The sequence below is a fragment of the Aotus nancymaae genome, unplaced genomic scaffold (assembly GCF_030222135.1).
Source record: "Aotus nancymaae isolate 86718 unplaced genomic scaffold, 86718_ANA_hifiasm-v0.15.2.pri h1tg000020l, whole genome shotgun sequence".
Classification (NCBI taxonomy): Eukaryota; Metazoa; Chordata; class Mammalia; order Primates; family Aotidae; genus Aotus; species Aotus nancymaae.
The window spans coordinates 63,878,036-65,031,468 of record NW_026988432.1 but is presented as its reverse complement, the minus strand read 5'-3'; the positions used below and the strand labels follow the sequence as shown (position 1 = coordinate 65,031,468).

Genomic DNA, 1,153,433 nt, shown 5'->3' with positions numbered 1-1,153,433 from the left:
GCCTGGGCAACAAAGAGTGAAATTCTGTCTCAAAAAAAAAGGTTTGTCTTTCTTCACCTCCCTGAATCCACACATAGTTTACCCAAGGCATGCATATTCCTATTGCAATGCCTGTTCCCAAATAAATACCATTTTCTTTTAGACAGCCTCCCTTTCTGTTATTTATGTTGACATAATGGTGTCAGAAGTGGGACAGAAGTGAGCTCACCTGGGGTGAGTCAGCAGCCCCTGGGACTGAATGTAGCACCAGCTGAGCCCTTTGTGCTCTCCACTCTCATGAGTTGCTCTTTCTGTCCTCGTGAATCTCCTCTTGGATTCTTGGACTACTTCTGTTTGATGCTTTTTTTTTTTTAACCTTATTCAAGATCTGATTTTATTAGAAGGCCTCCTTTCATAAAAAACCTTGGGTCCCTCTTGGGACTATAAAAGGTTATTTTTGTTTTTGTTTGTTGGTGAGCCCTTTCTGGTATAAGGAAAATGTCCTTTTGGTTTAAGTACTCTGCTTTCTACAGAATTTATATTCTGTCTACGAGGCATGTCTTCTGGGGTGACTTCCACTTCTGATTCTGTGCACCTAGTTTAATGCTTTGTTTCATCTGCACACCTGGGCTAAAATTTCTGTGAGCACTCTGATTTTTGGTTTCATTTTGGTTTGGTTCGTTTGGGTTACACGTGTCAGGAAATTAGTTGACTCTTTTTTTTCCTTGCTTGTTTCTGAACATCTTCTGAGAATAAAAATAAACCTTCTTTCTTATGTATGTATGTATTTATTTATTTATTTTGAGACATGGTCTTACTATGTCACCCAGGCTGGACTTAAACTCCTTCCTGTGCTCAAGTGATCTTCCTGCCTCAGCCTTTCCAATTGCTGGGGCTATAGGTGTGGCCTACCATGCTTGGCTCAAAAATAAACATTTTAAATGGTGGGCATGAGATAGCTAATTAAAAGCCACAAGAGTGGTTGCTGCTGTCTAAGATACTGATCCAAACTCCCTGATAGGATTTTCTTTCCTCTCAAGAGACTAATAATAAACGAAATGGGTTTCTCAAGCAGTAAGAAATGCCAACTTTCTAGGACTCCAGCTGGCTACAGGGCTTTTCTTGCGCATGTTTTTAAGTCAGTGGCCATGGAGATCATTCAGGTTCCTCAAGCTTGTTTTTTCCTTAGAACTGAATTTAAAAACTGCAACAAACTATAGAGTCAACATGTAGAGCCTCCTGAGTTCTCTGTCTCTCTCTATTTTTTTCTGCCTACTTTGAATCTGCTGACTTTTTTGCTGGTGTTGGGATAAATTCACTGCTTATAGCATTTCAGCCAAATTTCTTTTTTAATGTCTTAAAGGGCTTTCAAATTAATGGCTTTACAAATTACAACTGCTTTATGGTAACCAACCAACTAGATACCTTTTGGAAATGTTAATTTAGGTTTGCCTGACTCACAGCTGTAGAGTGATAGAACAGTTAATTGAAGGATTGATACTCTAAAAGAAAAGAACTAGGTAAATGTTTATAAAACTTAGGCTCTCTTAGATCAAACAGGTCAAATCTTGTGTTCAGAGCAATAATATAAGCTATCTTTTTCTGGCATAAAAATCGCTTTGTCTGGCATGCAGGGGCTACATGGCAAAGGTTTCTCCCACATTGACTAGTCAAGCAAACCGGACTAGAAACAAAAGATAGACTAACTCAAGTCTACTTGGAGATTTTGTTTTTTGTATATAGTTCAGCTAGCTGTAGCTGAAATGTAAACATTTAAATATTTAACCCTAAACTCATTTGGAACTAGAAAAAAAAGGATAAAAGAGGTATTTTTAATAAAAAATCAAACTGTTATATCCAAAATTTTGGTCTACAAAGTTAGGCTGCTTATCAGGAAAATAAAATTTAGCTATGTGGACAGGTCCTATTTTGTCAGAAATATAATTTAGATCTGACTGTCTTTTATGACCTGATGTATTTGTATTATTGTTACTGTCTCGACTAAAATTCTAAAATTAAAGCTATAAGATATTTATTTATGTGTGGTGTGTGAGTGTGTTTACACATGTGTTTACTTGCCAAAATCTGGCATAGTCAGCCAGAAATCCCTTAAGGAATTCTGCTTAGATTAGCTTAGATAAATGATCACTCCTATAAAACATATAGTAATTAACTCAAATGCCTTTTAGTTCCAGTGACTTAGTTAAATCTTTGAACTAGTTATAAATTTGTTGATAAGATGAAAATAGAATATTTTCAGAATTGTCAGCATAGATTTTTGCCTGATTTTACTGGTCAGCCAAGACTATATTTGTCTCTGCTACATGTTTAAAGCTCACAAAACTACAAATCCAGCCTAAAAAGAGGATGATTTTTGTTTGTGTAACTCTTTGATAAATAAGATCAATTAAATATTACTTATTTCATAAAAACAGCTGTATTGAAGCAAGAAAGTCGAGACACAAACCTCTCGAACACTGAACTGAGGAAGGAAGTGGCTTATTATTTGGCCTGGAGCTGCAGGAGGCTACAGCCTCATTTACCGAGCTCCCCAAGAAGCAGCTTTTCTCCCCTTTTATAGGCTTACAATGCTAAAGGGGAAACTGAGGTGAAACTATGTCATTGTCCATTTGCTGGATGTTCAACCTTACAATCTTTTGGCTTTGTTGATTTGCTAATTCATATGCAGCGTGAGAGGGACCAGGCAGGGGAGGGGGCTTACAGAGACAACACAAAGGCAGTAAACTATTAGTTGGCAGAGGTGTTTCCAGGAGGGAGCCTGGGCTGTGCAGATGTCAGGGCGTGATCCAGTGCTGGGCTCCAGCCAGTAGGGATAACATTCATTTGCAACTCTTTCAAGGCTTACAGATAGCAGAGATGCTGGGAGCCGAAAAGGGAGTCCTTTTCCCAGCTTTTTGGTATTTTATTTTTTTTCTCTTTTTCACCCTCCTTCCTATCTGAAGGGGAAGGGAGGTGGAGGCTGGCAAGCTGGAAGGTGGGGAGGGGGGGTCTCCCCTCTCAGCATTTCCTGAGTTTTTGGCAAAATATCCATGTATTTCACTTTCAGGTACTCTCTTAGGTGAACACCTGGTATTCACAGGCTATAAAAATGGTTAGTAGGGAAATAACTTGAAATGATAATTAGCTTTGTCTAATATCTCAGTTTTTCTAAGTAATCTAGGTAGAATTGTTAAAAATAAATAACTTAGGTAAATGTAAATGGGATAAACATTTATAAATGAGCTTTTCATGTTATTTAAAACCCTAAAAGTTATGTTATATTGAATTAAATGATACTCATTAAATGTCTGAGTCATTTCCAAGCAAGATAAAACACTGAAGCATAAGTTGCTTCCCATAAAAGCCTTCTTCTCGGCTTTTAGAATTTCATTAAAAAGATTAAATATATTTTGTTATATTAATATACATAACAACTATATTTTGGGGAAACATGTTTCTAAAATTACGAAATGGTTCATATCTACAAAATATGTGACAGTCTAACATTCTTGCTTCCTTGGTTTTCACTAGAAATTAGCGTTACTTCCAGTCAAAAATTCTAATTAATATATATGATTCTACATACACAGTGTACAAAAATGTTTTTGATGATTAAAACAAGAAAAGCATAGCATGTGTTCTTTATTGAGAAAAAGGAATCATTTTGTTTAAATTCAGAAGTTACTAAAGGTTGTTTCCAAATATGCACTGAGGAAGAAAATACAATAGAAACAAGACAGAAAGTAGGAAAGAGATGTGAAGAAAGTTACAGGTATAAAGACATATTATTGATCCAGAATATTAGAAACAAAGAGAATAATTGTGTATGATAAAGAATATTACATGGTAAATTTTTGTCCTAAAGTAAAATGGTTAGTTATTTAAGAAAGAGAAAGTATAGGACAGCCAGCCGTGGTGGCTCACGCCTGTAATTCCAGCACTTTGGGAGGCCGAGGCGGGTGGATCACGAGGTCAAGAGATCGAGACCATCCTGGTCAACATGGTGAAACCCCGTCTCTACTAAAAATACAAAAAATTAGTTGGGCGTGGTGGCATGTGCCTGTAATCCCAGCTACTCAGGAGGCTGAGGCAGGAGAATTGCCTGAACCCGGGAGGCGGAGGTTGCGGTGAGCCAAGATCGCGCCATTGCACTCCAGCCTGGGTAACAAGAGCGAAACTCCGTCTCCAAAAAAAAAGAAAGTATAGGACAAAACTAAAATTCTAAGCATGTTGTAGAAGGTCTGTTAAATAAAAGAAAAAGACTTGTTCATAAAAGGTCTGTATAGAATGAATTTATAAGAGAAATTTTTGCATGTAGCCAAGTTGGCCACAATTAGAAGGAAATGGTTTATAAGCCTTTCTTTCTTTTTCTTCTTTCTTTCTCTTTCTTTTCTTTCTTTCTCCTTCCTTCCTTTTCTTTCTTTCTTTCTTTCTTCTCCTGCTTGTTTTTTCCTACTCCCTTTTCTTTGTTTATTTGAACTATTACGCTAGAGTCTTCAAATTTCTGGTGACCGTTGATTGTCTGTTTATATTTAAAAGAATCACCAAATGACTGATTGAAAATTCTGATGAATAAGCAAGAGTAGTAAATTATAAGCTTCAATATAGGGTGATTAGGCAGGGGCCTGGCTGGCTGTTGCATGACTCCCAGCTGTCTGTATCCGTGGGTCTTTTTTCTTGCACTGGTCAGCTTCTCTAAAGTGGGATCCTATGGCCTCCTGTCTGCCATTTGATTACTGACTGCCAGAGTGTTTGGAGACCAGAAAGGGAAAGATTTTTTGGTGTTCCCAAGATATTGGTGTCTTCAAGAGCTGAGTTTCTCTTCCTTAACCTCTTCAAATGTTAAAACATTATTTTCATTTGCTTTAATGAATAATTTTTACCACTCATTTTGTATGTGTCTCTGTGTGTGTGTCTGTGTGTGTGTGTCTGTATGAGTAATACCGTAATATCAGCTTTCTCCCTAGCAGGTTCCATCATTTACCCCTTATCAATCCGCTTTTAGGAGAGAGTAGTTGCAAGTAGTTGTGTGCCAGACATTGGGCTCAGTGCTGAGAATCCTCCCACAAGTAATACAGCCGTTGTTCCTGCCTTTAGAGAGACTTGAGTGTACTGGAAAAAACAGATGAACTAAGTTAACATACAAATAAATAAAATAACCGATTGTGATTAGTGCTATGAAAAATAAAGACTGCTGAGATAATCAACGAAAGGGGATACTTTAGATAAACTTTCTTTCTTTCTTTCTTCTTTCTTTCTTTTTTTCTTTCTTTCTTCTTTCTTTTGACAGGCTCTCATTGTGTCACTGCTGAGATAATCAATGAAAGGGGATACTTTAGATAAACCTTCTTTCTTTTTTCTTTCTTCTTTCTTTCTTTCTTTCTTTCTTTCTTTCTTTCAACAGGCTCTCATTCTGTCACCCAGGCTGGAGTGCAGTGGCACAATCTCGGCTCACTGCAACCCCTGCCTCCCAGGTTTAAGTGATTCTTCCACCTCAGCCCCCCAAATAGCTGTGTCAATAGGCATGTGCCACCATGCCTGGCTAATTGTTGTATTTTTAGTAGAGATGGGGCTTAGGCACGTTGGCCAGGCTGGTCTTGAACTCCTGACCTCAAGTGATCTGCCTGCCTCGGCCTCCCAAAGTGCAGGGATTACAGACATAAGCCACCGCACCCAGCCATTTATAAGCCTTTCTAAATATTGAGCTTTGATACTAAGAATACACTAATACAGGCAGACACAGTCATGCCTGTAATCCCAGGACTTTGGGAGGCCAAGGCGGGTGGATGACCTGAGGTCAGAAGTTTGAGACCAATGTGACCAACATGGTAAAACCCCATCTCTACTAAAAATACAAAAAATTAGCTGGGCGTGGTGGCACATGTCTGTAGTCCCAGCTACTTGGGAGGCTGAGGCAGGAGAATTGCTTGAATCAGGGAAGCAGAGGTTACAGTGAGCTGAGATTGAGGCATTGCACTTCAGCCTGGGCCACAAGAGTGAAACTTCATCTCAAAAAAATAAAAAATTTTAAAAAAATACAGAATACACTAATATAAACATAAAAATTTGGCTCCACATGCTAAAACGATAAGGCTTTCTTGAAATATTGAACTGCTCTTAGTAAAATTTACAAAAGGTTTTGATCAATGCTGAAACTTTTTTCAAAATAAATTTTCAACCATCTTCCAAATTGTAGCTTTACAGGTTGGAGCAGCGTCTTCCTCTAGTTTAACTTGAGTCTTACTCTTGGCTTTTTTTGTGTGTTTGTTTGTTTGTTTTTGAGACGGAGTCTCACTCTGTCGCCCAAGCTGAAGTACAGTGGCATGATCTCGGCTCACTGCAACCTCCACCTCCCGGGTTCAAGCAATTCTCCTGCCTCAGCCTCCTGAGTAGCTGGGACTACAGGTGCCTGCCACAACCCCCCGCTAATTTTTGTATTTTTAGTAGAGTGAGGGTTTCACCATGTTGGCCAGGCTGGTCTTGAACTCCTGACCTCTAATGATCCACCCACCTCAGCCTCCCAAAGTGCTGGGATTACAGGTGTGAGCCACAATGTCCAGCAGAGTCTTACTCTTGGCTTTTCTTGATGTATCAGAATTATTCCATATAACCAGAAAATTTCCCATGCTTTTTATTCCCCTGCTCAAGGTGCTAGCCTTCTTGTTTACATTTGTGTATAATATGGCATATACTCATAACCTTTGGACATACATTCTTCCTGTGTCTGACTGAATTCATATAACTTTGTAATCAGGTTTGACCTCGACTTCTAGGTTATCCAAACAAGCTCCCCACAAGAAGAAGCAGTCACACAGCAGGAGGTTTTTCTTTACCTGTTTGGTAACTTTCCTGAGAAATAAAAGATTTTCTGATTTATTAAGATGATTTCCTGTGTTGCCTTTATTAAATTTTTTGATCATTCAGGAAATAAAGCAGAACAAAAATAATTACATAAGAGTAAACAACTGATGAAGAGAATGTTTTTACGACCGTTTAAGACATTGTCGGTTTGTCACTTAAACGTTTTGTTTTCCAGATTTAGTAATTTTTTTCTCTTAAGCTGTCTATAGTTTATAGTAATTGGTAAAATATACTTCCGTAAACACAGACAAAAGCATTTACTTTTTTTTCCTACTTGATCTCACCAGAATTTGGAAACTATTCATGAGTATTCTTACGGCAATATGATTATTTGCATATATTCAGTAAGAATTTTCTCTCTTTTTATAATAGGATACAATTAGAAACACTGGTTGTATTACCAAGGCTTTGACTGGAATATTATATTCGAGAATGTAAATAACATATATACCTGGCTTCAAGGGTTCTCAGCATTGCAGCAAGTGAGTAAAAATTGTTACTTCCTGGCAGGCCCCGGAGTCTTAAGACAGTACGTAGAATGTGAAATGTCCTTGGTTCAGCTTTCAGCCTCAAGAGCCTTTGAAATCTGAGATTCTTGTGTGATCAATGTAGACAGAAAAAATTACATTTCTAAATAAAAACTATAGTACACCTGTAATTAGGCTGTAGCCCTGAACACTGCGTTTGAGTTCTCATTATCTACCTATAGACTAAACTAGATCCTGAATTCTTCTAGATTCCTCCAAGCCAGCTTTCTTCCATGGAATTACAAAAAACAGGAAATGTTCTGTTCCTGGAGCATTATAAACTGAAATTAAATGAATTTTAATGAATAGTTCTAGCACCTGATGTATGGCGCACACAGAAAGCTCACCAAACTGCCTGATGCCACAACCAGAGACATTCAAACTGCAAGCCAGAGCAAGATGCTGATGGCTTCACACTGCAAACAGCTTTTCTCAAGATGTCAGAACTTACTGACTGCATATTATAGTGAGACTCTTACCACTTTTAATGCCTACCTTCTTCACTTGACAGAATAATGATATAATTGAAATTTTACAACCAGTGTCTTCTCCTGGTAACTTGATGGAATCTGATCTAAGAGATCCTTTAGTCAATCTAGTGGGTGACCTTGGCAGCATTCCTAATGCAACTGTTGCTTACCCTGCTTTAATTCAATCCAGCTACAGGATACTAGGTGCTAAAATTGCTCTATAGGCCGAGTGCGGTGGCTCATATCCGTAATCCCAGGACTTTGGGAGGCCAAAGCCGGTGGATCACCTGAGGTCAGGAGTTTGAGACCAGCCTAGCCAACATGGTGAAACTCTGTCTCTACTAAAAATACAAAAATTAGCTGGGCGTGGGGGCACATGCCTGTAATCCTAGTTACTCAGGAGGCTGAGGCAGAAGAAACTTGAACCTGCGGAGGTTGCAGTGAGCCAAAATCATGCCACTGCACTCAAGGTTGGGAGACAAGAGTGAAACTCTGTCTAAAAAAATTAATAAATAGGGCCAGGTGCAGTGACTCATGCCTGTAATCTCAGCACTTTGGGAGGCCAAAGCAGGCAAATCATGAGGTCAAGAGTTCAAGACCAGCCTGGCCAACATTCTGAAACCTCGTCTCTAATGAAAATACAAAAATTAGCTGGGCATGGTGGCTCATGCCTGTAATCCCAGCTATTCAGGAGGTTGAGGCAGGAGAATTGCTTGACCCTGGGAGGCGGAGGTTTCAGTGAGCAGAGATCGTGCCACTGCACTCCAGCCTGGGCAACAAAGCGAGATTCCATCTCAAAAAATAAAATATAATAAAATAAAATTGCTCTATAGTATCTGTTGGTTAAATAAGAAAATGCCTGCACTATTGCTAATGCTACATGCTGTACTAAGATAAATGCTACATGCAGTACCACTATTGCTAATGATACATGCTGTACCAAGATAAAGTACGAAGGAGAGTTGTGATTCATACACACAAAATAAAAAAACAGGCTACGTGTTTACAACAAATCTCACCTAATTCCCTGTGGTCATTTGACTTATTCAATTTGGTTGTCTTTAAGCCTAGGTTTATGGCTCAAAACTATTATACAAATTGAGATTATCATTTTATTTCATGTTTTCCTTTTAAAACTTTGTACCTGTTACTTGTTAAATTTCCATCAACAGGTGAACGGAGAACCAAAATGTTGAATTCCTGCATAAGTACCACTGAGTAATGCTGACCCAGCACTTTGAGATGAAGCAAACACCTACAGAACAGACGAAATTGAGATCCGCTCCCTCCAACCTCTTTTGTTGCTCAAATGTGGCTAGAAGGGTTGTGACACTGACTCCTGGTTACTAGTCACTTCCTTCCAACAGGGACCAGCCCAGCCCAAACTGATCCGTCCCAGCACCAAAGGACAATCAAAATGTAACCACAATCCAGGACCAGTGGCACGTGCCTGTAGTCCCAGCTCCTCAGGAGGCTGAGACAGGAGAATCACTTGAGCCCAGGAGTTTAAGGCCAGCCTTAGTGACATAGTGAGACCCTCATCTCCAAACAACAACTTTCCATGCGTAAGTAATGAAAGGACCAGAGGCTATCTTTGCAAACCCCCATCTTTGCTGCAAGGCAGATGGAAAATTGAAAGTACCTCTGATTGGTTGTTTTCTGCAACCAGACGTTTGCATAAGAGGGTAACTTTGTAACTTCACTTCAGCCTCTGATTGTGGGCCAAGTCTTCCTTTGCACAGGAGTGCAACTTTGCACTTTAGCCTCTGATTTGTTGCTTCCTGCAACTAATCAGACTGATTGCAGGCCACCACTTCATTTCAATGGGGTGAACACCAAGTGGCCAATGGGAAACCTCTAGTGGGTATTTGGACCCAAGAAAATTCTGTATCCAGGACCTAGAGCTGCTGCTCAGGCTGCTCCCACACTAGGGAGTATACTTTGATTTTCAATAAATCTCTGCTTTCCGTGCTCCGTTCTTTCCCTGCTTTGCTGTGCGTTTTGTCCAGTTATTTGTTTGAAACACCTAGAAACTAGACAACTTGTAGTCAAGACGCTCCACTGGTCACAGAAGAACTACCAAGTTTTTCCCAAAGTGGCTGCACATTTCAATATTCCCACTGTCAATGTAAGAGAGTTCCAATTTCACCACATCCTCACTAACACTCGATATTGCGTGTGTTTCTGATAATAGCCATCGTCGTGGGTGTAAAGAAGGCTTTAGTTCTGGCTTTGGTTTGCATTGCCCTAATGACTAGTGATGTTTACCATCTTTCCATGTGCTTTGGCCATTGGTATATCTGCTTCTACTAAATGCCTATTCAAATCATTTACCCATTTTAAAAATTAGGTTGTGTTGCTGTCTATCACCAGGTTGACTGAGGTTTCCAGTTGGATAGAAGGATCATAGGAGTCAGGCTGGCTCTCCCATTCGAGAAAGGCGGGAAGTTTTTGACTCAGCAGATGGGAAGACTGGGAGGAAACCAGATGGATCATTGTTAATGACACAATTAGAGCCAATGCTGTTGGTGTGGACAGTTGCAAAGAGACTTATGAAAATTACACTGCTAAAAATCCTCAAGGCCTTTTGGGCAGCACAAGAAAGCTTTGCCCAAGTGGTGGCACCAGCTTTTCCCAGGGAAATGATTTTGGAGAGTCTCGGGACAGGGTATGAAGTAGCATCTAAGCACGTGACAAAGAAGTGATTTCATTTTCAACATCTGTTAATCCTTCCACTTCACTCAGGAGACTGCCTTAGTACAACTTTAACAGCATGATAATAATTGCCAGTGTCCCTGGGGACAAAGCATCAGGTTTCAACCTTCAGGAGACCACAGCATCAAGCCAGAAAACAACCACACAGAGTCGCTTTCACTTTACTCGTTTTCAGAGTTAACCCAGCTAAGGTTGTTAAGTAATACCGTGGCAAATTTCACTTTACAAATTATTGAGTGTTAAAATGAGAATTTATTTTAAGTTAAACATTAATTAAATAATAGCACTGTTGGTCCTGGGATAAAGCCAACAATCAGAATGATTGTTCTTAAGAACAACTGCAGAGGTGGATGCCTGAAATTGGGGTTAACACTGATTTACAGTAGCGAACTCTGCATTGCCAACAGCACAGAATCTCGGTGGAATCCTGCCCCACCTCCTTCCTGATGAGTGGCCTTGGGCAAGTTACTTCCCCTTTCTGAACCTTGGATCCCTTATCTGTAAAACTATGAGGGTTGTGACTATTCTGACCTCCAAGGTTTGAAGGAAGAATTTACTGTGGAGATAATAAAGGACCACATTATGATGATGATGATGGAGATAATAGAAGGCTCCACGTTTTCCTGGATGTTTGGAGTTGTTAGTATCATTAGTAAACAGTGAATAGGTGAATTTGGTCAAAATACAAACTTATTTACGCTGAACCTGGTTATCTACTAGCTGAGTAGTCATTGCAAAAGAGGGGAAGAAAACATCACTATATCCTTTGTTTCACTGGTTCATCTTTAGGGCCTGGATATGGAGACTGCCATTCCCCCAGCAGGCATTTTTACATTATCCACAGAACATCTATACTGTGTGGTCAAATTAAGATGCACCTGAGCTGCAGGCCGGGCATGGTGGCTCACGCATGTAATCTCAGCACTTTGGGAGGCCGAGGCGGCAGTACCACTTGAGGCCAGGATTTCATTGAGACCAGCCTGATCAATGCAACGAGACCTCCTCTTTACAATAAATAAAACAATTAGCCAGGTGTGGTGGCAAGTGTCTGTGATCCCAGGACTTTGGAGGCTGAGTGAAAGGACTGCTTGAGCCCAAGAGTTTGAGGCTATAGTGAGCTATGATTGCACCACTCCCCTCCAGCCTGGGCAGCAAAGAACTTGTCTCAACAAAAACCCCAATGAACAAAAGGCCAGTTGCAGTGGCTCATGCCTGTAATCCCAACACTTCGGGAAGCCGATGTGGGTGGATCACTTGAGGCCGAGAGTTCAAGACCAGCCTGGATAACATGGCAAAACCCCATCTATACAAAGGGTACAGAAACTCGCCAGGTGTGGTGACACATGCCTGTAGTCCAGCAACTTGGGAGGCTGAGGCATGAGGATCGCTTGAACCCGGGAGGTGAAGGCTGCAATGGGCCTAGATAGTGCCACTGCACTCCAGCCTGGGTGACAGAGTGACACTCTTGCTAAAACAAACAAAAACACAAAAAGCAATACATGTAAGTTGCAAACAAGATGGAAAACTGTTTTCAGTTTTTCTTTTCATAAATGATTAAACGCATTGCCTGGTGTGCCTTTTTTCCCCTTTCTTTCATCCTCCCTGCTGTTTCCCACGTTTCTTCCCTCCTTCCTTCAGTATCTGTGTGCTGGGTTGGCGCTAAAGCTAGAATGCAAAGACTACCCAGATAGGTTCTTGCCCTCAACAGTCTCCCACTCCGGTGGGAAGACAGATCTATCAAGTACTCAGTTACCCAATACCGATGTTAAAGGACTGCTCCAGGCTGGGCGCAGTGGCTCACACCTGTGATCCCAGCGCTTTGGGAGGCCGAGGCAGGTGGATCACGAGGTCAAAAGATTGAGACCATCCTGGCCAACATGGTGAAACCCCGTCTCTACTAAAAAATACAAAAATTAGCTGGGTGTGGTGGCTCATGCCTGTAGTCCCAGCTACTCGGGAGGCTGAGACAGGAGAATTGCTTGAACCCAGGAGGCGGAGGTTGCAGTGAGCCGAGATCACGCCACTGCACTCCAGCCTGGCAACAGAGCGAGACATCGTCAAAAAAAAAAAAAAAAAAGGACTCTTCCAAAGCCAGACTTATCTCACAGAATTCATTTCTTTCTCGCTCACCTGAAGAGAGTTTATTGAACATTTCAATAAGTTGCCAACAGTTAAAAATCGAGGGGCTTCCCACAGAAATCTGGAATCCTGGCTTCTCTGCATCAATCCAAAGGAGAGTGGCCTGGGCTCTCCAGGGCAGGTTCTCTAGGTGGAACCTGCAGACTCTAGTCACCACCAGCCAGGCATTTGAAAGTGCAGCCCCTGCAGCAGGGTACAGTGGAATGTGGCACCAGAGGGTGAAGGATATGTGGGAGCCTGGAGTGGGACTGATGGCCCCTGGGAGGCGGGGGAATGCTGTTTGGAGGAGGTGGCATTTGGGCCAAACTTTGAAGGAATTTGGCAGGTTGAGAAGGAGGAGGTGGTTTCTGGCAGAGGGATCAGGAGATAAGAAAGCATGAGAATTGAAATGACCTAGTCTGTGTATTTGGGTGCTAGGCAGATGTGGGGAGTTGGGGCACATGCAGGCTGGGAGAAGGACAGGTGGAGCGGGGAGCCAGGCCTTGGAAAGCTCTGGTGAGACAGTGAAGGGTTTTTTCTTTCTTCTTTCCCTCCACCTCCCTTCCCTTCTCTGCTGTTTACTTTTCTTCTTTCTTTTCTTTTTTCTGTCATCTTATCTTAAATGTCTCTTAAAAAAAAATTAGGTTGTGTTTTCATTATTGAATTGTAAGAATTCTTTACATATTCTAGATATAAGTCGTTTGTCAGAGACATGATTTGCAAAGATTTTGATACAGACATTTTTTGTGCATTGTTTTTCCACTTTCTTAATAATATTTTGTAGCACAAATGTTTTTAATTTTTAATTCTTTATAGAGACAGAGTCTTGCTATGTTTCCCAGGCTGGTTTTAAACTCCTAACAAAAGTTTATCATTTTGATGAAGTCTAATATATCTGTTTTTTTCTTTTGTTGTTTTGTGCAATTGGTGCCATTTTTAAAAAGACATTACCCAAAGTCATGAAGATTTATTCCAAGAGGTTTAGTTTGACCTATTTTGACCTAATTCTTATTTTAAGAGTTTTAGTTTGACCTAACTTGTGTGTATCATGTGGGGTTGGGGACTGACTTTATTCCAGATATCCTATGTTTATCAAAGCTTGAGTATCTATTACTAAATAAAAAGTGTTTTAGATTTTTGTCAACTGTGCTTGAATTGCAGAGCATGGACTTGGGCTCATTATCTTTGAGACAGGTAACACCTGATTACTTTTCACAATAAAAACAAATAAAACCCTGATCTTTTCATTTGTTGAACATTTTCTTCTTTTCTGTCTTTAGTTCTCTCTGTCAAAATACTGAACTTTCAAAATCCTTATCTTTTCTTTATTCTCCTTTCTTTTCCACTTGTCATTATACTGTAATATTGCAAGCACATTCCAATATTAGCATGTGTGTGTGTGCGTGCGCGCGCACACACACATACACAAACACACACACACACTTCTCCCACTTCGTCTATCCTGTGCTTTCGTTACCATTCTCTAGGTCAGCCCAGGGTTCTGGTCAGCAAATGAGACTGACGCCATCGCTCTCTCATTCACCCCACATTGCTTTGGGGCAAACCAGAACCCCCAACAGAATGACCTCAAGTTTAGGCTCTGCCATGTACTAAGCATGTAGATCTGGGGAAGTAACATCCACATCAGGCCTCATGCATAAAAGGTAGGGCTGGATGAGATTGATCAATTGATCACAGATATCAGGAGGATTTGATCGTTCTTCTGATCACTCACAGTGGGTATTTGCTCACCTCAGGTGTGTGTGGTGATTGATCCTACAACAAACTGCACAATGGGTCCCTCCGAACCGAGGGCTGACTTCCTTTCTCTTTGGTGAAAAATTGCAGTTAGAATGCAGCGCAGAACTCTCTCCAAAGCCTGCAGGCCATGTGAGCCAATCCCTTGGCCACTGTCCTCTGCTTGACAGGCACATCTGGCTGGTTTCTGCTCCCGAGCCCTGCTGGGGGCCTCTCCCCAGGTCTCCTTGAGGCTGCCCTTCCCCTACTGTCTCAGCGGGCAGGCCCCAGCCTCATGGGCATTCTCTGAGCACCTAGGGAAATCACAGCCCTCACCTCGGCTTCTTCACTCTCGATCTTGTGATCCTGTGGCCACATGTGCTGCTCCCTTGCGCCTCCTGTGTGTGTCCCCCGCAGGTCAGCAGGTCAGCCTGGAGGGCCACGACCCTGCCTGCCTACCTGGCAGCGCATCTCTCGATTCCAAGCTGGGATTGGCACTTGGAAGGAGCTCAGATAATGCCTCGTAACAATCATTAACTAGGAGTTTTCTTAGGTGCCCATGCAGCCCCTCTTTTCCTTTCCTTTGGCTTCTGCCTGTCCTTCAGGGACCACTAAGGGAGCAGTCAAGGCCAGGGGGCATGGGTGGAGGGGGAGGAGAACGACCCTTCAAATCAGTTCCACATCAAACAGGCCAGAGGCCTGAGCGCAGCTTGCAGATGACAGAGGACAGATGGGAGCTCACCCTGGGCTTGCCAGGCCAGATAGCAAGTGAGGACGCCGGGGACAAGTTATCATGGCCAATTGCAGCCTGGGTTCCGCACCTGCTCTCAAGGGTGTTGAGTGTCCTCTCCTGCTGGGCTGCACCCATCTGCATGTAGGGGTGAGTTGGGGGACAGCCGGTGCCGAGGGTGTCAGGAGTCAGTTACTGACCATGAGGCCTGCACAAATCACTTCCCCTCTCTGCATCTGGGATTGCCCATTTCTCAAATCAGCATAAACAGTGCCCATCTTCTAGGTTACGGTCAGGGTGAAGTCATTTTAGGCATGGGAAGTCCTGAGAATAACATCTAACAACTAAAGGTGTGAGTTAGCTGTTATTATCTCATGAAGGTGTGAGTTAGCTGTTATATGAAGGTGTCAGTCCGTTGTTATTACATGAAGGTGCAAATTCACTGTATTTCCATGAAGAAAAGGAGAAAACGAGTGATAAAGAAATGATGCAGGCAGCCCTTCTCCCCAGGCGCCCACCCCAGGGCCTCTGCACTTTGCATACAGCTGGCGCCCAGCCCCTCTCAGAAGTCAACCAAGCTGACAACACAATGGGGCAAAGAAAGGAGCGGCTGTGAATAAAGACTGAGCCTGCCGACCACGGCCTGGGGTCCCTATTGTCCAGGCACATTCTCCTCACACCTCCCCTTCAATTTTTTATATTAATTAACATAACTAAACTGGACGCCTAAGGTCTTTGTCCTCATCTCAGCCAGCCTAACCTGCAGGCTCTTTGGGAAGATGGTTGGGAGAAGCGAAGGTCCAAATTAGAAACACAGCATTTCGCACAAAGTGACAATCCAGGGAACATTTAAAAAAAAATCATTTTCAAATCAAAAGCACTTTTCAGTTTCCTTCTGAAGGGAAGCAATGGGCATATGTGACCCTTAAACAACCTCCTCACAGACGCAGATGCGTATCAGGTGGACCTGGAGGGACCGGGCACCCTTATTCAGCAGCGGGATCGGATTAGCTTTCTGTCTTCCTGTGAGGTCACCCGAAGCCCAGCTGCGAATGCAAATTTGCAATGAGAAAGGGTGGGGTTTCCAATCTCCTAGGTGACAGGCTGTGCTGTTTTCCTGGTTAAATTCACAGGACGGAGAAGGGGGAAATATTTAAATGAGCCTGAGCTATGAGCTAACCCTCCTCCCTGGTGAAGGCTGACCTCCAGCCCTCACTGAGAATTGTGGACCACATTTTAACCTGTTCTTTCACTTCCTAATCCTTCTTCCAGTCAATGCCATCGAATGCAAGTTTGATTGTTCCTGGTGTATTTTTCAATTTGTATCAATAAGCAAAAGAAAAAAAAAAACAAAAGGCAACAGGGCAATTTGTGTTTTCACAAGTGAGTTATATTTGCTTCCTATGTAGCAATTAATGTTAATTTCTCAGGTTACAATATGAAAAATGAAGTTTGTATGAGAGAGTAAAGACTGCTCTTTCTCTGTCTCAGATTTATAAAGTAGCAATTCTTGAATAACTATAAGGCTGTGGTTTAAATGTATCTATGTATCCATCCATGTACCTACACAGACACATCATGGTTATATACAATTTTCTTCCTTCCTTCCTTCCTGCCTGCCTGCCTGCCTGCCTGCCTGCCTGCCTTCCTTCCTCCCTTCCTTCCTTCCTTCTCTCCCTCCCTCCCTCCCTCCCTCCCTTTCTCTCTTACTGTCTTCCTTCCTCTCTCCCTTTCTTTTTCTTGGCAGATACATTTATTGTCAATATTCATTCACTCGTTTACAAAGACTGAGACATCCCCTGTCCTCAAGCACTTCACAATCTAGCTGGGAAGACAGATGAAGTAGTTACATCTCAAATTCGAAGGAGCCTTCGCCAGCCCACTGAGTCAGGAAAATCACATTAACATTGACAACCCACAGTCTCCATTCTCATCCCCTCCTCCACCCACAGGGTCTCACTCCCAAGTCTCCTCCCCTCCAGTGTGGCTGATCAATAAGGCAGGCTGGACAAATCAAGGGACAAATAAATAAATGAACAAAAATTATATAGGGTCCAATCAGGTATGCTTTGATAGAGGTATAAATATATTCCTGAAAATTGGTTCAATTCATTTAGATAATCTATTTTAAAACACAGGAAGAAAGCTTACTATTTAAAGTAACTTAATAGTGAATCATTTTGTAAAGCACAGAAATTACCCTCATTTTGTAATGATCATGATTAACTAACTTTATTTGGCATGGATTTTCACATACGGATTTTTCTTTTCCTTTTTATTAGAGACAGGGTCTTACTGTATCACCAAGACTGAGTGCAATGGTGTGATCACAGCTCACTGCAGCCTTGAACTCCTGGGCTCAAGCGATCCTCCTGCCTCAGCCTTCTGAGTAGCCCGGACTATAGGCCTGTGTCACCAAGCTTTTTTAAAAAATTTATTTTTTAATTTTTAAATTAAGTCCCTCTTTCCAGAAGACAGTCCTGACTGGTACCTGCAGGAAGGTTAAGCCCTGTCAGTGAGTAGCTCACAGGCCGCCTATGCCAGAGCTGATAGGAGCGTAGCCAGTGAGTGTTTTGTAAAAGCCCAGCGATGGGATACCTTGTGAGTCCCCTGGTCTAACATCCAACAACTGCAAAACTGGCGTGTGGTGGTAGGAGTCAAGAGGTATCGCTGGAAGAGAAGGAAGAGCTAGTCAAAATAGAACACGATTGACTGCTGCGTGCAGAAAGCAAACCTCGGGCTGGGAAATACCAGGTGGGATGACAGCGCCCAGCAGGGCGTGCAGAGGTGCGCATCTGAGCTGGGCGGACGCGCCTGCAGGCATCGGCGGCTGAGGAGTCTGCGCTGTCTGTCACCGGGTGACCCCAGGCAAGTCCACGCCAGTTCGGAGTTCCCTTCTCTGTGGAGTGTGGCTGGTGCGCTCTACCCATGGGCTCTCCAGGGCTTGGTCTCCCGGCGATCTCTAGAGAAGTTCGGGCGAGGGTCTCCCAGGAGCACCCACAGCCGGGCACGGGCTCCAGCCCCCATCCAACAGACACTTCAGTGAAGGACTGACGCATGCTAATAGCAAAGCCTTGAAAGCCAAGGGCCCGCTTGGATTTCTCTGGTCCTCTGAGGAGGGTGGGATGCGGACATGAGGGTGGGCTGTGCAGGCCGAGGACATGCGGGCTCCTCACAGCCACAGTGGAACTGGCCCCTCTGCGGACTTGGCCTGGAGCGCACCTGGCCTGGAGGAACAAGCCCTTCTTCGCGGCTGCAAAAGAGGGAGCTGGAACCTCTCAACCCGCGTGGCTGGGGCACTTACAGGCCCCTCTCCTCATTCCCACGATCTCTTCTTACAGACCGAGGAACTGAGGCTTCAGAAAACCCAGTGCATTTTCCCAATTCACAGTCAGGAAGGGCAGGAGCCCAGCGAACATGGACGTCTGCTGGAGTCCAGGCCTCTTCCCCGGCACGGGCGTTCCAGGCGGAGGCTGCCTCTCAGGCCAGCCGGTCTCCAGCTGCCACTTCTGTCGTGGATGGCCTGGGAGGAAACCAGGTTTCCATCTGAGCATGTTATTGACATCAGCAGCATCACGGGTCTCGAAGTTACATGAGGCAAAGAATAAGTCCTTTTAACTCCGTCATCTGCAGGTCCCCAGACGACTCTGTCATCTGTGGGGTTTTCTGGGGAGGTCACGCTGGCGGCCGCCCCTGGCTGAGTCATCCAGGACCCACGTGCTGCTGTGACGGCGCCTCCCTTCCTCCCTCTCCCTCTGCTCCCTCTCTGTGGAGCTTCTCTCCTGGCCACTCTGCCCGAGAGCCTTTGTTACAAAGTGGTTTACATGTGATTGAGCCTGAGCACGATGTGTTCTTTACCAAGAAGCTTTTGAGACAGAAATTCCACAGTGGCGCCATAGAAACCCTTCCCTAGGACAACGAGTTACTCCTACAGTTTAAGAACAGCAAGATGTTGAAAACATAATAAAAACTACCTTTGCAAATGTAATCCAATCTGTGTGGTTCCTCCTGGCCCCAAATTTCTCAGAGTCCTTTTCTCTACCCTGTCCCCAGTATACCTTAGGAAGACATGAAGACCCAGTGGGGACCATCATTTCAGCTTAAAAGACATTCATTTTTTTTTTTCTTTTTTTAAAACAGAGTCTCACTCTGTCACCCAAGCCAGAGAGCAATGGCACAATCATGGCTCACTGCAGCCTCAACCTTTTGGGTTCAAATGATCCTCCTGCCTTAGCCTCCCAAGTAGCTGGGATGACAGGTGTATATCTCCATGCCTGGCTAATTAAAAAAATTTTTTTGTAGCGACGGGGTCTCACTATGTTGCCCAGGCTTGTTTCAAATTCCTGGGTTCAAGAAATCCTCCTGCCTCAGCCTCTCAAAGTGCTGGGATGATAGGCATGAGCCACCACACCCAGTCTCATTCTTGACTATCCAGTAAGCCTACTCTGAGGACAGAGTGATGACAGATTTCTCTGTGGAGAAAATGCAGAAAACTTTCTGCTACCTTTCACCCGGGGTGAGCTTCACCCCCACATGTAACTGAGTCAGGATGAGTGAGAACTGAGAGCTGGCAGGATCCTTCCAGAACAAGAAGGTGCTACTGAAGGGGTCATTTCATGCAGTGCTAAGAGAGATCGGCTGCTGGACCAAGGCCCAAGGCCGAGAGAGCACGCCCTGAGCTCGCTGACTCAGCAGGTTGTTAGTTGCCATGGCAACACAGCAACCTCCAGAGATGGACAGGATGGGGCCAGAGAGGAGGAAGTCCCAGCAGGTAGCTAAGCTCATGCATGGTGGGCTCAGGGGTTCCAGAAGGAGCTTCAAGTATATGTAGGACCTTACAGCATTTTTTTTTTCTAGTGAAAGAAAAAAATCATAAATGGTGATGATGAAGAAAGTTGCATAATAATGGAGAAAGGAAAAGGTCACCATAAACACTAGAAAAGAACCAAATGAAGGCAAGAGACAGTGAGAAAACAACCTGGTGGAATTTAAAATCCTGCCAAGAAAGAAAGGTAAAGCAAGCAAGCAAACAACAACCTGGATCTTTGGAGCCGAGAGAGAAAAGAAATGAAATTATCTACAAAAGCTCCCTGTGCCTGCAGCCTGGGGCAGTGCATGACCAGGGAGGGGCAGGGAGTGATCTTGTCAATGACAAAGCCAGACTTGTGTCGGAAATGGAATAGCGGCAGTGGCCCTGCGCAGCCAGGAGCACACCAACAGTTTTATTTTCAGTGCTGACAGTGGCTAGAGATTTTGCTCTGCCTTGAATTTAAAGCATTTCTTCCTATGAAATCAGACCTTTCCTGTAATGGGAAAATGGATTTAAGTGGCAGTTTCAAGTAGTAGTCACAAGTGATGCCGGGCACAAAATGCAAAAAAGCGTCAGGCTGGTTCTGAGCAGGCAGACTTTACTGCTGGGTTAGGCAGGTCGGCAGGTGCTCCTGGCTCTCAGGAAATCTACTCCTAAGTGCCTGCTGTCGCCCACCTCGTCATAGATGAGACCTTCCGAGGGCCAGTGGGGGTGAGTCATCACCTTGTTCTAGGCTCTCACTCCGAAGTGATTAAGAGGATGTGTGGACAGGTTGTCAGGAGTGCGAACACTCATTATGACTTGAGTCAGAGGGGCCGCCACTAACAGTCTCGAGCCTTCCTGGCGATATCACAGGAGCTAACTGAAAAGCCCTAACTTCTGAGCGACCACCGCCAGTGTTAACTTTCTCCGTAAATTCATCTGCACAGAGTGAGCAGACCTAATGTTATTATTTCCAAAACAGTGAAAACAAGGCCAAGGTTCTGTGTAATGCCTGGTTGGGCTCATTTCAAATCATTAAACATATATGAATAGTTCTTTTTTGTTGTTGTTTTTGAGATGGACTCTCTGTCACCCAGGCTGGAGTGCAGCGGCACAATCTCAGCTCACTGCAACCTCCGCCACCCGGGTTCAAGTAATCCTCCTGCGTCAGCCTCTGGAGTAGCTGGGATTACAGGCACACACCACCATGTGGCTAATTTTTTTTTTTTTTTTTTTTGTATTTTTAGTAGACAGAGGGTTTCACCATGTTGGCCAGGCTAGTTTTGAACTACTGACCCCAAGTGATCTGCCCACATTGGCTTCCCAAAGGAATCATTCTTATTATGCCAATCAGTCATTTAGACCACAGTTTGAAGGAACGCTCTATTAAAAGATGCTGCAAATAGTTGTCTAGTAAAACACAAAGTCACATATTCGTTGGATTGAGTTTAACTTGAGCCTTTAATTCCTGGAATTGATCCTAGCAATGGTGTTGGCATCTGCTACTCTCTTTCAGTGACCGTCCAGGGAAGCCCAGATGCCAGGGAAGGAGGCTGAGCGTGCTACAGCTTCCTGCAGCAACACGGGTGACTCCCACAAACATCCTACTGGGTGAAAGAAGCCAGCACGGAAGAGCGCTCCATGTATGGTTCATTTCTGTCAAGTTTGTAATCCAGCAACCTAATCCGGGGGTTAGGAGGGCTGCAAGGGCCCTGCTGAGGTTCTGATCCTCTTCTTGTCCCAGGCATGAGTACAGTCACCGTGAGGAAAATCTGGCAGTTGAAGAATTCATGATTTGCATTTTTTCTTTATATATATGATACTGCAACAAAAGCTACCAACACAAAACAGAAGCAAACCAAGACCCTCCAGGGGAAGTTGACCCTCAGAAGCCCTGGTTCCCCACAGCCCAGAGGACTCGGCCCCTGGGAGCCACAGCTGGCCTCCCTGAGGGTTTCCCACTAAGAGGCCAGGAGAGAACTCTCTTTTTACCAACTGCCCCTGCTCACCCCACAAAGGCCTCTCCAAGCACACCCTCTCCTAACCGCCATTGCCCAATAGAGAAACCGAAGCAAAGTCAGTATCCTTTCCTTACTTCCTAAACCTAATCATTACTTACCTATCATCAGATAGCAAGAGAAATCATGCTCTCTTCTAGCTGGTGTTAGTTAGACCCAGACTCCGTGGTATCCTTGCCCAGATTATCTACGTACAGAATTCATTAGACCATCTACTCCATCATCCCTTTGTTTTTCCTTCACAGAGATGTTTTGATACTCCCAGCCTCTTCACTGCTGACACTGCCCTGGAGGGTGCTGAGTCTTTTTATTTTTCTGTGATGAAGTCTCGCTCTGTCACCCAGGCTGGAGTGCAGTGGTGCAATTGCGGCTCACTGCAACTCCGCCTCCTGGGTTCAAGTGATTCTCCTGCTTCAGCCTCCCAAGTAGCAGGGCCTACAGGTGTCCACCACCATGCCTGGCTATTTTTGTATTTTTTCACGATTTCACTGCGTTGGCCAGGCTGGTCTCAAACTCCTGACCTCAGGTGATCCGCCTACCTTGTCCTCCCAAAGAGTTGGGGTACAGGCATGAGCCACCATGCCCGGCTGAGTCTTCTTTAAACACTTTCCTAGTCTTTCAAGGACAGTGCCACTTTGTGGAAACTGGCCGTTGGCTACTCCTGTCTTTTATGGATTCCTTATCTACGACCCTCCCCACTGTGTCACTGAGAGACCCCCATTCCTGTCCTCAGCAGGTCCTGTGATATATGCCAAGGTCATGAGTCACGATCTTTGAGTGTGATTCATGACTAAAGTTTAAAAAGCAAATGCCAAGTAGATTTAATGAATAAAATACAGTTTTGTCTTCCTTAAATGGCACCTAGAAAAAAAGCAAACAATAAATGTTACCAAAAGAGTTACCTTTAAAAATTAATGTACACTGTCTACATTTAACATTTCTTTGTGCTTAAAAGTCTTCAGCCTTCTATTTAGGAAAATTCCCCTGAGTTCCAACTGAATTCATTAAATCTGTTCAAATTGTAGCTAAAATGTAGGTCATAATTTTTAAAATACACATTTCTCTTCTAAATTGCAACACATCCACATATTCAATGATCTATTTTAATTATGTATGCCTTTTACATATAGTGGAAACATTAAAATAATAAAAATTCTAATTTAGAAGTAACTGTTAATGTATATAAATGATAGTTCAACCTGCCGCATTTTTATCATTGGTGTTCTGGCTCCTCCTGGTGGAAGGTTTGTATAATTGCACCAACTCTTCAGAGATACAGCACCAGGAATATTTAGAGACCATCTAGTTTCCCAAGAGATTTGGGGTGCTTTAATGAACATACACACTGTAACAAAGTAAAATAAATAAGCTGAAATTCAGGTTTACAGTGTATTCACTAAAGGTAATAATGGATTACATAAGAGGTTTCCTAAAGTTGTTTTATTTTAGATGAAGGCATGACACCAAATCAGAAAACAATTCCTGGAGTCAGACCATAGGTTTCCTCATCCAGCTCCCATCTGAGCTGTCTTGATCTGGGAAATAATGCTAAAAGAAAATAATAGAGAGTGTGACTTTCAAACTATGCTCCACAGGGTTTTTGATAAAATTGAGCAGCAGATATTGAAGCTGGTATTCAATTTCAACAGCTTGGAGTGTGGGCAATTTGTGTAGCTGATTAAGAGCAATCCGTATGTTTTAAAAGCACCAAACAGATGGTAGGACTGCCATCATTTCTGGTGGAAAATCAAAAATTTAATAAGAATGCTAGACTCACGAGATGACCAGCGGGTCTTAGTATTCAATTTATTAGACTCACGAGATGACGAGCCGGGTCTTAGTATTCAATTTATTCACAATCACTTGACACTTCCATTGCCTTTTGTCAAATAGGCTGTGGTAAGTTATTTTTACCAAAAATAACTTACCACAGCCTATTTGACAAAAGGCAATGGAAGTGTCAAGTGATCGTGGGGGGCGTGATTTTTAGCTTTAGGTGTCATGCTTAGGTTCATGAACTTTTTTGTATGGATTGCAAGGTATAGACTGAGGTACATGTTTTTGCATATGAACATCTAATTGCTCCAGCACTATTCATTGAAAAAAACTATCCTTTCTCCATTGAATTGCCTCTTTCCAGACTTGTTGAAAGTCAATTCATCACACCTGTATAAGTCTACTTCTTGACTCTATTCTGTTCCAGTCATCTGTATGTCTATCCTTTCTTCTCCACTATTTTTTTTTTTTCTTTTTCTTTTTGAGACAGGGTTTCACTATGTTGCCCAGACTGGTCTTGAACTCCAGGCCATCCTCCTGCCTCAACCTCCTGAGTAGCTGGGACTACATGCATGCACCGGCATTCCTGGCTTATCCACTATGTCTTGATTACTGTTGATTTATAGTTAAGTCTTGAAATTAGATAGTGTGGATCTTTCAGTTTTGTTATTCTTCAAATTGCTTTAGCCTTTCTAGTTCATTTTCTTTTACATATAAAGTTTAGAATTAGCTTGATGATTTCTACAAAAACTCCTATAGGATTTTTGGTTGGATTGGTGTATATCTCTCCACTTATTTAGGTCCTTGATTTCTTTAATCAGAATTTTGTAGTTTTCGGCATATAGATGTTGCATATATAATTTATTGTGTGTGTGAGTGTGTGCATGCTATTTAAATAGTACCTTGAAAAAATCCAATCTTCAAGTGTTGATAGTAAATAAAAATACAATTAATTTTTGTATATTGACTTTGTATACTATGACCTAGCTAAATGCACTTATTAGTTCTAACAGCTTTGTTGTAAATTCTTTGTGAATTTTTTCTTTTTTTTTTTTTTGCTTATTTTCTTTGTGAATTTCTATGCAGACAACCATGCAAATAGTTTTATTTATTTTTTCCCTTTATTTCTTTGTCTTGCCTTATCGCAGGCTATAACCTTTAGTATGATATTTAATTTAAAAAAATCCCATCCATGTATTGTTCCTATTCTTAGAGTTAAGGCAACAAGTCTTACACCATCGAGGATGAGTCTAGCTGATGTTTTGTAAGTAACATTTACCAGGTTGAGAAAATTCCCTATCTTTTTCTTTTCCAAATAGCCTTGGCAGTTTGTAATCTTTATGGAATTTGTCCATTTAATATAAGTTGTTAAATTTGTAGGCTTAGAATAATTTGTGCTGTTTCCTTATTATTATTATTTTGAGACAGAGTCTCGTTCTGTCGCCAGGCTGGAGTGCAGTGGCGTGATCTTGGCTCACTGCGACCTCTGATTCCTTGGCTCAAGCAATTCTCCTGCCTCAGCCTCCCGAGTAGCTGGAATTACAGGCATGCACCACCACGCCCAGCTAGTTTTTGTATTTTAAGTAGAGACGGGGTTTCACCATGTTGGCCAAGATGGTCTTGATCTCCTGACCTGGTGATCTGCCTGTTTAGGCCCCTCAAAGTGCTGGAATTACAGGCATGAGCCACTGCCACTTTATTGTTCTTTAGTGTCTGTAATGATTTCCCTTCTTCCTTCCAGTTATGGATAATGGTCTTCTCTATATATTTCTTGGTGAATGTGGTTAAAGGCTTATCTGTTGTGTTAATTTGACTGGGCGTGGTGGCTCTCAAAGCATTTTGGGAGGCTGAGGTGGGAGGATCACTTGAGGCCAGGAGTTTGAGACCAGCCTGGGCAACCCACTGAGACTCCTTCTCAATAAATAAATAAATAAAAATAATTTTTTTGAAGTTGAAATTTTATTTAATTTTAATTAATTTAAATTTTTAAAATTATACTTTAAGTTCTGGAATACATGTGCAGAACATGCAGGTTTGTTACATAGGTGTACATGTGCCATGGTGGTTTGCTGCACCCATCAACCCGTCATCCATGTTAGGTATTTCTCCTAATGCTATCCCTCCCCTAACCTCTCACCCCCCGACAGGCCCTGGTGTGTGCTCTTCCCCTCCCTGTGTCCATGTGTTCTGATTGTTCAACTCCCACTTATGAGTGAGAACATGCAGTGTTTGGTTTCCTGTTCCTCCTTGCTGAGAATGATGGTTTCCAGCTTCATCCATGTCCCTGAAAAGGACATGAACTCATACTTTTTTTATGGCTGCATAGTATTCTATGATGTATATGTGCCACATTTTCTTTATCCAGTCTATCATTGTTGGGCATTTGGGTTGGTTCCAAGCCTTTGCTATTGTGAACAGTGATGCAATAAACATATGTGTGCATGTGTCTTTATAGTAGAATGATTTATAATCCTTCAGGTATATACTCAGTTTTGGAATTGCTGAGTGAAATGGCATTTCTGATTCTAGATCCTTGAGGAATTGCCACACTGTCTTTCACAATGGTTGAACTAATTTACACTCCCACCAACAGTGTAAAACTGTTCCTATTTCTCCATGTCCTCTCCAGCATCTGTTGTTTCCTGACTTTTTAATAATCATCATTCTAACTGGCATGAGATGGTATCTCATTGTGGTTTTGATTTGTATTTCTCTAATGACCAGTAAGATGACCTTTTTTTCATGTTTGTTGGCCACATGAATGTCTTCTTTTGAGGAGTGTCTGTTCATATCCTTACCCCACTTTTTGGTAGGGTTGTTTTCTTTTTCTTGTAAATTTGTTTAAGTTTCTTGTAGATTCTGGATATTAGCCCTTTGCCACATGGATAGATTGCAAAAATTTTCTCCCTCTCTGTAGGTTGCCTTTTCACTCTGATGATAGTTTCTTTTCCTGTGCAGAAGCTCTTTAGTTTAATTAGATCCCATTTGTCAATCTTGGCTTTTGTAGTCGATGTTTTTGGTGTTTTAGTCATGAAGTCTTTGCCCGTGCCTATTTCCTGAATGGTATTGCCTAGGTTTTCTTCTAGGGTTTTTATGGTTTTAGGTCTTACATTTAAGTCTTTAATCCATCTTGAGTTAATTTTTGTGTAAGGTGTAAGGAAGGGATCCAGTTTCAGTTTTCTGCATATGGCTAGTCTGTTTTCCCAACAGAATTTATTAAATAGGAAATCCTTTCCCCATTGCTTGCTTTTGTCAGGTTTGTCAAAGACCAGATGGTTGTAGATGTGTGGCATTATATCTGAGGCCTCTGTTCTGTTCCATTGGTCTATATATCTGTTTTGGTACCAGTACCATGCTGTTTTGGTTACTGTAGCCTTGTCATATAGTTTGAAGTCAGGTAGTGTGATGCCTCCGGCTTTGTTCTTTTTGCTTAGGATTGTCTTGGCTATGCGGGCTCTTTTTTGGTTCCAATGAAATTTAAAGTAGTTTTTTTCTAATTCTGTGAAGAAAGCCAGTGGTAGCTTGATGGGGATAGCATTGAATCTATAAATTACTTTGGGCAGTATGGCCATTTTCACAATATTGATTCTTCTTATCCATGAGCATGGAGTGTTTTACCATTTGTATATCCTCTCTTATTTCCTTGAGCAGTGGTTTGTAGTTCCCCTTGAAGAGGTCCTTCACATCCCTTGTAAGTTGTATTCCTAGATATTTTATTCTCTTTGTGGCAATTGTGAATGGAAGTTCACTCATTATTTGGCTCTCTGTTTGTCTGTTATTGGTGTATAGGAATGTGTGTGATTTTTGCACATTGTTTTTTTATCCTCAGACTTTGCTGAAGTTGCTTATCAGCTTAAGGGGATTTTGGGCTGAGATGATGGGGTTTTCTAAATATACAATCATGTCATCTGCAAACAGAGACAATTTGACATCCTCTCTTTCTAACTGAATTACTCTTTATTTCTTTCTCTTGCTTCATTTCCCTAGCTAGAACTTCCAATACTATGTTGAATAGGAGTAGTGAGAGAGGGCATCCTTGTCTTGTGCCTGTTTTCAAAGGGAATGATTCTAGTTTTTGCCCATTCAGTATGATATTTGCTGTTGGTTTATCATAAATAGCTTTTATTATTTTGAGATATGCTCCATCAATACCTAGTTTATTGAGGGTTTTTAGCATGAAAGGGTATTGAATTTTATTGGATGCATTTTCTGCACCTATTGAGATAATCATGTGGTTTTTGTCATTGGTTCTGTTTATGTGATGGATTACATTTATTGATTTGTGTATGTTGAACCAGCCTTGCATCCTGGGGATGATGCCAACTTGATTGTGGTGGATAAGTTTTTAATGTACTGCTGGATTTGGTTTGTCAGTATTTTATTGAGGATTTTTGCATTGATGTTCATCAGGGATATTGGCCTGAAATTTTCTTTTTTTGTTGTGTCTCTGCCAGGTTTTGGTATCAGGATGATGCTTGCCTCATAAAATGAGTTAGAGAGGAGCCCCTCTTTTTCTGTTGTTTGGAATAGTTTCAGAAGGAATGGTAATAGCTCCTCTTTGTACCTCTGGTGGAATTCGGCTGTGAATCCATCTGGTCCTGGGCTTTTTTTGGTTGGTAGGCTATTAATTACTGCCTTAACTTCAGACCTTGTTATTGGTCTATTCAGGGATTTGACTTCTTCCTGGTTTAATCTTGGGAGGGTGTATGTGTCCAGGAACATATCAATTTCTTCTAGATTTTCCAGTTTATTTGCATAGAGGTGTTGATAGTATTCTCTGATGGTAGTTTGTATTTCTGTGGGATCAGTGGTGATGTCGCCTTTATCAATTTTTATTGTGTCTATGTGATTCTTATCTCTTTTCTTTATTAGTCTGGCTAATGAGCTATCTATTTTGTTAATCTTTTAAAAAAACCAGCTCCTGGACTCATTGATTTTTTTGAAAGGTTTTTCGTGTCTCTATCTCTTTCAGTTTTGCTCTGATCTTAGTTACTTCTTGTCTTCTGCTAGCTTTTGAATTTGTTTGCTCTTACTTGTCTAGTTCTTTTAATTGTGATGTTAAGGTGTTGATTTTAGATTTTTCCTGCTTTCTTCTGTGAGCACTTAATGCTATAAATTTCTCTCTAAACACTGTTTTAGCTGTGTCTCAGAGATTCTGGTACATTGTGTCTTTGTTCTCATTGGTTTCAAAGAACTTAGTTATTTCTACCTAATTCGTTAATTACCCAGTAGTCATTCAGGAGCAGGTTGTTTAGTTTCCATATAGTTGTGCAGTTTTGAATGAGTTTCTCAATCCTGAATTCTAATTTGATTGTACTATGGTCTAAGAGACTGTTATGATTTCCTTTCTTTTGTATTTGCTGAGGAGTGTTTTACTTCCAATTATGTGGTCAATTTTAGAATAAGTGTGATGTGGTGCTGAGAAGAATGTATATTCTGTTGATTTGGGGTGGGGAGTTCTGTAGATGTCTATTAAATCTACTTCATCCAGAGCTGAGTTCAAGTTCTGAATATCCTTGTTAATTTTCTGTCTAATATTAACAGTGGGATGTTAAAGTCTCCCAGTATTATTGTGTGGGAGTTTAAGTCTCTTTGTAGGTCCCTAAGAACTTGCTTTATGAATCTGGGTGCTCCTGTATTGGGTGCTTATATATTTAGGATAGTTAACTCTTCTTGTTGCATTGATCCCTTTACCATTATGTAATGCCCTTCTTTGTCTTTTTTTATTTTTGTTCATTTAAAGTCTGTTTTATCAGTGAGTATGATTGCAATCCCTGCTTTTTTTTTTTTTTTTTTTGCTTTCCATTTGCTTGGTAAATATTTTTTCTTCCCTTTATTTTAAGCCTATGCGTGTCTTTGCACATGAGATGGGTCTCCTGACTACAGCACACTCATGGGTCTTGATTCTTCATCCAATTTGCCAGTCTGCATCTTCTAATTGGGGCATTTAGCCCGCTTATATATATTTTTTATTGTGTTTTAGGTTTTGGAGTACATGTGAAGAACATGCAAGATTGTTGCATAGGTACACATGTGGCAGTGTGATTTGCTGCCTTCCTCCCCTTCACCTATATCTGGCATTTCCCCCCATGCTATCTCTCCCCAACTCCTCACCCCCCACTGTCCCTTCCCTATTTCCCCCCAATAGACCCCAGTGTATAGTGCTCCCCTCTCTGTGTCCATGTGTTCCCATTGTTCAACACGCGTCTATGAGTGAGAACATGTGACGTTTGATTTTCTGTTCTTGTGTCAGTTTGCTGAGAATGACGGTTTCCAGGTTTATCCATGTCCTTACAAAGGACGCGAACTCATCGTTTTTGATGGCTGCATAATATTCCGTGGTGTATATGTGCCACATTTTCCCTGTCCAGTCTATCATTGATGGGCACTTGGGTTGGTTCCAGGTCTTTGCTATTGTAAACTGTGCTGCTATGAACATTCGTGTGCATGTGTCCTTATGGTAGCACAATTTATAATCCTTTGGATATATACCCAGTAATGGGATTGCTGGGTCAAATGGAATTTCTATTTCTAGGTCCCTGAGGAATCACCACACTGTCTTCCACAATGGTTGAACTGATTTACACTCCCACCAACAGTGTAGAAGTGTTCCTATTTCTCCACATCCTCTCCAGCATCTGTTGTCTCCAGGTTTTTTAATGATTGCCGTTTTAACTGGCGTGAGATGGTATCTCAATGCAGTTTTGATTTGCATTTCTCTAATGACCAGTGATGATGAGCATTTTTTCATATGTTTGTTGGCCTCATGTATTTCTTCTTTTGTAAAGTATCTGTTCATATCCCTCGCCCACTTTTGAATGGGCTTGTTTGTTTTTTTCTTGTAAATCTGTTTTAATTCTTTGTAGATTCTGGATATCAGCCCTTTGTCAGATAAGTAGACTGCAAAAATTTTTTCCCATTCTGTTGGTTGCCAATTAACTCTAATGACTGTTTCTTTTGCTGTGCAGAAGCTGTGGAGTTTGATCAGGTCCCATTTGTCTATTTTGGCTTTTGTTGCCAATGCTTTTGGTGTTTTGGTCATGAAGTCCTTGCCTATGCCTATGTCCTGAATGGTTTTGCCTAGGTTTTCTTCTAGGGTTTTTATGGTTTTAGGTCTTATGTTTAAGTCTTTAATCCATCTGGAGTTAATTTTAGTGTAAGGTGTCAGGAAGGGGTCCAGTTTCTGCTTTCTGCACATGGCTAGCCAGTTTTCCCAACACCACTTATTAAACAGGGAATCCTTTCCCCATTGCTTGTTTTTGTCAGCTTTGTCAAAGATTGGATGGTTGTAGATATGTTGTGTTGCCTCCAAGGCCTCTGTTCTGTTTTATTGGTCTATATCTCTGTTTTGGTACCAGTACCATGCTGTTTTGATTACTGTAGCCTTGGAGTATAGTTTGAAATCAGGTAGTGTGATGCCTCCAGCTTTGTTCTTTTTGCTTAGGATTGTCTTGGCTATGTGGGCTCTATTTTGGTTCCATATGAAATTTAAGGTGGTTTTTTCCAGTTCTGTGAAGAAGGTCATTGGTAGCTTGATGGGGATAGCATTGAATCTGTAAATTACTTTGGGCAGTATGGCCATTTTCACGATATTGATTCTTCCTAACCATGAACATGGAATGTTTCTCCATCTGTTAGTGTCCTCTCTTAGTTCATTGAGCAGTGGTTTGTAGTTCTCCTTGAAGAGGTCCTTTACATTCCGTTAGTTGTATTCCTAGGTATTTTATTCACTTTGTAGCAATTGTAAATGGCAGTTCATTCTTGATGTGGCTCTTTAAGTCTGCTATTGGTGTATAGGAATGCTTGTGATTTCTGCATATTGATTTTGTATCCTGAGACTTTGCTGAAGTTGCTTATCAGTTTCAGGAGATTTTGGGCTGAGACGATGGGGTCTTCTAAATATACAATCATGTCATCTGCAAATAGAGACAATTTGACTTCCTCCTTTCCTATTTGAATACCCTTTATTTCTTTTTCTTGCCTGATTGCTCTGGCTAGAACTTCCAGTACTATATTGAATAGGAGTGGTGAGAGAGGGCATCCTTGTCTAGTGCCAGATTTCAAAGGGAATGCTTCCAGTTTTTGCCCATTCAGTATGATATTGGTTGTTGGTTTGTCATAAATAGCTTTTATTATTTTCAGATACATTCCATCTATATCTAGTTTATTGAGAGTTTTTAGCATAAAGGGCTGTTGAATTTTGTTTAAGGCCTTCTCTGCATCAATTGAGATAATCATGTGGTTTTTGTCTTTGGTTCTGTTTATGTGGTGAATTACGTTTATAGACTTGCATATGTTGAACCAGCCTTTCATCCCCGGGATGAATCCTACTTGATCATGGTGGATAAGCTTTTGGATGTGCTGTTGCAATCGGTTTGCCAGTATTTTACTGAAGATTTTTGCATCTATGTTCATCATGGATATTGGCCTGTAGTTTTCTTTTCTTGTTGAGTCTCTGCCTGGTTTTGGTATCAGGATGTTGGTCTCATAAAATGATTTGGGAAGGATTCCCTCTTTTTGGATTATTTGGAATAGTTTCAGAAGGAATGGTACCAGTTCCTCTTTGTATGTCTGGTAGAATTCGGCTGTGAACCCATCTGGACCTGGGCTCTTTTTGGGTAGTAGGCTCTTAATTGCTGCCTCCTCTTCAGACCGTGTTATTGGTCTATTCAGGGTTTCGACTTCTTCCTGGTTTAGGCTTGGGAGGAGGCAACTGTCCAGGAATTTATCCATTTCTTCCAGGTTTTCTAGTTTATTTGCATAGAGTTGTTTGTAATAATCTCTGATGATGGTTTGAATTTCTGTGGCATCTGTGGTGATATCCCCTTTATAATTTTTTATTGCATCTATTTGGTTATTCTCTCTTTTCTTTTTTATTAATCTGGCTAGTGGTCTGTCTATTTTGTTGATCTTTTCAAAAAACCAGCTCCTGGATTTATTGATTTTTTGAAGGGTTTTTCGTGTCTCTATCTCCTTCAGTTCTTCTCTGATCTTAGTTATTTCTTGTCTTCTGCTAGGTTTTGAGTTTTTTTGATCTTGCTCCTCTAGTGCTTTCAACTTTGACGATAGGGTGTCAATTTTAGATCTCTCCTTGCTTCTCATCTGGGCACTTATTGCTATATATTTTCCTCTAGAGACTGCTTTAAATCTGTCCCAGAGATTCTAGTATGTGGTGTCTTCGTTCTCGTTGGTTTCGAAGAACATCTTTATTTCTGCCTTCATTTCATTGTTTATCCAGTCAACATTCAAGAAAAAGTTGTTCAATTTCCATGAAGCTGTGCGGTTCTGGGTTGGTTTCTGAATTCTGAGCTCTAACTTGATTGCACTGTGGTCTGAGAGACTGTTATGGTTTCCATTCTTTTGCATTTGCTGAGTAGTGATTTACTTCCAATTATGTGGTCAATTTTAGAGTAGGTGTGATGTGGTGCTGAGAAGAATGTATATTCTGTGGATTTGGGGTGGAGAGTTCTGTATATGTCTATTAGGTTTGTTTGGTCCATGTCTGAGTTCAAGTCCTGGATATCCTTGTTAATTTTCTGTCTCGTTGATCTGTCTAATATTGAAAATGGGGTGTTAAAGTCTCCCACTATTATTGTGTGGGAGTCTAAGTCTCTTTGTAAGTCATTAAGAACTTGCGTTATGTATCTGGGTGCTCCTGTATTAGGTGCGTATATATTTAGGATCGTTAGCTCTTCTTGTTGCATTGATCCTTTTACCATTATGTAATGTCCTTCTTTGTCTCTTTTGATCTTTGTTGCTTTAAAGTCTATTTTATCAGAGATGAGAATTGCAACTCCTGCTTTTTTTTTGGTCTCCATTTGCTTGGTAAATCTTCCTCCATCCCTTTATTTTGAGCCATTGTGTATCCTTGCATGTGAGATGAGTTTCCTGGATACAGAACACTGATGGGTATTGGCTTTTTATCCAGTTTGCCAGTCTGTGTCTTTTGATTGGGGCATTTAGTCCATTTACGTTTAGGGTTAATATTGTTATGTGTGAATTTGATTCTGCCATTTTGATGCTAGCTGGCTGTTTGGCCCATTAGTTGATGCAGATTCTTCACACTGTTGATGCTCTTTACCATTTGGTATGTTTTTGGAGTGGCTGGTACTGGTTATTCTTTTCTATGTGTAGTGCCTCTTTCCGGAGCTCTTGTAAAGCAGGTCTGGTGGTGATGAAATCTCTGAGTACTTGCTTTTTGACGAAGGATTTTATTTTTCTTTCACTTATGAAGCTTAGTTTGACTGGATATGAAATTCTGGGTTGAAAGTTCTTTTCTTTAAGGATGTTGAATATTGGCCCCCACTCTCTTCTGGCTTGTAGGGCTTCTGCTGAGAGGTCTGCTGTGAGTCTGATGGGCTTCCCTTTGTGGGTAACCCAACCTTTCTCTCTGGCTGCCCTTAGCATTTTCTCCTTCATTTCAACCCTGGTGAATCTGACGATTATGTGTCTTGGGGTTGCTCTTCTTGAGGAATATCTTTGTGGTGTTCTCTGTATTTCCTGGACTTGAATATTGGCCTGCCTTGATAGGTTGGGGAAGTTTTCCTGGATAATATCCTGAAGAGTATTTTCCAGCTTGGATTCATTCTCTTCGTCACATTCAGGTACACCTATCAAACGTAGATTAGGTCTTTTCACATAGTCCCATATTTCTTGTTGACTTTGTTCATTCCTTTTTACCCTGTTTTCTCTAATCTTGCCTTCTCGTTTTGTATCATTGAGTTGATCTTCGACCTCTGATATCCTTTCTTCTGCTTGGTCAATTCAGCTATTGAAACTTGTGCATGCTTCACGAAGTTCTCGTGTTTTGTTTTTCAGCTCCATCAATTCACTTATATTCCTCTCTAAGTTATCCATTCTCATTAGCATTTCGTCAAATCTTCTTTCAACGTTCTTAGTTTCTTTGCATTGGGTTAGAACATATTCTTTTAGCTCATGGAAGTTTCTTATTACCCACCTTCTGAAGCCTGATTCTGTCATTTCATCACACTCATTCTCCATCCAGTCTTGTTCCCTTGCTGGTGAGGAGTTGTGATCCCTTGTAGGAGGAGAGGTGTTCTGGTTTCTGGTGTTTTCATCCTTTTTGCACTGGTTTGTTCCCATCTTTGTGGATTTATCCACCTGTCGACTTTGTAGTTGCTGACTTTCTGATTGGGTCTCTGAGTGGACGTCCTGTTTGTTGATGATGAAATTATTTCTGGTTCTTAGTTTTCCTTTTAACTGTCTGGCCTCTCTGCTGTAGGACTGCTGAGGTCCACTCCAGGCCCTGCTTGCCTGGGGATCACTTGCAGCAGCTGCTGAACAGTGAAGGTTGCTACCAGTTTCTTCTTCTGCTTTGTCCCAGAAGGATATCTGCCAAATGTCAGTCTGAGCTCTCCTTTATGAGGTGACTCTTTGGATATACGGGGTTCAGGGATCTGCTTGAGGAAACAGTCTGTCCTTTATAGTAGCTCAAGTGCTGAGCTGTGAGCTCCATTGTTCATTCAGAGCTGCTGGGCAGGTAAGTTTAAGTCTGCAGCAGCAGAACTCATAAACCCCTTTTTTTCCCCAGGTGTTCTGTCCCAGGGAGTTAGGGCTTTATGAGTTTCTGCTGTGCTGCTGCCTTTTTTTTTTTCCTCAGGACTTCTCTGCCAACAAGGAGGCAGCCTAGTCAGTCTCTGCCTGCAGAGCCTTCACTGAGCTGCTGTGGGCTCCGCCCAGCTGCCGTGTGAACTTCCCTGCAGTCCTGTTTATATGAGTATAGTTAGAACTGCCTTGGCACTAGTGGCCCACCTCTGTAATGACGGACTCTCTCTGTAATGTCGGGTTGCCTCGGCAACAGCAGGCTGCCTCGGCAATGGCGGACTGCCTCCATAGTGGTGGAGTGCCTCGGTAATGGCGGACACCCCTCCCCCACAGAGCTGTACTGTCCCAGGTTCAGCTGTGCTTGCTGTGAAACTCTCAACCCAGAGTGTTTCCAATTGCTGTTTTTTTGTTTTTGTTTTTGTTTGTGCTTTTGTGGGGGTGCAACCAGCTGGCCCTGATCACCTGCCTCCCTGCCTCAGAGCCTTTTGTTTTTTAGTTGAATGGTCGGCTCTCTCCCAGTGGTCCTGGTCGCCTGTTGACATGGCGCTGGGATCTGTGTGATTTCCCGTGCAGCGACCCACTGTGCCAGCTGAAACCGTGGCTCTGAAATTCGTGGTGCTTTTTTGCCCAGGAATCTCCTGGCCTGGCTCCCTGTTTCAGCTCCCCTTGCTGGCTAAGTGGGGACACAGTCCCGTTTACTTTGCACTGGGAACCGCTGCATTGGGGCACCAGCAAAACAGCTGCACTGGCTAAAACAGCCACGCTGGCAACCCGTGGGGCTCCTCCACCTGGGAATCTCCTGGTCTGTGGGCAATAAAAATCCATCTGGAAATGCGGCATCCACTCACCCTCTGCGCATTCACTGGGAGCTGCAATCCTGAGCTGCTCCTAACCAGCCATCTTAGCCTGCTTACATTTAAGGTTAATATTGTTATGTGTGAATTTGATGCTGCCATTATTATGATGCTAGCTGGTTACTTTGCCTGTTAGTTGATGCAGTTTCTTCATAGTGTCGATGGTCTTTACAATTTGGTAAGTTTTTGCAGTGACTGGTACTGGCTTTTCCTTTCCGTATTTAGTGCTTCCTTCAGGAGCTCTTGTAAGGAAAGCCTGGTGGTGATGAAATCTCTCAGCATTTGTTTGTCTGCAAAAACTTTTATCTCTCCTTCACTTATGAAGTTTAGTTTGACTTGATACGAAATTTTGGGTTGAAAATTCTTTTCTTTAAGAATGTTGATGGCGTCGTGGCTCATGCCTGTAATCCAAGCACTTTGGAGGCCAAGGTGGGCGGATCACCTGAGGTCGGGAGTTCATGACAAGAATGTTGAATATTGGCCTCCATTCTCTTTTGGCTTGTAGGGTTTCTGCAGAGAGATCTGCTGTTAGTCTGATGAGCTTCCCTTTGTGGGTAACCTGACCGTTCTCTGTGGCTGCCCTTAGCATTTTTTTCTTTGTTTCAACCCTGGTGAATCTGACGATTATGTGCTTTGGGGTTGCTCTTCTAAAGGAGTATCATTGTGGTGTTCTCTGTATTTCCTGTATTTGAATGTTGGCCTGCCTTGCTAGGTTGAAGAAGTTCTCCTGAATAATATCCTGAAGAGTGTTTTCCTGCTTGGATTCATTCTCCCTGTCATCTTCAGGTACACCAATTAAGCATAGATTAGGTCTTTTCACATAATCCCATATTTCTTGGAGGCTCTGTTCATTTCTTTTCACTCTTTTTTCTCTTTTCTTGCCTTCTCGTTTTATTTCATTGAGTTGATCTTCAATCTCTGATATCCTTTCTTCTGCTTGATCTATTTGGCTATTGAAACTTGTGTATGCTTCATGAAGTTCTTATGCTGTGTTTTTCAGCTCCATCAGGTCATTTATGTTTTTCTCTAAGCTGGTTATTCTAGTTAGGAATTCCTCTAACCTTTTGTCAAGGTTCTTAGCTTCCTTTCATTGGCTTAGAACATGCCCCTTAACTCAGAGGAGTTTGTTATTACCCCCCTCCTGAAGTCTACTTTTGTAAATTTGTCAAATTCATTATCTGTCCAGTTTTGTTCCCTTGTTGATGAGGAGTTGTGATCCTTTGGAGGGTAAGAGGCATCCTGGTTTCTGGAATTTTCAGCCTTTTTGCACTGGTTTTTCCTCATCTTTGTGGATTTATCTACCTTTGCGCATGCTTCATGAAGTTCTTATGCTGTATTTTTCAGCTCCATCAAGTCATTTATCTTCTTCTCTAAACTGGTTACTCTAGTTAGCAATTCCCCTAACTGTTTTTCAAGGTTCTTAGCTTCCTTGCATTGGATTAGAACATGCTCCTTTAGTTTGGAGGAGTTTGTTATTACTCACCTTCTCAAGCCTACTTCTGTCAATTCATCAAACTGATTCTCCGTGCAGTTTGTTCCCTTACTGGTGAGGAGTTGTGATCCTTTGGAGGAGAAAAGCCATTCTGGTTTTTGGAATTTTCAGACTTTTGCGCTTGTTTCTTCTCATCTTTGAGGATTTATCTACCTTTTGTCTTTTATTCTGGTGACCTTTGGATGGGCCTTTTTGTTGATGTTGATGCTATTCCTTTCTGTTTGCTCATTTTTCTTCTAACAGGCAGGCCCTTCTGCTGCAGGTCTATTGGAGTTTGGTGGAGGTCCACTCCAGACCCTGTTTGCCTGGGTATCACCAGCAGAGACTGCAGACAGAGGGACACCTGCCAGATGCCAGCCAGAGCTCTCCTGTATGAGGTGTCTGTTGACCCCTCCTGGGAGGTGTCTCCCAGTCAGGAGAAATGGGGGTCAGGGACCCACTTGAGGAGGCAGTCTGTCCCTTAGCAGAGCTCAAGCTCAAGTGTGGTGCTGGGAGATCTGCTGCTCTCTTCAGAGCCAGCAAGCAGAAAGGTTTAGGTCTGTTGAAGCTGTGCCCACAGCCACCCTTTCCCCCAGGTGCTCTGTCCTAGGGAGATGGGAGTTTTATCTATAAGCTCCTGACTGGGGCTGCCTTTCTTTCAGAGATGTCCTGCCCAAGAGGAGGAATCTAGAGAGGCAGTTGGGCTACAATGACTTTGCCGCATGGTGGTGAGCTCTGCCCAGTTCAAACCTCCTAGCGGCTTTGTTTACACTGTGAAGGGAAAACCACCTACTCAAGCCTCAATAATGGTGACTGCCCCTCCCGCCACCAATCTTAAGCATCCCAGGTCAACTTCAGACTGCTGTGCTGGCAGCAAGAATTTCAAGCCAGTGGATCTTAGTTTGCTGGGCTCTGTGGGGGTGAGATCCACTGAGCTAGACCATTTGGCTCACTGGCTTCAGACCCCTTTCCAGGGGAGTGAACAGTTCTCACTGGCATTCCAGGCGCCACTGGGATATGAAAAAAAAAAAAACCTCCTGCAGCTAGCTCAGTGTCTGTCCAAATGGCTGCACAATTTTGTGCTTGAAACCCAGGGCCCTGGTGGTGTAGGCACCTGAGGGAATCTCCTGGTCTGTAGGTTGCAAAGATGGTGGGAAGAGTGTAGTGTCTGGACTGGATAGCACCACCCCTCATGGAACAGTCCTTCAGTGCTTCCTTTGGCCAGGGAAGGGAGTTCCCTGATCCCTTGCACTTCCTGGGGGAGGCAACGCCCCACCCTGCTTTGGCTTGCCCTCTGTGGGCTGCACCCACTGTCTAACCAGTCCCAATGAGATTAGCCAGGTACCTCCGTTGGAAATGCAGAAATTACCCATCTTCTGCGTTGATCTCACTGGGAACTGCAGATCAGAGCTGTTCCTATTCAGCCATGTTGCCAGCCACCCAATAGGTGAAATTTTTAAAGGAAAAAAAAAAAAAAGAAAATTTCCTTCTTTTTCAGGCTGAATAATTAATATTCCTTTGTATGTACACACCACATTTTGTTTACCCATTCATCCCCCAATCCACACTTTGGTTGTTTCCACCTTTTGGCTATTTTGAATAATGCTGCTATAAACATAAATGTACAAGTATCTGTTTGAGTACCTGTTTTCAGTTCGTTTGGGTATATACCCAGAAGTGGCATTGCTGGGTCATATGAGAATTATTATACAATTTTCCACAGTGACTACACTATTTTACATCCCACTTAGCAGTGTATAAGAGTCCCAAATTCTTCACATCCTCACCAACACTTGTTCAATTAGGTTGAGTTATTTAGATCACATAGGTCAAATAGGTCTTCTACAGCCTCACTGATTTTCTAGTGACTTGTTCTTTGAGAAAGGAGCATAGAAATCTCCAACTGTAATTCTGAATCTGTCTAGTACTTGTCAATCTGTCTAGTACTTTTCTAGTACTTTGTCAATGTTCGCTTCGTGTGTTTCGAAGCTCTGTTGTTAGGTGCATGCACATTTAAGATTACTGTTGTGTTAGTGAATTGACTCCTTTATTATTATATAATGCTCCTTTTTTTTCCTGGAAATATTTCTTGTTCTGAAGTCTGCGTTGATAGCAGCAGAACCTCTTTAGCTTTCTTTTGATTAGTGTTTTCATGATACTTCTTTTTCCATCCTTTTAACTTATCCTTAAGGTGGGTTTGTTGTAGATAGCATATTTAGGACTTTAAAAAAAATACAATATCACAAACTTCTTCTTTCAATTTGTAAGTTTAAACTCTACAGTTAATGTAATTGTTAATATAATTAGATTAAATTAAACATCTTGACCAAGTGTGGTGGCTCATGCCTATAATCCCAGCACTTGGGAGGCCAAGGTGGGCAGATTACTTGAGCCCAGTAGTTCAAGATCAGCCTAGGCAACATGGTGAAACCCCCATTTCTACAAAAGATACACACACACACACACACACACACACACACACACACACAAAAAAAAGCTGGGCATGGTGGCACATGCTTGTAGCCCTAGCTACTCGGGAGGCTGAGGTGGGAGAATCACCAGAGGCTGGTCATCATACAAATTTTTATATGGCCAGGGAGGTTGAGGCTGCAGTGAGCTGTGATCATGTCACTGCACTCCAGCCTGAGGGACAGAGTGAGATCCTGTCTTAAAAAAATAAAAATAAATAAATAAATCACCATCTTGCTAGTTGTTTTCTATAGACATTTAAAGTCAATGTTCATCTTATAATGATTTAGTGATTTCTAGCAAATTAAAATGACACTATGAACATAAGCCATTTGGATCATCCTCTAGTTGGTGGGAAGTCAATAGCCTGCATGAATTGTTATTACAAATAAATAAGAAACATGCTATTATATACTTAAGCCAAAACATTAGCAAATCTTTTCAGACTGTGAGAAGACAGCAAGGAGTCTGAAGACCTGGGGCTCTGACCCAGCTTTACCCTTTGCTAGCTACAAGTTGCCTAATATTCCTGAGACTCAGTTAAATAGGCAAAATAATACCATCTACAAGCAATTAGAGGAACTCTCTCTAAATTTTGGGTACAATTAGGGGGAAAAAACTCTCCATTTGGGGAAAGTCCAGAGAAAATGGATTTTCTGAATCTGTTTGGATGACAAATGGGGATCTAATTGCCACAGTAGGCTTAGGAGTATTTTTGTAGACAGGGATAATAATTAGAACTGTGACTGCTGCAAGGAAGCAAATAAGAAACTGGGGACTTCAACTAATGCAGAAGGCTGGAGAAGAGGACTTAATTCATTGGAGCTTGAAGACCAATGGGATGTAGAGAAAAGATGACGTCTAGGACCTCCAAGTTTCAGATTTGGGAAGCTAGGTAAATAGTGGTGACTTTCACTGAGGTATGAAATATAAGAGGACAAGTTGGAGGGAGCTGGTTTATAAATAGAAGGTAGTATCAGTTTTAATGTCAGTTGATTTAGAGATATCTATAAAACCAAGGTGGAGATGCCTGTAGTAGTCTGATGGGTGTATTTGGAGCTCAGGAGAGTCTGCACTAGGAAGTCATTGGCGTACAGGTGGAGGCTGGGCCGCTGTACGCTGACAGTTGAGCCTCAACCTCTTCTCTGAGCTTCCCCAGTACTTGGTGTCTCTTCCATGGATTAACAGAGGCTCTGCTGCGTGTTCCAGTTATGGATCTGCCATCTCTTGCGCTTGAAACTCAAGGGTCGTTGTATTGATCTAGGTCTGCGCCCTGCTCAGTGCCTTGCACAAAGCAACCACACGGCATACAGTGTCACAACAGAAATAATGGGTTCCTTCTATCATGTCTTGACCCACTCTTATCACTCTTATGCAGCTAGTAAACAGCTACAAATTCCGGGCAACATGTAATCTACAGACAAGGACTCTTCCTCTCCCCCTGGTGATGTAAGTCATTCACGGAAAAAGCCCTAATTTGATGTAGGTTGTTTGAGAGCTGGAGACAGTCGAGGCAAATCTCCTGTTCTGTTGTTATCAACTAATATTCACCCCTCACATTTCACTTCAATAACGTTAAGCAATTAAACTAAACCAGCTGCCCACTAGTGACTGCATTTCGAAGCCCCAGGAGGTAGAAAGAGAAGCAGCTGGAGACGAGTGCACAGAGAATGAACCTGTTGTTTCCCCGCTGCTTTATAAGAAACCCACTGTAATTTTCCACAAGCTGCTCAACTCCAGGATGTTTAGCATCCAGTTCAGACTAGAAATACAACTTTGTGGCCACAGCAAAATGTGCAGATTTTGTGGTCTTGGTGGTTTTTATTTGTAATTTCTTGGGTTAGGCTCCTCTCCATCTACATGGATGACCAAAAATTCATTTTATATCTAGCTCTCCTTACTTCAGAGTCTCTATGAGAAGTAAATATGACACTAACCTAGGACAATGAGCTATAAATGCATAAAATATTACTTGCAACTGTTTTCCAAAGACAGTTCCCAGCTGGGCATGGTAGCTTACACCTGCAATCCCAGCACCCTGGGAGGCAGAGGCAGGCAGATCAGTTGAGCCCAAGAGTTTGAGACCAGCCTGGGCAACATAGAGACCCCCATCTCTACAAAAAATAGAAAAGTTAGCTGGGCATGGTGCCATGCGTGCAACTGTAGTCTCAGCTACTAGGGAGGCTGAGGTGGGAGGATCACCTGAGCCTGGGAAGGTCAAGGCTACAATGAGCCATGATCGCACCAGTGCACTCCAGCCTGGGTGACAGATTGAGACCCTCTATTTTTTTTTTTTTAAAGGACAGTTCCCTTAAAATATTTAGAGGGATGGCTAGGCACAGTGACTCACATCTGTGATCCCAGTACTTTGGGAGGCCAAGGCAGGCGGATCACTTGAGGTCGGGAGTTCAAGACCAGCCTGGCCAATATGGCAAAACCCCGCCCCCATTAAAAAAAACAAAAATTAGCCCGGCGTGGTGGCAGGCACCTGTAATCCCAGCTATTCAAGTGGCTGAGGCTGCAGAATCACTTGAACCCAGGAGGCAGAGGTTGCAGTGACCTACAATCACGTCATTGCACCAGCCTGGGTGAGAGACTCTGTCTAAAAAAACCCAAAAATCTAGAGGGACTAAACTGTGTTTCAGCTGATTACACACGATGGACTGCTAGGCTGTCCAAAGGTGAGAAAGGCCACTGACAGCATGAGAACCACTGGCAAAATGGATACTGAATAACCAGCCCCTAAGACAACTTGAGGATTAACAGTCTAGAAAACTTAGCCCTAGTCCCCCTCTCACAAATCGTACTCATTGGAGGAAAAACCAAAAAGTATACTTACTGGAAAACCTAAGAATAAAAATTTAATCAGTCCAGGCGTGGAGGCTCACGCCTGTAATCCCCGCACTTTGGGAGGCCAAGACAGGTGGATCACCTGAGGTCAGGAGTTCGAGATCAGCCTGGTCAACAAGGTGAAACCCCGTCTCTACTAAAAATACAAAATTAGCTGGGTGCGGTGGTATGTGCCTGTAATCCCATTATTTGGGAAAATGAGGCAGGAGAATTGCTTGAACCTGGGAGGTGGCAGTTGCAGTGAGCCAAGATTGCGCCATTGCACTCCAGCCTGGGCAACAAGAGTGAAACTCCATCTCAAAAAAAAAAATAAAATAAAATAAATTTGAGCTATCAACCACACTGCCTTCTTGTAAAGTCCAACTTTAACCCTCAAACCATCCTACTAAACAAGAATGGCGTTTTTGTTAATACTACAGTTGACAGACACAAATGCAGAAACTAAGTGAGCTGTAAACATAAAATAGACCACAGATCGCTGAATGAGATACAAATGCCCATGCCAAACAATACCTTTTTGTTGAACTTGTCTTTGAGGATCTGTTTCCTGAGACCACTCCTGGTTCCAGGTCCTCTATCTAATGTGGGATATCTAAACAGAAGGACTTAATACAGGGGACTACACGGCTGTTCAAATGCTAAACCACCAGTGAAGTGAAGGAAGAGCTACCATCCCCTAGAGCCCTGGGGGCAAAAAAAGGGGGGTGCTGCCACAATTCACGAGCTCAGAGGAAGGACCCCTGCAAGACTAGGTCCAAGCTTCTGAGGAGGGGAGCGCAGACTTGGAGGGGCAGGACCCCAGGGGCAGAGGGACTGCTGAGGATACAATCCAACAGGGGCTGGGATGACCCGGCTGGCAGGACACTGACAAGCCCAGATGCCATTGGTATCTCTAACAGGGTGCAGTGAGGTTGGAGCCGGGAGTCCCGCAGGAAGCTGTAGGCTAGAACCGGTGGTCTGTTGTTACTCCAGGGAGGCTGATGGGAAAGGAAAAACAGCAAGCAAGCCCCTTCTTCCCTCCTGCCAACTTCTAGCTCCTCCACCAAATTTTAAAAGGAAGAGCAAGAGGGTTTAGCAAATATGGTTGAGCGTCCTAGCCCCAGCATGACAGAACAGAACACAAAAAGGACAGGCTGGGAGGTGAGAGCAGGTAAATCACTGGTAGTCGTGATCAACTGTGGCTGATAAAGGCAAACACACGAACTAAAATAAAAATCTTTTCTGGAGGACACGACAATGTATACACTGTTTCAAAGTCTACAGTTCAGTGGCATTAAAGTCCCTGTGCACTGCTGTGCTGCCATCGCCACCGTCCATCTTCCCCAGCTGAAACTCTGCACCCAGAACCAACAACGCCTCATCCCCTCTCCTGTCAGCCCGGAAACCACTGTTCTATGTTGCCTCTATGAATCTGGGTGCTACATACATCTCACGTAAGTGCTTTCAGGCAGTACCAGTCCTTCTGTGACTACTTATTTCAGTCAGCGTAATGTCTTCAAGGTTCATCCACACTGCACGTGTGACAGGATTTCCTTCCTTTTTAAGGATGAATACCCCATTGTTTGTAAAACACACATTTTGTTTATCCATTATTTTGCTGATGAACACTTGGGCTGTTTCAACCGTCTGGCTCTTGTGAACAATGCTGCCGTGGGCACTGGTGTACAAGCACCTGTTTGAGTCTCTGCTTTTGATCTTTTGGGTAAACCTAGAAGTCAAACTGCTGGATCATATGGTAGCTCTATGTTCAGCCCTTTGAGAAACCACCAAACTCTTTTCCACAGTGGAGGACTATACTTTTCCTGTCTAAACACTCAAGAAGGATTAAGCTCTGGAGCTCATGGAGAATACTGTCATATATACAATGTATAATTCCATAAATAAATATGGCCACTCAACTGTCATTCATAAATACAAAATTTTATTTGCACTTCATTAGTGTAGAAAGACCACAATGCTTTTCATACCACAACACTCAAGACACACCAAGTTATTCAAATACATAATTACTTATTTACCTTGACTAAACAAAACAGTGCAGTTTAATAAAAGATATACCAAAGATAGAGTTCACAAATTCATTATCAGATCAAAAAAAAACAAAAATGAAAAAAAACACAAAAAACAAAACAAAAAAAAAAACAACAGTCTAGGCTTAATTGGAATAAGCTTCACCGTAAAGGGGGAAGTTTTATCATTACAAAGGTACAGAGTGTTTAGGCAAATACACATATGTTCTTTGATATAGTAAAATGCATCTCTTTAAAATTCCTTTAAATAGGATTTGTTTAGGACAGCAGCGTGTTTTAAAATCTTTTTCTATAGTTTCAAAAACATTTCTTTCTTTATTGAATCTTTGTAGTTCTTAAAAGCATAAGGGTACATCCCTTAGGAAGCCATGAAGAGAGATTCTGCGGCCTTAGACCAAGTCAAATCCAACCCTCTAACTAGTAATATTCTACTGTTATGTAACATTAATAAATAACCTTCAATGACGGCCATGAATGGAGCTTTGCTTCGTGGCAGAAACACTCCAGTACTTCAGATGCGACCACTGGGGGAAATGTCTTGTAAATAAAGAAAAGCACTTAAGATAGCTGTTTTTCAAAAAGTCTTTAGTTTTACAAATTTTCTTTAAAACAGTGAGCAAAGCACCATGTTCTCTCTTCTTCACACAGTATCTTCTGTCCTCATAATATAATTAACAAGGACAATTATATTATTTATTTCAAGAAACATTATACCTTTCATTTCTCCCATTCTTCATATTAGAAGTACTAGGTTTCCCAGTGTATGCACACTAGACACTGGGATAATGAGTGAAATATAATAATTTGGAGGGAAATAGGTAATTTATAACCAAAACTTACCCAGGATTGCATATTTGCATATTTACAAGTTAGTGTATAGCTCTGACTTGGATTACAAAGTGCGAAAGGAAATTGTCAAAATGATTGTAGTGCAGAATAGAACATTTTTTCCCCTTTCCAGGAATCGTTTCCACTTTGTCTCCAAAGTAACAAATCAACAGCATCGGACATGGGGTCTTGGTGGAGGCAGTTCTGGCGGTATCTCGGGCTCTGGTTGTAACGAGAGGATACTATTGGACAACTCATTCCTTAAAATATCCAGAGGCATCTAAAGGATAAACAAAAAAGACAAATACATTTTAACCTTACAAGGTACACATACAGCTGACCCTTGAACATGGGTTTGAACTGCACAGACCCACTTATACATGGCTGTTTTTCACTAAAGTTACACTGAGTGTGCCTGCCTCTCCTGCCTCCAAATCCACCTTCTCCTCCTCTGCCTCTGCCGCATAGAGGAGACAGCAAGACCAACCCCTCCTCCTCCTCCGCCTACTCAATGTGAAGACGATGAGAATGAAGACCTTTATGATGGCCCATTTCCACTTAATGAATAGTAAATATATTTTCTCTTCCTTATTATTTTCCTTTTTTTTTTTTTTTTGAGACTGAGTTTCACTCTTGTTGCCCAGGCTGGAGTGCAATGGTGCTATCTCGGGTAGCACCCAGTTATCTGCTGTGCAAACTGAGAAGAAACACACCTGGGTTCAAGCAATTGCCTCATGGGTTCAAGCAATTCTACTGCCTCAGCCTCCCGAGTAACTGGGATTACAGGTGCACACCACCAAGTCTGGCTAATTTTTTTGTATTTTTAGTAGAGACGGGGTTTCACCATGTTGGCCAGACTGGTCTCAAACTTTTGACCTCAGGTGATCTGCCAGCTTCAGCCTCCCAAAGTGCTGGGATTACAGGCATTAGCCACCATGTCCAGCCTATTTTTTTATTAACATTTTCTTTTTTCTAGCTTACTTTAAGAATACGGTATAAAATACATATAACATACAAACTATGTGTTAAGTGACTGTTTATGTTATCAGTGAGGCTTCCAGTCATTGACAAGTTTTTAGTAGTTAAATTTGTAGGGAGTCAAGTTATACTTAGGTTTCTGACTGTTTAGGGGGTCAGCACCTCTAACCCCCTTGTTGTTCAAGAATCAACTGTAAATGTTTTGCAAATTATACAAGTATATAAAAAACAAAGTATTGTTATTGAAAGGCCTCTGATCATTGAAGATCAATTAGACATTAAAATACTAAGCCAAAAAAAAACCATGTTCAAGACACTTCATATCACATGAACAATGTCCAGCCTATTTAATACCCTATGGTAGAAGAGACCAAATCAACCTCATAAACATTTATTTTCACAGAACCAGCTATAATGAAAATACACTAATAATTTAAAAAATGGTCTGCATTCTCAGGAGTTGTAAGCTTGCTAAAGAAAGAAATAACCTACCTTGGCAATTATATAAACTTTTTTTTTTTTAAATAGAGACAGGGTCTCACTCTGTCACCCAGGCTATAGTGCAGATACGATCATAGCTCACTGCAGCCTCAAAATCCTGGGCTTAAGCAATCCTCCTGCATCTGCCTGAGTAGCTGGGACTACTACAACTACGTATGCGCCACCACACCTGGCTAATTTTTAAATTTTTTTTGTAGAGACGGGGGTCTCACTATGTTGCCCAGTATGGTCTTGAACTCTGGGCCTCAAGGGATCCTCCCACCTTGACCTTCCAAAGTGCTGGGATTACAGGTGTGAGACACCACACCCAGCCTAAACAATTACTTTATTAGAAGCTTCTGAATTATGTTTGAACTGAGCAAATTTCACTTGATATTATAACTTCAGTTCTTATTAAAAATTTTTGAATGTAAGCCTAAAGATGCCTGAAGAAACTGCTGCTGCTCAATGAAGCTGTCTAGCAATTTTCTTGCAACTCAGCATCATGGAAAGGTCTTTGTAAGGAAGTGGCTCCCATCAGGGAGCAGAGCAGGAAGGGATGCAAGTATAGAACCATGGGCTCTCTTCTCCACTAAGACCACCTGCAGACTTGGCTAGGTCTCCAACTGAATTTTCAGGAGAAAATGGGGGTGGGAAGAAAAAGCAAATGTCAAATAAACACAGCACATCGCCATACCCTGTTAAGTCACTCCACTCTGCTGTATCTTACGGCAAAGTGAGTATGTCATACACCAACCCCAAGGACACCAGAAGCCCCCGGAGTGGGAAACGGCTGTCAGTACAGCAGGCTGGGTACCTCTGGCCGAGTTAACAACCATACCTGGTTCTTGAGTCTGAGCATAACCACTGTACTTGGTTTCTAAATACAAAATTCTCAATAAAAAAGTAATATAGGAAACAACAGATTTCAGATGAAATACTTTCATAATGTAGATTCTTTTTTTTACCTTTTTCAGAATGTCATCGACAAGTTTCAGAAATATCTCATCCACATTGAAGTTATCCTTGGCACTTGCTTCACAGAACCGCATCCCAGTTATCTGCTGTGCAAACTGAGAAGAAACACACACCTATTTCCTCTGTGTGGGTACCACACAGACCAGCGTGTGAGCATGAGGCCTCTGGGCTCAGCTTCAAGGGAAGGGCTGGGATTAAGGGGTAGAAAGTCCCACTGATGCTCAAATATAAAGTTCACAAGTATAGCAAATTCTTACATTACAAACAACTAGCAAAACAAAAGACAATAAAAATCCTTAACGTGATGCTAGGACCTTCCAGTTAAATGACTTGCCTAAGTTTCTAAAAGTATAACATATCTGACATTTAAAACGTGAACAGCATCATTCCTCCACGATTCAACCCTTAGCAAAAACTAAAGAGGTTTAAAGTGCATTAAAGTAAATCAGAAAAACAACTTTTGGCTTAAAATGTTTCTCTGTATAAAATGTCAGGTTAGATAATAATGCTGCATACACTAATGTGTTTTTTCTTCCTCCATTTCAGAATAAATTTAAAGGAGCAGGAAGTCAAAAAAGTGCAAACAAATGAGGAGGATGTGATTGAGTTATCACTTTATTAATAATTTCTTCGCAATTTTTAAAGTAATTTATTAAAAGAAACAGTACCTCAAGCGCTAAGCACAGTGTGTGGCAACCTTTGTGCCCCTGGAGCCCTCTCACCTTTTCCCCCTGCTGCCTGGTGATTTCTCTGTCCGTTTCACAGTCCAACTTATTTCCAACTAAGAGAAGCTCTGCATCTTCTGAGGCATACTGTGGAATGTTAAAAGAAGCTACATTTCAAAGATGGGCATCACCATATACTAACAGCAGAAATGTAAACCAATACAGTATTTTTCGCTCATTTCTATTTGTCCATTCACTTCCATTGTCTTTGAGGGTCTACCAGGTCCCAGGCAGGACCGGGCAGGGGCGCGGCAGGGCTTACTGCATCTTAGAAAGCAACTGGGGCACAGGCATTAAGAACCATAATGCTCTTGGTCGTTGACCCAACAATTCCCAAGACCCCATCCTAAAGAAATGATTCAAATACAGGCAAAGCTCTATACTTGAAATGGTTATCAACTGAATAAAACCTAAAAGTCAAACAAAATGGATGAAAAATCAGGTAAGTTATTTTAAAAACACAGGCATTAAAAAAACACATGCTTCAGAAGAACACTGAATGACACAGAAGGACCCCGTGACAGAATAGTCACAAAATGAGCAAGATGTAAAGCTAAATAGAGTGAAGCCAATTTGGTTTTTCAGGATGACAGAACTACAGATTTTTTATTTACTTTTGTGCTTTTCTTGATTTTCCAAATTTCTATAATGAAGGTATCATTAATTTTATAACCAGGAAAAAAAGTTAAGCTACACTTCTAAGTTTAAAAATACATATAGGCATAGTAAGATTTCTCTCTTTAAAAATGAGGTTAAAATATCTTGAGCAACTAATTTAATTTGTGTATTTCTAAAAAGTTATTTGAAACAGATTGCAACAAAAGGCACCTGAATGGTGTGGCCGTGGCCCAGTCACGCAGCCAAGTCGGGAGTGCTGGCCCCTTATCAGGGAGGTGTGGGCAACAGTGACAGCACCTGCCGCAGGGCTGGGGCAATGAGCCCCGCAGCCAGGAAGCACTCAGGAAATGACACTCAAATAAGATGAAAAGCAGCAGTTGATGAAAAAAGGAAGACAGCGTCAGACCTCAAGACCTTGGTACAGACTCACAAACTCAAGTACCGAATGGGGTAGGATTTAGGCCAATTCTTTTGGTTTTGTATTCATCCTATTAGTTCTAAAAGTTTTAGACTATGAGGATTGTTCTTTTCTAATTTCCATAGGACTGCACTCTGTGACTTCCATATGAGGGGACATCAGCATCCGCTGACGTGCCAACGGAGGGCCCGGTGTGACTGACGCCCAGTTCAGAGCAGACTGGGGCAGGGGCCCCTCAGGTCTGATCCATCCTTGCAACCCTATGTTGCCCAGGCTGATCTCGACCTCCTGGGTTCAAGTGATCCTCTTGCCTTGGCCTCCGAAAGTGCTAGTATTACAGGTGTGAGTCACCACACCCAGCCATCAATCTTAACACATTTTAAAGAGGCATACATCATCAATGATATGTCTGGTAAAGCTGGCAACATTTTCCAACGTTATCTAGCAGACAGGTTTAAATGCAATGTATAGACAAAATCCAATTTATATTGGGTATGCTTGTTAAGCAAAAGAACTAAACAACAAATTACTGCATAAGGGAAGAAAACTCAAAATGTGGTCAACGGTATATCATCACATCCCACTCCCAACTGCTGTGCCTTCTAAATGTGTGTTTAGGAACACATTTCTTAGGGGAGAACCCATGGTTTACATTAATTACAGAGACACAGGCTATCTGTATGATTCAATCACGAGCCAAAGGAGAACTCACGCTCCTCTTGTTCAAAACGAGGAGTTAAAGGGCACCTATAATTGTGAGGACAGATGTCTAGTGGGTGACGGAGGCTCATGGGACATCTGCAGGCCCCGTGGAGAAGGCCATCATCTCAAGGTTGTCACTCAGTGGATGTTCATGAGATGAGTTTCCAAGTGACCTTTCTGCAGAAACAAAATGTCCTATATCTAATTCCACGAAAGCAGCTGGATATAGAGGAATGAACATGTTTGGCCTCTGTAGTCAGATAGCCCATGCTACCAGAATATATATCCTGATTCTGCATAAATTTAATTCTTCTTTGCCTCATCCACAACACAGGACTACATCCCTATCCTGAAGGCTATAATATGGGTTAAATGATGTTTAGTCTGTATAAAAACCTGCTCAATTAATGTGTTTCTCCTCCTTCTTTTAATAATGATTAAGACTCCAAAGCAGAGAGTTCACATTGGACAGAAAAATGCCAACACTTACCTTATCAATCATCTTCATCCATTTTGGCAAATCATCAAACGTCTCCTTCTTAGTGATATCATATACTAATATGATCCCCTTGGCACTTCTGTAATAAGCTGAGGTAATGCTGTTGAATCTCTCCTGACCTGCTGTGTCCCTAAGAAAGAGCAGCAAAAATCAGTTCCCAAACAATGCCCAAAGTGAGCAACACCACATTCCAATGCAAACATATATAATGCTTCAGTATTTCTGCGACACAAGAACAAGAGTAACACATATTTCTCTTTTTCTTCCTGGTGACTACAGTTAAACAAAGTAGGAAAAATTCAGGTTGACTAAAACTATGACATACAAGATACTTTTGTATTTGAGTTAACAACTAAATTAGATGAATGGAGATGGATTATGAACCAAGATCAACACACTCTCCAGAACAACTTTTTCCCTTACGACAGAAAATCAGCAATAGGAATGCTAATATAACATCAAAATATGATGTTTTTCTAAAATAAAATGGGGAAAAAGTTTTTAAATATAAAATTTCCAAAGCAAACCCTAAGAATTCACACTGTAGGTGATTTACAAAACCATTTGTCATACCCAGGAGCAATAACGCCGCACAAGGAACACACACTTTATATACATGCATGACCCACTCCATGCTCACACACACAGTAAATGGTGGGGATCCTAGGACTGTGAAAATGAATGCCAAGTCACAAATAATTCATTTCTCGCTCACTAACTACCACCTAGTGCTGGGGACAGGGGTGGGGCACCTGTGGCAGCTTATGATAACCACTTCAGATGAGAAAAGAAGATCCACAGTTATAACCCTAGCAGATGCAGTCAGACCAGCAGCACTGAGTCTGTGAAGACAAGCAGGGCCTGCTCTTGAGAACACCTCCATGTGGGTCCAGCGACTGGAGCCCTGCTGGCCGCTGGGAGCTCCTCACATCTGCACTGACACCTGTGGATGTGCACAGTAGGTTTTCTGAACTAGTTACATTCCAACAAAAACATCAAGAAGTCCCAATTACTTTATTCTTTTTTTTTTTTTTGAGACGGAATCTTGTTCTGCCGCCCAGACTAGAGTGCAATGATGCAATCTCGACTCACCGCAACCTCCACCTGGAGTTCAAGTGATTCTCCTGCCTCAGCCTCCTGAGTAGCTGGGGTTACAGGTGTGCACCACCATGCCTGGCTAATTTTCGTAGTTTTAGTAGAAATGGGATTTCACCACGTTGGCCAGGCTGGTCTCGAACTCCTGGCCTCAGATGATCCACCCACCTTGGCCTCCCAAAGTGATGGAATTACAGGTGTAAGCCACTGGCCCAGCCTCCAATTACTTTCAAACCAAGATTTTGAAAAGAAAACAAGAATTTTCATGGCAAAAAAGTTTGAGAATCCTGTACAGAGTAAAACTTTTATTTTTTTTTCAAATGAAATATCTTCCCAGTGTGAAAATTTGTGCAGAAACAAAGCATAAAAGTAATTTTTTATTTCTTACCTCATACCTGAAAGACTAATGTAAGTTAATGTTAGCTTTGTAATCAATGTGCTGACCTTCTAGAATAAATCATAAGGGTACAAGGAAATTTAATACTCTACAGATGTGCACTTGACCATATTTCTTCCCCTTACAAAACCATAACTTCTGTTCTAGAAGGTTCTGAGTCCCCAATCTACTACATTCGGAGGGAAATGGATATGGAAGGAGTCTGCGGAACAGGGAAGATGTGCCAGGAACTGGGCAGTGTACTGCTGTTCCTGAATTTTCTCAGCAGCACTGGCTCAAACATTCCCTGGCATGGACAACAGCTGTGTCTGAGTCCCTCTGCTGCCAGCGGGGTGGGAGTGGGCGGAGTCCTAGGGCACCTGGGCACTATTCTTGGCCCCATGACTTGGCTTCTTGGAGAACTCAACCTCTCTGAGCTGAACTGTTTCCTCCTGTGTCAAATGGTGGAAGCTATAACAGCTCTATGGCAGGCAGTTATCAACAATATGAAAATGCAGAGACAAGTGGCACTATTAAGGTGTACAATTCTCCTTTAAGTGATATGGATGGTTAATATCTGGTTTTGTTGAAAAGATGACCAAGAGTCCCCCACTGATGAAAAATGCTATAGAATTAGCCTTCTTAGGCCGGGCACAGTGGCTCACGCCTATATAATCCCAGCACTTTGGGAGGCCGAGGCGGGTGGATCACCTGAGATCAGGTGTTCAAGACGAGCTTGGCCAACATGGTGAAACCCCAGTTCTACTAAAAATACAAAACTTAGCCAGGCGTAATGGCAGGTGCCTGTAATCCCAGCTACTAGGGAAGCTGAGGTGGGAGAATCGCTTGAACCCAGGAGGCAGAGGTTGCAGTAAGCTGAGATCACACCACTGCACTTTAGCCTAGGGGACAGAGCAAGGCTCCATCCCCCAGCCAAAAAAAAAGAATTAGCCTTGTTATTTTCTTAACCCTAGACGGAATAGGTGGTCAAAGAAAAAGGGAGGAAAGATACCAGATAGGTTTGCAAATACAGTGAAGTCCACGATTCCACAACTGCTTGTTTGAAATCTAAAAGCATTCTTTTTTCTCCAGGCTGACACTGGCCTCAACCACATGAAGAACAATGTAAGCACATCAATCAGTACAGATGTCGGCTGAGAACTGTTTCTCCTTTTTAAACCAAATATAAAATTCAAAGGCCCCCCGCAACCATCTGAATGGACGCCCTCCTCGGCCAGGGCACTCTAAAATTTACCCTGAAAGGCTGGTGCTGGCCATGATGGGCAGTGGGGCTCAGACATGCCTCACTATACCCTCCAGCATGAACATCAACACAGATCTTAAATCTGGTAAGAAACATTTAGTCTCTTCTCTCTGAAGCCTGTTACTTGGAGGCTTCACCTGTTACTTGGAGGTTACATGAGAATACCTAGGTCTCCACAACCCCTTACAGTAACCCAGATATTCCTTTCTATAGATAATAACTCTTTCAACCAACTGTCAATCAGAGTGTTTAAATATACCTTTGACCTGGAAGTCCCTGCCCCTTTGAGCTGTCTCACTTGTCCAGATTGAACCAATGTAAATCTTACATGTATTGATTGATGTATTATGCCTCCCTAAAACGTATAAAAGAGAGCTGTACTCTGACCACTTTGGGCACAGGTTGTCAGGACCACCTGATGCTGTATCATGGGTATGTCCTTAGCCCTGGCAAAATATATTCTCTAAACTGATTGAGACCTATCTCAGATACTTTTTGGTTTATATCTTGTATTATAATAAGCCTAGAAACTGTTTGAGAACCACCACAAATTTCTAATTCCAATAAAGCTCAATAGAGAAGGCTTCAGATCAAGAAGGACTAACACTTGCAAAGCGATATCTTTAAAGACCGTCTATGATTTACCTTTCTCCAAAGAACCCCAAGTGCACCACAGTAGAGTAAGCTAGGGGACAACAGCTTACTGGGTCCCTAAAAATGCCCCTTGCCATGTTGCTATAATTTATGTCTTCCTTCAGAGGAGACCTGCCACCAAGTCAGTTCACATAGTGATGCCTTATTGTCAAACGAGTAGAAAAGCTCACTGGGAAATTCATTTCCACATAATGCGAAGCCATTTGCTTTGTCTTAGAGGATATGAGGATCCCCTGCTGCCCTGACTGGAGGATGAGGAGGGCAGAGGCAGGTATGTTGCTGTCTACCAGGGTCCTGCAGTACATCATCAGTAGACATGCGCTGGTCACATGCTTAAAAACAGAAAGTTGATGCCACATCAGGCAAGGCAAAAGAAACTTCATTTTTTGGCCTCAGAACTGCAAAAACAAAAACAAAAACAAAAACCCCACAAAACAACAACAACAAAAAGACACCCTGGAAATCTGAAGAATATGATAGAGACTAAATTCTTTAGGATTTCTAAAAGCAACTTAAAAGACCACACTAATAGTCACCTTCAAGATGGCTGAGAAGGAAGAGATTTAGATACCATTTGGTTTCCATAAAGAGTCAATGAATAAAATTATTTCTTAAATCCTAGGCATTTAGGAGTACACTTTACTACTTTCAAACCAATGAAGAGTTATCTTTCAGAGAATGGTTTACCATTCTCACAAGTTATGACTTGTCTAAATTAGGATTTGATTGAAAGCTTTTAATGTTGAAAAATATTCTGTGCTATCTGAGGATTGTTAAGAAATATTCTCCATTTCTTTAAAAAGTTAAAAATCATAAGTATTTTTCTACTCTGAAATCTGTGGTTAACACAATATAGCTGAACCACAAATATAACAATCAGACTAAATCTCAATAAGCATTTTTGAAATTACATACTTTAATAAACTTTTTATTCTAGGCAATTTTCATCTGGTTTTCAGTACAAGTCAACTCACATGCACTTCTATACACATTCAATGACTTTAGAATCCAGAAATTAGGGATGCAAAACCAGAGAAATCACAGATAATAGGAGTTTTAATAAAAACAATCAAAGAACAAGGATAGTAAAAGACAATTTTGACGTAGCTTAAAATGTTTTTGCATGAATAGCATACTTAGGAATCTCAGAAACATTAAGAAGCTCACCATTAAGAAGTTAGCTGCCTCTGCTGACTTTAAGTCCAATGTAAAGAAAGAGGATAGAAGCCTCAAAATGCAAAACCTAAGGCAATCATTCTAAACAAAAGAGCAAATCGGTTGTTTACAAAAATCCCAATGAGAAAACATGAATTAGTTCAGCACTTCCCATTTAAGCCCATTCCTTAAATGCCACTGTTTGGGCTTGGCTCTGAAGGCTGGGGGCAGAAAAGCATGTTCCTTCGAGAGATGATTCCATATTCCCAAAATATTTGGGCTGAGAAAGCTTTTATTTTCTATTCCTCTCAAATGTGCCTTTGCTTGATTTATTTCCCTTACATTATTTGTATTTCCCTTAAATTATTTGCTATCATGTACAGCCAAAGAATAAATGAAATGTTGATTCCATTCGACAAGTATCTCTTAAATACCTACCGTGTGCCAGCCCCGCACATTATCTCTACTTATCAAAAAATTAGATGGTATCAATGCACTGATCATACTTTCACCTTTCTATGAAAAAGTAGAATCCTAATATTTCCCTCTTTTTCTCAATAAACTTGGGTTTTTACTGTAATGATAAGGTGCTGATTTCTAGAGGTTTGCAACTTATTAACATCAGCTCAATCATCGTTTACTACAGTTAGCATGCCATCTTATTCTATTTCTCTCTCTGCTTTTCATGCAAATTGAAAAATTCCTGCAATTCTGTTTTCTCAGTTTGGTATACAACAATGCTTGGAGAATTCAAAACCTCTTATTTGTGGTATTTAATATGTCCACTTAAATTATTTAATTACTAACTTTCAGGGCATATACCAATTTAGACTATGAAATATTACCTCTTCCAAGCAGAGAACTAATGGAATGATGCCAACCTAAGAACACTGGTTAAAACAATGTTCCCCAACAGTGGACTGGTTCAGCAGGCAGAACAAAGGGTTCGTATATAAAGCATTTTGATTCTGTGTTTGCCTAAAGGTAAGCGACAAATTTCATGGCTTCAAGTCCATTTCAACACAACTCCAAGTTCACTGTAAATAATTTCCAGGACACCATTTGGATATAAATTCATTGAGTTACATCCTAGTCAGCATATTTTATTTTAGCTACACTTACATAAAGTTCTAACATTTATGTAGAAATACTTTAAAGCATAGAGAAGAGAAAAATGGTCCTTTTTCTGACCACAGATAATCAACAAACTGAAATATGTGGCAATGACATAAAACATTACAAAAATGTAACAGACACCTGCAGCTTTTGCTACTTTTAGCTTTTAGGAATCTATAGTAAATAATGCACTTCTTCCAACAAGATCCTCCTATAAAAAACCGACTGGCAATGCTTTCATGCCAGTCTAGAAAACTGGAGCAGAGCCTTCTATTATTAGCACAGTCCACTGCGCCTCCTTGAGGGACTGTTTCCAGCTACACAAACTCCTCCTATGCTCTCAATGGATGACAGCGAAATGACGACAATACGCCCACAACAAAGCAGATGACACCAGCGCAGCACAAGGGCTGCACCTCACTCCAAAAGAAGCCAGTCACTACTTTCAAATAGTAATACAAATTAGAACCATGATTCCAACACTTCCTTTTTAACTACTGGATATCAATAATGAAGAAAAAGGTTTTCATCTTTTAAATAAAATATTTCAGAAGGTAAAAATCTTATTTTGAGTTATTATATGATCAATGAAGTGGCTGGCCTGCAATGGATATGTGAGTCACTGTTCAAAACCCCCTTGCAGGAAAGGACAAATCTTACTTCCTGAGTCACTGGAACATTCCATGTAGAAAGCTTGCAATCAACCATTCCATAAATCCAACGCATTTTATTCTTCCTCCCTTAGTTACACTCTTTGCCAGTGCTGTACAGGTGTACAGATTTAGAGAATGAAGGCAAAGGAGTCAAGAGTCAAGGGAGAATCAGGCGAGGGAGAGGGGTCATTTTTGGAGAATGCTTTTATATCCAAGAGAGAAATGGTTTCTGAGTGCCCACTGCTCTTCGCAGAACCACAGTATCTCACTTTCTCCCCAGGGGAATTCCATCAGAATTCTTAGCTCTAAGTCAAGGGAATTGTACTCACATTCCAGGAGTGTCCAATGTCACCAGCGCAGACTTAGTGAGCAAAGTTTTAGGGAGGCACCAGGACATACTTTATAAACCAGAATATTGCCATCAGAGGTGAAGATGGAAGTATTAATGCATTAAGACATGTGCCACAGTCATCAGGCATGGCTGTCACCCACTAAGGCAGTCATCACACATTCTAATATTGGTTACATCACTTTTGTGGGGCAGTATCCTCATCAAAAAGTACCTCACTGACAGGTAATAGGTACAGAGAGAGGCATATCCCAAATCCTTTAAAAGATGGTCTTTACCTTACAGAACTTATAATTAGACACAGCAGTTTGTGTGCAAAACACTTTGCTGCCACTTCCAGTGTTTAAAAGCTGGGTAGCAATGTACAAAAAGTCTGCGGGACTAGCACAGGAAGAAATGATCTATTTGCTGTTTATTCAAGTATTTAGACAAGGCTTAATGTTTCATAATCAAGCCAAAAACTAAAATATGCAGACCAAACGGACAACACAAAAAACCCCAAACCAAAAAATCTTTGAAGTGCGTTATACAGTAAAGGGTGACCAAATGAAGATATTACCTCAGACACCTCCAGGAGGCAGTACTGCGGCCCGGCTGCAGCTGTGGCCCAGACAGGGACACGGATGAAGAATGAAGACATGGCACTAACATTCAAGCATTAGGTGACCGATGATGCCACAGATGAAGCAGCAATTAACGCAGATGAAAGCAAACACACACATGGTGGACAAACAATCAGAGCTGAGGGTGACCTGCCAAGAGGAGTTAGTAAGCTGAGTGCACCGCAGCTGTGGCATTCAAAACAAAACGGCATTCTCAGAGGACCTCAATGGGGCTACTTTTAAGCCACCACCAGACCAGATCTTATCCTTTTTTCCACAGATAGGTCGTTAGCACCTGAGGGCTGTTAACAGGTTAATGGCTAACAGAAAGCTCTTAGTGCTGGGCGCAGTTATAACACAGCTGGTTGAGTCTCTCATTTCAATTGTGATTTGAGAAAGGGGCCTGGATTCATTTCTAGCAGGCATTAGTGGGGGCTCACATCCCATGGAATCAGCAGTACAGCCGGAAGCGGAAGGAATATGCCCACCCACAGTCATAGTCACACTGTGCCACCAAGAAGCTCTGGAACTGTCTGCTGGGGACCTGCTTTCAGATTGCGCAAATCTGGTTATGAACATATTCGGCTTTCTTTGAATACTATCATACAAAATAAAGACATGAAGACAAGCATCTGAGCAAACATTTTAGTGGTGACAGTGTTGATATCACATAAATTATTTGAAAATAGAGGCAAAAAGGTTCCAAACTAGCTACCATTAAAGTAACGTTCTTCTGTATACAATTATTCCCATGTGCAAGTGGCATATAGCATAACAGCCTCATCTAAAGAAACACTGTTCATTTAATTTTAAAATGAGCAAAAGAGGAGAAAAGTAGGAGAGGCAAATCAGCTCAAACAGTTCATTTTATTAGACAAGTGCATGGACTGTTAAACACATACAGCACATTACTGGGTGCAGACTCTCCCACTTACCAGATCTGTAATCTAATTTTCTTTCCTCTTAGCTCTACAGTTTTGATTTTAAAGTCAACACCTGTAAATAAAACAAATAAATGTGAAGCAAAAACAACAAAGATGCAATCTGTCATACAAAATAATCCTATTTGTGTATTTTGTTATCCTTATCAGAAAAAAAAAAAAAAACCCACAAAATCTGACATAATTTAATTCCAAGTAAAAGGAGTAACTGAAACCTTGCATCTCTCATCCTTCAGTCCACATGGGAAAGTGGACTTTTCCCATAACATGGGAAAGTCGGCCCATGTTATGTCTTATCCTGAATGATCGGTCTAGCATTTGCTGTTCATAACACAAGTTATTACTACCACAGTTCAGCACAGAAACCAGTTCAAAATTACATTTAATAACTACATCAACAAATGAGTGGCTTTAAAAGGATGTTATCTCAGGGAAAATTCTTATACAGAACACTGGAAACTTAATCAAACTTAACCTTAGTCAAACAGCCTTAGTCTGAACTTAGAAATTACTGTACTAAAAATTTCAGTACTCATGAAAATTTTAGGTAAATATAAACATAACATTCTATTATCAACAGTGAGAAGGAAGATTTTAAAATTAACTCTTATACAAATTAACATACCCAACATTTTAATTCATTTTAATATTACTAAGCAAACCATTGTGTATCTTTTCTTTTCAATTTAGCCTGTAAATCTTCAGATATATTTTTAAAACCAAGTTTTCATTTGTGTATGCTATCTTATATGCCTTCCAGTTATGCAAAATGTAAATAATTCACAACAATATTTTATTACACAGTTTTCACAACTTAGGGAAACAAAAGGGATGCTGGCTGAATTTAGAACTAGGGACACCTTCCCTACAGGAACGACTTCCTGATAGCTTCCTTGGGACCCAGGGTGTAGGTGATTCCAGCTCCCCTGGCCAGCAGGCACCCACGTTTGTGAGTGGCATGGTGGCCACAAAGGACAAGGCCCTGACTGCCCATCTCTGGGAACTGATGAGGTGCTGCAGTCAGATGAGGCTCTTGAGGGGAAGTGGAAAACATGTGACCCATTTTTATAATTAGTAACACACTGTGGACACCAATGCCACACAAAAGGCATGTTTACAGCCCTGGGGCAGGGTGTGGCCAGGGAAGCAGCCCTCCTGCCCTAGGAGAGAAGTTGCATGAATATAAAATGTCACAAGAAAACAAAGCTAAAGAGCATTACTCCATGTCAACTATTAATCTCTTCACACAACACATAATTTCAGATGTCCCTGAAGGAAAGCTGGTTAACTCAATTTCACTTTCAGTTCTGGAAATGATTTGCTTTCCAAAGTCAAAGGAAGCTCAGACACTGCCTTGACCCAGGAAGCAGGTTTCGCATGATGGAGAATCTTCAAAGAGTGGCTTAACACTCAGCTGCAAGGAGACTGCAATTTCAAGTGATACTCTACAAGACACACAAACAGTGCGGAGATAATTGCTACATTCTGGTGTAAAGCAGCACAGTTTAGTGACAAAACACTGTCTTCATATTAACATAGAGTTAGGATTTCACTGCTCCCATGCTACTCTGTTGGAATTTACTAATCAAATACATAATCTGTGATCACTACTATTCTATTTTACTTTTGTTTCCAATTACTTCAAGTAAGTTTGTTTTTAAAATGTAATTAAAGGAGCTGTAACTTTGTAAACCTTATAGCAGTGGCTGCTATTTCGTTGGAAAGAACTGGCAGATGATACTTCTTTTGAGCTCTGCTTTAAACTGACTAAGAGTCCCTGAAACAGCTAGAGCAGATAGATACTCTTTGTTTTGATTACACTGTTTTCTCTGCTAACAGTGGAGTCTGAATATGTCAGACAACCCTTTCCAACCAACGTTAGCAACTTATCCAATTTCAGCAGTCCTACAGTAGGACTACTTTGTAATCACATTTAATGAGTAAAAATAAAAGGGTAGGACATTAATATTGGTTCTAATAGTAAAACAAAGCAAAGAACACCTGACAGTAAATAGGGCTAAGAACCTGCTTTAGCATTGAGCACTCACGGATGAAAAGAAAGGAAAAGACACCGGTGCCTACTTGAGGGTGAAGGCAGAGGACTGAAAAACTACCCATCAGGTCCTATGTTCACTGTCTGGGTGACAAAATAATCTGTACACAAAACCCCCATGACACGCAATTTATCCATGTAACAAACCTGTACAGGTAACCCCTCCTGAACCTAAAATAAAAGTTGGAAAGGAAAAAAACCAAAGAAAAAAAGAATCTGTTCAGCCAAAATGAAGACTATCTCATAGTGAGTAGATGAATGACAATAACACAACAGAGAAATATCCAGTGGCCAGATCTATGGTTCCATGAGTAAAACCAGTTCCTTAAAACAGTCTTCACTCTTAAATGAAATAGCCTATACCTATACCATCTCTAACAGCCATTAAAAAGCCTGCATGACTGGAAACTTAATCCAATTTTTGGCTTAGAAACATATACCTGTATCGAAGTACACAACTAAACATTTCTAAAAACTTTCTTACATTAAAAGTAAAAAATATCCCTTAACATTGTCTATTTCTAATATTGGCATGTCATAGAAGCAATAATGATCCTTAATACAAGGAAAAAAGTCATCAAGAACCTAAAATATCTGGCAGATTATTTAGGAAGAGTCAACAGAGTTCCTGTCACAGAAGAGGAAATGTTTACTAACAATCAAGGGATAAAGAAGGTGTTCACTACTATCTACAACCCTGGTGAAAACTGGTTTCCTACAGGTATCTTGACTAAGGGAGGAAGCAAGGAGCCCTCACCACTTAGTTGATGGGGACAGTCCCTGCCTTTGAAAAGCTTAGTCATACTGACCCAAATTAACACACCAGGCACTTGGCAAAGCGCCTTTCTTTGCCGTTCTCTCTTCTTAGAGAACCTCCTTGCCTGCCCAGAATGCTTTGAAGCCCTAGATTTCCCATCTGAACTCTTCTGACTGCACCCACCCTTACCCTTGTTCTTCATCTATGTTCCAGTTCTTGGTCCTGAACTCTCTTCTAGCCCGTATCACATCGTTCCTTCTTTGCTGGCCTCTCCCACAGACTATGTGCCTACCCTCTGAGGATGCAGTCATCTTCAGCCCCCTAAAATCTAGGACACTGCCAGGCATACAACAGCAGCTCAATAAATCTGATGGCAGGAAATTGCCCCTCTTCTCCATCAAATGCTGCACATGTAAGGTGAAATGTGAATTATTTTTGGAAAAAATAAGGAAATTCAGGACTGATTAGTAATAAATAAATAAATAAAAGATACCTGAGTAGCAGGTGTGGAATGGAAGCAGTGAATGCAGAGATGCCCAGCACACAGGAGAAATATGAGTGTGTGCAGCAACACAGCCTCTCATTTCTCCTCCAGTTCCTCACAGGACCAGGCAGCTGTCCTTGCTGATAGCCTCTCCGGAGCTACACACACTGATCCCAGAGGATTATGGTAACAGTTTCTCTATCTAGTCCCATAGACAGAGAACTAGTCTACTAGGTGAATTCTAAAAGCATTTTAATAATGCTTTCTAAAAGCATTCGGGCTACACAGATACAGTATCATCAATGGTCTTAGACTGCTCTATTTAAGTCAGTTTTTTTTTTTTTTTGGAGGGAAAAAAAGAAAAGGCTCTGTCATCCAGGCTGGAGTGCAGTGCTCATTGCATCTTCCAACTCCTGGGCTCAAGTGATCCTCCCACCTCAGCTTCCCAAAGTGCTGGGTTTACAGGCATGAGCAACTGTGCCTGTGTCTTATTCTTGACTTTAATTTCCTTTAGTACTAATGACAGTGGACATCAGTGTTAACACCCAACATCCAAGCCTCAGAGCAGCCCAATGACAGGGGAACTATAACCCCCATTTTATAAAGGAAGACATGATGAGCAGAGAGAGGACAGAGTAATTTACCTGTAATCATACCACAGGCTAGTTAAGCAGCAGAACCAAGACTCAAATTTACACCACTGCCCACAATGAAAGGTTTTTAAAATAAAAGTCAGATGGGTGAAAAAGAGAAAAGCGCGAGATGTTCTGAAGTGGCTCATAGTTCCCACAGCCAAGCTGTTAAGACAATGCCTGACTGCTCTGCCTTCTTCCTGGCTGCCTATTACATGTCTTAGAAGGAGCAGGAGGAATCCCTGTACTTAGTGCTTGTAAGATTTCTATGTTCCCCTTAAAGCAAAACATTTGCACACTACTGTTTCTTTTTGCTAGGCCATAAGAAGCTACAAAAGTGAAAGTAGCAAAAACACACAGAAACTTCTTTCTTTACGCTCCTTTCTAGTAAAAAGCTGAAGCACCACTGTGGTCCAAATCTAGAACTACAGTTGAGTGGACTGTGTCTTCTTCTTCCACGTCCAGGTCACTTCTCTCTCCACCAAAGATCTGGAGCTTGGACCAGACCACAGATTTTACTTACTACTTTCAAGAAGATGAAGGATTTTCACAGACTTGGAAATAAGTCTCAATACAAACAGTGGTTGTGATGTCACTGCCAATTTATAATAATGACCTTAAGTTTTGTACGGTGGCTTTTCTTCCAAGGACATATCTTGTACAATGTTATCTAAAATTGGATATAATATTCCTATAAAGGGAGAGGACTGCAAGCATCTTCAGTTGTGAGAAAATAAATTAAGGAACACGTTAAAGTCACAGAGACACAGGCAAATCTAGCATTAAAAACAAGTCATGTAGACATAAGGCCAGTCTTCTGCCCAAACTCCATCACCTACATATACCTGTATCAAAGTATACAACTAAACATTTACCTGTATGTTTAGGGAAGAGCTCAAAATGAATTCCCATCCCATATAAGGAAAAGAGAATGCAAACTCACTGCTAGTAGACCTGTCTTGTGACATCCTACTATTTAATACTATCTGGCTTTTCCTACCTAAGCTGTGTTATAAGGATTTAAATAGAAACTAAGTACTATAACTGTAAAATATTTTTATCACCTCGGAAGCAGGACTATTAAAATCCTAATGTTACCATGTGTCATTAAAAAAATGCTTATCCAGGCCTGAGGATGACAAATGTGCATCCAGGTATAAGAAGATCTGTTCTTGCTTGCATACAGGCTTGGCATGCTCCCACCAAGCAAATAAAGCCCACCCTGTGTCTCTCTGTATGCAGAAGCACAAGGAGACAGCCTTGCACTTGATTGGAACAAACAATGACATGAGGGACTGCATCACGGACGGGAGGGACAGTTGGAGGTTCTGGGCCTCCAAGGAGAGGTGTGGCTGGAGCTGGGAGTGCCTGTACTGTCAGAGCCCAGCAGAGTGAGTGGACAGTTCCACTCATGGAAGTATACATGTATGAGAATTCCACAGAAAGCTGTATGTCCTCTTTGCAAATCAAAAGATTAAGAACTTTTGTGGTGTTTGCTATATTTCAGATAATATTCTAAGGGCCTTACCTACATTAACTCATTGCAATGTATATTCATTAACAATTTTATGAGATAGATATTACTGTCCTCATTTTATAGATGAAAACACGGAAGTCAGAAAAGCCAGGAGACTGCCCAAGGTCACCAAGCTGGTGCGTATGAGAGCACAGATTTGAACCTGGGCTGCCTGGCTCCAGGCTGTGTTCTTTCCCATGCACTGTGTAGCCCCACCTATGAACAAGAGGCAGAGGCTGGAAGGGGGCTAAGAATATATTTAAGGCTGAAAAAGAACTTTGCATTGCTAGGCAAGTATATAAAATTAACAGTAAGACAGGGCAGCTGGCTGGCTGGGACAAATTCCACCCCTGTACCAGGAGGCCTTCTCTACTCCTTGGCTTCAGACAAACCCCTATCTGAAATGCCACCACATTACTTTGAGTTCCTGGTCAAAAGAGGAGAATATTTAAAGGGAGGAGGAAAAAAACCCATGATCAAACGGTGGATTAATAACATGTTCTTCATATGCAAAAAAAAAAAAAAAAAAAAAAGAATTTCACTACTACTCAGAATGGATCCATGAAAACACAGGGACTGTCAAACAGATGTCTTACCCAGGACATGTGATTACACTTTGATATTTATATCACATGTATATATCAGTGTGTATCATTAAAGGGTAAGGATTTTTTTGGGGAGTGTTTCAGAGTTTTTGGATCTACAGGATAAATTAGAAGAGAATTATAAACAGCCTTTTCTAAGCCAGACATGTAAGATATTTTCTTTTTATGTGAGCCTATACTGTGAGATGGGAACAAAGTGTAAACCCTGCTTTGCTTTTCTTCTTATGAGTGAAGACACTGAGGTAAGTTGCTTATCTAAGGACAGCTGGCAGCCTGTAGTGGAGCTGGAACTTACATGCAGGACTGTCTACCTGCCTCCAAAAATCTCCTTTCCACAAACACCACCACTTGGGAAGACAGTGGTGGCCAAAGAGAAGGTGAAGTGTTTTTTCTTTTTTGAGGCAAGCTCTTGCTCTGTCACCCAGGCTGGAGTGCAGTGGTGCCATCACCGTTCACTGAAGCCTAGATCTCCCTGTCTCAAGTGATCCTCTCGCCTCAGCCTCCCAAGAAGATGGGACTATAGGCATGCACCACTACACCAGGCTAATTTTTGTATTTTTTTGTGGAGATGGAGTTTCTCGCCATGTAGCCCAGGCTTGTGTTTTTTAAGCAAAAAATTAAAAGTAAAAATTTGACTGCAGGTGTGTGATTCTTTAGCCAATTGACAGAGTGTTGAGGTCCTATCACACATGGCTTAAAGAGGGGAGAGGAGGCACGTGAAAAACACAAAGCTCAGCCAGGCGCAGTGGCTTACCTGAGGTCAGGAGTTCGAGACCAGCCTGGCCAACCTGGTGAAACCCTGTGTATACTAAAAATATAAAAATTAGCCAGGCGTGGTGGTGGGCACCTGTAATCCCAGCTACTCAGGAGGCTGAGGCAAGAGAATCACTTGAACCCGGGAGGTAGGGGTCGCAGTGAGCTGAGATTGCGCCATTGCACTCCAGTCTGGGCAACAGAGCAAGATTCTGTCTCAAAAACAAAAACAAGAACACAAAGATTCTCATTTACAGGGGCCCATTCCTTTGCCCAAGTGCTGACGTGGAGTTGGAATTGCAGGTTGTTTTATTAACTAAGCACCAGAAACCAAAGAGTGGAGTTTGTCAGAGTTGGAGGAAAAACATTTTCTATGGAATCCACAGTGTTCTGTTTAGCCTGTGTTGTGCTTCCTGGTTTTAAAAGATAAGATTCTTTTTTTTTTTTTTTTTTAAACAATCACACTCAATTAAGGGCACAATTTTGGTCTGTAGTTTTGGCTTTCCAGATACTTTCCAAATGTCAAAGGTGTGAATTAAAGGACAAAAAGAGGAGAGCTAAAGCCTAAAGTGGGAGACACTCAACCTCTTTCCTAACACGTATGGCTACCTCCATGACTCAGCTCCCCTCTGAAAAGGGTAAACAAGGTGTGCACGTGTGAGCTTTGTGCCCAGGGAAAGGAAGAGCAAGATGGTGTCTTACATAAATGGAAAAGGTCTGTTAAAACTATTTGTAGAATGACTACTGTACAAAGTTGTTTTCTTTACAAATTCAAACTAATGTTTTTTGGAACAATGTATCTGGCACCCAAGGATAGAGAATAATTTGGACCTATCAGTTCTCAAAGGAGCCTACTCTGCCTTCTACAGCCAGTTCTAAGATCCATTAACAGATGGCTTCTGGCACATTCCACAGACCGGAGGGAAAGAGGCAATCTCTAAGAATCTGGATCTCTGTCATGCATAATGAAAGCTTTCTTCTTCAGTATAAGTGCAGACAGCGAGAGAAAGGCTGAATGCACTTCAGCCAGGTCTTTAAATAGATTTTTATTCAACACAAACAACCTAACACCAACTGAATCTGCATGCTTTCTCTGAAAGATAGCTACTTTAGTCCACAAAAGGGGACGCTTTGTCAAGCCTCTCAGCTTGCTTTTTAAGTTCATTAAATAAACCTAATCACATAGCACACAGCATATGTGGGAATAAGAACTAAATGTTGGTTCCTCTCATGCTCACATCCCTGAGTCATCATGTTACATCATTTTGGCAGGGGAGTCTATGTGAGGTTCTCTCCAGATGGAGCGAAACCACACTGCATGGCTGCAGAGCTTGGGCTTTTGGAGTGGAAATTCTGGACAGTTTTCCTTAATTCTCTCTTAAGTGAAACATGGGCAGATTGGTCAGGCTTGGAAGACTGTGTACAAATACAGAAGAGCAAAACAAAATACACAGTTAAGCATTTAAATCCAGTATGAGATGCTCATTCTGGGTTTTCTAACAAAAATCTCTGCTCCCAGTTTCCAGAATAAAGTACAAGTAGTCAATTTCCAGGTAAAGACTCTGGCGGACTGCATTTGACCTGTCATCCAGGCTAACATTCAAGAGCAGACCACCATAGAGCACTTCTGCAGGAGTTTCAAGTCATTCGCACTACCCTGCTTTCCAGCGCATGCCGTCTCCTGCTGACGCCCCACCAGTGGGCAACCTGAGTGCACCCCTCATGTCAACAGGGGCTAGAGGAGTCAGGAAGGACTGCAGCCCGCAGCCAAGTTAAAGGGCTCTGGGGAAAGGCTGCGATCCTCTAAGGAGGCCAGGCTGTGAAGTTTAGAGCACTGCTACACAATGAGAAAAATGAAGATAAATTTAAAGAACTTTTGGCCAGGCACAGTGGCTCATAACCTGTAATCCCAGCTCTTTGGGAGGCCAAAGAGAGTGGATCACGAGGTCAGGAGTTCCAGACCAGCCTGACCAACATGGTGAAACCCTGTCTCTACTAAAAATACAAAAATTAACTGGGTGTGGTGGTGCGTGCCTGTAAACCCAGTTACTTGGGAGGCTGAGGCAGGAGAATTGCTTAAACCTGGGAGGCGGAGGTTGCAGTGAGCAGAGATTGCACCACTGAACTCCAGTCTGAACGACAGAGTGAGACTCCACCTCAAAAAAAAATGGTAATAAAAAAAGTAAAATAAAAAAACTTTTAAACTGTGGTATCTTATCTTCCCTAATTGTTTAAAGTCATTTTAAATCTTTTTTTTTAAGGTTCTTACTTGGCAAAATAAAGAATTATGCTGGCCTCCAGCATTTTGAGGGAAATCTTACTGCCCAGAAAAATCAGAATTCTGGTCCAGATTGCCTTACTTTGACTTCTCCTGTATTCGAATATATTTATTTTGCTAAAATTTTGTATGTAAAAGGCTTAAAATATTTGAATATGAATTATGGAATATATAGATTAAAAAGCAGTTCTTGGAGCATTATTTTAATATCCAAAAGGAAAGTGACAGGTGATGACAGGGCCACACTTAAAGAAAATCAGTTTCACTAATGCCATAGGATAATTGTGTCACTATCTTCATGGGGCTGTAACAAGGACCAAATTCTAAAACAAGGAAAGGGCTCCATCACGTCTGACCTTTACGTGTGTGAGCTATCAGTATTTTCAACAAAGCAAAGTCAATTTAAATCTCAAAGTAAGCTAAGGAACAGAAAGAAAGATAGTTAAAAAGAATTCACTTGCAGCCCTGGCCCTGACCACTTGCTGACCAGTTGTGTCACAGGGGGTAAGTTTCTACCTCTCTTGAGACTTTGCGTCCTCATCTATAAAACAGGGGTAACTTTCAGGGCTGTGATAAGGCCTTCTGCTGGAGTAGTAAGTGCTCACTAAGTAGCAGTGACTACTAACACAATATTCTACTTATATGCACAGACAACTAAATTATTTATCCAAAGTCACAAACTAGTTAGTGGCAGAGCCTTGAGCATGAGCACACATTTCTTTTTTTTTTTTTTTTTGAGACAGAGTTTCACTCTGTCACCAGGCGCCAGGCTGGAGTGCAGTGGTGTGACCTCAGCTCACTGCAACCTCCGCCTCCTGGGTTCAAGCAATTCTCCTGCCCCAGCCTCCCAAGTAGCTGGGACTACAGGCGTGCACCACACCCAGCTAATTTTTTTGTATTTTTAGTAGAAACGGGGTTTCACCATGTTGACCTCAATCTCTTGACCTCATGATCAGCCCGCCTAAGAACACACATTTCTTATTCATTTTTCCTAGCATGCAATGCTGTTGGAGCAAGGGCAGGGGTAGGTTTTTATCAGGTAAAACTATTTCAACAGAAACAAAATTAACAGCTAGCTTCCAACAGTAACATAGAAATAAAACAAAAGTTGACATATGTAATTTTATGGAGTTGTTTTTTGAAATATAGTTTCAGAAAAAGCACATTTACCTGTTTAGGCTGAAACTAGTGGGAGTCAAACAGAAGGAACCAAGATCAAGAATTTGGCATTGCTAGATAGAAATGGATTCTACAGCTTCACTCAGGAGGTAATGACATCAACTTGTAAAAGCACACACAGATTCATGGTAGATAAGTATGCTTATGATACAGGCATCGCTATGAGAAAAATAGTGGACCAGTCAGTCATGTTAGTTGTAAATTTGTTTAGTCAACTACTTTTTTCCGTCTCTGAAACTCTGAAAAGCTGCTCCTGTCTGTACTTTTTAAAATAACTTGTCAAATTATATCAGACTAAATAATTCCATGAAAACAAAATGCCATTTGAAAACAAGACAATTCCGTTAGATAATTTTCATTAAATAGGCCAAGTAGTAAACACAATCTCTCAGCTTTTCATACCCTTGTGAATTTTGTGTATCTTTTAGACCAGTTTCTGATGTGATTAACAATACAAAAAAATTAACATTTTGCTCATTTATAATTTTACCTAATAGTTCATCATCTCAAATCCTTAGGGACTTCACTACCAATCTTTTACAGAAAGTTCAAATGAATCCCATTCACTTTAAAAGGGCACTTACTGGTCAGGTGTAGTAGCTCACTCCTGTAATCTGAGCACTTTGGGAAGCCAAGGTGGGAGGACTGCTTGAGACTAGAAGTTTGAGACCATCCTGGACAACATAGTAGGACTTCATCTCTACCAAAAATCAAAAAACGGCTTGGTGGTGTGCACCTGTAGTCCTAGCTGCTCAGGAGGCTGAGGCGGGAGGATTGTGTGAGCCTGGCAGGTCAAGGCTGCAGTGAGCAAAGATCGCACCACTGCACTGAAGCCTGGGTGACGTAGCAAGACCCTGATTCTTTCCTGGGCCATGCTCTGAAGCTCACCATCTTTCCCAGATGGCTGCTGTGAGCAGCACATATCCATAAGCCTTGACAGGATAGGGAAAAAGTCCCACTGTGGAAGAGACTCTTGCTCTATATGGAATTCACTGTAATACATGGAGATGAAACCAGAAAAACCAGCCTTGGAAGGACCCTGTGAGCTAACTGATCTAATGGTAACCATTCAGGTGGGGCAACCACAGTTCTACACCACACCCAGTACCATATTTAATTAGCATTTTTCTAAAGGAACTAGAGGAACGAACTTATCTTCAAACATTCCAATGACGAGGAAGCCTTCTCCAACCAGGCCTCATCCCTAGTGCTGACTGGAGGCGCTTTCACTATGCTCTCAAATACCCATACACATCTGTCACTGCCTTAACAAGCAGTCGTGTAGCTCCCAGGAGCTCCGATCCACTTCTGGACAGCATAATATCCAACACACAGTAGGTCCTCGACGAACAATCTGATGAGTGGAAGATTTTGAAAAGTAACTCTGAAGCAGAAACTGAAGCAGGGCTGGTTAGCTTTCTGTGTCTTCATGTTTTTAGCAAGCCAGAGGCCATCGTCATTCTCTGAACATCCCACAGTTAGAAGCACACACGGAGTACTGGAGTACTAGTACTTCAGTACTGTTAAGTATTACAGGCTACATGTGAAGCAAACAAAAATGAGGAGGAGAGAAATTCATCCACACTCAGAGTAGAACGTGTGTACTAAGGGACACAGAAACAACTGCCTGGTGTCCTAGCCTCCTGGTTTCGTCCTTATTCCCATACATCCTATGCAACTCTGCCAAATGAGTTCCATTGTCTTCATGCCAATGTCTTATTAAGATACCTTCTGGTTCCAGGTGCCCATAGGATAGGGTCCACCCTCCTTAGCAGAGCAGTCAAGGTCTCGCAGTATTCATTCCCAAGTCCCCTTAAGGAACCTTCCCCAGAGGTGGGGGTGAGGGGCTGCTCCACTGCTGCCTGGCTTTGAAAACCCTTCTTCCCCTCTCTTCTGCATTCTAAAGCACACCTTTGCTCATCTATCTCACCATCCATCCACCCAAGCCTTCAGTTACCCACCTATGGGTACCTGATTTCTCTTCATCACACAGTGCAACTCTACTATCCCTTATTTTCTTACACTGAAGTGCAGAGGCATAAACGATTGACAATTCTGAACTGAATTTAACCCTACTTTATTTGTATCAGGTACTAAAATAACAGCATAACCCTCATTTGATGGTTTAACAACTCCCTGTACTCCATATAATCCAAGATTGGATTTTGAAACAGGTAAAGTTACGCTACTAATTTTAATATCATGTCCCCAACGCCAACATTTTAAAAACAAATGGTACAGACAGCACAAACAGTTCCAAAATGATCTATTCCAAAAAAGAAGTAAGGGAAGTAAGTTCTGAAAAAACAAAAAGACAATACAAAAATTGGTGGTTTAATTTTCCAGTAAGACACTTTAAATGTAGTGCTGTTTGGTTACATGACAATTTCAAACCAATTCATCTCAAAATCGTACCGACAGCCTTGGAACTACCACTGGTTATAACACTATTAATAAACAGAATTACATAAAATGATACTTTTAATTCTGTCTATCAATTATCTTGACGACTCAGTTTTTTGGAGCGCCCAATCTCTCACTTCCTATCACGGAAGGTAACTGCCTTATTTTAAAGAATGGGTTTCTCCTAGTTTGGACATCTTTTAAGGGGTTTTCCATGGAAGCAACTGCTACCCACACCCACTTGACAAATCTCAAAGTCAAATCCTTTAAACGTGACTTCATTAAAAAAAATTTCCCCTGCAGTTTTTATTTCAGATCCGCGGCTATTCCCCTTGACCGTGGAGCGTTCCTGTAGTTACTTCACTCCTGTCCTTCACCGAAAAGGATGGTACTGGAGGAATCAGCCCCACGCCCGCCAGTCACCGGGTTGTTTGAGGTCACAGATAAAAACAGCTGAAGTTCCTCTGCCCAGTACTTACGGTTAACTTAGAGAAACTTAGTGTAGTTTTAGTCTTAACATTGTCCGTAAGTGCCTTTAAACTCCATCATTTCGTGAAAATGAGTTCAACATAAGAAAACTGCCCTGGTTGCGAAGGGATCACATCCTCGGCAGACAGCGCGCGCCAGCCTTGGCCTGCAGGGGCGGCTCGGGCGACAGCGGCCTTCGGCTTTCACTCCCCTGCCTGCCTGAGCCCCCCTTGCACCCAGCTTTTTCTTGGGCGAGCATGCTAAGAGCCGAAGTTTCCGTGGAGAGCCGCTCCCCCAGCCCCCCGGGGTCGCCAGGACCTCAGAGGCAGCGCAGGGGGCCAAGGGCAGGTCTGCGCAGAGGCGGCCCGAAAACATCCGCCAGGCTTTGGGCTTGGGATGGAAGGCGCTCCACGAAAACCCCTGCCCCTAGTTTCACGGAGAGCCCTATCCTCGAAAGGCTCCCAGGCTCGATGAGACTCGAGGCCCACGGGGAAGGGCACCGGCCCGGGGGCCAGGAGGCCCAGCCCGGCCCGGCCCGGCCCGAGGTCGCCGCGGCGCCCTTACCCACGGTGGACTTGCAGGCCTCGCAGAAGGTGTCGTCGGTGAAGCGCTCCATCAGGCTGGTCTTGCCCACGCCGCGGGAGCCGATGATGATGACCTGCAGCTTGAAGTCGGCCGGCCTGGGGGGCTGCTTTCTCCGGCGGCCCTGGCCGCCCGACAGCGCCGGAGAGCCCGCGCCCAGGCCGCCTCCGCCGCCCCCGGCCCGCCTCTGCAGCGCGGAGCCCGGATCCATACACGCATGCGGCTCCCGCTCGGCCCGCCGCCCGCCGCCGCCGCCCGCCCCCCGGCCGCGCGCCCCGGGCCCTGGCGCCCCCTCAGCCTCCGCCACGCGTGGGGGGTCGGCCCCGGGCTCGGCGTCCGCCCGCTCTTGCGGCTCCACCAGCCCGTGGGCTCCGCGCTGCAACTGCGCTGCCGGTAGGTTCTCGGAGCCTGGGTCCCCTCCTCCTCCGCCGCCGCCGCCGCCGCCACCGCCGGGAGAGGAGGAAGGGAAGCAGCTACTCCGCAGTAGCGGCAGCAGCATCCCGGACGAGGAGGGGCAGGAAGCGCAGGCGCGGGCGGGGCGGCGGGTCGTGCGGGGCAGGAGGCGGGCGGACGGGCGGGAGCCCCCTGTCGGCGGGAGGACTGCGCACAGGGGCCTCGCGGGGGCTGCAGCCTGCGAGGCTTTCCCGCACCCCGCCCGGCTCTTTTCCTACCGCCGTCCCCCACCCCAGCTTTCCTCCCTCTTCCGCCGGCTCTTTTATCTTTTCTTCCTCTTACCACTTCCCTTTTCCCCCTTTTCACTCTTCCCTACTCTGCTTTCACTCTGCCCTGCATTTATAGTTAACACGAGAAACTTAGTGTCGTTTTAGTCTTAACATTCTCCGTAGGCAGTTTTAAACTTCAACATTTCAGTGCATCATGAAAATGGATTCAAAATAAGAAAAAGAGCCCTAGTTGACAGTGAAAACACTGCGCACGGTCCCCAAACACCATGCACCGGTATTCGCCACCGCGCATGCGCGGTGTGGCTGGAACGCTGGAAAGGCCCCCACCCCAGGCCTGCGCCGCGTTCGCGTCTACACCGGCGCTCTCCCACAAACACCAGCAGGTGCAAGTCCCTGTACCGCCAACCGGCCCGTGGCACTTCTTGGTCTCTCCCCATCACTCTGTCTCCCCTTTTCCATGGAAACGCACGAAATCAGTTTTTAACCCTGATTGCTGTCTCACTCAGAGTTCAGAAGTTTGTATGCTGTTTAATTTTTAACATAAGTAAATGACATACTCCTTTGGGGGAATAAGCGAGTTAAAACTCAAACAGTGCGAGGAGATTGAAACTTTAGGAATTGTGGACTCGGATCGCATGTTTTGCCATTTCTATGTGGAAGGATATAGAAAATCACTGCTGGTTCCTTGCCAGAGATTTGTTTAGCAAATTCCTCAGCTTGAACTTGAGCACCTCAGAACACAGGGTTCTGAATATGATAGGGGCTGGCGACATTTGCCGAATGATGACGTTACCCACCAAATTTCAGCTGTACTGTACTTAGAACTAGGTTTAGTAATGCACAGTACATGCGTATGTTACACAGCAAACCTGATTTGTAAAAACCTAGCGTTGCCCACAGAGTAGATTGGAAGTTTACATCTTTGAGAGCATTCTTAACTGTGCAATCACTGTAGGGATCTTTTTAATATGAATTCTGAGAATATGTAAAATATGATCCATCTGTATTATTTGGAGCACAGATCTATCACTCACCATCACGGAATTTACCTTCTTTCTTTCTTTTCTTTCATTTTGTTTTGTTTTGCTTTTGAGACAGTCTTGCTCTGTTACCCAGACTGGAGTGTAGTGGTGTGATCAGGAGTTGCAGGCTGGAACTCCTGGGCCCAAGTGATTCTCCCTCCTCAGCCTCCTGTGCAGCTGAGACCACAGGCATGTGCCACCATGCCTAGTTAGTTTTTTAATTTTTTGTAGAGATGGGATCTCACTTTGCTGACCAGGCAAGTCAACAGAGTGAGACCCTGAACTGGCCTCAAGTGATCCTCCCACCTTAGCCTCCCAAAGTGCTGTGATTACAGGCATGAGCCACTGTGCCCAGCCATGGAACATTTCTTAGCTGTGAGTTTCTCTTCTGTTCTATGGGAATGAGAGTAGTGACCCCTCCTTTTATCTAGCATTGTTAGGAAAAAAACAACTAACAATCTCTGCATTCTGTGGCAACCATAAGACACTATGTAAGTGTAAGGAATTGAAACTGATTTATGCATGGCTTTTCAGGAATACTGTGATTTTACAAAGCAAGATGCATCTGCAAAGGTTGAAACTGATTTATGCATGGCTTTTCAGAAATACTGTGATTTTACAAAGCAAGATGCATCTGCAAAGGTAATTTCAAGATTTTTAATTTGGTCCATTCTTATTAATAGCCCTGCCTGTCCTAATAGGCAGATGCATGTGACATGGCTTGTGGGGCTGAAGACCTTCTTGCCCAAAATAAAATATCTTCCCCAGAAGGTAGATCTGTAGTTTCTGCCACTGGAATAACTAATGAACTAAATGACAGAGGTTGGGTAGTATTTCTGGAGGGCAGGTAAGTGCATATTCACTATTTTGAACCAATTACAATAGTGCCTCTAATTCCTGGGGATATGTCCCAAGACTCACAGTGGATGCCTGAAACCTCAGAGAGTATAGAGCCCTCTATATACCATGTTTTCTTCTATATATACATACCTATGATCAAGTTTAATTTACACACTAGGCATAGTAAGAGATTAACAATAACTAATAATAAAAATCATTTGACCCTTGAATAACACGGGTTTGAACTGTATGGGTTCACTTATATGCAGATTTTCATCTGCCTCTACCACCCCTGAGACAGTAAGACCAACCCCTCCTCTTCCTCCTCCTCCTCCTCAGCTACTCAATGTGAAGATGACAAGGATGAAGAGCTTTATGATGACCCACTTCCACTTAGTGAATAGTAAATGTATTTTCTCTTCCTTATGACTTTCTTAATAATATGTTCTTTTCTCTAACTTATGTGTTTTGTAACTTACATTACAATATTTTATTAGAATACAGTATATAATGTGTATAGCATACAAAATATGTCTTAATCATGTTTATGTTATTAGTAAGGCTTCTGGTCAATAGTAGGCTATTAGTAGTTAAGGTTTGGGGGAGTCAAAATTATACACAAATTTTTGACTGCATGGGGTCAGCATTCCTATCCCTCACATTGTTCAAGAATCAACTGTAGAACTACTATGATAATATATACTGTAGTAACAGTTATGTGAAAGTGGTCTCTTTCTCTCACAAAGTATCAAATTGTACTGCACGATGCAGTCCACAGTGCTCCAGCACCTGGAACTGTGCCTGATACATGGTACAAGTTAGTAAATATTGGTGAAATGAATGAATTAATGAAATTTTTATAGCTATCTATATCCATACATATCCATTTCATAGATATCCATATAGAACATTTCATAGTTTATCCAAATAACTTCATTGGCTCCTTGGGCTCTTAAACCTAGACATCCCATATCCTGCTTTTTCCCCCCCCAAAAAACCTCTCTCCTACCATTTGGTAAAGTCGCCTTTTATCACTGTCTTCACTTTAACATCATCATCGCCACCTAAGGTGGATGCTATGGTTTGGCTGTATCCCCACCCAATTCTCATCTTGAGTTGTAACTCCCATAATTCCCACACGTTGTAGGAGGGACCAGGTAGGAGATAATTGAATCATGTGGGTGGTTTCCCCCGTACCGTTGTCATGGTAGTGCATAAGTCTTACAAGATCTGATGGTTTGATAAGGGGTTTCCTCTTTCTCTTGGCTCTCATTTTTCCCTTTTGCCTGGTGCCATGTAAGATGTGCCTTTTGCTTTCTGCCATGATTGTGAGGCCTCTCCAGCCATGTGGAACTGTGAGTCCATTGAACCTCTTTTTCTTTATAAATTACCCAGTCTCAGTTATGTCTTTAACAGCAGCATGAAAACAGGCTAATACAGGGGAGAAGTTTCAGGTATGACAAAGGCCAGAACCAGAAGATTATGTAGAGTAAGAAACAAAAGGTGAAGAACAGAGCTCCAGGATCACCAACATCCAAAGGGTAGGTAAGAGAAGCAAAGCTGGAAAGAAAACTGAGACAGGAGGGAGAGGATACTGGAGATAGTGGGGCCATTGAAAAACAGGGCACAATTGTGTTTCTCAAAGCTGGGAATGATCAAAAAAGCCCCATGTCACAGAATGGTCACATAAAATAAGTACAGGCAGGCAGAGATTTGCCAGGTAGTCAGACACCATAAAAATCATTGTTTAAGTCAAATAGTACAAAGTGATCTTAATAACCAATGGGAAAATTATTATTATTATTTTGTGGTCTTTAAAATTTTTGTCAAAACATTGAGAACACTCCAAATGTTGCTATAAGTGTACATGAAGAAAAAATTCTAAAGTTAGTGTTTATTTAGGATACTAATTTAAAATGCCAGAAACATTGAGAATTAAGTGTTTTTTGTTTTGATTTGTTTTGTTTTTTCCTGTAAAAATACTTATCAAGAATAGTTTGGGTCATGTATGGTGGCTCATACCTGTAATCATAGCACTTTGGGAGGTTAAGGTAGGAGGAGCACTTGAGCTCAGGAGTTCAAGACCAGCCTGGGCAAAAGAGTGAGACTTTGTCTCTATAATAACAACAACAACAACAGCAAAACTATAAAGAATAGTTTGAACCAGTGCTTGTCTTCTTCTTGCCATATAACTTAATTCTTTCTTTCTTTATTTTGAGACAGGGTCACTCTGTTTCCCAGGCTGGAGTACAGTGGTGTGATCTCAGCTTACTGCACACTCAACCTCCCAGGCTTAAGCAATCCTTCCACTTCAGTCCCCAAGTAGCTGGGATTACAGGCATGCACCAGTGCACCTGGATAATTTTTGTGTTTTTAGTAAAGACAGGGTTTCACCATGTTGCCCAGGCTGGTCTCGGACTCCTGAGCTCAAGCAATCCACCTGACTCAGCCTCTCAAAGTGTTAGGATTACAGGCATGAGCCATTGTGCCCAGCCCATCTAACTTACTATAAGAAGTTAACATCTTTTTTTTTTTCTTTTTTGAGGCAGAGTTTTGCTCTGTTGCCCAGGCTGGAATGCAGTGGCATGATATCGGCTCACTGCAACCTCTGCCTCCTGGGTTCAAGCGATTCTACCTGAGACCTCCTCAGCCTCCCTAGTAGCTGGGATTACAGTTGCGTACCACCACGTCCAGCTAATTTTTGTATTTTTAGTGGAGACAGGGTTTCACCATGTTGGCCAGGCTGGTCTCAAACTCCTGACCTCAAGTGATCTGTCCACCTCGGCCTCCCAAAGTGCTGAGATTACAGGCATGAGCCACCGCACCTGGACTCTTTTCATCCTTTGAGCTTTCAATGTCATGAAATAGCTCTGAGAATTTCTTTAATGTTAGGTTTTTTGCCCTTGTCACTTCCTCAGGGCCACCTTTGTCCTTTTCATCACAACCACTTTCCTCCTTATGATGGCGACAAGCTCGCTGTTACAGAATTCTTGATTGCACATCCAAAGCCTCCCAAGTGGCAGCAAAATCACCTTTCCCACAGTCAACTATTTCCTTTACTATTCCACTTATAGTAGATTCAGATTTCACTTCCAGCGTTATTACTTTTTGTTTCTTTTTTATTGTTATGAAAATTATTTTGAACTCACAGACCCCTGAAAGGATCTTAGGGACTCTGGGTCATTCTAGACCACACATGGAGACCTGCTGCTCTAGGGATTACGGTCTGCATCCTGAACTCTTCAGTATTCTCCAAGTTCACATTGCAGCACTGCTCGTAGCATGCAGGACACTTGGAGCTGTATGAGTCCACCCCCTCATCCTTTATGCTGACGTTTTCGTGTATGTTACATCTACATATGTTATAAACCCCACAATACAACTGTATAGTTTTTTACCTTAAACAGTGTAATGTGTTTTAAAGACATTAAAAAGAAAAATGTATTTTGTATTAACCTACAAATTTACCATTCTCCTTATTCCAGCCGGTAGCACTGTTCTTTCATCTGGTTTCCTTTCCCTTTTCTCTGAATAACTTTTTTTTTTGTTGGCACTTCTTATAGTGTAGGTCTGCTGATAACAAAATCTGTTTTCTTTTATCTGAAAATAGCTTTATTTCATCTTCATTCTGGAAGAATGCTTTCACTGGAAAAGCATTTCTATTCGTTTATTTATTTATTTATCTTCAAGACACAGTCTTGTGCTGTCACCAAGCTGGAGCACAGTGCATGATCTTGGGTCACTGCAATCTCCGCCTCCCAGGCTCCAGTGATCTTCCCACCTCAGTCTCCCAAGTAGCTGGAATAACAGGCACACACCACCACACCCAGCTAATTTTTGTTATTTTTTGTAAAGATGGGGTCTCGCTATGTTGCCCAGGGTGGACTCAAACTCCTGAGCTCAAGCAATCCTCCCATCTTGGCCTTCCAAAGTGCTGGGATTACAGGTGTGAGCCACCGTGCCCAGCCAGGAAAAGCATTTCTGAGTTGACTTTTTCTTTCAGCATTTTAAAGATGTTCCACCATCTTCTGGCCTACATTGCTTTTCATAAGAAAACAGTGACATTGAAAATGTCGTTCTGTGTATGCAGTGTGTTCTTTTTCTCCGGCTGCTTTTAAAATTTTCTCTTTTTCTTTGTTTTTTAGCAGTTTGTCTATGATGTGCCAAGGTATACCTTTTTTGCTTTTTTATTTCTAATTTTGCTTTGAGTTTTACTCTGCTTCTTGAATCTGAAAATATGTCTTTCACCAAAGTTGGGAAATGTTCAGCCATTATTTCTTCAAATATTTTTTTCTCCCTCATTCTCTCTCTACTCTCTTTCTGCCCCAGAGCTTCTTTTAAAGAACTTTATCCTCCTTTCAGTATAACTCCAAAAATGTCTTCTAGGATGGGCTAGCCTGGGTTCTCCAGTTCCTGTCCTTCTTAGGAACAGAGTACAATCCTGTCCACCATGGGCTGGTACACAGACCCCAGGGCACAGCCCCCCACCAGCATCTCCATCCATGGCTGCCATGTGGCAGATTTTGTTTCTTTGCTGCGCTTTGATCTTTGCTGGCCAGTTTTTTCTTTTGATTGTCCATTTTTGTGAAATGTCACATGAGATTAGCACTGAAAGACAATGAGGCAATACTGCTACATGCTTTGCTGTCTGTGCATGAACTGAATGATTTACACAGAAATCAGTCACCAAGAGACTTTGGAACAAGTGGTGGTGTTGTAATAAAGAATCTAATTCTTTTTTTTTTTTTTTTAGATGGAGTCTCACACTGTCACTCAGGCTGGACTGCAGTGGCATGATCTCCACTCACTGTAACCTCTGCGTCCCGGGTTCAAGCAATTCTGCCTCAGCCTCCTGAGTAGCTGGGATTATAGGCGCCCCCCACCACGCACAGCTAATTTTTTTGTACTTTTAGTAGAGATGGGATTTCACTATATTGGCCAAGCTGGTCTTGAACTCCTGACCTTCTGATCCATGCCTTCCAAAGTGCTGGGATTACAGGTGTGAGCCACCGCGCCCAGCCTAAGTCAATTTTTTGATGTCTGACTGCTGAAGTCTCACCTCGCCCTCTTCACCTTCTGCCCTACATTTGGGCAAGCTGATAAGAAAGGCTGTGTGCTCCCTCCTTTGGTGCTAGTGAGAGATTCAAACCATGGAATTCCCTGCTCATGTGTAGAATCCTCCCCAGAGCACAATAAATACACCCAGCCAGTCTCCCTTCCTCTGTTCAAGCTATTTTCAAACCAGGTTGGGAGGGCCGCCCTATTCTCCCCAGAAATAACAAACCAATGTAAAGAACAAAGACACCTCTAGATATGTGTGCGTGGCATCATCAGTCTTGACATCCAAACCAAAAATTTTGGTGGGAGTCCATCCTGTTCTTCAAAGTGTTCACAACAGACATCATTGATCATTGATTATGATGCACATGTTGTTTATTTATGTAGTGATCTGTGAACTAAAGAGCTAGCTGGGAAGTTTGTACTTCCTGCAATTACTCATGGTTTATATACCATAGTAACTGGAATCTGAAATGCTGGGGAACTGGTGTTATTTAACTAAGCTGTGGTAACTGAAATTTCTACCTTGCAAAGATGACTGTCCATATTTAAAACATTTATTGCAATGAGGGTTGGGAGTGAGATTGCACAAACTGAGAAACACATGCAAAGTGAAGACCAGAGACACAGAGAAGCAAGCAGGTCTTAATCTGGTTCCAGCCAAGATGCATTTTAGCCATTTTCATCCCACATTTCCATAGAGACGTACTGCATTGCGTGCGGTTCCTGTTGCTCTAATTATACCTTAATCCCTTTGTTCTTTCTCAAGAAAGCACATCAGAATGCCAGTGAGCAACTGCAGCAATCACTGTTGGTTATCCATGAAACAACCACTTCCTTGTTCTCTCCGTGCTAACAGAACCATGACTTTTGTTCAGATACCCACACTTCTCTGTGAAATCAAGTGTTTCAGGCAGAGCTTGCTCAAGCATCAGGACTGGAAGCTGAATGTTGACTTTCTAAGTCAATTATTCTGATTCTATTCTCCCTATCAGTCAGTGGCTTAGGAAATGGTATATGGCCACACTCTGGTCAGTGAGACATGAAGGGAATTTTTAGGAGACTAGAGGCTTCTGATAAAATGGCCAAGCTCTTTAAAAATGGCCATTTTGTAAGGCTAAGGCAGGAGGATCACTTGAGAACAGGAGCTCGAGACCAACCTGGGCAGCATAGTAAGATTCTCTCTACAAAAAATAAAAAAAAAAATGGCTGAGTGTGATCATACACCTGTACTCCCAGCTACATACACCTGTACTCCCAGCTCTGGAGACTGAACAGAAGAATCACCTGAGCCTAGGAAGCTGAGGCTGCAGTGAGCCATGTTCACACTACTGCAGTACAGCCTGGATGACATGTGAGACCCCATCCCAAAATAGTAATCATAATAATTTTAAAACTACCAGGCTGGGCACAGGGGCTCATGTCTGTAATCTCAGCACTTTGGGAAGCTAATGCAGGAGAATTGCTTGAGCCCAAGAGTTCGAGACCAGGCTGGGCAACATAGTGAGACCTTGTCTCTACAAATAATTAAAAACAGGCATGGTGGCATGCATCTGTGGTCCCAGCTACTGGAGAGGCTGAGGTGGGAGGATCACTTGAGCCCAGGTGGATGAGGCTACAGTGAGCCATGCTTGTGCCACGGCACTCCAGCCTGGGCAATAGAGCCAGACCCTTTCTCAAAAAAAAAAAAAAGAAAAGAAAAGAAAAGAAAAGTGACCGAAGGGAGAGATACTCACCCCCAACCACCCCTTTTTTTTTTTGCCTCAGAACCTTTGTGTGGGAGGGTGTAACTGTTATAGTTGCTGTTGCCATTTGCAGTCTTGAGGAAAGCTAGTTGATAGGTTGTAGACAGTAGAGTAAAAAGATAAAAACCCCTCAAATTTTGATGTAGTTGTGAAGTCACTGAATTAACCAGCCATGGAGACTCCCATCTAGGGACATTCTTACCATGCAAGGTAACAAATTCTCTTCTTGGATAAGCATTTGAGTTAGGTTTTTTTCATTATTTGGAGCTAAAAGTGTTCTAACAGATATACAAATGCATCCTTACAAATATAATGACATCATAGAGGTAAGCTTCAATCACCACTAATCTTTTAGAAAGATTGTAATTGGCTGGGCTTAGTGGCTCACGCCTGTAATCCCATCACTTTGGGAGGCCAAGGCGGGTAGATCACTAGATCGGGATTTCAAGATGAGCCTGGCCAAGATGGTGAAACCCTGTCTCTACTAAAAATACAAAAAAAAATTAGCTGGGCACGGTGGCGGGCATCTGTAGTCCCAGCTACTTGGCAGGCTGAGGCAGAGAATTGCTTGAACTTGGGAGGCAGAAGTTGCAGTGAGCTGAGATCACACCACTGCACTCCAGCCTGGGTGACAGAGTGAGATTCTGTCTCAAAAAAAAAAAAAAAAAGAAGATATTGACAAATGTTGTTAGTTTAGTGATCAGTAACAAATTACTTGTGCCGTGCCTTACGTCTGATCAAGTGTTTGATAGTACTGTAGTTGAGAACTGTACTACATACTAGTTATGAGGGAAGACAACAGATAGGAGCAACTGGAAAATGCTGAGTTCAATGTATCTCCCAATATTGGAAGTCAAAGTAAAATCTAGTGACTATGGCAACTGATATGAAAAAGCATCATCTATAAACTTGGAGTGGATCCAGATTTGTGGGGGTTGATCCCCAAACACCTGTGAGGATGGCCTTCATGAGAGCAGGAGTGCTAATGATAGCATTTTGGATTTGGCATATGACATGGGAGCCTGAATATGGATTTCAATTGGAAGAAGAGGAAGCTTTGAGAAATTTGAGGTCAATTCAAAGTGAAAATTTAGAGAGAGAATTGGAAATTGTTTCTCTTTAACGTTCATATGTATAAAGACAGTATTAACATTTTTGAACCTCACATTCTGGAAAAATCACAGAGCCACTTTTGCTAGAAGGGTAATTATCTTTGTGAGGAATTGTTTCACTGACTGGAGCTGAAATCTACTTAGGTTATCATGAGTCAAAAGATAGAGCTGATCCTATATCCCAAGGATACGAGGTGTAACCAGGTATATAATCAGGACCTGGAGAGTCAGAAGAGGAGTGTTATGGCTGAGCTGTGCCCCCTTAAATCCAAAATGTGACTGTATTTGGAGGCTGGGCCTTCAAACAGCTGATTAAGGTAGAATGAGGTCATATGGGTGGGCCCTAATCCAGTGTGACCAGCAGGTTAGGAGAGAGACAGGGACAGAGGGAGGACCATGTCAGCACAAAGGGAGAGGCAGTCACCTGCAAGCCAAGGAGACAGGCTTCAGTAGAAAGCAACCCTGTTGACACCTTCATCTCAGACTTCCAGCTTTCAGCACCATAAGAAAATAAATGTCTGTTGCTTAAGCCACCTTGTCAGTGGTACTTTGTTATGGTGGTTATAGCAAACTAGTACACGGAGGTCACAAAGTGACAAGTCCACCTCTGTGGAGCCAGGACCCTTATTTTCTGCCCTTCTTGGCTCATTTGTCTATCTCTCTACAAACTAGCTTTCTTTGACATGGAACACATAGGACAAAAATGGTCTCTCTAGCCTTGAGTCTAGGTGACCTCTCTGAGCTCCAGTGCCTCAAACCTACCATAGGAATTTCCCAGAAGAGAGAATCAGACCAACTCAGTTGGGTCAAATGTCGATCCTGATATAACAAGAACTGTGGCAGTTGGGAGAGGAGCATCCTATGGTAGAAATATGGAGACCCAGCCTCCGGATCTGCAGGAAATGCTGGTAGTGAGTGACTCACATCTGGAGGTTAGGACTAGGCAGGCATCTCGAAGGGTGATATACTACAGTTATTTTCAGCAAAACCTTAAAAAAGAAATTATATCTCAGACAAAGCTAACACAGTATGGCCTGTTTGGGCAGGACCAAACTTCTTCTATCTTCTTCCTTTTCGCTGGTTAATGGATAGCAGAATGTAACAGAGGGTGGAAATGGCTCCAGCAGCTTATTCTAAAAGGCTTGGAGACCATTAGATAGCTAAGAAGTTGGTGATGACTTTAACCACAGAGGGAAAGAGGAGGAATGAGTGGCTCACACACTATCCTCAGCTGTTGTTTTGTGATTTTTCTTCCCTCTTTAGTACTGTTATTTTATTTTAAATCCATAAAAAATGCACACACATGGAATAGACTGAAAAGAAAATATCCACTGTGTTTTTTCTGCCTTTGTCCCCTAAGAGTGGACACAGAGCCCACATAGAAATAACATTAGTCTGACGTCTTTGGAAAAATTTAGGCTGGACATAGTGGCTCACGCCTGTAATGCCAGCACTTTGGAAGGCCGAGGCGGGCGTATCACTTGAGGTCAGGAAGTAGAGACCAGTTTCACTGTGGCCAACATGGTCTACTAAAAATACAAAAAGTAGCTGATGTGGTGGTAGGCTCCTGTAACCCAAGCTACCTGGGAGGCTGAGGCAGGGAAATCGCTTGAACCTGGGAGGTGGAGGTTGCAGTGAGCCGAGATTGTACTACTGCATTCCAGCCTGGGTGACAGAGTGAGACTGTCTCAAGAAGAAAAAAGTTGGTCAAGCAAGGAAATATACTTTTTTATAAAAGGAAAATTAGACTGGGCGCGGTGTCTCGCCCCTGTAATCTCAGCACTTTGGGAGGCTGAGGCAGGTGGATCACCTGAGGTCAGGAGTTCAAGAGCAGCCCAGCCAACATGGTGAAACCCTGCCTCTAGTAAAAATAAAAAATTAGCCAGATGTGGGGGTGGGCACCTGTAGTCCCAGCTCTTCGGGAGGCTGAGGCAGGAGAATAGCTTGAACCCAGGAGCCGGAGGTTGCAGTGAGCCAAGATCACTCCATTGCTCTCCAACATGGGCGATACAGCTAGACTCTGTCTCAAAAAAAAAAAAAAAAAAAAAAAAAATGCAGCTCTGACATAACCGCTTTAATGGATAAGGTGGAGTAGATGTGGGGAATGAATCCAGAAAAGTGGAGAGGGGTGGTCAAGAGGGTGTGTATGTGACCCAGAGAGACAAAATTAGAACTGTCTGCTTCCACCTATAGGCAGAAAAGAGGGTGTAACCCATAATCGTACCATTAAAGAGAACGCTTGGAATATCTGAATATCTTTTTTAGCCCAGGGAGGAAGGACATTGTTTATACTTTAAGAAAGAAATAGTGGTAGGATTGTGTGAGCTTCTAAATTGTCTACCATGAATCTGCTTTTACCATTTGAAAACAATGCATATTTAAAAACAAATAGAGGTAATTTTGGAAGACATCAGGTTTTCAAAGTTTTAGTTCTGTTTTCTGAACACTCATAACGTGTGCATTGAGCAGACATGATTCATGAGCTGCCATCCTGAAATCATTTTATTTTATCTATCACTATTCTTTTAAATGGATTCAGCAGGGCCAGTTTTTCCCTGTCCCTGGATAAGGACTCAGGCAGTCCTTTAATATTTTGGATCACTGATGTGTGATACACAGTGTTTCCACACAGAAACAGGCATTTCCAGTCCCCTGCAATATTCTAAACTCAAGACTAGGGTTAAGAGGAGGTGTCTCTTCCATCAAGGGCAGCTGCAGGTGGGGAGCCTGCTGTGAGCCAGCGGGCCAGGCAATGGGTCCTTCTCTCTCTCCCGGTCCAATGTTCTCCACCTCCCCCAAACCCTCCAGTTTGCTCGCCATAGTTTGCAATGCCTGCAGGGTTGCTGGTTTCTTAAGGAGTAACTGGGAGACAAGAGAGGGCCAACAGGATTGAACTGTCTCTGCCACGAGTTTCCTTCTTGCTCTCTGGTCCTGGCAGATGTTCAGGGCTGATGCCTTCTCTGGTGGAGGTTTGTGTGGGTTCCTCAGAGCCCTTCCTCCAGCCACCCACGCAGGTGGGCACTTCCTGTTGGAAGTTCCCTAACGGGGAGAGGTGCTTCTCCTGTGGCTCACTGTGGTTTGCCCATGGCCTTGGGAATCCAGCAACACCTGCAGCTCTGTGCCCTGCCAGCTGGCTCTCTTGGACAAGACCTAAAGTAACCCACAATGGCTTTCTCACAGGCGCGGCCCCATTGCCTCTGCCCCAGCTCCTGGGGGAGAGCCTCCTCCCCTCAACCATCAGCAGAGCTGCTACATGGCTCACCCTTTCGATTTCTCAAATGGGAGTCACACACCAGCCTCCTGGGCCCCCTACCACATGGGACACACAGCTGCTGCTGTCAGTGCCCCTCTTAGCAGCTTGAGGACAAGCGTCTCTGCTTTTCCTCCTCAGGAACTGGGACTTAGAATGGATCAACAGCTTTCCCTAAAAAGTCCCTGCACAAATTCCTCCCATCCCCACATGTTCTGGCCTGTGATGTAGGTAAGGGTTAAAGCTTCTCACCAAAGACTATAAAAGCTAGCCTCCTTACTTGGAACCTCGGGTTAGCACGTGATCTTTCTCATCTGAGGGTCTCACCAAAACTTCCATTTTAAAAAATGTTATTTTTATTTTTTTGTAGAGGCAAGGTCTCACTCTGTTGCTCAGGCTGGAGCACATTGGCACAATTATGACTGCAGCCTCAAACTCCCGGACTCCAGCGATCTCCCTGCTTCAGCCTCCCAAGTAGCTGGGACCACAGACATGTATGACCATACCCAGCTAGGTGTTAAATTTTTTGAAGAGATGATATCTCACTATGTTGCCCAGGCTCATCTCAAGCTCCTAGGCTCAAATGATCCTCCAGCCTTGGGCTCCCAAAGTGCTGAGGTTATAGGCATGAACTACTGTACATGGCTCGAAACTTCCATTTTTATATCCTATTATGTACTATATAATGCCTCCCAGAAAGCCAACTGCAGCCCCACCCAACCATAATTACTACATAATACATATTTTTATATTTATTACTAAATTTAATTTTAAAGAAAATAATATTACTTCACCCTTGAGAACTGTTTTTTGATTGGAAAATTAAACAATGCAACTGTACTTTGTTTTTAGTCCATCCACTTAAAGAAATTAGGTGGCCAGGTCCGGTGGCTCATTCATGCCTGTAATCCTAGCACTTTGGAAGGCTGAGGCTGGCGGATCACCTGAGGTCAGGAGTTCAAGAACAGCCTGACCAATACAGAGAAACCCTGTCTCTACTAAAAATACAAAAATGAGCAGGGCGTGGGGCATGCTCCTGTAGTCCCAGCTACTCAGGAGGCTGAGGCAGGAGAATCGCTTGAACCCAGGAGACGGATGTTGTAGTGAGCTGAGATCATGCCATTGCATGGCAGCCTGGGCAATAAGAGCAAAACTCTGTGGAAAGAATGAACGAAAGAATGAAAGAAAGGAAGGAAGGAAGGAAAGAAAGAGAGAGAGAAAAAGGGAGAAAGAGAAAGAAAGAAGAAAGAAAGAAAGGAAAGAAAGAAAGAAAAGAAAAAGAAAAATTAGGGATTGGAGGGGTTACATCACTCTGCTTTAGAGTTAAAACTGGAAATGATAATACTTTTCATTTATATAGCACTTTAGAGTTTAAATAGGAGTGCGTGCAAATTGCTTATTTCACCACTTGATTGTTCAAAATGAGGAGACATGAAAGAACTGTTAAGAAAAGATGCAGCCACAAATGAGACAAATAAGGCATCCCTTTGTGTCTGCTTCAAATCCATAAGCAAGTGAGGAAGCACACAAAGGATTTTAAAACTTTGGAAGAACATTTGTACCTCGATCAAGATGACAGTTTTATTATTTATCTCAAATATTCTTCCTCATTGATGATCATGCTATTTAAAACATTTTGGATTTTTCTTGTTCTTCCCTGGAAGGAGGCTTTCAAACTTTGGAAGAGTTAACCCATGCTTGCTTATGTGAGTGGTGTGAAATGACTGCTCTCCAGTGCTTCCCACAGGCAGCCCCGAGACGAGACGAGGTGGGGCTCCCCAGGTGGGAGTTTGCAGAGACTGTCAGTGCCTAAGCCACTCCATTACCTGGACAATGCACGCTTTTTGACTTGCTGCCTTAATTTCATCTGCAGAGTGGAAAGGGACTGTTCCCTACGGGGATTAGTTCTTTTATTCGGAATAAAGGCTTGTTAATGATGCTTTCCGTCACAAAAATAAAAGGCAACTTTAAAATTTCTTTCCACTTCCTGCTCCTCTTGCTGGTGCTGCTCCTCCTGTCCTCCCCATCCCCCTCTTCCCCTCTCTCCTCCTCTCCCTCCCTCCCTGTCTCCTAAACCTTACTCTCCAATTTTACTAGCGCAGCAGACATCTTAGCACTTGCCTGGCAACTGAATTATGTTTTCCCCCTTGGGGAGAAAGAATTGGCAGTCAGAAACCAAAGTCTCTACCACCCATACCAAGTTCCTCCTTGTACCTGGGCATGAGGCCCAGAGAGCCTCAGGGAGTCACCCAGCCTCTATGAGGAAGTGGGCTAACCTTAGACCCTGTCTCCCAATGACTTCATCTCTTAGCTCTGTCTACCTATGTAAGAAATTTGATGATAGCAAATGGGTTTCCCTCTGAGTAATGTGGGGACTGTCGAACCCTCTTAGGCCTAGAGCCCCTCAGCCACAGTGCTGTGCTGCTTCCTGGTCTGTGTTGGGGGACATTCCCACTATCCATCACAGCCCCCTCAACCAACGTCTGCACCCAGGCATACTCAGGCTTACCTGGTTTCCCAGGGACACTTTTCACTTCAGGCTTGGTAGGTGTGGTGAAATCCATCTTTGCCACATCTTTTAATGTGACCTAGATTTTTCAGACAAGATTGGGGGTGTTCAGGATGGTATGTCCATAGACACTGTGACCTGGATCTTTCAATACAATATTGACTTATTGTTTAATTAATTTCTTAGTTTTTGCATCCAAAAAATGTTTGTTAAGTGCTTCTACCCCTTTGAGTCCTGTGCCAGCTGCTAGCAGGGGCCCAGGAAAGGGTTCCAGCCTATAGAGACTGTCAATCCTGCAGAAAATCCCATCTGTCTCCTTCTGTCTCTGCCTACCAGCCTGCTAAGGATTCAGTGTACAAGATGCCTCTGGGGCTTATTCAGATCCTCTCAGTCTCACTCACAGATTGTCCAACTACATTTGCAGCCGCCGGATAGTGCAGGCTCTGATGGCTTTGTGAAGGTGCAGCCTGGTGGTGCCTTGCATCCCAACAGGCCCATGTCAAGCACCTCTCACATCTCTCCCCAGGGCTTCCTGGATGCTATCCATGGTACCTGCTTAGCACCTGTGCATTTGTAACACGAAGGAGTTAACTCCTGTGGGGCACCCTTGGCCAGTGGGTGACAAGAGCTTCCTTTTTTCATTGCTTTGTCAGGACAGTAAATCAGAAGCAATACCACATCCTGGGAGATACTGCAGTGATCAGCACCACCATCAAAGATGAAGGATGTAGGGGATGTGAGCCCCATCATATCCTGCTAAATTCTCTGGGTGGTCCCTGCACACCCCGGATGGATATGGCAGATGCCAGTGAATTATACAAACATAAACAATTGGTAGCCTATGGCACCAGCTGTGCTGGATGTGATGTCTTTATGGGAGCCCTAGGTCTCCTGTTTTGGCATGTGGCATGCAGCTATTGACCTGGCAAATGCATTTTTTTCAATTGTCATCAATAAAAAGTATCAAAAGCAGAGGAGAGAGATCCAAGATGGTTGATCACTAGCAGCTCGGGATTGTAGCTCCCAGTGAAAGCGCAGAGAATGAGAGGATGCCAAAGTTTCAGATGAATTTTTGTTGCTCACGGACCAGGAGATTCCCAGCAGAGGAGCCCCATGGGTCACCAGAGCAACCTTTGTGGCCAGTGCAGTGGTTTTACCGGTGCCTCAGCGCGGTGGTTCTTGGTGCAGAGTAAGTGGGACTGGGTCCCCTTTTGGCTGACATTTGGAGCTCCGGGAAGACAGAGTCACCCATTCAGCTGATTGAAGGATGGACTCAAGAAGGGAGCCAGACCAGAGATCCCCAGGCAGAAAAGCACCATCAATCTTAACACTACTGTTTTGGCCGGTGCAGTGGATTGCTCAGATTTCGGTGCTGGGAATCAACAAGTTGGACGCCCACTCAGAGACCTAATTAGAAAGTCTGTAATTACAAAGATGACAGATGGATAAATCTATAATGAAGGGAAGAAACCAGCCTAAAAAGGCAGAGAATACCCAAAATCAGAATGCCTCTCCCTCTACAGGGGATCACAGTTCCTCATTAGCAATGGAACAAGGCCTGATGGAGAATGAGTGTGTTCCATTAACAGTAGTAGGCTTCAAAAGGTGGATGATAAGAAACTTCTGTGAATTAAAAGAACTTATTCTAACCCAATGCAAAGAAACTAAGAACTTTGAAAAAAGGTTTGACGAAATGCTAACAAGAATAGACAATTTAGAGAGGAATATAAGTGAATTAATGGAGCTGAAAAACACAATACGAGAACTCCGTGAAGTATGCACAAGTTTTAACAGTCGAATAGATCAAGCAGAAGAAAGGATATCAGAAGTTGAAGACCAACTTAATGAAATAAAATGAGAAGACAAGATTAGAGAAAAAAGGATAAAAAGGAATGAGCAAAGTGTCCAAGAAATATGCAACTATGTGAAAAGACCTAATCTACGTTTGATAGTTGTACCTGAATGTGACGAAGAGAATGAATCCAAGTTGGAAAATACTCTTCAGGATATTATTCAGGAAAACTTTCCCAACCTAGTAAGGCAGGACAATATTCAACTCCAGGTAATACAGAGAACACCACAAAGATATTCCTCAAGAAGACCAACCCCAAGGCACATAATCATCAGATTCATTAGGGTTGAAATGAAGGAGAAAATACTAAGGGCAGCCAGAGAGAAAGGTCAGGTTACCCACAAAGGGAAGCCTATCAGACTTACAGCAGATCTCTCAGCAGAAACCCTACAAGCCAGAAAAGAGTGGGGGCCAGTATTCAACATCCTTAAAGAAAAGAGCTTTCAATCCAGAATTTCATATCCAGCCAAACTAAGCTTCACAAGTGAAGGAAAAGTAAAATTTTTTGTGAACAAGCAAGTACTTAGACATTTCACCACCACCAGGCCTGCTTTACAAGAGCTTCTGAAAGAAGCACTACACATATAAAGGAACAACCAGTATCAGCCTTTCCAAAAATATATCAAAAAGTAAAGAGCATTAATATAATGAAGAATTTACATCAATTAATGGGCAAAACAGCCAGCTAGCATCAAATGGCAATATTAAACTCACATATAATATTATTAATCAAACTGGAGAAAAAGCCAAAACCCATCAGTATGCTGCATCCAGACCCATCTGACATGTAACGATACACAAAGACTCAAAACAAAGGGACAGAGGAAGATTTACCAACTAAACGGAGAGCAAAAATAAATAAATAAATAAAAAGCAGGAGTTGCAATTCTCACCTCTGATAAAACAGACTTTAAAGCAACAAAGATCAAAAGAGGCAAAGAAGGACATTACATAATGGTAAAAGGATCAATGCAACAAGAAGAGCTAACAATCCTAAATATATACGCACCCAATACAGGAGCACCCAGCTACATAAGACAAGTTCTTAATGACTTATAAAGAGACTTAGACTCCCACACAATAATAGTGGGAGACTGTAACATCACATTGTCAATATTAGACAGATCATCGAGACAGAAAATTAACAAGGATATCCAGGACTTGAACTCAGACCCGGAACAAGCAAACTTAATAAACATTTATAGAACTCTCCAATTCAAATACACAAAGCATACATTCTTATCAGTACCATATCACACCTATTCCAAAAGTGACTACATAATTGGAAGTAAATCACTCCTCAGTAATTGCATGGCATTTCATAGGTTTAAATGAAATATTGGTTGGCTGCTTGTTTGTTATTTTCTTCCCTTATTCCTTTCTGTCTCCATTGTTAAGCACAATTATTGGCATAAAAGAGGTTTTCAATTCCCATTTTTAGACTGCATTCTAGCCTGGGCAATAAAGCAATACTCCCATTCTCTCTCTTTCTTTCTCGTCCTTTTTCTTCCTCTCCTTCATTCTTTTCTTTCTATCTTTTCTCTTAAAAAAAAAAAAAAGGAGAAGTGAGGTTGTCCTATCAAAGCTAAGAAAATACTCCAGTACTGTAAAAAAAAATAAAAAAGTATCGAAAGCAGCTTGCTTTTACAGGGAAGTACTCCAGGACTTTGTCAACTCTCCTATTCTTTGTCATAATAAAATCTATAGGAATATTGATGATCTAGACATTCCTCAAGCCACCATGCCAGTTTACTTTATTGATAGCATGCTTAGTGGACTTGGTCAGTACAAACTGGCAAGAACTCTAGATGACCTAGTAAAATACGAGTGGCTGAGAGTGAGAGATAAACACCATGAAGATATAAGAATCCATTACTTTGGTAAAGATTTTAGGGATCATGTGGTCTACACAAAGAAGGGAAAGCTGCCTCGTGAAAAGGAGAAGTGGTTGCACCTCACCTCCTCTACCAGTTAAAAAAAGACTAGGCACTTCATGAGGCTCTTTGGGTTGCAGAGAGACTTGAAAATGCCACTCTCATCCATTTGTATGGTGGCTTGGAAAGTCACCAGCTGTTCCTGTTTTTGTTTTTGTTTTGAGACAGGCTCTGGCTCTGTCACCCAGGCTTGAGTACAGTGGCTTGATCGTGGCTTACTGCAGCCTGGAACTCCCAGGCTCAAACAATCCTCTCACCTTAGCCACCCAAGTAGTTGGGACCACAGGCACCTGCTTGCATACATGGTTAATTTTTAAAACTTTTTGAATAAATGGTGTTGGGGGGACAGATCCAAGATGGCCGATTAAGAGCAGCTCAGGATTGCAGCTCCCAGTGAAAGTGCAGAGGGTGAGTGGACATCACACTTCCAGATGGGTCCTTATTGCCCACAGACCAGAAGATTCCTAGGTGGAGGAGCTCCACGGGTCACCAGCATGGTTGTTTTGGCCGGTGTGGCTGTTTGGGCTGGCACCCCAGAGCAGCAGTTTTCTGTACAAAATACAAGGGTCCAGGTGCCATTTTAGCTGGTGATTGGAGCTCCTGGGAAACAGAGTCACCCATTCAACTGATATAAAAAGGGGACTGAAACAGGGAGCCAGACCAGGAGACTCCCGGGCAAAAAAGCACCACGAATCTCAGCACAGCTGTTTCAGCTGGTGCAGTGGGTCACCACATGGGAAATCACACAGATCCCGGCACCTTTTCAACAGGTGACTGGAACACCTGGGAGACAGAGTTGACTGTGCAACTAAAAAAAAAAAAGAGGGGGCTCTGAGGCAGGGAGCCAGGTGATCAGGCTTGGCTGGTCCCACCCCCACAAAAAAACAGCAATCGGAAATGCTCTGGATTGAAAGTTTAACAGCAAGCACAGCTGAACCTGGGATGGTCCAGTTCTGTGGGGGAGGGGCGTCCGCCATTACCGAGGCAGTCCACCACTATGGAGGTAGTCCGCTATTGCTGAGGCAGCCTGCCATTGCCAAAGCAGCCCACCATTACAGAGAGAGTCCACCATTACAGAGGTGGGCTGCCATTGCCGAGACAGTTCTAACTATACCCGTATAAGCAGGACTGCAGGGAAATTCACACAGCAGCTGGGCAGAGCCCACAGCAGCTCAGCAAAGCATCTGCAGGCAAACAGTGACTAGGCTGTCTCCTTGCTGGGCAGGGCAGCCCTGAAAAAAGGCAGCGGCACAACAGAAACTCATAATTAAAGCCCTAACTCCCTGGGACAGAGCACCTGGGGAAAAAAAGAGGGGGTTTATGAGTTCTGCCGCAGCAGACTTAAACGTACCTGCCCAGCAGCTCTGAATGAACAATGGAGATCACAGCTCAGCACTTGAGCTCCTATAAAGGACATACTGTCTCCTCAAGCAGCTCCATGACTCCTGTATATGCAAAGAGTCACCTCATAAAGGAGAACTCAGACTGACATCTGGCGGGTATCCTTCTGGGATAAAGATAGCAGAAGAAGAAACTGGCAGCAACCCTTACTGTTTTGCAGCTGCTGCAAGTGATCCCCAGGCAAGCAGGGCCTGGAGTGGACCTCAGCAGTCCTACAGCAGAGGGGCCTGACTGGTAGAAGGAAAACTAAGAAACAAAGAAATAACTTAATCATCAACAAACTGGATGCCACTCAGAGACCCAATCTGAAAGTCAACAACTACAAATATGACAGGTGGATAAATCCACAAAGATGGGAAGAAATGAAATATGGGTTGGCTGTTTGTTTGTTATTTTCTTCCCTTATTCCTTCCTGTCTCCATTGTTAAGCACAATTATAGGCATAAAAGAGGTTTTTAATACCTATTTTTAGATTGCATTCCAGCCCGGGCAATAGAGCAAGAATCCTGTTCTCTCTTCCCCTTTTTCTTTCTCTTTCTTTCTTTCTAAAAAAAAAAAAAAAGAGAGAGAGTCCTGGGCCCCACTTGACACTTACTCAATTGGACCCTTAGGCTGGAGTTGAAGGCCTAGGAATGTAAACCACTTCAGGTAAGTCTGATAGCTAAGTTGGAAAACCCTTGCTGTAGGCAGTACAAGCAGAAGTAAGACACAGGCCTATATTTAAGGCATTTACTAAGTGAAATAGCATAAGAGAGTAATGTCAGTGCTTTCATGAGGCACTATGGGATTAGTCACCAAATAGATGGTAGAGATAGATAAGCACTGAAAGAAAGAACACTGGACCAGGAAAAAAAACAATAAAGATGAGAAGAAACCAGTGCAAAAAGGATGAAAACACCCGAAACCAGAATGCCTCTCCTCCTACAAGGGATCACAACTCCTCACCAGCAAGGGAACGAGGCTGGATGGAGAATGAGTGTGATGAATTGACAGAATCAGGCTTCAGAATGTGGGTAATAAGAAACTTCTGTGAGCTAAAAGAACATGTTCTAACCCAATGCAAAGAAACTAAGAACCTTGAAAAAAGATTTGACGAAATGCTAATGAGAATAAACAACTTAGAGAGGAATATAAGTGAACTGATGGAGCTGAAAAACACAACACGAAAACTTCGTGAAGCATACACAAGTTTCAATAGCCAAATTGACCAAGCAGAAGAAAGGATATCAGAGGTCAAAGATCAACTCAATGAAATAAAACGAGAAGGCAAGATGAGAGAAAAAAGGGTAAAAAGGAATGAACAAAGTCTCTAAGAAATATGGGACTATGTGAAAAGACCTAATCTATGTTTGATAGGTGTACCTGAATCTGACGGAGAGAATGAATTCAAGCTGGAAAATACTCTTCAGGATATTATCCAGGAAAACTTCCCCAATCTAGCAAGGCAGGCCAATATTCAAGTCCAAGAAATACAGAGAATATAACAAAGATATTCCTCAAGAAGAGCAACCCCAAGGCACATAATCGTCAGATTCACCAGGGTTGAAATGAAGGAGAAAATGCTAAGGGCAGCCAGAGAGAAAGGTCAGGTTACCCACAAAGGGAAACCTATTAGACTCACAGCAGATCTCTCAGCAGAAATCCTACAGGCCAGAAGAGAGTGGGGGCCAATATTCAACATCCTCAAATAAAAGAACTTTCAACCAAGAATTTCATATCCAGCCAAACTAAGCTTCATAAGTGAAGGAAAAATAAAATCCTTTGCAAACAAGCAAGTACTCAGAGATTTCATCACCACCATGCCTGCTTTACAAGAGCTCCTGAAAGAGGCACTAAACATAGAAAGGAACAACCAGTACCAGCCACTCCAAAAGCATACCAAATGGTAAAGAGCAGCAACACAATGAAGAAACTGCATCAACTAATGGGCAAAACAGTCAGCTAGCATCAAAATGGCAGGATCAAATTGACACATAACAATATTAACCCTAAATGTAAATGGGCTAAATGCCCCAATCAAAAGACACAGACTGGCAAATTGGATAAAAAGCCAAAACCCATCAGTGTGCTGTATCCAGGAAACCCATCTCACATGCAAGGATACACAATGGCTCAAAATAAAGGGATGGAGGAAGATTTACCAAGCAATGGAGAGCAATAAAAAGCAGGAGTTGCAATTCTCATCTCAGATAAAATAGACTTTAAACCAACAAAGATGAAAAGAGACAAAGAAGGACATTACATAATGGTAAGAGGATCAATGCAACAAGAAGAGCTAACGATATACACAACCAATACAGGAGCACCCAGATACATAAAGCAAGTTCTTAATGACTTACAAAGAGACTTAGACTCCCACTCAATAATAATGGGAGATTTTAACACCCCATTGTCAATATTAGACAGATCAATGAGACAGAAAATTAACAAGGATGTCCAGGATTTGAACTCAGACCTGGACCAAGCAAACCTAATAGACATTTACAGAACTCTCCACCCTAAATCCACAGAATATACATTCTTCTCAGCACCACATCATACCTACTCTAAAACTGACCACATAATTGGAAGTAAATCACTCCTCTGCAAATGCAAAAGAACAGAAATCATAACAAACAGTCTCTCAGACCACAGTGCAATCAAGTTAGAACTCAGAATTGAGAAAGTAACTCAGAACCACAAAGCTTCATGGAAACTGAACAACTGGCTCTTGAATGTTGACTGGATAAACAATGAAATGAAGACAGAAATAAAGATGTTTTTCAAAACCAACAAGAACGAAGACACAGCATACCAGAATCTCTGGGACACATTTAAAGCAATGTCTAGAGGAAAATATATAGCAATAAATGCCCACATGAGAAGAAAGAAAAGATCTAAAATTAACACCCTATCATCAAAATTGAAAGCTAGAGGAGCAAGACCAAAAAAACTCAAAAGCTAGCAGAGGACAAGAAATAATTAAGATGAGAGCAGAACTGAAGGAGAAAGAGACACAAAAAGCCCTTAAAAAAATCAATAAATCCAGGAGCTGGTTTTTCGAAAAGATCAACAAAATAAACAGACCACTAGCCAGATTAATAAAAAAGAAAAGAGATAATAATCAAATAGATGCAATAAAAAATGATAAAGGGGATATAACCACAGATTCCACAGAAATACAAACCATCATCAGGGATTATTACAAACAACTCTATGCACATAAACTAATAAACCTGGAAGAAATGGATAAATTCCTGGACACTTTCATCCTCTCAAGCCTAAACCAGAAAGAAGCCGAAACCCTGAATAGACCAATAACAAGGTCTGAAGTGGAGGCAGCAATGAAGAGACTACCACCCAAAAAAAGCCCAGGTCCAGACAGGGTCACAGCGGAATTCTACCAGATATACAAAGAGGATCTGGTACCATTCCTTCTGAAACTATTCCAAACAATCCAAAAAGAGGGAATTCTTTCCAAATTATTTTATGAGACCAACATCATCCTAATACCAAAACCCGGCAGAGACTTAGCAAGAAAAGAAAACTTCAGGCCATATCCATGATGAACATAGATGCAAAAATCTTCAATAAAATACTGGCAAACCGATTGCAACAGCACATCAAAAAGCTTATCCACCATGATCAAGTAGGATTCATCCTGGGGATGCAAGGCTGGTTCAACATACGCAAGTCTATAAATGTAATTCACCACATAAACAAAATCAAAGACAAAAACCACCTGATTATCTCAATTGATGCAGAGAAGGCCTTCAACAAAATTCAACAGCCCTTTATGCTAAAAACCCTCAATAAACTAAGTATTGATGGAATGTATCTCGAAATAATAAAAGCTATTTACGACAAACCAACAGCCAATATCATACTGAATGGGCAAAAACTGGAAGCAATCCCTTTGAAATTTGGCGCTAGACAAGGATGCCCTCTCTCACCACTCCTATTCAATATAGTATTGGAAGTTCTAGCCAGAGCAATCAGGTGAGAAAAAGAAATAAAGGGTATTCAAATAGGAAAGGAGAAAGTCAACTTGTCTCTATTTGCAGGCGACATGATTGTATATCTAGAAGACCCCATCGTCTCAGCCTAAAACTTCCTGAAACTGATAAGCAACTTCAGCAAAGTCTCAGGCTATAAAATCAAGGTACAAAAATCACAAGCATTCCTATACACCAATAACAGACTTAAAGAGAGCCACATCAAGAACAAACTGCCATTTACAATTTCTACAAAGAGAATAAAATACCTAGGAATACAACTAACAAGGAACGTAAAGGACTTCTTCAAGGAGAACTACAAACCACTGCTCAATGAAATAAGAGAGGACACAAACAGATGGAGAAACATTCCATGTTCATGGTTAGGAAGAATCAATGTCGTGAAAATGACCATACTGCCCAAAGTAATTTACAGATTTAATGCTATCCCCATCAAGCTACCAATGACCTTCTTCACAGAACTGGAAAAAACTACCTTAAACTTCATATGAAACCAAAAGAGAGCCCACATAGCCAAGTCAATTCTAAGCAAAAAAACAAAGCAGGAGGTATAACACTACCAGACTTCAAACTATACTACAAGCCTACAGTAATCAAAACAGCATGATACTGGTACCAAAACAGAAATATAGACCAATGGAACAGAACAGAGGCCTTGGAGGCAACACCACACATCTACAACTATCTGATCTTTGACAAACCTGACAAAAACAAGCAATGGGGAAATGGAGTCCCTGTTTAATAAATGGTGTTGGGAAAACTGGCTAGCCATGTGCAGAAAGCAGAAACTGGACCCCTTCCTGACACCTTATGCTAAAATTAACTCCAGATGGATTAAAGACTTAAACATAAGACCTAACACCATAAAAACCCTAGAAGAAAACCTAGGCAAAAGCATTCAGGACATAGGCATAGGCAAGGACTTCATGACCAAAACACCAAAAGCATTGGCAACAAAAGCCAAAATAGACAAATGGGACCTAATCAAATTCCACAGCTTCTGCACAGCAAAAGAAACAGTCATTAGAGTGAATTGGCAACCAACAGAATGGGAAAAAATTTTTGCAATCTACCCATCTGACAAAGGGCTGATATCCAGAATCTACAAAGAATTAAAACAGATTTACAAGAAAAAACAAACAAGCCCATTCAAAAGTGGGTGAAGGATGTGAACAGACACTTTACAAAAGAAGACATACCTGAGGCCAACAAACATATGAAAAAATGCTCATCATCACTGGTCATTAGAGAAATGCAAATCAAAACTACATTGAGATACCATCTCACACCAGTTAGAATGGCGATCATTAAAAAATCTGGAGACAACAGATGCTGGAGAGGATGTGGAGAAATAGGAACACTTTTACACTGTTGGTGAGAATGTAAATTGGTTCAACCATTGTGGAAGACAGTGTGGTGATTCCTCAAGGAACTAGAAATAGAAATTTCATTTGACCTAGTGATCTCATTACTGGATATATATCCAAAGGATTATAAATTGTTCTAATATAAGGACACATGCCCACCAATGTTCATTGTAGCACTGTTTACAATAGCAAAGACCTGGAACCAACCCAAATGCCCATCGATGATAGAGTGGACAGGGAAAATGTGGCACATATACACCATGGAATATTATGCAGCCATCAAAAATGATGAGTTCGTGTCCTTTGTAGGGACATGGATGAACCTGGAAACCATCATTCTCAGCAAACTGACACAAGAACACAAAATCAAACACTGCATGTTCTCACTCATAGGTGGGTGTTGAACAATGAGAACACATGGACACAGGGAGGGAGCATCACACACTGGGGTCTGTTGGGGGGAATAGGAGAGGGACAGCGTGGGGTGGGGAGTTGGGGAGAGATTGCATGGGGAGAAATGCCAGATATAGGTGATGGGGAGGAAATCAGCAAATCACACTGCCATGTGTGTACCTATGCAACAATCTTGCATGTTCTTCACATGTACCCCAAAACCTAAAATGCAATAAAAAATAAAAAAAATTTTTAAAGCTTTTTGTAGAGATGGGACCCCACTATGTTGTCCAGGCTGATCTTGAACTGCTGCGTTCAAGCGATCCTCCCACCTTGGCCTCCCAAAGTGTTGGGATTACAGGCATGAGCCACTGTGCCCAGCCTAGGCCCACCAGTTTTATGTGGGGTTCAGATCAAGAGAGGGCTCTGCAGTGGGTCCAAGCTACCCTTGCATTCAGGTGATATAAGCCAGCAGAAGTGATGTTGGACGTAATCCGTGGTGATGAGGAAGCTGTATGCCAAGTCCTTAGCGTTCTGAAGTCATGACGTCCTGCAGCAGAGACTACTTGCCCTTTGAAAAACAACTCCTGGTATGTTCCTGGTCCTAGCGGGGACTGACTTCTCCTCCAGAGCACCAAGTACTTCTGTGATGGAGCTGACCATTGTGAGCTGGGGATACTCAGCCATGCCATGTCAGAAGCTCTGAAGGTAATGCTGCATTCGAGGTTAGTCCTGAGCAGGCCCAGAGGAGCTGAGTATTAATTACATAGACAGGTGGCCTGGAATCCCAAGGAAACAATCTGTATGGCAATAATGCCTCTGCCTCAACTCAACCCTGGGGCTTTGTTGGGGATTGGGGTTGGTGGAGGCAGGAGAGTTTCCTCATGAGCTGGGAGAGGTAGACAAAATTCCAAGCTGGTTCACAGATGGTTTATCATGATATTTTGGTGCTAGCCATAAATGGATTGCTGCCACTGTTGGAAGTGGCCTTAAAAACAATGCTGAAAGAAATTCTTCCAGTGGTGCAACTGGTATTCTCAATTGTACCCCTATGTGGAAAGTGGTCAGAGGTACAAGTGTCCATAGATTACTGGGCAGTGGCAAATGGCTTGGCTGGTCAGGGGCCAGATGGGGATATGACTGGTAGACTTGAACTCCATGTAATTAATGAAATTAAATGCAAGAAACATAGATGGGCTATTTTAGATATACCTTAACCTCGCACAAAGAGGTAAGAGCTGGTGAGGTCTATGACCTGTATACTTAGAGACGAGATCCAGGGTTTGATCCATAAGCAGTCCTGTGTCATAACTGCCCATGTATTAGTAGAAAATTCAGCTGCCTAATATCTACTGTCAGGAAAACAGATTCCTGCTTCTGAAAAATTGTTGCATCTGCCTCAAGTGAACACTTTCCTGTAGGGTGGTAGGCAACTTGGGATTTCATAGAACTTACAAAAGAGATTTTACTTTCTGCTTTGTGCCTGCCTATTAATAAATATTTATTTATTCAACATTTATGCATGTGTAAGAATCCTGTTTGAGACATGTTTTCTTCTTCTTTCCTTTTTTTTTCCTTTTTTTTTTTTTTTTTTTTGAGACAGAGTTTGCCCAAGCTGGAGAGCAATGGTGCAATCTTGGCTTACGGCAACCTTTGCCTCCTGGGTTCAAGTGATTCTCCTGCCTCAGCCTCCCAGTAGCTGAGATTACAAGGCATGTGCCACCACGTCCAGCTAGTTTTTATATTTTTAATAGAGATGGGGTTTCACCATATTGGCCAGACTGGTCTCAAACTCCTGACCCTTCACAATCCACCTGCCTCAGCCTCCCAAAGTGCTGGGATTATAGGTATGAGTCAACAGGCCTGGAGGGACATGTTTTCATGATAGTTTAGCACTAACTGTAGGCAATCTTGACTCACTTCAAATATTTTGGTGGCTACCATTATTTGCCTAAGAGTCCTGCATGCCCACATTAGCTTAGGAAGCTTGCAACACAAACAACTAGGCATGGGTTAGAGTCCTGGTCCTGATCCAAACAAATGTCAAATTTATTGTTATAGCAGAAAAGTAATTACAACAGTGCAGTACTCTTACAGGGATAGATTAACAAACAGGTCAGGAAAAATTTCCCAGGAACATAGATATGGATGTTTGGTTTGTGGCAGAGGTGTACCATAGAACAGTGAGGGAAAGGCTATATTTTTAAAGAACAGCTCCAGGAGAATTGGGCATCCAAATGGCCGCAAAATGAAATTTGGTTCCCATCTCACACCATCCATCAGAATAAATTCCAGATGGATTAAGGCTTATATATAAAGGCAAAACTATAAAAGATTTACAAGCCTCTGTCATAAATTCAAACACACACACATCTCTATTTCTGGACACTCAATTCTGTTTTAGAGACCCTCCATTTTATCAGCTTAGAGAATAAACTCTGTCTTATGTTGAGATAGAAGAGGGGGAGTTTCTACTGCATAGAATCAAAAGGAGGGTTGGGAATTTTTTTGTATTTTTGAAACGTACAACCAATTTTCCTATTTATCTCTCACTTCTAGCAGTATCTGGGCTGCAATTCCTGAGTCCTTTGGCGGCTTTTGTGCTGCCTATCATGTTGCTTCTCAGCTTTCTCTACTGCTGGCTTGGGTAAATTTCCTTGGGTTGCTGGGTCATGTATAACTCTTCCATCTGCTTCTAGTATCTAAAGGTTGTTGTCTCCTTTCCATCCTTATGGGATTATTTTCTTTAAAAACCAAACCCAAGCCCATTATTATCCTCTTAGTGGGATTTCAGGAGGAAGAGTATGTCTACAAATGTGCACAGATTAATTTCCTGTCTCTGAATTAATGTTATTTAGATAAATGTTTCTGAAATAAGTTTAACAAGAATCATAATATGGAGCTGCTGATGCAGTTTGTCATGGTCAACAGAATGCAAAGGGTCAGACTAGAATAAACTTTTTTATTGATTGGTGAAAAAAGTCATCGACATCAAATAAATGAAAGTAAAATAACATAAAATGTAAATGGTCAGTAACAATAATTAGGTTCTTCAAGTCAGAGTTGGTTGAAAAATCTCTGCATTGAAAATCTGTATAGCATTTCCAGTGCATAATTGCTCCAAGATAACAATTTCTAGAAATGCTCACTAGATTTTGCAATGACGTTGTAGACTTTGAGTAATTTTTTTTAAATTTTAATTTTGAGAAACTGTGTTCTCCACAGGTGACTGAAAATGGCAGGGTTAAATATATTTTGTGAGTTGCAAAAAATATATTTTGTTAATTGCAAAAAAAAAAAAAGAGCAGGAAGGGCAAAAGAAAAAGAGATTGAAATCAGAGCTTGGGGAGATGCGGCCACTGCATGGGTCCCACCTGAGGCAGGGAGGACAGGGGAGCTGAATTCTGATTTCTTTCTTCTTCCCGTGCTCCAGTCTTCTGTCATTGTTTCCCATTGATTTATTCTGTCCAGATTCCTGGAGTCAGGGAGCCTGGGAAATGAAGTAGCCAAAGTCATTCCTCTGAGCTGGCAGATCAGGGGAAAGGCAATGTCACAGGTTGAGTTTCTTAGGAAACTGACTTGGAGATGGAGACAAGCATGCCTGGGGTTTTATCAGAGTATGCTCTTGAGATCAGCACCTGTGGCAGGAAGGCAAGGCCATAGGACTGTGCAGGGGGTGAATGTAAACTGCTATGCTTACTGGATGCGACACTTATTGGAGGCCACACCAGCGCTATGGAGCTCCTTAAACTAGTGTGGGGACTTCTAGAGTGGTCCAAGTGGGAACAGGCTGTCCCAGGAAGCAATTGAGACTTTGGGCAAGGTGGCTGTCTTCAGCTGGAGCAATCCCTGTGGGGGACCATGGCCAGCAGTGGAGGGAGAAATGCCTTCATTCTTGAAGGGGAGTCCAGACAGCTGGCCACAGTGGCCATGATGGGCAGGGAATGGGTGTGAAAGCAATGCCTGCACATTGTTGAGTTTCAAAAAACATACATTGCTGGCTAGGTGTGGTGGCTCAAGCCCATAATTCCAGCACTTTGGGGGGCTGAGGTGGGCAAATCACTTGAGGTCAGGAGTTTGAGAGCAGTCTGACTAACATGGTGAAACCCTGTCTCTATTAAAAATATAAAAAAATTAGCTGGGCATGGTGGCACGTGCCTGTAGTCCCCTGTAGTCCCTGCTACTCGGGAGGCTGAGGCAGGAAAATCACTTGAACCCAGGAGTCAGAGGTTGCAGTGAGCAGTGATCACGCCACTGCATTCCAGCCTGAGCAACAGGAGTCTCTGTCTCAAAAAAAAAAAAAAAAAAAAAAGCTGCTGAAATGTATGATGTGAAAGTTCAATTTGCTTTTTTCACTTAATACTATATATTATTTACATATTTCCACATCCCAGTCTGTAGATCTACCTAAATTAAAATAAAATGTTCATATTCAAATAAATTTATTGATAAAATAAGAAAATCTTTACAAAATAGTATCACATGCAAAATGATGAAGCAAAATTGTATGTAGAATCATTTCCCAATTATGCAAATATATGGGTTGAGTGCATAGAGGCATTTAAAGCAATGAAAAGAAAAGAAGATAGACCAAAAAGTTTAAACAGTGGAAATTTTGTGCTAGAATGATACGGATTCATGCCTAGTGCTTTATTTTTTTCTTTCCAATAAATGTTCTATGCAAGAATAGTTTTAAATTTACAGAAAAGTCATGAAGCTGGTACAGCTTCGAGGATCCTTCATATCCAACTTTTCTGCCATTTACGTCTTACAGTAGCATGGCACATTTGTTACAACGAATGAATCAATAATGATACATTATTATTAAGTAAAGTCCAATTTTATTCAAAATTTAAAAACAAAGCAAAACAAAAATGCTGAGAAATGTGCCTGGTAAGTTATCGCTGCAAATGCATTGCAATTCTTCAACAGGGTTCATAGGCATTGGAAAATCATGGCTGGGCACAGTGGCTCATGCCTGTAATCCCAGCACTTTTGGAGGCTGAGGTGGGTGGATCACCTGAGGTCCCGAGTTTGAGGACAGTCTGGCCAAAATGGTGAAACCCCACCTCTGCTAAAAATTCAAAAAATTAGCCAGGTGTGGTGGCACATGCCTGTAATCCCAGCTACTCGGGAGACTGAGGCAGGAGAATTGCTTGGACCCAGGAGGCAGAGAGCCAAGATGGTGCCACTGCCCTTTAGCCTGGGCAACAGAGTGAGACTCAGTCTCAAAAAAAAGAAAAAGAAAAAAATCACCCACATTAATTAGTTCTTCATGTCAATATTCTATTACTTTAATATTCCTTGCCATGTTTATCCACAAATTTCAACTGTAAATTTAACTTAGTTGCAGAAATTAATGCTTACTATAATCTTCAAATTATGTGTGACTTAAAATTATAAGAACTATTACTTAGCTTTATAATATTATAAAATTTCCTTTTAAGGATATTATTGTGTTTAATATGAGAAAAATAATTAATTTTGGAATTTAAAGTTGGGTCATAAATTGTGCAACCTGTAATCAAAATGAGTGTTCTTCCTCCTTTTTCTAGTATTCTCTACATTTGAAAAGTTGGTTTCAGTGTCAGAAAACTCTGCAATTTGTTTCACCTAAATAACATATTTTTCAAAATAAATATTACTGCATTTTTTCTTCAAAGAACTTCTCAATTCCTTTGATGCTTTCATGGTCATTAGTACATTAAATTTTTGTTACTGCATCACTTTGCTTATAACATTCATTTTACTTAAAACATGATCCCAAATAAGTACTGAGCAAATACAACTTAAAGTAGGTATTTTTTAACAGCATAACTTTGGCTTGCATTCTAGAATGTGCATCTTTATTTAAATTTTCAAAAACTTGTATGTGGGTTAATCTGAGGCCTGATGTCATCAACCTTGCATTCCCATTGAGATTTAACAACATTATCAAATTTATGCTTGGCAAATGTCTTCTCTCTTTTTTTTTCTTTTTGAGACAGGATCTTGTTCTGTTACCCAGGCTAGAGTGCAGTGGCATGATCACAGCTCACTGCAGCCTCAACCTCCCAGGCTCAAGTGATCCTCCTGCCTCAGCCTCCTAAGTACCTGGGACTACAAGTGCCACCACGATGCCTGGGTAATTTTTAATTTTTCTGTAGAGATAAAGTCTTCCTATTTTGCCCAGGCTGGGCTTGAACTCCTGGGGTCAGGTGATCCACCTATGTCAGCCTCTCAAAGTGCTTACAGGTGTGAGCCACCTTGTACCATCACGTGTTCTTTTTTTAATTCTTTTTTTTTTTTTTTCTTTTATAGATAGAATCTCTCTCTGTCACCTAGGCTGGAGTGCAGTGGTGCAATCAGAGCTCACTGCAGCCTTGAACTCCTGGCCTCAAACGATCCTCCTGCTTCAGCCTTCCAAGTAGCTGACACTACAGACACGCACACCACACTTGGCTAATTTTTATTTTTAATTTTTAAAGTTTTTTTCTAGAGGCCAGGTGTGGTGGCTCACACCTGGAGTCCCAGCAATTTGGGAGGCTGAAGTGGGTGGATCATCTGAGATCAGGTGTTCAAGACTAGCTTGGCCAACGTGGTGAAACCCCGTCTCTACTAAAAATATAAAAATTAGCTGGGCGCGGTAGCACATGCCTGTAATCTCAGCTACTCGGGAGGCTAAGGCAGGAGAATCACGTGAACCCAGGATGCCAAAGTTGCAGTGAGCTGAAATCACCCCACTACACTCCAGCCTGGGTGACAGCGATTCTGTCAAAAAAAAAAAAAGTTTATTTGAAGAGATGAGGCCATGCTAGGTCACCTAGGCTGGTCTTCACTGTCTGAGGGAGAAGGATCCCTTGAGCCAAGGGGATAAGTCTTGAGTCTTTGAGATAGAATAAAATAACATTTACAGATGTGAACCACCACATGGCCCAAGAGTGTTCTTACTACACCCCAATATTCACAGCAAAGTAGTTGTGTAGTTCTCAAATATTAACAAAAATTTCAGTGTCATAAAAAAAGTTTTTGCTGCAATGTTCACCGACATGTTTAAAAATGTGCAAATCAAGAAATATAGGATGCCCTAGATTTTTTTGTGTGGTTCTGCTCTTGCAGTCTATTTTATTTTCTAGGCATATTTATGGCCTATCAAGTATATGCTAATCCAGTTTTGGTATTAGCCTTTGAAAAATGACATAAATTCTCATTAGCCATGTCATCTCCCGGGCAAAATCCTACAGTGTGCTCACATACAGAATATTTGCATCTTGGAAATCCAGAAGTAAAGCAATAATTATCTGCTCTGTGTGGCTACATATGGGATTTTATCTAAAACAAATATGTAGCATTTTACATTTCTTAACTTACCAAACTTAGTTCATTCACCACTTCTACTGCACTTTTATGTGGTTTTGTGTTTTAGTCCCTAAAGTGTAATTTTCACGTGATCCTTATATTCTGTGTAAATGTTCAGTTATAATATTAGTAAATTTTGCTATTGTTGCTACCAAATGGAGAAAATTACCAGTATCATATTCATAAAAGCTCATAATCCTCTGAGCACTAGACATCGTCTGTAGAAAAAAGCTGTATTGTGTATATTGTGCATTCAATGTGCCAATATATTTTTCATTTTCTGCCCTAAAGCTTAGACTATTGCTTTTTTCCCTAAATTCTTACTTTTATTATTATTATTATCATTGAGATGGAGTTTTGCTCTTGTCACCCAGGCTGGAGTGCAGTGGTGTGATCTCAGCTCATTGCAACCTCTGCCTCCCAGGTGCAAGTGATTCTACTGCCTTGGTCTCCCAAGTAGCTGGGATTACAGGTGCCCACCACTGCACCTGGCTAATTTTTGTATTTTTAGTAAAGACAAGGTTTCACCATGTTGGCCAGGCTGGTCTCAAACTACTGACCTCACGTGGTCCACTGCCTTGGCCTTCCAAAGTGCTGGGATTACAGGCATGAGACACTGTGCCTGGCCTACTTTTAAATACTTAATATTATTGAAGATGTACACTTCACTTGTTTCGTGTTTACCATGCACATGTGACAATTGCTGATAATCTTTACATCCATTCTCATACTTCAGTGAACTAATTTTTTTTTTTTCCTAGAGAGTTTGCAACACAGACAATACAGAGTCTATGGGATAGAATAAAATAAGGAATACCTATTGATATCTTTTCTCCACTTGGGAAGAACTTGTGTATAGGAAGTTTCTAAATATTTCTACCCGTACTACTTTTAGAATGTTTCTAGTAAAGGTTTTCAAAAGGGTCTGGCTTTTAATGTTCAGTCACATGTCCGTGTACTTGGTTGGGCAGAAAACACATTTGGTTTTTGCACATTGATTTTGTATCCTGAGACTTTGCTGAAGTTGCTTATCAGTTTCAGGAGATTTTGGGCTGAGATGATGGGGTCTTCTAGATATACAATCATGTCGTCTGCAAATAGAGACAATTTGACTTCCTCCTTTCCTAATTGAATACCCTTTATTTCTTTTTCTTGCCTGATTGCTCTGGCTAGAACTTCCAGTACTATATTGAATAGGAGTGGTGAGAGAGGGCATCCTTGTCTAGTGCCAGATTTCAAAGGGAATGCTTCCAGTTTTTGCCCATTCAGTATGATATTGGCTGTTGGTTTGTCATAAATAGCTTTTATTATTTTCAGATACATTCCGTCAATACCTAGTTTATTGAGAGTTTTTAGCATAAAGGGCTGTTGAATTTTGTTGAAGGCCTTCTCTGCATCAATTGAGATAATCATGTGGTTTTTGTCTTTGGTTCTGTTTATGTGGTGAATTACATTTATAGACTTGCGTATATTGAACCAGCCTTGCATCCCCGGGATGAATCCTACTTGATCATGGTGGATAAGCTTTTTGATGTGCTGTTGCAATCGGCTTGCCAGTATTTTATTGAAGATTTTTGCATCTATGTTCATCATGGATATTGGCCTGTAGTTTTCTTTTCTTGTTGAGTCTCTGCCAGGTTTTGGTATTAGGATGATGTTGGTCTCATAAAATGATTTGGGAAGGTTTCCCTCTTTTTGGATTGTTTGGAATAGTTTCAGAAGGAATGGTACCAGTTCCTCTTTGTATGTCTGGTAGAATTAGGCTGTGAACCCATCTGGACCTGGGCTTTTTTTGGGTGGTAGGCTCTTAATTGCTGCCTCGACTTCAGACCTTGTTATTGGTCTATTCAGGGTTTCGACTTCTTCCTGGTTTAGGCTTGGGAGGAGGCAACTGTCCAGGAATTTATCCATTTCTTCCCAGTTTTCTAGTTTATGTGCATGGAGTTGCTTGTAATAATCTCTGATGATGGTTTGAATTTCTGTGGAATCTGTGGTGATATCCCCTTTATCCTATACACCAATAACAGACTTAAAGAGAGCCAAATCAAGAACGAACTGCCATTCACAATTGCTACAAAGAGAATAAAATACCTAGGAATACAACTAACAAGGAACGTAAAGGACGTCTTCAAGGAGAACTACAAACCACTGCTCAACAAAATAAGAGAGGACACAAACAGATGGGGAAACATTCCATGTTCATGGTTAGGAAGAATCAATATCATGAAAATGGCCATACTGCCCAAAGTAATTTACAGATTCAACACTATCCCCATCAAGCTACCAATGACCTTCCTCACAGAACTGGAAAAAATCACCTTAAACTTCATATGGAACCAAAAGAGAGCCCGCATAGCCAAGTCAATTCTAAGCAAAAAGAACAAAGCGGGAGGCATCACACTACCGGACATCAAACTATACTACAAGGCTACAGTAATCAAAACAGCATGGTACTGGTACCAAAACAGATATAGACCAATGGAACAGAACAGAGGCGTCGGAGGTGACACAACGTATCTACAACCACCTGATCTTTGACAAACCTGACAAAAACAAGCAATGGGGAAAGGATTCCCTGTTCAATAAGTGGTGTTGGGAAAACTGGCTAGCCATATGCAGAAAGCAGAAACTCAAGCCCTTCCTGACACCTTACACTAAAATTGACTCCAGATGGATTAAAGACTTAAACATAAGACCTAACACCATAAAAACCCTAGAAGAAAACCTAAGCAAAACCATTCAGGACATAGGTGTAGGCAAGGACTTTATGACCAAAACACCAAAAGCATTGGCAACAAAAGCAAAAGTAGACAAATGGGACCTAATCAAACTCCACAGCTTCTGCACGGTGAAAGAAACAGTCAATAGAGTGAATCGGCAACCAACAGAATGGGAAAAAATTTTTGCAGGCTACCCATCTGACAAAGGGCTGATATCCAGAATTTACAATGAGCTAAAACAGATTTACAAGAAAAAAACAAACAAGCCCATTCAAAAATGGGCGAAGGATATGAACAGATACTTTACAAAAGAAGACATACATGAGGCCAACAAACATATGAAAAAATGCTCATCATCACTGGTCATTAGAGAAATGCAAATCAAAACTACATTGAGATACCATCTCACACCAGTTAGAATGGCAATCATTAAAAAATCTGGAGACAACAGATGCTGGAGAGGATGTGGAGAAATAGGAACACTTTTACACTGTTGGTGGGAGTGTAAATTAGTTCAACCACTGTGGAAAACAGTGTGGCGATTCCTCAAGGACCTAGAAATAGAAATTCCATTTGACCCAGCAATCCCATTACTGGGTATATATCCAAAGGATTATAAATCATTCTACTATAAGGACATATGCACACGAATGTTCATTGCAGCACAGTTTACAATAGCAAAGACCTGGAACCAACCCAAATGCCCATCGATGATAGACTGGACAGGAAAAATGTGGCACATATACACCATGGAATATTATGCAGCCATCAAAAACGATGAGTTCACGTCCTTTGTAGGGACATGGATGACCCTGGAAACCATCATTCTCAGCAAACTGACACAAGAACACAAAATCAAACACCACATGTTCTCACTCATAGGCAGGTGTTGAACAATGAGAACACATGGACACAGGGAGGGGAGCACTATACCCTGGGGTCTGTTGGGGGGGGAGTGGGGGGGACAGCAGGGGGGTGGGGAGTTGGGGAGGGATAGCATGGGGAGAAATGCCAGATATAGGTGAAGGGGAGGAAGGCAGCAAATCACACTGCCACGTATGCACCTATGCAACAACCTTGCATGTTTTTCACATGTACCCCAAAACCTAAAATGCAATAAAAAAAAAAAAAAAAAAAAAAAAAAAGAAAGAAAACACATTTGGTTTAATGCATTCTCTTAAAAAAAATCTTCCTCTAGTTTTTCTGGATATTAATCAGTTATGATTGACATGGAATCAGAGCGTTTTATCACATGCTTCTCATCGGTGATACAGCCCTATTATAGCCTTCTCTGGAGTTGCTTCACTTTCTTATATTTTACTTGCTTTCTTCAAAGATTTACTTAATGATCAAAGTACTTGTAATCGTTTGTGGTTTTGTTTTCTGTTTTCTGACCCTGATGATTAAATTTTTGTTCTTGCCATCTTGGGGGAAATGATAAAATAGTTTAGTTTTTCATATTAGGGTTTTTTTTCCTTGAGTTTTTTTTTTTTTTTTTTTTAATAATTTAAGTTCTGGGATACATGAGCAGAACACGCAGGTTTGTTACTTAGGTATACACGTGCCATGCTGGTTTGCTGCACCCATCAACCCGTCATCTACATTAGGTATTTCTCCGAATGCTATCTCTCCCCTAGCTCACCACCCCCAACAGGCCCTGGTGTATGATGTTCCCCTCCTTGTGTCCATGTGTTCTCATTGTTCAATTGCCACTTATGAGTGAGAACATGTGGTGTTTGGTTTTCTCTTCCTGTGTTAGTTTGCTGAGAATGATGGTTTCCAGCTTTATCCATGTCCCTGCAAAGGACATGAACTCATCCTTTTTTATGGCTGCATAGTATTATATGGTATATATATGCCACATTTTCTTTATCCAGTCTATCATTGATGGGCATTTAGGTTGGTTCCAAGTCTTTGCTATTGTGAAGAGTGCTTCAATAAATGTTAAGTGTGCCTTTATAGTAGAATGATTTTATAATCCTTTGGGTATACACTCAGTCATAGGATTGCTGGGTCAAATGATATTTCTAGTTCTAGATCCTTGAGAAATTGCTGCACTGTCTTCCATGATGGTTGAACTAATTTAAACTCCAACCAACAGTGTAAAAGCATTCCTATTTCTCCACCTCCTCTCCAGCATATGTTGTTTCCTTTTTAATGATAGTCATTTTAACTGGCATAATATTGTCTCTCATTGTGGTTTTAATTTGCATTTCTCTAATGACCAGTGATGATGAGCTTTTTTTCAGTTGTTTATTGACTGCATAAATGTCTTCTTTTGAGAAGTGTCTGTTCATATCTTTCACCCATTTTTTGATGGGGTTGTTTTTTTCTTGTAAATTTGTTTAGGTTCTTTGTAGATTCTGGATGTTAGCCCTTTGTCACATGGATAGATTGCAAAAATTTTCTCCCTCTCTGTAGGTTGACTGTTCACTCTGATGATAGTTTCTTTTGCTGTGCAGAAGCTCTTTATTTAGTTAGATTCCATTTGTGAATTTTGGTTTTTGTTGCCATTGCTTTTGATGTTTTAGTCATGAAGTCTTTCCCCATGCCTATGTCCTGAATGGTATTGCCTAAGTTTTCTTCTAGGGTTTTTAAGGTTTTGGTTTTTAAGTCTTTAATCCATCTTGAGTTAATTTTTGTGTAAGGTCTAAGGAAGGAGTCCATTTTCAGTTTTCTGCATATGGCTAGCCAATTTTCCCAACATTTATTAAATATGGAATCCTTTCCCCATTGCTTGTTTTTGTCAGTTTTGTCAAAGATCAGATGGTTGTATATGTGTGGCATTATATCTGAGGCCTCTGTTCTGTTCCATTGGTCTAGATATCTGTTTTGGTACCAGTCCAATGCTGTTTTGGTTATTGTAGCCTTGTAGTATAGTTTGAAGTCAGGTAGCATGATGCCTCCAGCTTTGTTCTTTTTGCTTAGGATTGTCTTGGCTGCATGGACTCTTTTTTGGTTCCGTATAAAATTTAAAGTAGTTTTTTTCTGATTCTGTGGAGAAAGTCAATGGTAGCCTGATGGGGATAGCATTGAATCTATAAATTACTTTGGGCAGTATGGCCATTTTTACGATATTGATTCTTCCTAACCGTGAGCATGGAATGTTTCTCCATCTGTTTGTGTCCTCTCTTATTTCCTTGAGCAGTGGTTTGTAGTTCCCCTTGAAGAGGTCCTTCACATCCCTTGTTAGTTGTATTCCTAAGTGTTTTGTTCTCTTTGTAGTAATTGTAAATGTGAGTTCACTCATGATTTGGCTCTCTATTATTGGTGTATAGGAATGTGTGTGATTTCTGCTCATTGATTTTATATCCTGAGACTTTGCTGAAGTTGCTTATCAGCTTAAGGAGATTTTGGGCTGAGCTGAATGGGTTTTCTAAATATACAATCATGTCATCTGCAAACAGAGACAATTTGACATCCTCTCTTCCTAATTGAATACGCTTTATTTCTTTCTCTTGCTTCATTTCCCTAGCCAGAACTTCCAATACTATGTTGAATCAGAGTAGTGAGAGAGGGCATCCTTGTCTTGTGCCAGTTTTCAAACGGAATGCTTCAGTTTTTGCCTATTCAGTATGAAATTGGCTGTGGGTTTATCATAAATAGCTCTTATTATTTTTAGATATGTTCCATCAGTACCTAGTTTATTGAGAGTTTTTGGCATGAAGGAGTGTTGAATTTTGTTAAAGGCATTTTCTGCAACTATTGAGATAATCATGTAGTTTTTGTCATTGGTTCTGTTATGTGATGGATTACGTTTATTGATTTACATATGTTGAACCAGCCTTGCATCCCAGGAATGAAGCCAACTTGATTGTGGTGAATAAGCTTTTTGATGTGCTGCTGGATTCAGTTTGCCAGTATTTTGTTAAGGATTTTCACATCGATGTTTTTCAGGGATATTGGCTTGAATTTTTTGTTGTGGTTGTGTTTCTGCCAAGTTTTGGTATCAGGATGATACTGGTCTCATAAAATGAGTTAAGGAGGAGTCCCTCTTTTTCTATTGTTTGCAATGGTTTCAGAAGGAATGGTACCAGCTCCTCTTTGTATCTCTGGTAGAATTCAGCTGTGAATGTGTCTGGTCCTGGGCTCTGTTTTGGTTGGTAGGCTATTAGGTACTGCCTCAATTTCAGAACTTCTTATTGTTCTATTCAGGGATTCTACTTATTCCTGGTTTAGTCTTGGGAGAGTGTATGTATTCATGAATTTATTCCTGTCTTCTAGATTTTCTAGTTTATTTGCATAGAGGTGTTGATAGTATTCTCTGAGTATTCTCTGATGGTAGTTTGTATTTCTGTTGGATCAGTGTTGATGTCCCCTTTATCATTTTTTATTGTGTTTCTTTGAATCTTCTCTCTTTTCTTCTCTATTAGTCTGGCTAGTGGTCTATTTTGTTAATTTTTTCAAAAAACCAGCTCCTGGAGTCATTGATCTTTTTGAAGGGTTTTTTGTGTCTCTATCTCCTTCAGTTCTACTCTGATCTTAGTTATATCTTGTCTTCTGCTAGCTCTTGAATCTGTTTGCTCTTGCTTCTCTAGTTCTTTTTATTGTGATGTTAGGGTGTCAATTTTAGATCTTTCCCACTTTCTCCTGTGGGCATTTAGTGCTACAAATTCTCCTCTAAACACTGTTTTAGCTGTGTCCCAGAGATTCTGGTACATTGTGTCTTTATTCTCATTGATTTCAAAGAACATCTTTATTTCTGCCTTAATTTCATTATTTACCCAGTAGTCACTCAGGAGCAGCTTGTTCAGTTTCCATGTAGTTGTGTAGTTTTGAGTGAGTTTCTAAATCCTGATTTCTAATGTAATTGCACTGTGGTCTGAGAGACTTTGTTATGATTTTTGTTTTCTTGCATTAACTGAGGAGAGTTTTACTTCCAATTATGTGGTCAATTTTAGAATTAGTGTGATGTGGTGCTGAGAAGAATGAACATTCTGCTGATTTGGGGTGGAGAGTTCTGTAGATGTCTATTATGTCTGTTTGGTCCAGAGCTGAGTTCAAGTCCTGAATATCCTTATTAATTTTCTGTCTTGTTCATCTGTCTAATATTGACAGTGGGGTGTTAAAGTCTCCCAGTATTATTGTGTGGGAGTCTAAGTCTCTTTGTAGGTCTCTAAGAAATTGCTTTATGAATCTGGGTGCTACTGTATTGGGTGTATATATATTTAGCTCTTCTTGTTGCATTGATCCCTTTACCATTACTTAATGCCCTTCTTTGTCTTTTTAAAATTTTTGTTGGTTTAAGGTCTGTTTTATCAGAGACTGGGATTACCACCCCTGCTTTTTTTTTGCTTTGGAAAATCTCCCTCCATCCGTTTATTTTGAGCCTATGTATGTCTTTGTATGTGAGATGGGTCTCCTGAATACAGCATACCAATGGGTCTTGGCTCTTTATCCAATTTGCCAGTCTGTGTCTTTTAATTGGGGCATCTAGCCTGTTTACATTTAAGGTTAATATTTTTATATGTGAATTTGATCCTGTCATTATGATGCTAGCTGGTTATTTTGCCCATTAGTTGATGCAGTTTCTTCATAGTGTCGATAGTCTTTACAATTTAGTGTTTTTGCAACGGCTGGTACTGGTTGCTCCTTTCCATATTTAGTGCTTCCTTCAGGAGCTCTTATAAGGCAGGGCTGGTGGTGACAAAAATCTCTCAGCATTTGCTTGTCCATAAAGGATTTTATTTCTCCTTCACTTATGAAGCTTAGTTTGGCTAGATATGAAATTCAGGGTTGAAAATTCTTTTCTTTAATAATGTTGAATATCGGCCCCCACTCTCTTCTGGCTTGCAGCGTTTCTGCAGAGAGATCCAGTTATACTTATGGACTTCTCTTTGTGGGTAACCAGACCTTTCTCTCTGGCTATGCTTAACATTTTTTCCCTTCATTTCAACCTTGGTGTTGACACATAATGTGTCTTGGGGTTGTTCTTCTCAAGGATTATTTTTGTGGTGTTCTCTGTATTTCCTGAATTTGAATGTTGGCCTGTCTTACTAGATTGGGGAAGTTCTCCTGGATAATATCCTGAAGAGTGTTTTCTAACTTGGTTCCATTCTCTCTGTCACTTTCAGGTACACCAATCAAACATAGGTTTGGTCTTTTCACATAGTCCCATATTTCTTGGAGGTTTTGTTCATTTCTTTTCATTCTTTTTCCTTTAATCTTGTCTTCACACTTTGTTTCATTAAGTTGATCTTCAATCTCTGATATCCTTTCTTCCACTTGATTGATTCAGCTATTGATACTTGTGTATGCTTCATGAAGTTCTCATGCTGTGTCTTTTAGGCCCATCAGGTCATTTATGTTTTTCTCTAAGCTGGTTATTCTAGTTGGCAATTCTTCTAACCTTTTTTCAAGGTTCTTAGCTTCCGTGCATTCTGTTGGAACATGCTCCATTAGTTCAGAGGAGTTTGTTATTATCCACCTTCTGAAGTCTACTTCTGTCAATTCGTCAAACTCATTTTTCATCAGTTTTGTTCCCTTACTGGCAAGGAGTTGTGATTCTTTGGAGGAGAAGAGGCATTCTGGTTGTTGGAATTTTCAGCCTTTTCACGCTAGTTTTCCTCATCTTTATGGGTTTATCTACCTTTGGTCTTTGATGTTGGTAACCTTTGGATGGGGTTTCTGTCTGGACAGCTTTTTGTTGATGTTGATGCTATTTCTTTCTGTTTTTTAGTTTTCCTTCAACAGTCATATCTCTCTGCTGCAGGTCTGCTGGAGTTTTCTGGATTCCACTCCAGACCCTGTTTGCCTGAGTATCATTAGCAGAGGCTGCAGAACAGCAAAGATTGCTGCCGGTTTCTTCCTTTGGAAGCTTTGTCCCAAAGGAGCCCCTGCCAGATGCCAGCCAGAGATCTCCTGTATGAGGTGTATGTTGACCCCTGCTGGGAGATGTCCCCCAGTCAGGAGGAATCAGGGTCAGGGACCCACTTTATGAGGCAGACTGTCACTTAGCAGAGTTTCAGCACTGTGCTGTGAGATCTGCTGCTCTCTTCAGAGCTGGCAGGCAGGAACGTTTAAGTCTGCTGAAACTGCACCCACAGCTGCCCCTTCCCCCAGATGTTTTGTCCCAGGGAGATGGGAGTTTGATCTATAAGCCCTTGACTGGGGCAGCTGCCTTTCTTTCAGAGATGTCCTGCCCAGAGAAGAGGAATCTAGAGAGGCATTCTGGCTACAGCAGCTTTGTCATGCTGTGGTGGGCTCTGTCCAGTCTGAACTTCCCAGTGACTTTGTTTACACTGTGAGGAGAAAACTGCCTACTCAAGCCTCAGTAATGGTGGATGCCCCTCCCCCCACCAAGCTCAAGGGTACCAGGTCGACTTCAGACTGCTGTCCTGGCAGCGAGACTTTCAAGCCAGTGGATCTTAGCTTGCTGAGCTCCATGGGGGTGGGATCTGCTGAGCTAGACCATTTGGCTCCCTGGCTTTAGTCCCCTTTCCAGGGGAGTGAAGGCTTCTGTCTCACTGGCATTCCAAGTGCCACTGGGGTATTAAGAAAACTTCTACAGCTAGTTCAGTGTCTGCCCAAACAGCCACCCAGTTTTGTGCTTGGAACCCAGGGTCCTGGTGGCATTGGAACTGGAGAGAATCTCCTGGTCTGTGGGTTGCCAAGATTGTGGGAAAAGCATAGTGTCTGGGCTGGAGTGCATCATTCTTCACGGCACAGTCCCTCACAGCTTCTCTTGGCTAGAGAAGGGAGTTCTCCAGCCCCTTGCACTTCCTGGGTGAGGCGATGCCCCACCCTGCCTTGGCTTACCCTCCATGGGCTGCACCCACTGTCTAACAAGTCCCAATAAGATGAGCCACGTACTTCAGTTGGACATGCAGAAATCACTCACCTGTGTTGATCTCACTGGGAGCTCCAGACTGGAGCTGTTCCTATTTGGCCATCTTTGTTAAACTGATAATCCTAGGTTTTTAACTTTAAGAAATAACACGTACTTAACAAACCTCTCAATTTTAACAGCACTTCGTTTTTTACTAACAAGATTTTTATAACAGCAAATTAGACAATTGAAATATGAAGTATAAAATTTAGTCAGTGTACTGATAGCAGTAAGGGGTTTAAAAAATGTTTAAGATGCTCACTGATCAGTATATCAGACCAAAAACAGCTCCTTGTTTAAAAATACATATTTATTTTAATGCATTTGATTAACAGGCTTTGATTATTGACTGATTCCCTCTTCATAAGTCAATGAAGAATCATTATATTCTACACTATTGGAGGAAGCCATTTTTTCCTCTATCCATCAAAAATGATCAAAGTATACTTATTTTGTTAAAACAAGATATGTTACTGGCATCCCCTAGAAAATTGCCATCATAATTATACAAACTCCCCCCCACCCGCCACACACACACACTTTTTTTTTTCTAGACAGAGTCTTGCTCTGTCACCCAGGCTGGAGTGCAGTGGCGTGATATCGGCTCACTGCAACCTCAGCCTCCCGGGTTCCAGTGATTCTCGTGCCTCAGTCTCCCAAGTGGCTAGGATCACACACATGTGCCACCATGCCCAGCTAATTTTGTATTTTTATTAGAGATATGTTTCGCCATGTTGGCCAGACTGGTCTTAAACTCCTGGCCTCAAGTGATCCACCCGCCTTTGCCTCCCAAACAGCTAGGATTACAGACGTGAGACACTGTGCCCAGCCTAAATTGCCCATTTTTAAGTGGATAAAGATATAATATTCAAAATCCACAATGATAAAGACTATCTCATGTGAATGACTCTCTCCTTATATGTGGTGTTCTTGTGCAGTGCATAGCCTGAACAACTGTACATTCTGCTCTTACCTTCTAGGTCCAGTCATAGGGATTTTTAGATACCTTCCTTTTCACAAGGGAGAGTCTAAGGAGAACTTGGGTTTCCCTCTGCCTAATAACAGTCATTTCCTCCAGATTTGAAATTAAGAAGTGAGCAGTTTATAGATAGAAAGTAGGCAGATACCCTCTGACCTTGAGTTATAATATGTACCATCTGCATGTTCTAAACTATCCCCTGGCAAGGGTTGGTCACAAAGAGGAGATGGTGAGGAGGATCAAACAGGGAGCCCAAATGCTTGCCTTTCTCCTCTTTCCTCTCCCTTTCTCTCTCTTTTCTGTGGTTCTATGAGTCCAGTAGAGGCAGGGTGCTCTCTTATTCCCCACACCATATCCTGCCTCTTCTAACCACCAAGGCTTTGAGGTTGCCAGCTTCCCAGTCATGAGAGAAGGTCTAGATCTTGTCACTGTGGCCTTGATGTGGGAGCTAAAGGAATATCGTCAGCCTTCTCCAGCATCTGGCTAGCAAGGCCCACAGCTGGCCCTCCCATGCAGAGGAGGCCTCAGGGGCTGCAGTGGGGCATGACTTAGAAACAAGTCTCAGGGCGTCAGTGTAGTGTCCCTGCTGTTCAGTATCTTCAGAGGATGAATTACGCTCTGTAATTTGGAAAGGTAAGAGCAGACCAACTTCAGTTCTGTTCTGGATAAAGACCACCTAGACTTTACACTTAAGTCATCATAAGCTTTAACATAATTTACATGTCTGGCCACTCTAATTTTTGCACCAGAAAGCTGCAGGAGCTTTTAAAATGCAGAGTGGTCATCAAGTCTGGACACATCGATACTGTTATTTATCATGTGGAATATGGCAACAATAAGCTATTGTTATGTATTTGACCATTGCGTGTATTCCTACTGCTGCTGTAACAAGCTACCATGAACTTAGTGGCTTAAAACAACACAGATTTATTATCTTACAGCTCTGGTGATCACAAGTCCAAAATGGGTCTCACAAGGATAAAATCAAGCTGGCAGCAGGACTGTGTTCCTTCTGGAGGCTCTGGGGGATAATTTGTTCCTTGCATTTTCTCAGCTTCTAGGGGCCACCTGGATTTCTTGGCTTGTGGCTCCTTCCTTCATCTTCAAATTGCATCACTCTAACCTCTGTTTCTGCATCACATCTCCTCTTTCTAACTTTGACCATCTTGCCTCCCTGTGAGGTCCCTGCGATGACATTGGGCCCACTCAGGTTATCCAGGAAAATCTCCCCATCTCAAGATCTTGCAAATGTGCACATATCCTTGTATGACACTCGACCCCTGATCACCAGATGGGACTGCATGTGAAACTCCAGCTTGCCTGGCTCAGATGAGGAGGCTGCCCCTCTGTAACTGGGCCTGAGCTCCCCTTGGCTGGCCTTCCTCCCCCTGTCCCTGTCCTGCTTTCCTACTCTCTGACATATCTCCCTGCAAACCTGTCCCTGGTACATCACTTGCACATGAAGCTTCCTTGGAATCTACTTCTGGGGAACCTGACTTGGACACTCTGACTATTTCCTATGAAAACAACACATCAATGGTCAGGACAGATTCATGCGTCAGAGAGGCAGAAGGATGCTCAGGCCAGTGACGCCTGACTGTCATGCTACGTACTTAATCATGTGTCCACAGCAGTGCTGTCCAGAAAACCCAAAGGTAAGATAGAGGTGTGATTTCCAATTCTCTGAGAGCCACTTAGAAAAGTGAAAAGTAATAGGTGAAATTTATTTTAATGTTATTTTCCTTAACCCAATATGTTCATAATAGCTTTGTTTCCATGTCCTTACAAATATCAAAACTTAAGGACTATTTCACATTTGATTTTTCTTATGAAGTCTTTGAAATCAGTGTGTATTTCACACTCACACACACTTCATTGCAAACTAACCACACATCAGGTGCTTGGTGGCTGGCTGCAGGTGGCATGGGCCACTCTATTGGACAGGGAGGCGCTAGAGCATGAGCATGAGAATCAGAAAGAAATTCAGAAAATTAGCGAGGAGAGAAGGGTTTGGAGGTGAAGACTGCCTGTGCCGCCCTAAGTGACTGGCAGGGAGGGCATCTCAGCCACAGGATGCCTGCATTCTTCATCTTCTGCTGATCACTGGACTTCCCTTGCCTTGCCAGTGTGCCCACAGGGAGAGGCTGGCCTGCTCATAACAGCTCCATGTATTAGGTCCCTGCGACTATTCCCACGCTTGTGAATAAGTAGCATAGTTAACTGAGCCTGTCCTTGAGAGGGCACCTACGCTTGGCATTCAGATCGTCAGGCTTCTGATCCTGCAAGGAAGAGTGCCAGCGCCTCACGGAGGAGGGCGGGTGAGCATGCAGGGCTGCCAGTGCTTCCCCTGGTTACTGCATCTGCTTATCAGTCCTGCGCCCAGCCTTGCCCAGAGCTTGAAACGTGGCCTGCTCCGCTTGTGCACTGACTTATCTAATTTCTACTGTGGCTTCACAGGCGAATGTCCTCGGTTTACAGGCCCTTCGGGGTCCGGGCTTGTCTTTCTTCCTCCCACTCTTGCCTCTGAGCCTTTGCACATGTTAATCCCTTTACTTGGAAAACTGGGTTTTCTTTACCTTGCCTTAAAACTCCAAGCCATAGCAGATCTAAATTTTTTTCCTTTTAAAAATTTGATTTAATTTTTATTTTGTATAAAAGAGATGGGGTCTTGCTATGTTGCCCAAGCTGGTCTTGAATTCCTGCCCTCAAGTGATCCTCCTGCCTCAGCCTCCCAAAGTGCTGGAATTACAGGCCTGAGCCACTGCCTCCAGCCTCAGATCTAAATTTTTAAGTGTTTTTTTTCTTTTTTCTGTATTAGAAATAAAACATCTTACAAATTGTGAACAAAAGCCTCTAGCTTCCAACAATTTCGGTAGTGAAGGTGCTTTTGGCAATCCAAAACAGTTTTGGAAATACAATGAAAAAAAAAAACTTTTGGCAACATGTATGTTAATTCCGAAATAAAGAAAAATCAATTGTTATCTGTATTGAGTATATAGTTTGAAGATCAAAACATGAAGCAGCCTACTGGAGCACACACTGGCACAGTGACGCCCAAAGACCCATATACGGCCAACTTAATTAGCAGAGGGCACTGGGCTCCGAGCCCAGGAGAAATTAGGCCAAAGGAAGCCACACTATGGGAAAGTACAATTGCTGCAAACCAATTATGACCTCCTGCCCGAGCCATGATTAAGGCATTAACTGCACTCCTCCACCCTCGGCTGCAGCCTTCCTGTCCCCGGCCCTTTCCTGGCATCTCTGTGGCACCGATCTGCACAGTGCCAGTGACAATTTTGCAACTTACTGACAATGTGACCTGAAGGGTTTAGTTTGTTTTTTAAAACTTATTTTTAGGTCACAATACATGAACGAGGTCTCTTATATTTTCAGAACTGGTGTCAAACTAAAAAGGTGACTGACTCCAGTGCAAAATATTAGGTGGTTTGTATCGGTTGATTGAGATCAATTGCCGTCTCACTCTTTGTGCAAGGGTTTCGAGGCAGTCTAACGCTTTCTATGAGGAAGACTCACAGGATTTTTGAATGTCAACTCACGGTCCTTGTAGAATGGTACTTGGAAGACAGCAGGAGCCTCATCAGTACATGGGTGGCTGGGTGCAAGGACAACTGTGCTCCTGAAATTCACACATTTAAGGACACGTGGTTGACACAGGCCACTTGCTAGTGAAGTGCCACAGACTAAGGAGGAATGGCATCTAATGAAGGCAGAGATCCTGCAAATCCCATGGCAGCCCAGGCATTCTCCAGCCCTGGGCACGGTGCCTGAATGTCACGGGGCTGCCATGCCAGTGTGCTAACAGATTAGAAGTAAAGAGATGAGAGTGGACAGGAACTCTGTCTCTAGGCAGCACATTTTCAGGCCATATCAAGTAGCAAACAAGTAGAAAAATGAACCAGTAGAACCACTGGAAAAGGGACAGAGATTTGCACTCAGAGGACCTCAAGATCTCCCTCTTCTCCCAAGGTCTCTGGCAGCTCGGTTGGTCCCTCCCGCTCTGCACTTGGGTGGCTTCAGTTCTCCTCCCCATACCCCTTTGCTTCCTTTCTGCTTTAAGTTACATTATTTCATTGCTTTAAATCAATGTAACACATTTTTTGGTAACAATATTATAAACACTCAAAAATATTTTTATATTCTCAATTAATGTAACAAATATTAGCTGGGTGCAGTGGCTCCCACCTGTAATCCCAGCACTTTGGGAAGCTGAGGCTGGGGGATCACTTGAGGTCAGGAGTTTGAGACCAGCCTGGCCAACATGGTGAAACCCCATCTCTACTAAAAATACAAAAATTAGCTGGGTGTGGTGGTGAGCGACTGTAATCCCAGCTACTAGGGAGGCTGAGGCAGGAGAATCGCTTGAACCTGGGAGGTGAGGTTGCAGTGAGCTGAGATTGCTCCGCTGTACTCCGGCCTGGGTGACAGAGGGAGACTTTGTCTCTCTCTCTCTTCATACATACATACATACATACATATGTAATTTTTTGTATTTTTTTGTATTTTTTATAGAGATGGGATTTATGTTATATACATACATACATATGTGTGTATATATATGTACATATACATATATATGTATATATATTATGTATATAACAAAGAGATGGGATTTATGTTATATACATAAATACATATATATGTTATATACATACATATATACATATATAAATACAAATATATGCATTTATGTATATAACATAAATATATATGTGTATGTATGCATGTATATAAGAAATACCTCCATATATATGTGTATGTATATAACAAATACCTGATGACGAATGCTCAAAGAGAAGGAGAATTGGAGGAAGGGATGGAAAAGAGAAAGAGAGTGGGACAGATGCAGAGGAAGGGAGAGAGAGAGAGAGAGACTTTCTTATTTAGAATTTCTTATTGGAATAAGAAATAAGCGTGTTTATTTAGAATAAGCTTTCTTATTTAGAATTTCTGGGTGTATGGGCTGTGACCATATCTATTTACCCTCTTCAGTCAGGCTTTAGTGTTCGAATAGCATCTCTGCTTCACTTCCCCTCTCTTCATCTTCTCATTCTACATTTTTTTTGTTAAAAATTATACGAAATGAGTTTGGTTAACTTATACTTTAATTTTTGATAACCTGCCTCTCCTGGTCTTTCTGCAATCAGCCCCAAAATCCTTAGATTCTGCACACTTGGTGTGACACTTTCGCCATTCATTCACTCGTATTCAGTAGGCTTTCCAGGAAATATTTCTTCACGTCCTGTATCTGGATGAGTTTTAAAAATCCACTCAAGTCATAAACCTGTAGTTTTTTAATCTTACAGTTGAAGAAGAACATTAAATATCAGCATATCAAAACTCTTGGCCGGCACGGTGGCTCATGCCTGTAATCCCAGCACTTTGAAAGGCTGAGGTGGAAGATCACGAGGTCAAGAGATCGAGACCATCCTGGCCAATATGGTGAAACCCCATCTCTACTAAAAGTACAAAAAAAGAATTAGCTGGGAATGGTGGTACATGCCTGTAGTCTCAGCTACTCGGGAGGCTGAGGCAGGAGAATCGCTTTAACCCAGGAGGCAGAGGCTGCAGTGAGCTGAGAGCACACCACTGCACCCCAGCCTGATGACAGAGTGAGACTCCATCTCAAAAAAACAAAAACAAAAACAAAAAACTCTTTGCCTAAGTCATTTATACTAAATTTGCCCTCTATATTAGAAATCATGCTATCCAGCCCTAGAGTGGTTCAGAATATTTGAGATCCTGTCTGCATTGCTGAACTATATTATCAAATTGAACGGGTAAAATCATGGAACTGGCCTGTACTTGCATTAGCAGTTTGTGAAGAAACTTTTGGAAAATCACATTCCTTTTTTCAACAGCCGGACAGACAAGGAAGAGCAGACAGTGTTGGTTTTGGTGCCTGAGATCTGAGTGCTTTCCCTGAGGAATGGGTGTCCCTAAGGAGTTGTGATGGGCCAGAATGTTGACTCCAGACACTCCCAGCACCCAGACTCATTTGCACAGGAGGACCCTGAGTGACAATATCCCATCAGCTGAGACTTTGATGCACATTTTCCAGCCTGTATTATGACTCACATTGCAACAGTTACCTAAACAAAGATCTCGGCTCTTTCTGGATGAGTTTTCAGTGATAAACAGAATAAAATGGCATCAAACAACTCCCCTTCCTAGAGGTGTCATATCTGTATACACAAGCTCTGATTCACCCTCTGCTCATGAGTGGTTTTGTCCAATTGTCAAGCACAGTGTCTTCTAACAGGGACATGTGATAGTAATTGCTTTTCCACATTATCTGCCATTGACACCATGTCACCCTCTACTGCATCCTTTGATAAAGGGATTCTTCAATTAGTTTTTCTTTCTCCTTCTGAACATAACATTTTTCATTAACTTTAACACTAGTTTTCCCAAGCTTTGAAGAATCCTGTGACTTGCACCTACTTTTGCTATGGGGAATGTGACTTTGAATGCAGTTTCAAAATGTTGTTTACCAAAACAATTGATTTTTTTTTCCTAGAAATCATAATTGGCCAGGCACGGTGGTTTATGTCTGTAATCCCAGCACTTTGGGAGTCCAAGGGGGGTAGATCATGAAGTCAAGAGTTTGAGACCAGGTTGGCCAACATGGTGAAACCCTGTCTCTACTAAAAATACAAAAATTAGCTAAGCGTGGTGGTACATGCCTGTAATCCCAGCTACTCTGGAGGCTGAGGCAAAATAATCGCTTGAACCCAGGGGGCGGAGGTTGTAGTGAGCCAAAATCGCTCCACTGCACTCCAGCCTGGATGGCAGAGTGAGACTCCATCTCAGGAAAAAAAAAAGAAATCATTATTTTGAGATTTTCCTATGGCAAATTCATGGAATTCACCAAAGGGATTTGACAGGGCCTTAAAAATGATATGACAGCTTCAGTGGTTTTGGACTTTCCTTTGGCAAAGTTTATGACAGTGACAGACTCCCAGCCATTTGCATTTTTCAGTGTTGGCCTTTTAAGCAAGACAACCCAGTTGGAGATTCATTTGTTCTAACGCATACAAATTTACTGAAGTTGTGCTCAACTTTGTTTTCACATTATTTTGAGATGTATTAGCATTATTTCCAATGCTAGTTTTTTTCTTTTTTTTAACTTTAGGTGCATACTATATCTGGCATTTCTCCCCATATTATCCCTCCCCACTCTCCCCTCCCTCCCCAGCCCCCACTGTCTCTCCCCTACCCCCCACAACTGCCAATACTAGTTTTACACCTGATGAACCACTTGCAAATCACTGCTCTACATTTGTGAATTTTAAGTATGAGATGCACTATGGAAAGAAATGAAAACTCCAATTTAACGAACAGAAACAACCCAAATAGTATGAAACTTTGTTAGCAAGGACAAGCTATAGACTGATAGCTGAGATACCCTGACCAACAATTCTCGTAGCCAAGTGATTTTTAGACTACATGGGATTTCTTTGAAAAGTCTAATTTTACATTGAAAATTTGAATGTATATTAACAACTTCTTTCCTCAATGTTGTTCTTTGAAATTGCTTAGCAGCCTGTGGAGTCACTGGTAGACTACCAGGGATGTCAGCAACCAGTGCTGAGGAACACAGCTCTGGGCCAAAGTAAGCAGCTGCCTGGCACCAGAACTCTCTAACTCCTGCTCTGCTGTGAAGCCTGGAGGCCCCATGACAACACCAGCCCACTTTTTCAGCAGGTACTAAAGGCTCTATGCAAGTCCTCTCAAGCATCAGTCAATCAGCAAGAACATATTCTCTCAAAAGAAGCCAGACCTCAGCCAGATCCAGGAGAATGGACTATGAGCCAGGAGGACCCCATTCTCTGAGAGACTTCAATCTCTCTGAACATCAGTTCCCTCCTCTAGAAAATGCAGATCATAATGTCTCCCTAATAGGACTGTTGGGAGGAACAGACTAATTGAGATGTCAACCATCATACACCAAATACAGAGACTGGCACATACCATGGACTTCATAATTAGTAGTTGTAACTATCTTCTATCTTTTTATTTCTCCATAGTATTTAGGAATATGGGATATCAAAAGCTGGGACACTTAACTCCACAGTAATGAATTTATACTTGGCAATTCCAACCCACAGGGGCAGAGGAAATATTTAAATAGCCTGCAGAGGCTGGGCGCTATGGCTCATGCCCATAATCCTAGAACTTTGGGAGGCCAAGGCTGGTGGGTTGCTTGAGTCCAGGAGTTTGAGACAAGCCTGGGCAACATGGTGAAATCTCATCCCTATAAAAAATACACACACAAAAAAAATCGCCAGGTGTGGCGGTTTGTGACTGTAGTCCCCAGCTACTTGTGGGCCTGAGGTGGGCCCTTGAACCCAGGAGACAGAGGTTGCAGTGAGCCAAGATTGTGCTACTGCACTCCAGCCTGGGCAACAAAGTAAGATGCTGTCTCAAATAAGTAGTTTCCAGAAACAATATATAGAAGCCTGAGAAACAGCAGAGGCTCATAGGCCATGCAACACAGAGCTCAAAGCAGTGCTTTCATTCTCCTTCAGCCTCAGAGTGAAGTTTCACCATCACAAAAAAGGTTGACCACACTAGGTCTCATTTGTATGTAATAAGCCCATACAGACAATCAATCCTTCTTTTTTCTTTCTTAGAGATGAAGTCTTGCTCTGTTGCCCAGGCTGGAGTACAATGGCATGGTCATAGCTCACTGCAGCCTCCAACTCCTGGGCTCTAGCAATCCTCCTACCTCAGCCTCCCAAGTGGCTGGTACTACAAAGCCTGATCCTGCTTAAGGATTCTGTGTTTGCATTTCTCTGTTGCTGGTCATTTATGGTGCCGATCAGGTTCATGAGTGAAGGGGAGTATCAACATGGAAGAAGGGAAAAGGTAGAAAAAGCATTGGGAAGGCAGGAGGAAGGTTGGAGGTGGTAGGAGATATGGGGAATTGAAGAGCGTCATTGTGAACTGGGAATTTCGTGGGTAAGATAGAAACAAGGCTGTGATGGTTGCCTTGAAATTGGGGACTTCAGGGATTTGGATGGATAAACCAGATTTTTAGGAAATGTTGCCGCTCTGTGTTATGCAATTTAATGTATCTTTTTTGGGGTTTGGACTTATGCTTCTTTTCGATGTGGCATTGTGCTAAAACAGGCAGTATGGTGGATTGTAAACATTGCCACAAATTCTTCCCATTTATGTTGGAACACTCCACCACAGAATTTTGCAGCTCCCCAGTCAAGAAAGGATGTCTGTGTTTTCACCTCTTGAACCTGGGCTTGGCCATGTGACTTAGTTTGGCCAATGGGACACTAGCAAATGTGCAGCACATAGAGGCTTGCAGAGTGCATGCATATCGGAACTTGCTGCTCTTGGAGACGCTTGAACCATCATCACCCTTTGAAGGAGCCTGCCTAGGCTGCTAGTTCAGAGGGACATAACCTGGTTTTCTCCATGGGCCCTGCTGATAGTCAGCCACTGCTGAACACATGAGTAAGGTCACTGACTGGCAGCTGATGGCACGCTTGTGTGAGTGCCGCTGCAATCCCACAGAGCAGAGACCAGCTGTCCCAGCAAGCTTAGCTCAAAGTGCAAACAAATTAATAGTTGTTTTAAGCTACTGTTTTGAGAGTGTTTGTTATGTAGCAAAAGCTAACAGATACAGGCAGGAACAAGAATGCCAGTATTTCATAGGTTTGTTATGTGGTGGTGCTGTGTGCCTGGGGCTGAGTTAGTGCTCAACGATTAGTAGCTTACAAAATAGCAGCTGCTGTCAACCAAACAGTGGGCCATCACTGGAGCACTGAGGCAATCCGAGTGTCCCTGGAGCACATCGACTGCAACCTGCCTCTGATGCAGGGATCCCCGACACCATCCCCAGATGGTCCTGCTGTGCCTGGTGGCTTCTTGTGGCAGAGACTCCCCTGGCTGGCCATCCCGCATAAAGAGTTGGGATTAGTGATGTTCTGTCTGCTGTATTTAGCCAAAAGTAGCAGCATTGCGAGTGAGGAATGAATTTTCTTTTCAGAGTAATCCTGAGTCAAGAGACGTGAGGTGAAGGAGAAAGACCAATATTTCTTTGAGTTCCCCTTTGCCTATCCCCCATCCTATATCCTGAAGACATCTGCTGGAGTTCTGAACTGTGAGAGCCTCTTCCCTTGAAATGACCCCATTAGTTAGCTGGTCTGGGATGATTTAGGTAACACCTATCCAAGGGTGTGAAGCCTCAGAATCTGGGTTGAAGGGGGCTAAGAAAGGAAGGCCAAAGACGTGGGCATAGGAGAAGTCAAGGAAGAGGCACTGTACCGTGTGTGCAAGGTGAGAGGCCTATGGAACCAGACAAGGTGTGCTGTGAGGTATGGCAGATGTGCATGCAGAGGAGATGCCACACTCAGTAAGTATGCTACAGCATGATTTTCTGTGCTCAACGGATAATTTGCCACAAGCTTTGTAGCAAAAGGAAGTTGACTTGGAGTAAGGTCAACTAGTGTCCTCAAGATTAAATAGCTTATCAGTCACTCCTTCATTATTCATCAAACACTAACTGAACACTAGGTTCTGGGGATGCAGTGACCAAAATGTGAACTCATGGAGCTTCTATTCTAAAGGGGGAAGTCCACAATTAACATCTTATTACACAACATAGTTTTGGGCGCATAAAGCAGGGTGAGGGGTTGCAGAATGTTTGATGCCTCTAGATGATGTGGTCAGGAAAGATCTTTCTGAGGCGATGCTGTTTGAACAGAATCCGGAATTGGTGACAGCACCTCAGGTAGAGAGCACAGTGCATGCAAAGGCCCTCAGAGGCGATGGTGCTGTCGGAGGGTAGAGTCAGCCCCTGATGGGACAGTGGTTGGTGGGAGATGCCTGCCCATCATATGCAGGTATCCCTAGGCCACGGACAGCACCTTTACTTGGTTTACAGTAAGTGGGCTGGAAGCCTTTGACAATAGGGAGCAGGGGAGTGACTTGATCTGAATTTCATCCCTAAAGGATTCTCTGACTGTTGCATCAAAGCAGAAGACTTCAGGCGCACCTTGGAAAGACAGAGCTGGGTGTGGAAGCTAGAGCAGTGGCTCCACTGCTGGGTGATCTTGACATGTAGGTCAACCTCTCTGAGTTGCAGAGTTCTTGTCCACACACTGGTGACCACTATTATACCATTTCCCTTCCAGCATTGTTAAACAATTTAGCAGACATTGTTTTGAGGCCTGGCTCTGTGCCAGGCATGTGGTGAGGCCCTGAGCTGTGTGGAGGACTGGGTAAGTTACATACATGGGCCTAGTATGCTTCTAACACGCAGCAAAGTTCAAGAATGGTGACCATGCCAGTGCCTTAATTGTCAGTCAGTGGGTGTTCTAGCCTGATGGAGGAAGTAGCTCTTTATGTCAGATCAAGGGCTACAATGAAGGGTCCATGTGGGTGGTCTCTGTCACTCTGGAGACCCAGGCCAAGTGCCACAGAGACCTCACAGCACTCCCACATAGTTTATTGCTGGCTCCTACCTGCCTGCCATTTTACTTCTTAAATTCTATGATTTCTTAAGTGACTTGCATTCATTTGCCTTGTTTTGGTATATCTTATCCTTTTTTAGACTTTATTTTTTGTATATTAATGATTCCATTGAGTCAAAATCAACTTCCCTGTAGTTTCAAATATAAGTCTGTCTTGGTTTCCTCAACCTAAGGGCTGCAACAGGAGCATTTTGTGTCTCATTATTATTATTATTATTATTTTGAGATGAAGTTTCACTCTTGTTGCCTGGACTGGAGTGCAATGGTACAATCTCAGCTCATTGCAACCTCATTGCCTCCTGGGTTCCAAGCAATTCTCCTACCTCAGCCTCCTGAGTAACTGAAACTACAGTCATGTGCCACCACGCCTGGCCAAGTTTTTTGTATTTTTAGTAGAGAGGTGTTCACTATGTTGGCCAGGCTGGTCTCAAACTCCTGACCTCAGGTGATCCACTTGCCTCAGCCTCCCAAAGTGCTGGGATTATAGGCATGAGCCATCATGCCTGGCCACATCACTGCTTATTAGTTTCATTATTAACACAACCACAAACAAAGTTATATTAAGAAACCGTGGCTTAGAAAGTATACATTTTGGCCAGGCACCATGGCTCATGCCTGTAATCCTAGCACTTTGGGAGGCCGAGGCGGGTGGATCACGAGGTCAGGAGTTCAAGAGAAGCCTGGCCAACATGGTGAAGCCCCATCTCTACTAAAAATTCCAAAAGTTAGCTGGGCATGGTGGCATGTGCCTGTAATCCCAGGTACTCAGGAGGCTGAGGCAGGAGAATTGCTTGAACCGGGACTGGGAGGCAGAGGTTGCAGTGAGCTGAGATCATGCCTCTGCACTCCAGACTGGGCTACAGAGAGACTCTTTCTCAAAAAAAATAAAAAGCATACAGTTGATTTTATTTTTATTTTTAATGTGGTAAAACACACACAACATAAAATTTGCCATTTTCACGATTTTTAAGGGTAAAGGCTAGTGGCATTAAGTACATTCACATTGTTGTGTAACTATCACCACTATTCACCTCTGGAACTTTTTCTTCATCCCAAACTCAAACTCTGACTTGTTAAACAGTAGCTCCCCATTTCTCCCTCCACCAGCCCCAACCACCACTCTACTTTTGTCTCTATGGATGTGGCTATTCCAGTTCCCACACAGAAATGTCATCATTCAGTATTTGTCTTTTTGTATCTGGCTTCTTTCACTTGGTATTATGTCCTCAAGATTCATCATTGTTGTAGCATGTGTCAGAATTTTCCTCTGTTATTGGAAAACACAAACTCTGTAAAACATTTTAAAGAGGTTTGTTTCTGAGCCTCTATTGCCAGAGTAGGTAGCTAAGCAGACATGAGCAGGGCGGGAAAGGCCCCCACACCCCTGCCTAGGAATGTCAGGCGACCATCAGGTGATGGTCAGGCAGTTGTTAAACTGTCTCTCTAAAATAATAATTGGTTGCAGCTGGTGCCAGGGAAAGGCAGTCTCCAAATAGATAAAAATACCTGAAGATGGTAATCAGCACCTTCCCCATAAGATCTTGGGAATTGGGCGAGTGGGCTCATAAATGTGCACTCGGAGGCAAAATGGCAGAGTTTAACTGGTATACGCCCTTCCTCTAGGGACACTTGACTGGTAAGGGAAAATCGCCTCAAATGAGCATGTGCACAACTTCAGTAAACACATGGCACATGCAGCCCCTCCCAAGTGCTATCAGGCCACTGTGCATGTGAGTGGCCTGCCCCAAGGAAAAATCAAGGGAGGAGAGACCTAAACCATGGAACCATGCCAATATATGAAACCCCAAGTCAAAGGCCAAACTGTATGTGGATCTCTCAAGCTGCCCTCTTGGCCCTCTTCCAAGTGTAGTTTACTTCCTTTTGTTCCTGCTCTAAAACTTTGTAATAAACCTTCACTCCTGCTCTAAAACTTGCCTCAGTCTTTCACTCTGCTTTATGCCCCTTGGCTAATTTTTTTCCACCAAGGGAAGAATGGAGTTTGTTGCACACCTGTTGGATTTGCTGCTGCTAACAATATGAGTGACTGTGGCCAGGAGAAAACACAAACCCAAGAAGCCTTGAGTAAGTGATCTCAAAGTGGTTGGATTACAATTTGGTTTTATACATTTCAGGGAGACAAGAATTGTAGGTAAAATTATAAATCAATAAATGAAAGGCGTCTAGTGGTTTGGCTAGAAAAGGTAGGGTATCTCAATGCAGGGGGTTACAAGTCATAGGTGGGTTTTCAGGATTCTTTAGTTGGCAATTGATTGCAAGAGTTAAGCTTTGTCTAAGGACATGAAGTCAGTAAAAAGAAATGCTTAAGATAAGGGGGTCTGCTATCTGTCACGTGATGCTATACCAGAGTCAGATTGGAAAATAAGACACATTATACTGGGTTAATTTAAGAAAACAATTTAAGGAAATTTTATGGTTTGTAGGGTGTGATTTAACCTTATCTTTGCATAGCCTTGGGTCTTATCTATTTATTTATTTGAGACTGAGTTTTGTTCTGTCTTATTTATAATTCGGAATCTTATTGCCACAAAGAGTCTGTTCTGTCAGTCTTATGATCTCTATTTTAATGTAAGTGCTGGTCAGTTGTGTCTAAACTCTGAAAGAAAGGGGGAATTATGAGGCATGTCTGACCTCTCTTCCTGTCACGGCTGGAAATTCAGTTTTTAAGGATTTTCTGGGGTCCCCTTGTCCAAGAGGTGGTCCTTTCAGTCTGTTGTGGGGACTTAGGATTTTGTTTTTTTGAGACAGTCCCAATCTATTACCCAGGCTGGAATGTAGTGACACAATCTTGGCTCACTGCAACCTCTGCCTCCTAGGCTCAGCCTTCTGTATCAGCCTCGAAGTAGCTGGGACCACAGGCATGCACTACCGTGGCCAGCTAATTTTTTGCATTGTTTGTAGAGATGGGGTTTTACCATGTTGCCCAGACTGGTCTCAAACTCCTGAGTTCAAGCAATCAACCCATCTTGGCCTCCCAATGTGCTGGAATTACAGGATGAGGCACCATGCCCAGCCAGGATTTTTTTTTAGTTTACCCTTCCTTTTTTATGCTGAAGAATATTCAATTGTATGTATATGCCACATTTTGCTTATCCATTTATCCACTGATGAACACTTGGGGCTTCTATGTTTTTTTTCCTACTGTGAATAATGCTGCTATAAACATGGGGTTGAAATATCTCTTTGAGACCCTGCTTTGACTTCTGAAATCCCAGAAGTGAAATTGGTGAATCATATGATAATTTTGCTTTTACAAAATTATAACAGGGAAATCTGACATAGTTGACTCCATCTTGCTTCTAACCTCTAAGCTGTCCTTAGTCATTCTTGGATATAGGCCAAGATAACTTTGGGAGGAATTTATTTTTATATTATTCTTATTTTTTTGAGATGGAGTCTCTATCACCCAGGCTGGAGCGCAGTGGCACAATCTTGGCTCACTACAACCTTCGCCTCCTGGATTCAAGTGATTCTATTGCCTCCGCTTCCCAAGTAGCTGAGATTACAGGTGCCCACCACCATGGCTGGCTAATTTTCAGATTTTTAGTAGAGGTGGTATTTCACCATGTCGACCAAGCTGGTCTCCAACTCCTCGGCCTCAAGAGATCCGCCCACCTTGGCCTCCCAAAGTGCTGGGATTACAGATATGAGCCACCCTTACTTGAAAGCAAGGATGACAATAGTCCCTCACTAAAACTAACCCCCTTCTTGCTCAGGGACTGCAAACCGCTTTTGTAAGATTAATGAAAGGCCACAAGAATATGGGAGGGGTCTGAACTCTGCTGAGATATAGGCATAATGGCTATAATCCCTTCCTGCTCAGGAGTCATGGGACCAGAGGTCACAAGATTTGTGACTTCCAGTCGGGCATGGTGGCTCACACCTATAATCCCAGCACTTTGGGAGGCTGAGACAGGTGAATCACCTAAGGTCAGGAATTCGAGACTAGCCTGGTCAACATGGTGAAACTCTGTCTCCACTAAACATACAAAAAAAAAAAAAGAATTAGCCAGGCATGGTGGCAGGTGCCTGTAATCCCAGCTACTCAGGAGGTTAAGGCAGGAGAATTGCTTGAACCTGGGAGGTGGAGGTTGCAGTGAGCCAAGATTGTGCCACTGTACTGCAGTCTGGGTGACAGAATGAGACTCTGTCTCAAAAGAAAAAAAAAAATTGTGACTTCCCCATTTGTTCCTATGAGATAACATCACTATTGTAGAACCTAAGATTTGTCTTTTGAGATGTCTTTCAGCCTTTCTGGGAACTGAGTGACCCTGCCTAACTGACCCTGCCTGGACCCATGATTCATGACCCAGCCAGTCCTGTGGCCCAACCCAGAGGCAGACTCAGTGCACAAGAACATTTTCTACACCCTTATGATTTCATCCTTGACCAATCAGTAGCACCCATTCCCTAGCTCCCTGCCCATCCACCAAATTGTCCATAAAAACCCTAATCTCCAAGCCCTCAGGGAGATGGATTTGAGTGATAACTCTGGTTCTCCCATGTGGGCTGGCCTGGTGACAGTTAAACTTTCTCTACTGCAATGCCACAGTCTCAGTGAATTGATTTTATCTGTGTATCAGGCAGGAAGAACTCACTGGGTGTTTACAATAATTGTAATTTTAATTTTTTAAGAAACCACCACACTGTTTTCCATAGTGGCTGGACCATTTTATATTCCTACCAACAGGGTACAAGTGTCCCAATTTCCCCACATGTTCACCAACACTTGTTATTTTCTGTTTTGTTTTATTGATAGTAGCCACACCTAATAGGCAGGTACAAAGAGGTATCTCATTGTGGTTTCGATTTGTATTTTCTTAATGACTAGTGATGTTGAACATTTCTTCATGTGCTCATTGGCCATTTTACATCTTCTTTAGAGAAATGTCTATTCAGATCCTTTGTCTATTTTCTGATTGGATGGTTTTATTGTTGTTGTTGAGTTGTAGAAGTTCTTTATATATTCTGGAAGTTCTTTATATATTCCTTATCAGATATATAATTTGCAAATATTTTATCTCATCCTGTGGGCTATCTTTTCACTCTGTTGATTGTGTCCTTTGATGCACAGAAGTGTTAAATTTTCATATAATCCAATTTATCAATTTTTTCTTTCGTTGCCTATATTTTTGGTGTTGTGTCCCCAAAATAATTTTAAAATTGTTCAACAATGCTATGATGGAAATGGTAAAATTCAATGTCAGGAAGCTTTTCTCAAATGTTTTCTTCTAAAAACTTTATAATTTTAGATTTTACATTTAGATATTTTATCAATTTTGAGTTAATTTTTGTATATGGTATAAGATAAGGGTCCAACTTCATTCTTTTGTATGTGGATATGCAGTTTTTCCAGCACTATTTGTTGAAAAGAGACTATCCTTTTCCTATTGAAAAGGGGAAACAAGTCTTGGCACCCTTGGGAAAATCATTTCACTGTATAATGTGTGGATTTACTTCTGGGCTTTTTTTTTATTTGAACAGGTCTTGTTCTGTCACTCAGACTGGAGTGCAGTGGCATAATGATGGCTCACTACAGCCTGGACTTTCTGGGCTCAAGTAATCCTCCTACCTCAGTCTCCCAAGTAGCTGGGACCACAGGCATGCACCACAACACCCAGTTAGTTTTTTTTATTTTTATTTTTGTAGAAACAAGGTCTTGCTAGGTTGTCCAGGCGGGTCTTGTATTCCTGAGCTCAAATAATCCTCCTGCCTTGGCCTCTCAAAGCATTGGGCTTACAGGTGTGAGCCACTGCGCCTGGCCTATATATGTCTAGTTTTATGTCAGTAGCAGGTTGTTTTGATTACTGTAAATTTGTAGTAAGTTTTGAAATCAAGAAATGTGAGACCTGCAATTTTGTACTTCTTTTTCAAGATTGTTTTGGCTCTTTAGGGTCCCTCAAGATTCTATCTGAAATTTAGGATGGATTTTTCTTTTTCTGCAAAAATGTCACTGGGATTTTGGTAGAGATTACATTGAATCTATAGACCATTTGGATTATATTGGCATCTGAAGAATATTGTCTTCTAGGCCATGAACACAAGATGTCTTTCCATTTATTACTGTCTTCTTTAATTTTTTTCAGCAACATTTTGTAGTTTTCAGTGTACAAGACTTTTGTTTGCTTGGCTAAGTTTATTGCTATGTATTTTACTCTTCTTAATGCTTTTGTAAACAGAATTGTTTCCTTAATTTTCTTTTTGGTTGTTAATTGCTAAAGTATACAGACAAAACTGATTTTGCATGTTGATTTTATGTGCTACGATTTGGCTAAATTTGTCTATCAGTTCTAACAAGTGTGTATATGTATAATAAAATTTTTTTTGTAATAAAGGAATTTTATTCTATTCTTATTTTTTCAGATTTTGGGGCACATGTGCAGGTTTGTTACTTGGGTATACTTCATTCTGCTGAGGTTTGGACTTCTAATGATCCTGTCACCCAAGCAGTGAACATAGCACTTGATAGATAATTTTTCAACTCTTTCACCCCTCTCTCCCTCCCCCTGGAATATTTTTAAAGCACTTTCAAAACCATCCTCTCCCTAGCTATTAGGAGGTTATACATGAATGCTCTTTGCATATAATGAATACCGAATGCAGATGTGTAGAGAATCCTGACCATGCCCCACTGGTGCCAGTGAAGATAGAAAAGTAGATGATGATTGCTAAGGTGCTTTGAATCCCCAGTTACACAAAATCAAGCGTAAATGGTTGATATTCCAGGTTGAAAGTGTTGACAGAAGAGAGGTGCATTTAAGGGATCTTTTCAGAGGTTTTCAATTTGCTTAGTGTTAAAATCTGACCCCTGAATAAATTTAAATTGTGCTTATCCTGGCATGTTAGAACTTCACAGAAAATGGTTAATAATGTTGAGTAAAAAATTGCTTTGATTTGCAGGATCTCCTGCCACACCATAAATGAGGTATAAATAGTTTTCTAATTTAGGAAAAACAGTGAAAAGATTTTCCTGCTTGAGAAAGGCAGTTGTACCTACTGTCAAAGTAATTGAAAGGACTTACTGAAAACATTGGAACAGGAGAAGGCAGAGGTCAGAGAATTTCTTGAGTGTCCAATTAGAGCTACAAATACAGGATGTGTGTATTGCGGCTATACATATAACTGCAAGGAAAAAGATGTGACTCAAAAAGAGAGATAACTTGCAGCTGCTTCCACTGTTTAGGGGCTTGTCCTGGGGTCAGCTCTCCCTTCTGCTGGGCCCTGTCCTCTAGGTGATAAAAGGGAAGGGAACCACATATGCAGTTGCTGCCTATGGGGTGCAGAACCAAGACACCTTCACCTTGCCGCCAGGAACCCAGGACACCTACACCTGGGCTCCAGGAACCCAGGACACCTACACCTGGGCTCCAGGAAACCAGGACACCTTCACCTTGCCTCCAGGAACTCAGGACACCTACACCACACCTGGGCTCCAGGAAACCAGGACACCTTCACCTGGACTCCAGGAACCCAGGACACCTACGCCTGAGCTCCAGGAACCCAGGACACCTACGCCTGGGCTCCAGGAACCCAGGACACCTTCACCTTGCCTCCAGGAACTCAGGACACCTACACCTGGGCTCCAGGAACCCAGGACACCTACACCTGGGCTCCAGGAAACCAGGACACCTTCACCTTGCCTCCAGGAACTCAGGACACCTACACCACACCTGGGCTCCAGGAACCCAGGACACCTACATCTGGGCTCCAGGAAACCAGGACACCTTCACCTTGCCTCCAGGAACTCAGGACACCTACACCTGGGCTCCAGGAACCCAGGACACCTACACCTGGGCTCCAGGAACCCAGGACACCTACACCTGGGCTCCAGGAACCCAGGACACCTACACCTGGACTCCAGGAATGTGCTCTTCAGCCTTGTCACAGATTTATCTTCCCTCCAGATGGGGAGGCTGGGATTACAACAGGTGGGACCATAGGCATTTGCAACCCTGAACCTCATCAGGGTCTGTGAGGAGCAGACAGCAGAACGTAGCAGCTCTCTTGAGTACACAGGTTCAGTAAGTCGAAGCCTTCCCCCTTCCTCCTTCACCTGAGGGACAGATTACTACCTAAATCCCCCCAGACCTTGCATGGCCCTGTCTGTAATTACTGTTTCCTTTAATTGCTGGTGGTTCACCTCATTATAGTCCATGAACATAATGAGAGGGTCCCATTGCCTGGCAACCAGGGATGAACAGGTTTGGGTTAGACTCTGACTCATTGTGTTCTGTTGATCAGCCTCCAGTTGTGTCTGCTCCTGGCTTACCTCACTTCTGTGTCCCAAGAATGCAAACTGCCGCCCGGTTCTGCTGAGCTCCGCTCCCCACCTCCACTCCCCACCTCTCCTAACTCTGGCTGACCTACATAGTCTTTCCTGAGTGCACTGAAATAGCTGTTTTCATTCCTGCTCATCCATCCTGATGGCTTTCCCTTTCTCGATGCAGCAGATTCTCTCTCCCATCAATGTTGCGCATTTGGCGTCAATTCCACTTACCTCACATGACTTTCTAGATGGTTTTATTCCTACAAAAAGCAACTGATTATTATTGTTCCTGTATGTTCATGTTGTTTTACTTATATTATTATTTTACTTCTTCCTTGTGTGATTACAAATCATAAGAAAAATAACACCTATCACCCCAGCACTTTGGGAGGCCAAGGTAGGAGGATCGCTTGAGTCCAGGAGTTTGAGACCAGCCTTGACAACATAGTGAGACCCCTAGCTCCACAAAAAATTGAAAAATTAGCCAGGTATCATGGTGCACACCTGTAATCCCAGCTACTAGGGGGGTTGAGGCAGGAGGATTCCTTGAGCCCAGGAGTTTGAAGTTGCAGTGAACTCTGTTCACACTACTGCACTCCAGCCTGGCCCACAGAGTGAGACTCTGTCTACATATTTTTAAAAAGAGGGGGCACCAAGATGGCCATGAGAAGGCAACACCAGAATGCAGCTCCCAGTGAATGAGCTGCAGAGGGCTAGAGGCCTTCACGATTCCAAACGAGATGCTGAGTTCATTTAGCTGGGACTGATAGGGTACTGAAAATAGCCCAGGGAAGAAGTCACAGGGCGAGAGCTGCCCAGGGGGGCAAATCAATACGGGAGGTGGGTCATGTCCCTACCTGAAATGTGCAGCCAGCTTGGAGCATCGGGGGACTTCACCTCCTCGGTGCTCCAATTCGGATCCCATGCTTACCCCATCCCTCCTACAAGCCACATCCACAAGAGCCCTGCCAGACTGTAGGGCGCCATGGGTAGTCGATGCAAATCTGAGCAGCGGCTCCCACCCAGTGCAGCAAGTTGTCACACAGACCTGGGCGAATGTTTGGGACTAGCCAACAGAACGGACCATCCCACAGAGGGAGGCAGAGTTGAAAGCAGGGAAACAGACTATAAGGCCTGGCAGGCCTCACCTCCACAGAACTCAAACTGAAGCTCTCGCTAGAGAGCTTGGCAGCAAATACACCAGTTTGACCCTAATCAGGAAGACTGAGCTCTGGGAGAGACGCTGTTGGGAAGGTGGGGCCAATCTCACCTGCAAACAAACCCCAGGGAAGGACCACCCACCCAACAACCTGACTGAACCTGAGAGAGCCCAGCAACGCCCTCTACAGGCCAAAAAAGATACAGCTCCAACCTCAATAGAGAAAAAGTCCACTCGGACTGCTCCTGAAATCACCAACTTCAAAGATTAAAGGGAGATAAATCCACAAAGATGGGAAAAAAACAGTGCAAAAAGGATGAAACCACCAAAGAACAGAACACCTCTTCTTCTCCAGGGATCACAACTCCTCACCATCAAGGGAACAAAAAAAGACAGAGAATGAATTTGATGAATTGACAGAAGTAGACGTCAGAGGTGGGTAATAACAAACTTCTCTGAGTTAAAAGACCATGTTCTAACCCAATGCAAAGAAACTAAGAACCTTGAAAAAAGGTTAGACAAAATGCTAACTAGAATAACCAGCTTAGAGAAGAACATAAACGACTTGATGGAGGAGAAAAACACAGCATGAGAACTTCACGAAGCATCACAAGTTTTAACAACTGAATTGATCAAGCAGAAAAAAGGATATCAGAGATAGAAGATGAAATCAATGAAATAAAATGAGAAGGCAAGATTAGATAAAGAAGAGTGAAAAAACATGAACAAAGCCTCCAAGAACTATGGGATTATGTGAAAAGACCTAATCTACGCTTGATCGGCGTACCTGAATGTGACAGGGAGAATGAGTCCAAGCTGGAAAACACTCTTCAAGGTATTATCCAAGAGAACTTTCCCAACCTAACAAGGCAGGCCAATGTTCAAATCCAGGAAGTACAGAGAACACCACAAAGCTATTCCTCAAGAAGAGCAACCCCAGGGCACATAATTATCAGTTTCACCAGGGTTGAAATGAAGGAAAAAATCCTAAGGGCAGCCAGAGAGAAAGGTCGAGTCACCCACAAAGGAAAGACCATCAGACTCACAGAGGATCTCTCAGCAGAAACCATACAAGCTAGAAGGGAGTGGGGGCCAATATTCAACATCCTTAAAGAAAAGAACTTTCAACCCAGAATTTCATATCCAGCCAAACTAAGCTTCATAAGTGAAGGAGAAATAAAATCCTTTACAGACAAGCAATTGCTGAGAGATTTCATCACTACAAGACCTGCCTTACAAGAGCTACTAAAGGAAGTACTAAACAGGGAACGGAACAACCAGTACCAGCCACTGCAATAACGTACCAAATGGTAAAGAACAATGATGCAATTAAGAAGCCACTTCAACTAACGGTTAAAACGACCAGCCAGTAACAAAATAGCAGGATCAAATTCAAACATAACAATATTAGCGTTGAATGTAAATGGCCTAAACGTCCCCAATCAAAAGACACAGACTGGTAAACTGGATAAAAAGTTAAGACCCATTGGTGTGCTGTATTCAGGAGACCCACCTCACATGCAAAGACTCACATAGACTCAAAATAAAGGGATGGAAGAAGATTTACCAAGCAAATGGAGAGCAAAAAAAAGCAGGGGCAGCAATCCTAGTCTCTGATAAAATAGACTTTAAACCAACAAAGATCAAAAGAGACAAAGAAGGGCATTACATAATAGTAAAAGGATCAATGCAACAAGAAGAGCTCACTATCCTAAATATTTATGCACCCAATGCAGGAGCACCCAGGCACATATAGCAAGTTCTTAATGACCTACAAAGAGACTTAGACTCCTGCACAATAATAGTGGGAGACTTTAACACTCCACTGACAATATTGGACAGATCAGTGAGACAGAAAGTCAACAAGGATATCCAGGACTTGAAAGCAGATTTAGACCAAGTGGACCTAATAGACATTTACAGGACACTCCACCCCAAATCCACAGAATACACATTCTTCTCAGCACACATTGCACTTACTCCAAAATTGACCACATAATTGGAAGTAAATCACTCCTCAGCAAATGCAAAAGAACAGAAATCATAACAAACAATCTCTCAGACCACAGCACAATCAAATTAGAACTCAAGATTAAGAAAAGCACTCAAAACTGCACGATCACATGGAAACTGAACAACTTGCTCCTGAATGATGAATGGATAAACAATGAAATGAAGGCAGAAATAAAACTGTTCTTCGAAACCAATGAGAATGAAGACACAACATACCAGATCCTATGGGACACATTTAAAGCAGTGTCTAGAGGGAAATTTATAACAATAAATGCCCACCCATGAGAAACAAGGAAAGATCTAAAATCAACACCCTATCGTCAAAATTGAAAGAGCTAGAGGAGCAAGATAAAAAAACTCAAAAGCTAGCAGAAGACAAGAAATAACTAAGATCAGAGCAGAACTGAAGGAGATAGAGATGCAAAAAACCCTTCAAAAAATCAATAAATCCAGGAGCTGTTTCTTTGAAAAGATCAACAAAATGGACAGACAGCTATCTAGACTAATAAAAAAGAAAAGAGAGAAGCATCGAATAGATGCAATAAAAAACAATAAAGGGAAGATCACCACTGATTCCTTGGGAATACAAACCACCATCAGAGATTACTACAAACAACTCTATGCACATAAACCAGTAAATCTGGAAGAAATGGATAAATTCCTGGACACTTGCACACTCCCAAGACTAAGCCAAGAAGAAGTTGAAACCCTAAGTAGACCAATAACAAGGTCTGAAGTTTAGGCAGTAATTAATAGCCTACCAACCAAAAAAAGTCCAGGTCCAGACAGGTTCACAGCTGAATTCTACCAGACATACAAAGAGGAGCTGGTACCATTCCTACTGAAACTATTCCAAACAATACAAAAAGAGGGATCCTCCTTAACTCTTTCTATGAGACCAACATCATCCTGATACCAAAATCTGGCAGAGATACAACTAAAAAAGAAAACTACAGGCCAATGTCTATGATGAACATAGATGCAAAAATCTTCAAGAAAATACTTGCAAACCAAATCCAACAGCACATCAAAATGCTTATCCACCATGATCAAGTAGACTTCATCCCGGGGATGCAAGGCTGGTTCAACATACGCAAGTCTATAAACGTAATTCACCACATAAACAGAACCAAAAACAAAAACCACATGATTATCTCAATAGATGCAGAGAAGGCCTTCAACAAAATTCAACAGCCCTTTATGCTAAAAACTCTCAATAAACTAGATATTGATGGTACATATCTCAAAACAATAAAAGCTATTTATGAGAAACCCACAGCCAATATCATACTGAATGGGCAAAAACTAAAAGCATTCCCTTTAAAAACTGGCACTAGACAAGGATGCCCTCTCTCACCACTCCTATTCAATATAGTATTGGAAGTTCTAGCCAGAGCAATTATGCAAGAAAAAGAAATAAAGGGCATTCAATTAGGAAAAGAAGAAGTCAAATTGTCCCTATTTGCAGATGACATGATCGTATAGTTAGAAAACTTCATCGTCAGGCCGGGCGTGGTGGATCACGCCTGTAATCCAAGCACTTTGGAGGCCAAGGTGGGTGGATCACCTGAGGTCAGGAGTTCAGGAAGGCCCCATCGTCTCAACCCCAAACCTCCTTAAGCTGATAAGCAACTTCAGCAAAGTCTCAGGATACAAAATCAATGTGCAGAAATCACAAGCATTCCTATAGACTAGTAACAGACAGAGAGCTAAATCATGAGTGAACTCCCATTTACAATTGCTACAAAGAGAATAAAATACCTAGGAATACAACTAACAAAGGATGTAAAAGATCTCTTCAAAGATAACTACAAACCACTGCTCAAGGAAATAAGAGAGGACACAAACAGATGGAAAAACATTCCATGCTCATGGTAAGGAAGAAACAATATTGTGAAAATGGCCATACTGCCCAAAGTAATTTATAGATTCAATGCTATCCTCATTAAGCTTCACCATTGACCTTCTTCACAGAACTGGAAAAAACCACTTTAAACTTAATATGGAAAAGCCCACATAGCCAAGACAATCCTAAGCAAAAAGAACAAAGCTGGAGGCATTACACTACCTGACTTCAAACTATACTTCAAGGCTACAGTAATCAAAACAGCATGGTACTGGTACCAAAACAGAGATATAGACCAATGGAACAGAACAGAGGTCTTGGAAGCAATGCCACACATCTACAACCATCTGATCCTTGCCAAACCTGACAAAAACAAGCAATGGTGAAAAGATTCTCTGTTTAATAAATGGTGTTGGGAAAACTGGCTAGCCATATGCAAGAAGCTGAAACTGGACCCCTTCCTTACACCTCATACAAAAATTAACTCCAGATGGATTAAAGATTTAAACATAAGAATGAACACCATAAAAACCCTAGAAGAAAACCTAGGCAAAACCATTCAGGACATAGGCACAGGCAAGGACCTCATGATTAAAACACCAAAAACAATGGCAACAGAAGCCAAAATAGACAAATGGGATCTAATTAAACTTAAGAGTTTCTGCATAGCAAAAGAAACAATCATTAGAGTAAACCAGCAACCAACAGAATGGGAAAAAAATTTTGCAATCTACCCATCAGACAAAGGGCTAATATCCAGAATCTACAAAGAACTAGGGCAGATTTACAAGAAAAAAAACAAACAAACCCATTCAAAAGTGGACGAAGGATATGAACAGACACTTTTCAAAAGAAGACAAATATGCAGCCAGCAAACATATGAAAAAATGCTTATCATCATTGGTCATTAGAGTAATGCAAATTAAAAGTACATTGAGATACCACATCTCATGCCAGTTAGAATGGCTATCATTAAAAAATTTGGAGACAACAGATGCTGGAGAGGATGTGGAGAAATAGCAACACTTTTACACTGTGGATGGGAGTGTAAATTAGTTCAACCATTGTGGAAGACAGTGTGGTGATTCCTCAAGGATCTAGAAATAGAAATTCCATTTGACCTAGCAATCCCATTACTGGGTATATACCCAAAGGATTATAAATTGCTCTATTATAAAGACACTTGCACACATATGTTCATTGTGGCACTGTTTACAATAGCAAAGACCTGGAACCAACCCAAATGCCCATCGATGATAGACTGGACAAAAAAAAATGTGGCACATATACACCATGGAATATGCAGCCATAAAAAAACGACGAGTTCATGTCCTTTGTAGAGACGTGGATGAATCTAGAAACCATCATTCTCAGCAAACTGACACAAGAACAGAAAACCAAATACTGCATGTTTTCACTCATAGGTGGGTGATGAACAATGAGAACACTTGGGCACAGGTAAGGGAACAACACTCACAGGGCTAGATGGGGGAGTGGAGGGGAAGGGAGCAGAGGGACAGTGATGGGTGGCAGGGAGGATGGGGAGGGATAACACCAGGAGAAATGCCTGATGTAGGCAATGGGGGTGGGGGGTGGGGATGGAGACAGCAAACCTCCATGGCATGTATGTACCTGTGCAACAATCCTGTAGGATGCAGGATGTGCACATGTACCCCAGAGCCCAAATACAATAAAAAAAAGAGAGAGAGAGAGAAATAAACTATGTAAAATATTAGCTGTCTTAGTACCATTTGCCACATGGAAACATCCTCTTAATTACGCCAGCCAGTGCATTGGGAAAGATTATCTTTTGACTGTCATAGAGACCTATGACCTGCTTATTTAACCCATTATGCTAACCATGCCACGTTTCTGTTGCTAATGAATTTCTTTTGTCTTGTTAAATATGTGGAATTTTCAAACTTAAAGGAATATTTTAACTTGGAGTTGTGAGTACACTACACAATGATTTTTTCCTAAGCCATTTGAAAGTGATTGCCCACGTCATATCCCAACTCCCCCCCAATTTTTAGGATGTATGTGCTACAAGGCTATCTCCTACATAACCACACTACACCGTTCCAATCAGGAAATAAAAAGACACACAACCACTATCTCATCCTCAAACCCCCTTTACATTTTGCCAATTATCCTGAGTGTTCTACGCGCAAAACGATTCAATCCAGTCTTGTATTGCCTTTTGTTCTCTCTCTTGCTCTCTCTTTTCACAAAAGCACTTTTTATTTGAGGTAAAAAGGCCTTGCTGTAAGGATTATGGTTCCAAGCAGTTGAAACTCAACTGTTAGTGGCACTATTTTGACTTTGTAGATTTTGCTTCTCCTTGGTCAGAAAAGGGTGATCAGGTTGTACTTTCATCAGATGAGCAAAAAGGGCAAAGAAAGTGGGAAAAGAATGCCACTCTATGGATACTGCTCTTCAGGCCTGACATCAAGCTCAACAAGCCCTTGCTGGTCGCTCTGCGGATTGCTGCCCCTCTGCCGAGGGATACAGGCCATACTACATTTGTGAGAAAACAATGAAGCGGGAAAACCAGGTGTAGGTCACTTAAGGAAGAGCAGATATCCACAGCTTCGAACCTCTTCGTGGAATGGGTGATCCTTGGGAGAGGCTCAGCTCACCAAGGCACAGACCCTTCAGTTCCTGTTGCAGCTGAGTAAGGAGGTCATATCCTGGCTGCTCAGTTCAGTCAAAGACCTTGAAGTTCTCAGCAATGCATTCCAGTGTCACAGATGTGGGAATCACCACCAAAGTTCCTCTGCGTGAGGAACCAGATCAGAACCTGGCTATAGTTTCATTGTTCTTGGCTGCAATCACTTTGATCCTGGGGTCCTCCAGGAGGGAAGGGCCCTTTGGCCCTGGGCCTGTCGGGAGAGTCAAGGAGTCTGTAGATGGTCACCATGCTGCCTCTGGACTGATGGTACTGGATTAACTTCTCCTGGGTTAGGGACCTCCTGGTGGCGCTCAATCTGATTAACATCACTGGCTTACATTTTAAGCCAGATTTGTTTAAGGTCCTCTCAGCCTGGAGATGGTGAAGTTGGAGATGCCAGTAGCTTTCACCAGTCCCTGGATGAGTTGCCTGATTCATCTCACAAGGAAAATTCCTTCCCAGGCTGACAGCCTGTTGGCCAGTGAATAAGGTGGAGGTCCAGGGATTCAGCTCCAGGCCCCTGAGCCTGAGCGACTTCTGGTAGGATCCTCTCACCAGGGACTTCTCGTGGCACATGCCCCATGGCTTGCTGATGAAGAGCCACTCATCACCACCTGCTCCTTGAGCTGCTCCTAGTTCTCGTTCCAGTGCACATGGGTACAGTCGACGTGGCAGTACCCAGTGTTGATCGCTACTTTCACAGCCTCAGCCACCTGGGCCGCAGGGGACTTCCAGGTGCTCAGCCCCAGGATGGCCATCTTGGCGCCACTGTTGAGACTGATGTGGCTGTCATGGCTGCATTGCTTTACAGACCCCTGCCTGGAATTTGCCTCAGTTGTTCATCTCTTTGGTCTTCTTCAGTCCTGAATAATTTTAGTGTTTCCTTGACTTTCATTACCATGACTTTTCTTTTTCTTTTTTTGAGACAGAGTCTTGCTCTGTTGCCCAGGCTGCAGTGCAGTGGCACAATCTCGGCTCACTGCAATGTCCACTTCCTAGGTTCAAGCGATTCTCCTGCCTCAGCCTCCTGACTAGCTGAGATTACAGGCATATAATTTTTGTATTTTTAGTAGAGACAGGGTTTCACCATGTTGGCCAGGCTGGTCTCAAACTCCTGACCTCAGGTGATACACCCGCCTCGGCCTCCCAAAGTGCTGGGATTACAGTGACCTTGACTTTTGTAGATAACAGGCTCGTTATTTGGTAGAAAGTCCCTAGATTTGTGTCGGTCTGATGTTTCCTCATGGCAAAATTCAGATGATGCCCCTTTGCAGGAGTATCATGAGTGTTGTGTTCTCACTGAGTCCTTGCATGTGGCACATTTCCATTTGCCTGATCTGTGGTAACATTCACTTCCATCCCCTGATTAAGGTGGTGTCTGCCAGTTTCCCTCCTTAAAGCTACCTTTTCTTTCCCTTAGTAAATGACAAATATTTTGGGGAGAGATTCTCTGATCCTTTGTAAATATCCTGTTCCTCATGAAACTTTCAAGTTACTCATTTATTTTCTTATTCATATCAACATGGTCCTGTGGATTGTAATGTCACTCAATGGGTTTTATCTATTGCTATCATTATCTATCTGTGAGCTCAAAAATGTCCCAGGTCTGGTGGCAGGGGACCCTTCAAGCCAGTTCTGTGTCCCTTTGCGAGGTCCTCTTGTTCCTGGAGCACTGCCTCACTTACTGGCACCAGGAGAGACTCCAGGCTCATTTTGTGCATTCCCTGCCCTTGCCCCAGAATCAGCTACTTCTCAATGTGCCCTGGTTCATCTTAATGGAATGTGCTGTTTAGAAACTAAGCTGTTGGCACCACATGTGCTCATTGCTATTGCATGCTTGACGTTCCCAGGCCTGCCAGTGCACAGAAACACACACACACACACACACACACACACACACACACACACATATGCCCCTGTATCTATTTCTATGTCTATCCCTCTGTGCTGAAAACCTTGCTATCTCCAGTTCCAATCAAACAACAGTGTTCATGCTGGTTTTCTCCATTCCCACTTGTACCACAGTGAGAAATCTGCCTCCCATTATCCTCAGCATCCTGGCTTATTTGGTCAGTCTCCAGGCTATACCCAATCTTCCAGCACTGCCATTCCCCAGCCTGCTTCCCTCTGCAGACACCCTCCTTACCCCACCAGGGAAGGCCTGCTCACCCCACATGGGTCGGTCTGATCCCTGTGCCAGGCCACCCCCCTTGAGAACCTCCTCACCCTCTGCAGGGCTCCTTTCCACCCCTCACCATCCAGGCAGACACCTAATTTTCTTGGCTCTACCTGATGCTCTTTGAAATTTATTGCTTAGAAAGGGAAGGAAGACAAGAGGATGAGCCCAGGGCATATTAAATGTAGTGCCCACCTTCATCAAATGTAAGCCTTTTTGCCATTTGGCTACCCATAGTCTAGAAGACAACTTCCATTGCTTACTGTTGTATTGTGGATCACTCTGGAATATTAAGGATACAATTCTGACCAGACAATTAAACTGTCTTGTACTACCTGGAAGAAACAGAAACCACCTGTGAGTCAAAAATACTGTGATGAACTGGCTCACCTTATTACAACTTTATCCTTGCGGTCCCTGCCAGCATCACCCTTCGACCCAGGCAATAGGACTCCCTTTCCACCTGGTGCTTCAGAGTCACCCACTTCACCCCTCCTCCAACCATGACCCCCACAGGGAGTGGAGTTATGGGGTCAAGGGGATGTGCCCACTGGGGCCCATGTGTCCCTCTCCCAAGCCATGCTCTGAACACTGGGGTCCCTGGATCTCTCCACTCAAACATTCCTCGAGCCCACATCTAGGGCCTGCACCAGCCTCTCCCCAGATCAGGGTGAATGGCATCCCCGGTTCATGCACACTTTAGCTGGGGGGCAGCCAAGCAACAGCTATTGGAGACAGTGGGGAGAGGCTGGATGTGCAGGTTGGAGCATCGAAACCAGGCATCCACTGGGGCCTTTTTGGTGCAGAGCGAAGCTGAGGGTGGAAAGAGAAAGTGGGTGGCCGGTTGCCATGTTCTGGTGCAGAATTCCAAGGAAGCTGAACATTCTACATGTGAAACTGGCCTTCCAGATTGTTAGGAAGAGAGATTGATTGTGTCTATTTTCCAGCCATTAGCTTGATGTATAACTTTCCTTTCTTCTTTCTTTCTTTCTCTCTTTCTTTTTCTTTCTTCCTTCCTTCTCTCTCTTTTTCTTTATTTTCTTCTATTCTTTCTTTTTCTTTCTCTTTCTTTCACTCTTTCTCTTTCTTTCCATCTCCCCTCCCTCCCTCCCTGTCTCCCTTCCTTCCTTCTTCCTGTTTTTTAGAGACAGGATCTCACTCTGCAGCCCAGCCTGGAGTATAGTGGTATGATCTTGCCTCACTGCAGTCCTGACTTTCTAGGCTCAATCAATCCTCCCACCTCAGCTTCCGGAGTAGCTGGGACTACAGGCATGTACCGCCACACTGGATTAATTTTTGTATTTTTGTAGAGACAAAGTTTCACCATGTTGACCAAGCTGGTCTTGAACTCCTGGGCTTGAGCAATCCACCTGCCTTAGCCTCTCAAAGTGTTGAGATTACAGGCATGAGCCACTGTGCCTGGCCATAACTTTCAAATGTCTAGATATATAGTATATGGATCTACATTTGTATTCTTGCTTCAGGTCCATCAAATATTATAGACAGGCCTGGCCCTTGCATGCAGTAGGTTCGCACATTAGTGAGTTTTCTTTACGTGCCGCACTTACAGAATGTCTCTGACATTTCCTCTAACAGGGCCTATTCTAACTTGCTCTCAGGTTTGTGCTATGGTTTGTGACCTGTGCACTCACGAAGCTTGTTCTGGACGTCCTTAGACAAATTGCACTTGCACTCATGTCCATCCTGCCCACCCGGGAGAGGGCTGTGTTGGAGACCTGCTGTTCGCCTGTTGTGAGGGGCTTGGAGAGTAATGATGCTCCTCAAACAGCAGTGGATTTATCGATATCTATATGCTTTACCTCACAAGTAGATCATCAAGATCATCTGAAAAATAGCTGCCTTTCCGCATTAACATATGTCACTGTCATTTGACAATTCTTATTTTCTAGCTTTTAAAAAATGTGATAACAGCTTGTACTTATGTATTATCTCACACTTTCTAAAACACTTCACATTTAGTATGTCATGGAAAATTGAATTTTTACATTAGTAACTTACTTGTACCACTTGAAAAATACCTTTTTTGTGTGTGTGGTAAGGCATCTGATATGTTCCTAAGTTTAAGGCAATCTGCATAATCCTTTATTCTCTCTCTCTCTCTTTTTGAGACAGGGTCTTACTCTGTGCCCCAGGTTGGAGTGCAGTAGTGCATTCATGGGTCATTTTGATAATATGAGCATAAATCAGTTATAATCCCAAAGGGCTGTTACATTATTTTAATGATATTTCTACATTTTTTTCTGTTTACCTTTATATGAAACTCAATGTCTCTAGAACTTTGTAATCCTAAATTTATCTTGGAAAGAAATCAATACATAGCAAAAATTTAGTTGACATTCATAATTCATAATTTTATTTGTAACAATGTAATTTAAGATATTAATTGCTTAAAAAATCCAACAGGGCCCAAATAATGATTACAAGTAGATGTGGTTATTTCTAGAAATAAATTAAAAAACAAAATTATTTATATGCAAAATTCTGCTAAAAGTGGTAAAAATAAGAACAGAAAAAGGATATTCATTCTAAATACATATTTGTTTTCTTCTATTTAAAAAGACATCTCAATTTTGGGCAGACGATTGTATTATAACTTTGAAAAGTGTCAGGGAGTGGTGATTTGTATGAGTTCACACTACCTTTGACCATTGCAATTTCTTGGAGATAGATTTACCTGCCCTGAGCAAAGTAAGAGAATTGACCTCAATTAAGAAACCAGAAGTTAGACAGCTGGGTGTTCCCACAGCAAGACATGCATGGCGGTGGATACCATTTAGGAATGAATGTAAATAGTCAGTACCCAAAAGACATTTCAGTTACCTGCAAAAGCCACCAAAGCATACTTAATTATCTTTGTAATAATAAGCCTTCAGTCTGGTTTCAAATGCATAATTTTTTGATACACTACATTTGAAGCACAATATTGCAATTCTGCCTGGACTTAAACAGACAGGTCATCTTCATTTTCATTTTAGTAAAATAGCTCCCCCCAGATTTATAATAGATCAGATTAAATTAGTCTAATCAACAAGAACAAAGGAGGCATGAACTTCTTTTATTTCTATCTCTAGTAGAGTTATAATTAATAAAAGGCATTAAATACAGATTTTCAAAACCCACTTTCCTTGAATGACACATTGTCATGCTTCATAAGTACACATGCCTGTCTTTCAGGGTGATTTCAGTGATTATTCAATAGTAAAACTGGCTAATTTTGTTTCATGAGGCTTATTTTGTAAATTTAGAGATTACATATATAATGCCTAACAACTGGTTAATTAACTTAATTCAGGAAAAATCAATCGATGACTCAATCATCTTATAAACAGATTAATTTTTTTCCACATTAACCCATTGATTAAAAATCAGAAGGCACAATCTGGTCCTAAAATTGTACATCCTATTAAATTATGCAGAAAAAGGGCGTCACTTTCATCACCATTTTCACCCACTTAATAGTTTATCCATCCATGGTGTTTTTCTTTTCTTTTTTTTTGAGACAGAGTCTTACTCTGTCACCCAGGCTGGAGTGAGGTGACGTAATCTTGGCTCACTGCAACCTCCGCCTCCTGGGTTCAAGAGATTCTCTTGCTTCAGCCGCCTGAGTAGCTGGGACTACAGATGCCCACCACCTTGCCCAGCTAATTTTTTGTATTTTTAATAGAGATGGGTTACACCATGTTGATCAGGCTGGTCTCAAACACCTGACCTCAGGTGATCCACCTGCCTCAGCCTCCCAAAGTGCTGGGATTACAGGTGCAAGCCACCAAGCCCAGCGCATCCATAGTATTTTTTAACTGGAGCTGGACTCTGTGTGCCTGAGCTAATCCCCCTGAAATACCCTCCTCCTCTTGCAGACTCATGGTCTGAGCTTAGCTTCTGCCATGAGAACACTATCCAGTGGCAGAAGGCACTAGCCAGTTGCTGTGGTATGTGAAAGTAACTGAACTCCAAGGTAGAATATCATAAAGCAATTTCTAGAAGGATTCAGGGCTTGTGATGGACTTCGGTCACTTGTTATATGTCAAAATGTACCTATGCAACAATTTTGCATATTCTTCACATGTACCCCAAAACCTAAAATACAATTAAAAAAAAAAAAGAAGAAAACATCAGTGGCCACTTCATGGGAGGGTAAGTCTGAAGGTAAGATAAGTGGCAACTGTAGCCTGCCTGATGAAGGGTCAATGTAATTAAGCAGTGATGTCTGCGAGCCACTGTGGCCTGGGACATTAATGGTATTGCATAGGAAACATGTATCTGCTTGAAATTCACTTTCAGTTCAGCCCTGTATCAGTTAGGATCAGGCATCACTGCAGATAATAGAAAACTCTCAACTAAAAAATAGCTTTTAAAACAGCAAAAGTTGATTTTTTGCCCTGGAATTAGGTAACGAGGGCCTTTAAGTCATTAGGGACAAGCTTCATCCAGTTCACCATATCTTACTGTAAGAGGGGCTGGGAAATGTAGTCTTTTAGCTGGGTGCGTATTCACTCCCAGTGGTATACTGGTAAGCCAGCTTTATCCTCCCCCAACCCCAAAGTGGGAGAGGGGGATGGAGAGAGAAAGAAACTCATAATTGTAGCATTTGCTAACTTCTGGTGTATAAATACTACCACCGTGGTTAATTTCAAGCTACCAACTGCTTAATAATTACTTTACACAATTCCTGCAAATCTAATAATTGGCCCTTGGCAGCTGGTACAAGCTTGCTCTAGTAGACCACTGGGCTGCAATGCAAATAATATCAGAGTTTGGTTACTAAGGAGAAAGGGTGGGACAGCTGATGGGTAGACATCTGGCAGTCTCAGCCACAGATCCCAAATGGAACACAACTATGTATTCTGACCAGAAGTAGGGTTAGAAACATGTGCTCCATGATTCTTGCAGAAAAAGAACACTGATTTCTGATGAAACAACATAAAAGGCAGAAGAAAACACAGGCTGGAGAGGCTGCTGATGTTTAAAGAGCTCAGGGCCAGGAAAACCCACCCTTAGTGCAAACAGGTGCCACAGGCAGAACATATTGGAATTAATCCCTTGAGAATGCAAAGATCCCAAATTAGAGGATGAAATGGAACTCCAAGGTAGAATACCATGAAGCAAGGCAACTGGGATCATCTGAAGAGTAGGAGAAATGGGATAACGTTTAATGATGCATCTTCCCTTTAGACGAAGCTTTCTGGGGCTTAGGGCCATGTTTTTCCTGTTCATTGTATTATTTTGGGGGTATAGCCCAATCTTTGACACCTTCATATATTCAGCAAACACTTAGGGTGCTTACCTGTGGCATGCACTGTTCTCTGTGATGAGGGAACAGCAGTGAACAAAACTGGAAGAAGTCCTGGCCCTCGTGGAGCTCACACTCTATTCGGAAGGCAAGGGGGAGAAAATTAAATAATTTATACAGTGCTAAATGCTATGGGGATAATCAGTCAGGAAAGGAGGATTGGGAGGGTTATAAGTGCTCAGTAGTTTAAGAAAAAACATTATTTTTTAAATTATTGAGATGGGGTCTTGCTATCTTGCCCAGGCTGGTCTTAAATTCCTTTGCTCAAATGATCCTCCTGCCTTGGCCTCACAAAGTGCTGGAATTACAGGCATGAGTCACCATGCTACCCATGAAAAGTGTTTTTAAACTAAATGGTGTTTTAGGTTGGGTTTCCTAAAAGCAGTCCCTGAGATTAGAACTCGTGTGCCAGTGATGTGCTAAGGATGTACTGGAGACACCAGCAGCCTCAGCATTGAGATTGGCTATCAGCAATGTTTGGGCCAGGGTCCTCTGAAAAGCAGAGCCCAAGCAAGAATTTGATTGCCAATGTTTTATTTGGGAGGTTCGAGCTCTGAGCAGTGAGAATGAGGAGAAAGAGGGAGCGAGGCAGGGGAAAATGCAAAGTAATGCGATGTCTTGCCACATTGGTCAATGCACCCTGTGAGCTTGCAGGCAGGCCTGGGCGTGTGCCCGGCATGCTGGACCTGTCTGGAGGTTTGCAAGGAGAGGCTGCATGTGGAGAAGGCAGAGGGAGAGAGGGTGGGTGGGCTCCATCTGCTTACTTCTCTCCCAGATCCTCTTTCCAACTGGTCAAGACACTCCGTGGGGGCCACTGCCCCGCCTTCTGGGGCAGCACTTGGCTCCTTGAGCCTTCTCCGCCTGGTGCTGTGACATTGTGTGAAAATCTGGAAGGGGGAAGGCAGCCCAGCTAGCGGGGTGGAGGTGTGGGGACTGCAGAGGTGTTGCTGGACCAAGAAGAGAAAGAAGAAGGCAGCAGAAGGGAGTGAGGGGATGCCCAATGTCCCTGTCTGACATGGTGGGCAGGCAGTCCCTGCTTGGCTGTTAACCAGCCTCAAAACCTTAGGCACGTCAACCAGCCTCTCTGAATCTAGTCTTAGTGAGAGGGTTGGGGTGGGGTGGGACGGTCTTTTGACTTCCTTCGGCTGAAACTGCCTGCCTCTGAGGCAGTCAGCACCCTGCCAGCTCCTGGCAGCCCCTGGCGAGCTCGGAAATGATAGTGAACGCCAGGCTTTCAGCAGTCACAGCTGCTGGCAGGGAAGGGAGTCCACTGGATTTGAGCAGAGCTTTTGAGAAAGGGTAGGAGGAAGCTTTCACCCTCTTATTACTACAGGGGAAGTATTTCTTTCACCCTGTAGAGGGAGAAGGAGAATTGGCTTCAATGATTTATTTGTCCTTGGACAAATTTGCTACTAACAGCCCTTCAGTAGTCAGCGGGGGCCCACTCAAGTGAGTTTAAACAGAATTTACAGCATAAATAACTACAGCTAGCTGCAAAGGGAATATAATAATAAGTTTTAAATCCCTCAAGTCAAAATACTGTAATGTGTTTGAATCCAATTGCCAACAAAATATAAGCATGAACTCCACATGGCCATAACATAAGAGCAGCAGGGACTTGGGGTCGGGGTGGGAAGAATGTGGTCCCAGAGTAAACTGAGTGATTGCAGCTACATTGTGTGGCTGTTCTTGAAGTTAGACCAGAGGAAAATTATTGAAGCATCTCAACCACACATACGGCCTGGAATCACCCTCATCTCCACTGGTGCCTGAAGGACAGATACAGGATGCTCTGTAACAAGTGCCAGCAACTTCCTTGGGCGGTGCCTTTACCAGCAGGACCGCCTCCCGGCAATTCAGCTGTTCTAAGTCCAGAGCACTGCATCCCACACCTCCAGGGGCACTGTGCAAATGGTATCCAATGTGCGAATGTGTGCTTGGCAGGGGAGAGGGGGTTATTGGTTTCCTTTTCTGTGTGTGCGTGCATGCCATCATGTTAAATTTTTGAGAATAGAATACTAAACTGCATATCTGATTACATATGTTAATACTAAACTTCATCATCTCAAAGTAGGATTGCCAAATTTAGCAAATATCAACACAGGTTTCCCAGTTAAGTTTAAATTTCAGATAAAAATGAATAATTGTTCATCCCAAATACTACATGGAATATAATAAAAATTATGCATTGTTAATTTAAAATTAAAATTTAACTGGGCATCCTAAATTTTATCTGACAGCCAAACCTCAAATATCACATTTTCTGCATATACAAATATTTGTGTGTGTCTATAAATACAAATATATTTTATTTTTCACACAAATGATAGCATATTGCACACACTATTCTGTGTCTTGATTGTCTTATTTAATAATACATTATACATGGCTGGGCATGGTGGCTTACACCTATAATCACAACACTTTGGGAAGCTGAGGCAGGAGAACTGCTTGAGCCCAGTGGTTTGAGACCAGCCTGGGCAACATAGTGGGATCCCATCTCTACAAAATATAAAAAGTTAGCCTGGTGTGGAGACACACACCTGTGATTCAGGCTCCTTGAGAGACTGAAGGGGAGGATTGCTTCATCGCAGTGCTGCACTCCAGCCTGGGCTACAGAGTGAGACCCAGTCTCAAAAAAAAAAAAAAGATACATTATATAGATTATTCTTTATCAGTGCATGCATATCTGCCTCATTAAAAAAATTGTTTTAGGTTTGGGGGTACATGTGAAGGTTTGTTACATAGGTAAATGTGTCACAAGGGTTTCTTATACATTTTATTACATCACCCAGGTATTAAGCTCAGTACCCAATACTTATCTTCAGCTCTTCTCCTTTCTCCTACCCTCCCCCGCCCAGTAGACCCAGTGTCTATTGTTTCTTTCTTTGTGTTCATAGGTTCTTATCATTTAGCTCCCACTTACAAGTGAGAACATGCAGTCTTTCATTTTCTGTTCCTGTGTTAGTTTGCTAAGGATGACAGCCTCCAGCTCCATCTGTGTTCCTGCAAAAGACGATCTCATTCTTTTTTATGGCTGCACAATATTCCATGGTGCTCATGTACCACATTTTCTTTATTCAGTCTCTCATTGACAGGCATTTAGGTTGCTTCCATGTCTTTGCTATTGTGAATAGTGCTGCAATGAACATTCACATGCCTGTGTCTTTATGGCAGAAGGCTTTATATTACTCTGGGTATATACCCAGTAATGGGACTGCTGGGTTGAATGACAGTTCTGCTTTTAGCTCTTTGGGGAATTGCTATACTGCTTTCCACAATGGATGAACTAATTTACACTTCCACCAATTGTGTATAAGCATTCGCTTTTCTCCGCAACCTTTCCAGCGTGTTATTTTTTGACTTTTAATAATAGGCATTCTGACTGGTGTGAGATAATATCTCATGGTGGTTTTCGTTGGCATTTCTTTGATAACCAGTTATATTGAGCTTTTTTCGTATGCTTGTTGGCTGCACGCACGTCTTCTTTCGAGAAGTGTCTTTTCATGTCCTTTGTCCACTTTTTAATGGAGTCGTTTGCTTTTCTCTTGTAAATTTGTTCAAGTTCCTTCTATATGGTGGATAATAGACCTTTGTCAAATACATAGTTTGCAAATATTCTCTCCCATTCTGTTGGTTGTCTTTTTACTCTGTTGATAGTTTCCTTTGCTGTGCAGAAGCTCTTAAATTTAATTAGATCCCATTTGTCAAGTTTTGCTTTTTGTTGCAATTTCTTTTGGCGTCTTTGTCGTGAAATCTTTGCCTGTTCCTATGTCCAAGATGGTACTGCCTAGGTTGTCTTCCAGGGTGTTTATAGTTTTGGGTTTTACATTTATGTCTTTAACATTTATGTCTTTAACCCATCTTGAGTTGATTTTCGTTTATGGTATAAGGAAGGAAAGGGTCCAGTTTCAATCTTCTGCATATGGCTAGCCAGTTATCCCAGCACCATTTACTGAATAGGGAGTCTTTTCTACATTGCTGGTTTTTGTCAGCTTTGTCAAAGATCACATGGTCATAGATGTGTGGCCTTATATCTGGGCTCTCTGTTCTCTTCCATTGATTTATGTGCCTGTTTTTATACCAGTACCATGCTGTTTTGGTTATTGTAGCTTTGTATAATAGTGTAATGTGACTTCCTCTAGCTTTGTTCTTTTTGCTTAGGATTGCCTTGGCTATTGGGGCTCTTTTTGGTTCCATATAAATTTTAAAATAATTTTTTCTAGTTCTGTGAAGAATGTCATTGGTAGTTTGATAGGAATAGCATTGAATCTGTAAATTGCTTTGAGAAGTATAGCCATTTTAATGATATTGATTCTTCCTATCCATAAGAAGGGGATGTTTTTCCATTTGTTTGTGTCTTCTCTGGTTCTTTGAGCAGTGTTTTATAATTCTCATGGTAGAGATCTTTCACCTCCCGGGTTAGCTGTATTCCTAGGTATTTTATTTTTTTGTGGTAGTTGTGAATGGGATTGCCTTTCTGATTTGGCTCTCAGTTTGGTTGTTGTTGGTGTATAGGAACGCTAGTGATTTTTGTCCACTGATTTTGTATACTGCAACTTTGCTAAAGCTGTTTATCAGCTGAAGGAGCTTTTGGGTTTTCTAGGTACAGGATCACGTCATCTGCAAACAGAGATAGTTTGATTTCCTATCTTCTGGTTTAGATGCCCTTTATTTGTTTCTCTTACCTGATTGCTCTGGCTAAAACTTCCAATACTATGTTGAATAGAAGTGGTGAGAAAGGGTATCCTTGTCTTGTGCTGGTTCAAGGGGAATGCTTCCAGCTTTTGCCTGTTCAGTATAATGTTGGCTGTGGGTTTGTTACATGTGACTCTTATTATTTTAAGGTATATTCCTTCCATACCTAGTTCATTGAGAGTTTTCAACATGAAGCAATGCTGAATTTTATCAAAAGCTTTTTCTGCATCTATTAAGATAATCATGTGGTTTTTGTCTTTAGTTCTGTTTATGTGATGAATCACATTTATTGATTTTTAGTATGTTGAACCAACCTTGCATCCCAGGGATGAAGCCCACTTGATTATGGTGGATTAGCATTTTCATGTGCTGCTGTATTTGGTTTCCAAGTATTTTGTTGAGGATTTTTGCATTGATATTCATCAAAACTATTGACCTGAAGTTTTCTTTTTTAATTGTGTCTCTGCTAGGTTTTGGTATCAAGATGATGCTGGCCTCATAGAATGAGATGGGAAGATGTCCCTCCTTCTCAGTTTTTTGGAATAGTCTATGTAGGAATGGTACCAGCTTTTCTTTGCACATCTGGTAGAATTCAGTTGTAAATTCATCATGGTTGGTAGGCTATTACTGATTCAACTTTCGAGCTCCTTATTGGTCTGTTCAGGGAATCAGTTTCTTCCTGGCTCAGTCTTGAGAGGGTGTACGTGTCCAGAAATTTATCCATCTGTTCTAGGTTTTCTAGTTTCGTATGTAGAGGTGTGCATAGTAGTTTCTGATAGTTGATTTTATTTCTATGGGGTCAGTAGTAACATTTCCTTTGTCATTTCTAATTGTGTTTATTTGGATCTTCTCTCTTTTCTTCTTAATTAGTCTAGCTAGTGGCTTATCTATTTCATTAATTTTTTCAAAAAAGCAACTCCTGGATTCATTGATCTTTTGCATGGTTTTTCATGTCTCAGTTTCCTTCAGTTCAGCTCTGATTTTTGTTTCTCGTCTTCTGCTAGTTTTGTGGTTGATATGTTCTTGCTTTTCTAATTCTTTCAGTTGTTAAGTCAGATTGTTAATTTGAGATCTTTTAAACTTTTTGATGAGCATTTAGTGCTATGAATTTCCCTCTTAATACTGCCTTAGCTGTCCTAGAGATTCTGGTATATTGTATCTTTGTTCTAATTATTTTCAAATAACTTCTTGTTTTCTGACTTAACTTCATTATTTACCCAAAAGTCATTCAGGAGCATGTTGTTTAATTTCCATGTAATTGTATGGTTTTATTTTCATTGTGTTGACTTCTATTTTTATTTTGATGTGGTCTGAGAGTCTGTTTGGTACAATTTTGATTATTTTACATTTGTTGAAAGTTGTTTTATGTCCAATTATGTGGTTAATTTTCTGCTTCCAGGATCTGTCTAATACTGTCAGTGGAGTGTTGAAGTCTCCCACTTTTATTGTGTGGGAGTCTATGTCTCTTTGTAGGTCTCTAAGAACTTGCTTTATGAATCTGGGTGCTCCTGTGTTGGGTTCATATATATTTAGGAGAGTTAGGTTTTCTTGTTGAATTGAACCCTTAACCATTATGTAATGCTCTTCCTTGTCTTTTTTTATCTCTGTTGATTTGAAATCTGTTTTGTCTGAAATTAAGATTGCAATCCCTGCCTTTCTCCTGTTTTCTATTTGCTTGGTAGATTTTTCTCCATTTCTTTATTTTGACTCTATGAGTTACATTACATGTAAGATGGGCCTCTTAAAGGCAGAATACCATTGGGTCTTTCTTTAATTCAATTTGCCATTCTGTACCTTTTGAGTGGGGCATTTAGCCCACTGACATTCAAACTTAGTATTGATATATGTGGATTTTATCCTATCATTGTGCTGTTAGCTGGTTATTATGTTGACTGATTATTATGTTTGTGTGATTGCTTTACACTGCTTTACAGTGACACTACTTTACAGTATGTGTTTAAGTGTGTTTTGGGATTAGCTTATAGTGGTCTTTCCTTTATATATTTAATACTCTTTTCAAGATTATTGTAAGGTAGGTCTGGTGGTAATGAAGTCCCTCAACATTTGCTTATCTGAAAATGATTTTATTTCTCCTTCACTTAGGAAGGTTGAAATTTTTTTTCTTTAAGAATGTTGAATATAGGTTCCCAACCTCTTCTATTAATAGCTTGTAGGGTTTTAGCTAAGAAGTCTGCCGATAGCCTGAGGAGGATCCCTTCATAGTTGACTTGCCCTTTTTCTCTAGCTGCCTTTAACATTCTTTCATTTTGACCTTGGAAAATCTGACAATTATGTGTCTTGGGGGTGATCTTCTTGTGTAGAATCTTGTAGGAGTTCTCTGTATTTCTTAAATTTGACTGTTGGCCTCTCTAGCAAAGTTAAGAAAATTTTCATGAATGATATCCTGAAATATATTTTCTAAGTTGTTTGCTTTCTCCCTCTCCCTTTCAGGGGTGCCAGTGATTGGTAGATTTGGTCTCTTTACATAATCCCATACTTCTTGTAGGTTTTGTTCCTTTCTTTTTATTCTTTTAAAATTTTTTTTGTATAACTGTCTTATTTCAGATAATCAGTCTTCAAGTTCTGAGACTCTTCCCTCAGCTTGGTTTATTCTGCTGTTACTACTAGTGATTGCATTGTGAAATTCTTGTATTGTGTCATTCAGCTCTGTCCTCTGTCAGATCCATTAGGTTCTTTTTTATGCCAGCTACTTCTTCCTTCAGCTCTTGTATCACTTTATTGTGATTCTTATTTTCCTTGGATTGGGTTTTGTTATCCTCTTGAATCTCAATGACCTTTGTTCATATCCATTCTATTTCTTTCATTCCTGCCAGTTTGACCTGGTTGAGGACTCTTGGAGAATTGGTTCAGTTGTTTGGAGAATATATAACACTCTGGCCATGTGAGCTACCAGAGTTCTTGTGTTGGTTCTTTCTTTTCCTCGCATGCAGGTGTTCCTTTAACTGCAGTGTAGGTTGAGTCCAGTCAGTAGACATTTTTTCTGGATGCTTTCACCAGGCCAAAGCTTTGCATAGGGCTTTTATTTGTTTCTTATCACTGGTTTCAGAGGGTGGTATGTTGATGAGGTATTTTTTGTGTTGAGGCTTTGGAGTGTGATCCAGCAGGTGGCACTTAGGTTTATTGGTCATTTGGATGACTCTTGCTCAGTTGTGTGGCTACCCTATGTTTTCTCAACTTTGCAGTTGTGTTCCCTCTCAGTGCTCTGAAAGTGTGGGTTTCTCCCTCCCTTGATTGCTCACTGTAGATCACAACTTGGCACTCCTGGGCTTCCCACTGGAGCTCTGGGGCAATCTCAGTGTTTATGTTCCTTCCCCAGCTTAGAGGCAGGAGAAGAAGAGATCTTAGTAGTGATTATGGCCAAGGATCTTTTGCTTGACTCCTGGGGGTCCCACCGCAGAGAGATGAAGGTCAGCAATTGCTTAGGGCAATCAGTCCCAGATGGAGGATCTGTGCCGTGGGCCCAAGCCAGGGGTTCCCTGTCTGGTGGTGACTCATGGGGTGTGTGTGGGACCTATGGGAGACAGATTGGACCCCCCTCCTTGGGTCAGCTGCAGCTTATTGGAGGTATAGATAAGGCACTTAGGCTCTTTGCTCATTCATTAGTCTGAGGGTGACATGGGCAGTTCCACAGCAGAGTCAGAGGCCAAGAGGCTTTCAGTTACTCCTGGAGGGTCATTCCAGGGGGTTGCTGAGTTGGTGCTGGCTCAATAGCTCTGGTGGGGGGTGGCTGGAGGTCCAGGCCTGGAGGACTTGCCTTGTGAGAACAGGCACATTCTATGTGGATATGGGAACAGGCACCCACAGCCTGGCCACTTTTCCATAGGGCTGCTGTGGTATGCTTGGGACCTGCTCTAGTTCCTAGTCACCTTGGGTTTTCTAGAGCCTGGAGGTGTCACCAGTGAAGGCTGTGAAATAGCAAAGATGACAGCCTATCCCTTCCTCTGGGAGCATTGTCCCAGAGGTATGAACCTGTTGCCAGCCCAAAGGCATTGTAGGAAGTGGCTGGAGACCCTGGTTGGGAGGTCCCACCCAATGAGGAGGAATAGGATCAGGCACCTGCTTACAGCAGCAGTCTGGCCAGGTTTTGGTAGAGCAGCTGTGCTGTGCTGGGGGATCCCTCCTGTCCTGGGTTGGCTTAGACTCTCCAAAACCTGAAGGCTAGAACAGCTAAGTCACCCAAACAGCAAATATGGTGGCCCACCCCTTCCTCTGGAAACACCATCCGAGGGGGAATTCAGATCTCTGCCAGCTGGAGAGCTGCGTTGGGGCTGCCTGGAGGCCCTGCTTGAGAGGTCCTGCCAGTAAGGAAGAATGGGATCAAGTACCTGCTTAAAGCAGCAGTCTGGCCACATTGTGGTAGAGCAGCTGTGCCATGGTGGGGCATCCTTTCTGCCCCAGGTCAGCTCAAACTCTCCAAAGCCTGAAGGCTGGAATGGTTAAGATACCTAAATAGCAAAGATGATGGCCTGCACCCCCCCCCCACCCCCTTGGGAGTTCCTTCTTAGGAGGTACAATGATGCTACCAGTAGCTGGGTGGAATTCTAAACCAGTGTGTTTTACTTTGTGAGGTGCTGTGGAAGTGGAATGTGCAGGCTACTGCTTTTCAGCCCCCTGGAGTCTAACTTCCCGCTTTCCCAGAACTGCAGCTACTTTTGCCAGAAAGCCCAAGTATGTAAGGCTCCAGGGTATCTGTGCATGCCTAAGTGGCTGCTCTGCTGAGTCTTCACGTAGCTGTGTCTGTCGGACTTAAGACATAAGGCCTGGTGGAGTGGGTTCACAGGGTGATCTCCTGACCCAAGGGTTGCAAAGATTTGTGGGAGAAGCGTGGTTTTCCAGGGTGGCTCATTCACTCACTGCGTCCCTGGGCTGGAGAGGATCTTCTGGCTCTGTGTTGCTTACAGGTGGGCCATTGTCCTGTCTTGCTTTTCCTCGTTATCTGTGGGTCAGGTTGTTTCCTCAATTAATCCCAGTGCAAGGACCTGGATGTTTCAGTTGAAGGTGTTGTCATTGCTTGCCCCTTCTGTTCCTGTCTGTGAGAGCCACGCACACTAACTGCTTCCAGTCAGCTGCTGAACGGATGGACTATAGACATTCAACCATCTATATAGGTACTTGCCCCCAACTTAGCATTTTCATGGTTGCCAAATAATGCAAATTTTAAAATTTCTGCTCCCTTCTCTGGGGCTGATCTAGGTCTCTCTTATGCTGTCCTCTTCCTGATGGAAATGCCTTGTGGGGCTTCTCTACTGTATCATTCAGCACACAGTCAGCAACAATCATAATTGCACCCTGGAGGCCCTTCACATTCTGAGTTCATTGTGGCCTGGTTGCTCGTCAGGCATACACAGATAATATTCTAGGTCTTGTCTTCACTGCTATTTTGGGTTGAATCTACTGTCTCCTGGATTCCATGTTTTCATCTTTCTTGGTTTATATTCTCATACTGTAGGAGAACATTCTCTAAGAGTTTTCTTAGAAAGACAGTTTAAGAAGTAATAAGTCTTTGCATGTTTGAAGATATCTATTCTACTCATAGGTTATTGCTAGTTTGGCTGGTTATAGAATTCTTAGCTACAAATACTTTTCTCTTAGAATTTTGAAGACCTTATTCCATTATCTTCTAAATTCTAGTGTTACTATTAAGAATCCTGAGGCCATTCTCATTTGTGTTCCTTTTTCAGGTAACCTATGTTTTGTGTTTGTTTTTTCCTCTTTGGAAGCTGATAGAATTATTTCTTTCTGGTGATGAGAATTTTTTTTTAAATTGCCTTTTTTTTTTCTTGATGGTACTGGGTTGATAATGGATACAACAATTCTAGAGATACATGTTTTAGTTAAAGCTCATATTTTTGTATTTCTTGGATAGTTTCTTCCCGGTAATTTCTATATTCTCTCATTTAGAACACTTACGCTGGCTTTTTCGTGTGTGTATTGAATCTCTATTTTTAAAAATCTTGTCTATTCTACTTTCCAGGAATTTTTTTAACATTTTTATCTCTCAAACCTTTTAATGAATTTTTTTAATGTTGCATGTTTAAACATTGACTATTGTATCAATCAGCATAGGCGAGGCTATCCTGGGGCAATGACACGACAGCACAGATAAAGGGGGATGACCATAGTACATTCGACCACATGTTATATTTTTAAATAGCAAGATTGTGTTGTTTTTAATGCATCCATTTATTGATTTAGGGGTTCAATATCATCTTGAACCTCTCTGAGAGTATTATTTACATTTTATTTACATTTTAAAGTTTTTGCCTGCATGACTTTTGTTTCCTCTAGTTCCTTTTTTCTGTGTTTTTTTGCCTGCATGTGGCAAACTTTCCCTGTCCTTACTGTACCCTGGTTACCCATTCAGAAATAAGAGTGAGTCACTTAGAAGCAGACGGGAAGTTGCCCAGCAGGCCTCTCTGTTGAGTGGGTGGTAGACAGCTTGTCAGGGGACTAGCAGTTATTGGTGTGTGGAGGTTGTATCAGCTCCCGTCCAGTCGGGAAATATGTGGATGCTCCAGACAGGGCCAGGGAGAGAACTGAACAACGGAACTGTAAGGGGCCAAGGGGACCAGTGAGGGACATGAAGGTGTTTGGTGGTAAATGCCACAGCCAGGAGCCATGGCCACCTGAGATCTGGAGAGACAGAAGTTTCCGGGCTCCAGTAAATGCTCCTAGCTGTACGAGAGGGGCTTCTCAATAGGAACCATTGTCATAGGTCAGGGAATGCAGCCCTGGCTGAACTATAGCCTGGCATGAAAAAAAGGAGAATAAATACGCCAACCCTCTGTGGACCCCCAGCCCAGCAGAACCCACCCTAAAGCACAGGGAGAGAACCCAAGGGACACAGTGTATGGAGTCACCTCCTGGAACATGGGCACATGGGTAGAGAAGGGTGGACAGCAGATCTGAGGGGCTATGGGAGAATGTCCCGTACAGAGAGCTTTCCCTAGAGGACAGTGCAGGTCTCCAGGGAAGGTCCTCTGAGAGCCTTCCGGGGCATTCTGCACACAGGGAGAGAAGGGGCTGTGAGGCCATCTGCTCCATGTGAAGCCTTTCATCTGAGCCCTGCTTTCTTCTCCAGCCTCAGCCCAGTCTCCGTGGCCTCTGCTGCCCCAGCCTTTGGCTGTTCTGCTGCCCCAGCCTCTGGCTGTAGGATGGGTCGCTTCCTCTTCTATGTGTGATTCTGAGCACATACTTTAGGCTGTAGCTTCTTCTTCTCTGCTAAACCAGTTACCACTTCTCTTCCTAGAATCTGTTAAAAATCCCTTGATTCTGTTTGCATTTCCTTTTTTCTTATTCCTCTAATTTATTTTATTAGAACATGAAATTGCTTTACATTTTTATATTTATTTTCACAGAAGGACATGTGTGAATTATTTACAGTTCTTTCACATTATCCATAATGTCCTGTACAAATATAACATAATTGATTAAAGCAACTTGAAAACAGCACTCTGGTAGTGTACCCTCAGGGGAATATATTCTAAGGACAAAAAAAAATTAAGAGGCAAAGACAGTATAACCTTAGCATTGGATGCTTTTTTTAAAAATGGTGTTGGCACTTTAAAACTAAAACTCTTGGGCGTGAACTATAGATTAGCACAATGAATCAATATATCCCTGTTTCGGGAAGGAGGGTTTTCACTGAGGAAGAAGTGGAGAGACACTGTGGAAGAACCCCGTGTAACTGGATTTGTTGCCGTAGCTTCAAACACCAACAATACTATGTGTTCCTGCTGTGAAGTAGTGAGAAGTTCAGAAATTCACCAAATAGTGTTCTCGCCAGAAATGTTTCACCTAAATATAGTCACAAGGAAAGGGAGGAATATGGAATGTGGGATGTTTTGCAGGGACTCTTCAAAAGACTCATTGTCAGGAAGAACAGAGTGAGGTGATGGGATTGTTCTATATTAGGGAAGCGTAACAAGGCACAGCACCCAAATGCTAAAGTGTGAGCCTTGATTTCATTCTGAATTGAAAGGAAAATGAACTATAAAAAACACCAGTGGGACAATTGGGGAAACTGTGTTAGATTCTTTTATTGAATTCTTGTTAGTTTCCTTAGTGGTGGCAGGATTGTAGTTGAAGGGTCTAGGGAGCCTGTCAGGCACCTGAGTCCTCCTTTCCAATGGTTCAGCAAGAGGAAGATGTGTACAGAGAGCGACAGCACGGGCAGGGTATGGTGTTAGCAGTTGGTGGACTTGAGGCAGGCTTGTTGTATTGCTATTTTGAAAAATCAAAATTAGGCCAAGTGAGGTGGCTCATGCCTGTAATCCCAGCACTTTGGGAGGCCGAGGCAGATGGATCATTAAGGTCAGGAGTTCAAGACCAGCCTGGCTAAGATGGTGAAACCCTGTCTCTACTAAAAATACAAAAATTAGCCAGGTGGAAGTGGCACACGCCTGTAATCCCAGCCACTCTGGAGGCTGAGGGAGGAGAATCACTTGAGCCTGGGAGGCAGTGGTTGCAGTAAGCCAAGATTGTGCCACTCCAGCCTGGGTGACAGAGCGAGATCCTATCTCAGTAAGAAAGAAAGAAAGAGAGAAAGAGAGAGAGAGGAAGGAAGGAAGGAAGGGAGGAAGGAACGAACGAACGAACAGAGGGAGGGAAAAATCAAAATTAAAAAAGGAATAAATTGAGACTGGGTGCGGTGGCTTACGCCTGTAATCCCAGCACTTTGGGAGGCCAAGGCAGGCAGATCATGAGGTCAAGAGATCGAGACCATCCTGCCCAACATGGTGAAACTTCGTCTCTACTAAAAAAATACAAAAATCAACTGGGCGTGGTGGTGCATGCCTGTAGTCCCAGCTACTCTGTAGGCTGAGGCAGGAGAATTGCTTGAACCCAGGAGGCAGAGGTTGCAGTGAGCCAAGATGGAGCTACTGCACTCCAGCCTGGCACCTGGCGACAGAGCAAGACTCTGTCTCAAAAAAAAAAGGAATAAATTATCAAAGTGTGTCGCAAAACTTCAGCCTTTAACATTTAAAAAATTCTTTTTATTTATTTATTTTTTTAAATTGCATTTTAGGTTTTGGGGTACATGTGAAGAACATGCAAGATTGTTGCATAGGTGCATATGTGACAGTGTGATTTGCTGCCTTCCTCCCCTTCACCTATATGTGGCATTTCTCCCCATGCTATCTCTCCCCAACTCCCCACCCCACACTGTCCCTCCCCTATTTCCCCCCACAGACCCCAGTGTGTAGTGCTCCCCTCCCTGTGTCCATGTGTTCTCATTGTTCAACACCCACCTATGAGTGAGAACATGCGGTGTTTGATTTTGTGTTCTTGTGTCAGTTTGCTGAGAATGATGGTTTCCAGGTTCATCCATGTCCCTACAAAGGACACGAACTCATCGTTTTTGATGGCTGCATAATATTCCATGGTGTATATGTACCACATTTTCCCTGTCCAGTCTATCATCGATGGGCATTTGGGTTGGTTCCAGGTCTTTGCTATTGTAAACTGTGCTGCAATGAACATTCGTGTGCATGTGTCCTTATAGTAGAATGATTTATAATCCTTGAATGTTTCGGAGAGTTTGGGAAGATGGCTGCTTAGGAGCAGCCCAGGATTGCAGCTCCCAGTGAAAGCACAGAGGGTGAGTGGACGCCGCATTTCCAGATGGATTTTTATTGCCCACAGACCAGGAGAATCCCAGGCAGAGGAGCCCCATGGGTCACCAGCACAGCTGTTTTGGCTGGTGCGGCTGTTTTGCTGGCGCCCAGCACAGTGGTTCTCTGTAAAAAACACACTGGTCTGGGTCTGGCGAGTGGAGGTCCGGGAAGCCACAGTCGCCCATTCGTCTGATTAAGAAAGAGGACTGAAACAGAGAGCCAGGCCAGGAAATTCCCGGGAAAAAAAAAAAACATTTAAAAAATTCTTGTGGGAACATAGCAGTCCTTTTTTAGTTTCTGTAGAAGTGCAACTGAGCTTTGCTTTGTGACATAAACGACTGAGGCACACTGAAAGAAAGAAGATGAGGACATCCTAGAGAAATCTCTCCCGGTGAGGAATGCAATGCGCTCTCCTCTAGGAGAATGTTTGCTCAAAAAATGGCTGCTTTTCCTTGAATCTTTATCCTGCCACTTCCAATGGCCAAGTACCCAAACCCAGCCACCCCAGGTCCTCTAAAGGAGGGGGTGATCAGATACTCTGTGAGAACCAGGAACCCTAAGGATGTGACTCCTCTCCTCAGTGGCACAGCTCCAATAGAGGTCCCATCTGAAGAAAACGCTGACTTAAGATTTAAAAACAAAACTCTTCCCAGGTTCCTGGGGAAAGTGGGGAGCTGAAAACCTGACATGGCTTTACTTCTGCTGGGCACAGCAAGGGATGAGATCTCTCTCTCAGATACATTTTGGCAGCATCCCAGAGGGGTGAGGAAAAATAAAAGAAAGAGAAACAAGGAGACCTCCTGATGCTTGGGCTATCCAGCTGCTGGAGTAGCAGTGAAATCTGCTCTTCTAAACTTATTTCAGTCATAGGTATTTCTTCTACTTACCTCTGAGCCTCTCCCTTAAGAGGACACGCAGACAGCATGGGGTGAAGCTAGTGGCTTTACACAGGGATCTAGAACACCTGGTGGCAGCTGACCTAGATTGCTTTCACGTCTGGATAGGTCATACATACTACACATGTGCCACAGATAGGATGGCAGTGCACACACACGCAGTAAACGTGTTAAAAGCATGTACGCAAATGCCTTGGTTTGTTACAGCAGAGAGACAGTTTGGGAAAGTTGACGCTCCCTCCCATCTCTGATCCTCCTGAAGGTATGCTTGTATGCCTGCTCCCTTGTTTTTCAGAAGTGGCTGTGATGGAGCTGGTGCAGACATGAATGCCAATTTGCAGGAATAGATATGATTAAAATGTGCATGGTCGTGTATGCACACCAGCTGCATGCTGACATACACACACATGTGTGCATCATTTGGGACAGTACAGAAAGGTAAAAGTTTGTAGCTCTTGGATATTTGTCTCTTTTTGGGGTAATCTGACTCAGTGCTTCCTCTTTTGATGGCAACAGTCTAGAAATGCTGTTCTTCCCGCCCAGAGATTAGAGGGAACAGGAAGGAAAATGTGGGGAGGGGAACCGGAGAAATGAGTAGGGGCCTGGAACTGAAGGCACTTTCACCTGTGATGGGCTGTAATGCTGTAGGAAAGAGCAAGGGACTTGGTCAAGGCTGGGTGACAAGAGGAGCCAGTCCCAGAGGGACAATTTGTTCTCCTCGTCAGTTTTTCTTCCAGGAGTAGACAACCTAGGACCCTCTCTTCTGTCATCTCCAAGTTGAGTCTATGCCTCAAGGATTGCTGTAGGCTTTCCCAGGTGGGTCTGTGCCCTAGTGAGTGGGTAGGTCCCATGAATGATGGAAAGGTCTTGGTCTTCACATGGAAGCAGCACCTAATGGTGGGGGCTGAGGGTCATCAGCAAACAGGTGTTCGGTCTGCCTCCAGTGATGCCTCCTCATGGCTTCCACATGGTGAGGTTGGGCTCAGAGTAGCAGGAGGCAACCCAGAACACTCTCCACATTCAAGACAACCTTCTATCCAGCCAACAAGGCTACATCCAGGAATAGATGGATGTGAGAGAGTCCTCATTTGGAATGTGCAATGTCTCACAGAGAGATGGGGGTCAAGGAAGGGACTCTCTGGTAGTAAGTTGTTTCTCTGGAAGCGCTGACTTTCTTCAGGATTCCTGTGTGGTGCAGGCATGCAATTATGCTGTGTTTTGTCTTTAAAATTGTCTGTTTCAATGCTTCAGAGCATATTCTGGAAACGACTCATCACATCCAAGTTCTCTACATCTTCTTCTCATAAAGTCTAAGAAAAAAAAAGATGGAGTGGTTAGGTCACTATGTCTCTGTAGCTACTGGCAGAGCATTGGATGAAGCAATCCACAGAACTCTTGCACAAAAAGTTACTAGAACAAAAGATGAGAAGATTTGTTCTGGATTGTTATCCTGTGTCTTCTGTGGAAAACTTTGTTTTTAGGGTCAACATACTGCTTTGTAAAGACAGAATATTCCTCCCACTTCTGCAGGAGGCATCTTCTCTCCTATTTTCTTGGAGTGTGTGGACAGGCGTCTTCGTGTCATGTGTGGATGGCCCTGGCCAGCGACGGCTGCTGTTGGCACCGCACATTGGTGTTGGACAGGGAGGAGATGCCTGCATTTCCCCAAGTGAGGTTTCTCTCCCAGTGTGATTTCCCAATGATAAGGGTGGTAATGGGAATAGTGGGAGTTCCTGCCATTTGGGAAAAGAGTTTCTCAGGCATTTATGTCTAAGTTTTAAGACAGCCAGTCATCGTGTCTGGGCTTTATCATTTTCTTGGCTGGCCTTACAACGTGCTAAAATTGGACGATTTTGGTTTCACCTTCAGCTCGCTGTGGTTTCCGGAGCTGAGCTGAAATGGCTGAACACACTTAGAATTCAAATTTGGAGAGAGAGTAAAGGTCTTCATTTTCATCATAGCCAATATCTCAAAATTCATCAGGGAAAATCTTGAAATTTAGAGATTTTCTTTTTTTCAGAAAGAGAGTGCCTCGACTTCTAAGAATTTTTTAATGAAGTTTTTAGTAGCTCACCCAAGGCAGAGTCCTATTTTCTGTATACAAGCTAGGTGAGTAATGATGAAGCCTGGCTGTTTAGGTCAACACATCTCTAATAAGGCAAGCACTAGAAACAAACATTCCACAACTCAGAAATGCAGATGTATATTGCTATGGTTTGAATTTGTGTGTCCCTCCCCAAATCCTATGTTGGAACTGACACCAATGTGACGGTATGAAGAGGTGAGGCCATTAGGAGGTGATTAAGTCATGAGGGCAGCACCCTCATGAATGGGATTAGTGACCTTATAAAAGGACTTCAGGGAACTAGCTAGGCCCTTTTTGCCTTACCATCCTCTGCCACGTGAGGACACGGTGCTCATCTCCTCTGGAGGACACAGCAACAAGGCATCATCTTGGAAGCAGAAACCAGGCTCTCAGCAGACATCAAACCCGCTGGTGCCTTGATCTTGGACTCGCAGCCAGCAGAACTCTGAGAAATAAATTTTTATCATTTATAAATTATCCAGTCTGTGCTTTTTTTATTTTTTTACAGCAACATGAATAGACTAAGACAAAAATATATGCCCCTGAAGTTTGAATACTTCCTCCAAAAAAGGCTTGCTGCTTTCTGCAGGCATCAGTAGGAAGTAGGACAGGAAGGGCATTCATTTCCTAATTGCTGCTGTAACAAATCACAACAAATGAAGTGGCTGAAAGCAACACCGGTTTACTCTCTAACAGTTTTGAGGTCAGAAGTTTGAATCCAAGATGTTGGCAAGGCTGGTTTCTCCTGGAGGCTCCAGGGGAGAATCTGTTTTCATGACTTTGCCAGCTGCTAGTGGCCACCTGTATTCTTTACCTGGTCCTTTTCTTCCATCTTCAAAGTGCACTCCAATCTCTGCTTTGATAGTCACATCTTCTCCTCTGACCCTGCTTCCTCTTATAAAGAGCCTGTAATTACATCAGGCACACCCAGCTACTCCAGGATAATCCCCAAATCTCAAGAATCTTAACTTAACCACATCTGTAAAGCCCCTTTTGCCATATAACACTCATAGTTTCCAGAGATTAGGAAATGGACATATTTAGAGGAGGAACTATTACTCAGCCCTCCACAGGAGGTAAATGGGGCAGATTAATGGGTGACTCTGAAAGATGATACGCCCAAGACCTTGTGCCCAGCAGTCCAATCAGTGTCCTTCCCTACTGCTGGTCTTACCACTCCCATCTTAGATTGCAATTACTTTATCGCACAGTTCATACGTAAATACTTATCTTTTTAAAAATGGAAACATTATCAATAGAACTAAGTCCTCTGACCATCTTCCACAATCCTGATCTTCTCTTCATTTCCTTCTTCCACCTCAGCAATGTTCTTTGCTTGATACACATCAGATGTGTCTCTGCATGTACATACATTTATTTCTTCCCATAGAAAGTATAATCTTGTTTACGGTTTCCCTCAGTGTAAGTGATATTGTAATGGACATATAATTCAGCCACATGCTTTTTTCATGCACCAGTGTCTTCAAGATCTTTTTATGACAGCACATATAGGTAGACCTCATTCTTTTCAACTACGGCACAGTATTTTGTGAAATGAGTATACCATGGTGTGTTAGTCTTCTTGGGCTGCTGTAATAAAGTACCAGAAACTTGGTGGTTTAAAACAACCAAAATTTATTCTCATGCAACTCTAGAGGCTAGAAGTCCAAAATCAAGGTGTTGGCAGGGCTATGTTCTCCCTGACAGTTCCAGGGGACAGCCTTGCTTATTCCAGCTTCTGGTAGCTGTTGACATTTCTTGGCTTGTGGACACATCTCTCCAATCTCTGCCTCCGTCTTCACATGGCTGTCACCTCATGTGTGTCTCTGTCTTCTTCTCTTCTAAGGGCATTGCCATTGGACAACGACAAAAGGAGAATGGGAGGACATGCTCCTTCCCTTTAAGGGAACATCCTAAAAGTTGCATAGTCTCTTCTCACATCTCATTGGCTGAAACTTGGTCACAGGGTCACCCTTAGCTTCAGAGGAGGCTGGGAAGTATAGCCTTTAGCTGGGTAGTGAGATTGTTATGACAAAGGCAATGGGGAATGGATGTGGGGATAACTGGTAGCCTCTGCCACCCTAAGTGTTTCTCTAGTGTGAAGACGCAGAAAAGGATGACTGGCCGTGAGGGCTCCCTTTAACTGTGGTATTGCCAAACTGTCCTCCAATGCTGTCAGGTAGATTTATGCTCCCACCATCAATATCGAGACTATCCTTTCCCATTTACTCGCCAACCATTAATATAAACACATTTTCATTTTCTTGTCATTTCAATTAGCAAAATGGCGTCTCGTTTTTTAATGTTTTCATTTTCATGATCCCTAGTGAGGGTGAGCATTATTTAATATGTTTATTGGCTATTTTTCTTTTTTTTTAGGGGAGGATGGAGTTTTGCTCTTGTTGCTCAAGCTGAAGTGCAATGACATGATCTCGGCTCACTGCAACCTCCGCCTCCCAGATTCAGGGGATTCTCCTGCCTCAGCCTACTGAGTAGCTGGGATTACAGGCACGTGCCACCATCCCTGGCTAATTTTGAATTTTTAGTACAGACAGGGTTTCACCATGTTGGTCATGTTGGTCCTGACCTCAAGTGATCCACCCACCTCTGCCTCCCAAAGTGCTGGGATTACAGGCATGAGCCACTGTGCCCAGCCTTATTGGCCATTTCTATTTCATCTTCTCTGATTTTGCTTTTTCTTGTTCATTTTTCCTAGTAAATTATTTGTCTTTTTCCAGTTGATGAGTTCTTTATAATATTCTCAGCATGAATATTTGCCTGTCATAACTATCACAAATATTTCTCCCGATTTGTCATTTATCTTTCAATTTTGTTTAAGAATATATTTTGTCATAATAAAAATTTTAGATATGTTTTATTTTTATCATCTAAAAGCATTGATTTTAAAAAAGAAAATGTTGGTTCTAAGCTTTTTGATCTAGGAAACTAAAAAATTCAAATATGATTGACTGAAAAGCATTATATGCCCTAGTCTAAGTAATAAGGGTGTGGAAAGCCAGCTGGTAACTTGTGGCACCATCTTACAAATCTCAAAGGCATCTGCTTCTTCCAGGTTGTCTACACAAGGCCCTTGCCATCAGTCAAATGAGTGACAGCTTTCTGGCAACTGTGTGCACACTCTGGCTCCTTGGAAAGCTGAGGCATGTGGCTGAGAGCAGAAGGCCTTCCCTATTACCTATTAGAGTCTATTTGGGGTGCAAGGCACTCACAAACACAGAGCCATCCAGGTGGCCAAAATTTGCTGTACCCATTGGTTACTGAGGCATAATAAAAAAGTGTCAGTGTCGGAGCCTATTTGGGATAAAATTAGATAGTAGAGAGTGGATCTAAGTGAGCTCCCTGAAGACCCATAATCACTATCCCTAGATTGGAGGGGAAGGGGAGATTTTGGAGAGATTAGATATTTTACACCACTTCCAGAGTGGCCATGAGTACTCAGAGCCTGCCTGGGATCTGCTTCAGAGAAAAGTTGCTCCATCTACTTTGCCCCCAGGGAGTTTGCCCTTGCTCAAGAAACTGTCTTTAAAGCTGCAAGAGGCCAGCCTGTGCCTACACAGAAAAGGGAATGGGTTCTCCCCTTTCTCCATGTAAAAAAGTAATTCAGAAAACCCCTTAAAAGAAAAAAAAAACTATTTTAAGAAAGAGCAATTCACGCTAGCGTGGTGGCTCATGCCTGTAATCCTGGCACTTTGGGAGGCCAAAATAGAAGGATCACTTGAGGCTAGGAGTTTTTGACCAGCCTTGGCAACATAGAGAGAGACCCCATCTCTACTAGGAAAAAAAAGAAAATTAGCCAGTTGTGGTGGTATACACATGTAGTTCCATTTACTCAGGAGGCTGAGGTGGGAGGATCACTTGAGCCCAGGAGTTTGAATTTATACTGAGCTGATTGAACCACTGCACTCCTGCCTGGGCAAGATCCTATCTTTTTTTTAAAAAATGGCAATTCATAGCCTCTCTCAAACAGCCTCCTCCCCATCTTTACCCACATCCAGAAAAAGAGGAGTAGCTATTTTTTCCTCTCTTTAGAATGTCAGAAAATTTCTTGCTGGAAACAGTGAACCAGGCTATGCTCTCGGGCCTCCCTAATTACTAGCAATCTAGGGACAAAGCGATTCCTAATCAAGGTGAGCATTATTTAAAACATTTATTGGCCATTTCTATTTTATCTTCTTTGCTTTTCCATTTTCTCTCCTTTGTTCATTTTTTTTTTTTTGTTCTATTAGATTGTCTTTTGCTTGTAAACTGAAGCAAAAGAATTCTATCCAATTCTCCAACCCCTAAAATAACACCCCTGTCACCTAAAGCATGTAGTGGAAATCAAGATGACATAGAAGAGATGCATATATGGTGACTTGCAAGGGACAAGAAATAGGAGATCCAGGTTTGGGTCCAGTTTAGTTGCTTACCAACCAATCAGCTTAGCCCCCTTCCAGTTCCCTTCTATGAATGAAGAGGTTTCCATTTACATTTAAGGACCAACAACACCTGCTAACACTAACTGCTCTTCATATCTGTGGGCATAAATTTGGGTACCTAGTTACTAGACCTCTTCCAAGACTGGTAAACTGCATTTTCTCCTGTTGCCCTTTCCTCTATAAAGTTTCAGACCACAGAAGTTTAAAGTAGGACACCCTCCCTGCACTGGCTCCGGGGTCCTGGTCCACCCAAGACCGAGCCCAAGCCCACCTCCCTTACACTCTCACTTATACTGAGCTTGCTTCTTGGGGTTTGCTCCCTCCTCAGATCTGCAATCTTTCCTTGCTTTTGTTGTTGCTGTTTGTTTGAGAAAGGGTCTTGCTCTGTTGTCCAGGCTGGAGTTCAGTGGCGCCATCGCTGCTCATCACTGCCTTGAACTCCTGGACTCCAGCAATCCTCCTACCTCAGCCTTCTGAGTAGCTGGGACTATAGACATGCAGCACTATTCCAGGCTAATTTTTTAAGTCTTCTATTTTTTTGTAGTGACGAGGTCTCACTAGGTTGCCCAGGCTGGTCTTCAACTCCTGGGCTCAAGTGATCAGCCTACCTCAGCCTCCCAAAGTGTGGGGTCACAGGTGTGAGCCCTTGTGGCCGGACTTCACCTTGTTTATTGGAAAATGGTGATACAAGCACACACTCATGTTAGCAAGGGACTGGTTCTCCTCTTTCCTTTTTAGAGAAATTACACATTTGGTAACATGACGACTTCTTTACAGATTAGGTCGTCTTCAGATGTTCTCTGCTTCCTGTTTCTTGACAGGAGGTAGAGCTCTCCCAGGCACCAGGGCTGATGCCCAATAAAAGTGGACTTTGAGGATTCTAGCCCCATTTGGAGAAGGTTCCCATGTCAGTGCTTTGCCTGGATTACCTTGATTCTCACTATTTGTCAAATATGCAAACAGCCTCTTACTCTGAGCATGGTGATTGATTACCAGACAGCTTCCTGCAGCACAGGAGCTTGCTCGGCCAAGGGACAGGCTAGAACCTCTGGGAGGTCAGAGCCCTCGGGAACAGCCCTCAAGCAGTCACAGAGACGTGCTCATCTAACTGCAGCACTTCTATTCCTACCCACTGTGCCATGATGATTCTGTAGCGTGTAGAATAGAGACTGAGCTAGACTTGGGGTTCAGAGAAGCCATTCTGAAGGAAGTGGCATCTATGATGAGATCTGAAGAATGAGCAGAAATCAGTCCTGGGAAGGCAGACAGAACACATTCCAGGCACTAGCATGTCCTGGGGTTCAAGGACAGGCTGTGAGGCTCTGGGAGTAGCGTGGTTTGGCTGCAGCATATAGAGTGTTAGAGAAGCATGCTGGGGGATGAGAGATGAATTCACAGGCAGGAGACCAACCCATGAAGAGCACTAGAAAGAACATTAAGGCATTTGGTGTTTATCCCAAGGCAATAGGGAAGAGTTTTGAAGAATAAAGAAATAAAGATTTCTTTCAGTTTAGATTTCTCTTTTTTTTGAGATGGAGTTTTGGTCTTGTCGCCCAGGCTGGAGTATAGTGGCAAGACCTTGGCTCACTGCAACCTCTGCCTCCCGAGTTCAAGTGATTCTCCTGCCTCAGCCTCCAGAGTAGCTAAGATTACAGGCACCCACCACCATGCCTGGCTAATGTTATATTTTTAGTAGAGACAGGGTTTCACAATGTTGGGCAGGCTGGTCTCGAACTCCTGACCTCAGGTGATCCACCTGCCTCAGCCTCCCAAAGTGCTGGGATTACAGGCATGAGCCACCGCGCCCAACCCAGTTTAGATTTCAAGACGGCTCTCTGGTTAGTGTGCAGGATGAATTGGAAAGGGGCAGCGCTGGAGACAGGAATACCAATTAGAAGGCTGCTTCAGTTCTCCAGTAACTCAAAACGCACAGGTCCTAGGTGTGCAGGTGCTATTCCTTTGAGAGAAGACATGGCCAATGATCATATTTTTTGTTACAAGACACACTTCTGGGCTTTGGAAGGCATGGTGGTGGTCGGGGAACAATCATGTAATTACTGAAGGTCAGGGACTCCACCTCAGTTATCTCTTCCATCATGGAGAACCAAGCTGGGCTCCTTCCTGGCATCTCTCATCCATGAGTGCTTTTCAGCTCCCAACCCCTCTGAGCTCATCTTCTCAACTAGGATTTCCAATGTTATCTTCTGACAAGCTCAAGTATATGTCTTCTGAGAAATCTGTGTATATGTCTTCTGGCAAAGTCTCATCTGTGGCTACGAGGCATTATTCAATGATGACATTTTCAACCCACAGATACTCAGTCCCATACAGGGGGGTCTCTGGCCATGGAGGGATCTGGACTGGTCACTCTGATGTGGCACAGGAGTCTTCTGACTTCACACAGCTCCTGCAGGGGCTTTGTCAACCATTTCCAGGAAGTCTCCCTCTGCAAACAAGGGAAGCTGGACTATGGCTTTGGTTCTGGCGTCACGTTAGGACTTCAACTCTGCATAGCTTACCTTGAATTTTGGCAGAAACCACACCCTTCTTCAGAGCAAGGAAACACTCATTGGCTGTGAATGATGAAATGGCTTCGTGTGGGAAGTATAGTCTCTGGAGGACTGGAAGTAGAGCTGTACACCTGGCATAGCCCCAGAGATGTCAGAAACCGAGTTAAAATACAGACCTCTCCTAAGGACCCTGCCCAGATAGGCATATGGAATGAGGAAATGCCGTCTCTTCTTTCCTTGGGAAATCTCCACGGCAAGAAACTTTTTCACTTTGTTGGTCTAGAAGATGGTTAAGAGCTGCCTGGACTTGAACGGAAAGGGCTTGTTTGTGCCTGTTTTAGTCACTGCAAGGACCACATTCACTATTTTGATTCTCAGCGGAATTTGCTTTTTTCCATGCTGTATATTTGTCTCATTGTCAGTTTTAAAGGGCAGACTTCCTAAGCCTGTGATATCAGTGACATGTATGTCCAGGTCAGAGGGGCTGGCAATCTGGATTGTACCTGTGGAAGTGAGGAGGGGACAATTAGTAGGTCTGAAGGTGCAAAGGAAGATAGCAGAACCCAGGTGATATGGTTTGGCTGTGTCCCCCCACCAAATCTCATCTTGAATTGTAGCTCCAAAAATTCCCACGTGTCCTGGGAGGGACCCCATAGGAGGTAATTGAATCACAGGGGCAGCTTTTACCATGCTGTTCTCATGATAGTGGATAAGTTTCATGAGATCTGATAGTTTAAAAGGGGCTGTTCCCCTGCACATGATCTCTCTTGCCTGCCACCATGCAAGACATGACTATACTCCTCCTTTGTCTTCCGCCATGATTGTGAGGCCTCCCCAGCCATGTGGAACTGTGAGTCCATTAAACCTCTTTCCTTTATAAATTACCCTGTCTCAGGTATATCTTTATTAGTAGCATGAGAACTCACTAATACACCAGGTGATGGATGGGAGCTTTTCACAGAGGGACAGAGCTAACTGCAGCAATTTGGTCAGGAATATCTACTCCGTCCTCACTGTTCTCTGACCTCTGACCTGTGGGAAGCCCCCTTTCTTGGCTGAACTGGATCTGTAGCCAGACAGCAAGGGAGGGGGGTTGATGCCAGCCTCACAGGTCAGCTTCAGCCTCTAGGGCAGGGCACAGGGCAGAATAGAGAAGGGGTAAATGAGGGCTAGGACAAATGGAGGATCCTGTAGAGAGGGGTGAAGTGATTTGCTTGAGGCTGAGATAGGAAGGAACAGATGTAGGAAAACAACTCAGGTCTTTCGACTTGTTTAAGTGCTCTCCCTACACCACCGTATGGGGGCGTGAGTAAGAGCTCATCAGAGTGCAAGTGTGGCAGCAGAGACCTCTCTTGCTTAAATTCACTTTGAAGATGAAAATTATAACACATTGCTATCCTGGCAGTGATTTTAAGAATATCTCAACATGGTCATTTAAGCCTCAACATTCTAAAATGGAAAATAGTCCTAAGCAAGTGATGAGAGAGCCAATATTTATACAGGATGATGAGCTGGCAGCTGGTCCGCCACACCATCCATCTCTTCATCTTTCCTTTCAAGATTTCCAATCAAAAATTAAAAATTTAAAATGATTATAAGGAAGCTTAAATGTATGTGTCATTTTTATGGCCAATGGAAGCAATAATTCTCTCTGAGCTGGGCTATGTCTGAAGGCTACAAAGTGACATGGACCCCTAAGTCTTCCTGTGCATATAAAGATATAATAGGATCAAAGTCAGCTGCTGCAATTGAGACCTCACTTTAACTGGGGAGAAGGACTTACCCTAAAGTAAAGTATTGGGAGTCTGACTATGTTTGACTGATTCCTGAAAACTGAAAGTGAGGCCCCATTCCTTTCAAGGGATACCTATATATAAATGTGCACTAGAAATAACCTGTGGAATTATTGCACCCAGATCAAGAATGCTCATTGCCAACGGTTTTAGGAGTAGCTGGACATGGTCATTGCAACTCCTGGAGAAGGAAAGAAGTTGAGAAGGGAGAATTTCCTTAATAAAATGCAGAGTATCGACTTACACATAAATTTCATTTAAGCAAAATATGGGGCCAGGCATGGTGGCTCACACCTGCAATCCCAGCACTTTGGGAGGCAGGGGCTAGAGGGTAACTTGAGCCCAGGAGTTGGAGACCAGCCTGGGCAACACAGCAAGACCCTGTCACTACCACACTACAAAAAATTAAAATAAAATAAAATTAGCCGGATGTGGTGCTGCATTCTTGTAGTCCCAGCTATTCGAGAGGCTGAGGTGGGAGGATCACTTTAGGCCAGGACTTAGAGGCTGCTGTGAACTGTGATCACGCCACTGTGCTCCAGCCTGGGTGACAGACAGAGTGAGACCCTGTCTCAAAACAAAACAAAACTACAAGAAAAAAGGAAAATATGGGAAGCCATGAAACAGATATGGGCTGTTGCGGACTGGATCCAGGATTCCCAGGAGGTGACTGAGCTACTGAAACAAAAACATGCCACATCAGGTTGAAGGGGTAAACTGAGGAATGAAGACCAGTCTGGGGAGACCAAAGTCTCCAGGTAGGAAGTGTGACCCGTGACATCTGGTGATTAGACCTGCCACTTCCTAGCCGTGACACTTCATGCGTGTTATCTAACTAATCTAGGCTTTATTCTTGTCTATAAAATGATAATAAAAATCATTTTTTCTTTTTTCTCTTATCTTACTAATAGTTGTAAAGATCCAATGAGATCATGGATGTCAGAGTGCTGTGCAAATTGTTTTGGGCTCACAAAACTGTGGTGTTTTTTTTTTTTTTTTTAATTCAACTGAAAATATCTTCCTCAGAAAGTGTAGAAACGTGCACTACAAATCCGAAATCCCTTAGTGACCATGTGTTTACCATGAGTGCAATTCCTGGGGAGCCCTCAAATTCAAGGTTTCTTGTTATCATATGTGGTTTAGGAACATTTTCAGTGGCTAATGCACAATGCTTCTGAAATCTAAAGTAAGCAGAGACTTATTGCCTATTAGTGAGTCTTTAGGGGCTAGGGAGATAGGACAGATGCCCCAACTCCAGTTCCAGATGATGAAGGACTCCAGAGCTGGAATACCCTAGTGAGGCTGTTTGCATTCAAAAGAGGTAAGGCCAAGACACCTGGACAGAAATCTAGACCCATTAGTTGGTGCAGAGTGAGGACTCTGGATGGAGGAGACAGCAGTCTCCACAGTGGATGTGGCTAAGCGGAGCAAGCCCCTGGTGTGGCTCCAGTATGGTGGACCTTGGGTACCCAGCCTTCTGCCACCTTTCCGGCTACAGCCTGCCCTGTTTCCTCAACCAATGTCCCAGCCAGTCAGTTGGTCCAATAACTGTATCCCTGATCCAGACTTGACTGGGGACTGAGAGCCACATAGATCCCTCCCTCACCAGATGGACCCTGCCTGACGTCTACATCTGCATAGCCTGCCTAGAGCTTCCCCACCCACAGGGGACCTTGCTCTTTTTGCTCTTTTAGCCTCATCTTTAATGTGAGGAATAGCAGCTCACTCACACAGAAGCTGTCCCAGAGATCAGCCTACGAAAAGGCTCGGGTTACTCTTCCCATCCCTTCCTCTAGCCTTTCCTTCCCATTTTCCTTCCAGACACTGACTGGTCCACCTTGTTCATCCACATGTGTGTTTTGCCCTCCCACGCAGGAAACTCAGCATGAATTGGAGGCATGCGTGTTTGGAGGGAGTGCGCCGGGGTGGGCTGGGGCACAGCTTTGCACCTGCCACCTCCCGCCAGGAATTGGACAACAGCCACAGCCCCAAGAGTGCTAGCAGAGGCAGGAGGCTGCCTTTGGCCAGAGGAAGCTCAGCTGACATCCCGGGAGAACAGCGTCTCTCCTCTAAGTGAGTTTTGTGGCTTTTAAGGTTTTAGGTGGCACTCTTATCATGCCCTTAATTTAATAGGAGATTTAAAAGGCTGGTTCAATGCAAGTGCATGCTTTGCCTATAAATGTCATTAATCCAGTGTCATATTTTCAACAATGAATATTATTCATTCTTCTTAGTACCAGCCCATATGGCATAAGTGTCTGAAGCAGGAGCACAAACAAAAAGAGAAATTGTTCACTGAGATTCAATTAGGAGAAAGAAATAAAACCCATTTTTTTTCTTTTTTTTTTTTGAGATGGAGTCTTGCTGGAGTGTGATGGCGCGATCTCGGCTCACTGAAGCCTCCAGAGTAGCTGGGATTATAGGTACCCGCCACCATGCCCAGATAAGTTTTTGTATTTTTAGCAGAGACAGGGTTTCACCATGTTGCCCAGGCTAGTTTTGAACTCCTGACCTCAAGTGATCCATCTGCCTCAGCCTCCCAAAGTGCTGGGATTACAGGCATGAGCCACGACACCTGGCCTGAAACCCAATTTTGGATTCACATGTCCCTGTTCACAGAGATGTTTCTGCAGTCAACAATGCGTGCAAAGCACCTGGACACAGGTGGCTGATCCACTCCTCACCCTGCAGCCTGCTGGGAATGATGGTGCCATTGACTACTGCTCTCATCACTGTTGTCATCATTATTCAGAAGATGGAGCAGCATGAGAAGGACAAATGGACATGAGCTATTGAGATGTGATGGAGTGAGGATTAGGGGATGATCAGTATTGTCTGAATACAGTCAATTAGCAAAGACATAACAGGCTAAATCAAAGCAAGGCTTCTACTGGAAGCTCTGCTAATGAAAATACGAATACTCTTGCCCTGCCGTGAAACTGAATTCGATTTTTTTTTTAAATAAACATTGCCTCCTCAATGAGATCTTCTGGCAAGCTAATTACTAAGCCTGCTATAAATTTACACCTCATATAATATAACATTTCTTTTCTGCAAAGGAAAATAAAATGATTCAGTCCATGAGTAGATAGAAAAGTGAATTGGAGTTTGGCATTCACATGAACTACAGTCATAAAATTAATGTGTAGTAAGAGACTGGCCTTTATGACAGCATATAAGAAAATGCATCAATAATAAATTTGCTAGAAGGATAAGCTTTTTTTTCTGCCTGCAGCCCTTCTGGCTGTCACCTTGAAATGAATATTTATTAAGGGAATAAAATTAAAGCATTTTAAGTCTACTAAAGGAATGTGTTTAAGTATATATAATGACAAAAATATAATAATAGATGACGAGATGGACTGAATTTTTAAAATAATAGAATAAATCATATTCTTCAGGAAGAATGTGTTAGGAATATGTTTTTTGGCATCTAATCGTTCTTCATAAATCAAGATGTGAAATCAGTGAAGTAAGAGATGAACAATTTCTGGAAATGGAATCTCCACAGCTACTTCTGGACAACTTAGCCATCAATCTACAAACCTCTGCTCCCGGCACGCTGTTCAGGCTGGCCCCCCAGCCGATGGTGTACTAGGAGTTCCCTTACATGCCTGCTGGGGGCGACACCCTTTCGCACACTCGTAACAGTGAAACAGCAAAAGAAGGAACATCACTAACTCCATTTTTGTTTGAGTGGCCTTTATCTGTGTTTAGATATCCATTCCTGCATGTGCGCTAGAATAATTTTAGAGCACTGGGATGAAACACTACAACAGCAATCATACAGTTTTTGAAACGAACTCTGGGATTAAAGGGGAGTATGTGAGCAACCAACTATATTTTGTTAAAGATTTATAGGAGGAAGATGCATGGTGACCTGACCAGGGACAAAGGAATTCTCAACTTCCTTGGACCCTTGCTGGCATCCAATTGTCTGTGGTCATAGGTCATGTGTTGATCCCAACACCCTCCTCTTCCCCCGTCCTGAACATAAAAGTAGACTGAAATTTGTGCCGACTTGAGGTGGTCTTTGTGACACTAGTCCACCATCTCCCTAGGTGGCTGGCTCTTGAATACACCTGGTTTTCCCTCCACTAAGTCTTGTCTCTCCAGTTTGGCTTTCGAGTGGCAAGCAGTTGAACCTTTCGAGTGGCAAGCAGGTTACACATTGATGGTGAAACAGCTCTAAACCACTTCCCCATACTCACCTGGCCAAAATGCCATCACCAAGAAATAGGAATGCAAAACCAAATGACCACCAAAGTTCTCTGGAATCAGGGCAGCAAGACTCCTCAGGCAATTCCCACCGCCACCCTGACATGCATTTCCTCCCTGTGAGCAGGTTTCACCCGACGATGCTGCGGATGGACTAGGGCAGGCTGTCCTGGTGCTTCTGGATCCCATCCCAGCAGGCCATGGGGAGGAGCAAGTTTAGGGGGTCTTCTCCCCTGGGACCTCACATCTTAGGAGCCTATTCCCTCGACTCTCTTTAATACCAATTGAGGACAATTTTTTTTCCCCTTTCTTGAGCACTGTGGGTAACTCTGCTGTGAAGATGGGGACCAAGTTCTGGAAGCAGTAAGGGCTTCTGCGGGTCCTGGAAGGCTGGGCAACTTGGACCAAGTAGACCAAATCGGCCACAGTTTCAAACAGAACTGGAGCTGCAATCAGCTGGAACTTTCCAGTGGAGAAAACAACAGGAACAAAATGTCCAAGTCCATCAGTAGAAATACAACTGTCCATCAGTAGGAACACAACTGTCCATCAGTAGAAACACAACTGTCCATCCGTAGGAACACAACTGTCCATCCGTAGAAACACAAATGTCCATCAGTAGAAACACAAATGTCCATCAGTAGAAACACAACTGTCCATCCGTAGAAACACAACTGTCCATCAGTAGAAACACAAATGTCCATCCATAGAAACACAAATGTCCATCCGTAGAAACACAACTGTCCATCCGTAGAAACACAACTGTCCATCCGTAGGAACACAAATGTCCATCCGTAGAAACACAAATGTCCATCCGTAGAAACACAACTGTCCATCCGTAGAAACACAACTGTCCATCCGTAGAAACACAAATGTCCATCCGTAGAAACACAAATGTCCATCCATAGAAACACAACTGTCCATCCGTAGGAACACAAATGTCCATCCGTAGAAACACAAATGTCCATCCGTAGAAACACAACTGTCCATCCGTAGAAACACAAATGTCCATCTGTAGAAACATAACTGTCCATCAGTAGAAACACAAATGTCCATCAGTAGAAACACTACTGTCCATCAGTAGGAACACAACTGTCCATCCGTAGAAACGCGAATGTCTATCAGTAGAAACACAAATGTCCATCAGTAGAAACACAAATGTCCATCAGTAGAAACACAAATGTCCATCCATAGGAACATAACTGTCCATCAGTAGGAACACAAATGTCCATCCGTAGAAACACAAATGTCCATCTGTAGAAACACAACTGTCCATCAGTAGAAATACAACTGTCCATCAGTAGAAACACAAATGTCCATCCATAGAAACACAACTGTCCATCAGTAGAAACACAAATGTCCATCCGTAGAAACACAAATGTCCATCCGTAGAAACACAACTGTCCATCCGTAGAAACACAACTGTCCATCCGTAGGAACACAAATGTCCATCCGTAGAAACACAAATGTCCATCCGTAGAAACACAACTGTCCATCCGTAGAAACACAACTGTCCATCCGTAGGAACACAAATGTCCATCAGTAGAAACACAAATGTCCATCTGTAGAAACACAACTGTCCATCAGTAGAAACACAAATGTCCATCAGTAGAAACACAAATGTCCATCAGTAGGAACACAAATGTCCATCAGTAGAAACACAAATGTCCATCAGTAGAAACACAAATGTCCATCAGTAGGAACACAAATGTCCATCAGTAGAAACACAAATGTCCATCCATAGGAACATAACTGTCCATCAGTAGGAACACAAATGTCCATCCGTAGAAACACAAATGTCCATCTGTAGAAACACAACTGTCCATCAGTAGAAATACAACTGTCCATCAGTAGAAACACAAATGTCCATCCATAGAAACACAACTGTCCATCAGTAGAAACACAAATGTCCATCCATAGAAACACAAATGTCCATCCGTAGAAACACAACTGTCCATCCGTAGAAACACAACTGTCCATCCGTAGGAACACAAATGTCCATCCGTAGAAACACAAATGTCCATCCGTAGAAACACAACTGTCCATCCGTAGAAACACAACTGTCCATCCGTAGGAACACAAATGTCCATCCGTAGAAACACAAATGTCCATCTGTAGAAACACAACTGTCCATCAGTAGAAACACAAATGTCCATCAGTAGAAACACAAATGTCCATCAGTAGGAACACAAATGTCCATCAGTAGAAACACAAATGTCCATCAGTAGAAACACAAATGTACATCTGTAGGAACATAACTGTCCATCAGTAGGAACACAAATGTCCATCAGTAGAAACACAAATGTCCATCAGTAGGAACACAACTGTCCATCAGTAGAAACACAGGAAGAATTGTGACTCCAGGCCAAATTCCATGCCCTTTACCAGAACAGTCCTTCTTCCATAATGACATTTCTATCTAGACAGACCCTGTGATGATGGGCCTGTAAGATTCTAATTTTCACTGTACCTTTTCTATGTTTAGATACATGCATACTTAGCACTGTGTTACAGTCACCTGCAGTGTTCAGTCTGGTCACATGCTGTGCAGGTGTGCAGTACGAGCAAAGGGCCACACCACACAGTCTGGGTGTGCAGTAGGCTCTACCAGCTCAGTTTATACAAATCACTCTGTGAGTTAGCACAGTGCTGGAATCACCTCACAATGCATTTCCCAGTCATTAAGTGATGCATGACTATACATGTTTGTTATTTTGTAGATACAACTCTTCCCTCATCTGCTGAATTCCAAACAGCCACTGGGACCCACTGAGTCTCCCTCAGAATTATCCCTTCACCTTCCAACCCATGCCCTAAGTCAGGCCTCAGCATTTCTCCCCTTTGCAGAAAATGACCTCTGTGTCTTTAGTCTCTTCCCCTTCCCGGAGACTTCCCTGAATCACACACCATTCCTGTGTTCAGCGCCGCAGTGTTCTCCATCACCCACCAGCCTCTTGTCCCTCAGCCCATGCCCTGCAGGCCTCTCTCCCACCTCCTACCAGCACCTGGCCCGGTGCAGGCCACACCTCAGTGCACCCCCTGAGCAGGTCTCAGTCCCCTCCCCTCCCTGGCTAAGCATGCTCTGCCCTGTCCTCTGACTGTCAGAAATCTCTGGCCTCACAGGCGCTGTCCTTCCAGGAGGACTTCTCTGGGCTTGTCCATCATTCTCTCAACCTCCATCTAGCTCACATCAATGAGGCCTTTATTATCTCTAGGATCACAGTTTCCTAACTCAAACCTGTGGTCCAAAGTGTTCCGTGTGCTGTCCTGGAGGGCCTGAGGGACACCAGTGCCTGTGACTGCAGCACTTATGAGTTTATCTGCCAACTGTGCTGGGTACTCCAGAGGGCAGGGTGACAGCACCCTGTAAGACCAGGGCACAGTAGCTGCTCATGAAAAGTCTGCCATCCTTGAGGAGAACAAACCAGCTTGCAGTCACAAGGGAGTACAAAGTGACATCTCTAAGGCCTGGAAACTAGCTGCCCTCTTCGTAATTGTCCCCGGGCAGCACTTTTTGTCACCCAGCATGAACCCGATCATTCATTTTAATCTTGTACTGCTGCCTGTCATCCTTGATAATCAAATTAAATACCTGTGTGTTTAACTCTGCGCTGGTATTTTAAGCCACCCCCTCTCCTTTCTCAGTTGGGGTTTGGGTGGGACTGACCCCATCTTCAGGTCCAGGGGCTAGTTAGCATATCCTCTCCCTTTCTACAGGGAGGGGCCCTGAGTCACGGTGACTCCCAAAGGGGTGGGCCCACATCTCAGCTTGTCTATTCATAGCCTCAGGCCTGCTCTGGGAATCCTGGCACCTACATGCTCCCATTCCTGGGCTTGGTGGTGTGAGGACAGGAGGCACAGAACCACTGTTGCCACAGGGAGCACTGAGAACTGCACTGGAAGTTCCCTGGAAAGCCTGAGAAGGAGGATGTGGAGCTCAGACATGGATCCTGAAGGAACTGAGTCCTAGATCAAGCTATGCCTGAAACCAGAATTTATCCCTGGACTTCTTCAGTTATGTAAATCAAAACCTGCCATTGTAGGCCAAAGCCAGTTACAGCAGGCTGGCCAATCAGGGTGGTCCATCCCTATGGCCCTTTCAGTGAGTTCGCTGAGATTTAGGATTTCAATTATTGGGATTGTCCACTAACTCCACATATGCTACCGCTGCTTATGACGTCCTCTAGATGCATACAGGAAGTTATACACAGTAGCAGGGAAAGAGGCCAGGGGGTAAGAGGAGATCTAAAAGCACAGCCAAGAAATTGAGAGAGAATAAAAGACACAGACAAGGAGGGCATTAGTCTGTTAAGGCTGCTATAACAAAAATAACATATAAACAGCAGAAATTTATTTCTCACAGCTCTGGAGGCTGGGGAGTCCAAGATCCAGGTGCCAATGGATACGGTGTCTGGTGAGGGTTCATGTCCTGGTTTGTAGTTGGCTGTCCTTTCTCTATAGCTTCACCTGGCAAAAGGAACAAGGAACCGCTCTGGGGCCTCTTTTCTTAGGGCACTGATCACATTCCTGAGGACTCTGCCCTCATGACCTCATCACCTCCCAAAAGCCCTGCTTCCTGACACTATCAACCTGGGGAGTAGGCAACATGTGAGTTTTGGGAGGACACAGACATTTAAACACAGCAGGAGAGGAGGAAAAAAGAGGGAGAGAGGACAAGAGAAGTAATTGATATATAGCCTCTGGATCTAGTAAAAACCTCTACCTTCCTCCTCAACATTTTGGTAACAAAAGTAAGTGAATTCCCCTTTTGATCTGTTATTTTAAACTGGTTTTCTGTCACCTGCAACTGAGTTTTTACTAATAAATATGCCTCTCTTCTCACTTAGGACAGACAACTCCAGAACTGACAACTACTTGTATTTCAGACTCTGGCTGTGTCTGACACATTGTCAGTGAACAATAAATATTCAGTAATAGCAGCAACTGTTGTTTAACTATAAGCCAAGTCACATGACTGGAACAATTGACTATCTGGGAGTTTTCGTTTTAAAAAAACTATTTCTAGGGGTATAATAAGAATATCTGGCAACTTTATTTTTCTGTTTGATTTTCACAGGTAGGCGCTTTTTTTGTTTAATCCTTAAAAAGCAATAAGCAGTGTTTCTCCCACCAAAAGCACAGGCAACAAAAGAAAAAAGAGATAAATTGGGCTTCACCAAAATTAAAAACTTTTGTGCCTCAAAGGACACTATTGAGAAAGTGAAATGACAGCCCACAGAAAGAAAGAAAATATCTGCAAATCATGTATCTGTTAGGGAATTAAGATCTAGATTATATAAAGAACTGCTACAACTTAACAAGTTAAGATCTAGAATATATAAAGAACTCCTACCACTCAACAACAACAAAACAATCTTACTAGAAAGTGAGCAAAATATTTGATGTTCGACTGGTAAGCGTAATGCAAATATTACAAAATCTGAAACAAATTCAAAATCCAAAACACTTTTTTCCCCAAGCATTTCAGATAAGGGATACTTAACCTGTATATACACACCATGGAATATTATCTGTCCTTAAAAAGGATTAAAATTCTTTTTTTTTTGAGACTCACTCTGTTTCCCAGGCTGGAGTGCAGTGGTGTGATCATGGCTCATTGCAGCCTCAGCCTCCCCTGGCTCAGGTGATCCTCCCACCTCAGCCTTCTGAGTAGCTGGGACTACAGGTTCATGCCATCACGTCCAGCTAATTTTATTTTTTGTAGAGATGGGGGTCTTACCATGTTGCCCAGCCTGGTCTTGAACTCCTGGGCTTAAGCAATCCACCCACCTCGGCCTCCCCAAAGTACTGGGATTATAGGGGAGAGCCACTGCACCTGGCCTAGCTCTGATGCATGCTACAGTAAAGATGGAGCTTGAGGACATTATGCTAAATGAAATAAGCCAGTCACAGAAGGACAAACTGTATGATTGCACTTGTATTCCTAGAATAGTCAAATTCAAAGAGACAGAAAATGGCCAAGTGGCTACCAGGAGCACAGGGGAGGGGAATTATTATTTAATGGATACGGAGTTTCTGTTTGGGGTGATGAAAAAGTTATGGAGATAAGCAATGGTGATGATTGCACAACAATGTGAATGTATTTCAGGGCGCTGAATTACACACTTAAAAATGGCTAAAATGGCAATTTTTATGTTATGTATATCTTACCATCCCCTCAAAAATAAGCAATTTTTCTCAAGGCATATCTATAGAGAAGGATAAGATGAGTGGCTGCCCAGGGTAGGGAGTGGGGGCAGGAGTTCACAGTTGATGGGCACAGGAATTTCAGGGGTGCAATGAAAATGTCCTAAAACTGATTTAGAACAGTGATTGCACAACTCAGTAAATTTTCTAAAAATCATTGAATTCTACACTTGAAATGAATGAATTACATGATATGCAAAATATCTTTCAATAAAGTTATTTTGAAAAACCGGCAATATTTCTAGAAACGTTTCTCAGAGGAATCCTAGTTCTGCAGTGTGTTAATAGGAGTTCCTGAAGAAAGGAGCTGTACAGGCAGGCGTGTTTGGGAAACGCTGTAGGTATAGCCTGAGGAGAGATTGACAAGGCATTGAACGCCAAGGCCTGAGAAGGCCTGCAGGAAAGAAACCTGCTCAGCCTAACCTGGCCTCGAAGCCCCTGAGTGCCCTTAAGATGCATCCTTTCCTCCCCACGGCTCTTATTTACCTCCTTCCCATCCCATGTTCGACGGAACACACTTTAGTGAATGCTAATCCAGAGTTTAGCAGGAATCACTTCACTTGGCAGGCAGCTGCCTAGGATCATTTTAATTGCTCTGTCTGGGTCCCTGAAGTTGTTTACTTGGCATTGCCTGGGGTGTAACCAAAGGGAATGATTCTGCTCAGCAAGTGGGAAGCTTGCCTGAGTGCTCTGCCAGATCCTGTCTGTCTGCACCACCAAAGCCAGCAGTTTGGATATTGGTGAGGCACCAAATCCCCTCCACAGGGAGGAGAGAGGAAGGGGCATGGACTCGGGCAGACTTAGCCTCGGGCTTCCCTGGGGAACTGCCCAGCTCTGCCACTCATTTCTGCTTCAGTAATATAGCTCTTATTAGGAAAAGACAAACTTTTCTTAGTTTTCTTGATAGAAGGTTTGATCCAAGGTGAAATCTTAAATAACAACTTCTAAAGGGTCTTGTGAAACTCACTAGGTAGTGAAGAGCATTTCTTAAGCACCCACCATATGCCAGGCACCACCCTAGGTGTGTCCTATGTGTGTCCCTATCAACTCATGTAATCCTCTCTGCCAGCCTCTGTGGCAGGTACTGTGCCACTGTTTTGCAGGTGGGGAACATGAGGTGCAGAAGTTAAGTCACATGCTTGGGTCACACAGCAAAGCCTGGGTTCAAGTCCAAGTTTGGCCTTTTCATGGCTCATGTTCTTCCCATATACACCACACGTTGAAAACTTGGTCAAATACAACTCAAGAAAATCACAGACAGTGGGAGGGAAACAAGGTGCCAAAGGTTGTATCGACAGGGCATCATTTGGCAGAAAATCCCAGCTAACGATGTGAGAATAACACTCACACTCACTCACCCCATTAGGCACTTAGGGCTGTGAGCAGGGTGACGGTAGCCTGGGACACAAAAAGACAGAAGGGCCGGAGAGTACAAGCCTTCAGCTGGTAGTCTGGGAGTCCGGCCGCATCTGAGCCAGGGCATGTCCCCTGGTGAGTCTGGAAGAGGCTGGGAGGCAACCACAGGCCCTTATCTCTCAGGCTCAGCAACTCAGAAGGCTGTAATTCACAGAAGAGCCGAGAACGCCCAGAGCGGAAAGCGGCACACACTGACGTCAGCCTGTAAACAGGCCATCAGGGCTCGCCAAGCCAGGGAGAGGGTGGTGTTTCCTGCTTTGTTTCCCTGGCCAGTTCAGTGGTCCTGCTGCCCTGCAGGAGGTCATTAGTTATCTGCCCTCCCTCCAGGAGGCCAAGTTCAAAGTGATCTCAGAGACCTGAAGTCAAATGCACCTTCCTGTCTCCCAGCAGACTAAGGTGGCTAGGCTGAGAATCACAGCTGTGGTGGGCCAGCCCCTGCACCTGCACGGTCACCACCTGTGCTCAGAGTGGGTCCCTGGGGACACCCCTAGATGGTCATGCCACTGTCATCATCTTGTGACTCTCTGTAAATAATAAAGCTGACAGCGCTTCACACAATCCACCTCATTCAATGTACACGTCGAAACAGCTCTGATGTAGGTAGCATTGATCCCTTTTATGGAAGCAGAAACAGAACATACAGAAGTCAAGCAATGTGTCTGAGTCTCAGAGCAAACAGGTGCGCAAACAAACCCAGGCCTCTGCGTGGAAAACCAGTGCTCTGAGCAATTTACAGACAGGGCCAAACAAGACCATGCATTTCACTTTGTCAAGATGTTCACGTAAGATCGAACTCCAGAGCACCTGTTGCAAACGGGTTCTCAGGGTTCTCAGTGTTGCAAAGAAATCAATACAGACTATGGATCGTTCAGCAAGGTCAGTTTTACTTTCTGCAGAAAAGGAGCCGTCGCCAGCAATCTTGCCATGAGAGCACACCAGACCAAGGGGACAGGAACATTTATAATCTGACACAGTCACCCTACTGCTGTGTCCAGTTCCCATTGGCTGAAACGGGACCTCACATTCTATGCATGACCCAATTGACTAGTAACTTAAAACTTTTCTAAACGGGCAAGTGGGGAGAGAACAAAGAAAAAGAGGAAACTAGTCACGAGATGATCAGGAGGGGTTTCCAAATAAGGAATGGCGTAGACTATGACCTGGCCTTGCCCTGGCTTGTCCAGACATGCCTGGATAAACTACAGCAGCTAGCAAGGTTAGAGTATGGAACTAACAGCGAGCAAGGGGTTTTAGTATCTGGAATGGCTATTCTTCAGTGTTTAAAATGAAAACTTTGAAGAACTTCTCTATCTTTTACAGCACCTAAGTCAGTTCTTACCCGTTTTGAGAACCGCCCATCCAGCTTCCTGCTTCTGCACTAGCTCTTATGCCTACCACGGGCTACTCGCCCTGCATGAGGGTCAGCCAATCCCAGTGGGCTGGCTTGTCATGCTCTTTGGGTGGGGCCACTTCTTCAGCCCCTCATCTGTCCAAAGCTCAGATGCAGTGCTTGGCACATAGTAACTGCCTAACAAATACTTGTTAAACATCATGTGCTCTCATAAAGTAGAGGAACCAGAAGAGAAAGGTAACTGTCACCAACTGTCACAACTTCCAGTCACTAGGTACCAGGAAGCCAAGTGGGCCACTGAGTCCTGGGCTTGTCCAGGCTATGAACCTTCCTCCCTCCCCTGCCTTCTTGCCTTCCACAGGGGCTCCTGGGTGCTTCTGCCCAGAGACCTGGCTTTCCTACACAGCAACAGGCTATTGTGAAGGTCTTTAAAAAATGTATATACATGTGCTGACCCTTGAACAACGTGGGTTGGAACTGTGCAGGTCCACTTATACATGGCTTTTTCCAGTGAAAGTTACACCGAGTGTGCCTGCCTCTCCTGGCTCTCCTTCCTCCCCATCCACCTCCTCCACCTTTCCCATCCCTGCCACTCCTGAGACAGCAGGACCAACCCCTCCTCTTCCTCCTCCTCCTCAGTCCAACCAATGTGAAGAACAGGATGAGGATGAAACCTTTATGATGATCCACTTCCATGTAATGAATAAGAAATATATTTTTCTCTTCCATATGATTTTCTTAATAGTATATCCAGCTTATTTTACTATAAGAATATAGTATATGGTATATACAACATACAAAATGTGTATGGATCGACTATTTATGTTATCAACAAGTCTTCTGGTCAACACAGGCTCTTAGGAGCCAAGTTTTTGGGAAGTGAAGTTGTTATACTCAGATTGTTGAGTAGATTGTGGGGGGTAGGGTTGGCACCCCTAACTCCCGTGTTGTTCAAGGGCCAACTGCCTAAATACTCTGTATATGCAAAACCTCTATCGCTGTCTTTTCCATATTGGAAGAGTAATACCTAACGTTCATTGTTTGAAAAAAGTGGGGAAGGGTCAGGCATGGTGGCTCATACCTGTAATCCCAGCACTTTGGGAAGCTGAGATGGGCAGATCATCTGAGGTCAGTAATTCAGGACCAGCCTGGCTAACAGGATGATACTCCATCTCTACTAAATACACAAAAATTAGCCAGATGCGGTGGCAGGCGCCTGTAATCCCAGCTACTGGGGAGGCTGAGACAGGAGAATTGCTTGAACCCAGGAGGTGGAGGTTGCCATGAGCCGAGATCATGTCGGTGCACTCTAGCCTGGGCGACAAGAGTGAAACTCCGTCTCGGAAAAAAAAAGTGGGGGAAAAAATGGAGATAAGTATGAAGAATAAAATTAATATCACCTGCAGTGCCTCCTTCGAGCAATAATGAAGGCTAACTTTGGCTTTACACTCTGAAGAAGTTTTTCTCTAAGTATTTACATATAGTTACAAAAATGAGCTCATGTTCTGTTTTATAATCCTTTTTGAACCTATCTGTATAGCGAACGTTTTTCCATAACGTGGCACATTCTTCTACAACCAGACTGTTTAATGCCTGCCTATATTTCACCATGGTGGAGATCTCCTTGATGTTTAGTTTGCTTTTACCTTTTTCACTATCACGGAAAATTATTTAATTATCATTCTTGTAACAAAATCTACATGCATATATGAATATTTTCAAATAATAAATTATCAGATGAGAAATTCTTGGTTAGAAAAATTTTAAGTACAATTTTAAAACTTTCAAAGATTTACAAAAGCAACATACTCTCATTACATGAAATACAAGTGAAAGTTGAAGGGTCACTACTGCCCATAGTGACAGCTCTTTCAAAACAACCATGGATAATACTTTCTTCTACTTTCTCTGAGTGTTTTGTGTATGCATTCAAAAAAAGCATTATAACCAATCACTTCCTACAATTTTGCATTTGGTGGCTTTCACCCTACACTGTATGGCAGGATAATTTGCATTTCCCCTATTCGTTTTGTATTCCAACTCTCAACTTCAAAGATTTTCCCAGAGGAAAACTGAGAGTTGCTTAAACACTACGGATATTTATATAAGTGAACAATTCCTGGCCTCAGACGCTTTTGCGTAGCTTCTGCTGAATGCTTCGAATGCCAAGGAAGAGCCCAGGCCTTGGGCCTTGGCAGGAGAGCTGTAGCCCTACCCAGCCTGAAGGGTGCAGGGAGTACGGGGTGAGGGTGAGGGTCAGGAGGGCTCCCCATCCTGCTCAGGGGAAGCTCCTGGGGAGAGGATGTCACCTCGGGGAATGAGTTGGCTTACCCACAGCACACAGGGAGGCTGGACACCAGCCAGTGGCCTTCCTGCCTCCTCAAGGCTCCCTCGGCCTCTGGCATCACAGAGAGGTTGTAAAGCACTTGGGCCAGAAGGGACAGACAGAGCTGGCTGGCACCCTGAGCATATTGCAGGGAAATATTTGTCCAAGAGTCATTTCCTGTTGATGTGTGTCAGGACCGCTGTAGGTACCAGGAACTCACTGGTCACAAGGTGCACAAGGGCCCCCTTTCTCCTTGAGCTTATAATCTAGTGGGGGAGATGAGGAATGAGTGCATGAAAAAGAAACCTAGCATGTTCTGAGTGCCCTGCCAAGAATCAAGATCAGGTGAAGTGACAGGTGTGACCTTGGCAGAAATGACTCAGGCTGAAGAGCTGGCCATGAAATGATCCCCAGGGAGGCCATCCCAGGCAGGGGGCAGCCGGTACAGGGCTCAGGCATGGCCAAGTTCAGAATGCTTGCAGAACAAAAGTGCTCCTGCAGAGAGGGCAGGGAGAGGGGAGAGTGAGGGTCACAGCACCAGAGCCAGGAGGGCTTTGCCCGCTGGGATGGGAGGTGGAACATGCCTCAGGTAACAGGCAACTGGAGGGAGATGTGGGCAGGAATACAGCGTGCCCTGCTGGAGTCTTCTAACAGATTATTCTGGATGCTCTTCAAAGGCTTCAGAGGAGTGGATGGAGCAAGAGGGGCTTCGGGAAGGCCAGTTAGGGATCAGTCCAGGGTGGTAAAGGGGATGGGTAGGTTGGGACTTGGAGGACAAACAGACTGCCAGTACGCTTAGGGGGTGTGCACCTGCTGATCCTGGGTGTGAGATGGGAGGCAGAGGAAGAGATGGCAATCTAGGAATGTGACTTGAGTTTAGATTTAAGCAGCTATGTGGTGGGGACGTAATTTACTGAACTGGAAAAAGGCGAGGGAGGAATAGATTATGCCTGGGATGAAATTTCCTGCTAGTCCAGGGAGATGAAGGCTGCATTTGGATTTAATTTCATTTAAGAACATAGGAAATGAATATTTCTGTCTCCCCCCAAGTCTGTGGATTGGTTCACTCCCCTGCAATTACAACACGAGCATGTTTATTACTGCCATTATCACTTAATATACTAGTAAGTGACTAGAATCTATTGAAGCACTCTTTGGAATGAAACAAGGTGTAAATAATTCAATATTTTATCACTGAACATTCAATTACTGAACAGTTTGGTTGTCTTCCATTTTTCACAATAAATAAGTACTAAATTAACATTTTTGTGTTAATTTCCTGATTACCATAAGATACAGTTCCAGAAATGGAATTATTCAATTAAATTTAAGAGTACAAACTCATATACATTGCAAAGTTGTTCCCAAAGCAATCTAAACCATTAACAGAGAATAGGGTGCAAGTTTCATTTTTGCCAGTAATGGATATTCTTGTTTTTAAAAATCCCTATCCTGGGCTCTGCCTCTAAGGAACCAGACTTAAAGTGTTTGATATCAGGAGTAGTTCTAGAAGTAGACTCTAGACATAGGACTCTTGCATTGGGTCACACACTAGCTCACCAACAGTGAGGACCCAGCACTGGTGGCAGGTGGAGCAGTCTGGGGTGCTATGGCCCCTGGTATGCCAGGGCCACTGGGGTGCCACAGTCCAACTTTCTCTTCAACTGCATAACTAAGATCACCCTTCCTCCAGCGTGCAATAATGAATTCCTTATTTCTACCTAAGTCCTCACCAGAAGCACCTGTAACAGCCATCTTTCTACCAACAGCCTTTTCAAGACAATCTAGGAATGTGCTTCTGCAGGCACTTCAAAGCTCTTCCAGCCTCTACCTATGACCCAGTTCCAAAGCCACATCACATCCACATTTTTAGGTATTTGTTACAGTAGCAACCCACTTCCTAGTACCAAACTTCCAACCGCAGCTGACAGATAGCAAGAGACTGGGATCTCAGTCCTACAACCATAAGGACCCAAATTCTGTCAACCCTCAGGGAGCTTGGAAGAGGATCCCCTGGTCGAAGGACCCCCAGGGCTTTGGCAGAGAAAGAGGCTTGGAAGATGACCCCCTTGGAAGAGAACTCATCCTGCTGACACCTTGATTGTATCCTGGTGAGACCCTGAACAGAGAACTTAGCCACACTGTGTTCAGACTTCTGACCAGAAACTGTTAGAAACTGTGAGATAAAAAATGTACATTGTTTCAAGTGCTAGTGTGTGCTCATTTCTTATGCAGCAATAGAAAGAAAACTCAGACAGGCCAAGTGTGGTGGCTAATGCCTGTAATCGCAGCCCTTTAGGAGGCTGAGGCAGGAGGATTACTTGAGCTCAGGAGTTTGAGACCAGCCTGATCAACATAGGCAGAACCTGTCTCTACAAAAACATTTTAAAAAATCAACCAGGTGTGGTGGTGCACATCTGTAGTCCTAACTACTTGGGAGGATTGCTTGAGCCCAGGAATTTGAGGCTGCAGTGAGCTGTGATGGCACCACTGCACTCTAGCCTCGGTGACAGAGCAAGACTCTGTTCAAAAAAAAAAAAACAAGAAAACTGAGACAGTGCTGATGAGAAGGAAGTGAGCACTGTTGCAAGGCTCAATACAGTTGTTTTCCTGCAGACTAGGGCTGATGGAGGAAAAGCTGTTAGAGATCTGGCTCCCTGACAGCAGTGAGAGCGACAGGCAAGTGGCATCTAGAATGGATGGTGGAACCAGGGAATGACAAGCATCAGTAGCAACCTTGGGACCAACTGCTCCAGTGGGGCTGTAGCTTACCCCTTAACTCACAGAGTTTTTCCAGAGTCTGGGAGCAGACAGCACATTAGTGCTGTGGTAGGATGGGGGCTCCACAGCTGAGAAGCAGGAGGATCTACGTGGGGTAAGGGGTGGCTTATAGCAGGTGCTATCATGTTCTGCCAGTGCCCTGGGGGCCCTTTAACCAGCTTGCTTGGTGTGCCCATCTCCCAGCTGCTTTGGTTGCTGTGGCTAATGGTTTGCACTTGTGACCTTCTCCAGAGGCTTGCCCCCAAGCCATCAAAACTACCTCTCCTGTTGCCCAGGCTGGAGTGCAGTGGCACCATCATGGCTCACTGTAGTCTCAAACTCCTGAGCTCAACTAGTCCTCCTGCCTCAGCCTCTTTAGTAGCTGGGACTACAGGTGTGCGCTGCCACGCTCAGCTAATTTTTAAAATGTTTTTTGTAGAGACAGGGTCTCACTATGTTGCCCAGATTGGTCTTGAATTTCTGAGCTCAAGCAATTCTTCCACCTCTACCTCCCAAAGTGCTGGGATTATAGGCATGAGCCACTGCACCCAGCCTCAAAGACACCTCTCTTCTACTGCCCTGACTTCTGCCCCTAGCAGCCCATGACTCAGGACCAAAAGGTGTAGGGATACAGATATCTCATTCACCTGCCTCAAGACTCTGTGCTAGAATTCATACTCCAGAGCAGGGTAAAGCTGAAGCTAGACTTTATCTGACACCATGTTCTCATGTGGCTTCTTTACCTCCCCTGCCTGAACTCCCTTACCATTTTCTCCTAAGAATACACTCTCAATATATCATAGGCTCTGTGCTAGAGAATCCAGGTTACAACAATGCCTCTTCCTCCTTTTCCTTTCCAAGTGTGAATGTTCTTAGGTGACAGATTGCTCTCCAGCCTGGACTCTCTCCTGAGTTCATGACTTAACCAGGCACTTCCCTCCGGTGACCCTGCATGGGTGTGGCTCTTCCTCTTGGGAACTGTGAGTAATAAACTCTCTTTTCAATGACAGTTGTCTTCTGATTTGTTGGTCTCATATACTTGAATAAAACCCAAATCCCAGGTACATTTTAAAACAATACGTTAATTCATTGAGTTCTCACAAGTAACCAACCCAAGGTCACAAAGATAGTAAATGCAAAGGCAGAAGGAGAAGCCAAGTATGTCTAAGTCCAGCTCTCATAATTCCCAACAACCATTATTGCGCATGTATGATACAAGGCTGCACTTAGCTAATTTGCTCTATGCAACTTTTAAAAATGTTTTATGTATATTTGATAGCAGGACTTCAGAGGCAAGTAATATACTTTCTCCAGCCCTAAATTTTCAACTTAAAATTAATTCACCAGAGCAAAAATGAAAATGTCTTTTCTGCATTCATGGCCTGTTACTGCTGTAACAAATTATTACAAATCTAGTGACTTAGAACAACACAAATTTATTAACTTACAGCTTTGAGGTCAGAAGCCAAAAATGGGTCTTACTGGGCTAAACTCAAGATCTTTTCAGGTGTGTGTTCTTTCTGGAGGCTCCAGGGAAGAATCCATTTCCTTGCCTTTTCCAGCCTCCAGCATCTTTTCATTTGTGGCCCCATCCTCCTCTTCAAAGCCAGCAATATATCCTCATCATCCCATCTCCCTCTGACTCTGACCACTGCTTCTCTCATCACATCTTCTTGCTCTCTAATCCTCCTGCCTTCCTCTCATAAGGACCCCTATGATTACATAACTCCCCATCTCAAGATCCTTACTTTAATCACGTTTCTTTTGCCACATAAAGTAACATATTCACAGGTTCTGGGGATTAGGACATGGATATTGTAGGAGATCATTATTCTGCCTACTACACATTCCAAGAAAACTTTTTTTGAAATCCAAAATGCTTTCTTAACCCAAAATTTGCTCATCATAATTTCCCTACTTCTTTTCCATTTTAATTTCACTCCTTAGAAGTATTCTTTCAGTAATTTCCTATATGTATCCAAACATAATTGATCTATTTCTCTATTTCTACCAAATGACAGCATATGATACCCAATATTTTTTTTTTTACTTAAAAAAGAATTGGCTGAGCATGGTGGCTCACCCTGTAATCTCAATATTTTGAGAGGCTGAGGCAAGCGGATAACTTGAGATCAAGAGTTTGAGACCAGCCTGGGCAACATGGTGAGATCCCCATCTTTTCTAAAAATACAAAAAGTAGCCAGGGATGGTGTCACATGCCTGTGGTCACAGCTACTCAGGAGGTTGAGGCAGGAGAATCTCTTGAACTCAGGAAGTGGAGGTTGCAGTGAGCTGAGATCGTGCCACTGCACTCTAGCCTGGGTGACAGAGTGAATCTCTGTCTCAAAAAAAGTTAATATATGATACAGTTTGGATATTTGTCCCCTGTAAATCTCTTATTGAAATCTGATCTCCAATGTTGGAGGTGGGGCCTAGTGGGAGGTGTCTGAGTCATATAGGTGGCTCTCTCAAGAATAGCTTGGTGCCATCTCCATGGTAATGAGTTAGTTCTCACCCTATTAGTTTTTGCAGGAGCTGGGTGTTTAAAAGAATGTGGGGCCCCTTCCCTGTCTTTCTTCCTCCCTCTCTTACCTTGTGATGCCTGTTCTCCTCCCCCTCACCATGACTGGAAGCTTCCTGAGGTCCTCACCAGAAGCAGATACTGCTGCCATGCTTCCTGTACAGCCTGCAGAATTGTGAGCCAAATGAACCTCTTTTCTTTATAAATTACCTAGCCCCAGGTATTTCTTTATAGTAGCACACATGGACTAAGACAATACAGCTGAGATTTTTCCATGTTACCATATATAGATAACCTTGTTCTTTTCAATGGTATACAAATTTCCATTTAATGGATGCACCATGAATATATTTAATCAATGCCTTATGGACACTGAGGTTGTGAGATGGGCACCACTGGTTGCCTTCCTAACGTCATCTCTTCCCTCTTTCCATTCAAACTTCCATTCTAAGTGTGTTAAATTATTTATCTCTTTCCCCAGCTCCAGAAGAGAAGACTGACTAACTTAAGCCCTGCAGAACCTGCTTTACCCAGGTGATAGTTGTTGTCTGGAAATATATACCTAACCTAAGCTGATCAATTAGACTGAAGATTAGGGCTTAGAGTGCATACATAGATAGGGGAGAGGAGTTATGCTCTGCCTTCTGTCTTCTTCATCTCCCCTCTAGAGAGATACCAGGAAATGTTCAGCCACCTTGCAACTGTGAGAAGAGGTGCTGATCCCAGAAATGACAGAGCTGAGTGAGGAAAGACCTAGCTCCTTGAGGGCAGCTTTGAGTTGTTTCCCACACCACTTCTGGGCTTCTAACCTCTGGACTTAGAGTTATATGAGAGACTGACTTTACTATTTTCTTAAGCTAGTTGAAATCACAGTTTCTGAAACTTGTGTAGCCAACTGGTATAGGATTTCTAGGAAGACTTAATCAGTTTATATTTGCAAAATGCCTAGAATGATGCTTAGTACATAGTAAGCACTACATCAATGTCTGTTGGATAAATAAATAATACAGGTTGGTTTTTTACCTTTCTTCTATTACAAGTAATTCTATCATAAACCTCCTGTACATATATCTTTGCATATTTCTACCAGAATAAATATAGGCTAAATGACCAGAAGAGAAATTGCTGGATCAAAGGGTCTCTGAATTCTAAATAGGAATGGATATTGACAAATGGTCCTCCAAAGAAGTTGCTGAATTTACACATCCACCAGCAGAGTATAAAAGTGTTTATTTTCATATGCTTTCGTCAACAAGTCAGATTATCAAGGCTTTTAATCTTTGCTAATACAATAGGTTAAAAATGGTATATTATTGTTTTATGTTGGATTTCTGAAGTTGTGATGGCATACCCTTTTTATTTGTATTGGTGATCTGTATTTCCTTTTTAAAATCACCATTTATAAATTATGGTTTCAAATAATCAAGACCAACTAATTTTCAATAGATTTAATTATGTAAGAAATAAAACATCTATATGTTAAAAAGCCAACAAAATACAACCATTAAATATAGAATATAAAAGACAGTCTCTGAACAGGAAAAAATCATTGTAATATACATGAAAATGGACAATATAAATATCTTGTATAAATCAATAAGAAAAAATAAACACTCAACTTTAAAACAGGCAGAGGGTATGAACATTTTGTAGAATTCAAATAACCAATAACTACATGACTCACTAAAACTCATTAAAAGATCAAAATGAAATATCATCATTCAGCTATCAAATTTTTTTCTTATAATTCTGTATTAGTCTGTCCTTGTACTGCTATAAAGAAATACCCGAGACAGGTTAATTTACAAAGAAAAGAGGTTTAATTGGCTCATGGTTCTGCAGGCTGCAAAGAAAACAGTGGCTTCTTCTTCTTGGGAGGCCTCAGGAAACTTACAATCATGACAGATGGCAAAGGGGAAGCAGGCATATCTTACTTGGCCAGAGCAGGAGGAAGAGAGAGGTCAGGGAGGTGTCACACACCTTTAAACAACCAGATCTCAAGAGAACTCACTACCATGATGACAACACCAAGGAGGGTGGTGCCAAACCCTTCACAAGAAACTGCCCTGATGATCCAATTACCTCCCACCAGGCCCCATCTCCAGCATTGGGGATTACATTTCAACATAAGATTTGGGTGGGGACACAGCTCCAAATCATATCAAATTCTTAGTGTTACAAGAATTCCGGGGTACAGAAACTTTCATACACACTGGTAGAGTATGAATTGGACCACTCAGGTAATATTTAACTTACCTTTAAAATGTGGGCAACCAAGTATTTTGGGGACAGTGAAACTACTCTGTGTAATTCTATACTGGAAAACACATGTCATTATACATTTGTCCAAATCCATAGAAAGTACAATACCAAGAGTGAACCCTAATGTAAAGTATGAACTTGGGGTGATGATGATGTGTCCATATAGGTAATCAATTGTAACAAATGCAGCACACTGTGGGTGAACCTAAAACTGTTCTAGAAAATAGTCTATTAATTAAAAAGAACTTTAATGTGTGAAACATACTCAGATGTACCCATTCTACTTACAGAAATTTACCTTAAGGAAGTTATCAGAGATGTAAACAAAGCTTCCTATGTACAGATTATTCACTGCACCATTATTGTAACTGGAAAAAATACACACTCAGTGTTCAGTAATCTGGGAATGTTAAGTAAATGCTGGTGTGGCTATACAATGGAATACTATGTAGATGTTAATACTCATAAGCAGACCATGAAATTACAAAAGAGCTTGTTCATGATCTATTAAGGGGAAAAGGTCACCAGGCAGTACTAACAATGGGATCTCAATGTTGTGTGTATGGGGTGGACTATGCATGTGCTGTGGAGGGCAGAGGCAGCCACAGAGAAAAAGACTGTGAGTGTGCACATGAAATGTTTACCGTGGCCATCTCTAGGTGATCTGATTGCAGATGATCTTCGTTTCCTTTTGTACTTTTCTGTATCGTTTCCATTTTATTTTATAAAGATCAGGAAATATATCCTTTCCCCTAATCAATAAAGCTATTCAAAGTATTTTCTATTGTATTAGTAATTCTTGTATAACTTGTAGTGTTCTAGTTTACAAGAAACTAAAATAATGGTGAACAATTTTATGCAACAGAAGTTGGATATTAATTCTTTAAAAAGAATATCTCAGTTATTTGCATGAAAATACACTCGTTTATACCAGCTTCTGATAGATTGTTGGAAGACCCAATAATCCTCATTTTGGAGTGGGAAACTATATATTATTCTGCTGGACATAATACAGCTGAGGTTGTTTTTGAATAAATAATTACAACTACACTTAGTAGTGTCTGAAAAAAACCTCAATTAAAGCTTCTTTTTTCACAGTCACAAATGATTAGTTGAGACTCACAGTAAGAGGACTTTCCTGAAGCTACCGGGTCATGTTTTTAGAAACATGTAATTTGGAAATTAAAATGATCTTGTTCATTTTCGTTTAGGTAGCAGTTTTAAAAATTAAATTGTTGAAGATGAAAGTGCATGAGTAAGCACCATGTCTTCTTTTTAATCCTATTGTCGTTTCTAAATTTACTTCTAATATACAAAGAAGCTCAAAATTAGCCTGATACCCAATGGGGCAGAAAACGTACTTATCTTGATGAGAAAAAGAAAGAGGCAGGGGAAGCTGCCCAATTTTACATTTAAAAAATGACAGCAACTTGCTTACTGTATGAATGACTCCATTTGGGCCTGGACTCACCCTTTGAGTTTCATGCTTTTATGTTCACTGCCCACTTTTCTCTGAACATGGGCAAACTTTGTCCTGAGCTTATGTTTGGTACTGAAGAATTATTAGTATTTTTATTATTATTACTATTTATTTATTTAGAGACAGGGTCTTGCTCTGTTGCCCAGGCTGGAGTGCCGCAGTGTGATCATGGCTTATGGCAGCCTCCAGCTCCTGGGCTCCAGTGATCCTCCTGCCTCAGCCTCCTGAGCAACTGGGACTACAGGTGCATGCCACCATTCCATGCTAATTTTTTTTTTAATTTTTTTTATAGAGACAGGGATCTCACTATGTTGCCCAGGTTTGTCTCAAACTTCTGGCCTCAAGTGATCCTTGCATCTCAGGCTCCCAAAGCGCTGGAATTACAGGCGTGAGTCCCCGCATCTGGCCCCCTGAAGAATTACTGAGGCTCAGGTAAGCTTCTCTAATGGCCTCCTTCAGAAGTGATGATGTTTTCTATCATTAACCTTTTCTCTATGTGCCACAAACACATTCCACCACAGAGTTAACTACCAAACTGTGAAATCAAATCTTCAGTTTCCAGTGGTTTTGATGGACAGGGTCTTTCTTTAGAAAACCTTTCCTTGGAGTTTGGAGTAGCTGATGATTTCACTGGGTCACTGTCCTTACAGAGGGAGTCATTTCCTGGTTGCCGAGGGCTGGGTTTTAGGTAATAGTTGTAGTCTTCGTCCCTACCAGACACGCTCCACAAGTCGAGGGAAAACTTGAGTCATTTAAGTTTGAACAGGTATTCTACTGCTTTGCCCACCTTCCTCCAGAGTTCTAAAAGAACAGGAATGATTAGGGTCTTTCTTGTCCACCTGACCTCTGAAAGCTGGGGCTCCTCAAGGCTCAGGTGGTCCAGAGCCATCTTCTCTTTTCTTCCCATTTGATTGCTTAAGTTCCCCTGAATTTAAGTATCAACTTCATGCTGTTGTCTCAAGTCCATGCATTTTAGCCTAGATCTCTCCTCTGAGATGTGAGTCGACAGGTCCAACTTCTGGAAAGAGACCTGCCTAGACCAAGTGTTGGAATGAAGGCTGGTGGGGTGTGGGAGGGGTAGATTGAGATGATTTTATTCAGCCTTTTGATTTCCCAGAGGAGTATCCTGAAACCCCCAGGGTTCAGGGTTATGTCCATTGGTGTTCTCAGACAACTTCCTGTCGTATCTATCTGAAACACTGCAATTAATCTTGCATGTCTTAAAAATGTCTTTATTTCCCCCCAAATCACCCCTCCATGGCCCAGCTCTGACAGTAACTGGCACCATGAGTTTCCACTTTTTTAAGCTGGAATTGAGGAGTCACACCCGATTCCCCACTCTCATAACTAGTCCATCAGCAAGTCCTATCAGTTCTCCTTCTAAAATAAGGCTTGAATTTTCCCACTTCTTGCTATGGCCACCATCTCTATCTGGTCCACGCCACTAGGATGGAGGCTTGGACAACTGCAGTGGCCTCCTTTCACCCTTGCCTTGTTCTAGTGCATCTCCCAAAAAGCAAAAACTGACCATCCTAAAATTAATTCAAAACCCAAGAGGACCTAAGGAAACACCACATCAGAAGCTCAAAGCCGCAGAGCTGATGGTGAATTTGCAGAGCCCAGGGGCCCCGGGGTGGTTGGAAGGCAGACTGTGAAGAGCTGATGGGGCACAGAGTTACTGCCGAGGGAGTCAGCCAGTGCCCTGTGCATAAAGCTGTGCATCAAGTTCTGGGAGCCAGAGAGCGAAGCACATGGGCAGTGGGTGCGGTCCCTCTATGGTGCACCAGTTGCAGCCAGCACCGTGCTCTGTGAACCGAGATGTAGCCCTGAAGCCCTGAGCCTGGAATGAAAGAGTTGGATGGATGATCACTGCAGTCCCTTCTAGCTCTGTCATTCTGTCATCCTGTGACTTTAGACAAGACTTGGACTCTGTCTTGCTGCACTTCATACGGGGGCCTGTCCTGGTGGCTGGACCATCTGTGATTCAGTACGTTAGTTTTACGGAGGTCCTGGCTCACCTAATGCCCATACTGAAGTAACCGTTTTTCTCTGACAATCTCTCACCTTCCTTCTCACCTTTTCTCTTCCTTCCTGGCAGCCTTTATCCTCCATGAGGTTGAGTGTTCAGGCTGCTGCTTGGCTGTCAAGGGCCTTCCTGATTTCGAACATGGCTCCCCATACTCTAGGTGGACGAGAACTAATGTTGTAAATTTCTATTGTTTATAAGGCACCCAGTCTAGGTATTTTGTTATAACAGTATGACTAAACTAAGATAGCTAGCCAAGTTTCCAAATCACAAATAAGAGTAGTGTAAAAAGATCTCAAATTTCATTCTTCATGTACTCTTCTAAGGAAGCTACTGGAAGACATCCTCCTCCAAAATAAGTGAGTGAGTCAAGAAAAGGAAGATGTGGGATTTATCCAGGAAGAGAGGTATAGGGATGTCAGGGTGCCAGGAAAGCAGCCAATGTTAGAATGGGCTGGACACCAAGAGGGAAGTCTTAAGAAAGAAATGAAAGCGATCATGCATTTGAACAGATTACAAGGAGATACTATAAGTGGTAGAGAATTGAGGATAAATTAACAATACATACAAAGAAAACAAAAATGAAAATTTATAGAAGGGACATTTAATTACTGTACCATATATGACTCAGCTGTGAATAGTATTTAATTATAATAAAGTAAACATTGATGTTGGTGTGTGTTTATGTGGGTTGGGATAAAAAAATAAAAGAGCTATATATTTATCTTCTATAACAGAAACCAACAAGCACTATCTAAAAGTTTTTCTAAAAAGTCAAAAAATAGCAGTATTCCCATTTATTTAGAAATATGGAGGCAAAAACCAGAAAGAAAAGTTAAAAGAGTGATTGCTTTCTAAGAAGTCAGAACTGGGAGTGAGGAAGGGTGGAGAGAGAGAGATGCCTCTTTTTTTTGTTATAAGCCTTATAAAACTATTTGACTTTTTAAAGCACTTATATACATAAAACTGCATGAAAGGGAGGAAAGGAAAAAAGAAAAAGGAGGAGGAGGGAGAGGAAAAAGAGAGAGGGAGAAGGGAAGGGCCTGATAGAGGAGCTCATATTAAGATAATTATGATCTGAAGCAGTTTAATGAATTTCCTTTCCCAAGAGCACTCACATTTTAAAAGCTGACAAGAAACACCATTTATACTTTAACTCAAAGAAATGAATCAGGGCTGGGCACAGTGGCTCATGCCTGTAATCCCAGTACTTTAGGAGGCCAAGACGGGTGGATCGCTTGAGGCTAGGAGTTTGAGACCAGCCTGGCCAACATGGTGAAACCCTGCCTCTACAAAAATACAAAAATTACTAATAGCTGGGTGTAGCAGTACATACCTGCAGTCCTAGCAACTCAGGAGGCTGAGGCGGGAGGATCACCTGAGCCTGTGAGTCGAGGCTACGGTAAGCCATGATTGTGCCACTGTGCTTCAGCCTGGGTGAGAATAATACCCTGTCTCAAAAAAATAAAAAAATAAAGAGAGAAAATAAAAGAAAGGAAAAATATCAGGCCCTGGAGTGGGTGAAAGGGGGTTATGTGTGGGAACGTCATAATCTGAGATTACACAGTGCCTTGCAAACCACAAGCAGAATAGGAAGACGCTAGACTGCTGGAGGAAAGAAGAAAGTCATTCCGGCAGGTATGAGAACAGCACAGCAAGGACTGCTGTGTTAACCCCCAGATCTCTGGAGGATCCAGCAGGGCCTGAATGTCAGAAAAGGGGAGCTGAGCACAGGCTTGGGAAGCTTCAGGCGCTGCCTTGTTGACCCAAGAACAGGAATGGAGTACAAACAGAAGCAAAGCCAGAAACGACGCCCACGTGCTTATTTGTTTTGGGTGCAGTAAGTACCTACCATGAAAGGTGTGGTGTTCAAGCTCAGGACACCTGCACTACCACCAAACCCTGGCAGAGGGTTCATTCACTGAAGACAGGGTGATGATGATCTGGTCTGTGGCGGGCGGGGTTAATTCTGAATCCTTTCTTAACATCATGCATTTTATGCAACAGACATGGGTAAGGTAAATATTCTCAGATATTTTTTGCGGAAGTGCTAGTGGGTACCTGCTGTGAAAAACAAGATGGTGATTGAGGCCTCTGAACATGTGGGTGCTCTTCAATGCAATCATTTTACTTCTGAGATTATTACCTAAAGTAATAATTCTAAATCTAGGCCAGGTGCAGTGGTTCACACCTGTAAATCCAGCACTTTGGGAGGCCGAGGTTGGTGGATCACCTGGGGTCAGGAGTTCAAGACCAGCCTGGCCAACATGGTAAAACCCCATCTCTACTAAAAATACAAAAATTAGCCAGGTGTGGTGGCATGTGCCTGTAATTCCAGCTACTTGGGAGGCTGAGGCAGGAGAATTACTTGAACCCAGGAGGTGGAGGTTGCAGTGAGCCAAGATCATGCCATTGCACTCCAGCCTGGGTGACAGAGTAAGACTCTGTCTCTCAAAAAAAAAAAAAAAAAAAAAAAAAAAAATCTAGACAAATGTTTGCACAAAGACTTGCCCTGCAGCATTATGTATAATAGCAAGGAATAAGAAACAATCCCAGTTTACATATTTGCTTCTCTTTCGGAAGGTTTTTTGTTGTTAGGAGATAAAATCTTGCTCTGTTGCCCAGGCTGGAGTGCCGTGGTGCAATCATAGCTCACTGCAGCCTCAGACTCCTATGCTCAAGGGATCAGCCTGTCTCAGCCTCCTGAGTAGATAGGATTACAGGTGCACACCACCGTGCCTGACCAATTAAAAAAATTTTTTTGGTAGAGATAAGGTCTTACTATGTTGCCCAGGCTTTAGGGATTATTTTTAATAATAAGTAAATATATGTCTGTGCATAACTTTTTGTCTATATTAGAACTGTTATGCTGTTATTAAAATGATGTTTGTAAAAAGTTTGCTAACAGAGACATAATGTTAGAGGAAAAATGAAATAATGTGTCTATTATCACAAGCTATACTTTAAACACTACTTAACGCAGTGTATGAAATATTAACAGTAATAAAAATGAGTCACTTATCTTCTTTTGAAATGTATATGTTTTGAAATTTATATAATTTACATGTATTGTTTTTTAATGGAAAGTATAATTAATACTTGTAAGAAAATTTCCTATAGTATCAATAGATTTATGTCACTGAAATCTGGTTGCTAATATACAACCTCATGAAATATATCCCAGGGTTCCAGTACCTTCTAACATATTTAGCTACTTTTGCTTCCAAGCACCTATATCAATATTGAATTCTGAAAAATTCATCAAAAAATCCAATCTTCATAATATCTATCTGTGGATAGCTGTAGAGTTATTGTGGATCTCGTTATTCTTCAGCTTCTCTGCTAGCAGTCTCAAGCTTATCCCAAGTGTTTCAAGACGTTACTATACTATTCATCTTAAATTATTTGATAAAGATTACTAGATTTTCTCCAGGGTACATAGCAGTCATAATTAACAAACCCAGCTGTCATTCAAACTGGAACACATCAAATCAAAAGACCACAGAGCGTGTTTGCAGACAGGGCTGTGCACATCTCCCTGAAAGCAAGATAAGGCCACGCAAAAGGGAGCCCTATAAATATTGCATCCTGGAACACTGACATTGACCTACACTGTTTGACAGAAACATTAAAACACGGAGAGATCTGACACATCCTACGGAAATGTCTTTTCCCAGAGGTAGCTGGGCTTCAGGCCTTGAGAACTGTTGAAAATTCTGAAAGGTCTCATATCTATTGTTACCGTTTCCTTGTCACATGGAAAAGGCTAGACAGCTTTTTCTCCTGACCTAGCCAGTAAATTGGTTGTGTAGGACCACGGATAGATGAACATGTTATTCCTTAAGCTACAGAGATTTCCCAGAGCTCAAGTTCTTGTCAGTTCTCAAGCCTGCCCTCCTCTTTTCCTGTTCTTTTTGTATTACTCACCTCCCCCGACGCAGGAGGGCAGCGCAAACACTGACAGGGTGTGGCGGGAGGGAATGGATTTTATTGATTACAAACAAGAACTTGTACCAAGCCGCGTTTTAGGTGCTGTTAGACTGAGAAAAGCGTCGTGCGGACCTATTCCTTGTAGCTGATGCTCTGCAGAACCACAAGATGGCTCTGTAGCCACAGCAAAGCTTGTTTTCTATCAGGGTATCTGCAGATGACGGCCAAGATTCACCAGGCCTCCTGGTTATGGTCTGAGGCAGGAGTGCTGTTTCTCTGCTTCTTTGATGGTTCCTTAATTTGTAACTAGGTGACTTCAGTGTGTTAAACAGGATACTAACACGGTAGAAAGGCACATCTGTAAACATACTTTTTTACACGGTTGTTCCAAACATCACCATTTTTTTTCTTGCGAACTTTGTGTAAATGGGGGGAAAATAAGCTGCCTTAAAATCGTGGAACAATTTTTGTCCTATAAATCCCCAAGAAGACATTTCTCAATGTAATTTTCAAAATGGGTTGGTTTCTGCTATTAACAGGCAAGAAGCACACTGTTCCCTATGCCTGATTCAATTGAAAAGCACTTAATTCAAGGCCTCCAGGGCGAAGGTAATTGATGGGGGCTCAGGTAGCTCTCCATTTTCACTGGCAGAAAACAGTGCTTTCCGGAACAAGCTTTGTGCAGTGCTTCGGTAATATAAGCAGTCCTGCTTGTGTGCACATTTGCTGGGTTGTTCTTGGCAAAGACACCTTCCTCCCACATCACAGCAGTGAGGTCTCACACATGTGCACTTGTTCCTGGGGAGGGGGCGGCGCCAGAGTCAGCAGAGCATGAAGCATGCCCCGAGGGAGCCACGGGACTGGGGTGGGAGTCGGGGGTCACCTCTCCAAAGCAAGACATGAGAAGTTCTGCAAGGCCCCAACCTACCTTCCCCGCCACCCTGCCCGGGCACCAAGTTCCTCTGCAGGAAGCTGGCAGCACATCAGACTTACAAATAGCAATAATAAAAAAGCAAGATTAGGGTGGGCATAGTGGCTCACGCCTGTAATTCCAGCACTTTGGGAGGCCGAGGCAGGCAGATCACGAGGTCAGGAGTTCGAGACCAGCCTGGGCAACATAGTGAAACTCTGTCTCTAGTAAAAATATGAAAAAAAAAAAAAGTAGTCTCAGCTACTTGGGAGGCTGAGGCAGGAGAATCTCTTGAACCTAGGAGGCAGAGTTTGTGGTGAACCGAGATCACACCACTGCACTCCAGCCTGGGCAACAGAGTGAGACTCTGTCTCAAAAAAAAAAAAAAAGCAAGATTAGTAATCTGATGAATAGGTTTACAGCCTGGGCTGGAGATGGACGGTGACACGCTGAAAACTCTCCCAGTTGATGATAGTGTGCAGGCAGGGTGGAGGACCGTTGGGTTAGTGAGCTCACATGAGAGAAAGCACTGGAGTAAGAGACACACCTGTCACCCTGCCCTCCACACACACACACACTTAGCACCTGAAGGAATTATTTCAAAAACTGTCCTATAGCACCTCAGAACCTCCGAAAGATACAGAGGATGAGGATTTGTCATAGCGGCTGGGGTCATTAGAGACAGGGCAAGGTCATTTCTAAATGAAGCATTGGACCCCAGCCAGCCCTGCATGTGGTGCAAAGGAGAGAGAAACGAAGCCAGGAGTCGGGCTCTCTGATGTGCCGGGTGTCTGCATTTATGCCACTTCATTTAATCTCGCCACTGTCCTGCAAGGTGAGTATTACCTTGTTCATTGCAGACGAAAATATTGAGTGTCACAGTGATTGTCTGCTTTGCCCGGTGTCACACAGAAAAGAAGGAAAACGATGAGGATTCTGCACCATAGACAGCAAGCCAGGATGAAGGGAGAAGGAAAACAGGAAGGGAGACCTGGAAAACAGACGAGGAGCAACTGAGATTGGCATTGGCTGAGATTGGCATTGGCAAGGGCTCCAGAGTCCAGCAGCAGCCAGACCCAGGCTGCACCACCACAGACGCGTCTTGACCTGGGAGTCCAGCGAGCCCTACCATGCCTCACACCCACGGCTGAGGTCCCATTATCCTCACCCACCATGCCTCACACCCACGGCCGAGGTCCCATTATCCTCACCTGCCATGCCTCACACCCACAGCTGATTATCATTGCTCCCACTTGCGGATGAAGAAACTGGGGCTCAGAGAGGCTAAGTAACTCTCCCAAGGCCTCACAGCAAAAGTGCTGCAGGCGTATGGCCCTAGCACCTGATCATGCTCCCTCCAACCCTTCCCCGTTGCTCTGTGCTCTCCTCATTGAAGACTTTCCACCTGCCCATGGAAGTTTTGCTTTGCTGCACTATTTCTGCATTCTCTGCCTCTCTACTTGCTGGCTATGCCTGGAACTGGACTCTTCAAGGACCTCCTTTACCCTGTAATCCCTGGACAGCAGGGTCAACATTCTCCTGCTCCCCAGACCTGTACCTGAGTAGTTATCTTGACCCTATTCAAAAACCTCTGTGCACAGCATTTGCCTTTGATGCTCACTGTCTCTTGCCAACTGTCCCTCCCAAATGTCTATGGAAGACTGAGTCCCTGGGTTCCTTGCCACACACTCTGTCTATCACAAGTCCCACACCACCTGAGACAATGACAATCCAGCTCTCCAGCTCCCCAACTCCCCAATCCCTGGTCTCCATTGGCCTTGCTCTGCGCTTCACGTCAGTCACTTGCCCCATCCTGGTCCTTCCTCACACCCATGCGACTCCAGCTCTGAGCATCCCAAATGCCACTGCTCCCTCTCAGATCTGGTCAGCTGGTGGTTCCCCAACTCTAGGGTATATCAGCAACTCCCAGGAGCCCCACCCCCGAAAGTTCTGGGTCAGCAGGTCTGGGGTGGGGCTCATTTGCATCTCCAAGAAATATGCAGTGCTGCTGCTGCTGCTGCAGAACCACCCTTAAGAAGTGCTGCTTTGAGCTGAGGCTCAGCCCGGACTGCTTATTCCAATCACCTGGAGGGCTTTAGAAGCCAGCAAGGTCCCAGCTCCACCCTAGTCTAATTAAATCAGAGTCGCTGGATTTGGGCACCCCTGGAGTTTTTCAGAGCTCCTAGGAGCTCTGATTCGCAGCCAGGATGGAGACCTGCTCTAAGGATCTGACCCCCCCCCCACCCCCGCCATTTCTTCCTTCTATATCTGATTCTTCAGTCTCTCTCTAATCAATACCCTCAATGTCCCTGCCTTGCTTAGCAAAATCGCAATCCTAGGTCAATCCAACTTCCTGCTGCTTTCACTGCTGAACCCGGGCTGCTGAACACACATAGCACATAGATTGGGACTGTTATAAGCACAGAGTTTCCAGCCTCTGCTGAGCACTCAACGCTGCTCAACCATCCTGTGATGGGTCCCTCGCCACCTCCCTACAGGCTCCTCAGCCATGGGCCTGGCACCAGACATGCCTCAACCAGGTCACAGAACCTCTGAGGCTTAGTTATCCTACCTATCAAAAGGCAAGGGCAACCACCAGGCAGAGGATGTTGCAAAGGTGAGAGAGAGTCCTATGTGAGAGGAGCTCATCGACGGTCTTGTTACCATTTTGTTGTTATCGTTTTTTTAAATTGACAATAAATTGCACATATGTATGGTGTATGACATGTCATTTTGAAATATGCATACATGTGGAAGGGCTAAAGCAAGCTAATTAACATCAGCATCATCTCACATACATCGTTTTTTGTGTGTGTGGTGAGAACATTTAACAAGTTATTTGGTGATTTTCAAATTTACAATACATGTTGTTAACTGTGGTCATTATGTTGTACACTAGACCTGGAACTTCCTCCTCCTGTCTCACTGAAAGGTGCATCCTTGAGCAGTCTTGTTATTATTGTTTTGGTGCTTGACACTTACTCCCAGTGGATGTTCCCACTACCAACTGCACAAATAGCCAGGAACCCCTCAATTTCCAGTTTGTCTACCTCCCATGTTTGTGAAAGTGTCAGGGGAAATATTCTCTTTATTCTTCATTCCTGCCTAGGTCTATTAAATAAATAAATACTTTACCCTTCTGGAAAAGTCCAGAACCTGGGAAGAACCTCTCTGTCCCTCTCTTCACCGCCTCCCTCACTTCCACCAGCAGGTAAGTATGGGAGGAAGAAGACGACAGGGGCCCAGCACTCTTCTCGCTTTCTCTTTGGCATCTCCAGAAAGCTGAACAGCCCTCCTTGGCCACACATAGAAAGTGGTTTCCTCTAGCACAGGATGCTGTGATCTGTGGCGTGTCCTGTGTCCTGTGCCCTGGCCAGCAATTGAGTGCTGGAGTCAGGAGGGTATGTGGGCTGGGGTGGAGAGAAGAGTGAGAGGAAAGGCCCTGGATACAGAGGTGAAGCCAGCTCTTTCAGCAGCTTCTAATCAGAAATCAGACTGCTAGATCTCTGGCTCCTTCTTTCTTAGGTTCCAAAGGAGGGGGAAGAAATGCAGGGGTGTGATTAGTTATCTTCTCCAGACACTGGAGAAGTTGCATTTACTGGTACCTTCTCTAAGCCTAAGTTTTCCACCTGCGCCTGGGATCCCAACCCCCCTCAGTACCGCAGGAACAAATCACACCCTCCCCCAAATGCATCTTCTCCTCTCTCTTTCCCTAGGCTCTTTCTGTACACACACGCGCGCACACACACACACACACACACACACACACAAACACACGTCTTTTCCTTCTTAGGAAAAAAAAAAACCCAAAGACAACTTCTGTAGTTGGCTGTCCCTCTCCTGCCCTTGTGACCCGGTGCCCTGCTGTCTACACTCACCCTCTCGCCTCCTCCCTCTTTTCCCTCTTTCCCTCACTCCTGCCTGCAGCTGACCGCGTACTCCCCGAGGCCAGTGCTCCATGTAGCTACTACATTTTGTCCTCCTCCATCTACAGTACTCAACACTGTTTATCAAATCCATTTTCTTGAATTTATTTTCTTTTGAAAACTGCTTGACCACTCCCTCTCAAACCCTCTAGAAGCCTGTTCTGCCCCTTAAGCCCAGGTGTTCCCCAGCAAGTGCAGGTCCTTTCAGTGGCATCTGTCCTCTCCTCCTCCCACTGTTTATCCTTTCCTTACACGAGTTTAGCCTCTCCATGGCCAGACACCATGATGAGGATGCCCTCCTCCCAGAAAACATGCTCCAGCCCCAGGATCACAAATCTGGTTACTCTGGACAATTCTCCCTGGAGTCCCAGAGCCTCTTCAACCAGACTCCATAATTGGCCTTGCCAGCTCCCACCTGCTCCCCAACCCACAGACCCCAGCAAGAAACAGAAAGCTTCAGGGGTGACCATCACTCACATCAGCATAAGATGGGATTTGAGGCTCTTCATAACTTGCTGTCCGACTAGCTATTGGCCTCATCTCCAGCCACCCCCATTTGCACCTTCACGCCCTGGAAAGAGTATCACCTGTGGTTCAGCTACAGGCCAAGCTCTTCTAGCCTGCTGTGCTCCTGCAGTTCACCCTGCTAGCCTGGGCTTCCCTCTGCAGCCTGAAGACTTGGTGCGCCATCCATCACTTCCTCTATGAAGCTTCCCTGCACCCCATCCTGCCTGGGCTAGGTGCTCCTCATGTATTCCAATAACACCGAGATGCATGGATCTAGCACATCACTTAAAGCATTGTATAGGAGACTGCTGACATTGCATGTAGACTAAACTTCCCTCCCCACATACAGGGCTGTGGCTCCTTGAGATCTCTCAACTTGGGGATTCAGAGTCCCCAGTGCCCAACACGGAGCGTCATATCAGGCAGGTGCTCAACATGTTTGGTCTCACAAATGTTTGGGTTCCACTCAAGGGTTTTGGGGGTCAGGTGGGAGTAGCACATAACCCTGGCTCAAGACCTTGGTCTTCATTTCTGTACCCATGGGTTGGTGATCTTAAATGCGTTAGTTCCTGTCAAGTGATTAAGCAGTGGCTGGCACTCTGTATATTTTATTGTTGACAGTGTATAATCTAGAGTCCAGGGGTAAGATCTGTTTATGAAGCTGTGGAGGGGAAGTGGGGAATGGCTTTGCTCTACAGGTGGAGGGAATGGGGGAAGAGGAGGGAGGGGAAGGGGCAAGGGAGAGAGGAAGATAAGGTGAACTTTGGGAACGTGAGTGAATAACATACCTTTGTTTAATCAAGAAAAGTAAAAACTTCCATTTCTTCTTCCCAATGCTGTAATGTGTGGGTAAAATTGCGTGTGTGTGTGTGTGTGTGTGTGTGTGAGAGAGAGTGTGTGTGTGTGTTTGTGAGTGTGTGTGTGTCTCAATGGCTCAGTTTGTACTCTGAGCTTTTCGGTATCAGAAAGTTGACCATGAGTCTATAATAGGATATGGTTTGTTCTTTAACTACTTAATTCTAGATTCCTCATTTATAAATCAGGGATTATAATACCTCTTTTATAGAGATACCACAAGAATTAAATTATGGTTTTAAAGGTTTTCTCAATCTCTTTTTGAAAGGTGTTATATAAGGATAAAGCATCGTAGTGATATTATCATGAGTCAGCCCTATAAACCTCAAACCATGCATCTTTAAAATACCTTTTTAATCCTTTTTCCTACTGGCTATCATAGATGCCAGGAGAGCGCCAAAATATAATGAACAATGATGAAAATAAATGAAAACTGAGTCAAATATTGAAGCAAATTGTAAGAAGTCATTACATAGGCTCTGCTATAAAATAGGTCAAAAGTACACAGAAGTTATTTTATTTTATATAATGATCACTTAGCGAATTATTTTTCAGACTAAAAACATCCCAGTACAACAACAACAAAAAGTAAAAGCAAATGTAATAGACTCACTTCCCTTGGTTTAATAGGATAATTCTGAATTCTGTCAAAACACCTCAAGTTCTGTTAGCGTCTCCATGAGGCTGGACCACAGATTAGGCCATTCCCAGCTTTCCACAAGAATGGCTCATCTTATCTCACCTAGAGAGGTGGGATCTAGGAAGCCACTTGGCTCATCACTGCCAGTGACCACCCCTGAAACTTCCTTAAATGTGACAAAGTCTGTGGACTCATCTTTTCAATCACAGTACAAAATAAGAGTAACAGGCTGTTTCTAACTCCTCAGCCTTTATAGGTTTGTCAGGGGAACACTGATGACGACTTTGGCTTTCTTCTCAGGTCATCGGGGCCATGCTCATCAATAAGGACAAAAGGAACTGGGAGTATTTGGAGCAGAGTGACTCAAGAAAATGGCACAAAGATGCAAAGAAATGAAAGGGAAAGGGGAGTTTAGGAGAAGCTCTGCTTTGGCACGGAGGCTGGATCTGCATCACAGACCAGCTGGGATGGTTGACTAGAGGCAGCCGCCCTGACTTGGGATTTGGCCTATTAGGTGGGTCACATGAGGGAAGACTGGAGCATCACAGGGCTGTGCTGTCACTAGCAATATTTGCCTATGAACTTGCTGTCTAGGTCTGAGGTTCAATGCAGGGAGGCATTGACGTGGTTGGATCTGTGTCTGCACCCATGTCTCCCGTTCAGTTGTAATCCCTAGTGTTGGAGATGGGGCCTGGTGGGAAGTGGTTGGATCTTGTGGGCGAGTTTCTCATGAATGGTTGAGTGTCATCCTCTTGGTACTGTGCTCGTGACAGTGAGTGAGTTCTCACAAGATCTGGTCATTTGAACGTGTGTGGCACCTCCCCGCCTCAGTCCTGCTCCTGCCATGTAAGACACTTGCTCCCACCTTGCCTCCCACCATGAGTCAAAGCTCCCTGAGGCCTCCCCAGAAGCAGATGCGTCCATGCTTCCTGTCCAGCCTGCAGAATCTGAGCCAATTCAACCTCTTTTCTTATAAATTACCCGAACTTTGGTATTTCTTTATAGCAATGTGAGTATGAACTAACACAGTCATTTCACTATTCGTCTGTTTACTCCTTCATTCCCTCAACATTCTTCAGTTCCGCCCCACAAGGATTAGCTAGGAAAAAATAAAATAAAATTCAAACTCATAGGCTGTTCTGGATAAACCCAGTAGGCGGTGTTTTGTCCTGGGATCTTTGCTTTTTCCCTGCTGCTACAGCTCTTGCCCTCCAAAGACTCAACCTCGTTTTCCAAGATGATGATCCTGGCATTGAGGATGCCAATATTCGCACCCCCCCGCCCCCAGCGCCCTTAGCAGATCAACCTGCACATTTGAAGGTATAATATCACAGCCTCCAGCCTCTGATTAGCTTAATGAATCTAGGCTTCTGATGACTGTGAAGGAAAATGTGTTCCTGAGTACGCAGGATTATCAGGTTTTCATTACCTCCTGGAGGCTGGGCGCCCATTTGAGGAAGGCTGAGCCCAGCTGAAGAATTCCCTCTTGAAGAAAGGAGGTTTAAATGGCCTGACACGATTTTTGTCAGCAAAGGCTCTAGAAAAAAATCAATACATAGCCCCGTCTTCAAAATAAGTACCCCTAAATTTACCAGCTCATTCCTGCCCGCCGGATAGTGGTAGCTAACTGGCACCAGCCTCTTATCTTTCCTACTTATTCCACCACTGAAATAGCTCCATTTGAGCAAACTCCAAGTACAAATATCATCTATTCTAAAATGAAGGCCAATTTCTCAATTTTCTTTTTTTTTCTTTTTTCTTTCTTTTTTTGTGATACAGAGTTTCACTCTTTTTGCCCAAGTTAGAGTGCAATGGCACAATCTTGGCTCACTGCTACATCTGCCTCCTGGGTTCAAGTGATTCTCCTGTCTCGGTCTCCTAAGTAGCTGGAATTACAGGCACGTGCCACCACACTCAGCTAATTTTCTATTTTTAGCATAGATGGGGTTTCACTATGTTGGCAAGGCTCGTCTCGAACTAATGACCTCAAGTGATCTGTCTGTCTAAGGCCTCCTAAAGTGCTGGGATTACAGGCGTGAGCCACCATACCTGGCCCAATTTCCCAATTTTCTATAGAGAACAATGTGGCTTTTGTAATTAGAAAAAAATACATGAAATTTTAATGTGAAAAACGGGATAGAAAATTTCCTGATAGAACAGACCAGGACATACTACTTCAATAAGAAACATGAATGTCCCTTCTAAGAATCTTGCTTTTTTTAGTGATGGGGTCTTGCTATGTTGCCCAGGTTGGAGTGCGGTGGCTATTCACAGGCACAATCCCACTACTGATCAGCACAAGACTTTTGACATACTCCACATCTGACCTGGGCTGGTTCATTCCTCCTTAGGTGACCCGGTGGTCCTCACTCTTAGGAGGTCACCATATTGATGCCAAATTTAGTGTGGACATTCAGTCAGCACAGTGCATTACAGCACAGGGCTCCCAGGCTCCAGCGGTCCTCCCACCTCAGCATCCCAAGTAGCTGGGACTACAGGCAGGTGCCACTGCACCTGGCCCTCTCTAAGAATCTTAAAATTGCTCACTTTCTTGTCAATAGCAGCACCAGAAAGAACTGTGGTGGTTCACGCGCCAGGGACAGCTGTATTGATGCCAATGGGAGGGAGCGGCACACATGCATGGCATCTGAGGAGGACGTCAGCTGAGCAGAGACCAGCCTACGTTTTTATCAAAGGACATATTATAGGTTTTCCCTGTAGCTGGGTCAGGCTATCGGCAGTGACTGAGCTTCCCTAGCCTTCAAAGCAGCAGTGACTCATTGGACCATTCGGTTCTGCTGGTGGGAATGGGCAGGCCACCAGCACAGGTCACAGGAACTATCCATGTGGTTTCTTTGGACAGGCAAGACTTCTCAAGCTTGGCAAGTCTTACAAGATGGCACAGGTCCACCAGGATAGCAATATTTTTCCTTCAGGGGAGAATGGAGTTTTTGAAAATCCTCGTGGTCTGAATCAGCCTCTTTAGACTGTGGGAAAGGATGGTTCCCTCTATACACACAGACTAACAGTCTTGCCATTTAGTGAAACCTTCCCATGCATCTATGGCTGTATATCCAAGGGACCCTCCCCTGCAAGCTGTGAAACTGGTGTCCTTATCTATATTAACAGGTGGAAACAGACTTTTCAGAACGTAAGTGGCTAAACCAGTGATGTGCTGGTAAACCACTCCACAAATATAAAATAAAATAAGGTGACCCTGAAATAAAGTAAGGTGACCCCGATGGGCAGTGTTTGTGAATTTCCATGGTGTGATACTCCCTTCCTGGCCAACATCAAGATATGAAATACTTAACACTGGCTCACAAAAATCATGCCCTCCCTTCTTTTTTTTTTTTTTTGACAAAGCCTTACTCTGTTGCTTAGGCTGGAGTGCAGTGGTGTGATCTTGGCTCGGCAAACTCTGCCTCCTGGGTTCCAGTGAATCTCCTGCCTCAGCCTCCCAAGTAGCTGGGATTATAGGTGTGAACTACCACACTGGCTAATTTTTGTGTTTTTTAGTAGAGACAGGATTTTACCATGTTGGTCAGGTTGGTCTTAAACTCCTGAACTCATGTGATCTGCCTCCCTCTGCCTAAAAGTCATGCATATTTAACCATCAGCTCTCCCTAGCTGATGGAGCCAGCTCCAGGATGGCATGGGCTGAGGCATGAAGGCATTTTAAATAATCCCTGGACCATACTGCTGTCCTTTAGGTAAGTATATGTGAGTTCAGAGAGGGAAACCAGTATTTGGAGGAGCTCTCAGCTGGATGTATGAATGAAGGCCTAGAGAATCACTAATTCATAAGGCAAATATTTATTCTGTTTCTGCAAGTTCATCTGGTAAATGAGGCTAACAGGATTTTGTCTCCTGTGAAAGGAATCTGCTTCATGGACAGCACCCCACAGCCAGGAACAGGGCGCAGGTGGCTGCCGGGCAGAGGAACAGAGGAGGAGCACGAAGAGGCCTTCACTCCTCACTCAGCACCTTTCCCACTTCCATCCTGCAACCGTGTGTTCTCTTCTGCAGAGTCAGTGTCATCTCTCAGTGTCTGAGGGTCATCCCTCTGGCTGGACACACATTCTTTGACAGGACTCAGAGAATCAACCCTCTGAGCACCCAGCTCAGCACCTTGCACAAAAAAGTACAGGCCCAAAAAGTATCTATGGACCAGTCGAAGTACAGGTACTCATTTCAACATGCATACTTCCAGTGCTGACAGTGGCCCAGACTGTTTTGTGATGGAATTAATTTTCCAGCTAAGAAGCATCGTGCTCAAAAAAACTCTTCGCTTTAATTCGTGGTGAATCACAGAATTCAGAGACAATCCTGGCCATGAGAGAGCTTGGGTAGAAGTGACTTTACCAAGGATTTGCAAGTCCCCTGCCCAGGCTGACCCAGGAGCTCAGATGCTCTTCCTGGGAACTACCCAGCATAACCATAGGCAGTCCCCAGATCAGAGCCAAAGTATTCCTCATCACAAAAGCAGGAAGTCATATTCTGCAACTTGAAAGAAAGCTGATACAATGAGGACTGAAAAATTAGGGGACAGCAGAACTCTCTAGATCCTCTGCCGACTGCTGGATCGATTGAGCTTGGTGTCGAGGTGGGAGAATGCTAAAAACACAAGTGGCTGCAGCTGGTCTCCATAGAGATCATGGAGGAGCTTTGCTGCTGGTTCAAAAGAGAGCCCGGGAAAGGGATGGGCTGATGGAATCGCAAACCCTCAAGCCCCAATGTGCCTCTGTTTCTGTGGCAGAGCCCAGGTGGCTGCATCTTGCGGGATTGGTCTGTTTCATGTCTTTTCTTACATAGCTCGCATTCTTCCTCCTGCTCAAATGACAAAGCCAAGCCCCCTTTGTTCTGGTGATAGCATCTCGAGCGGTGACCAAAGATGCAGAGCTGAAAGAGGGGACAAAGGCTTGTCTCTCCAGGAGACACTGTGATTTGGGGAAAGTCAATTAAGCCCACATACCAAGTGGACTCTATTGCCAGGTCAAAGTGACAATTCTTACAGATAGAACCTGGCCACAGATTCTGAAACGCTTCCTCTCTCCAGCATTTCATTTGCCTCATAACCCAGTAGACAGAAATATGGGAAAGACAGGTGTTAGGCTTGCCATTCACATGAGTCTCCTGGGACATTAGCAAGCAGAATGCAGAAAGTGGTGTTGGTGGCTCTTCCTGAGGAAAGTTAGTGATTCAGGGCAAAGCCGAGCATTTCTTTTTTCCTGTTTGTTCTATTTAATGCTGCCAGCCCATCGTGACCCCACCGAGCGCTAGACCGCGTGAGAAAGCATGCTGAATCTGGTGGGGAGGAAAGCGGCTGTGATTGAGTCATTTATCATGGGGATGACCCTCTGTCAAGGCTGGCATCCTGCCTGCCTCTGTCAGGGAAGCCGACAGGGTGCATAGAAGGGCCAGATGGGTGTTGGCTTCTGAAAGCCTCAAGTCCTTTCTGGAGACCCCGTGGTGTTCTGTCTAAGCTCTTGTTCCTCTACATTTCCTTCGGTCAGCATTTGGATCTCACAGAGAGACAAATCATCAGTGTCTTATTTCCAGTCTATTTTATCCTCTCCCCTTTCAACTTAAATGAACAAGTTCAGTGACAATCCTGTCCCCAGCACTCCCCACCAACCTGCACTCACCTTAGAACACTAGCAGCAATGCTGACCAGCTGCTCCTGGACTCACCATTATGAAGAATAAAATATAAGGTTCTGCTCCCTGACACAGATTTCCAGGCCTGAAACTTTGTGAACAGAAAGCTGCTGCATCCCAGACCCATGACTGTGGTTTTCCCCTCCCCGTTCCATAGCTATGTGTTCCTAATGGGCGCTCTGGGTAGATAAATGCTCTGTGATCCAGAAGAGGCCAGTCCAGTGATAAGGCTAATATTTTAGTGTGCTGGAAGGAACGTTTAGTCACTTCGTGATAGGCTCTCCTTTCACCTGCTGTTCTATTTTACAGTCCACTTACATCCTATTGCAATCAATAGACGCATCAGCACGTTCCGCTGCAACCAGGCACATCAGCAATCCGGGAGGTGGGATCCCAGAGGTCCCTGGCATGGTGCATTAGGCAGTGGGCCAGCAGGTTCCCTTCCGAGGAAGCTCTCCATCTCATTAGTTTCTCCCCGTACAGCAAAACGCATGGTCATCTAGGTTACAGCAATCAGGGCAGAATTGCTTGCAATTGTGATGGGAGATGCACTACATTTCAGACTTGAGACAATGCTGTTCTGTGAACTGTGGCATTTGAAAGCAGGGCTAATGCAGAGATGGGAAGTGGGTTTACCCAGCTCAGAGGTTTTGGTTCCCACTCCTTTGTTCTGAAGGGGAAGCTGAGAAATGCTTCCAGGTGTCAGCCTTAGATCATCAACAATCCCAAGGAAGCTCTTCTCTTGGCTGAACAGCAAAACAACACGCTCCAGGAATAAGCAGAAAATGTATTTTGCTCTGCTTCAAATCCTAGTAGGGGCTTTAAAAGTTAAATAGGATTTGAGAGCTGAGAAATCTTTTTATCTGTAAAGTTAACAAACTGGGCCTGAGACTGAAACGTTGCAATGCCCCTGGTGTCTGGGAGTATGTGGACGGATAAGGGATAAATTGCTTCACAAGGCTATTATTGATCTTACCATTCATTCAATTTTCAGTGGATCATTCGTTTTCTTAATTGGAAGAAAGCTGGGGAACCAATCGGGTAGATGACAGTCAGGCTTAACGTTCATGAACACAGTAATTGATTTCTACGAATTCCTCGGTTCAACTCAACACATCGAGAACGTACTAAATTGCAGCCACTGTGCTAGGTCTGAGATTGGTCCTTGAGACCTCCTGGATTATGACTTGGCAGGCGGTGGGGCAGACAGGCACTTAAACACATGATTTAAACATATGGAGAAATATGACCATGGTGTGAACAGCTTAATCAGTCTCTGGTCTGGGGCTGAGGGAGAGGCTCCTAGGTGAAGGGAGCCTTAACCTGAGTCTTGGTCTTTATCCGCAAAGGTTTCTGGTCGTGAGATGGTGGCTTTCTGGAGTGGTCTAGTCACCTCTCCTATTGGAGGCAGAGCAAGTGAGCATCCCACACACTTAACCCAGCTGCATGGAGCTAGGCACAACGGCCTCTGGAACTAGACTTTAATCAGCTGCAAGGTCTGGGGCCTGGGGCTGGTGAGAGAGTTCTCAAGAAAACTACAGGGAGTGTGAGGAACTATTATGAGCTATGGGAAAAGTCAGTACCTCAAGATGAGACACCCACTTTGCTCCAGTGAGCCTGCCTTCTTTCCAGTTACAGCTTCCAACCTTGGGGATATGAGTGAACGCTTCGAAATCTTGACGAGCCTCATGCAACACTTGAGAAAGAGTTTGCCTTTGAGCTTTTATAAAACATGCCTGGATGACACCTGACCTGCATGGGAGGTGGAGGTAGTTGGAAGTGGGGATCACTTCTTCACCTGTCCCAATCCAGACTCTGCTTCTTTCTATCGTCCCTCCGTCTGGGTTTCCTGCAGAGACAGCTCCTGGGATGGAAACCTTAACCCCAGGAGGCCCGAGGGAAGGGACCCAAGGTCCAGAGCTGCCTCGCTGCAGGAGGCTGCAAAGCACATCTCAGTGATCAGGGAGGAGCTGGAAACCATGGAGGCCTGTGGGCTGCTTATCATTCTCCCTCAGTCTCCAAAGCCAGGGAACTGCTGAGTGTCCCCCATTCTTCCTTTGCACTATTTCTTTCAAAGGGCCAGGCCTGCACTTTCACAGAAGGTGGGAGATGGCATCAGGAAGGGGAGCAGCAGCCAGTGTGGCTGTGGCACGTGTGGAGGATGCACAGGGAGCCCAGGCTGGGGCCGTGGTTCAGGTGGGTGGAGGGCAGCACCTTAAATGAAGCTCCTGCACATTCAGTGGGAAAAAGATTATTTCTTTCTGTTAGGATACTTTGGAGGCAACAAACAAAAGGCCCATCAAGTCGGTTTAAACAGCAACTGGGCTCTACTGGCCCACACCAAGGGAGTGTGGGGCTGGTCTGGCCACGCTAAGGCTTTGCTCCGCCCTCTGTGGGGCCTCACTTGTGAGCAGGGTGCCCCCAGGGAGAGAGAACATCTATCTTTCTTTCCTTTCTCGCTCCTTCCTTCCTTCTTCCCTCCCTCCCTCCCTCCCTTCTTTCCTTCCTTCCTTCCTTGCTTACTTCCTTCCTCTCTTTCTTTCCCTTCCATCTTTCCTTCCTTCCTCCCTTTCTTTTATATATATGAAAATACCCCTGCACATATTTAATTACACAATTTGATGAATTTGGACCCATGAAACCATCACCATAATCAAGGTAATAAACAGATATGTTAGGCTGATCTTGCGTTGTTATAAAGAAATACCCAAGACTGGGTAATGTATAAAGAAAAGAGGTTTAATTGGCTCATGGTTCTGCAGTCTGTAGAGGAGGCATAGTACCAGCGTCTGCTTCTGGTGAGGCCTCAGAAAGCCTCCAATCATGACAGAAGCCAAAGGGGGAGCAGGTGTGTCACATGGCGAGTGCTTGGGCGAGAGACAGTGACCGGGGAGGTGCCACACTCTTTTAAACAAGCAGACTGCATGTGAACTCTTGAGTAAGAACTCACTCACTATCACAAGGACTGCACCAAGCCATTCACAAGAGCTTCATGCCCATGACCCAAACACTCCTCACCAGGCCCACCTGCAACATTTCGGGTCGCATTTCTTTTTTTTTTTTTTAGACGGAGTCTCAATCTGTCACCAGGCTGGAGTGTAGTGGTGCAGCCTTAGCTCACTACAATCTCTGCCTCCTGGGTTCAAGCAATTCTCTTGCCTCAGCCTCCCGAGTAGCTGGGATTACAGGCACGAGCCATCACATCTGGTTGATTTTTGTATTTTTAGTAAAGACCGAGTTTCACCATGTTGGCCAAGCTGGTCTTGAACCCCTGACCTCAGGTGATCTGCCTGCCTTGGCCTCCCAAAGTGCTAGGATTACAGGCGTGAGCCACTGCACCAGGCTCAGGTCGCATTTCAGCATGAGATTTGGAGGGGCAAACACCTAAACCATATCCACAGAGCCGTCACCTCTAAAAGCTGCCTCGTGCCCCTTGGGTTTTGTGGTTGTTCTGTTTTGTTTTTTGGTGTGTGTGGTAAAAACACAATATGAGATCTACCCACTCGACAGATGTTTAAGTGCAGGCTTGGCCTTCCTTTCAGAGCCCTTCACGATTGTCCCCCACCTCTCTAGCACCTCCTGTCACCTGGTGGCTTCCGCTCAAGCGCTCTCCTCCCTGATAAGGCTGGGGATGATCATGGCCTGCACATTCATTCAGTGCCTTTCCTGGAATCCAGTCCCTACCACCCACTGCCCCTTATAGGGTAACCAACAACCCTGGCTTCCCTTGGCCCGAGGGTATTGCCTGGATGGGGAAATTCCAGTGCTAAAACCAGGAAGGTCCCCAGGCATTGGGACGAGTGGGTCACCCTACTTCTCTATCTCCCTAACTCCAATTACAAAGTAGACTCGAATGCCTCTCTTCCCTGTAGCCTGGACAATGGCGGACTTAACCTTCAAAGGCAGATCTTTCTGATGCTAACCCCTGCTCTTTTTACTATGTCATGCGGCTTCCTAATAACTGCCTGGCTCAGCTCTCAGAGCACTGAGGATGAAAGGAGATGCTAGAAGTAGATCCACATTTAGAAAGTCTCACATGTTGGAAGATATTCAGAACTCCCTATCATAGACTTAATCGCTGTTTTACTCAAAATGTGGGTATGATTTTAACCATATTGTTAAACTCATCCATTTTCTGTTGTGCTGAGGGAAAATGCTATATGTTAAAACTAGCAAGAGAGCAGCATGAATGCTTTTGTCAGTTTATGTACAGACAACCATGTGGTCGGATTGAAAACAGGGCCTAGCCCCCAGTTCTAACACCCGCTGATAAGCAGAATGGTTATGCCATAATAAAAAGTGTCCTTTAAGACACCCCAAAATGTGGCACTGATGTGGGTGACTTGCGTATGAGACACAGGTCTATTAAGGAGTGCCAGCTTTTTGCCAAGAAATCCTAGGAATGCAAACAGCATGTTGCTTTACATAGAAATTGCGTGTTGAAAATTTAATATCGTCACACAACCCTCCTTACTTTTTCTGCTCGATGGTGAGGAGAATTTTTGTGCCTCCCAGTATGGGGCTGCCTACCATGGAAGGGGTTGGACATTTGTTTGTCCCATTCCTCAAAGTGATATAAAAATAGTAAAGGCAGTCAATAGTGATTGGTTAATTTCAATAACATAAATAATGGTTGTAATTGCAATTGAAAGAGAAATACTTCCCACGTTGATTAGTCTGACCCTCTGGGCTACCATTAGAATGCTAATCAGAAAATAAATCCAGAGAGACAGACTCAGCCCGGCAGGTGTCCAGCTCCGCCTGGTCTTCCCCAGCCAAGCCTCTGCTCTCCCTGCCAACCCTTCTGTCTTTTGCGCCGTCACCTAAAACATCCCTCTGTCAAATAGGAAACATCACATTTCATTCCCAAAACCTGCTTGCTCTTTCGAAGCTCTCACCACTGGAGAAACATCCTGGCTGGTACTGTGAACGTTGCCCACGGTGATTTTAAGCACTGTATGACCCTTGGTGGCTTGGTGAGTTGGCTACATGGCTGGATTATTATCCCCATTTTACAGATTACTGGGTAGAGACGCTGAGAGGGGAGCGGCATCCCCAGCCAGCTGTCGGGAGGCAATCATAGAAGCAAATGTGCTCCTCGAAATCCAATCTCACAGCTGTGTCTCTGGCAGGAACTGTAAAAGCGCTCTAGGGCCACCTCCCCTGCTCTTCCTTCTTCTTGGGTTACCCTCAGGGCTCCTGGGCTGCTCACTGCCTCCCCTCACCCACTGCCTGTTCCACCTGTCTCACCCAAGCCTATAGAACCACTGCTTCTGATCAGCCATTTCAATTTATTTATTTAGTTATTTATTTTTGAGCCAGTCTTCCTCTGTCATCCCGGCTGGAGTCAGTGGTGCAATCATGGCTCACTACAGCCCAGACTTCCTGGGCTCCAGTGATCCTCCCACCTGAAGCTCCTGAGTAGCTGGGAGTACAGATGTGAGCCATCATGCCCAGCTAATTTTCAATTTTTTTTTGTAGAGATAGGGTCTCACTATGTTGCCCAGGCTGGTCTCGAACTCCTGGGCTCAAGCTGTCCTCCCATCTCAGCCTCTCAAGGTGCTGGGATTACAGGCACGAGCCATTGCATCCTGTTGATTAGCCATTTCCAACTCTACAGCTCCGTGTCCTTTTGATACTACAGTGGGCAGGTCTTGGAGTCTCAGTGGCAGGGACAGAGACCAGGGGACTGACCCAGGAGGCAAAGCCTGGTGGAAACACAGTCCTATTTCCCTGCTGTGGTGAGGGCAGTGCCAAAGTGCAAAGTTGCCCAAGAGAGGGGAAGCAGGTGAACTGGGAAGAGCAGACTTGCCACGTGGGGGCCTCCCGCGTGCCCTCCGGCTCCCTCACAAAACCTGTCCTCAGAACTTCTAGTCATCAGGCACTGACAGCTCAAGTCCTATGGTAAAGGAACATATTACTCAACGAGAATATTCTGGACCTCAGTAGAGGAGGGGCGCTGTGAAAAGAGAAAGGCAGGTTCCATGTTAAACGTGGGAGAGTGAGCTGACCATGTGACAGGCAGGACTAGAGGGATGTCACCCCGGGGGAACATGGGGGCCTCCTGCCTTCCAGGTGCCCCTCAGATCTCATCCCCAAACGAACCCTGATGCTGGAAATGCTTTTCCAGGAAGCAGAAATACTGTGTGCAGAGATGAACTACCAAGACAAGGTGTGTAGTCCTTTTCAGGGACTCCATGCTGAAATGTCTTCATCTGAGTTCTAGGAGAGGTGGGAAACGTGTGGCTTCTTAATCTGTGGACAAAGCCTGGGGCCTCCGGATCCATTCTTAAAGGAATGCAAAGGCCACGTGAAAGAAGAAAAGATCTTTGTCTACCTAATCAATTTTCCTTACATCTACTTAGCAGTCATAGTTAGTTGTGTTAAATACAATTTATGGGAGGTCATTGGTTTGGGCTAAGCTCCTGCACCAGGCCCAGCAGACCAGACCAAATGGGGTCACTCCTGCGAATTCCACACTACCAAATGGAAACTAAGATTTTTAGCCTGCTGAGAAATTAGGGAGAGAGATGATGGTCAAATCCCCAAACAGGCCAGTTTTAGCGGCATAAGGAAATTCCTTCTGCTTGAACCTCCACAAGAAAAGTAACTTTGAAACTTCCAGTCTGCTATCTGTTCCCCGTTTCTGCTTTCCTCAGCCCGTTTCTGTCTGGAAAACCAAGCTCCTCTGCCGTGCTCTTTGGAACACTTTCTATCTCATAGAACAAGGTGTTTCCCAACTCTAGAATCACACAGAAAAGCCAGTTAAGCTATTCCAATTCATTGTAATGTTGTCTTTTGACGGTAGTCCTGTGTTAACATCTAAGCATTCTAACTTTTTATTAACAGCCTTTTGATCATTTGTTCAAAATTTAGTGCCTTACACATTCTGGCACCAACCACCCAGCAGCTGACACAGACCCTCACTTGATTCCAGAGGGGCAGAGGGATTCTAGAGCGGGCAGCCACTTACAAGTGTTGCAACAAGATAGGACGTTGGGAAGGACTTTACCAAGGGTGCTGCAGCTCCCCACACGCCCAGTTCGAATCACTGTTCCCTTCCAAAGATGAAGAGAGAAGACTCCCACACTGCTGTGCTTTTGAGCATTAGGCTTAAATTGAATCGGTTTTCGTTTGCTTTTCTAAACAACAAATTCTGACAGTCCCACCTATGTATGTGTCTGTCTCCATCTTTCTCAGTCTGTGTCTGAGGCCCCCGTGCCTGAGCTCACGCTTCCTCCGCGTCCTTCTCTCTTTATTTCTACCTCCCATGGCCTCAACACTCTTCTCTGTCACTCTTAACTGATCATCACATAAATATGAAATTCATTTAATCTTTTTATTTTATTTTATATACACTTCCTAAGTTACAAAAGACTAATGGAATATTTTTATTCCCTTCTATCTCAAAAAAACAAACTAAGCAAAACCCCACCAACAACCCTCCCCCTGAGCTCCAGGGTCAATGTGGCCCCAGATCAGTCTTTACCACAGTGAGCCAGTAGCTTTCTAAAGTCTGCTTCTCCGCATAGGAACATCGGCTGATTACATCGATCATGCAATCGAAAAGATTTCAGGTGTTCACAGATATGGTCATCTCCAGGAGGAACACTGCTGGTGATGTAATCAAGGAAAGACAAGCATGTGTGAGATGTCCTCGTTCTGATGCCTCAGTGCCAAGAGGCGTTTAGAGCACCATTCGCGGAGCCCACCTAGGACTGAGCAGTCAGCCTTCTGGGCCTGTGTCCCTCCCTGGAAAATGCCCATTTGTGACTCACTTTCCGATTAAGCCAAGTTCCAAATGGTGCTGTGGGTAACTTATTTTCATGAGCCTGACAAAACTAGCAAAGTTTACCTCCTCTTCTCTTCCTACACACACATATTTATACTCCACAAAAGTTCTCAAAAGCTAAAATGGAATATTGTATACTTCACCTTCATATCCAAGAGGTCTATTGACCAAGCCCAGAGAATCCTCTCCATCATTCACTTCTGCTCTGAGAGTGGAGGGTAATTAGGTCAACTACTATGATTGATGGTGTCCCCTTTGGAGAATAACAGATTACCATAGTGACCGTGAAAGAGTTAATTTGCATGGAAACGTTTTCAAAGGCTCAAGTTATATTCCAACATTTGCATCTAGTATTTCTACTGGTAAATGGCAATTTTAAGAAAAAATACGGCTATTCAAACTTGTTAAATATGACTTAAAGACAAATGGATTCTTCTCAAGAATGAAAACAGAAAAAGACCACTTTTTGTTGGTAATTGGGTAAATCTAAACCTTTTATAAAGAGGCAGAATTTTAAGTATATTGGAATGTGTAATACATCTTACATTTGAAATGGTTTAAAATGATTTTCTTGCAATAAGTGACAATCATGATTTGTCTTGCCCAATGGGCAGAGTGGTCACCCCCATCATTTTCAGCAGTCCTCCCCATTTTTTCTGTTATAACATTGTAGAGAGAGTGTTGGATGGTTTTCTGTTGCACAGGCAGATTCTCATGAAGCATGGGAAAATGCCTATAGCAGTAACATGATTCTTTTTGTTACTATCAAGCCAACAAAAGATAATTTTTCAGGATCATGCTTACCTATGTGTTAGATTTTGTGTGTCAAATTGCAGTAATTTCTTTCTTTCTTTTTTTTTTTTTTTTTTTTTTGAGACGGAGTCTTGCAATGTCGCCCGGGCTGGAGTGCAATGCTGCAATCTTGGCTCACTGCAACCTTCGCCTCCGGGGTTCAAGTGATTCTCCTGCCTCAGCCTTCCAAGTAGCTAGGATTACAGGCACCCTCCACCATGCCCAGCTAATTTTTTGGAATTTTAGTAGAGACGGAGTTTCATCATGTTGGCCAGGCTGGTCTCAAACCTCTGACCTCGTGATTTGCCCGCTTTGGACTCCCAAAGTGCTGGATTACAGGAATGAGCCACCACGCCTGGCCCTTGCAGTAATTTCTTAGTAAAGTAAAAAATATTTGCTGCTCAAAAGTAACATTGGGGTGGGTTTATTTTCTTCCCTTCTAGGCAATCACTATACTTCAAATAGCCACTAGTGAATAGCGTCCCTCCCCATCCTCCTGTCAGATTTTAAAAAAACTCAACATCTTCAACTAGCAGGAAATATGACAACACACCCTGCATTTAAATTAAAGCAAAGAGAAAATCTAGAATGTACATTTCATTCTGCCCAGGGCTAAGGAAAGTACCATAGCAAATAAATACATCTTCCATAAACAGAGCACTTTTTGTTTCTTTTCTAATACTCTACCATCTTGGGAAAAGGAAAACGTTCTCCTAAAGTTGTGGTGTATTAAAAATAAATAAGGACAGGGTATTTTTAAGTGAATTAATTCCAGTGAAAGGACAGTCAACTTTTCACAGCACGGCATAGTTTTGAGGTGATCTAGAACACAGACCTCCTTTCCCTGCTCCTGTTCCTGAAGTCCTACAACAAGGAACCTTAAGCAAGCTCACATTTTTTACCTGAAAAACAGATTCCCCTGGCCACCTCCACTTGTCTAGGCAAGGAGTTCTGGTTTAAGGAACTGATGTAAGAATTCCAAGTTTGCTCCGTGGCCACTGAGATGTTTTTCTCTTGAACGACATAGTCAGCACCACTTAAGGATATACACTGAGAGCAGAAGCCACCCCTTGTCAGCAGGTAGTCAGCTGCATGACCGTGATGGTGACCACGATAGGGAGAATGAGGAAGCGGCCAGGCTGGCTGAGGAGGAGTGCTCCTTCACCCAGTGATCCAGGGTTGGGAGGGGCAAGACACCCACTGAACATCCGGAAAATGCTCTCATTCAGCTCTTGGGAAGTCTGTTCTAGACCAGAGTGTCCCAAACTCTAATGTGCCTGAAATCACCCAGGGATCTTATTAACCTGCAGACTCTGATTCCATAGGTCTGAGTGGAGTCTGAGCATTTGAGGCTGCCAGGTGATGCTGATACTGCTGGATTTGGGACCACTCTGAGGAACAAGGTGCTAGAGACGTGAGTGCAACGGGGCACTACCCAAAGTGTGGTCCACAGACAGGCAGCATCAGCATCACTGGGGAGCTGGTCAGGATGCAGGCAGTCAAACCCTGCCAGACCTGTGGGGTCAGGATCTCTGCATGCAGGGTCCAGAAAGCTGTGTCTAACAAATGATCTGGGGGATCCTTGTGTGTGATTAAAGTTTGAGAAACTGCTCTAGAGCTGGGTTGCTCATGAGCATTCAGAGTGTGGTCCTCAAATGAGTCATGTCTGTCCCCTAGAAGGTGATAGGGAAGCGGAACCTCAGGCTCTACCCAAGACCTTCTGAATCAGAGTCTGCATTTTAACAAGACCCCTGGTGATAGGTTTGCACATTAAAGTCTGATAAGCATTTCCCTACAGAACTGTTCCAAAGAGTGACAACAGCCCTGAGCATTTAGCTCACACTTGAAACCTGGGGGAGGCTGCCTGCAGCGTAGACCCCTGTGTCTGCTGAGAAGGTGTTCTGCCAGCACCCACACCGCTCAGAGCTGAGTATTCCCACCAGGCAAGACCAGGCCCAAGATGGCCACCTGCATGCTGGGCCACAGCCCCCACTAGCACCAGCATTCAGCTACCAGTCACCGGGCCTTTCATTCAGCTACCAGTTACCAGGCCTTTAGGACTGATATTTTTTCTCCTTGATTTATTGAAGAGCAATATATGTCTATTGTGGGAAATTAAAGAGTAAAGAAGAACAGTTCCCCATAATCTTGTGATCCAGAAAGATCCATCATTGACACTTTACTATCTTTTCTTCCAGTCTTTTTTCTACATGCTCTTAGAATTCTACTTTTTGTTCACTTGATATTTTTTAGGCTTTAAAAGAGCTTCATAAACATAATTTTAATTCCTGTACATGCTCAACAGAAATAGCATAAATTAATAAACTTTCTCATACTAATGTTAGACATTTGGGATGTTAAAATGTTCTTTCTGTACATGCAAGGAAGATCTTTATATTCATTTCTTATTTCCTTTGGATAGAGTCCTATAACTGTAATTACAGTAATTACTGTGCAAAATGGTTTTATTATTTGCAAGACTTATGTTATCTATTGCCAACTTGCTTTTGAGAAACTTTTAAGTAACTGAAATGCTCACTTGTACGCCGAGGCGCCCATCTCTCCTGCCCCCACCAGCTTTGAATACTACTGTTTTTGGAATATTTGCTAATGTGATGAAAAATAATATGTTGTTGTTGCTTTCATGTTTCTTCATGTGGTGATGGGCATTTGTTCATGTCTGTAGCCAATTATGGTAGGAACAGAACTTGTAAGAGCCGTATATCCTGAGGAACTTGACTGTTTTCCATGTCCCCCCTTGAAAAACTCCCTCCACCTCTGGGCATCCAGTGGCCATGTCCAGTCTTTTTCTGTGGGGTCCCTGAACCCTCCAGAGCATGCCCTTGGGCAGTCCTGTCTCCACCTGGCTCTGGTCACAGGCAACTCCTTCCCAGCGTACCCAGCTGCTTACTGGCCCAGCCCCTGCAGCCCGCCTCTTCCCTCAGGACTCTGCAGTCTCAGGTGAATGTCAGCAGGACCCTTGATAATCCCATCAATTGCATGTGTGTGCACTCCAGTGCGTGCTCAGATTAGAAAAAGATGTGTGGGGTGTGCAAGGCTTGGTGAGGGGAACTGGCTGGATTTCAGCCCCCACCTACCTGTTGGCCAGGTGGCTTCACGCAGTGTCTACCAGCCCAACGCTACAGGCATCCCCAAGGAGAAGCTCTCTCTGTGGGTTCTTTGTGAAACCTCTCATCAGGTCTGAGTGAGAAAGGCACCTCCCCTCTCCCCTAGTGCCAGCAATGCTGCCCTACAGGAATCCTTTTCTCCAACTTTTGCATTTCAACAACTTTTACCTTGAAGTGGGCACTGAGCTAAGCACCTTCTTTTGGAATGAGGAAGTTCCTGAGCCAGACACTCATCAAAACCTCCTGCTGCACATGTTTGCTCTCTGGTCACTTGCTCCATTCTAAAGCCAGGTTTTCTGTCATTGTCTCTGGATGTCCCATCCCCTCCCTCCTCAGCTGTTGCTTGTGGCCTCAGCTAGCCATGTCTTGCTCAGGGAAGAAGCTGCTGTCGGATTGTGACTATGCAGGTGTCCGCTTTGAGCCTGAGAAGAAGGACAAAGAGAAGAGGGCAGGAGTGCTGGCTTAGGGAGAAGAACAACCAGTGAAGACAATCTAATTGTCTTGGAGTAACACCCGGAAAAATGGAGATGTCAAGGGCCGTCAGGTCTAAATGACAGTCTCCTAAGAGAGGAGCTCAATAGCAGAGCTTCTTGCTGGTGTTAAACATCATTAACAATGACCAGAAATGACAGCCAATGTTCCCAACTCTGCCACCAAGCCACCTCCATCTGAGAGGCATGCATCTGAGACCACAGGATCTAATAGTGGTGAAGTCTATTCTACTGCCTCTGGTAGGTAAAAAATATATGTAGACAATAGTTAGGATGATGCTTTGTTCTATACATGTAGCTTCTAAATGAATTGCCATGCTGTTTACAATCATCACCAAAAGTAACATCCTCTAAATAGCAACCTCATCAGTCTTTTGTACACATGTCCCCAGGTAGGAGGTGGTTCTGCTAGACTCTGGTGTGAGAGAAGTGGGAGAAGCTTCCTGGGGGAAACAGAGCACTCACCTTCCCAAAACCACTTTGAATGTTTACTTTATTCCAACTTTCTCCTAAAGGTGGCATCGGGTTTCTGTGTTGATGATTATATCAGAAGGCTGTGGGGGAAAAACATCTCTTCACAAACTTCCTTAACACTGAACATAAACGGCTCACTCAAGCAGCCATGAGCCTGAAATATAAGCCCAAGTCCAGAGAGAATGCCCAGAACCACTCCCACTAATGGGCAGAGTCTAACAGCCCAATACAAAACAAGGAATCTCTTAATGGGAAGGATGAGGTAACTGAGTTGATCCTTTTGGTCACTGCATGCCAATTTCTTTATGGGAAGCAAACTTCAATCAAACAAAAGATATAAACTAAGTAATAAAAGTGAACTTCGAGCCCTGTTTTTGGCTGAATTATACCTGGAATTGAGTTCTGTAAGTGTTGATTTCCTGCATAAACCAGAATTCCATGCAAATAAAACAATATTGTAAGTGATAACTATTTTTATCAAAAAGAGTTCCTTGTAGCAAAGTTGTTGTTGGTTTTCAAAATTTTCAACATAGTCCAGAGATGGGTGTCTTATTTGTGTTTCATATATTGTCAGTTTTATGCTTGACAATTATAATGATTTCAATTCATTGTATGATTCTCCCTCACCAAACATAGGCATTAAGTATAACAGAGAATTATAGGAGAGCATAGTAACACAAGCAAAGTGAAAGATTCGTCAATCACAGAGTCATTGAAACCACCATCTTTGAAGAGTGTTTAAGTTCTGTGTGGAGGTGTTGGGGTCTTTTATGAAAAGCAGAGGCCTGGCCAGAAAGTCAGGATGACTACTACCCATGTCCTGAGAAAGTTACCCAAATTCACTCACATCAGGGTATGTCCAGAAAGATGTGATCTGCAGAAACTCATGGTGTATGAGCGTGGCAAGTGTGGCCAAGCACTGAGTGCAGGTCTGTGGCGGCAATTGCACGTCCGCCTATAACAAGTGGTGGGAGGGATTGTGTAAGGTGCTCCCATGAGTGAAAAGTCCAACCTTTCCATCTGACACTTGGTCAAATTTCACCTGTGCGATATAGAAGTCTCAATTGCAGAAAGACCAAAGGAATTAGGTGATAAGACATCCCAGAAGCAAATGACCACATCAGAGGTAAGATATGTTTCCACCTTGGCCAAATTTAATTCCAAGTCCTGGAGGCCTAGTGTAAAATGACTTTGGACTGTTCCGAGACCTGAAGAGGGTCTGAGGAAGCCAGTCAGTCCCACAGTCTCTCTGGACCCTGGAGCAGGGAAGGGAACCTTTTTGGTCCCTAGGCCAACATCATCCCCACAGAAGGAATCACTCCTCTTTTATGCTGGACACTGGTGTATTATTCTTACAGAAACTGTGGTTACCAAACACTGCAGCTGTTTTCTGCTCCTTTTCCCTGTGGGAAGCCACTTTGCTCACGGAAGGCAGCCAATAGGAATTCTTGCCTTTTCAAGTACTTTCGCAGCGAGGAAGGGCCATGTGACCCAGCTCTGGCCAATGGGATGAAAGGAAAGTCTGTGGTGGGGATGCTTGGTTTCCTCCTGAGAGACAGCTTCTTCCTCTCATGCTCCCACCTCGCATGTGTCTGGGACAGCCACCTTGTGAATACGAAGGAACAAACACGAAAATGAAAAGAACCGAAGGCTAGCAGAGCCCAGAGATGGAGCCAGCTGAAGGCCTCTGTGACACCACTGAGCAGTTGAACCCACACCCGAGCTTCCTGTTTCCAATCTTCTTATTAAAGATAAAAATAAATTCCTCTTTAGCCAGCAGTTCATCAGGCCTTCTGTTGTTTTTGGCTAAACACACCTGTCTAATTCAATTACTAACTCTTGAAATGCGGACTTCACTTCATACATGTAAATATGTTTCTCTACACAGAGAGAATTATGTGGAAAGATAGAAATCAAGCCAATAACTTTGGTTGCATTGGAAGTATAGGGGAGATCAAATGTGGAGGGAGAAGATAAACCAGAAAAAGAAAAAAGTGTTAAAGAATTTTTTTTTAAATTTAAAAATTTTTGAAAGAAAATTCTTTTTAATTAAAAAAATTTTAGTTGTTTTTAATTTAAAAAAATTGAGAAAAAGTTCCAATTAAAAGTAAACTTAATTAAAATTTTTAAAAGAAAATAAAAGATCATAAATTACATATGTATTTCATTGGTAACACTGTTGATAATGATAAAAAGTTGGAAATAATTGTTTGGCTAAAGAAGTTTGATATTTGCAAAAAATGAAAATCTCTGAAGCCATTAACAAATGTTGATGTATATATGTTGTTAAAGGTGTGTGTGTCTGTGTGTGTGTGTGTGATATGTATGTATATACATATATTTTACTTTTTTTTTTTTTTTTTTTGAGACAGAGTTTCACTCTTGTTACCCAGGCTGGAGTGCAATGGTGCGATCTCGGCTCACCGCAACCTCCGCCTCCTGGGTTCAGGCAATTCTCCTGCCTCAGCCTCCTGAGTAGCTGGGATTACAGGCACACGCCACCGTGCCCAGCTAATTTTTTGTATTTTTAGTAGAGACGGGGTTTCACCATGTTGACCAGGATGGTCTCGATCTGTTGACCTCGTGTGATCCACCTGCCTCGGCCTCCCAAAGTGCTGAGATTACAGGCGTAAGCCACCACGCCCGGCCTGAATATACATATATTTTATATTTATGTTTTATATCAACAAATATAGTAGGATCCTATGTTTATATCTGAGTGCAGGGAAGCAGCTTGGTTGGATGGATGTGTGCCAAAATGATAATAGTGCTATCTTGGTTGTGGCGTTTTGGGTCATTTCCCCCAATAGCTTGTTTGCTCAAATAGTCTTGTTTTTCTGCATTAGCTTGTATTACTTCTATACTATGGGAAAATTAGAAAAAAGTAAAACATGACCTCTAGACCTCTAGAAGGGAGCTTGTTCCTCCAGCGGAGACCAAGCAGCTCAGTAGGGGCGGGGAAGGAACCTGAGGGGAAGCTGTGGGTACTGGAGATGTGGTCTCTAGAACTCAACCTCACACTGCTGAGCAGAGAAGGCCCATACAGAGACCCCATCTAGGTACCGACCTGTCAGGGATGATGACGGGATTAATCAGATTTTAAAACTGCCTGGTAAAACTCTATTAGCTCCTTAGAGATATTCAGGATGTAAATTTAAGGTGTTATTACATTATTATGGCTTTCCCATCCTGGCTGGGGCTGCAAAATCAAGACTATTAAATATTATAGGCCTTACGTTCTATTTTTACTATCGAAGTACCAGGTAATAAATTTAAATAGGAGAGACTGAAAAGTAAGATGACCTCTTTCTTACCAATTGTAACAGTTGAGAATTCAGCTCTAAACTTTGAGAACTGTGTATCTTTTTTCCAAGGGAGAAAAAGGACTTAGAAATTGAGATTCATGTAGAAAGCTTTCTGCAAAAGTGGTAAAAATAGCCTGTTTTGGAAATTTCATTCGGTGAAATTTGATGGTGGCTAGTCTTAGCTGAACTTGAATTTTTTTTCCTGTCTCTTTCCATCAAGTCTAAGTACATATCTGTCTTTTTCTTATCTATTTCAAAACATGACTTTTAAATATTGGAGAAATATTTCTTTCCCTTTAAAGCTGCTTGTTTCAAGTGAAAGCTGAAGTTTTTCCCCCAGCATTTAATCCGTAATTTTGTAGGTTAGTCTCATTTGCAGATTTTAGAAAGTGCCTTTTATTCTTCTCTAAGTGTTAAAGCAATTTAGATTAATGGGCCTCGGACTCTTTGATACTCATTTTTAAGGCATTTTAAAACCCGTAGAAGATGCTACCCTTTCATATGTGGTAAGTGAAAATCTTGGCAGATGAAAGACTTTTTTTTTCTGTTTTTGCACAAAAGAAATCCTTGAAGCCACAGAAAAACTGCAGAGGTGAGAGGGAAAATCTTCATATTGCAGTTTTATTTTTCCTCCACTTAGGCTGCTTGAAGGAAGTAGGGAAGGACGCAGGATAAGTCCAGCTCTGCAGGCAGGGGTCAAAGGAAGACAGGCTGGCCTGATGACCCACAGCCAACCTTTGTGCCTCACAATCACCACTGTTGCTCCCAAAACCAAACATTTACTGAGCATAATATTCCATGTGATAGTTCATCCATCAGCTCATGGGGACTCTATGAGCACGAACATTAGGGATGGTTCCTAAAGGGTGATGCAGGCCCCTCGAGGGTAAGCTGATTCTGAGAACCCTGAGTGATGCTGATTGTACATGGGGCAGGTCCTCTGTGGCCCCGACTCCTGGGTAGGAGCCCCGAGCTGGGAGCACAGCGTGCGGGGTAGGTGTGAGACCATCTGTTCTTATCACTTTTTTTTTTTTTTTAATCAAGGCCTCTCAGATCCCCCTGACAGCCTGTGTGCTTGGAGGAAAGGAAAGGGAGGCCTTGCTAGGCTGTGCACATGGGTCCAGCTCAGTGTGCATGTGTGTGTGAGTGTGTCTCTGTGTATGTACTTGGGTTCATTGGTCTGATTTAGCAGTTGTTGAAGATGGTTATTGAGGGCAAGGCAGAAAAGACTCAAAGAAGTCATATAGTGTTTTCCTGCACTTGACCACAGACTCAATCCTTTTCTTTTCTTTGATTGAGACAAATGCCAGGATATGGGTAAATTTTGTGCCTGTATGGGGGGAACATCCATCAGCCAACACCCAAGGGGGGCTATAATGAGCCGTGAGTCGGGGGCTGCTTGCTGGAGAGGGAGAGCTTCTGAAGGGGCCATGCTTAATCCTCCTGGCTGAGGGCCTAGGGTGTCCCCCATTAGTATCACTGTGGCTGTGACCACAGTGATGAGATTTCAGAATCAGAAAAGTTCACTCTAGAAGTTCCTGATATTAACACCATCAGGGACACATTTTAATGTTTTTCCCTCCAAGGACATCACATTTTGAAAGATTTGGTTTGTCCAATTGTGCATCAGAAGTAAAGTCACCTTCCAGGACCACCAAAAAGTGGAAATTAATTATAATGCATTTAATTTTGCTGGTAGGTTTTTGAATTTTAAAACGCCACGTAAAATTTTTCTTTTTATGTTAATAAAAAACATATAAAGAATTCTAGGGAGTTGAAGTCATAGCATCTGCATAAATCTGAATCTCCTAACATATCCTCCAAAAATCAATAGACAAGAACAGGAAGGGCAGACGAGGTGATGTGAAGCCCAACTCTCAGCACAAGTGGGAGATGGAGAATTCACAAACTTTCAGCTGCTGGTGAGTGGAGCAATGAACACCAAATCTCAGCAAGCCATTTCCCATGTCCTGGTCTCCAGACAGTGGAATGCAAGGGCGGTATGGGAAAAAGAGAATGGAGGAGAGGAGAGGCCGCCTGGCCGTGGGTCTGAGATTGACCGAAGATAGGCTCCTACTGCAAAAATACTGAGTAAGTAAACAGTCTCCAAATGGTATCACTTCTAGGGGAGAAGCCAAAATGAAGGAAGATTCTTTGGAGGATAGGTCATAAGTGGGAAGTTTTAGGGATCTAAGGCAAGAGAGAAGCAAAAAAGGTCACATAACCCCTTGCCCATGCCCTCCAAAACAAGCCACCCATTAAAGAAACCACACTTTCCTATGCTGACAGAGAGGTGCCCTTAACTAATAGTCTCATAAGCTGGCCCATAAAATGAATAGGCAGAGCAAATTAAAAATATATAAACCTAATTTAACAACGAGAACCCCTCAGCACATCAGACTCTTCCTCCTCCAAATGATCACAAAGCAGAAGACAACTGCCGTATTACACTCAAAATTCAGTGAGATCTCATCAAACAAACACTTCAGGATAGAAAACATCATCTTCAATCAGAAATTAAAGAGCTTAAATTAGAAAGACAAAAATAGAAAGAAATGAAAAGAGAGTTGATTGATCTCAGGAAAGAAAATGAAAAAGGCAAAATGATCTCAGGAATAAAAAATACATTCCTAGGTGCAAAAGGGATAATAGACACAATGAAAATTTAAGAAGCATTGAAGAAAGGTAGGAAAGTAGCTAAAAATTAAAAATAAACTAAAGAAAGAAGAAAAAAGTTCAGAGAGAAAGCAATTGAAATGGAAGAAGCAGACAACGTACGTAATTGAGGACCACGCAGAAGAAAAACAAAACTCTGAAACAAAGCTAATACATGAACTACTATATTGCAAGAAAACCATCTGGAAATTCGAGAAAACTGAAATCTTCTCAGAGGGCCACTGAATACCTGGAAAAAACAAAAATCATCAACTCTGAGAAATATCCCAGTGAAACTATTAGAATTTAAAGATAAAGAAAAAATCCTGGCCGGGCTCGGTGGCTCACGTCTGTAATTCCAGCACTTTGGGAGGCTGAGGCAGGTGGATCACCTGAGGTAAGGAGTTTGAGATCAGCCTGGCCAACATGATGAAACCCTGTCTCTACTAAAAATTCAAAAAATAAGCTGGGCATGGTGGCGGGTGCTGTAATTCCAGCTACTCAGGAGGCTGAGGCTGGAAAATCACTTGAACCTGGGAGGCGGAGCTTGCAGTGAGCTGAGATCATGCCACTGCACTCCAGACTGGGTAACAAGAGCAAAACTCTGTCTCAAAAAAGAACAGAAAAGAAAAAATATATTAATTCAAGCAAAAGGAATTAAATCACTTTCAAGGATAAGAGAATAAGACTGTCATCAGAGTTCCCAAAAACGACATGCACATATACCAACAACTGAGCAGTATTTTCAAACATGGAAAATATGAACAGAAGATTTTAAATCAAGCCAAGCTATGCTTAAAGTATGAAGGTTATAGAAAAAGTTTTAAACAAACAAAAATGTAGAGAATTTTCTGTGAGCCTCCCTTGAGGAATCAACTACAGGATGCACTTCATTCAACCAACAGCTTCCATGATCAAAGCATCTCCCATCAACCTCCAACACTGAGGGTTACATTTCAACATGAAATTTGAAGGGGACAAACATCTAAAACATACCATATAAGAACTATGAATTAAAAATGGGTGTTGATCTAAGCCATTAAGTATGTGATAATTTACTACAGCAGCAATAGGAAAAAAAATGCATATGCCAGGTAATTGGGAGAGTGTGAGCTAGGGGTGGGAAGATTCAGTAAGCAACCCTGGTGTTCTCTGCTCCTCTCTACAGAGTAGTTAGAACAGCGCTACGTCAGCCCGAGTGCTCCTCAAATAGTCACCATGATGACGATGGCCACCACAATGACACAGGAACCTCCAGCCTGGTGTGAGATCCCCAACCTGCAGCTCTTCAGTCTGCAAAATCACTCCAAATTCACCTTATCAGCCCTTCTTCCCATGTCAGTAATTTCAGTAACACTCCACTAGTCAGTCAGGAAAATTCCGGAGTGTCCCTGGGTGCAGGGCCTTGATGGAAAACGTTCAGGGAGAGCCTGGGGAGGCTCAGAGAAATGGAGCACCAAGGCCTCCCTGTATCTGGGGCTCTGTGTCTGTTGAGGTGGCTGCTGAAGTGTGATTTTTAGTTTTAAAAAAATTATATTGATTTTTATTTATTTTAAAGTTGGATCAAAGGGAATATGTCATCAAAGATATGAGGGAGTAGTGTGCATGTTTAATGACTGCCAAAGGTCATAGGCCAACAAGTGTCAAGGATGTTGCATAAGGTCTCTTCAGCTGGTCTGAGCAATGTCTTGGCTCCCACTTTGTGAGAGCTCTGCAAGACCAGGGTGGAGTTCACTCAAGTGACTTTAGAGTCCTAGGCCTCAGTTTCCTCATCTGCTGCTATGGTTTGGCTGTGTCCCCACCCAAATCTCATCTTGAATTGTAGCTCCCATAATTCTTGTGTGTTGTGGGAGGGTCCTGGTGGGAGATAATTGAATCATGGGGGTGGGCCTTCCCCATGCTATTCTTCTGATAGTGAATAAGTCTCATGAGAGCTGACGGTTTTATAAAGAGGAGTTTCCCTGCACAAGTTCTCTGGTCTGCTGCCATATGAGACATGCCTTTCACCTTCTGCCATGATTGTGAGCCCCTCCCCAGCTACATGGAACTGTGAGCCCCTTTGAATCTCTTCCTTTTGTAAATTGCCCAGTCTCAGGTATATCTGTATCAGCAGCATGAAAATGGACTAACATCTGCAAAATGGGGAGGGGGTAAAATAAAAAATTTAAGATTTTTTTGATATTTAACCTCTGTGGTTTCTGTTTTTGGCCAAAATGTCACCCTCTACATCCTCATAGGTCACCAGGTTTGTTTCTAGTGTGAGCAGAGGGTAGGTCCTGTATTACAGCCCCATCCTCCACTCTTTGCCATCTCACCTATTTATAAGATCTTTCTTTGTTCCTTCTTTGTGAGCAAATAGGTAAATATCTTCGTGGCCTGGAGCAGAATCCTGACCACAGACTTGGTGGAATTGATTGTGGATTGATCTCTGGATCTCTGAGGTCTGTTCCAGCTTTCAGATTTATGACTCATTCTTTCTGGCTGTGAATGGCCAACTGTTGGTGTCAAAAATATGTTTCAGAAAGAACAAGTACTCTTGACAGTTTTAATGCTGCATTTAATCCTTGATTCTAGCTGTATAGAGCCCATTTGTAAATGTGTTTTCAATGTATCCATTTTTTTAATTGAATCATATAAACACACATCACATATGTGATGCTTGTTGAGTGGCTGGTATGCAGGCTTTCATCCCTGATTGTTTCCAAAGAGTCACTGCCACGCCATTCTGGGGAAGAACTGCACCCAGGTAGGGTTTCTTCAGAGCAATTCATTTGGGTCTGGAGATCTCCGGAGCTGAAAAGCTAAGTTGGGAAGGTCAGGCACAAAGGGCCCATGACTTCAGAAGTGACTGGTTATCAGTTAGGGTCCAACTAGGAGACAGAAACCATACAGTAATTTGAAAGTTTAATATAAAAGGTATTAACTACCTCAGATGATTGCATGATGGGAGACTGCCTAGTAAAAAGTCAGGAGAACTCTAAAGACTGCAGGAATCACAGGCATAAGAAGTAGCTAGCACTCTGGGAGCTGAGATAAGAGGTTCTCTGCCCCTCAGGGCTGAGGTCCAGCCCTGTTGAGAGGGTGTGATAGTGACTCACTGCTAGGCAAAGAAGTGACTGTGGTGCTGCTGCCCTCGAATCTGATGGAAATCTGCCCTCTGAGAAATGGGGGAAGCTGTCCATAGGGTGGAGCTGCATTTTTTGCTGCAAAGCTGCCCTTAGGCATGCCGGGGAGAGCAGCTGCTCCTGCTGGCCCCTGGACATGGCAGCCACCAGTGCTGGAGAAGCTCCCTGCTGTGGGCGCCTGGTGAGATGCACACCAGGGCCAGAGAGAGAAAAAGACTTTCTTATTCAGCACCCCCTCCAGCGCCCTCTACTGAGAAGGAGTAACACTGCTAGCTGCAATGGACAAATTTACAGGGCCCCACTCCATTTTGCAGAGCAGGCAATGAAATTTCAGTTTGGAACTGAGAGGCAATAAATTGATAACTGGCATAACTGAGTTAATTGAATTCCCATTAGTCAAGAAATTTAAGGTTCTGAAATAATGTCTTTTGCAACAACTATATAGAGCTGGAGACCATTATTCTCCACTCAGTAGTGAAGTAACACAAGAACGAAAAACCAAAAACCACAGGTTCTCACTTGCAAGTGCAAGCTAAACTATGAACATGCAAAGGCATACAGAGTGATATAATGGACTGCAGAGACTTGGAAGGGGGAGGCTGAGAGGAGGCTAGGGGTAAAAAAAGAAAACTATACATTAGGCACAACATGCGCTACTCAGGTAACAGGTGCACTGCAATCTTAGAATTCACCGCTATCTAACTCATCCATGTAACAAAATCCACTTGTACTCCAAAAGCTATTGAAACAGAAATTAATTTTTAAAAATCATGATAAACTTTAAAAAAAAGAAGAAGAAAGAAAGAAATGTAAGGTTCTGGGAAAGGAAGAAGCACTTTTCCTTTCTCTTCCCTCCAGAAACCAGCACCAAAAGAGGAGGTCAAGATCATTAACAGGATCATGGCTGCTGTGTATGGTTACCCAGTGTAAGTGCCCCATAATTCTGGGGAGTCCTTTGACAAAGACCTCGTTGTGCCTGGCCCTTGATGTTGTACGGTTGTTGGCAGCCCTGAGGTGGAGAGGTAAGTTATATATGGCAGATGAGCACCAACTGTTCCTAAGGTAGGGATGGAGTTAGTGGCAGAGTAAAGACATGGCCATGGGTTCAGCACCATGAGGCTGCAGTCATGACATCCTAGGACAGCCACTCAACCTTGGTAAGACTTTTAGCTGTGTGTTCACAGACAGGCTACTTTCTCCAGTTATACTTTCTACAACTATAAAAAAGAACATAGGATTTGATCATTTTTTTAGGCACTATAAGCTCTAAAATGATACACCTTTGTACTTTGACTATTTATTCGTCTACTCGTTTATTTATTGACTCAGAGGCAGATTTACTGTGAAGCTAATGGAAGTTGAAGCCTCAGGGTCCCCCACTTGCACAGGCCCCTTGGCTGCACCACCTTGAGCAGCTCACTCCCTGCTCTGAGCCTTACCTTTTTCATCTGCCAAACCCAGGCTGTTGTGAGGATTCCATGAGGAAGCACATGCAAAGGCTCTGGTCCTCAGCAGGCCCTCCAGCACCGCTAGCCTGTCCCCATCTATCAGCAGAAGGGAAAGCTCTTGGAGAAGCTGGTTCAGGAGCTGCAGCATTTCTATGTGCAATATATGCAGGGCTGCAGGAAGCAAGATGCAGAGCCAGCACCTGGCTATTATGTCAAAGTGTCCTGGAATTAGCAGAGGGCAAAGGTGGGTGGATTTGGGGGTCTGAGCACCCTAAGTTGAGGGCAACAGAAAATTCCTCAGAGGCTAAGATTCCCTGTTGAGACAGGAATCCTGGAAGGAGCAATAGAAAGTGGGAGGTCAGGATACCCTGCTAAGGTGGACAGTAACCCCCTGTCGCCATCTCACTGATGATGCATGAGAGCCACACCCTCATCAAGAGAGAAGACACGGGGAGGTGGCAGCCAGAATGAAGAGGGTGCTCGGGCCAGCAGCAGTGCTTCCCAGGCACAGAGTGGGTCCCTGGGTCACCTTTTAGGTGTGAGGGGCCCTTAGAAAAGATTTTCTAAGGAGTCACTGTCTGTATGAATAGTATGATTAAAATGTATTTAGAAATTCATGGGTCCACGTAAGGTTTAGTGGTTGGCTAATGAAGATCTGGGATGATGGGGGGAGAAGGCCTACTTACCTAGGTATTTATTGTCATCAGTGCACAAGAAAGTTCTCAAGGTGTCCAGGCACCATCTCTCCATGTTCTTTATTGTCATGCATGTCATTCCTGGCTAAGGTCACATCTCCATGAGACAAATGCAGTAACGCTGTCATCACTCACCACACGGTGATCTTGGGAACCTGTTTGCACTGAAATGATGCAGACCTGGACTGTTAATGGGAGGCTGGTGCATCATCGCTCCTGAGGCTGCAGCATCCAGGCACTGCCCCCGTGGTAAGGGTTGAATTGTGTCCCTCAAATAAAATGTCACTTTATTTGAAGGTAGGGTCTCTACTAAGCTAAAATGAAGCCACTGGGGTGGGCCCTAATCCAGTATGACTAGTGTTCATATAAAAGGGGAGATTTGGACACAGGCTCCATGTAAGGAGAACATTAGGTGAATGTGAAGATGTTCTACTTAGCTCTGAGGCCTTGGGTAAGTTAAGCTCTGTGATCTCAGGTAAGTTACTCATTCCCTCTGAACTCTAGTTCCTAATCAAGGAAAAATAAAGAGGAATAATCTTACCGTTTAGTGCAGGGGCTGAGACTGCACTGCTTGAGTCTGAATTCTGCTGTCACCTGCTGTGGATGACACACTGGCATGCTACCTAGCCTTTGTGTGTCTCGGTTTCCTCATCTATAAGGATTGAATAACAATAGTATCTATGTATATGGTTTCTGAGGACTCAATAGTTAGAGCAAGTAAGAACCAGACACGTAGCACACAGCAAGTGTGCACTTAAAAGGTGTCAGTGACTTTTATTGTTACGTAGGGTGGTGTGCAGGATTCCAGGCACTCTGCAGGCGAGCACTCGACACAGTGCCTGGCACGTGGCAGGCAGGCAAAGGTGAGCCTGGAAGGGCCTCTCACCCACCCCTCTTGTCTAACATGGTGTCCCTCCATGGGGGGTCAGAAGGGAAGACCAGGCTCTTGAAGTGAGCTTCCCAGGGAAGGTCATCAGAAGTCAAAAAGACAAATCTAGTGAGATGAAAGTAAGCAAAGAACAGAAATCGACGTCAGAAATGGCAACAAGGAGAGAAAAGCATCTACAATGTGTCAGATGAGTGGATGGAATGCGAGAAAACAGAAGATGAGAAGAGGAAAAATAGAGATGGGAAACCCAGATAGCTGCCAGCAAGGGGCCTGAAAGAGAGAGGACAGGCAAGCCGAGCAGTTTGCTGCCTGCTGATTGAAGGCTGCATGCTGGGTTTGCATCTTCTCTTCTGCCTGGTGAAATGGGAGGAGTTTCTTTATCCCCCTGGCAGAGCTTGCGATGAGGGTGTGGCTCAGCTCAAACCCCTAGAGGGAGCATACAGATGAACAGGTCGTGGGGAGCGTGGGAGCGTGGGCTCTGACCACAGCAGCATCTAAGGGTGAGTGTTCGCAGCTCCCAAAGCCCCAGTAGGCATGTGTTACAGGGCGCTCTTTCAGCTTAGCCATCCTCAGGCTTGTGTTAATCAGCTCAATTAGATCCTCTGCCTTATTGAAATGACAGAGAGCTTTCTATATCCCGGGGTTCTTGCCCTAGTGTACTGGAAAAATTGGATCACACATGGGCTAGGAGAATGAGTGCAAGGTTTTGCCGAGTGGTGGAAGTAGCTCCAGCAGATGGATGGGGAGCCAGAAGGGGGATGGAGTGGGAAGGTGATTTTCCCCTGGTGCTGGGCCATTCAGCAGCCGGACTCTGCTCGGACATTTCCCAGCTGAATTCCACGCCATCCACATGGTTCTGCTGTCAATGGCTTGCCAGGGTCTGCCAGTGTGTTCTTCTGTCCGTGTGTTCTTCTCAACGTCCAGCTGAGGGTCTCGGGGGTTTTATAGGCACAGGATGGCAGTGTGGTGGGCCAGGGTTATCTTGGAAAATGCAACATTTGGGCATGAAAACAGGAGTGCCTGTCCACACCTAGGTCCATGGGCACAGGCAGGAGGGTGGAGCCCTCATCAGGGAGCCTGCTTTTCTCTACCTAGCACTTCCCTGCCCCCTTCCCATATCACTGGGAGCTTGCATCAATTCCCTTGCCCTGGCGACCTCCCTAGGCAGGGGACAGGTGAGCCAGAAATTGGCACTTCAGAGAGAACCTGTAAGGTGGGTCTGGGGTTGGCTGCACCAGGAGGAGATGAGGATGCTTACCTGCACCTGCACCTGGAGAAACTGAGTCTCTCTTTTCCCAGGAGTCACATTAGGGAGGAGCCAGCTGGATGCAGGGGTTGGCATTGCTCAGGACGCCCAGGGCCTCCCTGAAGTAGAAGCATATTCCTGCTCCCGCCTTTCTCTTGTGTCATTTAGGATATAATATGAGCAGGTATATCATGCCTAGTAGCATTCTAAATGATTCACACAAATGAAGCCATTTCAGTTCCTCCACAACCCTATGAAGTAGATGATGCTCATCCCCATTGCCAGAGGGGAAACAGAGGCCCAGAGAGGGAAGTACCTGGCTGAGGTCGCTCAGTCAGTGGCAGAGCTAGAATTCAAAGCTGGTCACTGGCTCTGCGCCCCTGCCTACCACGGCAATCCTTCCTCAGGGGCATGGCCCTTTAGCTTTGTTATCGCTGTTTTTTAAAAACTGTATTAGCAGTTCATTTATTTTACACCACAATAAATTGCTTCTATTTGATGGGCAGGGAAAAGGGATTTCTGTGCCTCTGCAGTTTAGGACGATTACTTGTTTGATTGAGATTTAATGAGTGGAAATAAAAAATGCTTTGTGTATATACATTATCAGGTAATATATATTCAAAACAGGATATTCAAAGTTAAACATCTGCTAAGATATATTAATTTGTGTGGGAGCGTTATTGCCTCATTCTGATATGAATTTACTGACAATCCATCACTCTATATTTACAAATTGGCTTTGATGTTCTGAGCAGGAGCCTCCCCCGAGAATTGATGAAATGTATTATGTGGCATCAGTGGGCTAAAACACCATTAACCATGAGGAAGATATGAATTGTAGCAGAGCCCTGGGTACAGTGATAAAGTCATGAGCACGTTTTCTGCTTGTTGATGGAAGAATTTATACTGGCAACCCGTCCTTCACAGTCAGCTCGGCTCGGCTCTGCCAGCTGAAGCGCCTTCCCCACTTGGAGCCCCCCAATCCCAGCTTGCTCCCCCTACTCTGAGGAATTGGATTTCAAGTCACAACACCTATGTTGTGACAAATGGGTGCACACAGAGCGTGCTGCTGTGATGTCTATCACAGCAGGCAAGCTCACGATGGAGCTGGGGGTCACCTTCTATTACCTCCAAGGTGGCAGGGCTGGGACAGGAAGAGACCTTTCTACCACTGCAAAAGTTGCAGGAACGTCACCTTGTGCTCCGAAGGGACAGTCACGCACCTGGTGACCTAGTGGAGGCACAGGAGCTCTGTGGTCTGGAGTGTGCCTCAGCCTCTTTGCAGGAGGCACTTGGCCACCCACGGAGGGCCAAGAAGGAAGCTTGGGGCTGATCTCACCTTCCTTCCATGAGCACAGCCAAGGCCAGACAAGGAAGGCTCAGAAGGTACGTCCTGAGCCTCTGCTTCCTGGAGACCGCACTTCCCTGGGAGCATTGACTTGGCTCCACACCTTCCTGCTCTTGAGCCAGAATAGGAATCCCCTTTTAGGGGCTTGTGGCCCCCCGACCAAGCATGGAAATAAAAGGATGTCCAAAGTTCCTTCAAGAGAAATTCCAGGTGCCTAGCTAGCCCTGAGAAGGAAACGAGCAACTTGAAACCAAAAAGATCATAGTAGCCTAAAACAGTAGCCAAGGAAGTTCAAGTCCAGGAACACGGACCCCCCACCCCTGCCGCGGAGGACTCTCACCAAATGGATCCACCGGCAGGCAGACCTCAGATGACAGGGAGCTGAGGACTGAACTCTGACAGCCGTTCTTTCTTCTAAGTTTCTTCCTGGGGGGTCGGGAAGGAGTCACTGCCTCCCTCCTCAGTCAGTTAACATTTTTTCTGCTGACCCTAAAATTTAAGACAAACTTCACCCCCTGAACCAATAGCTAAGACCAGTGTGTACCCTCCACTTGTTGATTCACGACTGTGCCCACAGCATCCGTTTTCCTGCAATGCACCCCTACCTGGGAGAGCCCTTGCCTGCAAGCCATTAACCTGCCTGTTGCACAGGCCATCTGAGCTCCCATACTGTGGCTCTCTTCTCTTCTGAGAAGGCCAATAGGCACTCCATTCCCAGGCCTTTCCATTCCATGGAGAGACCCTCTGGCACTGGCCTGCAAATAAATGACTTCCTTTCCACCGCTGCAAAAGCTCATGTGGCTATCTGGTTCTACTGTGGCAGGCTCATGGACCCCAGCTCAGTTTGGTAACACTCGGGAGCAACAGGCCCAGGCTTCTGCACACACAGCAAGAGTGTGTGGGGCCGGCATGGCTTCTGTGAGGCTCCCTGGTGCCATAGGGCAATGTGGAGGAGCAGCAGGTTTCCTATTCTTTCCACTTAATTACTAGGGGAGTGTGGCGAGATGGGATTCGGAGTCCATCTTTCTATCACTAAAAGGGTTTGCCCTGAGTTACTTACTTGAATGTGGAAGTGGGACATGTTCTGGTTGGTGGAGTGGAGGCTATGAGTTCTGGGGTGATCATTTACTGGCAAAATTCTAGAACAGGGCACAGGGTTTACCTGCTGCTACAGAACAGGTTCACTTGGAATGACAGATATGTCACTCATTTCCCTCATTTCCATTATAAATTTTAAACACTTGAGTTGATAGCATAACTACTATCTAATAAGTTCTTATTAAATGCTTTTCATATTGGATCCTTTAAAATGTTTTTGGCTGCAAATGATAGAAAAGACACTTGAAATGTGGTTAAATAAAGTAATTGGCTCACATACCTGAGTCACTGTAGGGATCGGATGTGGTTTGACAGGCGCCCTGGCTTAGTTTTCCTCTTCTGTCCCCCGATCCTCCTCCAAGGTCAGCCTTTTTTCTGGGGTGGCTTCTTGGTAGCCAAGAGTTCCTGGGGTTACAGCCTTCGTAGATACAGTCGGCCCTCTGTATCCACAGGTTCTGCATCCTTGAATTCAACCACCTGAGGATCAGGAAAAAAAATCAACAATAGAAAATAACAATCTAACAATGAAAAATAATACAAATGAAAACCCAATACAGTATAGCAACTACTTACATGTCATTTACATTGTATTAGGTATTATATTACAAGTCATCTAGAGATGATTTTAAAAATACAAGAGGATTGTTATTGTCTCAAATTATTTGCAAATACTACCTCATTTTATATCAGGAACTTGAGCATCTTTGATTTTGTTATCTTCAGGGGTCCTAGAACCAACCACCAGCAGATACCAAGGGATGGCTATAAGATACCATTGGAGCAAAAAGGAATTTCTCTTCCCAAATCATCTGAATAAGAACTGAGCTTTACTCTGACTAGACCAACCTAGGTCACATGGTTGGGATTAAGACAATCAAGCCCTGACCTGGTCAATCCCACCCAAACTCCATAGTAGCTGCACTTGGGAAGGATGCCACAGAGGCAGCTATAATTAAGAGGGTCTGCAATGCACACACTCTCTCATTTAATCCTGCAACAACCCTGTGATATAGTGATTCTATTCTTCCCTTCTCAGGTGAAGCAAAGTTGACATGTCCAAGGTTACCCAGCTTATGAGTGAGAAAGCTTGGAGGGAATCCATGTCAGTGACTCCCCATCACATGGCATGCCTTGAGTTGCTGAGACCAGCTAAGTGATGGAGACTCCAACCCAGCGGCACTGAAGGAATGAAGAAGCAAACAAAAAGATAGAGTGCAGAGTGGGATAGGTGGCTAACAGCCTTCAGAGCTGAGAGCCTTGAGCAGACTCTGACCCACGTATTTATTCTCTGTGAACAGGTGATTATCTGTAATAAGCAAGTGTTTTGTGTTTTTTCATAGAATAAAGATAAACTAGGCAGTCACCTGGTGCCTGTTCACTACTGATTAAAGAAACATTCTTTACGAGGGAGCAATGGGGGCAGGGTCATGTATCCTTTGTTTAAAAAACTGTTTTAACTAGCATACGATAGGCATACATTGTTTACTATTTTAGAATGCCCTGAGCAGTTTTCCTCTTGGGACTGGCTCGGTTTTCCTTGCTTTCATTCTCAGTAAACAATGTAAGCCATCACACACGTTACGACTTGTCCCCAGCATTGAGTCTCTGTCTTATTGCCTCCCATTTTAGAGATGAGTAAGCATGTGACAGATTGAAATTAGGGCACCTGTTTGGCAGTGTGTGGTGGAAATAGGCTGGAATTACATGGAAAGAGGCGCCAGATATAGGTGATGGGGATGGAGGCAGCAAACCACATTGCCAAGTATGTACCTATGCAACAATCTTGCATGTTCTTTACATGTACCCTAAAACCTAAAACACAATAAAAGATATATATATATATATAATAAATAAATAAATAAAATAAAAAGAGGCACTGTGAAAATAAGAAATGGCAGAAGAAAGACTGAGGGTTGACCCAGGGGAGAAGAGCAGCAAGACCTATCAGGATGGGGCTAGGTGAGAAGGTCTGAGAGCAGAGGCCAGTGCCAGAGGGTCTCTCCGTGGAATGGAAAGGCCTGGGAATGGAGCGCCTATTGGCCTTCTCAGAAGAGAAGAGAGCCACAGTATGGGAGCTCACATGGCCTGTGCAACAGGCAGGTTAAGCTTGAGTGCTTGAAATTAGACCCAGGAGCAAATGACCATATTTCACAAAAACTAACAAACCATCAATTCTAAGATGCCCCCATTTTGTGGATCACTACAAAAAGCATTTCCAATAAAGCTGAAACAATGCCTTATATCACCTCAAACTTTTCTTTGTATTTATTGAAATATCCCTTTTTGAAATTCATAGACATGGATTTTATCATATCACTCTTGAACTTATATAAAATTGAATAAGTGAGTGAAATACATTGGTGAGGATATGTCTAAGATGTTTTCTCTATTCTGCATCTTTATGCAACTGTATGGCTCCTGTTTTGGGCTCAGAGCATGGCCCTGTGTTTCCCATGGCCATGGAGTGTGGTAGAGCTGTATGTCTCTTAGAAAGATGTTTTCGGGATTTGGGGATCTCTTAGCCTTTGGGTTGCGTTTTTAGGTGTGTGATGGACAGTTCCTTCTCATGGATCACTCTTTATGGTTTCTTTCTGTGTTAGGTTCTATAAAGCCCTTGGCTATGACTTTGCAAAAACCCCATGAAATGGCAATGAGAAGTATTTGCTTCAGTGACATCAAAGGTATGCCCTGATGCTCTGTGCCCATGCTCATCACACAGACAATATTTTTTCATTTCAAGGCCAAATCATAGTGTAACATTTTTGAGGATATTTTAAAATAGCAATTAAACTCTCCATGTGTTGTCCAATAATGCCCATTAAAGTGACAACCATATGAAATACTTTGATGGGGTAAGTACATGCTTCCTTAATGATGATGGCAGCTTTTTATACCTGTCACCTGCCTGACAGTGACTGTAAGGAATACCCCTATCAGAATCCTAAAATATGCATCTTTCAGTGGACTCAATATTGGCAGTTATCTGCCTTAGCATAATCAATCATGTATTTACCAAAGATGGGTGAGAGCTTCCCAAGGGGAAAGAAGCAGAGACCATCAATGGGTCTAGCCTGCACATTAGAATCACCTAGGGACTTTAAAAATGCCCAAGGCTCAGGCCACATTTCCAGAGAGTCTTAAAATGATAGGTTTGGAATGAGGTTTCCCACATCAGAATGTTTTCAAAGCTCCCTGGGTGATTTTAAAGTGCCACAAAGGTTAGATGTCAGTTGGCTATGAGGTTCCAGGGTTCCTGGGAAAGGGAAGAGTCCCCATCAGGACTGCCCTGAGCAATGGCTGCGTCTCTGACCAAGTGCTGTGGCAAAACCTCAGAAGGATCAATGTGGCTGAAGCCCCTTGAGAGTCCCTGACTAAGGGAGAAGGGAGATTGTCCTTGTCTCTCACTCTGTGGGACACCTGGGAGGAATGGCTGCCCTAGGCATTCCGTGCTGCACAGGCCCCGGGACAGGAGGCTTTAGGTTTTGCTCTGGAGCTCTGCCCTCTGCCAGGGACCAGGCCCCAGACACTGTGCAGTCCTGGTCTATTCCACTCTCACCACTTCACCCTTCCACACACACAGAGACCTGTGTTCACCCCCAGCTGCACACACCCGAGGACCCATGTCTCCCAAACACATCACCTTCTGTAAAGATGCCTGGATATCAGGTCACCTGTCCCCCAGCACACCGCTGTACATGGCATCTCAGTTGAGACTCAGCCTTCCGCTCTGTGTTAAATCCAGGCTGACTTATATTTCCTGCTCAGATATGGCAAATTTATCCAGACACTCCCCATCTTCAGTAGACAAGTCTGGCCGATCTGGAGCTCTTGCAGACGAAGCTGGATGGCAGCAGTCTCCACGGCCCGTGCAACTGGAGCTGCCAGGGGGTGGAGGTCAGCTGCCACCCGCTGAAGCCACTCCCTGGGCAGTGACACACATTCATGTGCAGTCAAATTGGAAACTAGGGGCTCCTGGCACCCTGAATGATTCCCCATGCTGGGACAGTGGGAGAGTGTGTGTGCTGAGGCCACGTTAGGGTGGCCTGGGGCTAGAGCTGCCAGCAATCAGAATAGTCAGTATGCGGGAGGCAGGTACAGGGAAGGATTCTCATTTGGAAGGAGGCATGCTTTCCCCAGCATGCTCTCCCCTGCGTGTCTAGAGTCACTAATTCCCTCTGCAGCCAGAAAGAGAGTCCCACACTCAGTTTCTGGCCTCCCATGCTTTTTGGAGACACTGCGTGAATGCACTTTTTTTTTGTACTGTCATGCTCTACACTGGGAAAGTTCCAAACACAGACATTCCACTTTATATCATTGCCAAACTGGAAGTGATTCTGTGTTTTATTCAAGCATTTCAAGCACGGTCTGATTAGAAAACTTTTGGCTTACCATTTTCTGGGAAGAAATGAATTATCTAGAGCAAAGATAAACCTGTGGTCTAAAAATGGGTCTCGGGGTGTCCACGGAGACTGAAAAGGTCATGTTTATGTGAGTGCCTGTATAGTTTTCAAATGGGAGCTGATTCAACACTTTCTCAGATTCTCAGATGGATAGGTGACCCTGCAGTGGTTAAGAACTCTTTCCAGTGTAGGAAAAGAGTTCATTCATTGGCTCTTGGAATTTCATCTCCCTCACTGCTCAGGTGGTTTAATAGAATTTACGAAGGGGCCACAATGAAGTCTAATGTCAGTCACTGAGGAGTAAAAATTAGAAGTAGATGAGAAAAGGCCAGGTGCAGTAGCTCACACCTGTAATCCCACCACTTTGAGAGGTCCAGGTGGGCAGATCACCTAAGGTAAGGAGTTCAAGACCAGCCTGGCCAACATGGTGAAACCCTGTCTCTACTAAAATACAAAAATTACCTGGGCGTGGTGGTACGCATTTGTAATCCCAGCTACTTGGGAGGCTGAGGCAAGAGAATCACTTGAGCCTGGGAGGCGGAGTTTGCAGTGAGCAGAGATCACACCACTGCATTCCAGCCAGCCTGGGCAACAGAGCAAGACTCCACCTCAAAAAAAAAAAAAGGAGGCCAGTAATTCAAGTCACAATTGCCAAAAGATGGAAACAACCCAAGTGTCTACAAATGGATGAATGAATACACAAAATGTAGTATATTCATACAAGGAAATATTGTGTAGCCTTAAAAAGGAAGGGAATTGTGACACATGCTACAACATAGAGGAACCTTGAGGGTAACATGCTGAGTGAAATACACCAGAAACGAAAGGACAAAGTTTACGATGGTACTTATAAGAGGTATTTAGAGTAGTCACAGTCACAGAGAAAGAAAGTAGAGTGGTGGTTGCCAGGGCCTGGGGGAGGGGAGTTGTTCTTTACTGGGTACAGGGTTTCAACCTGGGAGGGTGCAAATGTTCTGGAGATGGATGGTGGTGATGGTTACACAATAATGCAAATGTAGTTAATGCCCCTGAACTGTGCATTTAAACTGGTAAATTTTATGTCCAGTAAAGACAAAAAGGAAAAAGAAAAGAAGAAAACAGACTCTGGAGGCCAATGTTAAAATACTGGAGTCCTACGCACGGGTTGCCAGTGGATTGCAGATCTGGCTCTGAGCAGCCAAGTCTCCAGCATTCCTCCTTGGAGAGCAAGGGGCTTACCTGGCTTATGAAGCAAAACACTCTGTTATAACGGCCACTTAAGTACCAACAATTAAAACCAATACCTATTACACGGTCATTTAGATGTGACAATTTGCTAATGCTTTTATCAGCTAATGAGATCGGAGAGAGAAGGAGGATTATGCTCTAACTAATATATATAATTTTAAATAAGGGTAATAACCAAAACATTGGTGCTTTATGAAATAGAAATGTTAGGTGTTCCTAGCCAGAGAAACCTCGTCTTCGCCCTTAGCCCCTCCACCCTCCTCCTCTTCCTTTTCCGACCCCGACGTGCCCGAGGAACTCTCCTTTCCACCTGCCCAACCCAATAATCCTCTGCCTTATGACAGACCTCAACCCTCCTCAGCTCCTCCACCTCCTAATCCCAACCTGGCCTCTCCTGTTAGTGCTCACACCCACTCGTGCTGTGCTCCCAACGATGAAGCCTCCCTCCTTTGCCCCCTCCATGAGGTGGCCAGAGCAGAGGGAATTGTCTGAGTGCACGTTCCTTTCTCCCTCTCCAATGTATCAGCCATTGAAAAATGCCTGGGGTCTTTCTCCACCAATCCTACTGCTTACACCAAAGAGTTCCACTATCTTACCCAGGTATATGACCTAACTTGGCATGACACATATGTAATCTTATCCTCCACCCTCACCCCAGACGAGTGGGACCGGATCTTTACAGCAGCCCGGGCACATGCTGATCAGGTACACCTGACTAACAACCAGATGTCGGTAGGTGCGGCAGCGGTCCCTGAGGCCAACCCTAATTGGGACTATCAGGTCGGTCAAGATGGCCGCCGCCACTGAGACCAAATGCTACAGAGCCTCCTAGCGGGCATTCAAAGCGCAGCCTAGAAGGTAGTTAATTACGACAGGTTGAGGGAAATAACTCAGGGACCTGATGAAAACCCAGCCGCCTTCCTTGACCTATTGACTAATGCTATGATCCTCCATACCTGGCTGGATCCAGCCTCCTTAGCGGGGCCTACAGTCCTAGCCACCCACTTCATTTCCCAGTCGGCGGCTGATATAAGGAGGAAACTTAAAAAAGCTGAGGAGGGCCCCCAAACTCCCATATGGGACCTGGTAAACATGGCATTTAAAGTTTTTAACGGCCAAGAGGACAAGGCTGAGGCCACCCAACAGGCCCACCTACGGCAGAAGGTAGGCCTCCAAACCGGAGCTCTTGTAGCAGCCCTGAGGCCGGCAGCCTCCCAAACATCCAGTGGGGAAGGTCCATCGAAACCCTTCTGAAACGCTTCAAGGGCCCCGCCTGGGCCCTGTTTCAGATGTGGTCAAAAGGGACATTGGGCCCAGCAGTGCCCCATCCTCGTCCACCTCCCGGACCCTGCCCAAGCTGCAAACAGGCTGACACTGGAAGGTTGACTGTCCGTCCTGGACTATGGGCTCACCCCCTACACCTCTATGTGAGGAGCAGGCCGGTCCGCAGGAAGCAATCCCTTCGCCTGAACTTCTCAGCCTTCTGGACGACTGACGCAGCCCAGACTCGAGGACCCCCATCACCCTTGCTGAGCCCAAGGTAACGCTGCAGGTAGCGGGCTACCTATTCTGTATTGCCTTCCTACTCGGGGCCTAGCATACCTTCCCAGGTCTCAGTCATGGGAACTGATGGAAGGCCTTCCTGTCCTAATCAAACCCATCCTTTAACCTGTGTCCTCAAGGGACACCCCTTTTCTCACTCTTTTCTAATTATACCCTCATGCCCAGTTCCCCTGTTAGAACGAGATATTCTCCAGACTGTGGGGCCACTCTCCAACTCACTAGCCTCCCATACTCAAACCCATCACCTGCTCACCTCCTACTGCCTCTCCTAACCGATACTATGCCCTGTCTTAACCCTTCGCCTCAACCCCCATCCCTCCTGATGTAGTTAATCCCTTGGTATGGGATACCTCTAAGCCTGTAGTGGCTAGACATCACACGCCAGTTAAAATACTTCTCAAAAATCCTACTCACTTTCCCTCACATCCTCAGTTTCCTATTTCAAAAGCCCACCATCAGGGCCTGAAGCCTATCATCATCTGACTCCTAGCCCAGAGACTCCTTATTCCCACCAGTTCCCCTTGTAACACTCCTATTTTGCCAGTCCAAAAGCCATCCAGCAACTACCACTTAGTTCAGGACCTACGCCTTATCAATGAAGCGGTAGTACCCCTCCACCCTGTAGTCCCCAACCCATACACCCTGCTAGCCAACATTCCCTCCAATACCTCCCATTTTACAGTTCTTGACCTCAAGGATGCCTTCTTTACCATTCCTCTACACCCTGAGTCTTACTTTCTCTTCGTCTTCAACTGGACTGATCCAGACACCAATCTGTCACAACAGCTCACCTGGATGGTCCTGCCCCAAGGATGCAGAGACAGCCCTCATATTTTCGGACAAGCCTTAGCAGCTGACCTTAGCTCCTGCCCCCTCCAACCCAGTCTCCTCCTTCAGTATGTGGACGACCTCTTACTTTGTAGCCCCTCCCTCTTCCTGTCTCAACAGCATACTGCCACTCTCCTTAACTTTCTGGAATCTAAAGGATACCGGGTATCTCCTTCCAAGGTGCAGTTGTCAGTCATCTCAATAGTTTACTTGGGCATTCGCTTCACCCCTACAACTAAAAGCCTGACGACAGATCACAAAAAGGCACTCCTTTCGTTACAGCCTCCAGAGACGGCAGACCAAATTCTCTCCTTTTTAGGGTTTGTAGAATTCTTCCATCATTGGATATCTAATTGTGCCTCTCTAGCTAAACCTCTGTATGTAGCTGCTAAAGACACACCCACGGGACCCCTCTCCCAACCTAGGGTAGTAAAACAGGCTTTTAAAACCCTACAAACTGCCTTGTCCACGGCACCCCCACTCCAACTACCAGATCTCAATCACCCCTTCCACTTGTTCACTGACGAAAAACAGGGAATTGCAGTTGGGGTCTTAACCCAGCCCTTAGGCCCTGTGTACCATCCAGTAGCCTACTTATCAAAGCAACTTGACCCCACGGTCAGGGGATGGCAGCCTTGCCTGCGGGCCTTGGGAGCGGCAACAGAACTCACCAAGGAATCCCTAAAGCTTACCTTGGGCCAGGCCATCTCGGTGTTTTCTCCCCATTGGCTCACCGACCTTCTCTCTCACAAATCTCTCGCACACCTAGGACCTTCTCAGTTACAGGAGTTTCATCTACTCTTTATTGGAAATCCTTCAGTCAGCCTTCATCCCACTTCTCCACTCAACCCAGCTCCTTTACTTCCCCTTCCATCCCATTCCCCCTCCCCAACTCATTCCTGTCCTGAACTAATAGATGCATTTGCTAAACCTCAAGAGGGCCTGTCTAGCCTTCCTCTCTCTAGCCCAGACCTTACATTTTATGTAGATGGGAGTTCAGTAGTGATGGCCGAGGGGCTATGAAAAGCGGCCTATGCAGTGGTCACAGATTCAGCCACCCTCAAGGCATGCCAACTCCCCGATGGGACCACATCACAAATAGCAGAGTTCATTGCCTTAACCTGAGCTCTCATACTAGCAAAGGCGAAGTGAGCAAATATCTATACTGACTCAAAGTATGCTTTTCTTATTACCCACTGTCACTCTGCCCTTTGGAAAGAGTGAGGATTCCTTACCATAAAGGGGTCCCCCATAGTCAATGCTACCCAAATTTCAAACCTCCTATGGGCCCTGTTACTGCCCAAAGAAGTTGCTGTCATCCACTGCTGGGGGCACCGGGCCCAGCAGGATGCCATTTCTCAGGGCAATGCAAGGGCAGATGCACAGCAAAATCCTTAACCAGTACCAGGCTAGCTCCCACTCTGGTCCTGTTCCTTACCACGGCCATGCCACCAGTTTGCTAGCCGTCGAAAAAAACAGGACCTCATATTAAGAGGTGGAACCGAGTCTGATCAGGGCTGGATCTTCCTAAACAACAGGATTGCCCTTCCACGGGAACAGGCTCCTAAAATTATTGCCGAAATCCACCAATCCTTACACATAGGGCCCAAGGCGTTGCACCGCTTTGTGCAACCCCTCTTTTATTCACCAGGTCTACAACAGACAATTGAGCAGGTACACAAAACATGCGTTACTTGCTATAAGGTCTCGTCTCAGGGAAGTTTAAGGCCACAGTTTCCCACCCATCAAATGCATGGCAACTTGCCGGCCCAGGATTGGCAAATTGATTTTACTGACATGCCCACTCACAAAAAGCTTCGCTATCTCCTAACTTTTGTAAATACCTTTTCAGGTTGGATTGAAGCGTTCCTCACTTCCAGGGAAATAGCAGACACGGTGGCCTCCCTTCTTACTCAAGAAATCATCCCTCACTTCGGCCTACCTGCCACCATCCAGTCAGACAACGGTCCAGCATTCACAGCTCAGGTGGTCCGGCTGGTCACCAAGTCTCTCAACATCTCCTGGAAATTACACATCCCCTACCACCCTCAGTCATCGGGTAAAGTCAAATGGGCCCACGGCATCCTCAAAAACCATTTGGCCAAACTCACCATCGAGGTAAAACTCTCTTGGCCCACACTCCTGCCTCTTGCTCTAGCCTGGGTCCAAGCCACCCCATGGGGGCCAACAGGCCTCAGCCCCTTTGAATTGCTGTACAGCCGGCCCTTCCTGGTCTCCCATAATTTCCCGGTGCAACCACCTCCCCTAGCCTCCTACCTCCCCTATCTCTCTCTTCTCCACCATTTACTCAGGGAGCATGCGGATCACACTCTCCCCATTGTTCCAGGACTTGGAGACTCGCACCCGGCAGCACCTCTTCAGCCACATGACAGTGTTCTCCTCCAGGAGCTCCAACCAGGATCTCTGCAGCCCAGGTGGTCGGTACCCCACGTCGTTATCCTACCCACCCCCATGGCTGCCAAGCTCCTGGGTCACACTCTGTGGTATCATGTGTCCCGCCTTAAGGTGGCACCTCAAAATGATCAGTGGAAATCCGAATCCCTGAGCCCCACTTGCCTCCACCTCACCCACGGCCCCTGCCCATCAACTCCTAACCCTTCAAATTCTCCTCCTAACAACCTTCTAGTGTTCCCCCTTAAGGCCAACCCCTACTATGTCTGGCAGTTCTACCTGCAGGAATCCTGGGAAGAAGGCCCCACCACTAAAACCCAATATGTTGCTCAAGCAGATTGCCAGCCCACAGGCTGGCAATCTGCCATGAAATTTAAATTCCCCAAATCCAAGGCCAATACTATTAAGAACTCCTTGAATAACTTTGGCCTCTGCTTTCTATATGACCAAACTAAGGATGTTTGTCGCTTGTGGAACACTACCTTTGGTGGATGCCTGTACGCATCTTGTGTCATGCACAAGACCTTCAGAACAGACAGTACTCTGAAAAGTGAAATGCTCTCCATTGACAATCGAGGTAAGGTGTCCCTTATTATCCGTGACCCCTGGGACACTCGATGGGAAAAGGGAACTGCATATACACCAGGTTTATGGATAGCTGCCCCAGTGGTACATGGCTAATATTTCGGTCCTATACCCGCATTGTGCCAGTGGAAATAGACCAACTCAACTCGTTAGGCAACACCATCCTACAGAATGAGGCCACTTTAACTAACCAACTCGGGCCCTCAAGCAACAACCCCCAACCTTTCTCTTGGTTAACGCTAGTACAGCAAGGTGTTAACATGTTAAGCTTAACCGAAGCCATAAACTTCACTAGTTGCTTTTTATGTGCCTCCCTTAATGAACCCCCCTTAGCCGCAGTTCCCCTCCAGACAGGGTTCAACCTGTCATGATCATCTACCTGGCCTGACACCACCCTAACGGGTATCCCGCTGTTCAAGGTACACTCCCAAGATCTCTTTCTCTGCTATGGAACGGCCAACAGCTCCAGCTGCAACACGACTCTAAAAGTAAAATCTACCTGCTATGCACCTCTGGGAGGATACTTTTGGTGTAATGGGACCCTAACCAAGGTTATAAATGCCTCCCTTCCCTCCCCCTGTGTGCCTGTTACTCTAGTCCCACAGTTGAAGGTATATGGGCAAGCTGAGCTCCTATCCCTCCTTACGCCTCCCCCATTAGCCGAAACAAATGAGCAGTCTTCCTCCCAATAGTTGTTGGTCTCTCTTTAGCATCCTCTTTAGCAGCTACTGGAATAGGAAGCGGATCAATGGGCTACAGTGTCACTTCAGCCGCTCAACTGGAAGATAAGCTCCATGTGGCCCTTGAAGCATCAGCCGCCTCCCTGGCCTCCCTCCAGTGACAAATCACGTCACTGGCCCAGGTAACTCTCCAAAACTGATGGGCCCTTGACCTACTAACAGCAGAAAAAAGGGGTACCTGTCTATTTCTCCAGGAACAGTGCTGCTATTACATCAATGAATCAGGCCTAGTAGAGGAAAATATCAGCACTCTCCACCGCCTCCAGGAAGACCTCCGTAAAAAGCGAAATACAGCAGTCTCGCCTTTAAGCTGGTGGCATTCACCCATGCTTACCTGGCTAACCCCTATCATCATTCCTATCATCATAATCTGTTTACTATTATTAATGACCCCTTTCCTTCTCAGGTTCCTACAAGCTTGCATGAGAGAAATTGGACAAGTGGCTGTAACCAAATGCTGCTTCATCCCTACGTCTGATTCTCAGTCGAGGCACCAGCCAACTGACCTGTCCCCCTCACTCTGCCCCTATTCAGCAGGAAGTAGCCAGAAAGAGCGGCATCCTATATCATCAAGAGGTCGGAATGTAAGGCCGGTCGCCCCGCTGGGAGCTCGGACACACCCCCCTCCCTCTCCGGGAGCTCGGACATGCCCACACCCCTCACACAGCCTAGCCCTCCCTTAAAGAACCCCACCAAAATGCAAAAGATGTCTTCAGCCCAATAGCATTCGAGTCTTAGCTACCCAATAGCAGTCGAGTCTTGTAAATCTACCCCATAACAGTCGAGTCTTGTAAATCTACCCCATAACAGTCAAGTCTTGTAAATCTACCCAATAGCATTCAAACCCTGCCTACCTGCCAATAGTAAGCTTGCCTGCTCCCTATAAAACCCCACATCTGAGAGGAGTCCATGCGACTTCTCCAGCCCCTCCTGTCGGACTGCAGAACCTCCCCCGGGAGGTGAAGAAATTCGCATTGGATCTTCTTGTGCTGGCCTCAGTTTCTTCATTTTAAACTCAGCAAGAACCCAAGGACCCTTACAATAATCATATACCAATTTGGATAAGTTAAAGTGAAGATATGACGTTAGAAAAAATGTTCCAATCACAACATCAGAAACAGCATTTTTCCAACATCACAGTTCACACACGTGCCTGGGACCCAGAGTTTGGTCTCTAGCATCATTCTCCAACTAAAGAAAATAAACTGTTGAGGGTTGATATGATTTGGTTCTCGGTCCCCACCAAATCTCATGTGGAATTGTAATCCCCAGTGTTGGAGGGGTCCTGGTGGGAGGGGACTGGATCACGGGGGTGGTTCCTTGGTGAATGGTTTAGCACCCTGCGGTTGGTTGGTGTTGTCTCATGATATGTGTGAGTTCTCACGGGACTTGGTTGTTTAACTGAGTGTAGCACCTCCCCCAACTGCTCTTCCTCATGCTCCAGCCATGTGAGATGCCTCGTTACCCCTTTGCCTTCCACCATGATTGGAAGCTTCCTGAGGCCTCCCCAGAGGCAGAAGCCGCTATTTGCTGTACAGCCTGCAGGTATATTTGGGGGCAAGAAAAGAATGTCAGGACAGATAATATTAAGTATTAAAAATGGAGTGTTTTAAAGAAAGAGTGAATTTACTAGAATATGCCTCATCCTTATTATCTCAGTAGTGGGAAAGTGCTGCTGTGTATGGGTGTCTTGTTTCTTTGGTAAACACGTCTATTTAACAGATACTGTTATGGACCAGCATGAGCAGGAAAGAGTGATCTGAAACTGGTGAATCAGCTAAAATAATCTCAGCATAAAAAGGAACAGTGTCATGAACAGGAACGTGTGGATGGCAGATGGAAAGCACCCCAGCTGCTGGTCAGCCTCACTGCTCTCACACAGTAACCAATTAAAGACTAGTCGAATATGCGTTGCTGGATAACAAACTGGTCAAATGTCCTTAAAAGAAGAACAAGCCAATTCCAGACTCACTCCATCTTTTCTCAAAGGATGAAACTTCCAGATAACTCTACTAATTATAAGAGATACTAATAAGACATATGCCCATAAGCTTCCAATTATGCTAGTAGACCAGAATAGTAAACCATAATTATTGGAAAATAAGGAGAGGTCATGTACAAAACTTAAAGACCATTTCATTCCTGGGAAAGACACCAAGTCTCCAAAGTTACCATCATTAAGGACAACAGGAACACAGAAGACCTGAGGCATAATCAGTGCAGCTTCTTTGTAACAAAAGGAAGCTCATCCTGATGACCAAGCTCAGGTTTGAATCAGTTTGGTCTGTATAACCATGTCCTGATTAAAAATTAACCATTCACCCATATGAGATCTGCTAAGTCCCAGTGGGATCAAGAAAATATTCTCTTACTTTGGAGTCTGGTAAAATTTGTGAGATTCCAGAAAGGTGAAAAATATGAATTACTGAACTTATAGTTACTGAAATCTTAGGACAATGTAAAGAACGTAACAGTTGGAATATACAAAGAGAAGAGGATCAAAAAGGGACACTGATTAAAGTCTTGGTATCCACATTGTTGTAACTGCTTTGGGAGTAAGGGTATTAATCAATTTTGTAATCTATTTTTTGTGTGTGTATGGGACCAGTTTGCATTTGAAGAGTCTTAGAACATTGAAGGCAATTAATATGTTAGAATTGAGATTTTAATTAAATGCCTACAAGTGGTGGGTTAAGTTTGCAATCTAGGTTTTTATTGATTGGGAAAATTTGTTTTGTTAAATCCATAATTTTTTATTTATTAATTGTAAGTAAGTATAAATATTTAGGGCAATGTTGATTATTTAATATCTCAAAGAAGCTTAATTATCTAATAAATTCTGAAGATTAATAATTGGTACATTGCCTAAATTACAGTTACCAGTGAGCATTCCTTTCCCTGCACAAATTCCCCTTAGACACTAAGAAATCCATCACTCCTCCAAAGTGGAAAACCAGCACTTTTCCAATACAGAGTAAACTAAATTCAGAAGTGTTATGAAAATAAACACTCATCTTTGCACCATCTACAATCATCTTGTGTACCACACTTGGGGAAATACCCCATGGGTAGAAGGTTACAGAACCTGGACTATAAGGAACTTTGACCTACACCTTTAAGTTTCTAGGCTGGAAGTACCTCTCTCTGGACCCTCCTAATGGCTGCCAGAACTAGAGCCTAAAGTCAGAGGTACAGAATTACCCCCAAAATTTCACAGCTTAAAATAACAGATACTAGTGATCTTGCACAGTTCCGAGAGCTGGGAGTCAGTGTGGTTTGGGTGGTGGCTCTGGTGCAGCATTTCTCATGGGGTTGCAGTCAAGGTATAGGCTGGGGCTCAGGTCATTGGATTGCCTGCGGCTGGAGGATCCACTTCCTACTCAGTCTGTGACTGTTGAGTCCTTGCTAGCTGTGGTTGGAGCCCTCAGTTCCTCATCTGTAGGGCTTCTCCAAAGAGGCGTTCACCTCTGTGCCTTCTCATGACGTCATCATGGTATTGTACACCTTCATTCCACTTTGTCCTCCTTGTTACGATTGAGTCAATCAGTCCAGCCCATATTCAAGAAGATGGAAATTAGTTTCCATCTCTTGCAGGGAGGTTCAGCAAAGAATGTGTGGACCTGTTTTAAAGCACCACCGCTCCCCTAAACATGAGTGCTGGACAGGAGGTAAGAGTTGGTTTTCTGATGTGGGATACTATAGACCATGCAGTGGTTGCTCCCACGCTTCAGACTTCCCTTTACAAAGTGTGTGTCATCTGGGCCGAGACACTGTATCACCGCAGCCATTTAAATGCCATTAGCTGGAGTAAAAACAAGTGGCAAAGACATGCTGTCTGCTGTTTGCCTGCATTTTAAACTCCCTTCCTTTAAAACAGGTACATTTCCTTTGGCTTTCCACAATTTTTTATATCAGAACCAAGACCAATATCTGACTCTTTTTTCCTTTCTAGCCTGGGCTTTACAGCAGTTTCTCAAGAAAGAGCAAGCATTTTTTTTTTTTTCCGGGTGTTTCAGAGTTTGTCAAAACCCAGAACAGATTCTCCAAGTATATAGGTTTTGCCCACGCCTACAAAAGGGCCAGCAAGTCTACTGTTTGTTGATTCCTGCCTTCGTCCACTTATTCTCCCAGTACTAATTAACACAAAGTGGCAGGCGCTGTGTGAGGCTCTGGGCCCTACAGGGCTTCAGTGTGGTGGGTGACTCAGACATTGGATGTGTGGATACGGGGACACTGAGCGTTAGAAAGGGGGAAAAGAGTCCTAACAGACAGATCAGCATAGGCTGCGGGGCCAGGAAAGGCTCTCTGCAATGAGGCAGGATACCATTTTGAGCTGCGGTTTCCTTTCTGTTATCACTTCCCTTTCCCCCTGGAAGCAGGAAGTGAGGCTTTCTGCGTCTGAGCTTCCAGCACCTTTGCCAGTGGGAGGAGAACACAGGGAAGTGGTTGTTAGAGGTGTCCCCAAGGGGAGGGGAAGAAACAGGGAGAAGCTACATGAGAGAAACAATGTCTCAGGACTGTGGAGAGAGAATGAATGAACGATGCAGCCATCTGTCTGTGTAACACCATATGGTGGCAGGACCCCAGAGGGGCTGGCTGGGTGGTGCACACAGAGGACAGGGCTCTGGCCACCCGGCTGCTCCACCTTCCCAAGTGTCCTGTTTTCAGGCAGCTCCACGAAGCAACGGAGCCTGCAGTTCCCATGACCACACAGACGGGACAGGGGTCTCCAGGCAATCACAGACAGAGGCAGACTGAGGAACGCTGACTGGACACTGGGGGCTCCCTGGCATAAGACCCTGGGATTCTGTAAAATTTGGAGGGTCGGGTAGAGTAAAAGCCTCAGGAAAGATGGAAATCTAATTTTCCTCCAGCCTGGCATGATAGGGCTGGAGTCAGATATAAGATGACTGGAAGAGAATTTTGAAAAAACTTATATCCCCTGTGTTTGCCAGATACGTCATGCTACTAAAGCCAGAGGATGGGCACGGGGAGGAGGAGAGAGGGTGAAGTTGCTTTCAAGGCTGAGGGCAGAGCATATGCCAGTGTTTTGAGATGAGAAAGAGCTGAGATGTGGAGGACCTGAAGGAGGACTGTGGCCCCTGGGGCAGGGAGGCTGGAGTGGGATGAGGTGACTGGCCATATGAGGCTGGCTGAAGAGCCAGAGCTTTATCTCAAAGGCGATGGGAAGGCAGGAGTGGGAAGCAGGGATGAGTGACAGGCTCACATTTGGCTTTCCAAAGGATCAGTCTGGGTGCAGACTGGCGGGTGGATTGGAGGAACAGGATCAAATACTAGGAGAAGAGTTTGCCAGTCAGGTAGAGACCAGATAAGTGAGGCTTGGAAGCACCCTGCCAGTGGGATTAGAGAGATCAGAGTGGATCTATGAGATATTAGGAGGTTGTCTGAAAATGCTCGGGTTCCCTGATCAAGCTCCTGGGTAAATGGGGTGTGAAATACAGAGGCAGTGAGACAGATCCCACAGGGGAGAGGAAACACCCTGCACCTCCTGTCCCTGTGGGGGCTCAGAGACAATTCTTGCTCTTCAGACTGTCTTTTGAAGGAGGGAAATGATTACTGTTTCTCTGAATTTGGCAAAAATGGGGTGAGGATGGATGTGGAAATATAACGGGTATGAGGGTGAACAGCTTATTTTTCCTGTGGAGTAGAGAATAATGCCATTGCTATAGCATAGGTAGCTTGAGTGTGGAGAAGCCTTAGATTGTTTGCCATGAGGAATGCAAAGGGAAAGATGAATTTATAGCAGCAATAATATGCTCATTTGTGTTATTTTTTCCTAGCTGCTCTCAGCAGCTTGGTGTATTGAAGAAAGCAGTTGGATGGGTTTCTTTATTTGCTATTTGTTTTTTTTTAATGTTTAAAGTAGGTTTCTGGTAGGTAGCATATAGTTGGATCTTTCTTTTTATTCAATCTGACAGTCTCTGACTTTTAATTGGGGTGTTTAGCCCATTTACATTTTAATGTGATTATTGATATAGTTGAGTTTAAATCTACCATATTGCTGTTTGTTTTCTGTTTGTCCCATCTGTTCTTTATTCCCTTTTCCCTCTTCTTCTGCCTTCTCTTGGATTAATTGAGGCTCTTAGATTCCATTTTATCTTTTTTGTTGGCTTAGTAACCATAACTCTTTGCTGTGTTATTACAGTGGTTGCTCTAGGGTATGTGTATACATCTTAAACTTATCACTGCTTACCTTCTAGTGATATTATACTTCATGTATAGTAGAAGAATCTTAGAGCAGAATACTTCAATTTTTCCCTGCCCAGCTATCATTATTATATCTTTTACTTCTGCATTATGTTATAACCTGCACACTATATTATTTTTATGTAAAAATTATCTTTTAAAAATAAATAAAAAAGTATTATATATATTTTTTCGTGGCTCGATAACTTTTTTGTTATTTATTTTTATTTGAAAGAATGTGTTTCCCTGTCACAAAAATTAGATAACACACTAGGTAGCAATGTCTGTGGAGAGTACACTGATGCTGGAGCGTTCACTAGGCATTCCCAGTGTCCCAAAGGTCATAAAGGAGGAAAAAGAGAAAAAGAAAACATACTCAAAACAAATCCAAAACCTATGATGACTTTGGGGAGAGACATCACATGATATTTTCTGTTTCTTCTCTCATTGTCAGCTGCAGATGTATTTCAGTAGGATCAAGTACAATTCTACTTGAGTAAACCCTTCATACCAATTCTAGCACCATAATTGTACCCTCACTGTTAGCAGCAGTCAGCACATGGAAATCTCCATCTAGTCGTGCCCTCCAGCACACGGAACTAACACATTCATCTGTATCGTCTTTTCCGTCTTTGTCCGGAACACTTTTGACTGTATCAAAGTTAAAAGTTAGCAAAGTCTTAGAAAGTCCTTTATAGTACAGGTTGAGAGAGTTGTTCTCACTTCTGCAAGCTATATAATCTCCATGGGAAGCAAGGCCTACAAAGTTTTTTTCATTGCTGTGACCCTTGAGGGAATGTAGGCAGTAGAGTTTCCTGCATTCCACAGTGTTAGCTGGGTGTGTGTTGAGGCAGAGACAATTTCCTCACCACTCACAAACTTTGCATAAGAGACTGCTTTTCTGTGCCCTTTGAAGGCCACAATTGGCTGCTTAGTGTCGTGATGATCACAGTAGTGGACACAGTGATCTGAACAGGCAAAAGCCAAATGGCGTCTGGAAGAGGGGCTGAATTTAACACAGCACACATCAGCCTTTGCCTCAGTGCTTGCCACTGAGTTGTCTACCGTGGTAGATCATAGCTTCACTTCTACATCATCAGAACCCAAAGCCAGGAGTTTAGGATCCATCAAATGAAACACTCCACCTCTTTTCATGCTCCTGTTACAGACCTTTGACCTCTGTCTCGTGAATCCATCCCATAGGATAACAATGCCTTCATAATCACTGATAGCTAACAGGTTCTTATGGTAACTACTCTGACTGATACAGCTGATTTTGGAACTGAGGTCATTTCATTCACAGGGTAATGAATATCCACTGTATCCTGGATGACTGTGCCATATTCATAGACTTTAATCTTCATTGTAACCTCAGCAATTGCAAAATAGTCAGAATCTTGGTCAAATTCAATACCAGAGACTATGCTGGAATTATTATGGAGATCACTACGGTATGACAATGTAGCTAAAGTTTGTACTAAATTATATTGAATAATCTTGGACAAGCATTTCTGAAGTTCATCCAATTGGCTTGCAGTTCAACTGTCATCAGAAATATGAGACATCCTGGTACAAAAGTAATACTACTACAGGTCTTCAAAATGAGCAGTGGGCCATTTTCATTTTGATGCTAATGTGCTGTTATATCAAGGCTGTTTCTTGTCTAAGAACTGCCACTGAAACCTGGATGCTGGCTATGTTCTGTGGAATCCATAATGCTACTGTGTGATGCAGAAGGAGCTTCAAGTTGAGGCACTGTGCTATCCTCACTGACAGGAGAATATAAGTCACTCATTTTTTCCACTCTTTTAATATCCTCTTCCAAAACTCTTAGCTCCTGAAACTGTCCCAGTTGCTCTTACTTCTTCTTGCAATCTTGAGGAATTCCATAAGACTCTAGTTGGGCTCTGTGTGATTCTGCTTCCAGTTGTTTCATCTTCTGCACTAGTAACTCCAATGTGAGGTTGACATTGGCCAAATCAAGGTTACCTTGGTCAGTTCCCCACAAATATTGAAATATTCGCCACTTATGGCCACTGGTACTACTCACTGAGCGGTCCAATTTGAACCTTTTTTCTTCAGATCTTTGTTTCTGTTTGAGAATGAGTTCATTGACCAATAAATTAGGATACAGATGATTAGTATTGTCCACAATATAGTTACACTTGGTACATCTATTATTGTCATCCAAACTATGATGAATATACTTGTAGCAAAAGCTGTGGCCACATTTTGTCATGGATGCCTCTTCAATCATATCAAAGCAGATGGGGCATAGGAAGTCATTGCTGTTGCCCTTATACGAGTTGATGAGCCTGTTGCAGAGGGAAGGGGCAGGGAGAGGTTGCTTCCTACTGCTGCCTAGGCTAAATCTGCTGCCTCCTATACCAGCACTGGGCCTGGACACACAGTTGAGCCGGGACAGGCCCATGGACACCCTACCCCACCACTGCCTGACATAGTTGGCACCACCAACACAGGCCACACTGGGCCCCAAGGCTGTCCAAGCTGGTGGCCTGGGCCACCCTGCCAGACAGCAGCACCACTGCTGAAGCTGCCACAGTGGTGGCCATAGGGAAGAGGATAAGGACAAGGAGGCAAAAGTCACCAAAGAGGGTGAGGAGCAGGGACTTGTCTCAGTGGAGTCTGACCCAGCATGGTAGCTACCAGACATTATGACTCCCTCCCATCTGGCCAGGCACTTGGAGGAGAGGGAGCATGACCTTTGCCACCTCCCTTTTCCTCAGCCTTAGTGTATCCTGAAGATGCCTGCTGGGCCAGGAGGTGGAGAGAAAAAAGTATTTTATATTTATCCATTTAATTACTCTTTCCAGTGCTCTTCATTCCTTTGCATAAATGCAGATTTCTATTTGAGATAATTCCCTTTATTTCTTGTATCTTGGGCCTTTTGGGGATGAATTCTTTCAACTTTTTTATGCTGGAGATTTTCCTTATTTTACTTTTACTGTGGAAAATATTGTTTCTGGGTATAGAATTGTTGGTTGACATTTAAAAAATTCATTCAGAACTTTAAATTGTTGTTCTACTATCTTACTTTCAATGTGTTTGAAAAGAAGTCTGCTGTCATTCTTATCTTTCTCTGCACACAGTGAGTCCTCTCTGGCTCCTTATAAGATTTTCTCCTTGTCATTGGTTATAAGCAATTTGATTATGATGTACCTTAGTAGTTTTCTTCATGTTTCTTTTTCTTGAGGGTTTTTTTTTTTTTTAAGCTTATTGGACATGTGGATTTATAAATTCCACTCAGTTTTGAAAATTTGGGACATTATTTCATCAATTATTTTTTCTGCCCCTTCTCCCCAACTTTAGTGATACTCCAATGGTTCATTCATGCTGTTTTCATTTTTTTTTTTTTTTTTTGCCAATATTGTCTTTCTGTGTTTTATTTTAGATTGTTTTATCAATGTCTTCAAGTTTGCTAATTTTTCTTTCTTTGGCACCTAATCTGCTGTTTATTCCATTTAGTATATTTTTCTGTCTCAGGCTTTGTAGCCTTCATCTCTTAAAGTTCAATTTGGGTCTTTAAAAAAATTTTCCATGTCTTTGCCATACATGCTAAATCTTTCCTCTTTTTGATAATCTGGATGGAGTATAGCTAAAATAACTGTTTTAATGTGCTTGTCTATTAATTCATTTGTATTATTTCTGAGTCAGTTTCATGTATTGATTTTCTCCTCATCATATGTCATGTTTTCCTGATTCTTTGTGTGCCTAGTCAGTTTGGATTGGATGCCAGACGTTGTGAATTTTACTTTCTTGGGTGCTGGATATTTTTGTATTCTTATAAATGTTCTTGAACTCTGTTCTGAGGTGCAGTTAAGTTACTTGGAAACAGTTTGATCCCTCAGTTATTGCTGTTAGACAGGCTCACAATTGTGCTTAGCCTAGAGATAATTTTGCCCCACTATGGAGTTAAAAACATGGTTGCCCTATCCAATGGAAACAGGAACTATTCTGCCCTGTGTGAACTCTGAGTATTGTTCCTTCTAATCTTTTTGGGTATTTTTTTTCTTTGTAATTTCCTCACAAGCTTGTCGTAATCAGTATGTAGCTAAAGATTTGAGGGGGACACAGAGATCTTTAGAACTCTTTCTCTACATAGCTCTTTGTCTCATACTCTGTGCTGCAGACCTTCGCCACTTTGGCCTTTCTGACTTTCAGCCTTATTTCCTCAAATAAGAGAAACCACATGGCTCTGCCTAGATCCCCCCTCTCTGTACCCATGTTCTAGCAGTTCTCTCAGGCCATAAGCTGGGGCAATTCTAGGGTTATCTAATTTGTTTCCTGTTTCTTGGAGATTGTTATCCTCCATTGCCTGATGTCCAGTATCTTGCACACCATTTTAAAAAATAGATTTTTCCCAGTTATTTGTTAGACCTAGGAGGGTAAATTGGTTTTTGTTACCCTAGCTTGTCTATGATTAAAAGTCCTGTAAGAGTTTCTCTGAAATTAACCATTTGTAGAGTGGATATGATAGAAGTATGAAGTGTTAAGCGCATTGAGAGGGTGTTAGCGAAACTGGTTAAAGTGATACATCATGGGGCTTGGGCTGTTCTGTGGGAAAGATAAGAAAGGGTGCAGCACTCAGGATTGGACTGGAGGTTTTCATAAGTACAAGGAACAAGAATAAGGGAATAAGGCAAAGACAAAGCTAGCAGTTGAAGAGGTTGGAGTCAGAATTTGGCATGTTTAAGAGTTCAGAGGTCAGGATTTGCAAGATGACAGACTTCAGGGTGTGGCCATCAGCTCAAGTGGAGTATAAGGATGGTTGTTGAAATTGATTAAATGTTTGAGATATGAAAGAATGACTTGCCTCTGAGGAAGTTTCAGAGGGGGCATTTTTCATGGAGTTTAGGGAAAGAGAGGCTCATGAATCAAGCCTGTGTTAATCAAGTTTGTTTAAAATGGAATAAAGTTTCCTTAGGGCATACTACAAATGACTTGGAGCAGTGTCAGCAGCAGAAGGTGGTAGGATGGAAATGTATAGCAGGACAGATGGGATGGTGTATGGGAGGAGCCTTGACTGGTGGGCCAGATGTTCCAGGGATGAGACTTCCTATGCTCTGGCCAACCAGCCTGCAGATGCTGAGGTGCTGGCTGATGTGGGAGGTCTGAAGCTGGCCAGTAGGTGGTGGCCAACCTCCCAGATAGCTCTAATGATCCCCATGCCCTGGTATTTGTGCCCCTGTTCAGTCCCCTCCCATAATGAATAGGACTGACTTTTGAAACTATAGGATATTGTGGCAATGACAGTATATGATTCCCAAGGCTAGATCATAAAAGAATTGTGGCTTCTGTCTTGTTCCTTTCTGAATCCCTGGGAGAAGCCAGTATCATGCTGTGGGGACAGTTAAGCAGCTGTGGAAGCAGCCCACATGGGGGGAAACTGAGGCCTCCCATCAACAGCCAGTTGCACTTTGTCAGACCCATGAGTGATCTGTCTTATAAGTTTATTTCCAGCTCCAGTCAAGTTCTCAGATGACCCAACATTTTGATGGCCACCTCATGAGTGATCTTTGAGCCAGAATCATCCAACTAAATCAGTTCTGAACTTCTGACCCACAGAAATGGTGTGAGACAATAAGTATTCATTATTAAGTTTACAAATTTTGGGGCAATTTGTTATTCAGCATGAGATAACTAATGCACATTTCAGTCCTGGCACTAGGATACCTTAACAAAGCATAAAAATGCAGGCATGAGTTTTAACCCAGTGAGCAGGGGCTGGGAGGGCCCTTTGGAGCGAGTTGGAGGTTCTCACACCATGGTCACTCACCTACTGGGCCCACAGCTGCTCCACCTTCTGAGCATAAAAACAACAGGGTTGCTGCTTCCCTTCTGCCTCTACGTCTTGCACCAAATGACCCCTGTGGCGCACCCCATCTGAAAACATACAGAGAATGGAATTCTGGAAACGCTGCTCAGTCTTGCTGTGCTGACATGTTACAAAAGCATCATGAGGTGCTGCTGTGAAGCTGACTTCAGTCACAGGCATTGAAGTGTCTGTGGGGTCGGTTCCGGATGCCACAACAGAGGGCAACCCAGAGCACTGCAAGAAGACAGAGAAGGACTCTTAGCCAAGAGGGTGGCTTCTCTTGCTTGTGAGGGGCAGAGGCTTTCTCTGTGTATTGGAAATAACAGGTCTCAACCATGCTGCGAGGCCTCGTGGGAAATCAGAAAAAGGCACAAAATGCCTGTCCCTTTCCTTCTATTACCGTTTCTGCTAAGAGGCAAAATAAGTGAAAGAAAGATAAAAATCCAAGAGACTGAAAAGTCTAGAAGCAACAACTGGCTCCTGTGTGAGGCCGGGGTATTACGACGCAGGGAATGACGGGGAAGTGGGCTGTGTCATTAGACTCATGCATCTCAGGTCACTTCCTCGCCATGCTCACATGAGCTCTTTTCACTCAGGCAGAGGGACTGGAGCCCAGAGCCATGCTGCCACCACAGAGGGCCAAGGGCTTCACCACACTCCCCTGGTCAGGGCCCAACTTACTCACAAAGGGTGCAGTGGTCCATGTCTTCATCTCTATTCCTATATCCTGGAGAAATCATTTTGAAGAGGGACAGACAAAAATAGCAGCCTTCTAATCTTTTAGGAGCTTAGCAAAGAGAACTGGGTGGGAGGGTGAGGGGCCATTCTCCTGAGGAGTCTGAATGTGAGGCACTGAGTGCAGACTTGAAGCTCTGCTGTAGCCAGCACTTCCTGGGGGAGGACAGGGTCCCACCCACCCAATTTAAGGAGGGTTCTAGAGAAACTGACACCAATCGGGGTGTATGGGTTGCTCAGGGTACAGTGAAGTAGTAAAGGTCTAACATGCATATGTCCAGGTCAGTCCTCTGGGAGGGCAATGTCTGCCCTTTAAGTAAGTCTTTGGCCACCAAGATCCCCAGAGCAGGCAGGAACAGTGCCCTCAAGCCTCTCCACTTCCACGGAGTGTGGCAGGCCAGTATCTGTCTCGGCACTAGTGGACTCTGCTCCTCTGCCGCAGTGAGGGTGCTGCCCCTCCAACTCCCATGGGCTCTGGAGGCTTCCGGCACTTGCTGGCCGGTGTGACTTTGGACAGTTTATTCAGTCTTTGCTAACTGGAGTTTCTTCAGCTGTCAGGTGGGTTTCCTATCGTACCTGGATTGTGTTTTGGGAACACGTGCTACCACATGGGAAGGTGCTCTGCACGGTGTCTGGCTCCCAAGTGGTGTTTGACAGAGCTCTTGGTAATCATTAACACAGCCTACAACCCAAGCTAAATGCAAGCTGCGAGGCTGCAGTGCACCTGCCTCCTGGGTTAGCGGCCAGAGCTCGGGTGGCGTGGCGCAGGCGCCCTGCGTGATCTCTCCACGTTCAGCCATCTTTCCCTTCTAGCGGGAACTTGTTCAGTTCCATGTCCTTAAATGCACTCTGATTCTCTAACCCTTTAAAAACTGTTTTCTCGGCCGGGCGCGGTGGCTCAAGCCTGTAATCCCAGCACTTTGGGAGGCCGAGGCGGGTGGATCACGAGGTCAAGAGATCGAGACCATCCTGGTCAACATGGTGAAACCCCGTCTCTACTAATACAAAAAATTAGCTGGGCACGGTGGCGTGTGCCTGTAATCCCAGCTACTCAGGAGGCTGAGGCAGGAGAATTGCCTGAACCCAGGAGGCGGAGGTTGCGGTGAGCCGAGATCGCGCCATTGCACTCCAGCCTGGGTATCAAGAGCGAAACTCCGTCTCAAAAAAAAAATTACTTAAAAAAAAAAAAAAAAAAAAAAAAAACACAAAACAAAACAAAAAAAAAACTGTTTTCTCAGCCAGTCTTAGGTTGGCCTGAGACACGGAGAAGACAGATAACTATCCCCCACAGACTGAGCGGAAACAGGAAGAAGTTGCCTCAGTCAGCAAGTCCCCGCCATGGCCCCTGGCCCAGCTGCCCCGCCAGGTCAGGATTCTTGCTCGGGCAGGCTCATGGCTGCGCCTCCTCGGCACCTCCGCGGACCCGGTGCTCTCACTGTTGAACGCGCTCTTAAAGAGCTCTCCTCTACCTGCTCCCGCAAACAGGTCCCAGCGCACGCTCTCCCTCGGTGCACTGGTGTGACGGGTGCGGCCTCCACCGCCCATGCGCTGGGACACCAGGAACACGCCACGACTGCTTACGGGTCATCATTTATTGAGAATTCACAGAAAGTAACATCATACAGAAAATAGTTTCCAGGCCTTAAGAAAAATGATTGTCACTCACTGTGCTTCACAAAAATTTCTTTTAATGAATAAATAATTTGATGAAATCAAAAATATATACAATATAAACAAATGGAAAAGCTCTGGGTCCATGAATCTGATCGTAGCGTTTTGCATTTTGTGAACCGAGTCCTCCCCCAAGCTTTTCCCTTGGAAACAATACAAATCTGATAGAAACGATGACTCATACAACATCTCTTTGTTCATTACACATTTATCGGTTAGTCCTGGAAAGCTACATAAGCATATATTATGCAACATGTTAAAGTACAAATATTACCTAAAATAATATATTATCATAATGCCAGGTAGCATTCTCCACAGAACAAAAACATACACTCAGCTGGAACAATCACGAAGGATCACGGGCCACAAAATAATACTCCAAAGGTACAAATTCCTTCATAAGAATAAAGTTGTGCTCTTCAGTTTACCAGATGTCTACGCTGCTCTAGGAAGCCGGTGGCGAGGAGTACGGGCTTTGGTGACTGTGGCTGTGTGTGTGTTTCTGTCAGGCAGCAGCATTACTGGGATCAGGCAGTGCAAGCAGTTTTAGAAACACTTTCTTGGGCTCTTAAAAAGAGCCAATTATGCAAAGCAAAATAAGCATATTGAGAAGTCTTCATCTCTTCTGCACAAATACCACGGAACGTCTTGGCTTTGTGGTACGAAAGGGATTGTTTGCAGAGCTGTTTACGCCATCAGCCAGAATTCAAGTATTCCAGGGCCACCTCGTAGCAGAACTTGTACTGATCCTGGAAAACAGAAGGGGAAAATGTCAGCTCAAGAATATTTCAAAGTGCCCTAGTTTGGATAAAGTATGTGGCCATCCTCACTGGGACTATCATAGTGAAGGGTCTTAATGGGAAGATATCAATCTGGGAAGGATTTGAATTAGAAATGAATCAGAAAGTCAAGTTTCTGAACTCCAAATAAATTCACTGTTTGGAGATGCTCCCCACAAAGCTGGATGAAAGGTATTTTGCTACCTGTACTGGCAAGAATTCCTGGAAGGTTCTGGACACCTGGAACTCTAAATATGTTTGTCTATACATGTTTTCCGGGATATCAACATGCTGAGCTTTGTGCAGGAGGGTCAGGGGTAGAAGAAAAGGTAAGCAGTGCTGGAGGAAATGCCTTCGTGACATCTTTCCCAAGGCCCTTGGTACCTAGATGAGGCCTCACACATGACCCAGCTTTACCTTTGACTTTCAGTCTGTAGGAATTCCTCAATCTCATGAGAATTTCATAAGCACCTCCCGAATACCAAGCCCCTTGAATTGGTCCCTGATTTTGAGAAGTCCATGATACAGTGAGGAGGATGAGACAGGTAACCCAACGACAAAACAGGAGGTGGAATGGTCCCTAACGTGTGGCGGGCTCGGCGGAGGGCAGGTCTGCTTAGGGAGGATGGCAGTGGGAAGTAGGGGAACAGCGCCTTCCCCAGAGGAGAGAACTGAAGCATGGAGTGGAAGCAGCCTTGGTTTGCCCTGGACGGTCCTGGCATGATCCTCTTTCACTTTCAAAGTGCCCTAGTTTGGATGAAGTATATGGCCATCCTGACTGGGACGGGAGTTAATTAAAACAGACATTCCAGGCAGTGGCAACAGGACGAGGAAAGGCACAGAAGGGGAAATGTTCGAGATCCTCTGTGAACCACAGACCAGTTCTTCATCAGGCAGGGAATTAATTTCTCCCTCCTTTCTTTTTTTTTTTCTTTTTAAGAGACAGGGCCCTTTGTCACCCAGGCTGGAGTGTGGTGGCACAATCTTAGCTCACTGCAGCCTTGAACTCCAGGGCTCAGGTGATCCTCCCACCTCAGCCTCCTGATTAGCTGGGACTGTAGGCACAAGCCACCGTGCCCAGCATGGAATTCATTTTTCTTGATCTCAGCTTTCCTGGATCATGTATCTCGGCCTGAGAAAGCCCTGAACAAGGTCCTGGCTGAGGTGTACTCTCGGGTGGCAGGGGAAAGCATTCTGCACCTGTGTACATGGAGTATGCTGATAGAACCAGGCCTAGGAGTATTCTCTGAACCCAGCAGAGGGACACAGGGCTTGAGGAAGCCTCTGCCTACCACCTGGCAGGAGCTGAGCCCTGGACAGGGCCTCAGGAACTGGAAGGCTCTCTTCTACTTCTGGAGGAGACAAGCTTTCACACGTGTGAGTGAGGCTCAGCTCCACTGTCTCTACCCATCACAGCCACAACCAAGGAAACATATCTATTATTTTTCATTTTGCCAAATTAATTGAAAATGTCCAGTATTTCTTAAATGCCTCCTACTATGTCACTGAAATTTCCTTTTCTTCACCTACACTCGGTCCCGTAAATACCCTAGTAGTCGAACCTATTTATTTGAAGACGGGCCACGGTTTATCCCTCTTTGTATAATGTAACAGTCTCTAGCACAGAACTGACACAGTTGAGAGTCAAAGTTGGCCGCATGTATAAATGATGACAAGCCATGGATTTAGCAGCATTTGATCGAACTCAATACACATGTACTGCTAGAGACAGGGGATTTTATGACACACTCAGTCCTCTGGGAGGTCATGATCCAGAGGCGAAGACAGAGAACAAGGAGATCATTTCAATCTACTGAAGGTGCCACAAGATTAACACTCAGTACGAATAACACTCATGAGGAAGGCTTACATAAAAAGAAAATAACAGGTGTTAGGGTGTGGAGAAAGTGAACCCTCATACATGGCTGGTGGGAATATCAAATGGTGCAGCCACTTTGGAAAATGGCCTGGCAGCTCCTCAAAAGGTTAAACATAGAATTCCCATATGACCTAGCAATTCTACTAGGTATATATCTAAGGAAACTGAAAACGTGTATCTACACAATAACTTTGTAAACAAGTGCTCATGGCGCATTATTCGTAACAGCCAAAAAGGGCAAACAACTCAAATGTACATCAATAAAATGTAGCATAGCCATAAAGTGGAATATTACTTGGCTATGAAAAGGAATGAAGTACTAATACGTTCTACAACATGAATGAATTGAAGCATGGATGAATCTGGTGAGTGAAAGAAGTCAGATTCAAAAGGGCACATATTCCTTTTCTATGAAACATCCAACATATGCAAATCTATAAAGACTGAAAGCCGATGAATGGTTGTCAGAGCCTGGAAGTGGGTAATGGGAGTGACTGCTAGTAGGTCTGTGATTTCTTTGAGTGGGGTTAAGGGGGTGATGGAAATGTTACACATTTGGATTGTGGTGATGGTTGTATACTCTGTGAATATACTGAAAACCCGTGAATGATATACTTTAAAAGTGGATTTTTTTTTTTAATTTGGGGTACATGTGCTTGTTAATTACATGGGTATTACACATGTAATGGTGGGGATTAGGCTTCTAGGGTATTCATTTCCCAAATGAATGTCCATCGTGCATTACAGGGCTGGTAGGAATGTAAAACACTGAAAACTGATTACAACTGAACAATAGACCCAGTAGGTAATTTTTCAACCCACGCCCCCTGCTTTTGGAGTTCCCAGTATCTATTATTTCCATCTAAAAGGGGAAATGTTATGGTATGTAAATTACATCCCAATAAAGTTTTATTTTAAAAAAATCACTAGTAGAAAAATGTTTATTCCATGATGTGAATCCTACCTTTAATATCTATCAAGGGCTCAGGTGGGGCTGGAACTGGGCAGACTGACATGAGAGACATGAATCCAATTGTTCTTTGCTTTCTAGGGAGTCATGGGTCTGAGTGCTCCATGCTGACCAGGAGCCTCCTGGCCAATCCATTCCCCTCTGGTCACAAAACAGGGGGTTGGATCATCTTTAAGGTTCCCTTCCAGCTTTCTCGAATTAGAACTTTAGGACTTGGTTTGCCTTTAAAGTAAGTCTGATGACCTATGAGAAGGTGTTCTTTAAATTATCTCCTAGTGCAAATAACAAACATTTTACAGCCTGTAATTTCCCTTAACCAGACCACTTTTTCCATATACAATGCCAATAAAAGTAAAGTATTGCTTTTTAACTGGAAAAAATTATTACTTGCCCTAGGCAAAATTATATTTCTGATTATTTCTGATTCATATTCTAGTATTTATTATTTCAGGGTTTGATACTTTTATTTTTAGAATATTTAAAAGAGATAATTTGAATTTCAAAATTCCAAAAGGCCACCTTGTCAGATCACCAGGCAGACATATTGGCTATGAAGTGCTCCCATCATTTCTGTGCTTTTGTGAATCACAGGAGCAATTTTTTTTTATAATGGAAATCTACATGATCCAATCCCTTACTGCATAAAAATGATTTTATATGAGCCTAAATGTGCAATTAATTTCAGTGACTACTTGGAGCCATCCTTTTAACATATTAAAATGCACCTAGTGGGGAGATGTGGCTGCTGCCCTCAGGCCACAACACAGGCTGGAAACTCAGGAGGGATTTTGAGCTTCGCTGCTAAGGAGCAGCTGCTTGGAAGTCACCAAAGCTGCCCTGTCTCAGGCATGACTATAATTTTCAAAACCAGTTCTCCCTCTCCTGCCTTATCCTTCCTGAGCAAGTGGCCAGTCCCCATAGATTCCGTGATGACTGGTTTCTGAATCAGAAAAATAAGGGGAAGGAGAAGGAAGTCCATAGATTGCTGTGTCCCCTCCCCCAAGCACCTGGGTAAATGCCTGAAATCTTTCTACATTGGAAACTGATTACACTTGATCACCAGGTACAGGCCTATCTTCTGCAGTTTCCTCTCTTAGCTCACTCGCTTTTGAACAGTATAATTAAGCCACATGAGCCATCCCTGTACTTCAGGGCAAAAAGGAACATTTATGCCTTGGTCCTGAGTGCTTCAATTTGGGAGACATTAGCTGGCTTCAGGCATGAAGAGGTTTCCTGAGTAGGGGCTCAGATGGGAGCCTGGCTGGGTCCTCCTCACATCCTCAGGTCAGACTGTAACCAGGGCGACCTGCTGCTATTCCTCGCCAAGGCCCCTGACAATGGCTCCGCTCCTGATCAGACTTCCTATCCCTGTGAAGGGGAGAAAGCAAAATCTGCAAGGGAGCTTGAAACTGAGGTTGGCTGTTAAAAGCCACTGGCTCACTTGGTGAGGGCATCACAAGGCCTGCACGCCACCCGGCGGTGCTGGGGGCCTCCTTCAGGGGCCCGAGCCCTGTCTTTGTCTGCGCAGGCTGTGTCTAAGGAACTCAGGCCAGTGGCCAGCGTGGGCGCTCCAAACACCACATCAATGGCCTCTGAAGATTCAAAGAGAACAGCCTCCACCACCGACCTGGGGCAAGCCCCTTCTCCCCACTGCACCTGCTTCTGAAACTAAGGCAGGCTCCCCGATTTTGGCTGGACCCTGTACTGACAGATCCTTCAGGCTGGAAAAATCCTTCTGCCAGGAAGGCGGGGTGGGCTCCATGAGTGTGGTGGGATCCCTCAGTTCAGTGTTACCAGCCAGGTCGTGGCCAACCAGTCTGTGCCAAGGAGACCAGTAAATTCACATCCCTGCTCAACAAGACGGCAGCATATCTCTGGAATGATGAATGGGTCTTTCCTTTCATCTCTATCTTTAAAATATCTAGGTAGAACTTTCTTCACCAAAGCCCCCTGCAAAATCCATGCCCAATTCCTTATTGAGGCCCTGCCAAGCACAGCCACAACCTCCCCTAGAATGGAGAGAGCAGCCAGGGGTGACTCAGGTTGGACTCAGGTCTAGCTGCAGAGAAGAATGGTTCAATCACTCAGCAACTGTTTACTGGGCAACTCCTGGGGGCCAGGCGCTCGGCTGGTGCTGAGTGTGGGAGGCAGGCTGGGAAAATGGAATCTGGGGTGGGGGAGAAGGGATAGGGTATTAGCAAAAAGTATTACAAATCTTCCTCAAGAGTGCAGGAAGACTTACCATGGGAGGATTCAAGGTTCCTGGAGTGTGGATCAGGGACCTGAGCTCACCCCTGATTCCCACTCAGCTCCTGCACTCACCACCCCAACACATGCACACATACGTGCATAGCCTGTCAGCCTGCAAATTTCACAGCGAGAGCTACTGAGGGACAGCCTATACACACCAGTTGGTGGCATAACGGGGAGAGCTGTGGGCCCCACATCACATTACATTTTGCAAGTGAGTCAGTTGCTGGCTTATTAAAGGGGAAGTAAGGCTGAGTCTGGAGGGTCAGCTCTAAGTTACAGAGGGGGCAACTTGAAACTGTATAGCAGGCAAGCAGATCGGGACAGGGCCTGGCTCTTGAGTAAGTGGGACGGAGCAGGAGGGGGCGGACGGGCTGTGAACACAGCCGCAGTGGCACTGCAGGGAAGGGAAAGGCCTGCTGACCCCCTCACACCAACTTTCTCAGCCCTGTGGCACGTCCATTCCGCCTGGCGGGGGCTCCATCCCAGAGCCTCTGGCTGAAGTGGGCTGGAGCAGGCCTATGCACGGGTATTTCTGAAAGCTCCCCCGGGGACGGGGGGATTCTCATATGCAGTCTGGGCTGAGTGACAGTTCTTAAGCTGGGCTGCACATGAGAATCACTGGGGGCTTTTAACACTCAGCTGCTGCAGCCAGGCCCCTGACTAATTCAATCAGTCTCCGAGTGGGTCCAGGGATCAGAAATTTTCTAAAGCTCCCAGGTGACTTCGATGTGCAGCCAGGCTTGAGAACCACTGAGGACACGTTCTTTCTTTAATCCTTTTTTTTTTTTTTTGAGACGGAGTCTCACTGTCACCCATGCTGGAGTGCAGTGGCACAATCCCAGCTCACTCCAACTGCTGCCTCCCGGGTCCAAGTGATTCTCCTCCTCAGTCTCCCCAGTAGCTGGGACCACAGGCACGCGCCACCACACCTGGCTAAATTTTTTTTGTATTTTTAGTAGAGATGGGGTTTCACAATGTTGCCCAGGCTGGTCTCGAACTCCTGACCTCGTGATCCACCTGCCTCAGCCTCCCAAAGTGCTGGGATTACAAGCGTGAGCCACCACGCCCAGCCACTTTTCTGAATCTTACAAAGCAATTGGTGGTGGGCGGGGCTGTTCCTGTTATACCTGGTTTGAGATGAAGCTTGCACACACACTGATAGGGCTCTGTCCTGTTCCCAGGTCCCCTACACTAACCTGTGCCTTCTTTCTCCCAGCACAAGAGCACACACTGCTTTACAACCCTTTACCCTGGATTTCTCCTGGCAACTCAGTAACAAATCAACCCAGTGAGGGGTTACGACCATAATCTTCCTACTGGTCCCCACCCTTTCAGACTCCCAGGCAGGTTGGGACTGCCTGACCAGCTACATTCTATTTGGAATTTTCGTCTAATGCCTTTAGTTGTCGATTTTTTTCCCTTGCCTTTTCCATCCGTCATGAACCCTGAGAGCCCCGTTGGTGTCTAGCCTCTAGGCTAGGAGGCAGCTTGGGGGGCTCCTTGTGGGGTGGTTGAACATCAGTAGGCTTGGAGCTGGGAGTGGGGATTTGGATATCTGGATTTGGCTTGCACGAATAATGAAACTCTAGACTTATCTTTAAAGGAGTGCAGTGGCAGCACCTCCCCCAGCTTTGTGAAGGTGACCGAGTATAACAAGATCACTCATGGGACGTGTTCTGTAAACAGCAAAGTCCTGTAGGCTTCTATGGACAGTATTCTTCTTTGTTGTTTTTAATGTGGCTTTTTAAAAAATGGCAGCTTTATTGAGATATAATTAATACACCATAAAATTGGCCCCTTTAAAGGATACAGTTGTTAAATAAAATTCACGAGAGGGCACTGTTTGGATGAGGCCCTGACAGACTAGACCAAACCAGCATGGCGTCCCCCGTGCTAGGTGCTACGTCGCCATCCGGCTGAACTTTGAAATAGGGCAGCTTTCCAAACATCAAGAGACGTGCGGCAACCAGTCAGAAGTGGCCTGTTTGTCCTCAGCTGCCGTAATAAAGAAGTCCCTGGCTGGATGTGGTGGCTCATGCCTGTAATCCTAGCACTTTGGGAGGTCAAGGCAGGTGGGTCACAAGGTCAGGAGATCGAGACCATCCTGGCCAACATGGTGAAACCCCATCTCTACTAAAATACAAAATATCAGCCGGGTGTGGTGGCATGCACCTGTAGTTCCAGCTACTCAGGAGGCTGAGGCAGGGGAATTGCTTGAACCTGGTAGGCAGAGGTTGCAGTGAGCGGAGATCACGTCACTGCACTCCAGTCTGGCATCAGAGCAAGACTCAAAAAAAAAGGTCTCCTTTGTTTTACCTCTATGATGGAAGGAAGTTTGAAACAACCAATTTGCTTATTGTTCCCTGTTTCTGCCTTCTCCAGCTCTTTTCTGCCTATAAAGCAGCCTCCTCTGCTCAGCTCATCGGAGCACCCGTTCTAGTTTACAGAATGACATGTTGCCGGAGTCTAGGATCACTAACACAAGCCAATTAGATCTGTAAATTAAAGTTGCTGTAATTTTGTCTTTTAACACAGTTCAGTGGTTTTCAGTATATTTACAGAGTTGTCCACAATCAAAGTTTAAAACATTTTCATCACCTCAGAAAGAAACCCTGTGCCTATCAGCAGTTACCCCTATCTCCCTCTCCCCCAGCCCTCGGCAACCACTACTCCGCTTTCTGTCTCATGAATTTGTCTATTCTGAACATTTCAGACAAGGAATCTTAAAATATGTGGTCTTTTCTGATTGGCTTAGTATTCTTTTTTTTTTTTTTTTTTTTTTGAGAAGCAGTCTTACTCTGTCACCCAGGCTGGAGTGCAGTGGCATAATCTCGCCTCATTGCAACCCCTGTCTCCTGAGTTCGAGTGATTCTCCTGTCTCAGCCTCCCAAGTAGCTGGGATTATGGGCATGCACCACCACGTCTGGCTAATTTTTGTATTTTTAGTAGAGACGGGGTTTCACCATGTTGGTTGGCCAGGCTGGTCATGAACTCCTTACCTCAGGTCATCTGCCCACCTTGGCTGCCCAAAGTGCTGGGATTACAGGCATGTGCCACCACACCTGGCCAGGCTTAATATTCTTATTCCCACTTTACAGATGAGAAAACTGAGGTTTGGGGAGGACTTTTGCATCTCCAGTGAGTTCTAAGCTCCATGAGAGAGACCGTACCTTCTATTGCTCTTGCATCATGCCCAGTGATGCTGCATGCACATAGAACAGAGGCTGAGAAATACCTGCAGATGGCATGGAACTAAGATAAGACACAGGCCAGGCACCGTGGCTCAGGCCTGTAATCCCAGCATTTTGAGAGGCTGAGGCAGGAGGATTGCTTGAGGCCAGGAGCTTGAGACCAGCCTGAGCAACACAGCAAGACCCCATCTCTAAAAAAATAAAAATAAAAAAACAGCCAGGCATGGTGGGGCATACCCCTGTAGTCCCAGCTACTTGGGAGGCTGAGATGGGAGGATGGCTTGAGCCCAGGGGGGTTTGAGGCTGCAGTGAGCTATGATTATCCCACCACACTCCACATTAAAGTGTGTAATTACCTGCAGAGGCAGCTTTGCCAGCCCTGCCCAAGGCATTTGGGTAAATGATGGGGCCAGTTGCTCACTTCCTGGGCAGTGCACTAGGCTGTGGAGGGAGTCTTCCAAAGTTCCAACCACCTCACAGGGGACGCTATGTTTCTTTAGGCAGATCTGCCCCTAAAGGCCATTTCTATGTTAAAACAGAGGCCTGGGAACTTCAAAACCATTAAGGAAGGCAAAGGTGAGAGGGGTGCTGCCAGCATGAAGAGAGGAGCTGCCGGCATGAGGCAGCCGCTTTCCTGCAGCCGGAGTTGCTTCAAAGGAGCTCAGGTGCCAGGACCCCTTATGAATCTAACTAGGTGAGTCGTAGGGAATCTCAGGCTGTGTTGTCCCTGTTCTCCCTCTGGGGACCCAGTTCTTTGATGGGGACTTGAAGCTGGCTGAAGAGATGGATAACTTAGAAGCAGGGCTGAAAAAGGGGTCAGGAAAAATGCAGCTGCCCCTGCTGGATACAAAAAAATCTAGTCTTGTATTAGAAACTATTTTGCCTCCCGGCAATCCACTGGCTTTTCTCCAGGGCCCCCAAAGCTAAACATTTGCAGAAAGACATCTTCAGGGCTTTCTGGATCTCCCTGGAGAGTACCATGCTTCAGCATGAACTGATGAATCTTCCCACTCAGAAGAAATTTAGAAAAATCAGAGCTGCAAAGGGAGATGGAGAGAGACACAGCACCCTTCTCTGTGCATTCACCTACCCTGGCAGGGAGGGTAGAGCTGTAGCATTTGCCTGTTCTAAACAGGAGGGACCATGCGGGATGCAGCTGTGCATGTGATGCATGAGACCTGGCGGGGTGGGTGAGGGCCCCTCTGCTGCACCCCAGCCTGCTCCCCACATGCTGGGAAGCACCCCCAGGGCTGTCTCACACATGCTTATCATCCTCTGAAAACACACCTAAGAAGACTCAGTACACTGCCCTTTTCAGCTGCTGGCACAACATTTTGTGCTGAGGACACACTCTGGCCTCAGGTGGCCTGTGATGCCCAATAAAACCATACCAGACTTTATCACCCTGACCTAAGTTAATTAACTCTCTCAGCCAACATACACAGCTATCAACACCAAACTAAACAGAAGTCGTATTTACAGGAAAAACCAAGTGACAACAGGTCCTATTCAGTTCTGGAAGCTTCAAATCCACCGAAAAGAGCATGGTGACTTTTTTCTCTGTCACCAGATATTATCTAATCCCTGCCAACAGTCACTGTGACAGATATGTCACACAGTTTTCTCAAGAAATCGCAAAACTTTCCTACATTTCTCAGACCCTGACCTTATCCTCCAACTGTGGCTGACCTTTGGAGGGCTGGACACTCAGGAATCCCATCTTCTCCATTAGAATGACACATAACTACACAAAGTCCTAAATTATTATAGGATCGTGGGCTGGGACCACAAGCTCCCTTCTGGTTCAGCCACCTAAGCCTCCATTTATTTCATGAAAAATCACCCCTGTCCTGTAGCGTGCACCACTGATTTGGAAAAAGCCCCATCACTCCTGCCTGTAAAACCTGGTGAGTGATGAAAGCCGCAGCCGGAGCCATTAGAGCAAAGGCCTGGAAGGGTCTGTTTCTAATGATCTGCTTAATTCAGGCCGCCGTGAGAGGGAAGTGACATTTTTTTTTGATCAAGGTCAGCTGTGCCCAAGTACCAACCAGAGTCTCCAGGCTGCACACCTGTCCCTGAATTAGCGAGGTTAAATACCGCATGCAGCCACAGTCACAGTATTTCATTTGTACATTTGTTTCTATCCTTTGCCAGCCCAAACTCAGGCCTCTGTCGACAGCATGGATACTCTTAGCTCAACTGCCTCCATCCTGGAAGATTGGGAATTCCATGGCGGTAGAACTCATTACCATTCAGGCGGTGTTGCAGGGAGGGAGATGGTCCTAGTGAAGCCCCACACCGGCCTTTCAGCCCACGCACAGGAACTCCGTTTCTATGTCCAGGGCACTTAGAGCCCTTCTGCCGGGCCACTGATGGCATTGTGTCCAGCAGACTCCTACACTCTACAACTACCTCTCCCCTTTGCAATTTCCAAAACACTTTCACATCTCTCTGCACACTGGGCACCTCAGTGAGCTCATGGTATCCCTTGTTTACAAAACTAAAACCTAAGGGAGTTAAGTGACCTGCTCAAGGACACTTAAATGACAAAGCTAATGTCTTTGAGGTCACCTAAGTAGAATTAGTAGCAGAGTTGAGACTAGGATTTGAATTAGGGGGAGCACGGTCCTTTCTGCCCCTTCTAGAAGCCAACATGCTAACAGTTGATGGGTGAGAGTGTGTGCCTAGCCAAGTGTGTGTGTGCCGAATTCCCTGACCAGCAGCCATGTTTCTTGGAAATGGAGCAGCTCATCAGGCATGAGACATGTATGTGGGGAAAGTGGATGCCCTGGAGAGTGGTTCGTGCTGAGTGGGACACGTTTGAGAGCTGGCTGTCATTGGTCACTATTGTTAGCCAGCGCTGAGCACTGCTATTACGACTTCTTAAACTGCACGGGGACCACAGCTCCTTCCTCAGCTTTAGCTTGACTCTCGACTCCGTCTTTAGTCACTTTAATTTTTCACATTAACCCTGGCTGTGATGCTGCAGACCTGGAAACACTGGCTTTGGAGCTTGTCGCATTGACCACCTCTTCCTCCCTCTCCTGCCCCCAAGCCATTTTCCAACCTTGGATTAGTCCCGCTGTCTCCTTCAGATCCTTCCTCCACTCACAGAGAAGTGCAGAACCCTAATCTAAAAGCTTCCTCCTTTAAGCTGTTCTACTATTCTTGAGTCACGGTGGCTGGCATTTCAACAGCTCACATAAAAAGAGATCTCATAAAATACTCTAAGAAAATAATTGCACATAGTCCTTTGTTTCTCATCTCCTTTAATCCTTTTCTCAGATATGGCCACTATAATTAAATGCAATATTCTGGATGTCAAACTGAAATTCACAGCTTTGATAAATATTAGGTGATTAAGCTATTTATAAAATATATAATTTGAAAATCTGGCATTTCACATACTATGATTATTCCTTCTCCACGAAGACTAAGTGCTTAGCCACGTGGAAGGCGCTGCCAGGGAGGGAAGTTAATAAGGATGCTCACTTGTGAGTTTCAACTATTTCCACATTTCAAATGAGATGGAGACAAAGTCTCCTCGTGAGGAACAAAGAGAGGAAGAGGGAGAAAAAGAAAGAAGGAAAAAAGCCCTACAAGCAAAGTGATTACATTGTGCTTCTGAAAATGAGTCTCTTCCTCTATGCATCAGTTTCTCTGCAAAGTTGGGAGCTGGCGTGGATTCTAATGCTAACGGGGTGTCTCAGGGAACAGCTCAGAGGGGGTGTACTACCAGGAGGTCGACCATGTTGGGCTTGTTGTTCCTCAGCGTCTTCACAGCGTGGAAGACGTCCACGGTTCTCTGGTGCCGGAGCATCTCGCAGACGATGCTGATGGCGCAGAACGTCCCACTGCGGCCTCCCCCGTTCCTGTCATGAAAGAGATCAGATGGTTGCACTCGGTTTGTCTTTACACTGCATCGTGCAAATACTTGAGGAAACGAGCTGTGGAAACCCTGGTGAACCAGTAACAACAAAGGCCTCTGAGGCTGAGGGACCTCTTACCTGGGCAGATTCTTTTAATTAAAGCAAATAGAGCAAGTCATCCGCAATGTTTGGCCACAGGTCACCTGACTGGAGAGCCTTCCCCAGCTCACCTCAGCCCAGATCATTCTCTGATACAGCACTTACTTCATCGTTATGGGCTCATGGTAGAAAATTTTCAGTGAACTTCATTTAGGGTCTGCCAGGAAACTTGGTGTGACAAGTATGGGTTATGTTCAAAGATGTATCTGGCCTTTAAAAACACCCATTTGCATTTCATTATTTATCCATAAAACACAGAGGCTCTTTATAAAGAAAATTTTTTACTTTGAGCCCATTTTAGATGTGCAGAAATGTTGTAAAAATATCATAGAGAATTTCCTTGCATATATAACTTCCCTGATGTGAACACCTTACATGAAAACAGCACATTGCGCAAACCAAGAACGTGGTGCTGGCACAATACTATTAACTAAACCACAGACTGCAGTCACATCTCACTAGTTCCTCCACGGATGTCCTTTTTCTGGTCCAGGATCCAATCCAATCTTGCATGCAGTTGTCCTGTCTCCTTAGTTTCCTTCTGTCAGTGACACTTCCTCAGTCTTTCCTTGTGTTCCTTGACCTTGACACTTTTGAAGAGCATGGATCAGTGATTTTGTAGAATATAAAGAAGGTAGAATGCAGAAGTAGAAAGTGGCTGTTGTCCCCAGCTGCAGTCTGAGAAGTGATTACAAACTACAGCATGTAGGCCATCCCTTCGTTTGGGTTTGTCTGATGTCTTCTCACGACTGGAAACAAGGCCATGCATTTCGGTAAGAAGAGATGAGAGGGGATGTTTCCTCCTCCCAGGGGTTCAGGATGTCCATCTGTCTTACTACTGATGTTAACTTGCTCACTTGTTAAGACTGTCTTTCTCTTTGCAGTCAATCAATATCTGGATGGAAGATATTTTGGGACTATGCAAATATCTTGTTTCTCCTCAAAGTTTTGCCCACTGATTTGAGCATCTGTTGGTCGATCTTGTCTGCAACAATTATCACTGTGGTGTTTGCCTAATGGTGATTTCCTGTTTCCCTCTCTTTCAACATTCTAACCTAAGAAAGAGCTATCTCTTCTTCCCCATTAAATTATGTATTTGCTTATTTATTTTATGATTTATTTCAGTGTGAACTTATACATATTAATTTTATACTATGAGCTAAAATCCAGTGGTACTAATACTGATTTTGTTCATGTTGTTCCAGCTTTGGCCAGTGGGAGCTCCATCAGGTTGGCTCTTGTGTTCCTTTCTGACAAGCCCCCAACCTTTTTTGAGTATTTCTTTACTTTCTGCAACCACATGATGTTTCAGGCTCATCCTGCACTGTCCCTGCATCAACTCTGCAGTCACTCTCTCCTCAAGGAGATAAGGGAACTTTTTTGTTTTCAAACACAGTATAACTATCATACCTAAAATAGTAAACATTACTGTTTTAAAATAATCAAATTTCTGGTCAGTGTTCCAATTTCCCAGATTGTTTATTATAGCTGTTTTTAAAAAAATCCACATCTAGGCAAAGTCCACATTGGATGTGGTTGGTATGTCTTGCAAACTTGTTTTAATCTGTGAGTTCATCTTTGCTCTTTTTTCTTGGGAATTGATTTGTTGAGGAAACAAGGTCATCTGTCCTGCAGTGCCACATTCTAGAGTTTTCTCATTCATCAGATCTCTGTGATATGATTTAACATGCTGCTTTCTAACCCTGTATTTCCTGTAAATTGGTAGGTCGTTCCAGGGCTTGATAAGAATTCAAGATTTATTTATTTATACAAGGATGCTTAAAGTATACTTTTATTAGGAAGCAAGCCAAAAATATCTGGTTATCCCTTGTTTTGTGGTTTTAAGTGTGATCATTGTGTTTGGATATCAGCTTGATCAGCCCACTGGGAAATTCCAAATCAGCTTTTTAACTAAAGTATAATATATCTACAATAAAGACCATGAATGGTAAGCAGGTATCTCTGTCAATTTTTACCAATGCATACACCATGTAACCACCATTCAGAACAAGATAAAAATCACGGTCAGTCCCCAAGAAGTTCCCTCACCAATACCATCAGTATCACCAAAGTTAATCCTGTTTTTTTTTTTGGTTTTTTTTTTGAGATGGAGTCTTGCTCTGTCACCCAGGCTGGAGTGCAGTGTCGCAATCATGGCTCACTGCAACCTCTGCCTCCCGGGTTCAAGTGATTCTTCTGCTTCAGCCTCCTGAGTAGCTAGGACTACAGGCACGCAGTAGCACGCCTGGCTAATTTTTGTATTTTTAGTAGAGATGGGGGTTTCACCATATTGGCCAGGCTGGTCTAGAACTCCTGACCTCATGATATGCCTGCCTCGGCCTCCCAAAATACTAGGATTACAGGCGTGAGCCACTGCTCCTGGCCAAGATAATCCATTCTTAAGTCTAGCATCATCAATTGCTTTTGCCTGTTTTTCAACTTTGTGTAAATGGAACCATATAATATGTCTTCTTCTGAGACTGGCTTATTTCATTCTGTGTTGTCTATGTGAGAATCACCCATAGTGTTGTATCGGTAGTTTATTCTTTTATATTGCTAAGAAGAATTCTGCTGAATGAATATACTACTGTACAATTTATCCAACAGCTGATGAATGTTTGGGCTGTTTACAGTTTTTAAATATTACTAGTAAACCTTCGATAAGCTTATCTTTTGGTAGATGATATATTTCTGCAGTCATTTCTCTAAGAACAGAAGAGCTCAGCCTCAGTGTGTGTATGTTTAGCTTTAGTAAATGCTGTCAGTTCCCAAATGGTTGTACAGTATTTGCTTCCTTCTTACTGTGTATAAGAGTTCCAGTTACTCCACAGCTTCACTAACACTTGGGATTATCATTTATTTGTCTGTCTTTAAAATTTCAGCCATTCTGGTGAGTACACAGTGGCATCTGATCCTGATTTGAATATGGATTTCCCTAAAAACTAATAATGTTGAGTAACTTTGCTATGTTCATTGGCTATTTGGGACATCTTTTTTTACTTCAGTGAAGTACCTGTCAAGTTTTTTGCCCATTTCATAAGCTGAGTTGTCTATCATTTTCCTTTTGGCTTGCAGTACAGCAGTTCTTAGACATTGTGGCCCAGTCCTTTGTCAGACAGATGTATTATGAAACTCTCCTCCCACTGTCTTGCTTTTTCACCCTCTTATTGACATGTTTTGATGAAGAGAACAGCTTAATTTTAATGAAGGTTCAATTTGTCAGTATTTCTTTCAAGGCTAGTGTTCTGTTGAACAAATCTACCTGTGGTCATGAAGATTTTCTCCTATGGTTTCTTCTAGAAGCTTTGTTATTTCACTTTCCCCTTTTGGTCTACCATCTATCTGGAAGGGGTTTCTGTACACAGAGGGAGGGAGACCACTGTGTCCAGACAGTCTTCCCCACCCGCCGCAGTGCTGTGTCGCGATCTTTGTTGTAAGTCAGGTGACGCTGAGGTGTGGATCTGTTCCTGGACTGTCTCTTCTCCTAATCAGAAGATCAGCTGTTTTCTATCCTTGCACTAACATGACACTGCTTTTCCCATCAGCTTTGCACCTAATGCTTTTAGCAGCTGTTGAAGACCATTATCTAATGCATTATTTTCATCAAGTTGTAAAGTGTGAAATCTTATGTCTATCCATTTAATCTAGTTTTATTAGCTGGGAGACATATATAAAGAAAAACACTCCCTATTTGCATACCTTGAGTATCTGTGGCTCAAGGAACCATTCACTTAAGCACCTCCAAGTCTTGTCTCGGGCGGGAACTCTCCACCCACAGCCATTAGGTGGCGCTACACTATGCTGAATGCCATGCTCTTGCCTCTGAGAGGAACACTGGAGTGGTTTCAAAGCATTCTTTCCTGGCCAATACTGGGGGATGCCAATGTAAACTAACTTTGTTCCTTATAGCTAAAAAAAAAAAACCCTTAGATTTAGACATATAAATGTAAACAAAAATAAACATTCCCACCAGGCCTGGGTCTCATGCCCACCTTGATGCTAAGAGAGCAAGAGGCAGCTCCACAAGAACCAAGGCAGGGCTTTAGAGAGGGGAGAATGTTCCAAAGAATAACCAAAGTTCTCTCAGCGGAAAATGTAAGCGATGCTGCACAGGCAGGAGAGAAGAAACAACGGATGCCTCCCTCCCACCATCCACTGCGAAGAACAGCCGATGGTTTTAGGTTTTACATGAATAGCAATGTCACTGTTTAGTTCTGTGGTCACAGCTGTCTCTGGGAAGAGTGTTGCTGACAAGGTGCAGTGATTTAAGGAGTCTTTATGTCTTCCTCTTAGGCCTGTCCTGGTGCCTCAACTTCTTCTAGCCACTAGTAACTTAGTGCTGTGGGTTAAAGCACTGGCCCTTTTAGAAAGCTACTAACCCCAAAGGGGAAGATGCATTACACATCTAGCTCCAGATGCTGGGGCTCTCCAGATGCAGGCATGGGTATCTGCAAACTATTTTTAGTATTTTAGAAAAACCTGACATATCTGATACAAACAAACTACAATGTCAATATTCTTTGCTGGGATTGTATCATCTCAGTGTGAGCCTTTTATTCTCGTCAGAGGTTGGATCTGGATTGAAGAGAAATAAAAATAGGGATGTGGACTGCTAATGAATTCTTTTTGTGATTTTCTTGATAGTGATTTTCTAATGCACTGGGTTCCTGAGAATAAAGGGTGATGACAGCAACTAGAGAAAGGTGAGGTTAATAAACTCCTTTTTAGAGGACAAAAGATTGGCCAAGACCATCCTAGCCATGGTGAAATCCCGTCTCTACTGAAATACAAAAAATTAGCTGGTCATGGTGGTGCGCGTCTCTAGCCCTAGCTACTCAGGAGGCTGAGGCAGGGGAATTGCTTGAACCCGGGAGATGGAGGTTGCAGTGAGCTGAGATCCTGCCACTGCACTCCAACCTGGCAATAGAGCAAGACTCAGTTTCAAAAAAGAAAAATAAAGATTGGAACTTCTGGTTGAGGACAAGTGTGGGCGGGTAGGTTCCTAAGGCTCTTTCCAAGGGAATATCAGTTTCCTGCAGGATGAGACACTACCGCGTTTTCATTGTTGAGAGGCAGGCAGACTCCTGTGCTTCCAGGGAGACCTCCAGGAAGACCTTGCAGGCCCAGGGTAGGAAGCGGCATTGCATCAGAGAAGGGTACTGACTGGAGAGTAACCCACGCCCTGAGCCAGGTCTGCAATTTTAACTAGGCTTGATCTACCCAGAGTAAAACTTTGTTTTGCCTTCAATTTAAGAGAGATCTCATTGTGTACTTCTAATGTACTTCACTGAAAAGCGACATATGCTTATACTTTAAATTTCCACAAATCCTCTAAATGTCTTCCTTAACTGCCATGACTTTTAAATTGCCTGTTCCATTAAGCCGATTCCAGCTGGTTGATTAGCTACATATCATAGCCAATGAGAAAATACAGGTGAAAGTGCTTTGAGAAGCATGGCATTCTCTATTCAGTGGCTCTCAACCTTATTATCTCAACACATTGAAATCACCTAGGCATTTCAAAAACACCCACGTCTGGGCCCCACTCCCAGAGATTTTGATTTAATTGGTTTGGGTGTGGCCTGGGTGTGGGATTTTTTTTTCATTTAAAGCTCCCCAACATCTCAATGTGCAGGTAAGGCTGGGAGCCATGTGTAGCAGGGTGCCCACATTTAGCACCTGCAAAACCTGCTGGCCTGGAAGCCCCATTTTGGGGACACTGGCTGTAACCAAATTCTCCCAATATACACATTCTCCTAAAAAGAATGTGCATGCGCGCACACACACACCAGTTCCTTTAAGACCTCTCATATGATTTCCAATACAATAATCAAGTAATGTGATGGTAAACTGGCTTTGGCTGGTGAGAAGGAGTCCTGAGTTGTAGCATTTGTTGATTTCCATGATGTAAATCCTTCTACCATGGATGAATTCAAGTTACCAACAGTTGAAGACCCAGCTCAGAAAATTCCTGAAAACATCACAATTGGCTCTCAAGAACCAGTGATTTTTCTTTTTTGTAGAAGGGGGTCCTAATCAAAAAGGTCAGTGCTTGCATATACAGCAGTGGCACACTATCCAAATGCAAAACGTACATATCCTGCTTCCTGAAAAGCCAACTAATCCTCCACTGAGTGTCACGATCACCCCTTCACCAAGACCTACTTATTTCTTCTCCATTTCTAGTGAAGCAAAAGACAGAAATAGGAGGCGAGAGTGAGTGCGGGGTCTGGCCGTTCTGAAACCGAGAGCTCTGCCGAGTACTTACAAGCAGTGCACAACGGTGCGGCCTTCACCGCCGTTGTACTCCTCCTGCCACTTGTCCACCTGGCGAATGAGCTTCAAGAAGGACCGCTTGGACACCGGTGTGTCCCTGTACATCGGCCAGCCCAGGAATTGGAATTGCTGCACCATCCGATATCCATCTTGGGGCTACAAAGAATCAGGCAACAATCGGGGAGTGGAAAGAAAACAGGCATTACTGACTTTACTGAATTCCGGTGGGCTGATTCCACCTACTTGATCTTCCCATTATTAAAGGCGAGTCCTGCCTACAAATTACCCAGGTGGCTTCTGCTGGCCTGAAGAGTTATGGTTTTTAATCTCGAGCAGTTGAAAACAACCAGGTGTTTTAAATGACAGGCCAGACAAATACGAGTGAGGCAGAATGCTTCCCATTCTGCAAAAGCCAAGAGAAAAATAACACAGCATAAGAACTGACCACACTGTAATGTTAAGTGGTAAATAACTTCAATTACAGGTAACAATTTATAACCTGGAGATGTCTGTGAGCTCAGTGTGAAGACAGAGAACACTGCTTCCTGTGAGCATAATACGGGTTTGCTTATTGATGTTGAATCTTGCTAAGATAGCAACAGTTAATTAATCCTTAGTCATAATGAAATGGAATTGCAGAGTTCAAAAAAGTGTTACTTAGCTTATGGTAGAAACATAAAAACAGCTATACTCTGGCCATGGCTAAATCACTTGGACCGAATCTTCTGTGGCCTTCAGTGGCATCTGACATGGGTGACACTCTCTTCTTGTCAACACGCTTTCCTCACTGGCTGGTCCTTCTCCCGCAGCAGTCCCTCCCTCTCTCTCTGCCTCAGTCTCCCCTTCTCCCAGACCTCTTGCTGACTGGCCTCCTCCCTAGGGTGCTTCCACTTCCTCTCATTTGATTTCATTCAGGCTCATGGCTTTAGATATCACCAATGTCCCAATAAGTCATAAATTCATATCTCTGGTTCAGCCCTCTCTTGAATTTCACCTTTATATTTTCAAAGACCCACCTAATATTCCCACTTAAGGACCTAACAATCACCCCAAACCTACTGTGTTTACAATTGAGCTCCCGATCCTCTTTCTGTGATGCCCCCACCCCCAAACAATCCTGTTACACCGGCAGCCTGGACAACAGCTCAGTCAGTGTCCACTCCATCATCCTAGCTCTCAGGACAGGAACCCTGAGACTCCCCTCCATTCCCTGGGATCGTGCTGGCTCTACCTGCAAAAAAGATCAGAACCTCCCCCTTCTCATGACCTCCACCCCTGCTCTCTCCCATCTCACCCATGATGTCTTCTCCCATCACTGTCATTTCTCACAGGGATTATCCCAGCAGCCTCCTGATGCCTCTCTCCTCCAGTCTATTCTCAATGCAGGTGCCAGAGTGCTCCTTTTAAAATGTAAATTACACCATAGGATTCTGGCACTCAAAACCCTGTAATGGCTCCTTATTTCCTTCAAAGCAAAAATCCAAATGCTAACAGTGACTGCCAGGCCCTTCCACCCGGGGCCCCCAAGCCACTGTTCTTCCAGGTGAACTGCTCACTCCATCAGTTACTCTTGCCTCTGCTCACTGAGCCTGGGCCATGCCACCTCCTTGCCATCCTAGCACTTACATGCAAGCCCTACCCTGGGGCCTCTGTGCTGACCCTTCCTTCTGCCTGGAAAGCTGCCTCTCCAGAGAGCTGCGGTGCTCCCTGGCCTCCTCTGTCTTGGTTCACAGGGCGCACATGCTTACAACAGAGCTTGCTCCCGCTGAGAAAGGCCCTGGCACTTTCTAACTCCCTGATTTTTTTTCCTGCAGCATTTGTCACTTCCTAACTTAGTGCATCTATTATGCTATCTGTTATTTATTGTCTGTTTTCTGATACCAATTCTTTGCTTGACCAAATTTTCCCCAGGTTCCTGAACCTTCTCCTAGGCCCATCCATGAACTTCCTTGTAAAATCCAGTTTTGGCAATTTTTGCTAAGTCACTGTGGCAAGAACCCCCTACCTTCAATATCTGATCACATTTGATATCTGATCAGGTTCCTCATCCTCCACCATCACCCAGGTATGTCTGGTCACCTTGCCTGCTTTCATCAGGAATCCCGTTACGTTCATTTAGCCAGAAACCATTTTACTCTTGATGCCTCCCCTTGGTAATTTTCCATCCACGTACCCACCCTGCCTGTTGGCTATAAACTCGGAGTTGAGCCCACTCTCCCTCGCCCACTGCAAGGTCCTGTGACAGAGGTCCCAGCACCTGTTGTGATGGTCCTGAATAATGTCTGCCTTACTGTGCTTTAATAAGTATCATTACTTTCTAAATACTGCTCCCATTAGAATGCAAACTCCGTAAGGTCAGTAATCTGTTTTTTTTGGTTCGCTGACATATTCCAGACTCCTAGAACAGTAACTGACATGGAGTGAGTACTCTAAACATTAAGGGACTGAGAAAATAAATGAAACCATAATTATAAGCATGATAGGCTCGTTTCTTCTTACTCTGGCTGCATTGTAAATACGGAATATCCTGCTGATGATGTCCTCTTCTAGGTCAGCAGAGACAAATTCCACCTGGATGGGGCCGTGTCTGTGTACTCCATTTTCTGGCCAATACTGTGGACACAACTGAATTCGAAACAAAGAAACACAGGGTTAATTATAAGAGGAAATTTGTTCCTAACAGTTTGGATAAGGGTTAGTATTGACATTCAGTAATCTTTTTTTTTTTTTAAGAGATAGGGTCGCACTCTGTCTTCCCAGGTGGAGGGCAGTGGTGTGATCATGCCTCACTGCAGCCTTGAACTCCTGGGCTCAAGCGATCCTTGAACCTAAACCTCTCAAGTAGCTGGGACCACAGGTGTGCATTACCATCCTTGGCTAATTTTTGTATTTAGGGGGAGACAGGGATCTCGCTACATTGCCCAGGCTGGTCTTGAACCCCTCTTCTCCAGTGATTCTTCTGCCTCAGCCTCCCCGCCGAGTGCTGGAATTACAGGTGTGAGATGCTGTTTGGAGAAATCATTCAGGAATTCTGAGGACTTCACTGACTCCCTTTTTCTTTTCTTTCTCTCTTTTCCTCTCAGCAATGTAGGCTTTTAGACTGCCTTGCTGGCTGATTCCTCAGCTCCACTTGTCCTTTTCCTAGGACTTTTTCTTTCGTTTTCTCAGAAAGTACCTTTAGCCATGAGTAATTCTGCTTTCCAAAGAGGTCACGTGGATGGCAGTCGCCATGTGCCCTTTTGCATATTGAAAGGAACTCTCATCAGGCCCCAGGGAGAGGTGCCACCCCAGGATGTAAGGTACTCAAGATGGCTACACACCTCTTGATGCCCAAATTTCCATGCTCTGCTAGCTGGGCTTGTGTGGGGATTTAGAATCACCATCGGGAATAAGGGTATTTTGTGACAAGGTTTGGAACTGATAACATTGTTGGGTTGCATTTTCACGTTCCAGTCCAAACCCTCACAACTCAGATCTAGCAAACCTGTTGTAATAAGAATAAATGCTTTGCTGTTTTACCTGCAAGGGGCCTAACTAAAAACACAATTTCCTAGAGCCTCAAACTCTAGGTATTGGTGATACTGAGTAACTAGAACTTTTGCATGAATATAAATGCACAACTCAGTGCGGTAGGAGTGGTGCTGGGCACGGTGGCTTATTAGCCAGCACCCCACAAAATTCCTACCCTTGAAAACAGGAAGGAAGAACTGCTAAGATCTTTTCTCTTCAAAAACCCTTCTTAAAGCCCCGAAACTTTAGTAGGCATTTAAAGTTTGAAATTACACTTCCTTTGGGACTTACCCCAATGACTTTTTTTGAGTAGCATCTAACTTTTATCTTTCTCGTTTAGCTGAGGGACATTTGGCCTATGGAGAGGCAATGGGAGAACTACTTTATTACACAATCTGTTTCTATACTGGGCCAAGAGCAGAGGAGAAGCACCACCTAGTTTTATGCAGAATGATGTGCCAGAAAGGGAGAATCCACTGGTTAAATTTCTTTTTCTAAATGATTTCTATTTTCCAAAGGATCTAAAATCTCATTGTCAAAGGTTTCAAAGGTTGATTTATACCTAAGATTGTAGGATAGTTTTCAGTTAGCAGTGCGTCAACCGAAACAGCAGTCTCTCTCTCTCTCTATCACAGAACAGTTAAGGTTGGGATTTTATAAGCAAGAATGAAAGTAGAGTAACTAAGGGTATTTTTTAATGTTAGCTAAGCTGATAGTATTTTTAAAATTACATTTATTTATTTTTAAATAATGCTTCCATGAAATTTTTCCTTCCTCACCAGCACTTCCTGGCGACAGGTTATAAAACTGCCTTGTCAAATAATAGCATGCTGCTGTTTATTTTCTGTTTGATGCCCCAGGGTACCGACTGTTAAAATTAATAGGCATATGATGGGAAGCCGAGATGTTAATAAAAGCTATAACACGTACATTTGAACCGTTCTGCCCATTTTTCTACTGCCTGAGCTTACTCTGCTTTCTGCTTTCTTTTTCCATTCAAGCTCCTGACCAAAAGCTCGCCACTTACACCAAAGAAATATGAATGATGTGGGTTGTGCTTGCCTCTTAGCATGTTGCATTCTATGCTTTGCCCAAGTAAACCATGTAGAAAATGGCTTAAATGGTGCATAACACGTCCATGAACCAGACTTATAAATACTTAAAATAGTTGAGTGCTATTCTTGTGCAATTGCAAAGACTTTACGTTCAAATGCTCAGTTTAGTGTTCGCTAAAAGACTGAATCCCAGGAGCCTCTTTTCTCTCACTCTGAAAATCAGCTCTGTCTGCTGAATAGAACTGGAGTCTTTTTGTCTTTCCTACCCACAAGCCAGGCAAGGCTTGGTTTGAATCCAGATAGTTCGGGTTGAGAATGCAGCTTTAGAATTCCAATGCAGTTGTTCAAAAAGAACACACTAGAATCACTGATGTCTTGTTCACTAATATGAACAAAAATATCACTGCATTTCAGGATTTACATTAGGAAAAAAAACCACAATGATTCTAAATAAGGAAGAAGCCCTTATTCTATAAGTGTCTGTGACTTAAGATTCTAGAATTCGTGAAATTTCAGTCATGCCACCGTAAGTTAGAAAATCGGGATCCTTGGTTCTATTTTGAGTTAGGTCTTTGAAGCTTCTCAAGTCACGGTGTCTGCTTGTCTTTATAAATGACTGTAATCTAACCTTCTCAGAGCATCAGTGGGGAAGAGTTCTAAAATATTTAAGCTTCTTAAGCCAAAAGGACTGGATAGGAACAAAGATTATCATTATTATTTCATTAACCAGCTTTCAGGCGAGAGCTTCGACACTATAATGCAGTGAGTACCTCAGACATAATTAAAAACCTTATAGAATTGAATGTCCATGCCATTTATGGATGGATGATGGCAAGAAAACAGACTATAGCAAGGAAAAATCCTGCCATCATGTCCAGTTGGGATGCTGAAATGCTTCAGACTTCAGACCTTTTTTTTTTTTTAAAGAAAAAGAAAGAATTTGTTGTGTCTACTGGATAGGAAATTAATTCAGTTCCAGAACAAGGTTTTTCTTAAAACATGCTAAGGTCAAATTTCCCATAATGCCTACTATCATGGTGGTTGTCTATGATTGGTATAGGCATATCCCAAAGCAATAAATTCATCTCCTAAAGGGCCACTGTGCTAATGCTCGCATCTAACCCCATTACTAATATTGAGTCATCACTGTCCAATTCTTTCTCTTTTATGTTTAAGAGGAACTATGCAAAAGCCCCATTTATCATTTCAAACTTCTCTTATCTCCAAGTTCCAGTTTTATTTCACTTTAATATCTTTATCAAAGCATTGAGGAAACTAATTTGTGTGTCTTAAAATTGCTTGCCTGTCTCTGCTGTCACCCTGACACTGTCACCCTACATGACGATCTCTAGCTGTAGGCTCCCGGTGAGCTGTGCCAGGAAGCACACAGTAACTCCAGGAATGTGATCAGCGGCTGTGTCAAATGCTATCTTCCCTTCTGCACTGTCCTCTGGTTTGCCTGCTTTGCTTCTGGCTCTGCAATGTTCAGGTTCCTGCTGAGCTTTGACTCGGTCTATGACCTTGTAAACCTCCAGTGAGTATTTCCATCTTTTAGGAATGGCCCAACTTCTGGCCCTCTTTTGCCTTGTCACCTCAACCATCTATGGTTTCAACCTGTATTTCTGGTTTCGACTGACTTTCTAACCCCTAATTCCACCTGATTTTTAACCTTTGTGTTTAGCATCCCCAGTTCTCAACTTCAACTAGCACCAGGGCCTGCATTTCTCAGGTGCAAACAAACTCAGTGTGCAGACAAATTTGATCATCTGGAACTAGCTCTGACTGTAAGAAATCCGGGTCTCACCTGGGCAGGATCCACATCATTTAGCATAACTACGGATGTGCAGTGATAATCCAGGACCAGTCTCCAAAAGTCTTTCACTGTGTTTGGCAAAGGATGCTGGGTGACTATAAAAGCTGAAGGCTGTTTATAGCTCTGCAAACACAAACAAGAATGCTCCAGATATACTCAGGAAACTGGGAAGGGAAGAAGCTAAGTTATTTCATGCAGAAGGAAACTTGTGGCACAAAACACTGAACATGTTTAACAGTTGTTGAATTCTGTCACCACTGTCAACACCAACACAGACTAAATATAAACTTCTCTGCAGAATAATAGCGATAAAAGTCTTGTTTTGATACCAAGGAAACTTAATGAGTATCTCTTATCAACTTTTAAAATATTTCTGGTAGAAAGGCAATATCTAATCTATACATAATTCTCTTGATGGAGAAAATTTAACTTTACTTTTAAAATTAAACATAATTAAAAGTTCTGCTTTTTCTAAAACTTGTTTGCTAGAGATTTGTACGTGTGACGGTGTTCTTATTTCTGGCATAAAGAATACATGCACTTTTTACAGCTCTAAAGAGCTTCAGACAAGTTTAGGTACCTTTTATGATATGACACCAATAGAATTAGCATTTTCCGTTTTTTTTTTTTTTTTTTTTTTTTTTTTTTAGTACAGAACACACTCATTCACTCTTTCCATCAACTGAGCAGCAATAAGTAAACAGACTGACAGGAAGTAATGAGCTGTGCTTTCCCCCATGTTAATTACAGGTTAAAAAAATGCTGCAAACCTATTAACCCATTTTCCTGCCATGGTGACTTCACAGCTGTCCCCTGCTCCCTGGCCAGCAGGTTAAAAGTCTCAGCACTCAGAGGGCAACTGTGCCATGTTGCATTTACTGATACTTCCGGCCTGGTGGTCTCTGAGAAACCAAGGATATCAGCCCTGACACAAAAACATATGTGGAATCTGAAATCTATTTTTTTGTTGGAAAAAAAGTTTGTGTCTTAAAAAACAGAAGAGTGAGAGAGCAGAAGGGGAAGACCCACGCCTGTTCTGCAGTCCCCCAGCTGCCCCAGCCACGGACCCGCCCGGGAAGCGGGGCACTCACGTCCATGAGGGCGGCGTTGATGTAGTTGCTGCTCTCCCCATCAATGGTGATGAGGAAGGGTAGGCAGCGGTCTGGGGGCAGGATGTCCATGCACCGGTTTTTCTCATGGTTCCGGGGCAACAGAGCGATGCTGCAGTCCTCCACTCGCAGTGTCGGCGTCACCATGTTTAGGGTCTACATGAGAAAAGAAAGGCACAGGAGGGCAAGAAGGCTTGGCGGCGGACTCCTCTCATGTGCAGCGCTGGGAAGATGCAAGCTTCCTGTGGCTGACTGCAAGACTGTCCCTTCCCCTCCCCTCCCCAACCCTCCACTGTTTGAGTTTTATTTTTTTCGTTTCTTGGATTTTGTCCACAGACAGTGCCCATCACACACAGGGGCGAGAGGCAGAGGCCTAAGGGCCACTGTAGGTCCGTAGGATTAAGAGTCCTCAAGTCCCACTGGAGTGGGACACCTGGGGATTTGGGAGGTCAGAGGTGGGGGAAGAGTCTGGCCTTGAGTCAGGTACATTTGGACAAAATGCAAACGTGAGGAATACAATGGAGAGCTCTTGGTTGGAAAGTCTTCTTAACACACACTTCCACGGTATGACTGAGCCATGGTTATGCTGTGGACAAGGAGTAGTGTTGGGGACTACTCAGTGTCTGCTTTCAGAGGGGAGGGGTGGAAATGGTTGTTAAACTAGTGGCTCTCACACATGTTTTTGTGTGGTGGTGATGTTGTAGACGTCTCCTGGGTAGCGCTCTGGGTTGCTGCTAAACATCCTACAGGACAGCACATGCCAACAAGAGTTACCCAGCCCTGAATGCCAACAGTGCTGTGGAGGCTGAGGAACCTTGTGGTTCCAGGGCTCACTCAGGTGCTGACCTTGAAATCCTTCTTGAGGAGCAAGTCACTGTGCAGCGCCCCTCCCTCAGGCATTACTTACCCGGAATTCCTCTTTAATCTGGCTTGAGTTTGTCTGTGGATCCAGTTTGTTCATGTCATAATACAGAGACCTAACTTGGGAAGCAGGCACAGAGGTGTCTCCACAAAGACAGGCTTCCAGGATCGCATCGTGGATAAACACATATTGCTCCTGGAGGAGGAGACGGAACGAGTTACTAACTTTAGAAAACCAGAGAAGGAGAAAGATGGCATCAATTTCAGCCTCACATCATCAAGAAAGTGGAGACAACTCCTCCAGAGAGAAACACGGTCCGAGGGCTCGAGTGCTGGAAGACTAGGGCGCAATGCAAAATATTACACAGATTGATGAAAACCAATCAGACCCAATACAAACCACCACACATACTGCGGCATCATGAAAACAGTGCCGAAAGACTGCTGTCATTCTGATCCTACTCACTTGGAAATCAAAATTCCTCAGATGAGGAATGAGCAGAATTTTACCTATTTATGATGAATAGAGGATTTGCTGATCAAAATAACAGTAGAAAGAAGGTCCAGAAAAACTTGGCATTAGTATGAAGACAAGAAGTTCTGAAGCTCTTATTTCAGAACATAAAACCTAATATGATGATTATGAAAGCTCTTAGAAGTGCAGAGAGGTGTTGTCATATATACGTTCAATGAGTTCACAGTGTAAACATGGGGTGTCTAATTCTGATTTGGCACTGACTTCTCTTAAAATTCATTAATAGAGTCTTACCATATTTATTATTAATCTTTAGTTATATGAAAAGTCTAAAAAGTCTCTTATTACAGTTAATTTGGTTGATTTCTATATACAAAAAGGACTTTTAATTCATTTTTTTCAACAACCTCTTGTCCAACAGATCGATTCCCAAAAACAGCATACAACCACTAAACTCCTGGAAAAAGATCAAAGTTAGAAAATGGGAGTGGTAACATTTGATTGACTATAAAGTACATTAAAAGATAAATTATTATGATTATTATCTTTAAAACACAGTATCCCCTTTTTAAGGAGAAGAGCCCATGAAAGCAGCATTTACAGTTTCTGTTATTTTTATGTTAGCTAAAAAAAAATGGGATTAGGTTTCCCAGAGGCTTTCATAAACTTAAATGCACAATCTAAATGTAAGGACTTCTTACATCTTCTTCACCTCACTTCATGAATCATCTTCCAGGTGGTGGGTGTGACGCCTACTCAAAACCATCAACTATGAGTAAACTATGAATGTCCTAAGAGCAGGATGTAATACTGCTTCTGAAAAATGGAAATTCCTGACATACCCTGAATTTCCACTTAGAGAATTATTAGTTAGTATAGAGCACTTCTACAAAATGGGCAAATCCCCAGTATGCCAGACACTGGGCAGAACTTTTAGGGTCAGGAGCCTTCTGTTCTTTTCAGGACCCCATGAGAAGAACGAAGTGCACAGAAATAACCCTTTAGCCACTATTCTCAGGAGTGGTCTTGCTCTAGTTTCCAGCTCTGAGCATTTAACAGAGACTTTTTTGGGTCCCTTAACATAGAAAAATGTGCAAATTTAGGTTCTTGATTCTGTTACCTGGAAAACTCCTGGCTTTCTTTGGTTTATGAAAGGAAAAACAAAAAGGAGGAAGAGAGGGAGGGAGGGAGGGAAGGAACAGGAATGCCATGTAGATCACTTGAACAGATAATTGCTTGGATTCCTTGTGCCCTTGGCCCTGAAAGGGGGAGATGCAGGAGAGACGCCGGGGACCAAGGCCCCAGGCCAAGTGGCGAGCGGGAGTACCTCTGTTTGCACCATGTTCACCCTCCGTGACCGCAGCTCCCTGACGCAGTTGTAGATGTCTACGACCCCTTCCCTTTCAGCCATGTCCAACATGATATCAATGACGATGAAACAGCCAGTCCTCCCTGCACCAGCACTGAATGAAAAGAGGGGTCTGTCAGTGGAGGAAGAAGGACCACACTGCCACTGCTGCTTTTTAAATTTTTTATTAAGGAGAAATTTACATAATATAAAATTAAACCTCTTAAAAGGTACACTCCAGTGGCAGTTACATAATATAAATTTAAACCTCTTAAAAGGTACACTCCAAAATGTTGTGCAACCATCACCACTCTGAAGTTCTAAAACATACTCATCATCCCCAAAGGTGACCCTGCACCCATCACCCACTGTGCTTCCTTCAAGAGGCTCTGGAGCTCTGCTTACCTGCAGTGCACCACCAGTGGGCCTGCATTGGGTGGGCTCTTGGACTTGACCTGCCGCACAAATCCCAGCAGGCCAGTGGCATGGTAGGGGACCCCATGATCCGGCCAGCCAGTGAAGTGAAACTGTCTGATCTCTCGGATTTCATGCACACCTCTCTGCAGTTGGTCAGCCACAACAGGGAAGAGAACAAGGGAAAACAAACCAGAAATAAGCCAGGGTAGCTGGGGGAGTGGAAAGAGTCCCCAAGTAGTAAGGCTAGGGCCAGGAAACAGTGGACTGCAGGGGAAGGAGGCCATCCTTAGATCTTACACACAATGTGGAAGGCACTGCCCCCTTAGGAAGATGTCTGGGCATGAAAGGGAGATGGTGTTTGGGGAAAATGCTGATTTTCAGGTACAATTCCAACAAATGGATGGATTGGTTGGGTTCTTTGAAATTCCTGTCTAAAAAGTAGACCTAGGTTAAAGGTTTGTCTCACTTAGAATCACAAGGTGTTTGGTGAGGTTAGAGTCTGTAGAAAAAGAGGCACAGAAGATGGGCCTGAAGGAATTAAAGGATGTCTGTGTGCTCAATACTAATTCCGTGTTGGGGCTCTCCGGCATCCTGGTACCTCTCAGAGCAGGGAATGGAGTGGTGCACACTCACTAAGCATGCTCAGATGATGCTTGCAGTAGGAATAAATGAGGACTCCTTTCCAAGGAGACAGGTCAGAGAACTCATTTGCATTCACAGCTCTGTTTGTTAGGTTTCTCTTTTTAATGTGGGTAAATATTTAACCCATTCATCCAATTGCTAGCAATCTGAATGAGTACACTGCCCCAGGCATTATGCGAGGTGCTAGGGCTACAGAGATATGTTTTCCAGTGGCCATCACAGTCCACTTGTGGGAAACAAGAATGTAAGCCAATATATACCATGGGAATCAAAAGATATTTTTGCTGGAATTCTATGCTGGGTCAGTAAATTGAGGGAGAGCTGTCTGCTGCTCAACTGGAGTGAAGGCAGAAGGAAAGAGACTTTATGGTTTGCTTTGTTTTTAATTTACTTTTGTTTTGAGAATAATTAAGGTAATTTATACCTATCAATTTTGTTTTCTAAGTATGAACCTATGTATGAAGACTGTGTTTTAAAGCAAAAGACTGTTTTGAAAACAAAACCAGAATCAATTCTGCATGTACATCTAGGATCAAATTAGACTTTCTTCCTTCTCTCATTCCATGATCATTTTCTGAACCATTTCTGCATTTGGTTTTATTGTATCTTAAAAGTAAATACTCATTAACCTTATCACTTTCACTATCAATCATTGTTCACACACACTTAATGAGTAAAGAAGAAATTCAGAACTTTTTTATGCTTTGAAAGACCAGAAGAGGCAAACAACTGCAGATTTTGAGATAAGACTTGTCTAGCAACCATGTATTAATATTTCTTCATTTAATAACCCACAAATGCTGAAGCTTTATTTCTCTGTGAAAATGCCATTCTTTACCAGAGTTCAAGTATTAAGGAATTAAGCAGTCAGGGATTCACAAATCCAAGTCAATACTGTCATCTGCTAAACAGGCTCTGTGGATCTCAGAGTAGTATGGTTAGATGGTTAAGAGCCCAAATTCCTTATCACTAAAACCAAGGTAACGTTTGCCAGTCCTAAGGTCTCCATTAGAAAACATACAGCTGGGCCTGTGTCACCCTCCAAACCCCGAGAGAGCTCCCCCAACTTTCTACGTGATGAGCTGCACAGGGTTGATTCGATTTTGGTGGTATGCGTTCTCATATATGAACTGGGAAAGCTTACTGACAATAAATGTTTTATTCCAAAGGGGAAAAAGGGCATATCTTTCTCCATATCCTGGTGGGTTTTTTGTCGGGTGGGAGCAGGGGGGTGCTTCTCTCTCTAACTTTGTTAGATTTCAGTTCCAGCATCCACAAGTCCCAAACTACGGCTCTTAACTGATCTAAGACTCTTTTTCTGAGCAAGGTAAGTATCAGTTTCTGGAATGTAGAAAACATTTCCCAAAATTAAACCTCCACCCTTGAACATGTTTGCTATTGACAAGAGTAGCAAAGGAAATTGCTTCTGATCCAGCTTTCATTCTTGTTCACTGACATAGCAGTGTCTCCTTTTCTCTGTTTTGCAATGTAACACATTTGGGGAAGAACATCATAGATGTCATCAGTGATTACAGCCCAAATACCTCCCAATTTGATACTATTAGCTTTTTTCCCTTATTTTTCATGATAAAAAGCATGAATGTTATATACAAAAAAGTGACAGTCACTTAAGCTTTTTTTGACACAGGGTCTCATTCTGTTGCCCAGGCTGCAGTGCAAATCACAATCATGGTTCACTGCAAGCGATCCTCTAGCCTCAGCCTCCCAAAGTGCTGAGATTAACAGGCATGAGCCACAGTACCCAACTAGTCACTTAACTTTGAACCAAGTCATACAATAGTGCCTGGCCCAAAGTGGGTGCTTAAGAAATATTTGTGAAATGAATAGTCACGAAGTACATGTTCTGTCTTAGAGACAAGAGGATCATCTTCTCATGCCCTCTCTGAATCCTAGGCAGCTCCTGGGTAGCGAGAATTCAGTGGCCATTGTCAACCTTGTTTCTCCCAGGATAGGCAGGGATAGATTCACCAGACAGCCTAAATCCATGGAGACTTCTGGGGTGTTTTCCTTCTGACACTCTGAGTACTGCATATTATTTAAAATCTGTTTAGCTTGGAATCATCAGCTATGTGGGAAACAAAAGACAGCAATCAGATGCAAAGCAGGAATTCATGGGTTCCAAACTGCACTGAGTCTGCTTGTTTTGCAGAGCAGAGCCCAAATCCATTTTCACCTTTAGGTCCCTTGATGCAACAGGCTCTCAAAATAGAATCAGAATTGCAGGCATCTCAAAGTACATGCTTACCCATTTTCTTCTTTACATTCGAATGAGAAAGCTTAAAACCTACAAGACATGTTCTACAAAAGTACTAATGATTTGTTTTCCTTAAAGATTCCAATTGCCCAGTTATAATCGCTAATATGTCATTTTGATTTCCCCAAAGGCATTAACAAGCTCCTTCTTCCTTCTATTCCCTCCACAACCTCTTCACTGGTTTTCAAATGACTAAAATAACTGGGTATTTCAGACACATTTCTGTGCAGCTGGGAATTCAGGGGAGTACAATAAGAGGTTAAAAAAAAGAGCAAAGAAACAAACAACCCTTCCTTTAGCTACAGAGATGCACTTTCAGCTTCTTAGAGAGCTGACTATTGTTCAAAGAACTCCATGTTTAAGTGACGGCTTTGGATGATTTTTTTAAAGAAAAAAATATTGAGGGTGTTTTTATCACCGTTTTAATGCAGTTATTCATGAATGCTCTTGCCAACAGCCATACAAAAATCCTCCATGTGTTTTTTTTTTTTTCCAATACTGCCTAAGAAGGAAAAAATTGACATCAAAGTGTGAGGTTCAGAACTTGAAGAATTGAGTCAACCAGAACTCCTCATTCTTTGAAGTCTCCAGGCTTTCTGCCTGCTTATTAAAAAAGATAGGCTACGAAAAAAATGCTAAATAGTATGGGAAACAGATTAAAATAGTCTTTCCAGCTTTGTGATTCTGTGACAAATTTGGATCTGCAAACCAGGAAAGGTACTTCAAAACATTAGAGTAGATTAGCCAATAAGCAGATGTTGCAATTTCCTTGATTTCCTAAAACTAGTCTTGTTAATCTAAAAAGCGCATTTAGATGCAATGAGAATATAGAGTGGAGAGAAGGCCAAAATCCAACTCCCTAGCAATATGCCTATAACCCAGGTCTTCCAAAAATACCTGCTACTATTACATGAGTATAAGCTGAACAAATTCACACAAGGATCCCTAAGTCTAGTGCAGCTGTGCAGTGCTCAGTTATGAAGAATCAACTCTGGATAGAAAAGTCTGTGGATCTTTGGAAGGCAGAATGTTTCTCAGCCACATCACCTCCACTTTCCCCAGAGCCTACCTGTGACACTTCTCTGGATGGACTGCAGTTTGCTTCACCTCCGGCCCCTCCCTATGTCAGCAGAAAGAGGGGGAATAAGGAAATTCCCTGTTATGCCCTACAGTGCTTCCCAGAGAAGAAGCCCCATCCATGCACATGGGATGAGGCAGGGCAGAACCAAAGCACAGCATTCACCGACCCAACACCAGAGACTACAAAAGGGGAAAACCAGTATGGCAGTGAGCATGAATGAATGCGCTGGTTCATGCAAGAGTGTCCCGTGTCTAATGGAGATCACTTAGGTTTCCAGGTAGGTCACTTCCACCTGGAAAATCAATCAGTCCACATTAAACCAGAGGTTTGGAAAGCCACAAGGAAGTGAGGGATTCCAGGAGGAGTTAGGACCTGTGTCTCAACACTGATACTAACTCCCTACTGAGAAATGCATACGGACATACACCGTGAAGGAAATTTACCCAACTGGAAGGACACTTATTAAAATTTAAAAAACTTTGTTCTGTGAACAAAGAAAGAGATGGGCAGAACAATATTAACCAGAGAAAGAAAATAAACAAATAGACATTAACTTTTGGTTTACTTGCAAAATACAGATTCTTATGAAATGGGAATGATTTGTTTTAAAGATGGAACTGAGCTATTATAGAATCAGAGGGCAAGATGCAATCTTGAGAAACCATCCGATAGAGCCTACCTGCATTCAGGTATGAGCATGTGTAAAGTATCCTAGATAACTTAATGAGGCTATTATGGTACCACTAGTGTCTGACCATAGCTTTTAAAAGCAGTATGAAAACTTACCTTTTCAACAGCAAATGTTCTTATCACATATTCTGCCAGTAGTTCTGTTTCTATTAGGGTAACTTTAATGTCTTTATATATCTCTGTGTCATCTGGCCAGTATTTGCAGCATTTGACCTTTAGAAAACACAAAAGAAATTATGGGTTTAGATCTTCTTTTTGGAGTTCCCTCAATGATGAATCACACTCTGATTTATAGGGTAAAATCTGCACACAAAAACAAACACAAGTTAACTGTATACTCAAGAGCAAGGTCTATTTTTTTTTTTTTTAATGAATGAGAGGTTCTTATGTTGCCCAGGTTGGCCTTGAACGCATAGCCTCGCCTCCTCAAGCACCAGGACAACTGGCCCGAGCCACCGCGGCTCCTGCGAGGTCTAGTTTTTATAGATCACCTGTGTTTTTATTTTTTCCTCAGAAGCAAACAATATTTGAGTTATGGGAGAAGTAAAGCCTAGAAAAATGGTCTAAGTTTTAAAAATTGTATTTTTACCACAAACATCCCAGTTACAGTAACCATTCATTTCCTGTGCTTCTCTACTCAGAGAACAGCCTACAAAAATAAACTGTGAAGGAAGTCTACAATATTTTAGCTCTTCTTTTGAATTCTTTCTAGTTTCAGACTTTTTAGGAGGAGTGGGCAGAAAATCAGAATGAATACTAAAGATTAGAATTATTTTTTTCTGAAGAAGGAAGTAGCTACGTCATTTTCCCAAATTAGAACTACAGATTCATTTCAATATACGCAAATTCAATAAACAAAACTTCACAAAATACGAAATTGTCTTTCTATATTGTCTGAAGCCTCTAACTTCATCTCAGGTAGAATAAATTTGCTGGACTTGGCTTCTCCTAGCAAACCATATTTTTTTTGGTGTGGGGATCAGAATGTTCTTCTAGACATCAGGATGAGAGGAGAGCAGGATCAGAGGCTGGGCAGGAACACCAGGCCATGCGAAGGCTTTGTCCTTGGCCTCTTCTGCCTCCCTAGGAGTCCTGGCAGTTTCATCTACTCCTGTCCCTGCCCTTCCATGGATGAATTTCTACTCTGTAACTCTAGCCCTGTTTCTCCATTTGGTGAATTTAATGTTTTTTGTATGTTTTTGTTTTGTTTTCTGTTTTAGAGACAGGGTCTTGCTCTGCCATCTAGGCTGGAGTGCAGTGGTGTGATCACAGCTCACTGTAATCTTGAATCCTTGGGCTCAAGCGATCTTCCCTCCTTAGCCTGCCAAGTAACTAGGACTACAAGCACATGTCACCATGCCCTTCTAATTCTTTTATTTTTTTGAATAGAAATGGGGTCTTGCTATGCTGCCCAGGTCTTGGAACTCCTGGCCTCAAGCAATCCTCCTGCCTTGGCCTCAAAAAGTGTTTGGATTACAGGCATGGGCCACTGTGCCCAGCCTTCTAAATTTGATTTCTAACTTCTTTTGTGAGCATCTTCCCTTGGAGGTCCTGCCAACATCTCAAAGACCAAAAGAGACTTCTTTGCCCCATAGCCATTGCTCTCTTCGTGACTTCCTATGTGACTGCTATGATTCCCTTAATCAACCATTCCTTCTCCAAAACCCAACCATTTGCCAAGGCTAGGAGTGTCTCTGAAGTAGCTCTCAAAGCGTGTTTTCCAACTTCTTAATCCCTCTGCCACAATCCTAAACTCAGGATCTAGTGTCTTCCTGCATGGGCATTCTATGTATCCCAATACTAGAAAAAACTCTCTCAATATATAAACCCAATGCCATTTACTTGTTCTGCTCAAGAATCTCCTATTTTTAACTACTTTCTGAAACAAAATAAAAATTATTTGGCCAGGCATGTAAGAACCATTTTTTAAATATGGCCCCAACCAGCATTTCCAGCCTTATCTTTTACAGCTCTCTTTTCTATGCACATGTATTTTATGTTCAAGGACGTGTTTGTCCTGATTCCCAAACATACCCCATGATCCCAGCTCCTACTTGCACCATTCCTTCTGTTTAGAATGTTCTCCTCCCATCCATTTCTTCCCAGATGAATATTTTTTTGCATTCTTCAAAGTACATCTCACATGTTGCTCCCCTTCAAAGCCTCCTCCTTAGATGTGAGCTTTTTTTGCTGCCCTGATGAAACATGCTTGTTCTGAGCCTGGTATGATGCCTTCTTGCACTGTTTGACTGTAAGCTTATTCCTGGCCAGCACATAAAAGGTGCTGTTTTGCTTATTTCTGCAAACCCTGCCACATCTGATCATTGTGCCCTGTGCACACTAAATATGCAATGTATATATATATAGCTGAATTTCATGCTGAAAGTCATAGGCTCAGTGTAGGAAAAAAAGTCCAAGACTGAGTAAGTTTATAAAAATAAATCTGAACTGAGAGGACCTCTCCCAGAATGCCAACCCCCTAAGGTGCATGGATGTTCCCCATGAACTATGTGGCTGGTTGTTATTTTAGCTGCTTCCTTGTGAAACTTTCTGGCCCTGGATTCAGTGCCCTTCCAGGGAAGCTTCATAACTTTAAGTTGGCAAGATGTAAACCAGACACGCTAGGAGTTGCAAATACTGTGGAGCAGAAGATAAAAACAGTCCCTGCCCTCAGTAAGTGTCAGTCTTCTTTGGAATCTCCCCACACCCCATTATGGGAATATTATCTGTCACTTTATAAAGCGCTTATCTATAATATCTCAGAAATTTACATCATGGATACCTTTGCTCTATCTAAAATATCCCAGAGTAAGAGAGAGAGAGACCTACAATTTCTCCTTTCCCAGATATAAAGTCAGTTGGAGCAGATCAAGTATATTTGTGGAGATGTGTAATTTGACAGTAACAATAATTTCATTTCAAGAGTGTCTAGCACCATACTTTCAAAATGCCAATTAGCAAAGATGCTTATATGGGACATACTAGATTCTCCTCTATACTGGGGGACTTGCGTTTACCTTTTTGTGACTTCAGTTATGCAAGCATTAAGTGGTGGGATAGATATAAAACTACATATATGGTATATAGGTGCACTTTAAAAATAATTATTGATGGAATAAATATACACTTTAAAAATTCATATATTTCTCTGAAAATGACAACTGAACAAAAAACACACACCCGCAACGTATTTTATGCCAGGTTTATCTTACCTAATAAAAACACCGGATCAAGATTTATCTTAAGTAATAAAAATGATTTTACTAATTATAAGATGCAATTGATGTATGTTATTTTGGATGGTCACCTAGAATTCCACGTAGACTCCTTAACCTCCCTGTTCTCGAATTTTCAAAAACAGGAGAGTAGGGTGCTTCAGTGCCAGAAATCGGGGAAATCAAAGGCCCCTTGCATGCACTGAAAGCTCAGTTTCTTTGGGGCTATTGAGAAATGCGCTCCCAACGCCTTCAACTCCCTCGATTGAGCTCTATTTACATCGGAAATCTGACCCTGGGCCCTCCCGCGCCAGCTCTGTCCCCCGCACTCAGCTCCAGGCTCTCAGGCTCCTGGCCACCCGCGGGCCGGATGCGGTCGGGCGCCCCCGCGCGTCGGCGGCTAGCAACTTTAGCAGCGCTACCGCAGAACAGGTGCCGTGGCTCTCCCAGTGAAGCCAGGGAACAATGAAAAGAAAACGCGCTCTGCTCTCAACTGCTCTGCACGGTGCTCACTCCGCGCCACCCAGATGCCTCCGACCGGGCGGTAATTGCGAGGGAGGAGGTGCGGGGCCGCTTCCTTCCAGATCGCGTGCTGGGCAGGGCCCCTCCCGAGCACAGGCACCTGGAGGGGCGGGCCCAGAACAGGCGGCCCAGCCATTCCGGTCCTCCCCATCTCATCTCCCAGAATATCCCGAAATGGTTTGCCACATCTGTTTTCAGCCTACTAAAAGCCCTTCTAAATTGGGTTTCTTTTAGTATCTTTTTAACTGCTTGGACTTGTGTCAAGTTATTATTTTGCTTAAAAAAAAAAAAGGAAAAAGAAGAGAAAATATGCTTCGTTCTCACTGCATTTAGACTTTTCATGTCTTTAGAGTGTGGGGCTTGCAGTCGACCCCTGTTCTCTAAGGTCTGCATACAAAGATGCTGGAACTACTGGTTTGGAGGCGTCCGTTGGAGCCCAGGAAGCAAGGAACTGGAGGCTCCTCTGCTCTGATCCTGCGCTTGGCTTGACTGCCTCCTGCAGCTCAGCGCTACCTGCACAGCTTCTAGGAGAAGCTGTGCCTCCCAGACATCCTAATCACGTAAGGCAGTACCTCCAGCCAGAAAGCAAGATCCGGAACCTGATCGTCTAATTACCTCAGTGCCCTGGCGCTGGTTCCATCAGGCCATCAATCAGGCAAACAGTCCTGAGCCCTGCCACCTGCTCATTACTGCTGGAGGGCGGCAGGAATAAATGTGTGTGTGGTCCCTGCTCCAAAGGGGTAATGATCGTTGTTGGCTTTAAAACTCACAAACATGAAACAGCATAGAAAGTGCTATAACTCCTTTGTAACTTCCTGAAAAAAGATCTTTGAGATGGGTCATTTTTAACCAGCAGCCCAGATAATTCCCAGGTGAATTAAAGTCAGAGGATGGCTAGGGGCCAGGCTGTGGCTCCCTATGCTGGCAGCACTGACTGTGACCTTCAGGGCATCTGACATGACTACAGCAGCCGTTATCAAACTGAAGTAGGTATGAGACTCCCTTGGAGGGATTCTGAACAAAGTCAGTAGGTCTGACTTTGTGGGGCCTGAAAATGTGCACTGTGGACAAGCTCTCAGGTGATGCTGTGGTCTCTGGACCACACTTTGAGCAGCAAGGATTGAGACAGCACAGCTGTGGAGTCTGGCCAGGCTGGAGTGCCAGCTCTTACACAGTACTGACGTGAGCTTGAGGAGGTCACTGGAGTTTGCTCAACTACATCTGTAAAGAGGGCATGGTTATAGGTCCTATGGCAGACAGTTCTAAGATAAAGTCAGTGGTTCCCAAATTTGCCTGCACATGAAAATCACTTAGTTGAGGGGGAAGGCAGTCTTAACAAATTCTACAGCCCAGGCCGTACTCTAATTAAAGCATAATCTCTGGGGTGGGACAGAGGTGTCAGTAGTTTATTGAAGCTCCCCAGGCCATTCTGAGGTGCAGATATATTTGGGAACCACTGGATTAAGTAATATAATGTGATGAAAACATTTAGCCATGTGCCCAGTTCATCCAAAAATGGAAATTGAAGAAATGAAAATTCAAACTATTAAGTGACAGTTTCGTGATCTGGACCATAGGTGTCTACAGGAATTCAGAGGTCAAGGAGTCCACGGAGACCTGGAGAGAGGAGCAGGGTGTCCCGGAGAAGAGAAGGGCAGAGGTGAGTACTGACAACTGTGCATGGCTTCTGATGGTGGAAGAACTGCAAGGGGAACCCCACATGCTGATTCCTTTCTTCCTCAAACCTTATTCCATAGACTGAGAAGATTTGAGAGAGAGAGAAAGAGAAAAGAGAGAGAGAGAGAGACAGGTTACGTCCATTTGTCTATAAGTATGGTTTGATTAACTCCTAACACAAATTAGGAGGTAGTGTCTTGGTTTTGGGGAAGGAGATTCAAATCAAATACAGTTGTGAGGAATCCCAGAGACGGTCAATTTCTAAACGCTCATTTTCAAGATCATCACAACTCTCATCCACTGAGCAGTTCCTACTTTGAACTGGACACACTGGACAGCTGCATTCTGACATCTGTGGCCTCAGTTAGTGTCTGGAAGAGCATGTGATTTGCCCAGAAGAGAGCTAGCAAGGGCCAGGCTGGTCTTGATCCTTTTCATTCCTTGTATTTCCTCTTGCTTTAGAAGCAAGAAGCAACAGGCAGGGCTAGGGACGGCAAGTGGCTTGCTCAAGGCAATAAATTAGATGGTGGTGAAGGAGAGGCTGAAACGCAGGCTGACTCCAGCTGCAAGGCCCTTTGGGAGGATGGAACTCAAGGTGCTTTATGCTTTCCTCAGTCTTATCAGGAGGCTTGGCTTCTGGAACAGAAACCAAGTAGGAAGCCTTGAAATGACTTCAGCTGCCTTTTTGGGGGCAGAAGAGGAGATGGGTGGAGGGGTGGGGCAGGAGAGCAGAATGCATGCTCTGAAACCATCATTCTCCTTTGTCCTTTAGCACAAGCTGCTGCGTTTCTGCTCTGCCTACTGTGTCAGCAACTTTCCCTATCCGCAGGAAGCAGGCTGGGCAGAACTGAAGGTGTGTTTACGGGCATGTGCATGAGTACTCATTTCACTAAGGAACCCATGATGAAGAAGGACTAAGACATTTAATCGTTAGCTCTTAAGTTGGGGGCACCGTAATGTGATCCAATTAACACAACTTTAAAGGGGAAGAAGGGAGGAAAAAGAAAAAGGCAGTTACAGATTTTGATTTGTCAAGAGTTTTTAAGAGACTCTTCTTTGTTTTGAATGAGATATCCAAACAGAGTATCCATACTTCTATTACTAGTTGTGTTTGGACCGCTGAGAACAGGTTTGATGGATGTTGAATAGTGAGAGCAAAAAGACTGTCATGAAGCACAGTTACCACACAGAGCCCCGCCAAGAGCGGCGGCCAGCTTCGTTTCCAAGATAACAGACTTACTGTCTCTCCAAACCTTCTGGTTTAGAGGTCTCACAGGAATAAAACATTACTCATTTAAATACACTGAGAACACAGACTGCTCTGGTCTCAGTGTGATGGAGTAAGATGGACGTGAATTTTTTTTCCACCTGCCTTGTGATACTGCAGCAAGTGACTTACTCCCCGAGCCAGTTTTCTCATGCATGATATGAGACAATATTATTAACTTCTTAGGGAGGGTGTGAAGATTAGACGAGATTTTTATAAGTGTATATAAAGTTGCTGATTAAGTACCTGGCTTATTAGCTTTCCTAGATTCTTCCTTCCAGACTGGCTTTATTTGGCAGGGTGACCTTCCTTGGGAAACATCCTTGAAGATTATATCAAAACTGACCCTAAATCAACAGCTTCTGGAAGTCTGGATAGTTTGAGTTTGGGAAAAGAACTTCATATCATAAGTAAATCCCTCTTTAATGCCTTTACACTCCTGCCTAAAGTACCCCCTACAATGCTTCTGTTTTCCAGTTGCATCTATTAATTAATGTTAGCATTTAATGGGCATACAATACGTATAGGCACAAGGTCACATCTGTATCCATAATACTGGTTTTCATCAGCTGTGAAGAAACATGCAGCCTGGTCCCCTTGTGGAATTCTAAGTGTTAGCCTACAAACCACATGAGAAATCTGTCTTGTTACTTTCCTCTCTTACCTCATCTGGATAAAAACTTAATCAGAAAGCAGTATCACTGAAACTGCAGCCAGACTTTCAAGAGACACAGTTATTTCAACTGCTTGTTCTCCATCTTATTCAAGAGATTCAACTTGACTTTTAGCTACTCCCCAAATCTAAGTCCTCCTGCCAGGGGAGGGAGATTTGCCACCAGCAAGGGCAATAAACAGAGAGTATCACTTAACTACTCTACAGATTATTCTGAAATAAGAACTTCAGAAATCTTTCAAGCAATGACAACATTATTAGAATACATATATATGCCTCAAGGTACATCAGAGAGGACGTTTATCAGAGTGGTACAGGATATATCTGTTGAGAAAAGAAATCCATATTTTCTTTCGTTGTCAGTCTTCACATGTGTCAGGGTCACAGTATGGATCTACGACCTTGTGCACGTCACAGTACTGTCCTGGCCCTCAGTTTCCTTATGTGCCAAAGACTGGATCACACATTGGTGAAAATGACTCCAACTCCTAACACTATCTGATTTATGCCGGCTCACGTTAACTTTGTGGGGTATGTACTGTTATCCCTATTTTACAAACACATAGTGTAAAGCTGGGAGAGATTAAGAGACAGGAGACCTAAGGGACCAACACTGTGGCTGCAGTGAGGCAAATCCTGTGCTTAGCTCAGGGCTGTGGTGTTCAGGCTGTCCTGCCAGTCATTCAGGCGGCCCTGATAGTCCATGAGAAGCAGAACCCGGACTAGGCATTGCTGGGGATGCAGAGAGGAAGGAGACATAGTTCTAATAGTCATGAAGAGACAGATGTGTAAACAACAAACTCAACTCGAGGCAGAATGAGGGGCAAGTTTACTGGTCAAGAGCACATTCCCTAAAGCCACACTGTCTGGCTTCAAAGCCAGGTCCCATTTACTAGCTGTGTGACCTTGGGCAAGTTACCTAACCTCTCTGTGGCTCCATTTTCCCATCTGTAAAATGGGATAAGAGAATTGTTATGAATATTAACTCAATTATTTTTCTTGTAAAGCACCTAGAACATGCTAGGCACAAGTTAATGTTCATTAAAATTTTTAAAATGAAAAGCAATTGGCAGTCAGAAGCATACTAATTCCAAAGGAAGGTACACAAAGCTTCATGAGGGAAACTACCTTACAAATGAGACAGAAATACAGAGTGCTGTTTCTATGGGTGGATACGGAGGAGGCAGACATTCTAGACTCGGGGAGTTGGCAGAGGGCAGCTGGAGTGGTCCTGAGGCCCTGGTGGGTGGGGGCTGGGAGGGTGCGATCCTCTAACAGCAGCAGGAAGCAGTCTCTCTTTTGTGACCGTCAGCTGCTTCTGAGGCCCTTCTCACTGCACTTTGATGCTACACTTTGAAATAAAGGGAATCGTGTTGGGAAGGAAAGTTTGTATTCAACAGGAGGGGAGGACACAGGAATGAATTTTCTGCAGGAGCAGCATTTTTAAAGGGTACCTAATCCCTTTGTGTAGTAGGTACATGTAATCACTGCCACCACCATGGGGCTCTCTGCAGCTGAGCCAGCTGCCCTGCCGGGATGGAACTCTAAGTGCAAGGTGAGAACTAACTGCTACAAGGGGTCTGTGAGTAGGTCAGGTAGGCAGAGCTGGGAGCAGTTGATGGGGCCGGGGATCTCCCAGGACGATGTGTCGGGCAACCCCATCACCAGCTGCTTGCTTGGATCCTTCACACTGCCTGAGAAGAGGGTAGCAGCTTCAGGCCTGGGGTGATCAGTAGAACAGGCACACTTCAGGGTTCCTAGAGCTGGTGAGCTCAGGGACTGGGTCTCCTGGGTCTCCCAAGTTGCCAGGATGTGACCTCTCTGACTTAGTCAAGACCTGAGAAAATTCTTGAAATACATACATGATATTTTTTTCTTCTAGGTAGAAGGATAACATTTTATTTTGAAGAACCTCTGATAGTTTTTATAGCCTCTTTTAAAAATGAACATTTAATGCTGACATAGTGTGCTGTAACAGAAAGAAGACTGGCAGACAGGCAGGAGGTCTTGGGGCTAATCCTAGCTGTGTTCCAATCTAGCCCTGTGATCTTGTACAAGTCACTGAACCATTCTGGTACTCAGTTTTCTTACTGGCAAAAGAGGATACAAGACCATATGATTATTAAAGGTATTCTGAGTCCTACAATTATCTGATTATGTGATTCTAGAATGTGGTTCTTCGGAAGCCTTAGAAGTCAGGAGCGTGGGTTCCAGAGTTCAAATCCTGGGTCCTACATTAACTAGCTGTATAAACTTGGACTAGTTTCTTAATGTCTTTAAGTTTGTTTATTATCTGGAGAACAGGATAACAATCATGTCTATTTCATAATCACTCTGATGAGCTAAAGACTCACCACACTGACTTAACCATAAGAAATGTCTAGTAACTGTTAGTGGAGGTCACCATTACGCCAGTGCTTCTGCTCTCAAGAAGGGAACAGCTCTCAGTATAGAGCTCCAGGTGCTCCATTTATTGTGACACCCAATGCTTTATGGTCTGTATCAGTATTAGGAAGACAACGAACTTTAATTTCAGAGACATTAATCAGGGCTAAATGCCTCTGAGACAGTCTGAGGTGCAGACTTGTCCCAGTTCATCTCTTTGAGGAAATAAATGGCTCTAGGGGTGAAGGAAGGGAGAAAGGAAAAGGAATTTACAAAAGACATGGGTCAATCTGAGTCTCACCACCCTCACCCTCTTCTTTAAGTTATCACAAGGAGATACTAAACCGATCAAATGGCAGTGAAGGATGGAGCGACATGATATATGACCTGCCCAATCCTCGACTGCACATCATAAGCAGTCCTAAGGGTGGGAAGTATAGATGCGACAATTGAATGGACTGAAGTCCTACACATACACTGTTGGTTTCAGATTCTCTACCCCATAACATCAGAAAAGCATCTATTTTTGGTAGATAACAAATGTGCTATGTTACTCTAGAATAAAGACATCTGCTCACCTACAATTTTAAATGAAAAGGTTTCTGCTTCTATTTTATAGTAGATAATCTGAAGCTAAATGATGTAAATCCAAACAGTGTCAGGTGCGGAAACATCTACTCCCCGCTTCCTTTCACATCTCCTTCTGCAGCCGGTGTTACCCACTGTTCATCTCTGGTCTCCTGCAGTGCGTCTGTTACAGACTGTGCTTCTTTATACAAACTCCTAGCAAGTAACCCAGTGCCACACCTGGGGGCTAATTCACCTCTGCTTCCTCAGCTAGTATTGGCCAAGGTGACCAGTCCACTTCTGGAATTCAGCAGCGGTCCCACAATTTTCAAATAATGTTACCCAAATGTTCCTTGTCCTGAGCCCTACAAACCTATAATTCAGGCGTAGGGAAGCAGCTGACACACTATCTTCCTGTCGGGTATGAACGGGGTTCTTTGCATAGATTTCACAGCAGAGGCATGTCCAGACCTGTTCCACCTTCTCACTGCTAGAACCCTGGTCCCAGAGACGGGGAGTGGGGCTTATGCATAAGTTGCTGTCTTTCTCTGGTCTCAGACATATGGCAGGCACTTTCAGTGAAAAAGTTCTGAGGCAGTGAATTCTGGTTGTCTGTAGCCTACTGATTTGAAGTTCTCCTTACTTATTTCCTTAAGTTCTGAAACTAAAGTAGAGATACTGATGTCTTGCCACTTTGTTAATCTGAATGCAGTTGTATAAAGGCTCCATCTAAAACCGGTTACTGGATTATTCTGTTTGTCTGGTCCTGTCCTCCTGGGAGAGGCCCCGGTGGTTACTCATGTATTTAGGTGGCCGGACAACCCTAAGCCTTCAGGGAAAGGTAGAGCAAGGGCTCAGGTTAAAGAAAAAGATTTGGAAAGTAGAGAAAGGAAAAAATCATTCTGCCTTCAAGAAAGGACTTCATTTACTGCTTTTCAGCAAACTGTTCAAGAATAGGATATACCTGCTGTGCACAAGGCAGGAGAAAAACTGACTTTCAAGGGCTCATGTGAGCAACAAGGAAGGAGGGCTATTGCAGCTCTGAGACCATCCCATATTGCATCCAATGATAATGCCAGGAAACTCCAGCTGTGCACGCCCGAGCAGGCAGGAGTGTGCTGAAGCCACGGTGTAAAAGCGCTCAGGCTGTGATGCATTTGTCCATCTGCTACACATGCAGGCTCCCTGCCCTCTGAAGCACTTTCTGGACACAAAGGCAAGTGACCACCGGTATGTACTCCAAAGACTGTGGCAGACAAAGTTAGAGGTGACAAAGTGACACAACAGAGGCTCCAAGCCCAGGGCAGTAAAATGGCAAAGAGACAAGAAGTCTAGGCACAGATGCAAGTGGGAATTTTCCAGGGTCAGCCAATTATGGCAAAGCAGCAACAGTGTCCACTGAAGGCAAGTGACGGGGCTCCACAGGGGTGACTACAGAGGCAGACGCCCCAGCACAGGCGTCTCCATGGGCTCAGCTAGAGAATGTTAAAGAGCTGATCTGCACGCAGCTCTGTTACCTGGGGAGTCGGGAGAACGTGCTCAGAGCAGCACTTGTTATTCAGACCTGCAAATTTGCTTTGATCCTGTAATATCCTGCCACTGTGGCAGTATGAGAGATGGCTGACACAAAAGTGTCAGATGACTTATAGCACATAAAGAATTGTCTCTGAAGCCTAATTTGTAATTCATTGATATTTGAGTAAAAATGACTTTAGCTTTTTTTTTTTTAAAGGGACATAATGGATTAGGCTGAATTACCAAGAATTTAATGCAAAAGGGTTAACTGGGTAGGCTAAATGTAGATACATTTCTGTCATTTCAAACAGGTGTGGTGACCTTCAATCACATCCTCAGTGAATATATTATACATGCTTGTATGACTTTAGATTCAAGTCTCTTCTTCCGATGTAGAAGAAATCAAGGAAAGGAGGGTAGTACACAGAAATTTCCCTTGTATGAACTCAGTTATTTTGCACCAGCTTACATGTTCCTCTGTAATTATTCCCACCTCTCCCAAAACACTCACCAACACTTCTCTGTGTCCAGACTTTCAGGGTTGTGCTCACAGAAGCCTATGGTCTATCAGGGAGGGCAACGTGGCAGCTGAAGGCGTGTTGTTCCTTCCTGTGTACAATCTTATGTAATACCTCAATAATTGGATTGTAACTGTCTTGAAGAATCCTCTTTTATTCTCTGGCTTTTGCCTAAAGCAGGCTGAGAGGTCACCTGACACCTGCACAGACACTAGCTGCACACATACCAGGGAGCAGATCCAGCAAGAGGGATGAACAAAGACTCCAAGGGGTTAAGGTTTCTAACACAGGCAACAGCAGAGACATAGGAGGTGTGAGAAACAGACAGGAGGATGATCCTGTCTTCCCCACAGGAAATTCATTCATTCATGGTGACAACTCACCCAGAATTCAGAACAAGAGAGACCACGGTCTGCACTCAGAACAAACAGCAGCTTGCTGCTTCCAACAAAGCAACGAACATTTCCAAAAGGGAGACAGGGATGTGGGTGTGTGCACGTCCATGTGTATGCATATGCACCTGTGTGTGTATGTGTGTGTGCGTGTGTCATGTGCATACATTCGGGAAGAACCTTTGATCAGATATGGGGAATGTGAAAGATGTAAAGTAGACCTAGTCTGGTTATTCATGCAGGCAAATGTATGTGTGTGGCGGGGAACAGCTAGCCTTAAACAAAAATGTGTGTGTGTGCAAATATGTTTGTGTATGTATTTATTTGCATGAATACTATCAGAATAAAGAGGTTGGGGAGAGCATATGATATGAAGTTTTATATAAGAAACCTCATTACTCTGTTACAAAATGCAGAACTTAGTATTTAATTTAAAATATTTAATAAGCCTTCAATAAGATTGGAGAAAAAAGTTACATGGTTTTCTCCTTGCTTTAGTCTGAGTGTATGTGTTTTCTTTCAGTCTCATATTTTTCAAAATTTACCCAACTTGTAGTCAAATAAGTGCTTCCTGGTTAAATGAAGCTGTTTTATAATTGTATATGTTTTTGCATCTCCTTTTTATATCACGGTTTATCTTTAATTAAATGGATTTACTGTCCAAATTGAATTGATGGACATGAAATGATGATTCTCTATTGATTAAACACTTTGAGTCAAATAGCCATTTCTGTACATAAGGAGACCTTCCAGAGGTAACAGTCACACTTGCAATTATGCAGAACACAATGGGGCATGCGTCGATATCTTCATTAAATGATCATGAGAGTCCTCCAAAGAAGCCACATTCCCTCCAAGGGCTCCCTCCTTACTGCAAGCAAGAACCAGCTGCAGCTCTGCTGATCACTGGGTAAAAACCCAGAAATGTGCTTACTGGGTAGTTGATAAATTGGGGGATTGCTATAAGCAATTTTGAGAACTTCTGAAAAGAATATATTTCTTCAAAAATCTTAGTTTACTGTAGTTAGATTAGATTATTTTCAAAAGAAGGTCTATAAATTAGAGAAGAGACTGAATATCTTTTATGGTCTACATAAATTAAAATACAGATCGATCACTGACGGAATTTGTCTCACTGGTGCCTAATCACACCGCGACATTCCGTTCCAGATCCTCTACACAATTCACGTGAAACAGTGCAGAGGACACGGGAGTGGAGGGCTCTCTCCTAAGGAAGTGACAGTCCTCATGTCTTTGTCCTGAATCATTACCCTTCAACAATCCACACTCATCGTTTTATGCTGTTGCTGGTATTCAGAGAGGACAGGAAGCATCAAGGGCTCTGGGAGCATGTGGATTAACCAGATCTGGACAGCAGATGCTTTTGTTATTCAAATGGATCCCTTCACCAAAATGTAAGTAGCAAACAGGAAAATATCCTTCATATACACATGGAATTTTAGAGTTCATTTGGATAATTCCCTTCATTTCAAGTTTGCAAAAAGTAAGGTGTGGGGTAAGAATGGGTTGGTTTTCAGTTCACCTAGAAATGCTCACAACACCCTGTTCTCCTTGGAGTCACATTCCCCTGCCGCTAGTAGCACCTGGAAGACTCTGGCTATTGGCTGTCCTGGGATTCCACCTACTTGTGTCCTATGGCCACCAACTGGAGTCTTGCTTATATTTGCCCCATCCTTGCCTTCTCCCAGAGAAGAGGCCTCTCCTGCTCCAGGTGAACCCCTTCACCCATGTCCTTGATGCATCCCTAAAACAGCTACTTCCCTTTTCCTCCAGCTTCTCAGCCCATGGCCTTGCTCCTTACCACACTGGGAAAACTAGTGTTACCAGGAGAGGGTGCCTTCCCAGTGTGTTTCTGTTTGGTTCAATTTCTTTAAGTGCATCCACGCCTGTCTCTGCTCTGCAGGCTCAGAGGAAAAGATGTCATCCCTTGTAAGGCTGAATGGAAGACCTGTGCTCAGGGTCGATTCCCTCCTGGCTCCCTGGCAAACACTGTCAGCCGTCTGCTTCCCAAGATCAGTCTCTTCCTCTCTCCTGATTCCTTTCCTTAACACATAAATTATTGTCAAAGGTCTTTTGCCTTATAAATATCCTTTGATAGGAAATGCTCCTCTGTTTACAGCTGCACTCCTCGCTTTTCCCTGCACAGCTAAGCTTCTGACAAGTCTACACTCAGTCTGTGCGTCCTCATTTCCTACTCTTGCCTCAATGCCGCAGGCTGGCTTCAGTGCTTGCCATTTGTACTGAAAGCATCATTTGGTCTGTCAACATCCATTTCATCCATTCATCCTTCCTAATGGATCCTTGACTTCCTTTTGGGGAATTACTTCTTCCTTACGGGGTGGCTTGTCAATTAGAGGACCTGGACAGTGAGGGATGAGCACATGAACCAACCTTTGGGAGTCAGAGGTTCTATCCTTGTTAGGATATGGACAGATGGACAAAGAGACCAGAGGGCTCATCGTCTTAGCCTCAGTGCCTTGATCAGACTCTCTGGCTGTGAGACCCAACTGGCTCACTGGCCCTCTGGAGCTGTTGCCTTCTTTCCTGCTTTTTGCAAGCCTTACTGTTCACATCAACATTTTGAGCTTCTAATATTCTTATCCCTTTTGCTGAAATCAGCCAGAATTGATTTCTGTTGCATGCAATCAAAGAACTCTGATAGGCCATTGCTCTGAAACCACTGAGGCAAAAGGTTGCCAGTAACCTTTTCCTTGTTTAGTATGATGGTGATTGTTCTGCCTTTGGATGACCCACTCTGTCTCTGCAGCATCTCCAGTGTGGCCCTTTCCCCTTGTCACTTCTGCATCCAAATCCTCTGGGACTTTCTGTTGTTCATGAGCTGAAGCCCAGTTCCTGATACGGTATGTCCATGACAAGGCCTCAGTTCTCCCCATAACACCCACCCCCATCTCCCCTGGTTCATACTGAATCGTTGCAGCTTCCCTCCAGGATCCTGTGGTTGCCTCTGCCTGGAACACCTTCCCTCCCTCCCTCATTTGCCAATTTCCGTTTGCTCTCCAACCTCCTGTACTCAGCACCAGGCACCACTTGCTCTGAGAAGCATTTATTGACAAACCCCTCCAACCTCAACTCCACAGCTGGATAAGATGCCTTTTTCATGAACTTCCACAGCATGCTGTGAAACCTTGATCACAGAATTTCATCCCTTTGCTTGACACCCCCTCCCTGTGTACAGGGACATGCTTAATTTGTCTTAGCAGCCCCAGCTTTCTGTGACTCCACATTGAGTGGTATGAATGCAGCATATGCTTGTGAACTGAAGTCATCGCCTTCTATCTTGTCTGTAATTTTCCTCTGCCACTTTTCCCCTTTCTTCACTTGTACATTTAGTGTGAGATTGCAATGACATCTTTTCAGATGCCCAGTGACTCTTCAGTCTACTCTACCACTAAACACACACACACTTCCAATCATTATAATCACTGTCTAGACCCTGTTCTCTTCTAGGCGCTGCTCCATCTCTCCTGTGACTTGCTGCTCCAAGAACAAGCTACAGTTGGTTTTTGCTGCACACTTAGCTGCTGTTCCACTGCTGCTGGTTTCCTGGTTCTATCACCCCATGGGAACTTGGTACATACCAAAGACCTCTCCAGTGCTGATGGGGGACACTGTGAAATGGGGACGAGAGCATGGGCTTTGGAACTGGACAGACAGAAGTTTCCATTCTAGCTCTATGCCCTTGGCCAAATTATTTAACCACACTTAGCCTTAGTTACTTAATTTGAAAATAGGAACCTTTAAATGTACTCAGAGGATAGCTGTGATAAGAGCAATAGGGCTTGTGAAACATTCAGCTGGATGTCTGGCTCCATATACATTCTTTCTCTCTACCTTTCTCTCGGATTCCTGTTTACCTGGCCTTTCTGTAGCTTGTGACCTGGTCGCTGTCCCCTTCCTGTTGAAATGCCGTCTTCTCTTCCTTCTCATGACCCTGGTCTCTTTGTTCTCACCCTATTTCTTCTGCAGACTCCATCCAGCTGTTCTTCCCGACTGCCCTCTAGATACAGATATTCTCCATTGTTCTGTTGTGAGTCCTCTTTTCTCTCTCCACTTTCTCCCAAGAATGCTGTTCTGTTACAGTGGTTATCACTTTGCATTATACTTTTTTTTCCTGGCGACAGTTTCACTTTTGTTGCCCAGGCTGGAGTGCAATGGGTGAGATCTTGGCTCACTGCAACCTCCGCCTCCCAGGTTCAAGTGATTCTCCTGCCTCAGCCTCTCGAGTAGCTAGGATTATAGCTCCCTGCCACCATGCCCAGCTACTTTTTTGTATTTTTAGTAGAGATGGGATTTCACCATGTTGGCCAGGCTGGCCTTGAACTTCTGACCTCAGGCGATCCACCCACCTTGGCCTCCCAAAGTGCTAGGATTACAGGTGTGAGCCACCGTGCCGGGCCGCATTATACTTTTTTTTTTGTTTGCTTTTTTGTTGAGTAGTTTTTGCCATGCCTTTTCATCTTGATATCCCCAGTGCAGCCCAAAGCCTAACACACAGTAGATGCTTGTGAATAAAGGGAGACTCTAACATTTCATAGTTTATTTCTGTGTCTTCAGCTCTCATCTCTCTTGAGCTTTCTGGAAAGCACGACATTATTGCTCATTCAGCTTCTTAAACTCAGCATGTCCAAGATTAATCACATTGCTTCTCCTTACACCTGCTTTTATTTGGGGGTGTGTAGGGGTAGGCTGGAAAGAGATATCCATTCTTGGTTAAGTTTGGGCAGAGGTGTTGGGAATTTATGGGAAGTATACAGTTTGGGTGTTCTGTGCAGCCTCTATGAGCTGCTGAAACGGGCTTGAGGTCTGCAGCTGCTCACCAGGTAATAGTGCTTGCAAGGCTGGTCCTCTGTCCAATCAGAGTTGCAGTGGTCTGGGTTGTGACTCAGAGCTATAGCTCCTACTGGTAGGGAGTTTGGCCATAGGAATTTAGAGGATTTGCCATGTCAGGCCCTGAACCTTCGACCTGTAGGTAACTCTGTTTCCTTAACCTTTCTGTCTTAGTTAATGATGGACATCCATTTTGGTCTCTGAGACCACAACAGCACAAGGTGACCAGCGTGGATGCTGGGGTGACCAGTGTGGACGCTGCTGCTGGGGCTGATATGAAAGACTGTGAATTCCCAAGCTGCAGTGCAGGCACCATGGAAACAGGAGGCAGGTGTGCTGTTCACATGGTGTTTTTATGGCTTGGCACTGGATTGGGCTGAGTACAAAATGAAGTTTGTTTTCAAGCCTGCATGATAAGAAGAGGTAGTGGGGACCAGGAGTCTGAAGATGAATGGACAAGCTGAGTTTCTGAGGTGCTTGGTTTGTGCCAGTTGTGGGACACAGAGGTAGAGATGGCCAATGAGCAGTCAAATGCCCAGGTGCAACACGCAGGAGGGAGGTAAGGCTTATGTCAGCTTCATCCCAACGACAGGTGAAAGGATGACAGAAGATCAAGATGAGGAGTGTTTGTTGAATGAGCATCAATTATTCAAAGGCTAAGACTGTAATTACACAGGTCACAAAATATCAATCTTAAATACCAGTTTATGAAAAAGGATCTATGAAAGTAACAGTGAGCACTCAAGACGGAAAACTGTCAGCTATGTCTATAAAAACAATTTCCCTCTTCCCTTTCTTATGAGTTTGATGTCTGGGAATAACTCAAGAGATTTTGTAGTAAAAATGATTACTAATATTTTTATTCTTGTAATTAACCAGTATTTTCACGCTTTTTATAAAAGGGCAACCTTGACTCTTTCTTGCTTCCTCATTGATCCTGGGTCTGGTTGCTGTTGCAGAAAAGATGTTTTTTCCTGGATGTGAGAGGGGCACTTGGAATCTTAATATACCTTCCTTGTATGTGAATTAGAAAGTTGTTAGTTCTGAAGTCTAATGTTCATCGTAAACTTTTCCTTTCATGACTCTTTCGGTGAGAAGTATTGTGAAAGGAATTTTAGGGCAGGCTCCTTGGGTAGATAATATGCAAGAATCCATGTAGGTGGTTTCTTCCCATCCCCTACTGTGATAGAGGTCCACAGCTCCGGTCCCCACTTCTCTCAGTCCCAAAACATTTTATCATCTGTTATCAGAACTATTTACAGTGACTCAACAATAATTTTCCTAAATGACTGTGAGACTTCATTTGGATTTTTAATAAACAATCACATTCTAATGAGGTCTTCATAAAACTGACTAAATATGTTTAGAAATCATTAGCTTAAATTACCAGTGCAAAAGTCTCCTTTGGGAGTCCTGCAGGTTTGTTTATAAGACTTCTGGCAGATGGAGTAGCTCAACACCACAACAGAGTTTTTGAATCTCCACACAAACGGTATAAATGGGAATGCCTGGGAAACAGGCGACTGGATTAGAAAAACTAAATATCCCTCAGGTGGGTTCATTAAAGAGGAAAATAATCACAACACGTTCCAGCACCATTTCAATGCCAGGTGTGCAGCTAGCGTCAGGTGCCAGGAAAAATGACAAGGGTCCCTTCCCAGAACACACGGGCTAAAAGGGGAAGCACGGTGGTGACAAGGAAGTCGTAGATAATGACAGGTCCTGGCAGATGTACTGGGGACCCCGCTGGAGGGAAGTGCAGCATCTGTGTCTTTTGCACCAGGTGCTGCGACAGGGAAGGTCTCCCTGCGGCTCAAGCACCAGCAATTAGGGCCGCCTAATGCAGAGCGCTTCAGGGCAAAATGGGGGGGAAGCAGGTCCCCAGCTCTGCCTTAATGAATCAGCAGCAAGTCTGTGTAAACAAACACACATCCGCCTAACTCATGCTTAATTCATGAAGGACGCACTATGTGCAGTACACGTTAAGTAGGTAGCTATTGCCCTTAAAAACCATGTCATTTTGATTTCTTGGGTGGTTTGTTGTTGTTTTTAAGCAAGGAAAATGGAGGAGCTATCTGTAAACAAATGTGCAGGATTAACAATGGGAAACAGCCTGGAACAAGGAGAGTGCTTTTCCCATGAGGGAATATGACCTCTTGTCGAAACCCCAAAATCATGCCAGACATTTCAAGGACAGGCCATAATTTCATTACTAACTGAAGTCAGGCTCATCCAAGGGGCTGATGGCAACGTGGTGAGGCCTCTTCAGAGCCTACCCATGTCCCCACAAACCTGTTAAGGATTTGAAAGGATTTCCTTTTTTAATAAGCTTACCAGACCTTAAATGGTTGAGTTACTTTAAATCTACAGACAGATTTATGGGTAAACCAGAAACCTAGTTACCACCACCCACTCTGGCCACACCTTGTTGGAAACATAATTTCCACGGTTATTTGTCAGAAGGAATAGTTGCAGTCATAAAAATCAACAGTGACTACCCTCAACGTGAGGGGTCCAAGTGCCTGATGGAAGGAACAGCAACCACCACTGCATGGCATTTTTATTCCTTTTCTAAACGCAGGTTGCTCTGAATGAAACCTGGCTCTGAATGAAACCTGCAAAATGTGCCATGTCACAGACACAGTGGGCTTTGGTGCGTTATTATTACTTTTTGCTGTAGTAATTTTACAGCACAATCTTCTTTTGACTTTTCAACCAAAGATTATGCTGTCCTCATCTTTCTTTAAAGTAAAAGGGTATATGTATCATACGAAATCAGCTTAACCTCTTAAGCCACTAAGTCCAGACACAGTGACGTGCTTTGGAATTTCAATTAAGCAAAAAATACATGTGACTTTATTTTTAAAAATCCAGTAACAGTTATTTAACAATTATCTACTTTTCAAAATAATTTACTTAGGACTGTCTTGTAAGCGAGCTCCAGCGCAAATATTTAATGTGTGTGTCGGTGCACAGCTTTCTGGGAGTGCAGGGATTGTGAAGTGAAGGCACCCAAGAGTGGGCTCTAGGCACCTCTTTCTCCCCATCACATGTGGGTGGTCAGCAAGGATGTGTGAAGTGAATGAAGGAGTGAGATTGGAGCATACCTTTCAGGGAAGAAACACAAGCACATGAAAGCGAATGCGTGAGGTGGCTCTGGTGTGCTCCTTGACACTATGGCGAGGTATTCTCTTTATTCACTTTGCTGGGCATTTGCTCAGGGCCCTGTGCCTGGAGGGAGAGGCCACTGAGCAAGGCCGTCTCTTCCCTTCAAGCAGCTTGCTTTCTGGTGGAGTTGGCTTTTTTTTTTTCAATAGTCATTCATGTTTTCATAGTAAAAGTAGGTAGATTTGGTGTGCGGAAAAAAAGTGTCTTTTTCTTTGGCCTTAGGTTTTTTGGTGGCTGTATTATTGAGTCCTCGGAATGGGCAAGAACTTCTCTAAGCTCCGGACATGTGGAAACTCATCAGATCTTTACGCATTAAGCAGGCTGTTATGGACTGAATATTTGTGTACCCCCAAAACTCATATGGTGAAGCCCTAACCCCCAAGTGTGACTGTTTTTGGAGATGGGCCTCCAAGGAAATCATGATGATTAAATGAGGTCGTTAAGGTGGGGCCCTCACCCAATAGGATTCGTGTCCTTGTAAGAGACACCACGGAGCTTGCACTCTTTCTGACATGTGAGGTCGCAGGGAGAAGGTGGCCACATGAAAGCCAGGAAGAGGGCCCACACCAGATACAGAATCCTGCCAGACTCGGATTGAGACTTTGCAGCCTCCAGAACAGGAAGAGAGTAAATGTCTGTTGTGTAAGCTTCCTGGCTTGTGGTATTTGGTTATGGCAGCCCAAGCCGGTGAACACACAGTACTGCTAGTTCCCTCTTTCCAGATAGAGGTCCATGGGAAGAGAGGCCCAGCATCCTGTACTAGTTCGGGAAGGTGGCCCTCCCTGCCACAGCAGGCTCCATGCCAGCTCACCTGTGCTCCCATGCTGGCTCCCAGCAGAGACATCATTGAAAGAAAGAAATGGGTTTTATACTTTTAGTATATAAAATATTGCTCTGAAAGTTTTTAAATTTTACATAGTAGCCCCATAGTACCTCCCCACTTATCTGGTCACTTATTATATCTTTTGTCTTACAATTCTACATAAATCCTACTATCATACATTTTCCTATCCTATTCCTTAATATATTGTGCTTTTGATGTCTTACATCTGGCCTTTTTGACCTATTAGTCTATGCATCTCTTCCTATCTATGTGTGGCCCCTATAATTTTACCTTTTCCTATAGTCTTGTCTGGTTTTGATATTGAGATTATACTAGTCTCTTAGGATGAAATGGGGAAGCAAGCTCTCTTTTCTCTTCTCTTGGTTTTTACAAGATTTATATAATTTATATATTTGTATGTATTTATACAATTTACAACATTTGAATCATCTGTTGCTTGAATATTTAGTACCTGTAAATACATTTGGGTCTGGTACATTTTCATGGGTCAATTTTTAACCAGAATTCAATTTTAAAATAATTATTATCTAGTCAGAATTTGTTTCTTTTTGAGCCAGTTTTGGACAGTCATATTTTTCTAGAAAATTACCTAACTCATAAAATATATTGTTATTCATATTATTGTATTGCAGTAAAAAATCTCTATCCTATTCCTGCTATTGGCTATATGTGGTTTTTGTCCTTTGAGTTCTGATCTCTTGCCAAGGGTCTATTTTATTAACCTTTTCACAAAACCAGCTTTTTATTTTGTTGACCTTTATTATTGCTTCTATGGGTTTTAGTTAATAAATTTCTATTCATGTTTATTATTTCCTGTTTTCTTTCTCTGGTTTTGTTCTGCTCATCTGTCTTCTTGAATTAGATGCTTAGTTGGCCGTTCTTCTTTTCTAATAACAACATTTAAAAACTTGTATTTCCTTTTCTAAGGTACCATTTTATTTGCATCTGACAACTTTAATACTATAATGATACTTTCTGATTCACAGTTCTAAGTATTTTCTAATTTTATTAAGTGTTTACTCTGACCCTGGAGTTGCTGGAAGTGCTTACCCCCACAGATCCTACCTAAGTGAAGATGGAGTAACTTCCTTGTCAATTCCCTGGGCTGGTGGGTGCTCCTCTCTCTTCTCCCTCATCCCTCCCTCTACCCTCACTTCCCCAGTTTGCCCTTTCTCTGAGGGTCTACTCTTTGTGGGTTTTGGTTTTGTGTGGCAGTCGACATCCAAATCCATAGCACTGTACATGTTCACATTATTTCCTGCCCTCAGTGGGCTTTCAAACCCAAGATCCAAGATCACAAAGACTGTTGCTACCCACCCTCCCCCAAGACTCACATAGATCCTCCCGCCCAGCTGCCTACGGGTGCATGCAAGCGCTATGATCTCTAGGATCTTTAGTCCTCACTTTATTTCTGGACTATAGTGCTGCTGTCTTTATTAAAGGCTAATCTAAACATTTAAAAAATTTTATTTACATACTCATGTGATATACATATAAACAAATTAAAACACTCATTTATATTTTTATCTAGAATTTCTAGATGTTTGTAGGAAGAATTTCAGGTTAATGTGCCATTTTTGTTAGAATTGTATGTATTTCCTACTTACTGACTATTCTCATTATGAGAGAATTGTAATGTGTTTCTTCTTCCTGGTTTGTGCCTCCTGAAACCTGAGAATTTTCTTTTATCATACTTTAAGTTCTGGGGTACATGTGCAGATTGTGCAGGATTTTTACATATGTATATACATGCTATGTTAGTTTGCTGCATCCATCCCCATCATCTATGTTAGGTATTTCTCCTAATGTTATCCCTCCCCAGTCCTCCCACTCCCTGCTATCCCTCCCCTAGCCCCACCACACCGCAACAGGCCCCGGTGTGTGATGTTCCCTTCCTGTGTCCATGCGTTCTCATTGTTCAACACCCACTCACGAGTGAGAACATGTGGTGTTTGATTTTCTGTTCTTGTGTCAGTTTGCTGAGAATCTTAAGAGATAACCCTTTTATGGCTCCTGTCCCATTATTTCAATTCTAGGATAACCTCTAGGCTGCTTTTACTGAGGGCAAATCTCATGATGCCAATTTCTCTCCAGTTAGCACAACCATGGAATTCAACCTACTGTAAATAAGGCAATTGTACTCTGTGTGTTTGCTCATTTTAAAATTTCACTTTGGAAATGATCCTATAGCATACCACTACTGAGATTACAACTATGTAACAGTTTCCTGGTTAAATAAAAGTAGTGCTCATAAACAGTTACTACTGAGAAGGTAGCACAAGACCTTCGGAAAGATTATGCTTTCTATTCTACGGGTTTGGAAACTGAGACCCAGGAAAGGCCAATTAAGAGAAGATGCTGGAATTCTAATCTAAGGATTGAATCCGGAGCTGCACACACTGTTTTCAGAGCCAATTTTCTTGAGTTTTGGAATATAGTTGTATCTAATGCAGCACCCATTGAGTTCTGACACTCAACAAACAGCATTCATGCTTAGAGGTATTTTTGTGCACTCAATATAGCCTGATAACAACTGCTTTTAAATCTTGAGTGCCTTCCCTGTCTGTTGCTATCGCAACAAATGAAAGCAATTCAGGCTATGTTTACTGATAATTTTTAAGCAAGTGCAGCAAGCAATAGGAGGAGCTGCAGTAGTTAATGTTTTTGGGAGTACACATAATACTTCAAAAGCCTGCCTCATGCCTTACTTTCTGTTACCAACTATGCGAGGAACAAAATGGCCATTTGCAGCAGATGGTCCACTCACCCTTCCCACTTCCACAAGATTGGTCACCATGATGATGCTTGCAGTGTTTTCGTGCCACACCATCCTCCAGAAGTCATAGATGGTCTCCTGCATTGGCCCTGCAGCAAAACACAACAGGGACTTTTTGTTGTTGTTTTAAGTTTCAACTGGAAAATTTCCGGGGTTTGCAAATAAATCTATTAATACCCACATGCAGTTCCCTCACTTTTTAGTTGGACACAGGCCTCTAGTGTCAATGCAAAAAGAAACTCTTTCTAAAACTGCACCTATAGAAATATCAAACTTTTCATTCGTGGCTGAATTTTCTCATGTCATCAAATACCTGCATTTGAGCGCTTTTTACCCCTCTTAAACTACTACTGTAAAAGAAGGTTATTTCTCCATCATTTAGCTATTTATCTCCATAGTTCTCAAGAGTGAAATTTTAAAAAGTAGGTAACATTACTCTTTCTGCTAACAATTGGCAAATATCCCAGGGAAGTGGTATATAGAATGAAATGAGCCTCTATAGGAAAAACGGCCTCTTCTTGTTTCTAATATTTTTCTTATTCTGTGCTATCTGTCAAATTAATTCATTTTTTTCCACCTGACTTTCTATAGTAAGGGAGAGAAGTTAAGAGTTTTAAGCAGTGGCACTTTCTCTCACTGAACATAAAGATTCCTGGCAGAACGCGAACAGCCATCTACCTCCTTAGCTCTTGGGATCTGAGCATTAAAAAGCTCTTTCTTATGGTGTGGAAAAAAAGAGGGAAAATATATATTGCAAAAGGCCAGTGCTACAGATAGAATCAGGTACAGTAAGCTGGAATTTAAAATTTCTTTTAATCCAGATTTTAAAAAACCCCAAACTTGACTTTATGCCCATGCATACTTGAGGATATAAATGTAACAGCAGAAATCTTTATAAGAAATGTAGAGAGGCAAGGAAATGAGAGAAATGCAACTTCAAAGGCCTGGAGAGTCACACGCTATATGTGAAATCACACAAATGTTCAGGCACATCCAGGACCAGAAACCAATTGTACTACAGTATCTTGACATTTCAGATTGTCAGAGCTGGAGCTCAAATATTTGAATTTGAGATTTGCTTCTACTTTTTAACTGACTGTGTGATTTGGGGCAAGTTACTTAGCCTCTATGAGTTTCAGTGTCTTTTTTCTTTATATACTGATCACAGTAACACCTCTCAAGGTTATTTTGAGGATTCTTGGAATTAACGTACACCCAGGCATTTTATAAACAGCAAAACCACAGAAGGAAAACAACGTGCATTTAAAGATGTTTATTAATGGCTGTCCTTTTGCTGTGGCCTGGACACTGAACAACAGTGACACACCCAAGGGGCTCTTCCGTCACTCCCCATCCCTCTTGACCAATAAGCAATCTGTTCTTGTGTAATTTTTCTTTTCCTTCCTCCCTGTCCAGGTCTCCTTCCCTTCCCTCCACAACACAAATTCCTATCATTTCTCCCTTGCTGCTTCTGACTACACTGTTACCCTCCCCATAAAAGTTGACTTGGTTTCCTGATGTCTCTGCATCTAATCCCTTTGGGGAACGGACCATGCACGCCACCTCCCACAAAGCTCCTCCAGCCATTTTGGCCACGTCCCTTGGCATGTGCGTGCCATTCTCCTGATGTAGAGGCTGAATATTTCAGTGACTTTAATCTAAGGTTACAGAGGGGACAAGTAAACATCGGATTCCATCAATCACTACAGTTCTGGCTTGCAGAGAGGTACGTTCATTGTGTACTTAACGGCTTGTTACTTATTCACGAGGGAAAGAAAGCATTGAGTCCATCTTTGCGCAAACAGCCCAATGTGACCCCTGACTCAAAGGGGGGCCTTCACTAGGTACACAGGCCTGTGCCACCTACTCAGAAACTTCCAGAAATAGTTCTAATGATAGTGGCTCTAATGGATAAATCAGAGGTCCCAGCATCATGGTAGCTTGTGCCTGCAGGAAGAGAAAAGCCACCTCCCTTCTCAGGGTGCAACAGGGGTTTCTCACAGACACTCTAGGTTAGAGTGTCTGCCTCCAACATATTCCTCACTCCCCCTTCCCGCTAGCCGACATCCTGGGATTGCTCAGTGTAAGACCCCCTTGGAGGGGAACTCAGCCTTCTTCGTTTGCTGCTATTTTCTTAGTGCCCTAGGAAATGCTGCCTGGCATGCAGCAGGAGCCCAGCGAATCAATGAATGGATGGTAAGTCTGTATGCATGTGTGTAAACCATATTATTATGACAGTGTTATATTAAACACATACTAGGTACTAATTAATATTAAGACGTAATGTTTGTATGATTCCCTTTCTCAACTTATATTTCTAAGATTATCTGGAGAAACTTGAAAACAGTTTTTCCTCCACTTCTATTCATGGAAAGGTGACACATTCTGCAAGGATTTCTTCAGAAGGAGCATGATTATCACTCTCTCCTCAATGCATGGCTTTGGAGTGATCTGTATAGTGCTGTTCCCAAGCACTATACAGATAACTCCTCTCAGTTTCCCTGTCCAAGGCTCTGCTTCCAGCTTAGCTCAATCCATCACCCTAGGTAACCACAGTGCAATCCTAGCTTCCCAATGACTGTTCTCTATGGGAGGGACTGGTTCTCAACTCTAGCTGTTTATTAACATTACTGTGGAGATTTAAAAAACTCTCATGTCCTAACACAAGAGACTCTGACTGAACTGGGTTGGGGTGGAGGTTGGTCTGGGTGTGTTTTCAGATCTCTCCTATCTATAGCCTCAAGGACATCAGCTCCACCTTCCAATCTAACCATCAGGTGCTCTCCTATGGAGTTATAATTGTGAAATGCCAAAGATTTGTTTGTTTTGAATCTCCTGACTAGTCTAACCTTGCCTACTAACTCTGTGAACCATGGAATCCTGTTTGCTCTGATTTAGAAGGAACTCCATTCATAATATGTCATCTGCGAACATGAACATGTCACCTCACCTCTGGGGCTGGGCATCAGTTAAGATGGCCTGGGTTTTTAAATGTTTGCATAACTAAATTCACATTGTCTTTAAAATAAAGGGTGTTTATAAGCACTAGTAGCTCATGTGGCTGATAATATACACTTACTTTTTGTGATTTTCTTATCCATTGACCTACACTAAAAAAGATTAGGATACAAAAATAAACTAGGTGAAGTTCTTTTCAATGCTACAATTAGACACATGGATCCAGAAGAACAAAAAGAATTTGGTATTAAAATCTAAAAAGGAAACTGAATAGAAAGATTATTCTAAAGAGATCCCAGAAAGAAAAAAAAAGTGCAGACAGAGACATCTCCCTGTAGTGCAGCTGGCCTTGCTCTCCCCTGTCTCTGCTCTCCTGCAGGTGCCGGGCGCTGTGCGGACAACACTTGGTGGCCATTCCTTCTGCCACACATGTGGCTCCCTCCCTGACCTGGCCACTGTGGTGGCTCAACAGTAAAATTGCTCAGGTGTGGGCACTGGTGATTCAGGACTGATGATTCAAGATATTCTTCCAAATGTTCATTCAAATCCTGTGTGTGTGTGTGTGTGTGTGTGTGTGTGTAGAAAATGGAAGAAGGAAGGCATCCAAATAAGGTTTTTAATGAAGAATGTATCAATCCTGTTTTTCTTTTCCACATATTTCAAATTATTTCCTGAGATTTCAATAAAATATTACTCAGCTAGCTGTCTCCTGGCAAAATCAAAAAGTGCCCTCCAGGCCAGGGGAAGGGTAGACCTTTCTGTCACCAACAGCTACTCCATTTAGATTTGGCAGCTCCTGGCGGGGTCTGAGTGACCACGACCATCATGAGCTGACATCACAAATCCAAGGATGTGATCCTGGTACACAAGGAGGCTCCTCTTAGCGCCCATGCTCTTGAAGGACTGAAAGACAGGGGAACAGCATGGGAGGTCAGTATCCCTTTGCCTTTGACCTCTGACTCCCAAGATCACTGTGGATTGCTCACAGAGTGGACAAAAAAATATATTCCCAAGATAAGGAAGCCCAAACAGCAGGCAAGGAGCTCTGAAAAGCCTCCCTCTCTCAAGGTGTGAACAGGTGCGACTACAAGATCGGGCATTTGATTTCCGCAGTTTCTGGCTGGGTGGGAGCCACTGTGACTGCTGTGGCCGTGCATTGACAGATGTTTGCACAATAGGCAAGACAGTTATTCCCAGCAGTTGTTCCCCCATGGGACTACAGCACTCGAGAGGTAACATCTAGAAATCTCAATAATATCCGGCCAGTAATCCATTCCATCTCCTCCAGCTGGCAGGCACACAGAGACCTCTGCTGAGAAGGAAAGGTGCAGGGGGCCATTCTTGTCTCCACTAAGCCCCGAAGGAACAAAAATAAAGGCAGAAATGTTTTTTCCAATAAAAAACGTTAACCATTAGCAAGTGATGAAAAGCATAAATAAAAGACATTCAAAGATGGGCTTTATTGCATAAGATGAGTTCTCTAGTTCATGGAAAGTGAGAGATATTAAAAATTATTGTTTCAACAATGTATAATATTCAAGTGATGGGTGCCCTTCAAGTAAGAGCCCACACTTCACCACTAAGCAATATATCCATGTAACACAACTGCATTTGTACCCCTAAACCTATAAAAATGATTTCAAACATTGATGACTTGTACCCCTTCTTTTCACATTTAAATTTCCATAAACTATATTTTCCATGTTAACTAGAGCTGCTGAGGAGTCAAGGTCTCTTAAGCTTACAGTGGCATTTTTGAGTTTTTTGAAGTAAAGAAAGATAATATAAATACAAATTGGCATTCCATCATAAATAGAATAATACCTAATGTCCCTTAAACACTTACTATTTCCCAGGTCCTGCCTGAAGTAGTTTACATGTACTATTGCATTAAATTTAGAAAACACCATCCTACGAAATAGGTTCTATTGCTCACCCCTATTTTACTGACAGAGACTGAGGCACAGGGAAGTCAAGCAAGCTGCCCAAGGTCACACAGCTAGTCAGCTATGGAGCCGAGTTTTGAACCAGGAGTCTGACTCCATTACATCATGCTGCCTCATTTGAATGTCAAAAGCAACTCAGAAGGGTTCTAACAGGCAGGTGTGTACCACACAGTCCTCACAATCCCAGCAAGAAGAAAACAGGAGAGAATCCATGTTAACCATGTTAACCACACTGAAACCACCTCTTTAAAGCTGTTTTGATCTCAGGTCTCTTCCCTCCTTTAACACCTCCAAAGGCCTCCCACTGATACAGAATCAAATTCAACTTATGAGCACAGCCAGCCCCCAAGCATCTCCGCTCACCCCACAGGATTACTTCAAGAGCACAGCACAACCTGTTTTTCTCCCCTCCATTTCTGTCCCCTCTCCAAGCCCCAGCCACCATGACAACTCACCTATTTACCAAGTGGGTGGATACAACTCCCCAAACCCACATGGGGCCTCCCCCAAGTCCATTCCTTACCCCTCCTCCAGGGCTCATCTGTGAAGGCTGTAAACCCAGTCTGTGCCTGAACTGTGTCAGGACGCCTACCCCTCCCTGACCACCTATCTCCCTCATACTCCTCCCCAGCATCCTCCCACAAGAACTCCCTCTGCTGATGTGTCAGTTAAAGCCTGCTTATCTCCTTGCTGGTTTCAGCTTAGCAGTCCGAAAGTCACTTCCTCTGGCCACTTTTCCAAGACCCAAGTCGAGGCTCCCTGTTTCTTCATGATGTTTAAAGTTAGTTGTTGTTCATGGAAAACACACTGGCACCACAACTAACTCTAAACATCATGGTGAAGTGTGGGCTTTTAGGGCACCCATCACTTGAATATCACACATTGTTGAAATAATAATTTTTAATATCTCTCACTTTCCATGAACTATAGAACTCATCTTATGCAATAAAGGCCATCTTTGAATGTCTTTCATTTATGCTTTTCATCGCTTGTTAATGGGTAATGTTTTTTACTGAAATGTGGCCTCATGCCTAGCTAGCTTTGCTCACTGATACCACTGTCCTGGCCCCAGTGGGTGTGAGTGGCCACCCCTGCATGCAGCAGTTAAGCATGCAGCCTAGTGTTAAATGCCAGGCATTCTGTGAGGAATGGTAGGGGTGGAACGGTGAGTAATATACGCATGGTCTCTACCACCCAGAAGCTTGAAATTTTCTAAGGCAGAGATAAGGCAAGAACAGCCTACACTCACATGTAAAGTGCAGTAAGGCAATCATCCTAAGACATTTAAACCTCAAAGTGATGTAATCCCAGCTACTCAGAGGCTGAGATGGGAGGATTGCTTGAGCCCAGGAGTTTGAGACCAGCCTGTGCAACACAGTGGGAACCTGTCTCAAAAAAATTTAAAAAACTCTTCAAACTGAGCTATGCATACCCTTGGAGATACAAAGATGATCCAAGGCGTACATGAGTAGTTCTTAAAGTATTAATTTCCAGATACTTAGTATCTATAAGGACTCTGCCAAAACTTATTCCCTAGGCAGGAGCCTCCAGCTTCCATATGCAAAAGTTTTTCTTTTGTTGGTTCTTTATTTTATTTTATTTATTTTATTTTTTGAGACAGAGTCTAGCTCTGTTGTCCAGGCTGGAGTGCAAGGTGTGATCACGGCTCACTGTAGCCCTGACCTCCTAGGTTGAAGCGATCCTCCCATCTCAGCCTCCTGAGTAGCTTGGACCACAGGCATACGCCCAGCTAATTTTTGTATTTTTGGTAGAGATGGGGGTCTCACTATGTTGCCCAGGCTGGTTTTGAACTCCTAGATTCAAGCAATCTGCCTTTCTTGTCTTCTCAAAGTGCTGCGATTACAGGCATGAGCCACAGTACCCAGCCTCACAACAGTCTTTCATATACTTGAAAAAAACCACCTATGTCAAATATGACCATGGGGCACTGCCCAGGTGTAAAAACAGGTTTGGGCTGGAACACTGGCTCCAGAAACTCACTTCCCTGTCTGAAACAATTCTGTTAGGAGGAAAACTTAGTATTTTGGCTAATGTTAAGATGTTCTGAACTTAGAACCACTGAAGCAGTTGAGGTTGGTAATATTTATTACTTTTTAAAATTTCTTTTTATGAGACAGAGTCTCTCTCTGTCACCCAGGCTGGAGTGCAGTGGCACAATCATGGGTCATTGCAACCTCTGGCTTCCAGGTTCAAGTGATTCTCCTGCCTCAGCCTCATGAGTAGCTGGGACTACAGGCATGCACCACCATGCCCGGCTAACTTTTGTATTTTTAGTAGAGACAAGGTTTCACCATGTTGGCCAGGCTGATCTCCAACTCCTAACCTCAAATGACTCACCCGTCTCAGCCTCCCAAAGTGCTGGGATTACAGGCATCAGCTGCCACGTCTGGCCATATTTATTCTTTTAAATAGAATCAGAATGCTTTTGAGGAGAGCCAAATTTTCTTGAATGAAACCCGTAAGTGAAAGTTTCATGAGTTTTCTTTCATGTTTGATATGCTTGAATCTGTAAGGCAGTTTAAAAATGTCACATATCATAAAATACTTATTCAAATTACATCATATTGTCTCTTACTAATAAATACAGTTACATAAACATGATTAAAATTTTAGGTATCAAGCTAAAATGTTTAGAGCGGGTGCATAATTTCTTCAAACTTCTTTTGGGAATACACAAGAAGAAGTCTGAAGGCCAGGGTCAGTAAGTGATGGATGAGGATGCCTGTGCAGTCAAAGTCAGGAAGAGCTTAGGTCTGATTGGCGAGGCAGCAGCAGGACTAGCGCTGTTGAAGTCAGGCACCTGCCATGGGTCTCAAAGGATGGGGTGTGACTCTGAAGCGGGGAGAGGGGAGGGAGAGTGGGGATGGCAGGAGCCACTTGTTGCCACCTGGGAGGGGAAGGGGACTCCCACGAAGCCATCTTGTAGGAAATGTAAAATTTTGATAAGATTTGCAAGTTCAGATTTTAGGAACGGAAGACAATGATGACAGATACTAAAAAACACAACTAGGGAAATTTCCAGTTTTAGAATCAAAGCTTGAGCGAGTCAGAGGAAGGAAGCAGAGGAAGAAGTGTCTGGTTGTCTTAACAGACTCTGGGGAGTAGGGGGCACCTGTACTGCAAGGAGGTTTCATCAGGTGTGGGCTCAGCCTTAGGTGTGACCAGGTGTCAACAGGCAAGGATGAAGGAAGTGGGACTAGGAGAGCTGGGAGCAGTGGGCTGAGAGAAATGGTAAACTGAGCCCAGCTATCCATAGCCAAGTCCAAAGGCTCCCACTGAGCTCTCTTGCATATTCCGGACAGATGCCAGTGTCCAGAGCAGAAGGGTCTACTCTTTCCATTGAACAAAACAACTCCTAAGAAACAGAATATGTTGAATGTGAACAGTAAAGAAAAGTGAACAAAAAGATCATGGCCTGTATTATTAAGGAGAGGGAAAATTTAAACATTTTATAATTTTACAATTATCGTGGCAAGAACAGATCCCTGGGCATGCAAATGGCTGGTAGAGATCTGCAGCAGAAATGTCCAAGTGGTGATGGGTCAGGAATCCAAAGGACAGCAGCAATGTGGCTGCAGGTGACGACTCAGCACAGCGAGAGCCTGGGACAGGAAGGTCAGAGCTCTCGCAGGGCAGGGGGCAGGCACAAAGCTGGCCTTCTGTGACTGGCATGACCAGCGTGGGCTCCAAGGCTCCCCAGTGTGGCATGAGGCTCCTGGTTCCTCAGGAACCAGGGGACCAGTGGATAGGCTGACCTCTTGATTCCGACCAGGGAAGACTTGACTGTACTAGGAAGACAGTGTTAAAATCATGGGGGACTCTTGCCATCCCTAAGGTTCTGTCAGCAATAAAAGAAGCCAAAGCTTCTCGGCTGGAATGAAGGGAACCCAGGACAAGGGTGTTGTGGACAAATAAATAGGTACAACTAGACAGCCCCTGCAGGCAGGTGCTGGATGCTGCTCTTTATATGCAGGCTCTCATTATTCCCCACCACAGTGGTGTGAGGCAGGAGCCCTACTCCAGCACAAGAAACAGGCTTAGCAGACGAAGTGCCTTTGTTAGAGCTTGTGGGAAGTAGAAAAGTTCCTCTTCAAAGTTTCCTTTCCTGTTTAAGAAAAATCGTTAAGTGTTAGAAATAATAGTTTCGTTTTTTTTTTTTTTGAGACAGAATCTTGCTCTGTCGCCAAGCTGGAGTGCAGTGGCGCAATCTCGGCTCACTGCAACTTCCGCTCCCGGGTTCAAGTATTTCTCCTGCCTCAGCCTCCCAGGTAGCTGGGACTATAGGCATGCACCATGCCCAGCTAATTTTTGTATTTTAGTAGAGATGGGGTTTCACCATGTTGGCCAGGATGGTCTCAATCTCTTGACCTCATGATCCCCCTGCCTTTTTTCCAAAGCCTTCTTGCTTTTTGCTAGTAGCTCTTTGTTAAGCCCTATCCTATGTAGCTGTTAGACATGCTTACAGGCACGCAGTACATTCTATGTCCTTGTACTTAAGATTATCTGTGCTGGACGTACTCACAGGCATATCCCAGCTCGCAGCCTATGCCCCTTCCTTATTTGGACTCCCTTTTTGTTCTTCATTGCTTTTACCTGTTTAGAAAGTTTTAAGTTGTTAGTCAATCAGGTTTTAGTTTAGATTGTGAGGTCAAGCTCCAGCCAATCGAGATCAGACACAGTAGTAAGAACAACCCCAAATGCATAAGAGAGAAATATGTCAGCTTTCCACTTTCCTTTGTTTGTTGTACTCTCACGGCAAGATTGCTAACGAGGGTACCCCTTCTGCAGGAAGTAAAAAAGAATTGCTTTGCTGAGAGATCCTTTGTCCCAGTACTGATTTTTTCTTTGCAGCATCAAAAATTTACATATAACAGAGCTTCACAGTCAGTATGTGGCAAAGCCGGGATTCCAATCCAGGTCAGCTGAGCAACACTTTTCTGACTGCAGAATGAACTGAACTGCCCGACACCGGGCCCCTGTTCGAGCACGTCACTGGAATGTTTGTCTCTAGTGTGGTCCTGGGACCTGAAGGAGGGAGTGTGTGGTAGGGGTACACACCAAATGGCAGATGTGCAAAGGGAAGGGGAGGGACCTTAAGGCAAAGCAGCTGTAGGAAACCTGGGCTGCCCCGCCAGGCACTGGCAGCCAGTTCCCTCCATCAGCAATGAAGATGGCTGAAGGTAGGACTTGAAGGTGGAAGACGATGAGCCTGAGAGTCAGGCATTTATTTTAAAGATCCTGCTACATGAATAAAAGTGGTCCTAAATTTTTGATCCATGATTGCTCCTGTTGTCGTTGGCAATAATCTATAATAGGGGTTATGAAGTCAGTTACTCAACGTTTACAGAACTAGGTGTCCCTTCAGTGGTTTTCTAAGTTTTTATTATAAAGCTTTATGTGATTTTTCAATACGATGTTTCCATAACACTTAAGACTATAATTTTACATTGAGTAGCTTTTCATTTTTACAGTAGTGAGATGTAAATGGTAAAATATGCCACCATGCTTTACAGACTGAATCCGCCTCATGTGTCACAGAAGTGGTAACAGTGACACAGAAAATACTTGGCTTCAGCATTAATAATCCTTAATATCACTTATTTGATAGCTGCATTTGTTCTCCCCTGAGGCTACTTATGTTAAAATCATGGAATTTTTATCAATAATTTTTTGTTTCAGCTACAGAAAAGGAAAAGCAAAGCTGAGATGGGTGGGGGCAAGGGATGTGATTTGCTCATTTTCCTGAACTGCTAAGAGTATCCCAAGAAATTACCATTTAAAAGAAACAATAGAAATCAGCTAATGAATTACAAGGAAACACACTAAGAATTGTTCTATGATGGGGAAAACTGGGGAATACTTTAGTTAACCTAAAATCAAAAATATAACTGGCCTGTTGAAACAGCATTTTCTAAGGGTAACTCTCACATGAAACATTCTTTATGTCTAGAATTACAGGGTTAGAAATGTTCACTGGTCCACTGGAATTTTAATTTGGTGACAGTAAAAGAAGAGAAAAGCTATAGTAAAATATACCTTTGTATAAGTAGTGTTGAAAGTGATGACTTAAATAATAAATGTTAAATAGTGTTTTCAGTTAATAAATTCCAGTGGTGCCACACAATGACACATCTCTTCTTCTCAAGTGGAGTAGGTTTTCCTGTGACAAGTCATTTCCCTTTACCTGGCCCTCTCTGGTTGGCAGGTACTTGCCATTTGCCCAATTTCTTCTACATTGACTTGCAGGTGTGTGCTCTTCTTATACGTAAAATCAGGCATACACTTTCTTCTGTATCCATGGTTAGCCTATTCCTCAACACATAACCCACATATTGATACTTACATTTCACTCATCCCATTCCCCAAAATTCTCCCTTCAGATTGAAATAAGAAAATATAAACTGTGACAATATAAACTGTGTGACAATTTGTGGCTTTCTCTACATAATTAGTTTCATGGAATGTTTGCTTCTGGGTGTATTTCTAGAACATATGAAATCCTGATTGGACACCAAAAGGTTATGTCCAATTTAATTAAGAGAAAATAGGCATAAACCAAACATTAATAGACAGGTTGTAAATAAACACTAAAACAGTCTAGGAAACCTCTGTCTATAATATGCTATAACCCTTCAACCATCTTCTCTTTTCTGGTTAATAATCTTTTCTTTTAATCATTTATTTGATTAAAATGATTACAAAATGTTTAAAAACACAAAAAGGATAATTACATATTAGATATTTAATATGTCTTAATAAAGATAAATTCAATCAATAATTATTTTCTTCCTAAGAAACACAAGGAACTTACTATGTTTTAATATCACCGTTACCTTCCCATTTTCCAAATTATTGTTGTCTAGAACTTAGTTCTAACATGAGTTTATCACACCTTGATTTGTTATTATTATAATTCCTTTCTTCTAAGTTTTTGCACACCTTCATGGTTTTTATTTTGGTTTTCCTGAATTTATTTTTACTAGGATAAAGTTCATGCATTTCCACACTACTGTTGTCTCCAGTTATAGCAAAAATAGATAAAGAAGTATTTTTTTGAGAAAAGTAAGTTGAAAACAAAATGACTCAAGTGTTCTGAGCATTTTCTTCCTTTACTCTATCCAGAATTCCAAGATCTTTAAGTAAGAAAATGAATGAAATCACTGGCTTTGAGACCTCATTTTGTCATATTTTAAAGAGGTTTTCTTTTTTCTTAAAAACATTTTAAAGTTAACTTGAATGAAGCATTTTAAAATAAAAATCCACAAGATCATCCTTAAAACCTTAAAAGAGATAATTTCTGATGTACATACATACATGAGATGGGTAGGTGCAAAGGACATGATTTGCTCATTTTCCTGAGCTGCTAAGAGTATCCCAAGAAAATCACCGTTTAAAAGAAACAACAGAAATCATTAAATAGAAAATAAATATTTCTAACCATTTGGATATATGTGCTAGCATAATTTTAAATTAAAATTTAAAAATCAGTCATTTAAAAAACACCCATGGTTGCTTTCATACCACATATACCATATGATGATTTAAATCACAATCATGGTTTTGTAAAACAACAACAACAAACTCTTATCTATAAAAACACTGGCACACAAACTTCAAAGTGACACGGATTATCCTAAAAATTAAGAAAACTTAAAGAATACACCCTATTTGTAAAATAGAAGCAGAATGAGACTGGACTGATCATGCTGCTAGAAAATTTGTTTTGGAAACTCGTTAATAAATTATTGGTGAAAATTCTTAATGTCCATTTTGCTTTCCCCGTGTGAGCAGTGAGTGAGATTTTGGGTATGGGTCAGGGTGGGGAGCCACCTGCAAGTACCTGAAGCCAAGAGCGTGACTGCTCCCTAGTCATGACCGCTCACTAGTGTAATGTTTGTGCTTTATTGCCGGCATGTAAATATTTCACTGGGTTAATCCTTTTTTTTAAAGCATATAACTACCATATGGTAGTATTATCCTAAAAAGAACAATAATTCCCACAGAACTCTGTGGTCTTTTTCCTAAACTGACATTAGTACTCAGCTGCACATGCATTTCTCTATATGAAGTTGCTTTCACAAGTGGTCTGGAGAAATTCCCTTCAGTTCAGCCCACTCTGTCTGCCACCTCCTTGATATAAAGCATGACTGGCATTTTTAGGCAGCTGGTCAACCTCTAGCCAAACAGAAGATGGAAGCTGCATAGCCAGCCCCACCCAACACACACAGGCTGCAGGAGCAGGCCAAGAGCGCACACCTCTCCCTTGGTCTCCCTCTTATTCCCCGCTGCCTTCTGTTTCTCTGAAGTTCATGTCTCAATCCTATTTTGATCTCCAGAGGCTTCTGAGTCTTCCAAAGCTCTTTGCTAAAACATTCCTGTATAATTCTTATCTCGGGAACTGCTTTCAATGAAGCCTGCTACGAAGAAACTTGTCTGAGTTTTGGAATTAAGCTGTTTCACTCACATGTCATCTGACTTTAAGTGTGCACCAGAGAAGCCTTCAGAACACCAAGATGAGGAGCTGACACTGCTATCAGAGCTGCTTCTGCTCAATTTCTGCAAGACTTCAAAAACAGAAGGGAAATACACTTTTCCAGCTTATGATACAGCTGTTGTCTTTCCAACCTTTGTTTGACTTCAGTTTAACAGTGAACCATGATGGCACACTTTGTACTCTGGAGGGAGTACAGGATGTTGGTGCACACTTGAGTAGCTCCATTTGATACATCCTTCTGGAAGGAAGCATTAACAGGTGTAGGATGTATCAGCTTTTATGAAAACTATAGAAGTATACACTATATGACGGTTAAAACCTGAACTGCCTCTCTGCTACTGAGAGATGTGTCTTTTGGAACATACAGAATGATAATGATAATAACTGTAGCTAATATTTATTGAGAGGCTGCTTGGAGAGCTAGTATCTGATCCTAGGCTGTGCAACTCTAGAGTCTGTGCTTTCATTAACCATTTGGCCTATTGTCCTTTAGTGGGGAGTGGAGAGTCCTGGCCTAATTACTGACATAAAACATGGTTGTATATGGAAGAAATTTTCGGGCCAAGTTGAAGAGATCTGATTGTGACTACGTTGCATAAAGCAAAGAAATATCTATGGGTAAAACCAATAATGGGGTGGTTTGTAGCCTAGCATGACATGCTTTTGGAATTGAAATGTTCCAAAGCATTTCTGGAAACTCCATCTACCTAAAGAAACCATTATTTGAATTTTGCTCTTTTTGACTATATTCAGTCCTCTTCCAGAATGGGACCTCTCTAGCAGTTATGTAAACTTTTTCAGGTTGCAGTGGTACCACTGTGAAAGGGAATGCAAAGGTTTCTGTTATTCTTAATATGGAAAACAGGTTGAGAAAGGCAGACACATCAGATTTGAGTGACAGGATACAGTTTAGGAACCCAAAGAGGATCTCTAATGTAGAAAATAAAATGAGAGTAGGTGGTGTGTGGCAACGATATGCTCTACAATGCAGAGATAGAGACACTGCTTCCAGAGGGACCTTCAGTCCCTGATCCCTGAGACAGACTAAATGGCAGTGTGCATGGGGAGATGAAAAGAGGCGCAGGAGAAGGTGCTGTGGCCTCGGAAGGAAGGAACATGACAGGTGTCCACAGCACAGGGGCATCCTACTGGCGGAGGTACAGAGCATTCATCAGTGTTGGTCTCCAAAGAGAACGCTCAGAAACTGAGCTTGGGTACTTGTGTGTGCTGTAAAGTGGGGAAAAAAGAGAAGGCAATCAAGGAGAGAAAAAAGCGAATGGCAGCCTTCAGAACGGAGGGGTTTGGTGACCCAGAGGATATGGCTGCCTTCTGTCAGGGAGAAGTAAAGTGAAGGGAAAAGCCTGTATTCATTTGCTTTAGGGGCTACTGCCAGAGAAATAAAAGCTTTCATTAGACTCTATCTTCCTTAATTAAACTCTTCTCAGTACACAAGTGGAATCCTCTTTTATTTAAGAAAAAAGAGAATAAATCTAATAAATGAATGAAATAGAGATAAATTGGCTCCCTAGACATAGCTCAGTGCAGGCAGTCTCAAATTTTCCATGGCAGTGAAGGGTGTTGCATCTGGAAGTTTCCCGCAGCTTCCTTTTGAGTGAGAAGGCAAGAAACAAAAGTTACTGGTTATAGTCAGAAACTTTCTAAACTGTTTGCTGCCTTGAAAAACTTGTCCTAAACTATGCCCATGAGTGAAAAAGAAACCTGGTGCCCAGATTCTGGAAAAGTGGTTTTAGGTCTGCACTGGGTCTTATTTTTTCATCTACAAAATGGGGTAGGAGTGGAGGAGAGAAACAGCTTAAAGAAGTTCCCAGGCCAGGCAGAATGCCTCATGCCCATAATCCTAGCAATCTGGGAGACCGAGGTGACTGCTTGAGGCCAAGAGTTTGAAACCAGCCTGAGCAACATAGCAAGACCCTGTCTCTACAAACAATGAAATAAAAATTAGCCAGGCATGTTTGCTTATGCCTGTAGTACTAGCTACTCAGGAGGCTGAGGCAGGAGGATCCCATGAGCCCAGGAGTTGGAGGCTGCAGTGAGCTATGATCATGACACTATATTCCTGCCTAGGTGACAAAGTGAGACCACGTCTCTTGAAAAAAATCTAAAAAATTAAAAATTAAAAAGGAGTCCCCAAATCTGTAGGTGCATTAAAATCACAAATCAGTAAGAGTTGAGTATCATTTATTCATACCTCCACATTGTGTAATTCTGAGGTCACTGCTATATTCCTGATCCTATGCTGATCCTGGCAAGTGGCAGGTACACAGAAACCTTTGTTCAATTTTGAATGAACCAGGCTATAAAGGAGTAGCTTTGCTTTGCAGGGGCTCGTGGTGCTGGAGGCCCGGAGAAGCCAGTACTTTGGAAAGTACATGGGTATTAGTTTCAGCTCTTTTCTTTTAAAGGGCTGAACCTGGTAGAAAGATGTAACCTCACATTTTTTCCTCCTGCTGAATAAAAGACCCATAGGGGAACAGGTCTGTCTGAACATATAAGGCTCTCCTAGGTTGAACTTTGAACACTCTCTATTAAAATATGAACGTTAGCAGTCCATGCAGTTTGCAAATACTTTTGCATATATGACTCACTCGAACTTATGTGGATGAACATCTCTTAAATACAGTTCTGCTTTAAGTGTCAACTGTTTCAATTACAAAACAAGGAAACTGGACTGTGAGCTTCTTAAAGTTTCTAACAGCTCTAAAAGATTCTATAAATTTTCTACTTCAAATGAGGATCACCTCTAAATTCCTCTTGAAGGTTTAAAAAGCATTTGTTTTAAGACACCCTATATCTGGGTGCCTGCTTAAGGACATTATTTATTTTCAAATTATTCTGTATTAACTTAGGTTCTATTATTAGAGGGCCACATTTTCCTTACAGCATCTATAACAACATAGGTGGATGTTACCTAACATGCTCTATTTTTGACTCCATCTTTTAATTTTAACTCTTTCTTTAAATGTTTCCATTGCTAATGAGCAAGTTTACTTATAGCACAGGTATGAGAAATGTCTATGAAAGTGATCTTTTGGCTAATTGGCCACTATCTTTTGAAATTAATCTAGTGAAGAGAAACTATTGTTTAAAAGGAAGTTTCTGGATAAGCTGTTAATTACAGTTGTCATTCTCTCTTGGAAAACCACAGATGGTTGGTAAAATGCAGGCAGGTTCTTGGTGAGCTGGAATACTTATGACAGTGACTTTCATGAGGGGGTCACTGTTTGCTTTATATAAATCACATTTTCTCAAAGCTTCCCTATTTAAATTTGGAAACCAGAGAATACTCCACTTCACTAGGTAATACTTTAAAATTAGTCTCAAATAGGACGTAACAAGTGAATCCAAAACATAACCTACAACCCGCTGACAATGCAGGAACAACTTTGCCAGGAAGCACAGTGTTAGCTCACACAGAATTTGCACTTGAAGTGCAAGCCTCACTGGTGCTTGGAGGAATAAAAACAAAAGTTGTTTACTGAAGGCTGAGCTTTTGATTAAAAAAAAAGTTCTTTCAATTCTACTGAGAAATAATTTCAAGTGCTCATCTCCATCTGGAGGACAGAATGCAAGAGACAAAAGCTTCTTTACAGAGCGTGCAGAAGTTACACTGACGCTCTGTGAACCCTCCACCACAAGAATGGCTTGCCCAGGAAAAGTAAGTGCAGCATTCAAAGCACTATTATTTATTGCTTCAGAGGCCTGAAGGGAATTTTGAGCTGGGAAAATATAAACCATATTTGTCTTTTTGAAAAATATTTATTAAAAATATACCAGAAGTATGTGGAAGAAATGTAGATGAAAAGCAGATTGACAGCAAACAGAATGAAGTCACTACAGCAAAGTTTTAACTGTTGTGCAGTGTTTGAGGCTCTGTAAATATTTCCACATAAACCTTCACTTCCACGTTTTTATTATTTTCACATAAAAGTTTGTTCCCAGCTGAAAGCATCTGGAGAGAACCTTTTTGGCTTCTCTTTTTCAAATTATGCACAAATTATAACTACAGACAAAACTGATTATATGTATGGGTCGGGGGTTGCACAAACAGGGTCAGGGTAGACCCAAATGAATTTAGTTTCACAAGATAGACTGTCTCTAAAGATAAGATTTGATTTACTGACATATGAAAAGAATTCCAAAGAATAGAAACTGACCAGCCCTTAACATGAAACGGAAATAGAGATGTTGGAGATAATGATGCCAAAATCTGCCCCAGGAAGTAGATGATTTGCCAGGTCAACATGAGCCATCCTTTCTACCTGGCTGAAATATTCTACTGTCTAAGTGGTGTGTGGCACACAGTAATCTCCAATCCATTCATTTATTCATTCACTCACTCATTCTTATATTCTTACTGAGCTTATGCTTTATGCCAACTCACTACCAGACAGGTGGTGCATACTTATTGAATAATGAATAAACTCGGCGACCCCTTCTTCTGATGTCCTGGTCATGATGAAGTGATCTTCTGCCTACGCATCTTCCTCTTCACACAGAATGTCCCTGCCTGACCCTGGGCAGTTCTGTCTGATGGACGGTTACAGTTTTCATTGTAAAAGATGATCTGGTATCTGGTTTTCTTTCTTTCTTTTCTTTTTTTTTTTTTTTTTTGCTTGAAAACTTCATTAAAATAAGGATTAAACGTGAAAAAAGAGTGATAGGAATGCTAGCCTTTTGCGTAAAATCAGCAAGAAAAAGGAAACAGGGAGAGAAAGAGAGGAAAGGAAGGAAGGGAGGAAGGGAGGGAGGGAGGAACGGAGAGAGGGAGGGAGGGAGGGAGGGGAGTGGAGGGGAGGGTAGTATCTGGTTTTCTGTATCAGTTCCTGTGGTCTTTGCCAATGTGACCTGGCATCCTCAAAGATGACACTGAGCATCCGGATCCTCAGCATAAAAGGAAAACAGTGGTGGTGGTGATAAGGTCAGTGGCATGTGATAGAGGCCTATCTGGATGGCCAATTCTCCACAGGTCACAATCTCTATGAATTGCTCCAAGACTTCTTAACTATGTACAGTTTAAGTTCATTCACATGGGAGAAATGAAAAGTTCATGTCACTAGCTTTTTTGGGGTTTATATAAGACTATTTAATTTTTGAAATTTGAACATATGCAGTTAGTAAGACCTACGCTGTTTTGTCTGAGTAGATTCTCAAGGTGAGCAAAGAAGGACATTATTTTATAAATAGGCACTTACTAGGTATTAAAAAGAAAATGCCTTTGCTGGAGCCTACCAAAATGCTATTTCCTAGGTTATATTCCAGGATTTTTATAGTTTGAGGTTTCACATTTAATTCTTTAATTCATCTTGAGTTGATTTTTGTATATCATATAAGGAAGGGGTCCAGTTTCACTCTTCTGAGTATGGCTAACCAGTTATCCCAGCACCATTTATTGAATAGGGAGTCCTTTCCCCATTGCTTGTTTTTGTCAACTTTGTCAAAGATCAGATGGTTATAGGTGTGTGGCCTTATTTCTGGGCTCTCTGTTCTGTTCCATTGGTTTATGTGTTTGCTTCTGTACCAGCTCCATGCTGTTTTGGTTACTGCAGCCCTGTAAGTATGGTTTCAAGTCACATAAAGTGATGCCTCCAGCTTTGTTCATTTTGCTTAGGATTGCCTTGGCTATTTGGGCTCTTTTATGGTTCCATACGAATTTTAAAACAGGTTTTTCTAATTCTGTGAAGAATGTCATCGGTAGTTTGATAGGAATAGCATTAAATCTGTAAACTTCTTTGAGCAGTATGGCCATTTAAACAATGCTGCTTCTTCCTCTCCATGAGCCTGAACTATTTTTTCACTGTTTGTATCATCTCTGATTTCTTGAGCAGTGTTTAAAGTTCTCATTGTAGAGATCTTTCACCTCCTCAGATGCCAAAAGCAATTGCAACAAATACAAAAATTGACAAATAAGACCTAATTAAAGAGCTTCTGCATGACAAGAAAAACTATCGAGAGAGTAAACAGACAAACCTACAGAATGGGAGAAAATATTTTCAAGCTATGCATTCAACCAAGGTCTAATATCCAGAGTCTATAAGAAAGTTAAACAAATTAACAAGCAATAACCAAATAACCCCATTAAAAAGTGGGCAAAGGACAGAAGCAGACATACTTGAAAAGAAGGCACCATGTGGCCAGCAAGTATATGGAAAATGCCCAACATCATTAATTGTTAGAGAAATGCATATTAAAACCGCAATGAGATACCATCTCACATCAAGCAGAATGGCTATTATTAAAAAGAAAAAATAAGAGATGCTGGAGAGGTCATGGAGAAGATTGGCTGCTTATGGAGTGCTGGTGGGAATGTAAATTAGTTCAGCCATTGCGGAAAGCAGTGTGGGAATTTCCCAAAGAACTTACAACAGAAGTACCATTTGACCCAGCAATCCTATTATTGGCTGTATACTCAAAGGACAATAAATCATTCTACATGATTCATGCATGATTCAGATACATACATATGTGTGTTCATCACAGCATTATTCATATTGGCAAACACCTGTAATCAACCAAAATGCCCATCAGCAGTAGACTGGATAAAGAAAATGTAGTACACATATATCATGGAGTACTACGCAGCCATAAAAAAGAATGAGATCATGTCCTTTGCAGCAATATGGTAAAGCTGAAGGCCATTATCCTAAGCAAAAAATCACAGGAACAGAAAATAAAATACTGTATGCTCTCACGTATTAGAGAGAGTTAAACATTGAGAACACATGGGCACAAAGAAGGCAGCAACAGACACTGGGGCCTACTTGAGGGTGGAGGGAGGGAGGAAGGAGAGGATTAAAAAAGTACCTATCAGGTAGTATGTTTATTATGTGGGTGACAAAATAATCTGTACACCAAACCCTCATGACATGCAACTTTCCTCGATAACAAAGGTACACATGTACCCCTGAACCTAAAAGTTAAAAAATAAAAAGTAGCTCCCTCCAAAAAAGAAAGTGCCTTAAGTGATTTAGAAATATTATCTTATTTAAACCATATAATAACCCTACAAGGTAGACTATTTTCATCTTCATTTATGATGAGCGCAGAGAAGTAAAGTAACTTGTCCAAGGTCACACAAGTTACCAATGGAGGAAACAGGGTTGGGGGTTGAGTTCAGACAGTGTAGTTCCAGAGTCCGTGTTCCTAATCATTAAGCTATGATGTGCTGTTTCTCACAAACAGTAACAGGTCACACATACATGGCATTCGCTCCATGCCAGGAATTGCTCTAAGCATTGATACATACTCACCCATGGAGGCAGTATAGTAAGGTAGGGAGGAACTTTGATGCTGGAGTTCAACGGCTGCACTTGAATCTGGCATTTGCACTTTTAGATGTGTGACTTGGAGCATGTTATTTCAAGTCTCTTTGTCTCCCTTCCTCTCATTTATAAATTGGGGACAATCACATATATCCCCCATATTTGTGGTAAACATGAAATGAGCTCTGTATGTGTGAGTGCTGAGAACGCTGTCTGGCCCATGATAAGGTCCTGACTATTATTACTATTTACCAAACACCAGGACTCTATCTTACATAAACAAAGGAGGTTCAAATACCTTTTCTGTGACAGCACAAGAATCTGGACCCCAGCCTTCTGGCTGTGGTATATGTGTTATTTCTACTACATCCTGCTTTTACAAAATAGACATCAGCTGTGGGACCTGCTACTCTAGTCTCTGGTCATTGAGATAATTTTCTAATATAATTGCTAAAATTGTTGAAAAGTGAGCAAAGGCAAAAACTTTTCAGGCACAAATGCAAAATAACATATAGGCAGAAAACCCAGCCTGAGATGAACAGTAAAACCCAAACTGACCATGGTTCAAAATACTGACGAATGTAACAATACTCTAGGGTCTTTTAGTATAAGGTTAGGCTAGTACAGATTTTAGTAATAGTTTGTTGAAGTTAGTAAAAATTTTGATGCTTTCAGGAGTGTACTTCACATAGTTATAAATGATCTATGACATTTTGTTAACCCTAAGAAGTAAGGTTCTTAAAAAAGTAGATTAATTAAGTCTATGGTTTCTGTCTTATCCCAAAATAGCTTTTAATGTTTCCGATCAAAGTGAAGTTCGTATCCTGAGGTCCACAGAATTACTATAATTCATGAATAAAATTGGGGGGCGGGGATAGTCCATGAACAACCTTAAATGAAATTTTCTTTCTGGGGAAAGGATCTCAATATTTCATTAGTTTCGAAAGAAGTTTTGTGTCTTCCAAAGGTGAGGAACATTTGGCCCTGAGTGTACAAGGCTGGGAAATCCTCTGGAAAACACGGTTGGGGGCACAAGGGTCTCCTTGTTCTCACGTGGCATGGGGTGTCTGTTTGGAGGTCCTCTCTCTAGTCCTGGACTCCACAAGGTTGCTGTACGGAGCTAATGCTGACGGAGACAAAAAGAAACTGTATATGGCAAGATGAAGGCTATGGTCAGAACCCCAATCAGGTAGCCAACCCTGTCAAATTAGCAGTTTGGAAAGAAAGAAATGATGAAGTGGGCATCAAGGCACCTAAACTTAAAAGAGTAATGTGTGCATCTCAACAATCTATGCTCAGGTTACAACATCGAAAACAATAATAATTAACATGTGTTTTCAGACATGACTGTATCATGGAAAATTTATTTTTTTATTGTGTTGTCATGAGAAACATCATAACTTAGAAAGCAGGCGTTGGATCTGGATTAACCATATGGTTGTGGAAGGTGAGCATGCAGTACACAGGGAAGAGCACGTCAGGCCTGAGCCTCTTTTTTGGGGGATCCCATGCACAGATGACTCCATAAAATGCTCACTTACAAGTGAGGAGGGATGCTCAGGGCTGGGCAAGCCATGTCTAGAACAGACTCACAGCACTTTATTCAGTACCAGCCCTGCATAGTCTTTCCATGAGTTATCTGAATCTTGAAGTCAGTTTTAAAATTAAAACTAAACAGGAGCTGAGAGCAGTGGCTCATGCCTGTAATTCCAGTGCTTTGGGAGGCCAAGGTGGGAGAATCCCATGATTCCAAGAGTTTGAGACCAGCCTGGGCAACATGGGGAGACCCCAACTCTACAAAAAATAAAATAGAATAAAATAAAATAAATTAGCCAGGCGTGGTGGTATGTAACTGTGTTCTTAGCTGCTTTGGAGGCTGAGTTGGGAGAATTACGTGAGCCCAGGAGTTTGATGCTTCAGTGAGCTATGATCCCACTACTGCACTCCAGTCTGAGTCAAAGAGTGAGATCATATCTCTAAACAAAACCAAAACCAAAATCAAAAGAACACTTATTCAGGGCCCCCATGGCTGGCACCATGAGGCCAGCAGGTGTTCTCTCCAGTCGGTTCTTGTATGTGTGGCTTTATCCAGCTTGCAGGTCGCATAGTCTCCAAGGTTGTATTTTGATTGTGAAATATGATCACTTCTGGGCAATGCTACCCACCTGCATGCTATTCTGCCCTTCACTTGAGCCTGCTTTTGAAATCTCCACTCTGCCCTGCCTGACATGCAGTAGCAGACATGACTTCCTCTCCTTTGAGCCCCTGGTTTTCTAAATCATAAATCTTGAATGTTACTGTTGTACTAATGTCTGGTCAGTCAGACACGATGAAGTCAATATTGGGTCATCATATATTAGTGGCTAGACAGAAAACAATTAAACCAAGGGGAGATAGGAAGAACATATTAATACTAAAAAAGCAACAGGTCTGGCTTGAATGGGATGCCTTCAATTTGCAGAAACATCACCTGTTATTATCAAAGGTCAAAGTCAGTTACTGCTAGAAAAATCAATAAAATTGAGGGTAGGTGGGAGGAAAGGCACCCAATAGGTAAATTTATAATCTGTCCTTTGTATTGAAGGAACTTGGTGAACATGTGTGCATTATTAACTCTTGGAAATAAAATTGGTGGTCAGCAAATTGGACCATTTGTACAGTTTCATAGGTTCCTGCTGTGAATATATTTTAAAGAATTATGTTAGTGCAAAACAGGAAAAACAGAGCAAGAAGACATATAAAGATTGCATCTGCCTGTTGGTCTTCATCACCCATTTTGTTGGCCTCTTGGAGGTATCAATGTTTTTTGTTTTTCAGCAAAGGTGATCCATGAACATATTCTACCTGTCCAAGCCAATTAGTGCAGATTATCAGTGATCTTGATTACTGGCTATCTAAGGCTATCAGTCCATTATGCTTGTGGTATATAATAGAAAGAAGATTCTAGCTTTCTCATCTGAACATCATGGTCTGAACGTATTATTATTAATATGATATGTATAGTCTTGACTGCACATTAGATTGAAAATATTCATTCATTTTCCCTCCTCTCCCTGCACCGCCACCAGCAGTGATGTTAGTACTGCCAGTTTGAGAAGTCCAATCTGCAGCCCACCTTGTCCAGGGAAAGGCTGCCATGACCTGGTAAACAGGGCATTAGTCAATGCCCTTCTCCATTAAGGGCAGACTGGTTGTCTACTGCAAACTGATTACATTCGCTATTTCTTATCTGCTTACAAATACATTTGCTCATTAACAGTTGAATGCTGCCAGAGAAGGTTACTGAGCTATTAAATACCATTCACACTAATTCTGCAGAAAGTGACTTCTCTAATGGCATTCCTCTTTAAAGAATAATCTCCTGCAGGGGGAGAGGGGCAGAGAGAATGGGCAAAGGGAAGGAAGCCTGGTGAGGGGCCATGTATAGACTTGGGCGGTTTCAGTCTCTATTTTAGCTGTCTGTTTAGTCACATTAATCTAGAGGTCCTCAATATTGAAAATACGAATAAGAACAACTTAATGTTCTTCCTGTCTATTAAAACATAGGTTGCTAATCAAGTTATTGGAGAGATAAGAAGCTCAGGAGTATTCTGAGATTTTTACAATCAAATGTTCACACGAATTTACAAAAACTGTTCATTTCAAATTATCATAAAACATATTAAATCTGATGTTATGATGCTTACTTTAGAACATTCTGAAAACCATTAGAATGAATTTTAAACCCTTAACAACAGGTTTCTCTAAAGGCACTGATGAATTCCGTTTGGAAGCAGCAGGGTTAGGAGGTGTCTAGGACCAGACTCTGACATGTGTCCCATATGTAAAAGCTCAAGTTGAGCATACCTTCCTGAAGACCTCAGCAATCCCTATGTAGTGGGGCCTGCTTTGTGCCAGATTCACACTGGAAACTCTACAGATGACTTTGCATCTAGCTAGCAAAGTGACCTTGGAAGGAGCCATTACCAACTTCATGTCATAGATGAGGAAAGACAATGGGAGCTCCAGCAGGTCACCTAGACCTGGGTGCAGAGTACCCCAGTGGTAATGTGAGACTGTGGACTCTGTGTGGTGTCACCCAGGTTCTTGGGGCAGCTGTGGGCTTGGGGCAGGATCAGCTTCCACAGTGGCTCCATTTCAGCCATAGCTGGAGCTTTTCCACCCAAAGCTTTGCTGTCCAGTGCTACCACAGAGAATAACCAAATGTAGCTATTTCTATCAATATGACAATTTAAAATTCAGTTCCTCATTTGTAGTAGCTGTATTTCCAGTATGCAAGAGCCACATGTGACTTGTCACTACGATATTGGACAGCACAGAGAGAGAACATTCCCACTACTGCAGAAAGTTCTATTGCACTGTGCAGATCTAAGTGTTGGAATTCTGCTCTCTGGCTACAACTGCCTCTTCTCCTAACCTATGACTCATCAATGGGACCCAGCCTCACTCCGCTAGCTCCTTCCCTCTCCTCATGGTTCAGTGGACACCTGACTGCTCTTCTTCCAGGCCTGGACTTTCCAACCCCAGTTATCTTGGCATCCTTGATTCCCTTGGTCATTGACTTTCTATGTACAGCGAGCCACCCACGTCATCCCATGCCTAACCTTTGGCAGGTCACATCCTTTTGACTTCCCTGCTACTGTTCCTGGGATGTAGCCTATTGCTGCAAACAATGATCAAATAATAAAATGGGGAGAACATGTGCTGTTCAGGCTTAACTAGGTCTTCTCTGCTTCTTACTCCTTTAGTTCATCCCATATTGACTCACTGACTCATCCCTTAGGATGCCTCATTCTTTAAAACCTCAGCTCCCTCATGACCCCCACCCTCTGCTGATGACCCATTTCATAGGTTGGGAAAATCACCCAAAGACCATTGCCATGAGCGTCCTCAACATGTCCTCTAGCTTTCTTCTGTTTCCTTTAGCCAAGGCGACCCACCAACTGCTGTCCATCTGAAAGTACTAATTTCTGGTTTCCAGATCTTTGCTCATGATGTTTCCACATTTAGAAGGCCTTTTACCAATCTTACCTCTGCCACAAAACTGTTTTTGGGTCATCCCACCTGAAAGCAACCCCTTCCTGCTCCGAATTTCCCTAACATTTTATCCGTTTCTGTACCTCTCACAGCTGTCACCTGGTACTGTACCTACTAAAGTACATACAAGTGTACGTGTGTACACTTGTATATACATACGTACTAAACACACTAAACACAACCACTGTGAGAAAGGGGTGCTTGCTGGATTCAGCCTGGCTCCCCAGCAGCAACCAGCACAGTTCCCTGTATAGACAGTACCTGCTGCATATTGATTGAATGGCTATCTATATATCTACTTTTGCAAATGTCAGACTTACTCCTAACGTAGACGGATTGAATTCAATAAAGAATTGATAGACACATTTCTCCTAATGATCTCAACATGAAGTTCTAACTAAATGATTATATGACCAGATCATCTGATGGGAAGACAAAAGTGTACCTGCTGATGGCTAGACCCATAATAAATGTGCAGTATCTTCCTGAGAGAGGGTGAAGTGGGTATAAAACGATAGGAAGTGGGCAAAAGAAACAAAGAAAGACATCAAAGTAGACAGAAACTTACCTTGGGTAGCAATGTAATGATTGGGTCGATGATAACCCTAAAAATAAATAAAAGAGAATATTTATGTATGATATACATAAAATCAATCAACAGCAGAGAAGTCACATGCTAACTTTGCCGAAACGAATGTGCACACAAACGCCAACAGTTGCATCACCTGAAAGTTAAATTGGCAGATGCAGCACCATTGACTTTCTCTTAATAAGTGAAAGTACATCAAATACAACAGTTCTGATGCTTGCACCAAAGGTGTGGGTAACTTAATCATAACTGGTTATGAGATGATGGATGAACAAGAAATACTAACAACTTATGGATCCTCTGAAATAACATGAGCATTACTCTTATGAAGTGCAAACAGGCTAAGAATCTGCAACAGAATTTCATTTGTGTTTGGGATGTTATTGGCAATGTGCCAAGGGTTTAACACATATTCTGTCATATTAGTATAGACAGTTATATCAATAGTGATCCTCAAAACCATACTTAAACACTGCTAATGCCATGATATGCTACTGTAGCAGGAATTTAACGAGGCAGACATTCTGAAATGTATTTCATCCTCATTTCCTCTCTAAGCCCTACCCGAATCTGTTCCACCCATTGTCTTCTCCTCAGCATCCTTGACCCCTCTCTCCCTCCTGCACCCTGTAGCCAATCTGCCAGCAAATCCTACTGGCTCTACCTTCAACGTAGCTCAATGGTCTTGCCATTTCTTACCTCCACTGCCACCTCTGACTCCCACAGCCACACAGCAGGCTTCTCTGCTTCCTCTCCTGCCCACCTGCAGTTCATTTCCCTCCTAGCAGCCAGATCATGTCATGCCTTTGCTCAGATCCCTCTAATGACTGCCATTCTCACTCACAGAAAAAGCCAAAGTCTTTACAACTGTGTACCTGACCTGGTCCAGGACCTCTCCCCCATATCACTGGCAACTCCCCAGGCCCCTTTATGCCATGCCAATGCTCGCCTGCTTCCTTTTCTTCAAATTCACCAGGCAAGTTCCACAAGGCCTTTGCTTGGGCCATTTCTCAGCCCAGATGCCCTTCTTCCAGGTATCTATGTAGCTCAACCTCTCGTCTTCCTTACTCACTTGCTACCTTCTCAGTGGCGGTGACTACAGCCACTCGATTCAAAATTGCTATCAGTGCCTCCAGGTCTGGCGCTCTGAGTCCCCCTTTACAGCTTTAGTTTTCTCTGCAGTACATAAGACTCTCTAATTGACCATACAGAATTAACTGTTTTATTTATTGCCCATTTCTCCTAGTTAAAACAGCAGCTCCACTGGGTCAGAGGTTTTTTTGGTTTTGGTTTGAACTGTTCACGGTTTTCCTGCTAGCACCTAGAAAGGTAACTAATGCATGATAAGCACTCAATAAGATCTATTGACTAAGAGAATAAAGTGGCCCTCAGTATTGACTCTTCTCTCTTAAAATAAAATTCAAACTCATTAATCCAGCTTTTTCATTATTTTATAGCCTTGTTCATGTATGTGACTTCCTTGAGCGAAATGTCTTCTCTCCTGCATTTCCACTTACTCACTGGTTAAGTCTTACTGAAATTACATCTGCTATGACGCCTAATCTGATCACAGTGACTCCTTCAGTCAGTGGTTCATGAAACACTAAGAGCTCTCTATATTCAGGCATGTGCCAGGTGCAGGGGATATAAGATGCATAGGACACTGTCCCTGTACTCAAGGACCCGGTAGGGACTGCAGGAGCTGGGACTGCAAGGGCTGGGACTGGAGTGTGAGCGGTATCCCCTGGAGCCGCTCAAGGGAAGGTGTGCTGCAGTTGACCTAGAGGTAAGTGGATTGGAGACTTGTATTTCAGCTTCTCAGCTTCTGAGTTGGGAGACTGTCAAGAGGAGATAACTTGTCTGGAACACCTGAGTACTCCCAGGAGATACTCACTAAACATCTGCTGATTAAAGGAGTAAGCGCGATGCGCCTTATGAAGAAATCTTGCTTTAATAAAAAATAAATGAAACCTGGAACAGGTATGGTTTTGGTTGTTATCAAAATAGACAGGGGTCTTCATTTGATGAATGAGATGTAAACTATTCTTTAAATAATCATACCCCAGTCCCCACCCACAAATCTATAACTGAAAATGTCAAATCTGTCCAATTAGCACTAAGCACAACATTCTCATAGTTATTTTTAGGTAACTTTCTTAGAGATTGTGATGCTATTTACTTTTAGTAGCATCTGAGTAATATTCAAGCAAGAAAGCAGAACAATCCATATATATGCATCAATCCTGTCTATGGAAGTATTGATAGACTAAGAAATAACGGGACAGCCAAGCACAGAGTATGCCTTTGGAACCGCATGGGAGCAGAAATCTGTTTAATGTAAACTTGGGCCTTGGAGGTAACAGCAACTCTCCCTTGATTTTTCAGTCTACTTTTGATTTCATTCATTCTTTCAACTGAAAACATGCTGTCTCCTAAAGAATTTATTCTAATGTAAAACATTAAGTTAACATGATGCAGAATGAACAAAGAGGCAGTCTTCAATAATTAAACAGCCTACATATTTAATGACATGTCTTGCTTGCATTAGAAGTCCTGGTGAACAGCTGCAGACTACTTTGAAGACAACTTAAAAGTGCAGTGATGACAAGGGATTGCAAATCACCGTATTAGGAATTAGAGAGTTTTGTCCCATTAATATGCAAACAGATTTTTTAAGTGTCGAATAATCCAAGTTGTTGACAAAAAAAAGGAAATAACATTTTCTTAGTCCACATAAGCATGGGATGGCAAAGAAAGCACAGAATGTTACAGAGAAAGTCACCAACAAATGGGCTGCCTTGAGAAAAGGAGTGACCGTATCTTCACAGTTAAGTTCTGCGGTGTGTGGGACAATATTCATGTGTTTGCTTTTAGATTCAGCCCAATGTATGTCCAACAATCGTACAGCAGACACAAGATCTGGTACAAGCCAGAATGGTTGAGTTTACTGAGTTTTATACTCTGATTTAATCATTATGCATTGTATATATGTATCACATGTAGCTCCAAAATATGTACAACTATTACGTATCAATTAAAAAATGATAAAATACATACATCAATATAATTGCCATTGATATAGTCTGAGTTTGTGTCTCCTTCTATTGTCTGCAGCCTCACCCGGGAATGATCATCTGCAAAGGGAAAGAAAATAACAATTTATAAAAGCTATCTGGTAGGTGGCTCTGAGCCCCAGAATGTAAGCATATTACCTAGAGATCACCCACATACACTCTGCTTTAAAGATAAAGAATACTTCATACCTTCTACTTCCTATTTTGCTATTAAGACTGAAAAGGATTTATAATTTTTTACATATTACAGTAAATCTCATTAACTTATTCTTTGATCATTGATGGGTCTAAACCACTGGCAAAGGTTTGAGACTTTTACATACAATCCTGTGAACCACAAACAGAATTAGTTATTGGATTGGAAGTTTGAGCAACTTCACTAAATCACATACAAACCCTGAGATGTCGAAGATTTCCTGTGACACCCAGCTTGACAAATGATGGTTATAAACTCATAGCACAGGCTTCTGGGATGTGCAGATATGATCCTAGCCTCAGTCACTGGTGAGTTCCTTAAGTCCTATCTCTGTATCTGCGGGTATCAGCCAGCAAGAGCAAAGCTGTCGCCATCTACCATGTGACCATAGGCCAGGTAATAAGGCCACCAAGCCTCAGCCTTCTCATCTGGAGAAGGGGATGACACTATCTGCCTCAAAGTGGGCTGTGTCCAGGATTCAATGAAAACACAAATTGTCACAGAAGTACTGTAGAGGATTCAGATTTATGGTATTAATTAACTATATTTAAATATTTCTTGAGTAAAATATTTATCTGCAAATACTGATGATATATCTCAATTATTTCCTTGAAAACGTATACTGTATTTTATTTATTTGTTACTTTAAATTTTTTGCAAAAATGGAGTCTAGCTATGTTGCCCAGGCTGGTTTCAAACTCCTGGCTTCAAGCAGTTTTCCTGCCTCAACCTCCCAAATGCTAGGATTATAGGTGTCACAGCACCTGGCCCCAAATCCACATTTTCAAAAGGCATGTGCTTCGTATGTTGTCACTCATAAATGGAAGCTAAGCTAAGAGGACACAAAGGCATAAGAATGATAACAATGAACTTTGGGGACTCGGGAAAAGGCGGGAATGGTGGAGAGGGATAAAAGACTACATGTTGAAAAAAAAAAAAGACTACACATTGGGTACAGCGTACACTGCTCAGGTGATGGATGCCCTAACATCTCAGAAATCACCACCAAAGACCTCATTTCAGTAAGTTTTGAGGGAACAGGTGGTGTTGTAACCAAACAAAAGCACCTGTTCCCCCTAAACCTACTGAAATTAAAAATGAAAAATTAAACAAAAAAGAAAGGGATGTACTAAAGACCCCCTAAGGGCAGAATTTTCCAGCACTGATCATTGCTCTATCTCTGGCCCTTAGATTAGAGCCTGGAACATAGCAGGTTTACCCCCAAAATATTTTTTGAAGAAATGAAAAATGCATTTTTTTTTTTAAAAATATGTCCTTTAAAAAGTATTTACCTAAGTTACTGTTCCTTTTAGCCAGAGGGACCCTTCTTTCCAATTAAAATGTATGCTAAAACTCAGTATTCAGAATAGATTAAAGCCAGCTGCTCTGAAAGGAAAGCACACGGGGCCTGATAAGAATATTTTGCAAAACTTCACTTCCAACGTTGCTGGGGCAGTGGGAGACCCTGCTTCTAAACTGCTACAGTTTTTTTCTGATGCTAACTTTACTCTACATTTCATTTGGGTTGGTGGGTGAGAAATGAAGTCCACAGCTTGAGACACGAGTCAGGAGAGCTGCAGACAACAGACCATTTTATCCCTCCCCGGTCACTGGAGCAAGTATTGGCCTGGACCCATTCCTTGAAATGCTAATGGATGAAAGTCAAAATTTCACATTGGTTTCTGAAGTTTAACAACCTGTTGAGTAAATGTTTTGTCTGTTGTCAATAGTAAGGGCAGAAGGAAATTGGTGTCAATTTTCTAACGTTCCTTCCTGGACGGGGCTTTCCACTTCATGACAGGTAGTCACATTATTTTGTGTCAGTGCCTCACCATTAGTCAGGGTGCAGTAAGTTTATCTGGAATGTGGTGACGAGCTGGGCCAGAGAAGAAGAAAAGCTGAGAGGAGGTCGTGTCTTCCTGCTCTGCTCAAAGGAGACTATGGGATGCTCAAAAGAGATTACGATGAGCAAGTTCCAGGGTTGACTGTGTGGGTGAGAATTGCTGCTGGTAAGTTAGAATCCTCCACATGTGGTTTGGGCCAGTTACTTAATCTTTCTGTGCTTCAGTTTCCTTAGCTGTAAAATGGAGAGGAAGAGTGCCTACCTTGTGGGATTACGATGAGCATTAAAATAATACACATAAAGAGATCAGAACAAAGCCTGGTATATAGGAAGCGATGGATAGATGTCAGTTATTATTATCATGTGCTATGTAGTTGACATCCACATTTTCCTTCTTGCTGCTTTTATAGATGATGTCCAAGCAGGTAACAGCAACCCAGGAACAGACTCACTTGAAGTCAGAACGTTTCCTCATGGTAACCTGCTTTAAGAACCAATTTACTAGGACACATTTTGCTGCTTAAAGCCAGTGGTTCCCTCTATATGTTTTGCCCCTGTTGGGGACTGGGGGAGGTCAGCTGGTACGCTGGACATGTGTAGATTGTTATGGCTTTTGTGTTTCTTAGGAGAGCCAGTGCCTACATGCAACTACCGCACAGAGGGGTGCCACAAGCACTGACAATGCCATTTGAGCTTCAAGATGAAAGATGCACCCTAGAACTGAATCACGGCTACTCCACAAGGTTCACCTTCCTGGATACTCGGGCTTTCCCTGGGCAGGTTTTCAAAAGGTGGTTTACGGACTGCATTAGAACCGTGCGATCTCTAGAAGCAGGCCTGTCTTGAAGATCTGTTGTACTCCCTCGTCAGAATCCCCTCTCTTTCGCGTTTTATTTCTCTAAGTGCCTCAGGATGAGTGTTTCTCATTCCCTGTGATTCACCACCCACGGGCTGCTCAGGCTATCCTGGAAGGTTCTCTTTAGGGATGTCGATTTCTACCAAGACTGAATTCCTATCTCCTAACAACAGAGCCTTTGAAGTAGGCTTTTACCATCATTTCCTACAGTTCAGTCAGTTTACCCCCACCCCAAAATTCACCCTGGTTGTTACTTCTCCAGATTCAATTGCCCTTACTCCCCTCAGGATGGAGAAATCTATAAGACACATATACAGCTGACTTCCTAACAGAATGAGATGGTTTTCGCCTTTATATGCATGGTAGTATCTTTTTTCTTTAAAATATTGATTTTTTTAGATTATAATGTCTTGTGGTCAAAGATGGTGTCACATACATTCTGAACATTCCTAAGAGTACCTTTCCCCAGAGCCACATTCCCAACTCCAAGAGACTCCATTCACAGCCCAGAGGCACAGGCTGCAGTCCCATGTGCAGGAACCCTGCCTAACCTTGAGCAACAAGGATTGAACTCTTCCCCATGCTAATGAATGGATGGTGGGCCAAAATCACCCAAGATACCTTGAATGGGTCCATAGTTTTAAATTTTTAAGTTTAAATTTCAGTTTTTTTTTTTTTTTTTTTGAGACAGAGTTTTGTTCTTTTTGCCCAGGCTAAAGTGCAATGGCACAATCTCAGCTCATTGCAACCTCCGCCTCCTGGGTTCAAGTGATTCTCTTGCCTCAGCCTCCTGAGTAGCTGGGATTACAGGCACACACCACCACACTGCTAATTTTTATATTTTTAGTAGAGATGGGGTTTCACCATGTTGGCCAGGCTGGTCTCAAACCACTAACCTCAGGTGATCTGCCTACCTTGGCCTCCCAAAGTGCTGGGATTACAGGTGTGAGCCACCATGCCCAGCCTAAATTTTAGTTTTAATACAGGCTTGTCTAATATTGTCAGAATACTGAGCTATTTCATCTTCTGGAAATCTCTTATCTACTCATTCCTGCCCATCTCTAACTGTCCAAATTTTGCCCATTTTTCAATGTTCAACTCACATGGCCCCCCCTCAGTAAGGCCTTGTCATTTATTCAGTGTTTTTTTTGAGTATCTGCTATATGACAAACACCATGCTAAGTACTGAGGATATGTAGTGGTAAGCAAGTTTTATCCATGGTCCTTGAGTTCATGGGACTTAAGGCAATGGAAAAGACATTAAACAGTCATTGCATAAATAATGATTTAAATGTGATTTTGACAAACACAAAGTTGGAAAGGACAGAGAACTGTGAGAGTGAATGGCATGGGTCCTAACCTACTCTGAAGAGCTGGCAAACAATTCTCTAAGAAAGGGATGCTGAAGCTGAAACCATGAAGATAGAAAGAGGAGAGGGCAGAGTTCCTAAAGTTCAAGTCCAGGAGATAGTGTGTGTACAGACCAGGAGGTAGGAAGGCTCTAGCATGTTCAGGAAACCAGAGAAGGCTGGTGTAATCAGAAGCCGGGGAGAAGAGTGGTGGGAAATGAGAACAGAGAGGAGGGAAGGCCAGGTTATGATCTTCCTCCTGAGCACCGTGGGAAGCCACAGGGAGGGGCATGCTTCATTTCATCAGATGCCTGCTGTTGTTAAGGGTGAACTGGAAGGGCTCCAGTTGGGTCAGTGGGTGTGGGGAGACAATGGGGAGGCTACTGCAACAGTCCTGGGGAATCAATGGTAGCTTAGCATAGAGAAGGCTAGTAGACAGGGCCGAATTTGAGGGGTATTTAGGTGGTAGGACTGACCACAATGATCAGTTCACTTATTGTGGATAAGAAGAGGTATCATGATGACTTCTAGGATTCTGACCTGAGAAACAGGAGAGGACGGTGCCTTTGACTAAGATGTGAACCATGGAGAAAAGCCAGCTTGGGGCTGTTGTTGGAAATTAGGAGCACAGTGTTGGATATATTTAATTTGAAGTCTTTACCATCTGAATAGAGATACAGAGCAGGTGGTTGGGCATAAGTTCTCCTTCCTTAAATGTCAATAATCCTTTGATTTTACTTATTGCTGCTCTTATACATGGTTATCTATAGATATGTCTTATTTCTCCCACATATCAAAAATACTTTAGCTGGGTGTGATGGCATATGTCTGCAGACCAAGCTACTTGGGAGGCCAGGGCAGGAGGATAGCTTGAGCTCAAGAGTTCAAGACCAGCCTGGGAAACATGGCATTATTATTATTATTTTAGAGACCTTATCTCTATGAAAAATAAAAATTGAAAAAAGAATTAGCCTAGCATGGTCATGCACACCTGTAGTCCTAGGGAGGCTGAGGCAGGAGGATCGCCTAAGCATAGTGGTTTGAGGCTGCAGTGAACTATGATTGCACCACTGCACTCACCTGGGCAACAGAGCAAGACCCTGCCTCTATAAAAACAAAACTATTTAAGAGCAGCTGTGTCTTATATTCATCTTTACCTCCTGTGCGCATACTTCTATGAAAATAATAATATAAATATATATTGGTAAATATATAATCAATATACATTTATTTTTATGAGTAAGTAAAAAAAACGCCCAGCTTACAATGAGATACCATCACATACTCACTAGAAAGGCAAAACATTTAAGTCTGAACACCAAGTTCAGGTGAGAATGTGGAGTAATATGAACTCACATATGCTGCTGGTGGAAATCAAAATTAGTACCATCACTTTGGGAAACAATTTACTATTTAGTAAAGATGAAGACATCTACACCCTACAACCCAGCCATGAGGAAATGGATGCGTGTGCATCTTGAAACATACTGAAGCAATATTGTTTATAGTAGACAAAGTATAAACAATCCAAATATCTATCAACAGAAGGGAGATATAAATTATATTAATAAAGTGGAATGCTACTTAGTAATGAAAATGAACAAGCTGCAGTTACATACAACTTAAACAAATCATACAAACATAGTTGAACAAAAACAAAGCAATACACAGAAGAGTATATGCCAATGCTGTCCAGTAGAACTTTCTGTGCTTATGAAAACATTCTGTACCTGTGCTCACCAGTACAAGGGCCACACTAGTTATTGAGCATGTAAAATGTGGCTGGAGTAACAAAGGAACTGAAATTTTAATTCAATTTTAATGAATTTAGATTTAAACAGTTACATGTAGCTAGTAGCTACAATAGTGGATAACACAGATATATGTTACATTTATATAAAGTTAAAAACCAGGCAAAATATAACTATATCCTCTAGATCTGTAATGTCTAATAGGGTATCTGCTAGCCACATCGGCTAATCCTAATTGTGCTGTAAGTGTAAAATACACATCAAACTTGGAAGACTTAGTATGATAAAAAGAATGTAAGATATCTCATTCATGTTTTTTAAACTGACTACAGTGTTGAAAAGTTGACATTTAGGACTTATTAGATTTAATAAAATATATTACTAAACAAGTAATTTCTTTCTTTTTCTGTTTCTTAGTGTGGCTATAAGATTTAAGGATAATTTAATATTATACATGTGGCTTGTACTTATAGTTCATAGTTTATTTCTATTGGACCATGTGCTAGGGGATACATAAAACAGGAAGGGTTTCAGCCAATGAGGCAGCCAACTCATTGCACCATGCTCAAATAAGGCAGATGCCTAGTGGTAGCCAATTGGGTGATTTGTCTACTTTGCTTCTCTGTCTGGCCTACAAAAGTCTGCCACTCACACTTCTAGATGTAGCTCTCTGAACCTCTTCTATTTCTGAGGGCTGCCTGATTCATGAATTGGTCTTTGCTCAAATAAACTTGGCTAAATTTAATTTGCCTAAAGTTTTTCTTTTAACTTAATGGCACTGAACTTAAAATGGTTCAGATGGTAAATTTTCTGCTATGTATATTTTTCCAAAAATAAAAAAGTCCAGTTTTTCCATCTGTCCCTTGTATAACATCTCCTCATTTTCCACTCTCGTCCCTGATATCCTAGGAAAGGACATTCATGTACTTGCAGCCTAGAGCCCTGTGGGTTTCTTTGGCAGATTTTCCTGACATAGGTGAATTCCCTTCCCCTGATGAAATCAAGGCAGGGTTGATGGGGAACTCGCCTCCAGGGTTCAAGCAATTCTCCTGTCTCAGCCTCTTGAGTAGCTGGGATTACAGGTGCCTGCCACCATGCCTGGCTAATTTTTATATTTTTAGTTGAGACACGGTTTTACCATGTTGGCCAGGCTGGTCTCGAACTCCTTACCTAGGTGATCTGCCTGCCTTGGTCTCCCAAAGTGCTGGCATTACAGGCGTGAGCCACTGTGCCCAGCCTTTATAGCTTTCTAATAGAGGATAACAGTCATACATTATGTAGTTTATGAAGTATTTTTGTTTCAGTGATAAAATAGGTGAACACTGATTAGTGAATCCACCTCAAGCCCAGGAGATATCTATGTTAGTAGTGAGAATGGGGTTAGTCTCTAGAAGGTATCCAGTTGGGGTAGAGAATGCAGGACATGTGTTCTGCCCATGGAAAGCGGGCTGGTCATCACATGACTGCACTTCCTGGCTGAAACAGGTCAGCACTTCTCAAACTAATCCCTCTGCCTTCCAGAATACAAGATATGGGAAAGTATCACCATCACCCACATTAAATCAGTGAATGTAAATGCTATAGAAGTGAAATGACTGGCTCTTCCAGCCACAGAGTCCACCCTATACTCAGCTGCTTGTACATTTAAGAATGACTCGGCACAAAAACTGCAGATTCTTATGTGTCTTCTTTTAAACAAACCTCTCAGATCACTATGGAAACAACAGATATAGACTGTTGGGGCAAATGAATCAGTATATGGATGCCCCTCACCATATGTTCTTTCATTTACCTTGAATCAGATGCCAATTACAAAGACAAATATGTATCAACCATTCTTTTAGGAAAACTCAGTTATCCTCTTGGGGTACTCTTGAGGCTTAACCATATCAAATTTTTATGAAGAAATTCCTCATGGACATTTCTGGCATCTGGCAAATGTGGGAGTCACTCAGACAAAGAATCCAAAGAGATACCAATTGTCCACTGACAAGCCCTGTTCTGTAGGTTTGCTTTGAAGGCTTATCAGCGGGGAGGAGCCCCTTCTCAGGGCCAGGGTCTAGCCATTGGGGCTGAAAGGAGGAAAAAGTTTGGAAAACTCAACTGCCTAGGCCTAAGATTTGTAAAATCCAATCAGCTTTGTGGTTAACGACAGGTCAATTACCGACCATGAAAGCCATGGGGTCAAGACTCTGAGGACCTGGTATTTCTGGGGGACACAGTCTGTTAAGTTTGAGAAGACCTGAGCTGTAGTTACTAATTACCATCTGTATTTCTCTGCCAGCATGGGTTTTTTCCCTGGATTATTCCAAAGCCATTTCACATTCACATTTTGCAGGAAATGAAACTAACAGGGGCTTTGGTGTCTTGGAGACCATGATTTGATGCTGACTCTACAACTCACATGCATTCTACACAAATCTGGAGTCCTGCTGAGCTTCATCTGTACAAAGGGGTAACAAAGGGCTACTTTCCTAGGAGGGTTGGGAAGACCAAGTATGGTAATGCATAATGTTATCAGGTACCTGGAACATAGTACAGTTCGTCCCCTTAAAAAAAATTTCCCCCTTTTCTGTGAATTAAAGCAACATCCTTGTTGAAGTTTACCAACAAAATCTTCAAAGCACAAAGAGCCAGTATGCTTGCTAGGGAGCAGCAGAGCAGGCAGAACTGAAAACTTGAAGCAGCCAATTCAGGGAAGAGGAACTGGAGGTACTTTAAAAAGGAAACAGGAGAAAGGTTTGAAGACATGCTGAATGCTCTTCAATAACTCCTACATTTTAATCTCCTGGCATCTGCTCAACAACCTATCCCTATTTCTGCATAGTGAAGCACAGAGGTTAGGATCCCGGGCTCTGGAGCCAGAATCCCTGTTTGAATCCCAGTTCTGCTGCTCTGTAGTTGTGTGGCCTTAGACAAGTTACCTGACCTCTCTGTGTCTCAGTTTCCCAAACTGTATAATTGGAATAACAATACTACCTGTATCAGAGAGTTTTGTAAGGATTGAGTTAATAGTAGTAGTAATCATTAGTAAGTAGCTAATACATAATAAGAAGTAAGTGAAAGTTAGCTATCAGTTGTCTTATTACTGCCAATGACTTAATTCAAGACCTGATCATTTTCATCTGTGCTATTTCACTTTTGCCCCTAGATGCTTCCGTCACTAGTGAATCCATGCCGAGGGCTGCATTTCTAAAACAGATTTTTTTCCCCTAACACCACCTTGGTAACCATTCAATGATATAAACAGGAAACTGATCAATGGTGAGCAAACAAGCAAAGAAATCTGATACAATCATTCAAAAGAATTACCACGTCGTTAATTTATTTACTTGGAAAGATCTCTGAGACGTATTACAGAGTGAAGAGGAGCAGGCTGCAAGACAGCGTGTCTACTAAGAGTCTATTTACATGAAATAATCAAATGCATTGGCGTACGTGTAAGTATGCACTGTGGGATAACTGGAAGAATGAGGTTTCTGCTGGGGATAAAATCTGGAGTGATTTTTATTATCATTTTTATGATTTTATGTACTACTTTAATGGTCTAAAAGGTTTCTATTATCTTTGTAATCAGAAAGAGAATAACACATGTATTCTAACTGAAGAACAAAGACAGCAAAAATAAATAAATAAAGTCAATAGCTATAAGAGATAGAAAAACAAGAAGACTGGAATGAAACAGAAAAAAAACGTTAGCAGGGTTTGAATCTGGATAGTGAGATTCTAGGCTATGTTCCCCGTTTTCCACAGTGTACAAAGTTTCTTTAATGTGTACGAATTGGAGAAAAAGAAACCTATTTTCCAAGCATGACTGGAATATGATCAAAATTAAACTTATGTTTATATCATAATCACAACTCAATGTTACCCCATCAAGAAATGTAACAAACTGCCAGTTTGAGAAACTTCATCTGCATAAAAACTACTTGCTATTCCTCTCATATCTCTCAAAAAAAGCCTTTACTAGATGAAACAGAGAAAAGCTGATATTTTGGGGTAAGAAACAGGCACATAAAGACCTTGTCACAACAAACTACTGCTTAGTGTTGAAGAACTGTAATTCGCTGAGGTCCCCCCCGGCCCCACCCCACCCCACCCCCCACCCCGCGTACACAGGCATGCACTGGACTGGGGTGATGTGAGATTGAGGGCAGGTCTATGCTCCACCCTCAGTCTCTAAAACATGGTACTTATACCCTTTCCATCAGGGAACACTACGTTTAAAAATATCTCCAAGTAGCGTCAAGTATTTGAACACTTTCATATTAAACATGACAGATATTGGCAATAGCCATGCAATTTTAACTTGCGTGTGATTAGATATTCTCACAGCAGCAGAAATGGACTATGTCACTGATAATCTTTCACCTCTAACCAATTCTTTCTCTCTGCCACATACTGATGACATATAAGGTAAATTGGAATCACAATGATCTAAGTAACATTTGGCCTCTGAGAGAAGGCTGGACGTTAATTTTAATTACAATTGATTTTTGCAAATAGTGGCTTTGCTCCTCCCGTGGCTGCATTTAGGCCAAGGATTGAAGCTGTGCTTGTTTCAAGGTAGGGTCTGCAGGAGACCCAGTGTGCCTGCAACTCAGGAAGTGCTTGGCGCCTTAACCAGTGGAGATGCCACCTCCAGTGCAGTCTCCCTGCTTGTTTCCACCTGGGTTCCCAGCCCTGCCATGCAGGTTCTGAGCAGGAAGTTTGAGTTTGATGCCGGTGGCTCCGAATGAACTCTTCTCTTCTGTTGGCTTCACCTGGGCCTTGCCTTGTTTTCTGACTCTTTGTTTAACCTAATCCCTGTATCAGAGCTCTCTCTTTATTCTTCAGAATCCTGGCAGGAATTTGGTATTTTTTACCCTATGCTTTCCTAAACGTATTGTGTCCATCTGCTTCGCTCTTACTCATGCCCACCTGAATTTAATGACAAAAGCTCGCCCTGCCAGTCCACTCTTACCTCACTAAACTCTAGTTCCCTCGCTTCAAAGACACTGTTGAAATCATTCAACTAGCAGAGGGAAGCAAACTGCTACCAAAAAAAAATGTTAGAAAAGTGAAGCCTTCAACCTGAGCAACCAAGATTGGCTCACTGGTTAGAAGAATCTGGCAGGCTGGGGTAGGTCCAAAGTTCCAGTCACTGATTAGTCACACCTCGCTGTAAGGAAATGGAGTAGGAGGGCATGGTAACCCACCTCAGAAGGGACCCTGTGTCCTCAGCACTACATCAGAGACTCTGCTGTACTATTTACCAGCAGGACACTAGCAGCATCCCTTCTCTCCATGAGACTGCTCCCTGCACCAGTTGAGCAGTTCTGTCTCAGGAAGGCCTGTTATTAAAGTCCCTTTAGCTGGGTCCTGGGCTCTCTACACCCTCCTCGCTCCCTCCACAGATCACCTCCTCCTGCCAATGGCTTCTACCACCACCCATATGACTCATGAAATGGGTCACTGGTTTATATTCAAGCTCAGACCCCTCTCTTTAGGGTTCCACAGCAGTCTATAAAACTGTCTGCTTGGCATCTCATTTGCATGTTTCAAAAGCATCTCAGTATGTACCGAAATCAAACTCATAAGCTGCTGCTGACCTCATACCCACCTGAGCTCCCTTCCACATCTGGTTCCCTTCCACTATTGTCCATCTGACTAAATGGCCCATCCTTCCATCTGTTTATCTGTCCAACTGTCCATCATCCATCTATCCATTCATCCTTCAGCCAGTTAGACGTGCAGGCATCATCTCTGGCTCTTCTGTCTTCCTCACCTTGTGTCCTATCCATCTTTCGGTTGGGTCCGTTACTTCTTTTGAATTCATCAACTTATTTTCTTTCTAGCCAACATCATCATACTGGAAATTCCTCAACAACTGTCCCCTTAGAACCTATTTTTCTCTGCAGTCAGATCTAAATTTTCCAATGAAATTTGATTAACACCCCCTCCCAACCCCTTTAATGAAGTTTCCCTTGTTCTTACAATAAAGATGAAAGTCCTCAACCTGCCCCAGAAGGCTCTGTACGTCTGGCTTCCACCTCCCTCCTTCCCTCCCTCCAACTCCCACCCCCATCCCTTCAGCTCTAGCTACGCAGCCTTCCTTCAGTTCTTCAGACCCAAGGGGCTCCCCGACATTACAGTGTCTGTTCACATGACCCCTACCTCCCAATTCTGTAGCATCCTCCCTGCTCCGCCCCTCTGTTTGGTTGTTTTCCATGTCCCGTCCTCAGGGAGGTGTTCCCACACCTCTTCCACTCAGTCCCCATGTTGTGAGTTCTCATGGTACCATGCTAACTCCTTCTGTGACCTTAAATTGAATTTTATTTTGTAATCCCTTATATCACCCCCTCCTCCCCCACAAAATCTCCCAGGACCATGAGAGGGCAGGGGCTCTGTCAGCTCTTGCTCCTGCGGTCACCCCAGAGTCCCTGCATCTCCCACCTCTGCCCCTACTCCACCCCCACTGCTCCAGCAGCACAGGCTTTCCTGCTGTCTGGGCCACGTGGGTGGCCACACTACTCCACTTTCTCACCTGCTCAAGTCCTGGTTGGCATCTCCGCCCCTCAGGGAGGCTTTTCATTGACCACAATCTAAAAACATCGCCCACTCTGACCCATCTCCCCTCCCTGCGTCATTTTCCCTGCTGTGCTCACCTCCTAACACAGGTGTCACACCCTGCACTCAGCGATTGTTCCTGTCCCCCCCAAGAAGGTGTAGCACGACACCAGCACAGCATCCTGTCTGCTTTACTCCCTGCTCTGTCACTGACACCTAGGATAGTGCCTGGTGTATAACAGGCACTCAGTAAATATCTGTTGAAAGAATGACTGTGGTTTGGCACAGTGCCTGGCACATGGCAGATCAATACATACTTATTGAATAAAGAACAGAAGACAGGAGGAAGAGAGCCTGGGAAGCTTCTGCAGATTCTGGCTCATTATTTCCAATTGCCAGTCCCTAGAAAGAGGAGCCGGCTGCAAGGGAGCTGCCGCTGCCTCGTTAGCAGGGAGATTTGGTGTGTGCCTTAAGCTTAGAGTTAATTATAATTAGCAACTGTTGAGAGTATTAGGAGGACTACGCTTTTGTGTGGAGGAGCGGTAATGGTGGATAGGGTGTTGGTTTATATTTGGAAGGGACTAGCTCAGCAAATTTATAGTGTAAATAAGGGAAAAGTTAACTTACTTAAGAGCAAAAGCCAATAAACAGTTTTAAGGACCATTACAACTATTTTATATGCAAACACTGCTGCAAAACAATGAATGTGATCATTACACCACTTCCGTGTTCTTTGAAAAGCACTAACAATCTTTCTAAGATATGCTGCCTGAATCCCCAATTCCTCATCCTAGTTAGTGGTGTTATCCCAAGTCTGAGGCTCTAGGAAGCAGACTTCCCGGGAAGTGGAACTGACTTTTCTACAATTACATAATTTTTAGGCGGGGGATGGTAATACTATTCACTATGCCCATAAAGAAACAGCCATTATGTACATGTGAGTCATTATGTTTGTGTGGGTCATTATGTGTGTGAGGGTATAGGAAGCAACAGCAAACTAGAGGAAGGGCTATCTATGCCCAGGAAAGGGCTTCAGGACACCACTAAAGGTGAGAGGAAGATTAGAAGGCTGGACAGAGAAGTCTCTATTTGACACTGTCCCAAGAAAGATATAAAAATAACACAACCCAGTAAAGAAATCCTAAAAGAGCACCAGGAAGGGATGGGATGGAGGGCGGTGAGGGCTGGAAAATGTAGCCTCGGAGATCATGGCTAAATGACAGCCGAGCACAATGCCTGGAAACAGAAGCAGAGTTCCGCCTGGGCGGAACCATGCCACTCACAAAGAAATGCTCACCAGTAAGGAGCAGGACGGTCCCTGAATTACCAACCGGCTCACTGCTTGGAATCTGAGACTTCAACATGCTGATTTTTTTTTCATTTTAAATGAAGTAATGAATCTGCTAAACTCAAGAATAACACGGAAGTAATGAAGACGTGGAATTTTTTTTTCAGGTAACAACGATCAGTGTTGTTTTAATGTGGCATTTCTGTTCATTTCCACAACACGTGATCTTGTCAGGAAATTCTGACATGGAGAAGGCTCACGATTCACCCAAGGTCACTGAGCCAGTATGCGGTAGGACAAGGACTCCAAACTGTTCCTCCTATCTCCAAACCCTATATCCTTCTCTTTTGTCCGAAAGGTCTTTCTTGATCAGTCTGCCCCTCATCCACTCACCCTTCTCCTGGATGTCCCCCGTGGTGTCCCCACAATACATTTTCCATTTATTTATGGACCTGAGATCTATTACTTCATGCATGTCTTAGCCGGATCTGGCAACAGACTGTAAATTCATGGTGGTAGGAAGTAGATTTAAACCCATCCCACCTCTGACAACATTGTGCCAGACACACAAATCACATTTGATACCTATATTTGGGGTGCTGAAAAAATTGATCCAAAGTTCAGGGTCCTAAGAGTTGAACACGATCTTGGAGGTAGAAATGTACCCTAGTGGGTAGGGATAAGCTGCCCTCATGGAATCTGTTCTCCACTAAACCAGGAGTCAGGAAACTACTGTTTGTGAGCCAAATCTAGCCCACTGCCTGCTTTTGAAAAAAAATTTTCCTGGAACATAGTCAGACCCATCCATTTCTGTATTGTCTGTGACTGCTTTTGCATGAAAACAGCAGAGTCAAGAAGCTGAGCTGAGACTGAGATTGGCCTGTAAAGGTTAACACATTTACTACTGGACCCTTTACAGAAAAAGGTTTGCCAACCCCCTGCACTAGACTGTAATTGCTAGGAGGGCAGTATACATTTGTGTTTTATTATCTTTTTTTTTTTTTGAAACCTTTGGAGTCTCGCTCTGTCATCCAGGCTGGAGCGCAGTGGTGTGCTCTCAGCTCACTGCAACCTCCACCTCCCAGGTTCAAGGGATTCTTTTGCCTCAGCCTCCTGAGTAGCTGGGATTACAGGCATGCACCACCACGCCCAGCTAATTTTTGCCTTTTTAGTAAACACAGGGTTTCGGCTGGTCTCAAACTCCTGACCTCAGGTAATCCACCCGCCTCGGCCTTCACTATCTTCTTATAGCACTGCCTCCCACAGAGTCTGGCAAAAGAAAGGGATTAATAAATATTTATTGAATTAAGAGATGGATTACTGGACCCTTTTAAGCACATACTCTCTGTCCAGCTGTGACGAGGAATGGATAGAGGAATAGAATTCAGTGTTCTTGTGACAAACAGCTGTACATCAAATACCCACAAGGATCAAGTGGAGACAAAGTGGCCAGAATCTCTGGAGGTTTAAAGGAGAAAATCTGCTTGGAACATGGTGGGGGGCCTGCAGACATTTTCTAGAAAGGAAACAATCAATACAGGGCCATCCCCATATTTGCCTGCCTCGGCCTCCTGAGCTGGGACTGCAAGCATGTGCCATCATGCCCAGCAATTTTTTTTTTTTTTTTTGGTAGAGACAGAGTCTTGCTTTGTTGCCCAGGCTGTCTCCAACTCCTGGCCTCAAGCAATCCTCCCACCTCAGCCTCCCAAAGTGCTAGAATTATAGGTATAAGCCACCACACCTGGTGAAAACCAAGTCAGTGGGACCAATCATCCCAGCACCCACTAGGCAGTGGTTATGACAGCTGCTCCTGAGTTGGAATCCTGCCTCCATACCTTATTAACTGTGAAACCCTTTAACTCTCTTTATCCCTCAATTTCCTCAGCTATAAAATAGATACAAAAATATTATCTATTTCGTGGTGTTACAGGAAATGAGCAAGTTCATATGTGCAAAGTACTTAGTGTGGTGTCTGGCGTATGTAAGTGCCCAGTAAATGCTAGCTTTTTTACTCATGATTCAAAAATATATCTCAAGTGTCTCCAAGAGGAGGTATTAAACTATATACTGGGAAGAAGCGGACTCAGTGTTACATTGGGCAAAGGCCAGTAGGATCTCTCAGCATACGCAAGGCTACATCCTTTGACACTGCATTCTGTATGCTCAGCACGAGGCCACATCAGTGATGCTACAGCAATGAAGTTTAGGCTCAGCAATGTCCTTTCCTTCCACTTGGTTTGGCAAGGGGATTCCCTGTTTCACTTCCAAGAATCTCTGTGAGTTTGTTGCAGAGCTGAAGGGACTCCTGAAAAGGATCCTGTAAGCCATCAGGAGAAATATGGATTCTTCTAACAGTGCAAAGCTTCAGTGGGCTCCCAGAGAAAATGAAGGAACTTGGAAGGGTCTAGATAGACCAAGAAACCATGTTTTCCTTCTCCAAGCCTCTGGAGCACTGTGTACCAGGCACTGGACTACTGCACAGCGATGACTCTGCCCCGTTGGGTCTGTCCTGGGGGAAGGAGCAGCAACCATCTCATCTCCATGACCTTTGTGTCCTCAGTGTCCGTATCAAGAAAGCATCCCACAAGTGTTGATGGAATCCACTGAGGAGTAATCAATCCTAGACCTCAGGACAGCATCTCCTACCTACAAAGGACTGTGACATGACCACTCCAGTGCTAGTAAATACAGCATGCTCTAAAACCAACCTACAAAACACACGAAGCTAGCATTTGTACTTGGCAACGCTGGCGATCTGGCTTTCTTCATGGCCAGAGGGAAAGCAGCACGTGCTCAATTGGGACGTTTTGTGTCATTTGTAAGCTCCACTCTACCACCACCGCCCCCCCCACCCCGTTTCTTTTTCTAAAACACATTGAAATCTGTGCTAACTAGATTAGTAGCCACTAGCCTCATGGACTATGTAAATTCAAAATAGTTAAAATTAAATAAAATTTTAAATTCATGTTGTCAAACTATTGAACAGCAAAAACAAGATTCAGTTTCTCAGTTGTACAGCCACATTCCAAGTACGCAGTGCAGCTACTCCTGTGTAGCTCATGGCTACAGTCTGGGACAGCACAGACACGAAACACTTCTGAGGTCACAGGAAATTCTGTGGGCAGCACTGCTAGAGAATCTGTACTGTCACACTAAGCAATGTGAACTCAGGCAAAGACAGTTTAACAGCACTTTCACAATCAATAAAGCTAATAGATCACTTCCCTGGAATAATCAAACCGTCCAAGTCTGTTCTCTCATAAGAAATGAGACACGATGAGCAAAATGTTCTCTTGGCCTAATCTGCATTGTTGTGTTGTTTTTTAAAAATGTATGCATCTTTATAAATAGTATTAATTCTGCTAGGCGACTACAGTGGGCCCAGTCAGTGCCTTGATGCAGTCATGGATGACGGATAGCAGTTTAACACGGGGGATGGATAGTGCGAGCCCTGGGAGAAGGGGTTTCATCAATCCAGCATGCATCTCAGCATTGTTTACGGAATGTTAATGAGGCTGGGCTCGACTTAAAAACCATCCAAGGCATTATGGATTGGTAACATTTGGTTTCACAGGCACTGGGAACTTCTAAGCTATAATCCTAGCTCTTTTGCTAATGAGTGCTGTCATATGGGCAGTATCATTTAACTTCTGAGATTCAGTTTCCTGTCCTTAAAATGGGGCTATTACTGACCTACCTAACCCAGTGTCCAGAGGATTAATGAGTTAATGTTTGCAGAGAACTCCAAGCTCCTTGCATTAAGGCATGTGGTGCATCATTATTTCCACTCATTCTCACATAGCAGCTGGGAAACATTAGGACTTTTATGTTTACTCCATCCAAAATGCATTTTCCTTCTCGGTATTTTAACGTTACCTATGTTACCCAAACCTAAATCTAAAAGTAGAACAGGGCCCACAGCAAGAGTACTATGATGAAGTGGGGGTATTCAGATAGTTATTCCTTTCTTTAGTATGAGTGTAACACCAGGTCTTCTAGAAGGATGAAGGCGGTAATTGCACTGTAAATTTCCTCTGTATGAGACTGGTGGTTAATCTTACCAGATGCGAAAAGGAAGTTCTACAACAGCACAATGACACTGTCGACACTTACATGCAATAATATTGCCATATCTGTTCTTCATTCTGTTCTCATCTTTCTTAGCCGAGTCCCATGGTGCAGACTGCCCTTCAAAGAAGCTCTAGAAGGAAGGCAAAGTGACATTAAGAATTACAATTTGGCGCAGTAAACAGAGGGATCTTAATAACGGAGGATGGTCTTAAAAATATAGAACAAGGGTCAAGAAGGAAAGAATTTCTACGAGAACAAGATAAAGGATTATTACACTATATTATATTCTAAATATTTCAGTTAGCTTTTCCTTTACTTACTCTCTTACAAACGCAGAGATGGAGGCTAAAGACTGAACCCACAACTTCTCTGTACAACCCAGTAAAAATGGTCACATGTTCATCCCCATCCCACCTGAATATTTACTACAGAAAAATGAACATTTCTTTCAATTTCTTAATGACATTATAATTTTTCAATATTCTTGTAAGAGATATAATGATGTCTTCTTCTATTTGCTAATTGATGAAAGATTATTTTTGGTTAAAACATGAGAGTAGGGAAGCTGAGATGACTTCATAACTTCCAGGCTAAAATCCTGTAATAATCTCTGCCTGAGTTTTCGTTTTTAATGGAGTTTAGATGTCCACTTATTTAGGGATTTGGCATTTTGATGCCTGGGGTCTTTAATCTTTAGGTTATTCATTTTTCTTATTCAAGTTGTAATGTAAATGTCCTCTACTCTCAGTGGACAAATAAAAAAATATGTGGGACTTTTATTTCCACTTTAGTTCACATTACATTTTACCTTTATGTGGTCAACTATGTGAGGAGGTTATGGGAAAAGGATGGAAGTGAAGAGGATTCAGTAAAACTATTTCTTGTTTTGGTCACAGTACTCATGTACTTCCTGGCACCCACTGGGAAGGAAGAGGGAGGGAAAGAAGAAGAGATGAAGGGAGACCAGATGAATGAGAGCACCATTCGGGAATGCTCTGGGGCCAGAGAACATGGTGTTAGGGGCTCGTGTCCTCAGATGTGCCCCAGGGTGGCTTTCAAGTTCTCCCACAAAGAGAAGGTCTTCCTTCCTCCCCAGTTTCCACCTCACCTGTGGACTTCAGCCATCTTGGCCATTTCTACCGCTTACAATATTTTGAGATTAGTCTGTTGCTAGGCAGAATGTATTTATTCCTTTTTATGAGTCTGACTCTCTCTCATGAGGTAAATTGTCGCTTAGCATGCTGCAGTAGGACACACTGCTCACAGACATCATGGGGTATCTGTGCCCCCTATGCCCACCTGTGTGCTGCACAGAATTCTGACCACTAAGTGGGCAGTGCTTGGCATCCTCTGTTGTTTCTATGTCTGTCTCTGCCACCAGGCTGTCTCTGCCACCAGGCTGTGGACTGTGTGGAATCCAATAATTAGTTACTGAACGAATGAATAACTGTGGTGTCTGGTTATAGTATGTTTTGGCTTTGGTCTCAAAATGAAGCTTTATTTCTGCAGCTTAAGTGTGCCAGAGGCTCTAAGGCTTGGAAAGCCTTCCTATCCACAGCCTGCAGATTTCATTCTACCATAGTTTGTTAAGTCCACACCTTTTCTGTGGCCTGCAGGGTAAGGATATTGCTGTTACCATACTATTGAGCTCGCATCAGAGACTGGCTGGAGAAGAGCCCAGCCCCAGGTCTGTCCTGCCCTCAGGCTTCAGATCTTGTCCTCCATACATCCACCCAACACAACAGCTGATCAACACCGTTTTATAACACAACACAGAAGAGTGAAAAAATAACATTACAAACATAAGAGTTAAGAGGTTTAATCTGCTCGTCTTAATTTAAGGTCCCTTAGTTTTGATCATAGGTGACACCTTATTATATTTAATAGTTTTTACCTTATATTTTATCATTTCAAAAACACGGCAGGATCAGATGTGCTATATGTGAATGGCTGCATTAATAGACTCACACTATGCATCACTTGCTGAAGAGTGATATGGTTTGGTTGTGTCCTCACCTAAATCTCATCTTGAATTGTAGTTCCCATAATCGCCATGGGCTGTGGGAGGGACCCAGTGAGAGGTAATTAAATCACAGGGGTGGTTACCTCCATGCTGTTTTCCTGATAGAGAGTGAGTTCTCATGAGATTTGATGGTTTTATAAGGGGCTTTTTCTACCCTTCACTCAGCACTCTTCCTGCTGCCACCACATGAAGAAGGACATGTTTCCTTGCCCTTCCACCACAATTGTAAGTTTCCTGAGGCCTCCTCAGCCAGCAGAACCATGTGTTAATTAACCTCTTTCCTTTATAAATTACCTGGTCTTGGTTCGTTCTCTTTCCTTCCTTCCTTCCTTCCTTCCTTCCTTCCTTCCTTCCTTCCTTCCTTCCTTCCTTCTTTCTTTCTTTTTCTATTTGAGAGAGTCTTACTCTGTTACCCAGGCTAGAGTGCAATGGCACAATCTCAGCTCACTGCAATCTCTACCTCCCAGATTCAAATGATTCTTGTGCCTCAGCCTCCCAAGTAGCTGGAATTACAGGCATGTGCCACCATGCCCAGCTAGTTTTCATATTTTTAGTAGAGATGGGATTTCATCATGTTGGCCAGGCTGGTCTCAAACTTCTGACCTCAAGTGATTCACCTGCCTCAGCCTCCCAAAATGCTGAGATTACAGGAGTGAGCTACCGTGCCTAGCCTCGGGTATTTCTTCATAGTAGTATGAGAACGGACTAATACCAAAGGTAAAACATTGTATGATACAGGGCAGATACAAATAAAACACTTTCAGGTTATTAATAAATTAATACAAATACTATCATTAAAAATTGCTAGTTAATTCCATCTAGAACAAGACCTTTATATATTCAGGGGATTTATTCAAACATGTAACTTCTATTCTGCTATATAACATGCATTTAAAAAGAGCTTCAGGGATTTTTAAGTCAGATAATCTTTTTTTAATAGTGTCTTTGTTACTCTATGAATGACATTAATTTTATAGTTGAGTAATAACTATGATTTGACTTCCAATAATTTAATTCTACTTTGAGTTTGTCATGATTAATTACCAATTTCACTTCCCTCTGCCTTTTCCACCCACCTAAAAAGTTCTCAGATTTTTTTTTTTTTTTTTTATAGGAAGATAGAAGAAAATTGAGAGAGACCTTGAAGTCTTCCGGTAAATCCACAGCCTCAACTCATACAGAAAATGCCCCTAGGTGCCCTGAGCCTTCACATGGGGACCCGAGCCACATGACAGTCCCTGCCTTCTCTGGACACACAGAGGATCCCTTGTGGGAACAGAGCTCACATCACAGCTGTGTTTCTTTAGCATTTGTGTGGTTATCACAGGACTGCCAATAGCCCGTGTATTTAAAAACAGTTATTTTAGTTGTATTATTTTCATGTAATTGGTGACCAAGAAACAGACACAATCCACAAATGAAATAATAACCAATCGTACTGCATTTGAGCACTACAGTTCCCAGAATGTTTTCCTATGGATGGGGCCCAAGTGTTATCCATCTCTGACTACTTATTACGGGAGCATCAACAAATATGTGCAGATGAATGAGTCCATCGTCCCTCCTGGTCTTCACTAGAGAAGAGTACGTGAGCTATCCCTTACAGCTGAGGGACATGAGATGAAGACAGGCACCTCAACAGCTCCTAACACAACCTGTATCAGAACTCAGTGTTTTTTGACTCTTTATCCACTGCTTTTTCTCTACCACCCTCACCCTCAATGACCTTGAGAAGAAAACAGTAGTAGTAAGTCAACTTAAATACATATGGCCAACAACTGTTTTCCATACCAAGATTATCTCTGCTTGTCTCTGAAAGAATGTCTACAACAAGAGAATATAAAAAAGGTCAACTAAACTTTATTGATTACTTTTACAAAACAAGAATTTTTCTTCTCATACATGACATGTGGTCATTCCATGGAAGCTATTGCAGGAAAAGTTCAACTTCTTGCAATGAGACTCCCACCTTCTTATCCAGGCATTATATGAATCACTATAAATGTCCAAATGTATTTTTTAAAAAACAGAACAAAACACAACAACAAAATTAGAGGTGGTCTGAGGAAAAGATCAGGTAACTAGTGCCTCCACAGATAAATGGCACAGTCTCCTGACTCCATACAGATATGGTGACTGTGTCTTGCATTTTCTGTAAGTGTTGCTTCCAATTATACAGCCGATTTCCCCATGGATACATTTGTATTATTAAGACCACGTGTCCTCATGCCTGGCTTGGAAAATACGTAATATACCCATGGGAGCCCAGAGAGAAAAGGGGAGGGCTTTCTAGATTGGTTGCCTTGCATTTTATTTCCTTTTGTTACGGAGATTAAAAATGTGTTTTCCTAAGATGAATCCAGTTTTGAATGTTACGGCTTTTTTTCTAGCATACACCTTCAAAATATCTACCTTACACTTTAGACTCCCTCTTATGCCTAAAGTGAGATAAAGGTCAATTGTTTAAATTTTTAGTTAGAAAATAAAACTTTACGCTGGGCGCGGTGGCTCACGCCTGTAATTCCAGCACTTTGGGAGGCCGAGGCGGGTGGATCACAAGGTCAAGAGGTCAAGACCATCCTGGCCAACATGGTGAAACCCTGTCTCTACTAAAAAATACAAAAATTAGCTGGGTGTAGTGGTGCGTGCCTGTAGTCCCAGCTACTCAGGAGGCTGAGGCAGGAGAATTGCTTGAACCCAGGAGGCGGAGAGTGCAGTGAGCCGAGATTGTGCCACTGCACTCCAGCCTGGCGCCTGGAGACAAAACAAAACTCTGTCTTAAAAAAAAAAAAAAAGACAATAAAACTTTATCTGTAGCTCTGGAGCCACTGAGTATTCAGAGAAGCCATGATATGCTACATGGATCTCTCAGACTGTGTGCCTCTGGTTGCTTTCCTGGCTAGCAATTCTCAGAGCAACTATAGTAACTGGGATAGAAAGACTGCCATTAGTGCCTCAGATACTGCTTCATGTCTAGTTTGCAGCCAGGACTGCCACAGATGTGCAGCTGCAGAGGTGGCAGACATACTTCCTTTATTCTTCCTTCCCTAGAAAGACTGAGGATTCTCTAATGACTCTGTGAGTTCACCCTACTTCCTTTTGTTTCTTTTTTTTTTTTTTTTGTAGACCAAGATGGGCATAATCGCTAATAAACGCAACAGTAAATTGTGCCTGAGGAAAATCAAGTAACATTGGGTTATGTGTAACTTTGCTATGCAATTATTCTATTATGTCCCTTTTTATATACTTTTTCCGCTTTTAAATATGGTTTTTTTTTTTGTTTGTTTTTTGTTTTTTTTTTTTGAGACGGAGTTTCGCTCTTGATACCCAGGCTGGAGGGCAATGGTGCGATCTCGGCTCACTGCAACCTCCGCCTCCTGGGTTCAGGCAATTCTCCTGCCTCAGCCTCCTGAGCAGCTGGGATTACAGGCACGCGCCACCATACCCAGCTAATTTTTTGTATTAGTAGAGACGGGGTTTCACCATGTTGACCAGGATGGTCTCGATCTCTTGACCTCGTGATCCACCCGCCTCAGCCTCCCAAAGTGCTGGGATTACAGGCGTGAGCCACCGCGCCTGGCCTTTAAATATCTTTTAATAAATTAAGCAAAGTCAATGCATATTTTATAAGATGTTCTCCTGTGCATTTTCTTTGGACAAGAATAAAAGGTTCTTTACCTAACTTTTACGAGGTCAAAAGTTATATGTGTTCTTTTAAAATTACATAAATTGAATTACTGAATGCTTTAAGAAGAATTCTACTCTAAACCAATATTCTCGGGAAATAATCACCACATTATTTATATTGTAGAAAAGAAAGGTTCCTCTCAAACTTGTTTAAAAAAAAAGACAGGTTTTGAATCCTCCCAGTGCTGACAGAAAGAAAAGAACTTTGTTCTTTGGAGTATGGATTTTCGAAGCATATGCCAACGAGTGCTTCTGGTGTCTTGGGGGGAGGTTTTGCTTATCTTCTCCTTGCATCTCTCTCTGCCTGAGACAAATCCTTACGTTTAAGTTTAAGCACAACCTCAACTCCTCCTCTATCTCTCACCTCAGAGTCTTTCCTTGACAGAATTATGGGCAGGCTTGCTAAAATCAAATTCAACCAAAGCTCAGGCATAATTTTGAACAAGTGGCTCAATGAGAGAGAGCAGAAGGGATGGCTGAGGGAACCAAGGCTAAGAGCATCATTCAGCCCCTGAGGACGTCCCATCTGCAGAGCAGCAACTTAAGGACAAGTGTGGGAGGCAGGCAATGATGGCCCCTGCTCCCAGCACAAGTTTTATAGCTGGGATTTTGAATATAATATGCACATTTAGGTAATATTTAGTGTTTAGGGCAGATTTTAAACATGCAGGTATAATTTAACACACCAACTATGAACTTTCTATTATGAAAAAAACACTATATGTATTTTTGGGATTTAAGTTAATGGTCTCACTGCACCTTCTGTTAGAATTTTTGTAAATATACTTATGCTTTTATTCTACTTAAAATGTAATTAAAGTGTTTCCTCTGACTACCTTAGCTCATGTATACTGCAAAGAGGCAGCCGACCTGGGAACCACTCTGAAAGAGTAATAAGTCTCTGAAACAATAAAAATGAAACCAGGCAAGCTCCAGTGAATACCAATGACTTTCCTGCTTTAAGATGCTGCACTCTCCATGGGCACAGAGCAGAAGGAAATTGAACATCCTGCATACTATCATTTTTTTCTGAATAGAAAACATGTTTTTGTGATTCAATAACCTCCTTCCCCACCCCTCATACCACCATCATTTTCCACAGGATATAATTATACATCTCAGTTGCCCACCTCAAGAGAACATTACTCCAAAATGATGCAGTCTGTTAAAAATGCCACAGCTCCTAGATATTAAAAAAGGAGAAAAAAAATCCTATTCAACAGAAAAGCTGCCAGAAAGAAAGGGATGCAGGTCAAGGCTGTACATGATGTACAGTACGTTTTCAGGCAGTGCAGGGTCAAGTTTTTTAGATGCTTCTGAAATAGAATTTTTCCTCCCTTTCTCATATGAATAAAATTGTGCACGTAAAATGACTAAAATTGTCACCCTGAAAGAAGGAAGATGAACTCACTGGGGCATGCAAAGTCTGTGAACTTCCTTTGTTTTCTGCTCAGACTTCTCTTCTGGTGCTTTGAAGCGTCACATTTTATTAGATCCATATAAACTATTTATTGCTATAGCACTAAAGCAACTGAAGACACCTAACTTTGCCTGATGGGCCCCAAAGCAGACTGCTTCAGAAGTTCAGGCACAGTGGTGGCAGTGGTTGCTGGTCACTGTCATTCTCCAGTGTCCTGAACAAAGGCAGTCAAAAGGAACATGCGATGCCTCAAAAGTAAGAGAGGTGAGGATTGGGTGAAAACAAGAATCTAGACACATGAACTAGGTTTTTAAACAAACTGGAATCTATATATGAACATTCCTTGATCTTTTAAAGAAGTTGCTAATCTCTGGCCACTTTTCACTGCAACTTAACACAATTTGAAATTGTGCAGAATTTTTCTATTTTGCAGAATTAAGAACACCCATCCATGATCTTGGCAATATTTATTGTATAATTACCTTCTTTTACCTATTATCTCTTTCTCTTTTGATAATGGGATTGAGGTTTGCAGCCTAAAAATACATATATACAATGTTTTCATACCCGTAAACAGTCCCCATGACGTCTGACTGAGTTTTAGAATATGTTTCCTATTCTACTGAATATTACTCTGAATGAGGGATTTTACGTGTGACTGTTGGGAGCAATGCCATATATTTCCTGTTGATCAATACATTGCTTATGAGGTCTGTGAAGCTCTATCATGGGTGAGCATTTTAATCCTGTTCCATAGATAAGAAAATTTAGTATCAAAGACATTGAGTGGCTCCTCTGAAATCACACAGCTGGTAAGCAGAAGAGCTGGGACCCGAGCCAAGGCCATTCCACTCCGAACTCGGTGCGCCTCCATTTGGCCACAAAGCTGGCTCAGAATCTGTGGCTTTGTGCCCACTGCACTGCACAGTGAATGTGGCATTTTGAAGTCAACCGAGCCATGGGTCTTAAGCCCCCAAGTATTTCTGGTTACCATGTTTTATGGAATGAGCCAGTTTGGTGACACAGTCCTATCACCATTTGCATAGTGATGCTTCCTGGTGATGTGAGTGTGCACAGCCTGGAAGGACCCTCAATTAACTTGCCTTTCTCTTCAAATTTGCCCAATTTCCAAAGTCCCCTTTCTTCCCACCTTCAGAATCACTGCGGTAGTCAGCTCCTGCTAATGAAGTGACACAACCCTCAAGGGCACTGGAGCAGAAATAAGTTGAGAACCACTGATCAAGTGGTAAGAGTGAAAAAACATATCCTTTAAGTAAGTGACAAAGGGAAACAGTCATGAAAACAGTAACTGCAGTGTGTTCATGGCTGCTGAACACTCCATGGACAAGGCCAGTGTTTCGTGGGATCTTAGAGACTGACGCGGAGAGGAGTGAGTGTCGATGGGGCATTAATTGTAAGAAGCAGAGAGTGGGTGTTAGGGGATATTCAATCCTTTCTTGGCCTGCACTCGTCTTTTCTTTTGTTCCCTAGAAAACAGTTTAATAACAGAGACCTACATCCTAAGCCATGCCTGGGGCTCCTCCTTATCTGGAATGTCTTCTTGGGGCTGGGTGCCTCTGTCATCTTGCCAATGATGAAGCACTCAGTTGCATTTCAGGGAGTCCTTGTTTCCTTGGCACCCCACTTCAGGGGCTCTCGAGGGCTCATCACAAGAATATTTCAGCAGTTTGGAAGTCAAAGGCTGCATTTCCAGATTCCTTCTTCCTGTGAGAGTCTCTGCTGCTTCTTACGGAATAAGGATGGTGTCCTGGAGAAGCTGGACCGAAGGGTTTCTACGTGTTTAGATTTATTAGATAAAACTTGTTCAAAGCTAACTTTTTTTTTTTGGAGATGGAGGCTGGAGTGCAGTGGCACAATTTCGGCTCACAGTAACCTCTACCTCCAGGGTTCGAGCAATTCTCCTGCCTCAGCCGCCAGAGTAGCTGGGACTACAGGCACATACCACCACACCCGGCTAATTTTTCTATTTTTAGTAGAGATAGGGTTTCACCATGTTGGCCAGGATGGTCTCAATCTCTTGACCTCGTGATCTACCACCCTAAGTGTCTAGGCCTCACAAAGTGCTGGGATTACAGGCATGAGTCACCACACCCAGCCAAAGCTGACTTTTTCGAGTTGCCTATCTCTTGATACCCATGTATATCAATGAAATCAATCTTTGAAGATTCTGGAACTTGGATCTGTCCCTGTCCTCACTGCAGTGCCCTTGCAAACCCAAAGAGGCCATGGCAATTTAATAAGGTGTCAAAATAGTGGTATCAATGAGCAATCTGTCACAGGTCCCCCAAAGAGGATGGCTCTGTTTTAGAGGCAGCTGAAAGTACCTGTGTTTCCATAAGTCATGGTAGGCTTAGGTCCTGTCTCCAGGATTGCCACCCCACATTTCAGAGAGATAGCAATTTTCATTTTGCCTCTGACACAGATATTGCCAGAGTTTGGGATGCTCACACTACTCAAGAGCTGTAATTTCCTCCATCTCTGCATCTGACTTTGACAGTGAGCCTGTGAAAATGCACCCAGATCCTCAGAGAGCAGTAAGAATACCTCCTTGGAAAAGGCATCGTCCATCTAGAGAACAGATGGATGTTTTTGTGGAAATTCAGCTGCTCCTTCCTTTGGAGAGCAGCCTCCGACCCATGTCTTGCCTGCATTATTGCAGTAGCTTCCTGACTGGTCTCTTTGGCACTCTACAATTTATACACTTGATCCAGAGTGAGCTGTTGAAAACGCACCAGGGCACCTGTCACTTTTCCATTTGAAAACTGAGCAAGTCTCCTCCTGACACCATGGCCAAGTGAAGGGCGGTGAGACTCAACACGTGTGAAGCCCAGCATGCAGCCAGTGCTCCGTCAAGGCCACCTGTTACTTTCTCATTCTAATATGAAAACCTGAGACCTTGATGACACTACATCCTTATTGACTTGACTACAAGTTTTTGTTGTTGTCTCCATGATAATTTTTTCCAATTCCGCCCCCCCGCCCCATGGCTCTGTATTTTTCCTTCACTGACTCAATACAGTATTTGGAAGTTGGGTGGGGGTTTTATTACTGTCCCTCTTTTTTCTTTTTTTAAGCAAACATCCTCTTCCTGGTATTTCTTGGAGAGCTGTGCAGTTTCAAAATGTCCTCACCTGAGAAATCAGAGCACATAAACTCCATCAAATGTGACTGAAAATCTAAGGATACTTTTTTTTGTTTTGTTTTAGAGATGACAGGCTTGGAAATGAATAAGTATAGCAGAAAAAGGAATTTTAATGTGAGAGTTGTGACTCTTATTTTTGACATGTATTAATTTATAAAACCTATCAGCACAATTCCCAGGCTCTTCCTGCAATACCTAAGTCATGGTGACTGAAGATCAAATTTAGAATAGATAATTCTTTTAGAAATTTAGAAAATAAGCTTAGAAACATTTTTTCAAACAGTTTAGTAAAAAATTATTACATCTCAATTTACTCTGCCAGAAAGTTCAATGCTTTTCTTAAAAGCAGACGCTTCTATGGAACATTGTAACCCAAAGTTATCTGTAGAGTCATAGAGGCTCTCCTTTTATTTAAAGACTGATTTTGTTAGTCAAATGTCATATCTTATTGAAGAATGTAAACACTCTCACTTTAGATCACATGGACTCCTTGTGAGGGAAGTCTTGGCAGTCAGCCTTAGTCTACAAGAGTAAAGATGAGATTCTAAATAAGTAAAACAATGAGCCTGCACCAGTATGGAGCAGAAATCCTGGCATGGTGGAAGCTTCCACGTGGTGCTGATCACTCATCTGTAGTCAGAAATGGGTACAGTCACCCTTGGAAATCCTGGAAGAACCAATTCACTTCTCAACATGGAGAGCTCATCATCTCACAGTAGATCTTAGGTGAATGCCATAGTCATCTGAATCTACTCCCCTGAAACATTACTCATCTCATTAACACCCTTTGGGATTGGGAAGTTGCAATTAGCAGGTGGGAAGGAGAAAATGAGAATCCCTGGCAGCAAGTGACAAAGGCAGTCACAGGAGGACTCAGCAGCAACTCATGAGGTCTTTCCAAATTTTAGTCACTCATGTACACCTTCACCACTTCCCTCTGTTACTGAATGATATAAATTCAACTCTTGTATATGTAAATACATTTACAGTACTTGCAAACGAAATTTTACATCATTTTTGAGGCAAAGTCTCACTCTGTTGCCCAGGCTAGAGTGCAGTGGTGTGATCTCTGCTCACTGCAGCCCTTGACCTCCTGAGCTCAAGTAATCCTCCTGCCTCGGCCTTCCAAAGTGCTGGGATTACAAGTGTGAGCCACCGCGACTGGCCTAGCCAATAACTCTTACCTCAGGTAAAGATCATAGAAAAAGCTGAGACAACAAAAATGAAGCAACAGTATTCAATCTAGCCAGGCAGTGCTGTTTGACTATCTCGGAGCCTGAGGCCTCTTCTACTTTGGCTGAGAGAGGTGCAAAGAATGCTTACCTCAAACCAAGGTTCTCTGATGAATCAAAAGCTCTGAAAGACACCTAACAGGAAAGCCAATCACTCTCTCACCTGTGATTCAGCTCAGGTTATTCCCTATGAGTGGGCCTCCTAAAAGTCACCTTGTACATCATCAGTTGTTTGCATCTCACACTTGGGGAAAACTGGATTCACCATCTATCCTGGCTTAAGTGCTGCTGAGGTAAAAGAATGAGACATAGGACCAGAAGATTCAGGCTTAAATCCCAGCTCTGACTGATTCCTAACTGTGTGACCACAGGTAAGTTACTACATTTGCTTTTTAATGTTTAATTATTATTTAACAGGGTTGCTCTCTGTATTAAAACCAATGAATGTCAGTGGAAAAACCCATGTTGGCTTGCACATACAAAGTGCCATTGAATTGGTATGTTATTAGTATAAGGTGTATAACTTGTAGAATGTCTATGGAATGCACAGGTCATTAGAGTCACAAACATTTATGTCCTCCCCAAACTACAAACTCCACAAGGGAAAGGGCTGAGTCTCTCACATCCTCAGTAGCTGGCATCTACCTGGAACATATGAGGAGCTCTGTATTAGGAAAAATACATGCTAATTATATATCAGAAGATTCATGCATCCTGAATGTATTCAAATTTAATATTTTTGAGGGTTGGTTCTTTAAATTTTTTTTTTAATTATATACCCTAGTCGAGTTTTAAATAAATTACCATCATGTTTCAGAGAGTAATACCGAAAAGAGACATCTTACATGGAGGGCATTACACTCAAAATTTTAAAAACTCCTCTAACGTTCTATAGTTAGTGTTTCTTCCCCCTTCAGAATCACAGTCCGCTAAAAGGATAACAATTAGTTTAAGTGAACCAAGGTCAGATACTAAAAGGAAGTGGCCCAAAATTGTATTTAGAATCTGCTGATGCTTTAAAAAATGAAGAGCTGGCCCCAGTTCAAAAAAACCAGATATTGGATTAAAACCTTAGGGTCACATGGTTCAATTTTTTTTATTTAGAACTACAAGGTTTGGGATTAAGCTAAAAGTAAGATGCTTCACGCTTATTAGATGTACTGCCTTAAAACATTTTCAAGAAGGCAACAGAGTTGAAAATAGATGAAAGTAAACTCGGGGGTCAATTTTGAAATGCAAACAGCCAAGATCTAATGCCCTTGGAGGACCCACATTAGCAGAATGGACTTTCACACAATAGCTAGATATTGTTGCTTCAGCAAAGAAAATTTCTGAAAGGGACTCTGAATTTTTTCTAAGACATGTATAAGAAAAAGATGCAGGCTCAAATGATTTTGATTACGTAAGAATTCTTTTAGTGAAATCACAATAAGTGATCAATTCAGTAGTATTAATAAGAACAATGGTGGCCAGGTGTAGTGGCTTATACCTGTAATCCCAGCACTTAGGAAAGCCAAGGCAGAAGGCTTGCTTGAAGCCAGGAGAAATAACAGCCTAGGCAATACAGTGAGACCCCGCCTCTACTAAAAATAAAAGAATATTTAGCTGGGTATAGTGGTGCATGCCCATAGTTCCAGCTATTCAGGCTCAGGAGGCTGAAGCAAGAGGATCTCTTCAGGTTGAGGCCAGGGTGAGATACGATTGCACCACTGTCCTTCAGCCTGGGCAACAGAGTGAGACCCTGTCTCAAAAAATAATAATAATACTAATAATAACACAAGATAACAAATGCAGTTCTCTGTGTTCCAAATACTATGCTAAAATTTTTACCCAAAATATCTCATAGAGGTAAGCCTATTAATTGACACAAATTCTTGCCTCATGTTGTCATTACAGCTGTAACTTACGCTCATGAAAAGAGACCCCAGCATCTTTCAAACTTAAGGTTAACTTTTTATTAGGATCATCAGCAGTGAGTTAAAGAATCATTATGTTGGTAACCAATAACTTTGACATAAATTTTAAATTATATTAATGAATAGTTTTTAAAAAGCTTTTTATTTTGAAATAATTCTAGATTCACAGGAAGTTACAAGGATGGTATGGAGAGCTTTATGTATTCCTCAGTTTTCCCCAACGATTACACCTCATATAACTGTACCCCAGGAAACTGAAGCTGGTACAGTGTGTGTGTGTATTGTTCCATGTCATTTCATCTCAGGTGTAGATCTCCAATCAAATACAGAACTATCCCATCACCACAAAAAGCTTCCTTGTGGAACCTCTGAACAAGCACCATATATTCCCTAATTCCTGGAATCCACTAGTCTTACTGTTCATCTTTATAATTTCTGTAAAATTTAAGAAGGCCCTACAAGTGGAATCATGAAGTACTGGCTTTTTTTTCTCCTGAGCACAATGTTCTTGAGATCCATCCAAGTTGTTGTCTATATCATTAGTTCATTCCTTTTGACAGCTCAGTAATATTCCAGGGTATGGATGTACCAGAATTTGTCTAGTCGGGAAGAACAATTTGATTCCAGTTTTTGGTGATTACAAATAAAGCTGTATGGATATTTATTTACAGGGTTTCGTGGGGATAAAAATTTTCACATCTGTATGATAAAGGCACAGCAGTGCTACTGCTGGGTCAGGTGGTAAATCTCTTTCAGGTTTTTTTTTTTTTTTTTTCGAGATGGAGTTTGGCTTTTGTTGCCCAGTCTGAAGTGCAGCAGCATGATCTGGGCTCACTGCAACCTCCACCTCCCAGGTTCAAGCATTTCTCCAGCCTCAGCCTCCCTAGTAGCTAAGATTACAGGTGCGTGCCACCACACCCACCTAATTTTTGTAGTTTTAGTAGAGATGGGGTTTCACCATGTTGGCCAGGCTGGTCTTGTACTTCTGACCTCAGGTGATCTGTTCACCTCAGTCTCCCAAAGTTCTGGGATCACAGGTGTGAGCCACCATGCCCGGCCTCTGTTTTAGTTTTTCAAGAACTGCTTAATGATTTCCCAAAGTGGCTGTACCCGTTCACACTCCCAGCAACAGTTTAGGAGAGATACAGTTTCTCTCCATTCTCACCAGCATTTGCTATCGTCTCTGCTTTTTATTTTGGCTGCTCTAATATGTGCATGATGACACCTCATCATGGTCGTAATTTTCATGTTCCTATCACCTGATCGTGTTGACTTGTTGACTTCTTTTCATGTGTTTATTTGTCATCTGTACATCCTCTTTGGTGAAGTGTCTTTCATGTCTTTTTACCCTTTTCTAATTGCATTTTTTAAAACTAAATTTTTAGAGTTCTTAATATTTTTTAGATATGAATCCTTTGTCTGATATGTAGTTTGTAAATATTTTCCTCCAGTCTTCAGCTTGTATTTTCATCCTCTTACACAGCAAGAGTTTTAAATTTCAATGAAGTTTAATTTCTTGATTTTCTTCTTTAATGGAGAGTGCTTTTGGTTTAATGGCTAAAAATTCTCCACCAAGCCTTGAGTTCTGAAAAAATAACGTATACTTGATATGAAACACTGCAAGTATCTGTAATGTCTGATAATTAAATGGCTAAATTAGATAATATCTAATATTGAATAATCAACATTGAGTCAGTGATCTCAGAGTTGGTATCAATACTGGCTATGTTAGGAGGTGCCTTCCTCAAGGGGTCTGTGGATGTCAATCCACTTCTACCTCTAACTGGAACGAAGAGGGAGATGGCACTCATTTCTTAGGGTTATTGAAAGTTTTCTCTATCACTAGAGAAAGGTCAGGGTTGCTGAAAGAGGTGAAGCAAGGAAGCTGTGAGTTCTTAGTTTATGGTACAGTCAAGTTCCCCAACCAAAGGTTCTTTGTTTATGGTGCAGTCAAGCACCCCTGCTCTATTCCTCCGTCATCACAGCCACTTACTTAGCTTAGAACCACAAGTAGCAGTGGCCATCCTACTGCATGGCACAGATTTTTGTCACTGTAGAAGGGCCATGCTCAAGTGATTTTGGAGTCCCTAAGGTAATCCCTACAACAAGAATCCTGCTGTAGGTAGAGGAGGAGAGACCAGGAACAAAACGCTTCTAGAGGAAGAGAGCACAGTGGAGGAGATCCCGGTGGATCTGCCAGGATGTCCAAGAGCCCAAGGCGGCGCCAATAAACACACAGGAAAGGCTGAGAAGGAGCAAGAGACACTAAAAAGTGAAAAGGAGAGATGAAGCACGACGTCACTGTGTGTTTCAGATAAAGAGCATGACAACACCTGGCTTCTGTACCTGCTGTGTTCCAGCTCCTGTGGGATATGATTTCCTCAAGCAGGGGACCCTTCCTTCACTTCCTTTGCAAAACTGGTGTAACCATCACAACTCAGCTCAAATCTACCTTTTCCACGTATTTTCTACTTTCGTTTTGGTTGGTCCTTTTTCCTTCAAAACTCTATCATGGGCATTAATATGTGCTACTTAAGTTTTCTTCACATATCTAATATGTGAGATTTAATGTCATTTTTACTGGCACAATTAGACTGTGTTGCCTTAACAGGGGGCCCACGTCCCCATTTGTAACTTCCACAGCACAGAGCTAGGCATGCTTTGTGCTTTAGGCAGCTGCAGGGTGCCTGCTGTGGAATTCCTTTAATCACTGCACAGCCATCGTGCGTGGCCCCCTCCAGAACAAGAATGTAAGGGCAGTTGTACGTTGACAGAAATGTTCTAGTCTGCACTGTCTAATATGATGGCTGCTAGGGCTACCTGTGGCTATTGAGCACTTGCAATGAGGCTGGGATGACCAAGGAACTGAATTTTTACATTTAACGTAAATTAATTATATTTAAATAGCCACAGGAGGCTTGGAGCTACCACTTGGACAGCTCAGGTGGTGATTCACAGGGGACCCACCAATGGGGCTGATGCCTTGCCTGGCCTAACCTTGGTTGGGTCTCAAATTGCAAGATCTCTCAGCATTCCTGAACAAAGAATATGATTTCTTAGTGTTACGGGCTGAACTGTGAACCCCCCACAACAAATTCATATCAATATGTTGAAGTCCTAACCCCCTGTACCTCAGAATGTGACTGTATTTGGAGACAGGGCCTTTAAAGAAGTAATTAAGTTAAACTAAGGCCATATGGGTGGATCATAATCCAATATGACTGGTGTCCTTTTAATAAAAGGTGAGTAGGGCACACAGAGATCCCAGGGCATGCACGCAGAGCTGACCACCTGCAAGCCAAGGTATGAGAGGACACCAACCCTGCCTGCACCTTGATCTTGAACTTCCAGCCTCTGGACTGTGAGAAAGTAACTTCCTGTTGTGTGAGCTAACCAGTCTCGCAGCCCTAGCAAATGCATACACTTCCCACTCTTAGAGACGCATCATTTCCAGTTATGGCTGCACACACATTAAATGGAAGCGACTCTGATGTGTAACCCTGAATACCAACATACAAATTTAAAATGGGGAGATTTTCTTTCCAAGTGTCTGTTGTGCCTGCTGTGCCCTAGCCAGTAGCACTATCTAGAAAGCCAGATGCCTGAGCTGAGACTGTGTGGTGAGCACTGGGTTGGAGTAAACGAAGCAGGAAGCTTTCCCGGGATGTCATCTCAAGGCCAGGAGACTGTAAACTCTGCAGGCACAGCTCTCCCTCTGCAGGCTGAGTCAGTGCTGGATACACACAATCTCTGCTTCTCTGAATGTCTTCTACTATGGACCTGTGATATGCTAATTAAAACAGGCCTGCTTCTAGAAGCAGCTCCACCCCACTGCCAGATCCTTCAAGACACAGCATCAAGTGAAAGAAAATGCAGTCCAGGGAGCTTACCACGGCTGTTAACCCACTCTTCAGGTAGGGCTTACTTTGTAATGACACAGGTAGAATTAATTAAGAACTATATGGGGAGGCTAAACAATCTGCAAAGTCCCAGCATTTAATTAAGGGTCAGAAAAGGTCTCTCCTTATTTCTCCAGCCCTGCCTGCTACATCAGGCCTGAGAGCTATGAAGTCTTGCATGGATGCCAACTTCATGCCTTTTCCATTTCACGTTCCTCATGGGGGGGATGATGACCTTGGCAGAGGTCATTATTACATTGTTTTTCTTTCACAATGCTCACATTTAGACCATCCTTGATGGAAGAGAACATTTTCTAGGATATACAATCTTCAAAAAAGAGGATATCACAACCTTCCAATAGAGTCTGTCAGTTGAGACATGCTTTCAAAGAGGCAGTTACAAAACCCCTTTAGAAAAAGAAGTAGTGTGTGTTACATGCATAAATACATGTCTGGGTGGAAAAACAAATCAAGAAAGTGAGTAAACATTTCAGTGCGTTTGAGCTAATTGGGATATGCAGACTTGTAGCACAGCATCCAAGGTGACCCTCCCTCTTGCCCTCTGTACCCCACACATGTGACAGTTAGATTCTGGGTTCACAAGGATGCTCTATGCCATGACCCCTTTCTTATTTTCAGCAGCTACATGCAATTTTGCACATACCTAAGAACTTCAAATGAACTTCTAAGCAATTACATTTCCACTGAAATGTATAATGTGATCAGGTCTTTCATTTATTTATTTTTTCATTTTACCTCTGCTTTCACTGATGACTGCAGCAATCCCTCAATCAGAAGTGAAGGGTGAGGTTTAATGACTTCATGTATAATTTAGTTTTCTGCAAAATGCTTGCTTCTCCACTTTCCATTTTGCATAAGCTTAGGAAAGCATGGGAGTGTATCAGATCTACAAGGATACCAAGGATTTATAGACATTTCAGCTCTACCTTTTTATCCTACAACTTCCTTCATTGGAATCGTGCACTCAAGTTAAATTAGTTGCTGTAAAAATACTAGAAAAGTTCAGCTGCAGAGACAACAGATGCTTCAATATTTTGCATTGCTCCCCAAATAAAAACCTTAAAGCAACTTTGCCTGCTGTATATATATTATTTTTACAAATAAGCCAGGAATCCCTTTCTCATTAGATGCATTTGAGATCAATTCAGGTAGTTTCTTAGGTGATATATGAGTAGGTAGGGAGAAATAGCTATGTGGGTTTGGCCAAAAAAGAGCTAAAGAAACAGTGTGTGCCACCCGTTCACAGTCTGGAAATGAAATAATATTAAAGATTGAGAAACCGAAATCCTACTTTGTAGATATGCTTATGTTTTTCCATAGTTATTTTTTTTCTTCTAGGCCACTTCTCTCCCTACTCATGTGTACTTACAGATACACACAACATATTGGCTTTTCCATTTAAATCATTGTTATCTGAAGTCATTAAAGGCACCTCACTGTTAGTAACAGACAATACGTTTAATGTATAGCTCTTCTAGTAGCATAACTTTAATAACGAATGGAAGACCTTCCATGAATACCTTCATGTCATGAGAACATGAAATACACAGAAATACATACGCACAGAAAACAAACTTTAAAAAAAGTGCTCATTTTCAAGCTTCATTTCTACTCTAAGATTTTTAATTAGATTATAAAGTTTATATAATTGTAATATTAACTTTTGGAAATATGTTTATTTCTATGTATCAACCATTGATAAAGAATGTCAATATCTCTACTCCACTGTTCCTTTATGTGATCACACTGCACTTATTGCAAAAAAGTATCACGACATTTAAGTGCAAAAGAAAAATACACTTTGCTCTCCTTTGGCTGCCTTTTATAGTGACTCTTCAGTGTTAACTCCAGCAAATTTGTGCTCAGATCTCACTTTCAACACTAGGTAAGTCTGACTTCAACTAAAGTCAAAGTTATACAAGCAACACAAATAAAATTAAGCCACTTTACATGATGGAACTCCTAACATCAATATCATATAGTTGTGCCATCAGTAAACTCAATTTTCAACATTTCTACTGTTTCTTTATATCTTGGAAAAAAATTAAAAAGATTACAGTTTCAGAGCACTTTGGGAGGCCAAGATGGGTGGATCACTTGAGGCCAGGAGTTCAAGACCAGCCTGGCCAACATGGTGAAACCCTATCTCTACTAAAAATACAAAAATTAGTCAGGCATGATGGCGCACACCTGTAGTCCCAGCTACTCAGGAGGCTCAGGCAGGAGAATTAATTGAACCCAGGAGGTGAAAGTTGCAGTGCAACTCCACGTCACTGAACTCCAGTCTGGGCAAGAGAGTGAGATTATCTCAAAAAAAAAAAAAAAAAAATTACAGTTTTGGCAAATCTCTACAAATCATCCTTTTTTTTCTGTCATTCACAATTAGGAGAAAGTTGTCAGGCTGCATTTTGGTATCTGATGTACGTAGAAGCCCTGTTCCAACCTATCCTTCACCCCTTCAGGTCTCACAAGCCCAAAGCATAGGGAGGATGAGGATGGAGATTGTATTTTTTGCTGTAAAATGGCATGAGCCCCAGAGTCAGCTGTCCCGGTATTCAGATCTGAGTACCTCTCATGAGTGTGGTGACATATAAATGAGATGAAACTCTCTAAGTGTTAGTTTCCTCATGTCTGCTGGGAGCGGGCTGTGCTGACCCTTAAGTGAGATCACACTTGGAAGTGATTAACTCAGTGCCCAGCCCATAGTTAAGAGTCAATAACATCAACTGTTGTTAGGATAAAAATGTTGATTTCTCTGGCTACCACCATAAGGAAGTCCACTACCTGGTACTAAATATTTTCAAAACCAAGAAATTATGATCAGTTGTTAAACTTCAGCATTACTGGTCTATGTACTGGTCTATGTTGACCTATCATATGATAATCTTGTAAAGAGCTCCTTGTCCAAAATAGGCAGTGTGGAGATCACATCAAAGAACTGAAGGCCTCCTACTTAGAGAAGATGCAGTCCAGTTGTAACACTCACGAAACAGGCAGCAAACAAAGAGGTAGCAAATAGAGACTGAATTATGCTGCAGGGACTCCGACATGCTGTGAAAGTGTGGAGAAAGGAGAAATCAGTGAGGGATGGATGGGTTGTGTGAGAAGACTTCAAGGAGGAGGCAGGATCTGAGCTGGCCCTAGTGGAACCAACCTAAAGAATTTGGAAAGGTAGAGAACAGAAACGGGCTCCAAGCAGAGGCAAGTGATGCCTGCAACAAAGACAGTGGCATGAAAATGAGGGAACATGTGGACACGACCCAAGCAAGAGGCTTTTATCAAAAAACAAGGGGATATAAGGGAGGTGGGATGAAGCTCACTGATGAGGGGTCATAAACACTCAGGGCTTTAGGTACTGTGAGTTTCTAAGCACAGGGAAGTGAATAAATATTTCAGTGTGACTCAGGAAAGCAAAGCCTGGTGGTATAACGACTGAATTGATCAGACACTGGCAGTGATCCAAGAATGAAGGGACCCAGTTCTAGAACACAGTGAAAACATTTGATATATTTTGCATCCATAAGATGTATACACAAAATGTCATTCTCACAACAGTCCTATGAAGTAGAAATGAATCCCTTTTCTCAAGGAGAAGTTGGGCGTTTTGCGAGGTCCATCAGGAGGGAAAAGCAAACTGCAGGCAACCATAGCAGAGTGTGCCCTATGTCAGGCAGCATGAGAAAATCCTCAGGAAAAGGCTTAAGATTTCTGACCTCATTCATGTCTCAAACAGCAGAACAATCCCTTTACCTTCCTATAAAGCTGTAAACACAACGGAGTTTCCTGGAATCACTGAAGTCTTTTTTTTTTTTTTTTTTTTTTGAGACAGGATCTTACTCTATTGCCCACGCTGGTGATAGGTGGTACAATCATAGCTTATTGCAACCTCAAACTCCCAGGCTCAAGCAATCCTCCTACCTGAGACTCCAAGTAGCTGGGACCGCAGGTGCACACTACCATGCCCAGCAAACTTTTTGTGTTTTGGAGATGGGATCTTACCGTGTTGCCCAGGCTAGTCTCAAATTCCTGGGCCTAAGCGATTTTCCCCACCTTGTCATCCCAAACTGCTAAAATTATAACTACCACACCTAGCCCCATTGAAATCTATGTTTCCATTTTTAGCCTCCTTATACATCAAATGGACAGAACTGAAAGAGGGATGCTTTGATTTTTATAATCCTTTAATAACAATTTTAAAATCTAGCACTAATTTTTATGCAGTTATTTTCTTACAGCACCTACCAATTGCAGGTTGCAGAAGAAAAACATTTCCTACAGTGACTGCAGGCTGAAGGATAATCACATATGTCTCATAAATTAAGGGGAAACCCTGCTAGTAATCCTTCAACATGCAATGTTGGAATGGTGTCTGATGTCAGTCAAAATCCCAGTGAATTCTTCCTCGATTAATTATGTATGCAAGCTCTTGACAAGGACATTAGAGGGATGTTTCCTGAGGACAGAAAGCTGTGACTCTTAGCCACCCTAGCTCAAAGTTTTGAACTTTGCTTAACAGAGTTCTGGTACTTATGGCTGTGCAAAGGGCTGTGTCCCTAAGGCTCTGCATGTCTAACAGAACTTCTGAGAGTCCTCGTGGGAAGAGTTTACAGGTCTAATTATTTAACAAATGCTTAGGGGGATGTCATTCTGAAAAATGGCCTTCCAAGAGCAATGCCAGCACAGCTCAGGCACTGATTAAATGGTCTTGACATAATTGCCAGTTCAGAAGAATCATGACAGCCACTACTCAAACAATTTTGGAGTGAAAACTATTGAAAAGAGTCACATGGGAAAAGCACTGGAAAAGCAATTATGAAGAATCATTTATTTATTTTATGGGAACACTGATGTCAAATATTGGCAGTTTTTTAAAAAAGCATTAAAATTATCTGACCAATGCAGCAGTCATAGCTAGAATGCTAACACACAAATTTAAAATTTTTATTTAGTGAAAAATAGATCAAATTCCATGTTCTGCAGCCTATCTGAGGCTCTTTAAAATGGTTAAGAGGTCAATAATATTAATGAGATCTGTACCAAACTATAAACAAGAAGTCCAACATGGAAATTGGATATCAAGACCCTAAACAAAGCATAAACCACTAAAAACTCCACACAAGATTTACTCCCCACCAACAAAGCACGGAACAGCATGACAATGAGCAATACTGGTGGGCTTAATGCTCCATCTACTAGGAGAAGTACCAGCACTACCCGGTGCTTCTGGGTACAGTGACAATGGTTTCAAGCACACTAGAGCAGGTCAGTTGCCTCCCCACTGCAGAGAGCTGCAGTATCGAAATGAAAATGTTACTGGACTGCATGCTGACAGTCAGAACTAATGTTTAGAGGAATTTCCAAAGGGCAGAGGAAAATGGGTAAACCATATGGGGCTTTTGAGCAAGCTGTTTTTCCATCAGTTCTGAATTCTTTGGCCAGCTGCATTTTCTCCTCCTTTCTGCTCATCAGACTTACAGGACAAGTTGTATTGTTTCTAAATGCTGGCAGTCTTGAAATGCAAATATAACTTATAAAAGACCCACATATACCAATGATTCCTACTGTACTGCTGAAGCCCCACAACCTCTAATTCCTGAGAATATGATTTTACTGGGAGGATCTTGTTTAAAAATTAGAGCTTTTAGACAAAGCTCTGAAGGTTCAGTAGTGGAATGAAGAAGGAATAGGAGCTGTGGAGGAAGATGCATGCACCTGGCTGAAGTCTAGGCTTCAGGGCAGTGACAAAAGAGAGAAGATGAATGGTGAGCCCAGGGCAGTAGCAAAGAGGAGGTAACTGAGCAGAGGATATGGAACATATAATCCCATCTTTCAGAACAACTGCAATTCATAAAGGGAAAATGAGTCAGCAGTCTGGGGCTCACATAAAGATCAAGACTAGAGAGATCCATGGAATCAAGGGAAATTAGAGATGTTCACTCCATTTTACATGAACTTCCTGTATAGGGAAGAAAAGGTAGGGTTGGGGAGAAGCCTAAGAAACGGAAGAAACAGATCTTACAACATAAGGTGACAGAAATGCATTCAAATGTATCAGTAATCACAATAAACTAAAATGTACTAAGTGGTACCATGGTAGAATTTAAAGGCAAAAGCTGTCAGACTTGATTGAAATAATAAAATCTAGCTATAGGTTATTTATAGGAGACACCACTAAAATAGAGGGGTTGAAAATATATTCTAGAAAAAATACTAACTAGAAGGAAACTGGCAAAGTTATATTGAAATTAGACAAAATAAACTGTAAAGAAAAACATTACTGAAGATAATACTATCAGTGCTTAATGATAAAATGTTGGATTCATTTTAAAAGATAGCAATCCTAAACTTGTAGATAGCAAACCTAATAGCTTCAAAATATATTACCTCTTTCAACAGACTTCTTTCAGTAGCTGATAGGTTAAATAGACAAAAATTAAGTACACAGATAATTTGAACAAAAGCTTGATCTAAAAAATATATAAAACACTGTGCTCAACATTGTTTTTAAGAATACATAACATCCTGGCCAACATGGTGAAATCCCGTCTCTACTAAAAATACAAAAATTAGCTGGGCATGGTGGCGTGTGCCTGTAGTCCCAGCTACTCGGGAGGCTGAGGCAGGAGAATTGCTTGAACCTGGGAGGTGGAGGTTGCAGTGAGCTGAGATTGTGCCACTGCACTCCAGCCTGGTGCCTGGCGACAGAGTGAGACTCTGTCTCAAAAAAAAAAAAAAAAAAAAAAAAAATACATAACATATTTAAGAAAACTGGCCACGTAATAAGGCTCTAACTAAGGTTCACAAACCTCAATGGATTTTCTATGATTGTACATAACATAATCAAGTTGGAAATCACTAATAAAAAGATAAAAATCTCCCATGCACTGAGAATTAAAACACACACTCATAAACTCACATGCTTCTAAGTAATTCATGGGTCAAATAAATCCTAATAAGAACTAAAAACTATTTAATAGCCATTGATAATAGAAATGCTATCTGTCAAAACTGATTGGGTGCAGGACAACTGTTACTTAGAGGAAAAATCAGTACTCTCAAATCAATGTTTATATTAGGAAAAAAGATGGCAAGTTAATGTGTTTAGCACCTCATTTAAGAATAAGAAAATAATGAACTCAAAGTAGGAGGAAAATAAGGAACAGAAATAAAAGAAAGTTAAAAAAATGTAATATTAAAGATCAACAAAGACAAAAGTTATTTCTTTGAAAAGACTAATAAAACTGACAAACTTCTGGCAGGACAAGGAAAAAAGACAGAAGGCACAAATAAACTATATACTGATAAAAGGGAATAAAAAAACATGAGTAACATAGGTATACACATGCCATGGTGGTGGTTCGCTGCATCCATCACTCCGTTATCTACCTTAGGTATTTCTCCTAATGCTATCCCTCCTCAATCCTCCCACCCCCTGCTATCCCTCCCCTAGTTCCCCAATCTTCAGGCCCTGGTGTGCGATGTTCTCTTTTCTGTTTCTGTGTGTTCTCATTGTTCAACACCCACTTCCCAGAACTTAAAGTGTAATAAAAATAAATAAATAAATAAATGTTTGAGATGATGGACATGCTAATTACCGTTATCTGATCACTATACATTGTACATATAAAAATATGGACCCCATTATGTAAAATTATTTAATAAAAAATAAAATATTGAAAACTTAAAAAAGAAATGAGTAAAGACAAATTAAAAGATAATAATATATTAAGAAATGTATGCCTCTAAATAAAAAAGATGAAATGTAGAAATTCATGTGAAAATATTAACTATCAAAATTAACTCAAGAAAAATGAGACATCTGTAACAGTCCTACTAACTGTTGAAAAAATGTAGTAATCTAAAATTTTAGCATAAGGATAATGCCAGATCTAGCCAGTTTTATAGGTGACTTTTAAACACTTAAGAGAAAGATAATTTTAAGAGAATAAAAAATACAGAATGTGATCCCATTCATCTTAAAAAGCAGATATTATTTTAATTCTAAAATCACAATATGAAAATATAATAAGGATAATTAACAGATTACACTCGCTTATGAACATCAATAAAAAGTGATCAGTTAACAGCACTCGGCAATGTTTAATATATATCACGACTAAGTTAGGTTTATCCCAAGAATGAAGGGTTTGCTTTTTGGTATATATAATAATATTAATTATATAAATTACATATATATTAACTTGCTATGTTAACATACCAAAGAAGAGAAATCAAAATTATTTTGTATATCAAAAGATGCTAAAAAGTATCCTATCAAATTCAGTATCTATCCATGGTAAATAATACAAATAAACCAGGAATGGAAGGGAATTATCTTAACCTAATCATAATAGGTTGTTAATCAATTAAGGGTACTTGCCAACCTAAATTTTTAAAACATTTCATATAACATAAATAGTAAAAAGATTACCACAATCAAGTTAGTTAACACATCTTATAACCTCATTTAGTTACCTTTTTTGTGTGTTTGGTGAGAACATTTAGGATCTACTTAAGTCTTAGCAAATTTCAAGTATATAATACAGTGTAATTAACTATAGTAACCATGCTGTACATTAGTTTCCCAGACCTTCTTCATCTAATAACTAAAGTTTGTACCTTTTAATCAACATCTCCATTTCCTCGAATCCCCCACCCCCTGGCAATTATCATCCTATTCTGTTTCTATGACCTTTTAAGATTCCACATGTAAGTAAAACCATACAGTGTTTAGCTTTCTCTGACTTATTTCATTTCACATAATGTACTCAAGGTTCATTCATGTTGTTGCAAATGGCAGGGTAGACTTCTTTTTTATGGCTGAATAATATTCCATTGTATATACATACCATAATTTCTTTATCCATTCATCTAGTGATAAATGTTTAGGTTGTTTCCATGTCTTGGTTATTGTGAATAATGCTGTAATGAGCATAGGAGTCCAGATGTCTCTTTAAGGTAATTCTATTTTTAACCTTTTGAGGAATTTCCATACTGTTTTACATAATGGTGGAATTTCCATACTGTTTTACATAACAAATTACATTCTCCCCAACAATGCACAAGGGTTCCTTTTCCTCCAAATCCATGCCAACACTTATGTTGATTTTTCATTCTAACAGGTGTGAGGTGATATCTCATTGTGGTTTTGATTTGCATCTCCTTAATGATTAGTGATGTTGAGCACCTTTTATTATACCTATTGATTATTTGTATATTTTCCTTAGAAAAATATATCAGGTTATTTGCTCATTTTTAAGGACTTTTTTTTTTTTTGCTGAGTTGTATGAATTTGTTATATATCTTGGCTGTTAACTCCCTTATCAGATATATGGTCTTCAAATATATTCTCTCAATCTGTAGTTTGCTTTTTCTCTGTTGATTGTTTCCTTTGCTGTGCAGAAACTTTTTACTTTGATATAAACCTTGCTACTTTTGCTTTTGTTGCTTGTGTCTTTGGTTTCATATTCAAAAAGTCATTGACTGCTTTGTAGTGGGTTCTAAGAGAACAAACAAACAAACAGGAAAAAGCACTGCCAAGACCAATGTCAAGGAGTACTTCCCTAGGTTTTCTTCTAAGAGTTTTATTCTTTCAGGTCTGATGTTTAAGTCTTTGAACAATTTCAAGTTAAGTTTTATGAGTATAAGACAGGAATCCAGTTTCATTCTTTTGCATGTGGATATCCAGTTTTTCCAACATTATTTATTGAAGAGATTATCCTTTCCCCATCATGTATTCTTGGCACTCTTGTAAAATATTAGTTGATCATGTATCTGTGAGTTTACTTCTGGGCTCTTAATTCCATTCCATTGGTCTCTGTGTCTGTTTTTATGGTAGGATCATACTATTTTGATTACTGTAGCTTGCAATATAGTTTGAAATCAGGGAGTATAATGTCTATAGTTTTATTCTTTCTTAAGATTGCTTTGGCTATTTGGGGTATTTTGTGGTTCCATACAAATTTTAGGATTTTTTTCCTACTTCTGTTAAAAAGTGCCATTGGAATTTTGATAGAGATTGCACTGAATTTATTGGTCAGTTTGGGTAGTATTGGCATTTTAACAATATTAAGTCGTCCAATCCATGAACATGGGATATCTTTCCACGTATTTGTATCTTCAATTTCTTTTATAAATGTCTTCTAGTTTCCAGTTTATAGATCTTTCACCTCCATGGTTAAATTTATTCCAAGTATTTTTATTCTTTTTGATACCATTATAAATATGATTCTTCCTCTTATTTCATTTTCAAATAGTTTACATATAGAAGTGAAACTGATTTTTGCATGTTTATTTTGTATTAATGACTCATTTATTAGTTCTAACAGTTTCTGGTGGAGTCTCTGAGATTGTTACATATAAACAGAGATAATTTTGCTCTTCTCCCAATTTGGATGCCTTTAATGTCTTGTTCTTGCCTAATTGCTCTGGCTAGGACTTCTAATACTATGTTGAATAGAATTGCTGAGAGTGGGCATATCTGTCTTGTTAGAAGAAAAGCTTTGAGTTTTTCATTGTTGAGTATGTTAGCTAGAAACTTTTCATATATGGTCTTCCATATGTATTGAGGTATATTCCTTCTATACACAATTTGTTGAGAGTTTTTATCATGAAAGGATGTTGAATTTTGAGAAATGCCTTTTCTACATCTATTGAGATGATCATATAGTTTATATGCTTCATTTTCTTAATGTGGGGTATCATATTTATTGATTTGAATATGTTGAACCACCTTGTACCCCAGGTGCATTTGATTATGGTGTATGACCCTTTTAATGTGCTGTTGAATTTGGCTTGCTAGTGTTTTGTGGGTAATTTTTGGAACTACATTCATTGGGGATATTGGTTAATTCTCTTTTCTTATAGGGTCCTTATCTGGCTTGGATCAGGGTAATACTGGCCTTGTAAAATGAGTTTGGAAGTGTTTCTTCTTCTTTAATTATTTTTGGAAGCATTTGAGAAATACTGGCCTTAATTCTTCTTTAAATGTTTGTTAGAATTCATCAGTAAAGCCATCTGGACATAAACTTTTCTCTGAGGGATATTTCTGATTAGTGATTGAATCTCCCTACTTGTTATTGCTATATTTGAATTTTCTGTTTCTTCATGAATAAGTCTGGCTGGGTTGTATGTTTCTAGGAATTCATCCAGTTCTTCTAGGTCATCCAATTAGTTGACATACTTTAATCTTATCAAACCAAAAGATGTATAAGATTTATAGGCCAGGCGCGGTGGCTCACGCCTGTAATCCCAGCACTTTGGGAGGCCGAGGCGGGTGGATCACGAGGTCAAGAGATCGAGACCATCCTGGTCAACATGGTGAAACCCCGTCTCTACTAAAAATACAAAAAAAATTAGCTGGGCATGGTGGCGCGTGCCTGTAATCCCAGCTACTCAGGAGGCTGAGGCAGGAGAATTGCCTGAACCCAGGAGGCGGAGGTTGCAGTGAGCCAAGATCGTGCCATTGCACTCTAGCCTGGGTAACAACAGCGAAACTCCGTCTCCAAAAAAAAAAAAGATTTATAAAGAAGATTTTGAAACTTTACTGAAAAACATTAAAGAACATCCAAACAAATGGAGGCATAAATCATATTAATGAATAGGAACAGCCAATATTGCCAAGAAGACAATTCTCCCAAGATTTATAAGTGCATCTCATGCAATTTCAAATAAAACTATACAGACTGTCTGAATTGTCCATCTTTCCCCTGGACTAGGTGATTCTAAAATTATGGAAACACAAAGATTTTGAGAATTAACAACATGTTTCTACAGAAGAAAGGCAAGGTAGGCCACAAAAGAGCTTACATACATTAGCAGGAGACAAATAATACTCTAGTAGATAAAGACGCAAAGGATACGAACAATTTACAAAAGAAAATTTTCACATGGTCAGTAAACATATGAAGACATGTATAGCTTCAAATGGAACAAGAAGGAAATAATCTTTTTCACATATAAAATTGGCAAATATTTTTTTAAAGTTTGTCATTTTAGTAATGAGCTAAAGTAACCATTCTTACAGAGTGCTGATGGGAATGTGAGCTGATGCAACCTTCGTGAAAACAGGCTGTCAAAACAGGAGTATATAATGAATCTTAAACATTTTATATACTTCAAACCAGTAATTTCATCTCTTGAAATGTATCTTTAGAAAGCAATGGAGGTAAATCTAAAGAGTTATTCATAGCAGTGTTCACAGCAAAGATGAAACATTTGGGATAGAATATTAAGTGTAAATATAAGATAAGAAACTATTTACATTAAGATTCTAATGCCTTAAAATACTAGACAGAAAATTATTGAAAACTAATAGTGAGTTACAGGTAATTTTTCTTTTTTTAATGCTTTATTTTGAACTTTTTTTTAAAAAAATTATCTTTTTCTTTTTAAAGAAAACAACAAAATTGGGCCTGGAAAGCTTTAAAAACAAATTAAGTCCTCTGTACTCTTACAACTGTTTTTCATCATTAAATAGAGAAAAAAATAAAAGCAATCATTCTCCTTAGCCAGATAAATTGTGTTAATTGGATTTATAGTATATTCTTTTCATGTTTCAAGAAGTAAGCTTAAAATACACTTAGTAATCAGCCAAGTAAAATATTTTGGCCATAAAATTGGAAAGGAACTCAAATGCATAATTACCTAAAGCACATAAATACAATACATATAAAAACATATGTTGTATATTTATAATTAACACTGAATACATTACAATTATTCGGTATCTCATATAATTTCCCTGAAGTAAACAGATAAAAGGTTTTCTATGTCTCCCTAAAGGTCAATAATAGGAGATAAAGGGAGTGAAGAAGTTTTTAAAATCTATAGCACAATGAATAATATGAGTAAATTCTAAATTTTTTTCTTTTTTTTGAGACAGAGTTTCACCCTCTTACCCAGGCTGGAGTGTAGTGGTGTGATCTTGGCTCACTGCAACCTCTGCCTCCCTGGTTGAAGAGATTCTCCTGTTTCAGCCTCCGAAGTAGCTGGGATTACAGGGGCCCGCCACCACGGCCGGCTAATTTTTGTATTTTTAGTAGAGACCAGTTTGCCATATTGGCTAGGCTGGTCTCGAACTCCTGATCTTGTGATCCAGCCACCTCAGCTTCCCAAAGTGCTGGGATTACAGGCGTGAGCCACTGTGCCTGGCCAATTTTATTATATTTCAATCATGGACATAAAACTATTTCAGAAGACACAATAGAAGAAACTGGAAAAATCAGCATGTTCCCTTTGTGATATGACAGGTCAAAAATATGGGCTCTAATTCAGTATTACTGTGGTCTGAATGATACATGTAGCAATAATACAAATTTACACACTGTAAAATTTGAAACATTATTAAGTGATTCAAAACATTTAGTCCATGTATTTCCTTATCATTCATGCTTCTTAAGAGCTGGGTCAGAAGGGATTAGAGACATCATGGAATCATAACCACATTTCAGACGCTGTGAGAATTTGACACAAAAGTGTGCTAATACTATTACCATATCATCTCAATGCAGATTTCATAGTGTTTTGGAGATGGAGTGGGGGTTAGAAGTGAGAATGGGAAGAGGCTGAAATGAGGGGAGAGATAGGAGGAAAAGATAGTAAGGGCATAGCGGGATAGAAACCACCTCATTCAGAAACTTGGAATAAAATCAGAACCAGCCACAGAGAACCACAGAGGTGTCTGGGGATCATACATGATGGCTATGTCCCCACACAGGTCTCCAACAGCCAGTTAGTTTCACCCACTGAAAAACATTTCATCCATGAGAATACGCCCATCAAACTGGAAGTCCAGCATCTCTAAGGAGACCATACTACTGTTAATATCATAGACATTTCATAAGTAGTTGCTGTCACAACTGATAGAAGTTGCTCCATGAAAGTTCCATGATTTCCTCAACGTTTCAGTGTTAGAGAGTTCACAGAGGGGAACCATGACCCACATCTGCCTTCTGATTCCTAATCCACTGTCCTTTCTATAACATAGCACTGTCCTTTGAAAAAAAAAAATTGACTTTTCAACTGGCTATTTTTTGTATCATTTAACCAAAGCATAAGGTGTTATCTTGGCTCTGCCATGGGGTTAATAAGATTGTCACTGTATTTTGTATTATTCCATTGAAAAAAGATTCATCAGCTTCCAGAGAAGACTTTTTAGAAAACCGTGGGCTTTCACGCACAACTCAGGTTTACAAACTTGTCTTCTCCCTCTCTTCTCCCTTCTTTCGGCTGCAGGGTTGGTTGGCAGCCACACAATAATCCGGGAGAGCAGCACATGGAATCTATGGCTCTCAGCGGTAGCTTGATTTTAGCCTAGAACTGGTCATGTCAGATGAGCCAGACTGGCGGGTACCTTCAGAATGATTTTCCTGCATTATTCAGACAATGAGAAATTAGACCAGGGAGGAGCAATGTTGCAGTGACCTCATGTCACAGAGCTGAGACCCTGAGTGAGATTAATGGGCAGCATCTGCTGCTGCTGAGCTGCTGAAACGCACCAGAGTTGGCGCTGTTAACGGGGCCCCAGGCTGGATGGGTCCTCTGCCAAACGACAAATTGCTGTTCAAAGCAAACACAACAGCAGAGAGGAAAACTAACATTCCTACCATGAAATCACGAGTCACGTCAATAAAACACAAGGTTAATTTCCACAGGTCTGTGTCTCCATGGAGTTTCATACAGAAGTAATGTGCTTCAGTAGAAAGAACACAGGCTTTATGTTGCTACAGCCTGCCTGCAACTCTAGACAGGACAGCCTGGGGCAAGTTACTTCAATTCTCACTCATCTTCTCATCTGCAAAATGGGTTTGATAGTAATGTAACAGCATTGTGGTTAGAAATATCTATCTCTGTAGTGCTGTGTGGTGTTTTATTTTATTTTATTTATTTTTATTTTTGAGATGGGGGTCTTGCTCTGTCATCAGACTGGAGTGCAGTGGCACGATCTCGGATCTCGGCTCACTGCAACCTCTGCCTCCCCCTGTTCAAGCGATTCCCTAGCCTCAGCCTTCCAAGTAACTGGGACTACAGGCATGTGCCACCATGTCCGGCTAATATTTTGTATTTGAGTAGTGATGGGGTTTCACCATGTTGGCCAGGAAGGTCTTGATCTGACCTAGTGATCCGCCAGCCTTGGCCTCCCAAAGTGCTGGGATTACAGGTGTGAGCCACCGCACCCGGCCCGGTGTGTGTTCTTTGCACACTGCTGATATAGTCGGTGTTAGACAAAGGCAGGTACCCTCAACATCATCAAAGTTCTAGCAGCCAAGAAAGACTTATGGAAAGTCCAACCCTCAAAGCCTCACTTTCCTCTGAAATACTTTTATGAGCTGGGAAACTGTCTATGATGATAGAGAATTTCTTTCTTGGAATAGTTATGTAATGAAATGCATTGGAGTCTCACCTAAATAATTCCACATTGCTTCTATTAGGAGTTGGCAAGAGATAAGGAAAGCCAAAGTGCTTTTCCTCCTCTCACACATTCAGCCCAGCACAGAACACTGCTGTGATCAGATGTGTGGGATTTTTCCATACCAAGCAACTCTCCAGAGGACACCAACTGCGTGTGCTCTCATTCACTTCCATTGTGACACTTTTACCTGGAGTCAGATCCCACAGGCTGAGGGCTCAGTCCCACAGGATGGCCTTCCACTTCAGATGCCATTCCCCAGTTGTAGGTTGTCTCCTATACTATAAATCATGGTTCCCAGGACACCCTCCTTAGGTTTAATTAATTCGCTAGCACAGCTCACAGAACTCAGGGAACACACATTTTATTATAAAGGATACAGGCAAGCAACCAGATGAAGAGGTGCGTAGGACTGGATACGGGGCCAGGACACCAAGCTGCCATGCCCTCAATGGATGGGCCACCACCCAGCACCTCCATATACGTATTCAGCAGCCCAGAAGCTCATCACAGCTTGTTGTTCAAGAGCTTTTAGGGAGTGTAATCTCTAGTTGCCTCTACCCTCCTTTGCTAGAGGTGGGTGTGTGGGGCTGAAAATGTTCCAACCCTCTAATCATTAGGTTTTTCTGGAGACCCGCCCCATCCTGAGGCTAGCTAAAGGGCTCCACTCTAAGTCATCATTAGCATAAAGTTAGGTGTTAGTAATAGATGTTCTTATCACTCATAAATTCCTAAGGGTTTTAAGAGCTCAGTGCCAGGAACCAGGGACAAAGACCAAATATATTTCATTTCTGCAACAAGGTTAAATAAGAAGTATAAAGCAAACATGTATTAAAAATGTCTATCCTCTGCTGGGAGTGGTGGCTCATGCCTGTAATCCCAGCATTTTGGGAGGCCTAGGTGAGTGGATCACTTGACGCCTGGAGTTTGAGACCAGACTGGCCAACATGGTGAAACACCATCTCTACTAAAAATACAAAAATTAGCGAGGTGTGGTGGTGCATGCCTATAGTCCCAGCTACTCAAGAGGCTGAGGCAGGAGCATCTCTTGAATCTGGCAGATGGAGGTTGCAGTGAGCCCAGATTGCACCACTGTACTCCAGCCTGGGCGACAGAATGAGACTCTGTCTTAGAAACAATTTTAAAAAGTCTATACTCACATTTTTAAACATAGGTTGGCTTTCAATAAGTAAAATGACCACATGGAACATATCTATGCTTCCCATTTTTAGGTGATCAGTATTCATCAGGTTCAAGTTGGCCAGTACAGTGTTTTTGACTGGATACCGCTAGCCCAGTTGATCAAATATGACGATTTGTAACATCCTAAGCTTGTATTTTTTAATAGTTCTATCCATCTCTATCATTTCCCCATGTACAGGTGTATGTGTTTAAATACGCAGAAATCAATTCATCAAATATGAATTACAAAGTGTAACCACATAGAAAGCAGTTCAGCACATATACAGCACTGTTTGTCAAATATGTCCTGAATAAATCAATTAATATATTGCCTACTATACTATCAGTTAATCTACTGCCTACTATATTATTCAAACACAGAGCTGTGAGACTGTGGGGGGAATGGTTGTTTCTGATTGGGATCAGGGACAGCTTGAGGGGCGGTTACATCTGAGCTGTGTCTGAAGGGATTTGGTAAGTGAAGGAGGAGTGGAAGCCATGCCAGGCAGAGGCCACAACCTGCAGCATGGCCCAGAGCCCTGGAGGCCTGGAGGGTGGTGAGGTGGTGAGTACATCAGCAGAACCAGAGCACAGCCTGCATGGTGGGAAGCAGCTGCATTACAATGAAAGCCTGAAATACAGGGTGAGGTCGTGACACAGAGGGCTGAACATGCTATGCTGAGGTTCTTATTTTTGGAAACAATCAGTAGCATAGTTTTGAGCATCAGTTAAACATGATAATATCTATGTCTTACAAAGAAAACTGGTTGCAGAGTCCAGGACAGATTTGAAGGGGAGGGACTAGGTAGCGAGATAAGTCAGGGCACTCTTCCAATGGCACAGACAAGTGATCAGGGCAGGCCCTAGGGGAGGGAAAAGAGGGAGCCACTGAAAATGGGGAGAAGAGAGAGCAATTGGAGCTTGAGCCTGCTGGTGTAGAGCTGAAGGAGCGGCAGGGGCGATGGCAACCGTGAAAAATCTAGCTTGACCATGTTAGTGGGTGGTGTCAGCATCAAACTAATCAAAAGCAGGACCGATACCAGACACACATAAGGTCCGCAGATGCTGGCACACAGGCGCGTTTACTATCCCTTCTGGGCCAGGTCCTCTGAGAAGGCACTTGTGGCTAATGGCATCTGACACTAAAAGCATGTTTACAAGTGGGAAAACTGCTTAACTTCTCTCAGGTTAGATAAAGAAAATTCTAATAAGCAGCTTCAAAATGGAAACCAGACAGTTGCCTAGAAGTGCTTCACACAAACTGGAAAATGTCGACTGCCATGAGTTATCATCAGAAGAAGCACAGACAGTTGTAGGAAATAACAATTTTTGATCTATTTTTCCGAAGTTTGAGGTTGTACATGATGTCATCAGAGGCAAGGGCAAAAGAAAACTGTATAAAAAATTAGCTAACGTGAAAGAGGTCCCAAAAGCAGGCAGACTGAGTAGAGCAGGCAACACATAAAACACACTTTTTTGTTGGCACATTAGAAAAAAAATAAACCAAACTTCATCTCAAAACCAACTCTCTCTATTGCATTATTAAAAAATATGCAGAAACAAAAAATATGCAGAAACTTTCACCCACTAAGAAAGTACCCATCAACACACACACCTTACTTGCCCAAATAGCTTGAAGCCATCTCAAAATTTCAGAGAGAAGTGTTACCGTTTTCTTATGGACCTGGCTCACCAGCACCATAATAATTAAAGGAAAAAATCACTCGGCTGCTGCAGCCATGGGAGGCGCAGCTGTGGTGATTCTTAATGCATTTACAGTGCCTGCCAGTGCCTCCCCACCCCCAGCTCCCCATCCTTAGCCTTCAATCGTTTTGTTTTGTTTGTTTTGTATCCTGTGGGACAGAAAATAACCTGCACTGATCATGCCAATTGATTGACTCAGCTGGTGCCTCCGCATATGAAGTGGGAACTGAAAAGCATATCTGAAAAGTGTGTGGGCTGGAGGTGAGGGAAGGGGCGCCTCCCTCTCTGGACTGCACACAGAATCTGTGAACCAGCTGTGCATAGGCAATGTTCTGTCAGCTGAGTAACACAAAGTGCCTTTGATTCCACCTACCCCTGCTTCTTTGTGCAAAATCCAGCAAAGGGGCTGCTGTGCACCATTCTGAAAACTCTTCGACAAGTGTGTGCAATTCTACCTCTGCTGACCAACTCCAAACAAGGCAGAGACCAGTGCCCAGGGTGCCCTCCTCCCGCACTCTGCTGCTGAGCTGGTCTCAAAATTCCAGGGCCTATCCTCCCCAGCTCAATGCCTTTCCCATGGAAGGGCATCTGAAGGCAGGGAATCAGAACTGAGATCCTTGTGGAGAGCAGGTGGCTTTCTGGGAGTGTTTTTTATAGGATATGCTGGTGCTATGGTTTGGGGTTTGTTTGTCCCCACCAAAACTCATGCTGAAATCCAGTCCCTGGTGTGGCAGTGTTGGGAGGGGGGGCCTACTGGGAGGTGTCTGGATCATGGGAATAGATCTGTCATGAATGGGCTGGTGCCATCCTCACGGTCATGAGTGAGTCATGCTCTGGAAAAGGTGGCTTAGATACCACAAGAACAGGCTGTTATAGAGCAATTCTGGGCAAGGTGGTTCATGCCTGTAGCTCCAGTACTTTAGGAGGCTGAGGTGGAAGGATTACTTGAGCCCAGGAGTTCAAGACCAGCCTCAGCAACATATTGAGACCTTGTTTCTACAAAAAATAAAAAAGTTAGTTGGGCCTGGTGGTACGTGCCTGTAGTTCCAGCTACTCAGAATTCTGAGTGGGAGGGTTTCTTGAGCTGAGGAGGTCAAGGCTGTAGTGAGCTATGATCATACCACTACACCCCAGCCTGGGCAACAGAATGAGACTCTGTGTCTTAAAAAAACAATTCTCCTCCTGTTTGGTCCTCTCTCACTGCACGTGTCCTCTTCTCTTTTGACTTAGCACATGGCCCTCAGCAGAAGGCAGTGTCACGCCTGTCTCCTTCCCAGCTTGCAGAACCTTTTTTCTTTACAAATGACCAAGCCTCAGGTATTCTGTTGTAGCAACACTAAATGCACAAGAACAGCTGGCTTCACTGAGGAGGCAAGTAAAAAAAAGTGAGATTTTGGGCCAGGCGCGGTGGCTCACGCCTGTAATCCCAACACTTTAGGAGACCGAGATGGGCGGATCACCTGAGGTCAGAGTTCTAGACCAGTCTGGCCAACATGGTGAAATCCCATTGCTACTAAAAATACAACATTAGCTGGGCGTGATGGCATGTGCCTGTAGCTGCAGCTACTTGGGAGGGTGAGTTGGGAAAATCACTTGAATCCGGGAGGCAGAGGTTGCAGTGAGCTGAGATGGTGCCGCTGCACTTCAGCCTGGGCCAAAGAGCAAGACTCAGTCTCAAACAAATAAAAAAAAAACAAAAAAAAAGGAAGACTTTAGAGGACAGGTGAGGCATTTTAATGATAAAATATAGACAAAGGCAGAAAATAAAACATTGAGCTTGTATTTAACAAAATTAACTGTTTTACTTAGGAAATGGGAGAAGGATTGAGGGGGGATATACAACTTATATGTTTAAAAAAGCCCTAAAGGGAGCTACAAGGACATGATGTATTTAAAGAAAATGTAGGTTCCTCAGAAAACTTCATAGGCTGTACCTAATCCTGAAGATTCTGGCATAATGTCTTCAATTCCCCAGTTTAAATTGACCTAAAAAAACAATCTTCATGTTCATTTATAAAATTAATCACCAGTGTTTGTGCCTGAGAGAGAGGCATAATATAAGAAAAGTAGGTGGGGGTGAGCACAGTGGCTCACGCCTATAATCCTAGCATTTTGGGAGGCTGAGGCAGGCAGATCACCTGAGGTCAGGAGTTTGAGACCAGCTTGGCCAACATGGCGAAAATCCGTCTCTATTAAAAACACAAAAATTGATTGGGCATGGTCGTGTGCACCTGTAGTCCCAGCTTTCAGGAGGCTGATGCTTGAGAATCACTTTAATCCAGAGCTGGAGGTTACAGTGAGCTGGGATTGTGCAAGTGCACTCCAGCCTGGGTGACAGAGCAAGACACTGTCTCCCAAAAAATAAAAAAAGAAGACGTAGGTGGGATAAAGATAATGCTTTTCTAAATATATTTATATATTTAGATATACACATGTACACACACACAGTTTTTTTTTTTTTTTTTTTGAAGAATAGGGTGCAAAGAGTTGCTTCAGCCTCTGATAAGTTTCAGCTCTAGTAATTGGAAATAAATGTTTGCGCCCCAGAGTGACACTATTAGCTAATGAAACAGTACCATCTGTGTTTTTCAGAGCGTCCTCTCTGGAAGCAGTTTTCAATATCCTTCCTTTACCTTAATTTTACAGTTATACAAAACATATTCTTTCAGAATAACTTGGCTGTTTTCCTACTTCAGGTTGTCTTTCTGTTTGAACTGATTTTGACTTAGAATCAGTTCAAAAATCGAGGCATAAACAATGTCCTTTGGGGACTACAGTCGGGGAGGAACTCACTCCCCACTCGCACAGGGTCAGCACCACGTTGGGCCTGACATGATATTAAGCCACTTACAAGGGGTGCAGCACACCCTTGTCTAGGTGTCAGGGTTCAGGTCAGAGCTGCAGCGTTATGGCAAATCTGCTGGTTCAACACCACCTGAGAAAGGCACCCTGCGTGAGGCAGGGTGACTGAGTCTGACCTGTCTGTCCTCGAGTAAAGCGCTCTCTCTTCTACTTTTCTGGGAAGCCCATAGGAATCCCCTAGGGGCTTAGCACAGACTGCCCTTTGCTTGTCAGAGGAACCAGGCAGCTTTTCTCTCACAGCAACATAAACAAACTTGCCCTTTCCACTCGTCTTTCTCCAGAGGTCTCTGCGCCACTCTCTTTGACAACATGCCATTTTCTGTTCAATTCAGCATGTTTACTTCTTTATTGTGATTCATGTCTGAGTTTCTTTTGAATCAAATTATTTCATCTCCCTGGTGAGAGGTGCCATGTGACTATCTTGTTAGAACAAAATCAAATAAAAAAATCTGCACTGAGCTCTGCTCCATCTCATCCCCACCGCATGGTATGCTCTTGTTTGGTCACACTTCTATCGGCTACTTGATCAGTAATGAATCCTTCCGGTGTTTAGGCCAATTTTGAGACACTGCTGTCTTGAAAATGATAAAGAAGAATTGGTTGAAACCTGTTCAACAGAGAGAACATCACTACTTCAAAAATATTACACAACGTGGATGACTGGCTTTCCCTGATATATACAGACCGAAGAAGACCAGAAGGCTGATGGGATGATTACACAGAGTCAGAGGAACAAACAGTCATACTTTAGATTTTATCCCCAAAGATACTTCAGTACTGAAGTAATTCACTGCTTCAACAATTGTTGAAGCCAAGCATTTCTCAGCAGTTTGAATAGAAACAGAACAACAGCAACTTCTAAAATACACTTTCCCTCTCTCATTTACTTTTTTTGGGGTATTACCTTTTAAGCAATTGCCTATGTATCTCATACAAATAATATTTTTATACTGAGCTGTTCAAACTAAATAGCTCTCCATCCAAGTACGGGAATGAGACTCAGGCTATCTGAGTCTTTCTCCCCACGCCCCCACCCCTTTTGTTTTTGAGACAGAGTCTTGCTCTGTCACCCAGGCTGGAGTGCAATGGTGCAATATCGGCTCACTGCAACCTCCGCTTCCTGGGTTCAAGCCATTCTCCTGCCTCAGCCTGCTAGGTAGCTGGGACTACAGGCAAGAGCCACCATGCCTGGATGATTTTTTTATATTTTTAGTAGAGATGGGGTTTCACCATCATGGCCAGGCTGGTCTCAAACTCCTGATCTCAAGTAATCTGCCTGCCTTGGCCTCCCAAATTGCTGGGATTACAGACGTCAGCCGCCACGCCCAGATGTCTTTCTTCCCTTTTAATGCTTCTATAATGATGTCCAAACCTCTCGGTGTGACACATGAGGTGCTTTTGGTGACTGGAGCCCTGACCACCCTTATCCTGCAGCCCAGTCCATCCTGGGACTCAGGCATATAGAACTCCTGCCATTTCCTCAGAGAACTCCAGTCTCCTGCTTTTGCGTCTACCTGGACAGCTGTCCTCTTTCACCTTCTCCTACTCAACTCCCACTCATCTTCAAAGAGAGAAGTCATCCTTGCTCTTGGCTGGCTCCGGTGACCCCACTGGGCTTCAGAGAACCCCTGTGCATCTCTCTTTAAGAGGAGTGTGGGGTTTGACTGGACAAACTGCAGTCACTACCTGGCTGCCTTCTCCTGCCCTGTCAGCTTTCCCATCAGGGACAAGGAGAAGCAGTTCTTCTCTGTATCCCTGGTGCCACATGCAGTGTATGATTGGTAAAATTAAACTCTTTCCCAAATCCTACTTTGCCAAAGACACAAATGTAATCAATATTTTTTAGGAGGATTATGCCATCTAGAGTTACAGTATTCCTTAGGACTCTCCAACTTAGATATAGAAATACTATCATAGCAATAAAACATGACAACATATATTTTTTTAAATTTATTTTCTCAGTTCTTAAACTCTTAACCCACAGAATCAAATCTACCTATTTATTTGTAAGTTACTTGTTAATGGGAATTTTTGATGACATATGGTGCATGTTAAGAAAATTATCTAGCCTTGTAGATGAAGCAAAAGTACTAACCCCTTTCTATAACATGTGGCTCACTCATCCTCAGATTGCTATGCACCAGAGATGACAGAGCTTTACTGAAACCTCAGTATAACAAAGTTTTCCTAAAAAGAACATGGTGTCAACTTCTGCTCTTGGATCTTATAAGTTAGTATTTTTTTTCTTCTACTAGTTAACACTTCAAATGAACACTTACCATATGCCAGATATAATTCTAGCACCTACGTTAAAATGATTTACTCCTCACAACAACCTTTAGAGGTTGATAACCATAATTATTCTATTTACAGATGAGGAAACTGCTGCACAGACAGGTTAGATAACTTGCCCAAGGTCACACAGCTATGAAGCAGAGCTGAGTTTGAATACAGGTAGTCTGGTGCCAGAGCCTGTGTTCCAAACCACAACCTCTCAGTATCTGTTGGGTGGGATGGACCCACTGAGAAGCACAGAGACTGCCACTACACCAGTTAGCACTCAACACTCTTGACTCTCAGCATGTGTTCATGGAAAGGATGCAGACTTTACAGCATGGAAAGAGGTCTGTTTTGTTAGAGGTCTAAAAACTAAGTGAACTTCAAAAAAAATAACTGTTCAAGGATTTTCCAGATTCTCATTAGAATAACATTTCCCGGGGGTTAGAGAAAGTGGGACATATGAGTACTTGAAGTCTGGAAGCTTTCACTCCACTACCAGTTCCCAGAAGCCTGGCTGTGCCTCCATCAAGACCAGGGCATGTCATTCTGTGATACAGGCTTCTTAAGGGGTGTCCCCTTCTCCCTGCAGCCCCGGCACACGCATACCTGCCCACCGTCACCGCTCCTCACTTCCCTGTCATCTGCCCCACTAGATGACAACATCAGCATCTCTCCAGGAAGGCGGCACAAAGGGCGTGGTACTCAGTGACGGGATTATTCCTAACAGAACTGCCCGTTTCATATTTCTCCCAATAGCTCCTTTCCATTTGTTCCTGATTTCATCTCTGGCATATGTGTTTTGTTCATTATTTCCTTCCTTTCCTTCTTTTTCTTAAACAAATAATGGTTTCAGAGTTTAAAAGTATTTACTTTTTAGCGGTCCTCTCTGATCACATAGCTAAAATGAGAAAAAGTTTTCTGAAACGTAGTTAGTGAATACACCATTTTATTTTGGGAACTAAATTAGTTGTCAGTCATAATATGCTTAAAATGAGTATACAATATTTCAGTTTATACTTATAAATCATATTTATTCAGAAGATCTGAATGGGAAATATTTTCTACATCTTTCAAATATGCATTGTCTACAGCACGTTATAGGAAGTAGGTATTTTTAAATAATCCATGAAAAATTGGGCTCAGGTTATTTCATGGATTGTTATTTGAGCCTAAAACTAATCCCTTTGACATTAACATCTTTAATAAACATTTGAGCAATACCTGCATTCAGAATATTGCATAGAACTTAGATATCATCCCTATTCATTAGGCTTATATTTTCTCAATAACCTAATTTTGTCTTTCATATGATATTAAGCTTTTGGAAGTCTTACTCTTAATCCTATTAACTCCTAAGCTAGACTTTAAAAGTGCAGAAGGAAATATGCAAAGGCAATCAATTTCACTGAATTACACATTGAATCGCTAAAGCTAAATCTAAGAATTTCAGAGTTGCTAAAATGCAGAACTTCAACAGAAAATATTTTCTGGACTTCAATCAAATCCCTGGGCATGGTCTGGATGGGATTCTTTGGCTTCACAGTCTTCTGAACTGAGGTAATTGGCAATACACCAGTACACACATGTTAGCAGAGCAAAGTGTTATCTATGTCCGCTTTGGACCAAAGCCTTATTCCTAAAAGAAGTGTAGTAGTGGCTCTGCCAACAGTGGTACCATGTGTTGCTTTGACTGCTGTAATGAATCTTTGATGATCAAGTTTGGAAAAAGAGCTAAACTCAAGACAGTGCAGTATGTGGGGCATAAAATGAAGTGTTGTGAGCGTGTCTACAAGAAGAGAAAAAACAGAGTTTGAAACTCACAAGCTATCCAGGTGGTAGAAACAGATTTCAAAAATACTCTAATTCCAGACAAGATGTTTCCCAACTCTAAGCTAGTTAGATAGACATGAGATCAGAACCACATTTTAAGATTTAAAAAAAATACACGTCTATATAATCCTATTTTTACTCTGAGTACGCATGCTACTTTATCTTCATCAATGACTGCAAATTAATTTTAATAACATAAAAAAGCAATTCAACTTTCTTATTCTGCTCCCTAAGCCCCATGCCACCCACTCAAGGGAGGGCATATTTCTTAGAATCAGACTTCTTCAATCAATTAATTTTCTTCAGTTCTCGAATGACCTTCTGACAGTATTAACTAATGGCATAGGGTGTGAAAGGGGTAAGCCCTATATTATATATATTCAGAGAACATCATTGTTCCCAGAAATGCCCCTGACAGCTACCCACACAAGAGCCCAAGACAGTGGCATGCTCTCTGGGCTGGCTGGACAGTAATGGTTGTCACTGCCATGACAATAGCCAGTCCCTACACTGCCGTCAGACCTCTACCACATGACATTTCTGATTGGTCTATAATTGCTTTAAGTGGACGGTTTCTTCCTGAGATAATGACTACAAAATCATTAGAATTTAATATCATAATTACAGGAAAAGCCAAGGAAGGTGATCAAGAATGGGGAAGGAGACATGAACTAAAACTTAATTCTGACAGAGGGAAGAAGAAAAAAAAAGAGGAGAAAACAGGATGGGGAGTGGAAGAGACCCTAGCAAATTTCTGTTTTCATTGTATATGCAGAATAAGGTAAAAGGCAAAGTGCTCTTCCTTTTTCCAGGTAACACATGTGAACTTCTTGGTAATAAAGTTTTACTATCAGATAAAAGTGGATCCACAGATAAAATACAGTCAGCCTTGATATTCCAGGGCTCTACATCTGCAGATTCAATCAAATGCAGATTGAAAAGAATATATATAATATCCTTGGGATGCAAAACCCATGGATCTGGAGGACTGGTTTTTTGTATCCTCAGGTTCCACAGGGCTCACCGTGGGACTTGGACATATGCTGGGGTCCTGGAACCAGTCCCCTAAAATACCGAGGGACAACTGCACTTGGTCTCTTTCTGGCATCTCTCATAGGCTGAGGTTTCCTTTGGCTTTCTGATTGACTTGGGAGCACAGTACCTGGCAAGGAGTCCAAGAAGGAATGGGAAAGCCCTGGCACAGAGCTTGTGCTCACCTCGTATTCCTCCTTGAAGCCGTAGCCCTCGGCACACTTCATCTGCGTGATGTGCTGAAGGAGGTCTGCCACCCGGATGGCGGGGTGGAGCTGCCCGGTCTGGTAGGGCACATCAGCCGGCTCCCGCTTCTTGTAAGTATGGGACTGCACCAGGCTGCTGGTATCGCTGGCCATCGTGTGGGTTTCATCTAGGAAAAGAAAGGCCAGGGAGAAAATGAGGGAGAGCCAGGGAGCTAGGTCGGCATCACCGAGAATGCTAAGAAGCTGGCTCCTGGCATCCCCTCACCTAGGGCTGCAAAATTCCCTACGATGGCTCAGCAAAAAAGAAAAGTTAAATGTTTAGAAATTTAAATGGGGTTGGCAATACTGATAGGAATGCGCAGAAATCTTTGTTTTTACAAAGCAGTCCAAACGATATATTGCTTTCACAAAGCTAATTGAGAAGAGCCCTTTAGCCTTTCAGTGCTAAAGTTTGTGAAAGTTTCAACCGGAAACTTCATCAAGACCTGGTGCAAAACCAGTCTTCTTTGAAACATTAGTTCAGTAGTTCATATGATGACATAAATAAACTCTGCACAAATGTTCTGTGAGCAAAATAAAAGTGCACAAAATGGTGTGGCTTATAAAGCTAGCAATGGAAATGTGGACTTAATACATGAAATCAAAGAAAAGTGGAAAAATAAAAGGGAACCTGGTTTGGGGGTAACGTTTTGATGAATCACTTTGCATGCTCCAGTATCAGAAAGCTTGACAAAATATTGTGGACCAGCACATCACACATGGAATGTTCTACAAAGGCAAACATGCAGGCCAGCACAGAGCAGCACCAGCTGGCTTCGTCAGAATCTACCAGTAAGACACACACTCCCACTCCCTCCACAACTCTTCCATAGGGAGAATCGGGGAACTTACCATTTATTGGCACTTTTAAGAAGATACATATCAGGAGAAAAAAGGAGGAGAAAAAGGAAACAGGGCATAAGCAATAGTATTGCGTGCATAATTACAGGTAGTTTTTATTTTATGCTTTCACTCTCCAGTTAAGTGTTCTATTCAGAGGTGGTCAGAGGGCAAAGCCTCAATTCTCCCATCACATTAGGATGGAGGTGTTGAATTTAAGTACTCAGTAACAAAAAGGAGGTTAAAATTAGTATCATAATTGCTTTCATCCCCCATGAACCAAGTAATGTCTAAATAAGTCTTATTTGTATTCAACACATTTTCTCATTTAAATTTCTTGAACAAGTCAACCAAATTGTACTATAAAATTGATGTCGAAATTTGGTCAGATAAGCCTAAAGAGGCTATACTTTAATGGAGGCCTACTAGTAAATTAGGTTAATGAACTGCAGAAATGGTAGCTATTAAAAATATCTTATGCAGGAAAATGCGATTAGATTAAGAATTCCATATTCTACAGGTTAACTCATTATAATGCTGAATCCCTTTAGTGGTTTTATGATTGAGGATGGATATTGTCAAAAAACAATGCTAAAGTCACTTAAAATGAGAATATTATACAAATCATATAAAAGATACATTCAAGTTTTAAAAATTACCAGATTGTAATCAATAGGGAATTCAGCTATCGTTATTCATATGTTATTTATTTTTTACTGAGAAGTTCAGCTCTGAAGAAAATTTAGTCCAGGGGTGCTTGATTAGCAGGGCCTGGTTTTGAAACCTCACTTCTATCTGCATCGCAAAGCACCTGGGGATGCATGGTATGAAAGGTGGTACACAAGTGTGTAGCTATGTTGCTGTTGCTGAAATGGCACCTGGATCACTACAACGTGGCTAAAGACACAAAGACAAAATAAAAAAGGGTGGTAAGTTGATTTTATGATTTTTGTTTCATTTGGATTTGCTTTGAAATTTAGCAATTCATATGTTCCCATTTTAACAGTCACAAATAAACCTGGAAATTTTCACATCAGATTTGCTTGCTGGCAACTGCCAACCTTTATAAACTGGGATACAGGAACCCTGCTGAAGTACTGAATCCCTTGAGCTTTGAGTTACTCCAGCAGGAAGTTCTGTTCTTTATACTAAAATAAATGGAACATTAATTAGTTTCCCCTCTGTGCCTCTCTCGTTCTCTCAGTTTTGTACCTTATGGGATGAACATAATTAACATGCCCTCCATGGTGGGCTGACCTTCTAAACTTCCCATAAATGATTTGGGTCTTTCACGTGGCTATACCAGCAAGCTAGCAATGCTCTGATCCCAGGGCTAGGTATTCTTGGAAGTTTTAAATCCACAGAGCTACAATCACTGTCACTGTTTTATGTAATCATCCTGTGCTGCGTTATGCCATCTTGGCCTCATTACTAGTGTGGAACATGTCTTCAAGCATTTAAACACTACCAAGTCCATCAAAGAAGAGCCCTATTATCTAGTACATGCATATGGAAGAGGGAATAGAGGGTTTCTTGTGTGCTGTTATAAAATTGGGTCACTTATACTAATAGATATTCTTAATTTCACTAAAATTAGTGATTAGTTCTCTCTAACTTAAAAAGGAACTATTACAGATAAAATATATTATTTGCCATTAATTTCCTTTATGTATTTAAAAATTACCCATCAACAATTTTTTTCTTTTTTTTTTTCAGAGACAGGATCTTGCTCTATCACCCTGGCTGGAGGTGGTGCTATCATAGCTCACTGCAGCCCCGCCTCTTGAGTAGCTGGGACTACAGGTGCGTTACATCATGACCAGCTAATTTACTATTATTTTTGAAGAGATGGGGGTCTCCCTATGTTGCCGAGGCTGGTCTTGAACTCCTGCCTTCCAGCGATCCTCAAGCAATCCTGGCCTCAAGCCTTGGCTTCCCAAAGTGCTGGGATTACATGCTTGTACCATAGTGCCTGGCGTCAACATTTTTTTAAGTTAAAAATAATGCAGAAGAGCACATTAGAAATAAATCTTCTCACTAATCATTCTGATGGTTTTCTAAGGACTGAAAATTAATTCTACCTATATTCTTTATGCATTATCTTGAATTTTAAACAAACTAGCTGGAAAACCTTAAGTTGAAATAGACGTAGTATTTTTGAGGTAGGGTAGGTTCTGTCTGTCTATCTAGCTATCTATCATCTATCTATCTATCCATCCATCCATCCATTTAATCATCTATATTTTTGCAAGCAAATGAAGTAAACATGTACTCCAGCTCTATACATCAGGGCTGGGCACCTTAGCATGAGAGAGATGAAGCTAAAAGTGCTAGAGAATTTAATTGTGTTGAGCTCTGATTCACAGCAAAACATTTCTTCTTGTCTTTGTGTAAATTGTAACTGATACTATCCCCCCAAAATGCCAGAGTAGATATGTATCTTCTATTCTTATCTGGTTTCAAGTGATAACCTCACCAATCCTTATTACTCAATACATAGATTCACATTTGCACCAAGTAATGTGCAAGGAATGCAGTTCCCAAGTACTGCCATTTGTGACGCTGGTACCTATATAAGCTATACATGATAACATTTATTGGCCTATCTGGCTTATTTTTCACAAGGTACATCAGTTTTGCTACTTGAATTATCTGTCCAAGTGATTCTCTCTCAGTAAAGAAACCTAATCAACTTTAAAAGATGTCATTAATGTTCATAATAACAAAGCATCGACTTTAAAGAATGATATTTGTTTAATAAGCTTATCTTAATCCTGCTGTGAAATCTGAACATTTTCTTCCTTCTGACAATGCACGTCTTAGCCCTCCCCACTCACAGCTCCCCCAAGGTCAGAACATCTACTACAGGAACCTCAGAACGAATGCCACAGCACACAAAGAAATTGCAAATCTTCGCCTATCAAAAAATTCTGCAAATGTCATTTGCATGTAGATTACATTGTTCTGGTGCCTAAGATTAGCCTGTGCCCCTCACTTATGAAAAGAATAAAAATGCAGTTTTCTTTCCCTTTTAGTTGGTATTAAAACTGGAAGGAGGGTTTAGTGGGCTTTGTTATCCATCAGAATGATTCAAAATTTAAAAACTCTGTTTTTATATCCATTCTTAAACTTCTCTCTTAATTCATTTATTCCTTAGGCAACAAACTTGCTTAAGCCCAGAGAACACCATTAGGAAAATAAAAATTACCTTCTATACAAAAATCGTAACAACTTAGAGAAAGAGAAGCAGAGGGGGAAAAAAATTATGTTGCAAAGATATAAACCCTTGTCAAGTGAATTAGGAAGGAGAAGTCGAACAACTGAGGATGGAACTCTTGCTACAATGAATTATTATATACCTTGAAGTCGTTTTTGTTGTGCTCCTTTTCGGAAAGGTTAGTAGTAGAAAGAGAACACAGCCGTGATACACTCGGGTTATTTATGCGTCTCAAATGCAACAGCAGCTCATGCTTGTTTGCTTATCACAGCCAGGTAATGCCATTTTTCTCCTCACCCTTCTTACATTGGACAAACGGGATTTTTTTCTGTAACCCCCTGCTGGGAATATTTCATACTTTAAATGCATTCTGCCCCACTGGGCTAACATCTTAGTTCATTTCTAGTGACATCTGACACATAATAAACCATATGATTATAAGTGCCATCTTGTCATTTTGCTGTTCAGATCATCAGCTCCTTTGAAATTCCACTGTGTGACAGACACTTTGGAATGCGGGGGTGGGGGGTGCCCTGAGCAGCACTGAGGATGGGTAGGGGGCCAGAACTCCATTGTGATCATTTTTCTGCATAACATTTGGGATAATTAGAAAAATGCTATTTTTAAAATTGAAGTTTTTAGTGCTTAGCAATAAGTGAAAATAATGAGAAGCTATTTTCACTTTTATGACTATCACACAAGACAGAATTCGGCTCTTGGAAAGTACACAGCTGAGTGATGACACCTTGTTTTTTTCCCCTGGGATCAGACCTAACTTTAAATTCTGAACACAGAAAGGGAGAATACTGGAGCTGGGATTGTTCATTTGAACCTGTTGGTATCATTCCCAAGATACATGCAGCAAACCCCTCTTATTAATAATGACTGTTTAGAGAAATTCTTTTCTCACTTTCACCCCATGCCCCAGGCCACCCACCTCCCCCATGTTGTGCTCATAATGACTGCATTATACAGAATTAAAACTCCAATCTCCTACAGAGTGGCCGCTGACTTTCTAAATTACTCCTGCAACAAACTGTGGTAAAGGGAAATGTTCTCACCTAAAATTGCAGTTGGCACAAATGGGTCTGTCATACACCGTAAGCAGGTCAATGCAGAGAAAGTAAAAAGAGAAAGAACAGTAAATGATTGATGAACAGCCCGCCCTATTTTCCGCATAGAAAGCTGTAGAAAAGCACTGGGTTACAACATCTCAAACACAGTAAGCCCTTCAAGCACCACAGATAGCAGGGACAGGGCGGACTGATTCTGACTGCCGAGGAGAGAGCACAGAGGAGACAACGGAAAAATCTGTTACCTGGGTAATAGGAATTAGGCACCGACGTGCTCAGTGTATTTGTTTTCATTGTAAAGGATGATGGTGAGGACACAGCTGTAAATAAAAGAGAGGCTGGTAAGGGGCAGCAGACAGGTCATACACTCTGAGCATAAAATGCTCTGACACCACCCACAGCGACTCCATGCTACCCACGGTGACTCTGGGACTCAGTGACGTCTACGTGGGAAATATCATCATTACCAGTTGTTTCTGAGTAGTTATTGGTCTTCTAGAAGACAAGCAACGTTTTGTCACTTAAAGACTTTTCTTACCCCCACAAATAAAGAGAAAAACCACAACCACAGCCTCCATTTTGGAAAGGGAAATTCATCAGACTTCTACTTTGACTTCTGGCCTTTGCTTATAGAAATCTGCTCTCAGACCAAGCTGAATTTTACAAGTAAAAGTAGAAGAATGTGTCTACACATGGCTTTTGGAGAATATCCCCAATGTCAATGTTCCTGTAGTTTGCTAAATCCTCTCCTTCCTCATATTTGGATATGCAGAGAACATTCCACAATGCTTTATGAAAAATAAAGGTGGTGCTCCATGCATGTTCATTAGTCTTTTAAATCCTTACAAAAATGCTTTTCTTTAAAATATTCCTCTGAAATACTCAAGACTGAATTAGAACCTGCTCTTCCTCCCTTTTATCAAGCAGGAAAGTCAATCCCATCCAATTTATCTGATTTCATTAAAAATGGGTATTTCCTATTTTTAAGAGACATTTTAAAACTATCTTCATGGATGACAGAGCCTTGGTAGAATAAATTCTTTTAAAGTAAAAAAATCCTCTTCAAATGTATTAATTGATTAGTGTTTTTAAAACAATTTAATTTCATTAAAGTATAAAGACTTGAAAGTTGCTCAAGGTGGTTAAACTTAAGTCTAAATGGTAAGTCCTCTGATGTAGTCACATGATCTGTTTGATGCTGAGTTCCTGATCAGGAGACTAATATACAATTATACCATTTTCTTTATGGGAAGCATGACCAAATCCCTGCGCATACTGGGTAATTATTCTGATGACATATTAATATATTTTAACTCTCCAGGAGCAGTCCCTTTAGAACAGTGCCTTTACCTGTGTTTATATTTTTAAAGTGTAGCATCAGTACGTGACAGAACAAGGGCCAGAACTCAGGCTGCCTGTCACTTTACAGGTATTTTTATAAAATAGAAAAGTATCATACTTATAATGCATGTTTATGGTAAGCTGCCTAGAGAAAGAGCACAATGGATGAAAATAAGAATGAAAAAAATGAGTACCAATAAAATATGCCAGGGTCAGTGAGAATAAAGCCTTTTTATTACCTGCAGATATTTTTACATGGTTGGCAGGATGTTCACAGCAGATATAAAATAACTGTGTTTATTTTCACCTTCCCATTAAAATATTTTATAAATTCTTTGGTCTTTGAGCATAAAAATTCAACCCATTCCCACTATCCATATCTATTCTCCCCCTTTTACAGCATATGAAAGCAGATAGTGCAACTCACACTTGCTTTGCTGGAGAGATTAATCCCCACTCTCATAACTGTGGTCATGCTTATTTTTAAATTCTCCAATTTCATTTTTCCCTTTGTCTCATTTCTAAAAACTGCTCACCTTGCAGCTTCCAGCACTTTCTCTCAATCCTGAAAGATCTCATGCATACCCACACTTGTCATAGGTGTGGTGCTGGCAGCCCTGTGGTCTAAGGAACATCTTTCCTGAAGCTTTCCTCCCCAGGAACTGCTGTCTTATTTCAAAGGCATCAGGAGATTATTAGGATATCTACCTTTAGGGTCACTCCCGACAGATGAGATCTGATGAGAACTCACTGTTCAAGTGGGAGGAAAATGAAAGTCTACTGCTGTGTTCATTCTGTTGGTTTTATTGAAGGGAGGCAAAAAATAATGTCTACTGGCTGATGAGCTGTGGAAGCTCTGTTGACTTCTGCAACAGTCCTTTGTGCACGAACATTTTTGGATTTCCACAGATACATTTACTTTCAAAAAAGTAACTACCTAATTAAACTTCCTGTCCAGAAGGGAATATTCTCTGTTGTTCAAACTTCAAACACCTAGAACTTCTAAAGAAGTTTCCTGCTTTTGGGGTGAGTGATTACAAGTAACCTGACTTTTGAGGAATTTCATCATGAAATACAAGATTTGGAACATTAATGGGAACATTAATGCTGGAGAATTAGAACTATCTGTGTGGTCCCTTTCAAGGAATACCTACTATTACAAAAATTCTAATCCTGTGTGTGATCAAAAGGGCTTCTCCAATTCCAGCCCACAACAAATACATCATAGATTGCTTTCTTAGGGCAGTTGAATAAATTATATATATGTATTTTTAAATGAAAAGCATAATATCTGCTACCAAAAAAAAAAAAAAAAGTAGAGAGGGCTGGGCGCAGTGGCTCACACCTGTAATGCCAGCACTTTGGGAGGCTGAGGTGGGCGGATCACCTGAGGTGAGGAGTTCAAGACCAGCCTGGCCAACTGGGAGAAACCCTGTCTCTACTAAAAAAAATCCAAAATTGGGCGTGGTGGAGCATGCCTGTAATCCCAGCTACTTGGGAGGCAGAGGGAGGAGAATCACTTGCACCCGGGAAGCAGAGGTTGCACCATTGCACTCCAGCCCGGGCAACAAGAGCGAAACTCCATCTCAAAAAAAAAAAAAAAAAGCAGAATTCTATGAAAAAATGGAAAGGAGCTTGGGTACATTGAGACCCCACAGCTTCTATTGCCTGAACTGAAAATGACTGGAAAGGGTAAAGAAAGAAGGCCAAGAATGAAAGCAACAGTGCTGCCCGGCCACTGGTGCCGAAGCAGCGTCTGTGCATGCTCCGCTGGGCCACGTGTGCATGTAGTACAAACGGATGTAGGAGGATAAAGTGGGACAACTGCAGCCACTACAAGCAGAAAAATAGAAGAGACTGAATTCCAGAGCTTAGCAGCGCATAGGAGAACGCGAGGCTCAGGGGCAGGCACATGTGTTGACCACACTGTGATCTGGAAGAGGAGTGGAGGGGAGCTGCAGGCCCACACTGATCACAGTGAGTATCAGGACACCAGTCCACACTGTCCAAACTCCTCCCAGTCGCCCCAACCCAAGATACCATTTCTGTGCTCCTCACGGCCAGAAGGCCCACCAGCCTTTATGAATATTATTATTTTTTGGTAACAGGAACAGCTGCACTTTAATTCCATCCCCATGCTGACCAGCATCCTGCTTATGAGGTCAGGTCTGATACAGAAACCCCCGACTTGAACTCACCAAAGTGTTCCCTAAACCACAGAATGAGGTACCTCCCTCTGGTTTCCGAGAAGATCACCAGGGATAAAACAACTGCTCCTTTTGTGCTTGATATAATCAATCTAATTGTTAGTTTCCTGAAATAATGCCTTCTACCTGAATCACAGGTAGTAGCATGGGAAGGCAGTAGCTGAGGTTGATTTATGCACCTGGTGTGAAACATAAGCCTTGTGAAGCTGAAATACACTTCAATTTATTAATTGCCACTAATAGCCCTATAATAAAGGCAGAACCTGTCAGCTAAACAAATAAACAATTAACTTGTTACTGCCATTTAGTGAACTGTTTTTATAACAGGCTTCCTGTTTGTAATTCCACACCTGGATAGTTTACAAATGGGATCTAAACAAGATGAGAAGCAGGTGCCTTCTTCCACTAGAGAAGGAAAGCTTCCTGTCACTGCTCTCTAAATCTTTACAGAAACTTCACTGTGGTTTTCTGGACTCTCTGTCCTGGTCCTATCACCTTTACAACATCTCTGCTAAGCAATCCGTGGCACACAGAGTTTTCAGGATCACTGAAAATGACTGGAGAAACACATATGGCATAAAAATTCTTTGGGAAGTTTTTTTTTTTTGCAATCCCCTTGTACCACACCTGGATTCTTGGAAAACCAGGGCAATGTATTAAAAGCCAAGAAACATATGCACTTACATCTCCCATTCAGATTGTGCGTGTCCATGAATGAGAAAGCCTCATCGCAGTTTGTGCCCTGCTCAGCATAGCTCTTGTCCATTGAGTTCACCATCACAGTCATCTCCTGTCGGGTGCTGCTCATGGTCTCCTTCCGCTTCTTGGCCAGTTTCCTTAGGATAAAGAGTTCAATTATGTAGGTATGCATTTGCATGGGATACGGAGCTTTGGCATGTATACTGACTGATGTTCAGAAATGACATCTGCTGAATTAATCCTATTCATGATGCCTTCTTTGTGGCAAGCACTCTGCCAGGCTGCAGATACAGAGATGAAAAACATGTACTATCTTCAAAAAATAAACAACACCCTCAAATAACCAGAAAGACAAAACATCATTATGTTTCTCCTACTATAAGCTAGATTAAAATGACCAATTAATCTACTACAACACAATCATAATCTGCTAACTATTACACCCCTAGAGTTATTAAGTTTTCACTAAATTATTATCTACATCACCATATACAGTGTCAAAGAGAAGACTCCCCTGAGTAAATATTTTCCAAGCAAAAATGAAATAAGAGATGAGTCTAAAAGGCACATTGTTTAAAGAACAGAACTAGGTGAGGAGTCAAGAATATGTAACTGGAGTATGTGCATACAGGGAGCAGAACCTGACACAGAGCCTACAGAGCTCAGAAAGCTCAGGCCGTAGGAGGATCAAGGGAAAGTACTTAATTCTCAAAAGGCTATGACCCTGTCCCCAAACCCAAATGAAACCAAATTAGTTCCCATCAAGCTTTGTCAATCTCTACAGAGCAGAAGGTTAAAAAATGTCATGTTGCTGGGTTCCCTGCAAAGTTCAGCAGAAGTAAGACTTCATTGTTCCCTTTCAGTGGAAGAGAATGCAAAAAAGGTAGAGAGATTTCTAATTCTTTTGGAGACACAGGTTAATCCCAGCTTCTGCATCCCGCTTACTGACCACCAAAAACTCATCATATAAAATTACTGGCACCTGTACAAAAGCCATTAAGACTTTAAGGGAAACTAACGTAAATAAACAGAAAACACAAATTTTTATAGATTTTACTACCAGAGGTTGGTTTATGTACCCAAGACAGGCAAGATTAGAATTAGAGATGCTTAAAGAGAAGGTATTCAACACCCACAGCACCATAATACCAAAAATACTATGTCCTAAAATATTTTAATTGTGCCCAAGCACCTAGCAGCATCTATGAAAGAAAACCACACTTTCTTCTAGTAAATCATCTTGACACTGATTGACCGAGAACACAGTAGAATTTAAAATAAGCCACATAATCAAAATCACAACCATATTAGGTGATTGCTAATGCAATGTAAGGCACTGAAAACATAAGACCATACGGATAATCTTTATTATCATTTCTAAATGACACATAATCCAAATGCTTTCTTGCCTGTAGTTACAATAATATTTTAATTTCATACTTTGAAGGCAGAAGGGTTTCATTAATAAGTTGCCTTTTTATTGCTAAAAGTTGTTAGAAAAAAGATAAATTTTTAAACAGAAAAATGAAAATCACTTATAACATCTCTGACAGTGTTAAAGTTACACAGATTTTGAAAGGTGAGCCAGCATGACTCCTCTGGGCACTGATACCACCCCTCTCTGGCCTTGCGTGGATCATGATCATCCCCCTCCAGGCCTCTCTCCTCCCAGCCAGCCATGCTAGTTGAGCCTGGATGTTCTCAACACATGTTCTGGACAGGGAGCACTGGACTCTATCTCCATAGCTGCACTTAAATAATTTTCTCTCCACTTCTGAATCTGCCAGATCACTGGAAAACCATTCTTAGGCCAGGTCTCCCCAGGAATTCTGAAGTGGAGGATTGAGATAATTAGCTCCACAATTCTGGCAAAATGCCTATTTTTGCTTGAATTTCTTTGGACTGATTTATGCCAGTAATTGCCACAATATTCTTTTTTGATCAGCCTGTAAAGAGAAGCATCATGTACTTTACTAGGCTTTCCTCTCTGCCTTTTCTTGCTTGAATTCCTCTAATCCTAAAGGTTAGGAAATGATAGCCACTGCACTTCTTGTGCAGTTGGCCAGAACGGATATATGCACCAATAAAAGTTATGCTTATATGGGGGAAAAAATCTCCCTTCTAATCCTCCACATGCATAAACTAATTTCAGTGATGTCACACTAATCACTTCATTGCTGATCTTTAAGCACAAAAGAAGCACAGTAAAGACTGTGAGAGCATGCTCAAATCAAACAGAGGTCCAGGCAGACACCTGCAGCTTTAAGCTCATATCCACAGGACATATGTCCATGAACCACCTTCTAAATCCAGCTCTCAATGTCTTCTGCAAGCCTGCATGCATTAACCCTACACATTAGCCACCTTTTTACTTTCAGCAGATGTCACAAACACGAATGTCTCCCTGGGGCCAGGCAAGCAATGTAACCTTCCAGGTTCAAGTGATTCGCCTGCCTCAGTCTCCCAAGTAGTTGAAACTATAGGTGTGCACCACCATGCCCAGTTGTTTTTCTGTATTTTTAGTAGAGGCGGGGTTTCGCCATGTTGGCCAGGCTGGTCTCAAACTCCTGACCTCAGGTGATCTGCCCACCTCACTAAGTGCTGGGATTACAGGCATGAGCCACTGTGCCTGGCCACCAAATTGCTTTCAAATACACATCATCTATCACCCCCGAATTCAATATGCTTCTTTGAAATAGTTTACTAGTGCCTAGCCAATGCTTTACACAAGGCTGATGACACAGGGACAGAAAGTGAGCAAGTGCTATACGGAAAATGATGCTGACAGACCTGCTCCATGCAGCGTTGCCACACACTTTCAATTTACAAAAAATACAATATACGCAAAAGAGCAATAAAGTGAAGAACAATAAATCAAGGTACCCTGTACAGGTCAAATGCTCTTGTCCATAATTATAGATGGCTGAAAAGAGTTACATCGAGAAAGAGACTCATCACTGTGGATAAATAGCAGTTTCTCTCTTTTTCTTTCTCCTTCTTTTGAGCCTTGTGTTTCAGATCTTACTTTTTTCAAGTGAAAACTTGGAACACTATCAGAAAAGCTTTGTGAACTTAATGATCAAAGTCTTTTGTGTAGGAAAACTGAAGTTGAAACAATTTTCTTTGCAATCTTATATAAAGACACAGTAAATTTATTTTCCATTTTGATTTACAACAAATGGTTTGCTTAAAATATTTTAATCTCCATCTCCAAACTTGCACTGCATGAATCTCAAAGGTCCTTAGTAATTAAAAAAAATAAAGGTTCTTACCAACATCTATAAATAGATCATAAAAAATTAAAGAAATGACTTGGTGGTTTCTAGTCTGGCATGAGAGGAGCTTGGAAGTCATCACTTTTTCCGAACAAGTCAAAGCTGAAAAAACTGGAAATCAACAATTTTTCTTAGGTGTGTCAGAGAACTGAAGTCACAGGCAAACCACTGCCTCTCAAATTGGAGGGACCAAAAGCTAAATACAGAGAATTACAACTTACTGGAGCTAAACTTCAGGAACAAAAACCTCTGAGAGAACCAGACCTGGCCAAGAAAACCTAAACTGTAGCTGACAAACTGCTGGAGGCTCAGCGTGGACACGACTTAGAGGTAATAACTCCGGGGGGAATTAGTCTTAAGGGGGCCTGCACATTTCTGTGAGTTTTACTTCCAGGAACCCTATCAGGTTTTCACAGTGAAGATTTAGACAAATCCCCTCAGGTGTCCAGGAAGAAGCAGTGGAAAGTAGCCACTTTGAAATACATCAGCATGTTCATTCTATTCTTAACAAAGCCTGCTCGTAAGAGAAGCTATGTTTACCAGCCCCTAACCTGCCAGTTTTCTCAGAGCCTAATTGACCTGGGGCAAGAGAAATACAACTCCAGCCCACGTTAGCCACCCTATCCCAACTAACAGTGGGGGAGAAGGATACTGAGAAGTACTTGTGAAGTCCACAGTCCAGAGGCACAGGTTCACTATCGACTAAGACCTAATCATATGACTACAGAGTGCCTCCTTTCCCCCCACACCTTACACTATGTTAATAAAGGCCTATTTACCACAGTTCCTGTTATTGAATACATCATGTATAGCTTCACGAAACACATACACACACACACACACACACACACACACACACAGAGCAAACAACAGAACTGGACTCTTGATATGGCAGAGGTGTTGGAATTAACAGAGCGGGAATTTAGAACAACAACGATTAGTATGCTAAGAGCTCTAATGTCTAACAGATAAAGTAGACAGCATGCAAGGACAGACAGGTGATATAAGCAGAGAGATGGAAATTCTAAGAAAACCAAAACAGAAATGCTAGAGACAAAAAACACTGAAACAGAAATGAAAATGCGTGTGACAGTTCATTAGCAGACTGGAAATTGTTGAGAAAAGAATCTCTGAGCTTGAAGATTATCTCTGTAAAAAGCTCCAAAACTGAAAAGCAAGAGAAAACAAACAAAACAAAACCACACAAAACATCAGAATACCCAAAACCATGGGGTAACTACAAAAGGTGTAACTTACATGTAATAGGAATACAAGAAGGAGAAGAGAGAAGGGAACAGAATAAATGTTTGAAGCAATAATAACGATTTCCTAAAACTAATGTTTGAAGCATGTCACTTATCTTCCAAGCATTTTGGATTTTTTTCAGCTATCTTTCTGTTATTGATTTCTAATTTTACCAAATCACAGATCCAGGAAGCTCAGAGAACATCAAGCAGGATAAATGCCAAAAAATCTACACCTAGTAATATCATATTCGAATTGCAGACAATCAAAGATAAAGTCTTGAAAAAAAATCCAAGGGGGGAAAACCACTCACAGAGGAGCAAGGATAAGAATTACATTGGACTTCTCCTCAGAAACCATTCAAAAATGAACAAGGTGAAGTGAAATATTCAGTATGTTGAAGGAAAAAGCTGCCAATCTAGCATTATGTATCCCATGAATTTATCCCTCAAAAGTGAAGGAAAATAAAGACTTTCTCAGACAAAATTGAGGGAATCTGCCAATAGACTTCCCTTTCATGAAATACTAAAAAGTTCTTCAGAAAGAAGAAAAATGATAGATCAGAAACTTGGCTCTACAAAGAAAAAGGAAAAACATGAGAGAAGGAATTATTAAAAGTAAAATGAAAGCTTTTAAAAAATTATTAATTGATACAGCTCAAAGAAGTATGTTCAAAATAATAATAGCAAGAAAGTATCTGATGATTATACCTATGGATAAGTGAAATGAGTAACAGCAATGAGATAAGGGACAGGAGAGGAAAATTGAACACTTTGCTATTTTAAGAACTTTCACTACCTGTGAAGTGGTATAGTGTTATTTAAAGTAGACTTGGACTTGCTGTAAATGTATGTGAACTCTAGGGCAGCCACTGAAAAAAGTAACAAAACATTAAACTAATAAAGTAGACAAAATGGGATAATATAAAATGCTCCATTAAAACCAAACAAGGCAGTAAAAGAGTGGGAGAAATAGGAATAAAGAAAGAATAAGAGCAGCAAATAGAAAATAGTAAAAAAAGAAAAAAGAAAAAGAGAAAAAGATATTCAACATTATCAATAATCATTTAAATGTCAGTAGTCTAAATATACCAGTTAGGCCATACACTAGGTGGCTTACACCTATAATCCCAGCACTTGGGGAAGCCAAGGGAGGTGGATTGCTTGAGCTCAGGAATTCAAGACCACCCTGGGCAACATGGTGAAACCCATCTCTACCAAAAATACAAAAATTAGCCAGGTGCAGTGGCAAATGCCTGTAATCCCAAGTTCTTGGGAGGCTGAGCTGGTAGGATTGCTTGAGCTCAGGAGGCAGAGGTTGCAGCAAACCAAGTTTGTGCTACTTCACTCCAGCCTGGGCAACACAGTGAGACTCCATCTCAAAAAATAAATAAATTAATTAATTAATTAAAAGGCAGATTATCAGATTAAAAGACTCAACTATGTATGATCTATAAGAAACTTATTTAAATATGAAGACACACATAGTTTAAAAGTAAAGAGATGGAGAAAAATGTACCATGCTAACACTAATCAAATGAAAACTGGAATAAGCTATATTAAATTCAGACAGAACAGACTTTAGAGCAAAAACAATTACCAGGGATAAAGAAGAGCATTATATAGTGATAAAAGTGTCAGTGTCTCCAAGAAAACATAAAATTTTTTAATGTGTATGCACCTATAACATAGTGTCAACATATATGAGGCAAAAAGTGATATAATTGCAAGGAGAAATAGATGAATCCACTACTATAGTTGGAGACTTCAACCCCTCTGACAGTAATGGACAGCTCAGCAGGCAGAAAATCAGTAAGGACATGGTTGAATTCAAGAGCACCATCAATCAGCTGGATATTACTGACATCTTAAGAATCCTTCATCCACCAGCAGCAGAATACACATTATATTCAAACTCACCAGGTGCATTCACCAGATAGACACATCATGATCCATTAAACACAGTTTAACAAATTAAAAATAACAGAAATCATAGAATGTCTGCTGTTGTACCACAACGGAATTAAATTAGAAATCAGTAACAGAAAAATGGCTGGAAAAATCCCTAATACTTGGAAGATAAAAGACGCATTTTAAATAAAACATAGCTCAAAAAAGAAATCTCAAGAAAAATTTAAAAAATATTTTGAACTAAATGAAAATTAAAATACAAATCATCAAAATTTGTGGTATGTAGCAAAAGAGGTGCTTAGAGTGAAATCTGTAGCAATGAATGCATATATTAGACAAAAAGAAACATCTAAAATCAATAATCTAAGCTCCCACCTAAGGAATCTAAAAAGATAAAATTAAATCTAAAGAAGGCAGAAGAAAAAAAAATTAGTACAGAAATCAATGAAATAGAAACAGGAAATCAATAGAAAAAAAAATCAACAAAACCGAAAGGTGGTACTTTGAAAAGATTAGTAAAATTGATACACCTCTAGCCAGGCTAAAAAAAAAAGAGAGAGAGAGAGAGAAGACACAGATTACTCATATTAGAAATGGAAGAGGGGACATTACTACAGATCCCATGGACATTAAAAGGATAACAAAGAATATTATGAACAATGCTATACCTACAAATTTGATGACCTGGTTGAAACAGACCAGTTCCTTGAAAGGTATAATCTTCTAAAACTCACCCAAGAAGACACAGACAATCTCACTAGGCCTACAGCTGTTAAAAAAATTGAGTTAATAATTAGTAACTTTTCAAAGCATGAAGCACTAGGCTCAGATGGTTTCACTGTTAAATTCTACCAAATACTTAATGCAATTATACCAATTTTCTACCATGTCTCCCAGAACATAAATAGAGAATACTTCCTAGCTCATTCTAAAAGGCCAGTATTATCCTAATACCAAAACCAAATACATTACAAAAATGGAAAACTGCAAACCATAATTTCTCATGAAAACAGATAAAAATCTTCAACAAGTATAGCAAACGGAATCCAACAATTTATAAAAAGAATTATACACCATGACCAAGTAGAATATATTTCAGGTATGGAAGGCTAGTTCAACATTTGAAACTCAATAAATGCAATCCATCACACTGACGGGCTATGGAGGAAAAGTCTCATGGTCATATTAATAGATGCAGAGAAAGGATTTGACAAAATCTAATACGGAGTAGTGATAAATGTTTTCAGCAAAGTAGGAACAGAGGGGAACACTCCTCAACTGGATTAAAAAAGGTCTACCAAAACCTATAGCTAACATTATACTTAATGTTGAGAAAATAAATGCTTTTCCATAAATATTAAGATCAAGGCAAAAACGTCCTCTCTCACCAACACTTTTCAACATCTTCTTGGAAGTCTTAGTTAGTTAATGCCATAAGAAAAGAAAATGAAACAAAACATCAACAGGTTAAGAAGGAGTGAATCAAACACTCTTTGTTCACAGATGACATGATTGTCTGTGTAAAAAAATCTGAAGGAACCAACAAAATAAACTCCTAGTACTAATAAGCAAATGTAGCAAGGTCAGGATACAAGGTTACTACACAAAAGTCAATACTTTCTTATATTGTCAGCAATGAACAACTGGAATTTGACATTAAAAATGTAATACCATTTATATTAGCATCTCCAGAACTGAAATATTAGGCATAAACGTAACTAATATGTATAAAAGCTATATGAGGAAAACTGCAAAATTCTGATGAAAGAAATCAAAGAACTAAATAAATAGAAGATTTAATACTGTCCACATGTCAATTCTTCCCAAATAGATCTGCAGATTCAGTGCAATCCTAATCAAAATCCTAGAAACTTATTTAGCGTTATCAACAAACTGATTCTATATGGAGAGGCAAAAGACCCAGAATAGCCAACACAATACTGATGAGAAAAAAGTTGGAAGATTGACACTATCTGACTTCCAGACTTACTATAAAGCTACAGTAATCAAGACAGTGTGGTGTTGGTGAAATATGGGACAAACAGATTACTGGGACAGAACAGAGAGACCAGAAAGAAACCTACATGAATATGGTCAACTAACAAAGGAGCCAGGGTACTACAGTGGACAACAAATGGTGGTGGAACAGCTAGACATCCACATACAGAAAAGTGAATCTAGACACAGGCCTTATACCCTTTAGAAAAATTAACTCAAAACGGATTATAGACCTAAATGTAAAATGCAAAACTGTGAAACTCCTAGAAGATAAAATAGGAGAAAATCTAGATGACGTTGGGCATGGCAATGACTTTTCAGATAAAATATTAAAGGCATAATCCATGAAATAAATAATTGATAAGATAGACTTCTTTCAAATTAAAAATTCCTGCTCTGTGAAAGGCATTGTCAAGATAGAAACCATAAACTTGGAGAAAATATTTGTAAAAGACACATCTGGTAATGATCCAGTATCCATAATAGACAAGTAAGTCTTAAAACTGAACAATAAGAACACAAACAACAGGATTAAAAAATGGGCCAGAGACCTTGATGCCTCACCAAAGATGTACAGATGGCAAATGAGCATATAAAAAGATGCTCTGCACCATATGTTATAAGGAAAATGTAAATGAGAACAACAAGATACCACCACACATCTGTTATAAGACCAAAATCCAAAACATTGATATCACCAACTGCTGGCAAGAATGTGGAGCAACAAGATCCCTTGTTCATTGTTGGCAGGAATGCAAAAGGATATAGCCACTGTGAAAAACATAGTGGCTTACACCTGTAATCCCAGCAATTTGGGAGGCCAAGGCGGGCTGGTCATTTGATGTCAGGAGTTCAAAATCAGCCTGGCCAACATGGTGAAACCCCATCTCTACTAAAAATACAAAAATTAGCCAGGTGTGGTAGCACATGCCTGTAATCCCAGCTACTTGGGAGGCTGAGGCAGGAGAATTGCTTGAGCCCGGGAGGCAGAGGTTGCAGTGAGCTGAGCTCGTGCCACTGCACTCCAGCCTCAGTGACACAGTGAGACTCCATGTCAAAAAATAAATAAATAAATAAAAATAAAGGAAAAAAAAACCAGTTCGGCAGTTTCCTGTAACATTAATAAAGTTGGAAGATTGACACTATCTAACTTCCAGACTTACTATGAAGCTACAGTAATTAAGACAGCGTGGTACTGGTGAAATAAGAGACAAAACAGATTACTGGGACAGAACAGAGAGACCAGAAAGAAACCTACATAAATACAGTTAACTGACAAAGGAGCCAGGGTACTACAGTGGACAACAAATGGTGGTGGAACAGCTAGACATCCACATGCAGAAAAGTGAATCTAGACACAGGCCTTATACGCTTTAGAAAAATTAACTCAAAATGGATTATAGACCTAAATGTAGTATTTCATGATTCCAACTACATAACACCCTGGAAGAGGCAAGACTATGGAGACAGTAAAAGGATTAGTGATTGTCAGAGGTTAATGGGAAGGGAGGAAGAAACAGGCAGAGCACAGAGAAGGTTCTGGGCTGTGATCTTATTTATCTGATATATAATGCAGGATGCATGTCATTATAGAGTTGTCAAAACCCACAGGAGGTGCAATGCGAAGAGTGAACGCTGATGTGAACTATAGCCTTTGGGTGATAATGATGTGGCAGTGTAGCCTTACGGATTATGATAAATGAGGAGACTACGTGTGTGTGTGTTGGCAGGGGGGTGTAAAGAACTATATGGGAACTCTGTATTTTCTGCTCACTTATGTTGTGAAACAAAAACTGCTCTATAAATAAAGTTTATTAAACATTGCAATACAGTTTAGAAAAATAATTGGAGGCAGTAAAAACTGTCATAGCTCAAAAACTGCAAAGTAGAATAAAGGTAGGACAGGAGAGAAATGTGGGGTGACTTCAAGTTAAAGGAATGGTTATTACACTTCATGCTTATCATACTCTAATATTTCCTGAATATTTCTTTTCTAGAGTAAAAATTTTAAAAAGTATTAAATGGAAATAAGGGAAATGGAAGAAAACTTCTTGGTAAGTTATGTTTATGATGGGTATGAATCACAACCGATAAAGAAAACATGGGGAAGAATGAACTCTTCAGCAATGGGTCCTATGGGAGAGCTGCAGGACAAACTGCTGCCAACTAGCAGAACAAAGTGCCACATGGCTGGAAGGAAGAAGAAATCACTTCTCCTCCAATTTCCCGCTCTGAAACCGGTCTGAGTGGCAACTGGGAGAGGAGCAGAATGGATGGGCCCGTTTGCCATAGGTATCAGTAGATTCAATATGGATGCTGCTCACACGCCTGGTTTACTAGCATTCAAGGTCACAGGCCATGGTTCACCAGAGCCTGACTGCCCACACCCTCTGTGACAGACTCTCCCATGCTAGGTTATGTCAACAGATTGTCACTGCGGAAAGACTTATTAGCACTGACCCAAAGATCACCGTTGCCCATAGAAAAGATGTTTTTCAAATTATCTTCCTTTCAAATACTACAGGGATGGCAAAACTCAACGGAAAGGTAAATCACATATAGACTAAGAATGAAAGGGTAAATGGCTCTCTGGTCCTGGCTTCTACAATTAAGTGTGTGCTTAGACTTAATTAAGGGCTGCAATAGGAGCTGGAACTAAGAATAAGTGTTTATTTTTTCTTAAAGAAGGGATGAAATTATTGTTGGTTTAGTCTAACAATGCATACATTATACCAAATTACAAGATCTGGTTAAATAAATCAGAATGAATAAGAGGTTGTCACGTTAAAGATGGATCTGTAAGAATTACCAGATCATGTTGCATTTAAACGTAAAATTTTAAGAAAAAAATGTAGTGCTCTGACATTAATTATTTCAATTCAAAAGTAATTATTTCAATTCAAAAGCACTAGAACTGCAACTGTTGACAGAAACACAATATGAAAATAATAATTACAAAAATGTAGGTAGGACTTCAGACTAGCCACGCCAGGTACTTTATGTTCACTAATTCTTTTAACTCTTATAACAGCCCAATGAGGAAACTGCCGTTATTATCCCTATCTTTACAGAGAAGGAAACTGAGGCACAGTGGTACTAAGCTGTCCGCGGCCACATGGCTACAGAACTTTAGACATCTGGCATTGCTTTCCCATGTTGAGATAAAATGATCTCTATGAATCCATCACTGGCATCACTAGTTACACTTATGGCTGCTTATGTCTGCACACTGTCCATAAAGTTTCCAGGTTTCCAGCTGGGACTTTATAGCTGTTGACCAAGGTGAAAGTGCTCTTCTAACATCACTAACTGTACCATCCCTTAAGAAGTCCACTCTCTTACAGACAACACACTACGGAGGGTGCACACTACCTACCACTAGTCACTCTCTGTTCTTCATTCGCTAGGTAACAGACATATGTTTATCACAAAAAACAGTTCTTTTTTTTTTTAAGACAAGTCAGGGTTTTTATCTTTGTTGGGCTTCTGTTTTAGAGTTTACCTCTTCACACCATAGGATGAGATCAAATGACAGGACTCTCAGAAAGGCTGATAGGCTAAAAAGAAACCAGAGAGGAGGACTTGGATATGTATCTTCCCACCTCGCCAACTGAGAAACGGGTATGGATTTTATTCACATATCACTTTAGGCTACAGCCTTATTTCAGATGACCTAGTGGTAACGATGTCATACGATGAATCACTGGTGAGTAAGGGTGTCTGCAAATGAACTTGCACCAGGGCAAAAGCAGCAAGAGCTGTGTGGATCTCTCCAGCAAGTAACTGTCATGATCCCTTGGTACATGTGTGTATACACACATATATTACCATGTGTACTTCACATTGGAAGGTTCAGATAATAATAATAGTCATATTATACAACTATAATAAAAATTAGTCTTTCACAAACCTGTAAGTTGAAAATCAAATATTTGGAAAAGGTTGGCTTTCTTTTAAAAAAGTTGAAATTACATGTATTACCATCTATGATCACCTCAAAACTATGACACAAATGTCTTGCATGACTCTGAGATAATAGTTGTTAAGTTACAATAAACAAGTGAATCATGATGATGTTATTTATGGCAACAAAATTCAAGGAATCATAAGTTAAACCAACATGTGAGAGAAAAAATATACCCAATATCCTTATATATTAAATAATTTTTATTTTTGGAAGTAAAAATTTAAGAATAGAACCTGCTGTTTTCTGGAGAAGGCAAAAGTGCCTAAGGTTTTCTAACAGTAGAGCATTCAATGGCTTAAAAGGAAAGGTTTTCCTACTCTTTAATTTCAAAAGTATCTCTGGTCAGTAAGCACTATCCTTACATACTTGGAAGCCGCTGTTTTTGTTCTTAGCCAACAGGTATTTTACTATGCTCCTGGGCAAACATCACGAGCCAGCTGGGTGAGGACAGGGCTTTATGCATCTTCTATTCTAACATCCCTGTGGGATTGTTAGAAGGTGCCTGTGCCTGTGGTAGGCGCTCACCAAACATTTGTTTGCTCTTATTCTGCTTGCCTGATAAATCTTAATACCTTATCTCTTCATCATAAAAATATATGATAAACATAATTATGCATAAGAGAGAGGCATCACAGACAGACAGACAGACACACACACAGACAGACACTGACTGATGCACGTCTAATGACCCTGAGGGTTCCAGCTCAGTGCTTGGTGACAACTCACACATTTAATGGCTTAATCCCATGGTCTACCACTTTTCAAGTGGTTGAAAGAAAAAGGCCTTGGAAGTTGAAAACACCTAACCATTTCATAGGTATATATATTTTATTTCTGAATTTTTGTTTTTCTTTTTTGAAAGGGGGTCTTGCTCTGTCGCCCAGGCTGGAGTGCAGTGGCACAATCTTGGCTCACTGCAACCTCTGCCTCCCGGGTTCAAGCAATTCTCCTGCTTCAGCTTCACAAGTAGCTGGGACTACAGGCACGTGCCACCATGCCCAGCTAATTTTTATGTTTTGTGTTTTTTGTTTTTTTTTAGTAGAGACAGGGTTTCACCATGTTGGCCAGGATGGTCTCGATCTCCTGACCTCATGATCTACCCACCTTGGCCTCCCAAAATGCTGGGATTACAGGTGTTAGCGACCATGCCCCGGCTATTTCTGAATTTTTCTAAGTGATAAAGAGGAATATAAATATATATACACACACATAACATATATTTTTAAACAACTTGAATTTAACATTATTCATATAACAATTTAACAGCCCTGGAACGAAAGCCTTTAGGTCGATCTTGAAACGTACTTAATCATTACTGTCTCTCATTACATACCTGGCTGGGGCACCTTTCTTACGTTCCTCGGATGTTGTTCCCACCAAGGAAAAACCTGTAAGCTCTGTTTCCTCCTTTCCCTCTCATTTTCTTTTTCTTTTCTTTTTTTTGAGACAGAGTCGCACTTGGTCGCCCAGGATGGAGTGCAGTGGCATGATCTCGGCTCACTGCAACCTCTGCCTCCTGGATTCAAGTGATTCTCCTGCCTCAGCCTCTCAAGTAGCTGGGATTACAGGCGCCCGCCACCACATCCAGCAAATTTTTTTGTATTTTAAGTAGAGATGGGTTTTCACCGTGTTAGCCAGGATGGTCTCAAACTTATTATCTCGTGATCCACACGCCTCGGCCTCCCAAAGTGCTGGGATTACAGGCATGAACCACTGTGCCCAGCCTTTCCCTCTCATTTTCTGTCAGTCCCTGAGCCTGGAGCAGGAATGCCCCATGTGGATCAGTTCCACCATGTTTTCAGCTGGGCTCCCTGAACACACGCTGCAGTAAGACCTGCACATCCGACACATTCTGCCCTCCAAAATCCACCTGCAGACAGATCCCTCCTGAAGAAACACCTTCCATTTGGGAGTAACTCACAGCTCATGTGAACACCTAACGCCATTCCCCAAACCAACTGAAGATATTTAAACACTGAAATAAGTCAGCCATAAAAATAATAGATGTAGTATCTGTCATCCTTAGTAATATTTTGTTTAGTTTTATTTCTCACATCACGGCAGTATGAATCTAGAGGGACTGGAACCAGTGACGGTACAAGAAGTATGAAACTGGTACAATCCACAGTCAAGCAAGATGGGAATAAAGTGACATTAGTGATAGTGGCTCCCCACTCACAGCTGGCTTATGCTGCTGAATTCCGCATGTGCACATTATCTGGAAATTTATGGCTTCAAAAATGTCACTCTGCAGCAAGATTAAATTGGTATACTGTTGATCTTCTATCAGACTATAAATATAAGTGAGAAAGAGAGGAATTTTTAATGCATGTCATATTGGAATACTACCTCCACTTTGCTCTTGATGATGTTTGTTAAACTCACTAAAAAATTCTGGAATGTCTCTATCTAATAAAAACAAGGCAAGCCACTGATGTCCACACATAGGAAAATAGGGGTACAATAAAACTGCATATTCTGGATCCCGCATTAAGCACTGACATTATTAAATCCAAGTGACCCCTTGAATGTGCAGAATTAATTATCCAAGAATCTAATAAATACAAAGGATGAAATTAAAAAGAAACTTTCTATTCCAAGTTAAAAATATAGCTGTTCTTTGGGAGGGGTGGGCAGTATATATGTACATATTATATATATGTACATATATATAATATGTACATATAATATATATGATATATTTTATATATATATAATATATATATGTATGTACATATGCTGATTAATTTATGTTCAAGCAAATACCACCTGTTTGTTAAGAAGTCCTGGTACCCGGCATGGAAAGCAGTAACTAAGAGAAGGTTGCTTCAGGTGCATGAATGACAGCCCAGAAAGGGATGTCTCTCGGTGGAGGACTCACATCCCATTCACTGGGCAGAATGGTCTCCTAAAGGCGTCCACCTACTAATCTTGAAGGCTGTGAACATATTTTATCAGGTTGGTGCATAAATAATTGTGGTTTTGCCATTAAAAGTAAGGAAAAAATCATAATTACTTTTGCACCAATCTAATACATTACTTGGCAAAATGGAATTAATGTTGTAGTTGGAATTGAGGTTGCTAATAAGCTAACTTTAAGAAAGGAAGATTATCCTAAATTATCCAAGTGGGCCAGTGTTATCACAAGACATCTTAAGAGGCAGAATGATGAGTGTGAGAAGCACTCAACTCGCCCTTCCTGCCTTTGGAGATGAAGAAGAGGCCACAAGCCAAGGAATGCAGGTGGCCTCCAGAACTGGAAAAAAGGCCAGGAAATGGACTCTCCCTTCGAGCCCCAGAAAGAAACACAGCCCTGCTGATACCTTGACTTTAGCCAAGCAAAATCTGTGTCAGACTTCTAACCTACTCAACTATAAGATAATTATGTTGTTTTAAGCCACTAGGTTTGTAGCAATTTATTTATAGCAGCAACAGGAAACTAATACAAGGTATATAGTCAGTATTCAAAATTTTAATATCTTATTACCTATAGGCATTTCTGTGGGCATTTGACTAATCATTTGGCTTTTCTAAAACACCTATCTTTCAATAATTTTTCCCAACACAGGCCTACATTTTCTTATTAACTTATCCTAAACAACTGTCATTTTATTGTAAAAAATGCCTTTTTCTCCTAGGAAAAATATAAAAATCACACTTTAAAAATCTTTAGCTCTGATTCTGAATTTCTTGTTTCACAGATACAGGTCTCAAGGTGAACTAGCTATACTGCAGAACTTGAGTTACACTGGTAGTGAAAGGTTCTTACTTGTTAGTAAGAATGTGGAAAGCAAATAATGTGGCCTTTAATGCTATTTATTTGTGTTTGTATGTATGTGTTGGAGGGGATACTGGGGGTTAGGTGGGAATAATGGGGAACAGAAGGGATCGTTTTTTCAAAAATTAAAATGAAGTCTCAAAAGTATCACCAAGTTGTGTTATGTTAACACAGCTGATGCATTTTCCCACTCATTTGGCATTTGCTATCTGTTACAGAAACGTTCATCAACCTGATAGGTGAAAAGATGGCATCTTATAATTTGTTGATTTGCATATCCTTGATTATAAGTGAGGTTTCATATCTTTTCAAATGTTATTCAGCCTACATTCCTATTCTGTAGTTGTCTATATATTATATACCTTTTCTATTGGGTTATTTTTTGTTGATGTCCACATATTAATTATATTTAGGCTACTGATACTTTGACATATAAACATTAGAAATGTTTTCTCCTAATCTATAGCTTGTTTGAAATTTTGTTTATGGTATCTTCTGGTATACAGAAATTTATAATTCTCATATACTCAAATGTATTAATTATGTCTATTATGATTTTAGGACTTTCCCTGCTGAGGTCATAAAGATATTCTCTTATATTTCACTATATACCAATGGCCTTTCTCTTCCTAGTGGACACAGACAAAGGGGATGAGTTAGCTGTTGGCATGTTGGGTAAGCAGACAGCAGGGCTACCGATGGTGGAAGTGGCTGATGTGAGCCTAGAAGCAATGGCTGACCCACTTCAATTAGCACAGCTTGTGGTCAGATTATGGTCTCTAAATGCCATTTTCCAGTAAAAGAAACCAGGGTTTATTAGAGAAATGGCTGATTCCAGTCATGGGGCAGACAATACAGAAGATGAGCTGAGAACATCCTGTTGTACCAGAAGTTCTCCAAAGTTTTGGGGTTATGTTAAAAAAAAAAAAAAAAACCCAAGAGACAACTTGAATGAACTCCTATTGGCCAAAGGTGAGATACTTTGAACATCCACATAATTACTCTAAAATATTCAAACATATCACATGTTAAAATCACTGAATTGATAATGACGCTACTGGGTCATCTTACGAAGTCCTATGGCACCAACTAAATTCTGAAATTGGTAAATAAGAGGAATGAACTTCAGACATTTATCTTGAGTTTCCTATATCAACTGCATTTCACAGTAACCTGTCAGGTGAGTAGAGAATGGCACTTAATAAACAAAGAAGGAATGACAGAACTAAGATGTCACCATTCTGAAATCCCTAATAAAATAATAGATCAGGCAATCATCATCAGTAGCTTAAAAAAACCATTAAGTGAAGGGCTGATGCGATACTTTATAATGGATGGATGAGGTTGGCAAAACTGCAACTCACTAATCAATTTCAACCTTATATGCTTCCCAATGTAATGCAATAGGTAGTACAGAACACACTTAGGAAAGATTCTTACCAGAGTATGAAAGCTGAATTGATGAATCCTCTAGTGCTAGCCCCAGTTCACAGGAAATGCAGATAACCAAGGGACATGTTAAATGACACCGTAAGAAAGAATCAGTGAGTTTAGACTGCAGGGAAATTCTACAGGATGGAGAGTTTATTCAACAAATAAGTAAGGTAGGAATAAACCATATTATTCCATATAACAAGGAATTATATATAAAAGGTTATGTAACTTGCTCTGGGTCACAAATGAATCAGGTGTGGGATAAGAACAAAAATCCAGGTTTCTTTTACTTCTATTGATTTTTTCCCTAATACATTCTGACCAAGATGGCTGGCATGATAGGCTCAGAGTCAGAATCAACTTTCAAATGGGTAATCTGGTTTTTCCAAGTTTTAGTGGAGATTTGTAGAGAAATGAATTGAGATGCATATGCCATATGAAGCCACTGAAGAGACTGTTCCAAATGTATAGTTCAAAACATAACAATAAGGCTGATTTTTGAAAACAGAAAAATAGCTTCACTTGTAATTGTTTCATCCTGAAAGAAGGTTCTCCTTTTCCTCATTAACTGTCTTTCCCCTCTTCTTGTGATTGAAAAGTCACATGATTTAAATAAAAAGAGTAAACTGGAGCCTACTCAGGTGATTGCTGCATGATTCTTAGAAGCAAATAACACAGACACAAAAGACATTTCCTGCAATGTACAGCAGACTTTCAAATCATCTTTAACTAATTAGCACTGTAGAAAAATTGGGTTTCATCATTAAAGAAGCCATCTGCTGTCTGGCCAACAGTGCTGGCAACTTTCAGGAAATACCTACCCAGCAGGTACTGTACTTTCTTTTGATTTCTGAAGTGAAAAGAAAGATTCTACCATGCTTCTCCCCAACCCAAATAATTGAAACACAATGACCTAGTGTGCCTCACACAATGGATGAAGCTTTTCACTCACATCAAAGACTTAAGAGAGAACAAACACTAGGTAGATGGTACTTGAAAGCTAGCCTTGTATATACTATATACACCAAGAGAAAATTTATGGTTTTGCTTAATTTCTAAACCACCTATCACTCCCCTCACCATATTAAACATCATGAAAGCTGACATATATTGTCATTCGACATAAACCACAATTCCTAAATTGTATGAAGTGTTATCTTGAGCAGTCTGAACAGATCAGACTTCTGTGGAGAGGGGACAGCAAAACTGAGCCCAAAGCACCTTCAATCAGATGCAAATTTTTCTTTCAATCATGTAACTTTGGATTGCGCTGGTGGCTGGGGATAGGCAGAAGGGTCTGCCCGCTCACTTTGTCACAAGAAGAGCATTTCATTCTGCTCATGATGCTTAAAGACATAATTCTTTGAAAGTAATTCTTAATCTTTTAAAAATAAATAGTTCTTTAAAAAAAATCTGTAATATTTGAGGTTGACTTAGATGAATAGAAAAACCTTTTGTTAGTCCATCCAACTCTAGGCCACTGACTTGACACCTCCTTATCAACATTTCATTTTGATAAGACACAAGAATTAACTCTTGACTCTTAGGATTACTACCACACGGCTATGCATTTCAGTTTATTTATAATTAGTCAACCAGTTTTTATTTATTATTTATTTATTTTTGAGATGGAGTCTCACTCTCTTGCCCAGGCTGGAGTGCAGTGGCACAATCTCAGCTCACTGTACCCTCCACCTCCCAGGTTCAAGTGATTCCCCTGCCTCAGCCTCCCAAGTAGCTGGGACTACCAGCATGCGCTACCATACCCGGCTAATTTTTGTATTTTTAGTAGAGACAGGGTTTTGCCATGTTGACCAGACTGGTCTCGAACTCCTGACCTCAGGGTGATCTGCCTGCCTTGGCCTCCCAAAGTGTTGGGATTACAGCCGTGAGCCACTGCTCCGGCCCATTACTTATTTTATTTTTAAGATGGGGTCTCAGGAGGCTGAGGCAGGAGAATTGCCTGAACCCAGGAGGCGGAGGTTGTGGTGAGCCGAGATCGCGCCATTGCACTCCAGCCTGGGCAACAAGAGCGAAACTCCGTCTCAAAAAAAAAAAAAAAAAAAAAGATGGGGTCTCACTATATTGTCCAAGCTGGTCTCAAACTCCTGGGCTTGCAATCCTTCCACCTCAGTCTTCTGATTAGCTGTGATTAAAGGTACAAATCACCACGCCTGGATCAACAAATGCTTAGAAAACCAAATAAAGTACAAGTTGCCTATAGTGAAATGCTGGTGTGATTCTGTGGGAGGCCTTGGAGGTAAAGCTGAGAAGTGGGTACATAATTCTTAGACAAGGAAAGACCTGCTGAGCAGAAGAACAATATGATGGACATTACATTTTAGGAAAACTGATTTTCCCTTTTCTCTTTTCTCCTACCTCCATTAACCACTCTTCCCCATTCAGATGAAAACTTATTTCAATTACTAAATAGCAGCAATCTGAGGAGATCCTGTCCCCAGCCCCCATTATCTGTCAGTTCCAGGTTTCCTTATGAAAGACACGGAAACTTTCTAAAATCTTGGTTTGATGGAGAAAGCGTGTCATCCACTTTGTAGGGGGTTGATGAAGATGAAATAAGAATACATGTTAAGCACAGTCCCTATACCTGGTAAGGACTCAACAAATAGGAGGGAAAAATGAGACAGAAATTTTCCCTAACAGCTTAATTTTGTTTTAAATAGCACTGTGATTTCTTCTTGGATATTAGGATATAGGATACCCGTGAAATGTGTATTTTCCACTATTCATTCTGTTAAATCAAACTAAAATCTGGCCTGAGAAAGCCTCCATATTGCATACTTGAGTTCTTATGGATGAAACACAACCTATCTTAGTAGGTCAGTGTTAAAAGCAAATCTTTAGCCAAATTAAACTTAATAGAGTTTAATTAAGCAAAGAATGGTTCTTGAATTGGGCAGCCTCCCAAGCCAAAGTAGGCTAAGAGACTCCAGTGTAGCCACATGGTGGAAGGCAATTTATGGACAGAAAAAGAGAAGTGACGTACAGACAGAAAACTGAAGTGAGGCACAGAAACAATGAACTGGTTACAGTGTGGTGTCTGCCATACTTGAATCCAGTTTGAGCAATTGGCCACCTTTGGCCAAAACTTGGTGATTGGCATAATAGGAGGTTACAGTCTGTTTACCCTTCCATTTAGGTTGCAGTTCATGATGCACACAGAAACCTGTATGTCAAACTTAAAATATGTAAGGAGGAAGGTTTAGGCTAAACTTGATTTAATATCAGCAGACTGAAAACCTAAGCTAGTAGTGTGCTTCTGTAACAATAGCTGAGCCCCAGCCAAACCAAGCACTGGACTTCATCCACTCACAGATGAACAACTGTTCAAACTGTATTCAAATAAGGTAAATGCCATGCTGTAACCAGTCAGGCTGTTGTACCTCACTTCTGTTTTCTGTGTGTCACTTTCCTTTTTCTTTTTTTTATTATACTTAAGTTCTGGGGTACATGGGCAGAACATGCAGGTTTGTTACATAGGTATACACGTGCCATGGTGGTTTGCTGCATCCATCACTCCCTCATCTACATTAGGTATTTCTCCTAATGCTATCCCTCCCCAATCCTCCCAACCCCTGCTATCACTCCTCTAGCCCCCCAACCCCTGACAGGGCCTGGCATGTGATGTTCCCCTCCTTGTGTCCATATGTTCTCATTGTTCAACACCCACTTATGAGTAAGAACATGCAGTGTTTGGTTTTCTAGTCTTGTGTCAGTTTGTTGAGAATGATGGTTTCCAGCTTTATCAATGTTCCTGCAAAGGACATGAACTCATCCTTTTTTATGGCTGCATGGTATTCCATGGTGTATATGTGCCACATTTTCTTTGTCCAGTCTATCACAATGGGTATTTGGGTTGGTTCTAAGTCTTTGCTATTGTGAACAGAGCCACAATAAACATACATGTGCATGTGTCCTTATAATAGAATGATTTATAATACTTTGGGTATACACTCAGTAATTGGATTGCTGGGTCAAATGGTATTTCTGTTTCCAGATCCTGGAGGAATCACCACACTGTGTTCCACAATGGTTGAACTAATTTACACTCCCACCAACAGTGTAAAAGCATTCCTATTTCTCCACATCCTCTCCAGCATCTGTTGTCTCCTGATTTCTAATGATCACCATTTTAACTGGCATGAGATGGTATCTCATAGTGGTTTTGATTTGCATTTCTCTAATGACCAGTGATAATAAGCATTTTTTCATATGTTTGTTGGGTGAACACTGATGTGAAAATCCTCAATAAAATACTGGCAAACAGAATCCAACAGCACATCAAAAAGCTTATCCATCACGATCAAGTAGGCTTCATCCCTGGGGTGCAAGGCTGGTTCAACATATGCAAATCTATAAATGTAATCCATCATATAAACAGAACCAATGACAAAAACCATGATTATTTCAATAGATGCAGAGAAGGCCTTCGACAAAATTCAACAGCCCTTTATGTTAAAAACTCTCAATAAACTATGTATTGATGGAACATATCTCAAAATAATAAGAGCTATTTATGACAAACCCGCAGTCAAGATCATACTGAATGGGCAAAAGATGGAAGTATTCCCTTTGAAAACCAGCACAAGACAAGGATGCCCTCTCTCACCACTCCTATTCAACACAGTATTGGAAGTTCTGGTCAGGGCAATCAGGCAAGAAAGAGAAATAAAGCGTATTCAATTAGGAAAAGAGGAAGTCAAATTGTCTCTATTTGCAGATGACATGATTGTATATTTAGAAGACACCAACGTCTCAGCCCAAAATCTCCTTAAGCTGATAAGCAACTTCAGCAAAGTCTCAGGATATAAAATCGATGTGCAAAAATCACAAGCATTCTCATACACCAGTAACAGACAGAGAGTCAAATCATGAGTGAACTCCCATTCACAATTGCTACAAAAAGAATAAAATACCTAGGAATAAAACTAACAAGGAATGTGAATGACCCCTTCAAAGAGAAATACAAACCACTGCTCAAGGAAATAAGAGAGGTTACAAACAGATAGAAAAACATTTCATGCTTTTGGTTAGGAAGAATCAGTATCATAAAAATGGTCATACTGCCCAAAGTAATTTATAGATTCAATGCTATCTCCATCAAGCTACCATTGATTTTCTTCACAGAATTGGAAAAAAACACCTTAAATTTCACATGGAACCAAAAAAAGAGCACGCATAGCCAAGATAATCCTAAGTCAAAAAAAAAAAAGCTGGAGGCATCATGCTACCTGACTTCTGACTACACTACAAAGTTATGGTAATCAAAACAGCATGGTACTGGGCACCAAAACAGAGATATAGACGAATGCAACATAACAGAGGCCTCGGAAATAATGCCACACATCTACAACCATCTAATCTTTGACAAACCTGACAAAAGCAAGCAATGGGGAACACCTATTTAATAAATGGTGTTGGGAAAACTGGCTAGTCATATGCAGAAAGCTAAAACTGGATCCCTTCCTTATACCTTATACAAAACTTAACTCTAGATGGATTGAATATTTAAACATAAAACCTCACACCATGAAAATCCTAGAAGAAAAACTAGACAATACCATTTAGGACACAGGCATGGGCAAGGACTTCATGAGTAAGATATCAAAAGCAATGGCAACAGAGGTCAGTCAAAATAGACAAATAGGATCTAATTAAACTAAAGAGCTTCTGCACAGCAAAAGAAACTATCCTCAGAGTGAACCAGCAACCAACAGAATGGGAAAAAAATTTTGCAAACTACCCATCTGACAAAGGGCTAAAAATATTCAGAATTTACAAAGAACTTAAACAAATTTACAAGAAAATCACTATCCTTTTTCTATCTATAAATTTTCTCTGGCCTCATGGCAGCATTGGGTCTCTCTGAATCTGCGCTCATTCTGAGGGCTGCCTGATTCACTAATCATTTTTCCTTGCTCAATTAAATTCTGTTAAATTTAATTTGTCTAACTTTTTTCTTTTAACAATCCATTCAACATTACATAAGCACCCCCTGTGAGCTTAGCATTGAGCTAGGTGCTTGGGATGCAGGGTGATGATGACAGTCCTGGCCTCTGAGAAACTCACAGGTACTGGGATAGATCGCATGTGAAACCACCCACCACAGTGACATCAATACAGGCTCTATAAATTGCCAGGGAACACGGGGAAATTAGTAAGTAAACTTTGAGCTATAATTTGGATAATGCATTTCTTCATGACCGTTGCTATCCTAGTCTTCCTTGACAAATCCCTCCAATTGTAGTTTGCAAAATAAACACCCTGTCAAATCTACAATAGTTCAGTGGGAGAAAAAAGAGAAACAAAAAAAAAAAACAGTTCAAGTCTAAGTTGTGTCAAGTGCCTCTATTTTTCAAAGGCAATCACTTGACTATTATTTCATCTGATTATTCTCATTTTGTTCACTGAGATCTTACTTCATAAGGGTTTTGTACAGTCTGTTGATGAAGAAACTGCCCTCATGCTGATGGTTCTCATGAATGATTATAAAGGAGCTGTAGGGTTTAATAATATCCATTAGCACATAAATGCTTACATTTAGTCCAAAGAAAACTTAGGTATTAAGAGCATCAATTCAATGCAATTCAATGATAACTGAATTAAAGGTAATTCAATGGATGACCAAAGAAAACACCCTTATTACAAAGCAAACCAGCAATTGCAGTCGCAGGTGTCAAAACAGATATCCAAGAGTTAGATTAAGTCTTGGCTCTTTTTCTCAAAGGAGTCTTATTCAGGAGGAACTACAGCACTCCTAACTCTTTCCTAATAAGCTTTCCTCATTTAGTGGACCCACACACTACACATTGTGTTTTACCTTGATTCTTTCCTTGACAACTGGTTTTAAGTGGGACAGGTACACATAAAGAATGCCCCAATCCTGCTGGTGGAAGCATAAAGTATAAATTTCTTAGCCTTTTCAAAACAGCAAAAGAAAAATGAATCTTTTAGTGGGATATATGCATGTATACGTGTATTGAAAAGTAAGAGTATCTTATGACTGTTCTGTGCTATATAAAAGAACTCTGATAAATGGCTTGCATTATGTAATGTCTGCATGCTCAAAAAAGCAACTTGGTACACAGTTTGAAGGACATAAATTCAGAAGCACTAAAAATCCTTTAAAGTTCGGAAGTCATCACTCATAGTTTCCAGATTTTTTTGGTCTTGTTTTTCCCTTCCTCTCTCATCTTTTATCTCCTTCTCTTTTAATTCTCACCATGTTTTTTCAGTAATTTCATATTAAAATGTGCAATTCTTTGTAATGATCTAGTGATTGTACTATGCTGTAAAAGAAAATCCTAAGCCCCTCACTGACTTGTAGCCAAGAGGAACTCAGAAAAATCTTAAAAACTGAGTTCCTGGCTGTGATCGGAAGGTAGATCAGACACACCTCATTATAGCACCGCCCCCCCACGGCTTTTGTAGTTTAGGCACAATAACTGACCAGCATTAATGTTAAAATAGAGATCATTAGATTGACAAAACACACTCTTTGTAGTAATAATATACTAAATTATAAAGAATACGAAGGCAAGGGCTAAGTCATGACTCTGACACAGCATGCTTATCTTAACTTAAAACATTCCTTTCTGCTAACTCCAAGTTTTTAGACAAAACTTTGTTCCTTTAACCAACTGGAAACTAAAGAATCTCTGAATTCATCTATGACTTGTAAGCTTCCACTTCAAGATATCCCACCTTTACGGACTAAACTAATCAATACCTTCCATGTACTGATTCATGTCTTTGCGTGTAACTCTTGCCTCCCTAAAATGTAGAATACCATAATCTGCCTGTCTAGACTTTGTCAGGACCTCTTGAGACTGTGTTTCCTTGGGCCACGGTCACTCATATTGGCTCAGAATAAGCCTCTTTCAAGTATTTTAGAATTTAGTTTTTCCATTAACAGTGCACTTGTTCCTCAGTACGCTCCAAGGTAAGCATCAGAAGATTAGAACTTGCAGAAATACTGAAGCTAGAAACAATGCCTTCACTGGAAGCAAGGGGACGTCCTATGTCCTGCAAGTCTCCACGATGGACTGCATGAGGCGGGGAGCTCCATCAGTTTCCCTCCACACTCTTAGAACTCCCAGAAAGAAATCCTGGCTACGATCATTCATGGAGAGTTTTTATCTTCCTGAGTTCTAAGAACCAAGAGTCGCTACTCCTTTCCCAAGAACACGTTCTGAAAAAGTAGCCGAAGAACCTAAATTCAACTTCTTCACGGGGCAGCACACCAGTGTTCCATGCAAGAACTGCCAAGAGAAATCTCAAGGGAGGCACTGCTCCTTTGTGTGTGTGTGTTTTAAACATGTAGAAGGTTCTGACAACCATTACCCATGCTTCATGCACAGAACTAGGAAAGAAGACAGGACAATTGAACATCAAAAAATCTCTTTCCTTTGAGCTCTACACTGTCCCACTCCCATGGCTCCTCATGTCCCCACAAGAGTGCAACAGCTAATCTGCTGTTTATTCAAAACCACCTACAGATGTTAATAGACAGTTATAAACTAATTGAGTGCCTCTGCAGTGCTGTCTCCCCATTCATCTTGCTTATTCAATTTAACTCCCTTAGTCTTCCATAAGGCACAGTGTCCCTGCTGCTCCAAACAGTCGCTTGCTGCAAGAAAGGCCCTAGAACAACGGGAAGCTAATAGTTTAACCGTTCCTCTAAATTTGTTTGACAAAACTGACATTTAGTGCATTATGTCACGTTGTTGGTAATCTGCAATTTACCCCTGGGCGTGCAGTGGATGCTCATTTTATTTACCTCTCATAGTTAAAAGCGTAATTAATATTCCACTCTGTAACAAAGATTAGAGACTTGACAAACATTGTAATTTAAATTCTCCATTATAGCAAACATTAAAATCAAACATCTTACACACGCTCCACTGCATAAAGGACACGTGTAGCTGTAATTTAACTTTTTAGTTTTTAATACCACAAACTAATTTCTGCTGTCAGTTTAATGAGCTAGAAAACACAAATCTTGTTGCTCTCTGTGTGGGCACGGGCTGGGAGAGCTGAACTGATGGGAAACAGTGCACCAATTTCTTTTAAACCATATTTCTAAATGTGCCAACCAAATTGTATTTCTGTAATCTGGTAAATACAACGCGAAACTATGGATCCCTGATAGCATGTTAATGGTTTTAAAAAAGTGCAAAAATAAAACATTTCAAGAAAGAAACAAAGAAATTAATACGGCATTTTCTGAAGTAAAGGTGGTATGTGTAGTGATGTACGGAAATATACCAATACTGACCACAAAAAAAACAAAACAACACAAAGCCTCAATGGTGCATACTGAGACTCAGCTCTGAGCAAGGTGAACTTTATGATGTACATTGGTGACAGGGAATCATCTCCAGGGCACTAAAGGTGGAACAGGGTAGCCAGCCTGCGGAAGGAGTTATCAAAGAAACAATACAACCATTCTAATTCATGCTAATTTTCACTGGAATCTCAGCTTCATCAATTTTATATGACTGATTAAAACTGCTATGTAGAATACCTTCAGGCAACTAAAATGGTTCGTTAAACAAGGAAGCTAGCTGGGAATTACCAGTAATGTAACAAATTTGTATACTAGGAATTTGATGTCTTTAGAAAGAACGTAGGTGTAATATTTGTGTTTAAACATCCCCACTCCCATCGGAGCTGGGTGCAGGGGGAAGGAAGAAATGCCTAGATCTCAGGAGCTCCTGTTTCTCTGCTCTTCCTCCTTGATACGCAGAAACTTACTGACTTGCCGACTTCTGTACAAGACTTCATTAGTCACTGCCAACTTCAATCTGTTTCAGTTATTTTACATTCAGATCCCAGGAGGAAGCGTACTCTCTGCTGCAATTTCAGGCTAAACCAAAGATAAACTGATTCACTTTAGAAAACGACAAGCCGGCGTGTTCCAACTTACACTAACATCTCACAACACAGAAGAAAGTATGTGTAAACATTATTAACCTTGCCACAGTATTAAATGAAAGAGATAGAAATTTCTAAGGAAGACGGTTTCAAAATGGAATGAGAGTCACTCTAGACAAAGTATTTCCATAAGAAATATGGTTCTAAAGTTCAGTACCTCTACTTCCTTTAAACCAGCATATATGCAAGAACCCTCCCTCAATAGATTCTCCAGAGAGGAAAACCTTGTACTCTCTCAAGAATCCCATCAGTTTTACTGGACAAGTCACTTGATTACTCTTGCTGAATATTAATGGTATATTAGTTAATAGCATTTAAAATAAAAATCTGGCCAAAAAGAGCATCCACTTCTATGAAATACATGCAATTTCCCATAAAATGCCTAGGCATGCCCCATGGAAATAGTATGTTATCATACTATGACTCAGAGACAGTGTGCCAACTAGTTGGGAAAAAAACAAAAATATTTTTTGAAAGAGGTAACCAAATGAAAGATTTGGTCTTTCAGAAAAACAAAACAAAATAGGAAAAATGATCAAAAATAAATTAAAACAGGTATATTACCACCCTCATCACAATGAATGAGAGAAAAAGTATCAAAAAGAAAGATATCAGCAGAATGTGCTTTCTTTGCCTTGCAAGATGAGCAATAACAGGATTTACATATCTGAACTGCTATTACCGTTAGATGTAGATATGACAGAATGTGGTTCTAGAATTGAACAATTTATTTATTATTGAGATTAATTAAAATAGGATGCCATGATCCCTTCCAAATAAAAATTCTTGTTATTCAAAATTTTAGTGCACAAAAATTCATATCTCCACATATTTGAAGTCACTAGGACAATTCCAGATACAGAGGATATGCATAAACAGACAATCCTATTGGAAAAAAGTAAAAAGAGAGAGAGAGAGATCTGGGATTAGAAACAGAATGACTGGGTTTTTATGACATCTGTGAAAAGAAGGAAAAACATTTTTTTTAATTAAAGAAATACAGGTTTTTGCAACAAAATCAATTAATATAAAGGGAAAAAAGGGAGACAGAGAGAAGTGCACTCTTTTGTGAGAAGCCCTTTGGCATGTGCTTCAGCGGAAAGGAATCACAGCTAGAGCTCAGGCTAGGGAAACCTCGTTATTGACAGAGACAAGGCTGGGTTAAGTGAAATAGGTTAAATAATGGTTACTCCAAGCCTTGTTTCACTCAAAGCAGCCAAGTTACTCTGCTTCTCAAGGAACCAGATTAAGAAGTACCAGTTGCCTGGTGCTGTGATCCTGTAATCCCAGCATTTCGGGAGGCCAAGGCAGGAGGATCCCTTGAGCCCAGGAGTTCTAGCCTGGGAAAAAATAGTAAGACCTGGCCTCTACAAAAAATGAACAAAAAAATTTAGCTGAGCATGGTGGCATGTGCCTTTAGCTTCAGCTACTCAGGGGACTAAAATGAGAGGATCACTTGAGTACAGAAGGTCCAGGTCCAGGCTGCAGTGAGCTGAGATCATACCACTGCACTCCTACCTGGGCAACAGACCTTGTTTTTTTTTTTAAAAAAGCACTAGGTAGGACTTAAGGAAAGAATTACAGCAAGGAATGAAAGAATAACTGAGTCTTAAAACCAGAATGGCTCTGAACAATTGTCTATCATACTAGGCACATGAGAAAATGGCTCTATTTTAAAAGGCATATTTCCAGAAATAAGGAAGATGTTTTTATAAGTATCTTCATGAAATTTTAGAAATGGCAGCTCTTGAAAAGTTTCTGCCAAGAAGGAGATGGTAAATAAGAATTACTGCATAAAATTTGTTATTACTATTTTAAAATATGTTTATACAATTGATGGACTATTCACATGGTACTTCACCTTTATTGTATTACGTGGAACGAAGAGAAACTATTTTAGGGTTCTCACCGGTCACTCATTGCTATTGCTTCCCAATGTTGTTCCTCGACCACGAATTTTCCTATTCATTATTTTTCAGAAGCCCAGTTCTGGATGTCGAGAAGGTATGTGTTAAAAGTATAACTGTTATATTTTATCCTGTTTGCTGGGGTTAATAATGTGGTCAAAATGGTGTTAGTCAAAGATAGTCAAGCTTGGTCCTATGGAAAAGTGGATTTAAATCATTATCAAGGATGGCTGGGTGCAGTGGCTCACACCTGTAATTTGGGAGGCCAAGAGGGGCAGATCACTTGAGGTAGGGAATTTGAGAGTAGCCTGGCCAACATAGTGAAACCCCATCTATACTGAAAATACAAACATTAGCCAAGCATGGTGGTGGGTGCCTGTAATCCCAGCTACTCAGGAGACTGAGGCAGAAGAATCAAACCTGGGAGGTGAAGGTTGCAGTGAGCCAAGATTGTGCCACTACACTCCAGCCTGGGTAACAAAGAGATACTCTGTCACAAATAAATAAATAAATAAATTCAAGATCAAGGATATTCTGAATTTCATATTAGAAATACAAACCAACTACTGAAAACTTAAAAGTCTAGACTTAAAACTTCAAAGAGACAGGGTCACTGTAGATAAGAAGAAAAACCCATTAATCGGTAAAACATAGAATATTATAAAATACAAAACTATTACTTAATGAAACCTAAATGTTCTTTGCCATCATGGGTAATAACTAAATCTCCTTAAAAGAACTTAACAAATGAAACTGGAAACACCATTACTCAAACTTTCAAAGCTGTGGTTCAGAAACTGCTACCTAATACTGTCACTGTGTTGCTGTAGATACATCACCAAACAGAAGCGGACACTTACAGGAATCCAGAGTCATAACTTTTAAAAATTTTTCTAAAATTCAAGATTAGATTTTTTACCAAAAAAAAGTTTATCATAGCTTTAGGGCTACAAGTGGTTTTTGGTTACATGGATAAAAATGAAGTCTGGGATTTTAGGGCACCTGTCACCAAAGTGGTGTACAGTGTACCCCAATAGGTAGTTTTTCATGCCTCACTCCCCTACCTGTCCCCCTCCGAGTCTCCAATGTCCATTATACCATTCTGTCTGCTTTTGTAGATCCATAACTTAGCTCCCATCTATAAGTGAGAACACGTGGTATTTGGTTTTCCATTCCTGAGTTACTTCATTTAGAATAATGGCTTCCAGCTCTATCCAAGTTGCAGCAAAAGACATTTTGTTCTTTTTTATGACTGAGTAGTGTTCCATGGTATATAAATATTTATATAAATATGATTTATCCACTCATTGACTGATGGGCATTTGGGTTGATTCCATATCTTTGCAATTGTGAACAGTGCAGCAATAAATGTATGCATGCAGGTGTCTTTTTGATATAATGATTTATTTTCCTTTGGTTACATACCCACTAGTGGGACTGCTGGATTGAATGGTAGATTCACTTTTAGTTCCTTGAGAAACTGGAGGTCATAATTTCATTCAGTGACCACAGTGAGACTTCCTGCACTCTTCAGAGCTTTCATGTGCCCTTCATGAAGGGCTGTTGCTGTATGATTCTGGCTCTGATTCCACCAACTGTCACCACCAGAAGCCCTCAGTGGGTGTGAACTGGCATCTCAATTGTGGGAGGATTCTAGTAGCTTTGGGAATTCTTTCTCCATCATTTTCTGGGCCTGGATTTATAGCATGATATAACTAATCCCCACCCTAAAGTTTAACCCATTCAAAAGTAGTACAAACATGGGTGACAGTTAAATATCTAAACCCTAGGAATCTCCTATTGAGACTTTTGTCGTTTGTGAAATATCAAAAGAATGCTGACAAGGAGTCCAGTATATAAGATCACACATACTTCTGTTACCTTCTGCAGCCTGTTCACCCCTGCAATGCCGAGGGCTTACCATATCAAGGTCATGCTGTTACTCTTCATGTGCAAGAATAATCCTCCCAGAATATACTTAGCATAAGTAACTCTGTTATTTTTGTGATTAAACATCTATAACAAAAAACTTTAAACCCTGTGATGAAATATTCATGACTCACAGGCAAGTGGACAGGGCACCCGGTCATGCTGTGTGTTAAGCTCTGTCTGTTATGTCATTTTCGACAGTGTTGCATGTTATTTGGCAGGAACTCAAACTAAACATACAAGAGCTTGAGTTCTGTATTTTCAGGCTGGTCTTCTGGAATACTGCATGAAGCCCAGCAGATGAGGAATTGGCCTAAAGGTGGCTAGGAAGAATGTTCCTGAGATCTGAAGAAGGAAATTGGAATTAAGATGGTTGGTGGGCAGGGAGACGAGACAGACAATGTGCTTTTGTTTTATATTTATATGATGTACACATTAGTTAAAGTTTTAGAAACCAGGTCTCACTCTGTCAACCAGGCTAGAGTGCAGTTGTCCAGTCATAGTTCACTGAAGCCTTGAACTCCTAGGCTCAAGTGATCCTTCTGCCTCAGGCTCCTGAGTGGCTGGGACTACAGGCATGCACCATCATGCTCAGCTAATTCAAAATTTTTTTTTGCAGAGATGGGGTCTTGCTATGGCAGCCAGGCTGGTCTCTGACTTTTGGCTTCAATCTACCCTCCTGCCTTGGCGCCCCACTCACCACCAAAGCATGGGATTACAGGCATGAGCAACTGTGTCCAGCCATATTTTTATAATTTCTTACATAAATAAATATATGTCATTTTTGCATACATAATTCATATGTGTGTATACACATACACTGGGGAGTGACAAAGAAGCATTAACTTTATAATTAAGAAATATAATAGTTACTACTACTAATCCTCGCTAGTGAAGAAGGCATTTTCCAGGCCTGTTAAGTGTGTTACCTGCACACCACACCTGTATTGCCACCTCTGGGGTTGCACTGGCACACGACATTCTCTCCTTGGACCTGCCCACTCCTTACCTGCTCATCTGTCTGTTCAATTTCTGTTCATTCTTTAAGACTTTTCCTCTCAGAAGTCATCCCGGTCCTCCTTCCTACTAGGCATAGGCACCTGGTCTTCTTTCACAGTCCTTACTAACTGTTTGATATGACAGGTTCTTTTTTTTTTTCTTTTTTTAATCCTTGCCCATTCATTCAACAAAGGTCTAAGGTCTTGACATCTTCTGTCCTGGTCTCCCTTCTCACCCAGCTCACCCCACAGTCAGTCATGCCCCTCATTCCTTCACAAAACCCTCGACTCCCCAGCTTACCCCTGACACCTGGTCACAGCCCTACACTGAGTCCACTCCCCTCTGGCTGGCACAGCCATGCCAACGAGTGCGTAGCCATGGCCTCCAGCGAGCCCCTCATGCTGCCCGGAAGTTGTGCTGCTGTTCCCAGTGCATTCACCCTTGTCTCCACCACAGAACGATTTCATGCCTCCTCGTCTCTCCTCAGATCTCCCACTCCCACATCTGCACTCTCAGCTGATGACCTTGCTTCATTTCATTGAGGAAAATGAGCCAATCAGAGGAGACCTACACAAGCTTCCCCAAAGTTCTCCACCTTCCACCCTGTTCTGATGCTGAGATGACTGTGCCACTGAGACAGGCCCACACTTCACCCCTTCCTCTTGTGCAGGAGGCCGCTCTAGCAATTCTCTGTATTCCCACCTGTGCAACTCTCCTCTGGTTACTCTTCCAGTTGGTATCTCATTGCTCTGCTGCTTTCGATAGCTGAAGTCTTCTAAAGAGTGATTTATTCTCCATCTCTAATTCCTCTCCAATTTTCTCTGGAGCTCGTTCCAGTGAGGATTTTTATCCTATCTGAAACCATGAGTCTTGTGACCTCCATGTTGCTAAATCCAATGGTCACTTTTTAGTCCTCACCTTACACAACCTGCCAGTGGCATTTGGTCAAGATGAACATTCCTTTCTTCTTAAAACACTTTATTTATTTGGGAACTATCCTTCCTGGTTTGCCTCTACAGCATTAACAATCCCTTTAGTTTGCTTTGCTAGTTCCTCCTCAACTCCCAAACCTTTTAAAGCAACAGTTCCCCCAGAGCTCACCATCTATACACCTTCAGAACATCACCTGGTCTTGTTTTAAATATCATCTGGTGGTAACTCCAAATTTTATTTCTCTAGTTCAGATCTCTCCTTTGAACTCCACAGTTTCATATCCACGCATGACCTCTGCTTTTCTACTTGGATTCTATGCTAGTTTACTAGGGCTGCTGTAAAAAGTACCCTAAATTAGGTGGATTGGAACAAGAGAAATTTATTATCTCACAATTCTAGAGGCCAGAAATCCAAAATCCAGATGCTGATAGGGCCATGCTCCCTCTGAAACCTGTAGGGGAAGGACCCTTTCTTGTTCCTCTAGCTTCTGGTGGCCCAGATGTTTCTTGGGTTGTGGCAGGAGCCCTCCAATCTCTGCCTCTGTCCTCCCACAGCCTTCTCCCTGTGTCCCTTCACATTCTCTCCTCAATCTACATGACTGTGTCCAAATTACACCCCCCCTTTTTTTTTGAGGCAGAGTTTCACTCTGTCACTCACACTGGAGTGCAGTGGCATAATCTCTGCTCACTGCAACCTCCACCTCCTGGGTTCAATAGATTCTTGTGCCTCAGCCTCCTGAGTAGCTGGGATTACAGGTACCTGCCATCACACCCAACTAATTTTTGTATTTTTAGTAGAGTCAGGATTTTGCCATGTTGGCCAGGCTGGTCTCAAGTGATCTGCCCACCTCAGCCTCCCAAAGTGCTGAGATTATAGGCATGAGCCACCACACCCGAGTGCTCTTTTTTTTTTAACTTTTACTTTAAGTTCCAGGATACATGTGCAGAATGTTTAGGTTTGTTACATAGATATACATGTGCCATGGTGGTTTGCTGCACCTATTAACCTGTCATCTAGGTTTTAAGCCCTGCATAAATTAGGTATTTGTCCTAATGCTGTCCCTCTCCTTGCCCCCCACCCCCTTTCAGGCCTCAGTGTGTGCTCTTCCCCTCTCTGTGTCCATGCGTTCTCATTGTTCAACTCCCACTTCTGAGTGAGAACATGTGGTGTTTGGTTTTCTGTTCCTGTCCTTATAAAATATTGAATTAGGGTCTACCCTAATTGTCTCATTTTTAATTTGATTATCTCCCTAAAGACTCCATTTCCAAATAAGGTCACTTTCGGAGGTCCTGGGGGTTAGGATTTCAACATTTTTTTTGAGGGGGAACACAATTAAATCCATCACAGATGTCAAAGAGACATTTCAAATTTCTCAGTCCCCAAACAAATCCTGAATTCTTAATTTATCCTTGTCTCCCACCTGGACTTCATTTTCCTACAGTTTCCTTCTCAGAAAATGACAAATCCATCTTTCTAGTTTCTCAGGCTGAAAACCTCAGAGACATCCTTGATTTTTTTCCTGACACTTTAATCTGTCAGCAAACCCTGTTGGGTCCTACCTTGAAAATACATCTGAAATCCGCCCAGCTCTCCCCTGCTAACACTCGGGACCAGACACCTGAGCTGTAGGCACAGCCTCCTGTTTTGTGTCCTTGCCTCCTCCATTGCCATCTCTTGTTCTATTCTTAACACAGTAACCACACTTAGTAGTCCTCCAAAAGGAACTGGAGACAAGTACAGAAAACGCTTCTGTTCTGCAGTAGAAAGCAGACTATGTAACTCCTTTTTTCAAAACCTTCCAGCAGGACTCCACTGCACTCAGAATAAAAGCTAAAGCCTTTTACAACAGCCCCTATGCCCTACCTGACTTCCCTGGCTTCCCCACCAGCCTGGACCTAAACTGCCAACACTGCTTCCCCTGCTTATCCTGCTCCAGCCACATGGAATCCTTGCTGTCCCCTCCCACAGTACGCATGCTCATGATCTCATCTCATGCTCTCCTGTATGGACTGACGTCTGCTCCCTCTGTCTCAAATTTCTTTCCCCTGATGTCTTCAGGGCTTCCTTCCTCTTTATGAATCATGTGCTCAAAAGTAAGGCCTTGGCGAGGTACAGCGATTCACACCCAGAATCCCAACATACTGGGAGGCCAAGGTGGGAGGATAGCCTGTGGCTGGGAGCTCTAGACCTGCCTCGGAAACATAGTGAGATTCTGTCACTACAAAAACTTTTTTAAAAATTAGCTGAGGGTGGTAACTCACACCTGTTGGAAGGCTGAGGTGGGAGGATCACCTGAGTCCAGAAGTTCAAGTCTGCAGTGAGCTATGATGGCACCACTGCACTTAAGCCTAGGTGAAAGAGTGAGACCCTGTCTCAAAAAAGAAAAAAAAAAAAAGGCCTTGCCTGTCCACTCTACTTACAAGTCTCACTTACCCCACTCCCTATCTACCTTCCCAGCTTTATTTTTCTCCACAGTACAAATAAGCTACTTATTTTCATTACATTCTCCCTCCTCCCATCAGAAAGCAAGCTCTACAAGAGAGAGATTTTGTGAATTTTGTTCTCCACACCTTAGAACCTTGCCTGGCTTATCATAGCTGCTCATTTGGAATTTGTTAAATGAATGAAGAGACACATATTCATCATGTACCTGTGCAGCAGCCATAGTGAGGGTGTTTATTGTGGGATTTAGATAGCTTGCTTGCACTGAAATGAACTGTGCACAAGTGACGTGGCTGCACAGGAGGGCACACACCAGGTCAAGGCCCGCAGGGTGTGAAAGAGTTTGGCTTACGGTTACAATGCTGACCAGGCTCATCGTTTGTTGCTCCCCGAGGTTCTAGACTCAGCTCATTTCCTCTGACCTCAGCACTTCCTGTTTCTCCTACTATAAAGAATGCTTAAAGTTTTATTTTTTAAAAAAATATAACAACCTAATTTCTGAATATTTGTTGGCAAATACATTTCTCTCAAACTGCCAAACATTTTTCCTAGCTTTACAATACACCAACGCACACAAATATACACTTTTTTTTTTTTTTTGATATAGAGTTTCGCTCTTGTTACCTAGGCTGGAGTGCAATGGTGTGATCTCGGCTCACCACAACCTCCGCCTCCCAGGTTCAAGCCATTCTCCTGCTTCAGCCTCCCAAGTAGCTGGGATTACAGGCATGTGCCACCATGCCCAGCTAATTTTTTGTATTTTTAGTAGACAGGGTTTCTCCATGTTGGTCAGGCTAGTCTCAAACTCCCAACCTCAGGTGGTCTGCCTGCCTCGGTCTCCCAAAGTGCTGAGATTACAGGTGTGAGCCACCCTGTCTGGCCAAACATACTTTTTTATTCAGCAACTTCATTGCTGGTCCAGGAATAACACTGGCATTTACTGATTCATAAAATCCTCTCTTTGGGAGTTCACTCTAGCTATTTTATATTTTCTGTCTCAATAAATTGTTAAAATACAAGAACATTTAATATAATTTCTCTAAAAAAAATTCATTTTTATTGCATAAAATCTAAAAAATATAGAGATGATCGAAGAAAATACAAATCATTATTTTACTCTGCAGAATTGCTAACACTTCAGAATATTCTTATCCAGTCTTTTTTATACATTTTTATTTTAAATGACATTTGGATTTTACTGTATCACTTATTTCATGATTTCTCCATGTCATAAATTCTTTTTCTGAAAACATAGGCTTTAATGACTAAAAACACTTAATGAAATGTGTACCATCATTTATTCATGTCACCATCATTGGAAATTTAAATAATGCCCAAATGTTTCTCTGTCACATACAATCCCGTGACCATCAATCCTATCTATAAATCACTGCACCTGAAAATTCCCTTAGAAGAAATTCTAGATTGCAGCTCCGAGAAAAGGCGCAGAGGGTGAGTGGACGCCGCATTTCCAGACGGATTTTTACTGCCCACAGACCAGGAGATTCACAGGAGGACAAGCCCCACGGGTCGCCAGCACTGCTGGTTTGAGTGGCGTGGCCGCTCAGCCTACGCCCTGGGGTGGGGGGCAGTGGCTTCTTATGCAGAGCGAGAGAGACAGAGTTCCCTCTGAGCCAGCAAGGGGAGCTGAAGCAGGGAGCCAAGCCAGGAGACCCCGGGCAAGGGAGCGCCACGAATCTCAGAGCCGCTGCTTCGGCTGACGCAGCGGCACACAGGGCAGCGGATTTTAACTGCCCACAGACCAGGAGATTCACAGGCGGAGAAGCTCCACGGGTTCCCAGTGCTGCTGGTTGGACCAGAGCAGCCGCTCGGCCTGCACCGGGCAGCAACACAATGAAGAATCTGCATCAACCAATGGGCAAAACAGCCAGCTAGCATCAAAATGACAGGACCAAACTCACACATAACAATATTAACCCTAAATGTAAATGGACTAAATGCCCCAATCAAAAGACACAGACTGGCAAATTGGATAAAAAGCCAAAACCCATCAGTGTGCTGTATCCAGGAAACCCACCTCACATGCAAGGATACACAAAGGCTCAAAATAAAGGGATGGAGGAAGATTTACCAAGCAAACGGAGAGCAAAAAAAAGCAGGAGTTGCAATTCTCATCTCTGATAAAATAGACTTTAAAGCAACAAAGATCAAAAGAGACAAAGAAGGACATTACATAATGGTAAAAGGATCAATGCAACAAGAGCTAACGATCCTAAATATATATGCACCTAATACAGGAGCACCCAGATACATAAGGCAAGTTCTTAAAGACTTGAAAAGAGACATAGACTCCCACACATTAATAGTGGGAGACTTCAACACACCATTGTCAATATTAGACAGATCAACGAGACAGAAAATTAATAAGGATATCCAGGACTTGAACTCAGACCTGGAACAAGCAAACCTAATAGACATTTACAGAACTCTCCAGCCCAAATCCACAGAATATACATTCTTCTCAGCACCACATCACACCTACTCTAAAATTGACCACATAATTGGAAGTAAATCACTCCTCAGCAAATGCAAAAGAACGGAAACCATAACAAACAGTCTCTCAGACCACAGTGCAATCAAGTTAGAACTCAGAATTCAGAAGCCAACCCAGAACCGCACAGCCTCATGGAAATTGAACAACTTTCTCCTGAATGTTGACTGGATAAACACTGAAATGAAGGCAGAAATAAAGATGTTCTTCGAAACCAACGAGAACGAAGACACCACATACCAGAATCTCTGGGACACATTTAAAGCAGTCTCTAGAGGAAAATATATAGCAATAAGTGCCCACATGAGAAGAAAGGAGAGAACTAAAATTGACACCCTATCATCAAAATTGAAAGAGCTAGAGGAGCAAGATCAAAAAAACTCAAAACCTAGCAGAAGACAAGAAATAACTAAGATCAAAGCAGAATTGAAGGAGATAGAGACACGAAAAACCCTACCAAAAATCAATAAATCCAGGAGCCGATTTTTTGAAAAGATCAACAAAATAGACAGACCACTAGCCAAACTAATAATAAAGAAAAGAGAGAATAACCAAATAGATGCAATAAAAAATGATAAAGGGGATATCACCACAGATGCCACAGAAATTCAAACCATCATCAGAGATTATTACAAACAACTCTATGCACATAAATTAGAAAACCTGGAAGAAATGGATAAATTCCTGGACAGTAGCCTCCTCCCATGCCTAAACCAGGAAGAAGTCGAAACCCTGAATAGAACAATAACAAGGTCTGAAGTCGAGGCAGCAATTAAGAGCCTACCACCCAAAAAAAGCCCAGGCCCAGATGGTTTCACAGCCGAATTCTACCAGACATACAAAGAGGAACTGGTACCATTCCTACTGAAACTATTCCAAATAATCCAAAAAGAGGGAATCCTTCCCAAATCATTTTATAAGACCAACATCATCCTAATACCAAAACCCGGCAGAGACACAACAAGAAAAGAAAACTACAGGCCAATATCCATGATGAACATAGATGCAAAAATCTTCAATAAAATACTGGCAAGCCGATTACAACAACACATCAAAAAGCTTATCCACCATGATCAAGTAGGATTCATCCCGGGGATGCAAGGCTGGTTCAATATACGCAAGTCTATAAATGTAATTCACCACATAAACAGAACCAAAAACAAAAACCACATGATTATCTCAATTGATGCAGAGAAGGCCTTCGACAAAATTCAACAGCCCTTTATGCTAAAAACTCTCAATAAACTAGGTATCGACGGAACGTATCTCAAAATAATAAAAGCTATTTATGACAAACCGACAGCCAATATCATACTGAATGGGCAAAAACTGGAAGCATTCCCTTTGAAATCTGGCACTAGACAAGGATGCCCTCTCTCACCACTCCTATTCAATATAGTACTGGAAGTTCTAGCCAGAGCAATCAGGCAAGAAAAAGAAATAAAGGGTATTCGATTAGGAAAGGAGGAAGTCAAATTGTCTCTATTTGCAAACGACATGATTGTATATCTAGAAGACCCTATCACCTCAGCCCAAAATCTCCTGAAACTGATAAGCAACTTCAGCAAAGTCTCAGGATACAAAATCAGTGTGCAAAAATCACAAGCATTCCTATACATCAATAACAGACTTAAAGAGAGCCAAATCAAGAACGAACTGCCATTCACAATTGCTACAAAGAGAATAAAATACCTAGGAATACAACTAACAAGGAACGTAAAGGACCTCTTCAAGGAGAACTACAAATCACTGCTCAACGAAATAAGAGAGGACACAAACAGATGGAGAAACATTCCATGTTCATGGTTAGGAAGAATTAATATCGTGAAAATGGCCATACTGCCCAAAGTAATTTACAGATTCAACGCTATCCCCATCAAGCTACCAATGACCTTCCTCACAGAACTGGAAAAAACCACCTTAAACTTCATATGGAACCAAAAGAGAGCCCACATAGCCAAGTCAATTCTAAGCAAAAAGAACAAAGCGGGAGGCATCACACTACCGGACATCAAACTCTACTACAAGGCTACAGTAATCAAAACAGCATGGTACTGGTACCAAAACAGAGATATAGACCAATGGAACAGAACAGAGGCGTCGGAGGCGACACAACATATCTACAACCACCTGATCTTTGACAAACCTGAAAAAAACAATCAATGGGGAAAGGATTCCCTGTTCAATAAGTGGTGTTGGGAAAACTGGCTAGCCATATGCAGAAAGCAGAAACTGGACCCCTTCCTGACACCTTACACTAAAATTGACTCCAGATGGATTAAAGACTTAAACATAAGACCTAACACCATAAAAACACTAGAAGGAAACCTAGGCAAAACCATTCAGGACATAGGCGTAGGCAAGGACTTTATGACCAAAACACCAAAAGCATTGGCAACAAAAGCCAAAATAGACAAATGGGACCTAATCAAACTCCACAGCTTTTGCACGGCAAAAGAAACAGTCAATAGAGTGAATCGGCAACCAACAGAATGGGAAAAAATTTTTGCAGCCTACCCGTCTGACAAAGGGCTGATATCCAGAATTTACAATGAACTAAAAAAGATTTACAAGAAAAAAACAAACAAGCCCATTCAAAAATGGGCGAAGGATATGAACAGATGCTTTACAAAAGAAGACATACATGAGGCCAACAAACATATGGAAAAATGCTCATCATCACTGGTCATTAGAGAAATGCAAATCAAAACTACATTGAGATACCATCTCACGCCAGTTAGAATGGCGATCATTAAAAAATCTGGAGAAAACAGATGCTGGAGAGGATGTGGAGAAATAGGAACACTTTTACACTGTTGGTGGGAGTGTAAATTAGTTCAACCACTGTGGAAAACAGTGTGGCGATTCCTCAAGGACCTAGAAATAGAAATTCCATTTGACCCAGCAATCCCATTACTGGGCATATATCCAAAGGATTATAAATCGTTCTACTATAAGGACACATGCACACGAATGTTCATTGCAGCACAGTTTACAATAGCAAAGACCTGGAACCAGCCCAAATGCCCATCGATGATAGACTGGACAGGAAAAATGTGGCACATATACACCATGGAATATTATGCAGCCATTAAAAACGAGGAGTTCACATCCTTCGTAGGGACATGGATGAACCTGGAAAACATCATTCTCAGCAAACTGACACAAGAACACAAAATCAAACACCACATGTTCTCACTCATAGGCGGGTGTTGAACAAGGAGAACACATGGACACAGGGAGGGGAGCACTATACACGGGGGTCTGTTGGGGGGGAGGGGGGATAGCGGGGGGGTGGGGAGTTGGGGAGGGATAGCATGGGGAGAAATGCCAGATATAGGTGAAGGGGAGGGAGGCAGCAAATCCTACTGCCACGTATGCACCTATGCAACAACCTTGCATGTTTTTCACATGTACCCCAAAACCTAAAATGCAATAAAAAAAAATAAATAAATAAAAAAATAAAATGAAATGTTAAAAAAAAAAAAAAAAGAAGAAGAAATTCTAAGTGTATTAGAGTAACTGAGACTCGTGCTTAAAAGAGTAGTAATATAAGCTATGAATTGCTCCCCCGGTACAAATTGTACCAATTTCTGTTCTCAACAGAACATACACAAGGATGCCCTTTTCACTGCACCCTAACTGAATTTCAAAAGTTGTCAATGTGATGTGATAGCCTTTTAAAATTTGCATTTCGTTGCTTATTAATGAAGTTGTGCAGCTTTTAATACATATATTGATATCTGCATCTCCTCTGTTATAAACTGATGGTTCATGTCCTTTGCCCATTTTTCTGTTAAAGTATGTGAATTTGAACAGATTACTTTGGGAGCATCAGTCATTTGTTGTTTACTAAAACATTCAGCCTTGACAAAGTCTTTTTGTGCCTCCACTCTTCTCTCTCTGCTCATCTCACTCTGCATTTCTCTCTACTTCCACTACTACGATAGCCACTTCTTGGTGCATCTTCATTTTTTGTTCATCTTCCTGCATCTCCTCTTTTGGTCCATGTTAACCTCTCTTTACTCTAAACTCCAAAGCAATCATTATCCTCAACTCGTCCTTTATTTTAAATTATTCTCCTTTCAATATGTATATGCTCTTATGAGATCCATTAGGTTACAAACCATTTCCCACATTTCACAGGACTCACACACTGCCACTAAAGAACAGTGGTCCTAATCACCGGGCACTCCAAATCTGCCGTAATGCCAAAATATCAGCGCTGGCCTTAAAAATGTTAGCAATTTTCCTCTCACTAAAATAAATTTTCTCTAAGAGGGAAAATGCCATCAAATATAAACAACTCTCAGATAATAGAAATTCATTATGAAACTAGATAAGATTATTTTATATTACATAGTACAAGCTGACACTATGTCCTGAGATGAACAAGTAAGTAATTATGTATGAAAGCTAGCAGTATGTAAATGGAAATATTTCTGGCAGACATTATATCCACTGAACATGTGTTATTGGTAGTGGATGTGTCAAATTATTTTTCTAACTCAAGCATAATATTTCGTTCCAAATATAACTGTATGTGGATTACAGCAATACAGCATATTGCTATACTCTAAAATGTCAAAATATTGAAAGTTATAAAGTACATGATCAATTAAACATATAATAAAGGAGCAAAAAAGCAAACCCAAAGGACTCAGTATAGTTTATTTTTAGTGATGAAAACCATATGCATGTTTGGTATACATCTCCAAAAATGAAATCATATAAATATAACCTAAGGCCATACCTGTGTGTGGAAATAATAGAGATGTTTGTTTGGAAAACTCACATAGCAGGAATTTTTTTTGTATTGAATTGTTAAACTTCATATATTTTCCTTTTATGTGTAGAAATAGAATTTATAGCAGTGAGAAATGACTGTTTCTTTGCATATTAAGTGAATACTTTTTAAAGCTTTCTGTTAACGAAATGTTTTAATATTTCAGTTTTGAACTTTAGATCACATTCTTAATTTTTTTTATGATGAACATATTTTGTTCCTTAGGCTATAACGACTGTCTAATTGTCAAGCAAATTAGATAAGCTGAAATCATTTAGCCATACAATATTTTGTTTAACAGTGTAAGAGAAACCCTATAAAGAAAATCTAAGCAGTTAGCAGAAACTTAACCAGTAAAATATCACTTTATGTCTCCAAATGCATATGAAGCAAACAGAATATGGCATGTGCTGATAGCCCAAATTCTTTTCACACTCTGACCTGAAGAATCACAAACCCTGACACACTAGGAGAGAGAAGACACGAGGCTGTTAATCCTCAAAAAAATTTGTTTTTTGATGGGAAGTGTTAGGGTTTTTTTAAGTTACCCATATATGGCTTACTTAAGAAGAAGGGCTCTCAATGCAGTCATTTTCTGTATCAAGTCCAAATGTGATTTCTGAATGCTCCTAAGTGATGCGAAGAATGGAGCAAATGGCCCTCCTAGCACACGGCTCCCCTTCTTACACTAATGGGGCTCCTTGTGGAGGCAGCTGTCATCTCCCTTTAAGTCAGAATCTGTTTTCTCCCCCAAAGCTCTAACATCAAGGTACAGTCTTCATTTTTCTTTCCTTTCTTTTGGTGTTTTCTAAGATGGCATTGTGCTTTCAAAACGAATCTTCTTTCTATTTATATTTCAATAATAAAACCTTACCAGAGTATTTCACTAAATGACTAGAGGGATTTAAAAAGAAAACAACCCTATTTTACTTCGAAATGTAAAGTCTCAATTCACTTCCCCACACAATTGAATACACACACATAAAGAAGAGGATAAAATACCTCCCAAAGTACGGTAAGTGATGACAAGTAAGAAGTGTCACATTTGGGGGGAAGCTAGGCTGCTGTCGATGAAACTGCAAGCAGAAGAGGTGTTCAGTAATGACTGCAATTTCTGCCCCCCCACCCCAACCTCATTCTGCTCATGAGCCAGAGAGCTACATAGCTGAAGTCTGCAATCTCTGTTTAGATCATTTGACATCAAGTGATTTGAATTTCTTGGGTTTATGTTTCCAAGAAATCTCAGAGAAAACAATCCTGCAGTTAGCATGTGGTTTAGTTGAATCCTGCACATACCGAACCAGTGACTCTGGAGGTCGCTGGGTATACTGTTAGGATGTATTTTCCACCCGCTCCTCGACAGGGAAGGACTTAGGTGGGCTTGCCTCTCCCATTTAGTTTTCCTGACAAAGCATAAGAAAAATATTTTATTTATTAGTAGGAAAGCTAATTTAGAAACCTATATTTTACTCACTTAGAAGAAATAAGGAATGACAAAAATGAATCTTTGTGACTTCTGTTTTTCACTGAGAGAGTGTGTGTGTGTGTGTTTACTCTCTCACATACTACATGCATACATACATACATATATACACTTATTTTGCTAACCATTTGAAAGTTGAAGACATTATGACAATCTCCCCCTAATACTTTACCAGCCATGTATCACCTAGGAACGAGGAATTCTTCCATATAACTGCAGTATTATTATTCCCAAGAAATAAAACATTGATACAAAAATATTATCTAACATACATGCATATCTGCATCTTCCAAATTGTTCCAACAACATCCTTTAAAGTTTTTATTTTGCTCAAGAATCAAGGATCAAGCACCACATTAAGTCATCATGTTTCTTTAGTTTCTTTAACCTAAAATGGTCCCCGGCATTTCTTCCTTTAATGACACTGACCTTTTTAAAGAATGAAACCCAGTTGTTCTACAAAAACTTCCGAAATCCGTGTTGTTGTTTTCTTTTCTTTTTTTTTTTTTTTTAAGATGGATTCTTGCTCTGTTGTACAGGCTGGAGTGCAGTGGCATGATCTTGGCTCACTGAAACCTCTGCCTCCCAGGTTCAAGGGATTCTCCTGCCCTAGCCTCCAAGCAGCTGGGACTACATATGTGCACCACTACGGTCAGGTAATTTTTGTATTTTTAGTAGAGATGGGGTTTCACCATATTGGCCAGGCTGGTCTCAAACTTCTGACTTCGTGAGCCACACACCTCGGCCTCCCAAAGTGCTAGGATTACAGGCATGAGCCACTGTGCCTGGCCATTGTTTTCTTTTAATACAACACATACCCAGAAATTCACTCCGTAGTGATTTGTATCATACTTCTCTGATTTCTAGCTATTTTAACAGCCAAGGAACTCTATGAATGTCAGTTACATCGTGTTAACCTTCAAAGCCTAGATTGGTGCAACCCTAGAGCTGTTCCATATAATTAAATCAGATGGGAGTCCCTCCTTGCATTTCCCAAGAATAACCTCAACTACCCATATATATATTCAGTTATATAATTCAGTAATTACGCAGATGTAAATCAGTTTAATTCACTGTAAACAAGTAAATATATGTTTATAAATTAAACTGTAAACTCATTTTTAGGAGTGATGAATGGGAAAGTCATCATAGCCCTATGTTAGCGGGTCCTTCACCGAAGAAGAGGAGCCCTGTGGGGACCTGTGCACTGGCTGGCAGGGAGATCAGTCCACAAGCTAGGCTGGGAGGCTTTTCAAATAGAAGAAAGAAAGGTCTACGGGCTCTGTATGAAGCATCAATTATATTGTATTAAGATAAGGTAATCGCCTAGGAGGTGAGAGAGAACAGGACAATCGAGACAGAGTCAAGGAGAAAAATACTTGAAAGGATGATGGTCTTGATCTGTGAAGACATAGAAAGCTGTGATGAGATAAGGAACTGAGATGGTGAACAATTTACTAGAATTATCAGCAGTATGGTAAACACAGGTGGTTCAGTGAGAAACCTGCCAATTTCTTACCATTCAAAGAAAAAAAAAAAAAAACAGAGGACAAATGAAAGTAGGGAAGAAGAATTAAAAATGGAACTGAAACCAGACGGAAACATCTTAATCTTTCTCCCCTCTCTCCATTTTTTTGCATATGGAGAAAATTCTGGATGCCATAGGCAAAAGTAGACGTGCTTACTGACTGTTTTTCAGTCCTCTGGGCCCATGTTTAGCACAGAATAAACAGAAATATGATAACAAGAATATGGCAGAGATGCCCCTCTTCTCTCTAGCACCACTTCAAAATATGCCTATTTACTATAAAATAGGTTTGTATAATATTTAAAATGTGACCACTAGGTGTTGCCAAGGGAGGGCTGAGAAAATGGGATTTGATTTCTGGCTAATCTCTATGTTCCACTCCCTTCTCTCAAAATAACTGTGGTATGAGATCTTGTAATAGTCCAGGCTGAGAAACCGGAAGCTCTGCAAGTCTGGAGACATGAAGGTCAAGCCCATGGTATGCCTTGCCTTGAAATTCAAGCACCAGCATAAAATTTGAACAATGCATTTAATATTCAGAGTACTTTTTCCAAATGTTGTTTTATGTTGTATAAGGAGGAAGAAAACTTGAAAAGCAAAAGGAAGTTGAGAAACATGTGGAGAATAGTCCATGATAATAGGTCTGTCACAGGTTCACCGCTCCTTTAAACAGCAAAACACATCAAAAGAGATATGATGTGCTTGAAGGTGTTCCCCAATTATGTTGAAATGAAATGACAGACTATGTGCACTATTGACTGAATTGTGCCCCTCCAAAATTCATATGTCAAATCCCTATCCTCAATGTGATTATAGTTAGAGATGGGGTCTCTAGGAGGTAGTTAAAGTTAAATGAAGTCTTTTGGGAGGGCCCTAATCTGATAGGATTGGTGTCCTTATTAAAAGAAGAAAAGAACTCTCTTCTATGAGAGGGCACAGCAAGAAGGTGGCCATCCACACACCAGGAAGAGAGCCTTCACCAGAGAACAAATTGGTCAGCACTGGGATCTTAGACTCTTGGCCTCAAGAACTGTGAAAAACACATGTGCATTGTTTAAGCCACCCAGTCTATGGTATTTTGTTATGACAGCCTGAGCAGACTAATAAATAGAGAGAGACAGTAATAGCACCATAATCTAATTTTGGTGCAGTATTCATAAATGTTTTTAAAAGGACATGAGTAATAATGAGCCATTCACAGATTTTAAAAAAATCGTCACTTGGAAAAGAAACGATCATCAACATAGATGTAAGACTAAAGATTATATATTAGTTTTAAAATCTTGATTTATTTATTTATTTTTTGAGACAGAGTCTTGCTCTGTCGCCCAGGCTGGGGTGGATTGGTGTGATCTTGGCTCACTGCAACCTCTGCCTCCCAGGTTTGAGCAATTCTCCTGCCTCAGCCTCCCGAGTAGCTGGGATTACAGGCACCTGCCACCATGCCCAGCTAGTTTTTGTATTTTTAGTAGAGACGTGGTTTTGCTATGTTGGCTGGGCTGGTCTTGAACTCCTGACCTCTAGTGATCTGCCCTTCTCAGCTTCCCACAGTGCTGGGATGACAGGCAGGAGCCACCGTGTCTGGACTTAAACCATGATTTTTCTAATCTCCAAGTCATAGTATTATTAATCATATTAACAGAAGAAAAACCTTATTTTACCATTTAGAGTAACGCAAATATACTTTATTAAATTATTTAAAATTATAATCTATGTATTGCAGTTATGCAAAGGAACGTATGTTTTATTTTTTAGGAATTACTCTCAGGTATTTAGGAGTAAAAAGACATTGTGTTTTTTACTTTCTCACACATATGTGAAATTTTAATAAACACAAATAGGTAAAATTTTTAAAAACACACAAATGTGAAATTTTAATAACTAGGGAATCTGGATAAAAGGTATATGGCAATTTTTTGGTACTATTCTTATAACTTTTTGTGAATTTGAAATTATTTGAAAATAAAAAGTTAAAGTTAAAATAAAAGACTACAACTTGCATGATGTTACTACAACTTGTAAATGTTAATGTTGCAGTCACTGGAACTAGCGATTACTGTTCGCCAATGTTTGTGCTTCATGGGTCACCGCGCAGGCCAGATGGGCTTCGGTGTGTTCAGTTCCCTGGCACAGAGACTCCAACTTCCTCCCTCTAACACTCAAGAAAGAACAACTAGATGGAGTGGAAAGGCCTCACAGGGTCAGCCCTGAGCCTGACAGGTGAAATCACGTTAAATGTGTCAAATGCCTTGTGATTAGGTGCCAGTCACTTGCCCCACCTTTGGGTTAATCCAGCAGGGTCGTACCCCCACCCTGGTTTTGCCCCACATGGCTGCTGAGTCACATCTCAGCTCCCTCCCACCTCCAAACTGTCCACTTGGGTTTCAGTGGGGGCACAGCGATGGGATCATAGACAGGCCTCTGCACCAGGGCAATGGTGTCTGCCATCCCAGACACTGCTTTTAAGTCCCCAAACTTGCTCTACTTTGTAACTTCTTAAGATCTTGTGACCGTAGAAGTTTATATTCAGTCCAAAGACACCGCTAGAAGGTGAGTTTCAGAGACTCCCCAAAGCTCTGTGAATAGTCTGTAGCCTGTAGACCAGTCATTCATCTAGTACAGGGATAGTCGTAAAGTCTCTTTTTGGGCATGAGTATCAATATTTATCATATAATACCCATATATTATTTAACAACAAGTTTTTTTTCTGTTTGGAATTAGGGCTTTGACTCAGAAAACTGGGATACAGTATTCTTTTCATTGTAATCTTTAAAAACACAGCATCAATATAGTCTGAATGAAACAAAGGTAAGAGAATCTTGTTGAGGGAGGGAACAAAATGCACTCTTTGGACTATGTAGGCATTGGCAGATGCAAAAATAAATCAATCACTGCTCCCTCTCCAGGGAGAATTTGTAGGATTTATTTGGGCTCATTGTTTCCCTGTAGGACAGTTGGAAATGAAATACCTTCACTTCAATGAATCTTGTCCCTGTGATGTATTACTTAAACAAATAATAAATGAATCTTTCTGGGTAACTAAGCTGCAGGCGAAAACAGAAATCTGTGGTGTAGATCTTTCTTAAGGAGACCTAGAGCATTCCCTATCTTTTGTTACAGAGCTGTGCTGACCTCAACTTTACTTTGCTTAGCCATCTCCTACTTATATCATCAAAGAGCTCCGCTGACCGGCAGATGCAGTGCACTGCTCTTTGGCAATGTTATTCACAGTGTAAACTTTCTCTTTCTTTCCAAGAGCTGTGAAGCCTGAAGCAGGATATGAGTGAGGAGCACAGGCTCTGTGTCACACTGCCTGGCTGTGGGTGACCAATCCTCTGATCACCACATCCGTTACCTTGGGCCAGTTACTTGAACTCCATGCTTCAGTTTCCTCAGCTGTAACATAAGAATAATACTAGTGTCTCCTTCACTGCGTTGTGGTAAGGCTAAAATGTGTTAAGGCATATAACAGCATAAATAGCTGACACAGTAATGTTAGCACTCAAGGGATTTTAGTATTATTATTATACAGAAAATCAAGAGAATCATGCAGATGGGGGAGAGAACGAGAGCTTGCTGGGATGGAGCAGGCATGATCTGATCTCTCTTTATCCCAAAGCTGTCCTCTGTATGTCTGAGGAGAGTGGGGCCAGCCAGCCTCCCCCTCCAGGCTTAGGCCCTAGATAGGCTTTTGGTGCCATCACTACATGACTTTATCTGCCCAATAATAATTGGTAACATGGACAAATTAGCCCAGCCAGCCCAGTCAAATATATCACCGTAATGATTGAGTGGTTTAATTTATTCTGGAATCTGCCATTTTGGGGGGGCTGTCGGTATCTTAGCCCGTCTAACTGGTCAATGTTATGTCCACCATACCTAGATAAACAGAGCCAATAAGGCAGCAGTCAATCCACTGGTTGTAGCCAAAAGGATAAAGTAGAAAGCACTTGGTTTGCCATTAAGAATGACAGATGTGGCCCTCTGGGTTACCTTCTGTTTAGATCCTCTCCTCACTACAGAACCAGCACTGAGCAGAGAGTGGAGCACAAGCAGGAGCTCCGTGAATACCTGGTGGGATGATGATCCCATCTGATTTCTTAGAAATATAGAGGTATGGCTTTAATTTTAAAAAGATACAACTTCAATTTAAAATCATGATTCAATTTCTAAAAATGGCAAAATTTTGGCCGGGTGTGGTGGCTCATGTCTACAATCACAGCACTTTGGGAGGCTGAAGCAGGCAGACTGCTTGAGCCTAGGAGTTCAAAACCAGCCTGAGCAAGATAGGAAAACGCTGTCTCTATCAAAAATAAAACAAAACAGTTAGCTGGGTGTAGTGGTACACATCTGTAGGTTCCAGCTACTTGGGAGGCTGAGGTGGGAGGATCACCTGGGCCTGGGAAGTGGAGGCTGCAGTGAGCCATGTTTGTGCCACAGCACTCCAGCCAGGATGGTGGGAGTAAGACCCTGTCTCGACAACAAAAAAAGGCAAAATTTTACTTTACTGAAATGAATGCACACCATCTCTCTAGTTCATAGCCTAGCAAAAGGAACTAATCTTCCAACAGATACCCAGTTACTAAAAATTCCAGAGGGAGAGTGTCCACACAGGAGAAGGTGGAAGCGAGCTCGGGTGGCCTATTTCCACCCATCAGACTCAGGTCACTCATCCCACCTTCTCCATGATTCCTTCAAGGCTGGGATTCCTGGAATGAGCTTCTAATGACTGGTGAAGTCCTACATGGAGTTTCAATAAGAGTGTGTTGGCTCTATTTTCCTATCATAGAGTTAGAGAACATTATCTTGCTCAGCAACAATGACAGAAAAACTAAATTCTCTTTCACTACGTCTGAACATTTGCCTGTTAGGAGTGCTTACCCACTGCTCTGTAAGGCTTTTTGTGTGTGGTGTGAAAGAGAAAGTGCTGATGTGACTGAGAAGTATATTAGTGAAGCCACAGGACAGCATGTGGCCTGATTAATCCAGTGAACTCTGCATTAACATATCACTGGAACATAATGCAGATTATAAATTTATAAATGGCCAATACTGACTCCCAATAAACAGAAAAGCCTACTCCTAAGCAACTTCTTAATTCTGTTTCTCTTAAGCTTGTCCTATGAACAGAAACAAAAGTTCTAAACTAGTGACTCATGAAATTCTAAGTGATAAAAAGTAACATTATTTTTTAATTTTTCCTATCATTTAACTATAAAAAATTGAAGTGTTGATGACCACACTGAAATTTGTATGTAACAGTCAATTGAGTGATTATAAATAATGCTTCATATGTGTTTAGCTTAGTAACACGGAATCTGTATAGCACACTATTTTCCAGGAAAAAGCACTGAGTAAATAGCAAGATTCTTACCTAAAATAATACATTATGAGAACCTTAAATAATTCACCTCATTACATAGAACACTGGCCTAATGCTCATAAAGACCATGACTACAATGTTATTTAACACCTTGCTGTTCACTCACATACTCAACAAATATTTCTGAATACTTCTTATGGGCATAAAGTAATCTCTCAAAACAAACCAGAATTAAATATTGTCCTTTACCTTGAAGTGCTTGAAATGAGCATTTATTTGGCTTTCTATATAGTACACTCCCAACTGACTACCCAGAAACAGTCAAAACTTAGCATCCTTCATGGTTCTTCAGTTTGCCTGTTTGATACCTTCAAGTCAGACATTTGCCCACGGTATGATACAGATAGACATCCCACCATGCACTTCGTGCAATTTTGAATTTCTAAGTGCTAGCAGACTGCTCTGAGGTGACATCAAGGTTCAAAAGAACAGTGACTTCTAACCCAAGCTCATAATGGGGGAAGTAAGGACCATACCGTGACATATGGGAACATGTCAACATTGCACACTATTTAGAAACATCAGCGCTGGGGTCCCTACAAATGATAAATGTTTTTCCAAACTGCTTTTTGACATAATCTAATGGTCTTTCTTAACAGAGTTAGTGTTGAATTTGAAAAATAATTTGAAAGCCAGATAAAATTGGCAGTACTTCTGCCAATTCTTCTACTGGGCACTAGTCCTAGACAGCTGAATATTTTAGGCAAATGCTATGTGCAAACAGGATAGTTTCTGAGTTGTGCAAAACCAGGAAGCGGGTGTTCTGCTGACCTGCACAGCAACTCCGTGTTGGCATAGCACTTTTCTTCAAGGAGGTAAACACTGCTCATTTCACTCACTCCTGCTCCTATCTCTCTAACAGTAATAGCTAAGTAACAGAGGTATAGGACTTTATCTGAAAACAAAAGAAAGCATCTGACAGCTCTTGTTATATCTGTAGTGACGACCTTCTGTTGACCTAAGGCAGCCTAAGGCAGGCTTACTTTGGAACTTCTGAAAGGGATTAAGGTGACAGGCCCCAATCCCAGAGTTCTTAAGAAATGCTGATGCAAGAAAGTCCCACAAAACTTCCTCACCGCCAGCTATCTCCCAGCCAAATTGTGGTTCACACTAAGGGGATGGTTCATTTGATAGAAGCAGATGCTCAGTAATTTTAGTTCTTTAAGGCCTTTCTGAAAGATTGTCAACACCAGCCAGCTGCTCAGAGTGCTTGAGTGGAAAGGAATACCAACAAGTAGCATGAATTTTACCTAAGTTTAGGTAAGGAGTCAACTGTATTCTTTTCATTTTTTTCTCATAATATATGAGGATTGATTTTTTTGTCTTTATTTTTAATTCATGTAACATTTAAGGGTACAGGTGCATTTTTGTTATATGGGTATACTGCATAGTGGGGAAGTCTGGGCTTTCAGTGTAACCATCACCCGAACAGTGTACATTGTACCCCTTAAGGAATTTATCCTTCACCCCACTCCCACTCTTCCACTAACTGGAGTCTCCAATGTCTATTATCCCACCATCTATACCCATATGTAGACATTATTTAGCACCCACTTATAAGTGAGAACACCTGGTGTTTGACTTTTTGTGTCTAAGTTGTTTCACTAAAGATAATGGCCTCTAGTTCCTTCATGCTGCTGCAAAGACGTGACTTCTTTCATTCTTTAATGGCTAAACAGTATCCCATGGTGTACAGATACCATACTCTCTATATACGATCGTCCACTGATGCATAGGTTGACTCCATATCTTTGACTACTCTGTAAAGAATAGTGCTTTCTTTTGTAGATACCTTGCAGTAGGATTTTATATTTCTTTTTCACTGTTCCCTAACTCTTTCAAAATGGTGGTGTGGGCTGAGTCTCTCCACACATCCATCCTAACAGTTGCGAAGCCTTGTTAAAGGCAGCCATCTCTGTGTTCACCTTATACTAATTTCATGTGAGATGGAATCACCAAGCGAATATATACTTAGGCCAGAGGTTAGAAGTAGCCACTGAAAGTCTTGTGAAATGCCTTTGTAACTGGCTTTCCCAGAACATTTTTTTTTTTTAAAAGAACTTCTCTAAGAGCTGAGAATTTTGACACTTTTGACTTAATTCCAACCTGGCTACTTTCCCAGTATTCCTGGCCAAAGTGTGGGTGGCAATACCACAGTCTTGAGAGGTTTTTGTGCAGAATGTTGTCCTCAAGGTGAATGTTGTTTGCATGTAGAGTTCTGCCTTGGGGCAGTGGGGCCCTCAGGTGCTGGGGAGGCAGTTTCTCAGGAGAGCCTTCTTTAACGCCTGAGAAGAAAGATTTGTACGCCCAATCCTTACAATAGTAAAACAGGCAATTGCAGCTCAAATCTGACAAAACAGAGATAACCACCAAGTCTTGGGCTGACTAACACTATATCACTCTAAGTGTATGACATTCTCAAACAGGAGTACTGAACAATGCAGTATTTCAAAAGCAAGAAAAATAAAAAAGCAGCACAAAAATGTCATTAAGAAATAGATTTCTGCATTTCCTTTGAACAGACAGGATATGTTGGATATGTTGGATGAATATAGCCACAGCTGTGCTATTTGCTGTTCCTGTTATTTCCAGACTGCCTATGCCATAAATCACTCTGATGCTGCACTCACATCAGTAAGGCCTAATGAATGAGCACCCACAGCTACCATGGATGGAGCAGGAGCTCCTATTCATAAAGGAGCCTGCCTGTTTCCAGTGTGGATTTCAGGGCACCCCCTCAGTCCTCGCATGGAGCTCTGAATACAGCATTACTCTGTGGACAACTTTCCACAGACTGGTCTTACTAGTGACAGATCCATCACTTTCTAGTGACAGTATTATAATGCTTGTTTTCCACATGTCAGCTCTTGTTTTGGACACCTCGCCCATAATTTCTTTCCCACCAATCTCAAAACTCATTTGGCTAAAATAACCAGTGTTCTCAGCTATCATAAGTTAACACGTTTACTATAAAACCATTATAAATACAACTAGCTTTTCCAACAGTCAAGTTGCCAAGGGAGATGATTGGGATGAAGACAGAAATGATAAGAAGAGGAGACGGCATTAAAGTTTTAGTACCAAATTAAAGATTCTAAACATATTTTGAACTGTGGTGTTTAGATACATAAAATAAGGAGGAAACAATTAAAGGACGGATGACTGGAAAGAAAATTTGGTTTCACAATGGCCTCTCAAGGTTCCCTGTGTGACAAGGTGGATCTTTGTAGGAGTGTGACATTACAGAGCGTAACTAAGATGAAACAGTCAACGTCAACACAAACCAGCCATGTCAGATTAATATGGACTGGTGCTTTTCTTAATACGGCATCCATGAGAACCAGAAATTGAAGACCCAGTGCGTCTGAAACAATTTGGAAAATCCACAGTACCATAAGACAGGCCAAGGTTCAGCAACACATAGCCGAGTGGCCTGGGGGCTGTCCCTACAGCCACTGTGCTTGGAGTGGAGACAGAGGCAGCTCTTTCTCTTTAAGCCTTGGCCTGTGGCCCACACTCACTCTAAGCCAGGAAGCCCTGGGTCCCTCAACACTTTCTGCATCTTAATCAAAGCAGAAGGCTGCCAGCTGTGCTCTCACTACTGTGCTCTGCTCTCTGCTCCACACATGTTGGTTCCAGGTGACGCGAGCTCCCTGAGTCTGCACAAGAGGCCCCTGTGGGGAGGGCATCTGGCCACGGGCTGCAGAACAGTTGATGCTCATTATAGCTGACCATAGCTGACTGGGGGAAGAAAATCCTTATGGTGTCATTTAATCATATATTTTAAAGGGCTCTGGGAGTTACAGACATTTTGTTGACTTTTATACTAGAAAGTATAAAATTGGAAAGAAGAGTAAAAATTACAAATAATCAATTTGTAAGCACCCGGAAGAGAAAAGCAGCTGTATTACTGCTCCTTGATAGCTGTCTTCAACACAGCTTCTCATGCTGAACATCCTCCCCTCCACAGTTCAGGCAAAGGAATAGTACCCTTCGCCTGGTTCCAGCAGTTGTTAACATTGGCTTTCTCTTGCTGTTTCTTGATATTTCTCTATCTATATCTTACATAGAATTTCCCCTAACCATTTGCAACTTAGCTGTAGATATTATTTCTATCCCTAAATATGACTTCAGCATGGATCTCTATATAACCACAATAATGTTATCAACTACTAAGAAAAATGATGACTCTACAATATCGTATAATGGGAAGCCTGCATTCAATATACCCAGCTGCCTCCCGATGCCTTCTGTAGCTGCTTTATCTTTTCCTACATCCACAGTCAAGGACACAATGTGACGCTGTACCACTACCACCTTTGCTAAATAGCAAGGTATTGACTACCAGATTCTTCTATTTGTTGTTAAGGCTCAGTTTTCCATCATAAATAAGATAATTAAGTAATCTATAGGTGACACTTGAAGGTCATGTGAATATTCTGACTACTGGAATTTCTCTTACCTGGTCATTTTGGCAAACATTGACAATTCTTATCATTAGATCTTATATTGGGCTTTGCAAAATAGTCATTTTCTAATCTTATCATTTCTACATTTATTTCCTGGCATTACAGTATGCTGTAAGGAAAAACATCCCCCTATTCCTTCTATTTATTTTTAGCATTTTTGATTTTTTAAAGTGTGCCATAGATACATACATTTATTTAAAAAATTCAGTGTGTTATAATTGATTCCTGTCATTATTTTTGGGTGATCATATTGTCCCAAATTTGGCCTGTAGGAGCCCTTTCACACAGGCTCTTGTATTCTTTTGACATAATCTCATTAGTCCTTGAGTACAACCTTGATTTTTGGCATAAAATGCTGTAGATTCAACTGGTTTATCCCTGACCTAGATCTAAAATTCATTAGCAATTTCTTCAGAAGTCCTGGTTTCTTTTATTGGAAAGTGGCATTTAGAAAGCAAGATCTAGGTGCAATATATGCTCACTGCTACTGAAGGTTCATAGCTTCTAGCTCATTCCCATAAATAAAGCTGAGAATATGTATGTGGATATATATATATATATATTTAAATAATGACTTAATGTTGATATGATTTTGTACTATTTCCAATTCAAATTTAATATTACAGAGATTTTCCTTAATTTTAAACAAAGTATTTGCATCTCTTTTCTTAGAGTGATAATTTAGATTCTTAATTACATTAATATATTGGCTTATTTAATTAGTCCTACTATATGTAAAATAATTTTAGAACAATAACATCAATATTATTGATAACAAAATAAATCTAAATAAAGTTTAAGATTTCATTTTAGTTTTTTGTCCTTAGACTACATCCTACAAAAATATATAGAAAATGAGATTTTTTCAGAAGTTACTTGAAATCTTTTTTTCCCTCTAGGTTGGTAATACTGTCAATTTACCTCATAGTCAGATTCATCTGTTTCCATCTATATACAATCTGAGAGTGAGCTTGTTTCATATTTTTTATTTAATTTATTTCTGGGATATGAAAAATATTTGGTTTTAAAGTCAAAACTGTATTAAAAAATATAGTCGGAGAAGTCTCCTGTGCACCTCTCAACTTTACTCCCTCCTCCCCATTCCCCTGCCCACCCATCCCCAGAGACAACCACTTTCCATTGTTTTGGGTTTATCCTTTTGGGGTGTGTGTTTGGGGGGATGTGTGTGCACACGCATTTGTGTGACATAGGTGACAGACATATACATACATTTACTCACATCCCCTTTTTCGTTACACAAAAGGCATGGCTCCATGTACAGTCATTTGCACCTTGTATTTCTCAGGCCTTTTCAGCTTGGTAGCTTCCTAGTCCCTTGTCTCTTCCACATTTCTTAGCTGGCCTCTTTCTATGAGGAAGAGATGTTTTTCCTGCATGTCACCCTCTCTGGAAATCAGCCCACTCCTGTTCAGAGAAGTCCTTCCCCGACTCTTCTGTAGCCTTGCAGTACTCTAGTGGTGTTCCCGAGGCCCCTCAGACCCATTTGTGTTCTGCCAACCTCTGCCTTAAACTAAGTATCAAATGATATGGCCCACATTAAGAGTTTGCAGGGCATGTTACCAAGGCTGAGGCCACAGGCAGCTCAGGGTGGGTATCCCGGGCTGGCTGGGCAAGGGCATAATACAGGCTCTGTGTGACTGCAGCTTCTCTCACCAACCCTGCTAACTTACAGCTTCCCTTTCCTACTCCATGCCCCTCCCCATTTCCCCAACCTCTTCTTTCTGGTGACTCCTCTTGGGCAGACTTCTCCAGAGGCTCACCCCATTTCCCAACTGTGTCCTTAGTACGCAGCAGGCTTCCAACTGATGTTAATTAATCTTTTCTACGCAAGTCTCTAACTGCTAAGGTATGACCTATCCCACCTGACATTCACTCCTCCCCAACACACAATTTTTTTCATTAAGAGGAAATTCAGACTCATTATAATGCCAGGAAAAAAACTAGCCATGACAAAGTCATTTTTTATTTATTTCCCCACATATAGTCTCTGAATTGCAACTATCTTCACTCAATAAAACCATCATCTTGTATATTACTTTTAACATTTATGCTTTGAAATCTAATTTATCTATGTATTTGAAACCTAATTTACCTATTCAATTAACTGTATTTTATATGAAATTACTACAGATAAACAGAACATAGACTTATATTTCCAAATAGGGTGAGGTAAACATAAAATATTCAAATAAAATTAATTTAGTCACTGATTCTTGAACACATTGTATTATCTCTGTCTTTCTGAAAGGGAAGGAAGGCTAGAACAACCACTCAAAAAGTGATGTTAGCAGTGTAACTGTGCTATCATTTAGAAAAATGGGATAAACGAAATGAAATCCTGTCATTTGTGGCAATATGGTTGAACTTAGAGGACATCACACTAAGTGAAGACAGGCACAGAAAGACAAATGCCTCATGACCTCACGTATATGTGGAATCTGAAAAACCCAAGCTCACAGAAGCAGGGAGAAGACAGGTGGTTACCAGAGGCTGTGTGGGGACGGAGGTCGGAATGATGTTGGTCAGAGGACACAAAATTTGTTAGGAGGATTAATTTCAAGAGATTTATGATACATCATGGTGACTTTAGTTAATAACACTATACTGTATATTTGAAAACTGATTAGAGTAGATTTTAAGTGTTCTCACAAAAATAAGCATAATTAGCTTGATTTAGCCATTGCACAATGCATATATATATCAAAAAATCATATTGTACATTATAAATATATATAGTTGTTATATGTTATTTAAACAACTTTAAAAGAGCAAGTAAAAAAGATAACTCAGTCTTACAGAGTTGGTATTGAAAATGCTGTTTTCTGGTTTTGTTTGTTTGTTTGTTTGTTTGAGACAGAATCTCATTCTGTAACCCAAGCTGGAGTGCAGTAGCGTGATCTCAGCTCACTGCAACCTCTGTCTACTGGGTCTCAGTTCAAGCAATTCTCCTGCCTCAGCCTCCTGAGTAGTTGGGATTACAGGCACATGCATCCATGCCCAGCTAATTTTTGTATTGTTAGTAGAGACAGGGTTTCACCATGTTGGCCAGGCTGGTCTTGAACTCCTGACCTTGTGATCCTCCCTCCTTGGCCTCCCAAAGTGCTGGGATTACAGGCATGAGCCACTGCTCCCGGACTGAATATACATTTAAAATATAGTATTGTTTATTTTAATTTATAATCAAATAAAGTAAAAAAGTGACTGCAAAGAAAGATTGATATATTCCTAAGAATTTTAAATGCAAACAAATTATATGTCAATAAAATAAATTTACAAACACTATCTTGTTGGATCTTAAAAGAGGGTTCCTTAACATCTCTGGTAATGGGTAACCCAGCAATCACTGAGGTATCCCAGATGGAAGTCTTCCCTGGATATACCAGGCCAGCTGAGGAGGGAGACCTACAGGCAGTGCCAACCCCAGGCTCCTCAGCAGGTAAGCCATCTTCCCCTGCACTCCACCCCAAGGGAACAAATTAATAAAGACCTCACATATCAGCTCTGAAGGATGCCAATTCAGGCATTGATAAATCATCCCCCAAACTGTCTATGGCATTATTTTCACTTTGGGCTGAGGCTAAAATAAAATAGGCTTAATTAGCAGCGGGAACATTTTTGCTTTTTTAAGGTGGAACAGGCTGACAAAGCAGCTAGCTGTCCATGGAGATGCAGAGTGAACAGAGAAGGACATCAGTACGTCCTTCCCCTGACCACTCAGAAGTAGCAGAACCCCTGTGAGCTGATCTCTCCAGAAACAGGGAATGTTTTCTTCATTTACCTTTCAAACCTGAGACTTTTTTTTTTACCCAGACTGGAGTATAGTGGTGTCAGCATGGCTCACTGAAGCTTCAGCCTTAGGCTTGAGTGATCCTGCCTCAGCCTTCTGAGTAGCTGGGACCACAGGTGCACATCACCACACCTGGCTAATTCATTTTTTGTAAAGATGGGGTTTTGTCATGTTGCCCAGGCTGTGAACTCCTGGGCTCAGGTGATCTCCCTGCCACAGCCTCCCAAAGTGCTGGGATTACAGGTGTGAGCCACATGCCCAGCTTCAACGCTGAGATCCATGAATGAAAAACATACAAAAATAATTTACACCCAGCCATCTTTGGAAAGGCATTTTCTGAAAAACTGGTTGAATGTGGCCACTGTTATCTTAATGATCCAGTGGCTTATAACTTTTATTAATACCATAAAATTTCAAATACGCATGCTTTTATATCATCCCTGGTGATGCCAGGTAGGTCTTAGGTCTGCGGTGGATTCTGGATCTCTGTATTAAACATAACTCCCTTACCCCCAATACACACACACAAACCTCTCTAGGTTCTTCTGAAGCATAGCCCCTCATTTTAAGAAAATTATATTTTTCTCACTAATCAAGTTACAGTGAAACTAACAAAAATTTTACAATAAAAGCATCAAATTGATGGTCTTCGCCAATGTCATTTGCTGCTTAGCAAATTTAAATGATCAGGGCATTATTTGGTCATCGTCTTTCCAGGGCTGGGCATAGGCAGCAGGCCTGAGCCTGAGCTTTATGTGCGTCCTGTCACGACAGGGGACTAGTAGTTCAGATGGACATTTTCTCGGACATCATGGTAATGCACCACCTGTTACATACAGGAAGTGTTCGGTCTGTGCTTCGTCATAGAGCAGCATTATTCACTTAGATATTTGCCAGAGAATTTGCTTCAAAATTATGGGTTGGTTCAGTATTGCATAATGTAGCAAAATGTCGGCTGCTGCCACAGGGAAGGACTAAAGGTTTCAGCTATGTACATCCTTTGTCCACAGTACAGGAGGAGCCTTTCCTCTGACTACCTGATATGCAAATTTTACACACAACCATGGTTAGCTTTATGGTGAGCTACATGCTTCTGGGTTTTTGTGTTGTTTTACCTTTCAAAAATGAGATGCTACTGAACATTTCCTTTCTGCCTCTCCATTAGTATGTGAGAAACAATTAATGTAAGTTTAATTCATTTGTGAGATTTAGGAACCTACAATTTCTGACATAGTTTCCTTTTGTTTATGGAACGAAATATATTTTAGCTCATGGAATGAAAAGCTTGCATGTTTTTAAGAATGACTGGAAAGAAACAGAAAAAAATGTGATGTTTAATATAAGCATTTGCAGTTGCCATCTGCATACCAATCTCCAAAAGGCGAATGGAATGAGCAAGATGGATTACGATGTGTCCAGTGGAGCTGCTCTTCAAGGTTAAAGCAGCTCCTAAAAAACGTGGGAATCTCATGAAGCCAACTCAAAGCCTGTACACTCTGCAGTGGGCCGAGGTTCCAGACCCCATGGTTGCTGTCACTGCCATTCCTTCTGTACAGCTGGCTCTATCCAAGTCCCATTAATTGCACCTCTTAAATCTCCATCTCTTCTGCTGTCAACTGGTCTAGTCTCTCACCTACTCTTGCTATTGTTTCCCTGCTGATCTCTCTGAAGCCATACTGATCTCCATGCTGTCCACACTGTTACCACAGAGCACTTAGAACACAAATCTGATCACATCTTGCCCTGACTTAAAACACAATGGAAGTTTCTACTCCACTCAAGATGGCATGGAAAGTCTTCCACCTGTAGTCCAGGCCCAGCCCACGTCTGCCACCCCTCTGCCCACCAGGCTCTGCCCCTCTACCAGTGGCTGTTCTCTTTTTGGCCTTTCTCCAGCCCCTATCTGCACCATATTCCCTCCCACCACAGAACCAACACAGATGTTGCTTCCACAGCTCAGAATGCTCCACCTCCCAGTTCATCTCATTAACTCCTTTCCACCTGTAGCTATCATGCAAATCCCTTGGTTGGGCACGGTACCTCACACCTGTAATCCCAGGACTAGGAGGGTGGATCACTTGAGGCCAGGAGTTCGAGACCAGCCTGGCCAACATGGTGAGACCCCTTCTCTGCTAAAAGTACAAAAATTTGCTCAGTGTGGTGGCAGGTGCCTGTAATACCAACTACTCGGGAGGCTGAGAGACGAGAATTGGTTATATCTGGGAGGTGGAGGTTGTAATGAGTCAAGATCATGCCACTGCACTCCAGCCTGGGCAACAGAGCGAGACTCTGTCAAAAAAAAAAAAAAAAAATCTTCCCAAGGGAGGCTGTCCTTGCCCACTCTAAGTCAGTCTCTCTCTTATAAGGTTGCCAGTAGAACAACGCACTCCACTCCTCTGTTATCTGTGTCACAGTGCATTTGTCCATTTAATTTTGTGATTATTTTATTAGTACCTGTCTTTGCAACTCAAATGTAAGGCCTAGAAGGGCAGGAATGCCTCTGCCTCAGTTTCCCCCATGTCGCCCTGCACTGTGCCTGACGCATGAGTGCAACACAGTGGCTGGACAGACATGGTGGAGTCTCTCAGCCTTGGTTCAAATCTTAGTGCTACGTGGAAAAGGAGGTGAGAGCTGGCCAGGGAGAACAGCTGTGAGGGCCACGCACCAGAGTGTGCAGGGCAACCATTGCTGTGAAAGCAGAAACAAAGCAGAAGAAAATCCTGGCAGTTGCACACATTTCTGTCAAAAAAGGATGTTAAAATACGAAGCCATAGTCTAAAGGTGAGGTATATCAATATATCCTGGTTAACATGGAAAGAGCCCTCAAACATATTAAGCTAAATAAAAAGTCACAGACTATCAAGATGGTGTGACTCAGCTCACAGAAAAACAAACAAAAAACAAAATACTTTTTATTTTTAAAAACCTTCTGAGTTATCTCTCTTTTTACAAATGAGATATTCTGCATAATATTCCTTTCCTATCTCTTTAGAAAATGTCCAACAAATAACAAGTAGAAGTAAGTATACCCTTTTCCAGATTTAGAAACCAGGTTTCCCCCAGAGAAAGGGACTGTTTATGGAGCGGGTAAGGGGCACCATGGGGAGACACTTCATTTTCTCATGTTATTTATGTCTGTATTCACTTATTAATTATTATTATTTTATCTACAAATAAGCCCATTTCATGTAAGGCCTGAAACTTCCATGTACTTGGCTACTTTTTGTTTTATGTTAGTCTGATCCCAAGTAGCTCTGGGCTTCATTTTCCTTAGTTGAGAAAAACAAACAACAGAAAAGAAGTTAATGATCATTTCATTTATACGTTAACACAGTGCCTACGTATTTTATTTTGTTTTTCCTCTGTAGATTCTTGCTACCCAGGAATCTTGTCTCTTCAGGTAAAAGCATTAGGCCACCACCAGTGGTCACATGATTTTCACACTCTATTCCATAAACATGCCTAGAGAAATTTTTCACAAAAGGAACATATGTTTTTATGCAACTCATATACTCCCCAGGAAACATCTATGTTAACATCTATGTGTTAACAAAACACACATAGATGAGTCATAGAGACGAACAACCCAAATTGCCCTGTCCGGTGGCCACAGACCCAGAGACACCTGAGGCCACTGACACCCCCAGGCCCTGTGCCAGACGGCAAAGTCTAGTGAGAAACCTGAATAGGGAGAAAACTATGAGGAGGCAGGCTGGTCAGGGCAGAGGCCCCAACACCATGCTGCCTGGCTCGCACCCCCACTCCTACTAGTCACAGGATCCTGGGCAAGGTGGTCAGCTTCTGTGTCTCAGTTTATGTGTGTGGAACATGGAGATCATGTGGTGACTCCTGGTGGGGCTCCTGGTGGGCCTGATGGAGTGTGGCCTGCACAGCATAGGGTACAAGAATATCTGGCCAGCCTTACCATAGAGGGCAAAGAGTTGGACCCTATAGGAGAGATGGACATCCAGATGGTCAAGTACAAATTTTAAAAGTATTTGGCCATGAAGAGAAGGATAGAAACTAGCTTAAAAAAAAAAAACAAAACTATTAGTAATCAGATTAATGTGTTTCTTTCTTTGCATGTAAAATATATCCTTGTCCATTCATTGGCAAAGTACGTTTGCTGTTAATATCAAAACTGCATCATGTAACTTTTTACTCTTAAAAAAAGAAAACCAACAAGATTGTTGGTAAAAGAAAGTGGTATCCTTTTAAAGTCTTCATTAGAATTCAAGGCCTGTGGCAAGACCCTCTCAAGTGTCTTACCTGGGCAACTGCTATCTGTGAGGTTAGCCTGGACCTATGACCAGAGAACCAGAAGGACAAAGGGACAACGTAGCTGACAAATTTTAAAAATTTAAAAGCTGAAAAAAATCTAAAAATGATTAAACCTCAAAAATAAATCCTAAATAAATAGGGTAAATCCTCATATAACTCTTTCCTAAAAATGATATTTGTTCAGCTTAGGCATTTGTTCTGCTTTAGGCCAGTGTTATAGATTAGGAAAAATTGTCTTCCTTAGCTTCTTGGTATACATTAAAGTAAAATAAGTCATTAAATCTTTGTCACTTGTTCTCAGCATCACATCCATGTCTCAGCCTATGATATGGGCTCAGGCTGAGGCTCCTCTTCTTTTCTCTACCCAAGGGTCCATAAACTTGCCTGCTTGAATACTGTGTCCGTGCAAAGAAATGGAGGGAGCTGATGGAACAGAAGATCTGGTTAGGGTGGCAGTGCGGGTGTGGACCTGGGTGGAAACTTTGGGATGAGGTTGAGCATGCAGTACAGGGAAATTCGAGTTCAAAGTGGTTACCTGGTCATTCTAGTATCTTGGAAGATGAGGAGAAAGACAGGGATAGAACAGAGAAGTCTAAGTCATCTTTCACAGACCCAGAGTGGACTCCTACTCATGGGCCAGAATTGGGTACCTGTGCCCTATGTCAGATCTCCTGAGCTGGAGACAGCCTGGGGCCCAAGTGGCAGGTGGGTTCCACCTAGACCCAGGACAAATCACCTCCAAGCTTGAGGATGCAAATACCATATAATGCCCTTTGTCTACTTGTTTATTTTCAGTCTCCCCAAAACTGAGAGTTTCGTGAGGGTGGCAACTTCAGCTATTTTATTCCTCCCACTGCTTAACACGGTGCCCGGAATGTGACAGGCACTGAATATATACAATCCTGCTGAGGATAAACAAGACTCCCTGCGAGGCTCCTGGAGGGTGAATGAAGGAGGAGGAGGGCAAAGAAAGGAGGAAAAAGCATCCAGAAAATCTCTACTGAAAGCAAAATGAGCAGATATTGCAGGATAAACACCACAGCACGCTTAGCTACTCTTCCTTTATGTCATCACAAGTTCACCACCTTCCTGCCTCTTTTTTATCTCTCCCGACTGATTATGTTATGAGTAACAATGGTGATTCTGATAAGAAATTCACAGCATCACATCTTTGGAAATAAAATAAAACATAAGGATTTGAGCCATAACTGAATTTAGTGATATTTAAATAACTTGTAACAATTAAATATTTTTAATCAAGAAAAAAATGTGACTTACTTTAGAAGGCTTTTAATGTTTAAATCCATTTAGAAGCTATGGTTTATTTTGTTTAGGTTTTGGAAACAGAACAAAGAAAATTTTGAAACAAAAGTAAACTTATCTAATTATAAGGACTGTGTGACTACAACTTTTAACTGTAGCTGAGTCTGGGGAGATTATTAATAGTACGTTGTTAAATACAACTCTTGGTGTGGCAAGATTTGTGACACACTTTGTGAAAAACAATGGGCTATGAAACACACATAGAGCACTGTTCTTCTTCCAATAGGGAGACAGACTGACGGTCGCATACCTGTGCACGTCCACAGTGCTACACTGAAAGAGGGTCATCAGAGCAGTCACAGAACGTGGGGGCAGGGGAAGATGGTAGAATATTTTACTTTTTTCTTGGCACTTTTCTTCTACGATTCAAGATTTTTTAATAAACATGTATTAGCTTTCCAAAGACAAGAAAGCGATCAAAGCTATAATTTAATCATGGTAATTTTACAGCTGCAGTATGTATTTTTGAGTAGAGTACAACAATGGTCTGCAAGTAGGAACCATGATGCTTTCTAAAATTAAAGATTCCTGGTTATTCTCCATTTGGGCAATTCAGAGTGCGGGCTAGACATCTATATATCTGAAAAGTCTTTTAGGTAATTCTGATTTGGAAGTCAGCTTAGCAACAAATAAATGCATGAGAAAAGGATACAATCACTAGTATGACATTCATAACAGGTCACTTTAGCTTAAAAATATTTAAAGTGAACTCAAGTTTAGCTTGAGTAATGTCTCGATTGTTTTAAAATAAATGGGATATACGAGATTCTTGAGGAGGGACAGTGCAAGGGTTTAAAACCTACCTATTGGATACCATGCTCGCCACTTGGATGATGGGATTACTAGAAGCCCAAACCTCAGTATCATGCAATATACCCAAGTAACAAATCTGCACACGTACCCTCTGAAGCTAAAGTAAAAAATAAAATAAGTAAAAATAACAATTCAGGACAGTTATCATATAAAAAAGAAATTATTGAATATATTCAGCAACTACAAATATATACTGTACAGTGAACAATATGATGGGTTTATGAGGGAGTTGCCTTTCATGGTACAAAAATGGCACAGGAAAAAAAAATTAGAGTAAGAACTAAAAGCATCAAGGCAGCTAGCTCCTAAGGTGAGCCACAGACCAGTGTAATTACAGACCCCGAACAAATGCTAATCATCTTCACCTTAAAATTGAACCACGATATTTTAAAGAAGGGGTTTTGAGTTCCACTTTTTCTTTTTTAAGGTATTTTCTTTTTTTTACATATTAAAAAGCTAAATATTTTAATGGGCCAAGAACTGAGAATTATTTTGCAACTTTTTCAGCACTAATGAAGGAAAAGTGGATTCTGAACTTTTAACCTGGGGAAAGCCTGATACAGATTTATCTTCCCTCAGAGCCCCTCAGCTTGTCTGATTTAACTGAGTGTCATGAGAAATCACGGGTGGAAATATTTCACAAAATGATTTTGCTCTTCTAAGATTCACAAGCAGCAGAAAACGCCATTAACTCTGGCAGAAGAATAGCTGCCCAAGACAGGTGGCTTTCTGGCACTTGTCATTTGCTCCACGGAGTCTGGTTCAGCCTCATATCCTTTTTTGCCCCTCAGTCTCGGGATGGACAGCTCCTCTACTTCTAGAGGAATATATATAGGCTTCCAGTGCGGCTGTAAGATTCGCAGAGGCCACTGCGTTCTCTGCCCACTGAAGTGGGCTCCTCAGAAGTTGCCTCCAGCAATTGCCATGCTTTTTATGGCCTGGTTTTAGGAGACAGTGTTAATTTAACCAACACTACCCAAAATAAAAAAGACGGGAGTACACTTGGAGAAAGACGGAATTACTCTCAACTCTCACTTTTTCCTCTTTGATGACTGCTCAGAGTAAAACGTCTGACATAGATTTCGAATCTCCAGAAGGGCAAAGATTTCTGTTTGTTTTATTCATGGTTATATTTTCAATGTCTAGAACAGTATCTGGCATGTGGTAGTTAAACTAAACTAAATTTGGCCTGAGTATGCCTCTATATTTGAGTCCTTTCTTAACCAACTACAACAGAACTTAGCAGTAAATTAACAGAAAGCCTAACTCAGGAGTGTCACACTGAGTAGCTAGTCAGACATAAGCAGGGCAAGAGAGGGCCGTCCCATCCAAGCCAAGAACATCAGGAGACCATCAGGTGATGGTCAGGAAGCAGTTAAATATCTCACTAAAATAGTAATTGGTCATAGCTGGCACAAGGGAATGGAGTCTCCCAGTAGATAGCAAAAACCTGAAACTGGTGGTCAGCAGCTTCCTAATAAGATCTCAGGAACTGGGCAAGTGGGCTCAAGTATGTGCACTAAGAGGCAAAATGGCAAAGTTTAACTTGTATATGATCTTCCTCTAGAACAGTGAACTGGTAAGGGAAGAAAGCCTCAAGTGAACATGCAAATAACCCCAGTAAATACACTGTAGATGCAGCCCCTCCCAAGTGCGAGCAGGCCACTGCACATGTGAACAGCCTACCCCAAAGGAAGAATCAGGGGAGAAGTAACACAAGACCCGGAAGTATGCCAGTGTATAAAACACCAAATCAAAGGTCAAACCACGCACTTGACTCTCTCAAGTTGTCTGCTTGGCCCTTTTCCAAGTGTACTCTATTTCCTTTTGTTCCTGCTCCAACGCTTTTTAATAAACTTTCACTCGTGCTCTAAAACTTGCCTCAGTCACTCCCTCTGTCTTGTGCCCCTTGGTCAAATTCTTTCTTCTGAGGAGGGAAGAATTGAGGCTGTTGCAGATCCTTACAGATTTGCCATTGCAAACAAACGGGTGCCACACGACTTGGATACATTCTCTAGTGGTAACATACTTTGATGTTGCCTGACTCAGATACATTCCCCAGTGGTAAGGCACCTCTACACCTTGCCTTAATTAGCTGCAGGTATTCAACCTCCACACATTTTTCATTTTTTTCTCCCTTCCACTCTTTTGCTTACTAACCAACCCCCAGAACGATTCCTCTTGGCCACAGTGATTCTGCTCCCCCATGCTGTTTCAGGTCATCCCAACAGGTGGTTCACATTAGCAGTCACAGTAAGTAGATAATGTCCACATTTGCTTTCCCTACACAGGACTCACACCAGCAACATGTAGAACAAACCATTACTTCCTAACAGAAGGAAAATGACTTTTGTCTAATTCAGAGGTTATAAAGGTAAAGAAGTTTTGGTAAGGAAGGTTATAAAGCAATTTTACATGAGAAAGATATTGTATGGTAAATTCTTGTCCTAAAGTAAAATGACTGGTTGTTTAAAAAGAGTGATATTTAGGACAAGTCAGAAAGTCCAAGAAAGAATATCAAGCAGAACAGGAGTTAACTGTATAGACTAAACTAATAGAAGATTGAGATAATCCTTCCATCTAGAGCTTTTAATAATTGAGTAAAGTATACACCTATAAACAAAATTTGAAGCTTATTTGTTTTTCTGTACCTGATTTATCCAGAATTTGGAAACTATTTGTGAGTATTTTTAACTTGTGGCAAGAAAAAGTTAACTTAGATTACTTACATAAGTGCAGTAAGAATCTGTTTTCTTTTGCAAGAGGACACAATTGGAGAAACTGGTTATTTTACCAAGGCTTTGACTGGAATGGCATGCTTTCCTTTAAGGAATCAAATTTGACTTGTAGAGACAATAAAAGTCCCTCATACCTTCTATACACAGTCCTTGTACAGTGTTTCTGACCTCTGGTAAGTAAAGGATATCACTTTCTGACAGGCCTAGGAGCACAGCAAGTTATATTGGAACGTTAAGAGGAGAGGAATTTAACCAACTCATACAGGTATTGGATAGTAGAAACTAATAGCTGGGCTTATGGCTTTAAAAAGTTTTATCTGAGATCCTGAAGGAACAAAGGTCCATCAAAGCCAATTTTATTTTTTATTTTATTCATTTTTTTTTTAAGAAGAAGTCTCTCTCTGTTGCCTAGGCTAGAGTGCAGTGGCACAATCTCGGCTCACTGTAACCTGCACCTCCTAGGTTCAAGAGATTCTCCTTTATCAGCCTCCTGAGTAGCTGGGATTACAGGCATATACCACCACACCCAGCTCCTTTTTTTTTGTATTTTTAGTAGAGACAGGTTTCACCATGTTGGCCAGGCTGGTCTCAAACTCCTGACCTCAGGTGATCCACCCACCTCAGCCTCCCAAAGTGCTGGGATTACAGGCGTGAGCCACCATGCCCAGCCCATCAAAGCCAATTTTAAAAGAAGCCTATAGGGCAAATAATTATTCTTGCTGTGCTTTATGCAAATAATCAGGCCAAGTTTAACAAGACTAAAGCTTATTTTGCAAACAAATCAGTCCTGTCGATTTGTTTTTAATAAAAATGGAGGCTGGAGGGAGAAAAATTATGTTTCAAGAAGATGGCACTCCTGTTATTCAATTCTAGTCTCATCAGTTCTTTTTGAGTTTTTGTCTGCGATTTAGACTAACCCTGCTTATTTCTGTGAACAAACCAATGATCTCTGGCTATAGGTCAGAAGAAACAACAGGATGAGTAACATAAAACTTGGATTAATATTCTAATTCTAGGCACATGCTAAAATCAGCTAGCAACCCCATGCACCCAACACCTGAAACTGGTGATCAGCAGCTTCCCAATAAGATCTCAGGAGTTGGGCAAGTGGGCTCAAGCATGTGTACTAAGAGGCAAAGTGGCTGAGTTTAACTGGTATGTGACCTTCTAGAAACATTCAACTGGTAAGGGAAAAATACCTCAAGTGAGCCTGTGCCCAACTCCAGTAAACACACTGTGAATGTGGCCCCTCTCAAGTGCTGGTAGACCACTTGTGCATACAAACAGCCCATCCTAAGGGAAGAATCTGGGGACGAGAGACACGAGACCCTGGAAGCATGCCAACATATACAACCCCAGGTCTTGACCTTCTCAAGTTGCCTACGTGGCCCTTTTCCAAATGTACTCTACTTACTTTCCTTCCTGCTCTAAAGCTTTTCAATAAACTTACTCCTGCTCTAAAATTTGCCTCATTCCCTCACTCAGTTGTCCCTGGGTTGAATTCTTTCTTCCGAGGAGGCAAGAACTGAGGTTGCTGCTGACCCTTACTGATTTGCCGCTGCTAAGAGCAGTATACTTTTGTAGCAAGTATAACAAGTCTTAGCTAATCACAGCAGTTGAGCTTCAGTCAATCACAGGGACCAACTAATGAGATCACTTTCAAAGAAGGGAAACACTGCTGTAGCCAGCCCAACCTTTCTGTACTTGCCTTCTGTCCCACATTGTGAAGCCGAGCTGTGAACCTCTTCTGGTTCTGAGGGCTGCCAGATTTGTGAATCATTCTTTGCTCAATTAAACTCTGCTAAATTTAATTTGTCTGAAGTTTTTATTTTAACAGTAAGTTCTCAAAAATGTGCTGAATGAATAAACAAAGAGGTATGGAAATTGTAAAGAATTACTAAAGAAACTACTTACTTTACTAGTTGAATGATAAGTTGAGAAAGTGTACACTGTGACTCTAAGAATATGCTTCTCATACTTTTATAAAGATTAAAAAATACTTAAGTCATTGAGCTTGTTCCAAAAGGTATCAGTATTCGAACAAGTAATAAGAAAACATATCACCTCAGAAAGGCAGGAGAAAATGGTGTTGATAGAAAAAATATAAAAAAAGTAAAGACATAATAAAGAAATCAGTGCACATTTTTTAAAAGGGCAGAGAAAAAGGAGGGTCAAAAGAAAGAAAAGAAGCAGATGTATTTCTGCTCCATCTGATCCAAAAATAATTAGAACTAAAACTGTCAACAGGGCTTTCAAGCCACAGTGAAGGATATTAGTCATCAACTCTGCATGAGACTGGAGTCCTGAGAGAGTGGCAGCCTTTATTATTACCAAGGTTAACATCCCTTTCGGAAGGTCACTGACCTTGATCTTTTTCCCTGCCTGGCCTTCAGTGCTTTGCTAATCAGAGCAAAATCCTGCTTCAGTACCAACCGGGTGCACCTGAAGTTAATCTTCCTGTGACCTTTCTTCCAACCTCTCCTGCAAGTCATGTGAACGTTCAAAATACATCACAAATTGCCATCTTGTTGGGTATAATGTGCACTTTGGTTCTCTTTATTAACAGAGAAAGCTCTTTGGGTTAAGCTTAATAATTGCTAGCAATGTTCTATAATGGGAGTACTGAATCCTATACATGTATATATATATTTTTTCACACAGGGACATTGTGAATAAAGAAATCACATTGTCTGCGTTTGTAGTTGATGAATAATTAAGGGAATGAGAGATGTGGAAGGGACTTAAGAAGTCACCAGATCCAACTCCCTGCCTCCAGGCACATCCCTCTGAAATCACTGATGATAGATGGCTATTCGGCCTATTTTTTAAAATTGCAGTAGATAGAGATTACACAGCCTCCCTTGTTAGCTTGTTTCCAAAAATAACTTCTATATTATGTCTAACTGTAGTCTCTATTATACTGCCATACAACAAGTAATTCATTAATCGCTCCAAATACTGGATGAATTTTCCCTCAGGAAACTATTAACAATATAAGCTCATAAATTTTTTAATTTCCCAATTTGACCTTAGATGGACTAAATCTTTAATTTTTAATACTTCGTGAACATTGCTTCTCTCAATTAGCATGCAAAACCTTTAACTCTTTAAATGCTGCTTTCTAGACCACTTTTTTGTCCTAAGAAGAGCACGTGCTTGTTCTTTAGGCTTCAATGTCTAAGGAATGAGAAACAAGTCAGAAAACACAGCAGCATGGGGCAGACAGTTCATAAATAAATCTACATTTTCAGCGAGAAAACCTAATTCTCCGCCTGTGAGACAATTCTCATGCTAAAACATGTAATGTTTCAAGGCAGTATCCTTGTTATAATTCTAAACTATGTGCAACCAACAAAATTACCTTCAAGATGCCTATTGGACCCAGCACACTGAGCCAGGCCACCCTGCTTCAGGCTATTTCCCTCATATAAGCAGAACATAACCAGCTACACTTCATTAGCTTTAAATATTTGGCCTAAGGGATTCATAGGTGAAGACTTTAAAACAAGAAAATTATATACTGCTGAATTAAACTCCCATTTAAATGCTGAAAGTCGGGAAGAGAGTATTTATAGATTGCCGGTGTGATTATATTATAGCATTGACATATTAGAAAGCAGTACCTTCTGGAAATAAAACAAAAATAAAAACAAAATAATTATACACTGACGTTTCTACAGGAATTTTGGAGTCCTTTTTGTCTAAAACTTCAAATACACAGCTTTTACCTCTAATTTCCTCATGGGGTGAATATTTATTCACTCCAGTTGCAGAAGTCTTCCTTAAGCACAAACATCACTTCCTTATTTTAGACTATCGCAGGTCACTGAAAAGCTGAGTAATAATATTACAAATTAATTTTTCTTGGCTATGGCATAAGAACCATAATTAGTGGCAAATCCTTTTGCTCTATTTGCATGTGCCGAGTTTTCCTTAATTAGTCTGCAGTCTAATTACGAAGCTCAATCTAGAGAAGAACTCACAGAAGCCAGTGATGCAGAAAGCAGAAGACAGCATATTCCACCTCCTGGATTTAGTGCCCCGGAATCCTATAGTAAACCAGTTGGAACAGACTCTATTTGTGAGGGCATTAGCATGTAAACAGTGTCAGCCAGAAGACACATGGCAGCAACCGGCCATGCTAATGGAAAGTAATATTGAGTTTACTAATTCAGATAAGGGTGCACAGATTGCCTTTTCTCCAAAGCACAGGGACTGTCAGAGAGACAAATGCATGGACCATGTTGCAATTAATTTGATTCTTGTTCTTTTAAGGCTCTACTTGTAGATTTAATTAAAGCTTTCACACACTGGGCACATTCAGGAAGTATGTGAGTTTAATGGCTTCTCTTGAATGAAAGCAGCAATGGAAGTTATGATTCAAACAGTAATAGGCAATCATATGACAAAGATATTTTTAATAAGAAAGTATGTGCATTCTCACTCAGGTAGCAAGGCATATTTTTATTGTAATAAGAGATAGCAAACTGCACTTTCTCCATAGATTTTCCTCTCCTCTTACTGCAATATTATTTCTTAGCTCAATACTCCTCCACACTTGGTCAGTATTGTACTTATACTACTTGGTTGATAATTCTTTCATCAAATCAACTATATTACCAATTCTTTTGTTGTAAAACCCCAAGCCCATATGTCTTTGCTCTGATCTTTCAGTTTTAAACTGCCTTTGAGAAAATTGTAACAGTGAGGAAATTATGACAGTGAAAGAGATCTGATCTAACCAACTCCCATCTTGCCTTTAACCTGTAAACTGCCCTTAATTATTCCTAGACTTAGGCCAAGCTAACTTTGGGAGACATTTCCTTTATAGTTTAAATGATAATAACCCTTCCCCAAACCTAAACCACTTTTGTAAAGCTAATGAAAGACCACCAGGTTAGGAGGATGAAGAGCCAGAATTCTGCTAAGGAAAATGGTTACCAGCTATTATCTGGAGGTGACAAGATTTGCAACTTCCCCAATTACTCCTGTGGATAACACCACTACTGTAAAATCTAAGATTGGCCTCTTTTTTTCTGAGACGGACTCTCGTTCTGTCACTCAGGTTGGAGTGCAGTGGTATGATCTTGGCTCACTGCAACTTCCACTTCCTGGGTTCAAGAGTTTCTCCTGCCTCAGCCCCCCAAGTAGATGAGATTACAGGCGCCTGCCAAACACACCACATTAGTATTTTTATTTTTAATAGAGATGGGGTTTTGCCATGTTGGCCAGGCTAATCTTGAACTCCTGTCCTCAAGTGATCCCCTCATCTTGGCCTCCCAGAATGCTGGGATTACAGGGGTGAGCCACTGCACCCAGCCTAAGATTGGCCTTTTGAGATGTCTTTTGAAGTTTTTGCATTTCTGGTAACCCATGCTCCACCCAGATCTACCAAAAGGTCCTGTGGCCCCACCCAGAAGCAGACTCTGTGGCCTGCCAAGCTATCTTTGAAAAACCCCAGCCTCTAAATTTCTGGAAATGTTGATTTGAGTAACTCTGTCTCCTATGTGGGGTAGCTGACCTCATTTCAGTTGTGTTCTTTCTTTACTGCAATGCCATCATCTTAGTGAACTGGTTTTATCTGTGCCATAGGCAGCAAGAACCCATTGGGCAGTTAAAAGTTTACTTCCAAAGTCACATTTAACATTTTATTTGTTTTATAAATTGACTCCTATTCTTTGTCTGAAAGTAGTACTTCTCTGTGCTGGCCCGATTCTAACACTCAGCATTAGAACTTGAATGAAATGAGCAAAATAGATGCTCTGCTGATTTTACCAAGTGTTAAGAAATATTGTGAAAATAATAATTATTCATATGCTAGTACTTACTCCTCCAGCATATATATCATTACCATTATATATGAAAATTTCAACATAATTGCTGCCACCTTCCTGAAGTTTTCCAAATTCTTCCAATTGAAAGCCAGTTTTCCCTCTGAGCTTCCAAAGCCTTTACCCACATATCCTATGGTGTTTTATCAGTTTGAATCTAAAATTGTCTAGGTACATGGTTAATGGTTTCACTTAGACTATAATACTCTTGAGATCGTCTGGTTAGTCTGATATTTATTGTCTCTGCGGCACCTAGCTTAGGGCTTGGAGTAAGTAGTCATCTCAAGTATTCTTTGAATGAATCACTTTGTCTCTCTACCACTCCTGATCGCTGAACTAAGTACAGTTCCTTATTAAGAATGATGAAAACTTAAATAAGCACAAGAAAAATGTATGTGTTTGTGTGTACATATAAATAGACATACATACACACAGTGACAGTGCCAGGTGAGTCAGTTCATCTGGGACCCTTTCAAGACTTAATCATGGTGTTTGCTGGTGAGATGGTCCTAAAGCAACAGCAGAATCAGGACCATGGATTTAGGTTTCTCTCTGCTTCAAATGGGCTGAGGTTAAGTAGAAGTTGTTTTTTTTTTTTTTCCCTCATGTTTACACTAACATTCTATGGTTAAGAACCTTCCTCACAATTAGGACACAAGGGATGCTGGCAGCTGGCCCACCCCTCTGGAACAGTGGTTGTTAAACATCAGTGAGGATCCCTAACACTGGGGGAACTTGTACAGATTCCTCCCATCCTGCATTCTGATTCAATATGCCTGTGGGTTTGACCAAGAAGTATGCACTGTTGTAAGTACTCCCGATGACTCTGAAACAGAGGTTCCTTGGACCATTGAGAAACATACTTCTGGGTCTTGAAACAGTGCCTTCTGGCACAAAGATAAATTTCCCAGTGCATTAAAGACACAGCTACTAATAGGCTATGAGTTGCAACAAGATCATAAAACAAGGCTGGGATCATCTATACCTTGAATGAGTTGCAGAGAATAGTGTACGATATGACCACGTGGTGGACGGCATGGTGACCCCCATGAACTGCATGCACACCTATGGAGGGCCTTCTGGAATCAGAAAACCTGAAATGGCTGTAAGATCATGGAAAGAGGAAGAAATGATCAACTCCTGCAGCACCTACTTAACTCTGAGATATTTTCGATTGTTTCTTATTCAGGTCTCTATTAACGAAGCCATTGGACTTTGTAACCAAGCTTGGCCAACACCCTTGATGCCACATCCTACGACTCCCTCCCAGCTTGGCCAATCTCATGACTCCACACCCTATGACCCCCTCCCAGCTTTCAACAAACCACCCTAAACTTTTGTAACTTTCCACTGCCTCTCCCACAACCTATAAAACCAATTCCTATCTCACGGCCCTTTGGTCCTCAGCCCGCCTGCACAAACAGCCTTGTTGCTCACACAAGGCCTGTCTGGGGGGTCTCTTCATTCAGTGTGCGTGTTTTAACAAATAGGTTAGTTTCTAAAGTTAAAAAAAAAAAGAAGGTCAAGACTTGAAATGTTATGCAGGAATAGTGCTTTATTTGTATCTTTGCCATCTTTTACCTTCCGCTATGATTGTGAGGCCTCCTCAGCCACTTTGAACTGTGAGTCCATTAAACCTCTGTCTTTTGTAAATTGCTCAGTATTCGGTATGTCTTTATATGCTGAAAACAAGACTACAGCAAAAGCAATCGCAGATGGTCCCTGACTTACGATGGTTTGGCTTATGATTTTCCGAAATTACAATGGTGCTAAAGCGATCCACATTCAGTAGAAACTGTATTTTGAGTATCCATACAACCATTCTGCTTTTCACTTTTGGCACATATTCAATATAGTTACAAGAGATATTCTACACTTTATTATCAAATAGGTTTTGTGTTAGATGACTTTCCCCAACACTAGTGTTCAGAGCACATTTAAGGGAGGCTAGGCTAACCTCTGAAGTTGGGTAGGGTAGGTGCAATAACTGCGTTTTTTACTTATCACGGGTTGACTGGATAATAACCCCTTCAAATGTCCAGGAGCATCTGTATAGGGCTATTCAGAGGATTACCACTGGACAACAAGAAAGACTTGGAAAAACCTCAGCCCTATTTAGCTACCTCCAGATTCAGACAATTTCTTCTGGATCTCTGTCCTAGACCCAGCCTCCCATTTTAAATGAATACAGGACATTGACATAGAAACAAACACGTTTACCCCCAAACTGCCATGTTCCCTCTTGGTTGTGATTCTCCTTCACTAAGGACACAACTTTTTTCCCTACTCACAGAGGTCCGAGCTGTTAACGGAGTGACATTTCCTCATTTCTCATAGTCCCACATCTATGGCAGACCAGTGGCATCTGGTTCAATATTTCATTAAATCCTCCTGAAAACTAACAGTTCAATCTATTAAAAAACTACAGTCCCTGAGCAACATAAATTACCTAGCAGGCTATGGTTGTAGCATGCCACACAGCCCATTTGCTGCTGAGACATTTACAGCTGTAGAGTTTCTGCACATTCTGGATGCAAGAAGCATAACCTTTATAAGCCTCCCTCAGACAGTAAACACTGAAACTTTTTAAAAAAGTTCTCTAGCAGGAAAAAGTTATTTAGGCTCAGAATGAATGAGTTTTGTGTTTTGCCTTAATTATCCATGAATCTAACATAGAATCTTTTCTTGGGAACATTTCAGTTTTTAGCCACTCCTATAGCCCGAGGGTCTTCCCCCTGTCTCTTAGCCCTCAGCAAAACGACTGAAGAACATTCACATGAGGCCCCATTGGAAGACTGTGCTCAACAGAAAATTTATAGCTAATTTATTTTTGCTGCAGGGCATCTGCAAGTTATGTGGCAGAAGTAAGTATGAATGAATGGTTTCATTTTTTACTAGTTTTGACAATCAGTGGTCAGTCCACGCCATCTTCAACTGTGGTTGTCACTTCAAAAGTAATAGAAGCCGGTCACCTTTGATGGCTATCAGGAACTATGGAGAGGCTATGATCTCACGGCCTTCTACTCAGTTATAATAATAACGCCAGGGCCAGATACAGTTAAGTGCCTGGAGTGGCTCAGAGACTGATTCTTCAGGAATCTTCCTGCAATTTGCTCCCTTAATGAGTTTCTCCTCCTACCGCAGGCCATTAGTCTTAACGTTTATTTATAAGAATACAAGAAAGATATGGAAATCTTTGTATATTACTTTTAAAAGCCCCGAAGAGATTACCTATAGACCCAAGACTGCCTATATATAATTTAGGGATGCTTTTTTTTCCCTTAAGTACAATGTTAAATGCTCGTTGCACAGTGAGAATGGTAAAATGAAGTTTTAATAACAACAAATGCTCAGCTCATTTACAAATTTACTGCTTGATAGTTTGAAAGAGCAAAGTCTGTGACTATAATTTTGCGGCTAGCACAGCCATCAATCACACTGGGACTTTTTCTGGGCTAAGCACTTCCTCTAGATTTCTGGAGCCTCTCACAGATTAAGACTTCTCTCTTAGAGGAGCTCACCTAGCTGTACGAGAAAAATACAGATGTCCTCAAATTCATTGTGTGGTTCTTGTACTGTTACTGACATGTCATGAAATTAGCATAGCTGACATCACTCTGTTAAGCAGTCATCAAAAAAGTCACATTAAAGCAAGGTGTGCAGAAACTGTAAATTAGGATTAATAGCTGTGGGTTTTCCCCTCACCTGACGAAAGCATTAAACCCATCCGGGTTTCTGCTTTTTCATCTACAAAATGAGAGGTTAGCAAGAGATAAACTCCAAGAATCTTTCTAGCTCTTGAAATTCTTTGCATTATTTAGTTTGAACAAACTTGTGCATCAAATGCATTCCAAAAGACACGAGTGTAAAGTGAATACTTGCATACTAAATCATGTTTCCAAATTACTTACACTATTGTTTCAGAAATGAGTGCTGACAGAAGAAAAGATGGACCCAACATTAAGAAAAAAATAACACCTCAAGAAAATTTTTATCTATTGAGCATATATGAATACATATGCTTGGCAGTTAAAAAACAGTCTCATCAGCAATCAGTCCATGTGATTCCTGAAGACTAAATAAAGGTACACACATATACCATGCTAAATTCTTGCCTTGGGTGAAATTCTTACCAATTCTATGAATTTTATGGAATCTCTTAATAGATGGCCATGAATTAGACAATTGAGGTTTTTTCTTCCTTGTTTTTGATAATGTTTGTTTGTCGAAATCACTGCTATCTGAAAAGGCTAGTGGAGGTACACTTTATGAAGCGTTCAGGGAATGTACTCAGCAATGGGGGAAGTAGACCTATTACTTTAAGACTTATTATCTTTATTTTCCTTCACTCCTGCAACTGCCGCCAGAAAAAGAAAAAGGTTTGGTTTTACTAATCTGATAAACATTTTTTTGCCCAAATCAACATGGTATTTTTAAAGATTAAACTTTTGGGCAGTCATTTATTTGTTACTATGTGTCTGATATACTACAATAGGACCTTTTAAATGCACTTTTTGAGGTGAAGAGAAAGAAAATGAATATACAATGGTCGGAGAAAATAGGACTCGGGTCTCTTCTTGCTAGGTCTGGTGTTTCTCATTGTGATATGTCTATGACATTTATTTTTTTCCACCTTCATTTTCCTTCCATACACTCACAAGATTTCTTTATCTAGGAAACTATCTCCTAGGAGCTTGATAAGATATTTATAGAGAAATTTAATTCTAAAGTCAAACAGGAAGGCAATATATTTAATTTATTCTATTGAGTCTTGGCAGAGCTTATGTGGATAATATTACAGTGAATCTGGATTATGGGTAAGCAAATATTCCTCTTCCTAAACTATCTACCATGGCATGAAGTCTGTGCTATAAGTGAAGGTGTGAACACACCATGATAAGGCCCAATGAGGGGCATTCCATTGCAATGATGCTTGTCACTATGTAGGTTTGAGATGGTTAAATCCTGTTCCATAAAATATATAGTAAGAGAGGAGTAGATGGTCCACAAATCAGTTTTGTTCCACAAAATTTAGCACTTTTTTTTTACTATCTAAACAATCTGTGATTATCTATTGTTTTATTTGGATCTCTTTTCTCCTCTAGTAACACAAATAATTTAGTGTTGATTCCACTTACAAAGAGAACTCTAGAAAACAGTTATTTTAAAATAAATGAATATGGAACTAACTTGTTTTTCTCACAAATGAAGAAGAAACAGTCTACAAATTACCAAATTTAACAAATTTGCTAGTGAAAGAGAAAAATAATTAAAATCAGGAGTACCACAGGCTCCAAATGTAATCTATGCATTTTTGCTACCTTTAATTTTACATATTGATGATATTTCAAAGCGTATTTTGTAAGAATTACAAAAGATGTTATAAGGTCCTGACAGTTTCCTAATACTTAGTTTTGGATATAAAGTGGTCTGGAGCTGCAAGGTTTAATGTGAAAATCAAACAGTTTTGTATAAAACTAAGATTAACTGTGATTAAAAATGAAAACATGTCCTTGTCAAATTTATGTAAAAATACATAATGGCTTTCAGGAACTCCTTTTCAGACTAATACTAATACTGTTGTAAAATAATGTTGAAATAAATGAAAAAAGGGATACTAATGCCAATAAATATTTTTAACTGAGTGCTAGAAACATGCTCAGCATTGTCCAGGGTTGAGAACCAGAGACCATTTCCTGCTTAACAGAAGATAATGCTAATGAGAAATACAACTGAGAATACACAAGCAAGCGCAGAAAGCTGGGATGAAAATGAGTTTAGAGCTCTAATGCCAGCCAAAATGGCAAGGTGCAACAAATCACCATAAAGGCTTAACATGCCACTTCCCGACACTGCTGGAAAATAAAACTTATCTCAGTATCAGGTGCCACACTACATCATCAGGGGCAAAGAACAGGAGCTGCAGTATCACATTCATCATACCCAACTGCTCCGATATCAGAACCACATACCAACCCTGTCTGTTTCTGAAGGAAGGGTTCACAAGCCCAGAATGAGAGCCTATATTTTACTTGCTAAAGTGCAATTCCTCCTGCTGCATGGCATCTTTTTAGTCCAGAGTTGAGAATTCTTGCCTTTGGACCACAGATGCTTCCAAGATCACAAGCAAACGACTCCTCATTAGTCTTCAGAGGTACAATTGCAATGAAAAGGGCACCGGAGTCTGCTCCATCCACAGACAAGCAGGCTTATTTACTTCTCTCAGAATCTAACAAGTGAGCATGGAAGAAGTAATAAGAACACGGAAGAAATTTCAAGTCCCAGTCTTTGCTGGGGGTTGGAAATGATGTTAACTGTGGACTCTTGAGTCACCAAGGTGAGCCGAACCAATAAGGGTGATGCTGAGAATCGTGGAGCCTAGCCTCCTGGGACAATGAAGTGTACACAAGGCAATAACGGGCTTTGTTTGTGGGAGTCTCTGGCCTAATGCCGTGTGGTGCCAGAAAGGAGGAGGGGAGGAATCACTGCGTGTGGGTAAGAGAGGCTGCTGCAACAATGCGGATTTTACGACATGCATACACACCATGGGGACTTGAAAACTATTGGTGCATGAAGGTGGCCATTCATTTGTGGCATATTTCAAGCCTACTTAGATGCTTCATATGCCAAAGGCTTCCAAAGGAGCCAGAGGCACCCACGTCTCCTCCCTGCTTCCTGACCTTAAGTGAGTAGAACCTGTGTTCAAGGGCAGCTTGGAGCCTGCGTACCTGACTTTGCAGGGTGCTTCCTTCACTAACTCGGTGAAGGGAGAGATATGAGTATCATAACAATTCAAGTCATGGAATTTTCAGCTTCTTTCTTTCCAGCTCAGTAGGTAGATACTGTGTCTATCTTTTTCTAGGTCTATTTTATTTCAACCAAAGAACCACAATGGCTCAGAGTGGCAGCTCTGGAGACCAGTGGCCTGGCATCACCCCTTGGTTCTGCTGCTTACTGACCATGCAACTTTCAACAACTTAAGTTTTCTCAGTCCTGGTTTCCTTGAGTATAAAACAGGACAACAAGAAACAGCCCAACTGTGATAATTCTCATAAAAAACTCACAGTAGTGCTTAGTATGAGGCAGATGCTTAACATGTAATATATGTCAGCTTTTATCATCATCACCAATAAGTAATAAATAACACAAGTGGCAAGACATTCATTCACGGATGTGTTATTATTAATTGAGATTATTCCAGGTAAACCTGACTTTTATCCTTTATTTAGTCATTATTATCTCTTCTGGTTAATAAACTTGTTTGGAGGAAGGATGGGCTCTGTAACAGGTTTCTAACAGATGTCACACATAATAAACAAAAGCATACGTGGCTCTCACATAGGGGAGACAGGCAAAATTCTACCCTCTCGGCATGGTCTTCTTCAAGGTGACAGCAACTATAGAAAAGAGGCAGCAGCCCAGAGAAAGGGGGTTGCAGGGCGAAGTGGGAAGCAAGAGTATGACGTGTTCCTTGCCTGGGTAATGACATAAAGTGAACAGGTTGGAGTCCGTCAAGCCACTTCTAGGAGCTAGGAAACCATACAGTAGGCCAGGCACCAAGGCACTCCCATAGGTAGGATCTGCTGTTTATTCACTCATTTATGCAGTGGATCAATAAATACTTATCATGTGTCTAGTCTGCTTTAGGAAGGGGAGAGACAAAGATGATAAAGCCATGGCTTCTGCCCTCTCTGAGTTTCTAGTTCACAGAGAGCCACAAGTGTACTCTGAATGGAAAGGCTACTTAGAAACTAGAGAATAAGTCAAGATCCATATTTACAGCTTCATTTAACTGAGAGGGACCCGAGCCCTACGTGTTAGGTAGCAAATACTGAGTTTCTTTTCTTACGTTTAAAAAATCAAGTCCATAACGGGAAAACTGCACAATTCTGAGATCTGCACTTGGGGAGCTGCATGGATTTGATCTGAAGCACTATAAGCTTCCAGTGTGCTGGGCGCATTCCTATTCTGTCTGTGGATAATTTGTGCCACCCTTACTGTTACTAGTAAATAAGATCAAAAATTGACAGCCGTGGAAGCAACTGGCCTAACCCTACCCATATTTCACTCTACAGTTTATAAAAATAATGCAGCAGAACATATTGCTTTCTTAACTTGAGACTGCAAGAATCCGGGCATCACCAGTGATGTGAGCCCATGTGTTTTGGCTGGTACACACTGCTGGTCACTTTGCCCAGTTCCGAAGTATTGTGGGAACAACTTAGGGGGTCTTTTTCAAGCAGTTTGGTTTTCTCACTCTCACCACTGTCAGTAACAGTGCTGGAATACTGCCAGTGACATGGTTCAAATGTAGCTTTGTGCATTTCTGTAGCCTCAGGTAGACATGTACCAATCACATTCATATTCTCTTGCTATTGGCTGGACAATAATTTTCTTAGCAGTCCTTGGCCTAATAGTCTAAAAGGGACACACTTGATGACAAGCCAAGTATACAAGTACCACTGAGTGCTCTGACACTCCAAGGCTGACCACCAATTAGAATGATGAGCAGTGCCAAGAATTCAAAACCTGTCTAAATCATTCTATCAGTATTACAACATTTTTTTTTTTTTGAGATGGAGTCTCATTTTGTCACCAGGCTGGAGTTCAGTGGCACGATCTCGGCTCATTTCACCCTCCACTTCCCAGGTTCAAATGATTCTCCTGCCTCAGCCTCCTGAATAGCTGGGACTACAGGCGTGCCACCATGCCTGGGTAATTTTTCTATTTTTAGTAGAGACAGGGTTTCACCATGCTGGCCAGGATGGTCTCAATCTCTTGTAATGTGATCTGCCCTTGTGATCTGCCTACCTCTTGACCTTGTGATCTACCCACCTTGGCCCCCCAAAGTGCTGGGATTATAGGTGTGCACCACTGCACCTGGCCTTAGAACATTTTTATTGTGATAAAATATATAACTTAAAATTTACCATTTAAACTATTTTTAAGTGTATAATTCAGTAGCATTAAGTCATGCACGTAGCTGTGTAACTATCACCACTGTCTGTCTCGAGAATTTTTCATCATCCCAAACTGAAACTTCCAGCCATTAAACATCAATTCCTCATTGCCTCCACCACACTACTTTCTGTCTCTATGCATTTGACTACCCTAGGTACTTCATATAAGTGGAATTATACAGTCTTTGTCCTCCTGTGACTGGCTTATTTCATGTAGCATGATGTCCTCAAGGCTGATCCTATCATAGCATGTGTCAGGGTTACCTTCCTTTTTAAGACTGAATAGTATTCCATTGTACGGATAGAGGACATTGTTGTTTATCCATTCATCTATCAAAGGACACTTGGTTGCTTCTAACTTTCAGCTATTGTGAATAATACTGCTATGAACAGAGATGTACAAATATTTGTTCGAGTCTGTGGTTTCAGTTCTTTTGGGCATATACCTAGAAAGACATTTTTGTAAATAAAGGCAGTAGGGCTGCATTTCCGAGTCCCAGCACAGTACCTTTTTCGCTGAATGCACACCCTAAAAAAGGATTGCATGCTGCTAAAGAAAAATGTTTAACAGACTGTGTTAGCCAAATCACAAAATTAACTAAGTAAGAGACTTCGTGGCTAACACAGCCTCATGCAGTGAGGTCAAGTTATGATAATAAACAATATTTTAGAATCAAAAACTATTTTTTCTATATTCTTCTTAGTTGCTCTCTTATGTATCTTTCATAATGGCTATTTCATTTACCTTGGCTTAACTAGATCGTTATTTGCTCAGAGCTCTGGTTTAGTGGTTCCAAGTCCCTCACATATTATCACTAAAATGAGCAGTGTAACATCTGAAAGAGAAATGATTGCTGAGTGCCCTTGATTTAACTAGAAAGGGCTAAAGCTAACACAGTGGTCAGGATAGTAATTAAAGATGCTTTGTGAGAATTCAAAATTGTATAAGTCATAGAACACATGGTATTTAAATAACTGTTGGTAATGTCCTTTACACCTCTTGTGTTAGGAAAAGTACCTGAAAATCAATGGAGCGTATTACACTGTATATAATCTGATCTGTAATTTTGACCATTGAAACTGTCAACTTGTTAATGGTGCTCATTAATCAATCACCCTCTTCACATAATGAATTATCGTTTTACTTAGGTACTCATAACTTTAAATTTTAATGCTGTTGTTCTTTTTATCAGTGTTGATCATAAAAGTGAAAGAGGTACACAGGATAAGAACCATTTATTTATGCTGTGTTCCTTTGGTAAAATATTGTCCTCTGCACTTGGCAGACTTCCCTTGAGAGACATCACTGACATCCTGGGTATTGGCTAAGGAGGGCAGGGGACATGTCCAGGGGACCTCACCACTGGCAAGCTGAGGAATGGCGAACGTGTTTCTTAAAGGAACATTCAACAAGCTAGACTTAATCTAGAATCAGGCAAAATTTAGAGAATCAGGCTAGCACCCTAAAAGTTCCAGGTTAAAAAAAAAATCACAGTTTTAGAAGTTAGGAAGAAGTTTTGGAACATGAATTAGAAGTTGTTTGGACATTCAAATGGACAGGTCGTTTAAGTCCAGGTACCAGCACAGCAATTAGGACAGCAGAAAATTAAATTGATCCTGAAGCTAAGCCTGTTCAGCTCAGGCACTTGAGCAGTTGCCTGCCAAGGAGTGAAATTGGATTGGCTCAGCCCTTGGGAGCCAGCTGTGGTGTGGACCGTGGGGCGTGTGCACAGCGGTTGCAGGAAGGTGCTAGAGCCGGCTGAGGGCAGGTGTGTGGCTGAGGGCTGGCTGCATTAGATGTGCCCTGAGGACTCCCATATTTGTTTTGGAGAAGCAGCATTTTTACAACTGTAGCCTGATGCCAAGACTATGTTAGCTCACCAGGCAGTGGACTGGACACTGGGCAGTTTAGAAACTTCAGGGTCCTGGAGATTGTTTAAACTTGTATTCTTTACCCCTTGAAACACATGTAAAGATGTGTGTATGGGGTGGAGGGAGGAATCGATGGATATGCAGGGAAATACACTGTGTCCTTATTCTCAGGTTATAGCAGTTGGTAAATCTTATTCCTCAAACCCAGCATAAAAGGGTACATAAATAAATCAGCAGCCACGTGTTAGCAACAGCCCTGTTCTTACATGATCTCTGGCTCTCCTGCTTTGATCACCCGGGCTGAGGAGGGAGTGGGTGGTTCCCAGCACTCAGTGCTCAGGATGAAGAGCCATGCTGGGGTGGTCTGGCTTCCCTCCTGGGAACCATCTGCAGAGGTGGGCACAGCCAGGGTCACCCATTCCTCTTTCCTACACTGGTGGAGTTGTTTTCAAAGACCACAAAGACAATTCATGTGAACAGAATTTAAAAAATTTAACTGTAGGTGGGTCGCAGTGGCTCACGCCTGTAATCTCAGCACTTTGGGAAGCTGAGGCAGGTGGATCACCTGAGGTCAGCAGTTGAAGACCAGCCTGGCTAACATGGTAAAACCCTACTTTTAATAAAAATACAAAAAATTAGCCAGGCGTGGTGGCACACACCTGTAATCCCAGCTACTCGGGAGGCTGAGGCAGGAGAATCACTTGAACCCAGGAGGCAGAGGTTGCAGTGAGCTGAGATCGCACCATTGCACTCCAGCTTGGGCAACAAGAGCAAAACTCCATCTCAAAAAAAAAAAAACCCATAAAATTTAATTGTAGTCTTATGAGAGAAAGTATTCTAATAGATATTGCTATCTGAGGCTCATCAAGAGTCCAGAGGACTTCCAGCACAAACCATCTGGCCATATCACCTACAAGATAACTGATGCCTTAAATTCTCTTGGATTTCTGAGCAGGAACCGGCTATCATGAAGTAGGATGCAGGCCAGTTGTGCCATCTGAAGGCATCACAGGGTACAAATGAACACGTGGGTAGAGGGGTGGCGTGACCAGGAAATGATCCATTGTCCTTTCCTGGTTGGTGTAAGACAACATGTGTAGCCAGAGACATGCAAGTGATAGAAGATTTTTATCATGTGGTAATTAACATGTCTCCTGCTTGGTTTATCTTAAAAATAGAATTAAGAATCACACGTGGGTGACTGGATATCTATTTTATTTGGCCAATACATAATTTAATAAATGATTCATTGCCAACCAAAAAATCAGAACACTTAAAAAAGAAATCAAGATTTCTCCCTTCCCTTGGAGGAGACAGGAAGATTTGTCACACTGTAATATACTTGCCTGAAGCTGGATAGTGGGTGCCTTCTCACCAAACTCTCTGTATCAGGAGCTCACCTGTACTCAGTCAGGTCAACTCTACTGGCCCCAGTAGGCAGTTATGATTTTAACCCTCAACTATACCTTCTATGACCTTCAAGATCTGAACTCAGAGTCAATCTTAACCTGATAAATTATTAAAGAAAAATCTTGACTATTGTAACTACAAAACTGCAACCAACAGATGCAATTACAATTAGGCAATTCTCAGCAAAGACACCCTCGGGCATCTCCACGTGTCCCCTAAGGAGCCAATACCACTCCCGCATGACAGCTACCGAGTTAAGATTTTCAGTTAATGCTATGTCACCTCTTCATGTTGAAGATCTTAATATATTTCTGAGATTTTCTTCCTTTCCTTTTTAATGAAAGTTAAACCTAAGAATTAGTCACTGATAGCTGAACCTCTCTTTATAGAGTGGCCAATTTCTTCAGATTCTGACCACTGACTCCAAACCCCCAAAACAAGCTTTTATACAAATCAGGTAAAAGGATAAAGAACAAAGAACATCTGATAGCTCCCAATAACTAGGCACTTACACTGAGTGGCTTTTTCCTGAATTTGTTCTTATTAATGCTTGCTTTCTGGCAATGGGAACAATGAACCAATGTTTATCACAAATTTTTATCAAACACCCTTGGAGGAATAATGCCATACAATGACGGAGTGAAAGAGCTAACAGGGAGAAGGGCTGCCTGGAAACGGAAAGTCCTGAATAAATTACCGAGAGCTCAAGTCTAGCCACTGCAGATGGAAGTCTAGATATTTCTATTATAAAACCACTGAATGGAAGACTTGAAAAACTAGACATTTTAACTTAAGATGCCCATGGTATAAAAAGAATTCATCCTGGCTAGTCATAGTGGTTTAATGCCTGTAATCTCAGAACTTTGGGAGGCTTAGGCAGGAGGATCACTTGAGGCCCTGAGTTCAAGACCAGCCTGGGCAACACGGAAAGACTCTGTCTCTACAACAACGCCAATAACAACAACAACAACAAAAACCAAAATTATCTGTGAGTGGTGGCGCATGTCCTAGCTACTTGGGAGGCTGAGACAAGGGGATCGCTTGAGCCCAGGAGTTTGAGGCTGCAGTGAGCTGTGCTTGTGTCACTGTGCTCTAGGCAGGTGACAGAGCAAGACCCTATCTCCATTAAATAAATAAGTAGAAAATACATGAAAGGAATAAAGTTTTCTCTGACTTCCCTTTAAAAAATTTCATCTTGAGATTTATTCATTTTTTCGAACAAAGGACTTTTTAATCTAAATTGATGTTGGTTATAAAAATGCAATGGAGTACATGATTTATAAAAAATATTTCATAGGTGGCTTAAAAATAAATGATCGTTTAAATAAATGATAGTGATTAGCCCATTTTTCTTCGAATTAAGCTGTATCTGAATTTAAATGTACTCATATTCACTTCAACTATTTTAATATATTACATTTTTAATTCAAAGAATTACTATTCAAACTTTAACAAAATCATACTATTACATGTAGGGAATCTGTCTGCTATAGTATCTATACTACAGAAAAAATAACAAAATATCTTATAATATTATGAAACTTACATCTCTGAAAATTAAAAAAAAAAAAAAAAAGCAAAGCTATTCAAAGTCCAGTGTTGCACTGAAGGGCCTGCATGAAAGCAGCATATTTTTCTTTACTGACAGTATACTCCATGTCTCCTATGGAAAGCACTACACATGTGAGAGTAGCGTGTTGAAGATGATTAAAAAGGATCAACTCATAGCCCTTACCATGCTGTAAACTAACAGAAAAGACAGATGGTACCCAAATCATTAAGGTGTGTGAATGCAGGGAGAGTGTACTGTTGGCACTGTCAGGAGGCGGGGAGTGAGGAAAGCACTAAGTCCCAGGTGTCCAGATTGGAATTCTGGTACTCAGGCAGGTGCCGCCTAAGTCATCACAGAAACATAATAAACACTCAAACGAACATTGGGCCATCTTTAGATAAGATAACATGGACTACAGTTTTGCCAAATTTTGTTTTGTTTTTACAAAGAAATATTAGTATGTTGGAATTTAATAAATGAATCTATTTTTACTTGCAGTAAAACTCATAAAAATAGTTTCACTTTACTCCCACCACACCAGTGCCATAAGGAAATAGCATATATAAATATAACAATGATAAAGACGTCTTCCAGGGGATCCAGTGAAGCTTTATGCACTTTTAAAAGCACACTCTCTGAGGACACCAGGCAAATAAACAGCCTTTCCTATTCAAGTAAATATAGTACTTAATATAGTACTACATCTTGTAGTGCTGAGGTCCATCCAAAATATTCCTCCCTTAATCAACACAGTGGCTCATCTGTATCCTTCTTAAAAATTAATTTTATGTAATTTTCTATAAATGAATCTAAATTAAAGATTTGGTAACCCATTTCTCTGTTAAAAAGAAATTTAGGTTTATGTTAGGAGAAGAGAGGTCATGAATCTTGCTTGATATGGTTTAGAGGATCTTGGTCCCTCCAAATCTCAAGTTGAAATGTGATTTCCAACGATGGAAGTGGGGCTGTGTGGGAGGTGTCTGTCTGATAGGGATGGATCCCTTATGAATGGTTTAGCACCATCCCCTTGGTGATAAGTGAGTTCCCACTCAGTTCACGTGAACTCTGGTTGTTCCAAAGTCTGGGACATAGTCCTCCTCGCTCTATTGCTCCTGCTCTTGCCATGGGACATGCTTGCTTGTGCTTTGCCTTCTTCCATGACTGGAAGCTTCCTGAGGCCCCACCAGAAGCTGAGCAGATGCTGGCACCATGCTTGTAAAGCCTGCAGAACCATAAGCCAATTAAACCTCTTTTCTTTATAAATTACCCACTCTCAGGTATTTCTTTATAATAACACAAAAATGGACTAATACATTGCCCACATAAGTCAGGTTAGAAATTGGACTATTTTCTTCTTAAGGGATACGGTTCCTTCCTTATACTCTTCATAAAATTTACTTACTAGTATGAAACAAAACTGGAAAGAGTTGGAAAAGTGATATTATTAGGTTTGAATTCCTGGATTCACTAACCAAGATACGGGTTTAAACAATCCTCCCAAGAAAAACATGCTCAGTTTTTATGCTCTCAGTGTTTCCCATTCCACGAACTAGAAAGTGAAGTCACATCAACATGAATCAAGACATACACCCTGTAAAGATCATGAAGCACTTGGGTGGGACTGGGAATGTCAACGCACGCCATCTGGAGACATTAACTGTGAAGAATGATCAATTTTAGTAGTAATTATGCAGCCCTCTCTCAATGCCCTTCTATGAACTCTAGGGCTTGAGTTTAGGATTTGAGAGACAGAGAAAGAACAAGTTTTAATAAGCTATGCTAACAGAGAGAGGTTAAAAATGAGTGGAGTTATCAGGCATTAAAATGAGGAATCAGGAGGGCAACTGTGCCCTGAGACGGCTGGTAAGAACAACCCTGCTGATCATGGTGCAAGTTCAGGGCTGGTGCCTGGCCACAGGGTCCACAGTTCAATTGTTCAGACTTAGCCTGACCTCTTGCAATTGTAGTAGTTGAAAAAAGCAGCATTGAAGAGAGGCTCAGGGAGTCCATACAGATGCATGACATGGCCTTTATGCACACTGAAGACAGTGATGCTGTCCTTTTGTTCCCACCCCAGGTGGCGGACCATTTGGCACTTTGCTGGGTCTGGAAGGTTTTAATACCTAAAGAATTTGCATTTAATGCCAATGCCATGCCCACTCAGAAGTATTTGGGGCTTAGAGGATGTTCCCCAGACATGGTAGTATTGGTGCCCCAGGACCTTTGGTTTACTTATCTTCAGAGAACATTTTTTCCTATGATCCAGCCCTCCACCTGACTGAGTAGGAGCCTATGCATAAGGAATACTAGTGGCTGAGCATGTCTGAAGAATGATTATACTTTATGCTATCAGCTTTGGTACCTTCACCAAAGCATGGTCTTAAGGTAAGGAGACAATGAGCTGTCTCATTCCAGGTAGCTGTGTTCCTAGCTAGCTTCATAATTAAAGACCCATCCTGTGTGCTTCCTTGGGTACAAAGAAATGGTGCTCTCCATGGGAAAAAGAGAGAGGACCCCCTCTCAAGGGAGACAGCTATGATCCTTGCTCTTCTCCCATGTCTGAACACAAAGACTTTGAGGCATGCAAGCCATAAGTATTGAAACTAGAGAGGCAGCTACAGCTTGTATACTCGTATATAATGTATATTATCAATAGAGTTAATATTTACTGGCGCCAGCATTTTAAAGGTATTGTTTTCATGCCATAACATTTTATGAAGTAAGAACTATTATTTTGCCCTTGGAATAGCTGGGGAAACTGAGGGACACCAAGCTAGGTGGCTTGTCTAAGGTCACATAGCTAGTAAGGCAGTTGTCCCCAGGGTCTTCACTCTCACCACGGAAGACCCCAGCATTTGTCTCTGAGGAGGAAAGGTGCTTTATGACTTCCTCTAAAACTTAACAAATTTCTCTTGTTCAGTAAACCAGACAAAAGGACACAGCATCCTCACCATTGAGAATTATCAGAAGTAAACTCAGGAGTCAATGAATGACACAAAATATACCTATTCAAAAGAATTCTAAAAACACTTCTGTAAAGGAGGATACAAGAAAAGCATTTATTTAGCTATTCTCCAATGATGGCTCAAGGAAAAGAATAAGACTTGCTGGCAGAATTTCAAATATTTATAGACTTAAAGCAATGGTAAACTGCAAGAAGCTGATGATTGCATGGTGTTGTCTTAGACTAGGTCTTCCCACGGACTACCTATGTGCCCTGGGACAAGTTCCCCAACTGCTGGGTTCTTAAGCTATTATTTATCAAAGACCAGCTATGTACACAGATCATCGCATTTAATTTTTACTGCCTCCTCTATGCAGTACATATTATCATCATCACCACATCTTACCTGTGCAAAATAGTTCAGAGATGTTAAGTAACTCATTTAAATTTATAGTGCCAGAAACAGCTGGCGTGTGAGACCAGATTTGTCAGATTTTAAAGCCACGCCTCTTATCATTCTCTGACACTTTACTCCTAGAAGATTAAAAAATGGTAGCTATGTTCCCCACACTCGTTTCTTAAAATAAAATCTTCTTTATAAAGAGTTCCAGGCTGGGCACGGTGGCTCATGCCTGTAATCTCAGCACTTTGGGAGACTGAGGTGGGCAGATCACGAGGGCAGGAGTTTCAGACCAGCCTGACCAACATGGTGAAACCCCGTCTCTACGAAAAATACAAAAATTAGCTGGGCGTGGTGGTGCCCGCCTGTAATCCCAGCTACTCAGGAGGCTGAGGCAGGAGAACTGCTTGAACCCAGGAGGTGGCAGTGCGGTGAGCAGAGATTGCACCATTGCACTCCAGCCTGGGTGACAGAGTGAAATTCCATGTCCCCCAAAAAATGGAAGACTTCCCATTAGGTTGAGTCAAGAAATAGGGGTTACTTTAGGAACTGTTAGAGTAATCACATAAAGTCCAGTTCAGAAGAGGCCTTTTCAAAGGTCAGTTTGTTCAACTTACCCTTGTACCTCAACTCTATTCAATTATCTGGAAACCTGAAGGACAGCAGCTAACTGATAGACTGAGATGACACATACATACACGTTTGTGTGCATATATGGCCTGTACCAAGCATGCCAAAGCATGTAGGATCTCAGCATCTGGTTCATACTTACAGGACTGCATATTAAGGCCACATATTTTAACTAATTGTCACAAAGACACGTCTACATGTGACTTTCGCAGTGTAGTCTCAGGAAACGTGATTTTGAAATAAGACTTTGAATAATGGATCCAGACCTGAGCTATTTTCCACTTACAAGTCACACTTACTTACAGTGGGAAAGACACTACTCATATGTAAATGGGTAGGCCAGGAGAACTATAGTTAATGTCAACTTGCTTCCGGCTGCATGCTCCAGGCATCTCTTTGAAAACAGGGCTTTCATCAAATTTTCTCTCTTATCTTTTTTGTTTCATGTTGTCTTCAGAAAAATTTCCCATTTTATTGTGATTTTTCTTGGTAGTGCTAGTATTGTTTAAATACTAACACTATCAAGTAGTTTGGTATAGTATTTGGTATTGTATTTGATAATACAACAGATGCCAAACATTTGATAATATGCTGCATTTGCAAAATATACATCTCTTTAAATGTCTTATGGAAAGGAGATGGAGGTATAGTATTTCAGAATTAAAATAGTTACATTTACCTATAACAGGTATTTATGTAATATAATAGCTACCACTTGCTATTTTGCCCCAGAATGCATAACTCTTTAATTATTTTCAATAGCTACAACTTCTGTGATTTCTATGTACCATAGTGGTTGAGACAGAAATATTACTATAATTAATACAAATGTTTTTAAACTCCTGAAAGATCTATGGCAATTTTAGAAACAATAGTAAATACAATTAATCATGGTAAAATTGAGAGAGCTTATATACTAAATTCTGTCAAACATGTTATTGAGATAAATTATTCCTTATGAAAAATGTTTAAAATGCATGTATTTTCATTTATACAAATACATTTAATTATACATGGATGAAACATGGTAAAAAATAAATACATCCTATTCAAGTTATTTTATATTAATTTTGAGAGTACATTGCCCTGTGGTTCCATATGAAACATTTACCTTGTAGAAATTTACCTCACACCATTTCTTAACATTTGCTGCATCAAAATGTCAAATCCTTAAAGGAACACATAATTTGGGGGAAGGAAAATAAAAACTTGTCTTGCTCACAGAATAAAAGTAAAAATAGGTGTATACATTTCATAAAATTTTTTAAAGAAAAGAAGGTTTCAGATGATATTAGTCCAGGTAAAGGCCAAATGAATTAATATACACGAACAAAAAACCAGTCATTGTTGGCCAGGTGTGGTGGCTCACACCTGTAATCCCAGCACTTTGGCTGAGGTGGGCCGATCACGAGGTCAGGAGTTTGAGACCAGCCTAGACAATATGGTAAAACCCTGTCTCTACTAAAAATACAAAAATCAGTTGCGTGTGGTGGTGGGCACCAGTAATCCCAGCTCCTCAGGACGCTGAGGCAGGAGAATCGCTTGAAACCGAAAGGTGGAGGTTGCAGTGAGCCAAGATTGCGCCACTGCACTCCAGCCAGGGGCAAAGAGCGAAACTCTGTCTCAAAAAAAAAAAAAAAAAAGAAAAAGAAAAAACTAGTCATTGCTTTGTGATAGGTTTGTAGCACGTCCTAAAATAAAGCTGATGGTCATATCAGTTTTTAGTTGTTATTGCCTATATGTTAAATAATTCCATGGTTAGTATGAACTGAACAGACTTCACATTTTCTGATAAAGGCCCACCTTCAGCAACTGTGTTTTTTATAGAAAATCAATTCTTCAGAAGACAAAACAATCTTAACTAATAATTAACAATGCCTCCCAATAAAATGTCAAGCAATTATCCAGTGTTTGAATTTGCTGTCCTCCTGCTCCCAAGCTAGCAGAGAAGCTGGCCTGGTATGTGACAAGTACAGGTGATGGCAGCTGGCTCATCCTCCACAGGACAGACTTTTTATTGTATTTCTAGAAGGACTGATGAATTTGTTTCACCCACACTTTCTCTTGGGCCCAGTTTGTCTTTATGACCAACAGCACATATTTGAGTTGGCCGACTCAGAATGCTGTGGTAGAGGAAACATAGGCTAACCAGCCCATGGAGGAATGAGTGCAAAGTTTTATAGCATTTGCTTCTAACTGACAAAAATAACTAATAATATATTGAAATCTATACCTGAGGCAGTTCCTTTCCTTCCCTCTCTCTCATTCCCTTTTTCCATTTCCCCACAGTTTCCCTTCTAATTGAGGGCCTCCTGTGTGAAGCTGGAAAACGTGGCTGAAAGATAAACTACTCACCAGCCATCACCTCTGGGCTTGAACTAAGCCAAGAGAGCCTGGAGAAGAGCTGCTGCAGAGGTATAAGTAGGGAAACACAGTAATAAACCACACAGGGTACCTTCTAGAATAGTAAATGCATAGTAGTGTCGCCAGTGGCTGCTACCTACTAGGAAACCCGATATTCTGGAATTGAGAAGGGCTTCGCAGATTATCTAGTTCAGTTTTCTCAACTTACAAATGAGGAGACTAGGGCCCAGAGAAGTTCAGAATCACAAAGTCAGTTAAAATACAGATCTAGGAATTCCACACCTAAATTTAGTGTTCTAACCAAACAATGTGGTGATTACCTATCAATAACACTCTGACAATTTATCTATGATTAATATTATGCTTTAACTTTTCTGCTTAAAAACACTACCTTTCAAATTTAGACTTGAATTTTGGCAAAAAACCCTGGACAATTAGAAGTTTTAAGAATTTCTATGAAATGTGATAGTTTGTACAAGACTGCTCAAATCTAAAGATAATAGCAAGTTTTGTATTTATGAGCATGGCTAATTTGTCTGACAAAGAACATACTCTGTTTTTCAGAAAAAGCAAATCCAAAAGTGATACATGCTGCAAAAACAACCCTTTTAAGATTATTATCTAGTAAATAACCATGTAAATCTGACATGACTTATTGGCATTTAGTCTAAAGTTGTATCCAGGCCATATGTTGCCAAAGGCCATCTCTTCAATGAATAATTTATAACATAACCTTAGTGACTACTGAGAGACCAAGGTAGAATAATGAATTAATATAGCAGAAACAGATCCTTGGAGGATTAGTTGACATTTAGCTAGGGTCATAAGGGCAACTGGATTAGTAGTTTCAGGCTATTTTTCACAGAGAACTTGCCAGATGACCAAAAAAAAAAAAAACAAAATATTCCCAGAATTTAAAATAAACCTCTTCCAAATGTGTAGTTTGGATGTCCAGGCATGGAAGGGCCTATTGTTGCTTAGGACTTATACTGGGTCATATGTTTTAAAAAAATACAAACTATTGGTGCCAAAAATAAGTTATCTACATAAACATTGAGGAAGGGAATGGATGAAGAACATCTAGGAAAGGCCGGGCACAGTGGTTCAACATGTCTGTAATCCCAGCACTTTGGGAGGCGGAGGTGGACGGATCACGAGCCCAGGAGATCGAGACCATCTTGGCCAACATGGTGAAACCCCATCACTACTAAAAATATAAAATTTAGCTGGGCATGGTAGCGCACGCCTGTGTAGTCCCACCTACTTGAGAGGCTGAGGCAGGAGAACTGCTTGAACCAGGAGGTGGAGGTTGCAGTGAGCTGAGATCATGCCACTGCACTCCAGTGTAGCAAAAGAGCAAGACTCCATCTTTAAAAAAAAAAAAGAAAGAAAGAAAAAAGAACATCCAGAAAAAAATTCTGAAAGGTAAGGCACAAGATAAAGAGGAAGAAAAAAGGAAATATGAAGGGAAAAAGGAAATAAAGAGATAAATAGGTAAAGAAGGGTAAAGAAAAGAGAGGCAGAGAGGAATGGAATGAAAATAAAAAATGAACATAGGAATAAAATGATGGGTAAAAAAAGAGCAAAAGAGATAAAGGGCATGTGGCAAGTGGGGAAAAAGAGTTGTAATGATGCGAGACCAATGACCACAGATGTGCACAGCTGTGACAGACCAACAGTTTGTCTTGGGGTTTGACTAAAACAGAAGCATAAATGGAGGGAGAGGCAGAAAAGGTGTAGATGCATGGATCTGTATTGGGATATTAACTCACCCTGAAATATTGCTGTTATCTAAGGTTTTACCTTTATCCTTGATATTCCTTCTTCTCATTCTACAAAAACTCTGAGGAGCCTCCTCCAAACCTATGGCTTCAGCTCCAGAAATGTCAATGACTTGCAGACTATGGAAATTATTATTTCTAGTCCACAGCAGCACATTCAACTTCCCAGTGAACATCTCCATTTAATTTTAGAGGAGTGCTGAACTTAAAATGTGCAAAGCTAAACTCTCCATTTTTACTGTCCCCACCCCCTATTTTCTAGTTCCTATGTTCCACATTTTGGTGAATAGAAATATCTACACTAACTTGCCCAAACCGGGAACTACTGTAAGTTCTTTCTATATTGTCTGTTTTCTCTCCAAATGGCTACTAAAATTTAATTCTTACCTATTTCTAAAGTTGCCTCTTCTCTTCATTCTACTTGGTCTTCCTGATCTGAGCTCTCTCCCCTCCTCACTGTGTCCAATCCTAACAACAGAGTTATATTTCTAAAAATGAGATCATGTTACTACCTGCTCAAAGGCCATCAACAGTCTCAGGCCCAAGGCCGACCTCCTTCCATGACCAGATTGGACTTTCTAGTACTCTCTCTGCCAACCTCTCCATCTTTACCTTCTACCATCCATGAACTCACTCCCACTGCATGACTACAACTGTTTTGAAACTATACAGAAAAGGAACAAGACCTACATATTTCCTCTATTTGGAAAAATTTATGCCATCAATTCTTATTTATCTGTATTTTTGTATTGATTTTTACATAAATCAAAGATTTTATTATTAAGCAAGATTTTACTTGTTTCCACAAAACAAGACACTACATATGTTTCAAGTATGGGAGGTGAAGATCACTTATCTCTTCCCCCAGACTATCCCTTGGCTCTTGTAACATACAACTGTGTTTGTTTGTTTTTTGAGACAGGGTCTTGCTCTGTTCCCCAGGCTGGAGGAAAGTGGAGTGATCACAGCTCAAGTGATCCTCCCATCTCAGCCTCCCCAGTAGCTGGGACTACAGGTGTGTGCCACCGCGCCCAGCTAATTTTCGTATTTACTGTAGAGACAGGGTTTTGCCATGTTGCCCAGGCTGGTCTTGAACTTCTGGGCTCAAGTGATCAAATGATTCACCTGCACCTGCCTCCCAAAGTGCTGGGATTACAGGCATTGGCCGCAGTTCCAGCCACACACAGCTTGCTCTCCAATTTGTTCTCGTACGCACTTCTCCACCTCCCAAAGTGCTGAGATTACAGGTGTTAGCTGCAGTGCCCAGAGCTACAGAGAACACACAACTTGCTCTATGATTTGTTCTCATAGAGCTGCTCTGCACATCTCTGTCGGGCTATTCTTGCGCATTCTCTTTCTCCTGGATGTTGTGCTGATTACTTGCCCTAGCATGATGCCTGCATGTACACAGGCCCCATAAGTTCTGTCGTCATCATCATTATCCTCACTATAATAAGAAGGAAAGTCTTCTCATGTCCTTGTGATTACCAAATGTCTTAATATGTTGGAAATCAGTACTAAACATTTCCTGGTGAATACATGGCTTTTAAGATTTTGCAGAGCTTTATCTACCACTGTGTGGGAAAACACAGGATGCTTACGTAATTCTGGCATGCTATGCTTTGCATATTCACACAGCATCATAGCCATTTACTCTAAATTTTTGTCCCATAACCTTCCATGCCACATGATGAAAAATGTTAACAATCACAGACTCACAGATGTGTCTAGGTTATCAAAACCAGCTCAGTAACTGAGTATTTTCACACACATGAAACATTTCAGAAAACAATGGGATATAACTGTATTTTTGGCAACAGCTAGGAGCTCACCTTTTCTTCATTACCAACACAACTCCAAGAAATATAATAACGAACAGCAAGATGCCCGCAATGACTCCAGCGATTTTAACTGTATGGTCTGTCTGTTTCTCAGGTTCTGGGACTGGTTTTGGAGTGGCAGCACCTGAAGATGAAAGGAAATGAAAAAGGAGAGAAAGTAGGTAAGAGAGAATAAAGAAGTCACATTTTTAAAAATTTTGCTGCATTTAACAGAGTAATAAGACTTATCAGAGCCAGCAGACAGACAAGCTTTGATTTTTTTAAACAGCTTTCATATGCACTGAAAGGAGCATAATTGTTCATGTTGTTCTTCAACATTTTACTAAACCATAACACAAGCTGGATAGCACATCCACGCCTCACCCTTTTCTAACAGACTCTTCTCAAACAGTTTTTTAAAAAAATATATTTTATTATCTCTATTGGCTCCTGCTCTTTCTGTCATTTAAAAACTTACTAACACCACAATAGCTATCCCTAAGCCTTTATCCAAATTTGACTTGCTGGAATATTTTCTTCAATTATTTTTCATAAATGAAGCAGTAATTCCATAACATATTAGTCCAAACACCTGGAAAACTGAGATAAGCTCATTTGCCGCGCATTTTACTAGCAATTTTTTTTAACACAATAGAGGCTTTCCCCCTGCCTTTGGAAATCTAAATCTAGGTCACATCTGGTAGGCAAAAGACTCCTTCTAAGCAATTTATTCACAAAGTGGGAAGCTGCTAATGATCACACCACTGGCACCCACATTTAATATCTGTTTAAATGAGATAACCAGGGTCTTACAGTGGTGGTGGCTGCCTTAGCTCCCCTTTCTCATGTCTAAAACATGAAACATGTTTGTCCTGTTTACTGTATAATGTGATGGAATGTCAAATCCATGTCTGATGAAATACACGTTTCCTCAGCTAAGTGCATTCATGATGAAACATATTAGGAATGTAATATTCAATTCCCTAAAAAGACTCTTTTTTAAAAGGGCTTGTACTTCTTAAATCAGAATGTGATAATGCTCTGATCCATCACACCACCCTTACTAGGTGACAAGTCATTCTGAAAGTAGAAACTTCATGTCCAAATTTTCCTACTTAGAATTTTCTTTTTGTGTTGGTAAAAAATGTAATTAAAATGGTGTGTTTGTAAACCAGCTCTTTCTACTTTATGTCCAAATTTTCCACCTTAGAGTTTTCTTTTTGTGTCAGTAAAAATGTAATTAAAATGGAGTGTTTGTAAACCAGCTCTTTCAACCTTGTTACGGGGTTTTCCACTCATGCATCACCTGACTCATGAAAACCTTAGCTGTCACTACGTCTGCGCCCTTGCGCAAGGCAGACCAAGACCAGGCGGACAAACTCCAAAATGACTCATCACTGAGAAAGGGAGTGCTGGGCATCACCTTCCATCTGTTCTGTTGTTGTCGTTGTTGTCTCCTTTAGGAATATGTAAATAATGTTTATTTTCAAAGTTATTTCTATTAAGATTTTAAACATGAGGCTCTGCCTCCTGAACATGGCTATAGTCATTAGACTGACCCCAGGAAGTAAGTCAAGGTCAGGGGAGAAAAGAGTCAGAAGATCATCAGTGTTTCCATGACAAAGCATATTCTAATCATTTGACAGCAGCAATGACAGCAGCCATGATGCAAAAAGCACACTTTATGAAATAAAAACCCTTCTGAAGAAGGCTCTACAGGCCAATTTTATTTCTGACAACGTCAAAAGGAAGTCAATGAATATCCCTCAAACTAGCTGTCCAGTTAAATCTTTTTTTTTTTTTTATGAAAATTAGCCAGGCATGATGGTGGGTGCTTGTAATCCCACAGTTAAATCTTTAAGGTATTAATGTTAATTATCCTTTAGGGTAATTACATCTGAATATACCACTCCAATATTCTACTGGAACATATCATCAGGTGGTCGACTGGAAGAAAATTGTTACATTAAATAAATTGCTAGGAAAAACCTAAAGATAAAACGTATATGTGGATTAAAAAAATTTTTTTTAAGTTAAAAAAGCAATCCAAAGAAAAAGAAGGAACATTTGAAATTCACAAAATTGTACAAAGTCTAATGTTTTTCCATTTTGATTTTGTGTCCAATTAAAACAAATTTTTAAAATAAAATAAAATTGGTTTTATTCTTCCAAGGGTTGACATACTGGAAGCCATTCTATTTATTTCACTAGTTATAGATAGCTGGTTATCCATGTATATTTCCTAAATAAATGAGTTAAAGTATGTTTTGTAACTAAATTACATCAGTAAATGCAACACTTGGGGGAAAAAAACTTCAGAAAAACTTATTTAACTTAAGACATTTTAATATAAAAAAAGCACAGATGTAATGCATACATTGTGAACACTCAGTAGAGGAGGGCCTGGCTCTGCGGGAACTGGTGAATGGCTCTATTCTGCTTTGGGCCAAGGAGGAGTGGTTACCTGCAGCCTTTTGTCCACTTTAGGAAGCAGCATGCACATTGCTATGCAGCTTATGTACACTCATATTACATTCCTTAGCACTGACTTTTAACTCATTTCACATTGCAGGTCAAGAAAATGAAATGTTCTATCTTGGCCTGACATAGTTGCAACGTGATGATGGTAGCAATCATGTTAAACAGGACACTGACTCAGAAAAGGTGGGAGGGCTGCCTGGGACTGGCCATCGGGTGGATTCTAGTGTTTGGGTTTAGGACTCTACAGAAGCATCAGTAAACACAAACAGCCCTCCGATAACCTGATGGGTGGGTGTCACTGACTCCAGGCCCCCTGCCCAGGAAGTTCCTGCCTTCCTGCCTGTGCCTTGCCCCTCTATCCCTGCCTGAAATGAATATCTTTAGGCTCTCCTTAGACAGGATACTCCTCTCTCCCCTTTTATTGCTTTGGGAACATGTGGTTCTGGTTATGACCTGTCAGCAGGCCTTGGACAGGGGATAATTTCGACAGAGTATGGTTGCAACTGATGGTTGTTTATTTTTCCTCACCCAAATCTATGAATTTAACAGTATAATTTACAAACTGCTTGGCAAAAGTGTTGTTTTCATTCTATTTCCCCCTCTGTCTTGTTATTTCCTTGCCAGGTTTCTAATGGTATAAACTTTTTTCTTTTTTGTATAAATTATAATCATTTATTAAAAGGCATTTTCTCTTCTTGTGTGCATTCTGTTAGGACAGTGGTGTGCATTTAATTCCTTTTGAAGAGAATAAACTTAGATGTGTCCATTTATCTGTGGAGATTATCCAGGCCTGCTACTATATTATATTCATTACACTGATGAATAAGCTACACATTACAGAGAGGCTGAAAGACTGCTAGAATCATATAGCATAACCCTCACAGATGCCCACTCTACTGACTCCTAGTGATAGCTCTGGTTATTGTTTTTATGATGGCCAAGAAAATGAAAAAGAGTGGTATTTCAGCCAAATGGTATTGCTTAAGATTTCAGATATGACATCTAGCATGTAAGAAAAACTCAAAAGAAATAGAATGATTATCCAATGCAGTATTTAGCTGGTTTTCAACTTGGCAGAAAACAATCCACTTTGGCCCAGTGTTCAATGTTAAATTAAATAATAGCAGCAAGCCAGGCCGAGAACACGATGTACTCAGCCACTGGCTTGCGGTCTGGGCCCAATTTTGACTACTGAACTGGCTGCACAAATTTTCCCAGAAGATCCAAGGGTACAAGCCCAGAAGGCCATGAAGGCTGTCAGTGATGTCCAGAGCTACTGACTATGCTGCCCACAGCATGGGCTGGTTTCACCTAGAGTGACTGGGAAGCCTTCCCAAAAGGAGGGGAGTGGCAGGATCAGGAAGGGCCTTGGGGACAGCTTGGCTGCAGAACTCTGCACAGTGGTGACTAGTGCAAGGCTGACCTTGAATGTGGAGGAAAAAATCCAGCAATATTCTTAATTTATTCAACAAGCGTTTATTGAGTACCTAACTGCATGCCAAGCACTGTTTAAGGAATACAGTGGTGAGCAGATGGACAAAGCAAAAACTTCTGTCCTCTTGGAACTTAAATCCTTGTGGGGAAGACAGACACCAATGTAAACCAATACCGTAGGCAGTGTCTCGCTGGGCTAGCTCTAGAGAAACATCAAGGGGAGTGGGCTGGTGGGTAAGGGCAAGGCAGCTGCTGGGATGGGAGACTGGAGAAGGAATTACTAAGAAAATAACATTTGAACAGAGACCTGAAAAAGGAAGTGGAGTGGGAGAGGCTGACACCCAGGGAGGAGGAAAGGGGGAAAGGTGCAAATGAGACTGAAACCCTGAGTGTAACTGGAATGCAGTGAACTGTGGAGAAGGTGAAGCATAATTTTGGGGTAGGGACACCACCTTGGATTGCTGGAAGGACTCTCTCTGCTTGAGAAGCCATGGGAGGATTCTGAGCAGAAAAGGGACTTGATTTGGTTTATATTCAACAATACTATCCCAGCAGCCATGTGTACTGCAGGCTGTAGCAAGCCATGGTGGAGACAGAGACCTCAGTTATGAGGCTATTATGAAGATTCAGGGAAGACAATTATGGTTTGGAGTGAGAAGACAGCAACGCAGGTGGCAAGATGCTGTCCAACTTGAGACATGCTGTGACGGTCCAGCCATCAGTTTTGCCGAGGAACTGGATGTCAAGTGTGTTAGGATAAAAACCAGGTCTCTGGCAGGAGTCACTGGAGAGACGCAGCTGTCACTGACTGACAGGGAGAGACTGTGGGAGGAGCAGATTTGGAAGGGTGGGTGGGCAGACCAAGAGTTTAGTTTTGGACCAATGAGGTTTGAGATACTAGATGTCCAAAAGAGATAGGAAGTAGGCACTTGGATGGATATACAGGGGAGAGACCCGGATATAGAACATAAATTTGGGGTTGTCATCAAAAAGATGGCGATTACAGTCATGAGTCAGCCTGGGAGCACTTAACAAGTGAGCAGGGGAAACAAGCGTGGGTCAAGGAGGACAGAAATCAGCCAGGAGGAGGAGGAGGATGTCCAGGTGAATACAGACACAAGGAACATCCCACATGGAGCAGCCAGAGAGGAAGAAAGGAATCACGAGACAGTCTTTTACTTCTTAAGATGGGAGAAATGACAGCATCTCTGAATGCGAATGCTAATGATACAACAGAGAGGGGAAGTTGATGATGCAGGAGGGAAAGGAGCTGCCTGCCGGAGGGAAGGTCTGGCAGAGGTGGGAGGTGGGACCAGTACACAGAACCAGGAGGGCTGATGTTTCACCCAGAAGAACAGCAGAAAGCCATGCATGCAGCAGCACACAGGCTCTCAGGGAAGCACTTGTGCCGGTCTGGGAGTGGAGCATTTGAACGATCTCTTCTGGTGGCTTCATTTTCCCAGGGAAAAATGAAGCAAGATGAGAGGAAACTGGGGACCACAGTGGAGGTATGAGAAATCTGAGGCCAAGAAGTGTTGAAGTTGTCTAGAAGAGGGAAGGGAGGGATGTCCCAGGCTGGGCATGGGTGGGATTTGACAGTAGCCTTTTAGGAGTTCTAAGGACACAGAAAATAGGGTTGGACAGACTGGGAAGGGGGCTAAGGTGGGCCAGTGGGAGCAATCCTCATGACCTCAAGCCAACAGTGAGGGTGGGAAGTGGGGCTGTGGGTGTATCCAGGAGCATGCGGAGGGCTGGGCCCTCTATTCACTCCTCCTAGCTAGGATAAAGAAGGAGAAGAGGAGAAAACAAACAAACAAATGGTAGGGAGTGATCCCTACTCAGACTTACATCCCAAAGGTGGGGAGGGGAGTGACCAGAGATATAGAAGCATCCCTGCGACACTCAGACGTTCCCTTTAAATATAAGGCACGCAGCTGTGGACATAGGCTAGGCAGTCCTGTTCATATGCTGTAGCTAATCTTGGCTTCCACAGCCTCTGAATTAACAACCCCTTATTTAGTACTTTTTGTGCTCGAGGTACTGGAACCAGGCTCTGCAGGGGAATTAGAGTTGAGTATGAGCCTCTTGCTTCAGGGAGTTGACCACAGTAAATAAGGCAAGAAGCCTTAAGTGTCAGAGGTGAGCTACAAAGCCCAGCTGCCAAGAGTGGAGGGAGATGAGGAAGGGCTCCTTGTCAGAGGCTGCAACAATGAAGGGCTGGAAGGAGAGGGAGGGTTTCAATGCTGGATGGGAAGAGTGCCTTATAAGCCAGAACAAAGAGGCCTCTAGGGTCACACACTGGCTTCATGAGCAGGATCTGGGGAGAGGTTGGGAGTGGTTTGGGAGAGGGTTTGGAACTGAGGCTTTATGGTGGGATGGGTATTGCTCACTGGGTACAACAGCCTGGACTAAATTTAATAAATAACCACAAAGAATAACAGGGTGGTGCCTTGAAAACAACTGGGCAGCAATATACAGGCTCACTGAAGAAGGGAAGGGAAGGAAGTCGGGAAGCCATGGGGAAGCTACTGCCCCACCCAAGCCCGGAGCCTCCCCTGCCCGAACTGGAGGGTGGCTGAAATGAACAGGACACAAGACACTCACAGAGGTACAGTCAGCTGTGTACAGGTGACAACACCCACAATGGCTCTGGGACTACATGGCCAGCCTCCTGCTGGGGCTGTGTGTTGGGTTCAATATCTGAATTGAACCTGAAAAACCCCATCACACAACATGCAAAAGGTTTTAGTGGCAAACCAAATACCACAATGTCACTCTTGGTATTTGGGGGAGAAAGAGGAAAAAAGGGGCTAAGGACAGTAACAACAGGAACTGCTGAAAAGAAACGCTGAGGAGATTGAAAAATCTTGAGACGACATAGGGAGAAAAGCTAAAAGAAGAAAAACAAACGGAAGCAGTGGAAATATGTAAAAGTATTGTTTCTTCAAGTGTGTTCAAAGAGCACTGGTCCCAAAAGATAATCTAAAATTTAAATTGAGTACTTAATCACTTTGTGCTAGCATTTCTATGACTTTTATGGAGTAGAGACTCTATTTTAATTAATTTACATTTTGTGTGTGTGTGTGTGTGTGTGTGTGTGTGTATGAACCTATGCCAAGGTAAATTTCTATACTTTCTCTTAAAAATAGCGACATCCTTGTTTTAAAGATCACTGTGAGACAGTTCATTCGGGTCTTGCTGCCCAGAGAAGTAAAATCCCTTGCAGCCTTGTTGAGTTTTTTTTCAGCTGTTCCTTCTTTACATTATACATAATCGCGAACACCTCCTAGATTTTTCATTTAAATTACATATCATTGTTTTTCTTCTGGGAATGTGAAGTCAATTACACTCCTGGAATAATCTACAATCACACTTTGTGTATCCTTTGTAACCTGATTGTGCTTTTGAATTTATAACTCTTCCTCTGTCCCTAATTTCCACTGTAGGGCAAACAGCATATACAACATACAAGTAATAATCGGGAACATAATTTTTCATATAAAACTGTGATACTGGATTCTTTGATATATATGTTCTCTAAAAAAATCAATCTACTTTTTTATTTTTATCCTAATTTCATGACAGTTACTGCTCTCATTTATTGACTGGCTGACACCCTATGGAAAAGATGATCTATCAGAGTCTTATTACTTACCATCTGGACACTAAAAGTCCACAAGAATTATTACTGTTCTTACCATTTTGATGAAATAGTTTTATTTTTTCCATTTGAATTTCTCAAATCATTATCAAGTAATAAAATAGGGAAACAAATTGTCAATAATAAGCTATCAACTGTGTGCACTTTGAACATAAAGTGAATAATCAAGAAAGGAAGTGGGGGTGGCTGCTTCTGAAATAGATGATTCTTGAGGATGACATAATTCAGAATGGAAGTTTCCAACCATTCACTTGAAACTAAACTCTGAAGGAATTAAGATGGAAACCTACTGTCCCTCAAATTTTCTTCCAGATTTGTATTTTAGGTCATAGTCTAGATCTCATGTTTACCTCTTAACATTTTCTTCCTGTGGGAGACAGGATCACCACAGCTAAAAGCCCCTTAGAGCTTTTCCTGCTGCCTGAAATTTGCCATTCACCATCTCATCAAAAAGTACGTATACCTAGTCTATTTTGTATGCTTGCTAGAAGTATCAATATTTCTGAGGTTCAAAAAATGTAGAGCCTAACAAATTGCATGAGATGTATGACATGTCTTTCACAGGACCTAAGAGCTACACACACAAAAGGTGGCCTTTTAGAATTGTGATGAGGACTCACAGAGTCTTAAGAGAGAGTGAAAGTCATGTACTCTCTAGACTCTCATTTAGTAAACACACAATGTCTCCTCAAGCAATAAAGGGCTTTAATAAATATGGCTCAGAGGGTCTCCAATCATAGGAAGTTTAAAACTCAGGCTGGGCCAAAGAATCATTTGGAGAGCTTTTGAAACGTGCAGATGGCTGGGTTCCCCATGGATTCTGGATCAAAGGTCTGAGGTAGGACCTGGGAATCTATTTAACACCTTTGGGGATTCCCTACACAACATGAAGAAAACCCCACTCTAGAACCATGGCTCCAAATTATGAGTGGGGAAGTTTTTCAGACTATGGCAAAATGAGAAAAAAAATGTAATTGTGTTACTATTTTTAAAACATCTCCTGATATAATAATATCTTACTTTCTCAGCAATCCAATTTCCATCATTGCACTATTTGAAAAGATCCTTTTATATAATGAAGAGGCAAGCCTGGTGGAATCAAATCCTAGTTTACAACTAGCCACAGTATGTAGAGATTGGAAGACACTGTGAATTGTAAAGGAATTTAACATGTATTGATCAACTGCCTGTTGCTACTAAATTAGATAGGAAGGAAGAAAGCTAACCTTTTTGAAGACCTACTTTATATGCTGGGTACCTTATATACTTTTTATTTAATATTATTCCATGAAGTATAATTAATAACATTCTACAAATGAGGAAACTGAAGCAACAGAAGCCATCAGGATAAACTGCTTGTCCTAACCTCAGTGAAAGAGAAGGAATGCAGCTACACTCTGAACCCAGAGTGTCTGACTGTGAAGGCTACTCCTATTTCATTGCACTACAGCATCCCCCAAAATAATACAGAAAACTCGAGTGATTATTGCTCATGCTATGGAATACAAGATTCAAGTTTAAAGTGATCTTGGTCAGTTGTAAAGAGGAGAGCCTAACAAAATAATGAAAAAGAAAAGTGCAGAACAATGCAATAAAGAACTAATAATTCTGAAAGAAAAACAAGAGGACAAAGGACTTCCTGGCCAAAGTGCAGAAAAGAAAGATCTGGTAATATGATCAATACAATTCTGAAATGTGCTAGAGTAATGGCATGCACATAATCCTGGAGCATGATATACTAGTCATCATGTGGATGATGAAAAGGAATCAAAGAAAACATAAATGATTGACAAGGCAGAAAGGAAGGACCACAAAGGAGAAAAGGTGCCTGCCACTGGAGCTTCCCAAGAGTAAGGATCCTTTCTTATCACCTTTGCTGTTTAGTGATTAACAGTCTCTTTAACATGGTGGGCACTTGACAAGTCTTTACTGAATGGATACTGTAAAAGATGCAGGAAGCGTTTGTAAAGACAACAATAGCCATGAGAGGTATGTGTACAGATGGAGAAAAATATTTTTGAACATATAAACTTAAAAGCAGGAGTTCAAGTTCTTACACAGAAACGCTGAGAGAGGCTTTCCCCTGTCTATGCACAGTGTAGTCAGTATTTAATAAAAGAGCAAGTAAATGAATTTTGGTTGTATTCAGTTCATAAAACAGGAATAAACTACAAAGGAGGTTTATTCTGCCCTTGGGTTAAAGAATAATCACCTGGCACGAGACAGGTTAGTTATTACTGTCCTTCCCAATCTCTAACAAGTCTAAAAATGCTTTATTTTTCTTTTCTTCATTCTCACTGCCATGACCCTGGTCTATTTCTCTTCTGGATTTTTATACCTGACTCCAAAGTAGCCACCTTAGCTAGTGTCTTTGACATACTGCAGCCGTATGGATCATCCTAATAGTTCCAATCAAGTCACTCTTTCATTAAAAAAAACAAAACCCAAGAGCTTCTAAATGATTTCAAAAGGCCTTCCATGAGATAACTCCAACCACCTTTCCTAATATTATACCACCCTTCTTTCTGAAATAAACCAAATTGAAATGCCCAATTTCCCCATACCTTCAATATTTCCCTTCCCAAGGCCTTTGCTCCTGCTGCATAGGAGCTTTCCCTACTCAATTTGTGTAGGTTCAAATCCTACCCATCTTCAAAGGCCACACATCCCAAATACTGCTCCTAATTGCTTTGCAGAAAAGTATTCTCTCTCCTCCTGAACTTCTAGAGCACCTTGCTTCACCCCTCTTGCACAGAACTTACTATTTCAACCTTGAATTCAGTTATTTTGGTAAATCCTTTATGTCATATACTAAACACAAATTCCTTGAAACAAAATTAGTCTTACTCATCATTGTGGCTCTCACATGACATGGCTCATATCTTATCATGTGTCCACAGTACATGTGACAGCATGTTTGCTCAATCAAAGATATCTCAGGATAAAGCTCACTTTAATTTTCCTGTCTTTCTCATTTGTACTTTTTTTTTTTTTTTTTTTCATTTTAAAGTCCTCAGACATTGGGCAATGGGCATGATGGGAAACAAAAAGGAGGAAAAAGTAGAAGTGAAAAGTAAAGAAAGACAACAGGAAATCTTATTTCATGGTCTCACCTCCACAGATTTCCAATATTTATAGGCGGTTTATTAAGAGAGGCATCTGTGGCTGCCTTTCGATGATCTTACATGAGCAAAAAGACAACATGCTAAGAAAGAAGGAAGATGTCTGAACATGAGCTTCACTGAGGATGCCAAGAGATGGCCAATGTAGAAAAGAAGGATTTTTCTTAGTATGGTGATGACAGATGAAAGCCTACTGTGGTTTGAATGTCCTCTCCAAAATTCATGTTGCAAATTTAGTTGCCATTGTAACAGTCAGCATTAAGAGGTGGAGCCCTTAAGAGGTGACTAAATCATGAGGTCAGAGTTCTCATGAGTGGATTACGGTTGTTATTGTGGGAGTGGGTTTCTGATTGAGTTTGGTCTAATTTCTGCTCTCTGTCTCATGTGCTTGCTCTGCCTTCTGTCATGAGATGACCCTACCAAATACCAGCACAATGCTCTTGGACTTTCCAGTCTTCAGAACCATGAGTCAAATAAACTTTTATTGTTTATAAGTGACCCAATTTGTGGCATTCTGTCATAGCAGCAGAAAACAGACTAAGACAAAATCCTTACCAGAAAATTTGCTGGCCAAACTTTCATCAATGATAAAAAGAGACTAACAGAAGTTCAGAGCATGGAAAGAAATATGAATGGCAAAACGTATTTTCAGCACTCAAAGCTGTGAAATATATATCCATCAATGAGTAGAAAGTTAACTGGGTACATATCAGAGATACATAAAATGAGTATCTGTCAAGAATAAATAAAGTGTTATAAACCCAATACTTGTAATTAAATATAGGTCATTTGTCATGATCCTATGGAATTTGTTTTAGAAATCTTTAGCCAAAATTTCGGCTATATAGTCATTACAATGGTCTGGGGCTCTTCAGAAAGTAAAAAAATAGAGAAATGTCTAATAAGATGCCAGTAGGATTCAAAGTATTAAAAGTAATTTTATATAATAAAATGGCTATTGCATTCCTATGAGCATTTTCTGACTTCTTTGTTACTCATAGAAGGCAGAAATATAAATAATTCCCATTATTAACCCCCTAAATTGGCTAAAAGACACATGTAACTCACTTTGATGTGGTCTTTACCTATGTGCATGTATGTGCATTTGTACATAAACATATACCAATAGCTAAAAAAATTATTCAGACATATAAGGAGAACCCAATGAATTGGTAGTTCAATCACAAAGACTTTTGTCTGGTATCATGTTAACTGTGAAGAGATATAACATACAATCCTGAGTAAAAAAGACAAAATTAAATCACCGTAAGGACAACACCTACACCAAATCTCAGACAAAAGTTGGCATGCCAGTATGTGTTTTGACCAAGACCTCTAACTTGAATATACTATAATTAATAATAAGCCATAATTAATAACTGCATTGTTAACAACCCCAATAAGTAAATTACACATATTAAATTGAACATCAATTACACTGCTCAAGTGATGCATTGCTTGGATATTTACTAGAGTAAATGGAAAAGCTCATCAGAGATACAGATCAATATGCTAAGCAGATGCCATTTATTAACTCCTAGGCAGGTGCCAAGTTTATTTTCAAATAGTTTCTCAGAGATATTTATTCCTTTAAAAAGGAAAAGAGCATGTTGAAGAAAATTCATGGCTAAGACCTACTTCTAAGTAAGGCCTCTCATTCCCTTACAAATAACTTTCTATTTGTCTACTTTCATACCTAGTATCTGAAAGGTATGAAGGTTATTACATGACATAATCTATAATCCATATTAATAGAGTTCTATTAAAGTGCATCCCCTCATGTTCTCTTGAGAACTGATGTTGCTGAAGGATAAACATAAAGAAAGGTGTTCTCATTTAAACTAAGGATACTGAGGGACAAAGAAACCTCCAATGGCCAAGAAAGGGAGCCTGGTGTTCTATTCAGTGTGCTGGATGGCAGGGAAGTACAAAATAGGTTTTGCTCTGTTTTGGGCTATTACTACTTGAAATAAAATAGCTGTATTTGAAAATGTAGTAACTTTTTTCATCAGCATCACCAACACCAGCATTGGTTGTCATTGCCAGCAGCAAGATAACGGCCTGAGTCATGCTGATGCTGCTTATATCCCAAAGACAGGTAAATGGAAAGTATCATCAGTGGGAGATTCATTACAGGTCTTCACATGTGATAGAATAATAAGGTCCCTCTCTTGCTTCGTTGCTCTTGGAGACCACAGCATCCACATGGTGTTCATGAAAATAATACCTTACATACCATCAAGAAATCCATTCATTTTTCCAGAAGTTCAATTTTGAACATCACTGAAGAGCTGAAGTGTTAACTTGGGATTGGCAGTGGCCTGTATTAATTATCGAGTCATCTTGAAAGCCTCATGGGCCATAAGACAATCCTATATTAGAGTAACAACAACAAAGCCACACAAGAAGCACCAGAACTGCTATTTCTACTGCCTTACCTTGGAGCCAGCTTTGTGCTCTACTCTATGTATGTTTTTGCACTTGATGTCTCACCATTATGAGGTAAAGAAATAGTATGCTCCCTGTTTTACAGATATGGAAGCTGAGATGTTGAGAGATCAAGAGATTTGCCCAAGAAGCCTGGACTTGAACCCACTACTTGCTGTGTACATGCTTTCTAAACTGTGTGCATTGGGTTCCAGAGTTCCTGTGTGAACTTCCCTTTTAAAATCACAGTCAGGGAAACTGTTAAGTCCACATTCCTATGTAACATATTGGAAAACTGCCTGAGGAAGTGGGCCATGTGGGTTTGAAAATGATCTGGAGTCTATTCCTGAGGGACACTTTCCCATCATCTGTACCAGCAGGGACAGGAGAAAAAACAAATTCCAGCAGGAAGCTCAGCTTTATCCTAAGTGGCCCACTGCAAGCTTGACATTTTTTTTAAGACTTTTGATCTCTCTAATAAAGCATTCAAATGTTGCATTTTATTCCACAATACATCAATTTTTGACAACAAAAGTTTTTGCATTATTTATCATCAAGGAAAGTGATGCTCTCAAAAGAGGCACCATGCTTGGCCTTGCAGCTTCATGGAGCCCTGGCTTTCCAGCCAACAAGCATTTGAGATGGGACAGCAGCTGGACAAGGGCTCTTGCTCAACAGTTCAACCATGGAGAGTGACCTCTCCGGCCCTCTTCCTAAGGACAATCTCCCCAGACAGAGGTTATTTAAAGAATATAGGGTAGCTAAGCTGGAAAAGCCTTGACTTGAGAATCAGAAATGAAAGCCAAATCCAAGATCCCCTCACATTAAAAACAACAATGGCAATTCTAAGAGTAGAAAAGTAGTATGTGCATGTTGTGGCTTGGGGAGGCAGGCAATATTTTTAGCATGCTAGAATCTTAGAAGTCAATTTTATTTTATTTTTTTCTTTTTGAGACAGAGTTTCACTCTTGTTGCCCAGTCTGGAGTGCAATGGTGCAATCTTGGCTCACGGAAACCTCCACCTCCCAGGTTCAAGTGATTCTCCTGCCTCCCAAGTAGCTGGGATTACAGGCATGTGCCACCATTCCCAGTTAATTTTGTATTTTCAGTAGAGGCAGGGTTTCTCCATGTTGGTCAGTCTGGTCTCAAACTCCTGACCTCAGGTGATCCACCCACCTTGGCCTCCCAAAATACTGGGATTACAGGTGTGAGGCATCGAGCCTGACCAGAAGTTAATTTTTAAAAGACTTTAGGCCTCACTCTCAGCCCACTGAAGACATGGAAGAACGTGTTTCAACATCGATGCTGCTGAAAAGGTCAGTGAAGTTCACCTGCTCTAAGGACTGTGCTTTTTCTCCTTTCATTCACTGGCCTGAATTCTCCCTTGATTCTTTGACAAGGTTGGTGGAAGTATTTAAAACAAGAATCCTTTCTTCCAAAAGGGGTGTTGTTTATTCTAAATGTATCCTTGATACTTTCTCGATCTGTTGCCTCCTCTACATCCTGCTGTCTTATGATGATGAAAAACATTCTGACTTCCTTCCCATTCTGAATGGATCTAATATATTGGATCACAACCATAAATATTTTCAAACAACTCTTGCAAATACTAGGCATTTTATAATAATTTTAATCTTAAAGTATTTATTTACAAGACAGCCTAAATCAAAGTCAACCACAACATTAATCACATAGCAGTATAACACAGCCCTTTGCCTACAGATGCTAATGGACATCACTGGGATCTTTAGACTTAAAGCTGTCAGGCTGAATTTTGATTCCTTGTATTTTAAATTGTAATAATAATTTTCTAAAAGAAATGAAAATCAAAATATCACAACTGGTGTCTATCAACAGTATAGCCGGTGAACAGCAATTATGTGTCTAGTTAGTTACCGGAGTAAAGAGAAAGAACTAGTGACACAGATGCTGCCATTCAGTTTTGATAATACTTAAGAAACATTCAGGCCTTTCTCATTTGTATTAATATCAAGAATAAACTAGTTGAATTTTACTTAAAAACTGAAATATGTCCTTATCCAAAAGGCAAGAACAATTTAACTATCAATATAAATTTTTTCATGCAAAAATCTTCAAGTGTTTTTTAAACTACAAGTACTTTCTTTTTCACAGTTTTTTTTTTTTTCTATTTTTTTATTAGGTATCTTCTACCAAACTCTTGGCTAATTTTGAGCTCAAAACTTTCCTTTCAGTATTCTTTTTAGATATGCAAATTAATATCAAAATTAAAAGGTAGGTTTCCTAAAATATAAAATTTCAATATATGTTGTTGACGCCAGAAAGCTCTATGCCTTAAGCAAACAAAAGGCAGTATAAAATATTGTTTTGTTTTCCTTTATCACACTGCTGATAGAAAGGAAAAACACAAAACAATATCAAAAAATTAAACTGTTCTTATACATTGAAAATATTTTACACAGAAATTATTGGCCAGGCGCAGTGGCTCACGCCTGTAATCCCAGCACTTTGGAAGGCCAAGGTGGGCGGATAACGAGGTCAGGAGTTCAAGACCAGCCTGACCAACATGGTGAAACCCCATCTCTACTAAATATACAAAAATTAACCAAGCATGGTGGTACATGGCTATAGTTTCAGCTACTCAGGAGGCTGAGGCGGGAGACACTTGAACCTGGGAGGCAGAGGTTGCAGTAAGCTGAGATCACACCACTGCACTCTACCCTGGGCAACAAGAGCAAGATTCCATCTCAAAAAAAAAAAAAAAATCTTAAGTTTACATAATAAAAATGGAAAACACTGGGAGGCCAAGGCAGGCAGATCACAAGGTCAGGAGTTCGAGACCATCCTGGCCAACATGGTGAAACCCCATCTCTACTAAAAATACAAAAAGTAGCTGGGAGTGGTGGTGCATGCCTTATTCCCAGCTACTCTGGAGGTTAAGGCAGGATAACTGCTTGAACCTGGGAGGCAGAAGTTGCAGTGAGCCTAGATCGTGCCATTGCACTCCAGTCTGGGAGACAGAGTGAGACTTTGTCTCAAAAACTAATAATAATAATAATAATAATAATAAATAAACTTGGAAAACAATTTCAGTGCAATATATAGATTTTAAAATATATTATTTCTGAAACGAAATACTTGACATTTGACTCAGTATTTCATTCCAAAAAATGATAAGAAAAAAGGGACAGCATCCCCCATGGTATGCCTGTATCCTCTCACCATTTTCTTGTAGCTATACTGTTTTATAGATGAAACTGCCACAGCAAAATGACAAATATAACACATAAAAGAACAAAAAAGGGCAATAAATCAACAGTGACACTATAGCCCATTAAAATGCAGTCAGCTGGTATTGCAGTAAGAATAAAATTTTACCCTCATTTTACATTCTTTCTAGCTAGAGAGGAAATTTCAGAATCCTCAAGCAGCCCTTGAAAGAGAGGCTGAAAATCCAACCAAATTCTCCTCACGCCAACCCTTTATATTAACTTCCATAGCCAAAACACACAGCACATATCCCCCTCTGCCATTTAATATGAAATGCCCATAACAGTGTATATGAATTGTTAATCATCTATATTTACAGAATACTGCATGACAAAAAATAAGATACTAGTTAGTTGGAAAATGGTAGTTTTAAATTAGCCACTACTTTCAATCAGTTGGTTATCTGCTTAAATGAAGAGTTTAGTCATTTTTTATTTACAAAGAAACCTAAATTTTATTCCCTCAATTTTTATCCAAAATTCTCTCAAAAGGTTAAATTGAAGCTTCTGACACTAAAAATGACTCTGGTATCATATAGATAGTATGAGATAGTATGTTTTCAAGTGCAACTGCGTATGTGTAACTTAGTTCATTACCCACTTACCGTTATTATAACTAGTTTAAGATGTTGGTAAGCTCATGGAAGTGGAGTATTTTATTGTACTGTTATACAGCTAGACTCTGAGTGCTGTTCATATGCCAAGCACTGAGTGCCAGGCTGAAGAAAGTTTAAAGATACATAAAATATGGCTGCTGGAAGGGATTCTAAGCATTCCTTTGTTATGGTGACCCTGTCCCTTAAGTTCCCTAGCATGTGCTCCACCATGCTGGCTGCAGCTGATCCATTCCCCATGACCAGTATTTACTGTATTAATTTCCTGGCTTTTAGCTCTTCTATTCACATATGCTTACTCTGTTCCTTTTTTTCCAGTGTGTTGGACACTTTTCATTTCTTATAGTTTTACTTCTTTTGGCCTTTTTCATCTCTTCTCCAATGTTTCTAGTGTGTCTGGAGTATACAGTGCAAACCTGATCCTGTCTGCCCCCTCAAAACACTTCGACTGCTTCCCACTGATCCTGGGATCAAGACCAGAGTCCTTAATGTAAGGTACACGGACACAGTTGGCCTTGATCTTCCTGTACAACCTTACTGCTCACCCCACATAACAACCTTTTTGCTCTCTACTCTCCAGCCATGATGAGCTTTCTGAAATTATTCATATGTGACCACGTTTCATCGCACCACAGGACCTTTGTACCTGCTGTTCCTGCTACTGACTAAGCTAATGTTCAGTGAGCAATCCCACCATCTTCATTCCATATACTATCCTCCTTGCTACTCAGTGTGGCTAAGATCTGATCAGTTATATCTTCATCTTACAAATAGAGAACCTTCGGTCCACAGAAGGACAGACATTATCTACCTGCATCTTAGCTCTGCCATAGCTTACTGCAGATAAAGAGGAGTTAGGATGTGAGGTGGGGTCTGATGGGTAGGAAGTAGAGAAGTGGACAGACACAGCAAGCAGAGTAGGAGGAAAACAGATAACATCGGTGGGTGTGGGTGGGCCATTGTCTTAAAAAAACAATTAACATTCAATCTTTTTTTTATGGCTCTTGCCAAAAGAAATGGCTGATTGAAATTACGATTTTATAAGTAGGTTGAAAAACCATAGGTTTATTTTATTTGCAATGGTAAAGTTTATTAAATTTATGTATATATATAAAAGACATATTCTGTGATTTTTCATAAAGTAACATAAAATCAGTCAAAAGAAGACAAAATAAACCAATTTCAAAATATTCCTTCCCTCAATCAAAATGTGTTTGAAATTTACTCACAGTAATAAATGAAAGCTAAAAAATACCTAGAAATAAATTTAGTAAGAAAGGTCATCAACTGTTATTCATTCAGTCATTCAGTAAACAATTTGAAGATTTGAAACATCTTCTGGGTGCCTGCAAGGTATACTGGGAACAAGACAGACAGACAAAGCTGTTTTATGCTTTTGTGAGTTGAAACACCTAGGGTTTGTTTGCAATGGAAAGGTCTAATGACTTAAAAATATATATAGCATTCTCCACATCACGTCAGAGTTGGCTGGGTTATTAAATTATAAACAAAGATATCTTAATTTAAAATAAATAGCCTAGATGTATGTATAAAAAAGTTTTAAAAGGGAAATTCCTAGCATGTATAGCTTTCTATTTTCTTCCCAACTCATTTCTGTATTATGAACAGTGAATCACAAGATAAATGGAAGAAAGAGACTAGGGGCATTTCCAATTTCTAGAACTTTCTCTGTGCGTACTCCTTAGAGTAGAATTTCTGAGGTAGACAGAACCTTCATTCCAATCAGACATTCCACTCCCCTTTACTATCTCCTAAATTTAGTTAGTAACTTATCAAAGCATTTTTTTTTAAGCTGTGGATGACAACTCATTAATGGGAAATGAAATCAATTTAGAAGATAGCAACCACAATTTTTTTAAAAAATGAGAAAGAATAATGTAGAACAGAATACAAAAATCAAGGTATATCTTATGTATGTAGTGAGTAGTGTTGAAAGTACAGTTTTAAAAGTTTTTGTTGCATTTAAACTTACATGTATGTATATGTATATATACAGTACTGGGTGATGATGTATTTCTTATCATTGATTGGGGTCAAGAAGTTTAAGCAACACTCCCTAGTCCAATGACAGGACTGCTCATGAAATGTCCTAGCATTTCACAGACTCCTTCTTTGGAAACCTCCTGACATCTGGGCCATTCAAGGAACTCAGTCAAGAATTATTTATGAGCACTTTTTTTTTGGAGACAGAGTTTCACTCTGTCACCCAGGCTGGAGTGCCGTGGCTCTATTTCAGCTCACTGCAATCTCTGCCTCCTGGGTTCAAGTGATTCTCCTGCCTCAGCCTCCTGAGTAGCTATCATGCCTGGCATAGTCCTAGGTGCTGGGGTCAGATCACCAGGGTTCTTGTTTTCTTTGGTGTTAGACAAGTGAGGGAGGGCCCACCTACACCAAGGGAAACCTAACAAGCAAGCACTGCATACCAGTACAAAAGGGACAGCAAGGTGAAGGACTCATGATCGCACAAAAGCTTCCCAGTGCAAGGACAGCATCAAATAGGATTTGTAGGGGCAAAATGTCAGACAAGTTAAAATAAAATGAACAAAAAAGAGCTGAAGGCACTTCAGAGCATATACCTCCTATATCTTCTATTGGCTTCTGAAAGGGACAGGATTGATCTATTAAACACAACTGTTTAGTGGGTCACAGATGTAAAACATCTGGAGCTATCCCACTGACCATTTCCTAAGCTGTTTACCACAGTGAGAAATGGCTTGAAATACAGGTCCTTTGGTTCTCATGAGTTATAAAACTGCTGTCTTTTCTTAGCTTTGCTAAATGATAAGTATGATACTAATTTTTCACTCATCTGAGTAGGCACATATGTAGGTTTTGGGGTTATTAATACAAATGTACTTGATGCCAGGGTGTCTAGGCAACCATACAAAGTAAAACTCCTGAAAAGAGTCGATCCATACGTGGCACATATAAGGTACTCAATAAATGTCAAATAAATGATTGAATGAATTAAGTCTCAGGCTTGCAGTCTGACTCATGAATAAATCCCTTAAAAAAGACAGTGTTACTGCTATCAAAGTTGATGGCTGATGCAAATGGAAAATGCAAAAGAAATATTACTTGAGTGTGAATTTATCTGGGTAAGATTAACCATCATTAAAACCGGCAGTAAATACTGAAGAAAGAACAAGAGTAGTTTTTTACTAGTTTTTGAGGCTTATTCGGATACTCCATCATTTTAATCCCTAATAAACCAAAGTAAATGAAGTAGATCACCTTAAGAGGAATGGCAGCCACACACTGCAGCTGTGTGTGTGTCCTTCAGACTAGCTCCAAAATAATGACACTCACTGGATCTGAATGCCTTATGATATGGGCTGCTTTATGAAGTATCTTCTCAATCAGGTGAGTTTTAAAGTGAAAGCTATATTCAGAAGTGTCACTTATTTCATTCCTAGTAAATAACATGCTTCATTTGAAGTTAGTGGATTACAGGTAAAGCTCAGGAAAAGGACTACTGATTTATATTTTGTAAATACTTGTTTTATGAAGGTGGGAACAACCCATTTTTAACAATGTACTGATGAGTCTGCTGCCGGCTCAGACATAATGTGTGGTCACAGTTGCTGAAGGATTTCAATAACCTTCCAGATGGACTCCTAAGCCTATGCAGGTGCCACAGGCCAGTCCTGAAATGTGAAGGTTTTAGAGGGGAGGACTTATGTTAAGAAAGACACTGTCCCCCACGTATTTTTACTCATAGGAAGAACAGTTCAGAAGTCCAGGAGAAGGAATAGTCTGTAACAAGTAGAACTTTAATCAGGAAAAGAAATATCCTTAAAAGAAATGTGAAGGCAAGGGAAACAGAACTGTCAATAAATTGATAGCTTTTTGGCCATGAAATAGAGAACTGAAAATACATACAGAATTCCAATGGAGAAGGAAATAGAATTATTCCACATTTCTTTACCTTATAACATCAGTCTATAATTTTCCTGAGGCTTAGTTTGCTTCATTGTCCAAAATAATAAGTTCACAACTTAAACATTTATAATTTCTTACCATGAGTTAAGCTTTACCATTTTCTTAAATGTTAGGGGACGTTGCCTAGTTTCACACACAAAAAACAATTGCTGGGAGTGAAAATTATATAGAAAGTAATTTTGTGCTTCTTACTTGACTTTCATCAGGCCTAGACTGTATGCAGGTGCTTCTGAAACCAGAATTTTGAGTCCTGCACGTGTAATTATGTTAGAAATCTTGACAATGACTTGCTTTTGTTGCAACAAAAAAGTTTGTCTTCTGGAGTTCACTAACTACTCACCTTCAATGTGAAGTAATTTACTGGACTCTTTTCCTATATGAATGTATAGAGATGTTATAGGGCTTTAGAGATAAGAGTGAACAAGCTAATTTCTCTTGGTATAAAGAAGCAAAGTTCAACTCTATGACTCTAAGCCATTCAGTTTTTCTAAACTTTCCTAAATTATTCAAAGCATTTGACTTGCAGATATGCCAATGTATGATTTATATAAATGCTGTGCTTTAAAACAAGGATCTATAAGGAATGCAATCAGCTCTGCAACTACTGTACGTACATGCAAAGCTGTTAGAACACTGTCACCCTAAACGCCTTTGGGGGGCTTCATTTAATAACACTGGCAGCCAAGATTGTGTATAGCTAAATGTATGTGCAAACTAGACCAGGCAAGGTAAAAAATGAAACTCTTGTACTCTAAAATCTCAACACCACTTTAAACTAATTTGGAAAACTAGTAATAGATCTTTACATATTTTGTTGGGAACGCTGTTTGATGTTATTGCTATTTCAAGTCCAGCAAATTTCATTTCTATATAACAGTAGGCTAGAAAGAAACATACCAACAGACCAAACACACAATGAAAACATGCAGTGGAGTTGTACTTAATGCATGGATATAAATGTGCACACAGAAGAGGCCAAGCATGTCACTTAATTTAATACAAGCAAAGGTCTGTACCAAGGGTCTGAAACACTGTAAACAGGCCTTAAGCAAAAGGAAATGTAGAGGGGAAACAAAGCTGAGAAAAATGAGCAGGAAATGGGCAAGATGACTCATCTATACTTGAACATCTGACCTGTTAGTTGGCCGTCGCCTGCAGCGGGGGCGATGCGAATGTAAGGTGTTGTAAGCTGAGTCACGATTATCGCAGCTAAGGCAAAGGAGGATTTCCAGGTCAGCATGCATGAGGGAAAAAAAAGCCAGACTGAAGCTAGGCTAGCAAGAAGAATCCCCATCAGTATATCAAATTGTCTCAACTTTGTTCTAACAACAACAAAAAGAAAAGGAAAAAAAGAAAAAAAAAAAAACATAGCAAGGTGTTGAATATTCTGAATTCTTTTTCCTTAAACAAGCTCTAGTCAGGCAGTTGGATTTCTAACTATGACACAGTTGCAAGCTTTGGCTGAGATCTTAGATTGATCAACTGAAGAAAAAAAAAGCAAAACAAAACCAAAAAACATTCACCTAAATAAAGCTGAAGACTGAGTAGTGTTTCCAATTGAAATTGAGTGTGGTGCTTAAAGATTCATTATTATTTCTGGTGATCCAAACTTTAGGCTTTTAGAACAAATTAGGTTATTTAACATTCTATTGTTGAAGTCACAATATTTTCTCTTTTTGCTAAATCACCTTTGTAAAGAATATTATCCTCTTTCACTAAAAACATTTTTATGAAGAAAAATTTCTCTGATAACTAAATTTCATGCAGATTTCCATTTAGGAACTTTATTTTTTCACTTTAAGAGAAGAAAAAAAATGCATCTCAAAGTATTGGTTAAAAAAGAATAGAAACTACGAATTGCTTTTGCTATAGTTAACATGGCTAACATGTGAACAAAGAAATGATTATGAGTCTTGAAGCAGATCAGGCTGGCTTCTTAGTTTGCCTGCACAGCTCAGCAGTTATGTTTAAGTGGTTAACATTAATGACACACAGATATTAAAAAAAAAAAACAGAAAATTAAAACATCAGTTCTAACATGATACAGCTGGAAAATGATGCGAAGAAAAAAATATTGGAAAATTAAGGACAGGCTTACATGAAAGATTACTAATTTACATGGAACAGCCTGGGTACTATTAGAAATGTGGCAGCGAGTAATGAAAATAGATCATCTACCATCTGCAGACAATTAAGCCCAAAACTGCTGCTGCATACTATTTTGAAATATCCCTCTGCACCATGCAAGCAGTGCTGCTTACAACTAGACAACTGCAGCAAATTAGTTAAAAATGGTGTAACAGTCTTTCACACATTACTAATGAAAATGTTCTAGTTTTGCTAAGTGAGATTAACAAACTAACAGTTTGGTCAGAGACCCAGACAGCTCCCAATGCTTTAAGGCATTAGAAAGATAATTTTCTTGATAGGACATATTATGCAATTTTGAATACTAATATAATAAGCTGTACACAGTAAAATGTTATTTCTAAGATTGTTACAGAGTTGGTACCAATTCCAAGTTTTATATACATAACATTTCTGTTTGGTCATAGACTACTGTTGCTCCAACTAATATTCCTGTGCAGTCCTGCATTATCTGTAGGAGAGTCTGACCTGTTCTCCTTTCGAGAAAAATGAAATTGTTTTATAGAAAGATAGAGCAGGCCGGCTGCCATGGCTTACAGCAGTAATCCCAGCACTTTGGGAGGCAGATCCCAAATCCTAGCACCTTGGGAGGCGGATCCCTTGAGCTCAGGAGTTAGAGACCAAATGAGTAACATGGTGAAACCCCATCTCTAAAAAAAAAATACAAAAATTAGTCTGGCATGGTGGCTTGTGCCTGTAGTCCCAGCTACTTGGGAGGCTGAGGCAGGAGGATTGCTTGAACACAGGAGGCAGAGGTTGCAGTAGTAAGCCGAGATCGCGCCACTGCACTCCAGCCTGAGCAACAGAGGAAGACACTGTCTCAAAAAAAAAAGAAAGAAAAAGAAAGAAAGAAACAGAGCACCTAATATCCAAAAAGGTAAACTATGAACGAAAAGTTACTCGAAAATAGCTATGTCAGTCAGCCATGTATTCACAAATAAAAACGAACTCAAACTATAATCAGAAGCTATGTCTACCATGTAAAAAGTATATTATAAATACCAGGAATGATTTTTATATGATCTCTATGTTCTGCTTTGTAAAGTGTTTATTTGTAACTATTATTTTTAATTATGAGGAAAAAATTTGATTATGCTATACATTATCTTCAAATGGGCCAGCAGGCCCGCCACCTGCTTTTCCAAATAAAGTTTTATTGGAACACATGCTTAATTGTTTATGTATCGCCTATGGCTGCTCTTGCCCAGCAAGAGAAGAGCTGAGTAGTTGTGACAGAGACCATATGGCCTACAAGGCCTCAAATATTTATTATGTGGCAGTTTAACATAAAAAGTTTACTGACCTCTAACTTAAAATATTAATAAAAATTATAAAAGAGAATGATCACTAAGCTTGGAGATATTCCCTTTTATAATGAAAAAAGATAAAGAATTTATCAGCTCCAGGTATTGTCTCCAAAGTATACAATTGGAATAAAGACAGAAATTCCAATATTATATTATGGAGACAATATCTGGTGCTGATAAATGTAAGGTCCCTGTGGATTAGACTTCTAAACGGTCATTTCAGCTACGTGCAGTGGGCATTTACCTGTCTATATTTTGCATGACTCCTTAAAAGATGAATTTGGATCAAGTAAATTTGGAAAGCAAAAAGTTTTTCAGGTTTCTTTTCTTTAGGAACTTCTCAGGGGGCCTTAATATACTCATGATGTACATTATAAAGACTATTTCAGATCATGAAAAAGTACATTTTCTCTATAAAATGCTGAATGATGAATGTTAGTGTTCCTATTTCTAAATCCAAAGCGTAAATAACAGCAGATTAGCATATATGAGTGATCTTGCTATATAATTTGTTTTCTCATGTATAGAATATGAGTAATTAAAAGAACTCTTAATTAGCTTTACATCTCAACAGACATTCTTTTCAGTTCTTTTATCAGCGCCCTTTCATTCTGTATCATTATGGCCTACAAAGGATGGTATTTCATTGAACAAAACAGTGAACAGAGAAACAGTCTGTAGAAACTTCTCAAAAAGCTTTGTGATTAAAAAAAGAAACATTCGAATTTCTGAATATAGAATTATATCAGAACAATGGAAATCCTTCAAAGTTTCCTCAAGGTTTTCCAGTAAGGCATATTAACATTCCATTACAAATTTAAGTTAAATAAAACGCTAAACTTACAAAAACAGTCAAATGAATACTTTTTTTTCATGAAAAATTTCCTTAAAATATAAGATTAAAAATGGTTTGTTTTCTTTTTGTTTAAGGCTTATAGTCTAACTTCTCTAAGAGTTTTGGAAAAGGACTTTAGCATGTATTTACGTGGTTTTTGCTTTGATTTCTAGCTAGATAAAGGTGTCCAATCTTTTGATTTCTCTGGGTCACACTGGAAGAAGGAAGTGTGTTGAGCCACACAGAAAATATACTAACACTAACAACAGCCAACGAGCTTTAAAAAGAATGTCCATGCATAAATCTCCTATTTATTTATTTTTTTGAGATGGAATGTTACTCTGTCATCCAGTCTGAAATGCAATGATGCAAACTCAGCTCACTTCAACCTCCGCCTCCCAGGCTCAAGTGATTGTTTTGCCTCAGCCTCCCGAAGAGCTGGGATTAAAGGCATCTGCCACTGGCTAATTTTTGTATTTTTAATACAGACAGGGTTTCACCATGTTTGCCAGGCTGGTCTTGAACTCCTGACCTCAGGTAATCCTCCTGTGTCGGCCTCCCAAAGAGCTGGGATTATAGGCATGAGCCACCATGCCCAGCCAAATCCATTAATGTTTTAAGAAAGCTTAAAAATTTGTGTTGGGCAGCATTCAAAGCCATCTGGGGCTGCATGTTGCCCATGGGTCATGGGTTGTACAAGCTTTAGCTAGACAACAGCCAAATAACACCAAGGAGAAGACTGAATTAATATGCATGACTGCTCCCCATTCACCAAAACCTCCCAAAACCCCTAAGCACTTTTATAACCCTAAAATCTTCAAAATTTAAACATTTATGCATTAATTTAAAGTATTTAAAATATTTATGTATCTATAGTTGGAAGTCTTGGAGATTACACCTAACGTACAGGAGGCACACTAATAATTTTTAAATGGACAACAGGAAAGCTCCCAAATGGCTATACTACCATGGACAAACATGTGGTGCCATCATATTATGGAAAACTCTTATTTAATGGAAGATTAATGTAATGTATGTAGTGTAAACTGATTGTTACATCAATTCGAGTGAATAGATCTCATTAAATGTAAGAAATCTAATTTACTAATAAGACATTTGGATTTGTTTAGTGCATTCTACCAGTTTAGAATTATCAATGAAGCCTTCTCAAACTAGCTGCAAAAGAGTTTCCATCGTACTAGTTACCATGAGCCCACCATAGTGAATATGAAAGCTAAAGAAAACAAATACACTAATCACTAAAACACAGTTGGACCAAGTGGTCATAAAAACATCCTACTATAAAAATGTGACTGTGACTAAAAACCAACACAATTTCATAGATTTTAAGGAATATTTAAAAGCTACTTTATTCACTCTACTATACAATTAAAAACAATCCCTTGAATTGGGCAGGTAACACATAAACATCACGTATACCCTGGTGTATGGTGTCTTTATCTTTTAACTCAAGAGAGAATATTCTGTGATGAGTTTGCCAGCAGCTAATATGTACCTATAGGAAACTCATCTAGGCGAATAAATGAAGAGGATACATAAAATATAGGCAATCCCCCACACATATGGAGATATACAATAACACGACTTAGATTTTCTCCTGTATAACTTTTATGAAGTTGATATTTAAGATGATGAGTGTCAAAATACATCTTTGCAATATGATTAAAATAATCACTACATTAAATTTATAAATAGTATGAAATATATTTTTAAGAGACATACCCTTACTTTAAATTATAACCTAGCTCTTAGTGAAAACAAATCCACCTCCATACTTTCTCTATAAAGATACTTGTCAACAGTTGTTTCAGGAGAACATTGAAATCTTTGTACATTCAAAATGTTGCTTAGGAAAGCAATTCTGTATCTGAAAACTCAATTAAGCCATCGCACTGTGAGCAGTATGTGGCAACTCACACTCAGGATGTTTGAACTCTTTTACATTTTAAACGTCTTTATGGTACCAACTCAGTTAATAGATCTTCCTATTTCTCTGTTTTGACTATGTAGTCAAGACGGAATGGCTTCCCACGTTGCAGGAGAACTTCTAGTATCAATAAGGGCAAATTTTTTTTTACTTAAAGGTGGTGAAACATTACATTGTGCTAAAAGGAGAGTTGCTGAATCTGTCCACGTAGAATTCAATAAAATAGCACAAAACAGTGTAGTTTTGCCTGGAGGGAGAATATCTTCTAAGTTTTCCTCCTGTGCTATGATTTTATGAAACAGAAATGACAATGTTATGCAGTAAATATTAAAATTTGTTTCCCTCTTTCTCCAAAAGAGGTTCTTAGGATAGAGTTTGTTGCTGTGTAAATGTTTGCAAATGACTCAGAAAATAGGAGTGGGGAATATTTAGTCAATCAGGTCATCTGATTGCTTAATCATCCTTTGGTGAATTGGAAAACAAATTACAATACTGATGAAATCTAGCTGATAGAAGAAAATGATCCAAATCACTATCTAATTCAATCTATTGTGAAAACAGCAAACTTGTCAGGTTTCCACATTTACTAGTGTATTATTTATATAATTATTTAACTATGTAAATGAGCATGATGACAGATATTTTGTTGTTTTCACAGTAAATTGGGCAGTGACTCAGTCCTCACAAAGAGGAGGTTTGATGCTTACACTACACAATACTGTCACTGGCCAGAGGTGCTGCTGGGTGAAAAGCCATGAGCAATGGTGAAAGAAACACGGGGGCTAGGAGTGTAAGGCTTGATCCCCAGATTATCAACTGAGTGACCTTGGTAAGTCATTTTTTCTCCAAAAATACACCTTTTCCTCATCTTAAAAATAAGAATAGCAGTACCTGTTTCCTTTTTCACAGTAATGAAGAAATAAATGAGAACACATGTATGAAAAGAGATTTCAAAACTTTCAGCGTGACATTGAACATTAGGCATTATAAACTAGGGGCCCGGGAACAGGATTTATTTTTTCAGACCTTAAGAGTAAGTGAAATGTGATACAGTAATATTTTGAAATTCCTGTTGTTGAGCATGGATCATAACCTGGAAATCTAAGAACATCAATGGATATCTTGCTCAAGGGCTTCGTTGTACTGTAATAATCAATAGTTGATGGCATATGGCAGTTTATGGAACACATAAGCAGCTATAACTTTAGCAAATATCAATTTAGTCCTATAAATAAAGTCATTTAGGTACAATATAAATATAAAAATTGAGTGTTTGAAAATTAATATAAATAGACTTTTGGATATAGAACTACAAGCCCATGAGGACAAACAAGATACAAATGCCTGGCACAAAACATGCAACCAAGAAATATTTGTTGAGCTAACACTGAATTAAAAAGTCATGTATGGTTCACAAAATAAGAATTCAATGAGAATTTTGAAAATGCATATGTACATCATGGTATATTCCAACTATGTTCACCTGAGAGTTAAATAACAGCAAAAAGTTATTTTATCCAACACAACTCATCAAGTATGACCTGATTAAATCTTCTGCTACAGACCTAATGATGTGTTTTTACCATCATCTCTAAATTAAATCATACAGAACTTCCCATTGTAGTCATGGTTACTCCAATGGTCTGAATGATTGTATTTAACTTTGAGTATTTTTTTTTTTTTCGGAGACAGAATCTTGCTCTTTTGCCAGGCACCAGGATGGTGTGCCATGGCACGATCTCGGCTCACTGTAACCTCCGCCTCCCGGCTTCAAGCAATTCTCCTGCCTCAGCCTTCCAAGTAGCTGGGACTACAGGTGCGTGCCACCACGCCCAGCTAATTTTTGTATTTTAGTAGAGACGGGGTTTCACTATGTTGGCCAGGACGGTCTCAATCTCTTGACCTCGTGATCCGTCCACCTCGGCCTCCCAAAGTGCTGGGATTATAGGCGTGAGCCACCGCACCCGGCCGAGTATTAATTTATACTTCCTCATTTTAAGATGACATTTTAAATTTCACAAAGCCTTTTCTTTTACACTTCCATAGTGATGGTCAAAACAACACTGTCAAGTTGACCAGATATGACAGCTTATGTTCACAAACACATGTGTGCACTTGCTTCTGTAACAGTGCTGTGTGTGGAGAGCTCAGGGTAACTTGCCCTACCCACTTCTGCAGCTCATCCTCTATCACATTCTCTCAGAGTTTTAACCAGGCTTGGGAAATAAAAGCTCCACAGTAACATAACCCGGTTAGTAGGCTCAGAGAGACATGCACCACCAGTGAAAAAAGCCCAGATAGACTCCACTTTCTACTGCTATTATAACTAGATTACTGCTTAAAAATAGTGGGTGATATTTTATTCCTTTGCATATGAAGATTCACTAGATGTGGTACTACCAGGTATGACACTATAGTTTAATAAAACGTGTACTGAGATCATATAAAAATTAAATTCATTTGAAAAAAATAACTACTGAAAACTGCTTGGAACACAGCAGTATAGCTTCTTATTTTAAAAAGTATCTATATGAGTTATACTCAGTCAATGCTAATTACCATCAGATCCTAATACATACATGCATTCATGCATATATATATATATGTATATATAACACATATACACATTTATTTTCAATCAAGTTATTGTTCAAAAAGTTTTGAAACATAGGTTAAAATAAACATTAAGGAACATGAACTAGGAGAGCATCCCACAATTTCAACCTACCTTTTGTGGCCACTCGGACACAGTCTATTTTGGTTTCCTGTGTCAAATAAAGAGAGGGAAAAATCATTATTCATATTTTATTTAAATCAAATAGAAATGTCTGTAGTTCTATTTAAATAACACTGATAAGGAAGGATCTCACTGTTCCCAGTGTGTCTTTAATCACACAGCAATTATTCTTTGAACCACACTCAGATACATTTTCTGGTTCCAGTGCTGGCGATGCTGGGCATTTCCAGACCAGATGATGAGCAAGGAGCTACACATAAAATGTCTCTGCCTGGTGGTCCTGGACCTCCTTCACCAGACCTGTACTTTCTCCTTAAGCAAACAGTACTGAAGAGGTATGATGCATCTCTGATTCCCCCGTTCCCACTGGCAAAAGTTAAGTTGACAGTGATACCTAGACCTATGCTGTGAAGGCGGGTCCCACTGTGGTATCTGCAAAACATTTCCTTCTGTCTAAGGAGACTTTCCAATCTTATCAGAGTTCTGGGTTGGTCTCAACAGGAAAGGGAAATGAATTCAGAAAGGACTCAATGATACTTTTTATTTTGTTTCCGTCTCATCTTTCTATTTTCTCTTAGGGAAGAAAAAAGATACTGAATTTAGTCACAGTTATAGAAAGGAGAAACTCTTGTGGAACTTCTTTAGTTCCCATTTCTTTAATGGGACAGACTATGCTGAAAAGACAGATGCTGTGAATCTCCCAAAATTTTAAATGAGCTGAATATATGTGTTGGAGCTATACTGTCTTCCTGTAAAACAGTAAGCTAAGCAGAATTGCCAGCCAACTTCTGGTAACAAGAAAACTGAAAATAAAACGCATCATGTTGATGATACACTCCCCAAATCAAAAAAAAAAAAAGAGAGATGAGTATATTCGTTTCTTTCCACAAATTTCTCCAGACAAAAATAATTTTAGGAGAAGAAAATCACATTTGCTTATAAGTAGAAATGAAGAAAAGCATGACTTCAATTTTACTATTATTTTACTTAATCTATGTTCACATTAACAACCCCAAATAGCCTAAGTTAAACAGTCATCTGTACAACTTACCCCATTGGCTCTACTAGCAGCTTGGAAATAAATTCTGTAGCTTTTATGGGGTAGAAGGGGAGTGTTCCAGTATCCATTGTATGTCTTATTATCACCAATTGTAAAAGGCTGTGCAGCTTGGAGGCTGTCTGCAGGAAATTCTGCAGCAAAGTAATACTGTGAGTTCAGTAGAGAAGCATTCTGGAAGTGAATTGGCACTGGGTAGCACTTTAAGATTTCTGTCGTCTTTTTAGTTCTTCGAGGACGTTCTTCCTCAACAACTATTTGATAGACACTAGAAAAACAAGAGTATCATCAATGATATTTTATGAACTGAACTGATCCACTCTGCCTTCAATTGCATCGACCCACAGGACCCTCAAAATAAAGACCACATTGGACATAGTTGATAGTAAGTCCTTGGTATAAAACAGACTCTCCTGCAGCACTTGCTCAATGAGAGGGAGGGTGCTTCAGTTCTTTTTCAGAACTCTCTCACCCAAAATAAAACTATTTAGTGAGAGAAACAAACTTCACCATAATTTAAAAATTTTTAATATAATCTCTACTGTTTATGTGAGCTGAAGTAATATTTTTCTCACATGTAACTGAAGATGATTTTACAGATAACTCGGTTCACCTAATGAATAAAATTAAATTATACCAACTCTAAATTATTTATTTTAAAAAGCAATGCATTATTTTCTTTAATGACAACACAAGTAAAGTTTTAACAAATCACAAAACACAGTATGTAGTGATTCATGTTAACTGAGGTTTATCTTCCTATGTTTTCTTATGTTCCTTGGACCTCACCATATTCAGTCAGTGGAAAGAAGTGCATAAGAAAAGCAGAGCTAAGGGATTATAGTTTCAAAAGCCAAAGCCTTGGAGTTCCAAGTGATTAGTAGGAGTAACTCATGAAAAGGCCCCTCAAATCTCATAAAAGAATGGGCTGGGCATGAGCATCTTTGAAGATGCCTGCAAGGATGACTGCCCAACTAAGGATTAGATCTCTGGCACCTGCTCACCCCCTTCCAATGTCTTTGAATTCTGAAGTAACCTTAAGAGAACAAGAGAGACCTTGAACTGATGGACTTTTAGAAAATAAAGATATTTATTTAATACATTTTCTAGAGTGATAAATGTTGTGTGCAGTTTGGTGGTAAAGAAAAAGTTTCTTATGCTGAGAAAAACTAAAGCCTGACAGCAGTTTCCCTGAACTGACTCCAGACTAGATTAAAAGTTCTCTGGCAGGGAGAGAGATCTTTTTCTTACTCTATCAGAAAGGCACCAGAGTTCCTAGGAACCAAGAACTGCTCAATATTAGAACCCATTAATGCCAAGAAAAAAGCACAGAAGAGGCCTGCCTGCCATCCCCACCCATGCGGGGAATGCCTAGAGAGGTTCCTCTCTACACTCACGTCTGTGTGACCTTTGAATCTACGCTCAGTGGAACCAACTGTCTTTGTGGGTACAACCATTTAGCACCGTTTATTACAGTAATGAAATGTGTGCTGCTATTCTATTGGTAATTCTGTCTAAATACAAATCAATTATTTTAGAATATCAGAGTGATTTCTCAGTATACAGGTAACCAGCAGGTTTACAGGGCAATGATAAAGTAAATTTTACCAGTGACATAAACTTTAAACAAAGGAATACAACTCTTATTTCCTACACAACAGAGACTTTCTATTGGATTGAGTCATGAAAAATGTTCCACATCAGTGGATCATTCCTACAATAGTAAAGGTAAAGGGTCAAGGTCAAAGTAGAAGACTAAATACTACCTGCTCAGTAGCACAGCCAGATGACAGCTGTGAAAGAAGTCTAACCTGGAATACCATAAAATAAAAAAAAATAGCCCTGAGGAAGTGTAACCATTCTCTTGAAATTGCTTTTGTTGGGGTAAAGACAATGCACTGGTCTGGGCTCTAATCCTAATTCTGCTAAAAACGGGTTTTAAACACATTTCAATGAGTTTATTTGCGTTTTATTTTCTCCTATGAAATGGGAGAATTATGTGAATCTCTAACATGGATTTCATATATCTAGAATTTTTATTCAACCTATAAGGACTGATCTCACAAAACAGAGTAACCATAAGAATGATTCTTTTCTTTACAAAATGATTCTCCATTTAATAAAATAATTTTTAACATCACTTCCTTCAAATAGCTTTTCCAGTTCATTTGCTGTATGACATGATTTTCAAAACTTTAACTTAAAAACAATTTCTGGGAAATCCATATACAAGACAAAGCAGAAAAATAAGGATATGTGTGAAGAAAAAAAGTTGCAGATATTCCATACTGGAAGTGCGAGGCCAGGTGCCCAACACACAGATTTTATTCTTCCCCTTTTCCTAATGTGAAAAGTGAGGTCTAGAGGTGAAATGCCATTCTACCAGGGCATTCTGTCGAAGTGGCAGAGGTGGCAGAACGGAGAGCAGAGTCTATCAGTTGGTTAGAGTTCTCCTAACCATGAGACCAGGCTGTGCTGGCATTCCGTACTCACAAGTCCAGTGAAGGCACTCATGGGAACCATCTGGCCTGAAGGGAATTTTCACCTACTCCTGCAGACACAACCAACACATCAGCCAGTCTCCATCGATTTTCCACGGTCAATTTCTTTTGAGTATTGTAAAGATTCATACTTATCACATCAAGGGAATTATAGATGATAATGTTGCCTTTGACCTCAATTCCTTCTGTCATCTGTATCTGAGTCATTAATTACTTTCAGGGAGGATGTTCTCCTGGGCTCCACAGTGACTTTAGCACCTGGCTGGTGTCCTCTAAGCACCATGATCTTCCCACCTCTCTCAAGCTGCAAGGAGCTCCCTCCTGTTATAATCCAGCTAGACAAAAAAAGCAGCACAGCTGCTCCTAGACTTTCCACGTCCCAAGATTCTAGATTCTCCTACAGCAAACATCTATTCCTTCGCCATGGCCTGGACTCAAGTTTGCCACTTAAATGTGGTTCTCCTCAAGGCAATGCACTCTAGGTCACTCTCAGCAGATGCCCTATGTCCTAAAACACTGAGACCCTCAATGACCCTCTCTCAAGGGCTTACAGTCTGTCCCCTCATTTTCATGTTCTCTTGCTCTGCTCCAAACTCACAAAAACATGTTTTCTGTCAGACGTAGTTATTCTGTGTCCTTTTATCATTATTTTCATAAGCTTCTGAAGGAGAAGGGCAAATATTTGGTCACTTTTGTGTCTCATGACACTTTGGCTGTTAAGTACATATTTCTGAAAGCATGCTATAATCCTGAAGTTGCTTCTATTTGGTTTGGGGTATATTACACATTCTGTGTACCAGGAGGGAGGAAGCACACTGATAGTCACAATGATGCTTTGCCTTATTAAAATTTAATGTGAAGTTTATTTTGTATTCATTTCCCAAATACACAAGAGCCAAAAGAGAAAGCAATAACCAAGGAAACGGTTTTATGGTAAGACGATGCTAGTTAGGTTTTAGTTTATCCTGGATAACCCACAATTAAATAATGAACCTAAGGGAATTAAACGCTGTGCCTCTTTGTGCTCCCCCACCTCCATCTCTCACATCCCACTCCTCTCTCTTAACCCTGCTCATAGGCACGATGTGTGAGTGTGTACACTGATCTATTATTTCAACAAATATTTTTTGAGTGCCTAATAGGTGTCAGGCACTGTTCTAGTTTACCTTAAACAACACAGTGTTTGACATTCTTTAATGATACAAAATTTTGCTTTGTAATATAAACATCATCTAAGTGAACATGAAAAAAATTTGTTTTGAGCAGCAGTTTTATGAGGATTAAGTAAAAATTTAAGAATTAAATGACCATTTGACAGGCCTCCATGTGAGCCAGTTGGCGTCGGTTATGTTATACAGTCTACTCCAGACATACTGCTTTTTAAATGGCTACCATCCACTCATCTTCAGATACATTAAAGGAAGAACTAAGTTGACTGGAGCAATTTCAAACCCAAAATGTCTTTTCCTCCTTGCTCCACAAGACAAATTAGATTTGCAAGCATCCAGACCTCAAATCTATTTGCTCTTTAATAATTTAAGTGCTGAAAGGTCAAGCAGCTCTTTTCTATTCCCCTTTATCAAAGTCCAAGTACTAATGAAAAATAGCTAAATCCTATCTGCTGCCCAATTGCTATAATTTGCTGTTTCCCTGATGGAAATTAACACATTATTAACACCCAGGTCAATAGTACCTTGACAGAATTTTATAGCTGATGTATTTTTCATCTGTACAAGTAACATCACTTTACTAATAAATTTCATAAAATTTTTCCATCTACAATCATAATCTCAAAGCTGGCTTTGAAAATCTCATTGTTGGAATGGTGTTTCTAGGAAGAGTTTTAAAAAGTAAATTTCTGAGGATAGAAAACTGATCAGAAATTTCCAGCTTAGTGAGCTGAATTTAAATTCTATTATCATTTTAATGGGTTGCCCATGCTGCCTTTGTTTATTAGAGTTGCACCCTCCTAGCCCTGTCCTACCATTACTCTGGAATTTAAAGTAACATCAAATCTTCCTACTGCATGAGCAATATTAAAAGCACAATCCACAGTGAAGATGAATCTGCCAAAACTGTGACATCACGATATCAGAACTTTCCTATGGAATGAAATTTAATTCAAAGTTTAATTTATGCTAGGCGTTTCTATAACAAAATTCTAAGGCCTTTACAAGGAGAATGAAAAATCTGCATTTATATGGAATAGCACATGAAGTATAACCTAGAAAAGAACATCTGAACATCCTTCATCTACTTTTTTAGACTTTAAAGTTCAAATGTGATAAAATGTTTTTAGTTTTTTCATAACTTTGAGTTCTTGGAGAGGAAGCCTCATATAGATGTGAAATTGACTTAAAATTTTTTGTCCTAATTTATTTTGAGATGAGTTGTAAATCCACTTTTGTTATCCATTTGTCATATTTCTTTTCAGCCTAAGATATTAGAGGGTGACCAGTTGTTTATAGAAGGTAGGGAGGTGAGGAAGAGAAGAGAGAGAGAGAAAAGTTATGACCTTTCATTGTTGCTTTTGCTAATCCTCTAAAACAGGACTTCTGATCATTTCAGGGACTTAGAATATTGTTCATTTTATTGTATCTAATAGTGACTTTTGGCTTGATATGCAATTTTTGGTAAAACTGTCCATTCTATATGTATAAAAAAATGGAGATTAGTATTGATATCTTCCTGAAGATTAAATATGGGGGAAGATGAAATAAAATGAAAATATTAATTACATGCAGGAGAGAGATCCAAGATGGCTGATCACTAGCAGCTCGGGCTCGTAATTCCCAGTGAAAGCCCAGAGAATGAGAGGACGCCACACTTTCAGACGAATATTTGTTGCTCACGGACTAGGAGATTCCCAGCAGAGGAGCCCCACAGGTCACCAGGGCGACTCTTGCGGCCGGCGTGGCGGTTTTGCTGGCGCCTTAGCGCGCCAGTTCTTGGTGCAGAGTCCGGAGATTCCCGGGCAGAAAAGCACCATCAATCTTAACACCGCTGTTTTGGCCAGCGCAGTGGATTGCTCAAATTTCGGTGCTGGGAATCAACAAGTTGGACGTCAGCTCAGAGACCTAGTTAGAAAGTCGGTAATTACAAAGACGACGGACGGATAAATATATAATGAAGGGAAGAAACCAGAATAAAAAAGCAGAGAATACTCAAAATCAGAATGCCTCTCCCTCTACAGGGGATAGCAATTCCTCATCAGTAACGGAACAAGGCTTAATAGGTTACACGTGCGTTCCAATAACAGAAGCAGGTTTCAAAACGTGGGTGATAAGAAACTTCTGTGAATTAAAAGAACTCGTTCTAACCCAATGCAAAGAAACTAAGAACCTTGAAAAAAGGTTTGACGAAATGTTAACGAGAATGGACAATTTAGAGAAGAATATAAGTGAATTGATGGAGCTGAAAAACACAACACGAGAACTTCATGAAGCATGCACAAGTTTAAACAGTCGAATTGATCAAGCAGAAGGAAGGATATCAGAAGTCGAGGACCAGCTCAGTGAAATGAAACGAGAAGACAAGAATGCAGAAAAAAGGATGAAAAGGAATGAGCAAAGTCTCCAGGAAATATGGGACTATGTGAAAAGACCTAATTTACATTTGATAGGTGTACCTGAATGTGACAAAGAGAATGAATCCAAGTTGGAAAATACTCTTCAGGATATCATTCAGGAAAACTTTCCCAACCTGGCAAGGCAGGGTAATATTCAACTCCAGGTAATACAGAGAACACCACAAAGATATTCTTCAAGAAGACCAACCCCAAGGCACATAATCGCCAGATTTATTAGGGTTGAAATGAAGGAGAAAATACTAAGGGCAGCCAGAGAGAAAGGTCAGGTTACCCATAAAGGGAAACCTATCAGACTTACAGCAGATCTCTCAGCAGAAACCCTACAAGCCAGAAAAGAGTGGGGACCAATATTTAACATCCTTAAAGAAAAGAACTTTCAACCCAGAATTTCCTATCCAGCCAAACTAAGCTTTATAATCGAAGGAAAAATTAAATCCTTTGCGAACAAACAAGTACTTAGAGAGTTCACCACCACCAGGCCTGCTTTACAAGAGCTTCTGAAAGAAGCACTATACATATAAAGGAACAACCAATATCAGCCTTTCCAAAAATATATCAAAAAGAAAAGAACATTAACACAATGAAAAATTTACACTAATTAATGGGCAAAACAGCCAGCTAGCATCAAATGCCAGTATTAAACCTATATATATATTCTAATTGGATAAAAAGCCAAAACCCATCGGTATGCTGCATCCAGACCCATCTCATATGCAACGATACACAAAGACTCAAAACAAAGAGAAGGAGGAAGATTTATCAACCAATCAGAGAGTAAAAATAAACAAATAAACAAAAAGCAGGAGATGCAATTCTCGCCTCTGATAAAATAATTTTTAAAGCAACAAAGAGCAAAGGAGGCAAAGAAGGACATTATATAATGGCAGAAGGATCAATGTAACAAGAAGAGCTAACGATTTTATAGATCAACGAGACAGAAAATTAACAAGGACATTCAGGACTTGAACTCAGACCTGGAACAAGTAAACTTAATAAACATTTACAGAACTCTCCACTTCAAATACACAAAACATACATTACCACCTCACACCTATTCCAAAAGTGACTACATAATTGGAAGTAAATCACTCCTCAGTAATCGCATAGCATTTCATAGGTTTAAATGAAATATTGGTTGGCTGCTTGTTTGTTATTTTCTTCCCCTATTCCTTCCTGTCTACATCAAGTATAATTATTGGTATAAAAGAGGTTTTCAATACCCATTACTAAACTGCATTCTAGCCTGGGCAAGAAAGCAATATTCCCATTCTCTCTCTCTCTTTCTCTTCCTTTATCTTCCTCTTCTTCATTTTTTTTCTTTCTTTCTTTCTTTAAAAAAAAAAAAAAAAAAAAAAGACTCCTTTTCCTCCCAAGACTTGCTAAAAAAAAAAAAAAAAAAAAAAAAGAAAGAAAACATAGAAATAAGCTTCATGACACTGGATTGGGCAATTATTTCTTAGGTATGACTCCAAAAGCACAGGAAACAATACTAAAAATAGGTAAATTGAGCATCAAAATAAAAATAAAGAAAAATTCTATACATCAAAGAACACAATCAACAGAGTAAGACTGCAACCTATAAATTGGTAGAAAATATTTGCAAATTATATATCTGATAAGGGGAAAATACAAGAATATATGTAGAATTTCTAAAAAGAACAAGAACAACAAAATGACTCAAACAATGCAATTAACAAAGAATTTGAATAGATACTTCTAAGAAGATATACAAATGGCCAATGGCACATGAAAAGATTCTCGATATCATGAATCATTAGAGAAATACAAACCCAAATTACAATGAGGCACCATTTCATGTCCATTAGGGTGGCTATCATAAACAATACACACAGAAAATAATAAATGTTGGTAAGGAGGTAGAGAAATTGGAGAGGCACTACTGAGAAAAAAAAAAATTACATGCAAAGCATAAAAAATAAATGTATAACTAAGGTTTACTGCAATGCAACCACAATGAATTTATTTTCCTCTTGTTCTTTGCTATGACATTGTCTTTTCCTAAATCTGTCAGCATTTACTGAAATGACACCCTAATACTCCAAACAATCTGGTAAAACTCAACTCAGTTTTTAAAAGCAAGTCACCAGGTTAAAATTAGTGGAAAAAAATCAGAATTCAGTGTTTGTCATTACAACTCGGATTCCTTAGAGTCCTGCTGGTAACGCTGAGAGTAGGTGACCTGACACACTCCTGTCCATTAAATTATCAATGATAAATGGTAGCTAGTTTTATACAGACAATTGGCAATGGGTAACACACCGCACAACATAAACAGACCTGTGGGGCTGAATATTCTGTGTTAGCAACTTTAATTTCCCTTTATCTTGCTCTGATGTAGATAAGACTGACAAGAAATTTCTGTGGAATATTTGTGAGGCACCGCAAGCATTTTTTTTGCTCTTTCAGCTGTAACTCATAACAAGGAGCTTGCCTGGCATCAGTAAGTTACTACTGCTCTGTGGGTATGTGTCTGTGCACACACACACACACTCCATTCAATATCCTGCTGCTCTGCTAGTTAGTGATAAAATCTGATATAATAAAATATTAATTACAGCTGAAAGGTTGGGTGAGAAATATGAACTCAATTACAGTCCCATATTATGAACAAAGGGCAGGGTGAAAAAGATTCTTTAGTTATGGAGGTTTGGGATAATAAAAAGAACAACTAGAACATTAGACTCAGGCTGAGAAGCTCTGTAAAAGGCCACCTATCATTAATCTTCACAACAGGCACCACACTTCGAGTAAATTAGTCCTAGATGGAACATCTTTAAGAGTGATTTCTCCTGCTTTTAACAAGTGAAGACATTTTCCTTTGCATTTCCTATTTCACATAAATTTAACACAATTTAATCATCTCAATTTCATAAACACATGACTACAAAATTATACTCCAAAATCAGTTACTATTACAAAAAGTATGTTCTCTTAAATAGCCCTGATGATTTAAATAAAAATACAAAGTGGCTGGGCACAGTGGCTCACGTCTGTAATCCCAGCACTTTGGGAGGCCGAGGTGGGTGGATCATGAGGTCAGGAGTTCCAGACCAGCCTAGCCAATATGGTGAAACCCCATCTCTACTAAAACAAAACAAAATTATAAACAATAAGAAAAATTAGCTTGGCATGGTGACGCATGCCTGTAGTCCCAGCTGCTCTTGAGGCTGAGGCAGTAGAATTGCTTGAACCCAGGAGGAGGACATTGCAGTGAGCTGAGATTGCGCCTCTGCACTCCATCCTGGGCGACAGAGCAAGACTCTGTCTCAAAAATAAAATAAAATAAATAAAAATAAAAATAGAAAGAGAATACTATCAAGGCCGCACCAAGTATCTTCATTCTTATATGTTTGGATTATATCCAATTCAAAATCTTTCAGTCCCAAAAAGTTCCAGTGCTTTGGGCCAGATAAGCTGGAATAGAAATCTGACTCTCAGAGGAAGGCAGGTGCGCCTAAGGGGCTGACTGTGAGACGGCACTAACGGGAATCACTGTCCACAGGTGACTGGCTCCAGCTTTGCATCTCAATCACTGACTGACCGCTAAGGTCCTTCAGGCTCTAATATTTTATGACTCTAAGCACAAGATCCGGCAAGTTGTGACATCAGCAAATGGGAAGAAAATTATTTCATTCATGTTTCCTCCATCCTTTCTTTCCAAAATATTCACCACATATCAAGCCTTGTTACAGGCACAGGGGAAGAATAAAAAGAGGAATTAGGCACAGACGGTCCGTCCTTGAAAAGCCTAGTCTAAGAGTGTTAGAAACAGGTCACATCAATGAAGAACTCCCGTGCCAAGGATCTGATAAGGGTTTGTACAAAGGACAAAGTAACAGGACCCAGGGATGTATCAATCTCTACATTAAAATCTCTTCTAGCATCTTCTATATTGAGGGCATCTGGCCTGAACCTAGTGTCCAAACGTTCTCACCCTAAAACTGCTTATGCGATGCTACCATCACCAACATCCTCCTGGAATTAAAGATAATGCAACAGCAACAAAAACAAAAAAGCCAACATGTTTATTACTAGATCTCCAACAGAGTCTCCATTCACTCCAATTGCTTGCAAACACCCTTCATCAGCAACACAGAAGATGGAAGGTAATAAGCTGGGCCCCACCTCAAATACTGCCCAGGTCTTGGCAGGTATGCCCCAGGAGTCCCCAGAGTGGTCCCAAGAGCTACCCAAGAATGGCGGGGTCTCCCTCACTCATGAAAAGCAGGCTTCCTAGTCTTGGCTCCTCTACTAGGCACCCACACAGCCTGAGGTGAGGATGAAGAAGGGGGTACCTGAGGGTGGGCCGGGAAAGAAGCTTGGAGGCAGGCATGGTCTTGGTCTTTTTTCTCCTCTCTCTTTCCAAAATTAGGCAAACTTGTAATTATTCTCTGTCAAGTCTATAATCACTCCTCAGCCTACAAAGGCCATAATTTCCTGTTTTTAGTATTTCCTTGGATATCGATTTTAATCCCTAAAGTTATATCAAAATATTACATAAGTATTCTGTTGGTTTTTCTGTGTGTGGGGGGGTAGTGGCAGTGGTTTGAGAGCCATCCTGGCCTTCCCTATCTACAGCAGCCTCCCTGCACACCCTTCCACAGGTGGCCTGGTATTACTGCCCTCAGAATGGGGGCCTGGGAATGAGACTGGAGGTCTGATCCAATGCACAGAATCCTTCAGAAGAGATTATGCTGAAGAAAAGCAAATGTGAAAATTAGGGGAGGGAAGGATAGGCAGCATATTTTCATGCACAAAAGCAAGTCTGAAATGGAGTTTGAGGGAAAGTTAAATTAAGTTTCATTGTAAAAAGCTCAAATACATCTACTCTATTATTATTATCTTCCCCTGCCATTTTTAAAGCTTCTTTTCAAAGGTTATTAAGGAACAAACTTAGTTTCCAAAGTGAATTTTCAAAGAGATGACTGACATTGTCATCCTAGAAGCAACATTAATAAAAATGATCTTTGTTTTCTGGCAGTAAAGGAATCCAGGGTACTATTTTTTAATACAATAAAACTCACTTAAAAGCAGGCAGGGTGGTAACAGCGGTGGTGGTGGCAGTAAGGGACGTGGCACCCTCTGCTAACACTCAGTGTAGCGATTCAGCAATAGTAAGTAATAATAAAACCAAGCTCTATAAAAAGCAGGAATATAGACGCTGAAGTTTTACTACTGAATGACATTTTGATCCTATGTGTACCTCAATAAAAAAAGAAAAATTATTAGAAGTCACTTCCTTTCCCTAAACAATTTTAGTCACAGATAGGGCCTTTTCAAAAGGTTTGAAAACTGTGACAAAAGTGCATTTAGCCCCGAGGTTTAAGATGCTCCTGCAGTCTGCATTTCTCCAATAATAAAAGGGAACAATTAAAAAGCCACTTATAAGCATCTCAAAAGTACTAATGCTTAATTTATTGATTCTCTGGAGACTAATAAAAATTGTGAAAGGAAAAAGAACACACATATCAGCAGAAAAACACTGATTAATTTGATTAAAATAATCCAATACTCTAAAAGAATTTCATTTAAGTTCTTCAAGTTCTCAAAATTACATGGCTAAACATTTAGCAAGGGCTGGGTGTAGTGTCTCATGCCTGTAGTTTTAGCACTTTAGCAAGCTGAGATAAGAGGATTGCTTGGGCCCAGGAGTTTGAGACCAACTTGTGCAACACAGTGAGATCCTGCTCTATAGAAAATAAGAAAAACTAGCTGGGTGTGGTGGCACACACCTGTAAGTCCCAGCTACTCAGGAGACTGAGGTGGGAGGATCACTTGAGCCAAGGAATTTGAGGCTGCAGTGAGCTATGATCACACTACTGCACTCCAGCCTGGACAATGGAGTGAGATTCCACCTCTAAAACATAACAAAACAAACCAAAAACCCAAAAATGTTTCAGTTTAAAAATAATAACAAGGAAATAATGAAGAAAACAACAGTATTGCATCTAAGAATTAAGCAAGCAGTAGGGATAAACCTCAGAGATTCCAATGATTACAACATAGAAACAAAGGTGTAATGTATTTTCTTAATAAAGGTGTATCTAGCTTAATAAGGCACTTCACATTGTTGTGCTTCAGAGATACTGAAGTTTTTACAAATTGAAGGTTTCTGGCAACCCTCCCTTGAGCAAGTCTGTCAGTGCCGTTTTTTTTCCGACAGCATGCACTTACTTCATGTCTCTGCACCACATTTTGGTAACTCTTGCAATATTTCAAACTTTTTCATTATGATTACATCTGTTATGGTGATCTGTGATCAGTGATCTATGATGTTACTCTTGCAATTGTTCTGGGGTGCTACGAACTGTGTCCATATAAGACAGTCATCTCTCTCCCTGGCACTGGGCCTCCCTATTCCCTAAGACATACCATATTGAAATTTGAACAAATAACCATACAATGGCCTCTAAATTTTCAAGAGAAAGAAAGAGTTGCAAGTCTCTCACTTTAAATTAAAATATAGAAATTATTAAGCATAGTGAGGAAGGCATGTTAAAAGCCAAAACAGTTCAAAAGTTAGGCCTCTTGCACCAAACAGTTAGCCAAGTTGTAAATGTAAAGGAAGAGTCCTTGAAGGAAATTAGAAATACCATTCCAGTGAACACATGAATGATAGGAAAGTGAAATGGCCTGACTGCCGATAAGGAGAAAGTCTGAGAGGTCTGCATACAATATCAAAGCAGCTTGAGTGGTCTGGATAGATCAAACCAGCCATGATACTCTCTTACACCAAGCCTAGTGCAGAGCAAGACTCTAATTTTCTTCAATTCCATGAAGGCCCAGGGAAGTGTGGAAGCTGCAGAAGAAAAGTCTGACGCTAGCAGAGGTTGGTTCATGAGGTTGAAGAAAAGTGGCCTTCTTCATAACATAAAAGTGCAAAGTGAAGCAGCAAGTGCTGATGTAGAAGCTGCAGCTCGTTGTCCAGATCTAGCTAAAGTCACTGATGAGGGTGACTACACTAAACCACAGATTTTCACTGTAGATGAAACGGCCTTCTATTAGAAGCAGACAGCATCTAGGACTTTCATAGCTGAAGAGGAGAAGTCAATGTCTGGCTTCAGTGGACAGGCTGACTCTCGTGTTAGGGGCTCTCATGTTAGGAGCTCATGCTGCTAGCAAGTTTAAGTCAAAGCCGATGCTCATTTACCATTCTAATGCCCTTCAAAATCATGCTAAATCTAGTCTGCTTGTGCTCTAGAAATGAAAAAACAAAGCTTGGATGACACCACATCTGTTTACAGCAGGTTTACTGGCTATTTTAAGCCCACTGTTGAGACATACTTCTCAGAAAAAAAAAAAGATTCCTTTCTAAATATCACTGCTCATTTGACAATGCACTTGATCACTCATGAGCTCTGATAGAGACATACATGGGATGAATGCTGTTTTCATATCTGCTAACACAACATCCATTTTGCAGCCTATGGGTCAAGGAGTCATTTCAACTTCCATGTCTCATGGAATAGATTTTGTGATGCTATAGCTGCCATATATAATTATTCCTTTAACAGGTGTGGTCAAAGTCAAATGAAAGGAGTCACTATTCCAGATGCCATTAAGAACATTTGTGATTCATGGGAGGAGGTCAAAATATTAATATTAACATAAGTTTGGAAGAAGTTGATTCTAACCCTCAAGGGTGACTTTGAGGGGTTCAACACTTCAGTGGAGGAAGTCACTGCAGATGTGGTGGAAAGAACAACTAGAATTAGAAGTGGAGCCTGAGGACATGACTGAAATGCTGCAATCTCATGATCACACTTTAATGGATGAGAAGTTGCTTCCTATGAGTAAGCAAAGAAATGGTTTCTTGAGATGAAATCTACTTGTGATGAAGATGCTGTCACCACTGCTGAAATGACAACAAATGATTTAAAATATTATAGCAACACAGTTGATAACGCACCAGTGAGGTTTGAGAGGACTGACTCCAATTTTGAAAGAAGTTCTACTATGGATAAAATGCTTTCCAATGCATCCCATGCTACAGAGAAATCTTTGGTGAAAGGCAAAGTCATCTGATGTGGCAAATTTCATTGTCTTATTTTAGGAAATTGCCACAGTCACCCAAACCTTCAGCAACTACCACCCTAATTAGTCAGCAGTCATTCACCTCGAGGAAAGACCCTCCATCAGCAAAAAGATTATGCCTCATTGAAGGCTCAGCTGATCATCAGTACTTTTAGCAATAATGTATTTCGTAATTAAGGTAGACACATTTCTTAAGACATAATGCTATTGCTCACTTAACAGACTACAATATAGTATAAACATAACTTTTATATGCACTAGGAAACCAAAAATGTGTGTGACTTGCTTTATTATGATATTCACTTTATTGTAGTGATCTGGAACTGAGCATGCAATAACTCCAAGGCATGCCTGTACCAGAAAAGATAATAAAGAAAGGATATTACTTTGCAGAACAGTCCATGTCTGCAAAGGGAGGTAACCATGTTGGTTTTGAAGAACCAGCAGGAAAGACATCTTCTTATCAACAAAAGTGGGGGACAAGAGAACAAGCATAGCTCCCAGGAGGAGGCAAGGTCCTGACAGCTCATGTGCCCTGTGGCTCTGAGCACAAGATTAAGTATTACATGGGAAGCTCATGGCTTTGAGATTACAGTAAACAAGTCTGTTAACCTCCCTGAACCCCAGTTCTTTCAACTGTAAGGTGGGAATGCTGGCATCTAGCGAGGAAGCCTGCTCTGCGCCGTGATAAATTATTTCATTTGGAACCAAACATGGGCTTGGCACATCACAGCTCCTCAATCCAAGTAATAATGATTATTCATTTTCTATTGCTGTAATTATTATTCCTCTATCACAAGCTGCTCAGAAGAATATAACTGAGGCTTAGGAATACAATACTAGGACCCAGAAAATCTCCCAAGACATGGGCAGAATAAAAGAGGCTACCACGTCATCTATAAGTTGTTTCTGTCTCTACAGAAATCAACAATAAGAAAAGGTTTCCTGTACTGAACAGATAACATCTGTGTTTGATGCTGTCTTGACTGCTTTGATTACAGGTCACTAATTCTCCCTAATAATAATGAGGTAAAGACATTAAATCTTGGCAAATAAGAATTTAAACCCAGAAGCATCAAACTCCACGCTATGGTGGCATTGTTTACGGTTCTTAACAACACTGCACTTGTACTCCCTGGAATAAGCTGTTATCTATAAATAGTCCTACCAATAATGCCTTCTCTTATTGCTGGGATATTCTGATGGAAGAAGAGATCTAAAACATTGATGATTTTACCAAATGAATGCACAATATTAATACCAAACACACATTTCTTACAACTTCCCTAAAAGTATTGTCAAATATGAGTTACTGTTAAAACATAGTTCCTATGTAGGTGAGAACCACAGCATATCGGTATAAAAGTTAAAATGATTAGAAATTTTAACTATACTACTAAAAGCAGAGTATAATGGGGATAAAGATTGAATAGCAATCTAGTCAACATTTTTTAAGCAAATCAGGATGTTATAACTTTATTATCTTTGAGTAATTCGGTTTGCAAATAATTTTCACTGATCATAATCCTGATCAGGCTGTGAGACAGGCAAGCAGCAAGAAACAGAGAATTTACAGGGTAATATAGTTTGGATGTTTGTCCCTACCCAAATCTCATATTGAATGTAATTCCCAATTGGGAATTGGAGGTGGGGCCTGGTGAGAGGTGTTTGGATCATGGGGTAGGACCCCTCCCTGTTGGCGATGGGATAACCTCCCTGTTGAGGTGGGATAACTTCCCTGCTGGAGATAGGATACCCTCCATGTTGGAGATGGGATCCCTCCCTGTTGGAGATGGGATACATACCCTGCTGGAGGTGGGGCCTGGTGAGAGATGTTTGGATCATGGGGTCGATCCCTCTCAGTTGGAGATGGGATTCCTGTTGGAGATGGGATACCCTCCCTGTTGGAGGTGGGGCCTGGTGAGAGGTGTTTGGATCATGGGGTTGATCCCTCCCTGTTGAAGATGGGATCCCTCCCTTTTGGAGGTGGGGCCTGGAGAAAAGTGTTTAGATCATGGGGAAGATCCTTCATGAGTGGCTTAGGCCATCTCCTTGGGGATAAGTGATATCTTACTCTGAGTTCACGTGAGATCTGGTCTTTTAAAAATGTGTGGCATCTGGCTGGGTGTGGTGGCTCACACCTGTAATTGCAGGACTTTGGGATGCCAAGGTGGGCAGATGACTTGAGGTCAGGAGTTCGTGACCACCTTGGCCAACATGGTGAAACCCCATCTCTACTAAAAATACAAAATTAGCCAGGTATAGTGGTAGGTGCGTGTAATCTCATCTACTTGGTAGGCTGAGGCAGGAGAATAGCTTGAAGCAACGAGGTATAGGTTATAGTGAGCAGAGATTGTGCCACTGCACTCCAGCCTGGGTGACAGAGACTCCAACTCAAAAAAAAAAAGTGTGTGGCATCTCCCTCCTCACTCTCTCTCTTGCTCCTGCTTTCCCCATGTGACATGCCTCCTGCCTCTTTACCTTCTGCCATGATTCTAAGTGGAAGATTGGAGGCTTCTGAGGCCTCCCCAGAAGCCAAACAGATGCCAGCACCATGCTTCCTATAAAGCCTGCAGAAATGCTGAGCCAATTAAACCTCTTTTCTTAATAAATTACCCAGTCTTGGGTATCTTTATAGCAATGCAAGAATAGCTTAATACACAGGGTGACTAGGTCACACAATTAATAAATGACATAGCCTAGATTCAAACCCGTCTTCTGTATCTGTGCCAAGTGTTCTCTTAATTTGTGATACTACCTTTCTAAACCATTAGGTTGTATGAATTGTTTACATCAGAGAGATTATATGTCAGTTCTTCTACTAAATGAAACTTCAGTTATTTGGAGAGAACTGGGAGGTGGAACCACTGAGCACAGGCTGCTCCAATCAAAAGCTTTTGTGTTTGCAAGAGACAGTTTTGATGTATCCATCCACGGTAATCTGTTAACTTTACGCCACGTGGGCCCATTTACTTCCCCAATGTCCCAGCCCCAGTGGTTGATCTAATATGCAAACCCAGTCATATTTCTGCCTCAGTAAAAATTCTTCTACAGTTTGTATAAAAATGAGAAACAAATAATCAAAACAAAACAAATAAACAAGTAATTGTGGAAGGCTGTGCCTGGCACAGAACCATGATTGGAAATACAGAGGTAAAATTACAGAGGAGAGGCCTGGCCTTGAAGGAGCTGGTAGGTGGCCAGGACAAGCAGTCACCAGCCAGTGCAGTAAATCTAGGGCTGAGCTCTCTAGGAGAGCTGCAGGACACAGATCAGATGGGCAGGGGCCAGAGTGGGCTCTCTGAGGTGACATCTGGGGTATAGCCAGGAGGTGAGTGGAAATAGTGAGAGAAAAAGAGAAAGAGAAAGAGGCGAGAGAGAGAGAGAGAGAAAGAGTACATGTGAGTGTGTGTGTGTGTGTGCGCGCGTGTGTGTGTGTGTGCAGGTAGGACAGAGGAGGGAAGGTAAAAGAGAGAAGATTCCATGAAAGAAACATCAATTGCAAAATAAACAAACCCACAAAATGGCATGGAACCGCCCACTATATTCTCAGGCATATATTTATAGGTGGAAGAGAGGCTGCCCCGGGAAGTGAGTAGAAGCCAGAGGCTTCTCCATTAGACAAAGTCTGGATTCATGCTGAGGGCAATAGGGAGACACTAATGGGTTATTAAACCAGGGAGGGAAGACCCTGCAGCCACAGTATGGAATGGAATTGGAGATCAGAGAAAGACCAGTATGAACTAAGACAGTGATTGTGGGGATGGAACGTAGAGAGAAAAGGAGAGAGGAGGTTGTCGTTACTGACCCCGAGAGGTAAGAAGACAAGTTTTTGTAAGAGTCAGTAGAAGACTACAAGTTGGAGTGACCTTCCTGATGGGATCTGAATTTATAGCAATGGCTTATTTGAAATAATCTTTCTCAATTACTCTTTTTACTAAAAAAAAAAAAAAAAATTAAAAATTGCTTCAAAGGTAAAGGCAGGGTGTTCTTTCATAGTTCTGTATTCTACGAAAGGGTCATGGTATTTAACTTTTATTTAGGGATGAAAATATAATTTAAAACTCCACTTGTTCCTGATAAGTCCCACTAGTTAAACAAAGGTCTCAGATCTTCTTATCTATAAATGTTTCAGGTGGTATTACTCCTGCTGGCAAGAAAAAGATGAGGTTCATTCAATAAACATTTATTGCACTCTTAATGAGGTTAGAGGTATTGAATGATATTTAAAACTAAATTATTAGAACCATTTTGTGATCAAATGATTTTTGCATTTCTGATTACATTTATATATGTTTTTTGTAATGTTTAGCCTAGGAAAATGCTCACTCTCAACATTAACTATGGTCATGAGTCACTTAATGACAGGGATATATTCTTAGAAGTGCCTCATTAGGCCATTCCATCTTTGTGTAAACATTCTAGGGTGCACTTACAATAACCTAGATGGTACAGCCTACTACACCCCGAGGCTGTATGGTAGAGTCTATTGCTCCTAGGCTACAGAGCTATATGGTATGTGACTATACTGAATACTGTAGGCAACTGTAAAACAATGGGAAGTATCTGTAAACCTAGCTAAATGTAGAAAAGGTGCAATGAAAATACAGTATTATAATCTTACAGGACCACTGCTGTATATGCAGTCTGTTGAATGAAATGTCCTTATGCTGTGCACAACCGTATGGCACAACTATATGTAAATCTAATTAATGCTCCTGAGTGATGGCCAAACCTTGTGTGTGTGTTTTTTAAATTCTATTGACAGGATAACCACTGTTTATGTCTCTTTAACTTCTCCTATCTTAGGCTTTTCTACCTATTGCTCTCCTACTTGGTAAACCTACCTACCTACCTCCTCCTCAGGTTTCAGTTTAAGTAACATATTCTCAGTAAGACAGTCTTGATTCTCCTGTTGAGATTTCATCCTTCTGTCATATACTCTTAGAGTACCCTGGACTTTTCTAAACAGCACTGATCACAACCCTAGCACAATGAATGCCTTGAAGATAGTAAGTGTTCAGTAGATATCTGGTGAATGAACAAAAAATGAGTGAATAGTAGCCAAGTGTCAATCCTAACATTTCCTACAACACTTTTCAATGTCATGAAGGACCAGGATTTTAACGAGGTACTAATAACTGGAAAGAACTCTTACTACTTATTGAGCAGAAAATACATTGACACAGGACAGGAAAACACTTAGCAGGTTAAAGTAGAGATAGGAAGGAACTGGGCCATATATACATGTCAAAAGAGACATGATTACCTGGGGGGAAAAAACACCAAAACCACTCCCTAATCTTTCTACTATCTAACAGATTGAAGAATTGAATATTAATTTAATTAAGTTGCAACCAAATACAGGTAAGCATCACAAGCATAACACAGTATACTTAACACAGAAGTTATGGAGGAAATAGAAGGCATATTCGCACTTTTGTGTACTCTGGTGTTCTTATAATAAATAGCTAAATTGTGTATATTTATAAGTGTTGGTAGATAAAATGCTCTGCTGAAGAGAACGATGTAAAACAGAATTTCTTCTGTATCTGTGCCCCCATTCCTCTGCCCTCCACCAAAATAGGATGAAGCAGCAGTGTAATGTGAGGAATGTGGTCAGGGCCTCTGAGTTGGCCCTGAGTTCTAACAGTCTAGAGCTCTGAGAAGCATACTGCATTAGTGGTCACACATGATTTTATCAGTCTCTTAGAACTTGCAACCTTTCCTCACAAAGATATGTGAAAGGGAGGCATCTATAGTCAAATCAGTTCATCTTTGTCAATATTTCCAAGATTCTCTCCCAGAAAGGCTATCAGCTTTAGCTTGGAACACCTCTAGAAGTTCATCCCTTAAACTCCCTAAATCAATAACTGTGATTAAGAAGACCCAGGGGTTCCCAAGAGCAAACGGCAGAGCGGCTTTACAACTTGTAAAGTAATATATTGTTCAGTGCAGCCATTTGCAATCTTTTAGTGCTCTGAATTTATAAATGAAATTATTTCTAATTTATTCCACTATTAACATTTAAAGATGGTCTATCTAGATGAGGGAAAAGAAACACCATGTAACGTTCTCTGCAGTCAACGGAAAATGAGGTAGACTTTAATGTCTCCCTCCTTCCTGCCGAATGGCTTCTGTGCAGCTGGTCAGTAAGAGGGGAACGCACAACACAGCCCATCCTTCACCTCCAGGAATGTGCAAGGTGTGGCCTCCACTGTGAAAGGACACTTGAGAACTTTCATGGAGTCTGTAGTTCCAACTCAAATATTTGCCTTTTCAGATACAGGCATGGGTTCGGTTCTTTTGGGAATAGCAAAGCAGTATGATGAACAACTTAGGTCTTCCCTGGCCCTAGCCAAGTATGAGCTGCAATCACCCACTAAGTACACGCTGGCATGCCTTCTGAAGCTGAGAGAAGCATTTCACACTCTAACTTTCAGTAACCAGAGATGCCACCTACATCCATTGAGTAGACATCGCGGTCACACCCCAACAAATACAGTCACCATCACAAAATTGGTGAACACAGCTCACAGCAAAGGGATTAGGGTGGTGCAATATAAGGAAGATAGGAGAAGCAATGATAGAAAGATCCAGAAGGTTCTTCTAAACAAGAGAGACTAAGAGCAATTTTTTTTTTATTCCTTATGAAAATTGGGATTTAAAAATATTTATATAATTAGTGACTTCCAATGAGTTATTGGAAAGTCATTGCTAGGCTAGGTTTTCAATTTCAAGTGTTCTAGTATTCACTTTGACAATACCCCAAAAAGTATTTTTATCATTAATATATTCTCTTTTATTCCTTCTAAAAAGGACTAAGTGTGTTTGATTTCTCTAAATCCTATTTCTAATGAAAATCAGCATTTGGCATTTATGAAACTCCCTTCCTCCATGCCCTCAGGGTTAGCTCTATCTTAACTGGGCCCAGTACATTCTCCAGCCTTTATGCCTCTCCATTTGTTTGTTCTGAGGCCCCATGCCCTCTAACCCATCCTCCATTGCCGCTGTGGTTCTCCCTTACATTTTTTCCCTGACCTGAATTCCCTGAATGGCTACTCACTGGTATGGACTGCAAGGTCATCCAATTCATCCCCTATTTCCCCTGCTTCTTCTCCCATCCCACCCCTTTCTGATTGTAACACACTTCTCATTCTCAGATCAGGCCAAACTACTCAGTCCTCCCTGTCCTCATGGAACCAACCTGTCTCTCTCATTTTTTATTCCTTGTGCCATATCTAACCTCCCTGGCAACATACTCAATATCACATATACCCTCTAACAACAGGCATCTGTCTCTTCACTGAAGTCTTAGCTGGCTCTTTCCTGTACTGACCACTCCTTGGTCCAGCCACTGGTTCCCATCCTCATCCCTACTCACGACAGGACCCTAGATTCAATGTTGCTCTCTTTCTCATTTACATTGCCAACCCCTGGAGAAGAGAGCCCATAGCAGCCTCCTCCATATCCCCAATGCCTTGGCCTTGCAATATCATGAGTATTTAACAAATGCAATCCTAGCACAGCTGTAAGATATAAGGGGGATATATCCTTGCTGTGGAAAGATAGGCAAGCCCAGCCTCAGAAAGGCTAAGAAGAAATTTTTAACAGTGGCATAACTACAAGTGAAGAGAGCTTGGATTTGAAACTATGTTTATCTAATACCAAAGTGTGTCCTTTCTCTATGTCATGCACTCATTTTAAAAATTAGGCCCACAATTTATGTGATGTATAAAAAGAGCAATTATTTAAATGTTAGAAGTTTCCTCGTTAACATATGCCCAAGGAAGAATGGATAATTCTGTCTAAAAGGCTATGTGCAACACTTCATATGATCATGTATTTTAGGGGTAATGATCTTGATTATTAATTACTGATGGATTCAGTAGTTTCTAATTAATTTAGAGCAAGCATTATTTAGATCTGGAAACCATATATTGATTTATTTTTACTGTTTTAAATTTTTAAAATTTAATTATAATTGAGATAGGGTCTCGATCTGTTGCCAAGGCTGGTCTTGAACTCCTAGGCTCAAGCAATCCTCCCACCTTGGCCTCCTTAAGTGCTGGGATTATAGGCATCAGCCACCATATCCAGCCCATATATTGATTTATAATAGGCTAAGTTAAAATAAAACCATTTTCAAATTTATATTACAAAACATTTACATCTTTGGCTTTTTGAGACAGGGTCTGGCTCAGTCGTCCAAGCTGCAGTGCAACAGCATAATCACAGCTCACTGCTGCCTTGACCTCCTGAGCTCAAGCAATCCTCACACCTTGGCCTCCCAAAATGGTAGGATTGCAGTCATGGGCCACTGTGCCTGTTCAGAATATTTATATCTTAAGGAAAACTTTGCATTGCAAGGTTTTATGCTATATGTTTTTTGTTTCTCAAAATAATACTGTAATTCCAGTAGGAAAATACTATAAAGGGATAAACTTTTAAAAATTAGTAATAGAAAACATTTTCAAATCAGTATTTAACTGACTCCTCTAAACCAGGATCAAACTCTTGAACAAACCTATTCTGATTAAAAGAACAAGTTCTGGAATCTGGGGAGTAAATTCTAACATTATTATAAGGACTGAGTGGTTACAAAATGGCACGTGAATCACAAACACATTTCTTTTATCTTTCTTTTAATAAAGTGGAAGAAGATTCATATACTTAAAGGGTGACTAGAACATTAGACTTTGTTGAGTTACATAAGTAATATGCCTCACTAGCTCTTCATACCCATGCCACATTGTGAAATTTACTATGTTGCAGACTGTTTCCTTTTAGAGTAGTTATAAACAGAAGGCCAATTTTGTTTGTTTTATAGCTAAGTTTATTGAGTTAAGCTGATAATAACTACAATTAGGAAATTATTCAGGGATCAATAGGGAAACACATCCATTTTTTTTCTGAGTTATTATATAGATTTGAGGTCAGGGGAGTTTGCTAATTACTTATAAGATCAATTCCTGAAAAACCTGCCAATCCACAAATAAACAGGTAGCTCCATGCAATCAAATTTAAAATGCATCAGAGAAATACCAATTTATGTGAATTCTGATTATGATTCTGTTGATAGAGGAAATAATTATATTTTTCATGTAAAATTAGATTTTTCATGATACTAGAATTGAATAAAATGAGACAAACAAAGGAAATTGCTGGAGGACCAGGGCTGGTCTCGTGAACAGAAACATGTAACATAACTATTGCTAAGGCAAGAGTCAACACTTACATGGCAGTATGTGCAAAGCATGGTTTGAACTTTTAAAAAATATCAACTCATTTAGTTTTCACAAGAACCCCATGATGTTGGCATGCTCAAAGGCTCCTTGCGTGGAGAAGAGAATGGGATGTGTAGGAAGGCAGTGTTAATGGAATGAACATCTCTTCCCTTGGACTTATAGACAGTGAGATAAACAAATGGGTTGCTGCTGCTTGAGAAAACAAACAAACCTTGATTTATACTTCATAACCTTGAACTACTAAACCATAATCATTTGTATGCCAACAACCATGATTTCTGAGAAACATTTTTAAACAAAAATGCATGGTTATCTCCTGTATTTCCTAAATTTTTTTTTTTGTAGAGATGGGTCTCTCTATGTTGAGTCTCTCTATGTTGTTCAGGCTGGTCTTGAACTCCTGGGCTCAAGCAATTCTCCACCCTTAGCCTCCTGAGTAAAGGCACACACAACCATGGCCAGTTTGGAACTACAGATACATAACCATGCTTAGCTATGTGTTTTTATTTTATTTTATTCTATTTTTTGTAGAGACAGTGTCTTGCTACATTACCCAGGCTGGTCTCAAACTCCTGGCCTCAAGTGATCCTCCCACCTTTGCCTCCCAAAGTGCTGGGGCAGTCTTTCACTAATAATAATAATCTCTCTCTGGCTTCACTTCCACATTTGAGGTGCCCTGGTTTCCAAGTTGAACACTGCTGTGCTTTTATGAAGGGTCATGTCACATTAGTGAATATGCTCCTTGAATTTGCCAGGGGCACTGTGCATCCTTGTCTCTAATGTCTATTCTGGAGGCCAAGGCAGGGGGATTGCTTCAGCCTCGGAAGGTCAAGACAGCAGTGAGCTACGATTGCACCACTGTACTCTAGCCTGGGCAACAGAGTGAGAACCTGTTTGAAAAAAAGAATAAATAAATAAAAGAAAGAAAATAAAGTTTTTCCCTATCTTATTGATGAAAAAACTTTAAATCCATAAAAAGACATTAAAATTCTAGGTGCTACTATACTGGCTGGAATGATGGAATTTGTGTTCTTGGCCATCTCAGGATTTAAATAATTTTATGTGACAGAACTAATGTCTTGATCAATAAAAAGACAACAATCATTTACATTGAGAGTTTGGTGCAATTTCAAGAATCTACATGAACCAAGCTGAGTGTTTGTAGTGAAATCAATACATGACCACCTTACTTAGTGAAGTGCATAAACGAAGTTCGACTGAATCTTCAACATCAATGAATATGGATTTTAAAAAAATCAAATCAATTGAAAAAAATGGGTTTTGGAAATCACACAATGACAGTATTTTTGGACACACAATACTGTGCAAAATCCAGGAAAGCAAACAGATGTTTACTTCCATTTCCCCCTCCTAGTATTTATCTTATCATTTGGGAAAAGCTTTCTTTTATTGCAGTTTGATTACATGTGCATTTTACAGATTTCCAGATGTGTTCAAATGTTTCAATTTACATTATGGCTTTATATTTAGGTCCATATAATTCCCTAATCAGAGTTCTTATTTGTCTAAACGTTACACAAAATTGAGAATTTTAATATACCCTATTTAGTTCGAGGGTACTATACACATTTTTTCTCCCAAACTAGTCTTTCTCGCTATATTGGTCTTCCATCTATTCTACAGATAATCAGTCCCATTATGTTGTACTATATAATTCATTCCTTGAAGACAGCATTCACTTTTCTGCAAAAAAAAAAAAAATCTTTTCGACAGGTGAGGTTGAAATAATTTCCTCTCTCAAATTTGTGCCAAGATAATTTACCCATTTAAGATAGGCATCCTTCCAGTAAAGATGATGTCTACAGCAAGTTTCCCCGTAATGCTTACTGAATGATGTCCCATAAGGATTGGTCATGATTCTAGGATTACAGATTTGAATAACGAACATGGATAAATTTATTAATTTCAAGATGCTAACATGGGAAGAAGGTATTAGAGACTGGATGCAAAGTGCCCCTGGCAAATTCAAGGAGCATATTCACTAATGCTGGATGGCGTTTCATAAAAGCAGAGCAGTGCTGAACTCAGAAACACTGCTTGACAAAAACTTGGTGCTATGACAAATATAAAAGAGGGCGAGACAACACAAAGCGAAATTTTCACAGACTTACAGAACTGGGCCTGATGAAATGATGTAACGTCTGCAGTTAAAGTTATGTATTTTGGACTCTGACAAGCATTTGGATCTGTATCTTTATAGACATAAAAATAGGAAGCCTGAGGACACCAAGTACTACTAGTAAGGTAGTACTAATTTCTAATTGTTTTTTGCCTCCAAAAAACAATTAGAAATGTGTAAAAATAAGAAATCACAAAATAATGTCTTAGTGAGGCCTATGATAGGAAAAGGAACAGTAGTTTGGAATGTGCTTGGCACTTTGTAAAGACCAGGGAAGAGGGCTGGGAAAGGGTACAGGTATATTGCCCAAAAAGAAATTATTTTAAAATAGTCTTGGCTGGGCATGGTGGCTCACACCTGTAATCCTGGCACTTTGGGAGGCCAAGATGGGCAGATCACCTCAGATCAGGAGTTCAAGACCAGCCTGGCCAATATGGTGAAACCCTGCTACCAAAAATACAAAAATTAGCTGGATGCAGTAGCAAATGCTTGTAATCCCAGCTATTTGGGAGACTGAGGCAGAAGAATCACTTGAACTTGGGAGGCAGAGGTTGCAGTGAGCTGAGATAAGGCCACTGCATTCCAGCATGGGTGACAGAGTGAGACTGTCTCAAAAACAAACAAACAAAACTTAGTCTTGGAAAGATCTATACAAACATGTGAATGAAAATCCAACTGAAAGGGTTTGAAAGTAAGATACAAGAACAGAAAATCTCCAAAAGGTGTCCATATAAGATCAAAATACCATAGAATAACTGGCTGTTTTTGAAAAATGATTAAGCTTTCTTTCAGTTTCCTTCAGTTTGGAGGCATTGAAGCTGAGTAAACTCTTATTCACATGATCGTAATTCTTTGCAGTAAAACACCAAGTCCTGTCCCAACGACCCTTTATTGCTGAGTCTGAGCAACTATTAACTAGGTCAGAAACAAATGATACTCCCAAGGCCATGGTCAGAGCATACATTTTCATTTGATAAAAATTGAGCTTTTAAAGTCAAAAAAAGTCTGACCCAGGGCCATGGATACACTTGAGTCTTGGAAAGCATCTCATGTGTGCTTTGGGTCCATTGGATTAGTGCAACCTCTCAGTGTCACCCGCAGGGATCAACCTAGAGGGCCTGGGCAATGTCAAGCACATCACTTGAAATACAGCAGGAACACGATACATGATCTCCAATTTGGAATAGAGCTTCTGTATATTTCATAGTATTCTCACAAACCACAGTTATGAACAGCAAGCATAAAACCTTACATGAGCTACTGTGTTGCACAATTCTACAGTATAAACTAACAGTTGTTATAAAAATTTTTGGAGATTTTTCAAATAAAAATTTCTGTGACTCTTCCCTAATCTAGCTTCACCAAAAACTAATACTACTCTGGTTTTACTCATGACTTTATGAACCAAGGCCTCCATATATATTTTACTGAATAGAAAGAAATCCAACTGATTGCCTTATGATACTACAGTGGAAACATAATCAAATATAGCCAGGTTTCAAAAGATTAATGAAATCAAATTCTACAAAAGGAACATGAAAACAAACCCTATAATGCCTTAGTTGTCAATGTAAATGTTTCTTCCAAGTACTCTACTCAAAGTAACAGATGACTTTGAAGGGAATCTATTCTGGTAATACAAAGGTAAAACATTTAAATCCCTCTGAAACAAGTAGAAATTTCACTTATATAGATTAATGAGCTTATGACAAGTTGATATTCCAGAGTTATTCAGGCATTCTTTTGCTCTGTCTTGGAAATAATAAATTTATTTTATTCAGTCACTGTGAAAGTTACACTTTATAATTGCTTAGCTATATAAATCATCATGGAATAAGATGCGGGCCTACATGTTGGTAATTAACTCAAATCTGTTCAAATAAAGACTTCACAATGTTCTTTCCAATCATCTGTTTTTTTTAAAAAAAATTATACATTCCATATTCAATTGGGAAATTAGCCAATTTACTAAAAATTAAATGACACAAAACCAAAAGTAAACATACAAATGAAAAAAATCCAAACATCCATTCAAAGAACAGAGCTGAGAACAAGTGTCATCTGCCCTTGGGTAACCAAACTGCAGCAAGCAATCACCTTTTAATTTAAAGCTACCTCCTCAAAAGACTGGGGCTTTGTTCCTTATCTTCAAAAGAACAACCAATTTGCATCAGAAGAAAACCCTTTAAATAATACTTGATCACCTTACATCAAAGCCCTTTCATTTTCCTCAGTCATTACTTTTAATTAGAGCTAATAAAGATATGGATTTACATGCAGGCTGAGATTTGCATCAAATCCCTAGAAAACACATTGGAGGAATTAATCAACTTGATTTAGTTTTCTTCTCTCTAGAGCTGGCCCACCCCTCTGTTCCATACCTGACAGGTGCTCCTCTGCTGTGTGCAGGTTTCAGCATAACTGTCACAGTATTGTCAGTTTGATTCAAAGGTGTCTCAAGTTCATAAGCTGGCATAGAGGGTGCTGGGGAAAAAAGCGTACGATGGGAGACTCATTATTTCTGGTTTATCTTCTCAGTTTAGTTTCTACTTTCTTTTACAAAGAACATTAAGAATACAGTGCATTTAATTTACATTGCAGCTATCAATGACCATAAGCAAGCTTCACATATATTCCCTACACAGAATCACAGGGACAGCTGTGATCAGACGGCCAATACTGCCCTCTGTGATCTTGAGTTGAAGTTGGGAGATGGTATGAAGGGGGCTTGTAAGGTTTGAGTGATACTCTGCTTCTTGATTCAGATTCTGGCTAAATGAGCATAGTCATAGTCATCTTGTGAAAAATCATAGAGCTGTACACTCATAATTGGTGCACTTTTCTGTACATATGAATTCTTCAATAAAATATTTATGCTAAAGGCATATTTAAGAAAGAATCACTGGACTTTACAGTTATTCCATCTAAGTCAAAGTTTTTCATGTACCAGAGACCCATTGGGGATTTAAAGAGGACAGTGGGAGTCAGAGAGATTTATTGGAATTAATTAGTGATAATCTGTGGGCTCTCAGAAAAGCATGACAGTGGAAAACACATAGGAACAGGAGTAAGAAAGGCTTGGGTTTGACTTTTAGTTGTGTTTTGCTTTAACCAGTATAAGAGCTTTTATAAATCTCTCAAAAATGGGGGAAACTATCCTCTAAGTTTGTTATCATAATTAAAAGAGAGAACAGAGACAGAGCCAGGCAAATATGACTCTACAAATGTTAGTTCTCCTCCCAAGGTAAATCCTATTTCTAAGGCCTTTTCCTGGCATCTTCCTTCTCTAGACTGTTAAGTCTTATATGTTAGCAACAGAGCTCTTCAGTAATTACAAACAAGACAAACCATTATATGGAGCTATGATGTGGGAAGGCATACCATATTTTCACAGCCCACAGGTAGAGGCTCCTGATGAGAAAGCCAGAGGTCCCTTTTTGCAAATACAGTTTTTAAAACTGTCTTACATACAAAAAAGTTTTTTAAATAACAGATATGGGCTGCTTCTGAGTTCCATTTATTGAATTATCTCAGCATTAAAAATTGATTTCAATTTTCTTAAAAATTAACTCCAATTTATAACATAGAATTACGTTTTGTATACAAGAGTAGTTCCCTCTCTTAGGTCCATGAAAACAGAAAATATAACCTGTAAACTGTCACTTTTTTAACACTATAAAAATCAAATACTTATTCTTGGTGAGCTGCATAGGCTAATGGAAATGTCCAAGCTTCTTCCTTTTCAATAAAATTATTTGAACTTGGTATGCTGAAAATCATTGATTACAATCTGTGATGATCAGATTATAATCTGCCATGATTGTAAGTTTCCTGAGGCCTCCTCAGCTATGCTGAACTGTAAGTCAATTAAACCTCTTTCCTTTATAAGTTACCCAGTCTCAGGTATGTTTTTTTTTGTTTTTTTTTTTGAGATGGAGTTTCGCTCTTGTTACCCAGGCTGGAGTGCACTGGCGCGATCTCGGCTCACCGCAACCTCCGCCTCCTGGGTTCAGGCAATTCTCCTGCCTCAGTCTCCTGAGTAGCTGGGATTACAGGCACGCGCCACCAGGCCCAGCTAATTTTTTGTATTTTTAGTAGAGACGGGGTTTCACCATGTTGACCAGGCTGGTCTCGATCTCTTGACCTCGTGATCCACCCACCTCGGCCTCCCAAAGTGCTGGGATTACAGGCGTGAGCCACCGCGCCCAGCCTCAGGTATGTTTTTATTAGCAGCATGAGAATGAACTAATACAATCATACTGATCAGAATTCTTATCTAATAAAAATAGCAAAAGTGTTATTTTATTCTAAAAAATACACTCTTTATGACAATAATCTTTGTAGTAGAACTTAAATGGGAGAAATTTCTTTAAACATGCTTTTTGAGGTATATATATTGACATTCATTTCATCTTTAAATCCCCATGGTAAATTCATGCATTAGATAATATAATCTTAATTTGTACACAGAGGTAAATTTATTTGATCAAAATCAGAGAGTTAGTGTCTGGAAAAATCATAATTAGACCCTAGATTTTTTGATTTCAAGTCTAGTGGTCTTTCTTCTACCAACCCATTTTCTCCAACCTGTGTCAGTTTTCTAATCTTTAATTATTCTAACTTCCCAAAGATTTATTTTCTCTTTCCCAGCTCTCCATACTGTTCCTATAAGCTAATTCTATATACAGAATATCAAGTGTATTAAATTTCAAGTCGTTTGTGCTCATAAGATCTTATACAATGCAAAATTATCCCTTAAGTTATAATTGCTTAAAAACAAAATTCTAAACCCTCCCTCAAAACCTAGCTGATCACTTAGAATACTCTACTTGTGACTATTCCTTTCCTTCAACTCCAAACAATAACTTTCATTAATACAAAACAAGCAATGAGACAAAATGTATAAAGGTCAGGCTAAATATTATTGACCTAACTATGGCTGATAACAAGAGTTAGCTCTTTCTGCCACTTCCACCCCACCTGCTCTACCCCCAAACAAAACAGTTAAAACCAAAAATCAACACTTTCACTGTCATACCTGAAGGGGAAAAAATGGGAAAAAAAAATCCATGGGAATTTTTTTTATTGCTGTTATATATCCCATACCAGATGGCAGTTTAATTTCTTCTAGTCTGAAGTACAAAGACATTTTCTGCACAGTTGAACATGCCTAGAAATATTCTCAAATTATGTCTTTTGTTAGATGGCATAATTGAGTCTCTAAAAGCAAAAGGCTGGAGGCCCTCAGTGCCTGGTACCGTTGTGTATCTGCGTCTCTCCTCAGGACCAGAAGCTACTTTTGGCAGAGGTCCCAAGGAGGCTGATCCTTCAGGAAGCAGACTCCATATGACTGTCTTTCTGCTGAGCTTCGGATGATTCATTACAGAGATTTTTTCCAACATTACTGCTGTGGCAACTTGGGATTGACAAGGGGACGAGAGTGTCTCAACAGAACCTGCCTTGTGCCCAAGTCCTCCAAGGCGCCTTGCTAAAACAATGGCCACTTCCTAACATGAGGATCTTAAGCTCCCAAATGAGAAATATTTGTAGTACTTCATTTCATGTCATGAGTCTGTGCCTCAGGCATCCTGGGGTATTCCTCTGGATACAATGTTCGTGTGGATGAGCTTTGCATACTTGACAATGGGATGAAAAAGGACAAAAATTTTACTTCTGATAAAAGACACAACTCACGAATGTAGAGTACCTGATATTTTGGTGGTGAACTGGTTTGTTGCTGGAGGCCCAAAACCCTTAGCTGTGCTAGCTCGGATGGTAAAGGAGTATGTGGTCCCCGGATACAGTCCAAAAAACAGAAAATGGGTTTCGTTTCCCAGCTTTGAAACTCTTCCACTCTGATTGGATAAATCTATTTCTGGGTCAAAGGAACTGACTGCTTTGTAGGTGATCTGCAAAAGAATAAGAAAGTGATAAAATAACTGGAGCAGATGGACTCAGATTGCATCTTTATCCAATAAACCCTTCTGATGTATGCACTGTCAGACCCTTTATGATAAGCTCCTACTCAGACTCTTGAAATTCTGAATCCAGTGAAAGGATGAAGGAACTCCGCAAAAGCTGTTGAGTTATTACTTTTATAGACAGGGGAACTTAAGCCAGTAGATTAGAACATACAGGATGAGTTCAGGGTTAAGCTAATGCTTTGAAGTTGTCTGCTTTCAAAATGTCATTTTGTAAAACTACATTACAATGGGTTTAGAACAAAATAAGAAAATAAACAACTAGCTCAAACAGATAAGATACTGCAAGGATAAAGCCTCATCTTTAATCTAGTGGCTATAATTTGATTTAGGATTATTGCCTATTGGGAACAAGGGCACTGAAGTGTTTTTATCAATACGGGCAAGGATATCTGTTCCAAAATAAATCCTAGACAGATTCCAGTCATTCCTGATGCACAAATACAGTAATAATTATGGGTCATATTAATTTCTTTTCTTTAGAGCAATGTGTTCCAATAGAACTTTCTGAAATGATAGAAATGTAGCCACTAGCCACATCTGGCTACTGAGCATTTGAAAGATGGTTAGTAAGACTGAGGAACTGAAAATTTTAGTTAAAATTTGAATTTAAATTGCCACGTGTGATTAGTAGCTGCCATATCAGTTAGTGCGGTTCTAGAAGTGTTCATGATATTCGTTACATAACAGGTATTCAAAGCATGTTGGATGAGTCTGAAGTTTTTGAAAATAAATATAACATAGGTGCTTTTAAATCCTGCCCTTCCAAATGATTTTTAAAAGAATTTCACTGAGTAGTTCATCAACTATTCAAGAACGTGCACTTTAGTGGTGATTACTAACTTCTACTGGTTGTAATGACATAATTTTAAACTGTGGCATATTTGAAAGTTTTAAATTGCAAAACTGAGCATTTTTCTTGCTTTTAAATAGGTAAACTTACTTGTAATTTATGTGCATGAACACTAACACTGTTATTATACGAAGTGATAATTGACCTTCTTTCTTCTTATATTTATACCATGTCATTACAATTAAGAAGACCTCTCTGAAAGAATATTTAGACTGAATCAACTAAGCTTTAGCAAGAAAACTGTTTGCTGTACATATTAATCACTGCAGTACATGACACTATCGGAGTCATGCAGAGTATCTTGTTAACCCTCTAACAGACTTCTTCTACAAGGTTAAGGAAGTCAAGAAGAGACAAGGTCAAATCTACCCCCCGGGCAGCTGAGAGAGGCACGTTCGCCACCTATTCACTGTGTGCTTCTTTGGTCCTCCATTCGGATACCTTCAGAGAACACGGCAGTTCTGAGGAGATGGATCTAAACCTCCATTATGACTACATAATTGCTTCCCAATGTTTACTTACTAGTTCACCCATACATTTAAAACATTCATTGAGCCCCTCTCATGTGCCAAGCACTGTGTTCTGAGCTGGGGGTCTTACACGGTGCTTCAGGAATCATACCTTCCCTGAAGGAGGTTATCAGTCTGGTAGGGGAAGGGGAGAAATGATCCAACAATTATGACAGAGTATAATTAAAATGAGGACTGACATTGCCCGGAGCTAGCTTAGTGCTCTCATTCACTTTATTGCCTGACTAGAAACCTTAATGAAACATAAATGGATAGAAGAGAAAGCCCAAACTCACTAGTTTTGTGTTTCAGACCTGCTTTCGCCATCTCCAAACTTACTTCTGAATCTGTCATACTACTCCATTATATTCCTTCTTTTCTGGTAAGAGGATAAAGACTAACTGCCCTACAAACACCGATGGGGCTTTTCTGACACTGCTTTTGCTCATAAACTTTCACCTGCCTGGAACATGAGACAGTTAGCCCTCTTTCCACATTCTCTACCTATTCGGATTCATTTACTCTATTCAAACATTGATTGACACTGACACTCTGTGAGCACCATGGTCAGCAGGTAAACACACGCTCTGCTTCAGAAGCTGAGAATCTGGACTGGGAGGGAAGGAGCTGGGGAGACATCAAAACACCAAGTTCCATGGAAGAAACAAACAGGGTGCTAAAATAAGGAGAATTGTCAGGGAGAGAGGTTATTACACAGCCTCTTAGAGTGATTGGGGAAGGGCCCATTGAAGTGTCAGTTAAGTTGAAGAAACTTAACTTTCCGAAGGAGTCAGTCATGCTGAGAGTTTGGGGAAGAACGGCAGGAACTAAGGCAGTGAATCAGGAGTGAGTGGGCACAGTACATGAATAGAAAGGAGGTCGGTGTGGTTCCTTGGGAGCTGAAGAAGTGGGCAGGATCATACTGTACAGTGCTTTGCACCCCAAGATAAGAAGTTTGGATACATACAAGAGGGAGCCCTTGAATATTTTTTAAGCATGAAAATAAAATGATCTAATTTCCCTTATAAAGAGTTCACCTTGACTGCAGGTAGAAGGTTGATTTGATTGAGGGCAACTGAGGTAGTAGGGAGGGCACTCGGAAGTACAGCAGAGTCCAGGGGCTAGAGCTATAGCACAAGGGAGAGAATAGAGGGGCTTGGAACAAGGTGGGGCTGGTACAGACAGCAAGAGAGGAAAAGGATTGGGATCTCTTAGAGAAAAATGGACAGAACTCAGTGATGAACTGGATATAAGAAAAAAAAAAAGGATGGAATAAAGGATACGTTCCAAGTATTGGACTTGATCAGAAGATGGTCCCATGTACTGAAAAGAATGGAATGTATGAGGAGAAATTTACAGACACGGGTGGACACATCAAGTTGGAAAAGCCCATGGCAGTCAGGTGGACACACATGTATGACATGAAGCTGAGATTGGAGGCAACTAGGCTGGAATTGAAGACTGGGGGTGATGAACATTGAGATAATATTCAATTCTGGAATGGAGGGGGCACTAGGGAAGAAAGTTTAGGAAAAGAAGGTAGCCTGTTACCACACCCTAATGAATGTAGGTATTTAATACAGGATAGAGGAGGAGAAGCCAACAGAAGAGCCAGAAATGCAGGAACAAAGTCAAAGGAGAGAAAGCTGTCATAGAAACCAAATGAAAAAAGCAGAAAGAGAAAGGGAAAGAAAGAGAAAGGGAGGGAGAAAAGGAGGGAGAAAGGGAAGGAGGGAGGGAGAGAGGGAGGGAGGGTTTCCAAAGATGAGACTGGGATTAAAAAAAAGTACCCATCTATGTCCCCAATCCAGGTTCCCATTCTGCATATCTGTAAAGCCTTCCTAAATCTGGCCTAACAATCACTAGATCCACTGAATGCCTGTGTTGTGACTGTTCATACAATTCATTGGGCAATGAATCGTGGAGTGCTGTGAAATCTCTTCTTCAATCTTAAATCATGATTTAAATATGCCAGAGGAACTGAAACATTTCATGTAATTATATCTTCTTTCTGAAGAGTGACTGATGTTTTATTCTTTTTTCTGATCCCATTGTGATCAGTAAATATTTGGCACTCAGTATCTATTTTCCTAAAACTACTGGGGAGAGCAGGTGTGTGCATGCGTTCCTGTAAACACTCAGACAAGGGATCTTTGCTCCCCCTGCAGAGACTACCAAGGAAACCCTTTACTAAGGGACTTGCTGTTCCAGCGGTGCTGAGGGGCTTGGACTTGCCAAAAGCTTTGTGGTTGCAGAATAAGCTACAACGGGGTTCTTAGCTGGCTTCCAGACATAGCTCTTTGACAACCTGGTACAAGTTTCAGCATTTACTTTTTCACTTGTTCATTCAACAAATGTTTATCAAGTGCCTATTAAGTACTTCAGTACAGCAGGAAACTCCCAGAAGGAAGTCTGGAAGCTTCTGCACTTGTACTCTGTCCCTGGCTAAACGTCTAGGACACTGTAATGAAGCCTCTGTAAAGAACGCTGCTGCTACAGTGTTGGATGTAGGTAATTTTATGGGATACACCAGGTCAAAAGCAAACTGAGATCTCAACATCATGTGTGAGGGTTAGATTTGGGTGAGATGGAGTAAAGTGTTGCTTCTATCTGATGATTTCTGATTTGCAGTTAAGTGTCTGAAATCTTTCAAAATTATCTTCTCCTCCTCTACTTAAAGCCTCAAATTCTAAACTGAAAGATTCATGGGAAACCAAAATAGAATAACGTGCAAACTTTGACTTGCATATTAAAGAAGAGGGGAATCAAAATCTTCTAGAGTGTGACTTGATGGTAATTCCAGCCAGCATAAAACACCATCCTCTAATTGAGGTTTAAGCAATTATTCTGAGAAAACAAAGGAATGAATAATTAAATCTGATTTCAGGGGAGGAAAGGACCTAGGATACCTCAAGAAAAAGTACAACAGTACTTGAATAAAATACTGAAAGAAAGCAGAGCTGCTATAGGAGGAGAGCGATGGGATGGCACAGGCAGAATCTAAGCAAAAGCAGAGTGTGCGATGGCTCAGAAGGCTCTTGGAGAAAAGACGATTCCATATGCATGGCTCATTGAGTTCCAGAAGAAAAATAGTGCGAGATGGCATTATAAATACAGAGTTGAATTAGATCACAGAACCCCTTAAGTATTGAAAACAAACTTCTTACCAGGGCCCCTAAACTCTTATTCCCTCTACATAACCACCTATCTCAGCTGATGGTGATTAACAGCCCAGTTATCCAGGTTCAGGATTTGAAGGTGTCTTCAACTCTAGCTTCCTGAATGTCCCAATCAGCTGGCAGATCCAGACCATTCTACTTGATTAAAGTGCACAACCAAAACTGCACCTGATACTCCAGTCACACACGCATGTGTTCAGTGCCTGAGACTGGAACTCATTTCATTCTTTTCATAGTTGGTTGCTGATGGGGCAGTTACTTCAATAGAAAAGGAACAGAACCTTTTCTACTGTTTTCCTTTTCCATTATCTTAGACATACTAAAGCTTTTTAAAAAATCCATGTGTTACTCTCATGACCAGGAGTCTGGTATTTACTCACTAGAAATACATAAAGTTAGTAGGGTACAATAAAAATACTTGGACAAAATATCTTTGTGCATTGGGGAGTATTACTAATAAACTTGTAGAAATAGGTTTGGCATGCAATGTTCACATTTTGATAGATTCTCCCTAATTGCCTACAAAAAATGTATGTTCCCATCAACAGGCTATGCATGTACACATTTCTCCACATCACTGATTAACACTTGATATTACAGAAACTTAAACTTCTGCAGCACTTGCTTTACTCCATTTCTTAATCATTAGTAAGGTTAGGTAGGTACTTTACCATATGCTTACATGCTGCGTGATTTTTTTTTTGAAGTGTTATTGTCCATTTTCTTTCCTAATAGAATGTTTTGTATTTTTCTTATTACTATGTATCAGGTCACTGTATATTATCAGGTCAACCTGTTGACTGCTGTAAGTGCTGAAAATAATCTCTCCAAGTCTTCTGTTTGCACTCAGACCTCCTTCATTGTGTCTTTCATCATTCAGAAGCTTAAAATTTTACATACCATCTGTCAATCTTTATTTTTAATGACTGCTGAGTTTTATATCAAGCTTAGAAAAATATATAACAAAAATGTCTTCCTATATTTTTCTTAGAGGGTTCTTCTAAGTTTAACTTTTGTGTTTAGAGCACGAATCTGGTATTTATTTTTGTATGATGTTAAGGTGAGACTCTCATATGGCATTTTTTTCATGTAATAAAATGATGGGTTTGATGACATTTATTAAATTACATCCATTTTATATTCATTAATGAATTTGCACTACAGTTTATAACTTGGAAAATTTTGGAAGGACATGTATCTAGTCGTTAATAATAGTTACCTTCGAAAAGTAAAATTGGGAAGTGAGGATATTTTATTTTGAATACTTCTGTACTTGAAGTATTCTTTCAGAGGGCAGTATTAAACTGACAACTCGACAAAATAAGAGATTTTGATAGCTATTAAGTAAAGGTATACTGATAGACCCAGGTTGCAAGAAGATGACTGATAAAATTAAATGGCTGAGGTGGAGGAGTAAGTTATGAGAAGGACTTGAGCCAGAATGAAGACGAGGAAGTCAGAGAAGCAAGGCTAGTGCTGAAAGGCTGAGAATGGAGTTAGAGGTGTACAAAGGAGAAGGCAAGGAAGAAAACCACAAGAATCATGCAAGGCTGTGAACTGCATAACTCCTGGAAGAAACAAGGCTGTCAGCCATTTTCAATCATTAATGCTTTTGTGTATCTTTCATAATAAGCAAAGAGAGAACTAAGAATAACCTAAACCCACAGCATACCCATGTCCAACACTGGTATGGTCAGGATGTTTGTCCCCTTCAAATCTCATGTTGAAATATGATTCCCAATGTTGGAGGTGTTTGAGTTATGGGGGTAGATTCTTCATGAATGGCTTCGGGCAGCCCCCTTGGTGAAGGTGAATTCTTGCTCTGAGTTCACAGGAGAGCTGGCCATTTTAAAGAGTGTGGCACTTCCCCCACTTTGCTCTCTCTTGCTCCTGCTCTTGTGATGTGATGTGCCTGGTCCCCTTCACCCTCCACCACAATCATAAAGTTCCTGAGACCCTCACCCAGAACAGATGCAGATGCCATGTGTGTACGGTCTGCAGAAGCATGAGCCAATTAAACCTCTTTTCTTTATAAGTTTCCAAGCCTCTGGCATTTCTTTATAGCCAAGCAAGAATGCTCTAGCACAAACATCAACAATATTCCATCTGTTTTTTCTCCTTTCCTTCAAAAATTATTCTGTGTGCTGCCTTCCCTAAAGAAACACCTATATCAGTGGTTACTAAACTTTTTTCCAACCATGGCAATTTATCTCACCTTCTGGTTTTTACCAGTATTCAAATGTGACTCCATGACAGAATAGTCTGTTGCTATGGTCCCTGCTTCTTTTGGGGCAAAGCGTTTTTTTTTTCTTTAGCATGATTTTGTCTCAGAAGTCTATGATTTCAGAGAGGGACTGAGTCTGGTTCAACATGAATCTTCAGCTATGGGAGGAAGCTGTGTGTGCCTGTTGTAAACTCTGGCATAGGCTGGGTGAGTCGTAGCTCAGAGGCACATCTCAGCTCAAGAAGAGCTGCTCCTGAGACTCCACCTAAGGTCTACTTGGAGGAACCTGGGGACTCCCTTCCTTCGCACTTGTAGAAAACATGAGGGAAAGACAGAAAGATTTGTTGACCAGAAAGCTTATATTTAATCACTATAGCCTAGATAACATTTTTCCCCTTTGGTCCCTAGAAAACTCAACCAACCTGTTCTATTTACACATATCTGATTAAAGCCCTGATTTATGACACATTCCTACATCCCCATTGTAGTAGTGTTTAGATCAGTGTTCAACAGGGAGGTTCTAGCTGCAGAATCAGAGAGATTAATGGGTTTTTCCTTTGGATTATTATTATTTCCACTGTTTTCATGTTAAAGTGACTTACCACACAGAGCTATATCTCTTGTGGGTTTAAAAGGAAAGACTCTTGCTATTATTTTCTGTCTGTCTAGATAGAAACACGTGGCTTTTAGGACAGGTGACCTTACTGCTTGGAACTTAGAGTTGATTTCAAAGATTGTATGTTTCCTAGTTAAAAATCCTGAAAAAATCCCAAAACTAAGACCTAAAAATGGTGATGAAACCAAAAATAAAAGCTAAAAGATTCTCATCACTGAGAAAAAAAATATGAACATTTGATTTGTTTACAACACTTAGCTCTATAAAAGCTGAGCCATGAATTTGTAAAATATTCAATTCTTTTACAATGAAGCAGCCAATGAACAGGATCAATAACAGCACAAAATCAACTTTTCTCTTTTATCTTTCTTTACTTAGCTTTGAATTAATTTTTTTTGTGTGTTTCAATACCAATTTTCAAAAATTATAAGGAAACATAAACATGAGGCTAGTTGGGTCGGGGAAGGGGTTTACCGGTGATCACTGTCTGACAGCTCATCTGTACAGGCTTTTGTCAGTAGTTCTGAAAGGTATTCAAGCAGAGGTTCCATATGAGGATCTGCCATGATTTTTAGAAACTTTACAACATATAATTTTGTTGAATTTGCATTCAAATAAATGCTAGCTTAAAAAAACACACCTGCTTGTTTCTATGACAATAGGCATAGTGAAATGATGCTCACACAGACGTGATAATGAATGTCACGCCATTATTGCTGTTATTTTTTTCCTTGAACAATTCATCAAATTCTTCTCTGCTATCTATCATTCAACCATTTGATATGCCTCAGTAGACAAAACTATGTCACAGAAGTCAAAGGATGTTTTGCTAATATTAAGAAACCAAAAGACATTATTCTATTGCTACCCCAAGACAATTTTTACTGACCTTATTAACTGGATAATCAGTGCCCTTCTATAATTCAGTAGTAAAATATTTAATAGCTAAGCAAGAATAGGGTTCTGTGGTTGTCTTATAATCAATGTATGTTTCAAAATACTTATTGTTTTTAATAAAGATAATTTTAAATGTAATGCTGTGTCTTAACATACAATAACATAATTTGGAAATGTCAAACTCATTGTAAACCTAAATCCTCAAATTATACATAATTGAAAAAACTTATTTTTACAATTTTCTTCCATATAACAACCATTGTAACTATTGAAAGCATTAAACTTCTTAAAATATATTATGTAATTATGCATTTTTAAATACTAGATAGCCTATATTATCATAATTTCTAATAAAAATTACTAACAAACATGTATACTACCTCATATAAAGTGATTACACCATATGTTTGAGTTGGTTCTCTCCATTGAAGAAATATCTTCTCTTCAAAGGTACTTCCTTGTATGGATTCAGTGGGAACAGCACCTGGGACTAAAGGAGGGTGGGAGGAGATAAATGTTTAAGTAATAAGCAATTAAAAAGTAGATTTTTCTAGACTTGGTAGGTTTTAACCTTCTATTGAAAGATAAGATTTTAATAGTCCACACACATACTTAAGTTTTCTTTAAAAATCTGAAACCAAAACCATTTTAGTGACACTGTCCTGATTAAAAGAAGAATTTTATCACCTTTTTCTTAAAAGTTTTAATAAATTAGACAGAGCTCAGTTTCATCTATTAAATAAATGTTTTTATTCTTCCATAAGAAATGAGGAAGGATTTGAAGTGATGAGAATTCCTACATACTCCTTGTCGGAGTGTAAACTGGTAGAACCACATTAGAAAATCATTGATCGTATGCAGTAAAGCTGAAGATGCACAGAACATATGACCCAATGGCCCCACATGCAGGCATATTCCCTAGCAACATTCTTGCATATATGCACCAGGAGACATATACGAAAATGTTAACAAAGCAGTGATTTTTTAATAATAATAAATCAGAAATGAATCGAATGGTTAGTAAGTTATGTTATATGATAAAGTACTGAAAAGACTGAAAATAAATGACAGGTATGTATCACATGGATGCAAGTTATAACCATAACACTGAATGATAAAAGCATGCCGAAAATATATATGAACTATTGTACTAGTGTATCTATTAAAATACATACAAAGTAGATGCTGATGTAGATGAAGTAACAATTTAGTCTTTAAACATTATTTTATTTGTTAATACTATACATTATTTGAGGGAAGTTTGATGCCATTTTCAAAACTTAAAATACATAACACCTTATAAGTTTGCAAGAAAATCTAACAAAAGTGAAGATGTTACTTGCCAATTTTCTATAAAATAATATTCAGTATTATTATGAAATATTATTTATCCCATCATCATTTTAAATGTAGTTTTTTAGTATGCTTCATGTTATATACAATTTAGTGTATTAGTATGTGTATGCTATTTATAGAATAGCTATACTGTTTATAAATATGCATATGTTTTGGGGTGCATAATCAAACTGTTTGGTGATGAAGTGAACGACCAATAAGTGGTCAGAGAGAACTCACACATCCCGATTTCAAAACTTACTGCAAAGCTACAGTAATCAAGACAGTGTGGTGTTGGCATAAGGAGATATATATATATATATATGGAATAGAACTGAGAATCCCAATACTCAAGAAGCCCTTACATTTGCAGTAAATTGATTTTTAGTAAGAGTACCAGGAAAATTCAATAAGGATAGAATAATCTTTTCAACCAATGCTACTGGTACAACTGGATAACCACACACACAAGAATGAAATTGGATTTCTAACTCCCACTATATATAATGATTAAATCTGAACAGTTTAAAGATTTAACTGTAAGAACAAAAACTATAAAACTCTTCAATAAAGCATACATGTAAATCTTCATTACCTTTGCTCAGGCAACAATTTCTTAGCCATGACACCAAAAGCAAAAGCAACCAAAGAAACTCTAGATAAACTATACATTGTCACAATGAAAACGTTTTGGGCATCAAAGGGAATTATTAAGAAAAGAAAAGACACAGAATGGGAGAGGGTTTCTGCATATCACATATATGATAAGAGATTTGTAATCTAGAATATGAAAGGAACTATATTAAAACCCAATAATAAGATAACAAATATTACAATTAGAAATGGGCAAAGGACCTGAATAAACAGTTCTCCAAAAAAGATACATAAACAGTCAATAAGCAAAGGAAAAGATACTCAGTATCATTAGCTAGAAAGAAACTGTAAATCAAAACTCCAATGAGATATCACCTCATACCCACTAGCATTACTATAATGAAAAAAACATGATAACAAGTGTGGCAAGAAGGAAGAGTAATCAGAAACCCCTCACCCTGCTGGAGGGAGGGTAAAGTCAGGCAGCTACTTTGAAAACACTTTGGCAGTGCCTCGATTGGTTAAACAGAGGTAGATTTACAACATAACCCAACAATTTCACTCCTAGATATGTACTCAGGACAAGTGAAAAAATGTCAATTCAAAAACTTGTTCATGAATATTCATAGCATTATTCATAATAGCCAAAAAGTAAAAACAACCCAAATATTTATCAAATGGTGAATGGACAAACATATCTCAATAAACTTTTTAAAAAGAGGTTGGAAATAATGTTTTAGATTGTGAGAGGATACGAATAGCTTTTTAATGACTGCTAAGACTACCACAGATTGGAAAGACTGCCTAGAATTTCAAAAGGACTCATAGATAGTATGCCTTTTTTGAGATGAGGAGCTACTTTTATGTAAATGAAGAACATTTACAGTTATTCCAATTAAAGTCAAGTGTTGTTTGGCAGAAAAAGAATACCGATTCATAAGGGAGGCCTGGGTTCTGATTTAAGACTATCCAATGATTAAATTATGCAATTTGAATAAATCATTGAACCTCTTTAGGTATCATTTGCCTCATTCTTAAAGTGAAGTTGGATTACGTTGATTTTTTGTTTTTTGGAAACAGGGTCTTGCTCTGTCATCTGGGCTGGAGTGCAGTGGGGCTATCATTGCTCACTGCAGCCTCAACCTCCCAGGTTTAAGTGATCTCTCACCTCAACCTTCTAAGTAGCTGGGACCACAGGTATGCACCAGCATGCTGGCTCATTTATTTTTACTTTCTGTAGTGATGGGGTCTCACTATGTTTCCCAGGTTGGTCTCCAACTCCTGGGCTCAAGGGATCCCCTCCTGCCTTGCCTCCCAAAGTGCTGGGATTATAGGCATGAGTCACTATACCCAGCCAAGTTAATTCTAATATTCAAATCCTTAATAGCACATAAATATGAAGATAATTGTTAGTCCTATGTTGAAGAAATTTATATACGAACACATTGAAGCAACAAAAAAACATTAAAAATGACAACACTCGTGAGTTCTAAGAAAATTTGGATTCCAAGCTCCGAGACTAAAATATTCATCATAATTAGAAGTTAAACTAAAACAGGCCATGCCTGAGAACAATTGACTAAGTCTCTTCCTCTTAACCTCAACAGTGTTTATGATGAGGTCATCCTCAGTTTTCTTACAGCATCAAGATAACTAGGATAAGTGACTCTATTTTGTGATAATATTTCTTATTTGAAAATATTAATCCATGTGCAGATGTAAAGAAGGTTGAGTTAGAAAAAACAAATCTTCATTTCATTCAATTAGTATAAACGAAAATACTAACTGTACTATGACATAGAAGGTATTCAAAATCATGTTAGGCAGAGGATATTTTAGAAGGATGAACTTATTAGAATGTATTGGTGGAGACTCTGTGATAGATGCCAGTGGAATAGTTGACAGGAAACCCTAAGGGGGATTCTGATAATCACTTTAAGGTTAGGAAAAGGCAAAATTAAAAGAATATTAATAAATAATTAATAGACTATTAATTAAATTAGAGAGGACAGTACCTCATGGTAACTTAGGTCTAGTACCTATTTTTAGAAGTTCTGGGAATTAAGGATCTGGGATATAAAGCCATAATATCAAAGTTTGTACAACTTATCCTTGGGCTGTATAGGATTTTATTAACATTAATAAAATGTAATTTTTTTCTCACACAATTTCTGATGAAATAAACTATATTTCTATAAAAGTACTATACTACAATACAACTCACAACGTTCAATGAATTGTAACCTTTGGTAATGGATAAACAAAGTGATTCATCAATTCTTCTCTCCTCAAACTTGGTATTTGACAATTAACTCTATTTCTTTCCTCTCTCTGCCTTTTCTGAAGTCCTTTTTTGGGGGCAGGTTAGAAAATATAGCTTGAAAATAAAATTTTTTCTAATTAACGAAATGCTAGCATGCTAGGAAAACAATAGATTTTTATTTGGAAGTAATATATGCTCCAGCTTCAGGGACTAGCAAGATAATTTAAAGAGTGATTCTGTCCTCATGTTTTGATGGAGCTTAACAGAATTCCTAGCTCATAACAGTTCTCAATTTGAAACCAATAGTGTTCAATAGGTTCATGCTTTAGCAATACATATCTGGAAATGACTGTATTTTATTTATCTCATTGATGTAACCATTGTTGTTTATTAAAACATGAATTAAATGCGTATCAACAATACTTTATTGTTTCATTTAAATACGAAGTATTTTTGGGTGTTTATTACTCAATATCATACACACTGCCATAGAAAAAAAACAGTTGGTACTTCTTGTCAAGTAGTTTACAATAAAATATATATATATATATCTCATAATGAGGGAGCAAGGAAGAATCATAATGAGTGGCTATGAATCATTACAACACTAAGAAAGGCCCCTTTCTGGCAGCTACAACCAGCTCTCCATGTAAATTTCTTCTATCCCTAATGTAACTCAGAATTGTTACTATTCTCACTTCTCAGATCAAGAAATTGAGGGTCAGAGATTTAAGGATCTTATGAAGACAAATAAGGTCAGAAGGCTGTGTGTAACATGGACTAAAGAGCTGGAGACAGCTTTGTGAAGGACCTGAAATGTGAGGAGAGCTTCAGTGGGGAGCAGAGTGGGTGAGCCTCAGAAGCCCCCAGGAGAGGCCCTGACTGGCTGAGGAGAACAATTAGGCAACCATGAGGAGGCCAGGATGCACAGAGTAGGACAGGGACCAGCACAGGGATGGCTTTGCAGAACAATCTGCTGTGAAGGAAACGTTATTCTTCTCAGAAAATGAGCCAACAATATAGAAGACCTTGACAGCCAAGGCACTGGAATGAAGATTAAGTGGAAGAGGCACTGAAGACTCTTGTAGAAAGAGAGCCAAGATGAAAATGTATTTTTCAGATTAGTTAGTGAGAGAGCAGGTGTCAGGAGGGGCATTAGAATAGAAAAAAGCTAGAACCACAAAGAAAAGGTAGAAACAATTATAGATATTTCAGCATAAAATAAAAAGTATTTGAACACAGTGGAAGTTGACAGAAAAGAACAATCTAAAACTTTGGAAGTAGAAACAATGGAAGTTAGGACAAGAGTCAATAGAGAAATGTAGGGCAGGAAGGAGCCAGCCGTGACTGGTTGACAATTGGGGCACCATCTTCTCCTCTCCTGGGAGATGAGAGAGAATTGGAAGAAACAGAGCTTCTGATGTCAACCTTGACTGAGTGGCTTCCATCAAACTTAGACTCCCTCTCAAACTACTGCTTGAGAGAAATCAACACAAACAGGACTGGAGGGACAGTAACAGAGGAAAGAGGATGTGCAGTAGAGCGCCTCATTTACTCTCGCTATTTCTGTTTTCCTTCTGTAGAAATATGCAGGTGGTGGGTAGGTAAAAACACTCAAAAATCCTTTTGTAGTTCTTTTAATGAAACAATAAAGTATCACTCTAAACATTTAACTCATGGTGTAATCAGTGGTGGAAATTACATTATCAGTTACATGAAGAAACAAAAAGCTAAACAACTACTTTTCTTAGGAATAGTCCATTCATTCATTTAATGGGCTTCCCATGTTCTTTGTCACTTACTTTGATGCTTGAAAAAGGATTTTTAGGTCAAATATATGATATACTATCACTGTATTTTATGTACTATATGAATACATTATTATACACAAGGGTTCCCTGTATCATCTGTGCAAAAGAACATTTATATCCATGCTATGAGATTCAAGACAAAATTTTACTATTTTAAGTTATTATGGAAGTTTCCTATATATTTGTCTTTTTGATGAGTTACTGGTGACATGCATGGTTTATTTGTTAAGTAGTAATTTATTAAAGTAATATCTAGTTTCAACATTGTTCCTGTGGAGAAAAATGATCTATTTCATGACCATCAACTTAAAGTTTCTCGAGACTGTGTTAAAAAACAAGGACAGCCTCTATTTTGTACTAAATTTTTATCTGAACTATGAAAAATGTTTCAGAATGTGATTTAACTATATTTAGATAAGCATTTAATATAAATAACCTAATACCCAAAACAACAGTTTTTCCATCCAATGATTTTATATAAATAATCTAATACCCAAAACAACAATTTTTCAGTCCAATGAAATAAAACTTGAATGAAGAACTATTGAGAGCAATATGGAATGATTATATATAGAAAAGTAACTATATGAGTAATAATGACATTTCTACATCTCTACTCCCTTTTCCCTCTTTCAATCAGTGCTTAAGAATACAGAGTACAGATACACATTTGTGTTGTTCAACAATGTAAGTAGTTCTTTCTTCCATCTTCACTGCAAAGATCTCAAAAGAAAAAAACGTTGCTTTTTGAAAGAACAGGTTTTACATAAACATATCATTCAAAGCTACTCACGGTCTTCATCTGTCTGCACTATGAGTTCTTGGCTTTCCTTCCGGCCCTCTGGGTTCATGAGGATCAGTTTCACGCTGACATTGGTGTATGGTGACAGGTTAGTGATTGTGTGTTGAGGGTGTGAGTTTTCTGTATCCCAGCTTACTTCTTCTCGCACTTGTTCTTGTCCTCCAACTTGGTAACAGTAGTGGACAGTGAGATTATAACTATGGCAACGAGTTACATTATATCCAAACGGCTCCCAGCGGATAGTGATTTGCCGAGATTTGACCTCCACTACTTCTAGTTTTCTTGGGCCACGCATGGGATCTATTAAGAAAATAAGACAAAAGAAAACATGAGAGAAAAGAAAGATAAAGTTTCAGGTCAAGCCCAAATGTCACATAGATTCCTACTTGTTCCCAACACCTGGTCTCCTTTCCTTCCTGGATAATAACATCCCTAAATCTTGGTTAGGCATTTGGCTACCCAGAGTAAAGATGAAAGCTTCCATTATTTTCTTCAGACAGATGTGGCCATGTGCGTAAGTTCTGATGAATGGCATATAAGATGAAATGTCCAAAATAGTTTCTGAGAGGTGTTCTTAAAAGGCAGGGGGTCACCATCTTTGGTCCTTCTTCTTTCCTTTTAGCTGGATGGAGCATATGATGTTTGGAGCTCAGGCAGCCATGGTGAACTATGAAGCATGTAAATGTTAAGAATTCAAAGCAATGATGAAGGAGGAGCCAGGGTCTCTGATATCACAGAACTACCATACCAGCCCTGACCTTCCTACTTCCAAACATTTCATTAGGAAAAATTAAATATTATCTTATTTAAGCCTCTTTTCCTCTGGGTCTCTGATAAAATAAACCAGTCTTAACACTGATACATGTGTTTTATCTTTAAACATTAATTTATAATTAATTGAAAAGCACAAGAGTAAAAGCTTGAGAATTGTGCCTGAAATAATATGATTAGAGAATATAAACTTCTGTGCAGAACAGGTGTTTTCGAATTTCAATCTGAATAGAATTCCACACAATCAATGCTAAAGTATTTCTTGCCTATTCACGACAATTTCTTGGTATTCTTGTTTTAGCCCAAGCTCAAGGTACAGTTTCAAGCTTAGAAATCTAAATGACATGGAGAGAATATAAGCATTTTGGCATGGTTTAAAATAAAATACAAACCACTGCTCAAGAAAATAAGGGAGGACACAAACACATGGAAAAACATTCCATGCTCATGAATAGGAAGAATCAATATTATGAAAATGGCCATACTGCCCAAAGTAACTTATAGATTCAATGCTATCCCCATCAAGTGACCATTGACTTTCTTTACAGAATTAGAAAAAAACTACTTTAAATTTCATATAGAACCAAAAAAGAGCCCATATAGCCAAGAGAATCATAAGCAAAAGGAACGAAGCTGGAGGCATCATGCTACTTGACTTCAAACTATATTACAAAGCTACAGAAACCAAAATAGCAAGGTACTGGTATCAAAACAGATATATAGACCAATGGAACAGAACAGAGGCCTCAGAAATAACACCAAACATCTACAACCATCTGATCTTTAACACACCTGACAACAAGCAACGGGGAAAGGATTGCCTATTTAATAAATGGTGCTGGGAAAACTGGCTGGCAATATGCAGAAAACTGAAAGTGGACGCCTTCCTTACACCTTATACAAAAATTAATTCAAGGTGGATTAAAAACTTAAATGTAAGACCTAAAACCATAAAAACACTGGAAGAAAACCTAGGCAATACCATTCAGGACATAGGCATGGGCAAAGACTTCATGACTAAAACACCAAAGGCAATGGCAACAAAACCCAAAATTCACAAATGGGATCTAATTAAACTCCAGAGCTTCTGCACAGCAAAAGAAACTAACATCAGAGTGAATAGGCAACCTACAGAATGGGAGAAAATTTTCACAATCTATCCATCTGACAAAGGGCTAATATCCAGAATCTATAAGGAACTTAAAAAAATTTACAAGAAAAAAACAAACAACTTCATGAAAAAGTGGGCGAAGGATATGAACAAACAGTTCTCAAAAGAAGACATTTATGTGGCCAACAAACATATGAAAAGAAGCTCACCATCCCTGATCATTAGAGAGATGCAAATCAAAACCACATTGAGATATCATCTTACACCAGTTAGAATGGCGATCATTAAAAAAATCAGGAGACAACAGATGCTGGAGAGGATGCGGAGATATAGGAACGCTTTTACACTGTTGGTGGGAGTGCAAATTAGTTCAACCATTGTGGAAGACAGTGTGGCAATTCCTCAAGGATCTAGAAATAGAAATACCATTTGGTCCAGGAATCCCATGACTGGGTGTATATCCAAAGGATTACAAATCATTCTACTATAAAGACACATGCACATGTACGTTTACTGCAGCACTATTCACAATAGCAAAGACTTGGAACCAACCCAAATGCCCATCAATGATAGAATGGATAAAGAAAATGTGGCACATATATACCATGGAATAGTATATAGCCATAAAAAAGGATGAGTTCATGTCCCTTGCAGGGACATGGGTGAAGCTAGAAACCATCATTCTCAGCAGACTAACAGAAGAACAGAAAACCAAACACCACATGTTCTCACTCTTAGTGAGAGTTGAACAATGAGAAGACATGGACACAGGGAGGGGAACATAACACACCGGGGCCTGTTAGAGGGTAGGGGGCTAGAGGAAGAAAAGTATTCGGAGAAATACCTAATGTAGATGACGGGTTGATGGGTGCAGCAAACCACCATGGTACATGTATACCTATGTAGCAAACCTGCATGTTCTGCACATGTATCCCAGAACTTACAGTATTTAAGAAAACCCTGATAAAATCTTGGGGTTAAAAAAATAAAATATATGCAGACAAAGTTTAAATTTGTTTATGAAATAATGATGGAAATAAATACTACTACATAAATAACATTTATCGAGCACTTACAATATACCATGCACTGCTAAAAAAAAATTTAGCATTCAGAAGTTTAGGAAAAGCCTAACCTAAAATGTTCTGCATTGTACATCCATAGATCGTTTGATTCATAATTTTGATTTTTGCTTGTCTGAAGTGTGCTCACCAAATATGAATGTAAAGAGATATATAATTGAGAAGAGACAATAAACTTGAGATATAAAAGCTACAGTTTACTGCACACTTACTATGTGTAAGTTGCTTTCTATATATTCCATATTCCTTAAAATAGCCCTGTAAATATTTTTATTTCTAGTATATAAAGATAAAAATTGTGACCAAGGTAGGCTCAATAACTTGATCAGGGTCAGGGTTTGCTGTGGCACTTGAATTTAGATCTGACAACTACAAATAATGCTGCTCCCACTCTACTGTTGTTCTCTACCAAACTAAAGAGAATCAGGTAAAAAGAAATCAGGATATTAAAGATACTAAGACTCTACCTAAAACATGCCCAAAGAATGTACAATATAATAAAGATCCAATGTATTTAAACTTGAGACGAAAGTGCTGACAGGAATTCTTCTCCCTTTTCCTGCTAATTCATAGAAGCAAGGATCACGGCCATATTCCCCGATTCAGCTGTACCAGAGAGCATGGCCTGCACTTCAGGGTGCTGCAAACCTGTCTGGACTATTGTTGACGTTCACTTCTTGATTCCTATTTGTGCGTAAATTCCTTGTGTCTGTTTTCTCCATCATTTATGCCATAGAGAGAACTTAAAATCCCCCCTTTTTACCTACAACCTCTGGCAAATGAAAATGTTTAAAGTGGAATAATGTTAAATATGCAATGTAAAATTTAGCAGATACCTGCTGTAATCATAAAATAGAATTAATAAAGATCATTCATGCTACTCTGTCCTGTAATAAATCTAAGAAGCAAGGATGAAAACTCCACCAAGAACTCGTGAGAGGCATTCTCATGGAATGTTCCTTATTACAAAATTAATATTTTATATTTAAATTACTTCTGTAGGGAAAATGTCATAAATAAATTATTTAGAAATAACATGAAGGTTGGGTTTTTTTGCAGATTAGTAACTTTCACAACTTAAGGGAAATGTCTAATTTTATATCATGGTTCATTATTTGAATGTTCATAAAAACTTCTAGTAAGCTCCAGATCCCTTATACATAAACAGATCAACATGTGTCCCTTCTTGCTTTTCCTTATTAATCACAGGTCTCCTATTCATCACAGGACTGTTCTAATGCATTTTCTTAAGATTTTCATCAATTTTACTGAATAATAAAATGACTAAAGTTTTCAGATATTAGTTTAAACAAGAAGCGCAGTTCTAACTTAATTTCAATGGAAAACTATTTTCCACTGCATAAATAAGTCTGCATCATTCAGTATTCCTTAGCCAAGAAAATATATACTTAAATTAAGTCCCGGCATTAAAAACAAAGGCTTCTGTCTGTCTACTGGTCAAGGTTTCTTGAAACATGCACTACTTTTCTCTGTGAATACCTTTTAGAATTCCACCACAGTAAAATTATGTCTCAAATTTCCCATACATTTGCCAAGTACTATAGCTAAGCCTAACACAAAACAATCATTTCTATGACAAAGACTCTAAATTCCCTATTGTCATGAGTGGTAATCAGACTAGAGACAGAGGCCATATGAGGTTTAAATCTTAGATGAAAAGAGGGTGGCACTTCACTGCCTTGCATCTTTACGTAAAGCAAAACTACAGTCAACCAAAGCAAAACTATCTTACAAATACTCGCTTCTGCAGAGTATTTTCCTTTGTGCCCTATGTGAGCTTTTGACTATGGCCTGTAGTTCTGCTGTGTCTACTAATGTGTTGCTATCAACATGGCAGGGTCAATATCAATGGGGGTAGGAAGGGTCACATCAACATAGGATAGGGATGAAGGCCTCTTTGACTCTGATTGCTAAACACTTCTCCCATTTGTCAAAAGCCTATAGGAGAAGTTGGATCAACATCATGACACAGGGACGGATGGAGTACTGTCATTTTCTCTTACCAAGGTCCAAACGCAAAGTTAAGTGAGTTGGGGAAATGGATGATAAAGAAGATACATACAGTACCATAAATGAAATTCCATGTGCTACCATGTACTTATGACAGCAGCCTCCTTTAATGATAGTATTGATAGGCTATGCCCAATGACTAAGGAAATCTGAAAATTCTTTTAACTCATACTAAGCAAACTGCTTGATTTCAATGTTTCTTTTTTTTCCTGCCATTCTGCAAAGTTAAATTCTGATCCAGCAATGGATTTATAATAATTACATCTTAAGTTAGTGTTTTATAATACCTTTGTTTTCAATGTTTCTGCAGAACAATTTTCGTTAGTGTGTTGCTAACTGTGAATGAGGCATTCCACAGGGACATTTACTCTAGTAAGTGATGCTGATGATCACTAACACTCTGAAGGGCATCACTTTAGAAATATGACACACTGTAAGAAACAAATGGCAATTTCATAACCAGAAATGTGTAATTTTGGTAGGCTAACTGGAACTCACACTGCATTTCTGGGAGTAGAATACAAACACTGCCCACCGAAATATTGGCATAGCATTACAATCACTGTGTGTACAATATAAATCTCTTACAGTTAGATAACAGGATAATAAATTGTTTTCGTAGGACCACTAGTTGTAGGAAATTTCTCCTCTTTTCTCACAATTCTGAAGATGCTACTGAGGATGGAATCGATTCCAAGGCCATTTTTCTTCACACTCAGACCTTCTGGCCACACTGATGCCTCTCCACTTCCCTGAAAGGGTATCATGACAGGCCCCACTGGCATGAATCTGAGGCCAGGCAGTTCACTGTGGGCCACTGACTCATGATAAGAGATGAGAATGGCTTCCCTATGGACGAGTGCACTGGCTGTCACACCGGAAGCTCAGTGAGCTCTTACCAACTCACCCACTGATGCCTGCAGCATTTTTCATTCTGTTCTTTTTCTGCCAGCTTGAGCCAGGTTTCCAGCAGAGAAGTCTGTCAGTTGCAGTCCTGACCTCAGGGACCAGCAAGCCTACTTCTAGCCTCCAGCACTTCAGCATCCTATTTAATCAGTGATCCTGGCTCCTTCTACACTCAGTCCTGTTTTTCTATGAGTAAGGGCAAAACTGACTGATAGGATCAATTTCCATTGCAGGTTCAATTCACAGCTCATTTCTTTGGAACTCTGCACTTTACCTTCTATTACTACTACAGTGCTTTTTCAGAAACTCAATTTCAGAACCTGTGAGAGATATTTGGGTGTAATTTTAGGATCCTGTCATGGATAATAAAAAACACAGATTATAACTGTGCTCCTGCTAACAGGTTTCTCTTTTCTACCTCTCCCTGCACTCTACGGAGGTCTATTACAATAAAGAGAATAACCAACCACAATGGCATGGTGGGCCCCTTCAGGACCTCCAGCTATTGTACTTCTGCCTCACCAGTCACACTAGAGGGTGACAAAATAATAAAGCAATAGCTCCCTTTCATTTACTATTTAGTGAAATCAGAGCAAAGGCCTGAGTAACTAATATCATAGTGGCCTACCCCAAATTCAGTATTCCTAAGCGGTAACGATTCCAGTTACATGGCCTTGTTTTTAGGTGAGGTAGCTAAAGGTTTTCAATTTGTCAATGCTTTCCAGAGTTTAAACACTATCTTGTCAGTCAAGCTGAAATTGCTGGAATACAACGATCTTTCATTTACACTGCCCTACAGGCATCTATGTATTTGTGAGGTAACTGAATGAATTCAAACTTATCCCAAGAACTATATAAATTTGAATAGTTTTTTCCTCCAGAATACTTTTCATAGATATCACATTAATAGTTTTCACATTTTATCATAATTAGAATCAAAAAATTCCCTTGGAAACAATCTGTTTTTCTTAAATAAATCATACAATCCTATATAAGGGAGAACAGTATCTTCCAAACAAACAGGCCAAATTTCAAAAACAGTACTCATTTAAGAGAAGGAAAAAAATAGTCTTATATACTAAATGAAGGAAAGTGTGACAATGCCAAAGTCTACACAAAATCGTTCTACTCTATTTCTTTCTTTTTTTTGAGACGGAGTCTCGCTCTTTGTTACCCAGGCTGGAGTGCAATGGCGCGATCTTGGCTCACCGCAACCTCCGCCTCCTGGGTTCAGGCAATTCTCCTGCCTCAGCCTCCTGAGTAGCTGGGATTACAGGCACGTGCCACCGTGCCCAGCTAATTTTTTTGTATTAGTAGAGACGGGATTTCACAATGTTGACCAGGATGGTCTCGATCTCTCAACCTCGTGATCCACCCGCCTCGGCCTCCCAAAGTGCTGGGATTACAGGTTTGAGCCACCGCGCCCGGCCTCTACTCTATTTCTTGATTGAACATGGACATAGTTTCAGGATGTCTTTCATGTTTTCCAAATGCTGGTTTGAACTCGGCCTAAATTGTAAAGGTAAGTAAGCTATTGCCCCATTTTGCTGGGAAATAGACTACTCACACAGCAACTAAACCATTTAAATTTAAATTTCCATCACATTAGAGAGCTAGAATTCCTATTCACATTTTATGGCAAATGTGCAGGATTATCTTACATGATAAAATGTCTGGGATATACAGTTATGGTAAAAACCCAGTTCTCAGGTAAGGGAGAACATAGTCCACAACTGACAGCCTAGATAGAGGGAGCACTCTCTAGCAGTGTTACGTAATGCTGAAGAGCAGTGTGTACAAATGCTTTGCTTAGTTCTTGGTTTGGCTTGCACATTTAATAAATAAAGTAAAAGAGTACATACTGGACTCTGGGCTAGTCATCCAAGGTACCTGGTTTCAAAATAATTCCACCAAGTATTTCAGGATAATATTTTATTAAAATATATTTTATTGCACTTTAGGTTCTGGGGTAAATGGGCAAAACATGCAGGATTGTTGCATAGGTATGTACATGGCAATGTGGTTTACTGCCTCCATCCTCTCATCACCTATATCTGGCATTTCTCCCCATGTTATCCCTCCCCAACCTCTCTGCCCCCAGCTGTCCCTCCCCTATTCCCACACAACAGACCATAATGTGTGATGCTCCTCTCCCTGTGTCCATGTGTTCTCATTGTTCAACACCCCCCTATGAGTGAGACCTTGAGGTGTTTGGTTTTCTGTTCTTGTGTCAGTTTGCTGAGAATGATGGTTTCCAGATTCATCCATGTCCCTATAAAGGACATGAACTCATTGGTTTTTATGGCTGCACAGTATTCCATGGTGTATATGTGTAAAATTTTCCTTGTCCAGTCTATCATCAATGGGCATTTGGGTTGGTTCCAGGTCTTCGCTATTGTAAAGAGTGACGCAGTGAACATACATGTGCATGTGTCTTTGTAACAGAATGATTTATACTCCTTTGGATATACACCTAGTAATGGGATTGCTGGGTCAAATGGAATTTCTATTTCTAGGTCCTTGAGGAATTGCCACACTGTCTTCCACAATGGTTGAACTAATTTACACTCCCACCAACAGTGTGGAAGTGTTCCTATTTCTCCACATCCTCTCCAGCATCTGTTGTCTCCAGATTTTTTAATGATCGCCATTCTAACTGGCGTGAGATGGTATCTCAATATGGTTTTGATTTGCATTTCTCTATTGACCAGTGATGGTGAGCTTTGTTTCATATTTTTGTTGGCCTCATAAATGTCTTCTTTTGAAAAGTGTCTGTTCATGTCTTTCGCCCACTTTTGAATGGGTTTGTTTTTTTTTTCTTGTAAATCTGTTTTAGTTCTTTGTAGATTCTGGATATTAGCCCTTTGTCAGATAGGTAGATTGAAAAGTTTTTTCCCATTCTGTTGGTTGCCAGTTCACTCAAATGATTGTTTCTTTTGCTGTACAGAAGCTCTGGAGTTTAATTAGATCCCATTTGTCTATTTTGGCTTTTACTGCCAATGCTTTTAGTGTTTTAATCATGAAGTCTTTGCCTACGCTTATGTCCTGAATGGTTTTGCCTAGGTTTTCTTCTAGGGTTTTTATGGTGTTAGGCCTTATGTTTCAGTCGTTAATCCATCTGGAGTTAGTTTAAGTGTAAGGTGTCAGGAAGGGGTCCAGTTTCTGCTTTCTGCACATTGCTAGCCAGTTTTCCCAACACCATTTATTAAACAGGGAATCCTTTCCTCGTTGCTTATTTTTGTCAGGTTTGTCAAAGATCAGATGGTTGTAGATGTGTGATGTTGCTTCTGAGGCCTCTGTTCTGTTCCGTTGGTCTTTATCACTGTTTTGGTGCCAGTTCCATGCTATTTTGATTACTGTAGCCTTGTAGGATAGTTTCAAGTCAGGTAGCATAATGCCTCCAGCTTTGTTCTTTTTGCTTAGGATTGTCTTGGCTATAGGGGCTCTCTTTTAGTTCCATAGGAAGATTAAGGTGGTTTTTTCCAGTTCTGTGAAGAAGATCATAGGTAGCTTGATGGGGATAGCATTGAACCTATAAGTTACTTTGGGCAGTATGGCCATTTTCACAATATTGATTCTTCCTAACCATGAGCATGGAATGTTTTTCCATCTGTTTGTGTCCTCTCTTATTTCATTGAGCAGTGGTTTGTAGCTCTCCTTGAAGAGGGCTTTTACATTCTTTGGTGGTTGTATTCCTTTATTTGAAACCAATAAAGATGTTCTTGGTTTTGAAGAACATTTTTATTTCTGCCTTCATTTCATTGAGTTGCTGTATTCCTAGGTAATTTATTCTCTTTGTAGCAATTGTGAATGGTATTCGTTCTTGATTCGACTCTAAGTCTGTTATTGTTGTATAGGAATGCTTGTGATTTCTGCACATTCATTTTGTATCCTGAGACTTTGCTGAAGTTGCTTATCAGTTTCAGGAGATTTTGGGCTGAGACAATGGGGTCTTCTAAATATACAACCATGTCATCTGCAAATAGGGACAATTTGACTTCCTCCTTTCCTAATTGAATACACTTTATTTCTTTTTCTTGCCTGATTGCTCTGGCTACAACTTCCAATAATATATTAAATATGAGTGATGAGAGAGGGCAGCCTGTCTAGTGCCAGATTTCAAAGGGAATGCTTCCAGTTTTTGCCCATTCAGTATGATACTGGCTGTGGGTTTGTTATATATAGCTTTTATTATTTTGAGATACATTCCCTTAATATCTAGTTTGTTCAGAATTTTTAGCATAGGGGCTATTAAATTTAGTTGAAGGCCTCCTCTACATCTATTGAGATAATCATGTGTTTTTTGTCTTTGGTTCTGTTTATGCGGTGGATTACATATATAGACTTGCATATGTTGAACCAGTCTTGCATCCCTGGGATGAAGCCTACTTGATCATGGTGGATAAGCTTTTTGATGTGCTGTTGCAATCGGTTTGCCAGTATTTTATTGAAGATTATTGCATCTATGTTCATCATGGATATTGGCCTGAAGTTTTCTTTTTTTATTGAGTCTCTGCCAGGTTTTGGTATCAGGATGATGTTGGTCTCATAAAATGATTTGGGAAGGATTCCCTCTTTTTGGATTATTTGGAATAGTTTCAGAAAGAGTGATACCAGCTCCACTTTGTATGTCTGGTAGAATTTGGCTGTGACCCCATCTGGACCTGGGCTTTTTTTTTTGGTTGGTAGGCTATTAATTGCCACCTCAACTTTAGCCCTTGTTATTGGTCTATTCAGGGTTTCAACTTCTTCTTGGTTTAGGCTTGGGAGGGTGCAAGTGTCCAGGAATTTATTCATTTCTTCCAGGTTTACTAGTTTGTGTGCATAGAGTTGTTTATAGTAATCTCTGATGGTAGTTTGTATTTCTGTGGAATCAGTGGTGATATACTCTTTATCATTTTTATTGCATCTATTTGATTCTTCTCTCTTTTCTTTTTTATTAATATGGCTAGTGGTCTATTTTGTTGATCTTTTAAAAAAACCAGCTGCTGGATTTAATGATTTTTTGAAGGGTTTTTTGTGTCTCTATCTCCTTCAGTTCTGTTCTGATCTTAGTTATTTCTTCTCTTCTGGTAACTTTTGTATTTTTTTGATCTTGCTCCTCTAGCTCTTTCAATTTTGATGATAGGGTGTCAATTTTAGATCTTTCTTTGCTTCTCTTGTGGGCATTTATTGCTATAAATTTTCCTCTAGACACTGCTTTAAATGTGTTCCAGAGATTCTGGTATGTTGTATCTTCGTTCTTGTTGGTTTCGAAGAACATGTTTATTTCTGCCTTCATTTCATTGTTTATGCAGCCAACATTTAAGAGCCAGTTGTTCAGTTTCCATGAAGTTGTGTGGTCTGACTTATTTTCTTAATTCCAAATTCTAATTTTATTGCACTGTGGTCTGAGAGACTGTTTCTTATCATTTCCATTCGTTTTCATTTGTTGAGGAGTAATTTACTTCCAATTATGTGGTTAATTTTAGAGTAGGTGTGATGTGGTGCTGAGAAGAGTGTATAATCTGTGGATTTGGGGTGGAGAGTTCTGTATGTGTCTATTAGGTTTGCTTGGTCCAGATCTGAGTTTAAGCCCTGGATATCTATGTTAATTTTCTGTCTTCTTGATCTGTCTAATATTGACAGTGGAGTGTTAAAGTCTCCCACTATTATTGTGTGGGAGTCTAAGTCTCTTTGTAGGTCATTAAGAACTTGCTTTATGTATCCAGGTGCTCCTGTATTGGGTGCGTATATATTTAGGATCATTAGTTCTTCATGTTGCATTGATCCTTTTACCATTATATAATGCCCTTCTTTGTCTCTTTTGATCCTTGCTAGTTTAAAGTCCATTTTATCAGAGACTAGGATTGTAACTCCTGCTTTTTTTTGCTCTCCATTTGCTTGATAACTCTTCCTCCATCCCTTTACTTTTAGTCGTTGTATGTCCTTGCATGTGAGATGGGTTTCCTGAATTCAGCACACCAACAGGACTTGACTTTTTATCCAATTTGCCAGTCTGTGTCTTTTGATTGGGGTATTTAGCCCATTTACATTTAAGGTTAATATTGTTATGTGTGAATCTGATCCTGCCATTTTGATGCTAGCTGGTTGTTTTGCCCATTAGATGATGCAGTTTCTTCATTGTGTTGATGCTTTTTACCATTTGGTATGTTTTTGGAGTGGCTGGTACTGGTTATTGCTTTCTGCGTTTAGTGCTTCTTTCAGGAGCTCTTGTAAGGCAGGCCTGGTGGTGACGAAATCTCTCAGCAAATGCTTTTTCATAAAGGATTTTATTTCTCCTTCACTTATGAAGCTTACTTTGGTAGGATATGAAATCTAGGTTGAAAGTTTTTTTCTTTAAGGATGTTGAATATTGGCCCCCACTCTCTTCTGGCTTGTAGGGTTTCTGCCTAGAGATCCACTGTGAGTCTGATGGGCTTTCCTTTGTGGGTAACCCGACCTTTCTCTCTGGCTACCCTTAGCACTTTTTCCTTCATTTCAACCCTGGTGAATCTAACAATTATGTGCCTTGGGGTTGCTCTTCTTAAGGAATATCTTTGTGGTGTTCTCTGTATTTCCTGGACTTGAACATTGGCCTGCCTTGCTAGGTTGGGGAAGTTCTCCTGGATAATATCCTGAAGAGTGTTTTCCAGCTTGGATTCATTCTCTTCGTCACATTCAGGTACACCTATTAAATGTAGATTAGGCCTTTTCACATAATCTCATATTTCCTTGAGGCTTTGTTCATGTCTTTCACTCTTTTATTCTCTGATCTCGACTTCTCATTTTATTTCATTGAGTTGATCTTCAATCTCTGATATCCTTTCTTCTGCTTGGTTGATTTGGCTATTGAAACTTGTGTATGCTTTGCAAAGTTCTCATGTTGTGTTGTTTAGCTCCATTAAGTCATTTATATTCTTCTCAAAGCTGTTTATTCTCGTTAGCATTTCATCAAACCTTTTTTCAAGGTTCTTAGTTTCTTTGCATTGGGTTGGAACATGTTCTTTTAGCTCAGAGAAGTTTGTTATCAATACCTTATGAAGCCTGTTTCCACCAATTCATCAGACTCATTCTCCATCCAGCTTTTTTCCCTTGCTTGTGATAAGCTGTGATCCCTTGGAGGAGGAGAGGAGTTCTGGTTTTGGGTGTTTTCATCCTTTTTGCGCTGGTTTCTTCCTATCTTTGTGGATTTATCTACATGTGGTCTTTGTAGTTGGTGACTTTCGGATGGGGTCTCTGAGTGGATGTCCTTTTTGTTGATGATGAGGTTATTTCTTTCTATTTTTTAGTTTTCCTTCTAACAGTCAGGTCCCCCTGCTGTAGGACTGCTGGAGGTCCACTCCAGACCCTGCTTGCCTGGGGATCACCTGCAGTGGCTGCAGAACAGTAAGGGTTGCTGCCAGTTTCTTCTTCTGTTATCTTTGTCCCAGAATGATGCCTGCCTACATCAGCCTAAGCTCTCCTTTATGAGGTGACTCTTTGGATACGCAGGGGTCAGGGATCTGCTTGAGGAGACAGTCTGTCCCTTATAGGAGTTCAAGTGCTGAGCTGTGAGCTCTGTTATTCTGTTCAGAGCTTCTAGACAGGTACGTTTAAGTGTGCTGCAGCAGAATTCATAACCGCCTTTTTTCTCAGGTGTCCTGTCCTGGGAAGGTGGGGCTGTATTTATAAGTTCCTGACATGCTGCTGCCTTTTTTCAGAGCTGCCTTGCCCAGCAAGAAGGTAGCCAAGTCACAGTCTGCCAGCAGAGGCATTGCTGAACTGCCATGGGCTCTGCCCAGCTGCTTTGTGAACTTCCTTGTGGTTTTGTTTGTAGAGGTATAGTTAGAACTGTGTTGGTAATGGCGGTCTGCCTCAGTAATGGTGGACTGCCTTAGTAGTGGCGGACTGCCTCGGTAATGGCGGACACCCTTCCCCCAACAGAGCTGGCCCATCCCGGGTCCAGCTGTGTTTGTTGCGAAACTCTCATTTCAGGGCATTACAGATTGCTAGTCTTTGTGGGGGTGGGGCCTGCTGAGCCAGATCACCTGGCTCCCTGTTTCAGCCCCCTTTTTTTTTCAGTTGAATAGGTGGCTCTGTCTCCCAGGCCTTCCAGGCGCCAGCTGAAATGGACACCCAGATTTGTGTGAGTTTTTGTGCAGAGACCCGCTGCACTGGCTGCTGTTCTGGGAATTCATGGGGCTTTTCAGCCTGGGAATCTCCTGGTCTGGGGCAGCAATAACTCTTTTGGAAATGCAGTGATCACTCACCCTCTGCATTGTTCTCGCTGGGAACTGTATTCCAGAGCTGTTCCTATTTGGCCATCTTGGATCCGCCCCCTTCAGCATAAATTTCTTAGAGAATTTTTTTAAGTTTAAATTTTTAAGTAAAAAGCTTGTTGAATGCTAGAAGTTCAGACTTCATCACTATGCAATATATCCATATTGCATGATTGTACTTGTACCCCTACATCCATAAAAACAGGTTCATTGAATAGAGGTTGGAAAAAGAGGGGTAGAAATTTACTGTTGATACCTTCCAAAATAAAGAAATATGGGTATTGATAAGGCACTCAATGATGGTAACATGTCATATTTTATTCTCCCTGAAGATGAACTGTACAAAATAAGGTTAGAAGTACCAAAATGGTTGAAATATGTTTTGATTTTAAACAGAATAATTTTTTGTTGGTATTTAGGGTTTTTGAAATTTTAAATAATAAAATCTTTAAAACACATTGAAAAGTACAAAATAAAACAATCATCTGTGTATCCACTAATATCAAATGTTAACATTTTACGTTTTGTTTCAGATCATTTATTAGAGAAATAAAATATTACTGATATGAAACTTTTCCACCTTCCTACCTACTATTCAAAGATTATTATATATTATTCCCAGCCAGGTTTTTGTACTTTTATTACATATATCTAGGATGCTTAAAAATTTACAAAAATTCTACCATTTTTTGCAACATGAGATTTCATTCAATATAGCCAAGTTGAAGCTATGTTATTTAACTGGTGTCTATAATTCCATTAAATAATGCATTTTATGGTATACTTATCCATTTCCCTGCTGCAGAAAAGATAGCTGAGTCTACCTTTTCTCTATTACAGGTAGTACTGCTAGGAGCATCTTTGTCTATATGCCCTCTTGGCCACAGTTTCTCTTACTGCACACTAACAGTGAGACTGTTGACTTATAGATGTTACACATCTCTAAGTATACCAAATAATATCAAACTTCTCTCCAAAAGAAAAACAATGCTCAGATGTTCCATTTTATAAAAGAGGTTATATTTCAAGACTATGGGCCTATACTGGCTCCGAAGGAGAGATCTTATAAATAATGGTTCCAGTTAAATGTAAATAAGCAAAGTCTAATATGTGATTAGCCTTTTTTTTATCTTTTCTCTGAGACAGAGTTTCACTCTTTTGCCCAGGCTGGAGAGTAGTGGTCATTTCTGCTAACTGCAACCTCCGCCTTCCAGTTTCAAGCGATTCTCCTGCCTGAGTCTCCCTAATAGCTGGGATTACAAGTGTCTGCCACCATGCCCGGCTAATTTTTGTATTTTTAATAGAGACGAGGTTTCACTATATTGGCCAGGCTGGTCTCAAACTCCTGACCTCATGATCTGCTCACCTCAGCCTCCCAAAGTGCCGGGATTACAGGCATGAGCCACTGCACCAACCCAAATATGTCATTATCTTATGAGTTGCATCATTTATTTGGCATAGTATTTGAAATAGAGATTTACAATACATAGAACTATTTCTTTCTTTGGCTATAGCAACTGTATTTGAGAAAGGTTTATGTTAAGAATTTCTCCCAGCCGGGTGCAGTGGCTCACGTCTGTAATCCCAGCACTTTGGGAGGCCAAGGCAGGTGGATCATGAAGTCAAGAGATCGAGACCATCCTGGCCAATATGGTGAAACCCCATCTCTACTAAAATACAAAAACTAGCTGGGCATGGTGGTGTGTGCCTGTAGTCCCAGCTACTTGGGAGGCTCAGGCAGGAGAATTGCTTGAACCCAGGAGGAGGAGGTTGCAGTGAGCTGAGATTGCACCACTGCACTCCAGCCTGGCACCTGGTAACAGAGTGAGACTCTGACTCAAAAAAAAAAAAAGAAAAGAATTTCTTCCAACAACCACTTATTATATCATATTATTATTGTGTTTATATGAAAAAATAAAAATTTTAAACTCCTCAAATAAAGAATTAGATAAATTAATAAGTAAATGAATAATACATCCATAAAGTAATTTTGACAATTTCTGATTACAAAAGAATGGCATACATTTACTCTCAAGGACTCGCCCATTTGAAAACAACTAGATCCAGTACGGGACAATTTTTTTAATTGCATAGGATGTTGTGTGTCTCCAGCAACACCTTACACCATGTCCCTTGTCCAAAACAAAGGGTAAGGTGGAACTGCAGTTGTCTGTATCAGCACTGCCATCGAATGATTAAGCCATGGACCAGGGGCAGGGAAGCCAAATATGATGTTCCCAAGCTAATCTCATACAAATAACACTGTGTAAAGTATCCACAGTCAGTACCATCTCCTGATTCTGGCAGACACAAATACAAATCTTCCATGAACAAACTGATCCATAAATACAGGACTCCTACTTTCACAAATAAATCCCACCCAAATATAAGCTCCCTAGTAAAGATTACCAAAAACACAAGAAAAGAACATGCCCTAATGGAGAGTCAACAGAGATAAGAAACAACAGATTCTGATCACTCAAATTACCAGATTCAGAATGTAAAATTTGTGTGGCAGTTCCAAGATTAAAACCGTAATTACAAAAATGAACACATAATACATCACTATGAAAATGACCAATTTCAAAAACAACTAACATAACCTTTAGAAAGAATAATATTGTTGAAATAAAACAAAAACCTCAATGGATAGGATACTAATTATGTACTGTCTAAAACTAGACAGCAAGATTGGATACAGCTTAAGAGAGAATTAGTGAAGTAGAGTATGGATCTGAGGAAATTATCTAAAATACAGCACAGAAAAATAAAAATAGGAACATAACAGAAAATAAGAAAGAAAGATGGAGGGCAAAATTAGAGGGTGTACCTATGTCTAATTGGCATTCAAGAACAGAGGGAACAGAGGAGAGGCACTAACTGAAGACTTAATGTCTGAGAAATTTCCAGAACCAACAATAGATATCAGGCAAAAGATACAGAAACTATAACATTTACAAAAAATAGAAAAATTAGATTAATTCTACATTTAGACATAATGTCATTAAACTACCAACACCAAAATCATCAAAGACATCATCTCAAAAGCATCTAGAGAGAAAAAGCACATCACCTACAAAGTAATGGCAGATTGACCAAAGAGTTCTCAACAACAGTGGAAGGCAGAAAACAAAGGAACAAAATATTCAAAGTAAAAAGGGAAAATATGAATTTATCAGAACTATATACACAGCAACTAACATTCAAGCATCAAAACAAAATAAAGCTAATTTCAAAGAATAATACCAGAATGAATTTACTACCAATGAACCTGTAATAAAGAATCACCCTCAAAGAGAAAAATGAATTTTGAAAGAAGGTCTGACACACTAAATGGTTAGCAAAGAAACATAAAAATTTATGTTTGTAAAATAACAATACTGTCTTATTTTAGAGCTTTTTATATATACATAATTAGACTGCCAACAGTAAAAGCATACACACAGGTAGGGCAATGCTCAGAGTTGCAGTGTTGTAGGATCTTTCTACCACTGGGAAGAGAAGTTTAAGATATCAACTCTAGACCTTAATTATGCAAGGCAAACTCTCAAGGGTAATCACTATATGGACAGCCATAGGAAAATATCTTCAGTAACAAGTAACTCATCTAAAGAAAAAAACGTTCTTCCAACTATGGAAAAAAAGAAAAGAAAAGAAAAGAAAAAGGCAAGGTGTAATGGTAGACATAGAAAAACAGAGGGAAAACCAGAAAGCAGATAGAAAAGTGTTAGACAGAAGTTCAAATATACTAGTAATGACAATACATGTAAATAAAATCTTGTCTTTTAAAATGCCCAGATAATTAAAAGTAAAATCAACATCCTGCCATAACCTATTCACAAGAAACAAATCTAAGCTGTTTCACTACAACATTTTCCTAGAGGTTCTACTCAGTATAGCAAGAAATATAAGAATGAAACAAGAAAAAACAACACTTCGATTTTACATAGACAATGTGACAGGCTTGGCACACCAACAGGACCTACAAGTTATACAAAAATAGCAAATATTAGCAAGGTGACTGAATATAGGATTAATTTTGAAATCTTCTGTTTCTTATATATTATCAGACTGAAACATTACTTAATTTTTTTCATTTATAACAGGATAATTGATATAAGGAGCTCAGGAATAAATCTTACAAGACACCAATAATAGATAAAAATCCAAAACTTCATTGCAAGACCTTAGTGAGGATCAAAATAATTGGAGTTATAATATATTTATGAATGGGCAGACTCAATATGATAAAGGTGTCAGTTCTCCCCAAGTTAATCTACAGAATCACTACAATTCCAATTAAAATCTAATCAGAGTTTTGAAGAACTTGATAAATTGATTCTAACATAAATAAAAAAGTGCAAAGGTCCCCAAACAGTCAGAACCCTCTGTAAGAAGAATGAGGTATGACAACTGGTCCTATCAGATACCAAGAGTTACTTATAAGCTACAGTAACTACACAGTGTGGTGTTGCTGAAAGAACAGACATGGGCCGGAACAGAAATCTTGATGTTCTATATGATAAAATTGGAGTTTCTGATTCACAAGTGGTGCTAGGAGAAGTGAATTCCTACTCTGCATCATATACAAAAATCAATTCTGACTCAATTAGAAGCATAAAAACCCAAATTTAATTTTTTAACTAAATAATGTAGAGGATTTTTTTTTTTTTTCTGATTACAGGGCAAAGAAATGGTTCTTAAGTTCTTTCATTTATCAATGAAAAACTCATATTTATGCTACATTAAGAACATATTTACCAAAATGAATCATAAGGAAAGTGAAAAGCTAAATTATAACTTTATTCTTGTGAAGAAAGGAAAACAACCACATACAATAAAGACAAAAGACATAAACAGGCATTTAATAGAAAAGTAAAAGGCAAATCACAGAATAGAAGACATTGGCAACCACTGAACACATGAGAGATATTGATTACATACAGAACATCCACCAATCACAAGAAAAAGATGACAGCTTGAAAGAAAAGTTAGTAAAAGAACAGGACTTTTAAAGAAGAGGAAAATTATAGACCACAAATATGAAAATACGCTCAAGCTTAATACTAATCTGGTAAATGCACATTAGAGTCATAGTGAATTCCATTCTACACCCATCAGATTCACAAAAATTAAAAAGTTTGGTAATACTGATTGTTGGCAGAATGTAGATCAATGCAATGTGTTGTACATCATTAATTGGAGTAGGAATTGGTACAGCCATTATGGAACACAACTTGGCATCAGCTTGTAAAGCTAACATTAGAATACCCTACAAGCCAGCTGTTATATTCTTAGGTATATATCCTGGCATACCACTTCTTCATTTAGAAGAATAACCTGGCATATTTTCAAAAAATAGTCATGCATCACCCAAAAACAGAGAGACATTCTAAGAAATGCATTGTTAGGTGATTTCATTATGTGAACATCACTGAGTGCACTTACCCAAACCTAGATAGTAGAGCCTATTCCACACTCAGGCTATAGGGTGCCCCTAGGCTACAACCCTGTACAGCTTGTTACTGTATTAAATACTGCAGGCAACAGAAACACAGTGGTAACTATTTGTGTATCTAAACATAGAAATGGTACAGTGAAAACATGGTATTACATTCATATGGGACCACAGTTGTGTATGTGGTCTGTCATTATGCAACACATGACCCTATAAAGCTCTCTAGGTCTCATCCCCAGAGACTTAGATTTGTTGGGCCTGCAATGAAGCCCCACAAAATGTACCGTAAGAAGCAGCCTGGCTGATTTTTGTCATCAGAGAAACTTGAGAAACAGCCTAGAGCCCTGCTATTCAAAGCAGTGTTGGTTCTCACACCAGCACAACAGCATCCCCTGGAAGTTTACTAGGAATGCAGATACTCAGGCCCCACTTTGCACCTCCTGAAGCTGAATCTCCATCTGCACATTGACACTGGAGAAGTTCTGGCTTGGAGGAGTGTTTATCAGAGTGCAGGCTGCGTCCCTAGGTCATATCATACTGGCATTTGTTTTAATGAAAGAGAATAGAAAAAGAAACATGAAAATGCATTTTACGTTAAAAGATATGAATTGTATCATGTAATAACTGTGTAAAAATGAAAATATATTTTAAGTTGCATCTAAAGGGTTTGAAAAATGCATTTCTAGAGAAATTCTTCCCAGTAGGCACCAGAAGCAGAAATGTCTTTACCAGCATTATTGTCAAAAGAATAAGAAAGGAAAGCAAGGAAACAACCCAAATATTTAAGGAGCCGAAAGCAATGGAAAGTTAGACTCCAGTGAAAATGAATTAACTATAGCTACGAGCTAAAATGCATTTCAGAAACACATAGCATTGAATGGAAAAAAAAAAAAAGTCCCACAGGACTACTATGAAGCAATCTTATAAAACTGAAGAACATGCAAACGGAAATGGTTTAAGAATACATACACATGTGATAAAACTATTTTAATAACAATGTAAGAGAAGAGCAAAGGAAAAATTTACATAAAAATAAAGATATTGGCTACCTCTGTCCTGGAGACACAGGGATAAAATGAGCAGAAGATTACAGTTAGGGGAAAAGGTTCTAGAAATATTATGTTTTTAAGATGGGAAGTTGATTATTGCTATGCTGCACAATTTTTGTAGGTTACATATGTCCTTTTGTTTGTATCAAATATTACATAACCTTAGAAAACATTATCACAGGAAAGGCATGAATATCCTAGAAGATTGTTGGCTCCTTGAGATTTCCTTCCTGGAGAACAATGTATGCTGGTTATTCTGAGAGAAGTACAATGGTTACTACCAGTCAGACTTAACTTAAAGGAAGCAAGATCATATGTCATTAAAGATGCAGCAGTGCCACAAATACATCCATGGGATGGAGTCCTCAGACTTGAGAAGAATTACAAAGCCCCCTATTTCATAACATACAAAATAGGCGTCCTACCAGCAATATTCTTATCCCTGAAACTAGATCTTGGTTCCTAAAAGCTGAGCCTCAGGCCTGAGTGCAGCCTGGCTCTGACACTTAGGGTACAGTTGTTGCTCCCCATTCCCTCACTCAAACTTCTGAATCTCATTCATGGATACTTAGTGCTAGATCTGAAATGGTCACATCAGGAGGAAGAGAGCAGTCAAGCAGGTAACCATTCAAGGCCACAGCTAACCCATGTGGTACCTCTGTGCAATTAGAAAAGAGAGCCTCTTTCCTTCCTCAAGACACTTATTTTCATCTGTTGGAAAACTACCATAAAAATACACAAATCCACAAGGTTTATGTTTATGTAAGTTTTATGATAAAAATACATGCTTTCTACCTGATGTATGTACATGCAGTGCACACTGAAAGTCCTTAGAGAATACATTTATAATTAACAATTTCAGAACTTACGGTGAACCAGGCCTGCAAAAGTGAATGTACTATGAGGTATGCATGTTGACAGGAGTGTATGAGTGTGTGGAGGCTCCCCATCTCCAGGAAACTAAAACCATTTACTCATTTCCAGACTTCAATATTCATATTCGTATTCATACTTAAACTGCATTTTCTCAAAGGTTCATATTCTAGGTATTCCTCCCTATCTGTCCCTCCTGCAGCTGCCAGAATGCCTTCCTGATGTGACAGTTCATCTGCATCAATCAAAAGACTTCTAATTCGTGCTCTTCTCATCTGACCAAAATAAAAAGTCTTCCCATCAGTAAGTCACAACTATCAAAGTGATCGCAGAACCCTTCTTGCTTTTCATACCAGTCAAGCAAATCTATCTGCTGTATTCAAATAAGGTTCTCCCACCAAAATTAATCTCTCTGCTCAGACTGATCCAATATGCACATGGTGGCAGCTGTCTTTTTATCTGCCAAAAAGTAGTCTTCAATTTCTTTCAGTCTTGGTTCAAAATAAAATCCTTTTATGACTATTTCTTCTTAGTTGCAATAAAAACTCACCGACTTGGCCGGGTGCGGTGGCTCATGCCTGTAATCCCAGCACTTTGGGAAACAAAGGGTGGCGGATCATGAGGTCAGGAGTTCGAGACCAGTCTGGCCAACATGAAACCCCGTCTCTACTAAAAATACAAAAAATTAGCCACCTGTGGTGGTGTGTGCCTGTAAACCCAGCTACTCGGGAGGCTGAGGCAGGAGAATCTTATGAACCCAGGAGGCAGAGGCTCCAGTGAGCCAAGATTGCTTCATTGCATTCCAGCCCAGGTGACAGTGCAAGACTCCATCTCAAAAAAAAAAAAAAAAAGAAGATAAAAAGAAAACACCTGAAAACAACTCACAGACTTTCATAGACTCACGTGGTCAAGATCACAGTGTGTATGTCTATGTGTATGTGTATGTGTTTGTGTATGTGTGTGTGTATTTGTGTGTGTGAGTTTATGTTTAATTATGTTTATGTCTTACTGCATTCTGTAACAATCAAGTGACATGTCTTACCGCATTAACATGAATCTTTATCTTGGAAAATGCCTATATTTGTTAGTCAACATATTTGGTAAAAGGATACTAGCACAGAATAATATATAAGGAACATTCAGATCAGTTCCTTTGTCTCATAAATCAACTCTAGAAATACCTGTTTTTCTGCAGTATTTACCTATTTTCTGTGAAAAGCCCTTCCAAGTTTCTGTGTTGTGACTCACATCTGTGTTGTGCTTTTCTGCTTTAAGGAAGTCACACAGGCTCTCGTTTACAAGGCTTTCACTCACCACTGGAACTGTTCAGTTTTTGCCTGAGCTCCTTGGTGACATTTCCAGAGTGTAAAGTTCATCACTATAGAAGGAGCACTACTGCTACACTCAAAATTAGAATCTTGAATTGTTTCTATACAGTGGAACAAACAGACTGCAATTCATCCTATACATGAACTTTACAAGGAAACTGTTGTATGAAATAAAAATGAGTCTGCAGTAAAAGACTTCCTTGGTATTTATTTCAGACTATATAAAACAGGAGGAGGCAAAATGATTTTCACAGAGTTTTTCAGAACTGTCAAAAATGGGCTTGGAATGGGTTTTGACTTTTTGTAACCCTCATAAAGCTATAATATCCACAAAAAGCCTTGGAAGTTTGGAACTGATATTTTACCCAGGGCAAAACAGAACCCAAACCATTTACTCTGTGCTACAGCAGTAATGTGATTAGTGATGAAAAAAAGTAAATCAAATATAATTTCAGTTTTACGTATATATAACTCTTACCTCTAGTTAATACTAAGCAGATTAGTGTTTTTAAAATATTTTTACCTGTTTAGAGCCTCCCATTTTGGTATTTACAATCTTCTTATGATTAGATAGTTTTCTGTTTGAAGTTGTTTACAAGTCTGTGCAAATGGTTTCACAAAAGATCACACTCAACTCTGCTAGATTGATGGCTATACTGTAATTATTCTTCTGTGTTTTCATCAACAACTTGTTTTATTTTTGTTTGTTTTTAAAAAGAGTTCCTCAATTTAAAAGAGCATATGATTGACAAGTTAGTTTTTATTTAAAACCTAGGTTTTATATCCTGCTAATCTTCCAGGGAAGCTTGGAGAATGAGATGACAGAAAACCCAGTTCCAGCAGGAGAGTATGTTCTCAGCACCCCACTGACAACTGGAATGGCAGGGCAGAAAGAGGTATGCTAGGAAAAAATGAACCCAGAACTTTTATTTTAAAAAGATAGAAAGAAGGAAAACACAGGGTCTAACTTGAAATTATTTCTGTTCCAAATAAAACAACTTAAAAAAAAGAGCTTGCCCCTTTAGTAAAGAGCAGTTTACCTCTCTGCTGAATTATCTCCTTATTTTGATACCAAATTAGTGCCATTTTAGTGTCATTTTTCCCTAAATGTAGTTTTTGTGTGGGATCAACTCCATATTCCCAACAAAGTCAGACGACTTTGCAATACGTCTCTATACCTCTCAAGCCTAAGGTAACCTGAGTAAGCTCAATTTGATGATTTAAAAAATACAAAGGCAATGTAGATTTTTTTTTCATTGTTTTCCTGGAAGCCAGGGAATTAATCATTTATTTGCTGAAAATGGATGGATTCATACTCATGTATTCTGACACTTTTGGAGGCCTTTCATCTGTTCCAGAGACCTTTGAGAAGAGTCTATTACATGTATTTATGAATGGCTACCCCAAACTTCCTTTCCAAATTAACTTTGGTCTCTTGATTTTATAGCACTTAACTGGAAAAAGTTCCAGACATCCTTGATCTCCACAGTCCAACAATATCAGGAGAGTGTGGGTTGCATAGCCTCAGGATTCCCTGGCCAATTCATCCATAAACCACACCTATTTTACCACTCTCCCGCTGGGTTCTGATATTCAGCTATTATGTTGAGAGTTTGCGGAGCGCTGTTGGGATGAGGGTGATGTGGAGTTTTATAAAGCTCTCCAGGTGACTCAGAGACCACCGTCATTCCACCTGGTAACAAATCTCTGAATTGTAAACATGTACATACATGTACTGTACTACTAATTTAACACCTAGAGTGTGACTGGTTTTTGTTTTTTGGTGCTTTCCTATTTTTTAAAACTTGCTATTTTTGCAGGTATTACTTTCTTAAATAAAATAACAATGTAACTGTCACAAAATAAGAATTATCATATAGCTAATTCATTAAATTTATAAAAATGAATCACAGTTCACTGATGTGCATATCTTTCATTTTTAATTATGTTTATTTGCCACAAAACTTTTTTTTTATTACGAACAAGTATGTTTCCTTGAAATGTTCCTTAGAAGTGGCTTAAAAAGTATGGAATAGATTGAATCATCTTAATAAGGTAGAGCATTCACTTGCCAGCTAGTGTTCCATTTAGTTTAAAAAATGTTCATGATTCTTACCACGTTGAAAATTAACTAAAAATTATCATGAGGATCTGCAGCTATTAATCCTAATGGGTTACTGATATGATAAATAATTTTAAAAGTCTTAGTTTCGTTTATTCTTTCTGAAGTTGAATTCTTAGGAAAGAATCAAATCTTTCAAAATTGAAAACAACTTTTATTTGGTCTGGTGATTGTTTGAAGTTCTAGACACCACCTCATTTATCAATACCTTGTCGCAAGAGTGCATGGTGGGAAGATGAAGCAGGGAATGCTCCTTGAGCAGGTGTGGGAGGTGGTGATGCTTAGCTTTGACTTGGACGTCCAGGAATACGGGTCTGGAGGACAGCCACATAATATTAATATCTCATTTATACCTTGAATGATGCAACTGCAGAAAGTTAATCTGACCACACTGGGAATACTGGGGAATGCTGGTCCCTGAAACTAGATCTTCTTGTGGTGAAGGGGAAGGCAGGGAGAATAAATGATGTCATGGAAAAAATATAATAGATTCAAGCAAGGAAATCACATCAAGGAGGACCCAGAGACACACAGACTGGGGCTCTGGGGAGGGGCTGGGATAGGGAATCACACTTCTTCCCTGACTGCCCCCTTCCTCCCTTGCTGCAGGTTGGGAACTGATTTTAAAACATAAACACAAAGTGCTGACAAAGGATGAATACAGGATAGAAAATAGATGCAAGATAGATACAAGATAAGTGGTATGCTCAGCTATGCATTAATATGTGGAGGTTTTAGAAGGTCAGTAATAACTGTCTTCTCTTTCAGGTTTTCAACTGAGAGATACATACCTACTGATTTTAGACAAGTGAAAATTTCACTAATACCAGATTTATTACTGTATTAGTCTGTTCTCACACTGCTTTGAGGAAATACCCAAGACCGGATAATTTATAAAGAAAAGAGGTTTCATTGACTCACAATTCTGCATGGTTGGGGAGGTCTCAGGAAACTTACAATCATGGCAGAAGGCACCTCTTCACAGGGTGGCAGCAGAGAGAATGGGTGGGAGCAGGGAAATGACAGGCACTTAGAAAACCATCAGATTTCATGAGACTCATTCACTATCATGAGAACAGCACCAGGAAAACTGCCTCCATGATACAATTACCTCCACCTGGTACCATCCTCGAGACGTAATGATTTTAATTCAAGATGAGATTTTGGGTGGGGACACAGCCAAACCATATCAATTACTGACATAGGTGACTGAAGAAAAAAACTTGATCTGCGGAATTGCTATTACAATCATTCTTAGTTTTCCTTACTTAAGTCCTTTTTTTCAACATATTTTTGAGCTATAGTTAATGTGTCATAAAATCCACCCATGTAAAATGTACAATTCAATGGTTTTGGTACATTCACAGAGCTGTGTGACTATCACCACAATCTATGTTTGGAATGTTTCCAAAATAGAGACTCCACATCCATTAGCAGTCACTCCCATTTCCCACAACTGTCAACACCCTGTGCCCTTGCAATAACTAATCTACCTCCCACCTCTACAGGTTTTCCTACTCTGGGAATTTCATATAACTGGAATCATACAATATATGGTCTGTTTTAACTGACTTCCTTTCACTTAGCACAATGTTCCCAAAGTTCATCCATATTGTAGCATGTAGCAAACTTCACTTCTCTTTATTGTCAGGTTAATATTCCACTGGGTAGATACACCATGTTTTTTAATTCATTTATCAGTTGATGAGAACTATATGTTGTTTCCACTTTTGGCCATTATGATAAATGCTGCTGTGAACACTCATGTACAAGTTATGTTTTGAGATGGAGTCTCACTTTGTCACCCAGGCCGGAGTACAGCGGAGCGATCACAGCTGACTGCAACTTCTGCCTCCCAGGCTCAAGTGATCCTCCCTCCTTAACCTTTGAGTAGCTGGGAGCACAGGTGCACACAATCGTGTCCAGGTAATTTTTGTAATCTTTTGTTAGAGATGGAATTTCACCATGAGGCTCAGGCTGGTCTCAAACTCCTAAGCTCAAGCAATCCGCCTGCAGTGGCCTCCCAAAGTGTTGGGATTACAGGTGTGAGCTACCGTGCCTGGCTTATGTAGAAGTTTTGTGTGGACACATGTTTTCATATGTGCTAGGCATATTCTTGAGTATACAGGTAGAAGTGGAATTACTGGGTCAGATGGTAATTCTGTCTAACCATCTGAGGAACTGTCGGACTGTTTTCTGAAGTGGATGTATTATTTTACATTCCTATCACCAATATATGAGGGATTCAGTTTTTCAACATCCTGGTCAACACTTGTTATTTTCCATATTTTTTTATGTAAATCCTAGTGGGTATAAAGTTGCATCTCATGATTTTGGTTTTCATTTTCTTTCTTTTTTTTTTTTTTTGAGATGGAGTCTTGCTCTGTCACCCAGGATGAAGTGCAGTGGTGCAATCTCAGCTCACTGCAACCTCCGCCTCTCGAGTTCAAGCAATTCTCCTGCCTCAGCCTCCCAAGTAGCTGGGATTACAGGCATCTACCATCACACCTAACTAACTTTTATATTTTTAGTAGAGGCGGGGTTTCATCATGTTGGCCAGGTATTTTTAGTAAAGACCGGGTTTCACCATGTTGGCGAGATTGGTCTAGAACTCCTGACATCTAGTGATCTGCCTGCCTCAGCCTCCCAAAGTGCTGGGATTACAGGTGTGAGCCACTGCACCTGGCCTGGTTTCCATTTTCTAATAGCTAATGAAGTTAAGCATATTTTCTTGTGCACAATGGCCATTTGTATATCTTTTATAGAAAAATATCTACTGAAATTATTAGCCCATTTTGAAAATAGGTTATTTGTCTTTTTATTATTGAGTTTAAGAGTTAATTAAATATTCTAGATACCAGTACTTTATCTCATATGTAGTTTGAGAAAATTTTCTCCCATTCTTTAGGTTGCCTTTTCATTGTCCTGACAATGTCCTATGAAGGATAAACATTTTACATTTTCTTTTGAGTTTACCTATTTTTATATTTGTAATTTGTGATTTTGGTATTAGATCTAAGAAACCATTGCCTAGTACAAGGTTATGAAAATGTATGCCTATGTTTTCTTCCATACGGTTTATAATTTTAGCTCCTACATTTAGGTCTGTAATCTATTTTGAGTTAATATTTGTATATGATGTGAGATAGGGGCCCAGCTTTATTCTTTAGTATGCAGATATCCAATTGTCTCAGTGTTGTTTTTTGCAGACTATTCTTTCCCCATTGAATGGTTTTGAAATGTTTGTTAAAAATCAGTTGACTGGGCCGGGCGCGGTGGCTCATGCCTGTAATCCCAGCACTTTGGGAGGCTGAGGCGGGTGGATCACGAGGTCAAGAGATCGAGACCATCCCGGTCAACATGCTGAAACCCCGTCTCTACTAAAAATACAAAAAATTAGCTGGGCACGGTGGCGCATGCCTGTAATCCCAGCTACTCAGGAGGCTGAGGCAGGAGAATTGCCTGAACCCAGGAGGCGGAGGTTGCGGTGAGCCGAGATCACACCATTGCACTCCAGCCTGGGCAACAAGAGTGAAACTCAGTCTCAAAAAAAAAAAAAAAAAAAAAAAATCAGTTGACCATATATGTAATAAGGGTTTATTTCTAAACTCTCAATTATATTCCATTTACCTATATGACTGACCATTTTTTTTTGTTTTGAAACAGAGTCTTGCTCTGTCACCCAGGCTTTAGTGCAGTGGCATGATGCTAGTTCACTGAAGCCTTGGCCTCCTGGACTAAAGTAGTCCTCTCATTTCAGCCTCCCAAGTAGCTGGAACTACAAGTATGCACTACCATGCCCAGCTATTTTTTTATTTTTTATTTTTTGTAAAGACAGGCTGTCACTGTGTTGCCCAGGCTGTTCCCTAACTCCTGCCTCAAGTGATCCTCCTACCTTGGCCCTGTAAAGTGCTGGGATTACAGGCACAATATATTTATCACTGTGCCAGCATGTCTTAATTAGTGCCAACTGTACAGTGAATCCACTCTTGAGTCATATTTACACATCCTCCATTCATTCCTAAGTTAACCATCCCTTGGTGATCACCTAAGCACTCTCCATGCTCACCTAGGGATGATTAATTTACCTCTAGTTGTAGAAAAGAGCATTTGTGTCCTGAGGACAATGCCCAGAAGAAATTGATTGAATATCTTCAGTTCCCTTTTCAAATGTCATCTATTCAATGATTCATTGTTCTCACAGGAAGAAGTGAGAACTTACCAAGATTCTCCCCTTGAACAAACTCTTGTCAGGACCCAATGAGCTCTCTTGTTGACTAGGTCTCAACCCTGGCCTACAAAGACTTGAACGAACACTAATGCAGTTTCTAAAAGCTCAAGGCTTCATCCATAGGATGATCCTAGCCCCTCTGAAAGTACCTGCCTAAGAAAACTCCAGACCACAAAATTTGTTGTTTGTTCCAGCAATCACTTGAAGATAGGGCCCTGTCTCCCAGTCTTAGAGGGTGCAGGACGCCAGTCTCTGCCAAAGAGTAGAAACCTAACTTCCATCAGCACCAGCTAACAAAGCCAGATGGTTTCAAATGAACCAACCCTCCCTTTTGGGTTTTTTTTTTTTTTGAGACGGAGTCCCGCTCTGTCACTAGGCTGGAGTGCAGTGGCGCAATCTCAGCTCACTGCAACCTCCGCCTCCTGGGTTCAAGCCATTCTTCCACCTCAGCCTCCCGAATAGCTAGGACCACAGGCGCATGCCACCATGCCTGGCTAATTTTTTTGTATTTTTAGTAGAGACGGGTTTCATCATGTTGACTAGGATGGTCTCGATCTCTTGACCTCGTGATCCACCCACCTCGGCCTCCCAAAGTGCTGGGATTACAGGCGTGAGCCACTGTGCCCGGCCTCCCTTTCGGTTTTTATAATTTTTCACTTTCCTGACTGTCCTGATCCCCAGCTCACCCTCTCCCCTCCCTACTCCCTCATTCTCCTTTATAAATCCTCAATCCTCTCTGCACAAATCGAGGTTGACCTTAGATCATGTGGGACTGTTTTCCCCATTGCAATAATTATCACTGATTAAAATCTGTCCTTGTCACTTTAACTAGTTTCCAGTTTTATTTATCTTTGATACAGAGCAGGAGAAGGAAGAGGGTTCGGGAGGCAGTCCTTCCTTCTCCATGGAAGCATCAGGAGTGTAGGATAAGCATTCCTCCCAACATGGAGAACAATGTGAAAAGGAAGTTAAAAAAAAATACCTAATAGCATACCTCAAAAAAAAATCAGCATCAGTACACTCAAGTCTTGTTTCTAATGTAAACTCAGAATAGCAAGTATATAATAAAGACACTATCACAAGACCAAATAACTGAAAGAGGGGAGAGACATTCCAGGCGGAGTGGACCATATCGATGAAGATATAATGTCAGGTGATCACACAGCCTGTTTGATTAGTAGACTAAAACCGTGGCTTCAGGTTAACATTAAGAAATTCTACCAGTGACTAAGAAGCTCCCACACATGGACACTAGAATCTGGGCACATACTAGATATATTACTAAGAAGGAGGGCCAGGTACCGCCATGGACAGGCATCTGGTTGCTTGGTAGGGCTGTAAGTTAGGATTTGATCTCCTCATGTATCATCAAGATAAAACAGGCTATACATGAACTAGAAGCAAGGGATAGGAGCTGAGCTGTGCGTTCTCTTCAAATCTCCTCTGCATGAGGTCAGCAAAGGGCCTGGAGACAGTACAGCATTACGCCTACGTGGTGAGCCCAGTGTGCCCAGCTGTGGGGAACAGAGGTTTGAGGACCTGGGAAGCAGACACAGTAAGCGGCCTGTAGGTGGTGGAGACAGAGTGGAGAGGGAAGCCTGCAGAAAAGGCGGAGTTGGAGGGTCTGCAGGGGGAACTGTCTTGGTGATGGATACATAAAGCCTGGACCAGGAAAATGACAACATGAGAAACAAACCATAGGCTGTGTTGATTAGGTGGGCAGGCGTAAAGCAAGAAGGTGGGACAAGGGACAGGAAAAAGACATATATAAAACTAGCTCAAACTGAAGGCAGTATTGCCGGGACAGGGAACAAAGGGAGAAGAGCTTAGGCTGAGAGGCCTCCCACTTTCTGCTGCTTGAGATATCCACGAAGGACACCCGGCATGTCACTTACACCTGGCATGTCACTTACACTAGATCTGAAGCTCAAGGGTAGGGGAGAAGGAGTCGGAGGTTATGTGATTGTTCAAGCCAGCAACATAGATGGGGATTCCAAGAAAAGCATTTAGAAAGAACAGAAGGAAAATGAAAAAGACCACATTTGCTATAATAAGGTGTAGTTTATTTTAATTTTGTTTTTCTTTTAAGATTCTTCAAGGCATCTGCCCTCTCATATGAAACTGACAGTAATAATATATTAAGAGCTATAATTTTTAAACCATTCATTCTTTGATGTATGCCATTTTCAGTATGTTATTTTACAGTACGTTTTACTTAAATTTTAAATGAAGATAAATACGTTTTTAGTCAAGTGAAGAATTTTCAACTCTGAGCTAAAGCCAACTGCTATTTAGATTTTTATATTTGGTACATATTTAATAGTTACACATTTTAGAGAATACCTCATTTAAATTCTAATGTATTTTAATAAGCAATGAAAAAAAATCACCCAGTATATATTTTTTCTTAAATTACCCCTAGTCCTTGATTACTCCTCCACAATCAAAATCATGTCTTAAATATGAATGATACAAAACAAGACTACAGCCTGAATGTCTAACACAGAGATTTTAGCTGCTTGTTTAAGATGACATACCTAGCTATTCAGTAATCACTTTATAATAACCCCTTTCATTTCCAAATCTACTTAGCCATCAGCCAGCAGTGAGGAAAAAGCTGGCAGCAGTTTTTACAACTGCACATTAGTTTTACATTTCATGACAAGCTAATTCTAGAGAGTTCTAAAGAGAGACAAGCATGGGCCCTTGTGATTTTCTTTCCTTTGCATGAAGGAAACATGCGTCTAGCTGATAAATGAAAGATAAAAGAGTACAGACATACACTTTTCACTTCACTCTTATGGCAGCGACAGTTGGCCCCACTGCGCCCCAGGTGCCACAGTTCAGATCTAAGTCAACAAAGAGTAAATGGGTCTGACAATTGTTCATCTGCTGATGCCAACTCAAGCTCTACTGTGGGGACTTTGAATCCCAACCACAAGTGGACTTAATCATAGTATGGTCAGCTTTTCATAAGTAGTCCTGGGTATAAATGCTGCACAAACACACTGAAGAACATTGCTTACACATCTCACAAGAAAGAAGATATAACCACATTGTAGAGAAATGACAAATATGCTGGGTCTTCTTTTTTTCTTTTGGTCACACATGGTGCATCTTACTGCAGACTTACTCAAAGTCATACCTTTAATGATGCCTGTAATTAACTTCAAAGCCCCACCAAATGCCAAGTGTGTGTCTATATACCACCAAGGAGCTGAAAGGGTAAAATGGTTTTCAAGACACTATTTAATCCAATCTATGATCCATACCTGAGCAATACTTCAAGCTCTTGGTTTATACTTTTAAGGTTGCCGTGAAAATAACCTGGCAAAATGATAAACCATGGTATCAATCTTCACAGATTTTAGTAGCTCCCATCCTTGAGCAAAGCCAGGTATAGATGTTGTTTATAATGTTGTACAGAAATAAATGGGATATGCTTTCATACATCAGTCTCAAGATGATGTAGGACGTTCCTGCTATCACTGCAGTCTACTGCTGCTGACAAACTGCATTAATTCCAAGGCATTATCACCAACAATGTTAGCTAAATGGAAAATGTGAGAGAAGACTTCATTGAACCCAAGTGACAAGACTGTATGGTCATATAAATCTATGCTAAAGAAATGTTATCAATTAATGTTGCATGGCTAAATAGTAATTTTTTTTCTAAATGGATAGATTCTGATAAGTGAAATCAACTTGAGCCAAGGAATACAGAATGAAATCAATTTTAGCAAGTTAACTCCCAAATGCAGGAACTGATAAATGAACAACATTATTTAGATCAACTGGTGAAATAAACTTTGAACTGCTCATTGCATCTGGGCTCAGAATGAACAAAAATAGCTCTCTCATCAAGCAGTTATATGTTTACTGTTTTAAACATGTGGCAACAATAGAACACAGATCTGAAAATTTTAAAACTTGAGATTAAAAGGTAACAAATGAAAAGAAATTCAGTTTTAGTTTTTTATGGAACCTTGTTTTTCTAGTTCATCATGTAAAAATACATATCACTGTTTATAAACAAATTTGTGATTCTGTTCTTTAAATCTTACCACTATCAATGACCTTGAACTACACCTTATTCCTTTCCCTTCAAATCAGCTTTTGATTGATTCAACATATAACTTTAATAATTGCATCCATACCGCAAGCCCAGTGCAACCATACTTTGGTCATACCCAACCATCCTACAGGAAGCAGGATTAGTGTCCCTGGACCTGGGTAATCACCCAAACAGAAAAATAATTCTCAATGGGAAGATGACTAGGATGATAATAAGAACAACAGGCTTCATAATTGGCTGCCACATATCAAAACACGTGATAGATACTTTGAGAAAGCATGCCAGCCAGAACTTCTTCACTCTGCACACGCTCAAACACAACCCACTCAGAAGTCTCCATATGGGATGCATCCAATCCTTAGCTTCTGGGGAAATCATCCATGAAAGGTTTAATTTATTCCAGATCATAAAATGACTACTTTTTGGTAAAGCCAAGAATGAAAACCATTTTAAATGTCTAACCCTAACTTGTTCTATTAACTTATAATATGCTGTTTGCAATATACCTGGAAAAGGTTTTTTTTTTTGCTTTTTTTTGAGACGGAGTTTTGCTCTTGTTACCCAGGTTGGAGTGCAATGGCGCAATCTCGGCTCACCGCAACCTCCGCCTCCTGGGTTCAAGCAATTCTCCTGCCTCAGCTTCCCAAGTAGCTGGGACTACAGGCATGCGCCACCACGCCCAGCTAATTTTTTTGTATTTTTAGTAAAGACGGGGTTTCACCATGTTGACCAGTATGGTCTCGATCTCTTGACCTCGTGATCCACCTGCCTGGGCCTCCCAAAGTGCTGGGATTATAGACATGAGCCACCGCGCCCGGACGGCTTTTGTTTTCTTAGTTGGGGTTTTCAATTATTTTTTAGCAAGACCTGGGTATCCATGGGTATAAAAAGGTCCTTCTCATAATATCAAAGGCTCAAGAACTTCTCCAGCCTTATCTACATTGCCTGTCACCTCTAAAAATCATCTATCCTGGAAAATAATAAATAGGGATATAAAATTTTAGTTAAACATGGGCAATAAGTGCAAGACATCTACTGTACAACATAATGATTGTAGTTAATGACAGTGGGAGAGTAGATATTAAGTATTCTCACCATAAAAAAAATGACGTATGAGAGGTGATGCATGTTGTTTTGCTTGATGTAACCATTCCACAATGTACACACATTTCAAAGCATGTTTATACCATAAATACAAATTTTTATTTTTCAATTTAAAAATGTTTAAAATAAATAAAACAAAAAAAATGGATCTTAACAGGTATCAAATACTGTATTTTAAATAATGAAGATTATCTCTACCATATTTGAATACTTATTATATAATCAAACAGTATTCTAAACAGGTATACTTAAGTATTTTTAAGAAAAGCAAGTATAAAAGGAATGATTCTAAAATAACATACAAACTTTGTGGAAATATTAAGATGATCCTCCTTTAATTTTAATTAAGGAACAAATCTGAACAAGTATTATACTGTTGAGGAGAGAAATACAGTAATCTATAAAGGTTCCTAGAATTCTTATGAAGCTTCATTTCCTATGCATGGCTTATATGCATACAAAATAATATATAAGATTTAACAAGTATTTGCAATTTCGACAATTGCATTTTATTAACTTTCAAAGGCTGGTTTCTAGTAATAAATCTGGCATATTCTAATAATACAAGTATTAAGAATCTCTTACAGAATTATGAATTTGGTAATTACTTCTGAGTTGCAGAAAATCATAAAATGCATCAGGTTTTCTCTAATATAATTCTGGCAAAAAAAAACCCTAAAAATAGTTTCAGTTATTTACTAATATTAAGACCAATTCAAGTTGTTACAAAGGCATGTTTTACTATGGATTATGCTCCTAGAACTAACTTCAGCAAATATCCCAATTATAGCTCTATGCATACTTCAATCATTCTGCAGTTTCCAGAATTAAAACTGGGAGTATGGGGTAAGACAGAGACTTGCATAATAAAAATCAAGAGGCTGGACTAAAGGGCTGCTGGAAATACTATGAATACTGTGACTGTAAGATGATTAGAAATATGGCTATGTGCTAAAAACCCAAAAAGCTGGCCAGGCACAGTGGCTCATGCCAGTAATCCCAGCACTTTGGGAGGCCGAGGTGGGTGGATTACTGAGGCCAGGAATTGGAGACCAGCCTGGTCAACAAGGTGAAATCCTGTCTCTATGAAAAATACAAAAATTAGTCGGGCATGGTAGCACATGACTGTAATTCCAGCTACTTGGGATGCTGAAGCATGATAATTGCTTGAACCTGGGAGGTGGAGGTTGCGGTGAGCCAAGACTGTACCACTGCACTCCAGCTTGGGTGACAGAGTGAGACTCTGTCTCAACAACAACAACAACAAAACCCAAAAAGCTAATTGAGGAAAAAACAAAAACAAAACCCAGAAAGCTCATACAGAGAGTGTTTTTTAAAATTGCACAGGTTCCTGTCTTCCTCCTACCCTACCCTCTCAACTGTTTTTCACTAAAACCAATGAAAATATGATGAATATGACAATTGATTTTGTTCTAAATTCCCAAGATCAAGGCCATTTCTGGGGTAAATCTGAAGATACCAGGGTTATAGCACAGTCCAGTAGAAGACAGAGATAGCCACGTGTCTCTATTCTAAAAGATTCACAAGTAATTTTTGGGGAGAAATCTTCATTCATTCTATAAATAATAATTGAATATGCACCATAAATTAAGAGGTGATATAAAGATGGAAAGGCAAGGAGTTCAGAGTGTATCGCTGCAGTCAAACATAAATAATTTTAATACACAATAAGAACTGCAAAATTAGAACCGTGTTCAAGGTCCAACAGTGACACACAAAGAGGAGGAAAACACCAAAATTATTAGCATATAAACGTCACTGACCAGGAGCTAACATACAACAACATTATGGCTCCCACCTCTGTACCCTTCCACATGCTTTTTGGGCACGTGGGTTTCTCGCTAGTCAAAACTGTCTCAGACCTCCTTTTCCGCAGATTAGCAGAGTACTACCACCCAATCCACACTCAGCCTTTAGAGAGCACCCCAGAATTAACTTAAGAAAATAAACTCATTTAAAATTTTACAAATTGGAACTGGACTGAGAAAAAAAAAATCAGAGAATTGGAAACTAAAAGATTTGTGAAGCTAGGATATTAGAGAAAGTATACTTACAGGAATTCAGATTGTTTTATTAACATATACATTTGACTCATTTCTCAAAATGAGAAATTTAGTACCTCAAGAGAAATGGGTATTTCTCAATAACTGCAGTTAACTAAATATAGGCTTCTCACATCCAAGAATTTGAATCACCAATAGAAGAAGGACAGTATGCTGTCTCATTAATTAAACAGTAAAATAATGTCTAAAAAAGAAAGGGAGACTTTTCAAACATCTAAAGAAGCCATTATCTGAAGCACAAAATATTTTTCCTCACAAGTACATTTCTGAGAGTCTGGAAATTAGTAAAAGATATAAGAAATTTATTTCCTGTGAAGTAGATGAGAAAAAGATGTGATAATTGTAACTAATGTAGGTATTAAGTGTGAGGAGAGGCTACAAAGCTACTATAAGAAAAAGCACAGGAACTTTGATGAAACCTTTATTTAATCTGAGAAGACAGCCCTGCAAATGAGACTTTTCTTCTTAACTTAGATGATTCACTCAACTTCCTATGTTACTTATACACAACACCCATATTTTATCCAGATCACTCATTTCTGGCTGAGAGACTCTTTCACTTAGGGAATGATTTCTTTCATAAAACAAGGAGCCCATAATCCCAGTTCAGAAGCAGAGGAAGTTCATTAATCACAAACCTTAGGACTGACAAACACCCAGTAAACGGTAACTTTCCTGCATTTAAAATTTATGCCACTATAGACATGAGAAAAACTATATTTACCTAATCACTTGTAAATACAGCCATCTTTGAGCAATGACAACACATATCCAACTTGGATATACCCACATTACATGTGCACTCAAGCGAGGTATCCAAATTAAGTCTTCAATGTTGCAGGAGCTCAGGTAACAGGGGAGGAAATGCGCAGAAGTCAGAGAGTGCCTAAGAGAGCTGGTTCTGCAGTGGGAACTGGCCTTAAATCTAACCATGGTTAACAACATCTCAAAGCCTAAATTTTAATCCATGTACAGCTGAGTGACCACCCATTACATTCTGTCCACAAAAATCCATTTTTGAAGTCAAAATAATAAAGTCACTTGGGAACAAAGTACTTTCTATTTACTATTTTTGTACCTTAGCTAATCCTCCTCCCTTGAGGAACTTATATAGCTAGAGAAACTAAGTAGAAAAAGAAGTCTTCGACCTACAGCCTGGGTTCCCACTGTTTTAGTGTTAAAAAGGAATGAAGGACAATTTAGTACAACTACTTACCCAATGCATAAGTCCCTCTATAAAAATATCTAAAAGGTTACTTTGCCTTCTGTCTCAGCATGCATTGCCTAGGGGCAGTAGTTGCTGTTTGGGACAAGTAAGAGTGCAGAACATTTTCTGTTGTGCCAGTACAGCCTCCCTGAACCAACCCGTTTTTCCTTTGAAACCAAACAAAATAATTTTTATCCTTCTCTTCCCCAGAGGTACCCTGACACATGCAAGGGGCTTTCATGATCCCCCAAATCTTCCTCACATAAACACCACCGGTTGACGCAACCTTCAGCATGATGTAGCTACTCAACGTCAAACTATCCTTTTTTGTTGTATTTCAATAATATTTGGAATGTTTACTTCATTTTGGCACCTCATTCTTACTGAGGCATAGGTGCTTTATCTAAGATACTCAATAAGGTATGAACTGAGGCATAATACATATGTCAATATTCTAAAATAATTTCAAGTAGCCTATTTCCTTATTCACCTTGAACCTCAATTTTTTTTAAAACAGGTTAAAAAATAATTGAGATACAAAATACTGTGCATATTTAATGTATACAATGTGATGAATTTGGATATATTTATGTGCCCCTGTACCACAATCAAGGTAATAAACATACCTGTCATCTCCAAAAGTTTCCTTGTACCCTTCCAGTTTGTGTTTATTTCTTTTGTGGAGAGAACATTTAAAATGGGATCTACCGTCTTTTTTTATTGAGACCAAGTCTCGCTCTGTCGCCCAGGTTGGAGTGCAATGGCACAATCTCGGCTCACTGCAACCCCCGCCTCCCGGGTTCAAGTGATTCTCGTGCCTCAGCCTCCTGAGTAGCTGGGATTACAGGCACGCGCCACCATGCCTGACTAATTTTTGTATTTGTAGTAGAGATGGGTTTCACCATGTTGGTCAGGCTGGTCTCGAACTCCTGACCTTGTGATTTACCCACCTCAGCCTCCCAAAGTGCTGGGATTACAAGTGTGAGCCACCGTGCCTGGCTGGGATCTACCCTCTTTTTAAAGACAGAGTTGGCCCTCCATATCTGCAATTTCTGCATCTGCGGATTCAACCAACCTCGTGCCAAAAATATTGGGGAAAACAACAGCAAAAATAATACAATAAAAAAAATATAGTGTAACAACTATTAACATAGCATTTACATTGTGTTGAGTATTATAAGCAATCTAGAGATGGCTTAAAGGATATGGGAGGATGTGCAAGGGTTATATGCAAATGGCATACCATTTTATAACAGGGACTTGAGCAGCTGCAGATTTTGGTGTCCTGGTGGGGAGGAAGGGGGCAGCCTTGGAACTAATCCCCAATGGATACTGAGGGATGATTATACTTTGGCTGCATGATTTGCAGGTTATTTTTCTTCACAGAGAAAATAAATCTAAGAATTGACCTTTTGTTTTAGTTCTGTTACCTCTTCATTTTATACTGTATATTTCAAACAAAAACACACCTTATTTGTACTAGATTCTTACATAAACTTTCTAAGTTGCTTCTCTGTCCCCTCCTTGCTAATGTTTATAGTCCAGAAGGTAAACCACAAAAACGTGTACAAGCGCAAGGACTGGCATCAGAAGACCAGGCGTTACTCATTTCCAGTTGGGTGACACTGAGCAAAGGGCAACATCTCCAAATTCCAGTTTCCTTATTTCCAAATTGAGCTCATCGTTCCTATTCAATGGCTATTTTAAAGGAACTAAAGTTCTTCCTACTACCAGTATAGTACCTAGCACACAGAAAGTGATAATTATTCCTAGATATCTGTAACTGTTTTTCCTATAACTTTTGATGCTGTTACAAGAACAAAGTCATTGTGCCAAATTTTGAAGTACAGATATAAAAACAAAGGAAAGCCAAAATGTGAACTACCTAAAATCTTGCTGCTACCAGATATTCAACTGAATATTTTGGGGTATATAATCTATTATTGTTTTTTTGTGTAGATAATTGCACAAAATTGAAGTCATTCTAAATCACATATTATAGCCCTTTTTTTTGTACTGATAGAAATGTTCCATGTCATCAAATATTTAAAATAATATTATTTTAAACAGTTGGACAGTATTCTACTAAATATACATACCATAGTTTATTTAATCAGTTCCCTACTGGTAGGCACTGAAGGTACTGGCAATTTTGAATAATATAAAATTTATTAGAGCAAATATTCTTGAAGTTCTCTTGGTCACCATGAAATTGCTCCCCCTACCTCATCCCCTTAGGTTATATTTCTAGGAATAGAAATGTTAGGCCAAAAGATAGTAAATAACTAAGAATTTCACTATGAATTACCAAATGGTCCTCCAGAAAATTATTCCACTTTACACTTTCATTAACAATGTATAATAGTGTCTTTTCTCTAATATTAGGTACTGAATTGTATTGAATGGTGGCCCCCAAAAAGGCATGTACCTGTCCCAGAGCCTGTGAATATGACACCTAAGTTGGAAAAAGAGTCTTTGGGCATGTAATTAAGAATCTTCGAATGAAGAGAACGTACTGGCTTATGCGGATGGACCATAAATCCAATGACAAGTGTCCTTACAGAAGACACACTGGGGAGACTTGACAGACAGAAGAGGAGAAGACCATGTGAGGATGGAGGCAGAACTGAAGCAATTCAGTCACAAGCCAAGGAGCCACCAGAAGCCGGCAGATGCAATGAATGGGATCTCTCCAGGAGCTTCTGGAGGAAGCAGAGCCTTGCAGCACCTTAATTTTGGACTCTGACCACCAGAAGTCTTGTTTTAAGCCACTAAGTTTGCTGTAATTTAGTAGAGCAGCCATGGGAAAGAAGAATGTTGTTGTGGCAAATATCTAAAAGTGTAGACCCACCTGTGAAATTGGGTAGTGGGGAAGAGGCTGAAAAATTTTTAAGGCATATGAAAGAAAAAGACTACATATTGCTTTGAAAAAAAATGTTGTTAGAAATGTGGTAAAGACATTGCTGGTGCATTATTCAAAGTCTGGAGGAAAGGCAATCCCTGTTGTACGCTGGCAGAAAACTTGGTGTAATTGTGTTCGGCAATTGTGTGCAATGCAGAATTTATAAGTGATAAACTTGGAAATTTAGCTGAGATTTCCATGCCAAATTTTGAAGGTACAGCCTGGTTTCTCCTTTCTGTTTATAACAACATGGAAGTGGAAAAGAGACAAACTGAGAAAGAAACTATTAAGCCAAAGACATTAGCGCTTGATTGTTTGGAAGGTTCTCAGCTATCCAGATTGCAAAGGATGTTAAAATTAGGCTGTCTACTGTGGGGAAAGGTGCTCGGGAGAAAGGGTCAAGGGAATGGCTAGGCAGCCATTTACTAAAGGGATTATGTGTGTGACTCATGGACCTAATCAACCGTGTCAGCAGAAGCCAGGAATAAGAATGGGGTTATTCTCAAAAATTCCATGGAGGCCTCTCTTGTCTAATGACCTGGATCCTCTAACATGCATAGGAGACCCAGTAGGTTTATGAAAATGTTGCATCAGCACAAACACTACCAGGTTGGACAGAATTAGGACAGAGACAGGATGAGATGAAGGAAGGCTGTTAGACTTCTGGAATTCTACAGGTAGAAAACAGGCTGATATTACTTGGCTGAAAATATGTACTATTGTTCAAGGAAAGGGAAAACAATCCCTAGGGCAGAGCCTTGGGTCCCGAGGCAGAAGCCAGCAGAACTGTTAGCCCAGAGTGGAGCACTGGGCCACAGAGTATTATTCTTAGGCTCTGAAATAGAGTGGAGTTTGTCCTACTAGATTTCAAAATTGCTTGGGTCTTGTGATCCCTTTATTCCTTCCAATTTTTCCTTTGTTGAATGAGAATGTCTTTCCTATGCCTGTCTCATCACTGTATTTCAGAAGCAGGTAACTCTTTTTTTTAGTTTCACAGGTCTACAGATGAACAGGGATTTTGCCCACAGACGGATCACACCCAGAGGCTCAGCCACATCTGATTTAGATGATTTAGATGATGAAACTTGGTACTTTTGAGGTAAAGATATTTAACTGGGATTTTAGACTTAGATTTGACACTGTAGTGGGTTGAGACTTTTAGGGATGTTGGGATAGTGTGACTATTTTACACATGGGATGGGGGATCATATTTTGGGATCAGAGGGTTGGCTGAGTAGTGGCTCCCCAAAAGATAAGTCTGTGTCCCAAAACCTGTGAATGTGACCTAATTTGAAAAAAGAATCTTTGCACATATAATTAATGTAAACATCAGGAGATGAGAAGTTCATCCTAGATTACATGGGTTGGCCTTAAATCCAATAATCTGCACCTTTCTGGAGACACACAAGGGAGATTTGAAAACCAAATGAAGTGAAGGCCACATGAAGATGGAGGCAGAGACTGGACTGATGAAACCTCTAGCCAGCGGATGGCAAGAACCACCAGAAGCTGGAAGAAGCGAGGAATGGAATCTCCCCTAAAGCTTCTGAAAGGAGCATGGCCCTGCCAACACCTTGATTTCAGACTTCTGGCCTGCAGGTTGTGTGGGAATAAATTTCTGTTGCCTTAAGTTAGAAAGTTTGTGGTAATTTGTTACAATAACCAGTAAAAGGCTATCAGTCCATACTTTTCAATTTGATAGACATCAACAAATTTATGCAGTGATGAGCCACAGAATGATGTTTTTGCTCAATGATGTACTGTGTATAAGACAGTGGTTCCATAAGATTATAATACCATATTTTTACTGTACTGTTTCTACACAAATATTTACCATTGTGTTACAGTTGCCTGCATGTATTCAGTACAGTCACATGCTGTACAGGTTTGTAGCCAAGGAGCAATGGGCTATGCCATATAGTGTGGGTGTGTAGTTGGCTCTACCATCTAGGTTTGTGGTTGTGCACTCCATGATGTTTGTACAACCATAAAATGGCCAAAGACACATTTACACATTTCTCAGAGTATGTCCTTATTGTTAAGTGAGACATGACTGTATAGAATTTACATCTGTGCTTAAAACTGGTGCTGTCTTTAAAAATATGTTTAATAGGTATTCTTATCTCTATTTTCACAAATTGCCTATTATAATTCTTTGCCCAGTTTTTTATATATATATATATATATATATATATATATATATATATATTTTTTTTTTTTTTTTTTTTCTCAGATGGAGTCTCACTGTGTCACCTAGGCTGGAGTGCAGTGGCATGATCTCAGCTTACTGCAACCTCCGCCTCCCAGGTTCCAGCGATTCTCCGGCCTCAGCCTCCGGAGTATCTGGGACTACAGGCGCGCACCACTATACCTGGCTAATTTTTGTATTTTTTAGTAGAAACATGGTTTCACCATATTGGCCAGGCTGGTATCAAACTCCTGACCTCATGATACACCTGCCTTGGCCTCCCAAACTGCTGGGATTACAGGCATGAGCCGCCACGCCTGGCCCTATAGTATTCATTTTTAATTGATTTTTTTAAGAGCCCATAATAAACTCAAGTTATTTTTACTTCAAAATTTAAATATTTTCTCTAGGTTCTCATTTGTCCTTTTTAAAAAATAATTTTTGCGTAAATAGATATAAAATTTGCAGTCAAATCTGGCAATCTTTTATTTAATGGTTTTGAATTTTGAGATCATGCTGAGAGGAATCTCAGGCTTTTCAGTGTCCAGGACTACAAAAAATATTTGCCTTTCCTTTTTTTTTTGAGTACTTCCAAGGCTTCATCTATTTCAGCTAAACCTTAATCTATTTGGGGTTAAACATCTAACTGCCTTTTTCCAAATGTAATTCTGCTGCCCCAAACCAGTTAGTAAATAACTAATTTCTGGTTACCTATATAAGAAGTGCTATTTTTATAAATTTAATATGCTTGTATATTCTATTTTTATCCCACTGAACTGGAACATATTTAAATATGTGATAGGGCAAATCATCCTCTCCTGAATACTTCTGTTTCAATTTATTTTTTATTAGTTTCACATGCCTATAATTCTCCAAATAAACTTTAAAAATATTTGACATCTCTAAAATATAAAGGCTTCCACCATTTATTGTAGTATTTCTAGTTAGATTTTGTCCTAGGTATTGTATATTCTTTATTGCTGCTGTAAATGAAATCTTAATTACATTTTCTATGAAGATTATAGGAAAGCTAGGAATAGTAGTGGAAATAGCAATAAGAGGAAACATTATATTGGACTAACTGTGTAACAGGCAGTTACGAGGTTTGATATATAATCATTTATTTCATATGCATAATAATCTCAATTTTTACACATAGGGAAACTGAGGAACAAATGTTAAGAGATTTGTCTAAGTTTGCATAACTGATAGGTAGCAGAGCCAGCATAAGAATCCAAGTAACTTGGCTCCAGAGTTACTGGTTTTTATATATGTTGCTTTGTTACTTTGTAACTATGTATTTGCTGGACTCTTGTAACAGTTTTAATTGATTTTCAGTGGATTCTTCTACATTTTTCAGGAGATAATACTATGAACAACAATGACTAATAATTTTGTCCCCTTTTTTCAACACTATTTTTTCCCTAATTTACTGAATGGGCAAATAATTCCCTAATACTGAATAACTGTGCATCCTTTCTATTGTAGGACACTGAGGGTTACTCGTATTTGGCAAGTGTTTTGCATGTTATCAGTGTGTCTTCACTTGTTCATCCCTTGCTCCTTCTCTCTTCTTGACTAACTCAGGCCTTCATCACTCTTCACCAACTCCAGAATGAGGTCAAGCTTGACTGGCCTAGAAAAGACTGCTGATTTGCTTTGGTTCAGCAACTTCCAAATTAAATCACAGCACTCTATTACACCACTCACCACATCTCCACACATCTGCCAGACACTTGGGAGAGTCCCTTTGAGCAGGGTAGCATGGCTGCCTCTTACTCCTCTGCCTACTGTTTCCTCCTCGTGTCAGACTCCATAGTTCTGCAAACATGCCTTCATTTTAACTCTACTTCAATGTCTTTCTGTAATTCATTCACTTAGAATGCAAGAAGGAAGATACATTTTTGCCCTGAGTTTTTTGCAGAACTAGCTTGCTGTCCAGACTGCTTTGTTTCTGGCATTTTCATTAATTCCACACATATTGCATCTGACAGAATTACTGCTGTGTTTGTTGACAAGGCCCCTCTGGCCTCCAAATATCAAACGCATGATGTCCCTATCAAACTTGACACCTGTTTTTCATTCCCAGACATTGATTTTCCACCCACTAGCCAACATATTTCATAGAAAAAGCTGTTCGCACTATCTGCAAAGTATTGATTGCAGTAACACTGAAATCCCTACCTGAAAATTTACAGCCTTAATTTCCAGGTAGGTTATATCAGTTAACTTCAAGTGGGTGAAGATTTAAGAGTGTGATCAGCATGTGCTAACTAAAGTGTTTACTACCGAACAGCTCATACAACACTAAACTTACACCAAAATTGCAAAGATAGAAATAAATATTAAGTAATTTCTTAAGTTTCTCAAATATCAGATGAATGGGCAACTGTTTTCCAAAGAAGGCGTAAAATAGAAACAAAGCATACACTCTTCCAAAAATGGAGAAAAAGATACAAAGTATAAAGAAAAACACAAATATTTGGCGTTGAAACTTAGGAAAATTTGGGGTAGTACACAGGCATTTTACTCTACCATTAACAGTTAAAACTCGTCTTTTGTAAGATTTTATGGCACAGAATTTGTGATTTCTTTTTTTATGTAAAACATAAAGAATCTTTCCAAAGTTGAATAACTGTCTCATTCATCAATCAAAATATTGAGGACCTACTATAAACTTGTCACCATACTAAGAATCTCAATTGAACCACCTCATGTTGTCCTCAGATTATTTATAAAGTTGATACTATTTCATATAATATTTCACAAAGTATTTAATATTTTAAGAGAACACACCTCATTTTGAGGACCCCATCTGTGTTCTATACAGAACAGAGAAAAAATTTTCAATAATGGAATTGAAAGAACTTAGTATTTCAAAATGTATTATACTAAAAGAGACAGATGAACTTCAAAATAAGCCCAAGGTCTAAACACTATTACTATCAGAACATGCACTAAGAAATGCCACTAACATGGTCACTTTGATATAGTATTGCTTATATGTGGTTTTGAGCAAATTCTCACACTGAAGGACCATGGTGAGGGAAGAACTATTGGACATTCACTTGAAGTTATGTTGAGAAACCACCGTATGAGGGCTTAGGCTCTCAAGTCACTTTCTACTCTATTCTGCCTACAGCAACAATTACTTGTTGCCCAGCTTAAGGCCTCACATTATGTTCAATACTGCTGGGAAAATTAAAGATGTATAAGGTACAACTTTTATGCTCAAAAAGTGTCTTCTTTTGTGGTGGGCATGAATGTAACCTACATGGACTATGTGAATAAAGATGGAATATGATGGATACACTGTACTGTACCAAGCAGTATCTTCTTTGAAGGTTCTGAGAAGAGAGATATAACACAGATTGGCATCAGCTTATGTGCTTTTTAAAGATGGTGGCACCTGTGCTCTTGCTTAAAGAAATGGATTAGTCTTCACTGTTCACTTGGCAGGGAAAAAGAAGGAACATATCTGGATAAGGGTAACATCACTAGCAAAAGGCTGTGGTGCCTGGAATGCAACTGGATCACATGGCCGAGGCATGTGGACAGGCCAGCTCAGCCACCCGGACAATCAGATCACATAGGGGTGAAGGAAAGTTTCAATTTCATCCTTTGGACATTGAGAAAACATCAGGAGGAAAACTCTCAATTCAGCCAGTATTTGCTGTGGGTTCACTGTGTGCCAGGCACTGAATTGATCCTGGAGATACTAAACTGAGTAAGTATTTAAGACAGAATCTCTACTCTCAAGGAGCTCACATTGGTAGAAAGACTGATATGTAAACTGCTGAGAATGACAGATGTTTATCAGGACAGTAATAGAGGCATATACAAAATACAAAAGAGTATAAGGAGGGAAGGAAGGAATTCTTAGTGGGGATGTCAGGGGATAGCGGCAGGGAGCCAGTGCAGGACGGTTCCTCCAAAGAGGTGATACTCAAGCTAAGACTAGAAGAATAGACACAAAGTGGCCAGGCAAGCATGGGGAGAAGTCCCTCTAGTCAGGACAGGTGTGGGGAGGGGCACTCCAGGCAGGACAGGTGTGGGGGAGAGGGTACTCCAGGCAGGACAGGTGTGGAGGAGGGGCACTCCAGGCAGGATAGGTGTGGGGGAGGGGCACTCCAGGCAAGACAGGTGGGAGAGGGGCATTCCAGGCAGGACAGGTGAGGGAGAGGCACTCCAGGTGTGGGGGAGGGGCACTCCAGGCATGACACGTATGAGGGAGGGAACTCCAGGTAGGCAGGTATGTCAGGGTGGTCAAACTGACCTTGAGGTGAGAGAATCCATATGAATGAACCAGACAGGAAGTTACAACAGCCTCCATGTAAGACATACAGGCAGAAAGCCATTGCATAGGGAAGACCCAGCCCCAATGTAAGTGATAAAGAGAATGAAGGACCTACTGTTTACTTGTAGGTTATTTATTTGTAGGTTATTACCTATTTAACCTATTTACTTGTATGTTATTACCCTAAAAGTAAATGTAAAATCATTTCCTGGAGTATTCAGTGAGATTAGAATGCTCTACAAGTAAAAATCAAAGAGTATAAATTAAAAGTCATTGATCTTGCCAGCATGTGATATGTTACTGCCACTATTAAAGGGCACAGTGCTGAAGGAGACACTGTCATGACTACATTCATGATCTTCTTTGCACTTAATCTTGCTAATATTCTCTTGGTAAATGCTATTGTAATAAGCCAGATGATATGCTAGTAAGGCAGAAATGGGCACTTCTTTCACCCAGACTACTATAATGACCCTCTAACTCCAGTGTCTGATATAGCAGGTACTTAATAAATATTAGTTTAATTAAGAATTTATTGATTAAGGCAACTACCAAGTCAGGCTCTGAGATGAAGCATAAATAGTATTACACATATGGTTACACATATGGTTTTAATGGGCAAGTCCTGGACAACGGTTCATATTGAAAATGCCCATGAATTAAAAATATGCTTAAGGTGCTATCTCTAAATATAAAAATACACATATTGTATCTACATTTATTTAATAAATTTTCCGGGAGTGATATTAAGGGCCCAAACATTATGCTAGAATCCACTTGATCCTTTCCAGGAAGAAAAATCAGGTTATCAGATTAGGGATCTATACACCTAAGAATGATTGCCAGGATAGATAATGAGACTGGAAGGTGTCTAGAAAGAAACAATGAGCCGGGCACAGTGGTGCACACCTGTAATCCCAGCACTTTGGGAGGCCAAGGTGGGGGATCACTTGACGCCAGGAGTTCAAGACCAGCCCAGCCAACATGGCGAAACCCCATCTCTACTAAAAACACAAAAATTAGCCTGGTGTGTGACACGTGCCACTAATCTCAGCTACTTGGGAAGCTGAAGCAGGAGAATCGCTTGAACCTGGGAGGCAGAGGCTGCTGTGAACCAAGATTGTTATCACTGCACTCCAGCCTGGGTAACAGAGCAAGACCCTGTCTCAAAAAAGAAAAAAAAAAGGTAAGAAACAATGAATGGTCATGTGCATAAAGACAACTAACCAGGGGGCAGTGATAGGAGATAACAGAGAAGGGATGGGGTAGACAGGGGCATGGGAAAGAGAGAGAAGACAGGGTTTGGGGCTAGAGATGGAAGAAATGGCTGACAGATGAACAGTGACCCAGTGATAAATTCTACTTCTTTATTTGCATTTTAAAAATATAAGACCTGTCTTTGCATTTAGTTAATCGTTTTTCTAAAACTGTAGTAAATTGATAGTTTTTCACTTGGTTCTTTAATCTTCCATACTAATTCAGAAATTATGCTCTTCTTTTAAAATCAACTTTTAAAGGCTAAGGGTCTTCTTGTTTTATGTTGGTTTGTTATTTCACTATGTGAGAAATCTCTTTAATATCTAACTGATAAACAAGTATTTTTATACACATATATATTTGACTATGTAATATGTTAGCAGAAATGCGCAGAATCCGATTAAGTAGAAATCCCAAATGAAGGTTATTACCCTACAATTGTACACAATTCCACATAAAAGAGATTCTAGAGGAATGTAAAACCCTAATAAGTCTCATATGCTAAAGCAGCAAGGACTTCCATTATTTTAAGGGATACGTTTCTCATTTTAGAACAAGAATTAAATAACAGGCCATCTCACTAAGTAAAAATTTAATGCAACTAGGATCACAAAATAATTGTCAATCTAATTTATTTATATTAAACTAATAAAAAGATTAAATTATAAATCACTGAAATTTGAATGTCTAAAGCTTAAATGGATAAATCAACACTTAATTAACTTTGACAGTATTTCAAAATGCTTTGTTAGGAGTGAATTTTGTTTTATGATTAAGGAAGGAGTATTTCCAAAGTTGGGGAAATGCTCTTTATTTCATACACAAAATACAGAGGAATATAAGCCAGTAAAAATGGATATTTGTGTACTAATAAATATTAATAACTTGGGTATCTGATATCTGTATTTTAAAAAGATTCGACAGAGGAAATGGCTTGTTTGTGAATATATCAGCAGCTCTGGAAGTTAACGCCTTATTGTATAAGACCACACCAAATGAATTATATGTTTTTTTAAATGACATGTTTTGCTCTATTTTAAGCATTTTTGTTTTGTTTTGTTTTGTTTTTTGAGATGGAGTCTCACTGTTGCCCAGGCTGGAGTACCAAGGCACAATCTTGGCTCACTGCAACCTCCACCTCCCAGGTTAAAGTGTTCTCCTGCCTCAGCCTCCCAAGTAGCTAGGACTACAGGCGTGTGCCACCACACTCGGCTAATTTTTTGTATTTTTAGTAGAGATGGGGTTTCCCCATGTTGGCCAGGCTGGTCTTGAACTCCTGACCTCAAGTGATCCACCTGCCTCAGTCTCCCAAACTGCTGGGATTGCAGGGATGAGCCACCGTGCCCGGCCTAAGCATATTAATATTTGAAAATATGATAATAACTAAAATGCTGTTGAAATAATATGTGACATACTAGGATTCAGCATGAAGTAAACAAAACTGCTATTATTGTTCAACGCACTTCTCTTGAGACTCTTGACACTGTGATTTTGTATCCTAATTTCTTGCAGTTAACATATTCTTCTGTTGCTACAGGTGTCATTTTAATTCCTTCGTACTATTCAACTTGTAACTTCTGGCCCATGTCAAAGGCTTCATGGCCTTGGCTACGTCTATGCAAATGGAAAAGAGGCTGCTGTTTGATACCACCTGCTTCCACTTCTCCAAATTTATCCTTGATTACCAGGATGTTCTCAGACTTTCCAAGGAGGCAAAAAAAAGTCTTATAAACTCAACCCAGAGGTGAGCTGAGAAATCCTGCCTCTGAACACAAAAGAAATTATCTTCAACCCAGCACTCTGTCTGATCTAAGGGTGCTTTTCATTTGAGCCCAGCACTTTGTCTAAGGAGTTTTGGGTAGGTGGAAATACATTTGCTCTTTGGGCTTTGAGCTCTTGCTCAAATCTTTGTCTTGATGAATCTTGTGACTGCTCAAGTATACCGGGGCTTCACAGACATTCACTGAAAAGGCACCTCTCTCCTGCTCTCCCTTGAAAATCTCTGACACAGGCATTTACCTGTGTAGCACACACCACTGAAGTTCTCAGGGAGTAGACTGCAAGGGCTTCATAACAGACAACTAAATACTGAAAAGAAATCCTTGGAGTTATTACCTTAAAGCTCAGTCCTATCTCCTCTCACTCCTCCCATCTTCAAACCTCTGTTTTTATCTGCAATGGTTTAATTACTTTTGTTCCCTTGTCACCTGAAAATCTTTGACCTCAGGTTCTAGGTCAAGACAGTTTTCCAAACAAAGTTCTCTTCCTAATATGGTACCAGCTGTTGAAATAATTCATTTCTTATGTTTCTGCCACTGTAAATACTTCATATTATATAAAATACAGATATAACAAAAAAAAATACCCAACATAATTGTTAAATGAATCAATGAACACATTCCTTGAGCGTATTCACCTTTTACCAGAAGGTTTAAAGACAAGATACTGAGTAACACAAAGAAGAAATCTCTCCAGGCACCTAATCAGGCAGATTTTTAAGAGAGATGTTAGGCTCCAGTGGTCTTCTCCATCCCCCCAGTTATAAACTTTATGTCTATTAGACAAAAGAAGAGCACCAGGAATGTCCAAAACTTTTCAGACCAGAGTTAATCAGTTTTTCTCATCTTCAAAAGGTATGGTCAATTAAGTCAGCTCTTTTAAAAAATGTAGACCAAAGTAATACTTTGGTCTAAGTGGTGAGAGACCAGAGAGGCATGGGGATGCTCTCCTAAGCAACTTGCTACAAATGTGACATTTCTCTGAAGACCCAAAATTTTATCTAAAAAACATGCACATTTTGGGTCATGTTCCATTAAAATATGTCTAATAAAAAAAAGAGTATTGCACATTATTTATTCCTGATTAAAACAGCTATCCTACAAAGGCACCTCTTCTACTGCGTAGTTCTCCATATAAAGTAAGACTTGGGCTAGGTGTGGTCACTCATGCTTGTAATCCCAGCACTTTGGGAGGCCAAGGCAGGAGGATCACTTGAGGTCAAAGCAGGAAGATCAATCCAGTCCAGGAGTTCCAAACAAGCCTGGGCAACATGGTGAAACACTGTCTCTCCTAAAACTACAATTAATTAGCCAGGTGTGGTGGCACGTATCTGTAGTACCAGCTACTCAGGGGGCTGACGTGGAAGGATCACTTGAGTCTGGGAAGTCAAGGCTGCAGTGAGCCAAGATCATGCTATTGCACTCCAGCCTGGGTGACAAAGCAAGACCTGTCTCAAAAAAAAAAAAAAAAAAAAAAGATTTGGATTTCCAAATCTTTGGAATTCGGTGCAAGAAATGCAGTCTTATGTAAGAGAGTGACTTGCTGAAACATGGACAATTTAATACTCTGAACTGCAAAATGGTCACCTGTTTAAGTAGAGTGCCCATATGTCCTGGTTTGCAATGGGTTAAGCATGTTGTCCTGGCATCACTGTTATTAGCCGAAAGTACCTTTGTTCAAATGACAAATTACATGGTCATCTTGCCAACAAGCCATGAAACTGCCACTATATTCTCAATTCACAGTCCTCTTTGACAGAAACACCCACAGCCATGGGGCAATAAGAATGACAGCCAAAACTGAACAATTGATCAGGCCCCAAGAGAAACTAATGACGGAGATCAACCGAATGATACGGCTGTCAGAAATGTGACATCTAAATTTTCAGTTACTTGAAATAAAGGAAAAAACTCAACTAACAATGTTTAAATCAATAAATAAGACTACTAACTGCTAAAAGAAGCAGAAATTAAAGAAATGAAACAAAAACAGAGCTCATATCATACCAGATATTAAAAATCTTTTTTGTACTCATAATACACAGACCAATGTGAGATTTCCTAAGAGCAAGTATAGCGTCTTCATGTTTTCTGCCCCTATGAACCCATGACACCAACCTAAAGGCATACATGTAGCCCATAATCAGTAAGTATATAACAATTTGAAGCAATTACAAGAGTAATCAGCACTCTTTCTGTTGATTAAAACACAAACTTAAAAATGCCTCATTAAAGACAGGATAAATCCAAAGCCAGAAAATGGTTCACTCATAGGAGGGGTGCGTGCGTGTGTGTGTGTGTGTGTCTTCTGATAATTTACCATTTTAAATTGGCAAAGAATTATTAATTATTTACATTGTATATTATCCATAGCAATTTAAAAAATGTTCAATTCCAGTTGGCTTCTATAATGTTTTTAAAAAAGTATTCCTCTGCTTGCAAATGATGAGCTTCTCGAAAATTGCCTAACACTGAACTTTTTCCTTTAATATTTTAAGATTCCTCTCACATTACTTAGTCTAATTCTCAGGAAGAACAATAGAACACTCTAAAATGATTTGTGTACCAATTGGCTGTGATGAACTTTAAAAAGCAAGTTTAGTAATAAGTTCTTAAGATAAAACACTTCATGCCAAGTTATGAATGCAAATTTATACTACTCAAAATGAAAACTATATCCAGTATTATTCTAAGTTGAATATACATAATAAGACCAATATGGTCTGTTTTGAAACCAATCAGCCTATATATCTCTCTTCTACATTGGTATATGATATCAGCAACCCCTGCTCCTGAGAACACACAAGAACTTTATACAAGTACTTTATTATTATATTATCCAGGATTAATGTCCTCTCTAAATTCACTTGACTAAACTTTTAGTCTCTTTCATTAGTTTGTCCATCTCTCCCCAGCTATCAGCCCCTTTCCTTCCTGACGTTTCCCTCTTTTCCTTCCTAATGGGGGTAGCCTGGCTTATCCCATCCGTGATCCTCATTGTCACTTACAACGCCCTGGCTCTTGTCTTTCCATCGCGTCCACAACGTGGACCTCACATTCCTATATTAGAGGCCTAACCTTACATTGTGATTTCTCGCTCCCATGTAGAAGACTTTGTAAACCACTGGGTGACTCTGAATAAAGAGAACGTTGCTACATCAGATTGATGATATCTGGTCTTCCTGGGCTGAGGTGTCGTTAGAAAGTTTCCACTTCTCTTCTGACCTCTCCCATTTCCTTAGAAACTTGTCTAGTTGCTATTCTCAATGACCGCCAAACATTTTAAAACCTGACACCCATAGCACTTAATCACTGCCCAGTAAACGTTAGGCATTTAAGAATCTTTAAGTGAATGACAGAGTGACTTCTTACATATTCAGGATTTAAAGTCACTGATAAGGACAGGCTTTATTCTGTACTGCTGCAGAGGAAAGGCATGCACCATAGAGGAAGCTACAGAAGGAGAGACCTAGATCAATAGGGGTGCAGTTAGGAGCTGTCCAGCCATCACTAACTTTGCAAGGCAAGTGCTTCCTAACCATACGCATGATTTAATAATGGTGGGTATAGACCTGCTAAGAGTTCTGTCTAGGTGACTGTGTCTGAGTGATCTTCAGAGGTCCCTTCAAGATTCACATTTAAGACTCATGTGCCAGGAGCTATGAAATAAGGATTATATACAAAGAGTAATGAGCAAAAATTAAGGGTAGCCGAAAAGACTTAGAAAATGCTTCCCAAGCTTCCATGACTTCTCTGCATGGAGCACCCTAAATAGCTCAGTCTTGTGCTCTTACTCCTGTGGGGTGTAACAGGGTAAAAAAAGAATTATCAAGAGCAACAGAAGTGCCATATGATGGCTTCAGGTATTTCTGAAAAATTCACAGTGAGTCTTTTGAACTGATCCTCTCATCTACAGAAGTAAATCTCAGAGATTATTTTATTTAATGTCCCTGTCCCTGGTACAACTCTCAGAAAGAAGAAAAAATGGAGGGAGGCAGAGATACTGGGGGCAGGGGCAGAGAAAACTGGCTTAAGATAGGCTTCCAAGTCCTAGACCAGTCCTCCCTATGAGGCAGGCCTGTATTCTTTTCTTTTTTTTTTTTTCTTACTATTGAATTTTATTTTTATTTTCAAATGTAACACCACAAATTTTATTCCACAAATCTATAAATGTATGTGCTCGTAACATTAATAGAATTTATATTTTATCTGAAAACATCTACTGATTAGTCATAATTTAGTGAGATGTTAGAACAAAATTAGGCCAGGCACAGTGGCTCATGCCTATAGTCCTAGCATTTTGAGAGGCTAAGATAGGAGGACTGCTTGAGCTTAGGAGTTCAATACCAACCTGGGCAACACAGTGAGGCCCTATCTCTACCAAATAGACTGGCTAAAGAAAATGTGGTATATATACACCATGAATACTATGCAGCCATGGAAAAGAATGAGATCATGTCCTTTGCAGGGACATGGTTGAAGCTAGAAGCCATCATCCTCAGGAAACTATCACAGAAATAGAAAACCAAACACCACATGTTCTCACTCAGAAGTGGGAGTTGAACAATGAGAACACATGGACACAGGGAGGGGAACAACACACACTGGGGCCTTTTGTAGGGTGTGAGCCAAGGGGAGGAAGAGAGTTAGGACAAATACCTAATGCATGTGGGGCTTAAAACCTAGATGATTGGTTCACGGGTGCAGCAAACCACAATGGCACATGTATACCCATATATCAAACCTGTACACTCTGCACATGTATCCTGAAACTTAAAGTAAAATTCAGATTATATATATATATATGTATTCTTATTTTCTATGTCTCTTTTATGTATTTTTTATGTCTCTTTTATGCTTAAACACACATCACTTGGTTTCCGTTACTTGGAGTCAAAGAAGCTTAACTAATATACCACAGCATCTACAGGACTGTTTGAAGCTGCCATGTCATATCAACACATGCCTGGCTCAGAAAGGCTTAATTGTTACCAAGTAAACAAAGTATTTTCCAACATAATTTTCTAACACAGCACATAGCAGGTCAGTCAACAGGTACTGCTACTCAGAAGACCCCCAGACTCTAACACCTTTTCTTGAAGTCTTTCTGACAGGTGTTTCCAGCCAGAATCCCATACATTTACCATCAGAGTTTAGTTACAACCAAGTTCCATTACTGCAGTGGAAACAAAAGTCTTGTAGTGTGCCACTGAAACTGTGTCTGTGAAACTGTGGTGAATTACAAGTGCAGGGGCTTTACAAATCAGAGTCCCACACAGAACTACCCTAAACAGTACTTCACTGAGCATGTTCAGGTTCTGTGCTCGCCTCTACTGCACAGAAACAACATGAAAAATGAGTGTTGACTGTGTTGGGTGGCTGGCACTTGTTTTTTTTCTTTCAATATCTCCAAAGAACAAAATCGTCAAACAAACATGGGAGGAAAAAAACTGGAAAGAATAGTGTGCAGCACAATATCAACAGACCATGATTGGGCAGTAAATGCACCAAGCCAGTACTGGGAGACCAGGAAGTGAGGCAGTTGATTAAGCAGAGACACCCAAAACACTCCAGTAACATGGAGAATATTTTATGTTTAAAGAAATTTTAAAAATTTTTCATGGATGTATAAATCCTTTGAAAGGTATTTTCACCTTGCTAAAACCTCATGTGAGAAACAATTTGGAGCACTGAAGAAGTCTTAGATTTTTTTTCCCCCTCTAATTTTAAATAGTCACAGGACTAGGAAAAATCTTCTTGACCACATGCATTATCCTTCAGACACAGTGTGCAGAAATCCTGGAAAGGCTGTGCCTGACTCTCTCTCCTTTACTCCATACTCACCTGCGAGCCCACAAACACTGAGCATCCCACTAACATAACTCAAAGTAAATGAATGGTTATTTGGACAGAGGACTGTGTATATCCTCTGCCACATGCACACACACACACACAGAAAGATGAGGGTGAGGGTGCAGTTTTATTTAAGTGGAAAGTAATAAGCACAAATATTTCAGATACTTTTTGTCACAACTACTTCCATAAAAATAGCTAAGGAGCATTAATGCTAACAGTTAATGATAAATGAATGATTCATATATACTAACACACATCATCAAGCCTTCTCCTTGGCAATAAGACTCTGTAAGTGTCAATTCTTGTTATCCTAAGATTGTTGAAAAGAAGTAAAAAGTCCCCATTTTTAAAATTTAATGATCAACTTTCTCAGGAGGATCTTTTCCTAAGTTACTCTGGGTTGGCAGGAATTTAACGCATGAGAACCCAAGAGTTTTGGATTAAATTTATATATTAAGTAAGTTAAATTTATATATTTAAACAAGTACATAATTATAAATTAATACTATTTATATTACATTATGAATTAATGTTAGTTTATAATTATTAAAGATAATAAAAATAAATGTTTATTACTTATATGTTTATATTTATAATGAACTTCAAGTGCATTTTACAAAGGTGAAGAACCACCCCTAACCCTCCTTGTTTAATTACAGATAGTAAACAATGGAAAAGAAATAAGAGGTGGATATAATTGAAGGGTTTACATTCAAAAAAAAAAAAAAAACAGGAGGAAAATAAAAAGTGTTTTCTTTTCTACTGCTGTATAGTTTTAAAAACTACTGAATAAAGACTAGAGAGATGGGGGATATTATAAGAAATAATGACAAGCTTAGAAATATGACCAATTTCACACCATTTTGCCAATTGTGTAGAAGAACACTGCATTTTACATATGTTCCCACAAGGGCCAAAACAAAGAGAGAAATTTAGGTAGAATTTTTCTGATTGTGAATGAATTAATTTACCTCATTTACTTCTTGTGAGTCCAAGTAATGTATATTATCAGTACTTACAGATAAAATGAATTCACCAAATTAAGTAACTTGCCCAAAGTCACTCAAATAATAAGTGACAAAGTCACTCCCAAAGTCATCCTTTCCTCCTTCACTGACCCACGGGATTGACACTGCACAACAGAGTCTCAACATGGTCCTTCTGTGCAGAATGCATTGAACTGATGACACACTCTCTGGAAAGTTTTTCTGCTGCTCTTTTTATTCAATGCTTTCCTAAGAAGTCCAAAGCCTGTCACAGGTATCACCTTATTAATCTTCACCATTTATCTGGGTATACTGGTTTGGGATGTTATTACTATTGTTATTATGGATGGGAAAATTAACCTGAGCACAAATGTCAGCAAGTGAGTGGCAGCTTGGACTGGAAGTCTTGCCACCTAATACATAATCCAGGGCCCTAGACACTAAATCTTGCTTTCTGTGATACAGCAAAACACACAAGGCCATGCTACTATTAATATTCAATGAAGCCGAATGTCAACTATAGTATTCTGAATCATCATTCAGTTTCTCGTATAATATTCAGTATATAGTCGATCCTAAGACCACACATTCATATATAAAGGTTGAAAGAAAATTCAATTTACTTTCTAAAATTACATAAATTATGTTTAACATGTCACAATAATTTTACATAAGAAAGGGAAACTAATTTGCCTATTAATTTACACTTGGATACTTTTCCTCTCTTTAAGGAGCTGATTATTATTGTGGATTATTTTCCTTTCCTTAAAGAATTCTTAAAAATAGTAACACCAATGTGATAAATGTTTCATTTCCTGCCCATCAGCAGCAGAAGCTCCTTCTGCCCAGAGGACAAATCGAATGCTCTGTGACAACAAGGGGTGCCTAACAAGCAACTTGAGGCTCTACTCAAACTGGGTTCACCATGCTGTTTCTTCCTTTTACAAATGCACAGCAAAGACAGCTGCCATCTAAAAAGGTTCCTAAGGCTTCCTCCAAATACCTAATATTGTTGTTCAGATATGAACTCTATTTTGCCCAGGCTAGAGTGCTGTGGCTATTCACAGGCACAATCCTAGCACACTCCAGCCTTGAACTCCTGGGCTCCAGCAATCTTCCCTTCCTGCCTCAGTCTCCTGAGTCTCCATAAACGCCATTACTTCAGCCTGGAATTCTCTCCTACTTTTCTTCTTTTATCAAGCATTGTCTTAGTTGTCCTTCAAGGCTTGGCAGAAAGACCACCTCCTCAGCTCAGCCTTTGCTGACAATACTATCGGCTTCAGCATTGGTCCATTCTTTTGGGTCATGTAATATTTTAGTACTTCCTCTATTTAGCAAGCAGTTCCTATTTGTACCTAAGAGTTTCTATGCTCATTCTTTTTAAGGCTGTAAGCTCCTTGCCAGGTGGGGCCAGACTTGTTTTGTCTCTGTACTTCCCAAGCATAGCTCCCTATTTAGGTCCCAGGTTTTCCATGAATGCTTGGCAGATGTAGTGCAGAGATTTGAGCTATAAAGTTCTTGGGTCTAGTCAAAGCAGCAGTGGCCTTTGTGATATCGCCTACCTCAGCTACCTCACTTGTAAAGTGGACTCATGATACCCATTCCTGAGAACTTGTTTTCCTCACCGCAAAGCACCACTGGAAATACACTTTGTAAATTGTTTTTAGTAAAAAGTGTGTTTATACAAAACACTGAGGACCCTCTAATATTTTTACAATATACGAGTATAAAGCGTCATACCTATATGTGTATGTATTCAAGGATAAAATGTCACATACTGTGTAAAACACTTGAAATAATTAATACATGGCACACATAATAACATATTTGATCCCTTTCGATTAAAGACATGCTTAAATAAATACTCTCAGGAATTAGCAAGAAATAGAGCTACCCCATTCATATGTAATTTATAGATGAATGTAGAAAAAATCTGTATCAGTTTATATAATAAACATGCAAACTCTTTCCTATAACTCTTACTGTATTATATAAATATTAAAATGGAAGTGTAACCAAAATCTATCAATGCATGAATATTGGTCAGCCGTGTAGATGAAAGAAAATGAAAAGAAAAAGAGGCATCCCCTCAAGCCTTCACTTCAGCTCTCTACTTAGAAAGTGTGATCATCTCCAGGTTATTTGTATGAACAGATAGATGTTCTTTTAAAAATAAATGCTGCATTTCTAGTGATCAAATGAAATTAACAGCAATGTTAATTACCTGTTGTCTGTCTTTTATAACTCCTGTCAACTCTCTTGTCCTTTTACTTCTGTGATCACACACTTACTTTCTGCTTTGTCTTACATCAATCTGAATGTAGAAATCAGTTCCTTTTGGATGTACCAGAAAGAATGTGTTTATACAAAGCATTGAGGACCCTCAAATATTTTTCTTTTCTTTTCTTGCTCTGTCATCAAAGCTGGAGTGCAGTGATGTTATCTTGGCTCACTGCAACCTCTGCCTCCCAGGTTCAAGCAACTCTCGTGCCTCAGTCTCCCAAGTAGTAGCTGGGATTACAGGCATGTACCACCGCACCTGGCTAACTTTTATATTTTCAGTAGAGATGGGGTTTCACCATGTTGGCCAGGCTGGTCTGGAACTCCTCACCTCAAGCGATCTGCCTGCCTCAGCCTCCCAAAGTGCTGGGATTACAAGTGTGAGCCACCACTCCTGGCCTCTTAAGTTTTCTTTAGGTAAGGCTAATTAGGATGTTTATATCAAATATTCACGAGCAAAAACTTGATCATCCACTTTCTTCCAAGATCAGCCAGCAGGAGTTCAGGTTCTTGTTTCCTCATGTCTACCTATCCACCCCTTGTACCAATTATATCTTTCTCTAGTAACACAGCACTTCAGGACCACCTCAGATTTATTCCAAAATTTCATTTCAGTGTTTATACAGGAAGAAGAATCCTAGTTAATAGACTATACTTCTTAGAAGACATTTTTGACATTATCTTTTGTTACTTGATATTTCAAGGTCTCATACATCTCAGGAGCTTTTCCAACTAACTTTAGTATTCACTCCAAGATTAATTCAGGTAAATGCAATTTTTTTCTATCTCTAAGTGCCTAAAGAGTTGTGGAGAGTGTGTGTGTGTGTGTGTGTGTGTGTGTGTGTGTGTGTGTGTAGGGGGTGGGGAGTGCATTTTTCATTATAATTCCAATTAAAGTGATTTTAAATGACTTTAAAAATGACAAACGATAATTCTACACTTATCCTGAAATTCATTAGTAATAATACACTTTCAAAGTTCAGGAGAAATTTTTCCTTCTTCAGCACTTAAGTATTTAACCATTGTTTTCACAGATCCCTTGGAAAGCTTCTGCTCTAAATTAATTTTAAAACTATCATACTAAGTACAGTAAACCCTATCAAAGTAAGCAAGGTTGTCAATCAGAGTGGCCACCCTTCCAGGGACTCAAGTTCCCAAGTGTTATTCAGAGTTATTGACATTTCTCTTTGTTGGATCTGAAGCTATGTTTCATATTTTGAATTGCGTATAAACAGCTTTAAATGAGAAGAAGACTTTACTTAATTTGAAAAAGGCAGAGATTTGAGAAGCATATTTAGTTTTTGTCATCTTCAAAATGAAATGAAATAGAAAATCTAACTAGAGAAATATGATATTTATTTTAAAATATGTGTCAATCAACTATGATTTCAGGAAGGCTTCTGGTCAACAGCAGGCCATTGCAGCATGAGCAGCAATTTTTCATTTTGCCATAAGCTTTTGTGTTAGGGCAGAGGCTGGCTGGGGTCAGTGATGGAGAGAATCTGTTTCCTGATATTTTTGGTCACACAGACATGAGATGCCCTTTCTTGCTATGACTGAGTCACTGGTAGGCTCAGTAAGCCACATGCACAAGTGTGGAGTCATTAAAAGGAAGCTATTCCTGAAATTCAGTGAGCTTATCAGAATAAGTTCTACTGGTGCAGCCAAACAATACTTCCAAACACGATCAGTCAGGGCAGAGATGAGCAACCATTTTTCTCTGAGGCACCACGCAAATACTAGATCATGAAAAAAATTCTGTAATTGACACACTCCTCTGGATTCACAGCAATGGATTATTGAAATGCAACTTAAAGAATGAGCTGTTACAAAGGATAACCACACTGGTTTTTCAACCCATATTTTTGGCACTAAGTATGGACATTTCACTGTATTTGGTGTGTGTGTTCACATATGTGAGATACACACAAAGGTATGAATGAATGTATATATATATTCTTCTTAACTTATTCTTGTTAATTTAGATCTATCTACAAATTTTCAGACAGAACATAATATCCTTTGTATTTAGATCTATTTTGTACATTATTCCTTTGTCTAATACATGCTTTTACATTTCATTTAGCAGTAAACAACTGAAGCATTATGTATCCGTAAAAGGCAATTATCCTAACCGTACTAATTATCTTAAAACACTTGTACTTTTTTCCTTCAGTGTGTGAGTATACAAATGTTTGCTTTATTCAAGAAAGGGAAAAATGTAGACAGAAAGGATGCACTTTTTAACAATTCACTAAGCCAGGAAAATGTCACTTCTTCAAAAACAAACAAAAAAACCTGTGAAATAACAAAATAGGAAAAATAAGATTTTCAGTTAAAAGATTAATTAATTACCATGAAAACCCAAATCATTGGCTTAAAAAAGGCTTTCTAAATTGTGTTAACATTTACATGTTATTTTTTAAAGTTTAATTGCCTAAGTTCCTTGTGATAGGTAATTTTTTTCAAAAAATTGACCTAATATTAATTTTTAATATTCTAAAGGTCATGAAAAAAGTTACCTAATTTCCTGAAAACCTAATTAAATAAAGCAAACCAAAATAAGACCTCATTAGTTTTACACTGTCTCTGTTAAAAAAAGTGAGAGAAAAAACTGGAACTGATACTAAAAACCTTACGTTTATTCATTTTAACTTGAATTTATTGTTTATGATGAAATCTTGAGTTTCAGGATGATATGTTTAGATATAATTTTCACTAATGGATGTAAAAGAACTCTGTACCTAAAACATGTATTCATACTTTTTTCTTAAAAGGTCTAAATTCTTAATGCAAAGAAGTATATTCTCTATAAGTGGAGTTTTATAACTCCTACAGGTTGATATTTTTGAAGCTATAGAAAAACTTTTACAAGCTCAAATACATTTTCTTCCCAAAATGAGCACATGATCATTTCAAATTGACTCTGTTATCCTTGAACTAATGGCAGTCCTCCTTTCATAGTGGCCAAGAAAGGAGATGGTATGTACCCCAGGAGGCTGTGCAGCTGATCCTTGAACAACATGGGATTAAACTTTATGGGTCCACCTTCATGTGGATTCTCCTTCATCTCTGGCACCTGAGACAGCCAGACCAACCACTCTTCTCACTCTTCAGCCCACTCAACCTGAAGACAACCAGTATGAAGATCCACTTCCACTTGATGAATAGTAAATATGTTTTCTCTGCCTTAAGCTTTTCTCAGTAACATTTTCTCTTCTCTAGCTTACTTTGTCATAAGAATATAGCATGTGAAACACATAACATACAAACTATGTGTTCATCTACTGTTTATCCTATCAGTAAGGCTTCTGGTCAACAGTAGGCCATTAGTAGTTAAGTTTTTGGGGAGCCACAAGTTAGACATGAATTTTTGACTGCAGTGCCCCAACCCCCACATTGTTCAAGGATTAACTGTATTTCCTGAACTAAAAGAGGTTGGTTCACAATATTTTCTGAACTAAAACCAATTTTGATTGCTAGAAATTGAAATTTTTTATTATTAAATACTATTGTCACACTGCTTTTTGAAGTTTTTTATGCTGGTGAAACTGAACCTGTCCTTATAAACATGAACTCCCTAAGAACAGTGTTTATAACAAGATAGGGGACTTACCTAGCTGAAGTCCTCCTACACTACCCCTCCCTTCTTGACAGGAGCCCTCTGGGACAGGGCTGGGGCTGGCGAACGGCCTTTTGCTATCACACTCTTCCTCCTCCACCCTCCCCACCCTAAGAGGCAGCAGGAGGCCACTGCCACTCACCCTTGAGAGGTCTAGCTCTTCTGTGTGTTTCCCACTAATCTACATTCTGGATGTTAAAAATACACTTCATTTGAAAAATAAAAAATTCAATGAATCATGATTCCTTTTGCTAAGAAAGAGCATTTCAAAATGACAGGATTTACACAAAATAACAATATATAATATATACATTATATATTATATATATATTATATATGTATTATACATATATTTACGTATATTATATATTGTTATATATAGTTATATATTATTATATATTAATATATTATATATAATTGTTTTATATTGTTTTATATATTATATGTTATATAATTATATATTACATATAACATATAATATATAAATATATTATGTTATATATAATTGTTATACATATAATATATACTATAATGATGAACCACCATCACACGTGTGATTCATCATTATACAGCACATGTCTGCATATATAATACAATATTATATTATATTATATATTTAACATAATATATAATATATAAAATATATAATATATATTTATAATATATTACATATAACATTATACATATTATATAATATAATCTGTTATATTATATATTATATGTACAGATATGTGCTGTATAATGATGAACCACACAAATGATGATTGTCCCAAATGAGATGGTACATCTTATTTTTATTGCACCTGTTCTATATTTAAATAAGTTTGGATACACAAATACGTGCCATTGTGTTCCAAATGCCCTCAGTATTCAGTACAGTCACATGTTATTGATCTGGCAGCCCAGGAACCACAGGCAACACCATGTGAACGGGGTGTGTAGTATGCTCCACTACAGAGATGTGTGTATGTGCATGCTACGGGTGTTCATGCAGTGACAAAATAGCCTAGCAACACATTTCTCACAAGGTAACCTGTCCTTAATTGAGGCATGATTGTAATTAGAAGGTTGGAGAAAGCCAGAGGAAGGTCCTGGCAGATGCCAAGTTACAATTCTAGAGAACATCTTCACAGTCTGTCAATCTGTCACAGAAATAAAAATCCTTTAGAGTCTCAGGAAACAAAAATAATGGCATTTCTAAAGTAAGTTTAAAATAAAAGCAGATGTACTATTTTCCAAAGTTGTATGGAATCAATAAAGGAAACTATGTATCTTAAAAATATAAACAACCAGAGGTCTAATTACTATTTTGAAAGAGGTGAGAAATCACTACAGTGCTCCAGTATTACAGGTCAATGCTTCCCAGTGATGTCTCTCCAACCTGTGCAACTGTGACCACAAAGATGGGTCTGGTAGAGAGTGACCAGAAACACAAAGGGAAACCACAGTGGCAATAAATCTTGGTTTTCTTCTCTGCAAAAAGGAGGGATGAACTATGAGAAGGAAAAAATGTGCAAGGAAACATTTCATCTTATATTTATTTCTATACCTATAATTTGGTCATGTTATTAGAAACAATTTTAAGATAAGTACCAATAAATGCATATTTTTCCTTTTAAAGGTGAAGGAATGATTCCTTCTAAAAGGCACAGTTAACATCAAATTGTCTTTAGATATGTTATAAACATGATACCTTGAGCTTCATTCTTGATATTCTAGTTGAGCTAATTTGTCACTACGCATCCTGCATGTCACCTGTGATAATTTTCTTGGGCAGTTATTTCTTAATAGCTGTAAAGGGTGAAACTCTAAAGTCTGCCTTTTTATTGGAAAGCTAGGCTGGAAAGACCAGAGTAGGGAATCATTGTAACATGTTTCATATTTCTGCAGAAGTCTCCTCCAGGCTACAACAGTTTGCTTTGGGCAAAGAGTGATTTAGAGCAATGAATAAGTATCAGAACTAAAAATGATCAAATATTTAAATAAGCCTAAATATGGGTTAAAAGAAACAGGGGGACGTAGTGAAACCATGAAGAGTTTGTGACTGGCATAGAGGGCTAGAGATGGATGGCTGTGAAAAATGATCATCAGAAAGTGTGCCTATCAGTCCTTCCTCACCAGAAGAGAGTCCCTGCTTGCCTGTACCCTCCCAGCAATCAGGTCCTGTTTCAGAGTTTTGGGACATTGATATTTCAGCTGCGGTTTTCCATTGCCAACATCTGTCTCCTATCTACCCTCCAACGTGAGCATATCTTATCTACTCTCTTCTATTTGTCCTTGTATAATTTCAACCCAAATCAAATCCTTTACTGCTCTTCAGGTCCTAACAGTCCCTCTTTTGGGAAATCCTGTTCTGTTGGGAGCAGACGCTGCCTTTATTCCAATCTAGATTTTCTTAAATCAAAATACCTTCCTCATCCTAAATATCCTGAATTACAGGAAAGGGTCTTGGGTTGGGGTCATCAATGTTTCTTACATGTTTTGCTTTATTTTTGTTTTTACACCACATTCAAGGAGATCCTGTTGCCAAATTATCTTCATGACATCCAAACATATTCCCAATGAACCTATCCTCAAGCTCACATCCTTCTCCTGTCTTTTATCTCCTACAGTCTATAATCTTTGTATCTCTACAAGCCACATTACAGGTGAATCTGGCTGAAAGAATCCTACATCCCTTCCCTGCTTCTTCTTTTGACCTTTGGTTTTCAAAGACACCTTCAGACTCAAAGTATGCCACCTCCTTACATTCAGATCTTACCCTCCCTGACCTCAGCCTCCCATGTGCAAGGCTGTCTCTCTCTCCCATGGTACCAAGTCAGTGGGTTCTTCCACCCTCCTTATCCACCTGCCCCCACTCCTGTGCTGCCACCCAGCCTGGGCAGTCACAATATGAACATTTTAATATTTGCTTCTCAATTCTTACTGTTTTCAACATGGTGAATTGTCTTTCTTGAACTGGGTCTTTCAGAATGGACAAGGTTTGGGCAGGCTGTGAGACCATAACAACAAAACTCCAACAGTTGTGGGAACAGGATATTTCTGAGGTCTGGTAGTCAATCATACTGATGGGAACAGAAATAGCATGAGATAACGCTGAAAAGAAGGGGAACTTGGCAAAAAAAGATGAATACTTATGTACTCTTCCTGGGAGACAAAGAGTCACCAAAGGCTTTTGAGAAGGGATATGCCTTCATCAAAGAGATTTTTAAAAAATTAATTTGATAATGTTATTAGGAAATAGGAAGACAACAAGGAGCTATAAATCACAAAGGCATCCTAAAAAGTCACCTGGCCTAGGATGTACTTGTGTCTCTGTATAACATCCCATTACAGAAATCACAAATACTATAAAACACTTCTAAAAACAGATATTCTAAGATTTCTAGTTCATTTACTTCAAGATGGAACAGATAGTTATATATAAGAAATACCTATCTGATTCTAACCTATACATCTGTTCTTAAATTTTAATTCCCAAATAATTTTGTGTCTTACTATTAGTAGCAATGTAAAGTAAGTTTACATTCAAGTAAGTATTACAGTTCATATTAAAAAAAAACAACTCAGGAAAAAAAGGGGAAATAGTTTACTGTTTCCAGTTCTTGTTTCTCTCATTCATTATAGCAAAGTAAATTTACTGTATTTCCAAATGAAAGGTACACTAGATATCATTTAGTCCAACCAACACACTTTACATAAAAGAAAAGTAAGGCGTAAAGCAAAAAGTGACTTATTTAGTCTCTTAGCTAGTTGCTGGCAAAACCAGGACTCTAACTTAAGTAGGTAATTGGCTCTTTCAGGCTTCCAGCATTAAAAAAAAAAAAAAGTTATGGAAGCTAAGAAGTTGTAATTGCCTTATTCATTGTCTCCTGAAGCCTCATCTTTTAGCCACATCAGAATGACAGCTAATATCAACTGAGCACCTCACAAACCAGGCATCATACTCCACACCCTACAGACAGCACTGTTAATTCTCACCCGGCACACAAGATCAAGCTGTATTGGAGAAGCTCCTTTGTTTGCAATGTCCTTGCTCTCTCCTCCCCGCTTACTTAAGAACTGCCTGCCCTTCAAAACTCAGCCTAAGTTTCCAACCCTCTGTGATGCCTTCTCCTGTGACCTGATAACTAAAGCATCTCCTCTGCGGGTTTGAGCATAAAACTGGCTGCAAGGCAGGACCTTCAGCCACCAGATTTCGAGCCTCCTTACAGTGTTATTAAGTACTTAATGTTTACTCAGGGTTTGTCTTTCTAGACTCGGAACGCTGAGTGGTCAAGACTCAGCTCTTGTATCTTCTCATATTCCTATGCCTGCTAAATAATATCTGCACTACAATTATGGTGTTTGGAGGGAGTGAGGTCAGTATGGATCCCTAAGCACATGCATGTTTCCATGGAGTTAAGCATGAAGGAGTCAGGGCTTCCAGCAAAAACACATTTCTTCGAGCAAGTCTCCAAAAAGTTTAGAGAAAAGGAAAAAAACATTCACATTCAAAGCTACAGGAAGTCAAAGAGAACAATTCATTATTTTTTCTCTGTCAACCAACCACATTATTAAAACATACATCACCCAAAGTACAAATAAATAACATCATTAGTTATTTAAGTTTTGAACCAAGGCATTCAAGAGCTAGGATGGGGGACACTTTTTTCCTTTCATTCTTTAATTATCTATTCATAAAAACAATAAGACCTTTTATTTTAAAATATAAAACAAAAAAGTGGATTTTTCTGTTAAGATTTTTAAGCTGAAAGATCAAACTTTTCCCCGACCTTCTTTGTCAGCCTTTAATTTACCCATAGTTAGTCTTGTCAGCTGCTGTTTATTGATTTCTCAGTGATTTATTCTGCATTGTGCAGAACTGAACTGCTGACCTCCTACTGTACACAGCTGATCCTCTGCAATTTTAGGGTAAGTGGTAGGAGGAAGCTGTGATATGGGGCTGGTAGCAGGGCAGCTACATTAGCATGTGATTACACAGGCACTAACTCCAACACAATGCCACTTCAGTCGATTTTCCATTCTTCACACAGCAGCCAAACTGCAAATACTTCATAGGGATTTTAGGAATAATTTCCACAGAAATATTTCTCAGGACTTCAATGGACCCTAAAAAGTAGGCAAAGATGTGCTGTCACTTTAAAAATAAAGACGGCAACACAAGCTGGAAGACACCTTCCAGCCCAGGCAGGAAGGCAGTTACTAACGGGAATTCAAATGAATAAAAAAAATCGATTCCTCTCATAACATCTTTTAACTATTAGATAAGAATCTCTACCTCCAGAAACAATTGCAATGTATTAAATAATTTAACATACAGTTTTCTATCCAATGTTATCATTCCCATGTTTGGAATTAAACCCTCAGTGGTCAAGAGCGGATTCAGTACTGACTCTCTAACCTGGAGGCCCCTACCACTGACTCATCCTGTTAGCTATCTCCATGCTTTTCAACAGCGGATCTCAACCACGGTGTCTCAGACACTTGATCAATTCCAGTATCTTTCTGCTTGTTAAATCGGGATGAACAGTGGTCAGACATCACCTTTTAGATCTGTTAACAACTGATGGCTTGCTGGGCACTGTTAGGAAAGTCACTTGACTTTGCCGTGCTTTTATTTCATTTGAAAAAGAGATCAACTATTTATTGTGACTGATTCCAGAATGTTCCTTAATCATAAAAATAACTCGCATTGTAATTTGTAAAGGGCGTTAGTAAATAAGTAAGGCTTCTCTGGATTGTTTCCCACATTTTTGGAAAGGACACGATCTGATGCATGTGATTCTCTTACAGGCCTGCAAAAAGGAAGATAATAATAATAATAATGATAATGTTCCAATATTAGAGATAGAATGCAGGTAGCAAGTGCTTTGAGGAGCATATATTAGTGGAGACAACTGAAGGTAGTATTTATGTAACAAATATTTGTCCATGAAACAGGTCCATTACCCAACTCGTCTGATCATAAAAACCACTGGCACTTGTGAAACTGCAGATTCCTAGGCCCTACCCCTGAGACTCAGAATCAGCAAGTGAGAGGTTGGTTTAGATAAACTGTGCAAGGCATAATCATCTGGGGGGAGTGATGCTGTTTAACACTTAGAGGGAGGAGCTGAAATCTAGTTTTTCCTTTGGGACAGAGTTGACAAGTATCCTACAGAGAAGTGAAATAGAAATTAAACTCTTAGGAATTTTGAGAACAAAATAATATTTATTTGTTATCTAATGAGGTTAATTTCCTAAAATAAGACTTTGGAGAATCTCAAATGGAGTCAGATGACTTTTCAGAGAATATCCACATTTAAATCCACACTTAGATCCAAAAGGAGCCACTTTGCCTGTGCATCTTTTGTGAACCCACATAACTGTTCTGGATGACAGTAGGGAATCGCACGACTGTTCTGGATGACAGTAGGGAAGATAAAGAACCACGGTGCTATTTGGTGTGACTCAGAAGACCTGGTGCTTCATTATCAGGGACCCAGGACACCATAGCAGTTCTAAAATCTTGAATCTGTCTAGGGTTTCCATGGTTTTGGGAATACAAGATCCTCCCACTTCTACCTATGGTTTCCTGGAAACAGGGCCAGAAATATGCCAATTCCACTCCTAGGAAAAACTGAAAGATGAAAGAGAGAAGCAGGGGGAGGAAGCCTTCTTTACCTGTGCTGTTTTGTGCAAGGATGTTTTTGGTGCAAGTATTTTCTAAGAAGGTTTGTGATAAATTATACAGGAAAGCCAGAAAGGAAGTCTCATAATGTAATATGCAAATGCTTCCTGCTAAACATTTATTATGCAAATAGGACCACTGTAACTCATGTGGATCTCACTCACAGAAACACTGATCATGGTTATGAGTTTTTCCTGCATAGCATACATGCCCATTATTCTTAAAAGGAAGTTTTATAAGGAAATTTAAATTTCACTGAGATGTCTTCAAAGTATTTATAAATGTTTACTTGGGACAGAAGATATGAGCTAGTAATCACAGAGCAGTAGCTATTAGCTATGCAAAAATAGATTTATCTTAATTATTAACCAAAACACAAATCAACCTGAGCTGGCAGGCAGCAGGCTTAACAGCAGCGAGTTGAAAGGTCTCAAGTTCATTTGCTACAACAAACCCTCACAAGGGCTCCAGCAGCCCAGGCAACCCATGAATCCTCCTTTAACCTCCTGCTCCTCTAAGTTACCCTAAAGCCAAATAAATTAGGTTCCTGCTTAACACATGGAGCTCCATGGATCAAGATTTTCTGAAGGCTGTCCTCATCTCTAATATAGTTCCTAAAATTACTTTTAATAAGGAAAAAAGACTACTTATTCCACAATTAGAAATTAAAAGACTTAAAATACTAAAGACAGATCAAGGCAATACTTAAGTATAAAATGAGTGTCAGTTGTGTAATAATAGTAATAAAATGACTTTTCAGAACTGTAATCAGAGGAGGGGGAGAGAGTGAGCAGCCCTGAGGAACATTAGGCTCTTGGGACAGGGGAGGTCACCCCTGAGGTGATTTTAAAAAAAGGCACCACTGCACAAAGAAAAATACTGCTGGATGTGGGACCAAGAGTCTTGGATATGAATCTGGGCCCTGCTATTCACCCACTGTACAATTTAAGGAGTCTTCAATTTTCTGAACCACAGTTTACCCGTCTGTAAAATGGGCATATGTCAACGTCAACCACTGATCTGGGAATTAGACGGGATTACTTACGTGAAAGTAGTTTGAAAAAGATAAAGCTATATATCAAAATGAAGCAATATTTCTGCATTAGAAAGCTAGGACTAGAAAATAAAAACTTCCCAGAGATGTGACTTTGAAGAGAGTCTGTTTGTTTCTTAATAGGATAAAGACAATAAGAAGTAATATGTGAAGATATTTCTATTATACAGGTATAAAAATCAGGTGGCTCTACTTGAGAGGACATACAAATTTTTTGGTTTCTAACACAGTTGACTTGAATATCAAAGAGCATTCCTTAATTGAGACAGATGTTTTCTTTTTTTTGTTTGTTTTTTGAGACAGAGTCTTGCTCTGTTACCAGGCTAGAGTGCAGTGGCAGGATCTCGGCTCACTGCAACCTCCAGTTCCCTGATTCAAGCTATTCTCCTGCCTCAGCCTCCTAAGTAGCTGGGATTACAGGCACACTCAACCACGCCCAGCTAATTTTTGTATTTTTAGTAGAGACAGGGTTTCACCATGTTGGCCAGGATGGTCTCAATCTCCTAACCTCGTGATCCACCTGCTTTGGCCTCCCAAAGTGCTGGGATTACAGGCGTGAGCCACCGTGCTTGGCCAAGACAGATGTTTTCAACAGTTTCGTTGCCCTTCCTTTAAGTATATTTTCCCATGCAACCATTCACCAGCCCTGCCCAAAGGACCATTCTTTAAGTTCTGAAATAAATTTAACACTTAGCTATATAAGCTGCAAACATGCTTTTGGAAAACACAATATAGTGTATGCTCATCATTTACATAACCAGACAGCTGGAGTCTACAGAAATCCAAATTTTGTCATCTCTTATATGCACTGAAAACATACTCTTCACTGAAATGCATGGGTGAGAGGGAAGCATTGAGGGAAATGAGTTAGCAATAAATCCAATCCTTAAGTAAATTTAAAAAAAATTCAAATTTTCTGTAAAAGTAGGGTGGAGGTGATTGCCTTGATCTGATTCTGTGTTTATTCCAACTTGTGGCATAAGCCACATAGTTCCCCATAAGCTCTCTTCCTGGCTCCTTCTGGTTTCATGCAGTCTATGGCAATTACTAGGTCGGTGCAAAAGTAATTGCAGTTTTTGTCATTACCAATTAGTTTTGCACAAGCCTAACAGCTGTCGAAGCATTTCTCCCTTTTCTGATGCCATTGGCTCTCCCTCATTATGTCTTTCATCCCTCATGCCAGAGGTCAGTCATCTTCTGAACTGAATTACTGGGAGCTGCAAGCAATACTAACTTGAGCCCATCCTGTCTTTGCAAACTCAGTTCCAAGCCTGTTAGAACATTTTCTTTCTTTTTTTTTTTTTTAAAGTTCACTAGATAGGCAGGCAAACAGCCAGTCAAAATATGAGAACTCATGCCAAATGTTATCCATTTGAATTGCTTGAGTAATTATTCTATCCAATTCCCTATAAGGCAGATATCAGTCACATGGTGCACACACACAATTTACATAAAAACAAAGGATAGATCCACAAATTGCAAAATTACAGTGATTCTATGGGTTCCTTTCATAAGGGACTTATCCAACATACCCTCCTCAACCCTTACTGTAAGTAAGTGGCTGCTTTCAATTTGGTTTTCAAAACAATTTCCAGTTCACTCCCAATCTAAGACAGTGACTTTAAGTCGAGAAATTCAGTGCACAGCTGAGATTCTCCCTCTGTTTTCTTAGGCCCTATGAAATTCCTGAACAGGTCAGTCCACAAAGGAAACATTTCCATTTCTTTTTAGAGACATGGAATTTCAACACAGACAACACTGGGCCATCAGAAAAGTTAAACTACCTGCTTTTGAGGGCTGGAAGAGTGCACTCTGCTCCCACCAAAATGAGTGACTGAACTTTGTGCTCCTATAGCCAGGAAAAGGAAAGTGAATATTTATCTTCTTTCTTCCCTAAGTTTCTTTAAATAGGATGGTCACAGACAGAAGGCCAAGAGGCAACACAAGGAGAATATAATTAAGGAATGCCAGCTTGTACGTAATAGGCCCTCAAATGTGTATTAAATGAAGCTGTTGAACTAATGGTGCAATTACACAGATGCAAAGAAATACACAATCTCTTAAAAGCATTAATGTCTATAATGTAATTAACTCCCAGAATTTAGTTTAGAGTTTTAAGCCACAGCTATGACTTTATTTTTGCCTAGTAATCTTCAAGATAGCATGAGGGCTGGAGCTGATTTGTACTTCATTTGGCAGATGTGATATGGTGCTCAGACCAACTTCTACAAGTGTAGACACCAGGTGATCGGGCTGAGGCACCTTCCTCTCTCTTTCTAAACTGGAGAACAGTTCTATTCTCTATACTGGAAATAGGACACCCAAATTTTCCAACTGTATTAGTCTGTTCTCACGCTGCTAATAAACACGTATCTGAGACCAGGTTACTTTTAAAATAAAGAGGTTTAATGCACTGACACATGGCTGGGGAGGCCTCACAATCACGGCAGAAGGCAAAGGAGAAGCAAAGGCACGTCTTGTCTTACATGACCATAGGTAAGAGGGAACTTGTGCAGGGGAGCCACCATTTATAAAACCATCAGATCTTATTTACCATGATACTTATTTACTAGCATGAGAACAGTATGGGGAAACCACCCCCATGATTCAATTATCTCCACCTGGCCCTGCCCTTGACACGTGGGGACTATTACAATTCAAGGTGAGATTTGTGTGGGGACACAGCCAAACCATATCACCAACTCTCTTTCTCAGCCATGGCAAAATGAGAAATACTCTGGGTAACAGCACAAAAGCAAATGCCAGGCTGCTCTGTATATTTCATTTTCTTTGTTGTCCTAATAGAGAATTTTTAGAGAATTCTTTGATATTTCAGTTTTTAATCAAAACGAAACATTTGAAATTAAAAAAAAAAAAAAACAACTTCTAAAACCTGTTGGTTTCCTGAGTTGTCAAATCAGTGGGCAGAGATACATCAGCATTTCTTGTCCTTCATCTCAGCCTAAGAATTGTGATCATGGAGAGATGTTCTGTGAAATACACTTTACCTCTGTTGGGGGATGATACTTCATTGGTTCTCAAACTTTAAAATGCATCAGAATCACCAGTAAGACTTGTTAAAACAAGATTGCTGGGTCTTGCCACTCAAGAGTTTCTGATTCAATACATCTGAGTTGGAGCCTGGGAGTCTGCATTCTCCAGGGTGCTGATGCTTGCCGGTCCAGAGACCACTCTGTGACAATTACGGACACAGGAGAATATGCAGGGCTGGTTCTCATAAAGATAGAGAAAAAAGGGTCTCCAGCTTCTCCCAGACTCATGGATCTTTTTTGTCATTGTTCTGAACCTTACATACCAGACATCCAAGGATGTGACATTATGTTTTTTCTGCCTATGGTTCTGATTTTTGCCTTGTTCCAGGTCTTGCTTACTTCTAACCTACTCAGCAGTGGGTGCTGGTTGGATACTAATGAGTTAGCATGTGTTCACATCGAATCATACCTGGCAAGGACTTGAGTTTCTACCATCTAGATGTCTTGTTCTGCTGGCAGGACTTTCATTCCCTTCTGAACATTTGCTTTTAAATATTATCAAGGTTTTTAGAAACGAAAGTGAAATAAGAAAACAGAGAAGCTATGCATATATGCATCTATTTGGCATCCAGACACCTAAATGTCTATTAGGCACTCCTTCCAGAGGCATTTTTCTGCCTTGGGGCAGGACTTCATAAATCTAGATAGAGCATGAATGTGAGTGGATAGATTACCTGCAATTTTTCTATGATCTCATTTCACATGGTCATCTAATAGCCAAAATAATCAGGAGCAGTTTTCCACATTTAACAATAACTCTTTTAAAAGTTCTGAAACTTAATGGCATTAGCTGAGGCAGAACTGTTCAAGGAAACCAGAGGAAAACATCAATTATGACACACAGCAGGTGCTAACAGTGAATGTTGTGCTAGAAGCCATAAATCTATGTCTTAACACTGGTAGAATATTATGTGTTCAGTAAGACCATTCTTACTGCCTTCTGCCTGCAGGCTTTCCAAATGCCTGACATGGCTACCTGACATTATTCAATCTCACCAGGCTAACTGGCTGCTGGAGCTCAGCAAAGAAAAGCTATCAACTGGCTTTTTATTAAGAAAGATTAGTGCAGAGAAGGGGACATGGGTTTGGGAGCCATGCAGCCATGCAGTCTACCGAATTCTTGGAATCATTTCATAAATATTGCTAGTTTTGGAATACATATCTGAGAATAACTCTATAAAGTCACAAAAGCCAGTGTGTATTTAGGCTGGTGGAGGGGCAAATAAAAAAAACAAACCTTTCATCTAGCTGTCTGGCACCAGAAAACCTTTAACCTGTCTGTCAGTCCAGTCTCTCAGCAGCTCCACTTTTCGAGCTGGATACACACCACACCAAATTTCACTTCTCAGAAAAACCATAACTGGACAATGGCCTGTGACACAGAAAACTGAGGAGGTGGCAGTAATCATCCCAGTAATTCTGTCAGCAAAGACACTAGCACTTACAAGCTTAACCACACTCCATCCTGGAGTTTCTGAGAGGTCTATTGCTAACCCCTAACAGAGGACATAGGCAAGAAATGCACCAGCCCTGCCTGCTCAGCAGAGACTTGCAATGAATCCAGACACCTCGCCAGTGCTGTCACAGACAGCAAGAGGTGGTACAGCTGCCAGACCCATGATTTCAGGCACATGCTGAATGGAGCATTTTACTCTGCTCTCTTTCAAAGCTGCAGTTGCTCACTCTTCTGCCTCCCATCAGACATTTCTGGTTTGTTCTAAAATGCTATTTTCCCTAAACATTTTGGAAGTGGTGCTCTCTTTCCTAGGTGCCTGCAGTGTTCCACCCATTTATCTGCATCATCATTCTTTATGGAACTGGAAGTCATTTGCTATGTTCCAAATTGAGTAGTTTATTCAAGTGCCTGCCACTGCTGGAGAAGGATATGAACAAGTCTTTGGAAAAGCACAGAAATGTTAACAATTGTAAAAACTACTTTCTTGACTTCCTATGATGGAACATTTAGCCTGCACTGCCATCCAGAACTGATTTTTTTCTCTTTTCTTGTGACTTCATGATATATGACGTGACATGGATGAGGCAGCCGCCATGACGTATAACTCTATGTTTCTATCAAACACAAAAAATGTAGGTTTAAAGATGCCACTTTAGACCAATGTCTATGAACACAAATATTTATTCCTAAGGGTCCTATTGCCAGCTTGATTTTAGATGGTGCTCATCTCTTTGCTTAACTAAGCACCTCTCTACAACATCAACAATTATCTTGGCATGTAAATATGAATTGAGGCTGAGCCCCCAAGTGAGAAAGCTGTTATTCAAATACACCTGTAGAAATCCAAACATATTATGTTTTATATTCACTTATTGACACATAGTAAAACCATTATACATCCAAAGAGGGTAATGAACAAATTGATATGATTAATAACAGACACATGTCACCTGAATAAATGGATTTGCTGACATTTTACCTAATTGTGGACTTTTGCCTAAATAAAGCACTACATTCAACTATTTACAATTTAAATGTAAATTCTTGGCATTCATGATTGTGATCGTTGATCTTATGTGTCAGGCTGAAAAGGTGAGAGGCAGTCTAGACATCTGGTGAAGGATTATTCTAGGTGTGTCTGTGAGAGTGTTTCTGGGTGCGTTTAACACCTGCATCTCGGTACTGAGCAAAGCAGACTGCCCTCCTAATGCAGGTGGGCCTCATCCAATCAGTTGAAGGCTGAATACAACAAAAAGACGGTAATTCCCTTGCCTGACCACTTCTGAGCTCAGACATAGTTTTTTTTTTTGTTTTTCTTTTTGTTTTCCCGGCCTTCACACACGAATTGAAGTATCAGCTCTTCCTGGGTCTAGAGCTTGCTGCCTTCACAACTGGAACCACATCAGCACAGGCTCTTCTGGTCTCCACTCTGCCAACCACAGGTCTTGGGACTTGTCAGCCTCCATATAATCATGTGGGCCAATTCCTTATAATAAGTCTCTTTGTATGTGTACATACACATATCCTATTGGTTCTGTTTCTGTGGAGAACCCTAATACAATAATTTTCCCACAGTTGAATATCCATCTATCTTGGAACCTTCTCTGTTACTACTTTTTTTCAAAATAAATGTTCGATTAGAATCAACATTATATTAGGTTGGTGCAAAAGTAATTGTGTTTTTTTTGCCATTGTCAAAAGCAGCAATTACTTTTGCACCAACCTAATACCTTATCACTATCTACTGAACAATTGAAAGTCCCTCCTGCAAACTGTCATTAGTACTGTCTTCTGTGCCTAGCATCCCATCCCACGTGCCTCTGCTCAGAGAGGGATTTTACCTTCTTTCTGGAAAGCCCAGCTCAAGGCTTGCTTTCTCAAAGGCCTCAGTCACCTAGCCTATATTGCAACTATCATCTGTATCACTGACTTGACTCCTATGGTAAGTAATGGTTATAACATGTAATCTGGTTATAACACCGATGAGAAAAATACATAAATTCCCAGCCAGCACCACCATCTGTGTGAAGTGTGCACATTCTCACCATGTCTGTGAGGGTTTTCTCCAGGTACCTTGGTTTCCTAACACATCCCAAAGATGTGCGTGACAGGTTAATGGGCTTCTCCCAAGTGTCTCAGCATGAGTGAGTGTGGGGCTATGTGAGTGCACTCTGCAATGGAAGGGCATCCTGTCCAGGACTGGTTCTCACCTGTCTTCTGAGCTGCCAATATAGGCTCTGACTACCTGTGACACTAAGCAGGATAAGCAGGTTGGAAAATGAATGAATACAAATCATAAAAATTCATGAAGTATACAATAATCATATAAATACACGATAAATAATGGTGTACAGCCAGGCACAGTGGCTCACACCTGTAATCTCAACAGTTTGGGAGGGCCAAGGTAGACAAATCACTTGAGACCAGGAGTTTGAGACCAGCCTGATCAACATGGTAAAATCCTGTCTCTATTAAAAATACAAAAATTAGCCAGGTGTGGTGGCACATGGCTGTAATCCCAGCTACACAGGAGGCTGAGAGAGGCATGAGAATCACCTAAACCCAGGAGGTGGAGGTTACAGTGAGCTGAGATTGTGCCACTGCACTTCGGCCTGGGTGAGACAGCGAGATTGTCTCAAAAAACATTTTTAAAAAGTTGTAGAAAAGTACTTGGGGAGGCTGCCATACTTGTAATTTTTTCACTATATGAATATTCTTTCTATATTTAAAATATTTAATGATATTTTTCTATTAGTCCATAAACATCTTCATGAGGAATAAAGGCAGCACTTTTAATAGTGTCATGTTTTAATTTTTACAAAATTGATATAAAAATTTCACATATTTGTGGAGTACGTGTTATATTTTGATACATCTATACCATGCATAATCATCAAATCAGGGTAATTGGGACTTCCACTGCCTCAAACACTTCCCATTTCTTTGTGCCGAGAACATTCTAAATCTTCTCTTGCAGCTATTTTGAAATATACAATAAATGATTGATAACTATAGTTATCCTACTTTGCTATTAAAGATGAGAACTTATTCCTTCAAGTTAACAGTATTTTTGTACCAATTAACCAACCAACCTCTCTTCATCCCTCCAACTCCTTACCCTTACCACCATTCTACTCTCTACCTCCAAGGGATCAACTTTTTTAGCTCCAACATGAGTAGAACCTGTAACATTTGTAATTCTGTGCCTGCCTCATTTAACATAATGTCCTCCAGGCTCATCCATGTTGCTTCAAATGACAAAACTCCATTTTTTAATGGCAGAATAATATCTTTTGTGTATATATACTATATTTTATTTATCCATTCAACCACTGATGGACATTGGGTTAACTCTGTATCTTCACTATTGTAAACAAAACTCAATAAATATGAGAGTGCAGATCTCTCTTCAATATACTTATTTTCTTTCTTTTCAAACATACCCAAATACCCAGCAGTGGGGTTGCTGGATTATACAATAGTTCTATTTTTAATTTTTGAGGACCCTCTATATTGCTTTTCCTAATGGCTGTACTAATTTACATTCCCACCAACACTGGCATGAGAGTTCTCCTTTCTCTGCATCCTTGCCAGTATCTGTTACATTTTTCATTGGGTAATAGCCACATTAACTGTGATGACAAGATATCTCATTGTGGTTTTGATGTGCACTTCTCTAATGATTAGTGATGTTGAGCATTTTTTCATCTGCCTGTTGTCCATTTGTATGTCTGCTTTTGAGAAACGTCCATAAGGTCAGTGGCCCATTTTTTAAATCAGATTTTTGTAATTGTTGTTGAGTTGTTTGAGTTCCCTAAATATTCTAGCTATTAATCCCTCCTTATCCAATGGATTGCAAATAATTTCTCCCATTCCATAGGTTGTCTCTTTACTTTCTTGATTGACTCATTTGCTGTGCAGCTTTTTTTAAAACCCAAATAGTCTATTTTTGCATTGGTTCCCTGTGCTTTTGAGATTTTGCCCAAAAAATATTTGCCCAGACCAATGATGTACCAAAGCAATTATCCTGCATTTTCTTTTAGTAGTTTCATAGTTTCAGTCTTAGATCTAAGTTTTTACACCATTTTGATTTGAGTTTTACACTTGGTGATGAGGGTCTAGTTTCATTATTCTGCATGCAGAGATCCAGTTTTCTTAGCACTTGTATGCTCTTGAAGCCTTTACCAAAAATGAGTTGACTATAAATACACAGAGTTACTACTGGGTTCTCTTCTGTTCCACTGGTCTGTGTGTCTATTTTTATGGAGCACCACGCTGTTTTGCTTACTATAGCTTTGTAGTATATTTTCAAATCAGGTAGTATGATCCCTTTAGCCTTGTTCTTTTTGGTAAAATTGCTTTGTCTTTTCAGGGTTTCCTGTGGTTCCATATGACTATCAAGATTGTTTTTCTATTTCTGTGAACAAAGTCATTTGTATTTTGTTAGGGACTGCAATGAATCTCTGGATTGTTTCAGGTAGTACAGACATTTTAAGAATGTTATTTAATAATTCTTCTATCCATACACATGTAGTATCTTTTTATTTTTTGGTGTTTTCAAATCCTTTCATTCGTGTTTTGGAGGTTTCACTGTAGAAAACTTTCACTGATTTAAATTTATTCCTAGGAATTTTATTTTTTGATAACTACTGTAAATGCAATAGGTTTCCTGATTTCATTTTCACATTATTTGCTGTTTATGTATACAAATGCTACTGACTTTTGTTATGTTGATATTGTACCCTGCATCATTACTGAAATTGATTACAAGATCCAATAGCTTTTTATAGGTCTTTAGGTATTTCTAAATATAAGATCATGTCATCTGCAAACAAGGACAATTTGACTTCTTCCTTTCCAATTTTGGAAAGTTTTATTTTTTTCTCTAGCTTGATTTCTCTGGCCATGACTTCCATTACTATGTTGAATAAAAGTGATGAATGTGGGTATCCTTGTCTTGTTCCAGATTTTAGAGGAAAAGTTTCACATTATTCCCTCTTCTGTATGATGTTAGCTATATGTCATATATTGCCTTTATCGTTTTGAGGTATGTCTCAGTTTTTTGAGAGACTTTACCATGAGGGGATATTAAATTTTATCAAAAGCTTTTTCTGCACCTATGGATGGACATGACCATATGACTTTTGTCCTTTATACTACTGATGTGGCGAATTACATTCATTGACTTGTGTATGTTGAACCATCCCTGTATCCCTGGGATAAATCTCACTTGATCATGGTGTATCTTTTTTTTTTTTTAAGAAAGAAAGAAAAAAGGAAAAAAAGAGTAAATGGATAATTTCAAACATGCTTTACCTACCAAGAAAAAAAACTTTAGTCCCTTCACTAGCAAATCCTTCTACAAAACCTTGAAGAGAACTTAACACAATTGACTAAGCAATAACGAACTTTCTGAAAACACTACATAGAAAAAAACCTGCAGAAGTCCAGAAAAAACAAGGAATACTGGAATTAGAAAAACCATATTTGAGAGCCATGTGACAGACGAGGCAGCCCACTCCCCAAAGATCCCTCCAGCAAGCAAAGAACAAAGAAAAAAACCTCTCACTTGACATGTTCTCAAAACAATTTGCCTGCTAAATGAGCTACCACCCCCTTGCACAACAAAAACATCGTTCTTAGTACACAACAATAAAATGGGAAGAAGCACTCAGACTGCAACCCCTCCATCTTACTCTCCCAAAGGAAGACAAGAAAAACCATCAATGATACATGGAAATTGCAGCAAAGCAATACCAAGAGTCAGCTTCACGCTCAGAAGAGAACGCTATGTTTCCTCCTTATGGTTTCCAGTGCTCTACTCGTTCAGAGAAACTTCTCTAGTAATGAACTATAGAAATGATCCCTGAAATATAGGCTTTGTAACTTTTTACTGTACTTCTGAATTTACTATATTAATATTTTGTTGGGGATTTTTACACTTACATTCATGATGATGATGCCTGTAGTTTTCTTATTTGTCACATCCTTGTCTGGTTTTGGTATCAGGGTTATGCTTGCCTATTACAATGAGTTAGGAAGAATTCCCTCCTTTTCAAATTTTTGGAATAATTTTAGAAGAATCGGTCTCAGTTCTAATTTATAAATTTGGTAGAATTCAGCAGCAAAGCCATCTGATCCTGGGCTTTTCTTTGTTGGAAGGTTTTTTATTACTGATTCAATCTCATTACTAATTATTGGTCTGTTCAGGTTTTCTACTTCTTCCTGGTTCAACCTTGGGAGATTATATGTGTCCAGGAATCTGTTGATATTTAGTTGTTTCTAATAGTCTCTCATGATTCTTTCTATGTCTGTGGTATCAGTTGTAATGTCTCTTTTTGTTATAAATTTATTTGGGTCTTTTCTGTTTTTCTCTTGGTCTAACTAAAGGTTTATCTATTTTATCTTTTCTGAAAACCAACTTTTCATTTTGTTTTCTATTTTTGTCTCCATTTCATTTAGTTCTGTTCTGATATTTATTATTTCTTTCCTTCTACTAATTTTGTATATGGTTTGTTCTTGCTTTTCTTAGTTTCTTGAGGTGCATCATTAGGTTATTTGGAATCTTTCTACTTTTTGATGTAGGTATTTATGACTATAAACTTCCCTCTTAGAACTGCTTTTGCCGAATCCCATAGGTTTTGGTATGTTGCCTTTCCATTTTCATTTGTTTCAATTTTTTTTTATTTCCTTCTTCATTTCTTCACTAACTCAATGATCATTCTAAAGCGTATTACATAATTTTCATATATTTTTCCAGGTTCCAATATTTCTCTTGTTATTGATTTCTATTTTTATGCCATTGTGTTCTGATAAGATACTTGAAATGATTTTGACTTTTTTATATTTATTGAAATATGTTTTGTTGCCTAACATGTGGTGTAACCTGAAGAAAATTCCATGTGCTGATGAGGTGTATTCTGCAGTTGTCAGATGAAAGGTTCTGTAATGTTTGCTAGGTCCATGTGGTTTGTAGAGTAGTTAAGTCCAGTATTTCTTTGCTAGTTTTCTGTCTAGGTTATCTATCTAATGCTGCAGGCAAGTTTGGTGTTGAAATCCCCAACTATTATTGTAACGAAGTCTATCTCTTCCATTAGTGCTAGTGATATTTGCTTTATATATCTGATGCACAAGTATTGAAGTGTGTGTGTGTGCGCATAATTTATATCCTCTCGCTGAATTGATCCTTTTATAATTATGTAGTGACCTTGTCTCTTTTCATGTTTTTTGACTTAAAGTTCTAGTTTGTCTGATATAAGTATAGTAACTACTGCAGAGTTTTGGTTTCTTTTTGCATAAAATATTTTTTTCTCATCTCTTCACTTTCAGTCTAATGTGTCTTTATAGGTGAGGTCAGTTTCTTGTAGGCAGGATATGGTTGGGTCTTGTTATTATTTTTTTCACCCATTCAGTGAGTCCGTATCTTTTAATTGGGACTGTTTATATGCAAGATTGTTATTAATAGGTGAGAACTTACACCTATTAATTTTCGTCATTGTTTTTTACTTTGTAAATCCTTTTTTCATTTTTTTCCTCTCTGATCTTTGAGATTTGGTAGCTTTATGCAGCAGTAACCTCTTCCTTTCTGTTTCTCATTTATGTATCTTCTCTTTCAGTAAATTTTATATTGTAATGTGTTTTCATGGTGACGGATAGCATCCTTTTACTTCCAGATGTAGCTCTCTTAAGCATTTCTCACAGTCAGTCTAGTGGTGACAAATTCCATCAGTTTTTGTTTGTCTGGGGAAGACTCTGTATCTGCTTTCATTCTGAAGGACAGCTTTGGTGAATATAGTATTCTTGGCCAGGAGTTTTTTTATCTTTCTTTCAGTACTTTGAATGTATCATTCAACTTTCTTCTGGCCTATATGTTTTCTGCAGAGAAATCTGCTGTAATTCCCTTACATGTGACTTGACACTTTTCTCTTTCTATTGTTTAGAATTCTCTCTCAAACTTTTGACAGTTTAACTATAATGTGCCTCAAACAGGAGACTTTTGAGTTAAGTACATTCAGAGATCTTTAAGCTTCATATACTTGGATGTCCATATCTCTTAAAATTTAAGAAACTTTTATTTATTATTCCGGATTTAATAGGTTTTTCTATGCTTTTTTCATTCCTCCTTCTGGCATTCACAATATTTGAATGTTTGTTCTCTTGATGGTGTCCTATATGCCATTTAGGGTTTCTTTTTAAAATTGTTTTTTTCATTCACTTATGTCTGACTGGGTTATTTCAAAAGACCTATCTTTGAGTTTAGTAATTCTTTCTTCTACTTGATCTAATCCATTGCTGAAGGTCTCAACTGTATTTTTGTTTCATTCATTAAATTCTTCAGTGCCAGAAATCCTTTGTTATGATATATCACTAATTATTTTTTAATTGTGAGGTGGTAGGATGGTAGGAGATGCTCATAATAACTTTTGTTTTGTAAATATGTACTGTTAACCCACCACCGCTACTACTTTCATCATTCACTGATTCATGAAAAACTGGATAATTATCTTACTTGTTTTTATTAATCTTGCTTACATTTACACCTAGCTCACCTTTGTTTCAATGTTTAGAAGGTTTTGGGGTCTTTATTTTGAAGGTTGATGATGTTTTCTTGACCAGAAATATCACATAGTAACTTAATTCATTTATATTAATTAGCCTATGGTAAAACTGGTTTTGATACACAATGTTTCTCTTAAGGTCCAGAGTTTCCCAGAACCTATCAATGACATTAAGTGAGGACTTCCTGTACTGTACTACCAGTTTTCTGTGTGTGTATGTGAGTATTTTGTTTCTCAAATAAACTGCAAATTCATGCACAACTCTGTGTTGCCTCTGCTCCCTGAATCTACTGTTTACCTACCTATATGTGTTTACTGATGATGATGATGACAAGAAAGATATTTAGAGGTATCAGCAAATGAGAAGCTTGTCTTCTCACTTCTGCCATTTAATTGTAAAAAGGAAGTACTTCTGAACCCTAAAAAGGCACTGAGTGAAGCAACAATGCTTTGACACTTAATTTCATCATTTCCTGTGGATAAATTTTCTCTAATGAAGCAACTTTTGATTGCAGTATGAAGCCTTTCCATTGCCTCCATGTTCGATAAAGCAAATGATTTAGGCAGATAGTTCAAAAATAAATTATACTTTTGTAGTCAAAATATCTTGTTAAACAAGATCATACCCAGAACCCCAAAAGATAAAACACCTTTTAGTGCAGCTGCTCTGGTGGGAGCAGGAATGAGGCCATAATAACTCTCTCTCCTATCCACTCAGGGCATGGTACTGAAGAAAATACACAACAGATTTAAGCAAAGTAGCTCTTGTTCCTTAATGGAGTCACAGATTCTTTTTCTTTTTGCCTTTCTTTCCCTTTTCATATATATTTTTCTGGAGGCTGTTCAATAGTTTAGAAAGCTTTTCCTATGCCCAAGAAACATCATATTGGATAAATACCTCTAGAGACTTTGTTAATCTCCTGAGAATCTAAAATATCATCCACTTATGATGGGTTCTTTCCTACACAATTTCCATAAGTTTTGGGCTTTGTACTCACATCCCATAACTTATGGGCCTTTAAAACAAACACCGATCATCTTTTTCTGGGAATCACAAACCATGTGGACAATCAGCAAAACCCTTTGTGTCAGTTACTAATGAGAACAAGCTCTCCTGGGTCAGGCAGCCAAGATTTTATTAGTTTAAAACAAAACCAAACCAAAAATGTTCACAAAGTTGCTAGATTTGGTTGCTACTAAAAATACAAATCTGCTTGGTGTAGCTGGTTCCTTTCTTTCAGAAAGATTATTTGCTGCAAGGATGTTAATGAAATTAGACCCTGAGATTCTATTACGTGCTACTGCCTTGCAAACCAATATTTCTGTTTTACTTTACTACTTCTGAGGATTGCCTTAGATTTGCCTCTGTTCTTTGCCACCTCATCTCCCTCCATTCCTTCCTTCTTATAGCTTTCCTTTTCTCCCTACCTTCTTTTCTTTCCAGTCGTAAGCCATTTTTTTCTGTCACAATTAATAGTAATTCCATTGACATTACTGGTAAGGTCACTACAATCCTCTAGTGGTTAAAGGCAAAGTGTCCCTTGAGTAAAACAACCACTACATCCCCTATTTTGTATTACTTCTCACTTTAGCACAGTTATCAACATAAATCATGTTTAACAGTGAGTGAGGTGTAAAGTGTTTGTAAAGAGAATTTTTTTAAAGATTCCCCAGTGCTTTCATGAAATCCTTCTTGAGGTCATGGAAGACGCAGAAAAGCAAATTAAGAACCTCATTCATGGTTTCTTCATTCTCAAGAATATATTGCTATTAACTGTAAGAATATAAATTCACTGATTCCACTGAATTACACTCAATTATCCTGGGTCAGTAGGCTTACAGAAAACCAGAAGCTTAATCTGAATCATTTTCACAAGGCCTCCATTAGCTATAGCAATCATTCATATAAGAAACTATTACTATACCCTGTCACCTACAAAACCTGGCACATTGAGACAAGCTTCCTACAATCCACCCATCCCCCGTCTCCAGGCCCCACCATCATTTATACACAGAGAACTGGGCTAACATTAACAAAGAGTCTATCCTTGAAGAAAAAAACAACTTTTAAAAAGGCAGCATAAGGCTAGGGGCAGTGGCTCACAACTGTAATCCCAGCACTTTGGGAGGCCGAGGTGAGCAGATCATGAGGTCAGGAGATTGAGACCAACCCGACTAACACAGTGAAATCAGGTCTCTACTAAAAATACAAAGAATTAGCCAGGTGTGGTGGCAGGCGTCTGTGGTCCCAGCTACTCAGGAGGCTAAGGCAGGAGAATCGCTTGAACCTGAAAGACAGAGGTTGCAGTGAGCTGAGATCATGCCACTGCACTCCAGCCTGGGTTACACAGCAAGACTCTGTCTCAAAAAAAAAGAAAAAAAAAAAGGGCAGCAAGAAGGGATAAGGCACTTCTCTGTCTTGGTGATCAGTGTAGACTGTTTACATGTAAATCTCCTCTGTTTAAGCCTCAAGGGCAGAAGACTAAGAAATTCATCTTCATAAATCAGTGCAAATCAGCATTGTCCTCCTTTTGGGAAGAACTCCTGAATCATAAAAATAACCCAGGTGAAACTTTTAACCCTAAAATATTTTGGCTGAATACTGAATAATTTTTATATTCTTATTAATACTATCACTGAAATCATTTAGTATATAGCAATCTGTATGTGACATTATCCAAAGTAAGTCAACATAGTCTCTCCTGATTAAAAGAATATAATCTAAAATAAACTAGCTACAATGAAGGATTAGGAGAATCAAACCTCAGAACATGATTCTTCATACTGCAAAAATGCAAAGGCATTGGTGCATTTTGCATGACAGTTAGTGTTAGAACAGATGCAAAGAGTAAATGATCAGAAAATATCAGGAGTGGCCAGGGTGTGGTGGCTCACATCTGTAACCCCAGCACTTTAGGAGGCCTAGGTGGTTGAATCACATGAGGCCAGGAGTTCAAGACCAGTTTAGACAACATGGTGAAACTCTGTCTCTACTAAAAATATAAAAATTAGCCAGGCATGGTGGTGCACGCCTGTAATCCCAGCTACTCAGGAAGCTGAGGCACAAGAATCACTTGAACTTGGGAGGCAGAGGTTGCAGTGAGCTGAGATAGTGCCACTACACTCCAGCCTGAGCAACAGAGCAAGACTCTGTCTCAAGAAAAATAAAAAATAAAAAAATAAAGAAAATGTAAGGAGAAAACATTACCCTGAGAAAAGAGAAAGCTTTGAAGAGTTTCACAAAAGAAGAGAGCAAAGGTGAGGCCCATGAGAGGTGAAGTGAGGAGTATGACAGCAGATGATGGCCAGTGAATGATATAGGAATGGTTTTCCTACTCTGGAAACTTACAGAAAGTGGGTGGAAGTAAATGAATTCAACATTAAAAATGTTATTCAAAAGTTTAAAAAAAAATGTTAACCAAGAAGAATTGAGTAGCTAGGCAAGGAAGACTGAAGTCAAGGGGACAGGATGTTATCTAGCAGGATGAAGTGAAGAAATCTCATATGCATAGTGAGTAAGGAGATACAGAAGTCCTTCTTATTATGCTATGTGTCCTGCTCAAGGAGTCATGGCTAAATTTTAATTAGTGTTAAGAAATAAACATTAACATGCACTGTAAATAAAGCACTATGTTAAGATGAACCAAGAGTGGTTTGGGGCTAATAATAGCAATATGAAAGCAAGGTGAGTATAAATTTCAGCAGAACCCACAAGCCACCGACATACTGCCATGGTTTGGTACAGTAATGCCAGTTACTGGAAGTCATTTAATTTTTCCTGTTACTTTGCTTGCAATTAGGAAATCAGGAAAAGTTAGCCACACCCATCAACACTGCTGCTCTCTCAGGCTTGTGTCAGTGGTAATTAAGACAAACTTAATAGCCACAAAACAAATAGAGAATAAACTTTCAACTTATCTATGACCAACCAGTATTAATTGACTATATATTAATAATAATGGGCAATACGCACCTAAATAGAGGCACTATATTATCTAACTTTAGCAATAGTTATTTGCTCTGTAGATGATTTTCCCCACTCTTACAGTGAACTTGATCTCCAATCTGACATTTTCTGGGGCCAAAAATCTAACTTATATCGAAAGTCCTTAGAAATCAAACAGATATTATACATGAATGTTCATAAAATTATTCAAAATAATGAAAAGGTGGAAGCAGCCAAAATGCCCATCAACAGGTGAAAGAATAAACAAAAGGTGGTATATCCAACCAACATAATACGACTCAGCCACCAAAAGCAAAGAAATTTTAATATATGCCACCAACATGAATCGATCTTGAAAATATCATGCTTGGTGAAGTAAGTCAGAAACATGTAGAAAACTATGGTATGATTCCACTTGTATGAGATACCTGGAATATGCAAATTCATAGAGAAAGAAAGCAGAACAAAAGTTGTCAGGGACTAGGTGGAGGAGAGAGGTGGAGGTTGTCATTTAATAGTACAGGACTTTAGTAAGGGATGAAACCAATGTTTTGGGTATAGATAGTGATGACGATTACACAATACTGTGAATACATTTAATGGCACTGAATTGTACATTTACAATGGCTAAACTGATAAATATATTAATGTATACTTTATTATGATAAAAAATTTTAAAGACCTTTTCATTTCTTTTAATCAAAACTAGAAAGGGCCTAATTTTAAAACCATAAACTAATAAAATGATTATGTTTATTTAACAAAAATTTCAGATCATTGAAAGTGTTTCTAAATCATTTACATTTTCTTTTTCTTTTTTTTTTTTTTTTTTGAGATAGAGTCTAGCTCTGTCACCCAAGCTGGAGTGCAGTGGCATGATCACAGTTCACTGCAGCCTCAACCTCCCAGGCTCAAGTCATCCTTCTGAGTAACTAGGAGGACAGGCGCATGCCATCAAGCCTGGATAATTTTTTTTTTGTAGACACAGGGTCTCACCATGTCACCCAGGTCCTGGACTCCTGGGCTCAAGCGATCCTCCTGCCTCCATCTTTCAAACTGCTGGAATTACAAGAATGAGCCACTGTGCCTGTCATCATTTACATTTTCAAATACATATTTGTTTATGAAGACATCAAGAAAGAATGAAAAGTTTCTGTTTACTTAAAATTTCAAAATAAATCCATGAAGACTGTGAACAAAAGTGAATCATAATGCTGACTCTGAGAAAATGTTTTTAACCTTTAATAACGTTTTAAAAATTAGATAATGTGATTTAACGTGTATTAAATCTACTTACATTTTATGAGTTTTCTAAACCAGATAAAATAGAAATGAAAGCACCCCCAGGTTAATTTTAGCATCAGTCCCAGCTGTGCCCTGGAGTCTAGGGGTCCCCCTTCCCCATCCTCTATTCCTGTGAGAATAACTGAGACCCGATTGCTATAGGTTTGTCTCAGCTCACCGCAGATCATGGACCCAGTGGAATGACAGGAAGCCTGCCAAGAAACATTCATGGCCAATCTTCTCCCAATCACTGATTCTCATGTCTATTATATGTTAAGTATTCTGAATCAACAGCTTATGTTATTAATAAATTAAGAATAATTAAATATAACAAACATTTATCCACTTGCTCCCTTACTGTGGCTTACCCAGCTTCAACCCACTAACATAATCATAACTAAGTCAACTTTCCTCTAACTATAAGAATAACCCTTATAAAATAATATTTAAACACAACTGAACAAGGGTTAAATAAACTTTTACACTTGTTTCTCAAGAGACTCACTGTGGGGAATAGAGAATTAATGACAGATTTTTGGAGGACAAGTTACAGCTTGAAATTGCTGTGTCTAACTGACAGTCCCCGTGTTGGGGTTACCAGCTGAATAAATTTTCTAGGGATGCCATAACAAAGTAACTTAGACTGAGTGGCCTAAACAATAAGCACACTTTCTACAGTTCTGGAGGCTAGAAATCCAAGATCAAGACATCGGCAGAGTTACTTTTTTCTGAGATCTGTCTCCTTGGCTTGCTGATGACTGTCTTCTCTGTGCATCCTCCCGTGGTCTTCTCTCTGTAAAATGCCCATATCCTAACCTCCTCTTCTTACAAGGACACCATTCATAATGGATTATCACATTTTAAGTTAGTTATCCTCTTAAAGGCCCTATCCAACTATAGTCACAACCTAAAATACTGGGGTTACAACTACAGCAAAGGAATCAGGGAGGAACACATATTCAGTCCAACTCAGACCTCCACTATAAATTACTGTCTATAAAGACATTTTCCAATTTTTAAAACATTTGCTAAATTTAGGCCATTTTAGTTCACAATTTAGCCCCTCACTTGCATATGGATATTGAGTAACTGTAGCATCAGGTGCTACAGCTGAACCTGTCACAGACCATGACACCTTCGTTCACTGGCCTTGGCTGGGGATGTGCATGCACTATTCTCCATGTCAGGGCACAGGTTTCCAATCCCCACCAAAACAATGCCAGCTCATTCTGGCACCAAGAGGCAACAGGAAACACTGTCCAGGCAACAGCTGGCAATCACAGATTTGAATAAGTTCCCCTGTGTTTCTCTGTATTGCTCTAAGAATGGACCAGAACCATAGAGTAGAAAATATTCCTAGGTGACCAGGTACATAAAAGTAAGGAATCTGCTTTTCTCTTTCCTGAGAAAATGAAACACATTTCAAAACCTGCAAAAGGCTTTGATTCTTGTATGCGTTAGTCTGGGCTGAGCTGCTTTAAACCCTGTTACGCAGTACTGAGGACTTGACTATAGGGGATCTGTTATCACATTCATTTCAAATTCTGATAAGCTCTCCAGAATTTTTCTAAAATGTTTTTAGTCCATCTATTTGAGCACTGGGCCTCAAACAGCTCTCCTTTTATCTTCAAACTTCAAAGTATAATTCTGAAATAAAGGTTTACTTTTCTGCAGAATTCTGAAAGTTTTATACTGTCAGGGACAAACAGTTAGAGATTTTTGAAATGTATCCTGACTCTGAAATAACTTTCATTTGCATCAGGGATTGTGTACACTCAAACTCTACAACTATTCCAGAGTCCACCTATCCCCTGGACACTACTTGAAGTTTACTCTTTAAATATTAATCATGAAAGAATGAATAAGACCTACTATTTGATAGCACAGTAGGGTGACTATCATCAATAATAATTGAATTGTACATTTTAAAATAACTAAAATAATATAATTGGATTGTTTGTAATACAAAGAATAAATGATTGAGGGAATGGGATGGAAACTCCAGTCTATGATGTGGTTACTATGCATTACATGCCTGTATCAAAACATCTCATTTACCCTCACAAATATATATATATATATATATATATATATATATATATATATATTTTACATTTGTTTACACAAATATATTTATAAATACACATGTGTATACTAAACATCCACAAAATCTGAAAATTAAAAAACCATTAAAAATATTAATCACAAAGGTAGATTCTCTAAATATTTCCCACATCTATATAGATTTGAAATTTTTAGTTCCCTAGCAATGAAGTAGCTACATCATAGTAGAAAGAACCCGATTTGGAGTCAGAAAACATTTGGGACTGTATTGAGCTTTGTGTGACCTCTGAAAAGCACTTAACCTCTTTGAAGCCAAGCTTCCCAACTTGGAAAATGAGGATACTGTTATCTCCCTTGTAATCATTATGAGGATTAGACAAGAAAAAAAATGGACGTGGCATTACCTTATAAACTCTGATGCTCTAAAGAAGGTGGTCACATTTTTCTATACTCTTCAGTGAGTACAGTGGCTTATCAGCAGTCATCATTGCCCTTGCTTTGTTAGAAGCACCAGGCGCTTCATAGTATGAGGCTGCTTCCTATCTTGACCTTATTTGGAGACTATTACGTAAAGAATACTGAAACACACTGTTTTCCAGAATACACTATATTCTAACAATTTACATTTTCATTCATCAAGTTAACAGCATTTCAAGGCAAATTGATCAGCTACCGACCTTGATAACATCAATTTAGTATTATGGATGAAAATCTTAAATGTCTCTGGCTCTTTAGCATTAAATATTGAGTGGAAGTGGGGTTTTTATTGACAGCTTTATTACTTTATTTTACTACTGCACGTTTTTATGTGACAGTAAAGCAGCTAAACACACATTAAATAAGTGCTGAGATAACTTGATAATGACCTTTCACAGATTATTTTCTCGACGAAGGTTAGTGGCAAAGAAGACGGGCAAATATATTGCAAGTAGAAAGTAGAACTGCTCCTAGTTCTGATCGAGACATAACTAAGAGCAGTTACTTAAATGTTTAAAATATTTTCTGGGCTCCTAGGGTGTGCCAGGCATTAATGCACAAGAGAAAAAACATAAGATTAAGGTCTTACACAGACTGATGAGCAAGTTGGAGACAGAAAGCATAGTTCTAGCCTATGAGACAAATGCCTATATTGAAAGTGCTATGGCAGGACAGAGGCAGGGCACAGACTCTGTCTGATGAATAAGACAGGCGTTCCCATTCCTTTATTCCAACGGGCCACAAGCTTTTTGGCACCAGGGGCCGGTGTTGTGGAAGACAATTTTCCCACTGACCAGTCTGGCGTGTAATTTCAGGATGAAACTGTTCCACCTCAGGTCATCAGGCATTAGATTCTCATAAGGATCTCTCGTATGCACAGTTCATAATAGAGTTTGCACTCCTATGAAAATCAAATGCCCCTGCTGATCTGACAGGAGGCGGAGCTCAGGCAGTGATGTCTGCCTGCCCAGGGTTCACCTCCTGCTGTGTGGCCAGTTTCCTAACAGGCTGCAGATGCAGCCTGGTTTGCGGTCAGGGGGTTGGGGGCCCCTACTTTATACCGAGAAAGTATGTGTGTTTGGCAGGCAAGAAAAGAGGAGGAAAAGGCATTTCTGAGAAAGTGAACAGCACTGAAGAGACATGAAAATAAGAAAGGGAATGCCAGAATCATGGCAAATGCAGATAGTGCCAAATAGGAGCTATCTACAGGGCCTGGTCAGGGCCCTGAGTCATGAATTTGAGGCCTCACAGGCCTTGTAGAAGCCTCCTTACTTTAAATAACCCTCAGAGAAAGATTACCATCACACAGCACATAACAACATCCCCATTAACAACAAACCTCATATACCGCAGTGGTCCCATAAGAGTATATTAAGCTATCCTAACATCATAGCACAACACACAGTGAGGTGTTTGTGGTGATGGTGCTGTAAAGAAATCTGCACTGCCAGTCATATAAAAGTCTAGCACATAAGATTATATAAAGTACATAACACTTGCTAATGATAATAGACAACTATGTTACTGGTTTACAGATTTACTATAATATACTTTTTAATCCCTTTTTTTTTTTTGAGACAGAGTTTCACTCTTGTTGCCTGGGCTGGACTGCAATGGTGCAATCTCACCACAACCTCTGCCTCCCGGGTTCAAGAGTCTCCTGCCTCAACCTCCTGAGTACCTGGGGATCACTCGTATGTGCCACCACACCCAGATAATTTTGTATTTTTAGTAGAGATGGGGTTTCTCCATGTTGGTTCAGGCTGTTATCAAACTCTTGACCTCAAGTGATCTGCCCGCCTCGGCCTCCCAAAGTGCTAGGAATGCAAGTGTGAGCCACCGCACCTGGCCTTTAATACTTATTTTACAATCTGTTCTACTTATCCAAAAAAAAAAAAAAAAAGTTAACTGTGAAACAGCCTCATTCAGGACCTTCAGTAGGTATCCAGCAGAAGGCCTTGTTATTCTGGGAGATGGCAACTCCATGAGTGTTACTGCCCCCTGAAGACCTTCCAGTGGGACAGGATGTGGACAGTGCTATCAGTGATCCTGACCCAGTGTAGGCCTAGGCTAGTGTGTGTGTTTGTATCTTAGGTATCACAAAAGTTTTTAAAGTTAAAAAAAGTATAAACTTATAGAATAAGAATATAAAAAATATTTTTGTACAGTTATACAACGTGTTTGTGTTTTAAGCTAAGTGTTGTTACAAAAGAGTTAAATAATGAAAAACGAAATGTTTATAAAGTACAAAAGTTTAAGTAAGCTAGGGTTAATTTATTATTAAAGACACAAATTTTAAAAAATAAATTTAGTGTAGCCTAAGTGTACAGTGTTTGTAAAGCCTACAGTAATGTGTATAGTAATGTCCTAGGCCTAGGCTTTCATATTCACTCACCACTCGCTCCCTGACACCCAGAGCAACTTCTAGTCCTGCAAGCTCCATTCATGGTGATATCCTATACAGGTGTGCCATTTTTATGTTTGATGCCATGTTTTTACTGTACCTTTTCTATGTTTCAATGTTTAGCTACACAAATACCACTGTGTTCCAAGAGTCTACAGTATTCAGTACAGTAACATGCTGTACAAGTTTGCAGCCTTGGAGCCTTGACTATACCATATACAGCCTGGGCTATGTACAATTGGGTAAGTAACACTCTGTAATGTTCACACAATGACCATTTCACCTAACAATGCATTTCTCAGAATTCAGCCCCGTTGTTTAAGGATGCATGACTGCATATACTTAATACTCATATATATTTCAGTACTTTGTCCTGGCACATCACAATCATTCCCCCGGGGCAAGTATGGGAGCCAGAGAGCTTCAGCTGGAAGATTAGGTGGGCAAAGTATAGGGGCTGAGGTAGAGAGGAGACTACCTCACACTTTAATTGATGTAAGTGGCTCCATGAAGGAAAAAACAATGACCATTCATTGCTGATTAGGCACTAATGCAGGCTGAATCACATGGACTGAGTCTCCAAAATATTTGTTGAAAGCCTACACTAGGCTAGGTGTTGTGTGTGCATTCATAGACAAGACAGATATGGTTACTGACGATTTGAGGCTTCCAATGTAGCGGTTATATTAGCTGTTTAAAAAATAATAAGGGAATGCACAGCTTCATCATCCAGAGACTGCTTAGGGAAAGCATCCCTGAGGAGGGGATATTTAAGTAGAGAGTGAAGAGATGGGCAGAGAAGAGTGAAGAGATAGGCAGATGGTGGGAGAGGAGGTGTGATTCAACCTTCATGGTGCTTCTTAAGCAGGAAGAGAACCTTGATCTCAAGAAAATAAAAATGCTAAAGCTGTAGCTGCGAAAGCAATGAGGAAAAATGAGGGGAACTGATGGAGAGGGGGCCAGAGCCAGACAATAGGGGAATGTGCCCCAGCCACTCATTTCCATTCCTGGAGAGCCTTCGATGGCTCAACTCAGGGACAGCAAGCAAGCCAGATAAAAGCCCTGCCAGGCGGGCTCATGCTCCAGTGGAGGGAGGCAGATCAGCACATGAAATCCCAGCATCTCGTATGCCCGGCTATGAGAAGAATTATGGAGAAACAGGGAGCAGGCGATGGGGAAGGGGATTAGGGAGCTGCACGTTAAGGAGTCTGTTTACTTAGAAATGGTATGATTAAATGTGCATTTATAAAAGACCTCTGATGGCTGAACACGTGGCTCAAACTCATGATCCCAGTGCTTTGAGAGGCAGAGGTGGCAGGACTGTTTGAGCCCAGGAGTTCGAGACCAGCCTGGGCAACATAGTGAGACCCAGTCACTACCAAAATTTTAAAAATTAGCCAGATGTGGTGGTGTGTGCCTGTAATCCTAGCTACCTGGGAGAACTGAGGCGGAAGGATTCCTTGAGCCCAGGAGGTTGAGGCTGGAGGGAGCTGCGATCACATCACTGCCCTCCAGCCTGGGTGACAGAGCAAGACCCTGTCTCTAAAAATAATAAAAATTAAATTAAAAGATCTCTGGCTGTAGGGTAGAGCAATCTGGAGCAGAACAGAGGGAACATGGGTGCAATGGGGAGCCATAGTAGTGGCTGAGGTTAGGCTAGGAGCATTGCAGAGAAACCTCCCAAACACCGAAACACCTAGGAAAGAGAATACGTGAGATTTAGTAATTGATTTAGTGCAGAGGTGAGGTAGTGAAACGAGTCAAGGGCAATTCAGGTTCCGAGACAAAATGAGTGGGCAGTTTGAAGTATTTATTCAGGTAAGAGACACTGGTAAAACAAAATATTTTGCAGGGCTGGGAAGAGAGGTAAGGCCAAGGGGGAGGAGTAAGATGCTCGGCTGCACTATAGAGATGAAGAGTTGGGGATGCCCAGGGAATCCATGTGGGGTATCCAGGAGCCAGCACGCCAGGAGCCAAGAGCGAGAGCTGGGCTGAGGACAGAGCCCTAGAGATGCGGGCACCTGGGAGGGATCAACCCAGGGTGGGACAGGGTGGACCCTTACCCTCAGTCCTTTTCAGGCCGAAAGAGGAAGTGTGTCCCAAGCTACTTCACTGGAAATGCCAGTGCAGCCTGTTCCCCAGCCTCCAAGCACCATCCCAGCCTTCTCCTGTGTCCCCTCCACACTTCTGCCAGCACCCTGCAAGCCGACAAGGGAACACTTAGCACAACACAAGATGCCAGTGCCTGGGCTTTTCCAGTCTCATTTTTCGACTTCGTATTTCATTTCTGCTATTATATTCAAAATGTTGTCATTTCCCCAAAATAAACTCCTGGAAAAAAATATGTAATGCAAATACATATTATGAGCTCTGCATTATCTTTGGGAAAAGAAGGTTTAATTTAAACAAGTATTTTTCATTTGGACTAATAAATCGTCATGTAACACATTAACCATTTGTCTCAAATGAAACACCTTAGATTCATAATGTGCCCAAAAGAGATGTTTAGCTTAGATCTGTTTCTAAAAATGTTTCCAAATGTATCCACCCAATGTATCAGTAAGAATTACAAATTGTCAACTATTTTAATTTCCGCATCCTAAATCCCAAATGATTTTATGTACATAGAAACCTATATTGTTGATGTCTTTAGAAGTCAATCTTAGAAACTCTCGGATTTATCCTAGAAGTGAACTTTTCTGTGTTTTATGTATACTTAGACAGGGTCAGACAAAGGTGACCAGAACAAAGCACTCTCCGATGGCAGGTCAGTGATTTCCTCTGTTTGTTGCACACAGATCATCTGCAGAAATCATCTCTCTGCCCTCCCTTTTGTTTTCAGACACTTTGGCAACAGCTATAGCTTCAATATAGCCAGCAATGAAATTAAAGACCCAGCTTATAGATAAGGTCACCCAAGCAACATTCAATTTTCTTTGCCACGGGCCTATGGCTCAGTGAAAATACAAGTGGGGAGCCCGGAGCCAAGTTCTGTCAGCTTCCACGGTGAAGCACTGTTTTTTAAAGGTCGCTATAGGCAATTCTTAGGGTGGAAAGAAATGTCTGACTTTTCAAAAAAAATCACAAAACAGTATTGGAATTTATATGAAAGAACATTGTCACATGCTCACAGACATCTCATAATATTTAATATCCTAACCTTAATATTATGCTATAAACCTTTTTAATAATTAAAGCTGAGACTGATCATTATGGAGTATGGGCCAGGTAAAATATTGATAAAGTATAGAACAAGAGTTATGATTTTAGAGTACTACAAAGAAATTCTTTATTAAAAAAAAAGATATATGCTAAGGTAACGTGTTGAACAGAGAAAGTGTTACCAACATTCGCCTCATAAGTTAGCATGACAGGCTCGCCAAGAGCTTACCTTCAGACAAAACAATTAACGTGACCACCTCACTAAGCCTAGACAGCCTCTGGGCCACGAGGCATATTTCATGGTCATATTGAGTCCATTTAGTGGTCAAATATAGTCTCATTTTATAATTTAAAATAAACTTCTTTGCAGCAACAAGCAAACAAAATAGAAAAACAGTGGAGATGGTCAGCTGGTTTTCCATTCTAGTTCTTAGTAGAGTTATAGCTAAATGACCCTGACAGATACATATCTCTCAGTGTTGAACAACCCTGTCAACTTATATCTGTATGTTATATAAGACTAGAAACTCCACTCGGTTCATGTCAGTTTTATCTGGCTCTGTCTTGAAGTGAAAGTTACTGTCCAATCCCATCCTTAAATCAACCCTAAGCCAGAGCTATAGGGCAGACTCACAGAGGCTGGCTTTGCAGTGAGGCTAAAAGCAAGTGCACGGAGAGGGGCAGGCACCAGTTCTCAGATGGGGTTGGTAGCAGTGGACTGGCCAAGCACTTCTGTAAACAGACACACTGCATAACTGCACAAGTCACTATATTAATCCCAGCCTCAGTTTCCCAGTCAACAAAATTTAAGAGTTAGAGGAAATCATGAAGAATTTTTTTTTCAAGTATATTCTCTCCAGAATTGTGAGGAATCTGAGATGTAATCAAGTTTCAAGCCTACAAGTTTACCTGCCACAGTTTCATGGATGCTGGCAGAAGACAGGAGACTCCTGGGCCAGAGACAAAGGACTATATTACTGATAACACAGTGAATACATGAGCTTTGTGTTCTTGTTGGCTCCCCTTGTCCCCAAAGTCTCAAGGGGCAACACAGAGGAATCCAAGTTGATGCTACACGTGAAGTCGGTTTATATTACAGCTAAAGAGCCCTGAGTTAGGAAAACCAAATCTTGTATTATGGGCAGTAAGCAAACCTGTCTATACTTTGCTCCCGAGAGAGACATTATCTTTCTTATGCTGGACAACCAGAAAGCTCACCCAATGCTCCAGAGAGAGATACTCTATATTCCAAGGCTGTTCCTTAGACCAGAATAAAGACCATCAGTGCCTCTGCTTGCAACATGTGCACATGTATGAGGGACCCATGGTGAGGTGCATGCCAACATTCTCTAAACAATTCAAGTGGCCAGGTGCAGTGGCCCATGCCTGTAATCGCAGCACTTTGGGAGGCCGAGGCAGGCAGATCACCTGAGGTCAGGAGTTCAAGACCAGCCTGGCCAACATGGCAAAATTCCATCTCTACTAAAAATACAAAAATTAGCTGGGCGTGGTGGTAACTGACTATAATTCCAGCTACTCAGGAGGCTGAGGCAGGAGAATTGCTTGATCCCAGGAGGCAGAGGTTGCAGTAAGCTGAGATCGCACCATTGTACTCCAGTCTGGGCCAAAAGAGCAAATCTCCATCTCAAAACAAAATAAACCAAACTTCAAGTATTATTAATTTTTCTTATTATAATTGGACCTAAGGTGAGATCTATGCTAAGTACAAGGAATGGATTTCCAATTGATCCCCATAGTCAAATCTTCTAATATTCATATTAAAATCAAGCTTTTTTAAATGTTAAAATCAAGCTTTCTTTTAAAAGTTTCTTTGCAGATCTCAATTCTGACTGATAGTACTTAACAAACAAATGCATTTACTCAAGGTAAGAAATAAATCTTACCCATTTTCTTAGCAGTCATTCAACTACCATTATTATATTCAATTCACATCAACCTTTATACTGGCCACTGTCAGTTGCTTACTCAGTATTCATTCTCCTCTCTTCCTTCCCAGCAGCTCCCCAAATTCTTGATTTTATTCAGTGATTTAGTCTTCCACAGCTTGTGGTTCAGGGATGGCTCATTCCATCCCTAGACCCAAGGGTGAGGCTCTTTTTTTTTTTTTTCGTAAATAAAACTTTATCTTGTAAAACAGTTTTAGGTTAACAGCAAACTTGCATGGAAGGTATGAAGATTCCCCATATTCCCCACATTTCCCTGGCTCCAAGGCTCCCACATTATCAACATACTGCACCAATGACAAATCAGCATCGCACAAAGTCCAGAGTTTATATCAGGATTCACTCTTAGTGTGGTATATTCTATGGGTTTTTGGAAATTATATAATGGCATATATCCACTACTATAGTATCACGCAGAATAATTTTACTACCTGAAAAAGTCCTCTGTGATCTACCTATTTATCTCTGCCTCTCCCAGCTTCTGTCAAACACTGATACTTTTACTGTATCCATAGTTTAGCCTTTTCCAGAAATGTCATATATGGTCATGGGTTGTCTAATGACAGAGATACATTCTGAGAAAAACATCTTTAGGTGATTTCATCATTGTATGAACATCATAGAGTGCTCTTAGACAAATCTAGATGGGATAGCTTACTACACACGGAAACTATATTTTGTAGTCTACTGCTCCTAGGCCACAGACCTACACACCATGTAACTGTACTGAATTCTGTAGGCAACTGTAATACAATGTGAGTATTTGCATATCTAAACATAAAAAAGGCAAAGCATTATGCTATGAAATTACAATGGCTACAATGTTACTGGGTGATTTTTAGCTCCATTATAATCTTAAGGGATTACCATCTTATATGCAGACCCTCATAGACTGAAAGATTGTTATGTGGAACCTTACTGTAGTTGCAATCATACAGCTGTAGCATTATCATATTGCTGTCTTTCACTTCTTAATATACATTTAAGTTTCTTCTATGTGTCTTCACGGCTTAATAGCTCATTTCTTAAATGAAAATATTCCATGGTCTCAATGCACCATAGTTTATCCAGCCACCTACTGACCTCTTGGTTGCTTATAAGTTTTAGAAATTATGAATAAAAAGCTGCTATTAACACTGGTATGCAGGTTTCTGTGTTGACATAAGTTTTCAATTCCTTTGGGTAAATGTCAAAGGACGTAACTGCTGATTGTACAGTAAGAGTATGTTTGGTCTTGCAAGAAACTGACCAACTTTTCCAAAAGAGGCTGTACCTATTTTTATATTGTCATCAGCAACAAATGAGAGTTCCTGTTGCTCCACATCCTCCCAGCATTTGATGTGTGGCAGTGTTCTGATTTTGGCCATTCTAATAGGTGTGTGGGACAATGATGCATCTTCATTACTGCAAATCAGCAGTTTTCAACCGGCAATATCAGCATCACTGTGGAATTTGTTAAAAATGTGGATTCCTGATCCAACCCTAAACTATTAAATCATAAATTTGGTATAGGAGCCAGCCAGGATCTTTTCACAAGTCCTCCAGGTGATTCTGATGTACACTGTCATTACTGAAGTACATTAAAGTTGAAGAATAAGTGCACTAAGGCAACAAATTCATGAAAATCTGCTAGTTATTATCAGTCCTTAATTGACACAAAAGATTGAAAGAAAAAAGTCACATTCTATGTCTGGGGAAATACTCTTCGCTCCACATTAAACGTGAACACAGGATGTTTCCCTAGTTTCTTTTAAATGTCACCTTAACACCCTTAACACCATGAAGAGAGCCAGCCTGGGTTGAGGCCAATAGACCAGAGATTTGGAAAGAGCCCATGTCCCTGGGAAGATTACTGAGTCACTGAACAACAAACTGTAAAGGGTGCCTTACTTATGGACTTCCCATTAATACAAGTTAATACATTTCCTAATTGCTAGCATATAGGGTGTTTCTATTACTTGCAGCCCAAAACATCCTGATTAAAACAATTTATTTGTGATGCTCCTGTCTGATCTAATATTTATGTTGACTTTTAGAACCACCTCTTTACAACTTCTCTGTGAATCTCTGTAAACTTTGCTTTATGTAAATGTGTGCACACACTGCACACCAATGGAGAACTTTAGAAACTAGAAAGCTGTGTCCAGGAGGGTAGGCGACTTGCCAGTTTTGCCTACTAACTATATCCTCAAAGCCTAGGAGAATACCTTTCAGTAGATTCTCAAAAATATTTGACTAAATTGTAAATGAATAAACAAATGGGGCAAACCAAAATGAGGTGTGGAGGGCATTTGACTCAGTTATGTCTACTCGACTTTTATAGCAGCTGCCTTTTTAGCTGGTTTCCCTGCGGTCACCTGCTGCCTGCCACATTCTCAGGCACCACATTACACAACAGGCAAAGGTAAGAATGGACCATTCTCCTCGTACAACATTAAAGTGGAAAGGAACTGCCCCCAGCAGCCTCCTCAGCCCTGGAGTCTTCCCCTCAAGTCTTTATTTGGCCAGAATCTCACTGCTAAAATACCTTAGTAAAAAAATAATTTCTAAAAAATTCAACAAAAATGTAGAAAAATATCTTCTAAAACAAGACTAGAAAGTAAGAAGTCATTAGGAAGAAACAATGGTTCATTTAGCAAACATAATTGCATATCTACACATCTACCTAAACTAATACATGTTTGAACTGATTTATATTGCAATGATTCCTTTATTGTATATTAATGGGTAGGCCTAAAAGATATGATTGATAAATTTAAAGATTTCTCTATTACAAAATAAACCACAAATAAAGTCAACAGCAAATGACAGAATAAGAAAAACATTTTGAAAACATATGACAAACAGTTAATAACCCTATTACAGAAAATATCCCTACAAATTAAAAAGGAAAAGATTAGAAAAGCATCCTAAGGATAGAAATAGACAGTTTGCTGAGGAACAAATATAAATAGTGAATTTATATTTCATGGAAAACATGAAATGTGAATTAAAACAGTAACATACAATTTAAAAACCAATAAACTGATTTTTAAAAGTTTTAAAAGATCATTAATATTTAATGCTCAAAAGCATTTCAGGACACTGACATTCTGACACCTTGCTGGTAGAGCATAACTTGATAGAACCTTGTAGAAAGGAATCTGACAGCACATCCTAAAGTCTTAAATGCATGTATCTTTGGCCCTGCAATTCTATCTTAAAACTGTAAACTTACAGAAAGAGAAATATTTATATAGAAGATATATTTACAGATATTTACTGAAACATTCCTTTTTATTAATGAACAAGACCTGACTATCCATCAAGAGAGGAGGGGCTAAATAAATTAGTCCATCCATATTACAAAAGAATAAACAGGTACTAATAAGATTGGGTTATATATGTTTATAAAATATATATATTGTACCAGACTCTAGCAACTAGAAAGCTGTTCAGAGAATACTGGCAGATGTGAAATCAAGCTGATGAATAACATATACAACATAATCCCATTTGTTAGAATTAGTAAGGGAGGAACTGAGGACATATATTGATATTTATACACCTAAATGAGCTTAGAGATGTTGAAGGATGAACACAAAAGGATTAACAATGATGATTCCTGGCAAAGGGACTGAAAGAAAGAGAAGGGAATCTGTTACCTTCTTCATCATATACTTCTATATTTTTTGCCTTCTTATATGACATCTATGACTTCAGTGATTTTAAAAGGCCATTAATGAGATACAAACATTAACAAGTAAAATGTTATTTATCATGAATTCATTACTCAAATTAGGAGCACTATAACTGAGCTAAAGAACAGAGAAACAGCAATATGTAATATTTAGCAGAAATATATTTTAATATGTATATTTTTTCAAATGTTAATGTATTTCTAAAAATTCCTTTAGAAAGGGTTTCAACACAGACTACAAATATGTGTTTACAGTCACTTGTCTAGATCTATAAGAAAGAAATATTGCTATTTGGTCAATGGAAATATTTTACCTGAATAGTTACATTATTTCTATTACTCATTCTATAACGGTAATAACATGGATGGAGGATCAGCAATTTGGGTATCAAACAGCTCTATTATCTTTTTATTTTAATAATAGGTATAACCATACTTCCTAATAAACTTTCTTGTATTTATAATTTAAATTCCATTTATATGAATTATTCATTTTTAAAGTATCCTATTCACTTGCAATTTATTCTAATAGGTAATTACCAGTTCTTTATATTCTTAAAATTAATTTATAAAAGTGTTACACAAAGGAACATGGCTAACCCTCATAAACTAAAATTTTGATGTATCATCATGCTTTCATAATCTGTTGTTATGACTATACAAGTTTTAGCTCTCATTTATCTTATTTCCTATTTAATTTTTAAAATCACAAGTGGCATTATCCTTACAGCTGAAGTCAGTAAGTCCTAACTGGAGGCCAGATGCCACCAAGTATGTCCCGGTGAGCCCACATTTTGTGTTAATGAGGATGAATCAACTGAGAGCTGGGTTGATAAGAAAAGAATGAATCTGGGTGTGCTGAGAGGAGCATGGATAGAAGGAAGCACACAGGACACATAAGGTCAAGATAAAATCCACCTGTTTCCCAATGCATGACAGTGGTTCCAGACACAACACATACCATACCTGGTAAGTCAAGAGTGAGTAAACTTTTCCTAAAATGTTCAGAAGACAAAGGCCATCCTAAGACTGGTTCTGCCCACTCTCAGGCCAGGGACACCAGATACAAAGTAAGTCTGGCTCAGCAGCAGCCCTTAGAGTGAACAATTTTACCTGTGTGCTTTAATTCCCTAGATCCACAGCACCAAGACCCTAGTTATCTAATCTCACTCAATATGGATCTACAGACCTTCCTAGAGCCGTGCAAATGAACAAAAGGGAAACTTGTTCTCCAGGACACCTCAGCCTTCTGGCGCTTAGCAAACTGCCATCAAGCTTTGAGTCCTCTGGATACACTTAGAAGTATTAGACTGAGTCGGGTGCAGTGGCATACACCTGTAATCCCAGCACTTTGAGAAGCCAAGGTGGGTGGATCACCTGAGGTTGGAAGTTCACAACCAGCCTAACATGGTGAAACCCTGTCTCTACTAAATACAAAAAAATTATCCAGGTGTGGTGGTGCATGCCTGTACTCCTAGCTACTTGGGAGGCTGAGACAGGAGAATAGCTTGTACCTGGAGGCTGCAGTCAGCTGAGATCATACCATTGCACTCCAGCCTAGGCAACAAGAGCAAAACTCCATCTCAAACAAACAAACAAAAAAGAAACCCAGAAAGAAAAGTGTTAGAGTGGGGGCAGAACCTTCCAAAAGGTTAAGCATCAAAAACACTCATCATGTCACTAATAATTGCAATATATCCACAACCACAGCATAATAATGTCTCACATATAAATAAAGTATTTGCAGTTATTCTATTTTCTGTGCCACCCTGCAGCACAGTGACCCTGGGTCACTATGCTATTTTCTATCCTTACCACACCTTAAAGAGGCAAAACAAAAAGTTCTCCCAGGTTCCAGTGAACATGTGATCATTTTGTTTTTCTTGGCACTACCTTGAGGATACACATACATTTTTTCTTTTGCTTAAAGTAAACTGCAACTTGTGAATGTGTCAAATGCAACCCAGTCCATTTAGGTTAAAAATTCTGTTGAAAGATTTCACCATAGGAGTGTGTATACCTGGTGGTAATAAAACTTAATTTTGTATCAGTATTTAATGATAAACCTACGTAGGATTCATTCAGGAGACACCAGGTGACCAAAATACTCTGCTAACAAGTTTTCCTGCATTAGCATGTGTAATTTTCACAGCAGCTTTATGAAGACAATGCTGGTAGTGGTAAAACAAAACAAAACAACAACAACAAAACACTTGACCAGAATTATTAGGAAACTAGGAGTAGGAAGGTTAACTCATTTGTTGAGAATTTTTAGCTATTTGTGCCAGAACCAGCATTTGCCCACCCAAGTCAGTCAGACCATAAAATGAAAGAAGTTTCTCAGGGAAACATTGTCTCTTCTGAATGTTCACAAAGGCAGTGACAAAAGTATAAGCCTTTATGATAATTTAAAGCAGTCAATGATGCTCCAAGTCCTTTTGAAACACATACATATGCAGTACATACAGATTATGCATAGGACCCCAGTGTAGTATAAATGCTAATATAAAGATCATAAATAAAACCTCGCCACATTATAAATGGGATAAAGAATTAAGGCATATGCTCTAATAAAAAATTAATCATATCATTATCAATAATTTTTTTCTTACTAAAAGATTTGGGGGAAAATTAAGATGGCCTGGGTCTCTTTAAGAATTTTTCAAAGAAGATTTAGTAGATGTCTTCCTTTCCTAGGAGATATTGCTGCAGGATGCAGAGGCATCCTCAAACATGCCAGGGGCTGGAGGACCATGCTCACAGCTGTAGCTGGTGCTCAGTGAAGGACTCATACTAAAAACAATCATGTTTTTCCTACAGCAAATCCTCTCTGACAGGGACTGATGGCTTGTCAGAGCCCTAGAACGAGAAAGCTGGTCAAGCCTCTCACAGATAGACAAAATACAGCTTGGAATGATTCTGTGATTCTTCCTCATGTTAGATGGCTCATCAGAGGGACAGCAAGACTAGGCCACAGGCCCCTGATTGCAATCTCCAGTTCTTTCCCTTGATTTTCCTGGCCTCCTCAGTGTGTATTCAAAGCTACACGAGAAGCCACCTAAAAAGATTTCAAAAACAAGCCTAAAGGAAGCTGAGGAGCACTGTTAGCACACTCATTTTTCACAGCCAAGGGGCTCACTCAACACCTTCAAGAGAGCTGTCAGAACACTTTAAGAGTCACTGGATAACTCTATGAACAACCACTTCCATCTGTCCACACTTTTTGGAGGAGCTTCCGAACCTCTCATGCAGAATTGCTCCAACAGGTCTGTTCTATCCCCCTCCACTGCTGCCTTAGGATTCAAGCACAGGGAAAGTGCTGAATCAGTGTTTAAGGGGAGCAGAACATGAGGTTTAGGTATCAATTTCAAAATCTCGGGGGCCTAAACACCTGTAAGGAAGGGACTGAATATATTATAATAAAAAAGATGCTCTGTTGCTGATATGTTCCTATCCTATGCACACTGTGATGTGATCCAAAGTATTTTACATCTGCAATCTAATAGGGAAGGTACTCCTCATGCCCTTTTAATGTTCATAATTTAAAAAGGTTCTTAATGGCTGAACGTATTAAAAATTCATTAAAACATGTTGCCCTTTGGCAGAGCTGTTTAGAATTAGAACATTTTTAATTTTTTCCCTGGTAAATAAACTTAAATTAAAAATAAATTATGCTCCACTCAATTAGGTCTTTGGCTTTTATTCCTTCTAAATAACAGCCATTGTCAGATTAGCTCCTACATGGCCCCAGGTACGTGAGGGTCAGCCCTGTAAGTGCAGATACTTATTGTAATGCCAGTGATAATTTTGTATAGAAAAGACAAATCTGACTATCTTTGATTTAAGAGAAAATAAATCAGGTTTTGGCAGGGTTTAATTTCAGATTATCCCCATTTCGACCAGAATTATTTCCTTTTTTCCCACAAAAAGAAATTAAAAATAATAAATAGTAGCAAGGTTGGCCTTCAGTTGAATGCAGGTATCATGCAGTTTTGGCTTCATGTAATGCCCCCTTGCCAAGGAACCTGTCACTACTCATTTCCAACATGAGAATCTCATTCAGCTGTATTTAAGACAAGTCACTCTCATGTTACCACTAGGCAAACACAGTAAATTAGTATTTCAAAACCAATATGAACTTAAATCTCGTGACATTTAGACTAGATCGGGTATGACAGACAGGGCATGCCATGACATAAGGCATACTGAGAGATGTTGTCAAGGTATAAGATAAAAGAAAACACAGCACCATAAATCTATAGTTAGTACAAAATTCCCAGTCAAGAATGTTGGGTCCTTACTCTGATGGAACACTAATCCTTTATTTATCCTCCATATATACACACACACACACATATATATATATATATAACCTATATATTCCCTCCCTCCAATACCCCCAAATATATGTTTGTTTATATATGTTTTCTGTTCATAGAAGAACAAAGCAAGGATACAAGAAAGCTACACAAATACATGTCTTCAAGTGCAACAGTACAACTGTCATCGCAAAGAACAGGAGATTCACAAAACTGCATACCACAATGGGATCAGCCATACTGAACCTTTCACAGAATAAAGATTGAAAGGTGAAATAACTCCAAATAGTGACAAGTATGTCTATTGTCTTGTGCCACTGAAAATATTGCAGATAAGATAGCCATAACTGCATGTTATCAAAGCATCTAAGTATAACAAAATACATTTTAACATAATACATATTTCAAGTTTTTATTATAGTTATGTAAAAAGCTCTAACTAGGCACATACTAGGCAGATAAATATACACCCCTATGCAGACAGGTATTAAAACTCACTCACTCTTAATCATTTAAAAGAACGAAGTTATAAAAACACTACTACTTTTATAAAAAACATATCACATTTATAAAAATGTGTGTACTTCTTATATATCACATTTATTAAAGACTTCTAACACATCACTCCTATTCCCAGCAAGCAGCAGGCTGGCCATGGACGGGATGGCCTTGCCATTCTGACAGAACACTTCTAGGACACCTGATTGTATTTGGACTCCTCAGGAACCTAGCAGTACATGCTTTACTAGCAAACATTTCCCTCGGCCATAAAGAAGGTGCATTTTTAAACTGAAAGCCAAAGTCAGTGCTTATAGACTCTAAGTAGTTCACAAAGAATTACATGAAACAAATATATACAATTCAATTATCAGCATAATTAAAAAGGTATAATCGCACATGTGATGACATGGATGAATCTGGAGAACATTATGCTACATGGAATAAGCCAGTTACAGAAAGACAAATACTGCATGATTCCACTTACAGGAGACATGTAAATAGTTAAATCCATGGAGACAAAAAGGAGACTGGTGGTTGCCAGGGTTATGGTGAAGGGGAATGGAGAGTTAGTGTTTAGCAGATGCAGAGTTTCATGGAAGATGCAAAGATTCTGAATGAGAACTAGTATTTGACAGCATAACAGGGTGACAAAAGTCACTAATAATTTCATAGTACATTTAAAAATGACAAAGAGTGTAACTGGATTGTTTGTAACACAAAGGATAAATGCTTCAGGTGACGGATATCCCATTTACCCTGATGTGATTATTACACATTGTATGGCTGTATCAAAATATCTCATGTACCTCATAAATATATACACCTACTATGTGCCCACAGACAATAAAAAGATTCTGGAGATTGGCTGAATGTACCTAACATGATTAAACTGTACACTTAGAACTTGTTAAAATGGTAAATTTTGTTATGTGTATTTAAAGACAATAAGATAATAAAAAACATCACGTCCTACCTCTCTATTCTCTATCCCTTCTATTTTTTTCATAACATTTATCATTATCTGACACTGTATTGCATATCCATGTGTTGTGTGTGCGTGCATGTGTGTGTGTGTGTGTGTGTGTGTGTGTATTGTTTTTAGAGACAGGGTTTTACTCTGTCAATGTTGGAGTGCAGTAGTGTTATTACAGCTCACTGTAATCTCCAACTCCTGGGCTCAAGTTATCCTCCTATCTCAGCCTTCCAAATAGCTGGGACTGTAAGTGCATGCTACCGTACCTAGCTAATTTTTAATTTAATTTTTTGTAGCAATGAGTCTTGCTATGTTTCCCAAGCTGGCCTCAAACTCCTGGTATCAAGCAGTCCTCCTGCCTTGGCCACATGTATATATATATGTGGGCTTGGAACAGTGCCTGGCAAATATGGATGCTCAATATATATCTTATGGATAATTTTTAAGGTACAATCATGATTTTTTCAAATATTTTAATGCTAAAGAACATATTAAGTTAAACTTTTACTCTCACCAATCTTAATTGTTTAATCATTAGTTTACAATCATCCTTCATTAGCTCGTGGGCCAGTTATTGGCAAGTCACTTAACCACAGTTAACCTATAACCAGAATACATAAAAAGAAGTATCTCCAACTAAAAGACATAAAAATCCCACTGTGAAAATTAATCTAACAACATCACCCATTTCTCTGTTTCAAGTAGCTACTATAATTGCTTGTGAAATACAGGCTGCACATAAGTTGTGCACATTAGAGATGAAGATGTGGAATCAGGGAAGCTATGCGATTGGATCAAGGTCTCACGTGGAGAGCGTGTGCAAATATTTGGAAATAATTTTCAGAAGCATAAGAAGCAAGAGTTTTTGAAGTGTGTTACGATACAATCCTTGCAGAAATCCAACCAGGTAATGAGATTGTGTCTATAAGCCACACAGGAAAATCAATTCCATTGCACAGATGATGGGCAATAAATAGTAATCTTGCCATTTTAATACAAGAAGCTAATACAGTTTCATGGGTGTCACCAAAAAAATAATAGGACAGGTGCCACTGATGCAGCACAGAAATGAAAACATAGAGCTTGGCCAAAATAAATGGATTTAACAGATGAGAACATAATGCACAATTGTGAGGAATTCTATGAGCCCACAATAGAAAACCATGGTTCTCAGATTTTAGATTTCCCAGATAAGTAATATTTCTAAAACATTGGGTAATGAGGTTACCTGTGTCTAATTCTTCTGAATGAAAACATTAAAAGACAAAAATTTATTAAGTGGTAGTTAACTCTGATTGACCATGTGCTGTATGTAAGAGTTTGTTCTAGCAACTAATATGCATTGGCTCATTAAGGTTCACAACACAACAATGAAATATATATTATTATCGTCACCTCTGTTTTACAGATAAGGCAACTCAGGCCGAGAGAAGGTTAGCAGTTTTTCTCTAGTCCTGTGTCTAGTGCCAGGCAGAGCCAAAACTCAAACCCAGGTGGCTGCTCCCAGAGCCGGTGGTCTCAACTGCTGACTCTGGCTCTAGCACTCAAAAGCACTATTATTTCATGGATGAAGTGATATTTTAGGCCAAAAACCAGGCAGCATATCTCAGATTGAGTCAGTCCTTCAAATTTATTCTATTTCACTGTAATAAAAACTTACGCCCCCTTTGCTCAGATTTTTGGAAAAGTGATAGCAGACCTTCACTGCCCAAAGAATAGTACTTGATAAGCATGATTATGGAGTATTTAGACAAGGATGAAATAAAAATGAAACTGCAAGACTTTCAGGGTAGAAATATCCAGCGGATCATCTCATCAGAAAGAAAGCAAGAAATGAATCACAGAATTTCATATTGAAGAGATCTTCAAGGTCAACCAGCTCAATCCTCTTCTGAACATAGAAATCACTTTCTACCATGTCAGGTTATACTTGAACAAATCAGCCACAAGAAACTCACTATTCATGACTCAGCCTTTCCTCTTCACCCCCTTCTCGGTTCTTTCCACCATTACTCATTGGTTGAAAAAGGTTCCACACCCTTTTCTATCCTGATTGCTCTCCCCATGGGCAAAATTTATTTTGTTCTGTCTCTCTTAAAAAGCAGGAACTAGAAATAAAGTGAGAATTATGGGAAGCCTAAACAGTACTGGTAGAGTAAGGCTATTACCTCCTTCAATATGGTCATTTTGCTTTCCTGATGCAACCTAAGATTATTTTAGATTTTTTTTTTGTAGGGTATGGTAAAGAACTAATATCACAGGGATAATTAATACAACATGGGTGATATCGTAGATTTATTTGCATTGAAGCCAAATCCTCAATCTCTTCTTCATATATATTGCTGCTAAATTGTATTACTCTAATTCTAAGCCAGTACTCTTGGCTTTTTTAAACCATACAAGAAGGATTTAGATTTATTCCTACTACTTATCACCCTATTAGATTCATTCACCATTTGCGCCTGGCCAAGGATATTTTCCATTAATTGCTGCAGAATGCTTCCAGTCTCTCCCAGGTTTTTGAAATCCATGACTTCCTCTTTAGGTACTCCAAATGCTGACAAACCATCTGTATAACACTTTGGAACTGATATCAAATTTTGATTCTATACTTTACAACATCTGTCTTTTTCCCTTTAACTTGTTCCAGATTCCCAAAATTCCACACAGATCATAAACAGTGATTACTGATATTACCTGCAGATTTTCTCAAAACCCCAGCTTAAGAAAGGGTCAACTACAGTTCTTCCTATAGCAAGAAGTCTCATTTGACTTCACTTTCCTCACCTGTCACTTTCCTCACCCATCTAATATGTCTCCCCCTCTTCTTTCTAACTTTGACCCTCTCAGCTAACATTTCCCCAGCCATTTTGTAAGGGTGACTCCATGCCAGTGCAGGGCACACCCAGACCATGCATCACGAACAGCACCAACTGCAGGCTGCAAACAGTTAAGAGGAAAGGGTGCATTGTCATTAGGCTTCCTGGCTTAGGTGAGATTTCATACATTAAGGCACAGTGTGGGCCAACAAATATCAATTCAAAATTGGTTTTCACTTCTTAAAAAGAACTGTCAATCTATTATAAAAAGGTAGTTTGTCTCTTTCAGCATTATCCATTTACACATCATGCAGCAATATCAAGTCTTCCTGAAAACACAGACACATGCATTATAATCAGTGGAAATATATACAGCAATGTATCAATAGCTGAGATGTACAGACACAAAACCAAAAGAAAAGGCAAAAATGTGTTAAAAAAAAAAAAAGGATAGGATTGGAAACATTATGTAGGTGGGGCTGCTAGTGACTGGAATTGAAACAGATCACACTCTCGAATCTAAATAATGAAATTCTAACCTGCTTTTGGAAAGAGAGAGAAACTACCTATTGCCATGCCCAAAACAGGAGTTCTTAAGATAATACTAAAGTGAAATACACCAAACTTACTTCTTATAGAGTGAGCTTAGAAGTGGACAGGAGCTCACATGGGCTATACTTTCCTGGTCTGTATTATGGGGATCACAGAACCTGCCCTGGAGAATTCATAAGGCAGCGGTAAAATAACTAACGGATTTGAAAGCGATGTCTATGTTGTTAAATGATATAGGCGATATTATCCACAGCTATTGTTTTCATTGCAACAAATGATGAGATAAAATTGTTTTACAACAATAATGGAATTTACTCAATTAAATAGAGGAGATGACAAGGTTTAAAGAAGACAGGAAGAGAAAGGATGGGGAAATTCTCCTTTCTCTTTAGAACCACCACTCAGGGCTGTGGGAATCACCAGTTCAAAACAGCAAGTTTTATTCCAGGGACCAGAGTCCCTGCACAAAGGTGCCAGGAGGATACAGATGTGGGGCCTGAGAAAAATAGCAAAGTATACAGTTTACTAACCCAGGCCAGTCCCTGTACTCAATAGCATGTATCCCCAGGAAAAAAAAAAATACCTGTTCGCTTTTCTAACAAATATCTTTTTTAAAACACAGAATTTTCCATGAGTATTGAACTTGTGGACATAGTAGAATATAAATTATGAAGAATAAATTTTTAAATTGGCTACAATGGTTAATGTTTAATAATTTCTCCTACTCCTACCAGAAAGGGACTATGGTAAGCATTTTTAAAACTTAAGAAAGAAATGAAACATTGATAAATGTATTCTTATTGAATGCTACCTGAATATTTAACACCATAACAATTTATGGAATCTCCTCATCTCAGCACACAATTCAACAGAGAAATTCCTCATTTACATGGTAAAAGAGCATTTCAGTATCCCAATATACTGTTTCTCTCCACTTCCTACCAGAGAGTAGCCATATAGAAATGACACAACAACCTTTAATGGGGGAACTTTCTTCAGGTTTTGATTTTTGGAAGATTTTACACATCTCTCTCCATTAACTCTACTTTAAGTTGCAGAATGGGTTTAGCATAATTAGAAATTTATAATCTAAGAAACTAAAGACTGCACCCAGCACACAAATTATTCTTGCTTATGATACAAATGGCCCCAACTCATTGGCCAGCAGACCCTCCATTAAACACCCATCAATGAAAACACATTTTTAAGGATCTCTAAGACGGAATCTGTTATTCCAGAGCCCATTTAGGCTGCAAGCACATTAACTATGAACATAAAACAAAGGGGCCAAATTAAGAGGGTCTGACCTATTAGAGGACATCATTAGAGTAGACAGTTTCTGTGAACCTCACGGACAATTCTCGTATGAACTATTGTAGTACTTGGAGTAAGAAGTAAATTAAGAATAGGAAAACGGGTGGAGGAAGGCTGAGAAATACCAAGCCTCGAGGTCAACGATCCCCAAGTTCAAAGGTGTTAGCCAACTATTCACAGGCTAAGGGCAGTTTTTGTTCATACACAGGTTTTGATAGAGCTAGGGGAAGCGTGCTAGCCATCTGATCAACCCCAGTGCTGCCAGTCAACACCTGGAAAGACAATAACAATTAGTTGCAATATTCCTTATACTCACCAGCACACTTTGTTCTCGTCCTGAGGGCTGGCCCAGGAGAGCCAGTGCCACCCTCCCCTGGCCTGGTCAGGAGCACACTAATCTCATATTCTGTATCGGGGTCAAGGTGTCCAATTTTATAGCTCGTGGAATCGACTGGCTGCCGGTCATTCCAGCTCCCACTGGCCGTGCAGTACTCCACCTCTCGGGCGACAATGGGCCCGTCCCCATTGATGGAGTTGGCGTTCAGCTGTATCCACAGATAGGTGGCTCCCACGGAGGCGAGCTGAGGTGGGGCAATAGGAACAGGTGGTTCTGAAAGGCAAACCAGAAAGCTGTCTTTCAGATGCTTTACTCTGCATTCTTAAAAGAGCTAAACATGCATCAATTATTAAAATGTAGAAGATATTAACATTTCAGGAATAAATTGATACAAACAATTTGTTCAGGTTAATAAGAAAAAGCATATTGATAAAGGTTTTCACAGCATTCAAAGTTGTGAAATAAACCATCTTTAAACACATATGCTTATTCAAGTATGCATAACCCTAATTTGTTTTAGGATACCAACCATTGTGCATAGCATATGCAAATTAGCATATCTGATACTTTTTGTGATGAATTAATACAGAAAATATTCTCAAGAGAAAAATGCATTAAAGTGGTGCCTGTTTTAGAATAATAGTAACAATATCTTAAATAAGTGAGTTCTCTCATTAGAGTGAGTCAGTTACCCAGATATCAAAGGAATTTTTTTTCTCTCACTAAAGTCAACTGGTGAAAGTTCTCCCAAGTATTTAAGCTCTAGGAAGCATTCATCGTCAATCTCCTTATTGAGAATGTCCTCAAAATCATCAAAGGTATTAGTTTCTACATCATTAAATTGTTTCCTTATATTTATATTCCAAAGATATCATCACTTTAAAAACATGGCTGAAATTATAGTTTATCTCATCAAAAATAAATCTACAAGATGACTCATTTCCCAAAATAACAATCAAAATGGACTCAATTTGCTACAGGAGAATTGAGCATTCTGGATAATGAAGTCCACCACTGCTGCCATTCAGGGAACTTCCAGTAATAAGTCTTACTAAAGCAGTGAATAGAAGGGAAAGCTCTGAAGCTAAGAACATACCATGCCCAGTTCATAAAACTAAGAAATCAATAGCAAACACACTTTACAACCCAAGAAAGTCCCTCTCATTGTTTAAAATCTGAGATCGACTCTTTTTCTATATCATTGTCAATCTTATGATAAATAGTATTCCCAGTATATTAGTTAGATGCTCGCTGAAAGGCTCTCCAGGTACCAAATGAAGATATTCCATGTGCCAATGTCACTGTGAATGATACCACACATGATAAATGAGATCATTGCACAAAACAACGTATTTCTACCTGAATAATTTCCCTCTCAGAAAAACACAGATCTAGTGATTTTTTTCAAGACTGTTTCCATGGGTGATTTGTGCCTTTTTGGCATGTTCTGTTTTTAACTCCTCATTTTGCTCATACAAATGCATGGAAAAATAAAATCCACTATATCCTATTACTGACATATGCTGGTTTGCTTGCTGAAATTTCTGCTGCTCTCTTGCATCCTCTTGCACGGCAAACATAACTAATCAATCACAGCTGTGTTTCCTGCTGAAGAGGACTTTAGGGAAGCTAGCACTACATGAGGTTTGCACCTGAGATGATACTGGGTTAATTCCTAGACCAGCTAAAAACCAGCAACACTGGTTCCCTTTGTTGGGTTGGGTGTCTCAGTTCTTTTTCATATTCAAGGTGGAATAAGTCATACCGATTTTTTTAAATTGCTAGGGAAATCTCACTTAATTAAGTCAAAATAAGACAACAAACTGTAAATGAATTTTACTTCAGAGACTACAAACATAATGCACATTTACTAAAATATTGTTCCTGTTATTTATAAACTGAAACTTTGTGCTCGTTTTTCATTTCTTTAAACAGCTCTGCCTTAACTCACAATGATTTAACATCAATTCATATCATTAGGCGATTCCTTGAACCAAGACATGAAATGGGCCTTTTATGGTATATCCTAAGGCATTTATGTAGCTAGGCTGAAAGAGCAGTTAATTACTTTCAAGTTGCAAATGCTAGCAAGAGTTGTTGAACTGCCATTCAAAATAAAACTCAGGGGCAAAGTCACAAAGGGTCATGAGTACACTCACTCACTCAAGACATTGTTACTAGTCTTCTAAAATAGGCAGGGCTTTAGTGCATTTGTTTTCTGAGAATATTTTCTATATTAATTCCCCATGGGGAATTAATATAGAAAATACCAGATATGCTAAAGAAAAGTACCAGATATGCTAAATCAAATGAAAGATTCAACTAGAACTGGAAATAACTGGAACAGACATTCAGAAGGACTTTTGGTTTACAGAAGAATCAGTACAAAATAAAGCAACATTTAAATTTTTGTTTTTAGATGGAGTCTTGCTCTGTTGTCCAGGCTGGAGTGCAGTGGCGCCATCATGGTTCTACAGCCTCTGCCTCCTGGGTTCAAGTGTTTCTCCAGCCTTAGCCTCCTGAGTAGCTGGGATTATAGGTATGTGCCACCATAGCTGGTTAGTTTTTATATTTCTAGTAGAGATGGGGTTTCGCCATGTTGGCCAGGCTGGTCTAGAACTCCTGACCTCAAGTGATGTGCCAACTTCAGCCTCCCAAAGTACTGGGATTACAGGCATGAGTCACCACACCTGGCCAACATTTACATTTTCAACAAATTTTCCCAAGGGAAAGGATGAAGGAAGTAAAAAAAGAAGGAAGGAGGAAAGAAGAATCTTAATCTGTACAAAGTGATAAAAAGCAATTTAAAATATTTTTTAATTCAAGTGAAAGGACACCATTAAACTAGTTCTAAATCAAGCCAGTAATAAGAGTACTTATATGCACAAAGACATGTATCTAATTGATACACATATGTAAATACCTGATACATCAATATGTCAATATCATATTTAACTGCATGAAATATGTTTACATATGAATATAGAAATGTAATTAAATAGGGTATTGACATATATATGCATATACACATGCACCGCAGAGATTATATGAAATATTTGTCTGTCCTTGGTTACCAAAAGTGGTTAGACATGAATAAAGATGAGAGTGATGGTTAACCAATTAAAGGACTTGGTCTTTATTTGAGGGGCTGGCCACAAATCAATGCGGGACCTTAAAAAGTTACAAACTCTATGTACTGTAGTTTCTCCCATTTGTAAAACATTAGCACTCCAAATATTATATGGTATATAAAAAAGTGTTAAATTATAGACAAATGGCCTAAAAATGTTAGTGTATATTTTGAAGTAATTTCCTCAAGGTAATAACTTTATAAAAACTAGGAGTATCTAGTATGTTATCTCATTTAAAAATATATTTATATACAAAACATGGCCATAAAATTATAAATGGAGAAAAACTTAAATTTCATAGTTGAATCTTAACTGCATGCAAATTGCCACGAGCTGTGGCAGTGTGCAGAAATGGAAAGAAGTTCCTGGACGTTTTTATCACAGTGAGCCAAGATACTACTACACTGGCATAAGACAGGAAATGTGGTGCAAAATATGAATAGAACCCATTCATTTTTTCTATTTATGTTTGTTCTAGTAGACTAGAAATTTGTAATTTACTTCTAACTCTCCACAAATTAACTTTTCCTCATAGGCAATTTTTAGAGATACTATTAGATTTGCATCCTACTAATCATTAACATGGGTACTGGCAGGTCATAGTGAAGCAGTGCAGCAACTGAAAGAAAAGGAAAAATAATCACAAACAACTGAACCAAGATAAAAATTAAATAATGGTAGTAATGATGATTATGATCATGATGAACTAGAAAATGACAAAACAGTTTGTAGGCAAACTAGTGTCCTTTTTGTACATCGTGATGTCTCACTTGCCAGAGCACTTTCAACAGGGCAGGGTGTGTACAGCAGGGAAGAATCTTAGTTTTGTTACAGACATTAAACCTAAATATTAGGCTGGTTCAAGTCTCATCACAAACAAAAACATGTTACGAATCTGCTGTGGCAAATACATTATCAGAGTGGATATCTTAATGTGCACTTCCTTATGCCAAACATCAGTCACTGCTGCAGATGATTAGTTCTCGAGATGGACTCACTGGGGAGCACTGTCCCTCATAAGCTACATGTGACTAAGATTGGCAGTGGTAATCTCTCAACAGAGCATATGGCTGATTCATCTAGAGGTTTTATAACAGAGCCTGTGTCCTTGGATATTCTGACTCAATATGGGTGTGGCAAGAGGAGGAAGGAGAGAATAGATGGTCAGGTATTTATATTTTTAAAAAAATTAGAAAGGTAGTTATGACATCCATTCCCCAGTGAAGACCACTGATAGACTGGACCAGAGAGAAGTTCATCCCCATCCTCCTCTCCCTTCCCACCAAGGGCCTGTCAAGCACCCACTGCTAACTATGTACACTTTGCATTTGATCTTCCTCATAGCTCTATAAAGTGGATAAACATGATTATCATCTGATATCTACCTCACACATAAGAAAACAGCAGCACAGACAGGGCAAGCCACTGGCCCACATCCACATACCTAGTTCTAGAATTTGAATCCACCAATCTTTAAAGCTGCCTCCCTAGAGAAATGTGCAGATAAAAGCAATAGCACATACAAAACAGGTCAATTTTTTTTTAAGAGACAGGGTCTCACTCTGCCCAGGTTGGAGTGCAAGGGCACAATCATAGCTCACTGCAGCCTACAACTCCTGGGTTCAGGTGATTCTCCAGCCTCATCCTCCTGAGTAGTTGGGAGTATAGGCAGTGCCACCATACCTGGTTAACTTTTTAAAATTATTTTTGTAGAGATGGGGTCTCACTATGTTGCCCAAGCTGGTCTTGGAACTTCTGGCCTCAGCTTCCCAAAGTGCTGGGATTATATATGTAGAGAGATCAATTTTATGTGCCATATTTAACAAATGCAGGGAAAACTTTTCTTAAAGCAGGCATCCTTCTGTTCTCCTAGGAAAAACAGCAATGACCTGCCACAGGTTGTCTAAAAATGCCTCATGGTACACCTCAAAGTCCAAATTATCCTGTCTGGGACCAAAAATTATCTTGGTGGCTCAATGCTATAAATTCCTCAGCCTACAAAAAACTCATTAAACTAGCTAAAGAAAACTTATTTCTCCTTTCTATTTTGCCTCATCCTCCACCTTCTTAAATATAATGACTCAATTTTTCAGTCATGCAAAATATAGTAATAGAACCTAACTGGAACATTATGAATGTCAACACAGTATTATCAATATGGCTCATGTGATAGGACTGAGCATTTTTATACTGACACTGCTTCATTTTATTAACCACCCCACTATCATAAACATCCTGGCTGATGAATATTTGCATTTTAAGTGATTTTTCTATCAGCAAAAAATTTTATTTCTAAAAAGAAATTTATAGGTTGTAATCTCTGTATATAGACTTGGCAGGAGATTTTGCCAAGAGCACATTCATTGTCTTGTAAGCAACTAAATAAACATAAATAAAATACATTTTTCAAAAATACTGTTCACATGCAAAATTTGTACTTAAAATGCAATCCATCAAAATAGCCTGTCATCAAACCACTGTTCAGAAACAGACAAGGATTAAGTTTAAGCCTTAAAGGAATAATGAACTAACAACTACCTAACATATCTACTTTAATAGAATATTCTGAGGTATAAAAACACACTAAATACCTTTAACTACCAATTCTGCATAGTTTGATATTCCAACCCCTCCTTCAGTGCGAATCATGCAGCGGTACTTTCCAGCATCTCGTTTGGTGGTATTCACAACATTAAACGAAGCAATGAAGCGTCGGGAGCTGGTCACCTTGATTTCCTTCAGAGGAGCATCTCGCACATCAATGCCCTGTATCAAGCAGGGTGGGGAGGACAAAAAGAAGCACTATCAGCTGTCAGAGCAAAACAATCAGACACCCAACAGCATGTAACCCATGTTATTTTCATGCAGATCTTGCTACAGTTGTTTATTACCCATGGGCAGTTACACCAGGAGCAGGAAACTAAAATTCTGTCATGATCAACACTTTAAAGACTGAGCAATGCAGCCAGGCGCAGTGGCTCACACCTGTAATCCCAGCACTTTGGGAGCTCAAAGTGGGCAGATCACCAGGTTAGGAGTTTGAGACCAGCCTGGTCAACATGGTGAAACCCTCTCTCTACTAAAAATACAATAATTAGCCAGGCGTGGTGGCAGGCGCCTGTAGTCTCAGCTACTCCATAAGCTGAGGCAAGAGAATCGTTTGAATCCAGGAGGCAGAGGTTGCAGTGAGCTGAGATTATGCCACTGTACTCCAGCCTAGGCGCAGCCTAGGCAACTGAGTGAGACTCCATCTCAAAAAAATAAAAATAAAAAGACAATGCAAAATTAAGTGTGCATAAATTTTTTGTTTTTGCCTCTTCAAAATATAAATTATATTAAATTAGTGCAACGGGGGAGTGAAAATACAGAAAACTTCATTACCTTGTTCTCAAACTATCAACATTTGGTCTTACAACGCTTTCTCTTATTTTTATGCTTGACTAGGAAATAAAATTAGCTCACCCACTACCCTATTACTTACTGACCTCATTTTATAAATGAAGTAATAATTTATTAAGAATAATATTTAAATATAAGTTAGGTTTTAGAGTACTCCCTATTGAACAGGACTAAAAGAATAGTTCAACCCTTTTGATGTTCTTCTTGTGTATACAAAAACCAAGCAGAAGTAGGTTCCTAATAATTATTAAGTGACATTCATATGTAACAAGAGAGGTTCCTCTCTACATCCCATATCCCCAGGTCCACACAAAGAAGGTTCCACAGCTGGGGCAGTTTGGTCTTTTATTATCCCCATATACTAAGTAACCCTTTAGTTATGCACACTTGGAAATCCATTTATTATTCCAATAGTTTAAAGCCTCAAAATCAGGTTAGAGATTTTATTTTTCTCTCTCCTGCACGCTCTCTCTCTCTCTGTCTCCATATATATACAAAGTTTCTCACACCAACAGTTCCCCATAGACAAATACGAATATCCAGCCCTGAAAACGTGTGTGTGTGTGTGTGTGTGTGTGTATGCGTGTGTGTTTTACAATCAGGAAAGAGGCTATCTTTAACATGTTATAAGTATTAGTAAAAAAAAACAATGAAAAAGACCTCAAGGCTAATATGCCAAGCATAATGTCCAAGCACTATGTCCATTATTCACCCAGCGACCACTCTTGGCATCCCAAGCAGGTGCTATCACTGTGTCAAGACACTATGATCACAATGGCAAACAAAAAACAGTGGTGGTCGGGCTTATGGGCCTCTAGTTATTGCGGTGTATAAGCTTGAAGTGAATACATAATCACAAACGATGGCCAAGCTGGTTTAGGAAAGATGAGCTGGCTAGCAGAAATCCCATTGTGGACCAGCTGCAGATACAGTGGCTGTGGGAGGCTAGTCTGAGGAGGTGACATGTGAGTTGAGATCTGAAGGGTAAACAGAAGCTAACCAGGCAAACGGTGGGAAGGAAAGAGCATTCTAGCTATAAGAAACAGTACAGGAAGCTCAAGATGGTAATCAAGAGCTGCAGGTTTTGGATAAAGTTAAGGCAGCCAATGGAGCCTGGGAGGTGGGCAAGCACCTGTGCACTCAGGGACTTGCAGGCTCTATTAAAATGTTTATATTCATAGCTACGATAATGCTGGCCTAAAAAAAATAGAACTCATCTGTATTATTCAGTGATTTATATTATGCAAAATCCTTTAAAAGCTTTTATCTTGTGATATTTTCACTGGCTGAATCTCCTAAGGGACACAAGTTTGGGAGTTAGCCTGACTAGCATGTCAAACCTATAGTGGCCATCCAGAGTGATTTACCTTCATAGAACCTCACTTTCCTAACCTGTAAAGGAGAGATGATACCACCCACTGTCAGGGCTACTGGGAAAACTCACAGACATACGCGAGGACACAGGCGTAACAACTGGCACCATGCAGCCCCTCCAGAGCTTTGGAACATCTGAGTGACGAATTCAAGGAGAAAGGCAGAGCGACTATCAAAGTACCACCTTACTACTGATAAACCTGAAACTGCAGAATATGGCTTAAGAATGCAGGAACAATGGGCTTGCTAATCCTGAAGCACAGAATTAAACAGACTCACCAACCCAGTCTCAGAACACACTAGAAAACCACAAGTCCTCCCCTATGTTGAGTGCTGCTGTAAAACTCACAGGATGGAGGGACAGGGTTCCCACAGGCAGTCAGCTCCCCAAAGAAGGGGCTGGGCTAGGCATACTCAGCCCTTCCTCCCAGGCAGCTTCTGCTTGGGCAGTGAGAAGGCAGAGAGCAGTGCTGCAACAGTACAGTTCCTGCCACTTGAAAGGAAACATCAGTAGTGGGGAAGAACAGTTCCATCAACATTATCTTTAGTATTATCTATAAAACAGTCTTGTTTATACCATAAAATGTCCTAAGTCAGAATATAAAGTCCCACATTATGCCTGCGTGTTTTTCACTAAATGCCCTAAATTTGTTCTCATAGACAGCATTAAGAAGTTAAAAAATGAAACAAAATCAAATATAGCATTAATAATACAACAGGAGAAAGGTTCCTGTCTGTTTTCCATAGATATTCAGTCTCTGATTCTCACCCCACTGCAGAAAATAAGTAAATTCTAGCCCTAGGGATAATCTTAGACATACTACTTGATAGTCTTGTTTACAACCTAAAAAAGAATCACATCTCTGGTTTTTGAAGGGAAAAGAAATTAAGCCATAAAAGCAGATTTCATATCTGTGTTTATTAACAACAATGAAGAGGTCTTAGGGCTATCTATCCATTTATTTATCTGTTTACTTGTGGCGTGAATCCTGTAATCATGAACTTTTGTAATAATCTCCTAATATTCTTCCTAATGGAAGCATCTCTCAAAAGAATGTTTATTCAAAAACAATTTAAAGTTTGCACTTACTGACCTCTCACAACTATTCAAGGCTGTACTGAGGGCACTTGAGTATAAGAAAGCCTCCTTTTTGGATTTATGCCTATGTTGAGATGAGTATGATTTACAGTTGTGCTGTCTTCATGCCACAGATGTACCCTGTAAAATAAGCAGCCTCGGACTAGGAGCCCCATGTAATTCTAGTGAGTCATATGGACTCTCAAGAATGAGCCTTTAAAAATTTTTTAACTCATGTACTTAATCACATGAAAAGTCAGATTCAGCTTCATGAGAAAAAGTACATAGGCAAGAGATATCAAGTGCTAAGCAGCAATCATTTTAGCTTAGAATCTACACAAGAATAGCAAATCACACATCTTACTCAAATCTGCAGGCCATTTTGTATTAAACCATTCACATGTGCATGGATTCAGGCATTCATTCAATCAATATTCAGTGACAATCTTTTATGGGGCACATCATATAAGAGAGCATAAAGTTAAAAGAACCATCATTTACCTAATTGAGTTTATTGTCTGGATAGAAATAAATAGACAAGGCAATAATTACAATACAGAGCAATGAACTGCCTCCCATAGCACACAGAGGAGAAGGAGACCTGACTGGATGTCTTAGTCTGTTTTCTGTTGGTTATAATAGAATACCTAAAACTGTATAAAGAAATTTATTTCTTTCAGTAATGGAGGCTAAGAAGCCCCAGGTCAAGTGGCCTCATCTGGTGAGGGCCTTCTTGCTGGTGAGGACTCTGCAGATTCTTGAGGCAGCATAGAGCATCACATGGTGAAGGGGCTGAGTGTGCTAGTTCAAGTCTCTCCTCCTCTTCTCACAAAGCCACTGGTCCCTCTCCCATGATAACCCATTAATCCACCAATCCATAAATGGATTAATCCATTATGAGGGCTCTCCTATGATGACCCAATCACCTCTTAAAGGCCCCGTCTTTCAATAGTGACACTGGAGATTAAATACTGATTTAATACTGGGGATTAACATTTCAACATGAGTTTTGGGGGAGACAAATATTCAAACCATGGTCCTGGGGATGGTGTCAGTGCAGGCTTTCTAGGAAGCATTGCTTGAGCACACACTTAGGGATGTACAGAAGTTCCTTAGGCAGGGAATAAAGAGGAAAAGTCCAGTGAATAAGAGAAGCTTTCCAGAGTCAGGAGCCAAGGAAGAGCACAGAACTGTAGGGAAAATATAGGGTCTCCATAGTTGAACTACAGGAGAACTGTAAAAGAACTATAGGGGAAGTACAGAAGTCTAGGAGAACTCTAAGGGAAGTATAACTTATCCTATATGGCAAGAACAGAAGTGCTTCTCAGTGAAAAGGCTGGAAGAAAAAATGCAATACAGACCCCAACAAGAAATATGAAATGTTGAGGATGTTAGTGTATTCAGATGCTGGGAATGGAAGGATCTTAGAGAAAGAGGTAACACAAACACCTCTGTGTGTACAGTAATGGACAGGAGGAGATAGGGTGTGAGCCCAACTATGTCAAGGGAAACTGGGTAAGTTGTTTTCAGAAATCATAGTAATAAAAGACACAAAGAGAGAAGATAGAGAGAAAGAGAAGGAACCTCAAGATATCTAGAAAACAAAAACAACACAATGTGTATTCCACTACAGTAACATCTTTCTCCTCTAGCAGACCATAAAGTCCAGGGTCATATCTTACTCATTCTGTGTACCCAGGTACACTCAGAGATGTCACTCTACCTCCATCCTCCCCCAAAGGCCTTCATGTGGTAGGTATCCTGCCCTGTATCTAGAGGGCAGGAATGTCACACAGGCCACGGAGAATGTGAACAAACAGGCCTGGTTCAGTGTCTCCCATTTTTTACCATCAGATCCTGCCCTGCTGTCCCCCAGTCACACTTCTGTATGACTGTCCATAAAAACACAATTTTCTCTGAGTCTTCAAGTCTTCATTTTCTGAAGGCACCTGTGTCATGTAAAACTTGTATTAAAGAATTTTTTATGTGTTTATCTTGTTAATCTGTCTTTTGTTATAGAGATTTCAGCCATAAACCTTGTAATGGGTGAGGAAAAGGTGTCTTTTTGCTTCAGGACAGGTATAGAAAGGTATGAGAGTCTTTGCCCCCACTGTCCTTTCCCCATGACAGTGACACCTGGAGAGGTCAATGTGTTTAGAACCTTGGGTACCATTGAACATCTAGGAACCCACAGGGAACCTTTTTGTTATTCTAGCAAAACAAAATGATGAAAATATACATCAGGTAGAGATAGCAAAATCATCAGCCAGATTTTGCCCAATTTTCAGAATAAGAAAGAGGCAGCCCCACCAAGCATTGGCACTCTACATTCTTAATAGCATGACTGAAGGACCATAAAAAAATGATGAGGGGTGGGCATTCGGACTGTTCTTTACCACATGAGAGTTCACTAGGAGAGACAGCCTAGGACACAATTGTTGGGAGCAAAAACCTCAGATTCCATGCAAAGCACAGTGACTGACTGTCCTGGGTTGTTAAAGAAATCACTGACCCATCTTTTGTCCACTTAGTGAAACAACCATAATGATGATGCCTGAGATGAGATGATCTGACTGGGTTAAATACAGCTCTTTATATAAAGCAAGAGTATCTTCAAATGTGCACGTATTTCAATTTGAGTCAGCTAGAAAAAAGTACTGATAGTTATTTAAATTAGACTTACAACCATCTTTATGCAATAGACTAACTCTAGGACTTCTAAATGAGCAGTAATTTACCAGCAAAAAGATATGTATTAAGTCTTTCAGAAATAGTTTTGCAATAATCAGAGCAATGATTGAAAGAAATTGAGGTCTGGGAAGTTAGTAGCACTTGCAGCAAATTAATCAATCTCAGGTATTTTGGAGCTGCTCTGAATGCACAGGCATCGAGGGGCTCTGAGCCAGTCCCCCTTCCTCAGACATACAGGTGGGAATTAAACGGCACTTTCATTTCTTCAATAGCGAAAACAGTCTGTATTATCCCACTTTCAAGTATGTCCATTTGTAAGATACTGTTTGAAATTCTTACCACCGACATCACTAATAACAGCAGGATCTGCAATAATTTTTTAAAAAATATCTTATGCCAGCTAATTCCAATATTAATTGAACATCTCAAATAATCTGTCCTTTATACAGCCCATATGGTTTAATAATTAACATAGTGTTGACCTTTGATTTCTAGACCACAACCAACTTAATCAAAATATTTATCAATCTGGAGTACTGTTCTAGAATAAGTACACTTTAATTGGCTAATGAATATACAGATAGCCAAAATAATATACAGATACCCAAAGTTGTATCATATTATTATAGGTATAGTCAAGAAGAATTTGATTATGGAAATTTAGAGCTTCATTCTATTTTTAAGACATAGTTTATTTCATGATATATTTGTAATAGCTGAATAATATTATTTAATAAACCCGTGTTTAAATTTTATCTAGAGGTTCATCCAAATAATACAGGATATAGATAACAAGTGCAGTAAGTAGAAATACCAGCAAAATTAGAAATTCTTTAGTCTTAAAACCAAATATCCAACTGTTAACTGGGTTAATTTGGCCAAATCAAACTAAGGAGCCCAACACTGACGAACATTTTCTTACATATTTAAAGGTTCAAACCTTTTCAAAGCTAGGTCTCAAGCCAGTTCACTTTTAAACTGTAATTACAGTACTCTACTATGCAGAGGGTGACAGTGCCTGTGCTACCTAACAAACATGACCTAAAAGACCAGGCTAGTCATTAACACGGCTGGTTAAGAACATCATTCTTCCTCAGTCTATATGCCTTAAAATACACAACTCTTCTGAAAACATAGTCAAAAGAAGATAAAGATGTAAGAGAAAGGAGGTTAAAATCCCTAAAGTTTTGAATTTGCATAGGAATTGTCAGTATGCACTCAGGGCGCAGTTTGTCTTTAAATGTGTGTATGTGTGCATACCTAGATATCCTAGCTCTCTCCAATGAGAAGATCCCAAAAATAAAAATAAACAATAAAGTAGTAATGAGCACCTCTATGCTCAGATTGTAATTTCTAATAGCATTTCCCTTTGAAAAAGAACCAGGATACCCCAGGAAAATGGTCAATTCTAAGTCTGAAGTAGTAAATGGAAAATATAAACCTAGAACATGTCACAACAGAAAGCAAAGAAGTTCCCTGAGATGGGCCAGGACAGTAGTCATCCATGCTGAGTAAGCCCCACTGGAGGGTTGGGGAAGATGTGAGCAGCAATGAAGATATTAAGTGCAATGGACTCAACACACAAGTTGATGACGATGATGCTGATGATGACAACAATAATAATTATAAATGCCTTGGTCATTTTTAGGTGATGACAGCAAGTGACTGATAGAACTAGACCATTCTGCAACTCCTAAAGAATGAACCAAGGCAATAATCATCAATGACCAATAATGTTACAGGATCCTTGGGGTGTCACTTCACCACCTGGAAACATCTGTGGCCAGTGGCACCTTTACTTGAGTTTTGCTCCGGCCTACCAGGCCCACTTGGCCTGGCAGGCTGCACTTAGATGGCACTACTGGCCTGGATCCCAGGCCTGCCAAGGGCAAGTGGAGAGGCACACTGGCTGTTGTGGGATGGGCAGCTCCAGGTGCTGGCCTGGGAACCAGCTCCCTGCAAGAAGCTTCCATGGCTAGCACTGGGGAATGTGGTGGCACTCAGTAGCTTGAGACACCAAGAACTGCAGAGCCACAAAGAGGGTGTCACATGCCTGGCTCAGGGAGCTCCCAGGTCTGGGATCCCTGAAGGGCTGCAGGTCTTCTCTTCTTCTCTCTTTCTTGTCACCCACAACATGGTGAGCAAGGAGGATGTTTCAGCTCTGCTTGTGTTATAGCTCTTTCAGCCCTGCCAGTTGGTGTGTCCCAAGTTCTTGCCCTGTATCCAGGAAGAATGAGGTATGCAGCAGTGGAGATTGAGTAAGGCAAACAGGAGCTTTATTGAATGACAGAACAGTTCAGAGGAAACCCACAGTGGTCAGCTCCTCTCCACAGTGAGGGTGTCTGAACAAGTGTTCAACTCTCAGCAGAGAGGAGACTTTTGAGTGGGTAGCTCCTTTATGCAGGCAGGTAATCCCACTGAGTGTTCAGCTCTCAGCAGAGAGGAGACCCAGGAGTGGTCAGCTCCTTTATGCAGGCAGGTAATCCCATTGAGTGTTCAGCTCTCAGCAGAGAGGAGACCCAGGAGTGGTCAGCTCCTCTCTGCAGGCAGGTCATCCAGTCGACAGCTCAGCTCTCAGGAGAGAGGAGACCCTGGAGTGGGTAGCTCCTCTCCCTAGGCAGGTTGGCCTGAGTGCTCAAGTCTGGCTGTGTTGAAGGATTTTATGGGCTTCAGAAGAGAGGAAGTGCGTGCTGACTGGTTCATGGGTAGCCATGGGCGTGCAAAGAAAAAGCACCATAATCTCCCACTCTCAGACTGCAAGACTGACAGCCTGGCCCCCAAGTTTCAGGCCTTAAAGTTGGGGCTTCACTGGGGAACTGCCCTATCTTCCCTGGAGCCTGTCTCCCTCCCGCTGTTCATGGCACCCAGGCTGTTCATGCTGAGGGGCACCTGCAGGCCAGTGCCAAGCTGTCCTCAGTGCCCCCTCACCCTTCCTTACATGCACATCAGTGCTTGAAGTCAGGAAGGGGCTGAGGCAGCAGGGGGCTGGCATGTCAACAGTGCCCTGAGTGCACACACACCTGGCTGGGTTGCAGCAGCACCTGGGTTTGGCCTCAACTTTGCTCCAAGATTGGAGCAGGCACTGGAAGCAGGGAGAATCCAGGCAGTGGGAACAGGTACTTCCAAGCCTGCAGGGGCAGCAGGGTCTTCCTGAGCCCCTGAATGTGCAGAGACACTTAGGTCCACAGCTGTGGCTGGGTGGCTGCTGCTGTGCCTGGGAGGGTGGGGCTCCTGCCTGCATCCAGCCTCCAAGAGCACAGGGATGCTGGGTCTGCAGCCATAGCTGGGCAGTCACAGCTGCGCTCAGGGAGCATGAGGTTCCTGCGTTGTCAACTCAGCAGCAGGTGGGGCTTCCACCTGTTCTCAGTTCCTGCCTACCCCATGGAGCAGGCAGCCCTAACCACAGCCATCTCTGTCTTCCTTTCTTATAAGATAGCCTCAGATATTTGGAAGCAAGATGAGTAAGTGAACCTTCTGCTGAATATGAGAAAAGAAGAAGGAAGGCTTTCCCAGAATGTTTGGCTTGTAGGCCCAAAGGAAGCAGACCTTAAGAATAGTGGCTGATGCCTTTCCTTCTCTTCTGCCCTCCAGACTGAAACAACCTGATCCATACTTTTAAAAGTCCAATTTCAGACACCAGGGCCTACTTGAGGGTAGAGGGTAGGAGGAGGGTGAGAATTAAAAAAACTACCTATCAGGTACTATACTCACCACCTGGGTGACAAAATCATTTGTACACCAAACCCCAACAAGATAAAATCTACCTATGTACCAAACTTGCATATGTACTCTCTAAACCGATAATAAAAGCTGAAAAGAAAAAAGTAAAAGTAAAAAGTCCAATCTCAAGTGGAGGCCAGGAGACATCAAGGTTTCTATGGAGGAAGAGGCTCTCTGCTGCCCTACCTGTTCCTGCCACATCCTGCTGCTTACATCTTTTTTTGGCTGAGTTAGATAACATCACAAAGGAAAAATTATTAATTAATTTTTTTCTAGAGAATCCATAAACATGTTATATTGTTTCATCAACATAAAAGAAATCTTATTTTTAAGTAAAGGTAATCCAAAATGATACTAAGTTAAAACATACAGTATATACCTAAAGGTTTTCAGTAGCTTCAGTCTGAATGTTCAGTATGATGTTATATAAATATAGATATGGATATTTAACTGACTAAAACAATAATGGATGTGATTTTAACTACTCAAAATTTTCTAGAGCAAATGGTTCCCATAGCAACTAAAGACAGTTGTGCTTTGTGCATCTCTAGTATTTTCTGGGATGCTAAGTGATGTTAAATTTATGCTTTAATATATATGGCATAAAATACCCAAGTTAAGCTTGCAAAGGGAACCATAATTTTCCTTCTTTTCATCTCATTTTGTGGCTTTTATATATAATAACAAAATTGTTCCAAAATACAGTTGGATTTTTGTCCTTATAATCAACAAATGAAATGAAAAGCCACCTAGAAAGGTTGACCACAAACATATATCCATAATACGAAAGCCAAGGCAACATTGCATACATATAAAAACTATCTTAACTTTAAATTCTGATAAACATTATCATTTAAATTACTACATGATACTTATGAATTCATGATAAACTATCTACATTTTCTGCAGTACCCAAGATGCATTATGGTTAAGATAGAACATAGATAGCCTGGGTTCAAATCAAAGCTCTTGTGACTAGCAATGCACCATTGGAAAAGTCACTTTCTGAGCCTCAGTGGCTTCTTCTATAAATGGACATATAATAAAATTCTTGTAGGGATCAATTAAAAAAATGCCTGAACATTACCTACCAGAATACCTAGCACACAGCAGTGCTTAGTCAATGTAGTTGTAATTATTTTATTTCAAACACACCTGCTGAAGTCAGTAATATAAATACTATTCATACAATTTTAAATTTATTCATTCAGAAGCCAAATTCTATGGTATATCAGTGAAAATGTTCCCATGAAAATCATTTTAGGTTATAAAAATATCAAGGTTCCCCTCTTTTCTCTTAGAAAAAGGTCTAAAATTATCTGAGCTCAAAAACGAAATGTGAAAATTTTATTAGACTAGAGAAACACATTTTTTCATTATTACATAGCTCATACACTGCTTGGTGGAATTATATGTCAAACTCTCAAAAAATATATATCTATCTCTAGGCCAACAGCTAAAAAATTATTAACTCTAAGTGAGTTTTTTAAGAAAATTAAACTCCTCAAATTAAGAACGCAAATGGAATTACATTCTTTACAAAAGGCAGATGGGGTAGTTTTAATTCATCTACTACTATGACACAGGTGTTGCCACTGTAAAAACTCAAATGGAATATTCCTTATTAAAGGTATATTTCTCATGTTCATGGAACTCATGGAGAAAAATAAAGGTGCATGTCTATAACTTTTAACAGATGCTATGGCAAGAAAGTTTTTAAAGGAAGAATTAGAAGTTTTATGACAGAAGAAGGAAACCTAGGGAAAGAGTACAAGAAATGAAGGTTTAGGAAAGATGATATATTGATCATATTTGCTTCTAAAATTACTCTAATATATGTCTGTTTTTATTAATCAGTTTTTGCAACTCTGCATGATATTTGCTATCTATCCTGAAGCAGCAGAGACATGACTATGTTCTATATATTGCTCCTCTCATCAAAGACCATCCTCTGAACAGGAGCTGTAGTCCTAAAGCAAGTATCCCAGAGAGAAATGGTTTCCTCTGTAACTACAAACCTGCTTTAAGTACAAACCTGCTTTCGATGCTCACCTGAAGGAGCTACATGATTTGTCTGGATAGTCAGTAAGCCCCTGCATTAGTAGGTATTCACTGAGCATTTTGTTATGTGACAAGTACTAGTCTAAGTGCTGGGTTGTACCAGTGTTTTTAACAGAGTATAGTAGTCCCCCCTGTTTCAGGGGAGATACATTTCAAGACCCCTTGTGGATGCCTGAAACCATGGACAGCTTCTGTCATGTCTTCCATGCATGAACTTAATGCCATGTACATCTTAATTAAGCACTTACCATGCACTGTGGCTGTAACTTTTGCAGTCTGAGGTACGACAGCAAAAGTAAAACAATTTTCTTATTCCTTCTTCAGTTTCATGTACAGAAGATTCTTTCTTACTGTAGATTTTAGCAAGGAGTGCAAACAATTTTTTTCTTTCCTTATTGAGAACTTTTACCTTTCACTTAAAGGAAGCACTTTGTGCCTTCTCTTTGGTATATCCAAATTGCCATCATCACTACTCCTGTGCTTTGGGCCAGTAGTTAAGTAAAGTAAGAGTGACTTGAACATAAGCACTGCAATCCTGAGACAGCCTATTTGTCTCCTTAGTAACTACCGGGTGGGTAGTGGGATTAGATATCTCAGTAACTACTGTGTGGGTAGTGGGATTTGCTGGACAAAGGGATGTTTCCTGTCCTCAATGGGACAGGATGGGACAGAGTAAGTTTTCATTGTGCTACTCAGAATCGTGTACAATTTAAAACTTATTAATTGTTTATTTCTGGAATTTTCCATTTGACATTTTCGGACCACATTTTCATTGACCACAGGTAACAGAAACCGTGGAAGGTGAAAATCTCAGATAAGAGGGGACTACTTTACTTTACAGTAACATCATCTGATTTCCTTTTCTATTTGTATGAACTAATGCTTATTATGGGATCATTTTAAAAGGCTATTCTGGTGCATTACTTATAATATATGCCAAGCTCTGCTTGCAAAATGGTAAAACTCTCAATTATATTGTGCTATGATGGGTTTTAAAGTTCTAAATTTAACACAGATAAATCACAGTAAATCTGAGACTATCAGGTTAAGAGGCTAATATTATTTGAGATGCAAGATCATTCAGTGAAGAAAAATGTCCAAGAGTAAAACTTCACTCGTATGTAAATAAATAGCAATATTTATACATAAGTATAAACCTGTACATATATACAGACATAAACATATTAGATATATAAAACTGACTTTCACTAATAAAATAGAGTTACCTATAATAAACATAAAAAACTGGATATACAACTGCACTAAAGTTTCCTACATTTTCTGGGCTTCTGTTTTCTCTTATCAATACAATAAGAAATTTAATTTGAAGATTGCTCCAAATTCAGAGGTTACATAATTGTGTAATTCGAAAAAGTAAGATATTTTAAAATGTAGTAATTTCTAATATCTGTGAAGAGAAAGTGGTTATTTTCCAGGTTTCCACTGCCAACTGCTATTCACTCAGCATGCATACATCAACCCCTGGCCTGATCAAAGATCCTGTTCATCCATTGTTGAAAAGACATCTCTCCTCCCTCTCTGACTTCTGCCCTCTGTCCTGGAGGCAGAACCTTTATATTTCCCACCCACAATGAATGTGATATGCTTGCTAAGTGAGAGTAAGGAATGCAGGAACCTCTACAATGATTACAAAAAATTAAAGAGTAGAAGTTACAAAAACACCAAAATGGGACCAGAGGCAGGGTAAGAGAAAGGCAATGGCCCCCATGCCACAGGTCTTATAACTGCACATGCATGAGTCATCTACAGGTTCATAGACATTAACACTAGCTAGCTTTGGTTAACACTTTCATTTACTGAAAAGCATTATAAATATGAAGTCCTGAGAGAAATAAGCAAATGTAGGAAAATAATATTTGGAATACTGAAGAAAGAACAATAAAGGTTTTAATACAACCATACATGGCTTAAAGGTCAGTGACTACATAAAAAATATACAACCTCAGAAGTTGTCCATCAGCAAACACAAGTTTTTTTTGTTTTGTTTTGTTTTTTAATATGAAGTCTCTCTCTGTCGCCCGTGCTGGGCTGCAGTGGTGTAATCTTGGCTCATTTCAAGCTCTGCCTCCCGAGTTCAAGCAATTCTCCTGCCTCAGCCTCCCTACTAGCTAGGACCACAGGCATGTGCCACAGCACCCAGCTAATTTTTGTATTTTTACTAGAGACGGAGTTTCACCATGTTGGCCAGGATGGTCCAATCTCCTGACCTTGTGATTCACCCACCTCGGCTTCCCAAAGTGTTGGGATTACAGGTGTGAGGCACCACACCCAGCCACAAAACACAAAAGTATTATTTAAAGTAAAAAGTGTTGGGATTACAGGTGTGAGGCACCACACCCAGCCACAAAACACAAAAGTATTATTTAAAGTATAAAAGTGTACAGAAAGTATAAAAAGAAAATCTCATATTCCATTTTCTCTTTTCAGTGATGTACATATATTTATATATATACACACACACGTACACACAGTATACGCATACAGACTTTGAGATGTTTTCAAAATGTGGGCTCAAAAAGTGATCAAAAAGTTGATAGCAAAAATTACAGTAATATTTTGGGTGCTTGAATGATTTCCACAAATACATTTAATTTTAGTATCTCACATTGTTGCAGTCCATGTTTATATGAATAGATTGCCATATCCGATAGCATATAACAAGTATCTTCAAGAACTGCATTGCATATTCAATACAAGAAAAAAGTTTATAGATGTTGTCTTTCTATCATCTGGAGAATTTTTAAAACTATTCTGCAGCTGTAATGATGGATGTGCTCACACACTGGGTCTTATTCTATTGTTCAGTGTTCTAGCAAAACCAATCCCACATTGGCAAACATAACCTGTGTGGTTCACAGATGAGATGAAGAAAATATAAACAGATGGGACACATCTGTTAATCATAAACATTTCTTCATTACTGTCATCATCAGATTTATTTGTGTTATATTATTGTGAAAGACTCTGACAGGGATTATATTTAATCTATATTTTAAACAATCAAAACTTTGGCCATTTTTCATAGGTATGGATCAATATGACATATAATACATATAAACTTTATTTTCTGTGGCCAGGATGGCACCTTGATATTAATGATGTAATATTGTTCACACCCAAATTCTTCTAACAAAGCATAAGTGCATAATGCCTATTCACCTACCTTACTAATACAAGAAGATGGTAGAGTGGAATTACTTAGAGGTGAAATAAAAGTAAAAAAACTGAGTTGCATTATTGCCAGCTATGCCATTTTTCTTTGTGACCAAGGACAATCCTATACTTCCAATTCCTCTTCTATAAAACAGATAAACCACCATGACATACAACCATGAAACTCTGTGCAGAATGCCTATTTTACACCTCAAAGGACTGCAACACAAGGAGTAAAAAGTTATTGTAAATAGGTCAGGCATGGTGGCTCATGCCTGTAATCCCAGCACTTTGGGAGGTCAAGGCAAATGGATAGCTTGAGCCCATGAGTTTGAGACTAGGCTAGGCAACATGGTAAGAAACTGTTTCTACAGAAAAAAAAAATATATATATATGTATTTATATAATATATATATTTATATTTTATATATTTAATATTTCTATTTTATATTTATATATTAATATTATATATTTATATAATATTATTATCAGGAGGCTGAGCTCTCTGAGGATCATCTGAACCCAGGGGATGAAGACTGCAGTGGGCCTAGATCATGCCACTGCATTCCAGCCTGGGTGACAGAGTGAAACCCTGTCTCAAAAAATATTATTAATGATTACATTCAAAAACACCTATGTATCCCCAAACAAAGATGTATTATTAATTTCTAAATCTTGACTGACTCTTTAGAGAGGTTCGAATCACAGAAAAATCTCAAAATAATTTTTTTTTCAATTTTCTGCCTAAATCTCAGGATTATTTTGAGGACCCAAATGAATTTACATGCAGACAGGCGTTAGGGTATTACAACTCTAGATTAGAAAGACCTGGTCCATGACTAAAGGTTTACATCTCTCCACAACTTCTAAAGAATGGCCAGAGAAAAATGGTCAAGGGAGGGTGAGAGGTCCTGGGCAAGAGGGCAGGAAGGGCTCTGCAAAACCAGCATCTGCTGGAAACTCTCATCACTATCGGAAACTGCTTCGAACACATATTAATAGAAATCATCCTTGCAGGTGAAGGACACGGGTCTTATTTCATAAGCTATTAATAAAATAAACATTTCCCCATGAAATGCCTACCTAACCAGGGAAAATAAATTATTTAACAGTAAAATTATTGTAACATCACAAAGATTCACTAACCAAACAGTGTCCTGATTCCAGGACAAAGTAAGTTTCAGTAAAAAAACTCAAAGTCACAACAGTTCTATCTATCTGTGTCATCTCCTTCTTGACAGTGCAATGTAGAATGCTGCAGGACAATAAATGTTCACCAAAGACAAGAGGGGTCAGAAAAGACTCAGCAAGAGACAGAGATAGGCATTAAGGGATTGATTGTGAAAACAACTACCAACACTATCATTCAAATCTAATGAGAAAAAATTCATACATGAGTACATGGAAAATTCAACATCAGAGTCAGATTGAGGCAACTGAATACAGGTACCAGTTATATGTTATGCCTGCCTTCTTTCTTTCCTGATTTGGAATGTGTGTTGTGTTTTGCTTCACACTAGTAATTTCCAAAACTGGGTGTACACTGGAATTACTTGGAGAGTCTTTAATAAAGCATTGCATGCTGAACCCCCCCCAGACCAATTAAATCAGAATCCAGAAACAGGCAAGACATTTGTGAAAAAAAAAACAAAAAACCAAAACCCTTCCAAGTGGTTCTATAGTAGTCAGGGCTGAGAATGTTGCATTTAGATCTTTTTTATGTACCCCAAAATCGTAAGTAGCTTTCTCCATACCACATGACAAATTATCTTTATAACAAAGTTCCCGGATGTGTAGGAAGTAGTGAAAGTTTCCTAACCTATATAAGTACTCAAGTTTAAGCAGGAATACACCAAGTCCAGGGCACTTGCAAAAATAAAAAGAATAAATCATGTCCTCCACAAACCTGTAAGACCTTGGGAATATCTAAGATGACTCTGTTGAGGTGAGAGCTTAGACTTAATATAGTATTTATACTGTATTCTCTCAAGAAATAGTATCATAAATACTAGGAGCAAAATATATTTTTCCACGAAAATTAAGATTTCTAGAGTTAAATCAAAGGAACAAATAGTTTCATTTTAATAAGGTGTTTAATACTCTGTGGAAAATGTCAACAGAAGATGTTTGTCTCATCATTAATTACCACAGATAGCCAATCTTGATTGTGTTTAATACCAAATAGCCATTATCTGAGAAAACAATTCTGAATTCTAACATCAAGAATTTAAAACAACTGGGAAGTGGGTTAAAAATAGAAAAGAATTTACTGAAAACAGTTTTCACAAGCTGCAAAAAGCTCAAGTTAGTAGTTACAAAACTTTTAGAGACAAAGAAGAAAGTAAAGATGAATTTGGAATATACAATATAACCCTCTGCATACACTTCCTGGCCAGCAAAGTCTCTAACACGGACAGTAGGATATGAAAAAAGAGAGTGACACAGGACAGAGGGGTGGGCATCTTGGCAGAGAAAACAACACTTTTTAAGAAGCCTCTCCAGAATGCATTCCCCATCATGACAATACATTGCTGATTAATCTTGGGACAGTACATTCAAATGTCTCCCATTTTCCCCAGAAAGAGAGGAATAAAAATACTAATGGGCTGGGCACAGTGCCTCACATCTGTAATCCCAGAATTTTAGGAGGCCAAGGCAGGAGGATCACTTGCGACTAGGAGTTTGAGACCAGACTGGGCAATACGGGAGACTCCATCCCTATAAAAATGACAAAATAATTAGTCAAGCATGGTGGCATGTGCCTGTAGTACCAGCTACTTGGGAGGCTGAGGTAGGAGGATCACTTGATCCCAGGAGGTTGAGTGAGCTGTGAAGGTACCACTGTACTGCAGCCTGGGCAACAGAGAGAGACCCTATCTCCAAGAAAAATATAGAACAAAACAAAAGACTACTGATTTACATTGCACAAATTAAAAGGAAAAAAGGATGTAAAAATTACAGAGTGTCACACGAAGTCACCCATCACAATCAAGATTATACTGCAAGCCACAACAGGAGGTGGAGAGGTGGCACCTACAGAGACAAGGCTAGCATGCATGATGGAGTGGAAGCCAGTGGGGAGCACAACTGCGTACACAGAAGGGTTAAAACCCGAAGGACCGTTCAACTCAGCAGCAAACTAAAAATAAATAGATATTTTTATTTCTTTTTTTTTGGATTTTTTATTTTATTTTATTGCACTTTAGGTTCTGGGGTACATGTGCAGATCATGCAGGATTGTTGCATAGGTACATATATGGTAATGTGGTTTGCTGCTTCCATCCCCCCGTCACCTATATCTGGCATTTCTCCCCATATTGTCCCTCCCCAACCTCCCTACCCCTTGCTGTCCCTCCCCTCTTCCCCCAACAATAGACCCCAGCATGTGATGCTTCCCTCCCTGTGTCCATATATTCTCATTGTTCAACACCTGCCTAAGAGTGAGAACATGCAGTGTTTGTTTTTCTCTTCTTGTGTCAGTTTACTGAGAATTATGGTTTCCAGATTCATCCATGTCCCTGCAAAGGACATGAACTCGTCCTTTTTTATGGCTGCATAGTATTCCATGGTGTATATGTGCCACATATTCCTTGTCCAGTCTATCGTCAATGGGCATTTGGGTTGGTTCCAGGTCTTTGCTATTGTAAACAGTGCCGCGATGAACATACGTGTGCATGTGTCTTTATAATAGAATGATTTATAGTCCTTTGTGTATATACCCAGTAATGGGATTGCTGGGTCAAATGGAATTTCTATTTCTAGTCCTTGAGGAAGTATCACACTGTCTTCCACAATGGCTGAACTAATTTACACTCCCACCAACTGTGTAAGAGTGTTCCTATTTCTCCACATCCTCTCCAGCAACTGTTGTCTCCAGATTTTTTAATGATCGCCATTCTAACTGGCATGAGATGATCCCTCAATGTAGTTTTGATTTGCATTTCTCTAATGACCCGTAATGATGAGCAGTTTTTCATGTTTGTTGGCTTCATATATGTCTTCTTTTGTCTGTTCATGTCCTTTGCCCACTTTTGAATGGCTGTTTTTTTCTTGTAAATCTGTTTCAGTTCTTTGTAGATTCTGGATATTAGCCCTTTGTCAGATGAGTAGATTGCAAAAAATTTTTCCCATTCTGTTGGTTGCCGGTTCACTCTAATAATTGTTTCTTTTGCTGTACAGAAGTTCTGGAGTTTAATTAGATCCCATTTGTCTATTTTGGCTTTTGTTGCCAATGCTTTTGGTGTTTTAGTCATGAAGTCCTTACCTATGCCTATGTCCTGAATGGTTTTGCCTAGGTTTTCTTCTAGGGTTTTTATGATGTTAGGTCTTATGTTTAAGTCTATAATCCATCTGGAGTTAATTTTAGCGTAAGATAATACTTTTTAAAAAAGAAACCTACACAAAACGAAACAAGGAAGGATAAGGACAAAAAATCAACACCAGTCAAGATAAAGAATGAGTAGCCTCCATATTAATGCTTAAAAGGAATAAACAATAATGCAATTGAAGAATACTAATGAAGGGGAAAAACTCCAAACCTAGAGCTTAAAGAAGTGGGTGGCATTCTGGTTAGAAGGGACAGGTAATTTAATTCCATTCATTCTGTCAGGATTCCTGAGAGCATGGATCGGATCTATCCATGCAAGCCTCTGCCATGCAAAACACATATGGTGGAATTTGAATAATTATAAAACAAGTCACACATTTGATCATTACACCAAAAAATATAGAATTTAAAAACTCAAACGTAAAATATGTATTTTTAATTTCTAAGTTTAGGCTTATAGCTTGGAAATTCAAATGACAAAAAGGCCTATGAAGTGTGGGGGGTGTGTGTGATTCTTTACACTTTTCTCAAGGGAGGACTTAGGAGAAGAGTGCTGTACTTTGTAATTTAATATACTACCCTATAAGTAAATTGACAGCGAGATATTCCAAGTAACATGACTAAGCATAAGTAAAGTAAAAAAGGAGAAATTCACAAAGGATGTGTAAACAAAAATAACTAGCTTTCACAGAATACTAAGAAATTCGACTACTTATTAACAAAGAAGGAAACTCTCACTCTAGGACCTGACACTGAGTCTCTTTCTCCAGGTTTCTCCTCCAGGGTGAATGTATTCTTCTTGCTGGACTTTGATTAACTGGTGAAAATGAGTTACTGTACCTGTAACCAGAGCCTGTCTCCTACCACGGTCCTGCCGATGGCACTGCACTGGAAGGTAGCAAATCGGCCAGCGTTAACTTCCACATTCTGAATACGCAGGAAGTGGGGAGTCCTGGCTACATAAAGAAAAAGAATAAAAGATATTAAAAGTGAAGATTTTTAATTAATATATGTCTTTTTCTATCTACAATTTTTAGGCTTTCAATTTTGTTCACTTTGGGAAAAAATAATGTTTTTGCTTATATGAGCTTTAAAGATTTCACTATAATTTTAAAAGATACCATAAAAGGTTTTGGTATGTTGTGTAAAAGAATAACAAAAAGCCAAGCATTCTGGAGTAGAATGAAACAGAAAGAAGATATTTTATTGTTCCTGCTGTGCAAATTATCATAGCTCAGCAGTCTTCTTGTAAGAACAGATCTGTATTAATAAAGATTATACTGAAACCTAATTGATGTTTTGAATGAAAACATATTAGATATTTATACCCGCCACATGAAAAGAACAGTAAGAAGTTAAATGATGTTGTCAAGGAAGTTTTTTAAGCTAAGTACACAGCAGTACATAATATATATTTTAATACAACTAACTGGTATACAGCATTACTTACATAACATTTTTCAGCTACCAAAAAGACTATTCCTTTAGACATACTCTGTGAAATGATGCTGAGACTGCCATAGCATGGCAATGTTTGCTGATTCTTATTTCAAATTCAAAAACTAAGAAGAAATCCAAATGGTGAACACCATTTTCTTGTAATGTACATTGTCCATATAGGACAGCTGTTTAAATAAAGGATTATTCATTTGATATGAGAAGCACAGACCAATTTCTGCATCACACTGAAAACAGGTGTCCAGGAACTAGAATGATAATTCAGGACTTAAATTTTATGACAAATTCTACTTTCAGGAAAACATTCCCTTATCATAACAATGATAGAGTGAAAGAGTAACAAAGCATGGAGGGTGGGCACAGAAAAGGAAGCAGAGGATGATCATACTTTCTGGGAGAGACAGATAAATCTGGATAATAACTAGAATACATCTGTTACACCGTGCCAGCTTTCCTTCACTGCCAATGTGTCTTTAGCCATGTCTAGACAGCTTCAAAAAATGGGGCCCCACTACTGGGTAGAAAAGATTACAAACTGGTGCTCAGATAAGCCTGGGCAGAATGTAATTAGGAATGGAAGTTGAGTTACTACCAAACAACAAAGAAAAACTTAATTTAATATCATAACACACAGGAAAGCCCCATTACTAATTTGGAGGCCACAAATAATTCAGACAAAGTATTCTTAATGCTCAGCATACAAAATGTCCTAAGTGACTTCTAAGAAAGCAATATAAGCACAGACCACTGTTTCTTCATACTAATATATTAATATACAACTCTATGATCTCTGCTTTTCACTGACTTAATCAAATTACCCCTTGCTCAAGAAAAACATAATTTTGTGGTTTTTAAAGATCTCTGTATAAAGTCCGTAAATTGAATTTCTCTGTTAGTCTTTATTCCTGAAAAACTCAAAGATCTATTTGTTTTACAAAATGGAACAACATAACCTTTATTGGGTACTTATGTACCAGAGACTTTTCCACTGAGTACTCACAAATGTTCTATGAGAGATATTTTCTCCATTTCCAAGATGGGGAACACTTGTGGGTTCTTGGCTAGTAAGTGTCAGAAGAACAAACTCTGAAACTCTGGTATATTCAGTTCCAAACCCCAGGCTCGGTTTACGAAGCCACAGTGCCTCTCCCAGACTTCCCACCATCTGTGGCTTTCCTTATCTTCATATAAGGGACATGAACATCCTTGGATTTTTGTATTGGGGGGTGTGCTGGAACCAATCTTCCTTGGATACCAAGCAATGGCTGTATTTGCTATAATCAGGGGATTTGCTGTTAGAATGTAACTTACATTTTTAATTTGGGAGTCAAAGATAACAACTGTGTAATATTCAGTCTGTCTTTGTTTACATCCACCCTTAATAAAGACATGTTGTACAGAATGAGTTGTCACTTCTCCTTTGGAATTATTTTGTCCCTCAGTGTGGCTTTCTTAAGGACTTTCCGTATGTTGTTACTTCTATGGTGAGGTTACGGGTGGGAATTTACACCTCTGTCCAAATTATATTTTGGGAGGGCCCTCCCCTGGAACTAACTGATTGCCTTGGCTTAGAAAATAGTGTTTCTTGGTTGGAAAAATGACTGCAAGAAAAAATACAATCTACCTAAGATAATACAATTACACTTCAAATGGAAACCAGATAAAAACATACAAACCTATTAAGTATAAACACTTTTATAAGCAAATAATCCTTCTGAAATATAAAACAATTAACCTAAATGGAAGATATTAACTCATTCACAGGGTAAATAAGATAAACACTGTGGAATACAATCTCCTAGATCAGTTTTCTCCAAGAACATGCAAGTCAAACATTCTGCTAATGTTGTAAGTTTTTTCAGTAAATATTAAAGGCTTATATAATCTTCCAAACTTTTACGATGCCTAGATTCCCCTTGTTTAGTGCCATAAATCCTAGAACCATGTTCAGGTAGCAAGCAGATTAAGGCTGATATTATTTTAAGATTTGGATTTCAGCACATTTGTGTTCAAGCATCAATACTTCCTTCAGTCTTTACTATCTCTGAATATATGCAAAAGTTCTTAAACTTAAATCTTCACAAAATTTTTTTCTATGTAAAATACAGATTTTTAAAAGTACCTATTTTGCAGTGGTGATATAAACAGTAAACAAGCTGATGCAGCCAAGGCATTCTCTGTGCCTTGTACTTAGCCCTCAAAAATGTTCCTTACTATTTCAAATAACTGATCTGTCATTGGAAACTGGAAAAGAGCCCAAGAAAACAGGTCTACAGCCAGAAAAGTTTAGATCCCATGCTAAGCTGTATGCTCTGAGTCTTGCCATACTACTTCAATTGTAACATCAGGTGTATACCATCCTTAGAATAGAAATTTCAATCTATCTCATATTCAAAAAGAAACATTCTCTCTCTCTCTTTCCAAATTTATAGGCCCATTTGTCTCCTGGGTACCCTTTGAAAATGCTTTGCCAGCTTCCTTCTAAAATCTGTAGGAGATTTAAAAACTAAGTATCTTCCATGAATAACAAATAGGTTCTTAATACAACTCTCCTATCCTCTCATTGCTTCCAAATTCTGTTGCTTCCTACTAAGAAAGAATAGGGGTTTTTGGGTATTAATTGATCTCAAATCAGCCTTTGATCCCAAAGCCAAGAACTATCATTGACCAAGATGCAAATCTTTTTGTAGATGTTTCATTATTATTGATTCTTCAAAGTCTGCATAAAAATACTAGCAACAAAATCAGAGAAGAGTAATTCGTGAGATCAAAGTGCAAACTGAAATGGAACAAGAGGACTATCTCCTAACCTCCTTTTGCTTTAACTTACATTTCAACGTAATGACATAGGTTGAAATGTAGGGGATGCATGCCAACCTGCCAGAATAAACAGAGTTAACATAGGGGAGGCATGCCCAACTCCCAAGAATAAACAGAGTTAATATTTCTCCCTATTTGTTTTAACATATTATCACAAAAAAAGAAGCAGACTGCTGCCAAAAACAACCTGGTATTGAGAACCAATATATTTTGCAAACATTTTTTTTAAATTTTACAATGGACATACAACTAAATTTCCCCATCTAGGATATCAATCATTTTTAGCTATTTAGAGGTTTACTATTAGCAGCTAACTAAGTCTAGCAAGTCTATCACAGTGTAGTGCCTAATAATAATAATAAATAGCTAACATTAATTAAGTTCTTAGAATGTGGTAAGCATTGTTATAGGTTCCTTATGTACATTAACTAATGTAATCTCTATATTTACTCTGTGAGAAAAAAACATTATTATTATCTCCATTATACAAATGAGATTATAGGTCCAAAAAGGCCAAGTAATTCTTGTGACAGAAGCAGAAATTTTTTCTCTTAACATGTTTCAGGTCAAAGTTAGTTTTGCTTTCCTTGAAAGATAAGAATAGGCTTTAATGGAATAATTCTTAAAGTGGAAAAATAGATTTAACATTCTTATCAGAGAAAACTAAGCTAGCCACTACATATAAATAACTTTTAGAAGTCAACTCTATCTTAAGAATGATATTCCTTTGGAGAAATGTCCAAACTGAGTTCCTGTATGTTTAAAGTGAAAGGTCAATTCTGAGTCCATGCATCTCTCAACCAAAGCACATGAATCTGTCTTTATTCACCAGAACATAATTCTGAAAACAATTCTAATTTGTGCTTTGTCACAATTATTCTTATTTCAATCATACTGTTTAATAAATCTTCATTAAAAAACCTAAATTTGAGAGGGGCAACCAATGTGTGACTACACAAATTAATAATGGAAAGATTATATTTTACAATAAGAACAATTTTGAATTTTAGAGGCCATATTGTAAACTTTGATATTTACAGAAATTGCTGACTTATTTCCCATTGTCCAAGTACTAATACAGAACAGTCTTGGATTTTGTATTCAATTTATCCAATATATAGCACATGGGTTAAATGGTGTTATCTCTTTTCACTATATTATTTTGTTTTTAAACTGCCGTCAAACTAATGGGGCACAATTCTGTATAATTTTAAGATTTCAGAATTCAAAGCATCATATATCCAAGTTGACTTTGTATAATGTTTAATTGCCACATGGCAACATATATAAAAGATTATATACCAGGCCTAAGTGAGATTTATCCTAGGACTGCTAGGTTGTTTTAACGTCTTAAAATTAATCAATATAATATGCCAGAATATAAGATAGAAACCATGTAACAATCTGATAGAGAAGACGGATTTGGTAAAACTCAACAGCATTTAATAATTAGAAAAACAAAAACAAAAAAAACACTCAACAAACTAGGAAGAAAAAGGAAGTTCCTTCCTAAAAGCAAGTATTTACCAAAAAAAAAAACCACAGCCAACATTATGCTGAAAGATTTAAAGCTTTCCTCTTAAGATCAGGAAAAATGTAATCCCAGCACTTTGGGAGGCCGAGGCGGGTGGATCACGAGGTCAACAGATCGAGACCATCCTGGTCAACATGGTGAAACCCCGTCTCTACTAAAAATACAAAAAATTAGCTGGGCATGGTGGTGCGTGCCTGTAATCCCAGCTACTCAGGAGGCTGAGGCAGGAGAATTGCCTGAACCCAGGAGGCAGAGATTGCGGTGAGCCGAGATCGTGCCATTGCACTCCAGCCTGGGTAACGAGCGAAACTCTGTCTCAAAAAAAAAAAGATGAGGAAAAAGACAAGCACTTCTGTTCTTTTCACGTCTAATCAAAATTGTACTGGAGGTTTTAGCCATGGTGAACTGGCAAGAAAAATAATAAAAATCACCTGGGTTGGAAAAATAGAAATCTGTATACTGTACTTGAAGGTGACACAATTTTGTATGCAGAAAATCCTAAGGATCCAACAACAAAAAAAAAACAATTACAGCTAATAAGCAAGTTCATAAAGATCTCAGGATACAAGATCAATACACAAAATCAACTGCATTTCTACAAGCTAGCAATGAACAATCCAAAAATGAAATCAAGAAAATGATTCTATTTAAAACAACTTCAAAATAAAATAATTAGGAATAAATTTAACAAATGAAGAAAAGAATAGAACTTATACTTTGAAAACTACAGACACTATTAAAGAAAATTTTGAAAGACTTCAATAAAAGGAAAGACATCCCACATTCACAGATGAGAAAGCCTGATAATGTTAAGATAGCAATAACCCCTCACCCAAACCAATTCAACACAATCCCTATCAATACTTCAGCTGAAATTTTTTGGCTGAAATTGGTAAGCTGATTCTCAAATTCATTTAAAAGTACAAGGGATCAAGTCCTGGATATCCTTGCTAATTTTTTGTCTTGTTGATCTGCCTAGTATTGACAGTGGTGTGTTCAATTCTCCCACTATTACTGTGTGGGAGTCTAAGTCTCTTTCTAGGTCATTAAGAACTTGCTTTATGTACCCGGGTGCTCCTGTATTGGGTGCATATATATTTAGGATAGTTAGTTCTTCTTGTTGTATTAATCCCTTTACCATTATGTAATGCCTTTCTTTGTCTCTTTTGATCTTCGTTGGTTTAAAGTCTGTTTTATCAGAGACTAGGATTGTAACCACTTCTTTTTTCTGCTCTCCATTTGCTTGGTAGATCTTCCTCCATCCCTTTACTTTGAGCCTATGTGTGTCCTTGCACGTGAGATGGGTTTCCTGAATACAGCACACCGACGAGTCTTGACTTTTTATCCAATTTGCCACTCTGCGTCTTTTGATTGGGGAATTTAGCTCATTTACATTTAAGGTTAATATTGTTATGTGTGAATTTGATCCTGTCATTTGGATGCTAGCTGGTTGTTTTGCCTTTAGTTGATGCAGTTCCTTCATAGTGTCAATGGTCTTTACAGTTTGGTATGTTTCTTGAACTCATATCTGGACCAAGTGGACCTAATATACATCTACAAAACCCTCCACCCCAAAACCACAGAATATACATTCTTCTCAGCACCAATCGCACTTATTCTAAAAATGATCACATAATTGGAAGTAAAACACTCCTCAGCAAATGTGAAAGAATGAAAACCATAACAGTCTCTCAGACCACAGTGCAATCAAATTAGAACTAAGGATTAAGAAACTCATTCAAAACCTGCACAACTACATGGAAAATGAACAACCTATTCCTGAATGAGAACTGGATAAATAATGAAATGAAGACAGAAATAAAGATGTTCTTCGAAACCAATGAGAACAAAGACACAACGTACCAGAATCTTTGGGACACATTTAAAGGAGTGTCTAGAGGGAAATTTATAGCACTGAATGCCCACAAGAGAAAAAGGAAAGATTTAAAATCAACATCCTAATGTCACAATTAAAAGAACTAGAGGAGCAAGATCAAACAAACTCAAAAGCCAGCAGAGGGCAAGAAATACCTAAGATCAAAGCAGAACTAAAGGAGTTAGAGACACAAAAAACCATCAAAAAGTCAGTAAATCCAGGAGATGGTTTTTTGAAAGGATCAACAAAATAAACTGCTAACTAGACTAATAAAAAAGAAAAGAGAGAAGATTCAAATAGATGCAATAAAAAATGATAAAGGCATATCACTACCACTCCCACAGAAATACAAGCTACCATCAGAGATTACTACAAACACCTCTAGGCAAACAACAATAACAACAACAATAAAAAAACAGTAAATCTAGAAGAAATGGATAAATTCCTGGACACTTGCCTCCTCCCAAGACTAAAGCAGGAAGAAGTTAAATTCCTGAATAGACCAATAACAAGGTCTGAAGTTGAGGGACTAATTAATAGCTCACCAACCAAAAAACTTCCAGGACCAGATTGGTTCACACCTGAATTCTACCAGAGGTACAAAGAGGAGCTTGTACCATTCCTTCTGAAACTATTTCAAACAGAACAAAAAGGAGGAATATTCCCTAACTCATTTTATGAGACCAACATCATCCTGATACCAAAACCTGGCAGAGACGCAACTAAAAAAGAAAATTTCAGGCCAATATCTATGATAAACACTGATGCAAAAATCTTCAATAAAATACAGGCAAACCGAATCCAACAGCAAGCACATCAAAAAGCTTATCCATCACGATCAAGTTGGCTTCATCCCAGGGATGCAAGGCTGGTTCAACAAATGCAAATCTATAAACACAATTCACCACATAAACAGAACCAAAGACAAAAACCACATGATTATCTCAATAGATGCAGAGAAGACCTTAGACAAAATTCAACAGCCCTTTATACTAAAAACTCTCAATAAACTAGGTATTGACGGATCATATCTCAAAATAATAAGAGCTATTTATGACAAACACAGCCAATATCATATTGAATGGGCAAAAACTGGATGCATTCCCTTTGAAAACTGGCACAAGACAAGGGTGCCCTCTCCCATCACTCCTATTCAACATAGTATTGGAAGTTTTGGCTAGGGCCATCAGGTAAGAGAAAGTAATAAAGGGTACTTGAATTGAAAGAGAGGATGTCATATTGTCCCTGTTTACATATAACATGATCATATGTTTAGAAAACCCCATCATCTCAGCCCCAAATCTCCTTAAACTGATAAGCAACTTCAGCATAATAAATCAATGTGCAAAAATCACAGGCATTCCTATACACAATAGACAGAGAGCCAAATCATGAGTGAACTCCCATTCACAACTGCTACAAAGAGAATGAAATACCTAGGTATACAACTAACAAGGGATGTGAAGAACCTCTTCAAGGAGAACTACAAAACACTGATCAAGGAAATAAGAAAGGACACAAACAGATTAAAAAAAAAACATTCAATGCTCATGGTTAGGAAGAATCAATACTGTAAAAATGGCCATACTGCCCAAAATAATTTATACATTCAATGCTATCCCCATCAAGCTACCAATGACATTCTTCACAAAATTGGAAAAAACTACTTTAAACTTCATATGGAACCAAAAACGACCCCTGATAGCCAAGACAATCCTAAGCAAAGAGAACAAAGCTGGAGGCATCATGGTACCTGACTTCAAACTATACTATAAGACAACAGTCATCAAAATAGCATGGTACTGGCACCAAAACAGAGATACAGGCCACTGGAACAGAATAGAGGCCTCAGAAAGAACACCACACAACTACAACCATCTGATCTTTGACAAACCTGACAAAAACAAGCAATTAGGAAAGGATTCCCCATTTAATAAATGGCCTTGAGAAAACTGGCTAGGCATATGCAAAAAGCTGAAACTGAATCCCTTTCAAAAAACCTTATACAAAAATTAACACTAGATGTATTAAAGCTTTAAACATTTATGGTGTTAGTCCTAACTAACACCATAAAAACTCTAGAAGAAAACCTAGGCAAAAGCATTCAGGACATAAGCATGGGCAAGGACTTAATGACTAAAACACCAAAAGCAATGGCAACAAAAGCCAAAATAGACAAATAGGATCTAATTAAACTTAAAAGCTTCTGCACAGCAAAAGAAACTAACATCAGAGTGAACAGACAGCCTACAGAATGGGAGAAAAATTTCACAATCTATCCACCTGACAAAGCGCTAACATCCAGAATCTACAAGGAACTTAAACAAATTTACAAGTAAAAAACAAACCCATGAAAAAGTGGGCAAATGATATGAACAGACACATTTGAAAAGAAGACATTTATGCAGCCAACAGCCATATGAAAAAAAGCTCATCATCACTGGTCATTAGAGAAATGCAAATCAAAACCTATCAGTTAAAATGGTGATCATTAAAAAATCAGGAGGCAACAGATATTTGAGAGGATGTGGAGAAAAAGGAATACTTTTACACTGTTGGTGGAAGTGTAAATTAGTTCAACCATTGTGGAAGACAGTCTCGCGATTCCTCAAGGATCTAGAAATAGAAATACCATTTGACCTAGCGATCCCATTACTGGGTAGATACCCAAAGGAGTATAAATCATTTTATTATAAAGACACATGCACACGTATGTTTACTGCATCACTATTCACAATAGCAAAGACTTGGGACCAACCCAAATGCCCATCAAAGATAGACTGGAAAAAGAAAATGTGGTACATATACATCATGGAATACTATGCAGCCATAAAAAAAGATGAGTTCATGTTCCTTGCAGGGACATGGATGAATCTGGAAACCATAATTCTCAGGAAACTGACACAAGAACAGAAAACCCAACACCGCATGTTCTCACTCATAAATGGGTGTTGAACAATGAGAACACACAGACACAGGGAAGGGAACATCACACACCAGGGTCTGGAGGGTTGGTGACAAGGGGAGGAATAGCAGGGGGTGGGGGGATTGGGGAGGGATAGCATTAAGAGAAATACCTAAAGTAGATGATGGGGTAATGGATGCAGCAAACCAATACCATGGCACTTGTATACCCATGTAACAAACCTGCACAATCTGCACACATACCCCAGAACTTAAAGTATAATTTTTAAAAAGACAAAAAATAATAAAGGTAGGTTTCCTAGCAAAATAACAATTAAAAAAAAAGTACAAGGGATTCAGAATAGCCAAAACAAAAATGAGAAAGGAACAAACCTGAAAGACCCACTGGTCCGAATTTCAAAATTTACTACAAAGGTACAGTAATCAAAACAGTATCATACTTGTAGAAGACCATTCATACAGTTCAACCAAATAGAACTGAGAACCCAGAAATGTCTTTATATTAATTAATTAATTTTCAACAAGGGTACCAGGGAAATGTAATAGGGAATGAACAGTATATCAACAAATGGTATTGGAATAAGTGCATATCCATATGCAAAAGAATGAAGTACCCCACTTACTTATACTGTATGCAAATATTAACTTAAATAGCTCATAGACCTATATGTTAGAATTGAAACTACAAAGCTCTTTGGAAAAAACATAGGAAAGCTTTGTGATTGTGGAAGAAATATTAGATACAACTCCAAAAAACACAACTGAAACAAGTAATGAAAGAAAACACAGAAAACTGAGCTTTATCAAAATTTAAATCTTTGTGCTGTAAAGGTTGCCATCAAGAAAATGAAAAAAAAAAAAAACCTCACAAATTGGGGGAAAATGTTTTCAAAACATATGTCTGATAAGGAACTTCTATGTAGACATAAAAAAAAAAACTGTTACAACTGAATAATAAAAAGATAAATAAAAATAGAAAAAACATCTGAATAGACATGTCTCCCAAAAATATATATAAATGGCCAATAAGTACATGGAAAGATGCCTAATATCATTACAATTAGCTAATACTAACTACAAACAGAAGCAATCTCGAACCCACAGGAATGTCTGTATTTTTTTTAAAGACAGAAATATTTGAAAGAATATGAAAATTTTAGAAGGATGGCCAGTTAGGAGCAGCTCAGGATTGCAGCTCCCAGTGAAAGCGCAGAGAGTGAGTGGACCCCGCATTTCCAGACGGATTTTTATTGCCCACAGACCAGGAGACTCCCAGGCGGAGGAGCCCCACGCATCGCCAGCGTGGCTGTTTTGGCCGGTGTGGCAGTTCCCGGTGCAGAGTAAACGGGACTGGGTCCCCTGTTAGCCAGCAAGGGGATCTCCAGGAAGCTCCGGGAAGGCAGAGTTGCTCATTCATCTGATTAAAAAAAAAAGGGGGGGGTACTGAAACAGGGAGCCAGGCCAGGAGATTCCCGGGCAAAAAAGCGCCACAAATCTCAGTGCCGCTGTTTTCAGTCGGCACAGTGGGTCACCACAAGGGAAATCACAAAGATCCCGGTGCCCTTTCAACAGGTGACCAGAACACCTAGGAGAGAGCCGACCATTCAACTAAAAAAACAGGCTCTGAGGCAGGGAGCCAGGTGATCAGGCTCGGCTGGTCCCACCCCTACAAAAAAAAAAAAAAACAGCCATTGGAAACGCTCTGGGTTGAGAGCTTCACAGCAAGCACAGTGAACCCGGGATGGTCCAGCTATGTTGGGAAGGTGCGTCCGCCATTACCAAGGCACTCCACCACTATGGAGGCAGCCTGTCATTGCCGAGGCAACCCGCCATTACAGAGGCGGGCCACCATTGCAGAGGCAGTTCTAACTACACTCATATAAACAGGACTGCAGGGAAGTTCACATGGCAGCTGGGAGGAGTCCACATCAGCTCAGTGAAGCCTCTGCAGGCAGACAGTGACTAGGCTGCCTCCTTGCTGGGTAGGGCAGCCCTGAAAAAAAAAGGCAGCAGCACAGCAGAAACTCAAAAATAAAGCCCTAACTCCCGGGGAGAGAACACCTGGGAAAAAAAACGGGTTTATGAGTTCTGCTGCAGCAGATTTAAACGTACCTGCCCAGCAGCTCTGAATGAACAACAGAGCTCACAGCTCAACAGTTGAGCTCCTATAAAGGACAGACTGTCTCTTCAAGCAGCTTGCTGACCCCCGTATATCCAAAGAGTCATCTCATAAAGAAGAGCTCAGATTGACATTTGGCGAGTATCCTTCTGGGACAAAGCAGACAAAGAAAATGGCAGCAACCTTTACTGTTCTGCAGCTGCTGCAGGTGATCCCCAGGCAAGCAGGGCCTGGAGTGGACCTCAGCAGTCCTACAGCAGAGGGGCCAGACAGTTAGAAGGAAAACTAAGAAACAGAAATAACTTCGTCATCAACAAACAGGACGTCCACTCAGAGACCCAATCAGAAAGTCAGCAACTACAAAGACGACAGGTGGATAAATCCACAAAGATGGGAAGAAACCAGTGCAAAAAGGATGAAAACACCCGAAACCAGAACACCTCTCCTCCTACAAGGGATTACAACTCCTCACCAGCAAGGGAACAAGACTGGATGGAGAATGAGTGTGATGAAATGACAGAATCAGGCTTCAGAAGGTGGGTAATAAGAAATTTCTGTGAGCTAAAAGAACATGTTCTAACATAATGCAAAGAAACTAAGAACATTGAACAAAGATTTGACGAAATGATAATGAGAGGACAACTTAGAGAGAAATATAAGTGAATTGATGGAGCTGAAAAACACAACAGGAAAACTTCGCGAAGCATGCACAAGTTTCAACAGCCGAATTGACCAAGCAGAAGAAAGGATATCAGAGGTCGAAGATCAACTCAATGAAATAAAACAAGAAGGCAAGATTAGAGAAAACAGGGTAAAAAGGAATGAACAGAGTCAACAAGAAATACGGGACTATGTGAAAAGACCTAATTTACGTTTGATAGGTGTACCTGAATGTGACGAAGAGAATGAATCCAAGCTGGAAAATACTCTTCAGGATATTACCCAGGAAAACTTCCCCAACCTATCAAGGCAGGCCAATATTCAAGTCTAGGAAATACAGAGAACACCACAAAGATATTCGTCTAGAAGAGCAACCCCAAGGCACATAATCGTCAGATTCACCAGGGTTGAAATGAAGGAGAAAATGCTAAGGACAGCCAGAGAGAAAGGTCGGGTTACCCACAAAGAGAAGCCCATCAGACTCACAGCAGATCTATCAGCAGAAACCCTACAAGCCAGAGGAGAGTGAGGGCCGATATTCAATATCCTTAAAGAAAAGAACGTTCAACCCAGAATTTCATATCCAGCTAAACTAAGCTTCATAAATGAAGGAAAAATAAAATCCTTTGCGAACAAGCAAGTACTCAGAGATTTCATCACCACCAGGCCTGAAAGGGGGACTACACAGAGAAAAGAACAACCAATACTAGCCACTCCAAAAACATACCAAATGGTAAAGAGCATCAACACAATGAAGAATCTGCATCAAGTAATGGGCAAAACAGCCAGCTAGCATCAAAATGGCAGTATCAAATTCACAGATAACAATATATAACCCTAAACGTAAATGGACTAAATGCCCCAATCAAAAGACACAGACTGGCAAATTGGATAAAAAGCCAAAACCCATCAGTGTGCTGTATCCAGGAAACCCATCTCACGTGCAAGGATACATAAAGGCTCAAAATAAAGGGATGGAGGAAGATTTACCAAGCAAATGGAGAGCAAAAAAAAGGAGGAGCTGCAACTCTCATCTCTGATAAAATAGACTTTAAAGCAACAAAGACCAAAAGAGACAAAGAAGGACATTACATAATGGTAAAAGGATCAATGCAACAAGAAGAGCTAACGATCCTAAATATATGTGCACCCAATACAGGAGCACCCGGATACATAAGGCAAGTTCTTAATGACTTACAAAGAGACTTAGATTCCCACACAATAATAGTGGAGAACTTTAACACAACATTGTCAATATTAGACAGATCAACGAGACAGAAAATTAACAAGGATATCTAGGACTTGAATTCAGACCTGGACCAAGCAAACCTAATAGACATTTGCAGAACTTTCCACTCTAAATCCACAGAATATACATTCTTCTTAGCACCACATCACATCTACTCTAAAATTGACCACATAATTGGAAGTAAATCACTCCTCAGCTAATGCAAAAGAACGGAAATCATAACAAACAGTCTCTCAGACCACAGTGCAATCAAGATAGAACTCAGAATTCAGAAAGCAACCCAGAACCGCACAGCTTCATGGAAACTGAACAACCTTCTCTTGAATGTTGACTGGATAAACAATGAAATGAAGGCAGAAATAAAGATGTTCTTCAAAACAAACGAGCACAAAGACACAACATACCAGAATCTCCGGGACACATTTAAAGCAGTCTCCAGAGGAAAATATATAGCAATAAATGCCAACATAAGAAGCCACGAGAGATCTAAAATTGACAACCTATCGTCGAAACTGAAAGAGCTAGAGGAGCAAGATCAAAAAAACTCAAAACCTAGCAGAAGACAAGAAATAACTAAGATCAGAGCAGAAGTGAAGGAGATAGACACACAAAAAACCCTTCAAAAAAATCAATAAATCCAGGAGGTGGTTTTTTGAAAAGATCAACAAAAGAGACAGACCACTAGCCAGATTAATAAAAAAGAAAAGAGAGAATAACCAAATAGATGCAATAAAAAACGATAAAGGGGATTATCACCACAGATTCCACAGAAAATCAAACCATCATCAGAGATTACAAACAACTCTATGCACATAAACTAGGAAACCTGGAAGAAATGGATAAATTCCGGGACACTTGCCTCCTCCCAAGCCTAAACTAGGAAGAAGTCTAAACCCTGAATAGACCAATAACAAGGTCTGAAGTTGAGGCAGCAATTAAGAGCCTATCACCCAAAAAAAGCCCAGGTATAGATGGGTTCACGGCCGAATTCTACCAGACATACAAAGAGGAGCTGGTGCCATTCCTTCTGAAACTATTCCAAATAATCCAAAAAGAGGGAATCCTTCCCAAATCATTTATGAGACCAACATCATCCTGATACCAAAACCCGGAAGAGACTCAACAAGAAAAGAAAACTACAGGCCAATATCCATGATGAACATAGATGCAAAATCTTCAATAAAATACTGGCAAGCCGATTGCAACAGCATATCAAAAAGCTTATCCACCATGATCAAGTAGGATTCATCCCGGGGATGCAAGGCTGGTTCAGCATACACAAGTCTATAAACATAATTCACCACATAAACAGAATCAAAGACAAAAACCACATGATTATCTCAATTGATGCAGAGAAGGCCTTCGACAAAATTCGACAGCCCTTTATGCTAAAAACCCTCAATAAACTAGGTATTGATGGAACGTAACTCAAAATAATAAAAGCTATTTACGACAAACCAACAGCCAATATCATACTGAATGGGCAAAAACTGAAAGCATTCCCTTTGAAATCTGGCACTAGACAGGGATGCCCTCTCTCACCACTCCCATTCACTATAGTACTGGAAGTTGTAGCCAGAGCAATCAGGCAAGAAAAAGAAATAAAGGGTATTCAAATAGGAAAGGAGGAACTCAAATTGTTTCTATTTGCAGACAACATGATTGTATATCTACAAGACCCCATCGTCTCAGCCCAAAATCTCCTTAAACTGATAAGCAACTTCAGCAAAGTCTCAGGATACAAAATTAATGTGCAAAAATCACAAGCATTCCTATACATGAATAACAGACTTAAAGGGAGACAAAGCAAGAACGAGCTGCCATTCACAATTGCTACAAAGAGAATAAAATACCTAGGAATTCAACTAACAAGGAACGTAAAGGACCTCTTCAAGGAGAACTACAAACAACTGCTCAACAAAATAAGAGAAGACACAAACAGATGGAGAAACATTCCATGTTCATGGTTAGGAAGAATCAATATCATGAAAAAGGCCATACTGCCCAAAGTAATTTACAGATTCAACGCTATCCCCATCAAACTACCAATGACCTTCTTCACAGAACTGGAAAAAACCACCTTAAACTTCATATGGAACCAAAAGAGAGCCCACATAGCCAAGTCAATTCTAAGCAAAAAGAACAAAGCGGGAGGCATCACACTACCGGACTTCAAACTATACTACAAGGCTACAGTAATCAAAACAGCATGGTACTGCTACCAAAACACAGATATAGACCAATGGAACAGAACAGAGGCCTCGGAGGCAACACAACATATCTACAATCATCCGATCTTTGACAAATCTGACAAAAACAAGCAATGGGGAAAGGATTCCCTTTTTAATAAATGGTGTTGGGAAAACTGGCTAGCTATGTGCAGAAAGCAGAAACTGGACCCCTTCCTGACACCTTACACTAAAATTAACTCCAGATAGATTAAAGACTTAAACATAAGACCTAACACCATAAAAACCCTAGAAGAAAATCTAGGCAAAACCATTCAGGACATAGGCGTAGGCAAGGACTTCATGACCAAAACACGAAAAGCATTGGCAACAAAAGCCAAAATAGACAAATGGGACCTGATCAAATTCTACAGCTTCTGTATGGCAAAAGAAACAGTCATTAGAGTGAATCGGCAACCAACAGAATGGTAAAAAACTTTTGCAGTCTACCCATCTGACAAAGGGCTCATCTCCAGAATTTACAAAGAACTAAAACAGATTTACAAGAAAAAAAAAAAAAAGCCCATTCAAAAGTGGGCAAAGGATATGAACAGATACTTTACAAAAGAAGACATACATGAGGCCAAGAAACATATGAAAAAATGCTTATCATCACTGGTCATTAGAGAAATGCAAAGCGAAACTACATTGAGATACCATCTCATGCCAGTTAGAATGGCGATCATTAAAAAATCTGGAGACAACAGATGCTGGTGAGGATGTGGAGAAATAGGAACACTTTTACACTGTTGGTGGGAGTGTAAATTAGTTCAACCACTGTGGAAGACGGTGTGGCGATTCCTCAAGGACCTAGAAATAGAAATTCCATTTGACCCAGCAATCCCATTACTGAGTATATGTCCAAAGGATTATAAATCGTTCTACTATAAGGACACATGTACACGAATGTTCACTGCAGAACTGTTTACAATAGCAAAGACCTGGAACCCACCCAAATGCCCACTGATGACAGACTGGACAGGGAAAATGTGGCACATATACACCATGGAATATTATGCAGCCATCAAAAACGATGAGTTTGCATCCTTTGTGGGGACATGGATGAACCTGGAAACCATCATTCTCAGCAAACTGACACAAGAACACAAAATCAAACACCGCATGTTCTCACTCATAGGTGGGTGTTGAACAATGAGAACACATGGACACAGGGAGGGGAGCACTACACACTGGGATGTGTTGGGGGGAAATAGGGGAGGTACAGCAGGGGGTAGGGAGTTGGGGAGAGATATCATGGGGAGAAATGCCAGATATTGTTGAAGGGGAGGAAGGCAGCAAATCACACTGCCATGTATGTACCTATGCAACAATCTTACATGTTCTTCACATGTACCCCAAAACCTAAAATGCAATAAAAAAAAAGTAAATTTTAAATTTTCATACACTATTCTTTGACATGGAAAATGGTGCATCAAATGTTTTAAAAAATTTCACAGTTCCTCAAAATGCTAAAAGCAGTTACAATGTGACCCACAAATTCTGGTCCTAAGTATATTTCTAAGAGAATCATACCCAAGAGAATTGAAAACAAATATTCACGGCAGCATTATTCCTAATTATTCCTAATCTCTGCTTTTGTTGCTTCATTCTTTCCTTGCTTTATTTGTGTGTTTTGTCCAATTATTTGTGCAAGACACCAAGAACCTGGACATTGTTGCTTCATTCTTTCCTTGCTTTATTTGTGTGTTTTGTCCAATTATTTGTGCAAGACACCAAGAACCTGGACACCCTCCATGGGTAACAAGAGAAAATGAAGAATGACTATTAATTGGTAGTGGGTCTTTTGGGGGATGTTTAAGATATTTTAAATTTGATTATGGTGGTGGTTACATGACTGTGAATACACTAAAAACTACTGAATTGTACACTAAGTATGGATAAATTATATGAGTGATAGGTCAATAAATCTATTAAAATTACATATGGATTTAAGACATAAAAATACATTATAAGTACCACAAAGTAATAAGATAAAGGGCCATATATGCATAGCTCATAATATATTTAAAAACAGGAGACAACATTAGGAAACTAGTATAATAAAATGCTTCTTTTCTTAGCAGGATTATTGAACCAAATTCCAAATATATATTTAGTGTGCATACCAAATGCAAAAATTATCTGTTTATTAGAAGTGGTCGTATGCTAGAGAGCTGCTGATTCTGCACAGCCATCTCCACAATTCAGGCTGATCTTTCATCTTATTGTCACTACATTAAAGTCAATTTTATGAGCAACTGTATACTTGTATCAGAATATCTAATATTAAAAAATGTTGTAATGCCTACTCATAAACCTATATGAATCCAAATAAGAGCCTTTACAGTGAAGCAAATGAGATTCAGCAATTTTGCAGCCATTTGGAAAGCACAGCTTTAGATGTAAAATATTTATGTTCTTTTAGGATTTAAACTTAATGAACATCAAAATTTCAAAATAATTGATTATTATGAAATCGTGAAAAGAAATAACATAAAATATTACCTGTAAAGTTTTCCATTTTGAGAACAAACTATTGCCTTCTTTAAAATCTTTATTTGCATGTTTTCCCCATTAACTTAGAGATTCAGGAAAAAACAACTATGGCAGAGCTATCATCAAAACCATTTAAGGCTTACAGTTCACAATGCTGTTGTACCATACATCACCTTGGTACAGAGCCTGTTTTGCAATTCTGTGCCTCCTAACAGCAGTTCCCAAAGCCAGTCAGGTACTAGCACAGGTATTCTCCAAAGGAGAGAACATAAACACCATTTCTATGGCCATAGCAAGCTGTCTTCTATGGAAAGAACAAAATTGCATGACGTTTTATGAAGGCACTGATAAGCATCAAGTCTTTAGGTCTTTGCTGAACACAATGACTAAAATCCAGTAAAATGGAAGGGGCTACACTTCAAGAGCTATTATGTTGGCCACTGGCCAGATGTGGAAGGAGCCCAGGATATGTAATAGAAAGCCACATGCAACCTTGGCTGTAGCCACTGCACCTGCACTCAGTACATCCACCTTGCCATGAGGTCTGCTTTAAGAAACATAGAGGCAGCATATGTCACTAGAGTGCTCAGCATGCAGTTACTGGATCTTTTTTTTTTTTAACCTCCTAGTAAGAAGTCAATCAGAGGCCATGAACTTTGTGCATATTAGAAGATCTCATGGCATTTTTCTAGCTGGAGGCTATTACTCTGAGGATTTGGCTGAGTTCCAGCTCAGGTAATTGTATTCTGCTTCCTAAATTCGCCCTGCTGTTTCAATTAGGTACAGTCTTAATAGTTTTCCTGCCTTTTCAGGAAATGGGAGGGGACAGGGAATCTTCTTGAACTCCCCAGTCTTGCTGACAACAGAAGAAAGACAAATATAACATGACACAAAAGTAACACCTGCCTTTGTAATGAATGAATGATTGCTTTATATTAACTTCAATGTTTGGCAAGCTTCAGAGCACCAAATAGAGATATCAGAGAGAGCAAAACCCCTTTGATGGAATTTAGACAACTGTGTCATGATACCTTCTTCATCAGGTAACAACCAACACAGGCCTTCTCTATAAAACCTACAAAGAGGGTCCTGGTGATCTACTTGAATCCATGCACTAAAAAGCTAAGCCAGTCTTGCAAATGTTTCCATTTTTATTATTGTAGATATAACTATTCTTTCATAATTTTGGGTAGGGTTCCTCAGGAGAGACCCATGAAATGTATAAACTAGCCAGTTTCTCTTTAATGCCAGATATCCTAAAAGTAAAGCAGGTTATCGTCCCTCAGATGGCCAAAAATTTGAAATCTGACAACATCAATTTTGAACAAAGATACAGGGAAAATAAAACTACCATGCATTGCTGGTAAGAATATAAACTAGTTCAGATACCTTTCATACATTTTGGCAGCATCCAATAAAACTAAAAATATGTCTGTACTACATCCCAGCAATTCAGCCTCTAAGAACACACTCAACTCAGGCTCTCGCACAGTGCACCAGGAGGTGCATCCACCATGCTCATGGTAGTACTATTTTAATAGAGAAAAACTGGGAGGAAACATTAAATGTTCATAAAATACTAGAAAAAATAGAATGTAGTATATATGACAGAATACCATGGATTAACCTAAAAAATGTAATACTAAGTAAAAAGTACTTAGAATACAAAGAAATGTGTATGGTTGGAAATCATTCGTTAGCATTTATAAAAGGCAATCCTTACTTTTTAGCTTTTATAAACCCATGAGGATTATGGGAAATAGCACACATGCACATGCGCACATGCACACACACCCACACGCACATTTGCAGTGTTCAGTTGCTTGGCACTGTATGTTATTTGGTAAAAGTTGAGGCCCAGCTCCCTTGCCAGAGTGGGAAAAGCCAACAACTCACTTTCCTAGTCACAGCAATTGCAAGGCATGAATGAGTACGATCTAGTTCACTCACCCTGATATCCCCCTCAGGGCTTTGCATCTAAGGCCAAAGAAGTCAAGACCCAAAGTCAGTGCAGAATGTCTAGGCAAGGGTCATCTTTCAAGCATAAGGTGGGCACAGACACAGTGCCAGCTGCCCATGTTCTCGCAGCTGGCTCCCCTGCCATAGTGGTTGCTGTGGCTGCTTGCATAGCCTCACTGTGGGGGCCTGCTCATCATCTGAGTCTAGACCACAAGTGTTCTCAGGGATATCACTGTCCTCCAATTCTCTTTCAATCAGATCCCTTTTCTGCTTCATGCAGCTACAGTCTGCTGCTGCATCCAAACTAGAAACTGTAACAGGTCCAGCAACCAGCTCACCACTGTGGTGGTCCCTGGTGGGTGGGGTCTGGAGAGAAATAGATCTAGCAATCCACACTATTTTAAGAAAAAGGTTCACATACAAACATGACAAATTGTTAGTTGTTCATAGTAGATATTTTTAAAATTGTATGCTTATCACCCATTGTACTTTTTTAAAGTACTAATTTTTAAAAGATGAAGAGTAGGACATTTCTAGGGTCCCCAGGCGGTTTAGGTAGGTATCTTATGTTTGACAGATCCTAGGCCTGTTTGCAGCTATAACATTTGAAACTATATGACAAATACTAAGGAACCATGCCAAAAACATACTGGACTTGGGAACAAAATGCACAGATTCTTAATACTTAACCTTGTACTACAATTGAGAATTCCAAAGGCCATGGCAACAAATAAACAAGTTCTTTGCAAGGATGTCTGGGCATGCCAAAGAATTCCTTCATTCCCCATTCCTGACCCACACTTTAAAATACTTAGACATACACAAACCATAGCATTTACACTAAGTATATGCTTTCGGATTTCTGGGCTGGCAAACCAAAACATACAGACCTGTCAGAGAATTTCCTTGGCAGGATGACTTCTTTGCAGGCTTTCAACCCTTCTCTTCATTCATAATGTAAATATGCCCCCAATGATGTACCCAAATATTTACAAGTAAAGACAACTTACTACATGGATGTCCTAACACCTTCACTTCATCGATAGCGAGATAGCCTTGATGTCCAGAAGTTATCACTTCAAAAATCACCTAGAAAATTAAGAAAGATTTACATATTCATTTTGTCTGACTTTTACCAAATATCTCCTATATATAAGACTCTTATAAATAATTTCCTTTATTCTTTCACTAATTCATTCATTCATTCATGTGCCTAACATCTGCTAGTCAACGTTCCAGGTTTTAGACTACAAAGGTAGGTAAGACCCCACCCCAATCTTCAGGGAGGTCAATAGGTAGTGAATGGGTTAGACAGAATCCCAACTTAGAAAACCCATAGTGAAGGATACTTCATGGGGTTGAGGAGGATGACATGTACACTGTAGGAAAAGCAAGGAAGTTCACAGGCTAGTGAGTTGGCACAAACAGCAACTTGGTGAATAAGCTGCCTCGGTGGGAGACAAGGACAGAGACTCTTCTAGTCTCTGGGGTTCCCTCTCCAACAGTTTCAGCAAATGCAAAGGATTCCCCACACAAAGCCATAGTCAAGCTTGTGAGAGATCCTGAACGTGAAACAAAGTCTAAAGAAGACTTTCAAGGTTACACTGTATGTTAAACCCACTGCCATACCCACATTTGGATTGTGGTTGTTTTCCCTCAAGAGAAAACGTTAAGATTTAGATTGCTTTAGGCAATATTTCTGAAGTTCTGAAGGTGACTTTCTGACCACACTGGATCATGTGGGGTAGTAAGCTGAAAAATAATACAATTTGGAAAATAATAATAATAATAATAATGCAAGTGAAAAAATAATACAATTTAAGTGTTATGAAGGCAGAGTGCAGGGTACTAGAGGAACATACACCATGAGGACCTCCCATGAGGAGGTAAGAGTTGGGCCAATAGCTGCAGGATGAAAAGGAACTGACAGTGTAAAGGGGACCAGGTTCAGTCCTGGGCACTGAGGTGGGCGTGACCATGGCCATTAAGGGGAGAATTTGGACCTACTGACACAAAGGTCAGCTGTGACCAGGTTGCAGAAGACTCCACTTTAGGACAGAGATACCAGGAAAGATAGCCTATTAATAATGAAGTGGCTAACTGAAAATCAGATGGCAGAGCTATGAATCAAGAGGAAAATAATATAAAAAGTTCCAGTGGCAAAATCAAGAGGGCTTTAGCTATTCCTTGATCATTGGAGAAGCCAGAGAAGTGGAAAAGGCCTACATTCCTGGAGGTTCTAAGAATGATGGACTTTTCTGAGATGGTGCATCCACTTCAGAGAAATTAAGGCTAAAAAGAAAGAACCAGTGAAAGAGTTATCAATTTTCTTAATCTGATATATTGGCTAAAGGTGTCAGTTGTCATGCTATCATTTAAAAGCTCCACATGAATGTTATTTTGACCTCCATTTACACACAGAATGAAAACTATCTCAGCAGGGGACAATGACTCATGATGCTAAGTTCACAACCTAACCATTGCACTCTTGGAGATTCATCCCAGAGAAAAGTAAACTTTCATTCATATAAAAATCTGCTCACGCCTGTAATCCCAGGACTTTGGAAGGCGAAGGCAGGCAGATCATGAGGTCAGGAGATGGAGACCATCCTGGCCAGCATGGAGAAACCCCATCTCTACTAAACTACAAAAAAATTAGCAGAGCGTGGTGGCATGTGCCTGTAGTCCCAGCTACTCAGGAGTCTGAGTCAGGGGAATGGCTTGAACCTGGGTGGCAGACGATGCCATGAGCGGAGATCATGCCACTGAACTACAGCCGAGGCGACAGAGTGAGACTCCACCTCAAAAAAAAAAAAAAATCTGCACACATCATGTTTACTGAAGCTTTATTCATAGTAGCCAAACAACAGAAACAATCCAGATGTCCTTCAACTGGTAAATAATTAAATACCCTGTGGTACACCCACAGCATGAACTACTACTACTCAGCAATAAAAAGGAACAAATTATTGATGTACCTATCGCCTTGGGTGAACCTCCAGATAACTACGCTGAGTGAAAAACATCAATCCCCAAAGATCAGGTACTCTATAATTCCATTTATGTAGTAATTTGTAATGTTAAGATTTTAGAAATGGAGGACACATTAGTGGTTGCCAGGGGTAGGAATGGAGGAAGATGAGGCAGAAGGGAGATGGGTTTGCTTACAAAAGGACATCACTGCTCCTTGTGTCGGTAGAATTGTTTAGCATCTTCACTGTGGTGGGGGATACACAAACCTATTCAGGTAACAAAACTGTGCAAAGCTAACTGTACAGATACACTATTCTGGCTGTGATATTATACTATAGTTTTGTAAAATGTTAGCATTCTGGGAAATGGGGTAACATGTACACAGGGATATCTCTATTTTTTCTTACTACTGCATGTGACTCTACAATGATTTCCATTAAAATTTCAATTTATAAATGTAATTTTAAGTTAACATTTACTAAGCATATATGTTACATACACTAGGAAGATATTCCATTATTTCATTAGTTCATGCAAAAAATCCATAATTTCATAGTTCCAAAAAAATTAAAAGCTCTACATACAAAGTAATTGTACAAAAAATGCAATGAGTCTATTATAGATGCAATATTTAAACTCACCTTTTCTGATTTCTAACATCAAAATACGATGTTTTCACTTCTACACATAGCTGAAACGAAAACTTTGATCCTAGGCCTGCATTATTTTGTGTATGTGATAGATGCGAAACGAGAAAGCAATCAGCAGAGCCCAGAATGGAAAAGTTCAAGAGGCTTCCTAGAGTACAGGGACAGAAGCCATCCCAGAAACTCTTGCTAGACTAGATGACACTGTGCCACAATGCTATTACAGTAACACATAACACAGGGAAGAGGAAAGGCACAACAGAAAAACAGAAATGAAATAAAACTTCATCCTGTTCATAAGTTTAATAAATTGTTTCCACTGCCAATACAAGAGAAAGGATGATATGCATGGATATTCCTGCAATGGGACCCTGCTAATTTATCTCTCTACTACTAGTCTATAAGAGGACAACTGATTGTACAAAAAGAAAAGGAGTATTGAGAGTAAATAAAGGAAAAAGCATTCCTGAGGCCCTCAAAACAGGTTCCCTGGATAACAGTCACATCCTGCCTCCCAGGAAACAGCTACAGTTGGCACTGCAGGAACCTGCAAGCTGCTCTGATACAATGGCTACTGCAAGAACAGCCGAGGGGTGGCTACTGATGCCACCACTACCACCTACCCAAGAGCACGGTCGTTGTGGTTAGAAAAATGTATTCTGAAAACCAAACGCAGAAATGGTCATCAAACCTTCCTTCATTCTACCTACCGTCCCTCTCTTCTTTCTTCCCTTATTCATTCATGCATTCATTTAATTTATTCAATGAACTCAAGGCTCTACTGAGTGCCACCTCTCTGCCAGGCACTGTGATAAGCACTTGGAATATATCATGGCTAGAACAGCTGAAGACATCTTTCCTCATCAAAACTATCTTTCACACTGAAATTTTATTTTGCTTTATCAACTACAAGAGCTGAAGCTTCAAGTAAAAATGGAATTATCCTTATTCTTTGAAGATAATGCATTAGCTTTTAGAATATAGTGTACATGTGAGACATGCTTGTGTGGATCTACTTTTAAGTTGATCTGTACGTGTAAATTTAATCCATGTTTTATTTAAACTTATACAGGGCCATACCCCTACCAAAGCAAAGGAGTGTGCAAAAAAGGGGGCAGAGAAGATCCGAGACCTGGAAGAGCAATCTAGACTCTCTGGATCCATTTTTTCATCTATCACATCAAAGAATGGATGACTCTCAGAAGTTTTACGCTAAGAAATTCTGAGTCTTTTAGTCCAAATATTTAGAAAATATCTACTACATGCTCTGGAAGATCTAAACAAGGTAGATAGTTTTATAAAATGTAAGCTTTAGTTCAGGAAAAAACAAGAAACATGAATGATGAAAGAATAGAACAAGACAGCAATGGCCAAATGACAGATGCAAAAAAAAAGAACAGCTCATAGCAACGGGATCCTTCCCTGCCACAGAACCATGCCTCCTCCTCCCCAAACATCAGGAAACCTGTGACACAGCCACACAACCCCCAATGCAGAGCTTCAGCCTGCTAGTATCAACTCACGGATTCCCCAGCAACTATCTGCCTACATTTATGGACTAGAGGCAGAGGGGCTCAGAAACGAGCCAATGCACCCCATATTTCCCATCAGGATGACTTGTTAACAAGGCCACAATAAAAGAATTACACACATGCTTTTATCAGCAACTTCATTTGCTCCTCTCAGTTTTCCAACTAGAATATCAAGAGGCAAAGAAAGGCAGCATCTGATTACAAGTATGTTTCCTGCCCCCTTTCAGTTTAATTAGAGATTTTAAAAAGTAAACTTCTCAAACTTGGCTAGTTCCAGCACTGACTTAAAGCTAACTGCAGAGTCAAGAAGATAAAAACACACTTTGTTGATGCGTTCATGTGTGCATGCCTACCCATACATACAACAAAATTAATACATGCTATATAAACAAAAGTTTCTTATGCCATTCATTGAAGTTGTGTCACAAGTTTGAAGCAATAACTTCTATGTTTATTAAAACCATTTTCTAGCTCTTTCTTAGAATCTTGTAAAGGGACTTATATGAGTATAAGCTTTATTAGCTGCTTCAAGTTTACAACATGGTATACAACTGTTTCAATACTATAAAGTTTGAGTTGTACTGAAGAGTTTCCTACTTTGAAATAAATATAACTAAATAAAGCTATCTGAATATAGATCTATAGAGTAGTCTGAGATTAACTATTTTAAACACCCAACGATTGAGAGATTTGCTTTGTCTTTTTCTAACAAACAAGAGGACTAAAACACGCAGCTCAGGCTGGGCACGGTGGCTCATTCCTGTAATCTCAGCACTTTGGGAGGCCAAGGTGGGTAGATCATGAGGTCAAGAGATTGAGACCATCCTAGCCAACATGGTGAAATCCCATCTCTAGTTGGGTGTGGTGGTGCAAGCCTGTAGTTCCAGCTACTCAGGAGGCTGAAGCAGGAAAATCACTTGAACCCAGGAGACTGAGGTTGCAGTGAGCCAAGATCATGCCACTGCACTCCAGCCTGTTGACAGAGCAAGACTGTCTCTAAACAAAAAACAAAACAAAACAAAAACCATGCAGCTCAAAAGATGAGGCTCATCTTACATAGGTTGCTTATAAACAGATTTTGGAATTCTGCTCAAGGTTTCACTGTCGTGAACTCTGGCTATCTGGTAAGTTTTCCATTATATATGCCTTTCTAGTCAGTGCCCTTACAAGACTTCAAAAGCAAAAATAATCTTTTTCTCTTTTTGTCAAATAAGAAACTACTCCAGTAAAGGTATTGCTCTAGTGAAGTATACCAAGTGTGTGTAGAACCCAGTGGAAATCATAGGAATGTTTGAAAATGCCAGCATCCAGGTCAAAAAAGATTGAGGTCAGAGGAAACAGTAACATGAGAATACCAACAGTACCATTGGAAAAGAACAAAAGAAAGGTGTAAGAAATTGATTTTGGGATGTGCCATGTTCACTTTCATGAAACAGAACAAAATATATTGAAAATATTCTATATTAGAAGTCAGGTTTGAATTTCTAATGGAGCTATGTACCAAGTTTTTCTCTTAAAAAAAACCCAACAATTTAGTAATTTAAAAAAACTATTTATTTGTATACTTCTATATCCCAGGTATCCTTTGCATATAACCTAATTTTCCCCCATCAATCATGTGAGGTAGGTCATATTAGCTCCCTTTCAGGGATGAGTAAGCTGACTTAGAAAGGTTAAGTAATTTTTCTGAGTTCACACAAGTAGTTACACAGTTGGGTCTAATCCTAAATCTATTTTGCTTCCAAGTCTAGACTCTTTTTATGTTGCCAAACTGCCTTACTAGCAAGTGTGAGAGACTATATGTATATAGACTACATATACATACTAATACATACATACATATATGTCTACACACACATACACACACACATATCTTTTAATGCATAGATACACATGTTGTAAAATTTTTACATTCAGATTTATAAAAAATACAGCAATTGAGAAGAGTGATATGGCATAGTTTTAATAACATCAAGTTTAATACAAGAGTTGGCAAACTACAGCCCATGGCCAAATCTGTCCCACCACCTGTTTTTATATTGCTCACAAGCTAAAGATGGTTTTTATATTTTTCACTGGTGGGAGTAAATAGAAAGAAGAATATTTTATGATACATGAGAATTATATGAAATTTAGATTTCAATGTCCATGAATAAAGCTTTATTGGTACAAGGCCATGTTCATTCATTTACGTGTTGGCTACGGCTGCTTTCATACAACAGCAGCAGAGTTGAGTAGCTGCCACAGAGAGCGTCCAGCTTATAAAGCCTGAAATATTTACTATCTAGCCTCCTATTTTTAGAGAAAACTTTCCTGCTGGACTCACCAATGCACAGTCATTACTCTGGTTAACAAGAAAGCAAATGTCAAAAGCAATATGTTATCACAGCCAAATATAATATGCCTTGCACTCCATGGGGGAGCCTCACATACCAGTAATGAAAAGAAGACCCTGTCCCTGGCTTGACTTGTTTTCAATTATATTACATGTGCAGTTTTCTAAATACCCAATTAAGTTTGTAATATCAGTATCAATTTTTTAAAATACGTATTTGCAATATACCAAAACAAAGCCAGAAAAACTAATTGCTTTATAGGTCTCAAAATATTAGAAAAATTAAAATAAAAATAAACAAAATAAAACCCAACTTATTGAGAAGTCAAAAATCTTCTATAAAGACACTGAACTACTGAGAATTAGTAACACTTTAAAACCTGACCCTAAGATCTCATTTTAAACCATCTTCTTTGGTGTTAGCTGAATTTGGACTAAATGGTTTCTGTTTGTTGTTTTTACTGAAACAAACATTTTTAGGAAAATCTAAATTGTGATTATTTGAAAAGTTACGGGTCAGTCTGACAGAATCACAGAGTCATCTTATCTTATTATGAAATAATTTTGTCACAACACCAAACAATTTTATATCACTCGTTTTTAGACTTGGCTTAACAGAAAATACAGTCAATCCTCATTAGTCAAGGTTCATATTTGTGAATTTGCCTACTTCCTAAAATTTATTTGTAACCCCAAAAATCAATACTTGCAAAGCTTTCATGATCATTTGTCGACATGCACAAAGCAGAAAAAAATGTGAGTTGCTCAACACGTATGTTCCTAGGTGAGGTCAGGCAGGGTAATGTTCTGTCATCTTGCTTCAGCTTTTATACCATAAAAGACTATCCCTATCATGGTCTAGTTAGTGCCATGTTTTTCCATTTTTGTGCTTTTTTTTTGGGTGATGTTGCTTTTTAAAATGAACCCAAGTGTAGCACTTCAGGGCTGCCTAGTGCTCCTGAGGAATGAAAGGAGGCTAAGATGAGCCTTAAGGAAAAAATACACGTGTTAGAGCGCTCCAGTCAGGATGAGTTACAGTGCTGTTGGCCAGGGCCATAGGTTCAAAGTTAATGAATCAACAACGTAAACAACATAAATATGGCATCTTTAAACAGAAACACATGTAAAATGAAGTTATGTATTGATCTGTGGACAAAAACATTGTGACCAGAGGCTCACAGGAACTTAACCCCATATTTCCCATAGAAGTAGTTCAGTATTCACTAATTCGGTGTTCTCTGTTACTTTCTAGACATAACTGCTGCAAATAACAGAGAATCAACTTTATTTGTGTGATGTGGTTCACTCTGAGTCCCCATTTCAAAGCAGTGTTTTGCTGATAGCTCCCAGATATTTGCGGCCCTGGGATGTGAGAAAATGTAGAATAGAGAGAATCAATATTTATTCAATCTCAACTAATAACATTTCAGGAGACAAGATGTTGTATCCCTACAGCCTTTGGAGACTGTGGGAAAAGCCATTTGCTTTCAGAGAGGAAACAACTGGCTAAACCAGTTGTTTAAACTGACTGTTGCTCTCATTTGCTCGTGAAAATCCATCCTGGATGCTGGCCCCTGAGAGGTTTGACATCAGGCTATCCTTCAGATGTCAGCCAAACAGGAGATGGGAAAGCAGTTTAACAGCACAGCCTCCCTGATCCTCCCTGCTTCAGTGAAGAGCAAAATTAGCTTTCCATGCTGCCACTTTTCCTTGCTATGTGTAAGCAAAGAAAGGGGATTTGCTTACCAACACAGACACTCACTGAGGAAAATGTGCTGGTGGAAGTCATTAGTCAGCTCCCTAGAACAAAGGGGATTAAATGGTGTATGTCTGTCCTCCCACATATTACCTAGTCCATCCTTCTGGTTTTGATTTAAATAAAATGCAAAGGTGGGTCACACCCATTTACAAAAACTTTATCTTGTTTGTGTCAAATGAGTTACATAAAATAAAACATGTAAAGTTTCTATAATAATAAAGAGTCAAGGCAAAACCACAAAACATGTCACATTAAGAAATCAGGAGCAAAATATTCAAGCATTTGTATTTGTATTGACATGTTATCAGAAAATAAAATAAAAATCTACTTTGGGAAAAGTAAAGGCACTCAAAAGGCAGCAAAATTTGCAATGGAGCTAGTTATTGGTGCTTGCAAAACGATATTTTTAAACGATTTCACCTGTTTTTCCTATCAGTAACACAACCTTCCTCCATTTTCTTTTTGTTTCCTCTTTCCCTTTAGAGAAAAGTGTGATACGATCATAGGTCATATAATCATTCAATACCCGTGCAAAGAAATTAAGTTAGAGGGGGAAAAAAAAAAACATGACTTACAAGTCATAAAGAACAGGGCTGATACGCAGGTAGCAGCAGACCATGCTGAGATAAGGATGCTAAACAACAGAAGTACTTATCCTTTATCATCACATAAGAAGTACAAGATGGTTGGTTCGGTGGTTCATGCCTGTAATCCCACACTTTGGGTGGCTGAGGTGGGTGGATCACGAAGTCAAGCGATCAAGACCATCCTGGCCAACATGGTGAAACCCTAGCTCTACTAAAAATACAAAAATTAGCTAGGTATGGTGGCATGTGCCTGTAGTCTCAGCTACTCAGGAAGCTGAGACAGAAGAATCACTTGAACAGGGGAGGTAGAGGTTGCAGTGAGCCTGAGGCTACAGTGAGCCAGGATTGCGCCACTGCATTCCAGCCTGGTGACAGTGAGACTCCGTCTCAAAAAAAAAAAAAAAAAAAAAGTACAAGATGAGAATGGAATTTAGAAATGTGGCAAATTTTAAAAAATAATCAAAAATAAAATCTTTAAGGATGAAAATAAATCATGCAAATTGTTCTACTTCTTGAATACAGTTCTAAGTCAATATTAAACTGACAACCTAGTGTGTCCCCAGGGGTTTCTTGAAACATATTGTCTTTTTAAGCACAAAATGTAGAGTATTGGGGCACCTGCTAGACTAGCTTTCCTGCTTGAAAGAGTGATACTTCACTGCCACAGCAAATTCCCCACATCCTCTAGAGGCATGAAGCAATTCAATTATCTTGCACTTGGAATAAGAGCCATAGCCAAGGAATTTATGGAGTCAAAGTATGTTCTATTTTTCAACTGGCACATATCGGTATTTCCCAAGTGTACTTCAGGGAACACTAGACTCAAGAAATACTCTACGAAAGCCCAAATTCTGGCTCCAGCTGGGCACCTACACTCACCATGTGTCCTTCTTGGAGATTCAAAAACACTCCTAACCTCTTGAATGGCCTGCAGAACTGACTCTGTTCTACTTTGTTTAACCCAGTGCCTCTTCCCATTTGGTCAATTAATGCCTCCTAACATTCCCTGGATTTGTGGAACACAACCTACAAAAGACTCAACAATTCAGCTCTAAAACACTGTCTCTAAAAGCAGCAAATGTATGTGGGCCTGCTGTCACTTAGCTGTGGCTTTACATGGCTTTGTAGTAAAATCAGTAGGCTAAAAGCAAATATACCAAAGAAACAGGCACTGAGGCAGCTGTGCAAGGGAATAAAGTTTGCAGCGAAATGTGAAAAGATAGGTAAGATCAAGTCATCCCTATTCCCTCAACTCCTCATTTACCAGAAAAGATGTCAGACTGATAAGGGTGAATCTTGGTTTAGTGCCCCTCTCTCCTGTACAAGCTCCTTTGAGTCCTTGCTGCACAAAGAACTCGGAGCAAGGCCCAGCTGAATCCACTCCTAATCTTCTCCCAGGACCCTTCAGTATATCTAAGGCGTTTGTTTTAACAAGGAGGCTCTCAAGAAACAACAAGGCTCTTATATTTGATGACTTTATCCTCCCACTCCCTGCAGTCCCTGCCCACCCTCCCCAGCCTCACTTCCTTATGGAGAGCCATGGGGGAAGGGGATTTTCAGCTACCTATGCATTTTTTTCTTTTTAAAGCAACCATTTCTATTAAAGATCACTGCCTCCCTTACCTCTGACTGGGCTCAGAATCACTGTCTTCTGAAAGCAGGGAAGAAGGCTAAAATTCTGGGTGCAAGCAGAGGCTTCTGGGGTGCATGCATGATTAGAATCAGAAGAAATCAATGGTTGACTCCTTTGCTTCAGGGGTGTGGGGGTGGGAAACAGGAGGTGGCGGGGACGTGGAGGGCAGAATCAAAGCAGAGATCTTTTTTTTTTTAAATCAGCACAATAAAGCAAGAGGGTGAATGCATGAGGAAAAAATTACTCTTCAAATGGCAAAAAGGCAATGTTTAAATCAAAGGAGGCAGGTGCTCTGAGGATGGCAGGTACCCGCACTTCTCCACTGCTTCCCAACCACAGGAGGGCAGGTCCACGCAGCAGAAATTAGGAAAAACATTAAATAAGGAATTAAATATGTGTTAATCACCAAATACTTGACAATTTATGTTTTAAGGAACAATAATTAACCTGCAATTAGCTGTATTCCATGCAGGTTACCATTGTGATGTGTACCTGTAGCATACTATTCTACCATAAATAGTAAAAGCTACATAAAATGACTACCGTGGACTTTACTCTGCTAAGAAACTTTTCAAAACTTTATAAATGTCTAATAACGTTAATATTAATGCTAGAGGAAAAAAATGTGAATGTAAGAGATGCCCAAAAAGACCTATCATGTTTATCAAAAGTACACAGGACGCTGTGTCTAGACTGATTGAAAACTTCCCCTAGTCCAACAATTGTAAAGTTCAGACACTGATCAAGATGAAAATTAACTCAGTATTTTGTAGCCAAAGGGAAGTGAGAAATAAACATTCTGGAAGGAGGCCCAGGAGGTCATGAGAAGTAGTGAACTGAAGAGCCCAACACAACAGTCCCTGAATGCAACCCAGGGTCCTTGAGATGCAGTCAAACAAGTCCAGGGAAGGGAGAATTCCACAGATCCTCATAGAACCTCACCTTGCACTTTTGTGTGATAGCAGTTCTAGAATGTTCTGATGGAAGGGAACTTGGATCACTTTGTCTCATGCAGTGTTTCACAAAAGGATTTGTTCCTGGAACCCTTTTTCATTTAATACCTTTTAACATTCCACTAAACACATTTAAAGCTCCTTAGCAAGGAGAAAGAAAGCACTCAACTATTAACTGGTTCCCTTTTACCATCTTCCACAAATCTTAATAATCTTAACAGTGGTTCAACAACCTGCCACCACGTCTTAAGAGGCTAGCGTATCCCCAGTGCGCTTTTCCTTTCATCTTCAACCCCTGAACAGTCATTATATTTAACCCCATAATTAGGAAAGTAGGGCACCCAAAGTTTAAATCAGTTGCCCACACTTCTAAGTAAGCAGGGCTGATATTCAAATCCCATTCTTTGTAACACAAAGTGTATGTTCTTTTATTGGCCTCAGATGCTACTCATGTGCAAACAATTTATAATATGAAAATCCTTTAAAAGAATTCATTAATTCCCATTCATATCGAAACTACTTACTAGTGTGAAACTTGCTTATATAAATAAAGTGCTATATGAATATAAAGTATTTTAACACATAAATATTTCAAGTATATGTGAACCTTATATTAATATTTTAGAATTCTAGAATCTATCCTGCAGCCTACGTAATAATTGTAGAGGCTCTGTCTAGGGGAAGCTGACTCCCTGCACCCTGAGACAGGTTTCTCAAAGGTCTCACCTCCTTTAGATGCCCATATCCTATTATCTTGTCTTCAGCTTTCAGGCCTAGAAACGGCCTGAGAATGCATCACTTGGATATTGACTTTTATGCACCATGTTCACATAAGATAATGTTACTCACATGCATCCATACACACACAATACTGGAAAAATTAATTTTTATATTTTCGGAATCAGAAAGATAATAGAAACTAGAGTTACATCTTCAGGCCAGTACAGAACTCCTTATAAAGAAATCTGTATGGGAAATTATATCAAAAGTAGATGGGCTCTTGCATGACTTGTATTTCTAAGAGCATCAGGCTGTAACAGCCATCTTCTCAGCACAGATGTGCTGGCCCCATGGGCTGGGGATTAGATTTGCAGCCCAGGGAAGCCCCTCCTCTGGCTCACTTTACAACTTATTTGTTTTTTGGTTGTTTTTGTCCAGGTTTTTCTTCTGACCGTCTCTAATTAGGCTGACACCTTAGGCCAGGAGTGAAAATCGGATTTGCTAGGTGTCTTCCTTTTACTTTATATTTGTGAATACGGCTTGTCCTTCTTATCCCAACTGGGAAACGTCATTCAGGTCTTAATAGTGATTTTAAGGCCTGCAGTGCTTGGGAATGTTCCTGCTGACATTCTCTTGCCACATCTACAATGTGCCATTTACCTAATAGCTTATATTACTATTAGGGTAATGGTTTCAGTTCCTTTACTGTCAAGCATATAAGGAGGAAATAATAAAGAAATGCTACCTTAAATCTGTCTTTAAAAATTCCAAGGCTGATGCTTGGTTGGAGTAGTCTGGAATTAAATAAACAAGTGGGTTTTAGTAGATCTACACCCTTTACAGATATTGGTCAGGAGTTTTTTAAAACTCAGCAATACTGTATTAAAGAATCTCTACAACTCCATCTTTAAATTCAAAGTATGAAGCTATTCCTAATGAAACGATCAGTGCAATGAACCCAATGTTTGTGGACTCCCCAGGTTCATGTTGAAACCCTAATCCAAAATGTGTTGGTATTAGGAGGGGAGCCTTGGGGAGGTGATGGAGTCACTAGGGTGGAGCCCTCATGATGGGAGTACACCTTCATAAGAAGAGGTGTGAGAGCTTTTGCTTCCCTGACCTCCCCCAACTGTGTGAGGACACAGAAAGATGTCCATCTGCATCAGGAAGAGAACTTCCATTGGAATCTGACGATCCTGGCTCCCTGATCTTGAACTTCCCAAACCCTAGAAATGTGAGAAATATTATCTGTTGTTTAAGCTATACAATCTGTGGTATTCTGTTACCGCAGCACAGCGGGCTAAGATATCAATGAAGCAATGAAGATATCAATTCAAAAGTGAACTTTCAAAAAGCTATGAGAAAAATTTGTAACTTAATTTGGCAAATCATTTACTGCTCAGTAAAGTGTTAGAGATCACAGTGAAAAGTGAGAGGGCTTAAAGGTTAGGAGCAGAAGTTCACAATTAGGAAGGCAAAATATTTATCCAAAGGTACTCAAGAAAGTAGGAATTCACTGAAAATGACAATGGCCTAAAATATACAGTACCATCTTACTTTCAATATAGTTTGATAGTTCCTTTTTAAAGTCTGGTCTTCCAAGACTGTCCATAAACCACATCGTTCCTTTAATGTAGTTGACCGAGTTAGGGGTGTAAAAGGCAAAACAGAAATTCCACATCTGACTGCAGCCTAGGTCATGCTAAACCACCACACTGCAGCTCTGGAGGCTGTGACGGGTCTCAAGAGAGCCCATTCTAGGGGATTTGCGTGGGCACTGCCAAGGCCCGAGAGAAAAAACTCACGGAAAAGATGAGCAGGACATACTTTCTGATCTCAACTAGGAGGGTGGTCCACTGGCCTCAATACAGCAGACACCTGCAGACTGAGGAAGAATCTAGAATAGCTCCCAGAGGGACAGTGGGAACATTCTAGATCCCTATCTTCCCTACTTTGGGAAAAGCTCCTCCAAAAGGTTTTTAATCACATTCAGCTTCTCAGCCTAGGTCACCATACAAAAACTCTTTGAAGCCTAGCTTGGCCAAACCCACTTCTACTGCTTGCTTTTTTTAATTTTTATTTTTTTTTGAGACAGGATCTAGTTCTGTCTCCAAGCTGGAGTGCAGTTGCACGATCTCAGTTCACTGCAACCTTCAAGTGATTCTCATGCCTCAGCCTCCCAAGTGGCTAGGACTACAGGTGCACATCACCATGCCCAGCTAATTTTTGCATTTTTAGTAGAGATGGGGTTTGGCCGGGCTGGTCTTGAACTCCTGGCCTCAAGTAATCCACCTGCCTCAGACTCCCAAAGTGCTAGAACTAAAGGCACAAGACACTGCGCCCAGCCACTCACTTGATTTTTAATCCTATGAAATATGTTTCCTAGTATGCTTTAAACTATTAATTGGTCACTAGATTAACATAGAAAGAATATGTCCATTAAACAGGATATTTTCTTTCTGGAGGAAAAACTAATTTTTACTTTTTGTTTTATAAATAAAAACAGTACATGTACATTGGGAAAAACTGAGAATATAACAGATGGCAAAAAAAAAAAAAATCACCTGTTATCCCACTAGCTAGAGAGATTCCAGATTCTTTCTTCCTTTTTTTTTTCTTCTTCTTCTTCTTGAGACAGGGTATCACTCTGTCACCCAGGCTGTAGTGCAGTGGCGTGACTATGGCTCACTGAAGCCTTGACTTCCAAGGTTCGAGTGATCCTCCAGCCTCAGCTTCCTGAATAGCTGGGACTACAGGTGCACGCCATTATGTCCCGCTAATTTCTGTATTTTTGGTTTTTTTTTTTTTGTAGACACTGGGTTTTGCCACGTTGCCTAGGCTGGTCTTAAACTCCTGGACTCAGGTGATCATCTCACCTCAGCCTCCCAAAGTGCTGAGATTACAGGCTTGAGCCACTGCACCCAGCCAAGATATCACTTTCTTATGTATTTATTTCAGAATATATTTCAATCTTTATTAGATTTTTTTAAAATTTTAAAATAGAATTTAGCATATTGCTTTATACCTCTTTAATTCATTTAACAATATAACCTTAAATGCATCATTAAATTTTCTTCCATAATATTATTCTTAATGGCTGCAAGATAAATTTTTGTATTGAGGTAGCATAAATTAACAAATCCTCTATTGTTGGAAAAATACTGTTTCTGATTTTTCTTTGCTATAAATAAGCTGCTATGAATATCCCAGTAATTAATGATTTGCAATCACTCTTCATTACTTCCTTAGGATAAATTCCTAATGGTGGATTGCTAGATTTAAGCATTTCTAAATTTTTTGACACTTTAAAACTTATTGCTTATATATATATATATACTTATATATAAAGTATACACTCTAAAAAGAACTTAACAATTTACACATGCACTAACAGAGCTTTCCCTATCTCTTCATTTCTGTTAAAAAATTTACTTGTCACTCATTAAATTCTAGAAATTGTTGTAGGTATATGCCTACAAAGATAAATTAAGCAAGGAATTTACAGCCCATTTATTCATCAATCCAGGGGGAGAGAAATTAGGGTTGATGGATCTTAACTCATAAATACCCAACCTGCAGAATGGATTACTGGATGCTGTTCATGCCCACTTTGAAGACAAGCAGCCCTTGAAAGCCCCAGCTTTCTTTCCATAAGTCTAGCCAAGCACCTCAATTAAACATGAAAAACGATCTTAGACGCATGTTCCAGTTGGCTTCTGTCTGAGCCAAAGGAATTAAGAAAGAGAAAAGCAAAATATTGCAATCCTCTTTATGCCTCCTCTTAGTTAGCAATTAATTGAGTATTCTCAATACTGTTATTTTTCAAAGATGCTGTGAACAAAAAAGAAAAAGCTCTCCAAATGCCCATTGTCAGTAATTTCCCACGTTGATCCTAAGTCAGGATGCTCTTGTGTCACAGGCAGCCCCAACAGAAGGGCAGACAGGATGTAATGTCAGGACTGCTTTGGTACCACTTTTTAACTCCCCATGGGCCTCCACCCTTCAATTACTTTAAACGGAACTCAAAGCAGTTACTGTGGGTCTCCACAGATCCCCCAAAATAAAAGGACAGGCCTTGTGGCAGTGCCTCTGTGACAAGGACTCAATCTACATCTGGTATTTTCTTCCCATTACTCACATGGGTAGAAGTAGGGACCTGCCCCTCACTGGCTCATCTCTTAATGACTCATTTACTCTTGAGACCCATTTGCAGAGGGCATCTTCTTTTAGTCTCAGGTCTATGCCTCTCTGCGTCACATATGGCGTACTTAATATAGAAACTAAAATATCCAGCTGGGCACAATGGCCCATGCCTATAATTTAGGAGGCTGTGGTGGCAGGATCACATAAGACCCAAATTTGAGACCAGCCTGGGCAACATAGCAAGACCGTGTCTCTACCAAAAAAAAATTAAAAAATTAGCCCAACATGGTGGCATATGTCTGTGGTTCCAGCTACTTGGAAGGCTGAGGAGCACGAATCACTGGAGCCCAGAAATTTGAGACTGCAGTGAACTGTGATCAGAACATTGCACTCCAGCCTGGGGAATGGAGCAACTCCCTGTCTCTAAAAAAAAGAAAAGAAAATATCTTTGCAAACCCCATAGATAGCACTTCTTACCCTGCTACAAGTGACTGCTTTTATTTTCTTAATACATGCCAGGCATAAACAAATTTTGAATTTTATTTTTACTAATTTGACAAAGCCTTAAGTCACTCCTTATCAAATAGCATAGGTTTTTCTTACACTGGTATAAAAAATTATTTACTGATTTTTAAAAATTGCAGATTTAGGAGAAACATGTGTGGGTTTGTCACCTGGGTATACTGCATGATGCTGAGGTTTGGGGGTATGATTAATCCCATCACCTAGGTAATGAGCACAGTGCCCAAAAGTTAGTTTTTCCACCCTTGCTCCCCTTCCGCCTTTTGTATTCCCTAGTGTCTACTGCTCCCATCTTATGTCCATGTGCACCCAATGCTTAGCTCCTGCTTATAAATAAAAACAGGCAGCATTTGGTTTTCTGTTTTTGCATTAATTCACTTGGGATAATGGCTTCCAGTTGCATCCATTTTGCTGCTAAGGACATGATTTGTTTTTTATGGCTACACAGAATTCCATGGTGTGTATGTTCCACGTTTTTTTAATTCAGTCCACCACTGAGGACACCTAGGTTGATTCCATGTCTTTGCTATTGTAAATGGTGCTGTGATAAACATTCTACCAAAAAAACACCTGAACTCATGTAGTTTATTTTTCTTTGGGTATATACCCAGTAATGGGATTGCTGGGTTGAACAGTAAGGCTATGTTCATTTCCTTGAGAAATCTCCAAGCTGCTTTACGAAGGAGCTGAACTAATTTACAAACCAACAGTATATGATGAATGTTCCCCTGTCTCTACAACCTTGTCAACAAAAATATACCAACATTTATTATACATTTTCTGATTATAATGATATAACAATAATTTATATTTTTAGAAATTAGAGGATGCTTCAAAACATGCAGTGAAAAGAAAGCACATACCTGATAAAAGTTAGGCCAGAAAGTACTAATGGCCAGTTCTGCCCTGTTCCATGTACGTGTTGGGTCTCCAGATATATTCCAGATAGGATTCCCCAGTGGCCCGTTATTGACCTTCACGTAGACATTGAGTAACCCCGGAGGAGAATTACTCTTGCTGGACACAAAATAGTGAAAATCGATGCAGTGGGTGTCATTTTCTTTAAGCTGGGGTAAGAGCAGGTGGGCTCTCTGCCCCTCAGGTCTCCCAGAGGCATTCACCAGCATGAAAGAACCTGCAAAAACAAAATCAGAGAGAGTCATACCCTGAAACACTACTTTCCGGTTATCTCTGAAAACCCACCATCATTTACATGGATTGGCAATGCAATTCCATGTCTTACTTAAGCTTAAACTGCCATTTCCTTCATTCCTATTTCATATATTACCTCCTCTTCCCTCTACCACCCACATGTGTTCTCCAGAGTACACATAATATTAATGAAAAATTCCCTGGATGTTACTATAATTTGACTTCTAAATAACAGAAATGTAGCATAATGCTTGTAGACTTGCCCTGATCAATCTAGCAGTCAGGAGTCACAGGTAATTATTTACATTAAAAATTAAAATTCCATATTTAAAATGCATGTCCTTATTCACACCAGCCATGTTTCAAGTGCTCAAAAGCTACATGTGACAAGTCGCTACCACACTAGGCAGCACAGATAGAGAGCATCTCCATCCACCAGAAAGTTCTACTCAACAGCACTGTCCTATCATGCTAGCATTACTCAGTAATCACTCTGTATAACCTAGAGAAAGACAACAGCTTAGGTGGGCGGTGAATCTTAGGGTCATGATATTGACCCCATCATGTTCCCTGCTGTCAATGTAATAGGATCCTCTTGTACTTCAGCAACAGTACCCCACCCCCATTGCTGGAACAACTGAGGTCCCCCTGACAGTGAAGGTGTTCTCACAAAAGGTGATGACTTATGCAATCACTGCCCCAAGTGGAGGAGAATAATTCTAAGAAGTCTCATGAGTTCTTTGGATCTTGACTCCAATGACCCTAACCTACCCATGAGTGTTGAGGAGCTTCCAGATGGCCCTAACCTACCCGTGAGTGTTGAGGAACTTCAAGCTTTCCAGATACCTGAACACTTGAGCCTTCCCCATATGAATTTTATATTTCACGTGGTAAAAAATGAAAGCAAAATGTTCTAACATAAAGGGAAAATAGGTCATCATAGGTCTGCTTTAGCACAGAGAAAAAAATGTATTGAAATTCTAAGGAGGAAGTACATTTGAACTTGGAGTATAAAAATGAAAAAATAAAAATACTATACAGATGAGATACCCTCATTGTGAATCATACTGTTCAAGGTGTGCATATGTATATGTTAATAGGTGTTTTACTGTCTATCCACACCTATCCACAAACACACATACACAGTACTCGAAAATGCATGGAATTTCTGTCTTGTTTATATGCTGTGATATACTCAACAGGAAGACCACCTTTTTATAGTAATTCCCAAAGAATTACTTGGAATTACTACATAATTCCCAAAGAATTACTGGGAAAGTATTATGGTAACTACCTTTACAGCTATGAGGTAAGCCAAGTTTAACGCCATTTACAATAAACAGGAACAGGGTCACAGAGAGATCAGAAGCAGCTTATCTAGGTTTTAGGATGAATTAGTGGCCAAACCAGAACTTTGAGCCTCTGAGTTTCCAGCCCATTATTCACCCTGCCACACTACAATAACCTCATGTTTCTTCATGTGCTTTTTGAACATATATGAAAAAAAACCTTTTCATAGCAGTGAAGGGAAATTATAGTAGGTATTTTAAGATAGAGCAATTTTTAAAGCAATGAATGTTATACACCTAGAAATACAAAAGCCAAGCCACAAGGGAATCTATCTATGAAACATAACTTACCTATGAAATATATTTCAGTATTAAGGAAAAACTTTAACTGTCATTTAAGAAAGACGGGCAGAGAAAGAACAAGTGACAAGATATCATTGAAATAATTCAGGTTAGTCATTGCTTGTTTACAAATGTAAAAAAAGTCTTCAAAACATGCAGGGTTGATGAACCCCATCACAAATCCAGAGTAGGACGTTGGTGTGTATGAGATACAGATTGTGTTTTTCTGCTCTTAGTAAAATAAAAGCTGATTTATGCCAGATTCTATCACTGGGGGCTCTGTTATCTATAACACAGTTACCACATATATTCTTACTGATGGGGCTGAGGCATGACATGTTGTTGAGGTCACCTCTGAATGAACAGAACCTTTAGTATGACCATATTGCCACGAATATTGTTTCTTTCATTGTTCCCATCACTTAAGCTTGGGCAACCATGGGTGCAAAGCATGGTAATATACACAGGATGGCAAAATATGTGTTGCCCACATCCTGTGAAGCACTCAGAGGAGTCTCCTTTCACACATTTACGAAAACTAGGTACTTTTCTACCATTAGTGTTCAGGAAATCACCCTATTTTCCTAGCTACACAGCCTGCCCTCCAATGCTTAATCCACTGTGCTCCATTCCAGCATGAAATGCTCTTACACGCTTGTGTCTAAAGTACACAAGAATTTGTATGTTGATGTCCAGGTGAAATTCAGGTATAATCTAAGTTACTCAAGTCATGCTAGCTTTTATAGTCCTTTCTCCTCCTTTTTTCCCTGTTTGATTTTGTGAAATTCACTAGAGGCTTCTCAAGTGCAGAGGCAGGGCTTTGATGGAAATATGCAGGCTTTATGCACAGTCCTCCTCTGGCAGGGGTTCAGGTCCTCGGGAGGCAATTCTGTCTGGAATGCCCCCATGGTCACTAGCACAGCTACTCTCTCCCAAATTATCTGGAAATCAATTGAGCAGCACTCAGATTTTAACACTAATGATCTTTTAGAGGATAAGTCTCTGCCGAGCACCTTCCCCTGTGATACACTCCTCTGCAAGATTCCCTTTTTTCCTTCCTCCACAGTCTTCCAATTGGTGTATCTATGCAGCCTCTTAATTAACCACGAATGCATACAAGGCAAGTGTGACAAAGCATGACACAAAGCACAAGCCCAGCAAATGCTTCTGACTTTCATTATGATGACTTTAGCTCCTCGAACCTCCTACATGTATGGCTTTTTTTAATTATGTGGGTTTTTTTTTTTTTTTTTTTGAGACAGGTTTCTAGACTGGAGTGCAGTAGCAGGATCACAGCTTATGGCAGCCTTGACCTACTGTGCTCAAGTGATCCATCCTCCCATCTCAGCCTCCTGAGTAGCTGGAATTTTAGGTGTGCATCACCACACCTGGCTAATTTTTTTTATTTTGTAGAGGGGGATCTTACTTACTATGTTTCCCAGGCTGGTCTCTAACTCCTCGATTAATGTAATCTTCCTGCCTCAGCCTCCCAAAGGTTACGATTACAGGTGTGAGCCACTGTGCCCAGCTGGAATTCTTTACCTGTTCACCTCACAACACTCCTGGTCCTACTGTCATTCACCTAAGTGGTAATTTTTAAGTTTCCTTTCTTTATGAGAGAAGAACACTAGTACACTGAGATAACACAAAACCTTCAACTCAATTAATCTCACCCTTACATTTTTGGGAAAAGGGTATCCTTATTTCGGTGTGTGGCCATCAAGACTTAACTCACAGCTTTAAAGTACAAAAGGTGATGTTTCTGCCCACACTCGTGTTTCCTGACAGCGCTGCACTATTATGTGCCAGTGAGTTTACAGAAGCAAATGTGAAAGTCTAACAACCTGCAGTAAACTCACAGTTGGCAGGAGAGAGGGAAGTGATGCTTCTTAGTGATACTTCTTAGTTTGCTTTTATCACCTATGTGCTGTGAGGTATAAAGTCAACTCACCAACCAATGTTTAGAGGATTACAGAATTCAAAGCATTTATATTCAATTTTAGACTATTAAGTCTGTTTTTTAAACTATCCCTATATGGCTGAATGTTTAATTTTCATCTTCTACTTCAATGTTTTGACTGCGAGGAAATGCAATTTCAAAGAGTAATTGGGTATCCCTCTGTAGATACTTCCTTACCTCAATTCTTTCCTCCTACAAAAAGCATTCCAACTGGGTAAATAAACTTTAAAAAAAATCTTAATTCAAATTAGCATAGAAATTCTGTTTGTGTTCAGATAACAAAACGCCCTTAAGTCACTAGTATATAAGTAGAAAGTACACCATTGCAGGCAAATGAAATGAGCTCTGCATGATGGAGTCAGCTTCAAAAGGGACAGCCTTTAGATGCAGACTTCGAAACTTCTTAATAATTATTATTTTGGTTTCCCCAAAAAGGAAAACTCCCTTATAAGAACGTGCAATGTTCACATTCTCAAATCTCTGGGTGAATTAAATTTTTCTAATCATATCCATTGGCAAATGCTTTTGATGAGACTATCTTCCATCATTGTTTGTGACAGCAGTAATAAATACACAGAATTAGTTACTCCTTTCTAAACCATCATTAAAATTTGCATTGGTGTGGTTGGGGCTGTAGATTTATCAAGGCTGAGAAAACTGCATGAATTCTCTTCCAAATGTATTTGAAAAAATTTGCAAGCAACAACAAAAAAGAATATTTTCCATTATCTATCAGGAAGAAAGAATTACATGTGTTCTTCAATACTTTGGCTGACAGAGAAGCAGCATTTTATGACTTTAAAGCTATTATAAATTATAATGAAGTCATGTGCAGTGGCTCTTGCCTGTAATCTCAGCACTTTGGGAGGCCAAAGCGGGTGAATCACAAGGTCAAGAGATTGAGACCATCCTGCCCAACATGGTGAAACCGTGTCTCTACAAAAAATATAAAAATTAGCGGGACGTGGTGGTGTGCACCTGTAGTTCCAGCTACTTGGGAGACTAAGGCAGGAGAATTCAGTGAACCCAGGAGGCAGATGTTGCAGTGAGCTGAGATCATGCCACTGTACTTCAGCCTGGAAACAGAGCTAGACTCCATCTCAAAAACAAAAAACAAAACAAAACAAAAAAAAAACAAAAAAACTATCATGAATTATAAAATTCACTTTTTAAACTTCTTAATTTTAGCAAAAGCATACAGATTATTGGTCTTTGCCTCCCTTTGGCTGTTTTGCCTTTATTTTTTTCTTGTATGACCATGCCTTCAAATTTGTGGATTTAGGATATGAGAGACAAACAAAATGTTAACAAGTTCCATCACTGCAGGCATATCTCCTGACTCTAGTTTATGGTGTTATCTGTACTATTCAGATATGTAACCTATTCAGATACACCCAGTTAGAACAATTCAGTTCATTAGAGCAGCACTTCTCAAACAATCTATAGTGAAAAATCAGTTGTTTTTTCAAAAAAATTTCCAGTGCATTTCAGACAAATTTATATAAAATACAATCAACATGAATTGCTGGAAAAATAAAATTGTTTAGGCACATAACATTACTCTGTCAAATTCTTACACAAATTTTCTGAAGACTTGCTCTCAGTTTCTGTACTGGTCAGGGACCAGAAATAATGTGTGGGCCAGCTCTGATCTGCAGACCATACTGAACAGCATAGGCTTAAAGTTACAGCAAAAGAGTAAAGCAGTATAGCATCCTTGGCACCCAAATATACAGTTCTCCTCAACAGTAGATGAGGCAAATTGAAAGAAAAGGACAAAAAAGAAAATCTGGTTTCTTAACCCAAAAGTAAGTTATAAAGTCTAAGCCCTTTGAATATGAAAGAACATTGTAGAAGAAAATGAAGAGGGAAAGTGGGAAGTAAGTGGACACAGGTGGTCGTGGTGAATGGAAAGTTTGTACCCAGGCTCAGGTGACACCATCACTCGAAAAATGCTTATTTGCATCCATTTCAGTCTGATGAAACCACAGTCTCCAAGCTGCATTCACATTCTGCAGAACAGAGGTCATGCATCCTTCATAAGCTACTGTCTCTTCTATGCCCCTCCTACAAACATGAAAAGACCTGGCTTTAAGGAAAAGAGAAACCAAGGGGTGCCAGTAGGCCATGGCACGTGGAATCACCACGTACATTTGCATGTCTTAAGGAGAAGGGGAGACAGTATGGGAGTAAAATGGGCCACCGGTGACTAGGCCAGGTGCTCCATGAACTTGATCTAATTATAATAATGAAGATCTGAAGAAAGAAAGAGCAGGGTGAACCCACCAGAGGATAAGTGAAAGCATCTGATAGAGCCAAGGGTAATTCAAAGCTTTTACCAAACTCCAAAGGCAATGCTCCTAAGACCAACATTTTTCAAACATTTTGACTGTAACTCATAATAAAAAATAATATATTGTTTGTTTGTTTCTTTCTTTCTTTATTTTCTAAGACAGAGTTTCACTCTTGTCACTCAAGCTGGAATGCAAGGGCACAATCTCAGCTCATTGCAACCTTCGCCTCCAAGGTTCAACTGATTCTCATGCCTCAGCCTCCTGAGTATCTAGGATTACAGGTGTGCACCATTACGCCCAGATAATTTTTGTATTTTTAGTAGAAACAGGGTTTCATCATGTTGGCCAGGGTGGTCTCAAACTCCTGACCTCAGGTGATCCACTCTTGTCTCAGCCTCCCAAAGTGCTGGGATTACACGCTTGAGCCACTATGCTCAGCCAATACATTTTACGTTACATCCCAGTACACATGTGTACTGGGCTTTCATTTAAAAAATGGAATCACTGGTGAGAGACATCCAAGATGGCCGGTTAGGAGCAGCTCAGGATTGCAGGTCCGAGTGAAAGTGCAGAGGTTGAGTGGACGCCACATTTCCAGACAGATTTTTACTGCCCACAGACCAGGAGATTCCCAGGCGGAGGAGCCCCACGGGTCGCCAGGGCGGCTGTTTTGGCCGGTGCGGCTGTTTTGCCTGCGTCCCGGTGCAACGGTTCCCAGTGCAGAGTAAACGAGACTGTGTCCCCTCTTAGCCAGCAAGGGGAGCTGAAACAGGGAGCCAGGCCAGGAGATTCCCGGGCAAAAAAGTGCCACGAATCTAAGAGCCGCGGTTTCAGCTGGTGCAGCGGGTCGCCGCACGAGAAATCACACACATCCCAGTGCCTATTCAACAGGCGACCAGGTCACCTGGTAGAGAGCCAACCGTTCAACTAAAAAACAAAAGGCTCTGAGGCAGGGAGCCAGGTGATCAGGCCCGGCTGGTCCCACCCCCACAAAAACAAAAAATTGCAATTGGAACTGCTCTGGGTTGAGACTTTCACAGCAAGCACAGCTGAACCCAGGACGGTCCAGCTATGTGGGGGAGGGGCGTCCACCATTATGGAGGCAGCCTGCAGTTGCCGAGGCAACCCGCCATTACAGGGAGAGTCCGTAATTACAGAGGCAGGCCACCATTCCTGAGGTAGTTCTAACTACACCCATATAAACAGGACTGCAGGGAAGTTCACAGGGCAGCTGGCGAAGACCACAGCAGCGCAGCGAAGCCTCTGCAGGCTGAGAGTGATTAGGCTGCCTCCTTGGGGATAGGGCAGCCCTGAAGAGAAAAAAAAAAAAAAAAAAAAAAAAAAATGCAGCAGCACAGTGGAAACTCATAAAGCCCTAATTCCCTGGGACAGAACACCTGGGAAAAAAAGGGGTTTATGAGTTCTGCTGCTGCAGACTTAAACTTACCTGCCCAGCAGCTCTGAATGAATAACGGGGCTCACAGCTCAGCACTTGAGCTACTATAAAGAACAGACTTTCTTCAAGCAGCTCCCTGACCCCTGTACATCCAAAGAGTCACCTCATAAAGTAGAGCTCAGACTGACATTTGGCAGGTATCCTTCAGGGACAAAGCAGAAGAAACTGGTAGGAACCTTTACTGTTCGGCAGCTGCTGCAAGTGATCCCCAGGCAAGCAGGGCCTGGAGTGGACCTCAGCAGTCCTACAGCAGAGAGGCCAGACAGTTAAAAGAAAAACTAAGAAACAGAAATAACTTCATCATCAACAAACAGGACGTCCACTCAGAGACCCAATCAGAAAGTCAACAACTACAAAGTTGACAGGTGGATAAATCCACAAAGATGGGAAGAAACCAGCGCAAAAAGGATGAAAAGACCCGAAACCAGAACACCTCGCCTCCTACAAGGGAGCACAATGCTTCACCAGCAAGGCAACAAGACTGGATGGAGAATGAGTGTGATGAAATGACAGAATCAGCTTTCAGAAAGTGGGTAATAAGAAACTAAAATTGAACACATAATTGGAAGTAAATCACTCCTCAGCAAATGCAAAAGAACAGAAACCATAACAAACAGTCTCTCAGACCACAGTGCAATCAAGTTAGAACTCAGAATTCAGAAAGCAACCCAGAACCGCACAGCTTCATGGAAACTGAACAACCTTCTCTTGAATGTTGACTGGATAAACAATGAAATGAAGGCAGAAATAAAGATGTTCTTCGAAACCAACGAGAACGAAGACACCACATACCAGAATATCTGGGACACATTTAAAGCAGTCTCTAGAGGAAAATTTATAGCAATAAGTGCCCACAAGAGAAGCCAGGAGAGATCTAAAATTGACACCCTATCATCAAAATTGAAAGAGCTAGAGGAGCAAGATCAAAAAAACTCAAAACCTAGCAGAAGACAAGAAATAACTAAGATCAGAGCAGAACTGAAGGAGATAGAGACACGAAAAACCCTTCAAAAAATCAATAAATCTAGGAGCTAGTTTTTTGAAAAGATCAACAAAATAGACCACTAGCCAGATTAATAAAAAAGAGAGAATAACCAAATAGATGCAATAAAAAATGATAAAGGGGATATCACCACAGATGCCACAGAAATTCAAACCATCATCAGAGATTGCTACAAACAACTCTATGCACATAAACTAGGAAACCTGGAAGAAATAGATAAATTCCTAGACACTTGCCTCCTCCCAAGCCTAAACTAGGAAGAAGTCTAAACCCTGAATAGACCAATAACAAGGTCTGAAGTCGAGGCAGAAATTAAGAGCCTACCACCCAAAAAAAGCCCAGGTCCAGATGGGTTCACAGCCAAATTCTACCAGACATACAAAGAGGAACTGGTACCATTCCTTCTGAAACCATTCCAAATAATCCAAAAAGAGGGAATCCTTCCCAAATCATTTATGAGACCAACATCATCCTGATACCAAAACCCGGCAGAGACTCAACAAGAAAAGAAAACTATAGGCCAATATCCATGATGAACATAGATGCAAAAATCTTCAATAAAATACTGGCAAGTCGATTGCAACAGCATATCAAAAAGCTTATCCACCATCATCAAGTAGGATTCATCCTGGGGATGCAAGGCTGGTTCAACATACGCAAGTCTATAAATGTAATTCACCACATAAACAGAATCAAAGACAAAAACCACATGATTATCTCAATTGATGCACAGAAGGCCTTCAACAAAATTCAACAGCCCTTTATGCTAAAAACCCTCAATAAATTAGGTATTGATGGAACGTATCTCAAAATAATAAAAGCTATTTACAACAAACCAACAGCCAACATCATACTGAATGGGCAAAAACTGGAAGCATTCCCTTTGAAATCTGGCACTAGACAAGGATGCCCTCTCTCACCACTCCTATTCAATATAGTACTGGAAGTTCTAGCCAGAGGAATCAGACAAGAAAAAGAAATAAAGGGTATTCAAATAGGAAAGGAGGAACTCAAATTGTCTCTATTTGCAGACAACTTGATTGTATATCTAGAAGACCCCATCGTCTCAACCCAAAATCTCCTTAAACTGATAAGCAACTTCAGCAAAGTCTCAGGATACAAAATCAATGTGCAAAAATCACAAGCATTCCTATACACCAATAATAGACTTAAAGAGAGCCAAATCAAGAATGAACTGCCATTCACAACTGCTACAAAGAGAATAAAATACATAGGAATACAACTAACAAGGAACGTAAAGGATCTCTTCAAGGAGAACTACAAACCACTGCTCAAGGAAATAAGAGAGGACACAAACAGATGGAGAAACATTCCATGTTCATGGTTAGGAAGAATCAATATCGTGAAAATGGGCATACTGCCCAAAGTAATTTACAGATTCAACGCTATCCACATCAAGCTACCAATGACCTTCCTCACAGAACTGGAAAAAACCACCTTAAACTTCATATGGAACCAAAAGAGAGCCCGCATAGCCAAGTCAATCCTAAGCAAAAAGAACAAGGCGGGCGGCTCACACTACTGGACATCAAACTATACTACAAGGCTACAGTAATCAAAACAGCATAGTACTGGTACCAAAACAGAGATATAGACCAATAGAACAGAACAGAGGCCTCAGAGGCAACACAACATATCTACAACCATCCAATCTTTGACAAACCTGACTAAAACAAGCAATGGGGAAAGGATTTCCTGTTTAATAAATGGTGTTGGGAAAACTGGCTAGCCATGTGCAGAAAGCAGAAACTGGACCCCTTCCTGACACCTTACACTAAAATTAACTCCAGATGGATTAAAGACTTAAACATAAGACCTAACACCATAAAAACCCTAGAAGAAAACCTAGGCAAAACCATTCAGGACATAGGCATAGGCAAGGGCTTCATGACCAAAACACGAAAAGCATTGGCAAGAAAAGCCAAAATAGACAAATGAGACCTGATCAAACTCCACAGCTTCTGCACGGCAAAAGAAAGAAACAGTCATTAGAGTGAATCGGCAACCAACAGAATGGTATAATATTTTTGCAGCTTACCCCTCTGACAAAGGGCTGATATCCAGAATTTACAAAGAACTAAAACAGATTTACAAGAGAAAAACAATCAAGCCCATTCAAAAGTGGGCGAAGGATATGAACAGACACTTTACAAAAGAAGACATACATGAGGCCAACAAACATATGAAAAAATGCTCATCATCACTGGTCATTAGAGAAATGCAAATCAAAACTACATTGAGATACCATCTCATGCCAGTTAGAACGGCGATCATTAAAAAATCTGGAGACAACAGATGCTGGAGAGGATGTGGAGAAATAGTAACACTTTTACACTGTTGGTGGGAGTGTAAATTAGTTCAACCATTGTGGAAGACAGTGTGGCGATTCCTCAAGGACCTAGCAATAGAAATTCCATTTGACCCAGCAATCCCATTACTGGATATATATCCAAAGGATTATAAATCATTCTACTACAAGGACACATGCACACGAATGTTCACTGCAGCACAGTTTACAATAGCAAAGACCTGGAACCAACCCAAATGCCTATCAATGATAGACTGGACAGGGAAAATGTGGCTCATATACACCATGGAATATTATGCAGCCATCAAAAATGATGAGTTCATGTCCTTTGTAGGGACATGGATGAACCTGGAAACCATCATTCTCAGCAAACTGACACAAGAATACAAAATCAAACACCGCATGTTCTCACTCATAGGCGGGTGTTGAACAATGGCAACACACGGACACATGGAGGGGAGCACTATACACTGGGGTCTGTTGGGGGGGACAGCAGGGGGTGGGGAGTTGGGGAGAGACAGCATTGGGAGAAATGCCACATATAGGTGAAGGGGAGGAAGGCAGCAAATCACACTGCCATGTATGCACCTATGCAGTAATCTTGCATGTTTTTCACATGTACCCCAAAACCTAAAATGCAATTAAAAAAATGAAATCACTATGCTTCTAACCATGTGTATATATGTACTGCATGTACATTTTCTGTTCTATTTCAATTGCATTTTGCAAAATCAATCAATCAATTAATTCTGGCTGCAACCTACAACTGACATCACAGCCCCCAAATGCTTTAAGACCATAATGCAATTCCTCCCCAAAATCAAAACCACTGTGCTCTACTCCCTAAGAAAAGCTTTTCTTTAATTTGTCCTTTACAATTTGATCTCATTCTCTGATTATCATAATACCAGGTTACACCCCTCCTACCACTCCCTCAGCCACTACTGACAAGGCTCCTAAAGAATATGTCTCCAGAAGCTTCCTGAAATAGGGAAGAGGAAGACCTGTGGAGAAATAAATGTACTAAGGGAGCAATGCTCAAAGGGAAGAAAGCCTCTGCAGGGAGGTGCCACATTGCTCTAAAAATGCTTATTAGCATGCATTTCAGTCCGATGAAACCACAGTCTCCAAGCTGCATTCACATTCTACAGATCAGATGTCATGCATCCTAAGCTTCTGCCTCTTCTATGCCCCTTCTACAAACATGAAATACTTATTTATCAGCCACTAGGGAATAGGACATGAATAACAAAAATTCTCTCTTCTCCCAAATGACACATTTTGTTTTCTATTTGCCCTGTCCCTTCTTGCCTTCCTTGTGGATTCCCAACAATTACTGAAAAAGACCATTTGTTAATTGTATTAAATTTTTGCCCCATTCATAATATGCTGGTGAAAACAAAGTAAGATAGCACACTGTATCACAGGGAAGCTGGAGTAAAACTCTCTAACCAACTGCACATCTCTTTACTCCCTGATATGGCTTGGCTGTGTCCCCACTCAAATCTCATCTTGAATTGTAGCTTCCATAATCCTCAGGTGTAATGGGAGGGACCCAGTGGGAGGTAACTGAATCATGGGGGCGGTTACCCTTATGTTGTTCTCATGATAGTGAGTGAGTTCTCATGAAATCTGATGGTTTTATATGGGGCTTTCCCTACTTTGCTCGGCACTTCTCTCTCCTGCTACCATGTGAAAAAGGATGTGTTTGCTCTTCCTTCTGCCAGGATTGTAAGTTTCCTGAGTCCTTCCCAGTCATGCAGAACTGTGAGTCAATTATACCTCTTTCCTTTATAAATTACTGAGCCTCAGGTATTTCTTCATAGCAGTGTGAGAATGGACTAATACACTCCTTTCACCCAGACAGCAGCTGATGGGATCATCCTGGCATGGACCATTCTACAAATCATGCCATTTAGTTCACGGTACTCTGTTCTCCTTGAGGGAATTCCACATCAATCTGGGTGCCACAAAATTAATAAGCACAGCTCATATACCTCAGATGTGCATACAACCTTTGCTTTAGGATGTTTATACTAAATACAAAAAAAGATATCCAATTGTCAATTTAGTGATTCACAGCACAACTGAATGGCTATTTTTATTATTCACGTAAGTATTGAGCTGAACAAAAATTTATTATTTCACTTTTACTAGTCACTTTTAGCCATAGCAGGATGCATCTGAGCACCCATTATATATTAGGGCATTTTGAGAACTACAACAATACAAACTTGGACCTATTCCTCCGGCAAGAACTTCCCAGTTTAGTTGTAAATCATATTTTAAGTTTTTTGTATTCATCACGGGAAGAATAAAAAGAGATTCACAGAATTAGCAAATCAGATCATTAAGTTCACCCACACTTACATAAGTAACAACCTGAAGTGGCTGTAAACTTTATGGTTTAGGACTGTCAATCTTAAAAGGGACTTGTGAAACACAGTTATCATTAAAGACAAAGCAGCATTGGAAGAGGCTCAGGGCAAAGAGAGGAAACCCTGGGGGTTCAAGAGTAAGAAGTAATAAGCTCTCCTTTCCTAAGAAGGAAGGTTTAATGAGAACTAAATTGTATTACATTGTGTCATTTAGACAAACTGCTTCAGTGACTTAGGCGGAAAATACTAGGTGTGAGCTTTATAAGTAAAAAACAAACACTGAGTAAAGCAAGCACAGCCTTTTAACTATCTGATGACTAATGACTGTATCTCAGGAAATGAGCCACACATACAACAATCGAGTAGTGACAGGTTGACTATTTAGAATGTTCTAAAGAGACTGTTGAATTTCCCATACGTCAAGTTTTTCATTGATTGACATCTTTAGAAACGGGTTCGTTTTTGTTATAAATCTCAGAATGACACAGTCATCACAATATAAGCTTCCGCTTAATTTTTCCCCTAAATTAGTGTTGATTCAGAGATCTTTTTTTTTTAACATGTGAAAAAAGCCTATGCTACTCAGTATGGCCTGCAGATCAGAGATATCTGGTGATAGTTTACCAGCTAAACTATGAATTGCTTTAAGAAGAAATTGTGCAGTTAGCTTTTATATAAAATGCAGGCCAAACCTAAATATTTAAAAGGTGTATCTTTGACACATTCAAACACTTGCTAGTGGTACTCAAAAGAAGCTTGCTAAATAATCCTTTCTCCTATAAAACAGTTCAAAAGACTTCAAGGGTTCTGTTGACATCCCTGACTGAGAAACCCCCATATTCCTGAAGAAGAAGAAGAAGAAGAAGCCAAAGGATGTTTCATTAGCCCAACTAGGGTCAGAAACCAGAGTCATGCAGGAATTTTCACTGCTTGATCCGAAGGTGGAAAGGAGTTGCCAAAACTTAACAAGGTGAGTCAGTGAAGAAAACTAAATAGTTTCCACATTAAACTAACAATACGGTATCAAGTTTATAAATTATCAAAAGTCTGGAACTTAAGGAATCTGTTGGATTAATTAACCAGAAAAAGCATCGAAATACCAATAAATAATTAGCAAATAATATAAAAAGGCAATCTTCATTAGCAGAAATATAATTAGAATAGAGATGTCTGGGAAAAGAGTTATCTCACCACTAACTAAAGAAATTTAAAGTAAAGCAAATGCTGGGTATAATTTAAACATGGATACATTTCTTAATTACATAAACATTTCAACACTATATGCTTGTGAGGTTCTGATGAAACTCCTGCAAGGGTTCAGGAAAGAAAAAAGCAGGGGAGTTTATCAGACAGAGCATCCCAACAGCAGAAGCCACAGAGAGTGTCACCCTCCTTGCTGAGAGCAGGCTGGCAGATAAATCTCACCTATAAAACTTGCTAGTTCTGTGACCTTATGAAAATCACTCTCAATCTGAGTAAGTTCATCCACAAACTCAAAACCAAACAGTGCCTACTTTGAAAGACTTGGACTAAGGCAAGCAAAGTACTCCAGGCTGTGCTGGGCAGGACTTGAAGAGGGCTCCCTGAGCTTGGTAGGAAAAGCTGGGCTCTGTAGCAAAACAACCTGAATTAGGATCGTAACTCAGGCACACATTGTCCTTGAGCAAGCGAACTAACTCTTCTCTGCAAGTTTCCTAATCAAAGAGGTGGCTGAATAAATTAAGTAAGGTAAATCACATAAAATGCTTCTTAAAAGAGTGACTGCTATAGAGCACATATATGTCAAATGATTCCAGTTTTTATCCATATGTATTTGAACTTAGTCTAGGAAGACAAGATAGCAGAATTCTTACTCCAAGGTAGTTTCTTACACCCATAAAATTATGTGTATCAATGATCATGTGATTACACAGGTTACCATCATCCATCTTTAAATCAGCATAACAAGGTCAGCAATACAAACCAGGCATGGTACTTGGATTTATTTTCAATATCTAAACATGAATTTTCAATTACAAATAATCATTCTAGATGCAACATGGAGTAAAAAAATCTCCTAGTGTGATTTAAATGCTTAAATGCTACCAAGTCTGCTAAATTATAAATATACATTTTTAATTATAAGAGCAAAATGCTACAATAATTAATGGTGATTATGAAAGCTGGTAATTATATTTATAAAACCAATGATTAAAAACTTTCAAATCATTAAATAAATACAGAACTATATTAACAATTAATATGGGAACTAATAATAACTCTTATTTGATATTTAATATGTGCCGGGCATTCTTCCAAATGTTTTACATATATTAACTCTTTTACAAATACTTACCATAGTATTGCAGTTGCCTATAGTTTTTCAATAGAGTCACATGCTATACAGTTTGCAGCCTAGGAGCAATAGGCCATACCATATAGCCTAGGTATGGAGTAGGCTCTACCATCTCGATTTGTCGCACTCTATCATGTACAATGAAAAACGTGCCTGACCATGCATTTCTCGGAATGCATCCTTGTCATTAAGCAATGCACAACTTTATTACAGGAATATACACACATACAAATATACAGGGAGAGTGGCCGAGATAGAGAGAAAGGAAGAGGCAGGGAGGAAACGGTTTTTACAAACAAATTTACTGAAAAAGGGGTAAAGATGGTAAAGTTCAGGTCTTTGGCAAGAATGGTACATGTTACCAAGAATGTTCCACTGATACCCATAGTATCCTTGGATACACCATACTATATTGAACTACTGAACAATTTACCCACTGTGGGATATGTCACTTATCATTTGTAAAGAATTTGTGTTTTTGGTGTTTTTTGTTTTTTGTTCTGTTGTGCTTCTGTTCTGCTTCCGTTCTGTTCTGTGTTTTCTGCTCTGTTCTCCTGTTCTGTTCTCCTGCTCTGTTCTCCTGTTCTGTTCTGTTCTGTTCTGCTCTGTTCTGTTCGTTTTGTTTTGGTCTCATTCTGTCACCCAGGCTGGAGTGCAGTGGCGCAATCTCAGTTCACTGCAAACTCTGTCTCGTGGGTTCAGGCAATTCTTATGCCTCAGCCTCTCCAGTAGCTGGGATTACAGGTGTCCACCACCATACCCAGCTAACTTATTTCATGTTTTTAGTACCAACAGGGTTTCATCATGTTGGCTGGGCTGATCTCTAACTCCTGTCCTCAAGTGATCCACCCACCTCAGCCTCCCAAAGTGCTGAGATTACAGGCATGAGCCACCGTGTCAGGCCATTTTGCGAAGAATTTCTGAATGAAGCTTTCGGTTTTCTCTTTTTCCTAGTGTTTTCAGCTCCTCAGCTCCTTGCTGTGGGAGCTACAGTTAATTAAAACAGTTTAACTCAGTGCCTCTTGATTTATTCCCTTAGGTAGGTGGTCTACAAACAGATTCATACATGTATATTTCTATCACTGTAACTCTAAGCTTGGCTGGATGGAAAGTTATCTTTATTGAGCACACTATTTCATTTTCGGGGTTTGTTGTTGTTGTTGTTAATTCAGAACCCAGCATAACTTATTACATTTCTATTAAAACTTAGGTTTTAAAACTCGTTTTTCATAGAGGTCTAAAGAGGTTTTTCTCTCTCTCTCTTTTTTTTTCTTTTGTCCCTAGCATAACCACTTCAAAAATTTCATTTTTTAAAAGTTTCATTTGAAATGTCTTCACTTGATGATGAACTGATCGATGTACAGGGAAACAAATGTATATTAGGGAAAATTCTTTATATTAGCTCTCAGAATATAAAAACCAGATAGCCAAGTTCTAGATATCCTTGCAAACTGTTTTGTTTACATAGAAACCCAGTTCTTTCTTTCCTTGTTTCAACTTTCCCTTTCATAAAAAAAATTAACAAAAATTATATATACTATAAAATATCAAAAAAAAATTTCAAAGGAAAAATTAATTATTTCTTCCCAATTTTCACTTAACTGACCAGAAACTTATCCCATTTAAACAACAGTAAATTTCCTGCAGAATACTTCTTTATAAACAAATAAACATACAGATACATATATGAAGGTTTTTTTTAACCTTTTCTTATTTATTCAAAGAATAATAAGCTGACAGATTCTTCTGCAGCTTGTTCTGTTCCTTTACCAATAATATAACGTTGGCAACTCTTCAGGCCAATAAGGACACAGAGATCCTAATTTACATTTTCGACACCTGCTATGACAAAGAACATCCATTAAAGAGCCACATGAACTGTTAGCATTTCTACAGTAAGACAGTCCTACAAGTCAGATTTCTCGCCAAAAGGTATGTGTATTTTTAATGTTCCAGAGTTTTGATTTATTGAATATAAATATTAAGCAATTGCTCCAGACATGAAAATGGTATTTTTTAATTTATTAATGATCATGGTCAGTGGTTTATATAAAGTGGCCCTGTTACTTCAAACAAAAGAAGACTGGCTAATGTGAAAGCAGCTTCCAGCCCAAAAGAAAGTAGGTCTCTTGGCATCCTCTGTTCTAAGCATAGGCTATCATCTTGACTTCCTCTACTCCCACCTTCTGGCTGCGTTGTTGTTACTGTTGCTCTTGTAGTTACTGAACCTGTGCTAAGTGCTAGCTACGTGCCAGCCACTCTGCTGAGCACTTTATGACAATCCTTCCATTTGGTCCCTTCAGTAACCATTGAGAGAAGTATCATTGTCATTTTATAATCAGGAGGGTTTAAAAAAACTTCCTGGCTGGGAGCGGTGGCTCGTGCCTGTAATCCCAGCACCACGGGAAGCCAAGGTAGGCAGACTGAGGTCAAAAAATCAAAACCATCCTGGCCACTACGGTGAAATCCAGTCTCTACAAAAAATACAAAAATTAGCTGGGCATGGTGGTGCATGCATGCAGTCCTAGCTACTCAGGAGACTGAGGCAGGGGAATCGCTTGAACCCAAGAGGCAGAGGTTGCAGTGAGCCGAGATCGTGCCACTGCACTCCAGCCTGGTGACAGAGTGAGACTCCGTCTCCCAAAAAAAAAAAAAAAAAAAAAAAAAAAAAAAAAAAAACTTCCCTAAGCTCACACAGAAAAGCAGATTGTAATCCAGTCAGTCTGATTCTAGAGCTGATGACTTAGTCCAACACATAATCAAGGTTTCACAGCACATCTCAGAGTCAGATAACCAAATATTAGTGGCATATGCTCTCTGCAGAAAATTAAAAATAGAACAAGAAAAGCACACTAGAAGCTATTAGGGTCATCTTCAGCTTTGAATTACAACACTTAAAAAGTAAAGCTGGTTGATTCTCAAATTACATGAGCTATTCTCTTATCAAAAAATAAAACCTGGCCAGGTGTGGTGGCTCACTCCTGAAATCCCAGCACTTTGGGAGGCCAAGGCAGGCAGATCATGAGCTCAGGAGACTGAGACCATCCTGGCCAACATGATGAAACCCCATCTCTACTAAAAATACAAAAATTAGCTGGGCGTGGTGGTGTACACCTGTAATCCCAGCTACTCGGGAAGCTGAGGCAGGAGAATCACTTGAACCAGGGAATAGGAGGTTGCAGTGAGCCAAGAATGTGTCACTGTACTCCAGCTTAGACGACAGAGCGAGACTCTGTCTCAAAAAAATAAATAAATAACAAATAAATAAAACTTAAAACTCACTATGCTTATGATGACAGTATGGAGCCAAAACAAATTCTATTATTTCTTCTCAAGTAAACAAAAGAATTAGTGACAGAATGCAAGATAAAGAGATGGAAATAAAATCTATTATTTTTAAAACTACCAATGTTCATTGAAAAACATGAATTTTAAGTAAGACATTTAATATAATATAAACAATTAAATCAACTCCTGGATCTCTTCAGAAGCCCAGTGGATACTTTTTATTCTTGTTGCTTCCTAATGCAATAAAATGATATAACAAATAATAACACTCATGTGGCTTTACTTAAAAATGTGATTTAAAATCAAATTATTCAAAACAGATGTCCAATTCTCTTAGCTTACACAACCCTAGAGAAGACAAACATTATCTACTAAATGCTAGTCTGACGGTCTGAAGCATATCTGTGATGACTCACAGAGGCACTCGCTACTAAGTGCACTCCGTCTTCTACCTCCACAGAGCGCCCTCCACAGGTCTGTCAAGAGATGCCACGAGAACCATTTCCAACATTTGCTCCTGTATAAACGGCACTTTCATTGTTGCCGATGATGAAATGAAATGAGAAAAATTTTCAAGAATTAATACCACTGATTATCTTCGGTATTTTTATTCAAGGCTAATTTCACTTTCATTCAACCAATATTTTTGCAAATAACTCTTTCAAGGAATCGTTTTTAATCTCGGTGAAAAAACAAACAAGCTTAACTTGGGAAGTTTCCTTGTGAAACTTCATTCATTAACAATGTGTTAAGGTACCCATAAACACACGAGGTAGAATAGCGAAGCAATATGAATAACAAATGCACAATAATATAATTTTACAATAACATTAGAAAATAACAGTCATTAGAGTGAATCGGCAACCAACAGAATGGTATAATATTTTTGCAGCTTACCCCTCTGACAAAGGGCTGATATCCAGAATTTACAAAGAACTAAAACAGATTTACAAGAGAAAAACAAACAAGCCCATTCAAAAGTGGGCAAAGGATATGAACAGACACTTTACAAAAGAAGACATAAATAAGGCCAACAATATATGAAAAAATGCTCATCATCACTGGTCATTAGAGAAATGCAAATCAAAACCACACTGAGATACCATCTTACGCCAGTTAGAACGGCGATCATTAAAAAATCTGGAGACAACAGATGCTGGAGAGGATGTGGAGAAATAGTAACACTTTTACACTGTTGGCGGGAGTGTAAATTAGTTCAACCACTGTGGAAGACAGTGTGGCGATTCCTCAAGGACCTAGAAATAGAAATTCCATTTGACCCAGCAATCCCATTACTGGATATATATCCAAAGGATTATAAATCGTTCTACTATAAGCACACGTGCACACGAATGTTCATTGCAGCACTATTTATAATAGCAAAGACCTGGAACCAACCCAACTGCCCATCGATGATAGACTGGACAGGGAAAATGTGGCACATATACACCATGGAATGCTATGCAGCCATAAAAAACAATGAGTTCGTGTCCTTTGTAGGGACATGGATGAATCTGGAAACCATCATTCTCAGCAAACTGACAAAAGAACAGAAAATCAAACACCCCATGTTCTCACTCATAGGTGGGTGTTGAACAGTGAGAACACATGGACACAGGGAGGGGAGCATCACACACTGGGGACTGTCGGGGGGAATTAGGGGAGGGACAGTGGAGGGTGGGGAGTTGGGGAGAGATAGCATGGGGAGAAATGCCAGATACAGGTGATGGGAAGGAAGGTAGCAAATCACATTGCCATGTGTGTACCTATGCAACAACTTTGCATGTTCTTCACATGTACCCCAAAACCTAAAATGCAATAAAAAAAAAAGAAAATGGGAAAAAAAAAGAAAATATTAGGTGAGAATAGTAGATCAACTGTAATCAAAGCAGTGATATGAGGAAGTGGGAAGGATAAATGAGATATTTTGAGTTACAATCAAAGGATTGTTTGAATGAATACTGAGAGGCTGGGGAGCTGATGGTGTTCAAAATAATTCTTAGCCTAAACTATATAAAAGAACAGTGGTTCTTTTACACCATTTACATAATTTCAGTTTATGTTGACATGACAAGTGAAGTTTATCTACCAAAAAAGCAGAAACAGTAATTTGATACATCTATATCACCAATGATGTATAATCTGAGATATGGCAGGCACTCAATTAGTTGAATTAACTACCACAATGCATTATGAACAAAAAATAATGACAGATGCATTTTTAAATCCTGTGTATCTCATTGGCAGAAACACTTTTTAATTTTTTCTTCTTTATCATTTACGCAATTATACTAAAAAGAAAGAGCAAACTTCAGATATTTCACAAGTACATCCACAATATATTCCAAATTTCTGAGCGAGGAATTCACAGTCTTACCAGTCTATAATTACAACCTTATCTTTGATCACTCCCTAAATCTACTGTGTACATGTATTAAGTAATCACTGCCCAGGCACTGTGGTAAGCACCACTGATTAAAAGTTGAGTGTAACTCAAGCCCCATTCTTAAGTCAGGTGTGGAGGAAGATAGTGATGTTGAAATGGTGTGAACACCTCCCTCATTCAACATTCACTGAGGGTCCACACAAAAGTGGCACTCAAGCTAGCTCGGGAAGTGGGTGCTAGTGACAGCTCCTTAGAGAAAGGGAACTCTGAGCTGAGTCCTCCAGGATGAGGTGTTAGACAGGCCACAGATGGACAAAAGACTGGGGATCCAACATTTGTTCATTCCACAAACATTTGTGAGTCTGTTAACAGTGAACAGACACTGACATTGGGCATGAAAAAGACATGTCCGTGGCCCCTCAGAAGCTTCCACTCTAACAGAGTAAGCAATTGTGTAATTAAGTAACTAAAATACCAAGTTGTAATTGTTATGTCAGAGATACATTCAAAGGCCAAAGTGGGAGAATGGCACTGCCGAATAACAATGGCTAACGCAAGTTTAGGATCATCATCAGGGTAAATTAAGAACTGAACTGGACCATCACTGAGAAACTGTAAAGCACCTGCAAATGCAAACTGTGACCATCAATATCTTGGAGGATGAAGATACTTTATTCACTGTCCAAACCTTATTCACTTCATTCACTGTCAACACTTTAGAAGGATTAACCAGTGTTCAACAGCAGAAATCAAGATGTGATTTAACCACAGGAGGAAGAACATGTCCACAGTTGTTGCTGGGAATCACAGTATGGCTTTCTAGGAAAGCAGCAAAAAGTATAGCAGTTCACATTAAAATGCTTTGTTCTTTACAGCTTGGTGCTTTGCTTTTATAAAACTTACTTCAAGAGCTGCATTGCTGCCTTAAGTGGTATTCCAGGGAGGCAAACTCCCACCTTGCACACAAACGGGTCAGATACTTCAAAACTAACCATTATTGTTGGAGTTTGAAAGCTACTTTACCGCCATGAGAGTTAACTGCCAGAGAGATGGTTCTTTTGCAAAGTGTTTTAGAGAACATCTTTAAAGCTTTTCATTAGGCAGAATTACTTCCATAGAGTCTACACCAGGCCCAGAGGAGAAAGCTGAACTGAAGGTAAAGAATATTTTTAAATTGTTGAGAAAACATATCTTCAGTGATTTTGTATTTCAAATGAAAAATATTCAGGTGATTTACTATCTAAAAATGTCTATCAGATTTTATATAGATTGGTAGGCAATGTAATGAAGAGAGGAGAGGATGGGGTACCATCTATTTAGAGTTAAGGTATCTTTCAGTTACATGGAAAACTAAGTGCTAGAGAGTACATATACTAAAACAAAAACTCTGAGCAGCCAAAACAGATGCTGTCAAATCCATGCATTTATTCAGTTGACTCAGAGTCCGTACTCGACCATAGGCACAAAAATTATGTTACCTGGTATCTGCACCTTCAGAAATTCACATGAAAGAAAGAGACTGCTAAAACAGACACCCAAGCAACAATGAGAAAACTGAGTTGTCAAAATGGAAGACACAATAAAATATAAAAGAGAGCCATGGCAAGTTGCAGCACAGCAGCCAGGAGTAGTAGGGGCGTAAGTCACTATCCTTTAGCACGTCTGCAGGAAAACACTTATGTTTTTCATCATGGCCTTAATTTACCACAAACAGGTTAATTTATGTTGATTAAGACAGAAAGGTAGCTGATAAGAGTTTAGAGTGATTTTCACCTAAAAGCAGTAACATTTCCTGATGCCATATGATAGCTAATTGCAAACCATCTTGAAGATTCAGCTCTCTAGACAAACATCATCTGCTGAAGACAAAGTCCACCACGCCACTGTGCAATTTCAACTTCAGTTTCACTTTTCATTACAGAACCATGAACTTTCATGATAAGATTGCAAAGATTAACTTGCATGTGGTCCAATCTCTAGCCTAATGGAAGACACTGGGGCTCTTAGCTTTTAGGATACAGTCCAGTTAGGAGCTACAGAAGAGCAATATCATGTGATCAGACATCAAGTGAGCTGATATCCATGGCCCCACAGAAAGCATCCAATAATTACTTACATTAAAATATGCTCAGAAAAATCAGCACTCCTCCAAAAGCCATCAGTTTAATAATGGCCACTTACCACTTCAACAAGAAAAGATCATTGCTTTCCTTGGGAAACTTAAAAAATCTAAAAAACTTAAAGCCTGACCATTTACCTACCCACATGAAATCACCAAACCTCAGATCAGTTAAGTCAAACCCATAGTTTATAGTCCATATCCATATTTTTTAAAAAAAGACAAGCATTTAAACAAACTGATGGTGAAATTGTGAGAACAAGTCTTATTAACAGCTTTTCTCTTATCCCAAACCTAATAAAGAAAGCTACGTATGATTATAGGAAGCAACATAGAGTTCCACAGAAATCTCCTTTAGTAGGTTTGTATATATTTCATTTTTTCTGACCAAAAACTCTACTGTGACTTCTGACAACCTAAGCAACCAACAGAGTTGTAGACATCCCCACGCAACTTGCCCAGGCAGGCTGCATACCAACACCTGTTGAAGGGGATATCAGGATTCTGTATTAATCAGAGAAGAATCATTTCCTCTTCAGATTCAAATGAAGGTAAAATGATCTGCAAGTTTGTTACATTCATTGAGCAACTGCATTTAGCCTGTTCAATATCATAGGAGCAGCTTTCATAGTCTTAGCAGAACCACAGCAAAATTATCAAGTTCCTTTTCCACCTTCCTTCTTCCCATTTTACTTTTCTTATCCTCCATCTCTATGTGCCTCCATTATTTGCTCAAAAATTTCTTCAATGTAAGCAGAGAAATCCCTGGGAGATGTCCATGGATAAAAATTCAAGGGGTCCAGGAACATGAATGATAACAAAGTTACATCTTGATTTTCAACACTTTCTAACTGAAAGTATTAAAAATATCTGACTGTGGTATTCATATTTGAATAAGGAATTTCCTTCAAATGTAATGTAGTCAACAAACCACAATTGTGTAGTATTTGTGACTCTGTCATCACTAAAAAATGAGGAGATATTTACTTCACATCACCATGTTACATTCACTACTTTGAAATTACCTGAGTGAATAGACTTACTGTTAGATATCATTATTAGGGCACTGATAATAAAGACACCTATTATAATATGACAAATTGTTTTAAGATTTGGATACCTTTATTTTGAATTTAACTGGTTTCACTATAATTCTATGAATTTTACATAATGCATTTATGCATATCATTCTGAAAAGAGGTCTGTATACCACCAGGCTTCCAAAGGTGTACATGGCATGAAAACAATTAGGAATTCATGTTTTAAATGCTCATGTCTTTCTGCGATTCCTCTTCCCTTATGACCATGTGCATTCTAAAGTGGTTTTCAAAAAGCTAGAATTTTAGGCACCTAGGTAAGATATAAATCTTGAGGAGAGGATTTTTCCCCAATATTTAATCAAATATAGAGCCTACAAATAGATGTCTACTTTGCAGGGTGGGGGTAAAAGGGTAGGTTACTGCTTGTCTATATTAGGATTTTGGCTTCCTACTTACATGAGGGTTCTTTCTCTGTCTCTGTCTCTCTCTCTCTATCATACAAACATACACACACACACACCCCAATACCAAATAGTCTTAATTCTACTACCTCTCCCAAGAAAGGTGCTCAAGATTTTGTGTAAAAGGTGGAAGACCTGTGTGCTGAGTTGTGTCTTGACCCCAGAAACAGAAACAATAAAAACCTCATAACAGAAGCTTTCAAAGTCTGATGGTTTTTAGCTTGTTTTCGGGATATTTTGCAGAGTTTTTAGGCTCATTTCAATTTACCCAAAATAAGTTGTAGAAAATGCTGATTAGGTACAAGTATAAATATTTTTAAATATTATGCTGGCACTTGCAAAGTCCTGCTGCAATAACCCAGATTGCATTCAAATATTAAAGACATGAAAATCCTCAGTGAGTAACTGTTAGTCTCACTTAGTTTTCATATTACTATAAATACTGAGTGTGTTTCATTTTAATCATTATTCTGTTTACTTTTTAAGCAGAATCTTAAAAGCACAAATCATACATTTTTTTAAGGGATTTACAGAGCTGCAAACCTCCAGTTAAAAAAAAAAAACTTGCAGGGAAGGCAAGTTGAGAAATCATACATTCAGCTATGTAGAACTCATTTATTAAATGAGTAAAGAGCCTAGGCATTAGGATTCAGAAATGAAGAGGACATGGACCAGGGAAATCAAGGGCTCATCTAACAGAGGGACATACAGTACAGCTCAAAAAAGGGAGGGACTAAGGAGGAACAAATAGTATAGGAAGTCGAATCAGAAAAGGCGTCTTCCTCAGAGGAAGAACTTTTAGAGAATGCATTTGCTTCCTGGCTAACATGGTGAAACCCCGTCTCTACTGAAAATACAAAAAATTAGCCGGTCATGGTGGCACACATCTGTATTCCCAGCTACTTAAGAGACTGAGGCAGGAGAATCGCTTGAATCAAGGAGGCGGAGGTTGCAGTGAGCCAAGATCACACCACTGCACTCCAACATGGGTGACAGAACGAGAATCTGTCTCAAAAAGAAAACGCATTTGCTGTCTGTGCCAGAAAATAACTGGGATAAGTATTCAAAAGGAAAGTACTTGAGAGCACTGGTCAGCATAATGCCTTTGAAATGGTAGGGGCAGAAACCAGAAAGCAGGGTATGGTCTATATAGATTTGAAAAGCTGAGACAGAGTAGAGAGTGGCCCTCTACCATGCTCAAAAGCATCTCAATCCCTGTGCAAATTTGGTGCCAATCACAGATCTTTACCTGTCAAATTCTCCTCTAACATACATCTAAGATTATTTCCCTGCATACTGGACAAACCTTGTTTTTAATGTTTCTGCTAAATAGAAGTATTCAGCATTTCTGCTACACATAAATAATCCAGAGGAACAAGATTAATGAGAATTAAAGGTGGTGAAAGAGGCCAGCAGATGATTCCTGAGTGCTTGGGAAAGGCTAATTAGTTCTGTGACTTCAGCAGGTGGGTTTCTCAAGTGGCATACACTAGCAGGCAATTTACCTGGGATCTGAGACTGAACAAGACAACCCTCCCCCTCACCCCGCCAACTCTTTCCTCACTGAGCACATAAATCCATTTGTTTATCTAAATCCATTTTCTCTCTCTCAAACCAAAAGAAGAAAAACTTAAAAAACTGGCAGAAATACTCACAATTCAACAAGGATCAGAAAATTCTCCATAAATTTTCTCAAATATAAACCTCCAACCTACTAGCCCTCCACTTCTACTTTTGCCTAGGTTCTCTGGAAAATTGAGCCTGGGAAAACACTTCCTGGCCTCCATGTAAATGGCTGAGAGTGAGGCAGGAGTGATTAAGACATGGCTGTGAAGCAAAAGAGGGAGGTGTATGGGGCAGGTTGGTTACTGACCTGGCCACAGTTTGCAAAAGCACAGCAGATCAGAGTAGCGTAAAAACCCCTGAATCTGCACACAGTCCACCATGTGGGAAGAATTTCTACTAGCTCTGGTCTCTAACCATCAAGGTTTGTACCACAGTGTACCAACGCCCACCATTTCTGACTAATTCCCTGGTCCCTCTGGCAGCCATCCTGGAAACCGGAGTTCCCCCACAGGAGTGACATCTATTGTGCAGGCCAGGGTTATGGGAACTCCAGTGGGCACGCTTGGGCCAGAGGTTCCTAGGGGTCAGTGAAGCTCAGAAGCTCATGGAAGCCCTGGGTGCCAGGCAGTAATGCTGGTTCTTGATCACAAGCGACATCAGAGTTGGAAGATGGGAGTAACAATGGGCCTGGCTGGCCCAGCAGAGGTGTCCTCACTACCTGGCTGCCACCAGGAAGGATCAGAGTAGAAATCTGACCTCTGTGTATAAAGAATGCAGTAAGCATCAGGAAATTTTCCTAGAGGGGTGTCAGGGAAGCAAAGCAGAAAAGGATGGCCAAGAAGATCCTGGAAGTTGAATAAACTGGGTCCAGCACAACATATACATTAATATACATTATATATATATATGTATGTATGTATGTATGTATCATATATATGTATATCTAACACACATATTAAACAGCTTCAGCTTGAACTCATTTTGCAGAGGTTTACACAAAACTGGGAATATCAGTAGAAATTAATGAGTAAGTGAAGCTGCTCAAATTTCATTTATACATGTTTGGAATTCTTATATTTCTTGCACTTTGGGGCAAAAGCCCAGAATTCACTGCCTCAGGAATTCTGTTCTATAATTCAAGGATGCACTACTTTTTAGACAGTTGTATAATTACAGTAATGAGTAAATCAAATCATGAATTGCTCTCTTTATTGAAGACTGGCCAATCGTCCACTGGGATGTCAGCTCTGGAAAGACTTGTTTATAGATATCCTTGGCATCGACACACTATCTGGCACTTAATAGGTGTTCTGTAAATAAAGTCAATTCTTTATTTAGCATATGGAACAAGAATGCTGAGTATCCCTCATAATAACTCTAGCTCTCATTACTTCAAGATTTCTCTCCAAAACATTTCCAGGCACTAATATATGTATTTTACAAATATTAACACTTCTATTAAAATATATTAAATTACATTGGTAATTCTCACCACAGCAATGAAACTAGATTTTTCCCCCCGAACTAATTTTCTAAAAGACAAGGTCTCACTTGCCCAGGCTAGAGTGCAGTGGCACAACCACAGCTCACTGCAATATCAACCAACTCCTGGGCTCAAGTGATCAACCTTCCCACCTCAGTCTCCCGAATAGCTAGAACTGCAGGCAAGCCATGACGCCTATCTAATTTAGTTTTTTTTAAATAAGGGATGGAGTCTTGCTATGTTGCCTAGGCTGGTCTTGAACTCCCAGACTCAAGTGATCCTCCCACCTCAGCCTCCCAAAGTGCTGGAATTACAGACATGCTAGCCACCTTGCCCAGCCCAGAACTTACTTTTTAATAAAGAAAAATATAATTTTGCAGTTTCTCAGTACCATATTTCAAGGGAGCATTGGTAAAGTAATCTTGTACTCTTTCAAAATGCGACCTTCCTTATACATCACCTTTATTTATCCTATTCAATAAGAAAAATAAAATATGCATAAAGATTTAAATGGGCTTTGATTTAATTGCTAGAAATACTTAGGGCCAAGAAAGAGCCTTTATAACTCAAGAAATTAGAAAGATTCAAATGAAGGATTTGACCTTTCTCTCTTCTAATAGCAGTTAAGAAGAAAGCTTTATTAAAATAAGTAAGTTCTTTCTTCTCTTTGCTCTACTTTGTTAAGGATTCCATCACTTGCTTCTTTATCTTTGTCAAGAGTTCTAAGAAATGAACATTATGGAGGATGGAAGATCCAAGATGGTCGCTTAGGAGCAGCTCAGGATTGCAGCTCCCAGTGAAAGCACAGAGGGTGAATGGACACCGCATTTCCAGACGGATTTTCATTGCCCACAGACCAAGAGAATCCCAGGCAGAGGAGCCCCACGGGTAGCCAGTGCGGCTGTTTTGGCCAGCGCGTTGTTTTGCCGGCGCCCCGGCGTGGCGATTCTCCGTACAAAACACACTGGTCTGGGTCTGGCGAGTGGAGGTCCGGGAAGCCACAGTCGCCCATTCATCTGATTAAAAAGGGGGAAAGAAACAGGGAGCCAAGCCAGGAGATTCCTGGGCAAAAAAAAAAGCACCACGAATCTCAGCGCCGCTGTTTCAGCCAGCTCAGTGTGTCACCACATGGGAAATCACACAATTCCCAGCGCCTTTTCAGCAGGCGAGAGAGTCAACCGTTCAACTAAAAGAAAAAAAAAGGCTCTGAGGCAGGGAGCCAGGTGATCAGGCTCAGCTGGTCCCACCCCACAAAACAAAAAACAAAACAAAAAAAAAAAACAGCAATTGGAAACGCTCTTGGTTCAGAGCTTCACAGCAAGCAAAGCTGAACCTGGGACGGTCCAGCTCTGTGGGGGAGGGGCGTCCGCCATTACCGAGGTACTCCAACACTACGGAGGTAGTCCACCTTTGCTGAGGCAGCCTGTCATTGCCGAGGCAACCTGCCATTACAGAGAGAGTCCACCATTACAGAGGTGGGCCACCATTGCCGAGGCAATTCTAACTACACCCATATAAACAGGACCGCAGGGAAGTTCACATGGCAGCTGGGAAGAGCCCACAGCAGCTCTGCAAAGCCTCTGCAGGCAGACAGTGACTAGGCTGCCTCCTTGCTGGGCAGGGCAGCCCTGAAAAAAAGGCAGCAGCATAACAGAAATTCCTAAATAAAGCCCTAACTCCCCAGGACAGAGCATCTGGGGAAAAAAAAGGGGTATATGAATTCAGATGCAGCAGACTTAAACGTACCTGCCCAGCAACTCTGAATGAACAACGGAGACCACAGCTCCGCATTTGAACTCCTATAAAGGATAGACTGTCTCCTCAAGCAGCTCCCTGACTCCCGTATATCCAAAGAGTCACCTCATAAAAGAGAGATTAGAATGACATTTGGCAGGCATCCTTCTGGGACAAGATAGCAAAAGAAGAAACTGGTAGCAACCCTTACTGTTCTGCAGCTGCTGCAGGTGACCCCAGGCAAGCGGGGCCTGGAGTGAACCTCAGCAGTCCTACAGCAGAGGGGCCAGACAGTTAGAAGGAAAACTAAGAAACAGAAATAACTTCATCATCAACAAGCAGGACGTCCACTCAGAGACCCAATCTGAAAGTCAGCAACTACAAAGACAACAGGTGGATAAATCCACAAAGATGGGAAGAAACCAGGGCAAAAAGGATGAAAACACCCGAACCAGAACACCTCTCCTCCTACAAGGGATCACAACTCCTCACCAGCAAGGGAACAAGACTGGATGGAGAATGAGTGTGATGAAATGACAGAATCAGGCTTCAGAAGGGGGATAATAAGAAACTTCTGTGAGCTAAAGAACATGTTTTAACCCAATGCAAAGAAACTAAGAACCTTAAAAAAGATTTGACAAAATGCTAATGAGAATGAACAACTTAGAGAGGAATATAAGTGAATTGATAGAGCTGAAAAACAAAAACACAACACAAGAACTTCGTGAAACATGCACAAGTTTCAACAGCCGAATTGACCAAGCAGAAGAAAGGATATGAGAGGTTGAAGATCAACTCAATGAAATAAAATGAGAAGGCAAGATTAGAGTAAACAGGGTAAAAAGGAATGAACAAAGTCAACAAGAAATATGGGACGATGTGAAAAGACCTAATCTACGTTTGATAGGTGTACCTGAACATGACAAAGAGAATGAATCCAAGCTGGAAAATACTCTTCAGGATATTATCCAGGTAAACTTTCACAACCTAGCAAGGCAGGCCAATATTCAAGTCCAGGGAATACAGAGAACACCACAAAGATGTTCCTCAAGAACAGCAACCCCAAGGCACATAATCGTCAGATTCACCAGGGTTGAAATGAAGAAGAAAATGCTAAGGGCAGCCAGAGAGAAAGGTCGGGTTACCCAAAAGGGAAGCCCATCAGACTCACAGCAGATCTCTCAGCAGAAAACCTACAGGCCAGAAGAGAGTGGGGACTAATATTCGACATCCTCAAAGAAAAGAACTTTCAACCCAGAATTTCTTATCCAGCCAAACTAAGATTCATAAGTGAAGGAAAAATAAAATCCTTTGTCAAAAAGCAAGTACTCAGAAATTTCATCACCACCAGGCCTGCTTTACAAGAGCTCCTGAAAGAGGTACTACACATAGAAAAGAACAACCAGTACCACCCACTCCAAAAACATACCAAATGGTAAAGAGCATCAACACAATGAAGAATCTGCATCAACTGACGGGAAAACGCCAGCTAGTATCATAATGCCAGGATCAAATTCACACATAACAATATTAACCCTAAATGTAAATGGCCTAAATGCCCCATCAAAAGACACAGACTGGCAAATAGGATAAAAAGCCAAAACCCATTGGTGTACTATATCCAGGAAACCCATCTCACATGCAAGGATACACAAAGGCTCAAAATAAAGGGATGGAGGAAGATTTACCAAGCAAATGGAGAGCAAAAAAAAGCAGGAGCTGCAACTCTCATCTCTGATAAAATAGACTTTAAAGCAACAAAGACCAAAAGAGACAAAGAAGGACATTACATAATGGTAAAAGGATCAATGCAACAAGAAGAGCTAATGATCCTAAATATATACACACCCAATACAGGAGCACCCAGATACATAAGGCAAGTTCTTAATGACTTACAAAGAGACTTAGACTCCCACACAATAATAGTGGGAGACTTTAACACCCCATTGTCAAGATTAGACAGATCAACCAGACAGAAAGTTAACAAGGATATCCAGGACTTGAACTCAGACCTGGACCAAGCAAACCTAATAGATATTTACAGAACTCTCCACCCAAATCCACAGAATATACATTCTTCTCAGCACCACATCACACCTACTCTAAAATTGACCACATAATTGGAAGTAAATCACTCTTCAGTAAATGCAACAGGACGGAAATCATAACAAACAATCTCTCAGAGCACAATGCAATCAAGATAGAACTCAGAATCGCACAGCTTCATGGAAACTGAACAACTGGCTCTTGAATGTTGACTGGATAAACAATGAAATGAAGGCAGAAATAAAGATGTTCTTCGAAATCAACGAGAATGAAGACACAACATACCAGAATATCTGGGACACATTTAAAGCAGTCTCTAGAGGAAAACATATAGCAATAAGTGCCCAGATGAGAAGCAAGGAGAGATCTAAAATTGACACCCTATCATCAAAATTGAAGGAGCTAGAGGAGCAAGATCAAAAAAACTCAAAACCTAGCAGAAGACAAGAAATAACTAACATCAGAGCAGAACTGAAGGACATAGAGACACAAAAAACCCTTCAAAAAATCAATAAATCCAGGAGCTGGTTTTTCAAAAAGGTCAACAAAATAGACAGACCACTAGCCAGATTAATAAAAAGGAAAGGAGAAAATAATCAAATAGATGCAATAAAAAACGATAAAGGGGATTATCACCACAGATTCCACAGAAATTCAAACCATCATCAGAGATTATTACAAACAACTCTATGCATATAAACTAGTAAACCTGGAAGAAATGGATAAATTCCTGGACACTTGCCTCCTCCGAAGCCTAAACCAGGAAGAAGCCAAAACCCTGAATAGACCAATAACAAGGTCTGAAGTTGAGGCAGCAATTAAGAGCCTACCATCCAAAAAAAGCCCAGGTCCAGATGTGTTCACAGCCAAATTCTACCATACATACAAAGAGGAGCTGGTACCATTCCTCCTGAAACTATTCCAAATAATCCAAAAAGAGGGAGTCCTTCCAAGATCATTTTATGAGACCAACATCATCCTGATACCAAAACCGGGCAGAGACTCAATAAGGAAAGAAAACTTCAGGCCAATATCCATGATGAACATAGATGCAAAAATCTTCAATAAAATACTGGCAAGCTGACTGTAACAGCACATCAAAAAGCTTATCCACCATGATCAAGTAGGCTTCATCCCAGGGATGCAAGACTGGTTCAACATATGCAAGTCTATAAACATAATTCACCACATAAATGGAACCAAAGACAAAAACCACATGATTATCTCAATTGACGCACAGAAGGCCTTTGACAAAATTCAACAGCCCTTTATGCTAAAAACCCTCAATAAACTAGGTATTGACGGAACATATCTCAAAATAATAAAAGCTATTTATGACAAATCAACAGCCAATATCATACTGAATGGGCAAAAACTGAAAGCATTCCCTTTGAAATCTGGCACTAGACAGGGATGCCCTCTCTCACCACTCCCATTCACTATAGTACTGGAAGTTCTAGCCAGAGGAATCAGGCAAGAAAAAGAAATAAATGTATTCAAATAGGAAAGGAGGAACTCAAATTGTCTCTATTTGCAGAACAACTTGATTGTATATCTAGAAGACCCCATCGTCTCAGCCCAAAATCTCCTGAAACTGATAAGCAACTTCAGTAAAGTCTCAGGATACAAAATCAATGTGCAAAAATCACAGCATTCCTATACACCAATAACAGACTTAAAGAGAGCCAAGTCAAGAATGAACTGCCATTCACAATTGCTACAAAGAGAATAAAATACATAGGAATACAACTAACAAAGAATGTAAAGGACCTCTTCAAGGAGAACTACAAACCACTGCTCAACAAAATAAGACAGGACACAAACAGATGGAGAAACATTCCATGTTCATGGTTGGGAAGAATCAGTATCGTGAAAATGGCCATACTGCCCAAAGTAATTTACAGATTCAACGCTATCCACATCAAGCTACCAATGACCTTCACAGAACTGGAAAAAACCACCTTAAACTTCATGTGGAACCAAAAGAGAGCCCGCATAGCCAAGTCAATCCTAAGCAAAAAGAACAAAGCAAGAGGCATCACACTACCGGACTTCAAACTATACTACAAGGCTACAGTAATCAAAACAGCATGGTACTGGTATCAAAACAGAGATATAGACCAATGGAACAGAACAGAGGCCTCAGAGGCAACACAACATATCTACAACCATCTGATCTTTGACAAACCTGACAAAAACAGGCAATGGAGAAAGCATTCCCTGTTTAATAAATGGTGTTGGGAAAACTGGCTAGCCATGTGCAGAAAGCAGAAACTGGACCCCTTCCTGACACCTTACACTAAAATTAACTCCAGATGGATTAAAGACTTAAACATATGACCTAACACCATAAAAACCCTAGAAGAAAATCTAGGCAAAACCATTCAGGACATAGGCGTAGGCAAGGACTTCATGACCAAAACACCAAAAGCATTGACGACAAAAGCCAAAATAGACAAATGGGACCTGATCAAACTCCACAGCTTCTGCATGGCAAAAGAAATGGTCAATAGAGTGAACTGGCAACCAACAGAATGGGAAAAAATTTTTGCAATCTACCCATCTGACAAAGGGCTAACATCCAGAATTTACAAAGAACTAAAAAAGATTTACAAGAAAAAAACAAACAAACCCATTCAAAAATGGGCGAAGGATATGAACAGATACTTTACAAAAGAAGACATACATGAGGCCAACAAACATATGAAAAAATGCTCATCATCACTGGTCATTAGAGAAATGCAAATCAAAACTACATTGAGATACCATCTCATGCCAATTAGAATGGCGATCATTAAAATATCTGGAGACAACAGATGCTGGAGAGGATGTGGAGAAATAGGAACACTTTTACACTGTTGGTGGGAGTGTAAGTTAGTTCAACCATTGTGGAAGACAGTGTGGCGATTCCTCAAGGACCTAGAAATAGAAATACCATTTGACCCAGCAATCCCATTACTGAGTATATATCCAAAGGATTATAAATCATTCTCCTATAAAGACACATGCACACGAATGTTCATTGCAGCACAGTTTACAATAGCAAAGACCTGGAACCAACCTAAATGTCCATCGATGATAGACTGGACAGGGAAAATGTGGCACATATACACCATGGAATATTATGCAGCCATCAAAAAGATGAGTTCGTGTCCTTTGTAGGGACGTGGATGAACCTGGAAACCATCATTCTCAGCAAACTGACAGAAGAACAGAAAATCAAACACCGCATGTTCTCACTCATAGGTGGGTGTTGAACAATGAGAACACATGGACACAGGGAGGGGAGCACTGCACACTGGGGTCTGTTGCGGGGAAATAGGGGAGGGGACAGCGGGGGGTGGGGAGTTGGGGAGAGGTATCATGGGGAGAAATGCCAGATATAGGTGAAGGGGAGGAAGGCAGCAAATCACACTGCCACATGTGTACCTATGAAACAATCTTGCATGTTCTTCACATGTACCCCAAAACCTAAAATACAATTAAAAAAAAAAATCAACATTATGATGTAATCTTAGCTTGATTTCCACCTGCACCTCAAATTTCTATATTCAAGGGCTTTGTTCTACTCCTTTATTAATGTAGAAAAAATTGTACACACAGCCACAAACAAGCCAAATAACAAGCCTACTATTGGCAAGGTAATGGCTAAAAGAACCTGAGACTGCGTCCCTGGATGCAGGATAGATGAATGCCCCTGAGGAGTTGGGATGCCTGTACCATGCTCCGTTTCCAGGAAGGGCAAATGGAGAAGAAGACAGAACTGTCCTGTCACAGGCCCACAAGCCATAGTGATCTCAAAGTGAAAGGTAAACACAGATATATTCTCATACCTCTTTCAGCAAATCATCCTGCATTTGTTGCAATTATATTTTTCTATAATTTTCAGCCTTTGTATGAAGATTTCCTTCATGCAGAATCCCTGAAGCCAACATCCCAGTTGTATAGAAAGTTTATCTGTTAGCACTTTATTAGATTACAGTGCCAGTCAGACCGTAGGCTATCTATTTTAAAACAATTTTTAAAATTTTAATCTAATTACTCTATTTCAAGGTTTAACAATCTAGTTTCCCAGTTGCTTAAGAGATAAAGCCCAACGTCCTCAACACGACACACACAGGACCCTTTGAACTGAGCTCAGTCCATGTACTGAGTGTGACCATCTGTCAACCTGCCTATCATGTGCCCCTCTGCACCACTTCTCAGACATAGACACCTTCCACTCATTTCCCACAGCAGAGAAAAGCCAGAAACTCATTCTGCAGGATTCAAGGAGCGTTTCCCAGAAGAGATGGCATGTGAGGTTGCGCGACGATGGGGAATTACAAGGAGAGGGAGCGGGAAGACATTCTGAAGCCATAGGTTCTCTGAAAACTAGTTTCAGGAGCAAGGGCAAGAGATGTTGGCCAGGAGATAATGCTCCCCTCTTGCTCTTATCTGTGAGTCATTTATAAGTCAGATGTTTTTGAGATGACTATGGCCTCTGTATAAGCACAGGGAATACCGAAACTGCCTCTTGTTGCCTGCATATACTTCAGCTGTCTACAGCTTAGATATGGAGATGACAGTAGTGTCATTCAAAGCAGGCACACTGTGATGACCCTCTTTTTTTTCTTTTGAGACAGGGTCTTGCTCTGGTGCCCAGGCTGTAGTGCAGTGGTGTGATCATGGCTCACTGCAGCCTAGACCTCCTGGGCTCAAGCAATCCTCTTGCCTCCACCTCCCGAGTAGCTGGGACCATAGACATATGCCAGCACATCCAGCTACTTTATTTTCTGCAAAGACAGCGTCTCACTATGTTGCCCACATTGGTCTTGAATTCCTGGGGTCAGGTAATTCTCCTGTCTCAGCCCCCTAACATGCTGGGATTACAGGCATGAGCCATGGCACCTGGCCTGTTGACCTTTTCAACTGCTCTAATACGGGTATCAACAAACAAAAGTAGAGATGAGTTACTAGGTAAAATTTATGCAGCCATGAGCATTACTCAAAACATTTTTAATTTCCTCTGTTCAAATTGTTATTATAGTTGCATTCCACATCTATGAATATGTATGCATAAAATGTGACTATGCCTTGTTTATAAATCTTTGCAATCAAGACAGGTAACTATGGTTTTCAAGGACAGCATGATATAAACAAGCAAAGATAACAACAGAACAGGCTTCAGAAACCACTTCCAATCCCATGGAAAATAGAAGTGAATATAGAATACTGGATCATTTACTTCACTAATTACAGCTCAGGTATGGCTCAATATTTTAAAGGATGGGGATGAAGAAGGCTAGTTCTTAAGGGGACTTTTTGACATTGAATTATCCCATAATTAAACCAAGCAAATAAGCAAGTGTTATCATACCCATTTTGCGGAAGCTGAGAAAAAGCAAAAAAGCAACTTATCACAGATGGCTGTTTGATTCCCAGGGACCTTCTGTTTTTACTACTGTGACCTACTTGCTATGGGGATACTGTTTTCAGCCACATTCCTGACAATGTCAAACATCTGAATTATGCCATTAATTCTCCTTATTCTGAATCTGTGTTCACTAAGATACACAAATGTCTCTCCACGTAGTTCACGTGCTAGCCAGACAAAACAGTGTCTTCTCAGGAGGAGGGTTCTGTTTTTCCACTGCCAAATAATAAACTGGAAATTAATTTCATCTAAGTCTTTTTGGGAGCATAGTTACTGACAAGCTGATCCATATTCTTGTACCAACAAAAAGTTTACTTGGTTCTCACAAACTGCAAGGTGAGTTCAGTGCTATTAGTTCCATTTAACAAATGAAGAATTAAGATTGAGTAGAGGGTGGAGATGGAATTCAAAGGAAGGTCAGTTTCTGAGTCTTTGCAACTAGGATGGTACCACAACCCTCTTCCTTCTTCCTTGTGTAGGTGGTATGCCTCATGGAAGTCACAAAGAAAAGGAGCTAAGAGCACCTTTGTGATGGAGAACAATCCCATCAGAGGGAGCAATGTTAAGTGGAGATGGGAATGAGGTATTTCCCAAGCCACAAGGTGTGCTGAGCCACACGCCCATGCTGGTGTCTTTATGTGAGACCATGTCTCCTTAATCACTATATGCCAGTATGTCACATAATGTCTGTAATACTGCTCAGTTACAGCCAACTTTAAGTGGATACCTCACCTCACAGCATTCTAATAATAATGTAAGAGTGTAGGTACACAGAGGGTTAGTAAGCAGGGACCAGAGGAGAAGAAGAAAACACATTATAGCATGAGTCACTCAAAACAGATATATTCAAGAATATCCTCATAGTAAATAGAGCTGTAAATTCTCCCTTGGGAACCTTTAAATATAAAATGTTTATCTGCCTAGGGCAGTTGGTTGACATGCTCATGCCTGAGGGTAGGAGATGCTATCTAACCTCCAAAGACATGCAGTAAAATGGTAACTTATTTAAAATTATTTGCTTGGAAACAAATCTGTCAAAGATCAAAAGTCTGGGTTGGCTGGATGAAGCAATAAGCAATGAAGCTTCTCTTCCACATCCTTTGTATAACAATATATTTACACAGAAAACTTTGAGGTCATTAAAAATCCCTTTTAAGAAAAGCGTATGTCAGTTGTATTTAAAAACAAAAACAAAAACAAACAAAAAAAACTTCTAACATTTCAAAAGTTTAAAAAGTAAAAATTAAAAGTCTTCCACTCTCTCAGCCCTTTAATTTCATGCCTCAGAGGTGACCAACTGCTAATAATCTGGTATGTGCACTTTCAGATATGAGATTTATGTTTAAATAGTATTTTAAGGTTAGGGAGCAAGTCAAATAATTTCTGTTCTACTATCTGCATTTTCAAGTACCCCTACAGCTTTCCATCTGTAATGGAGTTTCAAGTAAAATGAAATTAGGCTCCATTCCATTCCACACTAAATTTTTTTGACAATCCCTGTCAAGATTTTACATAGAAAATTGACTTGATTCTTAGAAAAGTTAAGAACCTTTTCAGAAGTATAAAGGGGTAATATACTACATCCTCATTATTTCTACTTTAGCCAAGAGAGGTAAGAAGAAGTATGAAACCAGAATTGCAAGTTCAGAGAACTCTTTCCCTTGTATGCTCTTATTTCTTCTATATCTCAGCAGTAAGAATCAGAGGGCACATGGTAAAGAAGAATGACAATTACTGGAAAAATGGTAGACAACCGTTTCTACAAAAGCAACTATGTCCATCATTTCCTTTAGCTAAAGCAATTATTTTCCTTCATTTTCTTATGGTACATGAAAACTAATATCACTATTTAAATTTTCTGTTTTGTGAAACTTGAGGGGAAATCCTGAAATGTATCCTAACAAATGGCCAATTCTGCAACTCTCAATTCAGCATTCTAGGTCCAACAGATAGAGAGAATTTCATGGCTCATTTTCTCTCCAACACCTGCTCTCATTAGCTCAGCTTCTTTGAATGAAAAGACAACCAGACTGAAAATATAATTCCACTAACAATTTAGAAAATCAGATTTCATTGAAGTTCAAAGCTGTAAACCTGATTAGAAAAAACTGCTCCCTGATTGAAGCTGTTTATCTTGGTGGACAACAGCAGTTCCAAAGAGAATCAGCTTGGTATAGAATATTATTTTAAGCTCTTTCAAGAATAGGTTGCGTTCACATTCTATTTCTCTCTTCCAAAGGCATAAGTATTATGTCTCCATCACTTCTAATCAATGGAGATGCTCCTATTAGTCAACAAATAGCTGTTTGAGAAGAACAGAAGATTCAGAAACCCAGTGCAATTTTCCTGATGCTCACATTTTTGATCCATGGGTAAAATACCAAAGAATAAGGCAAGGTGAGATTCTCATTTTTACTGGTATGCTTTCACTTTTCTACCTATTTCTGAAGCCACTGTTCTCTGGGGTAAGACTTCTGCTAACAGCATAGAAGCAAACAGCCTTACTACCAATTCCAGATTTTACCTGAAATTCCCAAGGAGGGACACCCAGCACCAACTTCCACTCCACCTGCAAAAGGGAGACCAAGTCTCTTCTCTCCTACCTCAAGTTAAGCCCTACATTTCCATTTCCTCAACTATGTAACTCACATAAGGATAACAGAAAACACCATACTCCTTTGAAAGGGATTGTGGAAAGAAATGACATGGTCTGAATTTGAAATCTGCAAAAAGAAGGAATCAGTATCAATATTTTTCCAATGTCTATACAAAAGGTTATCTGTTCTTTCCGGCTTTAGAAAATTCAGAGAAATACCTAATGTAGAAGACGGGGGGATGGATGCAGCATAGCACGTGTATACCTATGTAACAAATCTGCACATTCTGCACGTGTACCCCAGAACTTAAAGTATAATTTTAAAAAATCAAAAAAAGAAAAAAAAAAGAGAAAATTCTGTTACTCAATTCAAACCACTAAAATATTAGGCAATATGCTGTCTTTTACATATTTAAGATTATGCTGTAAGGTAGAAAATATTTAAAAGGGTTGTACTTTCCAGTTATATTGAACCTCTTATCAGTGTAAAGTTTCCTATTTATGGATACTAAGCTTTTTGCCTAAAGTCAACTTTTTAAAAGCTTAGTTCAGCTATGTCAGCTTTTCTTTTGTTTAGGCTACGTAATTATCTATGTATTATTTATTTTTTATTTTTTGATTGATTGTTCGATTGGCCAGGTCTCACTCTGGCTGGAGTGCAGTGGTGTGATCATAGCTCAGTGCAGCCTCAAACTCCCAGGCTCATGGGCTCAAGCGATTCTCCCACCTCAGCATCCTGAGCAGCTGAAAATACAAGTGCATGTCATCATGCTCAGTTTACTTTTTTTTTTTTTTTTTTTTTTAACTTTTTTGTAAAGACAGAGTCTAGCTTTGTTTCCCAGGATGGTCTTGAACTCCTGGCCTGAGGCAATCCTCCCACCTCACCCTCCTAAAGCACTGGGAATACAGGCATGACCCACCATGCTCAGCTGATATAACCTTTTATTGTGTCCTTTCTACATCTTCATATTTAAGATGTATCTTGTAAGCAGCAAACAGACGTTTTCCTATCCTTTTTTTATCTGATATAACAATCTTTGCTTTTGAAATAGAGATAATTTTATGCATTTTACTATATTTATTCATATATTGGGGTCTGAGCTCTCTATTGAGCTGTGTTATTTGTTTACCTCCCCCTTACTGCTCTCTTCTAGATTGGTGTTTTTAGTATTATAATTCCCATGCCAGTAGCTGGTTCTTTACATATCCCTTCTCTATTCTTTTTGTGATTACTGAAGAGATTACAATATAGCTTCCTGAATTACTGAAGTTCAGTATCAGTTTGTATATATGCCATATCCTGAAAAATTTCAAGAAACTTAAAACATTAACCCCATTTTATTTTTCTTGAGTTAACACTGCATTGCTGTCATGCATTTTAAATCTCTATGTGAGACCCAAAAAACCATTATTACTTTAAATTTTTATAGTCAATTTTTATGCAGATTTATCCCCAGTAATACTTCTTGCCACCGCTCCTCATTCCCTGCACCATCATGCTTTATCTACGATCATATTTTGCTGAAAGAACTCCTTTTAGCATTTCCTTTGGTGCAATTCTGCTGGTAATTAATTTCCTCAGAGTTTTACTTTGCTTTGTTGTTGGTATAAAAGTAAATTTATTTCTCCTTCATTGGAAGCAGAATTCTGGGTTGGTGGATATTTTCTTTTCAAACTTGCAGATGTCAATCCACTGACTTGTAACTTCCATTACTTCTGCTGAGAGGCTGCTGTCAGTCTTACATTGCTCCTTTGAAGGTGGAATGTATTTCTTCTCTGGCTGCTTTTAAGACTCTCTCTTGTCTTTGGTTTCCAGCAGTTTGATAATAATAGGCATAAATTTTCTTTGCATTTTTCACATTTGGGTCCATAACTCTTCCTTACATTTGTGGCTTGATATTGTCAGTTTCAGAAAATCTTCAGTGATTATTTACTAAAATATTGCTTAAACTTTTCTGCCTTTTGGCTTTCCTGCAGATACTCTAATTATGTATGCTAGACCCGCCATGTCATATGGCTTGAACATTCTTTCCTGTGTTTTCCATTCCTTTGTTCTTCTCTGTATTTCCAGTTAAATATTTTTTTCAGTACAAATTTTGGTTAATTATCTCTTAGCTGTGCAAAATCTTCTCTTAAATAACTTATCGGGTTTTAAACATAGATTCTCATTCTAGAATTTCTCTTTTCACTTTTTTATAGAATTAGTTCTCTGTAAAATTATTCCATTCGTCATTCAATTCTCTAAATATTTTAATCATTGTGATATTAAACTCCTTTGACCAATGTTATATCAAAGTTAAATAACACCAGTATCTGGATTTCCTAAGGGTTTCTATTTGTTACTTTTTGTGTTATTGATTTTCAATTAAATACTATGTTTAGGGGTACCTGGTTATTTTTAAATGAGTAACACTGTAAATAAAAAGTTACAGAGAAAAATCTGAGGCTCCAGTTAATGTTACTTTCATCCAGAGAGGATTTACTTTTGTAGCTAGCAGAGGCACAGGCTAGGAACAGATTACTTCATTCTAGTGCTTGCATGATCAGAAGCCGGGCTTCAGGCACTTTGAGAAACAGGTTCTCAGATTCACGCTTATTCCTACAGTGAAACCCTTGGAGGTCCCAATAAAAGCTTGAGCTATTTTCCAGGGCGCCTCCTCCTTAACAAAATATGAATTTCACAGCTCTTTGAGTTTTCCAAAAACTCCACTCAGCTTTTCAGCTTCCCGGATGAGACTTTTAATTCATCAAATGCCTGAATGGGAAAAGTTGCTCATTTTATGGGTTACCTTCTCCCTGGAATATTAACCCCACAAATTCTTGCTATCTTGTAGATCTCAATACTTTCAAATTGATATCCCTCCCCACTTCCAGATTTTCTATTTGTTCTAAATGGAGAATGGTCTGAAACAAGCAAATTGGCCACTACTGAAAATAGAATTACTAGATTATTATTTAAAACCTCAAGAACAAAGCCCAGAATCTTAAGGCAGTATTTCATTTTCTCCTAAGTTATATATATCTTCAAATACACTTTGGGACAAAAATATTGCAAATGTGCATACACAATATAAGTTCTTATTCAAGACTGACATATTGGTACATGAATCACCCACATCTGAAGATCACGTAAGTTCAAATCTTGGCTGTTACACTCTGGATAAGTTACTCAATCTGTGAATTCATTTCAATGATTGTAAAACAGGAATAATTTTACTACCAATGTCACAGGTAGCTATGAAGAAATAAATATAACACATGATTATGTTTAGGAAAGTACATAACATGATATATAGTAAAAAATACATGCTAGCAAACTATTATGATTACTAGTATTAAAATAAATGTCAGCTAAGTAGCATCTTACATACTATGCTGTTTTGAAGATAGTTATGCATTTTATACTGGTGGTTTCTCTGGAGGTGGTCACTTCTGGTGACTGCCTCTCTCTCATATGTTGCTCTCAGCCTTTGCCAAGCAAAGACACATCTCACTGCTAATTTCTGCAGCACAACTGGTCCATTCTTTTCAGTTATTTCTCCATAGTTTTCAACAGCTCCTCATTATTTTAAAGTATTTCCAAAAAGTATACATATCATACCCGCAAAGAAACATATTAACAGACAACCCAATTCCAATCATTTCATTTAAACCGAAAGACACAGATTTATAAAGTGCCTCATTGTTAGGTCTGGCATCCCCGGAAAAAGACATAAGCCTTTACTCCTTATTCCCCACTCAAGAACTAGAGCTAGAGTTAACATCTACTTTTTAGAGATCCACTTTCATCTGAATTTTCCAGCTATACTTTATATCGACAACTCTAAAGAAGACTCATCTAGGATTCATTCTCTTTGCTGAAGATTGCCAGGGCAGGGAATGAGCACAGGGTATAGGAAGGAGCCATGGGGAGAAGTCATTAAGCCACACACCAGCCTTCTCCAGGAGAACACTTTCTTGATAACCTGAAACATTCTGAGCCCCCACTGAAACTTGAGATATTTTACCTACAGTTATAGACATAGGAATTTAACCCAAAGTGAAATAAGCAAAACATCACAGTTGGCCACTGCATGAAAATTCATTTGATACGTGAGAGGGAAAGCTAAAATCATTCTGTGTGCAACATATTCCACCAAAAAAAATGAATGAGGGAGATGCCATCTCAGATCATGCCAAATTTGCTATGTGTTCCCTTGTGGCAGAAGAGAGAAAAAGAACCAAAAACTTTCAAATCTCTAAATCAGAATAAAAGCTGAGAGATACCTGTTAGTTTATGGGAAAATTTACCACATTTTCACTGAAATCTATTTAATTTTCCAAAGTTAATGTCTAACTTTATACATTAAATTACCAACATTTTCAATGAAAATTAATTTTAGAAACAGTGGGCTTATCCTCACTGTGTAAAGTAGAAATGCTCAAAAGCAAATTTTATTTTATTTTTAAAATGTTTGCTTTCAAGGCAGTATTCTGGTCTGTCACACAGGCTGGAGTACAGAGGTGCAGCCCCAGCTTACTACAGCCTCAAACTCTTAGACTCAAGCAATCCTCCTGTCCAAGCTTCCCAAGTAGCTGGGACTACAGGCACACCCCATTTTTTTTTTTTTTTTTTTTTGTAGAGACAGGGTTTCCCCATGTTGCACAGTCTGGTCTCATGGTCTCAAACTCCTAGGCTAAAGTGGTCCTCCTGCCTCAGCCTCCCAAAGTTGGGATTACAGGCTTGAGCCACCATGCCTAGCCACAAAATTTATATTTAAGCAATTCCTTGTAATTCAGAACTTAATGAAAACAAAGACACTAATGACAGCAAACCACATTTTTTTCCATGTGAAATACTGAGGTCTGCCTATTCTTGCATGCGTAAGGTTTATTAGCAACATGACCCACCATACAATTTTCATACTGTTTCACATGACTACAGAAAGACAAAATCTCTTGCAGCTGCCTGGCCAGTCTCAACTCCAAAATGTTCAACTTATTTGAGTAAGGATGCAAATAACAGCCTTGACATTGTAATTTCAGTCCAGCAGACTATTAGACAATACCTCCCATGGGGAGCAAAGATACACAGTCTGGTAGGGAGGACAGTGAAGGGGAAAACTAACCCAGATGAAAGGAAATGCAATGTGACTATGGACAGCCCTATGTCCACATATTTTGAAATGTAAATATATTTGGGTGCACATTTAGACTCAGTAAGTTTGATATGAAACTTAATGTTTTGCTCTGTCCATTTCTCCCCTGAAACAGCTCTCTACACAGTAGTACTCATTCTCCTCTTCTGTGACAGAAAATACTTGCTATGTGCTTAGCGTCCACTCTCTTGAGAGGACCTCTCTGATTGCACAGCATCTGGGTCAGCCTGTCAATCATGAGAAGCAGATGCTACCAGCTGGCAAAGGAGAATTCTCCACCCTTGGTAACAGTGGCTACATCATATGGGTTTGGTAAGTGACTCTCTCTATAAGATGTGTAATATAGATGCTGAGCGAGAGTGAGAAGATCTCTCCTTTTGAATCTTTAGCTGTAGGGGGAAAAGCTTGAGGCTGTCATTAGTCATCTCATGCTGTAGAAGAAACTCTGCCTGAGAATGAAGCCACAGCACAGTGAGAAGTGAGTTGAGCTCTGGAAAGGCAGACAGAGCCCAGTCGTCACTGAGTTGCTGGATCCAGCTATATCTGAAACTAAATATTCCTCAACTCACAACTATACAAGCCAATAAATCCCCATTTATGATTAAGCTAGATCTGTGGACAGGCATGGTGGCTCACACCTGTAATTCCAATACGTTGGGAGGCTGAGGTGAGTGGGTTGTTTGAGCCCAGGAGTTTGAGACCAGCCTGGGCAACATAATGAAACCTGTCTCTACCAAAAATGCAAAAATTAGCCAGGTGTGGTGACACATGCCTGTAGTCATGGCTATGCAGGAGGCTGAGGTGGGAGGATTGATTGAGTTTGGGTGGCTGAGGCTGCAGTGTGCTATGACTGCACCATGGCACTCCGGTCTGGGTGTCAAAGTGAGACTCTATCTTTAAAAAAAAAAAAGCCTGATTTGTGTTTCAGAAACAACCACCAAACAACTAGAGTAGAATACCCTTCTAAATCCAAGACTATACTCAGCTCTTTGTCAGTCAAGAGGCAACTACTAGATAACTAGCTATACATTAAATTCTAAGGGACCTTCCAAAGATTCCTAGTTTAAACTACATCCTTGAATATAGTTGCTATATCCTTCAAAATACAGTGATACTCTGAAATAGGGACAGAGATCAAATAAAGGGTGGATTATCCAAGAAGTCTCAGAGATAAGATAAAATACAGTAGAATAAGAAGGTGGGCAAGAACATTGAAGAGAGACAGACATCACAAACCCTGGTCTGATTAGGTATCAGAATTAGGAGCCGGCAGTAATTACTCAGAATAGCTGAGCAGAACTCTGAAGACAGCAGTTAGGCAAAACAGTGCCTCAGAACAGGAAAGCGGGCAGGAGTCAGTTCACTAAGCATTTAGTGAGTGCCCTCTAGGGCTGCGCACTTCCCTAGGCATATCAGGTAAAATTAACAAAATATGGTCTAGCCGTTTAATTCATTGAGGGACCCAGAAATACAAACAGTAACAATCCTATAAGGATAACAATGATGCTGTGCATAAGTGCCTGCTACAGAAGCATGAGAGAGGCCCACCAGGCCCAGATGGAGGATGAGAAACTAACAAGCACAGCATAGGATACTGGTTGCCTCAGTGACGCCCTAACATCCTAGAGAAAAACAGTCCTTACTCATTATAGCAAATGCAGGAAAACAGTCAAATGAGTGTGAAGTTATCTATGATTCTTCTAGAACAGAACTCATTGTTTTACTCACTGTACAGCAATATAAACAGTTTCCTTTACTTAGAAATGAAAACAAATCAACCAAAAATACCACAGCTGTATGTAATGAGGGATCTAGCACCACCACATACAAATAATTTGTCTTGCCTTCTTCCACCTTATTCTATTTCAAGCATATGAGTGGATACTGTGATGTACAGCCCTCCTCTTCTTTAAAGACTGAAAAGCTGATGCTCCCAGCTGCAGCAAACACTGCAGGCCATCAACTGTCATCCTCTACAACTGCTCTGAATGAAGAAGAGTGTATCTGCCCAAGGTAATACACATCTGGTGACTGATGAAACACTGGTGTCTAAAGACTTGACCTCCTTGCGCTGACTCAGGACAACTCTGAAAGAACGGCCAAGCTTCAGCTGTTTCAAATAGGGTCGGCAGGGGTCTTTCCTGAGCCTGTATCACAGGATTGGGCAGAGAAGAAGAAGTAAGGCTGCTTCCTTCCCTTCCCTTCACCAGACACTGACCCCAAGAGCAAACCATAAAAGGCATACTATATGCTAATCTGCACCTTGGAGTTGGCTTCCCAGGGAATCCCGCCTGCAAAAGTGTGCTCTATATATGGACACAGAGGACCACCACAGAGACTCTAGAAAGAAAGATAAGGAAGTCTTATTTCTAAATTTCTTACACTGAAATAAGAAGGTCAAAAATAAAAAGGCACTGTCAAACTTAGAATAAACAGGGAATTTTGTCTATAACTGTGAAAAGGAGAAATCAATAGCAATAGAAAAACATTGCTAATCAGATTGTTTCATTTGTCCTGTAGGATATTTAGGTTTCAGTGTATTGAAAAATATTTACAATGTAAAACCTTTGATCATATGAAAATCCTGGAAGACCTTTATGGTCATGAGAAGGTGAGATGCTTTTCACATAAATTATTATTAGTATGGTTACAATGCTTCACAAAAAAGTGACTGAACACACAATCTAACTTATATAAAGCATAAGTTGACCTGGACATTTTTCAGGTTTTCATGAACTTCTCAAAGGTATCATACATTAATCCATCTTAGCAAATGCAAGCTTATGAAATGCAACAATTTTGAATACAATTAGCCATATTCTCATTCTTGTTCAGAAAAAAAGTAATTTTGGAATGCACACTTTTTCTACTTTAATACTCATCTGTGATAGATAACGAATTCCTCCTAGAAACAACTCTTACTGATAAAGCTGAGGGTACAGTATAAAAGCTCTTAATAAATCTCAGAAACATGTTAAGTCAGTGCCTCACAGAACTGTTCATTCAGATGAAAGGCTAAGGATCTTAAGGGCATAACTTATATATCCTGGCTATTAACAGTACTGTCTATAAAAACCTTAACAGGGTCCTCCCTCAGCAGAATCTCAAGAGCTTATTTCAAATAGATTCATGAATGTGGCTTTGTCTAATAAAATGAAGCTCAGTAAGATTCACAGGAGATCCATAGGATTTTTAAGAGAATTAGTCTGCCATTAGAAACACTGCCAGTTCAGACCAAAATGGACAGAGACACTTATAATGAAAAGAGACCTTTGGACTACAAAGAGGCTAAAAGTACGACAGGCAGAAATCAGACTGGGAAAGCTACACAACAAAACTGGCCATTTCTTAGGGAAGAAGAGGAGTGATTCAGACAGAAGTCAAGAATTACGGAGAATCATTCCTAGGCAATAGGACTGATACTTAGTCAAGTAATTACATCACATTCCTAGTAGTTTTTCAGAGTTCTATGAACCAGTGATTTCTGCATGCCTTGTTTCCACCCTTCCTGAACAGGAGGCTCTACATGAAAGTCCTCCTCTGCCTGTCCTACCACTGCATGTTAGAAGGGTGGGAGGGAAATAACTTGTCTCTAGTTCACAGGTCTTCAGACAAAGACCTATATTTGAGAAGTTGTGAAAAACCACAATGAAAATATCTCATCAGTACTTGAACCTGATTTAAGAGCTGAGATCCTAGACTTTGATCTGATATCCCAATGAGGATGAGATTTACAGATCTTGGGAGAAGAAGGGAGTGCATTTTACATGTAGGAAGTGTATGATATGAATTCTTATGGTAAGAGGATACTGAGACTGTATTTTCCAATCATGGCCACACTAATATATATCTGGTCCCACATGCTCTTCCTAGAAAGTTACAGACACTCCTCTACTGAGTGGTGGGGTCTACATTCCCTTCACATGAACTTGGTGGGGGTCTTTACATCTTTGGTGTAAGTGCTGTTGTATGATGTCCAAGGCTGGGTCACGAAAGGCAGTGCAGCAGTGACCACCTGCCAACTCAGGGCGCTTGCCATTGGAATCAAGTTATTTTGTGAAAAGTCCCAGACCACATGAAGAGGCCATATGTAGGTAATCCCACCAGCAGCCCCAGGTGGTCCCAACCTGAAAATCAACATCAATTTCCAGACTTGTGAGTGAAGAAGGCTTCAGATGATTCCAGGCCCTGGCCCTTGAGACCTCTAGCTGAAGCCCCACACATGATGGAACAGAGATAATCCATTCCCATTGTACCCTATCTGAATCCCAGACAACAGAAACTGAGAGGCATAACAATGATTGTTGTTTTGAGCCACGCAGCAATAGATAACAAATACATATATTATATAGTACCTCAAAATACTAATGTTATACAAAATTCCATATTCCAATGTAACATGAAAATGAAAGTTGCAATGTTATGCAATGTTAATTATGCAACAGCCTATTCTAGCAGGTTTGGGAAATGCTAGCCAAGACTGTCACATGTGAATTAGTACTAACTCATGAAGAGAATAATATATTAGTAAGCTAGGAGTAGGTCTTCCCCTAAAACACCTATCACAAATTTTAAAAATGCACAGAAATATTCCTTCACATGCCTTGAATAAACTTTCTACAAGGGCAATTTAAAAATGCAGAATATTAACCAAAAGTGCCTGTGATCCCCTATAATAGTGATACAAAATAATCACAAATGCTTTGCTTCATGATCCTAAGTTAAAGAAAACAGCCAGCTAGTTAACAATGGAGATTCTCAGAAAAGACAGGGCCAGTCAAATGAAAAATTCTAAAAGCTTTCTCTTGATGTTGTTTTGTTTTTGTTTTTAAGAGGCAATAAAGCTTAACACTAAAATACTTGTGCAATGGAGTCCAAAAATCTAGTTTCAAATCTCATGTTTGCCAGTTACAAGCTGTGTGACTTTGGCTAAGTCAACTGACCTCTATGTGCTTTTGTTTTATCTGTAAAATGGAGATTGTACAAGCCAGGTTTCTCCAAAGGAACAGAATCAACAGCACATATATATAAGAAACATATATCCACTACACAAATCTCCAGAGGAATCTGGCTCATACAGTCTCCATATATATGAGAAACATATGAAATAAATAAATATATATATATTTGTTTGTACATGTACATACATATATACATATGTAGAGAAAGACAGAGAAAGAGATTGATTGACATTTTAAGGAAATGTCCCATGTAATTGTTGGGGCTGGCAAGTCCAAATTAAGTAGACTGCCAAACTGTAAACTCAGGCAGGGTTTCTATGTTACAATCTTGAAAATTCCTTCTTCCTTAGGAAACCTCTGTCTCTCTTCTAAAAGCTTTCAATCGATTGAATGAGCTTACCCAAATTATGGTGGGTAATTTGCTTTACTCAAAGTCTATTTATCTAAATGTTAATCTCAACTCAAGTCCACTGATTTAAATTAAATGGTTAATCACATCTAAAAATATCTTCATGGTAACGGCTGGACTTCTGTTTGACCAAACAACTGGGCGCCACTCCCTAGCCAAGTGGACACACATTAACCATCATAAGGATAAGAAAATAGTACCTACTCGTCATTGGGTGGTTGGGTGGCTTAAGTGAGTTAATGCCCATAGGTGCTTAGCGTAATGCTAGACAATGAAAATATGCTGAAAGCATGTTAGTTATTTCTGCAGTGACAACCATTTTGCCCCAAACAGTCCTGACTTATACCTATTGTTCTCACATCAATTGTTGATATCACCCTCATGTCTCTTCATTATTACTTACGAATCAATCTTATAAACCAGAGGTTAATTTAGCCTCATATTTTTTCCTACCTTTATGTGAAAGTGGCTCTAAAAGAAAAAGGAAGCAGACATGCTGGGTGTTTCTGGGAACATGGATCCAGGTCATCATGTTGTTCAACTCCAGGTGCCCTCACCTGCTCAAGGAATTGGACCTACAGCCATATTCTGTCATAATAACTAAGTCTCTGAGTTATAAGTCAACAAGAAAAGCCAAAGAGAGTATCAAATCAGAGATAAAGACCAACGGAACAGAATAGAGGCTTCGAAGGCGACGCCACACATCTACAACCATCTGACCTTTAACAAATCTCACAAAAACAAGCAATGGGGAAAGGATTCCCTGTTTAAGAAATGGTGCTGGGAAAACTGGCTAGCAGTGTGCAGAAAGCAGAAACTGGAACACTTCCTGACAATTTACACTAAAATTAACTCCAGATGGATGAAAGACTTAAACATAAGACCTAACACCATAAAAACCCTAGAAGAAAACCTAGGCAAAACCATTGAGGACTAGGCATAGGCAAGGACTTCATGACTAAAACACCAAAAGCATTGGCAACAAAAGCTATAGACAAATGGGACCTAATCAAACTCCAGTTTCTGTACAGCAAAAGAAACAATCATTAGAGTGCACCAGCAACCAACAGAATGGGAAAAAATTTTTGCAATCTACCCATCTGACAAAGGGCTAATATCCAGAATCTACAAAGAACTAAAACAGATTTACAAGAAAACAAACAAACAAACCCATCCAAAAGTGGGCGAAGGATATGAACAGACACTTTTCAAAAGAAGACGCCAACAAACATATATATGACGCCAACAAACATATTAAAAAACACTCATTATCACTGATTATTAGAGAAATGCAAATCAAAACCACATTGAGATACCACCTCACACCAGTTAGAATAGTGATCATTAAAAAATCTAGAGACAACAGATGCTGAAGAGGATGTGTTGAAATAGGAACAGTTTTACGTTGTTGGTGGGAGTGTAAACTAGTTCAACCATTGTGGAAGACAGTGTGGCGCTTCCTCAAGGACCTAGAAATAGAAATTCCATTTGACCCAGCAATCCCATTACTGGGTATATATCCAAAGGATTATAAATCGTTCTATTATAAGGACACATGCACACGTATGTTCATAGCAGCACTGTTTACAATAGCAAAGACTTGGAACCAACCCAAATGCCCATCAACAATAGACTGGACAAGGAAAATGTGGCACATATACACCATGGAATACTATACAGCCATAAGAAATGATGAGTTTCTGTCCTTTGTAAGGACATGGATGAATCTGGAAACCATCATTCTCAGCAAACTGACACAAGAACAGAAAATCAAACACTGCATGTTCTCACTCATAGGCAGGTGTTGAACAATAAGAACACATGGACACAGCGAGGGGAGCATCACACACTGGTGTCTGTTGGGGGTGCAAGGGAGGGACAGCAGGGGTGTGAGGAGGTCAGGGAGGGATAACATGGGGAGAAATGCCAGATGGAGAAAATGGGGGAATAGAGGCAGCAAACCACATTGCCATGTGTGTACCCATGCAATAATCCTGCATGATCTGCACATGTACCCCAGAACCTAAAGTACAATTAAAAAACACACACACAAAATTAAAATACAACATAAATTGTCATATTCATATTGCCAAAGAATAAAAATTTTCAAAATATAAGTAGTTTTTTTTTTGGTTCTGCCACTTTTCCATGCCCCACTTCTAAGCCACGTTTCATCCTATAAAATTTCTGAACATACAGATCATAATAGCATCATACAGAATGCTCAAATCACCTAGAAAAGGCCATTCAAGCTTCAGTAGTGTAAGGCATTTCATTTTCTAGTTAACTGGCTAGTTTCATGACTATGCTAATGTCAGAGTATTTAAGCAACTGTGGTGCCAGATAACCTACATATATTCTCTGAATAATCAAGTGCTAATCATTTTTCATATTAAGCAATGATTTGAACCAAAAATGTCCAAACCAGTCTGACCTGAAGTTACAAAAACAACTATTCTATTCCTGTAAGGAAGCATTATGCAGAAGTGAAGCTCCAGAACAGCCCCTGCATCTTTTCTGAATTACATATTTTTGCTTACATTATAATCACTTGCAATTCACCATGGGCTCAGCATGGCTCGAAATTCCTTGTATATGATCTGCTTTTCAGCTCAAAGAACTTAAAGCAATGCCGTGTGACTATAAAATGATGAGCCTAATTTTTGCACATAGCTTCTCCAATTACTTCTATTGTGGTACTTTACAAATTACATCTTGTCCTTTCATCTCACATCAATTTGGAACACACACACAAAAGTGAAGCTTGTCTTATACTACCAAAGTCCCACTACAATTTATGTTAGTTTTAATATAACAAACAGATTGACCAAAGCATCTTGGATTTTCAAGGGCATGTCAAAGCAAAACAGTAGCAGCTTCTGAAGTTATAACAAAACAAACAAATTCTACAGCCAACTGTTGTACCATATGTTTCCAATGGCTTTTATTCTACATAAAGCCAATTCATCCTTTGAACAAAACACAACATCACAGAGGCTAGTCGCTGAAGGCACATTTCTGATCATTTGTCAATTTCTTGCTACAGCAAGTTCTGAAGTCTGAACAGGAAGCTGAATCCTGCCTGAAAATAATAGATACATTGCCAATGGCTTTTATAGCACAGACCCTGCCAGAATGCTAAGAAATCCAGATTAGTTACACTGTCAGTTTTTGGAGGAAGATCTATGAAGTGATTCACACAGCACCCAGGTATGATAGCAAACAAGTTCTTCAAAATATGATACCTTCAGAGGAAGAATCTGCCTAATCACCATATGTCTATATGTGTCCTCCAATAAGTAATTTATTTCTCAACTAATCACACATACACTTTCTTTCTTGAAAAATATCTAGAATAAAATTTAAAGCTCAGACAGGTGGCAGAGCAAACTGGTGGAATAGAAGGCTCCACTCAGAGTCTTTCCTGCAAGGACACCAATTAACACTTATCTATGCTAAAAAAGCACCTTCATACAAACCAAAAATTAGGTGAGCACTCACAGTAAGTATCTGGTTTTAACTTATCTCTGAAATAGGCACTGAAGAGGTGGGAAAAACAGTCTTGAATAGCTGAGGACACCACCCCTTCCCTATCACCCTGCCCTCCCACCCTCCCCACCAAACACATACACACACACAAACACACACACACACCAGCAAATGGTGCAGAGAGTATTTCTGTGTGCTGGGGAGAGGGGAGTATGGCAACTACGAGGCACTGAACTCAGTACTGCCTTGTTATAGCAGAAAACAAAACCAGACCAAACACAACTGATGCCCATCCATGAAGCGAGCGTTTAAACCAGCCCTAGGAAGAGGGGAATCACCGATCCCAACAGTCCAAATTTGAGCTGGAGAGTATTCTGGAGTCCATATTCTGGAGCCCTAAATAAATTTGAAAGGCAGTCTAAGCCACAAGGACTAGAACTCCCAAGTGAGGCCTAGTGCTGAACGGGGCCCAGAGCCAATGGACTTGGGGCCATGCAACCTACTGAGACAACACCCAGGGCAGCTAAGGAAGTACTGGCATCGCCCCTGCCATAAGCTCAGGCTGCACAGCTTGTGGCTCCAAAAGAGACCTCATCCTTCCACTTGAGCATAGGTGGGGGAGGAGTGGGGGGACTTTGTCTTGCATCTAGGATACCAGCACAGCCACAGCAGGAGAGGGCACTGCTCAGAATCATTAGGTCCCCTTTCCAGCCTCTAGCTCCCAGATGTCATTGCTAGACCCACCCTGGGCCAGAAGGGAAGCTACTGCCTTGAACTGAAGGACCTAGTCCTGTCAGGATTCATCGCCTGGTGACTGAGAGGCCAAAGGTTCTGAATAGCCAGCAGCGATGCTCAAGTGCTATGTCAAGGGCCTTGTTGAGCTTCTGAGACTTGCTAGCTTCAGGTGAGACTCAGCACATTCCCAGCTGTGGTGGCTACAGGTGGCAAGACTCCCTCCACCTGAGAAAGCAGAGGGAAAAGGGAAGGGGACTTTGTCTTGCACCTTAGGTACCACCTCGGCCACAGTCGGGTAGGCAACCAAATGGGCACTTGGGGTCCATGATTCCAGTTCTTGACTCTTGGATGGCATTTCCGGACCTGTCCTGGGCCAGGGGGGAGCCCATTGCCATAAAGAGTGAGTCCAGAAATGCTATCCAAGACTCAAGGCAGCATTCACCACAAGCTGACTAAAGCACACTTAGGGTCTTAAGGGAGCTCTGGTGCTAGTCTGGCAATACTCCCTGTGGGCCCACGGTGGCTGTGGCAATGGGGTGAGACACCTCTGCCTTTGGAAAGAGGAGGGAAGAGTGGGAACGACCACGACTTGTGGTTTGAGTGCCAGCTCAGCCATAGAACAACAGTATACCAGGCAGACATCTAAGGTTTTTGACTCAAATTCCATGCAACTGGATGGCACCTTTGGACCTGCCTGGACCTAGGGGAGCTCACCACCCTGTAGAGAAGGAGACAGGCCTGACTGGCTTTGCCATCTGCTGACTGTAGAGCTCCAAGGCTTTGAGTAAAATTAGGTGATAGCCCGGGAGTTCTTACAACAGACTCTGGGAAAGACCAAGTACTGTACTGGCTTCAGGTTAGACCCAGCACAGTTCTAGTGACGGCGGCACAGGGGTGCTTGGGTCACTCCACCCTCAGCTCCAGATGGCTCAGAACAAAGACAGAGACTCCTTTTTTGGTGAGATAAAAATTAAGGAAAGAGAACAAGAGTCTCTGTGACTAGTAATCCAGAGAATTCGTCCAGATTTTGTCCAAGACCATTAAAGCAGCACTTCTATGATATGGTTTGGTTGGGTCCTCACCCCAATCTCATCTTGAATTGTAGGTCCCATAATTCCCACGTGTTGTGGGAGGGTCCTGGAGGCAAGTAATTAAATCAAGGGGGCAGTTACCCCATGCTGTTCTTCTCATGATAGGGAGTAAGTTCTCACAAGATCTGATGGTTTTATAAGGGACTTTCCACCCTTTGCTCAGCACTCCTCTCTCCTGCCACCATGTGAAGAAGGACGTGTTTGCTTCCCCTTCCACCATAATTGTAAATTTCCTGAGGACTCCCCTGCCACGTGGTACTGTGAGTCAATTAAACCCCTTTCCTTTATAAATTACACAGTCTCAGGGAGTTCTTCATAGCAGCCTGAGAACAGACTAATACACTCTATGAGTCTTCTCTTCAGGAATCACAGAGTCACTGGGATCAGGATGCCCACTAATGCAGACACAGTTTAAACCATTAACATCCAAGTCCTTCAGAATATCTGGAAAACCTTCCCAAGGTACGAACAAGCCCAGACTGAGAGGAATACAATAAACACTAAACACCTAACTCTTCTATGCCCAGATACAGATAAGCATCTACAAGTATTAAGACCATCCAGAAAAATATGACCTCACCAAATGAACTAAATAAGCTACGAGGGATCAATTCTGGGAAAACAGAAATATGTGACCTTTCAGACAGAGAATTAAAAATAGCTGTGTTGACCAGGTGCAGTGGCTCATGCCTGTAATCCTAGCACTTTGGGAGGCCAAGGAGGGTAGATCACCTGAGGTCAGGAGTTCAAGACCAAACTGGCCAAAATGGTGAAACCCTGAACCTACTAAAAATACAAAAATTAGCCAGGCATGATGGCATGCACCTGTAATCCCAACTACTCAGTAGGCTGAGGCAGGGGAATCACCTGAACCTGGGAGGCAGAGGTTGCAGTGAGCTGAGATTGCACAACTGCACTCCAGCCTGGGCAACAGAGTGAGACTCTGACCAAAAAAAAAAAAGAAAGCTGTGTTGAAGAAACTCAAAGAAATTCAAGATAACATAGAGAAGGAATTCGGAATTCTCAGAAAAATTTAACAAAAAAATTGAAATAATTAAAAAGTATCAAGCAGTATTTCCAGAGCTGAAAAATACAATTAGCATACTGAAGAATGCATCAGAGTCATCTGATAGAATAGGTCAAGCAGATGAAAGAACCAGTGAGTTTGAAGACCAACTATTTGAAAATACGCAGTCCAAGAAAACAAAAGAAAAAACAATTTTAAAAAATGAAGCACATCTATAGGATCTAGCAAATAGCCTCAAAACAGCAAAATCTAAGAGTTACTGGCCTTAAAGGGGGTTGCTGGCCTTTAAGGAAGAGGTAGAGAAAGAGATCTGGGTAAAAAGCTTATTCAAAGGGAAAATAACAGACAACTTCCTAAACTTAGAGAAAGATATCAATATCCAAGTACAAGAAGGCCATAGAACACCAAGCAGATTTAACCCAAATACTCCCTCAAGGCATTTAATAATCAAACTCCTAAAGGTCAAGGATAAAGGATACAAAAGCAACAAGAAAAAAGAAACATAAAATACAATGGAGTTCCAATACATCTGGCAGCAAACTTTTCAGTGGAAACCTTACAGGCCAGCAGAAAGCGGCATGACATATTTAAAGTGCTAAAGGAAAAATCTTTATCCTAGAACAGTATATCTGGAAAAAAAATATCCTTCAAACATCAAGGAGAAAAAAAGACTGTCTTCAACAAACAAAAATTGAGGGATTTCATCAACAGCAGACTTATCCTACAAGCAATGTTAAAGGGATTACTTATTACTTTAATCAGAAAGAAAATGATATAAATGAGCAATAAATCATCTGAAGGTGCAAAACTCACTTGCAATAGTGAGTACAGAGACAGAGAAACACACAGAATATAACACTGTAACTGTGGAGTGTAAACTACTCTTATATTAAGTAGAAAAAATAAACAATGAACCAATAAAAAAAAAACCTACAACTTTTCAAGACATAGTACAAGAAGATATAAATAGAAACTACAAAACATTAAAAAGGCATAGAGTATTATTAGTTTCTTTTTGCTGGTTTATTTGTTTATGCAAACTGTCATTATCAGCTCAAAATAATGGGATATACAATAGTATTTGCAAGCCTTATGGCAACCTTAAACCAAAACATGTACAATGTTTACGCACACAAAAAAAGCAAGACACTAAATCAGATCACCACAGAAAATCACCTTCACTAAAAGAAAGACAGGAAGGAAAGAAAGAAGGAAGAGAAGACCACAAAACAACCAGGAAACAACAAAATGGCAGAAGTAAGTCCTTACTTATCAATGATAACATTGAATGTAAAGGACGGAACTCTCCAATCGAAAGACACAGAGTGACTACATTAATTTAAATAAGATCCAATAATTTGTTGCCTACAAGAAACATACTTCACCCATAAAGACACAGATCAACTAAAAATAAAGGGATGGGTATATTCCATACCCATAGAAACCAAAAGAGAACAGGAGGAGCTCTACAGAAACAAAATAGCTTTCAAGATGAAAAAAAAAAAAAAAAAACTTTAATAAGAGACAAAGAAGGTCACTATGTAAGGAAGGACAAAGGGGTCAATTTAGCAAGAGGATATAATGATTGTAAATATATATGGACCCAATATTGAAGCACCCAGATATATAAAGAAAGTATTATTAGAGCTAAAGAGAGACAGAGATCCCAGTACAGTAATAGATGGAGATATCAACATCCCATTTTCAGCAAAGAAACAATGGACTTATTCTGCATCACAGACCAAACGAACCTGGGAGATATTTACAGAACACTTCATCCAATGGCTGCAAAATACATTCTTTTCCTCAGCACATGACTCATTCTCAAGGAAAGACCATATGTTAGGTCACAAAAGTCCTAAAACATTCAAAAAATATAAATAATATCAAGTATCTTCCCTGACCACAATGGGATAAAACTAGAAATCAATAATAAAAGGAATTTTGGAAACTATACAAATACATGGAAATTAAACAAAATGTTCCTGAATGACCAGTGGGTCAATGCAGAAATTAAGAAGGGAACTGAAAAATTTCTTGAACCAAATGAAAATGAAAACACAACATTCAAAACCTATGGGATACAGCAAAAGCAGTATTAAGAGGAAACTTTATAGCTGTAAGTGCCTACATGAGAAAAAAAGCAAAATGTCAAAGAAACAATTTAAAAGCAAGAACAAACCAAATCCAAAATTAGCAGAAGAAATAATAAAAATCAGAGAATAAATGAAATTGAAATAAAGGAAATAATACCAAAGATTGTTAATCAAAAAGTTGTTTTTTTGAAAAGTTAAACATTTAGCCAGACTAAAAAAAAACAAAAAGAAAGAAAGAAAAGATCCAAATAGATAACATCAGAGATGAAAAAGGAGACATTACAACTGATACCACAGAAATTTAAAAAATCATTAGTAGTTACTATGAACAACTGTATGACAATAAATTGGAAAATCTAGAAGAAATGTACAAATCCCTAGACACATAAAACCTACCAAGATTGATCCATAAAGAAATCCAAAACCTGAACAAACCTATAATGAGTAATGAGATTGAAGTTATAATAAAAACTCTCACAGTAAAGAAAACACTGGAACCTAATGGCTTCACTGCTGAATTCTAACAAACATTTAAAGATGAAATAATACCAATCCTACTCAAACTACACTGAAAAACAGAGGAGGATGGAATGCTTCCAAACTTATTCTTTCAGGTCAGTATGACCCTGATACCAAAACCAGACAAAAGTGTTAAATATATGTATTGGCATATGTATATGTACATATGTGTATATGTACATATATTTATACATACACACACATCCCATTTATCCATGGGATGCAAGGATGTTTCAGCATATGAAAATCGATGTGATACATCATATCAAAAAAATGAAGGACAAAAACCATACAATCATGTCAATTGATGCTAAAAAGTATTTGATAAAACTAACAGCCCTTCATGATAAGAAACATCAAAAAAAAACTAGGTACAGAAGGAAGATACCTCAAAATAGTAAAAGCCATATATAACAGACCCACAACAAGTATCACATTGAAGATCAAGAACATGACAAGAACTCCCACTTTCCCCACTGTTATTCAAGATAGTACTGGACTTCCATCAGGCAAGATAATTGAAATAAAGAGCATCCAAATTGGAAAGGAAGAAGTTAAATTATCCTTTTGGCAGACGATAAGACCTCATATTTAGAAAAACCTAAAGACTCTACCCAAAACCTATTAGAACTCATAAACAAATTCAGTAAAGTTGCATGATAAAAAAAATCAACCTACAAAAATCAATATGCATTTTCTTTTCTAAAGATGGTTTCGCTCGTCACCCAGGCTGGAGTGCAATGGCAAGATCTCAGCTCACTGCAACCTCTGCCTCCTGGGTTCAAGTGATTCTCCTGCTTCAGCCTCCTGAGTAGCTGGGATTACATGCACCTGCCACCATGACCGGCTAACTTTTGTATTTTTAGTAGAGACAGGGTTTCACCATGTTGACCAGGCTGGTCTTGAACTCCTGACCTCAGGCAATCCACCTGCCTTGGCCTCCCAAAGTGCTGGAATTACAGGCATGAGCCACTGCCCATGGCCAAAAATCAATATACATTTCTATATGTCAACAGTGAACAATCTGAAAAAGAAATAAAAAAGTAACCCCATTACAAAAAGTCAAAAATGAAATTAAATACCAAGGAATTAACCTAACCAAAAAGTGAAACATCTCTACAATGAAAAGTATAAAACACTGTTGAAGAAATTGAAGAGGATGCCAAAAAATAAAAAAAATTCCATGTTCATGGATTAGAAGAATCAATATTGTTAAAATGTCCATACTGCCAAAGTAATCTACAGATTCAATGCAATCCTTACCAAAACACCAATGACATTCTTCACAGAAACAGAAAAATCAATCCTAACATGTATATGGAACCCCAAAAGGCCCAGAATAGCCAAAGCTATCCTAAGCAAAAAGAACAAAACTGAAGGAATCACATTACCTGACCTAAAATTATACTACAGAGCTATAGTAACCAAAACAGCATGGTACTGGCATAAAAACAGACACAGAGATGAATGAAATAGAATAGAAAACCCAGAAACAAATCCACAAACCTACAGTAAACTCATATTTGACAAAGGTGCCAAGAACATATACTGAGTAAAAGACAATCTCTTCAATAAATGGTGTTGGGAAAACTGGATATTTAAATGCTGAATATTGTCACTAGACCCCTATCTCTCAGCATATATAAAAATTAAATCAAAATGGATTAAGGACTTCAATCTAAGACCAAAAACTATAGAACTACTACAATAAAACATCAGGGAAGCTCTCCAGGACATTGGCCTTGGCAAATATTTCTTAAGTAATACCTCACAAGCACTGGCAAAATGGACAAATGGGGCTACATCAAGTTAAAAAGCTTCTGCATACCAAAGAAAATAATCAACAATATGAAGAGACAACCCACAAGAACGGGAGAAAATATTCGCAAACTACCCATCTGACAAAGGGCTAATAACCAGAATATATAAGAAGCTTAAACAACTCCATAGGAAAAAAAATCTAATAATCTAAGTAAAATCGGCAAAATGTTTCAATAGAGACTTCTAAAAAGAAGACATACGAATGGCAAACAGGTATATGAAAAGGTGTTCAACATGACTGATCATCAGATAACACAAATCAAAACTACAATCAGATATCGTCTCACCCCAGTTAAGATGGCTTATATCCAAAACACAAGCAATAACCAATGCAGGCAAGGATGTGGAGAAAAGGGAACCTTCATATACAGTTGGTGGAAATGTAAATAAGTACTACCACTTTGGAGAACAGTTTGAAGGTTCCTCAAAAAAACTAAAATTACAGCTACCATATGATCCAGCAATCCCACTGCTGCATACACCCAAAAGCAAAGAAGTCAGCATATGGAAGAGATATCTGCACTCCCATGTTTGCTGCAGCACTCCTGACAACAGTCAAAATTTGGAAGCAACATAAGTGTCCATTAACAGAAGAATGGATAAAGAAAATGTGGTACTTATACACAAGGGAGTAAGTACTATTCAGCCATAAAAAGAACGAGATCCTGTCACCTGCAATAACATGGATGGAACTGGAGGTCATTATGATAAGCGAAACAAGTCAGGCACAGAAAAGAAACATCACATGTTCTCACTTACTTGTGGAATCTAAAAATCAAAACAATTGAACTCATGGAGATAGAGGGTAGAAGGATGGTTACCAAAGGCTTGGAAAGGTAGTGAGGGGATGCAAGGGTGGCAGAGATGGTTAATGAGTACCAAAAAAAACAGAAAGAGTGAATAAGACCTAGATTTAATAGCACAATAGGATGACTACAGTCAATATGAACTTAATTGTACATTAAAAAATAAAGAGTACCTGGAATGTTCATTGGAATGTTCAGAAAATATATATATTTTTTATTGATGTAAGACTGACATGATAAGAAAGGGAGCATTGCTCTCCAAGAGATTTATGTTAAGGTAAAATATAAATTACCTTTGGCAATATTTAAGACCATTGCTCCAGTTAACAACTGCAATCTAGCCCTTACTGAAAATAAAAACAGTGTGTATTTTCCTCAAAAAATAAGTGGAGTAAGATTGTGATTGTCCAAAATGTTCATAAACCTTAAATTATCTCCATCTTAAATCATAACTCTGCCTGAACACAATTCTGGAACATCACAAAATAAATTGAACCCCTTCTCCTCCAAATCTTATCACTGCCCTCAACATTTTTAGGTAGTGAGATGAGTATTTCAAGATAAACTCTATACCATACACCATAAACAACTAAAACTCAGTCTCTTCTGTTCAGTGGTTACAGAAAAATCAAACTATGGTAATCCAAAAGGGAAATATATAGGACCATGTAAATAACAAGTGCAGAGGTAAAAATGCTTTTGGGTGTGTGTTGGAGGAAGGACACAGACTTACCTCTCTATCCTTCACCTTTGCCCTCCACCAGCTGCTGTCTCTTTAAACAGGATGATTGGCAGCTTCAGTGGGTCTTACGTAACCTATTCAAGGCCCTTGGGAAATACAGCATATCTCTTCCTAGCAACCATGATTCACTCTGATTGGATGAACTCAATCTCTACATAGGTAAGTCATGTACTACATAACGACTTTGCTGACAACAGCAGACTGCATGTGACATACCATACATATGACGGTGGTTGGGGCAACAGGCTATACCAAACAGTCTAGGTGTGTAAGTACATTTTGCGATGTTTGTACAATGGAATTGCCTAACAACGCATTTCTCAGAACATATCCCTGTTGTTAAGTGATGCATGTCTGTAAATGTGTACACAGGAAGATGGAATTACATGGACTTGCAGTATCTAAGCTAGATTCTTACCTCTGAACCAGTCACATGGCTGGGGGAAACTGAGGCTCTGATTGGCCAGCCCTGAGGAGGGGCTCCACCTAAAACACATGCCCAGTAAGAGGGGTGGGCCCACAAGAAATGTGGGTTTGGGAACTGCAAGGAAGGGAATGGATATGAGGACTAAATATACTAAATTACTACATTCTGTTATATTAAATTTACCAAAACAATGAAGTATATTGAATTAGGTTAATGAGATTTTAACTCATAAGAGTTGCAAGAAAGGAGGTGTGTGCCATTTGGCTCCATGTTAACTAGAATATCCTTTCCATAAAGTACAAGACAATATTTGTTAAATAAGGTAATTACCACCTGAACATTTAAAAAATGAGGATAATCAATACTCAAACACTGAAATGTTTGACACACAAAAAGGGGGGGGAAGTAAATAGACACTTAAGTAAACAAGGGAGGGAGGGAAAAAGCAAGGGAGATTCAAATTCCCAACACAGGAGTACTGTGGTTAGGAAATCCTTTTCCAAGAAAGAACAATCTCATTTTTCCTAAAATAGAAATGTTTTTGGAAGTACCACATCAAACTCTTTATCAAATGAAAGAACTGCATTTCATAAGCCTCACATATATTAACAAGTCTTGCAAATGACCTTGCATCCTTTATAATAATACTGTGAGGTTTACAGGTCACCTTGACTTTAAGATATCTGTAAGAGCAATCTCATAGTCATGCGTTTAATATTTCAATAATATAACACAAACTTATGTTTTGTTTACTTATATATATAATTTTTCAAAGGATATCCCACCTGTCTACAAACCTAGGATATAAAAATGTCACTTTAAATTAGCAATCTAGTTTTGGGCAACCATCTCTGAAATACAAATACGTTGATTAGCTAGCACAGAATATACTAGTCTTTTCCTGGATATAAAATGTGCATCTATTATTATCTTGAATGTGAAGAGTGTCATCTTGAATTCTAAGGCAGGCAAATATGTAATTATTATGTACACAGATATAAGTTTCCTGAAAATATTATGCACAAAAATGTCTCTAACACTTACGTATGTTATTTATTTATTCCTTTAAATGGAAGTGCTTTGAACCATACAATATTGTTACAAATATATCATTGTTATCATCATCTATATTAAGGCTTCCATCATTTGTGATAAAAATGATGCAGATAGTCCAAATGACAGATTACCCAAAAATCATTTCAATTTCAAAATACAATTTGATATTTACAGTAAATGTACATCTTTGATATTGTGGGAATTAACAGCACTGAATGTAAACTATTGGAACTCACTAGAGGCCAGACAAAAAAAAGAGAGAAGAAAAGTGGTTCTTTATTATAATACTTATATAATGCCATTGTTTATTTGTGTAAACGTTTTTATCTTTTAAAACTCTTTTTTCTCATGCTTATTACCTCATTTACCTTTTCAAGGACACTAAATATATGCAGCACAGGTATTATATTGTGGGGATCGCTCCAGCGTTGAGACCACTCGGTGTCCCAGCCATAATGGAGCTTGAGCCCGGACATGTTTCTCACCCCCTGGAAGCAGTCGAGACCAGTGAAAGAGAGATTTAATAGAAGTTTGAGTTTGCAGAAGCCTATTTCTGGTCCACTGACCTAAAATGCTGGGTGAAGGCTGTGTGGTTTTACTAGGCATTGTTTCTTGAAGTACCTGCTCTGGGCTAGTTTTATGACTTTGTTTACCCTCTATTGATGGGTCCCATGCTTGTTCCTGTGACTGCTATTTGCAAAGTTAATGGGTCTATCGCCTCTCTGATGACTTGCATAGATCATTAACATTTTAACTATAGGTTTCCTCACCCTGATAATGAGACCCACCTCCATGACTTGATTGTACCCATTGTGTGACTTGATTGTTCCCATTGTGTGTTTTCCGCTGCCTAAGCTTGTAGCCGGATGGCTCTCTCTTCCCTTTATCAAGATAATGGCATCTGTTCTGATAACTGAGATGGGACTAAGAATGCTTATGTAAATGAAGTGGGGCAAAGAATGTTCCTGTAAAATGAGGTAGAAAAAGATATATATACTAACTCAGTGTACAATAAAGTTGCTGGTTTTAGGGCCAGCCCTCCAGACTCCAGCTGTCCTGTCTTTTCTTTTCTTCTGCGCACTCTCTCTTCCAGGTATTGGGACCCTCTTGCAGGCCAAGAGACCCCGGCAGACGTGCCGCTCTCACCGGCCCCCGACATTATATCAGCTCTAGGACCAGTGGGGCTAGTTCTAAAATCCAGCTTTCCTACAGCTTCTAGTACACTGTTTCTGCATTTGACTAGAATAGTCCCTTTCACTGTAGCTCTTTCCTACTTCTCATCCCAATCTAGAAAAATACAGCATCCCTTCACACAGATGTACTGTACAATACATTTCCGCCACTCTCAACACAGTTTCACCTCACTCATAAATGAAGCACCTCTCTGCATCCTTTCAGCAGTGGCAGGACATAAAGGGACACAGCACACATGAGGGAGCATGAGACATGGCCCTCTTGTCACTTCCAGGTTTCAGTGTGCCCTCTAACAAACTTTTTTTGGCATTAAGAATTCTAACTCACTAGTTTCCAAAACTAGTTACTCATGTGAACCATCCTGAAAGCTTTGAAATTCTAGATTCCTGCATCATTTGACTTTAGTAAGTATGAGACAGAACCATGTATAAACATTATGCACATATGCACATATTTATACACATATACAAGTACTATTTTTTTAAAAACTTCACAGATGATTTGGATTATCAGCCAGTGCTGATTCAGATCAATGTGTTAGCCACTCTCACGCTGCTCCAGATGATGAACTGCCTGTGGTCATGAGCTCTATCCAGTGCCTCTCTAAAGCCCCTGAAACATCTGCTAAATAGCCCTGTAACAATACAAGTGGAATATGTGTGTCGACTTTCTAGCAGGTAATTAATCATACCCACAGTTGTGAGAAAACCATGCCTCTCAACAATGATGAACCACATGTCCACTGTGGATATATACATACACTGACATGAGCATATGCACTCACATGGGAAATCAGAACACTACCCGCTCAAGCATGCCAAGTGCCCTTGATAAAGATAAGACAGATTCCCCGAACATTTAGTTTGTGGTCTGATTCCATTTTGGCTTCTGTTGTACAAATCTAGGTGATCCTTTGTACTCGGTGCCCAAGATCATTGATGTGCTAGAGCGAAGGCTCTCATAGGAAGATACTAACATTATTAAACATTCACTATTTTCCAAGGGCAAAAAACAGGTAAGTCCTAGTCCTTAACCTCAAATAATTTGCTCTCAAGAGAATGGGAGAGAGTCTTATAAACCAGAGTATAGCTGTGGGGGGTGCTACAGTGAAGGGGTGAAGATGCACATTATTTCACCTCTACCATTATGTGAATTTTAATAGAAAATCGGGAAGGGTTACAAGGCCATAGCTATCTTTAATAAAATCAATTCAACAGCTATGAGAAGAAAAATAAGGGGCAGACAGTAGAGTGGAAAATGATGTATGACTGAGGGAAAGAACTGGGTTCATTTGTTTTTAACATGAGGGACACAATAATTTGCCTTTCTTTATACCTGTACTAACAGGGAACATATGTTTATTTTACTTTGCTCCAAAGCAAACCTTAGCGCCCCGAACACAGTCCATACACAATAAGACGTTTTGCTTTTGGTTTTGCTTTTGTTTTTTTGACAGGTCCTTGCTGTCACCCAGGCTGGAGTGCAGTGGCGTCATCACAGCTCACTGCAGCCTCAACCTCCTAGGCCCAAGCGATTCTCCCACCTCAGCCCCCCAAGTAGCTGAGATTACAGGCGCATACCAACACAGCTGGCTTATTTTTTGATTTTTAAATTTTTTTATATAGAGACAGGGTCTCATTATCTGATCTCCAACTCCTAGCCTCAACCGATCTACCTGTCTGGGCCTCCCAAAGTGCTGGGATTACAGGCGTGAGCCACTGCACTGGCCCACAATACATTTTTAATCTAAAAAATGGAAGCTTATCTATGACCAGAAAAAGGGTAAAATAAAACATAACAACAAGTTGTTTTCTTTAGATAATACAATGGGAGTTATTTCAATTTTGTTTGATAATTTTCTGTATTTTCCATGACAAACAAATGGCACTTTCATTATTGGAAAAGAAAGTGACACTCTTATTTCATGAGAGTTTCATTTGTTATAACCATAAAATACTCAGCATCTTTAACTTCTTAGTTTCTGCTTTTCAAGAAAACAACTGAGTCTCACAATAAATGAAATAAACCATTTTACTATGTCCAGTTCACATTTTCAAAGTTAACAAAGCTTGACATCCCAGGATAGCACAACTAATAAGTTAGCCGTTCTTCATTATGATCAGAAAGTTGTTTGAGTGGCACTGCCAGTACTACTCAGCGTGTATAGGAAGAGCAAGCCCTAGAAAGGCATGTTAATAGGGGATATTCCCAAAGCAAGTCTTACTATTTCACTAATGTAGCTTCCATTGAATTTAAATACTTCATCAAATATGTATTTTCTTTTTTCTTTTTTTTTTTTTTTTTGAGACGGAGTCTCGCTCTGTCACCCAGACTGAAGTGCAGTGGTGCCATCTTGGCTCACTGCAACCTCCGCCTCCCAGGTTCAAGCAATTCTCCTGCCTCAGTCTCCTGGGTGGTTGGGATTACAGGCACGTGCCACCATGCCTGGCTAATTTTTGTACTTTTAGTAGAGATGGGGTTCCACCATGGTGGTCAGGCTGGTCTTGAACTCCTGACCTTGTGATCTGCCTGCCTTGGCCTCCCAAAGTGCTGAGATTACAGGCATGAGCCACCACACCTGGCCCAAATATGTATTTTATGCAATATAAATCTCACATATGTAGATGAAGATGTGCTAGGACAGAAGTTTTCTTAATCAACACATAGCCTGTAGCTTTCTGTGAGATAACACAGAGCAGGCTCACACCACCTATGTGAGCCTCACTCAGGGACACTGAGGTTTTTAATGCTGCTATTGTACCTAAGCTCTCAACCAATATCAAGTTAATGGGGATGACATCCAAACAGGACAAGCAACAAGGTGGCCTGAGAGTCACTGTTAACACCAGATACATGTAAATGGCAATCCTAACTATCCTTATGGAATAAGTATGGTAAGGATTAAACAAGTTAATACATGCAAAGCTTTTATAGCAATGCCAGGCACATAGGATGCACCAACTATGTCCCATTCAATATGATTCTGGAAAAATGTAAGCTTCAAGATGTCAGGGATTTCCATCTGTTCTGCTTACTACCATCTCTCTAGCTCCTAACATGCAGGTGATACCGAATAAATATTTTGTGACTGAGTAAATGCTGGGGTAAGAACAGAGACAAATGCTTGGTCTGAGGGGCTTGGGGTGGTGCTGACTTCTAGAGGATGGGAGCCTTGGGGTTTGCACGTCAGGGATAACAGAATGAACTGCCAGCCTATGGCACCACAGGGATCAGCCAACCTCTATGCCTTGTCAATCAAGAGTCATTTTGGCCCAATTATCCAGCTTCCAAATCTGTGTCTTCTTCTCCTTCACATCCTTTCATATCTATCCTCCATCCCTCACAAACACCTGGCTATATCCTCAGCTTTTCAAAAATCTTCATTATTCCCTTAGAGCAGAAGTTGCCAAACGTTCTCAGTTCATAGTGCTCTTACCTTTCAGTGTTATTTTTTAAGGTACTCCTACGCCGAAAGCAAGACCTATCCGTTCCGTTTATTAAATTGCTAAGTCTAAACAATCTCATAGTAGTCCTCTGCATGGTGTCCAGCTGTGTTTCCCTTGAAAACGTTAACACCTACAACATGGGGTAGTTGTTCCAGTACTCCAGGGAGCCTTGGCCCACAGTTTGGGAACCAGGGCCTTAGCAATTTCCTCTTTAGGACAATTGCAAATAATTTGGGAACGCTATTTAGTTCAACCTTCTGGCTCCTGGCCACTTCTACCTAGGCAATTTCCTCTTTTAATTGTTGGACAGAAATTCTGGTAGCACTCATGGCCACTGCACATGAAATGCAGCAAAGCTTAATGCTACCTGAAGTAAGAGAAAAGCAGTATCTCCAAATCTTACAGACAGACAGATGTGTTTCAGCATTTGGTGTAAATCCATAAAGAGAAGCTTAAGTCTGGAAAATATGATAGAGGTTCCATGCACCCTGGGAGCCCCAGCAAGTAGCCAGCATCATGCTGAACAGTGCCACCTGCCCAGAGAGCCTCCTGGGGCCAGAGTTCACGCACTAACAGCCAGGACACAAACTGGTCTTAAGTCAGCTTAGGCAAAGCACATTGGGATGGTGAGGGCTTTCTCCTTTAACCACATCCCAGAAGAAAACCATGTTTTAAACACAGTTTGGATGGTGTTTTGTTCTATTATTAATGGCAAAGCAAAACTTTTAATCTTAGTAACTGGACAGGAAAATAAAAAATACAACTGTATTAAAAATGTACCTTGCTGATAGAAATAGTCTAGTAGTTACGAATAGAAAAAATAAGTAAATAGAAAAAGAAATAAACCCTTAAAGTTATGAGGGAAAAAAATGAGCAATAAAAATAATTTTATAAAATACTAAAATATCTCTTCTTACAAATAAAGAAAATGCTACTGAGGAAAACACAAAAATCCAACCACATCACCACATCCACCTGCTCTTGGGCTGCCTGGTGCGTGTCTGAGACCCCACAGTATTTCATGTGTCCCCTCCGTGACTGGTGCGCACTCTCCTGACTGATATCACAGAACAGTGGGACATCCTACTTCCTCTAGAGGCTTTCTCTGAACAGTGATGTCCCAAATGCAGCACAGAAAAGTGGGGCCAGCTTGTGACAGAGTCCAGGTAATGCTCAGGCAAGAACAATGGTGCTCTGACTTCAGAAGTACTAGAATGAGAGACCATGATGAGGCCCAAATAGAGATCATGGAATTGTCTGTGAGGTGACAGTGAAAGTGGCTCAGGAGTGGGGATGGAAGATATGCACATCAGAGAGGGAAGGACAAGGGGGCACTTACTCCTGTGGCTCTTGAGCAGCCAGTGCGAGGAGCCAATAAAGACAAATCCAACCAGTGAGCAGGTTGGGCCTTGGGGCCCCTTTTGTCCAAGTATATTAGTAAGGGTTTTCTAGAGGAACAGAACTAATAGGATAGATGTACAGACGAAGGGAAGTTTATGAAGCAGTATTGACTTACACGATCACAAGATAAAGTCCGACAATAGGCCATCTTCAAGCAGAGGAGCAAGGAAGCTGGTCTGAGTCCCAAAACCTCAAAAGCAGGGAAGCAGACCCAAGGACCTCTAGCAAATCACTGGTTGAAGTTCAATAGTGCAAAAGCCAAAGAACTTGGAGTTCTATGTTTGAGGGCAGGAAGCATCCAGCACCGGAGAAAGATGAAGACTGGAAGACTTAGCAAGTCTGCTCTTTCCAACTTCTGCCTGCTTTATTCTAGCAGCGCTGACAGCTGATTAGATGCTGCCCACCCAGATTGAGGGTGGGTCTGCCTCTCCCAGTCCACTGACTCAAATGTTCATCTCCTTTGGCAGCACCCTCACAGACACACCCAGGAACAATACTTTGCATCCTTCAGGCCAATCAAGTTGACACTTAATATTAACCATCACACCAAAGCTGAATTTTTATCTGTCTGCTGGACACCCTTGCCCATAGGCATCTTTCTGTTCATGGAAGTAAATGTGTGAAATGCAGGCATTCTCCTTTCCCGTGTCCCCACAATACCATCTTTCTGTTTTCTTAGTCTGTACTCATGAAGTCTCCAAATAACCTTTCACCCAGGGAAACACCACAGTGTCAGCTTGCTCTATTCTGTGTCTCTACAGGGAGTGGAGGGAAGAGAGTTTCTGCATGCAGAAGCTTTGTAAGCATCCTGGGGCCATGAAATATTAAATCCTGAATAGGGCAACAAGACTCGAATGGATACTACAAATGTGAGAAACATTAGGACAGTGGTTCTCAATCAGGGGAGACTCTTGTCTCCTAGAGAACATGTGGCAATGTCTAGACACATTTCTGAGTGTCACAAGGGGTGTGCATCTAGTGGGTAGAGGCCAGGAATGCTGCTGAACATCCTACACTGCACAGGATGTCACAGAGACTATACAACAAATGCTCCCTGGAGAGCAAGCCTGGCCCACAGCACACAGCTGCTGCAGGAAAGGAAATGCAAAAGGCGGTGTGAAAACAAGAGAGGAAGGCCAAGAACATGCTCACAAGTGTATGACATCTGGGAAGCCATGGGAGGCTGAGTATTTCAGGTGATGGAAAGAAAACGAAGGAAAAAACAGAGTAGAGTTTGCCATTTATTTAGGTGGGTTTGGTTCAGGGTCGACAGAGGCCTCAAGAGACTTCATTCTAAGGGTTGCAATGAAAGCCAAAGCAGCTTGAGAATGCTTGGCTTGCTTTAAAAAATGACAATGCAGAATAAGCTGGAGATAACACTCCTCTCCCACCCACAGAACACATCAAACAAACAGGCTGAGCAACGAAATTATACTTACAAATATTCTGTGCCCATTTTATATGCAACATTCTCTGGTGACTCTATCTACTGGCAAAATTGTAAATATCAGTCCACAAGTTCATAGTATAGAAAGTACCAATCAGAACAGAAATTCTCAGGTCAAATACAAATTAATGAGTTCGATCACTAATGTTGCCTTTTATTTTTTCCATTCACTACAAATGAAAATATTATAGCTAGAAAGTGTTTTGACTCAAATAAATCACAAAGGGAGGTAAGAATATTTCCACATTATAGCCTAGGCCAGGCATTCTGAAGGGGATGGGATATTTTAGAGTTTGCCTCAATGCACTGGATATACACATACCTCCTGTGAAACCTGATGGAGGACAAGAAGTATTGAAGCTCAGAGAGAAGTAAAGCATAGTTTAAAAGTACACATCAGGGGCAAGGTGCTGTCAGTAATATAAACGTAAATGATTACTTGAGGAAGGAAGGAAATAGAACTAAATATGGAGTCACATCTCAAACAGGTATATTTATAAAGTGGCAATACAGTAGTCCTCCCTCCTCTGCTGCTTAGTTTTCCATGGTGTCAGTTAAATGGTGTCCAAAAATATCACGTGGAAAACTTCAGAAATAAACAATTCATAAGTTTCAAGCTGTGCACTGTTCCAAGCAGTGTGATGAAATCTCATTCTATCTTACTCTGTCCTGCCTGGAATATGAACCATCCCTTTGACCAGCAGATCCACGCTGTAGATAGTACCTGCCCTGCCCATGAATTACCTGGTAGCCAGCTCAGTTATCAGGCCAACAACAGGGCATTGCAGTGTTTGTATTCAAGGAACCCTTATTTTACTTCATAATGACCCCAAAGCACAAGACTAGTGATAATGGCATATTATTGTAATTGCTCCATTTTATTATTAATTGTTGTTCATCTCTTTCTGTGCCCAATTTATAAATTAAGCATCATCATAGGTATGTATGCATAGGAAAAAAACATAGTATATACAGAATTCGGTACTCGCCTCGGTGGTTTCAGGCATCTACTGGGGGTGTTGAAACATATCCCTGTGGATAAGGGGAAACTACCATATTCTATCATATTTCTAAGTATTTGTCTTATGAGTAAAAAAACAGGGCTACTTGACATAGGCATCTTTAACAGATTATCATATTAGGTAACAAGAATGTCTTTTCCATATTTCACGGTGACAATCTCTATATTTTAACTGGAGAGAGGCTGAAAAGCAACTGCCCCTGCATGGTACAGCCCACCTTGGACAAGACTGTTCACATACTACTCAGTAAGGTGTTGTTTAATTCCAAGGAACCCAGACTATGGAGAGTGTGGTCTCAGGTAGACTATTATGGGATTGCCTTGCTAAGCCACAGAGCCAGAACAACGTCCTGGGGCTGGAAGTGAGTTCTACCAGATGGGTTTTCTCTCCATCACTAACACTGAGATCAGTCCTAGGAGGGAATGAGGAGGTAGGATTTGGACTGGGTTTACAGAAGAATTTCCTTCTGTTTCTCGAATCAGTAGCTCCACAAGGTAGGCTGACTTGTGGTGTTTTCCTGGTCCTGGGTCACAGCTGGCCAGGGCCTGGGGAAGCAGATGGGAGCCAGCAGAAGAGCCCACATGTAGATCTTGACCTGCTGCTTTATTTTCATGCTGCATTTCCCTCCACAGTAGTGGAGCCTCTGGCAAAGGCAGGCTGCAAATGGCAGTTTGGTCTCTGTGCTATGAAGAATCAATGGGAAGGGCCCAGCTGCCAGGAAAGAAGCCAAAGAGAGACGAGGCCATCATGGTGCTAGCCAGGGAAGTCACCCACAGGAGGTGGCTGTGCCCAAAGGATCATCAGCCTGGCAAAATAAAAGGCCTGGAACCTTCTGGGGAAACATTTCTGAACTGAAGAGGCAAGTCTCCCCAGGGAACCCACTCTGGCTGGGCGTGCCTCGAAGAGGCCAGTAAAGCTGTTTAGGTATCTGTCATCATAATTACCTCTACAGTCAAAATCAGGGTCTTGCCAACAGATTCTAAGTGTTCTCTCCTCAAGAATCACACAAAAAATCAAAGTAAAGCAAGTTTGTGTAAAGCGAATAGATTTGGGGGTTACTGTCTGAAAATCTGCAGAGGCCACATTCTAAGATAATCACCTTTTGTTCAGTTGGAGGTGCCTGTTGATTGGAATGAGCTAGGGCAGCCTGAACCCAGTTATTTAATTGACCCTCTGAGCAGAGCAGGCCCTCACCAGCCCCCAGCCAGGCCCTCCCTGCAGTGCACAGCCAGGGAACAGATATACTTCTGTAGACATACACGTGGCAGGCAGCTCCAAGGACAAAGCTTCCTGCTGCCATTCAGTATGGCATCTGGCTAAGAGAGGATGCAGCTAATATGGGAGCTGGGATACAGGCGGGCACAAGAGGTCTTGTAAGAGACCCCTCCATGTCTTTCGCAGAAGATCCTGCACAGTCTCACCCTAGCTTAAGATGAACAAAAGTATTCATTAGAAACATACTTCACAAATAGGGGTTGATGACTTCACAAATTAACAGGAGACCATCCACTTTATATATCACTTCCATGGTTCCTGGCTGCCTCTTGGAAAAAAGTCCTTCATGGAGGGGCTGCCTCCTGTTCCAGGCCCCCTCCCCTTCAAAATGAAATGGGAAAAGTTTCTTTGACCCCTGGGGATGTGACTTGCTTCTTCAGTGCCCCACTGCTCAAACCTCTAGGGGAGCATACAGACAAGCAGGCTGTGGGGCTCTGACCCCACGGCAGTACCTAGGGATGAATGTTTACAGCCAAAGCCCCAGTGGGCTTGGAGAATGAGTGCAAGGTTTTATTGAGTGGAAGTAGCTCTCAGCAGATGGGCTAGCCAGAAGGGAGATGGTTTCCCCTGGAGGTGAGCCACTCAGGCCACTCTCAAACATCAGCAGATGGTTTTGCCCTGGAGTGCAGCCACTCTCCACTGCCCTGGCCAAACTGCATCATTCGGTAGGTCGGTGGCATGCCAGTGTCTGTCGGTGTGCTCTTCTGCTGGGGTGCTCCCCTCAACGTCCTCTCGACATTCAGTTGCTTGTGTCTTCTTCTGCTGATGTGTTCCTCTCGACGTCCAGCCACTTGTGTGTCTGCCTGCTAAGGTCTCAGAGTTTTCATAGGCACAGGATGGGGACATGGCAGGCCAGGGTGGTCTTGGGAAATGCAACATTTGGGCGCAAAGGCAGGAGTGCCTGTCCTCACCTACATTCATGGGCACAGGCATGGGAGTGGAGTCCTAGCCAGGGACCCACCTTCTCCTCCCAGCACTCCCCTGTCCCTCTTCCATACCAATAACACCATAGAAGTATGAAACCACTGGAAATAATTTATCAGGCCCACTGTCTCTACCATACTGACCACCTAAACAAGTATGATACTCTTTCCTCAAATCACTGCTCAGGACTTAACTCTCCCAGGAAGCTTCCTCAAGCCTAACCTTAAAAAGAATTATACTTTTCATGCCTGAGGTTTCTAGAGCTCCTTCTATAAGCATCTCCACCCTCTGTACTCCCATGACACATTCCTATGTATCCAGCTCTGCTGGAACATGAATTCTCCATGAGCAGGAGCTATGTTCACAAGCATCACAGAATCAACACATCCTCTCTCATTCATTTGTGCATTTGCTCCACCAGTAATGCTAAGAGTGGCACTTCATATGAATTAAGCATTTCACAGGCACCTGCACAGAGTAAGTGTTTTACAGACATTTAATTTCAACCACAACTCTGTGATGCAGGGCTTATTATTTCCATTTTGGGGGTGCAAAAGCTGCCCCAAGACATCATAGCTACTAAAAGCAAGCGATGATTAAACACTGTCCAAGTGCTTAGGCAGTTCTTTCTTTATCCTCTCTCAGAATTCACTGCATATTCCACTTCTAGGGTAGACAAATAGATGAATATTACCTCAGAGTCCAGTGGGAGGACACCAGGCATGCAAGAAGTAATCGAGTATTACAGGCACTAGGATGTTAGGCTGTATCTGGCAGGAAGAGGCGCAAAGAAGGAAGGAATTAATCTTACCCTAGGATAAAGTCACAACTGTTCGTGAATGACTGAACAAAGTAAAGGAAGTGAATAGTTAGATACGTTTTAAAGCTCTCATGGAGAGGCTATAACACCTAGACCTAGCCAAGGAAATTAATAATAGTTTCTCAACTACTAAGCTACTTTCCAATATGAGACTAAAAAAAAAAAAACTAAATTAGTATAGAAGAGAGACTGCTGTTGTATAGAATCATATTCCCTAGAAACTAAGTGACATTTTTTCCCTCACAACTTTAGTGAAGAGCTTCCTCCAAAGAGGGTGTTGGCCAAGATAAAAGGGAAGTAATTTTGCCCTGGGGGAGGGAGGTGAATAATTTGCAAAATCCCTAGGCTGCCCTGACCCAGGGAGTGTGAGGTTAAGGACAGACAGCATCTTCCCTGTGTGCCATCTGCCTTGTTGCACAGCTTTCTTTTCTGGCATGAAACATTTTTGTCATCCCTCAAAGCTCAGATAGAGAGGTCTGTAGCCTCATTCCCTTCCAACTTTTGGGAGTCTTACTCCAAGTGAAGACCAGCAGTTGGACTAAGACAGCACACAGGAACACGGCAGGCTGCCTTGGGTCTGCACATCCCAAGACTTCTGAGAATCACATGGTGCAAACACAAGTCCAGATTTACAGTCTGACCCCAATTATCCTACCAGAGATAATGCTATCAATCATACTGTTATAGGGAAACAGAACAGCCAAAGTTCATCCCTGTATAAGCATGTCTTATTTCATGGAATAATAGGATAGAAAAAGAGCACAGAAATCACTTCACATATTGAATCATTTAAGATCTTTCACAAAGCAAGAAACCCTTTTGTAATTATAAAAAACACATTTTATATTTTATCCAAGGTACAAGTTTGTAGTGACCAACTGTTAATTACTAGAAAAGAGCAGGAGTAGTACAATAATAACCCCAAATGGTATCTAATATTACATGTCCATCAACTTATTTCACACAACACATAAATATTTTAGGAGGTGCCACTGTATCTTTCCTTAATGTCAGCTTTCCACTGGATTATCAGTATGATCTACTGATACTCATTACAGCAATTTATTATTATCACTCATAGGTAAATAAACTAACTAGAAAAAGGCCAGCATTGGTGGCTCATGCCTGTAATCCCAACACTTTGGGAGGCCGAGGTGGGCGGATCACCTGAGGTCAGGAGTTCAAGACCACTCTGGCCAACATGGTAAAACCCTGTCTCTACTCAAAATTCAAAAATTAGCCAGGGATAGTAGCACACGTCTGTAATCCCAGCTACTAAGGAGGCTGAGTAAGGAGAATCGTTTGAACCTGGGAGGCAGAGGTTGCAGTTAGTGGAGATGGCACCCCTGCCCTCCAGCTTGGGCGACAGATTGAGATTCCATCTCAAAAAAAAAGCATCTAAATTAATTAATCAATTAACTAACTAGAAAAAATAAAAGATCTTTTCTTCTCAAAGAGATGCATTTCAAACGAAATTTCAGTTATTATGCTTAATTATTATTTATCAGTCCTTAATATATCTATGTTGTTCAGATCAACTGTGTGTTACTGTTCATTGTAATGACTCAATCCAGAAGAATTTGATTTTACAACAGAACTTTATGCTAATGAGACATTTTTTAAAGTATTCTTTTAATTTATGTGTTTATTTTAGATATAGAGTGTGAGCCATAAAAGCATTAAGAAAGCAAACACATGATATTAGAAGTAAATTCAAAGGAGGACATAGAATGAAATGACTCCAAGGAAAAGAAATGACGTAACATTTCTAAATGTTAAAGAAGGACTTGTTCATGATTTAAAATGAAAATAATATGCCTCAAAGTACTAAGGAAGGTAGATTCTAGATTATATCTTTAGAAGAATAACACCATTTAATTTTTAAATGCCAATATTTGTAATTTATTGGAAATGACATCCTTTACTCATATTTTGCAACTTATAATTCTTAAAAGCTTTGCATGTCAATTTATAAGCATACGAGGGGAGTATTTTATTTACATTATTGTTTAAAAATTTTTCTAGGCTATATGCAGGAGAAAAGTTCGAAGAAACTAGTTAGAAGATCTCTATGCCAACTGTCTATGCCATACCAGCTCTGAGACTCTAGCTTCTAGGGATGACCACAACAGAGAAATATTCCTTAACCAGCAGAATACAACTTTCCAGGACTTGGTGGGGAAAACATTGTATATAATCAGATGTGTTAACAATGTTAAGCCTAGAGTAAAGGAACTGTCAGACTTATTTTATCATAGAATTCTTTGGTTTTGATAGGCTATTAGATCTTCCAGAACATAAACTGGGACCTAAGGCATGTATCACTCAGTTGGCACTCACTGACATACTAGTCACTGCTACTGAATGTTTCATTCGGGTATGACTTATCACATGTGTTAAATTAGACTCTCTTCAAAGGGAGAGGACAGAACATATGTTGGTGTCCTTCAAACAATGTGGATCTTGTGCTCACTACATGAGGGCAGCTGTTTCCTTATGTTTAGGAGTTCCGTTGGTTTTGTACTACAGCCTTATTTTGCCTTTCTTTATTGATTTTCCCTCCATGTATTAAATCTATTCCCATACGTTAAACTACGATCTCTCTGAAATCTGCTGCTTTATCAATAACCTTTCCCTCAAATACTAGGCCTCTATTTCTTTTCTTTTCTATTTTTTTTAAAGACAGGGCCACTATATATTAATATTATTATTGACTGGGCTAGAGTGCGGTGGCTATTCACAGGCATGATCATCGCACACTACAGCTTCAAAATCCTGGCCTCAAGGGATCCTCTCACCTCAACCTACCTAGTAGCTGGGACCACAGGCATATGCAATGATGCCCAGCTTATGCCTCTATTTCTAACTGTGTACTAGACATCTCTATGAGGAAAACATACTATTAATAAGCTAGAAACATGCCCCAAAACAAATATATCACTTTACTCCACAATCAATTTTCCTGCCTTCACAGAACTGCTACCAAAACATCTAGGATATAGCATAGATAGGTGACATTGCTGCCACACAGGAGGCCAATTACTAGGACAAGACTTTATTTGGGTACTGGAGCAGAGGAGAATGGGAGATCAGTCACAAATCCATCTCCTAAACCAACTAAAATTAGGGGTTTACGTAGCAGGGAAGAAATGTAACTATGTGTAGGAAAACAGGAATCAGGAAGGGGTAAGGAAGAAGAGTTAGTCAACAGGCAGCAGGTGGTGGTTTAGGCAGCCATGTTGGGTGAGGGATCTGGTGTCTCATTGTCCTGATGCTGTGATTTGGAATGTTTCAGTTCCTTGATATTATCTGGGAGGCTTGATGGTTGATTTCCTGAAAAAGGAACTCAGATAAGACAAATGTAACTTTCTCAAGATTTAAGACTGGGAGGGTAAATTTCTGTACTTATTTAAAAGAAACTATAAACAACAGTTCTCTGGGACAATTCCATCAGTTTCAAAACAAAAGTATAAAGTAGTGAATATTTCACCAATGACTGAGAAAACTCTGGCAGACATGAGAATAGAGAAAAGAGGACAGGTTTGAAGGACATTATGGAGGAGGAAAATCCAAGAACGCTAACTTTATGGATAAAGAGAAAGAAGCAGCAGCTAGGGCCACTCCCCAGTTCCTGGATTAAGCAACTATTCAGACGGATGGTGGTGCTCAACACATATAAGTGCCCAACTGACTTCATTTGCTATTTATAGCGTCACTATTCTTCCTCTCTAGTGAATTAGATGATGCAGGTTTCCCAGAACCTGTTTTCTATGACACCTGTCCTTCTGTCCATTCAGGTGCCCACACTGAAATTGCATTCCCTCATTACCTCCTGTTGAAATATCATCCATTCTTCCAAACCCATCTCAGAATCTCACATAAAGTGTTTCTTATTGCCCACAGTGCAATGTAATCTGTTCCCTTTTTTTAATTTTACCCTGAGCCCTAAGCCATAATTTTACCATGGTACTTATAAGCACCACCTACATGCTTAAGGGGGTACACCCAGCCTGGCACAGTGTGTACACACAGCAGGCTCTTGCAAGTTTGTTATAGGAGGCTGTCAAGACCCTGAAAGAACAGGGATCCCCACAGAACCAGCAAACACCTCTTTCAGTACCCATTTCCTACAATCTCTAGAGAAAAGTAACTGAAAACAAATATAGCCTCACAAATTGTATAATATCAGATGTCAAGCATGGAAATGTATACACAACCACAAAGTTTAACATTTGCAGAAAATGAAGACCAAGAAGGAGAAGCAACAAATGCAACCAATAATTTAAGGAATGCTTTAGTAAATAAGTATTAAGGTGAAGAGAAGATTTTGAAAGGGGTCTGAAAAGAAACAGACTACCATGTTAATAATAGTTTTTTAAAGGTGATTCTGGACTTTTTAGACAATTTTTATAAGAGAAAACAACATTGGGTCCAAACGAGAAAGGACACAGCTGAGGAATAAGTTAGTAATCGGGAAGACAGAACCAAAGAATTATCCCAAAAGACAATTCATCTCCCACAGGAAAAAAAAAAAAAAGGATGAAAAAATATGAAAGAAAAGTTAAGACAAGCAAGAAATTAGAAGTTTTAACATATGTCCAATATGAAAAAAAAAAATTAAAGAATAAATAATTAAAAGAACATAGAGAAAGTAACAGACAAAACTAAAGAAATAAGAAAAGTGTCCAGAGTTGAAGGCAAACAGCTTCTCAGTCCTGAAGGCCCATGAAGTTCCAACCAGGATGAATAGGAAGGTGGTCCACATCTGGATGATAAATGCCCTGGAGCCAGGTCGTCTGCCTTCAACATCTGAGTATTTCTTATGTGGTTACCAAGAATGTGGCATTTAAAGGATATTCAATAACTGAACTGTGGCATGGGAAAGCCCAGAAATAAATGACACATTCTGTCTTTGAGAAATAGTCTGAACTGGCTACCAGTTCCAAGCTTTTGATCTTTGTCAGTCTCAGCAATGATTCAGCTATAAAATTTCTCCATGAGGTCACAGTACACTAACGTTAATCTACTGTATTGAGATCACAACACACTAATGTGCATCTACTGTATTCTTACATTCACATTTTCTTTCCCTCTGCCCTTCCCTTCACTCATTTATCCCTCATACTTTGATTTCTGTGGAAGAACATGGCACTGGCATATGTTTATCTTTTACAGAACAAGAGTAGGAGATACTCTAGAAGGGAAACATCGCCAAAGTGGGCATAACCTGCACACAGGTAAGTCACAGGGAGCAATTTGTCAGCATGATGTCTCACAGAGTTAGGTGGCTAAGGCACTATTAGGTGCACATGAATAGCATAAAAAAGCTATGTCAGATTTTAGAAATATTGTGTTGTGTGCTTCTGTGCTTTAGTTCAACCTCAGACTGACAAGATCCACCAAGCACCTCTGCACTCCTACTGCTCTGATGGTATCATTTCATGCTTCATTCACACACTGTGTAGTGGCACTTAATGCTCACTCTTCAAAGAGCTAGACCATCTAGACCCAATTTCTCCATCACAAGCAAGTGTACTTTGAACAAGTATCACTGTCAAAGGAAAAAAAACTTTCCAAGTCTCAGTTTTCAACATTCAGTGGTGAAGTTGACAACTGGATATTTTAAAGTCCAGACTGATTACACAGCTCTCCTGTGCTGCTTTGTAGAGTTTTAATTTCATACACTGCCATAACAATCCATCATATTCTGTCCCCTAGGGAAGAGAAAGAGTCCATCTTTTTATAAATAGCTGCAGAAGATTCCTAGAGCAGCTCATGCCTCTCCTGTGCTAAACCCATGGAGCTTAAGACCTAGGAGGCTCACTTCCCATTGCAAAATACCATTCATCTACAGTCCCACAAATGTGAATCGGGCTGCTTCCAGGTACCTTGACTAGAAAGAGAAAAGCAGCTTATAAAATATGCTCCTACTTATGGAAGGAGAGAGATAAAAGGAAGACCAACAGCAGTGCACAATGCACCTAAGAGAACCTATGGCCTCATCAAAACATTTTTTTAAAAATGTCAGAAGTCACTTAAAAAGCTGAAATAAGGAAAAAAGCAACACTTGAAGTGAATGATGGACAGAGAAGAACTGGAAATTTGAGGAGTGTCAGTCATTCAATAATGCCTTATTCATCCAATACTGTTATCACAGAGATAAGGTTGGTAATAAAAACACACTAAATTGAAAATGTGTTTAATTCATTTAAGGGGATTTAATTCATTTTTTCTTGATTAAGAATCAGTGCACAAGAGCTTTGATGGACATAACTATCATATAAAAGATTTTAGAACCAGAGTTCAAATTCATTCCAATGACATACCCAGGAAAACTTTTCAAAAAGTAATTCCAGATATTAATCTATCCAGAGTCTCTCAGAAACAGAGGCTGATATATGTGCAAACACGACCCAAACACCCAAACACCCAAACACTGGTTATATTAACCCTTTCAAGTGTTCAGAATATAGATTATAATTGCCCAACAATACTTCCCACATAAAGTTCCAAAGGATCTGCTTGACTTATATAACAGTGTCAAAGAGAACCCAGCCCCATGTGTTACTCTCAGGAATACCAAAGACCAGACAACAAATCCTCCCTCCCTTTGGCATCAAGACTTCAAGTCTTCAGCTGGGCACAGTAGCTCATGCCTATAATTCCAACACTTTGGGAGGCTGAGATGGGAGAAATGCTTGAGCTTGGGAGTTTGAGATCAGTTTGGGCAACACAGCAAGACCTCATCTCTACTAAAAATAAAAATAAAAAAATTTGCCAGGCATGGTGGTATTCCCACCATGGTATTCCCAGATACTTGAGATAGGAGAATCACTTGAGCCCCAGAGATCAAGGCTACAGTGAGTTATGATTGCACCACTGAGCTGTATGCTAAGCAGCAGAGGAAGACTCCATGTTGGAGTGGGGAAAGAGTTTGAGTCTCGTCTCCCAAGCATTCTGTGCAAAGCCTATGCAAAGCCCCTTGCTGGAGTTGTACAACCAGGGCAAAATGTTCCTGGTACACGGGGACAGGATATCACAGAAATACTCACTGTGCTCAGTAAAAGGGTGGTTCTGATGGGAATCAGATCTGGGCTTGTTGTCACGGGCTGTTGCCACTTTACTGAGCCATGCTTGCCTTTCTGCTCCTTGCAGAAACTGTTCCATGAAACCTTATTGATTTTTGCATATTTTATTTCCTATAGGCTTATTTCATGAGGCACACTGCCTATGCTGCAATATCACTGGTGACCATTGGCCCAAAATTGGTTGAAAAAATTATTGGACAAAAGATGAAATAAAACAAGTATTCAATTGTTCAGAAAAAATATGCAAACTGTGGATGTGCAGATTTTATTCATTTAAAATGAAGTTAAATTAATAGTGTCGTTCAAAATTCTGCCTATGGCCTAGCAGAAAGAATTAAAGGTACTGCAAGGGGTTTTGGTAAAATCTGTATGTTTCAATTGAAAAAAAAACAATAGAATGCTAGGGAGAATAACCATCTAGTTGAGGGCAAATTTATATAAAACAGGCTTAATAAATGCAACACAGTTTTAAAGGTTACACACTTGAGATATTTTGCTTGAATTAATCCATAGGTTTAATGCCCCCCAGCAAACTCCAGAGAAGGTACAATTCAAATCTCTATTTAAATCATCCTTGTCCCTCCTCCCCCTTCCTCCCCTCACCTCCCCTCCCCTTCCCTCCCCTCCCCTGACCTCCTCCTGCCACTACCATCCCCCCACCCCCACCTCTGTTTCTCTTTCCCTGACACACACAAGTTACTAAGTAGGTTTCTCTCAGTAAACTAAGGCTCACGTTACTTCCATTGCAACTCTAATGCTTTATGAATCAAGCACAAATGCATACATCCACTGCTTACACACAGGCTTTGCTCAAGAAATTCATTTGTAAGCAGACTATATAGAAATCATAATAAACGTTCTTAAGGGAAACTATGTACTTCAAGTAATCTGCATCCCCAGGCTATTCATAATGAGGGCAACATAACACACCATATCCTCAGTTAGCACAGTAACACATGTACTACAGGAACCAACTACGAAATTAAAATGCTACCAGGGGAAAATTCAGTTTGTCTTGCATTTTGAGGACCTATCTTCATCCATACCTCAACCCCAACAAGCCAAAGGGCAGTTCCCAGGGCCTAGAGGAACAAGGACTAGAGCTCCAGAAAGGTGGTAGGTTGGGGCGGTGGGGGCGGATAAGAAAGGCAGTGGGTAGGTGTGTGGGGGTGTTTGGCTACTGCATATCCTTAAGCTGGGTATTTCTGATTCTAGCTGGCTCTCTCATTCCCATTTCCCCAACCCTATCTCCAGGTTCCCACCTGCCTCCTATTATTCCAGACTCACCAAGTCCCACAGAAGCTCAGGAATAATCACTCTCTCTGGACAATCTGTTGCCAAAGAATGTAATATTGCAGATTAGCCCCTGAAACAGGAACACACCTTGAGGTTTTCTTAAGGATTTTATTGCTCATATCTTTAGGCATTTGTGTCTTCTGTTCCCAACCCTTTTTAATCTTCTCATTCTTTCCTCCCTAGTCTACCACCACCCTCCCCTTATCATCTTAAATGCTAAGACGAAGATAAGCATCACAGGAAGGGCTCTAGTAAAACTCATCACTGTAACACTCAAAGGGGCTCAGGTATTCAGAGCATTTAATGACAACATGGCAGGGTGTGGGGTCAGAGGATGAGCTTATGGTAGGAAATGCACAGAAAGGAGGAGCTGGGGCCTGAGCCTAGGAGCTAAGGCCAGGAGGAGAGGCCTTGGTAACATAGGAGGGGCAGTGGCCGCTTGGAGGACAGAGAAGCTACAGAGGCAGAGTTATCCCCTCCCTGTACCCTGCCTTGGAAAGGATAACACATGAGAGCACACCTGGGCTGGACCAGGAGGATCATGAGTGTGGTGGTCTGGGAGAGAAGAGTGGTCCCAGCAGCTGACCATGGAAGGCATAAGAAAGGGAGACCTACGTAACTGTGAACTTACTGAGGGCTTCCTGTGTGACTCTTTAAATCTCGCTTCCTAAACTAACTCACCCTACTCAAGAGCTGGGTGCTGTTATTTGCAGATGGAAAATGGGGCACAGAGAAGCAGAGCGATTTGGCCAAGCCCTGGAGAGAAAGTTTCACTCTCTTGCCCGCCGCCTCCTACCAGCATCCTGGAGGACACCAGGTGATCTAAGGGGATGATGACAGAGAAAGCCAGGCTAGAAGCCTCACGGCAACACTCATCAGCTCCAGGGACTGAGACTGAATCCTTAGCCTCCTCAAGTCTCAGGGTCCTTAACTGTCACATGTGAGTAATGACTGCTGAGAATTTAATTAATGGGGAAAACCTCCCAGGGCATCTGATTTAGAGCAGGTACTCCGTAATCAGCAGCTGTTATTACTGTTGTGGTTAAAATCTGGGAGTTTGTATTGCTTATGTTTCTTCCAATGAGGAGTGTGCTACAAATCAGAAGTGAACATCTTTATACTCACTGCAAATTCACTTTGAATATTAGAGAAAATTAGAGTCACACATTAAAGGAAACTTAGGAGATAGTTATAATACTAATAAGCTAATAAAATGTTCTCTATTCTAACACATTTCTCATTTCTTATATTTAGAGTTAAACTTCCTATCCAACTCATCAAAAACTTTCCTCAAGATTAGCTGAGATCTTTTGGTTTTGCATATGTAACTTCAACAATTCAACCTCAGTCCTTTGTCAATAAGATTGAGCACAACAGGAAAAATCTGAAGTATGTCACCAAATTCAGGCTCATTTCCTATGACTTGAATCCAATGAAGTAATAAAAATCAGGACAACTGTTTGCTTTAATCCTCACAAAGGCACAGTTTCCGTAAGAAAGGCAGGCTATGTTTTCCATATGCAGTGAAGTTCATCCATTTAAATTAAGAAGACATAGATGTCATCTCAGAAATCACTGCCTGGAATCTCATAGAAAATAAGTTATATTTTCCCCACTATTAAGAACAAATCCAACTTGCCTCTCCACGGATGTAGGGGGCCTCCTATGCCAGAACTCCCATCCCTGCTTCTCCTCTGTGCCCTCAGCCACCTCCATCTGCACCACTTCATCACACGGCTCTAATTATCCAAGGGAGTGCCAGGAAACACGGAAAGGGAAAATTGAATTCCACACTGTCAATTTTGTTTCTAGTTCACAGATTTGATGAAACAGAGATGAAGAAAGAAATACTGGCAAACACACGGTTTGGAAACTTGCCTATAATACAATCCCTCAAGCTCCATCCATCACTCATAACCAACAGGGTTCGATGTGTTATGAATATGCATAAGACACAGGGACACAGGAACAGGCGTCTTCCTTGGGACAGCAAGAAACATGTTCTGCTTTATCTTTAGAGTGAGAAAAAGAAGAGCTAAGAACTTGAGGATAAAAAATATAAGGTTATGTTTGTACCACCAGGGTAAATTATGTTATCATTGGTTACCACTTAACCAATGATAACATTACACAGACTCTACCCACACTGCGTCAAATATTATGAATTCAAAAATTGCAAATATTCAAATATTACATATATGTATTTCTTCAAATATACAAATGTCAGCAACACGACACAGTCACCGCATCATCACGTCATGATCCCAGTCTTAGCTGATTATGCTATATTTATCTTTAATTTCTCAACATAGTTGTGCACTTGTGTCTTCACTTGGGGGCTTCTTGGATGTTAAAACCAAAAATAACTTAGATGGTAACAAAAAAAGAAATGCATGCAATCACATAAGTGGCACAGCTATGCTTTTTTTTCCAGCTGCCTTTCTGATATTTAAGTAACTTTAATTAGACATCCACAAGTCCCTTGTTGTGGGACATATACCATGGGCAGGAGGTAGGAGGGGTTGGATAAATAGAAGAACTTGTGGATGGGGTATGAACAAGCTTCTTAAAAACCTATACATCTTTTAAATTTAAAGCAACAACTAAAGTGTCAAAGAACAGCTGAATATCCTGCATTTTGATAAACTTTAGTCAAGACACGGCAGTAGACAGCTCATCACAAATCTACTCTATATCAGCACTACAAGAAAAATAATAACATCCAACACTTTCAGCTTTGAAGTGTGAGGAGGAATGAACACTTGAAAGCGACCCAGGTTTAGCATAGGAGAAAAATCTAGGAGACAAAATGAGAATTGCTTATTTCATGATGGGCACCACTGCCCAAGGCAAGACTCTCAAAAAGAGCACTGCTCAGGTGCCACAGATGAAGGAGATACCCCCTGCAGCTACCCCAAAGGGAGGTGGGAAAGGTGGGGAGCCACAAACCCCTGGCACAGAACACAATGCAGTCAGGGAAAATGAGAAAAAGAACAAGAAACAAAGTTTTGTCTTCCAAAAGCAATCTTCTTCCCATAGGTTCTCCCTTCCATCACTAGCACAATTTTAGGCTTCTGTATCATCTTACCAGCTGGTGTATTACCCTGATCTTTGTAAACAAAGATTATAAATCCACCTCCACATTACAAAGGCAACAAAAATAAGGTCATCTAAATTTAAAGAGAAAGGGGGAAAATAAATGAAGAATGTGTACCACCAGCAGCGCCTTCTCTCTTCAGAGCAGCCAGAATTTCTGGCCATAGCCCAGCACTGCCCAAAGTACAGAATGTGGCCTTGGCTCCATCTTGCCAGCACAATGATACCCTTTTTGTTCTTAAATCAATCTACTGATTTTTTAAAATTTTTCATTGCTATATTTTTATTTGTAGACTCTCCTTCCCCTAAATTAGGCTGCAATTAATTTTAATGCCCTTACTGTTCCTTGTGGGGTGTGGTCCTTTAGTATTTATTATCTGTAATTGATTAATCTTGTTTCTGTATCTACTGACTAGCTCTCACCGAGTGGATTTTCTAATGTGCTTATAATATTTGTCTATGAGCTCATAATAATTCAGAATCCTTTCTCCTCATGGAGGTCCCCTCAGTAACGTGGGTTGTGGAGACATCCCTGATGAGGTCATATGGGGTGTCCTAATTTGCAGATCAAATTTTATGTTAGTTTCTGAGCTTAGTGCTTCTACACAATGAAAATTTGGCTTATAAAACAGAAAGCTAGGACCCAGTTTCCACTGTGGGTTCAGTTCAGAGTACGTCTAGTGGGACTGCCGTGCCCAAGTCTCAGCCCACTTCTGGTATGCCACTAGGCTGGCAGCCTGCAGCCTCTACCTAAAACTCTAGACCCCACCACACATATCTTCTCAAGTTACTCCCCCTGCCATTCAGTGCTGTGAGCTCCCTCTTCATTTCTGACACCTGAAGAATTCTCTTTCTTGATCTTAAGCTTGAGTATGTATTCTTAAAAACTTTTAACATTATAGGGCCGGGCGCGGTGGCTCAAGCCTGTAATCCCAGCACTTTGGGAGGCCGAGGTGGGTGGATCACGAGGTCAAGAGATCGAGACCATCCTGGTCAATATGGTGAAACCCCATCTCTACTAAAAATACAAAAAATTAGCTGAGCATGGTGGCACGTGCCTGTAATCCCAGCTACTCAGGAGGCTGAGGCAGGAGAATTGCCTGAACCCAGGAGGCGGAGGTTGCGGTGAGCCGAGATCGCGCCATTGCACTCCAGCCTGAGTAACAAGAGCGAAACTCCGTCTCAAAAAAAAAAAAAAAAAAAAAAACTTTTAACATTATAAATACGATGTTCTTCTAGTCTTTGATTTAAAACTGAAGGGGGCTATCCATTTTAACTGATTCTGCCATTCTGAAAAAAAAGACAACCCCCTCACTTAATCTCAAAACTCCCTTTTATCATTTTCATAGTAAATTTACTAAGCATTTACCTTTTTATAAAGGTTAGTACTCAGTTCTGTATACACTTTGCACAGGAAAGTATAAACCATGTCTTCTGCCCTCCAAGAAGCTACAGTCCAGACTAAAAGATAAGACAGCTGCACACGGAATAAGTTAAGTATTGAGACAATAATACAATCGCCAAGAGTTACTATTACTACTTTAGAAAAATTGCTTCTCAACCTGCTGTCAAAAGAAGGAGTGGGAATATAAAGCTCAACTCTCAAAACTCTTCAGGCTTTAATAGTGTTTTAGAAAGTTTTTTATCTCAATTGTACCAAGATGGAAGTGAAAGAGCTCATAGAAAGAAGCACAGCAGGTTATTGAAGAGGTTCAGAAATCTTATAAGGAACTAAATTGTTGGTAGCAATCATTCTGGAAAGAAATGGGTAGAAATTGCTAGGGAAGAAATGATGAGTGTGGTGAGAGTGTGAACGTGGGGAGTAAGTACAGCAGAGACATCAGAGATAATAAGGGTGGTTTAAAAGATGTTAACAAAACAGTTATCAATGTTAAAAACAAAGCTAGAAATGGAAGTAGAAAAAGGTGTCAGATTTGGAGATTTGCTTCAAGTCATCTGCAGAGATGTGTTGGTAAAGGCTGAATAGTGAACAGCAGCAACTCTGAGCAGATGAGGATAAAGATGAAGAGTGACTTCAAGTGTTTCTGTCACTTTTAACATAAATAAAGCCAATCAGGGAAATAACCACACTCTAATATATTTTCCACTGGCTCAATCTGAAATTGTACCCTTAAAAGAAAAAGAGATGCCCCATTTACAAATGTTAAGGCACAAATGACAGAAATGCTGGGAGAAGAATGTCATCACGTACTGAATGTCTAAAGAACATGGAATGATTCTAATGAACATCTGTATTTTAATGAAGATAATGTGATGGAAAAGCATTTACTGGAAGTGAGATTAAATCTGCTGACAAAGACTGAAAGAGACAGTCAGTTGCTCAAGGGAAGAAAGTGATCTAAAATAAAAGCATGATTTTCTTTCATTATTATATAAAGTTTAATTAAATATTTCCATTTTCAAAGTCAAGCAAATGATGTCAATTACTAAAAGCCTTTATGCTGATTTTAAATGAAAATTTGACAGAACATAGACATGTACATCTTAAGATTTCAAATCCAGGACCATCTGTAGAGAATAATCAGAGAATAGCAATAATATGATAGATTTTAGAACCATATAATAATAACCTATAACAAAGAAATTTACACAATGGCCCCCTTTGAACAGTTTTTTTTTTTTTCTTTTTTAAATGCATTTTAGGTTTTGGGGTACATGTGAAAAACATGCAAGGTTGTTGCATAGGTGCATACGTGGCAGTATGATTTGCTGCCTCCCTCCCCTTCACCTATATCTGGCATTTCTCCCCATGCTATCCCTCCCCAACTCCCCACCCCCCCGCTGTCCCCCCTCCCTAACCAACAGACCCCCGTGTATAGTGCTCCGGGAGGCATCACACTATCGGACATCAAACTCTACTACAAGGCTACAGTAATCAAAACAGCATGGTACTGGTACCAAAACAGAGATATAGACCAATGGAACAGAACAGAGGCGTCGGAGGCGACACAACATATCTACAACCACCTGATCTTTGACAAACCTGAAAAGAACAAGCAATGGGGAAAGGATTCCCTGTTCAATAAGTGGTGTTGGGAAAACTGGCTGGCCATATGCAGAAAGCAGAAACTCGACCCCTTCCTGACACCTTACACTAAAATTGACTCCAGATGGATTAAAGACTTAAACATAAGACGTAACACCATAAAAACACTAGAAGGAAACCTAGGCAAAACCATTCAGGACATAGGCGTAGGCAAGGACTTTATGACCAAAACACCAAAAGCATTGGCAACAAAAGCCAAAATAGACAAATGGGACCTAATCAAACTCCACAGCTTTTGCACGGCAAAAGAAACAGTCAATAGAGTGAATCGGCAACCAACAGAATGGGAAAAAATCTTTGCAGCCTACCCGTCTGACAAAGGGCTGATATCCAGAATTTACAATGAGCTAAAAAAGATTTACAAGAAAAAAACAAACAAGCCCATTCAAAAATGGGCGAAGGATATGAACAGTTTTAATTGAATTTTCGTTACAAAGCTAGGAGCCCAGCTCTCAAAACATACTGCTATTTACAGAAGCAAGCTTCTGGGGTTGCCTAAATAGCAGAGTAGTCAACTATTAACTCTGTCCTCCCCAACATTACATTTAACTGGCCAGCGACTGGCTCAGAAATGAACACAGAACTCAAGGTGATCTAGGGAGGCTCAACTCTAGGATTTCTACTTGAACTACTGCCAGCCCACCCCCACCTCCTCAGTATTGGGGTATGTGATCCAAAAGGGTAAGGGCCCATGGCTGTTGCTGACATCTTAGTTCCACAAGGGAAGAGTCCACTCTGACTGATGAAGCAACACAGAGGAGAGCATCTGAGCCTCTGGACCCTGCTATACGTAAAGGAGTACCTTTGGAATTTTCATTTACATAAACCAGTAAATCCTCTTGTGTGAATTCAGGCTTACCTGGGTATTCACCAGATGAAAGAGTCTTCGTCCAAATATTGCTTAATATTTTGAATAACTTGTAATCAAATTATTTTCAGAACTGCATTTTTGATGTTCTGCCTACATATAAAGATATTCTTTTTTTCTTTTACTATCTCAGATTTCAGGTTAAGCTCTGATAATTCTCAGTTAATTAGATTCAATTTATAGTCAGTGAAGTAGGCATGTGTTGTCAGTGAAGAGCCTCCAAATGCAGGTAGAGGAAGTTTTCAATAACTCAAATCTAATTATATTAATATCATTCTTTAACAGTCTCTCATTTTCCTTAGAATGAAACTCAATCACATTTCCCTGGCTTCCTTCTTCAGCCCTGTCTCTTCTCATCTCCTTCCCCATGGGCTAAGCTTCAGCCATGCTAAATTTATTTCAGCTTTTCATTCATACTTTGTTCTTTCGTCTGCAATAGTATGCAGAATAATGGCAGCCCCAATGATGTCCGTGTCTTAATCCCCAGAATGCATGAAGATGTTAAATTACATGGAAAGGGGGAATTAAATTTGCTCATCAGCTGACCTGGAGATGGGGAGATTATCCAGGCGGGCTCAACATAATTACTAAGAGTCTACACAAATGGCAGAGCAAGGCAGGAGGTCAGGGTTAGGGATTTAAAGATGCCCAGCTCCTGGCTTTGAAGATAAAAGAAGCACAAGCCAAGGGCATCAAGCAACCTTTGTAAGCTGGAAAAGGTAAGGAAACTGACTCTCCCTGAGAGCCTCCAGAAACAATGCAGCCCTGCCGACACTTTGAGTTTGGCGCAGTGAGATGCATTTGGGGACTTCTAGTCTCTAGAACAGTAAGATAAGAAGTTTTTTCTTATTTTAAGCTACAGAATGTGGTAACTTGTTACAACAATAACCAGCCACTATATTTGTCTAGAACATTCTTCCTTTCCCCATCCTCCTACCATAAATCCTTACAGTCTTGGTGGTCTCAGATTGGATATCACCCCCTTTCTGAAGCACTGTATGACCACCCATGTTAGGTTCCCCTCTTCTGTGCTTCCATAACACCCTGTATTACCCAGCATTGACTTCCCATAATTCTAATTGCCATTATACAATTAGAATTAATACTATGTTCATCTATATCCCCAATAAACTGTAATTTCTCTGAGTTTTTTTTACTTTTGAATAATATTCTACACAGCAGAATATATGAAAAATAATAGTTTTTCAATAATCGTTTGTTGAATGATGTAATCAATGACTGAATCAAAGAATCAATAAAGAGATGTCATACTTTTTGTAGAAATGAAATATACTAGCTTTCCTATTGCAGGAAAAAACCAATTTACTAGGAAATCGGGTTCAAAAGTGACATAATCACTTGCTCAGATTTATCTAGGAGTCTTTTCAAATTGCAATACAGAGTAAATACCACACGTTTCTACTAACAGCAGTGGGCCAACATATTAAAGTATCAGAAAATAAGGCAGAAATAAACTACATTTCCCTTAAATGCTGATGCCAATGAGTATCTGGTGGCCTCTGTCACCAGGGCTCCCCTCTGCCCTCATGTCTCAGTGTAATCCTCCATGAACTAACCCCATCCAACCCATTGGAGTTCCAACAACCTTGCCTAGGTGATGTGGTATCATCTCTACCATCCTCTTCCCTTAACTTTGAAAGCTCTGAAAACATCTACTGGGTTAAATAAAACAATCCCCTGACCCAGTGGTGGCCCCTTGGAAAGAAAGAGCATATTTACTCCTTTCTCCAGGGACAAAGGAAGCAGCAGCAGGACCCTGAGCAAACAGTCAGAAGGTGAAATGGGGGCTGAGTGAACCACCCAAGGTGAAAATCCTTAGAAAAGGACAAGTGAAGCTTCCAAGTTGCAGCAAACTGAAAAAGGTGGGTGAGAGCCTCAGAGAAAGGAGCGAGGAGAAGGAGAAAGTTCTTCTGCCCAACGGCTACTATTCCTAAGAGAAGGAAGGGCATAGGACATTTCTAAATGTGATTTCTCCACTATACTCTCCAATATAGTAAGTATTAGCTACATCTGCCTATCTAAATTTAAAATTTATTAATTAAAATTAAAACTTCAGTTCCTCAGTGATGCTAGCCAGGTTTCATGTTCAATGGTCACATGTACCTAGTGGTTACCATACTGAACAGCACAAAAAGACAATCATGCACCACACAACAGCATTTCAGCCAATGATGGATTCCATATACAAGGATAGTCCCATAAGACTTTAAGGGAGCTGAAAAATTCCTACTGCCTAGTGACACTGCAGTCATCCTATCATAGTCACATTGCTCAAGTGTTAGCAGTGCTGCTACTGTAAAAAAAAAAAACCTTCCATGCTGCAAGTCATATAAAAATACAGCACATACATCCTGTACATTACATAATACTTAATGGTAATAAATGACTATGTTACTGGTTTATGAATTTGCTATACTATACAATTATTGTTATTTTAGAGTGTACTCCTTCTACATATGAAAAAAAAAAGTTAGCATATAACAGCCTCAGGCTGGTCCTTCAGGAGGTATCCAGAAGAAGGCATTGTTATCCCAGGAGATGGCAGGTCTATGCTAGTTACTGCCTCTGAAGACTTTCCAGTGAGTGGCACAAGATGCGGAGATTGAAGACAGTGATATATCAATGACCAATTGTAGGCCTAGGCTTAGGTATGTGTTTGTGTCTTACTTTTTAACAAAAATGTTTAAGAAAAAAAAAAATCAATAAAATTTTTAAAAATTGAAAAAAGCTTAGAGAGTAAGTACATAAAGAAAGAAAATACTTTTGTACAGTTGTATAATGTTTGTGTTTTAAGCTAAATGTTATGGCAAAAGTCAAAGTTTTTTTAAAATTACAAATTTATAAAAGAAAATCATTACAGTAGGCTAAGGTTAATTTATTATTGAAGAAAATATTTTTAAATAAATTTAGTGCAGCCTAAGTGCACAGTGTTTACAAAGGTCTACAGTAATGTCAAGTAATGTCCTAGGCCTTCCCATTCACTCACCACTCGCTCACTGACCCATCCAGGGCAACTTCCAGTCCTGCGAGCTCCATTTATGGTAAGTGCCCTACACAGCTGTGCTGCTTTTATATTCTGTGCCATATTTTCTAAGTCTTCTATGCTGATATATGTTTAGATACATTAATACTTATCATTGTTTTACAATTACCTACAGTATTCAGTAACATGCTATACAGGTTTTTAGCCTAGGAGCAACAGGGTATACCATATAGCCAACATGTGTTACAGGCTCTACTATCTAGGTTTGTGTAAGTACATTGCATGATGTTTGCACAAGGACAGAATTGCCTGAATGATGCATTTCTCAGAACGTATCCCAGTTATTAAAAGACACATGACTGTACGACCAACTGTAATCTTTAAATTGGATAACTAAGACTTGGATTACTTCTTTGAAAATTCTTATTCAATTATTTGATTTGTTCATTCCATGACACTAACTCCAACCTGTCAAACTGGTAGCCTTAAATTAACAGAAAAATTTGATTTCTGTTGTTTTGTATTCCATGTGATGGCTACAAATAAACTTTGAAACTTACTAACTATATTCTCTGATGCATCTGGCCTTGCCCTCAGCCATTCCCTTTAGAGTAATAAGAGCTTACCACTGCCTCAGTATCATGCACACGGTTCCAGTCCATTGAAGGAAAAACATGAATTTATAAACAAAAGATTGATAAATACATTTTCAGACATTTCCCAGAACGTATCCCTGGGTTAAGCAATGCATGGCTGTTAACATTTCCACCATGACCAAAGATGACACTGGGCAGTGCCACAATAGATTTAGTGTATGCTTTGGGGCTCCCCTGGCTATTTAATGTAAGTGCTATCAACTTAAGCGGGAAGATATAATGCTTTCAATGTTTGTACTAATAATACGTACAATTAATATGGGCTTGCAGTAGCTGGGACAACTTTATTGCTTAGGATACACCTAGATTCGTATTTGTAAGATGCCCAAATCCAAATATCCCACAATACTGATTAGATTTAAGGCAGGGTAGTATCCTCTCATTTTCACAGATACTGCCATACCTTGTACCCCAATTAAAGGTAAGGACAGCATAAAGGGATCTTAGTAAACACCATTATTTAATTAATGATTAATAATGCTTCATTAAAATCTTTCCTTTTAAGATCAGGAACAAAATAAGGATGCTATCTACATATGTAAAAATTCCAAAATAATAGACAGAAAAGCGTATAGAATTCATAAGTGAAGTTAACAAGCCAGGAAGATACATGTTCAACACACAAATGTAGAATACATTTCTATGTATCAGCAACAGTTAAAACGTGATTAAAAAAAAAATACAACATTTATAATTCCATCAAAAAATATCAGCTACCAACAATAAATCTAACCAAAGGTGTTCAAGGAATTATAAGGTATGTAGATTATATATATTCTTTAAAAGGTATATATAGTCATGCCTCAATTAGCAAGAATACAGAAGATCTAAATAAAAGGGGATATCATAATCACTAATTAAAAGATATGATATATTGCAGATATTAATCTCTCCCAAATTGATCTACAGAGTTAATACAGTCAGTCTTACTTTGACAAGCTGCCTTTAAGGTACACATGGAAATAGGAGTAGTATTGGCTATGACTTGAATGTGTGTGTCTCTCCAAAATTCATATACCAGAACTTAACCCCCAAAGTGATGGTATGAAGTGCGACATTTGGGAGGTGATTAGGCCCTGAAAGATCTGTCCTCATGGATAGGATTCATGTCCTTATAAAAGAGGCTTCAGAGAACTACATCTGGCCTTTTGCCCTTCCTCCTTCTGCCATGTGAGGACACAGGAGCAAGGCACTATCTTGGAAGCAGTGAGCCTTCACCAGACACAAAATCTGTCAGTAACTTGGTCTTAGATATCTCAGCCTCCAGAACTGTGGGAAATATTTTTCTATTATTTACAAATTACTCTGTCTTGGGTACTTTGTTATAGCAACACAAACAGACTGAAACAGTATCTGAGTACCCTTAACATGAAAAGGGACAAGGTAGGACTTGGTCTAGCATATATCAAAACACAGCATACAACCATAGTTGTCAAGACTATGATTACTGGTGCAAAAAATGGACAAATTAATCAATGGACTAGAATGAAGAGCCCAGATTCATAAATACATACATGTGTATGTTTATGTATTTATGTTTATTTATGACAGAGGTACAGAACAGAGAAGAATGATCTTTTAAATTATCTGTTGGGGAATGGGAATTTCCATATTGGAAGTTAGCAGGAAGCAAGAATAGTGTTAGGAAGACATAAGGAGACAGAGAAAGGCAAAGGAAAAATGAATTTGGCCCTTATTTCATGTTATGCACAAAAATATGGTCTAAAGAAAAATCCAGTATCAGAGCTGAACTGAAGAAGATTGAGACATGAAAAACCATACAAAAGATCAATGAATCCAGGAGCTGAATTTTTTGAAAAATATAAGATAGACTGCTGGCTAAACTAATAAAGAAAGAAGAAAATATCCAAACTAATCCAATTAGAAATGACAAAGGGTATGTAACCACCAAAGACTACTATGAACACCTCTATGCACACAAACTAGAAAATTTAGAAGAAATGAATAAATTCCTGGACACATACATCCTCCCAAGACAGAACCAGAAAGAAATTGAATCCCTGAAAAGACCAATAATGAGCTCTGAAATTGAATCATTAATAGCCTAAAAACAAAAAAAACAAGCCCAGGACAAGACAGATTCACAGCTGAATTCTACTAGATGTACAAAAAAGAGCTGGTACCAATCCTACTGAAGCTATTCCAAAAAATTGAGGAGGAAGGTCTCCTTTCTAACTCATTCTCTGAGGCCATCATCATTTTAATACCAAAACCTGGCAGAGATACAACAACAAAAAAAGAAAATTTCAGGCCAATATTCTTGATGAACATTGATGCAAAAATTCTCAACAAAATACTAGCAAACCAAATCCAGCAGCACATCAAAAAGCTAATCCACCATGATCAAGCAGGCTTTATCCTTGGGATGCAAGGCTGATTCAACATATGCAAATCAATAAACGTGATTCATCATATAAACAGAATTAAAGTACAAAACCACATAATCATCTCAACAGATGAAGAAAAGGCTTTTAACAAATTCAACATCCCTTCGTGTTAAAAATTCTCAAAAAACTAGATACTGAAAGAACATACCTTAAAATATAAGAGTCATCTATGACGAACCCACAGCCAACATCTTACTGAATGAGCAAAAGCTGGAAGCATTCCCCTTGAAAACCAGAACAAGACAAGGACGCCCTCTCTCACCACTCCTATTCAAGAAAGTGTTGGAAGTCCTGGCCAGAGCAATCAAACAAGAGAAAGAAATAAAGGGCATCCAAACAGTAATAGAGGAAGTAAAATCATCCTTGTTTGCAGATGACATTACTCTATATCTAGAAAACCAATGAAGAAAGAATTTCATAAAAGAGGAACTCTAAATGGCCATAAGCATTAATTGTCTTCAACTTACTTGTGAATAAGGGAAATATAATTTTTAACCACAATGAGATTCTACTGCATACATATCAGCTTGGTAATTTAAATTGGCAATACTCAGCACTGGAAAGATGCAGGACAAGAGTAACTCTTCATCATTGTTACTGGGAATTAAAATGACTATAACCATCCTAAAGAAAAACTGTCAGTACCAAAAATAAGGCAGAAGTTACACATTCTGTACTCAACCCAGTCTTTGCACGATTATGTTCATTAGGACACATACAGAAGAATATTTACAGTAGCACTATTTCATGACAGGTAAAAACAGAAATAAGCCAAGTGTCCAGTAAGAGTAGAATGGATAAACAAAATTAGGTATATATTAAATAAATACATGCACACACACACAGAGGAATATCATTGAGCAACATAAATAAACTAATTGCAGTCACATAAAACATTTTTGAATCTTAAACAATATTGAAAAAATAACTAAGATATAAGCTAATATACAGTGTATTATTCCATTTAGATAAAGTTAAAAACCAGTCAAAACTGAAATAATGTTATTGTATGCATGGATATTAAAACTATGTATGTTTAGAAAAGAAATAACGTTATTAATGTAAAAGTCAAGACAGTGGTTACCTCTGGAAAAAGGAAGGCAGCTATGACTGGAAAAGGTAACTGGGGGCTTCTTAGATATGAGTAGTGTTCTGTTTCTTGACCTGAGTGATCATCAAGCAAAAATCAACCTCATAACTATTTAACTATCTATTCATATTGTATTCACTTTAAGTATTTTACATTTCACAATAAAAATACTTAATAGAAACCAAAACTTGAATGGATCACATAAATATAAAAGATCTCACATCCAGGCACCTTGAAAATTGCATACTTTGTCTTAGACTCTCTCTAAAAATTTTAAGTAAAATACACATAAAATAATAATGAGTAATCATCATGTATGAGACATGAGTAGTACATGGTCAGGAAGTGACTGAAGAGCAAGTCTTTAAAAAGGTAGAGAATGCAAAGATATAAAAGCATTTCCTATGTCTGCTCTTATTATCATTCTCAACAAACATATGGTGAAAAATAATTCACATTAGAACAAAGCATATTATCAATTTAAATTAGCATAACACAAGCAGAATTGGTATTTGTTTAATAATAAGATGTGTCACAGAATCAGAGAACACCTATAATAAGCTTAGAGATAAATAATGGATATAAGAAGTTTCAGACTAAAATAGAGGTTTTCATCTTAAACATGTCTCTGAAAAGGCATTGCATTACCCATTATGACAACATGAAGGGACTATTTAATAGGTTTTTAATCTAGCTTTTCTTTTAATTCAATCATTTTCCCAGATTTATCATTATGGAATAAATCACATATTTAGAGGTGCTTTTTTTTTTTTTTTTTTTACTGTTTCAAAAGAACAGGTAACATGAACACTGAAATCACTCTGCCACATAATGAGCTTTAGAATAGCCAGTCCAATTCCCTTATTTTACTGGTTAGTTGAGTTGTCTTCCCTTTTCTGGGAATTATATTAATGGAGTTCATCTATACATTTTTAAAACAATTTTAAAACTTCAAACAGTGATTTTGCTATGACTGCACTTGCAATATTTTCATTTTCAAAATTGAGCAATGGATTTCTGTCTAAAATAATTAAAATAATATTAATATACTTTGCCTGAATTTTCAAAATACCATGAAATCTTACACTACTTATTTTAGTGCAAATTCAGGAAACAAATAAAACTTTCTTATTTAAGTAAATGTTCACACAAATCACAAAATAAGGACCTCCAGAAAAATAATAAAGAAAAAGATCATAAACAAAACTCAAACTATTCACCTTAATCTGTCATTCTAAACACCTTGGTTATTTCCTAGACACTGTGTATTGTGCCATATTTTTGTAGAATGCAATAATACAATATAGTTTTGTAATCTGACTTTCCTTTAGTTAATATTTAAACCACTTTAAATGTCAATAAGTGTGTATTTCTAGATCCTCTTTAAAGGTTTGTATATTTTAACATGAAGACACATTGTACAAAGTTTAACCAATCTCAGATGGCTGGACATTTATATTTATATATTATATCTATTACTTACATAGTAACAATTTTTAAAATACCATAATCCTAAAGATAGAGAACACATTAAATTGTCTAAAGAGTAGTTTACATTTTGTTTCAAAAGTACTATTATGCATTTCTATGACATATACAGAATAGGCAAATCAAGAGAGAAAGAAAACAGCTAAGTGGCTGCTGGGAGCTGGGGAAGGGGAGAGAAAGGGAAGTGACTGCTTAATGGGCATAGGGTTTTCCATTCAGAGGGATGAGAACTGTTCTAAAACTAGGTAGTGGTAATGGTTGTACAACACTTTATTTTAGCACAATAAAAAAATATTAGAACTGAAATACAAGCAAAAAATTTCTAAAAATAAAAATATTGCCAATACACTATGGTTCACCCATATTCCTCCAGTTTTACAAATCAAAACCCAAAACAGGTACTTGAGATACTCACTTTGAATTACATTGTTATCTTGACCAGTAAGTGCTTTCAATAAACGTATTAGAGACTGGCAAATAAAAAGTAGATACACAAATTCAATATTAAACATCTTTAGTTTGAATTATCTGACTAGTAGGCTACTAAGAACACAAGTGTGATTGCAGAGAAAGCTACTGGTGGTAAAAGAACAATTAAGAATATTTACAAAATATTACATTATTTAATAAATTCTTACTAATATCAAGATTATTATGAGAAAATGGCACAAAAACTTATTATTATTTTTTTGAGATGGAGTCTCGCTCTGTCACCAGGCTAAAATGAAATGGTGCAATCTCGGCTCATTGCAGTCAATCTCCACCTCCCAGGTCAAATCAATTCTTCTGCCTCAGCCTCCTAAGTAGCTGGGACTACAGCTGCCCACCACCACGCCCCGCTAATTTTTGTATTTTTAGTATAGATGGGGTTTCACTACGTCGGCCAGGATGGTCTCGATCTCTTGACCTCATGATCCACCTGCCTCAGCCTCCCAGAATGCTGGGATTACAGGCATGAGTCAAGGCACCTGGCCAAAACTTATTATTCTTTTAGAAAGTCTTGCTCTGTCACTCAGGCTAGAGTGCAGTGGTATGATCTCGGCTCACTGCAACCTCTGCCTCCTGGATTCAAGCGATTCTCCTGCCTCACCCTCCAAGTAGCTGGGATTACAGGCACACACCACCATGCCTGGCTACTTTTTGTATTTTTAGTAGAGACAGGGTTTCGTCATGTTTCCCAGGCTGGTCTTGAGCTCCTGAGCTCTGGTGATCCACCTACCTCACCCTCCCAAAGTACTGGGTTTACAGGCATGAGCCACTGCACCCTGCCAAAAACTTAACTTTTAAAATGCATATTGATTGATTGGGTTTGGAGAGGCACCTTCTATTACACTGAAATAACTGATAAATACGTTTCTGAATCCTAATTCATTTACTATGGGAAACATGGGAGAGACATTAAGGTGATTTTTTAAGATGTTTTGTTTCTAATTGTGATGAAATACACATAAAATTTACCATCTTAACCATTTTTAAGGGTACGGTTCAATCACATTAAGTATATTCACATTGTTGTGCTACCAATCTCCATGAGTTTTTTTTTTTTTTTTTTGTCTTTTCATTTTTTCCCTTTTTGTGGAGAACGGGGTCTCTCCATATTGCCCAGGAAGGTCTTGAACTCCTGGGCTCAAGCTATCCTCCTGCCTCTGCCTCCCTAAGAGCTGGGATTACAGGCGTGAGCCACCAACCCTCTTGGGTATTTTATTTACCCTTTCTTATTCAAATAGCATATCACAAGTTCACTCATCTCTGTCACTAAAGTAGGACACCTCTAACCCTAGGTTACCTACAACCAGCAGACCCCAAGACCTAATTAATGAATCTAATTAGAGAGTCCCAACTTGAATGGGAGAGTCCTCCCCTGCTTCAATGAAAATAGCACAAGGACATCTGAAGTCAAGGCAGATATCAAGGTTAAAAGTCAAACCCCAGTGGCTATGGGGGATTCTGTAGCTGGAAGGAGTGGCCACCAAGTGCTGGCAGCAGCAGCTGCTGCAGACCCTAAATTTGAGATGAGCAGCTCTCAAGACTGTGGCTAAAGAACACACTAGATTGCCCAGAACATTGCAGGTGTCATCCAGTCTCTTGCCACAAAAAAGACAAGCTTCTAGGAGTTCAATGCCTCAGGGACTCTGCTGATGCTGCCATTCTCCTGGGTGGTGCTTTCCCAGATTTGAAGGTCAGAGGAAGTAAGATTATGCTCAATTGACTACTTTCAGATAACAGCCTAAAAGCCCACATGAGTTCACAACCATCTAACTAGCTGGTAAGCTATGGTAGACTAGATGATTTGCATAATTATCTCTTCAACACTGTCATCTTCAACTGCAATGTTAAAGATCAGTGAAACATTAAACAAACAAACTGAAGAGTCAAAGATGAGGCTCCTCTGAGTGGAGGAACACCCTAATCTTAAGGAGAGGAAAGGCTGGCATTAGATGAGGGCACATTAAATGCAACAGAGAAATAAACGCAGCACCATATTAATCTCCATACAAAGCAGCAAGAGCACAGAGGACAAACAGCAAATGTCTGATGGACTTCAGGACAGGACGGGAGGCTTCACAGACCGGTGTTATGAGCAGTGACAGCAGGGAGCCAGGCAAGGCAAAGCACCTGCAAGTGCTTCAGGACAGCGGAGCAAGGTTGGGAGGGATGAGGCCATGTGCACTGATTAAAGCCCAGCCGCAGACACTCGACTCAAGTAGGCATTTCATCTTTTTCATCTTCATTTTAGGGAACCTAGAAACCCAGTGCTCAGGGTGAAAAAGGACAGGTAGATTAGTGGAGCTGAGTCTGTTGTGGACATGTGGCATCATGAAGCACTGACCTCTATCTGGTGACCCCCAGTGGTGATGCAGCCTTGCATACGTGTCACAGATGTGAACTATAAGAAGAGTCATGATGTTCACAATCATCTTGGTAATAACTGTTTGGTCCCTAAAAGTTACATGTGTGCTATATACATGCATCCAGAGGGAAATAAGAAAATTCCTCTTTAGGCTGGCATGCTCAGGCTCAGTGCACCATGGGACAAGGGTCCCTTGAGATGATCACCATATGACGGGCTAAATTAAGCCTAAGATTGTGAAGCATTGTGTGATACAGGTGTGGGGGTGAATCTGAAACAGTGGTATGACTAGAGGTTGACAACAGCATCCAGAGCTGCTTAGACTCCACCGAGATAAAGAGCCATTGAGCCTCAGAAGACTGTGGCGTTTGGCCTGCTCCCCTGTCCCTGGGAATGGCCCACTGTATCGGGGACATCCTCTTGGGTGACACTGCTGGTACTCTGCTCAGATCTGCTGTGGAGTGAGGTGAGCTCTCACTATGCTCTCCCAGGATGAACTGGCTCCAGCAAAACCCACGCCCTCCTGCCCACCCTTTTTGAGCCATGTGGTCTAAGTCTGAACAGTAATGCAAGAGATTTTTGTTTGATCTTAAAAGTTATGCATGTGTGTGTTTCTTTTCCTCAAAATTCAAAGTTAAGGGATCTGTACTATGATCTGCAGCCCAGCCTGTGACTTGTGTGAGCATAAGGGGCACCTGCCATTCACAAGCACTGGTCTCTGCAGGTTCAGCCAATCACCAGTGAACATCCATTAATGTGTATTTAAATCATCTGCTTGTTACCAATCACATCTGCTAAATCTACCACCTTTGTTATTGCTGTGTGGTGTTTGAGTCCAAATTCACAAAAATGAATCTTGTTTCAAAAGTGGTTTATCCCTAGCACTTTGGGAGGCCAGGGCAGGAAGATCACTTGAGCCCAAGAGTTTGAGACCAATCTGGGCAAAATAGTGAGACTCTGTCTCTACAAAAAATTTAAAAATTAGCTGGGTGTAGTGGTGCATGCCTGCAGACCTAGCTATTTGGGAGGCTGAAACAGGAAGCCAGGAGTTCAAGATCACAGTGAGCTATAATCTTGCCATTGTATTTCAGCCTGGGTGACAGAACAAGACCCTCTCTCTCTCAAAAAAATAAAAATAAGAAAGAAAAAAGAAAAGAAAAAATAGTGACAAAAATAGTAATAATATCTTGGCAACAAAACTGTGTGTGATACAAATATACAATATAAATTAGTATGTGTTCATTCAAAAATATCTCAAAGAGTAATGGTTTCATAGATTTTGCCAAAACAGAGAAGTACAAATAGAAATGCAAATGATGAAGAGCTGAAGGTCAGAGGTATCTTGACCTGCAATGCATTTACCACAACTTTTCTGTAAACCAACTATCTACACACTCTCACAAACAATGACATGACAAAAATTTTATAAGTCTCAAAGTGGCTTCTCTGGGTACTACAATATGGATCCCCACCCCCACACCTCCCCAGAACAAGCACATTAATTTCTTCTATAAACCTAAGAATGTCATTAGGAAAGAAAGAGAAGAACCCTGAGTTACAGCAGCACCATTCAAAATTGTTCTCCTCAGAGGTTTAAAAAACAGAAGTATAAATGATACTTTGAGATGCTCCTGAAAACAGCTGCAAGGCTGATGAACCAGGCTATGGTCAGAGAGAAAGTAGAAGAGCTTACTGACAGAATTCCTACATCAAAAGACATCGCTAGCCATCAGTCTAATCCCAAAATACAATGGCAAAAGAAAATCACAGGCACTCGATGAACAATGACAATCCACAATACCCGCCAGCAGCCAAACCCCTGAGTGCAGCCCGTGAATCAGCTCTTAGTACATCTGGTGATCACAGGGAAAAGTTGCTCTACAACTTTGTTCTTTTGACAAGAGAAGAGCATGTTTCAAATACATGTGAGCCTTGCTTTTGTAAGAAGGATGCAGACTGGGAACAGTCTTCTGAGGTTGGTGTTACTGGAGCACTGGCCAGGTTTCCGTGGAGGGAGCTGACAGCCACACCTGGCTACCACTCCACATCTGACTTATTCCCTGATTTATTTTGAATGGGAACAGTTGGTGCAGGGCATCTTGGGGTCCAAGAGTCCATTTCAATACTATTGTGAGGTCTCTGGCATATTTAATAAATAAATAAATAGATGCCAAGACATAATTTTTAAGTGGTATTACTTTAAATGCTTAACATATTAACACTTCAAACACTAAAAATTATAATGTAATATAGTTATGCTACTCACAATATAACAAAGTACATTAAAAATACTAATTCTTGGTACACTGTGAGGAGTGTGATCGAGCAGGTTTGGCGATATTATGAATGTATTCTGCTTTCAATCTTGCTCACAAGTCTCTATCCCCTATAGTTCATCTTTTTTGGAAGATAATGTGGAAAGTCTAAGGATGAGACTTGGGCCCTATGGTCCTCTTGTCCTCACCCTCACACCATGCAATACCCAGGTGGAGTTCAACATCATAATGAAATGGGAAAGGTTCCCTTGTCCGCCTTGCAGGGCATGTGACGGGGGAGTGGCTCGCCTCTTCAGTGCCCACTGCTCAAACATCTAGGTTTGGGAGCATACAAACAGGCAGTCTGAGGGACTCCAACACCACAGCAGTGTCTAGTGGTGAATGTTTACAGCTGAAGCCCCAGTGGGCATGTGCTACAGGTGTTCTTTTAGTTTAGCTGTCCATAGGCAGTTTGTGTAAAGTCAGCTCAATTAGACCCCCTGCCTTATCACAAAGACAGAGGGATTTCTGTATCCCGGGGTTCTTGCCTTGGTGTACCTGAAGAATCAAATCACACGTGGGATTGGAGAATGAGTGCAAGGTTTTATTGAGTGGAAGTAGCTCTCAGCAGATGGGGGAGCCAGAAGGGAGATGTTTTCCCTAGGAGCTGGGCTGCTCAGTGGCCCAGGCTCTCCTCTGACTGCCCCAATCAAACTCCTCATCATTCTGTAGGTTGATGGCGTGCCAGTGTTTGACGGTGTTCTCTTCTGCCGGCGTGCTTGCCTCAATATCCTCTCAACATCCAGCCACTTGTGTCTTCTTCCACTAATGTATTCCTCTCAATGTCCAGCTGATTGTGTGTCTGCCTGCAAGGGTCTTGGGGTTTTCATAGGCACAGGATGGGGACATGGTGAGCCAGGGTGGTCTTGGGAAATGCAACATTTGAGCGCAAAGGCAGGAGTGCCTGTCATCACCTAGGTCTCTGATCACAGACTGGAGGTGGAGCCCTCTTCAGTGACCACACCCTTCCCTTCCCAGCACTTCCCTTCCATGTCAAAAACCCTCCCAATCTTGACCCACTGTTGAATAAGTAAGAATGGGGAAAATAACCAAGTTTTAGCCAAATTTCCAAATAACCACATTTCAAGCACACTGTGCAAGCTGGAGGAGGACTGCTTTGCTACAGTGGAACAATGTCATTTAGAAGGAAGGTGAGTGAAAACAATTTAAGAGAAAACATGAGAAAGTACTCCTAATTGTGAAATACGATATTAAAATATTAACCATAAGAAAAGAAAATGATTAATTGGACTCTGGATCAGACTTTGTCCTAAGCTCTGTACACATTATCTCATTTACTTCTTATAACAACATCATGATGTGACTCATAATCTCCCCATTTTACAGATGAATAAACTGAGGCTCAGAGAAGTCAGTAACTTGAACAAGGTCAGGTAGTGAGGAGGTACTAAAGTCAGGGTGCTCTTAACAACTATGCTAACAGCTACCTTCGTATCGGGCATATGACAGAACATAACTAGAAACCACACCCTAACACTTCAATAAAATGTACAAGCCAAATGACATCAAACTGTGTTCTAGGAATCTATTTATTATCTCCAAGTTGAAATATACAAATTTCCAGCACTCAATTGTGTGACATTCCCTGATTTGGCCCTTGCAGAGTCTACAGAAAGAAATCTCAAGGGCCATCTATGCAGACAACTTGCAATAAAATTTAAAGAAAATTTTATTAATATTTGGGAGGCCAAGGTGGGTAAATCACTTAAGCTCAAGAGTTTGAAAACAACATGGGTAACACGGAAAGACTCCATCTCTACAAAAAACAAAAAAATTAGCCAGGTGTAGTGTTGTGTGCCTGTAGTCTCAGCTACTTGGGAGGCCAAGGTGGGAGGATCCCCAAAGCTTGGGGAGGTGGAGGCTTCAGTGAGCCAAAACCATACCATTTCACTCCAGCCAGGGTGACAGATTGAGACCCTGTCTCAAAATAAAAAGCAAAAAAAAAAAAAAAACACTTTTACTTTTGTTAATTTAAAATATAATTTTTCAAAACTTATTTTAAAATTTGTGATTGACCTTTCAAAAATTTATTATATGTCAGTCATATAATCAATGGATAGCAAAAGTCTGAGAAATACAAGCCCAAATTAACAAGGGGTATGAGCCCCGGGAAGTTAAGCAGATGTTTTCAGAGGGATGATAGACAGGAGAAGACAGGCAAAACCACCCAGCACTGAATAGAGCAAAACATAAGGGAAGAGATCAGAAGAGTCACAGGCTCCTCATGCACCTTCTGGGGTGCATGAATAAAGAGAAGCCAGAATAGTCTTAACATGCCTCTAAAATAAATCACATCTCCCCAGCACAAGTGAAAATTGAATTAAATGTAGCACACAGACCTCTATGAAGAATAATCTACAAAAATTATGATGATGATGTCATCTCTAAGTACCTACTGATACCAACAGCTTTAAATTATGGGTTAGCATTTTGGTTTATTAAGAAGCTCCTTCAGATGTATTAAAAATCTGTTTACTTTTAGTATTGATTTTTTGATAATATATTATCTAGAGAGGTTATATGCAGTGATTTCCCTGGAAAAGCTGACATTTATTCAATGATATTTGCTTTACTGAATTAAGTAGCAATATATGCTCATATATCTTTGCTCTATCTGGGAAATTATCTTATCAGAGTTAATGTAAGAGAATATTTTATAGAAATATTAGGGTATGGTTTAATAATATAAAGCTCAGGAAAATACCAGCTCCCTTAAAAAGCGTGCCTTCTATCACAATTTGTTTTTTATTAATTCATTTGCTTGGTGAGTTATTTTGTATATGGATTTATTTTTTTTAACCAACTTTCATTTCTAATTATTAAGAGTTAGCAACCACTCCCACGAGCGACCTCAGGAGGTTACCTTCCTTTTCTTTTTTTTTTTGAGACAGAGTCTCACTCTGACACCAGGGCTGGAGTACATTGGCACAATTTCAGCTCACTGCAACCTCCACCTCCCCACCTCCCAGGTTCAAGAGACTCTCCTCCCTCCGCCTCCCAAGTAGCTGGGATTACAGACACCCGCCAATGCACCCAGCTAATTTTTAGTATTTTTGGTAGAGATGGGGTATCATCATGTTGGCCTACCTAGTCTCAAACTCCTGACCTCATGATTCGCCTGCCTCGGCATTCCAAAGTGCTAAGATTACAGGTGTGAGCCATCACAACCAGCCCTTCCTTTTCTTTTTAATTTACTAGAGGAAAGTTCATCAGCTTAGAAAGCACTGGACTGAAGAATATAAAAACCAGTAATTTTTCCCAGGTGATGAGTAGAAATAGCAATAAAAGCAAGAAATGCAAGAAATGGCATGACTTTCTAAAGGGCTTCACACCAATTAATATTCTTTAAAGGTTTTATTGCGTATGTCAAAGATGAGTCTTATCGAGATCCCCTCTTTAACACTGGTAAACTAGATATAAGTGAATCAGGGAGGAAAGAAAAATAATCACTTAAATCAGAAGACCCCTTCAAAATAAGACTGTTAATAATCCCCTTCTCTTTGTGTCAGTGAGTATGCAGAGCCACAAGCCATAGAGGAGAGCCTCTTTACCCGCTATGCAGACCTCAGAAATCTGTGACCAAACTTTACCCTGTTGGCTGAAAAAGGATGTGACCTCTGGGATTTACTCTGAATCAAAACATGGGCAGGAAGTTGCTTGTGAAAGGCTCACATGGGATTTAAACCTGCTTCCCAGGAGCTCAGAGGATTCTCTGTTCTGTGCTTTGCTGTAAATGTCTCTAAAGAAAATATTGTTCTTATCTACTGGGGAAGGTCAGTAATGATAATGACCTTATGAGACGCAAGAGTAAATAAGAACTCTTAACCAGGCCAAAAAGAGGAGGAAAAGAAGTGCAAATGAGCATATTCATTAACTCATTTGCAAAACCTGACACTGCATCTTAACTAGAAGTCAAGCAAAGTCACCTGGGGCAGGAGCAGAGGCCCCGGTGAAGGAGCAAAGAATTTCACGTCTCCATCTGCTGGGGGATTTAAGGAATTACCCAAATTTGAAAGTGTGATATGGCCTAATGCTTATCAACAATATTATTAAAGATAAATTAAATGAAAAAAGAAACTACTACCTCATTTCAGGGGTGAGAAAATGTGAATGCTCATACTATACACAACTATAGACTTTTATTACTTAAAGGTTGCAATGAAATAACACACCATTTCTCTTTTCAGTGCCAGGGTAATCATAAATGAACAAAATATAGGCATTTTATGAAAATAAGCTGTCTCTCAGTGAAGGCAACCCTTCCTGCATAAGCACAATTATACTTGAGAAAGAAGAATGATAGATCTTCAGCTTCCTAAAGATGCCAGCCAGAGCTAATGGGCAGACAGTGACTTCTGACTGTCTTGATTACATCTATCAAATCTTAGCGTTCTGAACCTGCTAAGGACTCTAGATAACAGGCCCTTTCTAAAGTGAGTTCCAGGCTTCAAAAATCACCATAATGGGTAGCCAATTAGTAGAGGAAACTAATCTTTAGCAGGTCTATGCCACTTCACGAATTTAATTGTTTTTTTCTTCCATTCACTGCATTATTCTAATACTGGATTTTTCTGTCAAGTAAAGCATTGGTCAACGATGCTAACTTCAGAAATCTGTGACCTCAGAAACCTTGTACATAGATCCTCCAAGACATTATCATTAATTATTATTATTATCATCATCACCATCATCATTTAAAGATAGGGTCTCACTCCATCACCACAGCTGGAGTGCAGTGGCCCAATCACGGCTCACAGCAGCCTCAACCTCCCTAGCTCAAGAAATCCTCCTGTCTCAGTCTCCCAAGTATCTGGGATTACAGACATGTGCCACCATGTCCGGCTAATGTTTTATTTTTATTTTTGTAGAGGCAGGGTCTTGCTATGTTGTCCAGACAGGTATTGAACTTCTGGGCTCAAGCAATCCTCCCACCTTGGTTTCCCAAAATGCTGGGATTACAAGTGTGAGCCACTACACCCAGCCCAAGATATTCTTTATCTGGTAGGATACAAAAACAGAGCCATTCCACAGTATATACTTCATAAGTATTCACTGGGGAAAAAAAAGGAGAACCAAAAAGCTAAAGAGGTCTCCTTCCCTCAGCTTAAATATTAACTATCTATTGATAGGCACATAACTGGTAAATTCACCTGTGGGATTTGCTATCCATGCACATATAATTTCCATTAAGCACAATTTTCAACTCTTTCAAAACATGTTTAGCCATCTTTATGTCATTTTGTCACGATACACTTCATAAAAGGGGTTGGAATTATTTCATCATTACAATATATATGACAGTTTCACCATTAAAATGCCCAGAAGCAGCACCACTGAAGGAACTTAGATCGGCTCACTCATATATAAATATGTTTAAATATTTCACTTTCTCCAACCCTCTACCATCCAGAAAGCTTACACCCAATTCCAAGTATATGAATACTACTCATATTTTCATATTTTTCCAGAGCAAAATATTTCATAATCTCAACCTTCATAGAATATTTACAGTTATGTGGCTTCATACAATGTAATTTTATGTGCATTATTTCACTTGATACTCTAGTAAAATAGGTATTTATTAGCATAAAGAGGGACTACTTCTCAATAACAGGAATGAATTATTTATATTGTCTTTATTAAAAAAAAAAAGAAAATTATAACACTCAGGTATATTCTTTTGCAATGCTTCCAAAATCTTTTTCCCTTCTTTCTTTTCCTCCTCAACTTATCTTAGGCTGTAACTGTAAATTATAGAAGTAGGCTCATCACTTAGCATGGCCTAGGTCAGTTGTTTTCAAAGTATCTTCCAGAGATCTCTAAAATCCCCAAGACCCTTTCAGGGAGGCCACAAGGTCAAAACTATTTTCATGATCATAAAAATACATTATTTGACTTTATTATTCTCAGTTCACTGTCAATTCTCACAGGTGTACCCCATTGCTCTGATGCCCAATGGAAGAAATGCTTACGGACTCTTGTGTTTTCAAACTTCTCAGTTTTAATTTCTAATTCAGAAAATATCAGTAGATATTACCAACTCGAACAGAAGCTCTGTGGATTTTTCAAAACATTTTGAGAGTATAAAGGGGTCCTAAGATCAAAGAGTTAGAGAACCATTCAACAACCCCAAAATCTCAGTGGCATAACACAGCACAGTTTATTTCTCAGTCAGGCACACGTCCACTGCAGTCATCTGAGTGTGTGTGAATGTGTGGTGGGCAAGGGAAGGCATTTCTACATCTTCCTCATTCAGGCATCTGGGCTAAAAGCATCTCAATGCTTCCATAGTTACCATGGCAGGAAAAAAGGAAGAGAACAGCTTGACTCTCATCCTGGTTCTAGCAGCTTCTGCCTGAAAGTGGCACATGTCACTTCCACTCACACTCACCAGCCAAAGCACATGAAGTAAAATCTAAATCAAAGGCGACAGACATGCCCAATCTTCCCATGTTTCTAGAAGGTGAAAGCTGGAAGCAATCATTCAACAATACTAACAACCACAAGGGCTCTTATGACAGTTCATCACTTCCCACCATCTTTTCCGGAAGTTATTCATCCTCATGACTCTTCATGGGGTCTAACACCAAACATATTTCAGGAAACATGTGGAGAGACATTATTTAAATATGACACCCGCAAGCTCACTTATTTAAATTGGGTTTTCTCAAAACCATTGAGAAATATCAAGTGCAAAGAAAATACACTATGGTGAATGCTTGCCAAAGCTAGTACATAATGCTATTGTATAAAGTGGGCCCTCGAAAAGTCTTTGTTTGACTGATGTATAAAATCAATTATTTGTAATAATTTGTGCCATCAACAAATGTCCAACACCTTTTTATAAGAGCAAGATTCAGATCAATTCAAATAAATTAACATTTCTGCCTGAACTGATTCATCCAGCCCAAGTAACAAATTCACGTCAGTGGTGGGTCGACCCAACGACCTATCTGCTAAAAAATACAAACTGTATCATTTTGTTTTCCAAATAACAAGCATTGATTGCAGTGTTAGAAAGGTCACTTGTCATCAGTTCAATGGTTGACCTACTGGCAAATTGCAGCCTGTCACTCCACAGTAAGCCAGGATAATCAGCAGGAACTAAGGGATGTTTTGTTTATAGAGTACAATTAGGGAGGTGATACCATTTTCACAAGGTGTGTAACAGGATGCATCTTCAATTCAACAGAGGAAAAAGACGTGTCATGAGAAGGCATACAATGGTTTTCATAATTTCCAAAGATGACTACCAGAAACCTCATTTATTTATACTTACTTTGAAAAGCAGTGGATCAAACCCAGTCTGCGCTTCCAAGTTTTATGCCAGAATTTCAATATTTTACATTTTCTATGGATAACAGAATAAATACAAAATATATCTCTTTCAAGAAAAGATACAAAACAAGGAAATATACAATTAAGAAACAACCCTATATTAGAGAACCCAAAGTATACAATTAAGGACTGGTCATTTGAAAAATAAATTTTCAGTGACACCTTCTATAAAAGTGCCACTCTATTAATATGCCACCCCACATATCCAATTAGACACTTTCTACTGCTGCATAATCAGTTGTTTCAATTTGTCTGCCTACCAGATAGAGCATTACGATTGTCCAGCAGGCAATTAATTAAATAGCTGTATTTATTTCTCTTTTGACCACTTAAGCTTTTAAATATCACTTTAAGATACAATTCATTACAATCTCCTAGAATAAAATACCAGTTAACTATGCATTAAAGGCAACTTATTTAAAATAATGATCTCTACAATCATCTAGTGGAGTTTGCCAATAAATTCTGTATAATTTTTTCTGTGTTCAGTCCCATATTATGGCTAGGATACAAATGAATGCAAGCATGTATCCAAAAATAAAATTTAATAATTCCTTATGCATTTTTCCACAAAGTTAACCACCAAAATATCTACCAATAGGATAAGAAACTTTATATTTGAGACACTCACTGAGGCATAAAACCACAGTGAGAAGCATTTGTCCTATTTTAGAAAGTCCTAAAATTATATCCTTTAAGTTAGTGCCTCCAAATCGGTGTTATGTAGGTCCATCAGCTGTACTAAACCTCTCCAATAACGCCAATGATCATCATGACGTGCTCAGAAAGTGAAGACGTGGGTCAACCTGGGCTCTGTAAATAAATATTTTCAATGCAATTTGACAGAATAGCATTTTGCCTAAAACACACTAGTGAGAAAATATTGTGTTGGCATGACATGAAGTCAGTGTACCTCAATTAATGTCTCTCGTTGCCCATTTATACTGCGAATTTTGCTTAGCTTCAAAAGTATAGAAAAATTTAGTAACAAATACACACTTCCCTTAGATATAAAACTTATTAACATCTTACCATATTTGCACGCATGCTCTCTCTCGCTAAACACAGACACACTTATTTTCTGTAAACAAATCCTAACATGTATCTTTTAACACTTTAGCATGAATCTCCTGAGAACAAGGGTATGGCCTACATATTCATATGCTTTTTGGTACTCACTTAGCTAAGCAAATTTCCCTATTACATCTTTTCTGGATACTCTCTTATCAGAAATTCTGAATTTTCCTCTACACATAGTTAAATATTTTATTTTCTTCTCCCTTTGCCAGAAATCAACACTCAAATCAGCCTCTTCCTTCATGTCCTTCACCAGCTCATCGCCTTGTCTGGACCTCTTCCTCTTCCCATTCCATGTACTTGGCAGTCCCCAGAACTACATGCAGATTCCCAGGCAGCCTTGTGAACACCTGTGCTCCCTTCCCACCTCTCACTGCCTTTACACAGGATGTCCTTCTGTCTGGTGTTTCCACCTGTTCCAGCATCATTACTCACCTTCTCTTGCCCCTCTTGGGTGCCACCACCTCCTGGAAGCCTTCCCTTGCCCTCACCCCACTGGCCTCCATCTGGGTAGCAGCCTCCTTGGGCTCAGAGCAGCCAAATGGAACTTCCCCCAGAGCATTCACTGCAACACCACTTCTACACTGCCTGGAAGACTATAGGCTGATGTCTCACTGCATCCTTGTACCCGGAACGGCAACTTGCACACAGCAATGTTCAAAAAGCAGTGTCAATGTCAAAATAAAAATGTAGTGACAAATCTCTAAATTTAATGTTTTATTCAGGAGAAAAGAACTGCAATTTGGGCATACATGCAGACCAGGAGGTCTTGGTACATCTGAATAATAGAGAAGGTTAGAAGTTGTATAAAAAGCTGAAACACAGCCAGGCACGGTGACTCACTTTGGGAGGCTGAGGTGGGCAGATCGTGAGGTCGGGAGATGGAGACCATTCTGGCTAACACGGTGAAACCCCGTCTCTACTAAAAATACAAAAAGTTAGCTGGGCATGGTGTCACGCGCCTGTAGTCCCAGCTACTCGGGAGGCTGAGGCAGGAGAATTGGTTGAACCAGGGAGGCAGAGGTTGCAGTGAGCTGAGATAGAGCCACTGCACTCCAGTCTGGGTGACAGAGCAAGACTCTGTCTCAAAAAAATAAAAATAAAAGGCTGAAACATGGTTTTGAAAGAAAGTTCATTGGTACTAGAAAAGTTTGGGGAAGCTGGTAAACTGTGACTGGTGAGTGACGATGGTGGGTAAAGTAGTGGGATAAAAGGAGTTTTAGGAGTCACAGCAGGTATTTCAGGAACTATTAGATAAAACTGGTTCCAGGTCACAGCAGGCAGCTTCAGCAGCTGGGCTGGCAGAGAATGACATACTTGGAGCAATGGTGTTGTCCAGGGTGCTTTTCCCTGGCCTTTTGACTCTGTTTTAGTTAGGTATAACAAGAATGACCCAATTGTAGGATCACCTTTCACAGTGAGAAGGAATTTCTATTTGTTCCTGGTCTTAAGGTGAAAAGGACAATCTGGGCCTAACAATTGTTTATTTAAATGTATTTGGCTCTTTGACTTCCTGAACTATGGAAAGTCTGTAAGGCCACTTTTTTATGGGGGATCCTATAATGATGTGGTCTGACAGAGGCAGAAAGAGAATACAGAGAAGCAATGCCGTAGGCCACACAGAACTTCCAAGGCCTTCCCAATCCTGGTGTCAATGTGGATCTTCTAATATCACCATCCACTGGACAGTGGGCTGAGCCAGCTAGCATAGTGATGGCCCACTCCAAACCCCTGTGAATCCACAGATCTACCCCAGGTAAAGAGAGGCCACTGAGCTGGGCACAGTGGCTTCCACCTGTAATTCCAGTGCTTTGGGAGGCCAAGGCAGAAGGATTGCTTGAGCCCAGGAGTTCAAGATCAGCCTGAGCAAGATAGCAAGACCCTGTCTCTAGACACATTCACATAAAAAAAAATTAAAAATTAGCCAGGTATGGTAGCATGTGCCTATAGTCCCAGATACTCCAGAGGCCCAAGCAGGAGGATCACTTGAGCCTAGGAGTTTGAGGCTGCAGTGAGCTATGATCATGCCACTGCACTCCAACATAGCAACACAGCAAGACTGCATTACCAAAAATAAATAAATAAATATAATAATAATAAAAAGAGAGGCTACTGTTCTGCTACCCGGAGCCCAAGCAGCAAGTCTTCCTCAGGCCTTGGACTTTCTGGTCTTTAGAGATAATGTTTTCAAAAATCAGCCCCATCTCTACCCACTAACCCCTCTGACTCTGGGACTAAGGAAATGTCCATGAGCATTACATCAAAACCCACTGACCCTTTCTTGACTCATATTGCCAAGATGGGCTCCTCTGTCCCGGTAAATTGGCCCTGCCCCACGAGTCCTTCACACTATGGAGCCCGGCAGGTGGAATACACAGGCCGTGAGAGCTGAGTGAATCCTAGGTGGATATTTTCAGGAAAGGTAGCATAACCTTCCCATTGCTGATCGCCCTTAGTCCTCACCTCGCCCACCTCTCACCCCTTCCACCACCAGATGCTAACTAAAAGATGTGCAACATCTGTCATGATCAGCATATTTATTCTATTACTTGGCTTCATGTAACTCTTATGATGTCATCTTGTACATATTTACGGGAAATTTAAGCAGGAAATAAAACTATTAAAACACGTATTTATAAATAAGGGCTAATTTGTATACTTTTTAGCAAATATTTAAAACACAGCTAGCCACTCTTCTTATTTCTTATAAGCTTCCAATCTGCCAAGACAGGAATTTGGAACAAATTTAAAGGAAAACATTTGTTGAACGATAAATATAAACTACTGAAATAAGTGGTCATACATAATATAGTGGCTGACACTGGCCCCCTTGAAACAGCGTGATATTAAAAGTCAAAACATTTTTTAAAGAATGACTGCTTTAATCTCTGAAAGTCTTTGTATAGAAAAACTGAATCACTGAAAACATTATGCTGCATGAAATAAGCCAGACACAAAAGGACAGCACTGTGTGACTCCACTTACATAAGCTACCTAGAGTGGCCAAATTCATAGAGACAGAAACTGGAACAGTGGTTGCTGGGGCTGGGGGAAGAGGAAGGAGGAGTTAATATTTAATGAATACAGAGTTTCAGTTGGGGGAAGACACAGAAGTTCTGGAGAAGAATGATGGTGAAGGTTGTACAATGTGAATGCATTTATAATGCACTGAACTGTATACTTAATGGTTCAAATAGTAAATTTGATGCTGTGAACATTCTACTACATTTTTTAAAAGGAGGAAACACCAAATCAGATGTGTAATTCAACTAAAATCCTTCCTTCCTTCCTAATTAACATGAAATGGATCCTCGCCTTTGGTTCCATCACCCAGCATCTCCCTCACGGGAAGAGCCCTCCCTAACACACCCGTTACAACCCACAAGGGCCACTGATGGGGCACACGGTGTCCATGAATGTGGAAATGAGGCTACACAGAGCCTGTGGCGTTTCACTAAGTGTCCCCCCATCGGTCACTAACCTGAAATGGTTTGTTTTTTCATAATCATCTAAAGGTATTTTTTTTAATTTTGTAATTTCGAAACTGCTGAAAGACTACAATTCCAGTCCAATTTCTTTTGTTTTGTCTCATCATTCACCATATAACAGCTGACTGCACTCATTCTAAGCCTCACCAAGGTGGTCTGAGTAAGACCTAGGGATGACAAATGCTCACTAGTGATTATATTACAGCTAGATGTCAGACGGGAGCCTCAGCGAGGACATCTCAATGAGATATTCAAGGAAGGAGAGTAACACTTGGGTTCAGCCACTGGAATTATTCAGAATCAACTAAAAAATGCCAAATTCAATGCCTACCTCCCAAACATTTTAAGTGTTAATTTTTATTATAAAATTAGACTTGATTATAAAGTTAATGTGTCAGATAGAAATGATGGGGCAATAACCTAAAATCCTACTATCCAGATAAAAAATACTGTTAGACAGACACAAACATGGGAACGACAGACAATGGTGACTGCTTGCGGGGGATGGTGGGATGGGGGTGTGGGCTGGAAGGCTACCTATGGGGACTATGCTCACTACCTGGGTGATGGGATCATTTGTATACCAAGCCTCAGCAGCACAAAATTTACCCATTTAACAAACCTACACATGTACCCCCTGAACCTATAATAAAAGGAGAAGGGGGTAAAAATCAGTGTATTTTATTGTATGCAAATTCAATATTAATTTTTTACAAATTTAAAACAACCTTGGCTCTTAAAAAATAGGCACTGCTGCATCTAAATATATGAAAATTTCACTTGGGATATTAATAGAGTTTTGAAACAAATATACTGATTAAATTTTTAAAAATATTGTTAGTATTTTAATAGACTTCTTTCAGCTTTGGATGTTTTAATCCAATCAAAAACTAGGTGAAGATAGATATCTTCTATTTCTTACCTGCTGTCATTCAGAAGAGAAAATAAGAATTTAGCAAAAGCTGCCCAATTTCACTGAGTCAAAATTAAGCTAAGAGATGAATTCATACTAAATTGCCTCTAAGTTATTTAATAATACTAATAAAGGGAATAAATCTGTTGAACATTGTGCTGAACTGGATTACCTTATAGCCCAGAGGCTATAAGCTCCTGGTGTGTATTATTGGGTCTCACTGGGTCAATAACGCTTTGGAGCAGGTTTTAAATGTCTTCCCATGGCTTTCAGCATCCTATGTGGTCTGACTCCCATCCCTTCCTCCACCAAAGCACACCCATGCCCTTACCTACACTGGATCACTCAGCCTCCACAACCTCTTGACCTTGACAGGATTCAAGTCTTTACTCAAAGATTCATCCTCAGAAAAAGTGTCCCTGCCTGCCATGCCCATTGCTCTCTAAGCCCTTATCCTGATTCCTCTTCAGCACTCTTGGTACTTCTCACCCTGACAGTCTATTTTCTCCACTTACCTGTGGACTGCCTGCCTGCTCCATGGGATTAAATCATCAAGAAGCTAGAAACTATTGCCACAGCTCTAGCACCTACGGCCAGTCCCATGGTAGTCATTCCGTGAACAGCTATTATTAATTAATATTTTACAGATGAGAGGACTAAAAGTGAGAGCTGCAGAACTTGGTGAAGGTCAACAGCTACACATTGGTAGAACCAGCAGCTGACCTGGGCAGGGCATGTAGACCCACGGCCAACAGGCTGCAGGTTCATTTCAAGAAGATCCAAATGCATGCACCTGAAATGAAAGACTAGCCCCTTCACAGATGCATGTTCTCATGTGAGAAGAATACACAAGGGTACCCCAAAGAGCAAAAGTGAAGGCTGTCATTCTCCCCTGGATACCTGGATAAATGTTGTCAACTGCTTAGTGTCATTTATATGTACAGGATTACTTTGTTTTCTAAGGCAGACTGATCTGAAAATACTGTGCTGCCATTTGCCTAAGATTTAGACATTTTATCTCTTTTTTTTTTTTTTTAAGAAGAAAGCTAGATTTGATGCTTTCATGTGCTAGGTCTGTGAACTATATTTTGGATTACCTTTTAAATACTTACCATTAGAAAGTTATTAATAAATGTGGGAAAATGTGGTTTTCTAGCATATAATTGTAAGTCCAACCAAGAATGATCTTATCAGTCTAAGAACATAAGGTAGGCTAAGAAAAGGATCTTTATTTGTTTCACTTGGTGAAAAATCTCAGGCATCTAAAACAATACATAGCACATAGCAGGTGTTTAATAAACAGTTGCTGAATGTTGACTGATTTGAAAGAATGAATAGGATAATTAGGCAACTGTCTGAATATTCTATGCCAAAAACATTTCTTACTGGAGACACACTGAAATTTAAGAGGGGAAAAGTCTTTTCAAGCCCACCGTCATCTTCTCTTCATTACTCTCTAAGCCCTGAATAAGCCCCGAAGTGTGAATAAATAGGGAAGTCTTCCCTAGCAAAGGAAAATATGCCTGATAAATGCATCCACAGAGATAACTTCAATTACTGTGTCTGTCAATCCATCTTCCTTCCCAAATGTGAAACTGACTCTAAACAAACATATGTAGTCATTTTTCTGTTTTCTGGGTCATCACACAGAGTGCACACTGCTGCCCCATCCTGGCACTTCCCTCTCTGTCTTTCAAATGGGCACCACAACATGATTCAATTCTTAGTCACAATATCTCCATGAAAATTAGCAGCAGCAGCAGCAGCATTCCCAGTTCTCCATAGGTAAAACTAAGACACGGATTGCTAAATGAGCTTTATGCACTCCCATGCAATACTACCTGGAAAAATACTAAAAGAATTACGTTTTCCTAACACTGATATCCAGTTTCACTTAATTACAGCCTTTTTAGAGGTAAGAAAACTTAAGGAGACAACATAGAGTATAAATAGATGTCATGAGTATCAAATAACTATGGTTTTAAGTTATTTTTGCATTTTTAATATTGTAGAATAATTTTATTATTTAATTTCTTTTATAAAACAGGGTTATATTTTTAAGTACATAGAATCTATTAAGTATCAATTGTATAGAACTGGAGCACTGAAGCACAAATATACAAAATACCACACTGTCAAACTAGGTAGGTGTTTTTACATCATAAAACGCTTCTTAATGCTTCTTAATCTATGTAATAACTATAGAATGTGATATAGTATATAAAGTGATAGAATATAACAGTACTAACAAAATATTCCAGGTTACTATTTGGAATTTAATCAAGATTCTTGTGCTCAAAGTAGTAATCCTCATGCTAAAATTCAAGAAATTTCCCCATTGTGGGCCGGGCACAGTGGCTCACACTTGTAATCTCAGTACTCCGGTAGGCTGAGGCAGGTGGATCACCTGAGGTCAGGAGTTCGAGATCAGCCTGGCCAACATGATGAAACCCCATCTCTACGAAAAATACAAAAATTACTTGGGTGTGGTGGTGGGTGCCTGTAGTCCCAAGTACTGCGGAGGCTGAGGTAGGAGAATTCCTTGAACCAGGGCAGAACAGAGGTGAGGAAGTGCAGAGGTTGCAGTGATCCCTGATAGCACCATCTCACTCTAGCCTGGTTGAAAATGTGAAATTCCGCCTCAAAAAAAAGCAGGGGAGTAGGTACCAGGCATGGTGGCTCACACCTGTAATCTCAGCACTTTGGGAGGTGGAAGCAGGCAGATCACCTGAGGTCAGGAGTTCGAGAAGAGCCTGGCCAACACAGTGAAACACCGTCTCTACTAAAAGTACAAAAATTATCCTGGTGCGGTGGCAGGTGCCTGTAATCCCTTGGGAGGCTGAGGCAGGAGAATCACTTGAGCCCGGGAGGCAGAGGTTACAGTAAGCGGAGATCGTGCCATTGCACTCCAGCCTGGATGACAAAGGGAGATTCTGTCTCAAAAAAAAAAAAAGAAAAGAAAAGAAAAGAAATTTCCCCATTGCTACTAGAGAAGATCAACTGATATGAAATGAATCACTTACTCACTGATAAAAGAGAAACTAGATTTGGCATAGTTTCACCATCAAGAAAAAGGTTATGGATCAGAGCTAGCAGAAAAGTTTAATTTACTATAACAGAAATGCACTTGAAATACAAAAATTTGAATAGCAGTTAGTATTTTTTTGCCCTAAATATGTATTTCCAGAGCTAACGTCACTGCTCCAGAGTACTTATCAAGCCAGACTGCATAATGCTCCAAACTGCATTTTAATTTTTTAAATGTGGTTAAAAATAACCTCACCCATGAGGATATAGGAAAACAAATCTACACACTGAAGCACTAACTTTTAAAAAGACACAGAAAAAGTAAAAAGCGAAAAATTAGAATGAAATGTTAGTCTCTCATTGCCATAACTTTTAAATTCATCTTGATAAACAATTGTTATTATTCTTTTATAAAGATAGGGTCTCCCCATGTTGTTCAGGGTGGTCTCAAACGCTGGACTCAAGCAACCCTCTCACCTCAGTCTCCCAAAGTGCTAGCATGACAGGCATGACCTCACCTGGCCCTTGATGAATTATTTACTTATCAGAATTCCATGAATGTGACAAAGATTTAGGTACTAAAAAATAAAGAAAATCACATCACAATGCTTTTCAAGAGATAGCAAATTTAAGAAAACAAAAGACAAAATTTCTAATGTCTTTTTTCTCAACTTCTGAAAATGAGAGAAAATGTGAAATGTTTGTATATTAATAATTCTATGAACACAGAACACAACAACAGTATAAACCACGGGTCCAAAATAACAATTACATGCTGATGCCAAAATGGTCTAAGACAGGCATCAGCAAAATTTTTCTGTAAAGGGTCAAAGTGTAAATATCTTAGACTTTGTAGACCAAACAGTCTCTGCTGCAACTACTAAACTCTGTTACTGTACCTTGAAACCAACCACGAGCACTATTTAAACAAATGAGTGTGGCTGTGTGCCAGTAAAACTTTACTTGTGAACGCTGCATTTTGAATTTCACATCACAAAATTTTATCCTTTTTGCTTTTTTTCAACTATTAAAATATGTAACCACCACTCTTAGCTTACAAGCCACACAAAAACTAGCAGCAAACTGGATCTGACTAGCAGGACAGTTTGCCAACTCTTGGTCTAAAGTGTTACGGAACCAACCTATATACATGAGACAAATACACATACATATGAAATAATAAAATCCAATAATATTTTACATAAAGGCAAAAAATTTGCCCTCAAAAAGCTATGGTTCTATCTGATTTTTCCCACCCATTTACCCTGAGAAATTCATAAGATTCATTTCTGTTTTAGCATGGGAGAAAGCCAGTCTTGGAATCTGTTTTTGAAAGGAATAAATCATATTGCACACATTAATGGAAAAGGAGAAGAATAAAAATAAGGTAAAAACCCCTCAAACGAAGTAGCATTTAACACTTATGGCTATATATACATACTGGAAACTCAGTTTAAAAATCTAGACTTTAGGACAGTACATACATGTTTATAAGATGCTGTTTCCTCACTTCTAACAATATTGCTTTGAGAATGTAACTCCTCACTTTGGTTGATGGGTCAGCTGGGCACATCTCCACATTCTTTTATAACAAATTGGGTTTACACTGAGAAAATGCTTTTAGAATACTTTCAGTCTATTGCACACTTAATTACATATCATTTTAGATTGGTCACTAACCATATTTTTGTAACTTTTTTCCCCAGGTAGATTTTTTCCCCTGGGGAAAAAAGTTACAAAAATATGAAAGAATCATTTCTTATAATCCTTCCTCTCCTACAATAATTACCACCAGGTTTAGTATACACTGGGGCTCAAAAACAATTTTTAATTACTAAAGTTTGCTTAATGAGTAGTAAAAAAAGAAATACCAGTATTTTCAGTTCTATATTATGGCAAAAATATTTAATCCGATGGAGCAACGACAGTTTGCAGAAGTCCCATCTGCAGCCACGCACATAAGCACAGCCAGCGGGGTGGGGGAACTGCCAGTCCTTCCCTTTCCTCACTCAACTGCTGACACCTAAACCATTCTCAAGTCCAAACAATGAGCTGCAATCTGTCTGGGAGTGAAGGTCGAGCGCACCCCTTCTGTAACTATCAGAAATAAGACAGACTTGAAGAAAGTGTTACAAGACATAACACTCATGCTACAAAGGCCTAATACTAATTATCAAGTATTCTATTAGTCAACAGAAGAATAAATAATAAGAAAACATATAAATGCCTCCACGTCATTCTTCTGAAGTCAGAAGAGCCTTAAAAGGCCATATATGTACAACATCACTTCCCTTTCATTCACCTTTGTTCTTTCAATTACCTAACTGGCTGTGCCAGGATACAACTGGCTTTGATCTTTATTACCATTTTTTAATGGCCTGTGATAGAAACCTATGCTTTTAATATTTTTAAACTTGACAGCTTACTCTGAGATGGGCCACTGAAAAAAAGAAAAGGACAAGATGATGACAAGAAATGGTTTCTTTGGCCTCATTTATCAAGGGAGGTGAGTCATCTCATGCCAAAAGTACAATCAGGAGGGGCTAGAAAAGATTCTGAAATACTTGGGCTTCTTTTTAAAAGTTAATTTTTTCAAGTCAAGTTTCAATCTAAGAACAACAATAATGAAATCAACTACCTAATGTTAAATATTTCAAATTTTTTATCAAACGAGAAGTTAATAGACAAAGCAAGAGTGAGTGCACTCTTCTGGGGCAATTTACTAGGACTAAAGCTAAGGGCCCTCCCAACTCTCATGGCCTTAGCCCACCCAGCCCTCTGGATGCAGGCTGGATCCTCTTGAGAAGGCAGGGAAGACCAAAAGGCTGTCAGGGGGAGACACCTGTTTGAGAAATGGCAGCTCCACAGGAGGAGCACAGCTGTGTCTTCCTCTTCCCCTCTCCCTATCACTGACAAGAACAGAAGCAGGAACTGGAATTTGGAAAAGCAACTAAAGCTGATTTAAACAGTCATATTCAACAGCACACACACATACAAGAGAACAGGAGAGACAGAAAAGAAGAGTGTGAGCTGCAGCTGCAAGGAAATAACCGACAGCTAGAAAAGTTTTGAAGTCCAGTGAAGCCACAGTGATAAAGAGCTCAATAGATGCTCCCTTCTTTGAAGTTATAAGAAGTTAAATGTGGGAAGGAGAGGGCAGGAACACAGTGGGCATCATACTGTCAAAGTTTAGTGAGAAAATTAAACTCTACTTCACGTTTAAAAACTGCCTTTATAAGATTACTTACTAATGCAGTTATTCCTACACTTAGGAGCATTAATGAAAAACTTGATATTTATTAAAAAGTATAAAAATTGTGTTGTATCTGAAATCTAAATCAGAACAACACATTTCACAGTTTGAATCCTGAATAGAGCAAACTCATCACCGAATCTGCACATCTAAAGTCCTTAAAGGGATGTCCAATGTCATAGCCTGAAAAGGGGTCCACTGCAATAATCAAGCTCTAAGCTGATTAGCATTCACCAGTCACCATCTTCCTACTTTTTGCTCCCAGTAAGAAGTACAATTCTTTTTGATGTTCAGTGGAACACATCTTACACTCATCAGAAAATCACTAAGCATTTCTTCAGTGCAAAGAATACCCATATTTATGTATTGCCATTTTACCTTCAGAACACTTTCAAGATCACTGGGGATTCCCCCTATATCTCCCAGGTGCCATGTGAGCCCCTAAGGCTGAGAAAAGTTGCCACCAAGGTCTCCTATCTGTGATAGATGGAGACTGTTATTTGGATTCCCCAACTAGAGTCCTACCCCTTAGACACATTTACCAGAAGAGATCACAATCTTTTTCTCATACCTACCACTTGGGAAAAGATCAACTGGGTAATTCCCACTAATCTAGCTAAGGTGTACTTGCAAATAAAAGAAGTATAATTTAAACTTTAAGAGGAGAGAGAGATAAAACTCCTATAACCTGTCCTCTTAATTGCGCCACTCTCACTAGCTAATCCTACTTTGACTGCCACATCCAAAGACCAACACCTTCATTCATTTAACCAATATCCCATGAACACATACTAAGATTAAGACTCTTGTGTTCCTGTTTATTTTAAAACAAAACTTAAAACTAAAAGCAAACCTGATGGCATCCATGGATCAGAAGTTGGTTTGATCAAAGTGTTCACTTGCTCCCAGTTGAAGTCATCATCTTCAGCTTGACTATATCCACATGTGCTATACGGCTCATCAAAGAGGCAGCCACCTAAAATGTAAAAGAATAGAAAGTAATGTAAATGCCAACCAGACCTCTGGAATAAGCTATGATGACTGCAGGAAGCATTAGGATTGATGCCAAACTAAATCTGATTAGGTCTTTCCTCTCAGGACTGTGCATCCAACACTTACTGAATCCTTGCCGAGTGCTGGTGTGCATTAACCATGCCTCACCCACACCACTGTATTATGCAGCTCTTCAAAAGCAATCTAATGTTGGTAGAAGCCAACTGAAGGTAAGACCTGGCCGGGAGTGGTGGCTCACGCCTGTAATCCCAACACTTTGGGAGGCCAAGGTGGTTGGGTCACCTGAGGTCAGGAGCTCCAGACCATCCTGGCCAACATGGTGAAACCCCATCTCTATAAAAATACAAAATTAGCCGGGCATGATGGCAGGTGCCTGTAAACCCAGCTACTCAGGAGGCGGAGGTGGAAGAATCGCTTAAACCTGGGAGGCGAAGGTTGCAATGAGCTGAGATCATTCCATCGCACTCCAGCCTAGACGACAGAGTGAGACTTTGTCTCACAAAAAAAAGAAAGACATAAGCAAATATAAAATTTGTATTTTCCAGATGTATAGGAATTTGAAAAACTGATCTTGCATTCAAAATGTTAAGGTAACTAACTTAAATGTTCAACATGTTTTCAATGAAGGAAAAATATTTATAATTTGTCCAAAAAAATGAAAAAAGAAATGCTTTCACCACAATGCTGGCACAATAGTAGAGTACAATGGGCAGTATAAGCCATGGACACAGCTTGCAAAATATTATCTAAAGAATTATTCTAAATCTAACAAAGAAATAGGTTTTATTTAATACTTTGGAAATTTGAGGTCTCAAAATTAAAAGAGATGATAAATTCACTTATAGTCCACACAAGTTTTAAAGGCAAAAATAAACTCAAGACTAGGCATGTGGTAAACATCTGCTTAATTCTGTACTAGAAATGAAACTACTTAAATAAAGAAACAAAGAATAATAGAAAATGCAGCATATACATAGCAATTCAGCTGTTTCAACATCAATAGCATTCAGTATGTTGATGATTTTGTCCCATCCCATATCCTCTTAAATGCCTCCTGTTACTTTTTATAGTATCAGATCTTTCCTCCATGTTTCACATGGGGAAAATGATGAATTAAATTAATCTTAATTATGAAAATTCTAATGTCCATCATATAATGCTATTAATCATATTAATTCAAAAAATTATAACTGTTTGCCAATGATAACAATTGAGTGTTCTGGTCAAGAAAACATGAATTCAAGAATATTTTTATATTATGTCCACAATCTGTGTCCTGTTGGCAAGAAGATAAGTAAAACAGCCCCATTGTACAACCTCAGAGTGAAAACAGATGTTACAGGTCATCTTGTCCAACTTCTATCCAAATGCTTAGGTCAATTGTACAACTTCCCAGCCTGCCAGCCAGCCAGCCTCTGAAGAGATGAGGCACTCAGAATTTTGTAAAGCATCCCGACTATGTAGAACGTTCCCTCTTAAAAAGGCCCAAAGTTTGCTTCTTGAAATGTATACCCATTTATCTTTGCTCTATCCTGTAAAGAAACAGTAAAAAAAAAAAAAAAAAAAAAAACTTAGCTTTTGCACAGGAAAGCCCATTATTTGAAAAGAGCTGTCATGTTCTAAGTCTTCACTACTCCAGGCAACAGGCAAAGTTGCTTTGCTCTCCGTAATTCTTGCTACTAGAAGGTTTACAGAACCTTCAACCATCCTGGCAGCTATTCAGAATTCAACAGGCTACTGCCCTTGACCCCATTCTACTCTCAACACTACAGACAGGGTGCTGGTCCATTCTCAGCCTCTGTGAGCCTGAAATCCCATACGGCTTTTTCACACCACTGCCATCGAGTCATCTTTCTACTTTTGTAACAAGGTAAACGGTTTTCTGAATTCAAACTAGGACTCTCCATTTATACTTAATTCCAACTTGTGCTTTTAGTGCATCACTCCAGCCTACAACTCTGACATTGTCATTCAATTTGGTAATAGCCATCTTACCTAGTTTTGTGTTGTCTGCAAATCTGATGAGCATGCTTTCTACTTCTGCCTCCAAGTCTCTGATAAATAATGTTAAACAGGATAGCATCAAGGAACCTCAGACTGTCTGTCCCAGCTTTCTACCTTTGTCTTAGTTGTTAGCTCCAGACCTGATGGTGAAATTAGTGGCCCTAGACATTGTCTTCTCTAACACTTTTAACAATGACTTGTTTCAACCAAAGATACAGCATTAATTCAAAGTTTCACTTGACAACAACTGGTCATTTATACTGACCTCTTACTGAGTTTTAACAAGTCCAGAAACAAAATGGATTTGTTTAAAATGCATAATACTTTCTAATTTGGGGTATGAAATGTTAGAAGACTGCAAACATCTATGAGAAATATTTTCCCTTGGTTGCAAACCCTAATTTTGATGTAGAAAACAGCTTCAGTATTGTAGCAATAAGCCCAAATAGCAACAGCAGTAATAATATTCAAAAAGAATGAAATCCTCAATTTTGTCAGAGAAGATCCCCCAGTGGAAACAGATAGCACTCAGATGAAAGTCCTACAGTGCGATCTTAAACAGTGAGAAACAGTGATAAGCATCCACAAAACAACTTAAGGCTGGCTACAGACCTGGTTTGCAAAACCACTGTTGCACTAAAATAGAACCACATATAAAGCAAAAGCATGCACATGTGGCTGACAGCAAACCCAGAAGACTAATACAACACTGGTGAAAGGTTATAATTTTCCCATTACATAAAGCTGTTCTTATCACTTGAAATGAAACAAATAAAGTATGATATGGTTCTTTCTGGACTCATGAAGGATTATTGAGCTACTGGAAAATGGGATCAACTATGAATTTCATATTGCCCAATGAGGATACATTTCCCTGCATATCAATTTTCAGATCCACCCCTAGCCTTCGTTCAATAGATATGGGACCCCCCAAAATAGCAAAGATGGTTTATTGAGCTAAAATAAGATGAGATTAAAGTAAATGACATCAGAATTAAAATAACCAAGTAAAGAAAGAACAAGTAAGTTTTCAGTGTTCAGGGCAGTTTTGGGTAGTAACAAAGTGTATAGGTTCTGAGTCAAACACCAGCATATCCCAATTCTTCCACTGTTAGCTTGGTGATTTTAGAGAAATCACTTAGTCTCCCAAGTCTAGTTTCTTTATCTATAAAAGAGAGGTAACATGTGCCTCATGTGGTATTTCTGATGGTTAAATTAGACAGCAAATGTAAAGTCAGTGTAACAAAGTCAGGTATGTTCAATCAGCACCAGTTATAATCAGTTCTTAAATCCTTACAACAAGCACTCTCAGGAGTTCATTTCATTGCAGCTAGTTGGAATATATAATTGAAAACTTTAAAGTACACTTCATGAGAAGATGAAGAGTTGTGAGCATTCATATAGGTAATACCCTGTGGGTGCCTCTATTAAACATGGAAATGCCAAGAACAGGCAGTTAGTGAGGTTCTTCAAGTAAATACTCTGGGGGACAATGGTAAAAATATGATAAGGAGGCAAAGTCCCCTGAAACACAGTAAAAAGAAGCATTTCTAAAAATACAGTCTTCTTGATTTTCTGAATAACAAAGACATATTTTGCCATCATCTACAGGAGTAATGTCAGCCACAGACTCCCCCAAGTTTTCTCCAGAAATGTCACACCTGGACTGGCTCCCAGCAGCTCATGGCTGTACTATATTCCTCTGTCAAATCGAAGTAAATTATTTCTGCTTCATAGAGGGGAATCAGGACTAAACCAAAGTCACATAGAAGATGGAGGAAAGTCGATACAAGCTGGGTGGGTGGTGGTCTGCATCACTCATTCATTCTCTCTCTCTCTCTCTCTCTCTCTCACACACACACACACACACACACACACGTACATGCATGTCTCCATCATACCTTGGGAAAGGCCTTTCCTTAGCAACTTTGAATACAACACACATATTCTGGATGAAGAACAAGTTACTATACAAAATGAAGTGTCAATGGATGGCAAATACTCAGGTAACTGATGACAATGATGATTCCTATACTACAGGGCCTGTTCCAAAACATGCAATTCAACACAATAACATAAAAATGAAATTGATGAAACTGTTAAAATTATGAGGCAAGGCAAGTAGAGCAAAGAAAAGGGCACTACAAATATGACTAGGACTCCACCCACCCTCCACCAAAAAATCAAAGGCACTAGAAATATGGCGAGGCCTCCACCCACCCTCCACAAAAAAGAAAAAAGTCATGAAGTTCATGTACCAGATATTATCCACAGATTTCACTTTGAGTTTTGGAGTCGCCAGTGCAAAGAAGAAATTATGACTGATTACACAATTTACAATATCTGTAAAATAATATATTAATACTAAAACTGATAAAAGGGACTAACATTTACCCAGGACTTGTTTTTCCTCACACCAACTCTATGAGGTAGATACTATGATTCTCATTTTACAGATACGGAAACCAAGGCATTGAAGGTTACACGGCGTGCCCAAGGTCTCAAAGCTGGAGAGTCGTGAAGCAGATATTCGAACCCAGGCATCCAGTCTTAAGGGGCTCATATTCCTAACACCACAGGATAGTATCTCCCAAACTGGAGACCCAGAAGAGACACAACTACCCTAACCCTAATGTCAGAGAGAACTGTCTACTTTCCCAGAACCCTAGGAAGAAGCAATTGCCACCTTGCCTAATTTTTTTTCCTTTAGAGAGACGAGATCTCTCTATGTTGCTGGTTTTGAACTCCTGAGTTCAAGTAATCCTCTCACCTCAGCCTCCCAAAGGGCTGGTATGAAGGCATGAGCGAGCCACCATGCACAGATTCTACACATTTTAGAAATCAGAGGAAATGGAGTTGGGCCCGATATTCTCTCCTGAAAATAATAGAGTTTCAGAACAGAAAAGTCCATAGGCAGAGTAGTAACTCTGCTCAAAAGCAATTGATTATAACTGTATCTTAGTCACCTTGGTATTTCTTAGGGCAGGACACGTGATAAACACCCAATAAAGGTTTTTTAAAAGGACGGGTAATGAATTCCCCAAATTGCTATGCAAAATGTGGCTGTAACTATTTTGCTGGAAATTTCAAAAAGAAACATAATATACATCTGAACAATGAAAACAATCTCACCCTTCCTCCACAAACCATCTAGCCCTGTCGTGGCACATCCCAGGATGAATCAACTGCAAATTGTGACTAAATCAATAAACTTGTTCATTTTTCTAGTATGGTTGAAAACTATAAGCAAGTTAAATGTTAATAAAGTCTCCACAAATTATGGCTTTCAATCTACAAATGTTGAATTTTTTTTTTCCTGGCAATTATTAGATAGCAAGGCTAGTTGTCCATAAAGTCCAATAAGTCATTCTTGATTTGTGAAAATAAAATATTGTCACTTGCATAATAGAGGATATTCATCTTTTTTTTTCTTTCTTTGGAACAGCTGAGGATGATTCAGTTGATCCAAGAGTAATATGAAATCAGTAAGGCATAAGCTATAAAGAAAATGGCCCATTTTCACCCCAAAGGAAACCTTACGTGACCATTCTACATCCTAGTGAAGCTTCAGGTCTGGAGACAAAACAAGGGAAAACAAATTGACGAGAATTAGAGTCCACATTTAGAGCAGTATATTAAAAATTGTTTTTTTATTGTGACTCATAGTCATGACATCTTGACCCAGTACACGTAAATCATTTGTACACTTTACAAACCACATTTATCTCTACTGAGAAATATAAATATTTATCATTCTGTTCTAGAAGGAGGTTCTAGATCCACTAAATTGATTTCAAGATCCTTCAAGATTGCTACTTGCATTCTTAAGGTTTTAGGGTAACAGCCATCACCCAGGACTGTTTATTTAGCTTGAAGTTATCCATCAACACTACTTTGTGTGAGCACTGCCACGCAGTCTAATGGCAACCTGTGAGTTAAAAGTTCTCTGGTATCAACAGTTACCATTTCGTGAACATAGATCATGTGCCAGTCAGATTCTGCCCAAGGCATGTCATTTACTCCTCATAACCAGTGTAAGACTTTTATCTCTATGTCTGATTCAATTAACATGTTATAAAACAAAAACCATGCAAATATACACATATATTATCTAATTTTAATTTTAAAAAATTCTAAAGCCAAGCATCTATATTCCTTGTACCAGTTATCAATATATTATACCTCTTAGCTCTAAAATCCAATTTTCATTTAAAAAATGTATCCAGACAGTTTAACTACATTTTCTATCCCAATGGGCAAGAAGGTAAGCTTTTGTCAGTAGAGAGTACAGGAGAGATCCTGCAGGAGGAAGGGGGCCTCCCTGAGATACCTGGCAGGCCCCTCAGCACACAATGCAGGGTCGCCCTCCAGCCTGGCTCCTCCTGCAGCAGCAGCTTGCGGCGGCACAGTGCCCCAGTGGTTCTGTAGTTAGTGCCTCCAGCAGAACATCCCCTATGAACAGCTTTCACATCCAACCAGAGGGCACACTGCCTCTGAGTCCTGTGAGTATAGCCCCATAGTAACTCCTCTGCCATCCACTGAGCCACAGCCTTGCCCTGGATCTCAGCAATGGAAGAGTCTCCTCCTTGGAGGTCTGTCTCTCCCCCGGGCTAACGTCTGCTCCATACATCCACTATTCCTTTTTTCTTCGGCTCTCCTTAGTTTGTACTATCTCTTGTATTCTAATACCCCATTACAGTTACTTAGTCTTTAAAATAAATGCTCCCTGTTTAAATTACTATGTTGTTTCTCTCTCCTGATTGGATCCTGATCAATACATTCTTATTTTTACAAATGGCAGTTTAGAAGGGTCAAATAATCTACCCAAAGTCAAAGGAGCTTCAGTGCAGGACTAGCAGTTCAAACAAGGTCTGTACTCAAAGTTCTCACACATTTTCACCAAGCTCTAGAAAGTGAGTAAACAACAATTTACGGCACTTATATAGGAATTGTTCGGTGATTTGCATTGTAAATAAGCTCTTAAAAGTGCTGCTTCTAAGAAGCCAATGGAGGACAATCAAATGTTAATTTCATAAACTTGTAAGATACACACACACTTTGAATTGCTCTGCCTTTAAAAGGTTAAACTGACTTACATACACTAGATCATTCTTCCTGCTATAATTATAGTCCATTTAAAGTTATTTTGTGAAAAGACTGTAATACTCCTTGATGAGTTTTCTGGAACATTTTTCTCATTTGTTCCAAATACAGAATGACCCCATTTAAAGCAGCCTTTATCAAATGCATAAAGTATGAAATAGGTCTCTCTATAGAGAAGGCAGATCAAAAAATAGTGCTACAGTGCCCCCCAAAAGAATTAATGTTATATATTCTATTTTCCTAAATTACATGAAATCTCAGATGATCCTATCTATTTATTTCAAATTAAAAACTGTGTAGAATAAATGGCCATAAACTATGCAATGCAAAGGATAAACAGAAAGTGAGATTTAATAGACATAATTATTTTAGGAGTATTAAAAAAAACTATACCAATATAGCAGAGGCCCTGCTTTCTTCTTTTAAATCACAGTGACTTCTACATTTAATTGCCTGCCAAACAATAAAAGTATATAATGCCTCTTAAACTTTGAGTGCACCAGTGATGTTTAGTGAATCAGACACTAAGCATTATAGAAATGCTCTTCTACATAATTTAATCTAGCAAGCAGTTTTTACACATTGCACAGGCACTTAAATGGCTAATGCTATGCTCTATTATAAGAAAAGCTATTTGCCAGTGGATATATTTTATATGATACAAAGGAAATGAGTTGTCTTGTTCTTGAAGTTTCTATGATTTATTACACTTACCCCGTTCTTCATTTCATGTCAAGCCTTGGATTCCTAATTTTTTAAAAGGCTTAATTGCAACAAACTAAGATGTATTTTTCTTATTGTTAGTAAAATTTTCTTTAATAGGCAATGGTATTATTTCTATTCCTGAATATTGTAAAGATGCAGCCAAATTACTAGGAACTTGACTATCTCGATTTTTCCACATACAAATAAACACCTCATAGAGCCGCTACTGGATTTAATTAAACCACTTGCATGAATTCTCTGCATAAATGTGAATCTATCTGCATGTAATACTGGTGCTTTTATCCTCTATACCACAACAGTGAAAACGAGAGAGTATAAAAAATGGTTGTCTGCCTCTATCATAGAAATAGGAGTAACAAATGAAAACAAAATGATGAAATAGCTGCCAGAAACGTCTCAGGGAGAAGATGATCAAACTAAATCAGTATTTATGACCTGATCTCTGAAGTCACTCATGTCCTAAGTCCCAAACTAGACCAGTGATTCTCCAAGTGGGTCCCTGGACAAGCCACCATTACCTGGGAACTCAGAAATGCAAATTCTCAGACCTCATCCCAGATCTACTGAGTCAGAACCTCTGGGGGTGGGCACCGGCAGCCAGAGCTTCAACAACTCTCCAAGTGACTCTGATGCACTCTAATGTTTGCTAATCACTGTTCTGGACCAACCTATTTAACTAGAATATTCTGGGAGCAGCCCCAGGAATCCATGGGTTTAAAACAAGGTCCCATAATAATCTAATCACTGATCCAGAAAAAGAGCTCTAGAGATCAGTAGTTTAAAACATTTTTCAGAAGACATCTTTTCTTAAAAAGGTACAACTATTCTATGTGTGTTTATGTATAAATTATAATCATGTAGTAGTACTCTACATATGCAGATTATTACAAGCATGCATATACTGACCTTTTAAAGTATTACTAGAAAATATATGTAAGTTGAAGATCAAATCTTTTTTTCCATACATCAATGAGTTGTACTGTATTCCTCAAAAAGGGTGTGAAGAAAGTGATTTGGAGATCATTGCTCTAAATAATGCTTTTCAGTCATAAAAACCTCTCAGATGAAAAAGGGCAACAGAATAGCACAGCTGGATCAAAGTGTTGAATTCTTTGCTTAAACGTCATGCTAAAAAAACCCTGATCTGTAATTTTTCTCCTAAGTAGAACTACTCAATAAGAAAAGACATCCTAGGTGGAAAACAATCCTGGTTACTGGTTAGAGATACCCAGGAAATTAATTTTTTAAGAAAAGAATTTCATTTTATGCCCAGTAGCACTGCTGCCAGTTTAGTATGATTTACAAATCCATCTCTTGATGATTTTATTAGCATAAAATCATTATCTGGGACAGCTGATAAAATAAACTCCTGAACTCACCAATATGCAGTACAGCCAAACCATGCGGTTTATTTAGCTTAAAACAGCCAGCCAACTGTTTATTTTCACTGGATATTGATTAATCTAAACTCAACTAAATGTACTTCCCTCAATGAATATTTTTTCTACACATTATATTCATTGGGTAGAATCAAATTATAAGGAAAAAAACAAATATAGTTTCACATACCCTCTTGGTAAAATATACATTCCAATTTCCTTCTTCTAACATTAACAACGGGGTACTCAAACAGCTGAGTGTATTTAACTAGGATCACAGACCTGAGATACAGTGAGTCCTGGATCTATCAAGTACACGTGTCTCTTGGCATAAAAAGAATATATGCAGGCCGGGCACGGTGGCTTACATCTGTAATCCCAGCACTTTGCGAGGGCAAGGCGGGTAGATCATGAGGTCAAGAGATCGAGAATATCCTGGCCAAGACAGTGAAACCCTGTCTCTACTAAAATACAAAAATTAGCTGGGTGTGGTGGCGCACACCTGTAGCCTCAGCTACTCGGGAGGCTGAGGCAGGAGAATTGCTTGAAGCCGGGTGGCGGAGGTTACAGTGAGCCAAAAGCACGCCACTGCCCTCCAGCCTGGTGCCTGGTGCCTGGTGCCTGGTGAAAGAGCAAGATTCTGTCTCAAAAAAAAAAAGATATGCAGTCTTCATATCAAAGGTATGTTTAACTTACATGATCTCAATGATGAAAAGGAAGAGATGTATGCTAGAGAAATCATACAGTTAGTCCAGAAGCCTAACAATCTTATGCTCCAAACATGCTGAAACTAAGAAATTAGAAATATGAACAGGTGCTCCTCCACCTCCACCTAGTTAGTCTCTGTTCCTTCATTCTCCAGGCTTTGCCTACTGTGACATTTCATTGAGGTCCAAATAATTTTAATGCTTAAAGATCAGCATTTTAGTGTGTCCAAAATCCAAATCACCGATCTAATCCTATGTTAAAATGCATGAACAGCAATCTGTTCTAATGCCAAGGGGGTGTGGGGAATGACTCTATTGGATTTACTGAGAAACAGTATGCTGGTCTTCAACCCAGAAGGTTCCCTAAAGGATTTGTGGGTACAATTTTGACCATGAGCAAATCCCTGAGAATTTGGGCCCTATAGAATGTATGACTCCTTTGTAATTTCTATTATCTAACTCCCAGGGAAATAGGGAAGATTGAACTTAGAAGTGCATGTGAAAGTACAGTCACTTATAAGGTGATGAACATCAAAGAAAGTCACAACTATGTTTGGTACATGCTAGCTGAAGCAGGAAAACAAAGTCATAGACTTTTCTTTATCTATCTTGCCTATATTGGTTGAGTTACTGCCTCTCTGCCTGACACCTTATCCCCTAAACAACTGCTTAAATTTTTCTTTCAGTCTCCTATTCCTACCATGCCACAATTTGAGTTTCAGCTCATGTTTCCATTTGATTTGACCCATTGCCTCATACCTGGACTCTACCCTCTCCAGTATATCCCAAACACTCCCAGCAAGCTGAATTTTTGTAAAATACACAGCTGAAAATGCCCTCTCCCTACTTAAAACTATTCCTCAGCCCCTCATTATCCATGGGATAGTACTGAAATTTTAATCATGTGACATCTGTTGTTTGTCTGATTCAACCCCAGACTACCTCTTTATCTTCATTCCTCGCCACCACTTCCCTTTAGTTTTATACTCAAGTAATTCCTATCTGTAGATTCACCCCCAATGACCCTCCTACCCATATGCTACCCCTCCGTTCATGTAGTCCCTGCACCTGTTCATCGCCTGTTCCACCCCCACCCCAGCGTCTGGCTGGAAAACTCTTGTGCACTTTTCAAATCCCAGCTCCAACAACACCTCTCCCAGGTACCTGTTGCTGACGGCTTTTCACAGATAAAATCAATGACTCCTTCCCATGTGGTAACCATCACTGCCAAATATACATGTTTTCTTGATCTCCTTATCCTACTGCAGGGCAATGTAACTGTGGACATGCTCGTCTTCTCTATTGCACTGAGAGGTCCTTGAACAAGGATAATGTTCTGTTCATCTCTGTATCTCCAGTCCTAAAAAGGTGCTTGCCACTCATTAAACACTTGCTAGATTTGACAGAATTTTGTTAAGTTTTCTGTAATAAAGGTATGAATAAAAACTGTTTACTGCTCTATCTTTATTAGAAAGGAGCACTGAAGGAAAAACATCTAATGGACTCCATACACTCAACACTCTGGCTACATCAAAGGAAGAAGAAATCCTGATTCTAGAGTTTTGCCCTTTTTATCTGACTCATGTCATCTCCCTCCTTCCCTGCCACCATCACTCCTCCTAACTAAGGACTTGTGTGCCAGGCATGATGTCAGGCACTAGTGAGGAAAAGGGGAGGGGATAAGAGAAGGAACCCACAGGATGAAAAAGAAGTCCTTGTCCTCAAGGAAGACAACATGTGGAGCATGGAGGAGTTAAAAGGATAAATATGAAAAATGCTATAAGAGCCAACGGGAAGAACAAAAACTCATCCTGAAGGTCTCCTTTTCCTACATGGGCCAGTTAAAAAAAGAAAGCCAGAGAGTCAGCAGCTAAATGTAAGAATCTACTAAGATATCAATGGCCCGTTATTCTAAGAATCTGCATAATAAGGCTGTTATTTGGCAGATCTCAGCATAAGTAAACAAAAAGCACACGGACTTTATGTGCATCATACTGGAACTCTGGTTCAGTGCCTCAGTCAGTGCCTCTGCGGTTTCTGTTTTAAACATGAGAAGAATGTCAATAATTACATATTACGTGTATTTCAAATTTATGAGACATACAAGTAGTGAATACATATTCAGTGTCAAATTTCAATACTCAGGCCATAAAGAAAGCATGTTTTAATGAAAAATTATTCCTCATTAATTTTTTAAATAAGGAAGCTAGATTCCATGCAATTTTCCAAGCTCTGAGCAACACTTAGCACAAAAAAACTGTGATGAATCAGTTTTCCTTCCCATCCTTTTCCATGACCAATTAGTTGCTACAATATAGGGAACTAAAAACATTAACTCTTCTCAAGGTCAACAGAGCTGAGACATCTTTCTTTTTCTAATTGAGTGTTTACTCAATATTCTATTTACTTTTTAGCATGTATTATTTTACCACTGATTAAAGAGAACAGGTGGGCTGACAGAACAGCCCTGGACCAAGAGGCAGATGGTCTGGGCTTCAGTCCTGCCCTTGCCTGTGTGTGGCTTTGGACAAGGCAGCAGAATGGACCTAGGGTGGAAAGAATGTAGATTTGCCACCAGGAGCATAGGTGAGTCCAATCCTATCAACTTACAAGCTTTTGCCATCTATTCATCTATAAAACCATCTACCTTCTAGAATGATAGAATGATTAATGATTCTGTATATACGTGTGTGTTTCTATTAACACATACATTATACTATGTATCGGTAGCTACACAGGATTCACCTACCTATCTAGCTACCTACTAGTTAACTGTGGGCTTCCTTTCCTTTCTGAGTTTCAGTCCTGTCTATAAAAGAGACTTGGATCACTGAGTTTTTCACCCTGTGACCCTCAGAACCCTCAGGCTCTCTGAGCCCATGAAGGCGAACCCAGCACAGGCCCTTCTAAAACCCTGCTTCAACCAGATATATTCATATTTCATTTAATTAAAAGTTGGGGTACTTTGGGCAACAGAAAGATTAGGCCACAAAAAAGTTAATATTTAACAATAAAAAGACTGGATTATTTCAGACCTAGATTATCTCTAAGGTAATATTCCCACTCTAAGATTGCACATGCTATTATTTTTTTCTTCTCTTCCCTTAAAGATAATAATTCTTTATCAGCAATATAATTAAGATAGATCAGGTGGATTGTTGGGGAAGTGACTATAATAGAAAAACTAAATAAACTAATGTTAAATATATAAGCAAGAAGAATGCTGTGGCCGGGCACGGTGGCTAACGCCTGTAATCCCAGTACTTTGGGAGGCTGAGGTGGGCATACCACAAGATCAGAAGTTTGAGACCAACCTGGCCAATATGGTGAAACCCCGTCTCTACTAAAAATACAAAAAATTAGCCGGGCGTGGTGGCACGCACCTGTAGTCCTAGCTACTCAGGAGGTTGAGGCAGGAGAATCACTTGAACCCGGGAGGTGGAAGTTGCAGTGAGCCAAGATCATGCCACTGTACTCCAGCCTGGGCAACAGAGTGAGACTCTTTCTCAAAAAAAAAAAAAAAAAAAAAAGAAGGATGGCCAAGCTCAATGTTAAAGAAGAGAAGTAGTAGAAGAAGAGAAGGCAGAAGAGACCCTGCTGATATAAATATCAGTGCTAGAGCTGGCCAGGCTCCTGGTCTACTGTGAAAAAGTAAGAAACTCGAGGTCATAGGACAAGGCATCCAGGATTGTCAATCCTACATGGGCTGCAACCCATTTTAGGTGACTGTTCCTATCCCAGTCAATCCAAAATGATGACATCATATTTGCTGAAAAGATCACTGAAGAAGACCTAATATTATAGCTTCCGTAGGATTCTCTTTAACCCAACCCTCTTCTCAGCCTCTGCTTACTAATGTCTAAAATTATTTGCATAAGTTTGAATTTTTCCATCTGTAACAGAGGCTTGAAATTTAAAACTCAAAAGAACATAATATGAAAATGGCTTCACATAGCCAGTCCTCTAACCACAGCTACTCAAAAAAAAGAAATATTTATTTAGACCTATTGTGCACAGGGCCACATAAACAATCCACAAGTACAGATAACTAGATATTTCTTATTTTGATAAAGATTACATAAGAATATTAGACATATGAAAAGTGGGTGGAAAATTAAGTTTCATAAAAGAAGACAATATCAAATTTAATGACTTTATAATATGCCTGGGATGAGCCTTATATGCATCCAGAAACTACTGGGATATGTCTAACATACTAAGAGAGTGGGGCGTTCTGTTTCTCAGGAAGCTTTTTTATTTTTCATATGGCTGACTTGTAAGAACTTATGGATGCTGGGTTAAGTTAACCAAAGTGTCACCATATATTTGGTTTTAATAGTCAGAGTGAGTGATTTTATATTTGATTATCTGTGGCTTGGATCTCTCTTTGAGATATTTTTGAAATACTCTTATTGTTGGCCCTTAGCCATATTGGACACTCACCTTCAACAATATCTAACCTAGTACTGTGTATGTTGTGAATAGAGAATAAACCCTTGTGGATCAATATAACATTGACTGGGCTTAAGAAATATTAACCCTTCATGGGGCTAGAAATTTGCCTAGAGGAGGCTTCACAGACCAGCTCAATTTCTGTAAGGTTTAAACCAATGATCAAGTGTGGTGCTTAGGAACTGCAACCCCCCACTGAAGGACAAGCTACAGTCACCAGCTGATAGCTCTGTCTCAGTCATTACCAGAAAACATACATGATCACAGAGTCCCTCCGACAGAGTTATTACAACCCATTTGCTGCACTGAATTTGCCAGTATAAACAATATGTTCATTTTACCCTGGGTTTAGGGGAGAAATGAGCGTGTGTACATCACTTTTCAGTAGTACACTTCACTGATGCAAAAATTCTTGGGTTGGGAGTGAGTAAAACCAAGTTGTATCAATCTCATTTTTCCCCATGTGCTCTATAAACTTCAAAGAGATGTTTATCACAGAAATACAGACAAAACCTTAACCACAGGAGGGCAAAATGTGGCATCCTTACTGATAATTAGCAGTAAAGATCTTCATTCTACTGAACTTTAACATATTTTTAACTTCAGAATTAAAAAGTAAAACCCAGGGGAAACCAGATTTAATTAGGTCAGGAAAAAATGTGGACTTGAAGTGTTTCCAAAAAAAACCTATAATAGACAAATTGTTAATTGCAAGAGCCACTAAACATTGTATGTCCTTTAAACACTGAGATATTAACACAAATATAAATCCTGATTTACAAATTGGGTGGTAAGCCTTCACTTCCCTAATGTGTTTCTGAAAGTAGGGCTCCTGAAAACACCAATTCCTATCACAAAAAATGTTTCTTTAAAGGTTACTGATCTCCACCATTCCTGCCATGGTGCTGCTATTCTCATTGTGGGTTACAAGCATTTCTCTTAGCTCAGTGATTCTGAAACTTTGGGGAGCTTATGGATCCCTTTGAGGATCTGAACAGAGAGCTACCCAGGATCCACCTCCCTAGGACAAATGTGTATCTGTGCAAATTTTATAATTCCTTGGGTTACAAAGTTCTTAGAGGTAATTCAACACTCACTCAAAGTGTGCTTCACTGGCCACCTGCATCAGAATCACTGGGATAAATTACTAACACATAAATCTTGAGTATCACTCTAGATTTATGGAATCAGAATTGTTGGGAGTGCAGTTAGGGCTCTGGATTTTAGGATGCATCCCCAGTGATTATGCCACTGGTTGATGGGCAGGTAAGCTCCTCTGCTGTGGCCATTTTGCTATGGCATGCACTCAAAATTCCCTGAGAAGTCCAAGCTCTTTTATCTCCCCATGACTAAAGGGCATCTTCACCACCCTTCTGCATCCCCACCCACTCTTCACACTGGGCTTGGGATACCCCATACCCACTCCCCTGAAACCATGCACATCAAGCTTATATTCTGGAGGTATTTCTCACCTACCATCCCAATAAGCTCCTGCTGACTCATCCACTAAGACCCATTGCCACGTAATGTACCAGCAACCTTCTTTCTCTATTCCTGAGTTATTCACTTTTCACTTCATCCCCACAATTGTTTCCCCTTATCACACTATATAGTGTATGTTTTTACTTGGCTTCCCAAGAACAGGTGAGCCCCGAAGGCTTACTGAAGAAACACCCACCTGCTGCTGGCTGCCCGGGAGTCACTCCTTGACTATGGTAGCAAGACTGAAGGATACCCAACTTACATTTCTACACTGGAACACAGAATCATGTCATTCTTCATGGGTGAAGCTGACTTTAGGGAACACCCAAAGTACTGTGCAAATATGGAAAACTAAGGCTGATTCATTAAAGGCAACCAGTCAACAATCAAAAACTCCGGATTCATCTGAGGGCACTGTTTAGCACAGTAAGAGATACCCAACACAGAATCCTGAACCTCGAGTTTAATTTAGTCAGGAATACAGGACACCTGTGTGACCTACTATAATTCAACATTGTAACCAGAAGGTGACACAGTATCAGAGAATAAAAGGCTATACTTCAGATTAGGAAGAACAAGGAAGAATTCACAGAGGAGAAGGCATTTAAGGTGTAGCTAGGAAGCTGGGAGAAGTTCTGAGGGGCACATACAGAGCATTCCAAAGAGCCTTAACAGAGGACAGGTGGCCCATTACGAGAAGGCCATGGTGTGTGCATGGATTAAAAGTTTGCTGCAGCACAAATAATATTTAAAACATGGCTGAAGATCAAGCTATGAAGATGGATGACAGCAGTGTAGGCCAGACTGGGGTCCACACTGGGCAGGAAGGAGACTATCACACTGCCACATTCATGATTCCACCATGGCCAAGCATAGCAGCCTGGCAAAAAAAAGGAGGGCAAAAACATTGTCCCCACTTCACAATACAAGGGAAGCCATCCGAATGATATGACTTGCCTGCAATCCCAGAGTAGACAATGGCAGAGGTGGAGTTTGACCATTGGTTTCCTAACACCTAAGAGGCACATTTTCCTTATTGTATATATTATCTATTGTATATATAATCATTATATACAATCATAGTGGAATGACTATTCCATGAATGATCCTTACATATATACTACATAAGTAAATTGCATCTCTACTGAAAGACACACATTAGACGTCATCCTTGAATTTTACAGTCAAACAGCACTGACATCTCAATGCCACTGCAGGTCCTTTATAGACTTATTAAGTAAAGATGTGATGGTAACAGAAACAAATTAATTAACAAAAGGCATGGAGAAGTGAGATTTATTTTCTCAAATTGATATCAGAGAAAATTCACTCCTAGTATCAACTATCAATAATTCTGCCAAACAAATCAATCCTTTACAAACTAAAGCATGCTAATTAAGCAAGAGGACTTGGAGAGGCAATACAGTGCACTAGGCATGTTTACAGAAGAATGAGGGATGCATAGAATTAACTTCTTGTTTGCTTTTCAATCTGATCAGAAACCTAACTAGAGAAATCTAACCTAACACTGAAAGCAACCACAAGGAACCATCAAGAAAACAGACACACGGGAAGGGTGCTCAGAGATCAAAATCTCTCTTCAAAATTGAAAAGAAATGCTAATGTGCTCCAGACTCAGAACTGCTGTACTAGAAAGGAAATTAATATAAAAGCTGGAACAGCATCTACTGTTCCACTCAGTAAGATGACAACAATGAAGTTTGGCCAAACAGTACAAGGAAATATAGGAATCTGATAGAACAGAGGAAATGAAGACAAATCTTGCAAAGAATTCAAAATGGAACAAAGTTGTGCAATTTATGCCTGAACAAGTGAAACACTAGAGGGAGAACAAGTTTTGTGGTGAAAACAGTATGACCACAGCAGCCTTTCAACTTAAAAGTCCATATTCTTCAAATTCTCACCTTAGCTGCCCGCATAGCGAGCAGCAGGTAAGGAACCAGTGCAAAATAGAAAATCTGCAGAATAGCACAAAAATAATTAGTATAACCTATCACTTTTTGAAGGTAGGATTTTCTAAATAAAAGGCTTAGCTATGCGTTAGACCAATGATATTTAAGAAAAGCAACCAGGAAATGAGGGCAGATTGTTTTCATCTCATTTTACAGTTTAAAAGCCAAATGACACATATAGCACAAAATAAAATTCTTATACCTGTCCTCATATCCTATTTTTGCTTCAGACCCAAATTCAGTCAGCCACCAAGTACTTTAGTTACCCTTCCACGTGGGCTACACGTGCCCCTTCCTCTGCTGTGACAGGAAGACCATCCTTATCCATATCCCAAAGGCTGTGCTGCCATTTTCTCATTCCTCATCTCATTTCCAGTCCTCCTTCTCACTATATAAATGTCCTGAGTGAACAGATCACAATATCCAACTCCTTGAAGGACCTTCAAAATAAAAAGCCAAGCTTCTTTTCCACTTTGTTAAGTACTCTAACTTTCAGCCCTAACCTGCCAAAGTCACGTCTAATAGAGTCTACTTTGAATCTTTCTAGTTCATCTTTTTTTTCCAGGCAATCTCTGGTTTGTCTGTGTTTTTAAGGATAATTCTATCCCTTACTGTAGGGCTACATGTCCCATCACTACTACTAGTTGTTTGATTTGTCTGATTACTATCTTCAAATTCTTGGCCCCAAGTATTACAAACTGTACCCTGGTAAATTTAAATAGGAGAGAGTTTCACCCCAAGGGTCACTGATAAATGGTTAGATTAGAGAAGCATGCTCCGGCAAGGGCCTGAAGAGGAGACATGCACAGAATCGGGCCACAGCACAGTCCGCTCAGGAACACTGGACACTCACAGCCACTCATCCAGCCTGTGCCCTTTGTATAAGCCTCACAGTGAATCATCTCTAACTAGTTCAAAGTTCACATTCCCTGCAGTTGGCTGCACAGAGTCACAGATCCACATTCCAGCTGCCAGGGAGCAGACAGAGGGACTATCCAGCTCCCTGTGGCCTCCTCACAGGGAGGTAAGATCTGCCTTCCATGTGCCTTGGGATCGCCCCAAAGCATCACTGTCCACTCCTGATGCTATTTCTTGAGAGAACAGACAGTGAAATGAATAAACAACACTGCTGCAAGTATGCTATCACAGGGAGTGGGACTGCCAGTTCAATCAAAGGACTTGCTACCTCACTTTTAAGTGGCACGACTGCCTGGCAATTATTCTAGGTAATACGGAAAAGAGGCTGACATCTCAGTACTTAGAGACAATGAAGACAGACAGGAAGGGAACATCTTGGGAGCTAGAAGGCTGGCCTATGGTGAATGATACTGGTGTCTACTGGTTTACTCTTCACTGTTCAGCTATTTTCTTGCTCTATGTGTCCATATTTGTTTTAGATCCAAGTACCTAGAAGATGATAATTTGCATTCTATGAAATTCTGCCTATAACAAGCACACAGGAAATGTTGGGTAATTGCACAGGGTCTCTTTAAACTGCTCGGTACAGGATCCAGCAGAGTGCTGTGCACATTAGGATTCTTAAAAATCATTCACTGATGACAAAAGCTATGAGATATATGACGAAAACAGTAAAGAAGAAATAGAAAACCAAAACACAACCACACAACATGGACTAAGACTTAAAATGTCAACTAATCTATATTGGACAAGAAGTTCTAAAGCATTTTCACATACTGAAAATATAAGCTTGTCATTTTGAAAAATAAAAACCAATAAAAAGGAATACTGCACCCATAGAGATGTATAGGGTTGGCTTCCAGCATACACATGAACCGTTACCCTACTGGTGCCAAAATGAAATAGGAGGAAATAGGTCAAACACAAAGAAGGGGAGAAAAGGTGAGTAAAGGCAAAAATCCAACAGTGTAGCAGGTCCCAAAATGAAATAGTGTGCAGACAACCAAAAAAAAAAAAAAAAAAGAAGAATTATAAATGAAGCCAACAAAGAATGGTGTGACTCCACCAAAAACATTAGCAAATACAGCCAAAACAAAATGATATAAACTAAGATTAAAATGGCAGTTGAAAGAATGTAAATTTAACCATTTAAAACTTCTTAAAGGTGTTATGGCAAAGAAAGTCTGCAGTTATAAACTCACTCTGTTGATTTAAGCCTGTTTATATTATATATAGTGAATTAGAAAGGAATTTGATACCTATTGATCTCTTACTATGTTGCACTGATTTAACTTACCTGGACACTCACACTCAACAACCCTACCACATAGGATGGTTGTGCTCATTTACCTGATGGACAAACTAAGACTTGGAGGAAAAAAAATATATCTCAAGATTATATAAGCAAGTTAATGATAGTAACTAGCACTCAAATCAAGATGTGTCTGCTTTCAAAGCTTATTTTTCACTCTTACAACATGCTGCTTACTCTTAAAATGTAGAAAATATATGACACATATATGTATATATAGACACACATAGAATTCTGACTTTACTTTCACTCAAAATGAATGAAAATATCTACCTCTATACAATCAAAACAATACAAACACACATAGAAAAAGGGAATCCATACCACCTCAATTTTTTTCTTTCACAAATGTAGATGCAGAGATTACTGGCTGGCTCTCAATGGATGATTTACAAAACTACCAGTTTTTCCAAACATGCTCAGCCAAATACGTATGGCTAGAAAGAGACCTGCATCCCCTTCCAAATTGGTTTTGGTTCTCTACTAAACCAAAGGTTTGCAAGACTGCTCCTCCCTATCTCATTCATCACAGCATTACCAGAATCTGCCCCTCCCCGCAAATCATTAAACTCCTAAATAACTTTTTATTTTGAAGAGGGGTTTTCATAAAGAATACTTTAAAAAGTAAACAAAATAGATTTTAAGCTGGAAATCTCTATCAAAGTAACTAATAAACTTAGAAAACACATTAATTCCCAAGTGCCTAACTAAAAGGCCAAAAAGCATCTAAATACGTAGTTTTCTCTGAGTATTGTTTTTAAGACACACGAGTCTATGTTTAACATTAATAAAATTTAAAATTTGTCGGGCGGGGTAGCTGTAATCCCAGCACTTCAGGAGGTCAAGGTTGGTAAATCACCTGAGGTCAAGAGTTCAAACCAGCCTGGACAACATGTTGAAACCCTGTTTCTACTTAAAAATATCAAAAAAAAAAAAAAAACATTAGCCGGGCTAGGTGGCGCACACCTGTAATCCCAGCTACTCAGGAGGCTAAGGAAAGAGAACTGCTTGAACTCAGGAGGCAGAGGTTGCAGTAAGTCGTATCACGCCATTGCACTCTAGCCTGGGTGACAAGAGTGAGAGAGTCTGTTTCAAAAAATAAAAATAAATAAAATCTAAAATTAACCATTACTGTCATGTTTCCTACTTTTTGAGATCATAGAATCTTTTTTAAAAAATAATATATTCAAGGCCTAGCATACATACTTTTCTAGAATGTCATACAGAATAAGCTCAAATGACATTCAGAATCTTACCTCAAAGGTGATCAGATCCTGAAAACACAAACACACATTTAGCAGAATTCAACTTGGTTTAGTAGTAACTTAGGCAGGAAATTTGGCTAAACCATACAAGATGAGATTTTCAGTAAGAGGTGAAACCAAAAAACATTAATTAATTCTGTATGTGTGAATTGGAAAGGAAACAGGGAGAAAAAGAAAGATCAAAAAGATGTCATTAGGCTTGGTAAATGCCAGACAGAAAAGTCATTTGGTCAACAACTTTGCATGGGCAACCAAATAAGGTCTCCCTATGTTCCCATGAAACTTGCACTTCACGTTGGTGGCACTCAATACATTCGGCATTATTTACTCAGTGTAAAAGAAAGGACAAGAACTGAGAAAGCATTTTTTTTCTTTCTTTCTTTTGTTGGAGACGAAGTTTCACTCTGTCACCCAGGCTGCAGTGCAATGGCATCATCTTGGCTCTCTACAACCTCCACCTCCAGGATTCAAGCAATTCTTCTGCCTCAGCCTCCCAAGTAGCTGAGACTATAGGCACGCACCACCACGCCGGGCTAATTTTTATATTTTTAGTAGGAATGGGGTTTCACTATGTTGGTCAGGCTGGTCTCAAACTCTTGACCTCATGATCTGCCCACCTCAGCCTCCCAAAGTGATAAGATTACAGGTGTGAGTCGCTGCACCCAACTGAGAAAGCATTTTCTATTAGCTAGAGAGGAAGGTATGTGGAAATTTTTCACAGAGGAAGAATTAGGCCCTCGAGAGTGAACTGACCAGGCTAAAGGCTTTTGCAGTAGTTTGTGTATGACAGATATATACTAGGTGCCTGGCAGTATACAGGTCACACTGCAAAGATGAATCTCACTTAATTCTCTATCAGGACGTAGCAACACCATCAGTAAAGAACTGTATAATACTTTCCAAGTGAAGAAACTGGAGTTTGGAAGGAATATATTTTCTACCCAAAGTCACACAACTTGGACATGAAAAACTGGACTTTCCAGACACAGGTCTAATTTTAAAATAACATGTAAAGAACATGACTCCTGACTCCTTTTCTTGTCAGATGAGAGAATCAAGACCCCAGGACATGAAATCGCTTACCTGAAATGGCATGGTCGATAAAGGCAGATTACGGCAATGGCAATGTATTGAGAAGAGGAGTATCAATGGGAATGAAGATCAAACCAAGTTAAATATGTGGGTGGAGAGAGAAAGAAAAGTCGAATGACATTCTAACATTTTAGGCTATTTAAAACAGCGAAGTGAGTCAGGAGAGGGTCCAGTGGAAATGACTGGAGACACACCCAGCAGACAGGCAGAAATGTCACATTCACCTCAAAATTGTGGCAGAAATAGTCTGAGCCAACGAGCACAGGCATTCTTGGGGTGAGCAGAACAGGGCAGAAAGGTAAGCTGGGAACAAAGTGATATTGAACTTGAATGTTGGGCAAGGGCTTATCGCTGAGGCTGATACTTCCCGGTCAGTGCTTCCTGGCCTTCCCCACTGCCATGGCACATACAGAAAGCAAATATCTGTGCATCTCACCAGGGTAAGTGAAAAGTCCAGTGTCTGTCCTTCCGGGGGAAGGGGGAGCTTTGTGAGGTGGAGGAGGGGGGTTCATCTAGAAGCCATTTGATACATAGAGAGCTCTGTTCTGCCATAGGCAGCATCCTTGTCCCTGCCGCAAGAGGCACTTGCTTCCGTTTGATCATTTTTGGACTTTCATGCTCAACTCTGGATGTTGAAAGGCATAGCCACATTGGAAGTTCAGTTTTGCTGAAGACAGAGGCTGTGAAGGAGGCAGTTCTAGGTGGGTGTGTACTCATACAAAAACAAAGAAGCCAAATGAAGTTACCTGTGTGAGATGGCACATAGTTTTTACAGATTTGTGGGGAAAAGAATGTGTGCTGAAAGTGGCCAATAGGTGGGGAGGATAAAGTAGGGACGTGGCATAAGAGAGGTAAGAATGTCAGATTTCAGAGCATTAGAGGGTCTCAAATGTAAAGCAGAAAAGTTTTATTGGCTCTAATAGCCAATAAAGAGCCATTCTGAACACCTGAGTAGATACTGGTGCAAGGAATGTTATTCTACCTGCAGCTGCACAGTATTTAGCAGAACAAAAAGAAAATGGGACTAGGCATAGCCAATGAGCACCCAGGCGGTTTCCAACATTTAGGATGAAGGGTTAATTCCACAAAGTACCTCAGAAGAATGTGAAAGATGTTACAAAACAGTCTTTAAAGAGCTTGTTTTACCAAGAGGCTTAGAAATCACTTGGATGAAAACAGAAACTGGACGCCTTCCTGACACCTTACACTAAAATTAACTACAGATGGATTAAAGACTTAAACATAAGACCTAACACCATAAAAACCCTAGAAGAAAACCTAGGCAAAACCATTCAGGACATAGGCATAGGCAAGGACTTCATGAAAAAAATACCAAAAGCATTGGCAACAAAAGCCAAAATAGACAAATGGGATCTAATTAAACTCCAGAGCTTCTGTACAGCAAAAGAAACAATCATTAGAGTGAACCAGCAATCAACAGAATGGAAAAAAAAATCTGCAATCTACCCATCTGGCAAAGGGCTAATATCCAGAATCTACAAAGAATAAAACAGATTTACAAGAAAAAAACAAACCCATTCAAAAGTGGGTGAAGGGCACGAACAGACACATTTCAAAAGAAGACATATATGAGGCCAACAAACATATGAAAAACCGCTCATCATCACAGGTCATTAGAGAAATGCAAATCAAAACCACACTGAGATACCAGTGTGGCAATTCCTCAAGGACCTAGAAATAGAAAGTCCATTTGACCCAGCAATCCCATTACTGGGTATATATCGAAAGGAGTATAAATTGTTCTGTTATAAAGACACATGCACACATATTTTCACTGTGGCACTGTTTACAATAGCAAAGACCTGGAACCAACCCAAATGCCCATCGATGACAGACTGGACAAGGAAAATGTGGCACATATACACCATAGAATATTATGCAGCCAAAAAAATGATGAGTTTGTGTCCTTTGTAAGGACATGGATGAATCTGGAAACCATCATTCTCAGAAAACTGACACAAGAACAGAAAATCAAACATTGCATGTTCTCATTCACAGATGGGTGTTGAACAATGAGAACACATGGACACAGGGAGGGGAGCATCACATACTAGGGTCTGTTGTGGGGGACTAGAGTAGGGACAGCAGAGGGTAGGGAGCTGGGGAGGGATAACGGGGAGAAATGTGCCAGACATAGGTGATAGGATGGAGGCAGCAAACCACATTGCCATGTATGTACCTATGCAACAATCCTGCATGATCTTCACATGTATCCTAGAACCTAAAGTACAGTTATATATATATATATATATATAGAAAGAAAGAAAGAAAGAAGAAAAAAAGAAATAATAAATTTGTTACACTGGAGGAAAATATGACAAAAAATCACTTGAATGTTTTTGTTATAAAAAAATAAAAAATAATTTAAAAGGAAAAAAAGTATATTAACTGAAATTTAGCTTATCAAAAACTAAACTTAAACCATGGTATTTTCTTTTACAGTTATTACAGCGATGATAGAGAAAAATATCTTGCAATCACAACACTATCCTGTAATTCCTATTTTCCTAGCAAAACCTAGACATTATGTATTGTGGATTTATATGGAAACCATTATCAAGTAGAATACCAGATCTTAAAACCAAAAATGAGAGCCAGGCATGGTGACTCACGCCTATAATCCTAGCACTTTGGGAGGCCAAGGCAGGAGGATCACCTGAGGTTGGGAGTTTGAGACCAGCCTGACCAACATAGAGAAATCCCATCTCTACTAAAAATACGAAATTAGCTGGGCATGGTGGCACATGCCAGTAATCCTAGCTATTCAGGAGGCTAAGGCAGGAGAATTGCTTGAACCCAGGAGGTGGAGGTTGCAGTGAGTCGAGATCACACCATTGCACTCCAGCCCGAGCAACAAGAGTGAACCTCCATCTCAAAAAAGAACAAATGAGTAAGACCGTTGCTTAGGGAGTCAAAAAATCAACTTAATCAACATTATGTGTCATTATAATGGTAGATAGCAGGTTTCTTAAGTCATTTGCAAACAAAAGTTTTATCCAACTTGCTTAAATAAATTTTTTAAATGCTTCACAAAGCAAAGACAGGTTTGGCCTTGGGAGGTAAATAACTTCACTTAAAAACAGAATTGTTTAACTCTAGGGATTCTGCAAAGACTTTTGGTTTTTCAATATCTCTAACATGGAATTCAGAATATATATCTATACCTTATAAACCACAAAGTACTGGATCCATCCGTCATTGGAGTGAGTCTAGCAGTAAGCACCATCTTTCTGCCTGTGACCTAGTAAGCACAAAGCATATACCATCTCCTTGCACTGGCTCAGACAGTTGGGAGCATATGGGGCCAGACTGTAATTACCCTTCCAGAGGGCCCCAGTCCTACCCCAGTCAGGACATGCACTTCCCACAGGGTCCCAAGGAATACTTGTCAAAACACACCATAATCTCACTTAAAATAAAAACGTTAGTGGCTTACATCTCTGCCTATTCCAAATCATACAAGGAGACCAGGAAGGTTCTGGATTGCAGGGAGAAAGGCAATTAATGAGTGATTACTATTTAAAGACCAAATACCTGTCAAAACAGCTTGACAAAAAAAAAAGTTGTTTTTTTAAACACACAACTTGCAGCAGTGCTGCCAGCAAAAACAGTGGGTGGTAATTCTGCCAGCTGAAAGGGTGCTGAAATGGGGTTGCGTGAGAACAACTCTGTCCCCTCCTCCGTTCCCTTTCAGCAGTGACTGAGTGGGCTACCTCCCAGGCCTATTCCTGCAGTGCCCCTTGATTCTTCATGAGGCCATTCAGGGTGTTTTTCTGGGCAAGTAACTCCAAAGGCAAGCATCAGAGCATCTCAAAGACTTAAGAACATGTCACACGCAAGTGAAACCGCTCCTCAAACGCAGTTGTCTCACCATAAGAAACAGACCATTAAAATTGTAATCAAGAAATATCCATGAAGGAATTCTGAAATTATACTAGAGTTTAACACTGACAAATTGGTCTAAACTTTTTACAAGAGAAAAATTTTCAGGACATTTAGTCAACACTGGTGGTTACTCCCATGGGGATGGGAATGGGGGTTCCTTAAAGGGCTCCCTCTCCACTAATGGGAATGGAAGGCTGTGGGTTCCTAAGTCAACAACTTTGCTTCCTGTTTTTCAGATTGTTCAGAGTGGCAAGGAGGACTGCAAGGGGGGGCAATAAAAGATTTCTGTCATCATCACTAATGATGCTGGGATTTATACTTGGCTTTTGTCTCCTATATTAATTATGATTCAATCAGACAAAGAGGGCAGGGAAACTCAAATGTCAGTGGGTTAAATAAGGTATCAAAATATTTCTCATCAAAATATATTTTGTACGTGTAAGTAGCCCAGAGCTGATTTGGCAGCCCTGCTCCACAATGTCCTTAAAGAACCCAAACCCTTCCAAGCCATGGTTCCACAGTACCTGTGATGCAGTCCTCATCCTGACTGTCAGGAGGGGGCTCCGGCCAGCACATCCATATCCCACACAGAAGGACGGAGGAAGGGGAAGAAGAAGGGGGCACTCCCTCCTCACAAGGAGCTTGGCAGGTGCTGTGCAAGCAGGTCCACATTCATCCCACTGTCCACAACTGTGCCATTCAACACAGGGCTACTAGCCACATGTGACTCTTTAAACTCAAAGTGACTAAACCTGACTAAAATGAAACATTCTTTCCTTAAAGACTCTAGCCACATTTCAAGTGTTCAGCAGCCTTGTATGACTAATAGCTACTGTACCAGACAATTCCATCATCACAGAAAGATCTACTGGACAGTTCTGGTCTAGAGCCCACACATGGCCACACCTACTACAAAAGGGACTAGGAAATATAGTCCTTGTCGGGGGACCACGTACCCAAATAAAATCATACAATCCCTTCCTGTAGAAGAAGGAAATATGTTGGGGAGGAGGGAAGTTCAGTCTCTCAAAACATTTTCCTGAAATCTCAAAGATGTCACCTACATAGAGATAATCCTCAAATACGAGCTTTTAAACTTTTCATACATTCCTTGCATAAAAATGGCCCCTTTGGAAATGCCAAATGTCATGGGTCAAATTCTGTTCCCATCTCATGCCCCCCAGATTCTTATGTTGTACTTTTAACACCTCAGGACCTCAGAATCAGGTCTTATTTAGAAATAGGGTCATTGCAGACATAATTCATTGAGATGAAGTCATAATCAAGTAGGGCTGACCCTTAATCCAATGTAACTTGTATTTTAATACAAGGTGGAATTTGGACACAGAGACTCACACACAAGGAGAACAAGAGTGTCATATGAATAAAAAGGAAGAGGCAGGGGTGATGCACCTACAAGCCAAGGAACAGCAAAGAGAGCCAGAAAAGCACCAGGAGACAGGACAGAGGCATGAAACAGATTATCCCTCACAGCCCTCTCCAAAGGAACCAAGTCTTCCAACGCCTTGACCCTGGAATTCTAGTCTCCCGAACTGTGAGACGATCAATTTTTGCTGTGGAACCCACTCAGTCTTCCGGCCACTCTAGCATACTAATACACCACGTAGGATGACTGGCATATGAAACAGGAGCTCATGGAGGTTCCCTCTCCTCTTCCGCCCCTCCTGCTTTCTGTTCCAGTGTGGACAGGCAAACAAGCCACGCTGCATCCCAACAGCGCAGCTGATTCCTACTTCAGTATCCTGGACACTGCCATGCTTTGGAGTAATGCATATATCTGGGAGTGGTGTTTTGACTCCTTACATGTTCCATACTGTTACATTTAAAGAACAAAAGTAAGGCCGGGCGCGGTGGCTCAAGCCTGTAATCCCAGCACTTTGGGAGGCCGAGGCGGGTGGATCACGAGGTCAAGAGATCGAGACCATCCTGGTCAACATGGTGAAACCCCGTCTCTACTAATACAAAAAAATTAGCTGGGCACGGTGGCGCGTGCCTGTAATCCCAGCTACTCAGGAGGCTGAGGCAGGAGAATTGCCTGAACCCAGGAGGCGGAGGTTGCGGTGAGCCGAGATCGCGCCATTGCACTCCAGCCTGGGTATCAAGAGCGAAACTCCGTCTCAAAAAAAAAAAAAAAAAAAAAAGAACAAAAGTAAAACTTTAAAAAGATCCTATGCTTATTCTAGGATCAAAAAAAGCCAGAGAAAAGCTATGAGACTGGGATTCCAAAGACAGCCAAAAATCATGACCACAAGCAATAAAAAGCAGAAGGGAAACACCCTGGGAAAAGGAAGGAAGAAAAAGCTTTCGCTGAGAGTGAGGAACAGCCCTGGGAGTTCATACCAGGAAAGACCCTGGAGTAGCAGAGACCTGCTTTACCTCTGCTCTCTCCCTGGAAGGTACACCCGATGCCAGGTCACCTTCCTCCACCCACCTTTGGGGGAGCAAGCTGGCCACAGAACCAATTGCCATCTAGCTACCATGTGACTGGTAAAAGAAATATGGAAAGGGAGCATCTCGCTGTCCTACTGTCAAGGCTATGATGGGCCAGGTACAATGGCTCACACCTGCAATCCCAACACTTTGGGAGGTCAAGGCAGGAAGATCACATGAGACTAGGAGTTCAAGACCATACTAGGCAATATAGTTAGACCCCATCTCTACAAAATAATTTTTAAAAAATAAGGCATGAGGCATGTGCCTGTGGTCCCAGCTACTTAGCAGGCTGAGATGGAGGATCCCTTGAGCCCAGGAGTTCAAGGCTGCAGTGAGCTATGATCCCGCCTGATAGGCACTCCAGCCTGTGTGACAGGGCAAGGCCCTGTCTCAAAAACAAACAAACAAAAAGACTACAAGGGGATGAAAAGGCAGCAAGAAAAGGTGTGCCAGGTACTGCAAATAACTGAATCCGTGATTCTATAGAAAGATCACTCTACACATGGAGAGAGGGTTTCATTAATTTAAAATACAGTACTTCAGGTCTATTTAAGGCCTCTAAAGAATTTACTAGGTTGACAAAAATTTACATATCTGAAAATATCTGAATTATATTCTTTTTTTCTTTTTTTGAGATGGCGTTTCTCCCTGTAATTCCCAACCTCAGGTGATCTACCTGCCTAGCCCTCCCAAAGTGTTGGGATTACAGACGTGAGTCACCACACTGGCCTATATTCATGCTTTTGAAGGATATCATCATTAGATATAGAATTCTACACTGACAGAATTCTCCCAGGACTTCCAAAAGATCATGTCATTGTCTTCTGGATTCCAACTGAAAATCTTACTGTTGCTTCTTTGAACATTATATGTCTTTTTTTTTTACCCTGGTTGTTCTAGCATTTTCTCTTTGCCTTTGATTTTCAGCTATTCCACCATGATGTGCCTAAATATAGTGTTCTCTGTGTTTATCTTGTAAACATTTGTAATTTTCCCAAATTTCTGCTTAATGTCTTTTATTAATTTTGGAAATTTTCAAGGATCAACTCTTCAGACATTGCCTTTATCCCCCTATTCTCTCCTCTTTTTCTGGGACTCCACTTCCATATTAGGTTATAGTCACCATGTCCGTTTGTCTCATAGGCTTGTTTCTGTTTTTTCCATCTGTTGTCTCTTTGACTCAGTTTGGATATTTTAGTCTGTATTTTCACTACTTTTCATATGTACCTAATCTGCTGTTTAAATCATTTTAAAATTTTAGCTACTTTACAATCTTATAATTTCCAGTAACTGATATCAAAATTCTCAGCCTTGTCCTCAATTCCTTTACCATATTAATCATAGTTATTTTAAAGCACATATCTCTCAATTCCTTTTTCTAGATACCCTTATATCTGTTTCTATTATCTGTATTTTCTCTTGGCTTTTGGTCACTGATTTATCATCTCTTCTATTGCCTGGCTACTGGTGATTGGCTTCTGCCAAGTACGTATGCTAGGGGCACTGGCAATCCCAGTCGACATTAATCTAATTAGTAATTGAGATGAGTCAAGCTGGTCTACTTCCTACTCACCCTAACACCTAGGATGTGGCCTTTGGTATCCAAAAGCCTGAGGTGTTTACCTCTTCCTTGGCAGGCCCTAAACTTCAATTTAGTTGCCTCTCCTGGAGCCTCTGAGTCTTCTAAGAGCTCTGCTCTTTGATGTCTACTGTCGGTTACACCAAAGCTCAGGCTGAGAGGCTGAGACACTCAGTCTTGAGGAAAAAAGTGGCCCCAAATGCAGGAATCACTGCTCTGGACCTTCTGGATCATGGAACTCCTCCTTAGAAGTCCTCTCATGACTTCAAATAGCTGGCCAGATATATGGTCCTGTTTCCTGACCATACTTAGCAAAAGGATTGACTTAAAGAGTTAGATGTATTGCCATTGACTGATGAACTGATAAACTCTTATTTCCATTATCTTATTTAATCCTTGCAACAACCCTAAGTAGTACTATTTATTAAACAAGTATAGCAGAGAAGATGAAATGTTTAGAGAATTTGGGTGACTTAACTCAAGTACATCAGCTAACAAAAGGCTAAGGATTTGAACCCAGTTCAATAAAATTTAGAGATGTATTTCTTGACCACTATATATTATTATTCCTTTGATTTCATCCTTTATATAACATAAGTGATAGAAAGACTCAGAAAATGACATGCTGGGGTTTAGAGTCAGTATTCTAACTTCAGACTCTCAGTCCCGGATGGTCTCTCACCTAGAGTTTAGAATTTAAATACTTAGCTTTTGATTTTTCCTGAGAAAATATATTAGAACTGCAAACAAATGACATTTTGAGATACAGCCCCAGCTCAGTCAAAAATAAGATAAAGTCTATGAACACAATTATCCTTATAGTAGCTCTGGGAAAAATACTGGGGGGTGTCCAGTACAGTTCTCATTTTTCAGGCAAATAGACCAAGGGCCACAAATTACCTAGCCTCTGGTTCATTTATTCACTCAATAAATATTTATTTACTACCTAGTATGTGCCAGGTACTGTTCTAGGCACTTGGAATATATTTCAATAAGTGAGACAACCTAAACAATAAACATAATAAGCCAATTATATAGATCGTAAATTCTATGAGAGGAAAAACAGAACCTCAGAAAATGCACTGAGAGTGCAGGGTATGTTGCAGTATTTTACTTTTATATAAGACTTCCTCAAATATAGTTGATAATTACTCTACCTCACTCCCACTCTATTCTTCATGAAGACATGCCTCTTTACCGAATAACTGAACCCTTTTCTCACCTGCCAATTTAGTTTCCTAGATTCTATCACCTTTCAAGGCCCTAGGACAAAAATCTCAGCACTCAATATTCATTCGGAGTAACTAGTTTGCCTTTATGACTTGAAGGAAAACACACTAATCACTCTTTTGTAACAGAATTCAGTATTCTCCACACTGTGGCCTTTCTGAGCCTCAAATCTGTAGACATATGTGGTCTAATTTTTTCAAACCTGGTTTTACTTAGTTTTCACAAGACCTCTCTAAGAAGCTCTACTAAGTAATTCTTGAAAATCTACAGTCTGGTTTAGGCTTTCCCCAGTCAGTCCAAATAACATAAATCCACGTGTGATGCTTTCCCACTAACTGCAGAAAAATCTAAGTCAGCAGCCTGATTTCATGGTAATCATTCCCATTTGTTTGATGAATTTTGGAGTTATTTCAGGATACTCATGAAGCCTCTTAGATAAGAGCACACTAAGCTCTGAATAACAGCTACTAAATAATGCATTCCTACTTTTATGTAAACAAAATATTAATTTTGATAATTTCCATAGATATTCTTAATCTACGGTTTAAGAAACAAACATAGATTTCTCTGTAAACTGGCTTACAGACCAAATCACATGTAAAAAATAGTTAGGCTATATATAAACTTCTTCTTTTTTGTTTTATGTCCTGAATATTCAAGAAAAATTCACTGACATTAGCCAACTACATGCTTAATCCTGCATTGATAAAGCCCTATGTTTACTTCTTAAATAAGGCAAGAGTTCCATGTGTCTAGTTTATTGAAATACCAGGTTTTAGCAGCTTTTTTTTAAGAATATACTACTATTCAAAATTTGTCATGTAATTGTCTCTATTTCCACCACTTTAGTATTTCACAATAACTGCCCAATAAACACTTAGGAACAAACTGACAACCCACTGACGTTAGCTAGAATTTAAGAATTTCTCAGAATGTTGTGAAAGACTCCAAAACGCAGTAGAATAAGTATAAGAATATTAACTTTCATTTATATAACATGATACATTGTAGCATGCATTTTCACATACATTATTCCATGATATCCTCACAACAGTGTATTAAATTTGGTAAGAAAAGCATTACAATTCCCATTGCGGTAGCTAACAAAAATTAGTCAAAGAAAAACTAAGTGACAATCAGTGGCCACATGGATAGTAGCAAGTGGTAGAACTGGATAACTGGACTTTTCCTTTCTATTGAGAACAACTTAAAGCTTAAGCATGAGCTTCTAATGGATTCAGACCAAGACTGGACTCCTTAATGGTTAGGTGGCAGCCATGAATGTTTGGCCCCTCTTTTCATCAGTCAGGAGTATGATTGCTTCTTTTACAGCATTGTTATGAAAGTTAAATCAGTTAAATAAAGCACATGCAGCACCCAAGTAATGGGTAAATAATCTATGCAAATCAGTCCAATTTAATTTCCAATTTTTAAATTAAGTTTTTACTTTCTGGAGAAATGATTGACAATTTTCTAAATTGAGGTTTACTGCAATCTATCTTTGGCTATTTCTCATACTTCTGGCTGGTACGATTCAGGTACTCTCAAGTCTGTGTTTGGAGCCAGAACTCTGATCTGCTATGCAGAATTCCAGAGTCTTCTTCAAACCAAAGGAGTTATATACTGATAAATTTATTTACTTTTTACTTTTTGTAGAGATGGGGGTCTCTCCCATGTTGTCCAGGCTGGTCCCAAATTCCCGAGCTCAAGTGATTCTCCCACCTCAGCCTCCCAAAGTGCTGGGATTACAAGAGTGAACCACTGTACCCAGATAGGAGTTCCTTAAAAAGATAAAACTGCATATCTGAAATATACATCTTTTTATCCACTCAATTTCCCGGCACTATAAATAAAAATGATTACCAGATGGCTGGCTGAATGACTGGAGGAATGGGTGGGAGGATACTTGTGAATGGATTGGAAAAATCCAGTGCATCAACTATTTTGCACAATCATATTGAAGAAAATCCCAGGAGCCTAGTCACCATAAAAGAAAATGAACTGAAATCCCATTTTTTGGCATCCATTTATCCAAATTTCTGTGTTGAACTACTTTTTAAAGTTATTAGAAACTGACAACATATTTTTTAGTCACTGTAACTTAAAATAATTCTACTTTAAATGTATATAATGCCTTAAAAATAGGAAGATGAAAATTCTACACAGAATTCCTTACACTATGCTACTATATATAGCACCTTTTTGCAAATAATTCCGACATTTAAATATCCAAGTATATCTATCTTACACCCACATCGTTTCTTCCTTTAAACTCCAGGAAACTTCAGTGGGGATCAACATGTTAATAGCCTAGGTAATTAGGTTCTAATAGATGTAATGTTTTTTGCAGGACTGGAAGGAATGGAAGGTGGCACATCAGAATAACAATAGCTCTTGACAAATGGGTACACAGCCATCCCCATAAACAGGAATTTCCCTGCAGGAAAACTTCCTCCCCTGGGATCTTCAATTTGGCTGTGGCCTTGGAGAACTGATGAAAGCAATTACAAGACAAAGAGGCTGATTTCCCCTGCATCTGTTGAGGTGAAGCCAATGCTAAGGTTTCATTTATACTGAAGAAATTCTTGGTTTCCTTCAGAATAGAACACCCCGAAATATGAAACTAATCTCATCAGAGGCACAGGCACCTTACCGAGATGAAAACTCCTTAAGATTTATTCGCCCAGCCTTAAAGTTTAAACAACTTATTAAGAGTTATAACAGCTTTGTCAAAAACGACCATCTTCGGTGCTTCACAGAAGCCATAAAGAAACAAAGTCCAATACCTATGTGTTTTCATTAACTGAAAATATTAGTGACTGACAAATACAAAGCATCGTTAAAAATAATCAAGAAAAATCAGGCTTGGGAAGATAAATTCCTTGATGCCCATGTTTTAAAAATGATACTGTGGATTAACCTGCCAGTCATTTGGCCTGTTGCTCAGCCGGAAAGACAAATGTTTCCGAGTAGAATCCACTCTCCTCCTGCCCCAATGAAACCACATGCCACCTTCTGGCTACAGACCCAGGTGGCTGCCTACCACCTCGTATTCTCAGGAGCAATGCCCACCTGTGCACAACACATGAAAGAAGGTGTCTCATTTTGAACTCAGAACAAAGAGTTATACATATTATGATTATTTACCCATTACAAAAACGGAGGCTCAGAAAACTCAGTACTTGCTTCAGTACACACAGCCAAGCAGCTAAGCTCCAAGAATCTACACTACACACTCACTACTGGGGAAAGAAAGCACTTTCATCTGAGGAATGTGAGCCCTGACAAACTGTGAGACCCAGAGAAGCATTAAAATGAGACCTCAATCATGCCCTACTCCCCCCTTGAGCTATGTATTCACCTCTTGAAGCAGCTTGCTATTGCCACAAGTAGCTATAAATTAATCTAATAATGCCACAATGGACACTATAACCCATACTATATAGCTTAACTATCACTAATCAAGGTTATTTCTGTAAACCCCTGAGAATTCCTAACAAACAACTTTGCATCTGCCCATTCTATCTCCCTTTTCTGCCTTTAAAAATCCACTGTGTCCTGGCTCCATGGCTCACAACTGTAATTACAACATTTTGGGTACCCACATTAGTCCAAAGGTACAGAAGACAGATGTAGTACAGGAAACTGCCATGGACAGGCCAGGAGACAAGGGGCTGGCACAGGCCCCAGCACTGAATACACAATGTTCCCCAGGGCCACTAGCACCAGGTAGTGGCTACTTAAAGGTATTTTAACATTTTAATAGCCAGATGCACTGGTTGAATACAAGCCCTAAAGTCTTGTCCAATCTATGGGAACAAACTATACTTTATTACATGGAGCAGAGAAAAAACAAACAGGTAGACTGAAGATTACATACAGGTTTCGAATTCGCTGGCAATATTTAAAGATCAAAAATCTTCCGTTTAAAAATTCCACAGTTGGGGCCGGGCACTGTGGCTCATGCCTATAATCCCAGCGCTTTGAGAGGCTGAGGGGCGTAGATCACCTAAGGTCAGGAGTTCGAGACCAGCTGGCAAAAATGGTAAAACTCAGTCTCTACTAAAAATACAAAAATTAGCTGGGCATGGTGGCACATGCCTGTAATCCCAGCTACTTGGGAGGCTGAGGCAGGAGAATCGCTTGAGCCTGGGAGATAGAGGTTGCAGTGAGCTGAGATCATGACACTGCACTCCAGCCTGGGTAACAGAGCAAGACTCCATATCAAAAAAAAAAAAATTCCAGAATGGGATGTTTATGAAAACTCAGAAGATCTGCCAAAACTGGACCTATATTCCTACCTGGAGCTGAGCAGTTGTGACCCCTCTTATGCCCAGCCACTTAGTGACTAATGTCACCTGCCTCTCAGCCCTGAAGTCATGTGAGTGTTGACAAAAAAAGCCAAACTCTGTAAAATATTCAGAGAGATTTATTCTGAATCAAATGTGAGTACCATGACCTGTGACATAGCCTTTGGAGGTCCTGAGAACACATGCCCGAGGTAGATTATAGCTTGATTTTACACACTTTATGGAGACAAAGGGTACCAATCAATATATGTGAGGTACACATTTTGCCCAGGGTTGGGTAGTGGGAGGCAGCATTTTGAGGTCAAAGATGGATTCAAAGATTTCCTAATTGGCAATTGGTTAAAACAGTTAAGCTTTACCTAAAGTTGAAGTCAGCAGGAAAAAAAAAATGCTTGGCTTTAAGATAAGGGAGGTTATGAAAGTCAAGGTTCTTGTTATGTAGATTAGATGAGGCCTCTCAGTAGTCGGCTTCAAAAGAATAGATGCTAAATGCCTCTTATAAGACCTTAAAAGGTACCCAATTATTAGTTAATCTCTTCAGGATGGGAAGGACTGCAAGGGGAAAGATCTAGTTATGTTAATAGAGATTCTTTATAGAATGAAAAGAGCCATTTCAAAATATGACAAAGAGACATATTTTATGGTAAAATATTTCTACTTCCTTCTTTATCTGTCATGTGATGTTATACTAGAGTCAGGCTGGAATTTGGTGTCTTATTGTTACAAAGAGTATGTTCTATCAGTCTTAAGTTCTCTGTTTTAATGTTTGTCTACTTTTGAAACAGAGTCTTCCTCCGTTGCCCAGGATGGAATGCAGTGGTACAATCTCCTCTCACTGCAACTTCTGCCTTCCAGGTTCAAGAGATTCTCCTGCCTCAGCCTCCCAAGTAGCTGGGATTATAGGCAGCACCCGCCATCATGCTCAGCTTATTTTTGTATTTTCCATATAGATGGTTTCACCATGTTGGCCAGGCTGGTCTCAAACTCCTGACCTCAAGTGATCTGCCCGCCTCAGCCTCTCAAAGTGTTGAGATTACATATGTGAGCCACCATGCCCAGCCAGATCTCTGTTTTAATGTTAATGCTGTATCTAAACTCCAAAAGAGGGAAGGTACAATGAGGTATGCCTGATCCCCACTTCCTTTCACTACCTGAAATAGTTTTTCAGGTTTCTTTGGAATCCTCTTGGCCACAGGGGGATCTATTCAATTGGTTGAGGGGCTTAGAATTTAATTTTTGGTTAACATGGGTGTGTGACCCCTCCAAGGAGTTTCATCTGTCCATACTATAAAGTGGCACTGAAGCTAAAAGAGGGGCTCAAGCTGCAGCAAAAATAAAAACACAGAGGAAGACAGGTAATTTTTTGTCCTAATGAATTTGAAAGTTTCATTCTTTGGAGAATTCATTTTTTCCCTATGATGCCAATGAGGCTACCATGGACTAATTTGAATTGAACTTAGTAATATCACAATATCCCCTAGAACATTAAGGCTAGTAGAACTTTTTCAAGGAGTAGTAAAATTCCATGCCATTTGCTCCCCTCTTTTAATTTACATATGTAATACATCTGTAGTCAGTTTCACATCTTCCGAAATTATAACCGATAAATTTTAAATATCAACCCTACTAGAATCCAAATTTGCCTTCCTTTTCCCCAAAATGTTTATCTGTTCAAAGAATTACATGATAGCAATTCTTTGATTTAGTACTCACAACACTAGTAGGGACTTAATTATAACATTAAACTCTCAAATAGACATGAAATCATAATAACATAAACAGATCCCAGATTTATTAGATAAGCCAATATCGAATTTAAAAGCTGAAATGTCATAGATTACAGGTGCCTACCTGGCATTTGCACTGCGCCCTCATTTGCTTTTGACGGAAATAATATACCATCATGTTCTTTCTTTACCTATAGCTCCTCCTCCACATTCCACTGTCCCTGACACATACACATTTGAGGTGCTTGATCTCTGTCCTTTGTGGTACTTGACATGAAGACTACTCATTTGCCCTCTGGGCCTATTGGCCTAGTGGGCTCAGAAATGGCTTCAGGACATTTAATGCAAAGCTGAGGTGCGCCAGCTTTACTTTTGGATGTAGGTTTGGAACATATTGAGAGTTCTGACCCCTTCGTCAGTGTGAAATGTTTAGTGTGAAGAGCTTTCATCTCTGTGGTAGGTAAGGGTATTGATAGAGGCAGGAGACAGCCAAATCCCCTAAGATTAGGGAAGGATATCCAGAGAATCTCCAACCTGCCCCACAAGTGTTTACAACAGGTGTTTTGTGCAGATTAGGGAACCTGTATAGGGGGCTTGCCTGGGCAGGCCCAAAGTGGACTGGAGGCCCATTTGCACAGAAGGAATGGGGTGGAGCCAGCAGGAATTTGCGCCTTATGCAAAGGAAGAGCCTGGCCTTTTCAACTCTTGCACAATGGCCCTGGTATTCAATTTGCGAGGTGGAAACCTGCTTATAGGAACCCTCTCTTCGCTGAAAGCATTCCTTTTGCTTAATAAATTCTGCCCTTTGATTCCTCAAGGATCTAAAACCAGAAATACCATTTGACACAGCAATCCCATTACTGGGTATGTACCCAAAGGATTATAAATCATTCTACAGTAAAGACACATGCACACGTATGTTTATTGCAGTACTATTTACAATAGCAAAGACTTGGAACCAGCCCAAATGCCTATCAATGATAGACTGGATAAAGGAAATGTGGCACATATGCACCATGGTATACTATGCAGCCATAAAAAACAATGAGATCATGTCTTTTGCAGGGACATGGATAAAGCTGGAAGCCATTATTCTCAGCAAACTAACACAGAAACAGAAAACCAAACACCGCATGTTCTCACTCGTAAGTGGGAGTTGAGCAATGAGAACACATGGACACCAGAGAGGAGAACAACACACACCGGGGCTTGTTGGGGCGGGGTGGGGGACAAGGGAAAAGAGAGCATTAGGATAAATACCTAACGCATGCAGGGCTTAAAACCTAGGTGATGGCTTGATAGGTGCAGCAAACCACCATGGTACATATACAGCCATGTAATAAACCTGCACATTATGCACATTTATCCCAGAACTTGAAAATAAGTTAAATAAATCATAAATTCCATTCTCCTCACCCTTTAATGTGTCTGTGTGCCTAATTTTTCCTAGTCATGAGACAAAAACCTAGATTTAGCTGAACTAAGGAACAAAAATCCTGCATCAGTATTTCTAGCCTATTATTGTAGTACAATGATTCCTAAACATGTGATGCTGGCTGCATAGGGAGCCCTGGAAAAGCTAGGAAAGAACTCCCAGGTAAACCTAGGGATTCTTATTATGTGGTTCAGTTATGGGGCTCGAGAGTCCATATTGTGAGGCCAGGTGGAGTGGCTCACACCTGAAATCTCAGCACTTTTGGAGGCCAAGGTGGGAACACCACTTGAGACCAGGAGTTTGAGACCAGCCTGGGCAATAGTGAGACTCCATCCCTACAAAAATTTCAAAATTTAGCCAGGCATGGGGGTGTACACCTGTAATTCCAGCTGCTCATGAGACTGAGGTGGGAGGATCACTTGAGACCAGAAAGCAGAGGCTTCAGTGAGCTATGATCATGTCATTGCACTCCAGCCTGGGCAACAGAGCAAGACCCTGTCTCTAAAAAACAATTAATATTTTTAAAATAAAAAATCAAAGATTCTAGTATATTAAGATCAAATAGAATAACACAATCCTGATTTCAGCTGGACTCCTGGCTGCCCAGAATACAGACTGAATATTCCAATCTTCCTTGAAGCAATAAGTATTCTCATAACTAAGCTCTAAACAATGAAGATGAAATGGAAGTGGAAGTACCATGTGGCTGCATAAGACACCACCTTAGAAGCTAGCTTATACTGGCCCTTCCCCTCGCCCTACTGTTCATCACTCATACCTTCAGGCTAGCTAATACTAGGATGTGATGGCAACCTTCAGTTGCCACATTAGGAAGATAGGGCAAAGAAGAAACCTGGGCATTTCTTTTCCTTGAAAGAAAAATAAATTCTACTTTTTTATATCATTCTTATTTTCTGTTTTCCATCTTGGGCTGGATCAAATCCTTTAACAAAAGACATAAGTTTTTACAACAATAATTTCTATAAAGATGTTAGAAAATTTTTTTTATTGAATTTTCTTGCTCTCCAAAAAGAAAATTTTTTTTCTTGCTTCTGTAGATTTTCAAATTAACCAAGATGGCAGGACATAACAACTTGATCAGCAAAGTTCATGAATAAATTTTTTATCAGTTTTCTAACGTTAAGTAGGTTGGAGAAAAGCAAGAACAGAGAATGATCTCCTTTCCCTTACTTTCCCCATCTATTTCCTCTTGTAACTCGAAACTGATATTATCAAGTTTTAAGGATCTGTTATATTATTTTGTGCCATGGTTATCCTTCCCCCTCTCCCTTAATCCTAAAAGATACTGATAAGACATGAGTTTCAGAGAATTCACATAGAATCTGCACATAAAGATACATGGTAGGATCAAAGAAAAGCTATTCTGGGAGTCAAATCCTGCATGTTTATCCCAGCACTACTGCAGATAACATAGATGGCCTTGTGATAACAGTCATGTACCTCTCAGAGTCCAGTTTCCTTAGCTGTAAACTAAAGGATTAAATTACATCTTCAGGTGTCCTTCTAACTCTACTATTCTATGATCCTAAAACAATACTTCTTAAAATGGCTGAAAGTACTCCAGATTGATACCTACAATACCACCCAAGCTTATTTCAATTGAGAACATCTAGATTCAAGGATAAAATACTATTTTATACCATTGTATCCCAAGAATACATTTCCATTGCTATAGTACTAAACTGATATTCATTGTTACCATTAAGAACAAAACTTGGGGAAATTTAGGACCATAAAGTCTCTAAAAGGAATTTACTGGATATTGAATGTTTCAGAACAAGTTTCAAAATTTTAAATTGATAAACAGAAAGCAACAACTTGATGAAGAAGTGTTGCTCTCTTTTAGTGTATAAATCCTGTAAGATAAAAGTTGCTAAATACAATCTAATTTACTCTGGAGTACAGTTAAACAGATTTGATGGATGGCAGGTTATCTTGATCTTTTCCATTGGTTAAATTATGATAGATGAGGGATATTCACTGCTGAATTTCCAGACAAAGTCTGTGTTTGAACTCCCTGTCTTTATCAAGAGCTTCCAATCAACAATTGTTCTAAATCCATCTCCATCAGATCAATGTGACAGTCTGCAATTATAATAAAGGGGAAGGCCAGAAACTTTACAGAGTAAGTCCCTCAGTATTGTGTGTGATGTGAGGAGCAATCAACGTGTCAGGGAAACAAAACTGTCTCAACAAATCTGCATTATTTTAGACTTTGAAGTAAGCTTTTTAATCACCCCTCTCCTCAGTCAAGGAAAAATGTTTCTGGATCCATAATTACTTGCCTTTAGGGAAAGAATTTACTATGAGGCTGAAGTATAGAAATCTCATACTTCATGTTTCTGAGCAATACAATCGCAGATAAATGGCTTTTAATTGCCTGCTCTAAATTTGAATGAAGAGTGATATAGACCAGCTAAACTGTAGATAATCCAAGAATAATTATTTGGCCTTTAGGTTACCTAAATACAGGTGTTTGTTGAGTGCAGAGTGCATTTCTTGCATTTATGTTTCTAATTATGTGTGGTTTAAGGTAATATGGACACTTCTTTCCTGCCTCATGAAAATACTAATTCATAACTTGAGGAGGAACCATAGAAACTCTAAAAGTACAGGAAGACATCCTTAGGGGTAACATAGAAATGACTGGCCATTAAATACTCAAATAGCATCAGACCATAATTGTGGGGATCGCTCCCATGTGAGGCCCCTCGGAATTGGGCCTCACCATATGGTGAGCTTGAGCCCGGACACAGTTTCCCGTTGGAGGCAGTCGAGATCGGGGAAAGTTAAACTGAGATCAAAGGATATCTAAAAACAACTTTGCTAGACGATGAGGTGATACCTATGTGGTCTGAGAAGACATTGTGTTTATTTTCTGTTTCTGCATTTTATGACTTTGTCTACCCATTTGCTGGGTCCTGTGCTTGTTCTTGTGACTGCTGTTCCTAGATAACAGGCTTACTGCCTCTCTGGTGACTTGCATAGATAGTTAACCTTTTAACTTTAGTTTTCACTGCTGTTTGCACAGTTAACAGGCTTACTGCCTCTCTGGTGCCTTGCATAGATAGTTAACTTTTTAACTTTAGCTTTCCCCAACCTGATAATGAGACCCGTCTGGATGACTGATTGTATCGGATTATGTACCTGATTTTACTATTGTGTTATCTGCTGCCTAAGCTTGTATCCCAGGACTTTCTGTTCCCTTTGATGTATGAGATATTGGTGTCGGTTCCTGCAAATTAAGTAGGACAAAGATATATATACTAACTGTGTGCAAAAATAAATTTGTCACTTGAGCAAAAGCTTACTTGACCCTCCAGACCTCTCTATGCTTTCTCTCTTTTCTTTTCTTTTCTTTTTTTTTTTTTTTTGAGACGGAGTTTTGCTCTTGTTACCCAGGCTGGAGTGCAATGGCGCGATCTCGGCTCACCGCAACCTCGGCCTCCTGGGTTCAGGCAATTCTCCTGCCTCAGCCTCCTGAGTAGCTGGGATTACAGGCATGCGCCACCATGCCCAGCTAATTTTTTGTATTAGTAGAGACGGGGTTTCACCATGTTGACCAGGATGGTCTCGATCTCTTGACCTCGTGATCCACCCGCCTCGGCCTCCCAAGCTTTCTCTCTTTTCTTCCAGCGCACTCCCCTATTCAGGTTGGAACCCTCTTGCTGGCCAAGAGTCCCCGGCAGACGTGCCGGCCGACCAGGAACGCAGACATAATGTATGCAACAAATTTCTAAATAAATAGGTATCCAGTACCTGGCAGAGAAAAAGTGAACATGACAGTTCATTTTCAGCATCAATCATCTTATGGTGACATCCTCTCAAGAATCTAGAATTAAAGATTTTTTTAATGTTATCGTGCATTTTAGTATGTTTAGAGGCCACTTTCACTTATAAGGGCCCATTTTGGCCCTTATAAAACTGGTTTTATTACGTAAGTGCCAAATGTTAATAATAACAGAATCCAAGGACAGCGTTACAGTGAGGCTCCAGGTGTAACAGATTTAGAGGTAAAGCAGAATTTTTTCCACAAATATTTGATACTTGAAAGGTATTTCATATAAGCCTAAAAGTTACATATAGAGCATATATTCAATCATTAATACGCAAGAGACAACTTCAACAGCACAGAATGTCCAAAAAGCTTTACTTCATTATTTTATCAGTAGGATAAAAATGAGATTAATATTTAAATTTACGTTAGCTTTAGATGGTTCCATATGATTAGTTTTTTTAATCCTTCAAGTTAGAAGTATCCTAAAAAATAGAAGTAACTGAGGATAATAACAAGTAATAAATTCAACTGTGTGCTTTGAAATGATAAGGACAAAACACCTACCAGTGGCTCCAGAACTGACAATATGGCAAGTAAAGCTAAGAGCCCCAAAGCCATTTTTAATTGCACTACTTAAATGAATGTTACCATTTCCTTTTGACATCAACTCTACCTTGACTATATTCTTCTAAGTCTATTGTAATGGTTTTTTTTTTCAGCTTTACTACAAAATAAATGCTATTTTAGATACAATGGAAGTTCTGTCTGTAGCAGAAAATTAAAAGAGCCAGAAAGAGATAATATTCCACTCAAGAACTAGCCTAAGGCAAGATTGTATAATCTATCTTGAGAAGATCATCTATTTCACTACCCAGAGGGGATTCTGCAAGCCCTGATTCAGGGTCACACAGCACCCTGCCAAATCCCTGGGGAAAACAAAGTTAAGCCATAAGTGAGGACCATTTCTTTACTACTTTGATGTACAACAATGGCCAAGGCATTCCATTCAGGAACACCTCACATAAAAAGCAGGAGGGAGGCAGTGTGGTGGCTCACATCTATAATCCCAGCATTTTGAGAGTCCAAGGCAGGAGGATCATTTGAGCCCATGAGTTTGAGACCAGACTGGGTAACAAAGCTAGATCCTGTCTCTACAAAAAATTTAAAAATTAGCCCAGTCTGGTGGTGCACAACTGTGGTCCCAGCTACTCAGGAGGCTAAGTCAAGAAGATTGTTTGAGCCCAGGAAGTCAAGACTGCAGTGGGCCTGCACTCCAGCCTGGAGAGCAGAAAGAAACTGCATCTCAGGAGAAAAAAAAAAAAAAAAAAAGATTAGAGGAAAATTAATTTTCAAAAAAAGTAATAGCTAGATTCTTGTTGATCCTTCATTTTAATTATAAAACTATATTTAAATTGAAGTAGAGTTTACAAATAGTCTACAACACAGATCAATTATTTCAGTTCCTATCAATCACAGTGGAGAAATGCTGCTGATAGAGGCAGGGGGCAGACAAATGCCTAGGTGGATAGGGAGGTGTTCCCAGTGAAACTTCACCTTCAAGCCTAAGACAGCCTGAAGGCTGGAAGACCGACCAGACTGCTGGTCCCAGATGAAACCCATGACCCAGAGGGAGACTGTCTGCCCCTGTTTGCTTGCCCTTTCCTAACTGATTCTTTCTGAATAATGCTTTTTAATCAATGGAATGTTGTCTTTCGGATACTACCTAAGGCTTGCCTGGGCATGCCCACATGTGCACTGAAGGAATGAGCCACCAGGAATTCACCCCTTATGCAGGGGAGGAGCCTGCCCTATTCATCTCGTGATGGTGGCCCCAGTATTCAATATGTGAGGTGGAAGCCTTCTTGCAGGACCCCTCTCTTTGTTGAGAGCTTTCATTCCAGTTAATAAAGTCTGCCCTCCTCACCCTTCAATGTGTCTGTGTGCCTAATTCTTCCTGACTGGGGATGGAAGCAGCAAACCACATTGCCATGTATGTACCTATGCAACAATCCTCCATGTTCTTCACATGTACCCCAGAATTTAAAGTGCAATAAAATATATATATATTTTTTTTTTTTTAAAGAAAGAAAGAAACCCAGATTTAGCTGAACTAAGGAGGCAAAATCCTGCATCACTCCTAGTTTGGATTTTAAATCGTTATACAAAACCAGAATTAAATATACTGAAATACTTTAGGAATCAGAAGTCACATTCTTAAATAACAAATATCTGAATGTTACTGATAATTTCCCATTATAGCACAAAATAAGTAAAACTTGAAGAACTTGGGGGAGCCTTCAAAGAATAGGACTGAGACCAGAAACAAGATGATTTGGGTCCTAATCCCAGATTTGTAATTCATACTTACTGATTCCGTGACCTTGAGCAAATTACCTTAAACTGTGATGCCCTTGATTTTAGTGCCTGAAATAGAAACTATTATAATACTACAGTTCTATTTCAGGAATTACATGAGATAATATTTGTAAAGCACTTGGCCTAGTGCCTGGCACACAGGAGATGATCCCAAGTAATAGATGTTTTTCAAACACTTAACATAATTCTTTGGGGTTAAATTTCTCACATTTGGACTTGCTGCAAGATTGCAAATGTTTAACACAGCACACAGGAAAACCTATTTATCCATTCTCAAGTTATTCCAGAAATAAAAGCCAAACACACATTCACTTTCCCACATACAAAGTTGGGAGAAAAGATAATTTGGCTGTTTATTACAACTCTTATGTCTCCAAAACAGCTTTCCAACATAAATCCAAATTTGACATGCCATTGGCTTGCCACAAAAAAATCAGTTTCTTGGATATCTCTCAAAAGATTTTACTAAATACAGCTGTGAAACTTAACGACAAAGAAAAGTGGGAATGCACAACTAAGCAAATTTATCTGAGTATATACACTTAAAATTATTAATGATTAATATAGAGACAACATACTTTCCTTATAAGCCAAAATAATTTAATGAAGAAAAAAAGCAGCCTTTCAAGTTAAAGGCATCTGCTTGATAAAAAAAAAACTGAAAATACAATGCATGTGTATACAAAAAAAACTGGCCTTTTCTCATAAGGATTTTTGCAGATAACAAAAGTAGAGGTGAAAGAAGCTGGTCTCATGGGTGACTCAGTCATGGTCCCTCTATTCAAGAGCCCCTTCTTACAGTATCCCTGACTATTAGTCACTCAGCCTCTACCTAAATACTGTTGGTGACAGGGAAGACATCGACTTTTCAAATCACGCATTCCATTGTTTCACAGCTCTAATTGATTGGAAGTACTTCATTAAAAATAAAACCACCAAGAAACTTCAAAGAACAACAAATCAACAGAAGTTTGTCTTACCACTGAATTATATAAAATGAGTTAACTAAAAAGCCCAGGTCTTTTTATATGAACTGCTGTCAAGGCTGATATCCCATATTTCTCACTTAAGCTCTTTCTTTGACTTTTATCTGTTATTCCATGGAATATAACAACAGTTCATTTATTTGCAAAATAATAACAACAGTTGCACTAAAGAGTCATGAAATCTTAAGTTGAATAAATAGAAAAGCAGTATCAAGTTCAAAGGAGTTGATACCCTCGTGTACCCAAAATAGGGAAGTCACATTAGAATCCAATTTGGAACACCATTCTGCAATAAGGCACAAGAGTGTTATCAACAGACTTCCAAAGAATGGTCATTCTCACTCTTGAGAGATTGACAGATGGCAAAATATGAGACCCAACTGAGGAACTAAGCATATTTAGTTTAGTTAGCAGTTGAGAAAGGAGGTAGATACATCATTCCTTTACTCATAAACCTCTACTGAAGACCTTCTGTGTATCAGAAGTGTGCAAGTAAAAGATTAGTATTCCTTCTGTAACAGTTTAAAAAATTAAACATAAAATGATATTACCAACAATCCACAGGATAGGAGAAAATATTTGTAAATCCTATATCTGATAAGAGACTTTTAACTAGAATCTATAAAGAAATCTTAAAACTCAATAAGAAAGAAATGATCCAATTAAAAATGAGCAAAGGATCTGAAAAGATCTCAAAAAAGTTTTTGAAAGAAAATATACAAATGGCTAAGATGCACATACAAAGATGCTCATCATTAGTCGTTAGAGAAATGTAACTCAAATCCGCAAGTACCACTGAAGCAGGGTATTTCCCTGACCCCTTCACTGGCGGGGACTGGAGTCTGTGGGCGGGGACTGGAGTTCATGGATGCTGGTACAGGCGAATTCCACTCAATGACTGCTCCAACCCTCACAGGACGGGGAGCCCATGTGAGCAGTTGAAGGAGCCAGGGTAAGCTCTTCTGGGCACTGGTAAAAGCGAACTCTGTACTCGTCCCACAGCAGCATCTAGGGGAGAATGCCCATGACCCCTGAAGCCCCAGAGTAAGTGTAACAGTGTCCTTTTAGCTTTGCTGAGGATGGCTTAAGTATTCAGTGGAGGGTCAATGTGACAATCTTTTGCACTCACACTTGTGGCACACAAGTTCTTCTGTGGCATCCAGGAGGAATGAGGTCACACGAACGAATGGAAGATGGTAAATGCAAGGGATTTTATTCCCTGGTGAAAGTGGCTCTCAATGTGAAGGGAGATGAAAATGGGACAGCGCAGGAAGGTAATCTTCCCCTGGAGTCCGGCCATCCTGGCCAGAATCCTCTCCAAAGCAACACTGTCAAACTGTCCCTCAAGTTAAGCTAATTCTCTTCAACATCCAACCATAGTCTTGGACGTCCAGCTGCTTCTCCTCTCTCTGCTGGCAGAGCTCTAGGATTTTTATAGGCACAGAATGGGAGGCGGGGCAGGGCCATCCATGGTTTTGGAAAAGGCAACATCAGAGCTAAAACGAGAATGTAAGTTCTCACTTTGGGCTGCAGTTCTAGGCTCTTTGGCTTGAGGACAGGGACCTCACCAGGGGCCCGCCCTTTTCTGCCGAGAATTTCCCTACCTCCTTTCCCTGTCACCACCTCATACTCATTGGGGTGACTAGAAGAAAAAACATGGACAATAACAAGCACTGGCAAAGATATGGAGAACTGGAAATGCTCATCTATTAAGTCAGTGAACTGTATGGTATGTGGATTATATCTCAAAAAAGTCGCCTTACAAAAGGACCCCCCAAAATGATACTCGGTACCACTTCATTAGGGAGACCCAAACATCAATGCTTAGAAGAATGAGAAAATGAGATTTAGGGACAGGATAAATACAACAGTCCATCAATTAGATGACTATCATTTAGATGTGCCAAATAACCAGAATTTGTTGCTACCAGTTCAGGAGGAAGTTGAGTAAGTTTCTGAACTAGCTGCCATAGATGAAATGCCTCCTGTTGAATTAAACCATTGGCATCTGTTGAGTCCTAGGGTCAAATACAACTAGAAAATACTACCCATCTATGTAACTGATATGTTTATAAAAACAAAGACTCTGAACATTTTAATCCAACACTTATTTTTCAATAAAGGAGACAACACTACTGTAGAAAGTAAAAAGTTCCTCTTCAAAGTTTTCCTTCTTATTAAATAATAATAATAATAAATGTTAGAAATAATAGATTGTTTTAAAGACTAACTTTCTTCAAAGGCTTCTTGCTTTTTGCCAATAACTCTTTTCCTATGTAGCTGTTAGACATTCTCACAGGCATACAGTACATTCTATGTCCTTGGACATATGTATGTTCTTGTATTCCCCTGTACATGGGAATTGCATCCATCTTATGTACCAATAATGGGATTAAAACCAAGATATTTGTGCTAGACATGCTCACAGACATGTCGCAGCTCGCAGCCTATGCCCCTTCCTTATTTAGACTTCCTCTTTTCCTTTGTTCTCCATTACCTTTACCTATTTACAAAAGTTTTAAGTTGTTAGCCAATAAGGTTCAATTTAGATTGTGAGGTCTAGCTCCAACAAACAGGTCAGACACAGCAGTAAGGACCCAATGCATAAGGAATAAATATGCCTGCCTTTCCTTTGTTCATTGTACTCTTGTGGCAAGATAGGTATCAGGAGCACCTTCTGCAGAAAGAAAAATGGCCTCACTGAGAAAACTTTTTATCTGAATGCTAATTTTTCCTTGCAACACCTAGGAAGAAGCATTCTGTCTCTAACAACTACTATAAGAGTAATTAGTTTAAAACTAAAAATATGAGTCAGAATCCCACTGCCCTATTTAAAGTTTATTTTGAATATATGAATATACCAGAAACAGCCACCAAATCCTTAATACTACTTTCTCAATCTCTGCTAATCTCTCTGCTACAGCCTTCCTGCTAAATGTATTCCAGTGTATGTCTACTCACCACTGGAATTGTGTCCATCTTATGTACCCAAAATGGAATTCAAACAATAATAACAGGTTCACAGCTAGATTCTGAAAAACCTTTTCAGGCAAGATCAAGTAACTGATCTTACGGAAAACCAATGTTGTAGGGATAATGCCAGGTACCAGCAGTCTACAGATGCGCTAATCGTTTAAATGAATCTGCCTTTTAATTTTTTTAAGATAGTTATACTTGTCAAGAGCCAGATTTTCTTGTAGGTTTGGTCTAATTTAAATCAGATTTTACTAGGTCCACGTTGCTGTAAATTTTTTTATTTTTAAATGAGAAATGAGAAAAAAATAGTTAAAGTCATACTTTTTTTTTAACAGAAATGATCATGATTGTCTTGTAACAGATGAAAAAGAAAACATGTAAGAAGTAAGAAGGGCCGGGCGTGGTGGTTCACGCCTGTAATCCCAGCACTTTGGGAGGCCAAGGCAGGGGTATCACAAGGTTGGGAGATCAATACCATCCTAGACAACATAGTGAAACTCCGTCTCTCCTAAAAATACAAAAAACTTAGCTGGGCATGGTGGTGCACACCTGTAGTCCCAGCTACTGAGGAGGCTGGGGCAGGAGAATTGCTTGAACCCAGGAGGCAGAGGTTGCAGTGAGCCAAGATTGTACCACTGCACTACAGCCTGGCGACAGAACGAGACTCCGTTTCAAAAAAAAAAAAAAAGAAGAAGAAGAAGAAGAAGAAAGAAGCTTTATAAATATCACACAAGTGTATAGAAGAATTTTGAGGCAAAAATTAGAAAAGTGTTACTACTTTCCATTCAACAGATGCACTAAGTGACAACTATATGCAGGACACAACACCTGACCCTTGAGAATCATACTTTTTGTCCTGTAGGAGTTTATACCTAACATTAAAAAAAAAAGAAAGAAGAGAAAAGAAAGTGGGGGCTGGCACAGTGGTTCACGCTTGTAATCTTAGCATGCTCAGAGACCAAGGCAGGTGGCAAGGTCAGAAGTTTGAGACCAGCCTAGCCAATATGGTGAAACTCCGTCTCTACTAAAAATACAAAAATTAACCAGGCTTGGTGGCAGGTGCCTGTAGTCCCAGCTACTCGGGAGGCTGAGGTAGGAGAATAGAGGCAGAGGTTGCAGTGAGCCGAGATCATGCCACTGCACTCCAGCTTGGGCGACAAAGCAAGACTTCATCTCAAAAAATAATAATAAAAGGAAATTATTAGAGTACACAGAAGATAAGTGACAGTTAAGTTTCGAGAAATGGTAAATCATTAGGAATTCAGAGCAGGTCACTTTTAGAGGGTGTTGGGAGCAGGGCCTGGAGGCACAGAACACTAATTTCAATTTCAATCACTGAAAGATATTTGTAAGGAAGCTTCAGAAGCAGAACTTGTAACAAGGAAAAGAGTGCAAGTTGCTGATTAGGGAAATGCAGGGAGTATAGCAAGGTGAGAAGGTGACACAGGAGGAAAAGGCAGACAAGAAAGGGTGCTCTCCTAGCCTAACCCCCTAGGGGACAGGGCCTCAGGATCCTGAATGGAAACACTGGAGTGGCACAAATAACATGCCTCAAAACCATGCTTCCTGAGGCATAACAGCAACAGGAGAGCCACCGGTTGAGAGTTTCTCCCCAAGAATGTGAATTCCAGCCTACAAGCTGGTGAGCAAAGCAAACTTCCATGGTTCTAGGGAAAATTCACCCTGGAACTTGGAAAGATCCAGAGCACAGAGGGCAGTGGTGGGCACTGACAGTCAGTGGAGGTAACTCATTCTTAGACACTGCCAATCTCTCTCCATGGAGTGGGACCCTCAGGCACTCACACCAACTAGGTACTTAAGGGCCCTTTTTGCCTCGTTTTCACCAACAGAATTCATCAAGATTTTACATTTTTGCTGATCTATCAGGTGAATGGTAGCTCAGTATAAACATAACAGTACTGACTCCATGTTAGAAAAAGCTTGCTTGCTTGAATGTAATTATTATTTTGCTTGAGTTTGTAGATTTTCACATAATACAGCCTCAGGAAAACAAGATGTTCAAGAAAGATAAAAGAAAAATATGCGGACCAACAGCTCTGGGAATGGGCTGACCAGACTGATAAGAATAGCCTGTAGGAGGCCACAAGACTTCCACCAAGAAAAAAAGCAATGATTAAATGCCCACCTGATACTATGCATGTTCACCGAATGCTTTGAACATCACTTCCCCTATTTCCCCTAAAATCTCTTGATCTAGAAACACAACTTGGAAAGGCAGTCTTCGAATGCTAGTTGACTGACTTCCCGGAGTTGGTGACTTCTTGGAAAAAAAACTACCTTTCCTTTCACCAAAACCTGTCTCTTGAGTGTTTGGCTTTCAAGTGGTCCAGACCTGAGTTTGGTTATATAGTGCCATTTTAATTGGCATTTCTCTTATTATGAGTGAACTTGAACATCTTCACATAGGTCTAAAAGCCATTTGCATACCAATTTACATGAACTCTCTGTCCCTGTCTCTTATCTCTTTGTCTCTTGAGTTTCTCCTGTTTTCTTTGAGTTTTAAGAATCCTTTAATATTAGGTAGATTATCCCCTTACATATGATGTGCTACAAATTTTTTCCCCAATTTATGATTCATCTTTTGGTTTTGCTTATGGTCTTTTTCTTCATACAACTTTTTCTTTAAAGTTTTTATGTTGTTACTGGCAAACTGGTAAGTCTTTTCTTTAATTACATCTTGGTTTCAAAGGCTTTCTTTATATCCAATTAATAAGGGAATTTACCCACATTTTATTTTAGTATTTATCTGGCTTCACTTTTTTTCTTGATTTTTCTTTTCTTTTTTTCTACAATTAGATGTCTGACCCATCTGGAGTTTATGATGGTGTACAGTATACAGTATGTGTCCTACTTTATATTTACCAAATGATTATCTAGGTATTCCAACACAACTTACTAAAAGTCTATCTTTTCGAATAAAAACAAGTGGGCCATCAAGCCACCAAAAGACATAAAGGAACCTTAAATGCTTATTACTCAGTGAAAGAAGCCAGTATGAAAAGAGTATACGCTGTATTATTCCAACAATATGACATTCTGGAAAAGCCAAAACTAAAGAGACAGAAAACAGATTAGTGGTTGCCAGTGATGAGGGAGACAAAAGCGTGAATAAGCAGAGCACAGAGGATTTTTAGAGCAGTAAAACTTGTTTTCTGTATGATACTGTAATGCTAGACACATGTCCTTACCTACTTGTCAAAACCCATAGCATATACAATACAAATGGTGACTCCTAATGTAAACTATGGACTTTCATTAACAGTTATCTATCATCAGTATTGCCTATACCATTACAACAAATACAATACACAAATGTAAGATTTTAAGAATAAAGGAAAATTGGTGGGGAGTAGGAATATATAGGAACTCTATACATTTCACTCTATTATTTCTGTAAACTTGAAACTTCTTAAAAAATAAAACCAAACCAAAACAATGTAGTACTGGCATAAACACAGACATACAGAATAATGGAACAGAATAGAGAGCCCAGAAGTAAACCCTGGCATAAATGGTTAATTTCTGACAAGGGTGTCAAAAACATTCAATGGTAAATGAACAGTCTTTTCAACAAATCGTACTGAATAAACTGGATATTCACATGCAAAAATAATGAATTTTCAATCTTGCCTTATATCATAATCAAAAATTAACTCAAAATGTATCAAAGACCCATATGAAAGATCTAAAACTGTATCACTCATCATGACATTGGATTTGGCATTAATTTCTTAGATGTAACACTAAAATCACTGGTAACTACAAATAGATAAAATAGATTACATCAAAATATAAAACTTTTTTGTATCAAAGGACACAATGAACATAGTGAAAAGGCAACCCATGGAATGAGAGAAAATACTTACAAATCATGTATCTAATAAAGAGTTAATATAGAGAACATATGAGGAAGTCCTAAAATTCAACAAAAACAAAAAAATCCAACTATAAAATAGCCAAAGGACTTGAATAGATATTTCTCCTGAGTTCCTTGTAGATTCTGGATATTAGTCTTTTGTCAGATGCATAGTATGCAAATATTTTCTCCCATTCTGTGGTTGTCTGTTTACTCTGCTGATTATTTATATTGCTGTGCAGAAGGTTTTTCATTTAATTAGTTCTCATTTTTTTTATTTTTGTCTTTGCTGAATTTGCTTTTGCATTGCTAGTCATAAATTCCTTACTAAAGCCAATGTCTAAAAGTTTCTCTGATGTTATTTTCTAGAATACTTACGGTTTCAGGTCTCAGATTTAAGTCTTTGACCCATATTTAGCTGATTTTTGAATAAGGTGAAAGATGAAGATCTAGTTTCATTCTTCTACATGTGGCTTACCAGTCATCCCAGCACCATTTATTGAATATTCTTTCCCCACTTTATGTATTTACATGCTTTGTCAAAGATCAGTTGGCTGTATTTAACTTTATTTCTGAGTTCTCTCTTCTGTTTCATTGGTCTATGTGTCTATTTTTATACCAGTACCATGCCGTTTTGGTAACTACAGTCTTATAGTATAATTTTAAGCATGGTAACGTGATGCCTCCAGATTTATTCTTTTTGCTTAGTACTGCTTTGGCTATTCAGGCTCTTTTTTGGTTCCATATGAATTTCAGGATTGCTTTTTCTAGTTCTGTGAAGAATGACAATGGTATTGAAGAAGGATATCTCCATGCCCCCTTTGGGGGACTTGCAACAGGGGTGCCTTGTTTACTCAGCCCGCCATTCTGAACGCCTCATGGGAGAGAGCACAAGTGAATGGGTGCAGGAACTGGAGTGAACAAGCACTGGAACCAGCCAGCCACTTCAGCACCAAGGGGATTAAACTCCACTCACTCAGACCCACTGTGTTTCACCCCTTGCAGGACGGAATGCACAGGTCAGTGGGTGCTGGAACCAGCTGGATACCTTAGGGCTGGCAGGAGCAAACTCCGTGCAGGCCCCACAGGAGGATCCAGGAGGGGCTGCCTGCAACTCCTGAAGCCCCAGAGGGTGTGTTACAGTGCTCTTTTAGCTCTGCGGTCCACAGATGGCTTAAATGTTAACAGCTCAGTGAGCCCTTTACCTTTTTGCTTGAGGTGGCTGCCCTCTACCAGTGAGGGCAAAGGGCCAGTGTGACAGCCTTTTCTATCTGCACTCACGGCTCCTGAGCTTCTGTCCAGTGTCCAGGAAAAATAAGATCACATGAATGAACTGAAGCATGATAAATACAGAGGATTTTATTGCTGATGAAAGTGGCTCTCAGTGGGAAGGGCAGCCTAACAGGGGATGGGGCAGGGAGGTAATCTTCCCCTGAAGTCCAGTCATCTCTGGCTGGATTCTTCTCCAAAACACCATCAAGCTGTCCCTCTGAAGTCAATCTGCTTCTCTCCAACATTCAGCCATAATCTCATCTACCGCTGGAGTCTGGGGTTTTTGTAGGCACAGGATGGGGTGGGGGTGGACCATGGGTGGCTTCAGAAAAGACAACATTCAAGCAGAAAAACAGGGATATAAGTCCTCACTTTGGGCCATAGTTTCAGGCTTTTCGGCTTAACAGTGGGGTTTTGTCAGGGAACCTCATTCCCTTTTTTTCCTGGAATTTCTCTGCCCCCTGTCCCTATCAGTGTTTTGATGGGAACTGCACTGAATCTGTACATTGCTTTTGGCAGTATGGTCATTTTCACAATATTGATTCTACCCATCCATGATCATGGGTGTTTCCATTTGTTGGTGTCACTTGTGATTTCCTCTGATAGGTTTGCAGTTTTCCTTTTAGAGATATTTCTTCTCCTTTCTTAAGTATAGTCCTATGTATTTTATTTTATTGGCAACTGCTATAAAAGGGATTGCATTCTTGATTTTATTCTCAGTTTGATTATTGTTGGTATATAGCAGTGCCACTGATTTGTGTACACTGATTTTTGTATCCTGAAATTTTAATGAATTCATCTGTCACATCGAAGAGCTTTTAGGATGAATCTTGAGGGTCTTCTAGGTATAAAATCATTTCATCAGCCAACAGCAGCAGTTTGACTTCCTCTTTTCCAATTTGGATGCCTTTTATTTTTGTCTCTTGTTTAACTGTTCTGGTTAGGACTTTCAGTACTATGTTGAATAGGAGTGGTGAAAGTGGGCATCCTTGTCTTGTTCCAGTGTTCAGGGGGAATGCTTTCAACTTTTCCCCATTCAGTATGATGTTGGCTGTGGGTTTTACATAGATGGCTTTTATTCCTTTGAGTTATGTTCCTTCTGTACCAGTTTTATGCAAGGTTTTATCATAAAAGGATGCCAGATTTTGTCAAATGCTTTTTCTACATCTATTAAGATGATCACATGATTTTTAATTCTGTTTATGTAATATATCATGTTTACTGATTTACATATGTTAAGCCATCCCTGCATCCCTGGTATGAAACCCACTTGATCATGATGTATTATCTTTTTGATATGCTGCTGAATTTGGTTAGCTAGTATTTTGTTGAGAATTTTTGCACCAGTGTTCATCAGGGATATTGGTCTGTAGCTTTCTTTTTTTGTTATGTTCTTCCCTGATTTTGGTATTACGATGATACTGGCTTCATAGAATGATTTAGGGAGGATCCCTTCTTTATCTTTTGAAATAGTTTCAGTAGGATTGGTACCAATTTCTCGTTGACTATCTGATAGAATTCAGCTGTGAATCCACACGGTCTTAGACATCTTTTTTCTTGGTAATTTTTTTTATTACTGATTTAATCTCACTGCTTGTTATTGGTCTGTTCAGAGTTGCTATTTCTTCCTGGTTTAATCTAGGAGGGTTGTATATTTCCAGGAATTTATCCACCTCCTCTAGATCTTCTGGTTTGTGCAGATTAAGGTATTCATAGTAGTCTTGAATGATCGTTTGCATTTCTGTGATATTGGTTGTAATTTCTCCTATTTCACTTCTAATTCAGCTTATTTGGATCTTCTCTCTTCTTTTCTTGGTTAATCTCACTAATGGCATATCAATTTTGTTCATCTTTTCAGATAACCAGCTTTTTGTTTCATCTATCTTTTGTACTTTTTAAATTTCAGTTGTATTTAGTTCTGCTCTGATCTTTGTTATTTCTTTTCTTCTGCTGGGTTGGGGGTTAGTTTGTTCTTGTTTCTCTAGTTCTTTGAAGTGTGACATTTGGTTATCTAATTGTGCTCTTTCAAACTTTTTGATGTAGACATTTAATGCTATGAACTTTTCTCTTAGCACCACTTTTGCTGTATCCTAGAGGTTTTGATAAGTCATGTCAGTAGTATTGTTCAGTTCAAACAATTTTTTAATTTCCATCTTGAGTTCATTTTTAACGCAAAGATCATTCAAAAGCAGATTATTTATTTTCCATTTATTTTGATAGTTTTGAGGGTTCTTTTTGAAGTTAATTTCCAGTTTTATTCCACTGTGGTCTGAAAAGATGTTTGATATGATTTCGATTTTCTTAAATTTATTGAGACTTATTTTGTGGTGTATCATATGGCCTATCTAGAGACTGTTCCATGTGTTTTAACCCTACCTAGAACCAGAACAGATTTAGGGAGTAGTTGAAATATAAAAGTAGAATCAGCAGTAGAAGTGTGTTTTTTAAATTGAGGAATTGGTGTTAAACTTTACAGCATCTATAAAAAGAATTATAATAAACATCTGAACCATAATTCCATAAATTCCATGAAGTGAACAAACTTGAATGCATTTTTCAACACTCTACAATAGTTTAGTATTACTTTTGATAAATGGTTAAATAAGCAATTTTAGGCTCCTAATTATTCTATGTAAACTATTGATTATTATGTTTTCTATTGTTTCTATTGTAGCTAAATCATAACTGACAGAGTATTCCTAGTTGCTCATCTGATAAGTAAACTAAAGAAAAAAAAATGAGCTGTGGAGTCTAGAGTCTACCAATATAATGTAAGCTTTAAAGTATTGGATAAAAATTCTATTTCTGTACTAAGAAGCTTGTGTTTTTTTCTCTCCCTGGAGGTCAAGAACAGCAATAGAGAGCTAATCTAAGCCTATTTTAAATAATCTACACCAGTTTCAACACTGATTATGCTCTCATTGTAAAAATGCTCAGGTGAAAAGCTCATGGCATACAGCAGCAGGTTGAAGGCTTTAATTCAGTGGGAGGAGGGGACACCACAAGCCAGTTGTATAAAAAGCCTTTTTAACAAAGGATGTTATTCTCTTAAAGTAGTAATCTATAGCAAATTACACAGAAAGAGCTTGATTATAGTTTTCAGACTTTTAGAAAAGGATAATTTAATATGAGGTTAAAAACTGATTCATTTTTGCTAGAGTTTACTAGCTGTCAATTATACTCTTTATGAACCATCCACTGGGTTGATGTATAGTTAAACACAGACTGGAAAACATTATTTGGTTACAATTAAGGCTCTCAACAAGATATTGTAAAAGTTGGATATGGTACCAAAAATATATATACTTGAACCTCTGTTTAATTTCTATTTCTAAAATCTACATACTCACTTCATTTAAAAACCTTGCTGAATGCTTTCTAAAAGCCAATCCAGGAGGAGAATAAAGCAGCTAGGTATAAATAATCAAAAACACTTTTGAGTAGCATATTCTGCAATATTCTAGTGCTAAAGTAATTCTGGATAAAGAATATTAGAGACAGTCAATAGACAAAATGTCAACTTTTGAGATCACTGTGTCTGAATCCAGAAATGGAATATTGTAGTAGCAAGGACTTTGAAGATCACTCACTAATAAATTCAACCCTCTCCCAAAAATTGAGAAAAAAACTGAACTCGAGGAGGCTGAGTGTTTTTCTAATCCACATACCAAGTTACTGTTAGAGCCAGAACTAGTTTTGGGCTTCCCAATCAAGTATTAATCCCACTCTATCTGCTTCTCTCCCTAAACTACAGTTAACACAAAGAATATGAACATACAAAGAATGAGACAGTATATTTTTATTTGTTCATACCCAGGCTAAAGTACAGTTTCATGATCATAGCCTACTGTAACCTCAAATTCCTGGGCTCAAGCAATACTTCCACCTCAACCTCATGAGTAGCTGCAATGACAGGCATGCATCACTACACCCAGCTAATTTTTTTATTACTTTTAACAGAAGGAGTCTCACTATGTTGCACAAGTTGTTCACAAACTCCCAGCCTTAAGTGATCCCCCTGCCTCAGCCTCCCAAAGCGCTGTTATTATAGGTATGAGCCACCATGCTCCTTACCCTAAATGGAGTATTTTTAGATACCTGGTACTGTGTGTCAATTTATATTCTGTTTAAAGACCCAGAGGTAAAGTTACATTAATTCATTTTGAAAAATATCCTGTAGTGATTAAATACTTTTCTCTCCTTCATGATTCTGGCTTCTATAATACAAAGACAAAAGGTTAAAACCTCAAGTAATTAAATTAATGCTTTATATTTTCCTATAAAGAGATTCCTAAATGTTCTCTTATACATGAGGCAAGTTTTAAAAACTAATTCCAATATTATCTCTCTAAGAAATTCAGGCATCAAGAGTTACTAAATATTGATACTCTAAAACTCACAGCCTTAAATGTCAAGTGTTGTATTTGTTTCATGTCCACACCCCAACTCACCCATACCCGCCAATCTGAAAGTATTTTTACAAGGCTGTCCTCAAAAGAAAAAAATTATTTCCTAGAAAGGTTAAAATGTCAAAGGGCTAACAATTGATACTTTCTTTCCATAATTTTTTAAAAATCATAACTCACCTCTAATACTCTCATAATACTCTCAAAATTCTCAATATGCATAGAATATTTAAGGGCTAATATCATAACATAGGTAGAAGCAACTTTCTTTCTTATTGACAAGAACAGAGTATACTTTTCATTGTGTTCCACTGGGACAGTCCAACCCTCCATACCAGAATCTTTGCTTCCAATACTTTATAAATTATCTTCTATTGAAAACAGACATTTTTCTTTTTTATTGGAGACAAGGTCTTGTTCTGTCATCCAGGCTGGAGTGCAGTAGCATGATCACAGCTCACTGCAGCTTTGACCTCCCAGGCCAAAGCAATCTATCTACCTTAGCCTCCCAAGTAGCTGTGATTACAGGTGTGCACCACCAATCTTGGCTAATTTTTTTTTCATAGAAGTAGTGTCTCCCTATGCTGTCCAGGCTGGTGTCAAACCCTTAGGCTCAAGTGATTGATTCTCCCATCTTGGCTCCCAAAGTTCTGAGACCACAAGTGTGAGCCACCACACCTGGCCTGAAACAGGCATCTCTTTTGAGCTATTGTAAAATCTCAATGAGAAATTAAAAACTGACCCCACCCAGAAAACCCTCTTTATTGCCACTTGCTTGTCACTTCTCACACTCTCATGCCTGTAACAAATGACTTCTATATGCCATTCTCAGATGATCTGGACCCAAAGCAATATGGGAAAAAAAACATAAAAGGCTTTTAAGAATAGAGAATCAAAAAAAAAAAAGATTTTAAAAGGTAACAAATAAGAATCATACTCTCTCTCTCCCCCCCATATATATATATATAATATATATACACACACACGTTATGTTAATGTTACATATTATAGTATGTCATATACTATAGTATAGTATATATTATATATAAAATATATAAAGATATATATAGTATGCTACTACATAAATATATCACTATAGTGGTCTTTTATCATTTGGTTTTTTTAAAGAAACTGTAAGAAAAACAAGAAAATTATCTAGTGGACTTGAAAACATATAAATAACTTCATCTTAGAGACAAATACCTGTAGTTCCAGCTGTTCACAAGGCTGAGGCAGGAGGACTACTTGAGTCCAAGAATTTGAGGCCAGCTTGAGAAACATATCAAGACCCCCTCAAAAGAAAAGAGAAAAAAAAAGAAAGGGAAGGAAGGGAAGGAAGGGAAGGAAGGGAAGGAAGGGAAGGAGGGAAGGAAGGAAGGGAGGGAGGGAGGGAGGGGAGGGAGGGAAGGGAGGGAGGGAGGGAGGGAGGGAGGAAGGGAAGACAAGAAAGAAGAGAAAGAAAGAAAGAGAAAGAAAGAGAGAGAGAAAGAAAGAAAGAAAGAAAGAGAAAGAAATTCATCTTAATCCTTAAAATCAACAAAAAAAACACTATGAACCAATACAGCTGACAGGATTCTATCACCAATACTGTAAAGTCACTGACTAAATTCAATTCTATATCATAACAATTACAATGATTTCTTTGTGTTTCTCCAATATGAGGTTTCTTCTCTTCTTCTAAAACATTATAATCTAATTTTAGAAAAATTATAAAACAGAGACAAAGAAGAATATTTTAAAACTATACAATATTAACATCTAAGTAAATTTTGAAAGAGAAAGAGAAGGGGTAGATAGGGAGACAGAGAGAGAAAGAAAATAAACAGAGATAGACAGACAGATAGATATTTCCAAATATTTTAGATATAGATACTTATTTGCTTTTGTAAAAGTAGATCATGCTATTCACAATTCGTATTTATTTTTCTTTTGATATATTTATTTCATTTAACATATTTTTTCTTATCAAATGACATGTTACTAAAATTTGTTTGTAGTAACTTTATAGTAGTTCCATTATATGGATTTAACAATTTATTTCACCAATCACCCTATGTTTTACATTTACTTTATTTTCAACTTTAAGTTCTTAAAATCACTTGGTAGCCAAATACTTAAATATTATTTTCTTGGAATATATTACATAAGTGAAACTGCAGGTTCAAAGACCTCACATAATTTTAAGGCCTTTGTTACTTTTCTCTAAAAATGGAGTAACATAAACCTCCCAGCTAAGTGCGAGGTCGTTTTATGTCCCAAGATCCCTGTCAACAAGATTGTCTACTATGTTTTTCAATCTCCCTCAATTTGACAGATTTAAATAAGAAAACAATTATTAAAATTTTATCTCTGAAATAATTAGGATTATATTCATGGCCTATTGATCCCATATTCCTGTTCATGGTTTAAAATGTACTCATCCTTAATCTCCAGTGATAATTTAGCTTGAAACAAAATTCTAGGTTAACACATATTTTCTCTTTGCACTTCAAATTTTTATGTCTTCTGTCATCTAATGATACTAATAAAAAGTCTGCAGAAAGTCTGTCATTTTTTGGTACTTACCTGCTTACTATCTTTGAAAGCTCATAATAGTCTCCCTCTCTCCTGAAGGTGCTTTATACTGCTTTTTTGTTTTCTTTTTTTTTAGATAGAGTCTGGCTTTGTTACCCAGGCTGAAGGCTGGAGTGTAGTGGTGCAATCTCAGCTTACTGCAACCTCTGTCTCCTGGACTCAAGTAATCCTCCCACTTAGCTGGGACTACAGGCATACACCACCATGCCCAGCTAATTTTTGTATTTTTTGCAGAGATGGGGTTTTGCCACGTTGCCTAGGCTAGTCTCGAACTCCTGAGCTACAGCAATCCACCTGCCTCTGCCTCCCAGAGTGCTGAGATTACAGGCATGAGCCATTACACCTGACCTAAATTTTTATCATGAGCTCATCTTCACCAGAAAGTTTCATTTTCCAGGATCCTGAGAGGTATTCTTTAAGAATAATTTTGTGGTTGCCTCTACCTCACCCCAATGTGACTACAGACTCTCTGATCAGGTTTTACATTGGTTTCTTAGGCCAGGGCTTCCTTAGAATAATTAGAGGAAAAATTCAATTCTAAATGCATGTATTGCAGTCTAGGAGATCCGATGCTCCCTAATTTGTCTTCTTTACATCTACTGCCTAAGATTCCAGCTTCTACAGCTCATCCTTTTGCCAGCAGGCAGAGTCGGCAATTCAATCACCCTTTCCTGGCTACTGAATGTATGCAGGGTACCAAAATCTTGCTCACACTGTGTTCTACAAGGCATAAAACCCCAGCACACAAAGGGTTTACTGGGTCCAGTCACCTTATCACCTAGGTGGGTTCAGTCTCTCTCACCACTGACAGTCTTAACTTCATTCTTGGCATCTAAAGATTTTTTTTTCCTTATTTTCAGTCTCAGATATATATTTATCTTTATAAAACATTTTATCTATTATTGTCATGTTGGCATGAAAAGATAGGAACTTCCACGTTAACTGACTCTGACAGCATATTCTAACACAGAGATTTTTAAGTAACCAAACTTGTGACACATACAAACTTTTAGAAGTCCTCATTACAGTATTCTATTGCAAAGGCAGCATAATAGAGTAATTTATGACAACAGTGACCCTGTAGTGAAATGGGGGAAAGGACGCTCTTTTCAATAAATGGTGCTGGATCAACTGAATGTGGAAGAAAGGCAGCTTGACCCTATCTCATGCAATCCACAAAATCAATTCCAGATGGATTGCAAATGTAAATGTGAAAAATAAAACAATGAAGTGCTCACAGAAAAATCACAGAATATCTTGGTAAACCTGGCATAGGCTAAAAACTCTTAAACAGGCCACAGAGAATGTTAACTATTAAAAAAACAACTTATAAGTTAGACTATTAAAATTAACAGCTTTTGGCTAGACGCAGTGGCTCACACCTGTAATCCCAGCATTTGGGAGGCTGAGACGTGCAGATCACCTGTGGTCAGGAGTTCGAGACCTACCTGGCCAACATAGCGAAACCCCGTCTCTACTAAAAAACACAAAAATTAGCCAGATACGGTGGCGCCTGCCTGTAGTCCCAACTACTCAGGAGGCTGAGGCAGGAGAATCACTTGAACCCAGGAGGTGGAGGTTGCAGTGAGCTGAGATTGCACCACTGCACTCCAGCTTGGGTGACAGAGTGAGACTCCGTCTCATAAAATAAATAAATAAATAAAATAAAATTAATAGCTTTTGTTTATCAAACAACATCATTAACAGAGTGAGAATGCAACCTAGCAAGCAGAAAAATATATTTGCAATAAATGTATCTGACTAAGGACTTACTTCCAGATTATAAAGAAACTACCCTAATGAGTATTTAAAGCAGCAGTCCCCAGCCTTTTCAGCATCAGAGACCAGTTTCCCAGAAGACAATTTTTCCATGGGATGAAACTGTTCCACCTCAGATCATGAGGCAATAGTTAGAGTCTCATAAGAAGCACACAACCTAGATCCCTCATATGCACAGTTCACAACAGGGTTCGTGCTCCTGTGAGAATCTAATGCTGCCCCTGATCTGACAGGAGGCAGAGCTCAGGCAGAAATGCTCTCTTGGCCCAACACTCACATCCTGCTGTGCAGCCCAGTTCCTAACAGGCCAAGGACTGGTACCCGTCCCCAGCCTGGGATTGGGGACCCCTGATTTAAAGGATAGGCTATCCAATGAAAATATCAAAAAATTTACTTGAATAGATACTTCACACAAAGATATCCAAAAGGCCAATAGTATAAGAAAGATGCTTCCCAATCATCAGGAATTGCAAACCAGCCCCATAATGTGACAATACCACATAACCACTAGGATGGATGACAGACCAAGTGCTATGTGCAAAAACCAAAACACTCTTACACTGTTGAGGGAGTAGAATTTGTACAATCACATTGGAAAACTGCTTGTGTTACCGAAGTTAAACAAATGCATACTCTAACACCTATGAATTCCACTTCTAGATAAACACTCAGCAAATAATGATGGCACTAAGATCTTAGAAGCCTGTACAACAATATATTTTAAGCAATTTTCTCATAAAATGAAACATTTTGTACTTAATGAGGTAAGTTTTCATCATCCAAGAAAATTTTATTCATGTGACACATCTTCCTTTTATCATGATGCTGGATTGATAAAGTAATTATATATAAATGGAGATGTTTACTAAATTGAACTATGTAAAACAGAAATCCTAAGATTAGGACGATGAGTAAGTTGAGCCAAATGGTGTTTCTCTGAAAAGCTGTTACAGGAAAAAACAAAATAAAAAACAAGTAAATAGAAGCTTCACCTCCAGAGCAGGGTATCTATTGCTAGATACTCAGTAGCAGCTGTGGAACCACTGTATTGGTGCAGAATTTAGAAACGGGGTATCAGTACAGGGCTAAGGAACAACAGACCACATGTGGGGTTTGGTAGTAGTCTGCTATTATTCCAAGGAGCGAGGATGAAATTTTGTTGTAGACATCCTCAGTTCATCCAACAAGCACACTGAACCACTCACGTCTTCCACAGTGGCCCCTCTGTCCTTGCATGTTCCTCTGCCATACAACTCACAAACTATTTGTGCACATTTTTTTGTTAACAAATCAAACTTGACTACAACGAACCAAATTACAGCAATCTCATTCACCTTTCAGTTTTTACCAGTTGGCAGTAATTAGCACAAAGGAGGAACCAGGAGCATTTTCTAGAGAACACTTTATTTTCCATTCGATCAAAAACTATCTCAGGATGATTTTTGAAGATCTATGAATTCCACCTCCATTTCTGTGTACAGAATGTAGACTGGCATGACATCCTCTACTTGCATCTAAGGATGACAACATTTACTATGCCAGGTTGGTGTAGCCTCTCTAGATTACTCTGTAAATAAACTGAATAGCAAGATTATTAGAACTATAGTACTCATAAGGCTTGAACCTCTCACAGTCTGATAAGGACAACCTCGCTGGCTTAAGACTCTATTCAACCACTGAGATGTCTTCTAAAGAAAAGAGTGAACAGTAGTAATTCAGTACTACTTCAAGAAATCTGACAATCACACAATAGTGTTCTTTCATCACCCTCCTGGACAAGATCCCTAATAAACTCCTCAATCATGTGTGCCAAGTTTTCAGCAAGACTGAACACTGGGCCCTCAATTAATATCTGATATCTTGTTTGTCAATAGCCTAGGATTCAGAAACATAAAAAGAATTACAGAGGACTTTCCTGAAGGGGTACATTTTAATTCTAACAAGACCAAATAGCCAGGTACCAAGGTATACAGAAACCCTCCAGATGGGTGATGGGCACAATTTTGAAAATCTCTAGCAAACTGCTTCATCTAGCTAAACTAAAATCAGCTCTGGGAAGATAATGTGTTAGTAGTGATCTTTTGCCGGATTTTATTCATTTCCCTTCATGCTAACACACCCCAACATTCAATAGTGATAAAATGGCACATATGGATAATGCTGTTTGGTATATGCTAACAATCTTGGCAGGTTTCCCTTTAATAAACCACTCCAGATGTTAGTTTCTGTAATTATGCCTGACATCATTCAGCTTTAGGAATGAAATACTGCTGCTACAATTTCTTATTTGTGTTTCTATGGATCATCTGCAAACATAAAGCCTGCACAGTAGAGACAGCCCCATCAACAGGCCCTGCATAAAAACGTGCATAAACAAAAACCCAGCAATAGGACGATCAGCATGAACTGGAAGCTATGAAAACACAGAATGCTATTCGAAGTTTTCAAATAATTCTTATGTGGTATATTTGCACCTCTATAGCTAATGAAACATTTCCACATTCCTATGTATGACTATTTCAAAATATGCCAGAAAAGTGACAAATCTGATTCAAGTAATTATCTGTGATACAAATACAATAGAGTATCATACATGAAAACAAATACACTCTGGAAACCTGTTTCTAGGAAAATTAAAATTTAGATGTCATGCACTAAGATTTAAGCGTACTGTTAGAATCACAGAAACATGAGATTGTTTTCATTTTCTAAAGGCCTAATTTGCAAAAAGATTTCTTATGATCTTATTAAGAAATAAAATAAGTCAAAATAGATATATAACTCAGTGTCAGGATAGTACGTTATGATTATTTGATTTAAAGAAGAAAAAACCCTGAAAAGTCATAGCTGATAGAAGAAGTGAGCCATTTTCTTGACTTTAAAATGAATCTACTTGATGAAGAATAATCAACTCAATCTTTGGGGACACTTAAATGTTCATGCTAAAATGCTGACATTAACCATTAAAAAGATTAAACTGACATCAAATGATTTATGACATTAGAATACTGAAAGTATTAATAATGCTGTCAGTGTCGTCTATGGCACTGAGAAAGAAACTTTTAAAACAATAAATTTTACAACGTAGAATTTATGCAACATTTTTAACCCACTTATCTTTAAATGATTATGAGAACAATGCCAATATTCGAATCAGAAGTTACCTGATTTGTAGACGATATAAAGTGGAGACGACACTTTGACAGGAGGGTGACCATCAGTTGTGGGTCACACCACCTAAACTACCTTAACATGCAGCCTGGCACTAAGTGCCACTCTTCCTGCTAACGCTGCAGAAGCCAGTAGAGCAGATAATTCTATATGAAAGCCATCTGAGGTAGACGAAAGCTAAACAAGAATACCATGTAAATAGAAAATAAACAACTATATGTCAAAAACACAAGGGCATTTTTAAAGCTCTAAAATTACAGAATGATGCACAGAAAGATCGAGTAAATTGTTGTAAATTTACTCAATAGCATGTGTGGCTGACTGCACTTAAAACTTTAAGGGCTGACTGCACTTAAAACTTTAAGAACTGACTGCAAGACACTGTACCCCAACATCCCCAGCAAACCCATCCAAGCAGTAAGTGATCCACTGATCAGCATGAGTTGCAATAGTACAAATGATTGTGAGGCAACCCATCTCTAGTGACTCAAAGGAACCCAAACCACAGGATGCATTGTGTTCATGTAGACAAAACCAACAACCAACAACCAAAAAGGAGAAAGTATTATCAAAACCAGTCTTACATCTAAAGCATACATTTTTCTGTCAGAAATAACAAACAACCTGGGTTTGTAGGTTTCCTTGATAAGTGATTTTACTGGCATTATGAGCCAACCCCCCACGTATAGGAGAGGTTAGAAAACAGCAGCCTGGGGAGTGAGGCCAAGCTGTGTTCCAACCCTGACTTTGCACTGAACAGTTATACAATGTCAGTCAGTCACACTCTCTAAACCTCTGTTTCCTCATCTGCAAAATGGGGATAACAACAAGCCCTGCTTCTCATGGCGACTGTCAGGGTTAAATGGAAATGTGTTTAGGAAAGACTTAGCACAGGAGCTGTCCTCAGTAAGCCTTCAATAAGGCTTTGTTTCTGTTGCTTTTTCCTTTTTTGAAAATTTCAATTTTAAAAATATTGTTTTAAATATATTGATCCTGACCCCACATTCTCTAAAAGAGCTATAAATGTTTCATTAATACATTCACCCATTCTTATATACTGGTCCTTATACGACTGTGGAAAGGAGTTTCCGGCCAGTGCGATGACTCACATCTGTAATCCGAGAACTCTGGGAGGCCTAGGTGGGTGTATTGCCTAAGGTTCGGAGTTCAAGACCACCATGGCCAACATGGTGAAACCCTGTCTTCACTAAAAATCCAAAAATTAGGTAGGCATGGTGGTGGGTGCCTGTAATCCCAGCTACTCGGGAGGCTGAGGCAGGAGAATCACTTGAACCCAGGAGGCAGAGTCTGTAGTGAGCCACGATCCCGCCACTGCATTACAGTTGGGCAACAGAGAAGGACTCTGTCAAAAAAAAAAAAGAGAGAGAGAGAAGAAGAAGAAAAGAAAGAAAGAGAGAGAGAGAGAAAGAGAGAGAGAAAAGATAGAGGGAGGGAGTTTCCTAACTTTGCTACTATTGACTCTCTACACCTGACCAAATTCAATTGGCAGCATGTTCAAAAGCATTCCTCTGTATGAGAAGTCATCATTACACACCATCAGTAATTTCTCACAACATTTCATGAAATGGAAAGTGACTTAGAAACATGAGACACGTGGAATTCATTAAAACTAATGCACTCCTCTCCTCCATTCTAGGGCTCCTGAGTCCTCAAGCTTAAGAGAAGTTGACAATACAAGGGAAAGGCAACAGAAACAGAGGTGTCATTAGGCCTGGAGAAGACCACATCACCAGAATGCAGATGACTAGGCTTCTATGATTGCTTGTGTCACATTCGATCTGGCATGGAAGAAAGCAACATGACTCCAAGGATTTCTGTCACACCCCACTCCCTACTGAGTAGGGGTCAGGTACAAAGCCTTCCTAAGATACCAGGGCTTCCTCAGATATGGCACTACAGAATTGCTCTATTACGATTCATTGAAACTACAGTTCTCGTTTCTGAAAATGCCAGTCCTATCTCTTCCTTTCTCTATTCCTGTTCATAGCTGTCCCAGCTTCCTTCATCCCAGTGCCCAACCCCACCCTATGTCTGCATCTCTGTTAACTTCCTGGCCTTTCCAAGCCCAGTGCAAATCCAACTTCCTCCACAATGTCTTCCCAGGTTTTCCATAGGTGTATTTACTCTCTTCTTTAGTCTTTTAATTGTTCTATTTTTTATTTATATATTTTTTCTTATTTTTTTTATTGTACTTTAGGTTCTGGGGTACATGTACAGATCATGCAGGATTATTGCATAGGTACATACATGGCAATGTGGTTTGCTGCCTCTATCCGCCCCATCACCTGTATCTGGCATTTCTCCCCATATTATCCCTCCCCAACCTCCCCACCCCCCACTGACCCTCCCCTGCTCCCCTCCAACAGACCCCAGTGTGTGATGCTCCCCTCCCTGTGTCCATGTGTTCTCATTGTTCAACACCTGCCTATGAGTGAGAACATGTGGTGTTTGATTTTCTGCTCTTGTGTCAGTTTGCTGAGAATGATGGTTTCGAGATTCATCCTTGTCCCTACAAAGGACACGAACTCATCATTTTTTATGGCTGCATAGTATTCCATGGTGAATATGTGCCACATCTTCCTTTTCCAGTCTAACATCATTGGCATTTGTGTTGGTTCCAGGTATTTGCTATTGTAAACAATGCCGCAATAAATATACGTGTGCATGTGTCTTTATAACAGAACGATTTATACTCCTTTGGATATATACCCTGTAATGGGATTGCTGGGTCAAATGGACTTTCTATTTCTAGGTCCTTGAGGAATTGCCACACTGTCTTCTACAATGGTTGAACAAATTTACACTCCCACCAACAGTGTAAAAGAATTCCTATAACTCCACATCCTCTCCAGAATCTGTTGTCTCCAGATTTTTTAGTGATCGTCATTCTAACTGGCATGAGATGGTATCTCAATGTGGTTTTGATTTGCATTTCTCTAATGACCAGTGATGATGAGCATTTTTTCATATGTTTGTTGGCCTCATGTATGTCTTCTTTAGAAAAGTGTCTGTTCATGTCCTTTGCCCACTTTTGAATGGGTTTGTTTGTTTTTTTCTTGTAAATCTGTTTTAGTTATTTGTAGATTCTGGATATTAGCCTTTTGACAGATGGGTAGATCACAAAAATTTTTTCCCATTCTGTAGGTTGCCAGTTTACTCTAATGATTGTTTCTTTTACTGTACAGAAGGTCTGGAGTTTACTTAGATCCCATTTGTCTATTTTGGCTTTTGTTGCCAGTGCTTTTGGTGTTTTAGTCATGAAGTCCTTGCCTATGCCTATGTCCTGAATGGTTCTGCCTAGGTTTTCTTCTAGAGTTTTTATGGTGCTGGGTCTTATGCTTAAGTCTTTAATCCATCTGGAGTTAATTTTAGTGTAAGGTGTCAGGAAGGGGTCCAGTTTCTGTTTTCTGCACATGGCTAGCCAGTTTTCCCAACACCATTTCTTAAACAGGGAATCCTTTCCCCATTACTTGCTTTTGTCAGGTTTGTCAGAGATAAGATGGTTGTAGATGTGTGGCATTGACTCCGAGGTCTCTGTTCTGTTCCATTGGTCTATATCTCTGTTTTGCTACCAGTACCATGCTGTTTTATTTACTGTAACCTTGTAGTATAGTTTGAAGTCAGGTAGCGTGATGCCTCCAGCTTTGTTCTTTTTGCTTAGGATTGTCTTGGCTACGTAGGTTTTCTTTTGGTTCCATATGAAATTTAAGGTGGTTTTTTCCAGTTCTGTGAAGAGGGTCATAGGTAGCTTGAGGGGATATGCTGAATCTATAAATTACTTTGGGCAGTATGGCCATTTTCACAATATTAATTCTTCCTAACCATGAGCATGGAAGGTTTTTCCATCTGTTTGTGTCCTCTCTTATTTCCTTGAGCAGTGGTTTGTAGTTCTCCTTGAAGAGGTCCTTTATATCCTTTGTTAGTTGTATTCTTAGGTATTTTATTTTCTTTGTACCAGTTTTGAATGAGAGTTCGCTCTTTATTTGGCTCTCTTTTAGTCTATTATTGGTGTATAGAAACGCTTGTGATTTCTGCTCATTGATTTTGTATCCTGAGACTTTGCTGAAGTTGCTTATCAGTTTCAGGAGATTTTGGGCTGGGACAACGGGGTCTTATAAATACACAATCATGTCCTCTGCAAATAGAGACAATTTGACTTCTTCCTTTCCTAATTGAATACCTTTACTTCCTTTTCTTGCCTGATTGTTCTGCTATCCACACTCTAATATACTGTTTTTTAAGCAAGGTTTCATACTGTCACCCAGGCTGGAGAGCAGTGCTGTGACCTTGGCTCACTGTAGCCTCAACCTCCTGGGATCTAGCCATCCTTCCACCTCAGACACCTGAGTAGCATGGACTACAAGCACCCGCGCCACCACGACCAACTAATTGTTTGTTTGTTCTTTAGAAACGGCATCTCACTATGTTGCCCAGGCTAGTCTCAAACTCCTGTGCTCAAGAGAACCTCCTGCCCCAGCCTTCCAAAGTACCAAAGTACTGGAATTACAGGCATAAGCTACCGTGCCCAGCCTCACATTCTGACTTTTGAAAGCTATTTAATATCCTCAGGCTTGATCAAAGGTACCATTATTGATTTAAATATATAGTTAGGACTATGTGAGATATAATATCCCAGAAGGAAAAGGCACCGAAATACTGAATTTGGTCTTCAACATGCTAAGGTCAGTTTTTGCAATCCATTCCTCCCATGAATATTGGTAGCTCCTATTATGAGCCAGTCTCTGTGTCACTTGAGATAAGAGAAAATTAAGACAAGCTCTCTCTTCAAATACCTGGCAGTCAGAATGGCGCTAGTCTAACAGAGAATTAAATCTCAAAATATAGACACATAATATGATTCAGGTTTTTATTTAAAGCACTCCTCACAAATTTCCATGCCGTTCCCATATGTTCAACACAAAACATTTTGGAATTTTTGCTTCCAATATTTCCAAAAGCAAAAGTGCTCTGATTTTTATATATTTCCCTATAAAGACATTGGTTAGAAAAATTCGAGGTCTTAAAAATACAAAAAAGTAAAATCAAAACATTTACTGAATAATTCTCTTTTAAAAATTACTTAGTTGAGATGTGACATCTCAGAAATACATTCAACTCCATAGTGGAAAAAAGGGTAAATATTTTTCTGGGTTATAGGACTAAGCTTTTGAGAGCTATTATAATGGCATGATTCACATTCCATTAAAATTCCAAAAAAACCCAAAGAACTCAACATACAAATAATCATAATTTAATCTCTCTTTGAATCAGAAAAGAAGTATACACTTGAAGAAGGCCTGCCCTGAAGCTCAGTTTTATTTCTGATAACTATGTAGCTGAAGAAATGTTAGGCTTTCCCTGAAGAGCTTTATCAAGGCAATAAGAGTTAATGAACTTTAGGTAACAACCATAATTTTAAAGTATTGAAGTACATCACTTGAAGACATTCTTCAATTTATATATGCCAGAAATATTTCCTGGCTTTCAGACTTGAAGTTCTGAATAAACTTCTCTCTTGAAAACACTTATTAGTCATATTGCTCTCTAGAACCTATTAAATGTCAACTTTCATTCACTTAAAAAATACCTAAGAAGTCATATTTGCCAAGAATAGGCCTGGGCACTTTTTAAGACACACTGTCCCTGTTTATAAGGTACTCTTACCCCTGTAAGCCATTCCAATAAATAAAAGCAAGTATAAAATAATTTGATATGTATAATAATGTAAATAACACACAAAGTAGAGCAATGGAAGAACATATAATGGTTAAATATGTAACTTGAGAGCTTACCTCAGAATCTAACTACAGTTTAAAACATGATTTCTTTCAAGAAGACCATTCCAAGCAACTAACACATTACCTTACAGAAATGCAGTTTCTACTGTACACTGGGGACCACCTGTGACTAGAGAGGGGGCCATTGTGAATCTATGTGTATTTACAGGTGCTCTTCTAGATAGGAATCGTAACAGAGAAATCTAGCTTTCTGTAGTTTCAATGACATACAGATCATCTATCACAATTTAGGGTTTGCTACTAAATGAGATTAATTTCTTTAGCTGTTATTAAAAGGTCTTGATGGTGCCCATTTGGCAAACAGATCCCTCCTTTGATTTCCGATGATACTTTTTTAAAAAAACAAAGTATCCACACAATAGTCTCTTCATACAGTAAAATGTCTAAGACATCTGAATGTAAAAGATAATATAAATAGAGCAATGAGTGATAAAGCTTACTGATTTATCAACTTCATGTTAAACCTGTTGTAGGAAGCCAAATTATTCAGTAAAAACACTGAGTGTAAATCACCAATATGAACTAAGAATATTTTTTAAAAATTAAGATACTTACTACTCATTGCCATTTTAATGAGTGCAATAAATAAGAATAAAGCTAGTGATGTCAACAAACAAGGAAAGTCCATTAATGGAGCAATTATTACTTGTTGCTTATTTTTTTTCAATAGCTCATTGTTAACATCAAGTTCTCCTTCATCCTGCTAATTCAATTAATTATCTCATTAAAGAACAACAGTACATATGAACATCCTGGTTACTTTCAGGCCTGAGATCAAGTTGATTAAAAAAATGAGCAGGAAGCCATAGGGCTTAACTGTAAAGCTTGGGCAGATGTCCCTGGAATTTTAAAAGCATTTATGGAGTATTCCCCATGTAGGAGGAGACCAGCATCTTTCCTGGGTGAGAAGAAAATCCAAAACCTGCCTCAAAGACAGAGATGTGGGGTGGGCGAAGGGAGGGCATTGCTACTGTGCCTCCAAGGCCATCAGGCCCCATGCGCCTGATGTGCATGAGACCTTTCCAGCCCCTGGAGTCTAATCCTGCACAGTCTGAGGTAACACTGTCTAGAACACAGGGACTTCTACAATTGCTCCTTTTTCTTTAACTTCTCTTCTCTGCATTGACACAAAGTTTGGTGATTGATTGATACAAATATTTTTTTCAAATCCCCTCAACCAGGATGTAGCTCTTTCTTCCATAAATCCTACTTACTCTATATCCCATTTATATGGCACTTATATTTGAATTACCTGCATACTTACCTTATTTTCTTCCATATTTTAATGAGGTACATAAGAACAGGACATGCCATACTCCTAGCTGAGATCCTATTTGGACTATAGGCACAAAATAAACACTTAATGAATAACTTCTGAAATTACTTAAGAGCTAGATCAGTATGCTATTTTGCATTACTTGCTGAAACTTCCCTCAGTCACCAGAGCTGATGGCTTCTTCCGGCACTGGAGAGGCAAGAAGCCACCCAGGCCACCAGGAGCACTGTCTCCTTCTAAGGGACATCCTGACAGCAGCTCTATGTCATAAAGCTTCCCTGGTTGCCAAAGTCAAATTCCAGAAATAAATTTATTCCTGACAAGCTGGCCACAACCAACTGTGCTGGGTGTTCCAACAAAAGTCAAAAGTACAGAATGAGAGATGCCAGAGGGGGAATAGGTGTCACCTTACAGCAAATCCCTGGACATGGAAAGGGCCTGGACTCCTCTCTTCCCAATGTCTTGGACATAAAATCTTCTTCCACAACTCTTCTCTCTCTATCACATGCTGACCCTGGAATACTCCTGAAGATCATCATCTGGGATTTAGTTTTGCCCGGCACTTAACCTATCCTCAACATTTGCAGGAATAAAGGTAGAAGCTTCAGTCCTTCAACAATTGGCAAACAATACCCAAGAAAAACCCCAGATATTTAAGCAGCTTTTCTGGAAGGACCACCTTGTGTATTTCCCCCACAGAATCTTTCCTTCTCCATTATTCTCTCTCCTTTCTTCTAGCAGAGATTTCTTCTCTGAGGAATAAAGCTCCCTTAGAGAAGCCACAAAGACTGACAGAAGAGGGTGTGCGGCACTAAAACAAGTTCAGAAAGACAAACAACAAATCCTGCTGCTCATTTCCACTCAAAAAGCCCAATGTAGGTCTTTCGAAAGTGCTACCAGGCTGGGAAATAGCTTACACCAGCAGATACATGAGAGCAGGACAAAATATGACGCCATATGCTCAGTATGTCTCCATGAAGGCACTACTGGAGAAAGTTTTTAATTTTTTAAAAAATTTTATAGCTCTTTGTTTATGCTCCATGCAAACATAGAAGGTACATGTAGTAAAAAGTAATTTTAATCCATCTCCTTTACCATAAAATATGAAGTACAGTGTTGCTGTCCACTAAGGAAATCATCATTCTACATGAATGCAAACATCTTCTGTTACCAACCATTATAATGTTGAGATATGCATTTGAAATGGAAACTTACATTATTCTAGGGAATAAAATTATCATCAGGAAGGTTTCCTAAAGCAACTATGGTAGCAGCAAATTATTAAATTATCATCTAACAGGCTGCTGATACCAAATAAATTAAAGTAAATCAAAGTAAGATTAAATGTTTAAATAATGTATTGCTTCAATCCCACCATAGATAAAAATCTTTATTTAAAATTGAGAACATTCACCAAAATTATCATATTTGAATTTCCCTGGTGGTTTTATGCCATTATTTTATTTCCTTGCCAGACCACAATTAAATCTTAAATTTTATCTCACTCACAACAAAATCCTTTTTGCCAATTTACCAATTTGGAAATCTCATACTTTAAGTATAAAATTCTGTGCTATCAAAAGTGATGATTTACTCTTGACAAAATTACATTATCGATATTTAAAACACTTTTTGTAATCCAATAGTAAAACTGGTCAGTGTCATTCCCAAGGCACACATTAAAATTTTACTTTAAAATGTTATTACAAGATTAGTTGAGGTTATAAACTAGAAAAAAAATCATTCTGAATAAGTCAGAAGCAATAACCTTATTTTATACCAATTCTTTCTACAACAGCTTATATTTGTCTTATAAAACAGTCAAAGTCTTTTTGAAACTATTATTTCTTTCAGGAGCTTTCTGTTTGATGTCATTAACTTTGGCCTCTTTTTTTTATCTTCAATCTTAAATTAATTCCCTGGGAAGATTGTATCTTGTTGGCTGGTTGGAGGGATTAAATAGAAGGGTTTATAAAGAAAAGCAGCTTTTGATACAATGCTATTACAACATGATCACTTGTCCATAAACTGTTAGATACAGAGGTTTTTTTCATGTAGACACAAATGTTGTTCATTTTAAAAGCCATTATCATGCAACAAATAGAATGAGGATTATTTCTGTAGTTCATATTCACCTTACAAATAAATAATCGGTTAACATGACTCCAGGATAACAGACAATGATTTTTGGCTCCTCTGTATTTGCTTACAGATTTTTTTTTTTTTTTTGGCAATCCATTTTCATCATGATATGCTAAATGGACCCTTCTTATACACTAGTGAAAGGATTTCACTGATACTATGCAAATAAGAATATGCCTGAAATATTCTAACTTAACACTAGCTGGGCAGTGGAGGGGGGTTGCTTTGGGGTTTCTACCATTTAAGACAGCAGTTGTGTAGCAATAAAAGACTATTGTTTAAGGCAAAAGTATTTTTAAAATTAACACTGAATACATTTTTTAGAGTAGTTTTTGAGAAAACATTTTAAATAACAAGAGATTCTACAGTAAACATCAGCTTTTTGCTTTAGAGTTTTGCTCCCAGCATCTACTCTCTTGGGTTGGTAACAGCACCCTGGGTCCTTTTGAGGGATTCATCTCTCCGCCAGGTGCAGACCTGGGGTCCTTGTCCCACAGACCTTTCTCCAAAGGACTTTGGGTCTTGAATGGGCATGGCGCAAGGAAAGAGACATGATTCTATTTCATTTTCTGCAACATGCCCTGAAAAGACAGGGGAGTAGTTGGGTAGCAGATCCTACTCCCTAAAACCACCCTCCATCTTTCTCAATCTTTATTCTGAGCCCAGTTTTCTGGCCTGCCACAGGATTCTGCCAGCTTCCCGATGTCCTTATAATAAATTCCTTTTCTGCTTTAAGTGAACTGCAGTCCAATTTTATTGCTTGCAACCAAAGCACCCTAAATGATACAAGTGCCCTCTTGTGAGATTATCTCTATGATAAAGTAATGGATATTGACTCCATTTTAACCATCAGGTGCTCTTTCTAGAGATGAATTACAGCCTGACCTTGCCTAGTGGCTCTGAGGAGTCCTTAGGAGGTAAACTCAAAAAAATCAATAGTCTTAAGAGAACTACTTCTAATGGTTTTGCTTTTGCTGTGTAGCCCTAGGACTTGGTAACTGATCAACATGGTAATGCTATATTTGCCCATTCATACAATCAACCTTCTAACTTATGACCCACAATCTCAATTTTATTTGTAGAAATTCCAGTGACTCAGTTCCATAGACTCATTCTCACAATAAAATAAGCAATGAATTAACCCATATTATGTCTTTGTCTCCCCTGTAAGACACATTAAGAGTCTGTATATAAATACAAAACTGGAATTACAATTGCTCCTTTTCTAATATGTTTACCATCATTTTTAAGAATATCTCACACCCTTTGGGGCATCAAGATACAGTGATCATACTTTAGCTGAAATTTCTGCCCACAAATCCCTTAATATCAAATGAAATTAACCATCACTACTGAAACAGGATGTTTATCAGGCCAACAAATAATGGTACAAGGCTGGGCTTGTTTCAGCACAGTTCAGACAGGGCCAGGGGCACTTGGAGGAATTCTGAGATGACCCTGGTGGTGGGTGGAATTTAAAAAATGCATTTACCCACCTCAGATCCCACATCCTGTAGAACTTGCGATTATGATCATGTGTCATTCTCATGATTATGTTTATCATCATGTGCCTATCATCATAAGCAGAACCATGATCATGACAACATGATTTTGCCATGTTGTTAGATGGCAGAGTTGACCATAAGAGTGGGAGATTCGGCCGGGTGCAGTGGCTCACGCCTGTAATCCCAGCACTTTGGGAGGCTGAGGAAGGCGGATCACGAGGTCAAGAGATTCCTGGCCAACATGCTGAAACCCCGTCTCTACTAAAAATACAAAAAAAATTAGCTGGGCATGGTGGCGTGTGCTTGTAGTCCCAGCTAATCAGGAGGCTAAGGCAGAAGAATTGTTTGAACCCAGGAGGCGGAGGCTGCAGTGAGCTGAGATCCCGCCACTGCACTGCAGCCTGGCGCCTGGCAACAGAGCAAGACTCTGTCTCAAAAAAAAAAAAAAAGAAAAGAGTGGGAGCTTCTCGGCTGGGCATGGTGGCTCACACCTGTAATCCCAGTACTTTGGGAGGGCAAGGCGGATCATGAGGTCAGGAGTCCAAGACCAGACTGGCCAACATGGTGAAACCCTGTCTCTACTAAAAAATACAAAAATTAGCTGGGCATGGTGGCTCATGCCTGTAATCCCAGCTACATGGGAGGCCAAGGTAGAAGAATTGCTTGAACCGGGAGTCGAGATTGCACCACTGCACTCCAGCCTGGGCAATAGAGCAAGACCCCGTCTCAAAAAAAAAAAAAAAAGAGTGGGAGATTCTCACTAAAACTCCTGTACACTGCTGGTGGGACTGTAAACTTGTTTTGCTATTATGGAAAACAGTATAGGGGTTCCTGAAAAAAATTAAAAATAGAACTACCATATGGTCCAACAATCCTACTTCTGTGTATTTATCGAAAAAAGAAATTGAAATCAGGATCTTGAAGAGCTATGAGCACTCCCAAATTTATTTCAGGACTATTAACAACAGCCAGGATGTAGAAACTACCCAAATGTCCACAGACAGATTAATGGATAAAGAAACTGTGGCATATACATGCAATGGATTATCATTCAGCTTTAAAGAGAAGGAAATTCTGCAATATGCAATAACACGGGTGAACCCTGGGGACATTTTGTTAAGTGAATTAAGCCAACACGAAAGGACAAATAGCATATGATTCTATTTATACAAAGCATCTAAAGTATTCAAATTCAAAGAATAGAATTATGGTTGCCAGGGCTGGGGGAGAGGGAAATGGGGAGTTGCTAATCAATAGGTATGAAGTTTCAGCTATCCAAGATAAGTTCTAGAGATCTGCTGTACTACACTGTACCATAACCAACAAGAACATATGGTACACTCAAAAACATGCTCAAAGAGTAGATCTCATGATCCTATTACATACTCTTACCACAAGTTATTTATTTACTTATTTTATTCATTTATTTATTTATTTTGAGATGAGGTCTCCCTCTGTCACCCAGGCTAGAATGCAGTGGTACAAAGCTCCCTGCAGCCTTTAACTCCTGGGCTCAAGGAATCCTCCTGCCTCAGCCTCCCAAATAGTTAGGACTATAGGCACGTACCACCACATCAGCCTACCATAATTGAAAAAAAAAGAACAGGAGATTCTAATCTCTGGGTCTGACCTAATCCCTGGGGCTCTTCTCAGTGGAGCACTTTCTCAGACTGGTGCCCAGGGAAAAGTCAGAGAGTTTCCACTGGATAAACCACTGCAGGCCCTGAAGAGGGAGGAAGCCACAGGAAAAGGCATGCAGATAGCCTTGAAAAGCTAAGAGCAGCCCCCTGCTAATGCCAGGGAGAAAACAGGAACCTCAGACTGACAGCTACAAGCAACTGGATTCCCCTAACAACCTGAATGAGCGTGGGGGTGCATTCTTCCCCACAGCCTCCAAGTAAAAGCTAAGTCAGGAGACACCTTGATCTGGGCTTCCTGGTACCCTGAGCATAGTAAGTCAGCTCAGACTTCTGCCTTCAGGAACTGAGAGCTAATAAATAAGTCTTCTTTTAATTTGCTAAATTTGTGGCAATTTATTATGCAACAAAAGAAAATGAATCCATCCTTTAATCAAGAAGCTCTTGATTCATTCAAATTACTTCTCACACCAGGATTTCTAGGTCTCTTCCCACAGAAAAGAGAGTGACTTTGAGAAGTCATTCTGTGATTTCCTATGCCAATCTCCCACATCCAATAAGATACTTCACTTGTCACTGAAAAGGAAGAAAGAAGAAAGGAAAGGATGGTTACAGTTAAGAATTGTGATCCAGGCTGGACGCAGGGGCTCACACCTATAATTCCAGTGCTTTGGAAGGCTGAGGTAGGAGGATCCCTTCCCGCCAGGAGTTTGATACCAGCCTGGGCAACAAAGCAAGACCCTGTCTCTATAAAAAAAATTTGTTTTTAAATTAGCCACTCATGTTGGCACATACCAGTAGTCCTAGCTACTCGAAAGGCTAAGGTGGGAGGGTGGCTTGAACCCAGGAGTTCGAGGCTACAGTAAGGCATGATTGTACCTACCACTGTACTCCAGTCTGGGTGACAGAGCAAGACCCTATCTCAAAAATAAAAAAGCAAGCCAATCCAGTGCCAGGGATTTCATTGGCAGTCTTCATTAAATGTGCATGACAAGGCTGATGTGAAACTGTTCCTTCTCATTGTTTACCTAGAGAAACTAAGCCTGATAGACATGACATCAAATACAGGCTCAACCTTACACAGCTGCAGGTGAAAAGCAAACAAGGAACAAGCTTCTCTCTTATAAACCGGCTTTTCACTCTTAAATTTGCACTCACCCCAAAACCACTGCAGGATGCTAAACCACACAGACACTAAAAAAATATCCAGAGTAGGCTTTAGTCTCAGGACCCTCTGGCCAGCACAACTTGCACCCCCACAATGCCCAAGACAGAGAGAAAGAGGCAGCATCAGAGTCCCATTTAAAATAAAAAAAATCATAAAGGACTTCCCCCAAGCCACTTCAGCAAATTATTTGTGAACCTCAAATGTTTGTGATTTCTTACAAATAAATAACGTGTAACTGTTAAGCTATATCTTTTTTTTTTTTTTTTTTTGAGACAGAGTCTCACTCTGTCACCCAGGCTGGGGTGCAACAGCGCGATCTCAGCTCACTGCAACCTCCGCCTCCCAGGTTCAAGCGATTCTCCTGCCTCAGCCTACTGAGTAGCTGGGCCTCCTAAGTACAGGCACACATCACTACAACCAGCTAATTTTTGTATTTTTAGTAGAGACAGGGTTTCACCATGTTGGTCAGTCTGGTCTCAAACTCCTGACCTCGTGATCCGCCCTCCTGAGCTTCCCAAAGTGTTGGGATTACAGGTGTGAGCCACCATGCCCGGCCTAAGCTACATTTTAAAACTAACTCAAAGAGGTCATAAATTTCATCAACCCTATGGTTACAACACAATGGGTCTTTTTCTTTGCCATCTCTAACAAAAGGAGCAGTTTAAATACCTTCTTCTGTTAAATGCAGACTAAGTAGACACTGTACCAATCCTATAAACAACTGTCCCATACCCTGAGAAAGCTAGAATAAATCAGCTATAACCTAATAAAAGTCAAGGAGCAGAAATGAGTGAAAGTTAAGATGCTAAAGGCTTTCTTCTTTATTCTCTCTTTTTCTTAAGAAAATTTACAATCTTGAAGAAATGGAATGCACAGCCAAATGATTCTAAATAAAATTTCCAGTTGGTATATTTTCTAACGCTAGTTTTCTTCATTAAGATGGTTCAGATACCCTCTTAGACATTCCCCTGAAATAGCTTTATTTCAAAGCTATTTTATACTTAGAGGGGTATCCTCCAGCCAGAATATTTAAATACACGTGAACCAGGATAAGGCTAAAATCTAGCCTACAGGTTAAGAACTGGACTCAAGAATCTGACCAACTGAATTATAATCCCAGCTCTGCAATTTACTAGCTGTGCAGTCTTGAGACCAACACATAATCTCAGCTGCTGTTCTGGAAAATGGAAATCATAATCATACCTACCCCACAGGGTTGTAGAGGTGAAATGAATAAACATATACATAGCACTAACATAGTGCTCCTATGTGCCAGACACTGTTATAATTATCAGCCTTCATGAGTGTTTGGCTGTGTCATACTCACAAACTCTCATTACAGCACTGTTAGTACATGAGAAGCATCCAGGAGAGACTTTTGGGGACTTTCAGGGGCCCCTCTCTTTACATCCACTCAATTAAACACAAACATACTTATCTCCAGCCATAGGTATGAGAGGACTACATTTTTGATACAGAAATGAAAAAAAATTAATGTTAGAATTTCAGAGTTGTTATTAAAAGGAATGCAGTTGAGAACTGAGAGAGCAGTATGGCTTCGCAGTGACTACACCTATCTATCTAGAAGTCGGCATTTAGTAATTATACCAGCAGTGCATTTGGGAACCATTTCCAAACAAAAATAAGGGTTTTTGGTTTTTTTTAAAGAAATTTAACACCTCTTTAATTCCAAAACACAGGAAGTGAAAGAGTACTGAGCACAGATACACATCAAAAAACTGATACTGAAAACATCATCATAAGGAGAGAACTTGATGGCCCGTGTCACAGCCCCAACACTCATCAGGCTCCACTTGCCTTTAAACCAACAATTACACGTTTGCTCATAAAGAGAAAGTGCTTTAAGCCAAGTCCTATAAAATGTGGGCTACTCTCTAGCCATGCTTGACCTTGGCAAGGTATTTAAAATTCACTGAATCTCAATTTTTTCAACAACAAAAAGAATAACATCAGTACCTTCTCAAAGTTACCTAAGGATTAAATGAGATAATGCGTAACAGCTGATAAAATGGACTCATTAAGTTTATCCATTGTTATTATTCAGGGAGTTCCCAGATTCATATTAAAATATGAACTACATCACAAAAGAGAAAAATATCCTCAGAACACATTAATTCTTTTCTGCAGATGTTACTCTTAAGAAAGTTAAGGGTTTCTAAATTATGGTGTCAGACCTTTCCCAGGGGCTCAAGGATGACCTCTCCACCATTCACCCACATTTCTCTTGACAATATCAAATGTCCCACTCCATATTCCAAGACCCAAACAGCTCTTCAGCTGTCAGAGAATATGGAAAATGGTGACCTCGAAGCATCTGGCAAGTTCACTATCAAGAGTAACACGCTAAGACAGGCGTGGACACGGGTGGGGGAAGGAAAAGTGACACCCCTACCCCATAATCCACATTTAGACAGCCCCTTATGGTCATGGCCTGTGCAGATTTAAGGATAAGAAAGAATGACACAAAACTATTAGGTTCATAAAGTACTTTCACCAGAAAGCTGAAAACCAGTAAGCATCTAGGCATATCTTTTTCTTTTTTCCAGTTTTCCCTATCCAAGCAAAATGAGCAACATCCAGGAAAAGCAGCAGAGAAATGTTTCCCACACACTTAAGTCTCTGGCCCATGAGCAATTGGACAGAGGAAGTATAAAACAATTGTAGCATGTGAAACAGTTTTCCTAGGTCTACTTGAAATGTCATCCCTGACAAACATGAGGCACTATAACGCAATTCCCCTCATCACTACATGATGAAAATATATTCTTATATTGTGCTGCAATGTATTAAACATCAATCAATAAAGTTTTTACAACACACTAAGGGCCTCGGAGACAGAAACCTGCCATTTTCAATATGGCATGCTGCTGTAAGCAAGTGGCTATTCACAATGTTGCCTTGGGCTTAAGGGACAAAGATATCATTCACACATTACACAGAATCCACGCCTGGTGCAACTGCTCCTTTGCCCGCCCCTTCCATCACGTTTCATCCCTTCACATTGGAAATATTTAGCATTTATAGCTTCTGTCGATTGTATCTCAATTAAGTGAGCAAATAAAACCTATTGTCAGCCAGGCGCAGTGACTCATGCCTGTAGTCCCAGCACTCTGGGAGGCTGAGATGGGTGGATTGTTTTGAGTTCAGGAGTTCAAGACCAGCCTGGGCAACATGGTGAAACCCCACATCTACAAAAACCCAAAAACATTAGACAGGTGGTGTGGCACCTGTAGTTCCAACTACTCAGGAGACTGAGGTGGAAGGATCAACTAACCCCAGGAGTAATTTGTGTTTCAAAAAAAGCCTATTGTCAAAGTTAAAAATTACATGACAAGCTAATGGAGCACAGTCTTCCATATTGTTTTTGACTCACAGAATCTATCAGAGATCACTATAACCTACCATAAAACTATAACTACACAAATTTTACATATAGATCTAAGAATATTACACTATGCCCAATTATGTATGTAATTATTCATTTATTCATTAATCTATTATTTGAGACAGAATCTCACTCTGTTGCGCAGGCTGGAGTACAATGGTGCGATCTCAGCTCACTGTAACCTCCGCCTCCTGGGTTCAAGGGATTCTTGTGCCTCAGTCTCCCGAGTAACTGGGATTACAGGTACGCACCACTGCACACAGCTAATTTTTGTATTTTTATTAGAGATGGGGTTTCACTATGTTGGCCAGGCTAGTCTCTCAAACTCATGACTTCAAGTGATCCACCCACCTCGGCCTCCCAAAGTGCTTGGATTACAGGTGTGAGCCACTGTGACCGACTGAGTATGCCCAATTATTAACCTTGATCTAAAAGTTCTTTAACAGCCATATCTAGTAACCAAACCTGGAAATATGTGAAATGCTATACATGTGAAAATAGTGATAAAACACAGGAAGATATGTGCAGTTATTTAAACATTTAAACAGTACATCTTCTTCCTAATGGTCTAAGTTTTACTTAATAAATGCCTGAAGTTAGTAAATTCTACATATCCTGGAGGTACAGAAAGCATCAAAACACTTGACTCTATGATAAAGGCTCAAAAGTATACAGCCAAAGAAAAAGATAACCTCATTTTTTACCTGATGGATTAGAAAAACAAAAAGATCTGAGCATCCACTGCTGGTCAAGATGTGAGGAAAGGACACACCCAACATTACTGCAGGGAGGAAGAACTGTACATCCTTTGGGGAAAGCATCTGGTGATGACTCTTTAAGATTAAAAACACACATTCGCTTTGACTCAGCAATCCCACTCTCAGCATAAGGATAGATGCACAGATATCTTTTGTTAAAAAAAAGTATTTGTAACAGTAGAAAATGAAAATAGTCTGAAAGCACATCAACAGGGGCACAAATGCATAAGTCAGATATATCCATCTATAGAATATTATGCTACAATTAAAAGGAACAGGAACGAAGGAGATCAATAGGTACTGATCAGCAAAGATGTTCTGAAACACGAAATTAAAAAGACTTTGGGGGGAGAGATCCAAGATGGCCGATGACTAGCAGCTCGGGCACGTACCTCCCAGTGAAAGCACAAAGAACGAGAGGACGTCACACTTTCAGACGAATATTTGTTGCTCACGGACCAGGAGATTCCCAGTGGAGGAGCCCCACGGGTCGCCAGGGCGACTCTTGTGGCCAGCGCGGCGGTTTTGCTGGTGCCTCAGCGCGCCAACTCTAGGTGCAGAGTCCGGGGATTCCCGGACAGAAAAGCACCATCAATCTTAACACCGCTGTTTTGGCCGGCACGGTGGACTGCTCAGATTTCGGCGCTGGGAATCAACAAGTTGGACGTCAGAGACCTAGTTAGAAAGTCGGCAATTACAAAGACGACAGACGGATAAATATATAATGAAGGGAAGAAACCAGCGTAAAAAGGTAGAGAACACTCAAAATCAGAATGCCTCTCCCTCTACAGGGGATTGCAATTCCCCATCAGTAACGGAACAAGGCTTAATAGATTACACGTGTGTTCCAATAACAGAAGCAGGCTTCAAAACGTGGGTGATAAGAAACTTCTGCGAATTAAAAGAACTTGTTCTAACCCAATGCAAAGAAACTAAGAACCTTGAAAAAAGGTTTGACGAAATGTTAACGAGAATGGACAAGATAGAAAAGAATATAAGTGAATTGATGGAGCTGAAAAACACAACACGAGAACTTCGCAAAGCATGCACAAGTTTAAAGAGTCAAATTGATCAAGCAGAAGAAAGGATATCAGAAGTCAAGGATCAGCTCAGTGAAATGAAACGAGAAGACAAGAATGGAGAAAAAAGGATGAAAAGGAACGAGCAAAGTCTCCAGGAAATATGGGACTATGTGAAAAGACCTAATCTACGTTTGATAGGTGTACCTGAATGTGATGAAGAGAATGAAGCCAAGTTGGAAAATACTCTTCAGAATATCATTCAGGAAAACTTTCCCAACCTGGCAAGGAAGGGTAATATTCAACTCCAGGTAATACAGAGAACACCACAAAGATATTCTTCAAGAAGACCAACCCCAAGGCACATAATCGCCAGATTTATTAAGGTTGAAATGAAGGAGAAAATACTAAGGGCAGCCAGAGAGAAAGGTCAGGTTACCCATAAAGGGAAATCTATCAGACTTACAGCAGATCTCTCAGCAGAAACCCTACAAGCCAGAAAAGAGTGGGGATCAATATTTAACATCCTTAAAGAAAAGAACTTTCAACCCAGAATTTCCTATCCAGCCAAACTAAGCTTTATGAGTGAAGGAAAAATTAAATCTTTTGCGAACAAACAAGTACTTAGAGAGTTCACCACCACCAGGCCTGCTTTACGAGAGCTTCTGAAAGAAGCACTATACATATAAAGGAACAACCAATATCAGCCTTTCCAAAAATATATCAAAAAGAAAAGAACATTAACATAATGAAAAATTTACATCAACTAATGGGCAAAACAGTCAGCTAGCATCAAACGCCAGTATTAAACTTATATATATTTTAATTGGATAAAAAGCCAAAACCCATCGGTATGTTGCATCCAGACCCATCTTACATGCAACAATACACAAAGACTCAGAGAGAAGGAGGAAGATTTACCAACCAAACAGAGAGTAAAAATAAACTAATAAACAAAAAGCAGGAGATGCAATTCTCACCTCTGATAAAGTAGACTTTAAAGCAACAAAGATCAAAAGAGGCAAAGAAGGATATTACATAATGGTAAAAGGATCAATGTAACAAGAAGAGCTAACGATTCTATAAATCAACGAGATAGAAACTTAACAAGGACATCCAGGACTTGAACTCAGACCTGGAGCAAGTAAACTTAATAAACATTTATAGAACTCTCCACTTCAAATACACAAAACATACATTACCACCTCACACCTATTAGAAAAGTGACTATATAATTGGAAGTAAATCACTCCTGAGTAATCGCATAGCATTTCATAGGTTTAAATGAAATATTGGTTGGCTGTTTGTTTGTTATCTTCTTCCCTTATTCCTTCCTGATTACATCATTAAGTAGAATTATCATTATAAAAGAGGTTTTTAATAACCATTTCTAAATTGCGTTCTAGCCTGGGCAAGAAAGCAATACTCCCATTCTCTCTCCCTCTTTCTTTTCCTTTTTCCTCCTCCCCATTCTCTCTCTCTCTTTCTCTTCCTTTTTCCACCTCCCCATTTTCTCTTTCTCTTTTTTCTTCCTCAAAAAAAAAAAAAAAAAAAAAAAACCCAGAAGGGCAATGAGATATTACTGTTTTGTTTAAGGAAATGGGATAAGTGAGAATTTTGATTCCCACTAATTCCCCTTTTATTGGTCCTGTCTAGCTAGTATATTAGGTAGACAGTTCCTGAAGGTTAAAAGTAGAAAAGTTAGAATTCCATATAGTGAACCCTTTGATTCATTCAGTATACCTGATATGCAAAGGCTATGTAAGAACTGCAAGGGGAAAGGGAAACTCATATGCTCCCATGTATCTGGCCAAAACCTTATTTTCCAATCTCAGTTTTGAAGAAGTCCAGCCAGAATAGTTTGCATTCCCCTCATATGGAGTATACACCTTCAGTTTTGTTACAGGAATATTTTAACTTACCAGCACAATACAATAGTGTAAAGAAGGCACTGAAAACCTTCATAAATAAGTTAAACTCCTAAACAAAAGATATTATAATTGCTTCCTCAGATGGGAAAAAAAAAAAAAAAAAAAGACTTTGGTAAGTACTGGGTATGACATAATACCATTTCTCTAAAAACAAAACAGAGGGGTAGACTTCATATGTATGTACATATTTATATTTATATACCTCTGTATACAGAGAAATATGGAGAAAAACACAAACCAAAGTGTTAACCGCACATACCCCATGGTCCTCTGAGGGCCAGCCTCGCACTCCCTCAGGGCCCTGTCCAGGTGAGGTCACAGCATGCCTGTGCTCCCAGAGTTGCTCCTCTCAGTGCTCCCGAATGTAGTTCTCATACACAGAACTCCATCCCTGATACAATCAAATCCCTTAAGCGGGTGACCATATATTTTATTATCCAGATTGGAAAACTTTTAAGAATGGAAGAAGGTGCTATGAAACATTAGCTGGGAAAGCAGGTGTCAACAGGAGCCCTAGCCCATGGTAAAGGAGATGTATAATCACCCTACCCCAGAGAATGAGCCAGGCGACCCCTCTGTAGGAAGGGGTGTTCTTCCTTTATCTGGGACAATCACCACCCACTTTCCAAGGAACAACGTCCCAAGTCCTTCCACACTTAGGTGCTTCAAGGGTCAAGTCCTTCCTTCCCACCTCCCTCATTCCACAAACATACATAGAGACCCTATGACTCCTTCATTCACTCCTTCACTCAATAACCAAGTGCCTGCCATACGCTCAGGTGTGTGGAGTACAACAGTGAGGAGTACAGAGATCCTGTCTCTGTGGATCTAACATTCTGCCCAGGGCAGAGACAATAAGGAAATTATAAACAGATATCTAATAGGATAGGTGATAAGTCCCACAGAGCAATCTAGAGCAGGGTAGGGGACACAGGGAACAGGGCGAGGGAGTGGGTGCTGCTCTTTACATGGGGTGTGGACTGTTTTCTCTGATAAGGCAGCATTTAGGCAGAGATGGAAGGAAAGGGGCACAAAGCATTTCGGGCAGGAGAGATGGCAAGACCAGCCTCCAGAGCAGGAGCGGGATGCCCAGGAGTGAGCAGGAGGGAAGCTGCAGGCCTGATCATGGAAGAGGGCTCTCAGTGGGACCCAGGGAAATGTGCCCAGCCACATGTACCAAGAACTCAGTCATATAGTGGGCAACACCAAAACAGCCATGCCTGAATGGAAAACACCTCACCGGGGCCATCGGTAAGACATTCATCAACTGGAGAAATAAGGGCCTTCTAAGAAAGGCGGTCTCATCAACTCCCTTGTAAACAGTGGCCCTTATGCTTCTCTTGCTCAAGGTAAGAGGAGAAAGATACTTCAGTTCTGGTGGCTATCACTTCAGGTAAGTATTGAAACTTTATAGTTATGCTGTATCTGCTGAAACATAATGTTAAACCAGTAATCACTTGTCAGCTTTGGTCGCAAACATCTAATATTACTGCTAAAAAGTAAAATAGTTCCCTTACACAATGCCCTTGTTAATGTCCACACAATTCCCAAAGGTCATATTCAGAGAAGAATCTGGTAGGATTTCGTAAACTCTTAAGAAATATGTATACCATCAGGTGGCCCAGAGCAATTCTAGAAATAACATGTGGTTTTATACCACTCTTGCATCAGATTTGAAACAGAAAGACTTTAAGATGGAATAGAATATTACATTCAGTCTGCCACAAAGTGTCAGCTCCAAAAAAAAGTAAGAGGAAAGGCCACTCTTTAAATCCTAAACTAAATTCCCAAATAGGTTTTATCATTGGACCTAGACTTGGCTTACCAGTGACTTCACTGGAAACAGCAAAGAGTAGAGATTTAATCAGTTCAGAGACATCTAAGCCCCTGTCAAAGAACTAAAAACATACTCACCTCATCACAGAACTTAAAAAAATCTGTTATATTGTTCCAGTTTTTAAATAATCTGGCACATGCAAGTCAGTTAAAACATTTGTCAGTAGGATTTATGCAGTTAAGTCTTTAGACTTAGGTGTCCTAACTCTCTGATCTCTCTCTCTCTCTCTCACACACACACACACACACACACACACACACACACACACAGACACTCAGAGCTAGAATCTCCTGGGTGACAGAAAACCTGCCCTGGTGTGACATGGACCAACCATTTGTCCTCAACAAACTACCTGAGACATAAAATTTTGGTGAGGATTGGGGGTAAGGAGATGACAGCTGAGCTAAAAACATCAGTATTATTGATTTTGGCTTTGAGCTACTCCTTTACAGCTGTCCTTTGCAAGCTGAACACAGTGTAAGTCGGGCCAAAGGACAAGGATAAGAGAGACAGGAGGTTAAAGCTCACCAACACCCTAGAAGAAGAGACAGTTACACCCCACAATTCAAACTGATCGCCAGCCACCAAACTTTTTTTTCTAAATGTCAGGGCTCCACAGTGGCCAACAGAGAAGAGACGAATGACGTTTTCTAACAATTGCAACAATAAGTATTTTTTATTTTCTATTAGCTAAGTATACTGTGGAAACACTTAAAAGAGTAAGCCAAGAAAAATGTCCTTGCTTTCCTGGGCTTCTAAAAGTCTAGAGTCCACTTCTTGAGAATGAGAGCCAAGTCTAAATTATATCTTTATGCCTTGGTGCCTAGCACAGTAACATCCATATAGCAATTTCACAATTAAAAAAAAAAAGTACTGAAAGGCCAGGCATGGTGGCTCACACCTATAATCCCAGCACTTTGGGAGGCTGAGGTGGGCAGATCACTCCTGAGGTCAGAAGTTTGAGACCAGCCTAGCCAACATAGTGAAACCCCATCTCTACTAAAAATACAAAAATTAGCTGGGTGTAGTGACAGGTGCCTGTAACTTCAGCTACTCAGGAGGCTGAGGCAGGAGAACTGCTTGAACCCAGGAGGCGGAGGTTTCAGTGAGCCAAGATCATGCCATTGCACTCTAGCCTGGGCAACAGAGTGGAACTCTTGTCTCAAAAAAAAAAAATGCTGAATGAAAAAGCAAACAAAATTTTTCCCATAAACCACCAAGTTTACTACAATGCCTAATATCTCCATAGGTTACTGTATGCAAAGGGGTCAGATGCAGAGTAAAACAGCATCCATAGAACCCACCCAAGTGAGAAGGGGCTTGGGGAACTTCTGAAAACCCACCCTGAGTAGTCAATGTTTATTCTGTCCTGACGTTAATGAACTCCCGATGTTTTAGACTACCTGTTTTGGACTTAATTTTTATGTCCATTTTGTTTCTATCTAAATACATGGGCTTTCAGTGGGCTCCTTGTGAGTCCAAGCCCTGGTGTTCACGTAGTATGCTCTGGAACAAGGGCTCTCGCACAGTGGATGCAATTCAGCTTTCCCTTAACATGTCACTATGTTCTCAGCATCTATTTCAGTTTCCAGCAAGTTATGTGAGATGATTTAAAACGCAAAGTATCTGTACAACTGAAATAATGTTTTAAAAACATTAAAGAAGGAAGGCCCTAACAAAAACAAAAACCTCTGATCTAAAGACTCCACCAACAATACCCCAAAAGAATGAAAAAATTTTCTTTGTAATATTTATGAAGCAGGATTCTTTTACTAAAACTCAATTTAGTTTAGGTTTTCTTCCAAGTTAATTCAAACTGTACTTTAAGATACAGCTTGGGTAAGCACATTGTTTCAAATCTTAGTTATTACCACGTCAACTTACAACACTCTTTACAAGAATCACAGGCTAGATCTATTAATATAACAAAAGCTTCACTTCAGGGAAAGAGTCAGGGCCTAAATTAGCCCTTCCTACTGATGTGTTTGAAACACCGGGATTGAAAGTCATTTTTTTCCTATGAGCAAAATCATAGTGTTCAGCTTCATTTCTATTTATCTACAGAAATAAATGAAGAGGCCACCATGGCAGAGCTAGACGAATTTAATAGAATGCACTATGTGTATTAAATTACTGATTTTATTTCTACCAGTGTCTGATTCTCTATGTCATAGGCAAAATAGGAAAATCTCACAAGTAACTAACTTATCTAGTCTTTGTTAGAAAACTTACTTCTCCACACATTATGGGCTGCCCTATCTCTACCTAGGAAGAAGAAAGAATTGCCTCCATAAAATTGTATCTCAAACCTCAGTCCTCTCAGCACTACTGCCCACCCTTTGGTTCAACACCCCTTTGGAGTTCTCCCTCCTTCTCCGTAAAGACTGCTGCAAATTCACCTCTCTCCTGTCAGTGCCTGCCCATCTTCTTCCCAACATGCTTCTCCCCGACCCCACACCACCGGCCTTCAAGAGAACACAAAAGCCATAAGCAGTAAAACTCCTTCAGCTCCCCTCTGACAAACCTACCTATCTGAAAGTACTTCCATTGCTTCCTCTAGCTCCAGTGGAAGAGGAAACCCTACTCTTGGAGTTTTGTTTCATCTTTTATGAGGATGGTTTTCATATTCAACTCCCTTTTAGAATCACCTGGGCAGTTTTAAAAATCTCAACAGCAGCTATGCCCAACACCAATTACATAGGAATCCTTCTGAGTAGAACGCACCATCAGTATTTTTTTAAATACTCCAAGTGGCTCCAATGTGCAGCCAAGGTTAAGAACCCCCTTCTCTTTCTTTACACTCACTAGGGGTATTTAAATATGTACAGGTCTTTCCCATTTTAAAAAGCACAGCCTCCCTCAGTCCCATCTCCCCGTTCAGGTTCATCCACATCTCCCTCAGGTTCTTCATAATAAAACTTTTCAGAGAGCTATGTGTACTCTTCTCCCCTTCCTCACCTCCACTCTGCTCCATGCTGTGTCCTGGCACGGCTTTCACCAGGCTACAAAGGCCTTGTGGCTCACCCTAGTGTTCCTCAGTCCAGTTGTTCCCGGTGTCCTTGACCGCTCAGCAGCACGTTTCTTGGGATTCGTTTTAGTTTCTTTCCTAGTAAATAGCGTGGCCTTCTGACCTGCGTGCACATATACATCTTTCTTTTTTATCAGCAAGGCTTTATCCTGTTATACCTTTAATTGTTTTTGTTTCCATTTTTTACTCTCTGCCTTTGGAAAAACAAGTAATATGTGATGAATAAGCCTTTGTCTCTCCTATGTATCACCTTCAGAGAAATCCTTTTTCTCTCATCTTTTTCACTTTGTTTTGCAGAAGTTTCTCAAGTTGATTCCTGTGTTTTCATTTGCGTTTGTTACATTTGGTGGCTTCTAATGTGACTTTCCTTTTTTTTTTTTGAGACAGAGTCTCACTTTGTTGCCCAGGCTAGAGTGCAGTGGCGCAATCTTGGCTCACTGCAACCTCCATCTCCTGGGTTCAAGCCCTGCCTCAGCCTCCCAAGTAGCTGTGATTACAGGCGCCCACCATCACCACACCAGGCTAATTTTTTTAATTCTAGTAGAGATGGGGTTTCAGCATCTTGGCCAGGTTTGTCTTGAACTCCTGACCTCATGATCCACCCACCTTGGCCTCCCCAAAGTGCTGGGATTTACAGGTGTGAGCCACCGCGCCCAGCCGACTTTCCCCTAATGGTTTTATTTTTCTCTTTCTTTACCTCGGATTAATCAGCTCACTTTCCATCTCCTATATTTCTTCTTTTCTTTTATCATATGTATCTTTCCTTTAAACCTTGAGAAAATCCAGTTTCCATTATTCCTTTGAGGTCATGAAATACTAAGATTCTGAATTCTTTCGTTTGTGAGATAATTTGTCTTCTGATGTATATTCCACATCTAGCTTTGTCTGTGTTCCATTCTTCTGTGAACTTGTCCATCTATGACAAGGTGTGGCAGGCAGAACCAAAAGGCATTCATGCTGCAATGGAGACAACCCATCACTTCATAGGAAGAGTAGCCAGCTTCAAGTCCAGCATTAATCTCCAGTTCTCTCCACCGTGGTCATATCCTATACCCTGGGCATATTTTAAACTCAACTGTAAAACTTATGCAGAGTTGATACAGATTAGAAAGAAGCCCCTCATGTCACAGGCTCCTGGACCGCCACCTACCTGGTTAGTTTTCTCTAAATCCAGCCTCACTTTGAGAAGTCCCCCACTCTCAGGAAGCTGTCCTAGACATTAAGATGGCATTCAGTCACAATGGTGGCCTAGGTGTGCATGCAGGTTGGGCTCTGACTTCAGGGTCCTCCACTCACTAGACTTTTACATTCCTGGGATCCCTAGAACTGTTTAGGTTACAACCTGCCCAAATCTACACAGAAGCTCTTTTCCTCCCACAGCTCCAAGTCATCCGGTTTTCTGTGCTGCACAACTGAGTTGCACAGAGAGAGTCGCCACTCTATTCTCTTTATTATGTTAGTGAAACCATTTAATATCTATAGGCCTGACTCCTTGAGAAAACCATACACTGCCTCAAATTAGAGGACTAAGTAAGCTCACAGCATCCTCTCTCCTTTGGTCCAAGTTTCACTCTATTTGGCATGTATTCTTTAAAGTGTGGTCTGAAGTTGTAGCTATTTAACAGAGCACAGCATTTTCTTCTTTGTTTCTTATTCCTTTTGGGGTTCCAGGCATAAAAATTGAGTAAAACTAGGTCTTAATGGTACCATCTTTTAACTAGGTCTTTAATTTTTAAGCAGTTTAATGTAATGTCAATAAACATTTTTCTTTTAGTAAAGCCAACCAAATACTAACTATCCCAAAAATCTTAAGTTGATTAAACCATGAAAAAAACTTAACCTGAAATTTACTATTCTAAATATTTCCAAAGACTGGAATAATTTCTAAATGACAAATTGTTATTTTTGCTAAATTTCAGTTATCTTGCATGCAAATCATAAATGCATATTTTGCTTTCGACAGATTGACAATCCCCACAAAAAAAGCATGCCACCCATTTCAGTGACTATTCCAATGCTTGTAAAGAGCTTGTGAAGCCCATTTCTAAAAATGAGATGTTTGGAAAATGATGATTCCTATCAATGCCACAGATTATCTTCCATTTAACTGAATCCTAACTAAATTCAGGCTGAGTGCTTTGAGGAGGGAGATTCTTCCCTAAGAAACGACATTTAAAAGTTAAACAATGTTGTTGATTCTAAATGACCACCTTCCTCTCTTACCTTTGCCAAGTAGGAATGAGTTTTTATACACTGTACCACTTGAGCATTTTTAGACCTCAGTACAACAGCCAAAAAAGAGGTTACAATATATGATACAATTCAAATCTTATCTCCATTTATGTTTTAAGTTTTCTATTTGCTTATTTTTTTTTATTTACAAACTGTGGCTTTCTCTGCCCTAACTCACCCCGCCACCTGCCATGAGCTAGCACAACCCCAAATGCAAAATCACAAGCAACTGCAATGTCCAATCTTTATTTAATTCACTTACAAAGGAATGGTTAGTTTTCTCTAAATCCAGTTACTTACTTTTGAAAGAATGCCTTACAAATGATAATCATGATACATCCACATTATTATATATTCCATTTATACAGCCCATGTGACGTTCTATTTTATACTTTAAACGTTTCCTTCATAAAAAGACAGTTGCCTAGGTTTAAAACAAACCTAATTGCAGTTAAATTACTATATTTCTTTTCTAACTGAGAGGGACAAAATGAGTAACTGCTGGACTGTGACCCCTGAGAAGCTACAACTATACAGTGAAAAGGAAGAAAAGAGGCAGAGGCAGAGAAAAGGGTCTCTCAGGACCAAAGCACACATCCTGGTAATGGAGGCAATTGCAGTAAATGCAACCTGACAAGTATTCAGAGACTGGAGCAATATTCCATGAAGCATTTTTAAATTCAGTTTCACACAAGTCAACTCAGTTTTGCCTGGAGATTTTACCAGACATTTAGCTGGTGTGTATATAATTACCTGTCTCTCTGAATTGGGGGTGGGGAATGAAAAACAGCACAAGGAGGTGAATGATGTTTAAAGAAAGCAATAAACTAAAGACCTGATGTGAAAGAGAGATGAAACTCAGGGACTCATTCAACAATAAACATGTTTATCTTTAACATCTTTAAGCAACATTTCTTGTTTTAAATCTAAAGGTCATCAACTTTGTTTTGCTCAGAAATTTAATGACAAAAATGTAATGTTATAATATTTATTCCCAATTTTTTTTTTTTTTTTTGAGACAGAGTTTTGCTCATCGCCCAGGCTAGAGTACAATGGCGCATTCTCAGCTCACCACAACCTCCGCCTCCTGGGTTTAAGCAATTCTCCTGTCTCAGTCTCCCACGTAGCTGGGATTACAGGCATGTGCCACCACATCCGGCTAATTTTTTGTATTTTTAGTAGAGATGAGGTTTCACCATGTTGGCCAGGATGATCTTGATCTCTTGACCTCGTGATCCACCCGCCTTGGCCTCCCAAAGTGCTGGGATTACAGGCGTGAGCCACCGCGCCCGGCCCCTTATTCCCAATTTTAAGAGTTACCTTCATCATCTTATCTAACATGAGTATCAAAGACCACTGCAGCATTTTCAGTGAGTATTACAACTTCTAATCATCTTCTGTAGTTAATCAAATTACACTTACCATACCATAAGCATCCTTGAAATATTATCTTCAGAATTCATTTGAAGTGTTTAGTAGCTAAAACTCATTGGAGAAATTATAAGATATAACTCCCATATATGTTTCAGTTCAGTTTTAAAATAGTAATTTTGCAACATACAAAAGAGTGACAATACATGAATTCTTACACTAGACCTCTCTATAAAGTGTCACTTTAGCAAAATAAAAACATGTCTCAGATATTTATATATTTCTCAGTTACTATGTTCTCTGCTTCTACTGGATACATCTTTAAGGCTCCTTGACTCACCAATTATTAAACGGGTAGAAATATAATGGTTGCATCTATTAATTATGTTCAGGATCATCTATAGAGTAATACACATCTTCTTTTTGTGTTCCACAGTCTGACTTCATAACATTAAACATGCTACAATCTCATTTACAGACTGAAAACATACTTTAAATCAAACAATGTTAACAAAGAGAGAGAGAATCTATATAAGAAGTATAACACAAAAAATTAGCTGGGCATGGTGGCGCATGCCTGTAATCCCAGCTACTCAGGAGGCTGAGGCAGGAGAATTGCCTGAACCCAGGAGGCGGAGGTTGCGGTAAGCCGAGATCACGCCATTGCACTCCAGCCTGGGTAACAAGAGCGAAAACTCCATCTCAAAAAAAAAAAAAAAAAAAAAAAAGAAGTATAACAAAGAGATAAGCTTTTTATGTTATCAGGGAACTCTCTATAGCTTCACTGTCCAATTTATCAGCCACATGTGGCTACTAAGTACTTGAAACATGGCTAGTCCAAACTGAGATGTAAGCATAAAATGTACTGCAAATTTTGAAAGTTTAGTGGAAAAAGGTAAAATATCATATTAATAAATTTTATATTAATGACAGATTAAAATAATAACAAACATATTAAGTTAAATAAAATATATTTAAACTTACTTTTTTAAATGTGGCTACTAGAAAATGTTAACTTAAAATTGTGACTGGCCCAGTGCGGTGGCTCACACCTGTAATCCCCGCACTTCGGGAGTCCGAGGCAGGCAGATGACCTGAGGTCAGGAGTTCAAGACCAGCCTGGCCAACACTGTAAAACCCTGTCTTACCTAAATATACAAAAAAATAATAATAATTAGCTGGGCATGGTGGCAGGCACTTGCAATCCCAGCTATTCAGGAGGCTAAGGCAGGAGAATCACTTGAACCAGGAGGTGGAGGTTGCTGCGAGCCAAGATCATGCCACTGCACTCCAGCCTGGGCAACAAGAGCAAAACCCCATCTCAAAAAAAAAAAAAAAATTGGCTCACATTTTACTTCTATTGTATAGTGTGGTTTTATAGACTAACTTTGAAATAGTCTTATGAGGCAGTTCAACCACCCATTATAATAAAGTGATAGTATAAGAAAAAAAATAAGATAAAAAGTAACATGCATTCTCTCCCTAACTCTCTCATCATGTGTGCCTTGCGTGGTTGGGAGGGGAACAGCAAAGCTATCATCAGGAAGGTTACTGAAACAAAAGATTCTACTCATTGCCTTTAGCCTTATCCCTGACATTTAACTCTTCCAAGAATTTCTTCTGTTCCACTGCTTCCTGCTGCAAAAAGTTTCCAAGCAAACCATGACCCCAATCTCCCAGGCAAGCATATCCTTTATAAATCATTGCCCCAATCTCCCAGGCAAGCATATCCATTATAAATCATTACTTATAAATCAGTAGCTATGGCAATCAATGCTGCTCTAGCAAATGGACAGACACAAGGAGTAAGAGTTCACAAAACCCTCTCAGTTAAAAACAAGCAGGGTTTCAACACACATGTGGCCACCCCTGCTCAACACCCAAGCCACATGTGTGGCTCTCCTAGTATTGTCACTCCCACCAGACAGAAGGCATACTTTCCAAAAGACTGGTCACCAAGAAGCCATGGAGGAATGGATTCGGTGTTGTGACCAGCAGGCTACCCCTGCTGAATTCTCCCTAAGCCTCTGAAAGCTCCCCACTGCTTCAGTGGCTTCACATCTTCCTGCCCTTCCTTTCCTAGGTCTTAAGGGTAACTGGAAACCCACACTGGTCATTGAGCCTTTGCAGCCTGGCAGTGTGGCGCTCTCTAACAGACCCTGGGCCAGCAGATTTAGTGTTTTCATGAAGAGTTTCAGGAAACTCAGTCATTCACTCATTCAACAAATATTTACAGAGCTCATACTATGTGCCAGGCATTGGTCTAAGACATCTAGCACACATCAATGAGCAAAAGAGACAAAGATCCCCTATTCAAGCAGAGAGGCAGACAATAAACGACAAATGTAATAAAGACAAATTATATCGTACTCTAGAAGGTGGTGAGTGCTAAGCAGAAATAAAAACAGCTCAGGGTAAGAAAGTTCTAGGGCTCTGGGTGCAGGAATGGCAGTTCTGTGCAGTGGTCAGGGTACGCCTTGCTGAGGTGACATTAAGACCTAAGAAGGTGAGAAAGCAGCCATGCCAGCCTCCAGGGAAGGAGGCAGCAGAGGTACAATTGGCAATAGGCAGCTGCGTGAGGGGCAGAGACACAGAAGGTCACAGAGGTGATGGGGGCAGGCCATGCAGAACTCAAAGGCCACTGTGAGGACTGTAGCCTCTGGAACGGCAGAAGAATGATTCACTCTGCCTTGTGTCTGTCTTGAAAGGAGCACCTGCCTACTGTTCTGAGGATTCTTCTCTTGGAGTCAAGGGGCCAAGGAGGAAATATCCAACTAAAATGTGTAAAACATGTTGAATACCATTGCAGCTGAGAGCTACATAATAACAAGCGAGACAAAGATAGGAATAATGATGTCTGAATTGGGTAAGAGAGAAAAGGCTGTGGGTGGTGAGAGAAGTGGGGAACACCACCATTATCAGGACCCAAAACAGTGGCACTGAGACTGCTCACGCCAGAGCGGGCATGGGGGACACAGAGCAGTGTCTGCAGGCACCACGGTGGTGCAGCTCCTCACCACGCACATCCTTTGAAAAAGGACTTCAAAATAACAAGAGCTTGACTTTCCCTTTTATATGAAAGAAATCGTTCTCTAAAAGCAAATACATTACAACAACCGCCATAAAAAGAAAAAACGGAACACTATGAATCCTGGGACTTCCAACCTGATTCCACATTACTCACAACGTGCAGCACATATGTGGACTGCCTTTCGATTACCTCTCCAAGCCAGGAAAATGTGAGCATGTAAAGAAAAAAAAATGATCAGTATAAATAAACATTAATACAGAACTAATTTTCTGAGTTCTCATTTCACTGAATAATTATACCTTTGGGCTAACATGAATAATTTATTAAGTAGCATGCAGTTTATATGTAGCCTTGCAACTTTTTGCCCTCATTATGCAATCATTTGAAATCTTTCCAAGGCAAACCATGGCTGAAAAAAAAGTGACTTCCATGCAAATGTCCTTTTTCTATCAGCCTATGGATAGTTTACCAAGTGTCTCTTTAGGTTAACAAGAGCTATTCGAAAAGCTGTGTAAAAAGTCCTCTTTCTAAAATACGTTCAATAATTCATTAAAGTTCTAAAAATCCAAACTCCCTTTTTACTTAGCTTATTACGCATACTGATCCTTAAGTCAATTTAGCTTTTAAGAAATGTAAAACCATACATTGCTTCCTGGCTTCTTCACAGTTATCAAATAACCTATAATTCAACTAGAATGCCTGTTAAAATATTATCCTCATAAAATAATTGTGTGTTAGTGCTTTGGGACCTACAGGCCCTAGGGGGTTCCATTTCATATTAAAATTGTCTTCATTTTTACCTGTTGTAATAAGAAGTTGCTGTGTAATGAAGCATCAATACATTAATTCTTAGAGCTGACCTGTTTTGATATGTCTTACAGAACACAGAACACTGATTATCTAGACCTGAGTGGTCGTCCTCATTTTTCCTGCAGCTTCATGTTCTGTTACATGATATCATCATAAAATGGTAATCTAATTACTACAACTATTAATTATGCTCATGATTAATTTGAAATACCTGACACAAAATGTAAATGTATAGCCAGAGACAACACACAGTCTTAATGAAATCCTAACACCTGAAACTGTTTGGCATCATTATCAGTCAAGTAACTGTGCTTAATTTCCTCTCAGCTGAGCAGAGCTGTTCCCTAGTATTGTTTACTGAAAATCTGCTTCAATACAAAACAATCAGTGTGCACCTGAATCATGGCCTGGAGCGGCACACTCACTTCTAGCATCCTCCCAGGCCACCCCTAAAATAAGATCATGAGTCCTTGCTTTTGACTTCCTCTTAATACCTTCCACCCACCCCCTGCCAAATCCCTAGTTCTCTCAAGAAGTCTGCTGATTTTCTTGGAACCTCCAAGTAAAATAAGGTTTACAACCCTTTTATAAACTGCTATGCAAATTGTTTACGTTGGACACAGTGGGGAAAATGTCGCTTGAAGAAGATAGATAGAAACAAAAATGCTTAGACAAAAGCAGCGGAGCCTTAGTCTGAAGACTGTATTCCTGACATACTGACTGAGAACTGGAAAGACCAGGACAGGACGATGCGTTGGGTTTCTAGAAGGCAGCCTAGAACTGCTGGAGGTGAAATTGAATCTATATAATTGCCCCTAGTGTTGGGACAAGATACTATGGAGACTCGTCAGCCACTGGTGTCTTTCTGTTACATAACTAAAAGAGAACAGTTAGCCAAGACGTAAGATTGCCTCAGTGATTATGCTAGCGAAAGCACCCTGATACCTGCTCCCTCTTCAGGTTCAATTACAATGAAAGGCGGAAGTAACTTGGATCGGAGTGTTATTAATGATGTCATTGTCCGTTTACATTTGTTTTTCAGTCTCCCCCTTGCAAGCAAGAATCCAGGTCTTTGTTCTAGGAAGTGAAGACAAAGGAAGGGAACAGAAAGAGAAGAGAAAATAAAGGGAACAGGAAAAGAGGGAAAGAAAGGAAAACACAGAGGATTAAAAGGGAAAATGTTCATGGAAGGAGGAATAAAATGCTTTTTAACCAAAACTTTCATTAATAGCTTTGCCTCTTAACAAGCTTTTTATAGAAACATTCTTTATTAAATAAAATGTATTCTAATGATATGTCTTTGAAATATTTTATGATGGCATGTCTTTCTCCTAAGATCAAAACACATCCTGTCATTTGCCATCAGTCAATTTATCTCATTGTTTGAATCTGATAGAAAATCTGCTACTTATGATTCATAGAATATTAACAAAAGTTAAATATCTTCTTTTTTTTGAGATGGAGTCTTGCTCTGTCACCCAGGCTGGAGTGCAGTGGCACAATCTCGGCTCACTGCAACCTCTGCCTCCCAGGTTCAAGCAATTCCCTGCCTCAGCTTCCTGAATAGCTGGGATTACAGGGGCCTGCCACCATGCCTAGCTAATTTTTGTAATTTTAGTAGAGATGGGGTTTCACCATCTTGGCCAGGCTGGTCTTGAACTCCTGTTCTTGTGATGCACCTGCCTTGGCCTCCCGAAGTGCTGGGATTACAGGCATGGGCTGCCGCGCCTGGCCAACTCCTACATTTTTACCTCCAACCCAGACTTCCTATCCATGGACACAAGCCCATAGGTCCAATGCATACTTCTCATCTCCACTAAGGTAGTGACATCTCAAATTTAAAATGTCTAAGGGAAACTTTTGATTTTCCCTATCACACCCCATCTCCCAAACCTGTTTTTCCCACAAACTTCTATATCTCAGTTAATGACATCTCACATCCTATCCCATCCTCATCTCACGTACCATTTTACAATGGCAGATTGTATTTCCTAAAAATATAGCCCCAATAATATATCCAGACGTCTGTATCTTATCCCCTTGAACCTGGCTGGGTCTTTGTAATTCCCTCAATGAAAGAGTTATGTCAGAAGGGACTCTATGGTTCCCATAGCTAGATCCTAAATATCCAATGCAGCTCTGCCTGGGTCTCTCCCAGGAGTGGTTCCTGGAACCCAGCCACCACGCCGCAAGGAAGGCCAAGCCATGTGAAGAGCAGCATGAAGAGGCCCAAACAGAAAAAACTCCATCCTCTGGAGGCCCAGGCTGTACTCCTGGCTAACCTCCAGCACCAGCCCACTGGCCTTGGGAGACAGTCACCTGGAAGCATCTCCTCCAGCTTTGGGCCATGGATGTGGGAACAGTGCAGGCTCCAGGGCCCTCTGCTCACAAGGGCTTATGCTCAGTGTTTAATACTCTGTGGTCACTGTCTTATTTTATCTGTGAATGTGTGTTCTTTTCAGTGAAACAATGGTGCATGAGCTGTGGACTTGGAGCCTTAGCTCCTGCATAATCCCACATCCCCAGGACAGGTCCTCAGCCGCTCACTACCCACTCCCCTGGCACCCCAGCCCCACCCTGGCTCCTCCACACAGTGAGGCAGTCCTCTGCCCCTGGCAGAGAGACATGAAGAAGGCTGGGTACACCTGCCTATGATGTTTCAGAGTGTGGCATGGTGGGGCTGTCCCATCCTGGGCTAGCAGCACCCTGATGTGTGACAGGTGACTCTGTATGGGCGAGCCCTTACCCATTCCCAATCTAGCTACCAAGCACATCCAGCATGGAGACTGTAATCCCTCAAGGGTCACCAGTCCACTGTAGGTTGGGGTGTTGGACCCAAGGTTGGGCCCCTCCAGCTGTCCTGGAGCTGGCAGGATGGATCTGGCAGCTAGCCCCTTGGGTGCACTGAGGCAGGACCCCCCAGGTGCCCATGAAGGTCTGCACTGCCCAGCAATTATCCCCAGCCCTAAGGGAACCTATCAATATGAGGCAAATAAAAACACCATGACATGTCCAGAAAGAGACCACAAGGAAAAATGTTTACTATTTCAGTATGCCCTGCTTTTCAAACAAAAGGCCCTTCTCCTTTTCATGGTACATGAGCCCTTTTCTGGCATTTCAGTTGACACCCAGTGAAGCTGGGATGAGCCTTCCCCACAGAACCCTGCCCAAACTGCAGATCTGTAAGCAACGGAAATAGCTGCTATATTCCTTTATGTCACTGAGTTTAGGGGTGGCTGATTGTGCAACAAAAGACAGCAAGAACACTAACTTTGCTGTTTCTTTTCTAACCCCTGTGCCCAGACATGCTTGACTGAAGCTCCATGAAGGCAGTGATTTGAGGGTGTTTTGTTCACTGCTGTATTCCCAGTACCTAGAACACTGCCCCACCCCTCTTAGTTACCCAAGAAATGAATGAAGTCCCACTTTGATGAAACTTGATCTTGAGGTAAGGCTATGCATAGGTGGTCACCAGTAGAGTTAAGTTTTTAACTAGTTTAAAAGACTGGCAGTAAACAGTTGGAAAGTGTGCAATGATGCTGCTGGCTGCCAGTGTGCTTGGTGAGCATGTGACCTTTCCTCTCATCCATGGCCTGGGGGTCCTGGGGCAAGGGCATCAAGTTAGGGCTATGCAAGCAGGACTTGCCTTCCTTGTTCCTAACTAGTCACTTAGCCCTCAGAGTCAACTGGCCCATGACCAATGTGCTGCCACACAGGCCTGTCATGAGGAGCAGAGGGGATGATACATCTATTTCACAAACACAAACAGAACACTTATTCTGTCCTAAACAAGTATTCCAGGAAATGGAAGGAGATGCAAACATGATGAAGACATGGTCCTCGGCATAATCTTTTATTAAAATGTATATATCTTTTTTAATTCTTAATTTTTGTGGATACATTATAATAGGTATCCATACTGGTAGGTGTATATATTTACGGGATACATGAGATATTTTGATCCAGGCAAATAATGTGTAATAATCACACGAGGATAAATGGGGTATCTATCACCTCAAGCATTTATCCTTTGTGTTACAAATAATACAATTATACTTGTTATTTTTAAATCTATAGTTAAATTATTATTGCCTATAGTCACTCAGTTGTGCTATCAGATACCAGATCTTATTCATTATTTCTGTTTTTTTGCACCCATTAACCCTTCCTCTTTCCCCCTTACCACTACCTTCCCAGACTCTGGTAATCATCGTTCTACTCTCTGTTTCCATGAGTTCAACTGTTTTAATTTTTAGCTCCCACAAACAAGTGAGAGCATGTGAAGTTTGTCTTTTTGTGGCTGGCTTATTTCACTTACCATAATGACCTCCAGTTCCATCGATATTGTTGCAAATGACAGGATCTCATTTCTTTTTCGTGGCTGAATACTACTCCACCGTGTATATATGCCATGTTTTCTTTATCCATTCATCTCTTGATGGACACTTAAGATTGCTTCCAAATCTTGGCTATTGTGAATAGTGCTGCATCTCAGCATAGTCTTCTATCAAGATCATATATGTGGTCTGGATATAGTGGCTCATGCCTATAACCCTAGCATTTTGGGAGGCCCAGGTGAACAGAATGCTTGAGCCCAGGAGTTTGAGACCAGCCTGGGTAACATGAAGAAACCCCATCTCTATGAAAAATACAAAAAAATTTAGCCAGGCATGGTGGCACTCGCCACTCCCACCCACCTGTGGTCCCCACTATTCAGAAGACAGAGGTGAGACAGTTGTCTCCCTCTTCTGGGCACATCCATTGTCACTGCCTTCCCAAGGATTCTTCCCAACCATTCCCTGTGGAGAATTCAGTCAGGGATAAGGTCTTTAGAACAGCAAATTGCACTGGCAAAAATCACATGACCAGTTTAAATACTCTGCAGATGCAGCTGATGTGAGAAACAGAACCAATGGCAGATCTCAGAAATTTAACCACATCTGTAAGAGGAGCTTCTAAAAGCCATATCAGTGCCACATTAGCTGGTATTATGAATATTCTGAGTATTACAAAGCCCAATGAAGATCCTAAAGGTAATTCCTTATGAAAAGAAAAACAGCTTTAAAAAAAAAATCTGTAACTTGAACAGATCTTTTGCTTTCCCTCTTCATCATTTTGCCCTGTGCAAAGATAGTCTTATTCTTCAAAATGTATTTCTGCTGTAGCCTCAAGTGATTCATCCTGTCACTAAGCTGACATTGTCAGCTATGTTAGAAAATGCTATGTTCCTTTTCTTTTTTTTTTTTCTTTCTTTCTTTCTCTTTTGAGATGCAGTCTTGCTCTGTCACCCGGGCTGGAGTGCAGTGCTGTTATCTTGGCCCACTTTTCCTGCTTCAGCCTCCTGCGTAGCTGGAACTTCAGGCACGTGCCACCATGCCTGGCTAATTTTGTAATTTTTGACATGTGTAGGTGTATAAAAGGCAAAACAGAAATTCTACATGTGACTGCAGCCTAGGTCGTGTTAAACCAGCACACTGCAGCTCTGGAGGCTGTGACGGGTCTTAAGAGAGCCCATTCCAGAGGTTTTGCGTGGGCACTGCCAAGGCCCAAGAGAAGAAACTCAGGGAAAAGATGAGCAGGACATACTTTCTGATCTCAACTAAGAGTGTGGCCCACTGGCCTCAATCCAGCAGATGACTGGAGGCTGAGGAAGAATCTAGAATAGGTCCATAGGGGTAGTGGGAACATTCCAGATCCCTGTCTTCCCTACTTTGGGAAGGGCTCCCCCAAAAGGAAATTTTTAATCACACTCAGTTTCTCAGCCTAGGCCACCATACAAAAATCTCTTGAAGCGTAACTCGACCAAACCCATTTCTACTGCTTGCTTTTTTATTTATTTTTTATTTATTTATTTTTGAGACAGTCTCTCTCTCTGTCACCCAGGCTAGAGTGCAGTGGCATGATTTCAACTCACTGCATCCTCTGCCTCCCAGGTTCAAGCGATTATCCTGCCCTGGCCTGACAAGTAGCTGGGACTACAGGCATTCACCATCAAGCTAGCTAATTTTTGTATTTTTAGTAGAGACGGGGTTTCGCCATGTTGTCCAGGCTGGTCTCAAACTCCTGACCTCAAGTGATCTACTTGTCTCAGCCTCCCAAAGTGCTGGGATTACAGGTGTGAGCCACTGCACCCAGCCAGAAAATGCTACATTATGGTCGTCTTTCCTCTTTTAAGTAAGTGTAGTACCTTCCCAGGGTCCACTTTCACCCTCCAGAAGGCTGGATGGAGAGGAAATCTTCAAGCCACACTGTCCACAGAGCCCTCTGAACCCAACAGAATGAGAACACATGACAGATGACTCTCAAATGAAAGGAGAAAGTCAAAATAACTGACTTTCTAGGAAAGATCTAAGGTCTCTCCACTAGATTAAGCAAGTCGACATACTGGGCCATTTCTTTTGGCATGAGCCTTCCCATTTACCCATTGACACTTGAGTCTTCATTGCCGGGGGTATCCCAAAGGTCAAAGAAAATATGTGTCACAAATATGAAAAAGATATTCAGTGGAGCTAGTGCTACGAAGAACGACATAACACTGCTGTATTAGGAAGACGGGAAGCAGGAAGAACAAGCCCTTCACTGATCCAACTGCTGTTTACTGAGCATTACTACCTGCCAAGCACTGTAGTACTTGCTGGAATGTCAGTTAAGTAAGGTAAGCCAGGCCTGTCCTCACTTGGAGCTTCCTTTCACTTCAGGAAAGGAGAGATAGGTGATAGTTAAGGAAACACATAAATAAACAAGACAACTCTAGATTGCAGGTAAGTGCCTAGGTAGAAAATCAATTGTGGTGACGCTGTAGACAGTGTGGGCAGACTGGCCACCATTCATTCACTTACTCAGTAGATAGTTATTGATTTCCTAAGTGCCAGGCATTGTTACAGACACTGGGAACACAGAAATGAATTCAGAGAATCCAGAACAGAGGTATTCCTGAATTCATGGACTCACATTCTAGTAGCAGGAGACAAATAAAAAGAAAAAAATATTTAGTATGTAAGATGGAGAATAGTCAGTGAAAAAAATAAAGAAGATTGTGTGTGCGCGCGCACGCATGTGTGTGTGTGTACACGTGCATGGGTATACTTGGAATGTTAAATACGGTCATCAAATAAAAACTCATTAGCAACCAGGGACAACCTGAGTGGAGACCTGGATATGGAAATGCTAGCTGTCTGCAGAACTGGGGAGAGCTTCAGGCAGAGGGACAGGAAGTGCAAAGACCCCAAGGCAGAAGCAAGGTTGGTGAGCTAAAAGGTTGGAAATCTCATCAATGTGACTGAAGCAAAGACAACAAGAACTAGGGAATGAATGAGGCCAGAACAGTGACCAGCACAAAAGCAACCCCAAAGACCAAAACAAGGTGGGCAAAAGAAATGGTTTCTGCTAATATTCACCATTCAGTCTATTTACTCGGAAAACCTCATGTGAGAAAAACAGCACATTCTTATGTCCCAGCATGTTTTCATGTCCTCAGCTGTTTACTAAGTCAACCAAACATTAAACCTAGGACCTACCTGAGTAAGACACTGTGTGCTACACTTTTTCTGCAAGTAATGTCGGGCTTCAGAGTCAACCTTCCATCCTTGAATAAAACGTCTTTACAAGGAGGAGAAAGCAATCACTAAAAAGCAGGAGCCTCAGACATCCAACCCCTAACACAGCTGGTGACTTGAGTATAACGGAAATAAGGAAGTAGAGAGGCTTGCTGATTCCAGGTAAGTCTGAAGCTAAAATCCTTGAGAAAAGTCTGCATCAGTCACCAACCACTCTGCTACCTCCTCTACTAAACTTGTTAGTTTTTATAGTGTGTGTGTGTGTGTGTGTGTAAATCTACTTGAATTTTAGAAAGCCACAATGTTTTTAATAGATTCTCAGACTTTCTAGGGATCATGCTGGTGAAAAGGAGACAAATTCTGTATAACTTCTACAATTGAGTTACCCCAGAGCATTTAAGAATGAATAGACCAGGAGAGGTTAGTCAAAGGGCACAAAGCTTCAGTTGTGCAGGATAAATGAATTCTGGGGATATAATGTACAGCACGCTGACTACAGCTGATAATACTGTATTGTATCCTTGCAATTTGCTTAGAGAGTAGATCTTGACTTTCCTTTCCACAAAAAAAAAAAGGTAACTATGTGAGGTGAGGGGTGGTAATCATTTCACAATGTATACGTGTATCAAAACATCATGGTGTACACCTTCAATATATAAAATTTTTATTTGCTAGTTATACCTCAATAAAACCAGGTGGGGGGAATGAAAAGGTGACAACACAATGTTCTTTCCCCAAGAATGTGAGTAAAAAATCCTCACTGCTGCCTGGGAAAGAGACTTCTTGATAAACAAGGCAAGTGCAAGGCAGCATGAGCGAAGCAAAAATGCAACACCTTTTCATTTCACTGCTGCTTTTTTGAGCAGTGATGCTTCATGAAAATTATAGTCCATCTTGAATGATGCCCTGCCAATTAAAATCATATGCCCCTTTCATGGCTCAGCTCGTGCAAAACCACTGTGTAATTTGAGTAGAATACAGCATATAAAATGAGTAATGGAGCTTGTGTGTGTGTTCTGTCATCCTGCATTACAGCTGTGTATAGAAAATAAGATGCAAACAGCTAGTGATGAGCGAGGTGAAGGAGGAAAATGAAAATGTCAAGAGCGGGAAGAAACTGTTAAATGGCACCAACTGCCTGGGCAAGGTGTGTGTCTACTCATGTGCTGCTTGTCTCCCTCAATCTATCATCAGAGAGGACAAGCCACCTCGGGAGGAATGGCTCTCCTAAGTCGGGAGGATGGAGAGGCCCCCTGTCGTGGACTGCCCATGGCAATAGCACACTTGCCCTGGACTGTCAGTTTACGGGCTTCACTGTAATCTGGCTGCTGTCAATGGCAGATCCAGAAATAGCAGCACACAGAGCGTCCTGGCCTTCAAACCCTGCTGACAATTTGGCAAAATCTAAACTCAGAGGGTAAGTATGGTGACTGGAAACATCTGTTAAAGGAACAGTCAAGGGACAGGGACACACCTATTTTCTCTCAGTCTTTTGTTCAACTAAGAATCCAAATTTTAGCAAAAAGGATCACTGTATGTCAGAAAGTATAGAACTGGTAAGAAGCAGAAAGATTCCAAAGGGAAAAGCAAGGAAAATGGAGTTACCTCTACTTGCTACATCTACCTTGGCCTTACAGCATGAAAAGGGGAAAGAGCTGGGAAAGGAAGATGAAAATAAGACAACCAGATGACTGCACAAGATAAAGCTGCTGCTACCGCAAGCTGGCTATCCAGTCTCAGGAGGAGGTGGACAAATTGTGAGGATGGAGAGAAGAGAAAACGAATCCCCTCCATGAATTGGGAAAACCATGAAAGCTTTTCCTAGTTCTCTCAGAGTAAAGGGACTAACAATACTAAAGCCTAGCCTACCATCTGTTAAAAGGGTGGGGTAAAGTAAACAGATGGGCCACAGGTGAAGAAGGAGTCCACCTCCAAGAAGGTTCTTCACATAGGAACTATGGGTTTTGTCAAATGCATGTCACGTATCCACCATTATAAAATCATACAGAGGGGTTACACTATCCTAAAAACCCCTTCTGTTCTACCTTATATCTCTCTCCACCATCCCCAACCCCTGGCAACCATTGATCTTTTCTTCCTTAAATTACAGGAAAACACAAACCACATAAAATTTATGGTTTTAAGTGCATTTACATTGTTCAGCAACCTCCTCACCAGAGCTCCTTTCATCCTCACAAAACGGTAACACCATACCCATTATACAGTCCCTATTCCCTTCTTTCCTATCGCAGCCCCCTGGAACCAGAATTCTACTTTCTGTTTCCAAATCTGACTAATCTTCATGCCTCATAAAAGTGAAATCATGTGGAATTTGTATTTTCCTGATTGCTTATTTCACTGAGCACATGTCCTCAAGGTTCATTCGTGTCGTAGCATGTGTCCCTTTTAAAGCTGAATAATATTACATCAAAGGAATATACTTCATTTTGTTTATCCATTCATTCACTAATGAACACTTGGGGTTATTTTCACCTTTTAGCTATTGTGTATAATGTTGCAATGAACATGTGTGTATAAATTTATTTTAGAGACTGATTTTAATTCTTTTCGGTATATATCCTGAACTGAAATGTTGCATCCAATGTTGGATCATTCTCTTTTAGTTTTTTGAGGAACTCCCATACTGTTTCACACAAAGGTTGAACCATTTACATTTCCATCAACCATGCATAAATAAGGGTTCTGATTTCTCTACATCCTCACTAATAGTCTTTAGTTTCCTTTTTCATTTTTTTTCCTGGTTCTTTTGTTTCTAATGGATATGAGATAAAACTGGTATTTTTACTGTGTATGTAGTTTTGCCTTTTCCAAAATATGAGATAATTGGAATTATAAAAGATACAGATTTTTTCAAACTGACTTCTTTCACTTAGTAATATGTATTTAAGGTTCTTCAAAGTCTTTTGGGGGCTTGAAAACTCATTTCTTCTTAGCACTGAATAATAATCCATTGTCTCAATATACCAGTTTATACAGTCACCTAGCGAAAGACATCTTGGTTGATTCCAACTTTTGGCAAAAATGAATAAAGCTGCTATAAACATGTATGCAGATTTTTATGTGAACATACGTTTTCAGCTAAAACTTAGGAGCACAATTGGTGGATCATATCTAAGACTATGTTTAGCTTTGTAAGAAACTGTCAGACTGTTTTCTGAAGCAGCTGTTCTATTTTGCATTCCCAAAAGCAATGAATGAAGGTCCCTGCCAGCATTTGGCATTGTCAGTGTTTTAGATTTTAACCATTCTAATATGTGTATAGGTGGGGTGTGGTGGCTCATGCCTATAATCCCAGCACTTTGGGAGGCTAAGGCAGGAGGATCATCACTTAAGCCCAGGAGTTTGAGATTAGCCCGGGCAACATGATGAGATCCCATCTCTAGAATGTTTTAAATTAGCCGTTGTGAAAAAAAAAAAAAAAAAAAAAAAAAAAAAAAACCTAGAAATACAGCTATCAAGGGAAGCAAAGGACCTATTCAAAAACTACAAAACACTGCTCAAATAAATCAGAGACATAACCAACTGGAAAAAAATTCCATGCTCCTGAATACAATGAATCAATATCATTAAAATGGCCACACTGCTCAAGGCAATTTATATAGATTCAATGATATTCTTAGTAAACTACCATTGGCATTCTTCACAGAACTAGAAAAATCTATTTAAAATTAATATGGAACAAAAAAAGAGCCTGAATAGCCAATGCAATCCTAAGCAAAAGAACAAAGCTAGAGGCATCATGCTACCTGACTTCAAACTATACTGAAGAGCTGCAATAAACAAAATAGCATGGTACTGGCACAAAACCAGACACATAGACTAATGGAACAGAATAGAGAACCCAGAAATAAGGCTGTACACCTACAACTACCTAATGTTTGACAAAGCTGACAAAAGCAAGCAATGGGGAAAGGACTCCCTATTCAATAAATGGTGCTGGTATAACTGGCTAGCCATATGCAAAAGATGACACTTGATCCCTTCTTTACACCATATACCAAAATTAACTCAAGATGGATTAAAGGCTTTAAACATAAAACTCAAAACTATAAAAACCCTGGAAGACAACTTAGCTAATACCATTCTGGACATGGGAACAGGCAAAGATTTCATGACGAAGATGTCAAAAGCAAAGCAACTCCAACAAAACCAATGGGATCTAATTAACCTACTAATGCCTAGTGTTCCATTATTGTAACATTAAGCTTGTGGTAGTTATTTATATCCTGCTACTCAAGGTCATCGCCAAAGTCTAATTTTTCACAAAAAAATTTTGCAGCCTCCAGCATAAATGGGTTCAACTGAAGAGTTTCTGTGCAGCAAAGGAAACTATCAACAGAGTGAACAGACAACCTACCAAATGAGAGAAAAATTTTGCAAGCTATACATCTGACAAAAGTCTAATATCCAGCATCTATAAGGAACTTAAATTTACAAGAAAACAAATGAACAATCACATTAAAAAGCAGGCAAAGGACAAGAACAGATAATTTTCAGAAAAAGACATACATGCGGCCAAAAAGCATATGAAAAAAAGTTCAACATCACTGATCATTAGAGAAATGCAAATAAAAACCACAATGAGATATCATCTCACTCCAGTCAGAATGACTACTATCAAAAAGTCAAAGAAAACTAACAGCTGCTTATGAGGTTGTAGAGAAAAGAGAATGCTTATACACTGCTGATGGGAGTGTAAATCAGTTCAGCCATTGTGGAAAGCAATGTTATGATCCCTCAAAGACCTAAAAACAGAAATACCACTCAACCCAGCAATCCCATTACTGGATATATACCCAGAGGAATATAAATCATTCTACCATAAAGACACATGCATGTGTATGTTCATTGCAGCACTGTTCAAAACAGCAAGGACATGGAATCAACTTGAATGCCCATCAATGACAGGATAAAGAAAATGTAGCACATGTACACCATAGAATACCATGCAGCCATAAAAAAGAACAAGACCCTGTCCTTTGCAGAAACGTGGATGGAGCTGGAGGCCATTATCCTTAGCAAACAACACAGGAACAGAAAACCAAACACCACATGTTCTCACTGATAAGTGGGAACTAAATGATGGGAACTTGTACACACAAAGAGGGGAAAAACACACACTGGGATCCATGGGACAAAAGGTAGAGGGTGAGAGGAGGGAGAGGATCAGGAAAACTAACAGGTACTAGGCTTAATACGTGGGTAATGAAACAATCTGTACAACAAACCTTCATGACACAAGTTCACCTATATAACAAAGTATACATGTACCCTAGAACTTAAAAGTTAAATTTTAAAACAAAATTAGCTAGGTGTGGTGGTGCATGCCTGTGGTTCCAGACTGGGAAGGCTGAGCTGGGAGGATCACATGAGCTCAGGAGGTCAAGGGAACAGTGAACCATGTTCATGCCACTGCACTCCAGCCTGGGCAACAGAATGAGACCCTGTCTTAAAACAATAATAATAATATGCATAGTGGTATATCTGTTTTAATTTTCAATTCCCTAATGGCATGTATTCCTCAAGCATTTTTCTCATAAGCTTACTTGCCATTTCCTTTAATGAGTTATCTGTTCAGATCTTTTGCCAACTTTTTAACTAGCTTGTTTTCTTATTGTTGAATTTTAAGAGTTCTATATTTTGGGTATGAGCCCTTTATATGTTTTATGAACATTTTTCCCTAGTCTGTGGCTTGTCTTTTCCTTCTCTTAAGGGTGTCTTTTGAAGAGCAGTTTTTAATTTTAATAAAGTCCAATTTAGCAATGTTTTCTTTCGTCAGTCAAGCTTCGTTGTATCTAAAAACGTATTGTGAAGCCCAGTCACATAGTCTTTCTCTTATCTTGGTCAGGCGTGGTGTAATTCCAGCACTTTGGGAGGCTGAGGCGGGCCACCTGAGGTCAGGAGTTTGAGACCAGCCTGGTGAAATTCCGTCTCTACTAAAAACACAGAAATTAGCCAGGTGTGGTGGCAGGCGCCTGTAATCCCAGCTACTTGAGAGGCTGAAGCAGGAGAATCACTTGAACCCTGGAGGCAGAGTTTGCAGTGAGTTGAGATCTCACCTCTGCACTGCAGCCTGGGCAACAGTGCAAAACTCCATCACACACACAAAAAAGATTTTCTCTTATTGTCTAATTTTGTAACTTTGTACTTCGCATTGAGTTTATGATCCATTTAGAGTTGGTTCTTGTAGATATAAGGTCAGTGTCTAGATTCCATTTTTTTATGTAGATGTTGAGCTGACACCATTTGTTGAAAGGACCCATGTGTGTTTTATAATGCTTCTTCAACCATTTCTCCTGACAAGTGTCCACTTAATAAATGGCATGCTATAAGGTGGTTTAGTTCAGTCTGCATCATGAATCTCTGTATCTCTGTGGTAGAGCCTACAACAGTCTTCCTTCTAGGAGTAAGAATGTATGGGTTGGTGGTCACAGATGAGGATAAAGAAAAATATTGTTACCTACTTCAGAAAAACTTTTAAGGCTCTTTAATCTGAAAAATTAAGTATTTTCAAACTAAGATATCAAAATTTCCTATTATTTTTTAAGTCTTTCTGCCCAAAACCACAATAAATTATGGTCCGGGGGGATTTGAAAGTTGCGTGTTGTTTCCAAGAGATATACAATATACAAATGAGTTTTCTCATTAAGAATTTCAGACTCAGGCGAAATGATCATTGGCTTCAGACATAGTGAATTATTTGTTTTAAAGACTTTTTGTCCTTTTTTTCTTAAACAATTATAGGGATAATTAAAACCACCTTTTATCCCAATAATACAATTGGTCCTCGGTATCCTCAAGGATTGGTTCCAGGGCCTGTTGCAGATATGAAAACCCACGAATGCTGAAGTCCTGTAGTACACCCTGCAGAACCCATTAGCACAAAAAGTCAGGCCTCCACATCTAGGAGCTCAGCATCCCCTGAATATTGTACCAGCAATCTGCAGAGATACCGTGGGTTTGATAACCTCAACAAACTGAATATAGCAATAAACCGAGTCACAAAATTTTTTTGGCTTCCCAGTACATATAAATGTTATGTTTACACTATACTGTATTTTATTGTATAATAGCATTATGTCTCAAGAAAAACTATGTACATACCTTAATTTGAAAATATGTTATTACTAATAAAAATGCTAATTATCTGAGCCTATGGCTAGTTACAATTTTTTTCTGGTGGAAGGTCTTGCCTCGATGGCTACTTGCTGATCAGGGTAGTAGCTGCTGAAGATTGGGGCAACTGTGGCAATTTCTTTCTTTTTTTTTTTTTTTAACGTCTGCCTCCTGGGTTCAAGCGATTCTCCTGCCTCAGTCTCCTGAGTGGCTGGGACTACAGGTGCACACCACCATGCCCAGCCAGTTTTTGTTTTTTTGTTTTTTTTAGTAGACACAGGAATTCACCCATGTTGGCCAGGGTGGTCTCAAACTTCTGACATCAGGTGATCTGCCCACCTTGGCCTCCCAAAGTGCTGGGATTACAGGCATGAGCCACCATGCCCAGCCCTTTTAAAAAAATAGGGACAGGGTCTCACTCTATTATTACCCAGGCTGGAGTGCAGTAGCACAAACACAATTCACTGCAGCCTTAAACCCCCGAGCTCAAGCGAACCTTCTACCTCAGCTTCCCAAGCAGGTAGGACTAGAGGCACATGCCTAACTGTGTTTTTATTTTTTATTTTTGTAGAGATGGGAGTCTTACTGTGTTGCCCACACTGGTCTTAAACTCCTGGCCTTAATTGATCCTTTTGCCTCAGCCTCCTGAGTAGCTAGGATTACAAGCATGAGCTGCCATGCCTGGTAGATAGCATTTTACCCATAGTAGGACTCCTTTCAAAATTGGAATCAGTCCTCTCAAACCCTGCTGCTGTTCTATTAACTAAGTTTATGTAATATACTAAATCATTTGTTGTCATTTCAACAATGTTATAGCATTTTCACCACAAGTAGATGCCATCTCAAGAAGCCACCTGGGTCATCCATAAGAAACAACTCTTCGCCCATTTAAGTTTTATCTTAAGATTGCAGTGGGCCGGGCACAGTAACTCACACCTATAATCCTAGCACTTTGGGAGGCTGAGGTGGGTGGATTGCTTGAGCTCAGGGGTTCAAGACCAGCCTAAGCAATATGGCAAAACCACATCTCTTCTAAAAATACAAAAACTAGCTGGACATGGTGGCACACACCTATAGTCCAAACTACTCAGGAGGCTGAGGTGAGGGGACCACCTGAGCCCAGGAGGTTGAGGCTGCAGTGAGCCATGATCACAGTGATCACACTTCACCACTGCACTCCAGCCTGGGTGACAGAGTGAGACTCTGTCTCAAAAAAGAAAAAATTGCAGCAATTCACTCACATCTTCAGGTTCCACTTCTAATTCTAGTTCTCTTGCTGTTTCCACACCATCTGCAGTTACTTCCTCCACTGAAGTCTTTAATTCATCAAAGTCATTCATGAGGGTTGGAATCAACTTCTTCCAAACTCCAGTTAATGTTATACTCCTGCTGATATTTTGACCTCCACCCATTAATCACAAATGTTTTTAATGACATCTAGAATGGTGAACCCTTTCCAGGAGGTTTTCCACTTACTTTGCCCAGATCAATCAGAGCAATAACAATGGTAGTTATAGCCTTACAAAATATATTTATTAAACAATAAGACTTGAAAGCGCAAATTACTCCTTGACCTGTGGCCTACAGAATGGATGCTGTGTTAGCAGGCATGAAAGCAACATTAATCTTCTTGTACATCTCCAACAGAGCGCTTGTGTGACCAGTTGCATTGTCAATGAGCAGTACTATTTTGAAAGGAATCTTTTTGTCCAAGCAGTAGGTCTCAACAGTAGGTTTAAAATATTCAGTAAACCATGCTGTAAACAGATGTCTTGTCATCCAGGCTTTGTTGTTCCCTAATAGAGCACAGGCAGAGTAGATTTAACATCATTCTTAAGGGCCCTAGGATTTTTCAAAATGGTCAGTAAGCATTGGCTTCAACTTAAAGTCACCAGCTGCATTAGTCCCTAAAAAGAGAGTTAGCCTGTCCTTTGAAGCCAAGCATTGACTTCTCCTCTCGACTTATGAAAGTCCCATCTTCTTTCATAGAAGGCTATTTTGTCTTCACTGAAAATCTGTTGTTTAGTGTAGCCACCCTCATCAATTATTTCAGCTAGATCTTCTGGATAACAGGCTGCAGATTCTACATCTGCACTTGCTGCTTCACCTTGCACTTTTATGTTCTGGAAATAGCCTCTTTCCTTAAAACTCATGAGCCAACTTTTGCTAGCTTCCAGCTTTTCTTCTGAAGCTTCTTCACCTCTCTCAATCTTCATAGAATTGAAGAGAGTTAGGGCCTTGCTCTGGATTAGGCTTTGGCTTAAGGGAAAATTGTGGCTGATTTAATCTATCAAAATCCCTCAAACATCCTCCATATCAGCAATAAAACTGTTTCACTTTCTTATCATTCATTCACTGGAGTGGCATTTTTAATCTCCTTCAAGAACTTTTCCTCTGCAATCACAGTTTGGCTAACTGGCACAATACGCCTAGCTTTCTGCCTGTCTCGGCTTTCAACATGCTTTCCTCACTAAGCAAAATCATTTCTAGTTTTTTATTTAAAGTGAGAGATGTGACTCTTCCTTTTCCTTAAACACTTAGAGGTCACTGTAGGATTATTAATTGCCCTAATTTTAATATTGTTGAGTCTCAGGAAATAGGGAGGCCCAAGGAAAGGCCAGAGAGATGGGGTAACAGCTCAGCAGCAGAGCAGTGAAAAACACACATTTATCAATTAAGTCTGCAGTCTTACATAGGCATGGTTCATGGCATCCCAAAACAATTACAACAGTAACATCGATGATCACTAGCTACGGATCACCATAACAGACATAATAACAATGGAAAAGTTTAAAATATTGTGAGAATTACCAAAATCTGAAAAAGAGACACAAAGTGGGCATATTTTCCAAATATGCTATTGGAAAAAAAGCACCAACAGACTTGCTAGATGTAGGACTGCCACAAACCTTCAATTTGTAAAAAAGTATATTATCTATGAAACATAATAAAGCAAAGCACAATAAAACGAAGTAAGCCTATATACCAACAGTTCTCCAAGGGTAGTCCAAAGATCAGCAGCACGGGCATCACCTGATGATACCTTAAAAATTTAAATTATTAGGCCCCACCCCATCTTTGGAGCTGGGGCCCAGCAATCTGTGTTTTCACAAGTCCTCCTGGCAGGTGATTCTGATGCACTGTAATGGCTGTGAATCACTGATCTATATGACCAAATCAACAACCCCTGTAGTCAAGGGAGCAGGTGTTGTTAATCACCACTTGCCAGATCCCAATCTGTTCAGAGACAGGCTCAAAGAGAGCTGGCTATGGGCATGACCAGGAGACACCAGGGTAGCCTTACAAATGTAGAGCAATTCTGACTATAACAGGTTTCTTTATTACGCTACAATTAAAATAGAACCAAAATTTCACCATCTTCTAGGAAACGATATCTTCACATATTCCCACATATTCCCTCTCACTGCCCATGAAATATATACCTTTATCTAGATGGCTGCCTCCATCATAATAATTTACCTAATAACTTTCTCACTCTAACTCTTGTAAGAATTAAGGTAGAAGCCAAAAAATATATTAGTGAGAGATAATGTCAAAAAATATAACAAGATTTTTAGACCAGATTCTATTTCAATACATCACAGAAATAATCTGAATTTGTCCTTATGAGATTGAGTTTTTCAATGGAATTCTTGCACTTGACAGGAGACTATTGATTCACATTTCATCAGAGTTTTGCTTGGCTGCTTTATGAAGAGTTTACCATCAGTGTGCATCTTAAAATTATTTCTCATTTAATAGGTAAATATATAAGAAAACACATATTTGAATGAATTCATTTCACCTAAATTCATTTCACATACCTCTGGTATTCCTGTTATGTGTCTCAGGAACATGTTGTTTAAGATAAACAGGGCCTGCGGTGGCCTCTGGAAGTGCTAAGATACATGGCAAAAAATAGCAAAGCATGCAAATGCTAGAGAAGAAACCAATTTCTCCTTGTCTGTGCCATTCTCCCCTCCAATCATCCCCCACCCCTCCCTGCAAAATATACAGAGATCTCTCTAGACCATTCCAACTTGGAGGAAACAAGGATGATGAAGAATACTTGTGCTTCAAGTGAACACAAGTCACTCACTCAGGAAGGGCTCTCAATCTTGCATAGGTTACTCAAATAACTGCCACAGTATGAAGAAGTGGCCAGTGCCACCTAGAGTCACTAACAAAGCACTCTGAACACACCACAGGATGTGGGAGCACTCCCTGCTCAGGTAGACAGGTCCTAGGCTTAAAGGAAAGCTCAGATTTCAGCACAGAAGAAAGCCCTGGAGCAGAGAGATGCTTATAATAAAATGCAAAGCCAGGTAATAAAAAAATCACACAAATACTGAGATTCCCAGCTTCCTGTGGGAAGAGCAGTCCTCCATCATATGGGAGATAAGTCAAAAACACAGCTGGGGCAAGAGGGGAAGAGCCTGGAATGGCTACAATCACAACAAAGGTATGCAAGCAACCTTTACAAAAGACACATTAAAGGAATAGCCATGTTTATCCATCATTATCATCTTGTCACCAGTGGTGATCTATCAATACCAGCAATGTCTATCAAAGCCCAGAGGCAAGGAGAATACCCCTGCCCAAGGGCTGGACCTGGGGGATACAGGTGTGTGTGACTCTGCAATGGCTGCCTAAGGCCATGCTAACAAAGATCCCAGGTGCAACTCTGTGGAGACAGTAATCCCACCTGCACCACTTATCAGTACAGGCAGGACACAGGCTGGGGAGAAGAATGCATTTTTGTGACTATTGACACAGCTCACTTCAAACCTTGGGCATATGTTTACAAAAGAAACCTGATGTCTTCCAATGCATTCCAATCCCTGCTTCCAGGATCACCAAGAAAAACTGGATTTTAATAGGTTCCCCACAGAGATTGCCAGAAAGACTGTCCTGGCTGGCTAAAGGTTGTCGGTACACAGTTTCCCCAGGCTTGTCTTATTTTCTTATTATAAATTAATAAAATACCAACATGATTCTGTTTTGGCAGAGACCCAGTCCCGGAGGACTGACAAAACCCTGGCTACTGTTTCTCAAAAGAACAAGGGACAGACTCTGGATTCTAAGATTCTCGCAAACTCCTGAAAAGATGCCACCCTCTGAAGGGATTATCAGGGTTGCTACATGGTCTATTCTTCTACAATGTCACTCCCTGGATGGACTTCTAATTTCCCAGTGTTACAAATTCAGAAGAGAATGGCACCATCACTGGTCTTTATCTGTGTTATATATTGAATTATTACCGGTCTCACAACCAAAATGAGTAACATTCCATAGTGGCAGAGAAGGCAGCTCACAAAGATACTGCCTTTGAGTCTACACAGTTTATATTAGCATGTATGCTTTTAATGTTTTGCAAGAACCAAGGCCCATTTCCCTAGCCTACAACTGAAATGGCTTTAAGTTTTATTTTTTTTTTTTTTTTTTTTTTTTTTTTTTTTTTTTTTGAGACGGAGTTTCGCTCTCGTTACCCAGGCTGGAGTGCAATGGCGCGATCTCGGCTCACCGCAACCTCCGCCTCCTGGGTTCAGGCAATTCTCCTGCCTCAGCCTCCTGAGTAGCTGGGATTACAGGCACGCGCCACCATGCCCAGCTAATTTTTTGTATTTTTAGTAGAGACGGGGTTTCACCATGTTGACCAGGATGGTCTCGATCTCTTGACCTTGTGATTCACCCGCCTCGGCCTCCCAAAGTGCTGGGATTACAGGCTTGAGCCACCGCGCCCGGCCTTAAGTTTTATTTTTATAAGCCTTCTCAAAATGTCTTTTTTTTTAATGATTAGAAAGTCACCCAAACAAAAAACACTAAAGCTTTACGATTTTGACAAAATAGGTGGGTCATGAATCAAGTTCCTTTCTAAACACTAAGGATTTTCCCAGAATTGTTGAAATGGTTACATAAGTAAAATGGAAACATGATTAAACCACGGACATGAAAATGTGCCCGATTCCGAACTACTCCCCTAATAGTGTCAAATGAGATTTGTTACTTAAAATTAGCTTTTATATGAATACATTAAAAGGTAGATTTTACATTAATTAAATATTTGATGCCTAATTATTTGCTAGGTTTCACTTTAAAAACTAGAAAACTACTCCAAAGTCTAATCATACAAATTTTATAGTTTTAGGGAAAAACACATTATTTTTCTATTTACTTTAATATGACAGAAATGCATAACTGTTTGAAACAGATGACAAAAGTTTTATGTAGACATATTAACTGAAATGAAATCTATGAAGCAAACATATATTGAATATTTAATAGCATTAGCACAGAAGGTCTTCTGGTCGTTCAACCTGAGGAATGATTAATTGTTTAGGTAACTGGAAAGATCATGTTTGAAAATGAAAATTGCAAAATAAATAATTTATTTTGAACTTAAATGATGTAAGTGTATATCATCTTCTAATGTATGGCCCTTCTTTTCAGAGCATAGGTGTGCTGATTAGAATTCCCACTCATTTGTCTTGCATAAACCTCAACCATTTATACTTGGTCTGATTTCCTATTTAGATTTCTTCTACTTATTTTCCAATTTTTTTTCAGCTGGCTTGCTTATCCTAGTACAATAGCATTTTTTAAATAGCTCACTTTTAGTCTTTCCGAAGGATTCATCTGAGTTTTTATAGAATAATTCTCTATTCCCCTATTCATATTTCTTCAATTTTCTTGATAGAGTAATTTTGTAAATTAATTAAATTACAAATATAGTTGGCAAAAAGAGAGTTGAGATATGTACAACTGACTCTTCTACACAGATGAATTGACATAAAACTCACTCTTCTACATAGTAGAACTGACATACAACTCTATCATGTTTAGCATGGGTGGACATCAGTTTACACGTTCTACAGAGGTCATAGAGAATTATTAGTCAAGTGTGTTAGTTAGAAATGTTTCCACAATATATAAAGATTTTCTAATTTGAAAGTAAAATAAATACAACCATCTTTCACTTTAAGTAAAGGTAATATAGTATCAATCTAAATTTATGAACACAAAAAACTGGGTGTTTAGTTTGAAAACTCATTTCTCATTTTGCAAAAGAATCTCAGAGCACCTTTAGTAAGCAGAAACCTCCAAAGTATTATTAAATATTCTATTTACGGCATTTCAATTCATATGCAACTTTTAGGGAAAAAATACTCTTATTTTAATAAGTAATACCAGCACACAAAGAAATTCCTTTGAAAAGAGAAAACATTCCCATTGCACTATTATATTTAAGTATGTGCTGTCCAGTTATTGCAAGTTTTCTCCACTTTTAACCTTTTTTTAAAACTTGATTTCATCAACATCAAATTGTTTTAATAATAGAATGATGATTTGAGATTAATGACTAAGATTATCCATTCATGATTTGTGCTGATATATACAAGCACAATGGACAAAAGAAAAAGAGATAATCTGAGTAAAAATTAACAACTTTTCTTCGGGCTGCTAAGAAAAAAGCTCAGATTATTTTGAATTGTATATTTGCTTTACTATTTAAAGAAACAGTAGGCCGGGCGCGGTGGCTCAAGCCTGTAATCCCAGCACTTTGGGAGGCCGAGGCGGGTGGATCACGAGGTCAAGAGATCGAGACCATCCTGGTCAACATGGTGAAACCCCGTCTCTACTAATACAAAAAATTAGCTGGGCACGGTGGCGCGTGCCTGTAATCCCAGCTACTTAGGAGGCTGAGGCAGGAGAATTGCCTGAACCCAGGAGGCGGAGATTGCGGTGAGCCGAGATCGCGCCATTGCGCTCCAGCCTGGGAATCAAGAGCGAAACTCCGTCTCAAAAAAAAAAAAAGAAACAGTAATTTGGATTTCACAGTCCATTGAAATCACCCAAAAAATAGAAAAGAGATTCACATAAAAAATAAATGTACCTTTCAGCCTTAAGAAACAGAGGTTTTCCAATAATGGGTTTTATTTTGTGCCATGTCAGTATATAAAGTTTTGTGTTATAAAGCATTATACCAGGGAAAAACAAAGCAAAAGTAATTGAAAAAGAGTACCCAGCCAATACCCACTGGAGGGCATGTGTTTTCAGTCATGAACATCATCATCTCATGGCTTCATAAAATAATCTTATGTCTTTGTTCTTGTACCAGAGCATAAGGAATATCCATTTTAAGAGAATAAGATAATATTTAAATTTTATAAAATATTATACTAAATATATTCCTAAGTATTGTGAAGAAATAACATTTATAAAACCTGCAGATGAAGTTCATCTTCCCATATACTATCACCCTAAATATGGAAACTGTATTAATGCCACATTATTAAAAGAAAAACAATACAAATTCTTTTTTTTTTTTTTTTTTTTTTTTTAGTAAAGGCTCTTCCTGAAGTCTTGGGCCCCTTTACTTCTCAAATACATTCAGGTTGATGTTGACACAGGTAATTAAGCCAGAAGGGTGAAAAACACTCACAGTATTCACAATAAACAGAAACACAACCACACCAAATAACCACATAACAAAGTCAACATGTAAGCTTTCTATAATCCACACATAATGTTGCTAGGAAAGAGGAAGTACGAAGAGGAATAACAAAAAGAAAATAAAAACAAAAAAACAGTAGCTTTAGGCAGTCTTTCATTTCCCACATTGTGGAATAATTTTTTCCATTCCCCAGATGGTTTAAGTAGACAAATTGGTTCTTCTGGTTGCTTAGCTTCCTGACCTTAAAAAGCCCATTTTCTAACTTCTGTCTCATCCAACTGTTGACAGGCTAATGCCACCAACCAATGTAATAAAACCTCCACGGGGTTTAGGATTAGTGTAGGAAATTGTAACAACAGTAGAAGAATTAGATGTGAAGTCTGCCCAACTTTTAAGACCAAATCTTGTCTCTAAAAGAGAACAAATAGTTCTCTGGAAGGAGATAAATGTATATTCTGTTCCTCTCAGGGTCCAATGCTGTAGAGAATTTCCCAGGGAAAAAAAACTGGAAACTCTTCTTACCTAAAACACTTCTCACAAGTTGATACAATTTAAGGGCACTCTCTATTTTGGTACAATTTTTCTCAGAAATATTCAATTTTCTTTCCTTTACAGAACCATGGGTCAATAACCTAGTTTTGTTACTTGCTTGATCGATCCTGAAATATTCAGGACAAGGTCTGCCATGGAAGCAGGTAGAACACAGAGTGGTTCAAAGGGTCGTTGTCTGCTCTGCCATTTATAACCAGACAGTGCTCCTAAACAAATCCCTCATAGCACTCAAGAGCACAAATTCTGACCTGGATTGGCCTTAGATCATTCACTTAACCTCTCTGGGCCTCAGTTTCCTCATCTGTAAGGTGGATTCATATTTGCAATAGCACCCACTTCACAGATACAAGGGAAAATTAATTAGAAAATTAAGAATGTAAAGCATAATGCTGGACCCAAACTAAGTATACAATAAATGTTTCACCTATTCTTTACTGCTTCTTTCTCTGATCATAACAAGTTAATGGCTACAAATAAAAGTCTTCCATTTTAAAAGTACCTTTGATTAATCACTATGTTTTCAGTATTATATGAAATTCTTTAAGAAAGGTTAGTGATTGCAGTTATCCATCGGAGACAGAAGTACAGCTTTGGGCTACTGCCCACTTCTTAGGATTCATGCCACCCACCCTAGTTTTACATATGGATATGATTAAGGCACATACATTTGTGTTACCTTATTATCTAGAAGATGTGTGTTTCTTTGTGAGAGAACTTAAACATTCTGTTAGTATGTATTAGCAATCATATCTTGATATATTAATGCAGTTTCTGAATTAACTAAGTCTTTTCCTGTCTCCCTCTCTCCTCTTCTTAATATTATGGGTATTTCTGATCACATTTCTAACAATTCACTAGGGATAATTAGGAAAAATCAAACGTAAAACTTAAATACACACATGTACATACATATATACTTTCTGAACATATTTAATATTAAAGACAAATTAAATCTACTGGCTGAGATGACAAGGTCCCCTGGAGAAGAAGATACAGGTTGACTGGAATGTGTCCGGACCTTTAAGCAGCTCCAAGTAGGACACACATCCAGGCCCTGAAAAAAGTTTTAGCTCTGGGACAAAGAGAAAGTTGAAAAGACCTGCATGTTGAACAGATCACAGTTTATACGTTTTCAAGAGTCATTTCCATTATCAATTTTTAAAAATTCTAAATTTTTAGCATATTTGTGCTTTATTCTCATCTGCATTTACCATGTCATCAACAATGAATTTGTTTTATAAAAATTCTAACTTCCAAAAGACTGTAGCTACAGGCTTTATGACAAGGTTTTAGAACCCCAATTTCAGGGTGCTCTAAAGTGAGAACTAAATAGACAATTTTCTCAAGTAAGAGTTAAGCACCCTCTTCATTAATCTAACTATCCTACTAAGTATTAAGGTTCTGAGGTAGATGGGATTAACTTGGGAATCTAAAAGCCAGATTCCAGCAGCAATTTTTCCGCTAAATTAGGTGAGTTTATTTCCTTTTTCTGAGACTTGCTCCTCCCTTTCCCCACGGTTCTAGTGGAGCTGCCAATCACTTGTTTCCCTACCACATCCTTAAGAATAAGGATATGACCTACAGCTATAATACCCAACCCCTAATCACACCAGTTGGCTCCTGCACTTCTGACTCCAAATCTGCTCCTAGATTTCCCAGTCATAATATATATATATAATTTTTTTTTTTTTTAGTTTACTTAAACTGGTTTCAATTGGAGACTCTGACACTTACAAACAAAACCTGTGAAAAATAAACTTCCTCAAACCTCATTTTCCTCATTATCATAAAACTGCAGTAAGATGATCTTTAAAGCTCCTTTCATATACTTATTCGTTTCAAATTATATAACTATCAGATACTTTGGAATGACATATATATGTAATTAACTAATTCAATTGGACACTGGAAGTTTCTTTCTGTAGCAAGTTCTGCCTATCTGTACTGAAACAGGAAAGAAACCATAAACACTAATCATCAGCATAATAAATTATATAATATTTTATTAACATACTAAGATATAGGAAACTTATTTAAGTATGATTTCCCCCTCACTGTTCAGTATCTGTCACTGCCAGTCATCCTTCCACTCTACCATTTATCTTTGATTACAGACCATCTCTACCTCTAAAGCCCCTACCAAATAAGTTATTTGGAAAAGAAAAGACTAGTTATGCACTTCCTTTGAATGATTTAGAAAATGGAATTTGTTACAAGTAAAATAAAACATGATAACAAGGCTGTTTCTTTCTTTACTAATCTACTTGGTAAGATGTGGCAATACGGCAATACTCTTTGGGTAAGTTTTCAAGTACAGTTATATTCTAACTAGAAGTGAAAACTAATGTAAAAAATATTTTATTTACTCACTGGGAAAAAGCCAATGAAAATACAGCAAGAAATCATGTGCTCTACAGTATCAGGATAATATCTGCTTGCTCACCTCACCATATATATGTAAGCAGCATGTGGAATATGAACATAAAAGCATGCAGAATAGTACAAGTCAATCAAATTGAAGAAAATGCTAAAAAATGGAAATGAGTTTAAATTCATCACCTGGAAACCAAGAAAATTTACAAGGTAAAACACTACAGTTTTGGAGAAACAAACATGGCTAAGATTATTTAAGATGATCAACTTTTCCACTGTGAGGAAAAGAGTTTAGAATAATTATTGCCTGCAGAAAAATATTTAATTGGATTTAGAAGTGTTGTGATGAAATATGTCCTGCACCAAGTAATTAAACCAAAAGAAAATCATTTTCTTAAAGACCATAAAAAATGCATCTGCATTTCTGACTACCCAAATTATTGCCGAATCAAGAGTAAAAAGCATTAATTGGCAGGCTCCAGCCTATCTGTTAATAAGTCTAAAATTAGCATAAGAACTAACCTAATACTACTTAAATAACAAATGCACTAAAACTGTAATTCTAATTTGAAGAATTTAATACTGTGATGTAGTACTTCATGATTTTTCCTCAGAAGATGGTCTATAAAAGTTTCAACCATTAAAAATGAACTTAGAATCATTAAAAGACTAATGTAGACACAAAACGTGGATGCTTTCAAACACATGTCATTAGATAAATATGTCTAAGAAATCATAAATCACAAAGCAATTTATGCAACACAGGGCAGACAGAAACATGGAGAATTCTTTTTATGACAGAGTTTGAAATCTTAATCATAGGCACTGTCTTTCTCCATTTATAAAACCTTGAGCCCTAGAATAAATTACTTTATTAGGAAACATAAATTTAAAAATGAAACAACTGGATTTATCACAGGAATTTGAAATTATTAGTCTTCACCTTCTGTAAAATACTCTCCTATTATAGATATAATGCTTTCTCAGATACTTTATTCTGGACCACTTTCTACTAACATGGCTTTGCTGAGTCTTTCTAGGAAATGTGAGTATCTCAGAGTTTAAGGAAGAGTAGAAGGGACATATACTCTGTAAGTCTTGAACTAGTAAGTCTTTATTTTTTCTGTTTGGTTGACTGAATGGTTTTTAATTCCCCCTCAATTCATATAAGAGCTGAAATGGCCTAAAGAAATGTTAGGATTAATAAAAGTATAGAAAACTTCAAATACCCGTTTCCTGGCAAAAGCTAAGAACAGTTCTTCATGCTTAAATTAATACCAAAACCCCATTAGGTAAGGTTAGTCAAAATATAAAGTTAGATTTTTGAAGTGATGTAATTCATGTGTGGGATTATTTATTACATTAAGGAAAAGCACCAGAAAAATTTCAAAAGTAGTAAATGCACTCTTTTCTAATGAAGTCCTATGAAACACAGTACTCAGTATTTGTACTCAAGTCCAAAACTTCAGTGGAACTTTCAATAAATCCATCCTGCTTATTCATGCCTGAATTCCTTTCTGAGATTTTTCAATGTGCATTAATTCAATGATTATTAAGAACCTACTATATCCCCCAAAGAAATGTTCATAGAGTAGGAGAAAGAAAAAGAATATAAAACATACCATGAGGCATGCAAACACAATTTAAAGACACTAGATACTTCCGGGCACACAGTAGAGGCCTAACAAATATTTGTTGGATGAGCAAACAAATGAATGAGGTGGCCCCAATGCTGGTGGGTAAGAGGCAGTGTGTACACAAGGAAATGAACTTAACCTTTTCTACTGTGGACGCTGTCCAACAACATAACTTCAAAGAATATCACAATATGCAATTATGACTTCCTTGTTTTATCCTGAGTATGGAGAACCTTAATGCTTTAAAGACACAAAACAGTATAAGAAAAAAAAAAACAAACAAAATTTTATTGTAAAGTATGTCCTATAGGATATAAAGAGAAATAAAATTTATCTTAAACTTGACAAGATACAGCATTTTAGCCAAATACACATGTGCAAATGAATTACACTTTTTTTTTTTTTTTTTTTTTTTTTTTAGTCAGGGTCTCACTCTGTCACCCAGGCTAAAGTGCCGTGGTACAATCTCAGTTCACTACAACTTCCACCTCCTGGGTTCCAGAGATTCTTGTGCCTCACCTTTCCGAATAGCTGAGATTACAGACGTGCACCACCATGCCTGGATAATTTTTATATTTTTGTAGAGATGGGTTTCACCCTATTGGTCAAGCTGGTCTCAAACTCCTGGCCTCATGTGATCTTCCTGCCTAGGCCTCCCAAAGTTCTGGGATTACAGGAGTGAGCCCTTGCACCCAGCCTGAATTACACTTGTAATTAACATAAATTCAGTTATATGACTGCAAAGTTACCAATTACTATGCCTGTTGCTTTCTCTTCAATGTCCTCACTCTAAATCTCCAACCCAGTTCTTTGCTCTAAATCCAACATCTCCTTCAAGGTCTTGCTTAAAATGCAACTTCTCTGAAGTGCTCTCGGATCCTCCAGACTATACAGACTATTTCCCTTCTCTGAAGTCCTTTACTATGTAGCATCTCCTGTGTCCTGTACTGACCGCCATGTAAGCACGTCTCATCTCCCACTTCGGCTGTAGGCTTTTCCAGGAAGCCCATATTGCTTACATTTTCTCCCCACTTATTGTCCAATGGAGGGCCATTCAATTCAGAGACATACAGTGTTTTTGAATCATTGTGGGAATGAATACAATTCATATAATCATGACAAGGAAGACTGGTTTTACTTAGAAGTAAATGAAATAGAACGATGATAATGTAATGGTTATATTACCTATGCATTCATAGATCTGAAAATGGCTTAACTATCAGGCAAAACACTGGGCCTTGGAAGAACCAAATGGAGGCCTGCAACTGAGCCATCCACAAAAAGTGAGCTATCACCTCTACCTGGAACATTGTCACTTCCAGTTTGTCATTTATCCATCCAAGTATTCCTTGAATGCCTACTAGATTCCAAGCACTGCAACGATTAACAGGTTGACTTTAAAGGACATGTTCCGCCCCAGTGCCAGCTCCCAGGGTTCAGCAGCTCACATCTTCTATGTGAAGCACCCAAGCAAATGCTTTTTGAAGGGCTCTCTTTCTCTCATGTGAGTGCATAGTCAGAAAATAGAAGCTGTTGTTTGCCCTGAAGTCTCTCATTCTCTCCACTGCTCTTCCTACCTTTCCCAAACAAATGGCCAAGTGAGTCATTTACCATAAATAAACTGAGTAACTAATCTTAACCAAATGGGTAACTCTATCAAATGTAGTAAAAGTAGGCATTCTATGGGTTTTACGGTACCTTAGAGGTCTCTGAACATGCTAATATATCCCCTGTTAATTTAGTAGAACTGCCTCAGCAAGTAAGCTGTAGACAGGCAAATGTGACTTCTGGTTCATCCCCCGAGACTCGTTCTGTGTCCAGTGGCTTTTCTGGGATTATTTATGGCATTAACTTGTCGTGCTCACAAGTTTCCGCCATGTTTGGGCTCAGTATTAAGGAACTTCAAAGCTACTTAAATTTTAAAAGAATGTTCACAAGTTCATTATTTATTCAGAGGATAAATAATTTATCAATCCCTTACAATGTACAAAATTCTCTACAATATTAGAGGACACTTAGCTAGAAAAGATGTATAAAAATAATACAAGGCAATAATATGATGAATGACAAGCCAAGAAGGACTCTGAAAAGAGGAGGTCACTTCTTTCCGAATAATAGAAGCTGACATTTATTGGGTGCTAACTACCTATTAAGCACATAGAACTATGCTAAGCAAGTATCAGTGCATTAAATCAAGAAGTACTACTTAATCTGGTGAAAGGACAGAAAGGAAATGAGACTTGGGCCCTGCATTATAAAATTGCCTTAGCTATTATAATCAAAAGCATTTTGACTATAAAAATATAAAATACATGTCAATTAAACAAAAAACATAAGTCCATTTTTTTCTGTTTTTCTATACTGCTGGAAAAATATTTTAAATTCCAACATATACGAAATATACATTCCAAATATGTGGCATAATATTGGGGGGCACAATGCAAATTTTAAGTTTTTTCTTTTTAACTAGTGATCTCTAAATAAAAATAATCATTTTCCCTGAAAGCCTATTGTTTTTACATTTGAAGAAACAAAAAATGAAATAAAAGATATGCCTGTGTGATACATTAATAATTCATTGCTTATCATCTTAGGGATATTTAATATGAAAATAACATACTCTAATTTGTTGTCATATACATGTTATTTCTTGTTCATGTAAATAATTCATATAAGAGGAAATAATAAAAGCTTTCTACACTAATTGAGATCATTTGAAATATGAACTTAGAGCTGTTTCTATTCATAAATAAGTTGGGTAAACACAGTGTAAAAGGTGACAACTAAGGATGCAATAATAGAATTGAAATGAAAAGAAATCCATCATCAAGGATTTTACAAGAATAACAAAAGAGAAAGATGTTCACAAATAACTTACAAAGGTCAAATGTGATAATGCTATACAAGCGGCAGCAAAGTGTTTACTGGGAGAAATCTAAAATATTTTTCTATGGGTGGAAATCCATTTGGGCATTAAAGAAAAGGAACAGACCTTTAACAAGTAAGTAAAAATGAGGAAAGAGTTTTTCAGCATGTGCTACCTTCACAGCTATGGGAACAAAGACATAGCCATGGTATAGCTGGGTGTAGCTAGGGTTTCTGTGAGTATCAAACAGTAATGGCCTAAAGACAGGGAAATGGGCATTGTGGAGAAGACCAAATACCATGATAAAGAGCCTGAACTGCATTCTATAGGTCTGCATTTCTCAAACTGAAGAGAGGCAACAGGACAATGGAAACCAAGAGGCTGAGATGGCAGTAAGCAAAATGGGAAAAGAAAAAAAAGTCCTGTTCTTTATGGAATGAACATTCTAATGGCGGATACAGACAACAAAAACAAAAACAGCAAAAGAAAAACCAGAAAGGAGCTACAAGGAGGACATATGCTTGTGTGTTTGAGGAGCATCAGGGCCCACGGCAGGAGAAGGGATGAAGCTGTAGGAGATGAACACAGAGAAGTGCTGGGAGCAGATCACACCACACCCAGCGGGTCTTGAAAAAGATTCTGTGTTTTCCCAGGTGAAAATGGAAGACACTGGAGGCTATGTGATCAGATTCATATTTTGGAAGATCAGACGAGACCATTATGGGGCAATGTTGAAGGAGGGAAAGTCCTAGGGAAGAATCATGCCAGCAAAGACCTGCAGGAGGCCTGGGATGGTGGCTGGAAATACTCTGAAGGTAGAATCAACAGGATCTGCTGACTGGTTGAATGTGGGCAGGAGAGAAACAGGAATCAGGAAAACTCCAAGTTTCTCAGCTTGAAAACTAGACAAAAGATGCTGTAATTACCCTGGGGAAGACGCAGGAGGAGCATTTGGAAAGAAAGGAGGGAATCAAACGTTCCAAGTGAGTAGTGCCTGTCCGCTCTGCCAGACAGAGAGAGCAGGTCAGATTTGAAATTAGATCTGTCAAAGTGCAACAACCACACACTATACACACAGGTGACAATATGGGGATTCTACGAGGAGTAAAGGGAAGGTGGGAGACTTCACATGATGCTAATAACATGGAAGTCAAGTACAAGGCAAGGCTCCCTGCCGGGAATGAGGGGAAGGGAAGACATTTGGGGACTTGAAAAAACCAGAAAGGATGTGAAATATTTGCTAAACAATTCTGAGACACAGTCATCCAAAGATGAATTTGGGGAAGAGCAAAAACATGGTGACTCCTCCTAAAATTAGATAACACAACCACAGAATACATTAAAGAGAGCCCATTTCATCAAGGAATCGTTGCAAAATCCGAACCCCTTTAAATTAAGCAGCAATATATTTCTTTCCTTGGAATCCCTTATTTTTGCAACATCTCACTAACAGAACTAAAAAGCCGACTTACACACCTCCAAAGAGTTCGTGATACAGACTGCCGCCTAGTCATGGCTCATTGTACATGGCGCTCTGAATTGAATGAAGAAAAGGAAAACATTCCTGCTTTCAGAGAATTACTGCTCTACCGTTTTTCTGCTTCAATATGCTGTCTCAACACTGCTGCTGTAATGACATAGTGTGGTGTGATGCATCAGTGGCTAATCCTGAGGATTCTCTATTATCTCCTGCATTAGGATGTGCAGCATCAGAAATCTGATGGATTAATGAAAGACCGTTACTGCTAATTGCTGACATAAGACTATTTAGGGTACTGAGGCAATTGCTGATTTTTTTTAGACATTTTCACCGCTTCTCAGAGCTGTACTAATCAGGCATGCTAATTCCTACAGTAAACAGCACATAGCTTTGCTAGGAGACCATTCTAACTCTCCATCATTTCATCCCAAATACCATCCCTAAATCCACATAATTTGCCTTAGATCATTTATTGGCTGTAACATGCAGTCTATCCAGACTCCTGGCACAGTTGATGGCTGGAATTTTACACATCCCTAATTAAAACAGATGTGGCCAGCTCAGGGAGCCTTTTTCAGCCACCCCAACTTAAACAATGTCTCAGCAAAGGAAACCAAAAGCTGGGCTCACGGAATCCACACCAAGTGCTAAGGCAATGAGGTTACTTGGAGGTGATTTGCATCACTGAAGACCTATGGACTGCCCAAATCTTAACAGTGAAACACAGCCTTTGGAAGTAAACACAAGTTCTAATTCTGTATCAACCCTTATTATCTGTGTAACTTTTAGGCCAATTATGCAGCATCTCTGAGCCTCACTTTCCTCATCTCTAAAATGAGCATATAACATCATTTCTTTAAATATAAAATATCTAGAGTAGAGCACTGCTAGAAATACAGCACAGCCATTGATCCAGAAAAACACCATGGTCTGGTTTTTGTCATAGGTATGTCACTACAGTGAAATGGATACACTAGCCAAACAGCTTCAGACAACTGGCCCCTGACATCACCCGATCAACTCTTCTTGTGCTGATTTCATACTCGACCAAGCTTCTAACGTGGCTTCCTACTTTAACTAATTAGGTCTGAGCACAATGTGCCCAGCATAGAACACTGTATCACAGATCTACCTGTAAAGTGATAAGCTAGCATTTGAGTTTTTATACATCTGTACCCTATGATTTTGTTTAACTTGAATGAGCACAATCAGCACAGGGTATACTGACAATCAAATTTCATAACATCCATAGTTAGTGTTACTAATTATGCTTTATTATCCTTGACAGATCTGTAGTGCTAGAATAATTGCAAGAAATACCTCAGACTCAAGAGAGAGGGCAGTATTAGGGAACCTAACCATCTATAGGGGAAATAGTCTGTATCTCTAGACCAAGGGTGCCCAGTCTTTTGGCTTTCCTGTGCCACACTGAAAGAAGAATAACCGTCTTGGGCCACACATAAAATATACCAACACTAAAAATAGCTGGTAAACTTTTTAAAATTTGCAAAAAAAATCACAATATTTTAAGAAAGTTTATGAATTTGTGTTGGGCCACAGTCAAAGCTGTCCTGGGCCTCGGGCTGGACAAGCTTGCTCTAGACCATTATCTATTTTCCAAATTGGACTCTTTAATCCTCAACAGAACCCCCAATTAATCCCCTGGTGTATCATGAAATTAAAAAAAAAAAAACAGCCTTGTAGTTCTGAACACAAATGTGCTATTACAGCAAAGTTAATGGGAAGGAATATATCTTATTACAGTTGCTAACTTTAAGAATCACCATTATAGAAAAGCAAGTTTATTGATTCTTTAAGAAAGGACGGGCAAAAACAAAGAAAGAAATTAGCACAGGTTTTGATGAGACTGGGTAATATTTTCTCAGTGGGATTCAGTTTCAATTTAAAGCTGACAGGACATTTTGAGCTTAAAGATATTGGGTGATTTGGTTAAAATTACAGAGGATTGGATTCAAGATTACTTTGTAATCTCATGACTTTAAAACCTTCTTAATTAAAGACTTACATTTGTTTTAAATAAAACAGGACATAGATGTGTAGAACAGAGAAGCAAATCAGGATGAGGGAAAATATTTCTGGCTGGTATTCCCCAGGGTCTTTGAATTTAATTTGATACTCAATTAAAGAAGAAATCAGATCCCGGGCACAGGCTCTCACTTTCACATGGCACATAAGCCAAGCCAACCTAAGGGTCCCATGTACAAAACCACTGGCTCACATGACACGACACTATATGCCTGCAACCATCCCCCTTCTTAGATAACAATGCAAAATGTGCTATTAATGGTGCCTGTGTTTATCTTATCTCAAGGAGAGAAAAACAAAGCTTTAGTTTTGAAAAAATTACTTCACAAGGGTTCACTTGTATAAGCGACTGACAATGTAAATCCATCATCCTCTCAAAGATTTCTTCAGAGTTCATGATAGAAAACATTTTAAAATAACAAAAATGAAACTTTAAAAGCATTACTCCAAAGTTTTTTCTTTAATTCCCCCACTTACATTTCAAAAATAAACCAGCAAAATAGCCCAAAAGGCTACTCAGTGTTTTAAAAATGTTTAAAAACCTCCCTTCCACATTTCACTAAGTGACTGCCCTAAGTCTCTGCTCATCTTCCTAACCACATCTCTCAGGAGAGAGTCTCCATAATCACTCTCTCTGGTCCTCACCCCAACTCCATGCAGCCTCCCCGCTGCACCTAAACAGCTCTTGCTGAAGGCACAGGGACATCCAGGCTAAGGAATCAAAGACTGTTCTTTTCGGATCTCGTCTCTCCTCCTCTCATGACTACATCACCTTCACGAAACACCCTCCTCCCCCTTTCTGGGGGCTTCTGTGGTGACAGCCAAATCCTGGTTTTCCTCCTCTCCACGACCAGACATTGGATGTCTGGAGCCCTCTTCTAACACTCTTCCTGCTCCCTTGACAGTTTCATCCACCTTTGGCTCCAACCATCTGACCTCTCCTTCAGAGCTCCAACCCCACATACTCAACCACCCATTAGACATGTCAGATGGCCATCTCAGGTACCTCAAATTCCATACATTCAAAACATTCCCAAAAACCTATTCCCTGGGTGAGTAAATGGTATCCCTCTCCACTCTAAGTACCCTCTTGACCTTATCCCCATGATCTGGTCTGTCATCTAGGTCTGATTTTAGCTCCCAAAAATACCTCCTCATTTTCCCTTGTCATTCACCTGGAATACTTCAATTGTCTATTAACCAAACCACTGTTTCCCACTCCACCCCTTTTCATCCACACTTTTAAGTCCATTCTCTTCACAGCCTGAGAGATTTTTTTAAATATGATGTATATTTTCCATGTGTGGATCTGAACATTCGTACACGTGCCCACACACACGCAATCTGGTTACCCTATGTTGCTCTACGCTAAAATGGTTTAATTTGTGCTTAAAATCTTTAATGTGGTTCTGCAAAACCTCCAGTTTCTGGCTCACATCTATGTGTCCACTTTTTTCTAATACAACTTGCCCTTCATTCTCTTGACTACAACCACAAAGCTGGCCTTTCAGTTCCTAAAACATTTCATACATGCTCCTCAAAAATGGGCTTCTGTACATTTGTGACCTCTGTTATACCCCACCACCCTGTACCCAGCAAACAGGTCACCTATTGTGTTGATTAAAAATTCAGATGTTCAGGCCCCACCCTAAATCTAATGAATGAAAACATCTCAGGGTAACCAGAACACATCTTTTCAACAAGTGGCTGGATCATTCTGATGAGCAGGTTTGGGAAGCTGATCTAAATGATCATCTATCTAACACTTGAATCCTCTTGATCACATCCACAAGGCTAAGTTCTCTAATCTTAGCATTTAATTAGGCAATCCATCCCTTCTATGGGCAGGTTAAACAGTTCTTCCTTATTTTGACCTGAATTTTGCCTCCCAAACCCCCTACCTACTGATCTTAGTTCAATACTATCTTACAATTGCCCTCATTTGACATGATTGGCATCCCCACCTCTGAGGCTGCTTCCTTGTGTGTACTATCATTTTGAAGCATACTTGCTAATACCAATGTAAGTGGCTCCATGATAATTCTCAGTGAAGCTAACTCAATGGTTCAAAGCACTCTAAAGCAACTGACTGCACAATGGTCACGAAACCAGCATCACGTACATGGAGATGAGCTGGAAACTGAGAACCTCACCAAGCCTCAGCTTCCTCTATAACTGGGATAATAATAGTGCCTTCTTCTTTGGGCCGAAATAAGAATTAAAATTGCTCATGCATGCACAGAAAGTACACAGTGCCTATCCCATAGAAATGTACACAAATGGAATGTCAGCTCCATGAAGACAGGGTTTTGTGTCTATTTTGTTGGGCACTAGTAGCATTTAGAACAGTGTCTGACAGAGTGGGCCCTCAATTATCTGTTGAGTGACTGAATTATTAACAGTCATGTACAAAACTAGAATTGAAATGTTAAAATTTCCAGTGTGGTAAAAATTCAAGCTTAGTTTTCCTTTAAATTAAAACACATTCTTGAATTGACTCTTAAAATACTAATGATTTTAACAGATTATATGATCTTTTAAATATCTCATTCTTTTAAGAAAAATGGCATAAGATAAATACGATTTGCAATTACATTTTTGTATGATAGCTGCAATTTTCCAAAAGTTATATTAACATTTTAAACTTACATTTCAAAGACAATAACTACTTTGCAATGATAGTACACTAGGGAATAACAGAAAAACATTAGTTGCATTAATTTTAGGTAGAATCCTTAAGCTACTTATCATTTTTTGTTTATGGATTGTTTTACTGCTTTGATATTAGTGTGAAAAATAATGAATGCTTCAAATACTTTTAAAAATACAGTCTGGTATACAGAAATGAACAGTGGTTCACAGAATATGTATCCTGTTGTATATATTTTTTATATTACTTACTGAAATGGTATGTTTTTCATGTGACCATCTAAAAATTCTTCAAATTATTTTAGACAAATTAAGGTGACTTTTTGTTTTCAAACAGGTATTTTTTATATTACTTATTGAAATGATACATTTGTCATGTGGTCATCTAAAAATTCTTCAAATTATTTCAGACAAAATAAGGTGGCTTTCTATTTTCAAACAGATACAGGTAGAGCAGCATACATCAGGATTTTCATTTGTGCAGGGCCTCTTATTTGCAATCAATGAAACTCCTTCTGACTCTAGTCACTGTAGCACCCCACAACACCCCATTTCCCAACTAACTGCTACTGTTGGTTTCCTTGCTGCTCCTTGGAGAGGACATTCAGGCAAGAAAAATCACCTAAACTTCAGCTCTACTCTCTACTACAAAAACTCCCTGTCTGAAATGTTGAAGAAGGCATTTAACATAGGCATGGCCATGTACCCAACTCTTATGCCTCTGGTGCCCACCATATTTTCTCATCTTCACATTCCCTTAGCATAAGGCCTGTAAAATACGTCCTAAATACTTCCTAGGATGCACTGAACCTCACCACAGGTTGCTGGGCATTCTGTGTCCCCAAATCTCCCTCCTTCCATGCACCCTATGGCCCAGAGTCAGGTCCTGAAATACAAGGATAAAGACCTTTACCCAAGAGATGGGTGATCCCTAGAAAGGGCCAGTTCTCTGGGAAGAAAGGATCTCACACAAGGGCTGAAGAGCAGAATGGTTTCAGGACACATGCCTCAGGTCAGAGAAGAATAAACTGCTTCCCTGCCTGGCTGCTGGACTAAACCAAGCCTTTGAGGGAGACAGTTATAACCCTGCAAAGGAAAAGCCCTGTATCCTGAGGCCCAAAAGGATGGTAACATCTGATAACCAAAAACTGAATAGGGAGAATGTCCCACCCATTACTCTTAATGACAGGGCAGCTGGTTGTGCAAGTCAGTGAGGTCAGGAGGTGAGGAGAAATGGCAGGGATGAAAACAGCAGCTTCCACAGGAATTCTCATTCCACCACTATTTCAGTGTGAGTCATCCCAGAGCCTTGAGAAGAAGAAGGAGACCAGGGAAGTTCCTGTGCTTGGAGGACGGACACTAAGCCACCTGCAGGGGGATGGTGCCAAGGGGAGAGAGAGCTGAGTGTGATGCACTCCTGAGTGTGGGCATGGATTGGATAAAACATGGAATTGAGTCAAAAATCTCACCCAACTCCAGCCCCAGCAACAGAGCAAGACCTTGTCTCTACAAAAATTTTACATTTTTAAAATGTTTGCATAGGAGCTCCAGATACTCAGGAGTAGTCCTAGCTACTCAGGGGGTCAAGGTGGGAGGATTGCTTGAGCCCAGGAGTTCAAGGTCACAGTGGGCTATGACTGCACCACTACACTCCAGCCTGGATGGCACAGTGAGATCCTACCTCTAAAAAAAAATAAATAACCCAGGTAACCCCAGTGTGGAATCTGCAGCAACATGGGTCAGGCTTAGAACCCGAGAAAGGGGCACTGGAATTGTACACAGGAGAACCTCACTGCTAGCCTGGCTCTTTGTGAAGCTACCAGCTACGTGACTGGGAGAGGGGAGAAGGCCATACCGGTAGAAGTCACCTATATGCCCCTTCCACTCTCCACACATGTTCTTCAGGTCACCCGTGTTCAGACTGACAGAGTCATTAAAGAAGTCCCTGATAGCAGAGTTTAGGTTCCTGTGTATGAGATTATGAAATAGAAAATATTCTCTCTGCCTAAACTCTGTCCATCATGCCTGTACTCTATGGAGTCTGCTAAAGTCCAATTTAAACCCTTTTAAATGAAGGTGGGAACCACAGCCTTTGCCAAACTCAAGTGCGTGTCTCATGGAGGGAAGGGCATTTCCTATCTCATATTACCAGATTGGACAGTATATGGAAATAATCTTGTTTAAAAGCAAGCCTAGAATGAAGTCCTGCCTTGGAGCATGCAGTTCTGAAGATAGGGCTACACAGCCTTTCTTTTTCCCAGTGAACGTCATCAGAGGGAAAGGTGCTAAAATCACAAGAACCTATCATTAGATGCTTTTACAAATGTTAACGCATTTTAGTCTCACAGTAGGAAGTATTTTCTCTATTTTACAAGAAAATGAAGCTGAGAAGCTTTAGCAGCTGTTTCAGCTGGATGCTGAGGACCAAACCCAGGATCGTGGTGGCCCCAAACATCACACACTGACCACCAGTATTGGTCTCACTGCAATTTTGCCGGTGACTGATGGAGACAGAGGAAGTCTATCCTGATGATCAAACCCCCTCGGCTGGGTGCAGTGGCTCATGCCTGTAATCCCAACACTTTGGGAGGCCAAGGCAGGCAGATCACCTGATGTCAGGAGTTCAAGACCAGCTTCGCCAACATGGCAAACCCCAATCTCTATTAAAAATACAAAAATTAGCTGGGCATCATGGCAGGTGCCTATAATCACAGCTACTCAGGAGGCTGAGGCAGGAGAATTGCTTAGACCTGAGAGGTGGAGGTTGCAGTGGGCCGAAATTGTGCCATTGCATTCCAGTCTGGGTGACAAAGTAAGGCTCTATCTTTAAAAAAAAAAAAACCTCAGACTCCGAATCTTTTCATTCAAGAAGTCATGGAGAGGTGATAATGAAAAGCTTTATTTTCTATTCTCTTACCTTGCAATATAATTTGACCACAGGGCAGGGATTAGGCCATATTCTTTCTTCATTTTTAAGCCAAAAATAGCAAACTGAATCAAATAGAGTGGGAAACTTGATTTTTAAAAACATCTATTTGTATCAAATTTGATAAGAGTTGGGAAAATTACTAGCAAGTGAAAGCAAATCAGGAAATCTGGAAACCTCTATTTATTGATAAGCTATTAGGTTGTTTTAACTACTTTCCTATCAAGAAACAAAGGAAACAGATTTGAGATGACATTCTGGTGCCTGCTTAAAAAGACCTCTGAACTTGAAGTTTTCTTAGTCTTCTAAAAGCTTTTGTCATGAAAGCTTTTATTTTATTACTCTCCCTAAATATATATGCTCCCTGGCCACCATAGGTGCATTTCAAGCTATTGCAGAGTTTCTGTAAATTTTGTTAGAGGCAAAAAGTGATTCCTTTGAGTTCCTTGAAAATGGTAGCTAATGGAGAAACGGCAGAGGGAATGTGCCTGGTTACTCAGCAGCACCAGCTGACATATATACCAGGTTCACTACACGCACACCAGGCTCACTACACACACACCAGTCTCGCTAAATGCACACCAGGCTCGCTACACACACACTAGGCTCACTACACACACACCAGGCTCGCTACACGCACACCAGGCTCGTTAAATGCACACCAGGCTCGTTACACGCACACCAGGCTCGCTACACGCACACCAGGCTCGCTACACACCCAGCACTGTTCTAGGAGCTCTGCACAATGCACTCATGTGGCCTTCACAACAATCTCATGTGGTAGATACCATTGCTGTCTCTATCTTATAAAAGCAGAATCTGATGACCAGGTACGGTAACTCACGCCTGTAATCCCAGCACTCTGGTAGGCCAAGAGGGGCAGACTGCTGGAGCTCAGGAATTCAAGATCAGCCTGGGCAACGTGGTGAAACCCCATCTCTACCCAAAAATACAAAAATTAGCTGAGTGTGTTAGCATGCACCTATAGTCTCAGCTACTTGGGAGGCTGAAGCAGGAGGATCACTTGAGCCCACAAAGTCAAGGCTGCAGTAAGCCATGATGGCACCACTGCACTCCAGCCTGGACAACAGAGTGAGACCTTGTAAAAAAAAAAGGGAGGGGGAAGGAAGGAGGGAGGGAGGGAGGGAGGAAAAGAAAAGCAGAATCGGAGGCACAGGGAGGTTAAGAAACTTGCCCAGGATACACAACAAGAAAAAGGTAGAACTAGGATTCAAAGCCAGTCAGTCTACAGTACTGCCATCCTCGTATTTCAGTAGAGACTGACTGATTTCAAACTAGGTAATTGGGGTAGACGTCCCTTTAAAGATGTACTCTGACCTCACTATGAATACAGAGTTCAGACCCCTAGTCCTCATCCTTTGGGAAGCCTATAGAGTCAAGAACAGGGGAAAGAACATGGAAGAGCAGTTGCTGGGAGTTAAGGACCCACTCATTGCTATAAATATTTAGTTGTATGGCCTCAGGCAAATCACTTTACTTCAGGAGACCTTATTTTTAAAATGTAAAATGCCAGAGGCAGGGGAAAGAGGGTCTGTATAATAGTTTCCAGTATATACCTGCCTGATCCAGTGTCAGATCCACCAGTATTGGCAAGTATGTTTCATCATAATAGTTTCTGATTTTCAGGAGTCCTTCTCTCATAATTTGGTCTCACAGTTCTCTCCAAGTGTGCCCAAGGCAGAAGAGAGAACCAACAAAGACCCAGGACTTGGTCCAGAAAGTCCTGTACCTACCTCCATAGCTGACCAGCTTGCAGGCACCAGTTTGTTTTTTTAGGAGGAACAATGCCATCTACCTCACAAGGTTGTTCTAGGGAAAGTAAAGTGTCAAATTCTAGGCCTCTCACCTAAACTGTTATGCCTCATAAAAACAAGCAAAGATGCTCAAGGTAACATTATTAATAATGGAAAACTGTTAGCAGCCCAAATGTCAACAATCCAAAAAGTAAGAATATATAAATTATAGAATAGTATTAAAGTCATATGCAGCTATTAAAAATCATATTTTCCAAGACCATTTCCAAGCATGGAAAAATGCTGATGATCTTGACCACTGAAAAAGGCAGGCTATAAAAACTGCCTATATAGCTATATTCACTATTATATACAACAGTAAGTATACATGTATAATACATATATAAATGCATGGAAATCTGGAAAATTACAACAATCGTTTGAGTAGGTGGATTTAGTTTCCTTTTAATACTTTCTGGTATTTTCTTTTTTTTTTTTTTTTTTTTTTTTTTTTTTTTTTTTTTTTTTTTTTTTTTTTTGAGACGGAGTTTCGCTCGTTACCCAGGCTGGAGCGCAATGGCGCGATCTCGGCTCACCGCAATCTCCGCCTCCTGGGTTCAGGTAATTCTCCTGCCTCAGCCTCCTGAGTAGCTGGGATTACAGGCACGTGCCACCATGCCCAGCTAATTTTTTGTATTAGTAGAGACGGGGTTTCACCATGTTGACCAGGATGGTCTCGATCTCTTGACCTCGTGATCCACCCGCCTCGGCCTCCCAAAGTGCTGGGATTACAGGCTTGAGCCACCGCGCCCGGCCCTTTCTGGTATTTTCTAGGTTTTTCTACAATAATGATATAAGACTCATAATCAAAAAAGGGCTTAAAAACAAAGTGATTTTAACAAACACCACATATATATTTTTCAAAAAAAAAGGTGAGATTTATGCTAAAAGCAAAATCATTTTAAGCAAAAAAATTGTACAATATCACCCCAACAAGAAATTACCTTAAACCAAGAAGAATAACAGAAAAAAATGATAATTTCCAAAAATTAAAATAAGCAAGTTTAACATACTAAGAATTTATAAATTTAAAAGATATCATAAAAATTTTACACGAGTTGACCGGGCGTGGTAGATCACGCCTATAATCCCAGCACTTTGGGAGGCCAAGGTGGGTGGATCATGAGGTCAGGAGATCAAGACCATTCTGGCCAACATGGTGAAACCCCGTCTCTACTAAAAATACAAAACTTGGCTGAGTGTGGTGGTGTATGCCTGTAATCCCAGCTACTCGGGAGGCTGAGACACAAGAATCACTTGAACCCAGGAGGCAGAGGTTGCAGTGAGCCAAGGTGACACCACTGCACTCCAGCCTGGCAACAGAGCAAGACTCCCTCTCAAAAAAAAAAGAAAAGAAAAGAAAAAAGATTTTACACAAGTTTGACTGCCCAGAATCACAGAAAAATCAGAAATGGAAAGTTTTAGAAAATGATTTTTCCTCTTATGCCTGGAAAAAAAATCTTGGAGGGATTAGAGGTTCAGATGAGAACTTGGCTGAACTTTGGCTTGTTTCAACCACCCCAATTTTTGTTCTCTTTCTCTCTCCTCAAAAGAAGCTAGGCCTAGTGAAGTATTTCATTCTCAACTCTCAGATTAAAAGAAAAATACAAGAGTCTAGCTTCCCCTCCTCCCCTAGCAGCATCATGTACCTGCTGTCTGATGCTGAAAGTGACTTGAGCAGGGATATCATTTTCTTCTGTGCCCACCTCACTGTCCTTTCCAGCCTTGCAGGAGGGCTGCAGGCCTGATTTGAGGCTTTCCATTCTGTAACCACCCTAACTCCCTAAGGTTCCACAAGACAGCATCTCTTGATGACTAACAAATCTCAGCACCATCCCAAGACAGTTCTCTAGGGTGTCTTTCCTTCTAATTGTTTATAGATAACAGCCCCATTAATAGCTCTTTTTGAAAAGACAAAACAGATAAATGAGGAAGTCCAGACCACAGGGAACCCAGTATAGACCACTGGGAGCCCAGTATCAATTCCTCTCATAGCAGCATATGAGAGGCCTGACCGCAAATCATGGCTGCCATGGTAATGAGAGCGTGAGAAGGTGGAGGAAGTAGCTAGAAGCTTGAAAGATAAAGGAATAATGCATATGCACAGTACATATTTTAGGATTCTTAAACCAAAATAAAAACAATACACTACATATTTCAGAAAACGCAAGCCATGTATTATTTATAAAAATTCCATTTTAGAACACTCTTCTCACACATCTATTAGAATGATCAAAATCTAGAACACTGACACCACAAATGCTGGCTACGATATGGAGCAGCAGGAACCCTCATTTATCACTGGAATGAAAAATGGTACAGCCACTTAGAAGACAGTTGGGCAGTTTCTTACAAAACTAACCATGCTCTTACCACATGATCCAGCAATTACAGCTCTTGACAGTTATCCAAGGGAGCTGAAAACTTACGTCCACACAAAAACCTGTACATGGATGTTTATGGCAGCTTTATACATAATTTGCCAAAACTTGGAAGCAACCAAGCTACCCTTCAATAGGTGAACAGATAAACTGTGGTACATGCAGACGATAGAATATTATTCAACACTAAATTAAAATGAGCTATCAAGTCACAAAAAGACATGGAGGGAATTTAAATACACATTACTAAGTGAAAGAAGACAATCTGAAAAAGCTACATCCCAACTATATGACATTCTGGAAAAGGTAAAACTATAAATTAAAAGGTAAACTATGGAGAAAGTAACAAGATCAGTGGTTGTCAGGTGTTGGAATCAGGTGATGGATGTATAGATGGAGCACAGAGGATTTTCAGGGCACTAAAAATACCCTGTAGGATCCTATAAGGGCAGATACACACCATTATGTATTTGTCCAAACCCACAGAATGTTCAACATGAAATGTGGCCTGCTAATGTAAACTGTGGCTCTGGATGGTAATGGTGTGTCATGTGGGCTCATCAGCTTTAACAATGTACCACTCTGTGGGAGCTGTTGATAATGGGGGGCTATACATGTGTTGGAGCAGGGCTATATGGGAACTCTAGCACCTTCTCAATTTTGCTGTGAACATAAAACTGCTCTAAAAAAAATCTTTTAAAAAAGAATATTCTTTTAGTCTTAATTTAGCAGAGTTGCAAACATTGGTTCTTTAGATCAAGGATTCTAGAGTCTGAGTTCAAATCTCAGTTCAGCAATTACTAGCTATGTGACCTTGGGCAAGTTTCTTAACCCCTCTGTGCCTCTGCTGCCTCATATGAATATCTACTCACACTGTTATGAGAATTAAATGCCTTAATAAACTTAAAGGCTTCAGAACATTGTTGCATACAATAAGCACTGTATAAGTTTTAGCTGCTATTATTATTTTATACAGTTTTGTTTGTTTGTTTGATTGGTAGACACAGGATCTCACTAGGTTGCCGACTGGTCTCAAACTCCTGGACTGAAGCAATCCTCCCACATCAGCCTCCCAAATCACTGGGGTTATAGGTGTGAGCAACAGCACCCAGTCTATTATTATTTTATTGTTGCTGTATTACTGTTAAGATCTATTTGAACTGGCCTTTGATAGGTTCAAATATTTCTGCCTCTTTCAACAATGCCTATTTAATCACACTAAGAAGTGTATGATAATGCAGTACAACGAGTGTTCGTCTTGGAATGAGAGACCCTTTGGAGCTGCTTCAGTGATATAATGTCCATGTGATGATCTGAGCACACTACTTACCTTCTGTGAGCCTCAATTCCCCATCTATAAAATGTGCATTTTATTTCCAACTTCCCAGAGGTTTGTGAAGTGTGGAAAATATTTGTGAAAAGCAGATTCTCTCAAGCACTGCAATGCACCTAAGGACAATAGGTCTAGAATGTGACTCCCTGGCCACCCAGCTCTGGCTCGGTGAAAGCATGTGAATCTCCCTTGCTTGGCAATTACAAGCACTTTCACCCACTCTGGGACACAGAGTTGTCGTCATCTGTGGCAGAGAAGAGGGGGTTGGGAGTCCAGGCATTCAGAGTCATGTAACAAAAGGGAAGAAGTTGCTTTCCATGTTTGGCTAGCATAAAATTGAGAATTCTCACCAAGAAACCATGCAAAGAATAGAAACAGACTTAGCAGACAGAGGCAAGAAGAGAAAAAATGTTGTAGCAACCTATGGGAAACAGAGAACAAGAAACAAAATAGAAAGGCCAATGCCAGGTATGGTGGTTCCTGTGTAGCAGCCAGGTGTTTTTCTGCCCTAACTCCTGGCTACCACATCACCATGGGAATTTCTCTACTCAGCCTAAGGTAAGGAAACATCCATGGACTGCCTGAGAGGTTTTCTGCTTGAGAAAAATCTAGTACCTTGGTCAGGCACAGTGGCTCACAACTATAATCCCAGCACTTTAGGAGGCTGAGGTGGGCAGCTCATAAGGTCAAGAGATTGAGGCCATCCTGGCCAATATGGTGAAACCCCACCTCTACTAAAAATACAAAAATTAGCTGGGCATGGTGGTGCATGCCTGTAGTCCCAGCTACTTGGGCGGGGGGCTGAGGGAGAAGAATTGCTTGAACCCAGGAGGCAGAGGTTGTAGTGAGCTGAGATCGCAACACCACACTCCAGCCTAGCGACAGAGCAAGATTCCATCTCAAAAAAAAGAAAGAAAGAAAGAAAGAAAAATCTAGTACCTTATAGGTTGTATTCGTTGGGGCAGGCTAAGTCATGCTGCAGTAACAATCACAAAATATCAAGGAATATATCACTGCTGTGTACCCTCCATGCCCAACAGCCATCAGCTGGGGGCTCTTTTCCAAGTCATCCTAATGCTGGGGCTGAATAATTAACTGCAAGTTTCCATGGCACAGAATGTGGTAAAACATGCACAAGCTTTCCTGCTTCTGCCCAGAAGTGACATTTAATTGGCCAAAGCAAGTCATATGGCCACACCTATGTCCAAATAAACAGGGAACTGCTATCTACTCTATGCTAAGGAGGAGAGTCCAAATATTTGGGAATATTCATATATCCAATGGGTCCCCAGCACCTGCTGCCCACCTGTTCATTAGACAACACATTCAGGATGTCTTTACTAAGATCTAAAACAGATGACAAGAGTGTGAAGCAGAAGCTTCAACAGGCTACCATTAGACAAACTGTGACTACTTCTCCCTTATGTCTTTAACAAGTGATTTTTTAAAGCTTAACCATTAAACAGTACAGAGCTTAAATGTTACTTAAGACCCTAAATAATCATCCCCATCCTGTATTTTAAACACATACACATGCATACACACACAAACAGCAATTGCCAACCATCTGTACTGAAAATATTCTTTGTTTTACGAGTAACACTTTTCCAGGACTAGAGTCCCCAGTGAAGTGTTGCTTTACAAAGCCCAGTCAATCCCAAGTGAAAGTTCTTTCTTTCTTAGAAAATGTCATCATCTGTAAATGTTCCCTGGGGCCAAGCTCAAGGAGGGGCTCCAGAGTTTCTCCCAGACCTAAACCCTCTGTGAATCAAGCTTTTAGATACTCTCAACACTCCCGGCATCCAGACATTCATACAACCCTGAATTATTTATTCACCAATCTTTGCACAACTTCCTAAACACCAATGGAGACCAGGATGGTTTCAGCTATTTGATGTTACATCTTCTCAAGTGGCTAAAGAGGCTATAAAGCACCCCATTGCTTAAGCCTGCCATCTCAGTTCCATTAGCGGTAAAGACCTCTCTATTCAAACTGCTAAGTAAATCCTCCGAGAGCCCGGGGACTGTTTCATGCTTGAAAGCAACTGTTAAGAATTTGACAACAACCAAACTGTTCCTATTTAATCCTTCTCCCAAGGTAAAAAGAATTATAGGTAAACATATGCCTTCATTATTTGCTTTGCTGCATTTCAATACCCAATCCCACACAAAATTGCCAGCCAAGGATTTAATGCAATCACTTCTATATTTCAGAGCTATTGCCTTTGCAGAATGGAAAAAGCTTAACAAGGGTTATGGAGCTGGTTAGTCAGGAATCGTATTTTGTATAGCATGCATCTTAAATGTCACGGGACTTTGGGGTGAAGTAAAAGGCATCACAAATCTAAAGGCACAAACTATGAAAAGAAGAACGAGGAAAGGTGCTGCAGAACTAAGATTCTCATTGGGTTGTGAAAGACAGCAGATGTGGGCAAACGGGTTTGGGGATTTATTTTTCTTTACCTTTCAAGTTTTTCTGTTTTGCTTTTTGTTTTGAGCCTTTAGTAATTTATACGCTTGTCACATCCTCAATTTACTACACCTACTAAAACTAATTTTATTAATACATTAAATAGAACTTCCAAACTGTGATAAATCTGGGTTAAAGTGAGAGAAATACATACTCTTTTAAAATGTATTATTCAAGAAAATAAATAATCAGCAAATCAGAATAAGGGAAGTGGCAGTAACGAAAAGAAGAAAGAGGCATGAAAACTTAGTCGACTACAATATCTTCCTAAGCCATTAAGCTATGATGCTTCCCTCAGGGAACATGTTTTTCATCTCAATGTTTCATTCAACTGTCTATTGAAATGTGCACTATTAAGTAACCACTTCCAGAAAAGTTTTTTGACTGGGAAGGGGCTTTGTTTTGTTTCAGGATTTTTTGGCTACATATTTAACAAGCTGCATGTGAAAATAAAATGTTCTTATTAACAGTGGAACAATATTTCCAATATGGGACTGTCATCAACAAGTCAGACTCAAGGCAACATCGCAGAGAACAGATTCCAGTCCACTCGCTTCTCATGAGCCCAGTCTCTGCTGCTCCTAATTCCAACAGCTAATTCTAGCAGTCCTTTTCCTCAGAGCCAATTCACACAAAACTGAAAGTCCAAGGCAGCATTCCAGATTTCCCAGACCAAGAGTATGTAAACCAAATTGAAACCAGAAATGCTCCCAATTTATTCAACAATGCAACATTCCTCAACCTCCCACTTCCCAGACATTCTCCCAAATTAACTCATGTGGTTGATGATTATCCTCTTCTCACAAAACACTTATACCGCGAGAAGAGAGAAAGGAGAAAGAAATACTTATATTACATTTTAAAATGTATATTTACACACATACACACATCACAGTATTTAAGCTTGGTGCAAACTATCCTTAAAATTAAGCTTTTTGATTAAGGATTCTATTTTTTCAATTAAGCAAACAACTTCTAAATTTACTCTGGAAAACTATGTTTTTTTCCCCAAAATAAAAAGATACAATCTGATTCAATTCAGTAAATCTTTATTGTGTGTACAATAGTTGCTCCAGGGAAATAAAAAGAAAAAGGGGAAGTTATGCCTTTAAGGAGCTTACAGATTAACAGAGGAGAAAGGTGTTTAAACAAACAACTCTAACTTCTGCAGTGTATAATGGTCATATATCGCAGCCACTAGAAAATCATCAAGCAGGGGACTTTGAAGCAAGGAACTGAACATCTAGGATGATTCTAATTATTCAAACTACAGATTGATATTTCTGTCCCATCACTTCAAGTTTCCCAAATTTCCCTTTTCCAAACTCCCTTTAAAATCATAAAATCCTCTTAGAAAAAGATCCTGTGCTCAGAATAATGAGCTCGGCACGTCCACTGACAATGGGGATGGGTGCCTTCCAAATATGCTCCACCTCGCTGCAGTATGGGGTCCTGGATGTTCTCTACTGGAAAGAGGGCATTCTGCTGTGAATTCTACTTCTATGGCATATATTCAAACATATTATGTTTAATAACCTTCTGTTTTTTTGTGAATACAGAAACTCCCACTCTGTACTTCTTTTGATCAAAGAGGTGCTGACAGTGAGAACAACGTCAACTAACCCAGCCCAGCCCAGTCACTCACATGTGGAAATACTATGAAAGGAAGTCCTGGGTGCCAGCCAGGAGAGCAGGCCAAACGATAGACACCAGGATCAGCTTGGCCATGCGAGCGAGAACAGGCAGATCTCCCCAGGCTGCCCACCCTAAGTGGGAAGGCAGGAAGGATGGGGACCAAAGGACAAGCACTTGAAAGCTACACCTTACTCACTAGCACAAACTGGTTGCAGCTCTTTCAATGTGTTCCTCCAGGAAACCAAGCCAGGGGTGGAAGACAATGAAGAAAGGGGCCCATGAGTGATGGTTGCCCGGGCTGGTAGTGGAGAATGGACCCAGTCTCTGCAGCACAATATGGGGCCTTTCTGAGAGCCAGCTACACTCAGCTAGAGAGCCTCAACCATCAAAGGGAAAGGGGTGAGTGATCCCAAGTCCTTGGGCTGCTGCCCCGGTCAGGTATGAAGTGAGATCTGTAGTAGAGCATTGTGGCATGTCTGAAACACCACATTTGGGTGCTCTCTGGGAGGCTGACGCAGGAGCATCCTTTGGGCCCAGAAGTTCAAGACCCCCAGGACAACACTGTGAGATCCTAACTCTACAAAAATTTTAAAAATTAGCAGTGTGTGGTGGTGATAAGTCTGTAGTCCCAGGTACTCATGAGGCTGAGGCAGGAAGATCAACTGAACCCAAGAGGTCAAGACTACAGTGAGCAGTGATTGCACCATCACACTCCAGTCTTGGCAACAGAGTGAGACCCTGTCTAAAAAAACCACCATCCTAACAGGAACCCAACTGGACTTTCCTGATATTCCTTACATCAGGGGTCTCCAACCCCAGGTCACAGACTGCTACAGGTCATGATTTGTTAGGAACCTAGCATCATAGCAAGAAGTGAGAGGTGGCTAGTGAGCATTAATGCCTGAGCTCCACCTCCTGTCAGATGAGTGGCAGCGTTAGATTCTCACAGGACCGCACACCCTATTGTGAACTGTGCATGCAGGGGATCTAGATTGCATGCTCCTAATGAGAATCTAATGCCTGATGATCTGTCACTGTCTCCCATCACCCCCAGATGGGACCATCTAGTTGCATGAAAACAAGCTCAGGGCTCCCACTGATTCTACATCATGGTAAGCTATATATTTGTTTCATTATCTATTACAATGTAATAACAGAAATAAAGAGCACAATAAAAGTAATACACTTGAATCATCCTGCAACCATCCCCACCCCACCCTCGTCTGTGGAAAAATTGTCTTCCATGAAACTAGTCCCTGGTGCCAAAAAGGTTGAGGTCTGCCACCTTACATGAAGGGAGGGGAGGACTTCTCAAGAGACAGAAGGACACCTGTTCCTTCTGCTGCTTCCATGTACCAGACAAGGAAGGCAGAGGCCTCCCAGATGGCAGGGATGGCTCCTCAGAGACTGGGCTGGAGAGGTACTGGGGAATGGATCTAGTCTCTGCGGCACAACACGGGGCCTTTCTGAGAGCCAGCTACCCTCCGCTAGAGAGCCACAACCACCAAAGAGAAAGGAGCAAGTGATCCCATCTCTCTTCCTGCTACAGCCTGCCCCTGCATACTTTTTAGCTACACTAAGAACCAACACACCTGAAGAGTGTGCATGCAAAACTAACCATGATCCTTAAGAAAATCAAACACCACAATGTTCTCACTCATAGGCGAGTGCTGAACAATGAGAGCACATGGACACAGGGAGGGGAGCATCATACACTGAGGTCTGTGTGGGGGCCTGGGGGGGGACAGTGAGGGGTAGGGAGTTGGGGAGGGATATCATGGGGAGAAATGCCAGATATAGGTGATGGGGATGGAAGCAGCAAACTACATTGCCATGTATGTACCTATGCAATAATCCTGCATGTCCTTCACATATGAACCCCAGAACCTAAAATGCAATAAAATATAAAAAAAAAAAAAAGAGAGAATGAAAAATATAGAAATGATGATGACAGTGCTTTACTGATAATAAGATAACGAAAATTTTTTTCCTGTTACAGTTCCCGAATTTTGTTTATTGTTACATTAATTGTTTAAAATAACTGTATTTAAATGATGAGGTTTTTGTTTTTGGTAAAATCAAACCAGCTCCCCAAATTGAATGAAATTATCAGAGTTAAGCAACAAAGGATTTTGAAGATAACCTTCCTAAAAATTCTCAATTGTAACCTATGGGAACATCGAAGTAAATGTTAACATATAGAAAAAAGCCACTTGGTAAATGTTATTATAATAGTGTGTGTGTTGGCCAGGGGATGGACAACAGGAAGTACAGAAGTTTAATTTTCAACTCCAAACTCACTCTAAAGAGTAAAACAGTTCAAAAAACAGATCATCCCTCTTAAAAACTTGATGAAACTTGTAAAATTGTTGTTAGAATGAAGTTTATTTATAGGTTCCCTGGAGAGAAAAACAACTCTTTAATCCCATGCTTTAAGAAGCCACATTACAAGATAAACACATGCCTGTGCTCAAGACTGACAGCACATCGATCCTGTGTCAAACTCATTACCTATTTGTCAACAGCAGCTGACAATTTCTTAATGAAAAATGAAATGAACAGTATACTGAACCAGGATTTCACATTAGGCAGGGGAAGGCAACAAAATGCATCTGGATGAGTTGGTTGGGGATAAAACTTAGATTGTTAACAAGATCGGCTGCCTATAAGTGATCCAATTTTCTCTAAAGAAAAAACAGTCCTTCAGAGTTACAGCCATCTATTTTGTTCTTTTTATGATCACTTATCATTAGCTTCCTACTTCTAAGCTTGCAAGAAGCTCTAATCACCTCAAACACAAACATTCCCATGTTCCTTAATATTCCTTGGGTACCTTAATATTCCTTCTGTTCCTTAGCTTCTAAATGATCTTTGATCACACAAAATCAAACTTCTAGTATCTTTTTCAGTTTGTGAAACTGACATCCAGAAGTACTTTAAATACAGCCTTCCCTATACCACAGGCACATTGCCCTGTGTGTACTTTATTACTATGGTAACCATTTGGCCTTGGTGTTTGTACTGTTTAATGCTGAGTCTGAGTTTTATGTAAATTTCCACAATAACTCTTAAATTATTTGTACAACTAGTAGGTTTGATTTGGATTCTATTTAACACATGTTCTCTGGTTCTCCTTACCCTAAACTATTCTGGAGAGAGTGGAGAAAAAAAGTATTTTCCCTATCTATGTATGCACCATTCACAGACCCCACTCCTAAATGAGTCAAATCAGCAGTCCCCCTACTAAATCATGAATGTGTCATTTTCTTTTTTCCAATAACTAGCAGCCCAAATAAGACTATAAATGTTAAGCCTTATAAGGAAAATTCAGGTTTCCATTTAACAGGGCATTTTCTATCTATGCAACATTATAATTTATCTACCTGGTACAAATAAAAATCATTGTGAGTTAAACCAATTGGAAGGAACAAAAGTCATCTGCTGACCCCAAAAGGTTAATCAAACAGGGTCACCCTTTTCCTTGTACTGGAATCAACCAAGTGTTTATTTACTGATGGATAACTGCATAGGCAACATGGTGCCAGCTCTCAGGGTATCTTCAATTTATTTCAAGAAACAAGATCACTAAAAGCATTATTGAGTGTGTACTGCATGAAAAAAGGAAACATGACAAAATATAATTAAGGATTAAATTGTGTAGAGTAGTTGAGAGAGGAGAATGACTGGGGAGGGTATTTGACTGAACAATCTTTAACACCTCCATGCAACATTTTTACAGGATTATTGGATGCTTCGTGTTATATTTGAATTACTACAGGGACCCAAGTTTAAGAGCCCTCCAATTGTCCTTTGAGGTCATAAGCAAACCCATCTTCCCAGGCATATGGGGTGATATCTACCCTCAAATGGATAAACATTACAGTGGTAACTAAATCACAGATGGGACACTGGTTTCCTGAGCTAGGTAGGAGGGTGATTTCTGTTACCTTCCAGGTCCTGGCCTCCTGCCTATAAACTGTTCAGAGAGAGAGATGGAAGCAGAATGGGAGCTGGGAGCATGAGTGGCTGAAACACATGAAGGGAATCCTCCCTCCTACTGGATGGGAGCTAAGTACATTCCATTTTGTAAGCCCAATTAGTTACGTGTTATTTTACAAAGCCTTCTTGCAGTGACTGGCCTCAGCTACACAATGCTAAAAGAAATTAAATCTTCCCTGAAGTCAAGATGAAAGAAACGAGAAATGAGTGAGAATCTTACAGAGAAGGGCATTTCGGCTTCTCTTTCTCACATATCCCATTTTGGAGGATCTGGCTCAAACTCAATGATTTTATGACAGCAATGATTTTGTGACTCCCATTCACCGAAGAGCTCTCAGTCCAAACATTAAGTTGGGATTTAGATAAATGGAAGGTAGACATTTTAAATAAGAGGTCTAATATGAAGCAAGCGTCCAAGGTTGATAAAACCAAAGTGAATTCGTGGAACAATTGAGAGACAGGTCTGACCAGCCTAGTCAAGAGATGTTGGGAAATCATGGAAAGTGCAATAAATCTGTAAGAAGAAATCAGCATGAGGAAGGCCCAGAACCTGGACATAAATTATCTGATGCAGTAAAAAAGGAGGCCATGAAGATTTCTCAAGCAGAATAAGGAATGTGGCTAGCATCTTCATAACAGTTCCATACACATTTTGCACATTTATACAGAAAAGAGAGCAAAAGTAAATTGTAGCATGATAACAGTAGACTGCCAGTCATACCCACATGCACGCCCACACATACACACACACTCACACACACACACACAGACACACACTGCAAATTAGTTCACTTTACTTCCTCCCCCTTCTGAAAAATGAGACAAAGCAAAAAATATGTTATTCCAAAACATGTGACAGGAATTCATGTAACGTGTGGTCTCAGTTACAGTCATGTGTCAATGACAGGGACATGTTCTGAGAAACGTATAGTTAGACAATTTTGTCATTGTGTGAACATCACAGAGTTCACTTACACAAACCTAGATGGTAGAGCCTTGTTTTTAGTCCGCTTTCATGCTGCTGATAAAGACATACCTAAGACTGGGCAATTTACAAAAGAAAGAGGGTTTAACGGACTTACAGTACCACATGGCTGGGGAGGCCTCACAATCATGGTGGAAGACAAGGAGGTGCAAGTCATGTCTTACCCAGATGGTGGCAGGCAAAAAGAGAGCTTGTGCAGGGAAACTCTCCCTCATAAGACCATTAGATTTCATGAGACTTATTCACTATCACAAGAACAGCATGGGAAAGACCTGCCCCCATGATGCAATTACCTCCCACCAGGTCCCTCCCACAACACGTGGGAATTCAAGATGAGATTTAGGTGGGGACACAGCCTAACCATATCGAGCCTACTACACCCCTAGGCTGCTATGGCCTATTGCCCCTAGGCCACACACCTGTACAGCATGCGACTATACTGAATACTGTAGGTAACTGTAAAACAAGTATTTGTCTATCTAAACATAGAAAATAGAGTAAAAATATGATAGAGAAGATAAAAATTGTACACCTGCATACATGTACAGTTATCACAAATGAAGCTTGCAGGACTGCAAGTTGCTCTGGATGATCAGTGAGTGAGTGTGAGTGAATGGGAAGGCCTAGGACATTACTGCATGCTGTTATAGCCTTTATAAACACTGTGCACTTAGGCTACACTAAACTTATTTTTTTGAAACATATTTTTCTTTCTTTAATAAGTTAAGCTTAGCTTACTGTGGCATTTTTGCTTTAATTTTAAGTTTTTTTAACTATTTGACTTTTGTAATAATATTTAGCTTAAAAAACACATTGTACAGCTAACAAAAAATGGTTTCTTTCTTTATATCCTTATTCTTTGCTCTCTTTATATAGTTTTTCTTTTTTTGTTAAAAACTATACAAGCACACACATTAGCCTAGGCCTACACAGGGTCAGGACCATCTACATCACTGTCTTCCACCTCTACATCCTGTCCCAATGGAAGGTCTTCAGGGGCAATAATAACACACATGGAGCTGTCATCTCCCAGGATAACAATGCCTTCTTCTAGATACCTCCTGAAGGACCTGCCTGGGGCTGTTAAATAATAATTTTAAATACATACTTTTAAATAATAATTTAAAAGTATACATAACCCTATAACATAGTCATTTATTATCATTATCAAGAATCATGTGCTGAACAGAATTGTGTAATAGTTTTATATGACTGGCAACATAGTAGGTCTGTTTATACCAGCATCACCACAACCACAAATAATGCATTGTGCTACAACCTTCTGAAGACTATGATGTCACTGGGCAATAGGAAGTTTTCGGCTTTATTATTATTGTATAGGATTATATGTGTTAGCATATATGTGGTCCACTGTTGATCAAAACAATGCTATGCAGCACATGACTATACCCCAACCTGTCTCCAAGTCTGTATTTCTCAAACGTGTTTCAGAAAATTTTTGAAGAAAAATAATAATCATGGACCCAAACAATGTCTTCTTAAAGGGTTCTAGAGGACACTGATAGGAGAAACACTGACTTAACATTACAAAAAAATTTAAAAACATACTTTCATAACTGATAGAAAACACTTTAAGACATCTAGATTTTAAAGTTTAAAAATTACATGAAATTCATGTTGGCTGAGAATAATCCCAGGAACCCAAGTCTGAGAACCTCATTTAGAACTACTGTGCAAAACCAGCAATTCCTATCAAATGAGTTGTTCTTGTCAGTTTGCCCTAACTTCAAGGTCAGCATAAGCTAGTTGAAGGAGTCTTTGAGACCTTTCTTAAAATGACCATTTACCTTACCAGCTTTTCAAAATGCCCAGTAGGGGTTGTCTTGTTCTTTCCTATCCCACTTTAACTAATGGGTCTCCCTGTTGATGTTTGTAACATAATTATCACTTTCATGAAAATGCCTTCCAATACCCATTACTAACAGAATAGTTTAAGTCATTTGTTTAGGACCTTTCCAAAGAAACAAAATTGCCAAAACTCTTTTCATCAGCAACATGGGAAGTGTCCCTCATTATCAGCCATCATTAGTAAAATTCTCACCATCTGGTGAGGCCAGCTCCCCCTAAACCATTAGAAATCCATGGGAACTACCTTCTCACCTCTGTGGAAATACCCTCCCTAACTCAAAGCTAATGGCCATCCCTGGGCAGTAATCAGAAACCCAAGAGCTCACAGGCTTTGAGGGATCCTCCAATGGCAGTAGATCAGAAACTGTCTTGCGCTCAACTGCAGGCACGCCTGGGAACCACACCAGCAAGTGAAGAGAAGGGGGAGTGCAATGGTTGTCAGTCCCTTGGACAGTAAATTATCTTCTTAAACTGAGATTCCATAGAAAATTGGTTGAAGACAGAGCTTGGCTATTTTTTTAAAAAAAGAGAGGGGCAGTTCCTGGAATGCACCACTATACCATGATCTTATTCTATGCAAGAGGACTCTGGTTCTCTGAAATGGGAAATGATGCCCCAAAGTACCAGGCAGTAAGCACGTAGGCCTGTCCCCCAGACCAATGCTTCACCACAGAACTAACTATGCTACTGTCCCCCTATGTAGGTCATGGCTGTGTAGTGAGCTAGGACCTTTGTCTCATCATCCAGAATCTCCCATCATTTACAGCCATGCAAAGACAAACCACAAGGACAAACTTCACTACGATGTGGGAAGACCCAAATCTCAGACGAAAGAAAGAGGGCTGGGCAGAAAAATCTCAGAAACTCTAACTAAGGACCAGACTTATTTTTAGCTTCAAATGACATTAGCTAGAAAGTATACACTCAGAAGGAATGAACAGGCATGTGTAATCATTTAATAATAGCACAAATGTACCCTGGGGAAGAAAACAGGAATTATGAAGGGCATCTCAGATAGCTGACCCTGACATCTGCCTCCACCGCCTCTGAGCAGTCAACCTTATAGGGTGCACAGGGACTAGCCTGCACTTTAAGAGTTTTCCAGATGTTTCTGGAGTTGCTCTCTTCTTACATCTGTTCTAACTGGGAAAGGCTACTCTTTCATCACATCTTCCCTTATCCCATACCCCACCCCTGCTCCCAGAAAGCTCTAAAATTCTCCAGGCTGTTTCAGAGCAGACAATACTATTCTAATTCTCCAACTTCCCCAAGACAGTTGTGGGAGGTTGGATGTGGTTGTTCCTGGTCATTCCCAGTCAGCATGGCTCAAGAATGGGACCCAAAAATGGGAGCAGCCCCTCACGAACAAAATCAGTGCCTTTAGCTCAAAGTTCAAGGGGTTAAATGAAAAATCCAAAGGAAATCTGACTCCACAGATATCCCAACACCAATTTCATTCAACTTCTCAGGGTTGAAAGGGAGCCAGGTGCTTCCCATTCTCATTTTAGAACCTCAAAAGCTCACTGACATTAATTCCAGAGATCAATGCAGAGCTTCAAAGGAAAGAAAAAGAAAATCAGATAACCAATATAGTGGCTTTTTAATGTAATCTCACAGAACAACAGGATTCTCTTTTCCTTGGAACTCTGAGAATGTTTCATAAAAATGGAATGCAAAAAATTAATAGAAACCGTCTTTGTTCTGGACAAGCTCTATTTGAATGTGTGTGAAGTCAGGAGTGTGCAGAAGCATGCTAGCCCCAAACAAAACTTGAATCAGAAAAAAGTATTCTTTGTATCTTCAGACTATCCATGCCTCTCTTTCCCAAGTCATCTCAATACTCTCAAAGTATGTCTATCCTGCCATCTCTGAAACAGCCTACCTAGAAAGAAAGGAGTTGTTCATTCCCTTGATGTATCAGTCAACCTGATGCCTCTCTCAGGAATGTTTGCCTTCCCAGCATCTTGTCTGACAGGGGAATGAAAGGCTTTAAGGTTTCACTCATTACTGCAACAGGTGGGAGAGAGATCCTGTAGAGCAGGAGGGTCTGATGCCCCTAAAAGGCCACCACACAGGCAGCTGGTAAAGCTGGAGCTGTAATAAGCTGGCTACTGCCCCACTCCATACTCTTCACCCCCACACCATTCAGGATTAAATATCAGACGTCGGGGCAGAGGACATTGTGTTTGGTGTGGGGGGCTTTGATATCTGAAGAGAGGCTGAGCAGTGCTCCAAGGAAGGCAAACTGAGGAATGAGTGGCTTACCTATGGCATCCAGGACACTTATTTTAGGAAAATGACATCTTAGCACTCGGCAGCCTAGCACGTATCATAGAGAGGGCCCCACAACCCAGTCCTCTGCCAGATCAAGCTGGCACATGCGGAAGAAATCTTTATCCCTTCAGTGGTAAAAAATCACTAGAACTGTACTCAACTGCTTATTTAACAAACATCACTAATTGCGAAGCACAAAGAGGTTAAGTAATTTATCTGAGGTCACACAGAAAGGCCTGATGTCAAGATTTGAACTCAGAAATACGGCTCCCGAGTGCAAGCTCCAGCCTAACCCTAGGCTAAGCTAGCTGCCTCCCTTACTAGGAGAGAGAAGTGCAGAAGAGACAACTCGGCACACGGAAGCACATCAGTTGTTCTTGTAATTTATCAACAGGCTTTTCCACATGCCAATGAGTGAATAAAGGAAGCAGCAACTGTTTGCGGTGATAATTTCTGTAATAAACTTGCTAAGCTATCTATATTCTTCACAGCTCCAGATCTCAGTTTCTGCATCTTTAAAATTGTGTTGCTTTAATCTTCCTGAAGAAGCTGGTGTGAATGTTTGATGAAGTAACACCGGCAACTCTGCACCCAGGGCTTGGCACACACTGAGTACTAAATAAGCGGCAATTCTTTCTCCACCTTTCTGAAGGCATTTGTGAAGTTCCCATGAAAACCTCCCAGGTTAGGCACCCAAGTGTCTACAAGCAGGAGAAGAGCAAATCTGATAGGGTACAAGTAAAATTCTGGGAGCCTCCAGATGAGCTGGGTGGAGTCAGGCAACTTCCAACAGAGCAGTTTCCACCAAAACAAGGTAGAGGGAGTGCAGAGAAAATCCAAGGCCAAGAAGATTTTTTAAATCTGCTTTTGGGGGAATTCAGGGAACTGAAACTAACAACTGAACTTCCTGTAAGGCGGACTAAAGAAAACAAGACATTCCTCCCTTCCCACCCAACCAAAGCCAAAGTTTATGTCTGGAGAAAAAGGTTATGAACTAGAAAGATAATTAAGAGCAAGAGAACAGCCTAGTTATTCTTTAAACAAATACAAATTAGCCAAATAATATAAAACCACCTTGCTCATCTCCATTAAGTAGGACCTGTAAATCACCATCATGCTCTATCTAGTGTGCAGTATACGTGACTATGTGCTTATGGCATGTGTGGTATACAGGGGAATCTTTACCGTTGGATGAATTCAACAATTCAAAGTCAGCCATGAAAAAAAATCAAGTATGATTTTTATCTTCTCTGCTAACTTCAGAGACCACCTCTGGGATAAGAAGCTCTCCAAATGCACATCCCTGGGAAGGGGAGAAAGAGAAGCCAAATCCCTGATGTCTCCTCCCTATCTGGCCCCACCCATCCAAGATCACAACCATGGAAGCAACTATGGTAAGATGCTTCTTCTTCCATGGAAGCAACCTTGGTAAGATGCCTCTTCTTTCTGGACCTGGGCAGATCCTAAGGGTCCTCTACATTACTAGTCCCAGGGAACAAGGAGTGGCAACCACTTGATTCTCTAGCTTTAAACTATTCACCAGAGGAGCCTTCCTCCAAATACCCAGTCTAGGCCACTAGATCCACGAGACTTTTAAAGATGGTCTGAGTCTGCCATTCAGAAAGATAATAGGTAGCAAAGTGCTGAGCAGCCATCTCCCACTTCGCACTCTGGTCCTGCAGACCGGTAAAGGGAGTGGCTGCTTTGAGAGGGACTCCAGAAAAGCTCCCTGACTTCCCGATTTTTCATATCCTGCTTAGGCCCAGAAACACTTCCCAAGTTTCAAGCCACAGCCTCTTCCTGTCTATCATGCTCTTCAATGGCAGGAACCAGGCCCCACACATCACCTAATCCCATGTCAGTTCTTGGGCTGGTCCTGGGTAGGTGAGGAGGACTTGCCTGGTAGAGCTGGATTGGGAGGGCTGGGTTGAATGCAGTATGAGGGCCTGAACCTCACACCCTAAGTAAAACCAGAGCTGTCCACAACAGGTAACATTACAAATAATTAGTGTATGGTTAACATTAACTCATCCCATACAAGTGGAACTCTGCAAAATAACCAAGGAACTAATTCTTAAAATAACCAAACCAAAATACCATTTGGCTCGATCCACAACAAGAGCTTTAAAAGACGAGCTGATTTTCACCTTGCCTCCCTTATATACCTAGGAGAAAAGAATGTTGATGTGCTATGAACGAGAATATCTTTTTTTCCAAAAACCTTTTGCTATAAAGTATGGTACTAGAACAGAAGCGGGGAGGAGCTTTGACATTTTTGCTGATATCTTAAAAGAAAATGAGAGTGAAAAATACAGCTAATCTAAGAATTTATCATCAAAATTTTATGTAAGCACAGCCTTTCTGCTTCACAATATTTATTAATAATCCTCCAGCAAGCTTGTCCAACCTGCGGCCCATAGGACGCATGCAGCCCAGGAAGGCTTTGACTGTGGCCCAACACAAATTTGTAAACTTTCTTAAAACATTATGAGTTTTTTCACAATTTTTAAAGCTCATCAGCTATCATTAGTGTTAGTATATTTTATGTGTGACCCAAGACAATTCTTCCAACATAGCCCAGGGAAGCCAAAAGATCAGATATCTCTGCCAGAGATTAAACTGACTTAGTAGATCCTATTTTAAAAAAAATCATCTGTGTTGTGCTAAAAGGTTTTTTCTGTATTCTAAATGGTATCAATGTGTCCGCACCAAGAGACAAAATCCAAACTCTATTTTGAGGGCCTACAGCAGCTACATTAAATAAACTGAAAATTATTGTGTACAACCACGGAAAAATATGAGCATATTAGAATTGTTTCATCATTCCATCCAACACTAAATTAGAAGAAATAGGCCCCTTCCCACCAGCTGAAGTACACCCTCGCTGGCTGCTGCACACTCTCTCTATATTTCTGAGGAAGTACATCACCAGGTGAACAGGGCAGCTCCCGGACATCTTTCAGGAACCAAATCCTCTGTGGCCCTTTCTGTATACAGTTGCTACTGACCGTGCACTGCACTGGAAGGTAATGTCAAAATGAAATTTAAGATCTGTTTGCATCCTCCTCCGGAGTACATGCATTCTTTCCATATTCATAAATTCAGCATCACCATCAACACTTAACAGTCTCGAAACAAACACCACTTGCAAATTTCCCCACGCAGCCCCTACAGGGCTCACTTCAGACTCATTTGAATTGAAATGAGTATTTCCAGGTGCTGTCACTAATGCCAAGACTTCAAGGATTTCCCACACCAGAGAATCTCAGTTTTCTAGATTATGCACGTATTCCACAGGAATCAAGTATTCGTTGTTGATATTTGTGTTTTAGCAGAGCAGCAGCTACGTCCAAACTGGCCATGAACCTCCAGCCTTACCTCCTGCATCTGGCATGTGGCCAGGCAGCCACGGTGTCTCACTCTTAACCCTCCAGATCCTAAATCTGGCCCTTCAGGTCCCAAATTTAGCATGAAGCCTTGCTCAGCATGAAAAGAACTGGAACAACTCATTCACAACCTGGATCATTTTTCAGTCTCCCAAAGGGAGAGACAATTTCAGCAGATCTCAAATAAAAGAATAAATGTATTGGGCTCAATTCCCAGTAACTACACTGATCAATACATCAAATGAAAATTGTTTCTTGTGTGGAAAGAAAAACAGCACATCTTATGTAATGCAATGATTTTATAAATAATTACGTTGGCATCAAAATCTGTAAGGCACTGATCTCCACTTTACAAAGGATGGGGTTACGGAGACACAAGTCCCTGATGTTACTATAAACTAAAGCCAGTGTGTCAGACCTAAAACCCACTGAAAATCCATTCTGGCCCAAGCATGTGTATGCTGCAGAGGCCAGGGTGCCACACAGCAGCAGGGATCAATGCTCCATTGTGAATTGGGCTTAGGAGACTCCACAGGCTGCTGTGCGTTCCACAGCAAGATCCCTGAAAAGACAAAAATCACTAAATCTGAACAAGGAGAACAGGAGGTTTGCCCATTTTAAAGCCAAAGCTACCAACTGGCATTACAGAAAGGCAGTTGGGAGGAACAGAGAGAATAAGCAGGCTTCAGACAGATACTCCTGACTCTCCCCATGGAGCAGATCTGGCCTCACATGGATCCTGTAGACCTGAGCCCAGTTTAGGAAGAAGAGTCAAGGTCAGGCAGGCAAAGGTCAGGCAGATGTTAACAGGCAGGCGCCCTGCAAACATTAGCTTCGCATTCAAATCAAACACTCACCAGAAAGATTCAAGACCAATCTCCTAAGATGGAGTTGCAAGGTAGTCTCATGGTTTTGAAATGAATCTCAACAAAACAAATTCTATAGCTAAAACTCCATTTATTTATTTACCATAAAATTAACTAATGGCATGAGCAAAAATTATTAAAATTATTCCAAATATATCATTCTAAGACACTTTCATAATACCTTATCTTTTTCTCTTAATATTTTTAATACCAAGTATTGAAATATATATATTACATATATATTTAAATTCACTAAAGCATTGGCAAGTTTTTTAATTCCAACCCTTTTAAGGTACCACATTCACAGTGCAAAAAGAAATGGAACTAACTAAATAATAGTACCATTTAACATATATACATAATGCTCTATAGTTAATATCGTGCTTTTAATAAAAGCATTGTCATAGTCTTGGCAACATGGGAAGACCCCAAACTTACAAAAAATAAAATACTAGCCAGGCATGGTAGCATGTGCCTATAGTTGCAGTAATTAGGGAGGGTGTGGGAAAATCCCTTTAGCTCATGAGTTCAAGGTTACAGTGAGCTATGAAGGCACCACTGCACTCCAGCCCAGCCTACAGACTCTCAAAAAAAAATTACTACAATCAAACTTCCCAGATAACTCAAATATCTAATGTTAAATTGAACTGAATCCAACCAAGTTCAGAGCTTCTCATTGGTCTTCTTTTCATTTGTGTCTCCCTATTAATTCCCCCTTCACAGTCCTTTTACTGTGCTAGATGGAGTCGCAATCATATAGGTGAATAACTTGCCCAAGATCTTGCCACCAACTTAGTGGTAGTAATTTCAACACCAAAGTCCCCACCCATCTCTGACTTGAGGCCACCTCTCTGCAGTCTTGACCACTTCCAAGCCTGTAATCCCAGCACTTTGGGAGGCCAGGGTGGGTGGATCATGAGGTCAAGAAATTGAAACCATCCTGGGTCAACACAGTGAACCCTGTCTCTACTAAAAATACAAAAAAATTAGCTGGGCGTAGTGACACACACCTGTAGTCCCAGCTTCTCGGGAAGCTAAAGCAGGAGGATCTCTTGAACCTGGGAGGCGGAGGTTGCAGTGAGCCAGTGAGCCAAGATCACACCACTGCACACCAGCCTGGTGAAAGAGCGAGGCTCCTTCTCAAAAAAGAAAAGGGCACAGACCTTGAAGGAGGCTGGAAGAGGGCCAATTCATTGCTGATTCTGCCACCAACTTGCTAAGCAGACCTTAGCAAGTTACTTAAGTGCTCCAGGCTTCAGTACTCTCATCAGCAAAATGCACATAATGGTGGCACCTTTCTCCCAGGCCAGTGAAAGCATTTGTGTGTTATAGTGCCTGGCATACCTAAGGGCTCAAGGAACTATACTATTTATGTAGTTATTATTATTCTCTCTCCCCTAAATATGAAAAATTTCTAGCAGTAACCAATTACCAAATTAAATGGCCCAAGATTAATTCATGAAATAGGTACAATGCAACTGACATATGAGAATGTAGATTACTGTTACCTAGGTGAGGTAGGTTGAATAATGACCACCCCACTTCATCAAGTCTTAACTCCTGAAACTTGTAAAATCCTACCTTACTTGATAAAAGAGTCTTTTAAAATATGGTCAATGATCTTACCATGTGGAGATAATCCTGGATTATTCAGATAGACCCCAAATCCAAAGAGAAACATCCTTAAAAGAGACACACAGAAGAGAATAAACCCAAAGGAGAAGGCGATATGCAGACAGAAGCAGAGACTGGAGTGATGCATCCACGAGCCCAGAAATGCCACAGGCTCGCAGCAGCTACCAGGAACCAGGAGAGAGGTCCAGAACGGGCCGTCCCCAGAGCCTCAGGAGGGAGTGCAGCTGCTCACACCTTGACTCCAGACCTGGCCTCCAGAACTGTGAGAGAAGAAATTTCTGCAGTTGTAAGCTGGCAAGTTTGTAGTCATTTGTCATAGCAGCCCCAGGAAACTAATGCACAAGGGAGACAGTAGTAACTCATACAGCAAGAAATAAAAGGGAACAGAGAAATGTCCAGACCTAGGACTGTTCTTACAGATACTGCCAGTGAGGAGGAAGGCTTAACCGAAACTCAGACTTAAGATCCATGAAACCATTCAGAAACCGCAGGCTAGAAAAACAGTAATTTGGGCCCAACAGCCAGTTTTCTGTGTCCTAAAAGGTGGACGTTTTTTCCTCTACAGGGTGGAGCGATCCTTCTGTCCCAGGAAAGCCAAACCACTGGGCCAGCCACTTCTGCAGCCCCAATGCAGGATCTCGAACCAAGAAAGGGGCTCCAGGGCTCAGACACACAGGGGAGGTCTTCACAGGCTCATGGCCTTTGAAGGACTGTTGTCTTCTCCAAATATGAATTCAGATTCTGTGTTTCTCAGAAGATGAGCCTGTTCTCAGGCCAGCAGTGCTCCCTACAGATACAGGAGCAGTTTCCTCTGAAACCCTGACAGCACCTAGAGGCCCAGGTAGAGACAAGTACAGCATGGCAGAACTGAGAGGAGCAGTGTCTTCCTCCAGCCACCTCTTGGGCCACAGCCTGGTGTGCATCAGGGGAGCTTACCTGTGCAGGTGGCAAAAGCACACAGTGGCACAGACAGCAGCAGCAGCAGCAGGCTCCCTCCTGCAGCTAGTGAGAAAGCAGGGGAAGGGGAAGGCCTGGAGTGGAGAGACTGCTGAATGAGCAAGGGAACCAAGTCCTTCAGGGAGGGTCGGAGGGGAGTGGGTAGAGACAATGCACCAGGTTGTGGTCACAAGGACATGAACTTTTGAGTTACTGAAGTCAACAGAATGTATTTGATAGCCACAGACTGCTGAGGTCTGGAGACACTAAAGTAAGGAAATTCATTTGCAAGTAAAGTCAGTGTAATTCAGTCAACACTTGTGAGGTGGTGTGTTAGGTGCTGGATTTGAAAGGGGAGGCAAGATTGCTGCCCTCCGGGTTTCTGGCTGTGCAGAGCTCTGTACGATGATTATGAAAAAGCTGATGTTAGAAATCACAGTGATGACAATGGCTGGCCTTCCAGGCATGCTAACTACTTGACAGTCAGTATTCTGAGCCCTGGATGTTTATTACCTCATTTGGTCCTTGCAACAGACTGTGAGGTAGTCACTACCCTCTCCACTCCACACATGAAGCATCTCAGGCTCAGAAAGATTAAATAACTTACCCTTCAGCAAACAGCTAGAACAGGAGAAGCTAGGTTTCAAATCCAGATGGGTGAGCCCCAGAGTCCTGCTCTTAACCTCTGCAGTAAGTGTGAAAAGAGAGCAGAGTCAAGCATTACGAGAACAGCCAAGAGAGCGACTGACTTTACACCAAAGCAGGGTGCGTTACAGGAGAAGAATGCAATGACAGTGACATGCAGCTAGAGAGTAAAAGGCAAGTAGAAGATCCCAGGAGCGAGGTGGATGGATCCCACCTTACACCTAGGCAAGAGAACCAGAGAACCAGGGTGAGAGGTGAAGGTCAAGAGTAGCAAATGCGCAGTGCAGAGTCCCTGGCTCCAGAAGGTGCCACAAGACGGGAGGCTAAGAGCAGCCTTTCACCACAAACAGGCCTTTGCTTTCTCTCAAGAGAGCTTTATATAACATGGGTGGCTTTTTTAAATGGCATATTCTCCTGGGCCCCATGTCAGCCTCTGGAATGAAAATGTAGCAGGGTGCTGCATTTGAATAAGCACCTCCAGATGATCCTGTGAACCCCAGGATGCAGAAAACTCTGCTGTAGCAACTGGGAGCATGCACAGACTTAAGCTTCAGAAAGAAATGATGAGAGTTGTTGGGAGCTCTCACCGAAAGCAGGGATTACAGCAAGGGCCTCAGCAAAAGCTGAGAGCACCTGCATTAAACAGTGGAATTTCCATATAGCACTTTTAGTAAACTTACGGTTGTGGAAACAAATTAAAGAATTATTTGAGACTATTTAGACCTGAATGAACTCTCATAATATAATCCACATGCTAACTTTAGCGGTTCAGCTGTGAATTACAAATTCAACCTGTCCAGGAGTAGTGAGCCATTTTTTATTTTAAGCTTGAAAATTGCCCTGTAGTAATTTTGAAGTATTTTAACTATATTTTAGAACATACATAAAACACAATGAGTACATCTTATTTTCTAATAAAGACTTCAAAGTTCCTTCTTTTAAACAGCTCTTAACAATAACACTTACAAAAGCTTAGAAGTGACTGAAGAATTACCTATTCTCAACAATGGCTGAGTTAAATTCCTCTCATCTGGTTGAGGCCAAGAAATTCTAAACACTTGATTAAACTACTCATGCCACAGAAGGCCACAATGTGTTTGGGCATGACAAAAATGAGAAAGAAAGAGAATATCTTTATTTGGTCTAAAATGTGATAATAATGCTTTAAGATTTGCTCAGTTCGTTAAGCGTCCTTACAAAAAATAGAGTTAATATCCTTTAAGAATGAGACTTTACTATGAAGTAAGTGGGTATGAGTCAACTTAAATTGGCTACCGTGCCAAGGGACACACAGTTGCTTTTTTATTCTATGTTGCTTTAAAAAAAAAAAAAGTAGCTCAGAACTAAATTCTCAGGCCTACCAGCCAGTCAACAAAAAACAAACACTAAGATAACAGCAATGTTTAGCAGGAAAAAAATCTAACATGAGGCAAAAGTTGAATAGGCAAAAGACACTTCTTCCAAGAAAGTGCTGCCATCAACAATACTATTAATACAGCAAAGCTGAACTATGGTTGCAAACCTGTTATAAAAGGACACGCAGATTTGCACTATTTTAAAAATAATGTTACTTGGTTCTAGAAAATTCTAAGTACCTAACTTCTGTCCCTGCATCCCAAAGAACTAAGCATTGAACTAAGCCTGCAGAGAAGGATGATCAATAAACACATGTAGATGTACTGAGTAGAGCTTAATGAATACCAACCATGTTTGTCTTAACCTCAGAATTATGCTTTGCTTTCATTCCTATGAAAGTATGTATAACTAGAAACACAATCACAAGCATTTAAGTCAGAATTCAGTTTCATAAACATAGAATCATAATTTTGAGCCACAGTTTACTAGAAGATATTACTTAGCTATTGGGAATAAACATTTTGAGTTTTGGGAAACCAAAGATTTCCTGGGTAATTCTGAGCTCTGAAATAAGAAATACTGACCAACATATTTAGATTAAGATAAAAAGAATTTCATTTTGTTGTAGTTTTAAATATGTAGAGTTTTTTTAATTGGCTTTGGTTTTACTGACAAATATGATTTAAATTTATACCTAAAACCTTCTAGTTTCAAAAGGACTCTATCTATATGAACCATTTTTTAAATGTAAAACATCCCATTTTTGGAAATGCAATGCATTTTTTAAATGCACTGTTTCAGGTCCAGGATACTGCAATGTTTTTCGTTTTTTTTTTTTTTTTTTTTTTTAATATATTTTATTGCACTTTAGGTTCTGGGGCACATGTGCAGAACATGCAGGATTACTGCATAGATATATACATGGAAATGTGGTTTGCTGCCTCCATCCCCCCACCTCCTATATCTAGCATATCTCCCCATGTTATCCCTCCCTCACCTCCCCAACCCCCACTGTCCCTCCCGTATTCCCCCACAACGGACCCCAGTGTCTGATGCTCCCATCCCTGTGTCCATGTGTTCTCATTGTTCAACACCTGACTATGATTGAAAATATGCAGGGTTTCTTTTTCTGTTCTTGTATCAGTTTGCTGAGAATGATTGTTTCCAGATTCATCCATGTCACTACAAAGGACACGAACACATCATTTTTTATGGCTGTATGGTATTCCATGGTATATATGTGCCACATTTTCTTTATACAGTCTATCATCAATTGGCATTTGGGTTAGTTCCAGGTCTTTGCTATTGTAAACAGTGCAACAATGAACATGGGGTGCATGTGTCTTTATAATAGAATGATTTACAGTCCTTTGGATATATACCCAGTAATGGGATTGCTGGGTCAAACAGAATTTCTATTTCTAGGTCCTTGAGGAATCACCACACTGTCTTCCACAATGGTTGAACTCATTTACACTCCTACCAACAGTGTAAAAGTGTCCTATTTCTCCACATCCTCTCCAACATCTGCTGTCTACAGATTTTTTGATGATCGCCAGTCTAACCAGCGTGAAATGGTATCTCAATGTGGTGTTGATTTGCATTTCTCTAATGACCAGTGATGATGAGCATTTTTTCATGTTTGTTGGTCTCATATATGTCTTCTTTTGAAAAGCGTCTGTTCATGTACTTCGCCCACTTTTGAATGGGTTTGTTTGTTTTTTTTCTTGTAAATCTGTTTTAGTTCTTTGTAGATTCTGGATATTAGCCCTTGGTCAGATGGGTACACTGCAAAAATTTTTTCCCATTCTGTTGGTTGCCAGTTCACTCTAATGATTGTTTCTTTTGCTGTACAGAAACTCTGGAGTTTAATTAGATCCCATTTGTCTATTTTGGCTTTTGTTGCCAATGTTCTTGGTGTTTTAGTCATGAAGTCCTTGCCTATACCTATACCTAAGTCCTGAATGGTTTTGCCTAGGTTTTCTTCTAAGGTTTTTATGGTATAAGGCCTTATGTTTAAGTCTTTAATCCATCTGCAGTTAGTTTTAGTGTAAGGTGTCAGGAAGGGGTACAGTTTCTGCTTTCTGCACATGGCTAGCCAGTTTTCCCAACACCATTTACTAAACAGGGAATCCTTTCCCCATTGCTTGCTTTTGTCAGGTTTGTCAAAGATCAGATGGTTGTAGATGTGTGGTGTTGCCTCTGAGGCCTCTGTTCTGTTCCATTGGTCTATATCTCTGTTTTGTTACCAGTACCATGCTGTTTTGATTACTGTAGCCTTGTAGTATAGTTTGAAGTCAGGTAGCATGATGCCTCCAGCTTTTTTTTTTTTTTTTTTTTGCTTAGAATTGTCTTGGCTATGCAGGTGGGCTCTCTTTTGGTTCCACATGAAGTTTAAGGTGGTTTTCTCCAGTTCTGAGAAGAGGGTCCTAGGTAGCTTGATGGGGATAGCGCTGAATCTATAAATCACTTTGGGCAGTATGGTCATTTTCACAATAATGATCTTCCTGATTATGAGCATGGAATGATTTTCCATCTGTTTGTGTCCTCTCTTATTTCCTTGAGCAGTGGTTTGTAATTCTCCTTGAAGAGGTCCTTTACATCCTTTGTTAGTTGTATTCCTAGGTATTTTATTCTCTTTGTAGCAATTGTGAATGGCAGTTTGTTCTTGATTGGGCTCTCTATAACTCTGTTACTGGTGTATTGGAATGCTTGTGATTTCTGCACATTGATTTTGTATCCTGAGACTTTGCTGAAGTTGCTTATCAGTTTCCGGAGATAGTGGGCTGAGACTATGGGGTCTTCTAAATATACAATCATGTCATCTGCAAATAGAGACAATTTGACTTCCTCCTTTCCTAATTGAATACCCTTTATTTCTTTTTCTTGCCTGATTGCTCCAGCTAGAACTTCCAATACTATATTGAATAGGAGTGGTGAGAGAGGGCATCCTTATCTAGTACCAGATTTCAAAGGGAATGCTTCCAGGTTTTGCCCATTCAGTACGATATTGGCTGTTGGTTTGTCATAAATAGCTTTAATTATTTTGAAATACGTTCCTTTGATACCTAGTTTATTGAGAGTTTTTAACATAAAGGGCTATTGAATTTTGTCGAAGGTCTTCTCTGCATCTATTGAGATAATCATGTGGTTTTTGTCTTTGGTTCTGTTTATGTGGTGGATTACATTTATAGACTTGTGTATGTTGGACCAGCCTTGCATCCCCGGGATGAAGCCTACTTGATGCTGATGGATAAGCTTTTTGATGTGCTGTTGCAATCGGTTTGCCAGTATTTTATTGAAGATTTTTGCATCTATGTTCATCATGGATATTGGCCTGAAGTGTTCTTTTCTTGCTGAGTCTCTGCTGGGTTTTCGTATCAGAATGATGTTGGTCTCATAAAATGATTTGGGAAGGATTCTCTCTTTTTGGATTGTTTGGAATAGTTTCACAAGGAGTGGTACCAGCTCCTCTTTCTATGTCTGGTAGAATTTCGCTGGGAACCCATCTGGACCTGGGCTTTTTTTGGTTGGTAGGCTATTAATTGCTGCCTCAACTTCAACCCTTATTATTGGTCTATTATTAAGGGTTTTGACCTCTTCCTGGTTTAGGTTTAGGAGGGTACAAGTGTCCAGGAATTCATCCATTTCTTTTCAGGTTTACTGGTTTATATGCATAGAGTTGTTTCTAGTAATCTCTGATGGTAGTTTGTATCTCTGTGGAATCAGTGGTGATATCCCCTTTATCATTTTTTATTGCTATTTTATTCTTCTGTCTTTTCTTTTTTACTAATCTGGCTAGCAGTCTATTTTGTTGATATTTTCAAAAAATCACCTCCTGGTTTATTGATTTTTTTCAAAGGTTTTTTGTGTCTCTATCTCCTTCAGTTCTGCTCTGTTCTCAGTTATTTCTTGTCTTATGCTAGCTTTTGAGTTTTTTTATCTTGCTACTCTAGCTCTTTCAATTTTGATGATAGGGTATCAATTTTACATCTTTACAATTTATTGCTATAAATTTTCCTCTAGACACTGCTTTAAATGCGTACCAGAGATTCTGGTACATTGTGTCTTCGTTCTTGTTAGTTTCAAAGAACATCTTTATTTCTGCCTTCATTTCATTGTTTATCCAGTTAACATTCAAGAGCCAGTTGTTCAGTGTCCATGAAGTTGTGTGGTTCTGAGTTAGTTTCTTAATCCTGAGTTCTAATTTGATTGCACTGTGGTGTAAGATACTCTTTGGTATGATTTGCATTTGCTGAGGAGTGATTTACTTCAAATTAGGTAGTCAATTTTAGAGTAGGTGTGATGTGGTGGTGAGAAGAATGTACATTCTGTGGATTTGGGGTGGAGAGTTCTGTAGATGTCTATTAGGTTTTCTTGATCCAGATCTGAGTTCAAGTCCTGGATATCCTTGTTAATTTTCTGTCTCGTTGATGTAATATTGACAGCGGAGTGTTAAAGTCTCCCACTATTATTGTGTGGGAGTCTAAGTCTCTTTGTAGGTCATTAAGAACTTGCTTTATGTATCTGGGTGCTCTTGTACTGGGTGTGTATATATTCAGGATCATTAGCTCTTCCTGTTGCATTGATCCTTTTACCATCATTTAATGCCCTTCTTTGTCTCTTTTGATCTTTGTTGGTTTAAAGTCTATTTTATTAGAGACTAGGATTGCAACTCCTGCTTTTTTTTTGCTCTCCATTTGCTTGGTATATCTTCCTCCATCCCTTTATTTTGAGCCTAAGTGTGTCCTTGCATGTGAGATGGGTTTCCTGAATATAGCACACCAATGGGTCTTGACTTTTTATCCAATTCGCCAGTCTGTGTCTTTAATTGGGGCATTTAGCCCATTTACATTTAAGGTTAATATTGTTATATGTGAATCTAATCCGGCCATTTTGATACTAGCCGGTTGTTTTGCCCATTCGTTGATGCAGTTTCTTCATTGTGTTGATGCTTTTTACCATTTGGTACATTTTTCGAGTGGCTGGTACAGGTTTTCCTTTCTACGTTTAGTGCTTCTTTCAGGAGCTCTTGTAAGGCAGGCCTGGTGGTGATGAAATCTCTAAGCAATGGCTTGTTCATAAAGGATTTTATTTCTCCTTCACTTATGAAGCTTAGTTTGGCTGAATACGAAATTCTAGGTTGAAACTTCTTTTCTTTTAGGATGTTGAATATTGGTCCCCACTCTCTTCTGGCTTATACAGTTTCTGCCAAGAGATCTGCTGTGTCTGATGGGCTTCCCTTTGTGGGCAACCCAATCTTTCTCTCTGGCTGCCCTTAGCATTTTTTCCTTCATTTCAACCCTGGTGAATCTGACGATTATGTGCCTTGGGGTTGCTCTTCTTGAGGAGTATCTTTGTGGTACTCTATTTCCTGGACTTGAATACTGGCCTGCCTTGCTAGATTGGGGAGGTTCTCCTGGATAATATCCTCAAGAGTGTTTTTCAGCTTTAATTCATTCTCTCCGTCACATTCAGGTACACATATCAAATGTAGATTAGGTCTTTCACATAATCCCATACTTCTTGGAGGCTTTGTTCATTTCTTTTCACCCTTTTTTCTCTAATCTTGCCTTCTCGTTTTATTTCATTGAGTTGATCTTCAATCTCTGATATCCTTTCTTCTCAGTCGATTCGGCTGTTGAAACTTATGTGTGCTTCATGAAGTTCTCGTGTTGTGTTTTTCAGCTCCATTAAGTCATTTATATTCTTCTCTAAGCTGTTTATTCTCATTAGTATTTTGTCAGATCTTTGTAAGATTCTTAGTTTCTTTGCACTGGGTTAGAACATGGTCTTTTAGCTCAGAGAAGTTTGTTATTACCCACCTTCTGAAGCCTGTTTCTGTCAATTCACCAGACTCATTCTCCATCCAGCTTTGTTCCCTTGCTGGTGAGGAGTTGTGATCCATTAGAGGAAGAGAGGTGTTCTGCTTTTGGGTGTTTTCATCCTTTTTGCACTGGTTTCTTCACATCTTTGTGGATTTATCTACCTGTGGTCTTTGTAACTGGTGACTTTCGGATGGGGTCTCTGAGTGGACATCCTTTTTGTTGATGATGCAGTTATTTCTTTCTGTTTTTTAGTTTTCCTTCTAACAGGCCCCTCTACTGTAGGACTGCTGGAGGGCCACTCCAGACCCTGCTTGCCTGGGGATTACCTGCGGCAGCTGCAGAACAGTAAGGGTTGCTGCCTGTTTCTTCTGTTATCTTCATCTCAGAAGGATACCCGTCAGATGTCAGCCTTAGTTCACCTTTATGAGGTGACTCTTTGGATATGCGGGGGTCAGGGAGCTACTTGAGGAGACAGTCTGTCCCTTATAGGAGCTCAAGTGCTGAGCTGTGAGCTCCGCTGTTCTGTTCAGAGCTGCTGAGCAGGTATGTTTAAGTCTGCTGCAGCTGAACACATAACCACCTTTTTTCCCAGGTGCTCTGTCCTTGGAAGGTGGCGCTTTCTGTATAAGTTCCTGAAGGGCTGCTGCCTTTTTTCAGAGATGCCCTGCTCAGCAAGGAGGTAGCCTTATTACAGTCTGCCAGCAGAGGTGTTGCTGAGCTGCCATGCTGTGTGAACTTCCTTGCAGTTTTGTTTATAGAGGTATAGTCAGAACGGCCTCAGTAATGGCGGACTGTCTCTTTAATGGTGGACTTCCTCGGTAATGGCAGGTTGCCTTGGTAATGGCAGACTGCCTTGGTAATGGCAGATACCCTTCCCCCTACAGAGCTGAACCGTCCCAGGTCCAGCTGTGCTTGCTGCAAAACTCTCGGTCCAGAGTGTTTCAGATTGCTGGTCTTTGTGGGGGTGAGACCCACCAAGCCAGATCACCTGGCTCCCTGTTTCACCCCCCTTTTTTTCAGTTGAATGGGTGACTCTGTCTCCCAGGCATTCCAGTGACCAGTTGAAACGGCCGCCCAGATTTGTGTGAGTTTCTGTGTGGAGACCCGTTGCACCGGCTGAAACAGTTGGGCTGGAAACTCATGGTGCTTTTCAGCCCGGGAATCTCCTGGTCTGTGGGAGATTGTAGATAAGTAGATAAGTCGTTTGTAAATGCAGCGTTCACTCACCCTCTGCATTGTTGTCACTGGGAACTACGCTCCAGAGCTGTTCCTATTCAGCCATCTTGGATCTGCCCCCAAAACACTGCACTGTTGATTGATGCTAATATGAGTTATTTATAAATGGCCTGACACATGACCCTAAATTACCCATATCTGGATAGTTTTAGGGAGTAATCTTTTCACCTATCCATTACATGTATATTCTCTTTGCAAATTTGCATTCTCTTTCAAACAGTGTGGTTTCTGAAATCTTTACAGGAACTCTAATGCTTACATAATTAAAACTAACACTTTACATAAAATCTGTAATGCAGGCTATTAATGGATATGTGAGCTATGTATCTACACCCACTGGACATTCCATAATCCATTTAACAATTCTCCTCCCTTCCTGCCTACCCAGCTTAGTGTAGACAAGGGTAATACACAAAGAGAGAGCAGAGATGGAAACTTTATTAGTAAAAAGTGACTTTTTAAGAAAACTGCAGCTGACCTCAGGTTGTGGCAGTGGCTATCTACCTATGTCTAATTTCATCCTGCTCACACCTTCCCACTAAAACACGTAATTAAATTTTCATGCAAAAGAGAGTAACAATACTGACTCTAGTAAGTTAAGAATCTTCAACCCAAAAGGTAAAGAAATTATTAGCATCCAAGTCTGAGACCCAGCAAAGGGACCAGGAGAGAACATGAGAGAGAACAGCGTTCTCTCACCAGCCCCAATTCACTTCATACCTCAAGACCTCTGGAGGTTTTCACATGAATCAAGGCCTCTACTGCTGCTCACAAAAGTAGTCAGTCATTCCGCCTTTACCACACATGTGCACACAGTTAAATTTCTCTATGGTACAAAAACGCTATGAATTAAAAGATAAGTGAAGGCTAGCACAGTGGCTCATGCCTGTAATCCCAGCACTTTAGAAGGCCAAGGTAGGAGGATCACTTGAGGCCAGGAGTTCAAGGACCAACCTGGCCAACATGGCAAAACCTGGTCTCTACTAAAAATACAAAAATTAACCTGGCATGGTGGCATGTGCCTGTAATTCCAGCTACTGGGGAGGCTGAGGCATGAGAATTGCTTGAACCCAGGAGGCAGAGGTTGCAATAAGCCAAGATTGTGCCACTGCACTCCAGCCTGGGTGATAGAGCTAGAGACTGTCTCAAAAAAAATAAAAATAAAAAATAAATGAAGAACGGGAAAATACTTTGAAAAGAAGGAAAGGGGTAAGTGACATTTCTACAAAGGGTTTTAACAAAACAAATCAGATAATGACTCCAGTAGGAAAAAAGCAAAGGAAAAGGCAATAAACATACAGTAGTCCCCCCTTATACCACGAAAATAGGTTCCAAGACCCCCAGTGGATTCCTGACACTGCAAACAGTACCAAACCCTATACATACTGTGTTTTTCCCTATATGCACATACCTTGATGAAGTTTATAAATTAGGCGCAGTAAAAGATTAACAACTAATAATAAAATACAACAATTTCAACAATATACTGTAATATATTGTTGGTCTCTCTGGATGTGGTCTCTCTGACTATTTTACTGTACTGTACTCACTCTGCATCTTGTGATAATGTGAGATGATGAAATGCCCATAGGATAAGATGAAGTGAGGTGAAAGATAAGGCATTACAATGCAAATGGAAAATTTCAGAAGTAAACAATTCGTAAGTTGTAAAGTGCTCGCTGTTCTGAGTAGCGTGATGAAATCTCAGTCCCACCTGGGACATGACTCCTCCCTATGTCCAGAGGATCCACAGTGTCTACACTCCCCGCCGAATGGTCACTTAGTAGCTAACTTGGTTCTCTGGTCAACTGTCAGCCTATGACAGTGCCTGTGCTCAAGTCACTCATATATTTCACTTTGTAGGCCCCCAAAACACAAGAGTAGAGATGTAGTAGCTTCAGACTGGGGTTGATCGTGGGTAACTGAAATCTCGGAAAGCACAACTGCAGATAAAGGGCATGACTACACACAAATGCCTAAAAAACCTTACCAATACTTTTTCCATCTATTTCCAAGAAAACCATCGTTTGTCAAGCAAGTGGGCAAAGACTGAAATGATTCTGGTGTATCTTGCCGGAGTGTGACTATAAGTGGGCACAATTTTTCTGGAAGGCATTTTGGCAGAGATACACTAAAATATTTATGGTGATTTGTCCTACGTAAATAATCAAACAGGAAAGGCTCAAATGGCTTCAGCTGTGCACAAATTCAAATATTCTCAGATGAACAGCAGAGTGGGGCAAATTTGCAAAAATGAAACAAGAAATAGTCGTTATAATATCAATATGAAGATCATCATCTATTGCTAATAGTAAACATATTAAAATGCAGATAGAGGAACATTACTATTGAAGTCTGTGCCACCACTTTCTGCTTTTAATGTAGCCACCTGAGACTTCACTGTAGACTAAAATGCATTTGACATGCCGGGCCTCCCTTACAATGCTAAGTCTCCTAGGATGACATTATCATAAAGCAATGTTACCAAACAATCTTCATCTCATTATTGTGCCCCTAAAAGGCTCAACATTAACTATGCCGTAACAAAATCACTGTTTGATAGACGTTCCCCCAACACTTACATAGCTAATAAAAAAGCCATTCCATCCTCAGGTCAATCTGTCTCATTACCTAGAGGTATATTTTGCAGCCAATTCCTCCTCGGAGGCACATCAGGAAAGCAACAATGTTGCTTCAATTCTGATACTTCATGGGCACCTTCCTAAAGTTTTCCTATAGCCATAATGGCTCCCTGCACAATACCTGCTCCAAAATACGCCAGGCATGCTTCTCATGCTGGCTTCAAGGTAAATGGAAATAAAATAAAAATACTCCAGGCAAAAGCCATCCCTGCCTTCATCAACAGCAGCAGCTCTGGGATCCCAACCAAGCCCTGACTGGGCCTTAAGAGAATGGCTTGTCTTCTGTCAACGTCGGGCCTGGCATGTCACTGAAGGAGCCACGCAATGAGTGGCACATTGGCTGCCAAGGTGATTCTATAACACCCTTAGCCAGAATGACCCTGGAACTTCAAGACACTTCAAGAGTACTACTGCTGTCCCCACTGTCCAAACTCAGTCCTGAGAAGTGGGCTTTGAGGATGATCATTTAAAAGAAGGTATTTTTTACCCTGCAAGGTAGGCTGATTTGTTTCTAAATCAAATCAGTTATACACCATCTTTGCCTCCCACAAAATTGCCTTCACTGAATTGTTTTCAAGTTATTCCTTTAATTTGGAGACCAGATTTTTTTAAAAGCACACATTCTGCTGCCATATTGACAAGAAATACGTTAATGAGACGAGCATCACTCATTCCACTGTTAACCTTCTGACATAAAACCCTGAGTGGAAACCTCAGAGTAGCAACAAGGAAAATGGTTTCTCTCTGAAACAAAGGCTTCCTGCATTTCCCTCTGCAGGACAGCAGGGGAGCTTAAAACCAACAACTAATGAGTGGTATATACATCCTTCTTTTTCACCCTGATGTGAGTAATTTTCTTATCTTTTTTTTGAGACAGAGGCTCACTCTGTCGCACATGCTGGAGTGCAATGGCGCAATCTCAGCTCACTGCAACCTCCACCTCCAGGGTACAAGCCATTCTCCCACCTCAGCCTCCCCAGTAGCTAGGATTACAGGCACGCACTATCATGCCCAACTAATTTTTGTAATTGTAGAAACAGGGTTTCACTATGTTGGCCAGGCTGGTCTCAAACTCCTGACTTCAGGTGATCCACCCCACTCAGCCTCCCAAAGTGCTGGGGTTACAGGCATGAGCCATCACACCTGGCCAATTTTCTTATGTTTTTATAACCCACTTCAAATAATTTAAATGGAACCAACTTCACTATTTTGTCTATAAATTTGAATTTGTTGCTTTTTCTAATCAAAAATGTCTACTGTTTCCTTAACATCAACAAAAACTAAACTGGGGAAGAAAGGAGGGGGTGTACAGAGTGACAAAGCTACTTAATTCTACCCTCAAGGAGCTCTCTAATCCATTTAGGGAAAATAACATTACATAGGACCTAAGAAGTTTGGGTTCAAATCCCAGCTCTGCCACTTACTTTCCATGAAACCTGAAATAAGTCTGGTAGGTTTTCTGAATCTTAGTCTCCACATTTGTAAACTGTGGGTGTCTGGTCTTCCTCGCCAAGCTGTTGAGATTTACAATGGGCAGGGTAGGCAAAGGCAAGCTGAAATCTGTAAAACATTATATCTGGGTAAGCTCTTTATGTCATTAATCCAGAGGTTCAAGGTTAAAGGCTTGCAAAGGAAAATTCCTACAATGCCCATTTCCCTAAGCAGGGAACCAGCAGGTAGAAAGTGGACGTAAGTGATTGCTAATGCATTAATGACTGACATGTGGCAGCGACAATAAGATGCACAGATGCAATTTGACATAAATGGGGAGATTTGCCTGTGGTCATGTACATGGGGGAAGCTCCACCGCCTCTTGCCTTTAACTTGGGTATGAAATCAAACGTCAGCCAAGATTAATTAGGAGCCTGGAGTTTCATTCTACTCTGTTGATAGAAAAAGTACATTTCCATAATGTGAGGAAGCATTTATGTAGGACGCAAATCTGGCTGACATTGAGGGAAGGACTGCTTTACTGTGAATGCTGCCTGTGTGGTGCTTATCAGGGCAATTACTTTCCACTCAAGTGGCTTGCTTTTTAACATTTTATTATCGTAATGACAAAAAACCCTGGAAGCAATAATTATTTATTATGCTAATTCTTCAGCTTTCTTCCTGAAATTTTGGTAAGACCATTAAAAACTAGCTGTGTCCTTGAAACAAACCATGAGTTTATTAATACTCAACCAATTAAGAGGGGGAAAGCAAAGTAAGAGACACTCCACACCAGCAATTGTTAACTAAGCAGTCAGTTTGCACACTTTCCTTGCCACCGATTTTATTGCATAAAACACCCTAAACATTTAACTGACTGAAATGTGTTTCAATCATTACAAGAACCTAGAACATCCGAAAGGAACAGAAGGAACCTGCCGCCATGTCTAGAAATTTTTCTAATTCAGGTTATAATGGAAGCGATTTTCCTTTTCACCTCTCATAAATATGGACACAATCTCCGAGCCTCCCTTCAGCCCACGGTGGAAGGCCTCTAAGGCAAAGGGCTATGTCCTGGTCTAGGTTCAGCTCCCTTTCCCCAGCTCACACACTTGCATATGCACACACACACACACCTGCCTGTGTATTTATCAATTAAACCTCGGGAATGTTGCTCTTTCTTGTCAATTTTCTCTATCAACATCATCCTTTTTTATAGCACACACTCCAACACTTTACCCTCCCAATTCTAGGACCCTGCTGACTATAAAGATCACATGAACTTCATAACAGCCCCAGGGCAAGGGAAGAGTAAACTAAGGAGTCTCTTCCTCTTATGTTTCTGAGATAGTCCCAGGAAGCTCTGCACCACATAAATGGGGGTAGCCTCAGGAGACAAAAGTGATTTTCCCTCCTGCCAGTGGGCAGCAGCCTGACAGCTCTGCTTAGGACCAGGAAAGTCCTGAAAGAGTAGTAGAGGACAGAAAAGCATTTGATGACACCCTTGAGGCATCCCCATGGCTCTCCTGACCTGGTGGGTGGAATATATGATGAGTTAGAGCTCCCAAAGCACTGAAATGGCAAAATTGCCTACTCTTCTCTTTACATTTTGTTCTATTTGCCCTATTTTTAACCTCCAAGCACCCATGTCACCTGTAGAAACATGAATTATGTAAAACCTCAGAAATCATTTAGCGTCTTTATTTTTCTATTTTTCCGGTGGCTCTTAAAACCTCTGGTACCATCCAATTTAAAACAAGTCTGACTGCTTATGGGTTTGAATTGGTTTTCATCCTTAACAAAACTACAGTATCTCTTACTTCAAAAATGCTAAAATACGTAATGTAATAACTTTAAATCAAACAATGGACCACTAAGATTTTTACTGGGAGTTCCATTACTGCTGTGATAATGCTGAGTAATAAACTTCAAAGTTTTTTGGGAACAGAATTATAAGCAATGGAACACACAGGGAGAGCCCTCAGAGGTTGTTATTAATCTCTCATCATCCATTCTCTGGATCCCCACTTCTCAATGCCACAGCCAGCATCCTCAGGTGCTGAATTCACCTCCCTTACATGCAGAAGGCAGCTGTCAATCACGGTTCGTAAAAGTCAGTATATTTCAGACTATTTATTATCTTTCATTTTCAAAATAAACACAGTTCGATTATATTGCCTGAAATTGTTTCCCCCTCTTTGTTTAAACACAGAATACCTGTAGCCTGGTGTCTAAATATAAACACAAGCAACTAGAATTTAAAATCTAGCACTCTGGAGGTTTTCATTAATTCTTTATATTATCATTTCTTTTTCCTCAAATAAAAGTAAATTGTAACAGATCTAAATAAAAATAAGTTGGCTTGCATTTTCTCCCTCTTTAATGGCATTTAAACATATAGCATGGAAGCTGTTGTATGTGCTTTAGAATACTTCTGAACTTTTGGTGGTGGGGTTTCCAGTCTGTTGTTTTATTCTGTCCTAGGAGTGGGGGACTTAGGGATATCAATTAGTGGCCCAGACTCACTTGTTAGCCTGGCTCTCCCCTACTCCCTGCCTCCGACCACTGACAAGCTGCTTCTCCAGGCTCTCTGATCTAATTCTGCACAAATGCTTAATAAGGTTGCAGAGATTTAATACAATTAGGAGTGTTGCTCACAAATTAACCAATCCATTAACACTTCAGCAAAGAAACAATTCTAGAGGAAAAGCCAGCCAAATGAGGATTAGAAGACAACTGGCTAAGGATACAATCTGTTTTAAAAAACACAGGGGGATGTATTTTCATACCTACATTTTGTATGTTTTGTGTTTTACACATTGCAAAGCAAAGAAAAATGGAGCTTGTTTTGTCATCTGGAAACCTTCCTCTTCCACTTTTTGGCTTCTAGAAGTAAGAAATGAGAGTCACTCTTTGCCAGTTCATACATACTCACAAAATAATCACAGTTCCTTCATTATTGAATTAAACTCATGGATTCAAAATTCACATAATAGCTTTTTTTTTTAAAAGACAGGGTTTCACCATGTTGGTCAGGCTGGTCTTGAACTTCCGACTTCAGGTGATCCGCCCGCCTTGGCCTCCAAAGTGCTTGGATTACAGGCGTGAGCCACCGCGCCAGGCCCATAATAGCTATTTTAAGTAACTTTTCTCTCATCATAAGATGGATATATGAACCTGTTCAAGAAAGCCTGGTAGATAAAGAAAAACTGAAAGTAAAATACCAATAAATCCACTATCTATAAATAACTGCTGTTAATATTTTGGCTTGTATTCCATACATTTACATAGATTTTTTTAATAAGCATGTTAAATAAGTAGTACCAGCATAATCCTATAAAAATATTCTTGTCAGCATTCTTAGTGGCTACATGGCTAATTCTATTACATGAATATACGAGGATTTAATCCATTCTCTATTGTTGGATATTTAGGTTGTACCCAATTTTTTACTTCTCCAAATAACGCCTTAATGAATATGTCTTCAGGGATTCATTGTATATATCCACTCTTATTTCCTAAGGAGACATTTTTCATATTTGGAAAAAGTTCCACTAATTTCTTTAGGTGTTCAAGGGACCATCTTTCCACCCTCCAGGTGAGCACACTCTGGAGACCTGTTTTGAATGAGCCACCACCCTGGGAACAGCCACTGATTAACAGATTGACCTGAGATAATCCCCCACACCATACTATCTCCTTCAGTCCTGCTCAAAGCACATTATAAATATCTTTATGCACAAAGATTATTAAAATAATTGATAGATGCCAGTGTTATATTTCCTGAAGAAAAATCAAGGAGAAGCTTGACTTAATATTAGTAGTAAAAGGGATAAGCGTCCACTCCCTGTGCTTCCTCATTTTCCTCGGTAGTGCGTTACAAAAGCTTTGCTACCACTCTGTAGAACCCACTCAGGGGACACTCATGCTCTTGCGTCCACTAGGGTCTGAACCAACTATTTAACCAGTGTTTCCAGATCCATGTAATAAGATAACAACATCCACCCACTTCCCATTAGAGACGAGTCAGAAAGACCACCCAAGTGAAAGGGTGAATGTCAAGTACTAAGTGTTTTATGACATGCAGGGCATGTTAAGCATCTCTACAGCTCTATCTGCTTCTTGTTCTCTCAAAGTTCTGCTTCCTGGAACAAGGTTCAGAGTCAGCTGGAAACTATCAAGTGTCCAACATTTAGTTACATCATGGGAAACTAATTGTTTTGCAAGATTCTTTCGGGTCAAATGAGGAGTACATGCCATTGTTTAGTATTCATTTAATTATTAATGACTCATAAAGTCATAATATCTAAATTATCTTTAAGTCAGAATTACCTGTTTTGAGTTCAGAAGCAGAACTCAAATCTGCTCTTGAGTTCAGTATTTGCCAAAGTCACAGATTAAGACCAGAAGTAAGTTACTATATTGTAAACCAGAATGCACCTTGATTTCTGCCTGTTGGGGTGGGGCGCAGAGGAAGATGTCACACTTTCAAGTGTTCAGGTCCCTATCTAGAAGGATCAAAGTTACAGCCATAGGACCCAGCTCCAGCATTCCTAGTGTGAGTATGAGAGTCCCAACAGAGCCACACTCTGTGGCTATGGAAATTTAGGGGCACAGAACACTGACAGGCCAAAGGGTACCCACTTCCACGTTAGGATCAGGTAGATTCTCCTTTCTCATTTGCCGTTTTTCAACAGACCTCATAGCTGCCAAAAGGAAGCCATACCCCTAACCTGCAAACACTTCCATGCAGCCACCAAAGAAACCACGTGACCTGCCGCTCTCAGAAAGCTTTCAAACAACAGACATTCACTGGAGGGCTTCTTGTCTTTCACTGTCAAATCCATTACTTCATTTAAGAGTAAAATGACAAGATGGATGGAACAGCTCACACCTGCAATTCCCACACTTTGGGAGGCTGAGGCTGGAAGATCACTGGAGCCCAGGAGTTCAAGACCAACCTGGGCAATATAATGAAATACTATCTTTACAAAAAATAAGAAATCAGCCAAGCATGGTGGTGTGCACCTGTGGTCCCAGCTACTCGAGAGGCTGAGGCAGGAGGATTGCTGAAGCCAAGTAGGTTAAGGCTGCAGTAAGTCATGATCCTGCCACTGCACACCAGCCTGGGCAACAGAGCGAGAGTAAAACAATGTACTAGAGATAGAGGGTTTTGCTCCCTGTGAAGTGTTATAAAATTAGATATATTATACAATTTAACAACCACACATCTTCCTTCAAGTGACCATGGTGAAAGGATACATTTCAGAGCAGAAAAACTGATGACATTAAGGCAAAAATGACACTGGTAAGTATTAAATAAAAAAAATTACTTGTAGGTGTTTCCAAATATAATCATTAACAATTTGTTTTTGTGAGCATATATGCTCATATCATGACATTAGCTGTCAAGAAAAGAATCTTCAAACAACCAAAAGTGTGAAGATTCCTGACGCTGATTCTTTTCAGTATAATTGCAAAGCTTTGCAAATTTTTCAATTTATACAATAAAACAGAAATGATATTTAGATTTGGTGTGCATTATAAAGTACGATCATTAAAATCTATTTTATCAAATATTTATGTAGTGATTTTTCCAATGAAAAATAGTCAATCCTCATAAATTAGTATTTTCTACCTCTTGACAAAAATATGCTAGCTGCCATAACAATTTTTTAGTATCATATACCTCCTTTTTATTAAATATGTAATAATTAAATACAAAGTTGGAACCTGAAGTCTTTGAAAATTAATGTGGTTATTTCTGAAAGTATATACATAATTCTTGTTTAATTATTCTCATAAGTCAAATGTCAGAGTTCAGTATACAGTCATACACACTTACCAGAAAAACAGCATGTTTTTCATCAGAATCCTCACTTTATAACAGCTCATAATTTTAGGTGTCCATTATATGGCATTCCTATAAGCTAATTAGAAACAGAGTAGATTCATCATAGCTTTATAACTTTTAAAATATAATTAATTCTATTAAATCTACAGTGTTTTAAAATTCACTAAACTGCTTTTAGTCATTTGTTGTATCATTTCTTTGGGCCATTTAAAAAAATTTTCCTCAAAATGCAAAAACCTATTTGAAATTAAAAACTGTGTTAAACTTTATCTGATTGAAAGTACATCTGATTTGACTGACAGCTTGATAAGAACTGCTTTGCAACTGAATCATAGGATATTGTTCACTCATTGATTAGCCTAAATCTTCATCTCTTAGGTTTAACTATATATATGTGGGTGTGGGTGTGTACTTATTTATTTATTTATATTAAAGCATCTATTGGCTAAAGTGTATTGAAACTAGAATTATTTTTGTTTTCCCAATGACATCTTCATATTTCTGGGTTAAACAAGGTACCTTTAAGTTAAAAAAAAATAACAGGTGAAATTAACAGTCATAGATCAATCTTTGCAAAGCCTCACGGTCTACTTCCCATCAAATGAGAGGTTACATGACTGGGCAACAAATCCTTTTGAGACTACTTAGTTTTCCAATTTTTGCTTTCAACAATTCTGAGAATGAGTTTAATTAAACTGTCGGCTAACAAGTCATTAAAAATAATTCTTGATACTAGATCATGATGCAAATCTTGGCATCAAACTTGAAAAAAATTCAAAGAAGTGGCTAATCCTACCCATCTATTTATATGAACAACGATTCTCAGTACCTATTTATAAAAATGAAAAATGGAACTAGAATTGGTGTTTAACCCAGTTTAACTCTACCAGTAAGTAATATCTATTCACAGATAAATGAACTATTTCATTGAAAGCCCAGTGGATTTCTGAAATATCTTTTTTCTTTCTTTTTTTTTTTTTTTTTTTGGTTGTTCTTGTTCTTGGTTTGTTTTCTGAAAGACATTGTTATTTTTTTATTTTTATATTTCTATTTATTTGAATATATTTTATTGCACTTTAGATTCTGGGGCACATGTGCAAAACATGCAGGATTGTTGCATAGGTACATACATGGCAATGTGGTTTGCTGCCTCCATCCCCGTCACCTATATGTGTCATTTCTCCCCATGTTACCCTCCCCAACTCCCTACCCCCCGCTGTCCCTTCACTAGTCCCACACAACAGACCACAGTGTGTGATGCTCCACTCCCTGTATCCATGTGTTCTCACTGTTCAACACCCGCCTATGAGTGAGAACACGTGGTGTTTCTTTTTCTGTTCTTGTGTCAGTTTGCTGAGAATGATGGTTTCCAGATTCATCCATGTCCCTAAAAAGGACACGAACTCATCATTTTTATGGCTGCATAGTATTCCATGGTGCATGTGTGCCACATTTTCCTTGTCCAGTCTATCATCCGTGGGCATTTGGGTTGGTTCCAGGTCTTTGCCATTATAAACAGTGCCGCAATTAATATTCATGTGCATGTATCTTAATAATAGAACAATTTATAATTCTTTGGATATATACCCAGAAATGGGATTGCTGGGTCAAATGGAATTTTGATTTCTAGGTCCTTGAGGAATCACCACACTGTCCTCCACAATGGTTGAACTCATTTACACTCTCACCAACAGTGTAAAAGTGTTCCTATTTCTCCACATCCTCTAGAGCATCTGTTGTCTACAGATTTTTTAATGATTGCCATTCTAACTGGCATGAGATGGTATCTCAATGTGGTTTTGATTTGCATTTCTCTAATGACCAGTGATGATAAGCATTTTTTCATATGTTTGTTGGCCTCATATATGTCTTCTTATGAAAAGTGTCTGTTCATGTACTTTGCCCACTTTTGAATGGGTTTGTTTGTTTTTTTCTTGTAAATCTGTTTTAGTTCTCTGTAGATTCTGGATATTAGCTCTTGGTTAGATGGGTACATTGCTAAAATTTCTTCCCATTCTATTGGTTGCCGGTTCACTCTAATGATTGTTTCTTTTTAGATCCCATTTGTCTATTTTGGCTTTTGTTGCCAATGCTTTTGGTGTTTTAGTCATGAAGTCCTTGCCTATGCCTATGTCCTGGATGGTTTTGCCTAGGTTTTCTTCTAAGGTATTTATGGTATAAGGCCTTATGTTTAAGTCTTTAATCCATCTGGAGTTAGTTTTAGTGTAAGGTGTCAAGAAGGGGTACAGTTTCTGCTTTCTGCACATGGCTAGCCAGTTTTCCCAACACCATTTACTAAACAGGGAATCCTTTCCCCATTGCTTGTTTTTGTCAGGTTTGTCAAAGATCAGATAGTTGTAGATGTGTGGCGTTGCCTCCGAGGCCTCTGTTCTGTTCCGTTCCATTGGTCTCTATCTCTGTTTTGTTACCAGTACCATGCTGTTTTGATTACTGTAGCCTTGTAGTATAGTTTGAAGTCAGGTAGCATGATGCCTCCAGCTTTGTTCTTTTTGCTTAGAATTGTCTTGGCTATGCAGGTGGGCTCTCTTTTGGTTCCACGAAGTTTAAGGTGGTTTTCTCCAGTACTGAGAAGAGGGTCATAGGTAGCTTGATGGGGATAGCACTGAATCTATAAATTACTTTGGGCAGTATGGCCATTTTCACAATAGTGATTCTTCCTAACCAGGAGCATGGAATGTTTTTCCGTCTGTTTGTGTCCTCTCTTATTTCCTTGAGCAGTGGTTTGTAATTCTCCTTGAAGAGGTCCTTTACATCCTTTGTTAGTTGTATTCCTAGGTATTTTATTCTTTTTGTAGCAATTGTGAAAGGTAGTTCGTTCTTGATTGGGCTCTCTTTAAGTCTGTTACTGGTGTATAGGGATGCTTGTGATTTCTGCACATTGATTTTGTATCCTGAGACTTTGCTGAAGTTGCTTATCAGTTTCCGGAGATAGTGGGCTGAGACTATAGGGTCTTCTAAATATACAATCATGTCATCTGCAAATAGAGACAATTTGACTTCCTCCTTTCCTAATTGAATACCCTTTATTTCTTTTTATTGCCTGATTGCTCTGGCTAGAACTTCTAATACTATATTGAATAGGAGTGGTGAGAGAGGGCATCCTTGTCTAGTGCCAGATTTCAAAGGGAATGCTTCCAGGTTTTGCCCATTCAGTATGATATTGGTTGTGGGTCTGTCATAAATAGCTTTAATTATTTTGAGATACGTTCCAATGATACCTAGTTTGTTCAGAGCTTTTAGCATAAAGGGCTGCTGAATTTTGTCAAAGGCCTTCTCTGCAACTATTGAGATGATCATGTGGTTTTTGTCTTTGGTTCTGTTTATGTGGTGGATTACGTTTATAGATTTGCATATGTTGAACAAGCCTTGCATCCCGGATGAAGCCTACTTGATCCTGATGGATAAGCTTTTTGATGTGCTTTTGCAATCGGTTTGCCAGTATTTTATTGAAGATTTTTGCATCTATTTTCGTCATGGATATTGGCCTGAAGTTTTCTTTTCTTGTTGAGTCTCTGCTGGTTTTTGGAATCAGAATGATGTTGGTCTCATAAAATGATTTGGGAAGGATTCCCTCTTTTTGGATTGTTTGGAATAGTTTCAGAAGGAGTGGTACCAGCTCCTCTTTTTACGTCTGGTAGAACAGCTAGGAACCCATCTGGACCTGGGCTTTTTTTGGTTGGTAGACTATTAATTGCTACCTCAACTTCAGCCCTTGTTATTGGTCTATTCAGGGTTTCAAATTCTTCCTGGTTTCAGCTTGGGAGGGTGCAAGTGTCCAGGAATTTATCCATTTCTTCCAGGTTTACTTGTTAATGTTCATAGAGTTATTTGTAGTAATCTCTGATGGTAGTTTGTATTTCTGTGGAATCAGTGGTGATATCCCCTTTATCATTTTTTATTGCATCTATTTGATTCTTCTCTCTTTTCTTTTTTATTAATCTGGCTAGTGGTCTATTTTGTTGATCTTTTCAAAAAAATCACCTCCTGAATTTATTGATTCTTTGAAGGGTTTTTTGCGTCTCTATCTCCTTCAGTTCTGCTCTGATCTTAGTTATTTCTTGTCTTATGCTAGCTTTTGAGTTTTTTTTTATCTTGCTCCTCTAGCTCTTTCAATTTTGATGATAGGGTGTCAATTTTAGATCTTTCCTTGCTTCTCATATGGGCATTTATTGCTACAAATTTTCCTCTAGACACTACTCTAAATGTGTCCCATAGATTCTGGTATGTTGTGTCTTCATTCTCGTTGCTTTCAAAGAACATCTTCATTTCTGCCTTCATTTCATTGTTTATCCAGTCAACATTCAGAGTCAGTTGTTCAGTTTCCATGAAGTTGCCCGGTTCTGAGTTAGTTTCTTAATCCTGAGTTCTAATTTGATTGCTCTGTGGTCTGAGAAACTGTTTGTTATGATTTCCGTTCTTTTGCATTTGCTGAGGAGTGATTTACTTCCAATTATGTGGTCAGTTTTAGAGTAGGTGTGATGTGGTGCTGAGAAGAATGTATATTCTGTGGATTTGGGGTGGAGAGTTCTGTAGATGTGTATTAGGTTTCCTTGGTCCAGATCTGAGTTCAAGTCCTGGATATGTTTGTTAATTTTCTGTCTCGTTGATATAATATTGACAGCAGAGTGTTAAAGTCTCCCACTATTATTATGTGGGAGTCTAAGTCTCTTTGTAGGTCATTAAGAACTTACTTTATGTATCTGGGTGCTCTTGTATTGGGTGCGTATATATTCAGGATCATTAGCTCTCCTTGTTGCATTGATCCTTTTACCATCATATAATGCCCTTCTTCGTCTCTTTTGATCTTTGTTGGTTTAAAATCTATTAGAGACTAAGATTGCAACTCCTGCTTTTTTTTGCTCTCCATTTGCATGATGTATCTTCCTCCATCCCTTTATTTTGAGCCTATGTGTGTCCCTGCATGTGAGATGGGTTACCTGGATACAGCACACTGACAGTTTTGACTTTTTATCCAATTTGCCCGTTTGTGTTTTTTTTTTTTTTTTTTTGACAAGAGTCTTGCTCTGTCACCCATGCTAGAGCACAGTGGCATGATCTCAGCTCACTACAACCTCTGCCTCCTGGGTTCAAGCGATTCTCCTGCCTCAGCCTACTGAGTAGCTGGGATTACAGGCACCTACTACCTCACCTAGCTAATTTCTGTATTTTTAGTAGAGACAGGGTTTCACCATCTTGGCCAGGCTTGTCTCAAACTCCTGACCTCATGATCTACCAACCTTGGCCTCCCAAAGTGCTGGGATTACAGGAGTGAGCCACTGTGCCCAGTCAAGTGTGCGTCTTCTGATTAAGGCATTTAGCCCATTTACATTTAAGGTTAATATTGTTACATGTGAACCTAATCCTGCCATTTTGATGCTACCTGGTTGCTTTGCCCATTAGTTGATGCTTCTTCATTATTTCGATGCTCTTTACCATTTGGTTCGTTTTTGGAGTGGCTAATGAAGTTTCTTCATTATTTCGATGCTCTTTACCATTTGGTTCGTTTTTGGAGTGGCTAGTACTGGTTGTTCCTTTCTATGTCTAGGGCTTCTTTCAGGAGCTCTTGTAAGGCAGGCCTGGTGGTGACGAAATCTCTGAGCAATAGCTTGTTCTTAAAGGATTTTATTTTTCCTTTGCTTATGAAGCTTAGTTTGGCTGGATATGAAATTCTAGGTTGAAAGTTCTTTCCTTTAAGGATGTTGAATATTGGCCTCCACTCTCTTCTGGCTTGTAGGGTTTCTGCCAAAAGATCCACTGTGAGTCTGATGGGCTTCCATTTGGGGGTAACCCAACCTTACTCTCTGGCTGCCCTCAGCACTTTTTCCTTCATTTCAACCCTGGTAAATCTGACGATTATGTGCCTTGGGGTTGCTCTTCTTGAGGAATATCTTTGTGGTGTTCTCTGTATTTCCTGGACTTGAATATTGGCTTGTCTTGCTAGGTTGGGGAAGTTCTCCTGGATAATATCCTCAAGAGTGTTTTCCAGCTTGGATTCATTCTCTCCGTCACATTCAGGTACACCTATCAAACGTAGATTAGGTCTTTTCACATAATCCCATATTTCTTGGAGGCTTTGTTCATTTCTTTTCACCATTTTTTCTCTAATCTTGCCTTCTCGTTTTATTTCATTAGGTTGATATTCAATCTCTGATATCCTTTCTTCTTCTGGGTCAATTTGGCTATTAAAACTTGTGTATGCTTTGCAAAGTTCTTGTGTTGTATTTTTCAGCTCCATTAAGTCACTTATATTCTTCTCTAAGCTGTTTATTCTCATTAATATTTTGTCAAACCTTTTGTAAGATTCTTAGTTTCTTTGCATTGGGTTAGAACATGTTCTTTTAGCTCAGAGAAGTTTGTTATTACCCACTTTCTGTAGCCTGTTTCTGTCAATTCACCAGACTCATTCTCCATCCGGCTTTGTTCCTTTGCTGGTAATGAGTTGTGATCCCTTGGAGGAGGAGAGGCATTCTGGTTTTGGGTGTTTTCATCCTTTTTGCACTGGTTTCTTCCTATATTTGTCGATTTATCTACCCATGGTCTTTGTAGTTGGTGACTTTCGGATGGGGTCTCTGAGTGGACATCCGTTTTGTTGATGATGCAGTTATTTCTGTTTTTTAGTTTTCCTTCTAACAGTCAGGCCCCTCTACTGTAGGACTGCTGGAGGGCCACTCCAGACCCTGCTTGCCTGGAAATTACCTGTGGTGGCTGCAAAACAGTAAGCGTTGCTGCCTGTTTCTTCTGTTATCTTTGTCCCAGAAGGATACCCGCCAGATGTCAGCCTTAGCTCTCTTTACGAGGTGTCTCTTTGGATATATGGTGATCTAGGAGCTGCTTAAGGAGACAGTCTGTCCCTTATAGGAGCTCAAGTGCTGAGCTGTGAGCTCCATTGTTCTGTTTAGAGCTGCTGGGCAGGTATGTTTAAGTCTGCTGTAGCAGAACTCATAACCACCTTTTTTCCCCAGGTGCTTTGTCCTGGGAAGATGGGGCTTTATTTATAAGTTCCTGAGGTGCTGCTGCCTTTTTTCAGAGATGCCCTGCCCAGCAAGGAGGTAGCCTAGTCACAGTCTGCCAGCAGAGTCATTGCTGAGCTGCCATGGGCTCTGCCCAGCTGCCGTGTGAACTTCCTTGCATTTTGTTTACAGAGGTATAGTTAGAACTGCCTTGGTAACAGTCTGCCTCAGTAATGGTGGACTGTCTCTGTAATGGTGGACTGCCTCAGTAATGGCAGACTGCCTCAGTAGTGGTGAACTGCCTCAGTAGTGGTGAACTGCCTAAGTAATGGCTAACGTCCTTCTCCCAACAGAGTTGGACCATCCCGGGTCCAGCTGTGCTTGCTGTGAGACTCTCAATCCAGAGCGTTTCAGATTGCTGGTCTTTGTGGGGGTGGGACCCACCAAGCCAGATCATCTGGCTCCCTGTTTCAGCCCCCTTTTTTCAGTTGAATGGGCGACTCAGGCATTCCAGGTGCCAGTTGAAACGGCCACCCATATTTGTGTGAGTTTTTGTGCGGAGACCTGCTGTGTGAGCTGAAACAGCCATGCTGGAGACGCGTGGTGCTTTTCCGCCCAGGAATCTCCTGGTCTGTGGGCAGTAAAAACTCATTTGGAAATGCAGTGATCACTCACCCTCTGCGTTCTCACCGGGAACGGTACTCCAGAGCTGTTCCTATTCCGCCACCTTGGATTGTCGCCCCCTGAAACATCTTTTCTAATAAAGTTTAACAATGATTTGATTGTATCCTAGTGATAATTCAACTAGATCAAATCTAACTCTTAAAGCTTTATGGTCTCATAAAATTAAATATAGAATTAAAATTTCACTTTTTTACATATTTTTGTTACAGAGAAGCCTGATAAGTAATCAGTCAAAGACTTTCAAGCACATATGCTCTATTCCCATGCCTGATATCAAGGTCCAACGCTTTCTCTCTTTTTTTCATCTTCTTCTTTTCCTTCATCTGTCTCCATCTTATGTAATAGGTGGGTTTTAAAAGAAAGTGGTGAACCAAACAGGTATCTATAGCCCACTGGACTATAATAGGATATGATAATAGGATATGATTCTATAGAGAAAGAAAATGGGAATACCAGTTCAAGGAGAAAAAGAGACAAAGTTTCTCTCAAACAGAAATTAGTTCATGTATTTTTAAATGGACAATAGAGGGTATCAAATCCCTTTGGTACTTGGGTCTTTATAATGGCTACCTTAAAAGACATTTGTACAAGTTTTTATTTTAAAATCTCAATATTTACCATAGGGCATACAACATTCTCTGCTTCTCAACTGTATAAACATGTCATGCAAATTTCACAGGTGAACTAATCAATGTCCAAGGAATGCCCAGTTTTTAAAAATTCTGACTTTAAATTTGTATAGTGCTTTGAGTTGCTGTTTTATTTAATATTCTTTTATTGAAAATACAGGCTTTTAAGTCAGATGTCAATGCCCCACAGATCTTGGGACCAAGCCGTATCAGCTCCCTGCTCAGAAAGCCATTTCACTGGCAAGATTTCATCATGTAGTATCTAGCCCTTGTTTTGCTCCCAGCCCTAACAGTTTGGCTGGTTATATTTTAATATAATCTCCAAAATAAACAAATCTATCTGCTGACTCTGTTCTAAAAGTCACTCTCCAAACTAAAGATATCAACCTGATTAAATGCCTAAGGACTGGTGTTACCTCCCCAGGTCCTGAGTCCTGCCACCTCATTGCCAGTGTACTTATAATACCTTTATCATTCATTCACCCTTACTGGACTCCTGACCAACCAATCAACAGGGAAGCATACAAAATGATCCTGGATACTGAAACAGAAGCAGGTTAAGCCCATGGTGTATGCAGAATGACTCTAAGTCTGGCTGATATAGACAAAGAACTACATACTGTGGGTTGTGGCTGAAAGGGTCAGGCTGATAATGTTCAAATCTCAGCTCTGCCCTTACAATTTGCCTCATCTTGGCCACTTTGCTTGAGTTGATTTCCAGGCCTGTAAACTGAGGGCAATTTAGGTTGTTATGAGTATTAAATCAGATAATACACAATTAAAAAGCACTTAAGACAATGCCTAGAAATTTTAAGTATTATATGAGTATCAACTGTTCTTTTATTATTACAGGTTTACACATAAGTACTTCAGTGCTGATTAGATATAAAGTAGATAAACGACCACTCAGTGCCTCACCAGGCGTGGTACTGGTTATGTTTTCACTTAAATTCACTCTGTATGAACAAACACTCTGTCCCATCTACACGTGCAGAGGAGAAATACAATGACAAGTGGCCTGGCCACTGATAATGCCACTACAAGAGGAGTAGCTATGGTCCAGTGGGCTATAGATACCTGTTTGGTTCACCACTTTCTTTTAAAACCCACCTATTACATAAGATGGAGACAGATGAAGGAAAAGAAGAAGATGAAAAAAAGAGAGAAAGCGTTGGACCTTGATATCAGGCATGGGAATAGAGCAGCAGCCAGTATTTTGAGTCATGAATCTTCCCCAATACTCAATACTTTTACAACTTCTGGCCAAATTCCAATCCCGCACAAAGCCATCCCATAAATACAGCACCAAATATGATCTGCATGGAACAGAGGGGAAGAGTGCCAAGCCACCAAGTTCAAAAAGAAAAACTATTCAAACTTTGTTCCTCTCTGCAATTTCCCAGACGTTCTCCTTTCTGCAGCTACTCTAAGTTAACCACAGCTTTCAAAAACTCACTTAGGAGGCATCCCATTTTAAGACAAAAAAATTTAAAAACAATTTCAAAAGACTATGTAAAAGTGTATTCTGTCCCTTCTCTCTGCATCAGACCTGAATAGTGCCTAAAGGCCTCATGGGCAGCTCCCAATGTCCATTGTCTAACTGTAAACCACCTACTTACCTAGCTGACCACAGGAGAGCTTTCCCTGCAGTTTTCCCATGGATTTTTCCTCCTGCACACTTGGCCTCAAGCTCCCTTGCCAAGGCCAGCCTGGGAAAGGAGCGACCTGCTCTCTCCTTCCCTAATTTCTACACTTTCCATGTCAATTTAGAAATAGAGGGCTCAACTTGCTTGGGTATCCCTTCAGCTTTTCTATGCACTCCTTAAGGGCAAACACTCATCTTGGACACCCTTATATTATCAATACTCAGCACAGGTCTGGCTCCCAGGGCCTCAGCACAGGACTTATAAATGGGTACTCACCCACAGAAGGCACAGATATCTCTTCCGGCAGGGGGATATCATCCCACCTCATTTCACTCTCAGTACTAGGTAAGCATTGTATTTAGAAAAGAATACACCGCCTTGCAAACAACTCGAATATTCTTCCAGCCAAGAAGGATTTATCACCACTATGTTTAGTTTCAGTTTATAAAACTGAGGCATGAGAGAATAATCTTAGGGCAGGGGGCTAACCCAAATGTAATAAACAGAATGCATTCAGAAAGTATCCCAAGAGAAAAAAAATGCCAACACAACTGCAATTTCTCACTTTTAAAGAAATAAAGAACAACCACCTGATGACTGGTGGCTTCTTGTTGTTAACTAAAAGCCAGCCTCAGAAGACACCGGAAGGGGCAGAATGAGAAGCGTGTGTGCTGACCAGAAGCTGAAACCCTAAGCAAAAAAGCACAGCCAAGGCAGGGCACACGTGGCCAGTACTCTATAGATGAGAAGCAATTTTTAAAATTATTTCATCTGATCTTCATATTTATTTTAGGTAATCAAAAAGTATTATTATAGTATCAATTTTACTTTTCTGGGCCTTGAGTCACTATGAAGAGACGTGACCCAAATCACATGCTATATGGCAGCAGAACCAGACATGAGAGCTCAGATCTCCTAAACCCCAGTCCTGAGGCCTGTCTCATCCCTAACAATTGACAAACACCTCTTTTTATCCCTATCTGAATCTTTCCAAAATCAGTATTTACTTATAAACTTGCATCTGTTGACAATGACCATCACTTCATAAATCATTTTGATAAAATGTCTAAATTCATAATTGCATAATTTTTTAAAGTCGCTCTGAAAAATGCTAATATTCTCTTGATATTCACTTATTCTACTTTTGTTAATGCCATTTATTTGGATATAATTCTCCCTAATGACACTGTAAGAATGTGTCAAATAAATAAGCAAAGTACATAACCACTGTAGAGTACCATATACCAAACAGTTCTTTCCCATGGTGAACACAGTAAGACTCTACTCACTGGATTATTTTAATCCTTCAAATACAGATCTACATGTTTTCTTTACTTTGCCAAACCTCAAAAGGCAATGCAATTTGTTCTAAAGAAGGTGATTAACATCAGTCTCCCAAGGCTTACCACCTCCACTTGAAGTGAAAGGTCTTAAAATAAATTATTGCTGACCTTAGTGGCATTTTCCCCCTAAGACCACTAAGGCATACAGACAAGAGATTTACAGAGGATTTTGCACCTTTCACCTTAATCAGATATTCAGATGGAAAACACAAGAAATTACAAAAACACATTTCTATCTATGAGATATGTAACCACAGAAAAGACAACATTCTGCCCTCCTCTGCTCAAGAAAAATATGAGTAATTCTCTAACCAATTAATTTCAGTCAAGTTACTAGGAAGCTAAGTATTTTTCCTTTTAATTTACTATTTCAGAGGGCTGTAAAATAGCAGTAAGTACACTGCACTGCTGGACTATGCCAATTTTGCAATTGTTTTAACATCAAAATGAGAAACTATACCCAAATACTTAAGCCACATTTGAAAATTATAAAACGTGCTTTGAATCCAATAGGAGGGACAAGAAAACAGGCTTTAGGCCCAAGAGCCGGGGGAAACGAGTACTTTGGAATCTAAAACCAGTTGTAACCACTGTCCATGGGACAACTCGAAATGTATTGAGGCCTCACTTCCATAAACCCTAAAATACCACTGCTGTCATCCTCAGCTCATAGGATTACACTGGGGAAGTATATAGATGATAATGTAAAGAACCTACCACCTATGTGGCATGCAACTGTCACATTTCCTTTTCCCTTACTTCCAGGAAACCAGGAGAAATGGCAGCAAATTTATGAATCAAGACCACAAGTGGAAGAAAAACTAGGGCTGGGGAAAACCATACCCTTTGCGGTTTGTAGACATAAGGGAAAAATACACAGCAAGGTTACTGCCCAAGGCTATTCTGCAGTCATAGGGCTCCAACGATAATAGCAGCTATTCTGGACTGGGCACTGTGCTTTACACAGGATGACCAAGGAAGTAGAATTCATCCCCTTTTCATAGATGAAGGACTACAGAAGCTATGTGACTCTCACAGCTAGAAAATGGCATAGCCAGGTTGAGAACTCAAGTTTAATGAGGCTATTATAACCTTCAGAACTCACCCAGGGACACAAGGATTGAAAAAAGTCATATTATTTGATCTCTGAAGCAAACCCATGAATCAGAATGCCACCAATTGACTCTGTTTGCAGATAAGGAAGTGAGTTCACCAAAGTTAACAACTTCACCCTTCAGATGACAGTAAGTGGTAATGTTGGCCCTTAAGTGCAGTTCTGTCAACCCTAAACTCCTTCTTTTCTCATGCTGCCCATGATTTCCCAACTGTTCTGGAAAGCTGACCCACTTAGGACATATGTGCGGGGTCCTAGTAGACCCCTGTATAGATCCCAATTTCCCACCTCTTTTTGTATCCGTACTCTTTATCATGCGGCTCTGCAGCCTCACATATCATGAAGTGAGGACCATTTCCCCACCCTTGATTGTAGGCTGGCCTTGTAACTGGCTTTGGCCAGGAGAAGAGGTGGAAGTGACAAGGTACTCTTCCCAAGCATTAGCCCAGAGGTCTTGGTTCACTTCTGCTCTCTCTTTGGAACAAGAGATTACATGAACAAGAGTCCAACTGTCTCAGTTGAGGACATCCTAGACTAGCCTACAGGACAACACCAACATTTCAAGAAAGCTCAGCCAAGATCACCGAGGAGAGACACACACATGAAGTATACCAAGCCCAACTCAGGTCAGCAGAGGCACCCAGAGAACATGAAGGATAGTAAATGGAGGTTGTTTTAAGTCACTAAACAACAATAGTAAATGGTGGTTGTTTTAAGTCACTTCGTTGCACAGCAATAGCTAACCAATATACCTTGTTTGCCAATTTGGATAGCCTTTTTTAAAATATGTTCACATAAAACTTCGTTTAACCAAAAGATTTGTATGCATTTCTACCTACGAAAAATTTTGCTTAGTTAAAAGATTTCGATGCTTTAAAAAAATACATTTGATACCAGGTGGGGTGTCCCATGCCTATAATCCCAACACTTTGGGAGGCTGAGGCAGGAGGATGGCTTGAGGCCATGAGTTTGAGACTAGCCTGGGCAACATAATGAGAAGCCGTCTTTTAAAAAAAAATTTTGTAAAGCAGCAAGCAATAGTGCTGCATGCTGCTTGAGAGTCCTAGCTGCTCTGGAAGATGAGGTGGGAGGATCACTTGAGCCTGAGAAGTCAAGGCTACAGTGAACTATAATCATACCACTGCACTCCAGCCTGGGTGACAGAGCAAGATCTTGTCTCTCAAAAAAAAAAAAAAGTAAATAAAACGTGCACACATGAAAGGTACCTGTGGAGCACTGACTCAAACGATGAGATTTGAAACTCATTTATTTTCTGCCACCACCCAAAAGGATTTAATGCATTTATGATGATACATAAAATACAGCAAAATAAATTAAAATGACATGAGAAAAGTGAAGAGAAGACTAAGAATCAGGCCAGCAAAAAAAGCCAGAAATGAGCACAGATGAATGCTCTGGCAGTCTGCTTTCTGTCCAGCTACTATCCACTCTTCAACTGGTAACAGAATCTATTTTTTTCTTGGAGACCAATCACAGAAGTGATTTGTACCATGGAGAAAGAGAATCTCTCTTTCCACTAGGCTCGGAGATGGAGGGATTCAGCCTGTAACTCCTTAGAAACATTACATAGAGAGAAAAGATGCTTAGCAAGGAAGACTTGGAATCTCGTGCCCACCTTTGGCCTTCTCTGTTGTATGTTACAAGAGTCAGCAAATTCCCTGTTTGATGTAGGCCAGCTTTGACTGAGGTTGTCGGTTCAATATAAAAGTTCTAATACTACAAAACATGTGTTTGAATCTGGCTTTCTAACAGCCAACAGAAAAAAGAAACTTGATGGGTTATATTACTCACTGTGTTCATGAGAAGAAACTAACTGCACAGAAGAATCACACCTTTCCCTGAACCAGAAAGAAATCTCTCCAGAAGCTCATCATAGAGATTTTATATGACATAATACAACACCACTTAATATCTTCTTAACAGCCACAACACTACATTTGAAATGCTTTTTCTTAGAGCACACTTCAATGCAGGAGGATGGCATCAAAGCAAAGCATAAATCAGGAAAACACTACTCTGTGTATGTATGGGGAGGGAGACATAATATGACACATGTACCCATGTTCAAATGACCGGGCGTGGGAACAACTTTACCTTCCAAAGTGTCTGTCGATTCTCTCTCTCAGCCAAGCTTTTATTTGTAAATGGGCGGCAGTAAGTTTGAGAATATCATCCCTCTCAGCACGGTACACAGCACATGCTTAGTGCTCAATATATAGTTATCACTTATGACTATCAGTGCTAAGCCCCTGAAATAAGGCTTATCTATGTTGTCAATATTTAAGAAGAAAGCCACAGGCCTTAACAGTCTAGTTGCTGCAGAGCCTTTGGTGTCACCTGTAAATGGTAGCTACAGTCTCAAGTACAGAGAGAAAGAGTGAACTTCACTTATGCTAACAGCATAGCTTAGCAGATGAGGCCTATAGCAAATGTTCAAATCATCTAAAATCTTGCAGACAGCCCTTCAACACCCACTTCTTGTTAGCAAGCAACCACATGCTGTATCAGGCACTTTCTCGGATGGGACCCAATGTTCTAGACATGTCTCCCATGCTCACCTATCAAAAATGACCCAATGATCCAAGTCTTCTTCTCTTATGCTGTGCTATCTGACAAGCTCATTTGAACTAAGATATAAGCTGATGACAATCCTCATACTCTTTAAAAGACTGGAGAGATCCTTGAATCAAATGTCATTTTACAAGGGAGAATCTAAAGATGTCAACTTATCAGGGTGACAGCTAGTTAGAGATGTCATATTTAAGATAACTTAATGAGCCACCTCTCCTAGAGACTAGATTTTGACAAGGACCTTTCTTCCTTGGCCAAAATGATAAGCTACTAGAAATTTCAAGTGCTTTAACAGACTAATATGCCCCTTTTGAGGTTTGTGAGACTTTTTAAAACTACTACAATCAAAGCACCAAGCTTTTGGTCCATGCTTATGGGGCACCTAAGAGAAATTATTCCACAGTGTTCATATGTTTCAATGAACATGAAGTAAAGGACTAAGTGCTGGAAAATAATCTTCCCAAAATACTTTGCAGATCATCTTGTCTCATGATCTTCCCTGAATGAGTCATCTCAAAATGCAGCTCAAATCTGCAAATTTAGAGATCTAAAATCATCTGTGTTCTGATTACTCCAAAATGTCTTTATTCTTTTTTTTTTTTTTTTGAGACGGAGACTCACTCTGTCGTCCAGGCTGGAGTGCGGTGGCACCATGTTGGCTCACTGCAACCTCCATCTCCTGAGTTCAAACAATTCTCTTGCCTCAGCCTCCCAAGTAGCTGGGATTACAGGCACCCACCACCATGACCAGTTAATTTTTTAATATTTTTAGTAGAGATGGGGTTTCACCATGTTGGCCAGACTGGTCTTGAACTCCTGACCTCAGGTGATCCACCTGCCTTGGCCTCCCAAAGTGCTGATACTACAAGCATGAACCACCATGCCCAGTCCTGTTCTTTCACTATGTTCTAAAAGTTTCAGACTGATGCCACATTTACTAGAGGTCACCAAGTTGCAAGACAGATACAAAGCAGATAAATTTCTAAAATGTGCTTTGTTTCATAACTCATTTTCTCTTCTGATGCCAAAAGCCTCTGCTTTATAAAAGAAATGCTCTCTGGCCAATTATAGTTTGGTACGTAAAAATTCATTTATTAATAGTAATCCTCAGATGCTTTCTTAACACTCCTCAGAGAAAATGTGATAAATTCTGTATAAAGACAGGGTCTCTGAGTCACTGTTACTCTTCTTCCAGGACCTCTTCAACTTTAATGAGGATGAAAATCATATGAGGTATTTCTTTACCAGTTTCTGACTCTGTAGGTCTGGTGAGGCCAGGAATATGCATTTTTCAGCAAGTGCTTTAAGTGACTGTAATGCAGGTCTCCAGCATCCACTGCCTTTCATGGCATTGAGCAATGCTGGCTTTTCATGATGCCTATTCTGAGGAGATTATTTTGCTAATTTCAGGGAACTTTTTTCTTTTAAAACATAATGTTGATCCTGTTTATAAAAGCTATACATATATAACCACATATACATACTTCTATGTCACGTATACAACCTCCCAGCACCACAATTATCAAAGCCTTGGACCCAGAAAGGGAATGTATGAACCACATGAAACTGCCAATATTCAACCCTTTTTCACTTATGAAAGTGCAAGTTTCCTATGCTTAAATCTGTAATCTGCATGAGGATGGGGGAACAGACTGATAGACCCTTCTTATCCTGAGCATTAATTACACATGAAGCCCTGTCACCCCAGGGGCCCCTAAATCACAGCACTGGTTCTCTGATTTAGTCTTTACAATAATCCTGCAAGGGGACTGGGCATAGCAGCTCACGCCTGTATCCCAACACTTCGGGAGGCTGAGGTGGGAGGATCACTTGAACCCAGCAGTTTTGAGACCAGCCTGGGCAACAAAGCAAGACCTCTGTCTCAAAAAAAAAAAAAAATTAAATTAGCCAGCTATGGTGATGCACCTATGCTCCCAACTACTCAGGAGGCTGAGGTGGGAGGACTGCTTGAGCCCAGGAGTTCAAGGCTGCAGTGAGCTATAGATCATGCTACTTGTGCTCCAGGCTAGGTGATAGAGATAGTAATAATCCTCCTCCTCCTGCAGGGTATTTTTAAAATGAAATAACATGCCCAAGACCTCATGGCTACTCAGAGGTAGAAGGAGAACTCAACTCCAGGAAGACCTGATGTGACCAGAGGTTACTACTGCCCTTCTTTCCATAGCTCAGGGACCCCCATCGCTGATGTCACAGCCTCAGACCCCCACTGTGTCCTGTCCCTCTCTGAGCAAGGTCAGAAAGAAAAGCAGAGATCCTTTAAAAAGCCACATATATGGGATGAAAATGAAGACTGAGAGAGAGATGAGGGAGAACCTCCCTCACACACACAGAGAACACAATGCCAATGGAAACCAATGACCTGACTCATTGTGGAAATTTTACACTACATTCAGTGTTCAAGATTTCAGAAGTTGAGGAAGTTGAAAACACAGTTTATGAGGTTGTTGTCAAAGTAGCCTCTTTTTATTAAGTTTTATCACTTGAGAGTATGCTATGGCTGAATGAAAAGGAATGAGAACATGCCTACTGTAATGAGGATGAGACTGATGTTATCATGATGCAGTCTGAGCTCTGTGTAGGTATAATTCATTTCATTCTATATCAGAAATAAAAGGCAGCAGAGATAATATATATTATTCCCTGTCATGGAATCTTCTTTCTGGTTATACCAGGTTCTTTTAATATACCAGTGACTAAATCAAATCCCCCTAGAGCACAGTCATGATAAATCTGCTGCATAGTAAATTTCATTTTTTAGTGATCAGTATTATATCAAAATGCTACTTTATAGCAATAACTGATTTATAAATTTTTATTATACATGATAAAACTACAGTCTTACTTTTATATATTTAATTAACAAAAGGTAACACTTTTTCCTTTAAATTTAGCAACTGGGTCTCTACACACCTATAAATTGCTAATGGCACCAGGCACAAAATACACAGCCTGGTTCTATTGTTAAGGTTATTTGAGCTACTTAGAGTCAAACTTGATAGGACGTAGGGAAAAAACAGCCTTAAGCATAATAAATTGATTTTTTTTCCTTTTCCAAGGGAACTTCTTTCAATCATTTCTTCATTCATTCAACAAATACTTAGTAACTACTACAAGCTAAAATTTTTAAGTAATTTGGTTTTATACATCATGAGTATTTTAGAAGGAATCCTTTAAACCACTTTATAATTGTATATCCAGATGTAATATCACACTGAGTCCATTTTAAGTCCATTTTAAGTATGTGCTTATTACATGATGTAAAGTACCTCAAGCTACTCAAACTGAGAAGAAAGAACAAATAGTATCCATCAAAAACAGACTGGGCCAGGCACAGTGGCTCAGATGGGAGGCTGGGCTGAAAAGACTGCTTGAGCCCAGGAGTTTAAGACCAGCCTGGCAATGGACCAAGACCCCATCTCTATCAATTTTTTTTAATTAGCCGCACAGGGTGGCTCGGGCCTATGATCCCAGCTATTCAGGAGGCTTAGGTGGGAGGACCGCTTGAGCCCAGGAAGTCGAAGCTCATTTAATGAGCCATAATCAGTGATCCTGCCACTGCACTCCAGCCTGGATGACAGAGCAAGACTCCTTCAGAGAAAAAAAAAATACACACACACACAAAGACTATACAAAGGGTGTGGTCCAATTCCTTCTCACCCTCTGTCAAAGCCTACCTTTGAGCTCATTTTGATTCCATAGCTGGAAGCCCGGGAGAAGTAATGGGGCCTTGGACTCCCAGAGTAACCCACACTAATATGCACTGTTCTCACTGTATGCAATAAATCTGCTTTCTGCATATTGAATAGAAAGAGAGAATAAAATGAATATTCACCCATCTGAAAAACTGATGCTCTATAAGCTTTTATGCTTTGCAGCCCATAAAAAGTAAATGCTTTGCTTCTGCTTTGGCTGGTACATGTTGAAATAAATCATTCTGTTAAACAGTGGCCTTTTCTTCAGAGGGAGATGCTAAAACCTCATCAGTTTTGACAAGTCTCTGACTCCTCTCCTCTCATTCATCTCTCCTGCAATCCTTGCTCTTTTAGCCTCCAAGGTCATTTCCAACCCCTACTGGCCCCCATTTTGAAAGGAAGCCACACAGCCTTCTTCAGATTATCCACCCTGCCCTGACTTGCAACCCAAGGCTCAACACTTGTGTTTCGTATAAAGTTTTTGATGACTCATTAGTCTTCTAAGTTTTCAGCATGAAAAATGGCTGAATCAGATTTCCAGGCAGATTTTCATGACTTCTTGAATTACATACCTAAACCCTCAATGCTGTAGAATTCATTTCTTGCAGATGTAAGAAAAGTACAAGACAAGCCACTTCCTAAAGATGTTACACACCTACACAGAACCACCCAGGCTACTGCTTTTTCTGGTCTACTACAAGAAGGCCCCAAAGGTTAACATGAACCCTTACTTAGTTAGAAAATATATACTACTTCTTCCAATTTCACCACTACACGTACACTAGCAGCAACATATGACACAGCAGAAAAAGAAGAGAAAAAAATGAGTAAGGCTGTAGCAGGGGAATCTAAAGTTGTCTCTGGGTCAGTGCTGAATTTCAACAAGCTGCAGAACTACAACTTCCACTAAAGATTTCAATTTTATAATAAAGAATTATAGATACACATGTAAGTGGATGAAGGTCCACTCTCGTGCCTTTCTTGAGCTGTCCGGGAAGCCCTTTGTGGATGGGGATGGGCCTTCCTTGGCTCAGGCAGGTGGGTTTAGGGACCGCAGCTACACCTAGTGATCAGCTGTGGATCGCAGCAGGAGCACCAGGCAACAGGGAAGCACTCTTCAGCTGTTTCTCAGAAAGGCCAACTACAAAGCTTTCAGGATCAATCTATTAAAAGACCTCATGATTACTTTTATTTACCTGGAGTGTTAAATGACAGAGATGCAATGGTTGTCTTTGGGGGTTCAGAGAAATATTAGGCTCAATTTTAGGATACACATTGTCAGTACTTTAAATAAATGTCCAAGGAAAACCTTTATTTTCTATTTGGAAGTTGAGTTTATTTCCAAAGGCAAAGTTTCACATTTTCACATTAGAATTCCAAATCTTACATCTATTAACTTCCAGTTCTCTCCTGAGAAATTCCGTTACTTTCCATTTTAGATTTTGAAACTTTTAATACATGAATAACTTTTCAAAGTGTAGTCATTGTATCTTCTTTATCTTTTTCCATTACCATCCACAAAGGGGTCTTACAAACATAACTGCTCAATAAATATTTACTTGAATTAAATATTTCAAAAAGCATTATTAATAAGAACTATTATTCTAATAAGCACACAGGGCTACATGCTTCTTATGACAAGCCAACAAATATCTCCTATACAAAGTATCAACTCAGGGAAATTTCCAATGCCTAACCATTACAACAAAACTTAATTGTGACATTGTGGTAAGTAAAAATATAGGAAACTTCTTTATTCATTTGAGTTTTACAACTGGCTGGATCCAGTCTCTTCCCCAGTGTCTGGCCAGAGACAGCACATCACATCACCATGTTGGTAGTACTAACCGTATTAATCAAAAGGCTAAGCAGTAATGAATGGATGTAATATTTTTACCCCCAGTTCTCTTTCAGCTCATCAAGGGAGGCTGATAGGGCAGGCTGAGGATCTCAGTTCTTTTAGAACAAGGGTTCTCCAATTTCAGGCCACATCAGAATCCCATGGAGGGCTTGTTCTAACACAGATTGCTGGGCCTTATCCCCAGGGTTGTGCATTCAGGACCAGAAGGTTTTAAGTCTAACAACTTTGAAAGTAATGCTGATGCTGCTGGCTCAAGGACAACACTTTAAAAACTCCTCTTTCAGGACAACGTTTCTTCAAGTGTGGTTACAAATCGTGACCACCCAGGGATGCTGGGAGACCCCCCCGTCCCGGACATCAGAAGCACCATAGCTGAGCCCCAGGAAGCAGCCTTTGAAAGGAGGACTCCAAATGCTCCTCGTGGACAGCAGGTTTCGAGAAGCACAGATTTAAACCTAGCTCACCATCAACACTGGCGCAGTTTCCCAGGCCCTCCCCACAGCCAGCTACCGTCACTGAGGCAGGATGTCACTGTGATCTACCTGCACAACTGCCACTCTTCATGGCGCCCCCTCAACTTTCCGTGTGTTTCTCCTTCACAGCAAAGAGGTCATAAGGGGAGTGACCCTCCGTTGCTAGGATCTCTGGAGCTTGTCACATCCCACACCTGAGTACAGAACACTTCTCATCCTGTTTTTGTGCTTTTCTCTCACATACTCCCAGCCCCTTAATTATGTGCTGGCCTTGCCAGCTGCCACACCAATGTTGGGGGCACTACAGACTAGGAAGATTGGTGACTAAATCTTTCCTCCTCCCCACCCAAGGCAGCCCAACTTATTTTTCTCTGCTGGGTTTTTTGGAGCTACAGTGTAAACTCAGGCTTTCTGATGACTAAACTGAAAACCACCACGGTATTTTAGGAAGCAAAGAAGCAACATCCTCTTATAATGGAAGATTTACAGTATTTTGTGCCTCTTTAAAATGTTGCATTTGTAAGATGGAAAGACATTAATAATTAAACCTTCCCTCATTTATAAAATAAGCCTATTAACATGCATGTTGTACTCTTCAAGATAGTAAGCACACTAAAAAGTGAAACTGTAGGAAAGTTGGTTTTCAAAGAGAAGAATCTGAGAATTAAAGTAAAATGCATGGTGGACATCACCCCTAAGAAAAATGTTTCACTGTTGAAAAGCATAAAACTCATTAAAATTCCTGATTCCCTAAATGAAAACTAAGCCTTGGGGTATTTAGATAATACATGCTCATTCTCGAAAACTTAATAAAATCTAAAACAAAAATGGAAAGAAAACAATACTTAATGTAATACATAGTTCCTCTGTCAAAATAGATATACTGTATACAGCCTGACAATTCCTAGAATGTATTATAATCCTTAGAGAATTAAGAAAAATTTAAATAAAGCTATTGACTTTTCTAGAATTGTTACAGAATTACTTAAATTCTGAAACCAACTTTTACTAAATCTAAAGGCTAGGCTAGGCTTCATTTATATAGAATATATATAATCTGAAGCCATAATTCAAATTATTTGTTCATTAAAGAAAATTCATTTTGAATTACCCAAATTATATACACACTTATCCATATATCACTATATGTCAGTAGATTATTTTCTTAAAATCTGTAAAGATAACCCTTTGAAAACATGAGAGACTAAAACCTAAAATTTTCTAGATAGGAACAATTTATTATGCTCAAGCAATTCTTCTTTACATATACATAACACTAAGAATGTTATAGTAATTTCTTGGCACATTTCTTTCATGCTCACTGATTTAAATTTGAAGTATTTTCCTCATATCAATTATCAGTCTAGCGAAAGCATCTTGAAAATGTAACATACTATGACAATAGTAATCTGAAAAAAAAAACCTAACTGCTAAACAATCTATTACCACTCTTTGTAAAGGGTGCTTTAAAATTCTGTATGTTGAAATAATTTCAGATTTATAGAAGACTTGCAAAAACAATACAAAGTTTGTAAGTATACCCTTCACCCAGCTTCCCCTAATGTTAACATCTTACATAAACAGAGCAGAATTTAAACTAAGAAATTAACATCGGTATCACATTACTAAATTACAGGCTTTATTTAGATTTCAGCAGTTTTCCCACAAACATCCTTAAAATATTATTTTAAAAAATTAGTTTCTCCACAAGAGTCCCAAATCACAAGTTAAGGTTTAATATATTTCAACTACTACTGTAGCTGAAACAAAGAGCTAAGCTTGTAATTCTATTTCTGCAAACCAAAGCTTACTTGGCAGAACTTAACACATAAAAACCATTATAAGGTAGAACTAAACACTTTATTGTATTATATATGTTGCAACTTGGCTTTTAAGAAATTGGGTCAAAGAGGAATAACTTGCCAACTCATTGGCTCCTCACCATACAAAAGAGAATTTCTAACAAAAGTAAAATGATTTAACTTTCTTCCTCATGTCTTATTTATATACCACCTTACCAGTTACTTTTGGTGAACACTAAAGGCCAAGAAGATATAAAGTGAACCTCTACCATTTTGCCTAACAAATTAGAAACTGTAACGATGAAAAACAATTTTTTAGGCTGGGCACGGTGGCTCACGCCTGTAATCCCAGCATTTTGGGATGCCAAGGTGGGAGGATCATGCGGTCAAGAGAATGAGACCATCCTGGCTAACACGGTAAAACCCTGTCTCTATTAAAAATACAAGAATTAGCTGGGTGTGGTGGCATGTGCCTATAGTCCCAGCTACTCCGAAGGCTGAGGCAGGATAATCGTTTGAACCCAGGAGGCGAAGGCTGCAATGAGCTTAGCTCACGCCACTGTACTCCAGCCTGGTGACAGAGCAAGACTGTCACAAAAAAAAAAAATTGTTTAATGAAATGCTTACAGTACGCAAAGTCATCACAGGCCCAAATCCTAGTTCTTTTCCAGGACATTTATCATTCTATTTCTGGTGTCTGGTATCCAAATCACATGTAGTACACCTTCAGCAATGCTTAATTAACAATCTTAATTCCAAACCCATTCCAAAAAAGGACAGGAGAGCACTGCAGAAGGCAAAGGGCAGAGTGCCTCATGTAGACGATACCTGAGTTATACAAAATCCCTTGGCTGATTATATATATAAACCCTCATGATTAGTCCATTGGGAGGCCTAAAGAGAACCCGGTGTGGAAAAGGCAAGCCAATTCTAACTTTTAACAATCACTTCTCTCCCTCCATTTTATTATATATTGGTCCATTCACACACTATTTGAACATGTGCAAATGATCAGCATTCACATTACTGATTTATTCAACAAATAGTAATGCCTGTGAAATCTAAGGATCTATGAGAAAGCCAGAAGAAAATGAAAATTGGCTTTGCCCTCAATGAGCTTACAATCTAGCTCTTTTGTCTCTAAAATGTATTCCCATGTCAAGTGAAAAGCGGCCAATTACTACAATTTCTGGAAAAAACATAAAAAAGAAATGTGTCAATGCCACTCCTAGCATTCAGAATTAACTTTCTCAACATACGAAAAACAAACAAAAAACCACACACACACCCTGATTCACACCTGTAATCCCTAAAAGCAACATGGACAGGAACAAAAAACATTATGAAGTGAAACATATCTGATCCTTGCACATATGAAATTTGCCAACTTCACCTTTCACTTCTTTTTTTAATGAAACAAGAGTCTCACTGTCACACAGAATGGGGTGCAGTGGTGCGATCATAGCTCACTGCAACCTGGAACTCCTGGACTCAAGCAATCCTCTTGCCTCCGCCTCTAGAGTAACTGGGACTACAGGCACACACCACCACACCCAGCTAATTCAACTTCACATTTTTTAAATTTCAACGTTTCTGAGGCATGGCTTGGATGCTGCCCTTTACCTACTAACACGCCAGGATGACTCTGGCTTTCCAAATAGAAAAGAAAACACATTTCACTTAATGGTATTAACTCAAACAAATAGATATATTTCTTCCAAATGAAAAATCAGGCTAAATTTTAGTAGTCTATTTTGGCTTGACTGATCATTTACATCAGCCTTAACAAGGACATGGATCAGTACGACTGAGGCCGAAATACTTTTTGGTGATGAGGAACCCATGGTTTAAATAAGTGATATAAATATTTGTTTCCACCTCCTTGCACACAATTTAAAAATCCATCCAAATGATATTTGACACAGCTTAACTTTAAACAAATCTCAGGCAGGGAGTTATGGATCTTAATAAAGAGAAAACCATCACTAGGGCGCTCATACTTGGCTTCTAATACTAATGAGTTACAAGGCTCTCAAATTGGCGAGTGCTACTCTATTATTCACTAATAAGAACGCAGATCAAATTCTGTATCAGTTTTATAATCAGACGACAGTGCATCATTGCGTTAAAACCTCTGGAGCATGTGCAATTTCCAGGCAGTTAGGGAAACACAAAACTTGAAGAAAGGATATTTCTGTATTGAAGTTAATGGTTTGGATTTCAAAACCTACAAGTTCCACTCCTTCTCTGAGGCCAACCGTGATCAAAGGTCCTGCAGATCAGTAACACAGGAGACACAACTAATGTGCCTGTGAGTCCGGAGCTCCACCAGCCAATGGTCCTGTACCCCAAGAAAATAAAAAGGTTTCCACGTACCAGAGGACCAAAGGTTTTTACTGTTTAAAATATTCTCTTTACTGTTAACCAAAATCCACTTAATCAAATTCTTTAAAAGCCCAACTTACTCATTCAACTCACTTGTTCCCAAGCACAGAGACCTATTTTGTAAACACTAAGTTTCAGGCCAAAGAGCAGGCTTTTTTAATTAAAAGAAAAAGAAGAAAGCCCACAGCCCCCACTGCACGTGTACCTTAATGAAACTAATCTAATAAATACCAGAAAGGTGTGCACACTCCACGTATGTTACATCCCAGGTATTAAAGGCGATCCTGAAGGTTGTAAACCCCTGTAACAGCGTGCTGGGTTCGGCCCCACGCCGGACCCCCGACACCGATCCACAGATCCTCTCCATGAGGGGCTCCCCTGGGCTTACAACGCCCCCGCGCTCGTGTGCAGGCACACACGCGCGCACACTCGCATGCTTGCTCGCACACCGCCAGTGCCTCTCCTTTCCACCTGGGATCCCCGGACAACCTGGCTGGGTGAACAAGTTACCGCTGGCCGCAGCGCTCCGCTAGAGGGCTGAGGGTGGGGAGGCGCAGGACCCCGGCGGCCGGGGCCTGGGGACCTGCCCGCTCCCTCCGCGGCCGCGGAGCCCTCCCGCTGGGACCGGCGAGGAACTCACGCCAGGCCTCTCTGCAGACGCTGCGCGGCCGCTGGGACCTACCGGGGTCGCCAGCTGCGCTGGGCAGGGGGCGACAGGAAGGGCAGGGCACTGGGAGATCGCCACCGCCGGAGCTGCCGCCAGGTCTCAGCGATCGCTGCGGGCGCAGCCGAACACCAGCGGCCTGGGCCCGGGCACTGCTCGAGGTCGGCGGGGACAGCGCAGCGCCTACGCCAGGCGGCCCGGCGGCTGCAACTGGGAACTTTAAGCAAAGTTTTTTGCTGTTCCTTTTGCAGCCGGCCAGGGACTCGGAGTGGCAGCCGTCCAACCTTGAGCACTAGCCCAGGCCGCGGAGGGACGGGGTCCGAGCTGGCGGTCCCGGCTGGGGAGCTCGCCTTCGGGGTCGGCCCGCTCCGCCCGCCAGAAGACTCGGCGCCTGCCAGCCCCTCCTGCCCTTTGCCCAGAGCCCGGCTCACGAGCAGAAGCGGTGTCCCGCCTGCCGCGCCCTCCGCCCGGCCTCGACGCCAGCCTAGGGTTCTCCCACCAGGAAGCTGCCGGCGTCTCAGGCGCCCCGAGCCGGCCCGCGCGCCTCAGGGGCGGCAGATGCGGCCCCACTTACCTGAGAACGTCTCGCCCGCCGCAGTTAGCAAAAGTCCGGCCAAAGTCGCCAGGCAAGCCCCAAGTCTCTTCATGGTGCTGAGTGCGCGCCGGGCCGCTCCGCGGCGGCGGTGGGTGGGCGCGCGAGGGCGGAGGGGGCCGGGAGCTTTGGTTCGGAGGCAGCCAGGAAAGAAGGGTAAACAGCAGAGCGCTGAGCGAAGCCCCCAAAGTGCCAACAGTTGCAGAAGTCCGAACTCCGGCGGCTCCCGGGGCGCGGGCACAGGGTCCTGGGTCCTTCTCCCCTGTCCCTGGCCCTACTCGGTGTCTGGCGCCGCTCTAAGAGGAGCGGAGGGCGCGCCCGCGGTGCCAAAATCTTCCCTCGGTTCCGGCGGCTGAGCTCGCCGCCTCTCGCCTTCCCCTGCCTGGGACGCGGGACTCGAGCTGCCGGCCGTGGCCGTGGCCGCGCGCGTTCCGCCCGCCGCCTCTCCACAGGCAGCCCCGAGCCCAGCTACGGGCGGCGGCGCGCGGATGGCCGAGCCCGCGCCGGCTGCGCGCGGGGCTCTTGCTCCCCGGCTGACTGGCGGTGCCCCGCAGGCCGGCTGAAGGGAGCGCTCACGTCACGGCCGCCCAGCGCCGCCGCGGCCCGCTAGAGGGCGTGAGCACCCGCGCCCCGCCGGCCCGCGCCCCACCGCCTCCGGGAGCTTGGCTAGGGGCGGCCCCGCGGCCACCGCTACTGCTGCCGCCTAAGCGGGCGTCCGCCGCGCTGGGAGGAGCGGCCACCGTGCTCCCCCGCCCACCTCCTCGGCCCGGCCGCGTCTTCTATTTTGGTGACTGGCTCTGGGGAGGGTGACTGTGGAAGGGGCTGCGCCGCCGCCAGAAGTTTGTCCCGGGTCACGAGTCGCGAGTAGTTTTGTAAGCTCGGCGGGGCGGGACCAGCGGCCTCCGACCCCGCGGGCGCGGCCAGGAGGCTTCAAGCCCGGCTCCGGACGGCGATGTCACTGCACAGGGCCAGCTGCTCCCGGAGTCTTCGGGCCTGCGCTCCTCGGCTGCTCCGGGGAAAGCGAGCCAGGCGATAGCGGAGGCTCCGGAGGGCTGCGGGCTCCTCTGCGCAGCCGGCAGAGCGAAGTTGGCGGGCGCCCGGAGATGGCGCGGGAGCCGGGAGCGCCAAGTCCAGCGATCGCCCGCCCGCTCCCGGCCGGGCCCGCCGGGTACACGCCGCTGGCCCCGCGCCCCGGCGCCCGGAAAACAGGGCGCTCTTCTGCCGTTCTGCTTCCTCATCATGCCTCGGCGTCCCATGTGGGTCTGGAGCGAGCCGCTGGCAGTGCACGGAAGGCTGCGGTCACACCAAACCAGGGTTTGGACATAACCCTTGGTTTCTGTATCTGATGCAAAGTGCTGGGAAACGGGGGAGAAAGAAAAGTGAAGAGTGAATCAAGTAATGTCTTGAAATATTACTATTTTAGGTCTGAGATGACTGTTTTATTAAGTGAATAAAAAAACCTTACAATGCTTCAGCAAAGAGTAAATTTTTTATTTTAATTGTAATTTTTTTGGTAAGTGAGCCTTGTGCCTTCTAGGGAATAAGCATATTGAGCCAGCACCAACCAGACAGCTGTAAGCTCCTGGCCTGCTAACTGAACGCAATAGAAGTCTTGGGAAGAGGTTAAATTAGGAACCAAAGTAACCGAGTGACAGGGTTCTAGCAATGATTCCGGTTAGAAGGCAAACCGCTGATGCAGAGGCGCCAGGGAGTTCTCCTGCACTTCTTCCACAAGAGGGGTCTTCTGACACCTTTCACTGCTTTCTAGTGCTTATAAAGATGTTAGAAATAAGTGGATTCCACACTTACGTTGACCCTGTCTCCAGTGTACACCAGAACCAAGAAAGATACAGCTGTCATTCCTCCCAAGGCAAATTCGGGGACTAGAAGATTTTGCCTTCAGTGTAACAACCAACATTCCTCTTATTTCAGGAACTCCACTTACCAGATACTTACCAGACCTGCTCTTTAAAAGTCTCTGTATTGGCCGGGTGCGTTGGCTCACACCTGTAATCCCAGCACTTTGAGAGGCCGAGGAAGTCAGATCACGAGATCAGGAGTTCAAGACCAACCTGGCCAACATGGTGAACCGCGTCTCTACTAAAAATACAAAAATTAGTTGGGCAGAGTGGCGCGTTCCTGTAATCCCAGCTACTCAGGAGGCTGAGGCAGGAGAATTGCTTGAACTGGGACGGGGAGGCAGAGGTTGCAGTGAGCCGAGATCATGCCACTGCACTCCAGCCTGAGCTACAGAGCGAGACTCTGTCTCAAAAAAAAAAAAAAAAGTCTCTATATTAATCATTTACTTCTTAATATGACCTTAATATGTAAGGTCCTGCCAGTTCCAACTATGTGCTTGTGGAGCCTTATCTTTAACTGTGAAATGACCATTGAAGTCTCAGGAGGGAAGCAATGTCTTCAAGATCAGCAAGTGAGGATGGTCAAATCTGCAACCTGGGCTTTCCATTTTGATGTACTTGTGTTCTATACTGGAGTTCATATTTGCTTTTTTTAAAAAAAAAAAATAGTAATAGGCTTTCCAATGGAGTTTTCTGCTGATGGGAAGACAGAGGTGGAAGCTAAGGGGATAAAATTTGATTTAATCACATTGCTTCAGAGTAACTTCTTTAAAATAGGTGAAGAAGTTAATATTAGGGTAGGATTTCATTTGCAAAGTATATTAATTCTTTCAGCAGATATCTACTGAGGTAATACCATATGTCAGGCACTGTGCTAAGTGCTGGATGTTGTCTTAGGCTGGACTCCATAAGAAACAGACCTAGAGGTTAGGATTTAAGTAAAAGTGGTCTTGCATTGCGGAAGTGATCCCAGAAAGCACTACAAGGAATTAAGACGGCAAGACAGAGAAAATAAAAGCAGACATCTATATAGGATGTGTTAATAAGCAGGTTACCACTGTGGGCAAGGGAAACTCAATCTCCCGGTGGAGGGACGATGGGCAGCAGGATGAAGAGGAAGGGGCTGTACTTCAGACCTGCCACTGAGGCAGTGGACAGAAATCCCTGCCACTACTCCAACTGCTGCTGCCACTGGACTTCCCTGGTAACTTCTACAAACCCTGTCCCTTCTGCCTGTTACTTAAAGCTTAGTGGGAGGGTCTGTAAATTTCAATTATCCCTGTTCTTAATCTTTGTCTTTACAATGTTTAGTTGACTCTACCCTTTCCAGCCTTCCATCCACATTTCAAATGCCTTCTCAATTCATGACAACTACTGTTAGTTTACTCCCTCTTATAGGTAACTAGTCAGAGCAGCCTTTGAGTCTAAATGGAAGTCTTCTGCTGAAATGAATGGATTGGACTTCCTCTAAGGAAGGGATACTATAGGAATCCTTCCAGTGGGACATTTGCTTTGAGTTGTTTTTTCAGCAGTGGAGATTTAGTTTTAATCACATTTCACTCTAGACTCACTGGGGATAAGAGTGACATTTGCAGAATGGCTGGTCAGAGTTAGGGGTACTATCAGGTCAGCCCCTGACATTGGTAGGCTTGGGCAAGAGACAAACGCATAGCCACTACCATATGCCTAATATTTCAAAGTTATTAATCAAGTTAGCAAACTACTATATATCTTCCTACCTTGACAGATATAACAACCAAATTGAAAGAAAAGAAAACCCATTTTATATGGCAAAAAGCAAAATATCAGCAACTGAATTATGCATATCTACCAGACATTATACATATCTAGATTTTCTTTGATAGGCTATATGGATAAGTAACAATATAAAATTGATATTTCTCTTTATTTTAGTAAAATCACTATTATCATCAAGATTTTCACTTAATTTGTGTTCCATTGACAGCAATAATTTAAAGCTTTGCTGTTCTGTTTGGTAACACCTAACAGCATTTCCGGTGTTTTGTTCCTCAGTGGCACTAGCTACATTTCAGATATTCAGTAGCTTCATGTGGCTAGAGCTACTGTATTGTACAACATGGAAAGAGAACAAGTCCGTCATCATAGAAAGTGCTATTGAACAACACTGATCTGAAAAATACATGTATTCAAGCCCTGTGAGGTGGCTTGCAGCTGTAATCCCAGCAACTCAGGAGGCAGAGGCCAGAGGATCACTTGAGGCCAGGATTTCAAGACCAGCTAGGTCAGCATGGCAAGATCCTGTCACTACAAAACAATTTTTTAAATAGTCAAGCAGGGTGGTTTATCCCCGTAGTCCCACCTACTCAAGAGGCTGAGGCTGGAGGATCATTTGAGCCTCAGAGTTTGAGGTTGCAGTGAGCTGTGCACTCTACACTCCATCTGGGTAAGGAATGAGATCCCAATTCTAAATAAATAAATAAAGGATTAATGTAGTCAAATCGTACAAAATATATGTACTTATACCACAAATGTAAATTATTTTTATTTCAGAAAATTAGAATTACTTTCATTACTTTCGTATAGTTGTAAAAGTTTTCTTTCAAATGATTTAAAGTTATCTATTAGAATTAAAATGCAAAATACAAATTGTGACAATGAATATAAACACTGAAATAAAAGTTATTTTTTTAAAATGTAAGCATTTTATTTAATATTTGAAAATTTAATTATACCTTATTAATGTGTAAATGAAACATAAACTTATTACCAATTCTAGCATTCATTGTTCACCTGGTTGCCAACATAAATAATCAGTATAATGTTTCATGTGTTATAACTTCATATCTACCATTTTAACAGTAATATTAATTATTTAATTTTGCAAAATATTGGGCAATCACCATGTTCAACTGTATGCAAATACTATACTGCCGTGTGACTTCTTCCAGAACCATTAATTGAAACAAAGAAAGATGCAATGAAATGGATGTTTGGCATTACTAGGAGACCCTTATTATCTAAGACTGTATGATATGCTTGCTATCTAAAAGGAAGGTTTTGACAGTTTAGTTCATTTGGCTTTTCCTTTAATCAAGCACTCTACTATACATCATCCACATATTTAGGAGCGTCCATCTTCCATATCAGCGGCAGCACATCCTGCAAACCTTCAAGTTGTGGGATGCAGTCACCTTTTGTTTCAAGAACAAGAGGTTATAGGGGAGAAATGTTTCTCTGGGGCATAAATAGTGATGGTTTTGAAAGCAAAGGGTTAGGTTATGTTTTATGCAGTCTTGACACAGACCCCTACTGACAGAAGTGGCTGTATGTTCCTTAATAAATTTATTTTTACTGGTTTGTGATGCCCAGGCAGGAGCCCATCCTGCCAGTTGGTGGGCAGAATTACTGGCTATACTTGTGCAGTGCTGGTGCCTGGCAGCAGTAACTCCGCTCTTGAGATTTGTCCAAACCCCATTAAAGTTGAAATGTAAATATAAAAATGAAAACTGATCTGACCATAACCCATCCCTACCTATCCAAAACATTATGTTGGATTAGGAGGTTAACCCCATAGGGAAAGTTCCTAAGCTAGCCAAAGTATTTGCCAAGAAGCATGGACAAAATGATCTTTTAGATACCTCCCAAGGTCACTTAATTGTAACCGATGGAAAAGGAAAAGAAAAGATTGTCATTGTTTCCATTGCTCATGTTTTCTTATCTAGGCCTTGCTGAAATGATTACTTCCCATTTTTAGGTGCATGTTGGGATTATGAAAGTGTGTTTTGAGAGAAATGGAAAATGAAAATAAGCATTCTTGTATAGGTTTTCAAAATGTTGTATTCTCTTTTGTTTACCAAGGATAGCAAGTTGTAGGAAGGAAGGGAGGGAGGGAGGGAAGGGAAGAAGGGAGAGAAGGGGGAGGGAAGAAGGAAGGAAGGGATAAAGAGAGAGCGAGCTAGCACTGAATTTATAGTCCAACTTCATTTGAATCCCAACTGTGTGAGTTAAATGAGTTCATTTCCACTTCCTGACTTGTAGAAATGGAATTATATGTGAAAGCTCTGTGTAAACTTTAAGGCACTGAGCAAACTTGATTATTTATTATGTTGATCTCTGATTAAGCAAAGCTGGGAGTGCGTAGTGCCTCATCCCACTCCCCACCCATCTTGCCCCCGTTATTCTTTCCCTCAGAGGACAGTCCAGCCAGGCACAGCAGTGGGGCCTCGGCCACGTGACATGCAGATCCCTGTCCTTGTGCATACGCACCATTTGCGTTGACTTGACTTAGCTTCAGGCATGAGAGGAGCAAATAGAACTTTTCACCCAGGACTGACTGCACTTCACAGCTTCCCTCACCTTTTGAATGTGTATATATTGAAACCAGGGAAAATGGAATGAAAATGAAAAACACATCATTAGTTTTTCACAGGGGTCAGAAGAAACCAGGTCATTTAAACTTTCACCAGCGAAGCCCTGTTTCACCTGAACAAATGACAAAAAGGGAGCAGGTGCCCTTTTTTGTGGCTGTTCATATTCTACCTAAGGTCAGAACCTGTCACTGACAAAAGGCAAAGCTCATCCAAGCATAGTTCAAAGCCACTTTTGTATAAAGGCTTAAACCACTAGGATGAATTTTTTAGATGCCCCAGGAATTCAGTCTCGTGGCCTGATTAAAAGCAGAGAGGTAATAGGTTTAGTTCTTTGCGTTGCCCACATTACCCTCAGAATATAAATTAATCTCTGCATTGTTGGTACTGAGGCAGTGTATTACATATTCTGTTTTATATTATGAAGATGTTATCAGAACCTCTCACACTTTTACCATTTGTAACACTGGGAAATTCACTTAACCTCTCTGTGCTTCAGTTTCCTTATCTGTAAAACAAAGATAATCACTGCCCACACCTCACAGAGTTGTTGTGAGGATTAAACAATAATGTAATAAGTATTGTAATAAAATAATAGTTCCTGGCTGGGTACAGTGGCTCATGTGTATAATCCCAGCACTTTGAGAGGCCAAGGCAAGAGGATCACTTGAGCCCAGGAGTTTGTGACCAGCCTGGGCAACATAGTGAGACCCTGTCTCTATAAGTAAATAAATAAATAATTAGCTGGGCATGGTTGCGCACACCTGTGGTCTCGGCTACTTGGAAGTCTGAGGTGGGAGGAACATTTGAGCCCTGAAGTCATCGCTACAGTGAGCCATGATTGCACTACTGCACTCCAGCCTCGGGGACAGAGCAAGACCTTATCTCAAAAAAAAATCAATTTCTGGCACATCATTAGTGTTGTAAAAGTTGTTGCTGGCCGGGAGCGGTGGCTCATGCCTGTAATCCTAACACTTTGGGAGGCCAAGGAGGGTGGATAACGAGGTCAAGAGATTGAGACCATCCTGGCCAACATAGTGAAACCCCATCTCTACTAAAACACAAAAAAATAGCCAGGCATGGTGGCACGTGCCTGTAGTCCTAGCTACTCGGGAGGCTGAGGCAGGGGAATCCCTTGAACCGGGAGGCAGAGGTTGCAGTGAGCCAAAATTATGCCACTGCACTCCAGCCTGATGACAGAGAAAGACTCCGTCTCAAAAAAAAAAAAAAATTGTTGTTGTTGATGATATTAACTAATGATTTTTAAATTAAATCAAAGAGAACCTACCATGCACAAATTCCATGCTGGGGTTCTATACACATGCAGATGAGTTAGAAATATCCAACAGGGCCCAGTTACCATTTAGATGGGAAGACTTTCCAGTAGATGTTCCTGTCCTTTCTCATCACACTCTTCTTTCTGGGCATAATGAGTTTATGTCAGCTGCCAGACTCACCATCAGACCAGTAAAACTGCATGGCTTATCATGGCAGGCCCTTAGTGTTTCCTCATCTACAAAATGAGAATAACTCCTGTGCTGTCTAACTTCACTGTGTTGTAGTAGAGCCAATGACAGTGTGTGCGAAAGTTCTTTATAAACAGGGAAAGCCTATGCACATGGAAGGTAGTATACTGGGTCTTTAATTACTAGACAGAGTTTCTCGTGAAGCTCTTTTATTTAATTTTACCAAATAGGACTGAAAGTTCACAATTTACACATAGGTCATATTTTATAAAAATCTTTTTCTGATTGGAACTTTTACCTTTTTGCTATTTTAGGTAAAATGGCTAGGTAGGTTGATAATCTCTAAAAAGTATTGTTTTAGTCACTGTAAGATCAGTATCGGGGCAGATCTTACAAGGCAATCTCAATATACTGTACCAGAAAATATGAATATTGCAGCCATGTCTGAGCCTGTGTTCCTAGGAACCAGGAGATCCATGAAATGACCTACTGGAGAGACCCTGCCACCAGTGGGATCCTCTCTGAAAGTTGCTTTATATGTTCTGCCGGGGACAGCCCAGGTCTCCTGGTGAGTTTCTTGATCCAAGTGCAGCAGAACATCAGGGCTGCCTGACACTGAGGCCCCCAGAGCAACAGGTCACACTGTACCCTCTCCTTCCGCTCCTGCATCCTGAACTAGGGGAAACAGCTGCCTACACAAAAGCAGTCTTCTGACCAGAATAGCCCGACTGCCCTGTCCCCTGGGGACAGGAGAGCCGGGATCAGGCTTTATCCTGTCCGGAAGCAGGGTTCCATCTACCAGACCAGCGGCTGCAGCCCCAGTATAGACATAGTAACTACCCGCCCACACACTATTGGCAATGGTTTTTCAGGCTGGCTAATCGTCTATAGAAAAAGCAAAAAGCCAATTTATAAAGATTTTATCAGAGCCCTCTGGAGGTCACTGTGCAGTCGCACTACTTTTGTTTAAGTTTCCAAGAAGTACTAGAAGAAAATGGTTTCTGCAAACTTTTTAGAGCTGGCAAGTTTTAGAGATCTGCTGGCTCACTCAGAGAGTGTGAAATGACACTTCACCGTTTGAATCACAGTCAGTTCAAAGGCACAGGCGGCAGCTCACCAAGTAGCAGCTACTTTGGTTCATTAAAGGAGCGAGCATCTGTCTTTGTGTCCCTCTTTTTGCCCAGAGCCTTTGAACTAACGTTGCATATTAGTTCTTGTGCCTTGTTTGAGACAATTATTTTCCTCAAAACATATTTTGGAGGTTTGTCAGATTTTCCAAAATTCAGGGTGGAAATTATGGTACTTTATCATGTTCCCATGGATTCGTGGTTCCTTTTTATTTCACTTTCTTTAAAACAAATCCTTTGAAGTCGAAAGGTATGTTCCTTAAAACTCAGCTTGACTAATACTATTAAGAAACGATATGCTAACAACGTCAGTCCTACCTTAGATTAAATTATTGCAACAATGGTGTCCTAGGTCCTGTGATCTGTAATAAGGCTGGGTTTCCAACAGAATATGAAAAAAATAAAAACATTTCAATACGAACATCAAAGAAAAGATCATCTTTAGTCTCTCTTCATCTTTGATATTTTAAAGTCTCCAAATGTTGTGGTTGGAATTGACAATTTCTAGACAGTCATTACTGTCAAGATGAGACAAGCTGTACAGGAAAACATTCAAGCTTATCTCAGTATGTTTTTAAATCTAACATTTACTGAGTTCTTACTATGAACAAAGCATTTTGCTAGGGCATTAAACCTCTGAAAGACATGCACAGTTATGATGCCCATTTTAGAGAGAAGGAGACTGAGGCTTAAAGCTAGACTGACTTAGATATTATAAAGATAAGGCAGCATAATTAAGCCACAGTCACTCAGCTAGTAGTAACTGGTAGAGTTTTGGTTTGTAGGCAAATATTCTAATTTCCAGAGCCCCCTTTCTTACTCAGTATTCTGTATCTTCCATCTCCATTTTGTCTCTTTTCCTACCATAAACTCACCATCAGATTGTTGTCTAACTTTCCATCCCCTGGACACATGCTACACTGATCTAATTTAGATAATGATCTAAAAGCTCCCATCTAAATTGTATTCATCCATCAAGGATGTATAAGTTAGGACTGAGATAATCTGTGGGTAACACAAAACCCAGTTAACACTGGGGCAGAACATTGGTTAAGGGCACACTACCTGTTTTCAAAGTCCAGCCGTTCCACTTGCTGAGTTACTCGGGATAACAATGGTAGTTACTGTTTAAGGTTCATATGAGGATTAACTATGAATTCATGTAAACTGCCTAGAAATTCCTAGAAACATTTGCTGTTGTCATTATTTAAACTAATAAACGGGTTTAATTTCTCATATTAAAAAAATCTGAGGTAGGCAGTCCAGGTGGTGCAGCCACATCACAAAGCCAGGAAGGAACCAGGCTCCTTCTGTCTCCCCGCTTGGACATTTCCTGCATGTCAGTTTCATTCTCTGGGTTGTAAAATGTAAGTGCCTCCTTCAGTATTCCAGACAGAACAAAGAGGAGAGGCAAGGGACGACTTATTTAAATAGCCTTTGGCTTTTCTTCCAGAAGAAAAGGCCTCCTAAAGTTTTTCTCCTACAGCTCATTAACCACAATGATGTCCTATGGTCATTTCACTTCAGTGGAGGGGAGAAGTTTAGTCCTTCATTTTCCTCTCCAGTGGAGGAAGGCAGGGGAGAATGGGATTGGGAATGTGTGTTGAGTGAACTGACCTCTAGACCATCCAAGACACCCATCTCAAACCACACCGACTTGTCTTTCCCAATTATCAACATTACCAGTGCCATTTCTTTGGCACTAATTTTTGGTTCTCTCTGCCTTAGAACCATACTTTTGCATGAGTGGTCTCTTCTCAACCTTCAGGTTCCAGTTAATGTCTTCTCCTTAGAAAGAAATCCTCTAACCACCCATTGAATATATGTCCCTCTCTTACTCTCTTTTTTAGCACCCTGTTTATTTCCTTTATAATGCTTAATTCAATTTTCAGGATGAGAGGGATAATACTTGTTGAATTCCTGATAAGCAGGGCTTTCTCCCTGCCCATGGTATACAACTATGGCCCTAGTAAAAGGGCAGGTTACTGACACCTCAGGAAGGAGGATATACTGTGGAAGCTCACATCAAAGAGGATGTGGAAAACCATCCCCTTCCTCCTGCAGTAGATAACTGAAAGAAAAAAGGAAATGAAATTAGAGCTACGGTGTCAGGCATCAATGCAGAGCTAAGAATATTGGGATTCATGGCCCACCTCTAGAGAATAGTCTGAGAAGATGGCAGAGCTCTCAAAGAAATCTCAAGTTCAACATGGCACTAATTTAAGTAGGTCAGGCACAGTAATTTCATAGCTATACAGGGCAGTAGCTAGATGTTGAACGAATGAATGAATTATTCTGAAAGATCCTTTTGATGGGATGTGACTATTTTGATGGGAACTGGGATCTTGGCCTCACTACCGTGTAGGTACAATGCAATGTTTTGCTTCCCTGGAAAGATTATGACCTCTTTAAGGCAGAGACTGCCTTTTTCTTCTTTCCATCCCCTTTGGGGTCTCTCACTGAGGCACTTCATGGGTGTGTGTTAATTGATTGAAAAGGAGGATGAAAATTAAAATAACAGAATTAGGAAGAAGCAAAGGAGTGTAAGTCCCAAGGTTGCCTGTATTTTTCTTCAGAGTGGGCCTTATAGCTCACCAGAAAAAGAGAGATACCAGTAGATGATATAGGCAGATACTGCCTGCTCACTTCTGTGTTTCAGTACTATTTTGGGATAGAAGAATAGTCTTGAAGGTGATAAGATTCCCAGGGGACATCTGAGATAAGAAAACAAGTATTTAACCCTAAGCAATTGGGCTTTGTTCTTTGATCATGACTTGTATCATACACATCCTTACCAGGGAACTAAGCTGTCTTGAAATCTTGGTTGACCTTTTAGGTTTCATTTTGTTTCCCTACCAAAAGATTTTTTAAACAAAACTATTTGCTTGGTAGAAATGTAGATTTTGTATTCCTTATTTGCTGACTTGTGAAACAATCAGAAGGATCAAATGAGATGTATATGAAACACTTAGTATGCTGTAAGGTGCTACGTGGATGAAAATTATATCTTATGAATATTACCATTAGCCTCTGTTTTAGGCCCTCTTTATAGGAAAAGATACTGAGAACTGAAAAGTCCAGTAGTTTTTCAGGACTTTGGGTTAAAGATGGCAGATTGAACTTTTACCTTTGCCTCCTCCTGAAAGCGTAAAATAACAATAGAAGGATAAGGGGAAATGTAATTAAGCCACAAAGACAAAGAACCCGAGAGAAGACAACAGCAACAAACTTTTGAGAGTCAAAAAGCAGGAATAAAAAAGAGTGGCAACTGACTCAACGGAGCAAGGAAAAAGAAATCTGTGGCCAGCCAGCATTGGGGAGACCCAAGACATGCTCTGATCTGCACAGAAGAAGTACCAAAGGCCTCAGGAATTGCAGCTTAAAGTGGGCTGTGACGAGGAGGATTGGTTAAATATTTTTTTTAATGTAGTGAACTGTCTTTTCTCCAAATCATCCTTTGTCCACTTAGCTGAAGCGAGTTGAGACCTCTTATCCACTCTGGCTGAAGATGAGAGGTTAATTCTCTGGCAAAGTTGTCACAGAAGGTGTCCCCACTTGTGGAGACTCTGGCACAACTGAAGTTGGGCATGCCCTGTTGAAAATAAATTTACGTGACAGTGCAAGTGATGGATGTTGAAACATCCCAACCCTTCTTTCCACTCATGTCTCAGAATTCTGACAGCCTTTTACCCTCCACATAGATCAAAGATCAAAAAGCAGAAAGAAATACCATTTGACCCAGCAATCCAATTACTGGGTATATACCCAAAGGAATATAAATCATCCTATTATAAAGATACATGCACGTGTGTGTTCATTGCAGCACTATTCACAACAGCAAAGACAGGGAATCAACCCAAATGCCCATCAAAGATAGACTGTATAAAGAAAATGTGTACATATACACTGTGGAATACTATGCAGCCATAAAAAGAAACATCATGCCCTTTGCAGGGACATGGATGGAGCTGGAAGCTGATCCTTAGCAAACTAATGCAGGAACAGAAAGCCTTGGTGAAAGAGAGAGAGACCCTGTCTCAAACAAAAAAGTATAGAATTTTGGATACAAGAGATTCAACATAATAGAGGCAAAAAGATTTCTCAGAATTATAATATAGGGATGAGAGCTGTGCAGAAAAGTTAGTGAAAACTGGACTGGATCAGAGGATCCATCAGAGATGTCATCAAGAAGATGAAATTGACAATACTTCATATGTTTAGACATACTGAGAGGAGATATATATATTTGTGGGTAGAATTTGGAATGAATTGGTGGTAGGAATTAGATGATTAGAAACCTAAGGCAGCAAAAAACAAGTCTATTATTAACTCTAAAATGTTAGGAAGGAAAGGAAATATTATCACCTTATGCAATAGTATCTCAGCTGTGAACAGCATTGGTTGTCATAATAATGTTAACAATAAATATTTCTCTGACCAAAAGTATCATATAACTCTATTGAGAGGACAAAAGCAGTATGGGAGTGGAGAAGTGGTTGTGGTGAGGGGTGGTAGAAAGAAAAAGAGCTGATTTCTCATCTCCCAAGGTGGGAGTCAATGGCAAAGTCCTAAATTAACAGTATAAACATGATAGAGCTGTGAAGGTCAATACCAAAGTAAATGGCCAACAAAGTTGAAAGTGACCATCTCTCAGAAGGGGAAATGCATATGTGTATGTGTTTGGGTGGTGGATACTGCATTCATTATTAAAGATTTTGTGTATATGTCACTTTAATACAACTATAAACTAAATTTCCTAAAGAGTCACCTAAATTGCCAAACTATATTTTTGCACAAGGGGCAAAATTATAGGTTCTCACCTTGAATTTTTTTCTTTGTTCATTGGATTTTACAACTTGTCCCATTTCTAAGCACTTGAGGTACTGAATCTACAAACAAACAGTGGCCAGAATATATATAAAAATAGAACTTTGATGCACAATCTCCTGCAACCAGCTGGGGAAGCCAAACAGTTATCTATATTAACCAGCTTGTGAAAGCAGCCTGCTGTAACTTTGACTTATAAGAAGTGAGACTACTCTCTCTAGCAACCAGTGCAGGAAATTAAAAAAATAACCTCTGTAACATTCAGCCCCAAAAGCCAGAACTTGATTAATAACTGACAGCTTTCCTAATTTTTGTCCCTGCTTCCAACTTAGGACCAATCAGAGAAAGCCAAATATATGCCCCAAACCAATCACACTGGATGACCTGCTCCCAGTTAGCAGCCTCCAATTTCCCTGGCCAGTGGCCTCCAATCAGGGCACACCTGGAGCCTGCCTTTTCTCCACTATAAAACCTTCCCACTCTTCTCCATGACTTTGACTCTTCGCAAAATACAAGTAATGGTGGCCGACTACCTTGCTATAACAAGCTCTGTATAAATATCCTTTGCTTGTTCTCATTTGCTTGGTCTTCATTTATTTCTACATACTATTTTTAGGTATTAAGAATTTTTAAAGATTGAGAACCATTTGATTTGTCAAAAAATAATGCCCACTAAACCAATGATCCAAGTTCAAGAAGATTTAGTAGTTTCCTGAAAAAAATCCTTCTATTTATCCACTCACGTGTTGCATTCTATTTCCATGTGCAAAGTGCTACACTGGGTATTATGGAAAATACAAAAATAAATTAGACTATTTAAGTATTTCATATAATTGGATTTAATAATTTCAGAGTTTCTTAAATTCAGATAATCAAAGTTATCTTAAGTTTAGGTAACTCGAAGCTGTATTCATACTTTTAAGAAAATGGAACATAACTTTAAAAATCAAGTTGCCAAAACGAGAGATCAAGTTGTACTTTTATATTTTTTATTTTACATTTTCTCTCACATAGTCCAATTGAAGTTTTCTTATTTAACTATCTTGGCATATGTCGAAAATTTGCTTTTTCCCCCTTGAAATCTTAAGTACTACAAATACAAATATTAAGTGTATTTCATTTACCCACTGAATTGAACTGAATTTAAAACTGAATTGCAGATGTCCCATGAAGGGGCACATATATGATTATGGAAAATTATTCTATTGAAAATAACAGTAGGTTTTATAGCGATATAAATCTAAGAAAGCAAAATAAATTGAGGTTGGAAAAACAGATGTATTCAATAAAAAACTACTGTGTGCACATGGTGAACTAGTCTTTAGCAAGATTCGAATAATGCAATCAGTAGGAATTTGGCTGGCCTGTGGAGTTTTCAAAGGCATGGATGTTCGAATAATAGCTGGAAATTTGTTGTGGACACGAGGCTATTAAGCCTGTCTCCCGCTGCATTCAATATAGTGGTAAAAACTATTATTAAATAACTGATTTTATAGCAACTGTTACAATTATTTGACCAAAGTATAAATTAAAGTTTATGATGGATGCAAATGTACATCTTAAAATGTATAATACTAATTTAGGTTCCTTTCTCATTTTAAAATAACCATTCAGACGACAGAACAGTGATTACCAAAATAAGAGCAAATTAATAAGGCTGACAGGAAGACTTCTCGAAAGTGTGAAACATTAAATGTGCCTTTACTTTTCAAACACAGAATCCTACAATTATCAGAGATCTCATCTCTCGCTGAGTGCACGCAACTCCCATTAGCAGTAATGGCACTGACGCACATGAAACCCCGAGGAACAATTAAGGGGCACAAATGACGTATCTGTCCCCAAGCCTCCTGTGTTACGTGTCGACATCCACCACACCTGGTGAGGAGGAACCGTAACGGATTAACCCACTGATGGTCAGTCTTTCTAGCCGTTGCTGCCACATGCATCATTTCCTCCCTTGAAGCGCCTGAAATCAAACTTGTCAATTTATAAAGGACAAAATTCTTTGTTAAGTGAAATGCCTCATACTTAGGCACAAGTAAAGCTTTTCTGGTGCAGGGATAGGAACTGATCCCATTTTCTCTCCCTAGTTGGTTCCCTGCATCAGAATAATTTCAAACTTGGAAAGCCTTTTATCACTGAAGCTTTTTAGAAATGATGGATTCCCAGGCCCTGGCCTGTGTTTACAGTCTCTGAGGCTGGGAGTTGGCAGTGCATTTCCTAAAGACCTTCATGAGATTGGGGGTTGGGGTGTGAGCAGGGTTTGAGAAGCAGTAGCACTACCCTGTAATATCTAACTCAGTATTCGGCAAAAAGTAAGCACATAATACTATTTGAGGATAGAACAATTTTAAGGAGGATTTAAAAATATTTTTAATTATATTATACATAATATATACATAAATATGTATATTATATATAATATAGACATATAGATTCCTGAAAAGTCTCAGGAACAACTTGACTCTACCTTTGACTCAAAGTAAATATTCATATTAATAAAATGCACACATGGGTATTCCAGAGCATTGAGTTTAAATTAAAAGTATTAAAAGTCCCTAAGATTGTGAATAGACCCAATGGGAGAAACATATAAAACACACACACACAACGCATGTGCATGCACACATACAGTTATTTGGAAAATGAAAATTTTTAAGAGCATAGAAGAGTTGGAAGCCACTCTAGAATTCATATAATCTAGGCTTTTTAAAAAAAAATCTATTTGACCATCATAATCATCTGGGAAGATCTGTAGAAGGATCAGTTACGAAAATCTCCTCCCTAACTACTGAATCTAAATTTCAGAGAGGGACCCTGGGACTCTGTATGGTTTAAAATTTTGAAAACACATCCCATGACTCATGTGGGAATTCTAACTTTTCTTCCCAAGTGTCCTTGTTCTTTCAGTGCTTGCTTGGATGGTGTGGCTTCCTGTCATTGATCATCTGGTCACTGTCCTTTGAACAAATCTGTCTGCCTGGTTCTCACTGAAAGCACAGTGGCAGGTGTGTAGCTAAGAGAGGGCATCTTTCTCCAGGTTCTGGACTCTGGTCTACCAGAGCATCTAGATCCAGGTAACTATTTGGCAACGTTTCTTCATCTTTGGCTCATATTGATCTAGCAGTTAACCAAAAATGTTGGGTTTTGTTTGTTTCTAAAGTGTTGTTAAGCCATAGTTTCCCCATCTTGTGTTTGTGAAGTTGAATGTTAACCTAGTGCAGAGGCACTTATGGTTGGTCTTATTAGATTTAGTTCCAGATCCAGGTTTTCAGGTTCATTTGTATTTAATCTTTTAACAATAGTTGTCGCCCTCTTTGATGGAGTTTTCACCTGGCCACACACCTGCCACATGTCTAACTGTTCAGCCCAGGCTTCCCCATCTTGTTAATAGAAACTCCATAAGAAAAGTGTGTAAAGCTGCCTTCCTTGAAATTAAATCTTGAAACCCATGTTGTTTAGCATTACTCCAAATCTCTGTATCTGCAAGGTATATCTTACTTTATATGCTCCGAATATTTTATGTGAAGAATTTAGCTGTCAATAGATGGATTCCACATTTCACAACTTATCTCTTTTTAAAATTTTCTTTTCATAGAAAGAACTTTACCAAAGTAAAATTTCTTATGAGATTCTTTTTTCTAAATTTCCACCAACATACACTGTCTCCTTTCGTGACGAGCTTCTAGCTGGTCCAAAGGCCACAGTGTCTGACAGTAATTTGCCGAGGTACCACATTTCAATTGCTTCAGCACATTTCGATTAGGAGACCTTTGAGGTGAGAAAGAAAAAGAAATGGAGCGGGAGTCAGGTAATGCTAAGGAAAAACAACGTGAAAGGCTGGGATAAGAAACATCTTTGGACAAAGGAAAAAGGAAAAATAAATCTCACAAGAATTCTCAGGAAGAACTTGACTCTCCCTTCGACTCAAAGTAACTGTTTATAAAATGCACATGTGGATATTCCAGAGCTTTGGGTTTAAGTATTTCCAAAATCTCTAAGATTATGAATGGACCTAATGTGAGACAGTTTTCTAGAAGTTTTAGTCTAATAGTGAAGATGTAATTTATATTAGGCTTTCTGTTGGCATAAAGAAAAACAAAAAATGTCTTAAGCAAGAAAGGGAATTTACTGGCTTATTTGTAGTCCAGACACTGGCCTCACTTCAGTCTGCTTGAATCCTACAATGATGTCATCAGACCCCGGTTTCTGTCTTGCTGATCTACTTCCTCCCTCTGCCGATCCCATTCGCTGGTGGGTACCCTCCTCTTAATAGCAATATATCTGCAGACTCACAGACTCAGAGCCCACATCCAGAGTAAAAGAAACAATATTTCCTCTCATTAATTCTGCCTAAGTATAGTTAATTGAATAACAGTCGCCCAACGATACCAAGTTCTAATCCTGGAACAAGCAAATGCCACCCTATGAGAAAAAAAGCAGCCTTCAAAGATGTGGTTACTTTAAGATTCTTGACATGGGAGATTTAGTCAGGATATTGCAGATATCCCCCAAGTGCAATCACAAGTGTCTTTATAAGAGAGAGGCAGAGGGAGACTCCAGACACAGAAGAGGAGGAGGCAATGGGACTATTGAGGCAGGGATAGGAGTGACGGGGCCACAAGTAAAGGAATGCCTGCAGCGACCAGAATTAGCAAGGAACAGACTCTCCCCTAGAGCCTCTGGAGGGAGCATGGCCCTCTGACAACTTGATTTTGGCTCCATAAAACAGATTCCAGACTCCTGGCCTCCAGAAATGCAAGGGAATAATTTCAGTTACTTTATGCCACCAAGTTTATGGTAATTTGTTGTAGCAGCCACAGGAAATCAATATACCGGGTAACGTGAATGGTGCTGATTTGACCAACCTGAGCCACAAGGCTACCTCTGAGCCAATTGCTGCACACTGACAAGGTGGGATGGGGTTTTAGCAGGGGGAGAGGTTTCCCGAAAGGAAGACATAACTGGAAATAGATGCAGGTGGGATGAGGGGGCAAAAAAAAAAAAAAAAGAAAAACACCCAGCAGACATTCACTTCCTGTTTAAGAGAAAACAGAAAGGAAATTCAAAGTTAACATTTATATGCAAGAAAATTATGACGTGAGGGCACTTGAGCTTTGTGTTGCTGTGATGATGTTGTCAAGCAGCGTATGATCAGGATGCACTGAGTTGATCAGGGACCACTCGCTAAGAGCAGATTTGTTTTTATTGCTGATCACTGGAACGTCTCCAAGTCTGACATGTCTCTTTTTGGAACAGTTGTATGTTAAGATCACACGTATTATTCTAAATATAAATAAACGTACTGTGTTATTAGGCTAGGGTAATAACTTGTATTTATTTTCTAACATTGTTCACAATTATGTCTAAAATAATGTATTAACAATGTTTGCTACAGTAAAAGCTGTGCCAGAGTTTATGGAGTGAAGTCTATAGCATTTTCCACACCTCTCCTTGGATTCTAACTCGGTGGCATCTGAAGGCTGTGCCCCAGGATGGCTCTCCTTGTTGTGTGGGCTTTGGCCTTGGGTAACTTACACTTTCCAATGTCAGATTCTTTATGTGTAAAATGAGGATAAATGACTTTGCTGCATTTTCTTTGAGGATTATCTAAAAAAAATGGTGACAGCATCTAGCAGGGTGCCCAGCACAAAGTAAGATGCTAGACATACTCTATTGTGAACACATAATCCAATAAGCACAGTTTAGCTTATTATTCCCTACATTTGTCTGCTTATGCTTACCCACACTGAAGCTCTTCAAATGGCTCGTTTCTACTTCCAAAGATCTGCTTGTAGCTTCCAGTTGGCTTAGCATGTTGGTGTGCAGAGGAGCCTGATGTCACATGTGCACTGGACATCTTAGTATGTTCTCTCCCTTTTCAAACCTTCATAAAATGTAAAATAAGATCAGTGTCAGTTCTGAGCCATGCAGGGTTAACCCTGCTTATTTATTCTAAAAACGTTTTAGATGCTAATAAGATTTCTCTAATATGACCAGGCATCACAGTCCACCTCCTCAACCTGAGATGGCTCATTTGCCTTTGTTGTGAAACTGTCAGACTTTATTTTGAAGATTCAAAGTAATAGGATCTATTAGTTATTTCTCAGCTTTTTCATTATTTACTCTAAAAAGCTGTAGTAGATAAGTCAGGCATAATCTCCCTTCTGGACGTTTTGCTGGAGGGAAGAGGAAAGCGAGCATCGCTTGATGCATACGGAAGAGCAGTCCCCAGTTAGGGGCACGTCAGCCTCGTCTCATGTTCCTGTGAGCCGGTGACTGCCTCTGGACTGGTCGGCAACACAGCAGCAGCTCTTAGTTCTAAGGGACATTTGGGAAATCTCTGGCCGGGTTGGACAGGTTTGCAGAGGTTGTATTACTTCATCTTTGCCCAGTAAATTTTAGAACTCAGTTGCAGAACTCTCAAAATTGTTTGATTGCTAGTCTTTGTTCTCTAATGAATATCTGCCTATATTCAGGGTAGCTGTCATTCCAAACATTATAAACCACATCTTAAATAAATTTTACTGGGCTTCAGGGACTTGGGGAGATATAGAGATGAAATACAGAGAGATGACTTTTATAGATATAATTTAAACATTTGCTAAAATTTAAATAATGGAAGCTTACTATTTAATGAGGAATTTTATCCACTTTGTATATATAATTTATAGCTTGGTGAGTATCACAAGATCTCACTCATCCTACAGGAATACTTTACATTCTGGAAGTAGGTATGCCAAAACCCCAAAGCATTAGAAGTAGTGAGATTATGAACAAGTTTTCATTTCTTCTTTTTTCCTAGGCACATTTCCTTAAAATTCTATATTTAACAAATGTTATGTTCCTAAAATGAAATATTTTGATTAATGCTTAAAAAATTAAGAACTTTAAAACAGAAACACCAATTATGAATATGCAGCATAGTATTAGTCTTTATAGGTTAAAGCTGGAAGTACATCTAATAATAGAAAATTGTTTAAGTTTCATATCCATACAGTGGAATGCAATGATCCCTTACTTGATAAATATTTGCATTCATTCTTGGGGGAGGAAGGAAACACACTAAAAATTTACACAAATTTTTCTGATTATCTTGTTTTTTCATTATTTGCTCAACAAGCCATCCTTTTGACTCATTCCAATCTTTACCAAAACCTGGTACCTTCTATCTAGAACACAGATAGAAAGCTCACATTATAAGAGGCAAGAATGATGTTAATTAAAAGAACACCAACTTACATTATTGGGGGCTCTTCTGAAAGTCTGACATTACTACAAACAGCCAACTTGAGACTTAGATGAAAGGGTCCTTTAAATGGTGTGGAATTCATATTGTGGAAGTAGGGACATTCAGAATATATCCAGAAATATTTGGAATTTGCAAATTGATGTGAATATGATAGGGTAGAATTTTCACAAGTATTTTATATCTGAAGTTGGATAATAAAAGTACAGTTCTAATAAAAAAGGAGGCAAAACTCCTTCAGGACAAAAAGTGATTATGTCAAGCCTTGTGAATGATTGTAAAATATGGGAACTCAAGATTTAGCAAAGCAATTCCAAAGGTTAAGTCCATTTCTCATGAATGAGTGATGCACTCATGTGGTTGCCAAGTGATCGACCTGATGAAAAGGACAGCTCTGCTTCCATGGAGGGTTCTCCTCAGGTTGTTGTCCTCGTAGCTGGGTAGAGGAATGCCAGGCTCTAGGAAATAAGTTATCCAGTGTGGTAGAAATCCAGGACCGTGACTAGAGGGACAGAATCAGCCAGTTGCAAGGCACAGATAAAGACATAGCCATGGTGATTGACGTTTGTTGATAATCTAGGCTTTGTTACTTGAAGGCAGAGTAGACCAAAGTGACAAATGTTTATACTCTAGCTCCTTAAGTCTTCAAACACTACAAATAATGAGTGAGCAGAACTGAAAAGTTACTGAGCATAAATGGAACCATACTTAATATAATATTTATTTTCTACTTAGCCCTGATGTAAAAATTAAAATTATATTAAATGTACTGATGGCAGTCAAAATTTAATGATTATAAATTTTACTTTGCCTTAGTATAGGGTTTTTTAATGTTTCTTATATTTTATCTCATTTTCATACCAAGAAACTAAAGTCAGGCATACACATTTATGCCATTATTTTTTGATAATATGGCATAAAAATTTCAATTAGATACATCACATACTGTATTCTTGCCTTTTCCTCTTGTTCCACATGAAAAATCTAATCAGTCATCTGTGTAACCAAAACTAGGCCTCATTGTTCACCCAAAGAGAGTCTGGGGCACGTATCAGAAATGGAGTGTAGTTAATCTTTCTTGTTTTATCAGTGTGGTCTCTAAGCCAGCAAGCCCCTTAGGAAGGGATCTAAGTAATTCATTCACTGTGATCTTTTTAATCAAAACTAAAAGACTCAGGCTTAGAGAGAACGGCACAGAATTTTTAACCCACTCTGGCTACTCTTTACATTGTTCATATAACCTTTCTACCAACCCAGAATCTATGCCACTCCATCAGAGCTATAAGCCAGAAGACCTCAGATGTGACATAAGAGTTCATGGTAACATGAAGAAAATCTCCAAGTGTGCCATAGTTCCAAAGAGAAGCTTCTATTTAGTTCAAATATTAAAGGATATTAAACTTGACTTCTTCAGCTACCACATCTATAAAATACACACTTCCAGGCCAGGCATGGTGGTTCATGCCTGTAATTCCAGCACTTTGGGAGGCCAAGTTGGGCGGATAACTTGAGGTCAGGAGTTCGAGACCAACCTGGAGAAACTGTCTCTATTAAAAACACAAAAATTAGGCCAGGCGCAATGGCTTATGCCTGTAATCCCAGCACTTCAGGTGGCCAAGGCGGACAGATCATGAGGTCAAGAGATCGAGACCTTCTTGGCCAACATGATGAAACCTGTCTCTACTAAAAAATACACAAATAAGTTGGGCGTGGTGGTGCACACCTGTAGTCCCAGCTACTCAGGAGACTGAGGCAGGAGAATTGCTTGAACCTGGGAGGCGGAGGTTGCAGTAAGCCAAGATCGCACCACTGCACTCCAGCCTGGCACCTGGCAACAGAGCAAGACTCTGTCTCAAAAAAAAATTCAAAAATTAGCCAGGTGTGGTGACAAGTGCCTGTAATCCCAGCTGCTGGGGAGACTGAGGCAAGAGAATAACTTGAACCCAGTAGACAGAGGTTGCAGTTAGCTGATATCACGCCACTGCACTCCAACCTGGATGACAGAGTGAGATTCTGTCTCAAAAAAAAAAAAAAGAAGAAAAGAAAAAGACATACTTCCATATTAACTTATCTTTTATGACTTTAGGTCATATTCTTTATTACTGAAATAGGTCGAGAATTACAGAACTGGTCCTAGGGAGGATCTTTATTTCTTCCTAGGAACAGAGTCTTGAACTCATAGTTGCTTCCAGCTACAGACGGACAGGAACATCTTCAAGGCCTGTTTTAGGGATGCGTAACAGAGAAGCTCACAAGTCTACCACTGTGTACATCTGCTTCCTTATGCTTCAGTTTTTCTCTAATGTATTGTCCACAGTCCCTTATCTTCTCTTTTCTCTCCTCTCCGACGTGGCTCTGAATCAGTTTTTACATCACAAGCATAGCTAGAATTAGGCCTCGTTGCTGGGAGTGCTTGTGACTGACTCTCCCCTAAGTGATTGCTATTTTTTATTTTTACGTTATTTATTTTTTAAGACAGAGTCCTACTCTGTCACCCAGGCTGGAGTGCGGTGGCACAATCTCGGCTCATTGCAACCTCCACCTCCTGGGTTCAAGCTCATCAGACAGGATTGGGTTAGAGGGAAAAGGCTGTGCTCTAAAGAGGGATTGGGTGCTCCCTAACTAGGAGGGGACACCTGCTCAGGGGTCCCAGGGCAAAGAGGACCTTCTTCCTATGCCCTGTCACTTCCTGGGGAAGGGGACAGAATTCTAGAGAAGCTATGTGGTATATCTGGTGGGTGGGGGGGAATGACCACAGACAATTTTCATTAGTTACACAGAGATTATAGAGTGTGTATTAACCATGTCTTTTAAATCTATATTTTTAATTCTTTGACATCTTGAGGATTTGCTGACAGGAATCATCTGGAGTTTTAGGCAGAAGTCTGCTGCACAGATGGAGCCCTCATGGAGAACCTGTGCCAGGGCAGTGCAGAAGGGAAATGTGGGGTTGGAGCTCCCCACACACAGAGTCTCCACTAGGGCACTGCCTAATGGAGCTGTGAGAAGAGGGCCACCATCCTCCAGACCCCAGAATTGTAGATCTCACAACAGCTTGCACCATGTGCCTGAAAAAGCTTCAAGCACTCAATGCCAGCCCATGAAGGAGTTGCCCAAGGCTGTGGGAACCACCCTTTCCTTCAGCATGCCCCAGATGTGAGACATGGAGTCGAGGGGATCATTTTGGAGCTTTAAGATTTAATGACTGCTGGGTTTCAGACTTGCATGGGACCTGCAATCCCTTTGTTTTGGCCAATTTCTCCCATTTAGAATGGGAGCATTTATCCAATGCCTGTACTTTCATTGCATTTTGGAAGTAACTAACTTGCTTTTGATTTTACAGGCTCATTAGCAAAAGGGACTTGCCTTGTGTCAAATGAGATTTTGGACTGTGGACTTTGGGCTGATGCGAGAATGAATTAAGACTTGCAGGGACAGTTGGGAAAGCATGATTCATTTTGAAATGTGAAAAGACATAAGATTTTGGAGGGGCCAGGGGCGGAATGATACAGTTGGCTCTGTGTCCCCACCCAAATCCCATCTCACGTGTAATTTCCACATGTCAAGGGAGGGAGGTGATTGGAACATGGGGGCGGTTTCCCTCATGCTTTTCTCATGATAGTGAGTGAGTTCTCATGAGATCTGATTTTTTTTTTTTTAAAGGGAGTTTTGCTTTTGTTGCCCAGGCTGGAGTGCAATGGCATGATCCAACCTCCATCTCCTGAGTAGCTAGGATTATAGTAACCTGCCACCATGTCCAGCCAATTTTTTGTATTTTTAGTAGAGATAGGTTTCACTACGATGGCCAGGTTGGTCTCAAACTCCTGACCTCAGGAGATCCACCCACCTCAGTCTCCCAAAGTGCTGGTATTACAGGCATGAGCCACTGTACCCAGCTAATTTGATGGTTTTATAAGAAGTGTTCGGAAGTTCCTCCTTTGTTCTTCTTTCTAGAAGGTGCCTGCTTCCCCATCCACCAGGATTATAAGTTTCCTGATGCCTCTCCAGCCATGCAGAACTGAGTCAATTAAACCTCTTCCTTTATAAATTACCCAGTCTCAGGGAAGTTCTTTATAGCAGTGTGAAAACAGACTAATACACTGACCCAGCAGGGACTGACTCTCCCAGGACTAGCCAATTCCTAGAGATAGTAAATGGCTCACCTGCAAGCTTATCTTTCATATGCCAACTGTTCCCAATCATTCTGAAGCAGCTGGATTGCTAAAATGGTGGAATGAGTCACAGTTACACCACTAACTAGGTGACAATACTTTACAGGGCTGGAGCAAAGTTCTCCAGAAGGCTGTGTATGCTCCGTATCGGTGTACCATATATGGTACTGTTTCTCCCATAGCCAAGATTCATGGATCCAGGAATCAAGGGGTCGAAGTGGAAGTGGCACCATTCACTATCAACCCTAGTGACTCACTAGCAAAATTTTTTCTTCCTGTTCCCGTGACATTACATTCTGCTGGCCTAGAGGTCTTAATTCCTAGAGGGAGGAATGCTGCCTCAATTCCCTTTAATGGAATTGAGACACAACAATTCCATTAAACTGGAAGTTAAGATTGCCATCTGGACACTTTGAGCTCCTCGTATCTCTAAGTCAGCAGGCTAAAAAGGGAGTTACAGTGTTGGCTGGAGTGATTAACCAGGACTATCAAGATGAAATCGGTCTACTATTCCACAGTGGAAGTAAGGGAAAGTATGTGTGGAATACAAGACATCCCTAAGAGCATTTCTTAGTATTACCATGCCCTGTGATTAAGGTCAATAGGAAGCTACAACAGCTCAATCCAGGCAGACTACAAATGGCCCAGACTTTTCAGGAATGAAGGTCTGGGTCACTTCACCAGGTAAAAAGCCATGACCTGCTGAGGTGCTTGCTGAAGGCACAGGGAATACAGAATGGGTGGTAAGATAAGGTAGTCATCAATACCAGCTACGACCATATGACCAGTTGCAGAAACAAGGACTGTAATCGTCATGACTATTTCCTCCTTATTTTGTTAAGAACATATTTATGCATGTATACACTTGTACTAAGAAAACATCTTAATTTTCTTTTATTTTTCCTTTATCATGTGACATAGATTTATTGACTTCATATCATCATTTAAGTATTGTTAACTTTATATAATAGAATTTGGGTTGAGGATTGCTGTGTTTCCAGTTGTATGAAGGATAGCTATATTATGTTAGGCATAATTATGACCTTATTATTGTCTTTAGTTGAATATTATGTGTTATTTCAGGAAATATGTATGGGTTCAAGTTGGCAAGGGGTGGACTTGTGATGGTTAATACTAAGTGTCAACTTAATTGGATTGAAAGATGCAAAGTATTTTTCCTGGGTGTGTCTGTGAGGGTGTTGCCAAAGGAGATTAACATTTGAGCTAGTGGACTAGGAGAGGCAGATCCACCCTCAATCTGGGTGGGCACCATCTAATCAGCTGCCAGCATGTCTAGGAGAAAAGCAGGCAGAGGAACGTGGAAGGACTAGACTAGCTAAGTCTTCTGGCCTCCATCTTTCTCCTGTGCTGGATGCTTCCTGCCCTCAAACATCAACCTCCAACTCTTGACTTTTGGACTCTTGGACTTACATCAGTGATTTGCCAGGGGCTCTCAGGACTTCAGCCACAGATGGAAGGCTGCACTACTGGCTTCCCTATTTTAGAGGATTTGGTACTCAA

General features: G+C 40.5%; 2 protein-coding genes, 1 non-coding gene and 1 pseudogene across 10 annotated transcripts; all 4 read right to left on the bottom strand.

The window, feature by feature from the left end:
• Window positions 1-44,831: 44,831 nt before the first annotated feature.
• Window positions 44,832-73,605, bottom strand: RAB12 (RAB12, member RAS oncogene family). The gene is made up of 6 exons (XM_064379423.1): window positions 73,086-73,605; window positions 59,388-59,448; window positions 51,180-51,318; window positions 48,949-49,038; window positions 48,217-48,321; window positions 44,832-46,070 (listed from the first exon to the last, which is right to left on the bottom strand). The coding sequence occupies exons 1-6, from the start codon at window positions 73,600-73,602 to the stop codon at window positions 45,957-45,959; spliced, it is 1,026 nt and encodes a 341-aa protein (XP_064235493.1). The 5' UTR covers window positions 73,603-73,605; the 3' UTR covers window positions 44,832-45,956.
• Window positions 73,606-270,110: 196,505 nt separating this feature from the next.
• On the bottom strand, window positions 270,111-272,279 carry LOC105713199 (E3 ubiquitin-protein ligase COP1-like; annotated as a pseudogene).
• A 5,563-nt stretch (window positions 272,280-277,842) lies between these two features.
• On the bottom strand, window positions 277,843-1,127,399 carry PTPRM (protein tyrosine phosphatase receptor type M). Of its 8 annotated transcripts, XM_012446813.3 has the most exons (34): window positions 1,126,843-1,126,930; window positions 916,739-916,861; window positions 791,886-792,157; window positions 774,229-774,307; window positions 752,735-752,850; window positions 732,662-732,836; window positions 726,919-727,212; window positions 613,504-613,812; window positions 607,088-607,197; window positions 598,156-598,357; window positions 594,830-594,932; window positions 566,910-567,183; window positions 565,850-565,886; window positions 558,018-558,092; window positions 535,946-536,078; window positions 437,457-437,608; window positions 433,470-433,544; window positions 433,213-433,239; window positions 428,035-428,222; window positions 384,232-384,319; window positions 366,270-366,346; window positions 363,192-363,228; window positions 336,879-336,976; window positions 312,596-312,712; window positions 311,798-311,848; window positions 307,800-307,954; window positions 307,374-307,509; window positions 305,618-305,767; window positions 304,693-304,866; window positions 303,593-303,724; window positions 299,723-299,848; window positions 297,216-297,379; window positions 290,656-290,791; window positions 277,843-278,596 (listed from the first exon to the last, which is right to left on the bottom strand). In XM_012446813.3, the coding sequence occupies exons 1-34, from the start codon at window positions 1,126,913-1,126,915 to the stop codon at window positions 278,543-278,545; spliced, it is 4,512 nt and encodes a 1,503-aa protein (XP_012302236.1). In that variant the 5' UTR covers window positions 1,126,916-1,126,930; the 3' UTR covers window positions 277,843-278,542. The 8 variants fall into 8 exon arrangements, with proteins under 8 accessions (XP_012302236.1, XP_064235488.1, XP_012302244.1 ...); XM_064379418.1 differs by lacking the exons at window positions 433,213-433,239; window positions 1,126,843-1,126,930 and adding an exon at window positions 1,017,085-1,017,516; XM_012446821.3 differs by lacking the exons at window positions 311,798-311,848; window positions 433,213-433,239; window positions 558,018-558,092 and having other exon boundaries at window positions 1,126,843-1,127,399.
• On the bottom strand, window positions 694,253-694,467 carry LOC135276184 (small nucleolar RNA U3). Its single transcript, XR_010343735.1, has one exon. It is a non-coding gene; the product is annotated as a small nucleolar RNA U3 (small nucleolar RNA).
• Window positions 1,127,400-1,153,433: the final 26,034 nt, after the last annotated feature.

What these genes read in the sequence shown, in the direction of transcription:
- RAB12 (XM_064379423.1), bottom strand. Translation starts at nt 73,602, where the DNA reads ATGCTGCTGCCGCTACTGCGGAGTAGCTGCTTCCCTTCCTCCTCTCCC. An exon ending in CCAGGCAGCAGGGGGAAAAG is followed by an intron (nt 48,322 to 48,948) that starts GTGAGAGGGCTC and finishes GTTTCTTCTCAG; the next exon opens with TTTGCACAGCAGATAACTGG. An exon ending in TCGATGACATTCTGAAAAAG is followed by an intron (nt 46,071 to 48,216) that starts GTAAAAAAAAGA and finishes TTTATCCTTTAG; the next exon opens with ATGCCTCTGGATATTTTAAG.
- PTPRM (XM_064379418.1), bottom strand. Translation starts at nt 1,017,364, where the DNA reads ATGAAAGTTTTGGTTAAAAAGCATTTTATTCCTCCTTCCATGAACATT. An exon ending in GCACAATCTGAATGGGAGAT is followed by an intron (nt 433,545 to 437,456) that starts GTAAGTGCATAT and finishes TTTTATTTACAG; the next exon opens with CTGTGTCCTCACCATCATCC. An exon ending in TCATTACATTGCTACCCAAG is followed by an intron (nt 336,977 to 363,191) that starts GTAAGTTTCTGT and finishes GTTTTGCTGCAG; the next exon opens with GGCCAATGCAGGAGACCATC.